The sequence below is a fragment of the Rhinopithecus roxellana genome, chromosome 7 (genome assembly GCF_007565055.1).
Source record: "Rhinopithecus roxellana isolate Shanxi Qingling chromosome 7, ASM756505v1, whole genome shotgun sequence".
Taxonomy (NCBI): Eukaryota; Metazoa; Chordata; class Mammalia; order Primates; family Cercopithecidae; genus Rhinopithecus; species Rhinopithecus roxellana.
In genome coordinates, this window is record NC_044555.1 from 118,557,963 (window position 1) to 119,711,395 (window position 1,153,433).

The 1,153,433-nt window shown below is 38.1% G+C and overlaps 3 protein-coding genes, 1 long non-coding RNA gene, 1 other non-coding gene and 3 pseudogenes across 7 annotated transcripts; 6 read left to right on the forward strand and 2 right to left on the reverse strand.

Moving 5' to 3' along the window:
* Positions 1 to 55,233: 55,233 nt before the first annotated feature.
* On the reverse strand, positions 55,234 to 57,295 carry LOC104676720 (annotated as a pseudogene).
* Positions 57,296 to 75,465: 18,170 nt separating this feature from the next.
* On the forward strand, positions 75,466 to 75,580 carry LOC115898904 (annotated as a pseudogene).
* A 103,557-nt stretch (positions 75,581 to 179,137) lies between these two features.
* On the forward strand, positions 179,138 to 180,059 carry LOC104678392 (annotated as a pseudogene).
* Positions 180,060 to 242,536: 62,477 nt separating this feature from the next.
* On the forward strand, positions 242,537 to 244,372 carry TEX13D (TEX13 family member D). The gene has a single exon (XM_030933664.1). It carries the CDS (start codon positions 242,789 to 242,791, stop codon positions 244,370 to 244,372), a length of 1,584 nt encoding a protein of 527 aa, XP_030789524.1. The 5' UTR covers positions 242,537 to 242,788.
* An 11,275-nt stretch (positions 244,373 to 255,647) lies between these two features.
* On the forward strand, positions 255,648 to 282,649 carry SH2D1A (SH2 domain containing 1A). Its single transcript, XM_010385176.2, has 4 exons — positions 255,648 to 256,145; positions 275,135 to 275,198; positions 279,527 to 279,671; positions 280,707 to 282,649. The coding sequence occupies exons 1-4, from the start codon at positions 256,009 to 256,011 to the stop codon at positions 280,745 to 280,747; spliced, it is 387 nt and encodes a 128-aa protein (XP_010383478.1). The 5' UTR covers positions 255,648 to 256,008; the 3' UTR covers positions 280,748 to 282,649.
* A 2,648-nt stretch (positions 282,650 to 285,297) lies between these two features.
* TENM1 (teneurin transmembrane protein 1) lies at positions 285,298 to 942,926 on the reverse strand. 3 transcript variants are annotated; one of them, XM_030934095.1, is made up of 32 exons: positions 942,647 to 942,926; positions 866,187 to 866,447; positions 864,188 to 864,244; positions 694,900 to 695,140; positions 649,723 to 649,961; positions 611,035 to 611,184; positions 591,234 to 591,433; positions 589,521 to 589,731; positions 584,327 to 584,428; positions 582,765 to 582,959; positions 579,303 to 579,503; positions 496,238 to 496,423; positions 494,588 to 494,611; positions 492,532 to 492,678; positions 477,642 to 477,858; positions 460,410 to 460,529; positions 445,371 to 445,632; positions 442,488 to 442,755; positions 425,983 to 426,126; positions 419,405 to 419,654; positions 411,273 to 411,293; positions 405,539 to 405,771; positions 373,328 to 373,482; positions 330,149 to 330,515; positions 328,184 to 328,694; positions 315,968 to 316,140; positions 314,663 to 314,898; positions 301,485 to 301,781; positions 295,211 to 295,598; positions 293,161 to 294,381; positions 292,122 to 292,264; positions 285,298 to 290,719 (listed from the first exon to the last, which is right to left on the reverse strand). In XM_030934095.1, exons 1-32 carry the CDS (start codon positions 942,861 to 942,863, stop codon positions 289,961 to 289,963), a joined length of 8,196 nt encoding a protein of 2,731 aa, XP_030789955.1. In that variant the 5' UTR covers positions 942,864 to 942,926; the 3' UTR covers positions 285,298 to 289,960. The 3 variants fall into 3 exon arrangements, with proteins under 3 accessions (XP_030789955.1, XP_030789954.1, XP_030789956.1); XM_030934094.1 differs by having other exon boundaries at positions 611,035 to 611,187; XM_030934096.1 differs by lacking the exon at positions 411,273 to 411,293 and having other exon boundaries at positions 611,035 to 611,187.
* On the forward strand, positions 290,307 to 330,645 carry LOC115898689. The gene is made up of 4 exons (XR_004058370.1): positions 290,307 to 290,419; positions 318,327 to 318,437; positions 319,280 to 319,549; positions 330,275 to 330,645. It is a non-coding gene; the product is annotated as an uncharacterized LOC115898689 (long non-coding RNA).
* LOC115898929 lies at positions 906,675 to 906,777 on the forward strand. The gene has a single exon (XR_004058577.1). It is a non-coding gene; the product is annotated as a small nucleolar RNA U13 (small nucleolar RNA).
* Positions 942,927 to 1,153,433: the final 210,507 nt, after the last annotated feature.

Below are 1,153,433 nucleotides of genomic sequence, written 5' to 3' on the forward strand. Positions count from 1 at the left end.
AAACCACTCTTGGATGGAAGAAGCCACATTAAATGTTGGAGAAAGTTGCTGAGGCAGGATCTCAAGAGTTGGGTGGAAGAAGAACCAGTGGAGCAATGATGTCCTCAGAACCAGCAAACATACTAGGCAGACTTCCCAGTTTTAATGCTCTTTATGGTTTTGTAAAAAGTAAGAACAGCCTTTCTCTAACAAGGGATATCCTGAACAAGAGATGGGTTGCCCTTAAACTTCTGGTTGTCTATTGCTGATTAAAAGGAAGGCCAGCTAAGCACAATGCAGTATCCTAGATTGGATCCTGCAATAGAAAAAGGACATTAGTGGAAAAACTAGTGAAATCTAAGTTTGGAGTTTAGATAATGGCAATGTGTCAGTGTTAGTTTCTTGGTTTTGAAAAGAAAACCAAGGATACCAGGATAGGCCGGGTGTAGTGGCTCATGCTTGTAATCCCAGCACTTTGGGAGGCTGGCAGATCACCTGAGGTCAGGAATTCAAGACCAGCCTGACCAAAATGGTGAAACCCCATCTCTACTAAAAATGCAAAAATTAGCTGGGCGTGGTGGCACACGCCTGTAATCCCAGCTACTTGGGAGGCTGAGGCAGGAGAATCGCTTGAACGCAGGAGGCAGAGATTGTGGTAATCTGAGATCGCACCACTGCACTCCAGCCTGGGCGACAGAGTGATACTCTTTCTCCAAAAAAAAAAAAAAAAAAAAAAAAAGAAGAAGAAGAAAGAAAGAAAGAAAGAAAATGTACCAGGATAATGTAATGTGTTAACCTTGGTGAAAACTGGATGGGAATATATGAGAATTCTCTGTACTATCTCTGCAAATTTTCTGCAAATCTAAATTTATTCCAAAAGTGAAAAACAAACAAAAAGAAAACACCTAAAACTGAGGGAAAATAAGAAGGCATGAATTTGAAAGCAGGCTAGTGGGTTTTTATAGGGAGGCTTTTCCTTCAGGGCTAGGCAGCACCCACAGAGAAGGTTAAATGGGAAGAACGTAATGACTGCTCCAAATATGGACTAGAAAGTAAAGTAATGAAACACAACTGAGGGAAAATAAGTAGAGGATAGACTCACATCAGGATACTTCGTGTAAATTTTGAGAAAATGATCTCAATATTAACATGTATATTATAATGAGATAGCAAGGGTCTAATACAAACTCATTCTCTCACACAGATTATCCTTTAGTGTTTAGTCAGTGTTCAATTCACATGGAATTGACATCTGCCACCTTTGGTGAGAGTTATAAGGAACCAGATTTTTTTTTTTTTTCTCTTCCTCCATGCAGATGTGAACTGTGGTTAAACCGTGGTTTTGGAGTGAGATGGCTCAATATTTTTTCTTACCATGTTGTTTCATAGTTTTAAATTCTGCATTAAAAAATTAAACCGCTTAAAAAATGAACAAGTAAAATCATATCAAACTAAAAGTCTTCCCAATCATGAACTAAATAATCAACAAAATGAAAAGGCTACCCACAGAATGGGAGAAAATACTTGCAAACTACATAGCTGATAAAAGGTACTATGGTCTGAATGTTAGTGTCCCCCCAAATTCATATATTGAAGCCTAATCCCCAAAGTGGGAGTGTTTCCATTAGGGCAGAGCCCTAATGAATGGTATTAGTGGCCCTATAATAATATTCCCCAAATTCCCTTTGTATGTACTCCATGTGCTTTTTCGATTATCCTATTCTAGTGCAACCACTTTTTGGAATACTGTATTCTCAGGCGTTAATACCTTAGCATAGATTGGTTTATCTCATCCTAGAGACTGGTAAATTTTTTACTCATTTATTTATTTATTTTAGAGATAGGATCTCACTATGTTGCCCAGGCTGGCCTTGAACTCCTGGGCTCAAGGTATCTTCCCACCTCAGTTTACCAAGTAGCTGGGACTGTAGGCACATGCCACCATGCCTGGGAAGACTGGTTAACTTTGATGAGAAATCAGAAAAGACCTTGAGTACCAAGGATGGACTGTGAAAGTGAAGGATGAGGTGTAGAACAAAATGGGGAGAGGACACTGGAAATTGCCTCACTTACGTCAGGCCAAGAGTTCTGAAAGCTCCCCTAGCAATTTCAGTCCCTGGGAAGCTTCTGTGAAAATCTTTATTTTAAACTTTTGTTTTAGGTTCAGAAGTACATGTGCAGGTTTATTATATAGGTAAACTCATTTCACAGGGGTTTGTTGTACAGATTATTTCATCACCCAGGTGTAAAACCTAGTACCCAATAGTTATTTTTTCTGCTCTTCTCCCTCCTCCTAACCTCCACCCTCAAGTAGACTCCAGTGTCTGTTGTTCCTTCTTTGTGTTCATGAGTTCTTATCATTTAGCTCTCACATAAAAGTGACAATATGCAATATTTAGTTTTCTGTTAATGCATTAGTTTGCTAAGGATAATACCCTCCAGCTCCATCCATGTTCCCGCAAAAGACACAACTGCATTCTTTTCTATGGCTGCATAGTATTCTATGGTGTGTAAGTACCATATTTTCTTTATCCAGTCTGACATTGATGGGCATTTAGGTTGATTCCATGTCTTTGCTATTGTGAATAGTGCTGCAATAAACATTCACACGCATGTGTCTTTAAGGTAAAATGATTTATATTCCTCTGGGTGTATACCCAGTATTGGGATTGCTGGGCTGAATGGTAGTTCTGTTTATAGCTCTTTGAGGAATTGCTATACTGCTTTCCACAATGGTTGAACTAATTTACACTTGCACCAACAGTGTGTCAGTGTTCCCTTTTCTCCACAACCTCGTCAGCATCTGTTATTTTTTTGACTTCTTAATAATAGCCATTCTGACTGGGGTGTGAGATAGCATCTCATTGTAATTTTGATTTGCATTTCTCTAATGATCAGTGATGTTGAGCTTTTTTGCATATGCTTGTTGGCCGCATGTATGTCTTCTTTTGAAAAGTGTCTGTTCACGTCCTTTGCCTATGTTTTAATGGGGTTGTTTGTTTTTCTCTTGTAAATTTGTTTAAGTTCCTTATAGATGCTGGATATTAGGCCTTTGTCAGAGGCATGGTTTCCAAAATATTCTCCCCCATTCTGTAAGTTGTCTTTTTACTCTGTTGATAGTTTCTTTTGCTGTGCAGAAGTTCTTAAGTTTAATTAGATCCCATTTGTCAATTTTTGCTTTTGTTGCAATTGTTTTTGACATTTTTGTCATGAAATCTTTGTCCATTCCTGTGCCCAGGATGGTAGTGCCTAGGTTGTCTTCCAGGATTTTATAGTTTTAGGTTTTATATTTAAGTCTTTAATCCATCTGGACTTGATTTTTGTATATGGTGTAAGGAAGGGGTCCAGCTTCAATTTCCTGCATATGAGTAGCACCATTTATTGAATAGAGAATCTTTCCCCATTTCTTGTTTCTGTCAGCTTTGTCAAAGATCAGATAGTTATAGGTGTGCAGCCTTATTTCTGACTCTCTATTCTGTTCCATTGGTCTATGTGCCTGTTTCTGTACCAGTACCATGTTGTTTTGGTTACTGTAGCCCTGTAGTATAGTTTGAAATCGGGTAATGTGATGCCTCCAGCTTTTTTTTTTTTTTTTTTTGGTTAGGATTGCCTTGGTTACTCAGGCTTTTTTTGTTGTTGTTGTTCCATATGAATTTTTAAATAGTTTTTTTTCTAGTTCTGTGAAGAATGTTGGTAATTTGATAGGAATAGCATTGAATCTGTAAATTGCTTTGGGTGATATGGTCATTTTAATGACATTGATTCCTCCTGTCCATGACCATGGAATGTTTAGCCATTTGTTTGTGTTATCTCTGATTTCTTTCAGCAGTGTTTTGTAATTCTCCTTGTAGAGATTTTTCACCTCCCTGGTTAGCTGTATTCCTAGATATGTTATTCTTTTTGTGGCAATTGTGAATGGAATTGCCTTCCTGATTTGGCTCTCAGCTCGGTTTTTTTTTTTTTTTTTTTTTTTTTTTTGCTGTATAAGAATACTAGTGATTTTTGTATGTTGATTTTGTATCTTGAAACTTTGCTGAAATTGTTTATCAGCTGAAGACCACGGGGATTTCTCGGTATAGAATCCTGTTTTCTGCCAACAGGGATAGTTTTACTTCTTCTCTTCCTATTTGGATGCCCCTTATTTCTTTTTCTTGCCTGACTGCTCTGTCCAGGACTTCCAATACTGTATTGAATAAGAGTGGTGAGAGAGCGCATTCTTGTCTTGTGCCAATTTTCAAGGGGAATGCTTCCAGCCTTTGTCCATTCAAGTATGATGTTGGCTATGGGTTTGACATAGATGGCTATTAGTATAATATTTTGAGGTGTGTTCCTTCAATACCCAACTTACTGAGAGTTTTTAACATGAAGGAATGTTGAATTTTATCAAAAGCCTTTTCTGCATCTATTGAGGTAATCATGTGGTTTTTGTCTTTAGTTCTGTTTATGTGATGAATCACATTTATTGATTTGTATATGTTGAACCAACCTTGCATCCCTGGTGTTAACGGTGGCGGGTGTCCAGGTTCTTGGCATCTTGAACAAAGAATTGGACAAAATGCACAAATAAGGCGAAGAAGGGATGAAGAGATATATTGAAAATGAAATTACACTCCACAATGTGGGAGCAGACCTGAGCATAGGGGCTTAAAGACCCTGTTACAGAGTTTTTATGAGTTTAAATGCCCTCTACTTGGGGAATGCCCTATGTAAATGAAGAGCATGAAGTGAAGTTACAAAGTCATTTACAGCATATGCCCTATGGAGAGGATATTTCCTGTTATAACTGAAGTGTGAACTGGCCTTATGTTCCCTGCCTCCAGACCCTATCTATTTTCCTGCCTCATCTCCCCCAGAGAGATATGATCCCCATAAATCTTTATGGGAGGAAGAGGGACTAATGGTCCTTTTTCTGTAACTGCTTCATGCTGGCTTGGAGCGTAGTCCCTACCTATTGGGGATCACAGAACTCGTCCTGCTGTATCTAGTTGAGGCAGGGCAGCTTCTTGATGACCAGGGGTGGTGTCTTCACCTCATCTGAAGCTTGATGGTCTCTAGGTGAGAGGAAATGAATTAGGTTAAAATATTTAATGGGAACTTCAGGGGGTGGATACCTATGCTGTCAGAAATGTTTGTTACAGAGATTTGCAGGAGAAAAAACAAAACCTGGTCTGTTCTAGAATCTATGTGTTTCCTTAGCACAAATCATAGCACGAGTGACTCTATTTTGGTTTGGTTTGATTTGTTGGGGCCTAGTGCATGAACTTAATTCAAAACGATGGACTCCCAGAATTTTGCTTAAAAGCATTCTCCCTTTTTGGTCAGGTTCTCACTTAGGTGAGCATGTGACCAAAACTTAGGGCCTTAGCGCCACTCTCAGTTGCCATCATTTTGGATTTCCAGTCTCAGTGCATCATTTATAGGTTACAGTGTCCTCATGGCTGCACATTTCTTTTTTTTAATGAAATTAATAAATTTATTAATAAAATAATAATAATAATAAATTAATTAATTAATAAGTAGATTTTTATTAATGAAATTTCTTTTATTGAGGATTTTTGCATCAATGTTCATCAGGGATATTGGTCTAAAATTCTCTTCTTTTTTGTTGTGCCTCTGCCAGGCTTTGGTATCAGGACGATGCTGGCCTCATAAAATGAGTTAGGGAGGATTCCCTCTTTTTCTATTGATTGGAATAGTTTCAGAAGGAATGGTAGCAGCTCCTCTTTGTATCTCTGGTAGAATTTGACTTTTTTTTTTTTTTTTTTTTATTATACTTTAAGTTCTAGGGTACATGTGCATAACGTGCAGGTTTGTTACATATGTATACTTGTGTCATGTTGGTGTGCTGCACCCATCAACTCGTCAGCACCCCTCAATTCATCATTTATATCAGGTATAACTCCCAATGCAATCCCTTCCCCCTCCCCCCTCCCCATGATAGGCCCCGGTGTGTGATGTTCCCCTTCCCGAGTCCAAGTGATCTCATTGTTCAGTTCCCACCTATGAGTGAGAACATGCGGTGTTTGGTTTTCTGTTCTTGTGATAGTTTGCTAAGAATGATGGTTTCCAGCTGCATCCATGTCCCTACAAAGGACGCAAACTCATCCTTTTTTATGGCTGCATAATATTCCATGGTGTATATGTGCCACATTTTCTTAATCCAGTCTGTCACAGATGGACATTTGGGTTGATTCCAAGTCTTTGCTATTGTGAATAGTGCCGCAATAAACATACGTGTGCATATGTCTTTATACCAGCATGATTTATAATCCTTTGGGTATATACCCAGTAGTGGGATGGCTGGGTCATATGGTACATCTGGTTCTAGATCCTTGAGGAATCGCCATACTGTTTTCCATAATGGTTGAACTAGTTTACAATCCCACCAACAGTGTAAAAGTGTTCCTATTTCTCCACATCCTCTCCAGCACCTGTTGTTTCCTGACTTTTTTTTTTTTTTTTTTTTTTTTTTTTTTTTTTTTTTTTTTTTTTGAGACGGAGTCTCGCTCTGTCGCCCGGGCTGGAGTGCAGTGGCCGGATCTCAGCTCACTGCAAGCTCCGCCTCCCGGGTTTACGCCATTCTCCTGCCTCAGCCTCCCGAGTAGCTGGGACTACAGGCGCCCGCCACTTCACCCGGCTAGTTTTTTGTATTTTTTAGTAGAGACGGGGTTTCACCATGTTAGCCAGGATGGTCTCGATCTTCTGACCTCGTGATCCGCCCGTCTCGGCCTCCCAAAGCGCTGGGATTACAGGCTTGAGCCACCGCGCCCGGCCGTTTCCTGACTTTTTAATGATTGCCATTCTAACTGGTGTGAGATGGCATCTCATTGTGGTTTTGATTTGCATTTCTCTGATGGCCAGTGATGATGAGCATTTTCTCATGTGTCTGTTGGCTGTATGAATGTCTTCTTTTGAGAAATGTCTGTTCATATCCTTTGCCCACTTTTTGATGGGGTTGTTTGTTTTTTTCTTGTAAATTTGTTTGAGTTCTTTGTAGATTCCGGATATTAGCCCTTTGTCAGATGAGTAGACTGCAAAAATTTTCTCCCATTCTGTAGGTTGCCTGTTCACTCTGATGGTAGTTTCTTTTGCTGTGCAGAAGCTCTTTAGTTTAATTAGATCCTATTTGTCAATTTTGGCTTTTGCTGCCGTTGCTTTTGGTGTTTTAGACATGAAGTCCTTGCCCATGCCTATGTCCTGAATGGTACTACCTAGATTTTCTTCTAGGGTTTTTATGGTATTAGGTCTAACATTTAAGTCTCTAATCCATCTTGAATTAATTTTCATATAAGGAGTAAGGAAAGGATCCAGTTTCAGCTTTCTACTTATGGCTAGCCAATTTCCCCAGCACCATTTATTCAATAGGGAGTCCTTTCCCCATTTCTTGTTTCTCTCAGGTTTGTCAAAGATCAGATGGCTGTAGATGTGTGGTATTATTTCTGCGGACTCTGTTCTGTTCCATTGGTCTATATTTCTGTTTTGGTACCAGTACCACGCTGTTTTGGTTACTGTGGCCTTGTAGTATAGTTTGAAGTCAGGTAGCGTGATGCCTCCAGCTTTGTTCTTTTGACTTAGGATTGTCTTAGCAATGCAGGTTCTTTTTTGGTTCCATATGAACTTTAAAGCCGTTTTTTCCAGTTCTGTGAAGAAACTCATTGGTAGCTTGATGGGGATGGCATTGAATCTATAAATAACCTTGGGCAGTATGGCCATTTTCACGATATTGATTCTTCCTATCCATGAGCATGGTATGTTCTTCCATTTGTTTGTGTCCTCTTTTATTTCACTGAGCAGTGGTTTGTAGTTCTCCTTGAAGAGGTCCTTAACATCCCTTGTAAGTTGGATTCCTAGGTATTTTATTCTCTTTGAAGCAATTGTGAATGGAAGTTCATTCCTGATTTGGCTCTCTGTTTGTCTGTTACTGGTGTATAAGAATGCTTGTGATTTTTGCACATTGATTTTGTATCCTGAGACTTTGCTGAAGTTGCTTATCAGCTTAAGGAGATTTTGGGCTGAGACGATGGGGTTTTCTAAATATACAATCATGTCATCTGCAAACAGGGACAATTTGACTTCTTCTTTTCCTAACTGGGTACCCTTTATTTCTTTCTCTTGCCTGATTGCCCTAGCCAGAACTTCCAAGACTATGTTGAATAGGAGTGGTGAGAGAGGGCATCCCTGTCTTGTGCCAGTTTTCAAAGGGAATTTTTCCAGTTTTTGCCCATTCAGTATGATATTGGCTGTGGGTTTGTCATAAATAGCTCTTATTATTTTGAGGTACGTTCCATCCATGCCGAATTTATGGAGCGTTTTTAGCATGAAGGGCTGTTGAATTTTGTCAAAAGCCTTTTCTGCATCTATTGAGATAATCATGTGGTTCTTGACTTTGGTTCTGTTTATATGCTGGATTACGTTTATTGATTTGCGAATGTTGAACCAGCCTTGCATCCCAGGGATGAAGCCCACTTGATCATGGATAAGCTTTTTGATGTGCTGCTGAATCCGGTTTGCCAGTATTTTATTGAGGATTTTTGCATCGATGTTCATCAGGGATATTGGTCTAAAATTCTCTTTTTTTGTTGTGTCTCTGCCAGGCTTTGGTATCAGGATGATGTTGGCCTCATAAAATGAGTTCGGGAGGATTCCCTCTTTTTCTATTGATTGGAATAGTTTCAGAAGGAATGGTACCAGCTCCTCCTTGTACCTCTGGTAGAATTCAGCTGTGAATCCATCTGGTCCTGGACTTTTTTTGGTGGGTAGGCTATTAATTATTGCCTCAATTTCAGAGCCTGCTATTGGTCTATTCAGCGATTCAACTTCTTCCTGGTTTAGTCTTGGGAGAGTGTAAGTGTCCAGGAAATTATCCATTTCTTCTAGATTTTCTAGTTGATTTGCGTAGAGGTGTTTATAGTATTCTCTGATGGTAGTTTGTATTTCTGTGGGGTCCGTGGTGATATCCCCTTTATCATTTTTTATTGCATCTATTTGATTCCTCTCTCTTTTCTTCTTTATTAGTCTTGCTAGCGGTCTGTCAATTTTGTTGATCTTTTCAAAAAACCAACTCCTGGATTCAGTGATTTTTTGGAGGGTTTTTTGTGTCTCTATCTCCTTCAGTTCTGCTCTGATCTTAGTTATTTCTTGCCTTCTGCTAGCTTTTGAATGTGTTTGCTCTTGCCTCTCTAGTTCTTTTAATTGTGATGTTAGAGTGTCAATTTTAGATCTTTCCAGCTTTCTCTTGTGGGCATTTAGTGCTATCAATTTCCCTCTACACACTGCTTTAAATGTGTCCCAGAGATTCTGGTATGTTGTATCTTTGTTCTCATTGGTTTCAAAGAACATCTTTATTTCTGCCTTCATTTCGTTATGTACCCAGTAGTCATTCAGGAGCAGGTTGTTCAGTTTCCATGTAGTTGAGCGGTTTTGATTGAGTTTCTTAGTCCTGAGTTCTAGTTTGATTGCACTGTGGTCTGAGAGACAGTTTGTTATAATTTCTGTTCTTTTACATTTGCTAAGGAGTGCTTTACTTCCAATTATGTGGTCAATTTTGGAATAAGTGCGATGTGGTGCTGAGAAGAATGTATATTCTGTTGATTTGGGGTGGAGAGTTCTATAGATGTCTATTAGGTCCGCTTGGTGCAGAGATGAGTTCAATTCCTGGATATCCTTGTTAACTTTCTGTCTCGTTGATCTGTCTAATGTTGACAGTGGAGTGTTGAAGTCTCCCATTATTATTGTATGGGAGTCTAAGTCTCTTTGTAAGTCTCTAAGGACTTGCTTTATGAACTTGGGTGCTCCTGTATTGGGTGCATATATATTTAGGAGAGTTAGCTCTTCCTGTTGAATTGATCCCTTTACCATTATGTAATGGCCTTCTTTGTCTCTTTTGATCTTTGATGGTTTAAAGTCTATTTTATCAGAAACTAGGATTGCAACCCCTGCTTTTTTTTGTTCTCCATTTGCTTGGTAGATCTTCCTCCATCCCTTTATTTTGAGCCTATGTATGTCTCTGCATGTGAGATGGGTCTCCTGAATACAGCAGACTGATGGGTCTTGACTCTTTATCCAGTTTGCCAGTCTGTGTCTTTTAATTGGAGCATTTAGTCCATTAACATTTAAGGTTAATATTGTTATGTGTGAACTTGATCCTGCCATTATGATATTAACTGGTTATTTTGCTCGTTAGTTGATGCAGTTTCTTCCTAGCCTCGATGGTCTTTACATTTTGGCATGTTTTTGCAATGGCTGGTACCGGTTGTTCCTTTCCATGTTTAGGGCTTCCTTCAGGGTCTCTTGTAAGGCAGGCCTGGTGGTGACAAAATCTCTAAGCATTTGCTTATCTGTAAAGGATTTTATTTCTCCTTCAGTGATGAAACTTAGTTTGGCTGGATATGAAATTCTGGGTTTAAAATTCTTTTCTTTAAGAATGTTGAATATTGGCCCCCACTCTCTTCTGGCTTGTAGAGTTTCTGCTGAGAGATCTGCTGTTAGTCTAATGGGCTTCCCTTTGTGGGTAACCCAACCTTTCTCTCTGGCTGCCCTTAAGATTTTTTCCTTCATTTCAACTTTGGTGAATCTGGCAATTATGTGTCTTGGAGTTGCTCTTCTCGAGGAGTATCTTTGTGGCGTTCTCTGTATTTCCTGAATTTGAATGTTGGCCTCCCCTACTAGGTTGGGGAAGTTCTCCTGGATGATATCCTGAAGAGTGTTTTCCAACTTGGTTCCATTTTCCCCCTCACTTTCAGGCACCCCAATCAGACGTAGATTTGGTCTTTTTACATAATCCCATACTTCTTGCAGGCTTTGTTCATTTCTTTTTCTTCTTTTTTCTTTTGGTTTCTCTTCTCGCTTCATTTCATTCATTTGATCCTCAATCGCTGATACTCTTTCTTCCAGTTGATCGAGTCGGTTACTGAAGCTTGTGGATTTGTCACGTACTTCTCGTGTCATGGTTTTCATTTCTGTCATTTCATTTATGACCTTCTCTGCATTAATTATTCTAGCTATCAATTCTTCCACTCTTTTTTCAAGGTTTTTAGTTTCTTTGTGCTGGGTACGTAATTCCTCCTTTAGCTCTGAGAAGTTTGATGGACTGAAGCCTTCTTCTCTCATCTCGTCAAAGTCATTCTCTGACCAGCTTTGATCCGTTGCTGGCGATGAGCTGCACTCCTTTGCAGGGGGAGATGCGCTCTTATTTTTTGAATTTCCAGCTTTTCTGCCCTGCTTCTTCCCCATCTTTGTGGTTTTATCTGCCTCTGGTCTTTGATGATGGTGACGTACTGATGGGGTTTTGGTATAGGTGTTCTTCCTGTTTGATAGTTTTCCTTCTAATAGTCAGGACCCTCAGCTGTAGGTCTGTTGGAGATTGCTTGAGGTCCACTCCAGACCCTGTTTGCCTGGGTATCAGCAGCAGAGGTTGCAGAAGATAGAATATTGCTGAACAGCGAGTGTACCTGTCTGATTCTTACTTTGGAAGCTTCCTCTCAGGGGTGTACTCCACCCTGTGAGGTGTCGGGTGTCAGACTGCCCCTAGTGGGGGATGTCTCCCAGTTAGGCTACTCAGGGGTCAGGGACCCACTTGAGCAGGCAGTGTGTCCGTTCTCAGATCTCAACCTCCGTGTTCGGAGATCCACTGCTCTCTTCAAAGCTGTCAGACAGAGTCATTCGGGTCTGCACAGGCCTGTGCTGCTTTCCCTGTTGTTTTTTTAGCTGTGCCCTGTCCCCAGAGGTGGAGTCTACAGAGACAGGCAGGTTTCCTTGAGCTGCTGTGAGCTCCACCCAGTTCGAGCTTCCCAGCGGCTTTGTTTACCTACTTAAGCCTCAGCAATGGTGGGCGCCCCTCCCCCAGTCTCGCTGCTGCCTTGCGGTTAGATTGCAGACTGCTGTGCTAGCAATGAGGGAGGCTCCGTGGCCGTGGGACCCTCCCGGTCAGGTGTGGGTATAATCTCCTGGTGTGCCCATTTGCTTAAAGCGCAGTATTGGGGTGGGAATTACCCGATTTTCCAGGTGTTGTGTGTCTCAGTTCGCCTGGCTAGGAAAAGGGATTCCCTTCCCCCTTGCGCTTCCCAGGTGAGGCAATGCCTTGCCCTGCTTCAGCTCTGGCTGGTCGGGCTGCAGCAGCTGACCAGCACCGATTGTCCGGGACTCCCCAGTGAGATGACCCCAGTACCTCAGTTGAAAATGCAGAAATCCCCAGTCTTCTGTGTCGCTCGCACCAGGAGTTGGAGACTGGAGCTGTTCCTATTCGGCCATCTTGGTTGCACATTTCTTTTAGCTCTTGTCATTCCAGTTGCAGAGAGACCATTTGACATTCTGGAAATGGCTGCGTGCAAGCATTTAAAACCTTTGAGAGAATACAACGCATCAGAGAGACTATTATTATGACTATTGTGAGGAAAATACCAAGAGTTTGGAGTATTCTCCTTACTCAAGGTTCCCATAAACCAAACCTCCTAAAATTAAATAGATCAAGGAATGAGCTAGATAAAGAGTTTACTCACTTGGCTAAGCAATTTTTTCATCAATCCTCTACCACTGAATTTCTATAATCTTCATTTGATGTATTTCTCCATAGGCCACAAGTGCCAGCAGCTGCACAGGTACTTTTCTGTTTAGCTAATTCTATTATTTAGTATAACTTTCACAAGAGAATCTAAAGTCTGTTGTGTAACTGTAGCCTTTACAGTAGAATTTCCTATAGAACCTATCATGAGGGATACATTTCTAATCATTGCTTCTTTTATTCTAAACCATGGAGAAAGGACCTAACAAATGATGCACTTTTAGAAGAGTGAAGGCCTTCTGGCAATGTTCTTTTTAACCCATGATGTGGGTTAAGAGGAGTAAACCAATGTTTTGTTTTTTGACCGATTATGAGGCAACGCATGTATCATTAAAGTTTCTTACCTACAATGGGACTTTATCTATCAAAGTATAAGGTTATCCATGTATAAGGGTGGCTGCAAACTCCTTCACAAATAAAAGTATACCCCATAAGTGCATACAACAGATCCCCTTTCCACTTCTATTGTTCATAGAGGCATAAGCAAGAAAAAACCTTGAAAGATAAGAGTTTCACGACAGTAGAAGTCTTGATCTGTGAACCTGGGAAAAGCTGTTCACATCAAAGATATCATCTTCTTCTTGGGAGAAATTTCCCTGGTTAGCTTTACCTCAAGGGGTCCAGTGGGTGCACAGTTCCAAAAGTGTGGAGGGACCCTTCTCAGTTGCGAGACCATGAACCCAAAACCTAAGGTCCTGAAGTTTTGTTGTAGTGTAAATGGCAGAGCGAGTCTTTCTCCGATGTTCTCAGAAGATCCAAACCATGAAAAGCTTTTTTTACCTAGTGAAAATACACTGTAGCATAATAATCTACTGTTATAACATCAGCCTCTTGCATGGGAAAGCTTTTCTACAATCAGAAAACATGCATTGGAAATAACAATGGAAAGAAATCCCTTTATACAATGTTTAAATGACCCTCCAGGTGACCAGATATATCTGAAGGTTTAATTATTTTCCCAGGAATATGGGATCAAGTATTGGTTATAAACTATTTTAGTAATTTGTAAGTCACTACACCAATGTGTTCAGTTTGGATCATTACATCTTTTCCATGATGAGTCATGGAATGCAGAACTTTTTTAACAAAAGCTTTAAGAACTCAGGGTGGACAAGGTGGCCATCCTCGTTCTCCATGAGTCTCCATGCTTAATTAACATTAGACTTATATCCTCTTGGATACCAGTTGTTTTTCCAAATTAAGCACATAGCACTGACAAGAAAATTTGGTTAATTTTGTGGGTTACAATAACTTAACATAATAACCATAATTATAATTTATAGCATATACTTAGACATTAGAATTTTAGAAATCCCATACAATTTAGGAATATATATTAGTATTATTCACAAAAATATAGCCTAAAGAAGATTGAACATCATTTTGGCAATCCTGTGTATCTAAACATGTCAAATAATCCTGTTTACCTCTTTTCTGGATGTTTTCAGGGGCCCTATGATTCATCCAGAAAGTCAGGCATTAGGAAAGACAATTTTGAAACTGAAGTTTGATTTTGGAATTCCAGATTACCATAAATTATTTATTTTGCCAAAATGATGACTCAGAAATTTTAAAGAAGCAAAAACCTTTTATAACTTAAAAAAAAAAAAAAAACCCACACATTCTACTGTTCTTACACACCTCTCATGTAAAACTGTTTCTAGTAGTCTTAATCGCATGTTATAATAGCGAATTATAATCTAAGACTGGGTAAGTTATGTTCTGATAAGGTTTGACTATTTCCAGCATAGCTAGGTGCGTGGCTAACTTCACATGTCCCCAGGCCTTACCTAGCTGGAAAGCAGGCAAGTTAAACAATTTTCAAAAGCCAAAGACGCAGTTTATGATCTTAAAGCATTTAGCAAACCTAATATTTGAACATAATTCAGACCACATGTTTACATTTTGAAGACATTTATATTTTACCAAGAATCTTGAAAACCATCTTTATTTTTTAAGGATTGCTAAAGTCACATGAACTAAAAGACATTACACTTTCTACTTTTCTGACAAAATATTTGATTTAAGCTCTTATTATTATTAAACCAATTAATTAAAAACTTCACAGAGGAGATTAACCAGTTTGCACAGAGAGAAAGAGGCCAGAGACTGACAGGTAAGAAATTCTTACCCTTTTGCTGGCAGGCCAGGTTTCTGGGTTTTCTCTCCCTGAGCGACCCTAGTGAATCTGCTTGACTGCACGTAAACAAACACGTTGCTATGAATTAAGAATATTCATAGATAGTTTACAAATTTTGGAGAAACTAGGCAGAAAGAGAAATATGACTCAAATTCTATTTGAAAGCATATACTCAATAAGCGTAAAGTGTCAGGAAGCCTAAAATCCAAAAAGCTAGTTGAAGGGTAAAAAGCTGGTGTGCTCCAATAATTCCTGCAGCCCGACAAAGGTGGCATAGGAATTCCAGATAAATAGAACGGATGATAACTTGCTAGAAATGCAATGGAAACAAAATAACTATGCACAGAACCAAATAAAAGGCTTCCACTAGCATTGTTTTATGTATATGGATACGCAAGCAAAGCCAGAGGAAAATAAATAGCAAACAAATGAAAACTAGAAGCAAAAACAAATAAACAAAAAATCAACCCTAAATTTTCCTACTCAATTTATCAAGGAGGCTACAGTTTTACCTAGGGCCCCCCCAGACCCCACATAATGAATATTTTATTCCTGAAACACAATTAAATATCCTTAAGTTCACCAATATCATTATACATTCTGAGCAATCAGGAAATCCACTTTAGGCACATGACCAGTCAGTACTCCAGCACCTTCCAAGAAAAACAGTAAACATAGTGTGAAGCAATGTAAGCATGTATGTGAAATTTGGCTTCACACTAAATCCAGCTTCATGGTTAACTATATTAAAACAAATTGCCAAACTGCCAATGCTTTTTTACTTTAATCAAGACTAAGAGCTTTAACTATGAAAATGTTAATTAGCCAAATATTTCCAATTCTTTATCAGGTTTTAAAGAATATTTTATTTAAACTTTTTCCACATCTTTCTCCCCTACGTAATGGTTCCTTACTACATTGTTTCATAAATAACCTTTTCAAATCTGTAATTTGAACTAACTTTTAGATAACTTCTGAATTAGACAAAAATTATTCTTTTTTTCACTAATAACATAACCCTTTCTGGCACATTTTGTATACCAAATTACATGTTAACTAGAATGTTATCCTTAGTAACCTAAAACTTTAGTGAAACCCTAAAAGCAAGAAATTCTGAACTGTCAGAAATGGGCATTTATAGATAAGAACAATTCCACAATTTTAGAAACATATTTCCCCATATCACAATCCTTTCTTAATTGGAAATGACCCAGATATTAAATGAACATCAAAAATAACTTTAAGATTTTAATTTACACAAAAAGTTTACCTAAAACATGTATCTCATTCACTGTAGTTAATTTTTACTTTTAACAAGGGAGACATGTGACATCAAGCAACATATATAAAATGAACATTGGTTTGGTACAGAAAGGTGGGACAACTCGAGGCAAGGAGGGGGCTTGGGGGCTTTCAGATCACAGGTGGGAGACAAATGGTTGCATTCTTTGGAGTTTCTATTAGCCTTTCCAAAGGAAACAATCAGATATGCATTTATCTCAGTGAGACTTTGAATAGAAGGGGAGGCAGGCTCCCTACAAGCAGCTCCCAGTTTGAATTAACACTGACATTTTAAAATATCTAACAAAGACTAACATAACATTCAGATAAAATGTATGCTGACAGTTCTGAAGGCCTTGCTATTTTTATTCCACCAATAATTTTAAAGCTAGCTTTTTTAGTAGAGTTATACTTAGGTCACGTGAACTTGAAAATTGACTTGAAAATAGACTTATTTACTTAATTTATGAATGCTCTTTTACTTATAAGCTAATTTGGTAGACACAACATATAACAATAAGTGTACACACGAACACATCTAGTCATGTATACACACACATAAACAAAGATCCAATAGCTTGGAACCTTAGCCATGAGGTAGCAAGCTTGCCAGTTTTACTTTGCCCCAATAGATAATTCAAGGAAGGCTGTGAACCAAAATTTTGGGTAAAGCAGTCTCCATGGCAGTTTGATTTTCAAAAACTAAACCTCCCCAGACTCCAAGGAACACTGAGCCAAACAGTACCAAATGAGGGTGTCACACGTTAACCACGCCCCCTGCTTAGAACAGCAGCACAAAGGCCTGGATACATGCAATGCCATCCCACTTTCCCGTTAGACAGTAAACTTCAGATTCTAAACAATTTTGGGGCCAAGCAGCACTGCAACTGCGACAGAAAATTCTATGGAGGGCTTATTACTACACCTCAGAACCTCTGTGGAGAGCATCCTCTTTGGAGAGTTTGAGGTCTGGAGTATCCCCCAGAGCATCCTGCTGTGGGGTTCAATCTTAGAGTTCCAGACGTCTTTGGCCTTAGGTGGGCACTGGTGCCACTTCGCATGCATTCCCTCCAGAGCCTGCTATGTGCTTTCCTTTGGAACCTGGGTATAATCCCCAACTTTTAGCCTCTTTATAATTTAATAAGGCCAAGCTTTCCCATGCTTCCTATTCCATGAACTTTAATGATAGGAACTGGAGGCTGCATGGGTTTCCTTTGTCTTTAGCCAGTTGAATAGTGGAAGGGAAGAATTTAGCATAAAAAAAGGTTTAAGTCATCTGAAACGTGTGAGTTTGCTCCGAGCTGCCCTGCACATAGGGATCAGGGACCACGGGTGGAAAAGATTTTTTAAAAAATCATTAGCCCTTTGGGGCAGGGCAATTATTCCCATTCATTCCTTGGCCTTCAGGCAATACTGGGCAGTGACCCCAGTCAATTTGCCCTCAATTTTCAAGGAGCTATTAGGAAACAGCCGCTGAAAAACTGAAAAAGAAAGAGAGGAAAAGGAAAAATGAAAAAGACCCAGATTCCTTAAGCTGACCAACTGGTGGCAGTTAGGCTTCTTCACATGGAAACCCCTTAGTTTCACCGACTATGACCAGAAACCTGCAGTTGCTACCATGTTTAGGTGCTACCCATCAAGGGTCCTGGGTTGGAAAGGAAAAGAGAGAGAGAAAGAGATTCCCCTGTATGGAGCAGAAAGGAAAAGGAGAAAGGAGAAGAAAAAAATCCTAAACTTTTGTAAGATACAACAAAACTTTCTGAGTTTCTCTTCAAAGGGTTTAGCCTGTTAACTTCCTTATCCTTTGTTCTGAAACTCAACTTTCTTGTTCTTCCTTGCCCCTAGTTACCATAAAGAGCCTACCCTCTTCCTGTCAGCTCTAATCAATAACTCATATCTGTTCCCTTGGTTACCTGTACCCATTGTTCCCCAGGAACTACATATCTCACATGCTCCACTTCTGTACCTTATGTCCCCCTCCCCTTCTATATTTAGGAAAATATGTACAAGTAGTCAATTGGGTCAGCTCAGATTGTGCCGTCTGACCCCAGTCCATGGAGGAGTGACACAGAGATAGGGACTGCCTTAGGGATAAAAACCCCCTGGTCTCCTTTGTTCTCTGTGCTCTTGTGATCTTGATCGATGCAAGTGGCACCCTCCTGCAGAAGTAAATTGCCTTGCTGAGAGAATTAAACTTTTGCCCGAGTGGTGGTTTTACTTCGTCGCACTGAGCATTTATTCCTGGAGCATTTTATATCCAACAATTCTGGGGGCTCATCTGGGATCCCCATTCTCCTTCGGGAAGGGGTCTTCCTTCACCCTACCCAAGGGAGACGCGTCCCACTGCCCTGTTGCGGTGGCCTCAGGGACGGGAGATCAAGATCCACCCATTGTGACGAATAAACCCAGATTCTCAGCAACGCGGTGAAGAAAGGCTTGAAATACCATGGCGACCAGGTAAACTCTGCGCATAGACCAATGTAGGAAACGTCATAGGGTTGACAAAGTACTTCTTTGGTGGTCTCAGTGGGTGGGAGGTCGGGGCATTCTGGAGGTTGAAAGTGTGTGAATGGTAACAAGCACTACTGCTCTGCGGAGTGAATGAGTCCAATGTGAGGTTTCGTGGTCATCTCATATGGCTTAGGGTGGCCCTTCGGGGGCCCCATCAGGCGTTTATACTGACCCGCCATCACTGCTAAGAGGAACCTGAAACATTCCCGCGAGGGAAGCAGCCAGAGCCCACGAAGCGAAAGAAAGGTGCAGGGAACTTCCAGCAGGTGGAGCTAAAGGATAGGCGAATTGAACCTTAGCAACGGTTCCAGCGAAGAATAGGCAAAAGACCCCCTAATATGAGGGGTTGAGCCACAAGGAATCCCCCAAATAGGCAAGAGATGCCTAATATGAGGGGCTGAGCTACAGCAAGCTCCCGCTAGGCAAGGGATTCATAATACCAGGGATTGAGCCTAGTCAGGACCCAGTATGGGAAATATTACAAGCAAAAAAGATAAAGTTAGCAACAAAGATATCCCCCCGATAGTCCCCTAGGTCTCATGTTAAAACATTGGAAAGATAATGAAAAGACTAAACATAGGAAAAAGCAACAAATGAGTCCATCTGGACTCAAGAACCAATCCTTGAACCCTTAGTTTTCTGGCCAGAATTTGGGTCGAATGAAGAATGGATTTGTGAGCTTCTAATAGAAAATGTTGCTAGTAGAAGACCTGCCTCCCGAAAGGAAATAGATTATGCCCTATGTTGGTGGCAAGGACTTGTCCTTTCTCCTCCTCCAAGGATTGAAAGGAGCAAGTCAAAAACTAATCTTTGGAGGAAAATTAGTTGCACACGCACCCCATTAAGATAGAACCATCTTGAATGAAAAAGACAGTGAAGGAAAGGGCTCAGTGAATCCTAGCAAAAAGAACAGCACGCAGGATCGCCTAGACCATCCCCCACCTAATACACTCAACCCTTACCCTCAGGCATCGCCCCATAAGTCTGTTCTTTCTCAGCCTAAGTCCCCCTCCCTGAAAGAACTCCAAGCTCCTAATTCGCCAGGTGGCTTTTGCTGGGCTAGCAACATCAAGGATCCGCCGCAACATGTAGTCGGTGTTGTCCGGCCCATAGTGAGCCCCTGCAGCAGGCAAAGCCCATGCTCCTGCCCCTCAGCTGGTACAGGGTCCTGGCACCGTATTGACGGCGGCTCTGCAGGACACACAGACTAGGCCGCAGCCTGTGCTCCAAGCAGACTACATTATAGGACATTTGCCTTACTTTTGCCGAGGCCGAGTAATACAGGGCTTCAGCCATGGCTCCAAGCAGCTAGGCATCCCCGCAGCTAAGTTTCCTGAGCAAGTAGTAGATAATCTTTCAGCTGGTATATCCACTAGCATTTATTATGGTCAGGCCAGTGTTAAAAGTGAAAATATCCACCAGAAAAGAACTTCCATTCTTTAAGGTCACTTATATTAAAATGTACCACCAGAAAAGTATTAAAAGTGTATAAGTATGAGGCTATTCTATTAAAAAGGATGGTTTAACATTAACTATTGATAATTTCCTTAACCTAACAAGTTTATTAATGAGAGATCCAAATCTAAAAAGAAAGCACACATGTTTAGATTTAACTGATTACCATACAAATGTCTGGCCAAACTTAAGAGAAACCCCTTTCAAAAGTGATTAAGGGAAAAAGGACTCAACGGCTGCTCAGTAATTCATAGAGAAGTTCGTAGAGAAATAAAGTCACACACACACAAAATTTTGTCTAATAATTAGTCTCGCCAAATTTGTAAGCTGTTTGCACTTAGTCAAGCTTTAAGGTACCTGCAGGACCTGGAAAGAACCATCTATACTAATTCTAAATATGCCTTTATGGTGGCTCATACATTTAGAAAATTTCAGACAGAATTAATAGTAAAAGTCAAAGTCTTGTTTATGAGGAGTTAATCACCCGTGTTAAATAACCTTCAGTTACCAGAAAAGAAAAAAAAATAGCTATTGTCCATGTCCCCAGGCACCAAAAAGCCTGTCTTTCAAGAGTCAAGAAAATAACCTAACAAATCAGATAAGCTGGACCAGCTGCCATTTCTCCTGTAGGCACTAAAGGGAACTCAGAGAAATGTTATTCAAACCTCTTATGAAGGAAGTCCTATCCCACATACATTAGAGGACCCATTAAAGACCCCAAGCCATGTGTAGCACAAAGTTTATACGTGTATAGGAATTTATACCCTTAGCCAAACAAGTCTAGAGACTTGGTTGCCATAAATCAAATGTCTTCTGTCTTCCTATTACTCTAGTAAGAATCCAAACTACCTCTCAAAGCAATCCACTGCCAACATTCGTACATACTTGGTTTATCTTCCACTTTCTCTTCCCCCAGAACTCACAATTTTCCAGTACAGGCACCACCCCTAGAGTTTCCAGTACATCAATACCAGCTTGAGGAGCTGGCATAGTGCTTCTAACCACTGAAACTGCAGTCCAAACAGCAAGAAAAGATGGACCCGTCACACCCAAGTCAAGAAAGCACGGCCATCCCCGAAGTCACGGAAAACCCCCCTCAAACTAAGGTTAAGAAAAGTTTAACACTCTTTTATGTATTCTATTACCCTTTCTTCTTTCCTCATTTTATTGCTGACCTTGTTAGCAGTGTAACTAGGTCAGACACACCCCAAATCATTACCTTTGATGCTTGCCTTGTCATGCCTTGCCAAAAGGATGAATACTGGCAAAGATATGTCTCTACTTTAGAAAAATACCTCTGCCCCTTCAAAGAAGTCACTGAGCCCGTGCCTTGCTCATGGCAGGGGTACCAATGCACCCCAAGTTGGGAGATATGTTCTCAATGGGCAGATGTCATCCTAACTACCAGAGAACATGGCAGGACCTTCCCAGAAGGCTGTGTTGACCTAAAATCTTACCTTCGCCTTACCAAAGGAACCACACCCTCTAATTGTCAACTTGACTATTGTAACCCAGTAACTATCTCTATTAATGTCCCTACCTCCACCAACCGTGCACCTCCTTTAGAATGCTTGTATTTCTTAGGAGCAGAGGCCAATGGATATGACCATATAGGCTTCTTTAAAATAATCTTTATTGATTCCCCTTCTTCTTCTCCATCTGAACCTTCTACCCTACCTAACAACAATGCCAAAGTAAATATTGTAGAAGTAAAATATTTAAGACAAACCCTAACAATTGAAACAGGATATCAAGATGTAAATGCCTGGTTGGAATGGATTCAATATTCCATCCGCATGTTAAACAAAAGCAATTGTTATGCTTGTGCGCACGGCAGACCAGAGGCCCAGATTGTCCCCTTTCCACTAGGATGGTTCTTCAATCAACCAGGCACGGGCTGTATGGTAGCTGTTTTCCAGGATTCCACAGCCCGGGGCAACAAATCATGCCAAGCTGTCTCTCTGCTATATCCCAAAGTCCAACACCCTAAGGGTCAGCCCCCAAGGGCCATCCAGCTTCCGTCTTCCAACATCAATTTCACCTCGTATTTCTCACGGGGAGAATCTGGCGTTCTTTGGAGGCTTAACGGGATGCAGTGAGCTTAAGTCCTTCCAAGAGCTTACCCATCAGTCTGCCGTTAGTCATCCTCGAGCAGATGTATAGTGGTATTGTGGTGGACCTGTACTGGACACTCTACCAAGTAACTGGAGCAGCACTTGTGCTCTTGTCCAGTTGGCTATCCCTTTCACCCTGGCATTTCATCAACCAGAAAAAGAAAAACCGTAACACTGAAAAGTAAGAGGAGCCCCTTATGGGTCTTTTTACTCTCAAGTTTACAGAGATGCCACTGGAGTCCCGGGGGAGTGCCTGACAGGTTCAAGGCCCAAGACCAAATAGTTGGAGGATTTGAATCCATATTTCCATGGGTAACTATTAATAAAAATGTAGCTTGGATAAATTACATCTATTATAATCAGCAGCGGTTTATTAATTACACCAGGGATGCTATCAAAGGAATAGCTGACCAATTAGGGCCTACTAGTCAAATGGCTTGGGAAAACAGAATAGCTCTAGACATGTTATTAGCCAAAAAAGGTGAAGTTTGTATTATGATTAAAACCCAATGTTGTACCTTCATCCCAAGCAACACTGTCCCCGATGGGAGCATAACAAAGGCCTTGCAAGGACTTACCACTTTATGCAATGAATTAACTAAAAATTCTGGAGTCGATGACCCAATTTCAGGATGGCTAAGAAAGTGATTCGGTAAATGGAAAGGAATTATGGTCTCAATTCTTATTTCCCTTGCAGTCGTAATAGGCGTACTCATTCTCGTTGGGTGTTGTGTTATACCATGCATTCGTGGGTTAATACAAAGGATTGTACAAACAGCACTTACGAAAACCTCCCTTAGTTCTCCTCCGCCTCATTCAAGTAAGCTCTTCCTTTTAGAAGATCAAATCGAATGGCAAAGCCAAGACATGTTAAAAAAGTTTGAAGAGAAGGAATCATAAGAAAATTAAAAGGGAGGAATTGTAAGATACAATAAATCTTTCCGAGTTTCTCTTCAAAGGGTTTAGCCTGTTAACTTCCTTATCCTTTGTTCTCAAACTCAACTTTCTTGTTCTTCCTTGCCCCCTAGTTACTGTAAACAGCCTCTTCCCATCAGTTCTAATCAATAATTCACATCTGTTCCCTTGGTTACCTGCACCCATTGTTCCCCCGAAACTGCACATCTCACATGCTCCGCCTCTGTACCTTATGTCCCCCTTCCCTTCTATATTTAGGAAAATATGTACAAGTAGCCCATTGGGTCAGCTCAGATTGTGTGGTCCGACCACGGCCCATGGAGGAGTGACACAGAGAGAGGGACTGCATTAAGGATAAAACCCCCTGGTCTCCTTTGTTCTCTGTGCTCTTGTGATCTTGATTGACGCAAATGGTACCTTTCTGCAGCAGTAAATTGCCTTGCTGAGAGAATTAAATTTTTGCCTGAGTGGTGGTTTTACTTTATGGCACTGAGCATTTATTCCTGGAGCATTTTATATTCAACAATTTGGGCTTACCTCTTCCTCCTGGCTGGCTTACCAAAATATATTAACAGTGGAGGGGGTCCAGGTTCTTGGTGTCTTGAAGAAAGAATTGGATAACATGCACACACAAAGCAAGGAAGGGATGAAGGGATATATTGAAAATGAAAGTACACTCCACAGTGTGGGAGCGGGCCTGAGCATAGAGGCTCAAAGGCCCTGTTACAGAGTTTTTTGTGAGTTTAAATACCCTCTACTTGGGGTATTCCCTATGTAAATGAAGAGGATGAAGTAAAGTTTCAAAGTTCTTTGGCCTACACCCTATGGAGAGGGTATTTCCTGTCATAGTTGAAGTGTGAATCGGTCTTATGTTGCCTGCCTCCAGACCCTATTTTCCTGCCTCACTGGGATAAAGCATACTTGACTGTGGTGAATAAGCTTTTTGATATGCTGCTGGATTCAGTTTGCCTGTGTTTTGTTGAGGATTTTTGCATCGATGTTCATCAAGGATATTGGCCTGAAGTTTTCTTTTATTGCTGTGTCTCTGCCAGGTTTAGGTATCAGGATGCTGCTGGCCTCATAGAATGAGTTATGGAGAAGCCCCTCCTCTTCAATGTTTTGGAATAGTTTCAGTAGAAATGGTACCAGCTGTTTTCTGAACATCTGGTAGAATTTGGCTGTGAATTCATCTTTCATTTGGTAGGCTATTTATTACAAATTCAATTCAGAGCTCATTATCATTGTGGTATAATAATATATTTGGTGTTTGTCCCAGGTTCCTGGCACAGAGCTCTTTTAAAAATTTCCTGAATTACAGGAATGTCTTTTGTTATTCATAACAAGCCCTTTCTTTTTTTTTTTTCTTTCTGAAAACGCATACACTTTAATGAGGTGATTTTTGTTTTACTATTTCTTTTCCTTTTGTTACATGTCATCTTTCCATAGCTGACATGTTTAATAATATAATTATTTTCTTTTTTTTATGTTTATTTATTTATTTATTTTATTTTATTTTATTATTATACTTTAAGTTCTAGGGTACATGTGCATAACGTGCAGGTTTGTTACATATGTATACTTGTGCCACGTTGGTGTGCTGCACCCATCAACTCATCAGCACCCATCAATTCATCATTTATATCAAGTATAACTCCCCAATGCAATCCCTTCCCCCTCCCCCCTCCCCATGATAGGCCCCAGTGTGTGATGTTCCCCTTCCCGAGTCCAAGTGATCTCATTGTTCAGTTCCCACCTATGAGTGAGAACATGCGGTGTTTGGTTTTCTGTTCTTGTGATAGTTTGCTAAGAATGATGGTTTCCAGCTGCATCCATGTCCCTACAAAGGACGCAAACTCATCCTTTTTTATGGCTGCATAGTATTCCATGGTGTATATGTGCCACATTTTCTTAATCCAGTCTGTCACAGATGGACATTTGGGTTGATTCCAAGACTTTGCTATTGTGAATAGTGCTGCAATAAACATACGTGTGCATGTGTCTTTGTAGTAGAATAATTTATAATCCTTTGGGTATATACCCAGTAGTGGGATGGCTGGGTCATATGGTACATCTAGTTCTAGATCCTTGAGGAATCGCCATACTGTTTTCCATAATGGTTGAACTAGTTTACAATCCCACCAACAGTGTAAAGGTGTTCCTATTTCTCCACATCCTCTCCAATACCTGTTGTTTCCTGACTTTTTAATGATTGCCATTCTAACTGGTGTGAGATGGTATCTCATTGTGGTTTTGATTTGCATCTCTCTGATGGTGAGTGATGATGAGCATTTTTTCATGTGTCTGTTGGCTGTATGAATGTCTTCTTTTGAGAAATGTCTGTTCATATCCTTTGCCCACTTTTTGATGGGGTTGTTTGTTTTTTTCTTGTATATTTGTTTGAGTTCTTTGTAGATTCTGGATATTAGCCCTTTGTCAGATGAGTAGATTGCAAAAATTTTCTCCCATTCTGTAGGTTGCCTGTTCACTCTGATGGTAGTTTCTTTTGCTGTGCAGAGCTCTTTAGTTTAATTAGATCCCATTTGTCAATTTTGGCTTTTGCTGCCGTTGCTTTTGGTGTTTTAGACATGAAGTCCTTGCCTATGCCTATGTCCTGAATGGTACTACCTAGGTTTTCTTCTAGGGTTTTTATGGTATTAGGTCTAACATTTAAGTCTCTAATCCATCTTGAATTAATCTTCATATAAGGAGTAAGGAAAGGATCCAGTTTCAGCTTTCTACTTATGGCTAGCCAATTTTCCCAGCACCCTTTATTAAATAGGGAATCCTTTCCCCATTTCTTGTTTCTCTCAGGTTTGTCAAAGATCAGATGGCTGTAGATGTGTGGTATTGTTTCTGAGGACTCTGTTCTGTTCCATTGGTCTATATCTCTGTTTTGGTACCAGTACCATGCTGTTTTGGTTACTGTAGCCTTGTAGTATAGTTTGAAGTCAGGTAGCGTGACGCCTCCAGCTTTGTCCTTTTGACTTAGGATTGACTTGGCAATGCGGGCTCTTTTTTGGTTCCATATGAACTTTAAAGCAGTTTTTTCCAATTCTGTGAAGAAACTCATTGGTAGCTTGATGGGGATGGCATTGAATCTATAAATAACCTTGGGCAGTATGGCCATTTTCACGATATTGATTCTTCCTATCCATGAGCATGGTATGTTCTTCCATTTGTTAGTGTCCTCTTTTATTTCACTGAGCAGTGGTTTGTAGTTCTCCTTGAAGAGGTCCTTTACATCCCTTGTAAGTTGGATTCCTAGGTATTTTATTCTCTTTGAAGCAATTGTGAATGGAAGTTCATTCATGATTTGGCTCTCTGTTTGTCTGTTACTGGTGTATAAGAATGCTTGTGATTTTTGCACATTGATTTTGTATCCTGAGACTTTGCTGAAGTTGCTTATCAGCTTAAGGAGATTTTGGGCTGAGACAATGGGGTTTTCTAAATATACAATCATGTCATCTGCAAACAGAGACAATTTGACTTCTTCTTTTCCTAATTGAATACCCTTGATTTCTTTCTCTTGCCTGATTGCCCTAGCCAGAACTTCCAAGACTATGCTGAATAGGAGTGGTGAGAGAGAGCATCCCTGTCTTGTGCCAGTTTTCAAAGGGAATTTTTCCAGTTTTTGCCCATTCAGTATGATATTAGCTGTGGATTTGTCATAAATAGCTCTTATTATTTTGAGGTACGTTCCATCAATACCGAATTTATTGAGCGTTTTTAGCATGAAGGGCTGTTGAATTTTGTCAAAAGCCTTTTCTGCATCTATTGAGATAATCATGTGGTTCTTGTCTTTGGTTCTGTTTATATGCTGGATTCCGTTTATTGATTTGCGAATGTTGAACCAGCCTTGCATCCCAGGGATGAAGCCCACTTGCTCATGGTGGATAAGCTTTTTGATGTGCTGCTGAATCCGGTTTGCCAGTATTTTATTGAGGATTTTTGCATCGATGTTCATCAGGGATATTGGTCTAAAATTCTCTTTTTTTGTTGTGTCTCTGCCAGGCTTTGGTATCAGGATGATGTTGGCCTCATAAAATGAGTTCAGGAGGATTCCCTCTTTTTCTATTGATTGGAATAGTTTCAGAAGGAATGGTACCAGCTCCTCCTTGTACCTCTGGTAGAATTCAGCTGTGAATCCATCTGGTCCTGGACTTTTTTTGGTGGGTAGGCTATTAATTATTGCCTCAATTTCAGAGCCTGCTATTGGTCTATTCAGGGATTCAACTTCTTCCTGGTTTAGTCTTGGGAGAATGTAAGCATCCAGGAAATTATCCATTTCTTCTAGATTTTCTAGTTGATTTGCGTAGAGGTGTTTATAGTATTCTCTGATGGTAGTTTGTATTTCTGTGGGGTCAGTGGTGATATCCCCTTTATCATTTTTTATTGCATCTATTTGATTCCTCTCTCTTTTCTTCTTTATTAGTCTTGCTAGCGGTCTGTCAATTTTGTTGATCTTTTCAAAAAACCAACTCCTGGATTCAGTGATTTTTTGGAGGGTTTTTTGTGTCTCTATCTCCTTCAGTTCTGCTCTGATCTTAGTTATTTCTTGCCTTCTGCTAGCTTTTGAATGTGTTTGCTCTTGCCTCTCTAGTTCTTTTAATTGTGATGTTAGAGTGTCAATTTTAGATCTTTCCAGCTTTCTCTTGTGGGCATTTAGTGCTATCAATTTCCCTCTACACACTGCTTTAAATGTGTCCCAGAGATTCTGGTATGTTGTATCTTTGTTCTCATTGGTTTCAAAGAGCATCTTTATTTCTGCCTTCATTTCGTTATGTACCCAGTAGTCATTCAGGAGCAGGTTGTTCAGTTTCCATGTAGTTGAGTGGTTTTGATTGAGTTTCTTAGTCCTGAGTTCTAGTTTGATTGCACTGTGGTCTGAGAGACAGTTTGTTATAATTTCTGTTCTTTTACATTTGCTAAGGAGTGCTTTACTTCCAATTATGTGGTCAATTTTGGAATAAGTGCGATGTGGTGCTGAGAAGAATGTATATTCTATTGATTTGGGGTGGAGAGTTCTATAGATGTCTATTAGGTCCGCTTGATGCAGAGATGAGTTCAATTCCTGGATATTCTTGTTAACTTTCTGTCTCGTTGATCTGTCTAATGTTGACAGTGGAGTGTTGAAGTCTCCCATTATTATTGTATGGGAGTCTAAGTCTCTTTGTAAGTCTCTAAGGACTTGCTTTATGAATCTGGGTGCTCCTGTATTGGGTGCATATATATTTAGGATAGTTAGCTCTTCCTGTTGAATTGATCCCTTTACCATTATGTAATGGCCTTCTTTGTCTCTTTTGATCTTTGATGGTTTAAAGTCTGTTTTATCAGAGACTAGGATTGCAACCCCTGCTTTTTTTTGGTCTCCATTTGCTTGGTAGATCTTCCTCCATCCCTTTATTTTGAGCCTATGTATATCTCTGCATGTGAGATGGGTCTCCTGAATACAGCAGACTGATGGGTCTTGACTCTTTATCCAGTTTGCCAGTCTGTGTCTTTTAATTGGAGCATTTAGTCCATTAACATTTAAGGTTAATATTGTTATGTGTGAACTTGATCCTGCCATTATGATATTAACTGGTTATTTTGCTCGTTAGTTGATGCAGTTTCTTCCTAGCCTCGATGGTCTTTACATTTTGGCATGTTTTTGCAATGGCTGGTACCGGTTGTTCCTTTCCATGTTTAGGGCTTCCTTCAGGGTCTCTTGTAAGGCAGGCCTGGTGGTGACAAAATCTCTAAGCATTTGCTTATCTGTAAAGGATTTTATTTCTCCTTCACTTATGAAGCTTAGTTTGAACAAGCCCTTTCAATTGCACCTGAGTTTATGCTAACGAGGTGACTTAAAATGGAGCCCCTAGGTAGCCACAGGATGTGGATGTACACCACAAAGACCGAGTAATTAGAGGGTTGGAGATTTCAGGCCTGCCAACAATCCTCCTGGAAGAGGGAATAAGAAGGGTTGTTACCAGAAAAACTGGTCCCCCATAATGGGGTCTATCCTTGTTTGGTACCGTGAAGCCAATACACAAAACCACAAGTGAGCATCAAAAAGCAGAGGCTTTCAAAATTGACAAATGGGATCCAATTAAACTAAAGAACTTTGGCACAGCAAAAGAAACTATCATCAGAGTCAACAGGCAGCCTACAGAATGGGAGAAAGTTTTTGCAATCTATCCATCTGACAAAGGGCTAATATCTGGAATCTACAAGGAACTTAAGCAAATTTACAAGAAACAAACAACTCCACCGAAAAGTGGGCAAAGGATATGAACAGACACTTCTCAAAATAAGACATTTATGTGGCCAACAGACATATGAAAAAAAGTTCATCAACACTGTTCATTAGAGAAATGCAAATCAAAACCACAATGAGATACCATCTCACGCCAGTTAGAATGGCAATCATTAAAAAGTCAGGAAACAACAGATGTAGGCAAGGATGTGGAGAAATAGGAACGCTTTTACACTGTTGGTGGGAGTGTAAATTAGTTTAACCATTGTGGAAGACAGTGTGGCAGTTCCTCAAGGATCTAGAACCCAAAATACTATTTGACCCAGCAATCCCATTACTGGGTATATACCCAAAGGATTATAAATCAATCTACTATAAAGATACGTGCACACATATGTTTATTGCTGCACTATTCACAAGAGTAAGGACTTGGAACCAACCCAAATGCCCACCAATGACAGACTGAATAAAGAAAATGTGGCACATATACACCATGAAATACTATGCAGCCATAAAAAAGGATGAGTTCATGTCCTTTGCAGAAACATGAATGAAGCTTTGCAGAAACATGAAAACATCATTCTCAGCAAACTAACACAGGAACAGAAAACCAAACGCTGCATGTTCTCACTCATTAGTGGGAGTTGAACAATGATAACACATGGACACAGGGAAGGGAACATCACACACTGGGGCCTGTTGGGGGGTTGGGGGCTAGGGGAGGAATAGCATTAGAAGAAATACCTAATGTAGATGACGGGTTGATGGGTGCAGCAAACCTCCCATCCTGGGCAACATAAATAAACGTAATTTAAAAAAATTAGCTAGGCAGGTTAGCATGCACCTGTAGTCATAGGTACTCAGCAGGCTGAGGTGGGAGGATTTCTTGAGCCTAGGAGTTCAAGGTTAGACTGAGCTATGATTGCACCACTGCACTCCAGCCTAGATTATTAGATATGAGTTCTAAATTTATCTTCAGAGAATCAATATGTCAGTATGTTTAATTCTTGCCTTCTACTTTTAAACTTAACTTCCTCATAAAGCAACATTTTTTGATTACCTGCTCCACCCTGACTCATTCCGATTACCTGCTCCACCTTGACTCATTCCAATTACCTGCTCCACCCTGACTCATTCTCCACCCTGACTCATTCTGATTTCCTGCTCTGCCATAACCATTTTTGCCGCCAAACCACTCACCCTGTCACTCTCTTTAAGTTAGTCAATCGGAGTTAATTTAGCCTGTGCAGTCTAACCCTAGCCAATAGGGGAACGACACAGCAGCAGGGGCCACGTGGGTCAGGGATAAGAACCCCTTTCCCTCCCTTGTCCAGGTGTGCGCTCACCATTGCTCCATCTGTAAGGGTGCACCCTTCTACAGGAGTAACTTGCCTTGCTAAGAATTAAAAAGAAAATTTTGTATTCTAGTGCTATTTCTTTTGTGGCACCAAAACTTTATTTATAACAAGATGACAGAGTGAGACCCTGTCTCTCTAAAAGTAAATGAATAAATCAATAAATAGATCGTGAGAACAGATAAAATAAAGGTAAATAAATACATAAAAATTTTAAAAATGCAAAAAATGATATAAGTAGTTGTTTATTGCAGTGCTATCTATAATGTCAAAATATTGGTGATATCTTGCATGTCTATTGATAGAGGATTGGTTAAATAAGTTATGATACATCCATTTAGTGGATCACTAAGTATTGGTTAAACATGGTGATGTGTACCAGTCACTGAAAGGCAAAGAGTGTGTGGGGGTGGGAAGGAGTGTTGTTGTATACAAGGGGATTATGGGGTTGGGGGTGGGGTGTGTGACGGTATACAAGGAAAGATTTTTGGAAATATGTTTACCAAAACGTTAACAGTGGTCACTTCTGTGTGGTGAGATTCAGAAGTGATTTTTAGTTTCTTAATACATTTCTGTATTGTTTAAAGTTTCTACCATATCCATGAAGCATTTTTACAATCAAGAGACAACCGTAAGAAATTTTTATTTTGAAAAAGTAATAGAGCTACTTTGATTATAGTATGATTGGATTTTGATTCAGTTATGAATAATAAGCTAGCCCACTCCCAATTATAAAGTACCTGGATAAATTAGTGTAAAACCTGTCTTTTCTCTTCAAGTCCCATATGTTCCCCTTTGTAGGCCTCTGACTCCAAAGTGTTTACTAACCTGAGGTTGGGGGTGGGCATTGTGTGTTAAAGCATCTCACTTACTCATCTCCTTGTGCTGAAATGGGAACCTTTGATCCTGGATAATATTGCTACCAGAAACCACTTGATTAGGGCTGAAATGTATTGAATTCTCTAGAGGTTTGTTCAGCCATTGGCCTAAGCTCTCTAGATAAAGTTCTAAAAATTGTCTGAGTTCATACAGCAGTGGTGCCTCAGTGGATGGTACCCAAAATAATAAAGTCAGTGTTATACCCCCTATTCCCGTCATTGTCATGGGTGTTGGCAGATTCCAGCACCAGCCACACATGAGTGCTTTAAGACAAACAGTCCAAGCACCTCACAAAGTTACAGGACCAGGGCATGGTTTACCTTCAGGAGGAACCATGCAGGATCAATTTTGAGGTTCATCAGCTCATTAACCCAGAACTACTGGTTCTCATTTTCCACAATGATTCAAGTGTCAGCTCACCCATTGGGTTATCTCTTTTTATTTTCTTGGTAATTTTTTCTGGGATCTGCTTTCTCTTCCAGGTCCCTGCCTTGGTAAGGACTTTTGTGGTTGAGTTCAAGTTGACAGGTATCTTAGCTTGGAATCTGAAGGGAGAGGTTCGCTTCTCATTCTTTTCATTCATCTTCACCACAGAAGACCCTATGCTCTACAGTTTTCTTCCCAGATCTGCATACTAGAGGGGTGGACTTAGTGAAGACCTGAAAGATCCTCCTGTTACCAATTTACTCAGGGCAATAACTACTTACACACCTCTCCCTTGAACAAGAGAAACTCTCAAAACCTTTGCACTGAATAAATATGCTCCAAGAGAATTTTTTGTATCTTCTCTACAATGAAGAAGATGGCAGTTTTTAAAAATTTAAGTAAATAATAGTTTGTTCAAATTACTCCCCTCAGCAGCTACTCCACTACAAAAGAACTTCCTGCCAGTTTGAGTAAGTGTGTGGTAGCTCCACAGAGACAAGTAAATCTTGGTACACTGACTGAACTGTTTCGTGAGGCAGATCCTGGACCATTGTGATCCCACCCAGGCAATAGCCCTTATAAGAAACCAGCAGAACTCATTAATCCATTCATTTAGGAAATATTTATTGTACACCTGCTATGTGGTCAGCACTGTTACAGGCACTGGGGAATACTGTAACTGCCCAATGAGTTCTTCTTGCCTGCTTCCCAGAGCCAGTTTATCAGGACAGGGGCATTGCCATAGAGAAAGAGTTTAATACATGTAGAGTCGGCTAAACAGGATACCAGAGTTTTATTATTATTCAAATCAGCCTCCTCCAAACTTCAGAGGCTAGGGTCTTTCAGGGATAGTTTGGCAGGCAGGAGGCTAGGGAATGGGTGCTGCTGATTGGTTGCAGATGGAAATATAGGGGTGCAGAGAACAGTCCTCCTGTGCTGAGTCCACTTCTGGGTGAAGGCCACAGGTTGGGGCAGTGGGTCTGGATGGAGTCATCTGGTCATCAGAAATGCAAAAGCCTGAAAACACATCTCAATCTTAGGTTATACTATAGTGATCTTATTTACTAGAGTAATTGAGGAAGTTGCAAATCTTATGACCTGTAGAATAATGTCTGGTAATCTTTTATGCCTACATCTTAGCAGAATTCAGGCCCCCTTCATCCTCTTAACTGGGTTGCCCTTTCATTAGTTTTACAAAGGTAGTTTAGTTTTGGGAATGGCTATTATCATTTAAACTATAAACTAAATATCTCCCAAAATTAGCTTGGCCCATGGCCAGGGAGTTTGGAGGTTAAAGGCAATATGTAGTTGGTTTGGTCAGATCTCTTTTACTGTTACAATTTTCTAACTGTTATAAGTTTTGCAAAGGTGGTTTCAATCCCGTTTTGGGTTTCACCACACCTTATTCTTAGGTGTGAGCTACGAAGATGGGAAAAGGCCAACAACTGCTCTAACTTCTTTCTGCTGACAGGGGGTGTTGTTGGGATAGGATTGGCTCCAGTGTAAGCATAGTGAAACTGCTTTGTAGCTGTCTGGATGTATTCACAGCCTGGTTGGAGGTTGACAGCAAACTATAAGATAATGAGTCCTAATATAATGAGTGAAAGTCCTAGCGTCAGAAGTCCTTGTAGAATTTATCTAAAGCCCTAAGGGATCCAGGTGAATAGCTCTGAGAACCAGTCAGACACAGGGTCACTAGTCGAGAAAGATTTGTGTTAGAGGTTGTTGGTAGACAAATTGGGATGCACAGGAAAGAGTAAATTTAAATATACCATGCCATATCTTTTTTAGTCAGTTTTTAGTTCAGAGAATAGATCAGTTCAGTTAAACAGCTCTGTCCTATTTCAGGAGGTAGTATTGCAGATGGGCTGGGGCTCTATATGTGATGAAGGCAAACAGATTTTTAATATGAGACATTTCTATGGAAACAGAAGAAAAACAAAGGTTAGTGTTGGTCACAATTTATCCAGATGTTGGTCTCAAAGCATCTTTAGTTATATAGGAAGAAGGCAGTGGCAATCTGACACATTTTTTCTTGCCTGTATTACAAAGAATAAGCTTCAGCTTGCAGGGCCTCAGGAAAAAGGTAGTAGCAATTTCATTGAGTCCAAGTCAGAAAAATGGAAGAAAAATTGGAAAGCATGAGTTTGGAGACTTGTAGCTCAGAGAGAATTCAGGATTTAGTTCAAATTGCGAAAATAATAAAAACAACAACAACTAAAAACAGACAAGACTAGAATCTAACAGGTGTACTATAGCGTTTTTTTTTTTCCTTTTGTGTTTTTGAGACAGGGTCTCACTCTGTCGCCCAGGCTGGAGTGCAGTGGCATAATCTTGGCTCACTGCAACCTTTGCCTCCTGGGGTTCAAGTGATTCTCCTGCCTCAGTCTCCCAAGTAGCTGAGATTACAGGCACAAGCCACCACACCTGGCTGATTTTTTTTGTATTTTTGGTAGAGACAGGGTTTCACCATGTTAGCCAGGCTGGTCTCAAACTGCTGACCTCAAGTGATCCACCTGCCTCAGCCTCTCAACGTGCTGGAATTACAGGAATGAGCCACCACCTGACCTTATAGTATTTTTTGAAACATAATTTTTCTCTCTCCAGTCCCCATTTTTACTAAAGACAAATCATAATTGGAAAAATTTATTTGCAAAATAAGTTTTAGTCTTATTATACTTTGCCTGGTTGTTTGCATAAAGGGCAACAATAATAATTATTTGACATGTAGGCTCTTTTAATAAAATTGGCTTACTGGAACTGCTTTTTCATAAGGAATCTCAGCTTGGACTTTTAAAATCCTCGAGCTCAGCCATGGATTTATCTGTGCCTGCAAATATTTGTATTAATTAGTTGAATTCCTCTCCTCTCAGTCTCAAGATAACTAGGGGCTCCTGGGCCCGTCAGAAAGTAATATTCTTTACTTACCACAGGTCAGGAACCGTGTACAGGGACTGTATACACAAGGTATGAGGCCAGTTTTCCCAAGGGACTATTACCTGCTCTATAAGTCAACTTTGATTCCTTAAAGCAATCTGTTTATATCTGAAAGCATATCATTCCAGTCAAAGCCTTGGTAATATAACCAGTATCTCCAATTTTGTCCTGTTACAAAAGAAAACAGATTTTTATTGCAATTATGCAAATAACTATATTGCTAAAAGTTAAAAATACTCATGAATACTTTCCAAAGACTTATGTTCAAGAACACTTGTCAAGGCCAGGTGCAATGGCTCACACCTGTAATTCCAGCACTTTGGGAGGCCAAGGTGAGTGGGTCATCTGAGGTCAGGAGTCTGAGACCAGCCTGACCAACATGCTGAAACCCCATCTCTACTAAAAATACAAAAAGTATCCAGGTGTGGTGGTGGCCTCAGCTACTTGGGAGGCTGAAGCAGGAGAATTGCTTGAACCCAGGAGGTGGAAGTTGCAAGGAGCTGAGATCGTGCCATTGAACTCCAGCCTGGGCAACAAGAGCAAAGACTCCATCTCAAAAAAACAAAAAACAAAAAACAAACACTTGTCAGAGTCCTATAGATAAACTGCCTTTTGAAAAGGATCAAAATATGATGACAATTGTCTGTGGATGACAAGTCTTAGTACAGCCACAGTTAAAGATGCAGTCAACAAGGAAATCTGGTCATCTTTGTGGCACATAATAATTTAATACGACAGTCATAATTATTACTGATAGCATATACCAAGGCATATCAGAATTATAGGAATCATATAACTTTGAGCACATACTAGTAACATATGTATATGAATATAACCCAAGGAAAGTTAAATACCATTTTATATTTGACAATGGTCCTTGTATGATTTTAATATACCAAATAAGCCAGGTATGTCTCTGTCTCTCTCTTTTTTTTAAAAAAAAGTTAAGACAGAGTCTCTCTCTGGAATGCAATGGCGTGATCTTGGCTCACTGCGATCTCTGCCTCCTGGATTCAAGTGATTCTCACGCATCAGCCTCCTGAGTAGCTGGGATTACAGACATATATCACCACACCTGGCTAATTTTTTTGTATTTTTAGTAGAGATGGAGTTTTGCCATGTTGGCCAAACTGGTCTCAAACTCCTGGCTTTAAGTGACCTGCCCACCTCGGCCTCCCAAAGTGCTGGGATTGCAGGCATGAACTACTGTGCCCAGCCAAATATGTCTCTTTTGCACTTAAAAAGGTTAATGAGGCAAAAAAAAAAAAAAAAAAAAAAAAAAAAGACATAATTTAGAATATTATTTTGGAAAGTTTGTCGAATATCAAAGGTTTAAAATAATTGATATCACAAAATAGGATCATGAGTCATTCATTTAGCTGAAGTGACAGCTCAAAAATGTTTTCTTTTCTTTCTTCTTCTTTTTTTTTTTTTTCTCGAGATGGAGTTTTGCTCTTGTTGCCCAGGCTAGAGTGCAATAGTGCAATCTCGGCTCACTGCAACCTCCGCCTCCCGGGTTCAAGAGACTCTCCTGCCTTAGCCTCTCGAGTAGCTGGGATTACAGGCATGCACCACCTCGCCTGGCTAATTTTGTATTTTTAGTAGAGATGGGGTGTCCCCATGTTGGTCGGGCTGGTCTCGAACTCCTGACCTCAGGTGATCCATCTGCCTCAGCATCCCAAAGTGCTGGGATTACAGGCGTGAACCACTGTGTCCGGCATCAAAAATTTAAGAAAAGGCAAAAACCTTTACTTTGATAGAGAGGAGACAGATTTTCAAACAAGAGCCAATAAAGATGGCATGAGACAAATTGAATCTGTCTTTTCTCTCTCACCTCTTTTTGTTCCTGTAGTTTACTCAAAAGGCAGCATCAAGAAACCCTGTCCTCACAAAAAATAGAAAAATTAGCAGGGCATGGTGGCATGTGCCTGTAGTTCCAGCTACTCGTGAGGCTGAAGTGGGAGGATCACCTGAACCCGGGAGGTAGAGTTTGCAGTGAGCCATGACGGTACCACTGCACTCCAGCCTGGTGACAGAGTGAGATTCTGTCTCAAAAAAAAAAAAAAAAAAGATGGCCAGGAAAAGCAGACACCTTTATAGGTGGAGATTTCCTTAAAGATGTAAGTTAATTGGGTTACTGGCTTTAGGGTGGAGCTTTTTAAGGAACAGGGCCAGGAAGGCATGCAGTTGCTAGGGCCTAATAGGAGAGCATAGCTGGGTGGCAGAACAGATCCCCCAAAATTAAAGATCCCATTTTTACACAAAATCCTGAATCCCCAAAAGAGGGAAACACTATGGGATGAGACAGTACATAAAGTTCTTTTTGTGGCCATGTGGGAGTGCTTTCTCTTAGTCTCCACCATCTGGAGGGTGGGAATTTTTGGGTTCATGTCATGGCTAGCCTTAAGAATTCTCTTGAGCAGTTAAAATCCTTTCCAAGCTCAAAAATGACTACTCTAGACTCCTTATGGGAAAAGGGATGGTGACTTCCCCATGTTGTAACTCACTAGCTAAGGCTAGTGAGCTTTTACTAATCATGGCCTGGGTTCAATTCCTGGATAGGGAATGAGCCCTTTCTGGATTGATACTTGTGCAGCTTTTGCTGTTTAGTGATTATTTTCCCCTCCAGGGACAGCTTCTTATATCCTGTCTTGAATTTGCCTTTCTTTGAGCTACTTTTGGGGCAATTCCAGATCTTGTAAAAATGACTTGCCATCTTATGCGTCTGTGGTTATTCGCAAGTTTAGTTAAGGCTTATTGGTTTCACATACGAGGTTACCTTTGGTAAAAAAAATTTGAAAAGCCAGAAATATAGGCTGTTTGCCTCAGCTAAAATCTAGTAATAAAAGATTTAAAAGTATTTTCCTTTTGAGATCTCTGTTGTTAAAAATCAACTTAATTAAGGCCTATGTTTGGGTTATGTGCATACAGATACTGTTTTAGAGCCCCTGCTCTGCCTCTGTAAAAACTCAGTCAACAGAATTCTGTCTGATTCTCTGGTTCCTCCTGTCTATTCCTTCTTCCTCTTGTATCTAATCTTTTTGACTTTTAGGGGGACCAGAAATTACATTGCATTATGAGAAAATTTTAACCTTGATTTATAATAGCTATATAAAACATATACTTTTAAAAATGTTTAATAGAAGTTGCTTAGAGTGAGTGATTATTACTACAGGGCGATACTCCTATCTTTGTTCATTTAAATAAGAAATGCATGCTCTTGGACACTTAGGAGCTATGGAATGGCAGAGTGAGATATGATTACAGAGTGGGCTGATTGGCATTAGGTTGCACAGCAGCCTCAGGGAAACATCCTTTCAATGAGATATATTGTGGAACATTGCACTTTCTCGCTCTCTATAAATATATATGTCTGTCTATCTATCTATCTATCTATCTATCTATCTATCTATCTATCTATCTAAATGAGAGTTTATTAAGTATTAACTCACACAATCACAAGGTCCCACAATAGGCCATCCACAAGCTGAGGAGCAAGGAGAGCCAATCCAAGTCTCAAAACTGAAGAACTTGGAGTTCAGTTCAAGGGCAGGAAGCATCCAGCATGGGAGAAAGATGTAGGCTGGGAGGCTAGGCCAGTCTAGTCCTTTCACGTTTTTCTGCCTACTTTATATTGTAGCCATGCTGGCAGCTGATTAGATCATGCCCACCCAGATTAAGGGTAGGTCTGCCTTTCCCAGCCCACTGACTCAGATGTTAATCTCCTTTGGTAACACCCTCACAGACACACCCAGGATGAATACTTTGTATCCTTCAATCCAATCAAGTTGACACTTGGTATTAGCCATCACAAGTCCACCCCTTGTCAACTTGAACTCATACACATCTCTTGAGATCATACATAATCTTCAAATAAAGACAATAGTAAGGTCATAATTATGCCTGACATAATACAACTATCCTTTGTACAACCAGAAATGCACCAATTCCCAACCCAGATACTATTACATAAAATTAACAATACTTAAATGCCAATATGAAGTCAATAAATATTAGGGCACATGATAAAGGAAAAAGGAAATAAAATGGAGATATTTTCTTAATACAAGTGTATAAATGCACAAACATATTTTTAAGAAAAGAAGGAAGAAATACTCATGACAATTACAGTCCTCGTTTCTGCAGCTGGTCACGTGGTTGTAGCTTGTATTGATGACTACCTTCTTCTACTACCCATTCTGTATTCCCTTTGCCTTCAGCAAGCACCTCAACAGGTCATTTTTTTTTTTTTCCTGGTGGAGTGACCCAAACCTTCATTCTTGAAGTGTCTGGGCCATCTGTAGTCCTGCCTGGATTTAAGCTGTTGTAGTTTCCCATTGACCTTAATCACAGGGCACAGTAATACTAAGAGATGCTACTAAGAGATGCCCTAATGGATCTCCTGTATTCCATGCATATTCTTCCTTACCTTTATTGCAGAGTAGTAGACTGATTGCATCTTGATAATCCGGGTCAATCACCCCAGTCAACACTGTAACTCTCTTCTTAGCCTGTTGACTTAAAGGTAGGAGGAGCTCAAAGTGTCCAGGTGGCAATCTTAACTTCCAGTTTAATGGAATCGTTGTTGTGTCTCCTGGTGGCAGCGTTCCTCCCTCTGGCACTAAGACATCTAGGCCAGCAGAACGTACTGTCATGGGAACAGGAAGCAAAAATTTTGCTAGTGAATCACTAGGGGAGATGGTGAGTGGTGCCACTTCCACTTCTACCCCTTGATTCCTGGACCCGTGAATCCTGGCTATGGGAAAAACAGTACCATATATTGGACGCTAATTCAGAGCATACATGGCCTTCTGGAGAACTTTGCCCCAGCCCTGCAAAGTATTGTCACCTAGTTGGCATTGTAATTGTGACTTCAAAAGGCCATTCCACCGTTCTATCAATCCAGCTGCTTCAGGATGATGGGGAACATGGTAATACCAGCGAAATCCATGAGCATGAGCCCATTGCCTCACTTCTTTAGCCATAAAGTGAGTGCCTTGATCTGAGGCAATGCTGTGTGGAATACTATGATGGTGGATGAAGCATTCCATGAATCCATGGGTGGTAGTCTTGGCAGGAGCATTGCATGCAGGATAGGCAAACTCATATGCGGAGTAAGTGTCTATTCCAATGAGAACAACCCTCTGTCCTTGCCATGATGGAAAAGGTCCAGTATAATCAACCTGCCACCAGGTAGTTGGTTGATCACCCAGAGGAATGTTGCCATATCAAGGGCTCGATGTTGGTCTCTGCTGCTGGCAAATTGGGCACTCAGCAGCGGCTGTAGCCAGGTCAGCCTTGGTGAGTGGAAGTCCATGTTGCTGAACCCATGTGTAACCTCCATCCCTGCTACCATGGCCACTTTGTTCATGGGCCCATTGGGCAATGACAGGGGTGGCTGGGGAAAGAAGCTGAGTGGTGTCCACAGAACGGGTCATCCTATCCACATGATTGTTAAAATTCTCCTCTGCTGAGGTCACCCGTTGGTGGACACTCACACGGGATACACAGTTTTTGACCACTCAGAGACGTCCATCCACATACCTCTTCCCCAAATTTCTTTGTCACCAATTTTCCAATCATGCTTCTTCCAAGTCCCTGACTATCCAGCTAAATCATTGGCTATAGCCCATGAATTAGTATATAATCGCACATCTGATCATTTCTCCTTCCAGGCAAATTGCACAACCAAGTGCACTGCTCGAAGTTCTGCTCACTGGGAAGATTTCCCTTCACCAGTGTCCTTCAGGGATGTCATGGAAAGGGGCTGTAGTGCTGCCGCTGTCCACTGTCGAGTGGTGCCTGCATACAGTGCAGAACCATCTGTGAACCAGGCCCTAGTCTTCTCTTCCTCTGTCAACTGATCATAGGGTACTCTCTATGCAGCCATCAGGGCAGGCTGGGGAAAAGAAAGCAGGGTGGCAGGAGTGGAGACCATGGGCATTTGAGCCACCTCCTCAAGTAACTTACTTGTGCCTTCAGGACCTGCTTGAGCCCAATCATGTATATACCACTTCCATTTGATGATGGAATTGCTGCTGTTCATGACCCACTTCATGGCTAGATGGGTCAGAAAGCACCCAGTTCATAATAGGCAGCTCAGGTCACATGGTGACTTGATGAGCCATAGTCAAACGTTCAGTTTCCACCAAAGCCCAGTAACAGGCCAAGAGCTGTCTCTCAAAAGGAATGTAGTTATCTGCAGAAGATGGCAGGGCCTTGCTCCAAAATCCTAGAGGCCTCTGCTGTGATTCACCTATGGCGGTCTGCCAAAGGCTCCAAACAGCATCCCTATCTGTCACTGACACCTCAATCACCATTGGATCTGCTGGGTCATGTGTCCCAAGTGGCAGAGCAGTTTGCACAGCAGCCTGGGCCTGTTGCAGAGCCCTCTCCTGTTCTGGACCCCACTCAAAATTGGTAGCCTTTTGGGTCACTTAATAAATGGTCTGGCATAACACACCCAAATGAGAAATGTGTTGCCTCCAAAATCCAAATAGGCCCCCTAAGTGGTGTGTCCCTTTTTTGGTTGTAGGAGGGGCCAAATGCAGCAACTTCTTTTTCACCTTAGAAGGAATATCTTGACAGGCCCCACACCATTGGACTCCTAGAAATTTTACTGAGGTAGATGGTCCCTGAATTTTAGTCAGATTTATTTCCCATCCTCTGGCATGTCTCATCAACAAGTCCAGTGTGTTTGCTACTTCTTGCTCACTGGATCCAATCAGTGTAATGTCATCAATGTAATGGACCAGTGTGACATCCTATGGAAGTGAACAGTGATCAAGGTCTCTCTGAATAAGATTATGACACAAAGCCAGAGAGTTTGTATACCACTGAGGTAGGATAGTAAAGATATATTGCTGGCCTTGCCAGCTGAAGGCAAATTGCTTCTGGTGGGCCTTATGGGCAGGAATGGAGAAAAAGACATTTGTCAAGTCAATTGCTGCATACTAGGTACCAGGAGATGTGTTAATTTGCTCAAGCAATGAAACCACATCTGGTACAGCAGCTGCAATTGGATTCACCACTTGGTTGAGCTTATGATAATCCACTGTCATTCTCCAAGATCCATCTGTCTTCTGCACAGGCTGAATGGGAGAATTGAATGGGAGTGTGGTGGGCATCAACACCCCTGCATCTTTCAAGTCCTTGATGGTGGCACTAATCTCCACAATCCCTGCAGGGATGTAATATTGTTTTTGATATACTATTTTTCTAGGTAGAAGAAGCTTTAATGGCTTCCATTTGGCCTTTCCCACCATAATAGCCCTCACCCTACCAGTCAGGGAGCCAATGTGGGGGTTCTGCCAGCTACTAAGTATGTCTATGGCAGTTATACATTCTGGCACTGGGAAAATAACCACAGGATGAGTCTGGGGACCCAGTGGACCCACTGTCAGTTGGACTTGAGCTAAAACTCCATTAATTACCTGACCTCCATAAGCCCCTATTTTTTTTTTTTTTTTTTTTTTTGAGATGGAGTCTCGCTCTGTCACCCAGGCTGGAGTGCAGTGGCATGATCTCGGCTCACTGCAACCTCTGACTCCTGGGTTCAAGCAATTCTCCTGCCTCGGCCTCCTGAGTAGCTGGGATTACAGGTGCGAGCCACCATGCCCAGCTAATTTTTGTATTTTTAGTAGAGACGGGGTTTCACCATGTTTGTCAGGCTGGTCTTGAATTCCTGACCTCGTGATCCGCCTGCCTTGGCCTCCCAAAGTGTTGGGATTACAGGTGTAAGCCACCGCGCCCAGCCCGTAAGCCCCTATTTTAACTGGAGGACCACAATGATGTTTTGGGTCCCCTGGAATCAACGTCAGCTCAGAGCCAGTGTCCACTAGTCCCTGAAATATCTGATCATTTTCCTTTCCCCAGTGCACAGTTTACCCTGGCAAAAGGCGAGAGGTCTCCTTGGGGAAGGATGGAAGAAAGATTAACTGCATAAATTGTCAGTAATGTAGTGGGGTCTTTCCTCAAGGGGACCTGGCCTCCCATTCATTCAAGGGGTCCTGGGTCTGTAAACTGGCTCAAGTCTGGAAATTGATTGAGGGGCCATGATTCTCTGTTTTTATAATTCAAATTAGTCTTTTGTCCATTAGACCTAGAAGTTTTCTGCTTGTATGAATTAAGTAGAAATGCAGTAGGCTTCCTATCAACTTCATTTATAGGAATACTGTGATTAATTGGTCAATGCCAGAGCTCTACAGAAGTCAGACTATTCTGATTGCCGCTTTGCCTCTGCTGTCCATTACAGTAGCCACACCCACCTTGCCTTTGATGATTGAGTGCTGCCACTTGGCCTCTGCCACCTTGGCATCCAATTATTCCCATTGTATTTAAATGTTGTAGTTGAGTAACTGCAGTTCCCACTGTTAGATCTGATATACAGAGAAGAGCAATTACAGGGCTCTTCAAAGATGCAAGTGGTGCTCTCATAAATCTATTTCACAAGGCATTGGTCAAGGATATATCTTCTGGACCCTCCCAGCTGGGATGAGTAGGTCTGAAGTGATTAATCTACTCCACCATCCCAATCTCCCTGAGCCTTTGGATTCCTTCCTCTATATTAAACCAAGGGAGATCAGGCATTTCCAGCTTGCTCACAGTGGGCCATCTTTTAATCCATATTTCAGCTAACCAAGAAAATAAACTGTTAGAACCTTTTCTTTAACTCTGACTCTGCACCATTAAATGCAGAGTCCCTACTTAGTACACCCAAATCAATAAATTCAGGCTGATCCTACTCTATGTTCCTTCCACCATTACCCTATACCTTTAATATCCATTCCCATGCCTGTTCTCCAGATTTCTGTTTATATAAATTAGAAAACACAAGCAGTTCTTTTCAAGTCTAATGTGCCTCCTCATGGGTCATACTCTCAACCTCACCTCTAGGGGTCCACCAGGACTTTAGTCTAGTTATAGGTCCAGAAGCAAATAAGGGTATTGGGGGTGGCTCCTGAGGAGAATCAACATTATCTTGCCTGGCAATTGCCTCAGGGGAGGCCATCACTGTTGCCTCAGGCAGCACAGGGTTTATCTCCTCAGACAAATGTGGAAAGGCTGATGGCAGCATGAATTGGGGAGGAGATGTTGCCACTACTGAGAATGGGAAGCTGTTCCTTCAGGCAAAAAAGGTTCATCAGAGTTTACAAACTCAGTGTCCCCAGCTTCATCAGAGTCCTCCCACATGTCCCCATTCCAAGTTTCAGGGTGTAATTCTTTTCCAATCAATGCCCTCACTCTAACAGTAGACACCTGGCAAGGCTGTGCATGCAGTTTTCATTGCAGGTCAGCTACTCACATGATAAGAATTTGTGTCTGTGTTTCTACACTTTCAGCTCTTTCTCTACAGGAGATAAGACTCTCACTCAGGGCAATCTTAGCAGATTTGAGGCTCAGTATCTGCTTCTGAAGCCGGGAGTTAGAATCCCCGAGTTCATTATTTTCTGTCATCACTTTGTCCACTGAACTTAGGAGCAACCAACCAGCTTCATTATGTTCCTTGGTTCTCCAAATGTGGTCAAAGGTATTATGTATAAAGTCACTAAACTCCTTGTCTCTCACAAGCAGTGAATTAGGAGTGTCAAATGCATTTATTTTGCATAACTCTCTAAACAGTTCACACCAACAACTATCAGTGTTCTCCATACTACTAGAAGTAGAGTCCTTAGCATTGGGTCTAAGCATATTAAGCAGCCAACTCCAGAAACACCCAAACCAATGAAAGAACTCCATCCTTAATATTCTGTTCCTCTAGAACCACTCCTTGTACCAAAATCTGTATTAGTCCAGGTTCTCTAGAGTGACAGAACTAATAGAATAGATATAAAGGAGAGTTTATTAAGTATTAACTCAAACAATCACAAGGTCCCACAATAGGTCGTCTGCAAGTTGAGGAGCAAGGAGAGCCAGTCTGAGTCCCAAAACTGAAGAACTTGGAGTCCAATGTTCGAGGGCAGAAAGCATTCAACACAGGAGAAAGATGTAGGCTGGGAGGCTAGGCCAGTCTAGTCTTTTCACGTTTTTCTGCCTGCTTTATATTGTAGCCGTGCTGACAGCTGATTAGATGGTGCCCACCCAGATTAAGGGTGGGTCTGCCTTTCCCAGCCCACTGACTCAAATGCTAATCTTTGGCAACATCCTCACAGACACATCGAAGATTAATACTTTGCATCCTTCAATCCAATCAAGTTGACACTCAGTATTAACCATCACGTGGAACAATACAGAAAGAAAAATTATGGCACAAAATACACAAGATTAACTGGAACCTAAGATTAGCCTCACAAATCCTTTTTCTTATTAAACAAAATCTTGCAGAGGAGATAAACAGTGACTTCTAGCATTTACTCAACTGGTTTGCACAGAGAGAGAGGCCAGAAACCTGGCTGGTAAGAAATTCTTACCCTTTTAATGGCATGCCAGGTTTCTGGGTGACATGGAGCCAAGTAACATTTCAAAAAAAAAAAAAATAATTCTTTTCTGTTTTATGGAAGCATAAACAAAAGCCTCTCAATTTTGCAGGATGCAGCCCAACAGCCCAACAGACTGCATGGGGGGAACCAAATTAACATTTTCCCTTCTGACCAGAGAAAAATCATGTGATGAAACACAGACACTAGTCACCCTGCTCAGCACTCAATATCAACCTTCCAAGGCTCCAACTTGCCTTCATTGGTCCCTGACATCCTTGATTCATTCAAAGTAGGGTAGGATGACCTCCAACCAGAAGTTTCAAGAGATGGTCTGTGAGCAAGATGGAAGAGCAGATGGTCCCTGAGTTAGGACTGCAGAATTTCCTTCAGGGCTCACCAAATGTGACCAACCAGACAAAACTAGGAGAGCCTGCTGGACTTCCATCAGCAATTCCTTTGAGGAATCCTGTCTATGCTTATAAATATGCACAATGAGGTAAAGATGGACAAAAGGACTTCCAAACCAAAATTCCAGACTAGATTCCAAACCGGAAGAGTATTCTTCCAAATAGGTCCCATATTCTCCATCTACCTGGGGAAAAATCTCCCCAAACCAAGACTCTTTCTACAACCTAGGGACAGCCAAATAGTCCCTTGGATGGGGCTACAGATAGGGCCCCTAGGGAGGCCAACAGATGAGGAGAAGGAAGCAAGTGTTGCCAGATCCTGGAATACTCACCAAACCAGGTTACAAGACGTCTTCTGGAAATTATTTCTCCATTGCAATTAGATGCATACACTATGGGTTGACAGCACCCCAGCAGTAGAGATAGTGCCAGGGGAAGCCCTTGGTCCAAGAGCACTAAGTAGCTGCTTGGGCTGGCCTCCGGATCTGTTGCGAGTGAAGGGCTGCCAAACTGTGGGCAAGTAGCCACAAGGGCTATCCCAGATGAACTCCTAAATTTGTAACTGCCCAATGGGTCCTTCTTGCCCACTGCCCAGATAGGGCAAGACAGGAAATTTGCAATAAAGACTTTAATACACGTAGGGCCAGCTAAATGGGAGACTCGAGTTTTATTATTACTCAAATCGGCCTCTCTGAAAATTTGGAGGCTAGAGTCTTTCAATGATAGTTTGGTGGGCAGGGTTTAGGGAATAGTGCTGCTGATTGGTTGGGGATGCAAATCATAGCCGTGTGGAAAATGGTCCTTGTGCACTGAGTCTACTTCTGTGTGGCAGCCACAGAGGAGTTGCTGGTCTGGTTGGGGCCATCTGGTCATCAGAAATGTGAAAGCCTGAAAAGACATCTCAAAAGGCCAATCTCAGGTTATACTATAGTGATGTTATTTACAGGAATAATTGGGGAAGTTTCAAGTCTTGTGACTTCCAGAAAAATGGCTGGTAATCATTTAACTATCCCTATGTTTTAGCAGAGTTCAGGTCCCTCTCATCCTCCTAGCCTGGTTGCCCTTTCATTAGTTTTACAAAGGCAGTTTAGTTTTGGGAATGGCTCTTATCAGTTAAACTATACTTTTATCCTAAAATTAGCTTTGCCCATGTCCAGGAATGACCAAGGGCAGTTTGGAGGCTAAAGTCTAGATGGAATTTGTTAGGTCGGATCTCTTTCACTGTCTTAGTTTTCTAACTGTTATAAATTTTGCAAACGAGGTTTCAATATTGCAATGAACAAAACAGACAAAAATCTTTGCCTGATGGAGCTTACAGTCGACTATGTTTGATGAGTGTTTCTATTTATTAATTTACTAATTTGAGCATTCACTTAATAAATGTATATTGAGCATAAACTAGCTATCAGACACTATATTGGATCAGGAGTTAAGTCCAGTAGAATCAGAGTTAACAGTTTTAGGGATTTTTTATTTTTGAAAATTGAGAAAAAGTAATCACTTCAGCAATTTTAAAATGTACAATTCAGTGTTTTTTAGTAGATTCACCATGTGGTGCAACCATCACTATGATCTAATTTCAGAGTATTTTCATTACCCTAGAAAGAAACCTCGTGCCAATTAACCAGTCATATCTCATTGCCCCTCCCCTAAAGCCCTTGGCAAGTAATAATCTAGTTTCTATCTCTATAGATTTGCCTTTTCCTTTCATATAAATGTAATCATACCATATATGGCCTTTTTTTGTCTGGCTTCTTTCACTTAACATAATGTTTTCAAGGAATATCCATGTTGTGATGTATATCAGTACTTCATTCCTTTATATGGTTGAATAAATATTTCATTGTATGGATATACCATATTGTGCTTCTCCCTTCATCAGTTGATGAACATTTGGATTGTTTCCACTTTTTGACTATTAAGAATAATGTTGCTATGAAGGTTTGTTACAAGTTTTTGTGTGAATGGATGTTTTCATTTCTCCTCCTGGGTATATACCTAGGAGGGTAATTGATGGGTCATATAGTATCTGTTTAAATTACTCAGGAACCACCAAACCTGTTTCTGTGGCAGTTGTGCCATTTTATATTACAACCAGAAATGTATAAAATTCCCATTTATCCACATCGTTACCAACACTTATTTTCCTTTTTTTTTTTTTTTTTAAAATGGCAACTCTAGTGGGTGTGTTGTGATAGCTTTTTGTGGTTTTCATTTGCATGTACATGACTAGTATCTGTTCATGTGCTAGTTGGCCATTTGTATATCTTCTCAGAATAAATGTCTATTCAAGTTCTTTGTTCATTTTTTAAAGCATTCTATCAACTGAGGTTAATTTATCTTTTTCCTAAAATTCATTTTTATTTTTTAAAATTAAATTTTAAAAATTATTTGTTTGCTAATTTATTTATTTTGAGACAGGGTCTCACTCTATCATCCAGGCTAGAGTGCGGTGGTGTGATCACAATTCGCTGCAGCCTCCAACTCCTGGGCTCAAGCCATCCTCCAACCTCAGCCTCATGATAGCTGGGACTACAGGCTCACATCACCATGTATGGCTAATTTTTTAAAGTTTTTGTAGAGACACAGTCTTGTTGTATTGCCCAGGCTGGTCTGGAACTCCTGGTCTCAAGTGATCCTTCCACCTCAGCCTCCCAAAGTGCTGGGATTACAGGAGTGAGCCACTGCACCTGGCTAATTTGTCCAATTTTAATTGAGTTTTTTTTCTTTTTGTCTTGAGGTTTAAGCATTTTTTTGGTTTATTCTGGATACTACACTATTATCAGACATATAATTAAAAAATATATTTCAGCTGGGTGTGGTGGCTCACACCTGTAATCCCAGCACTTTGGGAGGCCAAGGCAAGTGGATCACCTGAGGTCAGGGGTTCAAGACCAGCCTGACAAACATGGAGAAACCCTGTCTCTACTAAAAATACAAAATTAGCTGGACACAGTGGCATGTGCCTGTCATCCCAGCTACTTGGGAGGCTGAGGCAGGAGACTTGCTTGAACCCAGGAGGTGGAGGTTGCGGTGAGCCGAGATTGTGCCATTGCACTCCAGCCTGGGTGACAAGAGTGAAACAAACAAACAAACAAACAAAAACAAAAACAAAAATATATGCTTTTTCCATTTAATATTAACAGGTTCTCCTTTTACTTTTTTGATGGTGTCCCTTGAAGCACAGAAGTTTTTTACTGTGATGAAGTCCAAATTATCTATTTTTTCTTTTGTTGCTTGTGCTTTTGGTGTCACATCTAAGAAACCGTTGCCAATGAACATTAACATTTACCCTTATGCTTTCTTCTAAGAGTTTTAAGATTTTAAGGCTGGGCACAATGGCTCATGCCTGTAATCCCAGCACTTTGGAGGCTGAGGCAGGAGGATTGCTTGAGCCTGGGAGTTTGAGGCTGCAGTGAGCTATGATCTTACCACTGCATTCCAGCCTGGGCTACATAGCAAGAATATCTTTTGGTCATTGATGTACTTTGAGTTAATTTTTGTATATATTCTGAAGTAGGGGTCCAACTTTATTCTTTTGCATATGAATATCCACTTGCCCCAGCACCATTTGATGAAGAGACAGTTGTCTTGCTATTGAATGATTTGGCATCCTCGTTGAAAATTAATTGGCTATAGATGTATGGGCTTATTTCTATATGCTTAATTCTATTCCACTGCTCTGTATGTATATCTTTATGCCAGTACCACACTGTTTTTGATTATTGTAGCTTTGTATTATGACTTAAAATAGAAAAGTGTGAGTCTTCTAACTTTGTTTTAATTTTCAAGATTGTTTTGGTTTTTCAGGGTCCCATGCAATTCCATATGAACTCAAGAAGTGACTTTTTCTTTTTCTTTCTTTTTTTTTGTTTCTATTTTTTGTGGGGGGACAGGGTCCCACTCTGTTGCCCAGGCTGGAGTGCAGTGGCATGATCATGGCTCATTGCAGCTTCAACCTCCCTGGCTCAAGCCATTCTCCCACCTCAGCCTCCCAAGTAGATGGGACCACAGATGCACACCACCAGACCCAGCTAATTTTTACTTTTAGTAGAGACGAGGCCTCACTATGTTGCTCAGACTGGGCTCAAATTCCTGGGCTCAAGTGATCCTCCTGCCTTGGTCTCCCAAAGTGCCGTGACTTTTCTTTATCTGCTAAAAAGGCCATTGAAATTTTGATGGGAATTGCCTTGAATCTGTGGATCACTTTGAGTAGTATTGCCATCTCAAACAATAATATGTCTTCCAATCCATGTACCCAGAAAGTCTTTCAATTTGTTTAGGTCTTCTTTAATTTCTTTCAGCCATGTTTTGTAGTTTTCAGTGTACAAGTCTTTGACTTCCTTGGTAAAATTTATTCCTAGGCATTTTATTCTTTTGGATGCTATTGTACATAGAAATATTTTCTTAATTTCCTTTCAGGATTGTTCATTGCTAGTGTATAGAAATATGATTGATGTTTGTATATTGATCTTGTATCTTGCGAATTTGCTGCATTCATTTGTTAGCTCAAGTAAATTTTTTCTGGAATCTTGGAACTTTTTGTATATGGGATTATGTCATCTGTGATTAGAGATAATTTTATATCTTCCTTTCTACTTTGGATGCTGTTTTTTCTTCTTGTCCCATTAACCTGACTAGAACTTACAGTACAATGTTGAATGACCGTGGAAAGAGAGAGAGCCTTGTCTTATTCCTGAACTTAGGTGGGAAGCTTTCAATCTTTCACTATTGAGGGTGAAATCAGTTGTGGGTTTTTCATAAATGTCCTTTATCAGGTTGAGAAAATTTGCTTCTAAATTTTCTGAGAGTTTTTATTCTGAAAGAGTGTCAAATGCTTTTTCTGCGTCAATTGAGATGATCATGTGGATTTTTTCTTTCATTCAACTAATGTTGTGGTTTACCACATTGATTAATTTTCTTATGTGAACCACTCTTGCTGTTGTAGGTAAAGCCTCCTTGGTCATGGTTTATAATCCTTTTAATATGCTGGAGAATCTGGTTTGTTAGTATTTCCTTGAGGATTTTTACATCTGTATTCATAAAGGATATTGGTCTGTAATTGTTTTTTCTTGTGATGTCTTTGGCTGTGGCTTCAGTGTAATGCTGGCTTCATAGGGTGAGTTAAGAAGTATTCCTTTTGCTTCTAGTTTTTGGAAGAATTTGAGAAGGATCAATGTTAAATTCTTTAAATGTTTGGTAGCCTTCTTGGACTTGTTTTTGTTAGAAGGTGTTGGAAGGTGATTACTGATTCTCTTTACTTATTATAAATGTGTTCATATTTTAAAATTTATTCTTAGTTCAGTTTTGGTAATCTGTGCCTTATTCATTTAAAAATATGTTTTCAACATATGGATGAAGTACCCTTTTCATCTCTGATCCTGTTTTGGTAATTTGTATGTTCTCTTTTTCTCTCTTCTTTTCTCAAATAATCTCACCAAAAGTTTGCCAATTTTATTAATTACTCTTAAAAAAATTTTTGGCCGGGCATGGTGGCTCACTCCTGTAATCCCAGCACTTTGGGAGGCCGAGGTGGGTGGATCACCTGAGGTCAGGGGTTCAAGACCAGCCCTATCAACACAGTGAAACCCTGTCTCTACTAAAAATACAAAAATTAGCCGGGCATGGTGGTGGGCACCTATAATCCCAGCTACTTGGGAGGCTGAGGCAGAAGAATAGCTTGAACCTGGGAGGTTGCAGTGAGCCGAGATCGCACCATCGCCCTCCAGCCTGGGCAACAAGAGCGAAACTCCGTCTCAAAAACAAAAACAAAACAAAACAAAACAAAACAAAACAAAACAAAACAAAACAAAGTTTGGCCTTGTTGATTTTCTCTGTTTTATGTATGGTTACGATGCCATTTGTTTCTATTTGTTTTTGCTTTTTTTTCCTCCACCCTTTGATTTTTGTTTTTCTGTTTATAACTTCTTGAGGTGGATGCTTAATCCACTAATTTTCAGCCTTTCTTCTTTCTCTCTCTCTATATATATTAGGCCAGGCAATATAAATTTGTCTTTTTTGTTATACATGTCTATTTATTAATGAAAAAGGAACTATCACCAACATTCACTTAAAAATAGGCAAAATACATTAACAAACACTTTTCCCAAAGAAGATATACAGGTAGCAAATAGACACACAAAAAATGGTCAATACCATAAAATACCAAAAAAATGCAATAAAATCACAGAAGGATGCTATTATACAGCTATTAAAACAACTAAAGTTAAAAAGACTGACCATACCAAGTATTGGTAAGAATGTAGAGAAGGCCGGGCGCGGTGGCTCAAGCCTGTAATCCCAGCACTTTGGGAGGCCGAGACGGGCGGATCACGAGGTCAGGAGATCGAGACCATCCTGGCTAACACGGTGAAACCCCATCTCTACTAAAAATACAAAAAAACTAGCCGGGCGAGGTGGCGGGCGCCTGTAGTCCCAGCTACTCCGGAGGCTGAGGCAGGAGAATGGCGTAAACCCGGGAAGCGGAGCTTGCAGTGAGCTGAGATCCAGCCACTGCACTCCAGCCTGGGTGACAGAGCAAGACTCCGTCTCAAAAAAAAAAAAAAAAAAAAAAAAAAAAAAAAAAAAAAGAATATAGAGAAACAGGAAGGCTCACATACTGTTGATGGGAATGCAAATGGTATAGTTAGGTTATAGTTTGGTAGTTTCTTTAAAAATGAAGCATTCACATACATTGTACTATTGGAACAGGAGAAATAAAACATTTATGCATCTTAAGAATTATATGCCTATGTTCATAGTAGCATTATTTATAACAGCCCCAAACTGGAAATCATCCAATTATTTATCCAAATTGTGGCATATCCACAGAATAAATATTTCTCAGCAATACAAATGAACGATTCATGTAAACAACATTGCTAAATCTTAAAATAATTATGCAGTATGAAAAACATTAGGAAAAGAGGAGTAAATATTTTATTATTCCATTCACGTAAAATTCTAGAAAACTTGAACTATTCTCTTGTAGTGAAAGTAAATCACTGGACTCTTGAAGGCCTTGGAAAGTGCAGGCAGATTGTAAAACAGCATGAGGTGAATCATGAATATGTTCATGATCATGATTAGGGTGGTGTATAAGTACATTTTCACACTGCAGATAAAGACATACCTGAGACTGGGCAATTTACCAGAGAAAGACATTTAATTTGACTTACAGTTCCACATAGCTGGGGAAGTCTCACAATTCTGGCAGAAGTCAAGGAGGAGCAAGTCACATGTGGATGGAGGCAGGCAAATGAAGAGAGCTTCTGCAGGGAAACTCCTCTTTATAGAACCATCTGATCTCATGAAACTTATTCACTATCATGAGAACAGCACGGGGAAGACTTGCCCTCATGATTCAATTACCTCTCACTGGGTCCCTCCCACAATACATGGGAATTCAAGATGAGATTTGGGTGGGGACACAGACAAACCATATCAGGTGGTTTCATGGGCTTATATGACAAACTCTTCAAATTATACACCATAAATACATATATACTATGGCATGTCACTTATACGTCAAGGAAGTTTGTAAAACGTTTCAAAATAAAATACCTGATCTCCCACTTTTCTTCCTTCCTTCCTTCCTTCCTTCCTTCCTTCCTTCCTTCCTTCCTTCCTTCCTTCCTTCCTTCCCTCCTTCCTTCCTTCCTCTCTTTCTTTCTCTCCTTCTTTCTTTCTTTCTTTTTTGAGATGGAGTGTCACTCTGTTGCCCAGGCTGGAGTGCAATGGTGCTATCTTGGCTCACTGCAGCCCCCGCCTCCCGGGTTCAAGTGATTCTCCTGCCTCAGACTCCCAAGTAGCTGGGATTACAGACACCCACCATTATGCCTGGCTATTTTGTTTTTAATCTTTAGTAGAGATGGGATTTCACCATGTTGGGCAGGCTGGTCTCGAACTCCCGACCTCAGGTGATCTGCCCCAGTTGGCCTCCCAAAGTGCTGAGATGACAGGCATGAGCCACTGCGCCTGGCCTGATCTCCCACTTTTCAGAAACCAGAAGGCTTGGCAACCTCATGTTGACTGAACTCTCTTTTCCTTCAGGCTGGAGGAAGGGCAACCCTGCATCCATAACTGCAGGAAATATCGGCAAGCACTGTAGGCTGTTGTGGTCTGAGACAATAGCAACACTGGTGGAAATCACAAGTCCTACATCCCCATCCTGTAGGACTTCTATTATCTGGAGTGCAGTGGTGTGATCTCAACTCATTGCAACCTGTGCTTTCCGGGTTCAAGCGATTCTTGTGCCTCAGCCTCCTGAGTAACTGGGATTACTGATGTTCACCACCACGCCTGGCTAATTTTTGTAGTAGAGATGGGGTTTTACCATGTTGGCCAGGCTAGTCTCGAACTCTTGGCCTCAAGTGATCTTCCTGCATTGGCCTCCCAAGGTGCTGGGGTTACAGGTGTGAGCCACTGGGCCCAGCCAGATTTCTATTATCTTTATCCTTTTCATGCTTCTACAGCAACAGACTTGATGTAAACAACCTAGAAAGTCAACAAGAATAAAAAAAAAAAGTTAATTATTTTTGCTGACAATGACCTCAGCTATTGGTGATACACAGATTTCTAGGTCCTGTCACTTGCTCAAAGCTACAGTCACAGGAAGATTTGTAAATGCACTTTTATAAGGGGTACATTCCAAGCAGCTTGCTGCAGTCTCTACCATATCCAGTATTTCTGTACCAATTATAGTTCACACCTGACTCCCATCATCTTCTGAGTGACATCAGCCTATGGAATGTTTGAATATCAGGGCATGTCTCCTTATAGAATCTCGTGAAAAACTTCTCAACAGTCCTGGGCATCATATGACATCCTCTGGGAACAATGGAACAAATTTGTCCTATTCTCCGAAGCACAGGTGCTTGTCATAACAGCTGGCCTTTCCTCAGGATAACCTCTAGTCTCACAGAAAGTATAGGCATCCAGGTCACAAATTAGAATAACCAAAACCTTGCATTGTTTCCTAGGAGAGCTTAGGTAGCAAAACAAATATGACCAAAACCAGAATGAGAATTACTCTGTCATTTTACTTTTTCTGTAGAGGCCCACAAAAGCTGTCCACTCCTTCATATAGAGTTCAAGTCTGTTTGCCACCCACTGCACATAGTAAACAAAACCCCAAGATTACAGGTAGATTCAAACGTAAGGTCTTTAGTGGTGGTGCATACCTGTAGTCGCAGCTACTCAGGAGGCTGAGGCATGAGAATCGTTTGAACCCTGGAGGTGGAGGTTGCAGTGAGCTGAGATCGCACCACTGCACTCCAGCCTGGGTGACAGAGGGAGACCCTGTCTCAAAAAAATGTATATATATAGCCTTTGTTAGTGCACAAACTGGAGCAATGTGAGGCAGTCAGTTGCCAGGTGGTGACTAGGAGGCTGGAAGAATGACCAAGAGTTGTGTGAGACCAAGAATTTCCATGAAGGGAGGCCTTCCACATAAGCCTTCAGCAGAACACAGGCTGGGCCCTCCTGACCAAAACTGGGTCAGATGTATGCTGTGATCAGTCAGAAAAGGGAATGAATTTCCCCTAAAGGCTCAGACTGCTCGAGATTTCCTCCAAAGAAGAGAACACATAGATGTCTGCCTTGCCTCAGAACATCAGGGTGATCAATTCCTACTGTGCAAGGTAGTAGAAGGGAGATGGTTTCTATCAGAGAAACTTGGAAGCATAAGGTTCAACTTCAGGCAGGTGGCTCCCTCATAAATGCTCTCCACTGCCACAATACTACAGAGACAGTACATTCTCTCTAGGTCTAAGGCTCTTCTGAAGTGTGGACTTTCAGGAGCTAAATGATGATAGATCTTGAAGGTAAATGCTCTTCCACATTTGCTGTATTCATGAGGCCGCCACGTGTTATGACATTTTTGGTGATGAATGAGGCTGGAGCACTGGCTAAAGGAATTCCCACATTGGTTGCACTCATAAGGCCTTTGTCCAGTGTGAACCACCTGATGTTGAATAAGGCTAGACTTTTGGCTAAAGGACTTTCCACGCTGGCCACACTCATAAGGCCTTGCTCCAATATGAATTCTCTTGTGTTGGATAAGGATGGAGGCCTTTCTCCAGTGTGAACTCTCTGCTGACTAAAGGATTTCCCACGCTGGCCACACTCTTAAGGCTTGTTCTGGTGTGAATTCTTTGGTGTTGATTAAGAATGGCACTTTGACTACAGGAATTCCCACATTCATCACACTTATAAGGCCTTTCTCCAGTATGAACTCTTCAGTGTTTAACAAAAGTGGCTTTTTTGCTAAAGGATTTCCCACATTGGCTACCTTCATAAGGCCTTGCTCCAGTGTGTATTTTCTGGTGGTCAACAAGGCTGGAGCTCTGTCTAAATAATTTTCCACATTTGCTGCACTCATAAGGCCTTTCTTTAGTGTGGATTCTCCGATGGTCATTCAGGTGGGAGGTTTGGCTAAAGAATTTTCCACATTCATTGCATTCCGAGAGTCTTTCCCCAGTATGCACTCTCTGGTGCTAAACAAATGAGTACTTGCCACAGAAGGCTTCCCCACATTTGCCATTTTTTGTTTTGTTTTGTTTTGTTTTTGAGACAGACTTTCACTCTGTTGTCCAGGCTAGAGTGCAGTGGCGTGATCTCAGCTCACTACAACCTTTGCCTCCTGGGTTCAAGCAATTCTCCTACCTCAGTCTCCCAAGTAACTGGGACTATAGGTACACACCACCACGTCTGGCTAATTTTTTTTTTTTTTTTTTTGTATTTTTAGTAGAAACAGCGTTTCACCATGTTGGCCAGGAAGGTCTCGAACTCCTGACCTCAGGTGATCTGCCCACCTCGGCCTCACAAAGCGTTGGGATTACAGGTGTAAGCCACTGTGCCCGGCCGGCTTTCCCACATTTGATACACTCATAAAGGCTTTTTCCAGTGTCGACTCTTAGACAGTGAACAGGAGTGTTTGTGCCTGGAAGCTTCCCACACTGACCTGACTTGTAATAACTTTGTTGACTGTTGAGTGTCCTCTCCACATTTGGTGATCGTATTGGGCTTCTCAATTTTAGGAAAGACCAGGGATCTAGAAGCCCCAAGATGACTGGGAGGTCCTTCCGAACCTCGCATTTGAGGAAGGACTTCCCTGACATACGGAAAAGGCAGCGCTTCACATACGAGGCTCTGTCCATGCTCCTCTTCAAGGATTTCTTTGCACTGTGACGTTTCTGTGCTGGTACTGGTTTGCACGTGCTCCAACCAAGTATGGTTCCTTCCCAAAGAGATTAGCCAGAGGCAAAATATCTTTCAGGAATGGAACACATATCTCACAGGGTTCAGTCGTCCGTGCGGATGAACCTGCCTTAGACCCTGACACTCCCACAGAAACATTCTGCTCAGAAGGTGTCTCTTCATCCTCTTTACCATGCCCACAACCCAGTGAGGCTACTTTTACAAGAGGCACATTCCAACTAGCTTGCTGCAGGCTCCACCACACCCAGTATTTCTGTACAAAATCCTGGGTAAAATACAAGTGCAAAGTTCTCCAGCATTACTTCAAGGTATAGGAGTCTCTGAGCCTCATCAGGAAGTCCCCACTCTTCCTGTGAGAAGTAAATGGCGATGTCCTCAAAGTTCAAACAGCCCTTTGTGAGATTTATATGTGCTTCTGTAGTCACGGTAACCTGAGTCAGGGCCCTCAGCTCTGCCGCTGCCATAGGAGCCTGTGGGCAGTGCGGGGCTGGGAACAGGACCAAGACTAGCGCGGGGACCCGAGTAAAGCTGTCACCCCCGCCGCCACCGACCCCCATACCCGCCACTGTTCAGCAGGAGAAACCCTCCCCTCGCCCCTTCCTGCCCTCTCGCCAAACAACGTGCTCCCAAAGCTCGGATGTCCTGGATGGACTCAAGAGCTGCTAAAATGACTGCCACTGGAGCAATACCTGTTTTTTTTTTTTTTTTTTTTTTTGAGACAGAGTCTCGCTCTGTTGGCCAGACTGGAGTGCAATGGCACGATCTCGGCTCACTGCAACCTCTGCCTCCTGGGTTCAAGCGATTCTCCTGCCTCAGCCTCCCAAGTAGCTGGGATTACAGGTGCCCGCCACCACACCCAGCTAATTTTTCTGTTTTTGGTAGAGACGGGGTTTCACCGTGTTGGTCAGGCTGGTCTCAAACTCCTGACCTCAGGTGATCCACCCACCTCAGCCTCCCAAAGTGGTGGGATTACAGGCATAAGCCACTGCACCCGGCCTCTTTTGTATAGGTAAATAATGATCAAATATTGGCAACTTTATATGGTTTATCCTAATATTTAAGGCTAAAAACTTGCTGTAAGCACTGGTATTTCCCATAAGTTAAAATACTGATATTACAAAATTATTTATTGTTGATGAGTGCATTTATTTATAGTAAAAGTGCAAATCATGCATGGGAAAGATACACACCAGTTTTAGGATAGTAGTTAGTTTAGAGAAGGAAGGGATTATGAAGGAATATAGATGTAACATTTCATTTCATACAAATACAGCATTAAAATATGAATAAACATGTATAGCAAATAAGGCAGAATAGTAACATCTGTTTAATTTTGTTAGTGGGTAAATCCCACAAGATTTTATACTTAGAGGAGTTTGAGACCAGCGTGACCAACATGGTGAAACCCTATCTCTACTAAATATACAAAAATTAGCTGGGCATGGTGACACAGGCCTGTAATCCCAGCTACTTGGAAGGCTGAGGCAGGAGAATCGCTTGAACCCAGGAGGCGGAGGTTGCAGTCAGCTGAGATCGCACCACTGCACTCCAGTCTGGGCAACAGAGTGAGACTCCGTCTCAGAACAACAACAACAACAACAAAAATCCAGGATCCAACTTAGGATCATAAAATACATTTAGTTGTCAGTGTTTGTTTAATTTCCCTTAATCTAGAGCAGTTCCCCTGTACTTTTTTTCTTCAGTCTTTCATGACATTGCCTTTTTCAAAAGTCCAAGCTAGTTATTTTATATTTGTCTGATTGTCTTATTTTGATTAAATCCAAATTAAAAATACTTGGCAGAATACTACATAGGTAATGTTATGTCCTTTGTGCATCTTATCAGGAGACACAAGTTTGTCCCATTATTTATCTCCATTCTTTCTTGTTTCTTTCTTTCTTTATTTTATTTTATTTATTTATTTTTTTGAGACAAGGTCTTGCTCTGTTGCCCAGGCTTCAGTGCAGTGGCATGATCATGACTTACTGCATCCTTGAACTCCTGGACTCAAGTGATCTTCCCATCTCAGCCTCCTGAGTAGTTGGGACTACAGGCATGTACAACCACATCCAGCTGATTTTTAAAATTTTTTGTAGAGATGGGATCTCATTATGTTGCCCAGGCTGGTCTTGAACTTCTGGCCTCAAGGGATCCTCCTGCTTCAGCCTCCCAAACTACTGGAATCACAGCATGACCCAAGGTGCCCAGCCTCACCTCCATTCTTTTTATGGTTTGTTTTCAGAAAAGCACAATTTTAATGCTGCCAGCGGTATTGACAAATATTTGAGCTCAGATTTGACACTACATAGATCTATGGCTATCTCAACAAGACATCATAGAACTTACTTGTTCATAATGTTGACAATGAGGCATTAAGAAAGGATATATGGTGATTAATATCTTTAAAGAGCATATTTTACTAGTAGCTTCAATAATATTTACCATTTCTGAAATTCCTATTTCATATAATGACATTTTTACAATCACGGTTAGATTGATTGATTGATTGATTGATTTTGAGATGGAGTCTCGCTCTGTTGCCCAGGCTGGAGTGCAGTCGCTCAATCTCAGCTCACTGCAACCTCTGCCTTACAGGCTCAAGCGATTCTCGTGCCCAGCCAAGTAGCTGGGATTACAGGTGTGCCACCAAGTCCGGCTAATTTTTTGTATTTTTAGTAGAGACAGGGTTTGGTCATGTTGCCCAGGCTGGTCTTGAACTTCTGAGTGCAGGCAATCTGCCCACCTTGGCTTTCCAAAGTGCTAGGATGACAGGCGTGAGTCAATGCACCTGACCTCATTTTAGTGTTTTTTAGTAGAGACGGGCTTTCTTTCTTTCTTTCTTTTCTTTTTTTTTTTTTTTGAGACGGAGTCTTGCTCTGTCACTCAGGCTGGAGTGCAGTGGCGTGATCTTGGCTCACTGCAAGCTCCACCTCCTGGGTTCACGCCATCCTCCCGCCTCTGCCTCCTGAGTAGCTAGGACTACAGGCGCCTGCCACCACGTCCGGCTAATTTTTTGTATTTTTGGTAGAGACGGGGTTTCACCGTGTTAGCCAGGATGGTCTCGATCTCCTGACCTTGTGATCCGCCCGCCTCAGCCTTCCAAAGTGCTGAGATTACAGGCGTGAGCCACCGCACCTGGCAGAGACGGGTTTTCACCATGTTGGCTAGGCTGATATCGAACTCCTGGCCTCAAGTGATCCACCAACCTCAGTATCCCAAAGTTCTTTTTTTTTTCCTTTTTCTTTTTCCCCCTTTCCTCTCCCCCTTTCCTGACCTTCACTGGGTTTTGAACACTCTTGGGAGTTATTTTCTTTTCCCACAACATTTCACTTTCTCCTGGCTTCCATTGTTGCTGATAAGAAGTTGCATGTCAGTCTTATCATTGTTACTTGATGATTTTCTGTCTTTTTCTCTGGTTGCTTTTAAGATTTTCTCCTTGTCTTTCTGTACTTTCACTGTTATGTATCAAGAAGTGGGTTTCTTTTCATTTATTCTGCTTTGGGTTTCTTCAATCTGTCAGTTGGTGTCTTTCACAGGTTCTAAGAAATTCTGTCATTATGTTTCTGAATGTTGCCTTTTTCTCATTTTTCTTTCTTCTTTGTCTCTCTGGAACTCTGAGTATAATCAATCCTCATTATTTGTGGACTGCATATGTGCAGATTCACCTACTTGCTAAAATCTATTTGTATCCCCAAATTAATCTTATTTTCATGGTCATTCATGGACATGCTCAGAGTGGCAAAAAATTGGAGTCACCTGATGTAGATGTTCCCAGCTGAGGTCAAACAAGGTGATGCTCTGCCTACTTGCTTCAGCTCTCATACTGTACACACATGTCCTTTTTGCTATCTGTTTAGTGTTTTGGTTTTGGTTTTTGGATGTTTGTGCTTTTTGTTGGTGATTTCTCTGTTTAAAATGTCCCCCAAGCATCTTTCTTGGTACAAGAAGGCTGTGAAAATCCGTGTGTTAAATAAGCTTCATTCAAACATGAGTTAAAGTGCTGTTGGCCATGGGTATGTTAAGTAAGCTGCCTTTAAACAAAAACACACATAAAACAAAGTTGTATATTGATTAATTAATGAAATAATTGTGAACAGATGCTCACAGGAACTTAACCTTTCATTTCTCCTAGGAACAATGGTTCAGTATTCACTAATCCACTATTCACAATGACTTTATAGAACATAACTCTTGTCAACAATGAGAAGTGACTGTGTTAGAACATCTTCTATCTTATTTCTCACTTTCTCTTTTCTTATTTTCTTTTTCTTTCTTTCTTTCTTTCTCTTTCTTTCCTTCCTTCCTTCTTTCCTTCCTTCCTTCCTTTCTTTCTCTTTCTCTCTCTCTCTCTTTCTTTCTTTTCTTTCTTTTTCTTTCTTTCTTTCTTTCTTTCTTTCTTTCTTTCTTTCTTTCTTTCTTTCTTTCTTTCTTTCTTTCTTTCTTTCTTTCTTTCTTTCTTCCTTTCTCTTTCGTTCTTTCTCTTTCTTTCTTTCCTTTCTTCCTTTCTTCCTTTCTTTTTGAGATGGAGTTTTGCTCTTATTGCCCAGGCTGGAGTTTCACTCTTGTTGAATGGCTCAAACTCAGCTCACTGCAACCTCCGCCTCCTGGGTTCAAGTGATTCTCCTGCCTCAGCCCCTGAGTAGCTGGAATGACAGGCCTGTGACACCACGCCTGGCTAATTTTGTGTTTTTAGTAGAGATGGGGTTTCTCCATGTTGGCCAGGCTGGTCTCGGACTTCCAACCTCCTGTGATCCACCCGCCTCGGCCTCCCAAAGTGCTAGGATTACAGGCGTGAGCCACCTTGACCAGCCTCTCTTTTTTTATTTTCTATTGTTTTATCTCTCTGTGTAGCATAATAGATAATTTATTTTGACTTAATTTCCAGTTCATTTTTTGCCCTTCAGTTGTACCATATGACTACTGGTAAGTGTTGAGTTTTAAACTTCAGTTATTTGTTTTGCTATAAGTTTTTTTTTTTTTTTTTTGAGACAGAGTCTGGCTCTGTCTCCCAGGCTGGAGTGCAGTGGCTGGATCTCAGCTCACTGCAAGCTCTGCCTCCCGGGTGTACACCATTCTCCTGCCTCAGCCTCCCGAGTAGCTGGGACTACAGGCGCCCGCCACCTTGCCCGGCTAGTTTTTTGTATTTTTAGTAGAGACGGGGTTTCACCGTGTTAGCCAGGATGGTCTCGATCTCCTGACCTCGTGATCTGCCCGTCTCGGCCTCCCAAAGTGCTGGGATTACAGGCTTGAGCCACCGCGCCCGGCCTGTTTTGCTATAAGTTTTATTTGGTTTCTTTTTAAGTCTTCAGTGTCACTTTTTAGGGTTCCCTATTCTCTGTAGATTTGATTTAGCTTATGTTTCATTTCATTAAAAATGGTAAGCATACCTTACAGTTATTTAATAGTCTGTATTATCTGAACTTAGCATTATCTGAATAGTCTTCACTATCTGAAGTTTTTGACGGTCTGTTTTTGTGCTGGTTGTAGCCACTGGTTCTTGCTCTTGGGGTCTAGTTTTCTTGTGTGCTTGGTCATCTTGTATTGAGACAGGATGTTGCTCTCTTGCCCAGGTTGGAGTGCAGTGACATGATCATGGCTCACTGCAGCCTCAACTTCCTGGGCTCAAGTGATCCTCTCACCTCAGACTACAGATGTGTGTCGCCAGGACTACAGATGTGTGCCGCCATGCCCATGCTTCGTTATCTTTGACCATGTGTTCCTCACTGAATTTAAAAATTATTTGTAAGAATAATTTGAGATCAAGGATAAAGGTATCTTTCTCCAAACATATGTGTTCGTTTCTCTCAGGTACTTGGGGGTACCAGCAATATGGCATTTCCTTAAACCTCATTCAAGGCTGGAGGTTCCGTGATCAACCCATAGAAATAGACTTGGGTTTTAATCCCATGTGAGGAGTGTCCCAACTCTGGTTCATCCTTTTCCTGAGGGTGTAGGGTCCTAGTTTATTGAGGGAAGGCTCTACTATTTGTGGAGGCTCCAGGTTTTGACTTCTGTCCTGATGCCACTTGCTCTGTGAATTATTCAAAGTGAAAGTTCAAAAATTTATGATTGTCAAGAACCCTCAGAGAAAAAGTTTCTTTTGCTCTTATTCACCTCACTGGTAAATATTAAACCTTCAATTCTGGCCTAGTAATTCCTTACCATTTTGTCAGAGTTTTTATGCTTTTTTTTTTTTTTTTTTTTTTTAGATGGAGTCTTGCTCTGTTGCCCAGGCTGGAGTGCGGTGGCATAATCTTGGCTCACTGCAACTTCTGCCTCCGGGGTTCAAGCCATTCTCCTGCCTCAGCCTCCCAAGTAGTCGAGATTACAGGCTCCTGCCACCACGCCTGGCTAATTTTTGTATTTTTAGTAGAGATTAGGTTTCACCTTTTGGCCAGGTTGGTCTCGAACTCCCGACCTCAAGAGATCCAACCAACTCGGCCTCCCAAAGTGCTGTGATTACAGGCGTGAGCCACTGAGTCCGACTGAAAGCTAGCATTTAATTCAGGCTCTCCTGTCTCTTCTGTTTAAGGTGGAGACCATTCCTACTTTTTCTTCTGGCTTATTTATTTACTTTTATTTTCTAGAGACAGGATCTCACTCTGTCATCTAGGCTGGAGTGCAGTTGCATGACCATGGCTCATTGCAGCCTCAAATTCCAGAGCTCAAGCAATCCTCCTGCCTCAGCCTCCCAAGTAGCTAAGACTACAGGTGTGTGCCACCATGCTTAGTTAGTTTTTAAAAATTTTTAAAGAGATGGGGGCTCACTTTGTTGCTCAGCCTAGTCTTGAACTCCTAGTTTCAAGCAATCCTCCCTCTTTGGCTCCCCTAAAGTGCTGGGATTGCAAGCATGAGCCACCATGCCCTCTTCTTGGCTTAATTCCTCATCTTCTGTGTGTGATCACTCAAATGGGAGAAGACATATCTCCAGAAGAATAAGCAGTAGGTATAAGGCACAGGACACTTCCTCAGGGCAATAAGTTCTGCAGAAACATAAAGTAACTCTAGTTCAACTGCACACAGCTATTTTTGCAACACTTCATATTACAAATCAAAACTCGGTTCATCAATCTAAAAACATCTTCATTCAGGTTGCTCCATGGTTTCCATTAAGAACGAATGATAGGATTGAAGAACATTCAAAAAATAAAACAAAACAAAAACAAAGGCCAGGTACTTTCTTTGCATGTATGGAACTGAAGGGCTCATTTAGGGGTTCTCTCCAACCCTATCCCATAAAAGCAGCAGTTGGAACTAAAGATGAATTCACATTTCTACTTCCCAATCTTGGTGCTTGTACTTTTTAAATAACAGCTTTCTCGACTTTTATCCATCAATATTTTCCCCCCAATTTTCAGACCTCACAATTCATCCTAGACATCTTGTTAACTTTCCATCAAAACAGCGGATTCCAACTGCCTCTTTCCTCCATCTTTCCCCTTCATCACCTTGGATAGTTTAGATGGAACAAGAGTTAACAGCCTACAATGCTGCCTTTCATAAAAGCTGCTTGCTAATAAATAGATCTTGCCAACATATTTGCTTATAAAAATAGGCACCTCTGCGGCAATATTTTATTCCTATGATGCTTTTTCCATTCTATCAGGACATGCCAGAAATGTGACCATTTTAGTTGATGGTCTTTAGTACCATGAACTCAACTGTTCAGCTTCAGCATACTTTGATCTGCGTTTTGACTGGCTAAGAACCTTAAGCTGAGATATTTTAACACATCAGTGAGACACTGAATCTGTTATGAAGAAGGCGGAGAGTAGTGCTTGAAGAAACTGTCTATTGGTTTTTAAATGTGAAAATTGTTACTTATAGTCCAGCAAATTTTTTTTTATGATCTTACAGAAATGCAAGATATCTCAAGAAAGTGTCTTAAAACATCACCTTTTAGAACAATTTGCTTTCCACCAGGAAATATGTATATTGCATGTGAATGGGAAGTGGAATGAAAGTGTCTGTGTATAATATAAAGTGCACCAGGAAGTGGAAGGGATGGAGGGTGAGAGACAGCTTGTTCCTCAGGCAGAGGAACAGAAGGACTAATTTATTGAAACCTGGCCATCTGCCTCTTCCTGTCCCCACAAGTTTGTAGGGACAATTAGTTGAGGATACACTAGGTTATGGTGTAGTAATAACTCCAAATCTTAGTGGCTTAACACAAGAAATATTTATTTGTCTCTCATAGCCAGTGTAGGTCTGAGGGACTTTCTAGCATGACTGTATCTCTATGCATCAACTAAGCTAGTCAGCCTGAGGGAGGCTTTACCATCTGGCAATTGTACCATTTTAAAACCATGGTTGTTTTAAACTTGCTTGATGTAACATGGGAAGAAAGAGTTTGAGGCTCGGCTACATGCTACCCTCTAACTGGGCACCTTTCTTCTCAATGCAACTAGACTCATCTCTCTAAAATGCAAACTGGTTCATGCCACTCCCTTGCTTACAAATTCCACCGCCATTAGGATAAAGTCCAAATTCTGATTCCACGGTTTGTAAGATTCCCCAACACCTATTTTTGGATTATTTCTCTAGCTTCACTCCCCATTAGTCCCCTATTGCACTCTTGCACTCTACGATCCTGCTATGCATTCTTTTTCTGGTTCTTGAATTGAGTGGTTTACCTCCATGCTTTTGCACATACTGTTCATTCTGCCTGTGAGTCTTTCTCCACCTCATTCGTCTGGCAAACTCCTATTTGTCCTGTGGGCTTACATGTCACTAGAATCTCTCTCTTTGCCTCCTCAACCATGCTGGGGGTCCCTCCTCTGTGCTTCCATGGCCATCAGTATTTCTGCACGACCTGGTGATATCATAATTAATAGTTTATTATCTCCCTCACTGCAATGTGAGCTCCATATGAGAAGGGACTATGTCTTGTCCAATGGCCAGCACATGGCTTAGCAAAATATTTGTGAACAAAAAACTAAGTAAAAGAATGACTGAATGTCAGAAATTCTGTATCTTCTGGTGTCAGGATTCTCCTGGTGCCTTGGCCTCCAGTAAATTTGCCTGTCTTTCCTGAGAAGGAACTTGCACCTATCGTCTTCTTTGATATGTCCTAAGCATGCAGCACTATTTTCCATCAACACTTAGGGCAAGGCAGCAAATTAAGGGGTTGGAGGAAGGGGCAGTTTTTTCTAGTGGGCTAGTGGTATTGTCTGCATACTTGAAGGCTTCCTTTCTTTCTTTCCTTTCTCTTACTTTTTCTCTTTCTTTCTTTCTTTCTTTCTTTCTTTCTTTCTTTCTTTCTTTCTTTCTTTCTTTCTTTCTTTTTCTTTCTCTCTCTCTCTCTCCCTTCTTTCTTTCCTTCCTTCCTTCCTTCCTTCCTTCCTTCCTTCCTTCCTTCCTTCCTTCCTTCCTTCCTTCCTTTTTCTTTCTTTTTCTTTTTTTTTTTCTCTTGTCAGCCAGGCTGGAGTGCAGTGGCACAATCTCACCTCACTGCAACCTCCGCCTCCTGGGTTCAAGCGATTCTCCTGCCTCAGCCTCCTGAGTAGCTGGGATTATAGATGCCCACCACCACGCCCGGCTAATTTTTGTATTTTTAGTAGAGACAGGATTTCACCATGTTGGCCAGGCTGGTCTCAAACTCCTGACCTCAGAGAAACTGCCTGCCTCAGCCTTCCAAAGTGCTGGGATTACAGGCATGAGCCACCATGCCTGGCCTATTTTTTTTTTCATATTTGCAATTATAATTTAAAAAATATCAGATTTTTCCCTCTCAAGTGGGCCATAAATTCCGTGAGTTCTGGTGCCATGTTTTCTACCACTTTTGAAGATCTCCAAGCTCATTGGCCCAGTGCTTAACACTTGGTAAGCAGCAGCCCCAGCGACCAATGGACAGTTTGTGGGCAGGGAGACTGAATGCATTGTTTAGCTCACCTTATCAGAGGTGGCAAAATTTGGCTATGCATTGGTTGCCCATGATTTTGAGGCGTACTGGGAAAGATAACAGGACTAGAAGTGTGCTCTGGCCCTTGGATTAAGGGGTTTACCCTTGGGTGAAGGCATTGCCATATACTACTATTGGATTATTGCTGTGAGAAAAAAGTTGCTTCCCAGGCCTTTGTTGTTCATTTTAGCATGTGAACATGCCAATTGAGTTTTGTTGGAAAACCCCACCAGCCACTTCTGAAAGAAAAACTGGGGCTTTAGGTGTCACAGAAGAGACTACTCTTGTCCTGTTCTTGAGGCTGAATTTCTTATTCTGCAGAACTGATGTCACAGTTCTGATTATACTGTGCATTTTAGTCTTCTTTTTCTTGGGTTTGACTAACCATGGGACCTTTACACCTTGACCTAGGGAAACTATGGATTAATGTATATGTTTTGCCTAGACACACAGATAGGCAAGATACACTAAAAACTCAAAGTCATATGTATTAAGAGTTAACCTAAGGTTCAACACAAAGGTTGTAGAATTATTTGGTAAATGATCTGTAAATAAATATTTAGATGTTTAAGAAATTCAAAATTTTAAAAAGATCCTAAGCTGAATCGTTTTATAAATTAAATAATTCATGCACTGTGAGTAAGTAACCCATACTTGATCTGATTTAATAATTTACATTTTCATACTGGATTTTTCTTTTTTTCTTTTTTTTTTTTTTGAGACGGAGTCTCGCTCTGTCGCCCGGGCTGGAGTGCAGTGGCCGGATCTCAGCTCACTGCAAGCTCCGCCTCCCGGGTTTACGCCATTCTCCTGCCTCAGCCTCCCGAGTAGCTGGGACTACAGGCGCCCGCCACCTCACCCGGCTAGCTTTTTGTATTTTTTTTTAGTAGAGACGGGGTTTCACCGTGTTAGCCAGGATGGTCTCGATCTCCTGACCTCGTGATCCGCCCGTCTCGGCCTCCCAAAGTACTGGGATTACAGGCTTGAGCCACCGCGCCCGGCCCATACTGGATTTTTCTAAGATCAAGGACGATAATACTGAGAAATCACCTATCCATATGATTTTTTTTTGTAAGTTTCATTCACCCTCTCTCCAACATATACAGTTGTAAATCAATGTTGTAGACAGTAGTGCTATTCACCAAGTTTTTCTTGTTCTCCTTGGGCTCATGGTAGGATTTCACTTTCTGGTCTCTTTGGGATTGGGTTGGGCCATGTGAGTTGTGAGTGGTAATAATATGTCACTTCTAGGCCAGAGCATTTCATTACCAATGTGAGACCTTCTGGAACCTTTTCTTCCCATGAGGCTGGGTCTACGAGTGATCATGACCCATGAGTATGCCAACTCATGATGGACATGAAGCATAAATGAGAAACTTTTATTATCTTAAGCCACTGAGATTTGAAGGTTGTTACCCTGGCAGATCCTAGCTTATCCTGATTGATACACATCGGTATAGCATGAGCCATCTTTTTCTGTCTCACAACTTGTGTTCCTTGTTTCCATACTGATGTGGTTTGGATGTTTTGTCCCTCCAAATCTGGTGGTGAAATATGACCTCCAATGTTGGTGGTGGGGCCTAGTGGGAAGTTTTTGAGTCATGGGAGTGGATCCCTCATGAATAGCTTGGTGCCCTCCCTTTGGTAATGAGTGCATTCTTCCTCCGTTAGTTCATGAGAGAGTTGGTTGTTTAAGGGAGCCTGGTACTTCTCTCCTTTCTTTCTCTCTCCATGTGACACACATGCTCTGCCTTCACCTTCTGCCATCACAGTAAGTTTCCTGAGGCCTCACCAGAAGCAGAGCAGATGTTGGTGCTATGCTTCTGGTACAGCCTACAAAACTGTGAGCCAAATAAAGTCCTTTTCTTTATAAATTAGCCAGACTCAGGCATTTCTTTGTGGCAATGAAAAACGGACTAACACACACACGGAAGAGAAGTCAGGGATGTTAAAGTCTGTTATGCTAGAGAATACATCTGTCAATCTACAGATTTCCAAGGCTATTTGATGGCTCTAGTTAATAATTTACTTGGGAAGGACTGGTGCCCCCTGAGTTCTATAACATCTGGAGTCCTGGAAGGTAATCAGAAAGCTGATAGCATTCCCTTCCAGAAACCTTCCAATCCTTTCTCTTTCAGATCAAAGGCACACTAAACTACATGCCGATTTTGGAAAACAAAAATTAGCCTGGCGTGGTGGTGCATGTCTGTAGTACCAGCTACTCAGGAGGTTGACGTGGGAGGACTGCTTGAGCCCAGGAGGTAGAGGCGGCACTGCAGTGAGCCAAGATTGTACCATTGCATTCCAGCCTGAGTGACAGAGTGAGACCCTGTCTCAAAACAAACAAACAAAAAACCACACATGCACGCACGCGCGCACACACACACACACATAAAGGCAGAAAAAGAAAGAAAGAAAATGTGATGGCAGAGGAGGTGGGAAAGTAAATATTCTGAGAGCAGCAATGAGAAATGGAGATGTAGAGATAGTGAGTGAGAGTGAGGTAGTTGTATTCCTGTCCTTTCATCCAGTCATCACTGAGGCCAGTACCATCCTTGCCATTTATACATTTTTGGTTCTTGAGTCCATCAATGTACTCACCCACTCCCACTGCTTATTTGGCTTAAGCTAGTTCTGGTTGGACTTCTGCCACTTACAATGAAGTGAGTCCTGAGTAATAAAGTGGTTTAAGCAACTCTTTTTTAAATTGTTATCCTTATCTCAGTGTTTCTCAGCTCTTTTATATCATGACACAAATGGAAAATGATATTTTTACAGCACCTGGGGGTAAACTGGAGGGGATTTGTGGGTGTCTATATGGGACTCACTGACAACATCCATTCCTTTTTTGCATCGTATACAGACAGTCTCCAATTGGGTGCCCATATGACCATTCTGTTTTTCACTTTCGGTACAGTATTTAATAAATTATATGAGATATTCAATACTTTATTATAAAATATCCTTTGTGTTAGATGATTTTGCCCAATGATAGGCTAATATAAGTGCTCTGGGCATGTTAAAGGTAAGCTGGTCTAAGTTATGATGTTTGGTTGTTTAGGTGTATTAAATGCATTTTTGACTTATGTTTAACTGATGGTGGGTTTATGGGGATTTAAGTATCTGTAAGTTACCCCACAGTAAGTATCTGTAATTATGACAATTAAAATAAATAAAAGATATTTATTTGAGACGGAGTTTCGCTTTTGTTACCTAGGCTGGAGTGCAATGGCGTAATCTCCGCTCACTGCAACCTCTGTCTTCTGGGTTCAAACAATTTTCCTGCCTTGGCCTCCCAAGCAGCTGGGATTGCAGGCACCCACCACCATGCCCAGCTAATTTTTGTGTTTTTAGTAGAGACGGGGTTTCACTATGTATGCCAGACTGGTCTCGAACTCCTGACCTCAAGTGATCCACCTGTCTCGGCCTCCCAAAGTGCTGGGATTACAGGTGTAAGCTACAGCACCCGGCCCAAGATATTTTAAAAGATATTCAATATTTGTGTTAAATTTATAAATAAAATATTTTCAAAAATGTTTAATGAAAAACCTGAGCTTGCTTCTGTCAATATAACTTTTTCTATCAAGTATTGTGCTCAAAATGATTTCACATAGTTCCCTATCAAGGTTTTAATTATGACTATTTGTTTTTATTTCTTAAAATTTAATTTAAATTTTTTTGTAGCGACAGGGTCTCCCTCTATTGCCCAGACTGGTCTTAAACTCCTGGCCTCAAGTGAATCTTCTGCCTCAGCCTCCCAAAGTGCTGGGATAACAGGCATGAGCCACCATACCCAGCCCACTGATGATTTTTTTGAATTTTTTATTGTCACCATTGACAACAAACTTTGTTCCCACAAGTAGGTGATAAAAACAACTTAAAACAAATTTTCCAAAACTTACAACAGTTGAATTTTTTAGACAACTGGTGGCTAGAGTAAAAAAATAAAGAACAGTTTAATTTTTTGTAAATTTTATTTTTTTAGAGACGGGGTCTTGCTCTGTCATCCTTTTGCTCAGGCTGCATTTGAACTCCTGGGCTTCTGTGGTCCTCTTGCCTCAGCCTCCACAAGTAGCTGAGACTACAGTCACGTGCCACCAGTCCTGGCAATAGTTGAAGTATATTTTAAAAGTCCAACAGCTCTTCCTTTTCTTTCACTGATAAGCACTATGATGAAATATCTTGTGATGACACAAATGGATTCCAAATTCAATCCATTTTTTTTTTTTTTTTTTTTTTATGGAGACAGTGTCTGGCTCTGTTGCCCAGGCTGTAGTGCCGTGGTGCAATCTCAGCTCACTGCAACCTCCACCTCCCAGGCTCAAGCCATCCTCTCATTTCAGCTTTCCAAGTAGCTGGAAATACAGGTGCACACCACCATGCCCGGCTAATTTTTTATATGTTTTGTACAGATGGGGTTTTGCCTTGTTGCCCAGGCTGGTCTTGAATTCATGAACTTAAGTGATCTGCCTGTCTCAGCCTCCCAAAGTGCTGGGGTTATAGGCATGAGCCACTGCGCCCAGACCCAATCCAAATTTTTTACTGTCAAGCACAGTATTTCAAAATAATGATGATGCTGTAATTTTCAGAACACAAGGGCAGTCACCATGTGGCTAGCTTGGATGCCTCTAAGACAGCATATCAACAGCAGACGGACATATGTGAAGATATGAATTTGGGGCTGGTACCCGGAGCTGGGCCTACTGGCATTTTCTCTCCTCATTCCCTCCTCTAGTCTCAAATAGATGATGTGGTGGTTGATCACTTCCTTGGGTATACTCAGCATGAAACAGTGAAGCAGTGAGGGACAGAAGTTCCTTTAGTGCTGGCTGGTTGTGGAGACGGGAGGGCAAAATTCTAGATTCTGTTCTACAGAACCTACCCTCTGCAAAAACGCTCAGCTAAGTTGCTAGCAGCTGGTGGCGACTGGCATGAAGGCTCTGGCTCCCTCAAGCTCTGCCTAACTGCCCCAAACCCTGAGGGAATCAATAATTCTTGCCCTACTTATAATCCATTGGCAGCACCCCAGTGTCTCAAGGTCCATCAGTTGGGAAGCTCTGCTTTATTAAATCTTTCACTAGAACTACACAATGGGATGGGAGAAAGGCTTACCATTTTAGGCCTTCGCAAGAGGGGCATCTCACTTACAGTCACTCTCCCTCAACCTCTCTCTCTAAAGTCCCTCTGGCATTCCCACTCTCTTCCTCGGGAAGCTATAGTCTAGTCTTCTCCTCAAGAGAAAGAACTCTAGTGTGTTCTGGTTTCTTTGTCTAGAGGTAGAGGGAGGCTTGCTGCTACCTAGGCTTGGGGGCTTTGGGGCTGAGGCCTGTGGGTGTCGTGGTCTGCCATTCCTCCTGTGGTTACCCCTACCACCTCTAGAACCTTCCGCTGTGCCAACACAAGCCTCACTCACTAAAACATCAGAAATGGGGCTGGACTCCTGGACTCCTAGCAACACTGTGTTGTAGCAACAGTGACAACAGCTGAAGGAAACAGTTCCTAGGTGGACTGAGTAGGCTTCCAGATTTTTCTCCTTAAGGCAACAGAAGCCAGTAATGACCCTCTGTAATGAGTATGCACCCCTGCGATTCACAGAACTCTTGTGAGAGAGTGTGCTCTAGACAGGGAAGAAGCATATTCTAATGATAGCTAAGCAAAGGGCTAGGGATAATTTTAATTAGAAAAATAACCGAAATTTGTTTTACTTCAAGCTAGGTAAGTGGCAAATATATTTTTACACTTCACATTTGTTCTTTCCTAAAATGCAATTGCCTCCAATTATTATTGGCTTCTAGCACAAGTGGCCTTAACATAAATGTAATGACATATTAAACTAGTGAAACAAAGTGGGCTGTTCTCTCTGATAATCTTGCCTGTTGTAGACTTCAAATCTCATTCCAAAGCTCACTTTCCTGAGGAAGTGCTCTGCTAATTCCTGCTCTGGCAGCTTCTTTAATCCTGGGTGCCCTTGGAAAAGTGAACAAAACTTCTGAGTTTTTCTCACATTTGTTCGTCTGTTCAAATTTGTAGTAAATCACTCAGCTTACTGAAGTGCTCCTCCTCCTATGCCTCTGGTTTGCCTGAGGAACATGAAGACAAGAGCCAAGTACAAAGGAATGTCGGAACCAGGGTCAGGCCCTGGGAGTTGCCTTCTTTTCTTCTCCCTGGAATTAAAAATATCATTTAGGTCATGAAACTGCTGCCTGTGTTAACAGCCAAGTCCCTGTCTACCCGCAGCTGTGCTGGCATTTCAGCTGACCAATCTTGCTATTCATTTCTTGTTAACTCTTACTTTTCCTCCTCTATGCTCCCCTAAGCACTTGAAGCTTTTCCCACCATAGCACTTAGCACCCTGCTTATTTCTAATATCTTTCACACTACACTAAAAGTTCCATGAGCGCAGGGTCCCTGACTACCTTGTTTTTCACTATGTCCCTAACATCTAGCCCAGGGTCTGCCTGGCATAGAGCCAGCAGTCAGTAAATATTTGTCGCATACATAAACAAAATTCTATTTGGCTTGGGGACTTGAGCAATTGTTTTCTTTTCTCTAAGCCTCAGTTTCCCTATCTGTAAGATGAGGGCTCTGTAGATATTCTTCAAGGTCCTTTACAGTACTGACATTTTATGGTTTACTTTCCTCAAATGAGAATCCCATTCTCAGTTGATTCAAAACATTCCTCACTGATGACTTTATCTTCCACTTCGATGATATCCAAATTGCCCAAAGTGAGATCTTGCAATATATTCTGTCCCTTTCTAAATTGTTTTGCATAGCCACCTCTTCTGTCTTCTATTACTTCTTGTTTCAAAGAAGAAAAATTCCTGCCCTTCCTCTCTGTTTTCCTTTGGGATCTTACCTTTATCCCTTCATTCAACAATTATTTTTTGAGCACCTACCATGTGCCAGATGCTATGCTAGGTACCCAGAATAGAACTATAGGCAAATCTAATCCCTACTATTCAAGAGTTTATACTCTTCCTCTATAATATCTCTGCAGATGCTCTCAAATCTTTATCTTCAGCTTAGATACTTTTCCAAACCTTCTAACTGTAGTATTACAAGTTTCTTTTGGTCATCTCCATATGGTTGTCCCATCAATCCCTCATATCATTTGTAGCATATCCCAAATTAAACTCTTCTCACCAAACTATTTTTTCTTCTTGTTGATAGTCTTACTTTGTTTAATGATTCTATCATGGTCTGAGCCACTGATATTTGATATCCTAGAGTTATAACTGCTTTCCTTAGTTTTACTGTCTGTACAAGGCTGAAATGGCTTTCCAAAAGATATTGACATCCTAATCTCTGGAACCTGTGAATGTTACCTTATATGTCAAAAGGAACTTTGCAGATGTGATTAAGACTCTTGAGATGGAAAGATTATTCTGGATAGGCCTGTGGACAAGTGTCCCTTAGAAGGACAAGCATCTTTATAAGGGAGAGGTAAGGACATTTGACATGGAAGAGGAGAAGACAATGTGACTATGGGGGCAGAGACTGGAGTGATGTGGCCAAGGAGTGCTGGTAGCTACTAAAGCTCAAAGAGGCAAGGAATAGATTCCCCCCGGAACCTTCGGAACTAGCACTGCTGACATCTTGATTTTAGCCCCATAAGACTCATTTTGGACTTCTGGCCTCTAGAGCAGTAAGATAATAAATTTCTATTTTTAGAGATAGAAATTTTAAAATATTTCTATTGTTTAAACCCACTAAGTTTATGATAATTTATTATAGCAGTCATAGGAAGTTAATACATAGTCCTCCCTCAAATCAGTTGCCAAGTCCTTTAAGTCTGCTTCCACAATGTCTTCCAGATCAATTCTCCCCTTACCGTCTCTACCATTACTGCCCTAGTTCAAGCTCTCATCACCTTTACCTGGTGTTACTAAAGTAGCTCTCTAAAAACAAAGTATGGTTCCTAGCTGGTATAAGACCTTCCATAGTTTGTCCATAAACTTTTGCTTTAATACTTCCAGAGATGAGGAGCTTCCTGCCTATGATGCCATCAATATGATTATTAGACAACTCAAGTTGTTTGAAAGGCATCCCAGTAATTTCTTTCTATTAGGTCTAGTTCTACCCATGAGGCTCTTCTTGGGTTCCAGCCTCTACTTCTGTCTTCCCTGTGGAGTTAGCTTGGGTAGGTTGAACTACATTTCCTGGAACTGTCTTCCTTATATGCTTCCTCTTAATGTGGGCCACAAGAGGGATTCTTGTGTGAGATTTGAGAGGCAGAAGTGAAACAGCAGCCATTTTGCTATCCAGAGTAGGTGTTTAGTAATTGACCCATTATCATGGTTTCTACACTAATCACCATCTTCATGAGTCTACTGGATATAGTCAGATTAGCATTGGGTACAATAGTGAATAAACACTGGTGCAGTAGAGAGGCCTGATCACTTCTTTGGCTTGGATGGTATGCTTATCTGAATGCAGTCTAGTGAATTCAGACCACATTTAGGAACATGGCAGCAACAGCTTCATGATGACTGCTGGGCTCACTTCTACCCAGAGCCTCACTAACCCCACAAAAAAGTCTAGATGTTTGTTTAACAGGGTTTTCTTGAAGCTGTTTCAGGGTGGGTACACTAGCAGCAAACCACTTGGGCCTGGGCCTGTGAAGAACATCATAGCCCACACCAGCATATCTGGATGGATATGCTGCCCAGCAATGCCAATTATAGAGAAATAAAAAGAGAGAGAGAGAGAGAGAGAGAAAAAGATAATAAAAACACATATAACTTGTGGACAAAGACTTATTGATGGGTGCAAAAAAAAAAATAATCTTTTGCCACTCAGAACTCACTGCTCAGTATGAGTTTTCATACATATAAGAAGGAATATTATTAAAAGCAAATAAAAAAATCATAATTCCACAGTCCTGAGGCAATGACTGTTAACATTTTGGGTACAACATAGTTTATGTTCTAAGTTTGAATCTGACTCTGCCAATGCTTTTTGACTTGGGCAAGTGTTTAATTTTTCCAGCCTCAATTTTCCCATCTGAAAACTGAGATAATAATGCCAACCTAGCAGGGCTGTTGTGAAGATCTGACAAGATACTTTACGTAAAGCACATAACACATAGTTTCTCTTAAAATTGTAGCCATTATTATTTTACAAGGTGTATTAGGCTGTTCTCATGCTGCTGATAAAGACATATCTGAGGCTGTGTAATTTATAAAGAAAAAGAGGTTTAATGAACTCACAGTTCCACGTACCTCACAATCATGGCAGAAGGTGAAAAGCACTTCTTACATGGTGATGGCAAGAGAGAATGAGAACCAAGTGAAAGGGGTTTCCTCTTATAAAATCATCAGATCTCGTGAGAATTATTCACTACCACGAGAACAGTATGGGGGAAACCGCCCCATGATTCAATTATCTCCCACCAGGTCCCTCCCACAATGTGTGGGAATTATGGGAGCTACAATTCAAGATGAGATTTGGGTGGGAACACAGCCAAACCGTATCACCAGGTTATTCCAGTTCCAAATAAGAGTCCTAACTGTTGAGACTGTTATTGATCTTTCTTCTGATCTTTCTTGTGATATTTTTCTTCCTTAAGAAAAAGAGTGGAAATGTAGATAGAATAAGATTGGCCACAAGTTGATAATTGTTGAGAATGAGGATTCATTATACTATTCTCTCTCTCTCTGTGTGTGTGTGTGTGTGTGTGTGTTTGTGTGAATTTTCTACAATAAAATGTTTCTTAAAAAATGTTTCTTAAAAAACCCACAAGAAACAAACCAGATTTCCTCTGGTTTTAGAATCCTGTTTTCTTTTGGCATTAAGGGAACCTGGGTTGTACACTCTGTCACTAACTCACTACATCAACTTGGGCAAGTCTTATCTTTTAAAGTTGTGATTCACAAATTCACTCTGGGCTCTGGCATTCTCTATGCCTATTGTTGTTGTTGCTAGGGTGATGGGACTACCATTGATTCCCTTATCCCAGTTGTCTTTAATGTTGTTTAAAACCCTCTTGGTCCAGTGTTGTGGCTCACACCTGTAATCCCAGCACTTTGGGAAGCCAAGGCAGGAGGATCACTTGAGGCCAAGAGTTTGAGACCAGCCTGGGCAATATAGGGAGGCACCATCTCTACAAAAAATAAAAAAATCAGCCAGGTGTGGTGGTATACCTGCAGTCCCAGCAGATTGGGAGACTGAGGTGGGAGGATCGCTTGAGCCTAGGAGGTCAAAGTTACAGTGAGCTATGATTGCCCACTGCACTCCAGTCTGGGCAACAGAGGGAGGCCCTATCTAGAAAACAAGTGAACAAACCTTTTTCTTAAATAAGTTTTTTAATTAGATGATTTTTTTGAGAAACATTCCTGTTTCAAAAGTTTAATATCACAAAGTAAGATGTGAGAGTCTGTCATTCCTGCCCCATTCCCATTTCCCTTTTTAGAGGTTGCTGTGGTTATTAGTTTGTGTATTTCTTTCAGGTCTTTTAAAATACATTTACATATATACATAAATACATATACGTGAATATAGTACACACTCATGGGTAAATGGGATCATACTACCTATCTTGACTTCTGACTTGCTTTCATGGGCTAAATCTGAGAAGACTGAGCCAGAATAATACTGAAGAAGGGGGTTCATCCCCAATTCCCCCATTTCCCTGTATGTGGCTACCAGCAGTGTTTTTGTCTGATTTTGCCCTTCCCTCCAAGCCCCAAACTCCCTCAGTCCCCAACGCTATAAGATAAGAACATTAGCTTTTCACATCTGAGATTTGAGTGGAGGAAGAAGCCAATTGTGAATTACGTAAGGTTGAAATGTTACTACAGGATGTATATTGCAGGGTTTTGTGGTGCCATAATTTACTTAACACCTCCCTATTGAGCACCTGCTTGTCTTCAGATTTTTCATTATTACAGTCTTGCAAAGAACATCCTTGTAAATACATATTATGCATGTGTGTGTTCATAAGTTAAATTCCTTGAAGTGAAAAAGTCAAAAGGAGTAAACACTGAAAAGTTTGAGACTCTGCCAATTGCGCACTCAAAGATCTTATTTTAGCTACCACCAGTAGCATATGAATGCCTATTTCCTCACACATTGTTGATATTAGATATTCTCAATCTTTTCAATTTTTGCTTATCTGATGGACCAATAATAATCTCATCTTAATCAGCATCTCCACCAATAACTAGTAGGTTGAACAGCTATTTATGACAATTGGTCATCTTTTTTCATCTTAAGAATTGCCTAGTACAGTCTTGCCCAACCTATGGCCTGCAGGCCACATGCAGCTCAGAACGTCTTTGAATGTGGCCTGACACAAATTTGTAAACTGTCTTAAAACATTGTGAGTTGTGTGTGTGTGTGTGTGTGTGTTTTAGCTCATCAGCTATTGTTAGTGTTAGTGTATTTTATGTGTGGCCCAAGACAATTCATTTTCTTCCAATATGGCCCAGGGAAGCCAAAAGATTATATTAGTACATCAGTGAAATGTCAGAATAAGGAGGTTGGGCATGGTGGCTCATGCCTGTAATCCTGGCACTTTGGGAGGCTGAGGCAGGCGGATCATTTGAGGTCAGGAGTTCAAGACTAGCCTGACCAACATGGCTAATCCCTGTCTCTACGAAAAAAAAAAAAAAAAGTGTGGTGGTGCACTCCTGTAAGCCCAGCTACTGGGGAGGCTGAGGCACGAGAATTATTTGAACCCAGGAGGTGGAGGTTGTAGTGAGCTGAGATTGTTCCACTGAACTCCAGCTTGGGTGACAGAGTGAGACTGTCTCAAAAAATAAAAAAGTCAGAATAAGGAACTTCAAAAATTAATTGCTTCATAAAAGCAGTAAATAAACTGGCAAAAACTGTCAGAATCAACTTCTTCAGAACTCTGGAAACTAATAAAAATCTTACAGTAACCAGGGGAATCCTTAATCAAGAAAATATATTTGGATCTCAGTAAGAGAACTTTGTGGCACTTAAACTTAAACTATCTCCCAAACCCAGGTTTGGCAGTGGCTTTGAAGACAAGAGCCCTCACTCCTGGAACAAGTACCCAGCCTTGGAGGGAGTAGAACAGAGCTTATTCTCAAAGAATTCTAGTGGATTGTTTTGACCTGACTGGTGACTCCCTTGAGGATAGACTCAAAGGACTTGCTTTTATTTTATCTAACTTGAAAATCTCCCAGGGTTGAGATGGCTACTCTGGGAGTGTAGCCAAAAATATTTAAAGGCAAATGTTTTAGGTGCTCCCACATGGGGAGGGATAACACTTGAGGCAAACAATAGAAAACTGAAAAACTTGGGAGGAGAAGCTGGAAAGTGAGATGCTTTAGGGAATAAGGGCTTTGAAAACTCCTACATATTCTTGGGAATCTGAATGGCCATACATATGTCCAGGGCTGTGCACATGCTCAGGAAAGAACTGAGAAAGCCATAAGCTCTCACCTCTGATTCACCTCCAGGCTCTGTGCAAGAAGGTAATATAGGCTCAGGCAGAGTTTTAAACTGCCTGACTGAGTGTTGAAGATGTACCCCAATATAAACAGAACTTCACAGTAAAAACTGAAATAATATGTGTGTGTGTTTTTTGGTTCCAGGCATGTTAGGAATTCTTTGTTGAATCACTGGCTGACTACTAAGTGCATGGAAGAAGGAATCCAGCAGCCACACATGACAAAGAATACAGAATTTACAAAATTAGCTTATAAAAGTCATTAAACAAACAACAACAAACCATGAGGAGGGGGATTTGATTTTTAGAGTTGCCACATTATAATATTCAAAATGTCCACTTTTTAAAAAAAAGAGGCATGCAACAAAACAAGAAAGTGTGCCTGTATGCAGGAAAAAAGAAATTAATAGAAACTATTCACATGGAGGCCCATATATTAGACTTACTCAATAAAGCCTTTTAATGAACTATTTTAAATATGCTTAGAGATCTAAGGATACCATGAGTGAAGAACTAGAAGAGATCAGGAGAATGATGTCTCACCAAATGGAGAATATCCAATGAAAATTATAAAAAGAAATCGAATAGAAACTCTGCAGTTGAAAAGTACAATAACTGAAACAAAACAATTCCTAAGAGGGGTTCAGCCTCAGACTTGAGCAGGCAGAACAACGAAATAGCAAACTTCAAGGTTTGTCAATTGGGATAATCCAGTCCATGGACCAGAAAGAAAAACAAAATGAAGACAAATGAACAGAACTAAGGGGCTTGTGGGATGCCATCAAGAATACCAACATAAGCATAATGTGAGCTCCAGGAGAGAATAAGAGAAAGGCAAAGAAAGAATGTTTAAAGATGCAATGGCCAAAACTTTGAAAATTTGATGAAAGACATTACTTTTTGCCTCTATAGAGCTCAATGAACTCCAAGAAGGATAAACTCAAAGACATCCACACCAACACATATCATCATCAAATTGTACAAAGTCAAAGACAGAATATTGAAAGCAGCAAAGAGAAACAGCTCATTATACACAAAAGATCCTCAATAAAGATTAACAGCTAATCTCTCATCTGAAACAATGGAGGTCAGAAGACTGTGGGATGTTATATTTAAGGTGTAGAAAGAAAATAAAACCATGCCAATCAATTCTATATTCAGCAAAACAACCTTTCAAAAAGGGAGAAACTGAGACATTCCCAGTTAAACAAAAACTGAAGGAGTTCACTGCTGTTAGACCTTCCCTACAAGAAATGCTAAAGGGCATCCTTCAGGCTGAAATGTAATTACCATATATAGTAACTCAGTAACTGCATGAAAAAAAAAAAACACTGTTAAATGTAACTACATGGGCAAAAATAAAAGTCAGTATTAATGTGTCTTTTGTTTATAACTCCTCTTTTTTCCTATATGATTTAAAAGACAAATGCTTAAAGTATAAATTATAATCTGTGTTGGTGAGTACATATCATATAAAGGTGTAATTCGTGAGAACAGCTTCAGGGTGGGATGGAGCTATATAAGAGCAAGGGTTTTTTTTAAGTTAAATTTTTTATTTTATTTTGGTAAGAACACAACATGATCTACCTGTTTGACACATTTTTTAAATGTACAATACATTGTTGTTGACTATGGGTACAATGTTGTACAGCAGATCTCTAGAGCTTATTATTCATCTTGCTTAGCTGAAACTTTATGCCTGTTGATTAGTAACTCCCTACTTCTGCCTTCCCCCAGCCCCTGGGAACCACCATTTCACTCTGTTTTTGGTGCCAATTTTAGATACAGCTGTATTCAAGACATTGCATTTTCCACTTACAATACACTGCTTATAAAGTTCAATGCTATTTCCTTCCTCTGTGCACATGTTCCATATTCAAGTATTGAGAATATCCAGTAATTTACTATAGCAGCCAAACTTTAATACTGCCATAGAATTTGCTGCAAATTTGGGTCCTTTAAAGTTTTAACTACGTGGAACAATGTTATATCTATACTTGGGTTAGGTTAATCAACCTCTTCGATCACTGAGGAAGCAACACTAGAGGGAGGAGTTCTGCCACCAAGGAAGCCCCCAGGCATTCCCTCAAACGCCTCCTGCACTCTGGTGGAGCTTGGTAACGATGGGGTTGCAGACTTCCTCCAGCTCTTTTTGCTGATGTTCAAATTCTTCCTTCTCTATAGTACCATTCTTATTGAGCCAGTTGCTAATTTCATTACACTTGTCAAGAGTCTTCTGTTTATCCTCATCATTGTCCTTCTTATGCTTGTGCTTGAACTCAGTAATAAAATGGTTGACCATTTGCTTGTCGAAGTCTTCTCCATCTAACTCCACCTAAGTGGGTGTCTCCAGCTGTATATTTGATCTCAAAGATTCCATCCTCAGTAGTGAGGACTGACAGATCAAAAGTGCCACCTCTTAGGTCAAAGATGAGCACATTTCTCTCTGCTTCAACCTTTTTGTCTAAGCCATAAGCAATAGCAGCCTAAGCCATAAGCAATAGCAGCAACAGTTGACTCATTGATAATTTTTTTTTCTTTTTTTTTTTTTTTTAGATGGAGTCTTGCTCTGCTGCCCAGGCTGGCATGCAGTGGTACAATCTCAGCTCACTGCAACCTTTGCCTCCCGGTTCAAGTGATTCTGGTGCCTCAGCCTCCCGTGTAGCTGGGATTACAGGCGCACACCACCAAGCCTGGCTAATTTCCCTGATCATTGGCAATTATCTCCAATATTCTGTGCTAAACGACATCCACACAAGAGTGGGTGGTGCCAAGATCAATACCCTTAGACACAGTTACTTGCATGTAGGTTTGGCTTGGCTTGCAAAGAATATGCACGAATCTCCAAGGCTACCACCATGTTCAATGAGCCATTTCACTCGTCGATTCTGTGAATTTGACTATTTTACATGCATCATATAAATTGAATCATGCATTATTTGTTATTTGTCCTTTTGTGACTGGCTTATTTTATGTAGTATAATGTCCTCAAGGTCTAATCATGTTGCCACATATTGTAGAATTTCTTTTTTAAAGGCTGAATAGTATTCCAGTGTATGTATATGCCACAATTTCTTTATCTGTTTATCTGTTGATGGTCATTTAGGTTGTTTCCACATCTTGGCTATTATGAATAGTGCTGCAATGAACACAGGAGTGCTAATATCTCTTTGAGATTCTGATTTCAATTCTTTTAGATAAATACCCATACGTGGGATTGCTGGATCATATGGTAGTTCTATTTTTAGTTTTATGAGACACCTTCATACTGTTTTCTGTAGCATGTGCATCATTTTGCATTCCCACCAACAGTACACAAAGGTTCTTTTAATTACTCCTAATCCACACCAACTCTTGTTGTCTTTTTTGTTTGTTTGTTTGTTTGTTTAGGAGACAGGGTCTTTCTGTCACCCAAACTGGAGTGCAGTGGCATGATCATAGCTTACTCCAGCTTTGAACTCCTGGGCTCAAGCAATCCTCCTGCCTCAGTCTCTTGAGTAGCTAGGGTTACAGGTGGGTGCCACCACACTGGGCTGTTTTTTGTTTTTGTTTTTGTTTTTGTTTTTTTGTAGAGACAGGGTCTTACTATGTTGCCCAGGCTGGTCTTGAACTCCTGGTCTCCAGTGATCCTCCTGCTTCGGCCTCCCAAAGTACTGGGATTACAGGCATGAAGCCACCACACCTAGTCGGCAATGGTCTCTTAAGTATGAAACCAAAAGCACAAGGAAAAAAAGGGGAAAAAAAGATAAATTGGACTTCATCAAAATTTAAAACTTCATGCTTTAATGGACACATCAAGAAAGTGAAAAGACAACCCATAGAATCACAGAAAATATTTGGAAATCTGATAACAGTCTAGAATCCCAAATACATATAAAATTACAATGCAACAACAAAAAACAACCAAATCAAAATGAACAAAGAAATAGACATTTTTTTCATAAAGTATATAAAAATGGACAATAAGCATATGACCAGATGCTCAACATCACTAGTCAATAGGAGAATATGAATAAAAACCATAATGAAATACTACTTCTCTAGCATGGCTATAATTTTTTAAAAAGTGAAAATAAATTTTGGCAAGAATTTGGAGAAATGAGAACCCTCACACATTGTTGGTGGGAATGTAAAATGGTGCAGTTGTTGTTGAAAAGTTTATTAGTTCCTCAATAAATTAAACATAGAATGACCATATAGCAATTCCATTCCTAGATATATACTTGAGAGAACTGGTAATATGTATTCACACAAAAACTTGTACACAAATAGCAGCATTATTCATAGCATCCAAAAAGGGGAGGCAACTGAAATTTCAATTATTCAACTCTAAAAATGAATGAAATACAGATACATGATACAATGTGGATGAACCCTAAAAACATTACAGTAAGTGAAAGTAGCCAGAAATGAAAGGTCACATATTGTATGATTCCATTTACAGGAAATATTGAGAATAGGTAAATCCATAGATTTATGGAGATTGTAGATTTATTTGGAAAGTAGATTCATGGTTGCCAGGAGCTGGAGGTGGGGAGGAAAGGGAGTGACTGCTTAATGTGTATTAGTTACTTTTGGGGGTGATTAAATGTTCTGAAATTAGCGAGTGGTGATGGTTGCATAATATTGTGAATGTATATATTTCTGTTACATGGTTGGTGTTTTATTAATTTGTAGAAACTCTTTATATATGGTGGATATCAAATTCTTTTTTTATATGCTGCAAATATTTTCTTTCAGTCTTTTGCCTGTCTACTAAATTTCTTTGTGTTATTTTTTTCTGTACAGAAGTTGAACATTTTTACATACTGTGATGTGTTAATGTTTTTTCTTATGGCTTTTGAATTTGAATCTTAAGTAGATATCTCCCGCTCCAACATGATAAAAATGCTTTCAATGTTTTCCTCTAATGCTGCTGAGCTCTTATTTTTTAATTAAAAAAAAATTTTGTTTTTGAGGCAGGGTCTCACTGTGTCTCTCATTCTGGGAGTAGAGTGACATGATCTTGGCTTGCTGAAACCTCTGCTTCCCAGGCCCAAGTGATCCTCCTACCTCAGCCTCCCAAGTAGATGGGACCATAATTGTGCGCTACCATGCCTGGCTAATTTTTTGTAGAGACAGGGTTTCACTATGTTGCCCAGGCTGGTCTTGAACTCCTGAGCTCAAGTGATCTGACCGTGCTGGCCTCCCAAAGTGCTGGGATTACAGGCGTGAGCCACTGTGCCTGGCCTGAGCTTTTATTTTTAAATGAAGGTTTTAAAAGCATCTATAATTTTTTGTGCTTTGGGCATGAAGTGAGAGTTTAACTGTTTTTTTCCAAGTAGTGCTATACAATTTATTGAATAATTCATGCTTTCCCTACCAATTTGAACTATTGCTAGTATTATATTTTGATAATAACATTGAAAACGCAGCAGTCTTTGGCAGTTAGGTCTTTCAGAGATTCATGTGTAATGATTGATGGTTATGATAGCCTATTCTATTTTAATTATAAATGTACTAAAATAATGCAACTTATCTCTAAGCAGTTATTTTAACTATTTTTCCCTGGAAGGCATTTTTGTGAAATTATTTGGTTGTCTCATCAATTTTGATGGTGGATATATTCATCTGCTCAGGCTGCCATAACAAACTACCATAGAGTGGGAGGCTTTCCCAGCAGAAATTTATTTTCTCACAGTTATGGAGACTGGAAATCCATCAAGTTCCAGCAGGGTGGGTGTCTGATGAGTGCTCTTCCCTTGGGTTGCAGAGGGAAGCTGCCTTCCCTCTGTGTGCTCACATGGCCTCCTTGGTGTGCTTGTGTGGAAAGAGGAAAGAAGAGGGGGAGTGGAAAGGAGGGAGAAGAGTGGGGAGAATGAGCACTCTCTGGTGTCTCTTCTTATGAGGACACTAATCCTATCAGATTGGATCAACTCTAAGACAATACTTTAATATATTACTTAGTAATTTTTCTTACTAAGTACTTACTTTCTAAGTATTTTCTTTTAAGTACCTTCTTACTTAATACTTAGAAAAATTCCTGACTGGGTGTGGTGGCTCACACCTATAATCCCAGCACTTTGGGAGGCTGAGGCAGGGGGATCACCTATGGTCAGGAGTTCGAGACCAGTCTGGCCAACATGGTAAAACCCTATCTCCACTAAAAATAGAAAAATTAGCCAGGCCTGGTGGTGGGCACCTGTAATCCCAGTTACTTGGGAGGCTGAGGCAGGAGAATCTCTTCAACCCGGGAGGTGGAGGTTGGAATGAGCCGAGATCGAGCCACTGCACTCCAGCCTGGGCAACAGAGCAAGGCTCCATCTCAAAAAAAAAAAAAAAAAAAAAAAAAAAGAAAGAAAGAAAAAGAAAAAAATTCCTTCTTTCCTTCCTCCCTCCCTCCCTCCCTCTCTCCTTTCCTCCCTCCTTCCCTCCCTCCTTCCCTCCCTCCTTCCCTCCCTCCTTCCCTCCCTTCCTTCCTTCCTTTTCTGTATCCATTCTACCTTCTTTTGGCAGAAGCATGCCAATTTCCTTTGGGAAGATTCTTTTTTGACACTGGATAAATTCTGGTAGGAATATTAATCAAGATACCCTGCCCTCTCCTAGTGTAGGAGTAGTGATGTGGACACAAGCTAGGCCAATTAGAAGCTTCCTCTTGAATTTGATTTATGAATGGAGTAATAAAAAGTCCACATAAAGTGTTAAGCAGTTCTTGCTCTACATCTTCTGGATCTCCCTGGTTTCTCCTTTGGTTTCCGAAGAGTTGGTTTTTCCAGTCTCTTCTTAAACCTGTTTGCTGCTCTGTAGCCTTCCGAAGAGTTGGTTTTTCCAGTCTCTTCTTAAACCTATTTGCTGCCCTGTAGCCTTCAAATAAATTCCCTATTTTCCTAAGTTAGCCAGAGTTGGATTTTGTCACAACCAAAAAACTCCAACTCATATAAGGGTGGTTCATTAAATCACTTGGCAAATATTTATTAAGTACTTACTATTTGCCAAGGGCTGTGCTAGTCACTGGGAAGGGCTTTCCAAGTGTTTAATGTGCTGATCTCTTTTGTCAATAAGAAAGAAAACTGGGAGTTAACTCTCTGCCTTCATTATAAGTGCCAAGAAAGAAAAGAGACTCTAGGAGACTCCCAGTGCTCCACAGGAGAAAAATTAACTATCATTAAATAAAGTTTAATAGAAACAATAAAAACACTAATGTTAACATTATAATGATTTTGTCTAGCTGAATTAATTCAGAGCTTTAATAATTTCCAACTTTGTAACAAGTTTCTTTAGAGGTCATAGTTATTGTTATTCTCCTGAGTAGATTTGAGTAAATCCTTGTTGCTCACCTCTCAGGCACACATTACGTAGTGTTGCCTATGTGAGAAGCAACTCTGTCAAAAACCAATGCCAATTATTTGAGGCATTTGCATTTGGGATTTATTAATAGCCATGGGTGAAAAAGATACTCACTTGGTACTTACGGCCTTTAAAAGATGAAGCAGTAGTTTGAAGGAACCAGTGGTTTGCAAGAATTAAATACTGATTCCTATTGTACCCCGTTGACATACACAGTTTAAGCTCTGATCTTGTCTTAAATAATTGGAATTGTGAAAACTGCTCCATTAATAACAATTTTAGTAACTTTGGGGGCTTAGTAATTGGTTTCAACATGACCTTTCTATAGAAACATTTAGACTCTCCTTTCAGATTCCAGACATAGAACTAGTATAGATTCTTTGGCATAATTGATTTGGAGTTCAAATGTAAAAGCACTATTTTCTCTTACAGAAGCATCTGAATTCACATCTCATGTATCTCCTGATCCGCAGCCAAATGTCTCTTTGAACTAAACTTTGGTTTCAATTGCCTGTGAAAGAACACGATTCTTCTCATCTTTCTCCAAGCATTCTTCTTACTGCAATTTCATTTGCCCTTGAAAAAGCCTGTCTTTGCAATTGGCCCTTGCATGGGTGTCCCTTTAAAATTGAGTTTCCAGCTCCATAAAAATTCTCATTTAAAATACTATTGATTATGACTTCCTATTCTTGGTAAAAGAAAACAAATACTCTTGGTGATTTGAAACTAAGATTTTTTCATCTTTGGGACAAATTTTGTAAGCATTTAAATTTACTCATTGTGTGGAGAAAACAAAATTATTTTGAAAAATTGATGAAATTTTTGAATATTCTCTTTAATCTGTGATATTTTAGAAAAATTCAAGAAGTGTAAGTTTCTTAACTCAACTCATGCAAATCCATAAAACGATGGGCCACAAAACTCAATGCAAGGAAAAAAATAATCAATGTGCCCTACAGCATCCCCAAAGTAAACTGTGCTAATATGATGTATTTTAAGCCAGACCATCTTGAAAATAACCTTCAAATTTGGTGAAAATGTGTCCACTTGTTTTTACAGCTAGAGAACAGACAAAACTAGGTGTTAATTACATACAGGTAAGACATAGGGGAATCTGTGCAGTCATTGATGACCCTGGCCCTTGCTTCCCTGACTCCTGCTACTCATTAGAATCTCCACCAGAGGGCAGGCGGTAAAAGAGAAAGGAAAGAAGAGGGAAGGACATGCGGCTCTTGCAGTCCAACAAAGAATTGAAGCTCTTTAAGCCCATCTCTGAATCCATTTTGAGGTCCTGGTGGATCTAGTTTATTTGAAATACAGTATTAGCTCTGATAGGGAACTGGGTCCCAATCATGACTCAGCCACTTCGGGTAGTCAAGAACTATTTACTGAGTGTCTGGTATATGTGAGGCACTGTTCTGGACACTGGGGTACAGTACAGACAAAAACGTTAGTTTGTGGAACTTGCAGTCTAGTGTTGTATTATAATCCCCATGAGCCTCAGTTTCTTTATCTGTACCATGGGGACAATAACACTGGAGCATTTAAATGAGACACTTAAGCAACTAACAAAGTTTATTGTATTTTAATTTATACCTTGTACAGTTTCATATAGTGCCTATAAAATTTTTAAATTTTATTATACTTTACAGTCCATACAAAGTTGTATTTATTATATTATTTATTATAATTTACAGTCTGTACATAGTCTATGTAGTGTTTATAAAGTTTTGAATTCTATTTGACATCATTCCATAAACATTTTTCTATGGGTGATTCTACTTAGTATTTTAACGGTTATACATTTCATTGTGTTGATTTGTCATAACACTTCAACATTGCTCTATTCTATCAGATACTTGGTCATAGAAAGTTCTCAGTAATTATTTGTTGAAAAAATGCATGAACATTACACACTTACATTACTTGCGTCTTTTCAACATTATAAATAACACTTTATTTTCTGAATAATGTTTCTGGTAACTGCTTTAAAAGTAGGATTATTGTATCAAAATGCATGACACAAGGCATGAATAGTTTCATAATCCTCTCTCTATATTACCATCATGCTGCTGTAAAGACCGGTACTAATTTAAAATTAATAACTACATTGTGGTTTAATTTGTATTATTTAATTATTAATATTGTTGAATTTCTTTTGTATAGTTACTTACTATTTGAATATCCCTGTAATCAAACTTATCTGTTTGTGGACCAGGACAAACTCGAGAGAAGACAGGGCAGGACTTCTATGTAAGATGTTAGCTGCAAGAGCACAAAATAACCACCTGAGCCATCAGGAGCAGAAAATGAGGTGACAGAAGGAAGAGCCATGCAGAAAATAAAAGGGAAGGGCATAAGAGACAGATGTTACAGTTTTGCCAAACTTACAGATGACAGATAAAGACTATTACCACAAAGGAGAACCTTTTTGTTACATCATATGGAGGGTGGGGCTGTTTTGTGCAATGAGCACCTGCAATGTTGCAAGTGAAGTTGGTGAACCCTGGTATCTTGGTTGGAGTTGAGAGTGCTGATGTAGCACTAGGCATGGAAATGTTGATGAATTAGTATGAATTGGGGCCTGGTTTGCAATGTGATTTGCATATCTGTGGTTTGGGGTTATGCATGCCGTATATTTACCCCTTTGCCCTGAAGAATAAAATTGGTTGAGTAGTTGAAATTAAGCAATGAGTCTTTGATCTGAAATGGTTTGGTAAAATAAGCAATTGTGTGGTTTTAAAAAATACTGCATATTGAAATATTTTCAAACCTACAGAGAAGTTACAAGTGCAGTGCAAATAGCTTCCATATCTGTTTCACCTAGATTCTTAACATTTTACTGCATTTGCTCCCTCTTTCTCATATATATATAAACATTATTACATATATAAATATATAAACATTATTATATTAATGTGTATATATATATACACACACACATTAGTCTTTTTCTGAACCACTTGATAGTAAGCTGAAGACATGATGTTCTGTGATCCTTAAATATTCCAGTGTGTCTTTCCCCTAGCAAGTCCACTCTCCTAACCTACCAGTATACAGCTCTCCAGGTCAGGAAATCCACATTGGTACAACACTACCACTCAATCTGCAGACCCAATTAAAACTTTGCCAACTGTCCCAACAATGTCTCTTTTTCCTTTCTGGTCCATGGTTCCATCCAGGAACACTTAGTTAGCAGCAATTAGTTGTCATCAATGTCCATCTAGTATTTAGTTGTCATATCTCTTCAGGCTCCTTCAGTCGGAGAGAGTTCCATAGGTTTTTCCTGTCTTTCATGTCCTCAACAGTTTTAACAACTACTGATTTTACATTTTGTAGGATGAGCCACGTTTCCTCATGACTAGACTCAGGCCACATTTTCTTGGCAGGAATACCCTAGAAATGATGCTGTGTTCTTCTTGGTGCATTGCATCAGAGGGCACACAGTGCCAACCCATCCTGTCACTGGTAGTGTTAACTCTAATCACAGGGTATATTGTTGTCTGCAGGTTTCTCTAGCATAACAATGTCCCTTTTTTTCTCTTTGCAATTGATCAGTATTTTGTGGGGAGATATTCCCAGATTATGCCAACATCCTGTTTCTCATCGATCTTCTACCCACCACCCTTAACTGCCTGAATCAACCATTGCTGTTATGGTGGCCAAATGTTGATTCTCATTCCCATCAATCTTTCTACACTTATTAGTTGGCATTCTGTTGTATGGAACAGAAGGGCTTCTCCTCTGTTTCAGTTATCTATTGCTGTACATCAAGCCAAATTTACTGGCTTAAAACAATAATTTAGTTCATGAATCTGCAATCTGGGCAAGGTGATATTTTGGCTGGGGCAGTGAGCGGGGGTTAGAGGATCCAGTTCCAAGGTGGCTCACTCACATGACTGACTAGTTGGTGCTGTTTTTTGGCTGGGACCTCAGCTGAGGCTGCCAGCCAGAACCCTCACATGAGGCCTTGCTATGTAGCTGCTTAATTTCATCCCAGCATTGGGGTTGAGATTCAACAGCAAGTATCCCAAGAGAGCAAGGTGGAAGTGCATGGCATTTTTCTAATACAACCTCAGAAGTCATACAGTTTTCATTTCCATTGTATTCTGTTGGTTGAGGGAGTCATAAATATCCATATAGGGTCAATGGATGGGGACATAGCTCTTATCACTTGATGGGAAGATTGTTAGCATCACATTGTAAGAACAGTCTGTAGGATAGAATATATTGTGGTGGGTATCTTTGTAGATACAGTCTGCCTTATCCTTTATTTATTTATTTATTTATTTATTTATTTATTTATGTCAATATGGACTCATGGATTCATATTTTGTATGATTGGTTGTGATCCATTACTATCAATGTTTATTTTGATGCTCAAATTTTCCCAGATTTGACCACTGGGAGCCCCTTTCAAGGTGGTCTCAGTGTCCTTTTGACTTGTTCCCATTATTCTTTGAGCACTTTCTTTAGTGGAGGGTGGTATATGAAAACTATTATCTGAGCTCTTGGGCTCATTGCTGCTGGGCTATTATTGCTTGCAGGTGCTCTTAGCAGACAGGGCTGGAAAATATATGTATGTATATATTAATACATACATGTACATATATACACATACATACATCTATAACTATTTTTATATCTCTCTGAATATGTATATTTAAAACATGAATTTATACCCAAACCTCCACTTTCAGCCAAGAATGTTAACATTCGGTCTGGTCTTCCTCCTTTCTATTTTTAGTATCTTCTCCAACAGTGAGAAACCTGCCACTTATCTACAATATAATCTTCACTTATTTGCTCAATTAATGTAAATAGTCTCTAAACTACATGAGTCTCCTCTCCCACCTGCCACTTCAACACCCCACCACCAGTGATCCACATTCTTAAACAGGATCAGGCACATTACCAACAAGCTTCCAGGTGGCATTCTGCACTGCTTCAGCATCCCATGTCTTTGGGCACCAACAGGCACTCCTCCAGCACATCTCTGTACAGCTCCTCTCCTCTCTGAAACTGGTCAAGATGTGGTACAGGGTCTTCACTTTTTGAATATCCACACTAGTTCCTTTTTCATCTTTAAAAAATGCAAATTTGATAATGTTCCCCTGCTTAAAACCCCCGAATGACTTTCTGGTCCTTAGGCTAAATCCAAAAACTATAATACAGCCTACAAAACCCTACATCATTTGACATCCTGCCTGCTTCTTCAGTATCATCTGAATTATTTCTCTGGGTTCAGTCAGTTTCCCAGAGTGGAATCTTTCAATCTTCCACTTGGCATGTGTAACCTGGCTGTCGGTATTTTGGGAACTGAGTCAAGAATGGGGACTGGAGGTCTCAATGTTCAGAAGGCAGACTTCAACTTAATCGCAGTTTTCAACATGGCTTCTCAGTGGGCCCTCAGCTGTGCTTGGTTTAAATGTTTTCTCCCCTGCTGGGATGGAGGGAGGGATCTGGGGGCTAAGTGTTTCTTATCAATATGTTCAATCAATCATCCTATTTTCAACTCTATACCAAAACTCCCACTTTCAGAGATAACTGGTACCCTCAAAACCTGAGCTTTTTGAGGTTTGGAGTATAAACCGCATCCTTGGGTTTTGGCTTTTTTAAATCTGCTAAACCACTCATTTAGCCATTTTCTAGTTTCCATATTTGCACATGTACATGCATGTATGTGTGTGTATGTGTGTGTGTGTGTGTGTGTGTGTGCTGTCTTGCCTATTGTAGCCTCTCCTCCTTTTTCCTTTGTACTCACTACATTTGGCCTTTTAATCCCCTGTTCTTTTTTTGTGGGATCTTAGGAAGGAGCTCAGATAAGTGCATGTGTTCAATTTGCCCAATTTAATTGGAAGTGAAATTGTTTTAAATAACAAACACCTGTTTCATTTTAAAGCCCATCTCATGAACAAAAACTGGATTTCCTAGAATCATGAAATATTAGAACAAAAAAATGTTCATCCAGTCCATTGTTTCTTGTCTTTTTGCTACCAGGTATCTCTTTTATTACATTATATCTACCCCTCACTCCAACCCAACATTTGAAAAGATTCAGACTTCCAAACCTTAGTTTGGGAGCCTTTGCTCAAGTCAATGACCTTGTTTTACTGATGAAAAGACTGAGGCCAAGAGATAGACGTGATTTGTTAAAGTCTTACCACTAGTAAGGGGCCAAGTTAGGATGGGCACCCAGGTCTCCTACTTCCTCTTCTACTGCTGCTTCTCTATCTAGGATGTGAGATTTCTGACTGCCCCCAAACTGATGGGAAGGTGAGGGAAAACTTTCCTTCTGACTGTGGTTTTTCTTAGCAACATCATTACTGGCATTGAAACATTACTTCTGGCGGTTAAGAGGAAAATGCTCTCCGCCACCTTGAAGGCCACAGGTGGCCAGACACGCTGGGAATCACTGGAACTTTCTCAGGGTCACAGGGGAACTGTTCGTTTGAAATGTAATAAAGCTTCCTTTACACCAAACATGGAGAAAAAGCTGCACTGGGAACACATCAGAATCAGTGTGAGAGGTCTTTTCTAGCCTACTTAACCAGCCAATCAGTAAGGGGGCGCCTGCTGGGACCTCTTTCCTCTGCTGGAAGTTACCAGGGATACATGGGCTTGGCCCTGAAGGGGCTTCTGATCAAATTGCAGAGACCAAACAGCTTATCGAACAGCTTATAACCTCTCTAAAGGCAGGACCTTTCTTATTCTTATTTCTTGTGGGCCTCAGTGCCCCAGTCCTCCTGCTGGACAAGTGTTAGTTACCTATAGCTTAATTAAAGCTTCTTTGGTGTATTATTTCCTCTCCCCAAAGTGGAAATAATGAGTGAGTGCTGAGTTGATGTGACCACGTAGGCACTTTCCCCAAGGTAAAGAGACTACATACATTTTGTCTTGGAAACTCACTGCCTTCTGCAGAGTCCTTTTTCACTAGTAAAGGTTAAGTTTTGCTATTCTCCTGGATCTTTTGAAAATATTGCCTATAAATGAGGAAGCTAGCAATAAAACCCCTACTGTTTGTATAGGCTTTGTAGCTTACTGTGATCTCATTTAATCTCCTATCTTGTCTTTTTCCTCAGTGCTTTGTACACAAATGTTATTGATTCTCTCCAGAGGCAGCCATGTGTGGTAGAATAAACAGCATGACTCTGGAGTTTTAGCACCCACCTCTTCAACGATCTGAGTGCTGTTAGGCAAGCTGCTTCCCCTCCCTAAGTCTTGATTTGCCCGCATACAGACCAAGGAAAGGGTTTGGACTCCAGAGAATCTGAGGCCTCTCTAGTTTCTCACTGAAGTGCAAGTGCCATTGTGTGGTTTCTGCTGTGGGCGTGGTTGTTCCAAACCAAAGGGCAGGAACAGGATGCAGTCTGGTGGTCAGGGACAGAGGAAGAGAGACACAGCAGCTTTGCACATTTGTGGGTCCTTACTCCCTCTCCTTAGATTTTCCAGACTGTTTAAGTTCATGATCTCAGGGCAGTGCCTGTCCGCCCCCTACCACACACACCATGCTATTCAGAATTTCTTTCCCAGGGTCTACTTTAAAGCCAGTAGATTTTCAGGGGTCTCAGATCTTCTTATTGCTTGCCCTCTTGACATCTGAGGCCTGAAAAGAACTTGGGTTGCCTGCCTAGGCAGGCTTCCGGAGGCCTCAGCCTTCTGTCTTCCGGGGCTGGGGGTAGAAGGGTGCCGGAGCACAGGCAGTCATTGTTTGGGTATTGACTCAAAGGAGAAGGAGCCACAATGCACAGGAAAAAGGATGAGCTCATGACAGCTAAATGAAAAGATTCTTATCTTGGAAACAGCGGTTTCTTATGCAAAACAAGGGGCAGCAATGTGATTGTGCCCCATGGAGTACATTCAACATCAGGGATTTCAAATGAAGTTATTTTGCATACTTATGGGAGGAGCAATGGGCCAGATTTTTCATTAATTAAAGAGGGGGGGCTGAACCCCCTACACACACACACACACACACACAGACACACGCTGCAGAACTTAAATAATTCATTCACTTTCTCCTCTTTCTCCTCAGTCCCAGATGATCAGCTGAGAGACAAATGTTTTTCAACCCTAGCCACCTCTGGAGAAAGGAGGGGAGAGAGGATGGGGGAGGAGGGGAGAGAGGATGGGGGAGGACGGGAGAAGGGATGTGGCGGGGAGAGGAGGGGTGTCACAGATAACTAGAACAGCAGTGATCTCTCAACCATTTCTATTTGGTGTTCAAATGTATTGTACGGAGCCGGTGATTTTTTGTTTCCTTTTTTTCCACCCAGGAGATTTACCTTTCTAGTTCTGTTTGATTTCATATGAAAGAAGTCTGAGCAAATCTCCACTGAAGAGGAGGATAGGAAAGGAGAGAAATGCAGAGGATGCAGGTCGGGGAGGCCAGGAATATGTTCTTTGACCACAGTCCCTCTCTTTCCCCAACTCTGACACGTGGTCCCCTGAGGGGAAGGACTAGATCTGTGGCTGTCCTGGAAATTCCAGAATATAGGTCACCCACTAAATGGGTAATGCCAGAAGTGGAGAGTAGAGTTGTATGTGGTTGCAGGTGGGAGGCATCAACACCGCCCACATATCTTTCCTATCAGCCAGACCGCTCTCCTTCTACCCCAGATCATCTTTTGATTTAGGAATAAGAATGGTTATCATCTATCAAGTACTTTCACATTCATTACCTCTTTTATTATCCCCTCTCACATGTGTTATACATGTGTGCCAGATACTTTCACATATATTAGCTTATTTGAGTTGCTCAGGGATGCTGGGAGATAGCTGGGTATTACAGATCCTCTTAGAAATGAGGAAACTGAGGCTCAGAGACACTAAGTAGGTACCCAAGGTCACACGGCTCAGAAATAGCAAGCTGGGATTTGAACCCACATTGGTCTTGATATCAACATTTGTGCTCTAAACTACTATGCAATGCTAACTCTCCTCCCTTTCCCTCATTCTTCCCTACATCAACTTTGCCCTACTGTTACCCAAAAGGCAAACTTCCCACGTAGTTGGCATTCCGGCAAGCAAAGCAAGGACGGAGGTCTTTCGTGAATGTGAGACACTCCTCTCAACCATGCATACCATCATTATGGAAGGCAAGCTAAGGAAGAAAAGCCTCGTAGATCTCCTCTCTACCTTAGGCTCACATATAGGATTAACTTCATTTAAGTGAGGATTATTGAGGTATAATTTTCATACAGTAAAATTCTCCTTTTTAAAATGCAAATAAGTTTCAACAAACATGTCCTATTATGTCATCACCAACACAATCAAGACAGGATATTTTTATTACCCCAATAAGTTCTCTTGTGCTTCTTTGTGGTCAGTCTGCTCTCTCCATACACAACCTTTGGCAGCCTCTGATCTATTTTCTATTCCAGCAGTTTTGCAGTTTCAGAATGTCATATTAATGGAATCATAGAATGTATAACCTTTTAGGTTGACTTCTTTCATTTAGCACAATGCCTTTCTCCCTTCCTTCCTTTCTTTCTTTCTCTCTCTCTCTCCTTTCTCTCCTTCTTTCTTTCTTTCTGTCATTTCTTTCTTTCTCTCTTTTTCTCTCACTCCTTCACTCTTTCTCTCTCCTTCTCTCTCTTTCTCTGTCTCCTCTCTCTCCCCTTCTCTTTTTCTCTTTCTTTCTTTTTTCTTTTCTTCTCTTTCTTTCCTTTTCTTTCTTCTTTTCTGCAGGGTCTCACCCTGTCACCCAGGTTGGAGTGCAGTGGCAGAATCATAGCTCCCTGCAGCCTTCAACTCCTGGGCTCAAGCAATCCTTCCATCTCAGCCTCCTGAGTAGCTAGGACTACAGGCACATGGCACCATGCCCTATTAATTAAACTTTTTTTTTGGTAGAGATGGGGTCTTGCTATGTTGCCCAGGCTGGTCTCAAACTTCTGGGCTCAAGCCATCCTCCTGCCTTAGCCTCCCAGTGTTTTGAGATTCATCCATGTGTTAGTTCATTCCTTTGTATTGCCAAGTAATATTCCATTGTATGGATGTGTCACAATTTGTTTATCCATTCACCAGCTGATGGACATTTGGGTTCTTCCCAGCTTTGAGTGATAATTAGTAAAGCTGCTATAGACATTTACTTACAGGCTTTTGTGTGAATGTGTATCTTCATTTCTCTTGGGTAAATACCTAGACACTGGGTTACTGGGTCATATGGTAAGTGTATCTCTAGCTTTATAAAAAACTGCTAATGGGGTTCAGTACATGCTACTTCAAAGTACGGCATCTATGCATTTGAGAAAACAGCAGAAGCAGGAAAGTCACTCCCATCTTCCCCCTGCCCTTCTCCTCTGAAGCAGGTCACAAAACCTAGGAAGGAAATCCAAAGTTGCAGGTCCTCCAACTTTGTTGTTTTGAACAAAATCCTTCCTAGGTTTTCGGACCTTCCCCTGAAATAGGTCATAGGACCTTCATGTGAGAGGTGCCTTCCTTATACCTGGAAGAAAGGAACATCCTTATCTCTGAAGACAAAGGGACACAGAATGAAATCTGAACAAAGAGGCCTTGCTAAGTTTCCCCCAGTTTATTACCATTAGATCATACCCTTTTGTCTTTCTATCATATTTCTCCATGATTGTCCACTCTTCATCAAACCTACTATGAAATATACTCGGGTTTAACTATTTCTTTGGGTCTTCATTTCTTGATGAAGCCTTCCTTGTCACGTACAACTTATATTAAATAAACTTGTTTGCTTTTCTCTTGTTAATCTGGTTTTTGTTACAGGGGTCTCAGCCATGAAACTAGAATTGGTAGGAAAGAGATTATTTTTCCTCCTCTGTACTGTTAAGCTGTTTCCAAAGCAGTTGTACCATTATGAACTCCCACAAGAAATGCATAAAAATTCTAGTTGCTCTTCATCCTTGCTAATACTTGGATAATGTCACTCCTTTTAATTTTAGCGTTTCTAACAGATGTGTATTTTAACTCATTGTAGTTTTACTTTGCATTCTCCTAATGATGAATGATGTGAAATATCTTTTCACGTGCTTATTTGTCATCTGTATCTCTTCTTTGGTGAAGTGTCTATTCAAATATTTTGCCCATTTTTTAAAAGCTTTATTGAGGTGTAATAGACATATAAAAACTGCACATGTTTAATGTATACAACTTGATGAGTTTGGACATATGCATACTCTCATGATACTATCACCACAATCAAGGTAATAAACATATCCATCACCACTAAAAATTTTCTTGCATTCCCTGCCTTTTATTGTGGTATGAATGCTTAACATGAGATCTACTGTCTTAAGTTTTTAAGTGCACAATACTGTATTGTAAACTATAGGCACTATGTTGTACAGTAGATCTCTAGAACTTATTCATCCTTGCTGCCAATTTTTAAACTGGGTTGTTTGTTTTCTTATGATTGAGTTTTGAGAGTTAATTATATATTCTGGATACATGCCTCTTATCAGATATGTGATTTGCAAATATTTTCTTCCAGTCTGTGGCTCTCCTTTTCATTTTTCTAGTCTTATCTTTTGAAGAGTTTGTAATTTTCATGAAGCTCAATTTGTTGATCTTTCTTCTATTGTTCATGTTTTTTGGAGTCATATCTAATAGATCTTTGCCTAACTTGAGGCAAAGAGAGGCAAAGAGGCAAACTCTTGAAAACGAAGCGTTTTCTCTCATGTTTTATTCTAGAAGCTTTATAGTGTCAGCTTTTACATCATGTCTATGAGCCATTTTGAGTTAATTTTGTATATGATACAAGGTAAGGGCTGAGGCTCATTTTTTTTTTTTTTTTGCATATAGATGTCAAATTGTCACAGTAACATTTGTTGAAAAAACTATCCTTTCTTCACTGAATTGCTTTTGTACTTTTGTCAAAAATCAAGTGACCACATATATATGGGTCTACTTATAGACCTCTATTCTGTTCTGCTGATCTATATATTTAGCCTTATGCCAACACGACGCTGCCTTGTTTATTGTAGATTTGTAATAAGTCTTGAAGTTAAAATGTAGGTCCTCCAGCTTTGTTCTTTTGAAAAATTGCCTTGGCTCTTTTATGTCTTTTGCTTTTTCAATAGAAAGTTTAGAATCAGCTTGTCATTTTCTGCAAAGAAGCCTGCTGTCTTTTTGGTTGAGACTGTGTTGAATCTATAGACCAATTCGAGAAGAACTGACATTTTGACCCTATTGAGTCTCTGATCCATGAAAACAGAATGCCTCTCCAGTTTTTTTAGGTCCTCTTTATTTCATCAATGTTTTGTAGTTTTCAGCATACACATCTTGCACATATTTTGTAAATTTATTCCTAAGTATTTCATATATGTTATGTTATTATAAATGGTACTGTTATTAAATTTCTGTTTCCAATTGATATGCAATTAATTTTCGTATATTGACTCTGTATCCTATGACTTTGCCAAACTCAGTTCTAGGAGCTTGTTTGTACGCTCTTTGGGATTCTTTAGTTAAATGATCATGATGTCTGTGAATAAAGACAGTTTTATTTCTTCTTTTCCAATATTTATGTCTTCTATTTCCTTTTCCTTGCTTAATTGCTCTGGTTAGAACCTCCACTACAATGTTGAATAGAAGTGGCAAGAGAAGACATCTTGTTCCTCTTCTTGGGGAAAAGTTTTCAGTCTTTTACCATTAAGTATGATGTTAGCTGTGGGTTTTTCATAGATGTGCTTTATCAGGTTGAGGATATTTCTTTATATTCTTAGTTTATTGAGAGTTTTTTAAAAATCATAAATGGATCTGCATTTTATCAAAAATTTTTAATGCATCTATTGAGATCATTCCTTGGATAAACACTACTTGATCATGAGGTATTATCTGCTTTTATGTATTGATGGATTTAATTTGCTAACATTTGGTGGGGAGATATTTAATTTGCTAACATTTGGTGGGGAGATATTTTCTGTCTATGTTCATGAAGAATATTGGTCTGTAGTTTTCTTATGCTTTTGTCTGGTTTGGTATTGATTGGGTTTTGGACTGAAGTTATTTTTTAAGTAGTGGGGCTGAATTCAGGGCTGGTTTGAAGCAACAGTGCTTTATGAAGGCCAACTTTCTCTTAGGCTTTCCTTTCTTTTGCTTTCCTTTACTCTAAGCCACACTACTGACCTTTCTTCCTGCAACTGCAGATGGCGCTGGACCCTCAAATAGTCCCCCTGCTGCTCAGAGCTCTGGACTTTTTTTTTTTGTTTTAGTTTTTTTTTTTTTTTTTTTTTTTTTGAGACGGAGTCTCGCTCTGTCACCCAGGCTGGAGTGCAGTGGAGCGATTTCGGTTCACTGCAAGCTCCGCTCCCCGGGTTCACGCTATTCTCCTGCCTCAGCCTCCTAAGTAGCTGGGACTACAGGCGCCCGCCACCACACCCAGCTAATTTTTTGTATTTTTAGTAGAGACGGGGTTTCACTGTGTTAGCCAGGATGGTCTCGATCTCCAGACCTCGTGATCCGCCCGCCTCGGCCTTCCAAAGTCCTGGGATTACAGGTGTGAGCCACTGTGCCCGGCCACGAGCTCTGAACTTTTATGTCTTTCTTCTTTGCTCCACTTCCAAACCAACAACACAATGCACAAAACAACAGAGACCTGCTTCCTGTACGTGTGAGTCAGCTAATCAGATACATTGAAACTCGTGCTGAAAGACCTGCAGTCATATCTTTGTCTATGCTTAGAGCTGACTTGGGTGAGCTTGAGGCGCCTGCATACACTGTTGCCAGGGTCTAAGGGATGATGAGGGGATTACATCCAGCTTGTGAATGGGAGTACTTTCACATTGTCACCTGTACTTTGCAAAGATTTGAGAGCTCTCTGTAGTAGGCTGAGTATTTAACAAGCATTCTGATGCTGAGTAATGATTACAGCTGTACATAAAATAGGAAGATTAGTGTCTCAGTTGCCTGCTTAATATGTAAATGTATCCAGTTATGTGTGAGTGCTTTTAATGAAGTAACTTGCACTTCTGCTTCCTACATTGAGAGTGATTTATCAAAAATAAATAAATAAATAAAATAAAACCACTACAACTCCATCAGAAATTAGTAGCCTGCAGGCTCTTTGGAAGAGCCCACTGGTGCTGCCTGGCCTGGAGCTAAAAGGCAGTGGGACTGGGGTTTAGCCCTGGTTTTACAATTGGTTTCTGCTTCTCTGGGCATTAGGAAGCAGACTTCCTTATCCCCCCATCTAAGCTCAGAGAGTTGTTGATGATGGATTGCAAAATAGCTCCACTCACCCATTCACCTTGGATTGGTTCTCATTCCAACATACAGATAAGGATGATAAAAGTAGAAACTACCAGGCACCGGTGCTGAGTGCTTTGCTCATATTACTCCCTTCTATCATCACACCAATCTTGGAAGATATGAATTAATATAGCTCCACTTTACAGGTGGAGAAACTGAGGCACAGAGAAGGTAAGTCCCTTGCCTAATCTCACTCTATCAGTTAGTGGTTAGACTGGGATTCAAATTCAGATTTCCATGACTGTTGCCCCCAAACTCTTCTTATCATGACGCTTCACTGTCTTTCTCACTGTTGAGGTTGGGGGCATCTGTCTGTGAGAATTATCTCACTTACCTGTAACTGGATGAGCTTGAAAAGATGAGGAGTGTTCTGTGTGTCTGTGATGAAGAGCTACAACCAGACAGTGGCTAGGGTTGAGTGCCTCCTTCTGCATACTGCCACATACACTGCTTTCAGCCTTCCTTGACAAGGGTAATGATTTGAACTGCATTTCTCCTAAAATCTGGCTTAAGAAGAGTGTTAGACTACTGTCTGCTGTCTCTGTAGCAGTGAGAGGCTTCTTTCCCTCTGCAGAGGTCCCACAGTGGGTAGGGAATGTTTCTACACTGAGTGTCTCTAATTGGAAAAAATTTATGTATAGCACTTGTTATATACCAAGTACTTCTCTAATCACTTTATACATACACACACAAGTCTATTAACTCATATGATCCCCACAACCATCCTGTGAGAACTCTTACTATTTCCATTTCACAGATGGTTGAACTGAAGCACAGAGAAGTTAAGTAATTCAGCACAGTCCCCAAGCCAACAAGAGGCAGAATGGGGCTTTGAACCCAGAGAATGTAGTAACCCAAGACCTGTGCTGGTTCATAAGGTAGCCACTAGCTACAGGTGACTATTTAAATTTCAATTTAAATACATTAAAATGAAATTAAATTAAAAATTCAGTTTCTCAATCACACCAGCCACATTTCAAGTACTTGACAACCACATGTGGCTAGTGGCTACTGTATGGGATGGTGCATATATAGAACACTGCCATCATCACAGAGAATTCTTATTGTACAGTGCTGGGCTAGAGTCTGTTCTTTTAATTTACACGGTGTGGCCCTCTCGGAGTACAATCTGAGTATATCTCCCTATGTTGTTGAGTTGGTTTCCACTTATCTTTCTCTCCAATTTTCTATCCCTCTTCTTTTTTAGCCTGAGTGATAAGATAGAATAGAATTTTTGACCCTTTGAAAACCAGGCTGTAAACTGTGACCTGAGCCTCTTCTACTAACCTACCCCTTCCCCACCTCCCAGACCTCGGACTCCTACTGATACTTTCATGTCCAAAGAGCTACAACCTCTACTCAGGATTTTGTGTTAGCCTCGCAGGCTCTGTCTGGAAGTCCCAAGTCATGGCAGGGAAGGAAAGGGGAAAGGATGCCAAGCAGGTATAGCCCCTTGCTACTTCTTTCTCCAGACTTTGCCCCTTATCAAATCCGTCTGATATGTTGCCTAGAAGGAAAGAAAAAAATTAAGGAGCTTCCAAATAAGCACCACACAATAGAAGTCTGCAGCAGTTCTCCTCTGCTACACTGACTTATATAGGCATTACGACAAAATTCCCCAGGGCTGGGACAAGCAGACATGTGATTGATGATGATAACTGAAAGAGATTTTTGTGGGGCTTTCAGAGGTGTAACAAAGTGGGGTACTCCTTACCAGAAGGTGTCTATCTATAGGGTGGGGTTTTAGGGAAATTGACAAGGCTCTATGCTCCTCCACCCCTAAGATAAATCTCCCTCTAGGCCTTCCAGGAAGTCTGTAATGTCTCCTTCTCTTCAGAGGGAGCGTATGACTTGTTAGTCAACATATCACATCAGAGGGACACAGTATTGCTCATTCTCCCCCTACGGCTCTGAGCAAGACAAGGGCAGGGTGGGGACATTCTGGATGGGTGGGGAGTCATTTGCTGAAAAGTTGCAGATGTACCAGACATACTTCAGTTAGTTCTTTCGTTAGCCTGTGGCCCTGTCTGCAGGTTCAAATTCAGGAAGGAAGCCTTGCAAAGACTCTCCATCACCACAGTGCCCCTAAATTGATGCTTCTCAGGGCACGCCAGGACCAGGATCGATGTTTCTCTCTCTCTCTTTCTCTCTTTCTTTTTCTCTCTCTTTCTTTCCCTTTCTTTCTTTCTTTCTTTCTTTCTTTCTTTCTTTCTTTCTTTCTTTCTTTCTTTCTTTCTTTCTTTCTTTCTTTCTTTCTTTCTTTCTTTCTTTCTTTCTTTCTTTCTTTCTTTCTTTCTTTCTTTCTTTCTTTCTTCTCCCTGTCTTATTTTCTTTCTTCTTCTTTTTTTTTTTTCCCACAGGGTCTTACTCTGTCACCCAGGCTGGAGAGTAGCGGCGCAATCACAGCTCACTGCACCCTCGACCTCCTGGCTCAAGCGATTCTCCCGCCTAGGCTTCCTGAGTAGCAGGCACTACAGGAGCATGCCACCACACCTGGCTCATTTTAAGTTTTTTTTTGTGGAGACGGAGTCTCACCATGTTGCCCAGGCTGATCTCGAACTCCTGGGTTCAAGCAATCCATCAGCCTTGGCCTCCCAAAGTGCTGGGATTACAGGCATAAGCCACTGCTCCCCGCAATAATGAGCTTTCAAAAAGAGAAGGGGAGGCCACTGAGTGGTTATTTGTAGTTAGGTCTTGGCATTTGTGGTTGATACAGCAGGTGCTTTGCTGCCATATTGCCATATTGACAAGGGGTGTGAAAGAGTGGTAACAGAGACTATTTATTCCACCAAGCACCCAGGCCCTGGGGGAGAGGTGACTTGGACAACCCATGTCTGAGTTAGTGCTGTCCTTTCTTCTTGTTCCTATTCCTGAAAGCAACCTGTTGCCCACACATGTGCTGTTATAAAACTTTTTCTTTTTTTCTTTGGCACAATCTTGGCTCACTGCAACCTCCACCTCGTGGGTTCAAGCACTTCTCCTGCCTCAGCCTCCCAAGTAGCTGGGATTACAGACATGCGCCACCACGCCCAGCTAATTTTTTGTATTATTATTATTATTGGTAGAGACGGGGTTTCACCATGTTGGTCAGGCTGGTCTCAAACTCCTGACCTCAAGTGATCCACCCGCCTTGGCCTCCTAAAGTGCTTGGATTACAGGCATGTGCCACTGTGCCTGGCTGTTGTAAAACTTTTTCAATATGCCTTTCAGGGTCCATCATAATAGTAATAACAAGTCCTTGTGTTTGAATAGCTGGCTGCAGTTTGTACAGCATTTTAAAATCCTTGATCACATCTCTCAGGAAAGCAGTATCATCTCCATTTTGATGATGAGATGGAGGCTGAGAGAGGCCTCAAGGTTTCTATGCAAAGTAGTGTTTGAGTGGCACCTGACTGGAATCCCAGATATCTGGTTACCCTTCTGCAACCTGAAACTTCTAGTACCTCATCCTCTGTCTCCTTTGTTGGGCCTTTGGGAGGGAATAGTTTGTTGCCCAAAAGGGGAGACACCACAGCTGTCACAATGAGCTCTTTCATGGGGTCGAGTTGGTTAGAGGACTTGATAGTCCTAGCAGCTTCTCTGGCTTTTTTGTGCCTCACTTTTCAGAGCCCAGTGTTGTTCTTTTCTCTGGAGTCAGGAAGCCCCTCCAGAATTTTTTTCCCACTGACCAAGGTCCAGAACAGGGAGTGTGGACAGAGGAATCAAGGAATGTTCTGCAGTGTGCTGTCTTCTAACTTCCTGATATAGATGTCCAGTATGCCTTGCTGATTGATGATGTTCATGCAGATGAAGCCATCCTTTCAGGACCATGGTGTGTCTGAAATGGCAGGTTAACAAGTTTGAGTTTATCTTGTAGGCTGACGTTAGCTATGGATGAGTCAGTGTGCTAAGGGTTAGAAGGAAACCCTGAGAACAAGCTGTGTGTTTTGGGGTGTTATTGCAGAAGGACAAGTAGGAAGCAGGGGGAGCTCTGCAGAGCTAAACAAGGTGAAGGAATTACCTCCTAGATGTGATCTAATAAATACTTTTTTTTTTAAACAGATTAATTGTTATAGCTGGCTTCTCACCTTCTAGCAGATGGTTACAATAAGCTGATCACAGTCCCCAAATGTGTTGTAATTGTCTGTTTACCTATCTTCTTCTTTTTTTTTTTTTTTTTTTTGAGACAGAGTCTTACTCTGTCGCCCAGGCTAGAGTACAGTGGCGCGATCTCGGCTCACTGCAACTTCTGTCTCCCAGGTTCAAGCAATTCTCTTGCCTGAGCTTCCTGAGTAGCTGGGAATACAGGCGTGCACCACCATGCCTGGCTAATTTTTTGTATTTTTAGTAGAGACAGGGTTTCGCCATGTTGGCCAGGCTGGCCTCGAACTCCTGACCTCAGATGATCCACCCGCCTCAGCCTTCCAAAGTGCTGGGATTACAGGTGTAACCCACTGTGCCTGGCCTATTTATTTATCTTCTTCCCTGCTTTTCTGTGAGTGTTAGGGGCAGAGAGGCTTAGTCTTATTTCCCAGTTCCGAGCACAGAAAGACTCAGAGTAAATGCTTGTTTGAATGATGGGAATTTTAGAACTTTGCTCATGGAAACTGGCAACAAATTCCCAACAAGGACTGCCAGTCCTTAGCAGAGTCTTTCCTGCTTGTATATTAGGCACCTGGGTGGAACCAATGGGGTCCTGTTTAGTGTGCTGGAGCAGGCTTTGACTAACTAGAAAGCAGTTGGTTAAATAAAACCCTGGTGGCTGGCAGAGGTAATTTCTCCCTAAGGGCCTGTTAGAGAAAGATTATTGTGACACTTATTAAAGTGGTAAGGAAGACTTTCTTCAAGGCTGCTGCAATAAGGGACAGAGACTGAACTCAACTCTAAGTACAACAAGGACCAGTGGGGATTTATAGCCAATCCATTTACAGAGTAAAGGGGTCAATGGATGGAAAATGACTAAGAGAAGCTTGATTATGTCTGGCACTTGCCATACCACTCTAACCTCCACTTGCATGCTCTACTCATAGGCAGGCACACCTGGTGGAAAACTGAAGTAGATGCCAGTGTTTGCACAGTAGAGCTGCCCATTAAAATCACCTGGGAAGCAGCTTGAACAATACCTATGCCTGGGCTCTTTCCCATACCTACTAAATGCGAACTAATGAGGAATTGGACGAGGTATCTATATGCTTAAAAAGCTCCCTGGTGATTCTTATTATCAGCCAGCTTTGGGACCCACAGCTTTATGCTATGCATTGACCAAGAGGATAATAGAGAGGGAATGGGAACTGGCTATTGGGAGGGGATAGAGAGGAGTAGGGAGAAATAGGGGAGGCTGGAGCAGATCCAGTGTTTATTTTGCTCCTTTTTCCCACAGACATGGGTTCCACCCTTGGGGGACGCAGAGGGAAGGCAGTGCGGCTATCAGGACTTGTCTGTCTACTCATAAAAATGGCAAAGTAAGTGAATACTGTCTAGAATATCTACCACCTTTGCTTCTCAGGCCTCCCCTCCCTTCCCCCCGCCCTCCCGTCTTTGGGAACTCTTTGGTCCCTCAGACATCTTTTTTTTTTTTTTTGAGACAGAGTTTCACTCTTGTTGGCCAGTCTGGAGTGCAATGGCGTGATCTTGGCTCACTGCAACCTCTGCCTCCCAAGTTCAAGCAATTCTCCTGCCTCAGCCTCCCGAGTAGCTGGGATTACAGGCATGTGCCACAATGCCTGGCTAATTTTGTATTTTTAGTAGAGATGGGGTTTCTCCATGTTGGTCAGGCTGGTCTAGAACTCCTGACCTCAGGTGATCCGCCCGCCTCGGCCTCCCAAAGTGTTGGGATTACAGGTGTGAGCCACCACACCTGACCACCCCTCAGACATCTAAGACCCTCACATTCTCTCTACTCTCTTCTGAACTAAAACTTGCTCTCTGATACAAAGTTATTTGAGGAAATAAAATAACCCCCCCAAAAGTAAAAGCTTTTCTCTTGCAATAGGCTGGTTAAGTATTGCTAATATTTGCATCGTTAAGGAAAACTGGCATTTTAAAATGGGACAAATCCAGAAATTAAAAGACTAGATGCCTCAAAGTAGGAATTTCAGGCATCTGAGAGGGGGCCACAAGGTTGTGTGTGTGTGTGCATGTGCATGCGTGTGCGCTTGTATGGAGGTGGAGGAGGGCTCTTTAGTATCTTACAAATGACACAGACATAGATAGCTTTCTTTGCCTATGCCTAAAGTCGGCTCAGCTACTTTGCTATGCCCCAGATTCCTAGGACTTTCTGGGAGATGTTAGGCAGAGTTCTTTTTCCTAAAAGGACAGAAAAATGAAAGGTTTAAAACTAAACCCTGACTCCCAGGTAAGATGCAACCCTTACTGAAATAGCACTATGTCAGCAAAACATGGTCTCATTGGCTCATTATCAGGTGAGGTCAGGACATTATTTCTGGCAGCTTCTGAAAGCCACAGCCCGTTAGAAAAAAAAAATCTTCCTGAGGGTTTAATACAGCTTGCTCTCAGTTCTCAGGAGCGCTCTCGCTCGATCGCTCTCTCTTTTCTTGGGCCTCCTTTTAAGATGCTAATTAAATTTGCTTGATCTCCATTCCCCGCTCCCCCAGCTAATTTTGGAGATCAAGAAAGGGAGCTTGATATCTATAATATATGTGCTTGTCTTTCCACCTGAGCTACCTTTGTATTTCATTCCCTTTTATTACTGGAAATTGTGTCGGGGCCCTAAACACTAACATACATAACATTGATTGTATTCTGCATAACAAATTGGATTAGGATAATTACCACACAGATGTTAAAAATCCTGAATGCAAATCGATGCAATTAGTCATGACTTAATATACTATAATTCACACATTGGAATGTCTTATTGTGATTATACTATTTTAGAACTAAATGCTTTAACAAAAAAATTCTTTTGCTCTGTGCTGCACGTGCTCTGAACAAGAAATTGTTTTATGCTAATCTGGAATTCCACCACTCAGAATTCTTATTAACTAATCAGATCCTTCAATTTCTCTTGCCCTCTTTTGTATAGAGAAAGCCGCTTCTTTAGCAAGACAATTTCATGCGCAATTCAACTTGAATGCCACCATTATGAACAAAGGAATTTGCACGCGGATGCTTTTGTCAAACATGGCTTTAGAAAACTGAGCCTTGGTGGTGGGGGGAAAGCCCTCCCCACTGATGGCCAGATCCCAAAACAAAGCAGATAGAGTGTAAGCAATTGGAATGGGTCCAAGTTAGTCGGCAAAAAGCAGACCTGTCACAAGGGCAGTAGGCTCAGCGCTGCCAGAAAGGGTTGTGCAGCTTGTGCCCAACTGAGAGGGTGAGTGGGGGCTGAACTCCAGCCTGGAATTCATGCTCCAAGCTGTGCACCAGAAGCAATGCCGTCTCTGACCCCAGGAAAGGGCTCCTTTTCCTAATTCACACAAAAGTGGCTGTGGGTACAAGGCAGGAGTTCGGTCACAGAGAAAAAATAACAGCAGCTGGGACCCCTTGATTCTGAACTGTGAACTCAAATCCAATTCCTAAAGTCTTTTTTGGTTTATCCTACCTCCCAGTGTTCTGTGCTTGCTTAGAATTGCTTAGAGTTCAAGGTGCTCATAGAATCTGTGATCTACATGGTACACTCTTTTTGGAATTGTTCTATGTCTGATTTATGTCAAAGCTTTGCAAACCCAACTGATCTGAGGGACCCTTGAGGGCTAGGCTTGTGCCATCATAATCCTCTCTGAAGTCCTCCCACCTAGGGTTACCAGATGTAGCAAATAAAAATACAGAATGCCAGTTAAATGTGAATTTTAGATATATAAAAAATGCTTTTTTTCCTGAGCACAGTGGCTCATGCCTGTAATCCCAGCACATTGGGAGGCCAAGGCGAGCAGATCGCTTGGGTACAGGAGTTCGAGACCAGCCTGGGCAACATAGGGAGGCACTGTCTCTACAAAAAATAAAAAAAATTATCCAGGTGTGGTGGCCTGTGCCTATAGTCTCAGCTACTCAGGGGGATGAGGTGGGAGAATCACTTGAGCCCTGGGGTTGAGGCTGCAGTGATCTGAGATCGCGCCACTGCACTCCAGCCTGGGTGACAGACACTGTCTCAAAAAAAAAAAAAAAAAAAGCCTTTTTAGCATAATTATATCTTATGCAATATTTTGGACATATTATACTAAAAAATGGCCATTTATCTGAAATTCAAATTGAATTGGGTGTTCTGTGTTTTATTTGGCAACACCACCCCCACCCTGGCACAAAGCGCAGAGCTTCATGATTAAAATAGAACTAGGCCAGTGGTTCTTACACTTGAGCATGTAATCAGAATCACCTGGAGGTGAGTAAGACCTAGACTGCTGGGCCCCACCCCCGGAGTTTCTGATTCAGCAAGTCTGGAGTGGTGCCTGAAAATGTGCATTTCCAACAAGTACCCAGGTGATGCTGCAGCTGATCTGGGGACCACACTTTGGGAACTGATGCTCTAGTATACGCTTAATAAATAGGTCCAGTGGGGATGAGGCTCTTGTTCCTAAGTTGATATTAAGCGAGCAGAACGCCTCACAGACCTCGGAGCAGGGTTTGTGGGTTCCCTGGCAATGTTCCCGCAATGTTGCATCTATTTAGCTCTGGTAACCTCAGCTCCCTGCCTGTGTAATCTCTCTTGATTTGCATTCACTTGGCAATAGGCAAAGTTGTGGTTTGTCTTTGTTGCATCCAGTCTTGTTTTCACTCCATCAATTTTAACTCTCCTACCCTCCTCCCTGCCTCTTCAGGTGCCAATGTCTTTTTAGTCTCTAACTTAGGGATGGCAAACCTACATGTTGTGAGTACTGCTGAAGAAGGACTCTACTTGTTTCCTAAGTAGGGAAGCAAGCTTTTGGAGGTTGTTGGCCACTTTTAGTGAATGCATTGATTCCCTTTGTGGCTCTCTTTCTTTGTTCCGGGCAAGTCACCAGAATGGCCTTTTACTAAATTGAGATCGAGATCCTGAATTTCAGACTGAATTTCTATTTGAGGCCCAAAGTTATTGTAACATGTTTGGGATGGTCTAGGCTGGTCCTGGCCAATTCCAGGGGTTGGGAAAAAGTAATAAAACTTTTGAGATAGAAGGAGACAGGACCAAGTGACTGGTCCATACACTGGGAGTCCTGAGGTGCAGAGATTTGGCAGAAACATCCTCCAATCCTCCCTGCACCTCAGGACTCCCAGTCCTCAACACAGCCCCTCCAGTGGGCAGGTTTAAGCCACAAGAAAGGATTCATGTGTGTGAAAGTTGGAAAACCTCAGGATGACTTTATCTTGAAACATTTGGGGCAACCATGCCCCAGCATTCCTGTGAGTGATAGTGTACCCCAGGGACCATAGCTGAGTGGTGGTATCAGAGTGTATATCTGATATCCTATATTCTAAGGGACCCTAATATAAAGGCTGAATTTCCCATCAATATGGGTTTGCGAAAACTCAGTCATGCGGGGTGTGGTGGCTCACACCTGTAATCCTAGCACTTTGGGAGGCTGAGGCTGGTGGATCACCTGAGGTCAGGAGTTTGAGTCCAGCCTGGCCAACATGGTGAAACCCCATCTCTACTAAAAATACAAAAATTAGCTGGGCTTGGTGGCGGACGCCTATAATCCCAGCTACTCGGAGGCTGAGGCAGGAGAATCACTTGAACCTGGGGGGTGGAGGGTGCAGTGAGCCGAGATCATGCCACTTCACTCCAGCCTGGGCAAAAGAGCAAAACTCCGTCTCAAAAAACCAAAAAAAAAAAAAAAAAAAGAAAAAAAGAAAAACCAAAAAACCCAAAAAAAGTCATTTTGAACGTTAAAAGAAATGCTAAAATATGTGTCCAAGTGATGGGATGCACACTACATTTGACATATATGTTTAAAACCACCTTTGTGAAAATTATAATAGTGAAAGAGATCTGACCTAACCGACTCTATCTTGCGGTTAACCTCCAACCTGCCCTTGCTCATTCCTGGGTGTAGGCTGTGCTAACTATAGGAGGAATTTAGTTTATAGTTTAACTTTTTTTTTTTTTTTACTTTTTATTTATTTATTTATTATTATTATTATACTTTAAGTTCTAGGGTACATGTGCATAACGTGCAGGTTTGTTACATATGTATACTTGTGCCATGTTGGTGTGCTGCACCCATCAACTCGTCACACCCATCAATTCGTCATTTACACCAGGTATAACTCCCAATGCAATCCCTCCCCACTCCCCCCTCCCCATGATAGGCCCAGATGTGTGATGTTCCCTTTCCTGAGTCCAAGTGATCTCATTGTTCAGTTCCCACCTATGAGTGAGAACATGCGGTGTTTGGTTTTCTGCACTTGTGATAGTTTGCTAAGAATGATGGTTTCTAGCTGCATCGATGTCCCTACAAAGGACACAAACTCATCCTTTTTTATGGCTGCATAGTATTCCATGGTGTATATGTGCCACATTTTCTTAATCCAGTCTGTCACTGATGGACATTTGGGTTGATTCCAAGTCTTTGCTATTGTGAATAGTGCCGCAATAAACATACGTGTGCGTGTGTCTTTATAGCAGCATGATTTATAATCCTTTGGGTATATACCCAGTAATGGGATGGCTGGGTCATATGGTACTTCTAGTTCTAGATCCTTGAGGAATTGCCATACTGTTTTCCATAATGGTTGAACTAGTTTACAATCCCACCAACAGTGTAAAAGTGTTCCTATTTCTCCACATCCTCTCCAACACCTGTTGTTTCCTGACTTTTTAATGATTGCCATTCTAACTGGTGTGAGATGGTATCTCATTGTGGTTTTGATTTGCATTTCTCTGATGGCCAGTGATGACGAGCATTTTTTCATGTGTCTGTAAAGTCCAGGACCAGATGGAATCACAGCTGAATTCTACCAGAGGTACAAGGAGGAGCTGGTACCATTCCTTCTGAAACTATTCCAATCAATAAAAAAAGAGGGAATCCTCCCGAACTCATTTTATGAGGCCAACATCATCTTGATACCAAAGCTTGGCAGAGACACAACAAAAAAAGAGAATTTTAGACCAATATCCCTGATGAACATCGATGCAAAAATCCTCAATAAAATACTGGCAAACCGGATTCAGCAGCACATCAAAAAGCTTATCCACCATGATCAAGTGGGCTTCATCCCTGGGATGCAAGGCTGGTTCAACATTTGCAAATCAATAAACGTAATCCAGCATATAAACAGAACCAAAGACAAAAACCACATGATTATCTCAATAGACGCAGAAAAGGCCTTTGACAAAATTCAACAGCCCTTCATGCTAAAAACGCTCAATAAATTCGGTATTGATGGAACGTACCTCAAAATAATAAGAGCTATTTATGACAAACCCACAGCTAATATCATACTGAATGGGCAAAAACTGGAAAGATTCCCTTTGAAAACTGGCACAAGACAGGGATGCCCTCTCTCACCACTCCTATTCAACATAGTGTTGGAAGTTCTGGCTAGGGCAATCAGGCAAGAGAAAGAAATCAAGGGTATTCAATTAGGAAAAGAAGAAGTCAAATTGTCCCTGTTTGCAGATGACATGATTGTGTATTTAGAAAACCCCATTGTCTCAGCCCAAAATCTCCTTAAGCTGATAAGCAACTTCAGCAAAGTCTCAGGATACAAAATTAATGTGCAAAAATCACAAGCATTCTTCTACACCAGTAACAGACAAGCAGAGAGCCAAATCATGAATGAACTTCCATTCACAATTGCTTCAAAGAGAATCAAATACCTAGGAATCCAACTTACAAGGGATGTCAAGGACCTCTTCAAGGAGAACTACAAACCACTGCTCAGTGAAATAAAAGAGGACACAAACAAATGGAAGAACATACCATGCTCACGGATAGGAAGAATCAATATCGTGAAAATGGCCATACTGCCCAAGGTTATTTATAGATTCAATGCCATCCCCATCAAGCTACCAATGAGTTTCTTCACAGAATTGGAAAAAACTGCTTTAAAGTTCATATGGAACCAAAAATGAGCCCGCATTTCCAAGACAATCCTAAGTCAAAAGAGCAAAGCTGGAGGCATCATGCTACCTGACTTCAAACTATACTACAAGGCTACAGCAACCAAAACAGCATGGTACTGGTACCACAACAGAGATATAGACCAATGGAACAGAACAGAGTCCTCAGAAATAATACCACACATCTAAAGCCATCTGATCTTTGACAAACCTGAGAAAAACAAGAAATGGGGAAAGGATTCCCTATTTAATAAATGGTTCTGGGAAAATTGGCTAGCCATAAGTAGAAAGCTGAAACTGGATCCTTTCCTTACTCCTTATACGAAAATTAATTCAAGATGGATTAGAGACTTAAATGTTAGACCTAATACCATAAAAACCCTAGAAGAAAACCTAGGTAATACCATTAAGGACATAGGCATGGGCAAGGACTTCATGTCTATAGTTTAACTTTGAAACAAAGATGATAGCTCTTTGCCCAAACAAAGGCTCTCCCTGCCTGGGGACGAGACTGCCTTTGTAAAGCTGACAGATTAGCCACATGATTAGAAAGTATGGTTTAGGAGTCTTTCATCCAGAGGCCACAAGATTCCTAACCTCACCAGTTGCTCTTCTGGGTAACATCACTATTGTATAACCTAAGATTGGTGTTTGGGATGCTTTTCAGACACTGCATTCTGACGGATCAGCTGGCGCCACCCAGAGCAGAAATCTGGCTCAACTAGTTCAGGAACTGAGGACAGCAAGAAGAACCCCTTGACTCCAGGTGATTTCATCCCCAACCCAACCAATCAGTATTCACCACTTCTTAGTCCCCCACCTGCCAAATTATTATTATTATTATTATTATTATTATTATTATTATTGTTGAGACGGAGTCTCTCTCTGTTGCCCAGGCTGGAGTGCAGTGGTGCCATCTCGGCTCACTGCAACCTCTGCCTCCTGGGTTCAAGAGATTCTTGTGCCTCAGCCTCCCGAGTTGCTGGGATTACAGGAGCTTATTTTTTGTATTTTTTTTTTAGTAGAGATGGAGTTTCTACCAAGATGGCCAAACTGGTCTTGAACTCCTGACCTCAGGTGATCCACCTGCCTTGGCCTCCCAAACTGCTGGGATTACAGGCTTGAGCCACTGCGCCCGACCCAAATTATTCTTAAAAAACCCTAGTCTCTGAATTTTCAGGGAGACTGATTATTCAAATCAGTCTTTTGTTACTCAAAACTCTGTTCTCCAGCCCTGCGCGGTGGCTCACGCCTGTAATCCCAGCACTTTTGGAGGCCAAGGCAGGCGGATCATAAGGTCAGGAGTTCAAGACCAGCCTGACCAACATGGTGAAACCCCATCTCTACTAAAAATACAAAAATCACCCAGGTGTGGTGGCGTGTGCCTGTGGTCCCAGCTGCTCAGGAGGCTAAGACAGGAGAATCCGTTGAACCCGGGAAGCGGAGGTTGCAGTGAGCAGAGATCGTGCCACTGCACTCCAGCCTGGGTGACAGAGTGAGACTCTGTCTCAAACGAAAAACAAAAACAAACAAACAAAACCACCGCCAACAAAAAACTCTGTTCTCCTGTTTAGTTGGCTCTATGTGTATGATTAAACTTTTTATTGCAATTCTCCTGTCTCAGTAAACCAGCTCTATCTTGGCAGCAGGCAAAAAGACCCTTGTTGTCTCCCTTTTTTGCATCCATAGTGGACACTGTTATTTGTTCACAGCCTTTCCCACAGAGTTTGGGTGTGCCCTTTGAATCCTTCTGTTAGGATATTCTTGGTCGCAAGTAACAGAAGACAAACTTGTAAATAAATCCTTACCTAGCATTTACTATGTGCCAGGCAGGGGACTAAAGCCTTTATACATTGACAAAATGTACAGATCCTTTTAAACCAGCCGTAGAAGGTAGAGTAGTTATCCCAACTTTACATATTAAACAAAAAGGGGATTTTTATTCTTTTTCTTTTTTTTTTTTTGTTTTGAGACTGAGTCTCACTCTGTTGGCCAGGCTGGAGTGCAGTGGTGCAATCTTGGCTCACTGCAACCTCTGCCTCCCAAGTTCAAGTGATTCTTGTGCCTCAGCCTCCCAAGTAGCTGGGATTACAGGTGCCCACCACCACACCTGGCTAATCTTTGTATTTGTAGTAGGGATGGGATTTCATCATGTTGGCCATGCTAGTCTTGGACTCCTGGCCTCAAGTGATTAGCCCACTTCGGCCTCAAAATGCACTGGGATTACAGGTGTGAGCTACTGAGCCCAACCTTTTTTTTTCTTTTTAGTAGAGATGCAGGGTGTCTCAAAAAACCCAAGTTCCTGAATATAGGTGACCTTCAAAGATGAACTGGACCATAGGATAAACATGATGTGAATTCTCTCTCTACTGCTTGCTTCTGCACCTCTTTGGTCGGTGTTTCATTCTTCTTTCTGTAGAGCAGCTTTTTCTTTTTTTTTGGTTAATTTTTTTTTCTTTTATTATACTTTAAGTTCTAGGGTACATGTGCATAACGTGCAGGTTTGTTACATATGTATACTTGTGCCATGTTGGTGTGCTGCACCCATCAACTCGTCAGCACCCATCAATTCATCATTTATATCAGGTATAACTCCCAATGCAATCCCTCCCCCCTCCCCATGATAGGCCCCAGTGTGTGATGTTCCCCTTCCCGAGTCCAAGTGATCTCATTGTTCAGTTCCCACCTATGAGTGAGAACATGTGGTGTTTGGTTTTCTGTTCTTGTGATAGTTTGCTAAGAATGATGGTTTCCAACTGCATCCATGTCCCTACAAAGGATGCAAACTCATCCTTTTTTATGGCTGCATAGTATTCCATGCATTTTCTTAATCCAGTCTGTCACAGATGGACATTTGGGTTGATTCCAAGTCTTTGCTATTGTGAATAGTGCTGCAATAAACATACGTGTGCATGTGTCTTTATAGCAGCATGATTTATAATCCTTTGGGTATATACCCAGTAGTGGGATGGCTGGGTCATATGGTACATCTAGTTCTAGATCCTTGAGGAATTGCCATACTGTTTTCCATAATGGTTGAACTAGTTTACAATCCCACCAACAGTGTAAAAGTGTTCCTATTTCTCCACATCCTCTCCAACACCTGTTGTTTCCTGACTTTTTAATGATTGCCATTCTAACTGGTGTGAGATGGTATCTCATTGTGGTTTTGATTTGCATTTCTTTGATGGCCAGTGATGACGAGCATTCTTTCATGTGTCTGTTGGCTGTATGAATGTCTTCTTTTGAGAAATGTCTGTTCATATCCTTTGCCCACTTTTTGATGGGGTTGTTTGTTTTTTTCTTGTATGTTCGTTTGAGTTCTTTGTAGATTCTGGATATTAGCCCTTTGTCAGATGAGTAGATTGCAAACATTTTCTCCCATTCTGTAGGTTGCCTGTTCACTCTGATGGTAGTTTCTTTTGCTGTGCAGAAGCTCTTTAGTTTAATTAGATCCCATTTGTCGATTTTGGCTTTTGCTGCCGTTGCTTTTGGTGTTTTAGACATGAAGTCCTTGCCCATGCCTATGTCCTGAATGGTACTACCTAGGTTTTCTTCTAGGGTTTTTATGGTATTAGGTCTAACATTTAAGTCTCTAATCCATCTTGAATTAATCTTCATATAAGGAGTAAGGAAAGGATCCAGTTTCAGCTTTCTACTTATGGCTAGCCAATTTTCCCAGAACCATTTATTAAATAGGGAATCCTTTCCCCATTTCTTGTTTTTCTCAGGTTTGTCAAAGATCAGATGGCTTTAGATGTGTGGTATTATTTCTGAGGACTCTGTTCTGTTCCATTGGTCTATATCTCTGTTGTGGTACCAGTACCATGCTGTTTTGGTTGCTGTAGCCTTGTAGTATAGTTTGAAGTCAGGTAGCATGATGCCTCCAGCTTTGCTCTTTTGACTTAGGATTGTCTTGGCAATGCGGGCTCATTTTTGGTTCCATATGAACTTTAAAGCAGTTTTTTCCAATTCTGTGAAGAAACTCATTGGTAGCTTGATGGGGATGGCATTGAATCTATAAATAACCTTGGGCAGTATGGCCATTTTCACGATATTGATTCTTCCTATCCGTGAGCATGGTATGTTCTTCCATTTGTTTGTGTCCTCTTTTATTTCACTGAGCAGTGGTTTGTAGTTCTCCTTGAAGAGGTCCTTGACATCCCTTGTAAGTTGGATTCCTAGGTATTTGATTCTCTTTGAAGCAATTGTGAATGGAAGTTCATTCATGATTTGGCTCTCTGCTTGTCTGTTACTGGTGTAGAAGAATGCTTGTGATTTTTGCACATTAATTTTGTATCCTGAGACTTTGCTGAAGTTGCTTATCAGCTTAAGGAGATTTTGGGCTGAGACAATGGGGTTTTCTAAATATACAATCATGTCATCTGCAAACAGGGACAGTTTGACTTCTTCTTTTCCTAACTGAATACCCTTGATTTCTTTCTCTTGCCTGATTGCCCTAGCCAGAACTGCCAACACTATGTTGAATAGGAGTGGTGAGAGAGGGTATCCCTGTCTTGTGCCAGTTTTCAAAGGGAATTTTTCCAGTTTTTGCCCATTCAGTATGATATTAGCTGTGGGTTTGTCATAAATAGCTCTTATTATTTTGAGATACGTTCCATAAATACCGAATTTATTGAGCGTTTTTAGCATGAAGCATTGTTGAATTTTGTCAGAAGCCTTTTCTGCGTCTATTGAGATAATCATGTGGTTCTTGTCTTTGGTTCTGTTTATATGCTGGATTACGTTTATTGATTTGCATATGTTGAACCAGCCTTGCATCCCAGGGGTGAAGCCCACTTGATCATGGTGGATAAGCTTTTTGATGTGCTGCTGCATGCGGTTTGCCAGTATTTTATTGAGGATTTTTGCATCGATGTTCATCAGGGATATTGGTCTAAAATTCTCTTTTTTTGTTGTGTCTCTGCCAGGCTTTGGTATCAGGATGATGTTGGCCTCATAAAATGAGTTCGGGAGGATTCCCTCTTTTTCTATTGATTGGAATAGTTTCAGAAGGAATGGTACCAGCTCCTCCTTGTACCTCTGGTAGAATTCAGCTGTGAATCCATCTGGTCCTGGACTTTTTTTGGTTGGTAGGCTATTAATTATTGCCTCAATTTCAGAGCCTGCTATTGATCTATTCAGGGATTCAACTTCGTCCTGGTTTAGTCTTGGAAGAGTGTAAGCATCCAGGAAATTATCCATTTCTTCTAGATTTTCTAGTTGATTTGCGCAGAGGTGTTTATAGTATTCTCTGATGGTAGTTTGTATTTCTGTGGGGTCGGTGGTCATATCCCCTTTATCATTTTTTATTGCATCTATTTGATTCCTCTCTCTTTTCTTCTTTATTAGTCTTGCTAGCGGTCTGTCAATTTTGTTGATCTTTTCAAAAAACCAACTCCTGGATTCATTGATTATTTGGAGGGTTTTTTGTGTCTCTATCTCCTTCAGTTCTGCTCTGATCTTAGTTATTTCTTGCCTTCTGCTAGCTTTTGAATGTGTTTGCTCTTGCCTCTCTAGTTCTTTTAATTGTGATGTTAGAGTGTCAATTTTAGATCTTTCCTGCTTTCTCTTGTGGGCATTTAGTGCTATAAATTTCCCTCTACACACTGCTTTAAATGTGTCCCAGAGTTTCTAGTATGTTGTATCTTTGTTCTCATTAGTTTCAAAGAACACCTTTATTTCTGCCTTCATTTCGTTATGTACCCAGTAGTCATTCAGGAGCAGGTTGTTCAGTTTCCATGTAGTTGAGCGGTTTTGATGGAGTCTCTTAGTCCTGAGTTCTAGTTTGATTGCACTGTGGTCTGAGAGACAGTTTGTTATAATTTCTGTTCTTGTACATTTGCTGAGGAGTGCTTTACTTCCAATTATGTGGTCAATTTTGGAATAAGTGCGATGTGGTGCTGAGAAGAATGTATATTCTGTTGATTTGGGGTGGAGAGTTCTATAGATGTCTATTAGGTCCGCTTGGTGCAGAGATGAGTTCAATTCCTGGACATCCTTGTTAACTTTCTGTCTCGTTGATCTGTCTAATGTTGACAGTGGAGTGTTGAAGTCTCCCATTATTATTGTATGGGAGTCTAAGTCTCTTTGTAAGTCTCTAAGGACTTGCTTTATGAATCTGGGTGCTCCTGTATTGGGTGCATATATATTTAGGATAGTTAGCTCTTCCTGTTGAATTGATCCCTTTACCATTATGTAATGGCCTTCTTTGTCTCTTTTGATCTTTGATGGTTTAAAGTCTGTTTTATCAGAGACTAGGATTGCAACCCCTGCTTTTTTTTGTTCTCCATTTCCTTGGTAGATCTTCCTCCATCCCTTTATTTTGAGCCTATGTATGTCTCTGCCTGTGAGATGGGTCTCCTGAATACAGCAGACTGATGGGTCTTGACTCTTTATCCAGTTTGCCAGTCTGTGTCTTTTAATTGGAGCATTTAGTTCATTGACATTTAAGGTTAATATTGTTATGTGTGAACTTGATCCTGCCATTATGATATTAACTGGTTATTTTGCTCGTTAGTTGATGCAGTTTCTTCGTAGCCTCGATGGTCTTTACATTTTGGCATGTTTTTGCAATGGCTGGTACCGGTTGTTCCTTTCCATGTTTAGGGCTTCCTTCAGGGTCTCTTGTAAGGCAGGCCTGGTGGTGACAAAATCTCTAAGCATTTGCTTATCTGTAAAGGATTTTATTTCTCCTTCACTGATGAAACTTAGTTTGACTGGATATGAAATTCTGGGTTGAAAATTCTTTTCTTTAAGAATGTTGAATATTGGCCCCCACTCTCTTCTGGCTTGTAGAGTTTCTCTCGAGACATCTGCTGTTAGTCTGATGGGCTTCCCTTTGTGGGTAACCCGACCTTTCTCTCTGGCTGCCCTTAAGATTTTTTCCTTCATTTCAACTTTGGTGAATCTGGCAATTATGTGTCTTGGAGTTGCTCTTCTGGAGGAGTATCTTTGTGGCGTTCTCTGTATTTCCTGAATTTGAATGTTGGCCTGCCCTACTAGGTTGGGGAAGTTCTCCTGGATGATATCCTGAAGAGTGTGTTCCAACTTGGTTCCATTTCCCCCTCACTTTCAGGTACCCCAATCAGATGTAGATTTGGTCTTTTTTACATAATCTCATACCTCTTGCAGGCTTTGTTCATTTTTTCTTCTTTTTTCTTTTGGTTTCTCTTCTTGCTTCATTTCATTCATTTGATCCTCAATCGCTGATACCCTTTCTTCCAGTTGATCGAGTCAGTTACTGAAGCTTGTGCATTTGTCACGTATTTCTCGTGTCATGGTTTTCATCTCTGTCATTTCGTTTATGACCTTCTCTGCATTAATTAGTCTAGCTGTCAATTCTTCCACTCTTTTTTCAAGATTTTTAGTTTCTTTGCGCTGGGTACGTAATTCCTCCTTTAGCTCTGAGAAGTTTGATGGACTGAAGCCTTCTTCTCTCATCTCGTCAAAGTCATTCTCTGACCAGCTTTGATCCGTTGCTGGCGATGGGCTGTGCTCCTTTGCAGGGGGAGATGCGCTCTCATTTTTTGAATTTCCAGCTTTTCTGCCCTGCTTTTTCCCCATCTTTGTGGTTTTATCTGCCTCTGGTCTTTGATGATGGTGACGTGCTGATGGGGTTTTGGTATAGGTGTCCTTCCTGTTTGATAGTTTTCCTTCTAACAGTCAGGACTCTCAGCTATAGGTCTGTTGGAGATTGCTTGAGGTCCACTCCAGACCCTGTTTGCCTGGGTATCAGCAGCAGAGGTTGCAGAAGATAGAATATTGCTGAACAGCGAGTGTACCTGTCTGATTCTTACTTTGGAAGCTTCCTCTCAGGGGTGTACTCCACCCTGTGAGGTGTGGGGTGTCAGACTGCCCCTAGTGGGGGATGTCTCCCAGTTAGGCTACTCAGGGGTCAGTGACCCACTTGAGCAGGCAGTCTGTCCCTTCTCAGATCTCAACCTCGGTGTTCAGAGATCCACTGCTCTCTTCAAAGCTGTCAGACAGAGTCCTTTGCATCTGCAGAGGTTCCTGCTGCTTTTGTTGTTGTTGTTGTTAACTGTGCCCTGTCCCCAGAGGTGGAGTCTACAGAGACAGGCAGGTTTCCTTGAGCTGCTGTGAGCTCCACCCAGTTCGAGCTTCCCAGCTGCTTTGTTTACCTACTTAAGCCTCAGCAATGGCGGGCGCCCCTCCCCCAGCCTCGCTGCTGCCTTGCGGTTAGATCGCAGACTGCTGTGTTAGCAATGAGGGAGGCTCCGTGGGCATGGGACCCTCCCGGCCAGGTGTGGGATATATTCTCCTGGCGTGCCCGTTTGCTTAAAGCGCAGTATTGGGGTGGGAGTCACCCGATTTTCCAGGTGTTGTGTGTCTCAGTTCCCCTGGCTAGGAAAAGGGATTCCCTTCCCCCTTGTGCTTCCCAGGTGAGGCGATGCCACGCCCTGCTTCAGCTCTTGCTGGTCGGGCTGCAGCAGCTGACCAGCACCGATTGTCCGGCACTCCCTAGTGAGATGACCCCAGTACCTCAGTTGAAAATGCAGAAATCACCAGTCTTCTGTGTCGCTCACACTGGGAGTTGGAGACTGGAGCTGTTCCTGTTCGGCCATCTTGCTCCCCCCGCAAGCAGCTTTTTCTTTTCTTTTCTTTTTTTTTTTTGAGACAGAGTCTCGCTCTGTCACCCAGGCTGGAGTGCAGTGGCAGGATTTCAGCTCACTGCAAACTCCGCCTCCCAGGTTCACGCCATTCTCCTGCCTCAGCCTCCCGAGTAGCTGGGACTACAGGTGCCCATGACCATGCCCGGCTATTTTTTTGTATTTTTTAGTAGAGATGGGGTTTCACCATGTTAGCCAGGATGGTCTTGATCTCCTGACCTTGTGATCAGCCCTTCTCGGCCTCCCAAGGTGCTGGGATTACAGGCTTGAGCCACTGCGCCCAGTCTAGAGCAGCTTTTTCTTGTCCATATGGAGAAAAACATGGTAGCTAACATCACCTGGGTTTTACATGTTATAGATTTGACCATCCACAGAGAGAATGGCTTTTTTTTTTTTTTTTTTTTTTTTTTTACAGTACCTTCACAGTATTTTAATTTTTTTAAGTTTTTTTAAATGGACAAAATTGTATATACTTGTGGCATATAACATGATGTTTTGAAATGTGTATACATTATGGAATGGCTAAATTGAATTAATATATCCATTATTTCACACACATATGTTTGAGATGAGTACACTTAAAATCTATTCTCTTAAAACATTTTAAGTATACAATCCATTGTTATTAACTATAGTCACTGTGTTGTACAATTTATCTTTTAAATTTATTCCTTCCATTTAACTGAAATTTTGTATCCTTTGACCAACATCTCTCCAATACCTTACCACCCAGCATCTGGTAACCACCATTCTGCTCTCTGCTTCTATGAGTTTAACTTTTTTAGATTCAACTGATAAGTGAGATCAGGTGGTATTTATCTTCTCAGAGAGAGAGAGAGAGAGAAAAACTTCCCTTCCTTCCTTCCTTCCTTCCTTCCTTCCTTCCTTCCTTCCTTCCTTCCTTCCTTCCTTCCTTCCTTTCTTCTTTCCTCTCTTTCTCTCTTTCTTTCTTGATGGAGTTTTGCTTTTGTCGCCCAGGCTGCAATGCAATGGCATCATCTTGGCTCACTGCAACCTCCTCCTCCCAGGTTCAAGTGATTATCCTGCCTCGGCCTCCCAAGTAGCTGGGATTACAGCTGCACATCACCATGCCTGGCTAATTTTTGTATTTTTAGAAGAGATGGGGTTTCAGCATGTTGGTCAGGCTGGTCTTGAACTCCTGACCTCAGATGATCCATCCGCCTCAGTTTCCCAAAGTGCTAGGATTATAGACGTGAGCCACCGTGCCTGGCCGAAATGTATTTCTTAATTTAAAAATCCCCTGGGAAGATATTTCTTGGCTCAATTTGTGTTAGGTGTGCAGCCCTGGATGCATTTTCCTAGGGATCAACCTTTGCTGACCCAATGCAACTTGTGAAAAAGGGATGTACAAAACCATGGACAGAGGGCTGTGAATCTCCTTGTAGAAGCATGCCATTCCCTCAGGCACAGCATGGATTTAGAAAGGAAGGGAAAAACCCTTGAAATAAGTATTGGGAATAAAAGAGCTGCCCATAACACCTTAACACAGCATTCCATCTGGCTTCTGCCAAGTGATCAGAATTGAGACACGCTACTATTTGTCATTTCTGCCCTGACTTCCTCCTATCAGTATAGGAATTGATGTGGTATTCTCATTTGTACTGACTGTGTTGGTCCAAGGAGAAGATCCTTATATCTGTACAAGTTGCACACCCTACCCCCAACCCCCTTTCCCTGCCTTTGTAACCCCTTCCTGCTCTTATCCACTACTTCTTGACCTCATCCTGTATCATCCTGTAGAAGAACTCAGTCAACTGATTGCACTTTTAAGAAGTTTTTTCTAGACATGGTGCCAGAGCTGTTGTGGACAAGGAAATTGCCCTTGAGGAAGATGTGGCAGTTAGAGGAGTGAGGCAGGATGGCTGTGTCATCAAGAAAGTTTGTCTGACAATTTAGGCAGGACCTCACAGGGTACTGGTTAGATCCAGAAGCTGAATTTTGTCAGAGATACTTAGAGATCTGTAATCTCCTGGGCCTGAACTCATGCTAACCAATGTAAATCACAAGGGATAGATATATTAATACGAAGCTATAATTCCAGCTTATTTTCAGGGGCACAGAGCACTGTTAATCAGGCTGGAGTTGGCACGTCAGCTGGTCAGGCTAGACCTGAAAGAAAAGCTAAATGATAGCAGAAGGTTGTTTATGGAGCAAGGAATGAAAACTAGGGGCAGTTCCTTGGATGATCTTAATGGCGTCTGCCATTCACCTGTGACAGCCCCACCCTTGGGATAGATCAAAGAGGAGAGACAAAATACTCATATTTGTATGTGAAGAGGAGCTCTCCTGGACTAGTTGAGCAACATGTTGAGAGTTTCTTGTTCTTTGACTCATTTTCTAGATCTCTATCTACACTTGCCTCTACTTTGGTTAACACATCTATCTTAAGCTTCAGATTATCAAGCTATTAGCAGCATTACCTCAAAACCAGAGTTCTGAGAAAGGAACATTGTTCTGCAAGATGATAATTGATGTTTTTCAGTTAAAAATGTTTTTTACATGGTCGACATTGAGTTAAATAGGTTTCTTTCCCACAGGATGTCTCAGAGCCTTTAGTGAACCAATGTATACTGTGACTTTCCAAAAGAAGGGTAGAGCCTGCAAATTTATTTGACCACTTAGTTGTATTTTTCAAAAGAAGTTATGCTGAGTGAAACAAGCCAGGCACAGAAAGACAAATACTGCATCATCTCACTTACATGTGGAATCTAAAAAAGTCAAGCTCACAGAATCAGAGAGTAGAATGGTGGTTACCAGAGGTTGGGATAGGGGGCAGGGATAGAAGTTGGGATAGGTTGGCATTAGAATGGGGAGATGTTGGTCAAAGGATACAAAATTTCAATTGGACAGGAGGAATAAGTTTTCAAGATCTATGGTAAAACATGGTTATCATAGTCAATAATAATGCACATTTAAATTGCCAAAATAATAAATTTTAAATGTTCTCACTACAAAAAATATATGAGGTGATAGAAATCCTAAGTAGGTTAGTGTAATCATTTCACAGCGTACACATATATCAAAGCATCACCTTGTACCCCATAAATATATACAATTGTTATTTGTCAATTAAAAGTAAACATTTTTAAAAAGGTATGAGGGAGAATATCTTAGTTTCCTATCTCTGCTGCACAAACTTAATGGTTTAAAACACAAATTTGTTATTTTACAGTTCTGTAGTTCAGAAGTCCTGAAATCAAGAAGTCAGCAGAGCTGTGTTCCTTCTGCAGGCTCTAGAGGGGAATCTATTTCCTTGCTCTTCCCAGTTGCTAGAGATTACCCACATTTCTTGGCTTATGGCCCCTTTCTTCATCTTCAAAGCCAGTGACAGCATAGCATCTTCAAATCTCTCTCTCTCCTCCCCTCGCCCCCTCTCTACCTCTTACTTCTCTTCCCCTCCCTTTTGCTCTGTCATCATATCTCTACCTTCTGACTCTGACACTTCTGCTTCCTTCTGTTATAAGGACTCTTGTGATTGCATCTGTCCTACTAGATAATCCAGATAATCTTCCCACCCACCTCAAGATCTTTAACTTAATCTCATCTGCAAAGTCCTTTTTGCCATGTAAGGTAACATGTTGATAGGTTTCAGGAATTAGGATGTGAGCCTCTTTGGATAGAGTCATTATTTGACCTACCACAGGGAGCAATGGAAAATACTGGAGTATGATATTAAACATGCGAATACAATCATACTCTTCTAGGATTATGCTAGCATCAAACTTGATCAGATTTGGGGAGTTCCTGACATTTCTCAGATACCTATTTAGGGGCTCGAGTTGGCTTCTACAGATCTCACAGATACTACCGACAAGATCTAATGTTCTCTACTGTTGGGGCAGTGGCAGAAGCTCCTGAAGGGAGAAGGAGCAAGGGCTTGTGCACTGAAGAAGGGGATTTTCCCCAAGGCTTCTTCTCAGAAACATACCCTTCTCAAAAAGACCAAAGTCATGCAGAAGAATTCCATGGCAGTGGGTTAAAGTTACCTGTTTAATCGAAAGTAGAGATAACCTATCACTTTCATTTCAAATGGAAACCTGGGCTCCAGAATGTCTTAACTGACAGTGTTACCAACCTGGGAAACCCCCTGTTGACTGGTGAGCAAGAAAGTAAGGCTGAAAGCAGGTGACCTTTTTATGCCACCTAATGTATTTATGACAGGTGCTCTGCTGTGTTTGAAGAAATTGACACCCACTGTTCTCAGCTTTCCTGCAGAGAATATGTGATCCCTTCTTTCTTTCTCTAAGGATATTTAACTGTATTTCATGATATGATAATAATAACTCTTGACTTTGATATAGTTTCTGCTAGGTCTGGGGTCCTCAGAACTGACTACATCACCAGAAATAAAACTGAAGACTAGATAGGGGTTATTGAGATTCCATTAAATACTGCCTTGACTAAGAACAGTAATTTCGGCTTAAGTGCTCAATTATGCTGAAGATTCTATTGCAGAGTACAAGTAACTTAGATTGAGAAATAATTCCTCATGTGGTTTTGGATCTGCTTGGGAAAATACATACCAGAGTTTTCCAGGCATCTCTTACCAAATCTCAATAGCCTTTTCTTCACTCCCATGTTTTTCTCATCCCCACTGACACTGACTACCCTAATTTTTTTTTTTTTTTTTTTTTTTTTTTTTTTTTTTTTTTAATATTTTGGCTTCAGTGGCCCGGCCTTATACTAGTTTTCTTTCTATTCTTTTGAGCACATCTCTGCTTTATTTCCTGGCTCTTCTTTTTTCTTCTTCGTTATAACTGGATTCTCCTAAAGACACTCTAATGGACACTCTCCTCTTTTTCTTTGTGTACTCTTTCATCAATCCATCCATTAAACATTTAAAAAATATTTAAATATTTATGTTTGGAGACCTGTATTGTGCTCTGGGGAGAGCTAAATGTATTAGACACAATCCTTGCCTTCTGGGATCTCAAAAACTGGGGAAGGAGACAGAAAGTCAATGAAAATAGTATAGTGTAGTATTTAGTATGAAACATATATGACATGCTTTATGGAACTTCATGATAGGGGCATCTATATGTTTCCAATTGGGTTGCTTTCATCTACAAATAACAGAAAATTCAAAATAATCTAAGCAATGAGGATAAATATTTCTGATAACAAGAAATGTAAAGCCACAGAGGTTCCAGAGTTTGTCAATTCAGTAGCTTAAGGACTTCATTAAGAACCCAAATGTTGGGGGCGGAGCAAGATGGCCAAACAGGAACAGCTCCAGTCTCCAACTCCCAGCGCGAGCGACACAGAAGACTGGTGATTTCTGCATTTTCAACTGAGGTACTGGGGTCATCTCACTAGGGAGTGCCGGACAATCGGTGCTGGTCAGCTGCTGCAGCCCGAACAGCGAGAGCTGAAGCAGGGCGTGGCATCGCCTCACCTGGGAAGCGCAAGGGGGAAGGGAATCCCTTTTCCTAGCCAGGGGAACTGAGACACACAACACCTGGAAAATCGGGTAACTCCCACCCCAATATTGCGCTTTAAGCAAACGGGCACACCAGGAGAATATATCCCACACCTGGCCGGGAGGGTCCCACGCCCACGGAGCCTCCCTCATTGCTAACACAGCAGTCTGCGATCTAACCGCAAGGCAGCAGCGAGGCTGGGGGAGGGGTGCCCACCATTGCTGAGGCTTAAGTAGGTAAACAAAGCCGCTGGGAAGCTCGAACTGGGTGGAGCTCACAGCAGCTCAAGGAAACCTGCCTGTCTCTGTAGACTCCACCTCTGGGGACAGGGCACAGTTAACAACAACAACAACAAAAGCAGCAGGAACCTCTGCAGATGCAAAGGACTCTGTCTGACAGCTTTGAAGAGAGCAGTGGATCTCTGAACACCGAGGTTGAGATCTGAGAAGGGACAGACTGCCTGCTCAAGTGGGTCACTGACCCCTGAGTAGCCTAACTGGGAGACATCCCCCACTAGGGGCAGTCTGACACCCCACACCTCACAGGGTGGAGTACACCCCTGAGAGGAAGCTTCCAAAGTAAGAATCAGACAGGTACACTCGCTGTTCAGCAATATTCTATCTTCTGCAACCTCTGCTGCTGATACCCAGGCAAACAGGGTCTGGAGTGGACCTCAAGCAATCTCCAACAGACCTATAGCTGAGAGTCCTGACTGTTAGAAGGAAAACTATCAAACAGGAAGGACACCTATACCAAAACCCCATCAGCACGTCACCATCATCAAAGACCAGAGGCAGATAAAACCACAAAGATGGGGAAAAAGCAGGGCAGAAAAGCTGGAAATTCAAAAAATGAGAGCGCATCTCCCCCTGCAAAGGAGCACAGCCCATCGCCAGCAACGGATCAAAGCTGGTCAGAGAATGACTTTGACGAGATGAGAGAAGAAGGCTTCAGTCCATCAAACTTCTCAGAGCTAAAGGAGGAATTACGTACCCAGCGCAAAGAAACTAAAAATCTTGAAAAAAGAGTGGAAGAATTGACAGCTAGACTAATTAATGCAGAGAAGGTCATAAACGAAATGACAGAGATGAAAACCATGACACGAGAAATACGTGACAAATGCACAAGCTTCAGTAACTGACTCGATCAACTGGAAGAAAGGGTATCAGCGATTGAGGATCAAATGAATGAAATGAAGCGAGAAGAGAAACCAAAAGAAAAAAGAAGAAAAAATGAACAAAGCCTGCAAGAGGTATGAGATTATGTAAAAAAGACCAAATCTACATCTGATTGGGGTACCTGAAAGTGAGGGGGAAATGGAACCAAGTTGGAAAACACTCTTCAGGATATCATCCAGGAGAACTTTCCCAACCTAGTAGGGCAGGCCAACATTCAAATTCAGGAAATACAGAGAACGCCACAAAGATACTCCTCGAGAAGAGCAACTCCAAGACACATAATTGCCAGCTTCACCAAAGTTGAAATGAAGGAAAGAATCTTAAAGGCAGCCAGAGAGAAAGGTCGGGTTACCCACAAAGGGAAGCCCATCAGACTAACAGCAGATCTCTCAGCAGAAACTCTACAAGCCAGAAGAGAGTGGGGGCCAATATTCAACGTTCTTAAAGAAAAGAATTTTCAACCCAGAATTTCATATCCAGTCAAACTAAGTTTCATCAGTGAAGGAGAAATAAAATCCTTTACAGATAAGCAAATGCTTAGAGATTTTGTCACCACCAGGCCTGCCTGACAAGAGACCCTGAAGGAAGCCCTAAACATGGAAAGGAACAACCAGTACCAGCCATTGCAAAAACATGCCAAAATGTAAAGACCATCGAGGCTAGGAAGAAACTGCATCAACTAACGAGCATCTATATAGACATCAACTATATATATATAGAAACTGCATCAACTATAGGCATCTATAGAACTCTCCACCCCAAATCAACAGAATATACGTTCTTCTCAGCACCACATCGCACTTATTCCAAAATTGACCACATAATTGGAAGTAAAGCACTCCTCAGCAAATGTAAAAGAACAGAAATTATAACAAACTGTCTCTCAGACCACAGTGCAATCAAACTAGAACTCAGGACTAAGAAACTCAATCAAAACGACTCAACTATATGGAAACTGAACAACCTGCTCCTGAATGACTACTGGGTACATAACGAAATGAAAGCGGAAATAAAGATGTTCTTTGAAACCAATGAGAACAAAGATACAACATACCAGAATCTCTGGGACACATTTAAAGCAGTGTGTAGAGGGAAATTTATAGCACTAAATGCCCACAAGAGAAAGCAGGAAAGATCTAAAATCACAGATCTAAAGATCTAACATCACAATTAAAAGAACTAGAGAGGCAAGAGCAAACACATTCAAAAGCTAGCAGAAGGCAAGAAATAACTAAGATCAGAGCAGAACTGAAGGAGATAGAGACACAAAAAACCCTCCAAAAAAATCAATGAATCCAGGAGTTGGCTTTTTGAAAAGATCAACAAAATTGACAGACCGCTAGCAAGACTAATAAAGAAGAAAAGAGAGAGGAATCAAATAGATGCAATAAAAAATGATAAAGGGGATATGACCACCGACCCCACAGAAATACAAACTACCATCAGAGAATACTATAAACACCTCTGCGCAAATCAACTAGAAAATCTAGAAGAAATGGATAATTTCCTGGATGCTTACACTCTTCCAAGACTAAACCAGGACGAAGTTGAATCCCTGAATAGATCAATAGCAGGCTCTGAAATTGAGGCAATAATTAATAGCCTACCAACCAAAAAAAGTCCAGGACCAGATGGATTCACAGCTGAATTCTACCAGAGGTACAAGGAGGAGCTGGTACCATTCCTTCTGAAACTATTCCAATCAATAGAAAAAGAGGGAATCCTCCCGAACTCATTTTATGAGGCCAACATCATCCTGATACCAAAGCCTGGCAGAGACACAACAAAAAAAGAGAATTTTAGACCAATATCCCTGATGAACATCGATGCAAAAATCCTCAATAAAATACTGGCAAACCGCATGCAGCAGCACATCAAAAAGCTTATCCACCATGATCAAGTGGGCTTCACCCCTGGGATGCAAGGCTGGTTCAACATATGCAAATCAATAAACGTAATCCAGCATATAAACAGAACCAAAGACAAGAACCACATGATTATCTCAATAGATGCAGAAAAGGCTTCTGACAAAATTCAACAATGCTTCATGCTAAAAACGCTCAATAAATTCGGTATTGATGGAACGTACCTCAAAATAATAAGAGCTATTTATGACAAACCCACAGCTAATATCATACTGAATGGGCAAAAACTGGAAAAATTCCCTTTGAAAACTGGCACAAGACAGGGATGCCCTCTCTCACCACTCCTATTCAACATAGTGTTGGAAGTTCTGGCTAGGGCAATCAGGCAAGAGAAAGAAATCAAGGGTATTCAGTTAGGAAAAGAAGAAGTCAAACTGTCTCTGTTTGCAGATGACATGATTGTATATTTAGAAAACCCCATTGTCTCAACCCAAAATCTCCTTAAGCTGATAAGCAACTTCAGCAAAGTCTCAGGATACAAAAGTAATGTGCAAAAATCACAAGCATTCTTATACACCAGTAACAGACAAGCAGAGAGCCAAATCATGAATGAACTTCCATTCACAATTGCTTCAAAGAGAATAAAATACTTAGGAATCTAACTTACAAGGGATGTCAAGGACCTCTTCAAGGAGAACTACAAACCACTGCTCAGTGAAATAAAAGAGGACACAAACAAATGGAAGAACATACCATGCTCACGGATAGGAAGAATCAATATCGTGAAAATGGCCATACTGCCCAAGGTTATTTATAGATTCAATGCCATCCCCCTCAAGCTACCAATGAGTTTCTTCACAGAATTGGAAAAAACTGCTTTAAAGTTCATATGGAACCAAAAAAGAGCCCGCATTGCCAAGACAATCCTAAGTCAAAAGGACAAAGCTGGAGGCGTCACGCTACCTGACCTCAAACTATACTACAAGGCTACAGTAACCAAAACAGCATGGTACTGGTACCAAAACAGAGATATAGACCAATGGAACAGAACAGAGTCCTCAGAAATAATACCGCACATCTACAGCCATCTGATCTTTGACAAACCTGAGAGAAACAAGAAATGGGGAAAGGATTCCCTATTTAATAAATGGTGCTGGGAAAATTGGCTAGCCATAAGTAGAAAGCTGAAACTGGATCCTTTCCTTACTCCTTATACGAAGATTAATTCAAGATGGATTAGAGACTTAAATGTTAGACCTAATACCATAAAAACCCTAGAAGAAAACCTAGGTAGTACCATTCAGGACATAGGCATGGGCAAGGACTTCATGTCAAAAACACCAAAAGCAACGGCAGCAAAAGCCAAAATCGACAAATGGGATCTAATTAAACTAAAGAGCTTCTGCACAGCAAAAGAAACTACCATCAGAGTGAACAGGCAACCTACAGAATGGGAGAAAATGTTTGCAATCTACTCATCTGACAAAGGGCTAATATCCAGAATCTACAAAGAACTCAAACAAATATAGAAGAAAAAAACAAACAACCCCATCAAAAAGTGGGCAAAGGATATGAACAGACATTTCTCAAAAGAAGACATTCATACAGCCAACAGACACATGAAAGAATGCTCGTCATCACTGGCCATCAGAGAAATGCAAATCAAAACCACAATGAGATACCATCTCACACCAGTTAGAATGGCAATCATTAAAAAGTCAGGAAACAACAGGTGTTGGAGAGGATGTGGAGAAATAGGAACACTTTTACACTGTTGGTGGGATTGTAAACTAGCTCAACCATTATGGAAAACAGTATGGCAATTCCTCAAGGATCTAGAACTAGATGTACCATATGACCCAGCCATCCCACTACTGGGTATATACCCAAAGGAATATAAATCATGCTGCTAGAAAGACACATGCACACGTATGTTTATTGCAGCACTATTCACAATAGCAAAGACTTGGAATCAACCCAAATGTCCATCTGTGACAGACTGGATTAAGAAAATGTGGCACATATACACCATGGAATACTATGCAGCCATAAAAAATGATGAGTTTGTGTCCTTTGTAGGGACATGGATGCAGCTGGAAACCATCATTCTTAGCAAACTATCACAAGAACAGAAAACCAAACACCGCATGTTCTCACTCATAGGTGGGAACTGAACAATGAGATCACTTGGACTCGGGAAGGGGAACATCACACACCGGGGCCTATCATGGGGAAGGGGGAGGGGGGAGGGAGGAGGGATTGCATTGGGAGTTATACCTGATATAAATGATGAATTGATGGGTGCTGACGAGTTGATGGGTGCAGCACACCAACATGGCCCAAGTATACATATGTAAGAAACCTGCACGCTATGCACATGTACCCTAGAACTTAAAGTATAATAAGAAATAAAAAAAAAGAACCCAAATGTTTTCCATCTTTTCATCTTTCTCATCTGCTATCTTTAGCATATCCCTTTCAGGATTGCAAGAAAGCTGCAGTGGTTGCAGGCATCACATGTAGAAATGACAATGTTCACCAAAGAAAAAGGTGTTACTTGCAGTGAATTTGATTTTATGAAAAACCTATTTTTTTTTTTTTGAGACAGGGTCTTACCCTGCAGTCCAGGCTAGAGTGTAGTGGCATGATCATGGCTCACTGCAGCCATGAGTTCCCAGGCTCAGGTCATTCTCCCACCTCAGCCTCCCAAGTAGCTGGGACTACAGGTGCATGCCACCATCCTGGTTAATTAAAAAAAAAATTTTTTTTTTTTTATAGAGATGGGGTTTTGCTATGTTGCCTACGCTGGTCTCGAAATCCTGGGCTTAAGCAATCTGACTGCCTCAGGCCTCCCAAAGTGTTGGGATTACAGATGTGAGCCATCGCGCCCTGCTGAAAAATCTCTTTTTGAAGCCTCCACTCAACTTCTTATTCATTTATTTATTTATTTATTTTTATGTTTTTTGTATTTTTTTTTTCTTTTCTATTATACTCTAAGTTCTAGGGTACAGGACCCATTAACTAGGATTACCAATTACTGGGAAAGGGAATAAAGATGCCTTGATTGATTGGTTTAGATCAGGGGATCTCAGCTTTGGCTGCACGTGAGAGACACCTGGAGGGCTTTTAACAAACTCATGCCCAAGCATATCCTAGAGCAATTAAATCAGAATCTCTGACTGTGGATCCAGGAATCCACATTTTAAAAACTCCCCATCTGATTCCCCTGTGCAGCCAAGGTTGAGAACTATTGGTTTAGACCAATCCCTCTAATCTGTGTCTCTGGAGAGGGAAAAGCTCCCAGTCTCCCTTTAAGAATGGAGTGACTGCTATAGGAGAAAATTGAGATTCTATAAGCAAGGAAGAAATGAGGAATAGCTTTTTGGTAGGCAGATCACAATGTCTGCCACAGTGACTAATCAACATTCATAATTTCAGTTAGCATTTCTATGAGACTGATGCTTCTAGCTCTGACCTCGTCTGAGTTTCAACTGTTTCCTGGCATTTCTACTTGGATTTTTTCGTCCACACCTTGATGTCAACCTGTTCCAAACCAAGCATTGCAGCCTGCTCCCTCTCCTGATGACATTATTTTCATAACATACTACTAGCATTCTCAGGGAATTTCAGGCTCAAATTCTTGGAATCTTTTCTTCTCCATCTCCTTTACTACTATTTAAAAAGTCACCTCACCCTGTTTTCATTTTGTTTTCTGGAGATGTTTTTATTCCACTATATCCTCTTCCAGACTGGTTCAGGCTGCCCTTGCAGCATTGTATACCTGCATTCTGTAACAGCTTCCTAGCTGGCTTCCTGATTCTAGCCTTAAACTCTTTCAGGTGATTCCGCATATCACCTGAATGAGTTTAGACATATCGTAGACCTCACTGTAGACATATTGCTAAGGTATTGCTTTCATTATGTCACTGCACAATGCCTTTTGATGGTTTCCAAATCCTACCTGTTTTCAGGGTCCTCCAAATTTCAGAGTTTTCCCATCTATTAAGGCCTAGTTCAAGCCCTAGTTCTTGTAGGAAGCATTTTCCATTTACTCCAGACCTCTTAGATTTGCACAGATCTTGGTTCAACTCCTGACTGTTACGTAACTACCTATGTTTCCTTGGCAAGTTGCATATGCTTTCTGAGTTTTAGTTTCCTCATCAGTAAAGTGGGAATAATACTAGGTATTTTTTAAAAATGTTTTTACATTTTTTTTTTTTTTTTTTTTGAGACAGAGTCTTGCTCTGTCACTCAGGCTGGAGTGCAGTGGCATGATCTCGGCTCACTGCAAAATTCGCCTCCCAGGTTCAAACGATTCTTGTGGCTCAGCCTCCTGAGTAGCTGGGACTACAGGCACACACCACCATGCCCAGCTAATTTTTGTATTGTTTGTAGGGACGGAGCTTTGCTATGTTGGCCAGGCTGGTCTCAAACTCCTGACCTCAGGTGATTCCCCCCGGCCTTGGCCTCCCAGAGTGTTGGGATTACAGGCGCGAGCCAATGCCCCAGGCCACTAGTTTTTATCTCATATGGTTATTATCAGGATTAAATGAGTTCCTTTTCTCCCTGCCTTTTTTCTGACATCTTATGTTGCCTACTTTTTAGTACATAATGTAGACTTTTATTATCTAATGCCCTGTACCCTGGGCTCATTGTTTTTTGCATATAAATATCTTTTTGCTACAACTTGACAGACAAGTTCTTTTAAGGAAAGGCACTGTATTTGTCACTTTTTTTTTTTTTGAGATGGAGTCTTGCTCAGTCGCCCAAGCTGGAGTGCAGTGGCGCCATCTCGGTTCACTGCAAGCTCCACCTCCCAGGTTCACGCCATTCTCCTGCCTCAGCCTCCCTAGTAGCTGGGACTACAGGTGCCCGCTGCCACACCCAGCTAATTTTTTGCATTTTTAGTAGAGACGGGATTTCACCATGTTAGCCAGGATGGTCTCGATCTCCCGACCTCGTGATCCACCCGCCTCGGCCTCCCAAAGTGCTGGGATTACAGGCGTGAGCCACTGCGCCCGGCCACTTGTCACTTTTCTTGTGTGCCCTCCTGAATTCTCCTATTGTGTGCTGAGCCCATATAGAAGGTATTCCACAATGTTTGTCCACTTTTTAGGTAGCACAAATGAAAAGTAAAATGGGAGCTGGGAGAACAAACCTGCAACTTAAGGAGATGGAACCTCTGTTCAGAGTTACTTCTTGCTGTCTCCCTTTCAGTCAGCAGCCTCCATGCTTGGTTCCTGGCACTGAGTTTCAGGTGATCTCATTTGGATAGAAGAATCTCCATCCCAGTTTTCATTGCTTTCACTCTCGGAGCAAGGTGGAGATCTGATTTCTGTGGCACTAAGCTTGCATTCAATGGCCTGTTCATCATATCAGCAAAGGCCAATGTCTTTGTCTTCTGGTAGGGTGGGGTGATTTTCTCATTGGAACCTCCATTTGGGTGTTGCCTTCTAAGTGTTACCAAAGTTGTTGCAAGGTGATAATGCAAATGAGGATAAAGAAAAGTGTAACTCTTTCTTGGAGAAAAAGGTATATATTTTGCTCTGTGGCTTCACATGGTTTTGAGTGTTTTTGTTGTTATTGTTTTGTTTACTTGTTTGATTCTCAAATTGTGATCTTCTTCTTCCCTGTAACCCATTTGAATTGGAATCTACATCACTGGGAGTTGGAAAAAAAAGCCTTGGGCAGAGAATCAGAAGACCTGAGTTTGTTTGCAGCTTTAGCAGAGTTAGTTCTTCTTATTGTGCCTCAGTTTCCTCATTTGTAAAATAGGAATAATGCCTGCCCTGCCTATTTCACATTGATGTGGAGAGAAAAGATGACCAGTTGCATAAGCATGCTTAGGAAAGTGAAAAGCCTTTACAAATGTAAGGATGTATGTATGTATTTATTTATTTGATATGGAGTCTCTTTCTGCTGCCCAGGCTGGAGTGCAGTGGCGCGATCTTGGCTCACTGCAACCTCCGCCTCCCCGGTTCAAGCGATTCTCCTGCCTTAGCCACCTGGGATTACAGATGTGTGCCACCACGCCTGGCTGATTTTCATATTTTTAGCAGAGATGGGGTTTCACCATGTTGGTCAGGCTGGTCTCAAACTCCTGACCTTGTGATCCACCCACCTCAGCCTTTCAAAGTGCTGGGATTACAGGCATGAACCACCATGCCCGGCCAGATGTATTCTTTTAAATGGCATTTAAACAAAATCTGGCTTCAAGGGAACATTCTTTAACCACTGGGAGTTGATAGATTTTGCTTTTGTTATTAAGGCTAACACTTATATTATTGTCTAAAGGTATTTGATGGTTTTCCAACCCTTCTTCCAGTGTTTATACTTATGTATGTGTGGGGGTGGTGGCAGGCTTCCGAAAACTGTATTCCATATGATTTTACCTTATCATAGCGTCATATATATGTGGTTTATATGAAAATTCTTATTTGCATTATAAGTAATCCCCCTTCCACGGTTCTTGTGGGTTTTAATGATTCATAATTAAATTTATTTTGAAATATAATTTTCATTCTCTGAACACTTTACCATGTATTAAAAACTGGCCTTAGTCAATTTGATTTTATCTATGTTTATTTATATGGAGATAATGGTAGTCATTAAAAAAGTTCGAGGGCCGGGCGCGGTGGCTCAAGCCTGTAATCCCAGCACTTTGGGAGGCCGAGACGGGCGGATCACAAGGTCAGGAGATCGAGACCATCCTGGCGAACACAGTGAAACCCCGTCTCTACTAAAAATACAAAAAACTAGCCGGGCGAGGTGGCGGGCACCTGTAGTCCCAGCTACTTGGGAGGCTGAGGCAGGAGAATGGCGTGAACCCAGGAGGCGGAGCTTGCAGTGAGCGGAGATCGCGCCACTGCACTCCAGCCCGGGCGACAGAGCAAGACTCCGCCTCAAAAAAAAAAAAAAAAAAAAAAAAGTTCGAGATGAATTGGGGTTACTTACTTTATTTCAATCTCCCTATGAAGCTATAATGAAAGCAAGTCTCAGACCAAATTTTGTCTTACACATTAACATTTATTAAATGAACATTGATTAATAGCAGTAACGAAAGAGTTCATATAAACAGTATATTAAGCTTGATGAAGTCCAAGCTCTCTGTCCTTTTAAAGGCTTTGACCAAAACATACCTTGATGAGTCACAGGAGGAAGGCACAATCACATTTTAGAAGCAGAATTTAAAAAAAATTTTGTTTTTCACTGGGTGCATTGCTCACACCTGTAATCCCAGTACTTTGGGAGGCCGAGGCGGGCGGATCACTTGAGGTCAGGAGTTCGACACCAGCCTGGCCAATATGGTGAAACCCCGTTTCTACTAAAAATACAAAAAAATTAGCTGGTTGTGGTGGCATGCACCTATAATCCCAGCTACTTGGGAGACTGAGACAGGAGAATCACTTGAACCCAGGAGGCAGAGGTTGCAGTGAGCTGAGATCACGCCACTGCACTCCAGTCTGGGCCACAGAGTGAGACACCGTCCCCAAAATAATACTTTTTTTTTTTATTGAAGTAACATTCACATAACATAAAATGAACCATTAACCATTTTAAAATGTACAATTTGGTGGCATTGACTGCATTCACAATGTTGTATAAGCATCACCACTATCTAATTCCAGAACATTTAATCCTAAAAGGACACTTCGTACTTATTAAGCAGTGACTCCCCGTTGCCTCTCCTTTAACCTTTGGCAACCACTAATCTACTTACTGTCTATACAGAGCTACCTATTCTAAAAGTTTCTTATAAATGAAATCAGAGAATGATTTTGTGACTGTATTCTTTCTCTTAGCATAATATTTTTAAGGTTTATCATGTTGTAGCATTTATGAATACATTATTCCTTTTTATTTTTAAAAATTTTATTTTATTTTTGAGACAAGGGTCTCACTCTGTCACCCAGGTTGGAGTGCACTGGTGTGATCTAGGCTCACTGCAACCTCTGCCTCCTGGGCTTAAGCCATCCTCCCACCTGAGCCTCCTGAGTAGCTAGGACCACAGGCGTGCACCACCATGTCCAACTAATTTTTTTGTATTTTTGGTAGAGACAGGGTTTTACCATGTTGCCCAGGCTGGTCTTGAACTGCTGAGCTCAAGAAATCCACCTACCTTGGCCTCCCAAAGTGCTGGGATTACAGGTGTGAGCCACCGTGTCCAGCCCATTCCTTTTTATGGCTGAATGATATTCCACTCTATAGACATACCACATTTAAAAAAATTCATTCATTCACTGATGGCCGTTTGGGTTGCCTCCACATTTGGGCTATTATGAATAGGTTGCTATGAATATTCATGCACAATATTTGTTTGATTAATTTTCAATGATTTTGGGTATATACCTAGGAGCAGAATCACTGGGTCATATGGTAATTCTATATTTAACTTTTTGAGAAACTGCTAAACTACTTTCTACTTGGCTGCAACATTTTACATTCCTACCAGCAATGTGTAGGGGGTTCCCATTTCTCTACATCCCTAACAACATGTATTATTTTCTGTTTTTTCTTTTTTGTTTTTTTGTTTTTTTGTTTTTTTTTTTTTTAAATAGCCATCCTAGTGGGTATAAAGTATATCACTGTGGTTTTGATTTTCATTTTCCTGATGACTCATGATGTTGAGCATGTTTTCATGTACTTATTGACCATTTGTATATTTTCTTTGGAGAATGTCTATTCAGATCCTTTGCACCCGCCCTCAACTTTCTTTCTTTCTTTCTTTCTTTTTTTTTTTTTAAGAGACAGTGCCTCACTCTGTTGCCCACGCTGGAGAGCAGTGGTGCAATTATAGCTCACTGCTGCAGCTTCAACTTCCTGAGCTTAACCGATCTTCTTGCCTCACCTTCCCAAATACACACACCATACCCAACTAATTTTTAATTTTTTTGTAGAAATGGGGTCTCACCATGTTGCCTAGGCTGGCCTTAAACTCTTGGCCTCAAGTGATACTCCTGCCTTGGCCTCCCAAAAGTGCTAGGTTGACAGGCATGAACCATCACACGTGGCCTGCTTATTTTTATTTTTATTTATTTATTTTTGAGACATGGTCTTGCTCTGTCACCTAGGCTGGGGTGCAGTGGTATGATCATGGCTCACTGCAGCCTCAACCTCCTGGGTTCAAGGGATCTTCCCACTTCAGCCTCCCAAGTAGCTGTGAGTACAGGTATGTGCCACCATGCCTGGCTAACTTAAAAAAAATATTTTGTAGAGATGGAACTCTCACTATGTTGCCCAGACTGGTCTCAAACTCCTGGCCTCAAGCAATCCTCCCAATTTGGCCTCCCAAAGTGTTGGGATTACAGCATGAGCCACCATGCCCAGCCTGCCCCCACCTTTTTTTTTTTTGAGATAGGATCTTACTCTGATGCCCAGGCTGCAGTGCAGTGTCATGATCACAGCTCACTGCAGCCTCGACTTTCCGGGCTCAGGCAATCCTCCCACTTCAGCCTCCTGAATAGCTGGGACCACAGGTGCATGCCACCACTCCTGGCTAATTTTTTTGTAGAGGCAGGGTTTTGCCATGTTGCCCAGGCTGGTCTCAAAGTCTTGGGCTCAAGTAATCTGCCTGCCTCAGCCTTGCAAGGTGCTGGGATTATGGGTGTGGGCTACCACACCTGGCCTCTGGCCTGCCCATTTAAAAATTGTATTGTTTCTCCTTTTGTCATGGAGTTGTACTCTTTTTGTTCCTCAATCCCTCCATTGCTGCTTTCTTTTGTGATTAACTGATTTTTTTTCTAGTGTATAATTTTGATTCCCTTTTCGTCTCTTTTGAAATATAGTTTTTAGTTTTTATTTTCTTAGTGGTTACCATGGGGATAAAATTGGGATCTTAACTCTGTACCATCAAATTTGAATTAATACTAACTTGATTTCAATAGTATGCAAAAACTCTGCTCCTTTACAGCTCTGTCTTCCCATTTTGTGTTGTTTCACAAATTCCATATGTATAGTATGTTTATTAACACAGTTTTGTAATTATTGTTTTATTCCTTTGCCTTTTAAATCATATGGAAATGAAAAAGAATGACAAAGAGAAAAAAGGAGGCATTACAAACTGTATATGCAACACCACCAGCTTTTACAATTACCTGTGCAACTACCTTTCCTTTTGTTCTTTATTTCTTCATATGGATTTGGGTTACTGTCTGGTGTGCTTTCATTTCAACCTAGAGGATTCTTATCCTATTGCATTTATTGTACAGGAAGTCTATTTGTGATGAACTTCCTCAAGCTTTTGTTTATTTGGGAATGTCTTAAATTTTCCTTCATTTTTTGCAGGATAGTGTTGCTGAATATATAATTATTGGTTTGCATTTTAAAAAAAAAATTAAATGTCCAACTGTCTCCATGGTTTCTGAATATAAACTGTTAGTCTTATCCCTCACATGTGATGAATTACTCCTCTCTTGGTTTTCGGAAGATGCTCTCTTTGTCGTTTTTTACAGTTTGACTATTATGTGTCTTGGTATGGATATTTTTGAGTTTTTCATGCGCAGATTTTGTCATAATTTTTGGATGTGTAGATTCATATTTTCCATCCAGTTTGGGAGGTTTTTCATTGTTATTTCTTCCAAGATTCTTTCTGCTCCTTTCTGTCTCTCCTCTTCCTCTGGGAACCTGCTTATTCATATGTTGGTATACTTGATGATGTCCCACAGGTCTCAGGTTCTGCTCATTTTTCTTCATTCTATTCTCTTTCTGCTCCCTTGACTGAATGATTTCAACTGACATATCTTTAAGTTCCCTGCTTTTTCTTTACCTGTTTAGTCAGCTATTAAACCTCTCTAGTGAATTTTTAATTTCCATTTCTATTTGTTTCTTTTTAAAAATTATTTCTATCTCTTCATTAATATTTTCTCTTTGCCAAGATGTTGTTCTATTGGTTTCCTCTAGATTTTTGCATATAGTTGAGAAGTCATTTAAAGTCTTTGTCTAGTAAGCCCAATGCCAGGGCTTCCTAAGGAGTAGTTTCTTTCTTTTTTTTTTTTTCCCCTTTTCCATAGATATGCCATACTTTTCTTGTATCTTTGCAGTTCTTGGATTTTTTGTTGAAAACTGAATATTTTGAATTTTATAGCATAGCAATTCTGGAAACCAGATTCTCCACCCTACCCAAAATTTATTCTTGTTACCGATTGTGGGATGCTCTTATTTCTTTAGTGACTTTTCAATACTGTTTTTGTAAAGTCTATATTCTTTGTCTTATGTAGTCCCTGAAGTCTCTGTTCTGGTACCCTAGTGGTCAGCTGGTGTTTTGATAGAGTTACCTTAAGTGTCTGGAGCAAATAAAAGATAAAAGGAAGAGAAAAAAGAAAAAGAATGACTCTCCCAGTCTGTCATTGCAGATTTGTTCTGTGTTGGGCTGTTCCTTCAATGCTTAGCCAGGCCATTTATCTCTGTCTTAGTTTTCACTTTCTACTTTCACAGAACTTAGGGCTAGCCAGAGGTTAAAGCTTAGAGTCTCCTCGGACCTTTTCTGAGTATGTTTCCCATACAGGGCATGTATATGTATTTCTTGATTCCTTGGTATACACGAGAGCTTTTTAAGGCCCTTATTCCCACATGTGGCTCCTTTCCTAACCTCTTTCTTTCCAGGATTATTAATCTGCCTGTTGCTTGTCCCAAATATTTTTCCTTGCCCCAGGCTGTTGTAGCTGGTGCCTTTATATGCTTTTGTCTAGGAAACTACTCTAGTTTTGGGAACTGTCTGAGTTGGACGAAATAAAAGGTAGCCTTTGTTCTGGTCCATGAGAAAAATGCCAGACAAATCAAGACTCAATTCTTTGAGAATAAGGTCCATATTGCTCCCTTTGGTACTGGTACTGGCTATTGGCATCAGAGGTATGGGCCTTAGTTCACATGGCCACTGCCAATTTGGTGTGTAAAGAATGGTAGGGAGACAATTTAAAATAGCACTGTGCTCTTTTACCGTAAGGCAATCACTTTTTTCTTCTGGAGTGCAGTGGTGCAATATTGGCTCACTGAAACCTCCACCTCCTGGCTTCAAGCAATTCTCCTGCCTTAACCTCCCGAGTAGCTGGGATTACAGGCATGCATCACCATGCCTGGCTAATTTTGTAGTTTTAGTGGAGACGTGGTTTTGCCGTGTTGGCCAGGCTGGTCTCAAACTCCTAACCTCAGGTGATCTGCCCGCCTCAGTCTCCCAAAGTTCTGGGATTGCAGGCATGAGCCACTGCGCCCAGCCAAGAATACTTTTAAAAGAAATTTCTGAATGCCAAATGTTCTTTATGGTTGGAGGCTGGCCCATAAGTAGAATGTAGTTAGATTGCTTCACTACCTGCCTTTGGTCCTTTTAGAAGCCTGCTATATAGCAAATCTCAAGTCCAAAGAGCATTTATGGGAAATCGCAGGAGTGGTCTTTGTGGGAGGTATCCAGGAAGATCTACACACCTCCAACCAATGTGGCTTTGGTGCTTGTGTGGTCTGAGATTGGGCCATAAATTGAACTTGAGCCTCATTTTTTTTCCCTCCGGCCCTGCCACTGGAGTACACCACAGCATGCTCTGAATTTTAGTTTCTCTTGTCTATCACAAGGCCCTAGGAATATAGAGAAGATAAGATGCACTTTTGTGTTCAATAGAAGTGGAGAAGGATAGCCATTTAGGAAAGCAATTAGCAATTGATGACTGGAAGTAGTTGGAAACATGAATCAGTTTTTCCCTTGTAGTATATCTCATATCTTTTCTTGTAGTACAGCTCATATTGTGGCTTAATGGGCAAACTTTTCACAGGCTCTGGAAAGCATATTCAGATTTCTAGTAACATTTTCAAGTTAACCCCAACTGAAGATGTGGTCATCTACAGAAAGAGATTTGAGGAAGCAGCTGGCAGTATACTTCTCCCTCTAAGTTCACTGCCAGTCATTCCACAATTTCTCAATTTTTTGTGCCTTCAAGAAACTCCTAGCAAAATGCCAAGTTTGGTGTGGGTTCTACTAAAGCCCTTTCAGAGTAGACTCCCCTGAAAAGTGACTTTCTTTCCTTTTCATCAACTTTTGGAGAGCAGTCAACAGCATGGGGACCATCAAAGTTACACTGAGGGGAAATGAGGATATCAGAAACTTTCCAGAAGGCTTGAAATGAATGCAGGTGTGCCTGGAACTCTGCCATTGCTCCTCATCTTGAAATGGTAGTCAGTAAATGTACTTCTGGTAAACAATTCCAATTTTAAATGTGCCAGTGGGATATGCCAGCTAAAGAAATCCAGGAATGAATCTGTTTGTTCAGCAAATAAGTCTCCCTGTTTTTGAAGTTTGCCTTTTTATTGAGGTTTCTTAGATTCTTAAAGTGGTTTCAGAAAGTTTTATCACAAAAGATATTTAACCTAAGTAGACAAGCTGATTTAGATGGTGAGTTATATGCATATATGGACAAAGGAGGAGAGAAGGGGAAAGATTTGTGTTGATGGGCTATGGTGTGTACACATGCATATGTATCTGGCAGGTAGAGATCACCAACATTTATTGATGTTTACTACCTGTCAGGAACTACACTAAGTGTTTTTCAGGAACCATTTTGTTTGACTCTCATGTCGACTTTGAGGTAGATACTATTATTCTCCTTTTACTGCTTAGAGAGGTTAAGTAATTTGCTCAAGGTCACAGTAGAATGGAAATTTGTTTCTAGGTAACAGGAGAGCCAGATCTAGCTGTGTGACCTTGGGCAAGTTATATCTCTCTCTGGGCGTCAGTTTCCTCATCTGTTAAATGAAAGGTTGTCTTTAGAATACTTCTGGCTCTGACAGTCTAAGATTCTACGTTTCTCGGCTGCTTCCTATGTTTTCTGGGTATTGTTTCCTAAGGAGATAAAGGTCGGAAGTCAACAATGACTGACTTTCTAGTAGGGATATTTCACAGTGTAGTCACAGACAGCAGGGTACCACGGACAATACATTTGTTTGAGTTTTTGTGTTGTTGTTGTTGGTTTTTCATTACCTTGATCTGAGTTCTGGATGCTGTTAAAGCACTTCGTTCTCATCATTAACTTCTGTCTTGAGAAAGACGGAAACCCAGACCATTTATTGTAATTTTTCCCTGACTAAATTTGGATTCTTTCAGTGCTTCTTATTGCCCCAAAGTGCTGTCCCTGTGAGTTCCATTCATTCAATGACAAATATTTATCTAGTGTCTGCTATGTGCAAAATATTTTTCTAGGCACTGAGGATACATCGATGAATAAAATAGGCACATATTTCTGCCCTCATGGAGCTTATATTTTAGTGTGGTGAATAGGCAATGAATGAAAGATAGTCATTCAGTATACAGTAGTATGTTAAATGGTGATAAATTCTATGGTAGAAAATAGAGCAGAATGAGGGACTTGGGAGTGCTCGGTACAATTGCTTACTATGTCTTTGGGAAAATCAGTGCTAGTTTTTTAAAATTTTTTTTTTTATTTTTTATTTTTTATTTTTTAATCAGGGCATGGATAACAGGACATTTCTTACCTAGGCAAATAAGCATGGACTTTGGAGTTAGATAGACCTATTTTGATTTGTGACTTTGGGCAACTGTATCCCAGCTTTGCGACCTTGGGCAACTAATTTTCATTGAGCCTTGTATCAGCCAGTGTTCTATCAGAGAAGCAGAACCATTAGGAGTGACACAAAGCAAAGGGTTTATTATGGAGATCAGATCTTATGCAATTGTGGGAGCTGATTAAACAGTTCCTGTAAGACTGTTGTTCTGCGGCTGGGTGTGGTGGCTCATGCCTGTAATCCCAGCACTTTGGGAGGCTGAGGCAGGCAGATTACCTGAGATCAGGAGTTTGAGACCAGCCTGGCCAACATGGCAAAACCCTGTCTCTACTAAAAATACAAAAATTAGCTGGGCTTGGTGGCTCACACCTGTAGTCCCAGCTACTTTGGGAGACAGAGGCAGGAGAATCGCTTGAACCTAGGAGGCGGAAGTTGCAGTGAGCCGAGATCGTGCCATTGCACTCCAGCCTGGGCAACAGAGTGAGACTCTATCTCAAAAAAAAAAAAAAAAAAAAAAAAATAAGAGACTGTGTTCCGGATCCAATGCTGGGCCTGAAGTCAACAGGGCAGATAATCAAGAAAGATGGATGTGAAGTGGGAGGAGAGCAAGGTCACACTAGAACTTGTGAGGATTAGCTGGAACCCAAATATACCTCTCACAGCCTATAAGCCTCCAACTTCAAACTTGGAGGTATTGTACAGGAGAATCTGGCATGCTTCATCACAGAGCTAAATACATGCATGGCCCCTGAGTCAGAGAAGCTGAAGGAGGAAATCCCAGGGGAACGAGAGAAGTTGTGGCCTATGTGTGTTCTCTCAGAAATCAGAGAAGCTGGCCAGATGCAGTGGCTCATGTGGGTAATCCCAGCACTTTGGGAGGCTAAGGTGGGTGGATTGCTTGAGGCCAAGAGTTCGAGACCAGCCTGGTCAACATGGTGAAACCCTGTCTCTACTAAAAATACAAAAATTAGCCAGGCTTGGTGGCACGTGCCTATAGTCCCAGCTACTGGGGAGGCTGAGGCAGGAGAATTGCTGAACCCAGGAGGCAGAGGTTGTGGTAAGCCAAGATTGTGCCACTGCACTTCAGCCTGGGCAACAGAGCAAGACTGCCCCAAAAAAGAAATCAGAGAAGATGAAAGAGGAGCTTTAGCAGTTGCTGTGGGCTCAGACATGCCCCAAGCCAAAGTTAAGAGCCAGGAGAGAAGAGACAACATACTTAAGCTGCAACCACACCAAGTACCCTCCTCTGATCTTCTGGGCCTAAGAAGATGAGGCAGCTGCTTCACTTCTGCCTCCCAAGTTTCATGCAACATATATCTGGTCCATGCTAACCCAGCCTATTTAGAATAGAGAAAGGAATTGTAGAGATTCTAGTTCTAGCTTAGCTAGGTTGACAGTATACAAATCCATATCTTAATGGGAATAATAATACCTAATTCACAGGATTTTTGGGAGGAATAAATGAGATAATCCACGTAAAAGTATCTAGCACGTAGTAGATAATCAATAATTTTTTTCTTCCTTTCTCCTACCCTTTGGCCAAGGAATAGCACAATTTCAGGCCTCAGGGCCTGTAGAGAAGATTTTATGTATTTATTTATTGGGGGAGTGCGCTGTGGGTACTGTGAGGATACCTTTTTAAATTATTAAATGATTATATCAGATTGCAAATTACTTGTTATAGCTATATTTGAGGTTGACTCTGTTTGAGGATGTGGACGATACACTGAATACCCCAGGCCATTGAAGATACATTTAGCATACATACATATACAAACAATAAAAACAGATTGAAAGAAATTATATAAATTGGTGGAAAAACAAATTTAATTTATGAAGTCACAGAGTCAAAGAATGTCAGACCTGGTAGGAGCTTAGGAGGAGGTCAAATATTTCAATACTTAATTTTCACAGATGATAAACTGAGGCTCAGAGAGAAGTAAATTGGGTACATTCACTACTTGTTTGGTTCAGAAACATTTTTTATAAGATGTTTTTTAGAATTCTATAGAATTCATTAAATATATTGTAAGGATATTGTCGAAGACTTCATATACTTTATTATTCAGTGTCTTCTATATGGCATCCCCACATGAGAAATTTTAGAACTAAGTGCCAGGAAAAATTTTGTCTAACCCGAGGAACCGGTATGCTTTTATTCCTTATGGACAATATAAATCTGGTAAATGATCATGAGGAAACATGATCATTTTGCTTTGGCTGCCAGGATGTTCAGAGCCAAATTTGCAGCCCTAACTTTACTAACCATGTAGGTCTCTATGAGCCTCAATATAGATGTCTTACCTTTGCCACTGGCTTTGTTGCTTTTTTTCTTCTTGTCTTGATTTTTAGTTAATATAATTTTTATATGTTTAGTTAATATGATTTTTATATTTAATGTGATATATATCACATTATGTATAATATATATCACTATATATTATATATATTATAGGTGGCCTCAAATTCTTTTTGGTATGAGGAAGGATATAAGGACACAAATATAAAAATCCTATATTATTTGACCTCTGTGGTACAGTGAAAAAGCACTGGGCATGGAATAAATTCTAGTCTAGGCTCTGCCATTTTAATAGACTTCTTTGAATTTCAGTTTCTTTGAGTGGCTTGGATATTGTAACTTCTGGTATGATTCAGAAGGCAGCCTTTTTAAAAGAGTATAGAAGTGTCTAAAACCTTGTGTCTGCCCCTTATATAAAAAGTGTTTTGGGGAACTTGACTCTCAGTTAAGAGATTCAGGGTGATTTGAAATGAGGATTTTACTCAATTCTGGATAAGAAACCAGAGCTAGCTTAAGTTTCTAGATTGGTGAGAGAACAGTACATAAAGTAGAATGTGTTCATTTATTTGCTTTGATTTTTAATTTTTTTAATTTAAAAAATTATACGGTAAAATTGACTTTTTGGTGAGTACGCATTCTATGAGTTTTAACATATGTATAGATTCACATAACCACCACAAGCAGGATACAGAACAGTTCCATCTCCTCAGAAAAGTCCCTCTGGCTCTCCTTTTGTAGTCAAACTCTCCTCCCACACATATGCCTTGATTTTATTTATTTTAAAATGTCCTCCCCAACATTTTATGAGAATAGATTAAGATAAATTTGATCCAGCCATTCACTTTATAGAGTTCCTACTGTATGCTCACCACTGTGGTAGGTTCTGCAAGCTGTGTAAGGAGTATCATATGTGGACCAGGGCTTCAAGTATGTTACGATGTGGTTGGCAAGATCAACTTAATACACTGGAAACAATTAGAGGAGCCTATAAGACACTGTATAAGCAAGTGCTAAATTGGTACAGATCGGAAGATGGGGAAACATCTGTCTGTTTGGAATATAGGCTTCTGCAAGCAAATGACACACTACTCGTATTTGTATGTATCTTTCTGTGTGAGGACAGACTGAAATGTATTTAGAAATGTAGAGTTAAGTTTTACCTCTAAAAGGGATATATTAGCCTAAACAGATGAAAGAGAATCACAGGATTGTGAGAGTATTTACAAAAGTCTTCAGAATCTATAGTCAAGGAAGTCTACCTAAGTGCAAAAAACTATTTTATTTTTATAAGATGTGGAGAGACAGATGATTGCCAAATGGCTTTACTCTGTGTCCAGAGAAATTTAATGAAGCTGACAGCCAGATATCTATTGCAGAAGTCTGACTAGAATTTTCCATTATGAATACAGTGCATGTGAATTCTGAACATATGGCTCCCATCAGTGATCTATGAGGAGGTGATGGAATGTAGGTTGGCGAAGACAAGAGGAAGGCCAAGTCTCTGACTCTAAAGTGAGAGGCAGCTGGACCCCATATGTGTGTATGTTTAGACTTGGAGCCAGCTTTGTGTCAAGGGAGTAGGCAGTCACCCAAGCCTCATGATTTGTAGGGTGTAGAGAAAGGATCTTCCTTTGCCAAATTCTTTCCCTACAGGCAAGCCTCAAAGCCTGAACTTTCCATTAGAGAAAGAAACAAAATATTGTGTCTTTCAAAGCCCCTCTTTAAAATATAAGGAGCTGGGTAGGGGGTGGGACACCAACCCATTAAGCTGGAAACAGCTATTAGAGTCTTGATGTGGAGCAGTTTATCTAATAAGCCTAGTGAAACTGGAGAGAAGAGTAGGACCCATGGGTGTTCATGTACACACATGCTGGGAGTCAGTGTGTTTGCAGAAAACCTGGCCCCCATACAGATTAGAATGGTAATATTTAGTGCACATTTACATATTCCAGCTCATTTGCTACATGTTGGGTGCCTGCAATGGTTTACTCTCCAAGCTGGCGGGCGTCCCTGGTATCAACCAGGATACAGGTTACTGCAGAAATTTGATTTGTTAAGAATTGATTAAGAAGACAACCTTCTGAGGTACCCTTGGCCTGAATATCTTGAAGGGCCTCTTAAGACACCTTCCAGCCAGCCTTCACAGAAAGTGGGGGTAAAGTCAGGAGTGTGAAGCCCATGACATGAATGGAGAGATTAGCTATTAAAGAAGTTGTCACTTCTCTAAAAATAACCTAGATATTTAGGGTACAAGCAGGACTGTCTGGTGTGTATGTGATGAGAGCCAGAAGCCCCACGCTTTCTGAGCAAATGAGATGATATGAAGAGCAGAGCTTTCTGACTATGTCCTTTATACCTGACACCCTAGGTATGGTCCTGCTTTGCATCCTGAAAACTGTCCTTACTTCTCAACAAAATTGCCTCTGGAGTCCTCTTTCCAAGCTATTTTTAGCAATCAGTCCAACCTTGCTAATCTGGGAAAGCATGTAAAACTTGTTTTTCTTTTGAAAATGAAGGAAAATGTATTCTAAGAAGCTATGAAGATGTGCAGGATCTCACTAAATGTTGAATTTGACTATTTGAAATGTGCAAGACTAATCAGTTCAGAGGATTGTCCAACCCTTAGAATATGCAAAAGCATTGGACCTACAAGAGAAGGAGCTTCACAAAACTTAAAATCTAGTGCCAAAATGTCTGCTGTGTTCATTGATCCTCTTTGACATAAAAGTGTTAATTTGGCCGAGTGCGGTGGCTCACGCCTGTTACCCCAGCACTTTGGGAGGCCAAGGCAAGTGGATCACGAGGTCAGGAGTTCAAGATCAGCCTGACCAACATGGTGAAACTAACCCTGTGTCTACTAAAAATACAAAAAAATTAGCTGGGCGTGGTGGTACGTGCTTGTAATCCCAGCTACTCAGGAAACTGAGGCAGGAGAATCGCTTGAACCCAGGAGGTGGAGGTTGCAGTGAGTCAAGATCGCGCCACTGCACTCCAGCCTGGGTAACAGAGCAAGACTCCGTCTCAGAAAAAAAAAAAAAAAGTGTTAATTTATCTCACAATTCGGTGTGATTTTGGTAATTATATAACTGAGCCTTTTGTATTAAAAAGGCAAGTACTTTGCAGATTGGTTTGGGGTGGAGAAAATCAACGAAACCCCATGTGGGTATGGCGTTGGCTTTTCTGAGTTCTTTGTTGGATGGAAAATTCAGACTACTTCTCAGCCTGAGTCATCTGAAAAAATTGGATTTGCTAATTTGCAGGTGGAAAATTTAATGTGCCTGTTAATTTCTTCAGATGATGACATTTAAAGGTGAAAGTGATAATGGTGCTGGGGAGGTGTACCTGAGGATCAGGGGCTTTATGGTGCTGGGTCAGAGCTGCCATTGAGGTCAGGTGAATTGGCTTTGGTCAAAGGGCGGAAGCCAGGGCTCTAGTATAATTTCCCTGTAGATTGATAATGGAAATTTCCCATTACAACTTGTGGGCATTTGATGTATTGGAGATTCATAAATAGATTTCTTGGGCCCTGAGACCTACTTTCTGCTGGTCAAATTTGTGTTTGTAAATTTTGGATGGTATCCAGGAATGGGGACTCTACCAACTTTCTCAATAGCCTGCTCCATTTTTAGAGAGGTCAAAAAACTCTTATTTCTAGCAATGCTGCTCCTACTTAAATCTACCCATTTCTTCTCGGTCAGTGTTTCATTTACATGAGAATAACTTCTCAGCATTGTTCTCTTCAAATGCCTTCATGGACTATTGGACCACACTCCTCAAGTCTTCTCTAGGCTAAATAACTTTCTGTAGTGATAATGTAGGCCTTTCTCAATTCACTCATGAAGAAATGAGTCTTTAGGCTCCTTTCTTTTATAATAATAATGATAGCAATAACAATAGCTAATAATTGTCCATTTATGGAGTGCTTACTAATTGCCAGGCAGTGTACTAAGGATTTTACATGTGTTGGTTCATTTTATCTTCCTGATAACCCAGTGGGGGCATGAGTTATTATTTTGCTGTTTTAAAGATTAGAAACTTGAAAGTGAGAGTTAATTTGTCCAGGTTCATACTGTAAGTTTAACCAGTATCTTTCTGTGATGCTCTATGGCTTCCCTGATCACTGAGATTATTCTGGCTTTTTTGTATTTATTTTTCATGTATGTCTGTGTACACACACACACACTCTCACACACATATACACAAACATATGGGAAAATAGGTGTGGGTAAATTTGCTAGATACATGTCATGCTGCTTTGTGTCATGCTGGGGTACTAACATCTTTAAAGGAAAGAGTAGCTGACCTTCATCTCTACTGAAATTATTCCCTTAGGAATATTTCATTTCTCTTTTCCATTAATAAGCTGCCTTGAAGAGCAAATTAGTTCTATGAAAGATGCTACATTAAGTTTCAAAGTGCTAGAGCCAAAGGAATTTTAATATTTTCACCTTTATTCGGTCCACATATGTTGTAGATGATAAAATTTTACAGCAGTTCCTACTCTGTGCATTGCCTCTCAGCCCTAGAGGCTGTCAGGTGATGGCTAAGAGGAACCACTGCATATCCCCAAGTGAATGGATTACTGTATAGGCCACTTTGTAGCCCTTTACAGTTTAGTAGGAGAAATGGGCATAAGCATATGTTGTAGATGAGAACAAACCATGCTGCATGTGGTACCTGTGTACTAAGTACATTTTCAGAGTTGCTCCTGGGCATTGGAGAAGAGAATGAAGTGTACATTTTCAGGGGATTTAATAGTGCCTGAAAGTTCAGAAATCCAGGATGTGTCATTTGGTTTCAGATTTGAAGACAAGGAACCAAGGAAGAGAAGAGGAATTCCTGAAGTGGAATTCATTAGTTTTGTATCGGAATTGAGCTGCCAGTCTCAGATTGGCACTGCTGTGTGCCATGATGGGCTGGAGGCAGAAGGAAGAGCAGCAAGACTTGGATCCTAAACCTGTATTTGCCACTTTGGAGGGGTGTAACCTTGGGCAAGTTAAATCTTACCTCTGGGCCTCAGTTTCCTCACTTGTAAAGTAAGGACAAGACCATATATACCTCATAGGGTTGTAATGGTTAAACAGGTTATTAAATGGGAGACGGCTTTGAGTCTAGAAAAAAAATTAGAAAAGTTAGCAATCACTTATAATTATATTTTAGATGTACTCTAGATGAAATTTTTATTAGTTTTTTTCTTTCAAAACGAGGTCTATTACTTTCCCAAGTATGTCTCACAGTATGGAATTGAAAAATATTGTTTTTAGCACATGATAGAATAAAGTTTAGCCACTGATCCTATTTTACCTCCTTCAGCCCAAGCTCTGAGCAGACTTGGGATGGTCTTCCCCTGGTTGGGGACAAAGAATGAGTTTCTCAACTCTTTTTTTTTTTCGGAGATGGAGTCTTGCTCTGTCGTCCAGGCTGGAGTGCAATGGTGCAATCTCGGCTCACTGCAACCTCAGCTTCCCGGGTTCAAGTGTTTCTCCTGCCTCAGCCTCCCAAGTAGCTGGGATTACAGGCATGCATCACCATGCCCAGCAAATTTTTGTATTTTTAGTAGAGACAGAGTTTCACCATGTTGGACAGGCTGGTCTCAAACCCCTGACCTCAGGTGATCTATGCACCTCAGCCTCCCAAAGTGCTGGGATTACAGGCATGAGCCACCGTGCCTGGCTATTAATTTTTCAACTATTAAATTAATGCACTGCCTGCCACTCACCTACTCATTTGGCTTTAAAGCTCATGGCTTGTCCTTAATTGATAGCTTAGGAGAGTCGTCTCCAGAGTGGGGATGTATGAATCCCTGGGGGTTGTGCAAGATGATCTATTTGGGTGTGGAGAAAACATTAAAATTTCTATTTACTTTTTCTATTTTTTTTTTTTTTTTTTTTTTTTTTTTAGAGCCCAGGGTCTAAGAAAAACAAAACAAAGCAACTCCTGGGCTCAAGTGATCCTCCTACCTCAGCCTCCTGAATAGTTGGGACTATAGGTAGATTCCACCATGCTTGGCTTACTTCCTAGTGTTAAATCTTTGAATCGACACTGCTATTCATTTGGACCTGTGTTAGATGTGTCATGTATGTTTGCCAGCACCCTGCAGAAAGAGTAGGTGTTTCATAATTCAAAGTGATTTTCAGCAATGGCCTCACTTGTTTTTTGCTTTCAGTATATTGTAAAGTACTGTGGTTTACCTCTGCAGGGAGAAGGCTATAGTTTATATAATCTTAACTGATAGACTCTTTTATATGGTTTGTAAGGAGATGGAGAATGACTGTGAAAATTCTTAGCGCCACTCTGAGATCTCACTAGTTATCTTGAGGAAAATATTTTAAAAATTGCTCAACTTAGGGATGAGTTACAATCTTTTTCTTCTAAACAAAGACAAGTGTTCCAAATTTTCTTATCTTTTCTTGCTAAGTAGTTGGCAATACTCAGAAGATATTATTTTTTAAAAAGTGAATTTTAATAATGAATGAAAAGTAAATGCTTTAAAAAAGCATAACTTAAAAATGGATGCTGAAAAATGTTTCTATCTTCTCTGTGGTTTTGTTGCTTTGCCACCTACCATAAAAACCCCTAGTACCTGCATAATTTTAAAAGTTGGAAATAAACATTTCTAACCTCTTTAAAGTTTTTTCAAGGGAAGGATTTTGGCAAATTTTGATCCCATTTGTTAAAAATGGCAATGTATCACACTTGTGATTAGTTTGCAGGCACAAGTGATTGACATCAGGAAATAAGAAAATTTATTAGACAAATTACAGCCAACACGTTTGAATAATTGAAGGATGAAATAAAAAACACATTCAGGATTAAATATTAAGCATAGACAATGATACACTTCTGTTTGAATCTGTGTATCTTTATGAGCTCTCTTTTTCAACCAAGATATTTATTAAAACCTAGTAAATAATCTGATTTAGAACAAGTCCTTCAAATTGCTGTAACATAAGATTTAAAAACCTAAACATTGTTGAGTCATATTACTTTCATTTGATAAATTATGTCAAATATTAATTTTAAGTGAGAACAAAACCATTTTTGTACCATTTAGAAAGTCTGAAGTATTGCTAATTTTTAATCATTCTTTTAAAGTTCATGTTTCTGTATATGTTTATATCATAATGTATGCAATGATATAGTTGTACTATATAAATAATTTGTAAATAAATAAACATATTTAATTTTGGGGTGGCATGGGCTTTAAAACTCTGATTGTGTTAAAATTTGGAGGCCACTAAACTACACTACTAGTTGCTTTAGACACTTGATAGTGAACATAGCCTTGAGTTATCTGCTACAGTTCCTATCAAGAGCCTGGCTGAGAGAGCTAAAATTTAGGTAAGGGACATGCTAACTATCCCTCCCACTGACTCAAATAGGTATTATGCATTCTATCCTTGGCTCAAGCTAGACCATTGATAGGCTACATATCTAGCTTGTTTAAGGATGGGTTAAGGTGAAATAGTAGAGCAGGCAAGGTGGTAGAAGGAGAGTATGGGTCAATAACTGGAGAAGGAGAGGCCGGGTGTGGTGGCTCAAGCCTGTAATTCCAGCACTGTGGGAGGCCAAGGTGGGTGGATTGCCTGAGTTCAGGAGTTGGTGACCAGCCTGGGCAACACAGTGAAACCCCGTCTCTACTAAAATACAAAAAGTTAGCTGGGCGTGGCGGTGTGCGCCTGTAGTCCCAGCTACTTGGGACGCTGAGGGAGGAGAATTGATTGAACCCAGGAGGTGGAGGTTGCAGTGAGCTGAGATCACGCCAGGGCACTCCAGCCTGGGCGACAGAGCGAGACTCTGTCTCAAAAACAAATCAAACAAACAAAAATAAACTAACTGGAGAACGAGAAATGAATCAAGGTATGGAAGGATTGAAATTTTGTGACACTCTCCATCTCCAGATTGACCCACCTCAGGTCTTAGAAAGGTCATCCCGAGGTAATACTCTACAGCACATCTCATTGCCTTTATGAACCTGCTTCTAGTCAGTCACACAAAGCACACGAGACCATAAAGAAGACAAAGCACTGAATGGTATTATCTTCTCTTGTTCCTTAATCATTTTACACATGTAAACTCTGGATAATGTGGTAGTAGTTAAAAGCAAGAAATCAGACCTTAATTTGAATCCTAGTCCCACTGGTTGCTTGCTGGCTCTGACCTCTTTTGAATTCTAGTTTCTTCATCCGCAAAATGAAGATACTAATACCTACCTCTCAGGGTAGATGAGAGAATTAAATTCATAGGAAGCATTTAGTAAGTAATCTGGCATATATCAGGTACTAATAATGATGACATTATTTACCACATTGTTACCTCCTGATGGTTGGAACCATGCTATGTGCTCTTTTTATTTTTCTATACTCACAATGCCTAACAGAGATCTAAGTATACACTAGGCGTGCTCATTTACTACTTGTTGAACTGAATAGAATTAGTGGGAAATATATGTCAGGACAAAGTTGATTTAGGAATCTAGTGCAATCTGACATTAGAGACTTTCAACTAATTTACTTTCCTTATCTCTGCTATACGAACTCATTTTATGTCAACTTTTATTTTAGATTCAGGAATACATGTGCAGGTTTGTTACTTGAGTATATTGCATAATGCTGAGGTTTGGGGTATGAATGATTGCATTACCCAGGAAGTGAGCACGGTACTCAATAGGTAGTTTTTCAGCCTCTGTCCCTTCCCTCTCTCTCCCCTCCAGTAGTCCCCAGTGTCTATTGTTCCCATCTTTATGCCATGTATACCCAATGTTTAGCTTCAACTTATAAGTGAGAACATGCAGCATTTGATTTTCTGTTTCTGTGTTAATTCACTTAGGATGACGGCCTCCAGCTGCATCCATGTTGCTGCAAAGGATGTGAATTCATTCTTGTTTATGGCTATGTAGTATTTTGTGGTATATATATATATATATTACATTTTCTTTATCCAATCCACCATTGATGGGCACCTAGGTTGATTCCATTCTTTGCTGTTGTGAATAGTCCTCCGATGAACATATGAGTGCATGTGTTTTTTCGGTAGAATGATTTATTTTCCTTTGGGTATATACCCAGTAATGAGATTGCTGGGTTGAATGGTAGTTCTATTTTATGTTCTTTGAGATATCTCCAAGCTGCTTTCCACAGTGGCTGAACTAATTTACATTCCCACCAACAGTATATAAGCATTCCCTTTTCTCCACAGCCTTGCCAGCATCTGTTAATTTTTGACTTTTTCTTTTGAGACAGGGACTTGCTCTGTCACCCAGGATGGAGAGCAGTGGTGCCATCATGGCTCACTGCAGCCTTGACCTCCCAGGCTCAAGTGATCTTTCCACCTCAACCTCTCAAGTTGCTGAGATTATGGGTACATGCCACCACACCTGGCTAATTTTTAAAATTTTTTGTAGAGATGGGGTTGGCCATGTTGCCCGGGTTGTCTTGAACTTGTGGGTTCAAATGATCCTCTCACCTTGGCCTCCCAAAGTGCTGGGATTACAGGTGTGAGCTGTGCCTGGTTGACTTTTTTTTTTTTTTTTTTTTTTTTTTTTTTTTTTTTGGTGATACAAGATCTCAATCTGTCATTCAGGCTGGAGTGCAGTGGCACAATCACAACTCACTGCAGCCTCGACCTTCAGGGCTCAAGTGATCTTCCTACCTCAGCCTTCCGAGTAGCTGGGATTACAGTTATGCACCCACTATGTCCAGCTAAATATTTGATTTTACTGTAGAGACTGGGTTTTGCTATGTTGCACAGGCTGGTCTTGAACTCCTGGCTCAAGTGGTCCTCCTGTCTTGGCTTCCCAAAGTGCTCAGATTATAGGCATGAGCCACCATGCCCAGCCTTTTTAACTTTTTAGTAATAGCGATTCTGACTGGTGTGAGATGATATCTCCTTGTGGTTTTGATTTGCATTTCTCTGATAAGTAGTGATGTTGAGCATTTTTTTCATATGTTCGTTGGCTGCTTGTATGTGTGTTTTTTTTTTTTTTTTTTGAGACAGAGTCTTGCTCTGTCACCAGGTTGGAGTGCAGTGGCACAATCTTGGCTCACTACAACCTCCACCTCCCGGGTTCAAGCGATTCTCCTGCTTCAGCCTCCTGAGTAGCTGGGATTACAGGCGTGCACCACCACACCAGGTTGTATTTTTAGTAGAGACGGGCTTTCACCATGTTGGCCAGGATAGTCTCAATCTCTCGACCTCATGATCCGCCTGCTTCAGCCTCCCAAAGTGCTGGGATTACAGGCGTGAGCCACTGTGCCTGGCATATGTTTTCTTTTGAGTAGTGTCTGTCCGTGTCCTTTGGCCACTTTTTAATGGGGTTGTTTTTTGCCTGTTGAATTGTTTAAGGTTCTTATAGACTCTAGATATTAGACCTTTGTCAGATGCATAGTTTGGGAAATAACTTATTTTTGAAAGGCATTCTGAATTTTTTCTAACCCCAAATCTTATTGCAATAACTCTTCTCATATACTTACACATATTTCTTCCTTTTGGGGGAAAATAAAAATCTCATTTTCATCAGTGATATCAGTTTTCTCTTCATCAGTGAAGTTTGAAATATTTGACTTTATCATCTTCAATTCCAGTAGAAGAATGCTAGCAATATCATTTTGCTTCTCTCTGCATAAAACTATTCATAAATAGCTCCTTTCTGTCTACTAGTGAAGCCCAAACTCTGAACCTGGCACTGAAGGCCTGGCATTTAACCAGGCCCCATCTGACCTATCCAAATCTGTTTCCTACAAAGCTGCCTGCTGCAGCCAGGCGAGTCTTACCACCGGGGTCTAAGCACTATGCACAACTCAAACTGTATTCTTTTGCTAGGTTAGGATCTCCCATTTCTAAATGTGAGGCTTTACCTGGCTACTAACTCCCCACTGAGTTCTTCAAGATTGCTCACTAGCTATATCCCTCATGTGGATTCTTGGCTCTCTGTTTCATGTGTGTATCTGTTTTCCACAATAAAGATTTGACCCACCCGACGGCAGGGAGAGGGTCTTATTTCTTAGTTATTTCCCATTGTGCCATGTGTTTTGCAGAGCACATAGTAAATGATTAAGATGAAAGAACCGTGAAGGTGCTTTGTAAACCAAAATAGCCATGGATTATCAAAATTAATCTGTGCATATAATAATCATTTACTGAGTACCTACTGTGCTGGATAACTAGGATGGATGTAAGGACTTTGTAAGTATCCTTTAGGGACTCTCAAAAATTCACAGGGAGGATAACTTGATAAAAGACTAGATTTTCTGCACTTAAGTGGGGTGAATGCTCAGATTTGGTCATTACAATTTTGTGTGACCTCACACACCCATGTAATTAGAGATATTTAGGTTGTTGATTTATTTGCCTAATTGAAGGAAGGATGTGCCCATCAGAAGGGACTTGTTAATATCTTTATTGCTCACCATTATATCTTAGTGTCCAGAACACAGAATTTGGCATATAGCAGTATTTTAAAGGACTCTGTTGAATGGACAGTGAGACTTCTGGAGAATTGAATTTACTCTGGGTGTGCTGTCAAAGAAAGGCTCCTGGGACCACAAGGCTGAAGGTCACACAATGGAAAGTTCGCTAAGTTGCTACTCTGAAAGATTCTTGGAAAACACCTAGCCAGGCTCCCAAAGAGACCTCAATCTGTCCCTTTCTATTAGAAACTTCTTTAAAAACACTTTTTGGCAGTGATAACACCTTTTCCTCTTATCTGAAAGCTAAAGTTAACTTTATACAATTTTCATAAATAATGAAAACAGTAAATCTTAGTTTGTCTTCTTTTCCATATCTTGCCTACATTCACTGTGTTACATTTTGTAAATATCACTCTGAGACAACCTACATTAGTTAGTCTGCATCTCTTACTTGTGGTATTTGACACTCAAGTTTTCAGTTGGACACCTTCTTCACTTTTAGCAACCTCACAGTAAACCACACCAAATATGAGAAAAAAGTTATTCCATCACCTCGGAAAGAAGGTAATATGGGAGTCATTTAAAAATAAGTGTAAAAAAACTCAAACCAATTGCTGTTGCTGTTATTGCTACCCGCTATGGAGAGGGAAAGGTTCTTAAACGTTGAGAATCATTTTCTTTTTTTTTTTGTTTGGATCTACAGTTTATTCTTTTTTTTTTTTTATTATTATACTTTAAGTTCTAGGGTACATGTACATAACGTGCAGGTTTGTTACATATGTATATTTGTGCCATGTTGGTGTGCTGCACCCATCAACTCGTCAGCACCCATCAATTCATCATTTATATCATGTATAACTCCCCAATGCAATCCCTCCCCCCTCCCCCCTCCCCATGATAGGCCCCAGTGTGTGATGTTCCCCTTCCCGAGTCCAAGTGATCTCATTGTTCAGTTCCCACCTATGAGTGAGAACATGCGGTGTTTGGTTTTCTGTTCTTGTGATAGTTTGCTAAGAATGATGGTTTCCAGCTGCATCCATGTCCCTACAAAGGATGCAAACTCGTCCTTTTTTATGGCTGCATAGTATTCCATAGTGTATATGTGCCACATTTTCTTAATCCAGTCTGTCACAGATGGACATTTGGGTTGATTCCAAGTCTTTGCTATTGTGAATAGTGCTGCAATAAACATACGTGTGCATGTGTCTTCCAAATCATCTGGTCTGTGTGCTGAGTCCAAAACACGCTGCTGCATATTTTCCTCAAGGAACAAACCAGGGAAAGGGAATCTGAAAAATCACAATAAGTTGTTTTTTGTTTCTTGTTTTTTTTTTTGAAACAGAGTCTCACTTTGTTGCCCAGGCTGGAGTGCAGTGGTACGATCTCGGCTCACTGCAACCTCCACCTCCCAGGTTCAAATGATTCTCCTGCCTCAGCTGCCCAAGTAGTTGGGACTACAGGTAAGTGCCACCACACCCAGCTAATTTTTGTATTTTTAGTAGAGATGGGGTCTCACCATGTTGGTCAGGTTGGTCTTGAACTCCTGACCTGAAGTGATCTACCCTCCTCAACCTCCCAAAGTGCTGGGATTACAGGCGTGAGGCCACCATATCTGGCTCACAGCAGGTTTTTAGGTGAAAAGAACTTACAGGAAAGAACCTCCTTGAAAATAAAGGTTACATGTGATGAAAGTACTGCTTTCCAGCCACTGCCTCATCTGTTTTCTCTCTTACATTAAATGGCAGTAGAGGTCAAATGCCATTTGCTTCTCTGTTTGTTCATGACCTATTTTCAGAACTATTTCCTTCATTTCAGCCTTTAGGTTGCTATTCCTCAGTGGAAAGAGTGTGGAAGCATAGGATAGAGACTGACATCTTGTGTGTTACTGGATACTTTCACTCAGCCATATCAACATTGGTCCTGTTGCTGGCTCTAGGAACAAGCACTGTAGTCTGGGTTCTGTCTAAGTTGCTCTTCGCTTGGCTCTTGGTGTGTTTAACTCCTCATTCTTCATGCCTCAGCTTATATGTCACTTCTTCAAAGAGGTCTACCTTGACTGTCCTATCTAACGTATCCACCCCCTCCGCAAGCTCAGTCACTGTCCATATTGGATTCTTCTGATTTCTTTCACAGTAATTTATCTAACTTAACTATCTGAAATGATCTAGTTTATTTACTTATTTTTCCTCTCTTCCCTCCCTAATAGAATATAACCTTGATGTAGGGATTATGTCTGTCTCATTCAGCTGTTGTATATACCCAATGCTTAGCACGGTGTCTGGGGCATTCTAAGTGATCAGGAGCTATTTGTTCAATAAATAAATGAGCAAGAAGAACAGAGTGCAATTCAAGACTGTCATAATTTTTCTTTTTCATGGTGGGTATAGCCACAGAACAGAGTCTGCCAAGATTTGTCATGCTCACTAACCTCTCCACACACCTGCTGGTTCACACAAGAACAAATGATATAAGTGAAAGAGGCAGAATTGTCTCTTTAGTGATTTTAAAGTTAGATGTGAAACTTGAAGGGCTTGGGAGTACAGGTAGCATTTTCATTTCTTTCATAGGGTAAAAGAATGACATAGGCAGATAATGAATGATTCAGGAACTTGGCTGGGCAAGGTGACTCATGCTTGCAGGCCCAACACTTTGGGAGGCCACGGTGGCCTGATCACTTGAGGCCAGGAGTTTCAGACAAGTCTGGCCAACATAGTGAAACCCCATCTCTACTAAAAAAAAAAAAAAAAAAAAAGCCAGATGTGGTGGTGCACGCCTATAATTCCAGTTACCCAGGAGGGTGAGGTGGGGGGATCTCTTGAATCCAGGAGGCGGAGGTTGCAGTGACCTGAGATCACACCACTGCCCTTTAGCCTGGGTGACAGAGTGAGACTCTGTTTCAAAAAAAAAAAAAAAAAAAAAAAATACAGGAAGTTAACAGTAGACTACAATCATAATGTTGAGCAGGATCTAATTTTCTCAACTGTGCAACAGTGAGTTGCTGGTAAAGAATGAAATATAGGGCTGGGCGTGGTGGCTCATGCCTGTAATCCCAGCACTTTGGGAGGTCGGGGTGAGCAGATCACTTGAGGCCAGGAGTTTGAGAGCAGCCTGGCCAACATGGTGGGACCCTATCTCTACTAAAACTACAAAAATTAGCCAGGTGTGGTGATAGGTGCCTGTAATCCCAGCTACTAGGGAGGCTGAGGCAGGAGAATCACTTGAACCTGGGAGGCGGAGGTTGCAGTGAGTTGAGGTTGCACCACCACACTCCAGCCTGGGCAACAGAGCAAGACTCCATCTCAAAAACAAAACAAACAAACAAACAAACAAACAAAAACATACTTTGTGAAGACAAAAATAATCTATTTGTTAGGAGATTCACAAACCTCATCAAAAGTATAAATTTCTAGATTTAACTAAAGCAGATGCTTAGTTAAATTTGAATTTTGAATATCAGACAAACAATGAATAATTTTTTTGGTATAATATGCCTCATACAATATTTGGTGTCCTGTCTTTTATCTGGTAACCCTGTAAGAGTATTTTCATCCAGTTCTCATTACTCTATATCATTCATAGGGATATTATAAGAACTTTACAAGATGCCTTGCTGACTTCTAGACTTATACTCCTAATTAGGTTGGAGCAAAAGCAATTGCAGTTTTGACAGTAAAAGTGCAAAAAACTGGAATTACTGTTGTACCAACCTAATGGGAAACAAATTTGTTAGTTTTATAACATCTCATATATACTATACATTACTTAAATGAATGGTTTTATATGACACTTAGCTTGTGAGTACTTTGATGCAGGTCAGAGTCTGGCAACATTTCCCAAACCATATTCCATAAAACCATAGGGTCCAATAAATGGTCAAATGTATTTAAATGGTCAAATATATTTACAGAATAAACTTCCCTGTTAGTCGCAGTGCACATTAGGATATTAAAGGTGCTGAAAGTCCTGCAGAAAAGGCCTGCATATACATACTTCCCCCAAATTTGCTTCTGTTTTGAGGCTCCATGCTCTCCGACTGAATTATCTCCCTCTGGGATTCTCATCCTTACCTCATGTGACCAGCCTTACCGAATACTTTGACTCTGTCGTTGGGCCAGGTTCTGTACTGGCTGACTTTTGCATTTCCCTCTAGGGGCAAGGAATACAGAAACCTAAGATTTGGGCCCTGAAGAAACATTATTTCATAGTCTTCCTGAGGGTCTCACTGCTTATTCTCAGGTGTGTTAGCAAGCCAGAGCTGTTCAGGAGCCTTCTGAGGTTCCGGGGTCTGCTTGCACATGTGCCCAGCTTAGAAGAAATCCCATAATAGGACTCGTTCATTGTATTAGACATATTTTGTTGTCATGGTTTTTAAAGTACAGTACAACAATATTTGTATGGAAAAAACCATGTTTATCATAGGATGTAATTTGTACATAATTTTCTAGATGGAGTCTAGAATACATCTTTTTCAAAGGTAAACTTAATGACATTTGTTTCATAAATACCATCATTCTTCACTGTCAGTCCTCTGTGAACACTCTAGCCTCTGACATTCAGTGAAGCAATAAAGAAATCAAACATGCCTACCTAACCTTTATGAAAATATTTAAAATTATGATTTAATTTTTAATCTCCCATGGCAGCAGTAAAATAAATGATATAAATCTCAACAGGACTGTCTACTTCACAATAACACTTAGGGTATGGCCTAAACAGGCAAGAATTCCTCTTAATCATAAACTGATGTGGCACAGGTCTGGGCAAAGGGAGGGTGGTAGATGTTGACATTTCGCATGTCATGGGGACCCAGAGGGTAGAGAGTGGAGAGGCAGTTTTGAAATGCCCTGTGCTAACATTTTGGGTATAAATACAATGTCTTGTTCTTCCTTGCCACTGAATTTGTCTTTCTTGTGATTAAAACAAAACAAAAACCAAGAAAACTCAAAACACACAAAACAACCACCAGGCCAAAAAAAAGTGCAAAGATAAGGAAAAGCATGTATTTTTAACTTTTAAAAGGAAATGAAATAATCTGCTCAGTCTAAAAGGATGGGATTTAAGGTTTAGAGTCCATTGTGAAATCTCTTACACAATTAGCTAAGGTCTGCGGCACAAAGCCATGGATAAATTTAGGGATGCCAAATTAAATACAATGGTTTATTGAGTTAAAATGATACTAATATAATACACCGTAGATACAGTAACTATAGTTACTAGTTTCTCAATGTTTCCACAGTTTAAAGAGCAAACATAAGAAACTTCTATTAGGTTGGTGCAAAAACAATTGCGGTTTTGCTATTAAAGTGCGAAAAACTGCAATTACTGTTGCACCAACTGAATAGGAAACAAATTTGTTAGTTTTATAACATCCCATATATGCTATACATTACTCAAATGAATGGTTTTATATGACACTTAGCTTGTCAATACTTTGCTGCAGGCCAGAGCCTGGCCCATAACTAGGTGCTTAGTACATGTATGTGAAATCCATGAATGTCCTATATATAATTATAGCTTTAAGACAATGTAATCAAATCTATGAACAGTTGTTCATCTGATCAAATTTTTCTGGAATCTCTGGCAACTCAGCTGAATTAGATTATATCGACAGGGTTCATCAACCCTGGCACTATTGACATTTTGGGCCAGATAGTCCTTTGCTCTGGGTTCTAGCCTTATGCATTATAGAGTGTTTAACAGCATATCTGGCCTCTACCCACCAAGATGCTAATAGTACATCCTAACTGTGATGACCAAAAGTATCTCCAGACATTGTCAAATGTCCCTGTGGGAAGGAGAAAGTAAAACAGCTCCCAGTTAAAAATCACTGGGTTATAAATGCCCATCAGTGACAGAATGGATAAAGAAAATGTGGCACATATATACCGTGGAATACTATGCAGCCATAAAATAGAATGAGATATCTTTTGTGGGAACATGAATGGAGCTGGAGGCTATTATCCTCAGCAAACTAACACAGGAACAGAAAACCAAATACCAATATGTTCTCACTTCTAAGTGGGAACTAAATGATGACAACTTATGAACACAAGAAGGAAACAACAAACGCTGGGGTCTACTTGAGGTTGGAGGGTGGGAGGAGGGAGAGGAACAGAAAAGATAACTATTGGGTACTGGGCTTAATTCCTGAGTGATGAAATAATCTGTACAACCCCTGTGACATGAGTTTACCTATGTAACCTTCCTATGTACCCCTGAACCTAAAATAAAAGTTAAAAAATAAACAAAAATCACTGGGTTAGAAGACAGTACAGGTTTAGGCCGAGAGTTCCCATGAGTTGACTCTAATCCTCTACAGATTACATGGTTCTGCCACAATTGCTTTGACAGATGGAATCCAAAGACTTTCATGACTGCAAGAGGTGGAGAATCAAGAAGATAGGCCAGGCTAAAAGTCCATCAGTAGATGAATGGATAAACAAAGTGTAGCACATCCATAAAATTGAATAATATTCATCCATAAAAAGGAATGAAGTAATGATACATGCTACAATGTGGATGAACCTTGAAAACATGCTACATGAAAAAAGCCAGACATTTCATTTATGTGAAATATTTAAAATAGATAAGTCTATCGAGATAGAAAGCAGTTTGTTGGTTGCCAAGGACTGGGAGAGGCGGAATGGGGAATACTGCTTAATGAATGTAGTGTTTCCTTTTGGCGTGATGGGAATGTTTTGGAACTACATAAAGATGGTGGTTGCACAACATTGTAAATGTTGTGTATGTAACATTTGTAAATGTTGTGTGTGTAATATACATTTACATGTATATTACATTTATTTACAATGTAAATGTAAATGCCTCTGAATTCTTCAGTTTAAAATTGTTAATTTTATGTTATACGAATTTCAACTTAATAAATTTAAATAAAAGAGAGGCCAGACAGACACAGCAGAGGCCCAATCTAAGGAGAACAAAGTGAATCATGGGAAGTAGAATTGCCTATTTTTTAAAGCTATGTTTCATGGAGTGCTGAGGGTTCTGAGGAGCTTCACTGGGGCCATGGGGCAGGTGGAAAACAGATGGGGTCCCAGGTTCCCATCCTCTCTCTTGTTTTTATCAAGGTAAGCTATCCCTACTGATTATTGGAGACTTTTGAAGCTGAAAGCACAACTTCCTTCACAGGATTGTTCTAAAAATCCAATGAGATAATGTATTTAAAGTTGACTAGCACATAGAGAGTGTTCAATAAATAGTGGTGATTATTAGTTTTAGGTCTCTGCAGACAGATATCTTCCTCTCCTCTTGGATCCTCAACCCCCATGCAAAAACAGGCTAATTTGAGCTCTTTGCCAGCAATGCCTCCTCTCCTTTCACTGGGTAAATTAGAATCTACTCTTTTCATCAGATTTATATCAGAACCAATCATGCCTCTGACTATGGTACATAAAATAGGTTCACTTTTGGGGCCAGCTGAAGGTCAAACTTGATCATGACACCCAGTTTTACAATCACATGGCACAAGGCAATGACTAGTCAAAAGAAGTGCAGCTGGGCATGGTGGCTCACACCTGTAATTCAAGCACTTTGGGAGGCGGATCACTTGAGGTCTGGAGTTTGAGACCAGCCTGGTCAATACGGTTAAACTCCATCTCTACTAAAAATACAAAAATTAGCCTGACATGGTGGTACATGCCTCTAAGCCTAGCTATTAGGGAAGCTGAGGCAGGAGAATCACTTGAACCCAGGAGGCGGAGGCTGCAGTGAGCCGAGATCGTGCCATTGCACTCCAGCCTGGGTGACAGAGTGAGACTCTGTCTCAAAAAACAATTAAAAGAAGTGCTTCAGTGTCCTGGACATGGGAGGGACATTTAAAGAAGTAAGCTGTTCCTCTTTTAGTGAGAATTTGAAAGGAACATGGAAACAAACGAAAAACCTAAATAGTTCAAGGTTAAAGCTTAGTACTCCCACTCTGCTTCTTTAAAATACAATCTTCATAACTCGTGACATGTTTCATAGAGGGAACTATGAGTATGTGTGAGTGTGTAAAGGGATGTGAAGAAATGTGCCTGTGAAGAGAGAAACATGGGTTGAAGGGGCTTTGAAATGGAATGCATCTTGAGTTATCTCAAATTCCACGCTGGACTTAGGTGGCTCTTTCTGCTCTTTATGAAAAACAAAACAAAAAGGCTTTGGAATGCATCTTCTCCATTAGTATTAGACCCAGTTATTTTATGTAAGTATGAAAGAGGCAAATGGGGTGCTTTGTTCTGGAAGTGGAATTATGTTTCTCCTTCTGATGCTGTCTTCCCAGCAGATTCAAGAGGCGTTAGGAGAGGTGAGGTAGAATATTCAGTATACAGAATAACAAGCAAACGTATACTTGATCCATTGCTGCCCCTCAGGCTTCCTCTTTCTTGGTCTTTCTCTAGTAGTATTGACAGGTTTTGGCTTCATATCACATCTAGAGAGAGATGGAGGGAACTGTGAACTGACTTTAAAGATCACCTAATGAAAATATAATGCCTCTATTTTAGGAGAGCTAAAATTAAATACAGATGAGCATCTTTTATTGTTTGATTTGAACATTACATTTCATTAGTAAATAGTGTAAGCTTTGTTATTCTTAGGAAGATGTGTCAGAGGGTCCTTTGGCACTTTCTCTCATGGCAAAGCACCAGCTCCTTTTGAGGGGAGGAGGGTGGTTCTTTGAGCTGGTCAACCTTGGGTGCTCTGCCTCCCTGCAGCCTGCCCACTCCAGTCTAGTAGAGACTTCAGCTGGCTGCAAAATGTGGCCACCAGGGACATATGCTCTGGTATCTCTAAATAGACCAGAGATAAAGAAATCAGGACCTGGGCAAGGATTATCATATTCAAGCGTACAGTAGGCATTGTGAGCACAGTAGAAGCATAAACGAAACTCTGACAAGGTTTCTTGTCTCGGGGAGTAGAGCAGAAGCCTCTACTTTTTCCAACAACTTTGCAGTGTCAGATGCCTTAACAGTTCAGAGGCAGATCCCAGGAGGGAGAGGGCCAAACCCTGTGACTCTTCTCCAGTTCCAGGAAAATGAATAAGAATGATTGATTTTTCAGAAAGCGAGCCATGTGCAAAAGAGGGCTCTTGACCCCAAGACACAGCAAGGGGAGAGAGGAGGAAACAGATGTTTGAGTAACAGCAAAGGGATCTGGGAGGCTGTAATGCTGTGTTGATGATGTAATGCTCAATTGAAATGACTCCCAGAGATGCATGGGCTGTCCCTTGCCCAGGGAGTGAAGAGGATTCCCATGCAGGTGCAGGTACCTGAATCCCAGACAGCAAGTCACAGATGAACTTGTGCTTGCTTCAATTTTCTTTGTCTCTTTGTTCCAGTCTGGGCCTTAGCTCCTAGATGCTGACTACTCTGGGGATAAAGACTGAAAAAGCTTTAAAATGTGATTCAGGAAGAGCCAAAAAACCAGGGCTAGAGAAGGAGTGGTGATAGGGCTGTGACAACATGTTTATATCTCTCCCAGCCTTATGCTTTCTTAGATGGTTTTCCTTGGACTGAAATCCCCATTGGATAAGACCCCAGAGCTTTTCTTATCTATGAATTTCTTCTGGAAAATCCCAGCTGTGCATAGATCCTCCACAAGGTCTGGACTATACACTTTATTCAACCCTGACTTCAGATGCCATGGAAGAAAAGAATACTTGTAGAAACCCTATCATTTCCTTGCTTTAAACCTTCTGGTGGTCTACTAACATTTGTCCCCCCTAGATTCATCTTGTGCCTCCAGTTATTATTCTCTTAGCTCCCTGACTTTCTGTCAGTTTCTAGAACACTCCAGGCTTTATCATACAGCCGGGATTTGGTACTAGCTCCTACTCCTCTTATTCAGTTCTCAGGGCCTTGCCAATGCCTAGTACATACCTGGAACCAAGGAAACACTGAGTGGGAGCAGACAGTAGTGGGGCAACTGTGTTTATTTTGGCTTATAGATGTTTGGTGGAGAGGTCAGGTTTGGTGATGGGGATGAAGATAAAGGGGGAGGAATTCTGTAGGTAAAAGCAACAAGTGTAGAGCAGAGTGAGAAGAAGAGGGACTGTGGGTGACCCTTGGGTTTCATCTGTTATCCATGGGGCAGAGCTGAAGCACATGGCTGGGCTCTAGTACTGGGACTTTACTGACAGGGGCCACTTTAACCTAAACCAAGGAGGAAAACACCAGGGCAAATTCATTTATTGTCATAATCTAAGAAAGCCAGATAGCAGCCCGTGGGATTGGTAGGGAGAATTTCACTTATACTTTCAGTCAAAAAGCTGATTATTGAACAATTGTCTCTTCATGGCTTATCTCTATCTGTGAGAGGGATATTTTCCCAAATTCCTTTCCACTCTTGGCTGGAAGTGATGCCTCTTTCACATGCTCACAGTACTAGGCGCTTCTCTCCATCAAGTCACTGATGTCAGTACTATGCTTGATAGGTGTGAGTCTGTCTTCCCCATTCATCTGTGAGGTCAGTGAGGAAAGGAACCATATCACTAACAAGTGCCTAGAAAAGTGCTAGGGTTTGTTGTTGGATGAGTGAATGAAATGTTCCTTGATCATCAATATGGCTGCCTCTTGCCTTACCATGCTCACTCACTCACTCATTTGCTCATTGATTAAACAAATATTTTTTGAGGAACTGTTATGTGTCAAGCCTTCTGCTAGGCGTTAAGGCTACAAAGGCAGAAAAAGACCCTTCTCTTCCCTCACAGTGCTCACTGTCCAGTGGAGGAGACAGATAAGCTAACGGGTTATTGTAATGCAGTGTGGTGAGTGCTAACAGAAAGTAAAATATTCCCTGGGGGCAAAGACAGTTATGGCATTGAAGAGTATGCCAGGCAAAGGAAATAGCATAGGCAAAGGCCTGGAGGCAAGACAACAAGGTATCTTTGAACAATTGAAAAAAATGTAGTTTAGCTAGAGTAGAAAATACATCTGAGGGTTGTAGATCTGCTGCCAGCCAGAACTTGTGGCTTTGGAAGTTACACATTTTGGGTCAGCCATCACCCAGGCAAGTGAGACAAGCACTCTGACCACTAGACTCATAGACTACATCTTCAAAGAGTCCATAGAGTCAATCCACCTGTCTTTCTGTCCAACAACAACACAACAACAACAACACACACACCCACCTTACTATAAACAAAGTGAAAAAACAAATATTAGTATACAGACTATATTGAGAACTCCTGCAAATCAAGAAGAAAAAGGCAAGCAACCCAATAGAAGAATGGGGGGGGGGGGAAGGAAATTCAGAGTAGAAAACACAAATGGCCAATAAATAAAAGAAAAAAATGCTCCCCATTGCTAATCAAGGAAATACAAATGAACTAAGAGAGGACATTTTGTACCTCTCAGGCTGACAAAAATTAAAAGTTTGAAAGTACCAAGTGTTGGCTAGAAGGTAGAGCAAAGAGAGGTTTCTTTTATTGTTGGGTAGGATGTAAATTGGCTTTACACACTTGAGAGAGGAGCTTGACAATATCTAGTAAACTTGGCAACATGTATACAATCCAGCTATTAACACTTCTTGGTATATATCTAGATATATTCCTGTACATATGGACAAGGATCATTCATTTGGCATTGTTTCTAATGGCAAAAAAATGAAAACAATCTAGGTGTCCATTAATAGGAGTATGGATACACAAAATAAGGTATATTCCTATAATAGATTTTATATAGTAGGTAAAAGGAGTGATGTAGATCCATAGGCAGCAAAATGCCAGGTGAATAAAGCAAGTTGCAATGTATGTACACTTTAAAACACACCTGAACTAAACTCTGTGTTGTTAATGGATACATATGAGTGCACTTAAAGTGCAGAAGGTATTTTGAAATAATGCACACAAAATTCACAATGGTTATTGCCTTTGAGGAGTGGGAAAGATAATGGGTTTGAGAGTGGGTCCAAGATGATCTGACTTTATCTATAAGGTTTTCTGTCTTTTATATATGAAGAGTAGTATGTTGATAAATATTTAACAACTGGTCCTCCAGGAATTTTAAAATAAAAAACACTGATTCATAGCATTTGAGGATTTCTGTGTTGAAATACTCCCACTGTGGCTGACATTAAGCTCCCAAAGGTTTAGCAACCAGTTTGCATAATTCCTGAAAATTTAACACACAGTTCTCAAGAACAAGTATGAGCTGGCGCAGCACAACGTTCTGCGTGTGCATATGTGTGTTGTATGTGTATAAAAACTTGAAGCATTGATGACAATATTAACAATCCTAAGTTTTGTATACTGGAAACAGAGGTATTTGGTTATCTTAGTTTCTGAAGTTTTATGTGTATATTAGATTTCCTGGAAAAAAGGAGACAGTTCTATAAGAATCAGAGTAGGTAAAAATGTCTGACAGATTAAATTATAACTGGACATAGTGTAAAGCAGGGCTTTGTTCTGGATGCCCTTCTCTATATCTTCCATTTTAATAACTTAATACTCATTGAATATATTGAATAAACACAGTAAGTCAAGCATCTTCCTCTCTGCTGGTTACATGATTTTATGAACCAAGAGCAGCCTTTAGAAATAGCTAACTTTTATGATTGAATTAAAAAAACACTCAAAAGAAAAAATACCAGTTAAGAGAATGGTTTAAATAATTCCCTGGTATCTCAATACTTTTTTGACATGCTATTGGAATACGTTTCACTTCATTGATGCACCATAAAAACAATTGCTAGATTGTTTGTACAATGTATTTTTTAATGAGCCTCAAAGTCGTAGAGCAGTGATGATACATAATCCTACTTTATATGTGCTATTACTACTTTCTGTTACCACAACTGAAAGAGGCTCAACTGTTATTGTGGAAGGAACGGAGCAGTTAAATGTAATAACAGGTTCCCCTGTTTCCCATTCATCTGTTATTTAGTGAGTGCCTAAAATGCATCTAGTTCCTCTGGCTTTAGAACAGTCCATTGAAGCATACACAATGAGGAAGCTATTCTTTCCTTATTGATTTCATCTTTCATTTTGACTTCTGGAGATCAAAATGGGAAAACAGGAATTCAGAGAGAAATGCTTCAAAATGCCTCCTTTTTCCCACTTCCCTCAACCTCAAACATTCAGAAAATATTTTAGAAATAATATTATAATCAGAAATTAACTTTATAAATAAATTATATATATAATATATATTTATATATACATATATAATTATATATATACACATACATATATATGTATGTAAAATTTATATATATATATGTAAAATTTTTTGAGACAGGGTCTCACTTTATCACCCAGGCTGGAGTGCAGTGGCACCATCTTGGCTCCCTGCAACCTCTGCCTCCCAGGTCCAAGCAATTTTCCTGCCTCAGCCTCGCGAATAGCTGGGATTACAGGCACACACCACCATGCCCTGCTCATTTTTTGTATTTTTAGTAGAGATGAGGTTTTGCCATGTTGGCCAGGCTGGTATTGAAATCCTGACCTCAAGTGATTCGCCCACCTAGGCCTCCCAAAGTGCTGAGATTATAGACATGAGCCACCACGCCTGGCAAGTTTTATATATCTATATTATAAATGTATTTATATTAATAAAATATTTTATAAGTAAATTATATTTGTAATGTTACAAATTATATTTCTTTTTTTTTTTTTTTTTGAGAGGGAGTCTTGCTTTGTCGCCCGGTCTGGAGTGCAGTGGCCGGATCTCAGCTCACTGCAAGCTCCGCCTCCCGGGTTTACGCCATTCTCCTGCCTCAGCCTCCGGAGTAGCTGGGACTACAGGCGCCCGCCACCTCGCCCGGCTAGTTTTTTGCATTTAGTAGAGACGGGGTTTCACCGTGTTAGTCAGGATGGTCTCGATCTCCTGACCTCGTGATCGGCCCGTCTTGGCCTCCCAAAGTGCTGGGATTACAGGCTTGAGCCACCGCGCCCGGCCACAAATTATATTTCTAAAAATTACAAAATAATGAATTTATTTGTAGAATAAATTAGAAATTTATGTTTTATAAACAGCCCTGGAATAAATTGTATGGTAAGGAAATTTCTGCTTTGGAATTAGATATAAAGAAAATTATTAGTTGCTATAACAATTACATTCAATAAAAAGTCTTGTTATATTAAATATTTACATAAAATAAAAGTCAACCCTGCCCACAGAGAATTGCCACACATATGATGTATGTTGTATGTTCTTGACTGTGTCTACCCTACAGAACACTTTTTTTTTTTTTTTATTATACTTTAAGTTCTAGGGTACATGTGCATAACGTGCAGGTTTGTTACATATGTATATTTGTGCCATGTTGGTGTGCTGCACCCATCAACTCCTCAGCACCCATCTATTCATCATTTATATCATGTATAACTCCCCAATGCAATCCCTCCCCCCACCCATGATAGGCCCCAATGTGTGATGTTCCCCTTCCCGAGTCCAAGTGATCTCATTGTTCAGTTCCCACCTATGAGTGAGAACATGCGGTGTTTGGTTATCTCTTCTTGTGATAGTTTGCTAAGAATGATGGTTTCCAGCTGCATCCATGTCCCTACAAAGGATGCAAACTCGTCCTTTTTTATGGCTGCATAGTGTTCCATGGTGTATATGTGCCACATTTTCTTAATCCAGTCTGTCACAGATGGACATTTGGGTTGATTCCAAGTCTTTGCTATTGTGAATAGTGCTGCAATAAACATACGTGTGCATGTGTCTTTGTAGTAGAATAATTTATAATCCCTTGGGTATATACCCAGTAGTGGGATGGCTGGGTCATATGGTACATCTAGTTCTAGATCCTTGAGGAATTGCCATACTGTTTTCCATAATGGTTGAACTAGTTTACAATCCCACCAACAGTGTAAAAGTGTTCCTATTTCTCCACATCCTCTCCAACAACTGTTGTTTCCTGATTTTTTAATGATTGCTGTTCTAACTGGTGTGAGATGGTATCTCATTGTGGTTTTGATTTGCATTTCTCTGATGGCGAGTGATGATGAGCATTTTTTCATGTGTCTGTTGGCTGCATGAATGTCTTCTTTTGAGAAATGTCTGTTCATATCCTTTGCCCACTTTTTGATGGGGTTTTTTTTTTTTTTTTTTTTTTTTTTTTTTTTTTGTATATTTGTTTGAGTTCTTTGTAGATTCTGGATATTAGCCCTTTGTCAGATGAGTAGATTGTAAAAATTTTCTCCCATTCTGTAGGTTGCCTGTTCACTCTGATGGTAGTTTCTTTTGCTGTGCAGAAGCTCTTTAGTTTAATTAGATCCCATTTGTCAATTTTGGCTTTTGCTGTCGTTGCTTTTGGTGTTTTTGACATGAAGTCCTTGCCCATGCCTATGTCCTGAATGGTACTACCTAGATTTTCTTCTAGGGTTTTTATGGTGTTAGGTCTAACATTTAAGTCTCTAATCCATCTTGAATTAATCTTCGTATAAGGAGTAAGGAAAGGATCCAGTTTCAGCTTTCTACTTATGGCTAGCCAATTTTCCGACCACCATTTATTAAATAGGGAATCCTTTCCCCATTTCTTGTTTCTCTCAGGTTTGTCAAAGATCAGATGGCTGTAGATGTGTGGTATTATTTCTGAGGACTCTGTTCTGTTCCATTGGTCTATATCTCTGTTTTGGTACCAGTACCATGCTGTTTTGGTTACTGTAGCCTTGTAGTATAGTTTGAAGTCAGGTAGCGTGACGCCTCCAGCTTTGTCCTTTTGACTTAGGATTGTCTTGGCAATGCGGGCTCTTTTTTGGTTCCATATGAACTTTAAAGCCATTTTTTCCAATTCTGTGAAGAAACTCATTGGTAGCTTGATGGGGATGGCATTGAATCTATAAATAACCTTGGGCAGTATGGCCATTTTCATGATATTGATTCTTCCTATCCATGAGCATGGTATGTTCTTCCATTTGTTAGTGTCCTCTTTTATTTCACTGAGCAGTGGTTTGTAGTTCTCCTTGAAGAGGTCCTTTACATCCCTTGTAAGTTGGATTCCTAGGTATTTTATTCTCTTTGAAGCAATTGTGAATGGAAGTTCATTCATGATTTGGCTCTCTGTTTGTCTGTTACTGGTGTATAAGAATGCTTGTGATTTTTGCACATTAATTTTGTATCCTGAGACTTTGCTGAAGTTGCTTATCAGCTTAAGGAGATTTTGGGCTGAGACAATGGGGTTTTCTAAATATACAATCATGTCATCTGCAAACAGGGACAATTTGACTTCTTCTTTTCCTAACTGAATACCCTTGATTTCTTTCTCTTGCCTGATTGCCCTAGCCAGAACTTCCAACACTATGTTGAATAGGAGTGGTGAGAGAGGGCATCCCTGTCTTGTACCAGTTTTCAAAGGGAATTTTTCCAGTTTTTGCCCATTCAGAATGATATTAGCTGTGGGTTTGTCATAAATAGCTCTTATTATTTTGAGGTACGTTCCATCAATACCGAATTTATGGAGCGTTTTTAGCATGAAGGGCTGTTGAATTTTGTCAAAAGCCTTTTCTACATCTATTGAGATAATCATGTGGTTCTTGACTTTGGTTCTGTTTATATGCTGGATTACGTTTATTGATTTGCGTATGTTGAACCAGCCTTGCATCCCAGGGATGAAGCCCACTTGATCATGGTGGATAAGCTTTTTGATGTGCTGCTGAATCCGGTTTGCCAGTATTTTATTGAGGATTTTTGCATCGATGTTCATCAGGGATATTGGTCTAAAATTCTCTTTTTTTGTTGTGTCTCTGCCAGGCTTTGGTATCAGGATGATGTTGGCCTCATAAAATGAGTTAGGGAGGATTCCCTCTTTTTCTATTGATCGGAATAGTTTCAGAAGGAATGGTACCAGCTCCTCCTTGTACTTCTGGTAGAATTCAGCTGTGAATCCATCTGGTCCTGGACTTTTTTTGGTGGGTAGGCTATTAATTGTTGCCTCAATTTCAGAGCCTGCTATTGGTCTATTCAGGGATTCAACTTCTTCCTGGTTTAGTCTTGGGAGAGTGTAAGTGTCCAGGAAATTATCCATTTCTTCTAGATTTTCTAGTTGATTTGCGCAGAGGTGTTTATAGTATTCTCTGATGGTAGTTTGTATTTCTGTGGGGTCGGTGGTGATATCCCCTTTATGATTTTTTATTGCATCTATTTGATTCCTCTCTCTTTTCTTCTTTATTAGTCTTGTTAGCGGTCTGTCAATTTTGAGGGTTTTTTGTGTCTCTGTCTCCTTCAGTTCTTCTCTGATCTTAGTTATTTCCTGCCTTCTGCTAGCTTTTGAATGTGTTTGCTCTTGCCTCTCTAGTTCTTTTAATTGTGATGTTAGAGTGTCAATTTTAGATCTTTCCTGCTTTCTCTTGTGGGCATTTAGTGCTATCAATTTCCCTCTACACACTGCTTTAAATGTGTCCCAGAGATTCTGGTATGTTGTATCTTTGTTCTCATTGGTTTCAAAGAACATCTTTATTTCTGCCTTCATTTCGTTATGTACCCAGTAGTCATTCAGGAGCAGGTTGTTCAGTTTCCATGTAGTTGAGCGGTTTTGATGGAGTTTCTTAGTCCTGAGTTCTAGTTTGATTGCACTGTGGTCTGAGAGACAGTTTGTTATAATTTCTGTTCTTTTACATTTGCTGAGGAGTGCTTTACTTCCAATTATGTGGTCAATTTTGGAATAAGTGCGATGTGGTGCTGAGAAGAATGTATATTCTATTGATTTGGGGTGGAGAGTTCTATAGATGTCTATTAGGTCCGCTTGGTGCAGAGATGAGTTCAATTCCTGGATATCCTTGTTAACTTTCTGTCTCGTTGATCTGTCCAATGTTGACAGTGGAGTGTTGAAGTCTCCCATTATTATTGTATGGGAGTCTAAGTCTCTTTGTAAGTCTCTAAGAACTTGCTTTATGAATCTGGGTGCTCCTGTATTGGGTGCATATATATTTAGGAGAGTTAGCTCTTCCTGTTGAATTGATCCCTTTACCATTATGTAATGGCCGTCTTTGTCTCTTTTGATCTTTGATGGTTTAAAGTCTGTTTTATCAGAGACTAGGATTGCAACCCCTGCTTTTTTTTGTTCTCCATTTGCTTGGTAGATCTTCCTCCATCCCTTTATTTTGAGCCTATGTATGTCTCTGCATGTGAGATGGGTCTCCTGAATACAGCAGACTGATGGGTCTTGACTCTTTATCCAGTTTGCCAGTCTGTGTCTTTTAATTGGAGCATTTAGTCCATTGACATTTAAGGTTAATATTGTTATGTGTGAACTTGATCCTGCCATTATGATAGTAACTGGTTATTTTGCTCGTTAGTTGATGCAGTTTCTTCCTAGCCTCGATGGTCTTTACATTTTGGCATGTTTTTGCAATGGCTGGTACCGGTTGTTGCTTTCCATGTTTAGTGCTTCCTTCAGGGTCTCTTGTAAGGCAGGCCTGGTGATGACAAAATCTCTAAGCATTTGCTTATCTGTAAAGGATTTTATTTCTCCTTCACTGATGAAACTTAGTTTGGCTGGATATGAAATTCTGGGTTGAAAATTCTTTTCTTTAAGAACGTTGAATATTGGCCCCCACTCTCTTCTGGCTTGTAGAGTTTCTGCCGAGAGATCTGCTGTTAGTCTGATGGGCTTCCCTTTGTGGGTAACCCAACCTTTCTCTCTGGCTGCCCTTAAGATTTTTTCCTTCATTTCAACTTTGGTGAATCTGGCAATTATGTGTCTTGGAGTTGCTCTTCTCGAGGAGTATCTTTGTGGTGTTCTCTGTATTTCCTGAATTTGAATGTTGGCCTCCCCTACTAGGTTGGGGAAGTTCTCCTGGATGATATCCTGAAGAGTGTTTTCCAACTTGGTTCCATTTTCCCCCTCACTTTCAGGCACCCCAATCAGATGTAGATTTGGTCTTTTTACATAATCCCATACTTCTTGTAGGCTTTGTTCATTTCTTTTTCTTCTTTTTTCTTTTGGTTTCTCTTCTTGCTTCATTTCATTCATTTGATCCTCAATCGCTGATACTCTTTCTTCCAGTTGATCGAGTCGGTTACTGAAGCTTGTGCATTTGTCACGTATTTCTCGTGTCATGGTTTTCATCTCTGTCATTTCGTTTATGACCTTCTCTGCATTAATTAGTCTAGCTGTCAATTCTTCCACTCTTTTTTCAAGATTTTTAGTTTCTTTGCGCTGGGTACGTAATTCCTCCTTTAGCTCTGAGAAGTTTGATGGACTGAAGCCTTCTTCTCTCATCTCGTCAAAGTCATTCTCTGACCAGCTTTGATCCGTTGCTGGTGATGGGCTGCGCTCCTTTGCAGGGGGAGATGCGCTCTTATTTTTTGAATTTCCAGCTTTTCTGCCCTGTTTTTTCCCCATCTTTGTGGTTTTATCTGTCTCTGGTCTTTGATGATGGTGACGTACTGATGGGGTTTTGGTATAGGTGTCCTTCCTGTTTGATAGTTTTCCTTCTGACAGTCAGGACCCTCAGCTATAGGTCTGTTGGAGATTGCTTGAGGTCCACTCCAGACCCTGTTTGCCTGGGTATCAGCAGCAGAGGTTGTAGAAGATAGAATATTGCTGAACAGCGAATGTACCTGTCTGATTCTTACTTTGGAAGCTTCCTCTCAGGGGTGTACTCCACCCTGTGAGGTGTGGGGTGTCAGACTGCCCCTAGTGGGGGATGTCTCCCAGTTAGGCTACTCAGGGGTCAGTGACCCACTTGAGCAGGCAGTGTGTCCGTTCTCAGATCTCAACCTCTGTGTTGGGAGATCCACCGCTCTCTCCAAAGCTGTCAGACAGTGTCGTTCGCGTCTGCTCAGGCCTCTGCTGCTTCCCCTGTTGGTTTCTTAGCTGAGCCCTGCCCCCAGAGGTGGAGTCCACAGAGACAGGCAGGTTTCCCTGAGCTGCCGCGAGCTCCACCCAGTTCGAGCTTCCCAGCGGCTTTGTTTACCCACTTAAGCCTCAGCAATGGCGGGCGCCCCTCCCGCAGCCTCGCTGCTGCCTTGCAGCTAGATTGCGGCAGACTGCTGTGTTAACAATGAGGGAGGCTCCGTGGGCGTGGGACCCTCCCGGCCAGGTGAGGGATATACTCTTCTGGTGTGCCTGTTTGCCCAAAGCGCGGTTTGGGGTGGGAGTTACCCGATTTCCAGGTGTTGTGTGTCTCAGTTCCCCTGGCTAGGAAAAGGGATTCCCTTCCCCCTTGCGCTTCCCAGGTGAGGCGATGCCTCGCCCTGCTTCAGCTCTCACTGGTCAGGCTGCAGCAGCTGACCAGCACCGATTGTCCGGCACTCCCTAGTGAGATGACCCCAGTACCTCGGTTGAAAATGCAGAAATCACCGGTCTTCTGTGTCGCTCGCGCTGGGAGTTGGAGAGTGGAGCTGTTCCTATTTGGCCATCCTGCTCTGCCCCTCCAGAACACTTTTAATTTTTTTTTTTTTTTGAGACGGAGTCTCACTCTGACACCCAGGGTGGAGTGCTATGGCGCAATCTCGGCTCACTGCTACCTCCATCTCCTGGCTCAAGCGATTCTCCTGCTTCAGCCTCCCGAATAACTGGGACTACAGGTGTGTGCCACCACGACCGGCAAATTTTTTATATTTTTAGTAGAGACAGGGTTTCAGCATGTTGGCCAGGCTGGTCTTGACTCCTGACCTCAGACGATCTGCCTGCCTTGGCCCCACAAAGTGCTGGGATTACAGGTGTGAGCACACTTTTTAGACAGACAATTTTCCCATAGAACCAGATTATTGTAAGTAAAGATTTATTCATACTCCTGACTAATGGAGATTCCAGTTCTCACTTAGCACAAGACACTGAAAATGTTGTATTTTCTTATCTTTAATGTAGCCTGTGTGTTCTAATCTTCAAATTGTATAGTTGAGGGGGAACTGTTTTGAAGGCAATAATTTGCGATCTGTACCACTTATTTTTCATATTTTATTTTCTTTATTAAAAATGTTTCTCAGGATAGAAGTTATATTTGTTCTTTGTAGGAAAAGGAAAAGTACATAAGAAATAAAAGGGAATTTTTGCTTTTTAAAGGAATTTTCACTTTTTGCATTTTACACTTCTATCCTCCTTAAATTTAATACTTTGAACTTCTATTACTTTTGTAATTAAAAACAGTAAAGAGCCTGGTGTGATTCTGTCCTGTGCAGCTGTTCTCTGGAGCAGTAGTTGTTTATCTCCACCCACCTCATTTCCCACCTAAATGCACGCTACCACCCCATGGAAGATTTTATGGACATGGACATGAGCCCACTGAGGCCCCAGAATTATCTTTTTAATTGTGAACTAAAGGTGGACAAAGATTATCACTTTAAATTTGATAATGATGAAAATGAGCATCAGTTATCTTTAAGAACGGTCAGTTTAGGGGCTGGTGCAAAGGGCGACTTGCACATTGTTGAAGCAGAGCCAATGAATTATGAAGGCAGTCCAATTAAAGTAACACTGGCAACTTTGAAAATGTCTGTACAGTCAATAGTTTCCATTGGGGGCTTTGAAATAACACCACCGCTGGTCTTATGGTTGAATTGTGGTTCAGGGCCAGTGCATATTAGTGGACAGCACTTAGTAGCTGTGGAGGAAAATGCAGAGTCAGAAGACGAAGTGAAGGAGGATGTGAAACTCTTAAGTGTATCTGGAAAGTGATCTGTCCCTAGAGGTGGTAGCAAGTTTCCACAGAAAAAAGTAAAACTTGCTGCTGATGATGAAGAAGAAGATGATGATAATGAAGAAGATGGTGATGATTTTGATGATCAGGAAACTGAAGAAAAAGCACCAGTGAAGAAATCTATAACGAGCTACTCCAGCCAAAAATACACAAAAGTCAAACCAGAATGGAAAAGACTGAAAACCATCAACACCAAGATCAAAAGGACAAGAATCCTTCAAAAAACAGAAAAAATCTCCTAAAACACCAAAAAGACCTAGTTCTGTTGAAGACATTAAAGCAAAAATGCAAGCAAGTACAGAAAAAGGTGGTTCTCTTCCCAAAGTGGAAGCCAAATTCATCAATTATGTGAAGAATTGCTTCCAGATGACTGACTAGGAGGCTATTCAACATCTCTGGCAGTGGTGGAAGTCTCTTGAAGAAAATAGTTTAAACAATTTATTAAAAATTTTCCGTCTTATTTCATTTCTGTAACAGTTGATATCTGGCTATCCTTTTTATAATGCAGAGTGAGAACTTTCCCTACTGTGTTTGATAAATGTTGTCCAGGTTCCATTGCCAAGAATGTGTTGTCCAAAATGCCTGTTTAGTTTTTAAAGATGGAACTCGGCCCTTTGCTTGGTTTTATGTATGGAATGTTATGATAGGACATAGTAGTTAGCGGTGGTCAGACATGGAAATGGTGGGGAAACAAAAATATACATGTAAAATAAAACTTAGTATTTTAATAAAGTAAAAACAAAACCAAAAAAACAGTAAAGGAGGCTTGGCATGGTGGCTCATGCCTGTAATCTCAGTGCTTTGGGAGACTGAGACAGGAGGATTGCTTGAGGCCAGGAGTTCAAGACAAGCCTGGGCAACATAGCAAGATCTGTCTCTAAAAAAAAAAAAAAAAATAGCCAGGCATGGTGGCACGTGCCTGTAGTCTCAGCTAGTAAGGAGGTTGAGACAGGAGCATCACGTGAGCCCAGGAGTTCATGGCTACAGTGAGCTATGATTACACCATTGCACTCCAGCCTGGGCAACAGAGTGAGACCCCATCACTAAACAAAAACAACAACCACAGCAACAACAAAAACTAGTAAAGAAAAACATATATATTTTAATATTCTTTCACTAGGTAATAAATAATGACCCAAAGATGAGTTAGACTTTGTAACAAAATAAAGTTAAAAAAAATTGTTTCATTGGTATAAAAACAACAAAAATAATGCACTATCAACACCCAGGAATTAGCATCCTTAACTTTTAATGTATTTTCCTTTCAATCATTTATGTATACCTAACATATGTATTATATCATATATTCACGGTCTTTAATCTTCACTGTGTATTAAAATCACAAGGGAATGTTTTTAAAAAATACTAGTGCTAGGATCCTATACCCAGACCATTTTAATCAGAATCTCTGGGTGTGAGATCCAGGCATGGTTACTTTTAGAAGTTCCCCAGGTGATTTTAGTGTGCAGTTTCAGTTGAGTACTACTGTAATATATCTATATGTTGCATCATTTTGAATTTTTGGGTTGCAAGGAACAGAATCACTAATAAAACTGGTTTTAAAAATAAAAGATTGTTTTTTTGGTTACTGTTACTTGAAAAGTCTAGAGGCAATGAAGCCTTCTGGCACTGTGTGATTAGGACTCCAGCTAAGTTTCTCTGAAATTCTCTTGACAGGTCTCCTTAATGTGCCAGCGTCCCTGGTGGTTCAAATCTAGAGGGAAAAAGGAACATAGGTTCCTGTGACTCAGAAACTTTGAATGAAAGTTAGTAAGTTTCACTCTGATTGAACCAATATGAACTAAAAACTGTGGCCAGATGACTGCTGTGGGCTCTTGCCTTGGGCTTAATGTTGCCCACCCATGAACTATGACAAGGAGGGAAATCTGTATGCTTTTAGAGAAGGGACAAAGGAAATTGGATATTGGATAGGAAATCAATAAATGTTCACTACATATATGTTTGGCCACTTTGTATTATACTACATATAATTTATTATCCTGATTTAAAAATGTACATATTACATTTTAATACATTTTGAAACATGATTTTTAATTAGCTACATAATATTGTATCATATGAATGGAATGTCATTTAACCTTTGCCTTTTTTTTTTGAGGCGGAGTTTCACTCTTGTCACCCAGGCTGGAGTGCAGTGGCACAATCTTGGCTCACTGCAACCTCTGCCTCCCGAGTTCAAGTGATTCTCCTGCCCCAGCATCCCGAGTAGCTGGGACTATAGGCACCCGCCACCATGCCTGGCTAAGTTTTGTATTTGTAGTAGAGATAGGGTTTCACCATGTTGGCCAGGCTGCTCTTGAACTCCTGAACTCTAGTGATCCACCCGCCTTGGCCTCCCAAAGTGCTGGGATTACAGGTGTGAGTCACCACGCCCGGCCTCCTTTGCCCTTTTTTTGTCTATATATTTTTTTCTAATGGAACAATCAATGGCCTTAAACTAGTTATGATCATATGACCAAGTTTACCTGGGACCATGCTCATTAATGTCTTTTTGCTGAAATAATTATTAATAATGCCTTATTAACTCTAAAAAGTATCCTGGTTTAGAGGATAAATTATATGGCCATCTTACTTTAAATATAAATATCTGTCCATTTATCTGATCATATCTTTAAGATAGATTATTGGAAAAATAATTTCTGGTTCAAAGAACAGAAACATTTTAACGTTTTGATACACATTGACAAACTTTTTTTCCCTAAAAATTATGCCCATTTAATATTCCAACCAGCAGTGCACAAGTTAGACCATCTCACAAAATTCTGTCAGCACTGAGTATCACCTTTTTCCTTCCTTCTCTTTTTTAACATTTGCCAATTTGATAGGAAAAAAGGAAGGTATGTTAATAATTTGATTAATTCCTTGGTTATTGGTGAGCCTGAATATTATTTCTAGATGCTTAGTGACCATTTGCATATCTTAGTTTATGGCTTGTTTATGTTCTTTGCTCATTAAGAGTCCTTTGTATATGAACACTTTATCTACCATATTTGTTGAAAAAATTTTCTTGTTTATATTTTGTTTATTGTCTTTTAAAGTAACATTACAGACTTGCTTATAATCTTTTTTTTGAGACGGAAAAAAAAAACATGCTCTGTTGCCCAGGCTGGAGTGCAGTGACGTGATTTCGGCTCACTGCAACCTCTGCCTCCCAGATTCAAGCGATTCTCCTGCCTCAGCCTCCTGAGTAGTTGGGATTACAGTTGCGTGCCACCATGCCTGGCTAATTTTTTGTATTTTTGATGCAGACAGGGTTTTGCCTTATTGGTTAGGCTGATCTCAAACTCCTGGTCTCAAGTGATCTGCCTGCCTCAGCTTCCCAAAGCATTAGGATTAAGGACTTTGCCTATAAATTTATCTATAAACACTTTCCTTTGTTATTTTTTTCATTGCCATTATGCTGGAAAAGTCCTTTATCATCCTGAGATCAGATTGGTATTCCACCTTACATTTATAATCTACCTTAAATTTTCTTCTAGAATTTCAGTTTACTTTTTTCTTTTTTGTGGAGATAGGGGTCTCATTCTGTCACCCAGGCTAGTATGCAGTGGCATGATCATAACTCACTGTAGCCTTGATCTCTTGGCCTCAAGCAATCCTTCCACTTCAGCCTCCCGGGTAGCTGAAAGCACAGATGTCAGTCACCATGTCTGGCTAATTTTTAATTTTTTTTTTTTTGTATATATGGGGTCTCACTATTCTGCTGAGTCTGGTCTTGAACTCCTGGGCTCAAGCAGTCCTCCTGCCTTGGCCTCCTAAAGTTCCGGGATTATAGGTGTGAGCCCCTGGCCTAGAATTTCAGTTTTTTAAATTAACTTTTGAATACATTTGGAATTTATTTTGACATAAACTTTGAAGAAATGTTCTCACTTTATTTTCTTTTTTTTTTTTTTTTATTATACTTTAAGTTCTAGGGTACATGTGCATAACGTGCAGGTTTGTTACATATGTATATTTGTGCCATGTTGGTGTGCTGCACCCATCAACTCGTCAGCACCCATCAATTCATCATTTATATCATGTATATATAATGTATAACTCCCCAATGCAATCCCTCCCCCCTCCCCGCTCCCCATGATAGGCCCCAGTGTGTGATGTTCCCCTTCCTGAGTCCAAGTGATCTCATTGTTCAGTTCCCACCTATGAGTGAGAACATGTGGTGTTTGGTTTTCTGTTCTTGTGATAGTTTGCTAAGAATGATGGTTTCCAGCTGCATCCATGTCCCTACAAAGGACGCAAACTCATCCTTTTTTATGGCTGCATAGTATTCCATGGTGTATATGTGCCACATTTTCTTAATCCAGTCTGTCACAGATGGACATTTGGGTTGATTCCAAGTCTTTGCTATTGTGAATAGTGCTGCAATAAACATACGTGTGCATGTGTCTTTGTAGTAGAATAATTTATAATCCTTTGGGTATATACCCAGTAGTGGGATGGCTGGGTCATATGGTACATCTAGTTCTAGATCCTTGAGGAATTGCCATACTGTTTTCCATAATGGTTGAACTAGTTTATTTTCTTTCCAATAGTTAAATAATTTTTTTCAATATCAATTTGATTGAAATTGCCATATAGCTATAACTTAAGGGAATAATTGACACCTTTATGGTTATCAGTCTTGTGCTTATTATCCAGGCACTTGTATGTCTCTCCATCCACTCAAGTCTTTTTTCTTTGTGTCTTTCATTTTATCCATGTTATTTTCTTCAAACAGGTCTTGCATACTTCTTAGTGAGATTATTTCTAGTGATTTCATATAATATACTGGTAAGGTAAATAGAATCTTCCCCCCATTATATTTTCTCACAGGTGGTTGCTGTTGTATAGGAAACTTGCTTATTTTGTATATTTATTTTGTATACAGTTACTTATTAGTTTTCATGGATTTTCTGTTGATTGATTCTACTGATGTTTTAGGAAGACCATTTATTTATTATTTATTTATTTTTTGAGATGGAGTCTCACTCTTTTGCCCAGGCTGGAGTGCAGTGGTGCTATCTCGGCTTGCTGCAAACTTGGCCTCCCGGGTTCAAGCGATTCTCCTGCCTCAGCCTCCCAAGTAGCTGGGATTACATGAGCTTCCATGCTGGGCTGGAAGACGAATATTTAATCTGTAAGAATTATAATTGTGTATCCTTTCTAATAGTTATGCTTCAAATTTATTTTTTTATATTTTACTAATAGTACTTTTAGAAAAGTATACCTAATGCTAATTGTAGGGGGGATTCTTGTTTTGTTCCTGACTTTAAAGGGAATGACTCTACTGTTTTAATTTTTTTTTTTTTTTTTTTTTTTTTTGAGACAGAGTCTTGCACTGTCACCATGGCTGGAGTGCAACAGCGCAATCTCGGCTCACTGCAACCTCTGCCTCCCAGGTTCAAGCGATTCTCATGCCTCAGCTTCCCAAGTAGCTGGGATTACAGGTATGAGCCACCATGTCTGGCTTTGTTTTACTCTTAAATAAGATGTTGGCATTTGAATTAAGAAATATAGTTTTATCTTTATTAAGAAACATCATTCTATTTCAAGTTTAAGAGTTTTTTCATTTCTTTTTTTCAAAATTGAATTTAACCAAGTGTATTTCTGTCTTTTATGTTTATAAACACAATATTTTCTTCCTTTGCTCTACTGATGTGATGAACAATATAAATTGGTTTCATTATATTGAACTATCCTTATGTTCCTGAAATAAACCATATTTAGTTATATAGTGTTCTTTTTATACGCTGTTAGATTCATGTTGCAGGCACTTTTGATGGGATTTTTGCGCCTATACTCATAAATAAAAATGGTCTACTGTTTGTGTGGAAAGATAATGGAAATGATCTATTCCATAACCCAGGAAACTCTGGTGATGGGCTTTCATTATTAAGATTGGTTATTTCTTTATGTTCCACCATCCTTCTCCCACTTACTTCTCATTTATTAACCACTCCTTTACTCTTTAACCTCTTGTAAACTTACCTCCATTCCCAGTATTGGAACCATTCAGGTCTACATGTCCAGTGACTTTTTATTGCCCAGATGGCCTTTTCTCAGCTCTCATGTTCCTTGCTTTCTCTGTAATTGACACCGTTGATATCTTTAAATTCTCTCTTCTCTTGGCTTCTGGCACTGTGCACTCTCCTTTCTTGCTCTTCCATCTTTAACCAGTCCTGTCTCATAGTCCCTTAATTCTCATCTTCTTTAAAATCCCTTAAAGTTGAACATTTCTTCCTCCAGGTCCTGTCTTCAGCCTTTACTGTTTTCTTTACCCACTCTTAGTAATTGATTTCATTTCTGTGTCTTTGACTATGCAGATGCCACCTGGGAAATTTTCTAGTATAGTGACTATTACATATTGGGTGATCAAGAAATGTTACTTCAGTTTGGGTTTCACATCCATATATCTGGACTTGACAACTCCTTAGTCTCAGTTTTGAATTTCCAACTGGCTATTGAATGTTTTTGGTGGGATATCCTTCTCACACCTCAAGTTCACCATGTGCACATCAGAACTTACCAACTTTCCCACTCTCATTTCCTTCTTCCCAATTTCACTATTTCTATTAGTTGTAGCAATGTGTTCTGCCATAACTCAATGGGTCTGGTGTAAGACAATGTAAGACAGTGTCTCATGGTGGGAGCTGTGGAGATTGACAGTACCTGCTTTGTTTTACAGAGTGTATGTACCAGCAAATTATTGTCATGCAAAATATTGGCCCAATATTGCCAGATATCAAGATTTTTCAGGAGAAGCTGGACATTAACAAAACATCTTTAATGTCAATTTTCAAATGTTTACAACTAATTCAGTTTTTAAAAAATTGAGTCCATCCTCTGGTGGGTGCTGAGGTTTGAAAAAAAGAAAAAAAAATGAGTCTAAAACAAAATCTATCTATGGGCTGATTTTGACCTATGGGCTAGCAATTTGCAATCTCTGTGCCAAAGAGTTTTCAGAATCATAGGTTGTTTTTTGTTTTGTTTTTGTTTTTGTTTTTGAGACAGAGTCTCACTCTGTCCCTTAAGCTGGAGTGCAGTGGCACGATCTTGGCTTACTGCAAACTCCGTCTCCCAGGTTCAAGCGATTCTCATGCCTCAGCCTCCCAAGTAGCTGGGATTACAGGTGCCTGTCACCACACCCAGCTCATTTTTGTATTTCTGGTAGAGATGGGGTTTCAGCATGTTGGCCAGGCTGGTCTCGAACTCCTAACCTCAGGTGATCCACTTGCCTCGGCCTCCCAAAATTCTGGTATTACAGGCATGAACCACTGTGCCCGGCCAGAATAATAGTTTTAATGCTTTTTTTCTGTAGGTGTTTTAAATAATTGGCTTTATTTTATTTTGTCATAGAGCTTACATTATTTTTCCTTTATATTATTTATTAATACATAATAATTGTACATATTTATGGGGTATATAGTGATGTTTTGATACATATAATGTATAGTGATCAGATCAGGGTAATTAGCATCCCATCATCTCAAACATTTATTATTTCTTTGTGTGGGGAACATTCAATATTCTCCTTCTATCTATTTTTAAATGTAGAATAAATTATTATTAACTATAGTCATCCTACAGTGGTATAGAATACTATAACTTATTTCTCCTATCTATCTATAATTTGTAATCCTTTCGGAGATCTCTCCCTTTCCTCCCTTCTGCCTACTCTTCTTGGCCTCTAGTATCCTTTGTTCTACTTTTTCCTTCTATGAGATCAACTTTTTTTAGTTTCCCCACACAAGCAAGAATATTTTCTTTATTAGTCCATTTTCACATGGCTATAAAGAGTACCTGAGTCTGGGTAATTTATAAAGAAAAGAGGTTTAATTGACTCACAGTTCCACATGGCTGGGGAGACCTCAGGAAACTTAAATCATAGCAGAAGGCAAAAGGGAAGCAAGGTACATCTTACATGGCAGCAGGCAACAGAAAGGGGAGGAACTACCAAACACTTTTAAATCATCAGATCTCATGAGAATTCACTATCACAAGAACAGCATGGGTGAAACCACCCCCATGATCCAATCACTTCCCACCAGGTCCCTCCCTTGACGTGGGGATTACAGTTCAAGATGAAATTTGGGTTGTGACGCAGAGCCAAACCATATCACATGTGGTGTTTAACTTTCTGTTCCTAGTTTATTTCACTTAATGTCCTTCAGTTCCATCTACATTGTGAATGACAGGATTCCATTCCTTTTTTTTTCTCTTTTTTTGTGATACAGGGTATTGCTCAGTTACCCAGGCTGGAGTGCAGTGGCTGGATCACAACTCACTGTGGCCTTGACCTCCCAAGCCCAAGTGATTCTCCTGCTTCAGCCTCCTGAGTAGCTGTGACTACAGGTGTGCACCTCCATGCCTGGCTAATTTTTATATTTTTTGTAGAGGTGGGTTTTTGCCATGTTGCCCAGGTTGTTCTTAAACTCCTGGGCTCAAGTGATCCTCCTGCCTCAGCCTCCCAAAGTGCTGAGATTACAGGCGTGAGCCACTGCACCTGGCCCTAGGATTTCATTATTTTTTATGGCTTAATAGTATTCCACTGTACATATGTACCACATTTTCTTTATCCACTCATCTGTTGTTGGACAGCTAGGTTGATTCAATTTCTTGGCTATTGTGAATAGTGCAGGAATAAGCATAGGGATGTCTCTTTAATCAGTTTTATTGACATATAATTTATATAATATGAAATGCATATGGCTTATATAGGTAAGTTAATGAAGTTTTTGTATGTATAACAAATGTATATGCCTATGTAATCACTACCCCAATCATGATGAATAATATTTCCTTGTTCCTTTCTGGTAAATCTTTCCCTACCCACAACTGCTGTTCTGATTTATGCTACCATAGTTTAGTTTCGCCTGTTACAGAACTTCATATAAATGGAAAGAAACAGCATACATGCTTCTATATCTGCCTTCTTTCACTCAGCATAATGTTTCTGAGATTCATCCATGTTCTCGTGCATCTCTGTCATTTATTTTTTTATTGACATATAGTATTTCATTTTACAAATACACTACAATTTGTCTGCTTAGTTTCTTGTTGATGGGTGTTTTGGGATTGTTTCCTATAGGAATTTTAAGTAAAAGTAGTGTTATATGCCGATAAAAAACATACACATCACTGAGCAAATCCAGCTTTTGATTTTAGTTAGCTTTTGTTCAAGAGTAAGTTGCTTTTCTGTTCTACTCACTGCTGTTTTCTTTAGCTTGGGTGTTTTCCACATCCCTATCACCATTATCATTCATCATCCATAGTTACTGTAAACAATCCAGCAAAGTTCATCGTAAATAGGGCAGGTGTGACCCTAGCAACCCCTCCTTCATTTGAGGTTCTAGTTCCTGATGGCAGTGCTATCTGGTTATAACCTTTATAGGTCTATGTGATGCAAATCATATATTCTAATTAATTAATTGTGTTAGGAAATCTTAGTAGTAAGAGAAATGCTTGTTTGCCATTCCTGGATATTCAAGCTAGAAACCTTGTTTGAAGTATAAACAAGAAGGACCGTGAGTGAATTTATTACCACTCTTATGTTAGCTGGTCTTGAGTAATTAGCCAGGAAATATTTGTGAATGTAAACCTGGAGATAAAATAGAAAATATACCAGATATTGGGATATTTGATATATATATTTATGAATTTCATATTCACTTAATAAGCATTTATATTTTTTGTTATGATTTTTCAAAAACAAATAATGTGACCAGGTACAGTGGCTCACACCTGTAATGCCAGCACTTTGGGAGGCCAAGGCAAGAAGATAGCTTGAGATGAGATGTTCAAGACCAGGCTGGGCAATGTAGCAAGACCTTGTCTCTAAAAAAATAACAATAAGTAAAAAAAAAACCACACTTCAGATACTGTTGAAACACCTTTCGTACTATTTCATAATTCTATTTCCTTCTCCCCTTCTTAGTGAAGACCACTGTCCTGAATTTGATATGTAACATTTTCATGCATATGTGTGTGTGTGTGTGTATGTATCTACACTTTTAATAAATATATATCCATAAATGATTTTTAGTATTGTTTTTCCGTATCAAACATTATATAAATGGCATTATCTTGCATTTATTATTTTGTAGCTAGCTCTTTTGCTTAACCTTAGGTCTGTGAAAGTTCTCATGCTGATACATATAGTTCTAATTCATTTTAATGTCTCTGTAGTATTCGACTGAATGAATGTGTCACAATTTATTCATCCATTCTCCTATTGATTGCCACTCAGGTGGTTCCTAATTTGGTTATTACAAACAATGCAGCAATTATCATTTTTTTTTTTTTTTTTTTTTTTTGAGACGGAGTCTCGCTCTGTCGCCCAGGCTGGAGTGCAGTGGCCGGATCTCGGCTCACTGCAAGCTCCGCCTCCCGGGTTTATGCCATTCTCCTGCCTCAGCCTCCCGAGTAGCTGGGACTACAGGTGCCCGCCACCTTGCCCGGCTAGTTTTTTGTATTTTTCAGTAGAGACAGGGTTTCACCATGTTAGCCAGGATGGTCTCTATCTCCTGACCTCGTGATCCGCCCGTCTCGGCCTCCCAAAGTGCTGGGATTACAGGCTTGAGCCACCGCACCCGGTCCAGTAATTATCATTTTTATGCTAGTCTGCTTATATACACATGGAAGAGATTCTCTGGGTTTTTACCTAGAAGTGGAATTGCTAGGTTTTGGGATATGTGCACCCTGCCCATCCTCCTTACCAGATGTTTTCATAGCTTATTAACAATTATTTAACTTCAGTTTCTCTGAGAGTTTATGAGTGCCTTGTAATAGAGTTTAGACTAAGTCAATATGACAGAGTTACAAAATACAGTGGTCCAAACAAAATAGAGTTAGCTTTCCCATGTATTATAGTCTAGAGTCCAGTTCAGGTAGATGACTTTGCTACATGAACACAGGTTCCTTGCGTCATATAGCTCTGACATTCCCTAGAGCAAAGTTCTGCAAACTACAGTCCTTAGGCCAAATCCTGCCTACACTTGACTTTTTTACAGCCATGAGCTAAGAGTCGTCTTTATATTTTTAAGTGGTTAAAAAAGAAACAGAAGAATATTTCATAACACATGAAAACTATAAATTTCAGTGTTTATAAATTAAGTTTGATTGGAACACTGCCATTCCCATTTATTTCCATATTGTCTAGGGGTGCTTTTGAATTACAGCATCAGTATTGAATAGTTGGGGCAGAGGCTATATTGCCCACAAAGCCTAAAATATTTATTATCTGTTCCTTTAAAGAAATAATTTGCTGACCCTTACCTTAGGATGTTGTCCATGTCTACATGGTTCAAGCTAGATAATCACCACAACTTTACTCCAGCAATGGGATGGAGGAATGAGGAGTGCAGACAGCCAATTTCCTTTTCAAAAGATTTAATCCTCTCTTGTCTCATTGGCCAGAACTTAGTTATCTTTTTCTTTTATTGTTCTAATTTCTTCAGCTTTATTTTCCAGCTTTAGTTTCATTATATGTATATAATATGGTTTGGCTCTGTGTCCCTGACCAAATCTTCTGTCGAATTGTAATACCCAATGTTGGAGGAGGGGCCTGCAAGGAGGTGATTGGATCATGAGGGTGGACTTCCCCCTTGCTGTTCTCATGATAGTGAGTGAGTTCCCAGGAAATCTGGTTGTTTAAAAGTGTGTAGCACCTCCCCCTTTTCTCTCTTCCTCTTGCTCTGGCCATGTAAGATGCGCCTGCTTCCCCTTCACCTTCTGCCATGATTGTAAGTTTCCTGAGGCCTCTCCAGTCATTCTTCCTGTACAGCCTGTGGAACTATGAACCAATTAAACCTATTTTCTTTATAAACTACCCAGCCTCAGGTAGTTTTTTATAGCAGTGCAAGAATGGACACACACACACACACACACATACATAATTTAGATATATAATATATATATTCATTTATGCTATCCAGTTTTTAATTTCTAAGAGCCCTTCATTTTTCAATCTTTAAATGTTCCTTTTCTAGAACCCTGTTTTGTTTTGCGGATGCTGTCTGTTTTCTTATCTCTATCTATCTTGATATTTAACGACATTTTAAAAGTCTTCCCCAAATAATCTCTTTCCTCCAAATTGCTTTTTTAAAATTTTTATTGTATGATAAAAACAGATGCAGAATATAAACAAAACAAACATATATAGCTCAGTGAAGGACTGTATGAAAACATCTTTTTAACTATCACCCAGATCACTAAACAGAACTTAGTCAACTACCCCAGAAGCCCTTCCACGTTCTCCATTCCAATGATGACTTCCTGATTCCCATTCTAAGTAACCACTATCCTGATTTTTGGTGTAATCACTATCTTATGTTTTAAAAATAGTCTTATCAAATCTGCACATTTTGATATATCTTTTTAAGTCTTTTAAAATCTGTTAGTTCACCCTTCAGAACTTTCTCTTCTTTATAATTTAGCTGTTGAGCTCAGAGAATAGCATCTGTAATTTCTCATAATCTGAGTTTTGCTAATTTCACATTTATGTGGAGTCCAACACATTTTTCTGTCCTTTGTGTTTTTGACAAATTGGCAGGTGGATCCAGAGACTGCATCAGACTTAGATTTGATTTCTTTGGCAAAATTATAGGTGGTGTTTGGCAAGACTATGGGAGGCAAATAGTGTCTGGTTGTCTCTTTTTTTGTGATATGAACAGATATTAATGCTTAATGCCTATATTTATCAAGTCACGGAGGTTGTAAAGTTGTGGTATTTTAATTCTATAATGTTTCCTACTCATTAGTTGCAATAGTTTTATATAGAACAATTATCCTCATCTACTATTGGGTTACCCAACAGTACAGTTCATATGATTCAAACATATTAGATGGGTTTCCATCCTTTGTAACTTTTATTAGTTTGGCTAAGCTGGAATTACGTTTTCCAGAATCCCCTTCCCTCCATGGCACCAGGTGAGAGTTGGCCAAAAGAGAAATTTGTGCAAGATTTGGAAGACAGAAATGAAGTAACTATTTCACTCTCTGAAGGTTGTTGTTACATACAGCGAGAACTAGACATAGAGGTGCCTGCTGGTTCCAGCTTATGCTTGCTTTTCTCCATTCAGAGTCCAGCTCTTCTTCCCAATTGCCAGTAAGAGTGAGTAAACCCAGGCTAGTATTACAGGTTGCCAGATAAGATGCAGGACACAGAGTTAAATTTGAATTTTATATACACTATATTTATTAGTATAAGTATGGCCCATGCTCTATATACACATGTATATATTTGTTTTACATATGTGTGGTTTTATGTATATTTCACACATATAATTTACATACATATTTTACACACATTGTAAATATACACATACAGTATGTGTGTGCATGCATGCATGTGCAAAATCTGGCTACCCTACCCTAGATCCACCACTAGATGCAGAGGGAAACAGCTTTCCAGAGACTTCTCTATCAGCAATCCTTTCCATTCCCACTCTGGCAACTGGATACGTCTGACTGTTTAGTGACTTTCCTCTGATCTTCCAACTCTCTCTGGTCCTTACTTTCCCAGCCGCTTTCCCAATTATGTATGTTTGACCCTTGAATAACATGTGTCTGAAATGTGTGGGTCCACTTATATGTGGATAATTTTCAACCAAACACAGGGATGTGAAACACTCCTATGCAGAGGGCTGACTTTTCATGTATGTGGGTTTCACAGGGCTGACTGCGGAACTTGAGTATATTTGGATTTTGGCATACACTGGGGATCCTGAAACTAATTCCATGCATATAGTGAGGGATGACTGTAGTTTTATTACTATAACAAATATCTTCCTCCATCATACTCATAATGGTTCAGTTTTCCTGGCTAAATCCTGACTAATACAATCCTGCAAATACAACCAAGGCTTTCATGCCTTGTCCATAAGGTAGACTGTAAAATTTGAAAACCAAGTAAAACAGTGTATATGTTTATATGATTATTCAATTCTGAGTCATGTAATGTTGGGCCAAGAAATGCCAAGACAGTCAGTGTACTAAAATTACATCACATCCTCTATGGATCCTAATCTTTTCTTTTTTTTCTGAGACAATGTGTCACTCTGTTACCCAGGCTGGAGTGCAGATCAAGGCTCACTGCATTATCTACCCCCCAGGCTCAAGTTATCCTTCTACCTTAGCCTCCTGAGTATCTGGGACCACAAGCATGCACCACCAAGCCAGGCTAATTTTTCTATTTTTTGTAGAGATGGGGATTTGCCATGTGATGTGGTTTGGCTCCGTGTCCCCACCCAAATCTCATGTTAGGTTGTGATCCTCATGTTGGAGAAGTGGCCTGGTGGGAGGTGATTGGATCATGGAGGTGGACTTCATCATTGCTGTTCTCATAGTGAGTTCTCAAAAGATCTGGCAGTTTAAAGATCTGTGGCACTTCCCCCTTGGTTCTCTCTCTCCTGCCAGTCATGTGAAGATGTACTTGCTTCCCCCTTTGCTCTCCTCCATGATTGTATGTTTTCTGAGGCCTCCCCAGCCATGCTTCCTTTACAGCCTGTGGAACTGTGAGTCAATTAAACCTTTTTTTCTGCATAAATCACCCACTCTCAGGTAGTTCTTTATAGCAGCATGAGAACAGACTAATATACCATGTTGCCCAGGCTGGTTTTGAATTCCTGGGTTCCAGTGATCCTCCTGCCTCAGACTCCCAAAGTTCTGGGATTATAGGAGTGAGCCACTGCACCTGGCCTGGATCCTAGTCTTAAGGTGAAATGGATGTTCTCTATGTGGGTGTTTTATGGTATTTTCTTAAATCCATCAGTTGAATAAAACCTGTTCTATTTCAGTTTGCTTGATGTTTGGATCACGATTTTTCTGTACATTTAAAAACTTTTCCTGGAGTTTGTTTTTATTTATTTCTCTCCTCATCCTCTGCCCCTTTCTTTTGTCATTAGAATTTTGAAAAAAAAAAAAAAGCCAGATGAAGTATTGGAGAGTATACAAAATCCAATTTGTTGTTACTTAAATATCTAAAGCATTGCAGCTCTGTGAGGATAGAAAATATTAAGAAGACAGAATGAGACAATCAAGTGGTGAAGCAACCTGGATGTGGGGGTGTAGACTCAAATTAGAAGGAAAAATTAGGAGTGTATAAGTTGAATTCAGTTTATTGTATTTGGGCTATGAGAGCACACCACTGGAAAATCTGAACATGAGGGTTTCTACTGGCATAATGATTATTAGAAAAAGCACCTAAGTTTTCCATCCACATTGCAGAAAGTATTAGAATCCCAGGTCCCAGTCAAAAACTCTGGTCAATAAACAGATTAAATCCTGTGTGATAGTGATCCCAGTTTTGGGAAAGTATTATTACTTCCATAGTGGGTATCTTTTTAATGTTGGGGAAGCTTAGAATTGAGTATAGACATCATTAAATAAATGAAAATGAAAACACCTGTACTTTCATGTTAAGTTCAGAAATGGTGTTTTTGTAATCATTGAGGCAATTTGTACATGTGGTGTTTTAAACATTTGTAATGTTTAAGATAATTTGACATATAAAATTATCTATCAGATTAGTTTTTATGATTCCAACTGAGTAATTGATTTTATACTTGTATTTTCGTCTTGAAAAGAAGAAGAAAGCTCTAAGTTTCTAAGCAGTATTAGAATGTTCACACAGACTTAAAGATTCACCCATATTTATAAATTTCATTTATTGTATTTACTAGAATTGTTTAAGTACTTGTTTAATTGTTTAGTGCTTGCTAGGGTCATTTTAAGTATTTAAAAAGAAAATTAGACATATTAAATGTACAAATGCAGCTGAAAATGTTTAAGAGAATTTAGTTAAGTTAGAAATTGGACTGACTAATAAGTAGAATAATATTTGTAAATTTAAATTAAAAGTTAAGGGAAAACCTAGCTTTTAAATTTCCTAATTTAAACAAATTGAAATTAAACAAACCAATGTAATCATAGTCTTTGTGTGTGTGTGTGTATAGAAGTCACCTTTAATCACACTAAGAAACTTGCATTGTCAGTTTCTTCTAACTTTATTTAACTTTGTAATATCTTGAGATTTTTCTTTCTCCCAAACTTATCACTATGCCATTTATCCCACTGAAGGCACATTTCTTTTTTAGATTCTCTGTTTTCCTGTTCTGATCTGGTCCGGTTGTTCCTGAGGCCTGCTGCACAGCTTTAATACCAGAACTTCCCTCTCTTGCTTTTCTCAGATAAATCCACTATTTTCTACATCAGGTGTGACCAAGACTGCAAGTTGCCCTTCAATTTCCATTCTCCCTTTCTAAAATAGTAAAAAATCCCTTCATTTTTAGATGGGCAAATAAAGATAAGTTCTGGCATTTCTTGCAGGTAGGTGTGACTATGTAACTAAGTTCTGGCCAATGGGATACAAGTGGAAGTGACACTTGAAATTTCCAGATTGTGCCCTTCTTACCCACTTCATCCTGTTGCCTGGAACATAGATGTATGTTCGGGTATACCAGCCTGGAACATGCATATGAGAGGAACAATTTAGGTCAGATAAAACAACAGGATGAAAGAAGCCCAGATTCCTGATACTGTGGATTCCTGGTTGCTCATTCACATTGTTTAATTAAACAAAATATTTCAACCCTTTCTTTTGAAATAATTTCTAACTTAAAAAAAGTTGTAAAAATAGTACAATGAATTCTTATATATGTGTAAATGTCTTACATATAACAAAAGCACAATTATCAAAATTAGGAAATTGATATTGATAAAACACTCTAGGAACAGCTCCAGTCTCCAACTCCCAGCGCGAGCGACACAGAAGACCGGTGATTTCTGCATTTTCAACTGAGGTACTGGGGTCATCTCACCAGGGAGTGCCGGACAATTGGTGCTGGTCAGCTGCTGCAGCCTGACCAGCGAGAGTTGAAGCAGGGCGAGGCATCGCCTCACCGGGAAAGCGCAAGGGGGAAGGGAATCCCTTTTCCTAGCCAGGGGAACTGAGACACACAACACCTGGAAAATCGGGTAACTCCCACCCCAATACCGCACTTTAAGCAAACGGGCACACCAGAAGAATATATCCCTCACCTGGCCGGGAGGGTCCCACGCCCACGGAGCCTCCCTCATTGTTAACACAGCAGTCTGCGGCGATCTAACCGCGAGGCAGCAGTGAGGCTGGGGGAGGGGCGCTCGCCATTGCTGAGGCTTAAGTAGGTAAACAAAGCCACTGGGAAGCTCGAACTGGGTGGAGGTCACAGCTGCTCAAGGAAACCTGCCTGTCTCTATAGACTCCACCTCTGGGGGCAGGGCTCAGCTAAAAAAACAACAGGGGAAGCAGCAGAGGCCTGAGCAGACGCGAATGACACTGTCTGACAGCTTTGAAGAGAGCAGTGGATCTCCCAACACGGAGGTTGAGATCTGAGAACGGACACACTGCCTGCTCAAGTGGGTCACTGACCCCTGAGTAGCCTAACTGGGAGACATCCCCCACTAGGGGCAGTCTGACACCCCACACCTCACAGGGTGGAGTACACCTCTGAGAGGAAGCTTCCAAAGTAAGAATCAGACAGGTACACTCGCTGTTCAGCAATACTCTATCTTCTGCAACCTCTGCTGCTGATACCCAGGCAAACAGGGTCTGGAGTGGACCTCAAGCAATCTCCAACAGACCTATAGCTGAGGGTCCTGACTGTCAGAAGGAAAACTATCAAACAGGAAGGACACCTATACCAAAACCCCATCAGTACGTCACCATCATCAAAGACCAGAGACAGATAAAACCACAAAGATGGGGAAGAAGCAGGGCAGAAAAGCTGGAAATTCAAAAAATAAGAGCGCATCTCCCCCTGCAAAGGAGCGCAGCCCATCGCCAGCAACGGATCAAAGCTGGTCAGAGAATGACTTTGACGAGATGAGAGAAGAAGGCTTCAGTCCATCAAACTTCTCAGAGCTAAAGGAGGAATTACGTACCCAGCGCAAAGAAACTAAAAATCTTGAAAAAAGAGTGGAAGAATTGACAGCTAGACTAATTAATGCAGAGAAGGTCATAAACGAAATGACAGAGATGAAAACCATGACACGAGAAATACGTGACAAATGCACAAGCTTCAGTAACAGACTCGATCAACTGGAAGAAAGAGTATCAGCAATTGAGGATCAAATGAATGAAATGAAGCAAGAAGAGAAACCAAAAGAAAAAAGAAGAAAAAGAAATGAACAAAGCCTACAAGAAGTATGGGATTATGTAAAAAGACCAAATCTACATCTGATTGGGGTGCCTGAAAGTGAGGGGGAAAATGGAACCAAGTTGGAAAACACTCTTCAGGATATCATCCAGGAGAACTTCCACAACCTAGTAGGGCAGGCCAACATTCAAATTCAGGAAATACAGAGAACGCCACAAAGATACTCCTCCAGAAGAGCAACTCCAAGACACATCATTGCCAGATTCACCAAAGTGGAAATGAAGGAAAAAATCTTAAGGGCAGCCAGAGAGAAAGGTCGGGTTACCCACAAAGGGAAGCCCATCAGACTAACAGCAGATCTCTCGGCAGAAACTCTACAAGCCAGAAGAGAGTGGGGGCCAATATTCAACATTCTTAGAGAAAAGAATTTTAAACCCAGAATTTCATATCCAGCCAAACTAAGTTTCATCAGTGAAGGAGAAATAAAATCCTTTACAGATAAGCAAATGCTTAGAGATTTTGTCACCACCAGGCCTGCCTTACAAGAGACCCTGAAGGAAGCCCTAAACATGGAAAGGAACAACCGGTACCAGCCACTGCAAAAACATGCCAAAATGTAAAGACCATCGAGGCTAGGAAGAAACTGCATCAACTAACGAGCAAAATAACCAGTTACTATCATAATGGCAGGATCAAGTTCACACATAACAATATTAACCTTAAATGTCAATGGACTAAATGCTCCAATTAAAAGACACAGACTGGCAAACTGGATAAAGAGTCAAGACCCATCAGTCTGCTGTATTCAGGAGACCCATCTCACATGCAGAGACATACATAGGCTCAAAATAAAGGGATGGAGGAAGATCTACCAAGCAAATGGAGAACAAAAAAAAGCAGGGGTTGCAATCCTAGTCTCTGATAAAACAGACTTTAAACCATCAAAGATCAAAAGAGACAAAGAAGGCCATTACATAATGGTAAAGGGATCAATTCAACAGGAAGAGCTAACTCTCCTAAATATATATGCACCCAATACAGGAGCACCCAGATTCATAAAGCAAGTCCTTAGAGACTTACAAAGAGACTGAGACTCCCATACAATAATAATGGGAGACTTCAACACTCCACTGTCAACATTAGACAGATCAACGAGACAGAAAGTTAACAAGGATATCCAGGAATTGAACTCATCTCTGCACCAAGCGGACCTAATAGACATCTATAGAACTCTCCACCCCAAATCAACAGAATATACATTCTTCTCAGCACCACATCGCACTTATTCCAAAATTGACCACATAATTGGAAGTAAAGCACTCCTCAGCAAATGTAAAAGAACAGAAATTATAACAAACTGTCTCTCAGACCACAGTGCAATCAAACTAGAACTCAGGACTAAGAAACTCCATCAAAACCGCTCAACTACATGGAAACTGAACAACCTGCTCCTGAATGACTACTGGGTACATAAGGAAATGAAGGCAGAAATAAAGATGTTCTTTGAAACCAATGAGAACAACGATACAACATACCAGAATCTCTGGGACACATTTAAAGCAGTGTGTAGAGGGAAATTGATAGCACTAAATGCCCACAAGAGAAAGCAGGAAAGATCTAAAATTGACACTCTAACATCACAATTAAAAGAACTAGAGAGGCAAGAGCAAACACATTCAAAAGCTAGCAGAAGGCAAGAAATAACTAAGATCAGAGCAGAACTGAAGGAGATAGAGACACAAAAAACCCTCCAAAAAATCAATGAATCCAGGAGTTGGTTTTTTGAAAAGATCAACAAAATTGACAGACCGCTAGCAAGACTAATAAAGAAGAAAAGAGAGAGGAATCAAATAGATGCAATAAAAAATCATAAAGGGGATATCACCACCGACCCCACAGAAATACAAACTACCATCAGAGAATACTATAAACACCTCTACGCAAATCAACTAGAAAATCTAGAAGAAATGGATAATTTCCTGGACACTTACACTCTCCCAAGACTAAACCAGGAAGAAGTTGAATCCCTGAATAGACCAATAGCAGGCTCTGAAATTGAGGCAACAATTAATAGCCTACCCACCAAAAAAAGTCCAGGACCAGATGGATTCACAGCTGAATTCTACCAGAGGTACAAGGAGGAGCTGGTACCATTCCTTCTGAAACTATTCCAATCAATAGAAAAAGAGGGAATCCTCCCTAACTCATTTTATGAGGCCAACATCATCCTGATACCAAAGCCTGGCAGAGACACAACAAAAAAAGAGAATTTTAGACCAATATCCCTGATGAACATCGATGCAAAAATCCTCAATAAAATACTGGCAAACCGGATTCAGCAGCACATCAAAAAGCTTATCCACCATGATCAAGTGGGCTTCATCCCTGGGATGCAAGGCTGGTTCAACATTCGCAAATCAATAAATGTAATCCAGCATATAAACAGAACCAAAGACATAAACCACATGATTATCTCAATAGATGGAGAAAAGGCCTTTGAGAAAATTCAACAGCCCTTCATGCTAAAAACTCTCAATAAATTCGGTATTGATGTAACGTATCTCAAAATAATAAGAGCTATTTATGACAAACCCACAGCCAATATTATACTGAATGGGCAAAAACTGGAAAAATTCCCTTTGAAAACTGGCATAAGACAGGGATGCCCTCTCTCACCACTCCTATTCAACATAGTGTTGGAAGTTCTGGCTAGGGCAATCAGGCAAGAGAAAGAAATCAAGGGTACTCAGTTAGGAAAAGAAGAAGTCAAATTGTCCCTGTTTTCAGATGACATGATTGTATATTTAGAAAACCCCATTGTCTCAGCCTCAAATCTCCTTAAGCTGATAAGCAACTTCAGCAAAGTCTCAGGATACAAAATCAATGTGCCAAAATCACAAACATTCTTATACACCAGTAACAGACAAGCAGAGAGCCAAATCATGAATGAACTCCCATTCACAATTGCTTCAAAGAGAATAAAACACCTAGGAATCCAACTTACAAGGGATGTAAAGGACCTCTTCAAGGAGAACTACAAACCACTGCTCAGTGAAAAAGAAGATGACACTAACAAATGGAAGAACATACCATGCTCATGGATAGGAAGAATCAATATTGTGAAAATGGCCATACTGCCCAAGGTAATTTATAGATTCAATGCCATCCCCATTAAGTTACCAGTGACTTTCTTCACAGAATTGGAAAAAACTGCTTTAAAGTTCATATGGAACCAAAAAAGAGCCCGCATTGCCAAGACAATCCTAAGTCAAAAGAGCAAAGCTGGAGGCATCACGCTACCTAACTTCAAATTATACTACAAGGCTACAGTAACCAAAACAGCATGGTACTGGTACCAAAACAGAGCTATAGACCAATGGAACAGAACAGAGCCCTCAGAAATAATACCACACATCTAAAGCCATCTGATCTTTGACAAACCTGACAAAAACAAGAAATGAGGAAAAGATTCCCTATTTAATAAATGGTGCTGGGAAAATTGGCTAGCCATAAGTAGAAAGCTGAAACTGGATCCTTTCCTTACTCCTTATACGAAAATTAATTCAAGATGGATTAGAGACTTAAATGTTAGACCTAATACCATAAAAACCCTAGAAGAAAACCTAGGTAATACCATTCAGGACATAGGCATGGGCAAGGACTTCATGTCTAAAACACCAAAAGCAACGGCAACAAAAGCCAGAATTGACAAATGGGATCTAATTAAACTAAAGAGCTTCTGCACAGCAAAAGAAACTGCCATCAGAGTGAACAGGCAACCTACAGAATGGGAGAAAACTTCTGCAATCTACTCATCTGACAAAGGGCTAATATCCAGGACCTATAAAGAACTCAATCAAATTTACAAGAAAAAAACAAAAACAAACAACCCCATCAAAAAGTGAGCAAAGGATATGAACAGACACTTCTCAAAAGAAGACATTCATACAGCCAAGAGACACATGAAAAAATGTTCATCATCACTCACCATCAGAGAAATGCAAATCAAAACCACAATGAGATACCATCTCACACCAGTTAGAATGGCAATCATTAAAAAATCACGAAACAACAGGTGCTGGAGAGGATGTGGAGAAATAGGAACACTTTTACACTGTTGGTGGGACTGTAAAGTAGTTCAACCATTGTGGAAAACAGTGTGGCAATTCCTCAAGGATCTAGAACTAGGAATACCATTTGACCCAGCCATCCCATTACTGGGGATATACCCAAAGGATTATAAATCATGCTGCTATAAAGACACATGCACACGTATGTTTATTGCAGCACTATTCACAATAGCAAAGAGTTGGAATCAACCCAAATGTCCATCAGTGACAGACTGGATTAAGAAAATGTGGCACATATACACCATGGAATACTATGCAGCCATAAAAAAGGATGAGTTCATGTCCTTTGTAGGGACATGGATGCAGCTGGAAACCATCATTCTCAGCAAACTATCACAAGAGCAGAAAACCAAACACCGCATGTTCTCACTCATAGGTGGGAATTGAACAATGGGATCACTTGGACACAGGAAGGGATCCTCACACACTGGGTCCTATTGTGGGGAGGAGGTAGGGGGGAGGGATAGCATTAGGAGATATACCTAATGTAAATGACGAGTTAATGGGTGCAGCACACCAACATGGCACGTGTATACATATGTAACAAACCTGCACGTTGTACACATGCACCCTAGAACTTAAAGTATATATATATATATATAAAAGCAAGAAAGCAAGAGAAATAAAGAAATATTTAAATACTTCAATATTTTAGATTTTTGCCATCATAAAAAAAATTAAAAAAAGAAGAAATGCTCAATATCATTATATCATTAGAGTAATACAAATTACAGTCACAATGAGATACTGTCTGACACCGGTCAGAATGGCTATTACTAAAAAGTCAAAAAATAGCAGATGCTGCTGCGGTTGCAGAGAAAAGGGAACACTTATATGCTGTTGGTGGGAGTGTAAATTAGTTCAGCCACTCTGCAAAGCAGTGTGGTGATTCCTCAAAGGCCTAACAGCAGAACTACCATTAGACCCTGCAATCTCATTACCGATATATACCCAAAAGAGTATAGATCGTTCTACCATAAACACACATGCACGTGTATGTGCATTGTAGCACTATTCACAATAGTGAAGACATGGAATCAACCATCAGTTCCATATTGGATAAAGAAACTGTGGTACATATATACACCATGGAGTACTATGTAGTCATACATATACACCATGGAATACTATGCAGCCATAAAAAAGAATGAGATCATGACCTCTGCAGGAACATGGATGAAGCTGGAAGCCATTATCCTTAGCAAACTAATGCAGGAACAAGTAACCAAATACTGCATGTTCTCACTTATAAGTGGGAGCTAAATGATGAGAACTTATGAACACAAAGAAGGAAACAATAGGTACTGGTGTCTACTTGAGGGTGGAGGTTGGGAGGAGGGAGAGGAGCAGGAAAGTTAACTATTGGGTACTGGGCTTAATTCCTGGATGATGATGACATAATCTGTACAACAAACCCCTGTTATGAGTTTACGTATGTTACAAACCTTCCCATGTGACTCCAAACCTAAAATAGAAGTTTAAAAAATTGTGTTAAAATGCATGCAACATAAAATTTGTCATTTGAGTATTCAATTCAGTGATATTTGAGTACATCTGCAATGTGCAATGTTTAGTCCCAGAACATTTTTATCACCTGAAATGGAAACCTCATGCCCACGAAAGCAGTCACTACCCATTCCTCACTCTCCCAAGCCTTAGCCGCCACTAATCTGTTTCTGTCTTTATGAACTTGCTTACTCTGAATATTTAATATAAATGCAAGAATACCATATATGGCCTTTTGTTTCTGGCTTCTTTCTCTCAGCATATTGTTTCAAAGTTCATCCATGTTGTTACATGTATCAGTACTTTATTGATTTTAGTAGTTGGTTATGTTTCATTGAATGGTTATTGCACATCTTGTTTGTCCATTCATCAGCTAATGGATATTTGGGTTGTTACCTTTTGGCTATTACAAAAAAATTCTGCTCTGAAGATTTGTTACAAGTTTTTATGTGAACATAGATTTTTAGTTCTCTTGGGTATATACCTAGAAGCGGAATTGCTGGGTTATATGATAATTCTGTGTCCAGTGTTACTGAGGAACAACCAAATAATTTTCCACAGTGGATGCACCATTTTCTTTCCCACCAGGGAATGAGTGAGGGTGCTAATTTTTCCATGTCCTTTTCCATTTTTTGATTGTAGCCATTCTAGTGGGTGGGAAGTGGTATTTCATTGTGGTTTTGATTTGCACTTCCCTAATGACTAATGATGTTGAGCATCTTTTCTGTATGATTGGTAATCATATGCCTACTTTCATTTCTGATTTTAGCGATTTCTATTTTCTCTCTTTTTTCTTAGTCAGTGTTGCTAAAGGTTTGTCCATTTTGTGGATCTTTTCAAAGAACAAACTTTTGATTTTATTGATTTACTTCATAGTTTTTAATATACTGTTTCATTTATATCTGCCTTAAAATGTATTATTTCCTTCCATCTACTATTGTTTATTTGAAAGCATGTTGTTTAATTTCTACATTTTTTTGTGTTATTGATTTTTAGGTTTATTTTATTGCAGTCAGAGAAGACATTTTGTATGGTTTTAATATTTTAACATTTATGGAGACTTATTTTGTAGCCTACCATATGGTTTATTCTGGAGCACACTCTACTTGCACTTGAGAAGAATATATATTCTGCTATTTTTGCATGGTGTAGTTGGTTTTGTTAGGTCTAGTTGGTTTATAGTGTTATCCTCTATATCTTTATCGATCTTTTGTCTACTTGTTCTATCCATGATTGGAAGGGGGATATTGAAAAGTTTTTTTATTGTACAGCTATTTTTTCTTCCATTCTGTTAATTTTTGCTTCATATATTTTGGGACTCTGATGTTAGGTATGTATACATTTATAATTGTCATACCTTATTGATAGGTTGACTCTTTTTATCAATATATAAAATCCCTTTTTGTCTCATAATAATTTTTGACTTAAAGACTCTTTTGTCTGATATTTGTATAGCTACCGGAGCTCTCTTTTGGTTACTATTTACATGGAATATATTTTTTTGCATGGAATATCTTTTACCATCCTTTCACTTTCAGCCTATTTTTATCTTTGCATCTAAAGTAAATCTCTTATAGACCGCATATAGTTTGGGTGATGTGATTCTTTCCATTCTCCCAATCTGTCTTTTAATTGCTAAGTATAATCCCTTTGCATTTAATGTAATTACTGATGAGGAAGGACTTACTTCTGTCATTTTGCTATTTATTTTCTATACATCTTATATCTTTTTTGTTCCTCAGCTCCTTCATCACTGCTCTTTCTTTCTTTTCTTTCTTTTCTTTCTTTCTTTCTTTCTTTCTTTCTTTCTTTCTTTCTTTCTTTCTTTCTTTCTTTCTTTCTTTCTTTCTTTCTTTCTTTCTTTCTTTTTTTTTTTTTTTGACAGAGTTTCGCTCTGTTGCCTTAGCTAGAGTGCAGTGGCACCATCTTTGCTAACTGTAACCTCTGCCTCCTGGGTTCAAGTGATTCTCCTGCCTCAGCCTCCTGAGTAGCTGGGATTACAGGCGCGTGCCACCACGCCCGGCTAATTATTGCATTTTTAGTAGAGATGGGGTTTCTCCGTGTTGGTCAGGCTGGTCTCGAACTCCTGACCTCTGGTGATTTGCCTGCCTCAGCCTCCCAAAGTGCTGGGATTACAGGGGTGAGCCACTGTGCCCAGCCCATTACTGCCTTCTTTTGTGTTTAGTTGATTTTTTCAGTGTACCATACTTTCTCATTTCTTTTTCTGTATATTTCTCAGTTACCTTCTTAGTAGTTATCCTAAGAATAACAATTAATATGTTAAATTTATAAGAAACAAGTGTGAATTAATATTAACCTGGCTTCAATAGTATTAAAAAATTATGTATACATCTCTGCTCCCATATAGGGCCATCCTTCCCTCTTTATGCAAATAGTGTCACAAATTACATCTTATACATTGTGTGCACATTAGCATAGATTTATAATTATTGTTTTATGCATGTGTCTTTTAAATCACATAGGTAAAAAAGAGGCATTACAAACCAAAAATACAATAATATTAGATCTCCCCAGTTTTATTTTCATATAATCGAGAAATAAGTATTATTTTGAAGGTGTATATTGTATACACCTTCAATATACTTCAATACAGTATATTGAAGGTGTACAACATGCTTTTTTAATATATGTATTCTACATTTACCTATGTAGTGGCATTTACCAGTATTCTTTATTTCTTCATAGGGCTTCAAGTTACTGTCCAGTGTGTGCTTTCATTTCAGGCTAAAGAACTCCTTTTAGTATTTCTTATAGGACAGGGATACAAGCAATGAACTTCCTCAGCTTTTGCATATCGGAGAATATCTTAATTTCTACTTCATTTTTGATGGATACTTTTGCCAAATACAGAATTATTGATTAACCAGTTATTTTTTGTTGCAGAGGCACTTTAAATATTTCATAGTACTGCCTTCTGGGCTTTATGGTTTCTGAAGTGAAATTGGCTGTTAATCTTTTTGAGGATCTTTTGTGTGTAATGAGTCACTCTTGGTGATTTCAAGATTCTCTCTTTGTCTTTCAACGATTTGATTACTAAGTGTTTTGGTGAGTTTAAATGTTTTACTGAGTTTATTCTACTAGATATAAATTGAGTTTCTTGGATGTTTGGATTCATATATTTCATCAAATTTGGGGATTTGGGGCCATTATTTCTTCAAATTTTCTTTCTGTTCATTTCTGTTTTAAAACATTTTAATATATTTATTTATTTTGAGAGTGGGTTATGAGACTGGCTAATTTTTCAATTTTTTTTTATAGAGACAAGTTTCGTCATGTTGCACGGGCTGGTCTCAAACTCCTGGGCTCAAGCGATCCACCTGCCTTGGCCTCCCAAAGTGCTGGGATTACAGGCGTGAGTCATCGTGCCCAGCCTGTTCATTTCTTTCTATCTTCTCCTTCTGAGACTCCTATTATGCCTAAGTTGACATACTGGATGATGTCCCACATGTCCTTTAGGCTCTATTCATTTTTTTAAATTCTTTTTTTCCTTCTGCTCCTCAGACTGGATAATTTCAATGGGCTTGCCTTCAATTTCTGTCATTCATTCTTCTGCCTGCTCAAATCTGCTGTTGAATAGCTCTAGTGAAATTTTCATTTTAGTTACTTTCTTTTAGGCACCAGAATTTCTATTTTGTTCCTTTTTAATAATTTCTTTTGTTTTAATTGGATTTATTCTTTTATTCTCTATTTGGTGACACAGTATTCTTTTCGTTTCCTTTAGTTCTTTGTCCATGGTTTTCTTTAGCTCCATGAACATGTTTAACACACTTGATTTAAAGTCTTGTCTAATAAGTCCATTTTCTTCGATTCCCTCAGGAACAGTTTCTGTTGTTGATCTCATATTTTCCTCATAACAGACCATACTTTCCTATTTCTTTGTATGCTTTATTTTATTTTTTTAAATTAGAGATGGGGTCTTGCTATGTTGACCAGGCTGGCCTCAAATTTCTGGCCTCAAGTGATTCTCCTATCTCGGCCTCCCAAAGTGCTGGGATTGGAGGCATAAGACATGAGTTACAATATTTTGTGGAAAACTAGACATTTTGAACATTATTATGTGGTAACTCAGGAGATTAGATTCTCACCCCTTCTCTTGAGTTTTTGTTGCTGCTTGCTTTATTTATGCTTATTTGTATAGTGCCTTTTCTAAACTATTTTTGTAAAGATGATATTCTTTGTTGTATGTGATCACTGAAGTATGTGGTCCATTAGCTTGGTGGTTAGTTATTATTTCGACAGGGTTTCCTTAAATGCTTAGAACAGGAGAAAGAAAAATCTACTCTCAGTCTTGACATATTAGCTCTGTGTTGGGGCACTCATTCATAGCTTAGCCACATTGCTTACAAGTCTACCTCAGCCTTCACTTCATGCTTGTGCAGAGCCTAATGGTCATCCAGAGGTGAAAGCTTAGGGTCTTCTCTGGCTTTTTCTGTACATGTATCCATCCTTGGATAGTCTTACAGTTTTCTCAATTTAGTATATCCAATTCAGTATATCCAGGAGCTTTAAAAAGTCATTTTACCCACATATAACCCCTTTCCTAATCTCTTCCCATGCTTCTTGGTCTATCTATTGCTTGTCCCCACTGTTGTTCCTCGGCACAGTCCACTGTGGCCAATACTTGTACCTTTACATGTTTATGTTAAATGCTGCCTTACAAGTTGTCCCAGCCCTGGGATTGCTCTGAGTCATGTAAAACAAAGGCAAGCCCATGTGCCTGTTCTTCAGTGGGCCACCAGATTAGTAGAAATGGACATCCAGAATTATTTGAGAAAAAGTTCCGTATTGCTCTTTCTGGTACTAACAACCTTCACCAGGAGTGTGGGCTGCTATCCTTAGAGCAACTGCTGATCTGAGAGTTGGGGGATTGTAGGCAGGCCATTTTAAATGCTACATCCCTCTCTTACCCATGTTGCAGCCACTTCTTTCTTCACCATGCCTTCGCTAGTGATTGTACATTTTTGACTAGATTTCAGAGTTCTGCAAAAGTTGATTCTGACAGTTTTTGACAGTTTGTTAGTTGTTTTTGTGGATGGAGCACTGGAGTTCCCTTGCCATTTTCAGTGATATCACAACAATCCTGTTCTTTTTTTTTTTTTTTTTCAGAGTCTCGCTCTGTTGCCCAGCCTGGAGTGCAGTGAAGCGATCTTGTCTCACTGCAACCTCCACCTCCTGGGTTTAAGTGAGTCTCCTGCCTCACCTTCCTGAGTAGCTGGAATTACAGGTGCCTGCCACCACGCCTGGCTAATTTTTGTATTTTTAGTAGAGATGGGGTTTCCCCATGTTGGCCAGGCTGGTCTTAAACTCCTGACCTTGCGATCCACCTGACTTGGCCTCCCAAAGTGCTGGGATTGCAGGCGTGATGAGCCACCACGCCCGGCCCCATTTATTTTTTTAAGAAAAATTACTGGGTAGCTGGTGTGGATTTTCCATTTGCTATTGCATAAAGCAGCTTTGTTTTCCAGGTACATCTCTCCACTGATGACTGACTGGGATATCTGACAGGGATGTCTTTATGTAGTAGGGTGGGGATGGTGCCTGGTTGCTTGGAAAGTTTTGTTTTGGGGTGAGTAGGCTGGAAATTGGCTGTTTGGCTATTAGCCTTCTAAATGCCTAGTGAGAAGGATATTTCTTTGAGAAGCCTATATTCAAACCAAAAGTTTTAGCTTTATTGATAGCATTAATTTCTTTTCAGATAAAAGTCTTCTAGTTTTTGTTTGTTTTGTTGTTTGTTTGTTTGTTTGTTTGTTTTTTCTTGTTAGCAAATGCCAGTAAATAGTACTCTGGTAAGGAATTTGGAAGGAATATGGGGTGGGGACTGATGCAACTATTCTGTTTTACAAATCTTCAATTCCCCAATTTAAAGCCCCACTTCTCATTCCTGTTCCCCTCTGTACTTGCTGACTTACAGCCCAGAGTATCTCCAGGATTCTGCCAAATAGGCTGGCTCCCATCTCCTCTGGAGCTTCCTTATAACATTTTCTAGGCTGTGGTTTTATCTATCTGTTTCATCTGCCAACTTGCTCACATCTACTTTCCTTTTTCCAGAAACGTGTTGGGATCTCTTTTTGTTAGTAATTTCCTCAACTTCTGTCTAATTCTTTTTGCCCTTGGAGGTTTATTCCCTTATGTACTGCTGTACTTTTTTTTTATTATTATTATGTAATCATTTTTGCTGTACTTTTATATTAAGGGAATCAGGAGGCTTTGGGAGCAATGTATGTAGCTAGTCCACCATCTTGAACGGGGGACAACAAATAGTTTTGAGTACCTTCCCTGTACCAGGTACTATTCTAGGTGCTAGGAGTGTAAACATGAATGAAACTTATTTCATGGTATCAAGGAGCTCATAGTGTGGTGGCATAGGCAGTCCCATGCAATGGATATTAAAATGGAACTTGTCTCCAAAGCTGAAAACAAAGGGTATTAAGGGCTCACATATTCTAAAGAGAGGTGACACACCATTTTTACAGAACTTGCTAAAAAATAACTTCCAAAATATTATCTGTGTCCATTAAATGCCTTGAAGGCACATAAAGGAGCTGGCAATTGACTGATAGGAGAGTGGTAGAGAAGATAGTTTTGAAGAGAGGTATGGGAATGCTATGGAGTTTCTCCTGCTCATGGGGGAGTGGAGGAGATGCTTCCCACTCACTTAAGTGGAAGGCGGCTACAAGAGAATCACTGCAGGAGCTTGACATGTGTTCCCTGGGGATTGACATTTATAGGAACTGGCAACTTACTCTTACCTAAAAACAAAGTCTAAAGGTGAAAGAGGCTATGGCTACAGCAGCCTGTGAAAACAGAGGAAAGAGAGAGGGTTACATTTGCAGGGAGCTGTACTTCTGCCAGTGTATGGGCGAAGCTGTCTGTTTCCCAGGGGCCAGAGGTGGTCATCATGATAGAAAGTTAGAGTTGGGTCATCTTATTAGGGGTCTCCCCTAAGAGGATTGCTTAGAGGTATGCAGTGATCTAAACAGAGGAATGGACTGATGGAAACCTGGGACAGAGGAGTTGAAAAGGGCCTGCCAGATGAAGTTGCCTGGGCCAGGAAAACTACAGGTGAGAGATCTACAGTGATGGAAGGCTCCAAGGAACCCTTTAGAGAAAGTGTCAGCATTGGACATATGCCACACTCTTCAATCAATGCCAGGTTAAAATTTAACCAGTCAAGGAAAGCTCTTTTTTTTGGCCCTTACTTTTTCTAGTCCTTCCCTGGCAGACTTCTTTCAACTCCTCTGTCCTAGGATTCCATCAGTTCATTCCTCTGTTGGAATCATTTCACAGTTGGAACAGCATAGGGAGTGTGTGTGGTGGGGTGTGTGTGAGGAGGGATCAGATGAGGAAATGGACCAATGGGGAAGCCAACCATGCTCCAAACCCTTCCCCTACTATGTTTCTTGGCAGAGTTAGACCTGAGCTTGGGGAGGAGATAAGCTTGGAAATGGGTGACAGATTGAAGCTATAATATACTAGACTGAACTGAAAACTTTAATGCCTGAAAACAAAACTATGTTTTAATATCTGAGAGTGACTGAAAAACGTATGAGATCTGTCTGAAATTTTATGCAGGGGTGGGGAAAAATGATTCCACAGAGCTTGTGATGTGAAAGAATTACATTGCTTTCTGCTTACACCCTACTGTGTCTAGCTCATTCAAAAAACTAGTTTATATAAGTGCTACACTGTATGTATAGTCAAGGTTCAGTGAGTAAGTAGCACATAGAAGAAAGTAATAAACTCTTTCCAGGGAGGCCAGGGAAGGCCTGACACTTTGTCTCAGAGGAGTTAGTGTTTGAGCTGGGTCTTAAAGAATAAGAAGGAATTTCTTAGGTGAGGATGAGGCGGGAGGACATTTCAGAAAGAGGGAACAGCATGCACAAAAGTAGGAAGTGTATGTGGGTGATTGCATATGGTTTGGTGATTCTGAATCACTGTAGTGTAAACTGCTGTTGGGTGGGGAGGGAGGTCATACTTGCATTTTAAAAGGCCACTTTTGTCACAATGTGTTAAGTGGGATAGTGAGAATTGTGGAGACTGGGAAACAATGTCACGTTAACCCAGACAAGGAGAGCTCTTGGTTATCTAGAAACATCCTAATAATAGACTGACCTACATTTAAGAACATTTGAAGCCAGGCGACATGGTGCCTGCCTGTAGTTCCAGCTACTCTGGAGGCTGAGGCAGGAGGATTGCTTGAGCCCAAGAGTTTGAAGCTGCGGTGAGCTATGATGGTACCACTGCACTCCAGTCTGGGTGACAGAGCAAGATTCCATCCCTTAAACATTTTTTTTTCATCTAAATATAGTAGGATTCCCAGCTTGAGTTCTACCTGGGAATTGGACCTGTCTGGGCTTATTCAATGAACTGCAGGGATGGGCAGCCATGTCTTTTAGCATCAGGTCCTATAAGGTCCCCCTAAAGTGAGCTCATTCTAAGCCAGTGGTCCTTAACCTGAGGTTCACAAATAGAATCCATGGGGTCTGTGAACTTGGAAGGGAAAACAATTACATCTTTGAAACTTAGTGTTTTTCCCTAATTATGAACATACACAGAAAACTACCGTGGCATTAACCATATCTGTGACCCTGTCACACATAGAAATCACAGATATTTTCATATCACATTGCATTTTTTTCAGATGTCTCAAAATAGTATTTACTCATGCATTACTTTGAGCTATTGTGGTGTTTGATCTGCTGCTGGATCATTTAATGTGTTAATAAAAAGCATACATTTTATATAAAATTTGTTCTAAAAATAGTTAGAACTGTATCACAATGTAACGGGTTTCCTTTGTAATCCTATGTATTTTGTTTTATGCATTTAAGAACATTATTCTGAGAAAGGGTCTATGGGGTTCACTAGAGTGCCAAAAAGTTGCATGGCACAAAAAAATGGTAGGAACCCCTGTATAAGGAAAAAAGAATCACCCAAATTTGTCTCCTTGTCCACTTACGTGCAAGACTGAGTAGCTGATGATGAAAAGGGATACCTGCATGCTCCCTATGAGAAAGAGACTTTTGTTAACTTATACTAGCCACTCTCCCTTTTTACAGTAAAAAAAGATAATAGAGCATAAGCGGACTTCCCCACTTTTCAGCAGAGCACCACGCAGATCTGCCATCTCTAGGCTCCTCAGCTGCAGCAAGACATCAAGGAGCCTGGTAGGAGATGGCATGAAATGCCTAATAGAGGACAGTGATGCCTGGCTGATGCCATAACGTCCAGCTAAGAGAGTGGGGAAGGGAGGTGGAAGCAGAAGAAAGAAATGGTAGGAACCGCATGGTGGGTGATTGGACAGCTGGTTAGACTAGTTTGTGCTTACAGATGATATCCACTTCCTAAGAATGCCTGGAGACACTCTAGAGGGCTTTTAATTGAAGAAGCCCTCGACCCACAACAGGTCCCAGGGTGTGATGTTCCCTGCCCTGTGTCCAAGTGTTCTCATTGTTCAATTCCCACCTATGAGTGAGAACATGCAGTGTTTGGTTTTCTGTCCTTGTGATAGTTTGCTCAGAATGATGGTTTCCAGCTTCATCCATGTCCCTGCAATAAAAAAAAACAGTAAAATTTGGTGATTACATTTAATAGAACCCCTTTTACAATCCACAGGCTAGAGAAACCTGAAGAAATTTGGGTTCCAAAGCTATTTGTTATGGGAGTGGCAGCCTGATTATACTGGTTTTATTACTTTTTATATGAAAGAGAAAAAAACAAGTGAGTTCTCTCTTTCAAGTTCAATATTCCATTAGTTGAACATCCTCTACATGTGTCCATAGAAATATTTTATATCCTGAGAATAACTTCAGAGGTTGAGAGCATATTTCCCCCAGCGTTTGCTTTAGAGCTTACTTGAATAATCAACTCCCTGTTTTCAGAACAAATCTTAGTTTTCATGAACAGCAGTATCATCAGTCACTCACTGACGGATATTTGAATGGAAAAAGTGCCAGGTGTTTCAATTTCATCCCCAGCAGGTTTACAATTAAGCTGTTAGTAGTTTGCTGTTGGTTTAAAAAAAATTTTTGCTTTGTTTTATGACCAGAAAAGGAATTCCCATAATCCATCAGATGGAGATGTGCTGCTGGAAATGCTGCTACCTTGTGACCAAAATAAATAAATAAATAAAAATAAAAATTTGTTGGGTTTACCATCAGCTGTGTCCATTCAGATTTATCAATAATGAATTGAGGTTCCTTGCATTACAAATGTGGCCTATTCTTTTTTTTATTATACTTTAAGTTCTAGGGTACATGTGCACAAAAACGTGCAGGTTTGTTACATAGGTATACATGTGCCATGTTGATTTGCTGCATCCATTAACTCATCATTTACATTAGGTATTTCTCCTAATGCTATCCCTCCCCCTGCCCCCCACCCTATGACAGGTCCCAGGGTGTGATGTTCCCCACCCTGTGTCCGAGTGTTCTCATTCTCCTTGTTCAATTCCCACCTATGAGTGAGAACATAGGGTGTTTGGTTTTCTGTCCTTGTGATAGTTTGCTCAGAATGATGGTTTCCAGCTTCATCCATGTCCCTGCAAAGGACACGAACTCGTCCTTTTTCATGGCTGCATAGTATTTCATGGTGTATATATACCACATTTTCTTAATCCAGTCTATCATTGATGGACATTTGGGTTGGTTCCAAGTCTTTGCTATTGTGAATAGTGCCACAATAAACATACGTGTGCATGTGTCTTTATAGTAGCATGATTTATAATCCTTTGGGTATTTATCTAGTAATGGGATCACTGGTTCAAATGGTATTTCTAGTTCTAGATCCCTGAGAAATCACCACAATGTCTTTCACAATGGTTGAACTAGTTTACGTTCCCACCAACAGTGTAAAAGTGTTCCTATTTCTCCACATCCTCTCCAGCATCTGTTGTTTCCTGACTTTTTAATGATCGCCATTCTAACTGGTGTGAGATGGTATCTCATTGTGGTTTTGATTTGCATTTCTCTGATGGCCAGCGATGATGAGCATTTTTTCATGTGTCTGTTGGCTGTATAAATGTCCAGTCAACAGACACATGTATAAATTTTGAGAAGTCTGTTCATATCCTTTGCCTACTTTTTGATGAGGTTGTTTTTTTCTTGTAAATTTGTTTAAGTTCTTTGTAGATTCTGGATATTAGCCCTTTGTCAGATGGATAGATTGCAAAAATTTTCTCCCATTCTGTAGGTTGCCTGTTCAGTCTGATGGTAGTTTCTTTTGCCGTGCAGAAGCTCTTCAGTTTAATTAGATCCCATTTGTCTATTTTGGCTTTTGTTGCCATTGCTTTTGGTGTTTTAGTCATGAAGTCCTTGCCCATGAAATGTGGGCTATTCTTTAAAGTAGGCCATGTTATTAAATAAAATGATATGCAACAAGTACTTAGAACAGTGCTTGTTGCTACAGAGCAAGTGCTTGATAAATGTTAGCTATCATCATCATCATTGTCATCATCATCATCCAGCCCAAGAAGTGCATATTTAAATATACACCCTAAGTTGTTGTCTTTCTATATAGATTACATGTGTGAGCAGAGGGGCAGAGAATTAAAGTGATAAAGAATGTGTCCTCACTTAGGTGTGTGCTGGCTTTCTTGCAAATTCCTATGGAAAAGGAGATAAACTAAAGCCTCAGTTTGCTTGGCAAGAGCTTCATTTGTTTACGAGAGCATTTGTTAAACCCTTTTCTGTGGAAAATTAGTCCTGCAAGATCCCTAAGTGAAAAGTGATGCCTTTCTGAATAAGTTTACAAAGTTCTCCCTCTACCCCACCTTGGAGGGTCATTTGTCCTTGAGTACATTAAGCAAGCTGAGAAGTCCTCCAGAAAAAAAGACTATTTAATTTTTTAACCTCAATTTGGCAAAGTTCCTTGACTACATAACTTCTTTTTGTTGTAACACTTCTTAATATCCCCAGGCACTGGTGTTTTACATGTAGTGGGGTGTCCTATCAGAGATGATTATTTTCGTCCTCTTCTGAGAAAGGAATTTCTAGTCACTCTCCATGCAGGCAGAGTGACAAGGGCATCTTGGAACAGGTCTTCAAGAGGTCATCTTAGTTATCCAGTGTTCACCAGACAGATGTGCATATGTCTGGAGAGAGGGTAGGCCATTCACCATACATCCATGGAAAGAACTTCCAATCCATTTGTTGAGACTTGGAGTTAGGAGGAATGATCAAGATAGAGACGGTCATCCTTTTCAAGGCCCAATGTCAGGAAAGGACAATAGTATCCATAAAATAATGTGTCAAAAAACCAGAGTGTGGTCTGTCTGGTGGGCTGGCTCTGGTACTGAGTAAAGAGGAAGAAAGGGGATGGTGGTGGGATTGACTATATAATTTACAGTGCCCAGTGTAAAATGAAAATGCAGGGACCCTTGTTTAAAAATTATTAAGAATTTCAGGGCTGGGCGCGGTGGCTCACGCCCGTAATCCTAGCACTTTGGGAGGCCAAAGCAGGCAGGTCACCTGAAGTCAGGGATTCGAGACCAGCCTGACCAACATGGCAAAACCTTGTCTTTACTAAAAATGCAAAAATTCGCTGGGCATGGTGGTGCATGTTTGTAATCCCAGCTACTCGGGAGGCTGAGGCAGGAGAATCACTTGAACCCAGGAGGCAGAGGTTGCAGTGAACCGAAACTGCACTACTGCACTCCAGCCTGGGTGACAGAGTAAGACTCTGTCTCAAAAGAAAAAAAAAAGTATTTCAGGACAGCAATAGTGGAGCATTAAGCCAAATATGGGGCCCTTCCAAACACAGTGCTCTCTATGACTGCACAGGTTGTATACCCGTGAAGCCAGCCCTACATTGTTGTCTTGGGTTTTCTGAGTCTGTACACAAAAGGACTGTCTGGAAGTGGCTCTACTAGATCTATATTAAGACCTGCAGAAGTAATTGAGTATGAAGTGAGATTGCTGGTCACTAAGAGGTGTAATGAGATGCACTGAGGGACTTCTGGTTCTAAAACGGCAGTATAGAGGCATCCTGGCTTCACTCTCCCACACAGAAAAACAAAAGCAGATATAAAACACTGAGATTTTACCAGCAACAATCCAGAGCGCAGGTATGAGGACAAGACAGTTCCCAGGGCCACCGAGTAGTGGAAAAACTCTAAGTAAGTGGTGGTAAAATTAGACTTTCACATCTGTGATTCCTCCCCACCACCCAATTCTGCCAGGCACCAAGTGTGTGGAAAATCTCGCTCCAACTTATGGTTTCTATGCTGGAAAAAGTGAAATTGAGGTAGTGAACTAGCTTCTTCACTTTCTTGGTTTCCCTGGCAGGAGACCTGTCCTTGTCTTAACCGAAGAGATGCATCTTGACTGCCTGAAGGGAGAAATATCATTGAAGACAGGCAGAGTCAGGAGAGATGGGGCTACTATTTTCAGCCCTGGAAACTCTGCTCTGTAACTCAACCAAAGGAGATACCAAATCAGAGTAGCTGTTCAGCAGCACCACACTGTAGGAAGTACATTCTGCAGGTCCCCTGGGCATGAAGACTTCCCATACTGCTGGGATAATCCCTTTGGGACTTCCCCATTTGCAACAGGCAGTGCTCCAATCATTTACTAGAGCTGAGGTGAACCTGGGGTTAAGGTGCCACCTAGAACTGAAAAGAAGGCAGTGGCCTAGTGGCAAAGATTTGCTAAGCATATTCAAAATTGTTAACGTATTGCTATTGATGCTAATATGAATTGCTATTGATGCTAATATGAATTGCTAACATATTGAAAAGGAAAACAAAACAAGCCAGAAAAAGAAAACTTGAATAGATAAAGAATCATTCAATGCCAAGACATAAATGTATACCAACAAAAAACAATAGCAAACAGGGAATCATGACCTCCCCAAAGGACAAAGCAAAAATCCAATGACTGACCCTAATAGGATGGCAATTTGTGAGCTCTCTGACCAAGGATTCAAAATAGCAGTTTTAAGGAAACTCATAGTGAGCTCCCAGGTAACACATAAAAACAATTCAGAAATTTAGCAGAGAAATTTAACAGGTATTGAAATTTAAACAAACAAACAAACAAAAATCTTGGAAATGAGAAATGTATTTGCTGAACTGAAGAACTCTTTAGAGGCTCTAGACAGCAGAACAAACCAATCAGAGGAAAGAATTAATGAGCTCAAAGAAAGGGTATTTGAAAGTGCACAGAGGAGAAAAAAGAAAAGAATGAAAAGGAATGAAGACCACCTACAAGATATAGAGAATTATCTCAAAACACCAAATCTAAAAATTATTGGTATTCAATAGAAAGCAGAGCAAGAGAAAAGGGTAGAAAGCTTATTCAAATAATAACAGAAAACTTTCCAAAACTTGAGAAACATATAAATATCTTGGTACAGGAAGGTCTTAGACCACTAAGCAGATTTAACCCAAATAAGACTGCCCCAAGGCAGGTAATAATCAAACTCTCAAAGGTCAAGGACAAGGAGAGGATCCTAAAAACAGCAAGAGAAAAATAACATATAATGGAGCTCCAATTTTTCTGGCATCACACTTCTCAAGGGAAACATATAGGCAAGGAGAGAGTGGAATGACATTTTTGAAGTGCTCCAAGAAAAGAACCTGCCATCCAAGAATATTGTATCCAGCAAAATTATTCAAATGTGAAGAGAGATAAAGTCTTTCCTAGACAAACAAAAGCTGAGAGAATTCACCACCAACAGATCCATCTTGCAAGAAATGCTAAAAGCACTTCTTCAGTCCGAAAGAAAAAACACTGATGTGCAAAATAAAACATTTCAAGGTATAAAACCCACTGGTAAAATTAGGTACATAGGTGACCCGGCATAGTGGCTCATGCTTGTAATCCCAGCACTTTGGAAGGCCAAGGCAGGTGGATCACGAGGTCAGGAGTTTGAGACTAGCCTGACCAACATGGTGAAACCCCGTCTCTACTAAAAGTGCAAAAATTAGCCAGGTGTGGTGGTACGTGCCTGTAATCCCAGCTACTCGGGAGGCTGAGGCAGGAGAATCGCTTGAATCTGGGAGGTGGAGGTTGCAGTGAGCTGAGATCGCACCACTGCACTGCAGCCTGGGTCGACAGAGCAAGACTCTGTCTCAAAAAACAAAAACAAAAACAAACAAACAAAAAATTACACAGGCAAACCCAGAATACTCTATTGCTGTATTTGTGGTGTATAATCCACTCATAACCCTAGTATGAAGCCCAAAAGACAAATCTATCAAAAGCAATAATAGCCACAGTAACCTATTAAGAGATAGGTAATACAAACATATGTAAGTTGAGACAATTAAAAGTCAAAATGGGGGGAAATTGAGTTAAACTGCAGAATTTCTTTGTATTTTTTGCCTTTGTTTGTATTATTTGTGATCTAAGATAAGTTGTCATCTCTTTAAAATAATTTATTATGTTTATAAGATTTTTTTTGTAAGCCTCTTGGTAACCACAGCACAAAAGTCTGTAATAGATTCACTAAAAATAAATGCAACAAATTAAAACATACTAACAGATAATCACTTAGCCACAAAGGAAGACAGGAAGAAAGGAGGAAAGGAAGAGAGGAGTCTCAAAACAACCAGAAAACAAGCAACAAAATGGCCGTAGTAAGTCTTTCCTTATTAATAATAACACTGAATATAAATGGTCTTAATTTTCCAATTTAAAAAACATAGAGTGACTGAATAAAGAAATAAGACCCAACTCTGCTGCCTTTGAGAAAGCCACTTCATTGATAAAGAATATATGCTGAGAGTGAAGGGGTCGAAAAAAATATTCCATGCAACTGGAAACCACAAAAGAGCAGGAGTAGCTATACTTACATCAAATCAAATCAAAGACTGTAAAAAAAAAAAAAAGACAAAGAAGGTCACTATATAATGATAAAGGGGTCAATTCAGCAAGAGGATAGAACAATTATAAATATCTATGCACTCAACACTGGAGCTCCCAAGTATATAAAGCAAACATTGATAGATCTAAAGGGAGAGATAGGTTGTAATATAATAATAGTAGGGAACTTTAATATCTGACTCTCAGTAATGGACAGATCATACAGAAAATCAACAAAGAAACAGCAGAGTTAAACTACATGCTAGATCTAATAGCCTAACTGATATTTCACATTCTTTTCATCAGTCTATGAAACGTTCTCTAGAATAGGCCGTATCTTAGGCTTCAAAAACAAGTATGAACCACTTACAAAAAATAAAAGTCATATCAAAGTCATATATCTTTTCTGACCACAATGGATTAAAACTAGAAATCAATAACAAGAGGAGCCTTGGAAAATATACAATGCATGGAAATTAAACAACATACTCCTGAGTGATCAATTGGTCAAGGAGGAAGTTTAAATTTAATTTTTAAGAAAGAAATTTAAAAATTTCTTGAGACAAATGAAAATGGAAATACAGCATACCCAGATCAGTAGGATATGACAAAAGCACTGCTAAGAGGGAAGTTTATCACCATAAGAACGTACATAAAATATTGGAACGACTTCAAATAAACAACCTAACAATGCATCTCAAGGAACTAGAAAAGAAGAACAAAACCAAACCCAAAATTAGTGGAAAGAAAGGAACCATAAATACCAGAGCAGAAATACATGAAATTGAGGCTAAAAAACAATACAGAAGATCACTGAAATGAAATGTTGGTTTATTGAAAAGATAAACAAAACTGAAAAACCTTTAGCAAGACTAAGAAAAAAAAGGCCCAGTTGAAATTGGAAACAAAAAGAAGACAAAACAACTGAGACGTCAGAAATACAAAGAGGCCAGGCATGGTAGCTCACACCTGTAATCTCAACATTTTGGGAGGCCGAGGTGGGTAGATTGCTTGAAGGAGTTTGAGACCAGCTTGAAGGAGTTTGAGACCAGCCTGGCCAACATGGCAGAACCCTGTCTCTACAAAAAATACAAGAAATCAGCCAGGCATTATGGCATGCCTCTGTAATCCCAGCTACTTAGGAAGCTGAGGCATGAGAATTGCTTGAGCCTGGGAGGCAGAGGTTGCAGTGAGCCAAGATTGTGCCACTGCACTCCAGCCTGGGTGACAGAGGGAGACTTCACCTCAAAAAAAAAAAAAAAAAAAAAGAAAAAAAGAAAAAGAAAAAAAGGGACTGTCTCCAAGCTCATTCTGTGAGGTCAGCATTACCATATCAAAACCAGACAAGGACATAACAAAAAAACAAAACTACAGGCCAATAGCACTAATAAACATAGATGCAAAAATCCTCAACACAAATGCTAGCAAACTGAATTCAGCAACACATTAAAAAGATCACTTACCATAATCAAGTGGAATTCATCCAGGGATGCAAGGATGGTTCAACATATGCAAATCAATAAATGTGATCAATGAATGTGATACAGAGTTGAGAATAAAAACCATAGATGCTGAGAAAGTATTTGATAAAATTAAGCATCCCTTTATGATAAAAACCCTCATCAAAATGGGTATAGAAGGAATGTACCTCAAAATAATAAAGGCCATATATGACAAACCCATAGCTAACATCATACTGAATGGTGAAAAATCAAAGGCCTTTTCCTTTGAGGACTGAAACAAAACAAGGATTTTCATTTTCACCATTATTATTGAACATAATACTGGAAGTTGTAGCCAGAACAATTAGGCAAGAAAAAAAAAAGTGCATCCAAATTGGAAAGGAAGAAGTCAAATTACCATTGTTCACAGATGACATGATCTTATACCTAGGAAAACCTGAAAACTCCACAAAAAAACTGTTCAAACTGATAAATGAATTCAGTAAGTTTGCCAGATACAAAGTCAACATATGAAAATCGGTAGCATTTCTTTCTTTCTTTCTTTTTCTTTTTTCTTTTCTTTTTTTTGAGACAAGAGTCTCTCTCTGTTGCTCAGGCTGGAGTACAGTGGCATGATCTGGGCTTACTGCAACCTCTGCCTCCCGGGTTCAAGTGATTCTTGTGTCTCAGCCTCCCGAGTAGCTGAGACTACAGGTATGTGCCATTGCACCCAGCTAATTTTTGTATTTTTTGGTAGAGATGGGGTTTTTCCATGTTGGCCAGGCTGGTCTCAAACTCCTGGTCTCAAGTGATCCACCCGCCTTGGCCTCCCAAAGTGCTGGGATTACAGATGTGAGTCACTGTGCCCAACCCAAAAATCAGTAGCATTTGATATGCCAACAGTGAACAATCTGAAAAAGAAATCAAGAAAGCAATCCTATTTACAACAGCTACAAAAATATAAAATACCTAGGAATCAATCTAACCAAAGAAGTGAAAGGCCTCTACAAGGAACTATAAAGTTCTGAGGGAAAAAAATGGAAGAAGACACAAACAAATGGAAAGCTATTTCATCCTCATGGAATAAAGAATTAATATTGTTTAAATAACAATACTACCCAAAGAAATGTACAGATTCAATGCAATCCCTATCAAAACACCAATGACATTCCTCACAGTAATAGAAAAAACATCCTAAAATTTATATGAAACCACAAAAGACCACAAATAGCCAAAGCAATCCTGAGCAAAAACAAAGCTGGAGGCACTATATACTTGACTTTAATGTTTACAACAAAGCTGCACTAACCAAAACAGCATGGTACTGGCATAAAAACAGACACATAGACCAATGGAGCAAAATGGAGAACCTTGATGTAAACCCATGCATTTACAAGCAACTGATCTTCAACAAAGGCACCACAAACATACAAGGGGGAAAGGACAGTCTTTTCGGTAAATAGTGCTGGGAAAACTGGATAACTATATGCAGAAGAATAAAACTAGATCCCTCTCTTACATCATACACAAAAATCAAATAAAAATGGATTAAAGACTTAAATCTAAGACCTGCTAAATTCAACTCCTAGAAGAAAACATTGGGGGAAATGCTGTAGGACATTGGTCTGGGCAAAGATTTTTTGTGTAAGACCTCAAAAGCACAGGTAACCAAAACAAAAATAAGCAGTTGGGATTACATCAAGCTAAGAAGCTTTGCAAAGCAAAGGAAACAATCAACAAAGTGAAGAGACAGACCACAGAATGGGAGAACATATTTGCAAGCTATCCATTTGACAAGGGACTAATTATCAGAATATATAAGGAGCTCAACTCAATACGAAAAAAAAAAAACAAAAAACAAATAATTTGATTTAAAAATGGGCAAAAGATCCGAACAAATATTTCTCATAAGAAAACATACAAATGGTCAACAGGTATATGAAAAAATTCTGAACATCACCAATCATCAACAAATACAAATCAAAACTACAATGAGATACCATCTCACCCTAGTTAAAATGGCTTTTATAAAAGAGACAAGCAATAACAGATGCTGGCAAGGATGTGGAGAAAGGGGAGCTCTCGAACACTGTTGGTGGGAATGCAAATTAGTACAGCCACTATGGAGAGCAGTATGGAGGTTCTTCAAAAAACTAAAAATAGAACTACCATATGATCTAGCGATTCCACTACTAGGTATATATCCAAAAGAAGGGGAATCAGTATATCAAAGATGTCTGCACTCTCATGTTTATTGCAGCATTCTTCACAATAGCCAAAACATGGACTCAACCTAAGTGCCATTCAATGGATGAATGGATAAAGAAAATGTGCTATATATACACTATGGAATATTATTCAGCCATAAAAATAATGAAATCCTGTCATTTGCTGCAACATGGATGCAACTGGAGGCCATTATGTTAAGTTAAATAAGCCAAGCACGGAAAGACAAATATCACATATTCTCACTTACATGTGGGAGCTAAAAAAAATGGATCTCATGAAGATAGAGAATAGATTTGTGGTTACAAGAGGCCAGGAAGGGGAGGGAGGGGGGATGAAGGGGACAAAAAAGAATATAAGTGTATTTATTACCACTGAACTATACACTGAAAAATGGTAAAGATGCTAAATTATATATGCATATTTTACTTAAATAAAAAAATGCATTGAAATCAGTTTCTTGCAGCAGCAATCCAATGTTTTAAATTTTTATTGCTGCTATAACGAATTACCACAATCTTAGTGGCTTAAAACAACATAAATCTATTATCCTATAGTTCTGTAGTTCAGAAGTTTGAAATAGGTGTCTTTGGCTAAAATTAAGGTTTTTGCAGGGTTGACTCTAGGTGAGAATCCATTTCCTTGCCTTTCCCACTTTCTACAGCCCACTTGTTTTCCTTAGCTTGAGGTTCCTTTTCTCCATCTTGAAAGCCGGTAATGTTGCATTTCTCTGTGTCTGTACTCACATCTCCCCATGACTCTACTCTTTTTTCACTTTTAAGGACATTGGGCCCACCTGGACAATCCAAGCTAGCCTCCCTATCTGCTGATTAGCAATCTTAATTTAATCTGCAATAGTAATTTTCTCTTTCCATGTAACCTAACATGTTCACAGGTTCCAAGGATTAAGACATCTCTGGGGACCATTATTCTGCCTACCATACTCAGAGATAAGCAAGACAAACTGGACCTTGACTTTAGAACAGATTATTGGAGTATAATATGTAAAATGTGCTCAAATCTTAACTGTACAGCTTGATGAATTTTCACATATATATATAACTATTTAATTTGTAAATATACACCTGTGTAACCACAACTCGACCAAGGAATGAAATATATCCAGTACTTCAGAAGGCTTTTATGTGCTCCCTCTCAGTCACTATCCATCCCCCAGGGGTAACCACTATTCTGTCTTCTATCACTGTATCAGTTACCTATTAGAAAGCATTCCAAAACTTGGTGGCTTAAAATAACAACCATTTGGCTTTTAATTCTGTGGGTCAGAATTATAGGCTTGACTCAGCTGGGCAATTCATCTACTGGTCTCACCTGAGGCCACTTAGGTGACTGCAGTCATTTGGCAGCTTGACTAGGGCTAGATGGTCTAATATGGTGTTATGCGTATGACTGTGGTTGGTACTGGCTATCAGCTGGGCCTCTCTCCCTCCATTTGTGTGCTTAACCTTCCAAGAGGGTAGAGTGGGCTGCTTTACATGATAATCTCAGGGCAGCAAGAGGGCAAGAGCAGAAGAATGCTCAGAAGTTGTACAATGTTATCCCTGCTGCATTCTACTGGTCAAGTCACAAAGCCATTTTAGATTCTAGGGGTAGGGAATAAACTCGTTTGATGGCAGGAGCTGCAGAAAAGCATGTGGTTATTTTAAAAATCCACCTCAATTACTGCTATGGCTTGATGGGTCCCCCCAAAAGCATGTTGGAAACTGAATCCCCAATGCAACATTATTAGGAGGTAGGGCTTAATGGGAGGTGTTTAAGTCATGAGGGCTTCACCTTCATGAATGGATTAATGCCAATTATAAAAGGGGTTGAGGCTGAGAGTTTGACCTCTTGCTCTCTTTTGTCATGTGATGCCTTCTGCCATGTTATGATGTAGCAAAAAGGCCCTCATCAGAAGCTAGCACCTTGATTATTGACTTCCCAGCCTCTGGAACTGTAAAAAATAAATTTTCGTTCTTTAGAAATTACCCAGTCTCACGTATTCTGTTATAGCAGCCCAAAACAGACTAAGATAATTACCATATGTGTTTCCTGTTATTGAATGTCATATAAATGGAGCATACTGAAAGTATTGTTATGTCTAGCTTCTTTCGCTCAACATATGTGAGATTCAACCATACTTTTGTATGTGACAGTAGTTCTTTTTTATTTTGCTTGTCATATTCAATTGTATGACTATACCACTATGTATCCATTCTATCATTGATAAATATTTGACTTGTTTCCAGTTTGTGGCTATTATAAATAATTCTGCCATTAATATTCTTGTGCATGTCTTTTGAAGGCTTTATGTACTCAGTTATCTTGGGTATGTATCTAGAAGTAGAATTGCTAAGTCAGAGGGCAGGTTAATAAGCTTCAGAAGACATTCTCAAGTAGTTTTCTTAAGTGGTTGTGCTATTGTACAGACCTGTCAGCAGTGTATGAGAGTTTTGTTTGTCCCACATCCTTGCCATCACTTGATGTTGTCAGCCTTTTAAATTTCAACCATTTTGATAGATGTTTAATGGTATCTCATTGTTTTCACTTGCATTTCCCTGATGACTAATGATGTTGAACACATTTTCACATGCTTAAAGGCCATTTGGCTATGTTTTGTGATGTGCTTATTCAAGTAGTTTTGTGAAATGCCATTTAAAAAACTGAGTTACTTGTGTTTTTCTTGTTGATTTATAGGAGGTGTTTTTTCTAGAGTCTACATATGAGTCTGTTATTGTATATATGTATTACAAGTGGCTTGTCTTTTCCTTCTCTTAATTGTGTCTTTTGCTGAACAGAAGTTCTTAATTTGAACAAAGTCCAATTTATCAATATTTTCTTCTATGATAACTTTTTGCATTCTGTTTTGAAATCTTTATTCCAGTGGACCTTGATTTTAAGAGTTTTATAGCTATAACTATTATGTTTAAGTCTTTGGTCCATTTCAAATTTAGTTTTTTATATGGTATGAAGTAGGGGGTCCAAATTTATTCTCTAGTATGTGGTGTTTCAGCAGCATTTGTTGAAAAAACTGTTTTTCCCTATTGAATTGTCTTGGAACAAGACAAGTCTTTTTCTGTCCCTTTAGTGGGAGTTTCTATTTCAAGGACACCAGCTATCTTTGTGTTGGATCATCTTTGTCCTACATATGTGTTATTTTCTAATTACTGTAATCTCATGGGCATTATTTTTTGCATTTGCTGTAGTTATCTCAAGTTTTACTTTATGCCATAATTTGAATTTTGGTAATATCTATTCTGTTTTCTTGTTATTTTTGATCTATTTAATAGATCTGTTAAGGTTCCTTTTTTTCTTATTTTTTTCTTCTGTAATCTCCTCTTTCTGCTTTTTCTGTTGTTATATTATTTGTCTTTGAGCTCTTGGTTTATTAAATTAATATTGTTGTTAAGTTCTTTTATAGCACAACAATCCTATGGGGAATATACCTCTATTCTTTGAGTTATGTTATTTTTATAGTCTGGATTCTTTTTCCATGATATTTGTTTTCATTTTTGCAGAGTTAACTTGGTTATGCCTAATGTGAAAAGCTTCACTTAGCTCTTCTATTTGCTCTGACAGAGTCTAGGTACATTCTCCTTGGCAACCTTCCCACCTTATCTGGGATAATTTTGTTTCTCCCTAGGAGTTAGAATTTGGAAACCGAGTGCTGCTTTCAATTTGCCTTTAGGCCTTCTGGTTTCTGGTAATGGTGAATAAGTTTATTCAGACCAATTCTCCCACTGAAAACAACAAAAAAATTTGGATACAGTATTAATGATGGCTTCTCAAAAGCATTGAAGATTGACAATATAGTAAGAAGTTACCATGTCAAAAATGAAGAAAAGGTGGTAAAGAGCAAGGAAGCTCACCATCATTAACATATAATGTAGACTTCAAGGTAAAATCATTACTAGAGATAAAATTCTTACTATGTTTGAAATTTTTATACAAATAAATGTTTTGACTTGCCAGAAAGACATAACAATTAAAATTTTTTGTGCTCCTAATAACATAACTTCAAAATATAAAAGCAAATATTGAGAGTACAAGGAGAATTAACAAACCCATAGTCATAATGGTAGATTTCAGTATACTTCCTTCAGTAATTGACAATACAGGCAGAAAAAATTCTCTCTCTGAACAACATAATGAATACAGTTTTAAAAATAAATCTTTTATTTTGGAATAGCTAAATATATAGAAAAAATTGCAAAGTAGTACAAGGAGTTCCCATATTCTCTTCACCCCACTTCCCCTGATTTGAACATCTTAAGTAAACTACAGTACATTTGTAAAAACTAAGAAACTAACTAATGTATAGACGTTATTAAAATTTCACTAGATTTTCTACTAATGTCTTTTTTCTTTTCCAGTAACCAATCCAGGATATCAAATTTCATTTGGTTGTCATGTCTCCTTATCTTCTCTGATCTGTCACAGTTTCTCAGTCTTTCTTTGTTTTTCATGATCTTGCTGATTTCAAATGGTCAGGTATTTTGTAGAATGTCTCCCAATGTGCATTTGTTTGATGTGATGTTTTCTCATGATTAGAGTTATGAGTTATTGGAAAGAATACTATAAAGGTGAAGTACCCATCTCATCGCATCATATCAGGGGTACATTATTTCAATATGACTTATCACCGGTGATGTTAACTCTGATCATGCCAGGTTTCTCTACTGTGAAGTTACTATTTTTCCCTTTTCATACTCTATTCTTTGGAATTGTGTCATTGATCTCAGCCCACATTCAAGGAATGGATAGTTATGCTCCCCTTACTTTAGGGTGGAGTATCTACATAATTTATTTTGAATTCTTTTGCATAGGAGATTTGTACATTTCCCCCATCTATATATTTATTCTATCATTTAGTTATATCAGTATAAACCCTTATTTTATTCTTTGTGTTATAAGCCAATATTATAGTTATTAATTTTGTTGCTCAAATTGTACAATTAACAAATTTGATTTGATTACTATGCCAAAAGCATCAGAATTAAATAGTTTTCAAGCACACATAAAACATTTATCAAATATGACCACGAACTGGGCCATGAGAGTCATAATACATTTCAAATAATTGAAATCGTGGTGTGTGTTTTCCTACTTCAGTGCAATTAAAATAGATATCAATAATAAAAAAAAGAAAATCCCCATAATTTCGACAGTAAGGAATAGATTTCGAAATAACTCTTGTATCACAGAAGACAACATAATGGAAATTAGGAGATATTTTGAACTACATGACAAGGATATATTACATATTAAAACTTGTGGTATGCAGTTAAAGTACTACCTGAAGGGAAAGCTACAGTCTTAAATATCTATATTAAAACGAAGAAAGGTTCAAATTTAATGAACAAAGTTCATGATGTTAAAAAAGAAAAAGCCCAAAGATCGTAGAAAGAAGAAAACAAAAAGGGTAATGTAAAAGACAAAATACACCAGATAATTAAGAAGATGATTTAAATCAGGCTATTGCAATTCAGTGAATGTACCTCAGTGACGAATGTCTCAAAGAAAAGGAAGGGAGCCTGGAGGTTTTAATAGAGGCAGATAAAGAAGGAAATTGTAAGTAAGTCTTACGGGACATGAGGAGGATAGAGATGGGTCTTTTCTGCATTGTGGAAGAGTGGAGGTGGGTGTTTTATTGGGATATATGAGAGCATGGTGGTCCTTTACAAGTTAGCCAGAGCACAGAAGGGTGGGAGTACACAGCTCAGATAATGTTCAACATTGTCAGTAAGAACAAAAATATACAATGGACTCTGGGGACTTGAGGGGAAGAGTGGCGGGTAGGGAGGGATAAAAGACTACAAATATGGTGCAGTATATACTGTTAGGGTGACGGGTGCACGAAAATCTCACAAATCACCACTAAAGAATTTACTCATGTAACCAAATACCACCTGTACCCCAATAACTTACAGAAAAAAGTACATGGAAATGCGAAAAAAAATCATTTCTACTTCAAAGAAAAAAAAAAAAAAAGAACAGAAATTGACTGGGCACAGTGGCTCATGCCTATAATCCCAGCACTTTGGGAGGCCGAGGTGGGCAGATCACTTGAGGTCAGGAGTTTGAGACCAGCCTGGCCAACACTACTAAAAATACAAAAATTAGCTGGGTGTGGTGGCACGCGCCTGTAGTCTCAGCTACTCAAGAGGCTGAGGCATGAGAATAGCTTGAACCCAGGAGGCGGAGGTTGCAGTGAACCAAGATGGCACCACTGCACTCCAGCCTGGGCAACAGAGTGAGACTGTCTCAAAAAAAACAAAAACAAAAACAAAAACAAAAAAACCCAGAAAAACAAAAAAAACCAAAAACTGAAATTAATAAAATAGAATACAAAATAATAATGCAACAGAGGGGACCAGCAAAAGTTATTCCTTCTAAATGAAATGGAGAAATCTCTACCAAGACCAATGAAGAAAATAAGAAAACGTCTAATCAATATCAGAAATGAAAAATGTGGTATCACTACTTATGCTGCAGATGGTGAAGAGATGGGTATATTATAAATGAGTATATTGGAAAATTTAGATAAAGTTTAAAATTTCCTAGAAAATATATAACAAAATGGACTCAAGAAAAATTAGGAAATTTTGCTTCTATTCACTATCGCAGACTACATCTCTGTAATTGGAAGAAAATTACTGAAAGTTGCCAGACTTTTGTCGAGACTCCTTCTTTCCTCAGTATTAATTATGAAAGTGAAGGTGGGTTTAGAGCCATCATAAACTTTTTTCTCCTGGTTCTCTTTTTTTAAAGTTTACAGCATAAGGTGTTTTCCTTTCCTTGTCTGGCTGCTGTTGATAAATTTGGGCAGCTAAAAAAAAGTACTTTTTTCTTAATTTAATTAGACATCTTAACACAGAATACAACAAAATAAAACAATTACATAATAACCCCCCCAATATTTTTTTTTAAAGTTCAGCTTTTTATTGAACACATTATAAAAGACGATTAGTCAAAAAGACCAAAGCCCATGTCATTATCAGACTCCTCAGATTCTTCTTACTTTGCTTCTACTTTCTTCTCCTCAGCTGGCAGTCCTTTGGTAAAAGCCAAGTACATATTCTATGGTAGTGCAGCCACATATATTGCTTTCTAATAGTCTAATTAATATATGTTTAAAGAAGAGAAAACATCTGGAATAGTGCGCATGGTGTGTGGTCAGAATATAGTTGATACGAACTCTGAGTTCACAGATCAACTGTATCTGGATCATGTGGTGAGCATTTTGAGGTCCCACTCTTTTTTTTTTTTTTTTTTTTTGAGATGGGGTCTTGCTCTTGTTGCCCGGGCTGGAGTGTAATGGCATGATCTCGGCTCACTACAACCTCTGCCTCTTGGGTTCAAGCAATTCTTCTGCCTCAGCCTCCTGAATAGCTGGAATTACAGGCGCCCACCACCACGCTCAGCTAATTTTTTGTATTTTTTAGTAAAGATGGAGTTTTACCATGTTGGTCAGGCTGGTCTCGAACTCCTGACCTCAGGTGATCCACCCACCTTGGCCTCCCAAAGTGCTGGGGTTACAGGCACGAGCCACCTTGCCCAGCCGTCCCATTCTTAAAAAGCCTAACTGAGTAGGTCTGGGTCCACACCTTGAAATCTGCATTCTCTAAGCCTATTGGGTGATTGATTGTCCATGGACAGTTGGCTTGGGAACCACCATCTTGTTTTCTCTCTCTTAAGCATCAGTTGTCTTAACTGTGCTATCATATTTAAGATGGCTCTGTTTAGTAAGTTCCCAGAATACAGAAATTCTGTATTTGTAGTCAGACTGAAGTATAATCTGGTAAGACTTTTCTGGAGAACAATTCAGTAACATCTAATAAAATTGTAGATGCATGCATCAGGAAATTCCACTTCTAAGTATATACTCACAAACGTATACCACCAGTTGTGTACAATGTTGTTAATTGCAACTGTTGCTAATGATGATAATACTGGAAATAACATAAATGCACATTCAGAGAGAGAGCAGCAGTTAAAATGAATGAACTAACCTACAGTTATCAACATAGGAAGGTATGGAAAATATCATGTAACAATGCAAATTTGAAAAAAGTTGATATTGTTTACCACAGAGGTAATACTACATATTGTTTATAGATAAATACATATCCATAAAAACATACACAGGAAGGTATATGGCTTGGGCTACTTTTGGTGATGGAAGGCGCAAGGGAGGGAAGGAGAAAATATGATACAGGAGGACTTTAGTTGTATCACCAACATCAAATTTCTTTAAAAAGTTCTAAAGCAACTATGACAAAGTGTTCACAACCCTCTTAAGTCCACCACTTCCTAGCTGTGTGATCTTGGGCAAATTACTTATGCTTAACATTTATGAGCCCCAGTGCCTCTGTCTGTAAAATGGGTTGATAAGTGTACCTTTAATACATGGAGTTGCTTTGAGGATTAAATGAGGTAAAGGCATTTTTTGTGTAATAACCCCACAGTAAACACTCCCTAAATCATGGCTGTTATGATGAGCAAGAAAGTGTTAAAAGCATTCGTTCAGATGTGGGTCAGTAAAGGCAGATGGGAAAATGTACATTCCCGAGAGAGACGACATGGCAATTTAGAGTAAAAGCCTCTGGTGAGGGCACAGAGCTCTGAGTGTGCCCTTGGGCAGAGAGCAGGGCTGATTTATTTATTTATTTTTCTCCTTTATTGGGTGCAGTGTCTGTCTGTATGTGTGTGTGGTGTATGTGTGTGTGTCGGGGTCGGGGGTTATATTTATTATAGGAATGAGTGATGAGTGCCTTTACCTGGCACAAGGCACTGTGTGATCTAGATTCTTCTAAACTCAAATCCCAAATTTCTAAAGAATGGGATGGCACCTTCAGAGAGTGGTCTGCTTTCTAGCCATTGCCTTGTGGAAAGCAAGATAATAATGGAGTACGGATTCCAGGCACTGGACAAATTGGTGACGAAGTCACCATCCTGTCTTCTTAGCCATGAGTGAAGTCTGAAAGGAAAATTGATTTCTTCTATCAATGGCTTTTGGACCTGTCCTCCTTAGATTAGGAAATTTTGATAAAATCCTACTGGATCTCACTGTCTAATAGCAATCTGTACTTCATTGCTCAAGGCTCAAGACAGGGGTGGAAAAATGACAATGATAGCTCAAGTGGCATTTCAAAAAGAGATTGTAGGGTGGTGTGGGGTTGGGCTTGTCAGTACTATCCTCACCAGTGCAAAATAGATGCTGACTTCACCTCTTCAGGTTTATTCAATAATCAGATATAACCTACTGGACCTTCAGGTATCCAGTGCTTTCAGAAGTCACCCTCTTGCCATTAGATCAAAACCAGAGTAGTAGTCATTTTATACTCCTAGTATCGATGTATTTATATTAATTTTTGTAAGTGGCACTATTGATAGGCTATTTCTAATAATTGCTAAGGCAAAGGAGCCTGTCAGTTTCCACCAATTCAGGTCCAGTAATTTTTCTTAAAGGTTGTTTCCCCCAGCCTTTCTGTACCAGTCAGTCTATGCTTATCCTGGGGTAACTAACTGCTCATAGATCTGCAACCTACTTAGTTACTTCCTTTATGTTTCAGCCTCCTACCTTCTGCCCTAACCTTAAGACTCTCAGATCCTTGGGGATTCAGCATCCATTCTTCTTTGTTTCATACCCCTCCACTTGGCTGATGAATCATCTGCCCCGGCCTTTCCCTCCAAGAGTGGTGATCTAAGTCTGACTTGCCAGCCAGTTAGTTGGCTAGAGCTTAAATGACCCGGAGTTCCTGCTTCCTTGAGTCCTCCAGGCCACATTGGCATGTAAGCAGACATAAGAGATTGTGTGTGCGGAGCAAGATGGCCGAATAGGAACAGCTCCAGTCTCCAACTCCCAGCGTGAGTGACACAGAAGACCGGTGATTTCTGCATTTTCAACTGAGGTACTGGGGTCATCTCACTAGGGAGTGCCGGTCAGTCGATGCTGGTCAGCTGCTGCAGCCCGACCAGCAAGAGCTGAAGCAGGGCGAGGCATCGCCTCACCTGGGAAGCGCAAGGGGGAAGGGAATCCCTTTTCCTAGCCAGGGGAACTGAGACACACAACACCTGGAAAATCGGGTAATTCCCACCCCAATATTGCGCTTTAAAGAACGGGCACACCAGGAGAATATATCCCACACCTGGCCGGGAGGGTCCCACGCCCACGGAGCCTCCCTCATTGCTAACACAGCAGTCTGTGATCTAACCGCAAGGCAGCAGCGAGGCTGGGGGAGGGGTGCCCGCCATTGCTGAGGCTTAAGTAGGTAAACAAAGCCACTGCGAAGCTCGAACTGGGTGGAGCTCACAGCAGCTCAAGGAAACCTGCCTGTCTCTGTAGACTCCACCTCCGGGGACAGGGCACAGCTAAAAAAAAACCAACAACAAAAAGGCAGCAGAACCTCTGCAGACGCAAACGACTCTGTCTGACAGCTTTGAAGAGAGCAGTGTATCTCCCAACACAGAGGTTGAGATCTGAGAACGGACAGGCTGCCTGCTCAAGTGGGTCCCTGACCCCTGAGTAGCCTAACTGGGAGATATCCCCCACTAGGGGCAGTCTGACACCCCACACCTCACAGGGTGGAGTACACCCCTGAGAGGAAGCTTCCAAAGTAAGAATCAGACAGGTACACTCGCTGTTCAGCAATATTCTATCTTCTGCAACCTCTGCTGCTGATACCCAGGCAAACAGGGTCTGGAGTGGACCTCAAGCGATCTCCAACAGACCTACAGCTGAGGGTCCTGACTGTCAGAAGGAAAACTGTCAAACAGGAAGGACACCTATACCAAAACCCCATCAGTACGTCACCATCATCAAAGACCAGAGACAGATAAAACCACAAAGATGGGGAAAAAGCAGGGCAGAAAAGCTGGAAATTCAAAAACTAAGAGCGCATCTCCCCCTGCAAAGGACCGCAGCCCATCGCCAGCAACGGATCGAAGCTGGTCAGAGAATGACTTTGACGAGATGAGAGAAGAAGGCTTCAGTCCATCAAACTCAGAGCTAAAGGAGGAATTACGTACCCAGCACAAAGAAACTAAAAATCTTGAAAAAAGAGTGGAAGAATTGACAGCTAGACTAATTAATGCAGAGAAGGTCATAAACGAAATGACAGAGATGAAAACCATGACACGAGAAATACGTGACAAATGCACAAGCTTCAGTAACCGACTCGATCAACTGGAAGAAAGAGTATCAGCGATTGAGGATCAAATGAATGAAATGAAGCAAGAAGAGAAACCAAAAGAAAAAAGAAGAAAAATGAACAAAGCCTGCAAGAGGTATGAGATTATGTAAAAAGACCAAATGTACGTCTGATTGGGGTGCCTGAAAGTGAGGGGGAAAATGGAACCAAGTTGGAACACACTCTTCAGGATATCATCCAGGAGAACTTCCCCAACCTAGTAGGGCAGGCCAACATTCAAATTCAGGAAATACAGAGAACGCCACAAAGATACTCCTCCAGAAGAGCAACTCCAAGACACATAATTGCCAGATTCACCAAAGTTGAAATGAAGGAAAGAATCTTAAGGGCAGCCAGAGAGAAAGGTCGGGTTACCCACAAAGGGAAGCCCATCAGACTAACAGCAGATCTCTCGGCAGAAACTCTACAAGCCAGAAGAGAGTGGGGGCCAATATTCAACATTCTTAAAGAAAAGAATTTTCAACCCAGAATTTCATATCCAGCCAAACTAAGTTTCATCAGTGAAGGAGAAATAAAATCCTTTACAGATAAGCAAATGCTTAGAGATTTTGTCACCACCAGGCCTGCCTGACAAGAGACCCTGAAGGAAGCCCTAAACATGGAAAGGAGCAACCGGTACCAGCCATTGCAAAAACATGCCAAAATGTAAAGACCATCGAGGCTAGGAAGAAACTGCATCAACTAACGAGCAAAATAACCAGTTAATATCATAATGGCAGGATCAAGTTCACACATAACAATATTAACCTTAAATGTTTATGGACTAAATGCTCCAATTAAAAGACACAGACTAGCAAACTGGATAAAGAGTCAAGACCAATCAGTCTGCTGTATTCAGGAGACCCATCTCACATGCAGAGACATACATAGGCTCAAAATAAAGCGATGGAGGAAGATCTACCAAGCAAATGGAGAACAAAAAAAAGCAGGGGTTGCAATACTAGTCTCTGATAAAACAGACTTTAAACCATCAAAGATCAAAAGAGACAAAGACGGCCATTACATAATGGTAAAGGGATCAATTCAACAGGAAGAGCTAACTATCCTAAATATATATGCACCCAATACAGGAGCACCCAGATTCATAAAGCAAGTCCTTAGAGACTTACAAAGAGACTTAGACTCCCATACAATAATAATGGGAGACTTCAACACTCCACTGTCAACATTAGACAGATCAACGAGACAGAAAGTTAACAAGGATATCCAGGAATTGAACTCATCTCTGCACCAAGCGGACCTAATAGACATCTATAGAACTCTGCACCCCAAATCAACAGAATATACATTCTTCTCAGCACCACGTCGCACTTATTCCAAAATTGACCACATAATTGGAAGCAAAGCACTCCTCAGCAAATGTAAAAGAACAGAAATTATAACAAACTGTCTCTCAGACCACAGTGCAATCAAACTAGAACTCAGGACTAAGAAACTCAATCAAAACCGCTCAACTACATGGAAACTGAACAACCTGCTCCTGAATGACTACTGGGTACGTAACGAAATGAAAGCAGAAATAAAGATGTTCTTTGAAACCAATGAGAACAAAGATACAACATACCAGAACCTCTGGGACACATTTAAAGCAGTGTGTAGAGGGAAATTTATAGCACTAAATGCCCACAAGAGAAAGCAGGAAAGATCTAAAATTGACACTCTAACATCACAATTAAAAGAACTAGAGAGGCAAGAGCAAACACATTCAAAAGCTAGCAGAAGGCAAGAAATAACTAAGATCAGAGCAGAACTGAAGGAGATAGAGACACAAAAAACCCTCCAAAAAATCAATGAATCCAGGAGTTGGTTTTTTGAAAAGATCAACAAAATTGACAGACCGCTAACAAGACTAATAAAGAAGAAAAGAGAGAGGAATCAAATAGATGCAATAAAAAATGATAAAAGGGATATCACCACCGACCCCACAGAAATACAAACTACCATCAGAGAATACTATAAACACCTCTACGCAAATCAACTAGAAAATCTAGAAGAAATGGATAATTTCCTGGACACTTACACTCTCCCAAGATTAAACCAGGAAGAAGTTGAATCCCTGAATAGACCAATAGCAGGCTCTGAAATTGAGGCAATAATTAATAGCCTACCAACCAAAAAAAGTCCAAGACCAGATGGATTCACAGCTGAATTCTACCAGAGGTACAAGGAGGAGCTGGTACCATTCCTTCTGAAACTATTCCAATCAATAGAAAAAGAGGGAATCCTCCCTAACTCATTTTATGAGGCCAACATCATCCTGATACCAAAGCCTGGCAGAGACACAACAAAAAAAGGGAATTTTAGATCAATATCCCTGATGAACATCGATGCAAAAATCCTCAATAAAATACTGGCAAACTGGATCCAGCAGCACATCAAAAAGCTTATCCACCATGATCAAGTGGGCTTCATCCCTGGGATGCAAGGCTGGTTCAACATTCGCAAATTAATAAACGTAATCCAGCATATAAACAGAACCAAAGACAAGAACCACATGATTATCTCAATAGATGCAGAGAAGGCCTTTGACCAAAATTCAACAGCCCTTCATGCTAAAAACGCTCCATAAATTCGGTATTTATGGAACGTATCTCAAAATAATAAGAGCTATTTATGACAAACCCACAGCCAATATCATACTGAATGGGCAAAAACTGGAAAAATTCCCTTTGAAAACTGGCACAAGACAGGGATGCCCTCTCTCACCACTCCTATTCAACATAGTCTTGGAAGTTCTGGCTAGGGCAATCAGGCAAGAGAAAGAAATCAAGGGTATTCAGGTAGGAAAAGAAGAAGTCAAATTGTCCGTGTTTGCAGATGACATGACTGTATATTTAGAAAACCCCATTGTCTCAGCCCAAAATCTGCTTAAGCTGATAAGCAACTTCAGCAAAGTCTCAGGATACAAAATTAATGTGCAAAAATCACAAGCATTCTTATACACCAGTAACAGGTAGAGAGCCAAATCATGAATGAACTTCCATTCACAATTGCTTCAAAGAGAATAAAATACCTAGGAATCCAACTTACAAGGGATGTCAAGGACCTCTTCAAGGAGAACTACAAACCACTGCTCAGTGAAATAAAAGAGGACACTAACAAATGGAAGAACATACCATGCTCATGGATAGGAAGAATCAATATCGTGAAAATGGCCATACTGCCCAAGGTTATTTATAGATTCAATGCCATCCCCATCAAGCTACCAATGAGTTTCTTCACAGACTTGGAAAAAACTGCTTTAAAGTTCATATGGAACCAAAAAAGAGCCCGCATTGCCAAGACAATCCTAAGTCAAAAAGACAAAGCTGGAGGCGTCACGCTACCTGACTTCAAACTGTACTACAAGGCTACAGTAACCAAAACAGCATGGTACTGGTACCAAAACAGAGATATAGACCAATGGAACAGAACAGAGTCCTCAGAAATAATACCACACATCTACAGCCATCTGATCTTTGACAAACCTGAGAGAAACAAGAAATGGGGAAAGGATTCCCTATTTAATAAATGGTGCTGGGAAAATTGGCTAGCCGTACGTGGAAAGCTGAAACTGGATCCTTTCCTTACTCCTTATACGAAGATTAATTCAAGGTGGATTAGAGACTTAAATGTTAGACCTAATACGGTAAAAACCCTAGAAGAAAATCTAGGTAGTACCATTCAGGACATAGGCATGGGCAAGGACTTCATGTCTAAGACACCAAAAGCAACGGCAGCAAAAGCCAAAATTGACAAATGGGATCTAATTAAACTAAAGAGCTTCTGCACAGCAAAAGAAACTACCACCAGAGTGAACAGGCAACCTACAGAATGGGAGAAAATTTTTGCAGTCTACTCATCTGACAAAGGGCTAATATCCGGAATCTACAAAGAACTCAAACAAATATACAAGAAAAAAACAACCCCATCAAAAAGTGGGCAAAGGATATGAACAGACATTTCTCAAAAGAAGACATTCATACAGCCAACAGACACATGAAAAAATGCTTATCGTCACTGGCCATCAGAGAAATGCAAATCAAAACCACAATGAGATACCATCTCACACCAGTTAGAACAGCAATCATTAAAAAGTCAGGAAACAACAGATGTTGGAGAGGATGTGGAGAAATAGGAACACTTTTACACTGTTGGTGGGATTGTAAACTAGTTCAACCATTATGGAAAACAGTATGGCAATTCCTCAAGGATCTGGAACTAGATGTACCATATGACCCAGCCATCCCACTACTGGGTATATACCCAAAGGATTATAAATTATTCTATTACAAAGACACATGCACACATATGTTTATTGCAGCACTATTCACAATAGCAAAGACTTGGAATCAACCCAAATGTCCATCTGTGACAGACTGCATTCAGAAAATGTGGCACATATACACCATGGAATACTATGCAGCCATAAAAAAGGATGAGTTTGCGTCCTTTGTAGGGACATGGATGCAGCTGGAAACCATCATTCTTAGCAAACTATCACAAGAAGAGAAAACCAAACACCGCATGTTCTCACTCATAGGTGGGAACTGAACAATGAGATCACTTGGACTCGGGAAGGGGAACATCACACACTGGGGCCTATCATGGGGAGGGGGGAGGGGGGAGGGATTGCATTGGGGAGTTATACATGATATGAATGATGAATTGATGGGTGCTGACGAGTTGATGGGTGCAGCACACCAACATGGCACAAGTATACATATGTAACAAACCTGCACGTTATGCACATGTACCCTAGAACTTAAAGTATAATTAAAAAAAAAAAAAAAAAGAGATTGTGTGTAGGGGCATGTTTGTGGTGGGGGTGGAGGTGGGAGGTGTAAATTTGTGAATGATTTCCATGAAAATGTTCAGTAGGGATGTCACTTACAGATACTAAAGGGCTAACAAGTAGAAAGAAAATACAAAACCATTTGTCTATGGAAAACAAATTTATGTCTGCTTACTCTTTATGGCTAATTTTACCACATATGCAATAATAACCATGATTGTTTTGAAGATGGGTCTGATGAAATTGATTGTAAAGTATGTTCACTTACAATGTGCCGTTGTGCTCAGCTGTGCTCACACTTGTGTTGATTATTGACTATGGGCTTCTGCCCATGTATTCTGCTCACATGGAAACAAAAATTAAGGGGATGTGACTCTAGTCTTTTTGAGATTAACTGCCTAGCTGCCTCCTTTCTTTTCTTTTGGCATCTGTTGTGTAGCTATATTGAATAGGTCACTGTGGGTACAAAGTACAAGAAAAGAAAGTATATGTAATAAAAGGTGTAAATTTTCCTAAAGTGGCATGAAAATTGTTCCTCAGTACTCAGCATATATAGCTTATATTTACTCTATATGCCTTTTCTCTATTCTGTTTACCACCTTTGATTCCTAGGAGATTAAATCTGCACAAACGTAGATACATACTAATACTATGAACTTTAAAATGTTATTTTCCTTCCTTTATCATCAATGATTATCATTTAGAGTTGTTATGAAGGCTTTGTGACAGAGCTTATACTAAAATTGAAAGTATAAGAACTTACTGAAAATCATGTAAAAATTAGCTATGTTTTTAATGTGGTTTCTCAGATTGATTAATTTATGCAATTGAATTGTTCTACCTCTTGTAAACATACATTCACACTTTGCAAACTTGCACACCTGCAAAGTAAAGTGTGGTGGTATTTTTGATATTATCATTGTTTCATCGAGAATGATAACTCAGCCAGGTTACCCTTTAAATCTCATTTTATAGGCCATTATATATCACCTTCCTGTCTCAATATAGTGGAAATTGATTCCATAAAGGGCTCAAAGGCCAAAAGTACTTTAAACTTAATAATTTAAAAACACGTTGGCATTTATGAAGTGTTGTTACATTAATTTGGAAATAGTTTGAAATTGTTATAAAGTTTAACAGTATATGAAAGCCCTTCCCCAAAAGATAGATACATCAGTTTGGATACAGTCAATTTTTTTCTTTAGGGAAGTATGTGTCTTTAAAAAATTGTTTTTCTCTGAATTGAAAATATGACAAGAATATTCCCTTATAGCTTTCAGTCTGACTTTTAACCAAGATTCTAGAACTCATGAAATAGTCTCTGTTTTTCCCTTTTTCCTTCCTTTTTCACTATCTTCTATTGCTTTGTTCCCTCTTTTTGGCATTTATAAGCACTACATGTAACAGGAACCATATCAGGTGCTAGAAATCCAGAGATGAAAGGACACAATCTCAGTTCTCAAGGGAATAAGTCTAATGAAGAGAAAGAAGAATAAAAAAACTAATTACACAGTATTGGTGTTTAGTGGTCAGGAAAAACTTCTTGGGAGAGGTGGTGATTGAGCTGGAAGGATGAGTGATAGCTGACAAGGAGATAAAATGAATCTTACTTGGGATACTAATAGTTTTGGGGTATGATAGCTCTCTTTATACAAAAAGTGGCAGAGTAGGGCAATTGGGGTCTCTATCCCTTCATAAAAGCATCTAATGGAGCTGGAAAATACTGTCAGAATTAACTTTTGCAGAACTCTAGAATCTAGTCAAAGCATATAACAATCAGGGGAAAGTTTAATGAAGAAAGAAGCTGCTGCCTTGCAGTAAGGGAGTTCTCTGGTGTTTCAAATTGCCTGTCTCCCTTTCCGCACACACTAGATTGGAGGCAGCCATGAAGACAATAGCATGTACTCCTGGTACAGGATGACATGTGCCAGATGGAGCAATATGGACCTTATTCTCAAAGAATTGTGGTTGTGTGTTTTAATCTGTCTGGTAGCTCCTTGAAGGACAGATGTAAGGGCTTGCTTCTGTTTTGCCCATCTGACTCAGCTTTCCAGGTGGCATTTACCAAAAGCATTTAAAGGCAAAAGTATTGGCTGTAGCAGCCTGGGGCAAGGGATAGCAGTCAGGACAAGCAATAGATAGACCAAAAATCCTGGGAAGAAAGAGGGTGGGAAAAAGAGATATGTGGGAGAATGAGGGCCTTTAAAAACCCTAATGTAAATCAGGGAATTGAGAAAACCTTGTATATGCCCAAGACTGGACATGCTCAGAAAAGGCCTGAGAAGACCCCATACTTCTACTTGTTGCTGACTTTCAGATTCGCCACAAGCAGGAAGTAAAGGCAAAGGCAGCATTATAAATCATCTGGGTAAGCATTAAAGGAGTTTCCCAAAACAGAGTCAATCCTTAAAGACTGGGAACATTTAAAAAATTCTCTCTTCTCTTCTCTTCTCTTTTCTCTTCTCTTCTCTTTTTTCTTTTCCTGATGGAGTCTAGCTCTGTCATCCAGGCTGGAGTGCAGTGGTTCGATCTTGACTCACTGTGCAACCTCCATCTCCTGGATTCAAGCGATTCTCCTGCCTCAGCCTCACGACTGGCTGGGATTACAGGCACTCGCTGCCACGTCCAGCTAATTTTTGTATGTTTTTTTAGTAGAGATGGGGTTTCACTGTGTTGGCCAGCATGGTCTCCATCTCCTGACCTCGTGATCCACCCACCTCAGCCTCCCAGACTGCTGGGACAACATGCGTGAGCCAATGCTCCCGGCCTTCTTTCTCTTTTCTTAAAAAAATATTTTTTGGGGCCAGAAGCGGTGACTCAAGCCTGTAATCCCAGCACTTTGGGAGGCTGAGGTGGGTGGATCACCTGAGGTCAGGAGTTCGAGACCAGCCTGGTCAACATGGTGAAACCCCATCTCTACTAAAAATACAGAAATCAGCTGGGCGTGGTGGTGGGTGCCTGTAATCCCAGCTACTTGGGAGGCTGAGGCAGGAGAACTGCTTGAATCCAGGAAGCAGAGGTTGAGGTGAGCTGAGGTCCCGAACACTGTACTCCAGTCTGGGCAACAAGAGTGAAACTCTGTCTTAAAAAAAAAAAAAAGGAGGTTACAAGCCAAAAATACATTAATCCTGTCTTGTGTATTGACCTACACTGTTATCTTTACCATGTGGTTTTTGTTTGAATTCTAGTTACTGTCTAGTGCAGCCCAGAGGACTCCCTTTAGCATTTCTCCTAGGGAAGATCCAGATCATGGACGAGCATTTAGTCAAAAGGAAAAAGAGATACCCTCTGAGATCTGGGTTGACCAGATAAATATGGGAGTGAATTTACAAGGACTTCATGGCTCAATTACTTGTTTTTCTTGATGACAGGGACTATAAGTTCACCTGTTCAGGAGCTAAGGGAAGGGTGCAGATAGCATGACTGACTCTATGGAATGTTTGAAGTAGTAACGGAGAGTACAAGAGATGGAGCTGAGACAAGAACAGCACCCGTATATACACCTATCCAACTCCATCACCTGGCTAGGGATTCATTCTATGATACTGGATATTGTCCTTCCTAAGCTATTGGAAACAGGTTCTGTTGGGACACTACACTCTGCAGCACACCCTTTTTCCCTGTAGGGAGCGCTGTGCCAAATGAAGCTGGTCCCAGCAGGCCTTGCGGGTCCCAGCCAGCCTTGCGGCACGACTCAGCTTTTCTCTGTGACGTGTCGCGGAGTCGCCCATAGGGTTTGGTGTGGTGAGGGGGGCCTGCTTCTCTCTTTGTGAGAACAAGGGAGTGAGGGAGGAAGGAGGCCGAGGAGGAGGCCAGGACTGAGCAAGGACTAAAGTAAGACTGAAAGGGGAGGTGAGGGGCGGACTGGTTGGTGGCAGCAGCCTGTACCGGAAGCGTCGGCGGCAACCGAGGCGACGCACTGTGAGGCAGCTGCTTGACTAGGCCGCAGCCGCCATGGCGATGAATTTTGGGGACCGTGCCAGCGGGTTCCGCCACAGTGACGTGATCAGGTTCATTAACAATGAAGTCCACACGGACGGCAGCGGCCCAGCCTTTTACGTGGCCTTCCGCTCGCGGCCATGGAACGAGGTAGAGGACGGGCTTCGGGCCATTGTGGCTGACTCGCAGGTGCCGCGCGCTATCAAGAGGGCCTGCACCTGGAGCGCGTTGGCTTTGAGTGTGCGAGTGGCCGCGAGGCAGCGAGAGCAGATGCTGTATCACGTTCGGCGGCTGCAAAGGCGTGTGGAGGAGCGCCAGGTGACCTCCTGGGCTCTAACGTCCCAGTTGCAGCAGCTGCGCCTGGAGCATGAGGTGGCGACAACACAGCTGCACCTTGCGCAGGCTGCCCTGCAGCAGGCGCTGAATGAGCGTGATGGGCTGTACGGGAGGCTGCTCCAGGTCGAGAGGTTTCCCCAGGCTGCTTCATTGGCCCATGAAATAATGTCTGGGCCTCAAGCAGAGCAGAATGGGGCTGCGGCATGTCCCCTGGCTACAGAGCAGCAGAGAGATACGGTGGCCATGGGGACACAGGCTGATGCCCAGATGCCAACCCCAACAGATGCTCTTTATGTGCCAGGACCTCTGAGTCTCTGGGCCCAGGGCATGCAACCTCCTCTGCCAGTGCCACATCCATCCCCACTCCCACCACGATTTCCAATGAAATTCCCATTTTTGCCACCTCTACCACCTGCTGTAGTCATGGGGGCAGAAGCAGCAGCAGTCCCACTTCAGATGCCTCCTACTGAGATCCACCCACCTTGCCCGTGGCCTGCAGTAGGCTTCCAGGAGGAGATGACCCCTCGGTGGTACCAGAGAAGCTACATCCAGGAGGAAGGTTCCAAAATCCTTCAGGGGTCATTCCCCTTAGAAGACAGCAGAAGCCACAGTCAGGGAGAAGGTTCAGAGAGGTCCGAAAGAATGCCCCTCCCTGGGGACAGTGGGTGCCACAACCCGCTGTCAGAGAGTCCCCAGGGAACAACCTCACTGGGGAGCAGCGGATGCCACTCCCAGGAAGAAGGTACAGAAAGACCCCAGGGGATGGTTCCCCTGGGGAACATAGAAAGACAAAATCAGAAAGAAGGTCCAAAGAGGGCCTGGAGGATGCGCACCCTGGTGTTTCGCAGGAGTCGCAAACCAGAAGGTTCAGAGAGGCCCCAGGGGACTGTCCTCCAGGAAGACAGAAGTTACAGCCAGGAAGGCTGTTCAGAGAGGGCCCAGGGGATGGCCACCCCGGTGCTTAGCGGGAGCTGCAAACCAGAAGAAGGTCCAGAGAGACCCCAGGGCACTCCCCTGGGGGACAGCAGGAGCCATGGTGTCAGAGAAAGCCCAAAGAAATGGCAACGTCGGAGGCGGAAGGCCAAGAAACCAAAAGTGAATAAAGTCTCAGGATCCCAGCAACAGGAGAAGCCTGCCTCATTTCCAATTCCAGTGAATTGGAAATGCCCATGGTGTAAAGCCATTAATTTTTCATGGCGTACAGCCTGCTATAAATGCAAGAAAGCCTGTGTGCCATTTGAGAGTGGAGGACAAACTCACTGATTTCAGGAAGGTAAGTAAGAATGGACACACTTCAAAGAGAAACCAATTTCCTAAGACCCTCTTCTGATTAAAGTATAACTTATTTACTTCACAGAAAAATTGAAACCAAAATTATGGAGAAAATTAAATAAAATAATGTATTATCCCATTACCCAAATTAGCTATTTAAAAATTGTTTTGGATACACATACATACAAATATATATGTATTTATATTCTAATTTTATTCATTTACTTGAACAGAGATGGACTACTTTTGATTTCTCCTGATTGCATTTAAATTTTGCAGGTGGTGGATTCTGGATGGCTGATGCTGATTGTTTATACCCTGGAGAAGCTGAAGTCATGAAGCCTTTTCTTTTCCTTTTTGTTTCATTCCTTTTCCTGAAAATGCCATGTATGTGGCTGGGAGCAGTTGTGTGATTTTAGAGTTAGAAGCTATGTTGAATTTTAGGAACAGTATTTTCCTTTAAAATGCTATTATTCCTTTGGAAACAAATTTTAGAAACACCACACTTCCTTGAAAATGCTATTAATCCTTTTGAAACTACTGCAATGTTCATGTTTTCTTCATTTTGCTTTGTTGGCTTTATAGGTGAGGTTCTGTTTTTGTATCTCAGCCCCACCAAACTTGCTTGTTGCTGAAGAAGCTGAACCTGTCCCATTAGAAGATCTTCCTAGGCCAAAAGAAATAACACTTCACTCCTAATGGACCCACACCTCAGTGAGACTGACTGCAAACTTACTATATGCAGCAGAGAGGAGTAAGAGGAAGTCAGAGAAGAAGAGATGATTTGATACTCATTAGGGGGAAAAGGAAGAGCAGAATTTTTTTGTTAGAATTGAATTTTTCCACTGGGACAAGGAATTAACTTGGAAGAGTTTGGGGGGTTGCAATGTTCAATTCTATAGATGATAGCATGTCATCTATGATTTTCATTTCATTTAGATGAATTTCATTTAGTTTGTTAAATGGTTATTGTCTAATATGTGTTAGGAGCTAGACTTATAGGTTATTATTTGGTGCACAGATCATAATCCTTGTTGCTGAGTTGGTTAGAAGATAGGAGAGAGCGTAATTTGGGATACCAATTAGATCAGGGGTATCTTCTTTGCCTTGCATGTAGTGTTGCCTTAGGTAAAACCAATTTAAATAACATCTAGATCCATTTTTGCAGTTGTGTGGGCAATGTGAAAGAGACTTGCATGAGAGGTCTTGAGTAACCAAACTGCTAGTCTCAATGGTTTGCAGGTGAGACAAATAAGCAGTGGCAAACTTCAGGAAAGTGGTCTTACAGAAGTGCAGGCAGGGCTTTTCTGATTTTCTGCTGATTTCCTCCTTCGAGAGGGACAGATATTTTCCTGGCTGCCCATAAGCCTGCCTGAAAGACCACTGGGGTGTCTTGAAGAAAGACAGTGCTCTGAGGAGTATTCACTACACACTCCAGCCCTCAGCCTTGGGCTGCCCCCATTCCAAGTCCCTTTCTAGTCAATAGGTGGATGAAGAACAAAATGGATTTCAAGGACAGACAGACAGACATAAGGGCTGTGGGCTATGGATTGTGTTTCTCTTGGGAGGTCTAACTGGGTTAAAAATAAAACTGGACTGGGGCAAGCACTCTTGGGAATGCCCCTGGACTCTTCCTCTTTGGTGTGTTCTCTGCAGGCTCCCCCAAAGCAGCTGCTGCAAGGCAAGGAGGGATCCAGGGTGAAGCTCAGGGGTGGTGGGTTAGATCTGCCTCCAGTACAAGCTAAAGATATCTTCAAGTTTCCCTGTGAGATCCAGCCCAGCTCACCAAAATCAACCTTTGTCAGGGGTTTTCTGATTCTAACTAGTAATAAAGAGTGTGCACTTGACTGCTGTGTCTTCTGCGTAGTGTGTATCTCATGGCAAGTTTTCTCAGAGGTGAAAGCTTAAATCTGCATCTTTCCTCCATCCCGCTGAAGTTCAATCTCATTTACTGCTGGAGGGGCCTTCCTCTTACGAGGAATTACCCAAGAATTGGGGGGACTTCTATAGGACCTTCAATCCATCATGATTGTCCTTTCTATCCTCACAGTCCAAGTCCATATGGTCCCGTGAAGGGTAGCATGTCTTCTGCTCCAGGGTGGTGGGGCAGGAGGGGTGAGTTGGAGAGGGTGTTTCTACCTAGGCTTGGAGCTCTGATGCCTGGAGTCCAGCCTGCTGTGTACCAAGAAGCCATTTCCCTGAGATCCTGTCTCCCTGAGGTCCCCTGATGTCCCATGAACAGAAAACTTCCCTCCTGCATTTCTGCCTTCCAAGTCACCATCCCCTTTCCCCTATGCATAATCCTATCAAGTTGTTTAGAATTCTGGAAAACAGCCAGGCTGTAGCCTGTCTGCTCACAAGACAAATGTTCCCTGAGGTGAAGGGGAGTGGAGGCCGGCTACCTGCTTGGTATGGGCACAGGAATGGGGACAGAGGAGAACAAAAGTGACCTTGCCCCACCAGCATTCTCACCTTCCTCAGAATCATGATTACTGGGAGGGCCTTGGTTACTTTGGAGGGGAGCACTTCAGAGGAAGGGATCCATTAGGGATGTCAGACCCAAGGCTAGGTTTTCTGGATTGGAGGCTGGTTTTATGATACTTATGTGGGCTGATAGCTCCTTGGAATTTTGGGAAGATGGGCCACAGATAAGACTTGGACATGTTTCAGCATAATCCATTTTCACATACCAGCAGGTCATTCTAGGTTTCACTATAGTTGTTTCTTTTATGGCTTCAAAATGGACTCTGTTGTTAATTGGCATGCTTTTAGGTCTTTATAAAACAGACTCACCCTGTGTATAGCTTTTATATATTTTAATATGATTACACAGTCTTTCAGGGTCAACCTTTTTCAAAACAATCTGAATCATTGAGGCTGTCAGATCACTACTCTCTTCCAGGCTGCATACATGCAAGAAAAGGCAGCAGGTTTCTGTGGCATAAACCTGGGCTTTGGAGACAGAGAAAACTGAGTTCAACTACTTGATCTATTATTCAGTAGCTGTGTGACCCCAAAGAATTTACTGAAAGTCTCTGAGCCCCACAAGTGTTAGTTCCCTTTCTCTATCTTCAGGGTTCCGCTCTGGATCCTGTGGTCATGAGTGTGTGAGATTATCAATCATAGTAAGAGATACCATTAGAGTGTTTACTATGTGTTAGGTACTTTAAGGACATTGTCACTTTTGATGACTGTAAGGTATTATAGGTACCTATATTAATAGTTTTCAAAGTGGGTACTATTGTGTCCAATTTACAAGTGTGGTAATACCCAAATTTGGGACTTAGTGAAGCCTGGCTTCAAAATGAAATTTACTAGTTCCAATGTCTGTACACCACCTAAGGTTTTACCCTTACTGAGGGATACCGTGCATTTTAACAGGGATCATAATACCTAAACCCAAAGAAATGACTGTGATGGAGGGACTCTGAGGTATAGTGGCAGTCTGGTCGTTGTGGAGCTGCTCTTTTAGAATATCTCAAATTTTGGCTGGGCATGGTAGCTCAAGCCTGTAATCCCAGCACTTTGGGAGGCCAAGGTGGGTAGATCACCTGAGGTCAGGAGTTTGAGATCAGCCTGACCTACATGGTGAAACCCCGTCTCTACTAAAAATACAAAAATTAGCTGGGCGTAGTGGTGTGTGCCTGTAGTCCCAGCTCCTCAGGAGGCTGAGAGAGGAGAATTGCTTGAACCCGGGAGCTGGAGGTTGCAGTGAGCTGAGATCACGCCTCTGCACTCCAGCCTGGGTGACAGAGCAAGACTCAGTCCCATTTAAAAAAAAAAATCCCAAATTTTGGGATATGTGATCGATAACCCAGGATGCCACTGAGTAGGGCCATTTATTATCTTAGTCACCAAGACTGCAAAATAAGGGCAATGATTTAGGCAGCAGGCATGACTTGTGTTGATTCAGCAGACTGGACTTATGAAAAGTTTATATCTGAGTTCAATATTAAGATAGGACACATCTTGACTGCTTACCTAAAGTCTGTCTGAATTATTCAGTTTTTGTTTTAAGTGAATAAGGTGCCAGCTGTAAAAGTCCAATATACTCTGTGTGTGTGTGTGTGTATATATATATATATATATATAATATTTTTCAGTGAGGAAGGAGGGGAAAATTAGATTTTGAAAACTTCAGACTCATGTTGCCAAACGGGGATGTTTTTTACATTATGGTGCTAAATCTACGACAGAATGGCAAATAAACACATAACTTCCTTATCACATGCTTTGTAAAGACTCAACACAGAATGGTAGCGGCTGCTTCTTATGTGGTACAGGCGCTGCATAACACTCTTCAGTGGTTTCTTCACTTCTAGCATGTGATAGAGTCAGTGCATCCACTGGCACTAAAACTCACATACACTTAATGATACTCAACTGCCCTAGCCTGTGACCTTAAGAGATTGCTGTTGAACAGATTTTTCTCATTCTTTATACTGTTTATTCTTTGGTGTTTCAGAAAAGCGTTCAGAAATAGTGAAATAGACATAGAAAGTGTTGCTGCACTGGGTATTAATAACCCCAGGAGACCTAGCAAAATTTTTTGAGTACAACTCCCTATTTGGTTCGTTGTTGGAGGCACTCTCTTCAATGGACTTAAGAATTGCTCTAGCAGGTCAGATCCTGGTCCATTTAGGCTAACTTCTCTGGGGCATAAAGCAATTGTGGAAAAACACCATATCATCCTGAGTGATAATTTTAAAGGTAAGCAATGCCACTAGAAATCTCTAGCTTGTTTTATTACTTTACACATCAAGTAAACAGCATGCATTCAGGGCAGGATTGTTATAAGCTGGGCAATATGCTTTACTCTGTGGAAGTGATCTTTGTTACCCTCAGTGACCTTGTATTCTATTACAAGAAATAAGGTAAATATGCAACAAACAGTTTCAGTCTTTTCATCAATTGTTCCATCATATTTTTTCGCTTGTAGATGCCAGTTTTTAAAAGATTCTATATGCATGTCAAATGACATCAATTAATAAAAGATTACTTGTTTGTTTAAAATTAAGAAAACCTATGTAACTATAAAGTTCTCTCATACAAATTCTAATCAAATATAATTATAACCAAAAAGCAGCCACTTGCCATTTTTCATTTAGGATTTTGGTGAGGATTCAATGAATTCCACTGTTTTTATTATTGCTCTTATTATTATTACAAGCAGCCTAATCCCAGGCAAATGGACCATTTTACTAGGCTCTTTGTAATATTGACAATGTCTCAAAATCAATATTACCTTCTTAAAATTCTATGAACCTTGGGAACATAAGTTAGGAACAACCTCTGTAGAAAGCCAGTAGTTTTAATACATGTTAAATGCCAGTAAGTGCTAAAGGATTTTTGACAAGTGCAGTATATACCATTTTGGGTTCCAAAGCTTCCATGATAGCCAGATGGTTCCAAATTGTGTCCACAGTCTACAAAAAGGTTGCTAGGAAAATTGGCTTTGTTTTGTTTCAAAATAATATGTGGTATTACAGCTTCACTTGAGACATTTTCCAGCACTTTGTTGCTTATGTCTGTATATACTATTTTAGATTTTACTCTTTATTCTGCACTACATTATAAAAATAATTTCACACAAGGCCAAAACCTATGATTACTTTTGTGGTAGGCAGCAGTAAACCATACCCCAGTGTTTATAAAATGATGACAATGAGCTATCTGAGGATTTTGTCTGTATTTAAAAGTTTTAGGAGATTTAATCTCATTTATTTTTTGCTTGATATATATATATTTGTTTTGGTAGTTTCAGTGAACCATATTGGTTTTAGGAAGGAAAAAGATTGGGCAAGTATTGAAAATTTCATACCTTTACCACTATAATTCCTGATATTGTCTAGACAGTTTTGAAACTTCAGAACATTTATGACTTGCTTTATAAAAGACTCGTAGTATTTAACTCCTCACTGATCAATGATTCTAGCATTTTTTTCATGAAATATTTATTACTGAGAAGGAAAAGCAAAATAATGTCAATGTTGCATATGTAACTACAAAATGCATTTAGAAATTCACAATTCACCACTAGCTGTTTTGTTTGCTGGGTTATAATATTTCATTTGTATTTATAAAACTGCTTAAGGAAATGTTTATAGTTCATTTCATTCCACTGCTTTGCGAAATTTTGGTATTTGTGATGTACAGATCAAAGTGGTCATCTATGTTTGAAAACATCAGAGATTTCTTTAAAAATGTTCAGGCAAAAATATATAGACAAAATAACAGTCTCTTGGACTTTAATCTTTTCGATTAAAGCTCCAGTGGTGGAATTTTATTCTTGAACTTTCAAGAAAGAGAACAGATTTTTTAGATGAAAAGATGCAGACTCATTTACAAAGACGTAGTATTTTCTTGTGCCGATAGCATACCCTGAGAGCCCCCACCCAGGGTAAAGAGAGGCGGAAAGAAGATTCTGTCACGACCCAAAGGCAACTGGTTGATGAGGCCAAATAAGTACATGATGATTTATTTGTGTGTCAGGTGCCAAGGTGTGGGATGTGAAGAGTTGTATCTATAAACCAAAATGAGGCAGACCACAGGGTAGACGTTGGTAAGTGATGAATGTGAAAGAAGTCAATGTCAGAAATGATACACTTCTTGAGGCAACTTAGAAGCCACACTCTCTGCAGAGGGTTCTCTCTATAAAGGGAAAGAAGAGGGGGAAAGGAAGGCAGCTAACTAGGTACCAGGTACTCTTTTAGGTTCTGGGTATGCTAAGAGGAATATGACATCATCTCTGTCTTCCGGGAGTTCACAGGCTAGTAGGAGAAAATAATGTTGTGTATTTGTTAGGCTCCAGGCACTCTGCATATACCATCACATTTATCTTCATGGAAAAAGATAAAAACTAGTGAGGAGTGGCCTTCATTTGGTCTAGGAAATGTTCAAAAAGGAGAATGGGGTAATAAGACCTTATCTGTATATCCAGGTCTTCCCAGGAGAGAAAATATCCTTATCACTTTAAAAACAAAACAGAACAAACCAACCAACCCCAGACTACTCAGTGTTCTGTTACTTTGGATGGATGAGCTTATGATCCTGATTCCAGACCCATAAACCCAGGAAACAAACCTTGACTCTGAACTGAAGACCCTTCCTAGACAGTAAATAAAGAGAACGAGGCTAAATTAGTATATCCGATTTGATAAGACATATAGTTATATATAGATACGCTATGCGTCAGGGCATGGGACCAGTTGACACTTGAAATGTAAGAAGAATATTCTAGAAATCCAGATTACAGTTGCTAGATAGGAGACTGAAGCCTGAGCAATCCAGTGCAGTGACCCCTGAATTAATGTTGGGAGGCAGAAGAGGGTAGTGGTGAAGTGCACAGGCTCTGCAGTCAGTGGCCTGTGTTCATATCCTGGGTCTGACATTGACCAGTTATGCCACCTTGAATAAGCTATCTAGGTTCTCTGGGTTTCAGTTTCTTTGTCGGTTAAATGAGACTAATAACAGTATTTGCTTCACAGGGTTGTTGATATAAATAAATGAGATAATATGTTCAAAGTGCTTAGAAGGATGCCTGGAATGTAGTATGCAGTTAACAAATATTAGCTGTTGCTGTTATTCCAAGAATGAAACCTCAGAAGCAGGCAGAGTTTCAGCTAGAATGAGGGAACTTCCTTTGAGTCATGAAGGAGGCAAAATTAGTGCAATTAAAAAAAAAAAAACCTGTACATAGCAGACAGAAAGATAAAAACACTTGCCCTCTCAAATAGATTGTGCAGGTTAGAATATAAGTTAAGTTAGATATGCCACTACTATGTCCCTAGAGCCCCATCCTTTCCTCTATCTTAGCTCTTGTTAAGTGAATTATGTGTCTCTTTGCTTGTCTGTCTTCTTCACTGGACTATGAGCTACTTAGGGGCAGATACTGTACTTTTCTGTAACCTAAGTACCTACTATAATGTCTGGTATATGGTAGATGCTCATAAGTGTTGGTTGAAATAATAAAAATGTTTAAGACAGGCTTAAATAAACACACACAACAACCTGTCTCTGGCTTCTCACTTAAAAAGGGCATTTAGAAAGATTGGCCTCATAGGTAAACCCAGAGATTATCAAAAGGAGGTGCTCTTTAACAAAAAAAAAAAAAAAAAAAAACCAATTCTTTTCTTTAATCATTTTTGTAAAGGAAGTGAATTTTAGTAAGTGCTGAGAGAATGTGTAAACTCACCACAGGTAACACTATCATAACACTGTCACAGGAGAATTCACACCTATAGATGAGCTAGTGGAAGAATAAAGTTAGTTTTGAAAGGTCAGAGAAAAGGATTTTGAAATGTCAGAGCCACTCTATAAAACTGACCACCCTTGGCATCATTCCTTTAATCTACCTGGGTTTGAGAATAGCCTAGGGCATTTGAAATGAAGACAATTAGCACCTCAGACAGGGCTCCCACATGCAAAATCCTGTCACCTCTCAGAGACCTCAGGAGTTGACAAGTTTGGATAAGAAGATACTTTCAACCTTGGCTGGCAGTTTTTCTAAAAATTCAATGCTTTTATATTTGATTTAAATGGCATCTATATTCTAAAAGGTTGTAACTGGGAAGCTTTCTTCCTCCATTCTATGATTCTTCCCCTTAGGTTACTGTAAAATGCCAAGAATGAAAATATTTCCTTTATTGAGGGAGATTAAGGAAATAGGTCTTTATTCTTGTACACAAATAAGTTCAATTCATTTCCCCTCTGTTTCTCTCTAAAGCACATATGGCTTTTTTTTAGAGAATAGAATGTTAAACCTAGAAATGACCTCAGGGGTCATCTGGTTAAATTCCATTTGACAGATGGAGAAAATGAGACTCAGAAGAAGTGATTTAGTGGCAAAACATGGCGTATATTTAAACTCTCCTAATTACTGGATTACTGCTCCTTCCAATTCATCTTGTCATTTCAAAGATGACCATAGGCATGTAGAACCAATATTGTGTGTGTGTGTCCGTGTGTGTGTGTGTGTGTGTGTAAAAGAGAATTTCAGTATTTTTTCTTTTATTGAGAGCATTAATTTCATTCTTTCATTCACACAACAAATATATGTAGCATCTACTACTTGCCAGACTCAGGATACAGTGGTGAGCAAAGTACACAAAATCCCTCCATCATGGACCTTACATTCAAGTGGGGGAGACAGACAACAAATAATTAAATAATTCTGCTCCTAAGTGGTTTATACTTGTATTTGGGGTCCATTCTTCCTAACTCTTTCTCTGTTGCTGCCTCTACTATCTTCATTGCTCCCCTCTTTCATTTTCTCCCATTTCCTCTCGTGTGTATGGGGAGAGAGAAGGAAGAGAGTCATTTCAATTCTTCTTTTCTAAACACTTCAAGCTCAGTGTGAAGTTTTGAGTTTGCTAAAGTCAGGTTTAGTACTGGTGTAGGATTATAGTGAAGATGTCAGTATTTTTCATCAACATGGCACTAGTGGGCTGGCTCAGCTGTCAGCTTGCTTGTAAAATGACAATGAGGTATTGGATGTGAAAGTTGTACTATTACCTTATAATTTATCTGTTTTTAAATGCAATTTTAGTTGTACTGAACCCCGTCGTACCTGGGTACTTTGACAGGTGTGCTATTTTAACAACACGGAACAAAACAGAAAGAAAAGAAGAATGCACGGTACGCTTGTGCTGTCAGATCCAGGTTGCTCTGTTCCTAAGTTTATGGATGATTTGTTCAGAATTGTTAAGAGACAAAAAAGGTTAGGTTTTGTTTTCACTTATGTGACATCGAATGTTCTCACAGTTCACCTCACAGGTCGGCTGTTGCTCATATGGACCGATACAAAGGGATCCACTTCTCTGTCTCCTCCCTTCTATTTGAAATTCCACTTTTTTGATTAATTCCTCTGGGCTAACCATTTGCCTGCTTAATATATGGAGAGCCCAAGGTGGACAACCTTTCAAATCCTTAATGTTGGAGTATGCATTCATATATCAGATTAATTTCTTCCTTAATATGAAGCATGAAAAGGGGTAAGAGGTGGAGTTGGTCAAAAACATGTGAGGAAGGAAGATGATAAGATAATATTGGTCCAATTCCCCAGAACCATCCCCAAATGTCACCTTGAATGCTTTTAAAAAAAATTCTTAATGCTGAAAATGACTAGTAGGAGACTTATGTTTATACTTTGCACACTAAGGCTGGACACTCTTCAATCAAGGAGAAAAATTGTTACCAGCTACCACTGAAATCTTAGAGGATTGTTCTTAACCCTAGTAGATGAAGAGCAAATATCTGCCTTTGGTGCAAGTCAGCTCTGTACATCCAATCCATTGGTAAGCCATGTGAGGAATTAAGTGTCGTTCTCCCTATTGAGTTTCCAGGCTTGCCATATTCTCCAAGAACTACACACTGAAGTTGCAGAAAGCATATAATAGACGACATAGCTTCAGTTATTTAAATTCCAATTTTAAAAGTACTTTACATAATCTAAAAGTACATGTATAAGACCATTCAGCTTCAGCAATAAATAAAGTCTTACTCTAGTGAAAATGCAGGAAGTTTTGGGGAAATATTACCTAGCATATTTTGAAATAGAAGCAATGCTTTATTTCAGAGAAGAAAATGCAGGTTGAAAGGTTTTAAAATATTAAAGACAGTTTAGCATCAATTGAAGAAATAACATTTTCTAGAAACAACAGAGAATAAAAGTTACAACAATATTATCAACAACTTGCAAATGATTCAAAACAGATTTTATGGCCAAAATGCTGAAAGGTGGGCCCTGTACACCAAAGGGCACATACAAATCCACGTAAAGGCAAAGCACCAGTTAAATGATTCACAGTTTCATGTAAAGCCCATCAAATAGATAAATCTGGAAAATCTTTGGATGTACATTGTGACTTTTGTATCTCAACTAGCACTTTGGGACCTTGGACAAGGTGTTAGGAAAGAAATCAATATTTACTCAGGACCAAGACTTTCAAGATGACTGCGTGAGGTAGAAGGAAGAGGGAGAAGAAGAACCTGCCCAAAGTTCACTGTTCATCTACTATGTCCGATTCTGTAGGAGTCTTCATGGCCATGTTCAGTAATGATTGCATACTGACAGTACTGATAAAACTATCAGTGTTTTGTTCTCAGAGCTTTTGGTCCTTTCATTTTGTTAGTATGTTTTTGCCCTACATGATGGGTCTACGTACCGACAGAGACATGTACAACTTGCCTCTATCATCAGCTCCTTACCGGCTAGTTGAGCTAAGTTATTCCTGGTGGCCTCTGAGTAAACTGCAAGAACAGAAGCATTACTAAGCATCCCTCTCTGAGTGCAAGGGTGTGTGTTGGCAGTACAGCCCCAATCTTGCAAAATCCTTCTTCCAATGTTCCTCCCCGCTCTGTATGAACCCTGTGTTGGGGGGCAGGAGATGGAAGCCCTTGGCAAGCTCGATTGAACTACGCTACTAAATTGCTGAGCTCGTTTTAGTTGAAGTGTGAGAAGGAGGTTTAAGGCAAGTAGACAACATCCTGTTGTTTGGGTGCTTCTCTCTTTTTTGCACATCTGGCTGAACTGGGAGTCAGGTGGTTGACTTGTGCCTGGCTGCAGTAGCAGTGGCATCTCCCTTGTACAGTTCTCCTCCTCGGCCTGCCCAACAGTCCACCAGGCCATGGACGCAGTGGCTGTGTATCATGGCAAAATCAGCAGGGAAACCGGCGAGAAGCTCCTGCTTGCCACTGGGCTGGATGGCAGCTATTTGCTGAGGGACAGCGAGAGCGTGCCAGGAGTGTACTGCCTGTGTGTGCTGTGAGTATGATACAGTGGGCATGGGCCTGCTGAGGGCGTGGGCGGTGGGCAACGGCAGCTGGGGCCAGGGTGGAGGCGGGGGCAGGCAGAGGCGCCTGCATTAGCAGCTGGTCGACGCCTCCTTCATGGTCTACCCTCAAGTCCAGCCCAGGGCCGTGGTGGAACACACTTTCGCCTGAGTCCCTCGCTGGGGATTTCATTCCCTGGGCCTCCTGCTCTCCAGAAGGCCCTCACCAGAGACTTTTGGGGCAGCCGCAGAGAATGCCCTTTCGGGTGGTGAAATGTGGTCTAGAGTTTACCTTTGCTCCAGGAAAGACCCAGGCTCCCCACTTCTATTTTGACCCCTATCGGGTGGTGCCCTGGGAGCCTTACTCTAGCTCTCTTTAAACGACTTTTGAAGTGTCATCCCAAAGGAAGAGCATGACATTCAGGGAGAGGAGACACATTAAGAAACAGAGTCAATTACTTTAAGAATGCAATGCCAGTAAAGTCGAGATGCTGAGAGAGGAGGGGGATGTGTATGAGTAAAATCACCTCTCTGGATCTGCTGATGTAGCATCCTTTAGAAAAGTAGTGGCGGGTGGGGAGGGGCAGGGGATTTCAGAAATAGGACCCTTCTTGATAAACGTTAGGACTCACAATAGTCTTAAAGGGAATGGAGGGAAAACACCCTTGTTATGATTCAGCTTTGCCATTTGCCTAGGCATGTCTCAGTCTAAGGCTTCATTTTGAATCAAATTCATCTGCGTCTTTGCTCCAGGGCTCCAGAGTCAGGCAGATCTGAGACTTTGCCCTGTGCTAGTCAGATGTTAGGCTTGTGACCTGGGCAAATTAACCTCTCAGTCCCCCAGTTTTCTTATCCATTGAATAGGTATCATATTACTGCCTACCTCATAGGATTGTAAGATTAAGTGCCATAATGCAGTAAAAAAATTAGCACTGGGGCCTGACACCTAGTAAATGTTCAATAAATGTAAGCTATTGGTATTATCATTATACCAAAGATATATTATTATTTTATCTTCTCTTTTCAGTTGATTTCTTTTAGGAATCATGGGGGCATTTCTAAGGAAGGACCTAGCTCAAGCATTATTGTCAGCAGGATAAAAAACAATCCATGAAAACAGCAGCCCTGCATAGTAGGTTCTAGACAGAAACCAAATGAGGTTAAATGCTTGGTAGTAAGTTCAGCATCTGATGATACCCCACAAGAGTTTGAAATACCTTATGGGTCAGTGAAGAAAGATTATCCTGATGCTGGTGCTGGAGGATTTTCACTGTATATTGGTTTTCAAAAATGGTCAAGCCTTGTTTGTGGCAGCTCTCAGGTCATGCCAAATACATTTTTCATAAAGGCTTCCAGGGAAATAACGTGGAAGTTATTGAATGTCTTGGGCTTGAATCTTTATGTTTTGCTTATATAATTATTGTTCCCGTGTAGAACCTAGGGAAGGGCAATGAAAATCAGCTAGGATTCTTAGGCTCTTTTCTCATTGAAAGAAGGTGGAGTGAGTGGATGGGTGAAAGGCGCTGCTTTAGGGAAGCTGACAAAGGAGATAACGTGCTCCTTAACCCAAAGGTGAAAAAGAACGTACAAAACAAGTCTGGGCGGCGGGGGGACAACAGGGTATAGTGAGAGGCAAGATACACCTAAGACTTCAGCCTCACCAGGCTCCTGGCCGTTTCTCAAGCTCCTCAAAAATGCCCCCACTTAGGATTTCTGCGCTTATTGTTCTTTCTGCCAAAAATACCTTCAGTTCACATGTTTGTTCAACTGTCTCCTCCCTCAGAGAGGACTTGCTTGACCACCTATCTAGAACAAGTGCCCTCTCTCTGTCCCTGATACACTCACTCCATCTCTTTATTTTTCTTCAAAGAGCTTTAAACTATCTGATAATTTGCTTGTTTACCTACTTATTGCTGGGCTGTCCTGCAAAAATATAATCTCCATGAGGGCGGAAACATTGTCTCCTTCACCAGGAACACAGGAACACATAATAGGCACTCAGCAGATATTTTTGAATTAACAAACTGTCAAGGCAAATTCTATTCTTTACTGCAAGAAACGGAATGAACATCGAGAGGTTAGGGTGTGGACCCTGGGAAAGTCACTCAAATTCTGTGGGCCTCAGTTTCCGTATTTATAAAACAGGAATAGTAATGTGTATCCTACCTTCTGCAAAAGATTGCCTTAAGTACCATATGCAAGAGAGAAGGACAGCTTTAGCCTTTTTCCTATGTAGGCCAGAACCACATGAGGAATTAACTTAGGCAGGTGAGAAATTCTCAAGCATTTAAGTTTTCGCCCAAAGTGAATCTTGCATAAATGCTTTTTTTTTTTTTTTTTTTTTTTTTTTTTTTTTTTTGAGACGGAGTCTTGCTCTGCCGCCCAGGCTGGAGTGCAGTGGCCGGCTCTCAGCTCACTGCAAGCTCCGCCTCCCGGGTTCACGCCGTTCTCCTGTCTCAGCCTCCCGAGTAGCTGGGACTACAGGCGCCCGCCTCGCCGCCCGGCTAGTTTTTTGTATTTTTTAGTAGAGACGGGGTTTCACCGTATTAGCCAGGATGGTCTCGATCTCCTGACCTCATGATCCGCCCGTCTCGGCCTCCCAAAGTGCTGGGATTACAGGCTTGAGCCACCGCGCCCGGCCGCATAAATGCTTTTTTAATGACTCTTAGTTCTCCATGAAAACTGCCTTGTGAAGTAGCGGAAAATACTAGACAAATTGGGAGTTCCCTTACAGTGTCTTTCAAATGGTACACTGGGGACTCAAAGTCTTATGAGACTGTTAGGGTGATAGCCAGAATGTGCTGCAGAGGGAAGATATAAGGATACATTGCCTTTTATCAGTTTCTCAATGTTTTTGAGTTGAGTGTCCCTTTTGACAAATGTAAAAATTTCATTCCCTCTTTTTGGTGCTACACTGTAATTATAAAATCAAATTTTATTTAGAAATAAACCATGTACTCATTTTAAACCAAAAACACTTATGCTTATGATATGTAGTCGAAATAACAATATAAGTGGTGTCATGTACACATGGACAACAAGGTATAGCTGACAAACATGCATTGAATGTACGGTTTACTCAGAATGGTTTCTCATTCTATCTTTTATTTACTCCTATTAACCAAGAAGATTTAATTGAGCTCTAGTTTTTATATTTTTATTGTAGAGATAATACATTTCATATGCCTTTCAAACTGTACTTTAAACTGTACTTTCAAACGATGCTTACCCTTTTCCCCAGTTCTGAACCTCCTAATCATGGCTTTCAGATACAGCCTTTTCTTCTGCTCTGGCTTAGAAAATTGAACTCCTTCATAAAGCACTAAAGGAGTTTTCCATTTATAGGATTGCTCACCTTCATTTTAAGTGATAAGTTTTTCTTTCAATTACTTTCTCTAAATAAATATAGATTTTTGTATAAGTCTATTAAAAATAGTTCCTTATACCTATTCATTATAGAAAAATTGAAACATATAGACAATAGAAATTAGAGAAACATCTATAGTTTTATTTTTTATTTTTTTCTGAGATTAGTTTAATCTTGTTTTTTTTTTTTTCAAATTTTTACATCTACTGAAACTTCATGTGTAAACCAATACAAGAAGGTTGATTCAATATGAGGATATGATTTATTTATTTTTGCCTTACTTTCCAGATAATTTTGGGAAAGAAGTCAAGTGAGATAAAACGTTGAACATACGTGTGAAACTAAAGACTAGCTGTAAACTTCAGATAATCATTGTATTAATGAATTAACAATTTTTTTTCATATCACAGTGCCTAGACTGTGATCAAAAAGGTGTTTTTTAAAATCAAACCTATCTAGGCCAGGCATGGTGGCTAACGTCTGTAATCCCAGAACTTTGGGAGGCCAAGGCGGGAGGATCACTTGAGGCTGGGAGTTCAAGACCAGCCTGACCAACATGTTGAAACCCCCTCTCTACTAAAAACACAAAAATTAGCCAGATTGGTGGCGCACACTTGTAATCCCAGCTACTCGGGAGGCTGAGGCTGAGGCAGGAGAATTGCTTGAACCCTGGAGGCAGAGGTTGCAGTGAGACGAGATCGCCTCACTGGACTTCAGCCTGGGTGACAGAACGAGACCCTGTTATTGCTAAAAATTAGGTGAATTTTCTTCTATATTTTAATAAGATGAATTGCTTTTTGAGCACGTGTGCTCTTACAACTGTATTCTTACGAGTGACATATTTGACTACTAAAGAGTTTGATTTTTGTATGTGTCAAAAAAAGTAAGGGAAAACACCAAACTTAGAAAAGATACCTTGCAACAGATCAAGGATTAGTTTGTGTGTGTGTGTATGTGTATATATATACAAATTTACATGTGTTAAAAAAGTATGATTGTATTCTTGTATTCTTACAATTGTATACACTTCCCATTTCCCACTTAACATGAAAAAAATACACTCATATATAATGTTCTTAGAGACAACTTTAAGATGTTATTTTTAACGGCTGCATGGTGGTCCAGCTAGCTAGTAAGCATACCATATTTTGCTTAGCCAGTCACCTACTTTTAGACATTTGACTCATTCCATATTTTTGTTATTATAAATTCCATCAGGATGTATATTTCAGTACATTAAAGTTTCCTTGTATTTATGATTATTTCCTTATAATGAATTTCTGAAGTGGAATTTCTAGGTCAGAAAACATAAACAGCTTAGGATTCTTGATATATACATGATCATGAGATATTTTCCCTAAATGGTTATTCCAATCTACATGCTCACCTGTAATGCATGAGTGCTCGTTTCACTACACCTTCACTAGAAATGGGTATTGTAGTTAAGAAAATTTTCCTTTGACATTTGGTGTGTCATTCTTTATTTTATATTTACACGCTATCTCTTTATTTTTCTCATTTTATATTCCTTTGATTAGTGACTGTCATTTTATATGGTTGTTAAGCTGTTGTATTTCCTGACATGATTTGGCGTTTTGTGTATTTTTCTCATTTAACCAGTTGAATCATACTTTTTTTTAAACACACTGTATTAGTATATATATATATAATATTAATCCTATTATATATAATATATAATATTCTATTGTATATATAATATACTATATATAATAGGATTATATATATGATAGTATATATTATATATATATATATATACTAATCCTTGATCTGTTGCAAGGTATCTTTTCAAAGTTTGGTGTTTGCCCTTACTTTTTTTGACACATACAAAAATCAAACTTTTTAGTAGTCAAATACGTCACTTGTTTTCTTTGTGTTTGATTTCTTCCTTGGCTAGAAAATCCTTTCCCCTTGAGATATGTCATAAAACTTCACTGCAGTTTTTGTTTTAAATTTATGGTTTTGTTAGTTTACATTTACCTTTTTAATTCCATTTGGAGTTTTATTTTGATGCGGATAAAGGATCTAATTTGATTTTGTTTCCAGATAGGTAGCAATTGTCCTAATATAATTTATAAATACAACTTCCATTCTTCATTGATTTGCTAGCTGACTATACCATATATTAAATTCTTATATATAACAGTTACTGTTTCTGGACTATCTATTTGTCTCAATTGATCCATTTATTCTTGCACTGATAGCACTATAGTATGATAATGTTTTAATATATTTTAAAAATTATTTGCTATTCTTATCTGTTGGTTCTTCAAAAATGAAATCTAGAATCATTTTATTAAGTTAAAAAAAATCCATTGGACCAAATGTTTTAGCTCTCACATGCGAGTGAGAACACATGATATTCGTCTTCCTGTGCCTGGCTTATTTCACTTCACATAATGATTTCCAGTTCTATTTATATTGCTGCAAATAACAGGATTTCATTCTTTTTAATGGCCAGATAGTATTCAATTGTATATACATAGCACGTTTTCTTTATCCATTCACCTGTTGTTGGACTCTTCCATATCTCGGCTACTGTAAATAGTACTGTGATAAACGTGTGGGCGCAAGTATCCCTTTGATATATTGATTTCCTTTCCTTTTGGTAGATACCCTGTAGTGGGATTCCTCAGTCATATGGAGGTAGAGAGTAAAATGATAGTAACCAGAGGTTGGGAAGGGTGGAAGGCGATGAAGAGAGGCTGGCTAATGGGTACAGACATACAGTTAGATAGAAGAAATGAGTTCTAGTGTTCAGTCGCACAGTAAGGTGACTATAGTTAACAATATCTCATGTATTTTAAAATAGCTAGAAGAGACTACTTGAAATGTTCTTACACATAGAAATGATAAATATTTGAGGTGATAAATATCCTAAATACCCTGATTTGATTATTATAATGCATACATGTGTTGAAACATCACACTGTACCCCATGAATATGTACAATTACTATGTATTAAAATTTTTTGAAAATACCATTGGAGTTACATTAAATTTATTAATAAACTAAGAACAAATTGTCATCTTTAAATGATTTAGTCTTCCCTTCCCATAACATAAGTCTCTCCATTGATAATTTTTTCCTTTATATCCATCAATCGAGTTTTATAGTTTTCTTTTTGTATGTTTTACACATTTTTGTTATTTCGAGTTATTGTGTGTATGAATGTGTATGCCGATTTTAAATATAAATGGGATCTGTTTCCACTATATTTTCTGTTTCATAGGAAAGCTACTGATTTTATGTTCTGTTCTTGTATTTATCCAGTGTACTGAATGCTCTTATTAATGCAGATAGTTTTTTTTTTAAAGTTTATTCCCTTTGTTTTTTTAGATACATCAAGTTTCTTTTCACCAAGGTACATATGTGCTCTCACATTTCTTCCCTTCTCACCCTCAATGTAGACAGCTATTGGGGAAGTTCTGACTGCCCAGTAGGATTGTTTGATGGTAATAAGAGGAGAACTAATTTAAAATATTTAAAATAATTAGCTCAAAAAATAGTTTATTTCCATAGTTGGCATTCTTCTGGACATATCTGCCTTTGTTTGCTACTTATCTGATGGAAGATTTGGAAGAAGAAATGCTGTTATAATTCTTTAGCGTCAAGGACACATAATGAAGTCATTTGACATATATGTCTTTAGATAAAAAAATAATTATCTTTTTGTCCTTTAAGTTTTAAAGGTACAACTGGGAATAATGTGCCTGTCAAACAACTGAACTGGAGAAATGGGGGAGGAGCAGTGATGAAATAAAATTCCAGTTTATCAGTTACACTAAAGGGGAACAGTGTGGCAAAGAACTTGAAATTATAACTTAACTTCATTTAGTGAGAAATTACAACTGACATTTAGTTTTTGAATTCAATTGGATATGTGCCTTGGTGCCACATTTGTCTTCATGATAACTTAGGCCACCAACATTGTTTTCGATTTCCTGAATACAATCCAGTGGTAAAGTGAGCCTGAAAACCAGCCTAGGATTAAGTTTGCCACATATAAACCACCAAATGGATAATTCATGGCAAATAAGCCAAGTACTGACTCCGGCTGACAATGTAAAATTAAAGTTGCAAGATTAGTCTGAAGATGTCATTTAGCTTAAGCAAAGGGGGAGTCTGGGTTGATCTCTTTTGGGCTCTCCCCACCTGGCCTCTTCCCTTCAGCTCCCTCCACTGCCCTCCTTCTCTGGGTGGACAGCTCCAGCTCCTTGTCCAAGCAGATTCCCTCCCTTTTGAGAATTGTGCTTTTGGAATTGTGTTAAAGACCAATTTGTTAATACATTCCCTCTAGTATAAGAGAGGGGCAGCACAGAATGGTGGTTAAGAGCCCAGATCTTCCAGCCAGATCTCTGGGTGTGCATCCCAGCTCTGACCCTTAACTAGCTGTTTTACCTTGGGCAGGTTACTTTAACTTTCTGTGCTTCAGGTTTCTTACCTGTAAAACGGCAGATGGTGATAATGAGAGTACTTACCTCACAGGGTTGTTATGACGATTATGACATGAGTTAATATTTGTAAAGTTAACATGTAATATGTGTTTTTTTTTTATTGTTTGTTTGTTTTTTTTTTAGACGGAGTCTCTCTCTGTCACCCGGGTTGGAGTGCAGTGGCACGATCTCCACTCACTGCATGCTCCCTCACCTCCCGGGTTCACGCCATTCTCCTGCCTCAGCCTCCCAAGTAGCAGGGACTACAGGCACCCGCCCCAACGCCCGGCTAATTTTTTTGTGTTTTTAGTAGAGACGGGGTTTCACCGTGTTCGCCAGGATGGTCTCGATCTCCTGACCTCGTGATCTGCCCGCCTCCACCTCCCAAAGTGCTGGGATTACAGGCGTGAGCCGCTGCGCCCGGTCGTGTTTTTTAATATAAATAAAAGCTCTACAAATAATTGTAATACAAAGTTAGACCCACATAAGTATACATAAATAAAACTTGATATGAAAGTTTGGGGGAAGAAGTGATTATATTTATTTTCATGACTCATCAAAATATCAGATAGTTTTACCATCAGACTTGAAGTTGAATGACTTTCAACTGTTTCAAAAATTAAAATTCTCTCTGAAAGAATAAAGTTTGGGCCATTGGAAGTTTGGAAAGCTCTTGAATCAGAGTACAGTCTCAAAAATAATGGCTTTGTGTGGGATACTATTCCTCTGGATATAAAAGTTCTGAAACATTTGTTAAAAATCATTATAGTAGGCTGAGCGCGGTGGCTCACGCCTGTAATCCCAGCACTTTGTGAGGCCGAGGCGGGCAGATCATGAGGTCAGGAGATCGAGACCATCCTGGCGAACACGGTGAAACCCCGTCTCTACTAAAAATGCAAAAAATTAACCGGGCGTGGTGGCGGGCGCCTGTAGTCCCAGCTACTTGGGAGGCTGAGGCAGGAGAATGGCGTGAACCCGGGAGGTGGAGCTTGCAGTGAGCCCAGATCGCGCCACTGCACTCCAACCTGGGCGACTGAGGGAGACTCCCTCTCAAAAAAAAAAAAAAAAAAAAAAAAAATCATTATAGTTATGTCTGAATTTTGTATGTAGCATTAGTTCATATAGACATAAAGGGCATAGGTACTGGCTTGCTTTATTTGCAGTGTCATGAAGAAATCAGTTGTAGCTAAACTTTTTCTTTTGTGTAGTCCTTGAAGTGGTATAAAAAAGGAATTGATGTGGTTTTGTCATTCTAAACCAGGATCTGTCCCCAACACTGACCCACTGAGAAAATAAGAAATAAGTCAGGTTGGTTGCTTCTTGTCCATTTCTAACCTGAACACATTTTTACAGTTAGGGACAACTTTTGATGAAATAAAGACAGATTTCAATATCAGCAGAGACTAGATTAACACATGCTTTATAATAATTAAAATAAATTAATGGCAGTGATAAAACTCCACCGCTCTTTAACAATTATTCATTTTCTGATTTTTTTGGTGATGCATTTAAAATTCTAGGATTATCAAAAAGTCCAAAAAAAATTTAATGAGGGAAGGAAGTTAAAATTACACGACATTGCTGGTTCGTCTGTATTAATGGAGGGAGTCAGAGGAAATATAATCCTAAAGGGGATGTAACAATTTAAAAAATGAATTATCTTTTTATGAGTTGTGATTTGCTTAGGCTAGGTTTATAAGCCTCCAAATTGTAATTCTGCTTGTTTTTCTTAAAAAAGTAGTCACTTAAATAACTATAGGAAAAAATAACATGCAAGAATGCATTTATGTTAGTTTAAGTTTACTTCTAGTGTATATACACACAGGGACAGGCAGTTTTGAATAGTTGTAATCAGAGTGGCATCTCCTTGTGCCCACTTTTTATACATACTATCATTTTATGTCAACATAGTCCACGTACTTAAAGTTTTTTTGAAAACCTAGGACTCTAATACTTTTGAATTTGGCATAATATTTTATTTACTTACTTATTTATTTTATTTATTTATTTATTTATCTTTTTTGAGATGGAGTCTCTCTCTGTCGCCCAGCCTGGAGTGCAGTGGTGCGATCTCAGCTCACCGCAACCCCCGCCTCCCAGGTTCAAGAGATTCTCCTGCCTCAGCCTCCTGTGTGGCTGGGATTACAGGTGTGTGCCACCACACCCGGCAGTTTTTTTTGTTTGTTTGTTTGTTTTTGTTTTTTTTTTTGTATTTTTTTAGTAGAGACAGGGTTTCACCATGTTGGCCAGGCTGGTCTCGAACTCCTGAACTCGTGATCCACCCACTTCAGCCTCCCAGGGTGCTGGGATTACAGGTGTGAGCCATCATGCCCAGCCAGCATAATATTTTAAACCTTCACCTTTGACAGAGAAAGTGTAATTTTGAACCATTTTTTCTGCTATAATTCCCTTATTTTTTTGTAATTTATATATTATCTCTAAATTGACAAAAATTGTATATATGTATTGTGTACGACATGATGCTTTGAAATATGTATACATGTGTAATAGCTAAATTGGAATAATTAGCATACGCATTACCTCACATACTTATATTTTGCGATGAGAACACTTAAAATCTGCTCTTAGAAACTTTCAAGAATACAATACATTGTTTTTAACTATAGTTGCCATGTTGTACAATAGATCTCTTGAACTTCCTCCTAACCTAAATTTTTTATCCTTTGACCTAAATTTCCCAATCCCCACCCTGCACGCCCCTACCAGCCCCTGGTAGCCACCCATCATTCTACTCTTGGCTTGTATTAGTTCAACTTTTTAAGATCCCGTGTATACCTGAGACTACACAGTATTTGTTTCTCTGTGCATAGCTTATTTCACTTTACATACTGTCCTCCATATTCATCCACCTTGTTGCAAATGACAAGATTTCCTTTGTGTTTAAGGCTGAGTAGCATTCTATTGTGTATATACACCACATTTTCTTTATCCATTCATCTGTTGACAGACACGTAGGTTGATTGCATTATGTCTTGGCTATTGTGAATAATGCTGCAATATACATGAAAGTGCAGATTTCTCCTTGACATGATGATTTCATTTCCTTTTGATATATACCCAGCAGTGGGATTGCTGGATCATATGGTGGTTCTATCTTTAATTTTTTGAAGAACTTTCATACCATTTTTTATAATGGCTGTACTAATTTATATTCCTACCAACAGTGTGCAAGGGTTCCCTTCTCTCTGCATCCTCTCTTGTCTTATTTTTGATAATAGGCATCCTAACAGGTGTGAAATGATATCTCATTGTGGTTTCATTTGCATTTTTCTGATGATTAGTGAGGTTGAGCATTTTTTCACATACCTGTTTGTCATTTGTATATTTTCTTTTGAGAAATGTCTATTCTGGTCCTTTGCCCATTTTTAAGTGGGATTATTTGTTTTCTTTCTATTGAGTAATTTGAGTTTCTTATATATTTTGGATATTAACCCCTTATCATATATATGGTTTGCAAATATGTTCTCCCATTCTGTAGGTTGTCTCTTCATTCTGTTGATTGTTTCCTTTGCTGTTCAGAAGCTTTTTAGTTTGTTGTAATCCCATTTATCTATTTCCGCTTTTGACGTCTGTGCTTTTGGGGTTATACCTAAAAACAATTCCCCTATTTTGAGTAATTATTCCTTATTTAGGGGTACTTAGGTTAGTTCAATGTTTTCATAATTAAAATAGGGCTAGTATGAAAATCTTTGTCAAATTGCTTTTTCCTCTTGACTTGTTTCCTTGGAGTGTATGAAGATAAGCAAGGTTATGCAGTCAAAAATATGTATAGTTTTATAGCTCTTATTATATAACTTGCTCTTATTATGTAACTAGTGATTTTCCATGGACAGGGACAGAGTATGTTTTGTTTGAAAAGGCATGTTCAATATTTTAGTTCAATTTTATATTACAAAATTACTGGTTTATAATAGAAGCTATAGAAAATAAAACTAAGAAATATTATTGGGGAAGAAAGGAAAAAATGGTTCAGAAACACTGTCCTATGAAGACTGAAATGACTGACAAACCTTCAGCTTATACTAAAATAAAATTGCATTCTTAAAGCATAGACTGAATGACTACGGAGGAGGTGGCACAGAAGTACCCTGGGCAGGTGGAAGAAGCCCGATTGACATCAGGGAAGTTGCCATCAATATTCCCAATGAGATGTGGGCATTCTCTTTGCATTTTAATCAGTCCTTCTGTAACTTTAATGTTCACACAAATCACCTGGGCATCTTATTAAAATCCAGATTCTGATTTAACAGGTCTGGGTGGGGCCCGAGAGTCTACATTTCTAACAAGCTCCCAGGTGATGTTGATGCTGTTATCCTGGGAATGCAATTTGAGTTGCACTGTTTTAGATCTCTTCCATGTATGACATATTATAGTAAGAGTTGACTACATGGGATCCTTGGTCAGTTACTTCAGTAACTTGAAAGTGAAAGATATAAACTGCTGCCCTATTTGAGGAGTGAGAAAATTTTGCTCATTCAGAAATTGGAGGGGTTGTAGGGAGAAATAAATTGTTAATATTAGATGAGTTAATCATGAGAAGTTTTATGTACCATTGACACCAGGTTGTTCAGAAACTGAAGAAGGTAGGAACTTTTGAAGTGGTACTCAGGTTCCTGCTGCTTAACTGAAAGTGAGATAAGATCAGATTCGTTAGGAAATGATTCTCAAAACAGACTCATTTACTTTGGCTAAATACGTCTGAATGATAGTAGGGAGATAGAATCGTTGCATTTTTTAGAGACCCACTGTTTTAGAAAGTGGAAAACTTGTTGCTTACCATTCTGCTTATTTTGTTGCTGAGATTTTAAATAATGAATATCCACATCACCCTTATGATACTGAATTATTGCCATTAATCGTTTCTCACAGGGAAAATGGAACTAACAACCTATGCTGTTTCACTGCTTCCATCTCCATTTTGCTATATGGCTTTAAGAAAATCACTTAAAGGCTTACGTTGAGTTCCCATGGTAAAAAATGGAAATCAAAGCTCTTGCCTTGTTCCCCATAGAGTACTTGCTGAAGTTAGTGGGCTTTGAGGTAGATTTCAAGTGTTTAATAAGACAGAAGACTTTAACATTGTAATATTGTATATTTATTCAGCATATTATATATAGGCATATATCAAGCTATTTTATATATGATCTAAATATTCTGGCAATCCTTCGTAAAAAATAAAACATCATATAATCCACATCAGTAGTTAAATTGACCTTTTGTTCAGTGTCATGAATCAAGTAAATCTGAATAGTATGTTTCAGATATTTTTTGCCCTTTACGTAATCAGTCCTGATGGATATTGATGAAAGATGTAGTAAATTTTTTTTTTTTTTTGAGGTGGAGTCTCACTCTTGTCGCACAGGTTGGAGTGCAATAGCGCGATCTCAGCTCACTGTAACTTCCACCTCCTGGATTCAAGTGATTCTCCTGCCCCAGCCTCCTGAGTAGCTGGGATTACAGGCATCCACCACCACACATGGCTAATTTTTGTATTTTTAGTAGAGATAGGGTTTCACCATGTTGGCCAGGCTAGTCTCGAACTCCTGACCTCAGGTGATCCGCCCACCTCAGCCTCCCAAAGTAAAGTACTGGGATTACAGACGTAAGTCTAATTTAATTCACATATTTAAATACTTTTATTTCCAAAGGAGGTTAATGGTAAATGTGATCATCAAGTCAAGCATGACCTTCTGCTTGTAAACACATTGATTTTAACCAGAGTTCAGTGCGTGTCCTGGCTAGGTGTAGTGGTTCACACCTGTAATCCTACCACTTTGGGAGGCCTAGGTGGGAGAATAGCTTGAGGCCAGGAGTTCAAGACCATCGTGGTCAACAGAGCAAGACCCTGTCTCTGCAAAAACTAAACTAAACCAAAAAAAAAAAAAAAAAAAAAAAAAAAAAAAAAAAAAAAAAAAATTAGCCAGGCACAGCAGTGTGCGACTGTAGTGGCAGCTACTCAGGAGGCTAAGGCAGGAGGATCGCTTAATCCCAGGAGAGCAAGCCTGCAGTAAGCTATGATCACCCTGCTGTACTCCAGCCTGGGTGACAGAGCAATACACCATTAAAAAAAATTAAAAAAAGCACGTATCCTAACCAAAGATCTCTATTGACTCAAACTTGTGCCCAAGAATAGCAATCAGAAAGTTTATTAAATAAATGATTTAGATTCACATTCAATTGATTCACAATAGATTTAGATTCACATTCAAAATCTGAAACAATTCATTATAAAGTTTACCTTCCTGTTTTATGAGGTAAAATTTATTAGGCAAATTAAGTGGCATATATACTAAAATATAACAAATAATCTATATCAGTACAGTGTGGGGATCAGGAACTGGGGATCTAGAAATGGGCCTGATTCAAATCCCATTTTTGCTTCTTAATCTCTAGTCTGATTTTGGTTACTTAACATATCAAAGTCTCAGTTTCCTCATCTATAAAATAAATATTACAATATAAACCTAATAGGATTTTTGTGGGGTCAAAAGGAGATAATGCATGTACTATAAACTTAACTTTTTTTCCTCCGAAATTCACATGTTTAAACCCTTACCTCCAATATGCTTGTATTTGGAGATAGGACCTCTAGGATGTAATTAAGGTTAAATGAGATCATAAGGATGGGGCTGTAATCTGATAGACTTGGTGACCTTATGAGAAAAGGAAGAATGCATGTACAAAGAAGAGGTCATATGAGCACACAGCAATAAGGTGGCTGCCTACAAGCCAAGAGAAGAGGCTTCAGAATGAAACTTACCTTACTGGCACCTTGATCTTGGACTTCCCAGTCTCCAGAATTGTGAGAAATAAATTTCTGTTGTTTAAGCCACCCTGTCTATGGTATCTTGTTATGGCAGCCTGAACAGACCAATACAGATTTTGGTACTGAGAAGAGAAGTACTGCTGTAACAAATACCTAAAAATGTGGACGTGGCCTTAGAACTAGGTAATGAGTAGAGACTGGGGAAGTTTTAAGGTGTATTCTAGAAAAAGCATAGATGGCTGTGAGCAGAATGTTGGTAGAACTATTTATTCTGATGAGGTCTCAGATGGAAATCAGGAAGATGTTACTGCAAACTGGGAGAAAGGTGTTCCTTGTTGTAAATGGTAAAGAACTTGACTGAACTGTGTTCTAGTATTTTGAAGAAGGTAGAGTTTGTTGAGTAAAAAATTTGGCTATTTATCTGAGGAGATTTCTAAGCAAAATGTTGAAGGAGTGGCTCAGTTCCTCCTGACTGCTTATGGTAAAATACAAAAGGAGAGAGATGAATTGAAGAAGGAATTGTTAAGCAAAAAGGAACTTGAACTTAAACATTTGGAAAATTCTGAGTCTTTATGTATTGCAATAAATGAGGAAGCTTGTGCTGGAGACAACACTAGGGTATGGCTGGATTATCTATCACTCCTTAAGATTGCTTATGATATTAACCAGCCATCTCAGCAGAAGTCAGGAATAGAGTTTGGATAAAAGCAGCAGAAATATTACCAGTTTGGACCAAAGAGAACAGGACAGTATGGTATAGTTATTTGGCTGCAAACATGGTTTATCCTTCAAGAAAAAGGGAAGAACAACCCTGAGGTGCTTCAGAGATCACCAGGGCTGCCATTCCTACTATAGGCCCAGAGTACACAGGCCTGGAGGCTAAGGCTGCCTCTACCTTGGTTTCAAAAAGTGAGACTGACATCCAACAGAGCCACATGGGTGGGGCCATCACCCTAGCCAAAGGATGTGGCCACCTTACAGAGCTGTGGCGGTGATGCTGCTTTCCCAGTGAACCTGAAGGGCAGAGTATTGAATCAAAGAGGATTATTCTTGAGCCTTAAGAGCTAATGGAGTTTGCCTGGCTAGATTTTGGACTTGCTTGGGACCTGTGACCCCTTTATTTCTTCCAATTTCTCCCTTTGGAATGGGAATGTCTATCGTCTTCCTGTAGCACCATTATATTTTGGAAGCACATAGCTTGTCTGGTTTCATAGTTTCACAACTGGAAATAAATTTTGCCTCAAGATGAATAATACTGCTAGTCTAACCCACATCTAATTTTATTTAGATGAAACTTTGGACTTTAGATTTTAAGTTGATGCTAGAATTAATTTATTTTGAGGCCATTGGGATGGTATAAGTGTGAGAAGGACATGAGTTTTGGGGGTCAACAGTGGAATGATATAGACTGAATTGTGTTCCCCCATAATATGTTTAAGCTCTAACCTCCAACATGACTGTAATTGGAGATAGGGGATAATTAAAGTTAAATGAGGTCATAAGGGTGGGGCTCTAATATGATAGGATTGGGGGCCTTATTACAACAGAAAAGGCTGTGTGAGCACACAGCAAGAGGTCAGCTACTCGCAAGGCAAGAGAAGAGGGCTCAAAATGAAGCTTACGTTGCTGGCACATCGATCTTGGACTTTCCAGCCTCCAGAACAGTGAGAAAGTAAATTTCTTTTATTTATGCCATTCAAGGTATGGTATTTTGTTATGGCAGCCAAACAGACTAATACAGAAAGTAAAACTCTTGGCATGTAGTAGAAATCAATTAGACAGATATGCAATATAGATATAAACTGAGTAATGGGAGGGAATATTTACCCCATTTAAAAGGATAAGCTGCTTTTAGGAAAATAAAGTTACAGCTAAGGCACTTTGGAGATAGTCCTAGTTTACAGCATTTTAGAGTTGCTCTTCCACAAAAATATAACAAAAACAAGCAGCACTTGTTTTGAATTCATATTTTTTTTTACTATTACTTCATTTATAATATATTATAGAGTAATATAGTAATACAGTCATGTGCAATATAGCAACATTTTCCTTAATGACGAGCAGCATATACAATGGTGGTCCCATAAGATTATAATGGAGCTGAAAAATTCCTATCACCTACTGATGTTGTAGCCATTGTAATGCCACAGCACAGTGAATTACTTATGTATTTGTGATGACACTGGTATAAACAAACCGACTGTGCTGTCAGCTGTATAAAAGTATAGCACAGGCCAGGTGTGATGGCTCACATCTGTAATCCCAGAACTTTGGGAGGCTGAGGCAGGTGGATCACCTGAGATCAGGAGTTCAAGACCAGCCTGACAATATGGTGAAACCTCGTCTCTACTAAAAACACAAAAATTAGCCAGGCATGGTGGCATGCACCTGTAGCCTCAGCTACTCGGGAGGCTGAAACAGGAGAATTGTGTGAACCCGGGAGGCGGAGGTTGCAGTGAGCTGAGATTGCGCCACTGCACTCCAGCCTGGGCAATACAGCGAGACTCTATCTCAAAAAAAGAAAAAAACAAATAGAAAAAAGAAAAAAACGTACAGCACAGACAATTATATACAGTACACAATAATTGATAATGATAACAAATTACTGTGTTACTGGTTTATATATTTACTGTACTATGCATTTTATCATTATTTTAAAATCTACTCCTACTTATATAAAAAATGTTAGCTGTAAAACAGCCTTGGGCAGGTCCCTCAGGAGGTAATCCAGAAGAAGGCATTGTTATCATAGGAGATGACAGCTCCCTGTGTGTGACTGCACCTGAAGATCCTGTAGTGGGATAAGATGTAGAGGTGGAAGACAGTGATACTGATGATCCTGACCCTCTGTAGGCCTAGGCTAATGTGTGTATTTGTGTTTTAGTTTTTTTAAAAAAGTTTGAATAGCAAAGAATACATAAAATAAAAAATTTAAAAACAGAGAAAAGCTTATGGAATAACGATATAAAGAAAAACAGTTTCGTACAGCTGTACAATGTGTTTGTGTTTTAAGCAAAGTGTTATAAAAGAGTCAAAAAGTTTAACAAGTTTAAGAGTTTATAAAGTAAAAGAATGGAATCTAAGGGTAATTTATTATTGAAGAGATTTTTTTTTTTTTTTTTTTTTTTTTTTTTTTTTTTTTTGAGACAGAGTCTCGCTCCGTCACCCAGGCTGGAGTGCAGTGGCATGATCTCATCTCACTGCAACCTCCACCTCCTGAGTTCAAATGATTCTCCTGCCTCAGTGCCTCAGCCTCCCAAGTAGCTGGGACTACAGGTGTGTGCCACCATGCCCAGCTGATTTTTTGTATTTTTAGTAGAGACGGGGTTTCATTGTGTTAGCCAGGATGGTCTCGATCTCCTGACCTCACGATCCGGGAAATATAAATATTTTAAAATAAATTTAGTGTAGCCTAAGTTTACAGTGTTTATAACATTCTAGTCGCGTAATGTCCTAGGCCTTCACATTCACTCACCACTCACTCATTGACTCACCCAGAGTAACTTCCAGTCCTGCAAGTTCCGTTCATGGTAAGTACTCTCAACAGGTATACCATTCTTTATCTTTTATACTGTATTTTACTGTGCCTTTTCTATGTTTAGGTAGGTTTAGATACACAAATACTTACCATTATGTTACAACTGCATACAGTATTCTGTACAGTAACATGCTGTACAGGTTTGTAGCCTGGAGTAATAGGCTATACCACATAGCCTAGGTGGTATACCACATAGGTTTGTGTAAATACAGTCTATCATGTTTGCACAACAATGAAATCACCTAATGATGCACTTCTCAGAATGTATCCCCCTTGGTAAGTGATGCATGACTGTGGCAATATTATATTACTATACATTAAAATAGTAATTTTATAAAAATATAGTTATATTCATATTATAGTATATCCTTATACTATTGCTATTATATTTATAACAAATATTATTAATATTAATAATTATGTAGGCCTGATAGTGTATTATCCCAGTGAAAATTTTTCACCTTAAGGTTTGATATGTACTTAAAAATAAGTCTATTGTTTGTTAAAACTATCTAATAATTCATGGTTTTATCAATTACAACAGGTCCCTGTTGTAGTTTCTTTCTGTCCAAACAGTCTCTCAACTTGACAAATCTTTAGGAGCATGAATTTCCATACTTCAAAAAATGAAAAGATAAATCTCACTGGAAACTGTGGTTGGGCAGTTACAATATGGAGACAAGTTAGATTCACTATGCTTTGCTTCCTATGAATGCATGGCACCATATACGTGTGTCCTAGTATAAGTGACATTTATATGTAATATTAAGCTTAAATTTACAGTATCCATTGTTCTTTTGGAATATTTTAGTAATGGAAGTTTATTCTTTCACAGGTATCACGGTTACATTTATACATACCGAGTGTCCCAGACAGAAACAGGTTCTTGGAGTGCTGAGGTATAGTTTTATTTATTTTTGCTTCTGGGGGTGTCAAGGAGGTGTTTGAAATTTAGGCTGGTTTTATAAAAGAGCGAATTCTACATTATGAAGTATTCATAAGGTTGAAATCTTTAAAACTCCAATCAAAAATTGTTCTTGGGTCATTAAGAAAGCTTTAGAGAATTTTGGTCCCAGTCCTGTTTAGCCACCATTTTGCAGAATTGTTTGACTTCAGGAGAAAGATAAAAATGTAGAAGCGTTATGTCAAACTTTTAGTGACTATGTGAAATCTTAGAAAGCATATCAAAAGCAGGTAAAATAATTAAATGAACAGTTATTTACCAGATGATACCAATATGAGTATTGGTATTATGGGGATTAAAAACCATGATGCTTGTTTTCTAAGAGACTACAATATCCTTGGGAAGTTATAACTTGAAATTAAACAGTTATGAGTGGAAGACACTAGGCTTTGGGAAGAAACTAGGCAAATCTGGGTTCCAGGTCTGGTCTCCCCTCCTCTCTGGTAGGTCTATGATGTTGGGCAGGTTACTTGACTTTTCTGTGAGCCGGTTTCTTCATTTGTAAACTGAGCCTAAGAATCCTCCCTTATGCACAGGGCTCATTTTGAAGAGTAAATGAGATAACACACATAAAGAAGCTCTTTGCCATAGGGCCTGGCACACAGTGAGCCCTCAAAAAAGTGAACTCCTGAAAATTGCCACAGCTCCTATTAATAACTCAATCTATACATTTAAAATTTTCTGAAGTCTAGACTTCAAAAAGTTAAAATAGCTCTCCCGTTTACTAATTTATCAGTAAGTTGGAAAGCACAAATTACAGACCACAAATGTTTTGAACCACTGAGATGAATTAGGCCAAGTTTTCAAACACACTGTTGCTGTATTATGTAAGGATTATTAAAACTATAATACTAACTAAAGATAAAGTTATGCCATTTCTAATCAAAATGATTTATACCTGTTTATTTAAAAAAATTCTCTGTATCACTGCAGAGATGATTGAATAAGAAATTAAACTTTATTATGAAGAAAGTTATGTGTAATATATACTGACACACACACACACACACACAGACATATATATGTTTGTATATTATTTCACCAGAAATAGCTCTTCTCCCTAGAGAAATACCCTTCAGCTGCTGAAGAATATTATGTAAGGAAAGGATCTTAAATTCTTAGGGTTTAACAACTTTGTTTTTAAACTTGTTTTCCTGCATTTTGAGTATAACATCATATGAGATTGTTACATGCTTGTGATCATGTTAAAGAAGAGAGGGCTTATTGAACACAAATGCCCCCTCATCCTGTTGTCTGATCTGACCTTGTTCATTTAATAATATTGTAATTTTCTGCACCAAGAGAGCAGAAGATTGGCATGACTTATCCCCAAATAGAAAATAGTTTAAAAAGTTCTTTAATTTTTGAAATGCATATTGCATTTTTTTCTATCTACTAAATTTACCTTATTAGCAGTGCTGTTCTAAGGTGAATATTAAACTAGTATATATTCTCAGAGCTCATACCACCTGACTGGAAGAAATTTCTCTAGAGCATATTGAAGACCAGCTGTGATCTAATACATGTTTCCATGGATAACTAAGAGGTGACAGTATGGGAGATGTGCAAATTTGAAGAATAGCTGAGTTCAGTGACAGGATGAGAGTTGTCAGTGGTACAATTCTTGTGATAAATATATTTTCAAAACTGGGTAAATGATAGATATTAATACTGATTTTCAGAACAATGTTTTAGTTTGCCATGCTGCAGGAAAAATCAGGGCAGTAGCACGCCATCATCTGTGCATATATTGTGCTAGAAATCTAGGTAAGTGAGATTTGTTTTAAAGAGTGTAATGAAATCGAACCCTGGCCCCACAGAATTATGAAAGGCAGATATCATGTGTATTTCTAGTTTTAGAGAGATTTTTAGGTTAAATCATTGCCTAGTGTATTATCTTATATGACTCAGACTAAAATTTTGCTAAATTGTTAATTTAGATAATTCTACAATCTACTTTCACTTATTAATATGTGAATTGTTGGCAATACATTATTTAAAATGTACTGACATCACAACAGTGATGTCACCCTGTTGACATCACTGTCTTCAGGCTTTACTGGGTATATGATCAGGAGATCAGCAGATGTTAAATAATTGTCCTTATTAATCTAAGTAAAACACTGTAAAATAGGCCAATCATTTGCTTATGAAACATCAGATCCCCAATTCAAATAGCTCTCTGTTAGCATGGATAATCAAGTGTTAATACATATCAGTACCCATAAAAATGATGCTTCTCTGTTTTGTTTTGTTTTGAGACAGAGTCTCACTCTGTCACTCAGGCTGGAGTGGTGGAATGGCACGATCTCGGCTCACTGTAACCTCTGCCTCCCAGGTTCAAGGGATTCTTGTGCCTCAGCCTCCCAAGTAGCTGGGATTACAGGTGTGCGCCACCACACCCGGCTAATTTTCGTATTTTTAGTAAAGCTGGGGTTTCACCATGTTGCCCAGGCTGGTCTTGAACTCCTGACTTCAGGTGATCCACTGGTCTCAGCCTCCCAAATGCTGGGACTACAGGTGTGAGCCACTGTGCCCGGCTATGCTTCTGTTGATAAATGGTTTTGCAAGCCACAAGAACAGCCAAAAAGATGTGTGGTTTGAAATCTTTCCACACTTGGGGAGTGTGTAGTTTCTCTACTGGTTGATGACCCTAGCTTCGCTAGATCCTGTTTGACCCAGTTCTAATCTGAAAGGCAAGAGACTGGGTCCTGGGATTCAGAGCCAGTTCTGCCTCTGGTTGTCTGTGTGACTTTGGGCAAGCTGATTAATTTCTTTGCATTCACATTTTCTTATCTGTCAAATGGGAATAACTGAATAAGCCAATAACTGCCATTTTGTGAGGAAATAGTGAAGGCAAGAGATAGGAATGTGCTTTGCAAATGAAAAAGTGCACTGAGGAGAGTATAAGGAGGCAATTTGTGCCTATGGCCTGCATTTGCAATTTGGAGATTCTATCTTGGAACCAAAGAACTGTTTGGATTTCTGCAAGAATGGCCATGTTATTTTGGATGAGTTCTCAATCAAGCTTTAGGAAGATGGAGGGTAGGTGAGAGAGTGGGGTGGAGCTGGGTGAGAGAGTGTTCTACATCTACTGTGAACATATGGGGGAACACTAATATAGAGCTAAAAAGAATTTTTGTCATGTTTTCAATGAAAAATTACCCCAACATAAGGAAATGACTGAGAGTTACTATGGATAGTGTAGTATGCTATCTTCAGCATACCACTGTCTAGCTGACAGAAGTCTTCATGCCAGCCTTCATGTTTTCTCATTAAATTCTAAAAAAACAAACAGCTCCCACCTCAAAAATCTTCCAGATGGAATAGCTGAAAAACAACTTTGAAAAAAAATACTAGTCATTGTTCAATTGCTCATAGCAATACTACTTTATTTTATGTAAAATGACAGTTTTGAGCTGATGCCTGAAGCTTGGCTCATAAGCTTTTGCAGGAAATTGTTGTTGATTTCAGGCAGTGTCTTTGCAAGACAACTGATGTCAGGAAAGGAACACATTTTAATAGTCATCTGCAAATAACTGTCTCTTTAAAAATACACAAATAAATAAAGGTGAGCTTATATAGTCTTTCATTTTCGTGTCATAGAGAAAACCTTGTTACAGTGACATGCTGATGAAGAGAATAATTTTGGGATTATAGGGAAGTTTCCCAAGGAGGAAAAATTTTAATGTGAAGAATGACGCAGGAAATATTATGAGGTGAAAGAGTATGAGGACTGAACTAGCCGTGCACTGTGTGTATCATAACAGCCAATGTTTAATTTCCTGTGTAGCATTTTATATTGTGGGATGATGGCAGGGAGGATGGGTTGTTGGTTTTTCTTTTGTTGTTGTTCCTCAGGCTTTTTATTAATGACCTGTAGGATCTGTTTTTTTTTTTTTCCTGTTTAACTGCATCCCCTCTGTTGGTGAATTCATTGTGGGTAATGGCCTGTATACCCTTAGAGGTTTGAGATGTCTGATGGGGAGCAGGCAGGAAGGGCAGGGCGATGAGCAAGAGCTTGTACAAACTAATACCACCCTTGGGAGAACTGAAATGACAGCTCATTAGCTCCTCTTGCAGGGAAATTCAGCCAACCAAAGTAAGCTCTTTGGAATGTTGTTTTTCCTTCTTTCTTATGTTTTCAAATATTTCAACAAGTTACACAAATGTTACCTCTCTTAGCATCCCTAGCACATTTTGTAGGTCTTTTTGTATCATTTTGAGATAGGTAAATAATTTGCTTGGCCTTTTATTTTCCAGACAGCACCTGGGGTACATAAAAGATATTTCCGGAAAATAAAAAATCTCATTTCAGCATTTCAGAAGCCAGATCAAGGCATTGTAATACCTCTGCAGTATCCAGTTGAGAAGAAGTCCTCAGCTAGAAGTACACAAGGTACTACAGGTATGATTTACTCTTAATTTTTGACAGGGTTTGGAAGCTCAGATTTATGAGTCAACCTATTCATAACCATATAATCAATTAGAAGTTATGTAAGAAAAATGCAATGAGAAAGTAGATGTAGCCAGCAAGTCAAATGAGAGGTGACAATTTATGTGCTATAATTTTAATCTATTATTCTATAAACTTTTAATAAATCTCTGTAAAATCATCAAAAATTCTATAAGCCCATAAGATTTTAACTGCTCTTGTCTGTCTCATCTTGTTCTTTCCTGTCCCTTTTATAGGTAGCTAAGTATCATTTCACTTCACTAATTCAGACACAAATAATGTGAAAGATGGTATAATTCAGAGAACACCTGAGCTGTGCTTTACCTTTGCTTAGTAAACTGTTTTTTTCCTACAGGGACATGAAAGCCAACGTTAGCCTGGCACACACGATTCTGGTTTCTGAGTTGGTGGTGCTTGAATTAATGACATTTTTCTGAAGCAAAGGAAATTAAATAGTAGACTTTATTGTTCCACTGGCACAAATTATTACATATCCTGAGCAAACCTATTTTAGTGTATGTGTCGTGCTAAAGACTGAATACCAGCCAATGTCTGTAGCTATCTGATACGTGACTGTTTACTCCTCTATTGAATGGGGTTTATCATTTGTTTGGAGTAAGAGGATCGGCCTTGATTGAAACAATAAATATTTATGATAAAAGAAAATAAATTGTTATGTCCCTTTTTGACAGGGACCTAGGCTCAGGCATAAACTGACAATTAGACTCAAGTGGTGAATTAAATTAATGAATAGCCTTTTTAATACAAATGCAAATAGAACTCTAGTTTCCAAGTTGGCTAGTTGTTTTTTTCTGCCTAGTATTCCATTCTTCATAACTCAGTTTTAAATAATAGTTGCTTGTGGTATATTATTGTGTTGTGTCATTGTGAGTTTTATGCAGTTGGAAATTTTATAAGTTTGCATTAATCTATAATTTTAATAGCTTGTCAGTTTATTTTTTCTTCATTTTCGTTATTTTTCTTTAGGGATAAGAGAAGATCCTGATGTCTGCCTGAAAGCCCCATGAAGAAAAATAAAACACCTTGTACTTTATTTTCTATAATTTAAATATATGCTAAGTCTTATATATTATAGATAATACAGTTCAGTGAGCTACAAATGAATTTCTAAAGCCATTGTAGTCCTGTAATGGAAGCATCTAGCATGATGTCAAAGCTGAAATGGACTTTTGTACATAGTGAGGAGCTTTGAAATGAGGATTGGGAAAAAGTAATTCCATAGGTTATTTTCAGTTATTATATTTACAAATAGGAAACAATTTAAAGCATAATGAATACTTTATAAATGATTAATGTCAATTCTTGCCAAATATAAATAAAAATAATCCTCAGTTTTTGTGAAAAGCTCCGTTTTTAGTGAAATATTATTTGATAGCTACTAATTTTAAAATGTCTTGCTTGATTGTATGGTGGGAAGTTGGCTGGTGTCCTTGTCTTTGCCAAGTTCTCCACTAGCTATGGTGTCATAGGCTCTTTTGGGATTTTTGAAGCTGTATACTGTGTGTTAAAACAAGCACTAGAAAAAGAGTGAAGGATTTATGTTTAAATTCTGAAAGCAACCTTCTTGCCTAGTGTTCTGATGTTGGACAGTAAAATCCACAGACCAACCTGGAGTTGAAAATCTTATAATTTTAAGATATGCTGTAAACATGTTTATCGTATTTGATGCTACAGGATTTGAAATTGTATTACAAATCCAATGAAATGAGTTTTTCTTTTCATTTACCTCTGCCCTAGTTGTTTCTACTACATGGAAAACCTCATTTTGAAGGAAACTTCAGCAGCTGCAGCTCATGAATAACTGATTTGTAACCAGCCTCCTTTTAAAGTAACCCTACAAAACCACTGGAAAGTTTATGATTATATTAAGTTTTTTAAAAAAATTCCAAGTGATTGAAACCTACACGAGAGTCAGAATTTTATGTGGTATTTTCTTCTCACATTTATATTTTCATGATTTGTGATTGATTATATGTCACTTTGCTACAGGGTTCACAGAATTCATTCACTCAGCAAATGTAATAGGACACTGAGGGTATAGAAGTAAAAACACCTGGTCCCTGCTCTCAGTTCACTGTCTCGTTGGACGAGAAAACAATAACGATAAAGGCAGTGAAAGAAAACAATAAAAGACAAGGAAACAATAACAATGAAAGTTGATAAGTACATGATAAATGAGGTTCCCTGTGTGTGTGTAGGTAGATCTGGTCTTTAGAGCCAGATAGATCTGGTCTTTAGAGGCAGATAGATCTGGTCTTTAGAGCCAGATAGATCTGGTCTTTAGAGGCAGATAGATCTGGTCTTTAGAGCCAGATAGATCTGGTCTTTAGAGGCAGATAGATCTGGTCTTTAGAGCCAGATAGATCTGGTCTTTAGAGGCAGAATGAGTCAATGCAAATACTCTGGTCCATGGGCCATATGAAAAGGCTAAGCTTCACTGTAAAATAGTAACTTGGAATTCTGGGTTGTGTATGAGTGTTGATGAACTTGGTTTTAATTAGTGAACTGTTGAGAGACAGAGCTACTCTTCATGTACTGGCAAGACCTGATTTCTGAGCATTTGATATGGATGCTGTGGGAGTGAAAAAGTGGAGTATGGCCCCAGTAATGCATTATGGGTGGTTTACCATTTCTTGAGGTAAAAGCATCACTTTAACTTGTAAAGGAATTTAAAAATCCTATTTTCATAATAAGTTGCATAGGTTTAATAATTTTTAATTATATGACTTGAGTTTAAATTGTAATAGATGTAACTAATTCTAACTCTATAATGTGTTCATTCTGGAATAATCCTAAACATATGAATTATGTTTGCATGTTCACTTCCAAGAGCCTTTTTTTGAAAAAAAGCTTTTTTTGAATCATCAAGTCTTTCACATTTAAATAAAGTGTTTGAAAGCTTTATTTACCTAATTTGTCTTGAAATATTCCTTATAATTCCTTATAAAAATATTCAGAGGCTGATGCTATTAATAAACCAAATAAAGGATTGATGATTATCTTATCTTATTGGAGTGATTCCCTGGTAAGTGCTTTTTTGATTTTGTTACTGTCAAAGCTCCCAGTTGATGAGCCTACTCCCTGTCTTCTTTGGCTGGCCTTTTATTCATCAAGTTTTTTTTTTTTTTCACCTTTTCTTTCCCAACATGAGCATGCCTGCTATTTTCCAGTATGTAATAACTTGCACCTTTACAGAAAGGTCATATCCTTGCCATATCTAAAATATTGCCATGCTAACATATTGTAAGATGCTGAGTCAAGGTAGAAAAATGCACAATATATTTCCAAGTGTGCAGCTCTCTTCAGAAAAAAAAGTGTGTCAGCAAGCCCAAAAAGGAACATGACAGCTTATCAAATACTTATTCATTTCCTCTGAAATTTGCTCTTAAGAGATAAGGTCAGTATGGAGACAAGCTTAGGTAATTGTCTGTTTGGCTGTTACAGGCAGGGAACCTTTGTGGTAGTGCACAGGTAGAATAAGTCTATAGAGAATGCCTCTGATTAAGTCCTCTGCTATAAATAAAGGGCTGGATTTAAGATATTCTTTGGGGTAGAATGGACACAGAATTAAAAATGTGAGGAACAGCTTTAAACTCTTTTAATAATGTTTCAACGTCAGCTTATGTTTTATTTGATTCACTTTGTTAAGCTTAGAATCCAGTCTACTACTAGTACAACCCAGATTTGCCCTTGAGCATTTCAAGGTTATAGGATGCCTGGTCTTCCTGTTAGGATGCTATACATTCACCTTTGACACTTATGTTTTCTCTTGCAGTAAATGGGGTACCATTATTTTGCAGTTTGCAACTAGGGGGGAAGTCAAACTACCCAGTTTGGATATTTTCCTAATTTGGGGTCATTGGCCAAACTTGTAGTAAAAGGCCGAATTCTTATCATTAGGTCATTTAGTTCTTAAATGAAGATTTTTTTTTAATGTAACAAGATACAGTAAGCCTAACCAACTGTTTGGATAGAGCCCATTAACATATATGGAATTGAGATATAGATACATCTTGGTTGCACACATACACACAGAAATAGAACTGTTTTCTCACAAGATGACAAAAGGTTATAGTACGTATCACATTCAGTATTGGACAGAGAGAGTAAAAGCAGGAGTGCATGAGATCTGATTTTTTTTTTTTTTTAGTCCCCTGGTGGGCCATTTAAACATTTTTTAAAAAAAATTTTTATTTTACTTTAAGTTCTGGGATACATGTGCTGAATGTGCAGGTTTGTTACATAGGTATACATGTGCCATGGTGGTTTGCTGCACCTATCAACCTGTCATCTAGGTTTTAAGCCCCGCACGCATTAGGTATTTGTCCTAATGCTCTCCCTCCCCTTGCCACCCACCTCCTGACAGGCCCCAGTGTGTGATGTTCCCCTCCCTGTGTCTATGTGTTCTCATTGTTCAACTCCCACTGTTTTTCATCTTTGTTACTGATTATCCACGTGACCTTAGGTAAGTCAGTCTGTTACTGTTATTGCATTTGCCAAGTAGGAATAATTAAGTCGTACTAACCTCACAAGATTATTAAGGTACAATAATTTACATATATATGTGTGTGTAGTTATATATATGTATAACTTTAAGGTAGTAATATTACTGAATGTTTAAATAACATTGATATTCACAGATCTCTAAAAGGGAGGGTGAATAGGGAAGGAATATACAAAAATCTCCTATTTCCTTTAATAATTATCTCCCTATAGGAGCTCCTGCCCTTTTAAAAAATACCCTGAGTGTGAGTTGGGATGCATAGTTTGAAAAAAAATCCAGATGATTGATACTAACAACCCCCTACTCCCATTATTTTTTACTGATGGGTTGTGTTGAGATGATCAAGGTTGTCTTCTGCTCCATGATTCTTTTCACTATATATATACATAGTGAAACACACCCACACACATAAAAAAGCAGCAGGGCATTTTGAAGTGTAAATTGCAGGATTCCAAGTTTCAGTAATGGGCTGTTTGGACTATATGTGCTCCGCTAGTATGAAGATGAATTTTTGAAGATCTGTTGGCCAGATTTCCCAGCGTCACTTGTAAATGTCTTCTTGTGAAAAACAAGTGCCAAATGGCAATTGTAATTGCATAGGTTTTTTTAGTGTTTCATGATTGCCTCCCCTCCCTGACACCCTTCCCCACTGGCTGCCGCCCCAACATCCATTTTTTTGCCAGTGTGTTTGGACACCCTGAACTCCTATATCTCTCCCACCCCATTTTTATAATTTTTTATTTTCTTTCTATTGCTGAGAAAGGCACCCAAAGCAGAGCGAAGCCTTTTTAAAAGTCATAGCCTAGAGGCATTTATATTTGCAGCAGCTACTCTTCTTTGTTTATTAAATGGTCATTTGTGTCAGAGATCCTATTTGTATGAAAAATAAAAAGGAAGAGAAGTCTGCCTAGGATTAGTGACCTTTTGATTTCTGTACCTACATTTTCAAGATGATGTGGTTTTATTGTTCCCTGTTAGTGAGCCACTTGTCCTATCCAAGGTGACCAGACTGACTTGAGAAGGCAGTTTGGCGCATGAATAAAATGGGACACATTTTTCATTGGCAATTTTATTTTTTAAAAATGAAATATTCAAAGTACTTTTCTTTCAAATATCAACACATCATGTTTAACTTTAAATATTTACAGCATGTTGTTGTGATGCTCTTGTAGAAAAATGCATGCTTCTGGCCTGAAAGCCAGAGCAAAATGCAAAAGACCATTTAACTGCAGCCAGAGAACATGAACCTGTACAGTATCCAGTCACTTTTCAGCACAGGAGAGCAGGAATACAAAATTGGAACCTATTGTTTCCTAGCAACATGGCTCAGACCATTATAACACAATTTTCAATATGATTAGAACCTCTAACTGTTGTTATACAGAAACTGAAAACTTGGCATACACTGTAAACATCTTTACTTTTCATGAGAAAGTAAGCAGCTAAAAAGAATGTTTTTCTGACATAAAGGCTATACTTCTCTTTTTCGCCTTCTCTCTTACTGATGCTTTTGCCAGAAGAATAGTAAAGATTTAGACGTTGTCATGATTCATACAAGTAAAATATTTTCAAGGACACAATCTGATATACTAACATTTATTTAAGAGGTTAAAGTCCACCACTAAATCTAAGGAAAGATTTTTAACTGCCAAACACATTTCCTTTGACAAATAATGTAAGATGACAACTGCCAAGACAAAATCCACAGCAAGTTTAACTCTAAGTATTTTCAATTACTGTTTAGAAAGTAATTTCTTCGTATGAACAGTAGTATAGTTGGTCCTTAATAGCTTTCACATGAAGGACACACTGAAATAATAGTCACTATTTATGGTTGAATTCTTTTTTGTTGTTTGTTTTCTGTATTTTTAAATTTTACTTTGCTTTTTTTTTTTTTTGTTTTTTGCTTTTTTTCTGTTTTTTTTTTCTGTTTGTTTGTTTTTGTTTGTTTGTTTTTTTTTTGTTTGTTTGTTTTCTTTGCAGAAGAAAGAACCTTTATAGAAGGCTGTGGAAGAGCTGAAGTACTAGTCAGGTCAGCTATGTGTATGTGAATTTCTTCAAGAAAACAGGAATGTTCTATTCAATCTGTAGCCTTATGTCTTTCCACAAGCTATATATAATATGCTCCAATCTCTCCAAAATTTTCTTTTCAATACTTCATTACTATACTTTTGCTTCTATTACCAATGAACTCCTTTACAATCACCCTTACATGGACACATCTTCATAAATGCAAAAACTTTGCCCTGACTCTCTTAAGTGATATTATAGTGGGGCCTGGTCTAGTTAAAAATACACTTTTAAAAAAAGAAAGAAAAAAAGAAAAAGAGTCAAAATAACATGATAGAATGCTTGAAACTGTGTCAACAGTGTTCAAAAAGTCTCATGAAAATTATAACTTAATTTCATACCTCTCTACATAGGTAGCATGTGAATTCCAAATTATACATTGTCAAGTTTTCATACATTTGGCTATGTTGTATATATTATATATATGTAGTCTATATATTATAGATCGTCTAGATAAATTGACAGCAAAGGATACACTTATTTTATACATTTTTTGGGTTAAAAATAAATCATATACTTATTTATATGGCAAGTGTTTTGTTGAAAGTTAGTATGAATTGAGATTTATTTCCCTTTCCTTCAGGAGTCATGCTTCTAATCAATAACGATTAGAATGACAACTAAAAATAAACATATTTAAATGTGTTAAACTTTGAACTTTTCAGTTCATTTGGATCTCTAGACTGTAGTGCAAGAGTGAAAACAAAACAAAACAGAAAAGCACAAACAAAATGGGCTTAACTAGGAAAAAGAAACAACCATGGAGTATTCCTTGCCTCCAGCCCAGAATATTCTTCATAGGAGAGTCTAACTACTATGCTCTCATTTTAACTTACTCGAATGGTGTGTGGCTGTGCAGTGTCAGCCATCTGTCTGCTGGGTATGAGAAATTCATATGTTTCTCTGAAAAATGCTTTTACTTTCATCAGGAAATGCAAATGAATTGTTCTTTCAATAATTTAAACTTCAGAACTGCAAGTCAATGAAGGCATTCTTTCTATTCAGCTGAATAGGAAGTGATATACTCAATATCTCCATGTTCTTTTTAAGAAATGCCAAAATGTTTCTCTTCGATTTACTACTCATTAGTGCTAACCTTTTGCTTTTTTTTTTTTTTCCTTCCTCCCTCGAACTTTAGTTGTAAAAAGAATAATAATAGTTCAAGGCAGTATTAAAACCACAGCTGTAAGTAATAAAAAGTGCATTTCCTGAATATAATACAAATGTAACTTTAAGAAACTAAAGGCACGAACCAACTAAATATGTATTACAAACTAGAAATCCACAGTTCAAGGTAATCACTATTAAGTAAAAGCTTCAAATACTTGTTTCTGATGGATATTTAAAGCAGTTTGAAAATGATACATCATCAGTGAATTGCAAAAAAGTATAATTGCTTAAAATATAAGCAAAATAGACTCTAATATTGACATTTTGGATTCATGATACAATACATAATCACATTTATGAATGCACTCTCTATATACAGTTCACAAATTATTTTTCCATTAATTTAAAAGAACATCAGAGGTTCTAGGAACTTAAGGTCCATTTTTAGGTTGGTGTGGAGGTATTCAAATTTTCAACAAGTTTGTTAGTAATTTTAGAATTGCCATTCTGAATAAATACTGTACCATTAACACAGGCCTGATTCAGGAAAAACCCAATAATATGATTTTAGTATGGATTAGCAATATATCAAGTTGGTATGTTTCCAGTTATAAAGAGAGATGAGTTCATCATGAATTCTCTTTCTCAGAATACATGTGCAAGTGGTATTCTAACCCGAAGGTTTTGAAAATGAAATGTTTGAATACACCCTTCCCTACTGTTTGCCAGGGTCATTTCCTTTCCCTTGCTTCCCTTTGTGTAGTAGGAGGCAGATTCTTGAAAACCTTAACATGAGCTTATGACTTTGCATATTTTCAAAGGAACTGTCATCGCAAAGCAAGGCAATGACCCCACACTGCATTTAGGTAGCAGCTGGAAAGAATCCAAACTAACATTCCATCATAAATTTGCCTTCAGACATAGCAAATGTTCAGACTCGGTGATGAAAGTGCAGAAGCTGGCTCAGGGGAATTTTCTACGGGCCACATTGTGCTGTCATGTATTTTCATTTGTGGCAACTTACAATTACACAGCATTTTACAAACTGTCTCTTTGTCACTGGGCACAAATCTTCCAGCTCACCAAGGGGCTTCTTTTACTGCAGGATTCCTAGAGATTGAGAAACTGCAGCTGATATTAACACTAATCCTGACCTTTCTCCAAATGTTAAATGATCACAGAACAAATAACCCGTCCTGGAAAACAGTTATTTTCCTAGGCAGTAGAGATGATTAAATAAAAATAAATGGGTAAGGATGAAGAATGAAAATAACTAACCACATAAATTATTTTAGTAAAAATGAGTCTGCGTCTCTATAATTAGTTGAAATGTTTTTGGTTGGAAAGGATTCACTTGATTCGATTTCCTGAATATGGCTGGGAGTTATTCAATACAGAATTGTACATTTGAAAGATAAATCTAAGTGGGCTGAAACAATGTGGCAGCAACTGCTGTGATGTTTGGTCTGGTCTTCCCTTTAGTACTTTCACTTAAGTACTAGGTGTATTTTTCTAAGGTTTTGGCTCTTATGAATTTCTGCAGTAGTAGTTAATGTATGTATCGGCATCCCAGGCACGTATGCCTGCTAAAGCCTCTTTTTGTTTTTGTACCAGAATCATACTTTTAAGTAAATTACCTTTCATGTGCACAAAACCATTGGATTAGTGTATAGATGCTGAATCACTAATGTGAAACTATGACCAAAATACATCCTATATATAAATGAGAAATTCCTACCCAGGTTAATAAAAGCTACGTTTACATGATACCAATACAGCTGGACAATTTAGTAAAAAGTTGAGTCAAAACAGGTTGTGTGAGAGAGGTCACGCTGGCCAGCTGCTTTGGTGTCATGTACACACGAGCAAATAGTGGCTATTCAGTCTGGTTACCACACCCACAGGGAAGCATGGTAGACAGAACCCAGCCACCACACGCCAAAACACAGCACAATAATATGGCATTTACTTTAACAAGCAAGGAGGAATAATCAAGAAGGAAGGGCAATTGGGTCCTGACTCTAGGAGATGGTGGCTGAAGACATTTTACACCTGTTTTTAAGTTTCCTATAACAGATCTGGAAAATGTGAAAGGGCTGGCAGTCTTTTGAAATGGAAGGTTCAGATACTACTGCACCACCTATTCAAATAGCCCACAATTTCTGCCAACAGTTAAGGATGAAACCGCTTGCCACAATAGAAATAGAGAACCTTGGGTTCTTTCTGGATATTGGAACATATGCATGGCTCGGCAAATTGAAAGTGGTGCTTTCCAAAAACTGTTTTTAGCTGTTTGAGTTCTACTTGTGTTATTTTGAATACTGCCACACAAGAACTAAAAATCTCTGTCATTTCTTAAAGAGTTTAAACAAACAATATTAAAATACCATCTTCCGTCACATTGAAAGGCAGTTGGATATGTTTTTCCTCCATATTTACATATACAGAGTTCTGATCTAGAAAACCAATACAATAAACCATTTTATGTTTTAAAAACAGGCAGTCTTTGGTGACGCAAAGGCAGAGATTTTTTTTGTTACCTCCTGCCTATTTCGCTCTGTCTCATAAAGTGAATATTGTTGGCACTGTCAGAAAGTTCTAAATACTGCTCAACAGACAAAACAAAATACCCATCATAACCTTGTACCCGCCCAGTGCTCAAAAGCTGCTGCTTTTCCCCTTCTGTCCATGCCCTAATCCCCTCTTCCCCCTCTTGCAGCCTTCTTTGTTCCTTAGTCCAGGCCTGGGCCACGGCACGCTGTCTGGCAATCTCCAACACGTGATTCTTTTCCTCTTCGACAGTTGTCCCGTACCGGATGTTGAAGCACAGGGCTCCATGCTGGAGCTGAATATCTGCAAACCGTCTAGTCCTCCCATTCAACACAGAAGTCATCTGGGACACAGTGACATTGACACCATTCTCCAGAATTCGCCTCCCCCCAGTGTTACCAATGAGCACCAGGTCTTCCTCCAGAGATCCAAGCTTAATGAAGTAGTGAGTGTCCCTCCCCTCTATGGTAAAATGTAGGTTTTCCAGGTAATGGGCATTATTGAGAATGGCAGCAAGCCGCCTGCTATCTTCATTGGCTACTCCTATAATATCAGCTGTTACTATGCCATCCTTGATGGCAAATTTTATACCTTTCCCAAAAACAGAAGGGACAGCAGCAAACCTTGGTTGCTTCCCTCCTTCAAGGCACCGTCCATCATTGTATCGGGGAGTCATAGGTAGTTGGTCCAAGGAAATGAAATTCCTGAGCTGTTTCTGGAGTTCACACTGAATGCCCAGGATAGTCTAGGAAAGAGAGGCACAGAGCAGATGCAGCATGGAGTTAGACATCTGTCAGATACTTGGTGATTGTGGAAAGGACAGGCTTGCAAGGTTGCTTCCTTCTCTCTTTAATTTGCCAGTGAGTGATTTAAAAATCAGCCAGATTTGGAATCTCTTCATCAGAGATTTGGAAAAGACTAACAGGTGATTACCTAGCATTCTTATGTCTTGGTGGAGTTAAGCATAAAGAAATACGTTTAAACTTGAAATCACAGAATTGTAGAGCTGGAAGGCACATTAAGTGGGTCCAGCTCTCCCAAAACACAGGCATTTTATTTTCACTGATTTCACTCACACTGACTAGATGTTATTACTACATGTAGCGTAATACTTAGGCACAGCGAGGCACCCAGAAATGCATAAGGCATAGTTTCTTTTCTTTTTTTTTTTTTTATAGTTTCTACTTTAGAGAGTTTAAGACCTTATAATTAACTATGGCAAATCAGCCAGAAATTCACTGATCTTTTTACGTGGACTTAAAAAAAAACCTTTTTATTTTTGGCAATTTTCAAACATACTAAGAAATAAAGAGAAAAGACTAATGAACCTCCAAGTATCCATTACGAAGCTTCAGCAATTTTCAACATTTTGCTAAATGTTTTTTAGAAGGACTTTTAATTACAAAAAGCATTTACATCTTTACAAAGGGATGGATTTATAGGACCTATCTAGAACTTCCTGTCCTTTATAATTTTTTAGACTTAAATTTCAAGGTCTTGCACCCACATTTCAGTTTTATTCTATCAAGCTCATTTTCTTTTTGCAAACACAGATATTCACATTTCTTTCAGTTGAAAGAAAAAGCTCCTTCTTATTTTCATTTGTACCTCACACTTCTGATGAAATCATCTGCTGAATCTTAAATGTTTTGATGTTCCTATTTTTTCCCAAAACTGTACCCTTGTAATATTCATTATTTTTGCTTCATTGTGCTTATGTATTTTTTCTTTATCAGAATAATTTTATTCTGTTATTCACATGCTCTTAAGACATCATCCCCTAAATTATTTTACAGTTGGAAATCTGATGTTTTCATGCCTCTTACTGAACAATTTTCTCTAGGTAGAATCCATAATTGCTCTTGGTAGCCCATTTCAAAATTTTAAAAGTACAGTTCCTCTTTCCTCTTATGTACCTATTGCAGCAGTCATCAAGTAACCTGTTAATCTTTTTTCCCCCAAAATTCCAATTCTCTGATCTTTTTCTCATGGAGCTTTTTTTCTACCTTCTCATTAATTGTGCACATTTTAGTGAATATTCAAGAAGCCTAAAATGTCAGTAAGCAAATATATGTAAATATAATTTCTAGATATTGAATGCCCTTCTGCTGTTTCAGCTAAAAAGAGGTGATAAAACTTTTACTAACCTTTCCAGGATCCCACTCTTGAGTTTTTGTCTGAAGCCGCAGAAGCTCATAAGTTAATTCTAAATTTTCTAATTCAGGTTTGGGAAATCCAGGTAGTACATTGTGTAACTGGAAACCAAATAGCTCCAACCAACTTCTGATGTCTGTGAGACAAAATATTAAAAAAGAAAATGAAAAAATCCCATACTTTATAACCTTTGTTGAAGACTTGAAAGATACCTCTCCTGCCTTCAAACTGTTTAGGCAATAGAAGTTAGGAATAAAACATTTATTTATTTATTTATTTATTTATTTATTTATTTATGAGATGTAGTCTCACTCTGTTGCCCAGGCTGGAGTACAGTGGTGTAATCTTGGTTCACTGCAACCTCCATCTTCTGGGTTCAAGTGATTCTCCTGTCTCAGCCTCCTGAGTAGCTGGGATTATAGGCACGTGCCAGCATACTTGGCTAATTTTTGTACTTTTAGTAGAGATGGGGTTTCACCATGTTGGCCAGGCTGGTCTTGAACTCCTGGCCTCAAGTGATCTGTCTGCCTCAGCCTCCCAATGCTGGGATTACAGGCGTGAGCCACCGCACCCAGCCTAAAACTCCCCTTTATATGACCCACACTAAAACACCTGATCCTCTCTCTACAAGGAAAAGTTTTGATTTGTGGATAACCCTGGATTATAAGCTCAACCTACTACATTGAAATTCCTAATGTGATAGTGGTACTAAGGCCACAAGGATCATCATGTTAGATTAATATGATGAAACAGAATCCTGAATGTTTCTTTTATGTAATTATTCATATAAGCATGTAAGAGTAAAACATAGAAACAGCTAAAAAGAAAATGTAGCAGGATGCAAAAGCATTATGTTTTATGTTAACATGCATGTTTTGCTCACTCCAAAAAACTAAGGAAGACAGCAAATGCACAATAACCTGTGGGCTAACTGTCAGGAAGAGGAAGCACATTTACAAAGGCATTGAGATTCTGTGATAAAATCAACAGCACTGAGTTACTCAGGTTTAAAGTTTTAAATAGTTTAAATACCTGTGGTATACTTTGCAACATCTTGAATTTTGCCAACTGGGTAGTTATTTTCAAAGGAGTAGAGGTTGAATGGTTTAGGAAGGAGGTTCAACTGTTTCCATATGTGATGATTAGGCGTTGTCCATCTGCCAGCAACAACATCATAATCCCTTTGCCCCAGGTGCACTAATTTAGTAAGGAAATCATAGAGTCCTCCATGAAAACCAATAACGACCTGAAAGTCAGGGTAGGTGTCATGATAGATATCGCCATAAGGTGTGTATAGTATCTCCTTTATGACTTGACCTCGGCTGCTGAACACAGCTAGTGGGGTACCTGTATTATCACAGGCTACGTAATATTCTTCACCACTGCTTAACTCCATGGCAATAAGGTGACCTTGGAGATCATAATACAGAGATGTAATCTCCGAGCTTGTGTGGTTGTACAAATGAGTAACTCTTATGGGGTTGGTAAGGTCTGCATAAAAGAACTGAAGGTGCTGCCCTAGGCTGGACTTACTCGCAACGCGTCGCCCAAGCCCATCATAGTAATACTGCACAGTCCAACCAGAAGCCTTATTGTAGGCTTTCTGCAGCAGGCCATTAGAATTATATTCAAAAATGTCATTTCCCCTCTGCCTCAGAAAGCCATCTTCATCCATTTTATACTGAATTTCTCCTAATCTGGTGATGCGGTCTCGGAGGTCATATCGGAGAGGAGTAAGACGAGCACTATTCCCATGGCTTAAGAGGTTGATGTTTCCATTCAGATCATAACTATAACGCCACTGGGTTTTGTCATTTACAGAAACAGTCTGAAGTTGCCCATCAGCATCGTATTCATAGAAGTACCTTGTTATATTGGCATCTACTCCTACCCTTATGTCACATATTACCATGCGGCCCACATTATCATATTGAATAGTCATCCAGTAGGCAATTGCCTTTAGGATTTCATATTGGACTTCAATGACTTGTCCATTGGCACTGAAGATTTTGGTGTGTTTCATCACTGTAGTAGTTATGACCTGATTTAAATCATAATTAATTACACTGAATTTTCCAAACTGCTCTGTTCTGCCAGAGACATCAACATATCGGTACAGATCTATAGGCAAAGGGGTTTCATTGATTACAGCTTGCATGCTGGTGACACGGAAATTGTTGTAGCTGTAGTCGAACCGTGCATTCACAAGACCTTCTTCACTGAATCTGAAAATCTGGCGTCCAATAAGAGGCCCTATAGGAACCAAAACAAAAACAGTAAAAAGCTAGGTGATCAGTGTGGAAGAGTCAGAAAGGTCTAGTGTTATTTTATTTAGTACCGGTGCTTTTATATTCATAATGGAATATTAGAGATTGATCTCTGATATCAAATGCCTGGGCATATTATCTCCTGGATATATATTCTCATAGTGGTAATCCTCAAATATAAAAAAATTAAAATACTGTATAGTTATGGAACATTTTAATTATAGATACTACAGAAGTAATAACATCCAGTAGCCCAGGGTGATGAAATTGATATTATGAACATGTTTTCTTGCTACAATCACTGACAAAAATGCTTTCATTTCATTTAACCTTTGCTACAAAGTCAGTGGGTCAGGTTTTGACAAATTCCAGCATTAAAGTAACTGGATTTAGGCATTCTATAAACCCAAAGGGTAAAATACATTAGAAAGTTCTGACTTGTGAAGATATTTTGTCATCAACTGAGGCTTATAAAGGTTACACAGGGCTTAAGCTAGTTTCAGTGAGACTTATATCTTGCAGTTTCATCTTTGAGAAGATTTGGTGCTGAGCAGGAATGGGTATACAGTTACACTAGGCACTTGGATTTCAAATTACTTGAGAGCTGAAAGAAAGAAATGTACTATATGTTTTTAAGAAATCAGTTTTCATCAGACTATAACATGCTTTAAATTTTCAATGTCAGATACTTTGATAAGTAAAGTGAAAGTTGGGTTGAAGGTGTGTAGATTAATGCTTCTATCTCACACTGTGGTAAAAATGACATAAGAAAATAGTGATGTTGTTGTAGACGTCATCACTCTTTCACAACAAACCTGTTTGCCTGTATCTGATTGTGCAGATGAATCCGTCATGCATCAGGTGTATTGTCTTAATCACTCCAGAAGACTCTTCATATGTTAATGTGACCTGAGTGGTATCATAGAGCACCTCAGAAAGCCTTGCTTGCTTGGTGTACTTGTACAAGACTCTGCGCCCTGTCCCCAGATGCAGGGTCTGTAGCAATCGGCCATCTCGACTATAGTCTTGGATAAAAGAAGTGCTACTGTCTGGTGGGGTGTAGATGTTCCGGTAGTAGCCCACTGAAAGCATGGTTTGTAAGCTGTGACGCACCATGCTAGGCATGGTGACTGAGAGCAGACAATCTGGTTGGTCATACTCAAAGATATAACGCCGCTGGCTATGTAAGAGAAGCATCACAGACTGAAACGAGACAAAGGCAGAATAGCACATTATGGACAACTAAAGTTGAGGCGATTAAAGAAAATACACATTCATCCATTCAACACAAATTAATCAAGCACTTTCTGTGTGCCAGACACTGTGGCAAATCCTAGTGGATACAGTAGTGCACAATAGTGGTGTCTATCTTCATGAAATTTACAGTTTTAATGGAGGAGAAAGACAAGCAACCAAGCAATTACAATATAGTGTGAAATGTGTTATGACGGGGGAGTTACAGAGTGCTTCTGGAAGGCAGAGAAAGACCAACTTACTCAGACTTGAGAGACCAGAAAAGGCTTATTGGATAAAGTGGCATCTGAGTTGAGACATAAAGATTGCCTGGGGATTGTCCAGGCGAAGGCAGGGAGCCTGGGGCACAGGTAGGGAAAGAGTATTCTTGGCAGAGAGCACAGCCTTGTGAGGGTCTGGATATGAAAAAGAACATGGCTTTTTCAGAGAATGAGAGAAATTTTGTGTGGCTAGAGCTTGAGTATGTTGGGAATGGTGGGAATGGCAGGAGATGACGTCACCTACGTAGGCTGAGTCCAGGTCATGCTAGGCTTTCTAAGCCACACTAAGGAGTTTGGATTTAAGTATGTTGGCAACAGGGAGTCATCAAAGGGTTTCTGTTTTATTTCATTATTTTTTAGAGCCAGGGTCTCACTGTGTTGCCCAGGCTGGAGTGCAGTGGTATAGTCATAGTTCACTGCAGCCTCAAACTCCTGAGCTTAGGCCAACCTCCTGTCTCAGCCTCCTGTGTAGCTGGGACTACCAATGTGTGCCACTGCATCTGGCACTCTTGAAGGGTTTTAAGAAAGTTAAGGGACGGTTGCAAGAGGGCACGTGCAAGCTGGGAGAAACCGTCAAGTTGGTATTTTAGAAAGGTTGCTTCAATGTGCATGTTTCAGAGGAAGGTAAATGGATGGCAGGGCATTTCACAAATTAATTTATAGTTACCATAAAGTATTGATTGACTTCACAGAAATATCTTCCTAAAAATTGTGCATGAAATATTATTATGGTATTATTATTGTTTTGCAATTGATGTTTTAACTTCACATTTCCATTTGTGTTTTAATATTAGGGAAGCATGTCATTAAAATTGAATGATTCTCTGGTTATGCAACCCCTCTCCCCTAAACTGATCTGTATTTCAGAAACAGTTGTTTGTTGAGGTATAATGCTTAGCAGGTAATAGGTGTTTCATAAATACTGATTGTCTTGTTTTAATTCTAAATACAGACATAAAAGGAGCACTGTTTTAGGGAGGACTGTAATTGACATGTGCGTCTCATCTTTTAATAAAAATAAAAATTTCTCATCCTTGGAGATTCTGATATGACTCCCTAGGGGAGCTTTATTCTTCTCCTTTTGAAAATTACCTTTTCAAGCAAAGGGATTTAGTTGAGGGTTATTTATTCAAGTTTGTGTTATGAAAACAATAGGTATATTTTCATTTTCTAAGCACAAATTATATGTTTATGAATGTGAATTACATAAGTATATGTAATGTGCATTTATATCTTCTAAATATGACATTACATTCTAATATTGAATGTGCTTTCTGAAACTGCATATCCTCCCTACCCTTCCGAGAATTATTGATTTTGAATTGCATCTCAGTACCATGAAGTCAAAGTCAGTGGTTATTTGGTCGGTTGCTTATTCTTTCTTTTCTACCAACATTATGCCTGGAGAGCCAGAGGTGAGGGCAGAAATTCTGTCAATTCGTCACTTGTGAACAACCGCCAGCTTGCCACAGCCTACCGTTCTACCACTGTGACCTCTGAAAACCTCCTGAACAAAAGGAAGGAGACTTGGAAATCCTGAATGGGCTTGGAGACATTAAGGGATAACTGCCTCCCTGGACCAAGGCAGAATTCAATAGAACCAGCAAGAAATTTTCCTATGAGTGGGAAAGCAGGTGGCAGGGAGCAGGGGTGGAAAGGCTTTATACAGGAATTGTGGAAAAGCTTTTGCATCATCTCTAGGCTGAAAGTCGCATTTCTCAGTTCCTTTCCACTCTCTTCTGTCAACTTGCCGTGAGTAAATGACATCTGTCACCTGTGACATGGGCCAGGGACTATCACCATATGGCCCCCACACATTATCTAGTACCAGTCTGCCTGGGCCATGCCTTTTCCAGTCGCTGTAACAGCCTTTCCAAGTATTTATGGCATGTCATTGTTATTCTCTCCTCTGTTCTCATCCTCCGGCCTGCAGTAAACTACTGCCTGAACCCTGTTCCTAGGTGGTGCTGATGCTGGGCTGTTTCAAAAGCCCTTGGTCTGTTTCAAAGCTTCCTGCCAATGGCAAGAATGTGGATGATGTGATTAGAAATCAAATGAATGTAACTGTTATGTTGCCAAAATACCATTTAGCTCTCATTTGGCTGCTTTTTCACTTTGGGTGGGCATTATTATCAGTTTGCTCAAAAACAATGCTTACGAATCTATCCAATGTCCACAATGCTGCTATAGGATAAAAGGCCATTTCTTATTAGTCCAAATAATAGAGTGGGAGACTTTTATTCTTTTAATTGATTGCGAGGTTCTAAAAGATATAATTGTAAAAGCAACAACAACAACAGCAACAGCAATCATGGCTGTATGCTTATTTGAACGAGACTAGAAATGAGAGCAGAAATTTGAAAAGTTAAAGCATTTGAATGACCACCAGATGGCAGTGTGGCGCCACCTGGAAGCTGAAGCCACAGTCGTTGTTCTGTCCCTCTAGGCAGCCTCTGAAAACGTCAGCCCCAAAGAGGCAATTGCTGTAAATGTATAAGGCTAAAATATCTTATTAAGTGATTATAAAATATATTTAAATGCATTTTTAAAATGAAGTTCATAAGAATTATTTTAGGAAACTGAAAGATTTACATTTACTGTAATACAAAATTTTAGCCCACAAGTCTTCAAAATATAATTAACTCAGAGAAGTCTCATAAATCAAGACAGAGAATTAATGATCACATAGAGAAAATGTAAGAGACAATAATTGATTTTTTTAATAGGGAAGAGATCATTAAGCAACCCCAGCCATTATCCAAATAATTATTTTTCTCCTAATGGCTACAAACCATTGTGCATGAAAATGATAAGCATAACTTTCACTTACTCTAGAGGAAGTCAAACTATTTTTACAAAATTTCTGCGTGTTAAGGTGAAAAATCTGCTGCTGCTTTTTAATACATCGTGGCACAGGTATGGCAAGCAAATTCACAAGGTAATACCAGAGTATTTTGTGGTGTAAAAAGAGAAATCCATGTTAAAACTTGAGAATTCTTAGTTTAAAATATACTATGAGAATCAGCCTCTTTATCCCTGCTCTGCCCCGTCATAGTGAGAGAATGTGCCACAAAGGCCATATTAAAGAGAAGACTGGAAAGAACACAAGGGGATGCAAAACCTCAAGTCACTGAAAAAGTTTCATGTTACTTGGGATTTTGGTAAATTCAATGTTCTTTCCCTTTTTCCCTCTAGAATCACAATTTCAAAGATGCTTTAATTTCCTCCTTCCCTCCCTCCCTCCCTCCCTCCCTCCCTCCCTCCCTCCCTTCCTTCCTTCCTTCCTTCCTTCTTCCCTCCCTTCCTTTTTTCTGCTCTTTCTTGCTTTGATTTACCTCCAAGTGGCAGTAAGTGCTAGCTAGCATTTAAATTCTCTAGTTGGGTGCTTTATATTATTTCATTTAATTATATCTATTAAGTGAATTAGTTATGATTACTGGTAATAATAATGTTAATAAAATCAATTTTATGACAAATGATTTTTGGAAAGTAAAGAATCATTCTGTAAGTATGCGTTTTGTAGGTTCTGAGTTTTGCATAACAGGATTGCTTAAATCAGTAGCTACCCTTTTAATTAGAGAACAAATTAAATATAAAATCAAGAAAGGAACAAAAGTGAACTCAAAGGTACAAATAAGCCAGTTTGTCTCACTGGTCAGAAAGTTACCAGGACTTGTCTTGATACCTTATTCTGGGTGAGGAAGGTCCTACTTTTGTACACTGCAGACACTGGCAGTCTCACTGAGGTTTTTGTTTGTTTGCTTAGCAATTATTGCCAACTAGGTTTCTGTGGCAAAGAGAACTTATGAAGTTTGCTTCACGTGATTCTTTGCTTAAGTAAATTTGATGGAATAATCAGTGAATTCAGAAAAGAGAAACAATAAAATCTCCTCATTGGTGTCAGAGAAAAGTCTCAATAACTGCACCCAGGGATGAAATTGAAGTTTTCAATAGGCTGTTATGTTATTGTGCAGATAGTCTAAAGGGAAAGTCTTATGAGACCTAGATGTGACTGTCTATAGGCAATTAGGTCAGTTGGTTGGACTCTAGTGTCATTGAGGTTGGAATTACGAGTGCAAACCCACGTATGCTTCTAAGGAGTGCTGGCTACTTAAGTAGTCATGTGGAGGACATGTGGAAAGATTGGTGCAAACCTGTCTTGCTTTCTGGAAAACTAATTCAGCCAATATTCTGTTAGTGATCAGTAGCATCTGTTTTTCTTCATATGAAGGTCATCAATATACACCTTAAGAAATACTTTACCTATGCACACATACCAGCAAATATTTGGATTCAGTTAATGTTATGACAGGCTTGGCACTCTGTAGGCACTAGTCATACGGTTTTGCCAATCATTCTTGTTACCAAAATTCAAAAGAGGAAAGACCTGCTCTATAAGATTCAGATTTTGCCAGTGTAGAGGATAGATTATAGATTTGATGAATGTTTTTAGCAGAAAAGGACACGAGGTGGATTCAGCAAAGGACTCCTTCCTTTTGCCCTGGCTCCCAAGTGAACTCTGCTTTATCTCCAGGCATTTCTAACTTGGTAAATTCTCCAGCAATAAACTCTGGGAACTAGTAACATGGTTTTATAATGGCATATAACCACTGGCACACTATTTTTATTAACTTTGGGGAGGGTGTATCAGAAAAGTTGGGCATTACTTGGTACCAACAGGGAAATCTGCCATGTGAGCTATGAGCTCCTATGACTTTTCTAAGAACATCTAGAAGCTACCTTATACGGATTACCCTTGAATTCTCAAGGGAAGACATTTTTCAATTTTTGTAGAAATTAATTTAGGACTGATGAATTCCTAAATGTGTTGAAAGAATAGATTTGGGAAGCAAGAGGCACTATCTTAGGAGATTAGACATTGAGATAGAGATCAATTACTCTTACTGTCCTCTGGTACCAATCTGGCCAGAAACCATTTTGCTCTGTAGGGGCTGATGTTTGACAAATGGTTCCTGTAGTGGGATTAAAATGTTTTTCTATTATTCCCAGACACAGGCCACAAGCTCCCATTATGGATGCTATTGGAGACTCAGTGTACACAAAAGAGTATTACCAATGAGGCCCCACTACCACCATTCCCGTAGGCTGATTACTTTTGGAAATTAGTCTTCAAATGCATACAACTAAAATTTCACTGACTATCCTAACAAAATTAGAATTGCTTACCCTCTGGGTAAAAAGCCTTTTACCAGAGCTGAGTACATTAACACAATTTTATAATTTTCTAGCTATTTTTCCCTCAGTATGAGCTTTCATAATAATAAAGATACCTTTTCAAAAGCATGAACAAAGATGTTCAAATGAGGAGAAAGCTAAGCCATTATTCTTACTTTAGTCTGAAAGAGTAGTTGGCAGAGTGTGGGACTGGGGAAAATTTTCAGCTGAAAAACAGTTTATCCTTATAAGTTCAACATCTTTTTGTTACTTTTACAGAACAGAACAGCTGGAACACAGACTTTTCTCCTGCAGGTCCTCACCAAGATGGATAATTAGGGCCATTTTCGATAGTCTCATTCAGAAACTTGAAACTTGTCTTTTACCCCTATGTACTTACTTTTTCTAAGTAGGTATAGCTCCAAATTTTCCCATCAGCCCAAGTTCTTGAAATAATTTTTCCACTCTGGTCATACTCCATTTTTTCATTCCATGTCCCTCTTTGAATAAACGTCACCAATCCCAAAGGTGAATATGTGATGTTCACTTCATTATATCTGCTTACGGGAGACCACAGAATAGGTCGCCCAGTCTGGTCATAAAGAATTCGAAGGGTGAATTTTCGATGATCATCATAGATCTTTCCTGTGCGGGTTATATGATCAAAATCTATGGAGAGTAGGTTTCTGTTGTGGGCCTATGAGAAAGAAATATGAAATACATTTTAAGCACAGCCTTGTTCCCCTCATTAGAGCACTGACAATCATGAATCCTTTCCTGATTACCCAACGATAGAGTCTCTCTTGCCTCTGAAGCCTGATGGCTTCACATTCCACAGATGCTACCTGTCTTTATTCCTCTACCACACTGTACACTCCCGGAGAGCAGGGCTATGTGTCTTAATTCCAAGGACAGTACTTGGCATACTCTAGACTCTCAATATGTGGTTGTTGATTGCTTTTTCCCCAGCTCAAGCCTGAAGTGTAGTGCCACAGTTTTCAGTAATCACGTGATCTTATTTTATGTAAGTCAGTTGCCTACTAAGGAGTGGGTCTTCCTTCACCCTTTTCACCAGTGAAGTGGCCATAACATAAAATGGTGAATTATTTGTGTGATTAGAAATCAGACAAAAGGAAGACAGTGAGCCCCCTCTAACTTATACAGATTCCCTTCTTTGGTTTCCTCGTTCACCTGGGCTTGGAGTTTTATATATGATTTCACACCTATTATAGGGGAACTCAGGTTGCCTTGCCCTCTAGTTATGGAGTCTCACTTAGCAATAGTTTCATGGAGGCCCATAGGTAAATGAACTAAGTGTTGGTAGTTCCCACAGCATTCGCACGGGCAGCACTGCTAACTGTAGTTAAAGCATAGAGTTAGGTTTGGATTCCAAGTTTAGAAACAGTACTTTCACATGGTTCTGGTTCTAGACTTCTTTTACTGTCTGGTAGCATTTTCTCTGGGCACCTCAGAACCTTGCAGTAGTCCCAGAGTGATCCTGATTCAAGGGATCTTGAACTGGATTCCATGAAAGACAGTACTCAATGGTGCCTGACTGATGAAATTCATCTGGGTTCACACAAGATAACCAAATAACTAAATGACTTCATGAAAAAAAAAAGTTTAAAAAATCACCAGATGGACAACTGACCTGATTTTTTCCACTTTTCAGCTAGTAGTGTCAGTGTTTGCTAGATCTACCAGTAACTTCTGCTTTGGGTAGCTGATTACAACACAATCACTTAGAAAATGCAATCCTCAACTGTTTTGTTGTGTGTATGTTTCAGAAAAAAAGGTGTTGTTCTTGATTTTAGTCATTAAGAGGTTCAGTCCCTACTGGCCAGTGCACTGAAGAAGGCCCTGTGGAAGAGGGGAGCTTTGAAAAAGGGGTAGGTGGAAAGTGCAGGGAAGGAATTTTAAAATTTATTTTATTTTAGCTTAGTTCAGTTTAGTTAAGTTTTAGTTTTAGTGGGTTTTGTGTTTTGTTGTGTTAAAACTTTTTATTTTTAAATAGTCTGACTCACAAGAAGTTGCAAAAATGGTAGAGGTGCTGTGTCCCCTTCACCCAGCTTTTAGGAGACAGACTTCTGATTTGGGTGGAGAGAGTCCTACTGTATCTGGCAGGAACAAAAACAAGAATGAAAAAGGAGAGCCTTTGAGGAGTCTAAGTAGCAGTGAACTGTAGTCAGGAGACATTTAAACTAGCTACTTGTCTGTTCACCCATCATTTCTTCTATCTGGGCTTTAGTTGTCTTATCTGTGAAACAAGAGTGTTGTTACCATTTTACACCACAAACTTGTGCTAAGAATTAAATGAGATTACATATACAGGTACTTGGTAAACTGTGAAATAACACTAGTAATTGTTATTTTTATAACATAACTATTACTTTTCTCATTTTATTTAGGCTTGTGAATAGGACCACATTTCAGATTCCAAGGTGATTGTAGCTTAGTGTACTAGATTTATATCTGTCAGAGTTGTCAACATGATCCTGAATGAAATGTTAAATATCTTGTTAATGAAGGGGAGGAGTGAAACTCACATTACGATTTGACTACATTAATCATAGTCATATTAAACTGATTCACTAGCTACTCAACTAAACTTGATGCTAATTTTAACTTTTGTGGTCAAGGATCTGTTTAACTATCTGAAAGCTATGCAATGTATCCCAAGAAAAGTGCACATAAAATGCATATATAACATTTTAAAAATATACTCTTAGGGGGCTTTGAACCTTTCTGAAAAACCCAAACATAAAACCTTTTCAGGTCTCAGGAATTCAAGATCAACATCCTAGTTCAAAAAGAGTTTTGATCTTAGAGGTCTGGATGGCTGCAAAGCTAATGCTCTCATACCAGACTCTGGTCTTCCTTTGTTCAGAATCTTGTGCTCTTTGCTTTAAAAAGTAACCTTTCCCCCCCACCCCCAATTATAAAAGTGATAACTTTTTCATGGCAGAAAAATTAGAAATATAGAAATGCACAAAGGATATAATTACATGTAATCCCACCATCCAATGAAAATCACTGTTAACACTTCACTGCATTTCATTTCATTTATCTTACTTTTTTGGCATAATCTGTGCATACATTCAAAACATACAACTAGGATTGTATTTAAAGTTTTGTGTCCTACTTTTATAGCTAATGTTTTATCTTTAGCATTCCCTGTGTTATTCAATATTCTTAAAATATACCTTTTAATGGTTTCATGTCTTACTACATGATAAACACTTATTTATCTATTCTCCCAAATAGAAATCAGAGTTTTTGTTTTTTTCTTTCATATCACATGTTTTGCTGAACATTTTTATAAATAAATATTTCCATAATACAGAGCCTGATGAGTGAAATTACTGGGTCAAATGAGACATATTAAAAGACCCCTGAGGCAACCTGAGAGATTACTTTATAGTGCACAGAGGTTGTACAAATTCATACTCCCATTAGCTAGTAGTGGGAGAGGTTATCTCATTCCATCCTTACTAGCATTGAGTATTATCAGTTAGTTAACTTTTCCCAATACTAGAGTGGGAAAATGATACACTGCTGTGGCTTAAATTTGCATTTATTTGATTACTAGTGAGGCTGAACACTTTTTAACATCTATTGGCCACATGTGTATCTTCTATAAATTGTCTGCTCATGACATTTGCCCATTTTTCTATTGGGGTATGACACTTTGCTTTTCTTTTTTTTTTTTTTGAGACGGAGTCTCGCTCTGCCACCCAGGCTGGAGTGAAGTGGCCAGATCTCAGCTCACTGCAAGCTCCGCCTCCCGGGTTTACGCCATTCTCCTGCCTCAGCCTCCCGAGTAGCTGGGACTACAGGCGCCCGCCACCTCGCCCAGCTAGTTTTTTGTATTTTTTTAGTAGAGACCGGGTTTCACCGTGTTAGCCAGGATGGTCTCGATCTCCTGGCCTCGTGATCCGCCCGCCTCGGCCTCCCAAAGTGCTGGGATTACAGGCTTGAGCCACCGCACCCGGCGACACTTTGCTTTTTAAACCTCTTTTGGTTTCAGTTTCTTCATTGGTCAGCTGGGGCTAATGATATTTGCCCTTAATTTGAACTTCTGAATAAAAAAAAAAGAAGACCTATCAAATGTTCCATGCCATGATTTGCATCCAGAAGACTAGTGATTAGATGCTTAAATTTTCTGGGGGCAAGTGCTGTTTGTGTCAGGGGTAGGTTTAATTCAGGGAGTACAACCACAAATTGGGACTCTTGACTCTTTATACCATCTGTGGCCAATGGATGTAGTGTTGTCTTGCATAAATATACAGCCACCTGTTGTTATGTGCTTATGTGTTGTTATGTGCACCTAAAAGGTGATAAGAAAAGCACATATTTCCTGTCTTTTGATACAACGGGCTTGGAAGACTATAGGAAACCAGGTGTTCTTTCTTGAACTACCCTTCCTGTGGTTTTACAGCCACATATCTCCAACTGTAATACTGTTCATTTACAATAGCTGTAAAATATCCATGTACTCCCAGAGACGGTTGTAAGTGTTGCAATTTATGCTATAATGATAGTTAAAGAGCCAAAGTAACAAGTGATTTCCAGTTCAACTAAATTTGTGGTTTCATTTGTCTGATAGATTAAGTTTACTACTCAAGAACACATTTCTTTATAAAGTCATTATAGCTACATAAGCGGGGATCACTGTTTAAAATCCACCACAAAGCAAGCAGAGGACAATTCTGCCTAATCTTCTTTCTCTGCCTGTCAAGACGTCTGCTGCTGTGCTTCTCTGTTTATGGAAAATGCACTCTGATATTCCAGTGCTGCTGAAACACTAGTTTCAAAGTCAGGTTTGGAAGTTAATGTAAAATTCAGCTAAGAGCTAAAAAAGAGTGAAGGGACTGAAGATGTCACAGGTTCCTTTCTGAGTCTCCTGGGGAAACCATGTGTGAAAAGACTGGCAAAGAGAGTGCTTTTCCAGCTGAGCTCTCTCAACCTCCTTTTTTCTTTGTTTAATCTTTTTCGAGCCGGAGTTTTGCTCTTGTTGCCCAGGTTGGAGTGCAATGGCACTATCTCGGTTCACTGCAACCTCCACTTCCCAGTTCAAGCGATTCTCCTGCCTCAGCCTCCCGAGTAGCTGGGATTACAGGTGCCCGCCACCATGCCCAGCTAATTTTTTTTTTATTTTTAGTAGAGACAAGGTTTCGCCATGTTGGCCAGGCTGGTCTCGAACTCCTGACCTCAGGCAATCCACCCATCTCACCCCCGCAAAGTGCTGGGATTACAGGCATGAGCCACCACGCCTGGCCTCCAACCTCCTTCTTGAGTACTCATGTGCCACCAGACTCTATGATAGGAATAAGAACTAGGCTGAACACTACCGACTACTGGGGTGGTGGGCAAGGCTGAGAAAGCTCCACATTCATACAAGTGCTTTCCTGAAAGATGATAGCGCTTGACCTAAGTGTGGACCATCAATCTTTATTTCCACTCTTGTTTCAGTATTCAATCTACACTAATCCTTTCCCTGGAAAAGAGAAGGAGGAAAAAAAAAAGACTGAAATTTGGGAATAGCTCCAAGTTAAAAAGGGTATCTTTGGACAGCTGTGCATTGAACAAAACCTTTGAGTTTGGCAACTGACAAGCTACATGGTGTGGTAAGAAAACTGTTTGGTAATAGGTTTTTAATAAGGAAAGATGGATCTATGCTGTAATGCATCCTTTGGTTTCCCTTAGTTTTTTTTTCAGCTATACTAGGAGACAGGCTTGATTATTGTTCATCCTAGGACCAGAGAGGAAAGAGGAAAGAGTGTGCTCTGGAGAACCATGAATAGTGTTGCTGGCAGAAATGAAAGGGCCTGTGAAAAGAGGGTATATGGGGAAAAGCAAAGCCCTTTCCTGCTCTTTCTGAGGACTTTGTGTTCTAATTGTTCAAGAGAAAATCCTTTCAACCCTTCTGATTTGAAAGTCATTCCGTTAGAAGAATAACATTGTACTAGGTTGATCTAAAGGCAATTGGTGATATTTAGCTGTTTTTGACCTACACAAAGGGCAATTTGCTGTGGTTCAACTGACTACACACTCGCATACCCACACCTGTGAATGTGCTGAACTCTGAGCTATGATCACTGCAGTTGATTTTCTCCCCTCCTTAAGGAGAAGGCTGAATTTTCAAGGACACTGTCTAGCATTTTAACTCACTAGACAACTGTGTTACTTGTTTAATTTTTGCTGAAAACTTGGAAGGTGAATGAGTGAGATGGGCCAAATAGCCATGTCAGAGTTTGGAATATCCTGCATTTAATTTTTGTTTTTGTTTTTGAGAAGGAGTCTCGCTCTGTCGCCCAGGCTGGAGTGCAATGGTGCGATCTTGGCTCACCGCAACCTCCGCCTCCCGGGTTCAAGGGATTCTCCTGCCTCAGCCTCCCAAGTAGCTGGGATTACAGGCACCTGCCACCATGCCCGGTTAATTTTTGTATTTTTAGTAGAGACGGGGTTTCACCATGTTGGCCAGGCTTGTCTTGAAGTGACCCAGTGATCCACCCGCCTTGGCCTCCCAAAGTTCTGGGATTACAGGCATGAGCCACCGTGCCTGGCCTCCTGCATTTAATTTTTATGAAGTTGTGAGAATGGATAGAAAAGTCACAGTTGGGGCCGGGCACGGTGGCTCACGAGGTCAGGAGATTGAGACCATCCTGGCTAATGTGGTGAAACCCCGTCTCTACTAAAAATACAAAAATTTAGCCGGGCATGGTGGCGGGCGCCTGAAGTCCCAGCTACTTGGGAGGCTGAGGCAGGAGAATGGCACGAACCTGAGAGGCGGAGCTTGTGGTGAGTCGAGATTGCACTACGGCCCTCCAGCCTGGTCGACAGAGTGAGACTCTGTCTCAAAAAAAAAAAAAAAAAAAAAAAAAAAAAGAAAAAGAGAAAAAAGAAAAGTCACAGTTGATCTTAAAAAGTACCACATGCTACTTTACTCTCACTAGGTTTAAGGTAATTAGTATTTGATTTTTAGAGATCAATCACTACATTAATTCCACAGATTTTTTTTTATTGGTATCTCTTGGTAGACAATCAAAATCTTACTTAAGCCTACTTTTATTTCACAGAGATGCCTACCAATGAACAGGGCATATATTCAGTATTAGCATCAGCCTCTAATATTTTACCTGGAATTCCCATTTTTTTCTTTCTTTTTCAAAGATGACTAAACTTACTTTTTAAAATAGATGGAATAAATGTATAATTTCTCTAGACATTTTATTCTTTAAAAATTATTTCATATTTAACAAGAATCATTGTATGACATTTATGCAGGATTTTCAATTGTTTGTTTACATAGTGGTAGATTTCTAGATAAGAAAAGTTTATATCACATCATCATAATGTTTGATACAAAACTGCTTGAGTTAGAAGGAACCCTTCTGTTCACTCTTACCCAACTACCCACTGTAACTTACAATCACATACAACTAGTTGTTTCTAATTATTTTGAAGAATTTGATTCAATAATGTAATTTTTTAACTACCAAGACACTCCCTTTACTTTGCCAACATATAGAACCTTATCACCAGAAGGGACCTTAGGAAATGGTCTTTTGAGCCAGACTGCCTGAGTTCAAATCCTGTGATCTCTGCTTACTAGCTGTGTGACCTCTCTGTGCCTCAGTTTCTTCATCTGTAAAATGGGAATGATAATGATAAACCCATCTGACAAGGTGTTATAAATAGTAAATGAGTTAATATGTGGCTGTATACATGGTAAGGCTTTAAGGAATGCTAATTGCTGTTGTTATGGTTCATACTACCGCTAATAATAGAATGCACCATCCATGTCCCTCTTTCTATAGACGAGAAAAGTGCAAAATTATGGGCATACCAGTTCTTCCTCAAAATCATACTCATTTTTCTCACCCAACTTTGGCCATGTTATTTACCTTGGACCTTTTTTTCTCTAAGCTAATTTGCCCTTGCTTGAATACTTTGCTGTTGACCAATTCATCTGTGTAATCATACAACAGATATTTAAATTTTTTATACCAAATAATTAATGCTCATATATAGGTGAAATGGTGTATGAAATAATTCTTTCTTTCTAGTTATCTTAGTAAGGTTGATCCAAGATTAACAAAAATAGGCCAGGCGTGGTGACTCATGCCTGAAGTCCCAGCACTTTAGGAGGCTGAGGTGGGCAGATAGCTTGAGTACAGGAGTTCAAGAACAGTCTGGGCAACATGGCAAGACCCCGTCTTCACAAAAAACAAAACAAAAACAAAAACAAAACACACAAAAAACAAAAACAAACAAAAACAAAAAACACACAAAAAACAAAAACAAACAAACAAACAAACAAACAAACAAAAAACCCCCAAAATTAGCCTAGCATGGTGCCATGCACCTGTAGTCCCAGCTACTCAGGAGACTGAGGTGGGAGATTCGCTCGAGCCCAGGAGTTAGAGGCTGCAGTGAGCCAAGATCGTACCACTGCGCTCCAGTCTGGGAGACAAAAAACAAAAACAAAAAGAAAAACACAACCAAATATAGCAGGTTCTATGATTTGGAAGCCCCAAGAATTCCTGGACCCCCAAAATCAATACTGCCCAGTAGCCTTGACATGGGAAATCTCCTGTCTGCAGGGGGATCCTTAGGGGGAAAAGCACTGTTACTTGACTGAAAACTGCAGATATATTTTTAAATAGATTAATCTGATTAATCTATCTCCAGTCAGACTCCCTATCTAAATTTTCACAAAATAAATGCTTCCACCAAACCTGAGGAGAAGGAAGTTAAAATAGTGTTAAGTGAATGAAAATCTAACTCTGAGCACCCTGTAGCTGAGGACCAAGGCAATTTCTGAGAATAGAGGGAGAGGCCAGAGCCTCTTGGCTGCCCCCACCAATTCCCCATCATTTATCAGCCTGAGACCCTGTGTTCAACTGAGCTTGTTTCTCCTTCTCAGCTCACATCTGAACACATATGTTTCATTTAAAAACCAACCTATCCTATTCTCAGTTATCTTTGAGTAGAGGAAAAAGTAAATTGTGAGAGTTTTAGATAAGTCCTTGCTTCATTTCACTTGTAAACACATAATAATCCTACTTGATTTTATAATTTAGGTCATAAAGTGCTAAGCCCCCTCCATTGTTTTTCTTTTAATAAAGGAGGCTGCAGTTCAGGGATTTTGCTATAACCTTACAGCTCAGTCTACAAAATCTTATAAACAGCTCTGGGATCCAAAGCTGGGATAAATCTCATATGACAGCATTATTATCCATGGACATAGCAAGGTACAAACTGGATGTAGTTCCTAAACCAGTATGCTTTTGGTGAATGCCCAATTCTCTTACAATTGCCTCTATTGTTATCTGCACTCTAATTTCTCTATTGTCCAGGGAAATGTATTTATGGGGACAGATTGATGCAGCAGATGAGCAGATACATGGACTAGATGCAAAAGTGCTTTGCAAGAAGGAAGATGAGTCAAACACAACTCAGGTTGGGGGGGAATGGATTTTTTAAATAAATGAAATTTCAGGATGTTAATGTGACCTATTTCACTTAATGGAGCTGGTGAAGGATGGCTCAGAGGTAACAAATCCCTTGCCTGCTCAGGCTGAGCAGGGTATCATGTTTTCCAACAGTTTGCCTCCCTCACCTTGAAAGGGATCCTGACTTTGTATGAAAAAAAAATCACTGATTATTCTCCAAAGATAGGTCTATCCTTTTCTGACTTTTTTTTCTTTCCAGCTAAAAGGTCTGGGGGAGGTGTGATCAGCAGCTTTTGGGAACATTTGACATCTATCATCTTACCAAATGGGCCTTTAAATGAACCTGTCATTTTGTCCTTGAACAATTAATGCTTTATGGCCTGCACACTTGCAAATTACAACCACAATTTTGTGTGGGTTTTCAAAAGGGAGCCCAATTTCCCACAGTACAGAAGGGGTTTCTATGTTGTATGACTTGGAAATTCTGTCTCAATAGCTCTGATAGTTCCACCTGCCCTCACTCTGAAATGACAGCTTCACTAGAAGAAATAAATGATTCAGTCCAAGGCATTGAGGAACTTGAGAGCATCAGAGAAGCTTATTCTTTGTATGCTTACAAATGGGTCATTGCATATTTTGGTCCAAGAAGACAGAAAATTGTCATCAGCTTGTCCCTTGAAAAGCTACCAGAAATGAAGGGACACCATCTCGGAAATAATAACATCAGTGGGGAAAGAGAATTTACTTTGTCAAAATTGGATTCACATGTCCCTTTTGGGAGCATATTCATTTCATTAAATTGGAAATGCCAAATCTGGGGAAATCGAGGCACCAGCATAAACAAAAATCACTAGGAATGGGGAGAGCAGGTAAAAATTAACCAGTTAAGCAACCTCCTTCCTCTTTTTGCCTGCTTCATGCTTTTCCTGCCTGGAAGCCAGCCAGTTGTCCTGTGCCTCCCACACTTGCCAGTATATTAGAGTCGATTATTTGTCTCTTTTTGTCAGCATTGAAATGAGGAGTCAGGCCCTTCCAAGGTAGCTCCACTGAGTGAGGCAATGATTTATAGATTAATTATTTTAAGGAACAAGGCAGCACAGTGTGATGCAGTAGAAAGAGTGCCATGCTAGGTGAGGACCTGCATTTCAGCCCTGGCTCTGATCCTTAATAGCTGGTTGACTTTGGGCAAATCACTTAACCTATCTGGGCCCTGGTCTCCTTATCTGTAAATTGAAAGTAACAGTTGATGGCTGTGGTGATCAAATAAAATCCTGGCTATGAAACCATTTTGTTCACTCTGAGGCATGAAACATACGTAAATGATTGTTATTGTTATTAGACTTCTAGGGGCACGCATGGTAACACCACCTGACCAATAAGGGGCCTCGTTTTTCAGTCACAGGACCTCAGGGAGTAGCCTAGAAGTGATAGAGAGAAGAAGGCCTTGAATTTGTTGCCCTTATAATCCAGTCCACAAATCTGCTCAACTCTGCCACAGGATCGGAAATGGGTCACATTATAATTAGTACTAACTAAACACTTTACTTCTTAACACTAATGAGTTCCCAAATGTTTTATGACCATTAGTTTCTCAGCATTAAGAACAATTTGGGATATGGGTTGTAAATTACAGTTTATAGTTTCTCTCCATTATCTGTGCATATGGAGGACAGAAAACAGGATGGGTTGTTCTAGAAAATGGAAACTACCAAGGTCACATAATATAGGATGAGTTATCCTAAAGAATGAAAAATCCCAAAGTCACATAGTATATGATTTGGTTCAGAAAGTTTTATTGAGGCTATAAGCTGGGAGAGGCACTAAGAAATCACATATCCAATACAATTTTTCTGTGATGAGTCTGTGAGATCGATAAGCCACATGTAAATAATTCTTACTTTCTCTAGAGGTACACTTTTATTTTGCAGGTGAAAAAAAATTGAAGGCATTTCTTAAACCATTTGTAAAATAGGGTATCAAGGCCAGATTCTCTAACTTCCCCATCCAGGGTTCTACCCAGGAGGTCCTATTTCTCAAAGAATTCCGATAGAAATCTTTACTGCTACCCATGCAGAGGTTTGACTATTTGGATTGGTTTCACTTCTCCATTCAGTGGCATAGCTGGTAAACATTCCGTTAAAAACTTGTCAATAGAATCGAAACATAAAAATTGACTTGTGCACATAAAAAACTTCGGTAGCTTTTACAAACAAACAAACAAAACCAAACAAAAATAACCACCCACTAAAGTCTGTGACTGTGTGTCACCAATAGAACTGATTGAAAAGTGAGCACTGGCTGGGCGCAGTGGTTCATGCCTGTAATCCCAGCACTTTGGGAGGCCGAGGTGGGTGGATCATGAGGTCAGGAGATCGAGACCATCCTGGCTAACACGGTGAAACCCTATCTCTACTGAAAATACAAAAAGAAATTAGCTGGGCGTGATGGTGGGTGCCTGTAGTCCCAGCTACCTGGGAGGCTGAGGCAGGAGAATGGTGTGAACCTGGGAGGTGGAGCTTGCAGTGAGCCGAGATTGCGCCACTGCACTCCAGCCTGGGAGACAGAGCGAGACTCCATATCAAACAGAAAAAAAAAAAAAAAAAAAAAGGAAAAAGAAAAGTGAGCACTGCTGTAAATTATTTTGTTCATATCAAGCCATATGACTGGTTTGACTGCCTGTCTCTGGAATTGGGTGGTTGTTTGGTGGTTGCACTTCCACAACCTTAAGGTTACCAAATTTTTACTGTGAGTAAAGAAAATGTAAATGTTAGGTATGAGTTCTAAATTTCTTTTCAAAGAATGAATATGTCAGTATGTTCAATTCTTTGCCTTCTACTTTTAAACATAACTTCCTCCTAAAGCAACCTTTTTCAATTACCTACTCCACCCTGACTCATTCCGATTACCTGCTCCACTCTAACTCATTCTGATCACCTGCTCCACCCTAATTCATTCACATTCCCTGCTATCTGCTCTGCCCTGACTCCCCCCAAAACACTCACCCCGTCATTCTCTTTAAATTAGCCAATCGGAATTAGTTTAGTCTGTGTGGTCTAACCCTAGTCAATAGGGGAATGACACAGCAGCACGTGCGTCAGGGATAAGAACCCCTTCCCCTCCCTTGTCCAAGTGTGTGCTCACAATTGCTCTATCTGTAAGGGGGCACCCTTCTATAGAAGTAACTTGCCTTGCTGAGAATTAAAAAGAAAATTTTATATTCGACCGCTATTCCTTTTGCTGCACCGAAACTTTATATATACCATAAACCTTCCCGGTATGTCAGGCGTGACACAGGTGGTGAAAACAGATCTGGCCTCAATAGTGAGTGATTATTTCCCACAGGCTGGCAGTTGCTCTAGAGCAGATACTGAATGTTACTACATGTAGAAAGTTGGCCACATCATCCTAACACTGGTTAATGTTCAAGAGGAGACAGGTAGACAAAGTGCTATGGCGATTGTAGGCTTTGTGTGCTGCAGAAAAGCTGACTGAGGTCTCTTGGTTAACTCTGGTGAACTGTGCTTGGTAAGGACTTTAAAACTCCCTAATCTATAACTTCCTCCAGGCAGCTCTGAGAACCTCAGCCCAATCTTAGTACCAGTCCTTTATCCCTCTGGCCCTGGATATGTATTCATGGCAATGCTATAATTCACTGATTTTTCCTTTTAACTTGCCTTTGCCCAAATGTTGCCTTTTGTCTCACATCCTTTTGTGTGTACCTGCGAGGTATTTCCAAAGAGCTACCTGAAAAGCAGGGACCTCGGTCAACTCAGTGAGCCTGATAAGCATCTCCAGGGCATGCTGGGAGGGGTGCTGGAGGGCCTCCTTTGACTAAACACATTTCTTCAGCCAGACTTTCTTGGTGCCTGAAATTGCTACTATTAGAGCACTTTAGCTGGCTAATGACAAAGAAAGCTCCTATTAGAATACTCATTTAAGGATACGGAACCATTATCGGCCATTAGCACCCTCTTTTGAATTAGTATATCATATAAGCCAGTCAGTCACCTAGAAAAGCTTTGGAGAAATGGGACTTCAGTTTAGGGAGGCTCTGCAGTTAAAAAAAAAAAAAAAAAAAAAACTATAAAAGTTCTATATCTTGTATAAACTCAAGCCTTACCCTCAGCCTCCTTTCAAAAGCCGAAACGTTGCCTTTGTTTTGCTCCTTCCTCTGCCGCCACTCGATGAGGTTTGCATTGTGCTCTCCGGGCAATGAGATGTTGCATTTGCCCAGGGTAGGGTTGACTGCCCCTGCCAGGATGTGGGGCTCTGAGCTGAGGCTGATCTCCATTCCGCTGGCAAAAGTGACACGCAGGGAACCATCTGGACTCACCCGATAGGTACTCTGAGTATTTTCTGTAGACAGAAGAGCAAAGGAGGAAGAGGGGGAAGGAAGGGAAGAGCAGGAAGCAGAAAAGAGACAGGTTTAGTTTTAGGAGGCATGTTTGGGAAGGGATAAGTAGGTGGGGTGCTGTGGTCTTAACTGCCTTCTGGGCTAGACTACCGCTCTGACAGGAAAACGTGTTCCCTATCCATTTGTGTCTTGTTATTTTCACAGCTGGAGTATCTGTTTCTTGGATAAAAGACTCTTGTCTAACACTGCAGGCTGTTTTTGTTTTTTTTTTTTTTTTCTTTTTTCATTTTTAAAGAATTCCCTCCCTCACTGACTTGTTGGATCAGCCTCCTCAGTTTGACATGCTGGGAGCTAGAATGAGAAGAGTATGAAGTTCAACTTAGCACCTTACCACCTGGGGCCACCATCACAGTTGCTTACTCCACAAAATACCACTAACAAAAGTTGGGACTATTCCTCTTAGAGTGTCTGGCCTCACCACCTAACAACAGAATGAGGTCTTAATGACAGGGCAGAGAGAAAGCAATTTCTCTTTGTGCACTTCTCCTCTAGCTTCTAAGACATTCCTTCCAAATCCTATCTCCCTTCCTTCCTTTCTTCTTCTGTTCTTCCTTACTTTTCTGTCTTCAAATAGAATGAATTTTTAATTCTCTCATTTCACTTATATTCTTGCTTGGTCTGTATCCTAAGATTTTCCTTTTTCTTCACCCATGTTGGCATTGATCTAGAATGCTAAGCTCAGCTGGAGCCCAGGCTCCAGTTATTTAATATAACCTAGCCAGACCCTGAAAGAGCTTTGCAAACAGCTGGGTGTTGGGAAATGAGTTGATAGCAGAGCAGACTTGGCAGGGATTGAACCTCATGACTCCTACAGAGATGGGCCCAAAGTTGATATGAGAACTTGTAAAAGGTGTGAATTTTGTCTGTGTTTCAACTTCCATAGCTGGAAAACAGGAAGAGTACGTCTTCTCAGCTAGAGGTGTATTCTGTTTACGAATGGTGTACACAGGTTTTAGGGTGGATGTTGAGATAGGGGCTGTTACAGACGGATATCATTGGAAACAATCTTACCTTGTTTTAAAATATATATGGTACTAGTTGCCGTCAAGTTGGTTGACATGAGGACATTTTCGCGGTTGGAAGTATCTAGCTCCACTTTTGTCAGCTTCTCCAGGTCACTGTGGAAGCTGCTGACCTCTCCAGTGGGAAACGTTGCGTTGGTCAGATGTCCCTCGGGGTCATACCTGAGGAATGTAACCAATCCAGCTTTGAAGCCTCTCGGCAGTGATAACAGGCCTTTGCAAAATAAAAATCACTTGGCAGCTAATACCATTTAACTTTGAGTGATAACAAGTATTATTAACCTTGTTCAATAAGAAGAAAAAGGTCAGAGAGATGATTAATCAAACGAAGGTATTTTTTGCAGCTTCTGAATTCTTGATGACTTCCTTGAGCTGTGCTGTTTTACAGAAAAAATATATCTGGTAATGAATCACCAGGGTGGAACACTGATTTATGAATCATGTCCTGCTGTGTGCAATGCTGCAGGGAGGCCTCCGTTTGCAATTTGGGTCGATCCCATGAGATGTGATGGATTACAAAGCCCAGCAGAGGGTGCTGTTGGCAAAGCAAAAGAAGGTACAAAAGGGCCCTCAAAGGCTGAGAAGCCAATATACTGACTTTGCGTTATGATGGGAAAATTATAATTTGCTGCTGTTTAAGTTGCCAAATTTGAAATGAATGAATCATTCTTCCAACAAAATGAACAGGCACAGAGGATAATGGAAACATGTTCATTAAAACATTCTGGAGCCCCCTGATCTTGATTTCACTTAAATTTTAAAAATCTTTTTAGAGTATAGTACTAAACGTTTTGTAATTTGTCTACATGAGTAAGAGACAAAAAAGGGATAATAGGCTATAACCTATATCTAGAAATATAGTCTAGGGAGTTTACTTTTCCAAAAAAAAAAAAAATCAGAATTATTGGCAATCTCACTGTCCTCCAAATGAAAACTGCTTCCCTGAAGGCTTTTGATGTGGAGCTGTTCTTTTATTGCCAGTAGAACCATGAAAAATAAACACTTCATTAAAAGTAAAGACATGCACTTGGAAACCCATTACTGTTTTCTTTTCAAGTTCCAAATTACAAAATATTTAAGCACTTTTATTTGCCTTTTAAAATGTTAAACAATTATATTCTTTTTACCCAAAATGAGCAGGATTCAGCCTGGACAGAATGGTAGAGACTGGCTGTACTAATCCCTCCCCCAACAAGTACACAAAGTGGCATAGTAATTCAGTATTAATCCATTATATTCTAAAGAACTCAGCCTGGGTAGTTGCTCAAATTTTAATAACTATACCAGCCTTTGGAAGGCTTGGGAAAAGTGGTTGGACTGTATTTTATAGGACAGACTTGAACTTGAGCCTATATATAATGCCACCTAAAGTTCAGTTCTGCATATACATGGGCGTGTGTGTGTGCACACGTATACACTATCAGTTAAAACAGTCACATATGTGAATAGAATGAGTCAAATAGGTTATTGACATCACAGATATGCCAAGCCTTAAAATTGGGTGTCTCCTTTGTTTAAATGGATTTCAGCCAAAATGGTTGGCACATTGCTACTATGGAGCTAAGGACTCATTATCAAAGAAAGACTGAAGAGTGCTGTTTGCTTCTGGGTTTAATAGCAAAATCCTTCCCTCTGCAAAGACTGCCCATGTCCTGCTTGCTGTGGGGCTCTGTGGCTATGAGAAGCAGGCCGCTGGCAAGAACGGAGCATGGGAAGGCTCGAATACCCACTTTAGCCCCAACCTTGTCTGTTTGGTCTTCCTTCCAGGGGAGGAAAACAATGATATCCAGCCTTTTTAAAAAAAAAATTAATTAATTAATTTTTTTGAGACAGTCTTGCTCTGTCACCCAGGCTGGAGTACAGTGGTGTGATCCTGGCTCACTGCAACCTCCGCCTCCCGGGTTCAAGCAATTCTCACGCCCTAGCCTCCCTGAGTAGCTGGGATTACAAACAAGTACCATCACATCTGGCTAATTTTTGTATTCTTAGTAGAGACGTGTTTTCGCCATATTGGCCAGACTGGTATCGAACTCCTGGCCTCATGTGATTCCCCTGCCTCAGCCTCCCAAAGTGCTGGTATTACAGGCCTGAGCCACCACACCCGGCCCAATGTCCAGCCATTATTCTACCAAGGTAGAGGAGGCAGGAGTTTGCAGGCAGTAGACAGAGGGAAGTTGCTGCATGCCTTTCTTATCAGGGGAACTGTGGCCCCAACAACCTGGATTATGCAGGCACTTCCTCTCTGTTCCACATGAGGCACCAGCAACTTTGCCTCATTGGTTTCCCTTTCCTGATTTCTAAAGGGATTCCTCAACCTTTGGCAAGCTCACTCTTTATCATTCTTCTAGGAAAGCTGATCTTAGATGCTGTGGATGCAGGTTCCACATGGACTTTGCAACTTGGGGGCAGTTTCCTTCAGTCACACAGCCCCTTGTTTTAAAGGAAGATCTCATATAAAGGTAAGATCAGTGGTTGCATCCACTCATCAGAGCAAGATGACAAGATCAGATACCAATTGAGCATGGTATCCATGCATAGGGGTACAAGGGTCAGAATTCCCAATGAACCTTTGCAGTGACCTGTGGCTAAATCTGGTTTCCTAGTCCACCCACCCAAACACCTTTTCAGCTAAGTTACTGGTGTTCTTTGTCCTAAACATTGTAAAGCTTATTTCCAAGAGCACAGGCATATTCCTACATATTTTGTACCCATTCCTACTTTCAATATTGACAGTAGTATATTCAGAGAGGCAAGCTAAAGATTCCTAGATAAGACTGTAATTACCCAGATAGATTTAGCTGGGAGACTGCTTCGTGTATGTGTATGTGTGTTTGTGTATGTGTGCGTACGTGTGTGTGTTTTCTGGTGAAGGAGGCAATGGTGTTGGGAATATTTCCCATGGGCCTGTCCAGTTGTTGGGTAGCTGGAAAGTTATATTGCCTTATTTCCTTTCTGTGGCCAGAGAGGCCAATGAATGTGTACATTTGACTGTAACTCCATGATAAACAGAGCACCCCAACTCCAACACACTCACATACCCCAATTCTGCTAGTCACAGTTAAAGCAATCACATTTGATGGTATCTACAGGGTGGTGTCTCTGATGCTCAATATGGCCTTGAATCAAAACATATAGACCCCACCTCTCTTCTGTTGGGTCATTTCCAAAGGAAGAACAATAGGCAGATGTACACATCAGTGGGTAATTCCTACAACTTTGGAAAGATTGCTCAAAGTGGATAAGAAATAGAGGGAGACTTTGATTTCCTATAGCTTACTTGAGTTTTTTTCCGTCATCACAGGGGAATGCATCTTTCCAGACTGAATGTCGAAGAAACAAGTTTAATCAAAATCTCTTCTGCTGTGTGTTTCCCTTTGGTGCCTTCATCCTTTGGTGCAGAGAGTACAAGCCGATCTGCTCCAACTGATCTCCTCAGGCCACAGCATGGGAGCAAACCCACCCTCTCTGCCTGCAGGGCAGAGCACTCACCTAACCAGGCTGCAAATTATAGCTGGTGAATTGTGCCATCAGGAAATGACAGTTGCCTTCATAGTCATCAGAAGTGGGTTTGGTAAGAGGAGATTTGATATCAAATTGTCCCTTAATGTCCTGATTTTACAGAGTTCCACTGTGATGGTCCCAGAGGGCACCAGCCAGTTAAGTATTGAGTACACTCACCCTTTTCCTCAGCACTGTCATAGGCTGTGTGCATGTGCACTTGAGTGTGTGTGTGTGCATGTGCACACATGTGCACCCCAGTAGAGCAAAGGAAACATTTGTAAAGAAAATTCAGAATCATTCTTGTCCTTGAGAAGCATATAGTTTAGTTGGAGAGATGATATTTACACATGATTAAAAATATATTTGGTCTGGTATTTTCTCATAAGGGATAGCTTGCCCTTTCCTTTGAGGACAATTTAAGCCAGAGTTAAACTGTTGAGAATAAAACTAGAGGCTCCTACATCTTTGCTTTTAAAAAATATTGCAGATAATAGAAGAGAAATTCATTACTTATTCTTTTAAAGGAAATATGAAAGAGTCAGACCTTCTTTACACTTTCATGTCAGAAAGCTGACCAACCTAATAAGAATTCTTTAGGAAATATGAGATTCCTCTTTCCTCACCAATAAATTCCTTTGGCTTCCTATGATTCAGTTCCAAGTCCATAATGCCCTTCTATCTTCATTTGTCCTTCATTCAATAAATATCAGAGTCTTGTGCTAGGGACCAGGGATACAGTGCTGAATGAAATTCACAGTCTAGTAGGGCAGATAAGATATCCACACAAATAACTCTAATGCCAGAATATTGCCATGTATTTCTGTAAAGAAGAAACTGTAGAATCTCAGAAGAGGCAGAGGTCATTTCTGGGCTGAGCAGAATAGGAGGAGGAAGAGCAGAAGCAGGTGGTGTTTGAATCCTAGAAGGTAGGTAGAGATTGGGGAGGGGAAGAAGGCATTCCAAATAGAGGTATGAAGAAAGGCACGCTGACTGATGGGATGTCTACTGGGGGACCAGCATTGCTGGAGCACAAGGTTCCTCTAGGAGGGTAGTGAGAGATAAGGCTTAGACAACAAAGAAGCGTAGACAGTTTTTCAAGGGGATGAAAGGATGATCCAAACAGTGTTTTGGTGGCAATGAGTCTTGGAAGGGGAGACAAGGAGCAGGGAGAACTGTTAGGAGGCTGCAGCCTCAGTTCATATAAGAGAAGATGGTGGTCTGTTGCCTTCGTTAAATATATTGTGATTGCCTATCATTGGGATTTGTCTTCCCCGCTAGACTGTACAATTCTCACATCTTTAGAGGGAGGACACAGTGTCTCATTCATTTTTATATTCTCTGTGTCTGGAACAGAGTAGATTCTCACTCCATGTACTTGTTGAATGAGTATAAATAGGATGCTGCTAGTGAAAAAAAGGATGGGGGTGGATATGACAGCCAATGAGCAGACAGAACCATCGATAGTGCTTCTGGGAGGGCACACTCAGGTTACACAGATGTGCTATGGAGTTCAGCTAAACTTCCCTACCAGCCTTTGTTACTTCTGTTCACTCGCCATCTTTATTTCAGTTCTTCCCAGAAATACCCACGATAATTCTGTTTTACCCACTCTTGATCCTTATTAAGGGCATAAAGCACAAGGAGAAGTGGCTGAGCAAGGGTATCAAGTCTCTATTTCTAAAGATCTGAAGGAATAGTCAACATTTCTATGTTCTTGTTTAATTGAAATCATTCCCCTGCCTGGAGGCATCGGGCTGAACTATACAATGCCTTAGTTTCTTTTCTACTCTGGGATTCTGGAAGGCATTGGAAACATCACATGTGTTTGGAATGACTGATCATTACATAAGCATTTCTGCATGGGAATCACATCCTATCCCCAGGCAAATATCTCACCCAGAGACATGGTTTGTTTACCTTGCCCCCTACCCCTTCTGATCTTATAAGGGAGAAGAGGGAATCTGTCATTAGCCATCCATGATAAAACTGGGCATTTGTAAAACAGTCTAAAAGGTACCCAGAGATATTATGAAGGCTTCTCCAACTTGTCAGTGGGTGGCATTTTTGTTGTTGTGGTGGTTTTTTGTTTTCTTAATGGGAGGAGAGAATGTGTTAATAAAGTCTGGAAACAGAGAATGCAGAAGACCAAGGATCAAGAGATCATGTAAATGGAGAGTCTCCTTTGAGTGGGAGGGCTTCCCACAAAGGGCAAGGGGCCTGAGGAACTGTCAACTCAGAATGGACCAGCAGCAGTGACATGACTGATGCTTTGGCCTTAGTCTGGGACCTTTTCAGTTTAGTGGAGCAGAATCCTTTGCCAGGGAAACAAACAAGGGCAACCTGGCTACTCTTGCAGCCTTGTGGAGAATGGCTTGTCTGCTGTGTGAGTTGCTAGGCCCTTCCCTCAGATCTCAGCTGCTGCATGGTTATTACAATTAGGAGCCCACCCGTGCCGCCTCGGGCCAGTATTCCTGCCTTGACAATCAATTCCTCGTTAGCTGTTTCTCTGTGGTCAGCTTTTCCCCCTGACACTTGGGACACTCATGGGCAGTGATGCATCAAATACTAACACTTGGGGTGTGCAATTTTGATCCTGGTCCAAGTCAAATGGAATTATGAAAATCAGTGAACTATATAAACAACATCACACTACATAATAAAAGTCCATGCACTACCACTACACAAGATGCATTTTAAAATCTCATTTGGATTATCCACTGTTCAGGGTCATCTATGTCATTTTTCCTCGTGATAGTTGCAGATAATAGAAAGTTGAATGGATTACTGACTGGGCTATCTTTACACTGCAGTCTTCCATCCTGCCAAATTGCACTTCTGTTTCTCTCATGCTCATCTCAGAACAGAATTTCTATTTCCACCTTTGCAAACAATTTGTCCCCTTGTCCACACAAAGAAGCCTCCCTTTTACCTCAGGGAATTACTCGAGTTCTTTTAGGAGGGCCTGGTATCAGTGGTATGGCAACCTTCTACCAACCTTAGCACTGCTCTGACCCTGACTAGAAGAGTAGGTCAAATGCTGTGTTCTCCAACTTCAGAAGGACAAGAGAAAACCTGAAAGGTGCTCAGAACTAGCCAAAGCACTAGAGGACAAAAGTGAAAAAAGTCAGATATTGTATCAAGACTGTAGGAAGAATTAGTCACATTATGAAGGCTGGAAAGTTGCTCATTTCTGTTTACAGGCAAGAAGGGACAGGAGCTGTATTTTGTTAAGGACTGCTGTTCAGCACCAGAATAGACTGTGTCAGGAGAAGAGGTACCTTCTCCTTTCAACAGATGCTATTTGACCAAGAGAGTTTCAATATAATTCTGACTGGAGTTAAGAAGGTGGGAGAAAGAACAAATGGTTATTCAGCCTCCCTTTTCATCTCCTGGTGCTACCCTATTCATCTTTTCCTGCTACTTGAGGGAAACTTTCTAGCCCTCTAGATTTTATATGGTCATTCTCGTAAGCCCACATGATTCTCCTTTTTCTGGAAGGCAGTGTGGCAGCAGTGGAAAGAACACTGGAATAGAAGGTCAAGGACCTGACTCTAGATAAGCCAACTAGCATATGAATGGGCAAGTTACTTCCCTATTTTGGGTTTCAGTTTCTTCATTTGTAAAATGACATCTAACGTCTCTTTGTGGCCATAATTTTTTTTTTTATTATTATACTTTAAGTTCTAGGGTACATGTGCACAACGTGCAGGCTTGTTATATATGTATACATGTGCCATGTTGGTGTGCTGCACCCATTAACTCGTCATTTACATATCTCCTAATGCTATCCCTCTCCCCTCCCCCCACCCCACAACAGGCCCCGGTGTGTGATGTTCCCCTTCCTGTGTCCAGGTGTTCTCATTGTTCAATTCCTACCTATGAGTGAGAACATGCAGTGTTTAGTTTTTTGTTCTTGCGATAGTTTGCTGAGAATGATGGTTTCCAGCTTCATCCATGTCCCTACAAAGGACATGAACTCATCCTTTTTTATGGCTGCATAGTATTCCATGGTGTATATGTGGGTGGCCATAAAATTTCATGACCACCCCCATGTGGATGTCTGTGTTCCTCATAGCTTAGTGGCTCGAGATCGGCTACTCAACAATGATATTAGCTGATACCTTTTCACTCACTATTGGCCAAATCCTGGTTACAGGCCTGGGCCCCATTCACCATGAGAATCTTGCCTGCCACACAGTGCCTGCATCAATCTGATGCCAGTGGAAAACAGGCACACAAACTGATATGACAACAAAATTATCTTCTCTCTTCAGCATCATCAATTTCCCCCTCTATATTAGATCATTTTTATCAGTATACAAATATGCTGTTATTTCTCTCACTTAAATAACTGTTCTGTTTACTCTTTTTCTCCTCCAGCTCTAATTTCTCTGCTCCTCTTTACAGCAAAACTTCTCAAAAGAGTTCTTTACTCACTGTCTCAACCTCTCTCCTCCTAGTCATTCTATATTATTATTATTGAGATATAATTCTCACACCATAAAAATCACCTTTTTAAATTGTACAATCCAGTGACCTTCAGTACATTTGCAATGTTGTGCAACCATCACCACCACTTCTAGAACATTTCTATCACCCCCAAAATAAACCCCATATGAATTAACAGTCACCCCCCATTCATTCTTCTCCCCAGCTCTTGGCAACTACTAATCTATTTTCTGTCTTTATGGATTTGCCTCTTCTAGACATCTCATATAAATGGAATCAGAAGGGTCCTTTGTTTCTGGATTATTTCACTGAACATAATGTTTTTGAGGTTCATCCATGTTGTAGCATGTATCAGAACTTCATTTCTTTTTATGGCTGAATACTATTTCATGACATGGTTATATCACATTTTGTTTGCTCACCACTTGATAGGCATTTGAGTTGTTTATATTTCTCAGCTATTATAAATAATGTAGCTATGAGCATTTGTGTATCCATTCTCTCTTAAGAGAATATTCTACTCAGGCTTTGGTCCCCCATGTGTCACAGTGCCTGCTCTTCACAGTGCTAAATCAAATGATCAATTATAAGTTCTCATCTTACATATCAGGAGTATTTGGAACAGCTGATGACTCTTTCCTCCTGGAATCACCTGTTTTATTTGGTGCTATGGTCAGAATTGGTCCCCTCCAAATCAAATATTGAGACTTAATTGTCAATGTGATAGTACTAAGAGGTGAGGCCTTTAGGGAGTGATTAGATCATGTTATGTTGTCTCTACCTTCATGAATGTGATTAGCAATCTTACAAAAGAACTGGAGAGAACCAGCTAGGTCCCTTTTCGCTCTCCACCTTCTGTCATACAAGGACTCAGTAGGCAGTGCCATTTTGGAAACAGAGAGTAGCCCTCACCAGACACTGACTCTGCTGACACCTTGACCTTGAACTTCTCAATTTTCAGAACTGTGAAAAATAAATTTCTGTTCTTTATTAATTACTCAGTATAAGGTATTTTGTTATAGCAGCACAAACAGATTAACACAGTTGGCTTCCAAGACATCCCACTCTCCTAATTTTCTTTCCACTTTACTGGCTTTCCTTCTCAGTGTCTTTTGTTGGTTCCTCTTCATATCCTCAATTCTTTTTTTTTTTTTTTTTTTTTGAAACAGAGTTTCGCTCTTGTTGCCTAGGCTGGAGTGCAGTGGCGCGATCTCAGCTCACTGCAACCTCCACCTCCCAGGTTCGAGTGATTCTCCTGCTTCAGGCCTCCTGAGTAGCTTGGATTACAGGTACCCGCCACCACACCCAGCTAATTTTTTGTATTTTTAGTAGGGATGGGGTTTCATCATGTTGGCCAGGTTAGTCTCGAACTCCTGACCTCAGGTGATCCACCCGCCTCAGCCTCCCAAAGTGTAGGTAGGGATTACAGGCATGAGCCACTGCACCCGGCCCATATCTTCACTTCTAAACATGGAGTGCTTCATGGTCAGTCTTCAGATCTCTTTACTTCATTGTCTATACTCACTTTCATGGAGAGATCTCATCCCATCTCATGGTTTTAAATACAATCTAAACACTAGTACATCTCAAATATCACTCTCCACCCTCTCTCCTCAATCCCAGACTCATATATCCAATTGTCTACCTGATATTTACACTTAGATGCCTAACTAAATTGATCATATTCAAAACTGAATTCCCAATCTCCCACCTCATAACCTTCCAGTATAATGTGTTCCTTGTATAGTCTTCCCCTCTTGGTAAATGAAAACCAGTTGCTCAGGCCAAAAACTTTGGAGGTATCTCCAACCGCTCTTTCTCCCACACTCAATACTCAATCTTTCTGTAATTCCTGACAGCTCTACTGTCAAAATATATTCAGAATTTTAGCACCTCTTACTGGCCCAACTCCCTGGTCCAAGTCATCATTTTTTGCCTGCATTATTGCAATAGTTCCTCCTGCTTCCCAGTTAGGTTCCCCTGTTTCCACTACACAGTCCATTTTTAATACTGAGTGATTTTTAAAAAAATGAAAGTCAGCTTATATCACTTCTTTACTCAAAATTCTCCAGTGGCTCCACTTCTTAGAGTAAAATTCAAAGTCTTTACAGTGGCCTACAAGGCCCTACATGAAGTAGTTCTGGTTACTTAATTGATTTCATGTCCTCATTATCCTTAGTCATTCCACTTCCATCACAATGGCTGCCTTACTCTTCCTTGAATGTGTCAGGCTTGCTCCTGCTGCAGGGCATTTATACTTACTCTTCCCTTTGCCTGGAATACCCCTCATACCACTCCCCACCCCTCCAGATATTCGTATGACTGACTTACTGTCATCTCCTACAGATCTTTATGCAAAAGTCACCTTCTTGGTGAGGCCTTTCCTGTTGACCCAATCTGAAATAAAAACATCTTCTGCTCCACCCACTTGATCTCCCTTACTCTACTAGATTTTTCTCCATAGAACTTATCATCATTTGAAGTTGTATACATCTTCCTCATCTTCCTCCAGTACAATATAAGTTCCATAAAAGTAGGGATTTTTATCTGTTTTGTTCATACCTGTATCTCCAGCACCTATAACATTGTATGGTATGTAGTAGGTGCTCATGTATTTGTTGAATAAACACATGAATGGTTGAACTGGTTCTTTTGAAAACTAGTTAATACTTCAGCCATTTCTTGCTGGGGAACTGAATTCCACCATTAGCTTTCAAAATAGTTGTTTGCCTGATTTCAGCCGCAGTGTGATCTGGCTTGAGTTTTTAAAAAAGACATTAAAACTTCTCATTAGAAATTTTATCTTTTCTAAGGGTAGTGTGTTTGAAAACACAGGCTCTTGGTGGTTCAATTCTGGGTATCTATGTGAATCAGGACAAGTTAACTATCTTGTCCCTCAGTTTTCTCATCCATAAAGTGGGCATACTTAGGGGCACCTATCCCATGTTGTTATTATGGGGATCAAATAAAGTCACATATGTAAATCACCTAGCTCAGTACCTGGCACTTAGTAAATCTTTAGCTAACTGTAGCTTTTATTACTCTTATTAAGATGTAAGAGAATTACTTTCAAAAAATAGAGGAAGACTTGCAACAGAAACAACTGAATACATTTTTCGAAGTGAAAGTAAAATAGCTGTCTGGCCTTTTGTACAGATGGCATTTCTTTGAAAAATGATCCAAAACTTGAAGGCCAATTGTTTTTTCCCTTTCTTCAAGAGGCTTTCATGGGACTGGACATATTCTCTATATCCTCCCAAAATAGTCACACTTGGAACCCCTTATACTTTAACATCACTTCTCACATTCTTCAACTTTGATGCCATTCCAGACTCTGAATTCAGATTCCACGGATTAGCTCACTCAGTATACTGGTTAAAAACTCAGCAACTCCTTTTGTGGGGAAAATGCTTCCCGAGCGCCAGCAGAACAGCTTTCTAGATGGGCTGACTTGCAAACAAGGTCATCCATGCCTTAAAAGGCAAGGACAATGGTCTCTATTTCCATGTTACAGCACCTCCTAGTAGCTTGCTGCCAGACATGCTTTGTGTTAGTTCCCCATTAAACAAAGTTATCACAGTTCCAGTCTGTAAATGCCAAAATGTGCTGGATTATTCAACTTGTGCAGGGACCCTGAGGAAGCCCAATCCCATACAGAGCATTTGGCTCTTCATTTTACAGAAGCAGCCAATGGAATGGAGCCTCTCTTATTCAGCATTTGCCCCATATAATTCTTCCCTTGCTTTCCAGGGTCCACTTCTTGTATTTGAACTTCTCTCTTACCTCCCACAGCAACTTATACTGAGTTGGGCTGGGCTGGGCACACAATCATTTATTCATTCATTAAACCCCATAGGGCTCAATAAATACTTGTTAAGTCACACTGCTTCTTTGCTGCTTTAGAACTATACTCTAGTTTTGTTATTTAAATGAAATTATACCTTGTCTTCCCCGGGATGCTGTAAATTTCTTGAGTACTTGTACTTCTACCTCATTCCTGTCTCCTACAGTGCCACACTTGAGTCTTCCTTCATGCAGTCTATGTTTTTATTATTATGCTCTGCAAACTGCTCTGGAAAAATGGGTCTGAATTCTAGGAATTAGGTAAAATTTTCTCCTTGACTTTTCATTTTTTTATGGTGGTTGTTAGGAGAAAAAAACATGCAACACCCAGCAATTACTAAGGCATTTTCCCAGTATAATACAATTTCAAATAAAAACCTAACAAAGCCCATGTTGAGAATTAGAAACTTACTCATAAACGGTTGTCCACCCATTTTCGTTACTTTTGGTAGCCAGAAGCCCTGTGTTTCCTGGATAGGTCATCAAGGCCAGGTTATAGCCTTGGGCTGACACTCTTTTCAGGACTCCATTGCTGCTTATAGTCAGCCAGTATACTTGCCCGCCAGGCACCACAAGCCATAAGGGCATTCCGCCTGCATCACGGCGAATGTGCACTGAATTGCCATTGCTGCTGGTAATTGCACCCAAGTCACCTTCAGAATTGTAGGTGAAGTTATAAACATAGTCCCTTGTTATCAAGTTCAGGGTGTGTAGGTGGGTTCCGTTTACAGTGAACTGGTACAGTTCCTGATCAGCAGGTGAAGCAATCTCATAAAGGTTCATGTCATTCAGGTGGGCTTGGTTCTTGCTGATGGTACGAATTCGAACATTTCCCAGGTCTGCCACATAGAGGGTACCATCAGGCGACACTGCTAAGGAGGAAGGGGCTTTCATCTTTGCATCTTTCGCATAGCCACCATCACCTGTGAGAGAAAGGCTCTGATTTTAACAATTGGCATCATAAGCATTGACATGAACATACCACAGACAGAAAGCTCTGTGCATCAAGAATCATTTTAAAGGAAACAATCAGTGAACCAACATTCTCTGTATTCCCTCCCTGAAAAATATGAGCCTATTATTCAAAAGACTGTAATTCTTGAGTCAGTACCACTGCAGATGAACAGCAAGATGTAATTATCTCAGTTACAACAATTTTGTGAAATCCTCAATCCTGCTGTTCAGAATCTATTGCATTGTAAGATACAGGAACTGCAAATAATGATAGCCACATAAAATCTGGCCGGAAATCTGTGAGAGTTATGCCTGTCAAGGCTTTCAGGATCTGTTTCAGGACTTTCCAGTCCTACTGTTCCTAGATGCCCTTTCTTCTGTTAATTCCCATTGTCACACTGTCAAAGTACACTAAGTCTATAAGTGCAACAATGATTCAGAACATCAAATTTGATATCTGGAATAAACATTAGATTTGCTTTGACTGAAAGATACAAATTAGCAAAATATCTATAAAACTAATTGTCCAAGAAAACATTGAAAATATTTATCAAAAGTCATGTCGACCAAATTGCTCACTCCTGACTTCTCTGGCCTAAGGAAAGGCAAAGGTTAAGAGAACCATTTGGGCCTGGATGAGCAGTTTAATAGTACTGCATGTAGAATGGAGGGAGGGATTTCCATATCCCAGCAATAATTGTATCTGTTGACAGTAAGAGGACTGTTTGCCATCTGAGATATCCACTACATGTTTTGGGGAGAAGGTTCTTTTTTTTTTTTTTTTTTTTCCAATTTTGAATAGAAGAAAACTTCACTATGGGTTATGGAGAAAGTCTTAGATTTTTAAAAAGCAATGTATCTAGCAGACCAATGTCCTGAGAACTCTCCATTGCCAGATTTAACTTTGTGCACCTATCCCAAAGGCAGCCTGTTCTTAGTCCCTTTGAGTCTCAAATAGCACATGCTTTTAATCTGAAAACCAACCACTTATGGGGAAGTAATTTTTTCCTCAGCTAAACCAGAAAATGTGGGTTTTACCTAGTTTTCCTTTCTCTAAAGTACAGATATTTAATAATATCATGATCTTTCATCTGTATAGTGGTCTCAACTTTTTTAAGAGTATAAACATTTTTATTATACTAGTTTATCCTCAGAAGAGCAAGGTGATATAACTGAGACAATGCCATCTTTATTAAACAAATAAAGCAAATGAGTCATGAAGAGATCTTGCAGCTTTCCTAGGGTCACTCAGTGAGTCAGTTGTGAGAACAACTAGGTGATCTGACTCCTAATCCATTGCTTTCTCCACTAGCTCATACTAATGTTTGCAAGTAACACTTTCCTTTTCTTTTGACTTTGCTGGGGCATGTTTTTCTTTTCAAAACAGAGAGGGGGAGCTGGTGAATTGCTAAAAAGGTCATACCTGAAAAACAGTCACAGTTTGGATCAATTTTGCAGTCACAGTCAGTGGGGGCACCAGCGATGATGGAGATCTCCCCATTGGTGGTTACTTGCTGAATGCGGTTTACTTTCCTCTCGTCTGTTTCAGCTATGAAGAGCAGCCCGCTGTGGGAGACACTGATGGCCCTCGCTGACTCTAGAGTGGAGTGAATTGCTACCTTGCTGACCAGGAAATGATCAATGCCTGGCACCTGGCAGTGAATGGGGCGTCCTGCAATGATCCGCACGCGCCTCTTCTCAGAAATTTGCAGCACAATGTTGTTATCCAAGACATACAATGAATTGTCCATAGGATTGACTGCAAGGTCTGTTGGCCACTCTAATCGCACCTGTGAAAAGAACAGAACACATACCATTAGGTTACCATATCTTTCCATAGGCAGTTTTACCTCAAAAAAAGAAAAAGAAAATTTGGTGTATTGTTTTCCCCGTCTTATGAATTTTAGCAACATTGGTGATGTTGGGGAAAGTGGAGGGTGGTGGGGGGATGGTTAATCACATGTTCTGGCAAACATATTTATCATTTATGCCATTTACAATATAATGTAATTTTTTCCAATAATTTCAGAAGGATCATTTAGAGTTTTCAAAGTGTGTTCTCTGGACCAGCAGCAACAGTATTATCTGGGAACTTGTGAGAAATGCAAATTCTCAGGTCCCACCCTAGAGCTATTGAATCAGAAACCCTGGAGGTGGGGACCCAAACATCTGTGTTTTGCCAAGGTGATTCTGAGGATCATTGCTGTAGGAATTCTGGTAGCTAGATAACTCAAATCTCTTTCACTGTCCTGCAGATTATAGGAGAGCAAGCTCATATAGGTTTCTGGATGACAGAATGCTGGAGAAGCCAGATTTTACTCAATGAGCAACCTTTTGCAGCAGGACCTGCTATTAGCACAGACCTAGCATCCACCTTGTGGAACACTCAGGTACAGTTCATCAGCTGTTGATTTAGAATCCTGGGGTATAGCACATTGCTTACTTAGCTTGACCTGGTTCACTCCATAGGTTCCCCTTTTCAGCAAAGAAATGGGTTGTTTTTTTCTTTCACTGAGTGTTTGCCAAGTGCCTTTCTCTGGGTTAAGCCTTGTGCTAAGCTTTTGGGGCTCAAAACTGACTACGACACAGTCTCTGTCCTCAAATGATTTGTGGTATAGTAGAGTCCTTAGAGGAACCATTAGGCAATTACTCTCCATGTTATGAAAAGAAGGCAACAGAGAGGGTAAGATAGCACTTCACCTGGACTAGGAGTCAGGAGGCAAGATATTCCCAGAGAAGGTGGTACCTAAGTACGGTCTGAAATGAACAGTAGGAGAAGAATGGGGTGGAAGTTGAGCGGGGAGGGGCATCAGAGTTGAGGAAAATCTGGGTACTGGGAAAAGCATGGGTGAAAGTCCAGAGGTTAAAGACAGCATGGCCCATCCAGGTTACTAAAACTAATTCAGTAAGACTAATAATAGGCTGGGTGTGAGGGAGACCTGAATAATGAGGCCAGGTGTTATGGACTAAATTGTGTCCTCTCCAGCTTCATATGTTGAAGCCCTAACCCCCAGTGTGACTGTATTTGTAGATAGGGCCTTCAAAGAGATAGTTTAGATTACATGAGATCATAAGGGTGGGGATCTAATCCAATAGGACTGGTGTCTCTCCAATGAGGAAGAGATACCAGGAATGCTTACACACAGGGGGATGACTATATGAGGACAGAGCTAGAAAGCAGCCACCTGCAAGCCAAGGAGAGACACCTCAGAAGAAACTAAACTCACCAACACCTTGATCTTAGATTTCTAGCCTGCAGAAATATGAGAAAATACATTTCTGTCGTTTAAGCCATTCAGTCTGTAGTATTTTGTATGGCTGCCCTAGCAGACTAATATATCAGGTGCTCTGGTTTGAACGTGTCCCCCAAATACCATGTATTGGAAACTTAATCCTCAAATTCACATGTTGATGGCATTTGGAGGTGGGACCATATCCGTCACCTCAAACATTTATCATTTCTTTGTGTTAAGCACATTTAAAATCCACTCTTGCAGCTATTTGAAAATATATAACAAATTGTTGCTCATCACTCTATAATGTATATAGGACACTAGAACTTAGTCTTCCTATTTAGTGGTATTTTTGTGTCCATTAAGCAACCTCTGGCTATCCCTATCCATCTTCCCAACCTCTAGTAACCACTATTCTACTTCCTACTTTTATGAGATCAACTTTTTAAATTTCCATATATTAATGAGAACATGTGGTATTTATCTCTCTGTGCCTGGCTTATTTCACTTAACATAGTGTCTGATACGGTTTGGATCTGTGTTTCTGCCAAAATCTCATGTTCAGTTGTAATCCCCAGTGTTGGAAATGGGTCCTGATGGAAAGTGACTGGATCATAGGGGTGAAGTTCTTATGACTGATTTAGTACCGTCCCCCCTTGGTACTGTATAGTGAGTTCTCATGAGACAGGGTTGTTTAAAAGCGTGTAGCACCTTTCCATTCTCTCTCTCTTCCTCCTGCTCTGGCCATGTGAGGTGCCATCTCCCCTTTGTCTTGGCCATAACTGTAAGTTTCCTGAGGCCCCCTTAGAAGCCGAGCAGATGCCAGAATAATGCTTCTTGTACAGCCTGCGAAACCGTGAGCCAATGAAACCTCTTTCCTTTATAAATTACCCAGTCTCAGGTATTTCTTTACAGCAGTGTAAGGATGGATTAATACGGTGTCCTCCAAGCTCATTTATGTTGCCACAAATGACAGAATTTTGTTCTTTTTTGTTGCTAATTAGTATTCCATAGTGTATATGTACTACATTTTCTTTATCTATTCATCTGTCGATAGACACTTAGGTTGAGTTCATGTCTTAGCTGTTGCAAATAGTGCAGCTATCTCTTTGACAAACTGATTTCCTTTACTTTTCTGGATCATAAAATAGTTCTATTTTTATTTTTTTGAGGAAACTCTATATTGTTTTCCATAATGGCTGTACTAATTTACATTTTCCTTTCTCTGCAACTCACCAGCATTTTTTTTTTTTTTTTTGTCATTTTGATAATAGTCATTCTAACTGGGGTGAGATGGTATCTCATTGTGGTTTTGATTTGCATTTCTCTGTTTGAAAGATAATTAGGATTAGATAAGGTCAATCATAAGGGTGGGGTCCCCATGATGGAACTAGTGGCTTTATAAGAAGAGGAAGACAGACTTGAGCTGGCATATTTTTGTCCTCTTGCCATATGATGCCATTCCACCATGTTATGATGCAGCAAAAATGCCCTCACCAGCTGCCAGTGCCATGCTCTTGGACTTCCCAGCCTTCAGAACCAAGAGTTAAATAAACGTTTTTCTTCATAAATTACCCAGTCTGTGATATTATGTTATAGCAACAAAAAACGGACTAAAACATTGGGTAATAGAGGGAAGCACATGTCCAGTTTTGTTCTGATGGCTGTGGGAAGCCACTGAAGGGCTCTAAGTAGGGGTGTGATATAGTCATATTTGGGTTCTAGACAGATCATCCTGGCTGCTGTCCAGACCATATTAGAGGAGGAGGCGAGATAGGAGGGAGGCAGGCAGTTAGGGAGCTCCTGCATGGGCCCAGGTTAGGGATTATGGTGCCTGAACTGGGATGGCAACAATGGGCATGGAGAAAAGCAGATGGATTTGAGACATGTTAAAGAGTTGGAAGCAAAAGAACTGGTGTGTGTGTGTGTGTGTGTGTGTGTGTGTGTCTGGTGTGCCTTGTGCCAAGTGATGTGCTAGGCACTGGAGACATGCAGGCTAGCCAAACATGGCTTCACCTTAGTTCCTTTATAGACACAGGAGTTGATTCAATACCTGCCCTGACATCTCCTTGATAGTAACTATTTATTCCTGGGCGTTTCTCAGAGAACTGTGTTCCACACCATTCCCCACCCCACCACTCACTTGTCACTCACTTGTCCTCTATTTGTTTTATTTCAGGCTAAAGGCAGAAAAAAAGTCCCATTCATGGCCAAAATAGTAACAGTAATCTAGCCATTTTTCTTTTTTGCTTTGAGTGAAAGCCCACGGAAGTCTTTGTTTTTCTTGTGGAATCTGGAAGTCTAAAAACAAGATATGAGCTGTCATTGCATTTTGCAGCCCACTACTTCCCCAGCTCAAAGAGGCTTACAAGCAATCAGTAATGAAGTAGATAAAGGTCAATCTGAGATAAGGCCCTTCTTCTAATTGTGTCTCATTAGGGAGGGCAAATGGTGATGTTGTGAAGAGGACAAAGGTTGTCTTTGACCTCCTCTACTGCACCATGTGGGGCTCTTTGCCCATGTCTCTGAGTGTCTCTCACATACATCCAGCAGTCTCATTCTGTTTCTATGTTTCGGTGTGCCCTCCACCTCTATCCACATAGACTGGCCTTCTCTGGTCAGTACCAGATGCCTCTGTGCAGCTAGGAATTTGAGTGCTAATGGGGTATAAAGCTGAGCTTGTGTTACGCATGTTCTACAGAGCCTTTCAGACTGAGGCCATTGGATAAACATTAAACACCAGCCTTAACAGCTCCCAGAGCAGTTTGCGGTGATGTGTTCCTCAGCACATCTGTCTGAGGCTTTTGCATGTCAGTGCCCTGCCACTGAGAGGGAGAGTGAACGCCTGCTGCTTTGGAGGGCGCTGACTCCTCCTCCACTGTGTGCCCCTGCCTTGGACCTCTATACACTATCATGCTTGTCCAGAAGCTGTCTGTGTGCACTGGTCCTATGGAGCATAGTCCCCCAGGAAATTAGCTGGGACTGGCTGAGGAAGAGGAAATGAATTCATTTCCGCACAACACTCCTATTTTGATCGAGTCTCAAGTCAGTGACCCAGAAAAAACAAACCTGGCAGAAATGACGTTCTAATTATCCCCACTCTGGGAGCCAAGGCCAGGGCAGAGGCTGGGGACAGCACACACCTGGCAGAAGCCAGAGAAGGAGTATGTTTCAGATTCTGTTTTTAGCTATTAAGGCTGCCTCTGAGATAAAGGCTGGTAGTTGGGAAATAAGCTGTTAAATTCTCCAACTCACCCAACCAGATCTAAACCAATACGATTGGTGTCATGTTTATTATATCTAATTTTGTCTCAAAAATATACCAGCTATTTTGTCTGTTTGTTTTCTTTTCCATGAAATAAGTCACCCTCTGGCATCTTCCTGTGACTAAAGTGCCCTTTGTGCTTCTGAGCCATTTTCTATACAAACTACACAGATTCCCTTTAATTCCCATTTGATTTGGCCAGGCAACTTGCCTATGCAATCTCCGCAGATGCAAGATGTGTGGCTACTTAGTAGCTGAGAGTTTGCCTTTTCAGAAGTTGGACCTCTTCACCTCTCATAGCTTATCAGTTCCTTTTATGTCCTTCTCATGTTAAATACTCCTATTGCCAGGTAAGTTTTCAAGGAACTGGTGCCTTATGCTCACACAACAGAAACACTGTATTTATTACCAAGACATTTTCATAACATACAGCTTAATATAAGGAATGAAGTCTTTGAGCTGATTCTGACAGAGAGACCCTAGAATTATATGATACTGAGGTAGGGATAAGGTTGGCCCCCAATTACTGCTAGCATTTGTCCAAATGATTTCTTGGGGTAAATAAACAATTCTTTTTGGGGGATGGGAGCAGAGATTGAAGAGCAGCAGCAAAGCTCTGTAAACTCTGCATAGTGACCCAACCTACAGGCAAACTATTTGGCCTAATTTGTGGTGGTTGCCCCACCTTGTAAAAATACATTAATTTGTTTGAAATGTCAAAATGTATTTAAGCTAAACTAGCATTAAAGGTCACTCATGTAGCCGCCAGCTGGTGGAATGTGCCCATCTCCCAACAACCTTCCCTGAGAAATAACCCTGAGCAGAAAGGAGCTCTTGGTCAGGATGTCAACCTTTGACAGCATTATGTCTTCCTCTGCTAATTGAAAACTTGCCTTGAAGGGAGTTGACTCTCAGGTCAACCAGTCCCATGGTTGGTTTAGAGATCCAGCTAATTTTGACCTAAGTAGCAATTTATAAAGCAGCAGAATCCTATAGGGATAAATACATGTTTAAAAGCAGTATCTAAATATAACCCCTTGGTTACACTAAACTAGAAAATGTCTAAATGATGTATAAGCCTAATCCCATACTGTATGCTCAAACCACCATTTGTATACTTGGGCTCCCTCTAACAGTTTGAGTCCTGGTTCCCACCCTTATTAGTGTGTAACCCTGGGCAAATGAGGTATCTTCTATGAGTCTCTTGGTTTCCTCATCTGTAACAAAACAAGGAGCCTAATCATAGTATATCTACTTACAAAGTTATTGTGTGGATTAAATAAGATAATGGTATAAGTTGCTTAGCCCAGTGCCTGGCACACAGTAAGGGATAGCAAGTGGTATTAATAGTAATAACATTTTTATAGTCATAGACCTTTAGAGCTAGGAGGAACCTGGCCCATTAACCATTCAATGTAGCTCCTTTTCAACTGTGTTTCCCAGACTTCAATTGTCCCTGGGCCCACCTTTATGAGTTTTGCCTCACCCCTACATCACCTGCACTATTATTGACTTAATATTTTTCTTTAAGTTGACTTTTAAAATGTGAATAGGTGCTGACCTTCCCTTTGAACTGTTATGTAATCAATAACACATGAAATTACAGGCCTAGTCATCTGAACCATTAATAGAAGTGACTACTGTTTACTGAATGCCTGCTGGGTGTCATGTACTTCATATGGTTTATTACTTGATATAAAAATTACCTGAGAAAAACTATTAACATCCCCACTTTCAGATATGTGCTTTTAGCCCCTATGTAATCTGATTCATCATTTAGAAGAATGGACATGTTTTTTCATTCTCGTCTCACCAAATCTGGTCTCCTCTTATTCCCTTTTGAATCAACCTAAAAGTTGCTCTCTTCGGTTGTGAAGGTCAAGACTTTTTATGAGTTGAGTGATTTATCTTTTTCTTTGTCATCTATTATCTTTCAGTTCAATGCTTTATGAGTTTCGACCACATGCCAGGCACTATGTTATAAAGGTAAACAGATTTCTGCTCTTGATTAGTTCAAGGCAGATACAGAAATAGATAATTTAACATAATGTAGTTAAGTGTCATGAGTGCCATGATAGATGTATACCCAGAATGTCATGAAAACACAAAGGAGGGAGTTTGGGGCAAGATTCCTAGAAGAGAAATGTAAACTTAATTTTGAAGGATGAAGCAAAGGTATTGAGAAAAAGCAAGGTGGGAAGGGTGATCTTGGCAGAGGGAAAAGAATGAACAAAAGTACAGAAGCATGAAATCATATGAGAATGAAGGAACTAACTGCTGTCTGGGATTTCTTAGGCATAAAATAAGGTAGGTGGTAGTGGTGAATGATTTCTAAATGTTTGCTACGACTAGGTCCAGGTTTCTCCACTGAGGCACTAGTGTCAGGTGGTTCCAGTCCTGTGCATTGTAGGATGTTTAGTAGCATCCCTGACTTTTACACACTAGGTGCCAGTAGCACCTTACCCCCAGTTGTGGCAACTGAAAATATCTCCAGACATTACAAAATGTCCCTTGAGGGGCAAAAATGTCTCTTGCTGAGAATCACTGGATTAAGTCATGGAGAGTGGAGTGTGCTAATAGCTTTAGACTTAAACTGTGTGTGTTGAGGAGTTTCCGCTTTAAAGTGGAGAGCTGACATGGTCAGATTAGTATTTTAGAAACATTACTTAGGCTGCATTTTGGGGGACAGGCTGGAAGGAGACCAGACTAGATGCAGGAGAACCAATTTGGAGGACAGCCATTCATTGGTACATTCATCCATTAATATATCCTTCTATCCAACCATCTGACAGATATCTGGGTCCCGATCCAGGTAGACATAGTTCCTACCTTCATGGAACTTGGAGTCTGGGAAACTGCTTCTCATACTTTTTTGATTTACTGATCCATTTGAGAATCTGATGAAAGCTATGTACTCTTTCCCTAGAAAAAGGTTTCCATGCACTAGAAGGAAGTAATTAGGAGCTCAGGCTCTTGAGTTAAGATTTCCGGAGTCAAACATTCCATCTGTGTCATTTGCTATCCCTGTGACCTTGGCACAAATCAGTTAACCTATCTGAGCTTCTGTTTCCTCATTTACAAATTGAATATAGTAATGCTATCTTTTCAAAAATTATTATTGGAATTAGATGGGAAAAATACATAGACCATCTAGCACAGTGCTTGGTACATTAAAAGAGCTTTGTAGAGGCTGGTTATTTTTGAAAATTATGGAACATGTGTGTATTTGTGCTGGTCCCTGTCTATTGTTCTGTTCCTTGGCTAGTTCATAAACTCATAAGTTTAATCATATAGTCGTGCTTTCAAGGTTTCTCCTGATTCTATGTCACCAGTCATTTCCTCCTTGTTTATCTATTCCATTCCTTGATAATCTTTCTAAGCTATATGTCCTCCAAGAAATATTTGGCTGATATTGGGATATATGATCTCATATATATCTGTCAGCCAATATCATAGCTAATATTTTAGCTTATTACTTAGACTTCCCACTGTTAATTGTAACAGTACTCTTGGTACAATTCCAACTACAGAAAATGCTACCTTAATTGATTTCCTTTCTTCTGTCAATAAATGTCTATTTATCTCATGTTAGGCACCATGCTAGGCACTAAGGAGCCAACTTCAGTCAGGACAGACTGGATTCCTCCCCTCATAATGTTTATGGTCTTTTGCTGACTTCATTTCTTCATCTTCCAGTATGTACAAGGGGTTGTTAGTGACATAGAGCAGTAGACCATTTCTATTCCAGTTTATTCATTTTAAGAAGTTAACATTTATGTAAGCGCCTCAAAAACATATCATGACTGTTACTATATTTTACAATTGTCACCAAGTGCTAATAATTTCTTTTCCCAAAGTTCAAGTGTGCTGAAGAAACCAGTTGTTTTCCAAAAGGTTCTTCTCCCTCCCCATTTCAAACATGACACTTCTAATATCCCTCCTTTGCTACATTGGGAGCCTTGTGGCTCATTTAAAAAATGACTCTGTTTGATTTTGATCTGTGAGTCCTCTTCAGTAGGAATTTCCAGGAAGTGTATGGTTATCTCTTCTGTAGTATGCCAGCCCTGGGGAAGATACAGTGACGGGACTGCGTGCTCTCTGCCAGGTGTTCTGCCAGCTGAGTGTTAAATTTTTCCATACTTCTAAAAGCTGACAACTCCAGATTGTTAGCATCACTTTTTGTCAGTTTTCAAATGGCCTTCTCATTTCTTGACACTGATACTGCCTGAGCTTCTTCAAATTTATAAAAGAGGGAAAAAGCCATCTGGAGAAAGTTTGTTTTTTTTGCACTTGGAAAGCATGATGACACCTTTGAGAGTGATGGCCTTTATTGATCTTGCTTTTAAAAAGTGGAAATTATTAGAAGATGAAATATACCAAGATTACATGGCCTTGTCAACAGGGCAAATTATTTCCTATTATCTTAGATACACACTCTTAGTATCTTAGATACACATGCAGTATCTCTCTGCATAATGGCTGGAGAGTTTGAAGAACCTCTCAACCTTTGGTCAAATTCATTGGCATGGTCTGCTTCCATGGCTTCCCAATTAGAATAACTGACACTTAAGTTGCATTATTCATTGCAAATGAATAGCTAGAATCAATCTAATCAAGAGTAACAATTTGTCTGATCTTGAGAATTATTCTACTGCAGAGGATATAGATTAAATTGCATCTACCCCAATGTTCCTAAAACATTTTGGAAGTGGGGAAAACAAAGCAAAACAAAACCAAACAAACAAAAGCAAAACTTCCAAAGTAGTCCTAGTATATTTCATCTTCTAATAACTTCCACTTTTTGCAAGCAAGACCAATAAGGGCCATCACTCTTTTAGGTGTCATCATGTTTTCTAACTATAAAAAACTAAGCTTTATCTAGATGGATTTTCTCTCCTATTTATAAATTTGAAGAAGCTCAGACAATATCAGGGTCAAAACAAAATGTTAAATTTGTGGTTCCTAAAATTCCTGTGGCAGAGACTGCTAGTTCTAGGCCTATTCTATCTTACATTCACTCTTTCCTCCTGATTACACTCCCAGTTTTTTGTTTGTTTGAGACAGAGTCTTGCTCTGTAGCCCAGGCTGGCGTGCAGTGGCATGATCTCAGCTCACTGCAACCTCTGCCTCCCAGATTCAAGCAATTCTCCTGCCTCAGCCTCCTGAGTAGCTGGGACTACAGGTATACACCACCACAACTGGTTATTTATTTATTTATTTATTTTGCATTTTTAGTAGAGATGGGGTTTTGCCATGTTGGCCAGACTGGTCTTGAACTCCTGACCTCAGGTGATCCACCCACCTCGGCCTCCAAAGTGCTGGGATTACAGGCATGAGCCACCACACCCAGCCAACTCTGTTTTTGAATCTGAGTATATTGTTGTTTAGAATAGAGGACATTCCAGCCTTATTTGCAATTATCTGTAGTCATGTGAAGTTCCAGGTAATAATATGTAACAGGAAGTGTGCAAGCACCCACACTTACAAAAAGATACTTAAAAAGGCTAAGGAGAGCTGACCCAACTGGAAGGAAGCTCCTCTTGCCCTTTCTTCCATTCTGCAACGTGGATATACCAGTGAGAGTTCTAGCAGATGTTGTGACCCATGAGGTGGCCTTGAAAATGGAAGTTATGTGTTAGTGTGGCAAGGCAAAAATACAGAAACCTGGAACCCAGATGACACTGTGGAGCTGCCATCTCAGCCCTAAACCACACATCTAGCCTGGCTGCTTTCTTGCTTACATCACTGTCATGTTAGGGTTTTCTGTTATTCTTGGTTGAATCTAATCACAGGGAAGACAGTGCTCTGTTAGGCTTTGGTCTTGACTGGAGTTACTCACTACAACCTTACATTCAAACTGGTCTGACAGATTTCTAGTTTTACATCTCTGGATGAATCACCTATGATTGGAAAATTAAATTAAACTAAATTGAAATAAATTAAGTCTGAAAGAGACTGAGGCATGTAGCCAAGTCCACTAGGGCAGCCCTTTTTTAAGAGGATGACTAATTGCTTAAATCTAGTGATTAACCTCAAACATTCTTGAATACCTAGGCCTCCATCTTTGGGTACTTCAAGTTCTTCCAGCTCCATGACTCACTCATTTAGATCCAGTACTTCTCTCTTATCCTAAAATACTTGTTTGTCTTCCTATGGTCTCTAGCAGGCCTATGAGTTTTCAACGGCAAAGATGAGAACTCTTTCATTTTTGTGTTCCCAGTATCTGGCATTAAGTTGGCAAACGTTTGTTGAATTAAAACATTAGTGCTTCATTGACAGTAATGTTTTCAGTCCATGAAAGCATTTTAAAAAATTATAACTTGCAAACAGACTGTAAGAAAAACTATTTCTCATCAACATGTTTGTGTCAGTAAATCTGGGTTTCCAGAGACCCACTGAGGTTAGTGTAAGTTGCCATAAATACCTCAATTTTAAGAAATGCATTTCCCACTGCCTCCATATTTTAACTTTTCTGAAGTGATGATGTATCTTATAGTCAATGTGTATGTTTGATGGAGTATTTCTCCTCATTATCCAAAGATATCAAATTGATGTTATGTCTTATAGTCCATGGTGTCTTAGAATTTAGGAAATATGGCATTTCCATTTTGGTCTGGGGAGTCTGGGAATCCCCAAGGCTCTTTCAGAAAGTCCATGAGGCCAAAACTATTTTTTGAATAATATTATGTGCATTTTGTACTTTATCATGTGTGTACAGTGGGGCTTTCCAGAGGCTACCTCAGGCTACTGTATCTTCAGTTTTAAAAAATTCACACTTTTATTTTCTAATAAGGTAAATATTCATATGATAAAACCAACAAAAGAATAGCTTGTTGGGGCCCCCAATGATTTTTAGAAATGCAAAGGGGTCCTGACACCAAAATGCTTGAGAATGGTTATCCTAGAGGAAAGAAACAGTGAAAGACACCACTCTATTATATAAGGGTTTCCTTGAAGCTCATTAAGAAAAAAGCATGTATCCCTCCTAAGATAGTTCCTGGGGCCATAAGTCCTGTCCAAAAGCTTACTGAGAGTGGCTGAAAATCTTCACTTCCTTTAGAGACCCAATGCCTGATGGGTCCCATAAAAGTTTGTTCTTACAGGCTGCCTCAGAATAATCAGCACGTACACACTCTCTATGAGTCTGCTGTGTAATTGCCACTACCTCATCTCAATAACAGGCATAATTGCTCTGAGTTTCCGTCGACCCTTTCTTGCATCTCCTCTCTGAAGCCTCAATTTTGGAAATGGCACTTGTGAATACACAGAATGTTTAACCACTTCCAGTTTTCAATTTACAGTCAAAGTCATCTATCAGCAGGAGATGAAGGCCCAGTGTGAAAACTACAGAATGTCCTTCAGACTCCACAGCTAATTTGTTTGTAAATTTGATTGTTATTGTAAGGAGAACATATTGTACATGATGCTACTTACATGATGCTACTTGCCGATTTACTATTTGTGTCTTTGTTTCTCGGGTTTTATCATTACAGCTAAAGAACTTAACCCTCTCAGCCCTTCTGGGGGTGGGGAGAGGAATATGAAAACGTTACTATGTTTTTTTTTCTTTTGAGTCTCTATTTTAATTTAATTTTACATGAATTCATTAAATATCTACTGTATATCTAGCACTGTGGGGGATACACATACAGAAGGAGAGGCAACCAGAGTATAGTTCCAGGTAATAACAAATCAAATTTGAGGCTGTGTGATGAGCCCATAAAGTCTGAGATAATTCAGAGCAAGGACAGGACCTCTGCTGGTCTTAACACAGCAGGAAGTGAGACTCTTGTCCTCTTGAGATCCAAGGCTCTGCTTGCATAGGAGCCAGAGACTTATAAAGAAGCCCCTGGAATCATTCTGCAATTTGTTTCTGCTGAGAAGTTGCAGAAACTTGTCTGTTGCAGGTTGTTAATATTATAGTATTGGCTTGACAGGAGAAACCAAGGTTCCAATTCCCCTTGGCACCTAAAGCAATTTACAGGCCAGAAGTATGACTGCACGGCTTTTATGAAATGGTCTGATTTCATTGATCAGCCAGTATGAGATTATGTTTTCATTTCTGTAGCTACTGCTAACCTTTCTTTCTGTTATAATATTTCAGGAAGAAACTATTAAAAATTTTCACCATGTATATGTTAAGATATAAGTGGGCTGGGCTCTGAATGGTAAGGTAAACATCACAACTCATGATTGTTCTACTCAAAAGTTCATTTCAAGTTATACTAGAATTCCACAGATTGTCTCTCTCATCTTAACTCTGTAATGTTTCCAAATGATAAGGACACTAATAAAAGCAGATGGCCTAATGAACATTTAGAGGGACGATTTAACTGGTCATATTTTCATTAGGCCTCCAGTGTGCTTCCGGGTTTTGCCCACCACTTCCCTGTGTGTAATACAAAACTGCACTCACTCAACAGATGGCCCAGATCAAGCTTCATGCTTCTAGAACTCTGGAGATTGGCCACCTGACCACTTACCATGTGTACAGAATCATTTAAGGAAGCATGCGGGCTACAGACTTAAGCTCGAACAAAGGCAAAAAATGGTGATGAATAGTGAGTATCTGAGCTTCAATAAAAGGGGAGGCAAAATCACTCTCACAAACAGCAACTCTGGCTGAGGTCTCCCAGTAACAGGTTGTTACAGATTCAGTAATGATGAAATCCTCTGTGATAAAAAAAAGTCCACTCTAATTAATGGTTCATCTAAACTGTAAGCATATCTGAGTGACTCCAGTAGCAACAATGACATGAAAATCTAACACCTCATTGCAAAGTGTGCTAGTTATTAAGCTATTGTCTCACAGCTCCTAACTCACCCATTTAAAGATGCTGCTTTGTGATGCTGGGGTTGGGACTCAGCAATCTACATTTTTCTTTTGCCAGCTAGATTTCTGATAGGTCCTGACAATATGGAAAATAAAGAGATTCTTTTTTTTTTTTTATGACTTTGTCTTCTTTTTTTTTTTTATTATTATACTTTAAGTTCTAGGGTACATGTGCATAACGTGCAGGTTTGTTACATATGTATATTTGTCCCATGTTGGTGTGCTGCACCCATCAACTCGTCAGCACCCATCAATTCATCATTTATATCATGTATAACTCCCCAATGCAATCCCTCCCCCCTCCCCCCTCCCCATGATAGGCCCCAGTGCGTGATGTTCCCCTTCCCGAGTCCAAGTGATCTCATTGTTCAGTTCCCACCTATGAGTGAGAACATGCGGTGTTTGGTTTTCTGTTCTTGTGATAGTTTGCTAAGAATGATGGTTTCCAGCTGCATCCATGTCCCTACAAAGGACGCAAACTCATCCTTTTTTATGGCTGCATAGTATTCCATGGTGTATATGTGCCACATTTTCTAAATCCAGTCTGTCACAGATGGACATTTGGGTTGATTCCAAGTCTTTGCTATTGTGAATAGTGCCGCAATAAACATACGTGTGCATGTGTCTTTGTAGTAGAATAATTTATAATCCTTTGGGTATATACCCAGTAGTGGGATGGCTGGGTCATATGGTACATCTAGTTCTAGATCCTTGAGGAATTGCCATACTGTTTTCCATAATGGTTGAACTAGTTTACAATCCCACCAACAGTGTAAAAGTGTTCCTATTTCTCCACATCCTCTGAGATTCTAAGAAGCTAAAGGAAGGAGAAGGGACTTGATCTTTCCTGCTTGCTTTCTGTTCCTGTCAGTGTCATCTCAACAGTAGCCCTTCATCCTGGAAGCAGTACCTGGCTGCGCTTCCAGCTCCTTTCCCTACTCTGAGAATCAGTCTCATTATGCTGCCTCAGAGGCACCAGAAGCAACCGGCTGGCTGCTCCTTCCCCTTCCCCTTCCCCTTCCCCTTCCCCTTCCCCTTCCCCTTCTCCTTCTCCTTCTTCTTTTTTTTTTTTTTTTTTTTTTTTTGAGATGGAGTCTCTCTCTGTTGCCCAGGCTGGCGTGCAGTGGTGTGATCCCGGCTCACTGCAAGCTCCGCCTCCCAGGTTCACGCCATTCTCCTGCCTCAGCCTCCAGAGTAGCTGGGACTACAGGGGCTTGCCACCTCGCCTGGTTAATTTTTTGTATTTTTAATAGAGATGGGGCCAGCTGGCATCTTATTGTCAGAGGACTAGGTCCTACCTCCATGGAGCAAATTCTCCAACTTTCTAGGTTCTGACAACCCCAACCTCTTCCCTTTGTTTCTCCAGAGATATGGTGGCCACTTCCTGAAGATACTATCTCTCATTTTTTTCCCACCCTGTAACATCTGTGCATCACATTCTCTATATTAAATCCTCTCTGTTAAAATAATGAATGTACTTTCTGTTTTTCTGACTGCGTCTTTTTTTTTTTTTTTTTTTTTTTTTTTTTTTTTTTTTTGAGACTGAGTCTTGCTATATCCCCCAGGCTGGAGTGCAGCGGCGTGATCTTGGTTCACTGCAACCCTGGCCTCCTGGGTTCAAGCAATTCTCGTGCCTCAGCCTCCCAAGTAGCTGGAATTACAGGCACCCACCACCACGCCAGGCCAATTTTTTTTTTTTTTTTTTTTTTTTTTTAGTAGAGATGGGGTTTCACCATGTTGGCCAGGTTGGTTTCGAACTCCTGACCTCAAATGGTCTGCCCACCTTGGCCTCCCAAAGTGCTGGGATTACAGGCATGAGCCACTGCGCCCAGCCTCTGACTGCATCTTGACTAACATTCACAACATTAATCCACGTACAAGGATAGAGGAACAGCAATACACTATTGTGGGTCAGTGGTAACAGAAAACTAGTAAAGATGAACAGGAAGTAGCAAGGACCATTTTGGCCCCAGAGAACTTATTAGTCAAATAGTTCCCTTACATATTTACTGGCCTAGGCACTTCCTAACTATATAGGTACTTAAGTTGCTATGAAAGTCCGGAAATCTACTGTGTTTGCGTGTTATAAAGTTGGTTGTGAATGATTTTATCCAGAGCTTCTCTGACTCTGGAAATGCCATGTTTATGTCATTATTCTCTAGAAACTTCTCATTCTTGCAATTTTTGAGAATGATTTCATGGTGGATCACGTGACTCTCCCATATGTTATTTGGAGACACAATTCTGGACCAAATGGTTCATGAAGTTGCCCCGTGACAACATTTCCTATGTGCTCAATTGTTAACAGTAATACATTATATATTTACTATTAAATTTCTTTTATATTCACTCTTGCTAGTTTTCTTGTCAGACATTGCAATTACTCCTTCAGAATCCTCTTCTCATTGATTTGGAGTTGGAAGTGTGTTTTGAGATGCACCAAATGAACCCCTGCTCTTTGTTATGCATCTCAAGATAAACATGTTTCAACAGGTGGAGCCTCTTGGTAACGTTTTATATATCCCCATGTTTACTTTTCCAAACACACCAACTTTTTTTTTTCTTTTTTCTTTTTTTTATTATACTTTAAGTTCTAGGGTACATGTGCATAACATGTAGGTTTGTTACATATGTATACTTGTGCCATGTTGGTGTGCTGCACCCATCAACTCGTCAGCACCCATCAATTCATCATTTATATCATGTATAACTCCCAATGCAATCCCTCCCCCCTCCCCCCTCCCCATGATAGGCCCCAGTGTGTGATGTTCCCCAACTTTTGCATGAAAAGATGGCATTCCTGCTGACAGCCAAATAACTTTCTCTTTGAGTTGTATTTCCATTTGATAAAGAGGGGTTGGCACTGACTTGTGCACTTTATCCTCTCATAATTAATAGAGAGTTGGAGTAATTTTAAAGGTACAGTGTAGTCTGAAATTTAGGTAGGCCAATTGGCTTGCATTGGGACTCAGCACAGGATGTTATCCCTAACACCCGAAGACACTAACCACTGAATTTACTTCTCAAACTTCTGGCATCAGGTGATCCTCCAGCCTTGGCCTCTGAAAGTGGTGGGATTATAGGCTTGAGCCACTGCACCCGGCCTCTGACTGCATCTTGACTAGTATTCACAACATTAACCCACATACAAGGTTAGAGGAACAGCAACACACTATTGTCGGTCTTCTGTATCTTAGATACTTCTGTATCTTAGAGAGCTTCAGGTTCACCTCAGGTCATGGCGCCTGCTGAGCAAAATGTGTGGAAGACTGAGGGGTTCAAAAGCAGGTTTGCAAGCCTTGCATCTTGTGACTTGCCCTGAACTTGGAAGATGCTTTTCCTCTGGTGCTTAATAGTTTTAATAAGAGCTAACGTGCCATTGTCCTTTGTGTGGAAAGAGGACACTGCTGAGGGAGTTTTATTTATGTGATAAATTATGTTTTCGATATAGCATTGAGCACGGTACTTGACTTTTATTTTAAGGCCCCTGACAACTCTGGCTATTTGCTTGTGTGCAGACATTTCAGCAGAATTTGGATATGCTGGAGCTGAAGATGTTGGCCTGCTGTTCTCTACTTACATAAACAACCTGAGCTGTCACTTTGGAGGGAGCAATGGAAATATCTCTGATAACAGGTTATTATATTGTGATTTTACCTAAGAGATGCAGGCCTGAAAAACGCAGTTAAAAAAAGGTTTAAATAAATTTGGAGAAAGGATACAATATTTACATGAACTCTGTGGATAATCTCATTGCATTGTTTCTCCCAGTTTATCATTTTGTTAAATTTGTTTTCTTATATAATAGACTTAAGAAAACTGATAGATGTGTTGGAAACATGAATATCTTGATAAAAACAGAAGTCATTAGTCAGAAGAAAAAATTCATGACCAAACTTGCTTCAAAAATCCTAGGACACTGCTTTCTTCTTATGATGTATCAGCTTCTTTCCTTTTGATTTCCCACTTAGCTGGGAGCCTTTTAGTTTTGTCCTGGGAAAGTCCTATTCTTCATAGTGACCTAGATAAACTCTGTCTTCTTTCTTATCTGCTCTAATATTTATTTGTGTGTGTGTGTGTGTTAAATTGACCCACTTGGAATGGCTGCAGGCCACCCACTGAATGAGCTGCTTTTTTACTTCTTGATTTCAAAGAGATGGAGGATGATCTAAAATCTCACATTCACAGATGTATAAAACTCATACTACATTCCAGTCTCAGCTCCATAGTCATCACAACACTATGTGAAAGTAGAAAGAAAATGAAATATTTGGGGCACCATTCAATGACTATAGTGAACATTTATTAAGTGATCTAGACAGAGCTTCACATCAGCATTAGGGAGACAAAACATTCTGTGAAGGTCACAGCAGGTTAAGATCAGTCTCCGGAACATATGTTTGCTACAGCCCATCACACTCACCTACAGATCGATATATGCCTCTCTGTAAAAGGTACACTTATGTGAAAAGGACAGAAGGGAAGATTATACAATTTCTCTATCAGTTCTAAACTTCTTGGTCCTTTTTATTCTAGTTTTGTAAGCTATCAGTTCAATTCTCTTTTGTGAGTAGAAGGTCAAATACTACTATTACTACTATTACTAGTAATAGTAATAAAAACAATGATAAAATAATAATCTATTGAACACTTATGAGCCAAACACCTTGCTAAGTGATTTATGCATATTACCTAATTGAATTCTCACAAGCTCCCTATGGGGAAAGTAACATTATCACCCCCATTTACAGATACAAAATTTTTTCCCAGGGGCACACACCTAGCAAGTGGTGGATCCAGGATTTAAACCCAGGCAGTCTATATTCCCATACCATTAAGCTTTACTGACTTTACATATTGGTATAATTACAAAGAACAGTCTACCCTAAAGGCCTGATTTTATCTCTTGCATCCTCTATTAAAGGATTAGAGAAAGGTATGGCTCTCCTCTGCAGTTCCAGAAGGTGTTTTTCTGCGTTTGACAGAGCCAGGAGACTAGGTCTGGGCTGCATAAGCAATAAATAACATTATGCAAAAATGCATTTGAATTAGAGACTGACAACCACAGATATTACAAAATCAGAAAAACCACCTTGCAGACTTACTTGGTTCTCATGTCCTCCCATTTTAGCAAGTGTATGATGAATCAACAGAAAATATGTCATGAAGATGCCAATTAACATGTTACATCATCTCTTTTATTTGTAAAGCACTTCATACTTTTCCAAGTGCTTTCACATTACAAAAGAGAGGCCACTTAATCAACAATTGGGTCATTTATTTAATTAGCCTTCATAAGGAGGAATAATTAACCAGCTCCAAAATTCTCGTGTCAGTTTTTTACATCTAGTACTGAATCCAAAATCATACAGAACGTTCATTTGGGTCACGAAATAGACAAAAATGATTTAACATTTTTTTTCTGTATTATCATCTTTCAGAAGAGAGCAGAATGATTCAGAATGAAATGTTATTTTTCTAAAATACAGACCTGGTAACTACAAATAGTGTTTATTTAGCATTATTATGTAATTTTCAGCCATAAACTCTAACGGATCTCTCATTTACAGGTGAGTAATAATGTGGAGAGCTACTAGGGACTCCGAAAAAAGCCTTAAAAAATGACTTTTGGTGCTGTTGTCAAATCAGAGTCTAAACAACTCTTCCTGCCATCTCATGCTCTGTGACAGCATAATTTGATTGCTATGTAGACTGAAGTTTGTGCCACTTTCCTTCCACATGCCTACCTAACTGACGTGGCAAATGTACATATAAAAGCCAAGGTTACATGCAATGCCATATGGTCTCTTTTTTCAGTTCTGATCAGCTCCAACAATTTATAGTTGCAAGTGCCTTTCAAAAAAGAAACTTCCTTCATATGTGTTTTCTCATTTAACTGACATGACCTCCTTAGGAGACATTACATGTTTTTATCCCACTTTTTAGTGGTGGAGAAACTCAGGCTCAGAGACCTTAATTAACTTGTCTGAGGCCTCACTGCAAATAAATGGCAGAATATGGACTCACACCCAGGATTGTCTATGCTCCTTCTACTAGAACACTCTAACTTAGTCAAAGGAAAATAGGTGAATTAGGCAATTGTCCAGAGAACTTTGGTAAAACATGCCTCTGTACTCCTGAAGAAATATGAATAATTGTTCCAGGCTTATAAACATGCCTGGTAGAAAGTTTGCTCATTTTTATTCAGTAGTCATCACTTTCTGATTTAAATACTTTCACATTTAAGGTAATTGACATATTGAGGTCTTTGAGAAGAGTGTGGCTAAGTTAACAATGCCTTCCTGCTATGGTTGATGTAGATTGAGCTCCCTCTTTATCTTGTAGGAACTAACACTTCCCCCAGCACTCCCATTTCTGCATTTATAATATGAGCCTTTGGATTAGCAGGAGGAATTGGCTGTGACTCGTGGTTTGACTGAGTGCATGTGGCTCAAATAAATAGAACAGAACATTGCTGATTTAGGATGCTTATGTTTGGACTCCTGCAATAGCCAATTTCTGAGCAGTTAAAATTGCTGCTCTATTGTTGTGGTCTAGGCATGAGAACAGTGAAAGAAAATGGGAAAATACACTGGAGGTTTGGCTGGTATGGCTTTTAATGCCATCTAATCTATTAGGTGATAGTTACTATGAAAATAGTTGATTCAATTAGTTAAACTAACCATGACCAATTAGGATAGAGTAAATGTTTGGCATAAGGGCCACCAAATAACTTTTTTGGTTCTATTCTACTACTCCCTGGGCCTCATTAATTTGCTGTTTGATCTTCTGTCCACTCTCTAATCTTCTCTTATCCTTTTTTCACCTCTCTTTTTCTCCCACCTATTTGTGCCTACTGCACACTGGTATTACTGGCCCTTGAGAAATGTGTTTTCAAATATTTCAGATATCTAGCTTTCATCTTCCCTGTCTTGCTGTTTACCTGCAACTCACTCTTTCCTTCTACCACATGTCCTTATGTCTGAATTATCTGGAGTGTGGCCAGAGACCTTTTCTTTGCTTTGACAGTGAGATAAGTTCCATAGTCATGGAAACATTGAGAGGGTGTGGTAGGGGTGGAGGTGGTGAGATTTTCATCTTTGGTGGCAAGAACTTTTAAAATAAACTTTCTTTTCTTTTTCCCCTGGGAGATCCCTTTATTCAGCAAACTTATTATAATTCAGATTTTCTTGATTCCCTACAGAGCTTCACAAAACTCACAAGTCTGTCCCTGCAGGGAATTTCACTTATAATGGCCTTCATTTGAAAGATCTAATTCTGTTCTCTTTCAGTGTGCACATGGGAGAGTGATGGAAGTGCACAAAGAAAAGCAAGTAACCCATGAAGAAGTTGAGTTTCAATATCATCTGTATCAGTATCACTCAGGATGATGAAGGACATTCTGTAAACATGAAAGGGTTGGCAAGGGAGAGAGGGAAAGACAATGACAGACGTTAGGCAAGAGTTTAAGAAGGGGAAAAGAAGGTGCCTTTTCTGTTAAATAATTTTTTTTTGAGACATTGTTTCACTCTGTCATCCAGGCTGGAGTGCAGTGGCACAATCACAGCCCACTGCAGCCTTGTCCTCTGGGTTAAGGTGATCCTCCCACCTTAGCCTCCCGAGTAGCTGGGACTACAGGCATGCACCACTATGCCCAACTAATGTTTGTATTTTTTGTAGAGACGGGGGTTTTGCCATGTTGCCCAGACTGGTCTTGAACTCCTGAGGCTCAAGCGATCCGCCCACTTCAGCCTCTGAAAGTGTTGGGATTACAGGCATAAGCCACCGTGCCTAGCCCTTTTCTACTTTAAAACTATTGTTTTGTTTTCTTTTTTTTCCACCCAGATTGCTGTAACTTTTCATGCCTGGATGACTATATATATATGTGTGTGTATTTAAAACAACAGAAAATGCTGAACCCACTTGTATAAAATTAAATTGACATGTAGATTTTGAAGAGGAGGCTGCATATTATCCCTTCTATAGAGCTGTGGTTATTTTATCTGAAGCTTGCAAAAAAATCTAAGGACAAGAGAAAGTTGTTTTTTCAGTTATGTAGAGAGCAGAGGATAACCAAGGAAGGCAGAGGTCTGCTGTTTGGGGCAAGTAGTATAATACTGATGGATGAGAGAGAGGGGAAGGTTTTGTTTTCTCTGTTAAGGAGAATGACCACAGACAATATTGATTCAGAGTTACCAAAGCCCAAAATGGATGAAGGGATTGTAAAAGAGCATCTAAATTCTTTAACTGAGCTCAAGTTTTCTAGCTAGGAAGAATCACTCCTTAGAACATGCAAATTGGGTTTAGAACTTTTTGTGTGATTATTGAGAAATGGTGGGCACTAGAAGACTAGAGATGGTTAAATCTAGTTCTGACTTCAAGACGAATCAGAAATGTGCCCCACAACCTGCAAGGAGGGAGCTTTATGTTGATTTAGAAAAGACCTTCAATTGTATTATTAAAGAATTGTATTTTTAGCTCTTAGATGAGGAAATGATGTTTACAGATACTGTGACTAGAAACAAATTTTTTCAAGTGGCTCTTATTTCCTTTTAAACAGAGTTATCAACCTGGTAAGGTTTCTCATGATACCTTTATGGATACGTTGGGGAAAATATCAGTGAAGAGAGTGGATTTCAAACTTGTTTTGACTGTGACACTCACTAAGAACTATATTTTATACCATTATCCAGTCGAAATAAAAATATTATTAAACAATACTCACCCTCATTACGCATGATACACTTTGATTTTTAAAATTGTGTTTTACCTTTTTTAAAAGCTGGTCATAGGCCATTATATTGATTTCCCAATGTATTATGAGGAATCACAACGAATAGGTGAGAGTTCAAACACATGGATTCATAACCTAACAGATAACTAGTCTACTGGTACCACAATTGCATCTACCTATCCATCAATTTTATAATGGATGAAGGCATAGAAAGCATTCATCAAATACTTAGGCGACACAAGGCTGGGAAGGATAGTGAAAATATTAGATGATAGCAGAAGAATATAAAGAATTGGACTAACTCAGACAACATGGAATTGAATAGAGACTAAGGTAGGACCCAGCAGTATGTTGTACATCACTAATAGTGCAAGCATAAGATGAAGAGATAGGAATGAGAGATGTGAATCTTTAGTTTTCTGTAATCACATCACATCATATGTCAAATCTGTGATATAGCTGTGAAAAAATCCCAGTCAACTTTAGCTGTAGTTTTCTAATCTATGCCCTTTATTTCTTTATCATTTTGCAAAAGTGCCTTTGAGGTCACCATGCAAGCCACCACTGCATGGAAGTAAGCTTGAATAAAGAAGGTTCTGGGACACCACCTCTTGTTTGAATCTGCTGTTTGCTTCTATTTTATAAATTGAGACTGATTTGTTTGAAGTAAATGTTCTGTGGCTAAAGTTTTTTTTTTTTTTTTTTTTTTTTTTTTTTTTTTTTAATAATCAATGGGCAAAAGGAAAAGAAACAATATAGAAAGGGAGTTGTGACAGTTCCCATTCTACCTCTGAGTACTCAGAGCACATATGGATTATTTTATTCATTATGGAAGCCATGGTGTCTTCCATCCTGGAAGAATGGTGAAGGAACTCAAAACCATGTAAAATGAAGTATAGTTAAATGAAGTGTGAATGTGACTTAAGAGGCATGAAAGAGTTGTTTTCTTGTACTAAGAGGGCTGTCATGTGGAGAAGGCAGTTTAATGTAGTTTGGTGAAAATAATGTGGGCTTTGGCATCAGGTTGACCAGGTTCAAATTCCAACTCTGCCACTTATTGGTTGTGTGACCTTGACCAAGTTACTCAATTCTTCTGAATTTTGTTTTCCATATGTATTTAAAACAGGGGAACATAATACCTATCTTGAAGGACTGTCATGAGGATTAAATAAGATAACATATATAAACATACCCAGTATAGTGCTTGATTCACTAGTAGATTGATCTCATAGAAAACAGATTAAATTTATAATTCAAGAAAGCCTGAACAGTTGCAGTAAGACTGGATGGTGAAAGTTAAAGGAAGACAAAAAGTTAAAGGGATCCAAGAAGAGCTTGTCGTCAGAGGCATTCAAAGATGGAATGTGCTGCCTGGGGGAGGTAGTAAATTCCTTATCACAAGAAGCATTTGAAAATAGGTTGGATTGTTACTACATGGTCAGAATATTCTGGAGAGAAGTCAGGCATCAAATGGCTGAGAAGAGTAAGATTCCTAGTGGACTAGTTCAATAGATGTAATATATGAGTACAAAGTTTGCTCCTCCAAAGAATGTTACCTTCCTTCCTGCGCAACTATGGATGACGCTTCCCCCTACCCCGTTATACCCATCTGACAAATGGGTGCTATTGGAAACCGGTGAGAAACATACAAATCATCCAATAAGCACTTATGAAGCACTGGCTGTGTATCTGGATGCTCTAGACAAACAGCTCAAAGTGTGTGCCTTATGGGCAGTAGGTCAACAGGATTTCCTATGCATGCAAAAGGTCCATCTTGCTTGTGTATCTTCTATCGGGCTGGCTTTGGGAAAAGCATTAGACTGGCTCCAAGGCATAACTTGCTATCCCATCAAGAAATTTGCTCTAACTCCCAATTCCAATCTAGTCAGACATCAGATGGAAGTGAGTTTCCAGAGCAGGATGATTCAAAAGCAGCAACAGAAAGAAATAAAGCACCCAGTCTCTTGACAATCAACTCATCTCCTGAAGTGAAAGGCCTGGTTGCTTATAGCTTACAAAGGGCAGTTATGCTTCAGAGTTTGTACTGAGAGTTCAGTTTCAGATTTCAGTAAATCAGAAAAAGATATTGATTTTGAACAAATGGATGATTTTATTGTCAAAGCAAATTTCATTTCCTGAGACGATTAGGTTTTATTAAACTCTTTCCTAACTGCCACTAAACACACATTCTGTGAATAAACAGCATATTCTTCAACCAAGTGGCATTTGTCACTCAGCTAAATACAATGATATTTGGTCATCTTCAGAGGCTGGAAAAATGCACACTTGGGTTCAGAACGTTTGTGCCAAAATCTTAGTTATATCACTCAATAGCTCTATGGTCATAGCACAATATATAATCCTTCTGACTAACAGTTTTCTCCTCTGGCAGATGGGGATAATAATACCCACCTCTCAAGGGTGGTTGGGTTGTGTAGATAAAATGGAAGAGTGTAAATTAGACTCTTAGCATAGTTCCTGGCACATAATGAGCTCTCTATAAGTGGTAGCAGTTATTCTTAGACTTACTATAGGACTTAATGATTTGCTTAAGATTAGGACAAGCCCTAAAAACTGATTCTTCTTTGGGCTTAGGTTTGCCACAGAAAAGTGTAGAAGATGAAGGCAAGTAAGATGAAGAGGACTATTCTCTCAAATAACCTCCATAGGTACTATGCTAGCATAGATGGGCCTTTCTTTGTTGGAGATCTTTTGGTTTTGAAATGCTGGAATGCTGGAAAGGTAACAAGAAACTTAAGATATTTGGTTGTATTTCTGTGGAGACACCTTTGTTGAGTTGGAAGGAACTTTGAGAAAACAGTTGGTCCATTTTCCTGGCTCCAGAGAGGCCTGTATGTCAGGCATTCATAGATTATTGCTATCCAATATTTGCTTGAAAAGTTTCAAAAGGTGGGAACTCCACAGATTTTTTTTTGTAAATATGATGCTGCCACATAGTGTTAGAAACAGTAAGCTTTTCTTAAGGTCTGATTCAAATCTTCATGTTGCAGCACAGGCCTCTATTTTCTCTCCCGTCCATTCCTGTCAGCAGAAACAATGCACTCTCATTTAGACATTTGTCTGTGCCCTCACACATCAATATATTTTGATTTACTGAAATATGAAACTGAGCACTGTGTAAGCTCAGCTGGATCACTGTAAGTACTACTATAAACAACTAGGGCTTTGCTCTTGGTAGGTGTTATGAAGCTCCCTGCTCAGCTTTCTTCTCTCTAGCTGAAGATGGCCCATGTTCTTAAGTACAGTCATGGGAAACATCAGTTGCCAATCTGTTACACTTGTCTAAACAGATGGGAAGCTCTGGTCATAATGGCTGAGCATCTAGGAAGCCATGCCACAGACAGGCTTTCTCCTGGTAAACTCTCTATCAACTGACCCATCAATTTCATTTGGTGTTCTCCAGCTTTAGTCCACCTGTGCCACACCTGGGTGCTGATTTTCCCACACCTGGGAGCTGATTTGTTTCAATGCCAAAGCCTCTTCTTTCCAGCCAAACATCTCAAAGAAGTGATGTATTTTCCATTTCTCCATTTCCTCACTTCCTACTCTGCTACTGGTATCTGACTCTCATTAATTAGCACTCTATCAAAGGCACTCTTATCAGAGGCTTTAATGCTGTGAAATCTAATGGCTTCTTTAAAAAGCACCTCATTTTTCATGATCCCTAAGCAGCATTTGATACTGACCATTCCCTTTCTCTTGAAAAGCTTGCTTCTCTTGGCTTTTTTGACACCTTCATGGTTTTCCTTCTAATTGCCAGGTCTCCTTCTCTCAGCCTCCTTTGTAGGCTCTCATTCCTCAGTCTTTTCTTGAATACTGGTGTTCCACAGAGCTTGGTCTTAAGCCTTCTCCTCTTTTTTATACTACGTACCATCCGTGAGAGAGCTCATCCACTCCCCTATTTACCATTGCCATGTGTAAACTAATAGCAATCACAACTCTAATCTGTAGTTAGACCTCAAGCTTTAAACCTGTATCCAATTTCCTGTCAGATATCCCTATCTAGATGCCACACAGGCACTCAACGTACCCCAAACTGAACCCATCATCCAACCATCATGCAAACCTGCTTCTCTTCCTCTTGTATTCTCTGTCTCAGTAAATGGTACTACCATACACATGTTCCCTCTATTCTGAAATTGTCAGTCAATAAGTTCTTTGATGTTAGCTCCAATGTTTAACTAATCTATCTACCTATCTATGATATTTTAGGTTCAGCCATTAATATTGCTTGCCTATGTAGCCTGCATAAAGCTGAGCAGTGTCATGGAAAGTCTCATCCAGAGTTGTATCCCAAAGAAATATCAGCTGAACATCCAAAAAGCATTGGAAAACAGCTTAATTTTTATAGCAGTCCCTTGGAAAGGGGCTGATCATTTCTATATTGATATGTTTTGTCCTTGTCATACCTGGATTTCTTTTTTTTTTTTTTTTTTATTTTTTTTTTATTTTTTTTTTATTTTTGTTTCTTTTTTTTCTTTTTTTTTTTTTTTTTTTTATTATACTTTAAGTTCTAGGGTACATGTGCATAACGTGCAGGTTTGTTACATATGTATACTTATGCCATGTTGGTGTGCTGCACCCATCAACTCGTCAGCACCCATCAATTCATCATTTATATCATGTATAACTCCCCAATGCAATCCCTCCCTCCTCCCCCCTCCCCCCTCCCCATGATAGACCCCAGTGTGTGATGTTCCCCTTCCCGAGTCCAAGTGATCTCATTGTTCAGTTCCCACCTATGAGTGAGAACATGCGGTGTTTGGTTTTCTCTTCTTGTGATAGTTTGCTAAGAATGATGGTTTCCAGCTGCATCCATGTCCCTACAAAGGACGCAAACTCATCCTTTTTTATGGCTGCATAGTATTCCATGGTGTATATGTGCCACATTTTCTTAATCCAGTCTGTCACAGATGGACATTTGGGTTGATTCCAAGTCTTTGCTATTGTGAATAGTGCCGCAATAAACATACGTGTACATGTGTCTTTGTAGTAGACTAATTTATAATCCTTTGGGTATATACCCAGTAGTGGGATGGCTGGGTCATATGGTACATCTAGTTCTAGATCCTTGAGGAATTGCCATACTCTTTTCCATAATGGTTGAACTAGTTTACAATCCCACCAACAGTGTAAAAGTGTTCCTATTTCTCCACATCCTCTCCAGCACCTGTTGTTTCCTGACTTCTTAATGATTGCCATTCTAACTGGTGTGAGATGGTATCTCATTGTGGTTTTGATTTGCATTTCTCTGATGGCCAGTGATGATGAGCATTTTTTCATGTGTCTGTTGGCTGTATGAATATCTTCTTTTGAGAAATGTCTGTTCATATCCTTTCCCCACTTTTTGATGGGGTTGTTTGTTTTTTTCTCGTATATTTGTTTGAGTTCTTTGTAGATTCTGGATATTAGCCCTTTGTCAGATGAGTAGGTTGCAAAAATTTTCTCCCATTCTGTAGGTTGCCTGTTCACTCTGATGGTAGTTTCTTTTGCTGTGCAAAAGCTCTTTAGTTTAATGAGATCCCATTTGTCAATTATGGCTTTTGCTGCCGTTGCTTTTGGTGTTTTAGACATGAAGTCCTTGCCCATGCCTATGTCCTGAATGGTACTACCTAGATTTTCTTCTAGGGTTTTTATGGTATTAGGTCTAACATTTAAGTCTCTAATCCATCTTGAATTAATCTTCGTATAAGGGGTAAGGAAAGGATCCAGTTTCAGCTTTCTACTTATGGCTAGCCAATTTTCCCAGCACCATTTATTAAATAGGGAATCCTTTCCCCATTTCTTGTTTCTCTCAGGTTTGTCAAAGATCAGATGGCTGTAGATGTGCGGTATTATTTCTGAGGACTCTGTTCTGTTCCATTGGTCTATATCTCTGTTTTGGTACCAGTACCATGCTGTTTTGGTTACTGTAGCCTTGTAGTATAGTTTGAAGTCAGGTAGCGTGATGCCTCCAGCTTTGTCCTTTTGACTTAGGATTGTCTTGGCAATGCGGGCTCTTTTTTGGTTCCATATGAACTTTAAAGCAGTTTTTTCCAATTCTGTGAAGAAAGTCATTGGTAGCTTGATGGGGATGGCATTGAATCTATAAATAACCTTGGGGAGTATGGCCATTTTCACGATATTGATTCTTCCTATCCATGAGCATGGTATGTTCTTCCATTTGTTTGTGTCCTCTTTGATTTCACTGAGCAGTGGTTTGTAGTTCTCCTTGAAGAGGTCCTTTACATCCCTTGTAAGCTGGATTCCTAGGTATTTGATTCTCTTTGAAGCAATTGTGAATGGAAGTTCATTCCTGATTTGGCTCTCTGCTTGTCTGTTGCTGGTGTATAAGAATGCTTGTGATTTTTGCACATTAATTTTGTATCCAGAGACTTTGCTGAAGTTGCTTATCAGCTTAAGGAGATTTTGGGCTGAGACGATGGGGTTTTCTAAATATACAATCATGTCATCTGCAAACAGGGACAATTTGACTTCTTCTTTTCCTAACTGGATACCCTTGATTTCTTTCTCTTGCCTGATTGCCCTAGCCAGAACTTCCAACACTATGTTGAATAGGAGTGGTGAGAGAGGGCATCCCTGTCTTGTGCCAGTTTTCAAAGGGAATTTTTCCAGTTTTTGCCCATTCAGTATGATATTAGCTGTGGGTTTGTCATAAATAGCTCTTATTATTTTGAGGTACGTTCCATCAATACCGAATTTATTGAGCGTTTTTAGCATGAAGGGCTGTTGAATTTTGTCAAAAGCCTTTTCTGCATCTATTGAGACAATCATGTGGTTCTTGTCTTTGGTTCTGTTTATATGCTGGATTACGTTTATTGATTTGCGAATGTTGAACCAGCCTTGCATCCCAGGGATGAAGCCCACTTGATCATGGTGGATAAGCTTTTTGATGTGCTGCTGAATCCGGTTTGCCAGTATTTTATTGAGGATTTTTGCATCAATGTTCATCAGGGATATTGGTCTAAAATTCTCTTTTTTTGTTGTGTCTCTGCCAGGCTTTGGTATCAGGATGATGTTGGCCTCATAAAATGAGTTAGGGAGGATTCCCTCTTTTTCTATTGATTGGAATAGTTTCAGAAGGAATGGTACCAGCTCCTCCTTGTACCTCTGGTAGAATTCAGCTGTGAATCCATCTGGTCCTGGACTTTTTTTGGTGGGTAGGCTATTAATTGTTGCCTCAATTTCAGAGCCTGCTATTGGTCTATTCAGGGATTCAACTTCTTCCTGGTTTAGCCTTGGGAGAGTGTAAGTGTCCAGGAAATTATCCATTTCTTCTAGATTTTCTAGTTGATTTGCGTAGAGGCGTTTATAGTATTCTCTGATGGTAGTTTGTATTTCTGTGGGGTCAGTGGTGATATCCCCTTTATCATTTTTTATTGCATCTATTTGATTCCTCTCTCTTTTTTTCTTTATTAGCCTTGCTAGCGGTCTGTCAATTTTGTTGATCTTTTCAAAAAACCAACTCCTGGATTCATTGATTTTTTGGAGGGTTTTTTGTGTCTCTATCTCCTTCAGTTCTGCTCTGATCTTAGTTATTTCTTGCCTTCTGCTAGCTTTTGAATGTGATTGCTCTTGCCTCTCTAGTTCTTTTAATTGTGATGTTAGAGTGTCAATTTTAGATCTTTCCTGCTTTCTCTTGTGGGCATTTAGTGCTATAAATTTCCCTCTACACACTGCTTTAAATGTGTCCCAGAGATTCTGGTATGTTGTATCTTTGTTCTCATTGGTTTCAAAGAACATCTTTATTTCCGCTTTCATTTCGTTATGTACCCAGTAGTCATTCAGGAGCAGGTTGTTCAGTTTCCATGTAGTTGAGCGGTTTTGATTGAGTTTCTTAGTCCTGAGTTCTAGTTTGATTGCACTGTGGTCTGAGAGACAGTTTGTTATAATTTCTGTTCTTTTACATTTGCTGAGGAGTACTTTACTTCCAATTATGTGGTCAATTTTGGAATAAGTGCGATGTGGTGCTGAGAAGAATGTATATTCTGTTGATTTGGGGTGGAGAGTTCTATAGATGTCTATTAGGTCCGCTTGGTGCAGAGATGAGTTCAATTCCTGGATATCCTTGTTAACTTTCTGTCTCGTTGATCTGTCTAATGTTGACAGCGGAGTGTTGAAGTCCCCCATTATTATTGTATGGGAGTCTAAGTCTCTTTGTAAGTCTCTAAGGACTTGCTTTATGAATCTGGGTGCTCCTGTATTGGGTGCATATATATTTAGGAGAGTTAGCTCTTCCTGTTGAATTGATCCCTTTACCATTATGTAATGGCCTTCTTTGTCTCTTTTGATCTTTGATGGTTTAAAGTCTGTTTTATCAGAGACTAGGATTGCAACCCCTGCTTTTTTTTGTTCTCCATTTGCTTGGTAGATCTTCCTCCATCCCTTTATTTTGAGCCTATGTATGTCTCTGCCTGTGAGATGGGTCTCCTGAATACAGCAGACTGATGGGTCTTGACTCTTTATCCAGTTTGCCAGTCTGTGTCTTTTAATTGGAGCATTTAGTCCATTAACATTTAAGGTTAATATTGTTATGTGTGAACTTGATCCTGCCATTATGATATTAACTGGTTATTTTGCTCGTTAGTTGATGCAGTTTCTTCCTAGCCTCGATGGTCTTTACATTTTGCCAAGTTTTTGCGATGGCTGGTACCGGTTGTTCCTTTCCATGTTTAGGGCTTCCTTCAGGGTCTCTTGTAAGGCAGGCCTGGTGGTGACAAAATCTCTAAGCATTTGCTTATCTGTAAAGGATTTTATTTCTCCTTCACTTATGAAACTTAGTTTGGCTGGATATGAAATTCTGGGTTGAAAATTCTTTTCTTTAAGAACGTTGAATATTGGCCCCCACTCTCTTCTGGCTTGTAGAGTTTCTGCCGAGAGATCTGCTGTTAGTCTGATGGGCTTCCCTTTGTGGGTGACCCGACCTTTCTCTCTGGCTGCCCTTAAGATTTTTTCCTTCATTTCAACTTTGGTGAATCTGGCAATTATGTGTCTTGGAGTTGCTCTTCTGGAGGAGTATCTTTGTGGCGTTCTCTGTATTTCCTGAATTTGAATGTTGGCCTGCCCTACTAGGTTGGGGAAGTTCTCCTGGATGATATCCTGAAGAGTGTTTTCCAACTTGGTTCCATTTTCCCCCTCACTTTCAGGCACCCCAATCAGACGTAGATTTGGTCTTTTTACGTAATCCCATACTTCTTGCAGGCTTTGCTCATTTCTTTTTCTTCTTTTTTCTTTTGGTTTCTCTTCTCGCTTCATTTCATTCATTTGATCTTCAATCGCTGATACTCTTTCTTCCAGTTGATCGAGTCGGTTACTGAAGCTTGTGCATTTGTCACGTATTTCTCGTGTCATGGTTTTCATCTCTGTCATTTCGTTTATGATCTTCTCTGCATTAATGAGTCTAGCTGTCAATTCTTCCACTCTTTTTTCAAGATTTTTAGTTTCTTTGCGCTGGGTACGTAATTCCTCCTTTAGCTCTGATAAGTTTGATGGACTGAAGCCTTCTTCTCTCCTCTCGTCAAAGTCATTCTCTGACCAGCTTTGATCCGTTGCTGGTGATGGGCTGCGCTCCTTTGCAGGGGGAGATGCGCTCTTATTTTTTGAATTTCCAGCTTTTCTGCCCTGCTTCTTCCCCATCTTTGTGGTTTTATCTGTCTCTGGTCTTTGATGGTGGTGACGAACTGATGGGGTTTTGGTATAGGTGTCCTTCCTGTTTGATAGTTTTCCTTCTGACAGTCAGAAGGACTCTCTGTTGGTCTGTTGGAGATTGCTTGAGGTCCACTCCAGACCCTGTTTGCCTGGGTATCAGCAGCAGAGGTTGCCGAAGATAGAATATTGCTGAACAGCGAGTGTACCTGTCTGATTCTTCCTTTGGAAGTGTCCTCTCAGGGGTGTACTCCACCCTGTGAGGTGTGGGGTGTCAGACTGCCCCTAGTGGGGGATTTCTCCCAGCTAGGCTACTCAGGGGTCAGGGACACACCTGAGCAGGCAGTCTGTCCGTTCTCAGATCTCAACCTCCGCGTTGGGAGATCCGCGGCTCTCCCCAAAGCTGTCAGACAGAGTCGTTCGCGTCTGCACCGGCTCCCGCTACTTCCCCTGTTGGTCTTCAGCTGTGCGCTGTCCCCAGAGGTGGAGACTACAGAGACAGGCAGGCTTCCTTGAGCTGCTGTGAGCTCCACCCAGTTCAAGCTTCCCAGCGGCTTTGTTTACCTACTTAAGCCTCAGCAATGGCGGGCGCCCCTCCCCCAGCCTCGCTGCTGCCTTGCGGATAGATCGCGGCAGACTGCTGTGTTAGCAGTGAGGGAGGCTTCGTGGGCGTGGGACCCTCCCGGCCAGGTGTGGGATATATTCTGGTGTGCCTGTATGCTTACAGCGCAGTATTGGGGTGGGAGTTACCCGATTTTCCAGGTGTTGTGTGTCTCAGTTCCCCTTGCTAGTAAAACGGATCCCCTTCCCCCTTGCGCTTCCAGGTGAGGCGATGCCTCGCCCTGCTTCAGCTCTCGCTGGTCAGGCTGCAGCAGCTGACCAGCACCGATTGTCCGGCACTCCCTAGTGAGATGACCCCAGTACCTCAGTTGAAAATGCAGAAATCACCGGTCTTCTGTGTCGCTCGCGCTGGGAGTTGGAGACTGGAGTTGTTCCTATTCGGCCATCTTGCTCCGCCCCCATACCTGGATTTCTTCAACTGCCTCTTAAGTGGTCTCCCTGCCTTTAGTGTTATTTTGCTTCACTTGGTTCTCCATGCAACAGCTAGAATCATCTCTTAAAACTGATTTCCACGCTTAATACTATTTTAAAAATGCATTTCCTTTCTTTTTTTTTTTGGAATAAAGGGAAACTTCTTCAATAGAATAAAGAACATTTACAAAAATATCCCACAGCTAATGATGAAAAATTAGAAGCTTTCCCAGAGCAGGAGCAGGTCAAAGATTTCCCCTCTTACCACTCCCTTTCTTTCTTTTTTTTTTTTAATTTTTTAAATTATACTTTAAGTTCTAGAGTACATGTGCAAAACGTGCAGGTTTGTTACATATGTATACATGTGCTATGTTGGTGTGCTGCACCCATTAACTCATCATTTACATTAGGTATATCTCCTAATGCTATCCCTCCCACCTCCCCCCCACCCCACGACAGGCCCCAGTGTGTGATGTTCCCCTCCCTGTGTCAAAGTGTTCTCATTGTTCAATTCCCACCTATGAGTGAGAACATGCAATGTTTGGTTTTCTGTTCTTGCATTAGTTTGCTGAGAATGATGGTTTCCAGCTGCATCCATATCCCTACAAAGGACACGAACTCATCCTTTTTTATGGCTGCATAGTATTCCATGGTGTATATGTGCCACATTTTCTTAATCCAGTCTGTCATTGATGGACATTTGGGTTGGTTCCAAGTCTTTGCTATTGTGAATAGTGCTGCAATAAACATACATGTGCATGTGTCTTTATAGCAGCATGATTTGTAATCCTTTGGGTATATACCCAGTAATGGGATGGCTGGGTCAAATGGTGTTTCTAGTTCTAGATCCTTGAGGAATCACCACACTGTCTTCCACAATGGTTGAACTACTTTACAGTCCTACCAACAGTGTAAAAGTGTTCCTATTTCTCCACATTCTCCCAAGCACCTGTTATTTCCTGACTTTTTAATGATCATCATTCTAACTGGTGTGAGATGGTATCTCATTGTGGTTTTGATTTCCATTTCTCTGATGGTGAGTGATGATGAGCATTTTTTCATGTGTCTGTTGGCTGCATACATGTCTTCTTTTGAGAAGTGTCTGTTCATATCCTTTTCCCACTTTTTGATGGGGTTGTTTGTTTTTTTCTTGTAAATTTGTTTGAGTTCTTCGTAGGTTCTGGATATTAGCCCTTGGTCAGATGAGTAGATTGCAAAAATTTTCTCCCATTCTATAAGTTGCCTGTTCACTCTGATGGTAGTTTCTTTTGCTGTGCAGAAGCTCTTTAGTTTAATTAGATCCCATTTGTCAATTTTGGCTTTTGTTGCTATTGTTTTTGGTGTTTTAGTCATGAAGTCCTTGCCCATGCCTATGTCCTGAATGGTATTGCCTAGGTTTTCTTCTAGGGTTTTTATGGTTTTAGGCCTAACATTTAAGTCTCTAATCCATCCTGAATTAATTTTTGTATAAGGTATAAGGAAGGGATCCAGTTTTAGCTTTCTACATATGGCTAGCCAGTTTTCCCAGCACCATTTATTAAATAGGGAATCATTTCCCCATTTCTTGTTTTTGTCAGGTTTGTCAAAGATCAGATGGTTGTAGATGTGTGGTATTATTTCTGAGGGCTCTGTTCTGTTCCATTGGTCTATGTCTCTGTTTTGGTACCAGTACCATGCTGTTTTGGTTACTGTAGCCTTGTAGTATAGTTTGAAGTCAGGTAGCATGATGCCTGAAGCTTTGTTCTTTCGCCTTAGGATTGTCTTGGCAATGTGAACTCTTGTTTGGTTCCATATGAATTTTAAAGTAGTTTTTTCCAATTCTGTGAAGAAAGTCATTGGTAGTTTAATGGGGATGGCATTGAATCTATAAATTACCTTCGGCAGTATGGCCATTTTCACGATGTTGATTCTTCCTATCCATGACCATGGAATGTTCTTCCATTTGTTTGCGTCCTCTTTTTATTTCATTGAGCAGTGGTTTGTAGTTCTCCTTGAAGAGGTCCTTCACATACTTCGTAAGTTGGATTCCTAGGTATTTTATTCTATTTGAAGCAATTGTGAATGGAAGTTCATTCATGATTTGGCTCTCTGTCTGTTATTGGTGTATAAGAATGCTTGTGATTTTTGCACATTGATTTTGTATCCTGAGACTTTGCTGAAGTTGCTTATCAGCTTAAGGAGATTTTGGGCTGAGACAGTGGGGTTTTCTAAAGATACAATCATGTCATCTGCAAACAGGGACAATTTGACTTCCTCTTTTCCTAACTGAATACCCTTGATTTCTTTCTCCTGTCTGATTGCCCTGGCCAGAACTTCCAACACTATGTTGAATAGGAGTGGTGAGAGAGGGCATCCCTGTCTTGTGCCAGTTTTCAAAGGGAATGCTTCCAGTTTTTGCCCATTCAGTATGATATTGGCTGTGGGTTTGTCATAAATAGCTCTTATTATTTTGAGATATGTTCCATCAATACCGAATTTATTGAGAGTTTTTCACATGAAGGGCTGTTGAATTTTGTCAAAGGCCTTTTCTGCATCTATTGAGATAATCATGTGGTTTTTGTCTTTGGTTCTGCTTATATGCTGGATTACCTTTATTGATTTGCATATATTGAACCAGCCTTGCATCCCAGGAATGAAGCCCACTTGATCATGGTGGATAAGCTTTTTGATGTGCTGCTGGATTCGGTTTGCCAGTATTTTATTGAGGATTTTTGCATCAATGTTCATCAGGGATATTGGTCTAAAATTCTCTTTTTTTGTTGTGTCTCTGCCAGGCTTTGGTATCAGGATGATGCTGGCCTCATAAAATGAGTTAGGGAGGATTCCCTCTTTTTCTATTGATTGGAATAGTTTCAGAAGGAATGGTACCAGCTCCTCTTTGTACCTCTGGTAGAATTCAGCTGTGAATCCATCTGGTCCTGGACTTTTTTTGGTTGGTAGGCTATTAATTATTGCCTCAATTTCAGAGCCTGCTATTGTTCTATTCAGGGATTCAACTTCTTCCTGGTTTAGTCTTGGGAGAGTGTATGTGTCCAGGAATTTATCCATTTCTTCTAGGTTTTCTAGTTTATTTTCGTAGAGGTGTTTATAGTGTTCTCTGATGGTAGTTTGTATGTCTGTGGGGTCGATGGTGATATCCCCTTTATCATTTTTTATTGCGTCTATTTGATTCTTCTCTCTTTTCTTCTGTATTAGTCTTGCTAGCGGTCTATCAATTTTGTTGATCTTTTCAAAAAACCAGCTCCTAAACATGGAAAGGAACAACCAGTACCAGCCATTGCAAAAACATGCCAAATGTAAAGAACATTGATGCCAGGAAGCCATTTTTTGAAGGCCAGGATTTTTTGAAGGGTTTTTGTTTCTCTATCTCCTTCAGTTCTGCTCTGAACTTATTTCTTGCCTTCTGCTAGCTTTTGAATGTGTTTGCTCTTGCTTCTCTAATTCTTTTAATTGTGATGTTAGGGTGTCAATTTTGGATCTTTCCTGCTTTCTCTTGTGGGCATTTAGTGCCATAAATTTCCCTCTACACACTGCTTTAAATGTGTCCCAGAGATTCTGGTATGTTGTATCTTTGTTTTCATTGGTTTCAAAGAACATCTGTATTTTTGCTTTCATTTCATTTTGTAGGCAGTAGTCATTCAGGAGCAGCTTGTTCAGTTTCCATGTAGTTGAGTGGTTTTGATTGAGTTTTTTAGTCCTGAGTTCTAGTTTGATTGCACTGTGGTCTGAGAGACAGTTTGTTATAATTTCTGTTTTTTACATTTGCTGAGGAGTGCTTTACTTCCAACTATGTGATCAATTTTGGAATAAGTGTGATGTGGTGCTAAGAAGAATGTATATTCTGTTGATTTGGGGTGGAGAGTTCTGTAGATGTCTATTAGGTCTGCTTGGTGCAGAGTTGGGTTCTTTCCTGGATATCCTTGTTAACTTTCTGTCTCATTGATCTGTCAAATGTTGACAGTGGGGTGTTATAGTCTCCCATTATTATTTTGTGGGAGTCTAAGTCTCTTTGTAAGTCTCTAAGGACTTGCTTTATGAATCTGGGTGCTCCTGTATTGGGTGCATATATATTTAGGATAGTTAGCTCTTCTTGTTGAATTGATCCCTTTACCATTATGTAATGGCCTTCTTTGTCTCTTTTGATCTTTGATGGTTTAAAGTCTGTTTTATCAGAGACTAGGATTGCAACCCCTGCCTTTTTTTGTTTTCCATTTGCTTGGTAGATCTTCCTCCATCCCTTTCTTTTGAGCTATGTGTGTCTCCGCATGTGAGATGGGTCTCCTGAATACAGCAAACTGATGGGTCTTGACTCTTTATCCAGTTTGCCAGTCTGTGTCTTTTAATTGGAGCATTTAGTCCATTTACATTTAAGGTTAATATTGTTATGTGTGAACTTGATCCTGTCATTATGATGTTAGCTGGTTATTTTGCTTGTTGGTTGATGCAATTTCTTCCTGGCATTGATGGTCTTTACATTTTGGCATGTTTTTGCAAAGGCTGGTACCGGTTGTTCCTTTCCATGTTTAGTGCTTCCTTCGGGAGCTTTTGTAGGGCAGGCCTGGTGGTGACAAAATCTCTAAGCATTTTCTTGTCTGTAAAGGGTTTTATTTCTCCTTCACTTATGAAACTTAGTTTGGCTGGATATGAAATTCTGGGTTTAAAATTCTTTTCTTTTTATTTTTTTTATTTTTATTTTTTTGAGGCGGAGTCTCGCTCTGTCGCCCGGACTGGAGTGCAGTGGCCAGATCTCAGCTCACTGCAAGCTCCGCCTTCCGGGTTTACGCCATTCTCCTGCCTCAGCCTCCCGAGTAGCTGGGACTACAGGCGCCCGCCACTTCGCCCGGCTAGTTTTTGTATTTTTAGTAGAGACGGGGTTTCACAGTGTTAGCCAGGATGGTCTCGATCTCCTGACCTCGTGATCCGCCCGTCTCGGCCTCCCAAAGTGCTGGGATTACAGGCTTGAGCCACCGCGCCCGGCCTCTTTTCTTTAAGAATGTTGAATATTGGCCCCCACTCTCTTCTGGCTTGGAGAGTTTCTTCCGAGAGATCTCCTGTTATTCTGATGGGGTTCCCTTTGTGGGTAACCCGACCTTTCTCTCTGGCTGCCCTTAACAGTTTTTCCTTCATTTGAACTTTGGTGAATCTAATAATTATGTGTCTTGGAGTTGCTGTTCTTGAGGAGTATCTTTGTGGCATTCTCTGTATTTCCTGAATTTGAATGTTGGCCTGCCTTACTAGGTTGGGAAAGTTCTCCTGGACAATATCCTGCACAGTGTTTTCCAACTTGGTTCCATTTTCCCCATCACATTCAGGTACACCAATCAGACATAGATTTGGTCTTTTCACATAGTCCCATATTTCTTGGAGGCTTTGTTCATTTCTTTTTACTCTTTTTTTCTCTAAACTTCTCTTCTTGCTTCATTTCATGCATTTGATCTTCAATCACTGATACCCTTTCTTCCAGTTGATCGAATTGGTTACTGAAGCTCGTGCATTTGTCATGTAGTTCTTGTGCCATGGTTTTCAGCTCTATCAGGTCATTTAAGGACTTCTTTACATTGGTTATTCTAGTTAGCCATTTTTCTAATCTTTTCTCAAGGTTTTTAGCTTCTTTGTGATGGGCTCGAACTTCCTCCTTTAGCTTGGAGAAGTTTGATCATCTGAAGGCTTCTTCTCTCAGCTTGTCAATGTCATTCTCTGTCTAGCTTTGTTCCATTGCTGGCAAGGAGCTGCGTTCCTTTGGAGGGGGGAGAGGTGCTCTGATTTTTAGAAATTTCAGCTTTTCTGCTCTGTTTTTTCCCCATCTTTGTGGTTTTATTTACCTTTGGTCTTTGATCATGGTGACATACAAATGGGGTTTTGGTGTGGTTGTCCTTTCTGTTTGTTAGTTTTCCTTCTAACAGTCAGGACCCTCAGCTGCAGGTCTGTTGGAGTTTGCTGGCGGTCCACTCCAGACACTGTTTGCTTGGGTATCAGCAGCAGAGGCTGCAGAAGAGTGAATATTGCTGAACAGCAAATGTTTCTGCCTGACCATTCCTCTGGAAGCTTTGTCTCAGGGGGGTACCCAGTCGTGTGAGGTGTCAGTCTGTCTCTACTGGGGGGTGCCTCCTGGTTAGGCTATTCAGGGATCAGGGACACACTTGAGGCAGTTTGTCTCTTCTCAGATCTCAAACTCTGTGCTGGGAGAACCACTACTCTCTTCAAAGCTGTCAGACAGGGACATTTAAATCTGCAGAGGTTTCTGCTGCCTTTTGTTTGCCTATGTCCTGTCCCCAGAGATAGAGTCTACAGAGGCAGGCAGGCCTCCTTGAGCTGCAGTGGGCTCCTCCCTGTTTAAGCTTCCAGGCTGCTTTGTTTACCTACTCAAGCCTCAGCAATGGCGGGCACCCCTACCCCAGCCTTGCTGCCACCTTGCAGTTAGATCTCAGACTGCTGTGCTAGCAATGAGGGAGGCCCCGTGGTCGTGGGACCCTCTGAGCCAGGTGTGGGATATAATCTCCTGCTGTGCTGTTTGCTAAGACCCTTGGAATAGTGCAGTATTAGGGTGGGAGTGACCTGATTTTCCAGGTGCTGTGTTTCACGGTTTCCCTTGGCTAGGAAAGGGAATTCCCTTACCCCTTGAATTTCCCGGGTGAGGTGATGCCTCGCCCTGCTTCAGCTCTCACTGGGTGGGCTGCACCCACTGTCCTGCACCCACTGTCTGACACACCCCAGTGAGATGAACCCGGTACCTCAGTTGGAAATGCAGAAATCTGCATTTCCCTTCTTAACGCTGTTATTGTCTCCTCATTGTCCAGTATAAACTTCATTATGCTTATAAGGACCTTCACCGTTTCACCCTCACTTACCTTTCTAGCTTCATCTCTCACTACTCTTTCATATTCTTTTCACCATTATGTCCTTTTGGTTCAGGTATAGATGTTAACTGTACCTGTTGAGCCCTTCCTATGCATGTTCCAGGAACACATAGTCTACTGTGGGAGACCAGTTGGATGCACAGTTTGCCAACAAAGATCAAATTACATTTAAGCATGGTGATACTAAATTCCAGTAAGGGAATGAAGCAACAGTGAGGACTAGAGCCATCAAGGAAGGTTCCCATGGAAGAGGTGAGGTGTGAGGAGGATGGAGAATGGGATTTGGACTGGCAGAGGTACTTTCAGACTTGAGGAAAGGGGCCATGAGAAGTAGGCCTCTAATAAAGGTAGAGAGTGATAATCTGGACACTGATCAATACAGTATCCTTGTTCTAAGCCAGTCTGGGTGGACAAATTGGAGTTACTTTTTAGTGTGTCTCAGGCACAGAACAGGAAATGGTGGATAGCAGCAGAGTTACTGGCCAAATAATCTGTACATAAAATCTACTTTCTTTCCTGGTAAATCCTGCTGGCTTCTACCGTCCCCTTCTCATACCACACAACCTCCCTTGCCTCCAAAAGATTCTACTATATCTCTAAAGCTAAAGTTGTGTAAAGAAAGGGGAAAGAGGGTACTTCAGAGAAACTGAGGCTTGGGATGAAATGCCATAGAGAAAAGTTTCTTTCTCCTGGTTACCAGGGCTTCTTTTCAGTGGGCTGCATTGTACATCCCAACCTGAAAAGGGTGAGATTTTATGGTGGGAATTATGTTTGGAAAGTGTCATGTGAAAAAGAACCCTTCTCATGGTGATGATGATCATATGTTTGCTCTACTAAGACAAAGAATTCTCTTTCAACATAACTTTTCTACATAGAAACAGAAAAGTTGTTTAGAGTTGACTGATTGCAATACTAAGTGCCCTATTTTAAGTTAAAAATATCCCACAAGTGAATCATACATGTGCATCTTCTCTCTCCCCCCTCCTCTGTACAAATACATTCACACCCTTCTTTATTGCCATAAATAATGCTCCTTTTCCTTGCCTTCTGCAGCATTTTGAATCATGGAAAGTTAGACCATTCTAGGACTTGATAGCCTGATCCATTCAAATCTCTATTAAAAAGGGTTTGTTCATTTTGTCAGTTTTCCAGGCCCAACTCCCCATTTCACTTTTGTAGTTGACTACATATGAACATTTCTTGAGTTTCTGGGGCAGGGCAAGGGCACATAGAGAAGAAGAAATCCTAAATAAGCTAGTGTTTTATAGAGATGTATGCTCAAGGTGGGTGGAGGTGGCAGGAGATCTTAGGGTCAATGACTAAAGCAAGGTTTCTTAGGGGTGTGTTCCTTTTACTTACTAATATGGTTTTGCTGTGTCCCCACCCAAATCTCATCTTGAATTGTAACTCCTACAATTCCCACATGTCGTGGGAGAAACCTGGTGGGAGGTGATTGAATTATGGGGACGGGTCTTTCCTGAGCTGTTCTCATGATAGTGCATAAGTCTCATGAGATATGATGGTTTTAAAAATGGGAGTTTCCCTGCACAAGCTCTCTGTTTGCTTGCCACCATCCATGTAAGACGTGACTTGCTCCTCCTTGCCTTCCACCATGATTGTGAGGCCTCCCCTCCATGGGGAACCGTAAGTCCAATAAACCTCTTTCTTTTGTAAATTGCCCAGTCTCGGATATGTCTTTATCAGCAGTGTAAAAATGGACTAATACATTTACCTTGTTTTTCTAGGTTTTAGGTGGTATGACAAATGAAGCAACAGGAATATCATAACTGTGGGGGACACTGCTCATTGCCTCCCCAGTAGCAACCCTTTACTCCTTGCTAACAGAACTCTGATTTCGGTTTAAGAATCAGGTAGCAATGTGCTCAGGGAAGGGGACCCACTTCTAGAGGGTCTGAATCCACTATGTAATCCCATTTCCCCTTTGCCAGTGACTGGTGAAGGCATGGGCATGTGATTCAATTCTGGCCAATGTGACACAAGAAGGAAATCTGCTGGCATCTTTGCTATCTTTGGACATCTCTTTATGTGAGATAATTAAACCTTATTGTTTAAACAACTTTTAGACAAGTATTTTATTACTTGCAGCCAAGACCATCCTCTCTGATACGCTAATCAATTTGAAAACTCTCAACATCCACTTTAATTCTTTTGAAAAGATTATTTAATAATCTACTTTATTAGGGTCACAAATTTATGGAATGTTAGAGCTGGAAGGTTTGAGGACTGTCTAATCTATTTCCTTCATTTTTTGTTTCTGCAGACTAAGAAAGTCAGACACTGAATGTTGGGACTATGCTGTATGCTCTATAATCTCTTTAAATGTCTAATACTGATTTTGTAGAATTGTGGTAAAATCAGAATTTTTGACCCAGATGAGAGCTACACGGAATTTTCTTTTGTCCTCATTGGCTTAAAAAACAAAAACAAAAACAAAAACAAAACCCCAAAAAACAGATTTCCTAAATAACAGTAAAATAGATCTCAGAGGGAATGTTGCTTTTACTTAAGAAAACTTCCAAACACCCTAGAAATAGCTATTTATATACACGTGAATAACAACATGCTCATATATTCATTAAAAAAGATGTCTAAAGAGCCTTCATAGTCACTATTTTTCTAAATTTCAGTCACTGTTTCATTTAAAAATAATAGAATTATATATCTTAGAAATATTCAATAAATGAGATTGGCCTTACCTTCTGATTAATTCAAGTTTGAGAGACTTTACTTAATTGTATGTTAATATTCTACCTGACGTTACTTCCATCTTTGCTTACCATTTTCTCCCAACTAAGCTTTTCTAATGAGGAAAAAAGTAACTTACATAAACAGAAACTTCTGCTATCTGGTGTTATAACAGATATACCAGGCTTCCATTCTACCTAATTTCTACATGAGAAAATTGTTATCCATTTCCATGATGCCAAATGACGATAACACTTGAAAACCAGTGGTGCCTACCTGAGTGATGTCCATTCCTGAGTCACAGCTCAGTGGTTGTGTGGAAGTCAGACCATTTGAGCCGATTACAGTTGTGATCACAGCATTCTCATCAATTTTGCGAATCATAGTCCCATCCACAAAGTAAATGAATCCATGCCTATCAACTGTGATGCCTGTTGGGAAAGAGCAAATAAGCATTAGTAGTCTAGTGAACCACATTTGTACTAAGTTCTGTATTTTGAAAAAAGCTATAGCAATGGAAAGGCATTTTAAAGACATATAGATTAAGTTCTGCTCAGCACAGACAGGACAGTAATGGGAGAGGTTTGTTGGGGCATACATTCACTTCTTTGTGTATTGAGAAGAAATGACAAAAAGTCACATGCAGAGATAAAGCCAGGTCTAATAATTTTGTTTTGTCCAGTTTTACATTTCCACCCCCTTGATACTTGCTTGCCCCCACAATTAAAAATCATCTTTAAGATAAGTGGGGAAAAGACAGGGAGATCATGTATATTACATTTCTTTTAGGGTGCTGATGCATACGCTGCTGCTTATTTTCATGATTGCATTAGCAAATAACTGACTTGAAAAGCATTATAATTATTTTTATCAATTCAGACTTTGTTAAAAGGGAGTTTGTAATAACTCTGATAAACTGGGCTGAGTTTTTTCTCCACATTATCTATTAAGGGGGGTTGGAGAGCAAAAATATAGTATCACAAAGGGATTGGCTAAGTTTCTAGAAAAGATAAAAGCTGATAAAAATTTTCACAGTTTTTACACACTGTGTTAATTACAGCCTGGTTTCTTAAAATTTTTATTATAATAGCAGTTCGAAGGCTTGGGTTCTAATACTGAATACCCCACTTACAACTAATGTGTGACTTTGAGTCATTCATTTGCAAATTTCAGACTCCTCTTTGGTAACATAGGGACAGGGTCATCTGCCTTATTTAGCTAAAGTGATCTACTGCTCTGGTTTGGCTGTAACTGAGGCAGAGATCAGTTTTAAAGCTAGGACCATCCTTGACAAACCAGGATGAGCTGGTTACTCTATATCTTGTTTTTTGTTGTTATTGTTTTTTTTTTTTTTAGGGAGTTTTGCTCTTGTTGCCCAGGCTGGGTACAATGGTGCAATCTCGGCTCACTGCAACCTCCGCCTCCCGGGTTCAAGCGATTATCCTGCCTCAGTCTCCCAAGTAGCTAAGATTATAGGCGCCCGCCAGCACACCTGGCTAATTTTTTGTATTTTTAGTAGAGACAGGTTTTCACCATGTTAGTCAGGCTGGTCTCAGACTGACCTCAGGTGATCCACCTGCCTTGGCCTCCCAAACTATTGGGATTACAGGCGTGAGATAGCAGGCCCGGCCCTAGGTTGTTATATCATATGAAATAATACATATAAAAAGTATCAGATACACTTTAAGAACATATGGCTCTACTCCTATTTCCCTCAGTGCTTTTGACAGTGCTCTTGAAAATAACCACATGGCATTTTTCAAACTAGTCTACAATTCAGTCTTTTCCTCACTTCCCTTTATTTAGGTTTGTTGAAACTCATTGAATGGATGTTAAAGTCAGAATTTCTGTGCTAGCAAGCATGTCCTTTTAACACAACACAACACACAAACACACACACACACATATGAATTTTCTGGCAAAATGTGAACTCATCTAGAGTCATTTCATAAACCCAACTTAATAAAACTGCTTTTAGATGAACTAATTCATTGGCAGAAAGTTAATATTAAGACTTGGCTTTATGGTATACTTTGATTAATCCTGATGTTCCTCATGAAGTATTAATTGTTAACATCTATAAAAGTTACAAATTCATTTTAATGTCCCCTGAATACTTCTAAAGTCATCTATGTTTTGGTGAGTTCTCCAAGGAAACCATCATGTCCAAACAAGGGATTTCCATGTCCATAAATCCCTTTATGATTTTTAGAAGTATAAGGACCCTTAAGGTGGTTTATAAAAAGACTTTTAAGACTGGGGAAGGTTAAATGATGATGGCATATGAACAATTATTTAATCTCCAGAACATTTTGGGTGAGGATGAACCAAGAGGGAACTTCTGCCTGTTATTTTTGTGTTTTGGCAACATCAATTTCTTGATTGCTTAAAATTTGGTGTGGTTTGTGACAGACCTATTATTTAGAATCACCTTCTATGACCACTATATTAAATATTGCTGAGTATAAAATTTCAAATTTGGCTGTCTTAAGGGGATAGACTGAAAGATCAAGACTCAAGACTCAAGTCTGGAGACGGAAAGGCTGACAGGAGTTGTGCTCGACATGTACGAAATCATGAATCATTTACTAAGCACTATGATTTCTAAATCATAGTGACTCACTATGCTAGGCTCTGTGAGGGTATAAGGACAAAGAATCTGGTGACATTGAAACTAAGACTAAGAGGAATACTCTGGAACTTTAGTAAGTTAAGGATATTAAAAATAAAATGAAGTGTTGCTCTTCTGAGGAGGTAGTAAACCTAGAGGATCTGATCCTCTAAAAATTTGAGCAGGTTCACAAAAGGTATAGAGAAATAAATGTATTCTTAACTAGTATATGTGGGAAGGTCTTTACATCTCTTTGCTGATATCAGGGAGGACAATTCTTTTCTTTGACTACCACACTTCTCATCCCATCAGAGTGCAAAGTTTAGGATGATCCACGGAGGATAATCTGGGACTTTACACAGTGTTCTTACTTTTACTTTTTGTGAAGATCTAAACACTGTGAACTTCTTTCTCTCTGTTCATGTCAGTTGAGTTCCACAGATGAGTGCCCTTTGAAATAAGTCTAGGCTTATTAAATACTCACTATTTGCCTTCAGGGCTTATTCTGCTGACAGTTTGTGGAATATTTTCCTTTCATATATTTGTGTAGCAACTTCTTTTATCATGGTCCAAATTCCAAATATACTTCTTTTTCCTTGAGAAGCTTTAATTAACTTTGATTGGGTTACACTTATGTTTGGAGTTGAAAAAGAAATAGTAGAAAAGGCTTTGAGGAAACTATGTGATAGGTGCTTCATAAATGTATCTAGGCATATTTTATATGTACATATTTTCCTCTCATTTGCCTTCCCTTACCAACCAATCAACCTACCAACACATAAATTCCCCAAACAACAATTTTGCAACCTCTTTGCTGGTGAAGTTTAAGGGTTATTTAATTTTCACTGAGGGTAAAAATCAAATTGGAAACCCCAGGCAGGAAAAAGAGAATAATATTTGTCCATCATTTGGGGAGGTTTCCCCTCCCATAATGCTTATTGTTATAACCCAGGGATAGTGATGATGCAGTAGATATATTACTGCTTGTCAGAATGAGTGAAAGGAGGTGACACATTCCCAGTATATATTTTAAGCTTTATTCTTTGGAGATGGGCATGTGAGTGATTTCAGATCACATAAAGCCAACTGGGGCTAGCAAGATCTGCAGATTCAATTTACTTTCCAATTTTGATATTGTTGTGCCCAGATCTCCAAAACTTGGTAACCAATGTTGTGGGCATAATTTGTTCCAACGGTCATGTTCATTGATGTGCTCACTGACAGCATTTTCATTAGCACTTAAAACACAATCAAAGGTACAGTCTCTGGATGAGAAAAGATTGAAAGATCTAAGGCGTACTAAGAAAACCACTTCCAGGTTTAAAAATTTTGAACCAGAATTCATTTTCAAAGCAAGTAAAAATATAGAGATCTCCGATATTACCACAAGGTTAGGCAGTGATGCGAGGCAGGTGGAGGTGGAAGCGGGAAGAAAACACACAATAGCTTGAGTCCCCTTACTTTAAATCTGAATTTAAATATCCCCCTGCACCAAGGAAAACATCAGCCTCAGATGCCCAGACAGCATGTTTAGCTTGGAGCACATTTTTACATTTGGGAGAAAATAAATAAATCACTGTAAATTAGTGCATATAATGAAAGTACTGACAGACCATAACCTGGAAGTGTGAATGGTGCTGTCTCCATTCATCAGCATTAAGCCCTAACAAGCTCTTTCTATGGAGAGACCTGCTCATAAATAAAGCACATCTTGTAAAAAAATTATTCACAACATCCCATGCAAAGTAGGGGATATTATATAATATCTGAACTGCAGGCTCTTTTCTTTGTGGAGCATTACTCTGTATGAAACCACTGCAAATTATAGGTGAAATTATTTGACTTCTTCCCTTGTCTTATTATCCTCTAATGAATAAATACTATAATTCTTAAGAAGACAATTGCCTAAAGCTGGGGCAGCCTGGATAGTTACTTATAAATTTATCACCTGTGAGGGGAAAAAGACGCTACTGATCAATACTGAAGGAACAGGGGCATCCTGATGTAATCACTGAGAGTCCAGATGTGGTGCTTAATAGCCTGCAAATAGTAGCTAAAATCCCAAATTAGATAACAGTGAAGATCAGAGTTTTTGGCTGTGTAGAATGCCAATTTCAAATGTTGGCAGAAGGCATCTCTGTACTTAATTTTTTAAAATTACAGCTGTTGAGGCCACCTACATTTTTATTATTTCTATATAAAAAATGAAACATCTTTCAGAATATAAGCTTTGGAAAGCAGTCATAACATTTTCTTCATCTATAGCCCTAGCAACAAGAAAACTGAAATACTGGATGTTTTTTGGCCACAATCTGCTGTTTAATTTTATGAGACAAAGATAAATGGTTAAATCAACTTCCAGGGAAAGTCCTAAGCCTAATATGGTGTCAGCTCAATCTCCAATACTGAGAGTGCTGAATTGTGTAACTGATTCAAAAATATTCTTTAAGCCAAAGGAATTTTTCTTTGTTCGTGTACATTCCAATTCTCTGAAAATTGGTATTATATGTGTGGTATATATGGAAACTCTACTAGGCAGAAAAGTCCATTCTTCAATCCATCTGACTACTGTCCACTTAATTACCCTCTGGGATCAGAAAGGGCCAAGTTACTTATGCATAATAAGCCTGGTAAGTTCTCTCACTGTGTAGCCACTAAATGGAGCTTCTAGAACTTGGAGGGTTTACAGATTTCTGTGTGTCACTAGAGGTTGGAAGGAGGCAGAGCTTAATGACCAGCTGAGATGATTTCACTGTGTGGTTAACAATGGCTTCATGATTTCTCCAGTAGGAAACACTAATAAACTCACTGTAATATTATATGACTAGTGAATAGTGAGTTATTTAATCAGATATTTTGTTTAGTAAAATGCTATAGTACATTCTACATAGTAAAGGTCAATTTCCAAAGAACATAAACACAAATTAAAAATGATAAGCATTCAAAGTAATATTCTGCTGACTGGAATGTCTCTTTTGATTACTCAAAAGGCACTTCAAAGGGCTTCATAGTCATTATAAGGAACAATAAATTTGTGGGCTACTTAACTAAGACTTCTGATTGAGAGAAAGACAGACAATGCCAGTGTTTAGCATTTGTCTTGTCTTTAGCTCCTTCTGATCCTCTCAAAGCTTTAGACTTCAGCTTTGCCATAAGGCAAAGTGAATGGACAGAAATTTTAAATCCACCAACCACTATTTTTCTTAAAGCTTACTGAGAAAAATGTTTTTCTGTTTACTCATTAACTTATTCAAGATTTATTTTGCACCCTCTATGTGTGAGGCACTGTCCTAGGCAATGGGAGTACAGGAGACTATAAAACAGACATGGCATTGCTCGTAGAAAGCCTGGAAACTGGTAGAGGGAGACAGAGAAATAACCAGGCAATTACAATGCCATTAGATAAGCACTAGTTTGGGGGAAGTCCAAGGTGCCATTGGAACATCCTTGGGGGATGGGCTGGGGAAATGAAAGTCACCAGTGATTTCTCAGACTTAAGTGATAGGTAAGCTGAAATTTGAAGATCCATGTTGAATTCTAGATGAGCCTAGTATGTATGAATTCCAGGTAAACACCACTGAAAATCCATGAAAGATGACTAATATTACTAAACAATAATTGTCTGGAGGGAGGGAGAGGGAAACAAAGAACAAAGGTGACTAAGATGGCGTACTTCCGGGTTCTTCATCACCAACTTTCCCACGCCCGGGAAAGGCACAGGTCAACTGCGCAGGCGCTGCATGACCTCCGACCGAGGAGACCGAAACCTACCTGGCCGCGCCCACCGCACGGCCCTCGACCTGTCCGCATCCCGCCTACCGCCCCCGCCACTCCCAGGCCCAAAACATAAAAGCCGCTCTGGCAGGCACGTGGCGCGAACTTCCTCGGCCCCTCCTCATACACGGGACCCAGGAACCTCGCCTGAGAACGCCGGAGCGACTTCCTCGGCCTCCGCCGCTGGAGACCGGTGAACCTCGCTTCCTCTTTCTTTACATTGGCTACGTAATATAGTTTCCTTTTTATCTTGCCTACTTGCCTTTTCCTGTGGCGCCGGCTCTGGTGGTCACATAAAGCAAATCAGTTGGTGCCGAACCCAGGAGGAGACCCCTCCTCAGGGCCCCCCAAGGTCCGAAGAGCCTCCTCCTTCCACACCGCGGACAGACCAGGACCTAGACATCGCTTTCCACACCTCCAAGTCTCCTAGGGGTGAGTACCTTTTGCCTCCCTCTCATACTCCTTGGCCAGAAGTCCTGCGCAGGCCCAAGGTTTTTTTTCCAGTCACCAGGTGACCCACAGGGGAGTTCCCAAAGGCAGAGACGTCTGCCCAAAGGAACTCCATTCCATTCCGTGGGAGACCTGTCCAGGACGGAGATGTCCACCTGGAGGTAATCTCCATTCTGGCTCCAGGAGCCTCCCACCAGTCTCTAGTGGCTCCAAAGGACGCTTTGTAGCCAGGTAGAGTTCGGTTTCCGTTTCTGCCTATAGGCGAGAGAAAGGCAATGGGAAACCCCAATCCAAAATACCTAGAGACTCCCCTTTAGGGTGTCTTCTAAAAAATCTCAAAACTTTACAATTAGAACAAGATCTTAGGCGAAAGCAACTGGTGTTCCCCCCCACTGTGGCGTGGCCACAATATAAATTAGACAACCAATCTCAATGGCCGCCTAAAGGCACTCTAGACCGTAACATTTTAATCGACCTCAGTAATTTCTGCCAGCGCTTAAGCAAGTAGTCTAAAATAAATTATATACAAAAGTTTTAAGACTTGCGTTCTCGACCAGACTTGTGTAGCCAATGTTCCTTGGCCCAAGTCAAGTTGGCTAAGGCGCGGACCTAGCAAAGTCAGAAAAGAAAGAGTCATCTTTCCTGTCTGACTCGCCCATGTCAGCTTTCCCAGACTTCCACTCCTGCCGTATACTCCACCTCCCCTCCCGCTTCTGCTCCACCTCCCCCTCCCGCTTCCACTGTAGTTCCGACCTCCTCCTCGGTCCCGCCTACCATTGTTGAGGCTGCCCCTCCTTCCATCCCTTGGCACTTCCGCCTACCCACCTTCCACACTCCCTCTCATTCTTGCCTTATCCGTAGCTGTCTCTTACTCTCATTCCGCCTTCCTCTTCAGTCTATTCCTGCCCTCCTCTTCCTCGGCTCCTTCCTAACTATTCTGTCATCATTCTATTACTGTCATCATTCTATTACCTGCTTCTTATATCTCCTCTAATAATTGTTTTAGACCTTTAGGCACCTAAGGCACTAGGCAAACCAGTGTCTGATCTCCGGCCTAGTCTTAACTAAAACCAAACAATACTCCAGACACTAGGCAAACCGGTGTCCTTACACCTAAACAGCGGCGGACAATACCGTCTCCTAGCAACTACCTCCGCTACATCACCACTGTTGCCCATCTAATACCAGGTAAAACAATTACTGTTATCTAAATTCTTTTATCTTTATACTTCTGCTTCTTCTCTATCGGCTACAAAACTCTCCGCTGTTGACTAAGTCAATGTCCTTCTCTCCCCCTTAAAAAACACCAAAATGGAGTCCTACTTTATACTTATATTACCACTCTTCTTATACACTCCAACGGCTGGCGGAGTAAAAGGAGGACTCTACGGAGATCCTATTTAAGATTCATACCCGACTGCCACCCTCTTAATAAAAAGGACACTTGTCCAACAAAAATCCTTCCCTAAAAATATACAAGTCCTACAAAATTTAATCTTAGCCATACAGTCACAGGAACAGGCCCTACAAGACCAACTACACCCCCCCCCCATAAAGACCCCTTCTCATAGTTAAAGCTTGTCTGTCAAGGGTTAAACCTAACACAGGCACCTCACATAACAAATCTCTCCCAGTGTTTCCTCTGTGCAGCCCTTGAAAGAGCCCCCTTAAGTCCCTTTACCTACTGCTTTCAAGGCTACAACTGGCTCTACAAGCACCTCCCAAAAACCGTTCTTACTCCATGTCCCACTATACCAAAACCCAGAAAATCCAATCCTTTCTTTCTGCTACTCTGCCCCAAACTCCTCCTGGTGTAAGCACACCCAACCACCCAATAAGACCCAGACAGCCCCCGTCGGAGGTTATTTCTGGTGTAATAAAACCCTCTTCAAGGTTCTTAACCATGCATCCATCAACCAATCCCTCTGCGTCCCAGTGTCCCTAGTACCTAGCTTAACTCTATATAGCAAAGCAGAAGTGGCTGAACTCACCCTACAATTTAACTCTCCTCCTAATAATCTCCAGAAACAGGCCGTCTTCCTTCCCCTAATCATCGGAATTTCTCTAGCCTCCTCCTTAGTGGCGTCAGGGCTTGGAACTGGGGCACTCGCCCATTCCGTACAATCTACTCGATCTCTAACCACCCAAATTCAAGAAGCCATAGAGGCTTCAGCTGAAAGTCTAGCCTCTTTACAATGTCAAATCACTTCAGTAGCTCAGGTGGCAGCACAGAACAGGAGAGCACTAGATCTTCTTACAGCTGAGAAACGAGGAACATGTCTTTTCTTAGGAGAAAAATGTTGCTATTACATAAATGAGTCAGGCCTGGTTGATACAAACATCCAAACCCTAAACAGAATTAAAACAGAACTAAAAAACTTCAACACCCCCCTAACCCCAGGCCCACCCATATAGGTGCTACCAGTAATACAACAAATGCTCCCCTTCCTCATTCCTATATTAATCCTCTGTCTTATCCTATGCTTTGCCCCCATTTTAATCAAATTTCTCTGAGCCAAAGTTCAAGAGATCACCCGTGTCGCCTTCAACCAGATGCTCCTACATCCCTACATCCAGGTGCCAACCACAGACCCTCATGACAACGCCCCCTGACAGCAGGAAGCAGCCAGACAGACAACGACGCCCCCAATCATCATAATCAATAAAAGGTTGGACTGTCTGGACGGAGGGAGAGGGAAACAAAGAACAAAGGTGACTAAGATGGCGTACTTCCGGGTTCTTCATCACCAACTTTCCTGCGCCCGGGAAAGGCACAGGTCAACTGTGCAGGCGCTGCATGATGTCCGACCGAGGAGACCGAAACCTACCTGGCCGCGCCCACTGCACAGCCCTCGACCCGCCCGCGTCCCGCCTACTGCCCTCCCACTCCCAGGCCCAAAACATAAAAGCCGCTCCCGGCAGGCGCGCGGCGCGAACTTTCTCGGCCCCTCCTCATACGCAGGACCCAGGAACCTCGCCCGAGAATGCCGGAGCGACTTCCTCGGCCTCCGCCGCCGGAGACCGGTGAACCTCGCTTCCTCTTTCTTTACATTGGCTACGTAATAAAGTTTCCTTTTTATCTTGCCTACTTGCCTTTTCCTCTGGCGCTGGCTCTGGTGGTCGCATAAAACAAATCAATAATCATTTCCATTTGCCAAGAATACTATGATATTCCAGGTACTGTGCTGGATTCCTTACATAGATTTTCTCATATAATCCTCACAACAGCCCTGTGGAATTGTACTAATGTAATTTTTTATATGAGGAAATGGAAGTGCAGAGAGGTAGAGTAACTAACTCCAGGTTACATACCTAGAAAATGCTAGTTTAAAGTGATGAGTAAAGAACTCTCTGTTCAGTAAATGGTGCTACAATAACTGGCTAGCCATATGCAGAGGATTGAAACTGGACCCCTTCGTTACACCATATACAAAAATTAACTCAAGATGAATTAAAGACTTAAAAGTAAAACCCAGCACACCAACATGGCATAAGTATACATATGTAACAAACCTGCACGTTATGCACATGCACCCTAGAACTTAAAGTACAATAAAAAAAACAAACAAACAAACAAACAAACAAAAAGAAACAAAAATCAAAAAAAAAAAAAAAAAAAAAAAAAAGTAAAACCCGAAACTATAAAAACCCTGGAAGAAAACCTAGGCAATACCATTCCAGACATAGGCATGGGCAAAGATTTCATGGTGAAGACGCCAAAAGCAATTGCAACAAAAGCAAAAACTGACAAATGGACTTTTATACAGCAAAAGAAACTATCAACAGAGTACATAGGCAACTTATGGGAGAAAATGTTTGCAAAATATGAATCTGACAAAGGTCTAATATCCAGCATCTATAAGGGACTTAAACAAATTTACAAGAAAAAAAAAAAAACAACCCCATTAATAAGTGGGGAAAGGACATGAACAAACACTTCTCAAAAGAAGATATACATGTGGCCAACAAGCATATGAAAAAAAAGCTCAACATCACTGATCATTAGAGAAATGCAAATCAAAACCACAATGAAACACCATCTCACACAAGTCAGATTGGCTATTATTAAAGGTCAAAAAATAACAGATGCTGGCAAGGTTGTGGAGTAAAAGGAACGCTTATACACTATTGGTGGGAGTGTAAATTAGTTCAACCAGTGTGGAAGACAGTGTGGTGATTCCTTAAAGACCTAAAGACAGAAATATCATTCGACCCAGCAGTCCCCTTACTGGGTATATACTCAAAGGAATATAAATCATTCTATTATAAAGACACATGCACATGTATGTTCATCACGGCACTGTTCACAATAGCAAAGATATGGAATCAACCTAAGTGCCCATCACTGATAGACTGTATAAAGAAAATGTGGTACATATACACCATGGAATACTATGAATCCATAAAAAGGAATAAGATCACGTTCTCTGCAGGGACATGGATAGAGCTGGAGGTCATTATCGTTGGCAAACTCATACAGGAACAGAAAACTAAATACCACATTCTCATTCGTAAGTGGGAGCTAAATGATGGAAACACATAGACACATAGAGGGGAACAATACACACTGGGGCCTATTGGATAGTGGAGGGTGGGAGGAGGGAGACGATCAGAAAAAATAACTAATGGATACTAGGTTTAATACCTGGGTGATGAAATAATCTGAACAAACCCCCATGACACATGTTTACCTATGTAATAAACCCGTACATGTACCCCTGAACTTAAAGTAAAAGTTGGGAAAAAAAAAAAAAAAGAAAATGCTAGTTTAACACAAGTTTGTCTGAGTTGAATGCCCATTCTCTTAACCACTATGCCATGTAGCTTAAATGAGGTTATCAATTGCTTTACCATGGGGGTAGGGTACAGACTGGCTTAAGAAGGTTCAGAAACTCCATGAAATTATCGATAGAATGTTTTGTGTATGGGTATTATCTTGGGGAGAGAGAGTCCACTGGTTTTGTTAAAGATTGTCAGAAGGATCTCTGACCCATCCCAAAAATTGTTAAGAATTCTTGTATTCCTATAGATCTCTTAGACTTCTTCAGAATTATTCTTCAAAGGTATTCTGTGGCTTCATCTTCACAGAGCTGATGAGTTTCAAGAAAGTACTCAAGAGCTTCCATGTGGTGGGGAGTTCGGTGATTTCACTATTATCATATGAACTACCACCTAAAAAGGAGACCCCACGCAATGGGATATCAACTCACCTAGGTCAAAATAGCTTTTATTAAAAAAGATAGGGAATAATGAACACTGGTGAGGATGTGGAGAAAGGGGAATCCTCATATATTGTTGGTGGGAATGTAAACTAGTACAGCCACTATAAAAATGGAATTAAGGCCCCTCAAAAAACTAAAAATAGAACTATCATATGATCTAGAAATTCCACTACTACTACTGGGTATATATAGAAAATAAAGGAAATCAGTATATCAAAGAGATATCTGCACTCCCGTGTTTACTGCAGCACTATTCACAACAACCAAAATATGGAATCAACTAAGTACCCATCAGTAGATGAATGGATAAAGAAAATGTGGCACATATACATAATAGGGTATTATTCAGCCATATAAAGAATGAAATTTTATCATTTGCAGCAACATGGATGGAACTAGAGGTCATTGTGTTAAGTGAAATAACTCAAGCACAGAAACACAAATATCACATGTTCTCATTGATATGTGGGAGCTATAAAAGAGAGTAGATTAGTGGTTACCAGAGGCTGGGAAGGGTAGGGAAGGATGAAGAGAGGTTGATTGATGGGTATAAATATGCACTATAATAGAAGAAATAAGAACTAGTGTTTGATAAATCAGTAGAGTGATATAGGTTACAATAATCTATTGTATATCACAAAATAACTAGAAGAGAATAATTTGAATGTTTCGAGCATAAAGAAAAGACAACTATTTAAGGTGATGAATATCCTAATTATACTGATTTGATCTTTACAAATTATACAAATGTATGAAATTATCACACATAGCTCCCAAATATATATATCTATATGTATCAATTAAAATTAATAAGGTCCTTTCATTTTCAGTATGGCAGAGACAATGCTGTGTTCATGTCATCCCGTTTCTCTTTCTTTCTGAGAACAGAGTTAGATTACGTTTCTCAGCCTCCTTTCCAGTTAGATGTGGGCAAAAGTAATGTATGCAACTTCTAGGTCTGATCCTTAACGAGATGTGTATTGAGTTTCTCTATGGATTACTACCTTCCACTGTAGGCTGACTGCATGCAGATCATCCAGTAGAGGACTCCAAGGCCTAAGGCACTGAGGAATCACTAGATGGAAGAAGCCTGGTTCCTTGAATCACTGCTTGGAGCAGAGATTCTTCCACTCCCCAGGCAACCCATATTAAATTGTGATGTAAGAATGAAATAAATTACTATTTTTTGTGAAACTATTGAGATATTGTGTGTGTGTGTGTTTAACATGGTTGTTAGCTTGGCCCCAGTATTAACATTCAGCAACCCCAATCCTATTCACCTTTTAAGGCTTTTATAGGATGTTTCCCTTTCATGAATCCTTCCCTGCAAACTCCAGTTCATCGTGGTCTCTGTTTTCTAACCCACGGAAGCTGTTATTTATTTATTTATTTATTTGTTACTGTGAATTTTCCAATCATGATCCGTGTAGGTAATAAGCTCCCTGAGGACAAGAACTGGATTTTAGAATTAGTTTTTATATCTCAAATAATTCAGTACACTTGGGCACAAATGTTCAATAAACCTTCCTAAATTACAGGACTAAATTTCCATGATTTATACTGAAACATATCTACCTTGAACAAAATAAAGCATGCCAGGAGGTCAAGAACTGCATATGAATTTCTCTAGAAATGAGCTTGGAAAGGATGTAGTGACAATGTCTTTGTCTGAAGTCCTTTAAGAGGAACACAGTCCCCTATTAATTAGTGATGATTAGAATATGGGAAAAGTGGGGTTGACAACCAAGAGCACACAGACAAAGGACCATGGATCAAATTAACTGCAAACAAATGTGATCCATGTGGACAGTTACAATGAATAGCTCATGACACCGCTTCCCCCACCATACATACAAATCCAGTTGTTCTGTCAACATAACTTTGTTTGTGATCTTGTGATCTCTTCCGACCTTACCATGTTAGGAGTTCTGAAGAAACAGAAGTGCCTCAAGATTTTTTCAGGCTGATTTTTGTTACAGAATAGCTGTAGGACTTTGGATAATGCATTCGGCCACTCAGTGTCTTGATTTCCTAACTTATATACTACCCACTACACAAGGTAAAATGGTGTGAAGCTCACAAGAGCCAATGAAATGAAAGGACTTTGAAGAAGATGAGTATTATGGTGTTGCTAAGTGGTATCTTAATTGCCTAGTTATTGCTATAATTCTTTCTGACAGGGACTTTTCTAAGCTTAGAATCATAGTCAAAAATTACCACACAGGCTCTGCTTGAACATTTTAGGCTTTTCTGTGTTCTGTAAATAAGATTTCAGTCCATGGAGCATTATGCAATCCTTGTCAGTAGGAGAGCACCCTATGTTAGATTCACCATAGAGACAAGTCAGTAGTTAAAAAGAGTTTGTTAGCTCAGGGGAAATACTACACTATTAAATTATTGGTGTAAAAGCCTTCAAGCTTTTATAAGATGGTTAAAGCTTTCATACACAGAATCAAATAAATGAGGTTCCATGCCATGCAACTCACTAAGAAGGACCCTTGGCCAAGATGGTGGTAATGTGTCAACATTTAACAGTGAAACCAGACACTGATAATAACGTGATTTATTTTTCTTTGCTTTATAGAGGTTGGTGTGTGTGTGTGTGTGTGTGTGTGTGTGTGTGTGTGTGTGTGTGTGTGTAGAGAGAGAGAAAGAGAGATTAGGGTAAGTAGATGGTGCTAGTTCAAGTTTAAATGCACATGTCTTGTTTTATTTTTGTGTTAGAGTTCCTGCTCAAAAGATGCCTGCAGGCTGAGATTTAAGGGTACTCAGTATATATGGGCTAAGATAAATGAGGCTTACTAAATCTGTGCTGCATATTTTATATCTCCCCCTTTAGAAATTCCTCAAACATCAAGCAACGATATCTGAGACACTACTCAGATACATTTGAAAGAACTGTCTCTGTCATCCTAAGGAAGGAAACTGCCACACAAGAACCTTAGTGAACAATTAGCCCTAGGAAGGAAAGTTCATTTTTGCCCATGGACCAGCAAAACACTAATTGCAGTTGTTGCACTCTAGGGAAAATGAGTCTATCTCAAGGTATGTGAATGACCACGAGGTTCTAATATAAAAAGCAAACTAAGTATACCTTGTCCCGAATACTCAATAAAAGCAGGATATGAGGAATTAAGCCGATAGTGCTTACTATTTACACAAGTGGGGTAATTCAAGAAGAATTAAAATTTCTCTAGGATAATGATTTGCATGTAGTGCCCATTCAAAAACAACACAGAGGGCCCATTTAAAATTATCCCTGCATCCGTACATCTTGACTAATGAAGCTAGTGCTAGAAGAGAAGTTCACAGTCAGGAGTGGTAGACAGTCATTTGCAAAAGGTAAGGCAGGGTAATGAGCACTGCGTGAATACACATTTTAAACCTTTTAAGTGGAGGTTCAAGAGACGTTTAGGAGAACTGATTTGGGCTCAATCAAGAATATATGAATATAACAACAGCATACACACACAGACACAGGCAAAAATATGATAGCGGAACAAAAAGCAAAAAATAGTCAAAGCAGTTGTTTAATGAGATAAACAACTTCTTTTACTGTTTTTACCTTTCCACACTCTGCCCTACAAGTGTGACAATCTGTGGGCACAAGAACGTGACATTGAGAGGCATTTATAATGCTGGGATGTTTTGTTCAAAGGGAGCTAATGATTTCCTTAGCCTTGTCTTGATTGAGATTGGAGTTTCCAAGGCCATTTCCCTGTCTTTTTCCCTCTAAACTCAAATACTCAGACAAGTTCATCAGAGCTATGAGAGGTGGAGGAAAGAGTCTGGGGTAGAAGCCAGAAGATTCAGTTGTGAGACTGACTGTGACTTTAACAAATTTAAGTAGTCTCCCAGTCCTTAGGTTTTGCCTTTATCTAATGGTGAGTAGAAAAGCTGAACTGCTCATGTCAGTGGATGACTGTAAAGACCATATAAAATAACTTCTATGTGTGAAATCTTTCTGAAAGGTCAACACAAGTGATGTTAGTATTATTTATAGAGACAGGGTGTTGCTGTGTCGCCCAGGCTGGAGTGCAGTGGCATGATCACAACTCACTGCAGCCTCGAACACCTGGGCTCCAGACATCATTCCCCCTCAGCCTCTCTAATAGCTTGGACCACAGGTGCATGCCACCACACCTGGCAGATCAAAAATTTTTTTTTTGTAGATATGGGGTCTCACTATGTTGACCAGGCTGGTCTTGAACTCCTGGGTTCAAGTGATCCTCCTATCTCGACCTCCCAAGGTGTTGGGATTACAGGCATGAGCCACCGTGCCCCATCTTATTTATGTTTTTGATAAATTTTTCTGGCATCATACGGTGGTTTATCTGTTTCTGATTACCTGCTTCAAAATGGCTTGACTTAGATGGCAGGAGCCCTATGTATAATTCTGACAGCATATCCTCCATGTTGATGGTGATTATCAGTCTGTGCAGGGTCCTATACTGTTTCTCCAGTCAAACTGGTCTATGCACTGGCTCTAAAACATACTGCAACTTCCCCATCATTACAGATTTGCTGTACCATTTCCTGTGCCTGGAATACAACTCTGCTTATCTTTCAAGGTTCAGTGCAAGTCCAGCCTCCCAAATTACAATATACAAACTGACTTGAATACTTGCAAATATCCTGATGGAGGCATTTCCTTGTCAATTATATCAAACAATTCCATTGGTCTTGTCTGATGGCAGAAATCTTCTGAACCTATTAGAAAAGATGTGTAATACCAATCCAAGTGGATAGGAATGAGATATAATATGTCATTAAGCTGCGAATCTAAAGCGTGAATTGCAACTAAGAGACTGGGGTGTTTTCGACTGGACTTAAGAATGCATTTTACATACTGAATTAGGGCCATTTCAACAAATCCATTTCAGGACCACCCTATTCCTCACAGGAAGGGCTAAGTCGTTCACTTCCCATTTAGCATCACCTCTTTATTCTCCACTGGCCTACCTTCTCTCCTTTGCCTTATTCTTTGAACTCTTATTTCTTTTGGAGTTCACTTAACCCATCAGGAATAGAGGTTAGAATAGTTCCTAGTTCTTTCTTATCTTTGTGTCCCGTCCTTTTTCAGATTCCTTCCTTTTTCTCTACTTCTTCCCTCTTGTCATTTTTCCCCTTTTTTTTCTCTCCAAACCCCAATCAGCTCTCCCGTCTGTGAATCCTTGTGGTTTTTAAAGTTTATACATGCAACCTAATCCTGTATTTTAGTCTTCTCTAATGAGTACTCCCATGTCTCCCCAATGAGATAATATTCCACTCAAGGGCAGGGACCATATCTTCTTAGTTTACTTATGATTTTCAAATTTGTTGCTTGAAAAACTTAACAAAACAATAAAGCTCAGTGAATGTGGTTCTTTTTCTAAGAAGATATACCAGGGGCATGATGTGGATGTGCTAGAGTAGCTAAAACCAGTGGGAATCTTATGAATAGTAAGGTGGGGCCATTGACACTAGTGTCTTGTTGACATCAGTAAAATATATTGAAAGTATTAATTAAGATAATGGCATCTCTGGATTCCTGTCTGATAACCAGTAAGTTTGTGCTGCAACAAGAGATGGTTGTGGTGTTTGACTACAGCACTTAGCATAGTTTCTGACATACAAGACTACTTTATATATATGTGTATATATATACACATATATATAAACATACTTTATATATTCATAAAATAGATGATTAAGGTCTATTTTAGAAACATAACAACTTGAACAATTTAAAAATGAGTAATTAATAACAGGCAGTGACTCTGATAAAGGAAGTAAAACAAAACTAAACTGAGGTGTATGAAAATACTTCCAGATGACATTTTTACAACTGCAATGATTCTTTCCTTAATTCAACGGCTCAAACATCTCCAGCATTTCCAGGAACTAGGAAGATACCATTTTAGGGTCAATGCAGAAGCAAGTGGTTTTGGTCATTTGCAAATTGGCTAGTATTTTTTTCAACATTCAATAGATTATTTGAATAATGTCATGCTGTTAAAATTGGATCAGATATACTTGGGAAAAAGTGCCCAACATTAGTAAGAAAAGTACAACGGAAAGAAACATTTTAGGTGCTAACTGTTGATCTGTGGTTTCTCAAAATTTCAAGTATAACAAGTGAAAATCAGAAGATTTCAAAGTAACCCTTCTTCTGTCCACTCTCCCTGGAAATGCCCCCAGCTTTATTACTCTGGAAAGGTGAGATCTTGCCCCAAGTCATGAAATAGTGCTGTGGTAGTAGCCTGCCTGCAGTTGTGATTTTACTTTGTTCAAGAGAACACAGGGAAAGGATTATGAAAACCAATATAGGTAAGCTTAGCAGAATCTACTCTGATGGATTTTGGCTTGGGGAGGGACAAAGCAGACCTATCAATCTATTACTATGGCTTCAATTTCCTTGGGTTAGAGATGCTTTCCAAAATGAGAAATAATTCCTGCCCACTAAGAGAAACTACCACTGTAGTCAGCTTCCTTTCCTGAGTAAATACAGGTAAAATGGGGCACCTACCCTCCTTGCTTTTCTCCCAAACCCATTAGACTATTTCCCCCAAATGCAGTCTAATAAGCTTTTTGAAAATTGTGTTTCCCCCAAACACAGTCTTATAAGCTTTTTGAAAAATCAAGCGGAAGAGCTAGTAAATGAAACTGGAAGAAAAATAGAGCAAATAACACTGGGGCTTCCTCACTAGGCTTTGATAGTTGAGGCTTGAAGATAACCTCACATTTGAGTTATTAAGCCTGTGATTCCTTAGGGGGAAACTTTAAATGGGCCAGAACTCACTCCCAAGGGAACAGTGACTTTCTCTGGTCAACGATAAAGCTGACTCATTATACGGAGGCTCTCTCAGGAAGTTCACTGTTAGTCATTTAGGAAACTCCACATATGGGCACATACTAGAGGTGCTGATGTGATGATCTCCACAGCTAATGGAAGAGCCTCAAAACCAATCTGTTCAGAAAATAATGGATTAATGCAGGGGTCCTTGATGACCCTGCTCCATGGCCAAAACTGGTGTGTGTTATGTATATGTATACATATACATATACATGTGTATATGTTATATACATATACATATACATATACATATACATGTGTATATGTTAGTACCTGTGCCTTACAGGATGTTAAATATTTTGACCATCATTTTTATATGAGTGAAAGTCTTATTTAAAACAAAACAAAACAATACAAAACAAATCACTTTTTGAAATGGAATAGTCAGGTATACATTTGTAAGTTGATTTCTGAACCCTAGTTCTTTTTTTTTTTTTTTTTTTTTTTTTTTTTTTGAGATGGAGTCTCACTCTGTCACCCAGGCTGCAGTGCAGTGGCGTGATCTCAGCTCACTGCAAATTCCGCCTACCAGGTTCAAGTGATTCTTCTGCCTCAGCCTCCCGAGTAGCTAGAATTACAGGCACATGTCACCACACCCGGCTAATTTTTGTATTTTTAGTAAAGATGGGATTTCACTGTGTTGGCCAGGCTGGTCTCCAACTCCTGACCTCAAGTAATCCGCCTGCCTCAGCCTCCCAAAGTGCTGATATTTCTAAATCCTACTTCTGACTTAAAATGTTTCACAATCAGGAAATATTTCAAGTGATTAGAAAAGTGAAAAGAATACTACAGACCATCATGCATGCATCACCAAAATTTAATATATGTTATCATTTCCTTCATATATTTCTTTCTTTTCTTTTTGAGATGGAGTCTCACTCTGTCAACCAGGCTGGAGTGCAGTGGCGTGATCTTGGTTCACTGCAAGCTCCACCTCCTGGATTCAAGAGATTCTCCTGCCTCAGCCTCTTGAGTAGCTGGGATTACAGGCACCCACCACCATGCCTGGCTAATTATTTTTTAATTTTTATTTTTAGTAGAGACGGGGTTTCATCATGTTCACCAGGCTGGTCTTGAACTCCTGACCTTGTGATCTGCCCGCCTTGGCCTCCCAAAGAGCTGGGATTACAGGCGTGAGTCACCGCACCCTGCACATATCTCTTTCTTAAAAAGGAAATTATATGGATATAGCCAATCCCATTTCCTTATCCCTATCCTCTTTTTCCTTCTCCAGAGGTAACTACTGTCCTGAAGTTAGTGTGTATCATTCCCATGCATGTTTTTATACATTTTCTACATATGTATATGTCCATGAATAATACATAATATTGTTTTTGTGCTTTAAAAATTTATGTAGGAGATGGATGACAGTGATGGCTAAACAATAATGTGAATGTACTTAATGCCTCAGAACTGTACATGTAATAAAATAGTAAATACTATGTTATGTATATTTTACCACATAAAAATACGTAAATTATATTACACCTTATGCATCCTTTTGCAATCTTCTCTTTTATCCATGCAACATTATATTTTTGGCTATTAATGGTTTTACATGCAGATCTAGCTCATTCATTTTTACTGTTGTATAATGTTCCATCATTTGACCAACCCCCTGTTAATGGATTATTAGTTTGCTTCTATCTTTTATACTATAGTTAATATAATAGCACATGTCTTATGCACGTGTGTACTTGTGACAGTCCATACACTTTTCTTCAGTAAAGCACCCTCTAGCTCATCTCTCTGATGTTGCAATTTTTCCCCTTTAGGTGAACGATGAATTTTGCAAGTAAACAGAATTAAATTAGGGCTGTGTCTGTACAATCAATGAAGTCTGAAAGAAGAAAATTTGAATACAGTCAAACAATTTTGAAAACAAAATGTTTATTACAAATCTTGAAAATAATCTACTTAATAATAGTTACTAGCTTAAAAAAGTATTTTAATACTTATTCTCATTCTCATCATCATACTTTATTCAGTACTTAATCTGTGCCAGGCACTGTTTAACCCATCTTGTGTCATTTCATCCTCTATAAACCCATAATGAAGGTAGGTACTATTTCCATTTTACAGATGAAAAAACAGTGGCTCAAATATGGATTCAAAATAAATTTGAACCCATTTTTATCTGTACTGTTCCAAAGTCTCTGGTTTTAACTACCTTACACACTTCCTAAGTTTTCCAAATTTCACAGGGCTCAAATTGGAGAGGCACATGGTATGATTTAAGGGTCACTAAAAAGTCTGCCCACCTGCCTTAAATATATTATATCTTTATGACAGGAAGATTTTTCCAGCTGGACACAAACTCTAGAGATGTTAAGAAGATATATTGATAATTCTGACCATATGAAGTTAGAAAATTCCATAGGGTTAAAAAAGGAGAGAAAAATCACAAGCTTGGAAAAATATTTGGAACACATATGAAACACAAAGGAATGTTTTTCTTAATTTCCAGAACAGAAAGGACAACAGCTCAGTAGAAAAACTGTAAGAGGATATGAAAGTGAATTTACTAAAAAAGAAATACAAATGGTCACAACCGATATGAAATGAGACTCAAATTCATTGATAATTAAAGGAATGGAAATTAAAGTTACAAGCTACAAGGCACCATTTCCTGCTGATTAGATGGGCATACATTAGGAGGTTTATATTGAGAGCTGCTGAGGGTATTGCAAACTGGAACTCTGATACACTATTAGTGAGATTGTAAATGTGTTCAATCTTTTGGGAGGACAATTTGTCAATATCTACTACTGCTAAAAATTAACCCTATGTATGTACTCACAAAAGTGCTCCAAAATATATGAACCAGGTTATTCATTGCAGCACTGTAATAATAAAAGATTAAAAACAAGCAACAAGTATATCAAGAGGCAACTGCCTTAATACATTATGGTGTATCCATATGTTATAATATCATGCAGCTCTTAAAAACAAAGAGGTAGATATGTACCTGCTTTTATGGAAAGATCTTCAAGACATATTATTAAATAAAAGAATCAGGGTGAGGAGTAATCTATATGGTATGGTTTCCTTTTATGTAAGGGAAAAATATATATACAGTTCCGGAAGGAATCTCAAAAGCCTGTTAAAATTGGTTATCTTTACAGAGAGAGACCTGGGTATGTGGGTTTGTGGCAAAGAAGCCTGAAATTTCTTTTGTATCTTTCTATATAGTTAGAACTATCAAACCATAGACATTTATTACTTTTACATTTTTATGTTTCAATGTCAATAGTGCTTATCTAGATGGGGGAATTGTGGGCCTTTTAAATTTTTCTTTCTTTCTGCTACTTTTTTAAAAAAATAATAAATGTAATCGAAAGATCTTTTGCTACTGGCCTGCCAGGATTCTTTCAAGGTCTTCCACTTAGGTTTCTTCCATGACTTATGGTATTACCCCTTCAGCAGGTCTCCTGTAACATTCTCAGGTGGGAGTAACCCATTGTCAACCATCAGCACTATGACACTCCTTCTCGGAGAGCTGTCATCTATGGAAACAGAGAGCTGAGTCCTCAGAAATCGGGCCATCGGACAAGACAGGGTGTGTGTGTGAGAAAATAACATACATATATTTTAAGAAAAATGCAAAAGTTGCATTTTATTTAATAACTAGACATCATCAACTCAAAAAATAATATCTGGTCTTTTGTTGAATTATAATAAATGCTCAGAAAATTAAAGAGAAGAAAATAAAAGTCACTTAGAATTTCTTATGCTCTTAGTAGCAATTATAATTGCTAACATTTACATATACTCCCTTTCAAACTTTCTCTCTCTATATAAATATATAATATATAGCAATATATATATTATATAATATATAATATACATATTACCCTTATACCCTTACAGATGAGGCAGCACACAGTACACACAGCTTTGTGTCCTGAACTTTTCACTGAATGTTATTTTGTGAATATCTTCCTTATATCTGCAGGGGTGTACCAAGGTTTGGGGGAGCAGGTGGGAGTGGTTGGTTCTGGGTATAGAGAGTAAGGGGAAGTGCATTTTCTGTTGAAATCTTGAAAAACAATAATAAACCTGGTGAATAGTAGGTCTGTTTTCACAATCAACATTCGCTGGAAATTCTAAATAACGTCAGTGATAAAATACTCCTACTACTGTCCCATCCCCCTTTAGTATGCCACTTATATCCACCCAGTTCTGATTAGGGAAGAGAGGAGACAAAAGGGTGGATTTCTATCTAGGAGAGATAGACTGAGGGCTGCTGCAAGGGGCTCAGTGTTAGCCAGGGAGTCACTGAAAGATGGGATGAAGAGGAGACATTTCAAACATCCCCTATTTCTGCTTAGATCTGTCCAGCTTAGTTAACTTTTAAACATATGCTTGACGTAAAAAAAAAAAAAAGGCAGCTGACTATGAGTCACTCCTGTTTTTTTTTTTTTCTTTTTTAAACAAAAAAACCCAGAAGCTGTCTTTATGTTGCATTTAACTTATGTCATTAATGATGCTGTTTGTAAGTGCCCTGAGTAGTGACATCTATAAGCCCTGGGATGAAGTGGTCAAAAATGCAATCAATTGTTCAGTTAAAAATAAAAAATGAACGTCCTTACTCTATTTCCAGCTGTGTTTTAGCCTGTGACAGTGTTAAATTCATGGATTTCCAAAGAAATCTTAGTTTGCTGCATCATGTTGTTTGAATTTTACACTATACAACTACTAATTTATCCAGTATTTCTGGAGGATCAATGAAGCTAAAATGATCTTTTATGACTCCGCTGGTGTGGAGTGAATATTCTGCATTCCCTGGGAAGTCAACACACTGTAGACTTCAGATTCCTTCAAAAATCAGCAAAGCATGCTAGACTCACCAGGAAATGACTTCCCAATTTCTTTAATTTTATTGTCAGCTCCATGCATTTGGTAATCGTGAAATTACTGGACCATCTTGTATTGATGGTGGAGCAATATGGAGCCATGATCAAAGTTCAACTCTAATACAGCTTTATGTTTTAGAATCTTAAAAACAAACATTTTGTATGGAAAGAAATGTCCTAATTAACTTCTGAAGAATTTGTACATTAAAACATCTTACCCTGCTGGAGAAGACTGATAAAGCAAACGTACTACCTTCTGCTGAAGAGAAATTGTATTTAGAAGGAACTTGCTATTCTCATAAAACTTTTAATAGGAAGAAGTGAATCAAATTCCTTAATTACCATTTTATGGTTGGTAAAAGGGCAAATTACATGCCATCCATTTCTAAACTTCTAAATGTCTCTGGTGCTTTTAATTAAAGCTGCCATCTAGAAACTACTAAAGCAATTTTACACAATTAGTTATTTATAGGTTACCATAATACACCACTCAAAATATGATTTAAGTGATTTGCAGCCTGTTAGTGTATGATCTCTGTCACTTTTTTGGCAGGGGTGAGGAGGACTCTTCTTTCTCATCAGCTGAGGCAGATAAGAAAGGTGTGACATTGAGGAGTTGTGGTAGGGAAGCAAAGTTATTTTGGCTAGCGATCTTAAATAAAAAGAGGAACCACAATTCCAAGTTGTCAGTCTTTGCTTGTAGGCGTCCAAGTTTTATTCTAGACAATACTGCAGAGGTGAAGTATATCAGTGCTATTCCTCCACCTCTTCCCACTTTGCAGCTATTCTGCCACATACCTAGCACCACACTTCTCCATGCATGCTACCTTCAGTGATTCCCATCTAGGCTTGTCTTCCTCAGGTGATCTTGTCAATCCAAACATATCCATCTTCTGCTCCATTCCCTCCAGGCCCCCATAAAGTGTTTTAATGAAGAATTAACATGCTGCTCTCATAGACAATTCCCTGCACTACATACTAAGTTCACATCTGAAGAAAATCCTCATGGAATGAATTTAATTGTGAAATAGTAGGCTGCTAAGGGAATTACTTTAGTTAGATGGACCTTGTGAGGCTCCCCAAAATACAACATGTACAAGGAACCAACACTAGAATTGCTGCATCTCAAGGTGAGGAGGGGCCGGCTAGTCAAATCACATACAACATGTGAATTCCATCCTACCTTGACTCTTGCTTCTTCTGTGGCACCCATCCTACCTAGAAATTATCAAGTCTCAGATTGACCTACAAGGACATAATGTTTCCTTCCTTCCAAAGTAACTTATTCCATATGTGGGTCACTATTATAATTATTATTACTATAGCAACAAAACAGCAAGACTGATCATAACAGTAGGTGATACTGTTATGTAATACAGTAACATACTTTATGCTGGGTGTCACACTAGGCAATTTACATACATTATCTAACAACCCCATTGTGTAGGCACTATTACTAGTCTTCCAACTTTACAGATGAGGAATCTGAAGCTCAGAGAAGTTAGGTGACTTGCCTAAGGTCACATATTTAATTAGCAGTGGATCTGGGATTTGCATCCATTTCTATTTGACTCCAAAACCTGAAAAATTATCTACCATGTTATCTGGCCTCTAAAATATTACCTCTGTGTTTGCTAGAATCTGATGCATACATGAAAATTAAGACAAATGCAGAAGAAAAAGTCATTTAATAATGCATCCGTGGCTTTATAAAATTTGAATAAACTTAATATAGGTCTTCTCAACCATGGATGCTACCTAGACCAAACAGGCAATGAGCCAAGGCTAGATGTAAGTGCCTTCCTTTTGTCTGACTTCTCTCACCAACAGCTTATGGCTTTGGGATTGCAACAGAACAGGCCGGAAGGTCCTCAAGTTCCAGTTGCTGACATAATCTAAGGCCAAAATCTTTTGACTACCCTAAGCAGATGCATTAGATGAATTGTGCATTAAAAACAGGTTAAGCTCTAATTCTGGTTGCATAATAGGCACTAACTCTTCTGTTAGTTACAGTAAGCTGAGAGACCAGTAACAGCGTTAGAGACAGAAAGCCCCCTAAATGAAAACAGCACAAGAACATTGAGGGATAAAGAACAAATATTTTGCCTGAATTTTAAGGCTTTATCAAACATATTTTTTTCAAGATGTTTCTGATTCTCAAACAAGGTTGTTGGAGTAAAATTCTCATAAGAAATGTCTTGAATCTGGGCTAGGAATTTGGCCATGGGTGGTAGAATAATGTCTTACCCAGAAGAAAGACTTCAGTAAGTACCTCTCCCAAACCTTTCCCACTTACACCCTCATTTTCAGCAGAACAGTTCCACTTCTCTGAGAACACTGAGACTATCTGGATGAAGAATCATCACTCTTCTAGCTTCTCCTACCTACAAACTGATCCTCATCCCTATACCCTACACATAACTGCTTCAGTCTCCCTTCCTATTCTAGGCCTACTTCCTTCCAGTTTCCTGCATGCTTTGATTTATACCCTGTCTTCTTTATCTTTCCACTGACTGATAAACATTGCCACATCTCCCCTTATAGAAAAAGGCTTCCTGAGCTCATTGGCCTCCCACAATTTATCACTCCCCATCTCTCACATTCAAGGTTCTCAGAAGACTGATCTTCACCAGTGATATTTATTTTCTCATCTTTCATGGGCTCATCAAATGACAAAAATCTGGCTTCCACCTCTACCACCATCCAAACCACCAATGGCAGGGTCACCAATGAACTCCTCATTGCCTAATGCAATAGCTACGAATGTGTGACATTCGATGTTGTTTTTCACACCTCCTTGAAATTAACTACTCTCTGGCTTCTTGGACAGTGCGCTCTTTTGGTCCACCACCATTTTTTCTGAAGGTTTCTGCTCTGTTTCCTTCATTAGATCCCCTTCCATTGCCAATCTTATACAGATGAGTAAGTACTCCCTGTCATTTCTTTGCCCCAGTTTTGCTCCAGTGCATTTATTACCCTGTCACCAACATTATCAAAAACGCATGCATAAGGTGGACATCTCTCCTGCTTCAAATCCTTTCCCTATAGGATAAAATCCAAACTTCCTTTTCTTGCTTCTGCCCCCCTTTCCTATTACTCTCCAATATTCTTACTCTAAGAATACTGAATTATTTGCAGTTTCTTAAATATACCATTCTTTTCATCCATGCTATGGCTTACCTGTAATTTTGTTGAGGGCTGTCCCTAGTGTCGATCCAAGATGGATCATATGCTAAAGGAATTTAGGAAAAACCATACCACTTCCATTGAACAGGAAAACCAAAAGAACATTCTATGCCTGTTTCTTTACTACACTCTCTCCCGCATAGACACCAATGACATCAACAAAAAGTCATTGATTATAATCTTAGCATCTTTCCATTAACCCCAAATATAACTTTTCACAATAGCATGCAGATGACAGGAGAATGAGTAGGGCTTCAGGATGCGCTTCAACTAGATCTGGATAGGGACAAAAACAGATTGTTTGTGTCTAGACTTTATTATTCCCAGATTTCTTAATTTACAATAAAGTTAAGATGAATCCCGTAAGGTTAGTGTCATGTATACCCTAAAAACACTTTTGGAAGCCGTCAAGATTTAAGGATCACTTCCTTCCTATGGAACAGCTCAGAGGCTGTTTGCACTTGTCTGGATATTTCCTAAGTTCTGTTCCTGCTGAGTTCTGAGGTCAGTTTGCCTGAAGATGTACATGAAAACAGAGATATAACCCTTGGTGAGGTCCAAGATAACCTAATTAAGTCATTGATTAATTTCATACTGTCCAGTCACTCCTTCACCCTCTGTATCTACTTAAAAAAATAAATGCATCCAGCTTGTCACAAATTTTATTTTATATCCCCACCTAGTACCATTTCACATTCTGCTTAAGTACTTGGTCATCTATTACATGACTCATTAGTTTGGGTTCTCTGTAGAATTAAAGAAAGTTGCAGTAAAAATAATAAATGGAACCTAAGTTTCAACTACATCATCCATGCATGTTTTAAAAGCATCTTTCAAAGTCAATTCAAACTCATATACAATGCCAGGGATTAGTACTCTGTCAACCTCTTTTCTAAACTTTTTTTCTTTGTCCCATTACATTGAAGTATTGATGAGTAAAATGGCAAATGTTTCTCTTTACTGGGATTCAGATCAAAGTGCATAAAACTACATCAGATAAAGACTTCCTCCCAGGAGAAGTACCCAGGGGCTATCATATGAAATTCTATTTGGCGACGCTTCCATTTCCATTTTTCCTTCAAACAAAATTTGTAGTTAATACTGTAGTCAAGAAATTTAATAAAATGAAGGTTTCCTGCCTGTGTCCCTTAAGGAAAATTTGGTGAAGTTTCTAATTACAGAATCTTCCAAAGAGAAGTGACAAGGTTTCCTGGAGATTTATTTGAATAATTACATTTACAGAGTATGCAAATGCTATCTATGTAGTGCACTATGGGTACACTACTAGGTCAGAAAAAATCTGAGAAATTGTTTTAATAGGAAAAGGAAACTAGACTAAAAGTTATTTATCTTGTAAATAAAAATATTTTGTTCCCATTGAATACATGTCCTCAGATTGAAAAGCAATTTTTTCCCAATATTTCCAACCTTCCCAGAGATCATGGATTTTAGCAGAAAGGCAGACAGTGTGGTATGGTGAAGTAAACCGTGGCCCAGGTGGGCGGATCACGAGGTCAGGAGTTCGCGACCAGCCTGACCAACATGGTGAAACCCTGTCTCTACTAAAAATACAAAAATTAGCCAGGCGTGGTGGCCCCTTCCTGTAATCCCAGCTACTCAGGAGGCTGAGGCAGGAGAATCCCTTGAACCTGGGAGGCAGAGGTTGCAGTGAGCCAAGATCGTGCCACTGCATGCCAGCCTGGGTGACAGCGAGACTTTGTCTCAAAAAAAAAAAAAAAAAATGGCATCATAGGTTTTTCGGAGTCAGGCAGACCTGGTTTGAATTCCAGTGTTGTTATCTGTAAACTGTGTGATACTGGGTAAATTTCTTTTTTAAAAAATAACTTTTATTTTAGGTTTAGTGGTACATGTGCAGGTATGTCCGGGTAAATTTCTTAACCTGTCTGATTTTCTATTTCCTCTTCTGTACAATGGGAATAATACTATTTACACCATGCATTGTTGTGAAGATCAGAGAAACTGTGTGTAAAATATCTAGCACAGTGTATGGCACACAGTAGGCACTGAGCAAGTTATAGCTACAGTTATTTTAATACATTAGAGCTGAAAGGCAGATCATCCTGAGCCCTTCAGTTCACAACTGAGGAATTTCAGGACCCAGTGTTTAAATGCCCAATGTCATAAAATTAGTCATTGGCACCATTCAGCCTGTCTATCTTGGTGTTCAGCTAAATGAAACCACAGTGAGGTACACTGACTTGCATGGAGTCACTGAAAGAAACCATGGGCATTACACGTATTGAAAACGAAAGTCCAGGCTCCCTCACCTGGTATTTACCAAAACTTGCTGCCATTGCTAACAAAAACAAAAAACAAAACAAAACAAAAAAAAAAACCAAACACAAAACAAAAACAAAACCAAAACAAAAAAATCCCATGGCTTCTGACCTATTACCTTTTGCTGACTGTTTTTTAACCCCACTGGATAATTTACTCCGAATTTAGAATGAATGATCTCAAAAGCAAATTTTATTTCATCCTATTTTTAGAATAGATTTAGAGAGTAAATTAGTTGTCGTACAGATTAACATTTATTTGCGTTACCTTGCGTAATTAAGGACATGTTGGGGAGCCTTCCTATAATTGCAGTATGTTGCTTGTTAAAGTCTTAGAGCTAGCTCTCTTCCCTAACCTAGAAATGGTGCTCCCTAGATGTACATTTCCATTTTCTACTGATCTGCAGCTTTTTTTTATTAGCTTCTAGGTGGAGGGAAAAATCAAACCTCTCCTTAAAGAAATCCATTAAACGTTTGCTGTCTACTAAGTCGAAGGAAGAGGGAGCTGATGTACAGGGTCGTTTTAAAGCAAAAAACAAACAAATTGGGCCTTCTTGAGAGACAAAGAATCACTAACAGGGTCTTCAAACATTGTTAGCATGGTTGAAGGAGATGTGGTGGCTACCTAGTGTGAACCACAAATCCCACTCCTTTAAGCATTCTAGTTCACTCACTGGATCAAAGCAGATGTTGACAACACCAGCTTCCGGAACGTTATGTGTAAGCTGTCCCAGATGGATTAGACATTTAGCTGTCTGAAGTCTGGGCTAGATGTTCTCAGGGCTCCTTATTGCTTTGGAATGAATGAAGTGTACCAGATTATGGCAAAGGAAGCTCTTGGATAGAAACATGAGTAAATCAAGCCAAAGGAAAATGTAGTAGTGGCTATGACAAGAAGAAAAACTTAGTTTAATATTAGCTTTAATAGATACATAATTTCATATTATGTATAATAAAGTGCTGAAATTTCATAAATTTCAGCACTCTCATTACTGATGCTTCAAGAATTCATGTAAATCCTGTTCATCAGCACTTTATTATTGCTGCTTTCCAAGAAAAAAAAAAGCTGCAGTGAACCAATTATTTGCTTTATTTGGAAAAGCTGAAATATTCATTCTCTATGTGGCAGGTTGAATGTGGTAGTTGAGGTGAGTGGTTTTCAAACTAGCAGCAACTCAGGAGGATGTCAATTTAAGGCACAATACAAGCTTGATTCCTCTCTACTTTTTATGCAGAAATCTTTATAATACCCTCAAGAATTTTAAACCTGTGTAAAAGGTGAGACTCAGCCTAACGTATTTTCTTGAAAGATGAGCTGATCATATGTTGCACCCGAGTTATTTATTCATTCATTAAATATGTATTGTGGACCCACTATGTATAAGGAAAGAGCTGGCACAGAGAAATAAAGAAAAAATTTACCATAATACTTGGGGGAGGCGGGGGCTTGTGTTCCCTTAGGGAAAATAAATCACCCCCTGTAAACACCATTGAAATTCCTTTTAGGAATTCCTGGCATAGATAAGAGTACTTAATTGATCAATTACACAATAAATATGTGTAGTGGGTCCCACACTATGCTAGAAGTTGGTGGGGAAGTGGGGAAGATTCCAAAATATTAGATGTGGTTTCCCATCTCAAGCAACTTATTTCAGTAGAAAAAATCTCCCATTCATGAAAGCACTGGAAGCAAAAGAAGGCAAAATAAAATCAAGTGCTAATTGTGTAGTGTAGACACTGTTAAATAAATTCAGATTTAATGGTATGGGGTTAGCCAGAGGGGCTTTATAAAAGATAAAGGCCTTGAAGAAAGTGAAGGCTTTAAACTGTGATACAAGTAGGAATTCAATCCCAATATAGCAAATGTCAAATGGTTAAAGAGTAACCTCTTAAAATTTAAAGTAATAAGTGACCATCTAATAAATTAAACACACTGACCTCACTACATTTATTGGCATGGAAAGACGTTCATAATACATTGTGTGTAAAACAGGTTACAGAACAGCATTGTATAATATGATTCTACTCTTAGAGAATTAAAATATCTGATATGCATTGAAAAAGTCTAGAAGGATAAATACTAAAATGTTAACAGTGGTTTTCTACATAAGCCTACAATGGTAGACTTATGGGTGATTTTAATTAAATTTTTTTGTTCTCCCTTTTCTAATTTTTCTGCAACAAATGTTTGTATTATTTGTATAATAACTAAGAAAACACTGGCTTTGTAAGCCAAGTAAAATGAATAATTTCTAAAAATCACTAACATAAATGCACGCATGTATGCATGTGTGCACACACACACACACACACACACACACACACACACACACATCTTGGAGACGGAACTGAGAAGAGTAGTTAAATAATTAAGATGGCAGGGTCAATGATATATGATGACAGACTTAAAAGTTGACTATCCTTCAACTTTGTGGCCTAAGATTGGCATATGATTCAATCCAGAAAAACCAGAAGTTAATTGGGAGACACAGATTTGTTCACTAGATTCTAGGCAATTAAATTGAAGGTTGGTCCTTGAAGACTGAGAAGTAAATTTAGGACAAATAAAAATAAGTCCAAACTCCCACAGAAGGCAACAGAAAACAATTGAAATTTGTTATTCTAGAGGCAATATCAACTGAAAATATAAGTAATTTCCAGAATGATTCAGATAAATTAATGGAAGAAAAGTTCATTGAAGATTCACAATTTTGTTAAGCAAAAGTCAAGAACGTTTAGGGTCTGTGAGATATTCAACATACTTAACAGTGGTGGAAGATAGGCACAGACCTTATCCCAAGCAGCAGGCTGAAGAGCCAAAGCAGGGGCCTGCAGGCTCTCTGGTGGCTCAGGTTAACCCTTTAGTTGCTGGACTGTAGGGAGTTTCCAGGAGGTAACTCTGGGGTGGGTTGGGGTGCCAGGGAGGCACTCTGAGGGTTCTGGCTAGTATTTATCAACTAGAAAAGGAAGCATTTCATTCTTTTAATAACAGTTATAACCATACTAATGTATATTGGCTAAAAATGCATTATGTGCCTTGGATGTGTCTACTGGGACAGACTTCAGTATTTTGGCTCTCAGAGGCAAAATATTGAGATTAGCGGATGGGCTAAAGAGTGGCAACAGTCTCAGGATTTTATAAAGTCAAATAAAATCTTTAGATGACCCAAGGGTGTGTGTGTGTGTGTGTGTGTGTGTGTGTGTGTGTGTGTGTGTGTATATATATATATATATATATTTTTTTTTTTTTTTTTACCTCGAGGGCTATTCAGTGAAGCTTCTGATGCTCTCCCACCATCTCCACAATGACTCTGGTCAAAGGGAAGGCACTGATCACCAGTTCCTGCCACCACTTCAAAATTCTTGGACAGATCTTTCGTCTCCACAAGAGATTTCAACTTGTAGACTTTGCGAGTATTGGTGTCTGATAGATAGAGTGACTCAGACACAGGGTCCATAGCCAGATAGTATTTGTGAGCAGGACTTGTGCTAAGGAAGAGAAAAGTAAAGTTATTCAAGGCAATTTTTCAACATGAACCCCCTGGGCTCAGCCTTTTGTCACAAATGGAAAAAACTTTTGATAGATGAGTGAATTCATTTATCTTCCTTCTTAAGTATCAAGGCAAGGGATACTTCTCTGTTTTTGTAATAGTGGGTCTAGTTATGAAACAAATCTAATGTGTACTGCTAACCCATAATGATGCTGACATTCCAATACCATCCATTTGGGGGTAGAAAGAAACAGAATACAGGAAATCTCAGGAAATAATTTTTCTCTTATTATCCATACTGTTATCCAATTACCTACTAGATGACTTCTGGGTGCCTCAGTCACCTTAAACTCAACATATCCAAAACAGAAGTTACTTTCTTTTCCTGCTTTCCCCATCCCTCATAAACCGACTTCCTCTCTCTTGGGCTTCCTGCCTCACTTGTGGACAATACCATCCTCCCAGGCCCCAGTTGTCAATTGAAAGGCATGTCCAAAGCTCAAGGAGTGTCAGTAAGGGAGGATCATGCTGGAGATATACTGCCAAACTTCTTTGCAAGCTTCCCTTTTTCAATTGACTACCACACTTTTCTAATTTGTTTTTTGTTCTTTCAGGACATAATGGAACTGGTTATATTTAACCTTTTAAAAGTTATAATGGCAATCATATGATTGTGTAATCGCATAGTTATACCTCCTAAAAGTGACCCTAAAGTTACCTTGTTTGGATTTTGGCACTCTTGAAACTTTTCTATTACATATTCACATGGAATCTCAAGTTATTTTTATCTGTACAGATGGCTGAGTTTGTTTATTATTTTGATTCTTCCTAATTTCAGTTTTTCAATGGCTACAATAACCTTAGTTTTGGAGACATTTTACTTGAACCTAAGGTTCGTGTAATATTGACATCATCCAAACCCCAAATGTGGAAGTCATCCCTAATCCCTCTTTTGCTCTCCACATGCAATTGTATCTGTAAACTAACTTTCAGAAACATGCTCATCTTCCATCCCTATGCCATTACATTAGTCCTATCTTTCATCATCTCTGGCCTGGAATATTTTCTATAGATCGACATGTAGGATGTGTTTTTGAAATCTTAAATCATTTTTTCCCATGCTGCCTGCAGAGTTATTCTGATCATTTGGCTCCCATCTTTAAAAACTTTTTAATGTTTCTTGGTGTGTTAGCCAAGCCTTTCCTCTCTTAGTTCATTCTCACATACCTTTTGAAGCTTTATTTGGGCATCATCTCCTGAAGGAAACTTTCCCAGTCTTCCCTTCTCCAGTCTGGGTTATTTGCATTATCTTACCTCTATTCTGGGGATTACATATCATATTAAATTATTTGTTTATGTGTTGTTTGCATCTCCCTCTCCTGCCCTGCCTGTCGCAATAAAGCTTGGTGGAGAGCAATCCTGTCTTGTTTATCTCTGATATGCTCATTGCCCATACCTCTGCCTAGCACCCAGTTGTCAAAGCCAGAAACCAGAAGCCATTCTTTTCTACCTCCTTCTTTCCACCATTTCCCACATTCAGTGAAAGGTGGTTTTTAAATTCTACTTTCTAAATTCTTCTCCAGTCTACTCACTTCTTTTTATCTCTGCCGTTATTACTCTAAGGCCTCATTATCTCTCATCTGAACTACTTCATTGGTACCATTGCAGTACTGTGTGTTTGTTTACTAATTCATTAAAAATCATTTATTAAGTGCATACAATGTATCCAAGAACTGTGCTATGTTCTAGAGACCTACTTGTGTGCAAGATACACACGGTTTCTTTCTTTATGAAACTCACAGTCTAGTGGGAGAGACAGATAAGTAGACAGGATATGACTACCATGAGTCCAAGTATTATGACAGGAGAAACAGAGGGAAAGAAATTAGTAAAGAGGAGGGACTTGTGTCTTAGCAGCACCTATCATATGGTATTAGCATTAGTTTTAAAACTTATTAAATGAAGTCCATACTTATTAGATTTCCTTAGTTTTTACCTAATGTTTTTCTGTTCCAGGATCCCATCCACGATAACAAATTATATTTAGTTGTCATGTCTTCTTAGGCTCTTCTGTGCTGTGACAGTTTCTCAGACTTTTCTTGCTTTTGATGACCTTAACAGTTTTGAGGAGTACTGGTCAGGTATTTTGTAGAATACCCTTGACTGAAACGTGTCTGATTGTTTTTTCTTTTTTTTTTTTTTTGAGACGGAGTCTTGCTCTGTCGCCCAGGCTGGAGTGCAGTGGCCGGATCTCAGCTCACTGCAAGCTCCGCCTCCCGGGTTTACGCCATTCTCCTGCCTCAGCCTCCCGAGTAGCTGGGACTACAGGCGCCAGCCACCTCGCCCGGCTAGCTTTTTGTATTTTTCAGTAGAGACGGGGTTTCACCGTGTTAGCCAGGATGGTCTCAAACTCCTGACCTCGTGATCCGCCCGTCTCGGCCTCCCAATGATTGTTTTTTCTTATAGTTAGACAGGGATGATAGGCTTTTGGGAGGACGATCACAGAGGTAATAAAGTGCCATCCTGATTATATTATATCAAGGGTACATACTACCAACATGATGTACAGTAATGGGTTTGACCTTGATCTCCTGGCTGAAATAGTGGTTGTCAGATTTCTTCACTGTAAAGAGACTCTTTCTCCCCTACTTTCCACACTTTACTCTTTGGAAGGAAGTAACTATGCGTAGCCAACACTTATGGAGTAAAGAGTTATGCTCCACCTTCTTGAGGGTGGAGTATCTACATAAATTGTTTGGAACTCTTCTAAATGGGAGCTTTATCTCGTCTCCATGTATTATTAATTCAACCGTTTATGTCAGCATGGACTAAGGGATATTTATTTTATACTTTGCATTAAATCCAATGCTACTTTATTTTGTTGCTCAAGTTATTCCAGCTTTAGCCATTGGGAGCTCTTTTTGTTGACTCATGTGTCCCTTTGCCATATCCCCATCAATGAGGGATTTTTTTTTAGCCCTTCCTTTCTTTCTGGCACTATAAGATGCTCTGGGCTCATCTGCTATACCCCCTGCCCTAATCCTAGAATCAGCCATTTCTCCAAAGACCACCCCCCCGTTCCCTTTATTGGAGAATGGTATTAGAAACCAAGATCTTGGTGCTGGGTGTAAGCACTGTTTTTTTTTTTTTTTTTTTTTCCTAACATATCTTTCTCTCCAACTACACTGTGAGCTCTTTGCAGGCAGGAACCATATTCATCTCTCTATTCTCAGTGCCAACAGAGGGCCTGACAGGATTGGTGCTTAGTAAGTGCTAAACTAAACTGAACTGCAGGATATAAAACTAAGACATAAAAGAGTTCAGGCCTTGCTACTTAGGCAAAATGGAGGGGAGAGGGTAGTCAGAACAATCAAGATATCTTTAAGGACCGGAATGTTATTAATTGTATTTGTAATTATATTTGCCCTCCAAGCATATTTATGTATGTTAATAATAATCAGGCTGGCAAATACTAATTTGAGACTGTTTATAGTTTTAACTGGAAAAAAATAGGTTCAATTGGAATATTTCATTTTTTCCTACTTACCTTCATCAAGTAAGAGAATCCAGTAGATTCCAGGGACACTTCCAACCCTGGAACCACGATAACGGGTGCTGTAAATAAACTATGAAGGGCCCCAACAAACCCTAGAATTGATTTGGCAGCCATACCAGACAAGGCATCTCTGTGGGAAAAACTGCTTCATTAGGGGTTTGAGTAAAAGTCTTTACATATATAGTTAAATTTTTGCCTTCAGAATAAAATTTTTCCAATGCGCTCAGATCTTTCTAGAAAAAGAAGGGGTCACAACCCTTCTCTGAAACAACTACAATACTTTGATAGCCAGTTTGTGGAGTTTCAATTCAGCCAGATTAATCATGCTTTGTTTAGGAAGAATCCATAGGCTATTTCTCCAAGAGAAATGCTATTTGCACAAAAGCACTTTGGAATGCAGTACATTCATTCATTATTGAATACCCCCAATGTGCCTGTGAGGAAAGTTAGAATTAGCAATCTCCTCAAATCTCAGCCGGGGAAACCCAGACACATAGGGAGCTTGTCCGGGGTCACTAACAAGTTTGGGCCTGGACCAAGATTAGACTAGATTATATGTGATTTTGTGTGCAAAATATCATCAGAATACTCTTGCTCTGAAGGCAGCAAAACAAATCAGTGTTCCTGTCTTCTAATGAGCAACATGTCCTATTTTGCTCAGCCAGACTGTTCTCAAACTTTGTGTACTAGCCTTTAGAAAATAGAAGAGCCCAACATACCAAAGTCAAATCTAATCAATGTTATTTTCTTGATAGCCAGCAGTCAGGAAGGTCCCTCCTATCAATATGTAACTTGCTGTTTTATGCCATTTCTCAAGTGTACTTTAGCTCTTTTGAGGTTGATTTCTTTCTACTTTCTGAAAACAAGCCATACCTGAGAAAGAAAAAACCACTGGACTATATTCCAATTTGCTTTAATCCCTTGTGTCTCAATGCAAATTGCAATTTGAGATATGTGAAGTTTCTTTTACAACTGGGGTGTTAGGCTTACTATCACCTTTTGGTTAGTTTTACATTCAAGCAATGCCCTTCAACTTAGCAAAGATCACTTCATTCATGCTAGTTAAAATCACATAGATTGTTAAATGGGCAATTAATGTTTATAATTAATACTGTGCAACACTTTACCAGTAAGCAATTTGACAACCAACTTAATTTGCTTAAGGAATCAGTTATACCAAAGTAGCAAGGCTGATCTTCTGTACTGGCATTTAGGAAGTGGCATTGCCCAAACGAAATCCAGATTAGAAACCCCATCAGTGCCATTTTGATGACAATTGGCATTCAGAAGTGAACAAATTCAATTTTCTCCTTTGCAATTTCAGGTAATTTAGAACAGTTCTGACAAGTGTAATGCATAAACACATTGAATAGAAATATTCATTCTGATTAATTTCAGAGCTATGTGCCATTGTCTGTAAATGGTCATTTTAAGGTTTTCCTATTACTTCTTTTTGGTGGAAAGAAAGAGAAACAGTGAGGTCACATAAAAGAACAAAATCGTATTAAAGAAGGTCATCATGGTCACTGTCTCTTAATACACTTGACAACTATATTTTTGGATCTAGGGAGATTGCTGTATTACCTCTCTCTCTGCCTGCAATTTGAAAACATCAAATCTATTTAAACTTACCAACACATTTGTGTTATCGCCTTAGGGAAACATAATGAGACTTCAGGCCTTGCTTTCCCATGAAGTACTGAACTGTCAGCTTTCACTTATGAATTGTTTTCTTTTCAGTATATTTTGATCCTCCAGCAAATCCTACATAGTGGACCCCTCTTCTTTTGGAAGACACTTACCTGAGTTATAACTTCCAAATTTACGTTCACACTATTCTTTAACCTTATTTAGGAAGAAAAATTTTCCTATTAACACATTATTAAAAGGTAGTCTCATAGGCAAGAGGGGACATTAGGTAACTGCTGATGTGATTTGCTTACCTATGTCTGGTATCTCTGTTTCTAGGGTGCACAAGGTATCCACGAGTGGCAAGCAAAAGCAAACAGAGAGTCATCAGTATCATTGAACAAGCCAAACCTAACCAGACACACCAATTCCTAACTCAGATTGTGGCATTTAGAGAGACTTTATGGGGTCAGGCGTGCAAGCCAAAGTTGATCCAATCCCTCCAGGCTTTGCCTCCTAAGATGGTGTCAAGGCGATTGCATATTTTGCTTGGTGGATGTGCAAAGTTCTAAGGCAGATTTTTCAAAAGGTTCTCTCTGGACCATCTGCATCAGAATCACTTGGATTCTTGCACTTGTGCACTTCCTAGGGTTCTCCCTAGCCCTATTGAATCAGAATCTTGGGTGGAGGTGGGGCCTGGAAATTTTATTTTTAACAAACTTGGCTGGCAATTGTGATGCAAAATAAAATTTAGGAACCATTGAGCCAGGGGTTGAAGAAGCAGCCACGGCAGAGGGACTAACCATTTTAGGCTTTGGTTTGATAGCCATAAGCACTCTATCAAAGTGTAAAATCACTGTTTTATTATCAAGTTGTGTGTACAGACAGACATCCCAACACTAACCCTAAGCCACTTATCTGATCTCAGAGATAAGATAGGAACATCTGTTGTGCAAATTCCTTAGCAATATTAAAAAGCTCCTTAACAAGTTGAAAGTGTAAGAGTTTTCTTTTAGACCACGACAGAATATCCTTGACATCAAAACTGCTGATCAAAACAACTTCAATAAAACACACTGTACATCAACTATTAGGGCTTTGTGTCTTCCAGCCATCCATGCTCTAAGGGGCAACTGGGGTAGGCAATAGAGGATTGTTGGGCCAGAAGAAGGAGAATACTTTGGTGGCTCCTGATCTGTAAGCCTCTTGGCACAGGGTATTGCCTAGGGCATTTCATGATGGGACCCGGTATGAGGTTTCTCACACAGGGAGTGTGGTCTGTGTATAGGCCTGACTTTGGGACAAGTCTGCCAAGAATTAAAAAGCTACAATCATCTGTGAAATACAGTCATTTTAATTTTTAAAATCCTTTTAAATCTGGTCCTATGTCATTTTTAAAACATAAAGATAACCTTTTTTTAAAAAAATCTAAACTAGGAAATGGTCTTATTCTTTGGAATCTCAGGGAAGAAGAAAATATACAAAATTTTTCATCTGAAACTATCTGCTACAACAGATTCAACTCTTTTTAAAAAGAACCTCTCTGAGATTTTACTAGTTGGGCCACAGGTCAAGGTTCACTGACTTTTCTGTTTCCTTTGCTCATCTCAAAAGGGTAGGTATCCTGTAGGTTGAAACAAAGGTGAACTGATAAGGATGAGGAGCTCTGATTAGAAACCTGGCCGCAGGCATTTGTGCCTCTTTCAATTTGTTTGTCTCTAGACACTTTCATTTGCACCTCTTTCAATTTCTTTGGCTCTAGACACTTGCCTGTTTTTGTGGCCTCTAAATTATAGAATGAGTGTGCTTGAGGCTAGCTGTAATTATTGTGACATAGGTGATCCTCCTGAAGGAAGTTTAGTTGTGAAAGTACTAGAAAGATCTCATTAAAACATGGTTTAATCTGAAACAGATTCTCATGGTACAGAACCATTTATGTGGCTACAAAGGGTTTTGAAATTCTTACATGATGGCAAGGAGTGAGAGGGGGATGGTTTGACTTTCTTGCAGCTGCTTCTGATTCTGCCAATAATGTCACTGTGAATTTGGAAAGATGTCCCATATTATGCAGAGCAGCTTCTCTCATTAACATCTCAGAGGGAGGAAGTGAAAATGACGGAATTTATTTCCAGTGTGTGACCTTGTTCTGTCTCAGAATTACTTTTCGTTAAGGATTTAGGACTGAGCCACCACCAAAGTCAGTCTGCTATCTAGCTACCAACTGACTACATGCTGAGGTGTCAGTGTGTGAGCTCTTCACAAGGGCCTGGGCCCATCCGTGGGCACCACCACCTGGCAATGGACCAACTTGAAGCTTGCCACAAGTTAGGAAGAGAAAGAAATGGAATTTCAAATCTTTTTAGAGCAAGACATGCTTCCAATGTTAGAGTCTTTAAGTTGACCTTTGATTTTCTCAAGATCCAGGTGATGAAAGGGTCATGTACTCTTCTTTTTTAATTTAAAAGAAAATTATTGATATGATTTGTATACCATAAAATTCACCCTTCTAAAATGTGCAATTCAGTGGTTTCCAGTACATTCAGAGAGTTGTGTAGCCTTTATCATTATTCAATTCCAGAACATTTTCATCACACTATGAAGAAACTCCATACCTATCTGTGGTCACTTCCCACTTTCCCCCTCCCTCAGCCCCAGGCAACCACAAGAATGCCCTATTCTAGATATTTCGTATAAATTGAGCCATTTAATATTTGTCCTTTTATGTCTAGCTTCTTTCACTTAACATAATATACCATCTATTCCTTTTATATTTTTGTGAGGTAAAGAATGGAAAGGAGGACATATGCCAATTTTGGAGCTGTTTTCTAGTGACCTGGCATCATGGGAGTTTGAGTGGCCTGCATTGTGGTGACTGCAGCCCTTTACTTGTTCTTCATGCTGTTCTCAGCTTCTTTTCATATTCTTGGCCAGAAACATTTGACATTGAAGAATGGTCTGCCCTTCCTGCTCCTCTTTCCCTTGTCTTCTTCCTTTGGACATCAGAGCATACTCCTGATTGTCACTGACTTATCGGAGATTCCAACTCCAGCGACCCTCATCCAAGATTACCTTCCCCCATGCTCTGGCTCTGTTCCTTGCCCTTATCACAACTTACCTGTCCTGTTTTAGGGCCCTGTTTCCAGCTAGCAGTCCCTTTGAAAAGCAATCTGATGAATGAATCCATATCGAGGGACTCATGAATGTTTTTAGCTTGATGAGCCATTCTAAAAGAGGTTCATGTTTTGGGAAATCTTAGAGATGCAATGTTTCAATTCAAAGGAACATATTTCTTAGAGTGAAATTTTTGGGCACCATGGAAGGCCAGTGAAGACGTCTTTGGGTGAGGTGGAGGGAATCCTTGAGTACCACTGCTAATACATGAGATCAAACTGGGGAGGTAACTACCTATTTCATCTACATGTAGTGCTTCTAGTATTTGTAGGTCCAATGCTGTTGACAAGAGGATGGTTGATGGCCATTTCTGAGATATTTGTAGAGCTCTCAAAGCTCCATTTCCATTTATTCCTTCAGCAGAGAGCTCTACAAGTTCTCCTGCCTCTCAGCATTCTAACTGCCCCTAAGTGGCTGCTATTCCAGTTCTACTCCATTCCCCGTCAATGACAGGAATCAAGTCCAGAGCACAATGTATGAAATATTAAGCAGTTGCTGGAAAAGAAACAGGAAAATCTCAAGAGAAATTTTCATGTCACACTGACATTTGTTCAATCCAAATTACTTAAGATACCAAAAAGCATTTGCCAGGCTCTTATTTTCTTATCTCTTTCATTTTTAAGGGAAGGACAAAATAACTATCTAGAGAATAACAAAATCTTGAACAATAGCAGCATGAGGTTTTTATAAAGAATAAATCATTTCTAGTCATGCTTAATGGGTTTTCTAATAGAGTTGTGAAATTAGAAGATGAGAGGGGTACAGGGGGATATTACATATTTGAATTCTTGCAAAGCACTTGATATGGTGTCTCCTGTTTTTACTTATATAATTATCCCTGTTAGTTTCAGAAAACTTAAAAGTGGTCCTGAAGCTATAACAATTTAAAAAGTCAACTAAGTCATAATTGATGAGAAATAGTTGAAGGACTTGTAGATGTTTAGACTGAGGAAGAGAAAGCTCAGGAACCTATGACAGCTCTCCTCACACTTGTGAAAGTTTGTCAGGTAAAAGAGGGAAGTGACTTATGTACTGTTTTAGATGCTACCATTTGCCACTACCGAGTGAAATTTTTCACAAAGGCAGATTTTGGCTGAATATAAGGAAGAATTTTCTAATGGAGCAGTCCAAAGATGCAATGGATCTTGAGAAGTACTAAAGCTTCCCGTGATTGAAAGAGATCAATATAGAGACAACAAACCATCAGGCATGGATTGGGCACAATTTTGGACCTGATACCCTCATGGATCCTTCTAATACTAAGCTCACAAATCTGTGATGTCATTTTTGTTCTACTGAAATCTGTGTGTGTGCCTGCATATATATATGTATGTATACATATATATGTGTGCGCATACACACACACACATGCATATATAAGTATCTATCTATCTATCTATCTATATAAATACAAGGAGCAAATCCCTAGTGAAACCAACACCTAAACTACCCCACATAGAAGTGAATCTATCTTAAAATTTTTTTCAAGGGATGTATTTTTAAAGTCACAGAGGTTTAATTGTATGATCTTATAAGCTTTCCTTCTTTATTATCTTACCTCAATCTCCCACTGGAAGGAAGCTTTAAGATGTACACATATGAATGAAATCTGCAGGAGACAGGCAAAGTGGTAGTATATACTTAAATAATAAGAAATAATATTGTTTCTCTTGGCAGATTTCTAATGATAGTGATATTGCTGACTTTTCATTTTCCTCCTTGTTCTACCAGTGGGGGACTAGCTAGAGGAAATAAATGATTGACAACCAATGAAAATGAAGTTATTTTTGAGGTCAGATGTTTCAACTGGAAAGAGTTCAGATCAATAGGGCTGAGGCAGAAAATATCTACAGTCTTCCAATCTTCAAACTTCCAAGGACATCTGGAATTGTTCAGTGTGGTCCAATATGAAACAAAAAGATCTAGAAGGGCACCCATTAGGGGCAAACTATATGTCCTTCCAAAATGTCATCAAACTTTGGGCTGAGAGCTACACATCTGTGGATCTCTAAACAGGTTAAATTGTATATGTCATGTAAGAGGATGCTCAAGTATAAACCTGAAGTCAATTTTATAGATAGGGAAGAGAACTACTAGAGAACATAGTAGATCATTTACATAATGAATAACCTGATAGGATCAAAATCTATAAGGCTTTCTATCCCATTCTATAATCATCTGTTGACAATATTGCTTCTCCATTCACAATTTTAAATACAACCAATAACATAATGGCTATATTAGTCTGTGTTTCCAGGAATCAGATGACTCAACCAAGAAAAGTGACTAATTTGCATAGGACACAGAGCAATTAAATTAACTGATCTTAAGAAAAAAACTGGTACAAAGTGAGGTTTTTATCTAAATACAGTAGAATCAATGACCATTATGGTTCTTAAGATAGCACAGCCTTATTAAATCACCTTATTTCTCCGCAGGAAGCTTAAATTTGGAAAATTTATAAAGCAAATACATACATCCACAAATTATATGTACAATGTACAGTACACATATAGGCAACTGATCAGGATAGATGCTTTTTTTTTTTTTTTTTTTAAAATAAGTGAATCTAATAAGAGCTATATTAGTTTCTGAGTAAACATGACAGCTAATGACAGCTAATGTGTGCTGACATGAACTGGTTTGATGGTTTTGACTATAGTCAAACAGTTAGGGAGTTACCTGTCAATTAGATCAAAATGGTCACGTATATTCAATTAGCTTATTTCTTTGATGGCCAATCAAACGAGTGTTGGAATAGAGAAGAAATAATTGCCTTTTCTCCTTGAACCTAATGCAGGGGATATTAAACATGAGTCTACAAAAGGGCTTCATCTACAGGGACTGGTTGCTGGTGGGGCAGTGGGAAGTAGGGAACTCTAAGGAAGGGAAAAAATGCAATCCCTTAAATCATATATGCCATTTTGTGTGATTTTGTTTTTCCTAAGGAGAGGGGTCCATAGCCTTCAGTAGATTCTCAAAGGAATCTAACACTAATAAAAAAATGTTAAGAAGAACTACTCAAAAGGATCTCAACTCAGAAAAGCCGGTTAGCTTGAGAAAAGCTCTCAAGCTAAGCGAGAGAGCCTTGATGTGTGAATTCAAAGTGTGTGCATGCCTAAGTGAAGAGCTGAGACAATGAGACAAAACAGTGTCATGGAATAAGAATGAATAGAGGCATTGGATAGTACTTCAAACTGTCAGAAACTAATTTTTCTTTATACTGAGAAAATGAGTTTGCAATTAGAGTCCAAGTTATTCTATTTTATACTTCGAATGGCTTTGTGTTGAAGGTCATAAGGTACTTTGGACTAAAATGCAAATCTGTAAACTGTTAAGGATCCTTGACCAAGAGAGAATCTCATCAATGAATGACAATTGCTCCACTTTAGGTAAATTTACATTTAAATTACAAAGAAAAGGACTAAATTTAGCTAGAGTTTAAAAAATATTATTATAATTTTTTGTTTTGTTTTTGTAGATAATTTTACTGTTTTTCCTTTGAGGAGTTAGCTATATAGGGGTTAGCTATACAGGCTTTATAGGGTTAACTATGTAGACTCAGCAAGACAAGGTCTCTGTCTACCTGACAGTCTGGATGACTGGAAACATTCAGATGTTGAATGAATTGTTCAGTGCTCCCATCTATATTTGGCATTATGTAGATGGAGCATCCCTAGGGTTTTGAAAACAATGTGGACTGTGGTATAAATCATTTCCACATCTAGGCATACAACCAACCATCTGGGCCTTCCCGTTGACTTTCCAGTAAGTAGGTGCCCAAAGAGATGTGCTGCTGGAAATGACAAGTCGCCATGAGGTGTAACATCCTGAGGTACATGAACACTTGATTAGGGTAGGGTGCTATGAATTAGTACCTCTCTAGACTCTCTAAAAGTGCTTTGTCTTTATTATAAAGTCTTAACTTTACAGTCTATTTTTTCATTAGCTAAGGGATTTAACAGCTTTCTTCCCTATGACAGCCTTTGCTATTATAATTAAGAAATGTATTAAAACTGGAGTGAATTAATGTGAAAAGTGGATGGGGGCTTGGGACTAGAAGATCTCCCCAGCTAGGTGTGAGGGAATAACTCAGTATTAGAAAACGGAGGTATATTCCATAACAAGCATGATAATCTGAAAATTTTTGAGAAATGCCCTTATGTATTCAAATTTACATGCTTGTGTGAAAGTAAGTGTTAAATGAAAATGACCCAAGACTTCTCATGTGTTTTAACTGGCTTTGATGATGCCATGTACATACGAGTTGCTCTATCAATGTCTCTGCTCTCCAGTCACTATATTTGATCACTATTTGTCAGGTCATTGAGGAGAAGTCTGAAGAAAAAATTGTTTTATGGAATAGTTCATAGGATAGCATCTAGATCTTCTGGAACATAGAGAAACTTTAAGCCAAATGTTCCAGACGCATGTGTCGGGAATACAGCTGTCATAACTAATTAGAAAGAAGGCTCTACCAGTTTACCCGGGGGACAGGAAACAGGTTTGTGTATTCTTAAGGAGATGGGAGTTGAAGCTTCCCTATTCTATAACTCCAGAAGATACACATTTGTGTCTTATAATCTCAGAAAGGGAAGAAATAAGCGAATTAAACCATAGTCAATTTAGTCATAATCTTTGTGGAACTTCAGGATATGGAATACTAAAATCTACGAATTCCTTACAAAAGGTGTCAAAATACTTTGTACTCTCAAGAAAATTATTAAACTGTGTGAGAAAATCTAAAGATAAGTGCTTTAATTATCATGGGGTAGGGCTTTTAAAGGTAAAGAACCAGTTCTTCCTTCTTTATCATGCCACGAAAACCAGATTTCCATTTTCTTGTTTATGAAATGACCATTTCCAAAGATTGGAAATAAAAACTTACGAAGTTTAGCCTTTTGGATCAGACAGTATCTCTCCCAACTAGAATGGAATAGTTTTGATGAGTCTTCACAGTGGCCAGCAGTGAGTGAGTGACTTACTTGAGTGCTTGGAAGTATTGAGATCCATGTCAGTGTCAGCACTGTATACAGGGAAGGACATACATACAGCGATGTTAACACTTCCTGGTTCTCCAAAGTAGTGCTCAAAGGATCCTTCAAGTAGGAAGAGTGGGCACGTTGACCTTTGTCCCTATTCCTGCATCTTAACTCAGTGCTACAATAGGGGCGATTGCATTTTCTGCTTCTTCTGGCAATGCTTTGTCTTTTCATGTTATCTTGCTTTTTGCTTTATCTGCTAAGCAAATATATAGAGATAAGAGAAGACTTACCTCAATTCCAAAATACTAACGGAGTTCCCTGAGGGAAATATTCTCCTTACAAAATTGAAGTCGCCAACATACACACTGCCATCAGGGCCAGAAGCTAAGGCGACAGGAGCAAAGAGTTTGTTGTTGTGGGCTGGGCCATTGCAATTGGTGCACGCTACACTCCTTTGGTGTCCATTACCCATTATGGTTGATATGACTGGGGGTTGCTGGGAAATGAACATATTTTCTCCATTCCCTTTATGTATGATTCCTAGATTCAAGGAAAACAAAAAGAGAATTTAAGAAAAGCAATTACCACAAAATAATCTCTGCAATATTTTAATTTGCTTTTCATCATTCAAAGCAGGAAGGAGCTTTGGCCTGGCATAAGAGAACCTGAGAGTGAAACACACCCTTTCCTCAGTTTTGTTTAACTGCATAACCACAACAAATAGTAGCATAATGCTTTGCCTCAGTTTGTCCATCTGTGAAGCAGGGTAATGCAACCAGTCCTTATAATGTTGATTCTAAATGACTCAATAAAGCATTTGATGACTAACTTTTAATGACCTATTCACTCTGGGCTCTGTGAATCATCTGTGGCTACATTTTCGTATCTGGCTGGCTCTTTTCTGATGCCTAGCACATACCTGTCTGACTTCAAATTACACTCACTATGAAACCGGTTCCTGAAAAGAGAATATCAGTCAATTTTAATATTAACCTTAGCAAAACACAATCAGGAAGGTAATCTACTTCTGTGAAAAGAAAAGAAATCCTACTGCTAGAATGTACTTCAAAGATAAATGAAAGAAACTTGAATTTTCTACTCTTTTGGACCATATCGCACTATCATCAGTGCAGGAAATAGAGATACTGACTTATGAAAATGCTTTGCAGATATTCTGTGTGGGCAATCTCATCCATACCCACAGCTTTAACTCCCATTTCTATATGCTGAAACTTTCTCCCATCCAGAGAGTTCTTAACTGACATGCAATTTCCTTCTACACCTTTTTACTTGGACCCCCCATAATTACCTCAGACTCAAACATATAAAAACTGAACTCACTATTTTTTCTGCAACCCCTCCCAAACCCTGCTCTTCCTCTTGTGTTCCCTAATCATCTTGTGAGTGGTAGTACCATGCATACAATTACCTAAAATGGAAATCTGGATATCACCATGGCTCTTCTTTCCCCCATTCTTGAAACCTGATTAATCATTAACTCCCATTGAGTCTATCCCTTAAAATGTGTTGAAACCAGTTTCTTCTTCACTATTCCCACATTAGTTTAGTTTTTCTTAACTTCTTGGTCTCCTGGTCTCCATGCATACCCATTTCCAGATCTTCGTCCCCACTCCTGCCATAGAGATTATTTCAGTCTGTGGCTTAATACCTTTCAATAGCTCCATATCCCTTTAGGATAAAGGGCACATTCCTTATTGTTAAGACATACAAAGTCCTTCATGATTTGGCCCTTGACTACTTCTTCAGTCTCCCCTCTCATCATGCTTTCATCTATATCCTGAGATCTAGCCAGAACAAACTACTTATGGTTACTTTCACCTACTTCCATTCCTCTATGTTTTTGTCCATGCTATTATCTTTATCTTGAATGCCTTCCTCATCGTGTCTGCTTGGGGAAGTTCTGTTCATCCTTTAAAGCTCAGCTCAAGTTTTCCTCAATGCTCCATCAAGGCAGAGTCAGTTACTCCCTCCTCTGTGTGCCCATAGTTTGTTTTCCATAGCTCTGTTACAACATTTACCACATTGTGTGATACAGTTTTTATTACTTCTCTGTCTTTCTCATTAGAACATGAATGAGTTCCTTGAAGGCAGATCCTCTATCTTACTCCTTTCTATATTTTAGTGCCAATCCCTGTGGCCAAATCATTATAAGTGCTCAGTAAATGTTGAAAATAGGCTTTGAGTTTCTCATAGTTTCCTTGTCTAAATTCCAATGATTTTGCAAGCCTGCTGAGCCTGGGCAGAAAATCCAAGGAACAAGTACTGCTGTGCTAAATGGCTCAAGTCAGCCCAGAATGAGCCAGGGCAGGTGAAACATCCATGTTGTGGGAAGGCATGCCCATGTGTCAGACTGAAGTCACTGATAGCAAATGCACGAATGCAGTTATACAGTTAAACCTTATGTTTTTCTCCCTTTCCCCCCACTGTCTATCTCCTTGCATTGCCTTTTACTCTCCCTGAACATTTCCTGAAATGTCTCCTTATTTTTCTTCCAACTTTTGGTACCACAGTCCTACCATAGAAACTATTGATCACTCTGAGGTAGGAACATGGCTGGCAAAAATAAACAAGAGGGTAAAACATGCTACAATACCATGGTGGCAATATATGGTTGGAAAGAGCCTTCCAGCAAACAAAAATCCCATCCATCATATAGTATTTGGATTTCAAATTTAAGTATTTTTACTTTTCCTTCCAGGGCGATTTCTGGCTACTTTTGCAACATATGATTTGCAGGAACAGCTGTGAGTTTATGCCCTAACAAATTGGTCTTTTATTGCAGAACTGTGAGATTTCTTGAGGATCACTACTTTCTTATTATTTTATTAATAACTTTATTAGGTAGTAGAGACCTTTCTTAAGATTTAGAATAGTTAATTAAGTAAGATTAATAGGACTGAATTTCATTTCCCAAAAAACATTTAGTCGCAGTGTGGTCAGTATTGTAATTCAAATAAATGAGGAGGAGGTGAATGAGAACTGGAATGACAGTTGCACAACACCATTGAAGAGAAATCTCTTGATGATTGCTAACAGAATATTCTACAAACGAGACTATGATATGTTCTTTAATAAATGAGGAAACCACTGTTTAGCATGTCAGTATTTCAGCAATGCACTGTAGTGTATATCATTCAAAAATCTTTCCAATTATTGGCTTGGAAATACCAGATTTGCTATTAACATCTATTTTCACAGGTAGATCTCCACTTTTTTTATATCAATATAATGGTATAGTTAACAATTACCCTCAAAATGACATGTTATTACCAGGCTCCTGGCAATTTTAAAACTAAAGATGGCTATTCTAAACCATTCTTCTAAGCCTGCAATTCTAAAACTCCCCTTTACTATTAGAAAGCCCAACACTCCATCAAAGAAGAAGAATGATTAAAGGAAATAAAACATAAGGCAATGTACTTTCTGATTACATCTCAACAATTGATGTCTGGCTTTCATGCAAGGTACTAAAGTGCCCGTGTACTGAAATTACCATTCCTGTTTAAAGCTGAAGCAATCAAAACAAAAATAGGCAATCCCCTTTTGTATTGCCCTGGAAAAATAGATCATTTTGAAGGGTGTTTTTGTTGTTTCAAGAATCCGTTTAACCTTCCATTACACAGAACCAGGGCATACCATCTAGCAACCATGATTTAATACCAATTCTTTTGCAAAATGTTGCTTTGAAAATATTTTGTTTATGTTCCTAGAAATCTTGATCAATTACTGCTGCCTCCTTTCCAGTTTCTTCTGCCACACATGCTCATTTTGAAAAGGGAATCAAATGATCCTAGGACAATACACATTATTTATGTGAAGGCCAACTTCCTGCTAAGGATTGGGCGTCTTGTTTACAGTTAACGAAACCCCACTGAATGGGGCCTACTGCACATTTTATCTTCAAAGTTTTCCTTTTCTTTGCCAAAAAGCCAAGTCCACTGTATAATAAGGTAAGCACACTTTTAAACATACTAGTCATACCCTCTTGCTACTTTGTTCAGAACTTCTTTTGATACTTATAAATATGTCTGAAATAAAAAATCTCCTTGAAAGTCAGTGGGTGGTGCTTTATGCTGATTTCAAGGAAGAAACCATTTTTCAGATTTATGAGCAACAAAGAGACACAACACATATTTCTCTCAGTACTTGACTGAGTGGATATAAACACAAACTGGGAGGTATGCCAGTGTGATCAATGGATATTTACTTCTCCTCCCAGTAAAACCATTTGTCGGCAAACTACTGGCTTATTTTGGAGGATAAGTTAAAAGAAATTCTTTACCAATTTTGAGACAGATGACAATACCCAGTTAGTGCCCTAGATTGTTCTTTTTGATAATTTTAGACACTCAACTGGCAGGAAACCCTAGGGGATATGTTTGATAAAAGATATACCAAACAAATAGCTTAGTTCTGTAACAGATATGCACAACTTTCCTATAATTTTAAAGAACTGAGTTTTCTTAAAATGAATGAATATACCCTCTTTATAATCACTAAGAAGATGTACTTAAAAGGAATAATGTTGAAAACCACAAGTTTCTGGTGTTTTTATCTCAGTGAAAATCAGAACCATCTTTATATATCAGGTCTAATATTTGGGAAACAATTCTCCACAACCAATGGTTAATTGTCAGGTAATATAATTGCAGCAACGGAAATGACAAAAGGTCTGAAAACACTGCCCGCTAGAAACTACCCATTGCATAATGATTTTGGAGCCAAAGAAAACTGAGGAAAAGAACGGCAGCAGACATCCAGTCTAATTACAGGTGTCTTTTTAACTAGTGAGAGGAAACTGGGGGAAGATACATTCTTGTTTTTAATCTGCTATCTGTCTCTGATCAAAAAAGCAGGATGCCTAAAGAGTTACGTTTTTTCCAGAGAGAAGTAGAGTGGGGGAATTTGGAGAGACGTTACTCTTGCCTTAATCAGTCAGAAAAGACTGTCTGACCCGAGGGGGAAAGAGCATTGCTTTCTAAATTGGTCTTCCCAAAGCTGCTCCGTCACACTTATCATTCCTGCCTCTAAAACTGCCTTTGTGGGTGGGATTTAGACTTCGAAAACATCCCAAGAGAGGTTTTTGTGTCCAAGGTCAGGCTGAAAGGCAGCAGCAGAGCTGGCTTCAGATCTGTTTCCTGGCAAGTGTGATAAGTTCTTGGTTGGAAATACGCGTCTACAAATGAGATGATAAAATGAACAAATGTTCCTTTTTAAAAACCTATCCAAAGGAAGGCTTCTTTCTCAGAATAAATTTCTCAGAAAGGTAGAAACACAAAGCAGATTTAGTGGGGCTGTGAATGAGTACACACAATCTTTTGGAGGTGATAAAAATATTCTAAAACTGGGTTGTGGTGATGGTTGACAACTACAAATTTACTAAAGATCATTGAAGTGTACACTTATAATGGGTAAATTTTATGATGTATAAATTATACTTCAATAAAGCTGTTAAAAATTCTCAGAAATAACTTGATGCCTATTACCTAAAATCTAATTACTAGTGAATTAGGGGTGGAGATAACACATTTGTGGAAATCAGGGGGGGCCCAAAGCCAACTTTCTGAATGACTCCCTTCTGTTCTGAATGTTTCAAGTCTATGTGAAGCAAATGGTAAGAGGATACAAGACTGGGAGCACACAGCTGGGGGCTGGCTCGATTGAGGTCATTTCCCACTTTGTGTTTAATGTCAATGACAGGCATTTGAAAGAGACAATCCATACAAGCCAATAAAAGTGAGTGGAAAAGAAATGGCTGCTTAAAATGTCAAACTCTTTCAAATCAAAACAAAAAACCTAATAATTTAATAAGTGGCATCTGCCCTTTCATTTTTGTACTTTTAAAACTATGGCTTTCCTTTTGACAACAGAAAAAAAAGTTGACATTTTATATCTCATCCTGAATCTTTGCTCTTAAAAAAATAAACTGTTTGATATGGAATTCAGAATCTTCCTTGAAGGAGGGGAAAGAGGTATAATGGGGCATACAGCAATAGACTCATTCACCTTCAGAGTCCCACACTGGGACTGTAGTAGGCGGTCTCTTTCTATGGTTTTGAAGTAAATCTGGTTAGCTTTGCCATTCAAAATTTCTCAGCCTGTGGGGCTCGTTGACATAGCTGATTTGACTATGGTACAGATGAAGTGATATCATGGGTGTGATTATAAAATGGATCTCTTAGCTTTGGTCAGTTCATGGCCTTATTATAAGATCGCCTGGCCTTAGCCACCTGTTCCACAAAGTTAAGATGGATACAAGGATGGCTGGATGGAAGTGTGTAGGGGCCTCAACACATTCTGATCCCCAATTCTGGAAAAATAACCCAATGTACATGTCCTACTATAGCTTGTTCAGAATCTGTCTCTTTAGATGAAAAGGGATATGATTCCACAGTAGACGTTCAGAGGAAAGCTGTATGAAAACACCAGTGACGGGTTTCCCACTAAGATGCAACAGGAGGTGAAGGAACTTGGATGAAGGAGTTATAACCAGGGTAGCAAACTCTGTAGACAAACTGTGCTTTTGTCTGGGAAAAGCACAGACTCAGGGGCCACCTCTGCTCCCCTCTCCTGATTTATTTAACATTTAAATTGCAAACAAGGAGAACAGCAGGGAGAGTGGTCCACAGAAGGGATAGATTAAGATAAGAGTGTTCTGATTCTTACCACACTAACAGTAATTCAAAATAGAATTATTACATTTGAAAGGAAATGTACTAATGCAGTCATCTCTAAGTAGTATTCTTACAAGTAATTTTTATCTTGTACTTTCCAAATTTTCTGCAATGAATATGTATTATACAGCATTAGGAAAGTAGTATTAATAAAAATTTAAAAAGCTACTTACCACTTTGAGGATTCAAAATGTGATGCTTATTCAAAGACCAGCCTCCTAGGTTAGAAGCATCCATCTCAAAACCTTGTAAAACGACTGTCCTTTGCTCCCAGAGAATAAAGCCAGGGCATGTTTCATATTCATATCCCACAGATACTGCAGACAAAGAGTTAACAGCACATTAGAAAATTGTAAAATATTTGCTTCATGTTTATACTAGTTGACAATTCTGTGGATATTACATTGGCTACTAAATTCTGATTAGAGTTGAAATTTGACTGCAAATTTCTTTCACCTAGCACAGTACAACTTGCATCTAGCATAGCATTGGTCACTCAAAAGCGATCAGTGTATATTGGATAAATATAAGAAGGAGTGAGTAAATAAATGCTTTTATTAGGTCGGTACCATATGTTTATGGACATTAAGCTTTATTTTGGGCTTTTGGGTTGGAGGCTATGCTGTAAAACTGAAGAGAGTCGCTTTCTGCAGGATTAAGCTGTGGTAGTATAATTTCTCTCCACCTTTGTAGGAGAAGAGCAGGTAGGGCTAGTTTTTTACCACTATAGTGAAAAATGCACTCAGGAAGCTGCCTTTGGAGTACTAGTTCACTTATACAGCAAACAACTACATATGAAACTAATAAAAATGGATTTGCCTAATTTATGTTTTCCTGTGGTAACTGGCTTTTGGTTTGCTGAGAAGACCAAGTTTGCTTAGAGTGATGCAAGCGTAAATTCCACTTTGTGCACATTATGTTTTGGTTTCTGCATATAACTAACCAATGGGACATCACCCAACATTTGGCTTCAACTGCTATGCAGCACAGATGTTGTGCATTAAACTTGGAACCCTGGTATGCTACTGAAATGGGAAATGCAGAATGTGGTAGCTTGAGTGTCTTTGCTCTACTGAACTATGTATAGTTCAAGTATACCAAGTCCTAGCCATTTTCCCTCTTGGTAAACCTGCTTACCTGTTGGAACCCCAGATTTCTGATTCTTAAATTTACAATGCTTTCTATCCTCATAATGTTCTAAGCCTGAGAACACTGGCTCATTATACTGCATATCCTGAAGCAGCTTGCCTCCTCTCTGGCAGCTTAAAATAGCCCCTGTTGGTCTGTGGTCTGCCATTGCTTTCGAGTACCTGCCTCTACCTGACTCTTTAGATGCCCCTGAAGAGCTCAGTCCTTCCTTTGTTATTTGGTTATGAAAACTGGAAATGAAAATGGGTGCTTAAACAATGCCAAACCATAGGTCCAAAAGGGAAAAAATAAAGCCAACTAGTTTTGGTTTTTGGCATTAGGTGAAGGGAAAAGATGGTAATTTTAGTCAAACTGATTTGTGTGTGCATGTGCATGTGTGTGTGAGCACATTCACAGACAAGCCCAAAGTCCCTGTAATCACAAATACCCAACTCTCTGACTTTGTGGATCATTTGTGGCCAATTTTAAATTGCAGGCAGGCTTCTTTTTGTCCTCTACTCTACCAAAGCTTATAATAGGGAACAGGGCCATCTTCATGGGTATGACCCATGCTTAGGAGGGCTCCACACTTGGTTTAATGCTCTCCAGTCACTGTCTTGACATTTGTAATACTTTTTAAACAAGGGGCTCTGTATTTTCCTTTTCATTTCACTGGGCCCCACAAATTATGTAGCCATTCCTGGCAGGGATGCCCTTCTATCAGCCATCAGCTGGTAAAGACTCATGAAATGCAAACTCATTTTAATATTATCCTCAACCAAGCATTATTAGCAAAGGAGGCCAATGGACGGGGGGTGGGGGATGAAACTAATCATCTATGCCAATGCTGTTCTCTATTAACAGTGGAAATAGACTCTCAGAGGGGAAAGGAATCTCAAAGATAATCTAGTTCAAGTTACACTTATGGTACAAATCAATACTGTCTACAGTCTCCCTGATATCTCATACAGCCCTTCTACTTGCAAAAACAACTCTGGTAAAGTGCAAAGTGTTGGTTTTGGACCAAGAGTCAGAAAAGACTTCAACTCTCAGGTCTATCATTAACTAGCTGTGTGGGCTCAGGCAAGTTATTCTCTATCTCTGGAGTTGGGCTTTTCACTAGTAGCATACTGGGAGGGAGTGACTAGAATTGGTGGTTCTTAGATGCTTTTGGGTCAGGGAACACTTTGTTGTGAATCTAATTAAAGTTATGGACATTCTTCCTAAAAAAATGCATACGAATACAAAATTTTGTATATAACTCTAGGGAGTTCACTGACTTTCTGAAGTCCAAATAAAGATCTCAGATCAAAGACACTGTAGTAGACAATCCTTTTAATCCTTCTTTAGCACTAACACTCTAAATTGCATTCTTTCTAGATTACATTTGATAACTTCTGGCTGAAGATCAAACCCCAAAGCCAAATAGAACACTGAATCTTATGCTGGAAAAATCAGGTGGTTAGAGAGCACACTGAGGGCCATGTTGGTGTGTAGGATAACACAGCTTCTGCTTCCCCTGCCAACATTTAAAAGTCTTGATTAATAAATAATCACAATGACAATAATTACAAGTTCCCTTAAAGCCATCATCTCCTTCCCCACAGTGCTCCTGGCAATTACTGGATCTGCCTTCTGTACATTGTAAGTCTGGTGAGCTCTCCTAGAATCCCTCCTCCGGAAGGTGATTGCGCAGTTTTGCAAATAAGTAGTGTGCCCTGGTGACCTGTGATGGTGGTTTGGAGCCTGCTTTTTCTCTCTCAGTAACAGTTAAAGATCCTCCCAACTCTGCAGCAGGAAATGCTTACATAAAGCATCAATTAAGGAGTTCTCAGTGCAGTGGTAATGAGACATACGTATTCTTTTTACCTCCTCCTATCTGCTCTCTGAATTGCTCTCCAGTCCACAACAAAAAAGTGCATTGGCTGCAAACCTCACAATTATATTACTTTTTTTCCCCAGTCACAGCAAATAGCAACAAGGCAACCACTTACTAAGTTCCCTCTAATTTTTATTAGATTTACTTTCCCCCAAGAAAGCTCTATGAGCTAATGAAGTTATAATTTATATTTAAGACTTGTCCAAAATTTCCAGCTGACTTTAATGAGAATAGCTGTGTGTCGGGGTATTTTCATATGTGGTTCCTTGCTCAGGGTAACAAGGCAAAGTTTCTTTCTGACAGCAGCCCACTTTAACATAATCCTGGAACCTGCAATCAGCTTATGAGAAGGCAAATGTTTCACCCCATGGAGCTTCTCTCCCAGCTCACAAGAACTAGCAAATACAATAGCAACTAATCCTAGACTTTCTGTCATGGAAGCAGACTATAATGTACTAAATGCTTACTTTTTTCATATAATTAAATATAGGGAAAAAAGGCTATACTGGAGCTGGCACTGAAAATGCTGTCTTGACACCATGCTCTGCCTGACACTATGACAGCTGAGCCTCAGCTAAATAAGCACAGTGGACCACTACCATTTCCTAGGCAGCTTGTTGTCTATCATGTCTGATCATCAACATAGCATGGTACAGGGCACAGATTCAGTCTCTAGCACTCTGGAGTAGGGACTAGGGAGAAGAGTGTAATAGAAAGGAAAAAGAAAATTCATCAACATCTCAGAGAAGCTGTAGAAAGTAGACTAGACTCGCAGTGAGCAGGAATAAGTGGATAAGGGGTCCTGGACGACACTTCCCAGGGGTTAGCATAATGGGTTCGTACTGGTGTGCATATATTGAGAAGGCAGAGAGTGAGTAATTATTACGGAATAATACTTTCTCTGAGCCATGTGATCACCTCCCTTGTGACTCTTCTAATTCCATATGGATTTCTGCCTTCCTGTATTCTCTCCTCCACCTCCACACAGAGATATTAACGGAATGTTTAATAACCAAGAGTCACTAATTGTCAAGATAGTCTTGTTACTTTTGCAGAGGATTCTATCCTCTGGTCACAGGACTGCACCTCTGACTTTACCGTTAGTCATCTTGCAAATATTACACTGGCTTGTAAAGAAGACTGAGTAAAAAATTGTAGCTTGCTCCTCCAAAGCCATTTGACATTGGAAAAATGACTGAATGTTCATTCTGCTTATCAGAGCAGCAGCATTTGTATGACATGGCGATGGCAAGAAGGCTGAGGGTCACCGCGTCTCTGATAACCTAGTTTAGTTACTGTGACATTCATCTATAAGGGCTAGGATAGGAGACTGACATTAGGTAGCCAAGGTAAAGGTGCCATGCAGTGAAGCTGATGTGTGAAATATGACAAGATTAAGCAGATGACTTTCAACAGCTTCAGGCTAAGGCTTCAGAATTTATAATGGTTGCATTTATGATGGCAATATATAATTAAAAGTAGTCTGATAGTCAATGTGAGAAATTTACATGTTACCTTCATGAACTCAGGGAACATCTAAAAATAATTTCATGATATTTAAAAGGTACTTAATGACAAGATTAAAAACTTCTTCTCCAAAAGGAATTATTGAATATAATAATAAATATTTTCTATTCTTTTAAAATACAAGATAAATGCAAAAACAAAAACAACAACAAAAGACAAAAAACCTAAAGAACCAAATGAAGGCCATGGCAACAATAGACCAATATACTATGTAGACAAAATGCTATCTATTTAAAACAAGTACCTGCTCTCAGAGATTCTTCTATCTTTCCCTATTCTCTAGTGATTTATCGTAGGATAAGATTAGCCCAGAGGCTCCTCAATTTGACACACTGCCCAGTGGCCTGAAATGCTTTGTTTATCTATTATTTCTAGCTTACTAAGAGTGTCAGAATCAGGTGTTGAATTTTCATCAAGTGTTTTTTTGGCACTTACAGACATATTCACATAGTTTTCCCCTTTAATCTGTTAAGACAGTGAATTATAGCAATAGATTTCCCAATGTTGAACCATTTTTCTTGCCCTAAAATAAACTTTACCCGGACATGATGTATTATCCTTTCAGTGAATCACTGGATTTGGTTTGGCAATCCCTTACTTAAGAACTTTACCCTACCTATTTACAAAAATAAGGGTTAAACATGATAGTGTTAGAGTGAGGTAGTTGAATGAAGAGAAAGTACAGGTAGGAAATTAAAATAATCCAGGAGTGAGATAGCTATGCAACACTTTTGCCAAGAGGTTACATACAGTAAAACCTAATATTATGAGATTTTTTAATTTTCTGGCTGCTTTGTCCAAGTCTAGCTGTATAAAAGCCAACATGGATAACCTATATTGCCACCAAAGGCAGAGTGATACACTGGCTCATGTAAAACATTTGTGAGTGCCTTTGTGTACTTGGGCACTGCTCTCCTCTCTCTGGGCAGACCCACTTTTCCATTACATAGGCAAGGCTAAGGGATCACCCTGATCCTCTATCGGTATTCGTTTCTTTGTTCGGTCATTCAACAAATATGCAATATTTCATGGGTACCTCTTGTTGACAGGCAGTTTGTGGGGCACTGGGGATATGAGGTTGAACAAGACAGCATCCCTCCCCCCAGCGGAGGTTATATTCTAGTGAGAAGAACAAATATAAAAGTAAAACAAATACACACACACACACACACACATTGTAATAAAGGTTATGATGGGAAAATGCTGAGCATTATGAGAGAGCGTAACCAGGAAATTTGTGTTGAACTGTGGAGGCAAGGAAAAGCCTCTTTACCAAGAAGGGGTTTACCTTTATAGGGAAGGGCATTCTAGGCAGACAGAGTGGCATGTGTGGAAGGCCTTGAGACTTGGTAGCTTTGAGAAATTTAAAGAAGGTCAGGGTGGCTAGAGAGTCAGTTTCTCTCCAGTGCATCAAAAACAAGTGAAGAACAACTACCCTCCCTGTCCCTATCCAGTAAAAAATTGTAAGATTACTATCCCCTAGCAGTATGTAGGCATATTTTGGGGGGAGGAAGGGGTTTTGGAAATAGACTCACCTTGAAAATGGACTGGCTATCCTTTGAAACAATGTGATTGATTAAAAGGGATTCAATATTGTGATGGAAAGTGAGGTGCTGTTATTCAATGACGCAGCAAACCTTCACCAAGCTGCTCTATGTGCCAGGCAGGTGATCTGTGAAGCACTGGAGATATACTGAATATTATACAGGGCAGGATAATTTTTCATGTGAGAGAAGCCACACCTTGAAGGATTACCTACTTTCTGGAATTTTTTCATTTTTTAATTTTTTAGACAGAGTTTCACTCTTGTTGCCCAGGCTGGAGTGCAGTGGTGTGATGACAGCTCATTGTAACCTCCGCCTCCCAGGCTCAAGCGATTCTCCTGCCTCAGTCTCCTGAGTAGCTGGGATTACAGGCATGCACCACTACTCCCGGCTATTTTTTTTTTTATTATTATTGTTAGTAAAGACGGGGTTTCACCATGTTGGCCAGGCTGGTCTTGAACTCCTGACCTTAGGTCATCTACCTGCCTTGGCCTCTCAGAGTGCTGGGATTACAGGCATGAGCCACTGCGCCCAGCCTACTTTCTGGAATTTTTATCAACGGTCTCCCTAATAATTACCACAAAATAATATGCCTTGCATTTGTATAATACATAACAATTAAATATGTTTTTGTGCATATGACCTAATTTGAAGACTCAAAAACTCATGAGGAAACTACATTTACTCCAGTTTGATAGATATCATAGAGACTCAAAGAAATGAAGTTATTAAGTCCAAGGTTGCATGGCTAGTAAATGGCAGAGCCAGAGCTCAAACCCAGCAACTCACAGGCAAATGTTTTCATCTACTATGCTAGATAACAGCTATTAAGGGTGAAGACCCACAATTCAGTAGTGCTAAAGAAATAACTTTTTATTTGTTCAGAATTTAAGGGACAAGGACTGGAAGCTAGGGATAACCTTGAAGTAGAAGTGCCATGTAACCCAAATGGCCAAAAATGGTGCTTGGTTATGTTGTTTTCTTGATGTAATTATTAACAGTATCTCCTTTTACTCTCAAAAGGATCTGGTTTGAATGATAAATTATGTGGTCACCCAATGTTGAAAGGATACCTCTGTAGTCCTCTCTGATATGGGTTGATAGAGGGGACCAGAAGTCAAGAACAGTCATAAATGCTGATCTGGAAAATAAGTCACATGGTTTGATAAGTCATTTAATTTTTCTGTTTCTGGGCTTATCATCTTACCAATGGCTTTCAAACTTTCAGGTCTGAAAGTCATGATAAGAAACACAATTTGTTAATTGTGACTCAGCATCCACATGGGGAGATACACACACACACACACACACACACACACACACACACACACACAGACACACACTTGAAACAAAATTTTCCAAGACAATACTGTCTTTGCAGCATCACATTCTGGTATGTTCTATTTAATTCTGCTCACTTCGGTTCTATTATATTCCATCACATTCTATTCAATTTTTCAAAACAAAAGTGCTGATTGACTCACCAAATAGATTTCACAATCTACTAATGGGCGTGACCAGCAGTTTGAAATGGGCACAAGACCACTTGCTTATGAAAGTATTAGTGAAGGCCATTTGAAAACCTTGGTAGGAACTCTCACTTTTGGAAATCCTATCTTATATCTTATAAGACATATTAAAATGTATACAACTCATATCCTACATTAAACATATTTCATATGTAAGGATGAAAATTGAGTTGTAGTTCACAAGCTGACATGATGCTCCATTTTTCAGACACTTATTTAAACATTTATTAATGTTGATTTTCACATTTCCTTTTCATCTTCTGGTGACAATAAACTTATTTTTTAGGTAGCAAACATTTTGTAGGTCCTTGAAAAACTCATATCCTTGGCACTGTGCCTATAAAGTTGAATGGATAAAACAGCCCTGCTCTCAGTTAACGATTATGAATTCATGAGTGGGGAGAAATGATGAAAGATTATTATATCTGTTAGCTTCTCTGACAGAAAACCACTGGGGCGTTGAACTGGGTACCCAGTAAGGTGGGTTGGTTACTTTAGTGAGGAGAGGCAGCATTGAAAGGCATACAGAACTCAGGACTGGGAGACCCGAGTTTGAATCCCTGCTCTGTACAGGACTCTAGGCCAGTTACTTTTCTTTCTGACCCTCCCCTCTGCAACATGAAGATCATACTAATTCTGCCATGCCTACCAGGCAGGAATGTTATAAGGATTAAAATGAGATAATGTATGTGAAAGTAGTTTGCAAATTGTAAAGCACTACCCATTTGTTATTAAAATATTCAGTGGATGCTATTTTTGTGGCTGCCCAACCTGCTTAGGTTTTACTGAAGGGAAATTTATGAACGCTAAAGCATCGTTCTCAGGAATGTTTTGTGTGCACAAAGCAACCATAGCTTAGCACCTATTACTATTAATGTTCCCCTGTTTCTCTCTAACACAATTTAGACAGACTCCTATGTGTCGTGAACCTTTAGGAAGTGTAGTTCTCCCAGAAACACCATTCTTTGTTGCCAAACTACTGTACTAAATAATTATGCAATTGTTGTTGCCAATAACCTTGAAGAAAAATAGAACTGTTTATGGCAGAGCTACTAACAGTGGATGGCTGATTTCCTGAACTTCCAGGACTCCAAACTGCTGCAATATAATTTAATTAAAATAAAGACGAGGCAGAATACATTATTACATATTGATAATGTATGCAGACACAGGCGGACATCGGGAATTATTGTGACAAAATTCACATAATGGATGCAGATCAGAGCCCCTGAACAAGCCAGTTTGTCAAATTAAATAAGCCATCTCTAGAATTTTAACAGCCCTGTGAACTTAACAGTAATGATTTTTTTTTTTACATTGTTTTGCAAGCAGCAGAGTTGGGAAAGAAACTAAATAAAATACAATGATTTCCAGACATCGTACTTTATTTAGAATCAAAGAATAAAGCACTAAGTCCAAATTATTTAAAACGCTCACATGGAGTTTTTAGCAGGGGAGGCTTGTCTGTGTATCAGACAACAAAATCTTTAAGCCGGATGAACTAGTGATTGTGGCTTTTGTACTGGAACCCTGGGGATGATTTTACTCTTCTTCTACTTGATCAATATTGTACTTGGATTAATCAATCTTATCAGTTACCATTGATACTTCTCCAAGGAAGGAGTTCATACAACCCCTGTTTTTAATTTACTCACTCTGGTATTATCCCTTCAGTTGCAAAGTCTGTTTCCTTACAAAAAATGGTGGTATATCCTAGGATCTCAAGCACTTCTTTTCTCATTTTCACTGTACCTCAACACTCTATTCTTCTCCTGTGATATTCGAGCCCTTAGAGATTACACCAATTCCCAACAGCCGAGCTACATGGAAAACAAGAGTCCCACATTTCAAATTAATTTAGATATTCACCATCACTTTAAATTCAGCTTGTTTAAACCTGAACCCTTCTTTCTCCATCACCCAGAAGTGAGTGGACCAGAGATTCATATTTAACTGGCATGGGAGGAAAAAGAGTGGGAGACCTTTCTAGTTACAGTTTTAACCAAAATCCTTGCTCTAACTGGACTGCATGAATGCCGATCATATCTTATATTAGTTTCCAATCTCTGCTGTAACAAATTGCCAAACACTTAAAAACTTCAAACAAGAAAAATTTCTCATCTTGCAGTTATGGAGGTCAGAATTCTCAAATGGGTCTCACTGAGCAAAAATCAAGGTGTCAGTAGGGCTGAGTTCCTTTCCAGAGGCTCTAAGAGAAAATCCATTTCTTTGCCTTTTCCAGCTTCTAGTAGCTGCTTACATGCCTTAGTTTGTGGCTCTCTTCCCTCATCTTCAAAGCCAGCAATGTTGCATCTCTCTGTGCCTTTCTTCCATAGTTATATCCTCATGTAACTCTGACCTCCCCTTCCACTCCCTTCTCTACTTGTAAGGACCCTTACGACAAATTGAGCCTATCCAGATAGACCAGGATAATCTCTAATCTCAAATCAGAAGTTAACAATCTTAATTTCATCTGTAAGCTTAATTCTCTTTTGGCATGCAACATAACATATTCATAGTTTCCAAGGATGGACATCTTTGTGGGGGTGGCTATTATTCTGCCTACCAAATAGTTATACTAGTATTTCTGAATTTGAAGCAAATCTGAAAAGTGTCAGATACAGCACTGTTGCTGGTGCAAAATTGAGTCTATTTCTTCCCATATCAGTTAAGTGATTATAAAATATCACCAGGAGTACAAATAGACATTTCCATTTCCTTCTTTGTTTATTTAGATTTAATCATAAATATTAAGGTATCAGCTCAATGGTTGCATATTTGATCCTATTTGTTTCCATTCATTTATTATCTGAACTATTTATCATCTACTGTGTTCTTACAGAGCTCACAATCCATCTTCAGAGTAGTAGATTCTCCAACTTCATTCTACCAACTGTTCAGAAATTTTACCATTGTCAGAAAATGGATCTCTTGAAAACATTATGCCATGAAAAACAAGCCAGACACAAAAGACCATATATTGTATGATTCCATGTGTTTCAAATATCCAGAACAGATAAATCCATATAGACAAAATGGAGATGAGCAGATTCTAGGACTTGGGGGAGGGAGGAGTGGGGAGTGACTGCTAATGTGTATGGGGCTACTTCGTGGAGTGATGATGAAAATGTTCTGGAATTAGATATTGGTGGTAGTTGTATAACCTTGCGAAAATACTAAAAACCAATGAATTGTACACTTTAAGTGAGTGAACTTTATGGTCTATGAATTATACCTCAATAAGCCTGTTATTTAAAAAAAATGAAGTTGAGCTGCATTTATGTGAACCCTAGCGAGAAATGACCACTAGATGCTGTACTGGTCAGTTTTTCATGAGAGGACTGGGTAAATTTCTAAGTGTCATGATTTTAGAAAAAAAGCAAAAAACAAAAACAAAAACAACCCCTCAAAACCTAGCTGGGGTCTAAGGATGATCATAAAGAATTAGAAAATATGAAAAACTATTTAAAAGATCAACAAATATAGGTGTTGGTGTTTTGAAAAATTAGTAAGATAGATAGGCCACTAATTAGATTAATAAAGAAGAAAAGAGAGAAGGTCCAAATAAACAAAACTAGAAAAAACAAAGGGGATATTACCACTGACTCCACAGAAATGTAAATAACCATCAGAAAATACTATGAACACCTAGGAAGAGATTAATAAATTCATGGACACATACACTCTCCCAAGATTGAACCAGGAAGAAATTGATTCCCTGAACAGACCAATAATGAGCTCTGAAATGGAATCAGTAATAAATAGCCTACCAATCAACCAACCAACCAACAAAAAAACCCAGGACCAGGTGGATTCACAGCGAAATTCTAGCAGATGTACAAAGAGCAGCTGGTACCATTCCCACCAGAATTATTCCAAAAAATTGAGGAGGGACTCCTCCCCCCCAACTCATTCTATGAGGCCAGCATCATCCTGATACCAAAACCTGGCAGAGACACAACAGAAAAGAAAACTTCAGGTCAATATCCCTGATGAATGTTGATGCAAAAATCCTTAAAAAAAAAAATACTTGCAAACTGAATCCAGCAGCACTTCAAAAAGCTAATCCACTATGATCAAGTATACTTCATCCCTGGGATGTAAAGTTGGTTGAACATACTCAAATTAATAAATGTGATTCATTACATAAATGGAACTAGAGAAAAAAACCACTTGATTATCTCAATAGATGCATAAACAGCTTTGATAAAATTCAACATGCATTCATGTTAAAAACTCTCTATTATAAACTAGATATTGAAGGAACATAGCTCAAAATAGTAAGAGCCGTCTACGACAAACCTATAGCCAACATCTTACTGAATGGGCAAAACCTGGAAGCATTCCTCTTGAAAACTGGCACAAAAAAAGGATGCCCTCTCTCATCAGTCCTATTCAACATGGCATTGGAAGTCCTGGCCAGAGGAATACAGCAAGAAAAAGAAATAAAGGGCATCCAAATAGGAAGACAGGAAGTCAAACTATCCTGTTAGCAAATAACATGATTCTATATCTAGAAATCCCCATAGATTTGGCCCCAAAGCTCCTTTAGCTGATAACTTCAGCAAAATTTCAGGATACAAAATCAATGTACAAAAATCACTAGCATTCCCATATACCAATAACAGCCAAGCTGAGAGCCAAATCAGGAACACACTTCCATTCACAATACTCACAAGAAGAATAAAATACCTAGGAATACAGTTAACCAGGGAGGTGAAAAATCTCTCAAAGAGAAGTACAAAACACTGCTCAGATAAATCTGAGATAACATAAACAAACAGAAAAACATTCTATGCTATGGATAAGAAGCATCAATATCGTAAAAATGACCATACCACCGAAAGCAATTTACAGATTCAATGCTATTTTCATCAAACTACCAATGACATTCTTCACAAAATTAGAAAAAATATACTCTAAAATTCATATGGAACCACAAAAAAAGCCTAAATAGCCAAGGCAATCCTAAACAAAAAGAAAAAAAGCTGGAGGCCTCACATTACTCAACTTCAAACTATATTACAATGTTACAGTGACTAAAACAGCATGGTACTGGTATAAAAACAGACACACAGACCAATGGAACAGAATAGAGAGCCCAGAAATAAGGTCACACATCTACAACCACCTGATCTTCAACAAAGCTGACAAAAACAAGCAATGGGGAAAGGACTCCCTATTCAAAAAACAGTGCTGCAATAACTGGCTAGCCATATACAGAAGATTGAAACTGGACCCCTTACTTACACCAGATACACAAATCAACTCAAGATGGATTAAAGACTTAGGTGTAAAACCCAAAACTATAAAAACCCTGGAAGACAATTGAGGTAATACCATTTTGGACATAGCAACAGACAAAGATTTCATGAGGAAGACACCAAAAGCAATCACAACAAAAGCAAAAATTGACAAACGGGATCTAATAAAATTTAAGAGCTTATGCACAGCAAAAGAAACTATCAACAGAGTAAACAGATAACCTAAAGAATAGGAGAAAATATTTGCAAACTATGCATCTGACAAATGTCTAATATCCAGCATCTATAAGGAACTTAAACAAATTAATAAGAAAAAAATTAACAACCCTATTAAAAAGTAGGCAAAGGGCACGAACAGATGCTTTTCAAAAGAAGACATATATGTGGCCAATAGCATGTTAAAAAAACTCAATATCACCCATTATTAGAGAAATGCAAATTTTAAAAAAGTCAAAAAATAATAGATGCTGGTGAGGTTGTAGAGAAAAGGGAACAATTAAACACTGTTGGTGGGAGCATAAATTAGTTCAGCCATTGTGGAAAGCAGTGTGTCAATTCCTGAAAGACCTAAAAACAGAATTGCCATTCGACCCAGAAATCCCATTCTTTGGATAGGAATATAAACCATTCTACCATAAAGACACATGCACACAAATGTTCATTGCAGCACTATTCACAATAGCAAAGATGTGGAATCACCCTAAATACCCATCAATGACAGATTGGATAAAAAAGATGTGGTACTTATATACCATGGAATACTGTACAGCTATAAAAAAGAATGACATCGTGTCTTTCGCGGAAACATGGATGGAGCTGGAGGTTATTATCCTTAGCAAACTAACACAGAAACAGAAAACCAAATACCGCATATTCTCTCTTATAAGTGGGAGCTAAATGATGATAACTCATGGACACAAAGAGGGGAACAACAGACACTGGGGCCTATTTAAGGGTGGAGGCTGGGAGGAGGGAAAGGAGCAGAAAAAATAACTAGTGGGTACTAGGCTTAGTAAATGGGTGCCAAAACAATCTGTACCACAAACCCTGTGACACGAATTTACCTATATAACAAGCCTACACACATACCCATGAACCTAAAATAAAAGTTTAAAAATTAATTAATTAAAATAATTAGAAAATAAGGACCTATAGAGAAAAATTAGAGGAATTTTGGATTATCCGCCTAGTGAAGGAAATGCTGTAGGATAATATCATGGAGAACAGAATTAGAGACTTTGAGTATGATTCGGTGAGGGTCTCAGCAAGAATAAGATGTCGCACTTGTAAATGTTCACTGCAGAGAGTTTGAATTAAGGCATGGGCAGAGTTAAGAGAATTATCAAGGAAGGGAGAGCCACCTAAGCACTGGCATAACTGGTAAACTTTCTGGGCTTGTAGGGGGAAGAGGAGGGAGTGATGATACAGAAGGCAAGATAGAGCATGGGGATTTGGAGGAGGCGCTACTAGACAGGAGCTACTATTGTCTAATGTAGTCTGCAGTAAAGCAGGAAGAGGGATAAATACCCTGACCTTGTTCTTGTTCTACAGTCTCCAGATGGTGCCACTCATTGAGCAAATCAAGTGGGAAGTTAAAGAGCAAGGCGTTCAGGGAATGCAGTCCATGGAAACCAGCCTCTCAGAGCACAGAGAAAGACAGAAAAGAGATTATGTGTGTATGTTTGTGGGGGGCGGAGGGGTGGGGTGGGCAGGGAGGGGAAATGGAGAGTAAGTAGCACAAAGTGCCTGCCTGTTACACTCACAACACCATTCTTAGAGAAGCTGAGGCAACAAATACCTGCATAGACGCCATGCTTTATACTATGTGATCACAGGACCCTGGCCACAACAAAACTGAAAAAAAGCAATACCAGCAACTGACATTTGTTGAATGCTTACGATGTGCCAAGCACTTTATGCTACTCACCTCATTTAATCATCATATCATAACAAACCTATGAGTAACATAATCTTTATGATAATCACTTTATAGATGGAGAAACTGTGGCATTTGGAGATTAAGTAATTTATCCAATGTCACATAGCTCGTAAGTAGAGAAGGAATGATCTGAACCCAGGGTAAGAGGCTGGCTCCAGAGTTGTTCTCATAACCACTACACTAATAGAATAGGGATTAAGCAGGACTGTAGGCTGGTCAGCAACTTTCATGGTAGCCTAATGCTAAAGTTCTGCCTTACAAGGGTGTCCTGGACTGCACAGTAAATGGCTGACACAACACAATATTTTCTCTAAGAGGAACCTGAATGCAAGATACACTGCAAGTTAGCAGACCACATAGAATGTGAAGAGCTGAGAGAGAGAAGGAGGGTAGTTAGTATGGCAGGAGGAGAGATGAAGTCAGTCTTAAGTATGGCTGAGTCACCACTGTGGGAAGCAGTGGACTTGGAAAAAACTTGAACTGGTTTTGAGTTGATGGAGCAGATGCTGACCTTCTAGAAATGCAATGCATCCTGAACAAGGCTGTAAGTTTGAGGCCTGCTTGTGAGGCTACTGATGGTATTTCTTGTACTTTCTTGTTTTCTTGTGTGTCTTTACAATAATTTCCCATTTACTGAGGAAATATGAACCTGTCCATATTCCTTGCTTTCCAGTAAAGTCCAACACAAATGAGTTAATTATTTAAATATATGAGGGTCTCTTGGGCAGAGAAGAGTCATCAGTCTCTCTCTCCCTCTCTCTCTCTCTCTCTCTCTCACTCTCTCTCCCTCTGGGAAGAGAAAATTGACATACTATGGTCTAAGAAATATAGTTCAGCTCTATGGGGATTATATCATGACAGACACTTCCAAGGGAGGATGTCTAAATGTCTCTTTTGGAGAACTTTAAAATAATCTTCTCATCTGTCCAAGGGTGATTTACATGAGCTACTGCCTGAAGGTACAAGGATCAAAGGCTCCCAAACTGCAGATCTACAAACCTGTATCAAGTTCCTTAGGAAGGTTTCTCTGTTTTCTACAGAGTGACAGAGATAAAGACTTTGGTGTTAGTCTATCTCACTCTGATTGTCAGGGTTCGATTGCTTGCCATCATTTCTTAAAACAGGCTGTTTTTTCTTTTCTGCTATTAAGGTATCCTTCATTTATGAAATTATGGTAGTGGTAGGAATAGTATATTATAGTGAGTTATTTTAAAAATATTCTTACTTGACAAAATAAAACATTGGCAAATCTATCTCTGCCTCATTTTAAAAAAATGTCATATGTCTGGGAGAATTAAGTATCTGAAAACCACAGGCCCAAAGGACCTCTTCAGGTCCCTGCTATCTATAAGATGCTAGGTTTTAAAGTCTTGAGATTACAGAAAATCAAAAAGAATAGGAAGGCAGGATGATTTTTTATTTAACCTGAAGAAGTAACAAGTTAATGAAGTCTAACCATCTTAGACATAAAAGATAATAAGTGGAGATGGCTATAAGTTAGAATTTTGTAGTCTCTAAGTAGAAATGACAGTCTAAACGTCAAATCCAAAAACATGGCCTATAGAATGCCACACCAAAGGTCACATTTAGAAGGCAGCATTCGGCTCTGGTGACAGTTACAAGTCAGATATTGCGTGATTCCATTGGTACGCAGCCATCATGAAAGGGGAACTAAAATGTTTTTGAAGCAAAAATGTGTCAAAAGGGAACTCTAAACTGGCCTCAAGGGAGTGTTTAAATGAAAAATGCCTTAGATCCTTCAAACAGAAGAAAATCAATAATTATTCCAAATACAAATTAACACACAACAAGTATTTTCTGTTCTGTGCATGTAATACCGCTATTTACATATAATTAGTTCAACATACCCAAAGCCTCTGCCAGGCCCCAAACCTTCTGTCCATAGATGTCGGTCTTGTTCCAAGCAAACGTGTAGACAAGATTAATTGCGGCGGGAAACCACTTCTGTGTGAGTCGCCCTTCCACAGCTACTGTGAGGTGTACTTTTATCATCCCGACAGGAATCGTTGAATGTGTCAGAAGGATCCGTAGCAGGGTTTTATACCCAGGGGTGCGGCTGCTCAGGTAACTCAGCCTCACAAAGCTGGAGGGAATGGGAATTTCCTCCTGTACAACCTGAAATAATAATAATAATAAAAAAGCCAAATAGGCTCTTGTCAGTAGTCGCAGGTAGATGAGGATATTGTGTGCTTAGTTATCTTTGAAACATGCCAAAGGAGAGAGCTTAAACAGGTCTAAGGATGTCAAGGCATTTGTTCTTGAATCTTTGTGAGACTGTATAATAATAGGTTTTGAATTTTGCACCAAACCTGAATGGAGACAAGACCCAAACTTAAGGATTGCTTTTATTTTTTTCCCATGCCAGGAAAGATTGTGTAAGGAACAATTTCAGCTTTTCAATAGTGTTCCAAAAACTGCTTAGTAGGAGTTGAAAAAGATCATACCGCTGAATGTCAAGCAATTCAGTACTATGGGCTCCATTAAGGGGTCTTTTTCTTATATAAACATACACAAAATCTTGTTTGGTGTTAAGTCGTATATCATAAAACCATTGGTGTAATCCTTATTCAGGCTAGGCTCTCTAAGAGGAAGAACTTGAGAAGCAGGCCCAGCAAGTGATATTTTATGACAAAGATTATAGTTTCCCTAGAATTAATCTTTACTGATGCCATCAAATTCGTTTTCTTTGGAGCTTTGAAATGACCCTGAGGCCAAATTTTTAATCAAATTTTTCTCTTATATTTTTTTCTGTGCCTGGATGTAGCAATGGCTGGGAACAAGTTTCTCCAAGTTGGCACTTGTGACTGAGAAGCAAATAACTTCCACTAATTCCTCTGCAAATTTTACACTAAACGTTGGTCTCAGAGTAAAAATACCACTTGGCTTCTTTGATTAATTGCTATTACTTGTTTGCTTATCACCACAGATAAAGTTAAATAACCAAAGGTGGTAACTAAAACTGAATCATGTGTTCTATGACTTTCATCTTTCAAAAGACCTCTGAAGAAAAAGCCTATCCTATTCAATACACTTAAGGTGACATGAGTAGTGTAGATATTTTCATGCTTTTATTCATTTTTACCTCAGAACCTTGTCCCCTCTTACTTTTCCAAACTTGTGCACATAGCAGAACTGATTGTTAAACATATGGTATCTCATATTGTCCAGGATTTTTAGTCTTTCTCCTGTTTCTGAGGACACGATCCTTTTTTGTACACTTTGCCTAATTTTTCTCCCTCTACATTAGCCATTTGATACCAGAGTTGTCCACCAGCTGTCTTCTCAGATGGTGACAGAAGTACAGTAGAGAAGGATAGCATGACACTCACCAACTTAGTAGTTCATTTTCCTAAGAAAACATGCAATCCTAGATAAGCCTGGAAAATTTCGTGCTGAAAGAAGACCCATACTTCCTAATGACATCCGTGAAGGGATTGGTGTACAAATCAAAGGTACTCATTAAACACTGTCTTGTTTTTTCTTCCTTTCTAAGCAAAGAGCAATGGAAAAGATAATGGGTAGCTCTTTGGACTGCTTTTCCTGAAGGGCAGTATTTTTGTGTGAGCCTTTCCTAAGTGGTATTCTCTGGGTACTGCTAAGAGCTGGTGGGTGGTGTTATGATGAAAGAACAATCAATTCTATCTTGGAGCATGCATTTACTTCTGGATTTCTGGATCTGTAAGACCTATGAGTCCATTTTGGTGCTTCCACATTTAATTATCATTAAAATGTTTCTATAATGTGGTGAGGGAATTGTACTATGGTTGTTTGAATGGTTTAATATTGAAATGACAATATTGAATGCTCAATAAAGAATAATTCTCAGGAATGTTAAAATATCAAGGTTCAAAAATGTCTTCTCCTGACTATAAAGCTTGAACACTCAGAAGCAAAGCTTTTTTGAAAAAAAAAAAAAAAAAAAAAGCCGAAACTGCACAGGCTTGAAAACTATGTTTACTTTACACAGCTAGACAAGAGAAGTTATCATGTCTTCTAAGAATAATGACAATGATACAAACTAGACAACAGAAGAAAACTAGAATTTTTTTCTTTTCTTCTTCTTTTTTTTTTTGAGACAGAGTTTCACTCTTGTTGCCCAGGCTGGAGTGCAATGGTGTGATCTTGGCTCATTGCAATCTCCTTCTCCCGGGTTCAAGCAATTCTCCTTCCTCAGCCTCTGGAGTAGTTGGGATTACAGGCATGCACCCCCACGCTTGACTAATTTTGTATTTTTAGTAGAGGTGGGGTTTCTCCATGTTGGTCAGGTTGATCTTGAACTCTCAATCTCAGGTGATCCGCCCACCTCGGCCTCCCAAAGTGCTGGGATTACAGGCGTGAGCCACCATGCCCAGCTCAAAAACTCAATTTCTTAAGGATTTTTAATTTCAGAACCACAAACAGTCCAAGCTCATGGATTATACTGTTATTACTAATAAGCCAGCTAGCTTTGTTCTTAGAGCACAGTGTTTATTAGGTCAAGGATTGGGGTTTAATTCTTATGAAAGCTACTTAATCTTGTTCTGTTCCATGGCCACAGATAGCATTCTAATGCCCTGGCCAATTATGTTAAAAATGTGTGCCAGAAAAACATTTGAAGACTTCTCTTGACAAATAAAGGGTAGCACATTATAAGGATGGCAACAAGAATAGGAAAAGGAATGTAGCTATTATCCACTGTTGACAACTCCATGATATTATTATTTTATACATTCAAAGGCCAATATACTCACCTGCAGCTCAGGAACAATAGTTCCCCTCTCTGGACAGGACCCTCCAAATGATGTGAGTGGTGAAGGAAGCACAATAGGGTTTGGGCTGATAAAGTTGGAGATATCGCAGGATGGCGGGTCTGATACAACTCTCTGCATGGTGACTTTCTCCACCACAATAAACTGATTCCAAGGCAACCAGAGTGTCCTCTTCTCAGGCAGGAAAGGTGATCGGTCGAAGATTAAGATGACGGAGATACCACCGATGGCTACGAGGTCAAAGCTGAGAAGGAAAAAATATAAGACAGTTGCAATCAAATGAAAAATTTAAAAATTCCAGTTAAAAAAATAGGTTAATTTCAGTGCCGTTTCCTTTTTTGGGGGACTCAACTATATCCACTTGTATTGTCTATCTTATAAATTCTCTCTAGCAATATATTCATTCAATAGATGATTTCTTTTCATTCTTTTCACTATCTAGCGGTCTTCTAAGAAGCCTTTCCATGTCACCAGTTGATATTCCCTCGAAATTTGTAAACCGTTTTTTTTTTTGAGATGGAGTCTCGCTCTGTCACCTCAGGCTGGAGTGCAGTGGTGTGATCTTGGCTCACCACAACCTCCGCCTCCCGGGTTCGAGCAATTCTCCTGTCTCAGCCTCCCGAGTAGCTAGGACTACAGGTGCACACCACCATGCCAGGCTAATTTTTGTATTCTTTAATAGAGATGGGATTTCACCATATTTGTCAAGCTGTTCTTGAACTCCTGACCTTAGGTGATTCACCCACCTCGGCCTCCCAAAGTGCTGGGATTACAGGCGTGAGCCACTGTGCCCAGCCTGTAAACCAATTAATTTTAATGCTGTCTTAAACAAAATCACTGCATGTATTTCTGCAAAGCCAAAGCCAAAGCTGACACAGCTTCTCCCCTTATGCTAAAGATAACAGAAAGATGACCATCTAACATTTAGCAGCATCTTTGAGAATGATGCATTATTCATTTTCCAAAAAATCCTATAATGTAACATAAGAAAAGTAAGGAGCCAAAAGGTTAAATATCTTGTTCAGGGTCACAAACATCGTGTCAGAAACCAGACAGTGTCTTTGAGACGGCATTTGGAGAAAGACATCAGCAGAGTTCAATTGTTAGGGAAAATTTCTTTGAACTCAGCTATGCCCGACCGAGCCCTCTACATTTGACTACCCTCTTTGGCCTCCTAGTCTACTTGAATCTCAGATTTAAGATCTCTGGTTTGCTTCACAATGGTTTTTGGTTTCTTTTTGTAAGACAGCCTGTAATGAACCCTGCACAACTTCACCAACAACTCCTTCTCTATCTATGACAAAGCAAGACTACCTCTGCTGTAAGCCGACTCTGTCTATCTCTAGATGTGGTCTATGACAAGACTATTGCATTGGAGCTGAACAGATTCAGATTTCATTTTATTCTGCACTAGATGGTTCTACCTTACTTCTCTTTTAAGTATAATGACATCTTTGAGATGATGTACTTGAGAGCATTTGAAAAGCATAAACTCCTATATAAAAAGTAAGATAATGATAAATTATCATTTTTATGTTAAAAATGGATAAAGGGCAATATGATGTTCCTTAATATTCAAGGCAACTTAAATCCACAAGAGAGAGATGTAAGCAATTGCCTGCATTAAAAAAGATCTTTCAGCAAAACACTTTTTCAATGATAAAAAGCCCTGATAGGGAATCAGACTTAATTATGGACATCTCACCACTCTCTTCTTATGACATTTATTATATTTATTATAGTATTACCAATTGTGTTTTGTTGCAGAAATCTTGCAGATAAAGATAAATGAACAGTAACAAAGGATGGATAATACCGTGTTTTTTATTGCTGCTTTTTCAGTGAAGTAGCTTTATATTAAGGCAGTTTCCAAAAAGAGGATTTGAAGAACTGTGTTAGCTACAGAAAATAATCTAGGTATGAACTAAAGAAAACCCAAACAGTTTATGGTTTAAGACAGAGGGTCTGAATTCATAATAATACGGGAGCAGTTTAAGGCAAGTGTAGTGGGGAAAATCTGACACTACTTGTCAAGGAACCTTTCCTCTAGTTCACCTTCTTTGTGGATTTAAGTATGTATCCTTGGGGAAGTTTATATGCCTCACCTAAACCTTGACTCTTGACTCGAAATTTAAGTGCTTATTTATTTAAAAACATAAAACAAACACAAACATGAAAACTAAATAAACGATCCAGATAAGAACGTAAGTGCCCGGAAATTATTATCTCTCTTTTTTTAAAAACCTTTTATTCAGTCCTTCTAGAAAGATTATGCAGACAGGCCAGGCATCTTGTTTTGTAGAAAGAATGTGGGTTTGGTTTCACATATATCTGGGTTTGAATCCGAGCTTTGCCCTGTTAACTTTGTGTCTTTGGGCTATTTAACCTTACTGAGATGCAGTTTTCTCACCAGTAAAATGAAGCCTCTATAATCTATCTCTTAGCTGCTATTGTAAATGAATAAATGAGATAAAGAATTAAGGGTCAAGAATGTAGTAGGAACTCAACAACTGTTACCTTTCTTCTCAAATCAGATCCATTGTCCTACTACATTTGCCATATGTTTTCCTTTTTTTGTAGTTCAAGTGAACTATAGGCCAGCTTTTGATTATCTCCATGAGCAGATACTGATTTTTAGGGTCTCCTTGGAACTTCCTTTAGGCTTCTTATGATGGTTCATTTTATATCTCTACTTGGCTAGGTTACAGTTCTGAGTTATTTAATGAAACATCAATGTAGGTATTGCTGTGGAGGTCTTTTGGAGATGTGGTTAATATCAATAATCAGTTCAATTTAAGTAAAGGAGATGGTCCTTGATAATGTGGGTGGGTAAAACTGTTTCTGTGAGGAAGAAGAAATTCTGCCTTAAGACCACTGCATCTCTTTCCTGAGAGGTTCCAGTCCTCTAGCCTGCCTCACAGATTTCAGACTTGCCAGTCCCCACAATCTTTTCTTTTTTTTTGAGACCCATTAAAAAAGTTTAATGAAAAAAAAAAAAAAAAAAACAGCATGAACACTTAGGATCTGCAAGGAATATACTTAGCTTTTTTTTTTTTATTATTACACTTTAAGTTCTAGGGTACATGTGCATAACGTGCAGGATTGTTACATATGTATACTTGTGCCATGTTGGTGTGCTCCACCCATCAACTCGTCAGCATCCATCAACTCGTCATTTACATCAGGTATAACTCCCAATGCAATCTCTCCCCCCTCCCCCCTCCCCCCTCCCCATGATAGGCCCTAGTGTGTGATGTTCCCCTTCCCGAGTCCAAGTGATCTCATTGTTCAGTTCCCACCTATGAGTGAGAACATGCGGTGTTTGGTTTTCTGTTCTTGCAATAGTTTGCTGAGAATGATGGTTTCCAGCTGCATCCATGTCCCTACAAAAGACACAAACTCATCTTTTTTTATGGCTGCATAGTATTCCATGGTGTATATGTGCCACATTTTCTTAATCCAGTCAGTCACTGATGGACATTTGGGTTGATTCCAAGTCTTTGCTATTGTGAATAGTGCCACAATAAACATACGTGTGCATGTGTCTTTATAGCAGCATGATTTGTAATCCTTTGGGTATATACCCAGTAATGGGATGGCTGGGTCATATGGTACTTCTAGTTCCAGATCCTTGAGGAATCGCCATACTGTTTTCCATAATGGTTGAACTAGTTTACAATCCCACCAACAGTGTAAAAGTGTTCCTATTTCTCCACATCCTCTCCAGCACCTGTTGTTTCCTGACTTTTGAATGATTGCAATTCTAACTGGTGTGAGATGGTATCTCATTGTGGTTTTGATTTGCATTTCTCTGATGGCCAGTGATGATGAGCATTTTTTCATGTGTCTGTTGGCTGTATGAATGTCTTCTTTTGAGAAATGTCTGTTCATATCCTTTGCCCACTTTTTGATGGGGTTGTTTGTTTTTTTCTTGTAAATTTGTTTGAGTTGTCTGTAGGTTCTGGATATTAGCCCTTTGTCAGATGAGTAGATTGTAAAAATTTTCTCCCACTCTGTGGGTTGCCTGTTCACTCTGATGGTAGTTTCTTTTGCTGTGCAGAAGCTCTTTAGTTTAATTAGATCCCATTTGTCAATTTTGGCTTTTGCTGCCGTTGCTTTTGGTGTTTTAGACGTGAAGTCCTTGCCCATGCCTATGTCCTGAATGGTATTGCCTAGGTTTTTTTCTAGGGCTTTTATGGTATTAGGTCTAACATTTAAGTCTCTAATCCATCTTGAATTAATTTTCGTATAAGGAGTAAGGAAAGGATCCAGTTTCAGCTTTCTACTTATGGCTAGCCAAATTTCCCAGCACCATTTATTAAATAGGGAATCCTTTCCCCATTTCTTGTTTCTCTCAGGTTTGTCAAAGATCAGATGGCTGTAGATGTGTGGTATTATTTCTGAGGACTCTGTTCTGTTCCATTGGTCTATATCTCTGTTGTGGTACCAGTACCATGCTGTTTTGGTTACTGTAGCCTTGTAGTATAGTTTGAAGCCAGGTAGCGTGATGCCTCCAGCTTTGTTCTTTTGACTTAGGATTGTCTTGGCAATGCGGGCTCTTTTTTGGTTCCATATGAACTTTAAAGCAGTTTTGTCCAATTCTGTGAAGAAACTCATTGGTAGCTTGATGGGGATGGCATTGAATCTATAAATAACCTTGGGCAGTATGGCCATTTTCACGATATTGATTCTTCCTATCCATGAGCATGGTATGTTCTTCCATTTGTTTGTGTCCTCTTTTATTTCACTGAGCAGTGGTTTGTAGTTCTCCTTGAAGAGGTCCTTTACATCCCTTGTAAGTTGGATTCCTAGGTATTTGATTCTTTTTGAAGCAATTGTGAATGGAAGTTCATTCATGGTTTGGCTCTCTGTTTGTCTGTTACTGGTGTATAAGAATGCTTGTGATTTTTGCACATTAATTTTGTATCCTGAGACTTTGCTGAAGTTGCTTATCAGCTTAAGGAGATTTTGGGCTGAGACAATGGGGTTTTCTAAATATACAATCATGTCATCTGCAAACAGGGACAATTTGACTTCTTCTTTTCCTAACTGAATACCCTTGATTTCTTCCTCTTGCCTGATTGCCCTAGCCAGAACTTCCAACACTATGTTGAATAGGAGTGGTGAGAGAGGGCATCCCTGTCTTGTGCCAGGTTTCAGAGGAAATTTTTCCAGTTTTTGCCCATTCAGTATGATATTGGCTGTGGGTTTGTCATAAATAGCTCTTATTATTTTGAGGTACGTTCCATCAATACCGAATTTATTGAGCGTTTTTAGCATGAAGGGCTGTTGAATTTTGTCAGAAGCCTTTTCTGCATCTATTGAGAAAATCATGTGGTTCTTGACTTTGGTTCTGTTTATATGCTGGATTACGTTTATTGATTTGCGAATGTTGAACCAGCCTTGCATCCCAGGGATGAAGCCCACTTGATCATGGTGGATAAGCTTTTAGATGTGCTGCTGAATCCAGTTTGCCAGTATTTCATTGAGGATTTTTGCATCGATGTTCATCAGGGATATTGGTCTAAAATTCTCTTTTTTTGTTGTGTCTCTGCCAGGCTTTGGTATCAGGATGAAGTTGGCCTCATAAAATGAGTTAGGGAGGATTCCCTCTTTATCTATTGATTGGAATAGTTTCAGAAGGAATGGTACCAGCTCCTCTTTGTACCTCTGGTAGAATTCAGCTGTGAATCCATCTGATCCTGGACTTTTTTTGGTGGGTAGGCTATTAATTAGTGCCTCAATTTCAGAGCCTGCTATTGGTCTATTTAGGGATTCAACTTCTTCCTGGTTTAGTCTTGGAAGAGTGTACGTGTCCAGGAAATTATCCATTTCTTCTAGATTTTCTAGTTGATTTGCGTAGAGGTGTTTATAGTATTCTCTGATGGTAGTTTGTATTTCTGTGGGGTCAGTGGTGATATCTCCTTTATCATTTTTTATTGTGTCTATTTGATTCTTCTCTCTTTTCTTCTTTATTAGTCTTGCTAGCGGTCTGTCAATTTTGTTGATCTTTTCAAAAAACCAACTCCTGGATTCATTGATTTTTTGGAGGGTATTTTGTGTCTCTATCTCCTTCAGTTCTGCTCTGATCTTAGTTATTTCTTGCCTTCTGCTAGCTTTTGAATGTGTTTGCTCTTGCTTCCCTAGTTCTTTTAATTGTGATGTTAGAGTGTGAATTTTAGATCTTTCCTGCTTTCTCTTGTGGGCATTTAGTGCTATAAATTTCCCTCTACACACTGCTTTAAATGTGTCCCAGAGATTCTGGTATGTTGTATCTTTGTTCTCATTGGTTTCAAAGAACATCTTTATTTCTGCCTTCATTTCATTACGTACCCAGTAGTCATTCAGGAGTAGGTTGTTCAGTTTCCATGTAGTTGAGCGGTTTTGATTGAGTTTCTTAGTCCTGAGTTCTAGTTTGATTGCACTGTGGTCTGAGAGACACTTTGTTAAAATATCTGTTCTTCTACATTTGCTGAGAAGTGCTTTACATCCAATTATGTGGTCAATTTTGGAATAAGTGCGATGTGGTGCTGAGAAGAATGTATATTCTGTTGATTTGGGGTGGAGAGTTCTATAGATGTCTATTAGGTCCGCTTGGTGCAGAGATGAGTTCAATTCCTGGATATCCTTGTTAACTTTCTGTCTCGTTGATCTGTCTAATGTTGACAGTGGAGTGTTGAAGTCTCCCATTATTATTGTATGGGAGTCTAAGTCTCTTTGTACGTCTCTAAGGACTTGCTTTATGAATCTGGATGCTCCTGTATTGGGTGCATATATATTTAGGAGAGTTAGCTCTTCCTGTTGAATTGATCCCTTTACCATTATGTAATGGCCTTCTTTGTCTCTTTTGATCTTTGATGGTTTAAAGTCTGTTTTATCAGAGACTAGGATTGCAACCCCTGCTTTTTTTTTTTGTTCTCCATTTGCTTGGTAGATCTTCCTCCATCCCTTTATTTTGAGCCTATGTATGTCTCTGCATGTGAGATGGGTCTCCTGAATACAGCAGACTGATGGGTCTTGACTCTTTATCCAGTTTGCCAGTCTGTGTCTTTTAATTGGAGCATTTAGTCCATTAACATTTAAGGTTAATATTGTTATGTGTGAACTTGATCCTGCCATTATGATATTAACTGGTTATTTTGTTCGTTAGTTGATGCAGTTTCTTCCTAGCCTCGATGGTCTTTACATTTTGGCATGTTTTTGCAATGGCTGGTACCGGTTGTTCCTTTCCATGTTTAGGGCTTCCTTCAGGGTCTCTTGTAAGGCAGGCCTGGTGGTGACAAAATCTCTAAGCATTTGCTTATCTGTAAAGGATTTTATTTCTCCTTCACTGATGAAACTTAGTTTGGCTGGATATGAAATTCTGGGTTGAAAATTCTTTTCTTTAAGAACGTTGAATATTCGCCCCCACTCTCTTCTGGCTTGTAGAGTTTCTGCCGAGAGATCTGCTGTTAGTCTGATGGGCTTCCCTTTGTGGGTAACCCGACCTTTCTCTCTGGCTGCCCTTAAGATTTTTTCCTTCATGTCAACTTTGGTGAATCTGGCAATTATGTGTCTTGGAGTTGCTCTTCTCGAGGAGTATCTTTGTGGTGTTCTCTGTATTTCCTGAATTTGAATGTTGGCCTGCCCTACTAGGTTGGGGAAGTTCTCCTGGATGATATCCTGAAGAGTGTTTTCCAACTTGGTTCCATTTTCCCCCTCACTTTCAGGCACCCCAATCAGACGTAGATTTGGTCTTTTTACATAATCCCATACTTCTTGCAGGCTTTGTTCATTTCTTTTTCTTCTTTTTTCTTTTGGTTTCTCTTCTCGCTTCATTTCATTCATTTGATCCTCAATCGCTGATACCCTTTCTTCCAGTTGATCGAGTCGGTTACTGAAGCTTGTGCATTTGTCACGTATTTCTTGTGTCATGGTTTTCATCTCTGTCATTTCATTTATGACCTTCTGTGCATTAATTATTCTAGCTGTCAATTCTTCCACTCTTTTTTCAAGATTTTTAGTTTCTTTGCACTGGGTACGTAATTCCTCCTTTAGCTCTGAGAAGTTTGATGGACTGAAGCCTTCTTCTCTCATCTCGTCAAAGTCATTCTCTGACCAGCTTTGATCCGTTGCTGGCGATGAGCTGCGCTCCTTTGCAGGGGGAGATGCGCTCTTATTTTTTGAATTTCCAGCTTTTCTCTCCTGCTTTTTCCCCATCTTTGTGGTTTTATCTGTCTCTGGTCTTGGTGATGGTGACGTACTGATGGGGTTTTGGTATAGGTGTCCTTCCTGTTTGATAGTTTTTCTTCTAATAGTCAGGACCCTCAGCTGCAGGTATGTTGGAGATTGCTTGAGGTCCACTCCAGACCCTGTTTGCCTGGGTATCAGCAGCAGAGGTTGCAGAAGATAGAATATTGCTGAACAGCGAGTGTACCTGTCTGATTCTTACTTTGGAAGCTTTCTCTCTGGGGTGTACTCCACCCTGTGAGGTGTGGGGTGTCAGACTGCCCCTAGTGGAGGATGTCTCCCAGTTAGGCTACTCAGGGGTCAGGGACCCACTTGAGCAGGCAGTCTATCCCTTCTCATATCTCAACCTCTGTGTGGGGAGATCCACTGCTCTCTTCAAAGCTGTCAGACAGTCTTTTGCGTCTTCAGAGGTTTCTGCTGCTTTTTTTTGTTGTTGTTGTTTAGCTGTGCCCTGTCCCCAGAGGTGGAGTCTACAGAGACAGGCAGGTTTCCTTGAGCTGCTGTGAGCTCCACCCAGTTCGAGCTTCCCAGCGGCTTTGTTTACCTACTTAAGCCTCAGCAATGGCGGGCGCCCCTCCCCCAGCCTCGCTGCTGCCTTGCGGTTAGATCGCAGACTGCTGTGCTAGCAATGAGGGAGGCTCCGTGGCCGTGGGACCTTCCCGGACAGGTGTGGGATATAATCTCCTGGTGTACCTGTTTGCTTAAAGCGCAGTATTGGGGTGGGAGTTACCCGATTTTCCAGGTGTTGTGTGTCTCAGTTCCCCTGGCTAGGAAAAGGGATTCCCTTCCCCCTTGCGCTTCCCAGGTGAGGTGATGCCTCGCCCTTCTTCAGCTCTTGCTGCTCGGGCTGCAGCAGCTGACCAGCACCGATTGTCCTCCACTCCCTAGTGAGATGACCCCAGTACCTCAGTTGAAAATGCAGAGATCACCGGTCTTCTGTGTCGCTCGTGCTGGGAGTTGGAGACTGGAGCTGTTCCTATTCGGCCATCTTGGTCCGCCCCCCATCCCCACAATCTTATAAGCAAATTCCTTGGAATAAATCACTCTCTCAATACAATAATATCAATATCTATATCTATGTCATATTTTGTTTCCCTGGAAATCCCTGACTGATACGCTTCTCATCTTTCCACCTCGCAGTTATACACAGTAAACACTGCCTGGCTTACTCATTAATTGACATGGAGATGGAAGGTGGAACTGTGGCCAGAGATCCATCTAAACCATTTCCAATGCCAAATAGAATGCTCTCTGAATGATTACTTCTTTGGGATTTCTCCCACTACAAAATACCTCCATTTGTATGGACCATTAAGAACAGGTTATTAAGTCATACGAGAATGGATATAAAAGACCCAAGGGAGAGGATTCATTTGTTTGGAGATTGTTGTCAACACATAAGTCCAACCAGTCCTATCTACAGATGGAAGGCTATTGACACCTATGGAAATTGCTTATCTCTCTCTGCTTCAGGGTATCTATAAATGAACAAACTTTTGCCTTGAGGAGAATCAAAGGGAAGCCTCTCTTCATCTTCTAGTCTTCAGAACAAAGTTCTTGAGACCATTAATGCTTCTCAAGAACCTTCTCTGCCAGGCTTTGGTATCAGGATGATGTTGGCCTCATAAAATGAGTTAGGGAGGATTCCCTCTTTTTCTATTGATTGGAATAGTTTCAGAAGGAATGGTACCAGCTCCTCCTTGTACCTCTGGTAGAATTCAGCTGTGAATCCATCTGGTCCTGGACTTTTTTTGGTGGGTAGGCTATTAATTATTGCCTCAATTTCAGAGCCTACTATTGGTCTGTTCAGGGATTCAGCTTCTTCCTGGTTTAGTCTTGGGAGAGTGTACCAGGAAATTATCCATTTCTTCTAGATTTTCTAGTTGATTTGCATAGAGGTGTTTATAGTATTCTCTGATGGTAGTTTGTATTTCTGTGGGGTCGGTGGTGATATCCCCTTTATCATTTTTTATTGCGTCTATTTGATTCTTCTCTCTTTTCTTCTTTATTAGTCTTGCTAGCGGTCTGTCAATTTTGTTGATCTTTTCAAAACACCAACTCCTGGATTCATTGATTTTTTGGAGGGTTTTTTTGTGTCTCTATCTCCTTCAGTTCTGCTCTGATCTTAGTTATTTCTTGCCTTCTGCTAGCTTTTGAATGTGTTTGCTCTTGCTTCCCTAGTTCTTTTAATTGTGATGTTAGAGTGTGAATTTTAGATCTTTCCAGCTTTCTCTTGTGGGCATTTAGTGCTATAAATTTTCCTCTACACACTGCTTTAAATGTGTCCCAGAGATTCTGGTATGTTGTATCTTTGTTCTCAATTGCCTCAAAGAGAATAAAATACCTAGGAATCCAGCTTACAAGGGATGTAAAAGACCTCTTCAAGGAGAACTACAAACCACTGCTCAGTGAAATAAAAGAGGACACAAACACATGGAAGAAATACCATGCTCACGGATAGGAAGAATCAATATCGTGAAAATGGCCATACTGCCCAAGGTTATTTATAGATTCAATGCCATCCCCATCAAGCTACCAATGAGTTTCTTCACAGAATTGGAAAAAACTGCTTTAAAGTTCATATGGAACCAAAAAAGAGCCCGCATTGCCAAGACAATCCTAAGTCAAAAGAACAAAGCTGGAGGCATCACGCTACCTGGCTTCAAACTATACTACAAGGCTACAGTAACCAAAACAGCGTGGTACTGGTACCACAACAGAGATATAGACCAATGGAACAGAACAGAGTCCTCAGAAATAAAACCACACATCTACAGCCATCTGATCTTTGACAAACCTGAGAGAAACAAGAAATGGGGAAAGGATTCCCTATTTAATAAATGGTGCTGGGAAAATTGGCTAGCCATAAGTAGAAAGCTGAAACTGGATCCTTTCCTTACTCCTTATACGAAGATTAATTCAAGATGGATTAGAGACTTAAATGTTAAGACCTAATACCATAAAAACCATAGAAGAAAACCTAGGCAATACCATTCAGGACATAGGCATGGGCAAGGACTTCACGTCTAAAACACCAAAAGCAACGGCAGCAAAAGCCAAAATTGACAAATGGGATCTAATTAAACTAAAGAGCTTCTGCACAGCAAAAGAAACTACCATCAGAGTGAACAGGCAACCCACAGAGTGGGAGAAAATTTTTACAATCTACTCATCTGACAAAGGGCTAATATCCGGAACCTACAAAGAACTCAAAGAAATTTACAAGAAAAAAAACAAACAACCCCATCAAAAAGTGGGCAAAGGATATGAACAGACATTTCTCAAAAGAAGACATTCATACAGCCAACAGACACATGAAAAAATGCTCATCATCACTGGCCATCAGAGAAATGCAAATCAAAATCACAATGAGATACCATCTCACACCAGTTAGAATGGCAATCATTCAAAAGTCAGGAAACAACAGGTGCTGGAGAGGATGTGGAGAAATAGTAACACTTTTACACTGTTGGTGGGATTGTAAACTAGTTCAACCATTATGGAAAACAGTATGGCGATTCCTCAAGGATCTAGAACTAGAAGTACCATATGACCCAGCCATCCCATTACTGGGTATATACCCAAAGGATTACAAATCATGCTGCTATAAAGACACATGCACACGTATGTTTATTGTGGCACTATTCACAATAGCAAAGACTTGGAATCAACCCAAATGTCCATCAGTGACTGACTGGATTAAGAAAATGTGGCACATATACACCATGGAATACTATGCAGCCATAAAAAAGGATGAATTAGTGTCCTTTGTAGGGACATGGATGCAGCTGGAAACCATCATTCTTAGCAAACTATCACAAGAACAGAAAACCAAACACCGCATGTTCTCACTCATAGGTGGGAACTGAACAATGAGATCACTTGGACTCGGGAAGGGGAACATCACACACTAGGGCCTATCATGGGGAGGGGGGAGGGGGGAGGGGGGAGAGATTGCATTGGGAGTTATACCTGATGTAAATGACGAGTTGATGAGTGCTGACGAGTTGATGGGTGGAGCACACCAACATGGCACAAATATACATATGTAACAAACCTGCACGTTATGCACATGTACCCTAGAACTTAAAGTATAATAATAATAAAAAATAAATACATAAGTAAATAAAAAATGAAAAAGAAAAAAGAACCTTCTATGAATGTCGTCACTTCACCTGTTTTGCTTATCATTAGCTGAACTATTTACAAATAGTTCTCTTTCAACACTTTACTGAGTACTGGTTATATATCTAAGTTGAAGGTGGTAAATCATGGAAGAAAAGAGCAAGATTACTTGGGTTTATATCTTGAACTCTATCTTATTATCTGGATAAGTTTTCTCATACAACAAATGGGGAGGGTGATAATAATGATATTTACCTCAGATAGTTGTTGTGAGGATGAAAACAGAGACATTCATGAAAGTGTCTGACATACAGTAGATACTCATAAACATTCACCTTTCCTTTAGAATAGGCTTTTTTCTTTTCTGCTAAGTAGGCCCTTCTCTATGTGAGTATCTCATCTCTTCACACTTTTAAAGGGCTCAGTCTTTCACCACCATCCTTCCTTCTGCTTTGAATAAATTACTTTGGTCCCATGATCTAGACCTTTCCTGGTTCTTTAGGGAAACTTGTCAGTTTACTTTTGCAAGTAATTGATAATGGGGGTAAATAGTTTTACATTCCACATGACATATTTGCATTCAGCGGCGACTCTGAGAGAGCTGATAGCTTCACCCAAAGTAGTGATACCATTGGTGAGAATTATAAGCACTGTGGCCAACTGGAGGGATTGAGATTTGGACATGGAGGATCCTATCAGCAACTCTCATATCACACTCTGTCTACTAGGTATCTAGATGCTAATGTCAGCCTTTCTATACTCTTTTGACCTCAGGTATATTTTTCTTATGATTTTCTACTTGTGAAATGTACTTACTCAAACTGAGGTAGCAACAAACAGAGACATATAAATGGAAACTCTCATCACACTGTCACTTTATGTCCAAGAAATGACAGTGGAACAGTCTGGTTGGCGTTTGGGGACCATATTTTGAATGCTTACACCTTTATGGAGCCTGAGGAGAGTTACTGCTACAGAGGATTCTGACTAGTATCTGTCATCTACATAAACTCAGTTCTCACTGTGAGTTCAGCAGAGGAGGGTCTTGGGGCATTTCCCTTAAAACTAAAGACACAAAAGTAACAACAAAGATTACCCTCTTTAATGTTCCCTCTAAACTGGACACTAACATTTTTAGAATCTTTAGGTATCAAGATTCTTTTAGGTTCTTGTGCTAATATCAAATGATTCACCGAAAGCTTTGTATGTAAGCTAAAAAAATGAGGGTTTATCAGGCCTCCATGAGAAGTCAAAGTCAAATGGCTCGGAGGACATATTCTATTTAGAGACATAACCCATTTCTTAATTTATGGCATATGGTTGAATATGTTAGCAAGGGTGAGGCTAGTTTTAAGCACCAGTTACTGGTGAGTGCACTACCAAAATTCCATTATTCAATCTAATTGGGAGAAAGACCCATTTGAATTAATAGAGAACTCTGATTATAGAATATTTGAAAGGAAATGAAGTTTTATTTATATATATATGCATATATATGTACATATATGTATGTGCTACCAAAGTAGTTCTGCTGAGCTTGTTATAATGAAGAGATGGTTAGTAATAAGCAATATAATTTATACATAAATAATTTATATAATTTACTAAAGTCCTTAAGAACTGTTTATTTTCTTAAGTAGGCTAAAACTCTTTCTTATCATCTTTTTAAACTAATTTTTTTATAAGTACTTTCTTGACAGGATCTTGAAAAAATAAATCCGGCACAGCCCAAGTTGAACAATTAACATTTCTGAAGTGGCTAAGACTAATAAGGTTTGATTGTAGGTTCTTGAAATGAGATAGTTTCTCACAGTGTGATAAAGCTCCAAGCCAACAGGTCTTTTTTTTTGCGTGTGATTATTGAAGTGGCTTGTTATGAGTAGGACATTTAAAGGGTAGTCACCTGGAGACTAGGGCACCTCAAAGCCATTATTACAGTGTCCCTGAGAGTCATAAATAGGTACCTTTAAGCTGGACACATGGGCCTATTGACTCAAATACTCTGAATCAATGTCTGTCTAAATGACAGCAACAAAAATGTTGTTGTGAGCAAATCCTTTTCCAGGATGAGAAGGTTTTATTTACTTCAAGGTCTTGCTTCTCAGATGTTAGAGAACCTTGAGAAGCCCTTAGAGAGCAGCCTGGTGGTTGGTGCTTCAGGATGAATCACTATAATTAAATAGGCTGGCCAAGCTTGTCCATCAGTTGCAGCCAATAGTCAAAAAGGCATCCTAGGGAGGATACATTTTTAAAGCTTCTCCATTAATGTGGTTAAATTCTGTACTTTTGAAAGAAATATTTTGGATGCATTCATTTCTGAAATATTTGGGGATTACTATGGAAAAATAGCCTATGTGTTCCATAGTTCCTTATTTGTCATTTGCATAATGTCACTGAACTTTAAAGTTGGATTTATAGATGGAATTAGATAAAGGATAGAAAACTTTTCACATGGCCTGGGTTTCAAGAAGACTTGAGAAGGATTAGAAGAGGAATTCAGTTTGAATTAATTAGGAAATAGAGGGAATAAATATCACCAATGACTTTTTGAGATATAACTTGAAGAAAGATGGGCTTACCATCACTGTGTCATCTGAGCCCTGGTTTTACCCCTGGCTAGAAGTCAGTAATTGGCCCCCACAATGATCAGAAACAATACTGACATACCTTCCATCTTGTCGGCTGATGGTAAATCCATAATCACTGTGGTGCAAGAAACTGACATTCACTCCCACTAGAGGAGTTCCATCTACGGCCACCACTTGGCCTCGAATCACACAGGCACGCCTGCAACACAAGACCAAAGGCAAACAGAAAAGCATGTTGAGACTAGATTCTAGAAGTCAAGTTGTAGAAACTTTGGAAAACAGTCAAGTATAACAAATAAAACAATAATTTCACCTACCAATAGAAAACTACTAATAACATTCTGAGGAGGAGGTTTTTTTTTTTTTTTTTCCTCTCAAAATTAGAATCATACTAAGTATGGTTCGGAATCCAGATATTTGAAGGTTAAAAGCATATTATTAATATTGTCCAATGTATTTGGAAATTCCTTAATATATCATTTTGTTATTATATAATACACCCTTAAATTAGTATCCTATAACTTGCTTCACCTACCCCTGATTTTTGGACATTTTGTTGTTTCTTAATTTTTTTCTGCCTTAAATTTCTTATTATTTCCTTGGGAGAGAGTCCTAGTTGTGGAATGATACTTTTCTCTTATCAAAATTAAAGTTGATTACATTAGTTAATACATAATTATATTGTAAGATAAGACTAAAGTCCCTGTTGACCGCCTTTTTCCTACTTCTTGGTGTTCTCATCAGAGGTAATCAGCACTATTAGTTTGTTGTGTTCATTTTCTATGCATTTACATATATAGTATGAATATTTTTAAGCCTCCTGATATACACTGCCAAAGTGCCTTTTTCTGGTAAAACAACCAGCCAACCAAACAAACACATTTAGTTGAGCACACTTAAAGTCTGCAAAAGAGACATGATCCCTGACAGTGGTAAACTGTTTTTCTTGCCTAATTTAAATAAAATATTTCAAGACACTTGCCCTTTAAACAAATGAGTCTCATCCCCTACTGAAAAATGGAATTCCATTAAACTAGTCCCTAAATAGGGCTCTCTTTCAGGGACATAGTCCACTAAAATGTACAAGACTTTCAGCACTAGCCTGGCTGACAAGCTGTAACAAATTTCAGGAGGCTGGCGGTTAAGAAGAGTGCCCCGGGACAAATCCCAAGCAAAGATTTTTTTCACTGGTCTGCTGTTATTTGGGGAGGAAGGGACAGTTTTTTCACCAGAGTTTGATCCTAGTCTTGGCAGCTCTGAGCTCTTGGACATGAATTTTTTAGCTGGAGCTGGCAGGGTTGAGGAAGGTTGAGGAAGGTCAGTGATTTTTCCTAGGGCATCAATGCCACCCTTTTTTTTTTTTTTTTGCAACTAAGTGGGATTCTGGGTATCCAGGGCAGCTCCATCTTGGATTAAAGGGGGTCATGTTATTCAGACAAACATGACTTTTCAGAGTAATTCTAATCATTTCATCCTGGAGTTATACATTCTTTTAACAGAATCAGAAAGTAAAGGGAAGGATGTAAAGGGAAGGATGTAAAGGCTCATGGCCACAAACATCATTTGAGAAAAAGTAAAACACTTTTGAATAAGCTATAGATGGTAGCTTATTCAACCAGCCAAAGTTGGTTGTATATGTTTAGCCAATAAACCTCACTACTAAATTCTGTTGCAATCAGAGGAATTGGTTATAAGTTATGCTAATAGGATTTATCCTCTTCTATGTAAGGCCTTCCCCCCCAAAAATTACAAGCCATTAAGTATTATGCAAAGGTAAGCGAGTATAATTGTTGCTATTAGTGTTTGTGTATTTTCTGAACTCTCAGATCAACATTTGTAGCTCTGTGACATAGATCAGTGGTTTTTTCCAGTGAGCTGTCCATTTTATGAATTATGTAAATCACGGTTCTGAGTGGCATGCAAATGGCATATTGGCACTTGCTTTGCCATGTTTGATTGTCTCAATTTCTGAATCATTTTGAAATCCCATTTGTTCTAATAGAGAAGACATTTGAAGTCACTGAGTTCTGGATTTTGAACTAATTCTGACAGATCTGGTCCCAGGTTCTAAGTCCAATGTAACAAGAAATGAAAATAAAAGGACATCTCTGATTTTATACAGTAACCTTTTAGATGTCTTTACAGAACAACTTTTGACAAGGTGGGTGTAGATTGAATGGAAACAAGCTGAGAAAATCTCCTGCAAATGACGTATGGATTGGTTCCAGGGAGGCTGGGAAAAGACTGTAGTGATACTAAACAATTTAGAAATAGTTAAGCATTGTTTCCTGAGCTTTCAATGCTGTTACCTGCTTTGGGAGTATGGTGGGGGTTAGTTACTACCTTACCAAGCCTCCACCAGTTAAAAAGGTAGCCTTTACAACAATAACACCTACCTAGGTGCTTGCTGATTCCCTATTGGCAAGACAATTCCAAACTCACTCTTTTCATTTGCTCACATTAATCTAGACATTGTGTCTTTCCACAACTCTACTAGGCTCAATTATTTTTGTTTTTATTTTGTCAAGTTTAGTTGGCATTATTTTTTTCATATTTTATGACACACACAGACCTGTCTCTTCTTTCTGCTGTTCTTTTATTTTCTATACGCCTTATATTTATGAAGGATCCAAGCTGGTGAGTGAAAGTCTCATAAAAGTTATCATTATTCTGTGCATTTCCCTTGTATTCCTCTCTTCCTTCACTCTGTATCTCTTTCTGAGTAGACTTGTCTTTTGACTCTTCTGCTTCTTAATATTCCTCATGTTTTATGAAGCACACAGATTTGTGTGATAACGACTCATCAAAGTCATCATTATTCAAGACATTGTCTACCTGTTCTTCTTTTCATTCATTTCACTCTTCATCACTCATAAATAATGCTCACAGACTTGTCTTTCAACTCCTCTACTTTCTTATTCCTCATATTTTATGATCCACACAAACTTGCAGCATATGATAAAGTCCCATAAAACTTATTATTCTACATTTATCAGCATTGAACTCCCTTTGTAATGTATTAGACTTTAAATGTTCTAAGATTCCCTGTATCTTGCTGCATTTGCTCCCATTATTTACACACTCCATGTCATCCATTTTTCACGAGAATAACTCTTAGGTCTTTTTATTCCTGGATTACTAGTACTTACTGTAATCTTTGAACAATATCAGTCATCCAGTGTCAGTTTAAATTGTCTAAATTTCAGGACAGTATTAAAGTATTCTTTTTAATTTGCAGTAATCTTGACTGACACTGCATGCAGAAATTTAGGAAAAATATACTTCTTAGGCAAAGTCTCCATTTCAAAAAGAAAGCTCTTGAGCGTACTTGCTTTCCCAGGCAGGCTACATCAGCTCCAAATGGCCATTAGGGAGCCTTCATATATATTCTTTGGAAGTACGGCATATTGTGCCACTTTGTTCAGCTCAACTGCCATTTTGTGCACTCCCAGATTCTAAATTCTATTTTCTTAATAATTGTGGATGGTAGCCTTGTATCTGGTTTGTTTTTCCTGATTCCCCACAGTCACTAAAATATAGTTCCTTCTCCCCCATTTATATAAACTATTTTGATTATGTTTCTTATATCTAAGGCAGCCTGTATAGTTTATTTTTTTTCCCCAAAGTTAGATCCTAGCTGAGTAGTGAGGTATGTATGGTAAGGGTCTGCCTTTGATATTACCACAGTCCTGCTTTCTGTGTTTTTCCTTATTCCCATTATGGTGCCTCCCTGTTTCCTCTTACAGAGAGTCCCTGGCTTCCTCACATCACCATTGAAATTAGTCAGTCCTACTTGGCCTGTACTTGGTCTGCCTTGAGGAAGCATCTTGAGCTCTTGAATTTTTGCCACATCAAAACTACCCTCAACCTGAGTTCTGGTCCTTAAAAACCTGTCTTTTTCTGAAACATTTTCAATTCAATAATATATAGAACTTTTCTAAATCTTTCAAGCAAGATGATAGAAGCTACAGTCTGGACTGTCATGCGGCTGACCCTGCACACGTGTACAGCAGCTATGTGCCCAGCATAACTGTCTTTTGTGTTGGTTTTGTGTGTGTATATACGTGTTCTTGTGTATGCTCAATGGCAGGCACTGCATATTTTTGTTTTTGCTTGGGCTCTCCTTTGATTCACAGACATGGATGGGATGGATGCTTTGCTTGGTTGAACCTTTGAAAACAAGAACTTCTCCCTGCTGTTGTTGGTTAGAGCAAGATAACTTGAACTTAGATGGGCATGTCCAATGTGACTTAAAAGCATGCATGGGGAATATCACCCCTCACAAGTGTCTTTTTTCCTGTTCTCTAGAGAATACAGGCTGCTGCCAAGCTGTCTACCTGCTGTCACTATGCTAAAGCAACAACCCCAAAGGAATTGCTTCTCCACTTTAACTAAATGCTGAATCCTCTAGGTGTTTGGAGCTTGGTCTGAAGAACAAAGCATCTTGGGAAATGCAAATCAGAATACACTTTACTGAGAGCCTTATTTAACTAACAAGCTGCTTGTTAGACTGTCCTGATGCAAAAGGTCTAATTCATTCTGTATTTGTTATTTTCATGGAATAGTCAAATTACCCCTAGCCTTCAATCAACTCTTGGTTCCATTCTCCTCTTCCCTTATTTGTTGTCTTTTGTCTTCCATGTCAAATCTCTGATATTCGTTTAACATCTCAGGCAACAACATTAACCTCAAGCACAATAGTTGGTTTGAAAAACAAGGCTGAAAACTAAATAGCTGAAAGAAGATGTAATTTACTACATTGTATTTCTGATTAATGTCTTTTGAAAGAAAACTGAGACTCAGGGCTAGAAAAGTTATAGCGATTTGCTTTTGTTGCTAACATGAGCATAAGCAGCCTTTGAAGGGTAACATTCAAAATCAAGGACCTAGCCAGCAGGGGATCTAGCAGCAGGTGGGCAGGTTAGGTTTTTTTTTTTTCCATAGGAACAGATGAAATCCTTTCTACAGCTGACAGCTCTGGTCAAAAGGTAGCATTGAGAAGGACTGGGCTGAGAGAGGCTATATGAATCCTCTGCTCACTAGTGTTTGAATTCTGCCTTGTAAATTCCTCTCTGAATTGTCAGTTGGCTCAAATCTCCAAGGGATAGAAATTTGTCGCATATGAGATGTGACTGGTGGATTCCCCTGACAACTGTAGCTACTGGGGTCTCTGTTGGAATGCAAATACCTCTGAATAGTTAGGACAAAGGGTTTGTGATATTCCTGTTACCACTGCCATCACATAGTGAATAAAGGGGCTTCTCCTTAGAATGTAGTTTTGGGATTGTGGTGTTGGTCCTCAGTCCTGTATGATAATCTCTCTCTCTTATAGATCAGTGATTCTCAAACTTGATTGTCCATGAGAATCACCGGAAAGTCTTTTTAAAACACAGATTGCTGGGTTGTATCCTCAGAGTTTCTGATTTAGAAGGTCTGGTGTTGCGTCATAGAATTTACCTTTCTAACAAGACAAACCTTTGAGAACTGCTGCTTTAGGAAAAGCAAGGCCATAACATACTCAGCCAATTAAGGCATATGAACTCCTGGAGAGGGAGGCAGAAGGTATAAACCATAAAAAGGCAGGCAAATCAACCACTGGTTCACAATCTTACATTTACAAAATTTGTCAGGCATGAATTTTAACTCTTCGTTATAAACTTCTGGAAAAGGGTTTGCAACAACTGTAATTTGGGGAGTCATGTTGAAACTGTCATGACAAAGGGGTGGCTGCACTACAAGATGAACTACAGGGTCTTCAAATTCAGAGATTATAAAATGGAAATATGTTTTAGTCCAATTTATTGATCCCAAATAAGTGTCCATTTCTCCTCCATCCTCATTATTCTCATTATACAATGCTCATAATTGTGTTATTGCACTTATCATAACCGGTCTTGGATGACAGTTATAGATCTGTCTGTCTTTTTATTAGGTAGCCAGGGCAAAAACTGTGTGATTTTCTTCTCTGTGTCCTTCTCAGTGCCTGATGTACACAGCACATGCTCAAGACAGGTTCATAGAATTTCAACTCAAATATTTAAAAATACAGTTGTAAGATCTTTGCAACCTATGCTCGTGGCACTGCTTCAAGCAAGGGCTTCAGTGACTCGCTGAGATTCCTGTGTGACAGATGACTTACACTTTATTTATTAGAAGCCAACACTCTGGATTGAGCATTATGACATTCTCATCAGGAGTGTTTTGTTTGATACTTGACTATTTTAGGGAATTAAACAGTACCTATTGTGATCGGGAAGATTAAATGAATAGTCTTCAAATGCTTAATTTATGTACACTAGCCCCATTCTTCCTTTATATATTATTATATAATTACTATTTGCTGTTTTATAATTTAAATGCATTTGGGACTTCTAATATCCAGATATTTTGGGGGTTTCCTTACAACACATGCTACTTTTGATATATGTTATCTAACCTGGCACAGCACTATGAAAACACTTAATGTTATAGCATAAACCTGTTTCCATGTTCTGAAAATTCAGATGCAGTGAATGTTCATATGCAAACCCAATACTATCTCCTCATTAGTTTTTATTTTAATATGGTGGGTTGATTTAATCCTACTCAGTTGGTCACTGCCCCAAATAAATAATGCCTACCAAGTGGGTAGCATTAAAAGCAGCTGGGAGCATCAGCCATGAACATTCTAGGACTCTGGGAAAGGTGGTGCTATTGAAAATGCAGATAGCTTTTTAAGCAGAATTATTTTCCTCATGGCTAGTGATGTTTCAAGTAAAACAAAATGGGGGCACTCACCCTGAGGTAGGGTGGCTATTTTTCCATCTGCCCTGGTAATTGCTTGTCAAAAGTAGGCTGCTTTGGAGGCTTGAGATCCCCAAAGTAATGGGAAAAAGATCAAGTGTTTTGAAGCAATAAGAAAACTGACGACACAGTCACATTTTCAGGACTGCGTAAGTGCCAGTTTGCTTCATTTAGACACATGATTATTTTCGTCCAGAATTTGAATCCTGAAATATTTGTCCTGTAAGCCCTTGCAACTCTTGAATAGTCTGAAGTTAGTTTTTCCTTTAAAATTTTTGGTTTGTTTTTTGCTTGTTCTACACATGACTCAAATGTTTTATCTTTGCAATCAGCCTTATAGGGTTTTGTTAACCTCATTAACCTCTCTTGTCACTTCTCTGAATCTGCCTTTCGACTAATGGATAGTCATTAAATATAGGACAGATCCTTCTTGTTGGCCATCTTCTGGGCATGTATTACTCTTCTCTCCACAGAGTAAAAGGTGTGTACTTGCTCTAGCCACAGCTGTGTTCTAGCTCTGGCTTGCTAGTAACCACCATTGTGACTTTTCCTAAGAAAGAGAATTAACTCTCAGCTCTGTTTCCTCTTTATGTAGAGTGGGAACGATCTTTCTTCCCTGACCTCTCCCCAGTTATCTCACAAATATGTCATCACAGTAAAATTACCCAGTAAAATGATCACTTTTTGAACTAGGCCTTACAAATTCTATTGTTATGTACCCTGATCATTATTAGATATATATGTTGTATAAATAAAATATTTATTATACTATGAATCAGGTACTATGCCAGATACTTTCCTTACCTTATTTCATTTAATGTCCACATAACCCTGAGTAGGTAAAGCTATTAGGCCCACTTAAAAAGTGAAGAAACAGACTCAGAGAAGTTAAAAGTTTTGCGCTTAAGTTAACGCAGCTCATAAGTGGTGGAGGGGTGGAGATCTCTTGACCTGGCCTCCAAAGAGCCTGAGCTGTACTGCAGATCTTTCAGAGTCAAGATATAAACAATATGGCTACAAATGAAAAGAAAGTGATCGCCTACAAAGATGGTGCTAGCTACAGAATTATCGCTACCTGGAGAAATGTACCAACTGCTGAGCACTTCCTATGTGGAGGGTGTGTAGTGGAGATGAGCTACAGCATGTCATTTGTTCCTTCTTCCCAAACTTGCGTTCACTTTGTCCTCTCCGGGGACAAAATGAGATGACAGAACCAGATAGAGAGTCATTACAAGCAAATAGTATGACTGAGTAGTAGGTAATAAGGATTTGAGTCTTTTAACCTTAGATCCTAATGGAGCAGCAAGTAGGATATTTAAAATATTAGAAAATACCTATTCATGCTGAGATAAGTTGTAGGTAGCTACTGGTATTATTAATTACAATTATTAAGCATCTCAGAACAACTGAGTTTCAAAGTATCATAAATAATCAGTTGAAACAGCCTTTTGAAGATCTGTGTTCTGATTTTTGATTCTTCTTTGCCCAAAAGCGTTTGCAAAGAAGTGAAAGTCTCACATTGTTTCTTTTTGGTACCTTTAAGTGTTGACTGCTGATTTCAGGAGACAGTCAGCACCATAAATCTGGGAAAGTTCTGCACTTATGTAATTTTTTAAATGTGTCTTGAACATGTGTTTTCTGAATTTTAGCATTAGACAGTATATATAGTCTGAAAATCAAGAGATCGCCTCTTCAGTAACACCTTTCACCTGGAGATCAAAGTGCTTTATTAGCAAGTAGCAACAACCTTACTTCCCAATTAGGACAACAACTTCAGAGGTGATAAGCAAAGGAAATTGCTCAGGAAAAGCAACATGGACAGACAAACAGAATACCAAGTAACTATGGCCCATCCAAAACACACTGGAATTCTTTTTCCAAATGTGAGCAGGTCATCTGCAGTGCCTTCCTTTAGAAAGGAAGGTGAACAGAAGGTAGATTTGAGGATTTCAATGCTCTATAAAGAGCTTACCCAATTCTTGGTCTATTCAATTTATTCAGCAATTATTGCATTGTATATTTATCAACCCCTAGTTGTATACTTGGTATAATGTTTTTCATATTCCTAGATTAAAAACACACAAAAATCTGCCATTAGCAAGTAGACTTAGAGGTCTTTAACAAATAGATTCATGAAAAAGCTAAACACAAGGTATATGGATTCAAATTTGTACCTCAGTGAAATTACAAATGTTTATGTTGTGGACCTTCTGGGGTTACTCATAGACAGACAAAACTGCACATGTTAATTCTGTGAATGCTTGAATACTGTAATAGCACTATATTTCCTTTTAAGTATTTTAAAACATAGGCTTGGCTTATCTTTTTAAAAATAATTCCAAATCAGCAAGTGGTTTCTCAATATTTCATTTATTCTAGGATTAACACTAATTGATGAAGATCTGCTATTTTTTTCTGTCATGCATGAGTAAATGGTCTAAGGCTGTTACTGATTTCTCTTTCCAGGTCCTATTCAGTTTGTCTGAGGTATTCAAATTTTCTTAATGTACTCCTGGAGGGCAGGCACCCCATCCATTTATCAGTAAAACCTAGTAACCAATATGCAGTAATTCCTTGACAAAGGTTTGTTTTACTTTTCCATTGCACATTATGTCACAGAATTTTGATTCAACGGGCCCCTAAAAGTCAACAGCAGGCTCCAGTTTGTGTTAAAATCTATTGCATGGGGGTCCAGGTGGCAAGAAACATTTATACCAACATCATCTAATATACAGATGAATGCTATTCAGGGTTCTGCTCTAGTGTCACCTCCTCAGAGAGGTGTCCCTGGGCCACTCTGTGTAAAATGGTCCTTCTCTGTCCCTAACCATTATCTCACTTGACAGTATTTATACCCTCCCGACGTTCACTTTTTTCATTGTTTGCCTCCCTCACTAGACTGTATGGGGAAGAGATTTTTGTCCACTATAACCCAGAGCCTAGAACAGTACATATCACTAAATGAAGAAATGAACCAAGTAAACATTATAATGTTCATACATTTAAAGAGTGAAATGATTAATCTTCCCCCAATATGGATTATCTTGAAAGAAACTGTACGATCTATTGTTTTAAACGACTCCAAAGTATGGTTAATGGGGATTTTTTTTTTCATTGTGCTAAATAGGATGTCTTTTGGATGATTGTTTCTTTTTTCTTCCTGGAATTTATGTTTGGTATACACATTTTAAATTGTAGAGAAAATTATTTATAGCCCCAAATGTCAAAGGATAAAACTTTGCATAAAGCTGTTCACTGTCCAAATAAGCTTTGTATTTTTCTTGCAAGTCATCAATAGTCTCCTGTGTGTGTCAATTTTAGCAGCTCTTCATGCTCACCTGAGCCAATTAGTCCCATCTCTGGATTATTGCTGAAAACTTCCAGGTCAGTTTCACTTCTGTAATTGTTTAATGACTTTGTCTAATTTGCCAGAATACTTCTTGTCTTACAGGGTTACCTGTCTTCCCCATCAAGACAGTTGAATTTGGATTCCTGAGTTGATGAACTCCAAGCTCCCTTAGAAACCTGATGTTCCATGTTCCATAGACTTACTGCAATTCATAATTATTTTAATTATTTATGTATTTACTTGATGTTTTGACTGCTTCTGCCACTAGAATGTAAACTCTGTGAATAAGGGGACTGTGTTTCTTTTGTATATCTCCATCTGCACAGTTCCTGGCATAGAGTGAGTACTCAATAAATATTGTTGAATGAACGAGTGAATGCATATCCTTCATCAGTGTTGAAAAATGAATTGATATTGGGGTATTACATTAAGAATGGCAGAGGAATCTGGTATCTCTTCTATCTCTTTCTGAGGTCATAAAGTCCTCAGTTCCTCTGGAAATACTAATATTGTAATAAAATAAATACATAAAACAGTAATTAGTATCTGTCAATTATGGTTATTTTTAAGTCTCAGTCTTTATTCAAGATCAGCAGCTTCTGCAGCAATGACCATCTTCTTGTAACCTTCCCTCGATCTCAGTCTTGGGTCAATAATTTGTTTTGCCATTCACAGAATCTCAAATGGTATAAATTCCCAGCTCAACTAAGGGCAGAAAGCATGTTATATTAAACAAGTTATGATGAGTAATTATGGCTATCACCAGGTATCATGACTAACCAGGAACAAGAATCAAGAATTTATTATTGAGTAGGGTATAGTAAAGGAGGATGAAGGCTTAGGTAAATAAAGAGTTTGCCAAAAATTCCATGTTCAAGGCATTTATAGTACTTCAGTTTGTTTTAGGGTACTTCTCTTTGGTTTTCTCGTGAGACAGAATAATGATGCCTACCAAAGTGAGCCAGTTAGCAGCAGTCTTCCTGCTGACTTCCTGATATTGCTCCTTATATTCTACTTTTTTCTTAGCACTAACTTTTGATTATCTAAAATTATTGATGCATACACAAAATCATAAATGATGCCAATTATTGGCAGGTTGTGACAGTGATGGAATACATCACAAGTTTTAAAAAAGAATAATTACCTTGCTATTGTTATATTATCACTATATCTTTGATGAATTTTGTTTCTTTGCTATTTGAAGAACTGTAGTCTTACCTTTAGGCTGGTTCTATATTTGAGAATTGGATTATTTAAGGTCCTAATATCACTTGTGTGTTCTAGGCAACCAAAATGAGTTTTTCACGAGCAAATATGAGAAGAGCATGATATAGTTTGTATGTTTGTCCCCGTCCAAATTTCATGTTGAATTATAATCCCCAATATTGGAGGTGGGGCCTGGTTAGAGGTGATTGGATCAGGGGGATGGATTTCTTGTGAATGGTTTAGCACCACCTCTTGGTGCTATCATCACAATAGTGAGTGAGTTCTCATGAGATCTGGCTGTTTAAAAGTGTTTGTCACCTCCTTCTCTCTTTCTTGCTCCTGCTTTCACCATGTGACATGCCTGTTGCCCTGTCACCTTCTACCATGATTGAAAGCTTCCCGAAGCATCACCAGAAGCTGAGCAGATGCCAGCATCATGCTTCCTGCAAAGCCTGCAGGACTGTGAGTCAGTTAAACCACTTTTCTTTATAAATTACCCAGTCTCCAGTATTTCTTTATAGAAATGCAAGAATGACCTAATACAGAGCACTCACACTTCAAAATCATAACTAAGCTACTCACTTACTCACTTGTTTTTCACCTACTTCATGCCAGATACTGTGTTAGGATCTGGGGATACAGTGGTGTCATAGATTAAAGGTGGCCAAAACTTATTTGATACTGCTCTCATCAAGAGGTGGGATCTATGTCCTTCCCCTTGAATCTAGGCAAGCTCTGTGACTGCTTTGACCAACTGTGCATGACACAAGTGACACTATGACAATTTCTGGACACAGGTCTTAAAAGACTGGCATTTTCCATTTCCTGTCTCTTGGAACACTCACTCTTGGAGCCCTAGGCTATCATACAAGAGCTCTGACAAACGTAAGGCTAGCTATCATGCCAGTAGGAGGCCCAACTAGTCAAATAGAGAGGCTGCCTGTAGAGAGAAGGATTCCCAGCTGCTGTCCAGCTGTTCCAACCCCCAGCTATTTGAGTCATCCCAGCTGAGGCTTCCAACATCATGGAGCAGAAATAAGCCATTCCAGCCATGCCCTATCTGAATGTCTGACCCATGGAATCATGAAATAGGATAATACTAAATTGTTTTAATCCATTACTTGGAATAATTTGCTACACAGCAGTAGATATTCAAAACAAGAAGAGAACAAATCAGACTTGGTCTTTGTCCTTATAGCACTTAAGATTTAGAAATGATGACAATTCAAAGTTAATATTATATATCCTAGTGTGAAACAAGAAACTAAAATGCAGCAATACCAAAGAAAGCTAGAAGAAACCTATCATCTTGTTTCATTTTTTTTTTTTTTTTGCTTGTTAACATTGCTATTATGTGCTTAGTGCTATACTAAATTTGGTCCTAATTGTAGAAATTTTCAATAAGGGTAGGCATTCCACCAGAGTGGGTAGAACAGGTTGATTCAGCAGGGCTGTTGCAAGATTTTAGATCTTTAAGCTGTTCTTAAAATTTACTCTAAGTTATAGACATAATAATCAATTTCCTGCAAACATACACATTCTTTTCATAAAATGTGGACTTTTTTCCTACTTTGGTGGGACCTGGATTATCTGATATAATGGGTGGGATGTAAGACATAATAGGTTAAGATCCACTGGCCCAGAGGAGTGTATTAGCCTAAGGTGTGAGGCAGAGTGTATACCAACTTATTCATGAGATATGCAAAGGTACTCCAGTGAACTAAGGGGAGAAATATTGTTCCATTAATGTGATTTCTAGATCATGTTCAATCATCTTTTTTCTCTTTTTAAACCAATATAATAAAAGTTCAAAAATTAAGTGAAATGATAATGTTGGGTATTTAAAGGCTCTCAGGGAAAAAGATCAGAAAGAAAAACAAACACTTAAGATCTTTCCTTGGAAAGCTACAGAAACTGTATAGACCAGAAATCACAAACTCAAATGCCAGCAAGGCCAGGCATGACATTGAAAGTGAAGGATGTGAGTCAAGTGAGTGGTGAGCTAGAAAGGTATGCCATGCCCCATCCAGAGGGGCAGCTGGCCCTGAGCGTCAGACCACCTATGCCATGCCCATGCATCCCAAGCTGTCTAAATTTTCTAGAGAAGGAGGATATTCTGATTTTTATGTTGGATCTCCTAATTTCTAAATGTCAAGACAGACAAAATACATCTGTGGGCTGATTTTAAGCAACCTCTGATTTAGACACCTGACAGGGATTGATGTGAGGATCAGCCTCTCATGGTTACAAAACAGACAAATGAGTTTGGCCAGATCTTGCTGTTGGCTGCTGCACTAACCCTGGTAGGATTTTGTTTTTTTTTTTTTAATGCATTTCTCCATTAGTGATGGCGAGTGAAATGTCTGGCTTTGCAAATTACTGCTGTCATTTAGTTTAATGTACTCCTGTTTTTACATATTTATAAAAACCTTTTACATTATTAATAGTGATTAAATGCTTAGACACTGAAGATCAATAATGCTTCTGTTCACCTATTTACATTATTAAAAAGTAATGTCATACAGGGCTCGTAGAGTATGTGGTTTACTTTGTAGTCATGTTTGGAGTAGACTGAAGAAAATAAAGAAACTGGAGCTACAGGGTATAAATTACATTTAGGGAAAAAATGGTAACTCAGTTGAGTTTGACCAAGATCTTCACCATGGGCAGGCTGCACATTCACATGGTTGTTATACCATCACAGGGCACAGAACACACATATTCCATGGGCTTTCACATGTGGGTACAGCTAACTCAAAACAAGAAGGTCTAGTCTCCCTTGGATGTACAAGGATAAACAGTGTTTCGCAACACTTAGTCACCTGTATGTCACCATCTTTAGCTCCAAAGGTTTCTGATGGTAGCAACACTCAGCAGCAAATCAGCTGTGTGGGTCGCATTTTGCTGGTAGGCAAATGAGCCCCTTCAAAATACTTTCTTCACCCGCCTACCTAGCTCTCTCTCAATTATGCAGCAAAAACTAGAAAGCAAAGTGGTTTGTTCACCTGATTATGGTACATAAGTGTCCCAGATCTGTCTGAGGAGAGCAATCCTACAGTCTGATATGTATAAGACCCATAAGTATTTCAGAGTCAGATAGTCCAGCTTTCTAAGTAGCCAAAATGACCCAGTATAGTGGTTTAGAGACTGGCTGTCAGCACCAGTTCAAATTCTGGGTTCAAATTCTGACTGACACACATTAATTGTGACCCTGAACAAGTCATTTACTTGACATCTCTGTTCTTATTTCCTCACCTAACAAATGGAGATAGTAATAGTACCTACCATATAGAATTTTTGTAAGGATTAAATAACACATGTAAAAGTTTAGCATGAGATCTTTGACATAACAAATGCTCGGCCGGGCGCGGTGGCTCAAGCCTGTAATCCCCAGCACTTTGGGAGGCCGAGACGGGCGGATCACGAGGTCAGGAGATCGAGACCATCCTGGCTAACACGGTGAAACCCCGTCTCTACTAAAAATACAAAAAACTAGCTGGGCGAGGTGGCGGTGCCTGTAGTCCCAGCTACTCGGGAGGCTGAGCCAGGAGAATGGCGTGAACCCGGGAGGCGGAGCTTGGGTGACAGAGCGAGACTCCGTCTCAAAAAAAAAAAAAAAAAAAAAAAAAAAAAAAAATGCTCAAGGACAATTTACATGTAGCAAAACGTCCATTTCATGAGTCATTCAATTGTGATCTACAAAGAAAAAGTTCATTAGCACTGATTTGAAGTTTGTAAATGATGTCACTGAAATGTATTAAATTGAACTGGATTTTTAAAATGTCATCTGGTTTCTAAGTTTCTTGTGTTGACCCAAATACCATTTACCTAGTATAAATTTGGTTCACATCACCAGGTTTATTTAAGGACACATTGAAATGGGGCAGCTGTGGCATAATGGAAAGGTTACAAGAGTTGCTACAATGCAAGCTTGTTGCATGTGTGATTTGGGGCAAGTTATTTAATCTCTCTGAACCTCAGTTTCCTTATATATAAAATGCACCTAATACAAGTATCTACTTTGCAGGGATAATGTAAGGATAAAATGACATAATGTATGTTTGTTTGCTTTGCAAACCAAAAAGTACTATATAGATGTAAGAGACTGTAGCTATTATGATTTATATACATGTGATCAGAGTTGGACTTATTTTGCCCAAAGATATCCCAAATAAAAATGCATGTGTTGATTTTTTAGAGGAAATAGATTGTCCTCAGCTATTTTCCTTGCGAAAGGCCTTTGCCTTTTCTGATAGAATGGATATATCTGTAATAGCTGAGACCCCTGGACGAAGGAGACCCATCGTTCTGAATTTAAATGTGACTTGCAGAGCCAAATGATAACTAGGAGCATTTTACAAAAGAATGAGGAGAACTCAATCAAACCAGGATGAGGAGAAGGGCATTAACCACCACAAGTAATAGGTTTGTTCACTCTGAGTGGCTGGAAGTGCTGCTGATGCATGAAGCTGAACCGCAGGGGTTTAAGTTTGTCCTCACTTTTCTAAGTTTATCGCTCACATGCTCTGCTCTAGGTCACAATGACTTGTCTCTTGTCTTTCTCAGGTCCTGACTTTCTCCCCTTATTTGAGTTTAGTGAGTCATTTAACACATCTCCATGTCATGGAGGTTATTTCTTTCACTTCATTTCATTTTCTTGGATCAACTTTTCTCTGAGTGAAGAAAGCTACAGAGTTGATGTCTTACCTCTACCTTAAGTAGGAAAATAGGGATAACAGCTGCCTTTTGTTCTTTTTGTTCCTCTGGTGTATAATAAATAAGTCTCGACTATCTAAATAATTACTTTGACTATACCCCATCTGAAAGTCACAGCAGAGTTGTTATTGAAACTGGAAGAAGTACTTCAAAATGGAGATGACTGAATCTGTTGGAAGAAGGAAAACTTTGACTAGATCCCCTGGCAGAAAAGCCCTTTTTTGTGATTCATCGGCATTTGGATTTTGGGTTCTGTCTGAGACCTAAAAAGTCAGAACTACACAATAAAAAAAATAATTAAAAACTTTTGAGTTTCAATAACAGTTCTAGTATACAACTGAAGGGAAGGGAGTTGAGAGTTTGAAATTTCCATGCACATCTTATTTTTTCCCTTTTCTACTGTGTATAGGTCAAGATGGAGTTGTAATTTTCTTAGATTGTCACTGATATCAACATAAACTCTTGACCAAGTTATTCTTGGGGAATGATAACTCCCACCAGGCTGCAACTGAGGGAGTGGGCTGTAGACAGGAGCTCCTGGACAAATACTTTCCATGTTTCTTAACAATTCCTATTTGCAATAGTCTACAAGGCCAGTAAAATATTGACTTGTGGAATGAATACAGGAGAACATTTTTGTGCCTGGAAATGTTGACTTTAGTGACTTACCTCTAATGCTAATTAGTAAAATATATCATCGCTGAAGATGAAGAATAACAATGAGCAAATTCACGTTATTATACTTTATATAAGTAAGTTTATTTTTAAATATTTCTTTGCCTTATGGGTTGGGCTTTGGTCTGAGGTCCTAAGTGACAATTCATGCATTTGAACTTTCCTGGAAGACAGATTTTTCATGAGTCTTGCATTTCACACTAGGATGTCAAACTTATTCAACCCTTTCCTATGGAAACATTTTCCATCATGAAATAAAACTTAAAATTTAGTTTTTGAAATTCAAGATTTTTTCAAGGAATCAATCCAGAAGCTAAACAATAAATTTGCAAATTATACTTCCCTCCTGTTTTTGTTATTAAAAGTCATATTATAAATATACATACACAAACATACACACATAATTTTATGATACAGAATCTCTAGAAATGAGTTTTGGTTTTCCAGAGAAGTCCTAAAAAAGAAATTAATGTGGATTATGTGGAATGGCAAGTAATCTGATCTTTAGAAGATATCTTCCTTTCATAGTTAAGGAAAAACATGACCATTGTTCATTAAGGAATAAAATAAATATATATGTACCTGCTGTCAAATGACACCTCAGGTGGAATGACATGAGTACTGTCCTTGCCAATGAGGAATTTGATTCGATCAAAGAAAAGTCTTGAAGTGTGCTGAGAGAAGAGAGGTTGGCTTTGCTGAATGAGGTCAAGAGGATCTGGTGAGCCCTGGCAGAGAGGACTCACATAACAGTTGCTTTGTTGACAGCAATCAGGATCCACACAGTCGGTTAAACCATCTGGAAATAAAACCCAAAATCAGTATTGATTATTTAGCTTCAAGAGAAACAATATAGTTTAAAATATACATAAATGGAGAAAATGTAAAATATAGCCAAAGATAATCAACTTTATTTTGAGTTCAGAACTTGTTAAATTCACATTTTTCATGAATTATTACTCACTCTGAGTTCACATGGCACCTCACAGAAATTCAAACTATTTTGTTCATAAATCTTTCTTTCCTGAATTCTCCTGCATTTATCATCTGGAGAAGATAGTTTATATAGTTATTGTTTAGAGTTTGGGTAAACAATTCTGTTAGATATCACTGTTTAGAAATTTCTTCTTCCTCAGTGAGACCATTCTTTCAGAATGCCATGATTTCTTGTAAGCACACCTAGTACATCTATGAGCACACAATTAACAAGTACTTGCTACCTGAATTTGTATTTAAAAAAAAATCCTCCCAATATTGTTGTCTACTGGTAACGCTCAAAATAGAGGTTGGGATTCTCATGGTGAAAAAAGGTATTTAGAGCAATGATTTTCAAATGTGTTGTCAATTACCTAGGGAGCTTATAAAATATGCATATTCTTGAGCTCCACCTACTGACTCAGAATTTTTACAGACCAGGATTATGCATACTTAATCTGGGTGATTCTGAAGCATACTAAAGTTGCAGAACCAGTTTTTTAAGGAATTTATAGAAGGAACTAGAGTTAACATGCCTAATAGCAGTTTTTTGACACAATTACTATTAAACCTGACATATATGAATGCGATGACTTTCTCTGTTTCATTTTCTGGCCCTTCACCATTTGCTGTAGACTGCTGAATCCACTGCTGTACCACAAAACAAACAAACAAACAAACAAACAAACAAAAAACGTCATACAAAGGCTTTGTTCTTTGGTAGAGACATGATGTGGGGAACAGGGATTCTGAGGCAGGGAGACCACTGACAATCTAACAGTGCAAAATACTGTTAGGTGCTTGGAGAAGTTAAGAGATAAAAATACCCTTTTCCTGTTTTCAAGAGCTCTGGGCTTAGTAGGAGAAACAGATATGTAATCAGCTAACTCTTATACTAGCAAAAATGTAAGAAGGGCTCTAAGAGAGTTACATGCAAAGAGAAGGGGTTGGAGTGATTAACTGAGCATATGGACACTTCATTCCATGCCCCATAAGTGAAAAAATTAAAGTCCTTCCTAGGTCCTTAAAGAAGGCAAGTGACTCTAATTCAGTTGTTTAACAAGGGTAAATATAAAGACACTAATCTTCTTGGCTTGCCTTGGAATAGGAAGGTTCGGATGGATCACCGTCTCCTTAAGGCTGCTGCAGCAGCAAGTTACTGGCACTGGTTTCCTGCAGCTCTTTTGCTTGCTCTCTCTCCCCCACTTGTCTGCTCCCGTGGAGTTAGAGGGGGGTGTACCACAGCTCGGGGCAATGAAAGCGAGGAACACCAAGAGAGTAGATGTTTGGAACAGCAGCCCTAGGGCACCCGGGAAATATTTTTCCCCACATGTGGTCCTTTCAAATTCCCTGTACTATAGACAGTACTTTGATTTAAAATGCAGTTTGCTTTTTTCTTGCCTTCCCTGTTTGTTCAATGTATTTTTGCCCCGATTTCTATTTCTCTGTATACATATTTCTTTTTCATTGATGACTTTTTAGTGTGAATTTGTTTCAATAAGAAGTTTCTTTCTGCTTCCCCTTTTCCCATCATTCAGCAAATTATATGAACAGATTTTTTACGGATTTTAGATGCCACTACCACCTCTCCCTCCAATACACTGTTCTCAGCCTCTTATTAGCACATTATCTCTTTACTCTGCTAATTAAACATCTGGATGTGCTGAAAAGCTGGCTAAAATATCAGGCTGCTTAAAAGAGTTCTCTGATGCCTGGAATTGGTGCATAATGCACTAAACAATGAAAAATTGCTTTTCATGTGGGCAGTCACTTTCACATTTTTATTGAATAGTGAATTTGTTGTTATTGAGCTAATATATGTGGAAGTATCTAGTGTCATGCCTGGCAAATATTAATGAATGCATTAGTAATAATCACATTGGGCAGTCACAGGTTTCAACCTGTCAACCACAAAATTGCGACTTATTTTTGAAAATAAATAGATTTTAAACAAATACTAACACCAAAAACGATCTTAAAAAACCTAAGAAAATCTAAACATAGAACCAATTCATAATTGGGACTCACATTCTCATCTAGTAATGTTCTATACATTCCAAGCTGAAGTTTCATATTTAATAATTGCCTATTATATAGGGCTGACCCTTTAAGACCTCTGTTTTCTGAGACAACAGCAAGGCTCCTGTTGAGTCTAGAAAGACCTCAGGCAAGCAGACCAATAATGGCATGCAAACCCCATATTATAATTTGTAGGTAAGTCCAGTTCATGGGCAAAGATGAACTTACCAATTATCACATTGGCTAACACCCCATATAGTATGTCTAGACTGTTGCAAAGAAGTGCAAATGACAATCACGCTGAATGTGTGCTTTGTTTTTTGGCTATTAACAGTTTTTTTTTTTCTAATTGTTCAGAATTGGAAGCTGTGGCACCCTACTGATAGCCAAGCTCAGCGTGGCAGATATGGGCATGTCAAATATTAACTGATTTTTACTTTTAGGGCCTGTTCTCTTCAAAGGAATAAAAATACTAGGTAGCTAAAAAAGAGGGAGGTTACACTGTCTTGAAGGACTATCTATGTCATTCATTGATCCTAGCTTTGCCAACCAGTTTGGGACTCTGCCAGTTGGCTCAATTGGTGCTGATGAAGCACTGGTTTCTTTGCTTTGTGATCAAGTCATCACTAGTAAACTTTTGCCTACTAATTGTATGCCCGTGGCTGAAAGGGGAAATGGATGAAGGAATATGAGTGATACAGGGGAAACTCATACTTTCTAATCCTGAAAGATGAATTTACAAATATATATGGTTTAGAGACAGCACTTGTATTATCACCTTGATAATAATGGGCAGTGAATTCATGGTAGGTTATACAAAAGGATTTGAAAACATGTATAGATTAGTTAATATTTGCCAGGTACTAGGTACATCCACGTGTATTATCTCAACAAATCCTTCAACAAGCTTGTTAGGTTGATATTCTCATCCCTATTTTACACATGAAGAAGGGGAGGCTAGATGTAGTTGCAGTGGGAAATAACCTGGGAGTCATATTAACACCTAGTGTTATGCATGCAAATCACACATTCAACATCATCATCTAAACAGTGTGTATTACTAGTACTGATCTAGGCTGTAGGACTTCCAAGTGCATGACTATACATAGGCATTTAGAGCACATGAATTGGTTAAGGTAAAACAAAACAAAACAAAACAAAACAAAAAGAGACATTGGCTTTATTTATTTATTTATTTATTTATTTATTTATTTTTGAGACAGACTTTCGCTCGGTCGCCCAGGCTGGAGTGCATTGGCGTGATCTCTGCTCACTGCAACCTCTGCATCCTGGGTTCAAGCAATTCTCCTGCCTCAGCCTCGCAGGTAGCTGGGATTACAGGCACCTGCTACCATGCCCAGCTAATTTTTTGTATTTTTAGTAGAGATGGGGTTTCACCATGTTGGCCAGGCTGGTCTTGAACTCCTGGCCTCAGGTGATCCACATGCCTTGGCCTCCCAAACTGTTGGGATTACAGGCATAAGCCACCGGGACAGCCCTACTTTGGCTCTAATCTTCATTTGCCACTTACAATCTGTACGATCCCGGACAAGTCAGTTCCTCATTTGTAAGATGTAAATAACAGTAATACTCACTCTATAGGTTGTTGTAAGTATCACATGCTATAATAAAGATGAGATTGGGTGCATTCAGGGTAGTATAGCCATAGACTGGAGAACATTAGGCTAAGTGAAATAAGTCAGTCATAGAAGGAAAAATACTCCATGATTGCTCTTATATGAGGCGTCTAAGATAGTTAAACATATAGAAGTAGACAACAGAATGGTGGTTACTTGGGGATTCATTATGGGGGTATAGGGAGTTAATGGATATAAAGTCACAGTTACAAGATGAGCAAGTCCACGTACAACATAGTACTTATAGTTAATAATGAGGTATTGTGCATTTAACAATTTTTTAAGATGGTAAACCTAATGTTAAGGGTTCTTACACACACACACACACACACACACACACACACACACACTTCACCCCAAAACAAATGGACAAGAAGAAAACCGTTGGATATAATGGATATGTTTATTACCTTGTTTGTGGTGATGGTAACAGGAGTTTATACATATGTGTAAACTGACCAAATTATTTACATTTATTATGTTCAGGTTTTGTACACCATTTATACCTCAATAAAGTTGGAAAGGTATTCATAAAAAGCTTACTATCTAGTACATAGCTAGCACTTGATAAATGTTAGCTGTTGTTATTATACCAAATTCTAAAACATACAGACTGCAAAGAATCTAAGGATAGAGTCTTAGGGGTAGATGCCAATGGTTTGCAATGGCAGCTTAAAGTGTTCAACCCCACTTCTACTGAAGTTGCCTTATCACTGGCCAGAGGGCAATTGACTTCTGTGTAGCATGTTCCAGTTGTTGGAATGTGTTCATGTTATGAACTATGCTTGGTTAGGTTGTCAGGTAGGTAGGATCTTATGTAACTCTGAGTAGACAAACACTAATACTACAGAAACTTTTCATTCATTGGATTTGATTGATTCCGAATTTGCCACCATTTGGACAGGGGCTGGATTTAAGCTTAAGCTTTTCAGCATCTATAGAACAGTGGGTCTGCTGAGCAAATTAATAGTGAAAATAAAATGGAAGGGCTGATCATTCCAATGACTCAGTAAAGCAAAATCTTCTTAGATATGTTAGAAAGCCATAAGCAGTGAACTAACTATAAATCATTCATAACTCTTTACTAAAGCAGGCCTCCTACTAGGCACTCCTGTTAGCTTAGTTGTCACCTTTATATGTACTGAAGGTAAGAGGACTGTATTTCCTCTGGAAATAGTCTATAATTAATATTATTCATTTATTCAGGCTGATTTTCACCCCTGGATTTTACTGTATTAGGAAAAAGAAAGTGAGAGAGACTCAATTGCATTCAGGATATGGCCTGCCCAAATCATTATTGTTGCTATAACCACATATCATTAAACTTTTCTGGGTTGGGAAAATACATTGTTCTGCCTCTTGTAACTAGAATGCCACTAATGTTCATGTTCTCCTGGTGCCTACCTGGCATCAATGGCTTTTCATATCACTTAGAATAAAAGCCTAAGTCTTGACAATGACTTATTACCTCACAGTCTGATTCTTTGCCATCTCCCTCTTACCTCTCAGATCTTACCTCTTATGATCCACCCCATCTCCTTCCCACTCCTCTGGCTGTTCCTTAATTTCCCAGGCAATGTCTTGTATCAGGACCTTTGCACACACTATTCCTATGCCTGGAATGTTCTTCTCTCTGGTATCAACATGGCTTAACTTTCACCTCCTTTGGGTCTTTATTCAAATATCATTTTCTTAGTAAGATTTTCTCTGGCTACCTTATTTAAATTTTCCCCCTGTCCTACAGTCCCTGTCCTTCCTTTTCTTGCCTTATTTTAATTTTTGTTTTTTTAATTTAAAATTTTTGTGGGTACATAGTAGGTGTATATATTTATGGGATACGAGATATTTTGATACAGGCATGCAATGTATAATAATCTCATCATGAAAGATGGGGTATCTATCCCCTCAAACATTTATCCTTTGTGCTACAAACAATGCAATTATACTGTTTTAATTATTTTAAAATGCACAATTAAATTATTGATTGTAGTCACCCGGTTGTGCTATCAAATAGTAGGTCTTGGCCAGGAGTGGTGGCTCACGCTTGTAATCTCAGCACTTTGGGAGGCTGAGGTGGATGGATCACCTGAGGTCAGGAGTTCGAGAACAGCCTGGCCAACATGGAAAACTCTGCCTCTACTAAAAATACAAAAATTAGCCGGGCGTGGTGGTGGGCACCTGTAATCCCAGCTACTTGGGAGACTGAGGCAGGAGAATCACTTGAACCCAGGAGGCAGAGGTTGCAGTGAGTTGAGATAGCACCATTGCACTCCAGCCTGGGGGACAAGAGCAAAACTCCATCTCAAAAAAAAAAAAAAAAAAAAAAAAAAGTAGATCTTATTCATTCTTTCTAACTATCTTTTTGCACCCATTAACCATCCCCAACTCCCCTTTAAATCCCCATTACCCTTGCCAGCCTCTGGTAACCATCTTGCCTTTTTTTAAAAAAAAAAAAAAAACAAAACAAAAAACAAATTTTCTCCATCACATTTACCACCTTCTATGGTAATATGTATTTTTAAAATTTGGTTTAATTTCTGCCTCTTCTAACTAGGATATAAGCTTTATGGAAGCGTGAATTTCATCTTTTTTATGCATTGCTATTTCCTCAATGACTAGAACAGTACCTGGCTTAAAGTAAGCATTCAAGGCCCAGCACGGTGGCTTACGCCTGTAATCCCAGCACTTTGGGAGGCCGAGTCAGGCAGATCACTTGATGTCAGGAGTTCAAGACCAGCCTGGTCAACATGGTGAAAACCCATCTCTACTAAAAATACAAAAATTAGCCGGGGGTGGGGGGGGGGTGTGGGGCGGGGGTGGCATGCACCTATAGTTCCAATTACTTGGGAGGCTCAGGCAGGAGAATAGCTTGAATCCAGGAGGTGGAGGTTGCAGTGAGCCGAGATTGCACCACTGCACTCCAGTCTGGGTGACAGAGCGAGACTCTATCCCCCCTCAAAAAATGAACATTCATTATATATTTGAATAATGAATAAGCAGATGCCATAAAAGTCCTATTTCAATGACATTTGTAAATTTGCCTAGAGATTAATAAATATCCAACTAATATACGAAATTGTTATTAATAGATGCTTCATTGATAACACACTTTTATTACCCACTTTAAATGACTGTATTTCAACTATTTTCTCATTCATTTTCATCACTGCAAAGTAGGCAGATGTCAAGTATTAGTAGCCTTAGTTGGCAGACAATGTGATGGACCCAGTCATACAGTGGTGAACAGTTACAGAGTTGAGATTTTCTACTTGGCAGTTGCATCTGGAGGCACTTGGGCAGTTTAGGCTCTTATAACTAAGTGATGATCCATTAATAAATGGGTTGCTTAGAAATTAAAGGGGTATGGTGAGAAAAGAATAATTAGAAATATGCTTTCTGATGCCAAGTCTTTTGTCTCCAACCAAATCTCAAAAGTAAATGTGAAGATGTCTGACTCTTAAATAGAGTAAATGTTATAAATTCATTGTTCCTTCTCTTTCATTTTCCTATTTATTAAACACTGAAGCATGCTGGTGCCATTCCAAACATGAGGCTCATTGATCCATGAGCTTGTATGTGTTCATAACTCACCCGTGGTACTGTTTTCTAGATCTAGAAACACTACATAATAAAAGAGACTTGCAAATAGCTATTGCTCTTAATGAGAGGTGACTTATGAAGAATGATTCCTGGAAGATCATTCTCTTTTAGGCAATTAACTTACTGATTTTACCAATGAATATGAATATAGACCACTGGAAGAGTTTATACCACAGAAGCTTGGACAAACATGATAAATACTTAAAAGATCAGAGAAAAAAGGCTGTTTGGATTAAACACTCTTACTCTACATTTTTTGAGCCTTCTTGAAAATATTTCCACAATATCAGAGACCACTTTCCTTCCTCCATAAGTAGAGTGAATGAAATGGAATCTTTGTATGGTAACTGAAGATCTTATAAAACACTGTTCTATATGATCTGGCCCCTGCCTACTTTTCCATATTAATCTCTTCCTCACTCATGTTCCAGCCACAAAGACTTGCCTTTTACTTTAGAGCCCAGTACATTTCCACCTCAGGGCATATATACATGCTATTTCCTCTGCCTGGAACATTCTTCCCCTGATTCATGTGAGGCCTCTCTCACCACCCAGACTAGGTCAGGTCCCCATGCACATTTATAGAATTACACAGCTTTAAAATTATAAAATTTTTCTAGCACTCTTCACAGTTGTAAATACATAGCTATGAGGGATCTTTAAAAAGTTCATGGAAAATGTGTATCATGAGAAAATTATGCAAGGAGTTCAAATTTTTTTTTTTTTTGCACTAAAATAAAGTCATACTAACTTGTTGTAACACATCTGAACAGGATCTAGTTTGAGGCACTAAGAAGGATGAGACATCGGTTTGAAAAGAGTCCCTGTCAGAGCAATGTGAATTTTGCTAAAACTGAAGCAAGAACAAACATCAAATTTATGATGAAACTTGGGTGGAAGAATGATGACATCACTGATGCTTTATGAAAAGTTTATGGGGACAATGCCCCAAAGAAATTAGCAGTTTACAAATGGATAACCCTTTGCAAGAAGAGACAAGACGATGTTGAAGATGAAGCCTGCAGCAGCAGGTCATCCACATCAATTTGTGAGGAAAACTTAATCTTGTTTGTGCTCTAATTGAAGAGGACCAATGATTAACAGGAGGAGCAGTTCCGACACCACAGACATCTCAATTGGTTCAGCTTACACAATTCTGACTAAAAAATTAAAGTCAAGCAAATTTTCCACTTGATGAGTACAAAACTGTTACTCCCAGACCAGCAGCAGACAAAAGCAGAACTTTCAATGGAAATTTTAAATAAATGGGATGAAGATCCCAAAGCATTTTGTTGAAGAATTGTAATAGGAGATGAAATGTGGCTTTACCAGTATGACTCTGAAGACAAAACACAATCAAAACAGTGGCTACGAAGAGGTGGACGAGGTCCAGTCAAAGCAAGAGTGGACTGGTCAAGAGCAATGGTTATCCCAGCACCTTGGGAGGCCGAGGCAGGCGGATCACTTGATGTCAGGAGTTCGAGACCAGCCTGGCCAACATAGTGAAAACCCATCTCTACTAAAAATACAAAATTTAGCCGGGGGGAGGGGGGGACAGGGGTGGCATGCACCTATAGTTCCGGCTACTTGGGAGGCTCAGGCAGGAGAATAGCTTGAACCTAGGAGGCAACAGCTGTTTGGGATTCTCAAGGCATTTTGTTTGTTGTCTTTTTGGAGGGCCAAAGAATGATAACATCTGTTTATTATGAGAGTGTTTTGAGAAAGTTAGCCAAGGGTTTAGCATAAAAACACCCAGGAAAGCTTCACCAGAGAGTCCTAATCCACCATGACAATGCTCCTGCTCATTCCTCTCATTAAACAACGGCAATTTGGAAGAGTTTCAAAGGGAAATCATTATGCATTTACCTTACTTACAGTTCTGATTTGGCTCCTTCTAATTTTTGTTTGTTTGTTTGTTTCCTAATCTCAAAAAATCTTTAATGGGCACCCGTTTTTCTTCAGTTAACAATGTAAAGAAGACTGGTTAAGTTCCCAGGACCCTCAGTTATATCAGGATGGACTCATCCCTTACAAAATTGTCTTGAACTTGATGTAGAAATAAAGTTTATACTTTTGTTAAGAAACAAAGTTTATATTTTTAAATATTTATGTTTTAAGTCCCCTTTTCCATGAACTATTTGCAGTCCCCTCATATTTGTGTGGGTTGTTTAATATCTATCTGCCTTGCTAGACCATAAGCTCCATGAAGGCAGAAACTTGTACTGTTTATCATTTTCTCCCCAGTGCCAAGCACAACAGTTGGCAAGAAGTAGTAATGAATTAATGGAAAACTGGGTACTTAATGTGAAATGTTTGGCTGAAAGGTAAACATTTGAGTGAGACATTTGGATCATCACAATCCAATATAACTTTTCCTAAAGATGAGAATGCTCTAGTACTGTGCTGTCTAGTACAGTAGCTACTAGTCTCGTGTGGCTATTGAGCACTTGAGATGTGACTAGTGCAGTTGAGATCCTGAATTTTTTTATGTTATTTAAGTTAAATTTAAATACATGTGGCCAGTGACTACCATACTAGTAGTGTAAATTTTGATGTCTGAAAATATTTAGATATTGGATGGTCTGCACATTTAGCTAAACATTATAAAAAAGTTTTAAATTTTTACTAAGTCAAATTTATTGTTTTTTTTTCCTATTATGGTTTCTTCTCTTTTTATGTTTACAAAGTGTTTTCTCATTGTAAGATGTATCACCTATTTTTTAAATTCTGTTTGTTTTCTTTTAATTTTAACTCATTAATCCAGTTGAAGTATTTTTATTTATCTTATTCTTTAGTATATGGTATGAATTAAAAAATCTAAGGCATTTTTCTTAAGAGTTGTCCCAATTCCATTTATTTAATAATGCTTATTTTCCCCATTGATTTTTGATGCCAGTTTTATAATATACTAAATTTTGTACTTGGGTGTGTTCTAGAGCTTTTATTCAGTTGCATTAATCTGTCTATTCTCACATCAGTACCACTTTGCTTTAATTATCATAGCTTTCAAATATGCCTTAATGTCTGATAGTTCTATCTTCCTTTCACTATTATTTGTTTTAGCTATTCTGACTCAGTTAATATAATGTTCAAACTTTTTTCTGATGTTAATTCATATGTGCATGTAATGTATGGTGATCATATGTAACAAACTCCAAATTAGGACACATAATTAACAAATGAAAATGTGGTAACCATAATAAGTTTTTTCCTCCAAGTATAGGGTTGTGCATGTGGTAGGTGCTTCTTGATTAAAGAGATGAATGAGGTCAAGACATTTCCTCGGTTTGTGACTTCTATAGTAATTAGTTCTTATATATACAACACGTAAGATAGCTTTCCTTTTTTGCACTTAAGAAAAAACATTGAAAGGTTATTTCTTCTCTGTTCTGTTTTTACTGTTCAAGGAGCTTTTAGGTAGTTTCTGGACCAGCGGTGTCACCCACATATTCAATGCAGCCCAATTAGTTACTGAGAATCACAATGCATTGAATCAGAATGTAACTAAAGTCAAAGCTGCAGGAAGTAGCAGCAATACTAATGAGTATTCGAAACTGATTAGAATGCAAAAAATTTCCACCATTCTTTAAGTATCAGTTATAATATGGAGTAATCAGGTACCAGCTACTTGAAGCAAATGCTTGAAAGTGATTTTTTTTTGATTGGGAAGATTTCTTAAGAATTACATTTTAAAAATTAGGACCACTTTTTCCCAAAAAGGTTCAGTTGGTACTTTCTAATGTAATTAAAACACACACATATACACACATGCACAAACAAGTATATTAATATTAAAATTAAGCAAATATTAATAATTAGTCATATTTAACTAAATGAAACCAGCCAGTATGGATAGCTGGAAAGCTGAGACTACCAAATGAAGGGCATTTAATGTATTCTTACGGGTAATGTTTGAACAGTATAAAAATGGAATTATTGGTCTAAAATCTTAGTCATGGGGCTTTCAGAGTTTATTCAATCTATCTTTCCATCTCAAAGTTGAACTGAATCTATATTTAACATCAATATCATCTTAATTCTACCATAGGGAAAAATGGTAATTGGAAATCTCAAGGAGCCTTCCCCCCTGCTCCCTAAAGAGACAATCATAAAAATATACTGAGCTCATATCAAAGTCTTTGATATTTAATTTGCATATAGAGACATAGTTTTAAGGAATGTTCACAGGTAAATACACATTCAGTGAAATCTTCTATGTCTTCTGAATCTACATAGACCACAGGCATTGAGAATTGATAATTCATTAATTCATTAATATTTAGTTGATCCATTCTTTAAACATTTTGGCTGCCTTGTGATGACCTTGAGGCCATAAAAAATGGTGATAATTAAATATTCAATTATTTTTATTACTTTACTAAGGCAGGAAACATTGGCTCAACCTTAACTGAGCCAGAAATTATAATTGCATAGGTTGTTAATGTGTTTTCTGAGCATAACATTTTTAATCAATACATAACTGAGAAATTCCTATTATTATATCAAATCCTTTTTAGAATGAAGCAGACCACCTAGGTTTACATCCAGGACCTATCATTTGCTTACTATGTGATTTTTAACAACTTACTTGACTTCTCTGTGTCTCAGTTTCCTAATTTGTAAAGTAGTGTTAATAGTAGTTCCTAGCAAGGTGCAGTGGCTCATATCTGTAATCCCAACACTTTCAGAGGCTGAGGCGGGCAGATCCCTTGAGCCCAGGAGTTTGAGATGAGCCTGGGCAGCATGGTGAAACCCCTTTTCTATTAAAAATACAGAAATCAGCCAGGCATGGTGGTGTGTGCCTGTAGTCCCAGCTACTCAGGAGGCTAAGGTGGAAGGATTACCTGAGCTCTGGAGGCAGATGTTGCAGTGAGCTGAGATCGTGCCACTGCACTCCAGAATGGGAGACAGAGCAATACCCTGTCTCAAAAAAAAAAAAGTTTCTACATAATGGGGATTAAATGAAATAATTCACATAAGGGACTCAGCACAGGGCCTGGCACATAGTAAATCCTGCATACAAGTGAGATACTATTATTTTCAACATATTGGGAATATAACTATGGGCGATGGGTCATGCTTAACTGCAACAAGAAAACCATATACAGAATATAATTAGGTGTTTGATTGTATGGTGCATATTATCAACACCATGGGTGATTAAGGAGGTGGATGTCAGAAGTTTCATGGGAGATATGGTTTGAGACTTAAATTATGGACAGAGAATAATGGGTGAAGAAGACATGAAGATGTGCCAGGTAAAAGGCATATAATGAAAAAGACAAGAAGGAAAGTGAAGATGAGTCTTAGAGGACCATAAAAATAAACTAAATAGTTTATCAGTGGGTCATTAGATTAAAAACTTCTCTCCAGTTTCCAAAACAAGGTTTTCAAGTTATATGGGTAGTAAACAGTCTCTTCAGAAAATAGTCTCTTCTAAGTGTGTGTGTGTGTGTGTGTGTGTGTGTGTGGTGTAGTTTACTATCTTTCAAGTGGCTCACTTGAACTATCTCATTTAATCCTTATTACAACCCTATTAGACAGTGTGTGTCTAATTATTCAATCTATCTTTCCATCTCAAAGTAGAACTGAATCTATATTTATCATCAATATCATCTTAATTCTACTATAGGGAAAAATGGTAATATCATTTAATATCATCAACCTCATTTTAGAAATAAGGAAATTGAAGCATAGAGATATCATAAAACTTGCCCCAAATCATGCAGTTAGTATAAGAGCCAAAGCTAGTATCTGAATCCAGACAGTTTGACTTCAAATCTCTGTGTCCTTAATCACAAAGTTGCCTCCACTTAATTTTGATAAGGTCTTAAAACTTTTAAAGGTTGGCCGGGCGCGGTGGCTCAAGCCTGTAATCCCAGCACTTTGGGAGGCCGAGACGGGCGGATTACGAGGTCAGGAGATCGAGACCATCCTGGCTAACACAGGGAAACCCCGTCTCTACTAAAAAAAAAAATACAAAAAGAAAACTAGCCGGGCGAGGTGGCGGGCGCCTGTAGTCCCAGCTACTCGGGAGGCTGAGGCAGGAGAATGGTGTAAACCCGGGAGGCGGAGCTTGCAGTGAGCTGAGATCCGGCCACTGCACTCCAGCCTGGGCGACAGAGCTAGACTCCGTCTCAAAAAAAAAAAAAAAAAAAAAAAAAAAAAAACTTTTAAAGGTTAATGTTAGCCAGAAAAAGTAAAGGAAGAAACTCTTACAATGCATCTTACAATGCAATTTGATGGTTAAGCCATGACTGCTACGTTATTAATATAAGCCTGTCCCATGTCTGAATTCAAATGACAAGGAATGCAATTGTCTAAGCAGATATAGAAATGTGAGGAGTCAAATTTAATAATATACTTCAGTTTAAGCTAATATACAGAAATTAAAAATTTTTTTTTGTTAATTTTATGTTTCATCAAGTAGAAGGTATGTGGAAAGTGAGGATTTGTTGTTTTAGGCTCATTCAGAGGTGGTTTGGGCAGTTTTGATGTCTGATCGTACAGTGTGTTAGATGTTTTGTTGGCTTTCCTAAGAGAAGTGGTAACTCTGAGGTCTTGGAGCCACATATGGTTTTTAAAAATATCATGCACAGCTCCTTGATTAAATATTTAAAATTCTACCAAAAATTGTCTTGATGCTACGTCCTCTGAAAGGTATAAATTGTTACTAAAAGGTAGACACACAAGAGGGAGTTCCAAATAACTAACAACAAAGAAAAATATTTTAGTGTGTCTAATGCAAACTATGCTAACATCAGACAACTTGAATAGTGGTATGTTAATTTAATTTGATGTGATAAATGCCACGGGTATGGAAGGTAGCATGGTGTAGTAGTTGAGAAAATATGCTCTGAACTGACATAGCGCTACATTGGAGACTTGGTTCTGGTACTCTCTAGCTATGTGATTCTGGATAAGTCACTTACTATCCCCACCCAGAGCATTAATTTTCCCATCTACAAGTAGGGAAAATAGTAGTACCTAAGCCTCATAGGGTTATTGTGAGAATTAAATGATACATAACACATGCAAAAAATTGGAGTACTGCCTGGTCATAGTAAATATTCAGTAAGTAATTTCTTAATGTGATTGAGACTAAAAGGTAGCATTACCCTATATAACTCAGTATCATTTATACTAGAGATTCCTAATTTTCACCCTTGGCCAGGTTGATTACCACTGTGCTAGAGGCTGGGCTATTCCTTTCTAATATGAACATTTTATAAATGACTCACCTCCATCATTATCCAAGTTATCTCCACAAAGCATTTCCATGACAACATTGCAGCCTGTCCCACTCCAACCCACCTGGCACACACAGTGCCAACCATTTTGATCCAGGGTACATCGTCCATTTCCAAAGCAGAGTCCTGGGCAGCCATCTGAAAAGACATCAGAGAGTAACCATCACAGAGACATCAGAATGGGATTGGCCAACAATGATGTATTTGCCTATAGGGAAGCATCTAATCATCTGGGCCCCATTCAGATGAGGTGTTGAATAAATGGAAGAGGAGCTTGCTTGCTTGCAAAACCTTCCCAGGGAACTTGTTATCCCTTACTCTGCAGTAGTTTTCCTTTGAGAGCCAATTAAGCTTTATTAATGCTAACCCCAATTCCCAACCCTTGGTTCACATAGGAAGAAAACTATGGCAGGGGCAAAAATTCTTTTTTCTTTTCAATAAACATATCTCCTCATCTCAATCAAAACTATATGGATGACACTGTATCTAGTTATGGCCAATATGTTGGGAAAAGATAGCAGTCCCTATGAAGAAAAACTTTCCCTAACTACTTCTAGCCTGTGCTGATTTTCCCTTGTGATGTATTGCTTCAGGACTTAAGTATGTTGGTATACAGTTCAGACCACACCATTAAGTATTTGTTCACATGGTGCCTTAGAAATGTGCTGTAGTTGCTTCATATTTATTCACCTTTTCTCTTCAAGATTATTATTCATCTGCGGGCTAAGGATTGAAATCTTTACTTCTATGGTATCTCTCTCAAAAGCTTGCATGATATTATGCTTGTAACAATAACATTAAATGTTAAATAAGGGTTTATGGAATTAATACATGCCAGATTTAGACTTTCTGAATTATAGAAAACTGGAAAATATCAAGTCAAGAGGAAAGTGTAGCATTTAAATAACTTTTATCCATTGATGAAGCATCAACACTGACAATGGTTCCTCTTTAGACTTTAAATTTCTCAGGGATGCCCTACTCTTTGTACCCGTAGTTTGGAGTTCAGCTCTAGCAAAGGGTAACTTCACATGTGCCACATGCGCAGTGGGCAGATGAATGGAGAAAGCAACTATAATGCTACTGGGTGTTTTCCTAGTAGCAACACAGGACCAGACCTGGATTTTACAGGGAATAGTCCAGTCAATATTCATTTCAGTTTCTTTCTTTGAAATAAAATTCCAAAAGCATAAAGAGCAAAACAAAACATAAAAAATGTTTTAAAAAATCTGTAGAAGTAACCCAGTGTTCCTTCTAAATAGTTTTCCAAACAACTATCAACAGACCAGAGGAAGAAAAAATTTAAAAATAAAATGAGAGATGACTGTTAGAAAATATGGAAAGCTTTATGTATGTAATATACTCATGACATGGCATATGATGAACATACATAGGTTTGAGAAGGGAAATTTTGTAGTTCTATTCTAATGGATATGCAATAGATAATTAAGATGAAATAAAGAATAATTTGGGACATATTAAGCTTTTGAAGCTGAGGTAATGAAAGGCACTAGGATATCTGGCAGAAAAACCTTTGCTGTCTCTGTTAAAGGAAGCTCCCTGGAGGGATGTATGATGGGATACTTCTAGGAGGATAATTCTCCTGCCCCTGTAAGGACTTAGGAATCCTTGTATATGGACTTGGAGCTACACTGTTACGTTAAAGAAAAAGTTCATCCTCTGAACCAAATTATTCAATAACTATTAAAGTATTAAAATTATTTAATAATTACCTGTGTTACACACACAGATCCAGACACACACACATACACAGAACTCAATATAAAGACAAGAGAAAATAGTCCTTAAAACTGCTTATCAGTCCATTCTATACTATAGTAAAAAGTGACTCTTCGATGTTGAAAAAACAAATTACCTTTTAGTGTGACAATTTTAGCATGAAACTGAGAACACTATATTTAAATAAGATTGCCAAAAATAAAAACAAACAACACAAATGGCAAAAAACACCATCCTTTCTTTCTCACATGCATATTTTCTTTTATAAATATATTTCTGTTATAAAATTAGTGAGAAAAAATCTTACCTCTGACAGCGTCTAAGTAGTGAGCTAAAAGGGAGGGGAAAAGAATGATCAAACGAATTTCTGACTATATGACAAATGAATTTCAGACTAAAGCTATACAATATGTACTAATCATCTGTTGCCTAGGAGGAGAACAGCAAACTGTGAACTGCTGAAATGCCTGCAGCTCAAAAGTTGGGTACATGGGTCTGTGTAGTCTGTGAATAATACTTTCTGTGAGAATGATATTAATGGCATTTTTTCAAGAAACTCTATTAGGCTTCCTAAAAAGTGTCATATTTCATTAGAAGTATAAGAAGTATACTGCATTTTCACATTTCAGAAATAACTTCTGTGAAAGAGCACTGGCTTCAACTTCTTATTAGTAATATCTTTAGAAGGGAGTTCTGGAGTAAACACCTATGGTAATCATCACAATATTTAAATCCTCTTATGGAAAGGCAATAAACCTACTGTAGTACAGAAATGTAACTACTTAAGCTACACATCTGAATCTCATCCCTCTCCACCTTTTTAATGAATCTTAAATATTTCCCACAGTTGCAGAACAAGACTTACTGTACCTTTAGTAGAGAAGTAATGCAGTTTATGAAGATTATATGTTATATGTATTGTATATATTATACATTACTTTGGCAAGTTCCAATCATTATAAGAAAATACTTTCACCTAAAAATGAAAGCTCTAGTATAGTCTAGTGAGGGAAAAGCCTACAAACAATGAATTGGGTATCCAGAGGCCCACATTGGCCTTTGCTCTGCAGGAATTTTCTGTGTAGTCAAGGAATGCCACTGGAACACTCTATGACCCACTTTCTTTAGTTGAACAATGGGAATCATACTTGTTACTCTGTATTAATGACAACCTTTCTATGCAAAGGTTTGTTGCATAGAAACCTTTGTGGTGGATAGAAATATATGTTAAGGGCTTTGCTTTTTTTTTTTTTTCAGAAAAAGAAAGTGTTTTATAACTGAAATATTTATTTTTAATATCTTTTATAGTGTGAAGATCACATGATAGATTAATTATTACATAAGCTTTTCTGTATTCACAGATCATTTTCCCTTTGTGAAATTAGCAATAAGGGGTGAAGAGAGAGTGGTGGCTTCAGGACCAACTCTCTACATTACCAGATAAACAATTCAACACAAATGTTCTGTTGATGATAGGTCAGAAGTGGCTTCCTCATATAGATTAAAGACAGCCTCTAATGATATTGAATGGCCCCTGTTAAAGTAGTCCCATTTAATGAAATTGCCTCTAAGTGCTTTCAACCGAAACAACCTATACTTTTCAAAAGGAAAAATGGGCAGAGAATGTTACCTTCACAACAAAAGCACTTTTCTTATTAACTAATGACACTTTATTCCAATATAACATCTTTCACCTGAGTAACTCAAAGCACTTGAAAGCAGAAAACATAAAGAATACTGAAGTAATAAGAAACGAAACAACACAAAAAATACGTAGAATATCATCGACAAAAGAAGAAACCTATCAGTTCACAAAACTTTAAAACTTGTAACCAACCCTCCTTGTCCGCCTCTACTCCAACCTCAAATTCTACTAAATGCCTAGTGATTGACTCACTAGACTGCTTTTAACTTCAACTAATTCAATTTACTATGATTAAAGTATGGTGGTACTTACCAATTGTGCAGTGGTCGCCCTCCCATCCAGGGCTACACTCACATTTTCCATCTTTGCATTGGCCATGCTCAGTACAATGAGAATGGCAGGAGCGTTCGTCACATGTTGGTCCTACCCAGCCTTCTTCACACTGGCAAATTCCTCTTGAACAGACTCCATGGCTACCACACTCCATGGTACACAGTTCTGTGGGGAATTCAAAGAAGATATATTAACATATTTTGTTAAAACCAGCATCCATTCTTCCAAAAAACATTAGAATTACCAAAAATCCCAGTCTATATTTACATTTATATTTTATTTATTTATTATTTTAATAGAGATGGGGTCTTGCTATGTTAACCAGGCTGGTCTTGAACTTCTGGCCTCAAGTGATCCTCCCATCTTGGCTTCCCAAAGTGCTAGGATTACAGATGTGAGCCACCATGCCCTGCCTATACTTATATTTTAAACAAAATGTTAACAAACAATTTATATAAACAAGATGTCACAAAGATCTCTAGCATCTGAATGAATGTGCAAGAAACTCTAAAAAGAGGTAGTTAAGTCTCTAAGAATAATACAAAACTCTAAGCCAAACTGATTTTGAGAAGTCTATAAAATGATAATGGCATTCAAGGCTTAGAAATGAGATTAATGACAAACAAATGCCAAGTGAGTTTCACTAAAAATTCATGAAGATCGCAGATAATGTTGCAGGGATTTTACGATACTATAAGATATCACTGGGGGAAAAATCCCAATAAAACAGTGCCCTAACTTCGTTCAGAAAGACAAGTTCATTAATTGGAAAGATAATAACTTTCTAATAAAATTCAAAATATGAAAAAGGTAAAGATGCCAATGATGACAACCAGCTGGTTTCCCTGATCATACTAACAATATTTGCATTTATTTTAAGCATATAAAATTAACCCTGGTTGATTAAAGTACACATCCTTCTTATCTTCAAATGCTACTCAGTATTTAGACAGTATAATAATGATGATGTGTACTGGCTCGGCTGAGTTTCTTTCCTTTGTCACTTTGACTTTTTGTTGAGAAATGTTGAATATTAATAAAGTCATGACAGTAGATAAACCAACATAAAAGCAGGGAAGCCTCTTTCGTGATCTAATTCCCTTGCTGGAGGAAGAGAAGTAGGATAAAAACCTACGGAAAGAATGAAATACGTTTTGGGAACAATAGACCACATATTCCTGAAAGGAAAAGAGGGTGTTCTGGAAGCCAGGTTGTCTCTTTCACAGTCTCAAATTCTGAAACTAGTTTAACATATTTAGAGGCATGGATATTAATATACTCCACAGATAGCAAAGTTATTTTTCAGTAGATGACAATATTCTTTTGAAAAAGCCATGATTATGAGTTTTATTATAATCTGGATCAATTTGTTCATAAGTTTACTCATAAGCATTCTTTGAAGGTCAGGGTATGATGGAAAGAGTAGTGGATTTGAAATAAAGATAACTGCATCCCTGATTCCTCTGCTTAGTACCTATGGACCCTTAGGCAACTTACTAACGTATTGTCTTAATCTCTGTTTCTGTAAGAATGCAATAGAAGTAATAACACTTATTCCTCACAAGGCTGTTGGACAGATTTGAAATATAGTTTAGAGATGTAACCAATAGGACTTGCTCAAAATTGGATATAAGGGATGAAGGAAAGGGAAAAATAAAAGTTTGGCTTAAACAAATGGACAGATAATGCTGTCATTAATGAAATGAGAAAGGCTAAGGGAAAAATAAGGATGGAAGATCAAACAGATTAACCTTAAGATATATGTAAAAAGCCAAGTGAAAATGTCAGTGCAACCAGTAGGAAATATGATTCTGACAGGCCACAGCTAGAGATATAAAATTGGCCATCTTTAGCATATAGGTGGTATTTAAAGGCATGGAAATAACTGGTTGATATCCCTAAAGAGGGAATAGAAGAGCCCTGAAGAAAGATCAGGTAGAAAAAAGAGGAACCATCAAAGGAAACTGGGATGGAGAAGGCGGTGAATGATAGGAAGAAATCCAGGAGATTGTGGTGTAACTAAAGCCCAAGAGGACACTTTTTAATAAAGGAGTGTTTAACTACATCTAATATTGCTAAGAGGTCAAGTAAGGCACAGCCAGAGAAGTGTCCATGGAATTTGTTGATGACTTTAGGAAGAGCTGTACTGATAAAGGTGTAGTTGAAAATCCAAATTGGAAGGGGTGGAAATGTGAATGGAAAGCTGTACAGGGTATCATCAGGTTGTGAGAAAAGTCTAGGACACAGAAAAACGTATCTTAAAAAGGTGGGCCTTGGCTTAAAAAGTGGTAGCTCAGGTAGAATTATCCTGAAAGAACCCCTGGTCCCGAATCTTGGTCTGAATCTCTGATAATTTGTATTTATAATTTCAGTTCTTGCAGTAAGGCTGATATTATCATTCTGTTCCCATTCACGGCCTCCCCCCAAGACATTAAAAACTGAATTGAAAGGGCCTTTATAAGATTAGGCGCTAATTGGTTAAAGCTAGTCAAGACAGCTCTGACTAAAACAGTTAGAAGCAAACATTTTTCACATATTGCTTTGTACAACTATAAATGTTAGGCATAGAGGAGTATGACATTCTGATTTCTGTCTGAAAAGTAATAGGACTAGACGAACAGTATTGGTCAAATAGCAGAGTAGGCTATTTTCAAACTATCTCTATATAAACCATTAGAAATGTTGGATATAATGTAACAATTTTTTAAATTGCATGTCTTGGCTCACAAAAATAGAGAAATCTTCAAGTGCCAGAAGCAAAGAGGATGCTAAAAGCCAAAGCAGTCAATCCTCTGGTAGTCTTGAGAGTTATTATACCCAGTTACGACTAGGGGCTTGGGTACTTATGTCCACAAAGAAAAAAGAGATGAGGTATTGGACCCATTTCAGATGGGGAGTTGGACTAAATCTCCAGCATAAAGTTGGAAACACTTGAAAGGCTGCAATTTCAGTAAGATGGTGAGAAATAAACTGTACCCACTAACCTAGAGAGATGACAAAGCACTGACTATTGAGTACAAAATAATAATAATAAAAAATCTGGAGCTAGGATAAATGTAGAAATAAAATACTATCGTTTAATAGTATGTAAGATGCAGTGTCCTGAATGAAATATTTGGGAAGCCTTGTATTATTCGGGAGTTAGGTAACTGGTAATTTGTCAAGTATGCATATGAAAACATAAAGGTGGAGCAAGATGGCCGAATAGGAACAGCTCCAGTCTCCAACTCCCAGTGCGAGCTACACAGAAGACTGGTGATTTCTGCACTTTCAACTGAGGTACTGGGGTCATCTCACTGGGGAGTGCCGGACAATTGGTGCTGGTCAGCTGCTGCAGCCCGACCAGCGAGAGCTGAAGCAGGGCGAGGCATCGCCTCACCTGGGAAGCGCAAGGGGGAAGGGAATCCCTTTTCCTAGCCAGGGGAACTGAGACACACAACACCTGGAAAATCGGGTAATTCCCACCCCAATACTGCGCTTTAAGCAAATGGGGACACCAGGAGATTATACCCACACCTGGCTGGGAGGGTCCCACGGCAACGGAGCCTCCCTCATCGCTAGCACAGCAGTTTGCGATCTAACCGCAAGGCGGCAGTGAGGCTGGGGGAGGGGCGCCCGCCATTGCTGAGGCTTAAGTAGGTAAACAAAGCCGCTGGGAAGCTCGAACTGGGTGGAGCTCACAGCAGCTCAAGGAAACCTGCCTGTCTCTGTAGACGCCACCTCTGGGGACAGGGCACAGCTAAACAACAAAAGGGGAAGCAGCAGAGGCCTGTGCAGATGCGAACGACTCTGTCTGACAGCTTTGAAGAGAGCAGTGGATCTCCCAACACGGAGGTTGAGATCTGAGAACAGGCAGACTGCCTGCTCAAGTGGGTCCCTGACCCCTGAGTAGCCTAACTGGGAGACATCCTCCACTAGGGGCAGTCTGACACCCCACACCTCACAGGGTGGAGTACACCCCTGAGAGGAAGCTTCCAAAGTAAGAATCAGACAGGTACACTCGCTGTTCAGCAATATTCTATCTTCTGCAAACTCTGCTGCTGATACCCAGGCAAACAGGGTCTGGAGTGGACCTCAAGCAATCTCCAACAGACCTACAGCTGAGGGTCCTGACTATTAGAAGGAAAACTATCAAACAGGAAGGACACCTATACCAAAACCCCAATCAGTACTTCACCATCAACAAAGACCAGAGGCAGATAAAACCACGGAGATGGGGAGGAAGCAGGGCAGAAAAGCTGGAAATTCAAGAAATAAGAGTGCATCTCCCCCTGCAAAGGAGTGCAGCTCATCGCCAGCAACGGATCAAAGCTGGTCAGAGAATGACTTTGACGAGATGAGAGAAGAAGGCTTCAGTCCATCAAACTTCTCAGAGCTAAAGGAGGAATTACGTACCCAGCGCAAAGAAACTAAAAACCTTGAAAAAAGAGTGGAAGAATTGATAGCTAGAATAATTAATGCAGACAAGGTCATAAATGAAATGACAGAGATGAAAACCATGACACGAGAAATACGTGACCAATCCACAAGCTTCAGTAACCGACTCGATCAACTGGAAGAAAGAGCATCAGCGATTGAGGATCAAATGAATGAAATGAAGCGAGAAGAGAAACCAAAAGAAAAAAGAAGAAAAAGAAATGAACAAAGCCTGCAAGAAGTATGGGATTATGTAAAAAGACCAAATCTACGTCTGACTGGGGTGCCTGAAAGTGAGGGGGAAAATGGAACCAAGTTGGAAAACACTCTTCAGGATATCATCCAGGAGAACTTCCCCAACCTAGTAGGGCAGGCCAACATTAAATTCAGGAAACACAGAGAACGCCACAAAGATACTCCTCCAGAAGAGCAACTCCAAGACACATAATTGCCAGATTCACCAAAGTTGAGATGAAGGAAAAAATCTTAAGGGCAGCCAGAGAGAAAGGTCGGGTTACCCACAAAGGGAAGCCCATCAGACTAACAGCAGATCTCTCGGCAGAAACTCTACAAGCCTGAAGAGAGTGGGGGCCAATATTCAACATTCTTAAAGACAAGAATTTTCAACCCAGAATTTCATATCCAGCCAAACTAAGTTTCATAAGTGAAGGAGAAATAAAATCCTTTACAGATAAGCAAATGCTTAGAGATTTTGTCACCACCAGGCCTGCCTTACAAGAGACCCTGAAGGAAGCCCTAAACATGGAAAGGAACAACCGGTACCAGCCATTGCAAAAACATGCCAAAATGTAAAGACCATCGAGGCTAGGAAGAAACTGCATCAACTAATGAGCAAAATAACCAGTTAATATCATAATGGCAGGATCAAGTTCACACATAACCATATTAACCTTAAATGTAAATGGACTAAATGCTCCAATTAAAAGACACAGACTGGCAAACTGGATAAAGAGTCAAGACCCATCAGTCTGCAGTATTCAGGAGACCCATCTCACATGCAGAGACATACATAGGCTCAAAATAAAGGGATGAAGGAAGATCTACCAAGCAAATGGAGAACAAAAAAAAGCAGGGGTTGCAATCCTAGTCGCTGATAAAATAGACTTTAAACCATCAAAGATCAAAAGAGACAAAGAAGGCCATTACATAATGGTAAAGGGATCAATTCAACAGGAAGAGCTAACTATCCTAAATATATATGCACCCAATACAGGAGCACCCAGATTCATAAAGCAAGTCCTTAGAGACTTACAAAGAGACTTAGACTCCCATACAATAATAATGGGAGACTTCAACACTCCACTGTCAACATTAGACAGATCAACGAGACAGAAAGTTAACAAGGATATCCAGGAATTGAACTCATCTCTGCACCAAGAGGACCTAATAGACATCTATAGAACTCTCCACCCCAAATCAACAGAATATACATTCTTCTCAGCACCACATCGCACTTATTCCAAAATTGACCACATAATTGGAAGTAAAGCACTCCTCAGCAAATGTAAAAGAACAGAAATTATAACAAACTGTCTCTCAGACCACAGTGCAATCAAACTAGAACTCAGGACTAAGAAACTCAATCAAAACCGCTCAACTACATGGAAACTGAACAACCTGCTCCTGAACGACTACTGGGTACATAACGAACTGAAGGCAGAAATAAAGATGTTCTTTGAAACCAATGAGAACAAAGATACAACATACCAGAATCTCTGGGACACATTTAAAGTAGTGTGTAGAGGGAAATTGATAGCACTAAATGCCCACAAGAGAAAGCTGGAAAGATCTAAAATTGACACTCTAACATCACAATTAAAAGAACTGGAGAAGCAAGAGCAAACACATTCAAAAGCTAGCAGAAGGCAAGAAATAACTAAGATCAGAGCAGAACTGAAGGAGATAGAGACACAAAAAATCCTCCAAAAAATCAATGAATCCAGGAGTTGGTTTTTTGAAAAAATCAACAAAATTGACAGACCGCTAGCAAGACTAATAAAGACGAAAAGAGAGAAGAATCAAATGGACGCAGTAAAATATGATAAAGGGGATATCACCACGGACCCCACAGAAATACAAACTACCATCAGAGAATACTATAAACACCTCTATGCAAATCAACTAGAAAATCTAGAAGAAATGGATAATTTCCTGGACACTTACACTCTTCCAAGACTAAACCAGGAAGAAGTTGAATCCCTGAATAGACCAATAGCAGGCTCTGAAATTGAGGCAATAATTAATAGCCTACGAACCAAAGAAAGTCCAGGACCAGATGGATTCACAGCTGAATTCTACCAGAGGTACAAGGAGGAGCTGGTACCATTCCTTCTGAAACTATTCCAATCAATAGAAAAAGAGGGAATCCTCCCTAACTCATTTTATGAGGCCAACATCATCCTGATACCAAAGCCTGGCAGAGGCACAACAAAAAAAGAAAATTTTAGACCAATATCCCTGATGAACATCAATGCAAAAATCCTCAATAAAGTACTGGCAAACTGGATTCAGCAGCACATCAAAAAGCTTATCCACCATGATCAAGTGGGCTTCATCCCTGGGATGCAAGGCTGGTTCAACATTCGCAAATCAATAAACGTAATCCAGCATATAAACAGAACCAAAGACAAGAACCACATGATTATCTCAATAGATGCAGAAAAGGCTTTTGACAAAATTCAACAGCCCTTCATGCTAAAAACGCTCAATAAATTCGGTATTGATGGAACGTACCTCAAAATAGTAAGAGCTATTTATGACAAACCCACAGCCAATATCATACTGAATGGGCAAAAACTGGAAAAATTCCCTTTGAAACCTGGCACAAGACAGGGATGCCCTCTCTCACCACTCCTATTCAACATAATGTTGGAAGTTCTGGCTAGGGCAATCAGGCAAGAGAAAGAAATAAAGGGTATCTAGTTAGGAAAAGAAGAAGTCACATTGTCCCTGTTTGCAGATGACATGATTGTATATTTAGAAAACCCCATTGTCTCAGCCCAAAATCTCCTTAAGCTGATAAGCAACTTCAGCAAAGTCTCAGGATACAAAATTAATGTGCAAAAACCACAAGCATTCTTATACACCAGTAACAGACAAACAGCCAAATCATGAATGAACTTCTATTCACAATTCCTTCAAAGAGAATAAAATACCTAGGAATCCAACTTACAAGGGATGTAAAGGACCTCTTCAAGGAAAACTACAAACCACTGCTCAGTGAAATCAAAGAGGACACTAACAAAATGAAGAACATACCATGCTCATGGATAGGAAGAATCAATATCGTGAAAATGGCCATACTGCCCAAGGTTATTTATAGATTCAATGCCATCCCCATCAAGCTACCAATGAGTTTCTTCACAGAATTGGAAAAAACGGCTTTAAAGTTCATATGGAACCAAAAAAGAGCCCGCATTGCCAAGACAATCCTAAGTCATAAGAACAAAGCTGGAGGCATCACGCTACCTGACTTCAAACTATACTACAAGGCTACAGTAACCAAAACAGCATGGTACTGATACCAAAACAGAGATATAGACCAATGGAACAGAACAGAGTCCTCAGAAAGAATACCACACATCTACAGCCATCTGATCTTTGACAAACCTGAGAGAAACAAGAAATGGGGAAAGGATTCCCTCTTTAATAAATGGTGCTGGGAAAATTGGCTAGCCTTAAGTAGAAAGCTGAAACTGGATCCTTTCCTTACTCCTTATACGAAAATTAATTCAAGATGGATTAAAGACTTAAATGTTAGACCTAATACCATAAAAATCCTAGAAGAAAACCTGGGTAGTACCATTCAGGACATAGGCATGGGCAAGGACTTCATGTCTAAAACACCAAGAGCAACTGCAGCAAAAGCCAAAATTGAGAAATGGGATCTAATTAAACTAAAGAGCTTCTGCACAGCAAAAGAAACTACCATCAGAGTGAACAGGCAACCTACAGAATGGGAGAAAATTTTTGCAATCTACTCATCAGACAAAGGGCTAATATCCAGAATCTGCAAAGAACTCAAACAAATTTACAAGAAAAAAACAAACAACCCCATCAAAAAGTGGGCAAAGGATATGAACAGACATTTCTCAAAAGAAGACATTCATACAGCCAACAGACACATGAAAAAATGCTCATCATCACTGGCCATCAGAGAGATGCAAATCAAAACCACAATGAGATACCATCTCACACCAGTTAGAATGGCAATCATTCAAAAGTCAGGAAACAACAGGTGCTGGAGAGGATGTGGAGAAATAGGAACACTTTTACACTGTTGGTGGGATTGTACACTAGTTCAACCATCATGGAAAACAGTATGGCGATTCCTCAAGGATCTAGAACTAGATGTACCATATGACCCAGCCATCCCATTACTGGGTATATACCCAAAGGATTATAAATCATGCTGCTATAAAGACACATGCACATGTATGTTTATTGCGGCACTATTCACAATAGCAAAGACTTGGAATCAACCCAAATGTCCCTCTGTGACAGACTGGATTAAGAAAATGTGGCACATATACACCATGGAATATTATGCAGCCATAAAAAAGGATGAGTTTGCGTCCTTTGTAGGGACATGGATGCAGCTGGAAACCATCATTCTTAGCAAACTATCACAAGAACAGAAAACGAAACTCCGCATGTTCTCACTCATAGTTGGGAACTGAACAATGACATCACTTGGACTCGGGAAGGGGAACATCACACATCGGGGCCTATCATGGGGAGGGGGGAGGGGGGAGGGATTGCATTGGGAGTTATACCTGATATAAATGACGAATTGATGGGTGCTGATGAGTTGATGGGTGCAGCACACCAACATGGCACAAGACATATGTAACAATCCTGCACGTTATGCACATGTACCCTAGAACTTAAAGTATAAAAAAAAAAAAAAAAAAAAAAGAAAACATAAAGGTGAAATTCTGTTTCTAGTAATAGGGACCTAAGTAATTTTTAATATTCCCTTCTGATGAGAACTAGAAAATCTAAACAAAATATATTTTAAAATCTTTTGGGAGTTAGTGGAGTTCACAAAACAGTAAGTAATTACTTTGCCAACATATACACCATGGAACACTATGCAGTCATATAAAAGGATGAGTTCATGTCCTTTGCAGGGCCATGAATGGAGCTGGAAACCATCATTCTCAGCAAACTATGGCAAGGACAAAAACCAAACACCAGATGCTTTCACTCATAGGTGGGAATCAAACAATGAGAACACTTGGACATAGGAAGGGGAACATCACACACTGGGGCCTATGGTGGGGAGGGGAAGGGGGGAGGGATAGCATTATGAGGTATACCTAATGTAAATGACGGGTTAATGGGTGCAGCACACCAACATGGCACATGTATACATATATAACAAACCTGCACATTGTGCACATGTACCCTAGACCTTAAAGTATACTTTTTAAAAAAATTTAAAAAAAGAAAAAAGAATTACCGTGCCAAGTTCCAGAAGAAAAAGAAAACCCAGAGAGAGGAGCCTGACATTTGTGGATGCTTTTCCTGTAGCAGCATCTGTCAATTATACCAGAGGGAGCTAGAGGCTCAGAGGCTGAGTAGGGCTTTTTCAGTCTCATGGTATCAGAAAATAAAAATTGAATCGAAATTTCCAACATTGGCCAGGCACATTGGCACACACCTGCAATCCCAGCACTGTGGAAGGGTGAGGTGGGCAGGTCACTTGAGCGCAGGAGTTTGAGACCAGCCTGTGCAATGTAGTGAGACTCCATCTCTACAAAAAATACAAAAGATACCCAGCATTTTGGGAGGCCGAGACGGGCAGATCACGAGGTCAGGAGATCGAGACCATTCTGGTTAACACGGTGAAACCCCGTCTCTACTAAAAAAAAAAAAATACAAAAAGCTAGGCAGGCGAGGTGGCAGGCGCCTGTAGTCCCAGCTACTCGGGAGGCTGAGGCAGAAGAATGGCGTAAACTCGGGAGGCAGAGCTCGCAGTGAGCTGAGATCCGGCCACTGCACTACAGCCTGGGCGAGGGAGCGAGACTCTATCTCAAAAAAAAAAAAAAAAAAAAAAAAAAAAAAAAAAAAAAAAAAAAAAAAAGATAGCTGGGTGTGGTGGCATGTGCCTATAGCTACTCAAGAAGCTGAGGTGGGAGGATTGCTTGAGCCCAGGTGGTCAAGGCTCCAGTGAGCAATGTTCATGCCACTGCACTCCAGCCTGGGCAACAGAGTGAGACCCTGTCTCAAAAAAAAAAAAAAAATTCCAACATTGAAGAAAGCGGTAAGCCAAATAAATGAAGCAAAATTGAAAGAAGACAAAAGGGAAAAGGACAAATTCACAGTCACAGTCAGAGACTTTACAGCCCCCCTCTCACACCAACTGATAGAGCAAGCAAACAAATCAGAAGGAGTATGAAATATTTAAGCAACATGGTTAACAGATTTGATCTAATTGATATATATAAGACACTGCCATAAATGACTACAAAATACACATAATGTATTTCAAATGTATATAGGACATTTACAAATATTGACCATGTGCTAGGCTCTAAAGCAAGTCTTGATATATTTAGAAGTATTGAAGTCATACATAGGATATTTTAAGTCCAGTATGAAATTAAACTTGAAATTAGTAATAACAGATGAATCTAAAATCCATACATGTTTGGAAATCAAGAAATACACTTTTGAATAAAACATTAAACAAATAAGACATCATCATGAAAATTAGAAGAGACTGAAATGAGTGAAAATGTGTAATATAATTAAATCCATGTGTACAGAAAAATTTATAAGGTAGAAAGAAAAACGAGCTGAAAAACCATGACCTAAGTATCGATTCTAAGAAATTAGAAAAAGAAAACCAAAGTATACTCCAAGAAAGTAGAAGGAAGAAAATACTAATTTTAAGAGCTAAAGCTAATACAATAGGAATAAATATACTACAGAAATAATCAACAAAGTCAATACTTGATGATTGGCTCAGACCAACAGAATTGATAAACTCCTGGTGGAGACTGATCAAGATGAAAATACAGAAGACACAAATAACCAATATCAGAAATAAAATATGACTTTGCTATACATAGTACAAACATAAAACATCCTAAGAGGATATCACTAACAGCTTTTTGTCAACACATCTGAAATTTTTGATGAAATGAACAAATTTCTAGAATAATACAACTTAATAAACTACAAGAAAAAATGGAAACTGAATAGTTTCTGTAAAGAAACTTAATCCATAATGGAAAACATTACCACAAAGAAAATTCCAGTCTCAGATGACTTCATTTGTAAATATACCAAACTTTTAAGAAAGAAAAATTGCCAATCTTAAACTTTTCCAAAAAACAGAAAAAGAGGAAGCTCTTAACAATATGCCTTATGAGGTCAGCATAATCCCGATATAAAATTCTGAAGGATATTATTTAAAAAATATATGCCAATCTTTCTCATGAAGATCTCATTCATGGATACAAAAATCCTAAACAAAAATTAACATAGCAAATCTAGCATTACATAACAGGAAATAATATCATGACCAATTTGTGCTTATTCTAGGAATATATTATAAGATTGCTTTCACATTTGAAAATTAACAAACGTAATTCATCACATATATGGAATAAAATAGAAAAATCAAATTATCATCTCAATAGATACATAATAGGTATTTCATAAAATACTAAACATCCATTCATGATAAAAACTTGTAACAAACTAAGACTAAAAGGAAATTTTGAGTTAACTTGCAATTAAAAGGAACTTTTAACTTTAATTTTAAAACTAAGACTAAAAGGAACTTTAAATTTGATAAAGAGTAGCTACAACACCTCATAGCAAACATCATAATAGTGAGATGTTGAAATCTTTTCTTGCATTACTAAGACTGAGAAAAGATGCCTATGATCATGACTTCTACACAATATAATTCTGGAGGTCCTAGCCAATGAAATTATGCAAGACAAAGAAAACTTGTATAAACACTGAAAAGGAATAAATAAAGTCATCATCACTCAAAGGCAGTACAACTTTAACTTAATGGACATATATAGGACCTCAAAGCTATGACTATACAATACATGTTCTTTCCAAGCACACAGAGAATAACCCACAAAAACTGACAAAGTTTCGTCTACAAAGCAAGACTCAATAAATGCCAAAGGTTCCACAGCATACAGATTATACTGCTTTACAAAATGCAGTAAAATTAGAAATCAATAAACAAAAAGATAACAAAAGAAAAATCCCAGAAAGGTGTTCTTTAAAAACACACTTAAAAATAATTCATGAATTATGTTTCAAAAATTACATTGGAATTAGAAACTGAGTAACAATGAAATACTATTTACAAAAACTTGTGGAATGCAGCTTAGAAAGTAACTTAGAGCAAATTCACAGCCTGAAATGCATGTAGTAGAAAAGAAGAATAATTGAAATCTAATGAGCAAAGTGTCCAAATCAAGAATTTAGAAAAAGGACTACATATAAGTAGATGAAGGACACAACAAAGCCAAGAGGAGAAGTTAATGAAATCGGAAACAAAGAAACAACAGAGAAGATCAACAAAATCAAAATCTGCATCTTTGAGATGAATATAAAAAACAGAGAAACCTGTGGCAAAGTAAGAGAGCTAGAAAAAAGGAAAAGAAAGAATACAAATAAACATTAAAGATTAAAATTCAAAAATAAATTACAGACTGCTACTAACAACTTTATGCCAGTAAGTCTGAAACCTTAGATAAAGTAGACTTTTCCCAGAAAACAGATGGACGTGAGAAGAAATAGAAAACCTAAATACACATTAAAAACATTGAAAACTGCCCAGATGGTTTTACAGGTGTATTTTGTCAAATTTTCAAAAGACAGATAATCTCTATTTTAAACTATACCAGAGAACCGGAAAAAAGGGAAACCATCTTGAATCATTTTATAAGACTATAGTCTAGTTCCAAGACAGTTCCAAAATTGGGTAAGAAAAGGAGAAAATGATTTTGTTTTTAAAGATGAGATGTCGCTATTTTGCCCAGACTGGACTCGAACTCTTGAGCCAAGCAATTCTTCCACCCCAGCCTCCCAAGTAGCTGGGACTGCAGGTGTGTTCCACCTTGTCCAGCTTTAGAAATGATTTCTTAATAGGCCAATCTCACTTATAAACATGGCTGCAAAAATCTCCAAGACAATATCTGGTAATCAAATCAAAAATGCACACACATACACACACACGCATACACCAGTATACAGAAGTCACAGCCAAATAAGCATGAATGCTAGGATGGTTTAACTTTAGAAAAATCTATTAATGTAATTCACCACTGAATTATTCCATTTTACTTTAACACATTTCATAATGATTAAAGAAAAATTATAATTTTATTATTATATGTAGAAAGAGTACCATTTAAAATTTAGTTCCTATTTATGATAGAATCTCCTAGAAAAGCACGGCTAAAAGATAACTTAACTGAATATGGTAAAGGTGATTTACCAAAATCCTATAGTAAGCATCATATTTAGTACAGAAATAGAGTAAGATATTCCTCTTAATGTCAGAAGAAGTACTAGAATTAACTACAGCTTCTAACTCAGCGTTGTATTGGAAATCATAGTCAGCACAAAAAAGCAACCAAAGACATAAAAAAGTGGAATGCCTGAAAAGGAAGAGATAAAATTGAATATACAAGTAAACTATGAAAGCTACAAGAGAGAATAACAAGGCTTCTGGATGTAAAACCAAAAAGAAAAAATCAATAACATGCCTAGATATCGGGGGCAGCAAATTAGAACATGTACTTTTTTTTTCTAAATAAAAGGTCCCATTAACGATAATAGCAAATATAGCAAAAAAAGGTTCCATACTCCTTCACATAAAATTTTACAACTTTATTGAAGAACATATAAAAAGACCCAATCAATGGAAAGTACTGTGTTCATGGCTCACAAGCCTCAATATCATTAGAATGTCAATTTTTCTGTACTAGTTCTATAAATTCAATGTAATTCTGGTAAATATCCCATCACAGAGCTTGAAACATGATCCTAAAATCCATATGAAACAGAAAAGGCCAAGAATATCCAAGAACATTTTGAAGCATACCTATTAATACTAGGAGGTGTGTATATCTGTCTGAACGTAAATATCCATCAGTGGGAAAGGATATATAAATTTTAGTATATTTATGCAGTGCAAAAATATAGCAGTTAACTTGAATAAGGTAGAGGTCCATGCCTGAATATGGACAAACTTTAGAAACATAACGATGAAGGAGGAAAGCAAGTTATTCATATGAAATTTAAACACATGTAGAACAATACAACATATTTTATATATATATATATATTTGGAAAAGCTTAAAAATAGGTATTGTATGGCAATGATTAGATTGAGGATAGTGGTTTCTGCTGTAGAGAAACCAGATGGGATGGCAGATGGGATCACAAAAGTATACACAGGGATTTTGTGTTTATTAATTTTTTTTTTTTTTTTTTGAGATGGAGTCTCGCTCTGTCGCCCAGGCTGGAATGCAGTGGCGGCATGATCTCAGCTCACTGCAAGCTCCGCCTCCCGGGTTTACGCCATTCTCCTGCCTCAGCCTCCCGAGTAGCTGGGACTACAGGTGCCCACCACCACGCCCGGCTAGTTTTTTTTTGTATTTTTTAGTAGAGACGGGGTTTCACTGTGTTAGCCAGGATGGTCTCGATCTCCTGACCTCGTGATCCGCCCGTCTCGGCCTCCCAAAGTGCTGAGATTATAGGCTTGAGCCACCGTGCCCGGCTGTGTTTATTAATTTTTAAAGCAAAGTAGTGGGTTTACAGCTGTTCATTATGTTATCTTACATGTCTTAAATATTTCATAATAATTTACAAAAGAGAATCAGTAAAAAACAACAGTCTTTAGAGACTGACTGTTCTATTGAATAAATAACTGGAGATATGACTTAACTTAACTCTTACACAATACCCTCCACAGATACAAACCACAACCATGAGTCGGATTTATAGTTTCAGCACAGCAAGTATCCAGGTGGGAAGCAATATCCCCATGAATGAGGGAATCCTCTACAAAATGCATTACTATAAATGAAGAAGCAGATCTTAAGCAATAAGCATTCCTCATTTTGAACTGCATCAACATTTCTGCAATTGCATCCAGTTCCAAATGGAGTTTCTGGACTGATTCTAAGACGTTTTTCAATCCCAATCTTCCTATAATCAGCAGTGGGGTTGGTGTGGGTGAAGAACTAACAGAAAACAGATGCAGGCAATTGTATAATTTATAAACAAGATAGAAATGATATTTGCTCTAATACATTTGTCTCATGAATAGTTCTATTTCATGTGTAATATTTTCTATCTTGTTGAAAATACATTAACATTACAGGCTACAAAATATGACAAAAGAATGCTAAAATATAAACATTCTTCTGTGCAAATGTATTGGAAAAGAACATGAAAAATATAGGCAGACACTTTAAAGTTCTATTGAGACATTTCATTTTTAATAAGTTTCTTTATGCATGTCAACAATGAACAACACTTGTATAAATTGAACTCAGATACAACTGGAACACTTCTTTGTTGCATGCTGACAAAGAGCAATTTGATTAAACAGTAAATCCTTCAGAGCCTCCCTCAGAACCACTTCTCTGAGATTTACTTTTTAGGCAAAAGTTTCTAGTAATGTAAACTCTGTTATTCTTGACCCCTCTGCCTTCTCCAATATTAGGTGGTGATCATATTTGGCACCCCAAAATATTAAATTTGGTTATCAGTTTCTAAAGTATACATTAATGTAAAATTTTCAATATTAAAATACGGCATTCTAAACAAGGAAAAGACACCTCTGATGTAAAAATTCATAAAAATTAAGAAATTATTACATATTCACTTGCCCAGAATCTGGTAGGATCAATTAAAGATCAGAGTAAATTAGGCTGAAAGGGAAAGCACAGGGAAGAACAGAGAATGAATGAGCCTGAATACACAGAGACCCTCTCTTTGTTAGACTTTACTGCATTTTTTCTTGGGGAAACTAAATGATGAAGATTTTCTCATTGTTTTGTATGATTAATATGAGAAATAGCAGTAAGAAAAAAAATGTAAGGTTATATTGGCAAGTGTAGGCAGTACCAGCTCAGGCTGTTTAAGGGCTGAAAAAAAATTTGGTGTACACCAAAAATTTCACTAAAATCAAGCAATGTTTCAACTAATAATAGTAAACATTGTTACAAACAAAAGTTGGTGTATTGTGTGTTGTTTCACCACGTATTTGGATCATTTTCATTTTACTGATTTCAACTCCTTCCATTTCTCAGTAGCAAATATTCTACTAGAGAGTGGGACTACTATAAGTCACTGTTAACTTTATACCAATAGAACACACATGCACACATGCATGCACATACACACATACATACATGCATGCACACACTTATTTTTGGCGTTTATTTTTCTAAAAGTAATTTGAAGAACATATTACTTGATGAGGTATCATATCTGTTTTATTGTATATGGTTAAATTATATACCATCTCTAACCAATCTTTACAAGTACCTTGCTATGATAAAGATTTGGCTTTACTGTGGGATAAGTATCACATTTTCCATGCTCGAAGTATAATGGCATCTCCTCATTTTAACACAGAAAACCTATAACATAGTATTTGTCCCTCAGTCTCAGCATTACAATGATGCTTCAATATATCTTAGTAGTTTTAATACTACCTTAAATCTGAACAATTAAACTGAAGAGATTCAAAATGATACAAAATGTCAGCTAGCTTTAACTGAACAAATAGCAACATACAAGCAGCGTAACAACAGCAACACACTCCAGCCTATACAAAACCTTGAGATGATTCTCAAATTCTTGATGGATGAGAACAAAAATCCCAAGGAATCTAGCCTGTGAAGATCAAAAGTTGTAGTGACTTTCAGCTTAATGTTTCACGGATCTTGATTGTCACATGGATGTGGATTTCCTTCATAAAGGAACTGGTTAACTGTTTCTTGGTAGATCTGAATAAGCTGACAAGACAGAAAAATCCACGCCTGACTTACAACTTTTGAATTCGATAAAATAAGTCAGTTGGCCTTTTCGCTATACAGAATCTTTCCTTTGGAATAAATCCTGTTTCCTTGCTTGCTAAATAAAATATTCTCCCTAACTGTAGATGTCACATTTTGGTTAGCTTAGTGATCAGAAGCTCAAACTATTGAAGATGAGGTGAACTTCTACTCATTTGTAGCTACAGGCTGCCAGACTGTGTTTCAATCCTTTGATTATAAACCTGACACTTTTGCCTATCCAAATAGTATTCTCAAATGCCAAAGAATGTTGAAATCTAGACATTTGTTTCACAAATGCTTATCATTTGACCCAGTAGGTACCAGACTGTCAGGGTAAAACTATCACCCTAAAGGAGCAAATATTAACTTTTTTTTTTTGAGACGGAGTCTCACTCTGTCGCCCAGGCTGGTGTGCAGTGATGTGATCTCGACTCACTGCAACCTCCACCTCCTGGGTTCAAGTGATTCTCCTGCCTCAGTCTCCTGAGTAGCTGGGACTACAGACACACACCACCACACCCAAAAAAATTTTTGTATTTTTAGTAGAGACTGGGGTTTTGCCTTCTTGGCCAGGCCGGTCTCGAACTCCTGACCTCAGGTGATCCACCCGCCTTGGCCTCCCAAAGTGCTGGGATTACAGGCGTGAGCCACTGCACCCGGCCCTGCAAATATTAACTCTTAAGGCTCCTGATCTGTCATTAGTAGTAGGCCATGGGATTGCTCAGCCATGGCAGAGTTTGTTTTGGTTTATCTACAGCTTTTCACTTAGACCTTCTTATCATAATTGCTATCTAGTTGCAGTTTGTGACCACCTAAAAGGGCAAGCTTAACTGCCTCATAGAGGTATGAAATGCATGTCTTAGACATCAGTAGAACAGTGCTCTCACTTATAAAACTATATATACTATATAGTGTATATCACTTATAAAACTACTATTGGAACAATTACTACTGCATCTTATCTAAGAGTGGCTACTTAAGAACTATTTCTTGGTAAGTTAGAAAGCTACTCTTTGTATATAAAGTTTAACACTCTTGGGCATGATTTGGTAAAACGTTAAAATTGCACTAGGCAGAATTTTTTCTCCCTTTCCTGAATGATATTTGACCTGCTTTTCCTTTTTCAGAAAATTTTGACATTACCTCGCCTCAAAATGAATTTTCATTAGTCCCCTTGATGCACATCTAAATTACCTACATGGTGTTATTCTAAGGCAATAAGCCTCCTAACTTAGCAAAGAAACTCTACAAACTGAAGATCTTCAAATATACGTCTAAGTCCCCAAGCAAATCTGATAGCATACTTCAGTGGCGAAGCCAAAGCTGTATGTTGGAAGAACACTTCACGCAGACTAAAATTCTTACTCTAAATGAAAAAGAGGTCACAGAGTTGTCTTCCCCATCCCATTCAACACTATTGCTAAGGGCTCACCATGCTTTAGAACACTAACTAATCGGCGTCCACAAGAGAGACAATACTAGCAATCATCAGGCAACCTCTGCAACAGTGGTAGGCTTCTGCATCCTGAATGCAGAAGGTGTGTTCAAGGCATTACAAAGGCATGGAAAGTAGCTTTCTGTCAAAGACCTGGGCAGGGGCTGCATACATATTTACAAAGCTGCCATCATAGCCCAACAGACCATGCACCAACAGTTTATTTTTACCCCTATAAATAAACATGACAGGGGAGAAAAGAAATGTAAAGAACCCAGAGTCAACAAAATCCTCGGCATGATGAAGAAAAAGGCGTATAAATGTCCTTATATAGTATTTCAATGCACAGTTTAGTGTCATTTAAGACATTTAGTTCTTAAAAAATTTATAGTTTTACTCTATGGCAATTATCAAGGCTCTATGGTTATTAGTGTCATCTGAACTTTAAGAGATATATTTGTATGTTTCCTATGAGTTGCCACACCCATTCCTCTAAGGATTAATAATGGAGTAAAGCATTTGACTTTATGTCTATCCTTGTCTCATGATATCAACATTCTAGTGAGGTTACACTGTACTGTAGGAAAGCTATGAGGAGGTAGTATATCAATCTTGCTATATTTACACAAAGTTAAAGTCCTTGGCTCACTCTCAATTTCACAAACAGCATGCATGCTACGCATTTCTACCTGGCTAAGCCACCAGCATCTTTAAACTCAACATGTTTACAACCTACATTTTAATCTCTACTCATTAATCAGTTCTTTACCCTGATTTCACTATTTTTTTTTTTTTTTGAGGCAGGGGTCTCACTCTGTTGCCCAGGCTGGAGTGCAGAGGCTAGATCATGGCTTATGGTGGCGTTGACCTCTCAGGCCCAAGCAATCCTCCCACCTCAGCCTCCTGAGCAGCTGGAACTACAGACACATGCCACCATGCCCCACTAATTAAAAAATTTTTGCAGAGATTGGGTCTCACTATGTTGCCCAGGCTGGTCTTGAACTCCCGGGCTCAAGCAATCTTCCTGTCTTGGCTTCCCAAGTAGCTGGGATTACATAAATAAGCCACCACATCCAGCCTGATTTTACTATTTTTGTTAGTATCACAATAATAGTCCTAGTTTCCAAGGCTAGGAAACTCGGCATTATGCTTTCATCTTCCTTTTGCCTTATGCTCATATCCAGCTACATCTTCCAGTTCTTCTGTTTTCAACACTTCTTCTATTTCTCTCTCTCTGGAGGGCCAGGATAGCATAGTGATTACGAGTATGGACTCTAAAGTCTGATTTCCTGGTCTGGAATCGTAGCTCAGACATGGATTAACTATGGGACCTTGAGCATCTCACTAAATCTTTCTATGCTTTGGCTTCCCATCTATAAAATGGGGTTGGTACAAGGAACAAATGAGTTAATATATGTAAAGTGCTTACATATATTACATATAGTGCTGGGTACATAAGTATTACATAACTGTTAGAAATTATGACTACCTCTGTTTCCAATACACTTATCTGGCCCTTCACCATCTTTTGTGTTGAATCTCACAAAAGCCTCCTCATCGGCTTCACAAATGCTCTGTTCTCTTTTTAAACATCCCACATACAACTATAAGCTAGAAGAACAGAATCTTAGGGCTTGGGAAAACTTTAAAATTAATCTGGCCAGTCCTTCACTTTGACATACAAACTTCCTACCTTTCCAATATTTTCCCAAAAGTTCAGCTATACATCACAAAGCCAGTCAATTCTATTTTTATGCAGCCATATCAGCTATATTAGAAAGTAATTTGTTGATTTGAACTGAAATCTGCTGTCCATTTTCTTTCACCAATTAGATTTATTTGTGTCGTTTAATTCTGCCAAAAATTAGCATACTCTCTTTTCTACTGGTCAGCCCCTCAGATCACTGAAGATAGCTATTTGATCTCAATTAAATTTTTCTTTTTCTATCCACCCGAGTCCTACAAATGTTGCTCATGTTACATTGTTTGCTTACCCTTAATATATTGGTTACTCTTCTCTGCACAAAGCACAGCTCTGGTCACACACTACATATAAAAATATTTCATAGTTTACCAAAGCACACCGAAGTCCAAAATCCTTAGCCCAGAAATCTAAACTCTCTCTAACCAAGCCCCAATTGTTACTTTTTTGACTTTGGTTTTCATGGTTCTCCAGCTTGCATCCTTTGCTACAGACAAATTTGACTGCTAGCCCTATTCTATTTAGTAGAATCACCTTCCTTTTCATGCTTTTGGGGCTCTACAATGTTTTCCCTTTCTTTTTCAAGGCCTTTCCCACAGCCTATCTCTACCTGCACAGATGATTTTTCCACTTGAAGCTTGAATGACACCTTCTTCAGGCAACAGTCCATGGTCTAAGATGCTCCAAGGCAGGGATGACCTTCTCCTCTTCTATACTATTATAGAGTTTTGTTTATACATATATTATGATTGTTATTGCATGTAATCTTTTATTGTAGTTTTTATACATATGCATTATTCTTCCCACTATATTGTAAGTTGATGAAGGCAGGAACTAGGTCTTAAACCTTTTTTTCTCTTTCACACATTTCTAGCACATGATAAGCACTCAATAAATATCTGTAAGATTATTTCATTAATTCATTTAACGAACATTTATTGAGTACTCTGCATAGCTCAGGGCAAACTTGAGCTTTATATACTTTGATTAAATAAATTACTGATGAACATAAAAGTGTCTGAAATTTTCAGTCTGAGTGACTAGAAAAATGTTGGCATCATTGAGGGAAACCAGGAAGTCAGGATGAGTTATGTTTGGTTTTGGTTGTGTTTAATTCAAGGTGCTGGCAAAAGATGCAGAATGATAGGTATTTACTAAGCTGGCATATGGATAGGCATTTACTAAGCTAAGATTCTATTATCGGAGCTTACAGTTGTGTGTGGGAAAGCTGCATGCTAGGTGCTAGTGTGGATCAAAAAAAAAAGGCAGGAAAGAGGGTGTTGCTAATTCATAGGCACTTGTCTGAGATTAACTTTAAATCAACGTAACGACATAAAAACTAGTGGCTACATAGTAAGGAAACACCGTCAGTGTCCACTGACAGACAAATGGATAAAGAAAATGTAGTATATACACAATAAAATTCTATTCAGCCTTAAAAAAGAAGGGGATCCTGCCATTTGCTACACATGTATGAACCTGGAGGATGTTATGCTAAGTGAAATAAGCCATGCACTGAAAGGTAAATACTCTATGATCTCACTTATATGTGGAATCTTATATATGTGTGTGTATATATATACACACACATACACATATATACACACACATGTAGATATACATGTGTATATATGTATATGAATGTATACTCATATATATATACACATGTGTATATATATGTACACACACATACACACAGAGTTAGGGAATAAAATAGTGGTTATGGAGTGGGGTTGGGGAGAGGAAATGGGAAGATTTAGGTTAAAGGACACAAAGTAGCAGATATGTAGGATGAACAAGTCTAGAGATTTAATGTACAACATGAGGACCATAGTTAATATAATTGTACTGTATTAAGAATTTTTTATTTTTTATTTCATTAAAAAGTTTTTTTCAACTTTTATTGTAGATTCAGGAGGTACACATGCAGGTTTGTTACCTAAGTACACTGCATAATGCTGAGGTTTGGGGTATGAATGATCCTGTAACCCAGGCACTGAGCATAGTACCCAACAGCTAGTTTTCAACCCTTCCCCCTCCCTCCTTCCGCCTATAGTAGTTCTCAGTTTCTATTGTTGTCATCTTTATGTCCCTGAGTACCCAATGTTTGGCTCCCACTTATAAGTGAGAACATGCAGTATTTGGTTTTTCTTTCCTGTTAGTTTGCTTAGGATAACGGCCTCCAGCTCCTTCCATCCATGTGGCTACAAAGAACAATATTTAGTTCTTTTTTTTTTTTTTTTTTTTTTGAGATGGAGTGTTGCTCTGTCACACAGGCTGGAGTGCAGTGGCACAATCTTGGCTCGCTGCAACCTCCACCTCCCGAGTTCCAGGGATTCTCCTGCATCAGCCTCCCAAGTAGCTGGGATTACAGGTGCGTGCCACCACGCCCAGCTAATTTTTTTGTATTTTTAGTAGAGATAGGGTTTCACCATGTTAGCTAGGATGGTCTCCATCTCCTGACCTGGTGATCTGCCCACCCCAGCCTCCCAAAGTGCTGGGATTACAGGCATGAGCCACTGCACCTGGCCTATTTAGTTTTTTTTTATGGCTACATAGTATTCCATGGTACATATGTACCACATTTTCTTCATCCAAGCCTCCATTGATAGGCATCTAGGTTGATCTCAAGTCTTTGTTATTGTGAATAGTGCTGTGATGAACATGCAAGTGTGTGTGTCTTTTCGGTAGAACAATTTGTTTTCTTTTGTATATATCCCCAGTAATGGGATTGCTGGATTGAATGGTAGTTTTAACTTCTTTAAGAAATCTCCAAATTGCTTTCCACAGTGGTTGAACTATTTTTCACTCCCACCAACAGTGGATAAGTGTTCCCTTTATTTCACAGCCTCACTAGCATCTTTTTTTTTTTTTTTTTTTTTACTTTTTCATAGCAGCCATTCTGACTTAGGTAAGATGGTATCTGACTGTGGTTTTGATTTCCATTTCTCTGATGATTACTGATGTGGAGCATTTTTTCATATGTTTGTTGGCTACTTGTATGTCTTCTTTAGAGAAGTGTCTATTCATGTCTTTTGCCCATTTTTAAAAAACTAATTTTATTTTAAGTTCCGGGATACATGTATGGGATGCGCAGGTTTGTTTCATAGGTAAGCAGGTGCCATGGTGGTTTACTGCACCTATCACCTAGGTATTAAGCCCCACATGCATTAGCTATTTATCATGATGATCTCCCTCCCCCACCCCCCAATAGTCCCCAGTGTGTGTTGTTCCCTTCCCTGTGTCCATGTGTTCTCATTGTTCAGCTACCACTTACGAGTAAGAACATGCAGTGTTTGGTTTTCTGTTCCCGTGTTAGTTTGCTGAGGATAATGGCTTCCAACTCCATCCATGCCCCCAAAGGACATGATCTCATTCTTTTTTATGGCTGTATAGTATTCCATGGTGTGTATGTACCACATTTTCTTTATCCAGTCTATCATTGATGTCTTTTGTCAATTTTTAATGGGATTATTTGTTTTTTGCTTGTTCAATTGAATCAATTGATTCTTCCAATCTATGAGCATGGAATGTTTTTCGTTTGTGTATTCTATGATTTCTCTGAGTAGCATTTTGAAGTTCTCCTTGTAGAGATCTTTCAACTCCTTGGTTAGATGTATTCTTAAATACTTTATTTTTTGTGACTATTATAAATGGATTGTATTCTTGATTTGGCTCTCAGCTTGAACATTATTGGTGTATAGAAATGCTACTTATTTTTGTTTATTGATCTGTGTATCCTGAAACTTTACTGAAGTCCTTTATCTGCTCCAGGAGCTTTTTGGCAGAGTCTTTAAGGTTTTCTAGGTATAGAATCATGACATCCATGAAGACAGATAGTCTGGGTTCCTCTCTTCCTGTTTGGACACCTTTTATTTCTTTTGCCTAATTGCTGTGGCTAGCACTTATAGTACTATGTTAAATAGGAGTGGTGAGAGTGGGCATCCTTGTCTTGTTACAGTTCTCAAGGGGAATGCTTCCAGTTTTTGCCTGTTCAGTATGATGTTGGCTGTGAGTTTGTCACAGATGGCTTTTATTATTCTGAGGTATGATAAGAAACTGATGCCTAGTTTCTTGAGGTTTTTCTTTATTTTATCATGAAGGTATTTTGGAGTTTATCAAAAGCTTTTTCCATATCTATTGAGATGGTCATATGACTTTCATTTTTAAGATGAATCACATCTATTGATTTCTGTATGTTGAATCACTCTTACATCCCAGGGATAAAGCCTACTTGATTGTGGTGCACCAGCTTTTTGATGTACTGATGGATTCAGTTTGCTAGTATTTTGTTGAGAATTTTTGCATCTATGCTCAACATCTATGTTTTGCATCTATGTTCAACAGGGATACTGGCTTGTAGTTTAATTTTTTTGTTGTATCTTTGCCAGGTTTTGGTATCAGGGTGACGTTGCCTTCATAGAATGAGTTAGGGAGGAGTCACCTGCCTTGATTTTTTGGAATAGTTTCAGTAGAATTGGTACCATCTTTTTTTTTTTTAAAAAAATTATTATTATACTTTAAGTTCTAGGGTACGTGTGCATAACGTGCAGGTTTGTTACATATGTATACTTGTGCCATGTTGGTGTGCTGCACCCATCAACTCGTCAGCACCCATCAACTCGTCATTTACATCAGGTATAACTCCCAATGCAATCCCTCCCCCCTCCCCGCTCCCCGTGATAGGCCCCGGTGTGTGATGTTCCCCTTCCCGAGTCCAAGTGATCTCATTGTTCAGTTCCCACCTATGAGTGAGAAAATGAGGTGTTTGGTTTTGTTCTTGCCATAGTTTGCTGAGAATGATGGTTTCCAGCTGCATCCATGTCCCTACAAAGGACACACACACACACACACACACACACACACACACACACACACACACACACAAAGAAAGGTACCATCTCTTCTTTGTACATCTGGTAGAATTTGACTGTGAATCTATCTGTTTGGGGCTCTTTTGGTTGCTAGAATTTTTACTACTGCTTCAATTTTGGAATTTGATATTCATCTGTTCAGGCTTTCAATTTCTTCTTGTTCAATCTTAGGATGTTATGTTTTTCCAGGAATTTATTCATTTCCTTTAGATTTTCTAGTTTGTTTGACTGAAAGTGTTAATAATAGTCTCTGAGGATCTTTTGTATTCTATGGGACTGGTGGTAATGTTAGCTTTGTTATTTCTGATTGTGCTTATTTGGATCTTCTCCCTTTTTTATTTTTTAATCTAGCTAGTGGTGTATCCATCTCTTTTTATCCTTTCAAATAACTAACTTTCGGTTTTGTTAATTCTTTGCTTGGATTTTTGAGTTTAATTTATTCAGTTCTGCTCTGATTTTAGTCATTTATTTTCTTCTGGTAGCTTTAGGGCTAGTTTGTTCTTGTTTTCTATTTCCTCTAGGTGTGGTGTTAGATCATTAATCTGAGATGTAACTTTTTGAGGTAGGCATTCAGTGCCGTAAACTTTCCTGTTAACACAGCTTTTGCTGCATCTTAGAGACTTCGGTATGTCATGTCTTTGCTTTCATTTATTTCAAATTTATTTTTTTTAAATTTGTGCCTTAACTTCATTGTTTACACAAAAGTCATTCAGGAGCAAGTTGTTTAACTTTGACGTAACAGTGCAGTTTTGAGAGATCTTCTTGGTATTGATTTCTATTTTTATTCCACTGTGGTCCAAGAGTATGGTGGAATTGTATTTGAATTTCAACTGTATTTTGAAATTACTTGAGTGTGTTTTCAGTTCCAGAAGCTTTGATTTCTGTTTAGCATATTATTCTCTTCCTTTATTTCCTGGATTGCTTTAGAAGTTTCTTTGTGTTGGTTTTCAACCTTGTCTTGGATCTCATTGAGCTTCTTTGTAACTGTGCTTTGAATTCTTTCCCTGTAATTTCTGAATTTCTATTTTGGTTAGGAACCATTGCTGGACCTGCTAGTGTGATCCTTCGATGGTGTTGCTACATTCAGATTTTTATGGTGCCAAAACTCTCATGCTGGTTCCTTCTCATCTGGAGACGTTGGCACTTCTAACTTTTGTAATTATTTCCTTGCCAGTAGGTTTTTTCTTCATTGTTCTTTACCTAAAATATTATTATTATTATTATTATTATTATTTTGAGACAGAGTATTGCTCTGTCACCCAGGCTAGAGTGTAGTAGTACAATCTCAGCTCACTGCAACCTCCACCTCCCAGGTTCAAGTGATTCTCCTGCCTCAGCCTCCTGAATAGCTGAGACTACATGCGTGTGCCACCACGCCCAGCTAATTTTTATATTTTTAGTAGAGATAGGGGTTTCCCATGTTTGGCAGGCTGGTCTCGAACTCTTGATCTCAGGTGATCTGCTCCCCCCCGCCCCCCTTGGCCTCCCAAAGTGCTGAGATTATAGGTGTGAGCCACCATGCCGGGTCTTACTGTTTGTTTTGTTTTGTTTAACTTCCCTTTCCTTTTCTCCCCCTCCCGAGGGGGTGTGATTGCAGAGAATGCTGGGTATGGGCTGTCTTTTGGCTTTGCTTCTATAGCTCTGGGCACTTCTCTTAGCAGGTTTTATATCGGGTTGTGCAGTTAGACCTACAAGCCAGTAGATGGTGCTTGTAGGTAAAAGCTAGCTACAGCTAACGTGGCTGCATATATACTTGATCCTTGTTTACTGGTGGAAACTCTCTGTTCTCTCAGGCAATGGGCTGATGCATGCAGTGCAGAGTGCTCTGAACTTTGCTCAGCCCCAGGGTTGTAGGGGACAAGATGAATGGGGCTGGACTAGGCAGGTCCACCTACAGATCCTCCAATGGCAGGCACAAGCACCAGTGCCAAGTGATAATCCAGTAGGCAGCCACCAGGTGAATAGGTGCTTTGAATGCCTGGAGATCTCCCTGGGCATGTAGCAGAGAGGGCCTCCCTGCATCAAGATCTCTGCACAGGAAGGATGGGGCAGGTCAGGATGCCAATCCAGGTGAGTTGGTGCTCCAAATGCCTGGAGATCTGCCTGGGCTTGGAGCAGAGAGAGCCTCACTACACCATGATCTGTGCCCAGAAAGGGTGCAGCAGCTCATGGTGCTGAACCAGGCAAACAGTTGCTTTAAATGTCTGGAGATCTACCTTGGTATGGAGCGGAAGGGGCCCTGCTGCACCTCAGTTTATGTCCATGAAGGGTGAGGAGGCTCAGGCTGCTAGTCTAGGCAAGCAGGTGCTCCAAATGCCTAGATTTCTGCCTGGGCATGGGGCAGAGAGGGCCCTACTGGACCAAAATCTACGTCCAGGAAGGATGGAGCAGCTCAGGCTTCTGGTCCAAGAAAGTGAATGTTCTAAGTACCTGAATTTCTGTCTAGGGTGGAGTGGAGAGGGTCCTGCTGTACCATGATCTCAGAGGAGCAGGCTGGGGCACTTAGCAATGGCATACACAGACCAGACTCAGGTTGCCAAGCTGGCACTGGCTGCAAATCTCGCTTCCCAAGGGAAACTGCAGTTATCGTACCAACTCAGGCTTGCAATGGGGGAGAGCATAATTCCAGTGCCTCCTGCTGAGGTGCTTTCCATAGTTTTGGCTGTGGAGGCCCTTACCCTACTCCAGAGCAGATGCTCCAGTCTCTGGCCTGAGACTAAAATGCCTGTGTGGCCACACTTCTGGGTTGCCAAGGAATGGCTGATTTTGTATGCACCCAGATTTAAAATGGCATCTTGCTCTCATTCTTGGGTCTGGGAAAATATCTGCAGCTTTTCCTGGTATCTTTCTCTCATAGTATCTCCAAGCCTCTTTCTAAGTCAGCTCTAGGGCTTGGGCAAAACAAAGTGCTTTCCCTTGGCCTAGGTTGCTCAGATCCACTGTGGAAAGGTGAGTCACAGAGGGAAGCTCTCTGCCCCTCTTATGTACTTGGGCTTCACTCACTTTTATCAGCTGGATGACATCATGGGGGCTGTTTGCCAGCATTCACCTCCCTGGGATGTGGAGTGTCCTTCACAATTCCCAGAATAATGCTTTTTTAACTTAAAAAAAATCTTCTCATGTCAGAAGAGAGTGGACCCCAGGCTGGGAGAGGAATGTCTTAGTTACCTCGGGTTGCAATAACCAAATACCATAGAATGGGTGGCTGAAACAGCAGAAAATTATTTCTGACAGTTCTGAAGGCTGAAATCCAAGATCGAGGCGCAGCATGGTCAGGTTCTGGTGAGGCCCCTCTTCCAGATTGTGGATAGCTGACTTCTCACTGGGTCCTCAAGGATTTTTTTAAATAGATAGATTTTAGCTGCTCTTGTCACAAAAAGTAACATGAGATGATAGATATTTTAATTTCTTTCACGATAGTAACCATTCTACTATCTATGTGCATCCCATAATATCATGTTGTAGACCTCAAATATATACAACAAAATTATTACATAGTCCACAAAACTAATGACTATGAACAAAGTCATTCTTTTCTCATGTACTTGGAAAACTCCTAAATTTCTCTGTTTGATACTAAAAGTAAACATTTGAATCTCTGTTTTCATTCATATCTTCATTCACTGAGGACTTCTATAGAATCACTGGTTTGAAAGGCCTAGAATGTGGGAATAGCTAATTCTTAATGAGGCTTCAAAGGTCAGTTCTCACCCGTTACAATCTCCTGGCCACTTGCAAGCTATCGATAAACACATTAGACAAATGTCCTTGCTCTTTTGAAGGACAAAAGTGTTGTACTCCTTTGTGGTTTGGTTTCTAACTTTTGAGAGCACCAAGAGCAGTCCAAATTCAAACGAAGAAGCAGCTTCCTCCCACTCTGTTGTCAATTATCTTCTTGGGAAGTTTCTTTGCAGAGTTTTTGTGCATCTCTGAGCCAATTACCACAAGAAAACAAAATGACCTTTAAATTAAAACAATATGAGTATACTTGAAATTTGCAGCGAGAATAGATCTTAAGTGTTTTCACCACATACACACACACACACACACACACACACAAAAGTAACTATGTGAGGTGATGGATGAGCTAATTAACTTGATTGTGGTAATAACTTCACAATGCATATGTATAAAATCATCGCTGTGTACATCTTAAATGTATACAATTTTATTTGTTAATTATGTCTCAACAAAGCTAGAGTAAAAAAGAAGAAAGGAAACAATTTGAAATGCAAATGATTGACTAATAATTTCCAATTATGTAAGATATTCTTTTGTAAAAAATATGAATACTCACTTGACAGTTGTAGACTATAGCCGCAAATAAAAACAAATATGTTGATCATTTATACTGAAAATGAAATATACCCTTAATCATTTTCTTCTTAGCATCTAAATTCAGACTGTGGTTTATTTGGTTTGCTCTTATAAAAAGAAATAAAAGCCAAAACTCTTACTTAAGTTTTAATATATTCAACCACATTTCAGATTTTTCTTAACAAGCCTAAATATTAAAACAGCTTTTAAAGATGAGCATATAAAATAAACAAATCATCTTTATCATGAAAGCACTCCGATTATACTTTCCTTGTATTTTTAAATGATGACTCTTTTAGAATTATCCAAACCCTGTAACTGTCACATTCCTAACTTTCCATTTTTAATAAAAATTATTTCCATAAAGATTAGAAATTAATCTGACCTGACTCTCAAAACTAATATAGTTTAGCACAGGAAGCTGTAAAAATTCACCTATCTAGGTTTAATAAAGAAAGTTTTTTCAATTTAAATATGCATTGCATTTAATAAGCTTGCATGATAATTTCAACAATGTTCATGGGTTCTTTAAATTACCTTCCTGCTATGTCCAGGATACAATCCAATTTCATTTTTAAGCAACTGAATTAAGAAAAGGTTTCAAAATCACAAAGCAATTTCTGAATGACACAAAATGAAATGATTAGAAGCCAGCCAATCAGATTGCTCTTATGGTTGACTTAAGAGAAAAAAATTGTTTGCCTATATTTCTGTAAACCCCAAATATATGAGTTTTTGGATACACCTAAATGTTTGACTCTTAGATATCTTTTATCCAAACATTTGTCATTGTGAGGATCAGCATTCCATCCTTTTTTCCTTCCTTTCGACTTTTCATTCACATGAGTTAAACATTTTGCTAACTGGCAGAATACAACAACAAAGACAGATATGGCCCCTGCCTTCATGGAGCATAAAATCTATTGCATACATACTCAAAGAAATGTGGAACTTCAAATTGAGAAAAGTACTATGAAGGAGCAATGCAGAGTGCAATGGGAGATTATCACAGGGTGACCCAACTTAATTTGAAGGTGCCAGGATTTTGACCATTTTTAGGCATTGGCATTTAAGTTGAAAACTACAGGATGAATGGGCAAACGTATTTGGCAATGGGGAAATGAAATAGATAATATGTGTCATAAGGAGAGTAAGAGAGAGAGGCAGAATGAATGGTATGAGATGGGACTGGACAAGTAGAGGTCAGATAATTCAGGGCCTTGTAGGCCTTGCTAAAATTTTGGACTTTATTATAGTAGCAATTGAAAAACCCTGAAAGGTAGTAGAGAGTAACAAAAAGCATATTTGCTTTACAAAGATCTCTTTGGATATAATATAGAGAATGGAGTAGAAGGAAGAAGAGGCTATATAAGTGGCCAGAAAACATATGAAAAAATGCTCAACATCACTAATGACAAGGGAAATGCAAATCAAAACCACAGTGTAATACCACCTTACTCCTGCAAGAATGGCCATAATTTTAAAAATCAAAAATATCATAGCTGTTGGCATAGATGTAGTGAAAAGGAGCCCTTTTACATTGCTGGTGGGAATGTAAAGTAGTACAACCACTATGGAAAACGGTGTGTAGATTCCTTAAAGAAGTAAAAGTAGATCTACCATTTGATATAGCAATCCCACTCCTGGATATCTACCCAGAAGAAAAGATGTCATTATATGAAAAAGACACTTGCACATGCATGTTGATAGTAGCACAATGTGCAGTTGCAAAAATATGAAACCAGCCCATAAGCCCATCCATCAACGAGAGGATAAAGAAAATGTGGTATATAAATATCATGGAATAATACTCAGCCATAAAAAGGAACAAAGTAATGGCATTCACAGCAACCTGGATGGAGGTGGAGACCATTATTCTAAGTGAAGTAACTCAGGAATGGAAAAACCAAACATTGTATGTTCTCTTGTAAGTGGGAGCTAAGATATGAGGATGCAAAGGCATAAGAATGATATAACGGACTTTGGGGACTTGAGGGGAAGGGTGGGAGAGGGATGGAGGATGGGGAATGGGTGATAAAAGACTACACATTGGGTAGAGTGTACACTGATTGGGTGATGAGTGCACCAAAATATCAGAAATCACTGCTAAAGAACTTATCCATGTAACCAAACACCACCTCCTCCCCACAAATCTATTGAAATAAGAAAAAGAACCCTATCTCTCACCGTATACAAAAATCAAATCAAAATGCATTAGAGACTTAAATCTAAGACCTCAAACTATGGAACTACTACAAGACATAGTTGGGGAAAATCTACAGGACATTGATTTGGGCAAAAATTTGTTGAATAATACCCCATAAGCATAAGCAACCAAAGCAAAAATGGACAAATGGAATGACACAAAGTTAAAAAACTTCTGCACAGGAAAGAAAATAATCAACAAAGTGAAGAAACAACCCACAGAATGGGAGAAAATATTTGCAAAGTACTCATCTCACAAGAGATTAATAACCAGAATATATAAGGAGCTCAAACAACTCTATAGGATAAAACCTAATAATCTGATCAAAAGATGGGCAAAATATTTGAATAGACATTTCTCAAAAGAAGACATACGAATGACAACCAGGTATATGAAAAGGCACTCAACATCACTTATAATCAGAGAAATGCAAATCAAAACTGTAATGAGAAATCATCTAATCCCAGTTAAAATGGCATATCTCCAAAAGACAGATAATAACAAATGCTAGTGAGGATATGGACAAAAGGGAACCCTAGTACACAGTTGGTGGGAAGGTAAATTAGTACAACCACTATGGAGAACAGTTTTGAGAACAGTTAGTTCTCATAAAACTAAAAATAGAGCTACCATATGATCCAGGAATCCCACTGCTGGGTATATACCCCAAAGAAAGGAAATGAATATATCAAAGAGAAATCTGCACTCCTATGTTCGTTGCAGCACTGTTCACAATAGCTAAGATTTGGAAGCAACCTAAGTTGTCTATCAACAGATGAATGGATAAAGAAAATGTGGCACATATACACAATGGAGTACCATTCAGCCACAAAAAAGAATGATATCCTGTCATTTGCAACAACATGGAGGGAACTGGAGATCATCATGTTAGGTGAAATAAGCCAGGAATAGAAAGATGAACATTGCACATGCTCACTTATTTGTAGGAACTAAAAATCAAAACAAGTGAACTCATGTGGACAGGGAGTAGAGGGATGGTTACCAGAGACTGGGAAGGGTAGTGGGGTTGGGTTGAATGGTGTGGGAGGGAGATGGGGATGGTTAGTGGGTACAAAATAATAGAAAGAATGAATAAGATCTACTATTTGATAGCACAACAGGGTGACAATAGTCAATAGTAATTTAATTGTACATTTAAAAATAACTAAAAGAGTATAATCGGATTGTTTGTAACACAAAAGATAAATGCTTGAGATAATGGATACCTCATTTACTCTGATGTGATTATTATACATTGCATGCCTGTATCAGGATACCTTTTGCACCCCATAAATATATACACCTACTTAGGATGTATGTGTAGCAAACAACATAGTATATATAGGGTTCAGTGCTATCAGAGGTTTCAGACATCCACTGGGAATCTTGAAACATATCCCCCATGGATAATGGGGACTACTGTATGCAAAATACTTTTACGAAGTAGAATTACAAGACTTGGCGACTGATTAGATAGAGTGCAAAGGATATGGAAAAGCCATGAATCGTGTCTTAGTTTGGCATGTGCAACTCTCTGGGTGTTTACGCTATTTCTTATCAATATAGGGACTGCTGAAGGATGAGTTCAGCTTTAGACCTCTTAAGCTGAGGTGCCTGTGAAAAATTCAACTAAAAGTGGTAAGGAGGCAGATGGATCGATGGGTCTGGAATTAAGAAGAGGTTTCAGGGGCAGAGATAAAATGTTTAAGTCACCAGTAAAAATGGTCATTGAAACCAAGGGAAAGTGTGATGAGTGCGATGAGAAATGAATGGGGCCCAAGACTGTGGGACTTTAACAATTAAAGGTCAAGTGGAGGAGGAGATCCAGCAAAAGAGAGAAGGATTTGCTATAGATGTAAAAGAAAAAATCAAGAGACTGTAGTATCACAGAAACCAGTGAAACAGAGTTTTCCATAATTAGGAGTAGTTAAGTATCCCAAATGGTACTGTAAGTCAAGTAAGGTGAACATTAAAAAGTGTTTGTCATATTTAGCAAAATGGTGATTACTGGTAACATAGTGACAGCTGTTTTGGTGGAGTGATTGGGGGTAGAAGCCAGAATGAAATAGGTTAACAAGTGATTGGAGTAAATATATTAAGGATAAGGGGATCTTGGTTTTACATTGTCAGAGAAGAGAGTTACAAATATAAAAAGGAGAAAACAAGAATGAACCCTGCGGTGCTGAACTGGAGTTGGAGGTAATAATGGAAATGCATGGTTTTCTCTAGATAGATAGATGATAAAAAAATAGATAAATAGGTAAATATTGATAGAAATTAGTGTGTGTATATCTATATGCATGTATATATAAATGTATGTGTATATTTCCTACCCCTCTTCACCATGAGGGTCTGGGAATAGCAATACTCCAACAGCAATGAACACACCTAGTGCCAAGAACAGAACTTGGCCTCTAAATACCACTCCGAGAAAAGAAATTAGGCTCCTTAGAGAAATGCCTGATTACAGGGACAGGGCGGGGAAAGTGCAAGCTGAGACTGGAATATCCTATTGAGATAAAAAGTGCTCAGAGAAAGATGAGGACATGTCAAAAACATGCAAAGGCCACCTTGAAGTGGCAGTTATTGTTTACAAAACAATTTGAGCATCAACATAAACAGAAATAGCAAGAAACTATAATTCATTGAATAATATGAAAAATCCTGAGTTCTCACAGGTATGAATAAATGAATTAATAAATTGAAAGTTTGATGAGCAATGGAATATTTACATAGCTTCAGAGTACCTCCTCACAAAACACTTGTTCATTAAAAGTGCATATGGGGAGAGTACAGTGGAGAAGCCTGGAAGATACCATCTTAATTAAATGATCAAAGTTAACATTACCAGTAGTGGGCCAAATAAATAATGGGTACCACCTGATAGGATATAATACAAACACAACATTATTTCTACAATATTCTTGCCAAAGATGTACAACCTGAATCTAAGTATGATGAAACATCAGAAAACCCCCAAATTGAGGGGCTTTGTATAAAATAACTGGTATATAATCTTTAGGAGTATCAGTCATGACAGTTAAGGAAAGATTGAGATAATCTTCCAACCCGAAGGAGACTAGAGGGCATGACAACTAAAATGTAGTGCTTTATTCTGAACCAGTTCCTTTTGCTATAAGGGATGTTGCTGGGATATGTGATGAAATATGAATAGAATCTAAGCATTAGATGTTAGTAATGTATGAATCTTAAGTTCCTGTTTTCAATAGCTGTATTGTGTTTATGTAGAATAATGCCTTTAATTTTAGGAAATACACGATAAAGAATTTGGGAGAAAAGGGTCCACAACTTATTCTTGAATGTTTCAGGGGAAGATTATCGTACTGTACTTCCACTTTTCAGTAAGCTTGTGATTGTTACCAAATAAAAAGTAAAGGGCGAATGGAAAGTAAGAAAGTGGAGAAGTTGAAGGTGAAGTTGAAACATTAAAGAAGGCAAGAGACAATTAGCTAGCTAGAGGAGAACGTGGGATTCGAAAAGGAATTTCTTTTTCAAGTGGGAGAGACAAAACCATGTTTAAAAGCTCTTGAGAGGATCTAGTAGAAACTTTGGAGTTAAACTTACATGAGAGAGAAAGTGGGAGAAAGGCGAGATCCAGAGCATTGGTGGAGGGACTGACCTTTCACAGGACTCTTCCAGCACTGTAGTGGGAGGAAGAAAGCAAGCCTGGGTGCAGATCCAACCTGATTTTAGATTTGATGGCAGGAAATTGAGGGAGTTCTCATGTGATGGATATTTTTTCTGTACAGCAGGAGACAAGGGCATCCATTGAGAATGAATGGGCAGAGGAGAAGTTAGAAGTTTGAGAAGAGAAATTCTGAAGAAGTATTTGCGGAGAACAACAAAATGAGGTAACCTGAGGAATACAGTAATATTTCTAGGCACTTTTGACATCCCAAGTGAGGTTGGTGGTTGAATTTTTAATGGTACCAGTCTACCCAAACTATGATTTTTTTTCCAATAGGGCTTGGCTACTGCTTGTATAGGTAGGGGCAAGGCTGAGAGTTGACATCATTCATTGTTCGAGTTTTTTCAGGAAGGACCAATGGGGCAATGGATTTTAGAGTATTTGCAAGAGGGATTAAAATGATAGACCATTTGTATTGGAACTTGGGACAATACATTTTTCTACATTCTCTCTTAAAGGAAGTCCTACATATATAGAATTTCTCTAACCTTTTACTGATGGAAAAAGCACTGAAACTATAACTTAGTAAACTTTCAAAGTGTTAGAAAAATTCAAAGTTGGACACTTTTCAAGCTGAAAATCTTACTCTTCCCAATAAATTACAATAATGTTCCGTAGTTTGCTCATTTGGCATCATTAATCAGAACTTTGAAGTGCGGTACATAATTTTAGGTTGAGAAGGTCCTATCTGTTCAGGTCATTTGAAATGGGTTAATTATATCAATTCTAAAGTAAAAGGACAGTTATTCCATAGTGCCTGAAACCCCCCAAACTAAAGTATTATCTCCTCATAATTCAGATACCTGTGTTTCTACATGAGCTACTTAAATTTTACCCATTTTATTTATTGGAGTTCAGAAGAAGATTTAACTGGAAGATTCTGCTGTCAAAAAATGAACTTCGAAACCACTGATGGGTCTGTTGAAAAAAAACCCTCGACCAATTTTCCAAAAATTTCAATTATAATGCCTGTGTTATCTTCCTCGCCAGAGTTTTGGAAAAATGAGCTAATGAAGCCTTGTTAAGATACATAATAATAAGATTATTGGTAAGTTGAAGGGAGAAAAATAAGTCTAGAACTTGAGGCATTGCTCAGAGTAAGCAAGGTAGGTAGGGTGGGAATCTTAGGCAGAATGAAGGTGCTATGGGCAAGGGTGAGGGACAAGGCCAGAAAAGCCACATAGGAAAACGCAGGAGCCTAAGGGGAGATTATAGGCCACTGAAGAGAAACTTTGCTATTTTCACAATTTTAATGGTATCTGGTTCTTGACCTGGGAAAATCTGAGATAAAATGATGCAACCCTTTCCCAGGATGTGGCAACCAGATGATGAAGCCAGAGAAAGTGAAACTGAAGAAGTCTTACCAAGTGTATTGGGTTAAATGGTATGTCCTTATCATAATTCCTGAATCCTGTGCATGAAACCTTATTTTGAAAAAGGGTTTTTGCAAATGTAATTAAATTAAGAATCTTAAGATTAGATCATCTTGGATTAACCTTGTGGGCACTAAATAGAATGACAAATGTCTTCATAAGAGACAGGAAAGGAAAAGGGAAGAGGAGAAGGCCATGTGAAGACAGAGGCAGAGACTGGAGTTATGTAGTCACACACTAAGGAATGCTGCCAGCCACCTGAAGCCAGAGAAGGCAAGAAATGTTTCTCCCCAGAGTCTCCAGAGAGAGTGTGGGCCTGCTGACATTTTGATTTTAGATTTCTAGCCTCCAGAACTGAGAGAGAATAAATTTCAGTTGCTTAAAGTCACCTGGTTTGGGGTAATTTGTTATGATAGCCCTAGGAAACCGGTATACTGAGCATGTCATTTAAACATATAGCAGTTCCACTGTAGTTATCAAGGCCTCATGATGCATTCTAAACATGTAGGCTTGTTGGCATTAAGCATTAATTACAATAGTAGCAGCCACTGCAAACATTTAATGGGAATTTTAGATACTAAGCACTGTGCTGAATGATGTAAATGAATTATTTTCCTGAGTCCTCAGAACAGCTCTATGATAGAAGTGCTGTTATTAACCTCACTCTACAGATGAGGGGATTGAGGCTTAACACTTTGTCTAGGGTTTCATAACCACCAGGCAGTAGAGCAGGGATTTGAGCCCACACAGCCTGACGCTGGAGCCCACACTTTGAACCACTACACTAAACTGCTTTTAGAAGTCATTTGGATACACCACAGTAGTTGGTAATAACTTATGTTCTAAATAAGTCTGATTGGCTGAACGATAAAGAGATTTTTGTTTTCAAGTTCAATCCAAACTCAGACATTTCATTGCTATACAATAAACACCAATATATATCACAAAGAAACAAAAGTTTTTCAAGACATGTCCTGTTACTTACTTCAAGTGACTAGAGTTGAGTAAAGCAAAAAATAACTTCGACAGTACCATACTTACCCTAGCCAGAATTAACTAGGGATGTTCTAATAAAAATGTTCATTTTTCTTTTTTTATTTAAGCTATTTGCTCTATAGTATATGCAAAGGATACTTTAATAAAATCATTACACCTTATGGAGCAGTTGTTTCTTTTCATCACAATAACATGTTCACCCTTTAATATATCATAGTCTTCCTTTTTTCTCATACCTTTGTACTAACTTCTGTTGTCAATTTATTCAATCTACATAAAATAATCGGTATAATAGCAAAATGACATAGTAATATGGTGCTATCTCAAAATTAGTAGTTGCTCCTCAAAAATAAAGGCAGTCTGCTCTACCGTGAAGTTTGGATTGCTCAGCTGTCATAGGAAACCCTTCTGCCTAGACAGCTCCAGTCCCTTGGCATCCTTTCTTAATGATATTTTATTTCAGAAGCTAACAATGACATAAAAGAGTACTAATGTGTAGTAGGTTCAATCCCCTATTTTTTAATATCTCACTGTTTGAGACATCTTAAAATGCTGGCTTCCTCAAACAGATCCACATTGTTATTTTCCAAAATTCTATTCCTTCAAGGGATAGAGTTCTTTACTTTTCTTAAATGAAAATGCCCAGAAATGATCAGTTTGAAGCTGTTGGGGCAGAAACTCATCTTCAGGTCCAAAATCGTTGATGTGTGAGTTAGAATTAACAGACCTAACTGGGAGTCCCAGATCTGCTACTTATTAGTCATGTGAACTGGGATATGCTCATAGCATGTCTAAGATGGTGTCTTCATTTGTAAAATGAGGATGCTATCATGCATCCTAACTTACAGGAATGTTGGAAATAGAGTGTAACTATTTGAAAAACACTTTGAAAACTCAAGCAGTAAACCAAAGTAATCTTGATATATAAAAATGCATGAGCTTTCATAATGGACAGAGTTGGATTTGAATCCTAGATCCACTAGCTATGTGGGCTTAGAAAACACTCTTCCCTTGATTTCCTAACCTGTCAAAGGAGATACTTCTTAGAAGCGTTGTTTAAATAGACGACGTTTATGAAAGTAGTACACTGACTGGCATATATTATTTTTTCTCTCTCTCCTCTCCCTTATATGCCCTATTTCTGAAGAACATATCTAGATTCAGGGCAAATAGAGTATTCCATTTGGGATCAACAGTAGGTTTCCCTTATTTGGGACTCTTCAAAAAAGCCCTAAGGACAGTGCCCAAAGGACTGCTGTGAAGTCAAAGTGTCAGGCTCCAAATTTGCTTAGAAAATCAATTTGAGCCAACCAAAAATGAGGCTGCATTTTGGAAAATTGGCCTTTAATATCTAGCACGTTCAATACTGCTTTCACCATACTAGATGGGCTTTTCTTTCAGTAAAGAAAATAAAAGGAGTGAATTTTACCACTTTTGACTAGGTGACTTTATGTGTATAAGAACGGTTTCATCCTTTTCTAGGTCCAACAGGAAGTTTCACCTTAAAAATCACAGATAAAACAACTTTTTTCTTCTTTGGTCTATTCCTCCAAATAACTCCAGGTATGATCTATAGGACCTTTTGTTGTATATGGAGTCAAGGGGGCAAGAGAATTGTTGGCAGTCTTCAGGAGCAAATTCCACTTTCTAATCTCCAGTATCTTTTTCCTATGTTGAAAGCACAGCTACCAAACATTTACAAACACCCTTCTGGTTTTGCTTTGCCAATTTTGTTTTCAGTAATGTTTGCTTTTCTCAATGTTGTCTGTATATTCAGCCTCTGAGGACTAATGTCGTTTGTCCAGTAACCTAACAATGTTAAACTCTATGTTCTCATAATGAGACATTATTCATCCTTAGGATATTTACAGTAATACAATGCACAATCCAGTAATATGGAATGTGATCTACTGTTCCACTGGAATACCAATGTCGTGCATCATTAATAAATGCACAGTTCCTATTATATGTGAGGCTTTCAATTAGCATACATATTTTCATCATCATATATCAAACCAGCTGACTTCTTCTCATTTTGTGTTATTTTTGCTGACTTGAAAAGTTGAATTCTTATTGTAGCAGTGTATGTTAAAGCCTGAACTTTGAAAACCACTCCAAATGATTTTCAGTATTGAAATGGCAATTAGATTTTTTCCAGGCTTTCTAAATGAAGCAATGGGATATTTTTCTTCTTTCAATCATTTCTATGGCACCTTTGCAACAAGAAAATATGCTATTAACCTAAACCTGGTGTGTTTAGATTACAATGGGTTTTGCAAAGTATGGCCCACAGAGTGCCTGCTTGGGATCCAGTTAAAAATGCATATTTTTGGGCCCCACTGCAGATCTACTGAGTCAAAATGTGAGGTGAGGCCTGGAAATTTTTCTTTTAACAATATTCTAGGTAATGTATTCTGAAATTACAGGATCACTGATTTGGTGTTGAGAGAGTTCACACTCTTCCATTTCTCACTTCTTTGCCTCTATAAGAACCTTTATCATCCTCATAATTTTAATCCTTTCTAAGTAACATGCTGTCCCGTTGACTATTTAAAGATACCTAAGTGTTCCATTTGGGACACAGGACTTGAAATAAGAAGGTTCTAGTCCTCATTTTGCCATTTATTTTCCATGTGACATTGGACAAGACTTAATATTTCTGAGTTTTATTTTCACCAACTGCAAAATGGTGAAAAATAGGAAAGAAGGGAGGGGAAACAAGATGGTTAGATACATTAATGTTTAAGATTTTGTCTGGATCCAACATTTTATAATTTTATAAATGTTTCAGCTGCTAGAAAGAGAGTAGGAAAGGGAAAAAGAAGACAGTAAGATAAGCTGCAGAAGTCACTAGGTTTGGAGGAATGGAATGATCATAGGTTCTGGAATCAGACACACTAGGATTTAGACCATAGCTCTGATATACTAATTGTGTCATCTTGAGCAAATTACACCATGCTTTGAGCTTCAATTTCTTTGTTTATTAACATGGGGATAACATATATTCTCATAGAGTTCTCCTTATGATCAAAAGAGATAGTACACTACGTACAAAAGTACCCAGCAACAGGTGCTCAGTAAGTTAATAGATATGATGAAGAAGAGAAAGAATAAGAAGATGAGGATGAGCAGAAAGAGGAAGAGGCAGAAGAGAAGGAGGATGAAAAGGAGGAAGATGTGGCAGAGGAGAAGGAGGAGGAGGATAAGGGAGGAAACAATAAGGAACAAGACAAAATGGTGGGCATTTGGTACCTTAGATTTATTTGAAAACAAATATCTGTTGGGAATCTATGACCAGCCAAGTACTGTTCCAGGCAACGGCGATACAGTTGTGGGCAAAATAGATATTTTCTACTTTTGTGGAGCTTATTTTCTGATGTGTATGTGTATGTGTAGGGGGTGATGGTATGGCAAGAATAATAAATGAATATGGGATATTTCCAGTGGTAATAATTGCTCTGAAGAAAATTAAAGTAGGGCGAGAGGGATGCAGAGTAATGAAGGGTGGGTAGTTGCTATTTTACACGGGGTGATCAGGGAAAGCCTCTCTAATAATTTATCTATTGAACAAAGACTTAAAGGAAGTGTGAGAACCTCACAGCTATTTGGAGGGAAGCAGGGAGAAAGAATACCAAATAGAAATGTTCTAAAATGGGAGTATTACCAGAATAGTGAAGAAAAAAAAAGCCAGAATTCTGCATATGTAGCTGGAGCAGCGTGAAAGAGAGGAAGAGAGGTTCATAGGAGATGGTGTGAGAGAGGTCACAGAGGTGGCAGAAGCAGATTGGGTATGGCCCTGTAGATTATAGTAAGGAAGTCAGCTTTAACTCTGAGTAAAGTGGGAAGACCATGAAAGCTTGTGAGCAGAGGAATGACATGATCTGATTTACAAAGGATCACTGTTGTTGTGCTGAGAATAGACTCTAGGCGGAAAAGATGGAAACAGGGAGACCAGTTAAGAGGTTATTGCAATAATACAGGTGAGAGGTGATGGTGGTCTGGGACCAGTATAGAAACAGTGTAGGTGGTGAGAAATGGTCAGATTCTGGATATATTTGAGAATGGAGCCAGTTAGATTTGCTGATGGACTAGATGTAGGTATGCAAGATAATGATGATCCCAAAGTTTTGGGCTTGAGCAACTAGAAGAATAAAGTTGCATTTAGTGAGATGGGGAAGATTACAGGAGTGGCAGGTATAAGGAGGATGAGTTACATGTGTAAATCGATTGCTAAGTAAGAAGAGTCAGTCAACTAACACTCAGTGGGCACTCCTGTGTGAGAAACCCAGTAACAGGTGCTCTGAGATTTTATTAGTAAAGTGCTCTTGTTAGTATTATAAGGAAACCAGACAACACTGTCCTTAGTTTTAGTCGAGTGCTTGTAAAATTATTTTGGGAATAAGCTGTAGTCTTCCTAATGCGTGGGAAGTCCACATTCAGAGTTAATATACATTAGTTTTCAGCTTTCCAAAGCCACGTTCATTATCTCTGAACTTCAGCTTTAGCCAAATCAAATAAAAACTAGTACAAGTTAAGGGGCTGCAACTTTGCTATTTGCTTACTCACAGTGATGCCTTACCATCGCTCCAGTAACTGCCTTAATTGTTTTCTGGAAATAATCCTACCCCATCTGGTGGGATGTTTCTGAAGCATTAAGTGCTCCAAGGAAAAGAGCTTCTTTGCTTTACAGTAAGCGCACTGCTGTCAGGAGCCTCACTGGCTGTTTTGTACTTCAGTTTGTGCTGCTTCCCAAAGAGCTGAATGGAACGCTATTTTGTCATTTAAATCTAAAGAAGGCATTTGCACACTGATGATGTTATCTGAAGTTCTAATTTGTGCAAACATTGATCTGCTTTGAGCAGAAGAGAAATCTCCATTCAGACAGCAAGAACTGAGCTCAGATTAATGGTCAGGGGAAAGAACTGAAGCACCAGGAAGAGTAAACTTTTTTTTTTTTTTTCATTTTAGGATGCTTTATCAGATTTTCTTTCCAGATTTATTTCTGTTCCAACGAAGAATATTCTTTTTGAACTAAATCCAATTTGTATATAAAAAATACACACCCATATTGATTTCACTCTGGTTTAAAATGGTATTTTTGCAGTGCAAAAATCTAATCAATAGAATCTTATGAGTTGGACTGGTAATGGTAAACAAACTAACAGATATTTCATTTCATGGGGCCAAAGCTCTGGAAATTGATACTACTGAAAAGGATTACTCATTCACCAATGGGTATAACTTTGTTTACCCAACCATGATATAGGTGTAAAGCAGAAATACAATTATGCTGTGGCCAACACACAGGGGGTTTTTGAATAGCAGAACTTGCCTTCCCCATTTCCCCTAAGGCCCATAGATCGTACAAGTTGGCAGATCAAATAAGGATATTGTGGGAAATCGTTTACAATAAATGAAAAAAAGCTTAATCTGATAGGGTAGAAAATTAGACTGACATAGTCACTGAAGAAATAAAAGTCTCCCAAGCCAAGATCAACTTTTTAAAAATTAAGCTTTTAGAGGAGATGGATTTGTAGATCCTTGAACCCGTGCTGCTTTTTTTTTTTTTTTCTCTCACACATGTATCTAAAGCTTTTGGTTTTGAGCAAGACATGCTACAACTGAAATTGTAAGACAGTAGTTGCCAGGGGTTCAAATTGCAGCCAACAAGCCTTTTAACATGCTAAATCAAAACTGTAGCAATACCAAAGGAACTGTGTTTCATCATTTCTAGTGGGCTTAAGTGTGAGGAGCTGAAATTAATCAAAAGATATAACCTGGACTTACCTCTGCCTCATGCTCACATAACTCTTGCTTGCCCTCACTGGAGTAAAACGTAGTGAAAACCTACAGTGCAGGAGCACACAAAGGGTTGAGACTAGAAGAAATAATTCAACCAGAGTACAGAAAAAAGTACATTGTCCCTAAATATTATGACCCTGGAATATAAGATTGATGCCTAAAGCCAAGGAGGCATGAATCTAAGGAAAACAGATGGCTATTGCTGTTAATACACAGTTACCATAGGAGGTGGATACTAAAAATTCAGATACAGATTTTATCCCGGAATCAGCCAAGGGCAGTCTGGCCAATAATGATAATGCCTGTGAGTACCATGTTGTGATCGCTGTGGTTGACCAGAAGATAATAATTGATATTTCCTATAATCAATTTATAAGGGGGCCTTTCTCACAATAGCTCATTGTGCTTTCTAATTCACTAGCCTAGGCTGACATAGGCACAAAATCACTCCATTAGACGGAGAGGAGATAGGTTACTATTTTCATTTTGATAATTGGAAAACAGAGGCCCAGGCTAATTTGTCCAAAATCCTATAGCAATTTGGTTGTATTTCTTTGAACTCCTTCAGAAAGCTGATAATATATCAACTCAAAATATTATCAGATTATGTTTATAGTGCAATAATAGGAAGTAATTCTTCCATGCAATACAAATTTATACAGCTTAGACAGTATTCAGTCTTTACCTTTGAACATACGAAGTCACTAAAGGAGGAACATAAGTTTTAAACACCCAAATTTCACTGCCTTTGGAATCTATTTTTTCAGTAAATAAGTGTCATAATACAGAAAAGTTATGAATTCTACCTTAGTCTTCTGGTCTTTAACAAGCTTGCAAAGTGTATTGTCAACTCTTTAATTACAATAAGTATTGTACTTCTTCCTACTACTAAGCATGCGTAATCAAATATCAACAGGAAATGTTATTTCCTGGTGGATCCTTATTAAAATGAATCAGGGAGATTTAGGTATAAATAGTGGCCTGAATAAGGGATGATACCTCCCTCCTTCATTCACACAAGATCTTTTCTGCCAGGGAGGTATTTAGATCTTTGTCCTCCCCTTCCCAGAAATTTTGAGGGTTATACTGGTTTGTAAATATCTATATTGATTATAGTTTCTAAAATGATATTATAATTAATTATTCTTTTATATCTAATATATCACTTTATCTCCCAAGCATTCTAGGAAGCATGCGGCTTCCTTATTTATGCTTTATAGAGTAGGAAACTAAGATTCAAAGAAATGAGGGATTTGACTAAAGTCACGGGGTTACTCAGTAGCAGTGCTGGAACTAGATCTAGGACTCTTGATTCTTAGCTTCAGACTCTTTCCACTACAGCAGTGGCTTTGATGGGACACTTGTACTAGTCAGTATAGGTTAAACTAGGTTGCAGATGACCCACCTCCCCACAAGATAATAGTGGGTGGAAACAACAGATGCTTATTTTTCATTCATGCTACATGTGCAATGCAGTTCAGAAGGTGGTGCTCTGACCACTACTTAGGACACTGTCATCTCAACATGAAGCTTTTAGGGCCTTCCAAGGCAGGCTAAAAGAAAATGGAGATTTGTGCAATGGCTCTTAAAAGCTTCCACTCAGAAATGCTACACATACCATCTGCTCACATTTCATAGGCCAGAGCAAGTCACATGATGATGCCTAACTAAAAGGGCACTGTGGCCCAAAGGATAAAACAATTGGGATCTTGGTGAACACTAATATGTCTGCCAGAATACTCTCTGTTCAAATGTAATCTTAGTCAGAATCCCATTATATAAAATAGATGTAAAGTAGGGAGATCCAAACCTACTTAACTTACTCCTTGTTTCTTTGGAAGCTCCTAAGGTACTTTTAAAGAACATCAGGATTCAGTGAACCCAATTCAAAATCAACTGCCTCCAATATACAAAGAAAGCTAGCACATCAAATAAGTATCTTTATAGTAAAGATAAGAAGACTAACAATGTTTTTCAGGATCATGAGATAAAATTGAAGTTAAAATGGGAACGGATCACAGAATGAACCATTCTTTATCTCGTGTTCTACTCACTAGACTTTGGTTCTCCCACTGTGATACAGAAAATCTTCAAGAATATTGTGACTTTTCATGTCACAATATATTAGGTGCATATAATGTTACCCATAATGAATGCTAAGTCTCAAGTGCACAGCACGGTTTAGAAACTAATTTCCAAAGGAGGTACACAGTTTTAGATTCTTTTTTTAATTTAATTTAATTTTATTTTATTATTATTATACTTTAAGTTCTAGGGTACATGTGCATAACGTGCAGGTTTGTTACATATGTGTACTTGTGCCATGTTGGTGTGCTGCACCCATCAACTCGTCAGCACCAATCAACTCGTCAGCACCCATCAACTCGTCATTTACATCAGGTATAACTCCCAATGCAATCCCTCCCCTCTCCCCCCTCCCCATGATAGGCCCCGGTGTGTGATGTTCCCCTTCCCGAGTCCAAGTGATCTCATTGTTCAATTCCCACCTATGAGTGAGAACATGCGGTGTTTGGTTTTCTGTTCTTGCAATAGTTTGCTGAGAATGATGGTTTCCAGCTGCATCCATGTCCCTACAAAGGACACAAACTCATCGTTTTCTATGGCTGCATAGTATTCCATGGTGTATATGTGCCACATTTTCTTAATCCAGTCTGTCACAGATGGACATTTGGGTTGATTCCAAGTCTTTGCTATTGTGAATAGTGCCGCAATAAACATACATGTGCATGTGTCTTTATAGCAGCATGATTTATAATCCTTTGGGTATATACCCAGTAATGGGATGGCTGGGTCATATGGTACTTCTAGTTCTAGATCCTTAAGGAATCGCCATAGTGTTTTCCATAATGGTTGAACTAGTTTACAATCCCACCAACAGTGTAAAAGTGTTCCTATTACTCCACATCCTTTCCAGCACCTGTTGTTTCCTGACTTTTTAATGATTGCCATTCTAACCAGTGTGAGATGATATCTCATTGTGGTTTTGATTTGCATTTCTCTGATGGCCAGTGATGAGAGCATTTTTTCATGTGTCTGTTGGCTGTATGAATGTCTTCTTTTGAGAAATGTCTGTTCATATCCTTTGCCCACTTTTTGATGGGGTTGTTTGTTTTTTTCTTGTAGATTTGTTTGAGTTCTTTGTAGATTCTGGATATTAGCCCTTTGTCTGATGAGTAGATTGCAAAAATTTTCTCCCACCCTGTGGATTGCCTGTTCACTCTGATGGTAGTTTCTTTGCTGTGCAGAAGCTCTTTAGTTTAATTAGATCCCATTTGTCAATTTTGGCTTTTGTTGCCGTTGCTTTTGGTGTTTCAGACATGCAGTCCTTGCCCATGCCTATGCCCTGAATGGTATTGCCTAGGTTTTCTTCTAGGGTTTTTATGGTATTAGGTCTAACATTTAAGTCTCTAATCCATCTTGAATTAATTTTCGTATAAGGAGTAAGGAAAGGATCCAGTTTCAGCTTTCTGCTTATGGCTAGCCAGTTTTCACAGCACCATTTATTAAATAGGGAATCCTTTCCCCATTTCTTGTTTTTCTCAGGTTTGTCAAAGATCAGATGGCTGTAGATGTGTGGTATTATTTCTGAGGACTCTGTTCTGTTCCATTGGTCTATATCTCTGTTTTGGTACCAGTACCATACTGTTTTGATTACTGTAGCCTTGTAGTATAGTTTGAAGTCAGGTAGCATGATGACTCCAGCTTTGTTCTTTTGACTTAGGATTGTCTTGGCAATGCGGGCTCTTTTTTGGTTCCATATGAACTTTAAAGCAGTTTTGTCCAATTCTGTGAAGAAACTCATTGGTAGCTTGATGGGGATGGCATTGAATCTATAAATAACCTTGGGCAGTATGGCCATTTTCACGATATTGATTCTTCCTATCCATGAGCATGGTACGTTCTTCCATTTGTTTGTGTCCTCTTTGATTTCACTGAGCAGTGGTTTGTAGTTCTCCTTGAAGAGGTCCTTTACATCCCTTGTAAGTTGGATTCCTAGGTATTTTATTCTCTTTGAAGCAATTGTGAATGGAAGTTCATTCATGATTTGGCTCTCTGTTTGTCTGTTACTGGTGTATAAGAATGCTTATGATTTTTGCACATTAATTTTGTATCCTGAGACTTTGCTGAAGTTGCTTATCAGCTTAAGGAGATTTTGGGCTGAGACAATGGGGTTTTCTAAATATACAATCATGTCATCTGCAAACAGGGACAATTTGACTTCTTCTTTTCCTAATTGAATACCCTTGATTTCTTTCTCTTGCCTGATTGCCCTAGCCAGAACTTCCAACACTATGTTGAATAGGAGTGGTGAGAGAGGGCATCCTTGTCTTTTGCCAGTTTTCAACGGGAATTTTTCCAGTTTTTGCCCATTCATTATGATATTGGCTGTGGGTTTGTCATAAATAGCTCTTATTATTTTGAGATACGTTCCATCAATACCGAATTTATTGAGAGTTTTTAGCATGAAGGGATGTTGAATTTTGTCAAAAGCCTTTTCTGCATCTATTGAGATAATCATGTGGTTTTTGTCTTTGGTTCTGTTTATATGCTGGATTATGTTTATTGATTTGCGTATGTTGAACCAGCCTTGCATCCCAGGGATGAAGCCCACTTGATCATGGTGGATAAGCTTTTTGATGTGCTGCTGAATCCGGTTTGCCAGTATTTTATTGAGGATTTTTGCATTGATGTTCATCAGGGATATTGGTCTAAAATTTTCTTTTTTTGTTGTGTCTCTGCCAGGCTTTGGTATCAGGATGACGTTGGCCTCATAAAATGAGTTAGCGAGGATTCCCTCTTTTTCTACTGATTGCAATAGTGTCAGAAGGAATGGTACCAGCTCCTCCTTGTACCTCTGGTAGAATTCAGCTGTGAATCCATCTGGTCCTGGACTTTTTTTCGTTGGTAGGCTATTAATTATTGCCTCAATTTCAGAGCCTGCTATTGGTCTACTCAGGGATTCAGCTTCTTCCTGGTTTAGTCTTGGGAGAGTGTAAGTGTCCAGGAAATTATCCATTTCTTCTAGATTTTCTAGTTGATTTGCATAGAGGTGTTTATAGTATTCTCTGATGGTAGTTTGTATTTCTGTAGGGTCGGTGATGATATCCCCTTTATCATTTTTTATTGTGTCTATTTGATTCTTCTCTCTTTTCTTCTTTATTAGTCTTGTTAGCTGTCTATCAATTTTGTTGATCTTTTCAAAAAACCAACTCCTGGATTCATTGATTTTTTGGAGGGTTTTTTGTATCTCTATCTCCTTCAGTTCTGTTCTGATCTTAGTGATTTCTTGCCTTGTGCTAGCTTTTGAATGTGTTTTCTCTTGCCTCTCTAGTTCTTTTAATTGTGATGTTAGAGTGTCAATTTTAGATCTTTCCAGCTTTCTCTTGTGGGCATTTAGTGCTATAAATTTCCCTCTACACACTGCTTTAAATGTGTCCCAGAGATTCTGGTATGTTGTATCTTTGTTCTCATTGGTTTCAAAGAACATCTTTATTTCTGCCTTCAGTTCGTTATGTACCCAGTAGTCATTCAGGAGCAGGTTGTTCAGTTTCCATGTAGTTGAGAGGTTTTGATTGAGTTTCTTAGTCCTGAGTTCTAGTTTGATTGCACCGTGGTCTGATAGACAGTTTGTTATAATTTCTTTTCTTTTACCTTTGCTGAGGAGTGCCTTACTTCCAATTATGTGGTCAATTTCGGAATAAGTGTGATGTGGTGCTGAGAAGAATGTATATTCTGTTGATTTGGGGTGGAGAGTTCTGTAGATGTCTATTAGGTCTGCTTGCTGCAGAGCTGAGTTCAATTCCTGGATATCCTTGTTAACTTTCTGTCTCGTTGATCTGTCTAATGTTGACAGTGGGGTGTTGAAGTCTCCCATTATTATTGTATGGGAGTCTAAGTCTCTTTGTGAGTCTCTAAGGACTTGCTTTATGAATCTGGGTGCTCCTGTATTGGGTGCATATATATTTAGGATAGTTAGCTCTTCCTGTTGAATTGATCCCTTTACCATTATGTAATGGCCTTCTTTGTCTCTTTTGATCTTTGATGGTTTAAAGTCTGTTTTATCAGAGACTAGGATTGCAACCCCTGCTTTTTTTTGTTCTCCATTTGCTTGGTAGATCTTCCTCCATCCCTTTATTTTGAGCCTATGTATGTCTCTGCATGTGAGATGCGTCTCCTGAATACAGCAGACTGATGATTCTTGGCTCTTTATCCAGTTTGCCAGTCTATGTCTTTTAATTGGACCATTTAATCCATTCACATTTAAGGTTAATATTGTTATGTGTGAACTTGATCCTGCCATTATGATATTAACTGGTTGTTTTGTTCGTTAGATGACTCAGTTTCTTCCTAGCGCCGATGGTCTTTACATTTTGGCATGTTTTAGCAATGGCTGGTACCGGTTGTTCCTTTCCATGTTTAGTGCTTCCTTCAGGGTGTCTTGTAAGGCAGGCCTGGTGGTGACAAAATCTCTAAGCATTTGCTTATCTGTGAAGGATTTTATTTCTCCTTCATTTATGAAACTTAGTTTGGCAGGATATGAAATTCTGGGTTTAAAATTCTTTTCTTGAAGAATGTTGAATATCGGCCCCCACTCTCTTCTGGCTTGTAGAGTTTCTGCTGAGAGATCTGCTGTTATTCTGATGGGCTTCCCTTTGTGGGTAACCCGACCTTTCTCTCTGGCTGCCCTTAAGATTTTTTCCTTCATTTCAACTTTGGTGAATCTGGCAATTATGTGTCTTGGAGCTGCTCTTCTCGAGGAGTATCTTTGTGGCATTCTCTGTATTTCCTGAATTTGAATGTTGGCCTGCCCTACTAGGTTGGGGAAGTTCTCCTGGATGATATCCTGAAGAGTGTTTTCCAACTTGGTTCCATTTTCCCCCTCACTTTCAGGCACCCCAATCAGACGTAGATTTGGTCTTTTTACATAATCCCATACTTCTTGCAGGCTTTGTTCATTTCTTTTTCTTCTTTTTTCTTTTGGTTTCTCTTCTTGCTTCATTTCATTCATGTGATCCTCAATCGCTGATACTCTTTCTTCCAGTTGATCGAGTCGGTTACTGAAGCTTGTGCATTTGTCACGTATTTCTCGTGTCATGGTTTTCATCTCTGTCATTTCGTTTATGGCCTTCTCTGCATTAATTATTCTGGTTATCAATTCTTCCACTCTTTTTTCAAGATTTTTAGTTTCTTAGTGCTGGGTATGTAATTCCTCCTTTAGCTCTGAGAAGTTTGATGGACTGAAGCCTTCTTCTCTCCTCTCGTCAAAGTCATTCTCCATCCAGCTTGGATCCGTTGCTGGCAATGAGCTGCATTCCCTTGGAGGGGGAGATGCGCTCTTACTTTTTGAATTTCCAGCTTTTCTGCCCTGCTTTTTCCCCATCTTTGTGGTTTTATCTGCCTCTGGTCTTTGATGATGGTGACGTACTGATGGGGTTTTGGTGTGGGTGTCCTTCCTGTTTGATAGTTTTCCTTCTAATAGTCAGGACCCTCAGCTGTAGGTCTGTTGGAGATTGCTTGAGGTCCACTCCAGATCTTGTTTGCCTGGTGTCAGCAGCAGAGGCTGCAGAAGGTAGAATATTGCTGAACAGTGAGTGAACCTGTCTGATTCTTGCTTTGGAAGCTTCCTCTCAGGGGTGTACTCCACCCTGTGAGGTGTGGGGTATCGGTCTGCCCCTAGTGGGGGATGTCTCCCAGTTAGACTACTCAGGGATCAGGGACCCACTTGAGCAGGCAGTCTGTCTGCTCTCAGATCTCAGCCTCCGTGTTGGGAGATCCACTGCTCTCTTCAAAGCTATCAGACAGAGTTGTTTGCCTCTGCAGAGGTTTCTGCTGCTTTTTTGATGTTGTTGTTTTTGTTTAGCTGTGCCCTGTCCCCAGAGGTGGCGTCTACAGATACAGCGAGGCCTCTTTGAGCTGCTGTGAGCTCCACCCAGTTCGAGCTTCCCAGCGGCTTTGTTTACCTACTTAAGCCTCAGCAATGGCGGGCGCCCCTCCCCCAGCCTCGCTGCTGTCTTGCCCTTAGATCGCAGACTGCTGTGCTAGCAATGAGGGAGGCTCCATGGGCGTGGGACCCTCACGGCCAGGTGTGGAATAAAATCTCCTGGTGTGCCTGTTTGCTAAGACCCTTGGTAAAGCGCAGTATTGTGGTGGGAGTTACCCGATTTTCCAGGTGTTGTGTGTCTCAGTTCCCCTGGCTGGGAAAAGAGATTCCCTTCCCCCTTGTGCTTCCCAGGTAAGGTGATGCCTCGCCCTGCTTCAGCTCTCGCTGGTCGGGCTGCAGCAGCTGACCAGCACCGACTGTCCGGCACTCCCTAGTGAGATGTACCCAGTACCTCAGTTGAAAATGCAGAAATCACCTGTCTTCTGTGTTGCTCACTCTGGGAGCTGGAGACTGGAGCTGTTCCTATTTGGCCATCTTGCTCCGCCCCTCCTGCCTCTTACTACTAAGCAACTTGACTTTCATGCAAGAGTAAGTGTTTTAATATAATATGCCTGTACATTTTCAGCCTTGCTGAATTTTAAAATACGATTTGTTCAGAAAACCAAAATTCTTTTATTGGATTGTGGCTGGAAGGAAAATGATCCTTTTAAACACGAGGAAGGTCATTCAGCGTCACTAGTTTTTATGAAGAACATTTTCAATCAAGACAGAAAAATAAAAGTATATGTGTATTTCAGGGATGCTTGGTTGGGCATAGAACAAATATGGTTAGAACAATGATTTCAAGGTGTGTGCGTGTGTGTGTGTGCATGCATACATATGTGTGTGTGCTATGGGGCATATCAAAACCACCAGGGTGGCGGGGAGCTTTTCAAACTACACATACTCCACTACCCTCATTCTGATAACTCACCCTAAACTGAGAATCCATACTTTAAAAAGTCACCATTATGTTTTATGAAAGGAGTAGCTGTCATAGCCCTGAGGTGTGTTGGATAGAATAAAAATGTTGAAATCTATTAGGTTGTAACAGTGTTCTGTACTATAAACATCTGTGGCAACATTTTTTTCTAAGAATTAAACCTAGAATTCTCCTTCCAGCTGTGTCACCCATCCCAAACTATGATGATAACAAGCAAGCCATATTTCACCCAACAACAAATTCCCGAAAGAGAAGAGATTTCTTGTGCTATGCATTTAAAATGACAACAGATCACATAACTACACAGAATAAAGATACTGTTGTTCCAGACCTCCACATTGGGTAGGCAGAGGGGAAAGGAGAATCTATTAACCTGAATGACCTCCTTTTTTTCCCTTGTTTTCTCCCTCCCTTCCTTCCTCCTTTTCTTCTATCTAGCTATCATCTATCTATCTATCTATCTATCTATCTATCTATCTATCTATCTATCTATCTTCTATCATCGCTCATCTATCTATCATCATCTATCTACCAAAGCACATTTCCACATCTATTTCATGTTCACATGTGAATGCAAAGACATTTCACATATAAGTATGCTGTTGATCATCCAGCAGGTTAGTGAATCAATTTACCAGTCCTACAATTATTTTATTCCCAGAGCTGAAAAGAAAATAAAATCCACATTCATTCCATCCTATTGATGGAATGTTACCTTCCTTTGCCTTCTACAATGTGTAAAGTTCAGTGAAGGCCCTAGCTCAAAGTTCCCTTTTGGTGGTGAGAGGTACTGTTTGAAATAAGGTTGCTACAGAAAGATGCTTCCTTCTGAGATGATTAACAACTGACATTTGTATAGAACTTTACCTTCTACAAAGCATTTTCTGATTAATTATCATAATGTCTCAAGTCATGTACATCAGCTTAAACTTCCCCGGATTTCCAGGCCTGAGGCATTATGAGGAAAAAATAGAAATGACCCAGATAAGAAGTGAGGTTGTGAAAATCCAGGAAAGGGACAACTGCTGATTGCATTGCGTTTGGTTTTAATGTATATGTGAACCAAAATTATTCTGAATACAAAACAAAGGAAGAACAGAATGGTTCCTCAGGTTTTCTTATATCAGCAAACTATTTAAAAAATCACGTCTTTGAAAATTCAGATAGAATCCAGGGACAAAATGAAGACACAGTGGGAAATGGGAGATCCAACTATCATATGGGTCAGGAGGTTATAAAGTATTTCATTCTTCAAATCATTCTGGTATCCTCTAAATATGTCCACCTCACTCTTTATTTCATTTATTTCACTGCTTGGTAATATCTCATTTGATAATATCATGGGAATCTTTTCCTCATTGTTTTTTTTCTATAGCTCTAGGTGGTTTTGGCTTAAGTCAAAGATACTGAAAATTGTTAGAGATTATATTATTTCTGACCCCAGTGTTGCCCTTAGATCTGTCAACTAGAGTCTATTTTGACCTATTTTAAATGGCATCATCTGGTCTTCCTGCAGCTACCCTCCTCTTTTGGGCTGAGAAGTCTACTGGGCCAATGGTATAAGCTTATCTGGAGTTTGCACTCCTGATCCCCAATAAGACTACTCCTTGGGAAGTTGGGTGCCTGGAATGCCCTGTCTACATGGCCCTAAGCCTACTTTCAGGGCCTATGGAGGACTTTGGCAAGTTTGGACTATGTTGCCAATATATGTACCCCAAGGCTTGAAGGATGGCTAAAGGACAGCTGTTTTCTGGGGGGTTGGGGTGGTGGTGTGGTATGTCCATAGAGTTTGGCTGGTATGGCTGAGTCCATATGTATGAAGCCTCTCATAATATGGAACAGAGTCAGGGCTGGGAGGAGAAAGGGTTCTAACCCTTAACATAGGCAGGAGGTCTCTATTTGTATTTTTGCTCTAGGTTCCACAAACGTTAAGGATGGCCCTATCTATACCAATTATGTTTGAAAAGAATGCAGCTTTACATAAAATTCTCTCCTGATATCCCCGTGTATGAAATCTCAAAGTAATCTGGAAAATTGGCCATGGTATAGATCATTGCACCTAAGAAGTTAATACATCTACCTCCCAAGAAGCTCCATGCTATGCTCACTGGCTTACGAAAACAATCTTCTATTCTTCTACTTCTGGGTCATGCATGTAAAATAAGACTAGACTAAAATAGGGTGGCTGCCCATAGGATGGGAGATAGGAGGAGAGGAGCCAGGGTTTATTCAAGCTAGAAGTGGGGTTACCCAGACAACATTTTAGAAGTACTGAGTGGTAACAGGCCGGGCATGGTGGCTCATGCCTGTAATCCCAGCAACTTGGGAGGCCGAGGCAGGCAGATCACCTGAGGTCAGGAGTTCAAGATGAGCCTGTTCAACATAGTGAAACCTTGTCTCTACTAAAAATACAAAAATTAGCTGGGTGTGGTGGTATCTGCCTATAGTCCCAGCTACTTGGGAGGCTGAGGCAGGAGAATCGCTTGAACCCAGGGGGTGGAGATTGCAGTGAGCGGAGATCATGCCAATGCACCCCAGCCTGGGTGATAGAGCAAGATCCGTCTGAAAAAAAAAAAAAAAAAAAAAGCACTGAGCCGTAACTAGAAGGCAGAGCCAAGGATAGAGACCAGGAGGAATTGATCATGTTTCGAGAGCTAGGAACATGCCCAGGATTTAGTATCAGGCCAGTAACTCTAGACTACCCAATATTATGCCTAGAGGCCATCTTCTCAACAGCATTCTTAATTCCTGTTTTTCCCACAAATGGAAGAAGACAGCAAAGTGTTTTGATGATAACACAAAGATTTAGGCTTACTTTTTAAAAAAATATGTAACCTTGGATGTAGAATGACAGGCAAAGTAGCTAAGTAAATGTTGGTTGAGGTAACATTTCATGTCTATATCACAGGTGTTCCTGTATGAAAGTGTCTTGACTTCAAACCCTGAATTAAAAGACTTAAAATTCAAACACATTTATTGACACTCAACCATGGTCTCAGTCATTAAAAAGGCTGTGGAGGGCGAACTGTACTACTAATTCAAGAAACTTAGTATTTACTCTGCATGCTTCATGACTGGGGACATTTGAGCAAATCACTTATCTTCTCTGTGCCTTAGTTTCCTGATCTGTCAAATGTGAAGAGTCATTTCCTCCCAAGGTGGTTGTACCAAATATAGTAACAATTGCAAAAGAGCATTGAAAAGTACAATGCCATACAAAAGTAAGTTTCTGTTATTTTTAGACAAAACATCTTACAAAAAGTTATAATTTGTCCAAAACATCTTACAAAAACTAACAATTTCTAGAGAGTAACCTGGAAAAAGAATGATAATGCATGAATTACCTAAGCTTTTGTCCTTATTCCTTTCTTTCTGTCTTGGATTTTAGTAGTGAGATATATATACTTCTATCACAGCTACTTGATGACTTTTGGATATAGGTTAACTTCTATGAAGTCTTGGTCATAGAGAAAATATTTTTATTGAGCATCTACTAGAGTCCTGTAATAAGTATTTTTACATGTTATATCATCTCATCCTCAATCAAGTTGGTGTTATTATGTTCCTTTAGGGATGAGGACATAAACACTTTTTTGCAGTGATAAGCTGTAAACATCAGATCTGAACCAGCCACTGGTGGGGTCACACACACACACACAAAACTGTTTCAATGGAAATTACTTATTCTTTAATCCTTGTCACTATGATAAGGAAAGAAATTAAAACTGTCTTTGGTGTGACTTGCCAGACTTTGGTCATGTCTAAATGTTGCTTGCATGGCGCTACTAGCTCAGTTGTTGTATTGGATATCTGAATGGATGAATTGGCCAGATATCTATTCTGACTGATACCACAGCAATTGGCTATTAATATGACCAAAAGTCCCAAATTGACCACAAAATGGTCATTTTTAGGTTATGTCTGTACTTCTTGTATGAAGAAGATGCTGAGCATCTCTTTTCCGTGTTCTGAGAAGACTGAACGAAAGTTGATAGCCTCAAATTAAAGTATATAAAATACTAATTAGCTATCAGGAAGAGTAGAGACAGTGTTCTCAATGTGTTGTCCTTGTAATACCTGCATTACAATCATCTGGGTAGCTTGTTAAACATGCTGCTCTCTGATCCTCATTCCAGACTCCCTATATTAGGCTTTCTGTGGGGAGGGTGGTGGCAGAAATCTGCATATGCAGCAGGCACTCAGTTATGTCTATGAATTTAGGAAACACTGCTGTAGAATCTGTCCTCTTACAGAGCTTTAAGAAACACATTCAACAAGTGTATGTGTGCTTGTTCTTTGTAGGGTTCTGTAGTAGAAACAGAACACATGGTCTCTACATACTGGACCCTCTAGAACTTGAGTTCTATGAAGACAGGAAATGGGTTTGGAGTTTTTCAATATTGTATCTGCAGCATCTAAACATAGTGCCTGGCACACAGTATTTGGTAAACAGCTATAGAATGGATCAGTGGAAGACCTTACATAAAACTGACTTCATGTGAATGTACAGTAGAGAACTACAGCAATTCAAAGAAGAAAAAAAATGAAGGAAACTACTTGCCCAAGATGTGCCTATCTGAAGAAGGGAGACTACAAATGTATATTAAGAGTCCTCTCCCCTTTTGCCTCTTGGTGCTAAGGAAAGAAAAGCATCTAACAAGGGTAAGTGATCTTTAGAAAGATGAAGAATCCACTGAGATTCCTCAGGATATGAAATTCCACTGTTATTAAGATCCTTACAGTCTTAGGCTGTTTTTATAATTTTAAAATTTCTTGTTGGAGGTATCAGTTTTGAGTGCTGATACTACTGATGGTGTTAATTAAGTTTCCTTCTTTTAAGTAAAATTTAAGGTGCTTGGTATCTTGCCATATGCCCTAAGAGGCAATCCTGAATAGGTATCACTAAAGAGGAATGACAAAATTGACTTCAGACAAAAGGATCACATGAATTTCTAATTGCTCCTCCCTAACTTTCATACCTGACTAGACTGAACAGTGCCAAGTACGAGAAAAATTATATATGTGTAATAAAGGTAGACTTTCCAGAGAAAGTTTATTTTTGAGGTAACTGGAGCTGAAGCAGAGGGAAATTGAGAATTGACTAGATATAACACAAAGAGGAAAGGGGGCAGGGAAAAGGTAATATTTCTGACCCTCCTGCCAGTAATATCAAGCAGCAAATGATCAAGTAAAGGTTGGCAGGCTAGCCTCCGCCTTGGAGGTTGCCTTGTTGTAACTCTAATACCTTTGACATATCCTCTCTCTCAAATCAATGAATGACTGCATTAGGCCCTTCTAGTTCAGCTTGGACTAGTTCCAGAAACCTAGGGGTTTCCATCCTGCTGCCTTATGATTTTTACTTTAAATTCCTCAGAGATTTGAATTAAGTTTTTCTTCCTGTTATGATAATGATGTTTCTTTTTTGTTTTTTCCCAGAAAGGAAACTAGTTCACCAGTTAGTTTTTCCCCTGAGTTACTTTAGAGTCCATAAGAAATACTGAGATTCTGGGACAAAGAGACCATCTTTAAAACTTCATCAGAAGACGCAAGAAGCTGTTAGTGAAATGAAAGAGAGGGTTAAATTAAGGGAAAAGAATACCCAGGCTCCATTCATAGCCATAATAATCCTTAAGAACTTTCCTTCCCTTTCATGTCATCACAGAAATGTAAAATCTTTAAACAAAAATACAGACCTTAAGAATTATGAAATGTCAGTATACTTAAATCAGTAGCACTCAAATTTCTTTGTCCTGTGGAATTACTCCTATTTGAAGGAATTCTTTAATTTTTCCCTGTCCATCCTTCATTTTCCTACTTAATCAGAGAGATATAGTTAGACATTCACACCGCTTGGACAGGGATGAAGCTTTCTGGAATATATTGGATTATCCATCCTATCCTTACTGATTTATCATACTCCAAATTATTATGTATATGTACCTGTATTGCTTTCTAGACTTTCTACTCTTCCATGATCTGTTTACTGAGGCATCAATACCAACTTGTTTTATTTACTTAAGTTTTATAACACATTGTGACACCTGGTAGGGCAAGTCCTCATTCATTAGTCAATAGAGTTTTATATTTTTCTGCACATTTTGTGTTATTTAATGTTAAAATTATTTTACTTGCTTTTGTAAGCATGATTTTTTTCCTATTATATTTTCTGTACCATTATTTTTTCCCATTATATTTTATCATAATATTTTTGGCACATTTTGTGTTATTTAATGCTAAATTCTTTTTTGTTTGCTTTTGTAAGCATTATTTTTTCCTATTACATTTTCTGTCTCCCTCTGTAACCCTGTTACCATCATTCTTTCTAGATTTGGCCACTCCTTCTCCTTGTCAAATGCCTCAAACATCTATTTTAACCAGTTGCCTTCATTTCCATATTACACACCTGTTTCCTAAGTTTTACTGATGTTTGTTTTTAATTACATGCTATTGTAAGTACTTAAAAGTACATTCAAGACTGGGCACAGTGGCTCATGCCTATAATCCCAGCACTTAGGGAGGCTGAGGCAGAAGGATCACTTCAGCGCAGGAGTTTGAGACCAGCCTGGGCAATATAGCAAGATCCTGTCTCTACAAATATTTAAAAAGCTAGCAGGGTATAGTGGAGCACACTTGCAGTCCTAGTTACTCAGGAGGCTAGGGTAGGAGGATCACTTGAGCCCAGGAGTTTCAGGTTGCAGTGAACTATGATCTCATCACTGAACTCTAGTCTAGGTGACAGAGTGAGACCCTGTCTCTACAAAAATAAATATAAAACAAAATAATAAAGATTTAATGCATATTGAATTGAATTGAAAAATACAATTCATATTGTAAAACTTTCTGCTATGAATAAAACAATAATATACCTTGAGCTGCCAATTGTAGTTCCTTTGTGAGAAGGTAATCCCTAAAATCTCTTTAATAAATACTTTTCTATACTTTTTAATACATTTACATTAATAAATGCACGTAGATACACAACTAATTTGTGGGTATATTTTAACCCGAATGGTATAACATTGTTTATATTTTTCTAGAACTGGGAAATAGCTCCAAGACATATTGTTAAATCCATATAAAATTAACTTGTTCTTTTATACTGTTATATAGCATACCATCATAGTCTGGATATGTTCTATAGTTTAGCCCTTTACAAATGGATATTTAGATTGTTTCTAAACCTTTTTTCTATTGTAAACAATGCCTCTTTTTGCACAGGTACCAGCATTTCTCTAGAATACTTAGAAATGAAATGACTGAGTTGAGGCCATATGCATTTTAAGTTTTGATAGATACTGATAAAATATTGTACCAATTTATACAACCACAATCAGAGTAAGAGTATACTTGTTTCTCGATACCCTTCACCGATGTGTCAATATGGAAGAGTAAAAAAAAGTCTCTTTTAAATTTTTATTTCCCTGATAACTAGTGAATCGAGCATCTTTTTCCATTGCTTTTAAAAAAACTATCAAGATGAGATTGAACAGATTTCAGAATGGCTCACAGTAAAAGCTATAATATTCAGAGGCCAGAGTTACACCATGTACTTACTCTGTGGGCACGGAACAAATGATGCAATCAAAGGACTTGAACTGACTTCAAGAGTACAATCAGCCAACCCTTCTGTATTCAGGAGACTGCCTGGATTGTTCCTAAATCCTTATAGGCAGATAAAAAATGGCTGTTCAAATCCTCTAAAGAGGAAATGGCATATATGCCTTTATAAGCTATTTTAATTAAAAAATTTTTCTCTCTCCCCATGAAATTCTCCCTTCTAGCCAAACTAGATTTCTCTGTATATTACTTACTTCTTTTCTATTCTTTAAAGAATTGGAGAAGACCTGGTCACCATACCCCATCTTATAGCTTTTCAAGTACTTGAAGATTATTACTAACTCTCTTCTGAACTCTCTTTTCTTGGAATGAATGGGGGCCTCAACCTGTCCTCAATAATCTTTTTGACCATGATTTTAAATTATGTTGCTTTCTACATTCCAAATCCTCTGAGTCCTTAATACAAAAAAAGAGTAAAGAAGGAAAAAAAGAATCTCCCAATTTTGCAAAAAACACTCTTGATATTTTGGCATATTTCCATCAATTCTGTACTCTTGCATCTTTTGGAGATATTAGATACACATTTTAGCATACTTTTAGACTTCCTCTGCCTTTAGAAGCTTCCTAATGTAAATGAAAAATTATTCACAAATATTTGTAATAGCTACATAATATTCCAAATGCACCCTGATTTACCTAACAATTCTGATTCTGTTGCACACTTAAGATGTACCTGATTCCTTCCTACTTTGAATAATTGCTGTGAATAACCAAATTGCCAAACTTCTATCTAGAAAGACTAGATGGATTACTACAGTATTCTGTTTGTATATCTCATTCATGTAACGCATAGGATTCAGCACACAGTAGGGGCTTAATATGTTCTTGTTGTCTTACATAGAGCCTGAGTCAAGTTTTCTCCAGAGCTGAAATCATTATTCTTGTCTTATAGAAATAATTATTATACCTGATTAAGGCCACAACCAAACAATGTTTAAAATATCATCACTGTGTCACCGAAGAATACAGGAGTTATTTAAAAGAAGGGGGTAGATTATATCTTGTCATTCCATTTAAGAAGGAGTTACTTAGCAGCCCAAAGAGATAGGAAAATAATAAAACAGAATTATAGGCACCTTCACCATCAGAGACTGGGTTCAATCCATGTAATAGAGAAATCTAGATACAAGTTGAGTATACCTTATTTGAAATGCTTGAGACTAGAAGTGTTTTGGATTTTGTGTGTTTTCAGATTTTGGAATATTTGCATAAACATAATGAGGTATCTTGAAAATGGGACCCAATGCTGGGTGCAGTGGTTCATGCCTGTAATCCCAGCACTGTGGGAGCCCGAGGCGGGCAGATCACATGAGGTCAGGAGTTTGAGACCAGCCTGGCCAACATGGTGAAACCCCGTCTCTACTAAAAATACAAAAATTAGCCGGGCGTGGTGGTGGGCGCCTCTAGTCCCAGCTACTCGGGAGGCCGAGGCACAAGAATCGCTTGAACCTAGGAGGCAGAGGTTGCAGTCAGCTGAGATCACGCCACTGCATTCCAGCCTGGGTGACACAGCAAGACTCTGTTTCAAAATGGAGAAAAACAAAAACAAAAACAAAAAAAAACCTGGGACCCAAGTTTAAATATAAGATTCATTTATGTTTCATACACACCTTATATACATAGTCTGAAAGTACTTTTATATAATATTTTAAATAATTTTCTGCATGAAACAAAGTTTTAACTGCATTTTGACTGTGACCCATCACATGAAGTCAGGTGTGGAATTTTCCACTTATGGTGTTATGTTAGTGCTCAAAAAGTTTGAGATTTTGGAGCAGTTCTGATCTCAGATTATGGATGCTCAACTTGTAATGTTGAAAAAGATTTCACAAATTCCCTCTCATGCAGGGAAAGCTGGAGGTGAATGTTTTTAGCATTTAGCAAAAACTGGAGATATTTCCAGTTTTAAAGTATTTGGCCCTGATACTAAAAATAGAGAAATGCTTTGTGCAAGCTAGCTTACAACTGAGGATAGTCTGAATAAATAAAAGATCCAGACAGGTGAGGATGCACCTGAGTTTATTTGTATTGTAATTTGGACTACTTAAAACATACCTCTTATTTAATTTTGTCCTACTAAGTTTTGGGTTATGTATGGTAGATTGGTATTATTTTCATTTTTTAAACAAATAAATTATTATCAATTAAGTAACTAGCTACCTGTCTCAGAAATTATTTGTAGGTTACTTTTCATGACACTGCTAGTATCAGAACAAGAAGGCCACTTTCCAGATAATTACAACTCCCTTTCCTCCCAAATCCAGTTAAGCTAGAAATATTATATTGAACTTTGCGAAAATATCACATTTATAGGTCGAATATCAGCAATTTCACACAGTTCAATCTAACATTAGGGATAGGAAAAGAGGGAGAGACACGTAGCCTGACCATTTCCTCCAGTCTAGTGTCAACTGCCAGCTTCGTTTGCAAAACGCTCACAAGGTCGAGTCTTTCAGTGACAAGACATGCAAGACTTTTGCTGAATGAAGCTCTCACAATGATATGTCTTTCTTTTGAGCAAAAGAAATACCTAAGCTAGAAATCAAAACACAGTAGCAAACTGCGTGTGCGATTCAGTGTTCAAGAATATTTTAAGTTGCATATGTTTTCTTTTCCTTGACAATCCTTGCCCTTGCCAAATCAGGATGACTGACACTCTTAATTTGCAATTTCCTAACTTTCAAGAGAGTTTTTTCTCTTTGATTGCTATATAATGGTTTACCTAATTATTTTTTTTTCAAGTTGCAGTTTTGGATGTTTAATTTCAAAATCAATTTGAGATGTCTTGAGCTCCATTAATACACTGTGATATTGCTTCACTCATTTTCTAGCAAAGCACTTACTTTAAAAAATGCATCATTCTAATGATTTTAAATTACTCTACAGTGCACATACCAATTTACAACTATTACAAAATTTTACATTTTTTTCCCAAAGCACTTCACGTTTAAAGATGTTCTGTATTTCAAGACAGAATGATAGAGTTAACTTTTAAAGGGCGTGAATACAATTTAGGGCCTTTAAAATTTTCTGCCCTCTCTGATGTAGAATGTAACCTAAGTAAATAAAATTTTAAGTGTTCAGTGGGCATATAACATCAGCTTAGGATGAGGACATTATTATAAAATAATTTTCCTTTTATTCAAACTAATGACAATATTCCTTATACATGGAAACAAACTCACTGTGTGTATGTGTGTAAGAGTAGCAATGTGTTAGTGTGTCAATTTATGTGTAAATATGCATGGGTGTATTGGAGTGGGTAAGCATGGGCTTGAGTGTGTGCATGAATGTGCCACAGTGTGTATATGTGTGATTGTGTGAGAGTGTGTATATATGTGTGACTGCGCAAGAGTCTGAGTATATGTGAATGTGAGAGTGTATGAGGGTTGCTTGATTGGGTGCATGTACATGAGTGTGTGCATAAGTGTGTTTGGGCATATGTGTATTCATGTATTTGCTTGACTTTGTGATAGTGTGTTTGACTGTATGAATATGCAAGTGTGAATCTTTCTGTTTTAAATACATGCTTGGAGATCAAATGCTACTTGTACTTTTATTCAGGCAGTCATTAGAGTGTGCTCTAAGAATTACTTTACTAATCTCAGAATAAAATGAGGGAAATGAAGTACCTCCCAACTGTATCTATAATACAGCTATAAGATATTTGCATTAAACACACACACACACAATTTATACCTTGCTTGAAATTTGCAGGGAAAAAATAGCTATATTCGAAATCTGCACCTGGTAATATCAGTTTAATAGATGTAAATCAGCTGCCAAAGTTGGGAAACCTTCCTTCCTCATTGCCTTTTAAAAACATTTTTGATTACTTTATTCTCTCAGGATTCCTCATTCACAGTGACACATGCCACTCTCACAGCGATTGAGGATACTTTGGGATTAATATTTAAAAGACTATAATTATCATCTGTTTTCATCCCAGACCACCCTTGAAGTTGCAGAGAGCACTAGGCACATTTCTGGAATGAGCCTGATGCTCATTCATTGATACAACATTTGCCTTTTGTTGGTTAAAACATGCTGCTCTAGAAGGTAGAGGCAAAGCCCTGGGGGCCAAAGCTACCATGTAATAAGTGCCAGGTTCAGGGCTAGAATCTTTGTGTACGTTATCTCATTTAATCTTCAGCACAACCTTGCAAGATAGTGTTAGTACCAGTTTTCAGAGGAGGTGCTGTGGCCCAGAGAAGTTAAATGAGTTGCTTAACGTCATGTAGCTAATTAGGAGAGAGGCTGGCATCAATTTTGAGTTTGTCTCACTCTAACACTGTTCTTTGAATTACACCATGCTGAAAGGTATGACCTTTCTAGTATTTATATCTTCCCTCACTGGGAATGGGGTTTCTTTGCCTGCCTGCTACTCTCTGCCCCTCAATTGTCTTCTCTAACGACGCCTAAAAACTTGATTGATGTCAAGTTCAAATCTACGTTAGAGGCAATATATCCATTTTATGAATGATACGTCCAATGTTAAGATTCACTATGTACTTATTTTAGAGTATACTGGCTTGGTTAAACTCACTACTGTCTGTGTAATAGATACTATTTGCTCAATAACTATTATGTGCCAGAGGTTTTACACATATTACACCCATTTTACAGATATGGACAATGAAGCTTCAAGAGGTTAGGTAATTTGCTTAATGATACATAAGCAGAACCAATACAGTCGACATCCTTGCAGACAGTCCTGTATACGTTTCTTTGGTTAGATCTGGGTAGGTCAATAAATCTAATGGAGCCTCAGTTTCTTCATTTATAAAATGGGGATAATGGTACTCTCACTGCAGGAGTTATAAGGATGAGACAATATACATAAAACATCTAGAACATATTAGATAGTTAATACATGATAGCTATTATCTGAGCCATTATTGTTAATGATGAGTATGGGCTTTAGCATTAAATAAACTTGGTTTCAAAAGCTTTGCCTCCTACTGGCTATTTGATTGAAAGCTGCTGAATTTCTCTAAGTTTTCATTTCCTCATCTACAAAATGAAGGTAGCATTTTACAGCACCTTTTCCTAAAGTATACTCCAAAGAATACTGCTATCTGCACAGTATATTTAAAAATGTGAGGTGACAACTGGGTTTCCTGATCAAAGATTCATGGGAAACTCTGGTAAACAGATTTCCTTATACAGGGCTTTTTTTAGTATCTATAATATGGGAATGTGCTTTGTGAATTTCCAAGTGGGAGCTAACATATGCAGTGTTTTTCCCTTTCATTATACTATAAAAATGCATTTTTGTTTTTCTATAACACATTGCAATAAAAGGATTATGTAAAAGACACTTCAGAAAGACTGATTTGTCCCAAAGATTAAATGGATAATATTTGTAAAGCACATATATAGTAAGAGCTCAGTAAACGCAACAGTATTATTATTATAATTACCATAATCATCACTATAATCATTAAGAAGAAATTAGACAGAAAGAATAAGTTTAAGAGGTCTACTATGCATCATGGTGACTATACTTAATAACAATATATTATATAATTGAAAATTGCTAAGAGTAAATTTTAAGTGTTCGCATGAAAAAACAAAATAAGTGTGTGACTGTATTAGTTCATTCTCACACTACTATACTTGAGATTGGGTAATTTATAAACAAAAGAGGTTTAATTGGCGCACGGTTCTGCAGGCTGTACAGGAAGAATAGTGGCTTCTGCTTCTGGGGAGGCCTTGGGAAAGTTACAATCATGGCAGAAGACAAAGGGGGAGGAAGGTATCTCACATGGTTGAAGCAGGAGCAAGAGAGAGGGAGGGGAGAAAGGCTGCACACTTTTAAACAACTAGATCTCATGAGAACTCACTATCACGAGAGCAGCATCAAGGGGATCATGCTAAACCATTCATGAGAAATCCAACCCCATAATTAGAGAAGCTCCATCTACTAGGCCCCACTTCAAACACTGGGGACTGCAATTCTACATGAGATTTGGTGGGGACACAGATCTAAACCGTATCAGTGAGGTAATACCTATGTTCAACAGCTTGATTTAACCATTCCACAACGTATATATATGTCAAAACATCGTGTTGTATACCATAAATATATACAATTTTTTACTTGTTAATTAAAAAATAAAATTTAAAAAGCCTACCAGAGTGCAGATGATCTGAGTGAGAAAAGGCATGTCTAATACACCCCTAGGAGTAGGAGTCTACAAACTCTACAGCCAGAGGATTTCCTTTGCCAGATTAAGGCGAGCTACTCCAATGGAGGTAGAAGCTTCAGCAGACAACCTACCATATAATTCCATTGAGTGTATGTATTTATTAAAATCGACTTTTTAGAGTCACCAAAAGGTTCTTTGATAACTAACATTTTTTTTGAAACACCCCAGGTTGGAATGCCACAGGTGAGCACTCTTATTGTACTGCACTTTCTGATTGGTTTTAATGTCCTCATACAATCTTGTTTTTAGCACAGGTATCTTCCCGTATATGAGTTTTGTCTCTTTCCCTCTCCACTTATCTAAGAAACAACAGCCACCATAAAACTTGACAGATGTCAGGTGGACTGCTGCTGAATGCCTGACTCATACAACTGGATGATCTTCCTTTTGGTTCTGATTCAGTTTCCCAGCGATCTGGAAATGATTTGCCTTTGTTCTTGTATATCTCCTGCCAAGGTACACACAATTTGCTTAGATATATGGTCCTTTTAAAATCATCTTTAAACTTTTATCCATGCCCTGCTTCTTATGGTAGAGTTAATCATTCCTTGGGAGCTGAATTTCAGAATGGTGGTGGATCCTATTGCTTTCCACCAGAAGTCTTAAGGGACTGTGTGAGTTCCTTTCCCATGAAGCAGTCTTTTAGAGGGAGATGTAATAACCCAAAAGGAAAATTCCTAACACAAATAAAAATGTATTTATACACCAACCCTGCTGGTACTGAATAGTAGGATGTGGGATACATTTGTGAGAAATTTTGTCTGTATCTAGCCTGGAGGCAAACATAGATTTTACTTGCTGCATAGGACTATTTACTAGAATTAGATTCTCTTCTCTAACTACCCATCCTTAAGATGGATATTCTGAAAAAGCTAGCCATTAATCATTTCTTCACTATTTTGATCCTTTGCATAGCTGTTCCAGAGCTATGTTTGCATTTACATTTTGATTTACTATGTAAGGAGGCTGAGAGGTGGTGATGGACGGAGAGGCTTTCACACTCTGTGAGCATTCCATTGAGTCCCAAGGACCATTTCAATCCTGCCCTCATCTGCCTTAAGTGAGGGGCAGCTCCCATTATGGATGAATTGATGCTAATTAACATGGATATATGCACTCTATCCTACCGTCATAGTATCTGGTTTGAGAAGAATGATGGGCAGAGAAAAACAAACAAAAAAATTCTGGCCAAGTTAATGTGGTTACTAGCAAAAATAAATTTAGAAAAGGCCATTTGGATTTTATCAGAGTCAAGTCTATGTATGAAAAGCTTATTGCTAAGTAAAACCTCAGATTTAATATGACCTTGTAGGAAGATGTGAATTTGGCCGTTGCATCCCCTAAAAAGGCCAGGCTCTGTGGCAGTTACACAAGGTATGGATTTGGAGAATGAGGTCATGGCAGCTCAGATGCCAACCGACAGCTTGGTGATCCCAAGCCACCTCTGTCTATGTCCTAGTAATTCTCCCTTATATAGCACACATGATTTTTTAAACACAAGCTAAATAAAGCATCAGAGGAAGATTTCATGGTTGGAGAAATATTCAAAGACTATTCTAAATGATAAACTCTAATCCTTACCAGTTTGTTTATAGTTATTATCTCCATAGGTCTTCTGGCTGGCTGGACCCAGAGTGTGTCTAACTCATTTTATGACATTAAAATTCTACTCTATCCAAGTTACCAACCTATTACTTTATTAGACATTTTATCTAAAGCATATGCTGGTTTCCTTCTTGAGAAACTGAAAGCCTGAGTTTCTCCAGCCTATATTCTATATAAGAAACAGGTTATCGTTAGGTATTTAATTATTCTGTCATTTCATATTTGTATTCTTTATCATCTTGTGTAGAGCTCTGAGTATTAATGAATTCATGCTCCTCCTGTCTTAGGAAATATAAATATATTTATTCTTTTATATTTCCTGGATACGATTTTATTGTCATAAACTGGAAGTAGATTTAAAATGGTTACCCTTGCTGTCTTATTATTGCCAAAAAGGATTGTTAGTCTGTTACATTAAGACTCAAGTAATCATTTTTGGTAGGCCTTCTCCATATTTAATCTACTTTGTCAATAATTTCATACTGCAAGTTAACTTGTTTAGTTACCTTGGTATTGGAATAGAATCAGTTTAATTTGGAATATATGTGTAGTTATATTTTCCAGGCTAAACTTGATACTGCCATATGCTAAAGCACTGCTGCCCAATAAAAATATAATGTGAGCCTTAAGTGCAAGCCACATATATTATTTAAAGTTTTCTAGTAACCACAATAAAAAGGAAAAAAATTATTTAGTAAAATTTATTATTAAAATTAATTTAAATAATATATTTTATTTAGCCCAATATATCCAAAATATCATTTCATAATGTAATCAATATAAAAATCAATAAGGAGATATTTTAATTAATTTTCCATACAAGTCTTGAAGAGGAGCTAAAGGAGAAGTGTCTCACTGGTTTCTCATTGAGACATGTGTGTCTCATTGAGAAGTGTCTCATTGGTGTCTCATTGGGTTTGTCTTTATCTTGAGGACACCGCGAATCACATAATTGATCATTTTGCCCTCTTGTGTTGGTTAAGAGGGAGTTAGAAAGCTATAGTACAATTAGACGTTACCTAGCTATGCACATGACTTCCTTAAATAAAGATTACATTTCTCAGTTCCTTTACAACTAGGTGTTTTCACATGACTAAGTTATCGATCGATAAAATGTAAGTGAATGTTTCTGGCAGTAGCTTCTGTGTGGTCTTCTTAAAAGAAAGTAGAGAAGTCCCTTTGCCTTGTCATTTTTTCATTTTGCCTATAGTGAGGATGTAATAGCTAGAGAGCACTGGCTCCCATTGTGTACTATAGGGGTAAGGGCTCCATCCTAGAAATAATACAGTGGTGAGCTGGAAGAAGCTTTCTTTCTGAAGTCACCATACAAGCCCTGGACTGCCTGCCTCTATATTTTTTTTGCCTAAAATAAAATAATACTTCTATCTTGTTTATCTCTTTTTTTCCCCTTGGGGAGGTATTTCCAATCGCTGAACTATAATCTTAGCTGACACATCAGGAATGTAAATTTTCCTTGAATGTGATTTTATAATAAATAGCATGGCTCAAAGTAAAGGTAGCGAAGAGGCAGAATAGCTACTTTTTAGCTGACTTTCCAGTAAAGCATATATCTGTATTCTGCAAACACAGGAAAAATACCATTTGGGTAGTGACAAAAGAACATAAAGACTTTGGAGTAGAAAGAATTTTCATACTCCTTCAAATTAATTCAGCTTTACAGTGTTTAAAGATGAATTTCTTTGAGATTTATCATCTACTAATTTATCTTCTACTCACAAAAGATTTATCTTTGAAATGTGTCTTCACAATGAGAACTGAAATACAATGCTACAATCTATCATTATAATTTAGTGTCCACTATGGGAAAAGCATCATGCTATGTGTTGTACATATGCTTATCTCATTTAACCCCTACAACTATATTACAAAATACTAATTATTTCCCTATTTTACAGGACAGGCTCAGATAATCCAAGCAACTTATTCAAGGTAACACAGTAACTTAGAAACAGGCCTGGGATTTGAGTTCATTTCTGTCTGAATTTTTCCATGCTGAATCTCTGACAACTTTTATAACATTCTGATAGTCAAGAAAAAGGTCCTGGGATCCTTCCCCATATATGCTCATTGCCAGCTTTCTAGAGATTCAGTGGAACTGTTGACAATGGGTAGAATCTGTTAAATTTATAGACGGCTCTCTGAATGGTATATTGGATAAAAGATCTAAACCAGAAATCACAATACCTGTTTTTCATACTAACTATGTGTCTAATGAGCTATATGACTGTCCATAAGTCACTCAGCCTTTCTGGAACTCAGTTTCCTCATCTATAAAAGGAATGGGCAGAAATAGGTGACATCTAAAATCTCATCTATTGTCAATATTCTATGATTATGACAAGTCTGTCAAAAAAAGAAATGAACATAAAGAAGACGGTTGGAAAAGAAAGTAGGCAATCGTATTTAAAGTGCCTTAACTTTCATTGCTTGATATGCAGAATTCAATTTAAAAAATGAATGAACCTTCAATATCATTCTTGGTAAAAAAAGAAAAAAAATGAATGAACCTAGCAGAGAAGTGTGGGAAGTTTGTTTCGATTGTTGAAACTACTTATTCTTGACTCCACTATTAACCTCACTGGCTTTGCTATGGTTCCTGAAATGTCTTTTGAGCAATATTTCTTAGGACATTCTTTGCTAGCATGGAATAAGCTCTTCTAGTTTTGTGAAACTGGATCTAATATTGTTACCCATAACTTAGTAGACTACATTCTTAATTTTACTGGAACTTAAGTTGTTTTATCCACTTAGAGTAAAAATGCTTATTACTAAAAATGAATTGAAATGTGAATTTAGGTTACAAATAGTTTGCAGATGTGTAAATTGAGACCCATAGTGGTTCACATGCCCAAGATTATATGGAGAGTCAGAGCTGTGCCAGGACATGGGTCATCTGCTGATTTGAGTGACCCAGAGATTTCACGAGGGTCCAGAGTGAGATAAAATTTTTAGCTACCTTGGGTCTGTGCAAGATTAGGGATATATATTGGGATATATATCCAATCTAGAAGAAAATGTGCCTTGCAGAGACAGACTAGAAGAAAATGATCTGTCTCAGGCTTGGGTCTATGAGGATGTTAAATATCAAGCCTCCTCTGAGACTTCATGGCCCCTAGCCAGGTTTCATGTGGGTTTAGGGTTTGTATTTGTACTCTTTATTTGGCCTAAAAAATTGCAACCTGATATTTTAAAGTTTACGCTGATTTGTAGTGTAGGCAGGTTCGTGACAGAAACAAATGTAAATCCTCATCAGAAGAATACTTTCTTCATATAGGACTTAGAGAGATTTCCAACTTATTTGAACTCACAATTTAAAAAAGCCAAAAACAAGAACGCAATTCATATCCAAGAGTTCAGAGAAGTAACAAATCATAGACCCAGATCCACAAAGACTTCATATGCTGTATTTATCAGATACTGTATATAAAATAATCATATTTCATGTAACCAATAATACAATTAAGAAGCAAAAAATTACCCAAAACAATGGGGCATATTTTTTTAAAAAAGTTAAGTAAATATTTTAGAAACAAAAAGTAATCATTGAAATAAAAAAATTAATAAAAGGGTTAGACATTACAATAAACATAGCTAAAGAGAGATTTAGTGAGCTAGAAGATAAATATGGAGAAATTGCTTATAAGATAACAAAGGGAAACAAAGAGATAGTAAGTAAGAAAATGGAGTAAAATACATGGAGGCTAGAATGGGATGGATAGTCTAAGGGAACTTCCAAAAAGATACCAAAAGGGGGAAAATCAAGATTCAAAGAGATAAGGACTGACATTTTCTATAATTTATGTGAGACATAGGTTCTTACATTCAAGAAGCTCAGCAAGTCCCAAGTAGGATAAAAATGATGAATCTGGCTGGATGCAGTGACTCGGTGCCTGTAATCCCAGCACTTCAGGAGGCTGTGGCAGGCAGATCACAAGGTCAGGAGTTCGAGACCAGTCTGGCCAACATAGTGAAACCCCGTGTCTACTAAAAATACAAAAAAGTATTAGCCAGGTGTGGTGGTGTGTGCCTGTAATCCCAGCTACTTGGGAGGCTGAGGCAGGAGAATCACATGAACCTGGGAGGCAGAGGTTGCAGTGAGCCGAGATGGAGCCATTGCGTCGCTGGAGTGCAATGGCTCCATCTTGGCTCACTGCAACCTCTGCCTCCCGGGTTCAAGCAATTCTCCTACCTCAGCTTACCAAGTAACTGGGATTACAGGCATGTGCCACCACACTCAGCTAATTTTTGTATTTTCAGTAGAGACAGGGTTTCACCATGTTGGTCAGGCTGGTATTGAACTCCTGACCTCGTGATCCGCCCGCCTTGGCCTCCCAAAGTGCTAGGGTTACAGGCATGAGCCACCGTGCCCGGGCCATACTGATCTTTAAGAAAGGATACTGGGGTGTGAATTCTACCAGTGGCCTTAACTCTGAAGCATACACAATAAAGTAATTTGCCCTTCCTCTCAAAGTAAAGGAGTTCATTCAACTCTAATATGAAGAAACTATTACTTACCCTACTTATACCATGTGGGTGTTATGAGACTAATTAAATATTTTTGCTAGGATACTGGAAATTTGGTAGCTGGGGCACAAGTCAAGTTCTTTATAGCAGACTCAACTACCCATTCAGAGTCTCTATGAGCCTGACTTTAACAAGTTTCTAAGTGAAAATTTATTGTCCTCACTCTTTACTGAAGAACTAATTTATGTCCTTCCCATCCCTCTTCTCCTTCTCTCTAATGACTCAGGGAAATACATATGTAAATCAAATCTCTGGAACAGTCCTGTAGATATTTTGTATCATCAAAGCTCAGTATGCAATCCAAACTCTAATAATGACCCTGGATCATGGCCATAATGATGAATGTATTTGGAGAAAAAAAATAAAACAATCATATAAATGCAGGATATTTTTATTACAGGAATAGTATCATTCAGCTTATTTGGGGTGAGTATATGGGGTACTCTTCTATGTCTCTAATCATCTGATTTTGGAACACAGGATTGGGACAATTTATTCTGATCCTTACCCATGGCCACTAATTTTTGCACAATTGAATTATGACTTCCTTCAACCGCTCTCAGCCATCTCCACCATAGAGCCTTTCTACTTTATCCTCCCCTGTCAGAGAATTTCCATGGCAGCAGGGCAAGCTGTAGTGGTAGACACTTTCTCCATAGGATCTCTCATATACAGGGACAGACACACCCTATAAATACTTCCTTTTGGGATCTACTGTCACTTCATATAGCTAAAAATGAATTGAGAAAAATGACAAATAGTCAATGAATCTGGAATTCAGAATAAGAGTTTAAGGAAGGGGAATAATGAAACACAAGATTTACCTGTTTTCTTTTTTTTTTTTTTAGAGACGGAGTCTTGCTCTGTCGCCCGGGCTGGAGTGCAGTGGCCGGATCTCAGCTCACTGCAAGCTCCGCCTCCCGGGTTCACGCCATTCTCCTGCCTCAGCCTCCCGAGTAGCTGGGACTACAGGCGCCCGCCACCTCGCCCGGCTAGTTTTTTGTATTTTTAGTAGAGACGGGGTTTCACCGGGTTAGCCAGGATGGTCTTGATCTCCTGACCTCGTGATCCGCCCGTCTCGGCCTCCCAAAGTGCTGGGATTACAGGCTTGAGCCACCGCGCCCGGCCTTACCTGTTTTCTTTTGACATTTCCATTGGTCTGTCCAAATGGATTCTTACTATATTGTACTTTATGTAAATAAGCCCGCATTCAGGCTTACTTACATTTTCTTGCTTCACAATTGCCATCTTATTTAAATATATGCTCTGGTTTGAAAAATAGTTTTAAAGCTTTAGTGTCCTGGAACAGTTAGTAGAGTTAGTTCAGATTTATAGAGCGGCAGCTGCAAACTTACCTCTTACTTCAAACTTGTCAAATTGTCAAAAGTTTCACTATATGTTGCATTGTTGCCTGCTAATAACGGTATATATGTGGTTTTATTGTCTCAGAACAAAAATGTAAAAGATGTCTTTTGAAAACATTTGAGGCCGGGTGCGGTGGCTCAAGCCTGTAATCCCAGCACTTTGGGAGGCCGAGACGGGTGGATCACGAGGTCAGGAGATCGAGACCATCCTGGCTAACACAGTGAAACCCCGTCTCTACTAAAAAAATGCAAAAAACTAGCCGGGCGAGGTGGCAGGCGCCTGTAGTCCCAGCTACTTGGGAGGCTGAGGCAGGAGAATGGCGTAAATCCGGGAGGCGGAGCTTGCAGTGAGCTGAGATCTGGCCACCGCACTCCAGCCTGGGTGACAGAGCGAGACTCCGTCTCAACAACAACAAAAAAAAAAAAAAAAAAAAAAAGAAAACATTTGATATTTGATGTGCTTTAAATTGCCTTACAATCTTAAATCACTATGTGTGTGTGTGTGTGTGTGTGTGTATAAAATCTTATGGCCATTAAATGAACTTTTGTATAAAGATAAAGAATTTTTGGATCTGAGACTATTTTGTGGTTTAATTTCTATTTTCATTTGGGCAAAAAAAGGCCTGGGGTGACAAACCATCTTTGAGCCGAATGTATGGCTATGATATCACTATAATAGTGTGATTTTTTTTCCATTTCATATCTACCTCCCAGAGATATTTCTGTAGATTCAGTCTTACACACTTAATTTGACTTGGAATTGTCTTAAGGATGCTTGTGAATTGTATTTCTAGTGCCACCAATGAATTTCATTTACTTCAATAATCTAGAGTTAATGTTTTAATCTCACTGTAATGTTAATGAAATAGCTACCATGTTTTATGCAGATGCTTGTTTTATTCAACCAATCAAATCAGAGTTACCTTAACTTTTATCTTTTATTTTTTTTACTGAGTAGAAAAAGAATTATTTTAAAATAAATGCAAGCACAGGTCTTCATACTTTGAATATCAAGATGAAGATAATGAAACCTACATATGAATTAGGCATAAGCTTTTTGTCTTTTATCCACTAAAAAGCACTATAAACCCTCCTATCATATTTCTGTGACAATCTATATTTCAACTTTTTTCTTGCCCCATATAATCTGCCGAAATGAACTTTAAGTCCAGGGAATTTGTAGCATTATGATAGTATTAACATTGTTGCTAACTAATAGAAACTTTGGTTTTTCTGAGAACTCAGTTACTGTTTCTAAGAAACCCAGGTGTGTGTCTGGAGCTGCAGGGAAGAATGTATCTGCAATCCTAGGTTCCTAATATGGTGACATTAACTGTCTCTTTTTCCACTGATGAAGATGCTAAATTCTGGATACCTTATATTTGAGTGGACTTTTCCCTTCAGTGGCATGATGAATAGCTCCATAGTTATCCTCATGGTGTGTGCATTACACTTTGAACAAAGATTCTTTAACAAATGGCATGTATGAGTCTGCTGTAACTGTTATGTGTAAAGGAAAAAAACACTGTGTACACATGAATCATTTCATAAGACCTAATAAATTCCTGGAAATTGCAGGAAAGTGATGCATTATATGTGCTAGACATGTAGAGTCAGATGAAAAATATTGATTATTGGCACTTTCAATAAACAGGAGAACTAACAATGTTTTTAAAGCATATGGTACTTGTATAATCAAGGAAAGTTTCCTTAGCAACAATAATTATATAAACCTCTTACAACCTCCTCCTCTAATTATCTGTTTTATTAGTAGATTAATATCATCATCCATTAGGGAGCACTTCAAAACATAATGAGACATTGTTATAATGAAGATATATACACATACATGTGTTTATGTGTGTATGTATGTGTATCTCCATATATAAAGGGAAATCCTCAAATAACATAGTCTATATATCAAAATGTGGATGTCCTTATAATGAAAACAAAGCTATTTACAATTAATAAACTCAAGAGAGTTTATGAACTAAATCTATGAACCATTCATAATCAGTGTCAATCGTTCAATATACAGCATTAAGAATCATAAATCTCAGTGTTGCAAAAGAACTCAAGGGCGATTTTGCTAATCTTCTACCATTTCACAAATGAGGTGGCTAAGACTAAAAGAAATTAAGTTACTCAAGGTCACTGTGTGTGAATACATGCACACCCACACATATACTCTTATCTTTCTGATGGACAAGGTGGATACATGTCATAGGATAGTGTAAAAAGAAATATCCTTATAACAAAGCCTTCTGACATGTTAAGGAACTAACCCTCCTTAGAAGGGGCACATCATGAAAATACCTTATATGATTTCTGCTGAATAGTAAATAGCATGTTCAAGGCCTAATGCTTCACATCTCTCCAGCTGATTAACCCACTTCTTTTTTTTTTTTTTTTTTTTTGAGACGGAGTCTCGCGACAGGCTGGAGTGCAGTGGCCGGATCTCAGCTCACTGCAAGCTCCGCCTCCCGGGTTTACGCCATTCTCTCGCCTCAGCCTCCCGAGTAGCTGGGACTACAGGCGCCCGCCATCTCGCCCGGCTAATTTTTTGTATTTTTTGGTAGAGACGGGGTTTCACCGTGTTAGCCAGGATGGTCTCAATCTCCTGACCTCGTGATCCGCCCGTCTCGGCCTCCCAAGGTGCTGGGATTACAGGCTTGAGCCACCGCGCCCGGCCTGATTAACCCACTTCTAAGATACAGCGTAATAAGAGGGGATTGTAGTAGAGAAAGGACAAGAGTTGACCTCTCTATTAAATGCTTACCACTTATAAATTTTGCTGTCAGTTATTTGCAAGTAATGACAGAATGAGTGGTTCAAAGGAGGTTTCATCAAGAAGAGAGCAATACAAAGTTCTAAACTGCTTTTATGCTCCCTTTCAAAGACTATGTGACCAGGAGAAGTCAGATTTTACAAAAGGAATATAGCAGACACATTGTACAGTGCTGATCTCAGAGCCGAGGGCCAATACCCTTAGAATAGGCTAAATGTATTACTGAGATTTCATGATAAGGAGTTACGTTTTAACGGAGCATTTGACCTGTGGTATATCCAAATCTAAAGCACATTATAACAAGCTTCTATTGTATTCCTCTTCAGGTATTTTTAAAGAATGAGTTAACCTTTGTGAAGTGCCATGAGACCATCAGGTTAAAGAAGCCTATATCAAATATCATTTTAGAGCTTCTAACAATACTCAATGTACCTAGAAATACAGACTGAAAATAATCAGTAAACCATTCACTATAGTCCCCCTGGTATCAGAGCAGCACAGTTAACATGCTAACAGCTAAGCTTCATGTGCTTAGTGGAAGAAAACGATCAATGGCAAAGAGCAGATCCACCTTTGAAATGACATGATCCATTATAAGAATCAGATGTTAAATTGCTTCCTGTACTGAGCACACTCAATTAAAAGTCTGCACAGTGAGATCATCTCGATGGTGAAATATGCTCTGTGGGAACAACCTTTATGGAGCTTAAAAATCACAGAAGGACTATTCCTACCATGACACTGGAGATTTGGAAGGCATTTCCTTCCCTTATTTTTCAATCTGCTAGTTTTATTAGGAAGCCTTTTGCCTGAGAGGCTGCTGAGTTTTGGGTCATACCTATCCACCCTTTTGCTTCTGTGAACAAGAGATGATTCTAGTGATCTTTTTCCTTTGTGGTCCAGAATGGATGAATGTGGCTTTGGTCCAGACCTCTGTACAAAAATGTGTCACTTATGTACTTGGTATTTGATGTTCTTCATCTCGTTTTCAGCAAGCTAATCTATTCACCTGAGTTCTGTCTCCTTGTCTAACTTTTCCTCCTTCCTTTGGCAGGAGTAGGGCCTGAGGGCTGAAAAAAATGCTAGACATTACATAAAATCAGCAGACCTGGTTTCTTCTGGCAGGTTTGCAATTAGCCAGGTCTATGACCTTGGACCAATTATTTAACCTTTCTGGTTCTCAGTTTCTTCATGTTTCAAAAACTCATATATTTCTTGTTCATTTTTTACCATCTGTCTCTCCCTGACAGACTGCAAGCTCCATTAGTGCAGGAATCTTTGTTTTCTTCACTGATATATCCCAAAAGTATAGCAGATGGCACAAAGAAGATATTCAATGAAAATTTGTTTAATAGATGAATATTTCACATCTCAGTTAGTAGTGTTACCATTCATCCAGTCTCCGAATATAGAAATCATGGAGTCAGTGAAAATTCCTGTCTCCCCTTATACCCACATAGTCACCAAGTACTATTTTCTTTCTTTCTTTCTCTCTTTCTCTCTTTCTTTCTCTCTTTCTCTCTTTCTTTCTTTCTTCTTTGACGGAGTTTTGCTCTTGTTGCCCAGGCTGGAGTGCAGTAGTGTGATCTCAGCTCACTGAAACCTCCGCCTCCTGGGTTCAAGTGATTCTCCTGCCTCAGCCTCCCGAGTAGATGGGACTATGGGTGCACGCCACCATGCCTGGCTAATTTTTGTATTTTTAGTAGAGACGGGGTTTCACCATGTTGGCCAGGCTGGTCTCGATTTCTTGACCTCATGATCTGCCCGCCTTGGCCTCCCAAAGTGCTGGGATTACAAGTGTGAGCCACTGCACCCAGCCCCAAGTGCTATTTTCTAGCTCCTCTCATGTCTGTCCTTTCCTTTCCATCTACACTTAAATTCCCTTATATCAAGTTTGCATCATTTTTTGACTATATTCTGCAAACCACTTACAGAATGACTTTGTTAAATGCAAGCATGATCATGACACTACCTTATTTAAACACCTTAAATGGCTTTCCTATTGCCCTCAGGGTCAAGTCCAAGCTCCGAGGCATGGCATGCAGAGACCTTCATGATCTGTGGTCTTTTGTGATCACTTCCTCAATCATCAGTTAATGTTAAAGATTCTTTGCACATTGTATCTCTCTCTCTATCTTTTAGCATTTAGTTTAAGGTATTTTCATCTTTATTCACACTTGTCTCCCCAACTATAGATGTTTCATCCTTCTTTGTATACTATTGCCTCACATGCTGTCAGAGACAGAATAGGGGCTCAGGCTCAAGAAATGTTAGGCAAATGAACAAGTAAATGAGGAGGTTTGACTAGTGCAGTAGTCTCACACTGTGAGGCAAACTGCTTAACTTCTCTGTGCCTCAGTGCATTAAAATCCATAGGGATGCTGAGGTGGATGGAAGACGAACACTTAATGAACATTGAATCAGATATCTACACTTTTTTCCAGATCTAATATTCTATAGGGCTATCATTTTTTTTCTCATTTCATTTGTTTTGGTGGCTAAGGATTGTTTGGGGTGAGAAAGGAGTGGGGTAGGGTTTAGGATACTTCATCTAGAAGAGAGAGAAGGAGGGGGCAACATACAGGCATGTTCATAATTACCCTTTTCCTCCCCTTCTGTGATTTTCAACAGGACTAGTGCATGTCTTTGTGTGTTAGGGAGTAGGAATGGGCAGGGAAAGAGAAACTCTCAGTACATTGAATTTAATGTTAACTCAATGGAAGTACAAACATTTGAATTTATGCAACTGAAGAGTAGTACATTACCAGGAATTTTATCTAATTCTGAGGCATCAGGAAGGGCACATAAAGGATGTGAGTGATCTGAAGGAGCAATTATATGATTCAGAATCACTGTTTGATCAATATGTATTTATTAAATCATATATAAAGAGGCAAGCTTTTGACTCACTGTAAAGCAACATACCATAGTAAAGACATTAAATGTTGGTGCTCTCTAGGGTTCTGATTTTCTTCATTCTCATTTTCTACACTCTCCCTGGACAGTAGCTTGCCTTCTTGTGGTCCCAACTATGTTCCAAATATTTGTCTCTAGCTCAGGATTCTTCTCTAAGTTTCATTCTTGACTATCAACCCCTCGCTGGCCATATGCAAGTGGGATCTTCTGCAGATGCCTACGACACAGTATGTCCACAACTGAGCTCACCATAGCTGGCCCCTCTGCCCCAAACCCACTTTTCTGCCTATGTCTTTTCTCTCTCGGTTGGTGGCACTTACTTTTACCTAGTCATCCAAAGCAGTTACCCTGTCTCTTTTCTCTACATCTAACGTGGTCATTCCTCTCTAGTCTGTTTCCACCTCAGCATTCTCACAACTACAGCTTCAATTCAGGCCCTTCTCAGTATCATGCTCCTTGACTACTCCAATAATCACATTGCACATGTCTCTTAGTTGCTTATATCATTCAGCTACAATTGGTCTTCTCAGTGGTCTATCTCAAAGGCGGTTTGTTTTAAATCACTCAATGCTTTCCTATTGTGTCAAGAAGAAATGCAAATTCCTCAGCATAGTGTGTAAATAAAACTCCCTACGTTCTAGCCCCTGCTAATCTCACCAGTTTTATCACCTTCTGCACTCCTAGGCTATAGTTATACCCAATGGCTTGCAAGTCCCCAAATGTGTCATTTAGATTCATAGCTCTATTTCTTTGTTTAAGCTGCTCCTTCTGCCTGAAATGTTCTTTCCTCTCTTGTCCATGTGATAAACATGCAATCATCATTCTGGTGTTAATTCAAATGTTAAGACTTCTACAAACCTTACCTGACTGTAAGGCTTCTTCTCACAAAAATAGTCTACTGCTCCCTCCTTTGTGCTCTGTGACACATGGCCCTGGACATGGTCCAACAATGATACATTTGTATACGTGGTGAGTTAGATAATAAATTTCTAGAGGACAGTGCAGTATAGTGGTGAAATATATGAACTGTGAAGCCAGAAGGTATACGGTTGTCTTTGGGCAAGTTATTTCACCTCTCAGTGCCTTGCTTTCCTTATCTGTAAAGTAGGCACAATTATCATACTTACAGAGTTGTTATCAGTGAGTTAATATATGTACAATGCTTACAATAGTGACTAATACATAATAATTATTATGTGTTTGCTATAATAATAATAACATTAATATTATCATTTTAAACTTAAAGTTCTAAGCCATGATACGGCATCTGAAACATGGAAGGATGAAAAGTATTCAGTAACATTTAGTAAGTAAATTAATAATCAAATTAGGTCCCTACTGTACAGTCTCATAATACCCAGAAACTTTCCCTTTGTAACCTTTTTCTAACTTGTTAAATGTCTCTCTGACTAAACTGTAGGATCCATTTGTGCAAGGACCCCATCCACCTTGTTCACTACTATAACCTTAGCATCAAGCACCATGCCAAGCACTTAGCAGGCACATGTATATTTGTTAGACATAAAGGTTATATGTGTATATAAGGATATAGATACATATAGTTTTTAAGATTTTCATTTTAGTTATTAGATTGCTTTTAGCATTTTGATCATTTTCTGAAATTGCAAAATGCATTCCTCTTTCCTGTATTACACCTATGTGAGGCAACAAAATTTCAGTGAAGTATTGTTAGAACTGCGGTGAATTATTTTTCTAAAATTAAACCTCTTAACTGAGAAATCCTCCTCTTTCCTTACAATGTAGGATCACAGACTTTTCAGCTCATGAGCTAATTCAGTGGTACAAAAAGTCCCACAGTGCTTCAATCCTTCCTGCTTACCATGTCATTTTACATCTTTAACAAAATTCATAGGCAGAGGCTTTCTAAGAGTTACCACTTATTAATTCTACTTATTTAACGAGTACATGGTTTGAAGATAAGAAAAATGGTATAAAGAATGACTCGTTATTTTTAGTGCTTATAATTCAGGTGAAAAGACAAGCCATGTGCACGCATATCTACATCACAATGCTTTCTGTGCTCTTTAGCAATGTGCATGATAAGATTTCAGGGGATCCTGGACGGCGCTGTGGCTCATGCCTGTAATCCTGGCACTTTGGGAGGCCAAGGCAGGCGGATCATGAGGTCAGGAGATCGAGACCATCCTGGCTAACACGGTGAAACCCCGTCTCTACTAAAAATACAAACAAATTAGCTGGGCATGGTGTCACGTGCCTGTAGTCCCAGCTACTCGGGAGGCTGAGGCAGGAGAATCACTTGAACCTGGGAGGCGGAGGTTGCAGTGAGCCGAGATTGCATCACTGTACTCCAGCCTGGGTGACAGAGCAAGACTCCATCTCAAACAAAAAATAAATAAATAAATAAATAAATAAATAAATAAATAAATAAATAAATTAATTCAGGGGATCCCTGTTGACGTGATCAGCAAACATTTTATGGAATGGCTAAAATCACTAGGTGGAACTACAATAGTATCTCATGAGGAGGAAAACGCATGGAGAGAAGTAAAAAAATATGGTTCATTAAGGGTAAGGAGAGCACATAGATTACTTTGGCAAAGGAAGGATTTATGCAGGAAGCAAAAATAGAAGATAGGCTGGAGAAAGAGTTTTGGAATAGTTTGTGGTAGGCTTTTGATCATAGACTAGGATACTTGAAGTTTATCTACAGATAATGGGAAACCATAGAAGATGCTAGAGTAGGGAATGAAAAAAGGAAAGCAATGTTGTAGGAATAGCAATTGAGTGGCAATATAGCAATATGTAAAATGGGATAGAGTTCCTGGGCTAAGCTGTGTTTTTAAGTGATGGGACACCCAGTAGAAATATTTCGCAGATGGTTGGAAATGCCAGATTATTTGAGTTTGGGAGAGCTATAATTTGAAATAATCTGCACAGAACTGACAGTAGGAGACTTGGGAATGTATTAAATAACTGTAGGAGAATACAAAATGAAGACAGAAATTCAAGCACAGACCTACAATGAAAAACAAGATGAATAAAGCAGGTAACAGCATGTTATAAATAAAAATGCAGTAAAATACTAACCTAGGACATACCTGGAAGCCCCTTATGACTCACAAAGATGTACAGATCACATTTTAAGAAGCACTACCTTAAGGAAGGAATAGTTAGAATTTAAAAGTAGAGGAAGGAGAAGGAAATTAACGCCACTACACCTGTTGAGCAGTCAGATCCTGTCCACTTGGGATCACAGCTGCATACTCCAGTGTCCAGAAGAAAAGTTCCGTGTCCTGAGCACTGCTCTTGACATATAGGAAGTGGTGTTTCACAGTTAACTCCTCCCCAGCCAGTAGAACAGTGACATTCTCCTTTTACACAGATGCCATGGTTGGAACACATTGGGTCTAAGCAGTCCTCTGAAGGCACAAAAAAGTAGGGGGGAGGGGTGATTAATAATGAACAGGTATGGCCAACGTACCTTAGTATGATGAAATGGAGATTACATTGATTTCCTAGTTTTATATCATCAATGCTGCTTTAATTAGGCAATAAAATGACTCATGCAAACACTCTGTCCAAACCATATTATTAACACTTCAAAATATGGTGGGGTATCATAATAGTTGTAACCTAAATTTAGAAGGAGAAGGAAACCACACATGTGCTGTGTGAAACTGTGAACAGTGTGCAGTACCCCCACACAAATAAGTGAGTGGAGTACTGTGGACCTTCAACAGGAATTGCTCAACTTCACAAAAAAGCCCAAGAGTTTTTGGTAAGCCATTCTTTATCCTTTCTGAAACTGGAAGCATAGCTCCCAGAGAAGACTTTTACTTGATATGTCTAGAGGAGTTTATATAAATTTTTGAAATTTGAATTATTCAAGGTATTGGGTGAGGTGAATGCTGTTGCATGAAATAATAAAATTTACATCAATTCATTATAATCTCTCATTTATTCCTTAGAAGTACTGAAAATGCAATATTTTAAACTTAATTTAAAAATTCATTTCTTCATGGCTTCTCTTTCTATGAGAACACAGTGACATAGTTTTCAATGTCTTAGAATATCACAGATCCAATTCTATTTGTCTCCGATTCTGTGAGTCTGGAAATTTTTGTATACATTCTAACAAATGTATGTATTGTTTTAGAGGTAGATCTTATGCTTGCCTTGGGGAAAAATTGTTTTGTGCTTTTAACTAGTAACCAATCCATGGGAAATAGAAAGGTTGATTTCCAAATTTCTAGTCTTTCCATACAAATAAAATGAGACTAAAATAACTAATCGTAATGAGTATGTATGATCTAAATTACTTTTCCAGCAATGAAAATAGACCGTGACAACCTGCCTGCATTTCCAAGACTACCTAGTTTTAGGGTGTGGCTTGCGTCCGTGGAACAGAGTAAGCCTAACTAAGCACTATTATAATTGGTGTTATTGCCACTATAATTAGCCCAAGATCTTGGAGTCATTAGCACAATACTTTATTATCTGAGCTAATAAGCAAATAAATACCAGAAGGTACATCTAATTTGATTCATGATTTGAAGAGAGAAGGAAAGTCCAAAGTATAGAATCTTTTTTCAGAAGGAGGCCATTTTGTTATATTAAAGAATAATTTTAATAAAGTAATATTTAACTTAATATAGCCTATTTTATTAAGAAGACTGCTTCAATGTATTCATGGAAGTCATATTTAAATCATTCATGTCATATTTAATTTAGAAGCACAAAATCATATGGCTAAAGGGGCCAGGCAGGAGGCATACAGGAAGGAAATGGGCCGTATGGAAGAAAAAAAGGGTGTATTGGGAGCTAACTGAAAGCAAGTATCCTTTTAAAAAGAACTGCTGCTACTTGGCTCCAGTTGATTGCCACAACGTAGCAATGTGAGCCCAGGGTCACCAGATTTTCTAGTGTTTAAAGAAGCCAGAAATAGGAATTTTCATATGGCACTTCCCTATTTTTAAATTTTGGCAAATAAGTCACATTAAACAACAGCAACAACAGCAACACAGTGTGAGCCAAACAAAACCCATTCAGAGGCCTGGTTCAGCCTGTGGGGTCCTGCTGCAATGTTTGACTTAAAACATTTTTTTCTATTGCATTGGAAAAACGTATACCATTAAATGTGCTAAGCATTATTCCTTAATATCTTGGTTATTCTACAAATATTCTTAGTGACCCTGAAGAAGGCTAATTTAAGTGAACTCTTTTTTAAACTGCTTACAAAATTTAAATTAGAGGGGTCTAAATTAATTAGATTACATGTTTTTCATGGTAATTTGTAGATGTGACAGTATTTTTTTACTAACACTCTGTGGGTCTATATAGCATCTGAATTTACAACTTAAATATAATTATTTCAGTTGGATCACCATAAAAACATTTTCTGAAAGTAACTCGGAAACTCCAGTGCCTTGTCTAGGCCAAATGACATTTATTGGAGCAGATATAATCATCACACCAAAATTCTACTATTGTTAATGGGAGGTGAAAAGCTAAAGTCTTGCTTGTTCATGGAGTGGAATGAGATTAAACCCTTTAGAATGCTGTGTAATAGTCTTAATGAGCCATCTTTAAAAGACAATTATTGTGGATTTTCAGCAGCCTCTTTCCCGAACAACAGTTATGATGAGACCATCTCCCATGGTAATGGTTTAATATTATTTCTGAAATCAGTCTTGTTTGAGGAATGTAGCATGAAAAACGTCTAATTACTATTAAACTTATTTTCCAGTGTGTCTCTTTAAATGATAAAACTTGCCATTTCAAAATTTTGGGGGGATAAAGACTCCTTTGGGGTGAATTTAATATAAAGGCATGGCTTTGAAACTCATTAGTAGTAAGCCTGCTTCCTTAGGCATGGAGGTCAAATTTCAGCATGAGGTATGTAAAAATAAATAATATAAAGCAATAATAGTAATGGCAATTACAAATCACTCCCAAAGAAAACATTTGCAAAATGACTGCAAACATGCATATATTATTATTTTTTTATGTGCTTTAAAGTGAGATGTAGCATAATGCATTCTGTAATAATGAAAGCATATGAGTTAACACCTAAAATCATCAATATGGACATTCTCAAACTATAAAACAGTGATAGAAATTAGGGACGGACAATACTATTTTTTTTTTTTTTTTTTTTTTGAGGCGGAGTCTGGCTCTGTCGCCCGGACTGGAGTGCAGTGGCCAGATCTCAGCTCACTGCAAGCTCCGCCTCCCGGGTTTACGCCATTCTCCTGCCTCAGCCTCCCGAGTAGCTGGGATTACAGGCGCCCGCCACCTCGCCCCGCTAGTTTTTTTGTATTTTTAGTAGAGACGGGGTTTCATCGTGTTAGCCAGGATGGTCTCGATCTCCTGACCTCGTGATCCGCCCATCTCGGCCTCCCAAAGTGCTCGGATTACAGGCTTGAGCCACCGCGCCCGGCCAAATACTATTTTTCATTATTGCTCTGAAAGTGTCACAGATACAGCCTCATGTATAATATTAGAATCTGTCAGAAGAGACAAGAGCTCCGCTGACCCAAACCCTCTGCTGCATGTACTAAGATGTTGAGCACTTATTGTTTGCAAAGGCCACTTGCATCTCTACTAGGAGAACAGAATGACACCTTGGACAACTGAGTGAGAGAAAAGCCTGAAGCAATAGATTAAAATGGGATTCTGACCTTCCTCACATATTTCTCCTTTGTATCCTGGCACGCAGATGCAGACTCCCATGATGCAGGTGCCGTGGCCAAAGCATGTTGGATCAATGCATTGTTCTTCTGGAACGTCGCACTCTGGCCCCTTCCAGCCATGCCGGCAGACACAGTGTCCTTTCTCGTATTCTCCATTCCCACCACACAGCACAGGGCAGGAATCTGAAGGTTGGCAAATGAACTTGTAATGTTCTCATAATGCTTTCAAAGTCTCCAAAGAGCAATTCTCTATTGATTCTCGTATTTCAGGCAAAAAATTGTACTATTTCTGTCTTACCCTTTATTAAATAGGCACATGTTCATAATTACAAACAGAATTTTCCTCTTATGGGAGTGAAATAAAGGTAAATTAAAAAATATCCTCAGTGGAGAAATTATTTCAAGTACTTTCTTTTGATCTCACCCTACTCTTAAACTGTTATTGTTATTATTTTAAGCTAGGATTTTTCTTTCTTATATTTTTCTTCCTCAGGGAGATGTATGTTTACTTTTAGGAAGCAAAATCTGAAAATTTAAAAAGCAATAAGTAAAGTTATTAATGTTATAAAATATTATCTTTAAAAAGTTGTGTAAATAGATTTCTATTGGACAGATGTCTGTTCCTACAACACATTGTGCAGACCTTTATTAAAATGCTAATTCTGCTTTGTCATTGTTAGTCTCCTTATTAAAACTATGGGCTTTTCGAGGACAAGGCCTGTATTTTTTGTCTTATTGATTTTTTAGTACCAACCATCACCTCCACCCTCAACCCCCACCTCCTCAAGATCTATCATGGCGCTGGGAACCTAGCAAGTGCTTTAGAATTCTCTACTGAATGCAATTTAATAGAAAGAAACTAAGTGTCTGAGAAACCTGATATTAAAGTGTTAGCAGACTGGGAACTTTAAGAATATAGTGAAAATGAGCAGAAAACATCCCTAAAATAATAACTGTAAGTCTATGGGAAAACATGATGTTATTTACCTAAAGCTTTTCAAAAATTAAACTATGGGCAAGTCCAGGAGAGTGAGGTTTGCTAAGTTTGACTTCTGACTTTCCAGTCTTTACTTTGTAGGCTCCTTATTTATTTGGTGATAACCCACCCCTTCCACATACATTGGTGTGCATAAGCAGTTATCAACTTAGTTCACTTTTAAAGTCAGCTCATTATGAATTAATCTGTGAAGGAAATAAAAGCATCATGTAGTGACTGGTCAGACAACCTATGTACAAATCCCAGCTGTTAGGTAACCCTGGTTAAGTCACTTAAACTCTCTGGCATTGTTTCTTTGCCCATAAAAATTGGATAATAGCAGATCTATCTCATAGAGCTATTGTAGGAAGCTGGAATTAAAAGACGGAACATAAAGTGTTTAGAACAGTGCCTGGCATAGTAAGTGCTCAGCTTTTGGCAGCAGCAGTAGGGAACACTGCTCCTATTGCTGTCACCACTACTAATGTTACTTACTATTACTATTACTACTAATTCTGGGTTATGAAATCACATCTATTTTCCTAAACCAATCAGAATAACAGAGCAACATTACCTCTAGCACAGTCAGGTCCAAGGAATCCTGGGAAACAATGACAATGGCCAGAGATACACTCTCCATTTCCATTGCAATTGGTTGAACAGTCATCCATTATTTCTAGTAATACAGAGAAAAAGATAAAAAAAATGAATGAATCTCCAGGCTGTAGAGTCTTTAATTTTTTTTAAGTTGCAGGAACTCTGGACCTATGACAATTTTGCACTTTGCTGTTTGTGGAGCACTTACTGTTCAAAATCACATACAAAGACATCTGTAAGATGTCATATGCAGTACAAAATTATAAAAAGGGCCCTGGGTTTGCTGAATTGGCTGATCAAGAGTGGAACTAAAAAACGTCATGATCTCTAAAGTACATAAATGTTCTACTTGAATTGTATTCTTAAGAGACATTCATGATAAAGCTAAAAAATGTACCAGGATTACAGGGCATTTCTCAAAAGCAAAACAGGCTTTAAAATGTAACCCAGATGACTAAGTCTACTGCTTATTTTTCAAATTTAGGTTTTAGCAAATAAAGTTTCTTCTCTAGCAACTTATTTAATCTACTATCTTGACAGCTTAAATATGATATTCAGTATTTCATTTTCATTAATAAGTGACAATGGAAGGCTTTTAAAGTAAGTGTTCATATTAAATTCACCACCACTAAAAGCATTAGAACCTAAGTATTTTGTTGAGAAATGCTTTCTTAACTGTAAATGCTTATCAGTTTTCTCCCACTATTTTCCTTTCAATCCATTCTTAGAGAAGAATAGATTTCAGATGAATTGAGATGGCTTTGAAGGTACTGATAGGTAGGTTTGGTGACATAAATATGTACAGTGCAACAGAACTTTCATAAGACTTATGGTAACTTCTCTGAAAATCTATAATATTATACAAATGTCAGTCTCTCTGACAATTAGGTGAAAAATGTTTGTATTTTAAAATTGTGTTTGAGCACAAAAATGATCAAATTCTAAGTCTGAACTATTATGGTACCTACGCATTATTCTTGCAGGGTTTTTTTTGTGTGGTGTGGGGGGTGTGTGTGTGTGTGTGTGTGTGTTATCTTCTTCTCATTCTACCTTTCTATAAATTTCTCATATTCAGCATTCTTAGACTCTGAGTTTAGTGCTCTGGCTTATTAAACTCACACTTTTCTTGTGTACAATTTTTTCCTTTTTCAATCCAAATTACCTGCTTCATCAAGTTTCACTTGGATAAGCTATTTCTGATTAGAAGGAGAGATTCTAGGAGGTGGTCCTGATATCTTCCACTGAATAATAAGAGTGAGAATTTATAATGAAGGTCGAGAAATAGCATTTCTACAATTGTAGCCTGTGGATTACTTGTATCAGTAGATCACCGGGGGCACTTAAAATGGAGATGCCTGTGTTTCAGCTCTAGATCTACCAAACCTGCTTCAGAGGAATGCAGCCCAGTCATCTACAGTCTGACAATCACCACATGAGAGCATTGAGAACCAATATTTTAAATAGTAAACTTCCATAGTTAGAGAACTTTGTTCTAAATGTTGCATTTTTGCCTTGAGAAGAATAAAAAGAAGAAAAAGAAAGAGGTATCTAGTCCTTTTGGGGGATTCTTAAAAGCTGAGAATGAATCCAGTGGCTGGATAGCCACCCTATTATCAACTGAAGATATTATTTGTCTAAACACTATGTGAACACATGCCTTTTGTGGGTTTATGCCAGTCTGGTCCCTCATCACAGTGTTAGAAAGCTCAACCGGATAAGCAAGTGACACCTTGCATTCACTTAACCACACCTGGGCTGACTGAAATATAGCATTCAGCAAAGAGCCAACTATTTTTAACTCATTAAAACACTAGTTATCGTCAGAAAATCACTAATTTACTTAACAAGTAGTTATGAAAAGGCATAAAGAGTCTTTTTATCATTCAGAGATGGAACAATTATTTATCTGTTTTCTACTTCTCTAGCTTTGTTGTACCAAGCAGTAGTGCCACTTCTTAAATCCACATTTGAATTTCCCCCATGCTGGATGGTTAGTAGGAGGCCATAGAGGAAGCTTTCAAAAATAAACATAGTTGAATTTAATTTCATACCAGATCCTATTGGCAACTTTATGGAAGCAGCCTTGTGGGAATGGAGCTCTTCTGGAAAAAATATTTAATAAAGCTTGCTATCAAAATAAATAAAAATCCCTACATCTTATTGACTTATTTAAGAACTGCTCCTGGGCTCAAAGGGCTGTACAAAACTTAACCCCAGCAATGCAAATGAGAAGAGAAGGCAATATAGGCTTTGGAAGCTGCCACTTCCACTGGGTATCAAAGAGACATTGAAACAGCCTAGGGACTCCAGGAGGAGGATGGCTGCAGCAGGAACACATAAACAACTAGTGATGAAAAAGAATGTGTTTTTCTATTTATGTTGGCCTCCAGTAATCTTTGCCTTCTATCTTTTAAATCTTACTTCAGAATTACTTCCTAGAGTCCAGTTCCTTAGAGGTGAGAATAATTTTGAAGTTCTATGTTTAAACCCTGTTCTTATGCTACAGTCAAAAGCCCCTTGGTATTTGCATCTGTGCTGATGATAGGTTTTGTTTCTGGTAGTTATTCTCATGGGAGAAACTAAATGTAATGAATAATCTTATAGAATGAGTATAGTCTAAAGGGTATGGAATTTGGAATCAGACATACTGGTTCTCAAATTTCAATTTTGGCACTTGCTGTCTGTGAGACCTTGCCAAATTATTTACTCTGTACAAGCCTCCATTTAGTTATTTGTAATATATGTATCACTATTCCTGAGCTATCTGGGTTGTGATGAGAATCAAAGAAGATAACTGAGTGTAAAGCATCTAGTACAGTGCTTGGGGCAGAGTGGCACTCCATAAATGCTATCTATTATCCTACTACAGAGCAAGTTGCCTGAGATTAAGGGATATTGACAATGCTGCCTATACTACTGGAAAATAACATATAGTAACTTAGACCAGTGTATGACCTGTATTAGTCATTTAGTAAATGTTAGTTATTAGTTGTCTTCATCCTTGTTAGTAGCAGACCAAATATAGTTGAGATCAATCAACTGATTCTAATATTATCATGAAACAGATAAATGAGCAGCGTTTAGAGCAAATTCATACAAATCTGACTTTGTTTAATCAAGTATATTGGCTTCTTTTTACTCTGATTAAGGTAAACTTCAAAAACAAAAATAAAATGAGGAGGCCAGGCATGGTGGCTCATGCCTGTACTCCCAGCACTTCGGGAGGCTGAGGCGGGTGGATCATCTGAGGTCAGGAGTTTGAGATTAGCCTGGCCAACATGGTGAAACCCCGTCTCTACTAAAAATACAAAAATTAGCTGAGAGTGGTGGCAGGTGCCTGTAATCCCAGCTACTCAGGAGGCTGAGGCAGGAAAATCGCCTGAACCCAGGAGGCAGAGGTTATAGTGAGCCGAGATCGCGCCATTGCACTCCAGCCTGGCCGATGGAGAGAAATTCTGTCTCAAAAAAAATAAAAATAAAAATAAATAAATAAATAAAGAGGAGAATTTAGGGTGAATGACTTATAAACCTTTTGATTTTGGGAACATTTACTTGAGTTTTCTTTAAGTGAAATGGTAGCAGAAACGTTTCTGTTGCTTCTAATTTTAAAAAGACAAGAGAAAAGTAAAGAGACTGATTTGCATTAAGCAAAGAGCAAATATGTTGTTGCATATGAAACTGACAGATTGATATGTGGATGATGTGAATTGGATCTCAAAGTTTAGGTTCTTTGGGGGAGGAAGTAAGGGAAAGGAAAAAACCTCTAAACATGTTTCTGCGTCTATTGATTTTTGGAAGGTTAATAGATCAGTTAATGTTTTAACTTGAGCTTAAAAGTAAGAATAACAGGAAGAAAGAAAGTTTTCACAAATATTTTATATCTTCTAATTCATCTAATTTTTAGGAGAAACTCAACCTTTCATAACTCCTTGACATGCACATTATTAAAATTAAGCCTCTATGGAAAAATGCCATGAAATATTCATCCATTGAACCTGCCCCACTGAGCCTGTCAATAGCAAAACAGTGACATGACTTAAAAATTTATTTTCTATTTTAACAAGCAAATATTTTATCTTTTGAACATATAAGATCAGTGGCATTTTTCTCTAGGGGAAACATCATCATTTCCATTGTATTGCCTTTCTGATTACTTTAGAAGAAAGTTTTGATACTCTTATGGCTGGAATACCATTTTCTACCGACTCAAGGTCTTCGGCATCAAGTAAAAATAGAACATAATTGTTAAAAAGAGCAGATGGTATATCTATTAACAGTCCACACATCTTCCTAAACATATGGCTGAACAGGTTAACTAAAGGATAAAGTGGTGAGAATTGTATTGAAAACTGACAGCTGTAAAATATTTTCTTGTCTTTTAAAAGACACGTGTTTTAGGAAAATTCACACAATATGATACTGTGTCTATGAGTTGTCTATTTTCAGGACTCTAAAATTGCTAAGGAGCTCAGTTTTATTCACACAAAGGGTCACAAGGACTATTTATCTCAAAATGACAAAAGAGTGAGATGTCTGAAACTAACTAGGGTGAAAGTGAATGAGTATATGCAGGCATTGCATTAAAAAGAACATGTTTTAAAAGGCCCTGAGCACACTGAAAGACGTTGTGATGAATTTCAAACTAAAATATTCTATAAGAAAGGGCTTTAAATGTCTCAAGTTATTATCCTTAATATTCTTCTCTAAATAATCTTATTTTGTATTTTAAAGCCCTAATGGTTCTAGAATCAGTTGTTCTAAAGAAGAACTGTACTGATACTAGTTTTTCTATTTGAAAAAGATATTCATTGCTTTTGAAAAATAATAGAACTTAAATTAACTTGCTTATTCCCTGTTTCACTGAAGTTGTTCATCTATGTAGCCTTCGTAATAATATTACTAAGGTAATTATTTCTGTTTAGAACACATAAAAAGGTGTATGGCAAGTGTCCTAGAAGAGAAACAAATAAGGTAGCATTAAAAAAATCTTAATCAGCATTTAAACAACATCAATGATAACAACAATATAAACTTTTATCATAGTAATCTTTCCTCAATAATGACTTCAACTCAAAGTGAGCAATATACTTAACCCCCAGGACACTGTCATCACTGATTGTGTCTTTCTAGAGTCGAACTGTCAATTCAATATATTAGGTAAAGCAGCTTACCAATTGCTGTAGTTAACACGAATACTTGCTCCATCTTTTTTCCATCATTGTAAAATGCCAGATACCAAGGTCCTTGATCCATATACTCTATGAAACCTGTCTCCTGAAGCGAAGTTAAGATCAGGTTCCGAGGGGAGTGCTGTGTATCATCAGAGCCCTTGGAGTCCTGCTTGACCAGCTGTTTGCCATCCATTAGTTTTACAAAATCGAACTGGAACAAATACAAACGTAAAGATGAGCCACTACTTTTTCTTCTAGACTGATAAACATCCCTAACTTCAACTGCCCTATTTAACACTTCTTTGCTTTGAAGGGGAGCAAAGTGGAAGAGGAAGTTATCAATTTTTAAGTATATTTAGACTTGGCCAGGCACGGTGGCTCATGCCTGTAATCCCAACACTTTGGGAGGCCAGGACAGGAAGATCACTTGATCCCAAGGGTTCGAGACCAGCTTGGGCAACAAAGCAATATCCTTTGTTTTAAAAAAATTAAAACAAATTTAAAAAATTTTATAAAAATCTTAAAAGTTTTTTAAAGAGCACATTTAAACTCAAAAACATATTATTAATTCTGAAAAAACCCTCACTGTAATTATAAATATTATACACCTTTCAGTTTGAAAGTATTCAAAATAATTATTTAAAAATGAATAAATAAAAAACAGAAAGAAATCTTGTTTAGTATTATGCAGGAGAATCTTGACATTTTACTAAAGCATCTGATAGAAGATACTTGAAAATGCACCTTCCACTCATAAATGTTACTGTTACCTTCTCTACAAATTAAAAACAGTTGTATAGTTTTTAAAATAAATAAACGAACAGTCAAAAATTTGAGAACATTCATCACAATTTACTACATTTGTGGGTGACATATTTACATATTCAAAAGGCCCCTCCCCTCCATTTTTTCTAATCAGTTGACAAACACCTGGCACATGTTTCCTTGAACGTTTATTTTTTGAGTCACATATGAATGCATTCTAATTCCCTTTCTATTCTGGCCCAGAAGGTAAGGTTTTTTTTTAGTTTGTTTCTTTGTTTAATATGATCTCTTGACTAACTGAAGGTAAAGTTTTAACTATAGTCATATCTGTTGGGGAAAAAACAAGCCCCGATGTTTGATTACTTTTGCTACTTCTTAGATGAAGTAGTGCTTGGAATGGGTTCATGTGGGGAAAAAATAAGGAGAAGAAAATAAGAGAAATGAGATGTTTAAGGTTTATGGAAGGGCTATAAAAATCATAGAAGTTTTACACATTTAAGTTATTAACAATAGTAAAGAAAAATTTCTACCTGTAAAACAAAACCTAACTTTTTGACTAATTTCTCACTAATTTCTGATTAATGTGCATTCTGTCATTGGGAAAAGGGGACACAGGTGTATGAAATCAGTGACGGGCGTGTAGGCAGTAAAGCTAAGCAAGATGAGAGGTCTGGGAAGCTCATGAACAGCCAGTTCCAGGAAGCAGAAGTCAAGTTCAAAGGGTATTGTCTTAAACTTTCTTTTCTGAATCTGCTCTGCTAAATGTTATTCCTTAATCTCCATGTCATTTTTTTTTCATTAGTTTCAGTGTAATTATTCTGGATATTTATTCACGACAAATATTTTTCTGTCCTTACCTTTGACAACCACATATTTCACAAGTCACAAACCCTGTTCAACCCATCACCCTTGAAAAGTTTTCAAGAAAATACTTATAATATCAAATACCTGAGTATGTGTAGGTGGAATATTTCTTCTGCCATAAATTCCCAGCAGAGAGTCCTTGGCTAAAGAAATATTGAATTTCAGATATATCGGATGGTGGATAGTAATCTGGAAACGCCAGAATAAACCAGGTGGAATGGTCTGCATGACCTGTGCACCAATGTCAACTTCTCCAGTGTCTATCGCCCGTCCCTTCTGAAACACTAGTTTTAAAGGTAGAGAAAATTACAAACCATGTTCATCTTAATTTATAAAGCAATGGTTTTTAGCTTTTCAAGAACAGATATATCAAAATAACTTACTCAGCTTTTTCTTCCTCCCCACCCCATCTGTCTTTCAAGGCCTTGCCCAAATTAAATATCTTCTAAGGAGCCTTCCCCAACCACCCACTATGTCAGTCTCTCCCTTCTCTTCAAATCCTATTGCATTTATTTCAATCAATTTCACTCCTTTTAACCATTATTTACTGAGTGCTGTCTTGGCAGCTGCAAGAGATACAAAGATGAATAAGAGGCAGTTGTTGCTCTCAAGGAGCATTGAAAATAGCAGGGAAAATAGGACAAGCACATATAACCTCACTGTAAAGAAAAATAAGTGCTCTGTGTATTTGAAAGAGGGAAAGTTATTTGGTTGGAGGATACTCCTCATCTTTAGCTGTCTCTATCCTCTTTATCTTCTTTTATTTCTCCTTAGCACTTATCACCATCTAACATACTACATATTTTACTTATTTATTGTTTATTGTCTATTTTGCCTCAATAGAATGTAAGCTCTGTGAGGACAAGCACTGTACAGGGCTGTTTTATTCATTGGTTTATTCCCAGTACCTAGAACAATGTAAGCAACTTTAGGCAAAGAACGTAGATGATATATATGTACTCAAAGAACAAATGGATGAATGAGAAAAAGTTACTACAGGAAGTGGCATTGAAGATGAACCTTAGAGGAGGACAAGGATTTCAAAAGAGTTATTGGGAAGAGTGGTGCACATGGAAAGGATGGCTTGAACTAAAAAGAGGAAAGAAACTGTAAAGCTAAGGTGTAGGGTATCTGTCTATAGAGAGGAGCAGTTGGAGTTAGGGCTGGAGGGAAGAAGGAAATCATGTTGTCTAGGGCCTAGAGGACCAGTCAAAAGGGTTTATTTAATAAAGGATAGAAAGCCATTAAAGGTTTTTAAGAAGAGGGAAGAGGTTTGGGTACATTAGAAAGGCTAATCTTGAGGCAGAGGTAGGATGAATTAGAGCAGACGGACACAAGAATGACATAGGAATTATGGGTGATTCAGGTGAAATGACACGAAGATCTAAATTTAGGGTATGCCCAAACAGCTCATATAGAAAAACTACATCTCAGTGAAAAATAATTTCGTGTGAATGGAAAGAAGGAGAAGGTATGAGAGACAACGCTAAGGAAGATACTGCAGTAGAGATTCTCAAACTTTAATGCGTACAAGAAGGCAGTTGTTTTAAAATACAAATTCTGATTCAGTAGGTTCAAAGTCAGACATTTCTAACAAGTTCCCAAGTGATGCCCATGTCACATGGTCCACAGCCCACATCTTGAGAAGCAAAGCTCTAGAGAACATTAAGTGTTGGGGCTAACGGAGGGTCAAAGCTAACCCCGTGATTGTGAGTTGGGGGATTTAGACAGTGCTAATAGCAAAAACAGGAGCTGGTCTGTGAGGGAGGATGTTGAGTTTGGGCAATCAGAGCTTTATTATTTATTGTCATATTTTCTAATGATTTCTGATGTGCTAGTTTAATATGTGTTTTCATGGAATCTTTTGTTTTGTGGTAATGGGGAGGGTAGGAATATAAGAGGAGGAGCAAGAATTAGTTTTCCTTGATTTTAAGCAAGGAGGGTTACATCTCAGGTGAGAAAGCTCGACTTGGCCTCATTTCACATCACCCTATTTTTTTTCATCCATCAACTCCTTCTCCAGACCAAACACAGTTTAAAAACACACATGGTCTCTGTCCTTTGTGCTTACCCATTATAAAGTTAACAGCCCATTAAGAAACACACCTGCAGTGGCTTTAATCAGTGGCCAATGCCTTGTAGCTTTTAACTCCCTAAAATACCTTCAATTATTGCTTTTTTAAGTCCAAGAGTAATAACTATTTTAAGAATGTTCGGCCGGGCGCGGTGGCTCAAGCCTGTAATCCCAGCACTTTTGGAGGCCGAGACGGGCGGATCACAAGGTCAGGAGATCGAGACCACCCTGGCTAATACGGTGAAACCCCGTCTCTACTAAAGAATACAAAAAAAAAAAAAAAAAAAAAAAAAACTAGCCGGGCGACGAGGCGGGCGCCTGTAGTCCCAGCTACTTGGGAGGCTGAGGCAGGAGAATGGCGTAAACCCGGGAGGCGGAGCTTGCAGTGAGCTGAGATCCGGCCACCGCACTCCAGCCTGGGCGACAGAGCCAGACTCCGTCTCAAAAAAAAAAAAAAAAAAGAATGTTCACTGCTAACTGTTAATAATATATTTCAAATGCAATTTTGTACATAATTATGTATTACGGGACACATAATTTTGTGGAATTCACATTTATAATAAAATATGTCCTTTGAAATGATAAATGACCAACTGAGGACCTTATTTTTCACTGAAAGTTACTTTTTCCATGTGAGACAAATAAATTTGGCCCCAAAGGGCTGATTATACATTTAACTCTTAAGTTCTAGAGCTGACAATGTCTTCAATGACCAGACAATTAACAGACCATGTTTATGTGGACACTTCTGTTCTCAAGATAATGTTCAGTTTATTCAACTGCTATCCTCATTAGGGGCTTTTATCAATCTGAAAATGCATCATTTGGTTATGCAAACAATATTATAAATATAAAATAATTCAAAATGTTCTAAGTTCAACAAACACTGTTTTAAAGGTGCTAAGAATAGACTTTAATGAATAGATATTGTCATTTTTTAAAAAATCTGAACAAAACTGGTTGATGGATATTAACCTTTATATTCAAGCCTTACCAAATACTACACCATCTCTTTATTCTGCATTTTATAGCATAATATATTGCATAATGAAGCTACTTAAATGTTATTCAATAAATCAAAAGAAACTCAGGAAGTTGTGTTGTTGGGCTTCTCTGGTTATTAGCATTACTATATATCTGGAGTACATATGCATAAGTTATTTATGAAAAGAATTTTAAAAGAAGTTGATCTTATCCCTCGAAAGCTTCATTACAGCTAAGACAAGGTAGATGAACAGAGATGACAACATACGAATGAGTACGCAGACTATAATTTAAATAAAAATAGACAAAGCAAGCTAGTTGTGGTAATTTGGTATTAGAGAAGAGACATTCTCACAGCTTGCAGGTGGAAAATTTCTCAGCCTCTTACCTTTTAGAGTTTCATGCATCGGAAAGGAAGATATCTCCCTGTTAGCAATCTACACCACTAAATAGACTGCTCCATTTTATCATCTCTCAAAATTTGTTATAGACTATAATATAATAACTATGAATTCATTTATCATTTCACTATTTTTCTTAATGTAGCCAAAAGGTGGGGGCAAACTAAAGAGAAGGAAATTAAATGTAGAAAAACAATACAAAATAGTATTTTTTGAGGTCAGGCGCGGTGGCTCACGCCTGTAATCCCGGCACTTTGGGAGGCCAAGGGGGGTGGATAACCTGAAGTTAAGAGTTTGAGACCAGCCTGGCCAATATCATGAAACCCCATCTCTAGTTTAAAAAAAAGGATTTTTTCCAAAAAATTCTGTATTAATATAGGTAAAGGGAATATATTTGGCCATACTTAACACTGACTCTGATCCTTTGTTTGCAAATTGTCAACAGCGGAGATAGAATACAGTATCAACGTACAGTTTTTTTTTTTTTTTTTGGCAATATGCCTGTTCTAATTGGCATTTAATCACTTATTTTACTAAAGCATATTGGAAAACCTAGGAAGACCATATTCTCCAGTTATAAAACACTTCCTTGCACAAATTTGAGATTACATGCAGAAAGCCACAGATCATATCAAGCTGTGCAGTACTGTAGTTATCACAGTCTCACCAATATCCACCAATTTAGTTTGAGCTAAACACTCTCTTTATAGGTTGCAACACAGGCATCAACTGCTGAGCAGGAAAAACCAATGGTAGATAGGGCTGTGTTGAAGGAGGGCACACTAAGTGATAGTAACTTAGTTCAAAAAGAAAAGGTCAAGATGCTTGGAACGTGAAAAAAAAAAGGGGGGCCTGGAATTGGTGACAGACAATGTGTGCAGTGGTGGTATCACCTACATCAAGATTCCATTGTATCTAGACTCAGACACACACTTGAATACTAATTACATGATTACTAATAACATTGTCCATTATAAAATAGGGGGTAACTGCTCAGTGAAATAAAAGAGGACACAAACAAATGGAAGAACATACCATGCTCATGGATAGGAAGAATCAATATCGTGAAAATGGCCATACTGCCCAAGGATATTTATAGATTCAGTGCCATCCCCATCAAGCTACCAATGAGTTTCTTCACAGAATTGGAAAAAACTGCTTTAAAGTTCATATGGAACCAAAAAAGAGCCCGCATTGCCAAGACAATCCTAAGTCAAAAGAACAAAGCTGGAGGCATCATGCTACCTGACTTTAAACTATACTACAAGGCTACAGTAACCAAAACAGCATGGTACTGGTACCAAAACAGAGATATAGACCAATGGAACAGAACAGAGTCCTCAGAAATAATACCACACATCTACAGCCATCTGATCTTTGACAAACCTGAGAGAAACAAGAAATGGGGAAAGGATTCCCTATTTAATAAATGGTGTTGGGAAAATTGGCTAGCCATAAGTAGAAAGCTGAAACTGGATCCTTTCCTTACTCCTTATACGAAAATTAATTCAAGATGGATTAGAGACTTACATGTTAGACCTAATACCATAAAAACCCTAGAAGAAAACCTAGGTAGTACCATTCAGGACATAGGCATGGGCAAGGACTTCATGTCTAAAACACCAAAAGCAACGGCAACAAAAGCCAAAATTGACAAATGGGATATAACTAAACTAAAGAGCTTCTGCACAGCAAAAGAAACTACCATCAGAGTGAACAGGCAACCTACAGAATGGGAGAAAATTTTTGCAATCTACTCATCTGACAAAGGGCTAATATCCAGAACCTACAAAGAACTCAAACAAATTTACAAGAAAAAAACAACCCCATCAAAAAGTGGGCAAAGGATATGAACAGACATTTCTCAAAAGAAGACATTCATACAGCCAACAGACACATGAAAAAATGCTCATCATCACTGGCCATCAGAGAAATGCAAATCAAAACCACAATGAGATACCATCTCACACCAGTTAGAATGGCAATCATTCAAAAGTCAGGAAACAACAGGTGCTGGAGAGGATGTGGAGAAATAGGAACACTTTTACACTGTTGGTGGGATTGTAAACTAGTTCAACCATTCTGGAAAACAGCATGGCAATTCCTCAAGGATCTAGAACCAGATGTACCATATGACCCAGCCATCCCATTACTGGGTATATACCCAAAGGATCATAAATCATGCTGCTATAAAGACACATGCACATGTATGTTTATTGCGGCACTATTCACAATAGCAAAGACTTGGAATCAACCCAAATGTCCATCAGTGACAGATTGGATTCAGAAAATGTGGCACATATACACCATGGAATACTATGCAGCCATAAAAAAGGACGAGTTTGTGTCCTTTGTAGGGACATGGATGCAGCTGGAAACCATCATTCTTAGCAAACTATCACAAGAAGAGAAAACCAAACACCGCATGTTCTCACTCATAGGTGGGAACTGAACAATGAGATCACTTGGACTCGGGAAGGGGAACATCACACACTGGGGCCTATCATGGGGAGGGGGGAGGAGGGAGGGATTGCATTGGGAGTTATACCTGATGTAAATGACGAGTTGATGGGTGCTGACGAGTTGATGGGTGCTGCACACCAACATGGCACAAGTATACATATGTACCAAACCTGCACATTATGCACATGTACCCTAGAACTTAAAGTATAATAATAATAAAAAAATAAAAATAAAATAAAATAAATAAAAATAAAAATATAAAAAATAAAATAGGAGGTAAATAACTATATTCTGCACATTTGTGTGTACTTACTTTTTCTATTTAATATAGCTAGACATGGTACATTCAATGATCCTATGCAAAACTTGGTTGAATATTGGTAGAAGATACTGAAACATGGTCATTAAAAATATTCCACCATTAAGTTTTAAGGTAAAAATGACCAAGTTAAAGGCTATGGTATAGCCCATAAAAGCAATCTGAATTGCATTTTAAAGACATTTGCAAGTTTTTTTTTTTTTTTTTTTGAGACGGAGTCTCGCTCTGTCGCCCAGGCTGGAGTGCAGTGGCCGGATCTCAGCTCACTGCAAGCTCCGCCTCCTGGGTTTACGCCATTCTCCTGCCTCAGCCTCCGGAGTAGCTGGGACTACAGGCGCCCGCCACCTCGCCCGGCTAGATTTTTGTATTTTTTTAGTAGAGACGGGGTTTCACTGTGTTAGCCAGGATGGTCTCGATCTCCTGACCTCGTGATCCGCCCGTCTCGGCCTCCCAAAGTGCTGGGATTACAGGCTTGAGCCACCGCGCCCGGCCGACATTTGCAAGTTTTATAAAGTAATTAATCTATGTTGTCCAAAGAGAAGAAAAATATGCATTAAGAGCATATTTGTCCTTTACTTCACACTATAACATGTTCAAAATCTTTAAAAGACATTGGTGTGTCTTTCAGTCAAATTAGACCTAGTATGTGTCTCACGATATAAGTATCATCCTCTTTATGTTCCTTTAAATATAATATTTGTTTAACAGTAATAAGTCTTCGCAAATTTAGATTAGCAGTGCTTGGAGCAAAATGGGAGGTGGAACTAACCTCTTCCCTATGATTAAACGGCTGTAAAGAGATCAAAGGGGTATAGCAAAAGCCATCTAAAAGGTAAGTGGAAAGCAACTGTTTCCTTCTATGTAGCTTAATGTAATTTTCCTTATGGGAACTATTGAAGAAAAATATGTATTCAACTCTCAATTTTTCAGGGGTAGATTTTCTGGATTATGGATTACACATGCTTCTTGTATCCATTATATTACCCAAAAGTAGTCAAGAGAAAAACAAAAGGAAGAATAAACCTTGTGCCTAGTCGGAACTTGGTAAATACTGCTTGGATGAATTAATAAATTAGTAATGTTGATAATTATTTGTTGATAGTAATTTTGATAGTATATTTGACATTTTGGTCAAAATATACAACTTTTTTATTACTCTCAACTATGTGATAGGTAGGTCATCTTATAATTGTTTTTATTGAATGTCCAGTAAGTAGATGTCAAGAATTTCCTGGTGAGAGGAAGAATTATAACTATTTACATACATAGGCCTTGGCAATTAACTGTGAATAAAATATGTTTATAAATAAAATCCTCTGATATGACACTTATAGCTCACTGTGTAGAAAAGTTAATTAACTAATCTTACAGTTGAGAAATACATTACTTGTATAAGTGTAAACAATTACGTCCAAACACCAAAAGACTACAGATACCAGTACAGTAGCTTATTTAGTATTGCTTATATCGTCTCAGGTAGAAGTAAAATGGCATTGCTAAAATCTTATCCTTAATTAAAGGACTTATTTTGAGTTGCATTTTGACTCTGTGTATCTGTTTTTGAAGATATATCATTTAAAAGACATAATTATCTATTTAGAAGGATTTCTTTAAATTGTGTTGTAAAAACTTTCACATTCCCAAAAACCTAAAGTTTCACGGTTCTTCTGGTATGGTCTATTGACCATTAGGTAGCTTTCAGAAAAATGAGTTTCCAAACTTAAGAAGGCTCTTGCGACTTGCTACACAATCTCACACGGTGTAATACAAATTATGTTTGTAGAAGTTTCTGTATATGGATTATGAATGGGTACATGAAGTAGCCAATTACTTTGAATTGTATTGGTGAAAACTAAAATTGATATAAAGCACAAATGTATCATCAAATTGTTACATATTCAAACATTTACTCAGACTTATGGGTCAAGGTGGAATAAAATATCTCTTGAAAGAAAATATTGCCAATTGTAAAAAATTCAAAGATTTATGAATTAATAAGACTATATGCAATGAAAGCTCCAAAATGAAATTAAGAAGAGAATGTGAATCTATAATATCGTTAAAAAGAATAAAATACTTAGGAATAATTCAATAAAAGAAAATGTGAGACTTGTATACAGAGAAACTACAAGACATAATTGAAATAAATTAAAGATTTGCTAAATAAATGGAAAGATATCCTATGTTCATGGAGCAAAAGACTTATTATTGTTAAGATGTCAGTACTTCCCAAATTGATTTACAGATTCAATGCAATCCCTGTCATAATTCCAAACTCTCATTTATTTTTTCAGAAACAGACAAGCTGATGCTAAAATTAATATGGAAATGCAACGGACCCAGAATAACTAAAACAATCTTTAAAAAGAAAAAATTTGGAGGCCTCACACTTCCTGATTTCAAAACTGATTACAAACCTATACTAATCAAGATAAAGAGTACTGGCATTAGGATAGATATACAGATCAATGGAATACAATTGAGAATCTAGAAATGAAACCTCACATTTATGCTCAACTGATTTTCAACAAGGTCACCAAGACAATTCAATGGGGGAAAGAATAATATTTTCAACAAATGATACTGGAACAACTGGGTATCCACATGCATAAGAATAAACATGACCCCCTTCCTCATACCATATACAAAAAACAACTCAAAATGGATCAAATGCCTAAATGTAAGGGCTAACGCTGTACAATTCTCAAATGAAAATACGGGCATAAATCTTTATCACCTTGGATTTGTCAGTAGTTTCTTAGACATGACATCAAAGCACAAATAACAAAGAAAAAAATACATAAATTGGATTTCATCAAAAATAAAAACTTCTGTGCTTCAGAAGACACTAGCAAGAAAGTGGAAAAGCAGCCCACAGAATGGGAGAAAACATTTGCAAATGATATATTGGATAAGGGGCTCGTATCTATGGTATATTATAGAGGCTTACAACTCAACAATAAAAAGTTAAATAATTGAAAAAAGAGCAAATGATCTGAATAGACATTTCTCCAAAGAAGACAGACTAATGACCACTAAGAACAGTAAATGAAGCTTAACATCATTAGTCATCAGGGACATGTAAATAAAAACCACAATGAGATACCACTTTACACCCATTAGGATGGCTAAAATAAAAACAACAGACAACAACAAGTATAAGGATATGAAGAACTGGTATTCTCATACATTGCTGGTGGGAATGTAAAATGGTGCAGCTGCTTTGGAAAGCAGTTCATCAGTTGAAGAACTGTTAAACATAAAATGTTAAACACAGAATTACCATATGACCCTGTCATTTCACAACTTGGTGTATACTCCAAAGAATTAAAAATAGGTTTTCTAATAAAACCTTATACATGAATGTTCATAGAATCATTATTCACAATAGCCCAAGAGTGAAAATCCACAAAAGATCTATCAACTAATGAATGGATAAACAAAATTTTTGTATACCCATATTATGGAATATTGTTCAGCCATAAAAATGAAGTATTGATACATTGCTACATATTATATGATTCTATATGAAATGTAGAAATAGGCAAATCTATAGAGACAAACAGTAGATCAGTGGTTGCCAGGGGTTGCAGGGAGATGGGGATATGGAGTGACAGCCAATGCCTATGAGGTTTCTTTCTGATGTTATGAAAATGTTCTAGAATTAAATATTGGTAATTGCTACACAACTCTGAATATGCTAAAGATCACTGAATTGTGCACTTTAAATTAGTGCACAATTACATTATGCTATATAAACTATATCTCAATAAAACTGTCACAAAAATACAATTAGACAGTGTGAATTGGCATAGCATATACACACAAAACATCATGTACTGTCATAAGAGTTCTGATGTATTTCCAAGTCGTTTTAGAATGTTACCTACTACCTAGAAGCAGAACTATCCCCTGGCCAGTATTTTAGAATGTGTGATTGGTAGTACACATCAGGGATGCCCATTTTCTGTATTTCATACAATGTTAGATACTGTTACATATCAGTTATCATGATCACATCCTTCTTAACTTTGGATGGTGGCAGGATGGCTGATTATAGCTCAGTTAATCCAGTTCCCTCTCCTTTATTTTAGAATATAAGTCCCCAGAGGATAGAACATTCACATCTGTTTAAATTTTCAACAACCACTTATTGGTCATTTAATAAAAACAATTATATGATGAACTACCTATGACATAGTTGAGAATAATGAGGGAATAGCACATCTTGTACTAGGCCTCCAGAAAGAGAAGCATAGGCACCAGTGCTCATAACTTGCCATATTGCTATAGCCTTGGATTTCTACCTTTTAGGCATGCAGAAAATCTTCAGTTACATGAATTAAAACTTCTCACAGACAAAACTCATGGCAGAGAGTACTAATAATATTAATAGATGCCACCACACTTACTGTGTCCGCTTTTTCAGCTCCTATCTCTTATTTCTAAAACATCAAAATGCCTCTTTCATATTCAGTATGCCATCCAATTTGATGTCCCAGTTTATCTCTAAGGCTCCTCCCTCCTCTTCTCTCCTGCTTACGCTGGGACTTTGGTCCCTTCACAGTCTTCTTTCTTACTCCTACTCGGTGTCTCCCTCTCTATTGGCTCCTCATTCTTTGTCTTCAAACAAACACAAGTCTCTTGCAGTGGCTCACACCTGTAATCCCAGCACTTTGGGAAGCTGAGACGGGCGGATCACAAGGTCAGGAGTTTGAGACTAGCCTGGCCAACATGGCGAAACCCCATCTCTACTGAAGATACAAAACTTAGCCAGGCGTGGTGGCACACGCCTGTAATCCCAGCTACTCGGGAGGCTGAGGCAGGAGAATCGCTTGAACCCGGGAGGCGGAGGTTGCAGTGAGCCAAGATTGCGCCATTGCACTCCAGCCTGGGATACAGGGTGAGACTTCATCTCAATAATAATAATAATAATAATAATAATAATAATAATAATAATAATAACAATAATAATAATATTAAGTCTCTCTTCTTTTGAAAAATTTGTAAAAAAAAAAAAAAAAAGGAAAAACATGACCCAACTGCCCTTTTGTCTAATTATCATACTGTTTATCTCCTTCCTTTCCTTGTTGAACTGTTTCTATCAACCGTGCTATTGTTTCATTATCCACTTACCACCTAGGCTATTACCATCTGCATTTCCCCCTTACCACTCGATAATTCCATTCTCCTAAATATGTACTCCTCAAGATCACTAGGAGTGATTTTTCTTGTTTTCCAAGGTCTGGCTCAAACTACTTCTCCAAAAACAGTCATATTTTCATCTTCTTCCTTTTAAGCCTGTTAATCACCTAACCATCTTATTTTTATTTCTGTACAACAGTTTGTTGCATGTTGTTTGTATTGTATGTGTTTGTATGCATGTTTCTTCCAGCTGTCCTATGTAATGGGAATCTGCTCAAGGGCAAGCACTATGTCTTCTGCTTTATTTGTCAGCTTTCCACAGTACTTAGTACAGTTAAAGTAGCAGCTTGGCTGATACAGGATTAAAAAGTATGAACTTCTGTGTTTCTGAATACTAAGAATTTCATTTTTCTTCCATTGTTATTAGTTCAATGGAGCATTTGAGGTGGTCAGGTATGGTTTCTCTTTCAACTCAACTTTTTAACTGTTATTTTTCCCTCACCTAGAACCAAGAAGAGAAGATGGTATCTGTGTATAGTTGTGGCTGACACTTTCAGTATAATTATAGTGAAAATAGAAAATGACCATTAAAATGACTAAGGGAAAAATGGAAGCTACAAGAAGAATACAGAAGCAAACACAAGGATTCTTAATAATAAACATGTGGAGGCTAAAAAAGAATATGGGATTATCATCTAGGAGATTACAAAAGTTCCATGCAGGAAAAATGCAGATTTGTGCACTAAATTCTGGAACTCTAAAACTTCATATTCAAAAGTAAACTTCAAGTAACTAGAATTACATTGGACACCACAAAAAAAGCTAGTAAATGTTTAAACTTCCTTTAAAAGTAATACAGGTTCAAAGATACAAATGGATACAACAGAATTAAATATATGCATGGCTGATAAACTTCTACAATGGACTAGCTCCTCCACAAAAATAAAATGTTGTGAAAATGTTATGGGAAGATCCCTTAGCTTTGATAGGACTAGTCCAGGAGGATAAACATGGCATTCTATAGGATACCACTTAGTGACCCTGTGAGATGCAAACTGTTAGACTAGAGGGACCACAAGACAGACCTATTTCTTATTGCATCACAGGAAAGGTGTGTATTAGTTTTTTTTTTTTTTTTTTTTTTTTAAGTAAAATGAGGATCAAAATGAAACAAGAATGAAACACTAAACATATATGACCAAGGACATTTAACGTGATTTTTTATACAATAAATAAGTTTGTCTTTCAGCATAGGAAACCCTTTCCATAAATCTGTTTTAGAAGTCAAGTCTCCAGTATGCTTTAGGAAAGCTTTTGTTAAAACTGAAGTATATTGATAAAGTGATTTAATATAGTTGAAAAGAAGCTGCAGCACTCTAGCTGGGCCCTCTGAAGCCTTATGTTAGGGAAACATCTATATAGCATTATAGGAAACATTTACTGTAATTTGCCATCAATCTTTAAAAATAATACTGTTACACTCCCAACAATGTTGTCTTTGTTAGTGCATTACTTCTATTTTATTCATGTGGTTTGTTGTACTTATATGAATTATTCCCAATTCTACCTCAGTGTCTTGGGCTCTAATATCCTTTAAGTAAAAGATACTGAAACTATGGGTTGACTCAGAGGGCTGCCCAATATCCTCACGTCCTATGAACCAATATTGCAGAACCACAGAATTATACTGCAGGACTGCATTCCATCTGAATGCACAATGATTACCTGGGTGGGGTTGGTGCAGATTTTTAGTTTGGTACCACATAATGAATCTTTATCTACTGACTGGGTCTGTGAAATAAACATCTGCAAAACCTTAAGTAAATTAAAATTTAACCTGTTATTTCAGGTCCACAATTGTCATCGTATAAAATGTTCCAAGGCATTTATGCCTCAGATAAAGAAAAAAAAAAAAAAAAGCAACACACACACACACACACACACACACACACCCCTCTTCTGGATAGGTTCACAATGAAAGGTGGCTGTAAATGGTACATTTTGCACTGCCATTTAGTTTTCAATTCCCAAGAGTACTTGTGGTACGTGTGTGTTTGTGTGTGTATCTTTTGCTTTGTGGAGGAGGGAGAATGCTTGCTGAAAGGAGATCTTAGATGTAAAATATAAGATTTGCCAAGTACTCTTAAGGAAGAGTACAGTATTTGAACTGTATGCATTGAGATTTTTAATCAAGATAGCCATTATTTAAACAAACTGGCTTTGAGAAAGGAATTTCTTTGAAAAACGAAAGAAAAAGCCCAAGCAAGGGTGCTGAGCTAACAGTAAAGAGAAACTGGATCACGATCTCAGCTCTGTCTTTAGTTATGTCGATTGTCTATTGTGCAAGGCAAGTCACATAACTTTCTTGTGTTTTCTTTTCTTTTTCTTTCTTTTTTTTTTTTTTTTTTGAGACGGAGTCCCGCTCTGTCGCCCAGGCTGGAGTGCAGTGGCGCGATCTCGGCTCACTGCAAGCTCCACCTCCCGGGTTTACGCCATTCTCCTGCCTCAGCCTCCCGAGTAGCTGGGACTACAGGCGCCCGCCATCTCGCCCGGCTAGTTTTTTGTATTTTTTAGTAGAGACGGGGTTTCACCGTGTAGACCAGGATGGTCTCGATCTCCTGACCTCGTGATCCACCCGTCTCGGCCTCCCAAAGTGCTGGGATTACAGGCTTGAGCCACTGCGCCCGGCTTCTTTTCAACTATAAAATATGGGTAACACGGCTGGGCGTGGTGGCTCATGCTTGCAATCCCAGCACTTTGGGAGGCCGAGGCAGGTAGATCACCAGAGGCTGGGAGTTCGAGACCAGCCTGACCAACATGGAGAAACCCTGTCTCTACTTAAAAAAAAAAAAAAAAAAAAAAAAAAATTAGCCTGGCGTGGTGGTGCATGCCTCTAATCCCAGCTACTAGGGAGGCTGAGGCAAGAGAATTGCTTGAACCCGGGAGGCGGAAGTTGCAGTGAGCCGAGATTGTGCCATTGCACTCCAGCCTGGGTAACAAGAGCAAAACTCCGTCTAGAAAGAAAAGAAAAGAAAAGAAGAGAAGAGAAGAGAAAAGAAAAGAAAGAAAGGGTAACAATAGCTGCCACAGAATAAAATTATTATGTGAATAAAAGTCATTAAAGTATTTTATAATTGTAAATGCGAAGTGCAAGCTGGTAGTGTTATATACATGTCAAAACTCCAAACTTATAAGGTAGGAAACTGGGAATTAATTGTTTGAATTACAACGGAATTCTCTGCAAGTACTTTAAATGGCAAATGTGGTTTACAAACTTTATAGACATACATTTCAACCTCTTTTCCTGGAGTATATCCCTTTTGTAAAAATAGGTCCACTTTTACTTGTATTGGCTCATTATTCTTCCTTAACTGCAGAATTTGAATTCACTAACTCATAGTGTGTACAGCTGAAAGGGATCTTAGAGATAAGTCAGCCTTGTTTTTTGTCAAAGCTTTAGCAGCTGCTCAGAGAATAGAGGGCAAATAAAGCAAAGAGGAAGGGAATGGGAGTTTTGCCAGGAATCTGCCCCCTTCCCTCGCTGTATCTGGAGAAACTTGGCTTTTATCTGTTTTCTATTTAAATTTGTAATTTCTGGGTAAGATTTAATTTGTAAAAAGGTTTTCTTTGCCCACTAGCCCCACCTCTTTTCTGCCCCTAGAAAGGGTTGAAAGCCTTCCCTTATTTTTCAGATGAGAAACTGGAGCCTGGAAAGGTGAGGCTCTAGTTACTATTAGGTCTTGGCTCAAGCATCTTCACGACAGGCTATAAATTGTGTCATATCAATCAGCTGTATTTTGTTTACATGGTCGTATATTCAGCAGACACTGACTAGAAAAATGTCATTTTTTTCTAACTTTGTGGAGATAGATCGTGCAGGATGAATTTAAAAGAAATGCCACTTTCCCCCAAGGCCAGGCTTTTGCAAAATTGTAATGGAGATAAAGACTGCTTTTAGTATTCTTTAGTTCTCTCTTTCCCCACCCATCCTTCTTTGTTCCCAGTGTTCTATTTTGGCATTCAACCTGCAGGAATTCAGTATCCTCGACTACCCAATAAATTTCATCTTCATTTATATTGCCACTGACAATACACGACTTTACCTGAGCCCTAATGCTCCCGGAAAACAATTTTGCTTAAGAAATTCCCCAACCTTTTGTTTTCGGAAATTCTCCCACATTTTGTGTCCTGGGAAATGACTTATGCAAAAAAACCATAACATCGACAACAAATAAACAAAAGCCGAAACACATACAAAACACCCTTTCCTAAATTACTTAAGATAAAACTTTCTGTCCCTTCTTTCCCATGATTTCCCTAAGACTCATCTATAATTACACCCCTGAAAAGACCAAACACAGACTTTTCCCCTATTGCCTGAACCCACTGAAAGGCCATATACAGACCCTCCAATCTCCCGTTCTTTGTCTCATAAATAATCAGTTGAGATTAGAACTGTCTGTTTCCCTGAAACTAGCTAGACACAGAGATACACATTTCCTGTTCAGCTGATACTTCCCCTGATTGCAACACGATCCCACCAGTAAATTATCTCACATGTAACCCATCTACCCCTGCCTATATAAGACCAAGACAAAATCTCCCTATTGGAATAGCCTGAATAAAATCAATTTCTTTACTTGTTCAGTTTTTCTCTGTGATACTTCCTTATTGAAAACCTTTTCAGAAATTTATATATTTAGTTTATCTTATACTATTACAATAACAGGTGAAAAATACAAAACGTGAAACTCAGCACCTTCTCTTCTAATCCCAGCTCTTTCTATGTGATCTCAACTTTTCTGGACCCAATTTTCTTCATTTCTAAATAAGGATATTGGATTTGATAATCTTTAAGATTTTAACGTTCTAATTTGTTGATAAATTATCTGGGGTAGTTATTTTTAATTTTATTTACAGACATTACATAACTCAGGTCTAGGAATAAAGTCTTTTATTTGCTCATATCCTCTGCTCTGTTTAAAGCAGTTGTTACATAATGTTTACTGGTTAAATAGTTATAGGCCAGGCACAGTGGCTCACATCTGTAATCCCAGCACTTTGGAAGGCCGAGGCAGGTGGATCACTTGAGGTCAGGAGTTTGAGACCAGCCTGGCCAATATGGTGAAAACCCATCTCTACTAAAAATCCAAAAATTAGCCGGGTGTGGTGGTGGGCACCTGTAGTCCCAGCTACTTGGGAGGCTGAGGCAGGAGAATCACTTGAACCTGGGAGGCGGAGGTTGCAGTGAGCTGAGATTGTGCCATTGCACTCTAACCTGGGCAACAGAGCGAGACACCATCTCAAAAAAAAAAAAAAAAAAAGTTATGACTAGTTTGTAAGCCTCTAATGTAGTGCGGGACTATTTTGGTACAATACTTTCAATTTTATAAATATTTATTTAATAATGACAACTAAGATTTTTCTGGTAGATTACAGCATGTGGTTGTGACTTATATCTACTTATTGAAATTCTAGAGTGTTAGCATACTAAACATCTATAATCAAATACTCTTGTTTTATATATATATATATACACATACACACACATATATGTGTATGTATATATAATGTGTGTATGTGTATATATATACATATATATGTATATATATACATATATATATATAACAACTGTTAATGCGAGACCAATTCCAGTAGAATTTGATGTTTCTTTAAAAGGTGTCATTCATCATTATCTGATGATGATAGTGATAATAGTTTTAAAATAATAGATTTTATATTGGTAAGTAGAGACCAAACTTTAAAGAGAGAAAATATTTCAATCTCTAGAAGGTCATCATTCACTGCAAAGTTCATACTGGTTTGAAAGCAGGTTCTATAGCACCTAACAGAATGTCAATGAAGTTCAAAAACCTCAAGGCGATTTTCCAGTCTTTTGGTCCAATAGTAACTGCTGCTAAATTAAGCAATGTGTCAGGGACTGTGCTATATGCTTTATATCAATTGTTTAATTAACTCCTTACTATGACCATATGAGACAGGTACTATTATTATCACCCTTATGTTACAGATGAGGGCACTGGCTGGGCGAGGTTGTGTCAATTACTTGACATTGGAGAGATAATGATGGCACAGTTAGTATTTCAAGCCAGGTCTCTCTGACTCCAGAATCCAGGCTTTTAACCACAGTGCTATAATGCCCAATCTTCTAGGAGAGTAGAGAAAAAAATTTAAAAAGAATGGTCTGGTTGTCAGTTTCATATTTTAGTGCATACAGTATCAAGATACGCTTCTAGAGCTGTATTTATGGGATGTGTCTTATGTAGAAAATCATGAAAGGATACAACTGAACATTTGAAAATATCCTTCTACTGTATTACATCTTCTAAAAGGTTTGGATTAGTATACATATGGCATTAAAAAAAGGAACTATGTTTTTACTTGGTAAGTAATATGCAGTAAAGACCTAATATAGCAAAACCATGATGTGCAGATATAGTTAAGGTTTTGTTCAGGCTTCCATAAAAAGTCAAGTTAAGCTAACAACTTGGTGTATGAGGCATCAACCCATAATGATTTTTCTTAATAAAGTATTTAATTGAAGTCGGTTTGCTCTGTTCGTTGTTATAATTGAGCAGAAACTTAAAGCATTTTTCATTTATGAAACTTGTCACAACACATTAAAAATATAGGTGAGTACAATTTCTCTAAAATCGATCATGAATAGACTCTGGGGCTTTGCTTTCATTGTGTAAAAAGTTTTTTGTGGTCTTCACAGATGTTCCATATAAGGATTTTAGTACAGTGTAGAAGTTAAGAGATTGGACTCTGGAATCAGACCACCACTTACTAGCTCTGTGACACTGGGCAAGTTACTTAACCTCTCTGTGCCTCTGTTTCTCATTTGGACAACGGGGACCATAATGTGACCTTCATGATATAATCCATGTCAAGTGTCTGGAACAATTCTTCACACATGGTAATTTTAAATTGATTTTAACCATCATCATCAACTTACTTTATGGAAAGGAATCAAAAGAGGTCTGAATTAGAATATAAAATCAAATATACTATAATGACAACTATGTGATGACCTGCTGTCTTGCATGTTTCGTTTTCCTCAGACAGATAAATTCTGATTTTTAGTGTGAATGGCAAGAAACCCTAGGTAGATAATACCAAATGATAGCCCTTGTACCTTCAGATGTAAGGGGATAAAATAGCAGAAGAGAAGGTAAGGGAGAAAAAGCAGGTAAGGGAGATAAGGAAGAAAAATCTGAGCAGTAAGTGTGGCAGACTTTTTTCTCTGCCACCTCTGACCCCTCTACTGTCCTCAGTCACTCTCAGCAGTAACAGTGAAACTGCTGGGAAAGGTCACTCCAGGCTAGAAACAAGTATTTTGAAATGAGAACATACAGCAAACTGCATCATGAATTGAAAACTAGAGCAAACTATAATATTTTCCTGAACCCTAAGCATTAATTTTTACTGAAGCATGGATTAAAGTTACCTTTTCAAAAGCAAACAAAAACAAAACGAAACAAAACCCACAAACAACCCCCCCCCACCAAAGGAATTAAAAACACAAGGGAAGAGTAGTAACCCAAATAACTACTGCATTAAAAAATGATGTCTTAGTTGCAACTAATGAACCAAAATAAAACTGTGTTACCACCTGCATAAAACTGTAAGTTTCTTGGAGGTAAGGTTTTGGTCATTCATTCATTTATTTATTTTTGATCTCAAATATTACCCAGGATATTGCTGACTATACATATTATTCTCAATTTCTACTATTTAAATTGACTTCCTGGAATTTTACATGGCTCAAGTCCCTCTGTACTGAATCCTATTTCAATAAATATATAAACTTCCAGCTATTTTCACTGCTTGTATATTAAGACTAAGATCATTCAGTGTGAATAAGATGTTGGGAGTGCTGGTACTGTGACATTTATTATAAATAAGTCAGGTAGTTCAAGCTCACGTTGGTTAAACTTAAAAGTTCAGGACTCAAAGTGATTTTTTTTCCTTTCTCCCAACTAGGAAGAATTCATGTCCCTGAACTAGAAAAAAATCATGTTATCCAACTTTGACATAAGCATTCACCTTTACATTAAGCAGAAAAAGCTTTTTCATATTACAAATAGAAGAAATTTCCATATACCCTTTGTAAAATGTTATATATAAATGCTGGGCTTGGACACAGAGAACTTAATCAAAGTCCCACGTTGCTTCAGGGTAGTTATATGCGAAATGCAATTTCCATTGTATTGAAGTCTCCATTCTGTAAATATTTATCTATTTTCAAAATTGCCAACATATTTGAAAAGTTTAATTGGTTTATACTCAAGGCACTAGAGACAAGGAAATTTTGCTTTCACAAGATATTTACACGCATTTATTCTGTCCACGTAGAGGACTTCTTTCAAGTGATCATAAAATTTAATGTGAAGTGAAACCATCCCAGCTACTGTGCTAATGACCAAATTAGAAGAAAAGTAATCAACAATCAATCAATCATTTTGATCACTGTACCTTTTTTCTCGGATTTATCAGAAACTTTTCCTCCAATTGGAGAGTAAGTAGTGTCCATGGACTCGGTCCCCCTGTTGCCTTTGCTAACTCCATTTGCATACAGCTCTCCTTCAACTGGTTGCAACTGCCAAGTCAGGCCGAACAAATGTACTGCTGCAAGAGAACAAGTCATACATTAATTTATTCCAGACTCACTGAGAAGATCTCCAAGCCAGGTATCCCTTTGCACCTAAAAATGTTACGAACAGTTTTCTTTTAGTTAGGCCAAGCAACTGGGAGTTTATACCTATACATCATACATGTAACTACTTGCATGCTACAACACACATATAAGTATTACCAGTTGTTAAAGTAGCTGTTGTTAACATTTTGAGGCTAAAGCTATCCCAATGATAGGATTAGAAATTGGAATCAACTGTAGTACAATTAGACTTAGCTTCTCACTGCTGTGACCCTTTCGTTTTCCATTTCCCTTAGTCATGTAACACTAGTTTCTGTATGGAAACTGTTACAGAGTAATGGTGGACAGACTATCATGAGAACATGGAAGACCTTCTCTATGGTTTTAATTCAATTCAGTTCAGCAAATATTTCCTGAATGCCTAGTATGCATAAAGCCCTATGATAGTTGCTGCAGCTGTTAAAATGTAGATGCTTATTAGGGTGGGATTTGGTAGTAATACCAGGATAAAACAATATTATGCAGAATGATTGATATAAGACAGGTTTAAACTGCTATCAGAAGATTAAAAAGTACCCAGTGTTGGTCACTGTGCAGGAAGATGGGCACTCTCATACACTCCTGATGAGGGTATAAAAATACAGTGACCTTTTTTGGAGGGCAATGTGGCACCATTTATCAAATGAACTTAAAATCTGATTTACCCTTTGAGCTTGTCAGGCCTCTGAGCCCAAGCAAAGCCATCGCATCCCCTGTGACTTGCACGTATAAGCCCAGATGGCCTGAAGTAACTGAAGAATCACAAAAGAAGTGAAAATGCCCTGCCCTGCCTTAACTGATGACATTCCATCACAAAAGAAGTGAAAATGGCCGGTCCTTGCCTTAAGTGCTGACATTACCTTGTGCAAGTCCTTTTCCTGGCTCATCCTGGCTCAAAAAGCTCCCCCACTGAGCACCTTGTGACCCCCCACTCCTGCCCGCCAGAGAACAACCCCCCTTTGACTGTAATTTTCCTTTACCTACCCAAATCCTATAAAACGGCCCCACCCTTATCTCCCTTTGCTGACTCTCTTTTCGAACTCAGTCCGCCTGCACCCAGGTGATTAAAAAGCTTTATTGCTCACACAAAGCCCGTTTGGTGGTCTCTTCACACGGACGCGCATGACAGAGCTAACAATTTAATTTCTGTGAATTAACTATGAATGTTGCCAAAGTACAATGCTGTCTATTGTAACATCTGAAAATAATATTAGAAAGTTATAATCAATCTAAATATTCATCAAGAGGAGATTAATCAAATAACCAATGAGATAGTAAATAATACAAGATTATGTGGCTGCTAAAAATCATGTTGCAGAAGACCATGCAATGGTATGGGAAATATCCATAAGGTATCAAATGAAAAATATTAGGCTATTAAACATTATAAATAGTGTGATCTGAAGCGTGTGTGTTTGTGTATGTGTGCACATGTTCATGTCTGGAGAAAAAAGGGTTTGGAAGAATATACAGCAACATGTTAACAGCATGGGAAACTTACAGAGAATTTTTATTTTTTTCTTTATGATTTCTGTGTTTTCCATATTTTTTACAGTGTACATGTGTAACATTTGCCATCTGGGAAAAAGGAAGCTTTTGCTTTAAAAGAAATGGTTTAAAGGAACAGTAGATTAAAATAGGTTGGGATGATCAAGAATAATTTTTGAAGGAAGTGGGAGTAGATACAGACCTTGAAGGATGTGTAGGGCTTTGACAGGTGACAACAATTGGTGGGGAAAAGGGACAGGGCTGAATAAAGTATGACTTTGTAAAGTACATGATGTATCTGAGGCAAAAGAAGTTGCTGGGGTTCACTGGAGCTTAGCTATGTGCTGGTGCTAGTGGAAGTTAAGGCCAGAAAGGAAGATTGGAGCCATATTGTAGAGGACACTGAGTGCCACACTTATACATTTAGATTCAACTTATTAGGCAACAGAAAGGCATTTCTATTTTTTGAGAGGCTGAGTGATATGATCAGAATTTTTGGAGGATTAATTTGATAATGGGGAGCACTGAAGGTTTTTAGGCAAATAACTGATATAATAAAAAACATCCTTTGCAGAAAGATAAATCCAGTAGTAGTATGGAGAATGAATTGGAGACCTAAAGATTTGGCAAATAAGTCAATTGGAATGGCATTGTAATAATCTAGGAAATAAGTAATTAGTGCTCCAATTAGAGTAGTGTCACAGGAGTGTCTCAATTATTTGCAGTGGGAATGCAAAGAAGGAGATTTCTTAAGGAGAAATTGCATAAATGGGATTTCAGGATTTGGCAACAGGTCCTCTCTCCCCTCTCTCTCTCTCTCTCTCTCTCGCTCTCTCTGTGTGTGTGTACGTGTGTGTTTGTACACACATTCATACATGTGTATAGGTGTGCTGAGGGAGGGCATAGAAAAAAGCGAGGGAAAGGAGGGAGGAATCCAAAATGGTTAAGGTTTTGAGCCTAAATGAAACAATGGTGGAACCATTAATAGAGTTAGAGAATTCTTTATTAGCCTACCACTTGCTACAAATAGTTGGTGCTGGATTTGTTTTGTTGATTGATGACTATTTGAATATGTGGCTTGAGACCGGATGAGAAGATGCAAGTAATGCAATGAATTCAGCTTTTGGGGCTGTTGAGTTTCTGGGAATGATGGGCCCTCCAGATAGTGAATGCTAACGACAGGAGGTTTGAAGTTCTGGAGGATATTAGAGCTAGAAAAAGACTGAAAAGTCATATATGCACAGGGACAACAGTTGAAGTTGTGAGAGTGAATGAAGTCACTGAAGGGAGAGAATGTTAGGAGAAAACAGTGCCTAGGGCAAAAAGCTGGAGAAACCTCGTTTGTTTTCTCATTGCATTTTTCAACATCAACCAAATCCTACCAAAAGGCAAAAAAAAAAAAAAAAAAAAAAAAAAAGTGAATCTGCTCATAAGCCATTTCATATTTCTCTTTGTGTTCCTAGGTGAACTGAAAGGGGCTAATTAGTATGTGTAACGCTCATGTATAGTATTTGAGTTAGTGACTGAGAACAGAGAAAGATAGCCTATTTAAAAATCATTCATCCACTTTTAGTTGGAGCTAAAGAGATTTCTAACACCTACTTCCTAATTTATCCTTAAAACTTTTAAGCATTTAATTGGTTTCTACCCTTTTCTCTGGATTAAGGCCAGTGCTGCCTGATGAATTTCTCTTGCAATTATTGGAAATAATTTTAATGCAAAGGATAGTGGTTCTGAGTAAGGTATGGTATGGCACATTAATAAAGCTATATTAGTGACATCCTTGAGATTTCCTTGCCAATGGACTCTAAGTTTGGTTTAACACACCTGTTCCAATTAGAGGTATTTTTCAGTTTTACAGAAAATTTGGTCTACTCTGCCTCCCAAATAATTTGAATATGATGGATAGTAGGAGCTATATTGAAAATGTGTTTCATTCCCTTGGTTTAATTACTTTTGTGAAATTAGATGGACCATATGTAACAAAAGGCATAGTAGTTTTCATTTAGAAGACTAAGGGGGTTATTTTATATGCTTTAAGTTGAGCCAGTTTCCTGGGGCACTTGAAAATGTGAGAAAATGCATGTGGTGGGATTCACTTCAAAATATACAAGGCAAGGATTAATTTTTCACCATCAAATGAAATGGACTGCTTCCATTCAATCAAGACAGATAAAGAGGTATGGGCACATTTAGTAGAACACTCTTTGAGAGCAGTGAAGCTTGGTAATTTTTCGAACTTGCTATATCTTTCCCAAGGAACAAGCTGTTTGTAATATATATTTGTGTGAATATATGATGAAAGTTAATTATTTGCTACAGACCACAGACAGGTATCATGGCAAGGCTACTGGCCTTTTATTTATTCCAAACATAGGTACTGGCCAACCAAAATGGCTATCAGATATAAACAACTAATACAGTGTAACCAGTACACACTGGCTGAATGTCAGCTTTAGATACAGTATAAAGACAGCTTCCTCAGTTTCTAGTAGATTCCCATCCAGATTTATGCCATGTGTTTAGAGCCACACTGTTTAGGTGAGTCCCCCAAACCCAAGAATAGAAATTATGAGCCAATTGGCTAGAATAAGGGTAAAATTAGTAATGAACAAACAGGGCAATATTAAGTCATATTCACACGTTGATTCAACAAATACTTTTTTTGAGTGCCTACTCTATACCAGGCAGTGTTTTTTTTTTTTTTTTTTTCTGAGTTTACAACAGCAAACAACATAAGAAAATCTCTACCCTCCCAGAACTTATATGAGAGCGTAGTGGGTTAAGACAGGCAAAGAAAAAATACATGATATAAAATATAAGATAGAATATAACTGTTATGGAAACAAACCAAAAACAAAAAACAACAAATAAACTAGATAACGTTGGGTAGTTATAAGTTCTATGAAGGTAACAATAGGTAAGGGTGGTCAGAGAAGCCCTCTTGGAGGAGGTAACATTTGAACCAAGATTATAATGAAGTGAAGCCATTGTGAATATCTAGGGGAAGAACCTTCCAGGAAGACAAAACAGAATTTATGGAAAGCCCTGAAGTCTTACATGAAGTGTGTGAGAAATACTAAGGAGCCCAGTGTGAGCTCAGTCAGAAAGGCAAAGAGTGGTAGGAACACTCATACACATAAGTACTGGACCCATAATCTTGTTACCTCAGTATGCTAGCCAACTTTGCAAACTGGTCACCAACAAATAAGAATTAGAAAGTAATAAACCTAAAATCTCACATACCAGAATATATACATTCAAATGAGCACTGCTGGTTAAAGTAGATGTAATATAAGTAGTCTTGACTGTAAGTAAGGTCAAATTTACTGTTCCCTAAGACATATATAACACACACACACATATATCTCATATATATATATACACACACACTCAATGAATGGAGATGGATGCTACCCAGATCTCTGAGGGAGTACTCATCCTGTTATTTGCATTTCACTGAAACTCAGTGGTTGGATAGAATGTTAATGTCTATTCAAATATTCCAGGAATGATGTATTTTCAGCAGATTAAAAATGGCAGTCCCTAATGCTCTTTTAGCAAATGTTCCCTGGTGCTGAGCCCTGTACATTTTATTATTATTCTCCTTCTTGTTCTATCCAATTGCAAAGAGCCATGCTCTAAAATTATAAATTCATTACAAAGTTCAGGTATGAATGGATTGTCTTGGCTGTCCTCAATTCCAAATTCAATCAAGTACCTTGGAACTCAAGGCAGGCTGACTCCATGTACAGAAGCTCTTCTTAACTTACCCATTTCTGTAGAAACCTCCAAGTCTCTGTTTTCTCTCTGCATACTGTTAGAATGTTGGACTTTGTTTCTCATAAACAAGACTGGTGGTCTCTATTAACATTTGTAATCAATAATCCTTTCCCATCCCATCCCACTCTCTTTCAAGAGGCAATCATTGACTTAAAAAAACAAACAAACAAACCCACAGGAATGCGTCAGAAGTAAATGTGGGAAATACATGCTGAATGACTTAGGTCTATGCTATTCAATATGGTAGCCACTCATCACATGTGTCTATTGCACACTTGAAATGTGGCTAGTCAGAGTCGAAGACTTCGTATAAAAGAAAAAATATAAAAGATCACATTAATATTTTAATATTAATTACACATTGAAATGAAAATATTTTTGATATATCGGGTTAAATAAAATATGTATTTAAATTAATTTCACCTGTTTCTTCTTACTTTTTTAATATGCCTACTATAAAACTTTAAGTTACATATATGGTTCACAATGTATTTCTGCTGAGCAGTGATGATCTTGGACTACCTACAACATTTCACAAAGAGATATGGTTCTCTTTTAGCACCCTGTCATAGAATCTACCATACTATATTAAAGATATCTGTTTACATGTCTGTCTCATCATTATTAAGCACTCCAAAGGCAGGAACAATGCCCTCTGCATTTTTCTGTTCCTGGTACCTAACTCTGTGATTGGTAGTCAGGAAGTACTCTTCATTGCTGATAGGAGTGTAAAGTGGTAAAGTGGCTTTGGAAGGCAATGTTGATATATATCACAATTTAAATTGAGAATATTCCTTGACCAAGGAATTCTACTTCTAAGAGTCTGTACTAAAGAAATAATCACATGTGGGGCATAAAGGGGCATGTGCAAGGAAATTCACTATTGCATTGTTAATATATTGACTTTATTAATGCAGTTAAAAATTAGAACAACCAATCTATGGAAGAGTGGTACACCTGTACTATGAAATCCTTTGTAAGAATTAAAAGGACTGATACTGAGAAATTATCAGATTGAAGGAAACTAAGGAGACAGGATGACTAAATACAATATGTGGATCTAGAAAGAATCTTGTAACAGAAAAGACTGTGGAAAACTGGAGAACTCTGAATTAAACTCTAAGTTTAGTTAATAACCTCATACCAATGTTAATGTCTTAGTTTTAGTAATTGTACTATGTTTGTGCAAGATGCTAATATTGGAAGAAGCTCAGTGACAGGAATACAGTGATTCTGTGCTATATTTGTAACTTTTCTGTAAGTCTAAAATTATTTCAAAATAAAAAGCCAAAAAGAGAGAGAGAAAAAGGACTGATCCAGTGATATGCTGGAGCTGGCTTATACTGGTTTACAAAAGCCAACTGTGCACGTCTCTTCCCAATTCCACCTCCAATGACTTTACATTGGCAGTTGAAATTGACCATGGCGGGTGTATTTACATCCTGGGAATTAGCAAATGTGGCAGATCAAGGCTTTTTGGGCCAGAGAACTTGTTAAACATTTATCAGCACATCACTGGATGATCTGTATGTACTGACATGAAACAAGCACTAAGATTTTATGAAAAATATTGTAGAACAATGCATATTCTATGATCCGGTTTAAGTAGAACATATGTATTTAAATATATATATTTAAATTTATATTTTAAATGCGTAGAAAGAAACCCGAAAAACGAATTCCAAAGTATTGATGTTTAGAGTAGGGAGCTGTGAAAACCAAGAGGATACTTTGACATTTTCATAGTATTGTTAGAATCTTTTACAATAATGCATTCATGTATTATTATACAATTTTAAAATACCAGGTCCTCAAAAAACCTTTGTTAAGCTCAACGAATAGTTTCATTGTTTTATTCTATCTCTTTTATTGCTGTTTTCTGTCTAAAATTGGGCTTTTCAAAACAGTTCAAAGCAGCAGAACCATTCAGCAATTAAATATGAACAGTTTCTAAATACACAAAACAGATAAAACAGAATTTGATTGAAAGGGATTGGCTGTCCAAAAGATCCAAAGAAAATAGTTTGAAATCTAGTGGCTTAACAAATTATCTTCAAAATATCTGAATAAGGGAAATTTGGGTGTTGGGAAGAATTCCTTTTAGGTATTTAAATTTATTGAAATATATTTATAGTGCTGCTGTCAGGAGACAGGACCCTTTCTCATGTTATTATGTATCTTTCGGGGTTTTGTGTCCACTCTCTTACAGGTAATTTTTGAATACACTTAACAATAAATAGGGCTTCGATAATAAATATACAAGTTAACTTTGAAATTATAAGACTTTTAAGGCAAATGTAACTTTGCTTTCAAGGAATTCATCTTGCACCTTAAAATGCATACATATTCAGCTAGGGGTGTTATATTTATTTGTCGCAATAATTTTGGGGTATTATTTTCTAAATCCACTAAATAAACCTATGTAGAAAATTTGAAATCTATCTTACAAATAAAGTCCTGACCATTATGGATCATGTCCTACTTCACAGCATGCCAAGACAAAAGCATATAATATTTTCCAAGATACTTTGTTTTCCCTTTTTGTCAGCATTCTCCCCCTACTAGTTCCCTTCATGTTCCTTCAGGCTAGGGAATGCTACAGCTTTTGTACTTTACTTCCAAGGCTTGTCAAAGCTACAGATCTGCTTGTATGTTGGACAGTTCCCTTCCTGAAAAATATACGAAGCACATTACCCAGATGGTGACCCCTGATGACTTCAGGCTTTCAACTTAACTCCCGTGGGAAGCAATTTCACCAGACCGATACTTCAGTGGCCATGATGTGAGACTAGATGCTTCTGCAATAAGGAATATCACTGCAAAAATAAATGCTACTTGAATTAAATGCAGTGACTGCCAACATTACAGAAACCAGGTTATCTTTCCATCTTAAAATAAATCCCATTTTTATTACATTAAACATCAAATTGGCATATGAGTGAACTATAACCCTTTGATAAATTACCTTCAGATCTGAGTTTTATCCTGATAATAGCCATATTACTTGCAGGATTGAAAACTATTAGTTTTCAGAGAAGCATTTTTCAAGAACTAAATAAAAGAAGTAATGCGTGTTTATTTATGGTATCTACTATTGCCTCAGCAGTTTGGTTCAACTTTTCTCTTTTTTTCCTAGGGCTATACATATACATTTTATACTAAAAATATTATCTGTGCTTGCACTACATCATGAACATAAATAAAACATACTTAAATGTTTCTTCTCAAAGCAATTTAAATGTAGTCAATATGGTTTTGAGGTCTCTTTCAAACATTTTTGAAAGCCCAAAAAGCTGTTGTGTCGTATATAGGTAGAATTCCCTTTGGAAGAAAGAACTTCACTAATTAAAAGAAAAAAAAAGAAAAGGCATTTTAACTTGAACTGTTTTACAAAACACATTTTGCAAGTCTGCCATGATGAAACATTAAAATTAAATGCCAATTAAGAAAAGATAGAGATAGTATAACAGAGGCAATGAGGACACCTTTCTTGTTGCTCCACATGTTTGAATCCCTACTTTTCCTTTCCTAAATGAAATGAATTATTCTCTATTGCAGCATGCTTTTTTTTTTTTTTTTTTTGCCTTAGTATGGTCCTAGTTTTATCCAATACTCAGGTTGGAAAAGATCTTATCAGAGCAATAAATCATTTTAATATCCCAGTTCTATATTATATTATCTTAAAACTTTCATTTACTGTGTATTTTATATTTTCCATTCCAAGACTACAGCAATATTTATAAATAACATGTCTAGTTAGGTACCTTATCAGAGGTTTAATATATGATCTCCATTTGCAGTTGTATAACAGGCCCATCTGTGTATTCCTTATCAGACAGGCACAATTATTTAGTGGTTTCATCTCAACTCACAGCACCAATAAGTGCTCTCCATAACTCAAATCTTATTTATTTTTGTATTATTATTGGCTTTGTAGAGTCAGGAAGAATAAGCAGCATAATGATGGGATAAATTTAAAAAACAGTTTAATGAATAATGTAGCAAAAATGTAAATTTAGACAGGAATCAGTACTATTAATTCTTCTTTAAAATTTTATTTTTCTTTTCTATTTTACTTCATTTTCTGCTTAACTAATTCTCCCTTTCTCTATGGTCCAAATCACTGCCAATCACTTCATTATTGATGATGGGAGTTTCTTAGGTTCCTAAATATTCTCCTATTCTCTTTCCTGGTTTGAGTACTTATTGGCAATAGTAACCAGGTTATTTTAAAAAGGTACAAATACAACTTGTGACTATAGAGAGTAAGAAATAGACATACACAGCTCTCTCCGCCTCTTACCCATTTGACTTGTATATATTTAAATGTTTAAAATGGAAATGTATTCATTGATTTATATCCACAACCTCTTGTAGCTGATACTTCGAAACTCACTTTTCTGAGTTATATCATGTAATCATAGCCATAAATATGTGGTATGTGTCCTTCTGCAAACTTTTAGATATTGGAATTTTAAAAACCCTGTTACTAACTTATTATTCACAGTTAATGTTAAGGTGCAGGGCTTATAAAAGGCTGGGAAGACAGGATGTGATAGAGAAGATGGAAAATGATGAGTGGTGAAAAACTATGAAACCTTCTTATCTGTCTTATAAGATGTGAACAGATGAGGAGGTAGAGAGAATGAAGTGGTGATTATAATGACCCAGTTTGTTCGGGGTTTTCTGAGGTGACACCATGATAGTGTTCTTCTGAAAGAGTCATCAATGTATTATTAAAATGGGGTTGATTCATGATCTGGATCCTCAAGTCTTCTTTCATGCAGTAATTATTTGTTGACTGGTTCCTATGTATTAGACATTGTCCTAGTTGCTGAGGATACAACACTTATTATTTGGTTGCAAAAAGAACTGGCCCTGTTGGGGATTTCACTCTGTGTAAAGGGAGGCAGTTGTCATGCGTTATAATAAAGAGCAGAGACTCTGGAGCCAAGGTTTCTTGGTTCAAATCTCAACTGCTACTAACTAGTGTGTGTAATAATCTTGGGTAAGTTAATCTCTGCTTCTCAGTATCCTCTCCATAAAATGTGCACAATAACAACATCTCCATAAGGTTGTTGGGAAGACTAAATGAGTCAGTATATATAAAGTACCTAGAAAAAAATGCCTGGCACATACTAAATGCCCAATAAAGGTTAGCAATCATTATTAAGCCTGGTTAATTGATCCCTTTACAAAACCATCCTGGAAGTGGAGAAAGGCAGAAAGTCATTGATTCATTGAATTCTCTACTTTCCTGCCCTAGGAGATGATTGTGTAGTTGTGTTTCTCTGGAAAGAGTAATATAGGAGGACTCAGGCCTTTGAGAGAACTTCAGCTGCCATCTTCACACAGCTGTAGAGTTAAAACTAAAACCTCACCTAATTTCCTGATTCCAAATCCTTGACTTAATATACAACATTCATTCATTTATCGTCCCATCTCCATCAACATCCTTCAAAGCTGCAAATTTCTTTAATTTCCTTTCCTCTATCATCAGGGCACTGAGGATCTGGAAGTTGTATGTTTTGGGTTTTCTTGGTAAAAAGATTCGAGAAATTATCCCTATGATTTTAAAAGGTATCATCATTTCTTAGTAGAGTACACTTTTATAAAGGTTAGCATAAAGCAGTTAGAGTCTCATTTTATGAATCATAACTGATAATTCTCACATAGCTATATAGTATGAAATTGGTCCCAAGAAAACTTTCAGCTGAGTTACCTAGAACAAGTATGCAATCCTGGGTGATGGATTCTACTCTATCAAATTGATCTGTCCAAATAAGGGAATCTATCTGCAACATAATAAAATCATGGTATGTTAGAGCTCAAAAAGACCACAGAGTAATCCAGTATAATTTGGAAAGGAGGGGGCCAGTAAATTTAAAGTGAAGAAGCCTGGAAAACACTACCTCAGCTGGGCAATCATCAATGACAGCACGTACATGATGGCACGGACACCTGATATGATGTAATGATAATGGCACCTCTGTGGTCTTCCTCTCCAAAAGCATACTGCCAGTTTAAACATAAGCATGACATCAGCAAAACCCAAATTGAAGGACATTAAAAAACAACCTGGCCAGTGCTACTCAAAATTGTCAATGTCATCTAGGTCAGAAAACTGTTACAGACCATAGGAAGATAGGAAAACATGACACAATGTAATATCCTATTTTGAATTGGATCCTGGAAAAGAATAACTGGTGACATCCAAATGAAGTGTCAAATGCAGTTAACAGTAATTATTGGTGTTCATTTCCCAGTTGTGACAAATGTGCCATGGTGATATAGGACATTGACAATAGGAGAAACTATGACAGCCTTTTGTACTATCTAAGACAAAAAATAGGAGAAACTAAATGAGGAGTATATGGTAATTCTCTGTACTATCTTTGCAACTTTTCTGTAAGTCTAAAAGAGTTCTACAATTAAAAGGATATTTTGGAAAGAACATAACACACAAGCCATTTGCCTCAATCTCCTCATTTTACAAAAGAGGAAAATAACACCCAAAGAAAGGAAATGCTTTGCACCTAGGACACAGAGAGCTGACACTAGGATCCTGTGTTTCTACCTCAGTCTTGTTTCACCCAAACACATTGATTCAGTCTTACTTAAGGCCAAGAGAATATGTAATCCATTTCTTCTTTTCAATGACATTTAGTACTGAAGTAATTTGACTGGAATATCGGGCTAATTAGGCTGATGTTATAGGTTAAGTTTTAATTCCAACCAGTTACTTTTTCATAGAGAAAAATTCCACTATTTGTCATAGCCTGATTATTCAAACTATTTTTTTCCCATCAATCTCAGGTAAGTACATAAGAGAGAAATGGGAACTCTCTAAAAATCCTCCAATTCAAAATTCATGTACATCTGCAAAATAATCTTTTTATAATGACACTTAAATTTTATTGAATTACTAGGTCACATGTAACTGAAATAAAATATACTCTATATATTTTCTATTGGTTCTACAATCTTTTCTCTTGTTTACTTCAATCTTCTTAGCATTTTTGTCAAAATGGATCACTTTGTTGTCCTAAGCTTTGTTCACTGTTTTTGAAAAAGATGCAAGTTTCTCTTTAAAGAAAAGGTAGGCAGTGGGAAGTTAACTCAATTTCATATCACCCCTGAAAACGAGTCAAATTTTTTTCTTAATGTTTCCTGAAATGCTTTACCATGATATCAATAGATGTGGGAAAATAATATGGGAGTATTTTAGTTTCATTATTTTTGTATGGTTTGAAACTGTAATTTTGGATTTTAAACAATGTTAAAATATGCAGTTTATGTTAAAATATTTAATATATAAAATTTCTTATAAATCAGTAAATATCAGCTGTACCTTTCAATAGAAACATGGACAAAACACATCAATAGGCAATTCACAAAAAAGAAATGCAAATTAACCGAGACAACTTAAAGTATTCAACCATAGTGGTAATTTTAAAATGCAAGTTAGAGAAGCGATGTCAACAATACGGCAGAATAGGCTTTTCCAGTGCTTGCCCCCTCATGGAAACATCAATTTGAACAATGATTCAGCTAAAAGATTCCTTCACAAGTGCTAAGGAATTCAGGTGAGAGATTACAGTATCTGGTGGAGCACAGATAAAAAAAAAAGATGCATCGAAGAGGGTAAGAAGAATAGTTTTGCATTACCTACAATACTACTCTCCCAGGCTTACAAAGCACAGTGTGGAAATACCTTCCATGTGGGAGAAGAGAGTGAAGTGAACACCTAACTTCACTGTAGAACCCAGTACCATGTCCACCCCAGGGAACCCTGGTGCCAGGCCGGCACCCAGTGACCAAGCTTACAGGCCTACCCTAGTGATAGGCAAGACCTCAAGGCCTGAGACTCCAGGCTGGTCCACATAGACCCAAGCTCCAGGATACCCACTAAACATGGCTGGTCCCTGTGGCTCCAGGCTTTAGGCTAGCTCCAATGGACTCAGGCTCCCACCCCAGTATCAGGCTGGTTCCCGTGGATCTGACCTTTAGTACAGCCACTGCCAACCCAAGATCCAAATTCATCATAGCACAAGGATGGCTCTTATAGCCCTAAGCTGCATTCATTCTTCATGGCCCAAGGGTTTAGGCCTACCCTAGGGCCAGGCCATCTTCCATGGCCCCAGGCACCAGTCTGGCACTGGTGAACCCAAGCTCCAGGCTCAACCATCATTACTGACCCAAGAACCGGGATGCCATTACTGACCCATGCCCCAGGCTTACCAGCCCAAAGATTTCAGCAAAGCCAACCCAGAGACCTTCCCTGCTGGCCCACACAGAATCCCTGGACAAGCTGACAGGTGAAGAGCTTTTCCTGGTGAAACCAGTCTTTAATGATTGGAGAAGGTGCCAAAGCCACAAGGATCAAGAATAATCAGGGAAACATGACACCACCAAAGGAAAAACAAAAACAACAACAACAAATCACCTGTAACCAACTCTAAAAAAATGGATAGCTGGGGCATGCCCAAGATGGCTGAATAGGAACAGCTCCAGCCTCCAGCTCCCAGCGTGAGTGACACAGAAGACCGGTGATTTCTGCATTTTCAACTCATTTTCAACTGAGGTACCGGGTTCATCTCACTGGGGAGTGCCAGACAATCGGTGCTGGTCAGCTGGTGCAGCCCGACCAGCGAGAGCTGAAGCAGGGCGAGGCATCGTCTCACCTGGGAAGCGCAAGGGGGAAGGGAATCCCTTTTCCTAGCCAAGGGAAACTGAGACAGACAACACCTGGAAAATTGGGTAACTCCCACCCTAATACTGCACTTTACCAAGGGTCTTAGCAAACGGCGCACTCAGAGATTATATCCCACACCTGGCCCAGAGGATCCCACGCCCACGTAGCCTCCCTTATTGCTAGCACAGTGGTCTGAGATCTAACTACAAAGTGGCAGCGAGGATGGGGGAGGGGCGCCCGCCATTGCTGAGGCTTAAGTGGGTAAACAAAGCCACCAGGAAGCTCAAATTGAATCAATACCAAATTTATTGAGAGTTTTTAGCATGAAGGGCTGTTGAATTTTGTCAAAGGCCTTTTCTGCATCTATTGAGATAATCATGTGGTTTTTGTCTTTGGTTCTGTTTATATGCTGGATTACGTTTATTGATTTGCGAATGTTGAACCAGCCTTGCATCCCAGGGATGAAGCCCACTTGATCATGGTGGATAAGCTTTTTGATGTGTGGCTGGATTCGGTCTGCCAGTATTTTATTGAGGATTTTTGCATCGATGTTCATCAGGGATATTGGTCTAAAATTTTCTTTTTTTGTTGTGTCTCTGCCAGGATTTGGTATCAGGATGATGTTGGCCTCATAAAATGAGTTAGGGAGGATTCCCTCTTTTTCTATTGATTGGAATAGTTTCAGAAGGAATGGTACCAGTTCCTCCTTGTACCTCTGGTAGAATTCAGCTGTGAATCCATCTGGTCCTGGACTTTTTTTGGTTGGTAGGCTATTAATTATTGCCTCAATTTCAGAGCCTGCTATTGGTCTATTCAGGGATTCAGCTTCTTCCTGGTTTAGTCTTGGGAGAGTGTAAGTGTCCAGGAAATTATCCATTTCTTCTAGATTTTCTAGTTGATTTGCGTAGAGGTGTTTATAGTATTCTCTGATGGTAGTTTGTATTTCTGTGGGGTTGGTGGTGATATCCACTTTATCATTTTTTATTGAATCTATTTGATTCTTCTCTCTTTTCTTCTTTATTAGTCTTGCTAGCAGTCTATCAATTTTGTCGATTTTTCAAAAAACCAACTCCTGGATTCATTGATTTTTTGGAGGGTTTTTTGTGTCTCTATCTCCTTCAGTTCTGCTCTGATCTTAGTTATTTCTTGCCTTCTGCTAGCTTTTGAATGTGTTTGGTCTTGCTTCTCTAGTTCTTTTAATTGTGATGTTAGAGTGTTGATGGAACGTATCTCAAAAGAATAAGAGCTATTTATGACAAACCCACAGCCAATATCATACTGAATAGGCAAAAACTGGAAGCATTCTCACTGAAAACTGGCACAAGACAGGGATGCCCTCTTTCACCACTCCTATTCAACATAGTGTTGGAAGTTCTGGCTAGGGCAATCAGGCAAGAGAAAGAAATAAAGGGTATTCAGTTAGGAAAAGAAGAAGTCAAATTGTCCCTGTTTGCAGATGACATGATTGTATATTTAGAAAACCCCATCAGCTCAGCCCAAAATCTCCTTAAGCTGATAAGCAACTTCAGCAAAGTCTCAGGATACAAAATTAATGTGCAAAAATCATAAGCATTCTTATACACCAGTAACAGACAAACAGAGAGCCAAATCATGAATGAACTCCCATTCACAATTGCTTCAAAGAGAATAAAATACCTAGGAATCCAACTTACAAGGGATGTGAAGGACCTCTTCAAGGAGAACTACAAAACACTGCTCAGTGAAATAAAAGAGGACAAAAACAAATGGAAGAACATACCATGCTCATGGATAGGAAGAATCAATATTGTGAAAATGGCCATACTGCCCAAGGTCATTTATAGATTCAATGCCATCCCCATCAAGCTACCAATGAGTTTCTTCACAGAATTGGAAAAAACTGCTTTAAAGTTCATATGGAACCAAAAAAGAGCCTGCCTTGCCAAGACAATCCTAAGTCAAAAGAACAAAGCTGGAGGCATCACGCTACCTGACTTCAAACTATACTATAAGGTTATCGTAACTAAAACAGCATGGCACTGGTACCAAAACAGAGATATAGACCAATGGAACAGAACAGAGTGCCCTCAGAAATAATACCACACATCTACAGCCATCTGATCTTTGACAAACCTGAGAAAAACAAGAAATGGGGAAAGGATTCCCTATTTAATAAATGGTGCTGGGAAAATTGGCTAGCCATAAGTAGAAAGCTGAAAATGGATCCTTTCTTTACTCCTTATATGAAAATTAATTCAAGATGGATTAGAGACTTAAATGTTAGACCTAATACCATAAAAACCCTAGAAGAAAACCTAGGTAATACCATTCAGGACATAGGCATGGGCAAGGACTTCACGTCTAAAACACCAAAAGCAACAGCAACAAAAGCCAAAATTGACAAATGGGATCTAATTAAACTAAAGAGCTTCTGCACAGCAAAAGAAACTACCATCAGAGCGAACAGGCAACCTACAGAATGGGAGAACATTTTTGCCATCTACTCGTCTGACAAAGGGCTAATATCCAGAACCTACAAAGAACTCAAACAAATTTACAAGAAAAAAACAAACAACCCCATCAAAAAGTGGGCAAAGGATATGAACAGTCATTTCTCAAAAGAAGACATTCATACAGCCAACAGACACATGAAAAAATGCTCATCATCACTGGCCATCAGAGAAATGCAAATCAAAATCACAATGAGATACCATCTCACACCAGTTAGAATGGCAATCATTCAAAAGTCAGGAAACAACAGGTGCTGGAGAGGATGTGGAGAAATAGGAACACTTTTACACTGTTGGTGGGATTGTAAACTAGTTCAACCATTATGGAAAACAGTATGGCGATTCCTCAAGGATCTAGAACTAGAAGTACCATATGACCCAGCCATCCCATTACTGGGTATATACCCAAAGGATTATAGATCATGCTGCTATAAAGACACATGCACACGTATGTTCATTGCGGCACTATTCACAATAGCAAAGACTTGGAATCAACCCAAATGTCCATCTGTGACAGACTGTATTCAGAAAATGTGGCACATATACACCATGGAATACTATGCAGCCATAAAAAAGGATGAGTTTGTGTCCTTTGTAGGGACATGGATGCAGCTGAAAACCATAATTCTCAGCAAACTGTCGCAAGAACAGAAAACCAAACACCGCATGTTCTCACTCATAGGTGGGAACTGAACAATGAGATCACTTGGACTGGGGAAGGGGAACATCACACACCGGTGCCTATCATGGGGAGGGGGGAGGGGGGAGGGATTGCATTGGGAGTTATATGATGCAAATGACGAGTTGATGGGTGCTGACGAGTTGATGGGTGCAGCACACCAACATGGCACAAGTATACATATGTAGCAAATCTACACGTTATGCACATGTATCCTAGATCTTAAACTATAATAAAAAAAAAAAATCACAAGCATTCCACATGAAACCAGAAAAGTGCCTATATATCCACAACAATCCTAAGCAAAAAGAACAATGCTGGAGGCATCATGCTACCTGACTTCAAACTATACTACAAGAAACCAGCATGGTATCAAAACAGACATATGGACCAATGGAACAGAATGGAGACCTCAGAAATAAGACCACACATCTACAACCATCTGATCTTCAACAAATCTCACAAAAACAAGCAATGGGGAAAGGATTCCCTATTTAATGAACAGTGCTGGGAAAACTGGCTAGCCATATGCAGAAAACTGAAACTGGACCCCTTCCTTATGCTTTAAAAGTTTAACTCAAGATGGATTGAAGACTTAAATGTAAAACCCCAAACCATAAAAACCCTAAAATAAAACTTAGGCAATACCATTCAGGACATAGGCATGGGCAAAGATTTTATGATGAAATTACCAAAAGCAATTGCAACAAAAGCTGAAATTAACAAATGGGATTTAATTAAACTATAGAGCTTCTGCACAGCAGAAGAAACTATCATCAGAGTGAACAGGCAACTTACAGAATGGGAGAAAATTTTGGCAATCTACCAATCTGACAAAGGTCTAATGTCCTGAATTTAAAAGGAACTTAAACAAATTTACAAGAAAAAAATAACCCCATCAAAAAGTGGGCAAAGGAAATGAACAAACACTTCTCAAAAGAAGACATTTATGCGGCCAACAAGCATATGGAAAAAACGCTCAACATCACTGATCCTTAGAGAAATGCAAATCAAAACCACAATGAAATACCATCTCACACCAGTCAGAATGGCAGTTATTAAAAAGTCAAGAAACAACAGATGCTAGAGAGGCTGTGGAGAAATTGGAATGCTTTTACACTGTTGGTGGGCATGTAAATTAGTTCAACCATTGTGGAAGAGAGTGTGGAAATTCCTCAAGGATCTAGAACCAGAAATAGCATTTGGCCCAGCAATCCCATTACTGGGTATATACCCAAAGGAATATAAATCATTCTATTATAAAGATACATGCACACATATGTTTATTGCAGCACTATTCACAATAGCAAAGAAATGGAACCAGCCCAAACGCCTATCAATGATAGACTGGAAAAAGAGAATGTGGTGCAGATACCCCATGGAATACCATGCAGCCATAAGAAGGCATGAGATCATGTCCTTTGCAGGGACATGGATGATGCTGGAAGCCATCATCCTCAGCAGACTAACATAGGAACAGCAAACCATACAGTGCATGTTCTCACTCATAAGTGGGAGTTGAACAATGAGAACAAATGGACACAGGGAAAGAAACAACACACGCCAGAGCTTGTTGGAAGTGGGGCAAGGGGAGGGAGAGCATCAGGAAAAATAGCTAACGCATGTGGGGCTTAAAACCTAGGTGACAGGTTGACAGGTGCAGCAAACCAACATGGCACATATATACCTATGTAAGAAACCTGCATGTTCTGCATGTGTATCCTGCAACTTGAAGTTAAAAAAAAAAAAAAGAAATAACTTTACAATGATTTTTAAAAGTAAGGCACAAATTTAAAGTTACTTGTATTTAAAACGTATTGCCTTATTGTCGTGTTAATAATGATGCAAATCATGCAAAAATATTTCAAATAATCAATATGTTCATTTTAATTTGTCAATTAAAATAAAAATTGAAAATGAAAGGAAAATAAAATAAAATTCAGTGTAAATGCAAGATATATATGTTTGCTGACTTACAATGGTTTGGCTTTCAATTTCTTGACTTCGTGATGGTGTGAAACTGATATGCATTCAATAGAAAGTGGTACAATACTATCTTCTGATGCTGGGCAGCAGCAGCAAGTCACAGCTCCTAGTCAGTCATGTGATCATGCGGGTAAACAACTAACTCCCTATGTATCATATAGCCAGAATATTTTATACAGCTGTAGGCTAATGTAAGTGTTCTGAGCATATTTAAGATAGACTAGGCTAAGTTATAGTGTTTTGTAGGTTATGTGTATTAACTGCGTATTTGACTGTAGGTATTCTCAATTTACAATGGGGTTTATTGGGACATAATCTCACCAGAAGTCAACGAACATCTGAATAGTCAAATTCAGAATACTCTAATGCTGTAATAATGGGACATAAATTACTGTTAACTGTAGTATAAAAGTTAAAAACAAAAGTATAAAAATAGCTATAGCAATAATAATCTGTTAATGGATACACAATATAAACAGATGTAAAATTTGACATTAATAATATAAAATGTAGAAGGAAAAGAAGTTAACTTGCAGTTTTGTATGTGGTTGAAGTTAAGTTGTTATCAGCTTAAAATAGACTATTATAACCATAAGATATTTTCTGTAAGCTTCATGGTAACCACTAAGAAAAAACCTGTAGTCTATACACAAAAGACAAAGAGAAAGGCATTAAAGAAAACCACTATAAAAAATGATGAAATCACAACAGAAGACAACAAGAAAAGGAGTGAAGGAACTACAAATCAGAAAATAATTAACAAAATAGCCATAGTAAATTATTACCTTCAATAATTTGTACGTGGGCTAAATTCTCACATCAAACTATATAGAGTGGCTAAATGAATACAAAAAAACAAGATCCAACTATACCTTGCCTATAAGAAGCAACTTTAGCTTTATGGATGGACTCACATAGGCTGAAAATGAAGGAATGGGGAAAGGTATTCCATGCAAATGCCAACCAAAAGAAAGTAGTTATATCAGACAAAATAGACTTTGAGGCAAGATATGAAAAGAACCTAAATGTCTGTTGACAGATAAATGAATAAAGAAAACATGATACACACACCACACACACACACACACACACACACACACACGAATACTAATCATTCTTAAAATAGAAATAAATATTATTATTTGCAAAGGCATGGATGAACCTGGAGGACATTATGTTAAGTGAAATAAGCAAGGCACAGAAAGACAAATACTACATGATCTAGCGCACATGTGGAATCTAAAAATGTCAAACTCATAGAAGCAGAGAGTAGCGTGGTGGCTGTCAAGGACAGGAGGTAGGGAAAGTAGGGAGCTGATGCTGAAAGGCTACAAAGTTTCAGTTACACAGGATTAGTAAGTTCTGGAAATCTCATGTATAGCATGCTGGCTATAGTTAATAATAATGTATACTTCAAGTTTCCTCCCCTTCCCTCCCTTTCCCTCCCCCTCCCTTTCTTTCCCCTTCCCTCCCCCTCTCCTCCTCTCTCCTCTTCTCTTCTCTTTCTTTTGTCTAGGCTGACGTGCAGTGGTGGGAATTTGGCTCACTGCAACCTCTGCCTCCGAGGTTCAAGTGATTCTTCTGCCTTAGCCTCCCAAGTAGCTGGGATTACAGGAGTTTTCTTTTTTTTAAAAAAAGTACAATTTCCATTTTGTTTTTCTCCAGAGAGTAGTTTTCCTTCACTCTGTAAGGACTCAGCTCCTTACAGGGGCCTTGGTTGGGGCCATGGGGCAGAACCCACAGGTGTAAATAGGGGGAGGGGTATTTAGTCCTTGCAGGCTTCATGAGATCAATTCCTGACTACCTTGCTGTGAATGGCACAATTCGCACAGTAATATAGCTTCACATACAGCTTGGGAAACACTGTGAGCATTGAGGGCTCACTTCAGAAATGTCCCTCACTGCTGTGGCCTCTGCTATGTTTTTAATGACAAACTTCTTAATAGCCTTATTCCTGGGCATGTATTGAGCACAGTTCTTGTAGTGAACAGGCTGCATGTGACTGCAGGCCTTTTTGGCATGACCATTGTTCCTTCTTTCCTTTGGCATCTTGGAAGCAAGGATCCTACTTGAACATTTCTAAGACAGTGGATCTTAAATGCTCTCTTCACTAAAAACAATAAAAGGCAACTATGAGGGTGTTGGACATATGATTAATTTGATTGTAGTAATCATTTCATAATGTATATTGTATCAAAACATCACATTAATTTTTGTCATTTATACCTCAATATACCTCATTATACCTCAATAAATATGGAAGGAAAATGCAAAATAAGACATTGAAATACACTTTGCCTATCAAAATGGCTTCTTTTCTTTTTTATAAATGATGGTGTCAAAAGTTTTCCAGAGTTCAGAGGAATGAACACCCTCACATACTGCAGGTAGTATAAAGTGTTGCAAAATATTTGGACAAATTGGCAATATATATCCAAAGTGTTGGATTTTTAAAAAATATTTTTATCAAGCCATTTAATGATTAGAAATTTACAGTAAGAAAAAGGTGTGAGGCCGGGCGCGGTGGCTCAAGCCTGTAATCCCAGCACTTTGGGAGGCCGAGACGGGCGGATCACGAGGTCAGGAGATCGAGACCATCCTGGCTAACATGGTGAAACCCCGTCTCTACTAGAAATACAAAAAAACTAGCCGGGCGAAGTGGCGGGCGCCTGTAGTCCCAGCTACACGGGAGGCTGAGGCAGGAGAATGGCGTAAACCCGGGAGGCGGAGCTTGCAGTGAGCTGAGATCTGGCCACTGCACTCCAGCCCCGGCGACAGAGTGAGACTCTGCCTCAAAAAAAAAAAAAAAAAAAAAAAAAAAAAAAAAAAAAAAGGTGTGAATAGATTTAAAACACTGATATTCAGCATATTGTATATAATAGCAAGATTTTGAAAATTACTCAAATGTCCAACATTGTGTAATTGATCAGTTAGACAAATAACTATATACAATAGAAGACCAAGTTGCCATTAAAACTAGTACAGGAAAATATTTCATAATAGGGAAAAATGTTTACAAAGCAAGCAATAAAGCAGTATATAATATGAGCTCCATTTTAGAAGCTGTTCAGTGTAATAAGTGAGGGCACAGGCTCTTTTTGTGTCAGACAGATTCGAAGAGTAATAGCTTTTCCATTTATTAGCTATGTGATATTGTGTAAGCTCCTAAGCTCTCTGAGTCTCAGTTTTCCTATATGTAAGATAGAAATAATATAATAAGCCCCCCTTATCAGTGAGTAATATGTTCCAAGACCCCTAATGGATGCATGAAACCAGGGATAGTACCAAGCTCTACATATACTATGTTTTTTTTTTTCCTATATGTACATGCCTAGGATAAAGTTCAATTTACAAATTAGACAAAGTAAAAGATGAACAATAATAACAAAATAGAACAAGTATAACAACATACCATGATAAAAGCTATGTGAATGTGGTGTCTCTCTCAAAATATCTTATTGTATGTAATATTTTCGGATCATAGTTGACCATGGGTAACTGAAATTGTAGGTAGCAAAACTGTGGATGGGGAGCAGTATTGTAATACCTAATTTGAATGAGACTATGATTATGCATAAAGGGACCTACATGAGTTAAAGTAGAACACATGCTTATTTCTAGAAATTAAATGATCAATTTTTCCATATTACAAATATTAAATTATTTTTGTTGTTCAATGTATAGTCAATTACCATCATTCTTCTTTCTGACACTCAAATTTGGCCAATGAGAATCCCTTCAAGTTGGCTCCTGTGTCATTTTGACATGCCTGAACACTTCCTTGCTTTCTAGCACAAGATATCCCAGGCTTACCTTATACTTACTTTCGCTGCCACAGACCTAGAAACAGCCAATCCTTCAAGGAGATTTTGGTAGGAAATGTATTCAGAAATCAAAGTTTGGGTACAAGGTGTATTAATTACTACTGAGGTGTTATTGCTTTTAAGTCCTTTCAGGGGACAGACTAGAAATATACAAACAAATAACAAAATTTTTAGATTTTATAACCTGCTTTGTTCGTGTGTGTGTGTGTGTGTGTGTGTGTATGTGTGTGTGTGTATACACACATATATCTGGATTGCTATAGTTTGGATGTTTGACCCCCTCCAAATCTCAGGTTGAAATTTGATTCCAAATGTTGAAGTTTGGGCCTAATGGAAAGTGTTTGAGTCATGTGAGTGGATTCCTCAAAAATGGTTTGGTGCTATCCTGGCAGTAATAAGTGAGTTCTCTTCTTGTTCTATTAGTTCTTGCAAGAGCTGGTTGTTAAAAAGACCCTGGCACCTCCCTCCCCTCTCTCTTGCCTCTCTTGCCTTGTGATCTCTGCACACACTGGCTCCCCTTCTTCTTCCATAATGAGTGGAAGGGCTTTGAGGCCCTCACCAGATACAGATCCTGTGCTATGCTTCTTGTAAAGCCTGCAGAACCATGAGCCAAATAAACCTCTTTTCTTTATAAATTATCTAGACTCAGGCATTCCTTTATAGCAGCACAAACAAACAAAGACATGCATATATGCACAGTTTTAAAAGCACAAGTTCATATATATATATATATGATATATATATCAAGCTCATATATATATATATATATAAAATCTCCCCAATTCTAATCCAGCACTTCAGAGTTCTTCTTTCTCATTCCATATTTTTATTTCCTTTTCCACACAATGAATCTTGTTCCCAGTAACATCAATATATTTATCTGTTTGCTTATCCTATAAGACACACAAAACAGTACTGGAATTATTATAGCAAAACCATTACTAGCAATGAGCCTACGAAGTAAAGTTCAAAGTTTGTGTTTTTGTCCTTTGAATATATTTCCCTGAGGGTATACAGTTAGTTATGTATTCAAAATAATGACTCTTCTTAAACTCTTAAAATTTGAGACAAAGAAGAGAAAAAGAAAATGGAAAAAAAGGCAAAAGATATGAGCACACAGGTAACAAAAAAGATCCTTAAAAATATGAAAAGATAGTCAACCTTACTTTTTCTTAAGAGAGAAACAAAAGAAAACTACACTAAGATATCATTTCTAACCTGTCAAACTGATGGTTCAAAAGCTTGCAGCACAGTTTGATGGCAACGTCCATGGAGACATAAACACGTTCATACATTGCTGGTGGCTATACAAAATGGCTCAATCATTATCAATACAATTCATGAAAAGTTGCCACTTATAGTTTTTTAAAACTTGTCTCTGCTTCAATAGTTATTTCTCCTCATTTCTTACTTTGTATATATTTCCCCCTTTTCTCTTGATTTCAGATTATTTGTGTTCTGCCTACTTGTTAATTTTTAACACTATTTTATTTATCTTTCTATTATTTTTTGTTTCTTACTGCATTAGTTTCTGCTATATTTTTCTTATTTCCTTTCTTGTGTTTTCTTCTAGTTTATTTTATTGATTTTTCAGATTTGTTTTCTTTCATTTTATTGATGTGAATTTTCATCTTATACAAGGTTTAATAGTATTATAACATGTGGTGTGTTCATTATAATTTTTTCTTAGATATTTAAAAATTTTATGTTTTATTTCCCCTTACACACAAGCATTGTTTAAAATTTTAAAAAATTACAGATGGAAGGGCTTTTCTGGTATTTAAATATTCTTATTAATTTGTACTTTCATTTCACCATGATCTGGTAATGATGTTTGTATTGTTTCTAACTTATGAAACTCACTGAGTTGTTACCTAATATTTGCTCAAATTTTGTGAATGTTTTATGAAATCTTGATAAGAAGGCATATTCTCTAATATCAGGGTGTTAAGTTCAATACATAGCCATACGATCTATCTTGACTAAATATTCTCCCTTATAAGTGGGAGCTAAACATTGAGTACACATGTTCACAAAGAAGGGAGAAAGAGACACCGGGACCTACTTGAGGGTGGAGAGTGGAGGAAGATGAGGATTGAAAAAGTACTTATCAGGTACTATGCTTATTACCTGGGTGACAAAATAATCTGTATATCAAACCCCCTTGACACACAATTTACTTATAGAACAAACCTGCACATGTACCTCTGAAACTAAAAGTTAAAATATTATTAAGAATTACCATTATAGTACATAAAAAAGGATCTATCTTATTGAGTTTGCTTTCTTAGGTCTTCTTCTACATATTTACTATGTTTTGTCCACCTAACATGTCTTGAACTGAAAGTGGTGGGTCAAAATTTCCTAATCTAGTAGGGCTTATGAGTATAGTATTCTCTGAGTTCTTTTATGTTTAAAGTATTTTTCTATATCCTTAATAATTAAAGAATAACTGGTTTGAATAAAATCCTTGGCTCATACTCGAGTTATTTGAAAATTCTGGCCGGGCATGGTGGCTCACGCCTCTAATCCTAGGACTTTGGGAGTCCGAGGCAGGTGGATCACCTGAGGTCGGGAGTTCGAGACCAGCCTTACCAACATGGAGAAGCCCCCGTCTCTACTAAAAATACAAAAAATTAGCCAGGCGTGGTGATGCATGCCTGTAATCCCAGTTACTCAGGAGGCTGAGGCAGGAGAATCACTTGAACTCGGGAGGTGGAGGTTGCAGTGAGCCAAGATTGTGCCATTCCACTCCAGCCTGGGCAACAAGACTGAAACTCCATCTCAAAAAAAAAAAAAAAAAAAAAAAGAAAATGCTGCTCTACTCTTACCTTGCTTTGTCTGTTGTCAAGATGTCTAATGCCAATCTGATTCTCTTTCTTTCACAAATGATTCCTCCCACTACACGGCCTAGGGATGATTATAAATAAGAATTTAAGTTTAATATTTTTAGTAGCATATGACTTGGAGTTGATGGTTTTGAGTCAGTTTTTGAAGGTACTTGGAGGTAATTCCAAGGTATTAAAGGTTGTGCTCTTCAATACTTACAGTCAGGCCTATTATTTCCGGAAAATTTTCTTTGATTATAGTTTTAAATATTACTCCTATTTCATTGTTTTGTTTTTCTTCTTTGGGAACCATTAATATAATTACACGTAGTTTGTATTTCTTTGACTATCTTCTATAATAATTATTTTCTCTGATTTTTTCTTTAACTTCTTTCTTTATTTCAAATTCATTCCCTTTGCTATTAAAGTGCCTTTCATCATTGCATCTTTTTCATTTTAATATGTTTTCTCCCTTTGTCATCAGTCAGTATAGTATTCATTTTCATGATGGGTTTATCTTTTTCTTCAATTTATTTCCTGAGTTTAGTCAACTCTCATTTTGTACATTTCTGTTCTGAGTTTTAAACTTTACCATTTGAGCCTTTTTTATATCTTCAAATGTTTGTTTAAGGCTTATTTATTAGGACTGAGATGTTTTATTGCTGTTTTTTTCTGCTTTGGGGTTGGCTATTAGAAGTTATTTTTTAATCAAGTGAAATGATTAATTCTTATTTTCTAGTTCCTTCTTACAGAGCTTTGTGTAGGTGTTGTCTCCCTTTTATGTTCATTCTGAAATATTTTAGTTTCCTGGACCAGTAATAGGAGTTGTATGTAAATAGGAATCAGGAGTTTGGTGACTTATTAGATTACTATAATTATTAGTTCTTATTAAAGTGTAGCTTTTAAAAATCAATAATGCCTTTTGGGTAGGGGGTTTGGTAGATCGCTTAATTTTGTGATTCACTTTTATTTTTGCTGTATCCTGAAATTATATCTCTTGCTTTCTTCTTTCTCTTCACCACCAAGCCTCCAAGGGATATCTCTTCCAAGTTAATGCCCCCATGTCCTCCGAGGTTGTGCCTTCCCAAGGCTACCAACTTTACTTCTGTGAACTTTAAAGCACATTCCTTTTAATTTTCAGTAGCCATTGCTCTCATATACCAGGTCTGAGATTGTTCAGACAATTTTTTAACGGGAATAATTCTTCTTTTTAATGGGAGTAATTTGATCAATTTTGCCATAGCTGGGCCTTAGCTCTCATATCTTCTTTTCCATTCAGCCTCTATCTGACTCTCAGTCCTGGCATGGGCTGCAGAGATAACTCTGTGTAATTTGGGTGCTTATTTCTCTACCTATGTGTAATTTGAAGTTTGTGGAATTATCTGTCTCCTATTTACGTTATTGAGTGGGTTACAGGAGGTTTTACTTCCTTCTCTTGTGCATTTGAATTTCTTTTTGAATAAGGGAATGGAGAGATTTGGATTTAAAAGGCCAATGTCACCCTATGGGAACTCAGAACTCACTGTTAATATTTATTTTTACATTTATATAATACATATGCAGGCACACATACCTGAACATTGTGTACCCAGTATCTATAACACATTCATTTGAAACAAGTCTCTAATAATGGGTATGAAATATAATTTTACTGTGTGCTGTTCTTTATGTTCAGTTCCATGCATCTATGAGAGAATCATCCATGGTTAGGGCCATGATTTGCAACTGTGGATAAATCCAGATGTACTAACAGGGTGACTGTGTTGTATTATTAGGCATGTTTTCCTGCCCTTCACATAATTTCTCCACCTAGATTTTTAAGGCTTGGAAATTCATAGTGAGTATCTCACTTCTTTGGCTTAAAGTAGTGATGGCAAATATATTTCAACTTCTGAGTTGACTCTAATTGCAGAACTTAGACTTTTTTAGAATTAAGACTTTGTCTCCAGATAAAGCGCAAATTACCTAACGGAGATGTAATACACTTATCTTTGTTATAGCCATTTACTCCTCAGTGTGAATTATCTTATTACGTGGCTTCAGGCTTAAATATCTACATAGAAGGAAGGCAGATAATATAAAAGAGTGAAGAGAGTAGGATGGGTATTCGATGGACTGGAGCATTCATGGTCCTATTTAGCCCCAGTTAATGGTTCTCATACTATTTTTGCAACACGAAAGACTGAAATAATACTTGACATATAGTAGGTACTCAATAAATGCATAGGGAAATGGGAGAATGCAGGGCCAGGAATGCCAGATCTATTTTTAAAGAGAAACAAGAAATTTTATCTAAAACCTCTTGACATAAGATTCAATTCTGAATTCAGGTTTTGTTAGGGAGTAGAAGACAGGACTAAGTTCCTGATTTGGGGAGGGAAACACAAAGAGAGATTGAGACTATGGGTTTTGGTAATGAAACAGAACAGAACTGAACTGACAGACTGAAATAGTAACTGAGCCCACGACCTCAGCCTCATTAGCGAGAATGCTACTGAGACAGCCAGTGAGTAATCCAAATATTTTTATTTCTTTCCTACCTACTCAAATCACAAAAGACATATGCACTGTAATTGCCTATAAAAATAGAACTATATTCCTTAATTTGCTATGCATGCTAACAATGAATTATGCTTCTTTTAGGCCAAAATATGTCCCTACCCCTGGACTCCATAGTCTTCATTTTATCATTTTTTGAAAGTTTATTTAACTGTGATTGTCCATTGAACCTCTTATTTTTAAAATTTAGTGTTTTTTTCCCCTTCTAGTTAGTGGGTTCTACATTTAATAGTTCATTCATTCAAATGACTAGATTGTTGCCTATCAGCAAAAAGATTTATATGATGGCTAACCCAAGTTACATAATGGCATAATTTGTTTAGAGAAACCAAACTAAAAACATACAGAGGCAGGAAGAGAAACCAAAGATACTAATGGTTTATTTGGGTTTTGTACAGTCTTAGAACAGGCTGTGTTTTAGGCTTGACAAAGAAAGGATCTATTTGTACCATCTGGCTTTCAAATACTCCCACAGTCTCCTATGTTGGTAAATCTTAAGTAGTGCTATCTGTACAACATCCTATGAGATAATATTGAAGCAGGTGCTATTATAGCCTGGAGTAGCATTGAATATTTCCAGTCCTTTACATTTTCCCACTGGTATAAGAACTTTCACCTCCAAAAAGCCAAATAGTTCAATTAGGTTCAAAAGTCATACCACCACAATCAGACATTTAAAAAAGAAAAGCTTCTTGACTCTCTGCTAGGTGGTACAAAAACCAGTGAACTGTTTGTTAGCTTCAGAGAATTAGGGTTCAATAGGTTTCTATGTCTGGAGGTAGCACATGATCTTTAACAAAACCACTCCACTTCAAAAATTTCCACTTTCTTTCATAGTACAATATACTTGTCCTTAGTTTCTTGACAGCTGGTATCTCTCTCTCTCTCTTTCTCTCTCTCCTCTCTCTCTTATGCATTGTACAACTAGTATTAACTTAGCTGCTTGTTATGAGTAAAATCCAAACTCTTTTATCTGCTCTCTTTATTTAATGCTATTTTCATTTAACTCCATAATTTGATTAGTTAATTCTGCAAAGTTATTTGTGGATATGATATATATAAAATATTGCATTATTGTTATTTGCCACATTTAATATCTATGCTTAATTAAAATTAAAGTTCAAAATCAAAGGAAATGTATATTCTTAAGTGAACAAAGGGCAAAACTGAATTAAGAATGTTGAATAACGGGCTATTTGATTTAATGAAACCCTATGACTACCAAAGAGCGAAGTCTGCTTTGTCTGTGTAGCACAGAATGGTTGCAGTCAAAAATCACATTTCTATTCATTTTTGACCAGAGCCACAGCTAGTTTATCTGAGAGCTCAACCACTTCCTCTGGTATTCTATGTATATATGCTAGCCTACAGTTTCCTGATCATTTCATCAGGAAAGCTCCTTTAATATGAACCAAATGAAATAGAAGCAAGAGTTCTTTTCGAAGTGCCAGATCATATGTCTTTTCTTCCTGTTAAGAATTTCCCATTGTCACATCCAACCCAATAATCAAACATTTGTGAGGTCCTTCCTTAGAAACTCTTGACATAAGCAATTACTCTGGAAGTTAACTATAACACGGTACATAAGGTCTACGTTAATTAGACTGGCAACGCTTTGATGAGACTTTGACCAGTAGAAAATTACAGTGGGCCATCTTGGATCCTCTTAATTTGTTCACTACTGACCCATAGAGAGGAGTAGTAGCCCCAAGGAAGGTGTTCCTGAGATGTTACACTGTAATCTGAAATTCCACGTGGGTCTTGCCTGTATGGAGGATCCGATATAAAGTAGTGCTATTATTTAAATGCTATCTGTACTTTGGTGTAATTTGTTAATGGGCTTATAAGTCTACCCAGGAAAGACTACCTTGTGGGATCATACCTAGACAAGAATCTAGCCTTCCATGAACAAATGATTCATCTGGAAGGAACTCCTCATCCCTATTCCTTAACTAGGTCCAAAATATATAGAAGAATCACATTTTTCTGCTCTGAGTATGAAATCTAAAATTCCCATAGATCTAAATAGAAATCTAAAATTCCTCTCTGTCCATCTTCTCTTGGCTTTTCAGCTCGCTCACAGCATAACTCCCCTATAATATCATGAAGATCTCTAGACCCTTGGGCCCATCTCTTGTTTCCCATGCCATCAGCTTCCTTGCTCTGTTATTCCTCCTTTCTAAATTTTATTCTTTGGCTGATCACTGCAAAAACTTTATCATCAGCAACTATATGTCCTTATCCTTTCTGTCTTCTTGCTGAACTTGCCTTAGAAGCCTTCACCTTGATTCAAACAATAACTAGTCCTTAATTACTCTTCTTAAAACACTATGTACTCAGCTTCTCTACCTCAGCCCTTTACAAATGTTTTAGTCTTAGTACTTCTTTATTGCCCTTAAAAATCACTGAAGATGCCAAAGAGCTTTTGGTGACATGAGTTATATCTATATTAGAAATTAAAATGGATAAATTTTTAAGTATGTATTAATTTATTGAATATATAGATACCATTTCAACATAAATGACACATTTTGTAATAAATAATTATACAGTATTTTGCAAAACCCAAAAAATTAGTGAGAAGAGTGGCATTGTTTTACATTTTTGAAGATCTCTTTCATGTTTGGCTTAATGAAAAACAGGTGGACTCTCATAGCTACTTTAGCATGCAAATTATTGTGATTTCACATGTCATGTGGTCTCTGAAAAACTGCACTGCACACTCCTGAGATAATTACAGTAAAAGAGATAAATAACACTTTTATGGTATTATGAAAATCGTTTTACTTTATAGATGTTTTGACAGGTCTTGAAATTCCTAGTGGTTGCTAGACCACACATTGAGAGCCACTATTTTATCTTCATCATTGAATGTTTTCTTCCAATCTTTCTAGTTGTTTTTTCATAGTCTTCTTAACAGATTCCTTTTCCCTGGGCTTCCTGAATACCAGTATTTCCCAGAGTTCCAGTCTTCATGCTACTATTTCTTTCCTACTCCCATGATTTTGGTGTCCTCAAAGGTAGTTACCTCCAAAGTTTCAGCACCAAATATTTGATAATGTTCTAGGTGTCTCTACGTGTATGTCCATTTTCACCCTTAAGCCTCTTCCTTCCATTTGCTATCTGTCTTGACTAAATAGCATCACCATCTACCCAGTTCCTAAGCCAGATAACAACATTCTCTCTCCTGATACATCTTATTAGTCACTAAGTCAAGTGAGTTTTATCATTTAAATATTTCTCTATTCCATCTCCTCCTTCTCCATTCCCAGAAGTTTATGCTCTCACTATCACTCATCTGTATTACTATTATAGTCTTCTAATTTATCTCCGTGTTTTCAATTTTACAAACCCATCATCCTGCCTGCCAAACCCAACTTCCATACTGCCATTAGCGTGATTTTTCTAAATGTGAATCTGAGCAAATAATTGTCTTGCCCTAATGAAAAACCACAAAAACTCTCCATTTGTTCTTGGAATAAATTTCAAGGTCCTTACCATGGCTTAAAAAGCCTTCCATAATCAGCTCCTGCTTACCATCTTCATTTCCTGCCACCTTTCTGTATCTTCCCTTTTTTGCTTCCCCAGGTATTGTAATATATCTGTATTTATTAAAACATATTATGCTTTTTAACCTCTCTGTGAAGCAAATATTGCTGAACCCTAAATGGATAAGCCCCCACCCTGTAAGATGCTACTTGTTAGTGTTGACTATGATAAATCAGATATTTTGTTGGTGATCTGGCCCTCCCGACTCTGGCTGTTCTATATAAAAATTTAGTCATATTTCTGAAGTTTAAAATGGGTTAACCTGCCATCTGTTTAAAAGCCATTGCTCTAATTTAGTGTATTCTTATTCACTTCAGAGTAAGTATAGCTTAACGACTTATGCAATGTGGGTCTAAAATATTCACATATCTATGTATGTACTATATATACAATTTGGGTGGAGAGAAACTGAGTTAAACAGTAGCTAAATTTCTTCTTTATGAAATAGAATTCAAATTATTTACTGTGAACTCACAGATTTCTTGAGAAATTTTTTTTTTTGTCTGAGTTTGCATGATTGATTCTTCCTGTTCTAAAATGTCTTAAGCATGCAAAACTCCAAAATGACTAACCTCCTGTCCAGTTCCCCTTTATTATGCCTTCCAGTAGATCTTTATATATTTCACAGAGTCTCATTTTAATTTTCCTAGCCGGGTTAAGAAAGTGCTGTATGAGAAATACTTAGTAGAGTGACTGCCTCTCCTTGAGACAATAATCTCTTGATGCAATACATATATTTAGTATCTACTACTCGTTCACCCAATAAATTATTTCTTTTACTCTGTGTCTTAAATACACAACATTCTGGAGTTCTAAGAAAAAAAATAAGTATGGTATTTGCCTTTCACCAAGATGTCCTTAGTCTGAGCAGCAGAACCTAACTCTGATTCTAGAAATTAGTTGTATTTGACATGGATTCATCATGTCATTTTAGTATGTTTAATTTGGATTGGATTTATACTTTTATTTACGGCAGACAAGAATGCCACTTAACATGGTCGGGTAAAACTTATGGAATATATTATACCGAAAGATGATGTAAGAAGAGTCTACAAATCTTTTTTAAAGAAAGGTTCTGATAAATGCATGGATAGCAGATTTATAATTAGACTGAAGTTATACCACCATTTTCCAGATCCCTGCTTAGAGACATTGCTAGAAGGTTGGTAGATTCGTGAATAGGAGGAAAAGTCAATGCTAATACAAAAACTGTCAGTATTATCATGATTGGGTCTATAAGAATGAATTGGAAGAAGTAATAATATTAAGCATGACACCAAAAGGATTGATAATGGTCTATAGGATAATGTGAAATGCTTTTTAGTATTTTATGCTGAGTCATTTCTTGAATGTTATAAGCTGTAATGCATTTTAATGAAAATGTGTTTCAACCTAGATATGGCCTTTAGATAAAAATACAAAACCATCTGAAGGGTCAAAACATCATAGAAGAGGGATATTAGTAAAATAAAGGCAAAGTGACAGCTATTTCAGACCAGGCAGAACGAAACAACAAACTTATTAGAGGATTCTTGTGAGACAGACATTCATGCTCTGAAAAATTGTTTTAGACGACTTTGGAAAGAAGGGAAACAAAAGCAGTTCATGTTAGGATGAATTATATCCTCATTATGCTTACCTCAGCTCAAACTAAATAATCTTCATAATAATTCTATTTCACTAATAATTATCATTAATCTTTATTCAGCTATGCTAAGCAATGTCCTGAGTGTTTTACAAGCTTCAACTCATTTAATTATAAAGACAATCCTTGAAGAAAGTATTATCAACATTCCCATTTTATAGATGAGGAAACGTAGGCACAGAAACATTAATGAAGTTGCTAGTACTACAAGTGAAAGAGTTGGGCTTTGGTAAGCATATTTATCTACATTTAGCAAATACTGTGTGAGGGGACATTTTATATTTAGATTTAATGGGGGAAAACTCCATTTCTATCCTCTCTGTTAAAAAAATCTAAGTTCTTGAATTTTCCAAAGTCAGAACATGCCACATTCCACTTTATTTCTTCCCTGTATAGTGAGGTATTTGCACTTTCTTTTTGAGACGTACAAAATGAACACAAACCACTCCTTTCATTCTATCATTTTCAGCACTCTTTTACTCCACTGTAGTAAACCCCCAAAATAGGGCAATTTGGGCCAGTGCAAAGAAGCAAAAAAAGCACTTGAATCTGTGCTATTGAATTTTGCTGCAGAGAGCAATGTGAAGTAGGCCCTTTGCCCTCTTGAATAGTTTCATCTCTAACCTTTGGATCAGAGAACTGGGTACAAAACTCTATCTCTTCTAGTTCTATATTGTTAATATCCATTGTGGTCAGCTTTCTACATGTAGGCTATATAGTATGTCATGACAAAATTTATGGACTGAAATTATTTCATCTGCACAGTTGGAATACTACCTGAATCCCCTGAAGGTGGTATGGATTGCTACTAATCTCATGGCAAAGGAAAAGGATCATCCATGTCATTAACTAATGATAATGGGTATGAGAGCCAGAAATCCCTACTCTTCAGCTCATTCAATGCAATAGTGCACTTGACCCCAGGCATACTGTATTCATGTGAGTTTCTATGCATGTGAGATGCTGTAGCCTCTTATACAATCTGCTGACTGTGAAGAAACTTGATCAAAACATCAAAGTTTGCCAGAGAAGCTGTGTTTGTGCCCTTCACAACCATTGATGAAGTATCTTAACCTCAGCTTCTCTTGACACCTTGCATATGGTCATCTGTCTTTCTGACTACTACTTCATATGGCTTATTTGTAAATTCAAGCAAATGTGCTTCTGACTGGCACTGATAGATCACTGATGCCAAAATATCAGAGAGGATGAAGCATAAGGACATATTTTTTGATTCAGATGGAAAATATTACAGATTTATGAGGAAGTGATGACAATAGCTATTCCATGGTATCTGTATATAGTCAGTATGTTTCCATGCCTCTCTTCACCAACTTTTTTGAACTCAAAACTTATTCAAAGAAATGATATTTTTCCCTGATCCAAAAGGTATACTGGGTAGGTGTGGGGATAAGACTGGTTGGCTGAACAACCCAGCTCTGGCTTTTCACGTGCTGGATTTCCACTGCTTTCCAATGACCACTTACAGAGCTATAATGCACAGAATGACTATTGATGTCCCATTGATATCGATGCGATTTTCCCTAGTGGATTGAGGGCAGCACAGCATACAGCCATTAGTATCTAAAGGTTACGTATAATGGATAATAGAGGAAAATGAAATAGCAGAAAGGAATTTGCACGGGAAACAGAAGCAGCAAGTAGTTTCACTGAAAGATTTTATTTGGGTTATACAGCAACTGCAAATAGGGATTGAAAAAAAATGATGACTTACAGACTCAGCAATAGTCAAGAATGAAATGGTTTCATATTTTGAAATATAATACTTTTTTATTTCAACCACAGAAAGCCATTTAAAAATCATCTTGTATATTATAGCTCTTATGTGCCATCTTTCACCTGAAGGCCTATTTATGAATTTTTACTCTATCCTTCTGAGGTGGTCACCAATATGGCACAGATGGGATAAATCAAGAGAGATTTTTACTGACTTATCCAGTCACATAATGTCTAGTTCATGACAGAACCAGGAACAAAGTTCCAGTGTTTGCCATAAACATCTTCTCATATTGTACCCATTCAAGTTACTGTGCCAGCATTTAGCCTGACATTTCTGCATCTAAAAAATCTCCCAGTAAATGATTTCAACAAATATTCCTTACCAATCAACCAATCTTAGTGGCACTCACTATGGGAATAGATGACTTGGTATATGTAATTGAATTTGTAATTTAATAAGAAAAAATATCTGGTGGATTTATTCAGTAGACTGAGAAGTAAACAAGTTATAAAGTTTACTTCAGTGCTAGAAGAGCGGCAAGGTCTAGCACTCAAGAGTCAGTCTGCTCTGGCTTGAAGCTCAGCATCCTTATTTCTTAGCAAGGTGCCCTTTAATCTCAAAAGTGGCCTCTTAACACTCTATGTGGCCTCTTAACTGTGTTGTGCCTCAGTTTCCCCATTTATAAAATACATACGTATTGATAGTTATCCTTAAAGATTGTTGTGAGAATTAAATGAGCTAATACAAGTAAAGAGCTTAGCATAATTCATTTTTTTCAACAAACTTTTACTGAAAGGGCTTATATGTACCAGGCACTGTTCTTGGTGCTGAGATACAGCCGTGAACAAAATTGTTAATTCTGGAAACTAGTGAATTTTAATCGTGAATAATAATTATTATGGTAACAATGGTAATAGTAATGATAATATTTAACATTTATAGGCTACTTACTATATTTCAGGCACTACTCCGTGTGCTTTACTTATATTAACTCATTTAATTCTTTTAACAATCCTATGCTATAGGTACGATTTTAAGCCTATTTTACAGATGAGGAAATGGAGACCTGAAAAGGTTGCCCAAGGAAACATGCCTAATAAGTGGCAGAGGTCTGTAAAATCCGTGTTAATAACTATTGAACTATACTCTCTTATTTCCATGCCAAGTTGATATGCCATTGTTTATTCTATTAAAAAAGACAGTCCTTGAAATAACTGAAATGTTCCACTTTCACTGATGAAATGAATAAATATATAACTAAGTTAAACAAGTTTCAGAATATATAATAAAATTTTGATATGGGAGTGGCCATAATAATAAATTTAAATAGAAAATTAGGATTAAACATGGTAGAAACCTAAATAAAGAGACTGCTATTACTTGAACTTTTTTATACCAAGGGTTAGGGCTTGTATCTAAAACATTATCTCTCTATATAGTAAAAGTTAATAGAAAATAACCCAGAAAAAATGTTTATCGCATAATTGAGCGAGACCATTTTAAAGGGACTCTAATGTATTTAAACTTTTTATATTATTCCTTATTTTGAACAATATATTAAAATCATGTTTGAGTTGTAGAACTTTCTCATCCTTTGCCTCCATCCCTTCAGCAGTATTTCTCATTACAGGTCACTACAAACCAAATAAACACACATGTTGGGTTATCCTGAAATGTCTGAGATAAAAGGCACAGTTTTGACATTATAGGATAATATCGTCCATGTTAAATAGAAGCATTGTTCAAATGCATTCAGCTTATGTGATGAAAATATAAAAGAGAGAATCATGAACATCAGCACAGGCTATGATCCTATACTTTTTACAACATCAGTGACCTCCCTACAAAATATAGCCATTTATTTGCTTACCATCCACTGGTCTATGATGTCTACACAATCTCATTACGTGAACTTTTAGATTATTCTCATTTTAGATAAATGGGAATCAACAAAATGTACTTTATTACTTATAAGAAGGTCTAAGTCTCTTTTTATCTTCCACTCAGAATCATATTCATTGTGTCTTAGTGGGTAGATATGCTTCAATTAGGTAACTGGGGTAAACCTGAAAATAATTTACTAGGGATATACCTGGATAGAATTTGTTTTCTACAATGATATTCTATTCATTCTAGGAATAGTGCTGCCACAAAATATACACATTTCTTTTTTTTTTTTTTTGAGACGGAGTCTCGCTCTGTTGCCCAGGCTGGAGTGCAGTGGCCAGATCTCAGCTCACTGCAAGCTCCGCCTCCCGGGTTTACGCCATTCTCCTGCCTCAGCCTCCCGAGTAGCTGGGACTACAGGCGCCCGCCACCTCGCCCGGCTAGTTTTTTGTATTTTTTAGTAGAGACAGGGTTTCACCGTATTAGCCAGGATGGTCTTGATCTCCTGACCTCGTGATCCGCCTGTCTCGGCCTCCCAAAGTGCTGGGATTACAGGCTTGAGCCACCGCGCCCGGCCCAATATACACATTTCTTAAGTCGGCTTACATTTTAGACTGCAGAACCACTCAAGAAAGTAAATTAATATTCAGTCACAATAAAATGCCATCCAGAAAAATCAATACAATTTGCTACCAAATGAGAGTGACTTTAATCAGGGTGTCTCAAGAACAACAACATTTTTCCTAAAAGTGGAAAGAGCACCTTATAACTGCTCTCTGCTTTACTTTTCAACACATAGTAATCACACAATTTTGCAGTCATTTACCTAGTGAAATAAGAATACATTTTTTGGTCACGGTGTAAAAATCTGAATCTTGGGAAGAAATTATGTACTGAATTTTCTGATAGCTTCCAAATAACTGGGGCTTTAATGAAATTGCTACCTGAAAATTCCGTAGCAGTATCATTGTTTAACGATAATTTAAGAAGCTATTGTAGATTGGTACTTATGACTTCTAATGGGAAAACCATAACAACCTTTTAATTGAAGGGAAAATGGTTAACTACAGTAATTGCAATCAATAAGACTGTATTAGTAGTATAAATATTTCTTCTCAAAGAGCATTCTTTACTCTCCTCAGCAGTATTTAAGGTTAGGAAGAAAAAAAAGAAGAAGAAAATCAATTTGTTATAACACTAAGCCTAGGTCCAAATTTGTACATTCCAGAATAGAGAGAAAAACCCCCCATTCCCACCACAAGTAAAACAAGACTTTGATTAAGAAGAAAACTGAGGCATGACAAAAAGGACTTACCAATCACATAGGCTAGTAACAAGGCCAAAGTCACTGTGATTGCAGTGGCGCTCAATGCTGTGCACTTCCAGTTGCAGCACCTGTAAGGTTTGTTAAAGGTAAAGGCAGGTCGGGAAAAGGTGCTTCGAGGAAGAGGCCTGGGAGGGGGCGAGTACACGGTATTGGATGTCAGAGGGTAGTTCTGACTGGCTGCACTGAAGATCGCAGAGGAACCAGATCCATGTTTGAACAGGAAATGCCTGTGAAAGGGAAACACAAGTTTGAACTATAAAAACCAAAGCCAGTTGCTACAAGTTACAAAAACAAACTCCATTAATTTCAAACAATCATGCTATAGCTGAGCTCAAGGGAACTGGATAGGGCTCAGCAACATTTTCATATACCTAAGAGGTAATTCTAAATTGCCCTTGTTGTTCTCTCTCTTTTCTTTGTCTTTTTCTTTTCTTTTGAAATCTAGAACTTTAAGAAACAGGCTTTGTGTTCCCCAATTTGCTGGCTAGTGAGTGCTAACATTCCACATTTGGTGTTACACACTACACCCTTCCCTTTCATTAAATATGATCATCAAGAGTTGATTCAAAACCAGAGATGTATCATTAGGCATTTTGATCATTAGTATGGCCTAGACACCAGTGTTTGAGATTATCCTCAGTACTAAACTTTAGAGACTAGCTTCACAGTCATATTTTCATTCAACATCTTATAAAAATTATCAAATATACAGTCAAGTTGAAAGAATTTTATAATAAACAACCATATACTCACTAACTAGATTCCACAGATAGCATTTGACTGAACTCACTTTGTCACATACTTATTCATTTCTCCATTCTTCTCTCCATCTGTCAGTTTTTAGTTTTGTTTTTGTTTTTGTTTGTTTGGTTGGTTTTGTTTTGAGATGGAATCTCGCTCTGTCACCAGGATGGAGTGCAGTGGCGTGATCTCAGCTCACTGCAACCTCTGCCTCCCGGGTTCAAGCTATTCTCCTGCCTCAGCCTCCCGCGTAGCTGGGACTACAGTGCATGCCACCACACCCAGCTACTTTTTGTATTTTTAGTAGAGATGGGGTTTCACCATGTTGGCCAGGATGGTCTCAATCTCTTGACCTAGAGATCTGCCCGCTTAGCCTCCCAAAGTGCCGGGATTACAGGCGTGAGCCGCTGCACCTGGCCAGTTTTTAGTTTTTAAGCATTTTGAAATATGTTGCATACATCAGTATACTTCCCTTCATATATTTTAACTCACATTAGCTAGTTTGATATTTTTACAAATTTTAATGTAAAATTTATGCACAATAAATGTGCAGTTTTATGTGCACATTTGCTGAGATTTGACAAATGCTGTCACCTATCCAACCCAAACCCCTATCAAGATGTATAACATTCCCATCAAGCCAAGAAGTTCTCTTCTGTCCTTTCTAGGTAAATCCCTATTTCTATCCCCAGAGAAAACCACTATTCTGCATTTTTTCCCACCAGACATTTGTTTTGCCTCTTGTAGAACTTCATACAAACAGCGTCATGCTACTGTCATGTTTGAATTACTAAAGAAAGATCGTTGAGTGTTCATGACTATTGTAATATGGGCATTTTGTAAACAGTAGTAATGTATTCACATGGAAGGAGTTGCCAAAAACAAACAAACAAATAAATAAATAAAATTGCATATACTTCTTTTATACTTGTACAACAAATAAATAAAAGTACTTTTATACTTGCTGAGTGCCAAGTGTTGTGCTGAACACTCATTAGTATCTCATTTGCTCTTTACTCATATGATATAGTGTATACTATTATCCTCATTGTGCCTTTATGGAAATGGAGACCAAAAGAGGTTAAACAACTTGCCCATATTCACCTAGCAAGTGAAGGACAGAGCCAGAATCAGAATCTACGTCACTGGGGTTCCAATGTCCTTAATCTTTTTTTTTTTTTTTGAGACGAAGCCTTGCTCTGTCACCCAGGCTGTAGTGCAGTGGCGCAATCTCACTGCACTCCAGCCTGTAACTTCCAGATCTCACTGCACTCCAGCCTGTAACTCCAGCTCACTGTAACTGCCACCTCCCAGGTTCAAGTGATTCTCCTGTATCAGCCTTCCAAGTAGCTGAGACCACAGGCACTTGCCGCCCTGCCTGGCTAATTTTTTGTATTTTAGTAGAGACGGGGTTTCACCATGTTGCCCAGGCTGGTCTTGAACTCCTGAGCTCAGGCAATCTGCCTGCCTCAGCCTCTTAAAGTGCTAGGTTTATAGGCATGAGCCACTGTGCCTGGCCAATAATTTTTCATAAACTTTTTTCTTTTCTTTTTTTTATCTTTAATTGACATATATAACAATTGTACATATTTAAGGGGGTATATATGAGACAGGAATAGTGTAGGGTGGTTGCAGGAGAATAAAAAATTTCCAGGCAGCAGTTTCACATGATTAGAGGCTATGGGCTATTAAGATCCTGAAAAACAGGATTTGGACCAAGATGGCTAAGAGTGACTGGACCCAACATGGTGTGGGATTTGACCTAGGTTTCACCTCGGACTTCATTATATCCTCATTAACATACTAAATCACGCAACCCACCAGCACCATGACAGTTCCAGAAATACCCATGTTTGGTGTAAAAATGGGTGGCACCACAGTTCCAATAAATCTACACCTTTTTACAGGAATTTTCATGAATATTCTACCCCTTGAATAAACAAACCCAAAAAGGTAGCAGCCCCAAACCCCTTTGTGGGTGATTCTTTCTTGAGTACACTTATACTCCCTTTTCTTGAGTGTGTACTTCTCCCTTTGCAATAAATGTCCATACTTTCACTATTTTCCAACTTGTGCTTGAGTTCTTTCTTGCAACAGTGTCAAGAGCCTGGACACCAGCTGTGGTCAAGGTCCCACCAGCATTTGGGGACTTCCCCCAGCCTACCAGCATCACTTAGTGCTGTTTCAATACATATACATGTAGAGGGAGCAGATCAGGATAATTAACATATTCATCATCTTGACCAAAGTCTTTAATCTTAAGCAGTCCACCGTATTACCTGGGGCAGTAAAATACACTGCTAAATAAAACACATTCAAGTGCTACATTTTAATGTATAACAAAAATTTTCACTAAGCATAAAGCCAACATCACCTTGTACATGTAACGTATGCAGAAATGCATAAATTATTAACATCATTTTAAGACTGACTTCTAGCTTCCATATTTAAAGAACAAAAGCATATGTATTTAAAGGGATAAAAAAACAACCCTACATGAATGTTAATGGAAAATACCCACAATAGAGAATTTTGCTTCAGTATCATGAGGTTAAAATTTTTTTAAAGGACTGGGTTGCTGAGGGGAGTACAGATTTACAGGTCTTTCTGGAGGGCAATTTGGCATTATATATCAAATGACTTTAAAAATGCCTATTCGGGGGCGGAGCAAGATGGCCGAATAGGAACAGCTCCAGTCTCCAACTCCCAGCGCGAGCGACACAGAAGACCGGTGATTTCTGCATTTTCAACTGAGGTACTGGGGTCATCTCACTAGGGAGTGCCGGACAATCGGTGCTGGTCAGGCTGCTGCAGCCTGACCAGCGAGAGCTGAAGCAGGGCGAGGCATCGCCTCACCTGGGAAGCGCAAGGGGGAAGGGAATCCCTTTTCCTAGCCAGGGGAACTGAGACACACAACACCTGGAAAATCGGGTAACTCCCACCCCAATACCACGCTTTAAGCAAACGGGCACACCAGAAGAATATATCCCTCACCTGCCCGGGAGGGTCCCACGCCCACGGAGCCTCCCTCATTGTTAACACAGCAGTCTGCAGCGATCTAACCGCAAGGCAGCAGCAAGGCTGGGGGAGGGGCGCCCGCCATTGCTGAGGCTTAAGTAGGTAAACAAAGCCGCTGGGAAGCTCGAACTGGGTGGAGCTCACAGCAGCTCAAGGAAACCTGCCTGTCTCGATAGACTCCACCTCTGGGGGCAGGGCTCAGCTAACAAAACAACAGGGGAAACAGCAGAGGCCTGAGCAGACGCGAACCACTCTGTGTGACAGCTTTGAAGAGAGCAGTGGATCTCCCAACACGGAGGTTGAGATCTGAGAAGGGACAGACTGCCTGCTCAAGTGGGTCCCTGACCCCTGAGTAGCCTAACTGGGAGACATCCCCCACTAGGGGCAGTCTGACACCCCACACCTCACAGGGTGGAGTACACCCCTGAGAGGAAGCTTCCAAAGTAAGAATCAGACAGGTACACTTGCTGTTCAGCAATATTCTATCTTCTGCAAACTCTGCTGCTGATACCCAGGCAAACAGGGTCTGGAGTGGACCTCAAGCAATCTCCAACAGACCAACAGACAGTCCTTCTGACTGTCAGAAGGAAAACTATCAAACAGGAAGGACACCTATACCAAAACCCCATCAGTACGTCACCATCATCAAAGACCAGAGACAGATAAAACCACAAAGATGGGGAAAAAGCAGGGCAGAAAAGCTGGAAACTCAAAAAATAAGAGCGCATCTCCCCCTGCAAAGGAGCGCAGCCCATCGCCAGCAACGGATCGAAGCTGGTCAGAGAATGACTTTGACGAGATGAGAGAAGAAGGCTTCAGTCCATCAAACTTCTCAGAGCTAAAGGAGGAATTACGTACCCAGCGCAAAGAAACTAAAAATCTTGAAAAAAGAGTGGAAGAATTGACAGCTAGATTAATTAATGCAGAGAAGGTCATAAACGAAATGACAGAGATGAAAACCATGACACGAGAAATACATGACAAATGCACAAGCTTCAGTAACCGACTCGATCAACTGGAAGAAAGAGTATCAGCGATTGAGGATCAAATGAATGAAATGAAGCGAGAAGAGAAACCAAAAGAAAAAAGAAGAAAAAGAAATGAACAAAGCCTACAAGAAGTATGGGATTATGTAAAAAGACCAAATCTACGTCTGATTGGGGTGCCTGAAAGTGAGGGGGAAAATGGAACCAAGTTGGACAACACTCTTCAGGATATCATACGGGAGAACTTCCCCAACCTAGTAGGGCAGGCCAACATTCAAATTCAGGAAATACAGAGAACGCCACAAAGATACTCCTCGAGAAGAGCAACTCCAAGACACATAATTGCCAGATTCACCAAAGCTGAAATGAAGGAAAAAATCTTAAGGGCAGCCAGAGAGAAAGGTCGGGTTACCCACAAAGGGAAGCCCATGAGACTAACAGCAGACCTCTCGGCAGAAACTCTACAAGCCAGAAGAGAGTGGGGGCCAATATTCAACGTTCTTAAAGAAAAGAATTTTCAACCCAGAATTTCATATCCAGCCAAACTAAGTTTCATCAGTGAAGGAGAAATAAAATCCTTTACAGAGAAGCAAATGCTTAGAGATTTTGTCACCACCAGGCCTGCCTTACAAGAGACCCTGAAGGAAGCCCTAAACATGGAAAGGAACAACCGGTACCAGCCATTGCAAAAACATGCCAAAATGTAAAGACCATCGAGGCTAGGAAGAAACTGCATCAACTAACGAGCAAAATAACCAGTTAATATCATAATGGCAGGATCAAGTTCACACATAACAATATTGACCTTAAATGTAAATGCACTAAATGCTCCAATTAAAAGACAGACTGGCAAACTGGATAAAGAGTCAAGATCCATCAGTCTGCTGTATTCAGGACACCCATCTCACATGCAGAGACATACATAGGCTCAAAATAAAGGGATGGAGGAAGATCTACCAAGCAAATGGAGAACAAAAAAAAGCAGGGGTTGCAATCCTAGTCTCTGATAAAACAGACTTTAAACCATCAAAGATCAAAAGAGACAAAGAAGGCCATTATATAATGGTAAAGGGATCAATTCAACAGGAAGAGCTAACTCTCCTAAATATATATGCACCCAATACAGGAGCACCCAGATTCATAAAGCAAGTCCTTAGAGACTTACAAAGAGACTTAGACTCCCATACAATAATAATGGGAGACTTCAACACTCCACTGTCAACATTAGACAGATCAACGAGACAGAAAGTTAACAAGGATATCCAGGAGTTGAACTCGTCTCTGCACCAAGCGGACCTAATAGACATCTATAGAACTCTCCACCCCAAATCAACAGAATATACATTCTTCTCAGCACCACATCGCACTTATTCCAAAATTGACCACATAATTGGAAGTAAAGCACTCCTCAGCAAATGTAAAAGAACAGAAATTATAACAAACTGTCTCTCAGACCACAGTGCAATCAAACTAGAACTCAGGACTAAGAAACTCAATCAAAACCACTCAACTACATGGAAACTGAACAACCTGCTCCTGAATGACTACTGGGTACATAATGAAATGAAGGCAGAAATAAAGATGTTCTTTGAAACCAATGAGAACAAAGATACAACATACCAGAATCTCTGGGACACATTTAAAGCAGTGTGTAGAGGGAAATTTATAGCACTAAATGCCCACAAGAGAAAGCAGGAAAGATCTAAAATTAACACTCTAACATCACAATTAAAAGAACTAGAGAGGCAAGAGCAAACACATTCAAAAGCTAGCAGAAGGCAAGAAATAACTAAGATCAGAGCAGAACTGAAGGAGTTAGAGACACAAAAAACCCTCCAAAAAATCAATGAATCCAGGAGTTGGTTATTTGAAAAGATCAACAAAATTGACAGACCGCTAGCAAGACTAATAAAGAAGAAAAGAGAGAGGAATCAAATAGATGCAATAAAAAGTGATAAAGGGGATATCACCACCAACCCCACAGAAATACAAACTACCATCAGAGAATACTATAAACACTTCTACGCAAATCAACTAGAAAATCTAGAAGAAATGCATAATTTCCTGGACACTTACACTCTCCCAAGACTAAACCAGGAAGAAGCTGAATCCCTGAATAGACCAATAGGAGGCTCTGAAATTGAGGCAACAATTAATAGCCTACCCACCAAAAAAAGTCCAGGACCAGATGGATTCACAGCTGAATTCTACCAGAGGTACAAGGAGGAGCTGGTACCATTCGTTCTGAAACTATTCCAATCAATAGAAAAAGAGGGAATCCTCCCTAACTCATTTTAGGAGGCCAACATCATCCTGATACCAAAGCCTGGCAGAGACACAACAAAAAAAGAGAATTTTAGACCAATATCCCTGATGAACATCGATGCAAAAATCCTCAATAAAATACTGGCAAACCGGATTCAGCAGCACATCAAAAAGCTTATCCACCATGATCAAGTGGGCTTCATCCCTGGGATGCAAGACTGGTTCAACATTCACAAATCAATAAACATAATCCAGCATATAAACAGAACCAAAGACAAGAACCACATGATTATCTCAATAGATGCAGAAAAGGCTTTTGACAAAATTCAACAGCCCTTCATGCTAAAAACGCTCAATAAATTCGGTATTGATGGAACGTACCTCAAAATAATAAGAGCTATTTATGACAAACCCACAGCTAATATCATACTGAATGGGCAAAAACTGGAAAAATTCCCTTTGAAAACTGGTACAAGACAGAGATGCCCTCTCTCACCACTCCTATTCAACATAGTGTTGGAAGTTTTCTGGCTAGGGCAATCAGGCAAGAGATAGAAATCAAGGGTATTCAGTTAGGAAAAGAAGAAGTCAAATTGTCCCTGTTTGCAGATGACATGATTGTATATTTAGAAAACCCCATCGTCTCAGCTCAAAAGCTCCTTAAGCTGATAAGCAACTTCAGCAAAGTCTCAGGATACAAAATTAATGTGCAAAAATCACAAGCATTCTTATACACCAGTAACAGACAAGCAGAGAGCCAAATCAGGAATGAACTTCCATTCACAATTGCTTCAAAGAGAATAAAATACCTAGGAATCCAACTTACAAGGGATGTAAAGGACCTCTTCAAGGAAAACTACAAACCACTGCTGAGTGAAATCAAAGAGGACACAAACAAATGGAAGAACATACCATGCTCATGGATAGGAAGAACCAATATCGTGAAAATGGCCATACTGCCCAAGGTTATTTATAGATTCAATGCCATCCCCATCAAGCTACCAATGAGTTTCTTCACAGAATTGGAAAAAACGGCTTTAAAGTTCATATGGAACCAAAAAAGAGCCCGCATTGCCAAGACAATCCTAAGTCAAAAGGACAAAGCTGGAGGCGTCACGCTACCTGACTTCAAACTATACTACAAGGCTACAGTAACCAAAACAGCATGGTACTGATACCAAAACAGAGATATAGACCAATGGAACAGAGCAGAGTCCTCAGAAAGAATACCACACATCTACAGCCATCTGATCTTTGACAAACCTGAGAGAAACAAGAAATGGGGAAAGGATTCCCTATTTAATATATGGTGGTGGGAAAATTGGCTAGCCATAAGTAGAAAGCTGAAACTGGATCCTTTCTTTACTCCTTATACGAAGATTAATTCAAGATGGATTAGAGACTTAAATGTTAGACCTAATACCATAAAAACCCTAGAAGAAAATCTAGGTAGTACCATTCAAGACATAGGCATGGGCAAGGACTTCATGTCTAAAACACCAAAAGCAACGGCAGCAAAAGCCAAAATTGACAAATGGGATCTAATTAAACTAAAGAGCTTCTGCACAGCAAAAGAAACTACCATCAGAGTGAACAGGCAACCTACAGAATGGGAGAAAATTTTTGCAATCTACTCATCTGACAAAGGGCTAATATCCAGAATCTACAAAGAACTCAAACAAATATACAAGAAAAAAACAAACAACCCCATCAAAAAGTGGGCAAAGGATATGAACAGACATTTCTCAAAAGAAGACATTCATACAGCCAACAGACACATGAAAAAATGCTCATCATCACTGGCCATCAGAGAAATGCAAATCAAAACCACAATGAGATACCATCTCACACCAGTTAGAATGGCAATCATTAAGAAGTCAGGAAACAACAGGTGTTGGAGAGGATGTGGAGAAATAGGAACACTTTTACACTGTTGGTGGGATTGTAAACTAGTTCAACCATTATGGAAAACAGTATGGCAATTCCTCAAGGATCTAGAACTAGATGTACCATATGACCCAGCCATCCCACTACTGGGTATATACCCAAAGGATTATAAATTATTCTACTACAAAGACACATGCACACGTATGTTTATTGCAGCACTATTCACAATAGCAAAGACTTGGAATCAACCCAAATGTCCATCTGTGACAGACTGGATTAAGAAAATGTGGCACATATACACCATGGAATACTATGCAGCCATAAAAAAGGATGAGTTTGCGTCCTTTGTAGGGACATGGATGCAGCTGAAAACCATCATTCTTAGCAAACTATCACAAGAAGAGAAAACCAAACACCGCATGTTCTCACTCATAGGTGGGAACTGAACAATGAGATCACTTGGACTCGGGAAGGGGAACATCACACACTGGGGCCTATCATGGGGAGGGGGGAGGGGGGAGGGATTGCATTGGGGAGTTATACATGATATAAATGATGAATTGATGGGTGGTGACGAGTTGATGGGTGCAGCACACCAACATGGCACAAATATACATATGTAACAAACTGCACGTTATGCACATGTACCCTAGAACTTAAAGTATAATAATAAAAAAAAAAAAAAAGAAAAAGTAAATCAAATACACCACGTATGACAAGCTAGTAAGTATTTGAAGAGAAAGAGGAAAGTCAGCCTGGGTGGGTGAACAGATTGCAGTTTCACTTGGGTTTATTAGGGAAGGCTTCACTAAGAATAAGACATTGAGTAATGCTCAAAGGAGGAGTAAGAGTTAAAGCGAACAGGAGATTTTGAGTAGAACAATGACACGATCTGGTTTACATAAAATTGCAGGACTGGGTCATTTGGTGGGAAAAATAAAATTAACTGTAAGTAAGGGTGGAATGACAGGAACAGATTGGAAGCCTATAGCAATAATTCATGTAAAACATTATGGTGGCTTGGACCAACTTGCATCAGTAGAAATAGCTAAAAATGGCCAAATAGTAAATCTACAATGAAAATAAAGCGAAATGGATACACTGATAGATAGGATGGGCAGCATGGTTTATTTCCTGTATTTATATCTTAGTCAATATTCTTAATTCCTGTGTCTGGCTATTATTCCACAATTTTGTGATTATTAAAAGGAATTCAAAATATCTTCTAATTATCATAAATGCATAATAAAGAGGAGTGATGTATTATATCAAACCAAAAAAAAAAAAATGCCTATTCTTTGACGCAATAATCATGGCTATAGAAATTTTTCCTTAGGAAATGATATGTATGACAATGCATATAAAAAGCCATTCATTGCAGTGCTATTTATAATAGCAAAAAATAAACATTTAAATGCCCAGTTATTGCTATTTCATTAAGTAAATTATTTTATAAACACATAATATAATACTATACAATCATTACAAATTGTGTGGCAAATGATTGTCTATTCACTGGGAAAAGTGTTTACAGATATTACCAAGCAAAAAAAGGAAGGCTGCAAAAGAGTATGGGCAACATTATTCAATTTTTAAAGGAAAAGTACGTATGTTCACAGGAAAATAATAATTTGTGTTACCTTTGCATGGTAGGGGTATTTTCTGAACTTTTCTGCCTTGAGCTTGTATTGATTTTGTAACTAAGATAAAAAAAAGATTCATGAGTATTAGGGAGTCGAAAACATTTACAGGATAACACCAACCACAGGAATAGTTGGCTCCATTTAAGTTAACATGATTTATTGAGTGCCTAGAAGGGCTGGGCTCCAAGTTAGGCACTTTATGTCCATTATTTTGATCCTTATATGTTTGTGAAGTTGATACTATTATCCTAATCTTCTAGATGACTGAACTGAGACCCAAAGAGCTTTAGTAGGAGTAGAGTGGTGATAATAGTAATTATTATAATAATGTTAGTAAGAGATAACATTTGAGTGATTATTTTTGACAGGCATTGCTCTAAATACTTCACAAAGTATTATATTATTTAATCTTCACAACAACTTTATTACAGTCAATATCTCTATTTTACAGAAGAGATGATCAAAGCACAGAGAGGTTAAGTCACTTTTCCATGGCGCCACAGCTACTAATTGATTAAACTGAGTTTCAAACCCAGGCAGTTTGGCTGCAGAGCCACTGCTCTTAAACAATACACTATGGCATAGTGTATTGTTTGTGATGGGAATACAGGCCTGTTGAGGCCTAGAATATGTATGCTTTGTGCTGAATTTGGCATGAGGATGATGTTTAATTGAGCCACACTATTACGTTCCTTTTTTTGACTAATAACAAGAATGTGAGAATGATGGCTACAGAATCACAGAGTTGGAAGGGACCCTCAGAAATCATCTAGTAGCCCATCCCTCTCATTTTGACGTTAGGGAAACTGAGGCCAAGACAATGAAACTTTCTTTTTTTTTTTTTTTTTTTTTTTTTTGAGACGGAGTCTCGCTCTGTCGCCCAGGCTGGAGTGCAGTGGCCGGATCTCAGCTCACTGCAAGCTCCGCCTCCCGGGTTCACGCCATTCTCCTGCCTCAGCCTCCCCAGTAGCTGGGACTACAGGCGCCCGCCAGGTCGCCCGGCTAGTTTTTTGTATTTTTTTAGTAGAGACGGGGTTTCACCATGTTAGCCAGGATGGTCTTGATCTCCTGACCTCGTGATCCGCCCGTCTCGGCCTCCCAAAGTGCTGGGATTACAGGCTTGAGCCACCGCGCCCGGCCGAGAATGAAACTTTCTTACTTAAAAATAACATAACTAGCTAATGGCATGAATGAAACTGGAATCAGGGGCTTCCAAAATAGTGTGTTTACATTGCCCCATGCTACCTGACAACCACAGTCTTCACCAGATTAGCATCAGGTTTTAATCATCTGGGTTAACTGACCTGGGCCCAACAAATACTATCTGTTCAAACTACATAATACACATCTATTCTTCTGTATGTCAAATGTTCTTCTAGTAAATTTTAAAGACTGTCTTAACTCTTTTGGATGAATGGGTAAGCATTACAAAGAAACTACCCTTTAGTTGATGAGAACCTAAAAGAGTTACTACTGCTTCTAAAGGCACCTAATTTATCCCCAGAATGAAGAAACAATACAAAAATAATAACAAGATTAAGTATATTTTAATGAATAAGTGACTCTTAGTTGTACTCTTTTCATTTGATTGTACTGTTACTTTAAGGCTTTTAAATAAATAACCTCCTCCACACCATAAAAAGATGAATTTCTTTTTTAATGTCTGCTTAACTCTCCCAGACTGTTTTATCCCCTTTGACCATTTCATTTACTAGTAAGCAAGAAGTGTAGCAGTATATAGGCAGCGTAGTGATATAACCTCCCTACCTCCCCACTCCTGCCCTGTGGTTACTTTGGAGGTGACAAAATGTCATATTACGGATTCGATATAGCAACACTCTGATGTGGTCCTATGGGATAAAGGAGAAACCCAGCAGGATGAGGCTCTTTAGTGTTTGGAGATAAAATCTTCAATCTTTTGCATATTTATGAAGGAGAATAATTGGATTTTTGAGACAATGTAAGTGTTCCAATATGTTGGATATTGATTTGGTTTGGTATAATATTAAGAGGTAGAAGGAAGAAAAAAAAAAAGAGAATTGTTGGCTATTATGATGGCAATTACAAGCAATAATCAATATCCCTAAGCCCTGTAATTTCATACTGATGTACACCAAAGGATTTCCAAATGCAGTTTCATAAGTAAAATATTACAGCATAATGAATAAATTCAACAGTTGCAGCAGAACAACATTTAAACTAATTTTTATTTGAGTGGAATCAAATCACGGTTCTCAGTGAGGGTAGATAATAAAATGAGTTCATGTACTAAGGTTCTTGTTTTCTTATTAACAAGCTCAGATTAAGATTCTATGCTGAAAGTGATCTATACTTTGTTGTGCACCATGAAAAAGAGCAATGTAAATGATATGTTTTGTCATAGGCTTTGCAGTCCATTGTTGGAAAGTCAAACTAGTGCCTAAATGTGTTTTCATAGTCCCTGAAAGAAGCAGGAGCATAAAGACAAATGCTCAGTGCTAGATGTTAGCTATGTGCTCATAAAATCAGATCATCTGTCTAAGCACATTGCTTTTCCCTGGGGACCTGGGGATATACTAAAATGTTGCTATCAATTTCATACAATTGGATTTTTTTCCACAGAGCAAATGATAAAAATGCAGTTCAAGAGTTTATGTGTAAGTAGTACTCTTCTTTACATCTGTTTTAATATTCAAGTTCAAATTTAAAAAGGAAAGGCAAGATATTACCAAAAGGAAATGGGCATATAAAGAAATTGAAAAAAAAAATCTTCGAGAATGATGAGACCCAGTGGTGGTAAACGGGAATATAATAAATGCCCCCGTACGGATTTTAAAATCATCTATAAAAAAGGGGAAAATGTGCTCTCTATTTTTAAACCCCTCATACTACATAATTCTGAGGGTATCTGCTAGCACTAAATAATGTGATTTAATGTGGCACTTAAAATTCTATAGGAAATAGACAGAAATCTACGACTTTCTAATAACAGATGTATAAATAACCAATGATTTTTTTCTTTTACATCTTGTAAACATTCTTATGAGACACATATCTAAACCTATATTCCCTTGGCTATAAGCATTTGACTCACTTTTGTACCCAGAAGAAGGAATTCAACTTGCTTCCAGTAAAAGCTGAGATTGGGTTTTTAAAAAGAAGACTACAAGTTAATAGGACCAAACCATATTTGGATAGCATAGTAGAATTTAGGTATTTATGGTTTTTTTTTTTTTTAAAAAACAAATTATAAAATGAATTTTTATTGTGGTAAAAAGCATATGGCATAAAATTTAGCATGTTAATATTTTTTAGTGTATAGTTCAGTAATGTTAAGTATTACTGACATGGTTATACAACAGATCTCTGGAACTTTTACACCTTGCAAATCTGAAACACTATATCCCCATTAAACAATTATTCTTTCCATTCTCTTCCAAGCAACCACCGTTCTGCTATTTGTTTCTATGATTTTGACTACTTTACGTACTTCATATAAGGGGAATCATACAGTATTTGTGTTTTTGTGATTTACTTCACTTAACATAATGTTCTCTAAGTTCATCCATATTGTAGCATTTGACAGCATTTCCCTCACTTTTAAGGCCAAATAATACTCTTTTATATGTATGTACCATATTTTGTTTATCTATTCATCCACTGATGGACACTTAGGTTAGGTTGCTTCCACCTGTTGGCTATTGTGAATAGTGCTTCTGTAAACATAGAAGGTGTAAAAATATCTCTTTGAGATCTGCTTTCATTTCTTTTGGATAAATACCTAGAAGTAGGACTGCTGGATCATACAGTAGTTCTATTTTTACTTTTCGGAGGCACTTCCATACTGTTTTCCATAGCGGTTTCTACTTTACAATGCCACCAACCATGTACAAGGGTTCCAATTTCTCCATGTCTTCACCAAAACTTGTAATTTTCTTCTTCTTCTTTTTTTAATAGTAATGACTCTAATGGGTGTGAGGTGATATCTCACTGTGGTTTTGATTTGCATGTCTCTGATGAATAGGGATTTTGAACATCTTTTTTTTTTTATTTTATTTTTTATTTTTTTTCTGGAGACAGAGTTTTGTTCTGTCACCCAGACTGGAGTGCAGTGGTACAATCTCGGCTCACTGCAACCTCCGCCTCCCAGGTTCAAGTGATTCTCCTGCTTCAGACTCCCGAGTACCTGGGACTACAGGCACCCGCCACCATGCCCAGCTAATTTTTGTATTTTTAGTAGAGATGGGGCTTCACCATGTTGGCCAGGGTGGTTTTGAACTCCTGACCTCAAGTGATCTGCCCACCTCGGCCTCCCAAAGTGTTGGGATTACAGGCATGAGACACCACACCCACCCCTGAACATCTTTTCATATGCTTTTTGGCATTTGTATATCACCTTTGTATAAATGGCTATTCACACATATTTATTCTCATGCCTCCAAAAAACACAAGAAAATGCCATGCTGGGTCAGCTGCATTTTCTTCTCTAACAAGAATACTTAGTGCTGTTTTGTGGAAAAGAGTCATTACTGGCAAAGATATCAACCTCAACATCTCTACTAACAACTATATAAAGGAGAATTTCATTTTATTTGCCCTGTAATTCTTTCTTCCAAATACTAAGCCACCTCAGTCCATATATTGCCTCTAAACCTCGGATGCCAAGTGTTGATAAAAAGTCTATGCTCCGTCCACATCATTCATAATTTTAAGATTTTTTAAATGAATTTCTGGATACCTATCTAAGCTTTAATTTTCCTAGGCTTAAGTCTTCGTTCTATAATATATTCTCAAATAGAAATACTCTCTAGTCTAGATTGTTACTCTCATGATTTTGCAAATTGGGTAGTGAATAGGTAATGGGTGAGATTTCTTTCTTTGTTTGTTTTTTTGAGATGGAGTTTCGCTCTTGTTGCCCAGGCTGGAGTGTAATGGCACGATCTCGGCTCACTGCAACCTCCGCCTCCCAGGTTCAAGCAATTCTCCTACCTCAGCCTCCTGAGTAGCTGGGATTACAGGTATGTGGCACCATGCCCGGCTAATTTTGTATTTGTGGTGGAGATGGGGTTTCTCCATGTTGGTCAGGCTGTTCTCGAACTCCCAACCTCAGGTGATCTGCCTGCCTCAGCCTCCCAAAGTGCTGGGATTACAGGTGTGAGTCACCATGCCTGGCTGGGAGATCCTTTATAAACCTTTTGGTGGGTATCATCCCTTCTCCTCTTTTATTCAGAAGCAGTATCTGCCCTATCTGGTCAACTGTCTCTGGATTGCATATTCCTTGAGGACAGGCAACAGTCTTAATTTCTAGGTACATTGTCTCTTACTTCGGAGGTACTCGATGAAAACACATTGATTTGTATGATGCCTTTGCTTCTTCTAAAAGGGTCTTGAATCACTATGCAGAAGGAACAAAGGTTGGGTAGTCTAAGGTAAGTGTCCTATTTGTGGGCAAATATTTCTTGGTTTGTTGAATGTAAAAACAACTATATGTGCTCATTTCATTTTCACATAATCTAAAATAAATAAATCAAAGAAATAGTTGATTCACATTTCATGTCTTCTTGTGAGATGTTTTGGTAATGAAAGAATTACTATTAAAAATATACCAATAAGTTAAAGATAATTGCTGTTAATGATAATGGCAACGTCATTGTCCGTTTATTGAACATCTATTATGTGCCAGATACTCTGCTAAAGTACTTTATGTCCTTTTTCTCTCTCACTGAATCCTCACCATAATCCTATAAGGTAGATGATATTATCTGCATTTCATAGGTGAGGAGACTGAGCATCAGATAACAGGATTAGATAAATTTCATCAGGTTACACAATTGGTAAAAGAGTTGGGAATCAACTTCAGTTTTGTTGATTGCTAGAATGTAAGCTACATGAAAGTAGAAATGCCTATCTTATTTATTACTGTATCTTCAGCACTTAAAATGGTGCATAATAAACAGCAGGCACTCAATAATATTTTAAAATCCATGCCTGAATAATAACACCCATTTACTTAACAACTGCATACATTAGCCTATGATATCACTCATAATATTAAACATTAAGGTAATATGATCTTCTTAATTCACATGATCATCTGATATTTCTCTTCTCAAAGATGAACACATATAAACTTCATATTTCACTGAATATGTTTTTATGGAATTTGTTTTCAACTCTTAAAATTACAGCAATGATCAAATGATATCAGGAGGATACATATTTATCATTGTTGTGAAAGTGAGGTAATTGTCATGGCTCCCTGTTTCGAATGTGGGGGACATCAGAAAAGTTTCATGAAGTACTGTACTTGACTTTCCCATGTCAATTAATATAAACATAAATATAAATTAAATATAATTAAATATAAATTCAACATTCTATAACAGGATGTTTAGAGATAAATTGAAACTAGGAGTAAGGGCATAGATACATAAATGGTATACAAAGAATATACTATGTATTTTACAATGTTTGACCAAGTTGCTTTAGTTGACCTCAAAACTAATTAAAATAAATAATTAATGTTTATCTTCATAATAATGCCCTTTCAAGTCACCCTTTCATTCTCCTTCTCCAAGTTAGATCCATGTTCTGTTAACCCAACTTTAATTTAAAATTTGATATTAAAAAATTCTATATCAGTTGAAGGGTAAATATCAAATTAATATTTTCTATTAATGCAAATGTTCCTGTATTAAAAGGCTCAGGTCAATGTATAAAAATTATTTACTAAGATAAGTAAGCTTATCATATTTTCATTCTATATTTAATACTAATTTAGGTTTTGAGATAATGGTGTGGAAGCTATAATCCTTTCAAACTACAAAATAATGTGGAAAGCTATTGGTAGGTGAGGTTATCAATCCTCCTATAATTTTATACATTTTTCCTATGGAGGGATAATGGAATGCCACCCTATAGTTTTCAGTATTTCATTCCCTAACAGAGACTAATCAAAATGGGAACAAACAGGTGACCTAGGAAATATTTGTGACTATACATTTAAAAGTAAATCAGACTCTAAATTTCCCAGGACTTAAAAAAAAAAAAAAACCTTCATTTTGTAAAGACACTCAATTACATCTACCTTTGCTGAAAGTCAGTTCCCAATTTTACTCAACAGAGCAACTGATGATTTTATAAAATTGATCTTCACTGGTTACTTGGATTATTATTGTTATTTTTTTCTTTATACAGGAGGGGGTAGTGGGCAGAGTATTATACACTTTCATTACCTCTTTTTTTCATCTTCTCTCTTCCCTCCCTCCCTCCCTCCCTCCCTTCCTTCCTTCCTTCCTTCCTTCTTTTTTTTCTTTCTTTCTTTGACAGAGTTTCGCTCTTGATGCCCAGGCTGGAGGGCAATGGCGTGATCTCGGCTCACCGCAACCTTCACCTCCCAGGTTCAAGCGATTCTCCTGCCTCAGACTCCCGTTCATCTTCATTTTCTACAGACATGTATTTTTCTGGTTTATTTTAGGAGCCAGTTGACATGGTATACTTTTCTGTATCACTTATTTTTATTGAGTTATAATGGACATCAATAAGGACATCTTATACAAAAAAAGTTTCAAATTAATTACAAAGGAGTACAAGAAGGACAGAGCCTAAAAGTTTCTCACTAAACACTTCGTGTTGAAAATCTAGATCATCATGCTAATGCAACTTTTGAAGGATCTTGATCAACATTTGGCTTTTATCCACTTTTATTTCTTTGAAAGACTCATTCATACATGTACGTTAAAGGTAAGAATATTTTATAATGTCATAAAATAACATAAGAAATGCCACTGAAATCAGTCCCTTAACCTATCCAGCATAACATTTTTCTTTTCTAAAGAACAAGCTGGCAAAACACATGACTGTCCTTTGGAATAGCCTCAAAATAAAATGGATAGCCAGAGGTACAGACTGCTTCTCACCAACATCCATGTTCTCCTCTCTTCCTGGGCACACAAATTGATTACATTTCCCAACCACCATTTCTGTTAGGTGTGGTCATGCGACTGAGTTCTGGCTAATGAAATGTAAAGTGTGAGCAAAAGTGATGTTTGACACTTCAAGTCTTGACCCCTAAAACTACCCACCCATGATCCCCAATCTCCTTCCTCATCCACTGGCTAGAAAAAGCAGACCCAAATATGGAAGGAGCCTAGTACAATTGTTACAGGTAGATAGGCATGAGTGGGGCAGGAGAGGGCTCTCCCTATTTCCCACTAGAAATGTCGGTTGATGGTTCAGCAATTATTGCATTGCCTTTCAAAAAGTGACAAATTGGCAGCCGGTGCCAGGGAGAGGTCACATCCTGATAGTCCACACCTGTTAACATCAAAATGTTAATTGAATGTAGGCCCCAAGGAGAAGCAACTTCCTGGACATGCACATTAAGAGACAAAAATAGCGAAGTATGATCTGGGTACACGCCACTGGAAAAGGGAAGAAAGTCTCAGATGGGCATGTGTATAACTCCCTAAACACAGTGTGTGTGCTCAATTCCAAATGGTAAGGAACACACTAAGTATGCGGGAAGCCCACCATAAGGATAGAATCATGGGAAACAGACGAGCCTATAAAGCCCTAGGATCAAAGTTAAAGGCATCTTTCTTTGCTCTCTTTTCTCCCTCGGACCTTCAGGTGCCCCCTTGAGTCTCCTCCAAGCGAATTTTCCTTTCTTTTCCGTTCTGAAGATTTTTCAAATAAAGTTTCACTCCTGCTCTGAAACTTGCCTCAGTCTCTTTTTCTACTTTACGCCTCTCAGTTGAATTCTTTATTCTGAGGAGGCAGGGACTGAAGTTGCTACGGACCCATATGGATATGCTGCTGGTTAGGGTAACTCAGATCTCTTCCACTGGTAACACATTCATTCCATGGAATATTATGCAGTCAGAAAATCCAAAGAATTGGTAACCACATAAGCATATTAGATACGTAGATCATTGTCTCTCAGCACAGAGACCTAGAAGGGGCATCCATGATCCCCCTATGCTCACTCCCCACTCCCTGCAGTCATAGTTAATTGGACCAGAATTGGATAACCAAACTTAGAAGCAATTGTATTCTCTCTTTCTCGCTCAGAAATTTAGACACAGACACACAACTGGGGAAGCCAAGATGCAAGGTCATGTTGAGCCAGAGCTAGGTTACAATATCATAGGGGAACAGAGAAAGATATCCCATCTAGAGTGAAGCTTGAGAATGGAGCATATCTCTAGAGAGAAGCAGAGATGAGACATCATCTGGTCGCAGAAAGAAATAGAATGATGGAGAGAGTTTCATCTTTCATTAGGCCTGGCTATACTCACTGTGCTTTTCTTTCACTGTGAGATTACTCTGCACCTTAAAAAAAAACCTTTAAAAATTTTAATTTAGTTTTACAGGTTTTCTGCTCCCAGTAACTAGATAATTTTCCATGTTAAGCAAGAAACAGATTTCATGTATATAGTACAATCACAATTATGTGCTGTCCCCTCCCACACAAAACCAAAAGCAAAATACAACCCCAAATCCCCATTTCACAGACATCTGATCTAGAAGAAAACAAAAGGAAATCTTAATAGTAAGTATCTTTGGATGATGGAAGTTGTAGTTATTATTATTTTTTTTTTGGTGATTATCCATGTCCTTTCTATTTTTGAAATGAAGGTGTACTACTTTTATAAGGTCCGTCATGACCTGGCCTCTGCAGGCCTGTCAGCCTCACTACTGCTATTGTCTCCAATGCCTCCTATACTTCTCGTCATCCTATGTTATGTGCATCTCCAGATGGGCCATTTTCTTTCAGACTTCTGCGTCCTTGTAAGCTTTTTGCAAAGAACAATTATCAGAAGAGCTAAGAAATGCTCCCAAATAGTGCAGGTCTAAAGTAAGGCAGGAAACAGGATAAAAAGTGAACATAGGGAGAATGAAGAGTATAAGACAAGAGAAAGGAATAGAGTAAGAAAGGAAATCTTACAGATAGATATGGTTATCTTTGCAAGGTTACAGGATCATTTGTTAGTTGCTTCAGGGGTCATTCTTCCCTCCTTTGCTATAGGTTGTTTAGTTTTTATCTTAATAAATAGTCAGCAATGACACACTGTATTTTTCCATCTTCATGCATTACCAGAAAACAAGTCAATTAAGTATAGTACAAACTGGGTATATATTCAATGTGTCAAAAATATATTTCTCTTGCTTAAGACTCACATAGAAATGCAGAATATGACAAGTTAATTGGGGATAAAATTATATGACGAGTTGTCATTGTATTAAAAGTAAAGCAATGTGGAGAGGCTTACATTTAAATGGATGTAGTTTAATGGTTTCTATCCCAAACTATAAACTGGAGAATTGTCTAAACCTCTAACAAAGGCCTTAGAAGAAAGGAATAGGAGGAGTGAAAGATGGGAAGGGAAAAAAGGAATTAAGAGTTTGAAGAGTGGTTTGAGTAAAAAGTGAGCCAGCAACAATAGATTTTGTCTTTCCAGTACCAGGACTAAGTTGGGAAACATCAATGGAAAAGAATGTTTCTCAAACTGGCTACAAAAAGAGTGTTCCTCAACAGGGGACCAACTGGTCCATGGGGAATATTTGGCAATGTCAGGAGACATTTTTGGTTATCACAACTTGGGAAAGGGTACTGCTAGCATCTAGTGGGTAGAGGTCAGATATGCTGCTAAACATCCTGACAGTCCACCTCCTCAAGACATATGTAACAAGAAATTATTCAGCCCAAAATATCAATAGTGGTGAAGTTGAGAATCATTTGTCTAAAACTCTTCATCCAATTGGAACGTGAAATTTTGAAGTATTCTGCATCTCTACAGGAGAAAATCTGTCACTCTGTAATAACTCCCAGAGGAAGATTTTCATGCCAGGCACTCCTGATCTTAGCTTCCTCCCCAAGCTCACAGCTGTTCCTCCTTGACGCTCTAGTTGCACTTCGATTGGTCTATTATCCAAACAAATACCCTGAACCCTAGGGCCAGAGAGTATATACAACTCACTGATAATTGCCTCAAACATATACCCTTGCTGACCAAACAAGGAAATCTTTGTAACAATAAAAAAAAATTGCTTTTTAAACTGTACCCCTCATGAACCTGTCATGAGGCATAAATCCAAAACCTGAACTGATTAAAATATGCAGAATATATAATAATCATAGCGATTGAAACAACATTAACTCCTCTTAGGTTAGGCCACTTAAGAAACAGTCAAATTCAGCTTTGTGTTGTGCTCTAAAACTTAGTAACTACACTTCCACTTGAGCACAGGAGAATTTGTGGAAAGCAGGCCTGCCTTCCACTAAAATGTTCTCTCCCTGGTTCCCTGCTGTGTGGATTTGAGAGTGCAAAGAAGAAACACATTGGTTCACTTTAATTATTCAGGGACAGCACAGAGAGATAAACAAGGTAAGGTCAACGTCGAGAATACGGGAATTTCATGCACTCCGCTGACCTCGAAATATGCCTTTGTACTTGGCAAATATAATATTAAACCTGGACTTATTTTCTCTATGCATCATTGTCTATCCTTAGAAAACAAATATCATCATGGATTCACAGGGTGCAGTATAGAAATGGCTAGTTGGAACTTAAACCTAAACCAGATTATATTTTTATCTTTCAATAGGAAACATAATATGAAGCTGTATTTATGTCATAGATGAGAATGACAACATGAAGGAAAATATTGAAATTGTACTGCAGCCTCACAGTATGATCCAAGGCAGAGTAGACATCTATACAAGGTGTTGCATCTTGAATCTTGTCACTATAAAGGTGCAAACCAAAAATAAAATTCCAAGGCCCCCAGTCATCCAAATGGACCCCTCCTCTTGGCCAAGGGCATTCCAGAGTTAACCTGAAAATCTAATTCAGGCCATGATGGAAGATGGAGTCTAACATGCCTCGTTATATCCCTCCAGTGTTAACATCAACACAGACCTTAAGTCTGATAAGAAACATACAGTCTATTCTCTCTAAAGCAGGTGTCATCTGCATGATAAAACCTAAGTCTCCACACCCCTTATTGTAACCCAGATATAGTTTTCTACTAATAATTCTTTCAACTAATTGCGAGACAGAAAATTTTAAAATCTACCTATGACCTGGAAGCTCCCCACCTTGAGCCGTCCCACCCCTCCAGATCAAACCAATGATGTAAATCATACATGTATTGATTGATGTATTAAGTCTCCCTAAAATGTGTGAAAGCAAGCTGTACCCCAACCACCTTGGGCACATGTTGTCAGGTCCTCCTAAGGCTATGTCACCAGTGCATCCTTAACCTTAGCAAAATAGACTTCCTTAGTTGATGGAGATGTGTCTCAGATATTTTGGGTTCACAACGGGTTTTGTTTTAAAAATGCATTTATTTAACAAAATTGTATCAAGCACCTATTACATAACAGGAAAAATGACTTCATAGACTAGTCTTGCACTGGCCTAACATTGCCTCCTTAACTATAGTTGCCTACCATCATCACTACCCCTTGACAGAAAAGGAAGTGTGGTGTCTTCTTCACTTCTTCTTGTCTATAGGAAATTCAGAAAGAATCATGATTGTTCAACTTAAATCCTCTCACTTGTTTGGGGACCTCACCTGGAATTAGTAAACTTGCAACTAATTAGAATCCAACTAACTGGAAAGCTCAATTAAGTAGGATTCTTTCAGTAGAGGAGCAAGAGACAAGAAGCAAGTCACAGAACGACAGAGATTTTAAAGCCAGAAAGGACCTCAAATATCATTTAGCTTCATTTCCTCATCTGATTATTGAGGAAAATGAGGTTGAGAAGAAGAAAGAGATATCAAAGTTACATAGCTATTTAATAGTGGAATTGGACTTGGACTCAAGATTTCTAACTGTAAATCTAGTGCTTTTTCAAAAACTCACATGGGCCATTAAACATTTGCAACAGATATCCTGGGACCACTAGATGTTTGTTCACTCTACTACATCCTTTATACCTAGAACACTTTACAATAACAACTCATGTTTAAATTGCAACCCTGATGTACTATAAGATTTTCAATTATAAAAGATTAAATTATGATCATTTGGATTAAAATGGAAAGTAGACTCATATTTAAGAATGGCAATTTGTCACTCACGGCTTAGAAGATGGCCGAATAGGAACAGCTCCAGTCTCCAACTCCCAGCGCGAGCGACACAGAAGACCGGTGATTTCTGCATTTTCAACTGAGGTACTGGGGTCATCTCACTAGGGAGTGCCGGACAATCAGTGCTGGTCAGCTGCTGCAGCCTGACCAGCGAGAGCTGAAGCAGGGCGAGGCATCGCCTCACCTGGGAAGCGCAAGGGGGAAGGGAATCCCTTTTCCTAGCCAGGGGAACTGAGACACACAACACCTGGAAAATCGGGTAACTCCCACCCCAATACGGCTCTTTAAGCAAAGAGGCACACCAGGAGAATATATCCCACGCCTGGCCGGGAGGGTCCCACGCCCACGGAGCCTCCCTCACTGCTAACACAGAAGTCTGCTGCGATCTATCGGCAAGGCAGCAGGGAGGCTGGGGGAGGGGCGCCCGCCATTGCTGAGGCTTAAGTAGGTAAACAAAGCCGCTGGGAAGCTCGAATTGGGTGGAGCTCACAGCAGCTCAAGGAAGCCTGCCTGTCTCTGTAGACTCCACCTCTGGGGACAGCGCACAGCTGAAGACCAACAGGGGAAACAGAGGGGGCCGGTGCAGACGCGAACGACTCTGTCTGACAGCTTTGGGGAGAGCTGTGGATCTCCCAACTCGGAGGTTGAGATCTGAGAATGGACAGACTGCCTGCTCAGGTGTGTCCCTGACCCCTGAGTAGCCTAGCTGGGAGAAATCCCCCACTAAGGGCAGTCTGACACCCCACACCTCACAGGGTGGAGTACACCCCTGAGAGGAAACTTCCAAAGGAAGAATCAGACAGGTACACTCGCTGTTCAGGAATATTCTATCTTCGGCAACCTCTGCTGCTGATACCCAGGCAAACAGGGTCTGGAGTGGACCTCAAGCAATCTCCAACAGACCAACAGACAGTCCTTCTGACTGTCAGAAGGAAAACTATCAAACAGGAAGGACACCTATACCAAAACCCCATCAGTACGTCACCACCATCAAAGACCAGAGACAGATAAAACCACAAAGATGGGGAAGAAGCAGGGCAGAAAAGCTGGAAATTCAAAAAATAAGAGCGCATCTCCCCCTGCAAAGGAGCGCAGCCCATCGCCAGCAACGGATCAAAGCTGGTCAGAGAATGACTTGGACGAGAGGAGAGAAGAAGGCTTCAGTCCATCAAACTTCTCAGAGCTAAAGGAGGAATTACGTACCCAGTGCAAAGAAACTAAAAATCTTGAAAAAAGAGTGGAAGAATTGACAGCTAGACTAATTAATGCAGAGAAGATCATAAACGAAATGACAGAGATGAAAACCATGACACGAGAAATACGTGACAAATGCACAAGCTTCAGTAACCGACTCGATCAACTGGAAGAAAGAGTATCAGCGATTGAAGATCAAATGAATGAAATGAAGCGAGAAGAGAAACCAAAAGAAAAAAGAAGAAAAAGAAATGAACAAAGCCTGCAAGAAATATGGGATTACGTAAAAAGACCAAATCTACGTCTGATTGGGGTGCCTGAAAGTGAGGGGGAAAATGGAACCAAGTTGGAACACACTCTTCAGGATATCATCCAGGAGAACTTCCCCAACTTAGTAGGGCAGGCCAACATTCAAATTCAGGAAATACAGAGAACGCCACAAAGATACTCCTCGAGAAGAGCAACTCCAAGATACATAATTGCCAGATTCACCAAAGTTGAAATGAAGGAAAAAATCTTAAGGGCAGCCAGAGAGAAAGGTCGGGTTACCCACAAAGGGAAGCCCATCAGACTAACAGCAGATCTCTCGGCAGAAACTCTACAAGCCAGAAGAGAGTGGGGGCCAATATTCAACGTTCTTAAAGAAAAGAATTTTCAACCCAGAATTTCATATCCAGCCAAACTAAGTTTCATCAGTGAAGGAGAAATAAAATCCTTTACAGAGAAGCAAATGCTTAGAGATTTTGTCACCACCAGGCCTGCCTTACAAGAGACCCTGAAGGAAGCCCTAAACATGGAAAGGAACAACCGGTACCAGCCATTGCAAAAACATGCCAAAATGTAAAGAGCATCGAGGCTAGGAAGAAACTGCATCAACTAATGAGCAAAATAACCAGTTAATATCATAATGGCAGGATCAAGTTCACACATAACAATATTAACCTTAAATGTTAATGGACTAAATGCTCCAATTAAAAGACACAGACTGGCAAACTGGATAAAGAGTCAAGACCCATCTGTCTGCTGTGTTCAGGAGACCCATCTCACATGCAGAGACATACATAGGCTCAAAATAAAGGGATGGAGGAAGATCTACCAAGCAAATGGAGAACAAAAAAAGCAGGGGTTGCAATCCTAGTCTCTGATAAAACAGACTTTAAACCATCAAAGATCAAAAGAGACCAAGAAGGCCATTACATAATGGTAAAGGGATCAATTCAACAGGAAGAGCTAACTCTCCTAAATATATATGCACCCAATACAGGAGCACCCAGATTCATAAAGCAAGTCCTTAGAGACTTACAAAGAGACTTAGACTCCCATACAATAATAATGGGAGACTTCAACACTCCACTGTCAACATTAGACAGATCAACGAGACAGAAAGTTAACAAGGATATCCAGGAATTGAACTCATCTCTGCACCAAGCGGACCTAATAGATATCTATAGAACTCTCGACCCCAAATCAACACAATATACATTCTTCTCAGCACCACATCGCACTTATTCCAAAATTGACCACATAATTGGAAGTAAAGCACTCCTCAGCAAATGTAAAAGAACAGAAATTATAACAAACTGTCTCTCAGACCACAGTGCAATCAAACTAGAACTCAGGACTAAGAAACTCAATCAAAACCACTCAACTACATGGAAACTGAACAACCTGCTCCTGAATGACTACTGGGTACATAACGAAATGAAAGCGGAAATAAAGATGTTCTTTGAAACCAATGAGAACAAAGATACAACATACCAGAATCTCTGGGACACATTTAAAGCAGTGTGTAGAGGGAAATTTATAGCACTAAATGCCCACAAGAGAAAGCAGGAAAGATCTAAAATCACAGATCTAAAGATCTAACATCACAATTAAAAGAACTAGAGAGGCAAGAGCAAACACATTCAAAAGCTAGCAGAAGGCAAGAAATAACTAAGATCAGAGCAGAACTGAAGGAGATAGAGACACAAAAAACCCTCCAAAAAAATCAATGAATCCAGGAGTTGGCTTTTTGAAAAGATCAACAAAATTGACAGACCGCTAGCAAGACTAATAAAGAAGAAAAGAGAGAGGAATCAAATAGATGCAATAAAAAATAATAAAGGGGATATCACCACGGACCCCACAGAAATTCAAACAACCATCAGAGAATACTATAAACACCTCTACGCAAATCAACTAGAAAATCTAGAAGAAATGGATAATTTCCTGGACACTTACACTCTCCCAAGGCTAAACCAGGAAGAAGTTGAATCCCTGAATAGACCAATAGCAGGCTCTGAAATTGAGGCAACAATTAATAGCCCACCCACCAAAAAAAGTTCAGGACCAGATGGATTCACAGCTGAATTCTACCAGAGGTACAAGGAGGAGCTGGTACCATTCCTTCTGAAACTATTCCAATCAATAGAAAAAGAGGGAATCCTCCCTAACTCATTTTAGGAGGCCAACATCATCCTGATACCAAAGCCTGGCAGAGACACAACAAAAAAAGAGAATTTTAGACCAATATCCCTGATGAACATCGATGCAAAAATTCTCAATAAAATACTGGCAAACCGGATTCAGCAGCACATCAAAAAGCTTATACACCATGATCAAGTGGGCTTCATCCCTGGGATGCAAGGCTGGTTCAACATTCACAAATCAATAAACGTAATCCAGCATATAAACAGAACCAAAGACAAGAACCACATGATTATCTCAATAGATGCAGAAAAGGCTTTTGACAAAATTCAACAGCCCTTCATGCTAAAAATGTTCAATAAATTCGGTATTGATGGAATGTACCTCAAAATAATAAGAGCTATTTATGACAAACCCACAGCTAATATCATACTGAATGGGCAAAAACTGGAAAAATTCCCTTTGAAAACTGGCACAAGACAGGGATGCCCTGTCTCACCACTCCTATTCAACATAGTGTTGGAAGTTCTGGCTAGGGCAATCAGGCAAGAGAAAGAAATCAAGGATATCCAATTAGGAAAAGAAGAAGTCAAATTGTTCCTGTTTGCAGATGACATGATTGTATATTTACAAAACCCCATCGTCTCAGCCCAAAATCTCCTTAAGCTGATAAGCAACTTCAGCAAAGTCTCAGGATACAAAATTAATGTGCAAAAATCACAAGCATTCTTATACACCAGTAACAGACAAGCAGAGAGCCAAATCAGGAATGAACTTCCATTCACAATTGCTTCAAAGAGAATAAAATACCTAGGAATCCAGCTTACAAGGGATGTAAAGGACCTCTTCAAGGAGAACTACAAACCACTGCTCAGTGAAATAAAAGAGGACACAAACAAATGGAAGAACATACCATTCTCATGGATAGGAAGAATCAATATCATGAAAATGGCCATACTGCCCAAGGTTATTTATAGATTCAATGCCATCCCCATCAAGCTACCAATGAGTTTCTTCACAGAATTGGAAAAAACTGCTTTAAAGTTCATATGGAACCGAAAAAGAGCCCGCATTGCCAAGACAATCCTAAGTCAAAAGGAGAAAGCTGGAGGCGTCACGCTACCTGACTTCAAACTATACTACAAGGCTACAGTAACCAAAACAGCATGGTACTGGTACCAAAACAGAGCTATAGACCAATGAAACAGAACAGAGTCCTCAGAAATAATACCACACATCTACAGCCATCTGATCTTTGACAAACCTGAGAGAAACAAGAAATGGGGAAAGGATTCCCTATTTAATAAATGGTGCTGGGAAAATTGGCTAGCCATAAGTAGAAAGCTGAAACTGGATCCTTTCCTTACCCCTTATACGAAGATTAATTCAAGATGGATTAGACACTTAAATGTTAGACCTAATACCATAAAAACCTTAGAAGAAAATCTAGGTAGTACCATTCAGGACATAGGCATGGGCAAGGACTTCATGTCAAAAACACCAAAAGCAACGGCAGCAAAAGCCACGATTGACAAATGGGATCTAATTAAACTAAAGAGCTTTTGCACAGCAAAAGAAACTACCATCAGAGTGAACAGGCAACCTACAGAATGGGAGAAATTTTTTGCAACCTACTCATCTGACAAACGGCTAATATCCAGAATCTACAAAGAACTCAAACAAATATACAAGAAAAAAACAAACAACCCCATCAAAAAGTGGGCAAAGGATATGAACAGACATTTCTCAAAAGAAGACATTCATACAGCCAACAGACACATGAAAAAATGCTCATCATCACTCGCCATCAGAGAAATGCAAATCAAAACCACAATGAGATACCATCTCACACCAGTTAGAATGGCAATCATTAAAAAATCAGGAAACAACAGTTGTTGGAGAGGATGTGGAGAAATAGGAACACTTTTACACTGTTGGTGGGATTGTAAACTAGTTCAACCATTATGGAAAACAGTATGGCAATTCCTCAAGGATCTAGAACCAGATGTATTATATGACCCAGCCATCCCACTACTGGGTATATACCCAAAGGATTATAAATTATTCTACTACAAAGACACATGCACACGTATGTTTATTGCGGCAGTATTCACAATAGCAAAGTCTTGGAATCAACCCAAATGTCCATCTGTGACAGACTGGATTAAGAAAATGTGGCACATATACACCATGGAATACTATGCAGCCATAAAAAAGGATGAGTTTGCATCCTTTGTAGGGACATGGATGCAGCTGGAAACCATCATTCTTAGGAAACTATCACAAGAAGAGAAAACCAAACACCGCATGTTCTCACTCATAGGTGGGAACTGAACAATGAGATCACTTGGACTCGGGAAGGGGATCATCACACACTGGGGCCTATCATGGGGAGGGGGGAAGAGGGAGGGATTGCATTGGGGAGTTATACATGATATAAATGATGAATTGATGGGTGCTGACGAGTTGATGGGTGCAGCACACCAACATGGCAGAAGTATACATATGTAACAAAGCTGCACGTTATGCACATGTACCCTAGAACTTAAAGTATAATAAAAAGAAAAAAAAGAAAAAAAAAAACCATACATTAATGAAAAGCAAGCAAGGTGAGCTTTGTGTTTAGGCCAATTGCCATCTCTATTAATAAATTTCAGAGATCAATTTTGCCATTTTCATGGTTTTTAGTATATCAAAATCCAGTAATTAATCTATAAATAACATTCTGTTATAGACAAATTTCATATTGAGTTCCATGAAAACATTTTTAAATTCCCTTTAGATTCTTTCCCTTTGATTCTGCTGTTTCCACTGCTGACAGACTCTTTATTAAACATTTTATCTCTAATAAAAAAAAAAGAGATAAGTAGTGAAAATACTTTGGATAATAGGAAATTATGCATGCATACTTACATGTTCACACATGCCTATATGTGCGCACACACACATACATGCATACATATACAGTACATTATCAAATGGCTGAGCCTTTTGATTTTGACAGACAAGAAAAAGTATTTAGCTACAAGCGTATCTACTAAAACACAACTACCCACATTACCATAAAATTACCTAAGTTAATGATACTATTCACTATGATAAATGACAAAATTTGAAAGATTAGACTGTCATAGATAAAAACAATTATTTTAGTTGAAAGGTGAGAAAAATATCAGATTGTGACTATTTTATGCCAGAAGAAATTCAATTTACTTACGAAGCTAATATCATGTTGTACTTGATATTTTGATAGTTTGAATTGGAAATAGTTATGTTAGCATCTATGCTGTCAATGCAAGCTCTGTGCATATATATGTCACTATTAAGCATCTTCTTCAGTAACAACGGACTGCCTAGTGTTTTTTGTATGCCAGATAGAGACAAAAAGTTCGAGTTATAATTATGTCTTGGCCAGTGATAGGTGCTTGCCCTCAGAAATATGATGTATATTTGAGAACAAACTTTAGATAAGAGTGGGAGGATATAATATCACCTCTACTGTGAGAATACCAAAGGTAAACTTTTTATTTTATTTTAATCCTCATCCCAAAGGTGAGGGTTAATAAATCCCCAGCTCTATGTCTTTGCTGGGACTTGGCAACCTGGGAAGCCTGTACTGTTGTATGGGATCATGTTGTTTTCTTCCAAATTATGTGATTATCCCTGCATATTTCTGTATACTTTATCATTAAGGCAACTTGATCTCTGACTGGGTTTGTCAGTTTCTTCTTGTCACAGCACTATCCTGATGTCTAGTGTATACCTTCTCACTAAAGTAGTTTCCCTTGCATTTTGCCTTCCAATTCATATGAAAGTTTTGCCCTGATTCAGTCTGCTCTCAATCTACTGTCCCATTTCAAAACCCTACTTTACCTTTTTGTTTCCATTTTCTTAGCTTTTACCAATTCTTCAAATCCAATGTGGTATGTGGCTTCAACCTCACTACTGTAAAGAAATTGGTTGCTTAAAATTTATAATTGATAGAGTCAATGGTCTCTTCTCATCCACAGTTTGATTCCTCTGTGATATTTGAAAATCATGATCACCACCTCCTGGAAATTTCCTCTTGTTTGTGCTCCTCCATGATTACTCCTCAATCACCTATGCTGGCCTCTTCTCCTCTATGAATTCCTAATACATAAGTGTTGCCATGGTTTGGTATATGGCTTTCTTTTACTCTTGCATAAAACTCCATCTAGGTTTTTCAAAACTTACTATTATTACATTTACCTATGAAACTCTTAATTATCTACGTCCATCATGAGTTCTGGAAGCAGACATATCTGGTGTTTTGTGTGTGTTTTTTTTTTTTTTGACAGAGTCTCACTCTGTTGTCAGGCTGGAGTGCAGCGGCATGATCTCAGCTCACTGCAACCTCTGCCTCCCGGGTTCCAGTGATTCTCCAGTCTCAGCCTCCCAAGTAGCTGGGAATAGAGGCGTGTGCCACCACACCCAGCTAATTTTTGTATTTTTAGTAGAGACGGGGTTTCACCATATTGGCCAGGATGGTCTCCATCTCTTGACCTTGTGATCCGCCCACCTCAGCCTCCCAAAGTGCTGGGATTATAGGCGTGAGCCACCATGCCTGGCCATATCTGGGTTTTAACTGACTCCATTACACGTAACTGATGACCCTGTGGCACGTTCAACATTTTTAAGCCTTGGTTTTAAGAACCCTAAGTTAAAATAAATGTGACAGTTACTTGGCAAAATACTTGGCACATAGTAAGCATTCAGCAAGTAGTAGGAGAATAATTTTTTCTCTATTTATTCCTTTCCTTGGACTCAGATCCATATTTTCAACTGTTTTTTTTTTATATTGAACATTTCAAACTAGATGGCTCACGTAGGTGTTCCAATATTTCCAAAATAATATGCACTGCCTGCTTCCATTAATTTCTGTTCCTGATTTCAAAAATCTACTCCATCTATAGTTCTCTGTTCACTTACTCTGTCCATGCATTTTGTTGAATGATATGAGCCAAGCACTGAGGGATCAACGTAAGAAAAGGCATAGTCCTTTACTTAAGTTTCAGTGAGGAACAAAGACAAGTAAATAGAAGTTTTTGAGGGCAAATATACAATGAAATAAGGCATTGTGATAAACATATCGACAGAGTGTTATGAGATCATAGATAAGGAGTTTCTATATGAAAGTTGAAGTGGGGAGGTTGCTATAGTCTGAATGTGTCCCTCCAAAATTCATATTTTGGCCATGTGCGGTGGCTCATGCCTATAATTTCAGCATGCTGGGAGGCCAAGACAAGCAGATTGCTTGAGTATAGGAGTTCCAGATCAGCCTGAGAGACATGGCAAAACCTCATATCTACAGAAAATACAAACATTAGCTGAGCATGGTGGCATGCACCTGTGGTCCCAGCTACTCCAGAGGCTGAGGTGGGAGGATCCCTTGAGCCCGGGAGGTTGAGGATGCAGTGGGTCATGATTGTGCCACTGCACTCCATCCTGGGTGGCAGAGCAAGATCCTGTCTCAGAAAAGAAATCATATGTTGAAATCTAATCCCCAATATGTTGATGTTAAAAAGTAGGGCTTTTGGTGGGGTGATTAGGCCATGAGAGTTCTGTCTTCATGAGTGGAATTAGTGTTCTTATAAAAGAGGCTTCAGGGAGCCTCTTGGCCCCTTCCGACATACAAGGACAAAGCAATAGCGTGCTGTAGATGAAGAACAGGTGCTTACCAGACACCAAAATCTGCTGACACCTTGATCTTGGACTTCCCAGCCTCTAGAACTGACAGCAATTAATTTCTGTTGTTTATAAATTACCCAGTCTAAAACAGAGGTGATGGCAGACTAGGAAGACTCCTAAGAGGTATCTTTGACTCCTCACCTCCTTTTCCCATACCCCATCTAGCCAGACCCCAAGTCTTGCAATATTATTAATCTCAAAAAAGATCAATGTTTTAGGGGAAAGGCTCTCTCCCCCTACTAGATTGTAAGCTCATTAAAGGCAAGGTTTTTATTTGTTTTGTTCTCTGTTGTAGCACCAGCAACTAGAACAGTGTTTTGTTTAAGGTAGGCACTTAATAAGTATTCGTTAAAGTTTGATGAAACTAAAATAAATTCATCATATTATTTACAATGAACTGTTTTTCATTTAAAGTGTTTGCATTATATACTGTCTTATACCCTCAGATATCACACCAATTTTTTTTTTTAACAAAATGGAGAAGCAGATGTTACTGTTTATTTGCTTATCTGTTCACCAAAGGGGACAATTCTTTTTCAGCTTTCTTGTTCCTTTTTTTTTTTTTTTTTTTTTTGAGACGGAGTCTCGCTCTGTCGCCTGGGCTGGAGTGCAGTGGCCGGATCTCAGCTCACTGCAAGCACCACCTCCCGGGTTTATGCCATTCTCCTGCCTCAGCCTCCTGAGTAGCTGGGACTACAGGCGCCCGCCACCTCGCCCGGCTAGCTTTTTGTATTTCTTTAGTAGAGACAGGGTTTCACTGTGTTAGCCAGGATGGTCTCGAACTCCTGACCTCGTGATCCGCCCGTCTTGGCCTCCCAAAGTGCTGGGATTACAGGCTTGTTCTTTAAATAAAATGCTCAGTACCACACTTTCACAATTATTGCAGACACATTTCAAAGACCTCAAGATTTAACCAGATCTTACATTTTGCTTTTAAAGCTACAAACATTTTTGTGTTATGGAATTAATATAGAACCAGCTGGATTCTTCTAAAGGGAGATGTTCAATAGAACACACACACACACACACACATACACACACGCAGATACACATGAACACCCTGATAGAAAATAAGAATAATTGACAGGAAATTTATTTCCTGTTGCTTTAAATATATTTCATGCTCTTAGTAAAACAGACAAGTATCTATTAACTTGACATGGTAATGGAAATATTTGTTATGATTCACTGGATAAGTAACTTTGTAGTAAATGAAGTTGTTAAGAACTTGTGTTCTCTCTTGTTCAAAACCATACATCTCTGTTTTAAATATAGTCTGGTATAGGGACGTGTATAAGTATATGGTGAGGGAGGGCAAAATGATGGGTACAGAGATTTCACTAAAATTTAATTTTTGTTTGCTATGCTCATATATTACATCAATCAACTCATTTTTAAAAATTCCCTAAAACATATTTAGATTCACATTTGCATTGCTAAGTAAATCTTCTCCATATTAAAATCAGATTTCATCTCACCTATGGTGAAACTTTCTTTCCTTATAAAATGAAATAAATTATGTTTGCCTATGGTTTTATTTGGAAATGAAACTGAGAATAGTCAGTCAAAAAGCACGTTTAAAAATAATACTGCCACCGAAGTAACTAGAAACTGTATCACACTGATCTCCAAAATATTGTTCTTCACTGCCTAAGCACAATAGACTTATATTTTTACTCTCAACATATAAAACATATTTTAAGACTACAGCATTCTCTTTCATGTAAATTTAACACATTCCACATCCATCATGTGGTGTAGGCTGGAAAGCTTGGTTGAGCTTGGTTAAACAGGATTTATAGGTCATAGATTAGTTCTACAGCGTCTTTTCTTGTCTTAAAAAGAATCTTTAAATCTGTGGCTGAAGATAGATTTTTGCTAACCTCCGTGCTGTTAAAGGATTAAAGCATGAGATACTGTTGGATCTAAGCACTGCATATGTACATTCTGAGATTTTTTTTTCTCCAGTCATTATTGAAGGACAAAAATTATGTCTCTATTTTTCCATTGCAAATGTCCTAGAAAAAAACTACTTATAAATGTTAGGTAGATTTTAGCAGTGCTGTATAATAAAGACATATTACTGCTGCTGGAGAACTTACATTTATTGGTTAATATTTAAAGGGTATTTTTCCATAAATAAATTACTGCAATCACTCTTAATGAATATTTCCTCCAAATGATTATTTTTTCCCCCAAGATAGACACTAGTTCTGCAAGTATAGTAACACATATTGGTCATACAAATTTCATTTCTGTTTCCATTCCTTGCCAAAATCTCCTTCGCCAATGGCCCTGGCTCTTCTTTTGTAAAAATAACCCTGTAGACTCCATTTAATTGTCACATTGGCCTAAAGCCAGCAAGGGCAGTTAGCCTCATACCAAGCTACAGCCATCTGTCAGAATATGCTAAAAATCAATGAAGATGGTTGTTACTTGCACTCTCCTGCCCCGGCATGATTCCTGCATACAATTCTGATTTCTCTTTGTCAACTGAAGTGGTCATGTTAATCCCAACTCCCGGTTTTCTCTAGTGTTGATAATCACAGCAAAACCTTTGAGGAAGATTCATTTTGGTAAATAGATCATGATTACTATCCATTATCATCATTCTGAAAAAATAATTACCATCTAAGATCAGGTCAAGCAAAATTAGTTATCTTGAACCAACACTTGGCTGAAAATTATCATGAGTAATAGAATATCAAGTAGACTCTGAGTTAGGAATTTGAATTGGGGGACAGCAAAGAGAGTAAATAATAGTAAACAAAAATGGCTGCAATTCCACTTAAAAGTGAACCTGGATGAAGTGGCTGAGAAGCAAAGAGAACTATTCCAGTGCTTTGCAGCAAGGGGGCTGTGTTTGAATTACTGACAGAAATAAGCACCTCTTCAATTAATTGAGTGTTAAAGATAAGTCAATCTACTTGTACATAATTTCATGGACAGAATGAAAAAACCATTCTATAGAAAAGAAGGAAAGCAGTAAATCATGATTGTGAGAAGCTAGAAAGGAATAAAGCCAGTGCCAGGGGATGGACATGGGAAGAGAAAGAGGAAAGGAAACTAAAATGAGGGTGCAAATTTCATGTGCGGTATGAAATAATACTTGTAACAACCTTATAAAGTGAGTGCTATTAACCCATTTTTAAGTTCAAAAAACTGAAATTCAGAAAGGTTCAGTAATTTGCCTAAGCTCATACAGCTAATAAGGAGCAGAATGGGACTTTGAACACAGTTCTATTGTTTTCTACAATCCAAACTTTTAACCAGTCTTACAGCATTTTATCAAGCAGGACTGTGCCATCAAAGCCATATGATAGCTTTGGGATTGAGGTTCATGCCACAGGGAAGAAAAAGAGACTTTCTAAAAAAAAAAAAAAAAAAAAAAAAAAAAATCAAAGAATAAAAGAACAAAAGGATCTGCAAACTCTAGTATATCTAAGGATGGGCCTCTGGATAAGGAAGGATAATATGGAAGTTTAACAGCAAAACAGCAGGAATTTTAGTATGAAATTTAGATTTTTGGTTCATAGCTTGAGAATGATAGGTTTTCAATTCCAGAATGGTTATCTCTCATTAGTACTAGAAAGAACATGCTTGCTCACAGAGTAGCCAACCTGGTCAAGAGTATTTAAATGGCAAATGAAGGAAAAGGGAGAGAAATAATAAAAAGAATAGTGTCTAATATCACTTAGATAACTGGTGACTATGCACAACTTTGATTGTGATATGTTCTTCCCAGAACGCCCTTTCCTCCATTTTTCACGTAACATCACCTCATGATTTTAGAACAACATGATTTTTAGGTCATTTTCTCGGGGAAATTTAGATTTTTCCCCCTTCTACCTACCTCAACACTTCCTTAATCTCTACTATTCCTACCTTGGTTAGATCTACCCCCATCCAAGGGTTCTTACCTTGGGACTACTTAAATATAACAAAACACTTGTGATGGTACTGTTATTTATTATTTACCTTTGCTTCCTCTACTACAGAAAGTCAGTAATGCATAATGATTGAATATGAAGATGCTAGACCTACAGCCTGGGTTCAAAGCCTGACCTGGATCTGCCATGTCCTACCTATGGGATTTTACAAAGTTCCTTAACCTCTCTGTACCTCAGTAGCCTCATCTCTCAATTGAGGATGGCAATACTAAATAGTACGTATCACATAGGTACTAGCATACGAGTTAAAGAAGTTGATTCATAAGGGATTAGAATACTGCTTGGCATATAGTAATGCTGTATATTTAGCTATCGTTATTGTTACCAGTACTAAACCATAAATTTCTGGAATACAGGGATTCTCATTCCTCATAGAAGATGCAGTGCACCAGGAATAATTAGTAAATGCTTGTTGAATGCCTCGCTGTGCAGGACACACTCAGTAATCCATAGACTGGGAAGTATATGTGAATACCGGATGTTTTCACAGCAGATTAAAGCTAATGTGTCTCTCTGAATTGTAGTAACTCTGAATTCGTCTACTTGCCAGCAGGTCTGTGCCAGTCTATTATATTGAATTATTATTGCACACTTTCTATGTGCCTGGCTCTGAGTAGACATTTTTGTATATTATCTCATTCAGTTCTGAAAACAGCCCCATGAGGTAGGGTCTGCCATTTTTGACACAAAACAAACAGGGAAATTCAGGTCTATGGAAGTTATGTAATGTGTCTAAGTTCACAATGACATAAGTAGTTTAGTCCAGGGATGTTGGAGTACATATGCTTGCACACATCACCCAGCCTCTCCATCTTTGGCAATGTGCCCATCTTTCCAGGTTGCAAAAAACACTCTGCCCCCAAAATATAATCTAGACGTTGGGAATTCTGAGAAGGAGGCTTGGAGAAGGAGATAGCAAGGCTGACATTTGAGTAGGGGAGGGCTCAGGGCAGGGCCAAATCCTCAATGTACTGGGTAGACAGGGCACTGTTTTTCTGAATAACAGAAAGCAGGGAGCAATGCACAGGTGTTCTGAAGATTGATCACAGGGCAGTCTTAAAAAGCCTCACAGGTATGTATCGTCAAAATGTGGGAGAGGGGGGATGGTTCTGATGATTTGGAACATGGTGGTGAAAGAGTATATTCTATTTATTTATTTATTTATTTATTTATTTAAAGATGGAATCTCCCTCTGTTGCCCAGGCTGGAGTGCAGTGGCACGATCTTGGCTCACTGCCACCTCTGCACCGTCCCCCCACTACCTCCCCGCCATTTCAAGCGATTCTCCTGCCTCAGCCTCCTGAGTAGCTGGGATTACAGGCACCTGCCACCACACCCGGCTAATTTTTGTATTTTTAGTAGAGATGGGGTTTCAGCATGTTGGCCAGGCTGGACTGGAACTCCTGACCTCAGGTGATTCACCCGCCTCAGCTTCCCAAAGTGTTGGGATTACAGGCGTGAGCCACCGGGCCAGGCCAAGTATATTCTATTTAAAAGCATGCTAAGAAAGGAAGTGGAATGATGTTGTATGTGTTTACTTTGAGGAAATCATGAATGGAAGGGCAGAAATACCTTTAGTTAGACAAAGATAGAAATAGGGACAAAAAGTAAAATAATCTATTGTGTGTGAAGATTATTGCTATTATTATTACTAACATTTATGGAGTGCTCATTATGTTCATGGCTGCTCTAAGCACATTGCAATTATGAACTCATTTAATGCTCACAATGGCCTATGAGCTCGGTTTTACTATTATCCTTACTTTACAGATGAGAAAACTGAGACATGGTGATGATAAGTGATGTGCCCAATGTCACATGATTAATAGGTAGTGGATCAGAGAGTCTATAATAAGCCACTTGGCCAGATGAAGACAATGGATGCTGATTCTCAACACAGATCACAAAAGTGTCATAGGAGGAAAGGGTAGTAAACATGAATGATTTCAACTCCACAAACATCTGCTAGTTGTATCGATTTGCAAAAACAAATATATGGCAAGTTCCCAGATTCTTGTGTTAATGACTATACCTCCCAAAAGGTAGAGAAAATCAGGAAACTTGCCTCTCTGACTGACTTAGAAAAAGAGAAACTGGCGAGTTGAAGGTGATAGGAACCTTTAGAGGAAGTGAAGGATTTTATCTTAGAGTCTGTAAGTACCTTATAAGGCCAAAATCCCAGACTTTTGGAAAAGAGCTTGCTGAAGTGAAGGAGGTACAATTTCATGCCCTGGAATACTCTAATATCAAGATGAATTAAGACAGTCGGGAAGTTATTTTATTTTATTTATTTATTTTGACCTGTTGAAACCAGTGTGTCTGTACTGGGTGTTCTCCATTCACATTCAGTTTGGATTTCTAAAGAACAGGTACTAAAATAAAGGGATAAAAACCAAAAATAAATAAGTTTAAGAGGGCACGATGAAAATAATGCTAAGAAGAATTATACCCCAAATGAGCCTGAGGCTTGAGAAAAAAACTGCTGAAGATGACAGAAAAGTGCTTTTTAAAAAATATATTTAAACCAAGAAGAGCAAGGGTAGGAGAGACATGAAACCCATGAAATTGTTATTGGATGACTAACATCTGGGAGGCCTTCTCAAATACTGTACTAGTTTTCTTTGTGAAAAAGAATGATGATAGACTTGAAATGGTAAAATCAATATCAGTAACCATAAATTGAAGCTAAAATGGGCAAAGCAGTCATTAAAAGGCATTTGGCTGTTCTATAATAAATGAATTAAAATTCTATCCCAGAGTGGTGAGAGGTCTTGGAGATTGGATTACCTTGTCACAGTTGCTAAAGTTTTAGCAACTGTAGTGTGGGTGAAGCGTGACAGGAGACTGGAGACAGCAAACATTGGCTTTAGTTTTCAAAATAAACAGGAAGCATATGGACTCCTTAGACTAGACCAAGAAACAGGTTGATTAAATACAAAATTCTAGAACAGGTTAATAAAAGCACAATTTGTGAGCGCTTAGGAAAAAAGTAGTAACCATAAGAAGGCAGTATAAATTCTCTAAGCACAAGTTATCTTAGATAATCTCATTTCATTTCTATTCTTGACATGGTTATTAGGTTGGAAGATCAGTAAGAATGTAAGCATACTATATCTGAATATCAGCAAGGCATTTGACAAGATCTCCCATAATATGGCTATGAACAAGATGGAGAAATGTGGGTTGTTAGTAAAAGAATGTTGCCTAATAGATAAATGTCACCAGTGGCATACACAGAGATCTGACCCTAATCTGGTCCCATGTAACATCTGTATTGATAACTTACATAAAAAAGAGGGAAACATACCTAATAAGCCTACAGACGACACAATTCTGAGAGCAAAAGCAAATAGCTTGTATGGTAGAATTTGAACTCAGCAACATCTCCACATGCTAACAAGATGAAATCAAATTAGGCCAAATCAAGGCTCCAAATATATTTCCACTGGTATCTCAAATACCAAACACAAAATTGAAAAAGAATCAACTATGTACTTATAGAATAAATGAAACGTGGTTTAGCTTCAGAACATGTTAAAAAGGCTTTGGGGTTTAGTTTCGAGTGTTCTCAATGTGTATGGATAGTGTCATGTGGCCACCAAAAAAGCTGATACTGGAGTAGACAGCATTAACCAAAATACATAATTAGAACAAGAGAGGTGGCTAATTGTTGGTCATAGCATAAAATCCCCAGTGAATCAGTCAAAATGACTGACTGCTGAGAGTCCCATATAAGGAACATCAAATCTGCTCCCAGTCCTTCCTCAAGGGACAGCCATAGATGGCCACGTTGTTGCTTATTTTAATCACAGGACTTTTCTCTCCCCATAGCCTCAGTTGACTGTGAGAATAATTGGCAGGGCTTGCCAAAAAACTGAAACACAGCCTGCTATAAAAGGGATGAACTGGGTTAATCAAATTCCCTCTTAGGGTTTTGAGCCTGCAGTGACCAAGATAATAACGCAGTTAGCAATGCGACATGCAGTTGAAGGGATGAGGTGAGAGGTGTGAGGAGATACACTTGGAGTCATGTGGTGCAGTGGAGACCAGACATTGTTATGAGATAGTAGAAACTATGTGGTAGACAAAATAAATATTGAGCTGATGGAAAGAATAAGCTATTGGACAAAGAAAGAGACAGAGAGGAGCAAAAATGCAGAGAATTGCTGAGTCTTATTAATGCTAGAGATCTACAGGCTTTGCCTTTCCTTTGGGGATTGACCAGAGTTTCCCATGTTCTCAGGGACTGACAACACATACACTGAAAGGATGTTCTCAATTACTCGAGGCAACCTGAATGTCTTTGGCTTCTTGTAACCAGAGAGCCTAATAAGAACCCACACCTGCATCCAGCCTTGAACATTACATTTCAAGAGCAGTTTGGACAAACACACTTTTAGTGTGTTCTAAAGGAAGAGACCAGGAAGGGAGATTGGAAACCAATTAATGTGAGGAACAGGTAGAAGGAACTGGGGAAACATTTAGTACAAAGAAGAGAAGACTCAGGAACAGTGAAGGGCTGTCAGTTGTAAGGGGAATTTTACTTATTCTGTGGGACCCTAAAATCAGATTTGAGAAAAATGGGCAGAGTTAAGAAGGGATAGATTTTGGTTCAAAAATAACCTTCTAGTAGTTGTTTGAGGTGGAGTGAAATAACTTAGGAATAAGTCAATTACCTATTCTGGAGATATTTATGCAAAGGCAAGTGGCCACTTAGTAGAGATAGTAATAATAACTTTTCGTTGTGTAGTGCTTTACAGTATGTGAGGCACTTTCTACTATGTTTGCTTGATTTTCCTAATTAGGAAGGCAGGCATTTGTATATTCATTTTATCAGATGAGGAGGCCGAGGTTCAGACAGGTTCTGTTACACAGTTCATGCATAAGTTCCTGGATACTCACAGTTACCTTTATTGATTACATGAGAAATGAACATTTTAAAGGATATATTTGAATAATTCTAGTTGATCAAGCTAATAACGTTTCTGGCTTTTAAAAAATCATCATTGTGATGCTAAATATATATTCAAATGTACTAAAAAGGTACTCTGCTCACTCTCACATGAAAACTTATGTTCTTCTCTGCGTCTTAAGAAACTGAGACCAATTAATACTTTCCTTGCATAGATACAGAAGGTCCGTGGGTAGAGTTTGTACAAACATGCCTAGATGTACACTTCAAATAAGAATAATTTTCTCTCTCCATTTGCCTGAACCCATTCCCCACTCTCTCCCAGATTTCCTGTTATTTGGCTTTATAGAGGAAAGGAGTGTGTTTGCTTGTCAGAACTGCTACTTAACCATATTGCCCTGCTGTTTCCTCAGCTCTCTATCACTAAGCTCTGCAAATGAATTAAAAGTAAAATGAGGAAATAACCACTGTTTGAAAACTCCTTGAAGAAGATATACATTGTTCTTTGCATTTTACCCTTTACTCACCTTCCCCTTTCAATAAAAAAAAAAAAAGAGGAAAGAAAAGAAAAGATACAGGGTTGGGCACGGTGGCTCATGCCTGTAATCCAGGTACTTTGGGAGGCCGAGGTGGGCAGATCACAAGGTCCGGAGTTCAAGACCAGCTTAGTCAATATGGTGAAACCCCATCTCTACTAAAAATACAAAAATTAGCTGGGTGTGGTGGCGTATGCCTGTAGTCCCAGCTACTCTGGACGCTGAGGCAGGAGAATCGTTTGAATCCAGGAGGCGGAGGTTGCAGTGAGCTGAGATCTTGCTACTGCACTCCAGCCTGGGTGACAGAAGGAGACTTTCTCAAAAAAAAAAAAAAAAAAAAAAAAAAAAGAAAAGAAACAGAAATACTATCACTAGTTCAGTTCTAACTGCATTATCGTCACCATAGGTGCTGACTGCTATATTTTTCTCTTGGAATATAGCAGAAATCACCCTTTATGAAACCATTTAATCTGGTAAGTGATGGATGATACTGTTTCCTGGACATGGGTCATAGTACTTCCAGTTTGTTGATGGTGACATATTCTCTGATGCCATGGTTGGTATTTAATTTAATATGCTGCTAAACAACAACAACAACAACAACAACAACAACAACAACCAGTCTTATGAAAGTTGACTAGTCTTTCTCTTTCCATTACAATTCCCAGAGATCAGGTTAGAAGGTGATACCAGACATTGTTTATCAAGCGGTATATTATGCCCATTTTTAACATACAAATGTCTTTAGAAAAAGTTTCTGTAAATTGGACAGCTATAGGCAGAAGGAAACTGGACTCCTATCTCTCACTATATACAAAAATTAACTCAAGATGGGTTAAAGACTTAAATATAACACCAGAAACTATAAAAATACTAGAAGACAACCTAGTAAAAAACTCTTCAGGACATTGCCCTAGGCAAGAAATGTTATGACCAAGACCTCAAAAGCAAATGCAACAACAACAAAAAATAGACAAATTTGACTTAGTTAAGCTAAAAAGCTTCTGCATAGCAAAATAAATAATCAACAGAGTAAACAGACAACACACAGAATGGGAGAAAATATTTGCAAACAATGCATCCAAGAAAGGACTAATATCCAGAATCTATAAGGAACTTAAACAAATCAACAAGAAAAAAATACCCAAAAATTCCTGTTAAAAAGTGGGCAAAGGACATGAACAGACATTTCTCAAAAGGTGCTATATAAGTGGTCAACAAACACATGAAAAAATGCTCAACATTACTAATTATCAGAGAAATGCAAATTAAGACCACAATGAAATACCATCTCATACCAGTCAGAACGGCTATTATTAAAAAGTCAAAAAACAGCAGATGTTGGTGAAAATGTGGAGAAAAGGCGACGCTTATACACTGTTGATGGGAATAAAAATTAACACAACCTCTATGGAAAACAGTATGGCAATTTTTAATAGAACTTCCATTTGATTCATCAATGCATTTCTGGATATCTACCCAAAGAAAAATAAATCATTATATCAAAAAGACATCTGCATTCATGTGTTTATCACAGCACAATACACAAGAGCAAAATCATGGAATTGACCTAAGTGCCCATCAATGAATAATTGGATAAAGAAAATGTGGTATATATACCCCACAGAGTACCACAGAGCCATAAAAGTAAATCATGTTTTTTGCAGCAACATGAATGGAGCTGTAGGCTATTATTCAAAGTAAGCTAACTCAGTAACAGAAAACCAAATACCACATGTTCTCACTTATAAATGGGAGTTAAACAATGGCTATTCATGGACATAAAAATGGAAATGATAGACCCTTGGGACCCCAAAAAAGGAAGGATGGGCCGGGAGTGAGGGTTAGAAAATTACCTATTGGGTACAATGTTCACCCTTTAGGTGATGGGTACACTAGAAAACCAAACCTCACCACTGCACAATATATCCATGTAACAAACATGCACATGTATCCTCGAATCTATAAAAATAAAACAAAAATTCCATTGTAGAACTAAACAAGGCACACAAAAAAACAAGGGGAAGTCCTTGAATTTCAAAGAAAATAGAATGCTATGTTCTATTAGTTCATGTTTTTCTATGTCAATACAAAGTTGTAATTTTTGATTTAAGAAAGTGACTAGAAATGATGAGTAATTTCTTTGTTAATTGTATCTAGTGCTAAAACCTATCATGATCAAGGGACCCAGAACTGCAGAGTAGAACTTTTATCACGACAAAGCTCTGAGGAGTGAATCTAGAAAACTAAACATGTGAAGAAAAACAGGCAAACATTTTTGCTCGAAAGACCAAAAGCTTAACCCTAAAGGCAGAATTTAGTGTTTAAATGTACGCATATACTTCCATTACATGAGGCTGATCCTTTTATTTTTTAAATGTTTGAAGGCAGCTTATTTTTTCAAAGACTCTTACAATAAATAAAGTATAAACGATCACTCCTCTTCCAGTTGTGTTTGGGTTTTCCTGTAACACTGTAGTTTTTTAAACCAAGGGACAATTGCCTTTCACTTTGAGGCTGCAGTGACAGCTTAGATAATTGCTTTGTTTTATGTTTTTGTGAATATGTGACAGCAGGGTGTTTATGTATCTGCGGCTTCATCTTTTCATGTGTATCTGCTCTGGTCTGTGTCTGTGGCTGGATCTAGATGTGTGTGTCTGTTTGCACATCTGTGCCTGTGAAGGAGTCTTCCTTTTTGCCCATGCATCTGGGTGTGTATCTGTTTGTGCATTTGTGTGTCTCTGCAGATGTGTGTGATGAAATGAGTTTCTGCAATCAGTGGAACCATCCTCTGCCAATACTTAAGTTTAGTGGGATCAATAATAGCTTAAGTACCTGGTCTCCAGTGGTATGTTGCTGTTCAAGACCCAGCTGTTATGCAGATGAACTGAATCCTGCGTGCTGGTTGGGGGAGCTGGAGCAGCTGGGCTGGGCTGGCTGCGGGTAGTCATTGATCTCCTCTGAAGAGAGTCCGCTGCAGGGGGTGGCTTCCTGGCACAGGTGCAGGCATGAGGAGGCGGAGGTGGCGGCGGGAGGGGTCTGAAGGTGAACTGGTTGTGTGGGCTGCTCTGCACATCTAAAGAGGAGAGAAGAGAAACACAAAATAGAGACTTACTCTCCCACTTGGCAGTCAGGGAAACTAGCACGACAGACTTACCAGAATTTCAGATAATAAAACCTGTGGGGTGAGGGAGGTTGTTTTAAGTTCAGTCTATCTGTAAAAATGCCACTTAACTTACAAAGGCACGTGCAGCATGCTTATGAAATGTAAAACATTTGCAGTTGCATTTACATGTAAATTCTTTAGGGCTATAGCAGCTAAAAAGTAAATGAGGCCGCCTCACACCATTTGTCATAGTTTCTGCTACTGAACAAATAAATCATTAACAAGACACCAAGTTACAGAATAGAAGTGAGCTGATTTCCATCAGTTGCAAAATTCTCACTTGAGAAAATACTAGTAAAAGGCACAAATTTGTTGCAAGGAAGATCATCCGGCACTTCAAATAAAAATATAAGGCCACCTTCTGGCTTACCTCAGGAAAGGATGTGAGCTTGCCTATACAGGAGCAAATCCATATTTTAGAAAAACAGCTCACGAGTGTGTCACTTGGCTGTGTGAAACTAATCTCTTTGCCAGTCCCCCCAACTTAGAGTGTTACTTGTAAAAGGTAGGCTAAAAGGAGTTTGTTCAAGTTGTTATACATATTTCCATGGCCATGCAAATGGACCATTTCCATGGTCTGCACCTTTTTCCCTTTGCCACACCTTTCTAGGAGCTCTGCCATGTTAGCAGCAGCTTAGGCAGCAGGGAAACAGATTTTTTTCTGCTTGTTTACAGAGGGGCAGCCTGGGACAGCGGTCCTCAGACTTCTGTTGTTGCTATTGTTTGGTATTTTTCCACTGCTTTCCTGACAGGCACACGTAAAGACAGTGAGTTAGAATTTGGCCCATGAGAAATACCCCAATTAAACCCCTTTAAAAAGAAATCACTATTGTAGCTGATAGCCACCTCTCTTCCACAGGAGAAACATAATAGATGTCAAGTGATTTCTTGTAACACCAGCACGTTCTAGATAAACTTTGTAGACAGCATGGCTTTGTCCCACCTCCCAAATGACTGAGAGTTGAAAAGCAGAAAAACGCCAGAGGCTTTCGATGCCTAGCAAAGGGCTCAGCTGGTTTGTGCTGAGGCCCACTTTGCAGTGGCCGATCACAGAAAAAAAAAAAAAAATCACTTCTTTCAATCTTTTTACTTCAAACTTGAATTTTAAAGACATTGGCATGGTTTTTATTTTTAAAAACAATATTACTCTCCCAAGAGCATGACAAATTCTTGGCTGTATTTTCTAGCACAGGTGGCTCTCCCTTTAAATAAACTCACTATATGAAAATCTGAATTGTACAAGAGATAGATAGAGAAGGGAGTGGTGATCATTCATTTTATATAAAGGATCCCTTTAGATGGTCAGCTATCCTTGTATATTTAAAAACAACTAAAATGCTTCATGAATTTCTTAAATCACCCCCATTATTCCAGGCCCAGCTCAAATCCCATGTCCACTAAAAAAATCATCACAAATACTTAACATCTCATTAACTTTTTTTAAACCTCTGGGCTCATACTCATAACCATAACTAGAAGTGTGCTTTCCATTTTGGGGACTCAAAGAAGCACAGAATGTTGAAACCCAAAGGACTTTGGAGATGCTCTCATTTTGCAAATGAGAAAACAGGTCCAGGGTCACTTGGCAAGTTAGTGGCATGGCCAGGACTAGGTACTCACATCTCCTGACTCTCTGGCTAATGCTTCATTCCCTGTATTGCAGATCTCTGTAATATGAGTTCTCTTTTCCCTCATAAGATTTAGAGGCAAAGAATTGTCCACATTTTCTTGATTTTTCACTTAGGTTTATTATGTCTACTTCTCTATTTGACCATGACTCCTCAAATGTAGAAAGGAAGGCATTGTGGTGTAATGGTATGCAACACAGCATAGTGGAAAGAGCAGAGGACTTGGACTGGGATGTATGGCAAATCTGGGTTTAAGTTCTGCATCCACCCTTTAGAAGCTTTAACCCCTCATTTGTAAAGTAAGGAAAATAATAATAATAATAATCCCTTTTCCTAACAATTAAATTTAATTCATGTAAAATGCGCTTGAACATGCATTTTGTTGACTATTTGTTTATTGAATGTAATAAAAGTATAAAAGTATAAAACTATAAGACTGGAACAAATCATAGGGATCACCTAGTTAAGCTTGCCTCTCTCCACTCGCCATTTTACAGATGAGAGATCCAAGACCCAAAGAGGTGAACTGACTTGCTCAAGGTCATTCAACTTGTGTACTTTTTCCTGCCCATGCCAGATGATTCCTTTACTCTTTTTCTGCACGTGCTTTTGTAAATTAAGTGACATTTTAACAGATAGACTGAACTTAAAACTCTCCCCCACCCCCACAGGTTATGTTATCTGAAATCCCAGTACTCTGCCCAGCACTCTTTCCATTATGCTATTTCGGAACATAAACATGACTCTGTTCTATGACTTTAACATTTACTGGTTTTGCCATAAATTTGACCCCTGTGTGGGCAATATTATAGCATCCCCATCATATCCTATGTGTTTTGTCTTTTCTCCCAAAATAGACTGCATGTTTCTTAGAATAAGGTTTCCTTCTACTTCTCCTGTATGCTGTATGACATTGAGCAAAGTGCTGGGTACACAGCAAGATCTCTAAAACCTTTTGCTAGTAGAAGAGGGATTGACTGGATCATGGGACCCAGATAACCACCTTCTGTGTTTCCTTTGGCTCTCATTCTGTTGTAGCCACTGGCTATCTATTCAATTGACAGACAAGTAGGTTTTCCCCTTGAAGATCTCAGTGGAATGCCTCCCAGAGCCATGACAAAGGACAATGATACTCTGAAGAAGGTACTTAAAATGATGCCCCTTCACGATGTGAAAAAAGCACCAGTGACACACTACAGATCTACTGTCTAATGCCACTCGTGGGAAAGCACTTAGTGACCCGAGGGAAGGGAGGCAAAAGGTGGGAGTACAAGGTTAGAAGAAGAAGAGGAGTCAATTTGAGGTCTTGTGTTCAGAACCTCTCTAAACAACATGTGTGACATCTACTAGCTTAATCAGTAGGGGTTTCTGTCAGCACAGCTGTGCAAGAGAAAGGGTTTCTTTTCAGTACAGTTGTTCCAAAGAAAAAGAATATCTCATTAACATCTAGATTTATTTATTGCTAGATTACCTCAAACTCTTTGCAACTCTATTACGAAAAATGATAAAAATTTTACTTCATTGAAAAGTGCAATCATAGTATTATTATAACATTTCTGCTGCAGGTAGAACGGCTTTGTCTAGTCATTTAGATTATCTACATATAATGCATATCCATATAATATATATGGATATTTTGATTTTTATCTATTTTACTGTGTATTTTTATTTCCACATTTCAAATATGTGGAGGTTTCCCTACTAGTGCATATTGTCTTTAAACGCTTTCACAATATTGGATTGTTGCACTGAGTGGAATACGTCCAGACCTTAAGCCTTTATGAAATGCAAATGATCTCAGATTCATTCTCTTTTTCACCTCAGGAAAAAGATAGGGAATGCACTTGTTCCCTCCCAAATGAAGTAATTTAATCCTTAGGCTCCGTGAAATGGGATTTCCCAACATTAAACACTAATGAAAAATACATTAGTGTTCAGTGTCAGGGGCTCTAGAACACCAATTCTAGGGGTTTGAAAGTCACATACACTCACTTCCAAATATATGTGGCAACCACGCACTTCTGTGCCCGAGAGAGAGGAAGGGAGAAGGGAGGAGTGGTGATTATGTAAATGTAGATATCCAGACATACTTACAAAGCTTTCTGAAAATAAATTAAGTTTTCAGATGGAAAGGTCTAATTCACATAATATACTTGGATAGTAGCCAGTTTCAGGTTTGAGGCCCTAAAATAACTTGGTAAGATAATTTCTCAGGAGCAAAATTCCTCCAAACTGTAGATCTGAGACATTTTAAGTGTGGCAGAGCTGCTAATAGAAGTATAAGCCTTCAGAAACAACATTGCCTCTGTCTCCAAAAGGTAAGTGGAAGAAGAAATGTGTCACGCATAGCTTTTCCCCCCCGCCTTTTCTTTTCTTTTTGCCGATAAACCTTATTTTGGATAATGTGTTAGAAAAAGTTTTCACAAGAAATTAGAGTATCTCTGCTCAGAAATACTGTGGCAACTTATCAGGGTGTCTATCAGGGTGTTTTGTCCCTTGCATTTCATTAACACATACAGTCAGTTCGGCTACAAGACAAAGCAGGCATTTCTGCAATTCACTGCACTATGCAAAATCACACATAACCAGAGGGTTACGGAAAAAATGAAGTTAGGGATGCAACATTCAAAAACATAATCAATGACACATTAAAAAAAGGAAACTAATAAGAATGACAGCATAGTTTTTCAAATGCCATACCAAATATGACAGTTTATCTTGGGAAAGTGGGTGTCAGAAGAGTTGCAAATTGTGAGTTATTGTGAAATGGTGAAAAGGAAAGTTATCTGACTAGGACGGAAAGTTCTAAATACCAGATGTGGATGCGACAGGCTCCTATCCACATGTGGTGAGCTGAAATATCTGATGGATATTTCAGGTATATACATGTGCCCATTTTGTGTATTCTTATGCAGTTCATTCTGCTGTATGATGTTTTCTGCATTCATCTAGTGCTTTTAACAGATGGAATTGCGCATATGAAAACGCAAAATTTGTCTTAAGTTCAAACTGTTCTCAAACATCCCAATACCAAGGGAACAAATTAACCTTTATAAAACAAGCACTGTAGCAGCATTGGCTGTACATGCAAAATAATTTTCTGTAGGTGTTAAAAATAAATATTGTCAGTATTACAGTAATGCCAAATAGATAATTTTTCTTGAAAAATTTGAGCAAAGTAGATAAATGGCTCGTTTTTCTGAAATCCATGTACTAAATTGATTATTCTTTTCTTTAGTGACACTGTGACAGTACCTTCCCTAAATATGTTTTTTTCCAAGGTTACTATGCAGTGTATGTTGTCAAAAGGGGCACATATATTCCTATAGCTCTAGAAAAAGGTCACAGAGAGTCAGAAATCATGTCTGTACTTCCTGGTCTTACTATGTGTTTCATTATCTCATTGGCCAAGGCTAAGGGTAGCTCCACAATTCTTTATCTACAACTATGGAATCAAAGAATCTCTGAAAAAAGAGTTTGTTTTCCCCTAACTCATTGGGTGACAAAGCCTGACCTGAAATGCTTTGAGGATACTTATGGTCTTAACTTATTTATCTAATTTCATAAATTTTGGTGGCAAAGCCTAACCCGAAGGGATCTAAGGATATTTATAGTCTTCATTTATTTATCTCATTTTGTGAATTTTCATACATTTAGCTATGAAAGTATTAATGCATTTTATTAAGGGGTGCTGGCCCATACCTCACTCTGGGTGGGTGTATATATAATATAAGTATACGTACAGCAGCACCTTTGTAAAGTTTGAAAAATTCTAAATTCTGAAAAACGTGGACCCCAAAGGTTTTGGATAAGGGATTATGGGCCTCTATTAGTATTTAACCACCTTCCTGAGGTCTTATGAGGCAATATTAATTAATGTCTCTGAAGACCATATAATCTACATGTGCAAAGAACATCAGAGCACCAAGGGTTATTGCCATACTACTTATGTCAAATCTCTCAAGGCCAATTAGAAGCCTTTGGTTCCTGAGGTTGCTTTTCTGAGCTGCTCTCCCCTTCTAGGCAGGAGTAGAGGTAAAAGGAAACAAGCTTAAAACAAAGAGAAGATATTTTCTTAGTAATATTAATTATTACTAATAACTCAAAATGTATGTTACTACTTAATAGTATTTTACCTGTCACAAAGAGCTTTTGTAACTTGTGAGCAGGTAGTTTTAAGATTTGCACGTTATGACTAATATCCATTAACTTCATAGTGCTCAATGATCATCAAATTAGACTTAAGTGTATCTGGCTATGGATATTTCTGTTCTCAACCTCGTAGTTATTATTAGAGGCTCAAAGAATAAAAAAGTAAGAAAACTGATTTTCGGAAGAAAATAAACAATATAGTTTATCACTTTTCTGGCTCAAATAATACTGCTTTAATATTAATATACCAACATCCTTTATTAAAAGCAGATTTATCAGTTAAACCATTGGATTGAGAATGTAAAATAAAGTCTATTCAATAGCTAATGCTTAATAAATACTTACGCATAAATGGGCATGTGCATGAGTGAGGCACAGACAACAACAGAAAGAGTCAGAAGGAGAGAGAAATAGAGAGGAGATTTCAAAACTAAAGCAGATGACTGCAGGAGAACAGTCACAGAGGCTCTGGGAGAAAGCTAACAATAAATTACAATGTTTTCTAGTTTCCATGGGCTCAATCTGGTTCTGGATTACTGCATTCTGCATGGCTCCCACAGTCCTGGATACTATTTACTGTTTTTCAGATTGTCAAGTACATCCCTTTGAGGACTTTGAATGGCCCTCTCACTAAACCAGCAGGTAAGATATAGTATGCTGTGTTACTTTCTGTCAGTTAGGTTGATCTTTGTTACAATCACTGGAAATAAAGGTCAACAATAAAGCACCTACGAGCCTTTGACATGTTTGTGCTGAAATTCATGTTTATATTTTAGTCTCTCTATAAGCTGATGCTCATCTTTAGAGGGAGTGCTGGTCTACATCCAGAAAGTCCAAATTTTCTACTTTCTAGTTTAATTAATCTCTTTTCCTGTTCTCCAATTTGTTGTGCAAGCATAACAATTAGTCAAAGATCCACAAAGCAGCCCTCCTCCAGCCCATTTCTTCCTGTCTCTGTTATAGAGGGAATCCAACTGTGCTGTACACTGTATTGGCTTTACATAGTACAATCAGCCAACCTCAGGCATAATACTCAATATTTCCGCCAGTAAGTGGCTGGTTTGTTAACTCAATCAACTCTCTGACATAGGTTAAGACAAACAATCCAGGACTTTACTATCAAGAAAAAAAGAGAGGGCTGTGGTAAATGCCATTTTGTTTAAATTATTGTAGTAATTGCTCAAACTACATAATTTTCTTGGTTGTAAAAACACAAGATGGATACATCTCTGCTAATATTTGCAGAGTAGTCTGGCAATGTTATAAAAAAGAACAATGAAGCCACTATATTTTGTTATCTTAGAAAATTGTCAGTTTTCTAAGTAGAGTGGTAAAGAGCTCTACTTTATAGTACAATTTGGAATTTTAAATGCCAATACTTAAACATTAGTATATGGTATTAGTTAGCAATTAAAATTAGTGGTTGGCCAAAGCCTTTTCACTATAGCCTTGAAAGAAACTGTTATCTGTTATGTACCATGAAACATGAAGTAGAAAATTGCCCTGTTTTATCTTATGTTGACAATGATATTGTGGCTTCTGTTATTAGCCAGTGAAGTATATCAAAAAGAAAATATAAAAAAGTAATGATCCTTAAAAATTTCATATTTAGTTTATACTCAAACTAAAGTTTTATGTAGGTATTTCAATTATTTTCAATCTTCAGGTTCATTATTTATTTGCAGGTAGGTAATGGAGGGTTATGAATTAATTGACAGTGCATCATTTAATGAATTAGCTAATAAGAGATATTCTGAATACTTATAAAGTTTTCATTTTCAGGGCTTTATTTTTATTACACTATTACAAATGGTCACCCTGTATTTGTTCAAAAAGCAAGGAATGGAAATTTGTTCCAATGTTATTTATAAAGATGAAACTCAATGTTTGAAGCACAAATCAGGAAAACATTACAACTGTGTAAAGTTTCAAGAAAAAATATTTTTCAAGCTACCATATGTTAAATAGTGAGGGCACACTATATTAAGAATAAATGAAAACAAAAAGCAAAAGTCAAAAATTCTAGAGTATAAAAAAAGCATAGAGGCTAGGGAAGCCTCGGAAAGGTTTCACCCTTGTCCAATTTTTTTCAAATAAAAGCTGAAGAAAATGTTCTTGTAACCACTGTTGTCTGGGTATTTGGCAAGAAATATCCCCTGTACTCCATAGATCCTCTCCACCAGCACAACTTTAAGAACAAAGGGCACCCATGGACACCTAATGGAGTGATGGAGAGGGACCCTGGCATCTATACTTGGGAGCTAAACAAGTACATATCCCTCATCTGGGACAATGGGAAGAGATGGCACTATTATAGCAGTATTCACAAGACCCAGAGAATTCTCAAATTTCACTCATATTTTGGCCCTTTGCTCAACTATAGGATCAAAACATGCCAATGTTTTGCGGTCACCTATTACTACAACAGAGGACTGAAATTCACAAATTATTTATTTTTAAAAAGTATAGATGAGTGGATTCAGGGTGATGCCTCTAATAGTGCCACTCTCACTGAGTTGCATTTGGATGTGTTTTCTTGGATGGGAAAGAAAGGGGTTGGGGTTACAGCTAGTGACAGGAATCGGGTACAACTCTGATCTTATAAGCAATTGTAATAGGTGATTTTCATATCCATATGCTCGTAAAGTGATTCTACTCATACCATGGGAGGGACAAAAGTTTGCTTATCTTTCCCCTCTGAATAACAACAAAAAAGGAAATAGGAAGGATTAAAAAAAGAAGCCCTGGTATTCTCATATGAGCAACATGTACATGTTATTCAAATGTGTTGGGGCCAAAACATTTTTTTTTTTTTCCAGAATTATGATCTTAATGATTGCTGGTAGAACACTACTGGCTGCCACCAATCTTTCTGTCTGACATCTAATGGGCTACTGAGAAAGTCTCCTAAGAAGTATGAGCAGGAAAGTAGCAATTCTGTAGGAAGGAGAGAAAGTTTTATTTCCCCTCTTGCTTTGAAGCTATGCATACACTTGTCTTGTATCAGGATCTGAGTCTGAATCATCTTTATATCTCCCACACACAAACCATAATTTTATTCAATACAAGTTTATTATTTTATTTACAAATCTAATTAATTTGAGTGAATTCAAAATTTTAAAGTTTGAATTCAATCAAGTTTTATTTTATAAAAAAAGTTATAGCAACTGTGGTGGGTGAGAGTGTGTTATGATGCCAAATAACTGATTTGACTGAATTACTCACATTCCTAACAGCTGTTTTGGCATTGTGTGGGCACAGCCTGTATCTGAAAAGTTTTCTGCTTGAAATGTTCATTGATTGATTCATTATTACAAATTTCCATCTTCTTGTTTTTCAACATGGCATTTTAGTGAAATGTTAAATAGAGCTATTTTTGGGAGATATGCCAAAATTACGACCTATTACTAAGCCTATCTTATAAACTTCGCTTATGCTAAGCTATGCATATTTAAGTCATTTTATTTTTCCTTCAAAATCTGATTCATTTTCTCAATTACATTACTGCTTATCTCCCTGGACTCACTCCAATTTAACTAGGTCTTTATGGTTCCCCAAACAAAATGCAACATTCTGGATGAACATCACCCAGAATACAAAAAAGTTATCTGATAAATTCTTTTGTAATGATGTCTTTTCACATGTAGCCTCAAACTATGTATAGATTGCACTTGAGACTTCATTAACTAGAATATGGCTAATGAAGTTGTGAGAAGGCAGCTCAATTAGGAAATATACTGATCTATTGATATAGATGTGTCTGCTAGTGGATCAAGTGAAATGTCTATCAAAATAAGCAAATTAGGCTGGGTGCAATGGCTCAGGCATGTAATCCCAGCACTTTGGGAGGCTGAGGCAGGTGGATCACCTGAGGTCAGGAGTTCGAGACCAGCCTGGCCAACATAGTGAAACTGAACTACTAAATTATGGAATTTAGTAATTTTGTACAAAAAATACAAAATTAACTGGGCATAGTGGCACGTGCCTGTAGTCCTAGCTACTCAGGAGGCTGAGGCAGGAGAATCGCTTGAACCTAGGAGGCAGAGGTTGCAGACAGCCGAGATCACACCACTGCACTCCAGTCTGGGCGACACAGCGAGACTCCATCTCAAATAAATAAATAATAGAAAAAAGCAAATTAGTGGAATCTGCTAATATGATATTAGAATGAATTGAACAAAAGTGAATGCCGGTACTCCCCTCCAGTGAAATGAACATAATGTATAGATGCCTTAGGAAAATGAAAAAAATTAGCTCATCTCAAGGGGAAGAGAGTCAGCTTGTATAAACGAAGAAAAAAATGAAAACACATGTTAATGAAACTATGAATATATGAGACTGCAGTAGTAAATATAGACGGAAATCCTAGAAATTAAGAAATGATTTCATAGGTAGTGATTAATAAATATGTCCTTTAAGCAAGTATTGGGTTGGTGTAAAATTGTGGTTTTGCCATGGAAAATGATGGCAAAAACCTCAATTACTATTGCACCAGCCTATCTCTTAAGCAATTTATTTCTTAGTTAAGCTCATTCAAGTAAGTTTTTTCAAAAGGTACTCATGTACCTTGTGAAAATACATAGGTATGATAGGTCTGTATGATAGGTGAGATGCTGAGAGGGACAGTGGATTAAACATACATTACTTATATGACACAGTTTCTCAAAGAGACTTCTTGTAGTGCCTGAAATCAGTGAATGAGCACACAGAAGCTCCTTTCTGCATATTAACACTGGAGATCTGAACCAGACCAGATCACAGAGTGTCATCTGGGTTCCTGGATGGGAATGATGACAACCTGGATTTGATTCAAGTTTGTTTTTACTTTTCTTGACTCCCAAATGGCAAATAAGCACCACAAAGAATAGAAATAAAATTAAAATGCAAGCATGTACACATGGTTCCCTTTTGCTTCCTCTGTACTTCATGGAGACAAGCCCTCATTTTCTGGTTTTGGTAGCCCACACAGAGTGAGCTGTCTCTCCCTCAGGGTAAAAGAACATAGTACTATGGGATTGCTCTGTTTTATGCTCTCGGTCTCATCAGCATTTGGAAACCGCTTATGTAAAGCATAATTCTGTTACTCAGGAAGCTATGTCACTTAGGCTTACTGTCCAGCTCCCTGACCTTCAAATTCTTGCCCTGGCAGCACTAGGGCAATTTCCTCTTTTCTATACTTACAAGACAGGGCTTAGATGTTTCCCATTCTGGGTAGTTTTGAACATAGTGTGTCATAGGGCTTTCTAGTGATAAACATACAAAGTGGGTTGGATGTCAAGGTATATATATATATATATATATATATATATATATATATATAATTGTTACGTGTACAGAATAAAAGGTCAAGTGCTGTCTACTATGGAACTATATTTTTCTTTAAAGTAGGGCTCATCCTACTTATAACTTACAAAATAAATGATGAGGAAGCCAAAGAAAAGGAGAAATTAACCTAATCATTTAGGGAACACCTTATATTTAGCAGTAGAAGACAAAGAGGAGAGTGTGTTAGTTTCATTTGTTTGTTTTCAATAAGGTGAATCAAGTGTAGAGTACTTTCTCTGCTACTAATTTACTTACTTAGAGATATCATCTGTATATAACTTGTTTAAATTAGTAAGTACATCATGACATTTTTGACTGACAGTGATTAAGTTACAGATATTAGAATCAGACCTATGTCAGTTTAAATCACAGCTCTGTCATTTACTATTAGTTTGCTATAAATCTCTTCAAGCTTTTGTTTCTTCATCTGTAAAATAAGGATAGTAATAAGCATCTCAATGCTTTTTTGTGAGAATGAAATGAGGTAATGTGTACAAAACACTTAGCAGAGTGCTCAGCACATAGTAAACACTAAATAATATTATTAAATGAACGATCAATTATTGAGCCCAACGAAATCTATAAAATCAAATGCCATCTAGTAAGTAGCCTAAGAGGATAATCTACTTGACTCCAAGACACTTGATTACTTAAAACTTCTGCATTATAGTTGAATTTTTTTTCACAATTTTCAGTTTTCTTATTTTCTTCTAAAAGTTCTAAGAAGCTATTATTGAAGTTATGAGTCACTGTAAGAACAGTTGACACCTATCCTTTCCTCTTCCTCCAAGCCACACCAAACACTCTCTATTGATTAGCTTCCTTATTATGCTGTAAGTTTCTTTCGCTTCAGATAACAGTCTCTATTTCATGATTTTTAGTTAAGTACTCTGTGTTCACTTGCATTTTCCTCTATACTAAAATGATTTGGGGGTATGCATGCATTTCTAAAGTACCTATTGCAATAACACCTTGGGACTCAGACATTAGAGCAAAGGATGTGAAGAAGAACCATTTCCATGAATACAACATTAGTGCTTTGTATTTATGAAACACCTTTCATCTGCATCTCTCAAAGACTTTCACAAATATTATCTGATGCTTTATTCACTGGGCCAAGCTGCAAGCAAAACTGTCTTTCAAATTATTCCCTTACAGTACGTCAAACCCCATGAGAGAAGGAGTTGTGGATAACCGGTTAAAGTGTCAGGAATGCTCAGAAACATTTTAAAATAGTATATACAAAAATACCACCTAACAAGCGATGACTACTATTTAGAAATGTGGTGCTCCGTAGGTATACCTTTCATAGCAAATAAACAGGAACTTTATCATATTGGCATTAAGATCAATATCCACATTATAAACGAAAGCTATCTGATCAGTTTTGTAACTGTGTATCAACCTAATTTGGGACATACGGCTTGCCTCTTAGTGTATCCAAATATATTTATTAAAGCATTGCATATTAATTATAGTATATGTAAAGAGCATGTACCAGACCAGGATTGTATGTCAAATACTTAGTATAGTGCCTGGTACATGTGACATATTCAGTTAATGTTAGTTACTAATATAATTATTATTGTAATTATTTCCAGTATGAATTTAGATTATGAAACCAATTTTCTTTCCAAGAATTCAGTGATGACTGACATATATTCACATTTGTTGCTGTTGCTGCTACTGCTACAACTATTCTTTTCTCTATGCCTGTTAAGATATATACTTGCAAAATAGGAAGAAAAGAAAAACATGTCCCCTTCATCTCTTGGAACAATAGCCCAAGATGGGGAGAGGTAAGGCTACACAGATGTTAAGGCCTCTTCCCACCTTCCAACTGAAATCATTTACACAGGGTTTTGTTGTCATGAAGACTATGGCTGTGGGTATGCCATTAAAACATGTGGCTAATCATTTCTGGGGGGAAGACAGAATCAAATTGGAGACATTTTATAACCCAAATGAAATAACTGACCTACAAAGCTTTTGTCAATTGTATTGGTGCCATGAAAAAAATAACATTAATTTAGACACACTCACTGTGGAGATATCACAAGCTTCATTTACTCCTTTTTAGTGTTTTTATTTTTTGGCCCTCTAGTGTCTCTTATTTTACATTCTTGTTCACATAACTGGTATGCTGTGAAAACGGACTATTTGAAAAAAAGTCATTATTGTTAAGAACATGTAACTTTTAAAGTTTTCTGAGGCTATGGATAACTTCCACTGCCTTGAAGAAAACACAGTGTTTCAACATTCATATGCTGTGCCTATTTTAGAGATGGAGAATATGAATCTGAGAGATGTGGAGAACCTAGTGCAAAACCTTGGGTACTATAGCATTGCACTGACTCCATTTGTTTCCACTCAGCCATCTTTCCTGGCCTTCAAAACAAACCACACTAACTGTGCTTATACCACTCTTATCATTCCTCTTTATTGCAACCAATTAATATAAAATGCTGAGTCTAAATCAGCTATGTAATAACTTAAAATGAAATCTATGTAGTGGGTTATTTTATTTGTAGGTCCAATTCAATATGCTCAAGCACACATCATTAAATGTTTCCTTTTAATTTTAAGTAGCAAATATCTTCATTTCAGTATCACCTACATAATTTATGTAATCTAGAGTAACAGTTTTTAGCTTATTTGGTGTGTCATTTTATCCCAAGTTGATGCTGAAAATATCAGAAGAGACTGCTTGATGGGCTTGCTTTAAAAAGACAACTGAGCAATTTATGTATGCAGTTTTTCTTCCTGCACATTAAAGTTTAACCACATTTACTAATGAAATATTATGTACCTAAAATAAATTCTTATTTAATAAAATAACTGGCATTCATGATGACCATCTCTCCACCAGGGAAGTACCAAATTGGTTTCAAATAATTGCTATTATAATAAAAAGAATTATCTTAAACTATGAATCACATGTAGGGATTTTCCTTCTCAAACACATGTTAGATTACAACAATAGATAATTATGAGGAGAGTTTAGGGTTATGGTAATTCAACTAGCAACTCTAGAAATAGTATCACTACATATGTCACTCAGTATAATAGTTCTAATGGTTGGCTATATTAAATAAATACATAGTATAGCACTTCACAGGTATGCCAGAATCTAAACTCTTAAAATTCGAGGGATACTAGAGAGCCAGCTTGTTAAAAAATTGTGAATCAAATGTTATTTTATATTTTATGAATTTGGGGAACTTCTTACACATAAATTATTGTATTCTTCATAATACAACGTACTAATACACTCAATTTGTACAACATCTCCATTTGAAAGAACTGAAAATGTAAGACAAACAAACAAAAGCATTCAAATTCCCTAAACATTTTAACAGAAGTTTGTTTCTACAGGAGTATAATGAGTAGAAGTATCTGAACAACAGAATTTTTTAAAAAATGACTTTAAAAATGATAGTTCATTTTGTGCGGCAAAGGAAACCATCAAAAGAGTGAAAAGACAACCTATGAAATGGGAACTGATAAGAGATTAACCATACAGCTGATAAGTGATTAACATCCAGAATAGAAAAGGAACTCATACAATCCAATAGCAGAAAAAACAAAACAAAACTAAACTAAACAACTTGATTAAAAAATGGGCAAAAGACCTGAATAGATAAATTTCTGAAGAAGACATGCAAATTGACAGAATGTATATGAAAAGATGCTCAATATCACTAATCATCAGGGTAATGCAAATCAAAACCACCGTGAGAAATCATCTTATACCCATTAGGATGGCCACTATAAGGAAAAATAGAAAATAAAGTGTTGGTGAGGATGTGGAGAAATTGGAACCTTTGTGCACTGTTGGTGGGAATGTAAAAAGGTGCAGCTTCTATGGAAAAAAGTATGAAGGTTTCTCAAAAAATTAAAAATAGAATTACCATATGATCCAGCAACCCTGTTTCAGGGAATATATCCAAAATATTGGAAAACAGGATCTTAAAGAGCTATTTGTATTCTCACATCCATTGCAGTATTACTCAGGACAGCCAAGAGGTGGAAGAAATCTAAACGTTCATCAAGGGAGGAACGGATAAAAAAGGTGTGGTATATACATATAATTGAATATTATTCAGCCTTTAAAAAGGAGATCCTGTCATTTGCACAAAATGATGAACCTGGAAGAAATTATGTTAAGTGGATAAGTCAGACACAGAAGGACAAATACTACATAATACCACTTACATGAGGAATCTAAATCTAAAATAGTCAAAGTCTTAGAAAGTGAATAGTGATTTCCAGGAGTTGAGAGGGAAGTTGTTTAATGGGTATAAATTTTTGATTTTGCAAAATGAAAAGGTTCCAGATATTTGCTATACAAAAATGTACACATAGTTAACACTCCTGTACTTAAAATTGGAGATGGTATATTAAAATTAAGATTGTATATTTTATGTGTTTTTATCAAAATAAAAAGTCATGCCATTTCTTCATTGAGTGGAATATTTACCTATAAATAATAGAATACATAATTCAATCATTTATTTTACTTAAATCACATGATGATAGTGTGATTCTGTGGGTCAGCAATATCACAATGGACAAATGAAAGCGTTACGAATGGGGCAGACAAGTTATAATGGATAATTACATGGTCATCAACACAGATTTTGCTGGTAACCCAGGAATTGTAGTGTTCTTAATAACGTATGTTTTAATAGATAAAAATAGTTCTTTTAAAAAAATATTATTTCCATAAGCTTTTGGGGAACAAGTAGTATTTGGTTACATAAGTTCTTCAGTGCTGATTTGTGAGATTTTGGTGCATCCATCACTGAAGTAGTATACACTGAACCCAATTTGTAGTCTTTTATCCCTCACCCCCTCCCACCCTTTTTCCTGAGTCCCCAAAGTTCACTGTATCATTCTTATGCCTTTGCATCCTCATAGATTAGCTCCCAGTTATGAGTGAGAACATATGATATTTGGTTTTCCATGATATTTGGTTTTCCATTCCTGAGTTACTTCACTTAGAATAACAGTCTCCAGTTCCATTTTAATGCATTGAGTTGTGTACATATATATTATATAGCCTATTCCTTAATGTAAATAATCAGTTGTATTTGGAAAATTTGGGCTGTGTCAAGTAATGATGAAAGTAAAAGATATGTGCTTGCTAGCCAACAAAAACTGGAGATATACATCCATATTTCTAAATAAATAAAATAATAAATAGCCAACTCTCCTGGTTCAGGTTGCCATAACAATACACCATTGACTGGGTGGCTAAAACAATAGAAATAGGAAGAATCAATATTGTGAAAATGGCCATACTGCCCAAGGTAATTTATAGATTCAATGCCATCCCCATTAAGCTACCAATGACTTTCTTCACAGAATTGGAAAAAAACTGCTTTAAAGTTCATATGGAACCAAAAAAGAGCCCGCATTGCCAAGACAACCCTAAGCTAAAAGAATAAAGCTGGAGGCATCACGCTATCTAACTTCAAACTATACTACAAGGCTACAGTAACCAAAACAGCATGGTACTGGTACCAAAACAGAGATATGGACCAATGGAACAGAACAGAGTCCTCAGAAATAATACCACACATCTAAAGCCATCTGATCTTTGACAAACCTGACAAAAACAAGAAACGCGGAAAGGATTCCCTATTTAATAAATGGTGCTGGGAAAATTGGCTAGCCATAAGTAGAAAGCTGAAACTGGATCCTTTCCTTACTCCTTATATGAAAATTAATTCAAGATGGATTAGAGACTTAAATGTTAGACGAATACCATAAAAACCCTAGAAGAAAACCTAGGTAGTACCATTCAGGACATAGGCATGGGCAAGGACTTCATGTCTAAAACACCAAAAGCAATGACAACAAAAGCCAAAATTGACAAATGGGATCTAATTAAACTAAGGAGCTTCTGCACAGCAAAAGAAACTATCATCAGACTGAACAGGCAACCTACAGAATGGGAGAAAATTTTTGCAATCTACTCATCTGACAAAGGGCTAATATCTAGAACCTATAAATAACTCAATCAAATTTACAAGAAAAAAACAAACAACCCCATCAAAAGTGGGCAAAGGATATGAACAGACACTTCTCAAAAGAAGACATTCATACAGCCAACAGACACATGAAAAAATGCTCATCATCACTTGCCATCAGAGAAATGCAAATCAAAACCACAATGAGATACCATCTCACACCAGTTGGAATGGCAATCATTAAAAAATCAGGAAACAACAGGTGCTGGAGAGGATGTGGAGAAATAGGAAAACTTTTACACTGTTGGTGGGATTGTAAACTAGTTCAACCATTGTGGAAAACAGTGTGGTGATTCCTCAAGGATCTAGAATTAGAAATACCATTCAACCCAGCCATCCCATTACTGGGGATATACCCAAAGGATTATAAGTCATGCTGCTATAAAGACACATGCACACGTATGTTTATTGCGGCACTATTCACAATAGCAAAGACTTGGAATCAACCCAAATGTCCATCAGTGACAGACTGGATTAAGAAAATGTGGCACATACACACCATGGAATACTATGCAGCCATAAAAAAGGGTGAGTTCGTGTCCTTTGTAGGGACATGGATGCAGCTGGAAACCATCATTCTCAGCAAACTATCTCAAGAACAGAAAACCAAATACTGCATGTTCTCACTCATAGGTGGGAACTGAACAATGAGATCACTTGGACACAGGAAGGGGAGCATCACACACAGGGTCCTATTGTGGGGAGGGGGTAGGGGGGAGGGATAGCATTAGGAGATATACCTAATGTAAATGACGAGTTAATGGGTGCAGCACACCAACATGGCACATGTATACATATGTAATAAACCTCCATGTTGTGCACATGTACCCTAGAACTTAAAGTATAATTAAAAAAAAAAAAAAAAAAGAAAGAAAGAAAAAGCAGGGAGGGAAACCTATGAATATAAAAGAATCCAGAAAGGACACATTGGAGGAAGGAAAGAAGCAGTTCTGTCTAAGGCACATTTCATCCTGGCTAGACTTAGATGAGTGAGATGAAGCCAAGGACACTGCGCTTATGGCCTTTCTGGGTGGCATCCAGCATTGGAGGCTGACCCAGGACTCTGTGAGGCTGTGAGCTATAACACACATTCAGGCACTTGCCAGGCTGCTCTAGGCTGTAAAACAAACAAACAAACAAACAAAAAAACACTAGAACTTTATTTTCTCACAGCTCAGAGACTAAAAGTTTAAAGTACCAGTGATAGAGACAGGTGACAGTCAAGGGTCCCCGGCAAAACTATGCTTTCAAGCCTGTAACAGCCTGAAGGCTGAAAAACCGGACTGCTGGTCCTGGATGAAGCCCACCCTTTCAGGACTAATTGTCTCTGAATACAGCCAACCTGCACACTGGGAGGAAGGGGTGGAGCCTCAGGAAGTTCTCCCCGTTTGCAGTGGGGAGGAGGGCAGCCTCTCCTATTCCTGTGTGGTGACCTGGGATTGAATCTGTGAAGTGGAGGGCCTGTTAGCATCTCATTTTGCTGAGGTTTTTTTTTTCATTTTTGCCCAGTAAATTCCACTCCTCACCCTTCTACGTGTCCGCAAGCCTAATCTTTCCTGGTCGTGTGACAAGAACCTGATTTTAGCTGAACTAAGGAGAAAGTTCTGCAACACTAGTTTGGTTGGTTTCTGGTGAGGGCTCTATGCCTAGCTTGAAGACAGCTGCTTTAAGACAGCTGCTTCCTCTTTTCCTAATTGAATACCCTTTGATACTTTCTCTTGCCTGATTGTCCTGGCGAGAATTTCTAACACTATGTAGAATAGGAGTGGTGAGAGAGGGCATCCCTGTCTTGTGCCAGTTTTCAAAGGGAATTACACCTTATACAAAAATTAATTCAAGATGGGTTAAAGACTTAAATGTTAGACCTAAAACCATAAAAACCCTGGAAGAAAACCTAGGCAATACCATTCAGGACATAGGCATGGGCAAGGACTTCATGTCTAAAACACCAAAAGCAATGGCAACAAAAGCCAAAATTGACAAATGGGATCTAATTAAACTAAAGAGCTTCTGCACAGCAAAAGAAACTACCATCGGCCGGGCGCGGTGGCTCAAGCCTGTAATCCCAGCACTTTGGGAGGCCAAGACGGGCGGATCACGAGGTCAGGAGATCGAGACCATCCTGGCTGACACGGTGAAACCTCGTCTCTACTAAAAAAATACAAAAAAACTAGCCGGGTGAGGTGGCGGGCGCCTGTAGTCCCAGCTACTCGGGAGGCTGAGGCAGGAGAATGGCATAAATCCGGGAGGCAGAGCTTGCAGTGAGCTGAAATCTGGCCACTGCACTCCAGCCCGTGCGACAGAGCGAGACTCCGCCTCAAAAAAAAAAAAAAAAAACTACCATCAGAGTGAACAGGTAACCTACAGAATAGGAGAAAAGTTTTGCAATCTACACATCTGACAAAGGACTAATATCCAGAATCTACAAAGAACTTAAACAAATTTACAAGAAAAAAATCAAACAGCCCCACCAAAATGTGGGCAAAGGATATGAACAGACACTTCTCAAAAGAAGACATTAATGCAGCCAACAGACACATGAAAAAATGCTCATCATCACTGGTCATCAGAGACATGCAAATCAAAACCACAATGAGATACCATCTCACGCCAGTTAGAATGGTGATCATTAAAAAGTCAGGAAACAACAGATGCTGGAGAGGACGTGGAGAAATAGGAACACTTTTTCACTGTTGGTGGGAGGGTAAACTAGTTCAACCACTGTGGAAGACAGTGTGGCGATTTCTCAAGGATCTAGAACTAGAAATACCATGTGACCCGGCAATCCCATTACTGGGTATATATCCAAAGGATTATAAATCATGCTACTATAAAGACACATGCACACGTATGTTTATTGCGGCACTATTCACAATAGCAAAGACTTGGAACCAAACCAAATGTCCATCAATGATAGACTGGATTAAGAAAATGTGGCACATATACACCATGGAATACTATGCGGCCATAAAAAAGGATGAGTTCTTGACCTTTGTAGGGACATGGATGCAGCTGGAAACCATCATTCTCAGCAAACTATCTCAAGGACAGAAAACCAAACACTGCATGTTCTCACTCATAGGTGGGAACTGAACAATGAGAACACTTGGACACAGGTTGGGGAACATCACACCCCGGGACCTGTCATGGGGTCGGGGGCAGGGGGAGGGATAGCATTAGGAGAAATACCTAATGTAAATGACGAGTTAATGGATGCAGCAAACCAACATGGCACATGTATACATATGCAACAAATCTGTACGTTGTGCACATGTACCCTAGAACTTAAAGTATAAAAAATAAAAATAAAAAATTAAAACATTTTTAAAAAGCACGAATGGGATCATACTATTTCCATTGTTTTGTAGCATGTTTTTCTAAGAAATGCATTTGGAGATCTTTCCACATATGTACATACAAATAGGCCTTAATATAAAAAATAATGCCTCCATAGTATTCTATAATATAAATGGATTATAATTTTAAACAACTTTTTATGGGTATTCTGGTTATAAGTGAAGTGGAGCATCTTAAAAATGGTCCGTTAGCCATTTAGATTTTATTTTTTCATTTTTAAAACTGAATTGCCTCTTTATAACTTCCATACATTTTAATGTACATCGGATGGTTGGTCTTTTATAATCGATTTGAAGTTATTACATAAAGTCCAATATTAATCCTTTTGTGTTAAATACATTGCAAATATTTTCTTCCATAAAAAAAAAAAAAAAGATACCTTCTTCCTTGTTGCGTTCTCACATGGTGGGGAGAGAGTGTGTCTCTTCTTAGAAGGGCACTAATCCCATCATGTGGGCCCTATCTTCATGGAATGATCTAAACCTAATTATCCCCCAAAGGCCCAATTCCTAACTACTATCGCATTGGTGGTTAGGGCTACAACATATAAATTTGGGGGACACAATTCCATACATAGCACCAACTCATCTGGATAATATATTAACACTAAATAAATGTTTTCTTTAACTCATGTTTTAAAAACTTGTTTATTTTCTACCATATCTTACATTCCATATTATGTGTCATGCTTTCTAAGACAGATGGTTTTAAAACTTATTTCTTACTATACTTTGCATCTCACACTATATAGCATAAATTGATGAGCTAACATGCCTTTAAAATTGTTATGCTCACTTGGAACTAGGATATCTAAATTCTAATACAATTAATCTAGAACAGATCAGGTCTCAGACATTCTGAGTAAATGACTTGCTACTATATTTAATCATTCTCAATTCTCTTATACACAGAGAGGTGCAAATAGCATTCCATTTATATATCATTCCAATCATCATTCTCATTATAAGATGTGGTAAGTTATTGTGATTATAAAGTTGCGGGTACAATAAATACATACCTTTAAATATAAGGTAAGGAAAATGAGGCATGGAAAATTTATATTATTTGTTGAAGATTACATGGTCAACCAGTGGTGACCATTGAGATAAGTATGCCTTTACTCCAGGTCATAATCACTTTCCAGCTTCATACACAATGGTCAGCATCATACTTGTGTATGATGCTGTAGTCTTTGCTGTGTAGTCTTTTACTTGTGTAGTCTTTACTGACTAACCTCATTCCAAAGATTACAGAAATAAATGTGCCATTTAACCCTTCTTCCTCTTCCCCTAACAGATATATCTGCCTGAAAAATCACCAGAAGGAATAGTGGGTGGTCATCAAAAAAGAAGGTTATGCAACTGACATGGGAGGAGGGTAAGCACATACATATTAATACAATTGAATGAATGAGCAGGTAATTGTAAACAGTGTTAGAGTTGAAAAAGAGAGAACAGGCTAGTCTACAAGGTTTCACAGAAAAGTTGTATGACACACAGGGAAGGGAAATGGCCCAACTGAAAGGGAGCAGGGTACCTCAGTGTCTTGGGCAATGGTATGAGGGAATGGCAAGACAGCAGAAGTAAATATAACAATTAAGAGAGGGGAAAAATTATAGACATGTTAATACTGATTTAATAATTTTCCTAGCCCAAGCTGGCTATTTATTTTCTAAACATTTTCGTACCGCTTATTAAGTGCTTATTATGCTATGTGCCCAAGCATAATGGTGAAGGTGGATGTCACTTCTCTCAAAAGCACACACACACACACACACACACCCTTTTGATAAGCTTAGTCAGTGGGAAGAAATGGTGAGACAAGAGGTTCTTTGTGTCTCCAGCTCATCTCCTATTCTCACCTGAGTTGCAACTACTAAATGTCACATTAATCCATTTATAATCATTCTACAAATATTCTAGGTTTCATGTGAGATCAGGTCTCTATTGTAGAGCCATTTTATATGTGTGCTTTACAAGGTGATCAGTGCTATGTCAGTAGTTGAATCAGGTAATAGGCACAGAAATATCTCTCGGATTTAGGATTAAGTTGGAATGTTCACCCTAGATGTAGTCTTCTATTTCTGGAGAGCATTCCAAAGAAGTACAATATACCTTTCTATCCTAGAACAGACCAGACTTTGTTGATCCTATTGTAACCATGTCACCTTGGATTAGTTACCTTCTGTGTCCTGGAGAATTAGTAAGGGAAAAACTGTACATCTTGATTATTTAACATATAATGGCTATTTACAGGGTTTGGCTAAACTTTAATCCAACGTTTATCAAGAAATTTATGTTTTAAGCCCTTGTTCATATTACTTTATCAAAGGCAATCACATTTTATCAGTGATTCATTGCTTGCTCTTCTGCCTTCCATTAAGACCTCAGGTTCTCAAAGGACAATATTTTCCAGTGACAAATAAGTTTGCCTCTCTGGAGAGGAGAGCATGCCTAGGTAGAAGTGGTAAATGGACATAGTCAAATGAGTGCAGGGGTGGGGACAGCAATTGGTAGATGGTCTTTAAACCCAAGACCAGATATTTCCATTAGAGAACCAATAGGTACCTTTTTGTGTTGCTGTGAAGCTTAGAGCACACTGAGGAGAAAGGAATCTGAATAAAGATAAGCGAGCAAGGAAGAGAACGAGGGAGATTGGGTGGTAATATCTGGGTATAGTGCTTAGGGAGTGTGCAAGCCCTTAGTGACAGTTGTATAAAAATACCTGCTTCTGCTACCTTTATGTTTGTGTTTGGGCTTGTCTGTCTTGTCCCTCAACTAAATGGCAAATTCTAAGAACAGGGAGTTTCTTATTTTATCAATCCACACACTGCCTAGTGTCATGCCTCACTAGATAAGCTTGTCAATGGAGTGACAAATGTGTTCCAGTTTCTGCAAAATAAACTGAAGCAAAGGCCAATGGAAGACATTTTTGAGGTATGCTTTGTTTGGATTGTTTTTGTTTTTACATTGGAAAACTATTGGACATTTAAAAAATACATACACATATAGATTGACTATATTACACTTAAATTCAAAAATTTTAAAATACTTTTTGAGAAGTTAAAAAGGCATGATTTTGGCCCGGTATGCCTTTGCATATTTCCTGTTCTGCAGCCACACTGCAACATTTGTCATTCAGCAGACACACTGGTGCTCTCTCCTTCTCTGAATCTTTACATTCATACTTGACTTCCCACTTTGAATGTCCTTTCACCCCATATTCTGTTTGCATCCCACTCTTCTGAGGCCCATTACCAATGTTACCCCTTTTATTAAGCATTCCTTGGAATCTAAAGAAAGAAGCTATAGTAATCTCTTCTGATCATCTATAGCACTGCGTTCCTATTATGCCCTCAATACCTCCTAAGACACATGAAGGCAGGTGGTAGCAAGAAGAGAAGAGACATAGAAAAAAGCAGACAGGAGACAGTTACTGTGTCATAAGAATAGCAGAACCTGGATTGAAAATTCACAAACTCCTGTTGCTGAAATTTCTAGAGCTTGGTTCATTTTCAGATTTTGGACATGCATGCTTATAATAAATCCTTATCACCTGAGCTCGTCTGAGTAAGTCTCTGTTTCATGCAACCCAACAGGCCTAATATTGTGCTTTGTATTTGTATACTTGTTTTATCTTCCCTAACAGAGGATAAAGCTCTTTGAAAGGTAATGACTCTCATAGCAACTGCAGTGTGGTACACAGCCAGTACTTAGCAAATGTTTGTTGAAAAACTGAATGGAGAAAACTAGACAAGTCATCATCAAATCATATTGAATTTCCATTCATTTTTAGCAAGGCAAGAACTGAACATAGGTAGTTCATAATAATATTTTACTAAACAATGCTTTTCCAAATGAATGGTTTGCCTGCTTCCCTCTTCACTGTTATAGATTTCTTCCTATTAGTGTTCTGCAAATGTGTTTATGACACATCTTTGCCAAAGGCTAACTTCAGCAGCAACACCATGTATCAAAAAAGATGTGTCACATACGCAAAATATATAATATAAAGCCATGTATTCCTCTCATTGTTTTAACTATCTTTTAGTTTAAAGGGTGCTGGTCTGTTTCACATTTCTTTCAGAAAGGCCAAAACCATAAACTCTACTTGAACTTACATCACTGTTGTCTCTTACTCATAATGAGAAACACTTTGTCAACATTATTTTCATATACATCTGGTGTGACTAGATACCCTCACGGAAATTATTTTCAACAATGAATTTGAAGGATTAAAAGGTTCAGGAAAGTCACATGAAATACATAACAATGAAGTATAGTCTCATTTTACGGATATCACCTCCTTACACTTATATAGTGTTTTATGGTTTGCAAAGCACTATATTATCTCATTTGATCCTTACAACAGGAGTCTGTGAGATAGACATGGAAGGCATCATTCCCATTTTATATATCAAAAACCAGAGTAGTTAACTGACTTTACTAAGGTCATAGAGATTGTAAGCAGTAAAAAGAAACCAGAAAAAGAACCCAAGTCTTTAAAACTTCCAATCCAGTATCTTTTGACTTCAAGTCCAGTTTTTTTTTTCAACTATTCTATTTATAACAATGTTTTCCAAATGTCTGGCTATGATCAATTGATGGTTATGAAACCAGTTTTGACTAGGATAAAAAAATGAAATAGAATATAATATATCCTAGAACAAACATCACATTTAGTAAAGATTTTAATTGTTTTATGAAACTTTTGTTTCAGTTTTACATATTATGCTGCAAAATATATTTTAACCGCAGGAAATGATTAGAAAAATAAATTAAAAGTCACTGTTCTATACCACGTTGCCTATTAAACTCATTAAGTAGTTCAAAAGTAATTTGTGCTGCCAAAATGTCCACATTATTGGTTTTAACATTAAAATAATTGTAGATAATAAAAATATGGTTTCTGGCAATCCTTGAGTTAGGTATTGATTATGTGTGGGTAATTTCATTGTTTGACTGCTTTTAAGAGTTCTACTGGAATATTATATAAAAATTTGAGTTTCTATATAGGTATGATGGTGGTTTTATTACTGCTTTTGTGGAAAAAAGTGCTAATTGTGCTTTATAAAGAAATCATCTTAGAAAATCTTCACCTGACTTAAATGTATTCAGGAAAATGTAGGAAACATTGACTATAGATAACACTGTGGTATTCACAGATCTAATTCCTATCAAATTAGGATATCTGATATCTCTGTAATTTATTAACAGGTTATTTAATTATATGTATTACCAATGAATAATCAAAATGAATAAATCTACAACTGTTTTCTTAATTACAAAGAATACAATGGCTCTTCATTACATGTAACATATAGTACAAAATCATTACTAGGGCCTATAAACCCCAGCAGCTTTATCCCCTATCTCTCTACTCTGCATATGCCATGCATGTCTATGTTTCCACAGTTCTGTATTGTACATGCTTCCTTTACTTTGATGCTATTGCTTCTCACCCTTCTCAGTGGAGCTGGGTCTTAAGGCATGAATGGAAATCTTTTAGGCAATGTTACCTCTTCTGTGATGCTTTCTTCATTTTCCTTTCTGTGTTCTCACATGACTTATTAAAATTATCTATCAGAAACCAACATTATCCTGAGTATTTATGTGTGTGTGTTGCCTCAGTGAGGCAGTGAGTTGCTTGAAGGTGAGGTTTGTTTATTATTCATTTTTGAATCTTGGTGCCCTGCACAATGTCTAGGTCATAGCAGGTACCTGATTAAATATGTGAGCAAATAGTATTAATATTTAGCTTGAATTTACTTGGGCAAATGCAAAAACACATAATGCAATTTTACATGTGGTCATAAGAATTTTTGGATAGATCTATGAATCTATCTATTCATTTTTTATACCGAAGGCTTTATTGTTCTTTACTGAATGATTACATATTAATTTAGGGGCAGAAAATTATGCTTAAACTTATTATTCTGTGGTTCATACAATAGCAAAGGAGCTGGCTGATTTGGTCTGTTCAAGCCAACACTTAACCAAATTGCTGACATGATTTTATTCGATGATGTGCATAATATGGACCAAGGCATTTTTATTTTCCCACAGGCTGAGATGGTGGTCTAGAGATGTAGCCTAAATGTTAGAATTTTCTCTCTATAATTTAGTCATCATTGTACTATGAAAAAAACCTAAAAGATAAGCAAATTTTTATGGATAGTTGGGTCATTTAATATTTTCTGATATGGTGCCATTAAAGTTTCATTTATATTCCTATAGGGTTTTCTCCTCACTGTTTCAGCTAATAGACTTTGAAGTCCCAATGTGTCTATCTCTCCTCTGAGGGATTTTAAAAATTGTTGCTCTGAAATCAGAGCGCTAACTTTCTCAACAGATAAAACACAGGAACCACAGTTGGAGAAGTGTGAACGTCAATTTACCCTTCATAACACACAAAATTACACTCTATGATTGTAGAGGAAGGCAATACTTAATTGAAAGATATTTTAATACATAAACATGTTAGAAAACCATCTGTCTGAGGACTCTATTGTGTGTATCTATGCTACAAAGTATTTTTAAAAATATGGTAGGCTAAAGGATATTCCTAATTCACATGTGAGTTTGGGAGATAAGTATTTTTTGTTTTCCTGGCTTGAATTCTTCATACATTTCTCCCATGTATGTGATTGCTTACATGTCTAACCTTCAGCTAAATAATAAGCTTCAGATGTTATCCAAATCTTTCTCATCTCCAGATTCCCAGAGTGGTCAACACCATGTTGGCACATTACAAGTGGTTAGCAAATGTTTACTGAGAAAATAAATGACATATTATTAAAACCCTGATGCTTTCAACATTTTCCCTAGGAGTCATTTGATGTTTTCCCTTGTGTTACAATGTTACAAAGATGAAAACCCCACCATTTCTTTCTTTGCCTGTTGAAAGATGTGGCAGTAATGATAGAGGAAGAACTTGGATTATTCATAACATACAAGATAATCTTTCATGGCAATCTAATTCTTTGGCTTCCATGTGCAAAACATCTGAACCAATGGTGAAAATGCAGTCAAATAATAGAATTTGTATCTTCAACTAAAAATCAAACTGCTGAATAGCAGGAAACATCTGGGTGATTAATCCATTCACCTATTCAGTATTGAACACTCAGAGAGTTGCAAGAATCTAAATGCTGTCTATTGCTTTTGGATTACTTGTAGAAATCACAATTGGCTTTCCTGCCTTTTCATTTAAAGTTCAGTGTAACTGAGGATTCATTATGATTTTGTATTTTGAGATGTTAGCAGGTCATATTGTACATTTTTCTTATTCCCTTTTTCAAAATCTGTATTATAGGTTATTAAAGTGCTTTTAAAATAACATTTTTAGATAATAGAAATTACACCTATCTAATGTTAAATACAATTATTATTATAACAAGTATAAGAAAATATTCAGGGAAACATACTTTGTTATCTGATTCTAACCAACAAAATATTTTTAATGAGTGCATGTCTATTAAAATAATCCTCAAGATGCCATAATTATTATTCATTTTCTAGAATTGTTTCACCATGAAGCTTTATGCTTCTATGGGGACTTTAATGTTTATGTTTTGTGACGGCTGCATTGACTATTAAAAAGCAATTTGGCTGACATTTTAGGTCTTTTGTTGCCAGTTTTAATTGGATTGTTCATCAAGCATCAACTCCCCCGTTAACTGCAAAAATTTCAGGCCAATGTCAGTTTACAGTAATGACTGTTTAATGATTTTATCCTGTCAGTATGCAAGCTTTGTATGGATATATGCATGATTAGTTTCATATCAAGACCTGTAATTAAATAATTGAAGCCTAAACAGAATGGATATCAAACATGAACACATATTTAATAAAGACTCAGAAGCTTATCAAAATACTGATTAGCAATTAAAAGTCAATCTTTTGAGTTCATCTGGTGTTAGTACATTTATGATACTTTAGTAAATATTTATATGAAGATTTTGCCTAGAGTTAAAAGATAGAAATTCTTTTTGGAAAAGCAGTAAAATTGCTTTTTCAAAAGGTAATTAATATCCAATGTGTATCTATCTGACTGAGAAAACTCATTTTAAGTATTATTTCATCTGGAGAAAAACTTAGCCAAAACAGAAAAACTCTACCAATAAATATTCTTATCAATCAGACACAATTCTAATCCTTAAGAAGTTGATCTATGTACACCCATACTATGCTGTCACCTGTTTGCATGCTAGAATGAAAGGACTGAGAAGGGCCTTGGAAACCATTTATTCTAACTTACTTATTTTACAGATATCGAAGTCCAGATGAGTAAACTGACTTGCCTAACGTCATATAGCTAATTAGGGGTAGAGCCAAGACAAAAAATCCAGGTCCAACATTTTAACTTATATATTCCTGGAAGAAAGCAGTTTAAAACATCTTTTGTGTATTGGTAAATTCATTTTCTTCCCATTTCATTACATTAACATGCTTCGTAACAAAACCAGCAAAGAAACAAATTGTTTAAAGAGGTATACACTAAGTTTCACTTTCTCTTTTCTCCCCACCTACTTCATTTCTCCTCCACCCCCTGTAACCATTTTTACTAGTTTCTTATTCATCTTTCCATTATATTTCACGCTGGCACAGAATATCAGAATATATATTATTATATCAGTCTTTCTGTACACAAAGCATAGTATATCATATTTACATTTTTATACCTTACTTATTTTTGAGATAGGGTCTTGTTCTGTTTTACAGGTTGGAATGCAGTGGTGCAACCTCAGCTCACTGCAGCTTCAACTTGCTGGGCTCAAGTGACCCTCCCACCTCAGCCTCCAGAGTAGCTAGTACCACAGGTGTGCACCATCATACCCAGCTAAACTTTTTAGTTTTTTTTGTAGAAACAGGGTTTGGCTGTGTTGCCCGGGCTGGTCTCAAATTCCTAGGCTCAAGCAATCCTCCCACCTGGGCCTCCCAATGTGCTGGGATTACAGGTGTGAGCCACTGCACCCAGATCACTTTTCTGGTTTTTTTTCTTTTTTTTTTACTTGACAATATATCTTGAGATCTCTTCATACCGGTGTATAGAAATCTTTCTTGTTTTCTTTTTCTTTAAGCCTGTATAGTATTCCCTTCATGGATCTTATAGTTTATTCAATGTGTTGGCAAATTATTGATCATTATTTGAAAATGTTTTATATGCTAAAAATTATTTCACCTACATATGGGAAGTACATATTTGCATAACTGAAACTTAGAAAATGTAGATACTGATGTAAAGGCTGAACTCCAATACAGCGTGTGCAGCACCAAGGAAATAGAAAAACCATTACTTTTTTTTTGATTTAAAATTCTAGTTCTATTTGTATAGTTATTATTTATCAATTATACATAAAAATTAATTTAAAAAATCATAAAAATTCTAGTTCTAAAGCTTGTTGAATAATTAAGATGTTTTTCAGCATTTACTGGCATGGATGAGTGAAACAATGTGTTACTAATTAAAATGTTTACAATGTAGCACACAGAACTTTTAAATTTTAACCTATGTTCAGTAAGCATAACATTTCAAAACTCTCCCATCTTCAGTCCCATAGATCATACTACTTTCTTTCTGTTCATGGTAACCCATATATAGTCTTCAATTCAAAATAGTTTCATTAAACATTAAAATGGAAGGTCAGCCTATGCTGCTATAGTATAGTGAAAGACATTAGGGAGATGGACCAATTAAGGTAGAAGCAGATTTCTTGTTAAATGACAGATCCCAGATTCCCATTTCATGAAACATGTATTCCTGCCACATGCCAAATTCCCATTAACTTCAAGAAGGAATTATGAACAGAAATACGTAAGCTGAAGAAGGCAGGATAAATTAGTCCAGCGCAATCCTTAAATGTCAGTTTAAAATGCAGTGGATGCTTTAAATTATGTGTAGTCATGTTGTTTGAATTGAATATTATCCACTCACACCTTCTGTCTGACCACATCTTCAAAATGAATGGGGCAAAGAATTGCTTGGAATAGAGAAGAGACATGAACAGCTAGATTCAGAACTGTAAGAAAAGATAAAATTCAAAGGTGTGAGCCATGAAAATGTAATGATTCCTCAGGACAACAGCTTAAGAGAAATAAACTACTTTCCCTCAGCATATAAAGTATTTACATTTAAGAAAAGGTGTAGAAAGATTTTAAAAATCCTAATTCAGGCTAGTTGGAGAGTCAAGTTGTATTAATTGTTAAGTCTGTATAATATTTAAAATATAAATATGTGATAGTTACTTTCCAGTGCACTGTATGAATGTTAGTCACTACTTACTAGTATCCTATAGAAGTTTCTAGACTCACTGGTTTAAAGAAATACAAAAATCTTCATTGTACTACTATTGCTTTTAAAGTTCTTAAAATAGTTTATTCTCTTAGGCAGGTGAACCAAATCCATATATATATATATATATATTACACACACACACACACACACACACACACACATATATATATATAATATATATATATATATATTTTTTTTTTTTTTTTTTTTTTTTTTCTTGAGACAGAGGCTCACTTTGTTGCCCAGGCTGGAGTGCAGTGGCACCATCTCAGCTCACTGCAACCTCTGCCTTCTGAGTTCAAATGATTCTTGTGCCTCAGCCTCCTGAGTAGCTGGGACTACATGCACACACCACCACACCCGAATAATTTTTGTTTTTTTGGTAGAGACAGGGTTTCACCATGTTGGCCAAGCTGGCCTTGAACTCCTGACGTCAAGTGATCCACCCTCCTCGGCCTCCCAAAGTGCTGGGATAACAAGCGTGAGCCACAGTTCCCTGTCCCCCTACATTCTTTATACTACTCTTTCCATGGAATATTCCAGGGTAAATTTCAGCTCAGTACTGTCAAAATGATAATAAGTTTTTTAAAATTATGAGACTTTTCTATATTAAATGAATCAAAAATTTGCCCCTTAAATGGCATATAAAAAGTGTAAACATTTAAAAAAATACAATCTCTAAAATAAAATACTTGGTAAATAATAATCTGAAATCACCTCAGTAAAAACTCTAAAATACTATTGTATACTATAAAAATTTTTCTGTGCCACAAAAGAAGATTTTCATTAAAAAGTTGATGTTGAAAGGGCTGATATGTCATACTTTGTCAATTATGCCAAAAAATGAACCTTTCTTATTTTCATGAGTTGTACGGACCTCAGTCTGCATGAACATTTGCCACTACATGGGACCTTATATCTGTGGTAATAATCTAGCAGCCAACTTCTTTTCATCCAGTTTTTATAGGACTCAGGAACACAAACCTCCTTAAGAAAAGTGAATCATTATTGACAAAATAAAACTTTATAACTTACGCAACTAGCCAGCTGGGTCATTGTAGGATTATTTCCTCACTGTTTCTCAGTAGATGATCAAAAACATAACATTTAGAGCAATTTCCTTGAATTGAACAATGTCCTACACTAAAAAAACAGCAATGTGCCTTTCTAGTACTTTCAAGCAAGACCTCTGCTTTTCCTTTAGTGATACAATGGCAAGCTTAGTTAAAACATTTTCTAGAATTTATCTGACTAGCATGACTGTGACCTCTCCTAGTTGCCTTGGAAGCACTGCAGTTTTCTCTGAAACCACATGTATCAAGATTTTTTTTTTTTGAATATCATGATTTCTTATGCTATAAAGAGAAGGTTTGTAGATGGCAAGCGAATATTGCTGTTTTTTAACCAAACTACCCGGAGGCAACATAGAGTAGGACTTAAGAATTCGGCGTCTGGTAATAATGGTGGACTAGAAAACGTAAAGTTTTATCCTACAAAACATGTAAAAATGCTGGATAAACATAGCATGTATCCTTTTAAATGAAAAATTGAGCTCACAAGATATGAAAACAAAAACAAAAACAAAACAGGAGTCAAAACCAAGGTGGGAATTTTAAACCTGAGTGGCAAGTTCAGCAGTCTATGTTGCAGCTTCTCTGCAAGTAGGTGACATAAAGATATGGGTTTTAAGGCTAAGGTTGTAGAATTAGGAGGTGATGACTTTGGTCTTCATAAGGTAGGGGGTTTGCAAATGAAACTCCCACATGTTGCCCATATATGGATCCCCAGAATGCTACACTTCTAAAAAGAATACACTGAAAGAAATCTGCCCACTCACACAAAGGGATAACAAAGAAGCCTGTCTGTCCTGGACTGGGCTCCGGGTGAAAACAATAGAAAATTGTTATTGAGAATTTATAAGTATGGGCCTATATCAAGGATGGATTTAGAGTTGAGTGTATACTATCCATGTGTTCTAATGACTACCAATAAGATAAATTAACATTAGTATAAAGGACTGGAGAACCTGGCAGAGGCAAATGAAAATAAGATCACAGCCTAAAGTTAAAAATTATACAAAGAAATAATCCAACTGAAACAAAAGGTTCACCAAACTATAAGATTAGGTCCCTAAGAATTTCAGATAACAGAGCTCTTGTTTAGAGACTGTAAAAAATGCATATGTTTAAAATGGTTAAAGAAAGAATGAAAAGTATAAGAACAAAGCACTATTTTTAAAAAGAGATCATATAGACTTAAAAGAAAGTTGTCCTAAAAAAATATAGTATCAAAATGTAAAACTCAATGGGAAATAAAACCCAAAGGGCAAGTTCAATAGCAAATGAGGCACAAATCAAGCAAGAATTCATAAACTTGAATGTGTATCTGAGGAAATTACCCAGAATACAGCACAGAGAGATAAAGAGATGATAAATCTAAAAGAAATGTTAAGGGTCATGGAGGATAGAATGAAATTATATGATATGGACCTAATAAACATTATAGAAAAAGAAATAGAGAAAATGGGAAGAAATAATGATGATGGAGAATATTCTAAGACTGATTTAAAAATCTGAGAATCTGAGAAAATTATCAGATTCTGGAAGCATGACCTGTCAGTAGGAAAAAGGAAAATTCATATCATTAGAGTATCTAAGGCAGCTATGAAAATGCACCTCCCAATCTATTTATGTGCATAATTGAATGATAGCTCCAGCTCCTGACCTTCCGAATGTAGTACTGGATTCGTGCTGAGTCCACACGTTTTATGGGTTACTTCCAGCCCATGACTGTACTAATACAGGTCATTCCTACAAGATGAAGGACCACTATAATGGGTAACTTTGGTTCAAGGGGTCTCCATCAGCCTGGCCAAAACTTTCTTGGATCTGCATTGCAGTCTGAAACTCTTTCTACTTAATATTCCCTCTTATCTCCCTCTTCACAGGTCAGACGCTGCATCATTCTGAAGGTTCTCCCTCCCTTCTCCTGCTCCCTCTCCATTATCCTTCAAAGGATATTCCAAAAATCTCTAGCCCATCTTATTCCATCTTGGCAGCTGCTTCTTGGATGATATGAACTAGTACAACATCATACATAAAGATATAATAGAACAACTAGATAGAACAGACAGATTAGCTACAATGAAGCTATAATTAGTTAGAGTAACAATAGATTTCATAATGGTACCATAAAGCCCGTCTCTACTAAAAATACAAAAATTAGCCAGGCGTGGTGGCACATGCCTGTAATCCCAGCTACTCAGGAGGCTGAGGCAGGAGAATCCCTTGAACCCGGGAGGTGGAGGTTGCAGTGAGCTGAGATCGTGCCACTGCACTCCAGCCTGGGCGACAGAGCAAGACTCCATCAAAAAAAAAAAAAAAAAAAAAAAAAAAAAAAGTCTGGAAAACTGTTGTTTGCTTACCTAGCAGCCATTAACCTCTTTTGCATTGCTAACAGAATTCTTACATTGCTCAGGTGTGAAATATGTGCCCCACTCCAAACTCCATTAGTGATTTAAGCAAGTCATAATATTTCATTGTTCTTTGCCAGTGACTGTATTAGTGGGTGAACATGCCACCCAATTCTGGCAGAGAGGAAGTCTGAAAAAGGTTTCTGGAAAAGATTATCCTGTCTGATAGCGAGAGAGAGATAGGCAAGGAGAACTTGGCTCTTCCTTTCAGCCTTTGGACATTATCATCATGAGGACATGATGTTTGGAGCTGGTTGTTATTTAGCAACTATAAAAGAAAAGCCAAAAGTGTCACAGAGAAGCTGACTCAGATCTCTGGTATATTGAGCTGCTCAATTAACCAACCCTAGCACTGCCTAGCTCTGAACTGCTTGTTATGGTAGAAAGTACAGGTGAGTCTTGAACAACACGAGTTGGAACTGTGCAGGTCCACTTACATGCTGATTTTTAAAACACAGATAGAAAATACAGTATTCGTGGGATGCCAACTTTTGGTATGTGCTAATTCTGTGGGGCCTACTGTGGGAATTGTGTACACAAGAATTTTGATATATGAAGGGGTCCTCGAACCAATCTCTAGCATTTACTGAGCAATGACTGTATATGTCTTTATTGTTGAAGACATTATTGTTGGATATTATGTTACTTGTACCCGGAATAAATCTGTTAGTTCATGAAGTAATATTTTCAAAATGCTTAGAGAAAACAACTGTCAGTATTGCATTCCTTATCTAGTGAATTTCTTAGTCAAGACTGAGGGTAAAATGAAGACAACTTCCTACAAAGAAGGAGACTTTACCACTACAGACCCCTGCTGAAAGAATTATGAGAGGATGTACTTCAGGAAGCATAAAACCGAACCCAGAAGAAAGGCGCGAGCTGTGAGAAAAAATGGTAATGTATTGGCAAACGTGGGTAAATCTAAATAAGCATTGAATGTGGAAAATATTATAATAAATAATTTTGGGGTGTTAAGAAGAAGTATAATCAGAATACAGGATGATAATTACATGTAAATGAATGGATAATGATCAAAATTAAAACAATTTAATTTCCATCTGCTGTTTAGGAAAAGGGTAGAGATACTGATTTAATTTTAGACTTTAAGAGAAGTAAGAATGAAAACAATGAAAGGTATCTACAAAAGTAATAAACTTTTTCAATGAATATTGATTGAAAAGCATACCACAAATATTTCTCTGTTTATGTGCAAAGCTTAAAGTTTTACAAAAGTTTATGAGTAAATATTAAATAACATTTTCAGTATGTCATAAATATTTCATAACAGGAAAATAAAGGCCAAAAGAAGTGGGAGATAGCAAAAAAGCATAATAAACTTATCTGGACATGCTGGAAATTAGATGGGCTGGACACACAAATATTCCTTTTTTGTGAGTAAGCTTCCTGAATCACTTTCAGTGACAGTCTGCTAATTGAAAATGCAGAGCTCCTCTTCACAGAGGAGACAAAGAGAAGAGAGGGATCCAAGCAAGTAAAACTTTTAAATTTAGTTTTATTATTTTATTTTTTTTTATTCCAAGCAAGCAGAACTTTAACACTCATCTACTCTAGCTTCATCAACATCTTCATTTATTTTTGGTTTTGTATCTTGGGTTTCCGCTTAAAATATTGTTTCAAGAAAGGCTTCTGCAAATTAATTCTAAGCAGTCCTCTTCCTTCTCTTGTTTCCTCCCAGTATTCCTGACATTAAACTCCTGAATCTAAAATAAAAGTTGGAATTATTAAAAAATAAGTAAAATAAAATTAAATAAAACTCCTGTATACTAATACTAACTTTCTGCTTACTGCTCTTAACCTCTGAATGTCACAATGCCACTTTTTGTTAGCTTGAGATCAGTGTCAGTGTTCCTTATTTTGAAAAAAATGCCACTTAGTAATCCTATGTCTGAATTCTGATTGTATTCAATGCAGTTATATAAACTTAACAGGAAGGAATGAGTCCCTTCTGACAAACTGTTGTTTCACTTATGGTCCTTATAGCCCTGAGTTTTGTCTTTGGAGTACTTTGTCAGGTATTCAAGGGTTCTACTGAAAAGTTAGTACTCAGCTTACCATTGGCCTTTTTAACTTTGAAGAACTGGTAAAGTCACCAATCATCATTTTCCCCAAATGTAAGAGTCTCTTCCATTATTCAGTCTAGTATAAATTCATTTTTTATTGTCTGAATTTTATTCAATTCCATTTTATATATTTTGATGTGTAGTGACTGGAAGAGTTTAGGTGCAGTAGAATTGTGCAACAGGGAGGAAAGAAGTATTCTATTTAATTGCCAATACCTTTCCTGATAATAATTAACATGTAAAGTGTGGAATATCCTTCCTTGTATTGATAAATTTGCTCACACAAACATATTAATGTTTTATTTGCCATTTCAAATAAGTTAATATTGCAAAGGTCAGCAAACCTTTTCTGTGAAGGGTTGGACAGTAAATATTTTAGGGTTTGCACGTCATATAGTCTCTGTGGCTAGTATTCAACTCTACCAGTTTAGCACCAAAGCAGTCACAGACAATGTGTCAATGAATGAACACAGCTATTTTCCAATAAAACTTGATTTACAACAACAGGCAATGGGACAGATTTGGCCCACAGGCCATAGTTTGCTGACCCCTGTTGTACTGTCTTGGTTTTCATTATCCAGTGGATTCATTTCAGGAAACAGAGTTCACTACCAGGATATTTAATTGTTCTCTTAAATTGCAAACTACTTTTGTTCCAGTAGGGCAGTTAAATGCCTAGGCATATAAAACGGGGTCCTTGGAGAATCTGCAGCAGGCCTGCGCACTGGGAGGACAGGGTGGAGCCCTGGGAAGTTTGCATTGTTTGCAGGTGGGAGGAGCCTGGACTGTTCAGTTTCTATGTGGTGACCTGGGATTCAATCTGTGAGGCAGAGGGCTTGTTAGCAGGACTCCATCTCACTTTGCTGAGTTTTCTTCCTTTTAATCCTTTTCGCTCAATAAAGTCCTTCTCTCCTCACCCTTCAATGTGTCTATGTGCCTAAATTTTCCTGGTCCTGTGACAAGAATCTGGGTTTCAGCTGAACTAAGGAGCAAAGTTCTAGAACACAATGAGTGGAATTTTTGTGCAAAAATTTGCTTTTGAGGATGGAAATAAAATAATGTTGCTTTGGTTTTTCAATATTCTAAAGGTATGTCAGCTTAAGAGTCAAGGGAATGCATTTATATTTCTAATATATTTTAAGCCACAAAAAGTAAAAGAAGGAATTTCATCTGTCAATGTGAGTAAATCATATGCAACTCAATCACCTCAAGGAAGATTATTTACAAATTTTACATTTAAATTCACAGATAGCACCTAATCTGCTTATAATTTTTTTGACAGCTGAATTTCTGCTATTTTATCTGCCTACAGAGAAGCCCTTGAAATTGTAGAATCTGTATGGTTTACTGTTTTATTTGAACTTGATTTCTGAAGCATCTGTATAAGAATTTAAGTGAAAATTATATTTTTAATTAGCTGCCATTTATATTTAACCAAACAATTCATCTTTATTAAAAAATATGGATATCAGCAGGGTCATGGTATAATGTATGCTGATTACACACTATATAAGTGTGCTCCATTTCAGAGTGTGCCATTCACATTGGAGATACTAGGGATCGTAGAGGATAATGAAAATCAACAGACTTATTAAAAGGTTTCTGGAATATAGCTGTAGAGAGTCTTATTCTAACAACTAGTATTTTACAGTAATTTTCTGAAGACAATAAAGTGTCTTGAGGGAGGACTGTCATTCAATAATTGTGGGCATAGGTTGTAGCCTACCTCTTTGACAACACTGCAGAAAAGTTAGGAAATCATGAAAAGTTTATACTTCTCTACTCAAAGACAATTCATTTTTCATGCTTCTTTACAGAGGGGTAGTTCAGTAGGCATAGCGCACAATTTTCTCATAAGTCCCGATTGCAGTGCTTTTTACCATACATTTAATAGAATAAGCATTTAGGTCATACAGGGATCTACCAGAAACTATGCAGTACTTTCTTAGAAATCTTGCTTTTCTTTTAATGTCATGTTTTAAGTCCCCCTAGCACTTGTAAATGTATGCCCCTGAGGGAATGGTTTTCAAATTGTATTTCATGAGCATGTCTTAGGGACGAGGATGGGTCCTGAAGCTTTGGGTATCTCACCTTTACTTTTACCCGTTATATACTTTGAGGTCACGTATAGGATCTTTGTGCAAATGGAAAAAGTTTTAGAACTGTTATATGCAGAGGGCAGTTCCAAATACACTTTCCCCCCTGCAAGCTGACTCTAATTGAAAGATGCCAACAACTATATTTGTGGCAGTAGCAATTCCCACTCTTTAAACACCTCATACAAAGTAATTCCCATCATACAATCTCTAATTCTCACAAATATCCTGCAAGGGGTAGTTGATACTTTTCTCATTTTACAGATGAAGAAAGCAAGGCTCAGAACATTTAAGTAACTTGCTTAAGTCCACCCTGTTAGTAAGTGGCAAACTTGGGAACTAAACTTAAGTCTGTCTGACCTCAAATATTCACACTCCCATACTTTTATTTTAATGTAAGTTATTTATTAGCAGGAAAACACAAAAGAGGTTTTAGATACCCCCCATCTTTAAGAGGATCATTCTTCCCAGTATGGATTAGGGATTGGTATCATGGAAAACTAAACCACAAGGTCTAAATTACAATATATTTGTTTTGTGCATAAAAACACATATGAGGCTAGATAGAAAAATGCCAGTGAAATAAAATTGCATTTCAAACTCCTTGCCCAAGCACTCATTTCTCAACTTATTATCTTATTCTGAAATATCTCAGGTTGAAATTACAACCCTTCAAGGACCAAAGTGTGCTTATACACTTCAAACAGTAAATTTCACTAAGAAAATATGGTTGTTAGCTTTTAAGAAATATAGTTCTGCTAGAGTAAGAGAAATTCATACAGTTGATGATTCACATCACATAAAACTTTATTTGTTGCCTCAATCTAATTTTGAATTCAAGATGGTGTTTGGTGATACTATTATTTCAGTTAGGCATCTCTCTTTGAGCAGAAATTGGGACTTAGATGGCTTATATCAGTGATGGTTTGCAACTGTGATTTAAAGCAACAAAATATACCTGCAAATGACTTTGTAGCCTCAGGAGAATGTAAAGTGAGGTCACCAGCAGGGACAAGCAGAGCCTTCAGTCACTGATGGAAAAATCATTATTTCACTACCTCTGTTAATTAGTTAGATGTCTGAAGTTGAAGAGAAGTGTACTAGATACACTCGCCAGGACTATAAGAAGGCATGTAGGAATAGAATCCAGTATTTTCTGAGCATCTGAAAAGGGACAAGTTCTATGCACAAGGGTACAGATATTTACACGACTTGGTCCCTAAATTTAGGGAACACTAGGTTCACGGAACACGAGGCTTCATCTCTTGCCAATTCACTTTCCTTGTCATACCTTCCTCTTTGCTGTTGCATTGGAAAGACCTTTCTTCTCTCTCATTCATCTTTAGTTTGTGTGGTCCCTTGTACTGTTATTCCAAGACAACCTCAAGAGTTTCATGCTTTACAAAGATTTTTCTTGAACATTCCTTCCTTTGTGCCCCAACCGGACCATTCAATCATAGCACTCGTTAAACATTATTGTACTTGTTGTTTACCTTTATGTTAACCTTACTGTCCTATATTACTTATTTCTAATAAATCCCTCAAAAGTAAGGGTTGTTTTTTATTTGTCTCATTAAACAACTAATATTTTATTCAACAAATATTACTTGAGCCTTTTTATGAACTGGCAGTACAGTTATCTAAGCACATCATACACTTAATACATGTTTGTTAAATGAAAGAATAAAATCCAACTTCCAAATTTATGTCTTAATGATCCCACGCATTCCAAATCACAACTCTTCCTCCAACCCCTCTAGCACTCTGGATTCAGTTTGTGTTAAATTAACTTACGTTTACTGATATACATAAAAGTTGTCAGGTTGTCCTTTGGGTGTATTCTCTCTCCTCAGATAGATAAAAAACTCCTTGAAGGAAAGGGCCATACCAAATACTCTATTTTCCTATAGCTCTTGACAGAGTGCTCTGATCTATTAAACACTCAATTATGGCCGGGCGCGGTGGCTCAAGCCTGTAATCCCAGCACTTTGGGAGGCCAAGACGGGCGGATCATGAGGTCAGGAGATCGAGACCATCCTGGCTAATACGGTGAAACCCCGTCTCTACTAAAAAATACAAAAAACTATCCGGGCGAGTTGGTGGGCGCCTGTAGTCCCAGCTACTCGGGAGGCTGAGGCAGGAGAATGGCGTAAACCCGGGAGGCGGAGCTTGCAGGGAGCCGAGATCCGGCCACTGCACTCCAGCCCGGGCGACAGAGCGAGACTCCCTCTCAAAAAAAAAAAAAAAACACTCAATTATTGCGCGTCTAAGTAAGCGACCATTTTTTTTTTTTGGATGAGCATTATTATCACGATATAGAGTAATCACCTTTCATCTAGGCTATCAACCTATTGCTCAATCAACAAACTCTGGCCCCTGAATTCTCAGTCACCAAATCTGGTCTCCAAAATGTATGCCTGTCTTATCCCTGATGCAAGTGGTTCCTTAAGCATTGCTTTTTGAACCTGACTATCTCTCACTCGCACTATGAAAACAGTCTCTTATCTGCTCTTCTGCCTTTTAGTATCTCCTCCTCCAATCCATCATTGACACTGCAACCAGGGTGGGCTTTCTAAAAACTAAATCTGACTGTTTATGGCAGAGACCATAAAGCTGTTCACTATGTTCCTTTCCTCTTCTTCCAAGGAAGAAGTTAGACCACATTTCCCAGACTTTCTTGCAGATAACTGTATACATATGACTGAGCTTAGAAATTAGAAGTGTTGAGTACCATTTGCAGGTCTGGTCAATAAAACCTTCCACTCATGATCTTTGCTCTCCTCCTTTCCTCTAGCTTGATGTAGACAAACACGGCAACTTTTCAAGCCACGTGCTAAATATAGTGGCGCTACAAGGATGGAAAGAGCCTGTACCCTAAGTCAAGCCCAGGAGAACAGCCTACTTATCAGGAATTCTCCAGTTGCATTTTAGGTGAATTGGAAACTAACTAGTACTTTTGAGTCATTGTACATTTTTAGGTTAGTTTGTAACAGAAGGTAGCATTGTCTTATACACCACACACTGTGCTATTTCTCTGGGCAAAATCCTTAATTCATTGGCTATCATACTGTAGGCAAATTTCTTGGAATGACACCTATAAGGCTCTTATAAATCCAAATGTGACTCACTCTATAGTCTCATTCTACTTTTAATCCTTGACTCTCACCCTCCCATGACCATATATACCATACCCTATGCTTCAACCAAAATTACTTACTTGGTATTACCAGAAAAATAAATATTTTCATGCCTACATATACACTGTTCTTTCATCTTGGAATACATCCCCTTCCTTCAGTCTCATACCTGAAATTTCTTTTTATCATTCATGGACCAATTCACTTTATCATCTCTCATACATCTCTGATTCTCTTTGTCAGAATCAATTGTCCTCCCATTGCCATTCCCATAACACATTTTTTAAAATCGATGTCATAACATTAACTACATTTTAAAAGCTAGATTGTCATCACCTTGAAGACCAATATTGCATCCTATTCATCCTTATAACCTCCGAGACTCTTTTACACAGCAAATACTTAAAAATGTAGGTCAAACTGATGTTACTCATTTATTTAACAGTTTAAACTTGTTGAAGTATTTTTCATATATATTATTTCATTTTTAGCTTCACAATGATTGTATGGATTTAACTGACATGACTTTAATAAGGAAAAACAGTTAATTGTATAGTGCAGTCTGACAATATTCTGACATTGGGCATGGGTATGGTTTAGCCACCTGAAGGAGAAGGAAAAGAAAATTAGTTAGGTAAAGCTACCCTAACCATCAAAGTTCGTTCATAAAAATGATAATGCAAATTTCTCTATGATATGAATGCACTCAGTCTGCAAGTTTGTGTATGTGTGTGAAAGTTGTACTAGTAGTAGCAAATTTATGTTAGATAATTTAAGATTTAAGATGATTTGGAAAGATACCTATGATATATTGTGAGTGTGAGAAAAGCATATTGCAGAAAGATGATATATAGTAAAGTTTGACTTGTGTAAGAAATATCAGGAAGAATACTCATCTCTCAGAGTAGAATAGTGGCAGAAATAGAACTTTTAAGTGTGCATTACATAATTCTGTACTATTTTATTTCATGATCTAGTTATTATATATAAATTGCTTAGAACAAACTAGCATATATTAAGTGTTATACACATACTCACTATTTTTATGATAAGCATGTGTCTTATTATAAAGAGCAGGAGGTAATGTTGAGTAAGTGGTGAGAAGGGTATAGTTAAGTAAGCTTCTATCATAATCTATCTTTCTGCAGGTGATAATCACTAGACAAAATTCAATAAAAAATCAATGACCTTTAGGAACTGGAGAGTGAACAAAAGAAGCAGATTATGGTGGGGAATCAACACTTGGAAGAAGGGAAGGCATGGGTTAATTTCCAGTTTTTATTTTATTTTTTATGTTTTTAAACCAGAAGGTAGGAAACAATGAAGCAGTACAGGGTGGCAGAAATCTTGACAGAAAACTCTCGGTATCTCTCGCATAAAAAAAATAGTTTAGGCAGAGTTTAGGCAACCACAACCACTGGAAAGTCAAGGGGCATCCCTAAAAAAAGGTAAGAGAGAGAATGCACCCCATATTCTGTATATAAACTCTGCCCAAATCTCTCCCTGACCTGAAATCATGCACGTGTGAGGCTGACTGCAACTGAAAATGAAGAAATTCAATTGAGATTTGAGCTGCAGCTCAAGAAACAGAATTTGTCATTTGAGTCCAAAAAATTTAATTGCCTACTACACCAAGAGAAAAAAATTAAAACTATTTAGAATAATAATAGAACAGAATCTACAGTCTCCACAAAATAACAATCACAATGTCCAAAATACAGTCAAAAATTATTTAGCATATGAAAAACAGAAAAATGTGACTCATTCTCAAGAGAAAAGCCAACCTATAGAGAATAACCCCAAGAAAACCCAGATATTGGAATTAGCAGACCAGGGTTTAAAGTAGATACTATAACTGTGCTCATGATATGAAGGAAAATAGGCCCACAATAAATAGAATGAAAGGAAATCTCATCGGAGAAATAGAAAACGAAAAAAGAGAATGGAAATTCTAAGATGAAAATAACAATATTTGAAATAAAAAGTGAAGAAAGACAAGTCATTCATGATCATGCCTAAGTCTCATTAGTCTCTTCATATACAGCAGCCAATTTTGAGATATTTGCTTAGCTCACCTTCCCTTTCTCTGAAAACTGCCCACTACCCACAGAGATAAGGCTCCTGTGGCAGTTATATATGATCCTTCCTCTAATATTCTGAGAGCCAAATACTCTGGCAGCTGGTCCCTGATCCAAGTTTTACTAATAAGATGATCTCTCCTGGGATTTTAAAATTGGGACAGAATATTAGTTAGTCGGGTTTTAAAATTGAGATATTATGTCAATTCATGATCAGAAGTGTGGCCCTTTCTGGTCACATACAGAGGGAAGTAAAGAGAGTTCATCTGCAGAGAGAACAAAACAAACACATGAGAGGAATATATGAAAAAATTGAGGGTGTGGGAGCTACTGATTTCTTTCCATTTCCTAGTCCAGTCCCTTAATTAGGCCTTACAGTGATTTCTGTCCTTGGGTTCTGAGATACTTGTATATTCTAATAATAAATTGAATTGTTCGATTTCTGGAAATAAACTGTATCCAAGTAAAATGGCTTAACAGAACCATATATATGCAATTATTACAAAGCAGGTTTGAAAAACCAGTGGAGTTTTGGTGTTCCTGTGCCTGAGTTTTACTATGGGAAACAATATTATTACGGTGCAACAATGTGTTACTTTTTCACTTGAGCAACTGTTTATACGGACAAAGCCAGTAATTTCTGAATGCTTACCCTTTGCCTTCCTATCCATGATAAGGCAAAAAGCAAGCCAGAAAGACAAAGCAAAGGAATGAACACGGCCTTACAACTCAGTAAAAATAGGTACTCATTATTTAATGTGTAATAATAAAAATATGTACTGTTCTTTAAAAAATAATGTAACTCAATATACACATATGACATCAAAATCTCAATTCAAAAGAGGTTAACAGTTCTGTACTCACAGGAGTTCTATATTTTCAGTATTCATGAAAACATTAGTAATTTCATTCAAAACCCTGTTTTATCATTTAAATAAAAAATATTATTGCCCACTCAACACAACTCTCAAAGTCTTATGCAGCATTTCATTACAGTGCTAATTTTTAACCCTTTTATGTACAAAAGCAGAGGCATATTAATTGGAACTGATTTGAGGTCATCAGCTATAGTACTGCTCAGTCTTTGAAGTTAATATTCTGTGAAAATATCTGGAAAGTGTATTATTAATAACAATGTATCTCCAGATACATCTTGTGTATCACCATATGGAATTAATTCACTTAAATGATTTTACAAACTTTGGGACAGTTTACCCTCTTGTAACTCTTGCCTGGATATTACTGGAAATACACAGAATTTGAAATAAGTTTGATTTGGGCCCCTTTCCTTTTTCTTTAATCCTTTGATTTCAGGTCCTGCCTTTAGCAATACCTTTGATGTGGGTGATATCCATTGCTTATGGTATCAGAATCCACCTCCATCAAAAAGATGTTGGAGAGTCACAAATTCTCAACATGTTATCTCTTGTCCCTAGAGAGCATATTCAGATAACAGCAATGAAATTTGCCTGTTTTGGGAGAAAGGTATTCTGACAATGGTGTAAACTTTTCTATTTTCTAAGATTAGATTAAAATATAAGCTCTTAATATTATCTTTACAAATTTCCAATAAAAATATTTTAAATCCTCCAGTTCCCTAAAGGTGTGCTAAATTATTTACAATGCTTAAGAATGCTAGAGAACAATGAAATGAGATAGAGTCTATAATATAGTATATGTGTTTCAGCACTGTATTAGTCTGTTTTCACACTGCTGATAAAGACATACCTGAGATTGGGCAATTTACAAAAGAAAGAGGCTTATTGGACTTACAGTTCCACATGGCTGGGGAGGCCTCACAATCATGGTGGAAGGCAAGAAGGAGCAAGTCACATCTTACGTGGATGGCAGCAGGCAAAAACGGAGCTTGTGCAGGGCAACTCCCATTTTAAAAACCATTAGATCTCATGAGACCCATTCACTATCATGAGAACAGCACGGAAAAGACCTGCCCCTATAATTCAATTATCTTCCCCCAGGTCCCTCCCACAACACGTGGGAATTATGGGAGTTATACAATGAGATTTGGGTGGAACACAGAGCCAAACAATATTAAGCACTAACATAAACTAGCAGGAAAGACTCGTCCTCATAATTCAGTCATCTCCCACTGGTTGCCTCCTACAACACATGGAAATTATGGGAGCTACAAGATGAGATTTGGGTGGGGACACAGAGCCAAACCATACCATTCTGTCCCTAGCCCCTCCCAAATCTTGTATTTTCATATTTCAAAACCAATCATGCCTTCCCAACAGTTCCCCAAAGTCTCAACTCATTTCACCATTAACTCAGAAGTCCACAATCCAAAGTCTCATCCAAGATGAGGCAAGTCCCTTCCACCTATAAGGATGTAAAATAAAAAGCCAGTTAGTTAATTTGTAGATACAATGGGGATACAGGCATTGGATAAATACAGCTGTTCCAAATGGGAGAAACTGGCCAAAACAAAGGGGCTACAGGCCCCATGCAAGTTTGAAATCTAGCAAGGCAGTCAAATCTTAACGCTCCAAAATGATCTCCTTTGACTCCATGTCTCATGTCCAAGTCATGCTGATGTAAGAGGTGGGCTTCCATAGTCTTGGGCAGCTCCGCCCCTGTGGCTCTGCAGGGTATAGCCCCCCCCTCATGACTGCTTTCATGGGCTTGTGTTGCATGTCTGTGGCTTTTCCAGGTACATGATGCAAGCTGTCAGTGGATCTGCAATTCTGGGGTCTGGAGGAGAGTGACCCTCTTCTCACAGTTCCACTTGGTGGTGCCCCAGTAGGGACTCTGGGTTGGGGCTTCATCCCCACATTTCCCTTCCACACTGCCCTAGCAGAGGTTCTCTATGAGGGCCCCACCCCTATAGCAAGCTTCTGCCTGGATATCCAGGCATTTCCATACATCTTCTGAAATCTAGGTGGAGGTTCCCAAACCTCAATTCTTGACTTCTCTGCACTTGCAGGGTCAACACCATGTGGAAGCTGCCAAGACTTGGGGATTAGACCCTCTGAATCCACAGCCCGAGTTGTACCTTGGCCCCTTTTAGTCATGGCTGCAGTGGCTGGGACACAGGGTACCAAGTTTCTAGGCTGCACACAGCAGGGGGGTCCTGGGCCTGGCCCAGGAAACCATATTGTCCTCCTAGGCCTCCCGGCCTGTGATGGGAGGGGCTGCCCTGATGACCTTTGACATGCCCTGGAGACATTTTCTCCATTGTCTTGGAGATTAACATTTGTCTCCTCATTACTTATGCTAATTTCTACAGCTGGCTTGAATTTCTACTCAGAAAATGGGATTTTCTTTTCTATTGCATTGTCAGGCTGCAAATATTCTGAACTTTTATGCTCTGTTTCCTTTTTAAAACTGAATGCCTTTAACAGCACCAAGTCACCTCTTGAATGCTTTGCTGCTTAGAAATTTCATCCACCAGATACCCTAAGTCATCGCTCTCAAGTTCAAAGTTCCACAGATCTCTAGGGCAGGGGCAAAATGCTGCCAGTCTCTTTGCTAAAACATAATGAGAGTCATCTTAGCTCCAGTTCCCACCAAATTCCTCATCTCCATCTGAGACCACCTCAGCTTGGATTTCATTGTCCATATCATTATTAGCATTTTGGTGAAAGCCATTCAACAAGTCTCTAGGGAGTTCCAAACTTTCCCACATTTTCCTTTCTTCTTTGGAGCCCTCCAAACTGTTCCAATCTCTGCCTGTTACTCAGTTCCAAAGTCGCTTCCACACTTTTGGGTATTTTTTTCAGTAGTGCCTCACTCTAGCAGTACCAATTTACTGTACTAGTCCATTTTCATGCTGCTGATAAAGATGTACCCAAGACTGGGCAATTTACAAAAGAAAGTGATTTATTGGACTTACAGTTCCACATGGCTGAGAAGGTCTTATAATCATAGAAGGCAAGGAGGAGCAAGTCACATCTTACGTGAATGGCAGCAGACAAAAAGAGAGCTTGTGCAGGGCAACTTCTGTTTTTCAAACCATCACATCTCATGAGACCCATTCACTATCATGAGAACAGCACAGAAAATACCTGCCCCCATAATTCAATCATCTCCCATCAGGTTCCTCCCACTACACATGGGAATTATGGGAGCCAGAAGATGAGATTTGGGTGGGGACACAGAGCCAAACCATATTAAGCACTAACAAATAAACTAGCAATTCAAAGGTAGCACAAATGTAGCTCAAATTAGGCTAAGGCTTTCATTTGGAATGTATGTGGTTGTACTTTGTCATATCTTACCATATTCTCCTACTTTTTCTAACATTTGATGACATTTGTATGGCACTTTATACTTTACAAAATGGTTCCACCTGACTGTTTTTGGGTATGAAGTCACTCAGAGAAAGTCAGAGGCTACAAAAGCTACTCCATAAACTATTTCCAAATACACTCTCATTTTCTCCAAGAGCCGTGAGGAGTACTACTTCTCCAGTAACATTTTATTGAGAACATATCTGAAGAAAGTAAAGTTAATGGAAAAAAGAAACATTGAAGACTATTAATTTTTTTGGCTGTTTCAAATTAAATCCATGTTAACTTGGATGAGTAAAGACAAATTTATTTTTCTCTATTATTTAGCAAAGAAGAGAAATTTGTAAGCAAAAATACGGGAGTAGCATTTAGTTTTGGCTGAAAGAGTTTTATAATTTTACCATTTAACCATGTATTATTTATATAATACTGATTTATGCAATACTTATTTATATGTATAATATTGACAGCCAAAGACCAAAAGTAGGTAACGCCCACAATAGAAACAAAAAAAAATAGTAAATGAATGGGTCAGCATTTTACTTAGTCTTCTACTGTGAAGAATACTAATTTGTTAATGTGCAAGGTGACACATTAAAGTGCTAAATTTGCCTGAGCCCTTGTTGTAAAATTTAGGCAAGCAGAAAAGTTCAGATACCTTATCACATATTAATTGCCAATAATTACTTGCATCAAGGTAACTTGTGTTATTTAAAATAAATTAACAGATACAGAAAGAATCCTAATTAATAAATTTACCAATTATCTTCCTTGGTATAAATACGAGTGTATGTTCTGTTTTTAGTCCTATTCACATATGACTATGCATTCTATTTATAACGATTTCTGAAAAAGCAGAGGTTGGCTACATGACCTGTCCTATTTTTTGTGACCATCATTTCTTTATCTCTTCTCTCAATGCTCTCTCATAGAATGAAAGCATCAAAGCAAATGATAACAGTCTACATATATACAAAATATATCACTAGGAAATAATTTCTTTTGAAAAAAGTTACCCCATGAGGTGCCCAAACAATGCCATACATAAAAGAGAAATAATTCAAGTGAGCCACCATATAATGAGATTTAATTGTCTTCCATTCTTTTAATATGCATGGAAAAAAAAAGCTTCTTTTCCATTACCTCAACTTAAGTAGTTTTTTAAATCAAACACATACTCACACTCATGCTGTCACTGATAATGGATCTCATGTCAAAGAAAAAGAGCAGAAAGGACCTGATAATAAGTGCAATTATCAAACATCAAAAATGTAGATCAAAGTGGATTTCCTGACTCTTCTACATGCAGTCACTTCACAGAATTTCACTATTCATATTATGTGACCCTGACAGGCTATATTAATTTTCTTCATTATGAGAGCAATGGGATAGGCATACTTCAGTAAGAAGCTGGCAATAAGTAGAGTTATTATTTCACTGTCTTATTTTAGTGGCTTGTGTGTGCAAAATTGTGTGTGTGTGTGCGTGTGTGTGTGTCTGTAAAATATACTCCCCAGACACACCACACTGTGTCTCCAGAGGTGATAGAAAGCCTTCAGGGAGATGTTAACCTTTCTATGAAGGATGGATCCAGGGAAGGATTTTATTTCTTTCAGATAGTACAATATTTCCTCTCTCTGGGAAACACCTGACCTATCTTTGGGAGGACTGAATTATCTCAGAGGGAAATTAGGAGTACTTCTAGAAGCTTGCCATTCTGAATCATTTCAATAACTCAAGTAATCAAATTTCCACTGCTGCTCACAACCCCATACTCCTTCCTTTCCCCAGCACTTTCCCTGATACATTTTTTATTTGAAAAATATGTTCATTTTTTTTTTCCTACCAAATGCTGAATAAAAATCATGTGCTAGGTGTTCTGTAGTGAAATTTCCAGAGTCTATATAGCCTACATAGATTTCCAGTAGGCGTAGGTCGTTTCATTTTTAGATTGTGCCTATCAGTTGGTCAATGCATTAAACATGCCAATGTCACAGGAATGACCATTTCTGAACTCACATTCATCTGAAGTACTCTTGCCGATTACAAGAAGAGAATTTTCTAGTTCTTTTCACAAACATCTACCTATAATTCCAAGGGACAGACTTTGACAGTAATAAACTCTTTAGAGTTGTGTTATGTCATTTCTCACCCAGAAAAAAAAGCTAACATTGCTGCATATTTTTTAAGAAAATTGGGAGCATATTTGTTAGAAGGGAAATAGACATTTGCAACAGGCAAAGGGCAAGCCCATAAGGCACAATGACAGATGAAACCCAGCCATGAGAAAAAAAGTATCCCTAGGATGAAAAAAATGATTTTAATAAAGCAAAACACTTTCAAATTAGTAAATTAAAAATCAGTTGATTATAGCAAAGTTTCAAGGAGTTTTAAGTATTTCAAAGTTAAAAAATAACTAACAATATCATTATTTTTAACTTAATTTTGCTTTGTTTTACACATTTCAGTCAATTAAACTTCTCTATATACTTGGGCAGTTCTTGAATATTAGTTTGAAAATAGACTAATTTCTAAACATGGGCCCTAATATATGGCTAAGTTAACTTAAAACCATATCATTAAACAAATATTACAATATATAGATTAGTCAATTAACATACTTTATTTTTCTCTATGGAATAAAACGACTCTGAACCTGGAACAGCAGCTGGAGTTGTTCACCACAATAGTATTAGATGCAAGTTTCTGGAATTAAATGTGCCAGGCAAGAAAATAATTTTATAGTCTTTCCCTCATGGGAGGAAGTCTGGATAAAGAGTGTGAGATGTCAGACCTCATCAATAAATTATGATCAATAAAATAGGGTTGAAGAATTGGGTAGTGGTTTCTATGATGATCAGTAAATACTACTCTTGTAATTGTTTTTAAGGGGCAAAGGGCTAAGAAATATGAGAAAATAAAAATGAAATAAAATAGAAAAAAAACACAGAATATGTAGACTGGAAGCAAATATCTGAATATTATAACCATCATCGTAATTATTCTACAGGCCATAAAACCTGTAGAACTTAAAGGATAAAAAATAATGAAAACTAAGATTCCTCTGGCAGTCTTGGTAAGAGACTTGCTTATTAGAAAGACAAAAACGCCATTTACAATCATATGTTATATTATACTGAAACTGAAATACATAGTGTAATGGTTAAGACCATGGGTTCTGGAAACTGACTGCCAAAATTCAAATCTTAGCACACCACTTAATGCCTTGGTGAATTTAGAAATTACATAACTTCTCTGTGTCTGTTTCTTCATCTGCAAAAGTAGTCAAATGCATATTTCATAGCTTTCTGCAGAGAGCTACATGAGTTAGTTACGTAATGTACTTAGATCAGTGCTTGGCATATAGTAAATGCTTACTAAATTTTTCATTTTCATTAATAAAAAGGAACTCAAAAATTTACAGAAAAATATTTAGTAGCAGACCTGGCTCTCTCCAAAGTTATGAAATGACTCAGTTTCTTTTACAGCATTATTTCCATCTCTTTTTAAAAACCTCTTTCCGTTTCTATCTTCCTTCTCTTCTCCCAAGTGGCCCCTTCCCCTCTGGACTGTAAAATCTCACCCAAATCTGCCTTCTTAAATAGAACTGCATTATCCATACCTTTTAAATAAAAACCTTCTGTATCCCAACAGAACTCATTCATCCTCTGGCACATTCTCTCAAGGCAGTCTCAGGAAACAATATATAATACGTGGAACCACCATTGAGATAGTGCTTGTATTTCGAGTAGAGCCATCAATGCCTGAATCCAAAGGAATAAGCATTCAGGAACTATAAATAACTGTAATGACTCTAAATGTCGCTGTTTGCTGACTCCTCCCAGTCAGTAGCAGGCTAACTATGTGTTCCTCAAGCCTAGGTTTGTATATCCAGCCAAAATTCAATAATAGTTTGGATATCTCATAGACAAGTATTTAACATACCTAAAACATAATTCTTGATTCCCCTATCTTCACTGTGCCCTTTTGCTCATCTAGCCTAAGGAACACCACAAGGTACTCAGTTGCTCAAACAAGATAATGGAATCATACTGGATTTCTCCTTGTTCCTTAACTTCCACATGCAATACATCACCACATTCTATTGGTTTCCTTCAGAAATATATCTTGTCTCTATCCACCTCTCTCTGTCTCCACTGTCATCTCTCACCTGGATAACTACAATAGTCAGCTTCCTGTTTTCCCTACTTCCAATCCCACCCCCACACCCTGCCAACCTATTTACTGTACAATAATCAACCCTAGAGTAATCTTTAAAAAGCAAAACTGAACATCCCACTCCTTGTTTAAACTCCTTCAGCGGCTTCCTATTTCACTTAGGAAAGCATTTAAGCTCATTGTAATGGCCTCCAAGACCTTATGTGACCTGGTTGCTGTTTAGCTTGGAGTTTCCTGTTGAGCTATTCTCCCCTTAGTCTATCACATTTTTGACACACTGGTCTTGTTGCATTTCTTAGATGGCGTCATCTTCTTCCACCACAGGCCCTTTGCATATGCTGGAAAGGGTCTTCCTTCCCTCACTATCCTTTGAATGAATGATTTTATTTTCTCATACTTCAGGTCCCACCTCAATTGTCACCTCCTAAGGAAGGATTTTTTTCAGCTTTCCCTACTGTTAACGTAGGTTCCACAATCACCCTGAAATGAATGGTATTACCATATCTATATATTTCTGTTTTGACTTTTTGCTTCTTTCTCCCACTGGGATATAGGGCAGCACTGTTCAATGTTATATCTCTAGCATCTGTCACAGTGCCTAGCATGTTTTAAGTGCTCAAATATATACTGAATACATAAATAAGTAGTACTTTCAGTACTTGAAGCCTAATAGTTTTCAATACTTCAAGCCTAGCATGTCGTAGGTGCTCAAATATATTCTGAATCAACACAAATAAGTAGTAGTTTCAATACTTGTTGAATGCATGACTGGGAGGGCATGTCCTTTATCTCCTCAAATGAAAAGATGTACATAGCTTATAATTGCTGCATAATTGCTGCAATGTGTAAGACTAACCCATTATCTAAAAATAGTTACCTCAATACAACGTCCATGTGGCATTTTGATCATACAAAAGCTAACTATCCTGTAAAGAGAGCTAATATTTTAGTGGTAAATATGATGGTAAGTGTAATATAGCCTGTTTTTCTTTGTCATATTATGTTCCAGTTAATACCTACTATACTTGTAAAGTGTCTTTGCTTTCTATTGAAGTAGTAGGTTCAGTCATCTAAAAGAGAATTAAAAGAATTCAGAAAAAACCACCCTAAGAGATGAAATGTCACTTTAACCTAAGGTGGTAGTTTCTTTCTTTTTTTTTTTTCTACTAGCTTCTCTTTTAATTTAGGTGGTAGTTTCTGAGTATTCAATATGTAACATGATATTAACATTTTTGACAGGCCAAAACATGGAACAGAAGTGGGTTTAAAATGAAAGGCATGAGACAGCTCTGGACTCCAGCTTATTTTGAGGATCTGCTTCTGAAAATGGCCTGAAAAAGCAACAGAAAGAAATCAGAAGGGTAACTTGATTAGAGGCACTTTCCTTTTAAAGATTAGTAAGGGTGACTTGGTTGTATTTTATTCTAATAATACTTTAATGATGTCGATTAAAAATCACTCTCATCTACTCTCAAGGGCTGAGATAGTCTCTCAATCAAACTGACTTTATTAGCCTTCATTTTGATCCATGCCATGACATTCAAAGAGAATTTTCGTTTTATAAGAAATAATATTAAGAAAATTCATAAAAAGAGCCAGCAATATACTTTCACTTCCAGATTTACTCTTTAAATCTAACGAAAATATGACAATCTTATTTGTGTTACCTTTGCAGTACCATAATTGCTCTCTGTGAGAAGGAAGTTATTTCTTATGAGGAATTCATATCCCTAACTCCTTTAAGTGCTTTTGGTATCAGATTAAATATTAATTTGAAGTACATCTGTGCTTATTCAGTTCAGCAGGTCCTGCTTAGAACACATTTTCATTTTGCAGCCATGGCCATATGCACTACATTGCTTTTCCACCAGGGATCACTATTTTGGAACACATAACAGACCCTTATGACCTTTGCATTATATTTTATGTACTTTTCTATCCAAGTCCATTTATAAAATTGGGACTTCTAGACTTAAAAACACAGGAAAATCTTGTAGTTTTCTTCTTTCTAAATCAAGTACCTTGAGTACCACTATCTTGGGACCAGCATCAAACATTAGATTTTAAAAATATTGTTCTCTGCTAGGAAGAGCTCATTATTTTACTAAATATAGAAGATATAGTATATCAGGCAGAGTAATATTTTTATATAAAATATCAACCTATCTTTTCTGGAATGCCAGAAACAGTCTTAGTTACTTAAGCCTCAACTATAAGATTTACACTTAAGGAATCTTGACATTTATTGTTATAATTGGACTCTTTATGAAAAAAAGAGACATTTTCCTAGATTGTGAATGATAATTATATATAACTGAATTTTACCTTGGTGTTTAAAGCAGCCATTTGACTACAATGAATATTTCTAGATTTCTACTAGCTTCTCTTTCATGAGAATGTCATGGTTAGGAATAAGGAATATCAGTCTAATTTGAATTGATTTATCTAGGAGTTGAAAGAGATATAGTCATTTCTCTTTCCCCAGCCACTTCACCATGAGCTCACTTCCACTCTTATTCCAACTCTGAAATGGATTAGATTTGTATTTGTTCCATGTCCAAAAGTAGACTTTAAACTCCTTGCATTTTCAGGTTGTATCTTACTCAATTTTGTAGTCCATGAAGTGCCCTGTATATAGTAATGAGTCAAATGTTTGCTGAACTGAAGTTCTAGCCCTTTGTCAGATGGATAGATTGCAAAAATATTCTCCTATTCTGTAGACTGCCTGTTCACTCTGATGATAGTTTCTTTTGCTGGGCAGAAGTTCTTTAGTTTAATTAGATCCCATTTGTCAATTTGGGCTTTTGTTGCAATTGCTTTTGGTGTTTTAGTCATGAAGTCTTTGCCCATGCCTATATCCTGAATGGTATTGCCTAGGTTTTCTTCTAGAGTTTTTATGGTTTTAGATTTTACATTTAAGTCTTTAATCCATCTTGAGTTAATTTTTGTATAAGGTAAAAGGAAGGGGTCCAGTTTCAGTTTTCTGTGTATGGCTAGCCAGGTTTCCCAACACCATTTATTAAATAGGGAATCCTTATCCCATTGCTTTTTTTTTCAAGTTTGTCAAAGATCAGATTGTTGCATATATGTGGTCTTATTTCTCAGGTCTCTGTTCTCTTTCACTGGTCTATATGTCTGTTTTGGTACCAGCACCATGCTGTTTTGGTTACTGTAGCTTTGTAGTATAGTTTAAAGTCAGGTAGCATGACTCCCCCAGCTTTATTCTTTTTGCTTAGGATTGTCTTGGCTATACAGGCTCTTTTTTTGTTCCATATGAAATTTAAAGCAGTTTTTTTCTAATTCTGTGAAGAATGTCAATGGTAGTTTAATGGGAATAGCATTGAATCTCTAAATTACTTTGGGCAGTATGGCCATTTTCATGATATTGATTCTTCCTATCCATGAGCATGGAATGTTTTTCCACTTGTTTGTGTCCTCTCTTATTTCCTTGAGTAGTGGTTTGTGGTTCTCCTTAAAGAGGTCCTTCACAATTCTAGCCAGCTGTATTCCTAAGTATTTTATTCTCTTTGTAGCAATTGTGAATGGGAGTTTATTCATGATTTGACTCTGCTTGTTTGGGGGCTGAGACAATGGGGTTTTATAAATATAGGATCACATTGTCTGCAAACAGAGACAATTTGATTTCCTCTCTTCCTATTTGAATATCCTTTACTTCTTTCTTTTGCCTGATTGCCCTGCCAGAACTTCCAATACTATGTTGAATAGGAGTGGTGAGAGAGGGCATTCTTGTCTTGTGCCAGTTTTCAAAGGGAGTGCTTCCAGCTTTTGCCCATTCAGTATGATATTGGCTGTGGGTTTGTCATAAGTAGCTCTCATAATTTTGAGATATGTTCCATCGATATCTAGTTTATTGTGAGTTTTTAACATAAAGGGATGTTGAATTTTACTGAAGGCTTTTTCTGCATCTATTGAGATGATAGTGTGGTTTTTGTCATTGCTTCTGTTTTTGTGATGAATTACATTTGTTGATTTACATATGTTGAACCAGGCTTGCATCCCAGGGATGAAACCAACTTTATCATGGTGGATAAGCTTTTTGATTTCCTGCTGGATTCAGTTTGCCAGTATTTTATTGAACGTTTTTGCATCCATGTTCATAAGTTATATTGGCCTGAAGTTTTTGTTTTTCGTTGTGTCTTTACCAGGTTTTGGTATCAGGATGTTGCTGGCCTCATGGAGTCTCTCCTTTTCAATTATTTGGAATAGTTTCAGAAGGAATGGTACTAGCTCCTCTTTGTATCTCTGGTTCAATTTGGCTGTAAATCTGTCTGGTCCTGGGTTTTTTGTGGTCGGTAGGCTACTAATTACTGCTTCAATTTCATAACTTTTTATTAGTCTATTCAGGGATTCAACTTCTTCCTGGTTTAGTCTTGGGATGGTGTATATGTTCAGGAATTTATCCATTTCTTATAAATTTTCTAGCTTATTTGCATAGAGCTGTTTATAGTATTATAATAGTTTTCATTTCTGTGGGGTCTGTAGTGATATCCCCTTTATCATTTTTTATTGTGTCTATTTGATTATTCTCTCTTTTCTTCTTTATTAGTCTAGTTAGTGGTCTATTTTGTTAATTTAAAAAAAAAAACAGCTCCTGGATTTATTGATTTTTTGAAGGATTTTTCGTGTCTCTATCTTCTTCAGTTCTGCTCTGATCTTCATTATTTCCTGTCTGTTGGTAGTTTTGGATTTGTTTCCTCTTGCTTCTGGTGCTCTTTTAATCATGATGTCAGGGTGTCAATTTGAGATTTTTCTTTCTTTCTTATGTGGGCATTTAGTGCTATAAGTTTCCCTCTTAACATTCCTTTAGCTGTGTCCCAGGGATTCTGATACATTGTCTCTTTGTTCTAATTGTTTTCACAGAACTTCTTGATTTTTGCCTTAATTTCATTATTTACCCAGTAGTTATTCTGGAGCACATTGTTCAATTTCCAGGTAGTTGTGTGGTTTCGAGTGAATTTCTTAGACCTGAGTTCTAATTTGATTGTGCTGTTGTCTGAGAGACTGTTATGATTTCAGTTTTTTGCAGTTGCTGAGGAGTGTTTTACTTCCAATTATGTGGTTGATTTTAGAATAAGTGTCATATGGCGCTGAGAAGAATATATATTCTGTTGATTTGAGGTGGAGAGTTCTGTAGATGTCTATTAGGTCCACTTGATCCAGAGTTGAGTTCAAGTCCAGAATATCCTTGTTAATTTTATGTCTCATTGATCTGTGTAATATTGACAGTGGGGTGTTAAATTCTCCCACTATTATTGTGTGGGAGTCCAAGTCTCTTTGTAGGTCTCTAAGAACTTGTTTTATGAATCTTGGTGCTCCTGTACTGGGTGTATATACATTTAGAATAGTTAGCTCTTGTTGTTGAATTGATCCCTTTTCCATTACATAATGCCCTTCTTTGTCTTTTTTGATCTTTGTTCGTTTAAAGTCTGTTTTGTCAGAGACTAGGATTGCAATCTCTGCTCTTTTTTTGCTTTCCATTTCCGAATCTTCCTCCATCCCTTTATTTTGAGTCTATGTGTGTCTTTGCATGTGAGATGGGTCTCCTGAATACAACACACTGATGGGTCTTGACTCTTTATCCAATTTACCAGTCTGTGTCTTTTAATTGGGGCATTTAGCCCACTTACATTTAAGGTTAATATTGTTATGTGTGAATTTGATTCTGTCATCATGATGCTTTCTGGTTATTTTGCACACTAGTTGATGCAGTTTCTTCACAGCATCATTGGCCTTTATATTTTGGTGTGTTTTTGCAGTGACTGGTACCAGTCTTTCCTTTTCATATTTAGTACTTCCTTCAGGAGCTCTTGCAAGGCAGGCCTGGTGGTGACAAAACCCCTCAGTATTTGCTTCTCTGGAGGGGATTTTATTTTTCCTCCACTTATGAAGGTTAGTCTGGCTGGATATGAAATTCTGGGTTGAACATTCTTTTCTTTAAGAATGCTGCATATTGGCCCCCACTCTCTTCTGGCTTGTATGGTTTCTGCTGAGAGGTTTGCTGTTAGTCTGACGGGCTTCCCTTTGAAGGTGACCTGACCTTCCTCTCTGGCTTCCCTTAACATCAAGGTTCTCAGCTTCTTTGCATTGGGTTAGAACATGCTCCTTTAGCTCAGTGGAGTTTATTACTGACCTTCTGAAGCCTACTTCTGTCAATTTGCCCTTCTCATCCTCCTTCCAGTTCTGTCCTCTTGCTGGAGAGGCATTGTGAGCATTTGGAGAAGAGGCACTCTGACCTTTTGAGTTTTCAATTTTTTTGTTGCTGTTGTTGATTCTTTCTCATCTTCATGAGTTTGTTAGTATCTATCTTTGAGGCTGCTGACCGTTCTATGGGGTTTTTGTGGGGACTTTTCTTGATGCTGTTGTTGTTGCTTTCTGTTTGTTTTTCTTTCAATGGTCAGGTCCCTCTTCTTTAGGGCTGCCACAGTTTGCTGGGGGTTCATTTCAGGCCCTATTCATCTGGTTCACTCCCATACCTGGAGATGTCACTCGAGGAGTCTGGAGAACAGCAAAGATGTGTACCTGCTCCTTCTTCTGGGATCTCTGACCTTGAGGGGCACCAACCACCTCCCTTGGCTGGGGGGGTGGGGGCTCCCTTGCCCCATATGGCTCTCACGTGGGTCACCACACCACACTGCTCTTCTTTCCTTTCTGTGGGTCACACCAGCCGCCTAGTCGGTTCTGATGACAGAACCTGGATACTTTGGTTGCCACTGTAGGATTCACATGCTATTATGGTTCTTTAGGTGGGAGCCTGTGATTGCTGCTGGTTTTAGTTGGCCATCTTGACCCCACCCCCCAATAAAGGTTTCATTCTAAGCCCCACTGCTTTAGCCTCAAGTAGCTCTATTAGTGTAAAAACAAACTATTGCACCCCAAAGTAGGGTGCAGCAGAAGGATGTGCTTGTTGCCAAGTTATTTCTATTGATAACATAGTAGTATCTATGTCATCAATAGATAATAGAGTTTGCTAATAGATAATGTAGTGGCTAAGGGTTTGAATACCCTCAAGTAAAATTCAAAGAAATATTTTTAAAGATGCAAAAATATATTAATGGTTTTTAACTCTTCCTTATAACAAACTAAGCCCAGTTCATACTACTATAAACAAATTTTAAAATCTACTTTCTCACCTCTCATTCACATTTTTTCCCAGTGATCAAACATTTTAATCACATAGAAAAGTACCAAGAGTAATATAACAAACATCCATAAATCCATCAGGGGATAATAATGAATGTTAACCTTTCATTATATTTGCTTATATGTTTTATTAAAGAATTAAAATATTATAGTTGCTCTTGAAACCCCCTTCTTACTGCTTCTAAATTCTATTCTGCTCCTTTGCTCCCTAGAGGCAACCACTACCTTCAAGTTGGCATGTATTCTTTTTGTCAATTACTTGAAGACATCAAGCTCTTTCTTGCTTCAAGGCCTTCCTAAGCGCTGTTATCTCTTGTCTGGTATGCTCTTCTCCACTCCCTTCACCTGGGTATCACCTGTTTGTCCCTCAGGCTTCAGTGGAAATGCTGCATATTCATAGAAAGCTTTCTATCCTCTCTACCCAAACTGTACTCATCCTGCTCCATCATGTTTTCTAATGGCACCCTCTCATTTTATACAACAGTACCTATAACAATGCTTATCTAGTTGTATGCTTATTTGTATGTGTATTGCTTGTTTATTTGTGAAGCCCAACTACACTATAATATTCATGGGGGCAGAGACCATATCTGCCTCATTCACCATTGAATACATTGCACTTAACCCAGTTCCTTACACGGAGTAAGAAACAGATAAATTTTTTAAAGGACAAATCAAAATAATCTGACAATCAATATAATCCATAATAAATTCTCAATATTTGGTTACACTCATAAACTCAGTCAATGTACTTTTACATTTCATTTGAACCTCATAAGTGGCATTCTGCGAATAAATGACAACTTGAAGCATTGGATAAGTAAGACTACAAGTTATACTATATGCCTTGTAGGAATCTAAAGCACTAAGATATATATATTTTAAAATTTTATAGGTGATATAACTGTGTTCCCACAGATTTTAATGTTTTAAAAAATCTTAATTGGCAGTAATTGCACTATTTACATGTTAATGAACAACACCTGGCCCAAGCTGAGTATAAAGAGGCTGACAATGTTTTTCTCTCTTCTTCCTGGCAAAGAACTAAGCATATGCAATTTTAAAGAGACCTGCCTGCCAGGAATAACACATTCATAATTGGTAGGACAACATGAAATTAGTTTGCATGTTTCACCATTCTAAAAAAAAAAATGCATAAAATTTTTCATGTTTAAAAGCTTTATGATTCAAAGAGGACCTTATTTCCTACACTTGGTGATTATTCACAATCATTATATTATTCCTGTCAATGAATGTGCCAGAAACTGGCTAAATGGAAGCCCAAGTGGCCTCCTATAATAACAGCCCAGTTCCTGGCTTAATACCTTGAAAAAACTGAGTTTCCTTTGAAGTCATTCAAAATCTATAATTAAATATGTTAATTTCCTGGTTCTACTATCCTATGATATTCTAAATCACTGCAGTTTTGATTCCATTTCCCCCTACAATCCTAAAACCAATTAAAAGGTTTTCAAAAATGACTTCCAATAACAAAAATTTCTTCCACTAACAAAGAACAAAAATTGTTTTTCCTAAATTTTGTATATCATCACCTGTGAACCAACAGACATTAACAAGGACCACAAGATGAAAAAATAAGAACCAAGTTCTCCAATTGTTTATTTTCCTAGAATTATATTTTACCAATAGATATAACAAAGTTTCACACTGCTATTCTATTTCCAGATATAGACAAACCAACCAACAAGTAATTACTGAGTGCTTGGTATCCTCAGTGTTATAAGTGCTTTGTGGAGGCAATAATGGATGTATGAGTAGAAGAATTCACATAAAGATGTTTATAATATAGTTTGTGGTTAAAAATACAAAAAAAAATTTGAAAAATGGCATTGGTTTTTGTGACCTAGGGAATATTTTCAATTCAGAGGAAAGAGAGTGTATTCAGGCAAGTCTTCATGAAAAACCATGTGGAGTGAGGGTGGGAGAAAACATTTGGTGTCTTCTATGTTCCGGGAAGTATGCTAGTTGCTTTATCTCATTTATCTTACTCAAAGTCACGGAATTACTAAGACCTAGTAAGAACTGGGACAGGAACCCAGATATGACGATATGTGTGTTTCTCTCTCGGCTACATGCTAGCCTTGAAGGATGACAAAAACAGATAAGGTGAGAAGAATAACATGAGTAATGGGAGTAATAATTCTGAAATGTGTTGTGCTGAGGAGATTGTTGCAATAACAAATACGTTGAGGAGTCATAGAAAATAACATCAAATAGGCATTAATATAAGCAATATATAATATTTCTAACCTTGAAAGCCTGGAAAAAGTTTGAAATTCAAAAGCAGAAATTCAAGTCAAATGAGTTATGTGGTAAAATGGACATACTAGTATTTCAGAGGCTGATAAGATTTAAAAAAGTGAAAGAGGAATGAAGCATCTATGGACTAAGCCTTCAGACCTGCCCTGGCAACAGATGGAAACGCGTAGCCCTTGTGCAGTGAACTCAGTGTGTGTGTCCCTACTGGATATCTACAGTGGCCGTGGGCCCTGGATGAATGTCAGTGGCAAGGAGGCTTCAGCAACCATGGGGCTTTTGGTGCACCCCAGCACTGCCCCCAACTCAGCCACAGTACTATACTGACTGTGGTAGTCCCTGGCATAGGGCACTCCACTAGCACCACAATGGCCACAGCCATCCCAGGCTTAGGGACCAGACCAGAGGGCCTGCCTAGAGTCTCTGGAAGGGTTTATTATTTAAAAGCATTCCCAGGCAAAGCCAATTTAAAAAGACTGGAATAAGTAACTATTTCTTCAAATATACGAATATCAACATATGGCCACAAAGATCAAGAACAATCAGAGAAACAAGACATTATTAGGGAGACAAAATAAAGTGCCAGTGACTGGCCATAAAAAAACAGAGATATACAAACTACCTGGCAGAGAATTCAAAAGAACTATTTTAAGGAAGCTCAGCCACATTAAAAAAATACAGATAAATAATTAAAATAAATGAGAAAAACTGTAAGGTAACCAGAATAAGAAATTTAACAAAGAGATAGAAATAATTATTAAAGAATCAAAGATAAATCCCGGGGCTGAAAAATACAATGAAAAAAATAAAAAATGCAATAGAGAACATCAAAAACAAAATTGATCATGCTGAAGAAATAATATGTGAACTCAGATTATTTAAGAATATCTACTCAAAGGAGAGAAAAAAAGAATTAAAAGGAATGAAGAATGTCAATAGGATTTATGGAACAGCATTGAAAAAGCAAATATTTGATTCATTGGATTTTAAGAAGGAGACGAGAAAGATAGAAGAGTAGAAAGCTTAAAGAAATGATAGCAGAAAACTGTCCAAATCTTGAGAAAGATGTATATCCAGGTGCAGGAAAGTCAAAGATTTCCAGTCAGATTCAATCCAAATAACACTACCTCACAACATATAATCAAACTGTCAAAAATCAAAAACAAAGAGAGAATCCTGAAAGCAGTAAAAGAAAAGTTGCGAAGAACAAATAAGGAAGTTCCAATACACCTAGCAGCAAACTTGTTTGCAGAAACGTTACAGACTAGGTGTATTAGTCCACTTTTGCATTGCTATAAAGGAACACTTGAGACTGGGTAATTTATAAAGACAAGCAGTTTAATTAGCTCATGGTTCTGCAGGCTCTACAGGAAGCAGGGCATCAGCATCTGCTTCTAGTGAGGGCCTCAGAAAATTTACAATCATGGTAGAAAGCAAAGGGGAAGCCAGGATATTACACGGTGAGAGCAGGAGCAAGGGTGGGGGAAGTACCATTTTCTGTGTTAAATCTGTTCTCACGTTGCTATAAAGAAATACCTGAGGCTAGGTAATATCTAAAGAAAAGAGGTTTACTTGGCTCATGGTTCTGCAAGCTGTACAGGAAGTATGGCAGCAGCATCTGCTTCTGGTGAGGGACTCAGGAAGCTTACAATCATGGCAGAAGGCTAAGGGGGAGCTGGTGTATCACATGGTGAGAACAGAAACAAGAGAGGGCAGGGGAGGTGCCACAGTGTTTTAAACAATCAGATCTTGCATGAACTCAGGGCAAGAGCTCATTCATTACCATGAGGATGGTGCCAAGTCATTCATGAGAAATATACCACCATGATCCAAATACCTTCCACCAGGCCCCATGTTCAACATTGGGGATTACATTTCAACATGAGATTTGGGAGGGGACAAATATCCAAATTCTATCACCAGGGGAGAGTTGTATGATATATGCAAACTGCTTAAGTAAAAGAACTGCAAGTCAGCAAGCTGTCCTTTAGTAATGAACGAGAAGTAAAGACTTTACCAGACAAATAAAAACAGAGGAGTTCATAACCACCAGATCTTGTTTATAAGAAATGCTAAAAACTAAAGGAAAAGAATGTCAATGAATAACATATCATCTGAAAGTATAAAACTCACTGGTAAAAGCAAGTACAGAGTCAAATTCAGAATAATCTAATACTATAATGGTGGTGTGTAAGTCACTTATACTTTAGTATGAAGGTTAAAAGATAAAACTATTAAAATAATAGCTACAATAATCTGTTAAGTGCTATGCAATATAAAAAGATGTAAATGGTGACATTAAAAAATCAAAATGTGGGAGGGGAGTGTAGTAAAATTATAGAATTTTTAAAAATTATCATCAAAGTTAAGTTGTGATAAGCTTAAAATAATCTGTTATGACTACAAGATATTTTTTGTAAGTATCATGATACCCACACAGCAAAGACACACAGTAGATGCAAAAAAATACAAACTAAGGAATCAAAATATACCACTAGAGAAAATCACTTAACCACACACACACACACACACACACAAAAGAGAGGAAGAAAGGTACCAAAGAATCTACAAAACTACTAGAAAACAGTTAACAAAATGGCAGCAGTACTCACCTTGAATGTAAATGGATTAAATTCCTTAGTCAAAAAGCAGAGTGACTGAGTGAATAATAAACAACATTCAGCTATATGCTGCCTACAAGAGACACATATCATCTATAAGGACACATATAGACTGAAAGTGAAGTGGTAGAAAAAGATGCTCCATGCAAATGAAAGCCAAAACAGAGCAAGAGGAGCTATAATTATATAAGATAAAATTGACTTTAAGGAAAAACTATAAAAATTGACAAAGAAGAACATTATATAAAGATAAAGAGGTCAATTTAGCAAGAGGATATAACAGGTGTACATGTATGTATACCCAACATCAGAGTACCTAAATATAAAACACAAATATTAGTAGAGCTGAAGGAGGAGATAGACTGCAATGCAATAATAATAGGAGACTTCAACACTCCACTTTCAGCAACGGACAGATCAACCAGACAGAAAATCAATAAGGAAACATCAGACTTAAACTGCACTCTAGGCCAAATGGACCTAACAGACATATTCAGAACATTTCATCTGACAGCAGCAGAATGTGCATTCTTCTCAACTTCACATGGAACATTCTCCAGGATAGATAAGTTAGACCATAAAAACCAGTCAACAAATTTAATAAGACTGAAATCATATCAAGTATCTCTTCTGACCTAAGTGGTATAAAACTATAAATCAATATGAGAAGAGACTTCGCAAAATTCACAAATACATGGAAATCAAGCAACACGCTCTGGAATAACCAATGAGTCTATGATAAAATTAAAAGGGCAATTTAAAATTTTCCTGAGACAAATGAAAATGGAAGCATGAAACATAGCATGCCAAAACCTACAGCATACAGCAAAATAATTTATAAGAGGAAAGTTTATAGCAATTGATAACTACATCAAAAAAGAAGAAAGATCTCAAATAAATAGCCTAATATTGCCTTAAGAATTGGAAAAACAAGAACAAACTAAGTCCAAAATTGGTAGAAGGAAAGGAATAATAAAGAACACAGCAGAAATATAATAGAGATTATAAAAACAACTGAAAAGATTAATGAAACAAAGAGGTTTTTTTTGAAAAGGTAAACAAAATCAATGAACCTTTAGCTAGACTGAGAGAAGACTCAAATGAAAATCAGACATGAAAAAGAAGACATTACAACTAATAACACAGAAATACAAAGTTTCATGATATGATTATGAACAATTATATGTCAACATATTGGATAGCCTAGAAGAAATGGATACACTTTTTGATACATTCAATTCAATTATTCATGAATAATGAAGTAATAGAAAATCTAAACGGACCAATAGAGAGTAAGGACATTGATTCTGTAATAAAAAGTCTGCCGTCACAGAAGAACCCAGGACCTGATGGCTTCACTACAAAAATCAGAGAAGGACACAGCAAAAAAAGAAAACTCCAGAAGAACACAGAAGCAAAAACCCTCAATGAAATACTAGCAAACCTACTTCAAAAGTTCATTGAAAATATTATTTACCATGATCAAGGGGATTCATCACAGGAATGAAAGGATGATTCAACTTGTGCAAATCAGTTAAATTTGATACATTACATTAAGAGAATAAAGGACAAAAACATATGATAATTTCAATAAAAGCAGAAAACACATTTGGCAAAATTCCACATCCTGTCATGATAAACAATTTCAACAAATTAGGGATAGAAGGAAAGTACCTGTTTTATTCCTCACACTGCTATAAAGACACACCTGAGGCTGAGTAACTTATAAAGTAAAGAGGCTTAGAGGCTTAATTGACTCCAAGTTCTGCATGGCTTGGATGGCCTCAATAAACTTACAATCATGGTAGAAGGTGAAGGGGAAGCAAGGCATATCTTACATGGCAGCAGGAGAGAGAGAGAGAAGAGGGAAGCATCAGATTCTTATCAAAATGACCAGATATTGTGAGAATTCTATCACAAGAACAGCAAAGGAGAAGTCTGCCTCCATGACCCAATCATTTCCCACCAGACCACTGGCCCAACATGTGGGGATTACAATTTGAAATGAGATTTGGTTGGGGACACAGAGCCAAGCCATATCAGTACCTCAACAGAAGAAAGACCACATATGACAAACTCATCTTTACATCATACTCAATGCAGAAAAATTGAAATATTTTCCCATGAGATCTGGAAGAAGACAGGGATGCCCACTCTCATCTCTTCTATTCAACATAGTACTGAAAATTCTATCCAGAATAATTAGACAGTAGAAATAAATAAAAGGCATCCAAATTGAAAACAAAGAAGTTATGTTGTTCCTGTTTGTAGACAACATGATCTTATATATAGAAAATCCTAAAGCTACCACCTAAAAGCTGTTAGAACAAATAAAGGAATTCAGTAAAATTGCAGGATAAAAAAATCAACATACACAAATCAGTAGTGTTTCTCCAACTTAATGAGTTATCTGAAAGAGAAAGATAAACAATCTTGTCCACAATAGTTACAAAAAAATACTTAGAAATAAATTTAACCAAGGAGGTGATAGATCTCTACAATGAAAACTATAAAACATTGATGAAAGAAATGGAAGACACGAACAAATGGAAAGATATCCTGTGTCCATGGATTCAAAGAATTAATATTGTTAAAATGTTTATTCCACCCAATGCAATATACAGATCCAATATAATTCCTACCAAAATACTAATGACTTTCTTTACAGAAATAGAAAAAATAATTCTAAAATGTATATGGAATCACAAAAGACCCCAATTAGTCAAAGCAATCCTGAGAAAAATGAACAAAACTGGAGTCATCACCCTACTTGACTTCAAAATATACTACAAAGTTACAGTAACCAAAACAGCTTGGCACTAGCAATTTTAAAAAGACACATAGACTAACAGAACAGAATAGAGAGCCCAGAAAAAAAAAAAAACAAAAAAAAAAAAAAAAAAAAACATGGATTTATAGCCAAATGATTTTTGACAAAGGCAACAAGGGCACACAATGGGGAAAAGACAATCTCTTCAATAAAGTTGTTAAGAAAACTGGTATCCACATGCAGAGGAATGAAATTAGGGTCTTACCTCATACCATATAGGAAAATAAATGTAAAGTGGATAAACTATAAAACTACCAGGAGAAAACATAGGAAAAATCTCCATAATATTGCTTAGGCAATGATTTTGACCTCAAAAGCACAGGCAATCAAAGCAATAATAGACAAATGAGATTACATCAAACTAAAAAGCTTCTGCATAGCAAAGGAACCAATCAACAGAATGAATATACAACCTACAGAATGGGAGAAAATATTTGCAAATTATATATCTGATAAGGGGTTAATATCCAAAATATCTAAGAAACACAAACAACTCAATAGCAAGAAAACAAATTACCTGATTAAAAAATTGGCAAAAGATCTGAATAAATGTTTCCTAGAAAGACACACAAATGGCCAACAAGTATATAACAAGATGCTGAACATCACTAATCATCAGGGAAATGCAAATTAAAACCACAATGAGATATCACCTCACTCTTGTTATATAGGCTATTATAAAAAAGACAAAAGATAACAAGTGTTGGCAAGGATGTGGAGAAAAGAAAACCCTGACAAACTATTGGTGTGAATGCAAATCAGTACAGTCATTATGAAAACAAGTATGGAGATTTCTTAAAAAATTAAAAATAAGACTGCCATATAATCCAGCAATCCCACTATGGGATATATATCCAAGGGAAATAAAATCAGTATTGCAAAGAGATATCTATACTCCCATGTTCATTGCAGTACTATTCACAATAGCCAAGATATGAAATCAACCTAAGTGTCCGCTAACAGATGAATTGATAAAGAAAATGTGGCATATATACACAATAGAATACGATTAAGCCATAAAAAAGGAAACCCTGTCATTTGAGACAACATGGACGAGACTGCAGGACATTATGTTAAATGAAATGTGTGGAATCTAAAAAAGTTGATCTCACAGAAGTAGAGTATAATAGAATGAAGGCTACCAAAGTCTGGGAGGTTGGGAGTGCTTTTTCCAGAAGTGAAAATTGTATTTTCTGGGCAGATGTTGGTCAAAGGATACAAACTTACAGTTAGATAGGAGGAATAAGGTTCAAGAGATCTATTATGAAGCATGATGACTACAGTTAATGAGAGTATCTTGTATTCTTGAAAAATGCTAAGAGAATGGATGTGGTGTTTTTACCACAAAAATGATGACTATGTGGGGTAATGCATTTGTTAATTAGCTAGATTTAGCCATTCCACAATGTGTATATCCTTCAAAATCTCATGTTGTACATGATAAATATAATTTTGTCTGTCAATTTGAAAATAAACAAACAAATGAATAATAAAAAATTGAACAAGCTAAACTAAGATAGCATTTAATGTATCATTATGAATAATTTGTTAAAATATTGATATGTGTCAGGAAGGAAAAGAAACAAGTAATCTCAATCATTGCTAAATATGAAGATTTTTTTTACATTCCTTTAGATCCATGCAACTCTAACATCTATCTAACAAATGTCATGACTTTGTCAGTATGATTAGTGATAGTATCATTATCACAAAATTTGATAACTTTTTATAAATCACTTTTTGGAAAAGACTTTCAAATTGTTTCTACAAATCAGAAACAGGGATCACAATAAAAAAATGCTGAAGGATTTCATTGATCCTTCTTATTCCATTTTTACCGTTATATGAATTTACTGTGGTAACAGGGAAAAAATGTTTTTATATACTTCATTTGCCAGTTTTCCAAGTATACAATGAGCACATATACAAAATCATCTTTAGAATTGAAAAACCTAAATTAAAAATGGAAATACATGATGTAAGAAAGTAGTTTGGATTAAAGTAAGTAAAACCACTAGAACTTTCTCAATTACAGCCCAAATGAGCCAGCCAATTGAGAAATTCTTAAAAATAGAACTTTCTTTCTTTAGATTTCTTAACAGGTATAGTTTGCTTTTGCCAGGAAGGGCATTTTTAAATTACACAGAACATTTTAAAAACAAGTATACACTCACAAATACCCACAAAAATGATAAAAGACAAATAACAAACTGGGAAAAGTATTTGTAAATGAAATCCCAAACAAATGACTACTACTTTACTTAATATATAGAGTATCTACAAATCAATAATAAAAGACCAACAATCCAACATAGTAAGCAATCTGAATGATTTACAGAAAATGTAATATTACTGGTTTTTGAATATATGAAAAATGGCTGCCTCTCCATAATAAAATAAATGCAAAATAAAAATACAGTAATATTGGATTTAGTGTTTATCAGATTGGCAGGATTAAAAAGTTTGATAACACCTTATGTTTACAAGTGTTTGAAGAAACAAGTACTCTCACAAACTGATAATGGGAATTCCAATTTATCAAACGTCTATGGAGGACGATTCGACAATATTTGCCCAATATCATTAATATTTATCAAAATAAAAAATGCACAGATACCTAGGAAGAAATTCTACTTCTAGTAATTTACATGTGTAAAGGCACACACATAAATATATGAACTACAGTATGTTTTTGTAATAACAAATGAATGAAGTCAACTTAAATTTCCATCAAGAAGTACTGGTTAAATACATTATAGTACATTTGTGCAACTGGAAACTCAGCAGCTCTTAAGTGACAAAAGCCAAGATGTTGAATAGTGAATACCGTTTGCTTCTACATGGGCAGAAAAGAGGCATATATCTGCATATATGATTGTATATTTACAGAATATCTCTGTAAAGTTACTTTAGAAACCAGAGGGAGTGGTGGCTTTCAGAGAAACTGGGGTGAGGGAGATATTTGCCTTTACTGTATGCCCTCTATGTTAGGTTGAAATATAATAAAATGCCAATATGCAACTTTTTTGGCATAAAAAAGCAGCAATTCCATATGGTTCAAAAAATACCAGAATAATTTCTACCATGTGCATGTGCTACCTATTACAAAAAAAAAAAAGAAGTGTCTTAATGAAAGCTGCATTGCACGAGAATGATTTTATTATTTCTTAACAGAATTACTATAGTGTCATCAAATGAATTTAAGACCTAGTTAATTGTATAGATGGCTGAAGGATGGAATGGCCAAGAGGGAGACAGCATAGTTTACCTTTTGGGAGGCAGTTGTAGTGAAGTTAACAGCTTCATTTCTAGAGTCAGACTGCCTCAGTCTGAATCCTTGCCATGTGACCTTGGACATGCTAAATAACATTGTGCAGTTTCATCTGCACAATGAAGATAGTGCCTAACTTATTAGGCTACGTTAGGACAAAAGCGACATAATGGATAATGTGTTTGGAACAATGCCTGATACACAGTGCTCCATGAGTGTTAACTGCTGTTATCGTCATCACCATTATTATTGCTATTGTTGTTATTATTATTAACACGACTTATTCACTTCTTAGGGGTTCAGACTCATTTTCACACTTTTGTTCTCTCATTTTCCTTACAGTAGCCCACTGCAACTGTGCTTGTTTTGGGTATGATTGTCCTCAGATCCATGTCCTTAGATCATGTTTCTCCTTTTCTGCTCCTTATCATAGCTTCCCATTCCAAGGTTTCCATATCAGCTGACTCTTCCCTTGTCCCTCCAACCTAGATGCAGTAGTGTTGCTCCCTGTTGTTGCTTATAGCTAGGTGGCTGCAATGTCCCATATTCGGCTTCTTAGTTCTTCCATGGCCTGTGTAACCAAGTTCCAATATTAAGTCTCCCTGTTTAGTTTATATTTCTACTTTCCTGGTTAGACCTTTACTGATAGAGTAGGGTAAACACAAAGGGGTGTGATAAAGGAAGGGGGAGAGGCAGAATATAATTGGCCAGGAATAATTCCAGTTCCTGACCTGTCTTATTTAACAGCCCTTTGGGTATAAACTAAAACTGAAAGTAGCCTCCAATGCCAGGTCTGTGGTAACTAAGCCTTAACAGTATTTAACATTTTCACTAAATCAAACAAAGAAGTTATTTCTGTCTAGATAGTGTATATCCAATGTTTCCATCAGTAAGTGCTGCAAACTATTAATTTACAGTTTAGAGTTGGCCTAAACAGTACTGAAAGCAAATGTAAGCATCAGTAGTAATGCATAATCAATTGCATGTATTTATGACTGTTCCCTCATCATGTCCTAATGAGTTCAAGAAGCTATGCATGGCTGTGGATAGCTGGCAGGCTACTGCATCAATATCTTGTGTCTGTCAGAGTCAGCTCAGGGTTTTAGAAATGCTTATTTATATACTTCATGAAGCCAATGTGCATAAAATAAAAGGTTTGTTCTCTATTTATCCTCTATCAAATTATATGCTGTAGCTCAGTTGCAAATATATTATAAAACAAAACAATGGAAGTCATAGTGTTCTTCAGCATCCAAAAGACAATTTTCAGTTTTATGGAATAAAACACTGCATTAAAGAAGCTTTCCTAAAACCAAGACACAACTTAGTTGCTCTGCTAAAACTAGGGAGTTTTATCCTAACATTGATTTCATTACACAACAAATTTTAATGTTCTAATTGGGACTTTCCAAAACACTAGACAATATTAAATTTTAAATGACGATTGTCCTTTGAAATGGTTGCCAGAAAAATTATGGGCAGAAGTGAAATACATTCTATTTTTTTCTTTAAAATACCCTCAGTATGTATATAGCATTTCATATTTTAGAGATAATTTTCAATAATAACAGAATCTCTGTTCATTAAAAAAGAATACTTTAGTTGAATAAAGAAAAAAATTATCTAAACACTGTACGCAAGAAAATCAAGCTGATTTAAAACATTGTGAATGGTTCAATGAAACAGAATTGTTGAATGAAACAATCTGAAGAGACTCTGTAAATATTTATTTAAATATTAGATAGAATAGAAAGGCTTCTGTGCAACAGCAACAAAAAATAAAACAGCTGAGAGAAGGATTCCTCTGTATGAAAAATGGTATTTGTTTCCAATATTAAGCAGTTTTAAAGAAAGTTTATTTAGGGGTTAAGTTGATTTGAAAGTAAGTAAAAGAATTTTAAAATATTGTAAAAGTGTGTTGATGAAAAAGAATTGGGTTTGAAGTTTGAAAATGAATAGAAAATGTCTGTGTTTCTTCTTGAATATTTTGGAAATTATTTGATTTGTGAATATATTCAAGAGATGATCACAAAGATAATCATATAGCTGTCATAAAGACAAAAATCAATCATTGGGCATAAAATGATAGTTATATCAGCATTACTGGGAAAAAAGGAGACGATAAAATAGGTATTGATAAAACAAAATACACAAAATAACCTTTTCTCAGACCAATTTGCAAAAAAGTTTGTAAGAACTACAGATCATTAAAAAATAAATGCATAATATGTATGTATGTATGTATGTGTATATGAATGCATGCATTTGTGTGTGTACTCACACCATATTCAAAGTATACAATAGTTCAACATAGGCTAATAAGATATCTTTAAGCACTTGCTTTTGGAAATACAGAAGAATGACTCATAATTTGCATGTGTTATTTATATGTAAATGAGTGCTTATAAAGTGTTTGAAAACACTTTAGTTTCTCTCAAATATTTTATACTCTCTGGCATCTTATTTCATGTCTGAATTTGCTTATCAATCCACAGCTTAAACAGAACAAGGAGATGCAGCCCAGCCACTGTACTCATAATCATAAATAATTAATGGTTTCAGAATTAATACATTTTCCTGTAGAAAACTTATAAAACGGATCATTTGCTCTAAGACTCAAAAAATTACCTTAGATTAGTATTTTATCATTGTCATTTGTTACAAATGGAACAAAGTACCTTTCTAATTAATCATTTGCATACATTCCATATAAAATTTGCCATTTTCCTCTTATTTTTGTTATTATTTTTAATAATAGCTTAATTTATTTTTTCAAACAATGTTCCTATTTCTTTTTTAAAAATTTTTTAAAAATTATACTTTAAGTTCTGCAGTGCATGTGCAGAATTTGCAGTTTTGTTACATATGTATATACATGCCATGGTGGTTTGCTGCACCCATCAACCTGTCATCTACATTAGGTATTTCTCCTAATGCTGTTCCTCCCCTAGCCCCCAACCCCCGACAGGCCCCGATGTGTGATGTTCCCCTACCTGTGTCCATGTGTTCTCATTGTTCAACTCCCACTTATGAGTGAGAACATGTGGTGTTTGGTTTTCTGTTCTTGTGATAGTTAGCTGAGAATGCTGGTTTCCAGCTTCATCCATGTCCCTGCAAAGGACATGAACTCATCCTTTTTATGGCTGCATAGTATTCCATGGTGTATATGTGCCACATTTTCTTTATCCAGTCTATTACTGGTGGACATTTGGGTTGGTTCCAAGTCTGCTATTGTGAATACTGCCACAATAAACATACGTATGCATGCGTCTTTATAGTAGAATGAAAATTTGCCATTTTCAAATAATATTCTTTTACTTGTGCATCATACTTCATGTATTCCTGAAACAAGTTATATTTTTTTACATTGCTTTCAGACCCTGTATCCTGGGATTCTCACAGCAGTGGCAGCAGCTATGTCAGAGGACCTTTACATACAGGACCTTATTCAATCGCCATAGGAAATCTTATACTAAGTGGTTTTACCTCCATTTCACAGGAGAGGAAACTAAGGCTCCGAGATGTTAAGAAACTTGCCCAAATTACACAGCAGTTAAATGGCAGAACAAGGATTCTAATGCAGTCATTTCCCGCTTCAAAACCTGCACTTTCTCCGCTATGTTCTACTTACTGGCTCTCCATAAAATATGTACGAGGGAATGAGAGAATTGGCAGAGGAAAACAAGATAATATTAAAGCTTTAACAACATAATCCCACCCATATCCCCAGGAAAGAAGAAAAGAAAAGAAAACCAACTTCTAGAGAATGTTATGGCATTATTTATATATTTAGTCTAATGTTTTATATTACACATTTTCCATTTATGATACTGCATAAAACAACTGATGCTTGGAGTTTCATCTGGGGCCCTAAGAAAATCTTCAATCAGCTAACCAAAAATTCAAGAATGTCTTGTAGATTCTATTTACTCAGGCGGGGATGTCACTGACTTTTTTTTTTAATTGCAATTAAAGGATTAAAATTTAAAAAATTGAAATGTAATGCTCTGTTAACCAGAAAATTCAATTAATTAGTATACTTCATTTCCTGAAAACTGATATTAGTGAAAGCTTTATTTAGCTTGGCTTTTTCACAGATTTGTACTGAATGTGATAATGCATGTAAAGAGCTTAGAGCACTGCCTGACTCATCAGTTTGTCAAACTGTTTGCCGTAACTGTTGTTCACTAGTTCATGTAACAAAAGTTTATTAAATGCCTACTATGTTCCAGGCAAAATGCTAGGTGCTGGAGATAGAGTGGTATATAAAACAACATTCCTGCCCTTGTGAAATTTATCTTTTGGAGATATAAATGTGGGGTGGTAATGTGGTTGCTATTTCATTGTTATTTTAAAAATCATTATCATTGTCATCATAATTATTTCTCAATAAACCAATATCCAAGGATACACTATCTCTGAACTTAATGCCATGGCTATATATATCTTATCTCGCTATTAGGAAAATCTATTATATGACAGGATATACACTCTTTATAGTTCTCCTTTAGAGAAGCTGTCTCTCTTAATCTGTAAAGCAGCTGAAAGGATATCTGAAAGGACAGTGAACTAGGATTTTTTTGAGATTACAGAACAGGTTACATGAACTGTTTTATGTACTGAAATGCTAATAAATGTTTAAATAATAAATGTGTGTGATAGGATTTGGTTTGAGATTTTCTTGGACTATAACCCCATAATGAGATTTTGGAGAGAATCGCCCTCAACCATCGTAAGACTTCTTTGGAGCTTACCATTATTTATCAAAAAGAACCTAAGCATTCTGCATGATAAAATTGGTTCAGGTCAGTACACAACAGAAAGCTGTTGGTTTGTGTAACATTAAACATCAAAAACAAACTAAACAATTTGACAAGATGAGAGAAGAAGGCTTCAGTCCATCAAACTTCTCAGAGCTAAAGGAGGAATTACGTACAAAATCAAGAATGGCTAGCATGAAAATAATTCTTGAAATTAATCTGAATTTCAAACCATCTGGGTGCTTCAATGAGTCCTAAATTTAAAAAATATTTTCATTGCATAGTCTTATGAACCAAGTCACTTAAAATAAGAGGAAGAACAGAAAAGAAGATACAAGAAATTAGTGAGTTTCTATTGCACCTTAAAAATTCCAAAGTGATTTTACGGCATGAAGTAACAGTCCCCATTGATTAAATGGGAAAACTTATGTGGGAGAGGTTTAGTGACTTGGCCTATCATTGGCAGAGTATAGACCAGAATCTAGAATTGGCACTAGATCATATGGTCTCAGTGGTGTGACATCTAGAGTCTTAAATTCTAATTATTTCTTTACTACAGAATTGTGCAAATGAAACTTTACCAATAGTGGCTCTTCCTCAGGCAAGAGGCAAGAGAACATATGGTATGAGAGGGTGGGGGAAACTGTTTCTGGCCTACATAATTGTAGGAAACTACCCTTCTTTAGCTACTGCTAATCTTAGCCCTCTCTCATTCATCAGCACCATGAAATTGTCAAGCTGCAAGATTTTTAATTAATCTGAATGATACTGGGCTATATGACTTTAAAATATTCCAGCAACATTTCCTTTCTCTTTCTTTCTTCCTTCCTTCCTTCCTTCCTTCCTTCCTTCCTTCCTTCCTTCCTTCCTTCCTTCCTTCCTCCTTTCCTTTCCTTCTTTCCTTCCTTCCTTCTTTCCTTCCTTCCTTCCTTCCTTCCTTCCTTCCTTCCTTCCTTCCTTCCTTCCTTCCTTCCTTCCTTCCTCCGTCCTTCCTTTCTTTCTTTCTTTCCCTTCCTTCCTTCCTTCCTTCCTTCCTTCCTTCCTTCCTTCCTTCCTTCCTTCCTTCCTTCCTTCCTTCCTTCCTTCCTTCCTTCCGTCCTTCCTTCCTTCCTTCCTTCCTTTCTTCTTTTCTTTTCTTTTCTTTTTTTCTTTTCTTTTTCTTCTTTTTTTATTTTTTTGGAGATAGAATCTCCCTCTGTTTCCCCAGCTGGAGTTCAGTGGCATGATCTGGGCTCAGCGCAACCTCTGCCTCCTGGGTTCAAGTGATTCTCATGCCCCAGCCTCCCTAGTAACTGGGATCATAGGGGTGCACCATCACACCAGGCTAATCTTAGTAGAGACAGGGTTTCACCGTGTTGGCCAGGCTGGTCTAGAACTCCTGATCTCAAGTGATTATAGGAATGAGCTGCCGTGCCTGGCTCTGTTCCCTTTTCAGGTATGGGTCAATGTGTTTTTGTCCTAGTATTCTGCCTTGATTTCAGTTCTCTGACATGCAGCCTATCATTTTCATTCCAATTCTTCCAGGTCTCAGACAAACCATTTTTCTTCCTTACTGGCTTTTACTTACACTTTTCATTAAGTCATATATTACATTCATGTCTTTTTTTTTTTTTTTTTTTTTTTTTTTTTTTTTTTTTGAGACGGAGTCTCGCTCTGTCGCCCGGGCTGGAGTGCAGTGGCCGGATCTCCGCTCACTGCAAACTCCGCCTCCCGGGTTCACGCCATTCTCCTGCCTCAGCCTCCCGAGTAGCTGGGACTACAGGCGCCCGCCACCTCGCCCGGCTAGCTTTTTGTATTTTTTAGTAGAGACGGGGTTTCACCGTGTTAGCCAGGATGGTCTCGATCTCCTGACCTCGTGATCCGCCTGTCTCGGCCTCCCAAAGTGCTGGGATTACAGGCTTGAGCCACCGCGCCCGGCCTCATGTCTTTCTTTATACAGTTTTATCTTACCTAAAGTCAAAGAAACCCTTCATCCCAGCCGCCCCCCACCACAGATCTTCCATTTTTATTCATTTAATTTGAGTCCTCTCCAATTCAACTCATGAGTAGAGACAGACATGAAAATAGCATCCAATTTAGATCTTCTGGGGATTTTTAGAGAGCAAGAGGGATCTCACATTTTACCCACCAAGAATCACAAAGTCCCAGCATTATATAGAAGGGTCCTTGAAGTTCATTGAATGCAATCACTCAAAAATCTTACGTAATCTTTTTCCATTAAGGCTTGTCATCAGTGAGAATGTGAACTCCTCACACTTGTGTTGTTTAGTCTCAGTACTCTGCATTCTCTTAATGTACGTAAGCATTTTATACTATGTGTATGGTTACATAGTTCAAATAATCACATAATCTGTTAGGAGCCATAATCCACTTAATTGAACTCCCTTATAGTGCAGATGGGGAAATTAAGGCCTAGAGAGAAGGAGAAACCTACTCAGGGTCACATACTCAGTTGGTGATATCCTTCCTGAAAGACACATCTTCTGCCTTGCAGGCCAGTTCTTGTCTTCTGATGTAACCTACACTTAACATATTGCCTTACCAGTATTGCTTCCCCTTTTGTAAGTACATGTTGTCTTCTATTAGACGAAGGCAAAGGTTAACCAAAGGCTGAGTTCAATCTCCCTTCTTTACGTAATCCTCCATAGCATCTACCACAAGATTTGGGACACAGCAATACTTTAGAAAATTTCGGCGGAGCAAGATGGCCAAATAGGAACAGCTCCAGTCTCCAACTACCAGCGCGAGTGACACAGAAGACTGGTGATTTCTGCATTTTCAAATGAGGTACTGGGGTCATCTCACTAGGGAGTGCCGGACAATCGGTGCTGGTCAGTTGCTGCAGCCTGACCAGCGAGAGATGAAGCAGGGCGAGGCATCGCCTCACCTGGGAAGCGCAAGGGGGAAGGGAATCCCTTTTCCTAGCCAGGGAAACTGAGACACACAACACCTGGAAAATTGGGTAACTCCCACCCCAATACTGCGCTTTAACCAAACGGGCACACCAGGAGAATATATCCCACACCTGGCCGGGAGGGTCCCATGGCCACAAAGCCTCCCTCATTGCTAACACAGCAGTCTGCGGCGATCTAACCGCAAGGCAGCAGCGAGGCTGGGGGAGGGGCACCTGCCATTGCTGAGGCTTAAGTAGGTAAATGAAGCCGCTGGGAAGCTCGAACTGGGTGGAGCTCACAGCAGCTCAAGGAAACCTGCCTGTCTCTGTAGACTACACATTTGGGGACAGGGCACAGCTAAAAAACAACAGGGGAAGCAGCAGAGGCCTGTGCAGACCCGAACGACTCTGTCTGACAGCTTTGAAGAGAGCAGTGGATCTCCCAACACGGAGGTTGAGATCTGAGAAGGGACAGACTGCCTGCTCAAGTGGGTCACTGAGCCCTGAGTACCCTAACTGGGAGACATCCCCCACTAGGGGCAGTCTGACGCCCCACACCTCACAGGGTGGAGTACACCCCTGAGAGGAAGCTTCCAAAGTAAGAATCAGACAGGTACACTCGCTGTTCAGCAATATTCTATTTTCTGCAACCTCTGCTGCTGATACCCAGGCAAACAGGGTCTGGAGTGGACGTCAAGCAATCTCCAACAGACCTATAGCTGAGGGTCCTGACTGTCAGAAGGAAAACTATCAAACAGGAAGGACACCTATACCAAAACCCCATCAGTAAGTCACCATCATCAAAACAGAGACAGATAAAACCACAAAGGTGGGGAAAAAGCAGGGCAGAAAAGCTGGAAATTCAAAAAATAAGAGCGCATCTCCCCCTGCAAAGGAGCGCAGCCTATCACCAGCAATGGATCGAAGCTGGTCAGAGAATGACTTCGACGAGATGAGAGAAGAAGGCTTCAGTCCATCAAACTTCTCAGAGCTAAAGGAGGAATTACGTACCCAGCACAAAGAAACTAAAAATCTTGAAAAAAGAGTGGAAGAATTGACACCTACACTAATTAATGAAGAGAAGGTCATAAATGAAATGACAGAGATGAAAACCATGACACGAGAAATACGTGACAAATGCACAAGCTTCAGTAACCAACTCGATCAACTGGAAGAAAGAGTATCAGCGATTGAGGATCAAATGAATGAAATGAAGCGAGAAGAGAAACCAAAAGAAAAAAGAAGAAAAAGAAATGAACAAAGCCTGCAAGAAGTATGGAATTATGTAAAAAGACCAAATCTACGTCTGATTGGGGTGCCTGAAAGTGAGGGGGAAAATGGAACCAAGTTGGAAAACACTCTTCAGGATATCATCCAGGAGAACTTCCCCAACCTAGTAGGGCAGGCCAACATTCAAATTCAGGAAATACAGAGAACACCACAAAGATACTCCTTGAGAAGAGCAACTCCAAGACACATAATTGCCAGATTCACCAAAGTTGAAATGAAGGAAAAAATCTTAAGGGCAGCCAGAGAGAAAGGTCGGGTTACCCACAAAGGAAAGCCCATCAGACTAACAGCAGACCTCTCAGCAGAAACTCTACAAGCCAGAAGAGAGTGGGGGCCAATATTCAACGTTCTTAAAGAAAAGAATTTTCAACCCAGAATTTCATATCCAGCCAAACTAAGTTTCATCAGTGAAGGAGAAATAAAATCCTTTACAGATAAGCAAACGCTTAGAGATTTTGTCACCACCAGGCCTGCCTTACAAGAGACCCTGAAGGAAGCCCTAAACATGGAAAGGAACAACCGGTACCAGCCATTGCAAAAACATGCCAAAATGTAAAGACCATCGAGGCTAGGAAGAAACTGAATCAACTAACGAGCAAAATAACCAGTTAATATCATAATGGCAGGATCAAGTTCACACATAACAATATTAACCTTAAATGTTAATGGACTAAATGCTCCAATTAAAAGACACAGACTGGCAAACTGGATAAAGAGTCAAGACCCATCAGTCTGCTGTATTCAGGAGACCCATCTCACATGCAGAGACATACATAGGCTCAAAATAAAGGGATGGAAGAAGATCTACCAAGCAAATGGAGAACAAAAAAAAGCAGGGGTTGCAATCCTAGTCTCTGATAAAACAGACTTTAAACCATCAAAGATCAAAAGAGACAAAGAAGGCCATTACATAATGGTAAAGGGATCAATACAACAGGAAGAGCTAACTATCCTAAATATATATGCACCCAATACAGGAGCACCCAGATTCATAAAGCAAGTCCTTAGAGACTTACAAAGAGACTTAGACTCCCATACAATAATAATGGGAGACTTCAACACTCCACTGTCAACATTAGACAGATCAACGAGACAGAAAGTTAACAAGGATATCCAGGAATTGAACTCATCTCTGCACCAAGCAGACCTAATAGATATCTATAGAACTCTCCACCCCAACTCAACAGAATATACATTCTTCTCAGCACCACATCACACTTATTCCAAAATTGACCACATAATTGGAAGTAAAGCACTCCTCAGCAAATGTAAAAGAACAGAAATTATAACAAACTGTCTCTCAGACCACAGTGCAATCAAACTAGAACTCAGGACTAAGAAACTCAATCAAAACCACTCAACTACATGGAAACTGAACAACCTGCTCCTGAATGACTACTGGGTACATAACGAAATGAAAGCAGAAATAAAGATGTTCTTTGAAACCAATGAGAACAAAGATACAACATACCAGAATCTCTGGGACACATTTAAAGCAGTGTGTAGAGGGAAATTTATAGCACTAAATGCCCACAAGAGAAAGCAGGAAAGATCTAAAATTGACACTCTAACATCACAATTAAAAGAACTAGAGAGGCAAGAGCAAACACATTCAAAAGCTAGCAGAAGGCAAGAAATAACTAAGATCAGAGCAGAACTGAAGGAGATAGAGACACAAAAAACCCTCCAAAAAATCAATGAATCCAGGAGTTGGTTTTTTGAAAAGATCAACAAAATTGACAGATCGCTAGCAAGACTAATAAAGAAGAAAAGAGAGAGGAATCAAATAGACGCAATAAAAAATGATAAAGGGGATATGACCACCGACCCCACAGAAATACAAACTACCATCAGAGAATACTATAAACACCTCTATGCAAATCAACTAGAAAATCTAGAAGAAATGGATAATTTCCTGCACACTTACACTCTCCCAAGACTAAACCAGGAAGAAGTTGAATCCCTGAACAGACCAATAGCAGGCTCTGAAATTGAGGCAACAATTAATAGCCTACCTACCAAAAAAAGTCCAGGACCAGATGGATTCACAGCTGAATTCTACCAGAGGTACAAGGAGGAGCTGGTACCATTCCTTCTGAAACTATTCCAATCAATAGAAAAAGAGGGAATCCTCCCTCATTCTTTCTATGAGGCCAACATCATCCTGATACCAAAGCCTGGCAGAGACACAACAAAAAAAGAGAATTTTAGACCAATATCCCTGATGAACATCGATGCAAAAATCCTCAATAAAATACTGGCAAACCGGATTCAGCAGCACATCAAAAAGCTTATCCACCATGATCAAGTGGGCTTCATCCCTGGGACGCAAGGCTGGTTCAACATTCGCAAATCAATAAACATAATCCAGGATATAAACAGAACCAAAGACAAGAACCACATGATTATCTCAATAGATGCAGAAAAGGCTTTTGACAAAATTCAACAGCCCTTCATGCTAAAAACACTCAATAAATTCGGTATTGATGGAACGTACCTCAAAATAATAAGAGCTATTTATGACAAACCCACAGCTAATATCATACTGAATGGGCAAAAACTGGAAAAATTCCCTTTGAAAACTGGCACAAGACAGGGATGCCCTCTCTCACCACTCCTATTCAACATAGTGTTGGAAGTTCTGGCTAGGGCAATCAGGCAAGAGAAAGAAATCAAGGGTATTCAGTTAGGAAAAGAAGAAGTTAAATTGTCCCTGTTTGCAGATGACATGATTGTATATTTAGAAAACCCCATTGTCTCAGCCCAAAATCTCCTTAAGCTGATAAGCAACTTCAGCACAGTCTCAGGATACAAAATTAATGTGCAAAAATCACAAGCATTCTTATACACCAGTAACAGACAAACAGAGAGCCAAATCAGGAATGAACTTCCATTCACAATTGCTTCAAAGAGAATAAAATACCTAGGAATCCAACTTACAAGGGATGTAAAGGACCTCTTCAAGGAGAACTACAAACCACTGCTCAGTGAAATGAAAGAGGACACAAACAAATGGAAGAACATACCATGCTCATGGATAGGAAGAATCAATATTGTGAAAATGGCCATACTGCCGAAGGTTATTTATAGATTCAATGCCATCCCCATCAAGCTACCAATGAGTTTCTTCACAGAATTGGAAAAAACTCCTTTAAAGTTCATATGGAACCAAAAAAGAGCCCGCATTGCCAAGACAATCCTAAGTCAAAAGGACAAAGCTGGAGGCGTCACGCTACCTGACTTCAAACTATACTACAAGGCTACAGTAACCAAAACAGCATGGTACTGGTACCAAAACAGAGCTATAGACCAATGGAACAGAACAGAGTCCTCAGAAATAATGCCACACATCTACAGCCATCTGATCTTTGACAAACCTGAGAGAAACAAGAAATGGGGAAAGGATTCCCTATTTAATAAATGGTGCTGGGAAAATTGGCTAGCCATAAGTGGAAAGCTGAAAATGGATCCTTTCCTTGCTCCTTATACGAAGATTAATTCAAGATGGATTAGTGACTTAAATGTTAGACCTAATACCATAAAAACCCTAGAAGAAAACCTAGGTAATACCATTCAGGACATAGGCATGGGCAAGGACTTCATGTCTAAAACACCAAAAGCAACGGCAACAAAAGCCAAAATTGACAAATGGGATCTAATTAAACTAAAGAGCTTCTGCACAGCAAAAGAAACTACCATCAGAGTGAACAGGCAACCTACAGAATGGGAGAAAATTTTTGCAATCTACTCATCTGACAAAGGGCTAATATCCAGAATCTACTAAGAACTCAAACAAATATCCAAGAAAAAAACAAACAACCCCATTAAAAAGTGGGCAAAGGATATGAACAGACATTTCTGAAAAGAAGACATTCATACAGCCAACAGACACATGAAAGAATGCTCATCATCACTGGCCATCAGAGAAATGCAAATCAAAACCACAATGAGATACCATCTCACACCAGTTAGAATGGCAATCATTAAAAAATCAGGAAACAACAGGTGTTGGAGAGGATGTGGAGAAATAGGAACACTTCTACACTGTTGGTGGGATTGTAAACTAGTTCCACCATTATGGAAAACAGTATGGCGATTCCTCAAGGATCTAGAACTAGATGTACCATATGACCCTGCCATCCCACTACTGGGTATATACCCAAAGGATTATAAATTATTCTACTACAAAGACACATGCACCCGTACGTTTATTGCGGCACTATTCACAATAGCAAAGACTTGGAATCAACCCAAATGTCCATCTGTGACAGACTGGATTTAGAAAATGTGGCACATATACACCATGGAATACTATGCAGCCATAAAAAAGGATGAGTTTGCATCCTTTGTAGGGACATGGATGCAGCTGGAAACCATCATTCTTAGCAAACTATCGGAAGAACAGAAAACCAAACACCGCATGTTCTCACTCATAGGTGGGAATTGAACAATGAGATCACTTGGACTCAGGAAGGGGAACATCACCCACTGGGGCCTATCATGGGGAGGGGGGAGGGGGGAGTGATTGCATTGGGGAGTTATACATGATATAAATGATGAATTGATGGGTGCTGACGCATTGTTCAAGAATGATAATAAATTGTTCAAGAATGATAATAATAAATAATAATTTGTTCAAGAATGATAATAATAATGGCTGGGGCAGAGACTATTAGCTATCCACCAAAATCTGTTTTCTTTTTCTTCCTTGGTAATGGAGTTATAGAAATCACATGACTGCTCTGCCAGAGAACATAATTTCCAGCCCCAGTTCAGGTAGGAAACTATGTGCTCACCAATGGAAGCCTTAACACACCACAAGTATACTCCTAACACTTTTTCCCCTTTCTCCTTGCTAGAATTAGGATGTGGTCGGAATAGTTTCAAATACTCAGATGATAACAATGGTTTTAGAGGAAGACGGAAGAACATGAAGAGATGAATCCTGGTCCCTGCATAGTGACAGACTGTGTTTAGCAGTGTCTGCTCACACTTCATGGACTGTTACATGAAACAATCTTTGTTGTGCCATTTCGTTACAGTAACTAAGCCTTTTACTCTAAGAAATGTAGCTAATGCATATTATATACCAGAGGCTGTTTAAAGAGTTTATTACATGTGTCTGTTACATCCATTCACTTGTGCCAAAGTACTCCTTGTACTGTAGGTCATAACTGAAATGGAACTTCTCCAGAAATCCTTTCTGATTTACCTTAAAGCTTCCACTGCAGTTGAACTTATTTGCCCCTTTCTCACAGGACTTCTGATTTTCTAACCTCATATTATAAGCTCTGTTTTTATATATCTTATTTCTTCTAGCAGAGCAAGCTTCAAGAGAGTAAGTTCATATCTTATTCTCCTGTGTAACCTGTAAAGTACCGGTACTGTGCCTCTCTCAAGAAGTGCTTATTGACTGAATGAAGGACTGGGACATTTGAGCTTCATGCTGTTTATCTATAATCTAGTGTTGCAGCTGAATAAGCCTGGGGCAAGCACACATTTGTCATGGGCAACAGAAGCAGAAAAGAATCTAGGACCCAGAATCTATAACAGGTTGAATGCAAAATAACTTTTACCTACAATCCAGCTATCTTATATTTTATGTCTTATGTTTCCAGAATTTCATAGTAACCAAGAAGATATAGGAAAGTAATGGATGATAGTTGAAGAGTTTACATTCTACTTATGACCAAGTCCTAACTGGATTGTGAAAAAATGCTCATTGGTAACAACTTTTGTCCTCTTGCAAAGTCTTGCTAGAGTCAAATGCTAACAGGCTCAGTACTATTTTGAGTCTAATACCTACACTGTTAAATGAAGCTGCTTTTCTTTTACTTGTCTTCATATCTCACAACTATTCCTATAATATGGTCGACATCTACATGTTATATTTGGTACTAAAGGGCAATAGGCATTGGTAAAAATGGAAATACAAGTGAAATTTTCAGAGAAATTAATTAGACGGATGTGTTATGACAGAGTCTGGCATGATGCACTGATCATTTGAGCCAAAGCTGATCCTCAAATAAATTATGTAGAAACAAATAAATATACTGACCAATTTGCACATGGGATCTTGGGATGGGATTTATTACTATTTTTTTGATCATTCTAAATCAATGTAAAATAGGAAAATTGGAGAAAACCAGACTACATAATTTTTTTTTTGTCTTTGTGTTTTGATACATCATTATCATTAACATTTCTTAATTCCTTTTGCCCGGCAAAGGGGAAAATTAAAATACAGAATTTGAAATACTAAAAAGTAACTTTTACCTATGGACCCCAAAAGACTAGTATGTGAGTATACTACTCTTACAGATTTATATTTTTCTCCTGAAAAAATTTTTAAAATTTACAAAAGTAATATAGGTTTCACACACAAATTTAGAAACAATATTAAAATGCTATACTAAAGGTAAAATTCCGTAACGAATGAAAAAAAATCTTGTCACCCAGAGGTAACAATCATAAGCAATCATAATTATAACAATTGAGTGGATATTCTTCTCATTGATTTAAAACATAACTATGTTCTTCAAGAAATTATGATAATCACATAGATACTGTTTTATTATCAGCTTTTTCCCACTTAACATATCATGAAAAATATCCCATGCCAGTTTTCTAAAGCATTTCAGCTAATACTGCATAATGCTGTACAGTATAGGTACACCATGATTTATTTAACCAGACCTACATTATAGGACTTCCTTCCTTTCTTTGTTTGTCTTCATGCCTTCACATTTATTTCATTTACATTTAACTGCACAAAAATGTTAGGGTGAAATAGTTATCAATGATTGAATAAAATATTTTTTGAGGAATTTGCTTTTTTGACAAAATTTTTCCTAAAAACTTTTAAGAGAAAATTTCAAACTCCAAATTGTAAAACAGTTTGATTAACTGTCTGGTGATAGTAAAAGAAAAAAAGAAAAATAACTGCTGTTTATTTAACGCAGCTGATTAATGGTAAACGAAGCAAATGTCATGGTTCTGTCGGCATCTGTTTGTCTTAACTGCTCTATTCACTTTACACATTTTCTTTATGCACTTCATAGACAGCCACAAAAAAACAACATTACATGTGGTTAGTAACCACCTGATGGAAAGAAGAACCAAACAGGCTAAGTAAAAGAAGGAGTGCCACATACATGCCTGTACTCAGGCAGTCTGCGATGAAAAGTGTGCTATACCTAATTCCCAATAATCTTATGATCTTTACACCCAGCTTGAGAGGTAACAGCATTTTCCATTTTACAGATTAAAACACATTTAGTTTCCAAGATGTTAAACTGTCTAAGATCATATAGCTGGTAAAGGGCAGCAGCAAAATTGGAATCACGAGTGTTTGGCTTCAAAATTTATGCTCTTAACTACTGCAAAGTTGTTCTTATCATGTCCAGATAAAATCAGAGGAGGATATCATATTTTGAATATTAAAAACACAATCCATATACTGTGTGATACTACTAATGTGCAATATTACTTCTTACCTTTTCACACTTTAATGTCAGATTCATGTTCCTCTTTAGGGTAGTATGTTGGCCAACTTGAGAATTTCCAGAAATAAATTAATCCTATATCCTAACCCTTGCCTTACCAAAAATAAAATTTTAAAAAGGATAGAGATTTCTCCCGCATTACACAAAGGTAACTTACACTGAAGTAAAAATGATGAAATGGGAACGTGATGAGACACAGGAAAGTGAGGAAAATAGTATTATGTTATACATTGATTTTGGATTGTATGATACTCTGTTAGTAGAAATCAACAAATTTCTCTTCCATACATAAGCTGACTTTCTTTTCTTTTCTTTTTTCTTTTTTATTTTGACAGAGTCTCACTCTGTCACCCAGGCTAGAATGCAGTGGTAAGATCTACAATCTCCGCCTCCCAGGTTCCAGTGATTCTCCCACCTCAGCCCCCCCAAGTAGCTGGGATTATAGGCACCCGGCACCACTCCCAGCTATTTTATATATCTAATATACATATTTAGTAGAGACTGGGTTTCACTATGTTGGCCAGGCTGGTCTTGAACTCCTGACCTCAAGTGATCTACCTGCTTCAGTCTCCCAAAGTGCTGGGATTACAGTCTGGAGCCATCGTGCCCAGCTTGTCTCCTTTTAGGTGGAAAACTGGATAGAACATATCAATTTCAAAAGATGGAAACAATTCAGATTTGCTACTTCTGTACATTTTAAGTTTTAATCCTGTGGGCTATAATATCCATGATTGAAAATAAAGAAAAGAAGCAAGCATTAATTATGCAAATGTTTTTCCTTTTGACTCTTTCTAATCCCCAATTAACCACCCTTTGCATATATGTGTGCATAATATACTTCAAAAATATTATTTCAAACATGCATTGATATTTAATAGGTGATTCTTACTGTAAAGAACAGGCCTTGTCTCATTCAGAAGGGCCTGTGGTGTAGAATGTAGCCTTCAGGTGTGTCATTGAGTTTACATTAGTTTGAAAATTATTCAAAGAAAGAAATGGTAATTATGCTCACCAAATTAACACAGTTTAAAAAAATAAAATTCAGTGCTGGTGAAAGTGAGTAACAGGTCCTCTCATACATTATCGGTTGTAACATAAATTAGTTAAGTTTTTCTGTAAATTAATTTGTAACCATATAGCAGAAAATTTTTAAATGTCTATTCTGTTTGACCTATTATTTTATTGCTGGAAGCTCTACTGCTGAAATAATTTGAAATGTAGGCAAAGATACATGCAAGAAGTGCTCAATGTAGAATTATTTAGAGGCTGGGCACAGTGGCTCAAAACTGTAATCCCAGCACTTTGGGAGGCCAAGGTGGGCAGATTGCTTGAACCCAGGAGTTCGAGACCAGCCTGAGCAACATGGAGAAACCCCCGTCTCTACTAAAAATTGAAAAATTAGCCTGGTGTGTTGGCAGACACCTGTATTTCTAGCTACTCAAGAGGCTGAGGTGAGAAAATCACCTGAGCCAGGGATATCGAGGCTTTAGTGAGTTGTGATGGTGCCATTACAATCTAGCCTGGGCAACAGAGTGACACCTTGTCTCAAAAAAAAAAAAAAAAAAAAATTATTTAGAGTGCTAAAAGATTGAAGACACCCTAAATATCCATTGTTAGAAGAATATTTAAGTAAATTATGAACCATAATAGAGTCATTAAAATTATTTCCAAAAAATTATTTACAGATGTTAGAACTTACATGTGGCAAGTGTTAAACGAAAGGCAAGATATAACATTACATAAATAATATGATCCAAATTATGTAAAAAAAATTCAGAAATCTGCAAGAAAATAAGCCAAAATGTTAGTAGTTGTTCTTTCTGGGTTGTAACAGAATAGTTCCCCCCTTCCATTTTTATACTTTTCTGTACTTTCGAAATGTACTTGTCTGTACTTTCTACATTTTCTAAAATGATCATCTATTTTCTCGAAAATTAGGAAAAACAACTTTTAAAAATGACTTGATATAAAAAGTTTAGAATCTAAGTTTTATTAACAGGACCAATATTTGTGAAGGTCACACTTTTTGCTCACTTCCACATCCCTTGGTTGTTTCTTCCATTACTGGTGTTTAAAAAAAAAAGTTTCTAATAGCAAAAATGAGTCAGTTCTCTCCAAATTACAGATTCTTTGCAAGAGTAAAGCAAGCCAAGAAATATGAACTTGCTAAAACTTTCAGGCAGATTTTTAAATTTTTGTTTGTTTGTTTTTTCTGAGACAGAGTCATGCTCTGTCATCTAGACTGGAGTGCAGTGGTGCGATCTCGGCTCCCTGCAACCTCCGCCTCCTGGGTTCAAGCAATTCTCCTGCCTTAGCTTCCTGAGTAGCTGGGATTATGGGAGTGCACTACTACATCTGGCCAATTTTTGTATTTTTAGTAGAGATGCGGTTTCATCATGTTGGCCAGGCTGGTCTCGAACTCCTGACCTTGTGATCTGCCTGCCTCGGCTTCCCAAAGTGCTGGGATTACAGGTTTGAGTCACTGCGCCCAGTTGGTTTTTAAAATTTTTATCAAGCCTACCTGGATTACTTTCACTTTTCTAGCTGAGACATTTGCAAGTACTCAATAAGAAAGTGTAAATACTGCTCAAGCAGCCCTACAACAAAGGGGCTTCTCATGCTAAACCTGGCAGGTAGTGAAAATGCCTTTATTTTGCAGTGAAGTGAATCTGAGGAAATCCTGTGTGAAAATTTTGCTTGGGGGCCCTAAACAAAACACAGATATTTGGCTTCTATCCAAGGTCTGTGACCTTCCCAGTGGTCAAGGTTCACATTATTATTATTTTTTTATATAGAGGAAGCCCTGAATATGGGATTGCCACTAAAGTCAATAAAAATATCTTCTGCTTTTGAAAGAAGTGTCAATCAGATAAGCAGCGTGTCCCCTTATTATTCCAAGAAGAACATAGTTATAATGCCAAGTCAGAGTTTCATAGCTTTACTGCATAAAGAAATTAACATATAACTTAAAATACCTTTGGTCTGAGTTAACTATTCGCAGGTTTTCCCTCTTTAAGAAAAAATATATTTAACACAGGCTTAAAGAATAAATAAAAAGAGGTAAATTATGATTTACACTGCAGGTCAATCCTTTATATGTATATATTTCAACAGAAGACAACCTTTAAAATATGAAGGGCCCCAGTGCTAGAATTTTCAGATGACATAAGGAAAGTAGTGAATTAAAACTTATGATAAAAAATCAGGAGTCATGGCCAATTTAAGAGTAATTAGCAAGAAATGTAACAGATGTTAAAACAATATAAAAAAATTTAAAAACAGGTTTCAACAAACATTTACACACAGTTATTCAACAATGTTTTCATTTCTAACAGCAAATGATCTTAACCTAGGGTTAGTTTCAGAAATACCACAATCCTTCTGCTCTGATATTAATACCTAAGTATTTATAATAGTCATAGGATACATGAGAGTATCATCTTATTGAAACACATTTCTTACAATTCTCAGATCTATTTGGCACAAGCATGGAATAATAGCAGTGCCCGCTCTATGTTATACTCCTAGTATAGTTGTTATTATATTGTTTTAGCCACAGCTAAATAAAACATAAATTTCTAGTGAGCATTTGCAATTTATGAGTCAAGAACTCCCTGAGAAGATAATTTCATGTACTTTCCACCTGCCCTTTTATCAATATTAAACAAACAGTATGTTTTACTACAACTCATTTCTGACATTTATCAGTTGCATTTATTTCTCTGCCAACCTCAGCCTTGTCAGCAGGACTTCAGTGTGACAGCAATGGCAGCTCATGCCAATTAGATCCTTTTCAAATAAATTTCTTTTTAGCACTGTACACATTTGAATAGATCAAAAAAAGTAAAGAATAATCATTAAAGAGGCTGAGGGCAAGGAACTAATCCATCCTGTATATGCCTATATTTCTCCTTATTTAACAACACTGACTTCCAACTAAACACAAGAAAGAAAAGAAAGGAAGAAAGAAAAAGAAAGAAAGAAAGAAAAGAAAAGAAAGAAAGATGCAAAATGCATCCTGAGTGTAAGTTGTTTGGTGGTTTGAAATATACCACTATATTTATATGTTGTTTGGAAACAATATTGATAATTAGAGTATATTTCCAGGACTTTAATTAATAAGTGATAGAACTCATTTTTTCATGAATTATTATGAAAGTAGTAGATGGGAAATTTTTGTCCTGAGGATTTCACCCACACTCTTCCCACACACATATGTACAAATCCTCTAAAAAATGGCTTCAAGAAGGTCTCCCCCTCTTTTATTTAACAAGACAGCTATGCAGCCTGCCATCCTGGGCTAACAGCCAGAAGAAGATTATGGCAAATATAATCACCTTTGCAACATTAAGGAAAACATGAAACTGGCACTATGATTCAGGGGCTTATTTCTTTCCCTCTAAATATGATACCACTTTTTAAATTTTTATTTGGGAAATGGTTTTCTGCAAGATATATCTAAAAAAAAAAAAAGAGTTGTTTTCTTTTCAACAAATAGCTAGAGGTGCTGAGAGATTTCCTGTTAAAACTGTGTAAGGCATTCGACTACTTAAAAGGGAATTTAGTGCTGATGAAAGATGCCAGTTTGACAGTCATGGAAAATGAAGGAAGCATTCTTTATTCCCAGAGCACATCATCTCAAAATGAGGAATCATCTCTTATGGTTAAGAGGGTCACACCCTATTGTTTAATATTCATCGAGAGTACACACATGCTAGATGATGGAAAGATACATATGAGACATACTCTGTGTCCTTTAAGACATTACATTCTTCAAACCACCATATTCCTCATCTCAGGGGCATAGTATACATAGACCAGTGTCCTCTACTTTAAAAGGGACCAAGGCAACAAAAGCTAGTGGGTGAGGGATTCGAATGAAGGACAAAACAGAGCTTAGTTTGGACAACCTCACTGTTTCCTGTAAGTGTTCTCACTCTAAACTTAAAAGTTAGACCTGCTTGGGCTCTTAGCTGTATGGTATCTGTATTTATAATCTGTGGGCAATATTCATCACAAACCCTATCTATGTCTACCCCATCCCTCCCAAAGTTAAAACATCTTCTTAAGTATTTATTCATTGTATGTCTTTTGATAGTTCATAAAACCTAGGAAAAATTATTCAGCCCCCGTACCTCAAACATAGGACTATTGGTGGCACTTGGGACATCTGTGTAGTTAGGTGATCCTGGCTTAGTGTAAACTAAGAGTGAGCATGGGAAAAAAATATAACATCTCCCACGGAAGTTTATTTGCATTCGTTAATTGAATATAAAGTAGCAGGAAGAGGTGTCTGAGGACATGTGTCGTATGCAAATTTGTGGTGGGAAATGTGTGGGGCTAGAGATGAAGAAATAAGGATGTGGCTTGGCATGACACATGTCCTCTGCCTGGCTTCCTGAGTCCATACATTGATAAGTGCAGCTGACAAAGGTTGAAGGAGTTCATGAAGAACCGAGCATAAGTGGTGCTGCTTCAGAAACTGAGTGAAAACATTTGACACAGAACAGGGGAGAGGGGCAGTCTCTCCATTTCTGCCTGGTACATAGTATGGCTCAGGCAACACAGTGAGAACTGAGAAGCAGTAGCAACATCATGCGTTGAGAGATGGGTGGCTTTGGGAGTCCTGAATAGGAAAGGGTTCACTCAAAGAGGGTACCATTAGTTATGGCAATGGCAATATTAAGGCCACCTGGATTTCTTGCCTGTGGGGAAAAGAAAGATCAGCCTGTTACTGTGTCTATATAGAAAGAAGTAGACATAAGAGACTCCATTTTGTTCTGTATTTGAGATGCTGTTAATCTGTGACCCTACCCCCAACCTTGTCCTTGCAAGAGACATGTGCTGTGGTGACTCAAGGCTTAATAGATATTGGGCTGTGCAGGATGTGTCTTTGTTAAACAAGTACCTGAAGGCAGCTTGCTGGTTAAAAATCCTGCCCTTCCCTGAGCAATGGAACATCTCGGTGTAAAACCCATTGTGTGCTTTGTTTACTGAGCAAGGAGAAAACCGCCTTTAGGAATAAGGTGGGACTTGCTGGAGCAATGCTGCTAAAAGGTTTATGGAGATGTTTGCATATGCATCTCAAGGCACCGCATTTTCCTTTAAACTTATTCATGTCACAGGGATTTTTGTTCATATGTCTTACTGCTGATTTCCTCCCTACAATGATCCTATTGTCCAGCCACTCCCTTATGTTTAAGATGGTAAAGATAATTATCAATAAATACTAAGGGAACTCAGAGACCGGTGCCGGCGTGGGTCCTCTGTAAGCTGAGCGCCGGTCCCCTGGGCCCCGCTTTTCTTTCTCTATACTTTGTCTCTGTGTCTTACTTCTTTTCTCAAGTCTCTCGTTCCACCTAAAGAGAAATACCCACAGGTGTGGAGGGGCAGGCCACCCTTTCATTGCCATGTAGTGATCATCAACATAATTTTTAGAATGGAAATCATGAAAACATTGACCTTGAACATGTGAGATACTTTGTGACCTCAGAAATAATTGGGTCAACTCAGGTTGCAAGAGGCTGTGATCCCGCAAATTGCAGGGGAAAGGCTGTTTACTGGGATGTTAGGTAAGTCTGCGTGTATAATCATTTGTTCCCAAATTAATGAAGGGCTATGGTATTCGTATAATGAAGAAAAAAAATCAAAGCTTTTTCTAAACAGGCTGTGGAGCCTATCTACCACCATTCCCACCTCTTATACACACAAGGATTTTTACTAAGTTTGGACATTGAACTCCACAAAACCTCTGCAGGGGGGCTAAGAGCATCACATATATGTCATAAGCCACTGGAGTTCCATGCCGGCTTTTGTTTGCTTATGTTCCATGTTTTAAGATGTGTTTTCTTTTTTAGCTCCTGGGGGTAATGGGCTGTGATGATTTAGTGCAGGGCCAGTCCAGAGTTGTTTTTGCCTTAGTCAAGGACAATTTTTGAAGATCTGCATTTCCCTTGTCTTTTTACCTTATCCCCAACGCAACATTCTCACTGCTTTATTCTCTGTGTCTTGAGTGCTCTATCTCTGGAGACTGTTTCTTTAGTTTCACAACCCACTGCACCCTTCCTCTTTCCCTAGCCTAAATTTCTTCTTAGGGCTGAAACTAAGAGCTTCCTAGGTATCCTCTCTCTGACTCTCTTTCTTAAAAGTTCTGAACAAAACCTCAAGCACCTGAAAGTTCAGCTGATTTAAGGGAGCTCATTGTACAAGCATCCCATGGGCTGCACTAAATATTGAAGTATGTATGTGTGTGATGAGAAACGGTACTCAATGACTCTTGCAAATTTGGAAGCGGCTTCTTTTTCATTATTATATTTTATTCATTAGCAAACAGAAGGCTGAGACTTTAACAAACTTTGTACCAACAAAACTGTGTTATATAAGGAAATTCACTCACTGTTTATCCAATGGTCCAGAGAAAAAGCAAGTTTACAATCTATTAAGGCATGAGGAAGAAGAACTTTGGAATTATCTTTAAAACAGAGTGGTACTTCAAGGATTCTAAGCCTTGGAAGTACTTTAATAGAGGATCCACTGCTGTTTTCAAACAATGAAACCCAAAGTTGACATCCTGAGAACTAATAATGTAACACGTTACTATTAAACTTCAAATGTTTTGGCATTTATTGCATTATTAAAATTGTGCCCTCTGTGAAGTCAACTGAGTATAGTGTGGACAAAAAAAAAAAAAAAGAAAACATTAAAATAGGTCATGGTATGGCAGCAGTCAATGACTTTCTACCCTCTCCAAATATATGTTTGTCTCAGAGAAATATTTCACTGACTAGCACTTTGTCACGGAGCTCACTTCTCATTACCATTTCAAATGTGCTTTCTGTGCTCTGAGGTACCTCTTGGCTGCTCCAGGGCTTTGCCAAGACACTAAAAAGTTTAGTTGCAGTGCATAATATACAATGCAAGCTACTAGTATGAATTTTTAACAGTGTTTTGTTTTATCACATCCCAGAGTCCCTTGAGATGCAAGAAGTGGGGGAGGCCTTATTTATTTATTTATCCCTCCTCCCCCTCTTTTAATGCAACTCTTGCCATTGCCCTGGGTGTATATTCATAACAAAAACTTAAACAAAATTTGGGCAAATGAAAACATATGCATCTTAAGGCAATGGTCAAAACAGAAATAACTGCCTTGATGAAGGCTTTAGTAGAGGCAAAATGAGATAAATAAATAATGTTAAGGGAGTCATAATTATATCTGAATAGACCAGTGTTGTGTAATGTTCAATATAGTGTCAGTTTCCTAGCCAGCAAAAGTTAGCGGTTAGTCTGATGAGGTGGTTAAGAGCTTGGGCTCCAGACTCAAACTGCCACTGCCTGTGTTTGAGTACAGGCTCTGTAATTCACTTGCTGTCTGATCACCCACAAAGTACTTAAGTCTTCTCGCTTTGGTTTCTTCTTTCATAAAATGGGAATAAAAACGGTATCTATCTCATGTAAAGATTACAGGAATTTACATATAGAAAGCCCTTTTTTGAGACATGGTCTGGCTCTGTCACCCAGGCTGGAGTACAGCAATCTCAGCTCACAGCAGCCTCCACCTCCTGGGCTCAAGCGATCCTCCCACCTCAGCCTCCTGAGTATAAGGGACCATGGACCTTCATTACCACACTGGGCTAATTTTTGTATTTTTTGTAAAGACGGGGTTTTGCCATATTGCCCCGGCTGGTCTTGAACTTTTGGGCTCAAGAGATCTTCCTGCCTTGGCCTCCCAAAGTGCAGGGATTACAATTGTGAGCCACCACAGCGAGCCAGAAAGCTTTTGAAACAGTGTCTAGCAAACAGTAAGTATGCCATAAACTTTAGATGTTATTATTATCGATCATTCGTCAACGTAAGAGGAAAAAAATGGTTGCGTGCATTTTGACCATTAAGGCACATCTTTTTAAATAAAAAATAACTAAAATGAGCCGAAGGAAGGTTCAATGGAAATTATATGTCCTGTAATGACAGGTGGAAATTAACAAAAGACAACATCTAAAAGTTGCGTATGCAGTATGAGTTAAATTGAGAGATTTATATGGGAGAAAGTTGAACTTCTAAACACAAGCTAAATCAGCTCAAGAGGTGTTTACTAACATTCTTTAATGATGGATCTATAACTGATTATGATTCCTATAGCTCTGGAGAAGCATTTTGTGGAAAATCACCACCACACTTTCAAAAAGTCTCTGCCCAGAAAGATACTGAGTTGAATGAACAACAAGGTAGGTTTTATGCAGCAACGCTCATGTTCTTTGCAAGATATTGGAGCCATAGTGTTAAACTGAACATGATGGACTCTGTAGTCCATTTCAGCTTTAGCGTCTTATGATTTTTTGACTCATAATATTTCTCATATTTTATTACATTACTTGCATCCTTGAAATCTTTCATTAGCTTTCAGTTAGAACCCACAAAGAGTAACTCCTTACCACCAACTGTCTCATTAACCTTGCTTAACTTTTCTTTTTTCTCTAGTTCTCTACCTCACAGTCACTCCTCCTATTTCTAAACCATATCCCCAAATATAAATAAGTACACAAATAATATTGTATACTTTTACTCTTATTATTGAGAAATAAGCCATTTATATTACTCTTCAACTTATCAGGGTTTTGGCTGCCACTGACAACTTTATCTGAAGGGAAATTATGGGAGTTACTGTAGATTATGTCCTTTCTATCAACCCCTGCATATAAGTGGTCACCAGTCCTGTATATCATACCATCATAATAGCATGCTAATATTAACCGTTTATTATTACACACTCATGTCAGGCACTATGCCACATCACTGTAGCCTCAAAGAAGGTAATAACTTGTCAAAAGCCACATCGATAGATAGTAAATGGTATTGCTGGTGAGAAAAGAAAAACAGCTCTGACCAATCTGAGCTCTGTGAGGTCTGCAGGTCCAGAAAGGCATGAGTATGAGACTTCAGTAATGCCCCCCGCCATGCCTGCGGCAATTGTTGTCATTTTGTTTCTCACTAGCTGCCTCAACCAATATATTCGTATTCCTGGAATTTTGATGCAAAGAAAAATGTATATTCAATCCATAGTATATTTTATAATTAATTAATTAATTTTGAGATGGAGCGCCCTCTTGCCTAGGTTGGAGAGCAGTGGTGCGATCTCAGCTCACTGCAATCTCTGTCTCCCAGGTTCAAGCAATTCTCCTGCCTCAGCCTTCTGAGTAGCTAGGATTACAGGCGCCTGCCACAATGCCCAGCTAATTTTTGCAGGTTTAGTAGAGACGGGGTTTTGCCACGTGACCCAAGTTGGTCTCAAACTCCTGAGCTCAAAGCAATCCACCTGCCTCGGCCTCCCAAAGTGCTGGGATTACAGGCGTGAGCCACTGCACCGGCCAGAGTATGTTATTTTAATATAAATTCTTGGTAAACACCTCAGGAACTGCCTCTACTTTCCCTTTAAAAAAAAAAAATCCACTTGTAACTGCTGCTAAGGGGAGTGTATATTCAGGGCAACTTGGATCTATACTCCCAAGTTGCAATCCTCAAGCTTGGCCCAAATAAACTCTTCACTGGCCCAAATGACCTCTTTACTAATATTAATTTTGCCTCGGCTTCTTCCTTTTAGGTCAATACTGGAATTAAAAGTTATTTCTGGGAGACTCCAAAGTTCATGCTCACAGTGGTGATGCAGCTTCTCCCTGTCATCTTATTTCATCTTCCACAATTTTAGTAAACCAATATTTCTCATTTAAGCCAATGAAATAACCTCTTAATCACCTACCTTGTCTCCAGATTTAACCATTCCTCACTCAATCTTTATTTCAGGATGCTGTTAGATTTAGCTTGCTGAAATGCAAATGTAATCATGTCACTTATATGCTCCCCACTGCCTTCAGAAGAAAGTCTGAACTCTACAGATAATATAAGAGGGCCCTTCATAAAGTAGTCTCTGCCTACTTCTCTGCCCTCACCTCCCCGACAGGCACCTTTCACTCTGGTTAAACTAAACTATCCTTAGTTTCTTCAATAATTCCATGCTCTCTCATGCCTCTGGATTTTTGTACAGTGATTCCCACTGCCTGAAAAGCTCAACCTCATTTTGTGACCTGGCCAACTTCTGTCTGTCCTTTAAAACTTCTCAGCACACAGGAGGTACTCAGTAGATATCTTTTGACGAAAACATTTATAACAAAGACTGCCTTCTTTGTAAAATTAAGGGATAGAGATGAACATGGGTAAATACAGTAATCTGATTTGCTAAAATGCTATAAAAAGTACATTTGGGGGCTACACTTGTAGAAATTGTTTTCCCAGGCTTGACCTCTCATCTGTAAAATGCTGCCCAGTGAGCAGATCATAATTATGAAATATAATGTTTAGATATTAGGCAGTAGAATCCTTGCTATATTCATTAAATATACATTAGTTGATATTTATAAATGTTTTATATATGTATTACAAAATGTTAAAATACATTTCTGCCCTATGAATGAATTTGTTACAACATTAGGCTCTAGCTTTTATTAACCTCTTACCCTAAGTGTTAATATTTTCCATCCTATTGGGAGCAATAGGACACATTTCCCACATTAGCTTCTAAGAGGTCACTGATTTGTTTTCAGTTTGTCTGGTCACTGAGAGTTGGCATAGAGTTACCTTCATAAATGATTCAAGTTAATGGGAAATATTAAAATTAAAGAAATAACAGCAAAAATGGGACTCCATAAGTGAAAAATGATCATTGGAATATTACTCCACAGGGGAGTCATCCCACTTAGCCATTTGTTAAAAGTAGCTTCAAGGACATAGGGAAGAGGTGTAGCTGTTTCAGGCCCAATAGGAATGTTTTTGGAGGGGATGAAGTTGGGTTTAAAATATGTAAGGGTAGGCTATGGAAGGGCTCATTATAGCATTGCCAATAAAATAATTTTCCGTGGACCACAGGTGGCTTAGAGATTTTGGCTTAAGAAATAAGCAGGTGAGAATTAATTACAATTCCATGTCATACCATTAAAGCATGTTCAACATAATTTGATACTAAGAACTGTTGTCTAAAATATGCTGTATCATTTCCTATGTCTACATCAATTCTATGGGAGAGTACATATATGCATGGATGAGAAATATATTTGTTATTATGCAGGAAAATAAGACCACCCCCATTTTTAAAGTACCATCTATCTTCCCCCATTCCCAGGTCCCGTTTTGCTGTTAGTGCCTAAACCTCTCTTTGAAGTAGGAGAAATTGTTTCCTAACAACTCTTACTTTAAAAACTTTATATCTTCCTTCTCATTCTCTCACCTCTTTCCTCCTTCCTACACTGCTCACTTAAGTACTCTTTACCAGTCTGACCACTATCTTTTATCTGTATATAATAGGCAAAATAAAGTCTTGATTTTTTTTAAGAAGGGAAAGTTTACTTGTACTTTTCTACCTCTTGTATGTCCAAGACCTAGAAAATTTATAAAGATTCAAAATGCTGTACAACCACCTAAATATTCTATACCAGTGTCTTATTTGCCTGACTGCTGATCTGCCTTTCTCATGAGACTAGACAGCTCCTGATAGCGGGATTTAACATTAGTCCCCTGTGTTCTCACTTTCTAGAATCAGAATCAAAACATGTTAAAGCTGGAAGAGCCCTTGCCAATAATTGAATCTCTACATTCATAGATGATGAAATTGAGGTTCAGAGAAACGAAATTACCTGCCTAAGAAAACAAAGAGTCTCCACATTATTTCTTGGTTTGCTACTATTTGATCTTTGCTTTCCTCCCACGGCTTTGTTCTTTTGAGTTTGGTTCTTTACTGTCACTCTCACAGTATTTGTTTTGGATCTTGGCTCTTTATCTGGATTTGAACTGTTACACTACCAATGTCAGTTTGTTAACCTCATGACTTATGATGTCATTCAGGTTATGTTCCTGGGCTTCTCACCTGCTTCAAGCTGGTATAATCTAGATTCTTGTCTGAGCTCTGGGTTTTGTCATCCAGCTATTACATACCGATCTTATTTTCTCTGTTTCTTTTTTCTTTTGAGACAGAGTTTCACTCTTGTTGCCCAGGGTAGAGTGCAATGGTGCGGTCTCGGCTCACTGCAAGTTGTGCCTCCCAGGTTCAAGTGATTCTCCTGCCTCAGGTTCCCAAGTAGCTGGGATTACAGACATGAACCACCATGCCCGGCTAATTTCTGTATTTTTAGTAGAGACGGGGTTTCACCAAGTTGGTCAGGCTGGTCTTGAACTCCTGACCTCAGGTGATTCACCCGACTCGGCCTCCCAAAGTGCTGGGATTACAGGTGTCAGCTACGACACCCAGACTTATTTTCTCTATCATTCCCTAATCAGTTGGTTCAGTGACACAGACTTCTAGAAAACAGAGTTTAAAAAACGACTTCTTTCACTTTAAGGCAATTATGTCTAGAGGTGAATATGGCTTCATCAGCATAGGAAACAAATGCAGAAATATTCTCTGTTTGGTGAAAATCAGTGAAGTGCAAAATGGTTTATGTTCAAACCGTATAAACACTGCCTCTAAACATATCATATTACCATCCATCCAGGAACCTTAAACATTGACATCTGAGTGAATGTGACATGAACTCCTCCATATCTAAAATGTCCACCGGGCCTACGGGATGACAAAAAGGAATTACTGAAACTCACAAAGATGTTGACAATGAAAAAATATTTTAAATGCAGCATTATTTTAATTCTAGGTTAGACAGAAAAAAACAGATAGAAAGAGTTTTGCAATATTGCAGAGATGGATGTTAACTGCTGCCTAGTTAGATATAAAAAACCAAAACTGCATTGCCAAACATTTTTCATTTTACAGATGTGTATTGGAAAAAGCATCCTCCCTAATCTTATTCACAAACAGAAAATACATTGCTCACACTTAAAGAAAATGAAATCAAACAGGATAAAACATGAGCAGAGAGACTTCAGACATGTCTCCCAGGCATACCAGCTCTCAGACTTGTGAGGAAGAGCAGTCCTCTAGCTAGACAGAGATTCTTCCCTCAACTGGGCAGATGGGCTTGGGAAGCGCATAAGCAATTAGCTTTTCTGCTGAAGCAGAAAGAAGACTAAGAGGAAAAGAAATGTGTGCCATATCAGTATGATCCCAAATAAATCTTATCTTGCCCTGTAATCATAGAAATGCAGTGATATTTTTAGAATTGGGGCTTGAGTTTTAACAAGTTTGGAAGTTATATGAAAGAAAGGAAGAGCACAACAATTGTATTTACAGAAAATATCTGACTTTGCCTATTAATAAGACATAAACTTCGGTTTTCCATAATTTGTTTTTATTTTGAAAACTGAAGTAAAAGAAAAATATTGAAATAGATTAGAAAATGATAAAGTGAAAAGGCAAGACACAGACTGAGACAAGATGCTTTCAATGTATATAAATGACAAAGGATCGATATCCGTAACATATAAAGAATTCCTATGAGTCGATTAGAAAAACAAAAACTGCTCTAAAGAAAATCAGGAAAAGGACAAAGTGAGGCAATTAAAAGAGGAAGAGACTCCAATGACCAATAACTGAAAACATACTCAGTCCCACCTGTTATGCAAAGCAGTACAAATTAAAACCACCACACCCATTAGACTGAAAGAAAATAATAACTCTGTTAACACCAAGTGACGTGTTGGTGACGATATGGGAAAAAAGTGTTCTCTCTCTCTCTCTCTCTCTCTCTCTCTCTATATATATATATATACACACACGCACACACACACATATATAAACACACACATATATATACACACACACATATATATATGTATATGTATATATACACACTATATTTATGGATATATGGAAATGAATACAATTACTTTGGAAGGCAATCTGGAATATCTAATCAATTTGAAGATAAAAACCGAATTCCACTTCCAAGTATCTATCCTAGAGAAACTCCCATTTGTGTTTATCAGGAGATAGGCATAAGGAAGTTCATTGAAGCCCTGCCTGTGTGGTTAAAAAAAGATAATTTGAATGTCCCTCAGCAGAGGAAATAGATAATCTGTGGTTTATTCATACAATGGAATATTACACAGGAACAAATTGTCTAGATCTGTCTTTATCAACCAGAAAAAAATCTCAAAAACAAAGCTGTTTGAAAAAATCTATTTGTAAAACATGTACAATATTTATGCAAATTTTAGGAGCAAAAAGAGTTTTAGTAATTTATAGTTATGGGTACATGGAATGATACAAACTATGTCCGACTTTAGTAGAGCAGTTAACTCTGGGAAGGAAAGAAGGAAGTGAATTTTTACCTAGGTCTTTTAAACTTTCTATCTTTGAAAAGAAAGAGTGCTATGAAGCAAATGTGGCCAAATGTTAATATAAGTTGAATATTGGTTGTGTGCACAAAAATGCCATATTTTCTGCATTGTTCTTGTATGTTTAAAATGTTTCATACAGAAAAAGTGTGTGCGTGTGTGTGTGTGTCTGTCTGTGTGTGTGTGTGTGTTTAGAAAAGATTAGGGAAAGAAAATAGAATAGTCAGTGTACAAAAGGGTGATGAAAAGTTCCTGATGAGACAGAAGTGTCATCATTAGCTCTGTTCTTCTGATGAAAATGTTTATTAGCTAGTTATAAAAAGTTACTATATTAAGATGAGGGAAATTAATGAAGCATTATCTTTACATTAATTTTTTTCTAAGTGAAGTACATCAATGGTCATTTAGGCATGAACCAAAAAAAAAGTTATTTTAAATTGTCTGGTCCCTGTCCTTCAGATGCAATCAGCTTCAGTCCATTTTGTTAAGTGATTGGACCTTATCTCTTTGGTACATCACAAATGAAGGAGATCCTGCTGCTTTTAGTTTTGCTTATATTAAATCCTTGATGGCTTCACAGCTGACTGACAGGAGTGGATAGGACACAGGATTGGATCCTTGAGAATTTAACCTTTGGCAATGACTTCTTATAAGTTGGACATGTGGCTTGACTTCTCTGGACCTCTGTTCTTACGTCTTTCAAATGACGATAATAATATTGACCACCAAACACTACTTTTAAAATATACTTCTTTTCTTAGATGCCCACCATTAGATAAACACAGTAAGCTTATAATAATGCTGTCATTGGAACCTAAAACATGAGAATCCCTTATGGGCAAAAACCACTTATATAAGTTCTTTGATACACCCATCAACTAAAGTCTCTTGGGAGAGGCTCAAGACTGATCTGCTTCATACTGAAAATTTTGAAAGCATAATATAATTTTAAAGTATTGATTATATTTTAAGATTGATCATCACCTAGCTTGGAGCATTAGCTATTCAATTTGCAATGAGACTTAGTAATAAACATGGCAGAAACATTGGGAAAACTTCAATCATTTATCTAACTTTCAGAATGACTGCTCAGGTATCTGAGTACAAATTATGGGTACACATTGTGTTAGATGGTCAATTTTAGAAACAGCTCAAAACCAACCCCTTGAGAGCACATTTACAGATAAATGCACAAAAAATAAAGAGAGGAGGCTGCTTATACATAGTTTAGAAACTACATGAATCTGCAAATGTACATAGCACAACATCTCTGAAATGCCTTATGTTCCAAGAAGCTGCTGATCTGTTTTCATTAGGTTAATCAGTTCCTGCTTAAAATATGTGCTAATTAGTACTCAACTGCTTAGTTGGCCACCTCAGGTGAAGCTCTAGGTGCTCATTACTAACGAAAAATTGCCAAAGAAAAGCTTAAAAATACCCATATATGGAAATATATAATTTTATAATATACATTATAATTTTACTTACACATTAATATGTTATAGCAAAGTTAATATGCCATTTTACTTTTACATTTCAGTTCAATTTCTCTAGCAGAACAGGAATGAAGTTAGAACATGATTTTCTGTGCTTATTTCAAGGTGATTTATACTTTTCTGTTGATCAAAATAGGCACGTAGTTGCCATGGAAAAGATATTTCTATGCCTAAAATCACCTTCAGAAAGTTTGTACTTGAGGGCTCAGAAGAGTAAAACCTTGTCATGTAACTTGATACTTTTCAGTAAAACAACAAGCAACACAAATAGTCAGCAAACAGCACTCTCTAAACATTACCCTCAGTTGGGTGGAAAAAGTGTTTTCCACCCCATGCCTTTCTCCTTCAGTGGAAAACACATGCACTTAGATAAACACACCATCTTTTGTCCTTTTGGTTAAAGAAAGGCAAAACAGGGAGCAAACAGATCAGCAATAGAATTTAAACTAAACCTAAACCCAGCTACAATACTTAGGGAGCTTGTATTCTGTAAATGAAAGCAAGGACTCCTGCAAAGGTAAAAAGACTTCCTCCACATGCAACATGTGTTCCCTGTTATTAGGAAAAAGTGGACAAAACATAGCGCAGAGGAGCACCAATCATGCACAATTGCTTCTGTACTATTCCTGGTAACCTGGGGTTTCTCAAAATCTCTGCATGCACAGTATAGGTTGTGACCCATCTTGGCTAGCAGGTGAGTGATGTGGCTGCCTCTTTCTGTGAATGATAACGAAAGAAGGAATGGACTTGGAGAAGGATTTGATAGACATGGAATCAACATACCACCTACTGGTCCTTTTACCTGTGGTCAATGTTCACTATGTATTTATCACCTCAGATGCTCTCAAACCACTGTCCACTTACTAAACAGGAAGGCATGTGATGCCAGCATCATCTTAACAGAAATAGAGGCCCTCCTTGGGGTTATACGAATTCTGGAAGATCTCTAAATGAAGACTACAGGACATATTAAGAACATGTCGAGTAACTTTGTCTCTAATGCACAATCTCTGTAGGTTGGCTTTTTTTGTAGTTTTTCAATAGCAAGTTATGTTTGTAATTGAATGGTTGGCCTCTAGAAAGTCAAATTGATTCCCTAAAAATATTCCAAAGTGTACAGCATTTAATCTCATACTTGTAGTATTATCAGGACTGGGTATAGGCAAAATCATGACAAGTGTTTCCCTTCATTTTCCCTTAGTTTTCTATGTCTCTTCTGATATTTCTTCCTCATAACCCCTTGAGATTTCTGCGCTCTCAGTCTACTGCCTAGAACTCCATATTACCATGGCCCAATACCTAGTGTACCTTCCAATACAAAGTATATGCTCAATAAGTATTTCTGAAATGAATAATTGAACAAATGACAAACCCCTGAAGACTGACAATTCCTCAGGGCTCTGCTCAATGACAGGAGAAATCAGACGAATACGTGTGCTTGAAACAATCAAAGTCAATATGCGCATTTCACCCATCTTTACTCACAAGCAGTAGGTTCCTTTGCTGATGCTCTATTTATGAAAAGGAAATCAAGCTGGAAGTTGAATGACAATTACACTGGGCCTTAGCTTGGGATGCCATAAGAAAACACCATAGACTGGGTGGCTTAAATAACAGACATTTACTTTGTCACAGTTTTTGAGGCTGGAAGTCTGACATCAGGGTACCAACATGATCAAGTTTTTTGTGTGGGGTCTCTTCTGGCATGCAGATAGCCACCTTTTTACTGTGTATTCACAGGGTGGAGAGGGAGGGAGCAAGCTCTCTGGTGTCCCTTTTTATAGGGATACGAATTCCATCATGAGGGCCATACCATCATGATCCCATCTAAACCTAATGACTTCCCAAACATCCCACCTCCAAATACCATCACATGAAGGGTTAGGACTTCAACATATGAATTTTGGGAGGGACATAATTTAATCCATAGCATACTGGTTTCATTTTTAAGCTAATTAACAAGGATTTCTAGCCCAAAGTTCATAGTACAAGGGGACTATGTTCCTCTGTATTGAACTATACAGAAGTCCTTGACATTATACTGTTAGTCATTCCATTCATGGTCCCTTAGATCAAACGATGTTATTTCCTGCATAATCCCACCTCTTCTCTCAAATCTCAGGTCCTTTCATCAAGCATGAACAAACTCAGTCATGAACGCCTTTAATGCACTTTATGCTGTCATTCAGAGTATCATTTTTGCCTTGTCCAAGCTTGAGTGCAAGCTGTAACAAGTGATCATGTACTAGGTATTTTTACTGGCATACCACCCATGTTAGAATTAGATAATCAACAGTGCACCTGTAATAAAAAATTAAACTTGTTCTCTTTAAGCACTTTCTTTAAAAATGAGATCCTGTCATTCAAGATGCATTATTTTCCACTTTTTCAAACCTGTGTCAACTTCATTAACCTCCTGAGCAGTTTTGCCAAGCATTCTGCTCATCTAGAGCCACTTGTTGTTACTGCTATTTGCAACAGCTTCAGTACTTGAGAATTTAAAGAATGTGCTGCTTGTCACTCCATTCAGAGCCTAGAAATATATTAACTACAGCTGATTCCTGTTGCCTCCCGCTCCCTACTCCTTTCACCATATCACCCATTTAAGAGATCTACTCCTCACCTCAGGAATCCTCCTTAGTGGTTCTTCAGCCAATTTGAACAATGCATGGAGTTGTTCATTTATAAGTAGAATTAATACATTTATTCTTCACATATTTCATAAAACACTGCAATAGTCCATTGGGAGGAAATGCAGATTTTTAGCTCCCTTTTTTTTCCCAGGAAAATGGCTGTTGTTTTAAAGGATGGGTCCAAACTTGTTTGTGTTTCTTCTTCATAACCCCACAGAATTCCTGATGCAGATTTCAGCTGGGCTTCCCCACCTCTTAAGGAGAATCATTTGGTGCTTGTAGTTCCATTAACTGAGGTGCCTGCTTTCTTTAGTGTTTTCTTCATTTTGTATAGTTTAACTACGTTGAGGTTTTATATTTTATGTTCCTTTCCTCCTTCTATGCTATAGGAATGCAAGGAACAGATGCATTCAATGATTCATTATCATTAACAGCCAGAGTGAAATCACGAACTTCATCTACTTCTCAGCTTCCTTGTTTTATTCACAGGGGAGCCACATTATGCACGAGTGGCTCCTCTCACCCTCTTCTCTAGATGCACAGTTTATGTAAGAGACTCATCTTTTTCTACTTCAGTGCTGTGTGGAATCGTTAGTTAGATACAGGCAAAGCCACTCCTTTAGTGCTGTCTCTAGAGTTGATGGCACCAGATCTTTTTAGCCAAAAAGAAAGCAATTTTCAAGGGCATAAAAATAAGTGTTTTCCTATTTATGGCACACAAACTATTGTCATATTGTATTCCAGGTTATCATTTCCAATGTATTTAATCAATTCCATAATCTATTGCCAGGCAAATAGACACATGATGGACCCAAATCATTCTCAAGTTCCTATAAATGCATGGGCTACAGTCTAGAGAGCTACATTTGATCACCAGGAGGAAGTTCCCCTTCTGTAACACTGCCTTTGGTGCTCCCAGCAGTAGTCTCTTGGTCTTGATGGACTGTGTGGTTGATGGGGGTGGTAATCATGGTGGAGGGGAGGGGGTGATCATATTTTTGTGCTATGTTTTGAGTGCTTCTAGTAAAAGATTATGTACATTGATAGCTAATGATAGGTAAGGCTTTTAACCACAGGCCCTTCCACAGAACTAATATTTCATGCTGAAAAATAATATGTCACTGATTGTGGAAACCTGGCAAATATGAATAAAAGTTGCACTGAAGGTAAAATATGCTATTCACCTGGTTCCCTGAAATTGTCAATTGGTGGTGTATTTTTAGGGAAGTACCTTCAGTTAACTTGATGCAGATGGTATTTATTTTAATATATTTATATTTCATTCTGTCTCCCTATCACTCCTGACCCCCTACTGTTTCTCAAAATGAGGACCATGGACCACCTACATCAGAATCACCTGTGAAACTTGTTAAAACTACAGATGCATAGACCTATCACAGGCCATATAATATAAAACTTCTGGGGTTGTGGCCTAGAAACTTGTATGTATAAGAAACACCCCAGGTGACTAGTAGGGCCATTATTACTGGAGAATCACTGCATCCTTGGAGGAGATGGGGTAAAAATAAAAGAAACATGTTTAATTATTCTAAAATTTAAAAATTACATACTCTCTAATTTTCAAAACACTTAGATTAATTTTGGACTTGAGGTTCTAAAAAAGTAATGCTATACCAAATAAATAAAAGGTAATTCCCTTTCAATCTTTCACACTTTTAACTAAGACACACATGTAGCACACTGCCAGCATTTTTCCTAGACCACTGCTTCTCAAATTTTAATGTGCACACAAATCATCTGGGACTCTTGTTAAAATCCAGACTTTGATTCAGTAAATCTTCAGTGGGCCCTAGATTTTGTATTTCTAACAAGGTCTCAGATGATACAGATGCTGCTAGTCTGTGGACCATCCTTTGAGTAACAAGATCATGTAGCATGTAAGGGGACTCTTTGGGCTTTTAGTTTGTGTAAATTTGCAGAAACTCTGCAATATGTAATGTGTAGTAACATTTTCTGCAAACAAAAAGCTGCATTAAGGTCTTGTATTCAGAGCATTGGATAAATCCCTTGGTTTTTCTTTCTCTAACACAAGTAACCTAGAGAGACTTACATTGCCTTGAATGCCCTGAGTGATTAAGGATTACAAAATAAATATAGGACCTTCGAGCAAAGCAAGGAAAATACACCAGGACTTACCTCCCTCCCACTTTTTAAGATAAGGTAGGGAAATTGCAGGGTGTGATGGGGCATGTATGGAAGCAGGTAGGGTAGATATCCTAGAGAAAAGTCTGGCAGGCTGGGAGGGTTATGGGTGAGTGGATACAGTGGGGGTCAGGGAGAAGAGAGGAGAGTACAATGTTTCAGGCACCAGGAACAGGTTATACAAAGGCTTAGAAGTAATAAAACCTTTGCATGAATATGCACCTGGCCAAATTGTAGCCTTCATAGAGAATATATTTAATGTATTCAGATCCAGAGGGGAGGGTAGTATGGAATTTCATGGCAATAGTACAAATACTTCTTCTTAGGGGGAGTGGGGTAGTTGGAAGGAGGTTAGGAAGAGATATGCCCCACATCATGCTAGGTATAAGCCTTGCCCATGATACAATGCAGGGAAAAAAGTAACCTTTAGTACTTTTGTCCTGCTAGGAAATTGCTGACCTGCTTTTGTTTGATTGGGAAGAAAAACGACATTGGTGGGTGTCAAGGAGCAGGTGGTGACCAGTTTCTTTAAAGACAACATATGAAACACTGAAAATTTATTTCCCAATAAACTTGACTTTCTGAGCTGAACTGCAAAAAAACTGCCATACAATAAAAGGATAAGGAACAAGGATATTTCCAATTGCCATTAAATATAATCCAAGTGAAGTGATTCACCGTGGCTCAGGTGCAGGTTCCCCATCAATACAATTTATAAGGGTTCAGCTTCCAAAACTACACTTCCATTTGACAGTAATTTCCTTTTTTATTTTGTTTTGTTTTAAGTTGACTACAATTTTCAATCACAGTTATCAGTTCATCACCTGGATGAAGGTGACCCAGCAGTCCTTCTTTATCTAATTCCTGAGATGTCCTTAGATTATCTTTCACAAGCAAAATTAACAATGATAACAGGAAAAATAAATTAATTCAAAGATGAGGGTTTATCAAATGCCATCTTCTGAGGGCTGCATTTTTTTATTAAACATGAATCAAATAATCTTTTGAAAAAAGAGATCTGGTTATCAAGAATTATCTTTTTCCCCACTGCATGACTAATTCCACAATCTTAATAAGCTTTTAATGATAAGTTTTATAAATAAAGCTGCCATCAGTTTGCCAGCCAAGTGTATTCTTGCAATAGTTTTGAGATACATTGTATTTTTAAGAGGAATTAAAATTTTCATCAAATTAATTAAAAGGAACGATGTAACATTAGCATGGTAAACATTGAAATAAGTATTTTACAGCTAAGTAATGCTAATGCTAGGAATGATAGCTCTTAAATTTACATTTCTTTATGTGTGGAAATGTCGGTGAGTGTTTTAAGAGAAAAGAGTTCTCAATACAAATAAATTTGGAGAACTTTGTGTTGAACACATCTGTATAGGTTTCTTTATTAAAGGACTTCTCAGAGCCTTTAAATATGCTAGTATGTACTCTCAGTCACCAAGAGTGGTCTATGGTAAGCAGCACTTCCTGAATATATGGGCTGTTTTGCTTTCAAGTCTAGTGTAAAACTCGGGCTTCACTATAACATATTTTGGGAAATTAGAACATATTTGAAATAATAATTTACTTCTAAAGTTAAGAAAGAATATAAATCTTGTTTAATCATTCCCTTTAAAAATTGCTTGTGTACAAAATACCTTCAAATCTTTCAAAACACTACTGATGTTCTATATCAGCAACTTTCAGAATTGGCAGTGTAGTGTGTCCGTAACTTCTGTATTGGACATGTAATTCAGGGTGATTAAACCAATTGGTCTAAGCCAAGATTACCACTTTACATGATCGATCCACAAATTGTAAACATAATTAATTGAATGTGTGTGTGTGCGCAAAACAGAAAGCATGGAGTAAGGTTTATTTGCTTGTTGTCTTCCTCTCATGTATTCTCATTCAAAAGAGAACAAATAAATGGGAGTAGTCAGAATATAGCTGTCAGAAATTGGATAAAACTGAGTTTTTCTGCAGCATTTGTAATTACTTTCAGAAGACTGGACAAGAAATGCAAGTCTCCATAAATCACAATGGTTAGGCTTGAGCCTTAAGATTCTGAGTAGGCTTTGTAATCAGCAAATTGAAAAATCTCCATGCAGCTCCATCAGTGGCATTCTACAAAATATCCTTTGGCATTATTACATATTATCAAGACAATTGTATTTCTTTGGCGGGGGTATGAATTGTGACTCATTTTATGATAGCTATCAGCGGGCTTTTTAGTACTCTGATAGATAACCTAGTTTACAGACCTATTTTACTTCTTTTAAGGGGTCTCTAATCACGTAATCACAGGTGCTTTGGAAATGGCTTTGAAGAAGGACTCTTAGAGCTGTTGAGTTAATAACATGCATTATCAACATTCCCTGCTATTTTTTTATGCTTCTAAAATGTTCACTCTCTAAATGAGCTATTCTCGTTCTCTCTTTCTTCCTCCCTCCCCATACATGCAGGTATGTGTGCATAATGTGGGCTAAATTTGAATGACTACTCTAATTTATACATCTCTTGATATCATGCAGCCCTGGAAGTATTTTTCAAAAATTGTTAGTGTACCTAAATTTTCTGTGGCCAGCCAAATGAATACTGCCCCTCTCAATAGTTTCCAGGGCTCTTTCACTCCTACTCATCCACATCTTCAATGACCTCTATTGCACCTCCTATCAGGTTCCTAAGAGTAATACATTACTGATTTTGGAAAAGACCTTAATGTGGACAAAAATGAGACTCTCGAATAAACACTGTTGCTAAAATCGTAAACGTATCTGGTCTTTTTGGAGGACATTTTACCAGTATTTAAATATCAGATAGCTTCCATTGTTTTCCTATCAAAAATTAAATGTATATACCCTTTGACCCATCAATTCCATTTCTAGGGAATCTATTACTGCAGGATAATTCCCACAGGTACATAAATACATACATACATAGAATTCATTGTAGTGTCGCTCATAAAAGTAAAAAATGGGAAATCTCCTAATTGCTCATACACAGTAAAAAAAAAATCAAGCAACAGAGGCAGATCTATCTACACTGACATAGATATTCAAGAAGCATTGTTTAAAAAAGAATAAAGCAAGTTACAGAACACACATATAACATGATCTCACTTACATTTTAAAAATATTACAGAAGAATAAGTATCAAACTATTATCCTTGAGCACTTCTGGATAGGGGAAAGTGTAAAGACAAGGGGGAGGTGGAGAATAAATTACTTTTTCATTTTATATTGTTGTATGGTTTAATTTTTCTTGTTTTACAAAAAGCATATAATCATGTGTTACTTATGTAATTAATATTTTTAAAGTAAAATTATCCTTCAATAATCTCCAAAACATTAGTTTCAAGAGTCATAGATTCAGGAAAAAGAAATATGAGGTATTTGCAGGTTAAATTAGGCATGTTAAACTATTATCAAGGGATACTACCCATTATTTCTCTTAAGACTTAGGCCAGTGAATTGTCTATCATTTCTTTGAGTATTGTGGCACAAAGACCCTAAGACGGCCCCCATATTTATGCCATTTTATAATCCCCTCCCTTTTAGTTTGAGTACAATCTGTGACTTGATTATAATCAATAGAAGACAGCAAAGGTGGTGGGATATCACTCTCACAATTATATTACCATATACATATAGGGCTTATTTTACTAGTATATAGTAAAATTCTGCCTCTTTCTTTTTCTGTCTCTCTCTCTCTGCTGCTGCTAGCTTAGACAAAGCTGCCATGCTGTGAGTAGGCCTACGGAAAGGGCCATATGACAAAAACTGGAGAACAGTCTCTAGTAGTTGAGAGTAACCACTGGCTGACAGCCAACAGGAAAATAGAAACTTCAGTCTTACAATCAAATGAACTGAATTCTGCCAAGAAGAGCATCATCAGATGAGACCTCAGTCCCAGCTGGCAGCATGATTTCAGTCCAGTGAGACCCTGAGCAGGGGACCCAGTAGATGTGTCCAGACTCCTGACTCATAGCAATTGTGAGATAATAAATTGTTGTTTTAAGTCCTTAAATTTGTGATAATTTGTTACTCAGCAGTGAAAGACTAACACAAGTACCTTGTTCTAATATTCTGTCTGATGTCATACTAATCAATGGAAGACAAGAGAAAGCACTCAATCAGCTATTTTGTTTACTACTTTCTGATACTAAACTACTACCAAATGTAGACACCTGAACTTTATAAATCACTTTCTATTGTTAGCCATCATCCTATACATTTATAGTTCTTACTCACACTACTTATCCTCACACCACTCCTGTGAAGTGGCCATAGATTAGGATATTGTGGCTTAAGAGGTTACAAAATTTGCCCAAGGTGGCAAGGCTAGTAGTCAGCTATACCAGGATTTATATCCAAAGCCTGTGTTTAATGGGGTAAAAAAGAATGAAAAAGCAACAATCCAATATTTGAAATCCTACTTCCCTTTCAGAAAATACTTCAAAAATATAGTAGATCTAATTCTACCTCTCTTCTCCCAAATCTGTTACATTTTCCAGCCCTCATTTTCAGTGACTTAAAATTAAAACCCAGTTCAGAGTTATTATGCTAGAGCCTCACTACAATGTGGCTCATTATCACACAGCTTTATATATTCTGCTATTCACATAATTTCCTTTTTGATTTATACCTGAATACGGTAGTGGCTGGAAACCCATGTTAGAGGTAGTACTGTTCCTTAATATCAGAAGATTGGTGACTTTTTAAGTTCATACAGGCTTTCTTTTAAGGAAGTAAACTCTACAAAAAAAAAAGCCAGGAGCACAGAGTTGCATACTAGGATATGGCACTATCAATGTAATCATCAATAGGCAGGTTGAGATAAACATCATACTGACAGGATATGTAGCTGAAGAAGGCCAGAGGAGGAATGACTCGATTTTATTTTTCCCACGGGCAAAGGCAGAAACAGTGTCATGATGAACAAATTAAAGTCCTACCACAAAGCATTTGTACAATGTGCCACGCCAGAAAGCAAAGGGCAAACCACTAATCTCAGCAGATAATAATTAGAAAAAATACTATAGAAAAAAAAACAAGAATACTAGGATGAATGAACATTAGGAAATATCACTATGAATTGTGATGACTCTTCTAGAATGTGCATTTTGACCGATTTTATAGGGTGTGATTTTTCTAACCACAGGCATTTAGAATTGGCATTCGAACACTATGAGAGCCAAGTTTAATTAACTTAAACTTCTGAGTAAAGAGACAGCCAGAGAGCAAGAAGAACTTCCAATGCTATAGCTACAATTTGCTGCAATTTGCTCTTCAAACTGCAGAATCATATGCACTGCTGTTTTTATTGCCTCTTCACCTTATCAGCCAAAAATTGTTGCCACATCAACAAAATGATCTCTGTGATCCAAGTTTTATCCCATCTATGACTTTCTCGCTTCTTTTCTGTTTTCCGGTCTGAATCAGTACAATATCTAATTTGGCCCCTGAGATCAGAGACTGAGGTCAAGAGGAAAATCTTGACTTTTAAAAATCACTTTCTGGGGGGGCGGAGCAAGATGGCCAAATAGGAACAGCTCCAGTCTCCAACTCCCAGCGCGAGCGACACAGAAGACCAGTGATTTCTGCATTTTCAACTGAGGTACTGGGGTCATTTCACTAGGGAGTGCCGGACAATCGGTGCTGGTCAGCTGCTGCAGCCTGACCAGCGAGAGCTGAAGCAGGGCGAGGCATCGCCTCACCTGGAAGCGCAAGGGGGAAGGGGATCCGTTTTCCTAGCAAGGGGAACTGAGACACACAACACCTGGAAAATCGGGTAACTCCCACCCCAATACTGCGCTGTAAGCATACAGGCACACCAGAATATATCCCACACCTGGCCGGGAGGGTCCCACGCCCACGAAGCCTCCCTCACTGCTAACACAGCAGTCTGCCGCGATCTATCCGCAAGGCAGCAGCGAGGCTGGGGGAGGGGCGCCCGCCATTGCTGAGGCTTAAGTAGGTAAACAAAGCCGCTGGGAAGCTCGAACTGGGTGGAGCTCACAGCAGCTCAAGGAAGCCTGCCTGTCTCTGTAGTCTCCACCTCTGGGGACAGCGCACAGCTGAAGACCAACAGGGGAAGTAGCGGGAGCCGGTGCAGACGCGAACGACTCTGTCTGACAGCTTTGGGGAGAGCCGTGGATCTCCCAACGCGGAGGTTGAGATCTGAGAACGGACAGACTGCCTGCTCAGGTGTGTCCCTGACCCCTGAGTAGCCTAGCTGGGAGAAATCCCCCACTAGGGGCAGTCTGACACCCCACACCTCACAGGGTGGAGTACACCCCTGAGAGGAAACTTCCAAAGGAAGAATCAGACAGGTACACTCGCTGTTCAGCAATATTCTATCTTCGGCAACCTCTGCTGCTGATACCCAGGCAAACAGGGTCTGGAGTGGACCTCAAGCAATCTCCAACAGACCAACAGACAGTCCTTCTGACTGTCAGAAGGAAAACTATCAAAAAGGAAGGACACCTATACCAAAACCCCATCAGTACGTCACCACCATCAAAGACCAGAGACAGATAAAACCACAAAGATGGGGAAGAAGCAGGGCAGTAAAGCTGGAAATTCAAAAAATAAGAGCGCATCTCCCCCTGCAAAGGAGCGCAGCCCATCGCCAGCAACGGATCAAAGCTGGTCAGAGAATGACTTGGACGAGAGGAGAGAAGAAGGCTTCAGTCCATCAAACTTATCAGAGCTAAAGGAGGAATTACGTACCCAGCGCAAAGAAACTAAAAATCTTGAAAAAAGAGTGGAAGAATTGACAGCTAGACTAATTAATGCAGAGAAGGTCATAAACGAAATGACAGAGATGAAAACCATGACACGAGAAATACGTGACAAATGCACAAGCTTCAGTAACCGACTCGATCAACTGGAAGAAAGAGTATCAGCGATTGAAGATCAAATGAATGAAATGAAGCGAGAAGAGAAACCAAAAGAAAAAAGAAGAAAAAGAAATGAGCAAAGCCTGCAAGAAGTATGGGATTACGTAAAAAGACCAAATCTACGCCTGATTGGGGTGCCTGAAAGTGAGGGGGAAAATGGAACCAAATTGGAAAACACTCTTCAGGAAATCATCCAGGAGAACTTCCCCAACCTAGTAGGGCAGGCCAACATTCAAATTCAGGAAATACAGAGAACGCCACAAAGATACTCCTCGAGAAGAGCAACTCCAAGACACATAATTGCCAGATTCACCAAAGTTGAAATGAAGGAAAAAATCTTAAGGGCAGCCAGAGAGAAAGGTCGGGTTACCCACAAAGGGAAGCCCATCAGACTAACAGCAGATCTCTCGGCAGAAACTCTACAAGCCAGAAGAGAGTGGGGGCGAATATTCAACGTTCTTAAAGAAAAGAATTTTCAACCCAGAATTTCATATCCAGCCAAACTAAGTTTCATAAGTGAAGGAGAAATAAAATCCTTTACAGATAAGCAAATGCTTAGAGATTTTGTCACCACCAGGCCTGCCTTACAAGAGACCCTGAAGGAAGCACTAAACATGGAAAGGAACAACCGGTACCAGCCATCGCAAAAACATGCCAAAATGTAAAGACCATCGAGGCTAGGAAGAAACTGCATCAACTAACGAGCAAAATAACCAGTTAATATCATAATGGCAGGATCAAGTTCACACATAACAATATTAACCTTAAATGTTAATGGACTAAATGCTCCAATTAAAAGACACAGACTGGCAAACTGGATAAAGAGTCAAGACCCATCAGTCTGCTGTATTCAGGAGACACATCTCACATGCAGAGACATACATAGGCTCAAAATAAAGGGATGGAGGAAGATCTACCAAGCAAATGGAGAACAAAAAAAAGCAGGGGTTGCAATCCTTGTCTCTGATAAAACAGACTTTAAACCATCAAAGATCAAAAGAGACAAAGAAGGCCATTACATAATGGTAAAGGGATCAATTCAACAGGAAGAGCTAACTCTCCTAAATATATATGCACCCAATACAGGAGCACCCAGATTCATAAAGCAAGTCCTTAGGGACTTACAAAGAGACTTAGACTCCCATACAATAATAATGGGAGACTTCAACACTCCGCGGTCAACATTAGACAGATCAACGAGACAGAAAGTTAACAAGGATATCCAGGAATTGAACTCATCTCTGCACCAAGCGGACCTAATAGACATCTATAGAACTCTCCACCCCAAATCAACAGAATATACATTCTTCTCAGCACCACATCGCACTTATTCCAAAATTGACCACATAATTGGAAGTAAAGCACTCCTCAGCAAATGTAAAAGAACAGAAATTATAACAAACTGTCTCTCAGACCACAGTGCAATCAAACTAGAACTCAGGACTAAGAAACTCAATCAAAACCGCTCAACTACATGGAAACTGAACAACCTGCTCCTGAATGACTACTGGGTACATAACGAAATGAAAGCGGAAATAAAGATGTTCTTTGAAACCAATGAGAACAAAGATACAACATACCAGAATCTCTGGGACACATTTAAAGCAGTGTGTAGAGGGAAATTTATAGCACTAAATGCCCACAAGAGAAAGCAGGAAAGATCTAAAATTGACACTCTAACATCACAATTAAAAGAACTAGAGAGGCAAGAGCAAACACATTCAAAAGCTAGCAGAAGGCAAGAAATAACTAAGATCAGAGCCGAACTGAAGGAGATAGAGACACAAAAAACCCTCCAAAAAATCAATGAATCCAGGAGTTGGTTTTTTGAAAAGATCAACAAAATTGACAGACCGCTAGCAAGGCTAATAAAGAAGAAAAGAGAGAGGAATCAAATAGATGCAATAAAAAATGATAAAGGGGATATCACCACTGACCCCACAGAAATACAAACTACCATCAGAGAATACTATAAACGCCTCTATGCAAATCAACTAGAAAATCTAGAAGAAATGGATAATTTCCTGGACACTTACACTCTCCCAAGGCTAAACCAGGAAGAAGTTGAATCCCTGAATAGACCAATAGCAGGCTCTGAAATTGAGGCAACAATCAATAGCCTACCCACCAAAAAAAGTCCAGGACCAGATGGATTCACAGCTGAATTCTACCAGAGGTACAAGGAGGAGCTGGTACCATTCCTTCTGAAACTATTCCAATCAATAGAAAAAGAGGGAATCCTCCCTAACTCATTTTAGGAGGCCAACATCATCCTGATACCAAAGCCTGGCAGAGACACAACAAAAAAAGAGAATTTTAGACCAATATCCCTGATGAACATTGATGCAAAAATTCTCAATAAAATACTGGCAAACCGGATTCAGCAGCACATCAAAAAGCTTATCCACCATGATCAAGTGGGCTTCATCCCTGGGATGCAAGGCTGGTTCAACATTTGCAAATCAATAAACGTAATCCAGCATATAAACAGAACCAAAGACAAGAACCACATGATTGTCTCAATAGATGCAGAAAAGGCTTTTGACAAAATTCAACAGCCCTTCATGCTAAAAACGCTCAATAAATTCGGTATTGATGGAACGTATCTCAAAATAATAAGAGCCATTTATGACAAACCCACAGCTAATATCATACTGAATGGGCAAAAACTGGAAAAATTCCCTTTGAAAACTGGCACAAGACAGGGATGCCCTCTCTCACCACTCCTATTCAACATAGTGTTGGAAGTTCTGGCTAGGGCAATCAGGCAAGAGAAAGAAATCAAGGGTATCCAGTTAGGAAAAGAAGAAGTCAAATTGTCCCTGTTTGCAGATGACATGATTGTATATTTTGAAAACCCCATCGTCTCAGCCCAAAATCTCCTTAAGCTGATAAGCAACTTCAGCAAAGTCTCAGGATACAAAATTAATGTGCAAAAATCACAAGCATTCTTATACACCAGTAACAGACAAGCAGAGAGCCAAATCAGGAATGAACTTCCATTCACAATTGCTTCAAAGAGAATAAAATACCTAGGAATCCAGCTTACAAGGGATGTAAAGGATCTCTTCAAGGAGAACTACAAACCACTGCTCAGTGAAATAAAAGAGGACACAAACAAATGGAAGAACATACCATGCTCATGGATAGGAAGAATCAATATCGTGAAAATGGCCATACTCCCCAAGGTTATTTATAGATTCAATGCCATCCCCATCAAGCTACCAATGAGTTTCTTCACAGAATTGGAAAAAACTGCTTTAAAGTTCATATGGAACCAAAAAAGAGCCCGCATTGCCAAGACAATCCTAAGTCAAAAGGACAAAGCTGGAGGCGTCACGCTACCTGACTTCAAACTATACTACAAGGCTACAGTAACCAAAACAGCATGGTACTGGTACCAAAACAGAGCTATAGACCAATGGAACAGAACAGAGTCCTCAGAAATAATACCGCACATCTACAGCCATCTGATCTTTGACAAACCTGAGAGAAACAAGAAATGGGGAAAGGATTCCCTATTTAATAAATGGTGCTGGGAAAATTGGCTAGCCATAAGTAGAAAGCTGAAACTGGATCCTTTCCTTACCCCTTATACGAAGATTAATTCAAGATGGATTAGAGACTTAAATGTTAGACCTAATACCATAAAAACCCTAGAAGAAAATCTAGGTAGTACCATTCAGGACATAGGCATGGGCAAGGACTTCATGTCTAAAACACCAAAAGCAAGGGCAGCAAAAGCAAAAATTGACAAATGGGATCTAATTAAACTAAAGAGCTTTTGCACAGCAAAAGAAACTACCATCAGAGTGAACAGGCAACCTACAGAATGGGAGAAAATTTTTGCAACCTACTCATCTGACAAAGGGCTAATATCCAGAATCTACAAAGAACTCAAACAAATATACGAGAAAAAAACAAACAACCCCATCAAAAAGTGGGGAAAGGATATGAACACACATTTCTCAAAAGAAGATATTCATACAGCCAACAGACACATGAAAAAATGCTCATCGTCACTCGCCATCAGAGAAATGCAAATCAAAACCACAATGAGATACCATCTCACACCAGTTAGAATGGCAATCATTAAGAAGTCAGGAAACAACAGGTGTTGGAGAGGATGTGGAGAAATAGGAACACTTTTACACTGTTGGTGGGATTGTAAACTAGTTCAACCATTATGGAAAACAGTATGGCAATTCCTCAAGGATCTAGAACTAGATATACCATATGACCCAACCATCCCACTACTGGGTATATACCCAAAGGATTATAAATTATTCTACTACAAAGACACATGCACACGTATGTTTATTGCGGCACTATTCACAATAACAAAGACTTGGAATCAACCCAAATGTCCATCTGTGACAGACTGGATTAAGAAAATGTGGCACATATACACCATGGAATACTATGCAGCCATAAAAAAGGATGAGTTTGCGTCCTTTGTAGGGACATGGATACAGCTGGAAACCATCATTCTTAGCAAACTATCACAAGAACAGAAAACCAAACACCGCATGTTCTCACTCATAGGTGGGAACTGAACAATGAGATCACTTGGACTCGGGAAGGGGAACATCACGCACTGGGGCCTATCATGGGGAGGGGGGAGGGGGGAGGAGGGAGGGATTGCATTGGGGAGTTATACATGATATAAATGATGAATTGATGGGTGCTGACGAGTTGATGGGTGCAGCACACCAACATGGCATAAGTATACATATGTAACAAACCTGCACGTTATGCACATGTACCCTAGAACTTAAAGTATAATAAAAAAAAAAAAATCACTTTCTGTATGTTGGGCACTGCCCCATGCATTTACATCCCTTATCTCAGTCCTTATTTACAGGACTCCAGGAGAAGTCCTTTGAATGATATAGGACAATACAAGAGTATAAATCAGATTATTCTCGAGGAATTAAAAAACTTCAGTTTAGACTTGGTAATTTTAGGATAAGCATGGGTAGAAAAGAAAAGTATCTAAGGGGCATGTATGTGCATATGCATATAAATACACAACACAATAGCAAATTCATGACATTTAGGAAATCCACAATCAAGCTCAAATCTCCCTGTCCCAATGTCCATCTCACTATTCTACTTTAGCTATCTTTTCATATTGGCTCAGAGCATAATCCTCAAGTGAAATACTGGGTCCTTGCCTCTTGACTTATTCAAAAACCATTTAACCTTGAGAGCTGCTTCCTCTGTGCAGCCTTCCCTGATGATCCAACCCCATGAAGTAATCTTGATTGCTTGAATTTCTCCATTCTTGGTTCATTTCTATCATATGATCATCATATCATACCTTGCACTATTTACTGTTTTAATTACGTGTGCTATCTCCTTAGCTAGACTATCTTAATTACTTGAGGGCTGGGAGCTCACAGTTCAGTGAAAGACAAACATGCAAACAAAGTTTTTAAAACACAATGTAATTTTTTTTTTTTCATAGAGATATATGATACAGAATCCTCTAAGGTGAAAAACCAGGTGACTTACTTTGTGAAATTTAGAGATCTACAGAGGAGCTGCTATCTGAACTGGCTATTGAATAGTGCTTAGAAGTTTGTCAGATGTAACGGAAGAAAACTGACATTCTGGGTAAAAGAAGCTGTAGGTCTGGAGTTGAGAACGTGTGTGGTATAGTTGGAGAAAAATGAATAAAGTTACCTGTAGAGTTTTAAGATGTTGGAAAGGTAGGTTGAAGCTAGGCTTTATGGAGTAAAATGTTTATCTGAGAGTACAAAGGACAGTCATTGAGTTTCAAGAGGGGACAAGTATGGGAAGATTTGCATTGGCTAAGGTATTTATGGTGACAGTATAAAAGCTTGATTGGATTTGGGCAGGCCTGAAGGTAGAAAAAAATCAGGTAACTATTATTATATCACGTGAAAAATTATGAGAGCCGGAGATAAGGCAGAGGTGAAGAAGATGGAGAAAAAGGAATATGTTAGAAATGGAATTAGGAAGTAGAGTTATTAGAACTTGGAACAGAATTGGAGGCAGGGGAGAAGAAGGAGCCTAGAATAAATAAAAAATGTGTATATCTTGAGAGACTGAGTAGATGTTGATGCCATTAATTAAAACAAGGCATTCGGGAAGAAGAGAGGGTACTGAATTATTGTTGGTTGTGTTGAGTTTGAAAAACATACAAGCCATCTAGTACATATCCAATATGCAGTTAGAAACAGTTCTGGAAAAAAGTAGGGACTAGAGATCTAGACTGGGAAGCCACTGGCAGTGTTTAAAAAACATGGATATGGATTATACTTCTCATAAAAAGAGTACAAGCAAGAAAAGGTTCATGGACAGATACCTGGTGAACACTGATACCTTTCAAGGGTGGAATGAAAAGGAAACATCAGTGAAGGAGTCTAAAAAGACTGGATAGCCCAGATAAATCATTTTTCTTAAGGGAACAATTGTACAATTACACTAACTTCTACTAAAAGTAGGATGAGACCTAAAATGAGGAGTGGATTTAGCCATAATCTCAACGATGATCTTTAGGACTGTAATAGCCTAGTGGAAATAGAAGTCAAATTACATTTAATTTATTCAATAAATACTCATTTTGTGCCTACTATATGTCAAACTTTGTTTTAATTGGTAAGAATTCAGGCAAAATCCTTGCCCTATGGAGTTTATATTCTATTGGAGAAGGCAGATAATTAATGAGAAAAATAAGTCAAGGCATGTCAGATAATGACAAGGGCCAAAGACAAAGTTAAAGCAAGAAAAGAGAAACAGGAAGTAATTGTGTGGGTACAGTATCTGAAGCTGTGATATTAAATAATGTGATCATGGAAGACCTCACAGAGTAGGTCATATTTGGACAAAATGCCTGAAAAAAATAAGTAGCAACCCATGAAGACTGAGGACTAAATGGTAAACGAGGAAGTATTTATGCGGGAATAGAGAGATTAATAATGCAAATGAGAAGGCATTGAAAGTGTAAGCTCCAGAGGAGGTGGGGGGTGTATGGGATCAAAAACACAGAATGAGAGTTGACAATGAAAAGGGGAAAGGACATTTCTGACTGTGAAACGCATGGTAAGACTAAGTATAAATAGAGGTATATTTAATGTAGGGTGGCAGGGAATGGAGGGAACTTCATGATTAATGGCCTTTATTTTTCTATGAGGTAGAAAGCAACATTTTCTGCTGTCTGTGAAGGTGTGGGTGGAATAAGCACTTCAGAGAGAATATCATTAGCGCAGTAAGAAATGGGAACTAGAATGGGAGCTGACTTAAGAACAAAAATCGGGACAGGTGGGCAGTTTTAAGGGCTTGACTGAAGTTGGGTATTATGAATTTGCAGTGGCACCAGTCAATCAGGTATGTGGTTTTCTTTGGCAGAAGCAGTATAATGAGAGAAAGAAGAAGAAAAAATGAAAGAAAACATCAAGGAAAGCTGATTAATGGTTGAGAATTGGAAAGATGGTGCAATACAAGAGTGTCAATGAGTTAATGGCTGAAATAGGGTTAGTAAGAGAGAGAGCCTGAAAAGGTTTACGAAATAGATAGGTAGCTAGGGAGGTATGAGGGCCTTGATGAGACCAGAAGTGATTCAGTGAGAGTGAAGGAGGGGGAGAAGAGGAAATGAATTGTGGAAATGGAGTGAAGGCTACAGTTAGTGGCCAGAGAGAGGTCAAGAAACTATGAAGTTAGGGTTTCAGATGAACTGCCTGTCAGAAAATAGAGGCAGATAAAATGGCAAGAAATAATGGCATTTGCAACAACTTGGATGGAGTTGGAGACCATTATTCTAAGTGAAGTAACTCAGGAATGGAAAACCAAATATAGTATGTTCTCACTTATAGGTGGGAGCTAAGCTATGAAGACTGAAAGGCACAAGAATGATATAATGGACTTTGGGGACTCAGGGGAAAGTGTAGGAGGTGGGTAAGGGATAAAAGACATTGGGTACAGGGTAAACCGCTCAGGGGACAGGTGCACCAAAATCTTAGAAGTCACCACTGAAGAACTTATTCATGTAACCAAACACCACGTGTTCCCCCAAAACTACTGAAATTTTTTTAAAAAGAAAATGGAGGCAGATTATTTCAGATAGATATTTTTCCTAACAGAAAAGTAAATTTATCAGTCCAAACTAAAAATAAGGATAAGTATAAGTCTAGCACATATAGTATCATTCTTTTGGCTCAAGAAACATTAAAATGCCAAATATAAAAAGTTTACTGCAACGGGACAACAGAAAATATGTTTCATAAATACTATCTGGGAAAGAAATTTCAAAATCTTAAGACATTACTTCAGGTAAACACACACTCTAAACTGTTGTTTGGAAAAATAGTGGGAAACATTTAAGTTTAAGTAAAGATTTTCAAAATAGAAAAATGCACTTACTCCAGGAAAGTAGGAAAAACTTATTCAATAAACATAGCATGAGTTCAACTGTACTGCATTAAACTCTGCCTGGTAGGATAACAGAAAAATATAAAATTGAATTGGATTAAAAATTATCTTTTTCGCAAACGGACACGTAATGAATATTTTGTACTTGGAGACTGAATGTTAGCCAACATTCTCTAAAGAAAACAAAATCATTTATTCAAGTCCAGTTTATAGTCTCATTACCTATGTAATTTTCATTATTGTTATTTTGAGATGTTCTGGCTTAATTAAAGTTATTAGTGCCATGAATAAGTGCAAGTGTATTTGGCGTTTCATAGGTCTGTGATACTTTCATATATTTTGCATTTGACAACAGGGATCTAAGCTTTTATGTATTTACTTTCATAAGTCATAATTCTTAATTGAGATCAGGATAAGACTTCACTATAGAAACATATTCTACACTTTTATTTATGACTTTTCTGTCTTTTCTCTTTTTTTTTTTTTTTTTACCTGATTTGGGAATTATCTGCTATTTACAAAGCATATATACAAAACCAATTTTCTGAGCCATTATTGGGCATGACTTAAATGCACTACTTTGTGTGAAATTCTCCACCCACGGCAATAATAATCCCACACAAAAAAGACTAAAATGAAGTGCTTGACTGAGCTTTTATGATTAACCAGGCTGGAAACATAGACTTAAAAAGAATAGTGTTTGAATAAGTAAAATAGAGATGTGTAACAAGAAAGGTTCTACTACTTTCACTTTCTTCCTTTTTAGGGTTCCTTGAACCCTTCATTGCGTGTGGTTATTGCTTGATCTTCATTTTGCAATCTACGATTAAGTTCTCTGAAAGTGCAGGGTAACAGGTAAAGAGGAAAGAAGCAAAGTTGAAGTTTCTGCCCGTCTCTATAATTCAGTTTGGTGTTTCCTGTCAATTGTACATTTTGGATTCTTCTGGAAATGACAGCCACAAGTTCAAAAGAGACAGGAAGACTGTGGAAGTGGAAAAATAAAGAAAAGAGGAAAGGAAGATTTGTGCATAGAAGGTAGGAAAATACTTTGGAGGAGTTTTCCCAACTCGTATGTGTTTGTGGAGAAGTGTGGGAAGAGAAAAAGGAAGAAAGTCAGCAATGAAGTCACCATAGGAAGAGAGTAAGAGTACCCTTCTACTTAGGAACTATGAAGGAGTGTTGGGTAAGGTGGTGGGAGTTTCAGGTTTTTTTTTTTTTTTTAATAGGTCACCATCATATGTAATATTATCATTTTATGCCCTACAGACACATTTTATTCACTGGCATTTCAATTCCTACTGCCAATTTTCCTTCCTTCTAGAATATAAGCTGTTTAAAGCCAAATTTAGAGAAGCAAGTCATATGAGAAATGAGTCTGAACTGTCTTTCAGGTTATTCTATCACTCTCCATGGGAATATTTTGCTTATACTTCTTTGGGACTTGTCACTCCAGAGAAATCTTGTCACCTTAAGGCATCCTTTAAAATACAGAGGGAAAGGTCCATTAGAGTACCCTCTGTATTTTAAAAGATGCCTTAAAACGCCTTGCATTTAAGTTATATACATTAGATTAAAATACCTTAAACTATTAGATGAAAATATTAGATCAAAAAACTTAAACATTATATTAAAATGCCCTAAATTCCTTATAATGTCTTATATTTAAGTGGTATATTTTACATTCCTACTACAAAAGAAATGTTATGAGTCATAACAGGAAAGTTAATTCCCAAGAGAAGGGAATAATATTCATAGCACAGTTACTCTTAACTGTTCCGAAGGTAATGAACTATACCAGTAATTATTCTTTTGCTTCTAAAGGTCAATATGTTAAGAATGGAGGTGTCAACATAGGGGCTTTTAATTATTTACCAACATGTGATGGGTATCAATCAATAAAATACCATTCTTTAGCCATTGCCTCAGAAAAATGAGATGAATATTTCTGGACACAGAACGTGTTCTGGTCTCTCTCCTATAACAGAACTTCAGATTTGAAATATGAAGTTTACAAAATTTCAGATAGTGACGTGGTAGTGGGTTGTGAAATCAATGTATGGGTCATGTAATGTACATTTGAAACAATAAACTATAATATGATAGGGTAGATTAGGATAGGGTAGAATAGAACAGAAAAGGTTAGGATGGACTAGAACAGGATAGGCTATCACAGTGCACTGCATACAGTAAGCATAAACACTGTTTTGTGAAACTTTTGTTTAATACATACACATAAATTATGTATGTACTGGGTTGTGATGAAAAATGTATTTCTTGTTATGAGCCCTGGCCATAAAAGGTTGGAAGTCACTGTCTTATGAGCTGCCTCTACATCTCACAGACAGTAGAGAAAAATTTTTCTGAGGACCACAGATATGATCAGATTATTTTCATCTGAGAGAAAACCACATTTATCATATTATCAGTAGAACAGATAATTATCAACTGGGAAAAATAATTTTCATCCAAGATGATTAAAAAATTGACAAGAAGGAACATTAGAAAATTAAAAGAGAACAAATAGAAAACTCTCTGTGAAATCAGAAAGGCGAAAGTGGAAACAATCCAAATGTCCATCAACTGGTGAACGAATAAACAAATGTGATATCTCCACACAATGAGCCATTATCTGGCAATTAAAAGGAATTTAACCGATATATGTTATGACACAGACAAATTTTGAAAACATGCATAGTGATAAAAGTCAGACACAAATTGACAAATATATGATTTAATTTGTATGACATCTCTGGAATAGGAAAATCTGCAGAGACAAAATGTAGATTAGTGCTACTTACAGTTGGGGAATAAGGGAGTAGGAAGATGAGAGCTGAGTGTAAAGGGTTTTTGTGAGGCGATGAAGATGTTCTAAAATTGATTGTGGTGATAGTTGTACCACTTTGTGAATATAATAAAAACCATTTAATTTTACACTTTAAATGAGTGAATTGTATGATGTGTGAACTCTATCTCAATAAAGCTGTTAAAAAAAACCCCAAACTGGCCGGGCGCGGTGGCTCAAGCCTGTAATCCCAGCACTTTGGGAGGCCGAGACGGGTGGATCACGAGGTCAGGAGATCGAGACCATCCTGGCTAACACGGTGAAACCCCGTCTCTACTAAAAAAATACAAAAAACTAGCTGGGTGTGGTGGCAGCGCCTGTAGTCCCAGCTACTCGGGAGGCTGAGGCAGAAGAATGGTGGGAACCCGGGAGGCGGAGCTTGCAGTGAGCTGAGATCGCGCCACTGCACTCCAGCCTGGGCGACAGAGGGAGACTCTGTCTCAAAAAGAAAAAAAACCCAAACCAGAAGCAATCAAATATTCACCTTTCCCTAGTCACTCACAAATGAAAGGGTAGTAACTGATATACATATTAATACATGTGCCTGTGTGTATACACACGCACAAATATAGAAGAAAATAAAGAAAAAGACAAAATATTCATCTCCATACTTCAAGATAAAATTCAAATATCACACTCTGTGAAATCCTCCTAGATTTCTCCAGCTTATTTTCTTTGTGCTTCTAATGCATGCATTTTACATACATCTATTACAAGGCTTACTACATTGCACTATAATTATCTATTTATATGTCTACTCCCTTACTCTGCCCACTGATTATGAACTTCTCAAGGTCAAGGAAAACGTCTAATTATTTATTTCTGGATTCTTAGTCCTTTGACAAATGTTTGTACAACAAAAAAATTGTAGTTTTGAAACAAATTCTAATAAATGCTAACAAATGTTTTCACTTTAAATTTTAGAAAGCATTTTTTTTGACTCCAGACCCTTTAAATGACTTTACTCATTGAATCAATTCTGGACATGAATAATGACTTGAATAAATCATTTGATGAGCTTGCTCTTATAGAACTCTTCCACCACTTGGCACTTGCCCACTACCTAACTGGCATTTGGTTTCTCTCAGTGTGGTTTATTTCAGTAATCTTAACTAATGAACTGGATTGACCATGCAGTGATCCAATCAAACCCATGGTGATTGGCTGTCTTGACAATTGGGGAAAAATATAGATCTTATTCTGGTCAATTGGCTGAGTTATACAGAGATAGGCTAATAATGTCATCAGAATTACTTTTATCAGCATCATTAAGTCCAAGTAAGCAAGCTGCTAAGCTGTGAGCACATCTGTAATCCTTACATTCCCCACATCCTCCCCCTGTCTCTCTACCATAAAAGTACCTTGTTCCCAGAAGGAATTTTAAAATGTTTAATAACCTAAAAGGTCTCACAAAATGGTAATGCTATTTCATACAATATCTGATGCAAAGAAAATTCAAATATTTCAGTTAATTATTTTTGAGGCATCAAATGAATCTTTTTTTTTTTAAACACACTGGCATATGAAACATGCTGCTCATTTGTATAGGGAAATCTTGTCATAATGGCTTGGTCTATAGATGATTAGGATTGCAACATTTATATTTAATAGTCCCAATCATATATTTATGATAAATTTTGCTCTTTTAGAAAATGTTTTCCAGAAGAAATTCCTTCCTCTTCTGAGTCAGCAGAACTAAGTTTAACCAAATTTCTTAGAAAAATTCCTCTTTTTGTAAATATGTTAACCATTTCTAGTTTAATGTTTTCATCTTTTGGCTAGAGGTACCTAGTAATTTAAATATTTTTGGAGTCTAGATGAGCAAATAAACATATTAAGGTTTGGATATGATACGGGGAACCGTATGTAGGAAAACATTTATTGCTATTTAATATGTACACTATTCTCAAAATGTGTTAAAAATGTTTGAGGTTAGCTGGAGCGGTGGCTCAAACCTGTAATCCCAGCACTTTGGGAAGCCGAGGCAGGTGGATCATGAGGTCAGGAGTTCAAGACCAGCCTGGCCAAGATGGTCAAACCCCATCTCTACCAAAAACTACAAAAATTAGCTGGGCATGGTGTCAGGCGCCTGTAATCCCAGCTGCTCAGGAGGAGAGCAGGCTGAGGTAGGAGAATCAATTGAATCGGGACGGCAGAGGTTGCAATGAGCCAAGATAGTACCACTGCACTCCAGCCTGGGTGACAGGGTGAGACTGTCTCCCAAAAAAAAAAAAAAAAAAAGTTTGAGGTTCATTTCTTTATTACCCTGATGATAACTGTTAAAGTGTAATGACAATATAATAACATTTTAGGTTTTGCAAAATACATGGGATACAAATCACTAGTAATTTAAGTCATATTCATAATGCAGTTCCTTAAGAAAAGATCCTGCCTAGAGCAAGTGTTTGGTTTTCTTATGTCCATATCCCTCTTGGGTTAATTAAAAGTGCTTTTTTTGTCATATCCACGTTGGAAAATGTGACATTTAACATGACCAATTTATTTAACAGAAAAAGATGAACAAATTGCTTGCCTAATATTTGTGAGACATATTTCACATATTTGTATTACACACCTGTCACATGGAATAAGAGTTGTTTGATGAAACAAAAACCACAGGAAATCAGGAAAGAAATAATGCTAAATATTTTTCCTTCAGTAAACACAAATTCTCCCTTTCCCATAAGTGAAGTAAGCTTTAATTGAATGAGTGAGAGAGTCCACCTTAAATAAACCCAACAAGCAAAAATCTTGAGTTATGAAAATCATGAAATTTAGGGGCAGGGTAATTATTCACATTATAACATGACAAGATTTTCTAAAAGACTCCTCTATATAGTGACCCCACACATTAGGTAAAGCTATAAAATTATTTGCATATAGGACTTTAGGAACAGATCCCATGTATGTAATGAGAGACACCTGAATCTCAACAGAGCACTTAACAATCCACATTCTTATACCAGCTGGCAAGTTCTCAAATGTACCATGATAAAGAGTAGTGTAACAGCATTAAAGTTACAGGTCTTGTTGGAGAATGCTTTTCTGGAGCAAAACAAAAATTGAACTGGCATAAAGAAGGAAAGACCTAGAACACTGAAGAACACGCAGCAGTCTTTTCTCATCCACATCAGGATGGTGTAATAAATTACTCTCTTCTCTCTCATGCTGTCAGGAGAAAACGATGTTTAGATTAAACCTCTCTAAGGCCTAAAAGGATAATTTGTCAGTATTTTCCAGTTTACTACCAATGCAGTATTGATTTGCTAGGGTCCTTCTTCCTATTTTATTTACACTAATTTAATCGGGAACAACTGAAACCCAACTTGTTGGAAAGCAAGATATTTCTTTATTTTAAGTCTCCCAGGCCCAAGGTATAAGGTACAAAAAATATATTATTTCTAGTTCTTATGGGTAAAGACCAACCGCTTCGTTGGAGGCAAGTTATTAGAGAAAACCACTTTTCTCCTGAGATTTACCTTGGGCTAATTTCTTTTTATAAAATTATGGTTCTTGGGAGAACGTGATTAAAAAAAAAAAAAAGTTCTGAATGCCAGCCCAATTTAGCAGACTCATGACTCTAGTTCTAGGCAGCTGCTTAGAAACGAGAAGTAAAACAGAAACATCTTGATAAACCTTCCTGTGGCTGAAGCTGATAAAAAGATAAAAATTACAGTATTAGTTTGATATACAAATGACAGAGCTTAGGGACAAAACTACACTGAGGTACAAGATAAAATTACTTCCCAAATCTTTACTTCTCCCTATGCAAGTTTTACAGATGAGCAAACAGTATCCTATAACATCCAGAAATAAAACAAAAGCAACTAAAGATTAAAATAATTTATGTATTGAGGGCAAGTAAAAATATCTATCAAGTACTTAGTCCATGTAGCTAGTATTGTCTGTTTACCTTCCTTATCTATTTTTTGGTTGTTTTTGTTTTGTTTTGTTATGTTTTGTTTTTGCTTTCTGGGGTACCTAAATGCCACCATTGTTTTGACTGCAAATAAGTATGGGAGGACTGGGAAAAATGTCATGAGTTTATGGGTTTATGATTCTTTTCAGGTTGAAGTGCTGAACTTTCATTTGCCACTCTTTTCAACCTCTACAGATATTTCCTCAAACTCCGACATGATTCAGGATTAATAAAATCTCACTTTAACACCTTATTCTTCCTTATTCTAGTCTTACTTTAGGTGTGACTATTCTACAGATCCATATTTATTAAAAACTTTGATGGGATTGATTGATCAATTCTAATTGGAATGCTTTCTAAAAAATCAATTGATGAATTATTGGATAAAATATGATTATATCTTCATAAACTAAAAGTTCAATATTTTTTACTGGAATTACTAGGCAATTTAGTCAGACGACATATTCATTTAGGCAATGTCTTATATGAATCAGCCTATTTGACAATTTTGATCGACTTGCTTATTTTCATAAATCACTCAAAACAATACATGCATGTGCTTATTTATTTATTTGTTCATGGACATCCAATCAATTGGTATTTGCTATTTCCTTGTCTTAAAATGAACTATGCTGAGTATGAAGTTCTTCTACAACACTCATTTGACTAATTGTGATTGAATATGGTTGTGTCTACATGCATTGATTTGGCATATCAATTGCAACTATTTCTCCATGCACAAATTAACTTGAATATATTACCATAAGGGCCAGTATAGTCATCATAAACTGAAATGAAACAAATCCAGGAAACCAGAAAATAGGTTTGACTGATTCAACTATTAACTTAAGAGTTTAAAAACTACTGACTTTATTGAGCTGATTACGTCTTTCAGAAACCAAACTGGCTTACACATATAAACAAAGCCTTTAAAAATCAGTTGTGAGGCGCCCTTGCCGAATCCACGGCGAGCAGGTCGCGGGGCTGGGCTGGGCGGAGCTAGGTCCAAGGAGGAAGGAGTCGGGGCGGAGCAAGATGGCCGAATAGGAACAACTCCAGTCTCCAACTCCCAGCGCGAGCGACACAGAAGACCGGTGATTTCTGCATTTTCAACTGAGGTACTGGGGTCATCTCACTAGGGAGTGCCGGACAATCGGTGCTGGTCAGCTGCTGCAGCCTGACCAGCAAGAGCTGAAGCAGGGCGAGGCATCGCCTCACCTGGAAGCGCAAGGGGGAAGGGGATCCGTTTTCCTAGCCAGGGGAACTGAGACACACAACACCTGGAAAATCGGGTAACTCCCACCCCAATACTGCGCTGTAAGCATACAGGCATTCCAGGAGAATATATCCCACACCTGGCCGGGAGGGTCCCACGCCCACGAAGCCTCCCTCACTGCTAACACAGCAGTCTGCCGCGATCTATCCGCAAGGCAGCAGCGAGGCTGGGGGAGGGGCGCCCGCCATTGCTGAGGCTTAAGTAGGTAAACAAAGCCGCTGGGAAGCTCGAACTGGGTGGAGCTCACAGCAGCTCAAGGAAGCCTGCCTGTCTCTGTAGTCTCCACCTCTGGGGACAGCGCACAGCTGAAGACCAACAGGGGAAGTAGCGGGAGCCGGTGCAGACGCGAACGACCCTGTCTGACAGCTTTGGGGAGAGCCGCGGATCTCCCAACGCGGAGGTTGAGATCTGAGAACGGACAGACTGCCTGCTCAGGTGTGTCCCTGACCCCTGAGTAGCCTAGCTGGGAGAAATCCCCCACTAGGGGCAGTCTGACACCCCACACCTCACAGGGTGGAGTACACCCCTGAGAGGACACTTCCAAAAGAAGAATCAGACAGGTACACTCGCTGTTCAGCAATATTCTATCTTCGGCAACCTCTGCTGCTGATACCCAGGCAAACAGGGTCTGGAGTGGACCTCAAGCAATCTCCAACAGACCAACAGAGAGTCCTTCTGACTGTCAGAAGGAAAACTATCAAACAGGAAGGACACCTATACCAAAACCCCATCAGTTCGTCACCACCATCAAAGACCAGAGACAGATAAAACCACAAAGATGGGGAAGAAGCAGGGCAGAAAAGCTGGAAATTCAAAAAATAAGAGCGCATCTCCCCCTGCAAAGGAGCGCAGCCCATCACCAGCAACGGATCAAAGCTGGTCAGAGAATGACTTGGACGAGAGGAGAGAAGAAGGCTTCAGTCCATCAAACTTATCAGAGCTAAAGGAGGAATTACGTACCCAGCGCAAAGAAACTAAAAATCTTGAAAAAAGAGTGGAAGAATTGACAGCTAGACTCATTAATGCAGAGAAGATCATAAACGAAATGACAGAGATGAAAACCATGACACGAGAAATACGTGACAAATGCACAAGCTTCAGTAACCGACTCGATCAACTGGAAGAAAGAGTATCAGCGATTGAAGATCAAATGAATGAAATGAAGCGAGAAGAGAAACCAAAAGAAAAAAGAAGAAAAAGAAATGAGCAAAGCCTGCAAGAAGTATGGGATTACGTAAAAAGACCAAATCTACGTCTGATTGGGGTGCCTGAAAGTGAGGGGGAAAATGGAACCAAGTTGGAAAACACTCTTCAGGATATCATCCAGGAGAACTTCCCCAACCTAGTAGGGCAGGCCAACATTCAAATTCAGGTAATACAGAGAACGCCACAAAGATACTCCTCCAGAAGAGCAACTCCAAGACACATAATTGCCAGATTCACCAAAGTTGAAATGAAGGAAAAAATCTTAAGGGCAGCCAGAGAGAAAGGTCGGGTCACCCACAAAGGGAAGCCCATCAGACTAACAGCAGATCTCTCGGCAGAAACTCTACAAGCCAGAAGAGAGTGGGGGCCAATATTCAACGTTCTTAAAGAAAAGAATTTTAAACCCAGAATTTCATATCCAGCCAAACTAAGTTTCATAAGTGAAGGAGAAATAAAATCCTTTACAGATAAGCAAATGCTTAGAGATTTTGTCACCACCAGGCCTGCCTTACAAGAGACCCTGAAGGAAGCCCTAAACATGGAAAGGAACAACCGGTACCAGCCATCGCAAAAACTTGGCAAAATGTAAAGACCATCGAGGCTAGGAAGAAACTGCATCAACTAACGAGCAAAATAACCAGTTAATATCATAATGGCAGGATCAAGTTCACACATAACAATATTAACCTTAAATGTTAATGGACTAAATGCTCCAATTAAAAGACACAGACTGGCAAACTGGATAAAGAGTCAAGACCCATCAGTCTGCTGTATTCAGGAGACCCATCTCACATGCAGAGACATACATAGGCTCAAAATAAAGGGATGGAGGAAGATCTACCAAGCAAATGGAGAACAAAAAAAAGCAGGGGTTGCAATCCTAGTCTCTGATAAAACAGACTTTAAACCATCAAAGATCAAAAGAGACAAAGAAGGCCATTACATAATGGTAAAGGGATCAATTCAACAGGAAGAGCTAACTCTCCTAAATATATATGCACCCAATACAGGAGCACCCAGATTCATAAAGCAAGTCCTTAGAGACTTACAAAGAGACTTAGACTCCCATACAATAATAATGGGAGACTTCAACACTCCGCTGTCAACATTAGACAGATCAACGAGACAGAAAGTTAACAAGGATATCCAGGAATTGAACTCATCTCTGCACCAAGCGGACCTAATAGACATCTATAGAACTCTCCACCCCAAATCAACAGAATATACATTCTTCTCAGCACCACATCGCACTTATTCCAAAATTGACCACATAATTGGAAGTAAAGTACTCCTCAGCAAATGTAAAAGAACAGAAATTATAACAAACTGTCTCTCAGACCACAGTGCAATCAAACTAGAACTCAGGACTAAGAAACTCAATCAAAACCGCTCAACTACATGGAAACTGAACAACCTGCTCCTGAATGACTACTGGGTACATAACGAAATGAAAGCGGAAATAAAGATGTTCTTTGAAACCAATGAGAACAAAGATACAACATACCAGAATCTCTGGGACACATTTAAAGCAGTGTGTAGAGGGAAATTTATAGCACTAAATGCCCACAAGAGAAAGCAGGAAAGATCTAAAATTGACACTCTAACATCACAATTAAAAGAACTAGAGAGGCAAGAGCAATCACATTCAAAAGCTAGCAGAAGGCAAGAAATAACTAAGATCAGAGCAGAACTGAAGGAGATAGAGACACAAAAAACCCTCCAAAAAATCAATGAATCCAGGAGTTGGTTTTTTGAAAAGATCAACAAAATTGACAGACCGCTAGCAAGGCTAATAAAGAAAAAAAGAGAGAGGAATCAAATAGATGCAATAAAAAATGATAAAGGGGATATCACCACTGACCCCACAGAAATACAAACTACCATCAGAGAATACTATAAACGCCTCTACGCAAATCAACTAGAAAATCTAGAAGAAATGGATAATTTCCTGGACACTTACACTCTCCCAAGGCTAAACCAGGAAGAAGTTGAATCCCTGAATAGACCAATAGTAGGCTCTGAAATTGAGGCAACAATTAATAGCCTACCCACCAAAAAAAGTCCAGGACCAGATGGATTCACAGCTGAATTCTACCAGAGGTACAAGGAGGAGCTGGTACCATTCCTTCTGAAACTATTCCAATCAATAGAAAAAGAGGGAATCCTCCCTAACTCATTTTATGAGGCCAACATCATCCTGATACCAAAGCCTGGCAGAGACACAACAAAAAAAGAGAATTTTAGACCAATATCCCTGATGAACATTGATGCAAAAATCCTCAATAAAATACTGGCAAACCGGATTCAGCAGCACATCAAAAAGCTTATCCACCATGATCAAGTGGGCTTCATCCCTGGGATGCAAGGCTGGTTCAACATTCGCAAATCAATAAACGTAATCCAGCATATAAACAGAACCAAAGACAAGAACCACATGATTGTCTCAATAGATGCAGAAAAGGCTTTTGACAAAATTCAACAGCCCTTCATGCTAAAAACGCTCAATAAATTCGGTATTGATGGAACGTACCTCAAAATAATAAGAGCTATTTATGACAAACCCACAGCTAATATCATACTGAATGGGCAAAAACTGGAAAAATTCCCTTTGAAAACTGGCACAAGACAGGGATGCCCTCTCTCACCACTCCTATTCAACATAGTGTTGGAAGTTCTGGCTAGGGCAATCAGGCAAGAGAAAGAAATCAAGGGTATCCAGTTAGGAAAAGAAGAAGTCAAATTGTCCCTGTTTGCAGATGACATGATTGTATATTTAGAAAACCCCATCGTCTCAGCCCAAAATCTCCTTAAGCTGATAAGCAACTTCAGCAAAGTCTCAGGATACAAAATTAATGTGCAAAAATCACAAGCATTCTTATACACCAGCAACAGACAAGCAGAGAGCCAAATCAGGAATGAACTTCCATTCACAATTGCTTCAAAGAGAATAAAATACCTAGGAATCCAGCTTACAAGGGATGTAAAGGACCTCTTCAAGGAGAACTACAAACCACTGCTCAGTGAAATCAAAGAGGACACAAACAAATGGAAGAACATACCATGCTCATGGATAGGAAGAATCAATATCGTGAAAATGGCCATACTCCCCAAGGTTATTTATAGATTCAATGCCATCCCCATCAAGCTACCAATGAGTTTCTTCACAGAATTGGAAAAAGCTGCTTTAAAGTTCATATGGAACCAAAAAAGAGCCCGCATTGCCAAGACAATCCTAAGTCAAAAGGACAAAGCTGGAGGCGTCACGCTACCTGACTTCAAACTATACTACAAGGCTACAGTAACCAAAACAGCATGGTACTGGTACCAAAACAGAGATATAGACCAATGGAACAGAACAGAGTCCTCAGAAATAATACCGCACATCTACAGCCATCTGATCTTTGACAAACCTGAGAGAAACAAGAAATGGGGAAAGGATTCCCTATTTAATAAATGGTGCTGGGAAAATTGGCTAGCCATAAGTAGAAAGCTGAAACTGGATCCTTTCCTTACCCCTTATACGAAGATTAATTCAAGATGGATTAGAGACTTAAATGTTAGACCTAATACCATAAAAACCCTAGAAGAAAATCTAGGTAGTACCATTCAGGACATAGGCATGGGCAAGGACTTCATGTCTAAAACACCAAAAGCAACGGCAGCAAAAGCCAAAATTGACAAATGGGATCTAATTAAACTAAAGAGCTTTTGCACAGCAAAAGAAACTACCATCAGAGTGAACAGGCAACCTACAGAATGGGAGAAAATTTTTGCAACCTACTCATCTGACAAAGGGCTAATATCCAGAATCTACAAAGAACTCAAACAAATATACGAGAAAAAAACAAACAACCCCATCAAAAAGTGGGGAAAGGATATGAACAGACATTTCTCAAAAGAAGATATTCATACAGCCAACAGACACATGAAAAAATGCTCATCATCACTGGCCATCAGAGAAATGCAAATCAAAACCACAATGAGATACCATCTCACACCAGTTAGAATGGCAATCATTAAGAAGTCAGGAAACAACAGGTGTTGGAGAGGATGTGGAGAAATAGGAACACTTTTACACTGTTGGTGGGATTGTAAACTAGTTCAACCATTATGGAAAACAGTATGGCAATTCCTCAAGGATCTAGAACTAGATGTACCATATGACCCAGCCATCCCACTACTGGGTATATACCCAAAGGATTATAAATTAGTCTACTACAAAGACACATGTACACGTATGTTTATTGCGGCACTATTCACAATAGCAAAGACTTGGAATCAACCCAAATGTCCATCTGTGACAGACTGGATTAAGAAAATGTGGCACATATACACCATGGAATACTATGCAGCCATAAAAAAGGATGAGTTTGCGTCCTTTGTAGGGACATGGATGCAGCTGGAAACCATCATTCTTAGCAAACTATCACAAGAAGAGAAAACCAAACACCGCATGTTCTCACTCATAGGTGGGAACTGAACAATGAGATCACTTGGACTCGGGAAGGGGAACATCACACACTGGGGTCTATCATGGGGAGGGGGGAGGGGGGAGGAGGGAGGGATTGCATTGGGGAGTTATACATGATATAAATGATGAATTGATGGGTGCTGACGAGTTGATGGGTGCAGCACACCAACATGGCATAAGTTTACATATGTAACAAACCTGCACGTTATGCACATGTACCCTAGAACTTAAAGTATAATAATAAAAAAAAAAAAATAAAATAAAATAAAAAAAAAAAAAAAAAAGAAAATTAAGAATACTATTTCTAAATGAAATTACTAAAATTTAAAAAAAAAAAAAAAAAAAAAATCAGTTGTGCAAGAAATAGGGGGAGGATGTAGAGGAAGCAGAATAGAAAGCTCTACCCATTGTCCCCACCAAAAGGCACCAAGTTAACAGCTATCTACGTAGAAAAATACACCTTCATAAGAACCAAAAATCAGGTGAGCACTCATAGTACCTGGTTTTAACTTCATATTGCTGAAAGAGGCACTGAAGAGATAGAAAAAACGGTCCTGAATTACCAAAACCCCCCTCCCCACATTGCTCTTGGCAGCAGCTACGTGGTGTAGAGAGTATCTCTGGGCGCTGGGAGAGGGAGAACACAGCAATTATGAGACATTGAACTCAGTGCTAAACTGTTAGAGCAAAAAGGATAACTGGACCAAACTCAGCAGACAACCGACCACAGAGGGAGCATTTAAACTAGCCCTAGCCAGGGAGGGAATCACTGATCTTAGAGGTTCAAACTTGAGTGGGTGCAAACCTCACCACTGAGGTCTACAGCATTCTGTGCCTCCAAGTAAACTTGAATGGCAATCTAGACCATAAGGACTGCAATTCTTAGTTGAGTCCTAGTGCTGAAGAAGGCCTAGTGACAGTGGACTGGGAGGGGCATGTAACATACTTGAGACACCAGCTGGGGCAGCCAAGGGAGTGCTGGCAGCAAACCTCCCCTAACCCCAGGCTGCACAGATCACAGCTCCAAAAGAGACCCCTTCCTTCTGCTTGAGGAGAGGAGAGGAGAGGAAATAATGAAGAGGCCTTTGTCTTGCATCTTGGATACCAGGACAGTCAAGGCAGGATAGGGCCGTGGTCAGAGTCATGAGGCCCTTGTTCCAGGCCCTAGCTCCCAGATGACATTACTGGACAAACCCTGGGCCAGAAGGGAACCTGCTGCCTTCAAGGAAAGCACCCAGTCCTGTCAGCATTCATTACCTACTAATTGAAGAGCCTTTGGGCCCTGAATAAACATCAGTCATACCCATCAAAAGCCTTGGGTGAGCCTCTGAGACTTGCTGATTTCAGGTGAGCTTCAGCACATGATCAGCTGTGGTGGCAATGGGGAAAAACTTCTGCTTGAGAAAAGCAGAGGGAAAAGCAAAGGGGACATTTTCTTGCATCTTATGTACCAGCATGGTGAAGTGGGGATAGAACACCAAGCGGGCTCTTGGGGTCCCCAATTCCAGGATTTGACTATTGAACAGCATTTCTGGACCTACCCTGGGCCAGAGAGGAGCCCACTACTCTAAAGATTGAGTCCCAAAAAATGCAGTATTCACAAAAAGCTGATTTAAAAGACCCTGTGCCTTAAACGAACATCAGCAGTAGTCTGGCAGTACTCCCCGTAGTCTGGGGTGGCGGTGACTACCAGGTGAGGTTCCTCTGCCTTTTGAGAGGGGAAAGAAGAGTGGGAAGGACTGTCTCTTGCGTTTTGAGTACCAGCTCAGCTACAATATAATAGAATGCCAGGTAGTCTTCAAAGGCTTTTTTACCTCCAGTCCCTGACTCCTGGACAACACTTCTGGACCTTGCTGCCCTGAAGGGAAGGACACAGGGCTGGCTGGCTTAGACACCAGCTGATTGTAGAGCCCCCAGGCCTTGAGCAAACATAGGCAGTAGCCACGGAATGGTTAAAGCCAGCCTTGGGTAAAACCAGTGTTGTGCTGGCATTAGGTCTGAAACAGCACAGTCATAGTGGTGGTGGCCACAGAGGTGCCTGTGTCACTCCATTCCCAGCTTTATATGATTCAGAACAGAGAGAGAGACTCTGTTTCTTTGGAAGAAAGTAAAGGAACAGAACAAGAGTCTCTGTGTGATAATCCAGAGAACTCTCCCAGATCTTGTCCAAGACTATCAAGGTGGTACCTCTACGAGTCTGCAAGAACCACAGTATTACTGGGCTTGGAATGCCCCATAAAGCATATATTAGAACACACAAGTCTTTTCAAATGTCTGGAAAGCCTTCTCAAGAAGATTGGCTACAAATAAGCCCAGGCAGTGAAGACTACAATAAACACCCAACTCTTCAATGCCCAGACGATGAAGAATATCAATTAGCATCAATACTATCTAGAAAAACATGGCCTCACCAAATGAACTAAATAAGGTACCAGGGACCAATCCTGGAGAAACAGAGATTGGTGACCTTTCAGACAGATGACCCAAAATAGCTGTATTGAGGAAACTCAAAGAAATTCAAGATAACGAAAAGAAGGAATTCAGAATTCTATCAAATAAATTTAACAAAGAGATTGGAATAATTCAATAGAGTCAAGCAGAAATTCTGGAGCTGAAAAATGCAACTGAAATACTGAAGAATGTATCAGAATCTAATAGCAGAATAGATCAAGCAAAGAAAGAACTGGTGGGGTTGAAGACAGTCTTCTTGAAAATACCAGTCAGAGGAGGCAAAAATAACAAAAACAAAAACAAATCAATAAAGCATTACTACAGGATCTAGAAAATAACCTTAAATGGGCAAATCTGAGAGTTATTGGCCTTAAAGAGGATTTAGAGGAAGACACAGGGGTAGAAGGTTTATTCAAAGGGATAATAACAGAGAACTTCCCAAACCTAGAGAAACATATCAATATTGAAGTACAAGAAGATTAAAGAACACCAAGCAGATTTAACTCAAAGAAGACTATTTCTTTCTTTTTTTTTTTTTTTAATGAATAAACTTCACTCTTATAAAACTTTGTCTGGGAGAATTTCCACTTGCCTTTCTGAGAGTGCTTTTTTTTATTATTATTATACTTTAAGTTCTAGGGTACATGTGCATAACGTGCAGGTTTGAAAGAAGACTATTTCAAGGCATTTATTAATAATAATACAACTCTCAAAGGTCAAGGGAATAAAGGATCCTAAAAGAGAAAAGAGAAAAGAAGTATACAACATATAGTGAAACTCCAATATGCCTGGCAGCAGACTTTTTAGTGGAAATTGTACAAGTCAGGAGAGAATGGCATGCCATATTTAAAGTGCTAAAGGAAAAAAAAGTTTACCATAGAATAGTATATTCAGTAAAAATATCCTTCAAGCATGAAGGAGAAATGAAGGCTTTCCCAGACTAACAAAACTTGAGGGATTTAATCAATACCAGACCTGTTCTACAAGAAATGCTAAAGGGAGTACTTCAATCAGAAAGAAGAGGACATTAATGAGCAATAATGACCTGAAGGCACAAATCTCACTGGTAATAGTAAGTACACAGAAAAACACAAAATATTATAACACTGTAACTGTGGTGTGTAAACTACTCTTATTCTAAGTAGAAAGACTAAATAATGAACGAATAAAAATAATAACTGCAACAACTTTTCAAGATACAGTAAGTACAATAAGATATACATAGAAACAACAAAAAGTTAAAAAGCAGAGGAACAAAGTAATGTATAGAGTTTTTATTATTTTTCATTTTGCTTGCTTGTATGTTTATGCAAATAGCTTTGAATTGTTATCAGGTTAAAATAATGGGTTATAAGATAGTATGTGCAAGTCTCATAGCAACCTCAAACCCAAAACATACAATGAATACACAAAAAATGAAAAGCAAGATAGTAATAGTAACTCATATCACCAGAGAATATCATCTTCAGTAGAAGAAGACAGAAAGGAAAGAAGAAAGAGAAGACCATTTAACAACTAAAAAACAAATAACAAAATGGCAGGAGTAAGTCCTTACTTATCAATAATAATTTAATGTAAATGTACTAAACTCTCCAATCAAAAGACACAGCCTCGCTGAATGGGTGAAAAAAATATTGATCTGTTGCCTACAATAAAAACACCTCGCCTGTAAAGCACACATAGACTGAAAATAAAGGAATGGAAAAAGACATTCTATGCCAATGAAAACCAAAAAAAAGAGCAGGATTTGCCATACTTATATCAGACAAAATAGATTTCAAGACAAAAACTATAAGAAGAGAAAAGAAGGTCACTATTTAATGATAAAGGGGCCAATTCAGCAGAAGGACATAATTTTGAATATATATATGCAGCCAACACTGGAGCACCCAGATATATAAAACAGATATTATTAGAACTAAAGAGAGAGATAGGCCCCAATACAATAATAGCTGGAGACGTCAACACCCCACTTTCAGCATTGGACAGATCTTCCAGACAGAAAATCAACAAAGAAACATCAGACTTAATCTGCACTATAGACCACATGGATGTAATAGATATTTACAGAACATTTCATCCAAGAGCTGCAGAATACACATTATTTTCCTCAGCACATGGATCATTCTCAAGGATAGACCATATTTTAGGTCACAAAACAAGTCTTCAAAACATTCCAAAAGTTGAAATAATATCAAGCATCCTCTCTGACCACAATGGGATAAAACTAGAAATTAATAACAAGAGGAATTTTGGAAACTATAAAACTACATAGAAATTAAACAATATGTTCCTGAATGACCAGTGGGTCAATGGAGAAATTAATAAAGAAATTAAAACATTTATTGAAACAAATAATGATGGAAACACAATATACCAAGACCTATGGGACACAGCAAAAGTCACACTAAGAAGGAAGTTTATAGCTATAATACCTGCATCAAAAAAGAGGAGAAACTTCAAATTAACAATCTAACAATGCATTTTAGGGAACTAGAAAAGCAAGAGCAAGCCAAACCCAAAATTAGTAGAAGAAAAGAAATAATAAAGATCAGAGCACAAATTTCATTTAATTTCAATGAAATTGAAATGAAAAGCAATACAAAAGATTGATGAAACAAAAGTTTTTTTTGAAAAGTTAAACAAGTTTGACAAAGAAAAAAAGAGAGAAGATTCAAATAAATAAAATCAGAAATGAAAAAGGACACATTACAACTTATACTGCAGAAAATCAAAGGATCATTAGTGTAATATCAGCAACTATATGCTAATAAATCAAAAAATCTAGAAGAAATGGACAAATTCCTAGATACACACAACCTACCAAGATTGAACTAGGAAAAAATCCAAAACCTAAACAGACCAATAATTAATAACAGGATGGATGCTATAATAAAAAAACTCCCAGAAAAGAAAAGTCTGGGACCTGATGGTTTCACTGCTGAATTCTACCAAACATTTAAAGAAGAACTAATATGAATCCTACTCAAGCTATTCAAAAAAATACAGGAGGAGACAATAGCTCCAAACTCCTTCTATAGGTCCAATATTACCCTGATACCAAAACCAGATAGACACATCAAAAAAAGAAAACTATAGGCCAATATTTCTGATGAATATTGATGTAAAAATCTTCAACAAAATAATAGCAAGCCAAATTCAACAGTACATTATAAAGATCATTCATCATGACCAGTGGGATTTATCCCTGAGATGCAAGGATGGTTCACCATACACAAATCAATCAATGTGATACATCATACAAACAGAATGAAGAATAAAAACCATGTGATCATTTCAACTGATATTGAAAAAGCATTTGATAAAATTCAACACCCCTTCATGATATAAAACCCTCAGAACACTGGGAATAGAAGAAACATATCCCAACATTATAAAAGTCATATCTGGCAGACCTGCAGCTAGCATCATACTAAATGTGGAAAAACTCAAAGCCTTTCCTTTAAGATCTGGAACATAACAAATATGTGCACTGTTACCACTGTTATTCAACATAGTATTGGAAGTCCTAGCTAGAGCAATCATATAAGAGAAAGATATGAAGGACACCCAAATTGGAAAGGAAGAAGTGAAATTATCATTGTTTGCAGATGATGTAATCTTATTTGGAAAAACATAAAGACTCCACAAGAAAACTATCAGAACTGATAAACAAATTCAGTAAAGTTGCAGGATACAAAATCAACATAAAAAAATCAGTAGCATTTCTATATGCCAACAGTGAACATTTCTAAACAGAAATCACAAAGTAACCCCATTTACAATAGCCACACATAAAATAAAATACCTAGGAATTAACCAAAGAAGTGAAAGATCTCTATAATGAAAAACTATAAAACACTGATGAAAGAAATTGAAGAGGACACCAAAAAAAAAAAAAAAAAAAAAAAAAAGGAAAAATATTCCATGTTCATGGATTGGAGGAAACAATATTCTTAAAATGTCCATACTATCCAAAGCAATCTACAGATTCTATGCAATCCCTATTAAAATCCCAATGACATTCTCACAGAAACAGAACAAAAATCCTAAAATTTATATGGAACGATAAAAGAACCAGAATAGCTAAAGCTATCTAAGCAAAAAGAACAAAACCGGAGGAATAACGTTACCTGACTTCAAATTATACTACAGAGTTATAGTAACCAAAACAGCATGGCATTGACATAAAAACAGACAGATAGACAGTGGAACAGAATAGAGAACCCAGAAACAAATCCATACACCTACAGTAATCTCATTTTTGACAAAGGTGCCAGTAACATACACTGGGGAAAGGACAGTCACTTCAATAAATGGTGCTGGGAAAACTGGATATCCATATGCAGAAGAATGAAACTAGACCCCTATCTCTTGCCATATACAAAAATGAAATAAAAATGAGCTAAAGACTTAAATCTAAGACCTCAGCCTATGAAAATACTACAAGAAAATGTTGGGGAAACTCTCCTGGACATTAATCTGGGCAAAAAATTTCTTAAGCAATACCCCACAAGCACAGGCAATTACAGCAAAAATGAGAAAATGGGATCACATCAAGCTAAAAAGCTTCTGCATAGTAAAGGATACAATCAACAAAGTGAAGAAACAACCCACAGAATGGGAGAAAATATCTGCAAACCACTAATCTCTCATGGGATTAATAACCAGAATATATAAGAAGCTCAAACAACTCTATAGGAAGAAACCTAATAACCCAATCAAAACATGGGCAAAAGATTTGAATAGACATTTCTCAAACGCAGACATACAAATGGCAAGCAGGCATATGAAAAGGTGCTCAGCATCATTAATCATCAGAGAAATGCAAATTAAAACTATAGTAAGATGTGATCTCACCCGGCTGGGTGCGGTGGCTCACGCCTGTAATCCCAGCACTTTGGGAGGCTGAGGCAGGTGAATCACTTGACGTCAGGAGCTCGAGACCAGTCTGGCCAACATGGTGAAACACTGTCTCTACCAAAAAAAAAAAAAAAAAAAAAAAATTAGCCAGGCATGGTGATGTGCACCTGTAATCCCAACTACTCTAGAATCTGAGGCACAAGAATTGCTTGAACCTGGGAGGCGGAGGTTGCAGTGAGCCGAGATCATGCCACTGCACTCCAGCCTGGACCACAGAGCAAGACCTTGTTTCAAGAAAAAAGAAAAAAAAAGATGATTTTACCCTAGCAAAAATGGCTTTTATCCAAAAGACAGACAATAACAAATGCTGGTGAGAATGTGCAAAAAAGGGAACACTTGCACACTGTTTGTGAGAATGTAAAATAGCACAACTACTATGGAGAACAGTTTGGAGGTTCTTCAAAAACCTAAAAATTGAGCCACCATATGATCCAGCAATCCCACTGATGGGTATATATTGTATAGCATACAGCAGCAGTATACCCAAAATAAAGGAAATCATTATATAGAAAAGATAGCTGCATGCCTGTGTTTGCTGCAGCAGTGTTTACAGTAGGTAAAATTTTGAAGCAACCTAAGTGTCTATCAATGGGTGAATGAATACATAAAATGTGGTAATATACACCACAGAGTACTATTCAGCCATAAAAAAGAAAGAGATCCAGTCATTTGCGACAACATGGATGGAAATGGAGATCATTATGTTAAGTGAAATAAGCCAGTCACAGAAAGACAAGCATTGTGTCTTCTCATTTATTTGTAGGATCTAAAAATCAAAATAATTGAACTTGTGGACATAGAGAGTAGAAGAATGGTTATCAGAAGCTGGGAAGAGTAGAAGGGGGCTGTGGGGGGAGGTGAGGGTGGTTAATGTATACAAAAAATAGAAAGAATGAATGAGACCTACTACATGACAGCACAACAGGGTTAATAACTTAATTCTACATGGTAAAATAACTTAAGTGTAATTGGATTGTAACTCAAAGAATAAATGCTTGAGGGGATGGACACCCCATTCTCCATGATGTACTTATTTCACATTGCGTGTCTGTATCAAAACATCTCATGTACCCGCTAAATATACACACCTACTATGTACCCACAAAAATTAAAAATATTAATTGTGCAAGAAATAATAGTTCATATCAATCAAAAACAGTTATTCAGTTCTGTGTAAAGACAAAGACACAAATTATATACCAAAAGTTACATTCTATATTCATTCTTTCAAAAGTACTTGTTGAACACCTGCTAAGTCCTAGAAACTATTCTAGGGCCTTTAAGGACTTTAGTAAACAAAACACACAAGGATCCTAGTCCTCACAGAACTTACAATTTGTGTAGATGGAAACAGACAATAAACAATAAACATAGTACATAAGTAAATTATATAGAGGTTGATACAAGCTATGGAAATAAAGACAAGGTAGAGCAGGGTAAAGGTATTAAGAGTTTAGGGATTAGAGTGCAAATTGCAGTAGTGTATGGAACGGATCAAAATAGACCTCACTGAGAAGGAGATATTTAAGCAAAAGCTTGAAGGAGGTGCGAGAGTGAAAACATGCAATACTTGAAGGAAGAAGATTCCAAGTAGAGGAGTCAGTCACAGTGAAGTAGCTAAGGCAGAAGTATGCCCCGAGTATTTTTATTTTTTTGGAGATTGACAAAGATGTCAGTGTCAATGTGCAGAGTTAAGAAAAAATGTAGGAGGTGAGGTAACAGGGAGCTAGATCATGGAGGGTATTTTAAGTCACTGTAAATATTCTATTCTGAGTGAAATGAGAAGCCACTTGCAATATTTTTAGTAGAGTCAACTCATATATTTTGTTTACTCTTTTATTATTTTTAAATAATTGACACATTACAATTGCATGTTTATGGGGTAGTGTGATGTTTCAATACATGCATATTTTGTATAATGATCAAATCAGGATAATTGGCATGTTCATAATCTCAACCTTTGCCTTTTTTTGTGGTGGTAACTTTCAAGATCCTCTATTCTAGTTATCTTGAAATATGCAATACATTTTTCTTAGCTAGCTGTGGTCCCCCTACTGTGCAAGAGAACACCAAAATTTATGTTTCCTATTTAATTGTAACTTGTACCCATTGATCAGCTTGTCCGTTTTCCCCCTTCCTCCTCCCCTGTTTGGTCTTTGGTTACCACTATTCTACTTTCTACTTCTATGATACCAATCTGAAAGAAAAGGATACTAACCTGTAATAAGAAAATATTTTTAAAAGATCACTCTGAGAAGCATAGAGATCTGTTACGAGGCTGTATGATTTAACCCAGATGAGAGATGATGGTGGCTTGCACAAGGGTGGTAGCAGGCGAGCTGGAGGTACAGTGAACAGAGTTTGTTAATACAGTGGATGTAAGATATTGCAAGGAAGGGAACTTTCAGGATGACCCCAAGGTTTTTGACTTGAGCAAGTAGTAGGATGGAGCTTCCATCAGCTGAAATGGGGAAGTCTGCAAGTGGAGCAAGTTTTGGGTAGGAGAAAAAGATGAAAAAATTTGAAAGTCATTAGTGTATTAGATGGTTTAAGCCTCGCGACTATAAGAAGTTACTGAGTAGGGTATAAACGGTGAAGACTTGAAGACAAAAGCTGCGCACTGGTATATACCAACATTAAAAGGTTAGAGAGTCAGGCCTGTAATCCCAGCACTTTGGGAGACTGAGGCGGGCGAATCACGAGGTCAGGAAATCGAGGCCATCCTGTCCAACATGGTGAAACCCCGTCTCTACTAAAAATACAAAAATTAGCTGGGTGTGGTGGCATGTGCCTGTAATCCCAGCTACTCGGGAGGCTGAAGCAGGCATGAGAATCACTTGAACCCAGGAGATGGAGGTTGCAGTGAGCTGAGATCGCGCCACTGCACTCCAGTCTGGCGACAGAGCGAGATTCTGTCTCAAAAAAAAAAAAAAAAAAAGGTTAGAAGAAAAAGAATCAGCAAATAAGACACAGAAGTGACCACTGAGATAAGAGGAAAACTAAGAGAGCATGATATCCTGTAAGCCAGGTGAAGACAGCGTACAGAACTCAGAATTTTTTCATGGAATGGGATTGGCCTTAGTTTTATATTAATTTTGTTTTGGCCCATGTTTAGCACTAGTAACCCAGGCTTATAAAGCATGTGGTATAAGGAAAATTAATGGATTATTTCACAAGGCTACCAATTTTCTCATGGTAAAATGGATTAAACAATTACACAGTATTTTTGTGCAGGCTACACAATCTCTCCAACTTCAGAAAAATTATTTCAGCAAAAATAAACTTGGAAGAAAAAACGAAAATACAGGACTATTTTTTATCAGTAAACTAGTTTTTCACTTACAAACATCAAAATAAATGAAAATTATTTGAGCAGAAATTTCCAATTGAAAACAAAAAGTTAAAAGTATAAACTTTAGTGAATAAGGAAATTCTATTTAAAATCAACCATTTAGCACACTAGTCATTTGTTCATGGAAACACAATGATGTGTACACTGCTGAAATTGTTAAATGAAAAACACATGCTTTTGGTTTCAAAGGAAAATAGCATGGTTTATGTTAATATGAAAAGCTTGAAATTTGCAAGCTTTGTTCTTGTTTTACAGCTGCTAATTTTGGCAAACAATTTTGAAACATAAAACTTCTTGTCCACTAGATAACAATACTTCCATGCCTTGCTTCCTCTGTAAGACAGAAACTTGATCTCCAAACATAGTTCTTTCAAGTAAACAAAAAAGTATATCCCCTCTGTACATGAGGCTGTAATTTCGTGAGGACAATCAATATGAGCAGGTGACATAATAGTAATGTAAAGAGCAAAATACTATTTGTAGTATAATAGATTTGTTTCTCACTTTATTTTCAGAAGGAATACACACATACAAAGCTATGTTAAATAAATTTTAAATTTCTATTTACTTTAAATTAAATTTAAAATTTAAAACATTGGAAGGAGCCCTTTAAGCAGCAAGTATTTGCTATTTTAAAAAGTGGCCAAGAAAGCAGGTGAATTGGATTCATTCATCTATGACATCATTTTCCTTTTATTTTGAAAAATTATGTTAAATTAAAAAATTTAATAGCACATTATCAAAGTTCAAACGGGACAAAAGAGCACACAGGAAAAAAAATCTCCCTCCAATCCCTGTCCCACAGCCACTTACTTCCCCTCCACAAATGCAATCAAAATTATTCATTTATTGTGAATATTTTCAGAGAAATTTTATGACTATATAAGCAAGCAAGCATATAGCTTCATTAAAAATCACACATAAAGTGTAGTACACTGGACATCATCATTTTCAAACTTCAGGTTGTGACCTATTAGTTAGTTATAAAATGAATTTACTGGATCACAATTAACATTACAAAGATATGAAATGAAATAGAATAGAAGAGAAAATGTCAGAGCATGTTGTTTCATAGTAAGAGTAGATATCGTCTTACGAAATTTTTGTTTTTGGGTTTTATTTATGGATTCACTGTGAACTGGGTTAGAATGTAAAATATATTTCTTCAACTGGGTCATAGACAAGAAAATCCACTAGTATAAACAACGATTCAAACCCCGTGGCTTTTGTTTAATGATGCATCTTGAAGAGTGTTCCACTTCAATAAATACAGAGTTGTCTCATTTTGTTTGTTCTAGATTTATTTTAAAAATTTCAGACACCCATAAAAGGGTATAAAGAGCAATATTATAATCACCTATGTACTCCATTACCGAGCTTAAGAAATAAAATATAAATAAATGCATGTACAGATAGTGTCAGTGGAGTTAAAACCTCCTGTGCAATTCTGCTTGAGCCACCCAACTTCTCTTCCTACTTATATGTCTTACTCTCTTTAAGGCTGCAAAGTATTCCACTGCATTATCATACCACAAATTATTCAAGTGGCTTGTTACTGATAAACATCTTGATTGATATCACTGATTATCTGATATTTCAAACAGTGCTAAGTGAATATTTTCATACATACCACTGCATGCTCATTCAATATCTGCAGGATAAATTTCAAGAATAGAAATTGCTGTATCAAAGACAATAGTTTGTTTTTGCTAAATATTGTCACATATCTTTTCATAGAGACTGTATCTATTTATACTTCCATAACCAACATTTCATACACATTTGCCAAAAATGTATGTTATAAAATTTTAATTATTGCCAATATTATAGGTAACAAATGATAAAACTTAGTTCAGTTTTAATATGCATTTCTCTTCCGAGTGAGTTTAAACATTTTTTTTCATATGTCCAAGAATCATTCTCATTTCCTTTACTATGGCATATATCAATTTTTTTCTATTTCATTATTGGGATTTTCGTTTTATTGATTATAAGCACTCTTTATATAGGAGGTAATTGGCTATTTGTCCCTCTATGCTACACATATTTTAATATAAATGTATATACATATGTATATAATTTTATGTAGTCAAATTTGACAACAGCTTTGTTTATGGCTTCTAGTTTTTTTTTGTGCTATATCTAGAAAAGGTTTTCCTACTTTAAGGTTGGAAGAAATTCTCCCATATTGCTTTATAGTACTTATTTTCACATTTAATTTGGGGTCACCTAGAATTTATTCTGGTGTAGGGAGCGAGGTAAGGAGGGAAGCAACTTTATTGTTTTCTGGATGGCTACATAATTGTCTCAACATTTTTCATAAACAATTCATGTCTTCCAGACTTATTTGAAAGGTCATCTTTATCATATACTGTACTCCTATTCATATTTGAACCATTTCCAGTCTTCTTCCATCCTAACACTTTGTTTATTCATATAATAGCACCCCGCTAATTTATTTACAATGAACCTAAATATATTTTAATATCTGGCAAATCTATCATCATTATATTACGTTTTTCCCAGTATATTTTCAAAGTATTCTTATATGTTTGTTTTTCCCAGTTGAATATTAGAGCCAGTATGTTAGGCGTTTTACAAGACCAATTGAAATTTTGTTATTGAAGGCATGTTAAAATGATAGATTAAGGGGAATTTTTATGGTTCTGAGACTTATTTAAGAAATAACTATGGCTTTCTACTTATTTATGTTCTTTTCTATATTCCTCAATAGCACTATAATTTGTGTGTGTGTGTGTGTGTGTTGTACTTTTTGCTTGTTTATTCTCAGGCATTTTGATTGCTGTTGTTGCTACTGTAATCATTTATTCAACTATATTTTCTAAGTAAGTATTGTTTATATGGAAGGAAACTATTAATTTGGGGTGCTAATTTTGTACCCAATTAGCTTACTAAATTCTCTTATTGCTTGTACTAGTTTCATGATTCGTCTTAGGTATTTTTTTAGATATACAATTATCTAACCTAAAAATAATAAAACTATACCTCATTTAAAAAATTTTATTCCTCTTCTCTTTTCTAATGTTGACAGTTGCTACCTTCATATGTTTAAAGTAGTTAATTAGAGTGGATATTCTTGTTTTGTTCTTGTCTCTTCTAGAGCCAGGTGCAGTGGCTCACACCTGTAATCCCAGCACTTTGGGAGGTCAAGGTGGGAGAATGGCTTGAGCTCAGGAGTTCACCAGCCTGGTCAACACAGGGGAGATCCATTCTTTACAAAATGTTTTTTTTAAACAGCCATGGCATGGTGGCAAACACCTTTAGCCTCAGCTACTTGGGACGCTAAAGTGGAAGGATCACTTGAGCTCAGGAGGTCAAAGCTGCAGTGAGCCATGATCTCATGACTGTACTCCAACCTGGGAAACTGAGTGAGATCCTGTCTCAAAAAGAAAGAAAATCCTTCTAGTGCTTCCTCACTTCAAATAAAACTGGATTTTGTGATTTTACATGATCTCATTTTAAGAGATTATATATATGTGTGTATATATATATATATGTTTGTATGTATGTCTATCAAAATTGATGCATGACACAGTATAATATCATGGGTAAATGCAAGGATTGAACTGCCTGGTGTAAATCCTGGCTTTACCAGTTACTAGCCAAATCATTTTACTTATCCTTATTGTGCCTCAGTTTTCTCATTGTAAATGGGAATATCATTTGTACCTCAGTTATGGAGTGGTTGTGAGTATTAAACTCAGTATTTGTAAAATACTAAGAACAATGTTTGGCACAGAATAAACACTACATGTTCGTTAAATAAAATGTTAGTTTTTATCAAAACCTTTTTGAAAATCTCTTCAGGTTTTAAATTTGGTTTATCTATATTGATGTACTCATATGGCATGTTAGAGTAACAGAGTTTTTAATATTGAATAATCCTTGCATTTTTAGTATGAACTGCACTTACTTGTAGTGTATTATTCTTTTACTATATTGCTGGAACTTGTCTGCTAGTATTTTATTTAAGAATTTTGCATCAGTATTCAGAAGTAAAATTGATTTGGAGATTTATTTTGTACTTTCTTTTTCACTTTTAGATATCAATGGTTTTTTTTTTTTTTTTGCTTCCAAAAAAATCTTTAAAAGATTTGGAAGCGCTCATTTAATTATGCTCTTAAAACATTTAGGTAGCATTGAAATAATGTATTCCTTAAAGGTGTAGCAAATTTTGCCTGTGACCCTGCCTAATTATGCTACTTCTTTTGGTTTAAGTAGTTCTTTGGAAGTTTTATTTCTATTTTACAAATTAGACTTCTTTCTCTACTGAGAAAAGTTTCTCTCCCTTCTGAGACCAGTTTTGGTCATTTGTATTTTTTCTATGAGATCATCCATTCCAACATGGTTTTCAAGTGTACCTTAAAAGAGGTGCACAAATTAGTCTCTTATGAGTCATTCAATATCCTCTGTATCTTTAGTTATTTTGACATACTCATGTCTTTTCTCTTCTTTTCCTGATTGTGCTATCTATTTTATTGCTTCTGCCTGTAAGAATTGGTTCTTGAATTTATTAGTTAGTTCTCAGATTTTATGATAGTTTTCTTTAAAAATCATTCCAGTTCAATCAAAAATTTAAAGTCATTATAAAAATTGTTAAATTCCAGAATCAATAAAGGACATCCAGTTAAAAAATTCTAATTATTTATTTTGAAATAGGTAATCATACAGAGTAAAAAAATCCAAATTATACATTATAGCATTCAGAGAAAGAATATTTGCTCAATTAATGCACTGCAGATCTTCAGATTTCCATTTTCCTCCACAGAGGTGACCATGTTACCCATTCATAGAGACAAAGTATTAATTGGAGTAGCAGTTGATTTTCATTTGTGATTTTTTGGCTGCAGTTGGTAAATAATGATATTCTGCTCTTTTAACTTTCAACCCCTGACTTGAAAGGGTTAATAATTTTTCATTGGTTCCTAACAGTGTTTGTTTTTCCAAAACAAAATAAACTCTCTCTAGAATATAAGTTGTGACTTCTGAAAGTCACTGGTACTACAAAGCTTGGCCCACATACTCATTCAAGGAATTTAAGATAATTTGAGAGTATTTGGAGGTAGTCACGGACCAGTTTATAATCCAATGAAAGACATGGATCATTGCCAGAGGACTGTATGTCTATCAGCATGCATTCAATATTACAGGCAATTTGAGGCATTCACAGACTCTCTGCAACCCATTCATAGAACTTCTTGGAAATGACTTATTTATAGGTTTATTAATGCATTGACCCTTGAACAGTGCAGGGGTTAGAGATGCCAACCACCACACAGTCAGAAATCCCCGCATAATTTTTGACTCTCCGAAAACATAACTACTAATGGTCTGCTGTTGAGTGGAAGACTTGCCAATAACAAACAATTGATTAACACATATTTTGTATGTTATATGTATTATATACTTAATTCTTACAATAACGTAAGCTAGAAAAAAGAAAATGTTACCAAGAAAATCATAAGGAAGATAAAATACTATTCATTAAGTGGAAGTGAATCATCAGAAAGGTCTTCATCTTCATCTTCATGTTGAGTATGCTGAGGAGAAAGAGGAGGAATTGATCTTGCTGTCTCAGGGGTGGCCAAGGCAGAAGCAAATGTATGTATAAGTGGACCCCTGTGCAGTTTAAAACTGTGTTGTTCAAGGGCCAACTGTATGTTCACGCTTCACACATTTATTGAGTTTTTAACTTGGGCCAAAATGTTCTTTACATACATCTGTGATCAACTTGTTTTAGTTGAATCTAGTTGGGGGATACTTACAATTAAAGCCCAGTGTGATGCAGCTATGACTAGACTAGTCCAGAGAACCACAGGACTATAGAGGAGGAACAATCTCATCCAGAGGTCTGAGGGTGGGGATCCAGAGTCAAACTGGAGAACTGATGATATAGTTTTGGATATTTGTTCCCTCCAAATCTCATGTTAAAATGTGATCCCCAGTGTTAGAGGTGGTGCCTAAATGGAGGCATTTGGGTCATGAGAGTGGATCTCTCATGAATGGCTTGGTGCCCGCCCAGTGGTCATGCGTTTACATGAGATCTGGTTATTTTAATGAGCCAGGCATCCCTCTCTTACTCTCTTCTGGCATGTGACACTCTAGCTCCCCTTCCACTTTGCCATGACTAAAAGCTTCCTGAGGCCTCACGAGAAACTAAGCAGATGCAGATGCCATGCATGTACAGCCTGAAGAACGATATGTCAAATAAACCTCTTTCCTTTGTAAATTAACCAGCCTCAGGTATCTTTATAGCAACAAAAAAACAGGCACAGAGACAAATACAACTGATTTAGAAGGAGCTAGTGTCCTAGGTGCCTAACCCTACAAGTTGTCATCTCTCATGGCCAAGGATGAGCTGCAGAGTGAAGGCTGGCTCACGGAAGACCAGAAACAACTAAACAATCTAAGCCTTTCTGTCCTCTTAAAGTGTTCCTCAAGGCTGCCAGGCTTGATTAATATTTTTATAGCTTCTGAATTTTCTTCTGGATGACATTTAGTTTTTAAATGTTTTTATTGAGAAATAATATTTTCATATTTACAGGATACATGTGGTATTTTGTTACATGCACTGAATGTGCAATGATCAAATCAGTGTATTTGGGGGTATCCATCATGTTGAATATTTATCATTTCTATGTGTTGGGAACATTTCAAGTCCTCTCTTCCAGCTATTTTGAAATATACAATACCTTGCTGTTAACTGTAATCATCCTACTCTGCTATGGAACATTAGAAATTTTTCCTTTTATCTGATGGTATGTTTGTAACCATTAATAAACTTTTCTTCATCTTTCCCCATATCTCCTTCCCATTCTCTGGTATCTACCATTCTAAACTCTATCTCCATGAGATCAACTTTTAAACCTCCACATATGGGTGAGAACATGTATCATTTATTATTCTGTGTCTGGCTTATTTCACTTAGCATAATGATGTCCAGTTCCATGTTGCTACAAATGATAGGATTTTATTCTTTTTATGGATGAATAATATTCCATCATGTATGTGTACCATATTTTCTTTATCCACTCATCCACTGATGGACACTTAGGTTGAGTCCACATCTTGGCTATTGTGATTAGTGCTGCAATAAACATGGGATTGCAGGTGTCCCTTTGATATACTGATTTCTTTTCCTTTGGATAAATGCCCAGTAGTGGGAATGCTGGATCCTATAGTAGTTCTATTTTTAGTTTGTCGAGAAATCTCCATATTGTTTTCAATAGTGGTTAATACTAATTAACATTCCCATCAATAGCGTGTAAGAGTTCCCTTTTCTCCTCAACCTTATCAGCATCTGCTATTTTTTGTCTTTTTAATAACAGCTGTGCTAACGGGGATAAGATTATATCTCGTTTTAATTTGTATTTACCTGATGATATGTGGATTTATTTCTGGGTTCTCTATTCTTTTCAATTGGTCTGTGTCTGTATTTATACCAATACCATGCTCTTTTGGTTACTACAGTCTTGTAATAAATTTTGAAGTCAGGAAGTGTGATGCTTGCAGCTTTGTTCTTTTTGCTCAAACTTGTTTTGGCTACTCAGGCTTTTTTTTTTTTTTTTTTCGGTTACTTAAGAATTTTAGGATTTTTTTTTTTTCTAATTTTGTGAAAAATGACAGTGGCATTTTCATAGGGATTGCATTGAATCTGTAGATTGTATTGGGCAGTATATTAATTCTTCCTATTCATGAGCATGGGATGTCTTTCCACTTGTTTGTGTCCTCTTCAATTTCTTTCATTAGTGATTTGGCAGTTTTCTTGGTGGTGGTCTTTCAGCGCCTTGGTTCAATCTATTTCTAGGTAATTATTTTTTGGGAGCTATTGCAAATGAAATTGTTTTCTTGATTTTTTTCTCAGCTAGTTCATTACTGATGTATAACAATGCTACTAATTTTTGCAAACTGATTTTCTATCCTGCAACTTTACTGAATTTATCAAATCTAAGAGTTTTTGTTGATGTCTTAAGGATTTTCTAAGTATAAGATAATATCAACTGCAAAGACAGAACATATGACTACTTCTTTTTCAAACTAGATGCCTTTTATTTCTTTCTCTTGCCTGATTGCTCTGGCTAGGACTTCCAGTATTATGATAAACAGGAGTGGTGAAACTGGGTATCTTTGTATTCTTCCAGTTCTTAAAGAAAAGGCTGTCAGCTTTTCCCTATTCAGTATGATGTCAGCTGTGGGTCTGTCACATATATCACCTTTATTATGTTGAGGTATGTTCCTTCTATGTCTTGTTTTTTGAGAGGTTTTTTATTTTTATCATGAGTGGAATGTTGAATTTTATCAAATGCTTTTTCTGCATCTATTGAGATGTCCATATAGTTTTTGTCCTTCATTCCGTTGATGTGATGTATTATGTTTATTGATTTGCATATATTAAACCATCTTTGCATCTCTGGGATAAATCCCACTGAATCGTGTTATATTATGTTTTCATGTGGTATTAGACTTGGTTTGTTGATATTTTCTTGACGATTTTTGCATGTATATTCATCAGGGATATTGGCCTATAGTTTTCTTCTTAAATTGTGACTTTCTGTGGTTTTAGTGTCAGGGTAATGCTGGCCTTGTAGAATGAGTTAGGGAGAATTCCATCCTCTTCAATTTTTTGAAATAGTTTGAGGAGAATTGGTGTTAGTTCTTAGAATGTTCATTAAAAATGGTCAGTGAAACCATTCTGTCCTGAACTTTTCTCTGTTGGGAGACATTTTATTACTGATTCAATCTCATTACTCGTTTTTTATCTGTTCAGGTTTTCTATATTTTCTTGATTCAATCTTGGTAGGTTGTATGTGGCCAGGAATTTATCCATTTCCTCAATATTATCCAGTCCATTAGTGTATAGTTGTTCATGAGCGTCTCTGACGACCTTTTGCATTTCTATGACATCAGTTGTTACGTCTCTTTTTTCATTTTTTGTTTTATTTATTTCAGTCTTCTCTTTTTTTTTGGTTAATGGTTTATTGATTTTGTTTATCTGCTGAACCTACTTTTAATTTGTTGTTCCTTTTTATTACGTTTTATAGTCCATATTTCATTTAGTTCCGTTCTGATCTTTATTATTGCGTTCTTTCTACTAATTTGGGGTTTAGTATGTTCTTGCTTTTCTAATTCTTTCAGCTGCATGATTAGATTGTTTGACATCTTTCTACTTTTCTGATGTACACATTTTTTTCTATAAACTTCATTCTTAACACTGCTTTTGCTCTATCCCATAGTTTTTTTTTTTTTTTGACAGAGTTTTGTTCTGTCACCCAGGCTGGAGTGCAATGGCTCGATCTTGGCTCACTGCAACTTCCGCCTCCCAGGTTCAAGCAACTCTCCTGCCTCAGTCTCTCGAGTAGCTGGGATTACAGGCACCTGCCACCATGCCCAGCTAATTTTTGTATTTTTAGTAGAGACAGGGTTTCACCATGTTGGCCAGGCTGGCCTCAAACTCCTGACCTCAGGTGACCTGCCCGCCTTGGCCTCCCAAAGTGCTGGGATTACAGGTGTGAACCACCACGCCCAGCAGTCCCATAGGTTTTACTATATTGTGCTTTAATTTTCATTTGTGTGAAGAGATTTTTAAAATTTGCTCCTTAATTTCTTGTTTGACTCAATGGTCATTAAGGAGGATATTTAATTTCCATATACTTGTACCATTTCCAAAGTTCCTTTTGTTACTGATTTCTAGTTTAATTCCATTGTGGTATAAGAAGATACTTGATATGATTTTGATTTTTTAAAATTTGTTGAGTCGTGTTTTGTGTCCTAACATGTGGTCTATCCTGAAAAATGTTACATGTGCTGATAAGAAGAATGTGTATTCTGTAGCTGTTGGATGAAATGTTCTGTAGATGTCTGTTAGGCCTATTTAGTGTAAAGGGAAGTTTAAGTCCCATGTTTCTTTGTTAATTTTCTCTCTAGATGATCTGTCTAATGCTGAGAGTGGGGTGTCTAAGTCAACTATTAATGTATGTAATCTATCAACTATTAATCTATGTAGTCTATCTCTCTTCTTAGTTCTAATAATATTTGCTTTATACATATGGGTGCTCTTTTTTTTTTTTTTTTTTTTTTTTTTACCAGAAAGCTTACTCAAGTGCTGGCAGTGGCGGCAGTGGACCAAGTGAGTGGGTGGGTCCTTGGGCTGCTGGCTAGCAGGTGTAGCATGGACAGTGCTAGTAGCAGTGGCAAGACAACCTTCTATTTCCCAAGTGATCTGTGCTTGTGTTGGCAGTGGCTGTGGCAGGTTGCACAGGCCAATTCCCAGGCCTGCAGGTGGAGCATGCTGATGGCTACAAGCTTTGGTGGTATCACCTGGTTGTGTTGGCTTGAGGCTTCTAGGGGGAGTTCTCAGTTGCCAACACTGGTGGACTGAGCAGGGCAATCCTCACTCCCCTGGACAATGAGCTCGGACACTGGTAGTGGTGGTGCTGGGCCACACAGATCTGTATTAAGGGCCTCCTCCTGTGGTGCATGCAGGTGCTGACTGTGGTAGGCAGGGGTAGGGTGATCCCAGACCTCTGGTGGAATGCTTGGGTGGGGGTATCAGTGGCTGCACTGTGCCCCTGCTATCAGGGAGCCACGGGATGTTTTCAGTGGCAGCAGCAATTGTCAGGCAGATGGGGAGTGTGCACTTTTGCCCTGGATAGTAGCTACAACAGGGTAACTTGTCATTAGGGTGCTTGTTAATGTAAGAGGCTTTACTGCTGGGGGCAGTGGGGTTGCTTCCAATGGCTCATACTTTGAACCTGCTGGCAGCAGCCAGCTGTGGTAGTGGCTGTAGGTAGAGGATGTTCATTGTACTCCAGGGATGTGTAGAGGCAGAGGATGTTGAGCCCCAGGGCAGGACGCTGTCTGTTGGAGACTGAGCTCTCAAAATGGTGTCATGTTGTAGCTGTTTAGGATTTGGGGGTGGGTGGGGGGTGAGACCCAATGTGACATTCTCTGGAGCAATGCCGTTGCATAGTCTCCAGGCATATTTCCCATGTTAGTCTCGGGGCCAACAAGGATCAAGGGTTCTCCATAGCTAGGACTGCAGGAGTTCACAGTGAGACTGCTAGGGTCTCTCATTTATCCTTTCCTCATATTGGGGATCTTCTCCAGGCCCCCAGCCCATTCCAGCTGAGCAGGCTGCCTTGCTTCCCTCTTTTTCCTTGCCTTACGTATTTCCTGTCATTTGTTGAATTCTAGCATTCTCCCATAGATGATGTATTTGAAGTGTGATTACTCGCTATTTTGGTTCTTCTTTATGGAGGAGGTAACCAGATGCCTCTAGTCAGCTAGCTTCCTTTCTCTCTCTAATGACGTGTAATTTTAAACAACATACAGTCATGCATTTCTTAACGACAGGGATACAATTTGAGAAATGTGTCGTTAGGCGATTTTGTCATTGTGCAAACATCACAGATTGTATTTACACAAACCTGGATGGCATAGCCTACTACACACCTAGGCCATAGGTGTAGCCTATTGTTGCTGGGCTACAAACCTGTAAGCATGTTATTAATACTTCACCAAATATTGTAGGCAATTATAATACAATGCTAAGTATTTATGCATCTAAACATATCTAAATGTAGAAAAGGTACAGTAAAAATATGGTATTATTATATTATGGGACCATTATCATATATATGGTCTGTCATTGACCAAAACACTCTTACACAGCACATGACTGTAGTTATATTTTTCACATTTCAAATTGGTGAAAAATATTTTAAAGTAAATTATCTAGTACCAGTGAGTGTACACTAAAATGGCCACTATCATGCTTTACTAATGGGGGAGTATGAATCTTGATATAATCTGATAATATATATCTTGAACCTTAATGAAAATATTTTTGAACCCAGTAATTTTATTTGTAGAACTCTACTGATAATGAATAAATCAGAAAGAGACCAATCTTTGATCACAAAGATGTCTATTTCAGTATTTTTGTTCTAGTGAAATACTGGAAATGTTAATATCCAAAAATAGTGTACAGTTAAGTATGCTACATCTATCTAATATATTTAAAATAACATCTAATTAAGACAGTAATACTGGAAATTGCTTACTTTTAATTTAAGTGAAATATCAGGTTGTATGGATCCTGGTAAGGATACATGATGCATGGAAAGACAAAGGTAAGATGCTAATTCATGAGAGAATGTGACTAATATTTTATTTTGGAGAGAACATCAAGGATTTTTTCCTGTTTTTCAATAATTTCCCAATTTTCTTTAATAATCTATTTATTAAAAAGTATTACTTTTATAACAAAAAATATTGAAAACATAGTCAACTTGCCTCTGAAATAGCCAAGATGATTCCCCTTTTCTCTAAAGATATTATTTCAATCATTTAAAAAAATGTTCAACTAGGATATATGAAAAAAAATTCAACTGCATGCATTCAAATTGTGAACTATTCTGCATTCCACTTTAAATACCTACCAAAAAAATTAACTCTGACCAGTAATCTCATGAATATCTATCAAAAGTGAAAAGATGGACAGTGCAAGGTAATATGAATGACTTAACATAAGCCCATTCCCAAACCAGAAAAGAACAACCAAAAGCATGTGTCCTAACTATGGCAATTGAAACATCATTTTCAAATTCAGATGACAATGTTGTCATTTTATTTCTGGTGAATATATGCTCAGCCATATTTTTTTCCTTCATTTTCCAAGCTTTTTAAAAAAACTCTGTTGATAAGCAGTCTCTGAAAGCACTTTAACTCATTTTGGCTTCTTTCACAGTAATGTAAGTAAATAATACATCAAGTAAGAGAGTAAGATAATATGAACTGGAAAAAATTATGAGACTTTTTGTCGTATGTGATCCCATTTGTACATGCGTGCAAAATTTGGGGAATGATATATAATACACAGTAAGAGAGTAAATAATACATCAAGATCAACTCCAAAGACTAACCTGTATAATACTAATCAATTTTAATAGCTACATTACTTGTACTGATTTAACTTCTACATTCAAGTTTGCTTTCATGTAAATATATCCATATTATATTATATATTAAATATTATATATTAAACATATGCATACCCACACATTCACATTTATTATTTGTGTGCAGATATTTATATTCTGTTTTTAAATTAAAATAAATTTTTAAGCAATTTAAATTTCAAATTGTGGAAATTATAGTACTGCTAGCAAAGACATATACATATATTTATATATATATATGGAGAGAGAGAGAGATCCACCAGCTACAAAGTACAAATAGTTGACTTTTACCACTTAAAAATGTAAATCTTATCATATATACACACACACAGTACACACACACAATGCACCTATTTAAAAAGACAAATATACAACTAGGAAAAATGCATAATATGTAGTGAAGGTTTTTTTTTTTTTACCCTTAATATAGGAAGTACTCTAGAGAACTAATAAGAAAATACAAAAATTCAAATGGGAAAGTGGGCAAAGTATGTCAACAGGAAGCTGAGAGAAGAGATGGAAATGGGTCATTAACATAAAAAAGATGACCAAGCTCACCCATAAATAGAACAAAATACTAGCAAGAAGAAATACTGTATTTTATCTTGCAGATTGGGTATTAGAAATCTTTCTCATCATTGCCAGTATTGATAAGTATATGGGAAAACAGGCAGTTTTATATAGCTTTAGTAGGTAAATAAATCGGTAGGTCTTTTTTAAGGGGGAAATTTGGTAATATCTAAACAAACATTAAATGCATATATTTTCAGCCCATCATTTCTACTTCTAATAAATTATACAAGAGGTGTGTAAAAGATGTGTACAAGGATATTAAGTGTAGCACTGTTTTTAATATCAAAACACTGGAAATCTAGATGTCCATCAACAAGGGACTGGCTAAAATAATAACACATATATAAACAGAATCCTATACAGTCATTAAAAATAATGAGGCAGATTTGTACTACAAATATGGGGAAATATCCAACATAATATGAACTGGAAAAAATTATGAGACTTTTTGTAGTATGTGATCCCATTTTACATGCCTGGAAAATTTGGGGAATGATATATAATACATTATTAACACTGACTGTCTCTCAAGAGTGAAACCTGAAGGATGGAGAGGGAGGGGGATGTTACACTTTACTCACTTTAAATCTGTTTTTACCATTAATTTTTAAACCATTGGCCAATATTACTTTAATATAAAGATAATAGTACCTAAAATTACCTACTGAAAAAGAAAATATGAACTTGTTATATCTACCTTGATAATGACTTGAAATTCAGTATCATCAAAGTGGTTTTTAAGTTTGAATATCACAGCCACCATAGAAGTGTCTCACCCACACATAATCCCAATAACTTCCACACTTCCTCTGATAGTGTAACATCTCCAAAGGAGCTGTTACAGAGTCAACTGCGCTGTCTCATACAGGCCTAATGGGTCCAACAGAGCCATTAGGATGTTAGTTATATGGCAGGGCTCCTGCTGAAGCTATTACCAAGTCATTGCATTGTTTCGTACACTTCCTTTAACAATCAGATGGTTTCCGAGGAACTGTTATCACTGCTATGTAAGGGTCCTATATAACTTACACTACCAGGAGAAAACAAAAAAAAAGTAAAGGAAAGAAATGGAAAACAAATAAACAAATTCCCTCCATCAAATGTACATGAATGGCCCTACATGGTCAAGTATCAGAAGAAATAACTCCTCATTTGGGTATAACTACTACCTGCCATTCAAGAAACCCAGCATTAGGCTAACCATTTTTTTCACAACTCCAGCTGTTTCCTTGAATGAATTTAGGGTCTGAGAACAGCATATGCATGACTATGATGACATGTTTATTGGTAGCACATACCGCACTACTTAGGTTCTGTGGTATACAGTACAGAAGCAACAGGGAGCAGTACTAATGGATTTCTCGGCTGTTATGAGATTGTATCAGATATTCCCTTACCTGTAAAGTTCCTAAACAGAACATAGGGAGCTCAGCTACCCAACAGTCAAGGAAATCAACAGGGCTTCTGAGTAGTAATTAAAATCCCAGCTCTCCCTTAAAGGGTTACTTCAATGACAAGGGGAAATACAAAGGCACAAGCTAACCCGCAGCCAGGTCTGAAGTGCCTCAGTGAATTTCCTCTCACAGTCTTCTAGGTTTAGCAGAATGAGGTTGTTGCCTATTAATAAAATGTTGTATTATTTAAAATAAGACAAGTGCAAGGATTTTTACCCAATTTGAAATGAGCAGAAAGTAGGCTGGGTTCTGCTAGGCTAAGGAGTTCCCTGGGATATTAGATGTTTCAGAAGCTATGTTGCCTCTTTGTCTAATACTTGATAACAGGTTCCTTACCTGATAGCATCTATCCCATAATATGTGCATAATAAATTAATAGTGATAAACAACAACCACAACTGACATTTATAGAGCATTTCATTGTAACAGACACACTGTAAAGTGCTATATATCCAGTTTCTCATTTAATCCTCCCACAAAAACTCCCAAGACTTTGCAGCTACCATTTGACAGATAAAGAAATTAAGACTTGGAGATCTTTAGTTACCTGTCCAAGGACATACAGCAGGTAAATAGCAGAACTAGCGCAAAAACCTAGGTCTGTCTTATATCATGGTTATTCTTAACCATTTACTATACAAAAACATTATTTATTTAGATTGTATTAATATTACCACTTTTATGTTAATAAATGGTTTCACATCCCTTGTGCTCTCAGAGCAAGCTACCGTATCTTTATCACAGTATTAACTAAAATGTATTAAAATTAGCTTTCAATCCTCTCTAGTAGACCTCTTTGAGTATATGTATCCATTTGGCACTGACAGCCCTGCATTGGGAATTGCTTTGAGAATCAAATGGGTAGGCTCCCAGAAAGCAACATTTTTATTACTGACCTTACCCCTCATTGTAGCTGAGGAGACCAGTGAGCTGAGGAGACAGCCGACTCAAGTTGAGAAAAGTATTCTGTCTCCTTGGAATTTAGAAATGGCACTAAAAAAAATCTGGTTAATCTTAGCTTATTTCCTGAATAGAAGAAATGTGAACTAGGGTTCTATGGGGTATGGGTTTTTATACCTGTCTTGTAGATGGGAAACTTAGAGAAAGTCAAACTGCAGAGATGGCGCTGAAGGAAATGGGTTTAGAAACAAAAAGCAATGCCTTAACAATTCTTCTGAAAATTGTTAAGGGACTGTAACAAGTCCCTTCTTGTGGTGTAGCCACACTCTTGCCCTGAGTCCAATGAAGTATTCTCACGTACTTTATTTTTTTTTTTATTTTTATTTCTTGTGGGTACCTAGTAGGTATACATATTAATGGGGTACATGAGATGCTTTGATATAGGCCTGCAATGCATATTAATCACATCATATAAAATGAGGTATCCATCCACTCAAGCATTTATCCTTTGTATTACAAATGATCGTATTTTACTCTTTTAGTTATGTTAAAATGTACAATTAGACTATTACTGACTACAGTCACCCTGTATTCTTATGTACTTTTAATACAATTGTTTTCAGTTTAAGCTAGCTCACGTTGATTTCTGCTACCTATAACAAGCAATCTTAACTAATAGGGCATCAATCTCTCCCAGGAGACTATAAATTCCTTGAGGTTGGGGAGTGTGTATTATTCATCTTTCATATACTCCCAATCTCTAGTACAGAGTTTGGCAAAAAGAAGGTGCTTAATAAATATTGCTTGAACAGAAATATCATTATCATCAAGGCTATAACTATAAATAATTTATTTGCAATTTATACTTTATTAAAGGTTACAATACTTTGTCACTACCTACAAAATTTATTTCTACTTAGCTTCTTGGTAAACAATTTTTATTTTCACATTTTATAATCCAACTGTTCCATTCAGGCCACATGTGAAAAACATATTCTTGGAAATTGATTTATTCAAATTTAGCTGATGATACTGTTTTTTCCTCCAGTTCAATGTATAGCTAAATGTAATTATTGACGGATACCCTAATCACTGAGGTTGATACTTAAGTAGGGCTGTCAAAGTCTTCTAAGAAATGCTCATTAGAAAATAAAGAATGGGAGAAAATATTTGCAAACTACCCATCTGACAAGGGATTAATACCAGAATATGTAAGAAGCTCAAACAATTCAATAGGAAAAAAATCAAATAATCTGATTTTAAAATGGGCAAAAGAATAGACATTTCTCAAAAGAAGACACATGAATGGCCAACAGACATATGACAAAATGCGCAACATCATTAACCATCAGAGAAATGCAAATCAAAACTACAATATCATCTCACCCCAGTTACAATGGCTTTTATCCAAAAGACAGGCAATAACAAATATTGGCAAGGATGTGGAGAAATGAAAACCTTTATGTACTGTTGGCGGGAATGTAATTTACTACAGTCATCATGAAGAGCAGTATGGAGGTACTCTAAAAAAGCTAAAAATAGAACTACCATATGCTCTAACACTCCCACTGCTATGTATATATGCAAAAGAAAGGAAATATATCATAGCACTATTTACAATAGCTAAGACACAGAAGCAACCTAAATGTCAACCATCAACAGATGAATGGATAAAGACAATGTAGTACATATATATAATATAATATTATTTAGCCATTAAAAGAATGAAATCTTGTCATTTGCAACATTAATGGAATTGGAGGATATTAGGTCATGTGAAACAAGTCAGGCACAGAAAGACAAACATCATCTTCTTACTGCTTTGTGGGAACTAAAAATCAAAACAATTGTACTTATGGAGATAGAGAGTAGAAGAATGGTTACCAGGGGCTGAAAAGGGTAGAGGGAAATGGGGGAAAAGGTAGGCATGGTTAATAGGTGCAAAAATATAGTTAGATAGAATGAATAAGATCTAGTATTTGATAGCACAACAGGATGACTGTAGTCAATGTTAACTTATCATATATTTTAAAATAACTAAAATATTGGAATTAGAATGTTCCTAACAAAGAAATGATAAATGCTTGGGGTGATGGTACCCTAATTACCCCAATTACACATTGTATGCCTGTATCAAAACATCACATATTGTAAGCCCAGCACTTTGGGAGGCCGAGGCAGGTGGATCACGAGGTCAAGAGATTGAGACCATCCTGGCCAGCATGGTGAAACCCTGTCTCTACTAAAAATACAGAAGTTAGCTGGGTGTGGTGGTGTGCACCTGTAGCCCCAGTTACTTGGGAGGCTGAGACAGGAGAATCACTTGAACCTAGGAGGTGGAGGTTGCAGTGAGCCGAGATCACACCACTGCACTCCAGCCTGACTACAGAGCGAGACTCTGTCAAAAAAAAAAAAAAAAAAATCATCACATGTACCCATAAATATGTACACCTATTATATATCCATAACTAAAGATAAAAAAATTAAATTACCATTAGATCACCTATCAGAGATAGAGTTGTGTGTTAGATGATCAGAGGTCTGACACACTATAGCACTTCTATCCTTATGAGAGTCACACAAGACAAGATCGACAAAAAATATATTTTACCCTTAGAACAATACATATTTTTCATTTATTTAGTGCCTACTGTGCTCTAGGTCCCCTTGCTAAGTATTGAAGCTACAAAAGTGAATAAATTAGACCATTTCATCAAGTAGCTTCCAGTCTAGTGCTTATTAACAACCATTGTTAGGATATAAAGTACACAACTCTAGTATTAGCCTATGATGAGTAGTAATGCTGTTAGTAAGGTGAAATGGGAATAAAAATGACATAGAATAAAGCATGATGTTTGATATCAAAGTATCACCTAGGTATTGACTGTTCACAGGTCCCAGAATGAAGCTAACTTGAGTGAATGTGCATCTTTCTTAATAGACAATTCAGCATCAACAGATGATGAAGGGTTTACTTAGGACAAATTTGAGAGAATGGAAACATAATGCATTAGTGTTCTGATCCCTGTGAAAGCCTCCAGATCCCCTTCTGTCACCTGATTGTTTCCTTTCCAGTACTTCAGGCCTTTAAGTTCAAATGTTTTAGTGCTGAAATTAAGGGTTATTTCTTATAATTCTTCATGACTTATAAAATGTCAGAGACATAAATTCAATTAAGGGCAACCAAATAGAGTTAAGGAAATGAGAAAAAAAATTCTGAAAGGCTTGGCCAATTAATGAAATAAAAGAAACAAGTCCTTATAGACATGATTTTGGAAACGTAAGTAGAAAACCAAAGTCATATTCTCCTAGGATGAATAGAATAGTAAGCATCTTTGAAATTACTTCTCAGAATATTTCTCAGTTGGACAATTCACCTAAATTAACAATTTCCTCCATCTTAACTTTTATCTAACATTCACAGCAGTGTGGCTCAAATGTTCCTAAGCTGATCCATGATATCATGCCCATTGTCTCATCAATAATCTAAAATTCAGAAAGTATAGGAAGACAGAAACAAAACAAAATGTCATTGACATTAATTGAGCCACAGGGATGGGATGGCATGGAGTCTGAGGTAGGAAAACATATACATAACAAATATTCTAAAGATTTACTTTTTCAAATATAACATACATCAACTCAAATTAATAAAATAGATGACTTGATTAGCATGCTTTCATGAATGGATGAAATCAATAGGAAATAAATAGCAACATTTCCACACAAACGCCAAGTTCATTCATTGGAAATAACTTGTTTCCTCAAGTTAACGTACTTTTGGAAAAGTCATTTACATTCTTATCTTAACTCAAACCAACTCCTCAAGGATCTATGGAAATGTTAAAGGCAGGCCAGGCATGGTTGTCATCAATTAAAATCTGTGGAATCCACATTGGTAAAATCTTACCATAGGTGATAAATAAGAACCCAAATTATATACTCTTTATTGAAAATATTAGTAGGAGTCAAAGTAAGACATAGAGAACTGAGCAGGGAAAAGTTGTTCAAGTTTACGTATTGCATACACACATGATCCAAGGGAGAAAACAAAGCATACTTGGGAAATAATCCAGTGAAATTCAGCTAGATTGTTTCTGAATTGTTGTTTTAACACTTCCTCATATGTAAAATGGAGATAACAGATTTTGTTTCACAGAGTGGTCATAAGGATGAAATGGCATAAAGATATGAAAAGTGTGTTTGGAAATTTTGAAATGCTAATCCAGCAATAATAGTGAACATTCATATTGTTCCTACATGTTAAAAACACTGTTCTAAATCTTTATATACTAGTTTCATCTCATTTTCGAGTCACTGCCCTGTGGTGGGATGTGTGGACCCTACTTCAAGGTGTTAGAGAAGGGCCCCCAGCACAGACCGGGTTGTGAAAACCATTTATAAATGTTACTTTCAGTAGTATCCCTCTCCAAAGGGGCAAAACCCAATGAATACAACGAAGGCAAAAGTGAAAAAAAGAACAAAACACCAATGCCCCCTTACTAAGGAATGACACAGTGTAAATATAGGTTTACAGAAGAGGATGAACAACATTTTTTTTTCATTTGAAGGTGTTATTTATGATTGATGACGTGGATAAAGTGTGATGCTAAAGCCAAGCATGAACACCTGGAGGAAGAGACCAAGGCCAACTTCTAGGCAACATCTGTAAGTTATGACAATACCTAAACTATACTGAGTTAATTATTAGAGCCATGCCAAACATGGTATATATGTAGAAAGTCATAAGGCCAAATCCAACCCATCCTGATTTCAGTCTCTCCTCCCAGGTTAAAGAAATGTTTTCTCATCCTACCTGGAATCCTGTTTTACCCTTCTCCCTAGCTCCCCCTTCACCTCCTCTTCACCACCAACATTTACAAATGAAATTTTCAAGAAGAAAACAAACAAATAAGCTGCCACTGTATTCTCTGACAGGTTCATTGAGCAGGCTTGTATGTTGTTTGTCAGAGAAGCAGGGTTCTATTTTGTGGGGGTAGGGTGCCAGGGATGGGGTGAAGTAAAAATAATTGGTGATCAAATATTTGAAAACACTTGCCTTGAGTAGACCCAGCTTGAGCCTCCATGTCACAACAAACAGGAGAGAATTTGAAACCTGTAACAGTAAACATTTTACTAGTTAAGCCTTGTCCAAGTCATCTGCAATTCCTCACACTTCAACCCTTATCCTTCATCTAGTGGTGCTTTAAAAATAACCCAGCTTTATTGCAATATAATTCACATATGTAATATTCATCCTTTTAAAGCATACAGTTCAGTGGTTTTTAGTATTTCTGCAGAGTTGCACAACCATCACAACTATCTAAGTCTAGAATATTTTCATCACCCCAAAAGACACCTCATACCAAGGGACTTGCTGAGGTAGAAGAATAGTAGAGCCCAGTGGGGAAACTTGTTCCTTTCATTTCAATGTTTCAACCCAGTGAATATGTTCAGAGTGAGATGAGGGAGAACAAGATGTCTTGCCAATATAAGAGATCACCTACCATCCCATTTCATATAATTTTGATCATTGTTTTTCCCAATTGAAAGCCGGGCGCGGTGGCTCAAGCCTGTAATCCCAGCACTTTGGGAGGCTGAGGCGGGCGGATCACGAGGTCAGGAGATCGAGACCATCCTGGCTAACACGGTGAAACCCCGTCTCTACTAAAAAAATACAAAAAACTAGCCGGGCGAGGTGGCGGGCGCCTGTAGTCCCAGCTACTCGGGAGGCTGAGGCAGGAGAATGGCGTAAACCCGGGAGGTGGAGTTTGCAGTGAGCTGAGATCTGGCCACTGCACTCCAGCCTGGGTGACAGAGCGAGACTCCTTCTCAAAAAAAAAAAAAAGAAAGATGAAACCCAGAAAACTGTAGTGACCAATCAAAGGTCTCCTAACTTCTATCCTAATGCCTTTCACTTCCATGAATGTGCTACATATGTCAAGTATGTTCCCTTCTCATTTCCGTATGTTACTTCCTATACTCTTGGCCAAAGTCAACAATGCATACACATACATATATGAAAGTAATATAAAAAAAACAAGTAATATAAAAAAAAAAGACCCCCAAGGATACTTGGTGATATCATAAAGTGTTATGGTCTATTATTTAGGAAGTGATATTCTAATTAGTAGGCAACTTCTAATTCCTGATTATATGGCCAGTGTCACGTTTGGGTTAAAGAAGGCAGAAGAGGACAAAATAGAAAAAAAACTGCAGGTACAGGGCAGCTGGCTATCTCTCTGCCACCTGAAAAAGTACTAACAGCTAATAGACTAAGCCTTGTGGTCATGGTAATGAGGACCTATAAAATGTACACAAACAGAATGATGGAGAGACTAGATGAATGTGTTTAATAAGCAGTAATGTGCTTTTTATGAAACTATTTTGTTCTCTGGTAGGAGCAAAAGAACAAAAATAAAATAAATTAACCCCTTTCCAACAAATCAAAAAGACAAAATTTTCCTTTTATAAAAGTTGCAAGAAAATCATATATGCTTACAACATAATGCTGCTGCTAGTCCTTATTGTCAAGCAAATGGATGATGTTCACTCACCTTCTGGTTTTTTAAATCATTTCAGTCCAACCTGGTTAATTTGAGTTTGTACATTCAACAGGTTAATCTGAATCCAAATAGTAAGCACATACAGAATATACTTGCTATACAATTGTTCGTCTCACTGTTCATTTATTGATATAAAGCTCAAATACATGAAATTTGGACATTCTATAATAAATTCTACTAGTATTGCCGTGGAAAATAAAGATGAAAATAAAAGGTGAGTAATAAACAAAACATGCACAATATTACTGATTACATGAGATTATTTCCCTTGGGGGCTCACAGAAAAATGTAAAGTATTTTGTCTGTTATTACAAATAAATGTCTATTTGCCAGATACTTAGGTACGTGCCTTGCCCATGAGTCCCTGCTAACTTGTATTTCCATTCTGCATATTAAATGAAAGAAGGGCAGATATAGGGAAGGAGAACAAAGCAAAGGCTAAAAATTGCATTTTTTCTGTGTTTCATTTAAATAATTCAAGTAGTTTATTACCATTTTCCCCATCAGACTTCCTTTCATGGTCAGTGTCAGTCAAGGATAATGCGGAGTTGGCCCGACTGGACAAACAGGAGCTATGCTCTGATTTCATGCCCCTTATCCACATTCTTAGTGCATGGTCAGGTGAGGCAGCACCTTCTGTCTCTGTGTCCACATCAGATCCCATCTCGAGCTGGTAACCACGCCGAGAAACGCTGTGCATGTCTGTTTGGTAGCCAGAGCACAGAGTGTGAGAGGTTTCACAGAATTCCATCTCTGAGAAGAAACAAAGTTCAGAGAAAACGTTTAGAAGTATGAAGAAATCCCCCAGAAAATTCTACTTTTTGTCCTCATTCCCCTCTCCCCCATTGGTAGTAATTATGTGTTTTTGCAAAGTTAGAATTCTGGCCTTTTATTTATGGTAGCTAGGACTCTGTGCTTATTTTGCACTTCTGTAGCTTAAAATTATGCTCCTGTTGATTCTTACAGGGTTCTGGGAAAAGCGTGCCCAAAATAGCTTTATAGCTACAATTTTAGGTTTCACAAAATGTAATGAAATAAGTGAGTGCAGAGGAGTATAAAGTGTAGAGAGGTGTCCTTTAAAAGATATTTCTTTTCTAGGAAGAATATATATGATCTGCAGAGCGTACCCATGCTTAAAATATTAAAATTATTTGCTTTTCTAAGTATTCCATACACATTGGATTTAAGAATAAATAATTCAATGTGAAAACTCTGAGAAAAAAGCATTAAGTTCGAATGCACTTTTCTAAAATATTTTTCCTAAAACATGTTAATTTAAACTCTAAATCATCCGTACCTAATATCATTATTTTCCATTGATTTTAAAGGATTTCAAGGCTGACTTTATGCTAATTATTCTGTTTAATTCTTTTTTTTTCAACAAATACCTAAAAAAATTTAGTCATATATTGTACCTTGGCAGTGGTTCGTGGATTGGATTTCCACTCCTTTCTCCCTAGATCTTAGAATTATAAAATTTTCAGAACCTTAAAGATGATGCAATGAATTCCTTCTTTTTACAGTTGAGGAAAATAAACGCCAGAGGATAGGTATTATTTTTTCAGAGCTCACATCGGATAGCAACAGAGCCCTTTTTCCTAAAACACCCATCTAGGCATGGTTTCTGCTATACACCAACGATGCCCCCTCAACTTACTGCATGAATATCAAGCATTCAGTCTTATAGTCAATTTTACATTCAATTATAGCAAGGTGTCAAAAAGGGGAAAAGATGCTTTAACAATTCCTAATAAGTTAATGAAAAATGACCACATGCCAAGACATATCATCTGAAATGTCCATGTAATACTTAGATAAGATAATCCAGAGATGTAGTGCACCATACAGGATTTTCTCAGACTGACATCAGAGACAAGATATGTCATTTGGCTGGGAAGGAACTTAACTGAGTGCATCTAATCCTTAGCACATATCAATAAAATGCAAACTCTAACATGAATTTAATTCTTTGAATACAGAAAGTACTGGATTTTAGACCACACACTAGAGGAAAGCAAGCAGAATATATTTTTAAAATAACTATTTTTGTGGCATATAATTACCAAATAGGGGTTTAACAAAAAATTCTTATTGTTTACTTAATACCACTAGGTGAATAGCACTGTGCTTTGTGAAACATATAGTAGGCAAATAAAGCTACTACAATGTATTAGAAATATTCAATTAAAAATTAACTCTTTCAGGGTTATAAGTCACTGCTGAGTATGCTACCTTTTGATTTCGATGATGAATGTCTTAAAGAGTAATTCTCTTTTTCTACAAAAACTTGGTTAATTCCAAAGTAGTAGTATTCAAAAAATAGTCGTGGTTTCCACTTGTCAAACATAAAATGTTATGAAACCATGCTTCTTCTTGCCGTAAGGCTAAAAGTAAAAATCAATTTTGTCCAATATAAATTTTAGCAATCTAGAATATTGGGATCAGCTAATATTCATGCCTCTTAATTTCACAATGTTTCATTATCCAATCCTACTGTGCAGTTGTTGCTACAGCAACCTGGTAATAAACCTTTCAGCTTGAAGCTGCAAGAAATGAATTTTATATAGGTCTATATTCACAACTTACTTCACTCCCCTAGAACAGTGGCTCTCAAACTTGTCTGTTTCAGAATCACCTAGAAGGCTTGTTAAAACATAGATTGCTGCACCCCACTCCCATCCGTGCCTTCCAATTTAAGTTTCTGATTCAGCAGGTGTGGAGTAGGGCCAGATAATTTGCATTTTGAATGACTTTCTTGGTGAGACTCATGCTGTTGGTCTAGGGATCATACTTTGAAATCGACTGCCCTAGAGATTTGTTTGAAGTGGATGGGAGCCAGGGAATGGGTAGTAGTGAGGGTGCAAGTTTATCAATGGCATTACCACAGATTTTGCTGCATCATCTCTAATTCTGTTTAAAGACACAAGAAAGGAAGCTTTTGCTCTGAATTGCTGTGAAGTGTCTCCACTTATTTTCCATGAATTCAGGGAACTAATTAGAAAATTTACTTCCAAGAGCACAGACTTGCATTTAGTTTCACTCATACAATGGCATATGAGATGTGGCTTTCCAAAGATTTTAATATGAGCATTTGAGTCATGGCATTCATTGGAAAAGGATGAGCAAATAAAAATAAATGCAGGTCCAATTTGTCATTCCAGATTAATAAAACATGAGATAAAGTTTTTTTAAAAGCACTGACAGATGTAAGCAGATTCTTTTTAATTAAAGAGGTTTTTTTCCCATTCAAAAGGAAATTAGAACATGGCTTTGTTCCTTTCTAAGAAAATGCTGTGTAATCTGATCAAAAATTGCATAGGATAAACAATTTATTTTCTATTGGAACTATATCCTGCTTTGACTACAAAGACTAACTCATAAATTCTCTAATTAAGTACAGTCAGATAAAAGTACACTTTCTTCTCAATCTATAATTAGAAAAAGTAACAATCCAAATTAGCTATCAGTTGCTCTTCTTAAGTGGTAAAGCATTAAAAAAAAGAAAGAACGAGAAAAAGTTTCACTTACAGTAACCGATGTTTATTGAAATGCCTCATTTCCTTTTATAGAAATCAATGTCACCATTGTAAAACATTTTCTTAAATACACAAACATCTTGGTGGTGCTCAAAATTCCCAAAAGATGCATTATCTATAAAGCACTTATAATGCACCATAAGTAGTTGTTTTCTAGCCTTGTACATATAACCTTGTTACCTAAAGTACTGCATATTCTCTAGAGAAGATAAAGTTCAGCAGCGTGATCAGGGCTCACTGTAGCCCTGACTTCCAGGCTCAGGTGATTCTCCCACCTCTGCCTCCTGAGTAGCTGGGACTACAGGCACATGCCATCATACCTGGCTAATTTTTCATGTTTTTTTTTATAGAGATGGGGTTTCTTCATATTGCCCAGGTTGGTCTCGAACTCCTGGACTCAAGCGATCTTCCTGCCTTGGCCTTTCAAAACTCTGGGATTACAGGTGTGAGCCACTGCACCTAGCCTGTACCACATTTCTTTATCCAATCTGTCATTGATGAGCATTTAGGTTGATTCCACGTCTTTGCTATTATGAATAGTGCTGCAATGAACATCTGAGTGCATACATCTTTATGGTAGAATGATTTATATTCCTCTGAGTATATAACCAGGAATGGGATTGCTGGGTTGAATGGTAGTTCTGCTTTTAGCTCTTTGAGGTATTGCCATACTACTTTCCACAATGGTTGAAATTCAATTTTTTAAGCGGGCAAAAAGTTTCAAGAGACACTTCACAACAAAAAATAGAGGTGGCCAAAAAGCAAATGAAAAGATGCTCAACATCACTGCTACCAGGAAAATGCAAACTAAAGCCACCATGAGATACCACTACATACCCACTGCTATGGCTAAAACAACTCTGCCCACAAGAAGTGTTGAGAAAGAACGTGGTGCAATTACAATTCTTATATACTGGTGGTGAGAAAGTAAAACTGTGCAACCACTTAAGAAAAAAGTGTGGCAGTTTTCTGAAAAGTTAAAGCCATACTTACCAAAAGAGGAATTGGACTCTTGGACATTTATCACAAAGAAATGAAAACTTCTGTCCAAAACTGTACAAAGTTGTTCATACCAGCTTTATTCGGAAATAGCTAAAAAGTACAAATGTCCCAAGTGCCTATGAACACATGAATGGATAATACACCTGTGGTATATATACACAATGGAATATTACTCAGTCCTAAAAAGGAATGAACTATCGATGCATAGCAGTGTTATGGACTTCAAAATGACTGTGCTAAGTCAAAGAAGACAGACAAAAATCTACATATGGTATGCTTCCATTTATATAAAATTCTGGAAAATTCAGACTAATCTACTGTGACATAAAGCCAATAAGTGGTTGCCTGGGGAAAAGGGTGGAGGGAGAGATGGATAAAAAAGGACACAAAAAAACTTTGGGGTGATCTAAATGTCCATTATTTTGATTGTGGTGATAGTTTCACAGGTACATGAACATGCCAAAGTTTATCATATTGCACACCTTAAGTGTAGTTTATTATAGTTCAATTATACCCCTACAAAGATTTTTAGTTGATTGTACACCACCAGATATTAAAACAACAAGGAGACTTTTGAATCAATTGTCACAGGTGGAGCTGAAAGTCTAACAGCTAGAAGGAGGTCTTGCTCTTTTCTCTCTAGTGGAATAAAGTAAATGTAACATGAACAAAAACATAGTCAAAATGTCATCTTGCTTATATCTAAGCCAAGAGGTCATCAAAACTAACGGATGCATGATTTATTTTTTCTTTCTTTCTTTTTTTTTTAGATGGAGTTTTGCTATTGTTGTTCAGGCTGGAGCACAATGGTGTGATTTCGGCTCACTGCAACCTCCACCTCCCAGGCTCAAGCGATTCTCCTGCCTCAGCCTCCCAAGTAGCTGGGATTACAGGCACCTGCCACCATGCCCAGCTAATTTTTGTATTTTTAGTAGAGACGGGGTTTCACCATGTTGGCCAGGCTGGTCTCGAACTCCTGACCTCAGGTGATCTGTCTGCCTCGGCCTCCCAAAGTGCTGAGATTACAGGCGTGAGCCACCACGCCCGACTGATGCATGATTTCTCAGTGATCTTCTAGGGTGTACTTTTGTCCTAGACACATAAGAGTTGAAGGTCAAATTTAGGAGGGAAACTAAGGATGAAACTCATCACTGTTAAGCTTTCAGCAGCTAGGGAAACATTTACGGTTGAGGATCATGAGACTGAGTAGAGTTCTGGCACATAGGGCCACCTTAGGCATCTACTAATGCTAACAAATTAATAATTTTTAAAAAATGCTATGAAGTGCTGAAAAAAAATGACTGTACTTTCTGAATCTAGGGGTTGATCATCAGGTGTTCAGCCTAAAGAAGCCACTTACCAAAACTTGAGAAGGAAAGTTATAGCTATCTGTATCAGCGTTTTCCTAGAAATGCCATTTCTGTGCTTTGTTTTGTTTTGTTTGAGAAAGGGTTTCACTCTGTCACCCAGGCTGGAGTCCATTGGCATTATCTTGGCTCACTGCAGCCTCGACCTCCCAGGTTCAGGTGATCCTCCTCCTGCCTCAGCCTCTCCAGTAGCTGGGACTACAGGTGTGCACCACCACACACAGCTAATTTTAAAATTATTTGTAGAGAAGAGCTTCCCCCAGTGTTGCCCAGGCTGGTCTTGAACTCCTGGACTCAAGCATTGGAGGTGTGAGCCACCATACCCGGCCAATTTCTGTGTTTCTGATCAGCTCAAGACTATTTTTCTTAAATTTCTATACCTAATGCAAATGATGAGTTAATGGGTGCAGCACACCAACATGGCACATGTATATATATATGTAACAAACCTGAACGTTGTGCACATGTACCCTAGAACTTAAAGTATAATAAATTAAAAAAAAAATCAGAACAACAACAAAAAAGTGAGCTTCAAGGCATTATGCTCCAAATAAGTAATTGGAAGCCAAGAAGTGTGATTAATTTTAACCATGACCTAAGAAATTTGGGATACAACTTTTAAAGAGTATAGTCCATTTCCAAAATAAAGGAGAGGGGGGAGGGGATAGAATTATTAGTTTAATTACTGTGACTCATAACAATGTTTATAGATTACATGCAGAAGCAAGTGTTATTAATCATCCATTTGGTTTTTGGATAAGTCACTTAACATTTTTGGGGCCACAGTTTTCTCATTTGTAAGATGTATGGATACAACTAGAAATAAATCTCTAGGTAACTGCCTTGTTCTAAAACTCCGTAATTATAACCTGAACCTGTTATCCAACATACGTAATGGCCAATGTGTTCAAATGGGAAAAGAGTTAGTAGTTTTATGAATCAAGGTGCCATTTATACTTTTTTGTGAAGGATATAGTACATATTTAGTTAAATAAGATCTTGTGCCATAATTATAATTCTTGCCATATTAAAGTATTGATACAGCCTATGTATCTACTATGAATTGCAAGATTATTGATAGAGAAATAGAGAATCTACAACTTAAAATGTAAAAAGCAACTGAGTAAATCGTTACTCATCAAATATAAAATTATCCATTTACAACACGGCTATTGGAAACATAATGAATAAAACTCACACAATTAAAAAATATTACTGACCCACTAATAATTCATTACTGGTTCCAGGGAAAAATGTAATGGATTATTATAATCTTAAGCAAGAAATACAGAGACAAAGAAGTAAGTAACACCAGATAAGAGGCAAATAATTTTTACTACTGGGTACCATTTTATATTTCTCAGTTTGAGGGCTTTAAAAAGAAAACGGTATCAAATTGTCAACCAAATCAGTTCAAGTAAGTTTACTTAAACACAGCTTCACTGAACACCCACTCAATTCAAGTAAAGAAATCAAAACAAAATAGTCTCCTCTGATTTATCTTAGTCTTAGAAAATTAGTTCAATTTAATTTCCTTCTTTCTTCATGAAAATGTTTTATCAAATGTACAGCGCTATACTAGGCAGTGAGGAGAGTGAGTTAACAGGACCTTGTCATGTCCTTTGGGAAGTTCCACAAAGAACCTTTTTAAGCCCCTAATGATAACAAGGTAATAAAGGCACATTGTCTAAACCTGACTTTTATTTTTCTGCTGAGGGCTCATCAGCTTTTCCTGGGGCACAGGAGTGAGAGATGGAATGCTCCCATGTGCAAGACTGGAGCCTGTGGTTATAAGAGGACTTAAATAAAATAACTAAGCTTCCTGGAGCCTAATCTCCCCTTGACAGTTCCAAATGCACCCATTATCTCGGCACTCAGGACCTACTAATTATGCCTTATTTAATTTTCAAGATTTCTCCATCTGTCAGTATACTGAAAAGCATGGCAACAAATCTGGGCAGAGTTAAAAGCCTGAAGTAGAAACATTCATGCTTTGTGACCAATATTGGCTAACTGGAGACATCCCAGAATGCAGTTAAAAGGCTATGTTAATATCATAAAAGGATGCTCTCGGAAGTACAATGAATTGGAAATCTGTAAAAATGGTTCAAATCAGAGGACACAGAATTGTAGCAGAAACTCAAAAGAAAAGAGGACGAGGTAGAAACTTGGAAGAAATCAAAACAAACTCCAATCATATTTAGAGAGAGATTAAAATATCCTTCAGCAATGTAAGAAGAGGAAGAAAATTTGATGTGGGAATAAGCAAATGCTAACTATTTCCTTAAACTAATTTTTACCTTAGTGAACGGCTCCATTTAGACTGTATTCACATAAGATGGGAGCACTTGTTTTGAAGCTAACTCAGCAGTTACCACTACAATGACAAAAATTGGATGCTTGCTCTACAGTCTTTGTAGTAAGAGTCTGGAAAAAGAATCAGGGACTAGAAAAGATGGTGGGAGGTCCTGAACTTCAACAGAAATTTAGATCAATGAGAACCTGTGCATGTTCCTTTTATTTCAACATTTTGAATGAGACAGAGACTTCCTGGCCTAAATGAGAAATTTTCAGGGCTACTGAACACTGAAAATGCATAGTGCTCAATGGCCCTAAAAAATTTCTCATTTCTTACACGTGTTGGCCCAATTTTCTGGCTGTTCATAACTCATTGGAACCTGAATTCTTATTGCCCATTGTGGTCTTCCAGGTATTCTTGTGTATTTCCATTATGTTCACTAAGCACGTGCAGCTTTTCGGTCAAGGAATGTGTGTGTGCGTGTGTGTGTGTCTGAAATTTTAAACTACGTTAATCTGTTGCACAATTCTATCTAGAGAAGTGAGATCAATGAACTACTGTTAAATAACCATTAAAAACACTTGCGAATGCTTCAAACACATACTCACAGAGGCAAGCAATATTATTTCTGTAACATTCTACACTTCTCTGTAAGCATTTACTTTGTGATGAATGAGTAAAGATGACAAGATAGAATGGTACAACAGAGTCAGCGTCCATCATCAGCTACAGAATAAATTACATTCTAAGGTTGTATTGCCACCCTCTCAGACCTTAGAATAATTCTAGGCAAAGAGTGACCCTAAATACCAAAGTTTAAAAATTAATAGTTAACATGGAACCACTCTTGAAAGAGTTAACAACTTGAACCCAATTCTGACACATTCGAGGTGGTTTAGCTTAACATAAAACAATGCCTACCAATGCAAATTGAAAAATTGCTATTTTGGTAAATTAGCTGTCTGTTTCAAATAACAGATGTTCCACAAATTTGGCAAGAAGAGAAAGACAGCAGCCCACTGGCTGTGAATTCAGGAAAATACAATTTATAATATTAGACTAATGGAGAACAAGTACTCAGTATCATCTTTTGACTGAAATAGTCACACAAGGGAAGCTTTCTTCACTATACTTTTTGGCATAATATATTAGGAAATAATTGCCTGTTAAAATTCTTCAGAAATGTACTCTAGGGTGTAGAACTGGGGAAATTTTACTGAAACTAGTCACAAAACCTTGGTAAAAGACCATCTTTAAGCTGGCTTGAATAGAAACTTCCTTTGTCATTCTCATCAAGTAGTTTCATGCCATATCCCAGATATAAATTTATCATCTCAGTAAGTTTGTAGAATGCCCTGGAGTGGGTATGTAGCCCTTCTGACAGCCTGTTTTCAGGAACTCAGAGAATGTCACTAAAAAAATAAGTCAGGGATAGAAAAAAGAAATTCTGGCTGGATGTGGGTGACTCTTGACTATAATCCCACCACTTTGGGAAGCCAAGGTGGGAGGATTGCTTGAGCCCAGGAGTTTGAAACCAGACTGAGCAACAAAGTAAGACTCCGTCTCAATTGAAAACAATTAGTCAGGTGTGGTGGCATGTGCCTGTAGTCCCAGCTACTTGAGAGACTGAGAGCATCATTTGAGCCCCTGAGTTTGAGGCTGCAGTGATCTATGATTGCACCACTGTACTCTAGCCTAGGTGACAGCGTGAGACCTCATCACTAATAAATAGATAAATAAATAAATAAAATTTCCAAGTTGGGAAAGATTGAGAAAATAACTTTTTGGACACTCATCAGGAACTTGCAAATTTGAATTCCATTCAGAGGAAAACATTAAATTCTGGAGAAGACTTCCACTTCCAAACAAGATGGAGTGACAGGAACCAAATTTATTCTCCTGCCTTAAATGACAACAATGAAAGCCACACAAAATGTATGAAACAACAGTTTTCAGGCATTGGGCAACAGATAATGAAGGACAACAACCCCTGAAATATGAGAAACAAATTAAGTAAACCCTGTAAGAATTTCCAGGCCGCAGGACAAGGAGGGGGATCATAGGTAGAGCCTGGTAGTCTCTCTGAGTTGAGAAGACTAAGCTGGTAGTGCGGGAAGGCCAAGATAGCTAGAGTTTCCAGTACAGAGTACCAGAGAGGAGAGAACTGCACAGAAAGAGAATTCATAGATCTTCAGAGTGTCCCCCCACTGCATATTCACCTGCACTCTGTACAGCACATGCATGCAAGAAAACCATCTGAGAATGAAGAGCCATCTGAAAGGAATAAAAGAAACAACTTCTGAATCTGAAACAGGGCTGGAAATAGTCGCTGTTTCCAACACCCACAGTGGAAAACCTCATAATTCATGGGCATTGAATAGAATACTCAAAACAGGTTTTGAATTCATAGATAGATGCTCCTCGACTTACAATAGGGTAACATTCTGATAAACTCATTGTAACCTGAAAATATTGTAAGTAAAAAATGCCTTTAATACACCTAATCCACTGAACATCATAGCTTAGTCTAGCCTGCCTTAAATGTGCTCAGAACACTTACATTAGCTTACAGATGAGCAAAAGCATCTAACACAAAGGCTATCTTTATAATAAAGTGTTGACTATCTCATGTAATTTATAGAATGCTATATTGAAAATGAAAAAGAGAATGGTTGTATGGGTACTCAAAGTATTTTTTCTACTGAATGTGTATTGCTTTTAAACCATCATAAAGTCAAAAAATTTTAAGTTGAATCATTATAAGTTGAACCATTGTAAGTTGGGGACTGTCTGTACACATGTGTATATATAGCTTTGTTTTAGTGTGTGGTTAAATTATTTGGCAACATTTTTATCCTTTGGGGTCTTGCTATTAAGGTGGGTACAGAGCAATGTTGGCCCTAGATGTCTTCATGTCTTATAAAGTTATATGTATACTTACCATATGATCTAACTATTCCAACCCTCAATATTTACCAAAGATAAATAAAATCATATGTCCTTACAAAGATTTGTACACAAGTACTCATAGCAGCTTTATTTGTAAATTTCTGGAAATATAAACAAAATATAAGCTGGAAATAAAGAACATCAATAGGCAAACGAGTGCAAACTCTGGTACATCCATAAAATGGAATACTACTGAGACATAAAAAGGAATGAACTATTAACATAAATAATATAATGACATAAACAAATATCAACATAATTATGCTCAGTTAAAGAGGCCAAACAAAAAGTCTACATACTGTGTGCTTCCAGGTATGTAAGTATCCAGAAAATGCAAACTAATATATAGTGAGGGAAAGCAGATCAGTGGTTGCCTGGACTGGGGTGTGTGGGGAATGGAGGGTATACGCTTATAAAGCTGTGAAAGGAAACTTTTAGGGGCAGTAGGTAGGTTCACCGTGATGATTGTGGTGATGTTTTCATGGATGTATACATATGTAAAATTTACCAACTCACATACTGTATATATAGTTTATTGTATGTCAATTTTACTTCAATAAAGATGTTTCTAGAAAATACAGGGGGAAGACAAGAATATTTTCTGCTTGTCTAATTTAAATGTCCAAGTAGAACACTGGGAGCAATGAAACAAAGCAGCAAGGTTGATAAAACAGAAAAACCAATCTGTGTTCACACACTGCCATCAATGAGGGAAATGGACAGATCAATTTCTCTCAACTTGTCTGCCTGCCATTTTGATTTTAATCCAGTGGAATCAGAAGGGCTTAAATTCTGGATACTGAAATCCTGAATGCCTAGATTGTTACAGACTAATGCAAACATGACCAGCAAATGAGGTTTAATCCTAATCTGGCAGGAAAGATTCATGGGCCAATCTGGGCTCAATGATAAAGTAGCATGACAGATTAGGTAGAGTCAATGATATCGGTGACACATTTGCCATTTCCACCTTAACAGTCTAGTTGCCTTTGTTTTGTCCCATAGCTACAGATTTCTCTCATAATCCTGGCTATTCATTCTGGTCGAATGCATGTCATTTGTTTCCAAGAACTAGATGAGAGGATATGGTTAACTCAGTGCAAATGAAGTCCTACTATTTAAAAAACCCTGATATAAATGATGAATTGATGGGTGCTGACGAGTTGATGGGTGCAGCACACCAACATGGCACAAGTATACATATGTAACAAACCTGCACGTTATGCACATGTACCCTAGAACTTAAAGTATAAAAAAAAAAAAAAAAAAAAAAAAAACCCTCAAAATCTACTTCTCAACAATAGGAGGTTGGTAATGTAACCTTTGTTTGCCGTTAATTTCTACAAAGACTTTTTAGTGGCATAGTATATATAGTATATATAGTCAATGGCAGAAGGGGTTATTACATACAAATACTAACATAGTAGTCATATACTCTTGTAATCAGGGTCAGTCAACCTCATTCTGAAGTACAGTAGATCTGAACCAATACAATTATTTTTGAGAGTGGTATTTACATTACAGTCCTATCATTACAAACTTTTATTTAGAAAGAAAGGCCATTCTCCATTAGCTGTAGAAGTTGTAAAACTAACTTATTTCAGTTACCAGAAAATTCACTTGCAACTGACTAAGTATAAGATTTTTAATTTACCCACTTGAAGTAGGTAGTTCTGATTTTAAAGCATGCATTCCCCAGTTCTGGGGCACAAATGGATGGAGGTCAAGCTACCAAAAAACATGCAGTTTTACATATCAAAAAAGGAAGAAAGTAAATCCAAACACGAATTTAGCATGTTTTTTTAGTTTTATTTTACTTTAAGTTCATGTGCTGAATGTGAAGATTTGTTACATAGGTATGCATGTGCCATGGTGGTTTGCTGCACCTATCAACCCGTCATCTAGGTTTTAAGCCCCGCATACATTAGGTATTAGGTCCTAATGCTCTCGGCTCCTCTTGCCCTTTATCTCCTGACAGGCCCCGGTGTGTGATGTTCCCTTCCCTGTGTCCATGTGTTCTCACTGGTCAATTCCCACTTACGAGTGAGAACACGCAGTGTTTAGTTCTCTGTTCCTGTGTTAGTTTGCTGAGGATGATGGTTTCCAGCCTCATCCATGTCCCTGGAAAGGACATGAACTCATCCTTTTTCATGGCTGCATAGTATTCCATGATGTATATGTACCACATTTTCTTTATCCAGTCTATCACTGATGGGCATTTAGGTTGGTTCCAAGTCTTTCCTATTGTACACAGTGTTGCAATAAACATATGTGTGCGTGTTCCCTGAACTTAAAGTAAATTTTTTTAAAAAAGAAGATGCTAAATTAATGTTTGGATTTACTTTCTTCTTTGTCTTTTTTAATATGTAAAACTGCATGTTCCTTGGTAGCTTGACCTCCATGAATTTAGCATTTTCTATGTACCAAACTCTGAAACATATATTATTTCATTTAATCCTCAGAGTAGCCCTGAGAGAAAGGTTGTTATTTTATATATATATATATATATATATATTTTTTTTTTTTTTTTTTTTTTTTTTTTTTTTTTTGAGATGGAGGATGGAGTCTCGCTCTTTTCGCCTGAGCTGGAGTGCAGTGGCGTGATCTTGGCTCACTGAAACCTCCGCCTCCTGTATTCGAGTGAGTCTCCTGCCTCAGGCTCCTGAGTAGCTGAGATTACAGGTACCCACCACCATGCTTGGCTAATTTTTGTACTTTTAGTAGAGATGGGGTTTTGCCACATTGGCCAGGCTGGTATCGAACTCCTGACCTCAGGTAATCCGCCTGCCTCAGCCTCCCAAAGTGCTGGGATTACAGGCGTGAGCCACTGTGCCTGGCTTATTAGTCCTGTTTTTCAAATAAAGCAACCGAGATTCAATGAGAGATTAAATAAATTGTACAAAGCCACACAGATACCAAGTGGCAATGCTAACTTGGAACCATTTTAACACCATTCTAATGACCTCATGCAGCATATGAACTTATAAGCAGCACATTCAAATTCACAGCTTAGTTCTCATTTGTGCAATATGCATGTGGCGGATGCTAGAACTTCCTGCTTCTTGCCTCCCAGGTTTCATTCAGTTCACTGCTGTCTCCATCTGGATTTCCAAAGCCAGCCGCCAAAATACTTTGAGTGATATAGCAGCCAGGAGACAATGGGCATTTCTTTTGTCACTGACAATATAAAAAGAGACCTTTAAACTATGCATATATTATTAATAGCTTATTGTTCTATATGAATTTAACACATTTTTGTGTGTTTTGTACCTCCTTTTGAAGTATTATTCCACTCTGTACTAATTCTTATGGATTCACTTTACCCGCAACTTGTCACTTTGACTCATTGAAAACAACAATGATATTTAGAGCATATTCTGTGCTTCCAGACAACACAAACAACATCTGTGTCTGCAGGCGGACAAATAAAAGAAAACATTGGCCTCTCTTGTGTTTAGCTCCCTAGCACAGAGCAGCTGCCTTGAGGAGAGTTTTGAAATTATTTAACAACATTAACAAAGATGAGAGGAATAATATTCACTGAGAAATGTGTGTTGGGATATTACTTCAGCATGTTATCACCCAGCTAGAGGAAGCAATCAGATCAAATTTTGGGGGCAGTTCCTGCTTACAGTAGTCTTATCATCTCATGCTAAATAGACAAAGCCTAAATCTGTGATCTACATTCAGAGTTTTACACGTATCACAGTATACAGAGAAACGCTTTGAGTTGAAAATATTCTACAGTTTCTGATAAAATGTTTAGGAACATTTTTCTTTATTTTAAATGTATCAAGGAGGTATGGAATTAGATAAACGCATGCTTCTCTTTACCTCCACACTATCATTTAGTGCTAACACTGCAGGCAATTCCTGCAAAATGCATTTTTCAAAACCTCTCAAAGTTAGAAAGCAAATGCAAACAGCAACAATAACATTAGTGCTTTCGAGTTGGAAACTTACATTATCCAAATCCTTATTATCATTGCCCCAAACACTTAACCTGAGCAATCAAATTAATGTTTCAGGCATTTAAAAAACAATGGACAATCTATATACATGAATGCATGTTACTTTTACACATTTTGGGAGGATATGCAGGTAAAACAATCTATGAGGATTGCTCAAGGACATTAATGATATACAGGATAGATGTAATATGAGTCTACACGATGCCTGGAACAGTTGACTCCATTTGGTCCCCAAATCATCACCTTGGGGGGAAAAAGCACAAAGAGTCAAATAGTGATTTGATAGTGTATTGACAAAACACATGCTTGACTGAATCTTCACTTTTGACATAGTTCACTGGTTCCAAGATTTCTCCTAGGCACAATTTAAGGTAGATCTGTTCCTTTTGTCCATCCACTGTCTGTCACCCTCTCCCTCCCCATATTCAGCATCAATTACTTTGGCCATTGTCACTTCCTTTTCCAGAATTCTAGCTCCATTTCTTTTTTCCCCCTTTCTTGTTCAAATGTTCTTATTTCGTGGCCAGTTGCCTAACAGCACAGCACTGTGTTAGCAAATCTGACAAAGTTAAACTAGGTTTGGTATACTTTCTCTTCCCTAACGCCATATTATACATTATAATTTTTTTTTTTTTTTTTTTTTTGGACACAGGGTCTTGCTCTGTTACCCAGGTTTGGAGTGCAGTGATGCAATCACAGCTCACTGCAGCTTTGACCTGCTGGGCTTAAGCCATCCTTCTGCCTCAGTCTCCCAAGTAGCTGGGACTACAGGTGTGTGCCACTATGTCCGGCTAATTTTTTAATTTTTTATAGAGATGAGGCCTTACTATGTTGCCCAGGCTGTTGTCAAACTCCTGAACTCAGGTGATCTTCCTGCCTCTGCCTCCCAAAGTGCTGGGATTACACGCATAAGCTACTGCACTTGGCCTATAATTTTTAATAGAGCACTTCAACCCTTAGTTTTCATGCCCTCGGTCCATATGTTACTCAATAAGCACTCATGGAGCATCTACGGTGTGATAGACACTGTGGTAGGATCCAGGCAGATTAGAGAGAAGGAAAAAGATATGTCCTCTTCCCTCGAAGGGCTGACAATCTATTGCAGACATGGAAATGATGACAGGACAAGCAGGGAAGTAAGTGTCATGATAGATCTATACATAAAAGGCTGTGGAGTCCAAGCAAAGTGAAGGACTCACTCTGCCTGGACGACTGAGACAGCCTCCAGAGAAGTAATACTTTGAGTTTCATCTTAAAGAATGAATGCACCTCTGGTAGGTTAAAAAGTGGGTAAGAGCGTTTCTAGCACAGAGAAGTGTGTGTTCAAAGGCAAAGACAAGTGCAAAGGAATAATGAAATTAAAGAACAGCAAACAATTTTCTGCCTCTGTACTATACGTGTAGGGGTAGAAGAACCAGTAAAGTAGGATGGAGCCAGTTTGTAAAGGGCCTTATATGCCATACTAAGGAATTAGGCCTTGTTTGTCTTAGATTATATCTTATGCTGCTTACTATTCCTGTATGCTAGGGCTCCAGAATCATTAATCTGAACACAAATAACTGAGTTTACAATTTTTTTGCATATGTCTACAAAGCAGCCTGGAAATTCACTAGCTGTGAGTTTTAATCCAAAATGTAAGAAAATTCATTTAACTAGAAAATATTTATTAACCACCTAACATAGCAAACATTGTTCCACGTATCAGAGATAAAGCAATGAAGAAAACAGGCAAAAATCCCTGCAGTCATGGAACTCATATTCCAGTGGGAATAAATTTGTGATAACTGTGCTCAGTCAAAATTTAGTATCAGAATCACACAGATTTTCATCTGCATATTAATCTGTATGTTATTGTCTATGCATTTCATCTGGGTATTAACGCAAGTTCCTCCACAGGGTCAGCAAAATTGAGTAGATGAAAGCAGTGACAAATAGGAATTTAGCTTCTTCCATCAAACAGAAATCTACTAGGTGAAAACCATGTCAATGATTCTGTGTACAGTATCCTCTATTTGAAGGAAGTTGAGGACCCTGGGAGACTATGCTGAGATATGTCATATTTGTCCCTGTTCTGTGTATTCACTTTCCTTCCCAAAATATTTTTGTCTAAATACTTGGAAACTCAATATCCTGAGAGAGGGGATAAGGAGGGAGGGAGCAAGAAAGAGGGATGGAGAAAGGGTTGGGGAGAGAGGCTTATTTTGTTTGAGGGGAAGAGCTCTTCTAGTCAACCCAGAGCCTACCTGCAACACTATAATCACCACGGGACTTCAGAGATGGGGAGCTGGGGTGGGGTTAGAGGGAGAAAAATGGAATTGCTCCACAGCGTAGCTATAAAATTGTAAGTATAACGCTGTTCCACTTCATGACGTATAATCAATAAATAAAAGTCCAGTCTTGAAAGGGTGTGCTATATAAATGCCAAATAATATTTGCTCTGAAAATTCCAAATCTGGGTAGGGTTATTTAAAAACAGTTCACTTGTGAACAGTTTAATTTTAGCATTGGGCTAAAATTATAAAAAGACAACTTTTCATTCATCTAGGAAATCAGTGTTATTTCTTAACCTACATAAAATTCAAATGGGCCTTAGGAGAGGTGTGAAAAGAAAGCTAACTGGAAAGGCCATTTTGAATTATAATTATTCATATATAAAATTAAAATATATACAATCTGCTGGTATATTAAAAATATCACTAGATTCCAAGACTACCTTTCAATAAGAACCTCTTTCCATTAAGAATTAGTAAAAGAATATAAAATTGGATGCACTGCAATGTAAAAGTTGGAAAAACATTGATCATGATTTTTTTCTTACTAATACCATTCGCTTAAAAGAGATACTGGAGTTTTATAAATCGAAGTAGCAATTTATATCTACTGTACATTTATATACATTCCCATAGTGATTCCATAAATAAATATTTTACAAATATAAAGAAAAAAACAAACTTCCACACCCTCTCCCCAAGCTCTTCATATTAAAAAAGAAATAACCTAGTTCTCTCAGTAAGGTGACAGAAAACTACTTACTGCTCAGACATGCATTAGTGTGTGGAGACTAGGGTACCATTAAAGCAACTGGAGGAGGTAATTTAGTAAAAGCACCCCCTACTAGTTTGAAGAGTTAATGTGTTTCTCTCCTGTTAAGTGGGTGATTTCTGTTTGCTTGCCAGCAACATAATGACCAATATATGGTACACACTGTGAGCAATGGGCCTTCTTGATAAAAATGATTAATAGGTACATAGATCTATACATATATACACATATATATACACATGTGCACACAATTCTCACATTGTGGATTTAGCCATACCTTAATTTATGCTTTATGAAACACAAGAGACTGGCTCCAGTGGAATATTCTATAAAACCAGAGGCCAACCTCCAGCCAAAAATAAAGACAACAAATTTATGACTGCTTTCTGAAGTAGAGAATAATGGAAAATCTTACTATACTATAAAGTATGGAGAAACAGGCATATGCTTATACCAATTTTTGTATTCACTAACTTGTCACTCACCATAGCCACTGCTTGTCATATGTAATTATGGTATTTTTTGATCTCCACAAAATTAATAATAGTCATAACAGCAACAACAAATAATGGTTATTTGTCCTGTGGCAAACACTGTGCTATACACTTTACATACATTCTGCATTTAATACTGAACAATAGCTTCCTGAGGTGAGTATTATTATTAATATCTTGTATTGATAAGCAAGAAAACTGACTTTGAATAGGTTAAAATACTTGACCATGGTCACCATTGCTAGTAAGAGGTGAAGTCAAAATTCAAATCCAATTTTGTTTGCATTTAACACCTTTTGCTTCTAATATTGCTTTAGTGGCAGAAAGGCTATGCATTCACTTTGTTACAGGTAAAATGATCTCTTACTACATGTATATCTGCTGGTGGTAAGGAGGTATAATGTAATCTAATATGGATCTCTAATTTCAACACACTTAATGTCTGGTAATGGAAATAAGATATATCGCCATATATATTGTAGAGTATATAACTGGAACCTAATGATTGGTTCAGGCAATAAACACTAGGAGAGGGCACAGAGGAGAGGAAGAATAGAATGAGAAAAACGGGTCAGTGACTCTTGTGGAGCTGGTAGATTAAGCTAGGATTTGATGAATGGGTAAGGTTTGAACGAAAGAGGGTAGAGTTTAGACTCCAGTACTGTTGTCCAGGTTGTATATCCAACTATTCATTTGTCATATAGATATTTAAAAGATGCCTTACATTTTAAAAAATGTCCACAGCTAACTTGATTATCACTGCCTTCAAATTGATCCTCCTTTGCCATTGCCTTTTTGTGAATGTAAGTATCCCATCCATTCATTTGCACAGGCCAGAAACCTAGGAGTCACCCATACCATCATTTTTATCTTCTAATTATTGCTTGAGCCAATCCAGTTTTTTCCATCTTCACATTCAATAATCTCTGGCCTAGATGATTGCAACAACCTAACTGGTACCCTTCCATCCAATCTTGTTACCCTCTAATCTATTATTTGCAATGCTACCAGACAGAATGCCAAAAACTAATCACATCACCTCCCTTCAGTATATTCCCATTACATTTAGGATAAATATAAAAATCTTTAACATGCTTTACAAAGTCATATGTTATTTGGTTCCCTGTCTACTTCTCTGGCCGCTCACTCTCTTGCTTCTGCAACATGTACTTCTTTCAGTTTCTCAAATACGCCATCCTGCTTTTCACCTCATGACATTCGTGCATGTTGTTCCCTCTTCTCCTTCTTGCCCCTTTCCATCTCTTCATTTGGTTAATTCTTTCTTATCTTTGATTTCATCTCACTTCCTTGACCCTCCAGACCAGATTAGGTCCTTCTTTCTCTGGAGTACTTACCACAATCATCACATCATAATTTTAGGATCAGTTTTATAATTATATAATAACTCTCTACTCCTACCAAAATGTAAATCTTCAGCTGGATGTGGTGGCTCACGCCTGTAATCCTAACACTTTGGGAGGCCGAGGCAGGTGGATCACCTGAGGTCAAGAGTTTGAGACCAACCTGGCCAACATGGTGAAACCCTGTCTCTATTAAAGTTATAAAAATTAGCCAGGCATGGCAGCTCATGCCCATAATCCCAGCTACCCGGGAGGTTGAGGCAGTAGAATCGCTGGAACCCAGGAGGTAGAGGCTGTAGTGAGCCGATTATCACACCACTGCACTTTAGCCTATGTGACAGAGTGAGACTCTGTCTCAAAAATTTTAAAAAAAGTAAATTCTGGCTGGGCACGGTGGCTCATGCCTGTAATCCCAGCACTTTGGGAGGCCGAGGCGGGCGGATCACGAGGTCAGGAGATTGAGACCATCCTGGCTAACATGGTGAAACCCCCGTCTCTACTAAAAATACAAAAAAAAAAAAAAAAAAAAAATTAGTTGGGTGTGGTAGCGGGTGCCTATAGTCCTAGCTACTCGGGAGGCTGAGGCAGGAGAATGGCGTGAACCCGGGAGGTGGAGCTTGCAGTGAGCCAAGATAGTGCCACTGCACTCCAACCTGGGTGACAGAGCGAGACTCCATCTCCAAAAAAAAAAAAAAAGTAAATTCTCTGAGGGCAGGGACCATGTCTGTCTTACTCATCATTGTATAACCAGTATCCAAAAAACTCTGTACACATAGAAGCATAAATAAATATTTGGTGAATATAGCAGTGTATCTCAAAAGCATTCTAAGCAAGGATGATCGTAAAAGCACATCATAAAGAATTAAGACTCCATATCTGGAGGACTGATGATTGCATGAGTGTAGCTTCAGCATGGAGTGCTTTGCTCAGTAAATATTCTAGTCTGGCTGGTTTAAAAGGTTCATATAGATGGGAAAAAGGGAGAAAATACTGGAAAAAAAGATTTTGAAGGACCTAAAATATTAAGTATTTCAGGATTTATTCTACAGGCAATAGAAAACAACCAAAGGCTTGAGGTGGTTCAGAAGTGCCTGTCAAAAATCTGCTGCTATCCCAACTGCATATGTATTCTCCCTTTTAGCCTGGTGCTTCCAAATATGTGTCCCTACTTTCAGTATCTCTAGATCATTCATGTTTGGAGAGACCCCTACCCAACAGAACTGCCACATGGTGGAATGTTTGGCTTACAGTGATTCCCCCAGTGACCATCTATGTACTGCAATCTCACCTCTTTGAAAAAACCATTCTTCTACCCCCATTTTAGACTTGTGATCTGAAAAGAAGCTCCTACCTTTGTATTGCAGTCTTTGCCACAATTGTAATTGTTTAAGGGGTGGACACCTGATCCAGTCTAGGCCAATCATATTTCCCACCTGCTATGGTTTCAATGTTTTCCCCTCCAAAACTCATACTGAATTTTTTTTTCTTTTTGAGATGTGGTCTTGTCCTGTCACTCAGGCTGTAGTGCAGTAGCACCATCATAGCTCACTGTAAGCTTGACTTCCTGGGTTCAAGTGATTCTCCCAGCTCAGCCTTCCTAGTAGCTGGGACCACAGGTGTACACCACTATGCCCAACTAAATTTTTTAAAAGAATTTTTTAGAGATGGGGGTCTCACTTTGTTTTCCAGGCTGGTCTCAAACTCCTGGGTTAAAGTTATCCTCCTGCCTGGGCCTCCCAAAGTGCTATGATTACAGGCAGTTCTCATGTTGAAATTTAATTGCCATTGTAACAGTATTAAAAAGTGGGACCTTTAAAATGTGATTGGGTCATGATGAGGGCTTCACCCTCATGACTGGATTAATGCCATTATTGTGGGAATGGGTTAACAGTTTGTTACCACAGGAGTAGGCTCATTATAAAATGGTGAGTTCACCCCCTTTCTCTCTCTCTCTCTCTCTCTCTCTCTCTCTCTCTCTCTCTCTCTCTCTCTTTCTCTACCTCTCTACCTCTCCACTCCTCATCTTTGCCCTTCTGCCATGTGATGACACAAAAAGACAGCTCTAGCCACTGGACTCCCCAGCCTCCAGAACTGTGAGTCAATAAATTTCTGCTCGTTATAAATTATCCAGTCCATGGTATTCTTTTGTAGCAGCATAAAACAAACTAAGAATGGACCAAGACACCTCCTACCTGTCCCCACTGATTAGTCCAGATATTGATATGGGAAATAAGCTAGGCCAATCCAGGTTCATTTTCAGGTTTTCTTAATTTTTTAAATGTTTACTGAAAGCAGGCAGAAGAGGATCCCTTTCCTTTTAGTTAGCTAGGCTATAAGGTTGACAGCCTGGAGCAGTCAGCAGTAGCCAGCTGTCCATCTTGTACATAATAAAGCTGGCCTGCAGAGAGAGGTAGGCATAAGAGGAAGTCTTGACAGTTTTCCAGTCCATGACTCCAACCTGTGTTCCAGTTTTTGCTAAGACCATGTTCCACCTTGTTGTTTGGTTACTTGAGCCAAAAAAACCTTTTTTTTTTTTTCGTCTTAAGCTAGTTGGAGTTGTGCTACCATCATTCACTGTCAGAGTTCTGACTAACACAAATATCAGAAGTGGTGGCCTGGAGATGAATTAGGAAAGTATCTGCATGATCAGGTCTCTGCTAATGAATGTTTGTAGCTCATTCCTTAACCCCACACTGACTTCTGGTTCTCATTTTTTGAGTTGGATTTTACACTGTCCTTTACTATATCACCTCCACATCCCCAGGACCAAAGAAAGCCTGGTTCACAATCAGTGCTTGATAATTATCTATTGAACTGAATTGAATTGTGATAAATTCCTCCTATAGATTTTTAATCTTCTCATCTCTTCAACTTCAATATGCCCTGTTTATGTGCTTGCTCTGCTAGCTGGTCATTCCCTTTTTTGCTGCCTCCTGGTATAATTTGACTCTGGACACCCCTGTCTAATTCATTCATTTTCTGTGCAACTTTCTGCTCCTTCCTAGTACATTCAGTGGCTTATTTGCTTTTCTCACTTTTATCAAGTGAAATAAAGCCACTTGACTATTATTTGCTCACCACTCTTCCATGATAGCCAGGTAATCTATAGGCTTAGAATTCTCTATGCTCTGACATCAGCTTTGTCCCTAGAAATGAAATAGAAAGGGAACATCTAGCTCATAAGATGTGGACTCAATTTCAAGTTCTGTTTTTGATGCTGGTTTCTTAGCTCAGGTTAAACAAACAGAAACCTTTTCTACATTCTTCCTTTTTCTACCCAGACTCCCTGGCCTGAGCTTCATATCCTAGCTCGGGCTATCTCTGGAGTACAGGAATTAATATTTGCAAGTGGGAATTAGAAGGAGACAACACAAAGAAGATACTGATTTTTTTTTTTTTTTTGAGATGATGTTTGGCTCTGTTGCCCAGGCTAGAGTACAATGGCATGATCTTGGCTCACTGCAACCTCTGCCTCACAGGTTCAAGTGATTCTCCAGCCTCAGCCTCCAGAGTAGCTGGGACTACAGGCGCGTGCCACCGCATCCGGCTAATTTTTGTATTTGTAATAGAGACGGCGTTTCATCATGCTGGCCAGGCTGGTATTGAACTCCTGACCTCAGGTGATCCACCTGCTTTGGCCTCCCAAAGTGTTGGGATTACAGGCGTGAGCCATCGTGCCCAGCCGATGCCGAAAATTTGAGCCAGATAGTAACCAGTTTTCTAACAGAAGCAAAGAAATGTCATGGTGAGGCTCTGAGCCTGAAGAGAAATTACAATAAAAAAAAATACTATCCGTTGCCCTACCCATTCAATTCCTTAAGATAAAAAAAGTGAAAGTGGCCTTATTCAAGTCAATGTTAAATAAGAGAAGGGAACTGACATTCAGAAAGTGCCTACTTTGTGCCAGACACTGTGTGAAGACCTATCCATATATTTCCTACTTAAAGATACATTCACTGCAATGACTCAGAGAGGTAGGCATTATTCACTTTACAGATAAGAGAGCAAGGTCAAGTCAAGTAACCTGCCATGTGAAGTAATATTGGCAATTTTTAAAAAAATGGAGCTAGGATTTGATTACAAATCTGTTCCCATCCAGACTGGGTAAGCCAGACCTTCAGGTACCTACACTCCAGCCACGTCTATGCTAAACCTTGTCTGAACATTGTCCTGTGTTCTCATTTTGCTGCTCCAGTGATTCTTTGCATAGAAAGCCATACTTCCCCATATCTACCTCTTTGAAGTTGCAACAGTTTTTCAAGGTTCACTCAAATTATCTCTTTTCTAAGCCTTGCTTTAGCCAAGGTTAACCTGGCCCTCTCTATAGTCTCACAGTGCCCTATTCAAACTTTTATTTGATACTCATTGAATGCCTTATAGTGGTACTTTGGTTTGTCTATTTCTTTCGCTACAACACTGAGCAGACAGATAACAATGGCCATGTAGATTCTTGGCAGATTGTGATATCTGTGATATTACCATCAATTGAAAGCTGTGCCATGATAGTCTACAAAAAAGATTACAGGATAAATAAATTATGGTTCAGTCACACAATAGAATATTATATAACCTTGAAAATAAATGAGCTATGTACATTAACATGGATGCATGTCACTAATGTAACATTGAGCACAAAAAGCAATTCATAGAAAAACAATATGATTTTATTTAAGAAATTTGTAAACATGTGAAACCGAAAAACATATTTTTAGGGATGCATACATACATGGCAAAACTATAAAGAAAAGCAAGGGAATGATAAACACATTTCAGGATGATGGTCATCTAGTAGGGAAGTGAGGGAAGAGGGTTGGGATATGAAAGGATCACACAGCAGAGGCAAAAAGGTATTAGCAATGCTCTATTTCTTAAGCTACATGGTGAATACATAAAACTTTAATTATTGAAACTCAAGCCAAAAATTTCAACCAAATGACTTTTTTTCCCTCTAGCTCTCTACTGTAAGAAAATAAAAGTGAATGAAAAGCAAACGGATGATTTCAGGGATTTAATCAATGAGGGTAGCTACCAGGGGTTTTTCTGTACTGAAAAGAACTTGGCATCAGAGAACTGGGTTTGAATCCCGGCTGTATAAATGTAGCAATTGTCATTATTATTAGGGCTCCAGGCAAAAAGAACCGATACTCAAAATAATGAAAATAAGTCACTAAAGATCATCAGTCATAGAATGAAGGTTCAAAAATGGTTAACAATGGCCATGTAGGTTCTTGGAAGATTGTGATGTCACACTGGGCTACAAAAAGAGTCATTTTAGAAAGATTTTCAACAATCAAAGATGGGAATTTAAAAATACATGATTAATTCTGAATCAACAACAACAACAACAATACGGATTAATGAAAATTTCTCATTCCCTAAACATCATGCTGACTGAAAGGTTACTATATTTTCATTATATTTGTTGTTTGAAAAATGCAGAAAACACATAAATACATAAACACGTAAGCACAAACACGTTTTTGTGTTTTTACAAGACTGAGATCACGTTACATGTAATGTTTTGCAATTTTCCTCTCAATGCCATCGATATCGTTCTTATGTTAGAATATGTAGATCTACTTAATTTTTTTTCATATTTGCAAGGAATTTCTTTGTCTGAGGCTACCATAATTTCTTTGACCAAAACCACACATTTAGCTTGTTTCCAACTATTTACTATTATAAGCAATGTTCAAGGGCCATCCTTGCATATACACCTTTCTGCACTCTTGCTCTATTCTTTCTGTAAGAGAAATTCCTGAAAGTCTGATTGCTGGGTCACAAGGCATGTGTTTTTTGAATTTTCTTAGATTCTCACAAAAAAATTGTTCTAATTCATATTTCCACCCATAGTGCCAGCTTCCTCATACCCTTACAGTAAATATTTTGAATCATTTTCTTTTTCCTTTTGCCAAACTGGGTGAAAAAAAGTTATTTCATTTTTATTTACATATATTTATACTTACATTTTATTAATTTGAACATTATTTCATATGTTTATTGATATTGTGTAATTGTTTCATTTTTATATGGAATGTGCTATCCATATATATTGCATTTTGTATGTACCAAATATTATCTCCCAACCTATTGCTTCCCCCCACCCCTTACTGTTCTTTATGGGCATTCAATTTTTTTTTTTATTGTTTTTTTTTTATTATACTTTAAGTTCTACGGTACATGTGCATAACGTGCAGGTTTGTTACATACGTATACTTGTGCCATGTTGGTGTGCTGCACCTATCAACTCGTCAGCACCCATCAATTCATCATTTATATCATGTATAACTCCCCAATGCAATCCCTCCCCCCTCCACCCTCTCCATGATAGGCCCCGGTGTGTGATGTTCCCCTTCCCGAGTCCAACTGATCTCATTGTTCAGTTCCCACCTATGAGTGAGAACATGCGGTGTTTGGTTTTCTCTTCTTGTGATAGTTTGCTAAGAATGATGGTTTCCAGCTGCATCCATGTCCCTACAAAGGATGCAAACTCATCCTTTTTTATGGCTGCATAGTATTCCATGGTGTATATGTGCCACATTTTCTTAATCCAGTCTGTCACAGATGGACATTTGGGTTGATTCCAAGTCTTTGCTATTGTGAATAGTGCCGCAATAAACATACGTGTGCATGTGTCTTTGTAGTAGAATAACTTAAAATCCTTTGGGTATATACCCAGTAGTGGGATGGCTGGGTCATATGGTACATCTAGTTCTAGATCCTTGAGGAATTGCCATACTGTTTTCCATAATGGTTGAACTAGTTTACAATCCCACCAACAGTGTAAAAGTGTTCCTATTTCTCCACATCCTCTCCAACACCTGTCGTTTCCTGATTCTTTAATGACTGCCATTCTAACTGGGGTGAGATGGTATCTCATTGTGGTTTTGATTTGCATTTCTCTGATGGCCAGTGATGATGAGCATTTTTTCATGTGTCTGTTGGCTGTATGAATGTCTTCTTTTGAGAAATGTCTGTTCATATCCTTTCCCCACTTTTTGATGGGGTTGTTTGTTTTTTTCTTGTATATTTGTTTGAGTTCTTTGTAGATTCTGGATATTAGCCCTTTGTCAGATGAGTAGATTGCAAAAATTTTCTCCCATTCTGTAGGTTGCCTGTTCACTCTGGTGGTAGTTTCTTTTGCTGTGCAGAAGCTCTTTAGTTTAATTAGATCCCATTTGTCAATTTTGGCTTTTGCTGCCGTTGCTTTTGGTGTTTTAGACATGAAGTCCTTGCCCATGCCTATTTCCTGAACGGTACTACCTAGATATTCTTCTAGGGTTTTTATGGTATTAGGTCTAACATTTAAGTCTCTAATCCATCTTGAATTAATCTTCGTGTAAGGAGTAAGGAAAGGATCCAGTTTCAGCTTTCTACTTATGGCTAGCCAATTTTCCCAGCACCATTTATTAAATAGGGAATCCTTTCCCCATTTCTTGTTTCTCTCAGGTTTGTCAAAGATCAGATGGCTGTAGATGTGTGGTATTATTTCTGAGGACTCTGTTCTGTTCCATTGGTCTATATCTCTGTTTTGGTACCAGTACCATGCTGTTTTGGTTACTGTAGCCTTGTAGTATAGTTTGAAGTCAGGTAGCGTGACGCCTCCAGCTTTGTCTTTTTGACTTAGGATTATTTTGGCAGTGCGGGCTTTTTTTTTGGTTCCATATGAACTTTAAAGCAGTTTTTCCAATTCTGTGAAGAAACTCATTGGTAGCTTGATGGGGATAGCATTGAATCTATAAATAACCTTGGGCAGTATGGCCATTTTCATGATACTGATTCTTCCTATCCATGAGCATGGTATGTTCTTCCATTTGTTTGTGTCCTCTTTTATTTCTCTGAGCAGTGGTTTGTAGTTCTCCTTGAAGAGGTCCTCTACATCCCTTGTAAGTTGGATTCCTAGGTATTTTATTCTCTTTGAAGCAATTGTGAATGGAAGTTCATTCATGATTTGGCTCTCTGCTTGTCTGTTACTGGTGTATAAGAATGCTTGTGATTTTTGCACATTGATTTTGTATCCTGAGACTTTGCTGAAGTTGCTTAACAGCTTAAGGAGATTTTGGGCTGAGACGATGGGGTTTTCTAAATATACAATCATGTCATCTGCAAACAGGGACAATTTAACTTCTTCTTTTCCTAACTGAATACCTTTCTTTCTTTCTCTTGCCTGATTGCCCTAGCCAGAACTTCCAACAGTATGTTGAATAGGAGTGGTGAGAGAGGGCATCCCTGTCTTGTGCCAGTTTTCAAAGGGAATTTTTCCAGTTTTTGCCCATTCAGTATGATATTAGCTGTGGGTTTGTCATAAATAGCTCTTATTATTTTGAGGTACATTCCATCAATACCGAATTTATTGAGAGTTTTTAGCATGAAGGGCTGAATTTTCACAAAAGCCTTTTCTGCATCTATTGAGATAATCATGTGGTTCTTGTCTTTGGTTCTGTTTATATGCTGGATTACGTTTATTGATTTGCGAATGTTGAACCAGCCTTGCATCCCAGGGATGAAGCCCACTTGATCATGGTGGATAAGCTTTTTGATGTGCTGCTGAATCCGGTTTGCCAGTATTTTATTGAGGATTTTTGCATCAATGTTCATCAGGGATATTGGTCTAAAATTCTCTTTTTTTGTTGTGTCTCTGCCAGGCTTTGGTATCAGGATGATGTTGGCCTCATAAAAAGAGTTAGGGAGGATTCCCTCTTTTACTATTGATTGGAATAGTTTCAGAAGGAATGGTACCAGCTCCTCCTTGTACCTCTGGTAGAATTCAGCTGTGAATCCATCTGGTCCTGGACTTTTTTTGGTGGGTAGGCTATTAATTATTGCCTCAATTTCAGAGCCTGCTATTGGTCTATTCAGGGATTCAACTTCTTCCTGGTTTAGTCTTGGGAGAGTGTAAGTGTCCAGGAAATTATCCATTTCTTCTAGATTTTCTAGTTGATTTGCATAGAGGTGTTTATAGTATTCTCTGATGGTAGTTTGTATTTCTGTGGGGTCGGTGGTGATATCCCCTTTATCATTTTTTATTGCGTCTATTTGATTCCTCTCTCTTTTCTTCTTTATTAGCCTTGATAGCGGTCTGTCAATTTTGTTGATCTTTTCAAAAAACCAACTCCTGGATTCACTGATTTTTGGAGGGTTTTTTGTGTCTCTATCTCCTTCAGTTCTGCTCTGATCTTAGTTATTTCTTGCCTTCTGCTAGCTTTTGAATGTGTTTGCTCTTGCCTCTCTAGTTTTTTAATTGTGATGTTAGAGTGTCAATTTGAGATCTTTCCTGCTTTCTCTTGTGGGCATTTAGTGCTATAAATTTCCCTCTACACACTGCTTTAAATGTGTCCCAGAGATTCTGGTATGTTGTATTTTTGTTCTCATTGGTTTCAAAGAACATCTTTATTTCTGCTTTCATTTCGTTATGTACCCAGTAGTCATTCAGGAGCAGGTTGTTCAGTTTCCATGTAGTTGAGTGGTTTTGATTGAGTTTCTTGGTCCTGAGTTCTAGTTTGATTGCACTGTGGTCTGAGAGACAGTTTGTTATAATTTCTGTTCTTGTACATTTGCTGAGGAGTGCTTTACTTCCAATTATGTGGTCAATTTTGGAATAAGTGCGATGTGGTGCTGAGAAGAATGTATATTCTGTTGATTTGGGGTGGAGAGTTCTATAGATGTCTATTAGGTCCGCTTGGTGCAGAGATGAGTTCAATTCCTGGATATCCTTGTTAACTTTCTGTCTCGTTGATCTGTCTAATGTTGACAGTGGAGTGTTGAAGTCTCCCATTATTATTGTATGGGAGTCTAAGTCTCCTTGTAAGTCTCTAAGGACTTGCTTTATGAATCTGGGTGCTCCTGTATTGGGTGCATATATATTTAGGAGAGTTAGCTCTTCCTGTTGAATTGATCCCTTTACCATTATGTAATGGCCGTCTTGGTCTCTTTTGATCTTTGATGGTTTAACGTCTGTTTTATCAGAGACTAGGATTGCAACCCCTGCTTTTTTTTGTTCTCCATTTGCTTGGGAGATCTTCTTCCATCCCTTTATTTTGAGCCTATGTATGTCTCTGCATGTGAGATGGGTCTCCTGAATACAGCAGACTGATGGGTCTTGACTCTTTATCCAGTTTGCCAGTCTGTGTCTTTTAATTGGAGCATTTAGTCCATTGACATTTAAGGTTAGTATTGTTATGTGTGAACTTGATCCTGCCATTATGATATTAACTGGTTATTTTGCTCGTTAGTTGATGCAGTTTCTTCCTGGCCTCGATGGTCTTTACATTTTGGCATGTTTTTGCAATGGCTGGTACCGGTTGTTCCTTTCCATGTTTAGGGCTTCTTTCAGGGTCTCTTGTAAGGCAGGCCTGGTGGTGACAAAATCTCTAAGCATTTGCTTATCTGTAAAGGATTTTATTTCTCCTTCACTTATGAAACTTAGTTTGGCTGGATATGAAATTCTGGGTTGAAAATTCTTTTCTTCAAGAACGTTGAATATTGGCCCCCACTCTCTTCTGGCTTGTAGAGTTTCTGCCAAGAGATCTGCTGTTAGTCTGATGGACTTCCCTTTGTGGGTAACCCGACCTTTCTCTCTGGCTGCCCTTAAGATTTTTTCCTTCATTTCAACTTTGGTGAATCTGGCAATTACGTGTCTTGGAGTTGCTCTTCTCGAGGAGTATCTTTGTGGCATTCTCTGTATTTCCTAAATTTGAATGTTGGCCTGCCCTACTAGGTTGGGGACGTTCTCCTGGATGATATCCTGAAGAGTGTTTTCCAACTTGGTTCCATTTTCCCCCTCACTTTCAGGCACCCCAATCAGACGTAGATTTGGTCTTTTTACATAATCCCATACTTCTTGCAGGCTTTGTTCATTTCTTTTTCTTCTTTTTTCTTTTGTTTTCTCTTCTTGCTTCATTTCATTCATTTGATCCTCAATCGCTGATACTCTTTCTTCCAGTTGATCGAGTCGGTTACTGAAACTTGTGCATTTGTCACGTATTTCTCGTGTCATGGTTTTCATCTCTGTCATTTCGTGTATGATCTTCTCTGCATTAATTAGTCTAGCTGTCAATTCTTCCACTCTTTTTTCAAGATTTTTAGTTTCTTTGCACTGGGTACGTAATTCCTCCTTTAGCTCTGAGAAGTTTGATGGAGTGAAGCCTTCTTCTCTCATCTCATCAAAGTCATTCTCTGACCAGCTTTGATCCCTTGCTGGCGATGGGCTGCGCTGCTTTGCAGGGGGAGATGTGCTCTTATTTTTTGAATTTCCAGCTTTTCTACCCTGCTTTTTCCCCATCTTTGTGGTTTTATCTGTCTCTGGTCTTTGATGATGGTGACGTACTGATGGGGTTTTGGTATAGGTGTCCTTCCTATTTGATAGTTTTCCTTCTGACAGTCAGGACCCTCAGCTATATGTCTGTTGGAGATTGCTTGAGGTCCACTCCAGACCCTGTTTGCCTGGGTATCAGCAGCAGAGGTTGCAGAAGATAGAATATTGCTGAACAGCGAGTGTACCTGTCTGATTCTTACTTTGGAAGCTTCCTCTCAGGGGTGTACTCCACCCTGTGAGGTGTGGGGTGTCAGACTGCCCCTAGTGGGGGATGTCTCCCAGTTAGGCTACTCAGGGGTCAGGGACCCACTTGAACAGGCAGTCTGTCCATTCTCAGATCTCAACCACCGTGTTGGGAGATCCACTGCTCTCTTCAAAGCTGTCAGACAGAGTTGTTCGCATCTGCACAGGCCTCTGCTGCTTCCCCTGTTGTTTTTTAGCTGCCCTGTCCCCGGAGGTGGAGTCTACAGAGACAGGCAGGTTTCCTTGAGCTGCTGTGAGCTCCACCCAGTTCGAGCTTCCCAGCGGCTTTGTTTACCTACTTAAGCCTCAGCAATGGCGGGCTCCCCTCCCCCAGCCTCGCTGCTGCCTTGAGGTTAGATCACTGCAGACTGCTGTGTTAGCAATGAGGGAGGCTCTGTGGGCATGGGACCCTCCCGGCCAGGTGTGGGATATATTCTCCTGGTGTGCCCATTTGCTTAAAGCGCAGTACTGGGGTGGGAGTTACCCAATTTTCCAGGTGTTGTGTTTCTCAGTTCCCCTGGCTAGGAAAAGGGATTCCCTTCCCCCTTGCGCTTCCCAGGTGAGGCGATGCCTCGCCCTGCTTCAGCTCTCGCTGGTAAGGCTGCAGCAGCTGACCAGCACCGATTGTCCGGCACTCCCTAGTGAGATGACCCCAGTACCTCAGTTGAAAATGCAGTAATCACCGGTCTTCTGTGTCGCTCGCGCTGGGAGTTGGAGACTGGAGCTGTTCCTATTCGGCCATCTTGCTCTGCCCCCCGGGCATTCAATTTCTATGTTATCAAATCTGTCATTTTTTTTTTTTCCTTTATGAGTTCTGGGTTTCATGCTTCACTTAGGAAGTCCCTTCATACAACAAGACTTTTTTTTTTTTCTTTTCTAAAGAGCTTACCTCTAGTTTCCCTTAATCTCACGCCCCTATTTAATGACCAAATAATGCTATCAACTCAGGCTTTGTCCGACTCCATCAAGAGAGATGTCCCTTCCACACATCAAGAGCTAGTGCTGTTTATTACTCTTTATCACTCTTATTTATACTGCATAAAATGTTTTAGAAATTACCCCCCAAATTCTCATTATTACAATTAAATAACTCCCTATCTAACTTCTCCAATCTTGTCACAAGGCAACTGATACTCACTGTAGAGTGACGGTCTTTCCATACCTTTCTCTAGACTCATAAAAATATATACAAACATACACATATAAAAAAACTTTCCATTTATTTTTATGAAAATTGGGTATTTTATGTATTATACTACACTTGTTTGTTTTATATAACAATATAACATGCATGTTTCTTTAAGATAGAATATGCTTCTAACTCATTCTTTCAATATCTGGAAATATTAAATGTTATGTGTTATAAATGTACTATTAATTATTTAACTAGTGCCCTATTGCTGGACATACAAGTTACTTCCTTTTGTTGTCATTGTTAACCCTACAATGTCACTTTTATAATCCTTCTCACTTCTCTTCCTAACCCCTTTGGATCTTCTGGGTCTTGTTACTTCCTCCCTCCTTCTCACTCCCACTCCTGTGTTTTGTTGGGATAGTTTAGTATATTTAGCTAGACACTTGTGCTGTCCAATATGGTAGCCACTAGCCACATGTGACTATTGAACACTTGAAATGTGGCTAGTCTGAACTGAGATCTACTGCAAGTACAAAATACATGTGGGATTTTTAAGACTTAGCACAAAAGAAAAATGCAAAGTATCTCATTAATACTTTTTATATTGATTACATGTTGAAATGATACTATTTTAGATATTTAAGTCCATCTGCCTTTCCATTTAGATTTAATTACTTTTCCAGAGAGCCAGGTTCATTGCCCATCATTGTTTCTTCTCTCATCTTGAGGTCTCCATTCTGATTCATTTATTATTTAGTTTGAGTTTTTTCTCAAATATTTTTTCACTGGTGTATGAAGGTGATATATTTTTTGAATTCTTACATGTCCTCAAACATCTTTCTCTGACCCAGCTGGATGAATGATACTTTGACTGGATAGTAAGTTACTTGGTTTGCAGTCTTTTTCTCTTAGAAATTTCTAGATGCTATTCCACTGTCTTCTAGCTTCCATGATATAGATGAGAAAACCATTTTTTTCTTTGTAGATGATTCAGTTTTTCTGCCAAAAAGCCTGAAAGATTTTCTCTTTATCCTTGAGATTTAGGAAGTGTATCAGTGTATCAGTGTATGTTTCAGTGTAGAACAAAGTATGCCTCTTTTATACATATTTTTGCAGACCAGCTTTTGGCTTTGTTAATTGCACATTGAAATTTTCTAATTATTTTAGCTTATATTTTTATTACTTTTGTACAGATACTTTTATGTGAAATATATATGTATATATTCTTTTTCTGTTCCTGAGTTGAAAGATTTTTTCAATATTTCTTTAAATTCAGTTAATGCTATAAATTTTCCTTTAAAGAAATTTAAATTTAACTGAATTTAAAGAAATAATAAATTTTATTTAAATGTATATTTCATGCAAAGTCTTGAAAATCCCACATATATTTTATACTTGCAGCTATCATGTTTTTAGCCACGTCCCTCGATTATTTAGGAAGTAATACCATTTTTGTTTATTTTAAAATAATTTTAAAATTCTCTTTTGATTTTCTCTTTGATCCAAAAATTACTTACATAAAGTATTTTATGGTTCTTCTAAGTTTTTTTCCTGTCTACTTTTTCTGGTCTTTGAATTGTTGATTTCTAGCTTTACAGAATTCTTGTCAGAGAATGTTATCTGTCAGATTTCCGCTTGAGAATTTATTAAGGTTTTCCTTGTGGCAAAGTACATGATAAATTTTGTAGATGGTCCAGGGGCATAAGATACAAATGTGGTTTTGTTTTTGGCATTAGAGTATCTAGCTCTATTTATTTGACAAAATATTAGGTCAAGCTTCATAATTAGATTATTCAAATCCTTGGTATTATTTTTTGCCTACTTACTTTTCAAATTCTAGTAAATCTGTATTTCACAACTGTAACTGCAGTTTTATCAAATGCTTCACATATCATTCCATACAGTTACATCTAATAAATATTTGTTTATGGAATGAATCCCTCTAGGTTCTATTTTAATGTTTTTGGCCTTAAATTCCACTTAATCTGATACTGACATCCTTACCCTATTCTCTGTTTATTGAAAATTCCCTGGCATATCTTCATCTATTCCTTTATTTTGAAACAGTTTCATCATTTTATTTAATGTTTGTCACTTATATATGTACTTAGCTAAAATGTGTAAATCTGAGTGGTTTTGTCTGGAAATAAAATTTGTCAACCCATTTCCATTATTGTAACAAACACAATGTCTTAATCATAGTATAACATTGTATGTTTATTGTCTTTGTGATATGCAGAATAATGCCTAAAGACGTCCATATTCTAATACCCACAATATATAAATATGTTAGGTTACATGGCAAAGGGAAATGAAGATTGCAGATGGAATTAAACTTAATAACCCGTTGACATTAAGAATGGGAGACTATTCTGGATTATCTAAGTATACCCAATGTACTCACAAGGGTCCTTAAAAGTAGACGAGTGAGGCAAAAGAGTCAGAGAATGTATGATGGGGAAGATGGATCAAATAGACATGAAATCACTGGCTTTGAAGATGGAGGAAGAGATCGTGAGCCAAAGAATATGAGCAGCCTCTAGAAGCTGAAAAATGCAGGAAAAACAGGTTTTCTCCTAGAGCTTTCAGAAAGGATTATAGCCTTGCTGATATCTTGATTTTAGCCTGGTGAGACTCATTTCATACTTCTGACTATCCAGAACTGTAAGATAACACATTTGTGTTGTTTTAAGCCACTAAGTTTATGGTAAGTTGTTATAGTGGCAATAGAAAACTAATGCAATATTATAAAATGTAAATAACAGTTTGTTTCCAAATTACTGTGGACAGTGGATGGATAATGGGGAAAAGTCAATTCAAAAATTAAATGAATTAATATTCTTACATTGTTTGTTCTTCTTTCCATTTCCTTATTTAATTTTCGAATTGACTTTTTGTCCCTTATCAACCCCTTCTTGGCAATCTGCAAATTTACTGGTACTTTTATGTTATAATACATTTCTTTTTTTTCTTATACATCTTTTTTAATTTTTTACTTTTATTTATTATTATTATTATACTTGAAGTTCTAGGGTATATGTGCACAACATGCAGGTTTGTTATAGATGTATACATGTGCCATGATGGTGTGCTGTACCCATTAACTCATCATTTACATTAGGTATATCTCCTAATGCTATCCCTCCCCCCTCCCCCCACCCCACGACAGGCCCCAGTGTGTGATGATCCCCACCCTGTGTCCAAGTGATCTCATTGTTCAAGTCCCACCTATGAGTGAGAACATGCAGTGTTTGGCTTTCTGTCCTTGTGATAGTTTGCTGAGAATCATGGTTTCCAGCTTCATCCACGTCCCTACAAAGGACATCAACTCATCCTTTTTTATGGCTTCATAACATTCCATGGTGTATATGTGCCACATTTTCTTAACCCAGTCTATCATTGATGAGCATTTGGGTTGGTTTCAAGTCTTTGCTATTGAGTTTCTGCACAGCAAAAGAAACTACCATCAGAGTGAACAGGCAACCTACAGAATGGGAGAAAATTTTTGCAATCTACCCATATGACAAAGGACTAATATCCAGAAGCTACAAGGAACTTAAACAAATTTACGAGAAAAAATCAAACAACCCCATCAAAAACTGGGCAAAGGATATGAACAGACACTTCTCAAAAGAAGAGATTTATGCAGCCAACAGACACATGAAAAAACGCTCATCATCACTGGCCATCAGAGAAATGCAAATCAAAACCACAATGAGATACCATCTCACACCAGTTAGAATGGCGATCATTAAAAAGTCAGGAAACAACAGGTGCTGGAGAGGATGTGGAGAAACAAGAACACTTTTACACTGTTGGTGGGACTGTAAACTAGTTCAACCATTGTGGAAGACAGTGTGGTGATTCCTCAAGGATCTAGAACTAGAAATACCATTTGACCCAGCCATCCCATTACTGGGTATATACCCAAAGGATTATAAATCATGCTGCTATGAAGACACATGCACACGTATGTTTATTGTGGCATTATAATACATTTCAATCTAAACTAACAAATCTTTCAGTTATAATGCCCCATTCCTCAAGCATTCATACTATCTGAAGTCTAATTGTCTTTTAAATTTATAAACAACAGATAACATGAGGATTAGACCTAGAAAGAGGGTGGCAAGAACTATGTCAAATTTAACCTTATTTCACTTCCACCTTCTCTTTTCCAATATTTCTTTCCTTTATCTCTAACACTCTGCCCCCAACCAAGTATGTACAGTTCAAGGCTCTCTACCACAGAGCTTTGTGCTAGGCATGACCTTCCTGGCAAATATCTTATATTTAGACCAAACTTCCTATCTCCTTTCTTAAGAGTTACCTGCTCTGTGTTACCTGTTCTCCCAGGGACCACGACATTTTGTTATGCAAACCAATGAACAATTTCATACTGTTAATGAAGCCAACACTATTTATATGTGGGACAATGGCTTAACCTTTTTGAAGTGGTTTTGTTTTCCAGATGGGGACGATAATTTAATCAAAGAAATGACTCTTTGAGGCTGGAAATTTCAGGCATTGTGGCAGGCTATACAGGAAAGCATTTGTGGCTGGACGAGGAAGGAGTCTTCTTCATGCCATACTTCACTGTGCACTATCTAAGTGGGCTCCTACTCCACCTGCATGAAATCAAACAAGTACTAACAGTGTATGAACCACCATACCAGCTAGATATCCTGGCTATAGAGGCTATTGTGCCTCAGGGCCGCTCTAGGGCAACCACATGAACAGATAATTGGGCCTGTGAGCTGACAAATCAACTTGTACCCACACCATTAAGCAACTGTAATTCACTCTGAGTCTAGCAGAGATCCCATTGTTTACTGCTATAAAATAAACTCTATAAAACTTATAAATATGGAGACAGAATTTAACATAATGCTGCATAGGGTACCTTATATCACAGAATACTAATAAAAACTTTTATATTATAGAAATACATTTTAATAATGTTGTGCTTAAGAATAATTATACTTTGAATGATTTTCATGAGAGGCATCTTTCCGTACATTCACTTCAATATTATGACTGCGTTTTCTCTTCTAACCTATATTAGGTTAATAAATTACTTGGATTTTAAAGGCTCTGGTGAGTTATGGACTTAACTAAAACATGGACTTCTAAACTGGCTTGCATGATTCCACATTGGCAGAATTTAACTGCCATTATGAATTACTTGTTAATTATGCTATTTACAGTTTATATGCATACTTGAGACTTTTAACATGTTTAGCATGTTTCACTTTTTCTCTGCATAAAGAATAAAAACCTATAGGTTTATGTGTGCTGTGTTGAATCATATTTTAAAATAGAGAAAGTAAAGAAATTAGTGTGCAATTTTGGCTATTGTTTGCATGGTTGTTAAACCATAAAAAAATAAAGTGGAGAACAAATGAAAGAAGAAAATTTATGTAAGTATAACTAAGGTTGTCAAAGGAATAGTTACAAAGCTTATAACTGAACCCAAATGTTCAGCATTGAATCAAAACTTTGGAACTGGAAGAGGGTTTTGCATGTATCTGTTCTAGTGGGTCACATATTCAAATATTTACATGGGCCAGGTAAATAACATAAATGAGTGAAGTGGCTCAGATATGCCAACATAGATTAGTAGTGGCTGTAGAAACCCAGAGAGTGCATGCTCTGTCTCAGAGGGATCAGCTTCAGCTGGTTTCTGCCCTTTGGGAGCACAGGCCCAAGTTTGCTGGACTTTTCAATACTTTGAGACAAGATGGAAACCAATACTTTTGTATGCTGCTTTTTACTTTTAAATGCTAATAACTAATTCAATTTTTAAAGTGTTAGTATCTATGAAACATATAGGGTACATGGGATGTCAGATTAAATCTCTGATGAAGCCCAACAGAAACAAATTTTACAGAAAAGAATATGGAAACATATATTAAGTCACTTACGTGCTGGCCACATTTGGAGAAAGAACATGGGATTTGAACTCAGGCAGATGCAAGTTGCAATTCCAACTCTGTCACATAATCACTAGGTAATGTTAGGCAAGTTTTAAAAACTCTCTGAGCCTTGATTTCCCTCTCTTAAAATGAAGATAACAATACTTGTTGCATAGTATGCTTGTGAAGATTTATAAATAACAGTAACATGTGGGAAGTGCCTACAGTAGATCTTGGCACCTATGAAACACCCACTCTTTTTACCCTTTTCCACCAGTCTATGTGCCTACCCTGTTTTATTATTATTTTTTTCAATAGCAATTCTACAAACTTGGAATCATATTATGCTCCACCTCCCACTAGAATGTAAGTTTATATGATGGTAAGCAATGTGTCTATTTCTTTTTCACTGCTGTATTCCCAACACCAAAAATACTGCCTGACACGTAAGAGGTGTTCAATTAATGCATGTTGGATAGATAGATTAATGATTTTAATAAATTTTAGTACAGTGACTCCTTCCCTTTAATGAATAAACACATGCAAGTACATATATGTTATCCAAGCTCATAAACCAAGTTAATGCTGTACTGAAACTTGAATTCACATCAAGTTATTTCTCTATGATTACTTTCATTGCATTATTAAAGTCTGTCAAAATTATGCAATGTTCTACATGGACATACTCGTCTCTTGGGTTTATAAAAAATACAATCTTTGAGGTATTTGAATAGCTTTGCAAAGGAAGTCTTCCTCACACTTCTACTGACTTTGGTGGTTAAAGGCACTTATACTGCTCTATGGATTATTCTAGGCTTTTCATTCTGACAAAAAGACTATTAACTGCCTTTGTAAATCATAATGACAACAGTTTTACACATATCTGGCATATTATACTTAAAATACTGTAAAATGAACTCAGAACTGCAAATGTTAGTTGAATCTCACATCAATCTTTTGGGGTAGATGGGACTGGAACTATTTTCCTCATTTTAAAGAGATATCAGAGACACCCAGTGATAAATGCCTTACCTAAAGTCACAGTATGGATAACTAAAAGATCTGGCAATAAACCATAGTTCTAAGGTGATATTTTATATTCACGGGACCTATCGAAGACTTCCCACTATAGCCAAGATTGCTGTATCTTACAATCTGGATTTTTTTCTTCCTCTCCTCCCGTACATAGAAACTAGCCTGTCCTGGGCTCTATCTCCAATCCTGCTACCTCTTATACTTCTACTTGGTATTAATACAACAAACTTTACTGGCCAGAGCCCACCGAGTAATAGAAAAATAAACAAACCAAAGACCTGCCCTCAAGAGCTTTCTATCATCAGTGTAACACAAATATTTAGTCTGGCTAAAATATATGTCCCTTGTAAGAAGTGTTATGCCTTAAGGGAGTATATGAGGGGGGAAGAGAGAAAGATGCTGGTGTTAATCTAATATATTGCTTCTCAACTCAGCATACCTATTAGAATCCCCCAAGGAGCTCTGGAAAATACCAAAGTTTGGATCAATCTAGGGTGGAGTCTGGGCAGTGGACTTTTTGAAAGTTCCCATAGGGATCCTAAGGTACAGCTAGTGTTGAACCACCACTAGTCTAAATGGAATAAATTGCACTGTAGGGAAATAACTAAGGAAAGCAAAAGACAAATACCTACAGACAAACTTGACTTCCTTTTTCCTTGTAATGCCAGTCATTTAATTAAACAGATCTTAATGCCAATTATATTTACAAGATTTTCATTGAGGCAGTAGCTTTCCTGAGACTTAATCTCCAATGATTTTCAGAAAAATATTTTCCTCCCTCAAATCTGACAAACCAGTGTCCATTTGATGATGATGTAAATATGATCAATTTTATACTAATGTACAAAGTTTGGCAGGTGAAAACCTAAGTGTACACACAAGCGAATGAATCAAAACTGAAATAACTGTCTTAATTTTTATGTATAATTCAAGTGAAACTTGGTTTATGTCCTGATTTCTCTGGATTGCCCATTTTCTTACTTTAGTTTGTTTTTATTTGGGATGGCACTTGTTTACCCTTCCTTCTATTTTCAGCTACAACCTACGTTTGGGTTCATCCATCTAAGTTATTTTGGTTTGCTTATTTTTACCTCTTACTTACACATATTTCTTTTCTTTTTCTTAAAAAACCTCCATATTTTTCATATATTCCATGTTTCCTACAATAGTCATTTCCAATATAATACATCAAATTTAGATGGAAAAATTTGTGAGCTCGGTCTAATAAAAAGGAATGACAATTCCTTAAAGAACATCTGTATAGATTGAAGCTAATTAGAGATACAGAGATTTTATCCAATGATGTAAGTGCAAATAGTCCTTTCAGCCTTGGAATCTGACTCCATAGGTCTTCATATTCATGTGTGAGATGTGCCTCTTTCAAACCTTGTTATAACTTTGGCACATTACCCATCTGATGTGAACTTAGATCTTTTTAACACTTTTATGTTAAACATAAAAAAACAACGGGAATCTAGGATTTTGTGGGAATGGCCTGAATGACTTCTTTGAAGGGTGAAATTGAGGTTAAATATGTGCTTATCCAATAGCTATAGTAATATTTGTATACCTTTCTCTACACTCTCCAATCTGTCCAGTAAATCAGTACCATATTAATCTTGTTAAAATGCCCTTTAAATGACCGTGCTATGCTCCCACCTTTCATCATCACACGCCTCCCATTTCTTAATGTATTGAATTTAAAACATTTGACTTGGTTTTCAAAATACTTTGATACTCTGGCCCAACCTAACTTATTTTCTATTGATTTCAAGCATCTTCCATGTCAATCAAGCTGGTCTCCCTGTTGTACTATAAAAATACCAGGGTGTTTTTATTTTGTTACGTTTTGTTTGTTTTTTGCCTTCCTCTGAATTGTTCTCAATGTGCATAGATTTCCTTCCTTTTCTCACTCTGACTCTTTAAATTCGACCTGTCTTATGAGTTACAGGATGAGTTCCAATTCTTTTCTGAAGACTCTCCCAATCTAGTGCTCTAACTGATCTCTCCTTTTTCTAACATCCTAAAATACTCACCCTCCCCCGAATGTGGCATTTGATTAAATATAGCTTTGTCACTATTTTAGTTACTTTAAGTATGTCAGCCCTGTAAAGAGTCTGAGGGGATTGTTTATGCCTGTTCTAATATATCCTCCTTGCTTCTAACTTGGTTCTAGGCATATGGTTAAGGCATAATAAATATTTGCTGACTGCTAACTGATGCTGGTGTTGCCTAGTAGCCTGGGCCTATACACACTGTCAGTTCTGTCAACAGAGGCTGCGAAAATTCTACCAGAGATTATGTCTGCACAAAAATAAGCCTTTGGCATAAATTGCGATGACTGCCACTAGAGAATTCACCTGCAGGAAAGGGACCTCAGGCATATTACTTGGTGCTCTCAGAGACTCTTATGCCAGGTTTTCCACTGTCAAAATACAGCTAAACCATGTGCTAATGTCATGATGTGAGTCTCTCCAATAGTTAACTGTAAATCTCTACCTGCTTAGTTTTCTGACATGGTTTCAGCATACTAATTTCCAATAGGCTATGCCTCAGAATTACCATGGATTATGAATTTGTGGAAAAATTGGACATACTCTGAGAGTCAAAAATTAGCATTTTAAAGAAGCACTTTATTTTCTGTAAAAACCCTATTTTCAAAGTTAAATGTTCTATTTTATTCTGAATGAGCAAAATAAGTCTAAGGTTTCAGAGAAGAATACATTCAGAAGGTAAAGGATTTAATTCCAAGATCTGGAACTGTGAATCCTTTTCTTTGAACACAGCCTCTCTTTTCTTTTACTCCTTTCCCCACTTTAATTGCTATCACCTCATACCGTAACCTCTATTTCCCAGACTCTGCCCTACTCTCCAAGTCTCTTTATCTTGCTTCTTCCTCCCTGCTGCCACCCCCTACCCCGCACAGACATGCACAGACACACAGAGACAAGCATACAGCCCACCCACCTCCCTAGCCAAACTTCAACCCATGGTCATACACTTGACACTTTAAGAATGTATTTTTTTACTGTCTATATTTTCTTGCTCCCTAGTTCTTCCATTCTTTTTACATTGACACAAAGTAAAAATTCAATTGAATAAATAGTAGCAGTTACTATTATTGTCATATAACACTATCAGAATATCAACTTTTCTGCACAGTGCATTGCCTTACTGAAGTCCCTGAGGACACTCATGATGAAAGCCCTTAAGCTCACACCATTCACTCCTCTGAGGCTCTCACTATATCTTTCCAACTGTGATTACACATTCATTTTATGCCCCCTTTGTATACCAAATTGATACTCCTGTTGCACCTATATATCTGACATCTTTAAAATGTACCCAAATCTTTTATATATGTGCACTTTTTCTCCCTCACTTCATCCTAAAGGACTGGTAACTTGATTCCTTAAGTGTTAAAATGGTATGCTTGCTTCTTTTGTACCTTACCATGGGACCACTGTAAGGGTCCTGCACACTGTGGGGGCTTGATAAATGTTATATTGAGAGTCAAATACATGCCTGAAAGAATCCTTTTAAAGCTAACCCTCAAATACCTATAAAATGCCCAAGGGAGTCCCACAGAGGAATAGGTGAGACAGAGCACAGCAGAGCTTATTAAAAATGATCTGGGCTTGCAATACAATTTCTTTTAGACTGGATTTTTCCTTAGGCTTAGGACACGTGCTAATTCTCTCAGCTGCTTTAATCATGTAGATATTAAACAATGAGGGGGCATCAAACAGTCTTTTAGAGTTATGAGAAGTGCATGCTATGAATAGAAACGAGGGAAGATGAAAGCCAAGCATGTGGTGACTGGCAGTCCCAGCAGCAGGTGTCTTGACTGAGGACAGACCCCAAGATCTACTGGAAAATGCAAAATGGAGGAACTCAACGCTGTCAGAGAAGAAGGCTTCAAAACTCAATCCAAATCAAGAGGGCTGCAGACTTTTATGGAGGTTTTTAAAAGGAAAGTGTTAAGTTTGTCTGAATTGTAAATAGAATCCATCTGAAGACATATTTTCCCTCAAAAAATCATCCCAAAACACAAAAGAAAAAAAAAACAACAATCAAAACAATAACATTTCAAAAGATTTTAAAAGGAGGGAGGGTTGACAGCCAAACCTTTTTTTAAAGTAATGGTAGCCAGGAAAGAAGATGATGGGTTGTAAGAATTCACCACCTGGAAAAGGGAGTTACCTGGGGAGTGACAGCTGCCATAGGAAAAGTAGAACAAACACACCTGCTGTCAGGCACACCTGTTCTTTTCAGGGAGAGGAACCATGAGGCTGAAACAGCAGAAAACGCCCAAGAACAGGGTAGGATGACTCTTGCAACCCTTAAATATTTTCCCTTACTCCTCTGGAGTTATTTCCTTGGCAGGAATGGCTGCAGAGTAACCACATAAGATTTCACCTAAGTCTTTCAAGTTTCATAGTCTCTCAAATTGATTTTCTGGCTGATAGAAAGAAATTCCTTAAAGGCCTCAAGAGAGGAGGGAGACAAACATTTTCTGTGGCCTATCCTGGAGAAAGAAGATACATTATTATCTGCTATATTAAAATTGTGACTTAAAGGTGTTGAATCTTAGGTGGCATGAAGCCTAGTGGGACTGGTAAGGTATACAGAGATTGTAAGGGGAGGGAGGATGCCAGGCACACACACCCACATGCATGCACACATGCACACGTACACACACTTGCCAAAAGGCCTTACTTCCCCATAGTAATTTTTTGGCCTTTAACTGTGGAGGGTCACTTAAGAACATGCTATCACTTCTGGTTCCACAAAGCGGCTACCTGGTCACTGATGCTTGCAAAAGTCAAATTCTGGGTTTCCACAGTAGCCCAGAGAATATTTCAGCCCAATGAGAATAAATCAGACCAAAAGGGCAAGATAGCTCTGTAACAGATTAGCTATACTAGCTTTGTAAACGTTCACAATGCCCTACAGGAAAGCCTGCTGCCAGCAGATAAGCCAAACTAGAGTTCAATATCAGTGGCAATATTTCGTCCTGCCTTGTAAAAAAAAAAAAATGATATAGTAAGGGATGGAACTAATTGAGGCAGTGGCAATAGTGAGATAGAAGGAATTTTAAATGTAACTCATGCATAGTCCATAAAGGGACTAAAAAGTACAATATTTTTGAGTACTAACTAGTTACTCTATATTAGGTACTGCAATGAATTCAAAAGACCTCTATACCAATACAATTAATAGTATTTGCAATCCTTAAGGAACTTAACATTTCACTGGGGAGACAACCTTTACAACCAATGCTTAAGCCAGTAAATAGTCAACTGCAAAGCTGTGAATGTCAGACAATAAAAACTGGAGGAGTTCACAGAAGGCAGTGAGCAATATATGTGGAAGTCAGAAGTTGTGAAGGAAGACTTTATCAAAGAGGTGAGACTTGAGTTAGACCCTGAGGATGAATAGGATTTGGAAACGCTAGAAAGAATCCAAGAAGAATGTTTGAAACTAAGATGCAAAGGAAATATGAGATTCCAAACATGACCTTCAGCGTGAGTCACAGTCACTATATTTACCCTTGTGTGTAAGAAGCAGTGTATTCTTATTAATGTGGAAATGTAAGTCCCTAGGGATTGAAGTGAAATAAATTACCACCAATTTACATTGAGTTTTTCTAACCTTGCATATAATTCAAATGGAAAAATAAATTTTTAAATTTTTACCTTAATTAAATTTCAGGCATCTCTGCATACTTAGGTTTAAGATCACAATCAGTACCAGAATAAAAAATCCCAAGAGGTGCCTCTGAAAGGGTTCCACAGTAAAGTCACTACACTTGGTGAGCTCATATTCAAATCAATCATAAATTCCATTTTAAAATAATCCCAGGAGTAATCTTAAAACCAAATCCTCCAACTCTGTAACTCCCAACTTTTGATTATTCATGTGGTTGTAGTAGAGAAAATTAACCTCTGCTTTTCATGGAGCCCTACTTCCAGATTTTTATGCTGGGGTAGCAGTATTAACCAGTTTGTATTTCACCTTTTTCAGCTATCCACACTGCCAAGAAGGTGTTAATGAGCAGTGAAAAGGCCAAAAGGCCAGCAGCCAAAGAAAGGCACACAAAATACAATTGGGAAAGCCCTCTTTCAACAACCCAACTTTGTGAGCATTTGATTCACCAGTCAAATAGAATATGTCCATGAGTTCAAAGAGGATAAATAAATCCAAAGATTTATCAAGAGTGATTAGAACAGTCTTGAGTCATTTCTCAACTTACGGACAATTTTTAATGCAATATTTCAAAGTGAACTTTAAAAAGAGGGACTAGAAATTATCCATTGTTAATTTTAAAAAGACGTTTCAAGTCCTCATTAATGTTCTACAAATCTAGAATTTGTTAAAATTTCGACAGGCTTTGTTAGAAATTTACTACTAGTGAAAAATGTGCATAAAACAAATTAATTTCAAAATTAAAATTTGGAGAGGAAAAGCTTAAGCTTCTTAAGATAAGCTTTTAAAAAGCACTTTAAAGGCATACATTTACATTCCAATAACTGGTAATCATTCTTATCTGTTCATTAAAGCAGGAGTCAAAGGATCTCTATTTGGCCACACTTTATTTACTCAGTTTAAATTCCACTGCATTTTAGGACTATTTTTGCATATTCTACTCTATAATTTTTATAGAGCTGTATAATATTACTTGTACTATTTTGCACAATTTATTTTCCACCTAGACATTTTCACATTTTATCTCATGTTTTTATTACAAAGAAGAATACTTGCATATGGTAAACATTTTCAAAAATACAACAAAATATGTATAGGATAAAAAGTGATTATCTTTCTATCCCTGTCCAAGTACTACTCCCCAAAGTTAACAATGAGGAGTATTTTTGTATCTCTGATGCATATACACACATTATATCTTTTTATGTGTGTGTATACATCTTTGTATATATGTATTAAGTGAAATGTGTGCATATTTGTGTATACGTGTATATGGATAACATATTTTCAATGAAATTTGGGAGCTTTTGATGCAGACTATTCTACACTTGGTTTATTTTGTTTAACAATATAATATATTGGAGATATGTCTGTCTATATCTTTTTTAATGGCTGCATAGATGGAAGAATATATTTTTTAACCAGCCCCCACTGATGGAGATTTAAAGCATTTCCATTTTGTTTTTGTCAGATATTACTACAATTGTCCTCCAAACAGATTGCATTACATGACAGTGCCTGACTCCATGTATTTTAGAATAATGAAAATGCAATTCTTACTAACGTATTCAAACATTCAGATGAGTTTCTTCTCAACTGGTCCAAATTAGCTAGGTCCTACTATACAATACTTTGCTTTTGGAGACACTGCTGCTATTGTCATGGCATACTCTGCCCTCTGCTAAATATTTCAGCTCATTTATATTGTGTATTTGGCATTTCAGGGACAGAAGGGAAAGGAAAATGGTTTATGTTCTCTCCTTTTGTATTCTTCTTGAGTACTGCCTATATGGCTTGTGAGGAACTGCTTTTCTCTAGTGTATTAGAAACAATGGTGGCAGAACAGGTAAGAAATCAGTGGTGCAGCAGATCAGAGTGTCAGTCTGGCAGAAGATAGGAGCAGTAGAATCAAAAGGGCTATAAGATAACCAAATATAATTGAATTTTGAGTAGTCAACTCTTTCATCTTTCTTCCAAAACCCCATTGGTTTGCCCAGTGGAAGAAAATGGAGTCCTATAAATGGTTTAGGAAGTAAAGAGAATGTGACTATGAACTTTCTTTTGAAAGATTATATTTTAAATATCTCCCTGTATGTTACATAAAGTTGTTTAATTGTATAGATATCACTTATTGAAAGATAGTTTCACATTGTTCACTGTGAATTAAGTGGAAAATAATAACTGAAGAGAGTTGAGAACAACAAAATCTCTCTGGAAATAAAATATCCTCTTGTAACAGGTGGGCAATTTGAAGGATTAAATTAATGCTTTGGGGCACCATTTAGACAGTGGATTGACAGTTAACTTACAATATTTGAAAACAAAAAGTTATTGTAGAATTGATGATTTGGACAGGTCACTTATCCCAGAGTCCAATTCCCTTTCTGTAAAGCTAGGTGGCTATACTAGATGATTTCTAACAGCTCTTTCATTTCAGTAATTCTGATATTATGGACATATTTAACAATAATCATAATAGACATAAAAATATTCTGTGGCCAGAAATATTAAGATGTTCACTTTTGTATTTTTCTTAAGTCCACTATTGGTACAATTTTTCCTAACAAAGCCTTTTGCTCCTCTGTGCCTGGCTAGATTTTACTTTTGAACTTAACCCAGATGTCATATCTTCCAGGAATGTTTCCCCGACCCTTCTAACCATTTATTTGAGTTAGATGTTTCTCCTACTGTTATTATCACACTGTGTTTTAAATTGTCTGCTTTTTTTTCAGTCTCCCAATTTGATTATAATAAATTCCTTTTTGGCAGCAACTATGCCTTTGTATTCCCAGCGCTTAGCACAATACCTACCACATAGCAGAGACCCAACAAATGTTTACCAAATTAATTAAAGCATGACATTCAAACACTCATGTCAATAATTTTTTACAGCAGAAATATCTGAAATTGCTACATCATTGGCTGGTAAATGCAACTGCCTATTTATAATCTTAGATATCTCATGAGTATCTAAAAATGAAGATATTTAAAGCAAAATTCTTGATTTCTAACCTGAAATCTATTCCTTTCTCAGCTTTCCCGACATTAGTTTCCCTGACCAGAACCCTGACTTATTCCTGATTCTTCCTTCTTCCTGTCTACTCAAATACAACCCTGAACATAAGGTCCTTTAGGTTATATCTCAAGAATATATCTCAAATTAGTCCACTTGCCTCTAGCTTCACCTCTTGCATGGACTTCTGCAATAACTTGATAACTGATTCCTCTTGTTCGTTTTTGTATTCCCCACCCATTATCCAAACAACTGCCAAGGTAATCTTTTAAATTTATGTGAACCCCACTGCTGCCCCTGATTAAAACCAAACAATATAGTCCCATTACCTTAGGAGAAAGTCTAAAATCTTTGGCATAGTTTTCAAAGCCCTAGGTCTTGTCTCCACCTAACTCCCGAACTTCATCACGTAGCACATTTTCTCTCCCTTTCTGCAATATAACCACATTGGTTTCCTTACAGTCATTAAAACACACCACACTCTTTCATGACTTAGAGGCTTTGGACATGCTGTTTCCCCTCGCTTGGAATGCTCAGTCCATGGCTCTTCACATGCTCCACTCTTCCTTATCCTTCTTATCTCAGCTTACAGATTACTTCCCTGGACACACTAAGTAGATCCCTAGCCTCACTCTGTTATCGTCTAAGAATACACTCTGTTGGTCAACATAGCACCTCATAGCACTATTTGGTATCCCTACATAGATTATAAGCTCAATGAAGACAGGGTATATATTTGTTTCATTGACCACTGTACTCAGTGTTTAGTACCTTGTCTGGCACATAATAGATGTTCTCTCTATATTTCTTGAATGTAATACTAAGCAAATGCAAAATAAATACTAAGAGTGCGATGACAATGCTGTACTGTTTTGGTGCAAAATCAAGCCTGGTTAATCACAGAGGTGCAATCTTGATAAACAGATATTCAGTGCCTATTCACAATTCTTAAAAAGTAGTATAACTAGGCCGGGCATGGTGGTTCATGCCTATAATCCCGCACTTTGGGAGGCCGAGGTGGGCGGATCACCTGAGATCAGGAGTTTGAGACCAGCTTGACCAACATGGTGAAACCTCATCTCTACTAAAAATACAAAATTAACTGGGCGTGGTGGCACATGTTTGTAATCCCAGTTACTTTGGAGGCTGAACAAGGAGAATTGCTTGACCCAGGGAGGCAGAGGTTGCAGTGAACCACAATCACGCCATTGCACTCCAGCCTGGGCAACAAGAGTGAAACTCCATTTCAAAAAAAAAAAAGTAGTATAACTATTAAGCACTTATCCACGATCCTTCAGCCATAAATACTGGCAAAAACCACTAAAGATATTCACCCATTTGTTTACTCACTTATTCAACAAATGATATAATAATAAAAAATCAATAATGACTACAACTATATGGAGAAATACTGTTATCATAAATGAATGGATTTGATTACAAACAACATGGAACAATCAGCTAATTTCAATTTTTGGTAAGTTATATGTAAGTGCCTTTAAACTTCTCCAAAGGTACATGTTTATTTCTTCTGTCTAGATTCTATACATAGAAGATAGAGTCCATAAATTGCATTTTTCCTGCTCCAATAGTGCTTATTGCAATGCTCAGCAAATAAATAGATGATGCTCATCTACGTGATTCTCCCTGTATCTGTACCAACATAGACCCTGAGCTTTTCCATAACAAAACTCATACTAAGATCCAAAAGAAGATACTTCCTGAGAAAGGAAAGAGAAAATACAGATAAGAAAAGAAAACCCTAATAAGGGCCGAAAAGTCTGTCAATGATGATGGACAGAGAAACATTGGAAGAAGCACTACTATGTAGTATCAGATGCATATATTTACATTTAATTTGAGGGTGATAGGCTTAGCACCACACAAATGATTTTTGTTTATGCCTTCTAGTAGCTTACTATCCAAGATGCTGATTATACTGCAAGGTACATAAATAATTTAAAGGGCTATTTTTCATGCTGCCTCATATAGCAACTCAATGGGCTATATCATTGCAGTATATTATTTGTTATTGAATTTCCTCATTTTCATTTGCTGAGCTGATTTTTATCAATACTACTACAGCTTCTTTTTATTTATAGCTTCTATTAATCTTGACATCGTATTGTTTGCATTAAAGAGTGGCCTGAAGTGTTTCTATTAAAATTATTAACATTTTCACTGAAATTTAGCCAAAATATTAAAGAAAATACATTGTAACAGTCAGTATATGTTTACGCAAAGAACAACATAATTCAATTCCTGATGTAAACCAGAACAACCCAGTCTCCTTAATATAATAAAACACAAATACAATATAAACCTACAAATGTCTGGACATGGTGCCATTTCCAAAATAGGAGAGCAATTAGGTAATATTTGACCAGAGAGGAAAAGCAAGATTTTTGGAAATTATCCTCCTAAAGCTATAAATAACCTGCTAGCAATTTCAATTTAAGTTCAAGTTATAAGGGCAAACTGGCCACTCAAACTGTTTTCAGTGAGAAAAAGGAATTTAGAAGTACCTTCATTGTTTTCCTGCCTGTGTGATGTCAAATATCTGCTTTATTTAAATAGCTTGAACTTCCACTTGGTTGTTTCAATATCAAACATTGTCTAAAAACGATCTTTACAATAAGAAAGCCTGTGATATGTGGAGACGACTACCGCAATTTTAGGTTTCACAACAGCCACAGTAAATGATTTGCCTCTAGCAAATCCATCTACTTACATGTCAGTAGAGGAACATGGTTTAATAAATCTGAATTGGTTCTGAAATGGGAATTGCATAAGGATGACAATAATGAGAAATATGGTAAAATGGAAGAACTATTTTTGAAATCTCTTTTCTTCAGGGAGAAGACTACTGAGAGTTTCTAGAGTTGCTGAAAGGGGTAGAAACTACATGTGTGGATTTCTTAGTGAACATAATCTCTCCACAGATTCCTGGCTAAATAGTAAAAAGCAGCATTCTGGTGAGTAATTGTATATACATCGATGCTCAAATGAAGGCATTCTGTGGAAGTTGTATGCACAATAAATCACCGTCTGTACTTGGCCCTTGGAGTCTATTTGAATGCCCATTCAGTCCAAGCAGGCTGGCTAGATATGTCATTGATTTTCTTCTTCAGTGCCATCCCTGGGAAAAAAGCCAATGTTTAATAATGGAAAAGATCACAACTTAAAAAGGGAGGAGGGGAGAGAGTATTTTTGAACCCCAATCAGCAAGTTTCTGGAAACTGGGTATGCTAACAAGGTATTTATGGACTTAGGTTGGATACAAATAAATACATAAAAAACAAGTATTCATCTGAATAAGAAAGGACATTACAACACCTTTGACTTGGAAATCTCACTCTGCCAATGATATCCTATCCTTATACCTATTGGACTTCCTCATGGCCATAAAACCTACTTTTCAACCTTGACAAAGACCACAAGATTGATAACCTTCTTTTATTTTCCCAATCAGTCTCTCTCCTAACTGAAGCTCTTTTCTATGGTGGTCTCAAATCCAGGATCAGCTGTTTTAACTAGTCTTTCAACAGCATTATCTCTGCCTTCTCCCTCATCTTTCTACTTGACCTATCTTATCAATCAATCCTCCAAGAAGTTTTACCTTGGTTTCCACTGTTTCTGCACCTGGGCTGATAAGAAAATTAAAATTACTGTATTTAATACCCCTTTCCTAGGAACGTGGCCCTCAATTCAAATGATTACTATAAGAAAAGGCACTTGATTTGACTGGATAAATCCTAATAGCCATTCCTTACAGTGGCTACAAAGTCCTATGTGATCTAGCTCCTGCTCACTTCTCCCACCTCATCACACATTACTCTCCTCTTTACTCACTAAGATCCATTCACAATGGCCCTCTTTCTGCTAATTAAATATGCCAAGCTCATTTATCAATCAGAGCTTTTGCCCTCATTCTTCCCTCTGTCTGAATAATATTCATCCAAATCTTCAAATAGCTGGCTTATTCTTGTGATCCAGGTGTCAGCTATTCAGACTTCTCTGACCATCAAGGCTAAAGTAGACCCTACTGCCAGTCACTCTTTATTATAATCCTGTTTTAATTTTTTAATAACATATATCAATAGCCAAAATATATTGTTTATTATCAATCTCTCCTTACAAGAGTGTAAGCTCTCAAAAGTAGGGACCATGTCTGTGTTTTTCACAACTGTATCCCCAGCACCTAAAACAAGATCTGAAACATTGTCAAAACACAAAAAATTCTTGTTGAATGATGGAATCGATTGTCACAGTGATCAGTTCACGTGTGAACATCTGACCTAAGCTTTGTCAATCAAAGTACATTCTGCAGGTCCTACCCCTGGCCACAAGTGATTGATGCAGGAGTGGGCAACTGAACAAAACAAGGCTAATCAAAGTCCTTACTTAGGATTCTAGGTGTTGGGCCCATTAAATACACTGCTTCTATATCAGGGTGGTAAGAAGAGATGGTTAAGAGCCTATATCAGCCATGTTTCACACTCTGTGTTTACTAAGCCTGTGTACATGAAAGTGAAGTTTAAATTCAAAGCCCACTAGAAAAATTTAAAGACTATACTGATCATATTTGATTTATTAGCTCCAGTTATTTCCTATGTCAGTCATATCCTAGCCCTTTCTACAGTTTGCTATTCTAAACTTTCTTTTGTTCCCTGAGCCAATAAATTCATGCCGTTTTTGCTTAAGCTAGTTTGAGTTGACTTTCTGTCACTTACAACTGAGATTCTAACCTATATACTAACATTCCCTGCAACCCTACTACCACTTTCTAGATTTTTTTCTGTCTCTTATTGTTCATTCTGCTAATGTTTCTTACTCTACTCACAGCCCTCTCTCCCTCAATCTTGGCAGACGACATTGTCTCCTACTTAACGTAGACAGCAGATGCTATGAGACATGACACATTCCTTCAATTATCCCTGCTCCTCTCATGTTTCAGAGACCAAACATTCGATCTGTATTCTGGATCCTTTATTTAGGCTTTCTCCAGAACCTTGCTCCATCAGATACTACCTCTCTTTTCTATCACTTAAATTTTTTTCTTCATTAGTTCATTTTCCCTTGACTGTAAGTATTCATTCATTCATACTTCAAATATTTATTCATTGCCACTGTGGGAGGTGCAGGACTAGGTTAATGTACATGCTTATGTTTCTTTTCCATCCAAAAAAACAAATTAGTGAGACAACAAAAAATTCCTTCCTAAAACCTGTGTTCTCTTTTAACTATTGCCCCTCTCTCCTTGATCATCCCATCACTTCTCAGTCAAGCATCTTAAAAGCCTATACTTTTATTCTCTTTGAAGCAATTGTGAATGGAAGTTCATTCATGATTTGGCTCTCTGTTTGTCTGTTACTGGTGTATAAGAATGCTTGTGATTTTTGCACATTAATTTTGTATCCTGAGACTTTGCTGAAGTTGCTTATCAGCTTAAGGAGATTTTGGGCTGAGACAATGGGGTTTTCTAAATATACAATCATGTCATCTGCAAACAGGGACAATTTGACTTCTTCTTTTCCTAACTGAATACCCTTGATTTCTTTCTCTTGCCTGATTGCCCTAGCTAGTTCAACCATTATGGAAAACAGTATGGCAATTCCTCAAGGATCTAGAACTAGATGTACCATATGACCCAGCCATCCCACTACTGGGTATATACCCAAATGATTATAAATCATGCTGCTATAAAGACACATGCACACGTATGTTTATTGCGGCACTATTCACAATAGCAAAGACTTGGAATCAACCCAAATGTCCATCTGTGACAGACTGGATTAAGAAAATGTGGCACATATACACCATGGAATACTATGCAGCCATAAAAAAGGATGAGTTTGCGTCCTTTGTAGAGACATGGATGCAGCTGGAAACCATCATTCTTAGCAAACTATCACAAGAAGAGAAAACCAAACACCGCATGTTCTCACTCATAGGTGGGAACTGAACAATGAGATCAGTTGGACTCGGGAAGGGGAACATCACACACCGGGGCCTATCATGGGGAGGGGGGAGGGATTGCATTGGGAGTTATACCTGATATAAATGATGACTTGATGGGTGCTGACGAGTTGATGGGTGCAGCACACCAACATGGCACAAGTATACATATGTAACAAACCTGCACGTTATGCACATGTACCCTAGAACTTAAAGTATATATAAAAAAAAAAAGCCTATACTTGATGTCTCCACTTCCTTTTACTGCATTTATTTATCAACCCACTGAAATCTCTTCTATCTCTACTACTACACTAAAAATCTCTTTTTTCAAAGGCAGCAATAAACTCCTAAATGGCAAAACTGGTAAATACTGTAGTCTTTACTTAATGAGACCTTTCCTCATATATGATACTGTTCCCTCTTTCTGGATTATTTGTTCTTTCTTGTCTTCTATAATACCACTTGTCCTGAATTTCCATTAATCCATCTCTCAGCAATTTTCCTGGGCTCCTTTTCCTGTCAGTCCTTTAAATGTTTAGTGTGCTACATGATTTTGTCAATTGCCTCTTCCTTTTATGTTTTCTACTCTGTACATGCTCTTCTAGTGTGATCACATCCAGTCTCAAATATCAGTTATGTATCAACAATATCCAGATCCATTTTCTAGCCCCAGTACTCCAAGTCTTGTATATCTAACTTCATAGTAGATATTTCTACCTGGAGAAACTACAGCCCTGTGAAGTCATGTTCAAAAGAGAATCATTATTTTTTTCCCCCTAAAACTCTGCCTTCTTTCTTCCCTACCTTCATTTGTTGATTGCTAGCACCATCCTCCTCTTTAATGACTTACCAAAGATAGAAATTGTATTAGTTCATTTTCAAGCTGCTGATAAAGACATACCCAAGACTGGGTAATTTATAAGGAAAAAGAGGTCTAGTGGACTCAGTTCCACATGGCTGGGGAGGACTCACAATCATGGTGGAAGGCAAAAGGCATGTCTTACATGGCAGCACACAAGAGAGAATGAGAGCCAAGTGAAAGGGTTTTCCTCTTATAAAACCATCAGATCTCTTGAGACTTATTCAATATCATGAGAATAGTATGGGAGAAGCTGACCCCATGATTCAATTATCTCTCACCGGGTCCCTTTCACAACATGTGGAAATTATGAGAGCTACAATTCAAGATGAGATTTGGGTGGGGACACAGGCAAACCAGGATTTTCCGGAAATCTTTATTATTTTCTCTCCTTCATTAGTAACAACCAGTTAGCCCCTAAGTCTTGCCAATTTAAATTTATCTATGTATGTCTCCCTTTTTGAAAATTTGGATATTTAATGCCTAAGTTAAGCTCCTAATCGTCTCTTTCTCTAGATTATTGCAATATTTTCCTAACTGGTCACTTTCAACCTGTCTTTCACTCTTCTAATGTATCCACCTCATTGTCCACAGAAACTACAAAAGTTTTGAAATCCTCCCCACCGGAGAGGAATGTGCTTAAAGCACACTAAAGTTCACCTTGAAGATTATGCTTTTTTCCCCCCACAGGGCTCACTATGAATAGTTCCAAAATGCACCTTTGAATTTGTCACAATTGTTTTGATAAGACTACAATTAACCAAGTAAAGTAGAAGTCTATTAACAGCAACATGAAGTCACTGAATACTGGTCATAGCATTGGGCAGAGAGGTAAAACGGTGGAGAAAAAGAAATGGTAATGTAATTTAGAGGAGAACTAAATTCTTACCTGACTTTTTGTTATGATTTGTCTATTGCTAGGGTTCAAACACTTCTTCTGAACCATATCTACATGCATATCAAACTCAATATTATATTAGCATATAACTTGGAAGTCATTTCTGTTCTTTTGTATCTCAACACAAGCAGATAAAGATATATCACCAGTTTTATTACTTTTATTTCAAATAGATGTCTTGTCACTTTCTAAGGTCTGTTCTTCAAATGAGGAATTATAAAGAAGAATCTCAGAAATGAGCATTTCAGTTTTAGGAGACTAAGAAGGATCAGACAGGCCAGTGCTGAAAAGGAAATCATCACACAGAGATCTTGTTGATTATCCTAGCAAATCTCTCTTTTCATTTTACTTTTCTTCTTTGGTTCGAAGATTCTCTCTAGAGGCAGAAGGGAGGGTTGTACATTTCAAATTATTTTTAGGTCTTTGATTAACTGTGCCACCAGACCCCAGGTGACTATTAATATACTAGTAAAGGCAGTTAAAAGAAGACCTGAGGTCATTCAGAGAGTGAATGAAGCAAAATTGAAAGCATGAGTCTTGACCCAGTGATATGATCTTTCTAGTAGACCACATAGTAGAGGTAATCCAAAAGGGAGCAAATGGGAATAAGGGACACTACCTGCACAAAAGGTTAGAAGACAAAGCTACTCAGCATGGAATTCAGAATTAAAATGAAAGAACTTACCTAGTGAACTTTCAATTCAACCATATCTCAATAAAGCTCAATCCTATTATAACACAGCACACGATTATAAGGCTACAAATGTACTGCAGAGAAAATCCTGTGTCTTGAAAAGTAAAAGCTCAGTAAAACAAAAGCCAAAATAAAACAGCTATCAGTTATGCTTCTCAACATGAGTTTTATAAAGTGGTACTGCTGTATTAAATTTTTGTCTGTGACCAAAAAACAATGTCTTGAATAGCAAATGCTCCATAAATGCTTGTTCAATTGAATTATCTAATTGGTTAATGTCAACTTTTTAATATTTAAGGATCATTGGGGATTATACATTGATTAGCTAACAAGTACTTCTTATCCAGAGAAAACTGGAAGCTCATGCCATAGCTTACTAGGATTTTTGCAAGAGGAGACAAACATTCATAAGATTGCTGTTAATTATGTTTCCACTTCTCATGAATTGTTTACTTTTATTATTTACCTATGTCTTGAATGGTATTGAAGCAAGCCATGTAAGTCCCTTTGTCAACTGCCAGAAGTATAATTCTCTACAATTAATCAGTAAAAAGAGAATTAAGCATTGCTTCTTTAGAATTAGGAAAAACCTGCTGCTGATAAATTGAGTGCATTAAGAAATTAACATACCAGTAAATGATTGATCATTACAATTATCTGAATTTGCATTTCTAGAATTTCACTGAAAGAACTCAAAATCATTCTTCTAAGATATTTTTAGCTATGTTTCCCAACTGAATGAAGTATAAAAGAGATATGCTGCTTGTTATTACAATGATAAGTTCAAGAATCTTTTAAAAATGTTCACAACTAGACATTAAATAAATTAATCCAATATATTTTAAAATAGGAACTCATACAAGGGTTTAGGGTTTACCAGCTAATTTTTTTTTTGTCATCTACTCTGATATATAAAAGAACAATTCATCTGTATGTCATGAATCACAAAGGCTTGTAAGTCACCCAACTACTAAGCATCCTGATTAAAAAGCTGGAGAAGAGCAGGCCATTTAAATAAAAATTATTTGGCAGATGCAAACATCTCTATGCAGGCAGCTCATGAAAATATTACTGAAGAGTAAATAAAATAGGATAACGCCATCCAAAATATACCATTCTCACTCCAAGCTAAAAATAATAACTTTTGTTTGAGGACAAACAACAACAACACTAATAATAAGTATTGATAACAATAAGTAATATTGAAAGATAACCATGTGCCAGACATTATTTTAGTATTTTGTTGGTTTGCTTTATTTAAATAAATATTTACCACATGGTTAGTATGTCCTAGGCAGTGTTCAAACACTGGGACTCAGCAAAGAACAAAACACAAAATTCCTTGCTCTCACAGAACTTAATCTAGTATGAAAGACAGAAAACAAATGAATAATAAAAATATACTAATAAAATAAAAATATACTAATAAAATATACCAATAAGTATATTATATACTTATAAAAATCTACTAATAAAAATATAAAAATATACTAAGTATAAATGTATAGTTATACATATTTGAACATATAGTACAGTAAATATGTATGTAGTAAGTGTAAATAAATATGTAAAGCATAAATATAAATAAGCAAAATAGTATGTCAGATGGTGTTAAATAGGGTGAACGCAATATCTCAGTTTTCTCAGATAGTACTGGTTTATACCTGTGGTCTTAGTGTAATTACCCCTAGCCCACCCTTTCACTCTAAAAAATGTCTCAGTTTAGACAATAAATCATATGGTCACCTAAATGATAAGTACTATGGAGAGAAAAAAGCAGGAAAACAAATGTGTTGGAGGAGGGTTGTACTTTCCAATAGCATAGTCAGGGAATGCCTCTCTGAGAAGGTCACATCTGGGTAAGAACCTACATCAGGCAAAAGACTGAGCCAGGTGTCTATCCAGGTAGATATCAAGGGAAAGAACATTTCAGGCAGAGGGAATAGCGATTGCCTATATTTTTCAGAATCATAACAGAATGGTTAACAGAACGGATGAGGAAGGAGTAGCAGGAGATGGAGTCACACATGGCAAGGGAAGCCACATTATGTAGGGCTGTGTCCTCAGTGAGATGGGGAGCCATTATAGGTTTTGAGTAGGAAAGTGATATGCCTTGGGCTTTAAGAGTATCACTCTGACTATTGTATTGTGGGTAAATTGTAGGGGTGTAAGAGCATAAAAGGAGATAAATCAGTCAAAAGGCTATTGCAAAAATCAATATGAGAACTGATGATGGCTTGGACCAGGGTAGTAGCAAAAGAGGTGATGATAATTAGTCAGATTTTGGATATATTTTGAAGACAGAGATGACAAGGTTTGATGGTAAAATTGATGAGGTCACGAATCATGTCAAGGTTTTTGATACCAATATGGGGACATAAGAGTTGCCAGAATCTGAGATAGAAAAAGTTGGAGGAGCAGATTTTGAAGGGAGGGTCAGGAGTTCTGTTTTGAATATTGTCTCAGCTTGGGTTTCCCAAAAAGCAGACAGTGAAAGAAGAGATTGTGTGTTGGAAGTAAATTTTGGAAAGCGATCCCCAAAATAAGAATGGATGATCAGTACAAGTGAAATAAAGAAGAGACGCAAGTCAAAGGGTGAGTTTTTGAGCTGGTCACAGCTGAGAGCAGCTGAAGCTTGATCTTACAGGGCATCCTCTGAAGAGTTTGTAAAATGCCTCTGAGAATTGTCTGCTCAAATACAAAAGAGGGAGGCAGTCATGAATGACTCTTTCTCTTCTAGGTCAAGGGTTGTCCCATGATGTGTTAACCCTCTCACACTGCCAGGCTTGCACATGCCTCAGAATGGCTGAGTGGGTTGCTACAGGCATTCCACATACAAGTAGCAGAAAAGGCAGGAATGAGAGCTATCTGATGCAGTTGAAAAAAATGTGTTGTTAGTGTATATCTGCATGCAGCTGGTAGGTGTAGCAATAGCTGGAATAAAAAGGTGGGGTGAAAACGTGAGGTGAATCAGAGGTGTCCAATGCAGGTATGCTAAGTTTGAGATACTTATCAGACATGCAAGTGGAAATAAAAAATAACCAACTGGATATATGAATCCGCATTTCAAGGGAGAGGTCAAAGTTGGTGATGTAAATGTTTTCTGTATATAAATGATATTAACTGTATGAAAGAGGATGATCTGACCAACGGAATACGTGTAGCAAAGGTAAGAGAAGAGGTCTGAAGGCTAGATTCTCAGGCTGTCTGATGTTTAATAGTTGGGATGATGAGAAGGATCCAATAAAGCAGAGTTAGAAGAATGGTCAGTGAGATGAGAGGAGGCTCAGAACATGAAATCTTGAAACTCAGGTAAAGAAGAAACAGTGAGTGATCAGTGGTGTCGAATGGTGCTGAAAGGTCAAGATGAAAACTAAGAATTGACCATTTAATTTAGTACCATGGAGACCTTGGTGATCTTTACAAGAGCTAAGGATTTCAAGAAACTCTAAGAAAAATCATTAACTTAAACGTTGCATTTCCTGCAAATAGTGGTAGGGAATGAAATAAGAAAGACCATGATGCAACAATCAAACACTGAAAAATGTCTGTAGGTCTGAAGATTGACAAACAACCTTAATGAGGTAGAAAGAAGGAGAAAACAATAATCAGATGGTATGAACTTTAAAAAAAGTTAAGCTATAAAACTGAAAAAAAGAAAAAACCTAAAAAGAAGTGAACTGTAAAACACCACCTTGGAATAAATTGGTTATCACTGAGTAAATTATTTTTGGCTCAGCTAATTCAACTAGTTAGTTCACAATGTTAGAAGGAGAGAGGTTGATAATTTGATCTTCACCCTAGACAGCTAATCTGGCAAAGGAAAGAACACTGTCCCTTGGCCATAGCATACACTTCGGTCTTGCACAGCAATCTTGCAAATTATATTGGCCTAATGCTAATCACAGTGGATCCCTGACATTAAAGTGCAGAGAGCTCAGGGTATACCATTCCCTATTAACTAGGAAAACCATGCAGATATTTCTAATTGTATGTAAAGAGCATCAGCTTTCATTATAGACCCATTTGAATACCAATGACTATATTTTATAAATGCCTTTCTACATATACATTACAGTATATTGATTGAGGGCATGACACTTAGTGTCCAGCAGACATATGTTCAAGTCTCAACTGGGCTATTTACTAGATGTGTCATCTTAGGAAAGTTAACCTCCTTCTCCATGCCTCAATTTCATAAATTGTAAAGTGGGGATTAGAAATGTGGCTAAATATTACAGGGTTATTTTAAAGGTTAAATGAGATCATGCTTAACACAGTGTCTGACACATAATTAAAGAGGAGCTATTATTGTTCTTTAAAATGGGTAAGCATGAGGATTTACTTGCTGAAGTATAATGGTTTACAAGGTCTCACTCTGCTGTCGTTGTTAGTCTAGAAGCATTTATCTGTAACAGCTTTCAACTTTATTTTAAACTTGGGAACTCACCAGAGACTGATTTTTGTTTTGTTTCAGCTGTTCAGAAGTCACCTATGAAGTTAAGCCTCTTATGTGGATTAAGTCAGTGGCAATATTGATTTAGACTTTTCATGAGCTACCAATTCTAGTCATCCTAACCTTCCAAGGAAGAAAAAAAAATCCCTTGGAAGATTAGAAACTCTTTCATTCTCACTCTGAGTAGACTTAGTTGTAAAATAATCCAGTGAATGCTTAGTTAGGAAGGCCATCCATATCATAAAGAGCAATATTTCCATTTATTCAAACTACAACATCAATAGAATCTGCCTCCCATAATCTAGCAATGAAGGACACTGTTTGGATTAATTTGTTCAAAATTTTAACAGTTCTTGAACCTTCCCAACAAAATGATCCACTAGTATGTACAGAATTTTTAATAAATATGGCTATGTAATGATAGTAACTGAAGTAATAGTTGTTGGTAGTAATTGGATTACAAAACCTTTCAAATGAGTTTGTGGCAATAGAAGATGATAAAGAACGCTATGGGGAAAGACTCATCTGCTGTTGAAGTTTCACTAAAACTCCATTCATGGGGTCAATGCCATCAGGAAGTATTAGAGGGAGCACAAGATCTACTGCTGAGCTATTTTGCATAAAGTTTACATAATCTACAGTGTACAAAAGCCATGATGCTTTAACGAGTTGTAGCCAAGCAAGACTCTTCTAATCCATCTGATTAATGTGCATACAAAAGATAAATGTTAGGAATTTTATTTTAATCAATACTCTTTCAGGGTTTACAAATTGTATTATCTGATGTTAATTTTTTTTTTTTTTTCTTTTTTTTGAGACAGAGTTTCACTCTTGTTGCCCAGGCTGGAGTGCAGTGGCGCAATCTTGGCTCAGTGCAACTTCTGCCCACTGGGTTCAAGTGATTCTCCTGCCTCAGCCTCCTGAGTAGCTGGGATACGGGCGTCCACCACCACACCCAGCTAATTTTTTGTATTCTTAGTAGAGATGGTGTTTCACCATGTTGGCCAGGTTGGTCTCGAACTCCTGACCTCAGGTGATCCACTCACTCACGTTGGCCTCCCAAAGTGCTGAGATTAGAGGCGTCATTTTTATCAGAGACATTCTCTAGAAGATTTGAACTGAAAACCATTCTCCAGTGTTTCACAGCAGCTTAACTGGAGATATTACAACTATAGTTACCATGATAGGACTAAAAATTTTGTTAAACCTGTTTCCACTATTGCTCTATTTCTATACCGATAAGTTACGGAGCAAGGGCATGGGAACTTAAAATCCTCAACAAAGTCAGACTGGCTGGTGTGGAGATAGGATTCTCCCTTATTCCTAGGTATAAAGTTCCAATTTATTGTATTATTTACAATGACACAACTTACTAGATCCTAAGTATGAGGAGGAAATCTCTCTCTGAAAATGGCTGAAACTGGCAATCTGTGTGTTAAAAGCATCTGTGAAAGGATTTGACAATTGGGAATAATTCTTGTGTCCTGGCACTTTTCAGAATGATTTACGTATACAATTTCCATTGATCCTCTGCACCACAGCAAAGAAACATCCTCACTTTACAAAAGTGGAAACAAAACGTTGTAAAAGTTATCTCATTATATATATATATAAACTGTTGAGCACTTACTATATGGCAGGGTTTATAAAAGTAAATAAGGTGTAGTTCCTGACCTCAGTAAGTTTACAGTCTAGGTGGAGAAACAAACAAGCCAATTAAATTCATGGTGATTAGTGCTATAGTAGCAATAAGTACAGACTGCTGTAGGAGTATACAGCAGGAGCATCCGCCCAAGATGGCACGGCACCAAGGCAGGCTTTCCAGAGCAAGCAGTTTCTAGGTAGAGACTCTAATGGAGACACACAGGCTGAGAAGAACCTAGCCAGGTAAAAAATTAGAGAATAATCCCATTACAAATTGATCCACTTCATTGTTCCTTCCCCTAGAGGGGAAGAATGGGTTTGGAACAGTGCTTCAGTCAGAGACGAGAGCTGGTGCAAATGTACCCAGGAGTATAGCCAAATTTGGATCAATAGGAATAATTTTATCAGATCCAAAAATATAAAAGAAATAAGGGATCACGCCTTTAAGATTGGTAGTGGTATAGTTGAATGGCATGTACCATGAAGTAGGTTTAGTATTTTATTGAGGCTTGTTGGTTTTTAACATAGCGTAGAGGAGTCTTAGTACTGTAGTACAGATTTTGGTTTGTAGTGCATAGGATAATGAAGAGTAGGCTCCAAAGGCACCACTGATGGAGAAACAGTGGCCTCAGGGGAAAGCCATGCTTGAGGCACATTGAAAAGTGAGAGGAGCCATATGAGAGGGTTGCAGGGGAAAGGGGGCCCAAGGCTTCATTTATTCAACTCAATTCATTAATTCATTCAGGAAATATTTCCTAAGCACTTATTCTGTGATGATACTGTGCTAGGCTATTAAGTAAAAGAGTAATTTGAACCCAATTTGCTATTAGCTCAGTATTCTTTCTATTATACCATCATGAATAATTAAGCAACAAATACATCAAAACAAAGACAATCAACTTTTTAATTCAATTTACTAAATATTTGTTAAACACTTGACCTATTAGGTGCAAAATATTGCACTGTATCAAAGTGTCTCCTTACTGGTTAATGGTTGTTGGTTATACTCCATGCTCTCTAAGGGAAAAGGACCAGTGGAATTTTAGTAAAATGTGCTTAGTAGTAAACATTGTCAAACACTAGAAAATGGTAGAAATTTCCTGATGCCTTCAAAATCAGTGATCAATAAATATGTATTGAATACATCTTTTGGAAACAGTGATTGCTGAGTTGAACTCTGGTGAGACTTAAGTTTATGTAGAATGAAGGTTTATGCAGAATTATAATAATGTAGGCAGTAAAAAATCAACACACTATCACAAAAGCTTGGTGATAGGGTTGAAACAGAATCAAATTTTATGTAATTTTTAGCGGGGTAGGCTTAGTGTGGTCCTTCCTGAAAGGTATGTTCTCAAGGTCCTTGACAGCATTGTGATTCGGTTTTAAGTGCTATGAACTTTGGTTCCGAACCTGAGTAATAAAAACTGCATAATTGTTTTCCTTGTATAGTTCTCATGTTTTAAAGCTTTATTTCAGCAAAAGTGCCCGTGTTTTACCAAAAAAATGACTATGAAAAGTTTGTTTAGTTTGTTAAAAAGGCAACTTTCTCAAGGCACTCTTGTTGAATTTGGATGTCATGTAAGATTATTAATTCCACTGTGACAGACTTCACAGTACTCTTATGAAGGCACAATTCTAACAACATAGGCTTCAGACTTTATATAAAATGTACATTTCAATCCCACAGTACATAAATACATGCAAATAAAAGTTTCAAATATACATTTTGAATCATCTTATTAGTACAGTGCAACTACAATTAATAAAAAAACACAAAATAAAAAGTAGCCTTGTTCAATTGGAATATCTACATTTCCATTTACCCAGTGGTTGGCATTGATAAGAATGAAACAAATATCAAGAATACAAAGCCACCTCCAAGCTTTTAGGTTCTCTTCATTTCTACATTGAGGTCATTCTTCAATGGCTTCTATATCTGTAGTCTATTGCAATGAAAGTGGAAGCAACTGACCAGAATAAAATCCTTCCGTGTATACAAACAATGTTTTAAACCAATTCCACATCCAAATGCAATTCTACAAACCAAGGAGTGGTATAAAGAAGACACATGTATTTTAGAAAGCCTTTAGCCAATAAATTTTAGACTAACTCTTGTTAACTGCAAAGGGTTATGAACTTGGACTTCAGTTGTGTAATTATTTTATCTAAATTTGATTTTTATGTTATGACAAAACATCATTTACTAAAACTACCACATAATTTTCTATGAAAAGTTAAAAATATATATATATATATATAAAACAATCAATGTGACAAATATTCTAATTTGAGTCTCTTTCCAACTTAATTTACCAAAAGAAAGTGCTGTTATACATTTAATAAATGAATTTGTTCAATAAATATTCACTGAATACATATTATGTGCCAAATACTGTTCCAAGGTCTAAAGTAAATTATAAAAACATGGTGGCAGAATGATGGTACAGCCAGCCCACTTGTACTTTTAAGTTAAATTGATCAGGTATGTTCCCTGGTCCATTGGCCAGATGCTTTGGAACTACCAATCATAATGCAGGTTTGAAAGAACACACTGACTAAACATCTTGGCTGTGTGTTATGGTTAGAATGCTTCAGAAATCAGCTTGATTGTCCTCTATCCAAGAGGTAGTCTGAAGGACACCAATGAGAAACATAAAGCTTGCCAACCACTAACACTTGACAAGCATACCTGGGGCTTAGGGTATGTGGGATGGGAAGCTGCAGGAGAAAAAGGAGCATAAGCATCAATGTATGAATGTTAGTTGCTGCTCCATATAATGTCTCTTCTGTTTTGCCTCTCCATTATCATATACTAGTACATCTTCCTTAAGAAAATGCAATCAATAGAAAAAAATTAGAGAACAATCCCATTACAAATTGATCAACTTCACTGTTCCTTATGTATGGGGTGTGTATATGCGTCTGATTACTAAATATATGACAAATATATATATTTATATATACGTATACATATAAAACATACAATAAAGTTCTGCATTTCTTGTGACCATTTCATTTATCAAAACCACAGATTACTTTTTTCCAGTTAGTGAAGGCAATTTTTGACCATATTTATTGATTAATTTGAAACACATTAGCATTCAGCCTGGTTGTATGCCAATGTGAGAATTTTTTAAGTGTTCTTGAAACTTTGGACTTGAACCATTAATGAGAAGACAACACTGGACTTTAGCAGTGAAGCCTTATAAATATCTCAGTTGAAGCTTGAGAAATAAATCTTTACTCAAACCTTTAAATTTCATGAAAGGTTTGGCCATGTCCTTATTAATTTTTTGCCTTTGAGCTTATTTCTAACTGCTTTCTTCCATGACATAAAAGACACAAAGGGTCATGTCCTCTAACAGTTAGACTCTAGAGTAATATAACTAAGTACTTTATGTGTCACAAGAATGATTGGCACCAAAATAGCACTGCATATGGCTCAGTTTATACTGGCGGGACAGAGGAATCCTCATCTTCTGGTATAAAGGCTTCAAATGAGAATAATGTCAAGGTTCCAAGGGATTCAAAGTTTATTTTCAGTCACCTTTAGACCCTTTCAGAATTATAATGAGAAAAAAAGTGTTGAAAATAAATAGGACTTATTTGTATATGGAGCCAGTTCTGTATCACAGATGACCAAAAAAGCAGAATAATAGTTTTCTGACAGGATGATTTCCTGACAGGACATGTTGGCATACCTCACTGTTATGCCTTTGCAGATATTTAAAACTGCTTTTGACTGTTAATATGAAATATTGCTACATTTCAAAATGCCATTTCTGGAACCTCCTCAAATCCTTGTAATAAAAGAGAAGCAGTATGTAATTTGGATATAGTTCCAATCAATCCTATGAACTGAAACCCTCCGAGGTTCCCTGTCATCTATTGAATCAAATCCATGCCTTTTCACTTCACTCTTTAGGTTTAGCAACTGATTCCTTCTATATTTTACTAACTTTCCTTTTACATCATTCTTGAACAGTCCCTCTACTTCAGCCATGTTATCCATTGTGTTAGCCATGATATCCATTCAGATTATCTTACTGACCCTTGTCTCTGCCTCTTTGTGTTAATTATATAATAAATGGGTCCTAAAGTGTTAAAAGGAAAAAAAGACAAAGCCCTTTTTCCAAGTCTTCACAGTCCCACGAATATGTATCCCCATTGCTCCTGCCCAGTAGTTGAAGCAATTTAAAAGGAGGAATAAAATTATGTACCCCCCTAAAACCAGTTGCTTTGTTTCTCAGGGGACAGTCATCTATGTGACACTTAGCCAGGGAGTCAGTCTTTGCCTTCTGCTATTATGTAGATCCTCAAAAGAAATACACAATTCCATTTGGTAAAGAGTTATTTAAGAAGAAAACACTAGAATCAATTCTCATACTATGGTACAGTTTTTAATCTAGATTTAGGAAGAAGCATTAAAGGGTTGAATACAGCATTGGGCAAAGTGGGCTCAGAGATAGACCATAGAAAGAGAATGAATGTGCAGAGACAAGAGCTATTTTCAGACTGAGACCAAAAAGTCATGTAGCCTCAGAAGCAGCAAGACAAAATAATTTTGAAACTGACCTAGCTATTCTTAGCTAAAGAATATCCACCAAGAGATGTGACGGTCAAAGGTAAAATTACATTTGTGTAATATGTATGTAGTTAGCTATAATTGTATATTGTTTCATAAAGTTAATTTAAGAATATATATATAGCAAATTATTTAAATCAAATTTAGCCCTACTAGGTGACTCCTGCCATTTGGTAATAAATTGGTATCTAGGAAGTGATAGACTGTCACTGACTGTGGTTACCTACACTCCTAGCTAACTGATGAAGGGGAAAGAGGGAGTTTTACAGAAATGATGACCTTCAAAAAGATGCTTGAAGGGGCAACATCTACACTGCACCACTATAAACCTCCCTCCTCCATTTATCCACTTTTCTGGCTCCTTTCCCTTCTCCAATACTGGGTTCCAGACTTACCTGTACAATATATACATTCACACTCATCAGCAAATTTTGTAAAATCATTTATATGAAGGAATGTGTTGTATAAATGTTTATATAAGGAAATATTACCTCTCTTGTTAGAAACAAAACCCAGACCATCTGTGATTTTGGCACTAAGTGGAAAACTTCCTAGTTGATGGTGACAGTAGTAAATCAAGATGATATAATGGCAAGGGAGGGTGAAATACAGGGGCAGTTTACTGCTTGGTTGTCTTCCACCACCATGATAATTATCTTTACATCATAGGGTTGCAATAAGGACTAAATAAAAAACATATGCAAGTTCAGTTAGCAGAGTACTTGGCACATAGTGGTCAACAATATTTATTGTCATTAATGTTCCCACATCTCCATCTATAGTTCCACCTCACCTGAGCTCTAGATAGGCATGTGCAATTCTGTTTTGGCCTCATCAAAAACTTCTCTCACTACTCATCTGAAGCCTTTGACTTGATTGACACTTTCAGAACATAACTTTGTCTCTTATTTTTCTTGGGTGAGACCATCAAGTCATAAACTACTTTAACTTCTCGCCACCACATTTTGTAATTTACTTCCTGTCTTAGAGGATGCAGTGAACATTCCCCTTTCAAAGCCTTTCCTTCCAACTGAGATCCAGAAATATTCTCCAATTGAGCCTTATGGCACTAAATACGTCTACAGTCACTTGCACTCACCCTTCAAATCCTTGTGAGTTGACATCTTTCTCTAATATTATTGAAACTGCTTGGATGCACACTGACATCCCCTGAGGAGATTTTTTTTTAAATGCCTGAGTTCCACCAACTGGAAATTCTGATTTAATTGGTCTGGGGAACAGTCTTGGAACTGAGGTTTGTAAAACTCCCCAGATGATTTTAATGTCCAGTCAAAGTGGACAATCTCTAGTCTAAAGTCAGCAATGACCTTCTAAACTGCCTGTTTTACTGTCTTTATTTGATAATATTAGTCACATCTTCCTGCTGAAAAGTCTTCTCCTTTGGCTTATGTGATACTCATTCTTCTTCGTTCTTCTATGACATATCAAGACCACTTCGTTGCTTCTGCCCACTATTTTAAATTCAGTGCTTCTCAGGGTATCATAATTGGCTCTCATTATTTCTGATAGTATGTATTTTCACTGGTCATCTCTTCTACTCCCGTAGTTTCATAGACTAGAACCACCTATTTCTATTTCTGAGAAAAATGGCATTGGGATTTTGATAGGGATTACATTGAATCTATTGATCACTTTGGGTAATACGGACATTTTAGCAATATTACATGTCTCCAAATACATGCATAAACACATACAACACACACACACACACACACACACACTGACACCATTTCTTTAAATTGATCTAAATTTACAGTTATCTGTCTATAGTAGCTATGACAGTAGGCTCTAATTTCAGACTGCCTGGGTTCCAATGCTAGTTCTATCACTTACCACCTCTGTAATATTGGGCAAGTTACTTAGCATCTCTGTGCTTATTTTATTCATTGTAAAATGGGTATAATAATGATCCCAACCTTATATCATTGCTGGGAAGATTAAATAACATAATCCATTTAAAGTGCCTTACTTCTGGTCTGTTGCTGAATAAATGTTACATATTTCTCTCATAATCAATGTTGCCATGCCCTAGGCAGAATACATGGCATGGTTCTAGCTTCTAGACTTCCATGATACTTTACATATACCACTATTATGACACCAATCACATTGCATCACTATTGCTGATTGACATGTACCTTCCCAACTGTGCTATGAATTTTTTGAGGGCAAAGATTGCTTCTTCCTCACCTATAATCTTCAGAGTTTAACAAAGAACTTTGCACAGATAAGCAGACCAAAGTCTAGAAATAGGTTTTGTCCCTTTTCAACTCTAATTGATTGACAATGCTTGTGTGAAATGCCGTTTTGAAAGGGATGTGAGGCTGAATGAAGCTGGTCTCAACAGGGGAAAGAGCATCATGATTAATTAGGGATGTCTTCCACGGGACAAATAGAGGGAGCAGTGGCACAAGTGTCATGGATATTCCATTCCAGTTTTAGATGCTGTGTAAGTAAATACTTATTGAATGAATTTTCATGAACAAATGTTACTAGTTGAAAGACATGAGCCAGTTGGAGTTATTGTTAAATAATTTGGCTAATTTCTCTTGTAGTCTAAGTTCTTTCAGAGCAGTCATTATAGATTTTATGCTAGAAACTTGTGACAACTAGAATCATAGCATGCTCACAGCAGAGATATTCATTAAATGTGATCAAATTCTGCTAAAATTTTCATTTTATAGGTTTTGCTACGTTAGTATTACACCTGCCATCTGTGATCTTTGTCATGTAAATACAGATCCTGAGATTAAGAGTTCTTTCAAGGATTTTGTAGGAACTGATATCTAAATTGTCTACATATAAGCAGACAATCATTTAAACTACTGCTAAATGCTTGATATAAGAATAGAGAAATGCACTTTTCAAATTTTGAGGGCAAAGACTGCACAGGTGGCAGTGCTGCTTAAGCATTTTCTGCTGTGGGATGAAGTGGCTTATCATACTGGGGCAAAAAGAGAGAAAATCTTAATCACCAGGGTACATTTATTTCAAGATTAACTTCATTTACCTAGCACAGTACCTGGTACATAGTTTACATTAAATGAATGTTGATGCATAAGTGTATAAATGAACGAATGGACGGATGAATAGATGGATGGATGAATGGATAGATAGATGGATGGATGGATGAATGGATGACAGATAAACTTTGCTTCCATATAATCTTGGCAAACAAAAATTGGCAGTTTGGGCTGGGCATGGTGGCTCACGCCTTAATCCCAGCACTTTGGGAGGCCGAGTTGGGCGGTTCACTTGAGGTCAGGAGTTCGAGACTAGCCTGGCCAAAATGGTGAAACTTCATACTTATTAAAAATACAAAAATTAGCAAGGTGTGGTGGCACACGCCTGTAATCTCAGCCACTCAGGAGGCTGAGGCAGGAGAATCGCTTGAATCTGGGAGGTGGAGGTTGCAGTGAGCTGAGATCATGCCACTGCACTCCAGCCTGGGTGACAAAACTCCATCTCAAAAAAAAAGGCAGTTTAAATTTTTTTCCACCAGATGGTAATAATGTGAGATATAGGTTTAGGTTGTAATCTTGAAGAGAAAAGCAACCAACCAACCAACCAAACAAAAATGCTATTCGGAGAAAAAGAAGCATCAAAAGAACAGATTTAGAAGGCAGAAATGAAATGTTTGTGTCATCTGTAATACCTTAGGAGTCTATGATCTTGTGAGACTTGTATCAAGTCCTCAACATACTTCCTTTTTATGCATGGATGACTTCTCATTCATAATTACTTTGCAGTAAAATGGGGATATTCAAAAACTAATCTTATCTATATAAAATTATTGGTCAATTCACATAACTAAAATTATTACCCTTGGTATATATAGATCCATGCATTTATATTTTCATTTTAAATACTAATTTCTTAGTTAATTGATGCCTCCCTTGGATGTGAGGCTGCTTGGGAACGAACAATAGCTAGCCTGTGTGCCTCTAGGAAATCTTTCCCTGCTATTCAACCTGCCAAAAATCATATGAAATAAGTCTGCCTAGGGCTCATACATCCTGTTAGCAAAGAATTGTGAATAATATTATATTAGTGTCCATCCCTTAATTCAAAAGCTTTTGAAAAATAAGAAATTCAGTTTTAGAGTCCAGCATTCCACATATACATGGAGTAGGGTGCTGTTGCTTTGGAAAATAAAGATAATATGAACATATCTTCAGATGGTATAAGTTTCTCTTATTAATACTTCTCAAAACAAGTCTTCAACTGGATAAAACATTAACTTCCCTAAAAAGTAGAAATAACCAGACTCAGGAATATTTCATGGTAAATTATATAGCATATCATCTGTCCTTTTCTAATGATAATCAGAATGAAAAGGCGTTTAACCTCCTTATAAACGCTTGGTCACTGGAGGCTGACAAGGTTATTGAAGAAAACGAAGGGAAACTAAACATTTTTTGAACTCCTAAAGATCATCACTCTCCTGATGGCAATCAATACTTATCACAACTTCCTGACATAGCTATGGAAGATAGTGTGGTATAGTGAAGAATGGGGGCTTTAGAGCCATAGACTTGATTTCTGATTCTAACTCTCACCTCTCCTTTAGCTGTGCAACCTCTGGCAAGTTATGTCTCTCCAAGTCTTAGTTATCTCATCTGTAAACTGGGGATAATAGCGCATACCTCATGCATCAGGTGTTTATGAGGAACAAATGTAAAGTACCTTGCAGAGTGCTAGAATAGAATAGGTACAATTCCAAATTTATCATTATTATTGTGATGATGGTGATGATGATGAAGTCAATTTTGCAGAAGAAAAAACAGATTCAGAGCTGAAGTATCTTGCTTAAGTTTACATAGCTAGTAAACTTAAAAGGCATCTAGCACCATACCTGGCACCATAGCAGGTGCCAATCAACATTTTGCTTGCATTCCTCCTTCCTGATCTAAAATTCAATAATTTTTTGAGATCTTATTCCTTTAAAATAATGGGTTAGGCTCAACTTCACCTTGGTTGATGCAAGATTCAACCACTGACATACATTTGCAAAAATTAAAAGCATTTTTTTCTGACTCACAGGTAGTAATACATGGACTAAGACAATAAAGAGGATTCCAGGTCTTACAAAAAAGATGATAATTAGGCCCGTCATTTTGCCTAACATAGGACAAGTCATTTCTCCTTCAAAGGGGTACATATTTTCCCTCCTAGGTGTCTCTACCGATTGGCAGTCAGTGGCAGATGAGGTACTGTTTCCAGACTTTTAGCTCCCGGATCTGTATACTTTATTTTATATAAGTCAGTGCACTGAAGGATGGTGCTGGCTAAAAATATAAATTGGTTCAAAATGTGTTTATGTCAGTTCATGGATGATAGATTCAGGTTTTTGTCCTTGGTCTTTTTCTAGTCTCAACCTTCTACACACTCTCCCTGGGTAATCTCATCCATCCCCCAGTATCTCTATTCTGAGACACTGATGATGAGCTCAAATCTACTTATAACGACAGCCCAGATCTGTTCTGAATCCTAGACACACATTTCCAATTGCTGATGGGAAAAGCTACCTGGATGTCATACCAGCATCTTAAACTTAACATGTCTGAAAAGAAACTCATCTTCTTCCCTTCCAAACCTGCTCCTCCTGCTGTGTTCCTTCTCTTGGTAAATTAATTACTATTCTCTCAGTTTCCCAAACTTAAAACTTTAGAGTCATCCTTGACTCTGTTATTTCTTTCAACCTCAACCGGTAATCAATTATGAGGTTCTATCAATTTGAACACACTTATATCTCTTGAGTGTGTCTCTTCATCTCCACAGACATTGTTTGGACCTCTAACGCGATTCTTAGCTCTGGCCTCATTCAGTGGCCTCATAGATTTTTCTCCCTGCATCCCATTATTTCCAGTTGCAATCAATCTTCTACACTGCTGCCTACAGTTCTACAATTCGCCTGTATACACTTCTTATCCGAAAAATTACAATTCATCATGAAATTCTCCACTAACTGAAAGCTTTCTTTTTCAATGCTTAAAGGAAATTTTAAAAAACTCCTAAATTGGGCATGCGAGACTTCACAATCTGGCTCCAACATACCTTGCTCTAGTCATATTGAATGTTTCACCATTACAGGCCTTCTTCAGAGCTTTATACTTTGCACTTGCTTATCTGCTTTCTAGGAATGTCCTTCTGGTAAACTTTTATTCAAATTTTAAGTTAGATCAATCAAATATCACCTTTCTATGTACTCTGATTCCCCTAAAGAAGTTAATTGTTTCATTCTGTGTACTTCCACAGCACCTTTTTTTTTTAATCTGTAAAAGCACTTCATACATTTAATTGCAATAACGTGTTTTGAGTGTCTATTTTCTCCACTGCATTATAAGTTTCCTGCAAGCAGTACTCTCCATCCTCAGCATTGGCTTCAAGGTCTGACACATATTAATTGGTAAATAAAAGCTTATTGAATAAAAACAATCCATTGAAAGGAAGTTAGAATGACATCATGGAGACAAACTCCCCTCACCCCAAATTCCTTTTGATGAAACTGCACAGAGACAAAATCTGAGGCTGACCAACTCTTTATACTGACTCAGCATAAAATTGCTTATGTTTTTAGAACTGTCACCAGAATGCATTCTTATTTCTACCCACAATATATTAGGTCAACCACTCTACATCCTAAACACACAACCCATAAATCACAATTGCAAATTCATCTTCTGTAAAGATAAACTTACAGATAAGTATTTTAATGAGAATTAGGCATTTCCTAAAGCCAAAAACATTTCCATAGGAAATCATTTCCCAATTGTCAGGCAGAAGAAGAAAATTATTTTAGAACAAATTTACATGCTATTAACTGAAAAAAATAGGAAATATTAAAATGAATTCCTTGAAAAGAAAGATGTAAAACTTTTACCAATTATGTTAAGGGATGAAACTGAGTAATATAGTTAACATCACAAATATTTAATGTATATTTAAGTGTTAGAATGAATATCTTAAATTTTGGCTCAATTTAAGGTTGTTTTTACAATGTAGATTCCAGTACTAATTAGAGTACTGTAATTTTCATTTGTGATAACTGCATTTGACATGGCAATATTTAAAGAGTAGTTTTCAATGCATGATAAGCACTTACATTTCAGTTGATAGCAACTAATTCCTTAAATGAAACAATTATAAAGTATATATTATACGCAAAGTTTTATGGAAAATAGAGATGTCTTGATCCCCATCTTCACTGAGTATACAGTCTAGGGAAATATATACAACCATAAGAAGAGGTTAAAAAGAGGCCGGGCGTGGTGGCTTACACCTGTAATCCCAGCACTTTGGGAGGCCGAGGTGGGCAGATCACATGAGGCCAGAAGTTTGAGAACAGCCTGGCCAATATGGTGAAACCCCATCTCTACTAAAAATACAAAAACATTAGCCAGGCATGGTGGCGCGTACCTGAAATCCCAGCTACTCAGGAGGCTGAGGCATGAGAATCACTTGAGCCTAGGAGGCAGAGGTTGCAGTGAGCCAAGATCATGCTACTGCAATCCAGCCTGGGCAACAGAGTGAGACTCTGTCAAAGAAAAAAAAAAAAAAAAAAAAAAAAAGGTAAAAAGAATGTATTCTCAAAGTTCACAGAGGAATATCACCTACACAGTGAAACAGTGATGATGTTGGGGGTGATGGTGAGGCAAGGATTTAGTGGGAAAGGATGTTTGTAAGCTAGGCCTTGAAAGACAGTTGAATATGCATAAAGAGAGATAGCAGCGAATTGTATACCAAGAAAGATGTAACAACACAGCAAAGGGATTGAAAAGGGATGGGGTGAGATCCTGGTAGACCAGTTAAGAAAGAAATAGCAATCTAGGTTAGATATAATGAGAGCAATGATCATGAGAATGGAGAGAAGAAAACGGATTTGAGACATGTAGAGATTAACTCTGCTGGATGAAGAAACTGATTAGATACAGTAAGTATGTGTGGTTGACTGGGTGAATGGGAGCATCATTAACAGATGTAGGTGATACAAGGGAAATGAATGGGATTAGGAATGTTAAGATGATTGCTTCTACTTTAGAAAGATTGGTTTAGAGGTGTCAGTGTATTATTCGTTTGGAAATGCCAGGGAGGTTAACTGAAAATTTAGGACTAGAGTTTAGGAAGGAGGTTAGGTCTGAAGAGAAATATTTGAAAGTCACTCAAATAGATGTGATCATTGAAGCCATCTGAGTAAAATATTTTGGGGTTCAAGCAGTAATCTTTAATCTTGAGCAGGAATCAGAATCCCCTGGGGGTTTATTAAACCACAAATGGGTCCCACTCCCAGGGTTTCTGACTCAGTATGTCTAGAGTGGGGCTGGAGAATTTACATTCTAAAAAAATTCTCAAGTTTTGCTGATGTTGTTAGTCAAGTCCATACTTGGAGGACCTAGAAAATTAAGTCTATTGCTTTTTTTTCTCAGCATTAACTTATTCATAACAAAAGATAACTTGTGCCATCCAGGCGCGGTGGCTCATGCCTATAATCCCAGCACATTCGGAGGCTGAGGCGGGTGGATCACGAGGTCAGGAGTTTGAGACCAGCCTGACCAACATGGTGAAACTCCATCTCTATTAAAAATACAAAATGTAGCTGAGCATGGTGGGGCGCACCCAGCTACTCAGGTGGCTGAGGCAGGAGAATCGCTTGAACTCGGGAGGTGGAAGTTGCAGTAAGCCGAGTTTGCACCATTGCACTCCAGACTGGGCAACGGAGTGAGACTCTGTCTCAAAACAAGACAAAACAGAACAAAACAAAACAAAAAAACAAAAAACCTTGTGCCAATGTCAGTATCTTCTGCATCATTAAAATAGTGTCTAACACAGTTTATCTATCAGTTGGAACAGGAAATCATATTTCTACTAGTTTTTTTGTTAGAAACTGTCTTGTCAATCCATAATTAAGAAACTAAGGCTGCCCAAAGAATATGCTCCAAAATATGGCTATTGTAGGAAGGGTTCTAAAAAATTGTTACTTTCCTTTCAGTCTCAGCTGCACAATGTTTCTACATTCTGGTAATAGACTTTCTGGAACCCTGTTTGGTGGTCTCCACTAACCTGCTAGCTTTGTCAGCAGCCAAATGTTTATTTGAGACTTTTGTCCCATATAAGCAATGGCTTGAAAAGCACTTAGTTGTTTACTTTTCATCTTGCTATAAATTATTTATCCTTCAGTGTATAAATGGCTATTTGTAGGATTAGACAAATTTTGAATGTTCTGATAAGAGGACTGCAGCATCCAAATTCATGCATAATCCGTAAAAAGCACATGTAACCTACAACCTCATTTGGGTTGGCATATGAAATAGATTCTCCGAGCATATATAAGCCATGCGAATTATTAACCAGTTAACATTAGCAAATTTATTTTTGAAACAAAAGTTTATGCACACAAGCATTCTCTAATGAGAAATAATATTAGTTATAAAGATCCAACAAAAACATACCTTGAGTAGATTTTTCTACTTCTTTCTTCTTTCTACTCTGGCTATTGTAATTCATCCTCAGCTCCTGGTTATAGTCGTGCAGGGTTTCCCTGGAGTTGTATGACTGTCTTGGTTTTCTTCCATCTTCACTCTCATCAGAAGAACTGGTGTAAGCTAGATCCATTTCATGCTTGACTTTTGATAGAGGCTGGTAGGGTTTGCAGTCAGTTTGCTCCATCTCTGATTAAGCAAGCTCAGTTTCATGAAAAAAGGATGAGGAAGTCCTTTAATGCAAGCAGTCCTGGAAGAGAAAGGGAAAAACACAAGCCTTCTTAGATTTATCTTTTGTGAGGAAATGCGTCTGGCAGATTAACGATTGGTCCTGATAATACTATCAAAGGAGAGAAGTAAAAGACAAACTAGATGACATGAAGCTAGCCGCAGGCAATAATAACACTCTGTGTTACATGCATACATTGTCAAGCATTAAGGATTAAGCTGGAGGTTGCAGCATCAGAAAATACTCAAGGTAAAAGAGAGACAGCCTTCAAAAATATTTGTATTGGAATTCAAATAGAGCACAACGTTGTTCTGTGGTGTGTCTGTTTTTAATGTTAAAATCAGTGGTTAGATTAAAAAATGTTATCGGATTTGAAAGTGGTGAGGAATACAAAGATTAACCCAGCACATCCCACATTTGAAGTGAAAACTGGTAAGAGAACTACATTCAGAAAGAACACATTCTTGCCTCTGGTTTAATATTACATTTAAGACAGGGGCTCTGAGGAAGGGAAGGATTCTGAGTGAGAGAGCTCATGAAATAAAGTGTCCTTGAGGGGGACTGAACTCTTTGTGCTCATATTGTGGCTTTTGAGCCTCAGGCCTGCAGAGCATTTTTAATGAGTTAGGTGGTGGTAAATTTTTGTTCTTCATAGTACTGAGAGGATGTAAACAACACTTCTGGTGAGTATACTGGTACAGGAACAGCAGGATCTAAATCGGTTTTGGAAATAGCAATTTTAAACTTCATGATAAATCACCGAAAGAACCCCGTTTCCCCATAGAATGATGAGCTAGGAGCCACTAAAGGTCTTAGGGCCAGTAGAGGCATTAACTGCTCTACTTAGCATGGAGAGATTTCAGAAGATCAAGTGTCATCTGAGATGTCAAAGTCCTCTATAAAGTTACAAGTCCTATAAAAATGTTCTTATTTTCATTCTTTACATTATTTTACCAACACCATTTCAGTCCACTGCTGCAACTTTGCAACTTGGCCTTTTCATACAATGTTTAAAAATTTAGTTAGAAACCAATTAACTTTATGATTTTATTTTGCAGTGAAATTGACTCCTTTATTTTTCTTCAGCTCTTCATCATATGTGTTTTCAAAGAAATCTATAGACATCCAAATGGTGGCTCCTCTATCATGTACACTATCTCATATTTTGGAATTCCTATTGCATTTATGGCAAGCACATAGAACACAGAAATCATTCAAAAAAGACTTTTAACTTTTCAAAGCATGATGTAGGCTGATTTTCTTTAAAAGAGGCTTATACATTTGACTGATATATGTTTTAAATGGTTCATATTGTTTTGTAGTATGAACAAAGTTTCATAAGTAAAGGTCTTCTTTTTCTAATCAAATGTTAAGGTCTTGAAGGCAGGATGTGAGTCTTAACGTCTCGTTATATCCCCCACACCGCTAAGCATTACTCTAGGCACACATGTAGTAGAAACTATTTAACTCCTGAACCTACAAACTATCTATAGAGACACCTAGTTTGGTTTGAACTAATATGAGAGATGAGCATGCCTAAAGATAAAGCAGCAGATATGAATATATATATATGTGCATATATATGTGTGTGTGTGTGTGTATATATACACACACACACACATATATGTATCTACCAATGATTCAACAACAATCTAATCTCATGCCAGTATACTGGCTTCATATACTGTCTACATACCCATAACTTCTCAGTTTATAGCTTCAGCATGGGTCTTGACCCTGAGCCACAACTTTGAATATCCAACTATACACTCAATATCTGTACTTGATTGTCTAAAAGATACATCAAACATAGTATGTTCAAAAGTGAGCTCTTAATTCCTACCCCTTCCCAAACCTAATCCTTCCATTGTCTTCTTTATATTGATATTAATAAGTGGCCACAATGCTCTTCTGTTTCCCCAGGCCAAAGAACTTGAAGTCATTTTTGACTCCTGTCTTTCACAACCCACACGCAATCCATCAGTAAACCCTGCTGGTCTTGCCTTTGATATGTATCCAGAATCCAACCAGATCTGTTCAATTTCCCACTACCACATCAGTTCAAGCCATCATATCCCTCCTGGATTATTGCAATTGTTTCCTAATTGGTTTCCTTCTTACACTACTGCCCTCCACACTGCAGCCAGAATAAAACTTTAAAATTTAAGTCGTATCATGTCTCTCCTTTGCTCAGAAGCATGTACCCTACTCTACCTTTGCTCATGTATCCTAGCTGCACTAACCCTGTTGCTGTTTGTGAAAACACCAGGCATATTTGTGCTTCACAGCCTTTGCAACCTCCCATCAAAAAATACGAGAAAATGGTACATCTCATCTTTCTGCTTGTCTTTCAAAGAACTTATTACCAAATTACACACTATGTATTTTACTTATTTGTTTATCATCTGCCATCTGTCTCTGCCCACTAAAACATAAGCTCCATGAAGGGAGGCATTTTTATCTCTTCTACTCATTGCTATATCATTCAGAAAAAGCATAGTGCCTTGCATGTAGTAGATACTTGGTCAATACATGTTGAATGAATAAATAAACAATTGTTGAAAACTCTCAAGAGGGTCTGGAGAGAATGTGGAAATGTATAAGCCATAGTCTCTGCCCCTGAGAAACTCACAGCTTAATATATACAATAAGTAAACAACTCTACTACAAAGCAGAATGAAGTGGCCCTTACACACAAAAGACAAAAACAGTAATGTATGAGCACTAAAGATGAAGATATTGGAAAAGGATTGCACTTGATTCAGCTAGTTGTCACCACAACCACTGAAATTCCATTGAGCATCTATAACGCCAGTTTTAATCTCTTTCTTCTTAGGTTTCCAAAACATGATCTTCAGGAGATGCTATGGAAACCTAAGAAGAAAGGTGAACAGTCGTCTGACTTTGCTACAAACAGTGCAAATTGAGAACCGTACCAATAGCAGTCTTCCAGAGATGTAGTTTTACAGCCAGGGATTAGGCTTTCACCCAGAAAAGGAGGCATCTATAAAATTCACCTAACGTCTAAACGGGTCTTTCCTTTCTACAAATGCCACAGCTTCCCCAGTCCATCCCATATCCAGCCATGTCTCTTTGCATGGAACACTGATGATTCACACAGCTTTAATCTAGCCCCGAGAGCTTTCTCAAGCTATGTGCACCTATTTCAACTGCAAAGTGGGCAGCTTTACTCGGAGGTCCCTTAGTTATGGCAAGTCAGTATTTCCTCCCTCCCAAAATGTGTTCATCTTCTCAAACTTCCCCATCTCTGTTAATAGCCACATTAGTAGTTCAAGTCAGAAACCTAGAACTTACCACTCCTCCATCCACACAAGCATCTACCTCATTGCTAGGCTGCATTGCAATCTACAGTCTCTCTCTCTTCCTTTCCATCCCAGTTGCCACTGCTTTAGCTAAGTCCCTCATCAGTTCTGCCTGAACTGTAGACATTCCTTCCCCCATACCCTTCCTGCTCCAACCCATTCTGCACACTGCCACTAGGGTCAATGTAAAGTTCTTCAGTGGCTGTGAGAGCTGAACTATAAAAGGAATGTATTAGTGGGCTAGATACTGGAAACAGGAGAAAATAAATTTGACAAGGGTAGTTGCATTATTAAAAATATACAAAGAGTGTCTCAAATTTCTAAGCTGCTCAAGAATACTAAATACTCAAAGTGGAGTTTAGGTAAATAAAAAGGGTTGCTGAGTAGGATAAAATATATATACAGAAACTTTGAAAAACTTGCTCAGCTTTTCTGTTAATGTAAAACAACACCAAAAAATTAAATCTATTAAATACCAAAATAAAATTAAAAGGTAAAAATAATTAACCGAACTTCATTTCAACCAATTCATTTCAACTTAAGCTTCATTAACTTAACTTCATTTCAACTTAAGCTTCAGTTGATGATGAATCTCCACTAATCTTAATGCCACTCAAACCTAACAATTTAAATTTAAAAATGGGAAATGTCTCATTTTGAATGCTGAATGTTGTGTTTTGGCAAATATGATTTATCATGTGAAAATCACCCTTATTTTTATGTATGGAAACTGAGACATTCTCTTTTCCCTCCATAGGTTTATTTGCAACCAGAGAGAAAGAGAGAGAGAGAGAGAGAGAGAGAGAGAGAGAGAGAGAGAGAGAGAGAGAGAGAGACTTTCCTATAGCCATTTGGAAACTCTTTCAAATATCTAATCATAGCTATTCATAGCCATGAATCAGCTAGGAATGTCATCTCTATTCAAGGTTATTAAGTGTCCTTGGAAGCAATCTTCCTTCAAACCACAAAAGTGGTATAAACCAAGAGAAAATAATCCTTTCCTGCTCCTTGACCCTCAACGATAACTTTTTGTCCTAAAATTTGTGTCAGTGGACTCAGGTGACAAGGAAAACTTTCCAGGTCTCTCTAAGCATGTGATATGGAGGTGCACACAATTCTGTGTGCCTAGAGTTGTGAAATAGTAACTGTCATATTTGTCAAAGGCTTGAGAAACAGAGTTTGAATTCACCAATAAATAACTCATCTTTTTCAAAATAAAAAAGTAGAAAACATTAAGAAAAAGATTAAAATTTTAAATCCACCAAAGGTTGAAAGCATAGTAATTCTGAAAGAATGTTGTTCCAAATACTCTATGGTAAAGTATAGGTTCATATTTGCTTAATTGACTTTTTCATTCAGTGCCCATCATGGCATCCTGGGGGCCCACTGTCAAGTAAATGTTATTTAGACATGATGATGAAACTGTCAACTTACAGAAAAATCAAATATACATATAACGCTATTCACACCCAAATAATATCATTTCTGTATTATTTTGATAATGATAAACTCTAAGACAAAGCAAATGTGTATGGAAAACACATGCTGCTATGGAACAGAGTGCAAAACAAAGAAGTCAATTATTGTTTCTACTGCAGAAGATGCCTTCAGATAGTCCACAAAGTATGAATTCCAATGTCACCACCTGTGGCTTGCTCTTGTACTTTAAACTCTCTACTTGCTAACAAGACAAACTCTAAGTGACTTTAGAAGAGAGCCATGGAGACTTATGTTCATTTATTTAGTCACTGTAAGGTTAGGGAGAGACAACTTAGTATGTGGAAATAATTCACCTTCAAGTGACAGAATTATCACAATAAAAGTAACAGCAGCAGCAGCTGCAGCAGTTAATTCATAAAGCAGTTATCAGGTACCAGGTGCTATATTAGTGCTTTTATTACATGAACTCATTTAATTCTTATAGCACCCTGTGAGGTAGGTACTGTTTTTAATCCCCATTTTGCAGATAAAGAAAACCAAGGAACAGAGAAGTTAAGTTACTTGCCAAAGTCACACATGTAGTAAATAGCAGGACTGAGATTTCAATTCCTACAGTCTGTCTCCAATGGCCCCACTCTTAACCACTCATCTACATCGCTCTTCAGAACATGTGGCAGAATGACCTTAGGCAAATCACCTCCCCTCTCTCAGGGCATTCTTTTTCTAAATGTAAAATAAGGAGATTGGATTATCTCAAACAACTCTTTCAACTCTAAAATTCTACAATTGTATCTGAAATATGAAGGGAAGTTTAGATTGATTTGCAAAATGTAAAATGATGAGTATAAAGGCCATGTTTACATTATTTATCATTCCTTCTCCTCTTTCCTTTTTTCCTTTCTCCTCCTCTCCCTATCCCTAGCCTTCTCACACACACTCCAACCTACTGTAGCGTAGTTGAACTAAAATATTGTTTTGAATCCGTGGACCTGAGTATATATCTATGCACTGGGGATAACTTTTCCTCCACTATCCTTTTATGTTCTTTTCATTTCTCATTCTTAATCAACACATTGCCCTCTCAAAATGGGAACCTGTTCCTGGTTTACCCTCAGAAAATACAGTCTGGTCCTACTCACAGCAGCTGCTTATAGTTTGGAACTTCCACCAAATAGTCTCACTCCACCTCAGAAAAATAAATTAAAGGGTACATAGAACATTGCCTAAGGATACCAGGCCTTCTCAGCACAACAGATAGAGAAAATGAGGCCACACAGTGCCTGGGGAATAGCTAGCAAAGGAGGATAGTACTCTTTGGAATTATTACAATAATTTTTCCTCAATAAGGACCTATTACATTAATGCAGATTGACTGATTCAGAAAACACTGGATTTAGGAAGCTCTTAAAAGAAAGGTGAAATTCTGACTGATTGTCCTCTTACCTTTTTTTGTTTTTCTAAGGAAGTACTTGAGAAGTGAACTGCTGTGGGTGTGAGAAAATAAAAGCTGTAAAAGTACATAATCACTTAATCTCCCCCATAATCCTACCAGCCTGTAAGAGTGACTGCTGTCATTCTGGTCCATTTCCCTCCAGTCATAATATGCACACAAATTTCTTCATGTTGCTTCCTTCACTCTTCATGATTTTTTGCATGTTTCTACGCAGTATCTATAACACTCATTTTTAGTGGCTGGGTAGAGTGAAGGCACAATAATTTACATATGCGTTCCCCAATTGTTGGATATTTACACTCCTCCCTCACCATTTACAAGTATTATAACTGAAGCCATATAAAGATACCATGAACATCTTTAATTTTTTTTTTTTATTATTTCCTTAGGGTAAATTCCAAGAAGTTGAATTAATGAGCCAAAAAGTTTGAACATTTTTGTGGCTTTAGGGGATTGTAATGATTTACACTGTCATTAGCAATGTGTGGGAACACTCTCTTCTTTCATTGTACCCTTGTCAACTTTGAGTATTATTTTTTAATGTCTATTTAAAATAAGTAAATTAATGGTGCTTTCTTTTAGTTTGAATTTCCTTATTACTAAGGCTGAATACTTTTTCTGTACGTGTTTGCTAGTTATATTTCCTTTCTTATTAACTATCTATTTATGGGGCTTTTTCACATTTACCTATTGAGAAGCTGAGTTTATAAAAAATTGAATCAGGCTGGGCGCGGTGGCTCACGCCTGTAATCCCAGCACTTTGAAAGGCCTAGGCGGGAGGATCACGAGGTCAGGAGTACGAGAACAGCCTGGCCAACATGGTGAAATCCCATCTGTACTAAAAACACAAAAATTAGCCAGGTGTCTTGGTGGGCTCCTGTAATCCCAGCTACTCGGGATGCTGAGGCAGGAGAATTGCTTGAACCCAGGAGGCATAGGTTGCAGTGAGATGAGATCATGCCACTGCACTTCAGCCTAGGTGACAGAGCAAGACTCTATCTTGAAAAAAAAAATTAAATCATATTGATGCCATAAAACAAGTATATTAACCTTTTATCCATATTATTTGTTGAAACTATCTTTCACAGTCTGTTGGCCATTTTCATTTTTGTTCTTTTTGTTGATGAATGTTACTCTAAAAGGAAAACATGGTCACCAACTGGACATAAACAAGTTGCTTTAGAAAAATATGACAAAACTTTATAAAACCATGAGTTTTTCCAAAAACAATTTTAGTCTAATTATTCAGTGGCTGCTTGATTGACTTCATTTAGTTAGTCAGAAAATGAATTATAGTTTGATTGAATTCTAACACTGAAAAAGAACACATCAGTTTGTGTGATGACAGCTTACATAAGCATATAAAGCTTAAAGGACTAGTCTGATTTTGTCATGGAATTGGTCAGATATTTTGGTTTCACATGGATACAGCCACAACATTTTAGTAAATTAAAAGAGAAATAAATCACTGCTTTTTAGGAGATAGCCTGAGAATTTTATGTACTGAATATGGAACTTCTTCTCCAGAAAATGATGGCTTTCAAAGTAGACTGCTTGCGTGGTACATAGATATTCTATTATGTCCAAGAGATAACACTCAAGAGTTGAACTGAAATTGTTTAGTGCTATCTTAGTTTGTTTTGTGTTGATACAATAGAATACCTGAGACGGGCTAATTTATAAAGAAAAGAGATTTATTTCTTACAGTTCTGGACATTGAAAAGTCAAGTCAAGGTGATACAACTAGTTAGGGCTTTCTTGTTGTGTCAACTCATGATAGAAGTAGGAAAGCAAGAAAGCCATCTTGAGTTAATTTTTGTATAAGGTATAAGGAAGGGGTCCAGTTTCAGTTTTCTGCCTATGGCTAGCCAGTTTTCCCAACACCATTTATTAAATAGGGAATCCTTTCCCCACTGCTTGTTTTTGTCAGGTTTGTCAAAGATCAGATGGTTGTAGATGTGTGGCATTATTTCTGAGGCCTCTGTTCTGTTCCATTGGTCTATATATTTGTTTTGGTACCAGTACCATGCTGTTTTGGTTACTGTAGCCTTGTAGTATAGTTTGAAGTCAGGTAGCATGATGCCTCCAGCTTTATTCTTTTTGCTTAGGATTGTCTTGGCTATATGGGCTCTTTTTTGGTTTCATAAGAAATTTAAAGTAGTTTTTTCTAATTCTGTGAAGAAAGTCAATAGTAGCTTGATGGGGATAGAATTGAATCTCTAAATTACTTTGGGCAGTGTGGCCATTTTCACAATACTGATTCTTCCTATCCATGAGCATGGAATGTTTTTCCATTTGTTTGTGTCCTCTCTTATTTCCTTGCAGTGGTTTGTAGTTCTCCTAGAAGAGGTCCTTCACATCCCTTATAAGTTGTATTCCTAGGTATTTTAATCTCTTTGTAGCAATCGTGAATGGGAGTTCACTCATGATTTGTCTCGCTGTCTATTATTGGCATATAGGAATGCCTGTGATTTTTGCACGTTGATTCTGTATCCTGAAACTTTGCTGAAGTTGTTTATCATACAAAAGGATGAGTTCATGTCCTTTGCAGGGACATGGATGAGGCTGGAAACCATCATTCTCAGCAAACTAACACAGGAACAGATAACCAAACACCGCATGTTCTCACTCATAAGTGAGAATTGAACAATGAGAACACATGGACACAGGGAAGGGAACATCACACACCAGTGCCTGTCAGCGGGGGTGGGAGACAAGGGGGGAAAATACCTGATGTAGATGACGAGTTGATGGGTGCAGCAAACCACCATGGCACACGTATACCTATGTAACAAACCTGCACGTTCTGCACATGTATCCCAGAACTTAAAGTATAATAATAATAATAATAATAACAACAACAACAACAAAAAGCAAGAAAGCATAAGAGAGCAAGAAGGCATCAAAGTTGCTTTTACAACAGACCCACTCTCTTGATAATGAACCCACGCTCATCATAATGTCATGAATCCATTCATGGTAGCAGAGCCCTCATTTCCTACTCACCTGTTAAAGTTCCCACTTCTCAACACTGTTACATTGGACATTAAGTTTCCAACACACAAACTTTGGGGGACACATTCAAACCATAACAATGGCATTAGTTTACATGTATTTGTTTAATCTACTTGTTCTATTAACATTTTAAAAAATCTTACAGTGGAAGAATAAAAGGTCTATCCTGCAAAAATATTCCTTCAAAACTAATTTGACTCAATCGCAAAAGCACCTGCAGTCCATATCCTCAAGGTGCTTTGGCACGCTCTCTAGGACACTTTAAAAGAGAAAAATGGAAGTTGCTTAATTCTACAATTAAATAGCAATGATCTCACATCTCTTTTTGTAGATTCTTGATTTTTCTGAATGGATGTGTCTTTATTTTTCTCATTATTTTTGTTAAAGCCTCAAAACTTTTTATGGACACCAATGTTGGATCACATGAGACAAGTGGAGAGGGTGAAGAATTAGTGAATGGAAAAGTTGGTAGTGCCACTGAACTCCATAAAGAAACTCTAACACAAATTATTTTGGAGGCTTACTCTCATTCAGTATTTACCATTGCTGCTTAGGGAATCTTGACTCCAAATCTACCCCATAGATACCACACACACACGTCTGAACACAATTCTCAGGGACTGACACTATATATATAATGGTTTTGAAGATTTATTGAGTATTTCACATGATCCCATTAGATAAATGGCAACAGCTTAGTGCCTCCCAAAATGAGGGCCCAGGAACTCTGGTTTATATCTCAAATTCATTGAAGCAGAACTTTTTTGTAACTGTGTAAATACCTAGTATATTTTTATCCCTTAGTAATTTGCAAATAATATACAATTCTGAGTTGCAGTAATAACTATCTCCAACACACCCTTTCTTTTGAAACTCCAGCACCTTCTAAAGTAATTTCAAATTATCTTTTTTTTATTACTTCTCAATATCCTTTGTGGTGGATTATGTAGATCACCTAAACACTTCATATAGGAAACAATCTTCAAGGAAATTGAAGGTAACTCGATGTATAAAAGCTTTTTTACTCTTTAGAGAAGAACAATAGCTGCTTATTTCCACAAATAAACAATCATATTCAATTCATTTTTCTACAATGAAATCCACTGGGGTTTTGTAAATTTTATAGTAATTTTAGCATTAAAGTACTTTATCCAAAATGTAGTATCAAATTTAATACAGTATCTTGAAAAGTAATAGGATTTAAATATGGTATTATACGACCGAAGATATAACTTTATTCTAGAGTTTCCAAACAGCAAGTATTAATCTCAGCTTTCTACTGCCATTCATCTTCAGCATTAGCTTAGTGAAATCAGCACTGTATCAGTAACCTCCTCAAGTTTCATGTATAACAACTGGAAGCAGTAGCATTTCTACTGCTTACTACTGGAGACTCATTTTCAATTATGCTAAAGATTAGACTGAAAAGGAGCTAATCAAATTAACATAACATATTCAACAAAGATACAGACCCTTTAGTGACTTAATTGCAGAGGTGGATACAGCGGTTAATAATGATTGTTGGGACTTGTACCAAATATTTTGCTGTGGTGGGCAAATGATAACTATGCCAAAGGCAGCAGACTGTATTAGAAATATCTGTATATAAGGGTTCTAAAAGGAGGCTCTAGACTCAACTTTATGACAAAATAGTGTTCCTTCATTTCATGTCTATAAAGTGGGGAAATACCTAATATCATTATTGTGAATCTTACAGGGTTGTCATGGCTAGCACATGAGAATAATTAGACTGAAAGTTTTAAAAAATACGAGTACCAGAGGAAAGCTTCTGGTACAGGTTAAACTTATCAGCTTTCTTAAATACTACTACAAATAATAATTATTAATATTATTTAATAGTATACTTAGTTAATAATAATAACTAATCATTATTTTTATCAGAATTAAAAGTACTAGAAAGAAGATACAGGCACTCTTTTAAGCAACTTTCATCCATAATCACATTTAATCCTCAAAAATCTTATAATGAGATATGGTTCCTCATTTTACAGATGAGGAAACAGAAGCACAGAGAGGTTAACTGTTTCACCAAGATCACACAGCTAGTGGAGCTAGAATTCAAATCCAAAAGGTCTGGCTCCAGAGCCTGTACTCTTAAATTTCTTTGCTATGTGGCGGTCACAGAATCTCTGAAATAAGATTCAAAGGAAGCTGCTGGAATCAGTGTAGGGAACTCAGGTAAGACTTTCAGGTGCAGCTTGGAAAGATACTAAGAAGACTTCAGATCCTACAGAGCATCTGAAAAAGTATTTGGCCTTGCTTATGTAACAAAGAAAATAAGCTTCTTGGACAAGAATGGCACAACGAGGCCCAGAAAAAAGGGAATCCATATCCAGTTTCATTCATAGCATCCTAAGATGCTATGAATGAATCCAGAAAAACTATAAAGACATGGCTGCTCTGCAAGGTTATTAGGTTTCAGTCTATAACATAATTCCCCCCACCTACCCTATTTCTCACTTACTACATAACCAGATGAAAGAGGGCCAGAAATGACTTGATGTTGTTGGGTCAATGTGTATTCAGTTTGTTACAGATCTCTGCACAATTCCAGGCCACAAACAGGAAATTTGCTGACTTCCTCAGCCTCCCTACAAACAAATATTCAGGAAGAACATAGCACAAATAGAACTGTAATTTTCTCCTTTGTGATTCCCTCTTCTAATATCCATATTTTCATATTCACCTACAAGAGTAATACAATGTAATTGCAAATGGGTTGCTACCATAGAGAGTAGGGTTGGCATAATGTAGCAGAAAGGGCATTGAACTTGGAGTCATGAAGTCTGAGCTTGGGCCCATTGTGTCACGTACTGTATGACATTGGATAAATCAGTTAACTTCCCTTCCTTTTTCATACTAAAGATTAAATGCCCTTTTTCCCTCAGAGTGCTGGCAGGTGACTCAAAAGAATACGCATGAAAAAGCCATGTAAACTGGAAGGCATTTTATAAAATTATGATTACTAATACCTGTTGTGATTTTAAATGTATCAAAACTAGGCTGTCTGTTGTTTTTGAGAAAAATATCATTCAGGGAGTCAGTTTACGCCAGATGTTGTGGGCCACATCAGAATAACTAAGTGCTACATCAAATTACTGACTTTGTTGCTTTGTTTTTGTTGTTGATTTGTTTACTATTTCTTTTTTCAAATAGCATTATTGAGTTTAATTTTCATAAATACAATTCACTCATTTTAAGTGTAAAATTCAATGATTTGGGGTCCACTTACAGAGTTGTGAAACTGTTACCACCATCCATATTTAAAACATTTCCATCACCCTAAAAATAATTCCCAAATCTAGTAAGCAGTCATTCCCAGTATCCCTTCTTTCCCAACCCCTGGCGACCACTAATCTACTTTCTGTCTCTATGGTCTGTCTGTTATGGACATTTTCGGTAAATTAAGTTAAATCATACAATATATGGTTGTCCACCTGGCTTCTTTGACAATGCTCTTGAGGTTTATCCATATTGTAGTGTGTATCAGTATTTCATGTCCTTTTAAATTTCTCAATATATTCCTTTTTACATGTTGTGTTATTCTGCCCCTTTCTCTGTCACCTTCTGGGACTCATATTATGCATGTGTTGATATGCTTGATGTTGTCCCACATATCTTTGAGGTTCTGTTTTGTGTGCGTGTGTGTGTGTGTGTGCATGTGTGTGTGTGATCTTTTTCCTCTCTGTTTTTTCAGATTGGATAAAATCTATAGATCAATCTTCAAGTTAGCTGATTGTTTCTTTTGCCAAATTCAACCTGTTTTTGAGTCTCTATAGTGAATTTTTCATTTAAATTATGATACTTTTGAATCCTAGAATTTCCAGTTAGTTCTTCTCATAGAGGGAATTTTACTTCTTTCTTGAAAATCAATAATTTGGTCTTTTTGTCACACTTTCCATTAAGCCTTTATTGATGGTTTATTTGACTAGTCTGAACATATTTATAATAGTTGCTTTGAAGATTTGTCTGCTAATTGCAAAAGCTGGCCACACTCAGAGACAGTTTATATTGACTTTTTTGTTGTTTTACTGAGGATGAGTTTTATTCTCCTATTTATTTGCATGTCTCATAGTGTTGTTTTATGTTGAAAACTGGACATTTTAGATAATATAGTATAGCTGCTCTGGATTCTGATTTTCTCTCCCTGAAGGTTATTGTTACATTTTGTCTGGCTGTTTCTTTATTTAGTCATTTGCTTGGGCTATATTTGTGAAATATGTCACTCTATGATATGCGGCTGCTGATTTCCTTTGTCAATTTTTCTGTTATATTCTTTTTAAGTCTGGTTTCCTACGGGTCATACCTGTGTCCTTGTAGCACTGTGGCTGGTCAATGATTGCGCAGAGGTTGTTCTCACCCATCTTGAGCAGATATGTGTTCTATTCTCTGACAATGGATCTCTGTGTGGGAATGAGAGCTCACTCAATGTTGATGGCATTTTCATATTTGCCTTGCAGCTTTTATTATCCACAGGGCTTTTCATGTCTCCACTGTGTTGACCAGCAGTGTGTGGCTGGCTTAAGCCCTCTTAGGTAGGTCTCTATTGTCTGCTGCACATAAGCTCAGCCTCAGTCAGAAACATGCTTTTCCTAGTCACAACCACAACCTCAGGTTAGTGGAACTGCTAGCCTTCCCCACCGCCCCAACTTTGAGACTGTGACATCTACCAACAATGGGACTGGGTGTGGGCATCATTCACCTCTTCACAAATGAAGCATTTTCAACCATGCCAATGCAGCTACAATTCTTACAGCCCGCCCCACCCCAGCAGAACCTTGGCATTTGCCAAGCTCAGAGTTGAAGGTGGGGATCATGAGCAGTCCCAGGCCTAATCATCATAGATTCCCACTTTTATTACCCACAGTCCAATAGTTTATTCAAATACAAATGCTTCTTGGATTGTTGTAGGCCTTTGGTTGATTTCCAGGTACTTAAGGGTTGTTTTTGTCAATTCGTTGAGCTCCATAATTGTTTTGGGGAAGTTCATTCGTAGATTATCTCATTAGACTACAGCCAGAAGTTCTGCCCAAATAACTGATGTTTTAACGGCAGGATTTTGTAGAAGTGCTATACATTAGGGATTTTTTTGCTTAAGATTTCAAAGACTTAGTAAAAAAAAAAAAAAAGCAAAATGTTTCATTAATAATTTTATTTTGATTATATATTGTTATAATATTTTGGATATACTGTGTTAAGTAAAATCTGTTTTTAAAATTAATTTCATGTGACTTCTAGAAAATTTTAAATTACATATATGTCTTCGGTTGTATTTCCATTAGGCAGCAGAAAACTAGGTCTCATAGCCAGCTTACAGGAAGTACTGGAGATGGAGAAACATATCAAATAATGCAATGGGGATACAAATATCAAAATACAGAATGCGAAAAAATTCATAGGAAAAAATGACCCAGTTTTTTTTAACAAATAAATTGGAAAGAAAAAATAAAAGAAGGAAGGGAAATATGAGGATTATAAAAGAGATTTAAGAGACATACTAAAAAATTGTAATGTGTGCATCTTGTTTGGATTTTCATTTCAACAAAGAAATGAAAATACTATACACATATTTATGAGATCATTTGGGGAAATGGGAATGTATAGGATATCTGAAGATATTAAAGATTTGTTGTTCATTTTTAACGTGCAATATGGTATTGTAGTAAGGTTAGAGTTTTTATACCTTGTGATCACATGCTAAAGTTTTATGGATGAAATTATATCTTGGATTTACTTCAAAAATTCATGGAAGAGGCTGGGCTTGGTGGCTCACACCTATAATCCTAGCACTTTGGGATGCCAAGATGGAAGGATCACTTGAAGCCAGGAGTTCGAGACCAGCCTGGCCAACATAGCAAGACCCCATCTTTAATAAAAAAATCATGGAGGAAAGAAAGGGAGTTGAGTGGCTTGTAGATGCAGCAATATGGTTTATGAGTTGAAAATAATCAAAGTTATATGATCGCTAAGTGCTGGGTTCATCTAATTGTGTGCTTTACTTTTGTATACAGATGCTCTTTAACATATAATGGGGTTAACTCACAATAAACCCATCATCCGTCAAAAATACCACAAGTCGAAAATGTATTTAATACCCTGATAAACCCATTGTAAAGCTGAAAAATGTAAGTTTAAATGTCATAAGTCAAGGGCCATTTGTATATTTAAAATTATAGATAATAAAAAGTTAAAATAGTTTTGGATAGTATCTGATGATATAGAAAAACACTAGAAAACAATTTTAAATAAAAAATATGATAAATTTAATAATGAAATTATGTATTTAATAATGAAACTAAATTTTAAAATAAAAAAGTTAATACTAGTTTCATAGGAAGAGGGGGTTAACGTTCTATTAAATTCTCTGTAGGGGGCGGAGCAAGATGGCCGAATAGGAACAACTCCAGTCTCCAACTCCCAGCGCGAGCGACACAGAAGACCGGTGATTTCTGCATTTTCAACTGAGGTACTGGGGTCATCTCACTAGGGAGTGCCGGACAATCGGTGCTGGTCAGCTGCTGCAGCCTGACCAGCGAGAGCTGAAGCAGGGCGAGGCATCGCCTCACCTGGAAGCGCAAGGGGGAAGGGGATCCGTTTTCCTAGCCAGGGGAACTGAGACACACAACACCTGGAAAATCGGGTAACTCCCACCCCAATACTGCGCTGTAAGCATACAGGCATTCCAGGAGAATATATCCCACACCTGGCCGGGAGGGTCCCACGCCCACGAAGCCTCCCTCACTGCTAACACAGCAGTCTGCCGCGATCTATCCACAAGGCAGCAGCGAGGCTGGGGGAGGGGCGCCCGCCATTGCTGAGGCTTAAGTAGGTAAACAAAGCCGCTGGGAAGCTCGAACTGGGTGGAGCTCACAGCAGCTCAAGGAAGCCTGCCTGTCTCTGTAGTCTCCACCTCTGGGGACAGCGCACAGCTGAAGACCAACAGGGGAAGTAGCGGGAGCCGGTGCAGACGCGAACGACTCTGTCTGACAGCTTTGGGGAGAGCCGCGGATCTCCCAACGCGGAGGTTGAGATCTGAGAACGGACAGACTGCCTGCTCAGGTGTGTCCCTGACCCCTGAGTAGCCTAGCTGGGAGAAATCCCCCACTAGGGGCAGTCTGACACCCCACACCTCACAGGGTGGAGTACACCCCTGAGAGGACACTTCCAAAGGAAGAATCAGACAGGTACACTCGCTGTTCAGCAATATTCTATCTTCGGCAACCTCTGCTGCTGATACCCAGGCAAACAGGGTCTGGAGTGGACCTTAAGCAATCTCCAACAGACCAACAGAGAGTCCTTCTGACTGTCAGAAGGAAAACTATCAAACAGGAAGGACACCTATACCAAAACCCCATCAGTTCGTCACCACCATCAAAGACCAGAGACAGATAAAACCACAAAGATGGGGAAGAAGCAGGGCAGAAAAGCTGGAAATTCAAAAAATAAGAGCGCATCTCCCCCTGCAAAGGAGTGCAGCCCATCACCAGCAACGGATCAAAGCTGGTCAGAGAATGACTTGGACGAGAGGAGAGAAGAAGGCTTCAGTCCATCAAACTTATCAGAGCTAAAGGAGGAATTACGTACCCAGCGCAAAGAAACTAAAAATCTTGAAAAAAGAGTGGAAGAATTGACAGCTAGACTCATTAATGCAGAGAAGATCATAAACGAAATGACAGAGATGAAAACCATGACACGAGAAATACGTGACAAATGCACAAGCTTCAGTAACCGACTCGATCAACTGGAAGAAAGAGTATCAGCGATTGAAGATCAAATGAATGAAATGAAGCGAGAAGAGAAACCAAAAGAAAAAAGAAGAAAAAGAAATGAGCAAAGCCTGCAAGAAGTATGGGATTACGTAAAAAGACCAAATCTACGTCTGATTGGGGTGCCTGAAAGTGAGGGGGAAAATGGAACCAAGTTGGAAAACACTCTTCAGGATATCATCCAGGAGAACTTCCCCAACCTAGTAGGGCAGGCCAACATTCAAATTCAGGAAATACAGAGAACGCCACAAAGATACTCCTCCAGAAGAGCAACTCCAAGACACATAATTGCCAGATTCACCAAAGTTGAAATGAAGGAAAAAATCTTAAGGGCAGCCAGAGAGAAAGGTCGGGTCACCCACAAAGGGAAGCCCATCAGACTAACAGCAGATCTCTCGGCAGAAACTCTACAAGCCAGAAGAGAGTGGGGGCCAATATTCAACGTTCTTAAAGAAAAGAATTTTAAACCCAGAATTTCATATCCAGCCAAACTAAGTTTCATAAGTGAAGGAGAAATAAAATCCTTTACAGATAAGCAAATGCTTAGAGATTTTGTCACCACCAGGCCTGCCTTACAAGAGACCCTGAAGGAAGCCCTAAACATGGAAAGGAACAACCGGTACCAGCCATCGCAAAAACTTGGCAAAATGTAAAGACCATCGAGGCTAGGAAGAAACTGCATCAACTAACGAGCAAAATAACCAGTTAATATCATAATGGCAGGATCAAGTTCACACATAACAATATTAACCTTAAATGTTAATGGACTAAATGCTCCAATTAAAAGACACAGACTGGCAAACTGGATAAAGAGTCAAGACCCATCAGTCTGCTGTATTCAGGAGACCCATCTCACATGCAGAGACATACATAGGCTCAAAATAAAGGGATGGAGGAAGATCTACCAAGCAAATGGAGAACAAAAAAAAGCAGGGGTTGCAATCCTAGTCTCTGATAAAACAGACTTTAAACCATCAAAGATCAAAAGAGACAAAGAAGGCCATTACATAATGGTAAAGGGATCAATTCAACAGGAAGAGCTAACTCTCCTAAATATATATGCACCCAATACAGGAGCACCCAGATTCATAAAGCAAGTCCTTAGAGACTTACAAAGAGACTTAGACTCCCATACAATAATAATGGGAGACTTCAACACTCCGCTGTCAACATTAGACAGATCAACGAGACAGAAAGTTAACAAGGATATCCAGGAATTGAACTCATCTCTGCACCAAGCGGACCTAATAGACATCTATAGAACTCTCCACCCCAAATCAACAGAATATACATTCTTCTCAGCACCACATCGCACTTATTCCAAAATTGACCACATAATTGGAAGTAAAGTACTCCTCAGCAAATGTAAAAGAACAGAAATTATAACAAACTGTCTCTCAGACCACAGTGCAATCAAACTAGAACTCAGGACTAAGAAACTCAATCAAAACCGCTCAACTACATGGAAACTGAACAACCTGCTCCTGAATGACTACTGGGTACATAACGAAATGAAAGCGGAAATAAAGATGTTCTTTGAAACCAATGAGAACAAAGATACAACATACCAGAATCTCTGGGACACATTTAAAGCAGTGTGTAGAGGGAAATTTATAGCACTAAATGCCCACAAGAGAAAGCAGGAAAGATCTAAAATTGACACTCTAACATCACAATTAAAAGAACTAGAGAGGCAAGAGCAATCACATTCAAAAGCTAGCAGAAGGCAAGAAATAACTAAGATCAGAGCAGAACTGAAGGAGATAGAGACACAAAAAACCCTCCAAAAAATCAATGAATCCAGGAGTTGGTTTTTTGAAAAGATCAACAAAATTGACAGACCGCTAGCAAGGCTAATAAAGAAAAAAAGAGAGAGGAATCAAATAGATGCAATAAAAAATGATAAAGGGGATATCACCACTGACCCCACAGAAATACAAACTACCATCAGAGAATACTATAAACGCCTCTACGCAAATCAACTAGAAAATCTAGAAGAAATGGATAATTTCCTGGACACTTACACTCTCCCAAGGCTAAACCAGGAAGAAGTTGAATCCCTGAATAGACCAATAGCAGGCTCTGAAATTGAGGCAACAATTAATAGCCTACCCACCAAAAAAAGTCCAGGACCAGATGGATTCACAGCTGAATTCTACCAGAGGTACAAGGAGGAGCTGGTACCATTCCTTCTGAAACTATTCCAATCAATAGAAAAAGAGGGAATCCTCCCTAACTCATTTTATGAGGCCAACATCATCCTCATACCAAAGCCTGGCAGAGACACAACAAAAAAAGAGAATTTTAGACCAATATCCCTGATGAACATTGATGCAAAAATCCTCAATAAAATACTGGCAAACCGGATTCAGCAGCACATCAAAAAGCTTATCCACCATGATCAAGTGGGCTTCATCCCTGGGATGCAAGGCTGGTTCAACATTCGCAAATCAATAAACGTAATCCAGCATATAAACAGAACCAAAGACAAGAACCACATGATTGTCTCAATAGATGCAGAAAAGGCTTTTGACAAAATTCAACAGCCCTTCATGCTAAAAACGCTCAATAAATTCGGTATTGATGGAACGTACCTCAAAATAATAAGAGCTATTTATGACAAACCCACAGCTAATATCATACTGAATGGGCAAAAACTGGAAAAATTCCCTTTGAAAACTGGCACAAGACAGGGATGCCCTCTCTCACCACTCCTATTCAACATAGTGTTGGAAGTTCTGGCTAGGGCAATCAGGCAAGAGAAAGAAATCAAGGGTATCCAGTTAGGAAAAGAAGAAGTCAAATTGTCCCTGTTTGCAGATGACATGATTGTATATTTAGAAAACCCCATCGTCTCAGCCCAAAATCTCCTTAAGCTGATAAGCAACTTCAGCAAAGTCTCAGGATACAAAATTAATGTGCAAAAATCACAAGCATTCTTATACACCAGCAACAGACAAGCAGAGAGCCAAATCAGGAATGAACTTCCATTCACAATTGCCTCAAAGAGAATAAAATACCTAGGAATCCAGCTTACAAGGGATGTAAAGGACCTCTTCAAGGAGAACTACAAACCACTGCTCAGTGAAATCAAAGAGGACACAAACAAATGGAAGAACATACCATGCTCATGGATAGGAAGAATCAATATCGTGAAAATGGCCATACTCCCCAAGGTTATTTATAGATTCAATGCCATCCCCATCAAGCTACCAATGAGTTTCTTCACAGAATTGGAAAAAACTGCTTTAAAGTTCATATGGAACCAAAAAAGAGCCCGCATTGCCAAGACAATCCTAAGTCAAAAGGACAAAGCTGGAGGCGTCACGCTACCTGACTTCAAACTATACTACAAGGCTACAGTAACCAAAACAGCATGGTACTGGTACCAAAACAGAGATATAGACCAATGGAACAGAACAGAGTCCTCAGAAATAATACTGCACATCTACAGCCATCTGATCTTTGACAAACCTGAGAGAAACAAGAAATGGGGAAAGGATTCCCTATTTAATAAATGGTGCTGGGAAAATTGGCTAGCCATAAGTAGAAAGCTGAAACTGGATCCTTTCCTTACCCCTTATACGAAGATTAATTCAAAATGGATTAGAGACTTAAATGTTAGACCTAATACCATAAAAACCCTAGAAGAAAATCTAGGTAGTACCATTCAGGACATAGGCATGGGCAAGGACTTCATGTCTAAAACACCAAAAGCAACGGCAGCAAAAGCCAAAATTGACAAATGGGATCTAATTAAACTAAAGAGCTTTTGCACAGCAAAAGAAACTACCATCAGAGTGAACAGGCAACCTACAGAATGGGAGAAAATTTTTGCAACCTACTCATCTGACAAAGGGCTAATATCCAGAATCTACAAAGAACTCAAACAAATATACGAGAAAAAAACAAACAACCCCATCAAAAAGTGGGGAAAGGATATGAACAGACATTTCTCAAAAGAAGATATTCATACAGCCAACAGACACATGAAAAAATGCTCATCATCACTGGCCATCAGAGAAATGCAAATCAAAACCACAATGAGATACCATCTCACACCAGTTAGAATGGCAATCATTAAGAAGTCAGGAAACAACAGGTGTTGGAGAGGATGTGGAGAAATAGGAACACTTTTACACTGTTGGTGGGATTGTAAACTAGTTCAACCATTATGGAAAACAGTATGGCAATTCCTCAAGGATCTAGAACTAGATGTACCATATGACCCAGCCATCCCACTACTGGGTATATACCCAAAGGATTATAAATTAGTCTACTACAAAGACACATGCACACGTATGTTTATTGCGGCACTATTCACAATAGCAAAGACTTGGAATCAACCCAAATGTCCATCTGTGACAGACTGGATTAAGAAAATGTGGCACATATACACCATGGAATACTATGCAGCCATAAAAAAGGATGAGTTTGCGTCCTTTGTAGGGACATGGATGCAGCTGGAAACCATCATTCTTAGCAAACTATCACAAGAAGAGAAAACCAAACACCGCATGTTCTCACTCATAGGTGGGAACTGAACAATGAGATCACTTGGACTCGGGAAGGGGAACATCACACACTGGGGTCTATCATGGGGAGGGGGGAGGAGGGAGGGATTGCATTGGGGAGTTATACATGATATAAATGATGAATTGATGGGTGCTGACGAGTTGATGGGTGCAGCACACCAACATGGCATAAGTATACATATGTAACAAACCTGCACGTTATGCACATGTACCCTAGAACTTAAAGTATAATAAAAAAAAAAAAAAAAAGAAAGTGTACATGAAATATTCAGCATATATATGAAATTCTAACCACCTACACTTAACTCTTCCCTCTCATTAAAGCACGCATGGAGTCAAGGGAAGATCCTCACTTGTCTCACTCATCCCAGAACAGAATTACTCCAGGATCAAACTTCTTCTAAAATGTTTTATACTTAGCCAAGAAAAGCATTAAAAGGTGAAAAAAACTCTAAAGGAAGAAAAAAGTTAAAGTCCATTGCAACAGAAGTCTTACGTTGAAAGAATGTGCTGCAAACTCCTTCAAATCTGCACAGCACAATCTTCCTCTGCAGTCAAACAAGATGGAATGACTGACCTTTATAATGCAAAATGGGAATTGGAAGAAGTATGGATTAAAAGAGATAATGACTATCAAAAAAAAAAAAAAAAAAAAAAAAAATAAATTCTCTGTAATAAACTTTTTAAAATTTGTGATCAGAAAAATAGAAAAATCCCTCACACACAGGGCTTATTGTCAATCATTTGAAAAAAAATACTGAAGAGAAATGCACCAAAATATTTAAATAGCAATAATCTTTGTGTTCGGTGATTATGAATGATTTTTATTTTCTTTATATTTTCCTATTCTTCACATTGAAGATGTATTTTTTTTATCATAAAATAGCAATTACAAAAGTTTTGGATAGAAAATTTGAAATTTGTACTTTCCTCTCTCTTCCTCCTATCCATATTCATATAGAGGTGTGGTATTCAGCCATTCATTAGAAAGTATATATTAATAGTTCCTTGCACTTTGCATAGCACATTAGACTTTTTTCGATATTTAACTTTCACATACAATATTTTAATTTATATGCCTGACACCCCTCTGACATACCAGATCAGAAAAATATTATTACTCCAACTCTCAGATGAGAAAACAGAGGCTCAGATACTTGCCAAAGGTCACAAAGCAAGGCAACAGCAGACCTTGGGCAAAAATCTTGGTTTTATTACTCCTGTTCTGGCACTCTTTTCACTATATCATGTTGTATCCCATAAAGAGTATCAAACTCTAGATACTACTCATTTATCAAATAACCAACTTAAGCCCAACTGATTTCAAGTTACTTACATCAATTAAATGTACTATCCATTTTACTTAACTGCACCCGAGAGCCATGTGCAGGAAAGAGGCACTCAGATGAAATAACAGGGAGGAAGCAGTAGAATTTTGTGACATATGGCATGCTTGTTGGTGAAATCAAAGGTATGTTTCATGCCAGCTTTTTGTCTGCAAAGTGTCTTTCATTTCACTAAGAGGTATACCCCATGCCAGGAAATGCGCAACCTCCTAGCTCTTTCTCTTGAAACCTAAACCCATGAGAGTGTGGACTTGGCATGACTTAATGGAATACTGAATGCAATATGTTTGACCCATTTGTGGGTACAAACTCCCCAGATTATCTACTGTGAAGGACTCTAGGTTGTCATATACATTCCCTATCAGCCCAGGGAAAGTGGAGATGCCATTGAGTCTTAGGTTTATCCCTGGTTAGAGAATATGGTTTTATAATTTCAGAGAATGAAAATAACCTCCGGGAAAGAAAATAAAAGCAAAAACAGGAAGCAATCAAGTGAACTAAAAATGTACAATAAAAGCAACTAAGTTCTCTCATGCAGAATAATATCTTTGCACTTTTTACCCTAGGGGGTTGTAAACCAACCCCTCCAGCTGACCCTAGCTTAGCCCAAAAGATCTAATCTTTGCAAGAGTGTCTACCTCTTATCCTGCAGGGAAGGGAGATGCCAGAGAGCAGGGCACCATGCGGTGTTTGAAGAAGACATCTCTGTAGGTTTTTAATGATATAAAATTTACTTTGCTGCTGTAAGAACCTTTGCTACTAGCTCAATAGACACTCTCAGGAAAAATACTTAGAATGAAAACCTCATATTTAAGTGAGGGGTGCACCATGTGAGAGACACGGGCCTTTTATTTTAGAAATATCACTGTCATTTCAGATGACTTGGTCCTCCAGTTGATATTTTCAGTCTTACTCATTTAGTAAATCTTGGCTTACATGCCAATGACTCCTTACTAAGAAGTTGGTTTGTATGAGGGAAGAAATATTTTTTACTTTATTCTAATTGCAGATATCTAGTTGGCTAAAAGGAGTATCAGTCCCTAAACACTTCTATCTATCACAGAAGAATGAGAAGCAGAATATTGGAGAAATCTTTTGAGTCCAGAGTGAGCTCGATTCTACTACCAGTTCCTCCATTCACTTAACCTCATGTTTCCTCTTCTAGAATAACAATATCTACCTTGCAATGTTGATGTGAGAATTAACAAAAATGCATGCTGTATGTCTTCTGTAGCAAAAAGTCTGAAAGTACATATACCACCAAAGTATTAACAATGGTTAGATAGTAGAATTCTTAGGTAGATTATTAGATGGTGGCACTAAGGGTAGTTCTTTTATTGTTCCGTTTTTACTGCCTTTTTTTTTTTTAGACAATGAACACATTCTAACATTGTAATGAAAAAGAAATACACATACTATTTTAAAATAATCTATGTTAAGTTCCTACTCTAGTATGGAGCACACAATAAGCACTCACTTCCTCATTGTTCGCCTGCATCATTGTGATCATTAACATTATCATTCTCTTCTTCCTATTGTTGATGAGAAAACAGAGGCTTAGAGAGAATAAGTAGCTTGCTTAATTCCATGTATCTTGGAAATAAATAAAGTGACAAGCATGCTGCTTGAAGTATACCACACATAGACACATTTCATGAATCATGAATAAGTTGATCTGGTAGAGAAAGTGACAACCCAAACTTGACCAACACATAATAGGCCCTTGCTGAATCAGACTCCTTAAACTGGAACAAAATTTTGACAAAAGGATTGTGTATGCAAGAAGTGACGTGAAGTTTTCTGTTGTTTGTTTTTTGAGACAGAGCCTTGCTCTGTTACCCAGGCTGCAGTGCAGTGGTGTAATCTGGGTTCACTGCAACTTCAGTCTCCCAGGCTAAAGCGATTCTTGTGCCTCAGCCTCCTGAGTAGCTGGGATTACAGGCACGTGCCACCACACCCGGCTAATTTTTGTATTTTTAGTAGAGACAGGGTTTCGCTATGTTGGCCAGGCTGGTCTCGAACTCCTGTCCTCCAATGATCCACCTGCCTCTGCCTCCCAAAGACTACAAGCATGAACCACTGTGCCCAGCCAATAAGTGATATGAAGACTTGAAGGGTATATAATCACATTGAAATAAAAGAATTTCCAATAATAACAATGATATTCAATAATAATTTACTAATTCTCATAGGTTATAACTAATAACCAGTAAAGGTTTTCTCTGATATCACCACCTTCAATCTCTCTCACAATCATGCATGTATATGTATGTGTGTGCATGCATACACATATACACACAAGAAATCCCTTTCTCTTACTTCTTCAGAATTATCAGTGGCTTCTTGTTGTTTCCAGACCGAATAAAAGATTCCAGTATAGTGCCTTCCCTTTATCACCACTCCAAATCTATTCCTCTCTTTCATTGAACATTACCTGATCTGTCTACATCCTTCCCTCTCATGTCTTTTCTAGATGTCTACCTGTCAACAACTTATTCAAAATTATTAATGATTAATGACTAATTGGAATGAAATGGGTTATCTCTCCCAGAAGAAGTTGATTTTTTTACAGAGGTCGTCTGGAAATTCAGTGTCTTTGACTAAAGGTATTAATTTTTAGTTTTGAACTTTCAGGCCCCATAGTAGACCATTAAGGAAGATATCTTCTGACTGGAGAATGCTTTCCTTTGTTCTCCCAAAGTTCAAGTGATTCCAGCAATCACTGATTTTATGGGGTTGAGTTCTTACTGAGCCTGATTCTTTGACTTTCAGGACAGAGACAGAATTGGCCTAAATCTTTATGGAATGTCTTATGTGGATTTAACATTAAGTGAAGAGAATTGAGCTCATTTCTAGATAGAAGCTAGCAATGATAAATTCTCTCTCCTCCACAGCCTTGGAGAGAATCAGTGTTATATCACTGGTAGCTGGAACATGTAATTAATACTATTGAATAGAATAAGAATTTGGAATTTCCTATGAATTGTAGTATTCATGTCCTTATATAAAATTCCTCTAATAGGTTTCACTGATACAAAGCTAGGGCTCTTTCCCACTCTGCCAGTATTGTAGGAGTGCTGGAGAAGATTCTGACTTCAAGTTGCTAAACAAGAATTCGTATTTCCAGAATTTTATTTTTCACTGAGTCCTATTTGGTGTTTGTTTCAAATATCAAAGGTTAAAAACGTCCAAAGTAACTAACTCTGACTCTTTCATCGTCAACAAAGCATATGAATTACAGTCAACCCTCAGTGTTCTGGCATTCTGTCATCAAGAAATCTCTATTGACTGGGGATTCAGCCAGTACCCTAGTAATTATTGCTAATGATGACCCTGATAAATGGTATAAACGGTATAAACTGGAAGTGCCTTCTGAAGATTCAAAGAAAGACTATAATCCATTCATTGTAGTTTTACATTTAAATATAGTTTACTAAATTCTTATTCCTTGGAAGTGGTACAAAGCATATTCTTTGATTAAGCAGGGCACCTGATCCCTCAATCTTGCTAAATTTATTTAAAAATACAAATACATAGATCTTTGAATCACCCTCTAGGCCCACTATAACTTTCTTTGATGCAGTGTCACCTTAAAGCACTTATTCATAGGCAAGTATGACTAACACATGGGTAACATCCACTATGTTGAGCGGTAAGTAGACATTTATATCTTTAGGGTATCCTGACATCAGACTACACATAAGTTGACAAATGTAGCACGAGCGGTGATCATTTACAAACTACTTGTCACAGAAAATGAACTAGGTGTGGGCTATCTTTTGGCAGTGAGGTCAGTGTTTTATATAATATGTAGTCTGTACCTCAAGGTGCATTTAAGAGAATATTATAAACACTAATAAGCTGCATTTGATTTATAAATCAATTTAGAGTTCATAGTTTAAGGAAAAACACTAAAAACAATAGACATGGTCTCTGTACAATGTAATTAATGCTTGGGAAGCAGTTACTGGAGCACAGCATAATGAGGCTGACAAGTCAGTAGCTCTGACATTTCTACACAACATCACAACTCAAACTTCATTTTAAAAAGCGGTAAAAATTAAATGTGGCACATCAACTGTCGTGAACTGCAGTGCCAGTTGGTGGTGGGGAGATGAAATCTGGTCGTTAAAAGTTTGCAATGTCTAACTGATAAAACGTAAGTTAGAAAGAATGGTGTACAAGCTGACACACGGGGAAATATAAGGAGAGGTGTCAATATTATTTATTTGAAATAATAGCCGGGCGCGGTGGCTCAAGCCTGTAATCCCAGCACTTTGGGAGGCCGAGACGGGCGGATCACGAGGTCAGGAGATCGAAACCATCCTGGCTAACACGGTGAAACCCCGTCTCTACTAAAAACTACAAAAAACTAGCCGGGCGAGGTGGCGGCGCCTGTAGTCCCAGCTACCCGGGCGGCTGAGGCAGGAGAATGGCGTGAACCCGGGAGGCGGAGCTTGCAGTGAGCTGAGATCCGGCCACAGCACTCCAGCCTGGGTGACAGAGCGAGACCCGTCTCCAAAAAAAAAAAAAAAAAAGAAATAATAATAGTAATAATAGGTCTACTTGAAATCAGAATTGTCTTACGTAAGTAATTATTTCATATTCTATTTTCTGTATTCCTTCTTCCTTGATCCCAAGACCTTTCAATCAGTGAAAATAAAATATTAAAATATGTGATGGCTTTGGGAGGTACTAGACAATGGTATCACAACATATACACTTGAACTGTTTTCACAAAATTTTCAAGCATGATGATTGAGGTTTTCCCTCTTATTAAAAAATGAAAGAGTTGTTACTTTCATATAACAATTAAACTATGCTGAGGAAGAAGCTGAAAGACTCTTTAACTCTTTCAAGCATGAAGGCTGCTATACTAAAGTTTAGGTAATCATAGAACACTCTCTTTGAGGTGAGCATTTCTTATGAAATACTGGCCATGATTCCCTCTGAATACAACACAATGTATTGCACAACAACCTTAGAACGAATCATACTATTTGCAGCTTTGATTTCTTATAGAAAACTTAATATTTAAAATGACTTTTCTATGGAACAAGGGCTTTCCCATGGACGTGTCTCAGATCTCTCAGAAGTAGGACTTATTTTTTGTTTGTTTGAGATGGAGTCTCACTCTGTCGACCAGGTTGGAGTGCAGTGGTGCGATCTCAGCTCACTGCAATCTTCACCTCCCAGGTCCAACCAATTCTCCTGCCTCAGCCTCCCGAGTAGCTGGGATTACAGGTGCACACCACCACACCTAGCTAATTTTTGTATTTTTAGTAGAGACAGGGTTTCACCATGTTGGCCAGGTCGGTCTCAAACTCCTGACTTAAGGTGATCCACCCGCCTTGGCCTCCCAAAGTGCTGGGATTACAGGCATGTGCCACCATGCTTGGTCAGAAGTAGAACTTCTTAAGATGCTATGTGACTTTGCCCTGGTCACTGGAATTAACTGCATACCCCTGCACCACCATTCCTTCATTACATCCTTCACCTATCCCTGGGTTCCTTATACATTCATGGTCTCTGGGGTACTCGGAGTTTTCCTATGTTTCTGCCAGAATATGTCTTACCTTTAGCTCTCAATAATTTATTTTAGTATGCTAAATTGAGATTCCATAATAACAATACTAATCACCATACTCAATATGTAAAGAATTCCAATAAGTTCATGATCACAAAGTCTCTGTAGTTAGCCAAATTAAAAAAGCACATATGGCTCTCCTCTTTAATGTCAGGTTATAATCTGACTTCTATAAATCTATCCCAATTAAGTAATATAAAATATAGGGAAAAGTTACATATATGAATATGCTCATCTCAGACTTGTTTCAGAGAATTGAAAAATAGGAAAAATATATTGGGTCAAAGTAGGGAAACAGTTATATATTATTACAGCCACTAAATTGGATATTATGTCATCACTTAAAGTGAAGGCAAAGAAAAATATGTAGAAACTTGACAACATGTTTATGATACAATGTTAAATAAAGGAAAAATAAATAAACTCTATAGTTTAAAACTAAGTCGAAAAAAATCTGTGCATTAAAAGGACCAAATAGAAACACACAAGAAATGACCAAGTGAAAATACAGTATAATGACACTAAGATGTTGACACTATGGATGACATATATTGACCACACGTTCTGCGTTGTGTGTGTGTGTGTGTGTATGTGTGTGTGTGTGATTACAAAATTTTTTACATTTAAAATGTGGTTTGGGACTATCTTCAAATCCAGCTAAGATGTTATGCTTCTTAGCTACTTTAATGCTTCACTCCTCAGGATTTTAGAACACATCTGAACCTTGAACTCTGGATTATTAAGTCAAGCATTTACAATGATACCTGGTTCTTACTTGTTCCTCCAAAAATCTGAATATTAATGCATTTTACCAGAGTTGAAAGGTGTTAGGTATTTTGGAGTCAAGTTCAAGATAACAGATTGCTTCTTATTTATAAAAAATAAAAAATCAGTAAATAAAATAGAAGTAGTTTATACAGAAAAAAAAGTCTTTTCTATTAAGCCTTTTGTAGTAATTTGGGAAAGATAGAGCAGTGATTATAGAGGGGAGAGAGAAATAAATACCTTGAGATTAAGAAGTGCTGGCTATGGAATCTAAAATAAGATACATTCATAGTTATACATGATTCAAGACTGACCAATTTCTAACTACCACCAAATAAAGTGGAAGAAACACCAGGAATTAAGACAGAGACATTACTAAAGAACCTTTAAACATTTAGGAACAACTTTGTAGCAATAAATTCAACATCATAGATGGGATTGATAAATTCTTCTAAAATTGACAAAACTGGCACAAGAAGCTATATAAAATCTAGTTACCCCATATCTACTGAAGACATTAAATCTGTAATTTTCAAACCAAATCCAAAAGGGAACTTTTGAACTAGAGGATTTCACTGGTGAATTCTATCAAACATTTTAAAAGTTCTTACACTATTTCAGAAAATAAAGGAGAAGGAAATATTTGCAGATTATTTCATCAGACCAGAATAACCCTGATACCCAAATTTAACAAAGACATTACAGAAAAATAATTGTATACCAATATCTGTCATAAATATATCAATATCTGACATAAAAATTGTATGCCAATATCTGTCACAAAAATAATTAATACACTATTATCAAATGTTATGGAGCAACATATAAAAAAGGGTACTAAATCATAACCAAATACGGTTTAGCCCAGGAATGAAAAGTTGGTACAATATTCAAAAAGCACACAGTGCCATTCATGTTATGGAGAGGATAAAAGAAAACATATTACATGATCACCTCAATAAGTACAGAAAAACATTTGACAAAATTTTACACCCATTTATGAAAACAATGACAACAAAAAAACCTTTCAGCTACCTGGGAATAAAAGGGAACTTCCTTAACCTGTAAAGGCTCTTTAAAAACTTACAGTTAACATCATACTGAATAATGAAAGACTAAAAATTATTTCCCTAACATCAGAAACAAGGAAGGTCTATCTGGTTTACCGCTTCTATTCAATATTGTACTGGATGTCCCATACCACACAATAAGGTGAGCAAAGGAAATAAAAGCAATACAGATTTTTAAGAAGGAAATAAAGCTGCCATTATTTGCAAATGATACAATTATTTATATAGAGAATCCTAAGATGTTGAGAATTAGCTATTAGAACTAATTAGGAAGGCCAGAGGATGCATGATCAATATATGAAAATCTGTTGTATTTCCACTTATTAGCAATAAACAACTGGAAAATTAAATTTAAAATGCCAATTATAGCATCAAAAACTGTAAAATGTTTTTTAAAACATAACAAAACTGCAAAGACCTCAATACTAAAAAATATGAAACATTACAGAGAGAAATTAAATAAGATCTAGTTAAATGGGCAAATACACCATGGTCATGGATTGGAATATTCAACATTAAGAGGTCAATTCTCCCCAAATTGCCATCCTAATCAAAATTATACAATACTTCCTTTGTAGAAATTGACAAGCTGATTCTAAAATTTAGGTACAAAAGCAAAGGACTTAAAATACCCAAAAAATCTTGAAAAAGAATAATTTTGAAGGATTTACACTACCTGATTTTAAGACTTATTACAAAATGTCAGTAATCAAGAAAGTGTGGTATTGGTGTAATAAAAGATAAATACATCAGTGAAACCAAATGGAAGCAGTTTCAAAAAGAAGTCTTCTGTAGGAAAAAAAAAAAAAAATGGTCTGAAACCCCTGATCTGGCTTGATGATATATGAGATATATTTATTTATTAATAACTTGTACATTCCCATTGTAGTTTTCACAGTTTCTGGTGTATACTTTGTGTTTGTAAAACATTTGTTGAATAAATGACTAACTTAAGCATTCACACGATGGCAATAAAGCATTTGGCAGCTCTTTCATTAAGTATCTGTGATAAATGGCATCATCTTGTTACTTGAAAATAATCTAGTTTCATGGAACTAAAAATATATCACTTTTGTATAAAAGCTGACTATGTGCATATGTCTCAGAAAGTTGAACTTGCTAAAATTTTTAAAATACTCTGGTAATATATTTCTTATAGACCTCTTAAAGAAACATTTGACCAAAATGGGGTATACCATGGTGAGTTAAACTGAAGTCTTCTGGATGAGAAAAGGGTACAAAGTGAGACTTTTTTCCTCTCCTGAGATATCATATTATTTGCTCCCCTTCCCAGCTTCAAAATAAGAACTACATTCAGTGCAGCATACTGTAAGCACTGTAAACAAACATTTCATAATAATACATTCTGGACATATTTTATCTCAAAAACAATTTCAATTCAAATTCTAGATAATTAATCTTATTTTCAGCACCATGCATCTTATTAGGCTTAGCCATTTGTTTTTGCCCCAAAGGGCTTGAGGTTTTGCTCTGGAGAAGCAACAAATCTAAAATAACACTAAAAAAGAACAGCAATAAATAATTCTGGCTTTTAAAAATTATTCATCAAAGCTGGCATAACACGTAGGTGGAGTAGGCAGCTGCCCATATGGTGTCACTTCTGAGACATACATAGTAATCACCTTCTCCCCTCACCCCGACAACTGCAGCTGGACACTGATTCTAGCTTTCTCACCCTCAAGATTCATTCCTTTGCCTTAAGGGATTATCTCCAGAATTGCTCCATTAAAATGCAAATAAGTTATGTAGGAGGAGTGACACATTAACATACTCTCAGTAATTATCTGCTGCTATCATCCTATCAGGATTAATTTATCAATTGTCCAGCAGAAATAAGGCGCTGAGGGTATCTAATGTAGAAAAGATATAATTTAATGTGAGTGAGGCTAGGGAGGTGTTCAGGTGTTCTAGCCTAGGTAGCACTCCATGGTTGGTGACTTTGAGTAGCAAGGGAAAAACATTTACTCACTTAAGTAGCAAAGTCCCTTGAGTGCCTATGACAGACACTGTGTTAGTCACTAAGGCTATGAACAAGAATAAATTAATTTTTAACCTTACTCAGAGACATATAGAAGAATTAGGTGCCTGAAGAGAACCTCAGATTTCCTATAGACAGACTGAAGCCATATGATTGTGCGTTTGGTGTTGAACAGATGAATCTGAACTTTATCTGATATCCTGCCATGTTGGGGAGAAGGAGATTGAAAGGTGAGATGAGAGAAAGGCAAAGGTAGATTTTACTCTTACTTAGGAACTTCATATAGGACCAGCCGTGGACACACTGATACTTTCTACTCCTCTGTGTCTTCTCTGAAACATATTTCCCCCAAAGAAACCATGCAGCAACCATCTCTTCTTAAAAGAAGAGTAGCCAGTAGAGGGATTTTATAATGTTCATAGTGGGAGACTGCTGGGGTTGGGGCAAGCACATCGCACCACAGATAAGGCCATGTACACTTAAGGCCAGCGATGCCCTTCTTGTGGATCCATGTATTTGTGAGTGTGAGTGGGATGTGTGTGTGTTGGGGCAGGGGAGAGAGAGAGAGAGAGAGAGAGAGAGAGACAGAGAGACAGAGAGAGAGACAGAGACAGACACACAGAGAAGAGAAAGAATTGAAATTCATGTAGCAAGTGGTTCTCAGGACTACATTTCTATTATAATTTTCAGCCAAATGGTGATGCAAAAAAAGGGAATTTGTACTACTTTTCCTGCTCTGATAATGATAGGATACTTAATTTTTTGACTCCATATTCTTCTAGTATAAGCATTCAGTGTCATTAACCCCACATTTATCTCCAATGCTCCCACCCCCATTCCTGAATCTGGGACTCCAGGACCAATCACAAATTAGGCAAGTAGAATAATATAAAGGGTCTAAGTGACTCAATTGTCTGACATCAAATCAGCTTTGCTGCTAGACTTGTTCTGAGCCTATGCACTCTATTAGTATTTCACCACTGTTCCTTTAAAATTAAGTCCCATCCTTGATCCCAGTTCCAGGAACCAACTCCTTGCCTTGCCTCTTTGTAAATCCCTTGCTTAAATCTATCGTTCCTCTAAGCCTAAGGTAACACACTCACTCCAGTCCTTCTAAGGAAGGGAAATCTGGCTCCAAACCTTAAGGCCCATCATCTCCTGACAGAGCTAGACCTGACATTTACTGACTACCAAAATACCTTAGTATCTGCTACTGGCCTTCCCTGAAGCATGCTCAACCTGGTTATTAGGTTTTTAATTTACTGCTGGGCTTCCTTGAGGATAATCACAAGTCTAAACTTCCTCCTGCTCCCCACTGCCAAGACTGTCCTGGATCTTTGTAAAGCTCTGCCTAGCCCTCTGTCTTTCTGGCTTCCAGATTTTGTCCACTCTTAGTTTGGGCTCCCCTATTGCTGGCCATGTTTCATCATGATAGTGTTGGGGATCAGAAAACAACACCCCAAAATGAAGGCCTCAGAAGCAGTCTCAGAAGCAAAAGCTTCTCTCTGACCTTCTCCTGCCCTCTTGTCTCTTAGTCCCATTCTCCCCAAGACTAGTCATAGAAACTAGAATCCCTGTTCCCCAAGGCAGGTCAGAGAAACCATAACCCTTTTTCTCCAAAACCAGCCATAAAACCTAAATGTGTTATTGTAACTTTCCCTCTTCCTTTCTGTGTGAAAACTGGCTACAAAGAAATTATCTGACCTATCTCGTTTGATTGTAGGTTATAAGACCCTCATTCGGTGTTTGGTTTTCTGTTCTTGCGATAGTTTGCTAAGAATGATGGTTTCCAGCTGCATCCATGTCCCTACAAAGGACACGAACTCATCCTTTTTTATGGCTGCATAGTATTCCATGGTGTATATGTGCCACATTTTCTTAATCCAGTCTGTCACTGATGGACATTTGGGTTGATTCCAAGTCTTTGCTATTGTGAATAGTGCTGCAATAAACATACGTCGCATGTTCTCACTCATAGGTGGGAAACGAACAATGAGATCACTTGGACTCGGGAAGGGGAACATCACACACCGGGGCCTATCTTGGGGAGGGGGGAGGGGGGAGGGATTGCATTGGGAGTTATACCTGATGTAAATGATGAGTTGATGGGTGCTGACGAGTTGATGGGTGCAGCACACCAACATGGCACAAGTATACATATGTAACAAACCTGCACGTTATGCACATGTACCCTAGAACTTAAAGTATAATAATAAAATTTAAAAAAATTAAAAAAATAAAAAAAAAAGACCCTCATTCCAGGGAAGGACCTGCCCAATACCCGGAAGGAAAGAATTCATGCTCAATGAGAACAAGAAGAATCTGGACAGACAGACCGTGCTGGGCTTCCTGCTCTATTTCTATTAGAGTTAGATCATACTTTTTTTTTGTCAAGTTATATACATATACGTGGCTATTTATCCTTCGTTGAACTGGACAGTTTCCCCTGTATCTTTGGGTCTTCATTCTGAAGGCTGCCATGTATACATATTAAATACATTTGTATGCATTTTCTCCAATTAATATGCCTCTTGTTAGTGATTTTCAGCAAACCATCAGAGGGCCAGGGAGAAAGCTCTTCCTTGCTCTCTAAATAGACAAGACTAGTGGCTTTGATTCAGTGCTATAGCTAAAACTTCTGCTCATAACTAGTGTAAGCTAAGACTTGACAAACTCCCTGCTTCTCCCCTCCAACCATCTCAGGTTAGAGTGTTCAATAAATATTAAATAACAATAATGTAGCATGGGAGAGAAGGTATTAAGCTTAGTTTTCTTATATTCATTCATAACAAGCTGAAAAGAATGGAAATGAGCTAGTATTATATATGGATGAATTATGGCTAAGATTCGATTAAAAGTTTTACTTTGTCCTGAGATAGTCAATTATTCGCCCAAATGCCTTAGTCTATATACTCAGAAGCCTCATTTTGCATACTAATTATATAAGTCATATTCAAACATGGTTAACCCCTGATTATCCCTATTAATGTTGAGGAGTAGAAAATCATTTCATCCAAAACAGCACATTATTCAAACCCTGTATGTACTGAGCTTTAGAAGTACATTATATGATGCTTCTACCCTACACCCACACAAATATTCATTGAGGAGTGCTATAGGCAAAATATATACCAACTGAGGATGAAAGGAAGCTACTTCAGAGAAATATTACGTGGCAAGGCCAAAGACAAATGAGAATTAAACACAGACCACCTACAAAGTTAAGATTAAGTATAATCTCAACAAAAAGTTAACAAAATTAATAGATGTCCAAAACATTCATTAAAGAAAAAAAGTAGATTATATTTACCATATAATTTTATTTCCCTAAATGCACACGTGTGCATGCACACACATACACACACACACACACACACACACACACACACACACACACACAGCATCTCCATTACTGGGCTGTCCCACTAGTCATACTTGATGCCTCAAGACAGTGACAGTGGCAACATCCATGACTGTAACAGGAGGCAACATCAGCAATAACAGTAACTTCTTCTCAAAGAGTAACTGCTTAGTATAGCCCTATTTTCAGGATGACTTTTCTGATTTGCTTTACTCAGCTTTCCCATAGGTGGATCAGTCATTTTCTCCTGATTGTCATCCCTTTTGTTGGTGGCAGGGTCTACTGTAATCATAATACATATAGGTATATCCCCTCAAGTCTAGTATATCAACTAATTTTACTGATTTGACTCATTAACTCATGACACAATCAATTCTTCATTTAATTGACTGATTTTTTTTTGTTGTTGTTTTTGAAATTGACCAAATCACTTGGCAGGTTTGTGTTGACACGGTCTAAGGATTGTTATATCTGGATAACTGAGGTTCAATGCTTTAGTCCAGCTATAAGAGCTGAGTGAAGTAGTTTCAGTCCACAAAACTAAAAATACTATCCTTCCCTTTACAAAAGAAATTTGCCAAGCCCTGCTCTAGAATAGATCTCAGAGGTTCATTTTCCTTATCTTATAGATTAAGAAACTGAGGTCCAAACAAGTTAAAAATAACTGAAACTCAACATATCTGATAAAGAAATTCATGACCTCTGTTACCCTCCTGGCCTCCACAAAACAATCACAGTTCTTCTGTAGTGTTCCTCATTTCAAGGAATGACACACCATCTACCCAGTTAAATGAGCCTGAAATCTATGAGTTATCCTTGACAGTGCCCTCTTAATCACCTCTGCATCAAGTCTAGGCTCCTCCAATTTCATGTCTTCTCTATTGAATCTTTCCACTTCTTTTCACTGCCACTATCCTTGTTCAACCTGCCATCATCACGTTCCTGAATGACTGCCACAGTCTCATAAGTGATCTCCATCCTTCTCTGGACACTTTCTGATTGCTTTTCACACTGTAGTCAGAGTTATCTTTTCAAAATTCAAATCTTATCCATCATTTCTCTGTTTGAAACTCTACAAAGGCTTCCCACTGATCTTAGGATAAAGGAAAGATTCTTTTAATGCTTGTAAAGGCCCTATACAATCTAGACCCTGTTCATGCCTGCAGACTCACTTGTGCCATTTGCCTCTCCACTCCCTCTACTCTAACCACTCTGCCTTGCTTGCAATCCTTTAAACTCATCAAGCTCCCTCACATCACAGGGCCTTTGTACATGCTTCTCTTTTTCCTAAAACACTGTCCCACCTCCTTTGCTTAGTTTATTAATCATAATTTCCTCAGGAAAGCAGGTTCTGACCTTCCTGACTATGTCAAATCCTCCTATTATATGCTTTTATATAGCACTGTATCTTTCCTTCCACATACTTACCACAGGTATAATATTACAGTTTATATGTGAAATTATTTTAATACTGTCTGTCTTTACCACTAGACCATAAGTTCCATCATAGCAGGAATCTCATCTATTTTATTCTACTGTCTCCTCAATACCCAGCACAGTGCTTTGTTCTTAGTTCAATAAATACTAATTTAATAAATGAATGCATGAATTTCCAGAAGTTCACACAGTTAGAATCCAAGTTTCCTGAGTCCTAGCATAGACTTTTTCAAGGTATAACACTGCTCCTATTTAGGCCAACAACACAGGATTGGGACATTTAGCATTCTTCTATTTGTTGGCTACAAACTAACCCCCTAACTTCTGCCAGATGCTACACATGTGCATGGAATTTTTCACCAAGGGAAGTATATGAATGCATCAGCAATTCAGTCCCACTACTACAATAATAAATCATATGCCTTAAAGAAGGTGAGTACAGATTATTGTTATTATCATCAAAGTAGTATATATGTTAATTTTAAAAGGAAATATTTGAGCATTAGCCATAAAAGGAAAACATGTAGTGCTGTTATAAGCATATTTAAGTTCCTTTTGAAAAAAAGTTTCCCAATACTTTCAATTTGCTGACCTGGGTTTCTGAATTTTATTTTTCTTTAAAATACCTAAAGTTTTCATAGAAACATCACAACCTTTCATAGACTAAGTTGTTACTCATTTGGAAGGAAAAAAAAACAAACAAATAGAACACTATTCTTTCTTGAAAAAACCCAAGCTGAAATATGTACATTTTATACTTTTTAAGCTAAGTGAAATAATAAAGAAAATTTATGAAATGCTCTTCTGGAAAATCTACTTATGGAAGATTTTTATTTTAAACCAATAAGTGGACTTTTAATAGTGAAATCTGAGAATTGTGCATATTCTTTAGAAAATCCAAGTTATAATCCTGAAGTACTATAATCATCTAATAGGTACCTGATCTTTCAAATTCTTTAATCCTTCTTCACATTACCTTTCTGACCTAGCTTTTTGCAAACACTCCTAAGTCTCTGAAAATAATTTCATGACACAAAACCCTAATTTATTGAGGTTGCCCTATGTTAGCAACTATCTTACAGATGTAGTTGGGTTCTGAGTGGTTCATAGGAAAAGGTCTGTCTAATACAGCACTCCTAAAAATAGATATTCCAGTTGAAAGTCCAATTTTATTTTCTGGATTTCAGGATTAGAAACCCAGCAGCTGCTTACCAACAGATTCCATGTTAAATCAGGAGGGGATTTACTGATTCCATTACAGCTAAAAGGCATATAACTAAAAAAAAAAAAAAAAACCACACACACTTTTATCCACCCAGAATAATATAATTGCAGCTTGAAATGAAATTCAACCCTATATTCTATTCATCGTAAAATTTCCACATCCTCAGAATCTCCCTCGTGGTAGGCAATATATATTCATCAAATAAGCAATTTCGAAGGTACAGCAGGCTAATCAATCTCTTGAGCATAGATCAGTAAGTGTTGTTTATAAGCTTAGCACTGTGTCAGACACTTTAGAGGATATATGTCAAGAGAATGCAGTCCTTGCCCATTTGGCCATCATAATCTTGTTGAAAAGATCTACCCATGTGAAATATTTATCAACTAGTACCAGCATTTAGCACTTAGCCCCAAAGAAGTTAAAGAAGAGAGAGAAAGCATAGTGGATGCTATAGCACAAGGAAAACTTCCAAAAAAAAAGGGTGAGATTTCAGCAGACTTTAAAAGACGGTGAAGACATCAGCTTGATTAAAGTACAATGGGAAAGGCCTGGGAGAAGGAAGAATATAACTACTTTATTAGGCATCTACCATGTTCAGGGTACCTGCAAGAGATTTTATGAACGGGTAAGGCAAATCAGGGCCAGATTATGGAAGGTCTAGAATGCCAGATTAAGAAATTTGAATTTGAGCCAATAGCAATTACAACTGTATTCCAAAATTCCTCCAAAGCACAGCTTTAGTTGAGAGTGCGATGTCTATGGCCCTGAGATACTGTTCATTCCAACTCTTCAAGGTGAATGAGCTGAATTATGGTACAGAATATAGTAAGTATAATTAATTAAAGGAAGAGGGCCTTTTAAATTTATGTTGGGGCAACTGGATGCTCAACTACAGAAATGAAATCCAAATGGCAGCAAATAAATTGGATCACAGAAGAATCCAACCCAGATTAAAGAAGGGTCCTCCTAAACCTCACTTTAAAACCAAATGTCAAGTATCAACAAACACAGATGTACATAGTGATTTGGCTGTTTCATTACTTTGCGTAATGAGAAATCTCAAAACAGAACATTATTCTGCAGAGACAAAAGGTTACAGTTTAATGTGCTTTAACATTACTGGTGTGCTTTCATCACGAATGCTGCCATTAATTTAGGTCAAGTAAATGATAAGAACTTGGACAGTGTACCCTCTCGAATGCCAAAGTCTCTCATTCCCTGGTACATTTTGGACTGGTATGAGGCAGTGGCTCTGGACACCAATAGGAGACACAGAGGAGACCTGCACACAAATTGGGCTGTAATTTTCCACTTTAGATCTGATTGCTCCCTTGTCCCATTTTCAACATGGATAGTAAGGCTGTTCAAGTAGAACAACCTCTGACTATTTTTTATACCACCCTGGAAAGCCTTCATTTCCTAAACCATTGTTTTCACCTATATACAAGGTCAAAGCAATGATCCTTGAATTTGCTTATTAACCACATCAGTTGTCCACATTCATTTTAAAAGACGTGAGTTTTCCAATTGCTTCATGTGTGATTCCACATTATGGCCTATCAGTGTGTGGCTTCAAAATGGAGAGTTTCATTTTAGGGAAAAAAAAAAAAAAAAAAAAAAGGATTTCCCATAAGGATTTCCCCTAAGTATCTCTCAGATTGCCACTAGTTTCTTTTTATGTAGTTCACTATGATATCATTGTTATTTATTAACGTAATTTACATGATACTTGATACCATAAAGATGTATAGTCCCCGACTTCAAGGAGTGCAATAGGATATATACATTGAAACTGGATTCAAGGGGTTTGACGTTAAAATAAATTTGAAAAGGGAGCCACTGAGAGGTTTCAAGAAAAGGAGTAAACTCAAAAACAGATGAAGATAATTTTAGCAGGAGGGTAATGCATGGTCACCTGAATATAAGAAGATTAGGGTTCAAAATATAAAATTCGACAATAGCATTTAAGAAAAGAAGGTGAACAAGTATTCCTTAAAAAAAAAAAAGAAAACAATCATAATAGTAATAACAATGATAGCAGCTAATGTTTACTGAGTATTTACCACATGGCAAGCTCAGTGTATAACTGATTTTCATGTACTCTCATTTACTCTACACAGCATCCTATGACACAGGCATTACTAAAACCATTTGACTTATGGGAAAAATGAGGCAGAGTACTTAAGTAACTTTCCTGAGGTTAAATGTCTGGTTGAACTGTTAGCTTGTATAAGACTTGGATGTATACTTCAATATATACCTCACGTGAACACAGTAATCATAGATTTACTGTTAACAGTATAGACAAATGTATACAAATGAATAAGGATCATCTTCTTTAAAGTAGTCAATTAGGAAACCATACGCTTATTACACTGTTGCAAACATTTCTGGAATTCTTTAGTAATTGTGTTCTAAATCTGAAACACCCTTTTAGCCTATTCACTAGGAGGAATCTTTCTTTGAGGTTAAATCTAAATGTTATAAACACTGAAAAAAATAAGTTGGAATTAACTAGGTCACATGAAGTGAGATATCAATCCAGATAAATTCATTTGGGAACAAAAACTTAATATGACATGAAGAAATGAGATGACTATTTTTTTTTTTTTTTCTGAAAACATTCACCCAAAATTCTAGAGCAGGGGAAGCATCTTTCAAATCAATAATAGCTTCCCTAGAAGAAATGTCTTAACTCTACTAATTCTGGTTCTAGTATGTGTGTTCATATTAAAATGTAAGTGTTGTTTATATTATAATTAACAGGTTATACATTTTACGTAAGACTATTAAAGAATAGTATTCCTACATATGAGATACGTAAGCACAGATACATTATACATAGTATGGATATTCAAATGTGTAGAGATCAGCATGTACTAGATTACTTGACAAGGGCTTCATGGAAGGAAGTAGGGATGAACCTGGGCTTGAAGAACAAGTTAAATTTCGGTGAGGGATCATCTATGTAGGGTAGAGGAATCTGACTTGATTAACTAATAAAGTAGACTTGAAAAAAAGTCTAATTCAAAAGAAATAGGAGCTGTCCTAAAATACATTTTTAAACCAAACATCAGCAAAAGCAGATGTTACTATCTGGAGCACAGTGAGAGACAAGCATAGATAGTATGATGGACTCAGATTACACGGGGAGGGGGTTGTTGAATGATTACTAGCTGAGGAGTTTGAACATGATCTAAAGTTAGCCTATTATCCTTCCACTGGTGATTTTGTAAGTCTCAAGGATCTGTCAAGGCCCACTAATAAATGTCTTGCTCTACAAAGGCAATTTAAGAAAAGAAAAGAAAAGTAACAGGGATACTTCAAATTCTCTTTCCCTTGAGTAAAGGCCCTCCCACTGACCTTACTTTAAAGACAGACATAGTTGGCAAGAACTGAAAAGGGCCATCAGCAGTGTGTACATAAGCTTTTAGAAACACTTTATTGTCTTTCAAACAGATGAGCAGATTTTCTGGTAGGATTCAGTTAATGCACAAAATTCTTTTTACCAAGTATGAACTTTCTGGTTACTGGATAATTATTTTCTACATAAAATACAGCCCTACAAAAGCCTTGCTATTTCTTTAATTAAAGTAAATACTTGTTTACACTACTCTACTGCAAATTTTTAAACTGCGAGATAATAATGAATCCCATTTTTGCAGTGCATTGTAAATCATATTAGTAACTTCTGGTGCTCTTTAGGTTTAATAGGTGATAGTTTATTATTCATGTTCAGCATAAACTAAGTCGTTAAAATTACAAATTTACAAGTAAGTTACAAAAAGTATGCTTGTCTTCAGGATTATGGTTTTAATAATTGAAAATACTATCTGACCTAGAGCAAGTAAAATATAGAAACTTGAATGTTCACCTGAAACTCATGGCTGAGAGTAACAGAAGTAGAATGTTCAGAAGTCCCTGAACATTCTATTTATGTAAGGATAAAAAACCAGTAAATGAACCAAGGAAGTTTACATTGTTTTATAGGATTTATATTTCCAGAATTCCTTTAGGAGGTTCATGTTTCCAAAATGCAAACATTATAAATTGAAAGGAGACATGTTAATGCATGTCAAGTTAGATTCTGGCATGAGCAGAAGATGCTTGTCTTCATATCAAAACATGTCTTTATTTTTATGCACAAAATGCTAAACTGCATAGAAAATTCTAAACCCTATGTGAGTCCACACAGGGTTTTCTGCCCAGAGTCCCATTATAAAGATAGTTTCCTGCCCAGAGTTTCCTGCCCAGAGTCCCCAATATAAAAATAGCTTCAACATTTATTGCTGTACATTTGACACACAAAATCAAGCCTTTGTCAGATGGGTTTCAGCTAAAATGTTTCATATAGATTTAGGAAAAAATCAAGCAAAAGAATAAAATGGACTGCTTCCATAAAGACTTGTTCCCTCAACTTTTCCTCCTCACTACATGCTGCTATAGCAACTGCCAGATAAAGACCCAGGAATGGGCTCAGCTTTTACAAATCAAGGGTCCTGTGGTTTTTACTCCTCACTACTTCATAAATTGCCTTCTCAACTGTTCCATGAGATTTGTTAAATGGGATTCAGAAATATTTGCAGTCCTTAACTGCTCTAGAATTGAACAAATTAGAAGTAGGCAGGAAAGGGAACATTATAAATTGCAAAAACTAGTGCAATACTGATTGACTGTAAAAGGTTAAAACATGCCTTCAATTTTCCAGCAGAGCAGTAGCAGTGCCAGTGGATCTCACACTACAGATGTCAGTATTAGAAATGGCCATGGTCTCTATGGAACCAAAAGCTTCTGCCATCTTTAAGTGGGACTAGAGAAGTAGGAAAAAGCTTGAGGAAATTACCTGTGATGCTATGCCTGATCCTTCTTTCCATAAACATTAGGGAAGAACTTTTGGCAAGTGTTAGCTTAAAAAGTGAAATATGATCAACAAAATGGTCCTCTTCATTTAAAATGTAAGAATAAAGGGATATATTACTCTGAATTTAGAATACATATATAATGCCAACCATTCAATTAGAGAAAGGTCCCCATATTTCCATTTCCTCATCAATTTCCACTGGTATAGAAATGATTCTTCTCCAATTCAATAAGTTAATAGTAGAGTACAAAGCTTTATGGATTTCTCTGAAGAAGCTTGATTAAGAATTTTATTTTCAAGATAAAAGATGTTAGCCACCTCTAACATAAAGCCTCAAGGGGAAAGAGTTTGTGGGCTGCTTTATAACTTTCAGAAGCCTCAGCCTCATGGCTATGTTTTTTTTTTTTTTTTTTTCTTTTTACCAAACTTGAAAGGGGCCGTTCCACCTCAGTGACCAGCTACTAGTTAAATGCCAACTGAACCCAAGCACTGTGCTCCAGTAACTTGTGTGCTTTAAACACGTTTCAGGCATGGAGATAGAATATCCTTATCACAAAACCAAGACAATAAGACATCAACAACTGGAATGATGTTTCTTTTTTTTTTTCCGCCCAGGCTGGAGTGCAGTGGCCGGATCTCAGCTCACTGTAAGCTCCGCCTCCCGGGTTTACGCCATTCTCCTGCCTCAGCCTCCCGAGTAGCTGGGACTACAGGCGCCCGCCACCTCGCCTGGCTAGTTTTTTGTATTTTTTAGTAGAGACGGGGTTTCACTGTGTTAGCCAGGATGGTCTCGATCTCCTTGACCTCGTGATCCGCCCGTCTCGGCCTCCCAAAGTGCTGGGATTACAGGCTTGAGCCACCGTGCCCAGCTGGAATGATGTTTCTAAATACATCTGCACAAGGAAAACTTCTCTTTCCATCCAGTAAGCATGCCTTGAGTGTGTCAGGCCATTGTGACATGCATCAGGGTTCTCAGGTCATTAACACAGTACACATATTCTCAGGTCCTAACTTCCTAACTTCATTACTCAACCTGTGTAAACAATCATCTAAAGATGGAGAAAGATGTTAAGTTAATCAATAATGGAATTCCTGTTTACTGTTTTCTATCATAGAATTAAGCACTTATGGAATGTATGACACCACAATACTAATGAGTAATGACAGAAATAGAGTTTTCATATTGCACTTCAGTCTTGTGTTGTAGATCAATGCAATAGGTGATTCTCAAATCTGAGCAAGCATCAAAATCATCTGGGAGCCTTGTTACAACACAGGTTACTGGAACCCACTCCGAGCGTTTCTGATTCAGTAAGCATGAGATAGAGCCTTTGGATTTGCATTTTGACAAGTTCCTAGGTAATGTTGCTATTGGTCCATGGAACATGCTTTGGGAATTACTGTGTCAGGGCACGGTCATAATGAACCCTAGGTTTCAAGTTCAAATCTTATTTTAGCCAGCAAATATTACACAAAGGAAAATTCTGAGGTAACCACCCTAACCAGACATGACAGTTCGGCAAATGTCTGCCCTTGGTTACAGGGAGGACAAGATGACAAAATAATCATGCTTCTTTGCAATTGCATACACTGTTCTATAAAATCAATGTCTGTATTAGTAATTGCAACTTTACATACAAATAGCATAATACTTTTCTGAATTTTTAAAACTTTTTACTTTGAAGAATTCCAAACATAAAAATAGAGAGAATAGTAGAATAAACACACATATACCTATCAACTATGTTGTTTAATTATTAATATTTTGTTAAATTTGCTTCATTTATATTTTAGCTAATGTATTTTAAAGTTAACTCCAAGACATCATAATATTCCTCCTCTAAATAGTTCTGTATGTAAAAAGAGCAAAACATTTTGTGTTTTTTTCTTTTGTAATTACTTTTGCTTTCAAAATACTTTATTTCTACTATTTTTCAACATCTACTAAGTAATTAGGGCAAGCAATCTTACATATTTTTAGACAAGAACATTTAATAATCAAATATTGAAACGACTGGCTCAAGATACTAGAGCAAGTTAGTGACAGAACAGAAACCATGACTCATTAATTCACTTACTGACTTAATTATTCAGCAGATATGTGACTGTTGGTCTCCTGTCTTTTGACCTTATGCTCTTCCCAGAAAACTAAGTTGCTATTCAAAATTCAGTCTGAAAGAAATTAGACCAGCATTATCAAAAGTGTGCTCCACATAATACTAATTCTTCAGGATGCTAAAAGATGTACACACACACACAAATAATTCTATGGCCAAATCAGTTTGGGAAATCATGGATTAAATAAACAGCTTTCTTTATTGAAGAGCTTTTCAGAGCCTCTAATAAACTATTATGCATTGGAATTCTGCAAGAGACACAACCTTAAGTGTGCAGAAATTCCCCAACGTATTAAACAATCTTTTGACCTGACTTGGTTGTATGTGTGTGTATGCGTGCGTGTGTGTGTGTGTGTGTGTGTGTGTGTGTGTGTGTGTATTTTGTTTAAGGAACATCTCTATGAAACATATTTTGATCAATGTTCCACTAGTAGAGTCTAGGGTTTGTTTGCTCTACATGTTCAAGAAAACTTTCAAGGAAAAACAATGCAATATTCCAACGATAGAAACTAAGGGGGAGGGCCCAAGATGGCTGAATAAAAACAGCTCCAGCAGCTCCCAGCGAGACCAATGCAGAAGGCAGGTGACTTCTGCATTTCCAACTGAGATACCCAGTCCATCTCATTGGGACTTGTTAGACGGTGGGTGCGACCCATGGAGAGCGAGCAGAAGCAGGATGGGGCGTCGCTTCACCTGGGAAGTGCATGGAGCCAGGGGGCCTCCTTCCCCCAGCCAAGGGAAGCTATAACTGACTGTGCCACCTACCCAGGGTACTACACTTTTCCCGTGGATTTTTGCAATCCGTGGATCAAGAGATTCCCTCGCGAGCCTACACCACCAGGGTCCTGGGTTTTGAGCACACAACTGGGTGGCTTTTCGGGCAGGCACTAGGCGGCAGGAGTTTTTTCATACTCCAGCAGCTCCTGGAACTCCAGTGAGACAGGAGAATCATCCACTCCCCTGGAAATGGGGCTGAAACCAGGGAGCCAAGCAGTCTTGCTCAGTGGGTCCGACTCCCATGGAGCTTAGCAAGCTAAGAACCACTGGACTGAGATTCCCACTGCCAGCAGAGCAGTCTGATGTTGGCTTGGGGCAATCGAGTTTGGTAGGGAGAGGGGTGAACACCATTATTGTAGCTTTAGTAGGTGGTTTTCCCCTGACAGTGCTAAGGAGACTGGGAGGTTTGAACTGGGTGGAATTCACCATAGTGCAGCAAAGCAGCTGTGGCCAGACTGCTTCTCTAGATTCCCCCTCACTGGGCAGGGCATCGCTGCAGGAAATCCAGTAGCTCCAGTGAGGGGCTTACAGACAGAACTCTCACTTACCTGAGACAGAGCACCTGTGGGGAGGGAAGGCTGCAGTTGCAGGTTCAGCAAACTTAATCTTTCCTGCCTGTCTCTGAAGAGTGTGGCTGATCCTGACAAGGAGGATTCTCCCAGCACAGTGCTAAGGGACAGACAGCCTCCTCATGCGGGTCCCTGGCCCCCTGCTTCCTGATTGAGAGAGACCTCCCAACAGGGGTCAACAGACACCTCATACAGGAGAACTCTGGTTGGCATCAGGCTGGTGCCCCTCTGAAACAAAGCTTCCAAAGGTAAGAGCAGACCACAATCTTTGCTATTTTGCAGCCTCCACTGGTAATAGCCAGACGAACAGGGTCTGGAGTGGACCCCCAGCAAATTGCAGCAGACCTGCAGAAGAGGGGCTTGACTGTTAGAAGAAAAACTAAACAACAGAAAGTAAAAACAGCAACAACATCAACACAAAAGACCCTTCCCCCGCCCCCCACACAAAAACCCCATTCAAAGGCCATCAGCCTCAAAGATCAAAGGTAGATAAATCCACAAAGATGAGGAAAAACCAGCGCAAAAATGCCGAAAATTCCAAAAGCCAGAATGCCTCTTTTCCTCCAAATGATTGCAACACCCCTCCAGCAAAGGTACAGAACTGGACGGAGAATGAGACGGATAAATCGACAGAAGTAGGCTTCAGAAGGTGGGTAATAACAAACTCCATTGAGCTAAAGGAGAATGTTCTAACCCAATGGAAAGAAGCTAAAAACCTTGATAAAATGTTACAGAGCTGCTAACTAGAACAACCAGTTTAGAGAGGAACATAAATGACCTGATGGAGCTGAAAAATGCAGCACAAGAACTTCATGAAGCACACACAAGTATCAATAGCCAGACTGATCAAGCAGAAGAAAGGATATCAGAGTTTGAAGACCATCTTGCTGAAATAAGGCACGCAGACAAGATTAGAGAAAAAAAAAAAAGAATAAAAAGGAACAAAAAAATAAAAAATAAAAAATAAAATACTTCCGAGAAACATGGACTATGTAAAAAGACAGAACCTACAATTGATTGGAGTACCTGAAAGAGACTGGGAGAATGGATCCAAGTTGGAAAACACACTTCAGGATACTGTCCAGGAGAACTTCCCCAACCTAGCAAGACAGGCCAACATTCAAATTCAGGAAATACAGAGAACAACACTAAGATGCTCCAAGAGAAGATCAACCCCAAGACACATAATAATCAGATTTTCCAAGGTTGAAATGAAGGGGAAAAAATGTTAAGGGCAGCCAGAGAGAAAAGCCAGGTCACCTATAAAGGGAAGCCCATCAGAATAACAGCAGACCTCTCAGCAGAAACCCTACAAGCCAGAAGAGAGTGGGGGCCAATATTCAACATTCTTAAAGAATTTTCAATCCAGAATTTGATATCCAGCCAGACTAAGCTTCATAAGTGAAAAAATAAAATCCTTTCCAAACAAGCAAATGCTAAGGGATTTCATCACCACCAGGCCTGCCTTGCAAGAGCTCCTGAAGGAAGCACTAAATACGGAAAGGAAAAACCAGTCCCAGCCACTGCAAAAACACGCCAAAATACAAAAACCAATGATGCTGTGAAGAAAATGCCTCAACTAGTGTGCAAAATAACCAGCTAGCATCATGATGACAAGATCAAATTCATATATAACAATATTAACCTTAAATTTAAATGGACTAAATTCCCCAATTAAAAGACACAGACTGGCAAATAGGATAAAGAATCAAGACCCATCAGTGTGCTGTATTCAGGAGATCCACCTCACATGCAAAGACACACATAGGCTTAAAATAAAGGGATGGAGAAAAATTTACCAAGCAAATGGAAAGCAAAAAAGAGCAGGGGTTGCAATCCTAGTCTCTGATAAAACAAACGTTAAACCAAAAGAAAAAAATCAAAAAGACAATAAAGGGCATTATATAATCGTAAAGAGATCAATTCAAGAAGAAGAGCTAACTATCCTAAATGTATATGCACCCAATACAGGAGTACCCAGATTCATAAAACAAGTTTTTAGAGACCTACAAAGAGACTTAGACTCCTATGCAATAACAGTGGGGGACTTTAACACTCCATTGTCAATATTAGACATATCAACAAGACAGAAAATTAACAAGGATATTCAGGACTTGAACTTAGCTCTGGATCAAGTGGACCTAATAGACATGTACAAAATTCTTCACCCCAAATCAACAAAATATACATTCTTCTCAGTGCCACATGACACTTATTGGAAAATCGACCATGTCATTGGAAGTAAAACACTCCTCAGCAACTGCAAAAGAACTAAAATCATAAGAAACAGTCTCTCAGACCACAGTGCAAACAAATTAGAACTCATGATCCAGAAACTCACTCAAAACCACACAACTACATGGAAATCGAACAACCGGCTCCTGAATGACTCTTGGGTAAATAACAAAATTAAGGCAGAAATCAAGAAGTTCTTTGAAACCAATGAGAACAAAAAGACAATGTACCAGAACCTCTGGGACACAGCTAAAGCAGTGTTAAGAGGGAAATTTATAGCACTAAAGGCCCACATCAGAAAGCTGGAAAGATCTCAAGTTGACACCCTAACATCACAATTAAAAGAGCTAGAGAAGCAAGAGAAAACAGATCCAAAAGCTAGCAGAAGACAAGAAATAACTAAGAGCAGAACTGAAAGAGATAGAGACACGAAAAACCCTTCAAAGAATTAGTAAATCCAGGAGCTGTTTTTTTTTTTTTTTTTTTTCCTTTGGGGGGAAAAATAGACCACTAGCTAGACTAATAAAGAGGGAAAGAGAGAAGAGTCAAATAGACACAATAAAAAATGATAAAGGGGATATCACCACTGCCCCACACAGAAATACAAACTACCATTAGAGAATACTAAAAACAACTCTACACAAATAAACTAGAAAAGCTAGAAGAAATGGATAAATTCCTGGATACATACACCTTCCCAAGACTAAACAAGGAAGAAGCTGAATCCCTGAATAGACCAATATCAAGTTCTGAAATTGAGGCAGTAATTAACAGCCTGCCAATCAAAAAATTCCCAGGAGCAGATACATTCACAGCCAAGTTCTACCAGAGGTACAAAAAGGAGCTGGTACCATTCCTTCTGAAACTATTCCAAACCATTGAAAAGGAGGGACACCTCCCTAACTCATTTTATGAGACCAGCATCATCCTGATATCAAAACCTGACAAAGAAACAACAAAACAAGAAAACTTCAGGCCAATATCCCTGATGAACGTTGATGTAAAAATCCTCAATAAAATACTGGCAAACTGAATCCAGCAGCACATCAAAAAGCTTATCCACCACGATCAAGTCAGCTTCATCCCTGGGTTGCAAGGCTGGTTCATCATATACAAATTCATCAATGTAATCCATCACATAAACAGAACCAATGACAAAAACCACATGATTATCTCAAAAGATGCAGAAAAGGCCTTCAACAAAATTCAACATCCCTTCATGTTAAAAACTCTCAATAAACTAGGTATTGATGGAACATATCTCAAAACAATAAAAGCTATTCATGACAAAACCATAGCCAATTTCATACTGAATGGGCAAAAGCTGGAGGTATTCCCTTTAAAAACCGGCACAAGACAAGGATGCCCTCTTGCACCAGTCCTATTCAACACAGTAATGGAAATTCTGGCCAGGGCAATCAGGCAAGAGAAAGAAATGAAGGGTATTCAAACAGGAAGCGAGGAAGTTAAACTGTTTGCATATGACATGATTCTATATTTAAAAAACCCCATCGTCTCAGCTTCAAAACTCCGTAAGCTGATAAGCAATTTCAGCAAAGTCTCAGGATACAAAATCAATGTGCAAAAATCACAACCATTCCTATACACCAACAATAGATAAGCAGAGAGCCAAATCATGAGTGAACTCCCATTCACAATTGCTACAAAGAAAATAAAATACCTAGGAATACAGCTATCAAGGGACATGAAGGACCTCTTCAAGGAAAACTACAAACCACTGCTCAAGGAAATAAGAGAGGACACAAACAAATAGAAAAACATTCCATGCTCATGGATAGGAATAATTAGTATCTTGAAAATGGCCATACTGCCCAAAGTAATTTTTAGATTGAGTGCTACTGCCATCAAACTACCATTGACATTCTTCACAGAATTAGAAAAAAAAAACTTTGAATTACATATGGATCTGAAAAAGAGCCCATATAGCCAAGGCAATCCTAAACAAAAAGAACAAAGCTGCAGGTATCACAATATCTAACTTCAAACTATACTACAAGGCTATAGTAACCAAAACAGCATGGTACTAGTACCCAAACAGACATACAGGCCAATGGAACAGAACAGATACCTCAGAAATAACACCACACATCTACAACCATCTGATCTTCTACTAACCTGACCAAAACAAGCAATTGGGAAAGCATTCCCTATTCAATAAATGGTGCTGGGAAAACTGGCTAGCCAAATGCAGAAAACTGAAACTGGACTCCTTCCTTGCACCTTATACAAAAATTAACTCAAGATGGATTTAAGAGTTAAATGTAAAACCCAAAACTATAAAAACCCTGGAAGAAAACTTAGGCAATACCAATCAGGACATGGGCATGGGCAAAGACTTCATGACGAAAACACCAAAAGCTATTGCAACAAAAGCCAAAATTGACAAATGGATCTAATTAAACTAGAGAGCTTCTGCACAGCAAAACAAACTATCATCAGAGTGAACAGGCAACCTACAGAATGGGAGAAAATTTTTGCAATCTACCCATCTGACAAAGGTCTAATATCCAGAATCTACAACAAATTTGTAAACAAATTTGCCAAAAGAAACAAACAACCCCATCGAAAAGTGGGCAAAGGATATGAGAAGACACTTCTCAAAAGAAAACATTTATGTTGCCAACAACAGACATATGGAAAAAAGCTCATCATCACTGGTCATTAGAGAAATGCAAATCAAAATCACAATGAAATAACACCTCACGCCAGTCAGAATGGTAATTATTAAAAAGTCAAGAAACAACAGGTGCTGGTGAGGCTTTGGAGAAATAGGAATGCTTTTACACTGTTGGTTGGAATTTAAATTAGTTTAACAGTTGTGGAAGACAGTGTGGCAATTTCTCAGGGATCTAGAACTAGGAATATCATTTGACCCAGCAATCCAGTTACTGGGTATATACCCAAAAGAATATAAATTATTCTACTACAAAGACACATGCACACGTATGTTTATTGCAGCACTATTTACAATAGTAAAGACATGGAACCAACCCAAATGCCCACCTATGATAGATTAGAAAAAAAGTGTGGTACATATACACCATGGAATACTATGCAGCCAATAAAAACAATGAGATCATGTCCTTTGCAGGGATGTGGATGAAACTGGAAGCCATCATCCTCAGCAAACTAACACAGGAACAGAAAACCAAACACCACATGTTCTCACTCATAAGTGGGAGTTGAACAATGAGAACACATGGACACAGCTAGGGGAATGGCACACACTGGGGCCTGTCATGGGGTGGGGGCCATGGGGAAGGAGAGCGTTAGGACAGATACCTAATGCATGAGGGGCTTAAAACCTAAATGATGGGTTGATAGGTACAGCAAACCACCATGGCACATGTACATCTATATAAAAAACTTGCTCATTCTGCACACGTATCCTGGAATTTAAAGTAAAGTAAAATAAGAAAACTTGAAAATAAAAAGAAACAAGAACAGATTCTTACCCACTTTCAAACACTAAAATGAGACTACCCACCTAAAAGTGAATTGACTCCTTCGAACTTTAAAATATTAAAGTAGACATTCAAGTTAAATATATTTAGCATCGTACTTTAGAATAAAAGCATTATATAATTGTAATAACTTAATCACACCACCATACCCAGAGACCGTTCTATAGTTTCTAATAACTTAAATGTTTTATTTAATATATACCTTAATAATTTCTATATTCAGTTGGAAATGACTTAGATATTCATAGGATAGCATAATAATTATATTTGTAAAAAAAATTCACTCCAAATCAAATGTGTATTACATTTAATGTGAATTAGCTTTTGTTATACTTAAAATCAATTTAAATGAAGGTTAATGGAAGGAAACATGAAAATGCTGATATAGTACAATACCAAGAATGTATGTATATGATATCAAAACAATTCAAGGGTATTACTTGAGGTAATTCAGTATCTAGTCGATTGAGTAACAGGGCATTCTAACTTTCTATAAATACATACACAAGTATACAAGGTTGTCAACTATCTGATTTACAAGTGAAAATAATCAACCAGATGTTTTTAAAGTACCTAAAAGTTGGGCATTATGCCTAGGTAATGGCAGTGTTTCACTTTCTCTATGAATGGTTTTGCCATCAGTAAAACAGAGCTCCAAAATATTCAATAGCTACAGTTCTATCTAGTGTTGGCTGAGGAAGAAGCTTTATAAAGGTCCTTTGTGAAGTTACTTATTTTTTCTGCATTTCATTGTCCTCATCTCCAAAGCAGCTCATAACCCTTTTAGACATTTTATGAGGACAAACAGAGAAGACTATACTGATTGTCAAAAATCAAAATGTCTAGGTAAATTGGGATGGGCAATCATAAATGAAGATTAACTACAAAATGATTGCTTTAGGTTAGGATTTTTGACATTTTATCTAAATTTTATTGCTGCAGAAATTTTGTTTCAAGATAGACTATGCATTTTAAAGTGAATCTGATAAATATCTTAGTATTTAATTTTAATAGTAATCAGTGCTGAATATTTTAATCTGCAATAACCTGAAAATGTATAATTTATATTATAGTAACCATGGAAGACCCTAATTATTCATTTCTGCCTTTTGTTAACATGAAGTGCTAATATTGGGTGCTGAATTAAATAGTAAAATAGTGTTTTCATACTCTTCTGCCAAAAAATTACCTATGTAATTTGTGTTTTCCTTCATTTAAGAAGACTAGATATGACTGGATATGACAAATGATAGTTCACATTTGAGTAAAATGTGATAATCTCAGAAATCAGTTTAAGTTTAATATTTATTTCAGGTTGACTAAATCAGGGGGTAAAGATTTCTGAGTCACTGTGTTATCCAACTTGAAAAGAGACAATAAACCCTAATTAATTGGCAGGCAACAGTCTCACCAGATTAAGTGTGTAAACTCTGGACTACTACAATACCTCAGCAAGCTTAAAATCCACAAATGGATGATACAATACAAAACATTTTTGTTAAATATCTCTTGGAATGATGCTAAACCTATCATTTGGATGAAATTTAAACAAATACCTATAAGGAGAATTAACACATCTATCTAAGCTTCTTTCTTGGGGCTATAATTATCTGGATATTCATCTTCTCATAAAATCTTCCTCCTTTAAATCTAATCGTTCATATATCAATAGACACTTAAGGCACAGAAATATGCAATAATGTAATTATAAAAATTAATTCAATAAAAATAAAAACAAGCTAAGATTTACAATAAAGACTATAATCTAATCCTCAACAATTTAATGAGGCATCTCTTCACTTTGAGTTTTAGCTTCTTCATCTGCCAAATGGGAATAATATAATTATATCCCCATGTTGAATGGATACATGAAAATAAATGCAAGATATTATAATGTAACAATTGTGGACAACAATAAAAAGCTTTTCAGATTTGTATGTAGCCTGCCATCTTTAAACGCAGTAATCTTCTGCCTTACGCACAAAAGGTCCAAATGGCTGGTCAACTTAGAGGGGATGGGGAATTGGAAGTTAATAGAAAGCAAACTATTTCTTTACTTTTATTTAAACCAATGAATTCCAAACTAAAATTTTTAATCACTAAAAAAAAAAAAAAAAAATAGAAAAACCATTATTTTAAATAGACATTAAAATAATTACATAATTATTATTTAACCTTTATTACATAAAAAGTCACTCTTTGAGTAACACTGATTTAGAAAAAATAAATTTAAATAATTGAAAAATGAGTAACTTGAGTACTTGACTTCTCATTGATTTGTTTTGGTATCTCATAGACCACTGATTCTCAGCTGGAGGCCTTATTCTCTAGGGATGGATTTCAAACTCTTTAGAGTAGTGTTATATGAAGTGTGGCTTGAAAAAGCATGCTTACCATCATAATATAATTTTATATTTGTAAAATGGAAAAGATATAATATTTTCATAACCATCATTCTTAGCAAACTATCACAAGAAGAGAAAACCAAACACCGCATGTTCTCACTCATAGGTGGGAACTGAACAATGAGATCACTTGGACTCGGGAAGGGGAACATCACACACTGGGGCCTATCATGGGGAGTGGGGAGGGGGGAAGGATTGCATTGGGGAGTTATACATGATATAAATGATGAATTGATGGGTGCTGACGAGTTGATGGGTGCAGCACACCAACATGGCACAAATATACATATGTAACAAACCTGCACGTTATGCACATGTACCCTAGAACTTAAAGTACAATAAAAAAAAGAAAAAAAAAAAAAAAAGAAGAAGCTACAGAAAATAAAACTCTCAATGGAGTTCAGGGACATAAGTTTTTATGTATATCAAAAAGAGATATATGTTTGAATATGATGACAAATAAGGTGGAAGGCTTAGTCCCAGCTCCCATAAGACTCTGGGCAAGGGATTCTGTTTATGCCTGCATCACTAATCTGTTAACAGGTCATGTAAATTGCCAGCATTAGCAACTGGCCCACAATAATGCTCTGAAGATTCTCTACACACTGTAAAGTGGTTGGTGAGCAAAGCAATCACAACTACTAAAATCAAGCAATGAAGAGCAGGCTGTCAGCAGATTGGGACATCCTTGGGTGTTTAGGCATGACAGATAACCTAGGGTTGCCAGATTTAGCAAATAAGTCCCATTTGTGACCTAATTATACTAAAAAAAATTAACTGTTTATCTAGGGTTGAAATGTAACTGGGCATCCTATATTTTATCTGGCAACTCTTGTGAAATCCCCCTCCCAGTGTATCAATAGGATGATACTTCCTGAAGGATCATGAAGTATGTCATAGAAGCAGATATATATAAGAACTAGTAACTCAACTTGGTAATTTAGAAGAAAATGTTCTTGTTCCTATGTTGCTCACTAGCTCTTTAATGAGAAAAGGCTATGTTGTACATTAGTATCAGTTGTCACTGCTGAGATTCAACATATGATAGTGACAGCAAATAAGAACTGATCTGCTCTTGGAAGAATCATTATTAACCTTAAAAGGATAATGTACATACATTAGTTTAGTGCCTATACTTTCTGTGTTTTGAGAGTGAAACCTTATATTGGAACATAGCCTAAAAAAACATTCACCTACTCAACCCAAGTCATTGGAAATGAGGATTGAGGAAACAACATAAATAAATTAGAAGAAACATAGTATTATAGAGGAAATGGCATTGCATAGAATGAGATTCAAGAGACCAGAATTCTCTTATTTCTTTTCTACCATTGGTTTGTGCAAACACATAAAATTATTTAACTCTTTTGGTCTTGGTTTCAAAAATAGTAAAATTAAAAAGTTATACTGGTTACTTACTCATCACTTGTTTACTAAGCATCTGTTATACACTAGACCTAGAGCTAAGGAGTAGAAATACTCCTCTCAAGGAGCTCATGGTCTACCATCTTTTTAGTTTGAATGTTCTATAATTTGCACATTTCTGCAGTTGAGCTTTACAAATAGTTCCTCCAAAAATGTTTTTTATTTACCTTGTGATGTATATAAAAATCTCTTGAAAATTCCATTTGTTGCTAGTGCCTAAAAGAAACAAGGGCAGATATATGTGAAGAACATCAACATCACCATGGTTTTAAGGCTATTCAACTTAGTATTGGAAGTTCTGGCCAGGGCAACCAGGCAAGAGAAAGAAATAAAGGGTATTCAAATAGGAAGAGAGAAAGTCAAATTGTCTCTCTTTGCAGATGACATGATGGTCTATTTAGAAAACCCCATTGTCTCAGCGCAAAATCTCCTTAAGTTGATAAGCAACTTCAGGAAAGTCTCAGGATATAAAATCAATGTGTAAAAGTCACAAGCATTCCTCTATGCCAATAATAGACAAATGGAGAGCTAAATCATGAGTGAACTCCCATTCACAATTATTACAAAGAGAATAAAATACCTAAGAATACAACTTATAAGGGATGTGAGGGACCTCTTCTAGGAGAACTACAAGCCACTGCTCAAGGAAATAAGGGAGGAGACAAACAATTGGAAAAACATTCCATGCTCGTGGATAGGAAGAATCAATATCTTGAAAATGGCCATATTGCCCAAAGTAATTTACAGATTCAATGCTATCTCCATCAAGCTACCAGTGACTTTCTTCACAGAATTAGAAAAAACTACTTCAAATTTCACATGGAACCAAAAAAAGAGCCTGTATACAGCCAAGACAATCCTAAGCAAAAAGAATAAAGCTGAAGGCATCACATTACCCGACCTCAGACTATACTACAAGGCTACAGTAACCAAAACAGCATGGTACTGGTACCAAAACAAATATATAGACCAATGGAACAGAACAGAGGCCACAGAAATAATGCCACACATCTACAACCATCTGATCTTTGACAGACCTGACAGAAACAAGCAATGGGGAAAATATTCCCTATTTAATAAATGGTGCTGGGAAAACGGGCTAGCCATAGGCAGAAAACTGAAACTGGACCCCTTCCTTACACCTCATACAAAACTTAACTCAAGATGGATTAAAGACTTAAATATAAGACCTAAAACCATAAAAACCATAGAGGAAAACATAGGCAATACCATTAAGGACATAGGCCTGGGCAAAGACTTCATGACTAAGACATCAAAAGGAATGACAACAAAAGCCAAAATTGACAAATGGGATCTAATTAAACTAGAGAACTTCTGTACAACAAAAGAAACTATCATCAGAGTGAACAGGCAACCTACAGAATGGGAGAAAATTTTTGCAATCTATCTATCTGACAAAGGGCTAATATCCAAAATCTACAAGAAAGATAAATAAATTAACAAGAAAAAAACCACCCCATCAAAAAGTGGCTGAAGGATATGAACAGACACTTCTCAAAAGAAGATATTTATGCAGTGAACAAACATATGAAAAAAAGCTCATTATCACTGGTCATTAGAGAAATGCAAATCAAGACCATAATGAAATACCATCTCACACCAGTAGAATGGTGATCACTAAAAAGTCAGGAAACAACAGATGCTGGAGAGGATGTGGAGAAACAGGAAAACTTTTACACTGTTGGTGGGAGTACAAATTAGTTCAACCATTGTGGAAGACAGTATGGAGATTCCTCAAGGATCTAGAAACAGAAATACCATTGGACCCAGCAATCCCATTACTGGGTATATACCCAAAGGATTATAAATCATTCTACTATAATGACACATGCACATGTATGTTTATTGCAGCACTGTTCACAATAACAAATACTTGGAACCAACCCAAATGCCCATCAATGATAGACTGGATAAAGAAAATGTGACACATCTACACCATGGAATACTAAGCAGCCATAAAAAGGATGAATTCATGTCCTTTGCAGGGACATGGATGAAGCTGAAACCATCATTCTCAGCAACCTAACACAGGAACAGAAAACCAAACACCGCATGTTCTCACTTATAAGTGGGAAATGAACAATAAGAACACATGGACACAGGGAGGGGAACATCACACACCGGGACCTATCGGGGGTTGGGGGACAAGGGAAGAGATAGCAGTAGGAGAAATACCTAATGTAGATGATGAGTTGATGGGTACAGAAAACCATTGTGGCACGTGTACATCTATGTAACAAACCTGCACTTTCTGCAGATGTATCCAAGAAGTTAAAGTATAATAAAAAAAATTTAAAAACAGCAAGGATCAAATTCAGTATTAGTTAACTTTAAAGTAGTCCAGAGAAAACTCAAAGTTTTGCTTTAAACCATAAGAACTCAGATAATTTAAATTTAATGATACCTGTTTTCTATGCCTAACTTAAAACCAGAATGATTCAAGGCAATGAATTGTGCTGAGGATACTCAGATTATGAACAGTGCTAGGACAATGAAATTTATCACTCCAACATATGTTTGATGATCCAACAAATAGGTTCATGGAACTCAGATATTCAACTTTACCATAATGATTTGGCTTGAGAGCATTTGTTTAGTTTCTGGTTACATTGCCACACTGAGACCAAGAGCCATCAACTCCATTTTCATTTTTTTATATTATGTTGAATTAAAAAATTTACAATATTAAAATGTTTATATTGGAAGCATTGTTGGGGTCCTACTTGGAGAGGAAATATCAAAACTCACAATATTAGTTATGCAAACTTCCCCAAAATGTTTGTAGAATTTGAGTAGCTTAAAGAACTACAAACCACTGCTCAGTGAAATAAAAGAGGACACAAACAAATGGAAGAACATACCATGCTCATGGATAGGAAGAATCAATATCGTGAAAATGGCCATACTGCCCAAGGTTATTTATAGATTCAATGCCATCCCCATCAAGCTACCAATGAGTTTCTTCACAGAATTGGAAAAAACTGCTTTAAAGTTCATATGGAACCAAAAAAGAGCCCGCATTGCCAAGACAATCCTAAGTCAAAAGGACAAAGCTGGAGGCATCACGCTACCTGACTTCAAACTATACTACAAGGCTACAGTAACCAAAACAGCATGGTACTGGTACCAAAACAGAGCTATAGACCAATGGAACAGAACAAAGTCGTCAGAAATAATACCGCACATCTACAGCCATCTGATCTTTGACAAACCTGAGAGAAACAAGAAATGGGGCAAGGATTCCCTATTTAATAAATGGTGCTGGGAAAATTGGCTAGCCATAAGTAGAAAGCTGAAACTGGATCCTTTCCTTACCCCTTATATGAAGATTAATTCAAGATGGATTAGAGACTTAAATGTTAGACCTAATACCATAAAAACCCTAGAAGAAAATCTAGGTAGTACAATCCAGGACATAGGCATGGGCAAGGACTTCATGTCTAAAACACCAAAAGCAACGGCAGCAAAAGCAAAAATTGACAAATGGGATCTAATTAAACTAAAGAGCTTTTGCTCAGCAAAAGAAACTACCATCAGAGTGAACAGGCAACCTACAGAATGGGAGAAAATTTTTGCAACCTACTCATCTGACAAAGGGCTAATATCCAGAATCTACAAAGAACTCAAACAAATATACAAGAAAAAAACAAACAACCCCATCAAAAAGTGGGGAAAGGATATGAACAGACATTTCTCAAAAGAAGATATTCATACAGCCAACAGACACATGAAAAAATGCTCATCATCACTCGCCATCAGAGAAATGCAAATCAAAACCACAATGAGATACCATCTCACACCAGTTAGAATGGCAATCATTAAGAAGTCAGGAAACAACAGGTGTTGGAGAGGATGTGGAGAAATAGGAACACTTTTACACTGTTGGTGGGATTGTAAACTAGTTCAACCATTATGGAAAACAGTATGGCAATTCCTCAAGGATCTAGAACTAGATGTACCATATGACCCAGCCATCCCACTACTGGGTATATACCCAAAGGATTATAAATTATTCTACTACAAAGACACATGTACACGTATGTTTATTGCGGCACTATTCACAATAGCAAAGACTTGGAATCAACCCAAATGTCCATCTGTGACTGACTGGATTAAGAAAATGTGGCACATATACACCATGGAATACTATGCAGCCATAAAAAAGGATGAGTTTGCGTCCTTTGTAGGGACATGGATGCAGCTGGAAACCATCATTCTTAGCAAACTATCACAAGAACAGAAAACCAAACACTGCATGTTCTCACTCATAGGTGGGAACTGAACAATGAGATCACTTGGACTCGGGAAGGGGAACATCACGCACTGGGGCCTATCATGGGGAGGGGGGAGGGGGGAGGAGGGAGGGATTGCATTGGGGAGTTATACATGATATAAATGATGAATTGATGGGTGCTGACGAGTTGATGGGTGCAGCACACCAACATGGCATAAGTATACATATGTAACAAACCTGCACGTTATGCACATGTACCCTAGAACTTAAAGTATAATAAAAAAATAAAAATAAAAAAATAAAAATAAAAATAAAAATAAAAAAATTAATTAAAAGCAAGCATAATATTTTTTATGGTAAATTTCCTAACTCCTTCCTCAAAGTTAATATTAATCCATTTAAAATTAACTAAATTACGAACCTTAGAAATTATGAAACTGCAGTCTTTGAAATTTGTACCTTATTTTTCATCTAGGGGTACCGCAATTGTAATCTTAAAGTATCGATAACCTTTCAAATATTGTTTTATAAAGAATTACTTGAGTTATAGGTAACATGTATGGAACTTTAAAGGCCTTATTGACAAGCATATCCCTACAGACTAATATGAGTGGACAGATCTTAGCTTGTCAGTTCAGCTTGAATGAAAACGTACAATTAACAGATTGAACAAGCAATATAGATGTTTCTCATCAACTTTTGACAAATGAAAGGTAAGCAGAGCTGTGTGCTTCTCATAAATTGCTGAGTTTGTTATGCTGAGGTTTGTGTTCTACTGAAATGCTTTACATCTGTGAATGGAAAATGAAAATCCTGTCAACCTTAACCAAACGTGTTTTGCACATAAGACGATCTGCACTACTTTACTATGGACATAAAGTCAATGAATATCCCACAAGTCCAGGCTAGCACAGGTGAGCATTTTAGCATCAGTGCTGGAAAAGCTTATAACCAAAACAGAACAAAAAGCAAACCAAACACACCCCCATCTAATTGCAATTTTACATTATGACTAATTTTCTTTTCAAAGGACAACTCTTCTAAAAACAAGTCAACAACAATGTTATTTACAAATCTGAATTGCTTTAAAAAGAGGAAGCAAAAATTAAATATAAATTTAATTAAACATTTAAAATTTAATATACACAATTAAATATTTATTTATTTATTTATTTTTAGATTCTAAACTTTTTTATTAAAATTGAGAAATAATTTATATACAATGAGTATAAAATGCAAAAATGTTAAGTATATGATTCAATAAGTTTTGACAAATGTTTATATCTATGTAAATATCACTACAATCAATATATAGAACATATTTATTACCACAAAATGTGTTCTCATACTCTCTTCCTGTCAATCATCACTATTCAAAGGAAAATAGTGTTTTCATTTTTACCACCATAAATTTTGACTTTTCTAGAACTTCGTATAAGCAGAGCTATATACATTTTCTTTTCTGTCTGGCCTTTTTTTTTTTTTTTTATACTTTAAGTTCTAGGGTAAACGTGCATAACGTGCAGGCTTGTTACATATGCACACCTGTGCCATGTTGGTGCGCTGCTCCCATCAACTCGTCAGCACCCATCAATTCGTCATTTACATCAGGTATAACTCCCAATGCAATCCTCCCCCCTCCCCCTCCCCATGACAGACCCTGATGTGTGATGTTCCCCCTCCCGAGTCCCAGTGATGTCATAGATCAGTTCCCACCTATGAGTGAGAACATGCGGTGTTTGGTTTTCTGTTCTTGTGATAGTTTGCTTAGAATGATGGTTTCCAGCTGCATCCATGTCCCTACAAAGGACGCAAACGCATCCTTTTTTATGGCTGCATAATATTCCATGGTGTATATGTGCCACATTTTCTTAATCCAGTCTGTCACAGATGGACATTTGGGTTGATTCCAAGTCTTTGCTATTGTGAATAGTGCCGCAATGAACATACGTGTGCATGTGTCTTTATAGCAGCATGATTTATAATCCTTTGGGTATATACCCAGTAGTGGGATGGCTGGGTCATATGGTACATCTAGTTCTAGATCCTTGAGGAATTGCCATACTGTTTTCCATAATGGTTGAACTAGTTTACAATCCCACCAACAGTGTAAAAGTGTTCCTATTTCTCCACATCCTCTCCAGCACCGGTGTTTCCTGACTTTTCAATGATTGCCATTCTAACTGGTATGAGATGGTATCTCATTGTGGTTTTGATTTGCATCTCTCTGATGGCCAGTGATGATGAGCATTTTTTCATGTGTCTGTTGGCTGTATGAATGTTTTCTTTTGAGAAATGTCTGCTCATATCCTTTGCCCACTTTTTGATGGGGTTGCTTGTTTTTTTCTTGTAAATTTGTTTGAATTCTTTGTAGATTCTGGATATTAGCCCTTTGTCAGATGAGTAGATTGCAAAAAATTTCTCCCATTCTGTAGGTTGCCTGTTCACTCTGATGGTAGTTTCTTTTGCTGTGCAGAAGCTCTTTAGTTTAATTAGATACCATTTGTCAATTTTTGCTTTTGCTGCCGTTGCTTTTGGTGTTTTAGACATGAAGTCCTTACCCATGCCTATGTCCTGAATGGTACTACCTAGGTTTTCTTCTAGGGGTTTTATGGTATTAGGTCTAACATTTAAGTCTCTAATCCATCTTGAATTAATTTTCGTATAAGGAGTAAGGAAAGGATCCAGTTTCAGCTTTCTACTTATGGCTAGCCAATTTTCCCAGCACCATTTATTAAATAGGGAATCCTTGCCCCATTTCTTGTTTCTCTCAGGTTTGTCAAAGATCAGATGGCTGTAGATGTGTGGTATTATTTCTGAGGACTCTGTTCTGTTCCATTGGTCTATATCTCTGTTGTGGTACCAGTACCATGCTGTTTTGGTTACTGTAGCCTTGTAGTATACTTTGAAGTCAGGGAGCTTGACGCCTCCAGCTTTGTTCTTATGACTTAGAATTGTCTTGGCAATGCGGGCTCTTTTTTGGTTCCATATGAACTTTAAAGCCGTTTTTTCCAATTCTGTGAAGAAACTCATTGGTAGCTTGATGGGGATGGCATTGAATCTATAACCTTGGGCAGTATGGCCATTTTCACGATATTGATTCTTCCTATCCATGAGCATGGTATGTTCTTCCATTTGTTAGTGTCCTCTTTTATTTCACTGAGCAGTGGTTTGTAGTTCTTCTTGAAGAGGTCCTTTACATCCCTTGTAAGTTGGATTCCTAGGTATTTGATTCTCTTTGAAGCAATTGTTAATGGAAGTTCATTCATGATTTGGCTCTCTGTTTGTCTGTTACTGGTGTATAAGAATGCGTGTGATTTTTGCACATTAATTTCGTATCCTGAGACTTTGCTGAAGTTGCTTATCAGCTTAAGGAGATTTTGGGCTGAGACAATGGGGTTTTCTAAATATACAATCATGTCATCTGCAAACAGGGACAATTTGACTTCTTCTTTTCCTAACTGGATACCCTTGATTTCATTCTCTTGCCTGATTGCCCTAGCCAGAACTTCCAACAGTATGTTGAATAGGAGTGGTGAGAGAGGGCATCCCTGTCTTGTGCCAGTTTCCAAAGGGAATTTTTCCAGTTTTTGCCCATTCAGTATATTAGCTGTGGGTTTGTCATAAATAGCTCTTATTATTTTGAGGTACGTTCCATCAATACCGAATTTATTGAGCGTTTTTAGCATGAAGGGCTGTTGAATTTTGTCAAAAGCCTTTTCCGCATCTATTGAGATAATCATGTGGTTCTTGTCTTTGGTTCTGTTTATATGCTGGATTACGTTTATTGATTTGCGAATGTTGAACCAGCCTTGCATCCCAGGGATGAAGCCCACTTGATCATGGTGGATAAGCTTTTTGATGTGCTGCTGAATCCGGTTTGCCAGAATTTTATTGAGGATTTTTGCATCGATGTTCATCAGGGATATTGGTCTAAAATTCTCTTCTTTTGTTGTGTCTCTGCCAGGCTTTGGTATCAGGATGATGTTGGCCTCATAAAATGAGTTAGGGAGGATTCCCTCTTTTTCTATTGATTGGAATAGTTTCAGAAGGAATGGTACCAGCTCCTCCTTGTACCTCTGGTAGAATTCAGCTGTGAATCCATCTGGTCCTGGACTTTTTTGGTTGGTAGGCTATTAATTATTGCCTCAATTTCAGAGCCTGCTATTGGTCTATTCAGGGATACAACTTCTTCCTGGTTTAGTCTTGGGAGAGTGTAAGTGTCCAGGAAATTATCCATTTCTTCTAGATTTTCTAGTTGATTTGCATAGAGGTGTTTACAGTATTCTCTGATGGTAGTTTGTATTTCTGTGGGGTCAGTGGTGATATCCCCTTTATCATTTTTTATTGCGTCTATTTGATTCTTCTCTCTTTTCTTCTTTATTAGTCTTGCTAGCGGTCTATCAATTTTGTTGATCTTTTCAAAAAACCAACTCCTGGATTCATTGATTTTTTGGAGGGTTTTTTGTGTCTCTATCTCCTTCAGTTCTGCTCTGATCTTAGTTATTTCTTGCCTTCTGCTAGCTTTTGAATGTGTTTGCTCTTGCTTCTCCAGTTCTTTTAATTGTGATGTTAGAGTGCCAATTTTAGATCTTTCCAGCTTTCTCTTGTGGGCATTTAGTGCTATCAATTTCCCTCTACACACTACTTTAAATGTGTCCCAGAGATTCTGGTATGTTGTATCTTTGTTCTCATTGGTTTCAAAGAACATCTTTATTTCTGCCTTCATTTCGTTATATACCCAGTAGTCATTCAGGAGCAGGTTGTTCAGTTTCCATGTAGTTGAGCGGTTTTGAGTGAGTTTCTTAGTCCTGAGTTCTAGTTCGATTGCACTGTGGTCTGAGAGACAGTTTGTTATAATTTCTGTTCTTTTACATTTGCTGAGGAGTGCTTTACTTCCAATTATGTGGTCAATTTTGGAATAAGTGCGATGTGGTGCTGAGAAGAATGTATATTCTGTTGATTTGGGGTGGAGAGTTCTATAGATGTCTATTAGGTCTGCTTGTTGCAGAGCTGAGTTCAATTCCTGGATATCCTTGTTAACTTTCTGTCTCGTTGATCTAACGTTGACAGTGGAGTGTTGAAGTCTCCCATTATTATTGTATGGGAGTCTAAGTCTCTTTGTAAGTCTCTAAGGACTTGCTTTATGAATCTGGGTGCTCCTGTATTGGGTGCATATATATTTAGGAGAGTTAGCTCTTCCTGTTGAATTGATCCCTTTACCATTATGTAATGGCCTTCTTTGTCTCTTTTGATCTTTGATGGTTTAAAGTCTGTTTTATCAGAGACTAGGATTGCAACCCCTGCTTTTTTTTTGTTCTCCATTTGCTTGGTAGATCTTCCTCCATCCCTTTATTTTGAGCCTATGTATGTCTCTGCATGTGAGATGGGTCTCCTGAACACAGCAGACTGATTGGTCTTGACTCTTTATCCAGTTTGCCAGTCTGTGTCTTTTAATTGGAGCATTTAGTCCATTTACATTTAAGGTTAATATTGTTATGTGTGAACTTGATCCTGCCATTATGATATTAACTGGTTATTTTGCTCATTAGTTGGTGCAGTTTCTTCCTAGCCTCGATGGTCTTTACATTTTGGCATATTTTTGCAATGGCTGGTACTGGTTGTTCCTTTCCATGTTTAGGGCTTCCTTCAGGGTCTCTTGTAAGGCAGGCCTGGTGGTGACAAAATCTCTAAGCGTTTGCTTATCTGTAAAGGATTTTATTTCTCCTTCACTGATGAAACTTAGTTTGGCTGGATATGAAATTCTGGGTTGAAAATTCTTTTCTTTAAGAACGTTGAATATTGGCCCCCACTCTCTTCTGGCTTGTAGAGTTTCTGCTGAGAGGTCTGCTGTTAGTCTGATGGGCTTTCCTTTGTGGGTAACCCGACCTTTCTCTCTGGCTGCCCTTAAGATTTTTTCCTTCATTTCAACTTTGGTGAATCTGGCAATTATGTGACTTGGAGTTGCTCTTCTCAAGGAGTATCTTTGTGGTGTTCTCTGTATTTCCTGAATTTGAATGTTGGCCTGCCCTACTAGGTTGGGGAAGTTCTCCTGGATGATATCCTAAAGAGTGTTTTCCAACTTGGTTCCATTTTCCCCCTCACTTTCAGGCACCCCAATCAGACGTAGATTTGGTCTTTTTACATAATGCCATACTTCTTGCAGGCTTTGTTCATTTCTTTTCCTTCTTTTTTCTTTTGGTTTCTCTTCTAGCTTCATTTCATTCATTTGATCCTCAATCGCTGATACTCTTTCTTCCAGTTGATCGAGTCGGCTACTGAAGCTTGAGGATTGGTCACGTATTTCTCGTGTCATGGTTTTCTTCTCTGTCATTTCATGTATGACCTTCTCTGCATTAATTATTCTAGCTATCAATTCTTCCACTCTTTTTTCAAGATTTTTAGTTTCTTTGCACTGGGTACGTAATTTCTCCTTTAGCTCTGAGAAGTTTGATGGATGGAAGCCTTCTTCTCTCATCTTGTCAAAGTCATTCTCTGACCAGCTTTGATCCGTTGCTGGCAATGAGCTGCGCTCCTTTGCAGGGGGAGATGCGCTCTTATTTTTTGAATTTCCAGCTTTTCTGCCCCTCTTCTTCGCCATCTTCATGGTTTTATCTGCCTCTGGTCTTTGATGATGGTGATGTACTGATGGGGTTTTGGTATAGGTGTCCTTCCTGTTTGATAGTTTTCCTTTTAATAGTCAGGACCCTCAGCTGTAGGTCTGTTGGAGATTGCTTGAGGTCCACTCCAGACCCTGTTTGCCTGGGTATCAGCAGCAGAGTTTGCAGAAGATAGAATATTGCTGAACAGCGAGTGTACCTGTCTGATTCTTACTTTGGAAGCTTCCTCTCAGGGGTGTACTCCACCCTGTGAGGTGTGGGGTGTCAGACTGCCCCTAGTGGGGGATGTCTCCCAGTTAGGCTACTCAGGGGTCAGGGACCCACTTGAGCAGGCAGTCTGTCCCTTCTCAGATCTCAACCTCCGTGTTGGGAGATCCACTGCTCTCTTCAAAGCTGTCAGACAGAGTCGTTCGTATCTGCACAGGCCTCTGCTGCTTCCCCTTTTGTTGTTTAGCTGTGCCCCGTCCCCAGAGGTGGAGTCTTCAGAGACAGGCAGGTTTCCTTGAGCTGGTGTGAGCTCCACCCAGTTCGTGCTTCCCAGCGGCTTTGTTTACCTACTTAAGCCTCAGCAATGGCAGGCGCCCCTCCCCCAGCCTCGCTGCTGCCGTTTTGGTTAGATAGCAGACTGCTGTGCTAGCAATGAGGGAGGCTCCGTGGCCATGGGACCCTCCCGGCCAGGTGTGGGTATAATCTCCTGGTGTGCCCGTTTGCTTAAAGCGCAGTATTGGGTTGGGAATTACCCGATTTTCCAGGTGTTGTGTGTCTCAGTTCCCCTGGCTAGAAAAAGGGATTCCCTTCCCCCTTGCACTTCCCAGGTGAGGCGATGCCTCGCCCTGCTTCAGCTCTCGCTGGTCGGGCTGAAGCAGCTGACCAGCACCAATTATCGGGCACTCCCCAGTGAGATGACCCCAGTACCTCAGTTGAAAATGCAGAAATCACCGGTTTTCTGTGTCACTCGCAATGGGAGTTGGAGACTGGAGCTGTTCCTATTCAGCCATCTTGCTCCGCCCCCCACAATTAAATATTTAAAAATCAAATATGAATATCATGTGTGAAACTATATAAAATCAATCACATCCTCTGTTTTGATCATAAGCCATCATGAAAGTTCAGACTAAGAATTCTATTCTGAATACTTTTCCTAAAATAGAAGATATTAAAGAGTCTTACTTTTTTGGACACAAATATATTGTCTGTTGTGGATACTAATTATTATTCAGAATCTTATCTTATAATTACAGTTATAGTTTAAGATAGAATAGTGTAATAAAATGAGCAATTTGGATATTTAGGAAAAAAGTCTGGCTTCAAGGCCCTATCTCTGCAATTACTAAACTGTTTTCTGGGCGACCTTGGTCAAATTACCTGATCTCCTTGAACCCCAAGTCTTCTTTTCTACAAAGTAGGGATATTAATAGTACCCACACTCCATGAGATTAAAATGGGATATGTGTGAAAATATATCTTAACTTCAGTGGATAATTATAATGTTAATTATGATATAACACAAATACTGATAGTAATAAGTCCATGGCATAATTGTCCCTCAAAGATGTTTCTGAGATTGGTCAGAAAATATAGGTTGAGTTTCGATGTTGAGCATAATGAAATAGTCTCTGGGATGGACTCTGCTTCCACGTTAGAGTTAACGTTATGTATTTGAATGTGTCTTCTCTAAGATCTCCCCATCATTCATCTTTCCCATCTTTCAGGTCTTAGATCAAAAGCCACCTCCTCAGGAAGGTCTTCTCCGTCCACACTAGTGGGAGTAGTGCTCCTCATCTCAGTCTCCCTCTAATTACTCTGTTTATTACATAGAATTTTTCCTACCTGAAATTATTTTTTAAATCACAATTATCCTCTATTTTTTCTCCACAAGAATGTGAGCTCCAAGAAGACAGGGAACCTTTTTTCTTGTTAACTTGTTCACCTCTGTATTCCCAGTGGCTTCAAAAGTACTTGGCATGTATTAAATAGTAGGATTTTTATAAATATTTACTAAATAAACAAGTGAATGGATCCACTAATTCCACGAACCTATATAATTATAGGATACTTTTTAAAATCAAGAAAACAGGGTTCAGGCCTGTTGTTAATGGGCTCAAATTTTCCCAAAGATTTTTCCCTGGATGGTTTCTTTTTTCTAAATGGAAGGCCCAGGTTTATTTTCATTATTATTATTATTATTTTTTTGCCTAGCCAAATGCTTCAAAATTCGGGTTAATTCTCCTGGTGAGTAATTAGGATAAAACTTAATTCTTCAGAGGAATTCTAAAGAATTGATTATCTCTCTAAAGGCCATTGGGCTGCATTTAAATCACCATTTCACTTTGGACTCTGAATGATCCAATTTACAAATCGCAATGAATCAAATTAACTATATAACTGCCAAAATGTAATCCCATTCAAGCAGTGAAATATCTGGTTTTATTGTCTACATTAGTTAAATGAACTCCATTAATTAAACTTCACTTCCATTTGTGCTGTTTTAACACAGCCTATGTTGTAAGCTTTTAGCCCTAAAATGGATATAGTCTTAAAATTGTGCGATTTTACTTACATTTTTCAAAATTTGATATGTCACTTGTTTCCCTCCTCTACCATTGATTTAACACTCTACACACTTACCCCATAGGTATATAAACATCTCACTAAAGCTTTATATTATAATTGTAAATAAATTGCCAACATTTTATATATGAGTAGTTGTTAATACTGGTTGATGTTGTTATGAAAATGTTTAAAAAGTTAGGATTCTTGCCTTAAAAGAGAAACTGTTTTATAGTCTTGTAAAATTCTGTGAGCTTTTTGTGAGGCTATTAGAAATCCATCCCAGGGATTACACACATGAATTAAAGACAATTTTTTTGCCTATGCTTCTTATCAGGTAATTGGTGCAATTCTTGTGTCATTTCTACCATTTTTTTCAGTAAAGATTTTACATTTTCATTTCAGTTTCCATTCTTTAAACATCTGGCTGCAGCTATACCTGTAGCTTTCTATGAATGTGGACAATTATGGTAGGAGTTATCATCCTATTCTTGTGCATTAGCACTTGTTACCATGATAAGGCCCACAAGCAAATAGCTCAGAAATAATAGCAACATATTTAGAAATGAAACAGTTGTAACACTTTTGTACTTATACAGCACTGTTTTTCCCCTAGTAGATTTATTTATGAAAACCATTTCGTTAATCCTTTAAGTCAGGGTCTGGCAAACATATATTTTTTTTTCTGCAAAGAGCCACATAGTAAATGTTTTAGGCTTTCTGGTTCATATGGCCTCTGTTGTAACTACACAGCTCTGTCTTTGTGTTTCAAAAGCAGTGTGTAAATGAATGAACGAATGAATGTGGTTGTGCTGCAATAAAGCTTTTTTATGGGCATTAAAATTGGAATTTCACATAATTTTCACATATCACAAAATACTGTCCTTCTTTGATTTTTTGTTTCAACCATTTAAAAAGGTAAAAACAATTGTTAGCTCACAAACCATACAGAAATAGGCAGCAGGCTGCATTTACCTGAGGGATGCAGCTTGCTGACCTCTGCTCTAAGTTGTCCCATAATACTTGTAAATGTCAGAAATTATTATCCCTTTTTCCCTCTGGTGATGACAAATATAGTACTGAAAAGTTGAAGAAGTTTTATCAAGTTTTAGAAGAATTTATGATAATACATTCATTCAGCAAATATTTGTTGAGTACCTATTCGGCTAGAAATGAATGTTGCTAGCTCCTTGTGTTTAATATCAAGCAGACCCCTTAATATTGAAACATTAATATTTGCCTCATTTCTACTAGCCAAATAATAAGTTTATCCACAAGAGAATGGCATAGCTTTAGAGCTTAGTGACTTTACACTCATTAGCTGAAAGATCCACATAGGTTTTTCAAGGAAACTAAAGTTGTAAGAGAAATATAACCTGAACTTTACAAATTTAAGTCCTGTATATTTACCTCAGCTAGTGTCCCTACACAAATGGGGAAAAAGAAATAAGCAGAAGTCGTGAAGAAGCAGAAAAAATAAGCACCAGGGTTCAGTAAAACTTGTTTGAAAACAATATAAAAACTTCCAGGCCAAAATATACAGAATATATGATCTAGTTTAAGGTTAACTCCTCAGAGGTTCAGGTGGCATTATCATATGGGGGCTAAGTAGCAAAATCATTACTGTAAGTAGAGTTTGATCCTTGGTTTTAGAAACTTCAATAGTCTGGTGTTCTAAAAACTCCAGCCTCAAATATGATATATAATGAGCATTTTTATGACTACAAGATTTCTTTGAAAAATTTGTGTTTAGCAGCCCGAGCAAGCATCATCAAGCCTAATTAATTCAGAACAAGGCAGTTCTTACTAAAAAAGACAATATATCCCCCTGAGATACGAGTTATTGCACAATTGATTTTATATTTGATAAACTTATGGCTATATTAGTTGTGTATATATTTTCTGTGCACCCCCTCAAAATACAACTTTAGTTCATAACCCTTTTTCATTTATCTTTTCTTGTGTTCAGTAATTGTCTGTTTAAATACAGATTTATTACAAATCACATATTCTGCATAATGGGTTACAGAAGTACAGGATTAAAGGAACAAGGTGATCCACTAAGCTTTGGCCATATCAGTTTTGAAAACCACAAGTATAAGACTGTGGAGTACACCATTCGACTAAGTTTTCAGCATAGACCTGTGCTGACTTCAAATTCAGATGACAAGCAGATATGGTTAGGTTTCGTGTTCCCACCCTAATCTCATCTTAATTTTAATCCCCAGGTGTTATGGAGGTACCTGGTGGGAAGTGATTGGATTATGGGGGCAGTTTCTCCCATGCTATTCTTGTGATAGTGAGTGAATTCTCATGAGATCTGATGATTTTATAAATGGTAGGTTTTCCTGCACTGACACACACTCACTCTCGCCTGCTGCCATGTGAGATGTGCCTTTGCTTCTCCTCCACCTTCTGCCATGATTATAAGTTTCATGAGGCCTCCCCAGCCATGCAGAACTGTGAGTCAATTAAAACTTTTTCCTTTATAAATTACAGAGCCTCAAGTCTTTATAGCAGTGAGAATGGACTAATACACTAGCCAAGATCTTATGGCTCTGCATCAACCAGGTAGGTAAGATTCTGGAGAGAACAAGGACAATGCTACAGAAGAGTAACATTGGATAATGATAGATGGTGATATGCACAGAATTTTACTGAGCTTCTTATGCGCTCATGAATAAGGACAGAAGAATCTTAAAAAAAAAAAAACAACAAAAAACAAAACAAAACAAAACAAAAAAAAACTTCTGTGGATAGGACTGTGGTGGAAAGAATATTCAGGCATGGTTCACTATAAAGCATGTAACCACTACTCTCAGTCATGGTCACTAGTAGAGGAGACACAACTCTTCAATGCCTCCCTTAGGCTAAGACCTAGATTCTTATTATTCGTTAAAATATGCTTAACATCCTACAGGACAGGGAAAAATATTTGTGAACAATGCATCCAACAAATGGCTAATATCCAGTATCTACAAGGAACACAAACAACTCAACAAGAAAAAAAAATAACCCCATTAAAAAGTGGGCAAAGGATACGAACAGATATTTTTCAAAAGAATATGTATATGTGGCCAACAAACAGACGAAAAAATGCTCAACATCATTAATCATCAGAAATGCAAATTTAAACCACAATAAAATATCACTTTACACCAGCCAGAATGGCCATTACTAAAAAGTTAAAAAACAATAGATGTTGGCATACATGTGAAGAAAAGGCAATGCTTCTATACTGTGGGTGGGAATATAAATTAGTACTGCCACTATGGAAAACAGTGTGGAGATTTCTCATATAACTACCATTCAATCCAGCAACCCACTACTGCACATCTACCCAAAGGAAAAAATATTATTATATCAAAAAGACACCTGTGATCATATGTTTATCACAGCACTAATCACAATAGCAAAGTCATGGAATCAATCAATGGATGACTGGATATATGTGTGTGTGTGTGTGTGTGTGTGTGTATATATGTGTGTGTGTGTGTGCGTGTGTGTGTATATATACATATATACAACCTCTGAAGGGTCCAAAAACAGAGGGCAATGTTCCTGTAAGTATTATACTGTGTGACCATAAAGCAAAGAGGAATTTTCAATATTGCATAAAGAGGGTGTGTAGTCAAAATAAAGCATTTATATATATATATATATATATATATATATATATATATATATACACACACACACACACACACACACACAAACACACATACATATATACACATACATACACACATACACACACACACACCCCCTCTGAAACACTACTCAGCCATAAAAAAGTGAAATCATGTCTTTTGCAGCAACATGGACGGAACTGGATGCCATTATCTTAAGTGAAATGACTCAGAAAGTCAAAAACTACACATTCTCACTTATAAGTGGGGACTAAACAATGAATACACATGGACATACACTGTGGAATAATAGAGGTTGGAGACTCTGAAAGGTGGGATAGTGGGAAGGGGATAAGGCATCAAATACTACCTATTGGGTACAGTGTACAATATTCAGGTGATGTGTACACTAAAATCCCAGACTGCACCACTAAACAATATTATCCATATAACAGAGCTGTATTTGGACCTCCCAAAACTTTAAAAATAAAATATGCTTAGAATAATGCAGTTAGTTAGCTTTATTATTCTCATCTAATTACTATCAATATGCTTTACCAAATGTAAAGTGGATATTTATAATTTTATCTGTTTTTTCAGTGAAGTGATTAGCTCTCACTAAATCTCTGGATAAGTGCTTAGGATGCAGAGAGGACTGCCAATTTCTAATCAATTCTGTTTGGCCTTATGGTTCACTGTTACTTGAACAAGCTGGTTATCAACAGGCAGTGTGACCTTCAGTTTTATACTGGAAAATTGAAATTTTAAAAAAGTAATATCAAAAATATTGAACACAAGGCAAAAGTAGTATTCATTTTCTTTGGGAATAATAACCTCTGAAGGGTCCAAAAACAGAGGGCAATATTCCTGTAAGTATTATACTGTGTGACCATAAAGCAAAGAGGAATTTTCAATATTGCATAAAGAAGGTGTGTATTCAAAATAAAGGATTAATTGAGACCATGTATGCACACATACTATTGTGTTTTTCTGGGGTGGAGGGGCGGTTTGTCTGGGAAGTGAGGGTGCTACTCCAGTTCTTCCTCTTCACAGAGGAGTACATGTTTTAAAACTACAAGACATGGAAATTCAAATTAACTCATCCTTCTACTCTAAATACAAAGAAATGAAAGATAGTGTATAAAAGGAGAACAGCAAAAAATATGGCTGGGTTCAAAGACAAGATTTAACATCTTTTTGGACTGGAAACAGAAAGGAGTCTGAAGCAGCTGAAGCAGTGAAGCAAATGACGTGCTGGGTTCTCAGTTCAGAAGCATGCAGTGTTACCCACTTCAGCTCCAGAGGTGTGTCCATGATAAAAGTGCTGGGAAGCAGGCAAGGTAAATAATACAAAGTCCTGAAGTTGGGCCTTCTGAAAAAAGATTACAGATTTGTAAGAAATTAATGACCTACGAAGAAAAGAGAACCAGGCATAGGCTATTCATAAGAGACCTAAAACACAATTATGAGCACTAAGAAATCAACACTAAAATGATAGTCCCAAACCACTTGTATAATAACTTTTAAAGCACCTCTAAATACCTAATAAGTTAACAATTAAATTGCAATGGGAATTTAAAAAAAAAATAGAATGTAAAGGTTGCAAAAGTACTGCATACCAACATTTGTGGGATATGCCTAAAGGTATACAATGAGGGAAATGTATAACACTAAATGCCTTTATTCATGAAAGATGGAAAAATAAGTGAGTTAAATATTTCTCTCAAAAAGTTGGAAAAAATAACCTCAGACTAAATGTGAAGAAAGGAAAAGGAAAAAATTAAAATATAAGTACAGAAACTAGTGCAATAGAAAAAAAGAAAGCACAACCAGCAAAAATAAAATAAAAATCTGGTTGATTTAAAATGCTTTTAAAATAAACAGTCCTCCAATAAAACCAATAAATAAAGAAGGAGAAAAGGCAAAGGAAAAAAAAAAAAAACCTGTTACTCAAAAGAAAACAAAGATACAACAAAAATTATAAAATCATAAAATGAGACTATAAACAATAGTATGCAAATGTATTTGAAAAACTAGAAGAAAGGATTAATTTTCTAGAGAAATATAAATTACTAGCATACTCCAAGGAAAAAACTAGAGAACGAAAAATAAACAATTGCCATTAAACAAATGAAATGTATAATCAAAAGTCTCCCACTCTAAGATACAACCAGCTCAGACAATTTTACATGCAATATTTATTAGATTTTTGAGAAATAAACCCCTGTCTATATAAGCTATTTCAGAGGCTAAAAAAGAAGGAAAGCTATCCGCTCAATCACTGAGGCTTGTATAACTATGATACAAAAATCTGACAAGGGCAATTTGGAAAAGGATAATTACAGACTAATTTTATACAAAAATCCTTAAAAGAAATTACTGAACTACATCCAGCAATGCGTAAAAAATATAATACATCAGGCCAAGTTGAGTTTATACAAAAAAACGAAAGGCTGCTTCAAAATTTAAAAAGTTAATTAATATAATTAACTTAACAAAATAGCAAAACCTAAAACATGTTATTTGAATGTATGAAGAAATAGCATTGAACAAAAACCAACATTCATCACATTTAAAAACCTTTTTTAGAAAACATAACAAATTGGAAATATAGCAGTAGTCCCTCAACTTCTTAAAGGGTATCTATTAAAAACCTGCAGTAAACATAATAATCAGTGGTGTAATTTTGGAAGTCTTCCCATTAAAATCAGGACAAAAACACCCACTATCATCATTTCTATTTAACATTTTAATGTTCTTTTACATTTGCTGAGCAGCGCTTTACTTCCAATTATGCAGTCAATTTTGGAATAAGTGTGATGTGGTGTTGAGAAGAATGTATATTCTGTTGATTTGGGGTGGAGAGTTCTATAGATGTCTATTAGGTTCGCTTGGTGCAGAGATGAGTTCAATTCCAGGATATCCTTGTTAAATTTCTGTCTCGTTGATCTGTCTAATGTTGATAGTGGAATGTTGAAGTCTCCCGTTATTATTGTATGGGAGTCTAAGTCTCTTTGTAAGTCTCTAAGGATTTGCTTTATGAATCTGGGTGCTCCTGTATTGGGTGCATATATATTTAGGAGAGTTAGCTCTTCCTGTTGAATTGATCCCTTTACCATTATGTAATGGCCTTCTTTGTCTCTTTTGGTCTTCAATGGTTTGAAGTCTGTTTTATCAGAGACTAGGATTGCAACCCCTGCTTTTCTTTGTTCTCCATTTGCTTGGTAGATCTTCCTCCATCCCTTTATTTTGAGTCAATGTGTGTCTCTGCATGTCAGATGGGTCTCCTGAATACAGCAAACTGATGGGTCTTGGCTCTTTATCCAGTTTGCCAGTCTGTGTCTTTTAATTGCAGCATTTAGTCCATTTACATTTAAGGTTAATATTGTTATGTGTGAACTTGATCCTGCCATTATGATATTCACTGGTTATTTTACTCGTTAGTTGGTGCAGTTTCTTCCTAGCCTTGATGGTGTTTACATTTTGGCATGTTTTTGCAATGGCTGCTACCGGTTGTTCCTTTCCATGTTTAGTGCTTCCTTCAGGGTCTCTTGTAAGGCAGGCCTGGTGGTGACAAAATCTCTAAGCATTTGCTTATCTGTAAAGGATTTTATTTCTCCTTCACTTATGAAACTTAGAAATTATAACAAACTGTCTCTCAGACCACAGTGCAATCAAACTAGAACTCAGGACTAAAAACTCACTCAAAACCGTCAACTACATGGAAACAGAACAACTTGCTCCTGAATGACTACTGGGTACATAATGAAATGAAGGCAGAAATAAAGATGTTCTTTGAAAGCAATGAGAACAAAGATACAACATACCAGAATCCCTGGGACACATTTAAAGCAGTGTGTAGAGGGAAATTTGTAGCACTAAATGCCCACAAGAGAAAGCAGGAAAGATCTAAAATTGACACTCTAACATCACAATTAAAAGAACTAGAGAAGCAAGAGCAAATACATTCAAAAGCTAGCAGAAGGCAAGAAATAACTAAGATCAGAGCAGAACTGAAGGAGATAGAGACACAAAAAACCCTTCAAAAAATCAATGAATCCAGGAGTTGGTTTTTTGAAAAGATCAACAAAATTGATAGACTGCTAGCAAGACTAATACAGAAGAAAAGAGAGAAGAATCAAATAGATGCAATAAAAAATGATAAAGGGGATATCACCACCGACCCCACAGAAATACAAACTACCATCAGAGAGTACTGTAAACACCTCTAGGCAAATCAACTAGAAAACCTAGAAGAAATGGATAATTTCCTGGACACTTACACTCTCCCAAGACTAAACCAGGAAGAAGTTGTATCCCTGAATAGACCAATAGCAGGTTCTGAAATTAAGGCAATAATTAATAGCCTACCAACCAAACAAAGTCCAGGACCAGAAGGATTCACAGCTGAATTCTACCAGTGGTACAAAGAGGAGCTGGTACCATTCCTTCTGAAACTATTCCAATCAATAGAAAAAGAGGGAATCCTCCCTAACTCATTTTATGAGGCCAGCATCATCCTGATACCTAAGCCTGGCAGAGACACAACAAAAAAAGAGAATTTTAGACCAATATCCCTGATGAACATCGATGCAAAAATCCTCAATAAAATACTGGCAAACCGAATCCAGCAGCACATCAAAAAGCTTATCCACCATGATCAAGTGGGCTTCATCCCTGGGATGCAAGGCTGGTTCAACATATGCAAATCAATAAATGTAATCCAGCATATAAACAGAACCAAAGACAAAAACCACATGATTATCTCAATAGATGCAGAAAAGGCCTTTGACAAAATTCAACAGCCCTTCATGCTAAAAACGCTCAATAAATTCGGTATTGATGGAACGTATCTCAAAATAATAAGAGCTATTTATGACAAACCCACAGCTAATATCATTCTGAATGGGCAAAAACTGGAAAAATTCCCTTTGGAAACTGGCACAAGACAGGGATGCCCTCTCTCACCACTCCTATTCAACATACTGTTGGAAGTTCTGGCTAGGGCAATCAGGCAAGAGAAAGAAAGAAAGGGAATTCAGTTAGGAAAAGAAGAAGTCAAATTGTCCCTGTTTGCAGATGACATGATTGTATATTTGGAAAACCCCATTGTCTCAGCCCAAAATCTCCTTAAGCTGATAAGCAACTTCAGCAAAGTCTCAGGATACAAAATCAATGTGCAAAAATCACAAGCATTCTTATACACCAGTAACAGACAAACAGAGAGCCAAATCATGAATGAACTTCCATTCACAATTGCTTCAAAGAGAATCAAATACCTAGGAATCCAACCTACAAGGGATGTAAAGGACCTCTTCAAGGACAACTACAAACCACTGCTCAGTGAAATAAAAGAGGACACTAACAAATGGAAGAACATACCATGCTCATGGATAGGAAGAATCAATATCGTGAAAATGGCCATACTGCCCAAGGTTATTTATAGATTCAATGCCATCCCCATCAAGCTACCAATGAGTTTCTTCACAGAACTGGAAAAAACGGCTTTAAAGTTCATATGGAACCAAAAAAGAGCCCACATTGCCAAGACAATTCTAAGTCAAAAGAACAAAGCTGGAGGCATCACGCTGCCTGACTTCAAACTATACTACAAGGCTACAGTAACCAAAACAGCATGGTACTGGTACCAGAACAGAGATATAGACCAATGGAACAGAACAGAGTCCTCAGAAATAATGCCACACATCTACAGCCATCTGATCTTTGACAAACCTGAGAGAAACAAGAAATGGGGAAAGGATTCCCTATTTAATAAATGGTGCTGGGAAAATTGGCTAGCCATAAGTAGAAAGCTGAAACTGGATCCTTTCCTTACTCCTTATACGAAAATTAATTCAAGATGGATTAGAGACTTAAATGTTAGACCTAATACCATAAAAATCCTAGAAGAAAACCTAGGTAGTACCATTCAGGAAATAGGCATGGGCAAGGACTTCATGTCTAAAACACCAAAAGCAACGGCAGCAAAAGCCAAAATTGACAAATGGGATCTAATCAAACTAAAGAGCTTCTGCACAGCAAAAGAAACTACCATCAGAGTGAACAGGCAACCTATAGAATGGGAGAAAATTTTTGCAATCTACTCATCTGACAAAGGGCTAATATCCAGAATCTACAAAGAACTCAAACAAATTTACAAGAAAAAGACAAACAACTCCATCAAAAAGTGGGCAAAGATATGAACAGACATTTCTCAAAAGAAGACATTCATACAGCCAACAGACACATGAAAAAATGCTCATCATCACTGGCCATCAGAGAGATGCAAATCAAAACCACAATGAGATACCATCTCACACCAGTTAGAATGGTAATCATTCAAAAGTCAGGAAACAACAGGTGCTGGAGAGGATGTGGAGAAATAGGAACACTTTTACACTGTTGGTGGGATTGTAAACTAGTTCAACCATTATGGAAAACGGTATGGCGATTCCTCAAGGATCTAGAACTAGATGTACCATATGACCCAGCCATCCCACTACTGGGTATATACCCAAAGGATTATAAATTATTCTACTACAAAGACACATGCACACGTATGTTTATTGCGGCACTATTCACAATAGCAAAGACTTGGAATCAACCCAAATGTCCATCTGTGACAGACTGGATTAAGAAAATGTGGCACATATACACCATGGAATATTATGCAGCCATAAAAAAGGATGCGTTTGCGTCCTTTGTAGGGACATGGATGCAGCTGGAAACCATCATTCTTAGCAAACTATCACAAGAACAGAAAACCAAACACCGCATGTTCTCACTCATAGGTGGGAACTGAACAATGAGATCACTTGGACTCGGGAACGGGAACATTACACATCGGGGCCTATCATGGGGAGGGGGGAGGGGGGAGGGATTGCATTGGGAGTTATACCTGATATAAATGATGAATTGATGGGTGCTGACGAGTTGATGGGTGCAGCACACCAACATGGCACAAGTATACATATTTAACAAACCTGCACGTTATGCACATGTACCCTAGAACTTAAATTATAATTTAAAAAAATTAATAAATAAAAAAAAGATTCCCTATTTAATAAATGGTGCTGGGAAAATTGGCTAGCCATAAGTAGAAAGCTGAAACTGGATCCTTTCCTTACTCCTTATATGAAAATTAATTCAAGATGGATTAGAGACTTAAATGTTAGACCTAATACCATAAAAACCCTAGAAGAAAACCTAGGTAATACCATTCAGGACATAGGCATGGGCAAGGACTTCATGTCTAAAACACCAAAAGCAATGACAACGAAAGCCAAAATTGACAAATGGGATCTAATCAAACTAAAGAGCTTCTGCACAGCAAAAGAAACCACCATCAGAGTGAACAGGCAACCTACAGAATGGGAGAAAATTTTTGCAATCTACTCATCTGACAAAGGGCTAATATCCAGAATCTACAAAGAACTCAAACAAATCTACAAGAAAAAAACAAACAACTCCATCAAAAAGTGGGCAAGGGATATGAACAGACATTTCTCAAAAGAAGACATGCATACAGCCACAGACACATGAAAAAATGCTCATCATCACTCGCCATCAGAGAAATGCAAATCAAAACCACAATGAGATACCATCTCACACCAGTTAGAATGGCAACCAGTAAAAAATCAGGAAACAACCGGTGCTGGAGAGGATGTGGAGAAATAGGAACACTTTTACACTGTTGGTGGGATTGTAAACTAGTTCAACCATTATGGAAAACAGTATGGCGATTCCTCAAGGATCTAGAACTAGAAGTACCATATGACCCAGCCATCCCATTACTGGGTATATACCCAAAGATTATAAATCATGCTGCTATAAAGACACATGCACATGTATGTTCATTGCAGCACTATTCACAATAGCAAAGACTTGGAATCAACCCAAATGTCCATCTGTGACAGACTGGATTAAGAAAACGTGGCACATATACACCATGGAATACCATGCAGCCATAAAAAAGGATGAGTTTGTGTCCTTTGTAGGGACATGGATGCAGCTGGAAACCATCATTCTCAGCAAACTAACGCAAAAACAGAAAACCAAACACCACATGTTCTCACTCATAGGTGGGAACTGAACAATGAGATCACTTGGACTCAGGAAGGGGAACATCACACACCGAGGCCTATTATGGGGAGGGGGGAGGGGGGAGAGATTACATTGGGATTTATACCTGATGTAAATTACGAGTTGATGGGTGCTGCCAAGTTGATGGGTGCAGCACACCAACATGGCACAAGTATACATATGTAACAATCCTGCACATTATGCACATGTACCCTAGCACTTAAAGTATAATAATAATAATAATAATAATGAAACATTTTTATGAAGGTCCAAGACAATGCAATAAAACAAGGAAAATAAATCAGATATAAAATGGAAAGCACTAGACAAAACTGTCATTATTTGCAAAGGATGTAACTGCCTACACAGAAAAATCCAAGTGAGTACAAATTATTTGAACTAACAGAAATTTCAGCAAGGTTGCTGGAAAAAAAAATCAATGTACTAAAACCAATAACAAACTTCTATACGAGTAATAACAAATTAGAGAATTCAATAAGAAAAAAAAAAGCAAGTTTCCATGTACAGTATTAATGAAAGCTGAAACAGAACTTAATAAATCTAGTAAAAGATGTGAAAATCCTTTACGGAGTGAGCAGAAGTTATTGAAGAACATTAAAGATTTGAATGAAAGGAGAGATAAAGTATGTTCATGAATTAGAAGACTCAACTTCATGAAAATATGAATTGTACTCAAATTAATCTGTAAATTTGATGCAATACCAAAGGCAGAAGAAACAAACTGAAAGCCCAAGTCAAAAGTTTAGAGAAGATAATTGCGAGGATCATAACTGACAAAGATTTCTTTTTCTTTTTCTTTTTCTTTTTCTTTTTCTTTTTCCTTTTTGAGATGGAGTCTCGCTCTGTCGCCAGGCTGGAGTGCAGTGGCACGATCTCGGCTCATTGCAACCTCCGCTTCCTGGGTTCAAATGATTCTCCTGCCTCAGCTTCCTGGGTAGCTGGAACTACAGGCGGCAAAGATTATTATTATTTTTTTATTATACTTTAAGTTCTAGGGTACATGTGCATAACGTGCAGGTTTGTTACATATGTATACTTGTGCCATGTTGGTGTGCTGCACCCATCAACTCGTCAGCACCCATCAATTCGTCATTTATATCAGGTATAACCCCCAGTGCAATCCCTCCCCCCCGCCATGATAGGCCCCGATGTGTGATGTTCCCCTTCCCGAGTCCAAGTGATCTCATTGTTCAGTTCCCACCTATGAGTGAGAACATGCGGTGTTTGGTTTTCTGTTCTTGTGATAGTTTGCTAAGAATGATGGTTTCCAGCTGCATCCATGTCCCTACAAAGGACGAAAACTCATCCTTTTTTATGGCTGCATAATATTCCAGAAGACTCTTATGACTAAAAGATAGAAAAATAAATACATTATATGGACAGGGACTTCTCAGACAAGGAAATCTGAATTGACAATAGATATGTGAAAAAGTACTTTACCTCACAAGCAATCCGTGGAATATAAATTAAATCAGTGTGGACCTATAGCATTGTGCAGACTGGCAAAAATTTAACCACACCAAATGTTGATATGGATATAGAGAATTCGGAATTTCACATACTGCTAGCAGAAGTCTAATCCTGTATACCTTGAAAAACAATTTGGTAATACCTAGTAAAGTTGAGGATATTCATGCTCTTCAACCCAGAAATTCCACTTCTAGATGTATACTTTAAAAAACTCTCTCTCACACACAAATACTCATAAGAGTATTTACTGCTGCACTGTTTGTAAAATTAAATTCTGGGAAAAGTCTAAATATCCACCAATAATGGAAGATTTGTATTTTCATCCAATAGATTCATTTTATAAATTAACAGAATGAAATAGAGTCTCACATTAGCATAGTTAAATCACAGAAGCAAAGTTAAGAGACAAAAGAACATTGAAGAAGAATATGTGTTTAATGAAAACCTATATGGATGCTGTAAAAACAGTAAAACATATATAGAAATGAAAATTATCCTTCGCAAACTAGTGCAGGAACAGAAAACCAAATATCACATATTCTTTCTTTTAAGTGGAAGTTAAATGATGAGAACACATGGACATATAGAGGGGAACAACACACACTGGGGCCTATCAGAGGGTGGAGGGTGGGAGGAGGAAGAGGATCAAGAAAAATAACTAACGGGTACTAGGCTTAATATTTGGGTGATGAAATAATTTGTACAACAAACCCCCATGGCACAAGTTTACCTATGTAACAAACCTGCACATGTACCTTTGAGCTTAAAATAAAAGTTAAAAAAAATTCATATATCAGAAATGTTCACAATGAAAACAGGAATAATAATTAACTTATTGAAAGTCTGCAACCAACAATAAAAAAAGAAAAACAAAAATATCAAATTCAGGATACTGGTTACATCTAGGGTGAAAGAGGGAAGAATGGCATGGGGGGACATAAGAAGTTTCAGCTTTGTAACATTTTATTCTTGAAAATAGATGTAAAGAAAAGATAGTATGTTAGATTTGACATAACTGAGTGAAAGAATGATAGGTATGTGAGTATTTGCTATGTGAAATCCTGTGCATTTGACATATTCCAACATTAATACAAATAATATTTAGAGGAACACAGAAAATATTTCATTCAATGTTACCGAAATTTTTCTTCAGTTTAGGAACTAGCATAGGATTAAAAATGCACATTGAGTAATGATGGCAGTTGGCTTCGGGCTGGCCTTGAGGATGGCTGACACTGACCTTACAGAAAGTTCTTTCATTCTTCTTCTGGAGCGCTCTCTGGCTCAAGTCCATTGAAGTCTTACTTATATCCTGATCTATGTCCTATTTGATTTTCCTTAAATTTATTTAAAAACCACTTGTTTAAAACAGTTCTAATTTATCCTTAGGCTAAATCTCAGCAAGAGCTGCCAAATTTCCCTATCTTGGAACCAGGTCTATATTACATCAACTCTTTCTAATCTCCAAAGGAAGATACCCCATCTCTTGCGGCACTTTAAAAGCAAAACATCCTAGCTGGGTTGTAGGCATACTTCTGGCCATTTCACGGGTGGGAAACCAAGACTCAGAGTGGTAGAACAACGTGCCTGAGGTCACACAACAAAGCTCATATTTGTCAAACTTGGGTTTACAATTTAGGTTGGTCCAATTACAAAATCCATATTATTTCTCCTGTGTGAAGTATAACTTAGCAAACCTCAAAACTATATTATACACTGCCCTGCTATTTTTATTCCCTGGAATGCACACAGCCAGTACAGTACAGAGAACCAGTAGTCTCCCCATAGGAAACACAGGCCAAAGTTCACCACAGGAATCTTTTAGAAGGCCAAGAGGAGACTGGCAGTTGTGTATATAGCTGTAGTCTGCCTACGGCCTATGTAAAAAGTCTTCTGCTGGTTGACACATGGCCCAATACAGTTCACCAGGGTAGGGCACTGATCACAGTTTAGGACCAAAGCTGCCAAGCAGGGAAACTTTGGATATGGTAGATATTTGGAACAGGATTGAAGATCATAATCCTGGCCCATTTACTGGCCCAACTAAAAGAAAGAGATTTGCCTGCAAATTAGATCTGTGTCATTTGTATTTTCAGTGATTGAAGTTGGTAAGTGACCATCTACAGTGTATCTGTTTATCTGTTACTTTTTAACTAATGTGCATTTTAAGGCATTTTAAATATACTTATGTGGCATATCAATTGGTTAATCAAATTAATGTTTTGAGAGTTCACAGGCAGTATGAGGTCTAATTTCTTCCTTCAAAGCACAGAATTGCAATTGGCTAAACATTCTCAAACTTAAATCCTAAAAGATCCGAAGAAGGTTGGCGTTTAGGAACCCATGAGTCTCAAATGGACTTTTATGGGAAACTATATTTCTCATTATTTACCACATTGTTTTCTTTGCTCCATAAATTTGTTTACTCTGTTCTTTAGTTGGCCTACCAAAAAAATCAACTCAAAACTCAAAGTGCTGGGATTACAGGAGTGAGCCACTGTGCCCAGCCAAATCCATCTTATATTCAATAGCCAAATTCATCTTAAGATAAGACTTCCATGATGTTATAACCTTATACAAAAGCCTTTGGAAGAAAACGGTTGATTATAGGATCAAGTCCAGCTGTCTACAGTTTTGCTTACTACTACCTATTCAAATATCCCTTGTACTATCCCCCAGACAGTTTTCCAACCCAGTCAGCAAGGTTTCCTCCGAACAGTGTTTTCTTATTTAATTTTGCCACCCTTATTTACAGGGGCTGCCACTCTTCCATTCACTTTAGAAAACCTATTTATCCTTTAAGCACATCCCAATACAATAAATCATACAGCCCAGCACAACACAGCCTCACGTCCCAGAGCCCTAATGTACTAGTATTCTGTCCCAAGGATTCTTGCACGTGATTTTTGCTCTGCTTAATTATTCTCCCATTGTCATGTTGCATGAATTCATTCCTTCAGAAAATATTGATGGAGCGTCATCTATCATGTGCAAACTGACATCCATGATGCTGTAAAACAGTGACTCTCAACTGAGGGAGCACTTATCCCAGATTTGGAAAGGTGTGGAGGTAACTTTGGTTGTTATAGTGACTGGGAGATGCTACTGACATTTATTGAATAGGGGAAAAGGATAATAACAATAACACAATGGGGTGGGCCACTCCCATAATATGAAGAATTCTCCATCCAAAGTGTGAGTGTGGAAGACCCTAAGATAAATTAGACATGGCTCACAGTCTCAAAGATGTAAGTTTTGAGTTCAAAAGGAAGATGAGATGAGTATCATGTATGAAAATGTTTTATCTCAACATGTAAACTATTTTGTGTTAGGACTGTGTTGGTTATTTTCCATGAATTCCTCATGGTGTCTTGTACTAGGCTGGACACATGACAGATACTAGGTAAAGACTTACTGACTTGACCCATATGAAAAAAAAAAAAAAAAAAAACAAAAACAAAACTCAGTGAGTACTATGTAGAGAAACAGTTCTACAGAAAATCGTGTTATCTTCATTGTATTTTGAAATTGATAAAGAAGACAAAGCTGTGACAATACAGCCTGCTAAACCTCTGGAGGGGTGACTGTGAAGTTGAGAGTAGAAAAAGTAGCCTCTTACAATAAGTAGCAGGAGGAGGGGAATGACAAAGGGTTGGCAAAATGTGAGAAGCCACAATTCCTTTTCTTGAACCATGGGCTTGCTATGGAACATTTTACCGTTTTGCTATAGAACATTTTGCCGTATACAGACGGGAGCTTAATAGCTGCAGATTTGCTTTTTTTTTTTTTTTTTTTTTCACATCCTCTTTCTGACAATAACAATCACAACTTGCATATGTTGCAGAAGAAAAAGTTACTCTGCTTATCTATACAATATTCACTTTTTGTTTATAACCAACTGTTATTCACCTGTATCTCTTTTTGGGCTGCAACAGTTAAATCAAATAACATGACTTTTTTAAATTATACATGTCAACAACAGAAAAATACATACATGCATATCTAAGACTACCACTTTGGATGTCTATGTTGCCTTTCTTCTAAGGGGACATAACCTTTTCGCATTTGCCCTTACAACAACACTGTGAGATAGACAGCATCATCCCATTTTATAGCTGTAGAAACCATGGTCCAGAGAGATAAAGCAACTTGCCAGAAGTCTCATAGTCTGTGTCAAGGCCCGGACTAGAAGCAAGAGCTCTTGACTCCCTAGGCAATGTATCACTCAGGAGACTACCATTGTTGCTTCACAGACAGGAATACTCATTTAGGAAAAGCAACAAATCTACATATCATCCAAGATGCTAGACTTGAGCAATCTGTTTGGTTTTGCAGAATTTTCTATGTTACACTGCTCTTAATTAACTATATACCAGAGGAAGTAGGGACCAAAAATTGCCATTTGCAAAAGTTAGCATTAATCTCCACTGCTCGACAAATTCTTCCTCAGTAAGTTACCTTGCCATAAAGGTACAAGTTTGGAACGTGTGCCTTTACGTCCCAGGGGAAATAATAAAAATTTTGATCAAAGATCACTAGGAGGCCTACAGCAAACTCGCAAACTAACAATAGTCCAACAGGGATGTGGGATCTTCTTTAACAGACAAGAAAGATCCTGTTACATGCAACAGAATGCTTTTGAATGAAAAACATAAAAAGTAGGTTGATTGAAAGAAGATTAAATTTTCACTCACATCTTAGTTTTTATACGTTTATCAATCCTTAAAAATTAAATATCCAAATGTTAACTTCAGAGATATCCACCAGGATTAATAGGAATTCTAAGTCACTTTGTAGAAAAAGGAAAACGCAGTTGACTCGGAAAACTAGATATTGGATGTCTAGTACATTTTTGGGTAAAACCTCCTATGCCTCTCAGGCCATCCTAAGGAATCAACTAGATCTAACCTTTATGACATCACTTCAAATAGATTATAGACTGTTTAAGGGCAAGGAGAATTTCTCATAGGCCCACTATTAGATGTAATGATATAATGCATGTAAAGTGATTACCCAATGCCTAACATATGATAAATAACTAACAAATGGAAGTTTTAAATATTTTCATTCACTGTAGTGACAAGCACAGTGTTTGGATATAGGAGGTGGATAATGCTTATACATACTGCTATTTGGCTTCTATTTTCCAGATAAATAGAATGCTCTCTAATTTCTTAATAGTAAGATAAATGGAATTTACTAGAAATGGCATACCTACATTTGGAAGTATCAGGAAGTGAGTATGGATAGCATAAAGGCCAGTGTTAGTCTTCAAGTCCTATAATTTTAAATGTATTTCCCAGATTTTTTATAGAGTTGATAAGAGCACCAAGAGTCCATTATGACTCAAATACGGTTGATACTCTGCTATAACAACCAGGGAAAAGCAACTGCTAAGCTTATTAAGCTTGTAAATACAGCAGATCTTTGGAATTTATGGATTTAACATTTGCAATTTTGACTATACAGGAAGTGACTCCATGAGTACATGACCTGTAGTTATGTGTAATGTGGCTGACACCTAAATTTGGATCTTTGATGTTGAATATAACTAGTGAGTGAGTTGGCCAACTGCCCAACATCCAAAACTCTGCTCTTCTATACTTGTTGGGGGTGTATGCAGCAACTCTACTGAAGTGATGACAATTAACTTTAATTCTATATGAAAAAATGGCCCTGAAAAGAAAAACAACTGTTAGTGCTAATGCTGGCAGTGAAAAGAAAGTGCTAGTTCTTAGCCAGAAAATGGCTTTGTAAATGACTTTAGTCTTGTATTTATAGAATCATTAATGGTCTGAAAAGGGTCTGTTACATTTTTCACTTATACTTTACTGCCTTTTATGAGAGAAATTATATGCTAGAGTGACATTTGAGGCTGTGGGGAGTCAAGAAGGTCTCAGGGCCTATCCCTTGTGAATGGAGAAGGTGTGCTGTCCTATTATGATGCTCCATCAGAAATAATAGCATGTCATTCTCAATGGATAAGTTGGTGAAAATATTATGGGAACTATGCTATGTGTTATCTCTTGGGCTACTCTGGAGACTGAGGGTTAGTAATCTGGTTAGAAGGACAATTGAATCATTATTAAAATTCCACAGAAACAATTAAAATGCATGCTCTCACTAACAAAAACTGCAGGTCCTTATTAATTGACATTTCACAAACAGAAATGCCTTTAATCTTCCCTAAATAAATGTAAATGTATTCTTTAAGTCATTGCAACATTATGTGGCAGTTGGCACTTAGTCAAAATTTTCTATTTCCACCTGATTTATCTTTGAATGTAATTTATGCCTGTTATTGCTTTTGTTATATTCATTTTAAGGATGTATTTGTTGAAAGCTCAAGCACTGTATCTTTTAAAAGAATTATTTTTTACCCTACATAAAGCATCATGGCTTTGCAACATATTTGTGTTGATTTTTAACAGCTGAGAATTAACAACACACTTACATTTGAAATGTTTGTGAGTTAAAGTGTCAAAATGTACCAAGAATTGTAAAGGGAAGACACAAAGACAAAGACTGTGTAGAGTTTGGCTTTAATACAGAGCGTTGGGCAGAGTTTAAGGCACAATCTATTTGTATTCCGATGTATTGCAATACCCACCAAAACTTGGATCATCTATGAGAATATTACAAGGGCCAACTGGGACTTTCCGCTTTACTAACATGGGTGATTTCTATTTACAGAGAATTAAAGAGATAGGAAATCTCTTTGGCAACCTATGACATAAAATAGTCTTTACTTCTTCGACCAGATCGATGCTGTGAAACATGCTAATTTATTTTTCTTTTCAGTGGTACCATCAGGCTTCCACTGTGTGCAAAATGACTTAATTTGAATCCAAAAGTGACTGCTTCAGCAGTGGCTCACTCTGGACTCTTGACTTCTCCCAGAGAGTTTAAGTATTACGATTCCAGTCAACACCTTCCTGATGAGGTAGGCATAATCAAGGGTGCAAAGGCAGGAAGTAGTCAAAGGAAGAGCTTAAACATCATTCTGTGCCAGTCCAATGAGCAACACATAATAATAGCTGCCATTTATTGAACACATACTTTTTGTGGGGCTTCACATACATTAGTTAATTTAAAATATTTAGTTAGGGATATGTATTTTTTGCTACCTATATTTTACAGATGAGGGTATTTTGATTCAATGAGATTCATTTATTCTTTCCTTTATTCATCCTATAGATAATAAGTGAACACCTACTATGTTAAATAAAATCCCTAATTTTCAATCTCTAATCTCCTGGGTTCCAGCATCTGGTCTCTGCTTGAAACAATGTTTCTTCCATCTGGAGAACAGGTTTTGATTCTCATTGGTGCCCTCTTTTTTTCCTGTAGCAACATCTATCCAGAGAACCAGACACAGAACTACTCCACATACCACGGGGTAGTAAGATGCAAAACATAATAACCTTAACTTGCACTATAACATTGTCATGGGGCAGGTGGGTAGAGACCTTAATAACTGTAAGGGATATTACACTTCAGAACCAGAATATTTAACCTATAATTTATCTTCTCAGTATACATCACTGCACCTTCCCGTTCACCCTGCTGATATTCTTAAAGGCCATACTGGGCCCTTTTGTTTTGTTTTGTTTTATTTTCTGAACCTATTTTACGGTATAGTAGATAAGACCTGTCAAGAAGTTTTATAAGCTATTGTGCCAAAACGATCCTCTCCGAAATTACAACCAATGTTTCCAGTTTCATCTATTTGTGTCCCACTAGGTAAATTCCTTCTATCCCTGGCATATTTGTTCTTCAGATACTTATAGACAGTTGTCATATTCCTCATTAGGCATTACTTAGCCAAGTTGTATATAATTAATCCTTTTAATCTTTCCCCATAAATTAGTCTCTCTAGGCACTTGGAATGCTCTCAGTACTGTGCACTACACTTCCCTAGTTTTCCTAGGCTTTTGTCATACGGTTCCCTGTTTTCCACATGCCATTTCAACAGAATCAAGTGGGAAAGAACTTTGCCTGTTTCATATCTGCATATGGAACTCCACGTTCACAGGTGACTTCTGCAAAGGCTGTAATCATTATTCCAGTGCAGCAAGACTTTCAGTAAAACAACAGAGCCTCACAGTCCTATTTTTCACATTTGCTTAGACCTGCTTGTCTCACATTTTCTCTTTATCTCATTCCAGGCACTCCAGTAGATCATTGCTGTAAGTAGCTTCTAATCACTATATATGTTTTAGCATATATTTTTCTAGGTGTGAGATAGCTTTGCTCAGCTACTTATAGAGATGTTTATTGCCCTTTGATAGTTTAGCCTTTTTTTTGTTTTGTTTTCCTTACCACACCTACTCTATTCAGTATGACTCTGGAGAGTCACACCAACTCTCCCATCTGCTACTTTGAGTTCTGTGACTTTGGTCAGGTTACTTAGCCTGTCTGTGTCTCAATTTCATCATCTGAAAAATCGGGATAATAATAATAATGCCAAACCTCATGGATATATTCTAAAGATCAAATTAGCTAATATATTAAAGCATTCAAAACAGTGCTATATATATTTGCTTTATAAAACCACCTTATTGGTTATAAAAGCTATTACAGACACATGGCATAATCTTCTATGTAAGCTATGACTTTTACTATAATTTTCTCTGAGGACCGAACAGGAGTAGATTTAATAGACACTATGGTCTCACGGACACTCAAACCTGTTTTGAATATGATATGCCTATGTCTATAGTAGGCAATTTTCAAATTAAAATAGTAAGTTGGCCTATAAAGTTGTCATTTTTCAATTTATTTTTCATCTCACAAAACAACTATAATTGACCTAGACCTTTACACCAAAAGTGAATATTTGGAAAAAAGGAAGTGAATATGAATTTAGTAGTACGTCAGCAAATGCTGACTGCTAGGACAACCAGTGGCAACTGGCTTACAGACTTAAGTTTAAAGAACTATTGTTTAATATTGCAAAAGACTAAGCTTAAAGAATATTTGATGCTCAACATGTATTTAAATAAATAGACCTCTGCCACTGAAAGGGACTGACTTCTTCATGTTTACAGAAAGGAACAACTCACAGAATTCAAGTGACTTTCTGAGAGTCACACAGTTAACTAATAATCAAGTCAGGAAGAAGTATAACCAAGGTCCTACTCTTTTCCAGTGAGCTAATTTATCACATCTATATCTTTAAATTCTAGTTGTGTACCTATGAATACATCCCAATAGCACCCATTATCTTGCTCTTGACTATACACCTTTAGCTGGATTTATAGCCAAGCTCTTATCAGTTTTACATTTGGCACGAATCAATACCAGATAAGGCTTTTGTCTTCCCGCAGCCTTAATTTTTATGATGATTTGTGTTTTTCAGTTAGCGTTTTAAAAATAAACCATAACCCAAATGGTGGGAATTTTCAGACAACAGTGCAAGACAGAGGAGGAACTACTCATTAGCAAGTACATCTGTGGTATACATCAAATGGAACCACTGAGGGAGTCAAATGCTTCCCTAATCTCTACAGCTGGCCCCCAAAGCATGAGTCAATTTTGCTCAGTCACCATTAGTTAGTATATATTCTAATTGTCTTGCTAGTAATGATATAGATAGATCTTAAATTAAGCTTCTAATGAATTTTAAAAAAGACATAGGTAAACCTGAACCTAATAGATAAAAAGTGTGTGCACAAACGTTCTTAGTTCAGCTGAAGATAACTGGATGCTGTTATTTAGTGACCAACCCAGACAACAGAATCAAAGCCTAAAAGTATAGTGATTTTAGATTAAATTGCAGTTTATGTCACAAATTAAAAATAAATCATTACTTTGATCCTAGTTTTCATTTCACATGTTACAGAAGACCATCTGTTCAAAAGAGTATTTTCTGAAAATGTTGAGCCTTTTCTTATTAACCTTGATCAGATAGAACGTATTTCTTGGTAATTCCCATTTAATTGGTATAAAATGTACTGTCAGCGATTTAAAATAATTGTAACTACATTTCTCAAGACGCAATACATAAAGACATACCAGATTGCCACTGCACTATCAAAGTTTAATTGATCTAATTTAGATCTCATCTTATCAAACTGGGCATTATAATTCTTTCTTTGACCAACTGATTACAATTTTTTCATTTGTGTTTATGCATGTTATTAACATATCAAAACGCTTCCAATACCAAAGGGTTGTGATTTTTGAAAAATTTCTCTCTTCTTCATTGATCAACAATTAAATTATTTAGTAGTATGTTCTGCATGCAGGAGTGGATTTACCGTAAAGCTTAAACCTCAGGGCACCTCCCTTGCATAGACTCCTTCTAAATATTCACTTTCATTCCTAATTTTGCATTTGTGATCTTGCATTCTGTTTAAAAAGAGGGGCCCCCAAAGTGTACAAACCGCAGGTCCCCACAAAACCTGGATATTTACCTGTCTGCATGTCATCCAGAAATAGAACATTTTCTGAAGGAAAAGCTGTAGAAACTTAGGACAACAAAAATCAAATAATTGAAACTCTATGGAAGTTTGGAGCATAAAATGTCATTATATGATATTTATTTTTCTGCCTCATAATTAACACATCTCTAAAACTAAGATTGCAGTTTCTACAAACTGGGAAATTAAAAAACTCCATCTACTGCAAAAACCCATTCAAATGCTTAAAATGGGCAACTCTCATCAGTTATGATATTTTAAAACATCACTAGATGTATGTTACATCATCAACTGTCCTCCTAATTAGCAAAGCATACTTTGATTAACTAGATTCCATTTGGATCCAGTGTTTCAGTGCACAATAACATTTCTCTTTGGATTCAGTGATTACATCTATTTTGCAATATATAACATCCTTTCCTCTCATGTTAAAAATCTGAGCTGAAGGAAAAAAAATTGATACTATTCATCATTTGAACCTTTGCAATAAAATTTAGGCTCATGACCTCGGTAAAATCGTTTTCACCAGATACTGCTATTTGTTTTCAGAAAGTAATCTTCTGGAGTTGGAAGAATCTGATCTACAATTCATTCTCCTTTCTATTAAAGATCACTTAACCTGTCTATTGTTTTAATGTCAATTGGGGAATCATTAAAACAATAAGTTACCAATAATGTGACATCCCTACCCAATTTTCATACTCAAGTGTATTTCAAAGGTTCTCTTAGAAATTGTATGTCTTGCCAGAGAGGGTTCTATTTCAGAATCACCTTTCCCTCCTCCCATTTAGATTATTTTGCTATGGTTGTCATTTCACTATTTAGAACGTCCATAGTATTGTCATGTAGCCATGTTAACAAAAATAAGTCTACAAAGTATAAGAAATTCGGGTAAGGCACACGCAAATAAAGGTAATTATTGGGACCAATCCAATGGATAGAAAGATCCCTAGATTGGGAATCAGAATATTGAATTTCAGGTCACACTTTCTCCACAAAAAAAGCTCCAGAACTATGAGCTCAATTTTTCACTGCACAGAACCCCTAAGCTTCCACAGAACCAGTAACGAGTAGAGGTGAGTCCTAATGTTCCCCTAATTCATCTATTTTCCTCATTGAACTTTCATTATCTTTAAATGTCATCTAAAGAAAGGACTCTGACACAAACAAAAGGAAACAAAACAAGCCAACTTTAATTAAAAACTGTCTATGACCTCAAAGATCCTTTCTAACTCTAACATGCTAGGTTACATAAGTCTTAAAAAATGGATCATTTAATCTTCTCTCTGTTTTCTAAGGAATAAATGTGAGTGTACTTGCTTTGGACATTTGCACTATGATTTTTATTGTTTTTTTTAGGCTAATGCCCTAATCACAAACCATAACCAAAATGCTGAGAATTTCAGGCACTACTACAGGACAGAGGGAGAGACACTCTCTCAAATGGTACCACTTAATGGTACCCCTCATAGGATTATATATTCCCTTAGCTTAGTGATGTTGAGGATAGCTGAAGGAGGCATGGATAAACAGTAAGAAAGATAAAGAGGAGGAAGAGAAGGAGAAAAAAAAATTGAAGAAGCTATAACAAGGGCAAATGCTAGCAATGCTTATGTAAATACAGAAGCCAAGTACAGTACGTTTGCTTAATGACTTTTAAAGAATATAGTATCCATTGTACTTTTCAGTCAATAATAAAACCTCTCATACCTAAATATATCCTATACTTCAATTAATGGCACTTTTTATTCAACAGCTTTAAGTATGACTTCAGTGCACTTAGAGAAAAAACTACTTGAAAGCTGAGGTTGTTCATTAATTTCTTTTCATCACAGAATTAGACACAGTTTAAGTTTAAAAGCAGCAATATACCTTGAAGTGAACACCAGAAATGAGCTGAATTACTTCTAGAGGTTTGAATCAGGCTTGTGAAGAACAGTAAAATAGGTAACTTTGGTCTTTGAAGAGCTTTTTTTCCTTTCTAAGTCCTCTTTCCCTATTTCTATGTCTCTGCCCTTATTTATCTTAGTAGGTAACACCTGTAATTTCACACAATATTCTGATTTAATAGCAAAATTTTCAAGAACACAATCTTGAGATATACCTTTCTCTCCCACTCCTGAGGAACACCAAAACTTATCTTCCCCTTAAGATAGCTCTCAAATGAGAAATCTGAAAATGGCCTGGATAAACTAATCAGACAAAAATAAGTCAGTACAGGTAATTTTATTTTAGCATGGACCTCTTTGAGCAAAAATGCCTTAACTCTATCTATAGAAGGAATTTCAGCCTCCAGAGAGCAGTAGGTGGGAGCAGTTTGGGGAGAAAAAAAAGAGAAAAATATTCACATGTTAAAAGAGTAGGACATTCTTGTGAAATCCTTCCTCTTTTGTAACATATATTAAGTGAGCCTGTGAAAAGAAGTAGAGAATATTATTAGGCGAGGCATAGACAGTATCAACTAACAAAGCTCAAGGGTTTGACTAGATGCTAAAATTTTTACAATATCTGGATGGATGACAGGTACCAAAGGTCAGATTCAGGCCTAGATTTAACAACTGGCTGGTCAGTACACTATGCAAGTTAAGTGCATTTACTTGCAAGGAAATCAACTCTAGGTAGAAAGTTTAGGAACAGGCTAATTTGACCTTGATCTTTAGAAATGAATAGGTACCTCATAAATTATAAGAATATGAAAAATTATAAATCACCACATTCTGTGGAATCTTCCTCAGTAGACTGTAATTAAAATAGAAATGGGCTGGGTGTGTCAGTTCACACCTATAATCCCAGCACTTTGCAAGGTTGAGGTGGAAGGATCGCCTGGGTCCAGGAATTTGAGACTAGCCTGGACAACACAGTGAGACCCCACCTCTACAAACATTTTTAAAAATTAGCCTGGTATCATGGCACACACCTGTTGCTCCAGCTACTTGGGAAGCTGAAGTGGTAGGGTCATTTGAGCTTAGGAGATCAAGGCTGCAATGAGCTATGATCATATCACTGCACTTCAGTCTGGGTGACAGAATGAGACCTTGGCTCCAAAAAATTAAAAAATAATAATAAAAAAGAAATGAATTTTGTAAGCCTGAGTATTATCAATAACCACAACAGAGACTATAAATTCCAGGTTGTGGCATATTGTCAACCTAGAAAACTTTCACATGTCTATTAAATCCAAGCCCTTATACAAGGATACTTTATGAATGACAAATGAACCATCTGAAAGAATGAAAAGCTAACATACTACCAAATCTTCCAGCCTGAGGAATAATTTTAAAATTTTTAGGACATACAACAATTATTTTTTTCAATTATCTCAACAATAAATATTTGGAATTATGCCTGGGCATGGAGAAGAGAGGGTGCAACTGTACTAAGATCTCTCAGGAAGTGTATTAGTACATTCTCATACTGCTATAAAGAACTGCCTGAGACTGAGAAATTTATAAAGGAAAGAGTGTTAATTGACTCACAGTTCCACATGGCTTGAGAGGCCTCATGAAACTTACAATCACAGTGGAAGGGGAAGCAGTCATGTCTTACCTAGTGCCAGGCAAGAGAGCAAGTGTATGTCGAAAACAACTGTCAAACACTTATAAAACCATCAGATCTTGTGAGAACTCACTCACTATCATGAGAACAGTATGGGGGAAACAGTCCCCATGATCCAGTCACAGGTCTCTCTCTTGACATGTGGGGATTACCATCTGAGATGAGATTTGGGTGGGGACATAGAGTCAAATCTTATCAGGAAAGGAGGGGTGAATCAGTCTCCATAGTGTTAGTATTCCATTTGTGGCTTATTTTTTAATGGCTAGTTCTTCTTCTTGAAATATACCTAAAACTAATGATATATTCTATTTAATTCCAAAAGCCATATATAGTGGTCTCTGGTTTTATCATGGGTGGAAAGCAAACTAGATTCTAGATTAAGATACAGTCCATTCCTGTGCATTTATCTATTAGGGAAGATGGAACCATGTTTACTTGTTTTTCCTTTACTCTTTAACACTTTACTACCTGTGGCTATAGAAGATCTATATTAAATTCCAGGACAATTGTGAAATCTACATTCAGGATTCAGAAAACCCGTATTTTAATTACTATGCCAGTTAGGCATAACACTTTCCATGGAAATTCTGCCCATCATTGTGACGTCAGTGCAGGTAGAAAATAATCTGTTTCCAACAATTAAGACAGTGAATAATCATCACCAGTAAGGCCCAGATTCTCTTCTACCAGCAAATACTTCATTTATTGCAAGAGTTTAAAGTACATCAGTGACTCATTCAGTTTAAGTCAAAAACAGTTTCATCAATTAATTTTAATTTAATGTCAATTAAAAGGCCCCATACATACACATTAGTACACCATTTTTTCATTTACAAACACTAGAAACATATTCTATGTATTTTTTTCTCTTGAAGAAGAGCAACCAATTTCTACATTTGCACTCCTTATTTGGAGGTAGTTTGGGAAAAGCAAAATATGGAAAGTAATATTTAAAAACAGAAACAAAACATATTTAAACATTTTCAATCAATTTCTGGTGGTATAAACCAAGTTGAGAGGAGGTCTACTAAATAACCAAATCTGTTCACTTTTTACATATGTATTGAAGGATGAAGGGACTACATAAAAATATATTATCCTATTAAAAGCTGTTATTTTTATCCATATGTATGTGTTTTATAAAGAATTAAGGCTGCTCACCAACCAAAAATATTTCCTTGATTTTAGTAAAAAAAAACCTGCAGCCTGTTTGAATGCAGTGGTAACCTTAGACATGAGATATCTTAGATGGCTTGCCAAAGAAACCATGTGAACCTTCCCAAGCATTTCTAGTGGGGAGATAAGTCCTAGATACCTCCTATGTCTTCTTTATCAGTGGTCACACAATTCCTAGCTGTCTTTTGCTACTTATCCTCTTCCATGTAATCCCGTACCAGTTGGCTAAAGCCGAGCACTAATGAGACCAAGGTTGAAGTTCAATCCTCAAATGGGCCAATGATGTTTTCTGCTCCATGGATACAGAAGAAAACCTAACTGCAACCAGCTGCTGTAGAAATGTGTGCCATAGGTCAAAAAGAAACTGGCAAGGCCATCTAAATTTCTAAACAACTCAAGGGACATGTCCTGCCAAATGTGGGTCAGTGAGGTCATCTTCATTTCACTTTTAACCTTTTCATGCCCCCAAATGAACTAACTTCCCAAAAAGCCAGACAACTGAGAAAATTGAGACAAAAGAACTGACAGCAGATTTACTCATACAATTATGTGTGTGTGTGCGCATGCGTGTGTGTGTGTGTGTGTGTGTATGTGTGTGTGTTTCGGGGGTTGGGATAAGGATAATACATTTAAATAAGTAAATGAGGCTTATTACTGCCAAAGCACCATTTAATAGAAATACTCAAAAGGAGGGTATACACATCTGAATATTCTTAAAAAGCAGTGATAGATTTTAATTCCTCCCCAAAGTTTCCTGTTTAGTAGATGTTTATTTTATGCATATATTTCTGCTTCAAGAAGCCACAAACTGACTTTGATAAAATGTGATCCTAATTCTATTTTAAAATAAGAACCTTGTTGCTTTTAGAAACAGTTTTTGGAATTATTTAAAATAAATATTAGCATATATGAGTTATTAAATATTTTAAGCATTCAACATGGTTTGAGCTTATCCAGCACAACATAACTGTTTAAGGTTTATACAGGACGAGCAATAACAATATTGTTTCCCCTTTTAGCACAGAGTTGACAAGCTGTAGGCATCCATTATGAGTAATACATATTAGTTAGAATTTACTACTAGGCTATAAGAGTTTACTATAAATCATTTTTAGAGACCCCAGCTGTTTTTATTATGCTACCTTTAAAAATAAATCATCAAGAAAATTTCTCAGGGATATATGATGGCACCAAATATCTGGCCAGGTTAAGTGAGAATGCATTAATTCTTGATTCAAATAATGTAACACTCACAAGCATATTTCAGAAATTAGAGGTAATTAAAACTGAAGCACATTAGTATGTGCACTGTGAGTGAATGGGATCATGGAACATGGCTCCTAGACATTTTTTCTACTCATTTTGCATTAGCCACTAATCGCCACTAAACTATAGAATATATATCCTCTCTCAAATATGTAACTTGGTGCATAGTCAAGTATGGTCAGTTTCATTAATTCAAAGGTGACTTTCTAAATCCAACTCCAATTCAGAAACTCCCTTTTATGTTTTTGTTATACTTAACGAGGATTTTAAACTCCACCTTTTAATTTTTACGTTAATTGTAACCCAGGGGACACTAGTTACCTTTTGACACTCCCCTAAATTACTTGTTAACTGGAACACATACACTCAGACTGAAGTCAAGAGGGTCAGGAGGAAAAGCAGTAGCTTCAGGACAAGGGGAGCAGGAAAGGTTTCTAGCAAAGCCACTTAGCAAAATCATTTAGCTAGAGGGCATTGTGCCAATTTTAAAGGCAAAGAAAGTTCCTGACAATTTCTGCAATTTTTCCCAGAGGCAAAATATACTTTCTGTAATCAAGATATCCTTTTTCTTGAGTAGACTTCGCTCTTCAGTAAAACAATATAGGTAATTCCAGAAACAGGGCAAATCTAAACCTGTAATGGTTCCCCTTTGCCTTTAGGAGTCCGTTTAAATGATGCTGTTTCTAAGCCTTTTTTTTTTTTTTTTTTTTTTTTTTTTTAGATGCGGTCTCACTATGTTTCCCTGACTAGAGTGCAGTGGTTATTCATAGGTGTGACCATAGCTCACTGCAGCCTTGAACTCTTAGACTCAAATGATTTTCCCTACCTCAGACTTTCAAGTAGCTGTAATTACAGGCACATGCCAACACATCTGGCCTCCAAGCAATTTTTAAAGAGAATTCTACTGTCTCATTATTCCTTGGTCTTATCTAAATTGACTAACACAATCTGAACAGAATAAACAAAGATGCAAATGGTTACAGGTGGCAGTATCAATCTACCACCATAGAGACAGATTAGTGGTTGCGTAGTACTCAGGGGATGAGGGAGTAGAGAGGTGATATTTAAAGGGTACTGGATGAAGGTTGTTAGTAAGATTATTAAAATGCTCTAAAACTGACTGTGGTGATGGTTGCCGGTATCTACGAACATACTAAAAACTATTAAATGGGTAGTTCATATAAATGAGTGAATTGTATGGTCTGCTGTGCTTTGTATGGTTTGTATGCTTTGTATGGTCTGCTTTCATAAAAAATGTAGGCAGAAACGTATGTAGTAGTTAAAAGTTCAGGATGGTTACCTAGATTCTGAATTCTAGTTCTTGGAGTTTTACCCTCTGGAAAACTGGGCAAATCACTAAGTAACTTAGGTACCATTACTGAGCCTCAATTTTCACATCTGTAAAATGGAGGAAATAACAGTACCCATGTACATATAATTGTTGTGAACATTAAATATGATCATGCATACAGAGCTGCCAAGTACAATGCCTAAAACACATAAGTGCTCAATGTTGGTTATTTTTCCTGTTTTTTTTTAAACAGCTTTATTGAGATATAATTCATATATCATAAAATTCACCCTTTTAAAGTGTACAATTCAGTGGTGTTTAGTATATTCCCAGAACTGTGCAACCATTACCACTAATTCGAAAACATTCCCATTACCACAAAAAGAAACCCTGCACTCATTGACAGTCACACCTATTTCCCTCTCCCTGACAGTGGCAACCACTAATCTACTTTCCATTTCTATGGATTCGGCTGTCTTTCGCATTTCATATAAATGGAATCATACAATTATGTGCCTTTATGTGTGTGGTTTCTTTCGCTTAGCATAACGTTTCCTAGGTTTATCCCTGTTATAGTACTTCATTCCTTTTTATGGCTGAATGATATTTTATTGTATAGATATTTTGTGGATTTCCACTTATTTGTTATTATGAATAAACTACTATGAACACTTGAGTACAAGTTTTTGTGTGGACATAGGTTTTTAATTGGGTATATACCTATGAATGGAATTGCTGGGCATTATAGAAACTATGTTTAACTTTTTGCTTGTGAGGCAATGACACACTTTTCCACAGTGACTACATTATTGTACATTTTCACAAGCAATGTATAAGTGTTTTAGTTTCTCAAAACACTTGGTATTGTCTTTATTTTTTATTATAGCCATCCTCTTATGTGTGACATAGTATCTCTTCTTGGTTTAGATTTGCATTGTTCTGATGACTAATGGTATTGAACCTCTTCTCATGCGCTTATTGGTCATTTGTGTGTTTTTTTAGAGAACTTTTGCTCATTTTTAAATTGCCTCATTTCTTTTTTCATTATTGACTTGAAAGAATTCTTTATATATTCTGGATACAAGTCTCTTATATGGTTTGTAAATTTTTTTTTTTCATTCTATGGGTTGTCATTTTGATGTCTACCTCTTTACCCTCTTTATTTACTATTATTAATAGAAAGTTTAAAAGTGCTCATCAGAACTATCAATCCTGACACACTTATTCATGTTTTCTTGTAATTTTTAAATGGTTCTGATGTAGGCAACAAAGGCAGATTACTCTAGAACCCGACAACTGGAGAAGTGTAGAAACTTAAAAGTGACAGCAGAAACAATATCAAAAGTTCAGACAGAAAGCATGGTCTCATGGGGGCGTTTAATGTGCTGTTGGGAGTAATCAGAGTAATCAGTGAAGCAAACAAACCATGCTTGGGAAGACAGACCAAAATCACAGAAAATCGGGAAATCTCAAATGGACGGGGCCAAACAGGAACAGTACCAAATGGCTCTTCAAATGGTTGTTTCTTGCATTGCCAGAAACAAGAACACATAATTAAATTGAATGCTGTCCTTTTCAATTAACAAAGTAATTGGATGCACTGGAGAAATTTAATGTATTTGATTTTAATCAAAGACACTTTACACTGAGGATAGTCACCAATACCTAAGGCACCAAAACCTCACTTACCCTCTTGTGGGAGAAAACTCAACTCCTATAGTAGTGCCACACAACCAAATATCTAATCAAAGGAAATGACTAGATTTCCCAACCCCTTTAAAGACACAATAAGAATAATGTGAAAAGGGCATTTAGTTCATATTGTGCATTAAGATTGATATTATAAAAATACTTTTTAAAATTTTAATACAATGGACACATCTCTCAAATAAATCAGATCAAAAAAACCCCACTCTTCCTTCCAACAGCACCGAGTGCTTTTAAGAGAAGGACAAATGTTCTGGGCTTTGCCATCAGAAAACGGAAGCAGAGAAATTGTTGTTCCCTAAAGTACACTTTCCAAAAATGGCACAATTTTAATTAAATTTTAATTTTTTCTTTGATTGAGGTATAACTGAGAAATAAAAATTGTATATATTCAAGGTAGACAACGTGAATGCTTTGATGTATGTATTGTGAAATGATTACCATAATCAAGCTCATTAAAACATCCATCGCCTCACAAAGTTACCTTTTATTTGTAATTAAAACATTTTAAGATCGTATGTTGACATGAAAGGTGTTAAAACTATAACAAAAAGACAGAAGGAGACTGTGATAATCTTAGAGAAGAATAAATTTAACATTTATTGTGCTCTAGTTTACTAAGGTCCAATTTAACTGTAGTTAAAGTTAACAGATTACTCCACAATCAAAGAGCTTACAAAGGCCTCTTTGGAGAAGGTACCTGTGTTCTTTGCAGTTGACAGATGTGGTAGCTAATCTGTAAAAATGTCTGTACCCTTTGGCTTGCTTTTCTAGGTGTATTTGAATCCCATCTCTGCAGTTTACTAGCCATGTGACCTTGAGCAAGTTATTGAGCCTCATTTGAAAAAAAAAATTAGGAACTATTGTGAAGATCATATGAGTTAATATGCCTGAAGCAATTTTCTCATTTGTAAAAAGAAGTGATGGGCTTAGATTAGTGATTTTTGAAGTATTTTCAGATTTTCAAATTATGTTCAGGCTTCCCCTACTAGTGGAAAAGGAAATGGAGGTACACTGGTTGTGGCTGCAGGGTAGGGTGTGGCTTATGGCTGACCAGTGCTTCACCTCTGCCACCCTTTTCCATTCAACCAGAGTAGCTTTTATTTTGCCTCCTGTATTGCAGGTTTGGGTTCTATAAAAATTACTTTTTGGAAGACATATTAAACATTTAAATGTCACTTTCTTTGTGCTGAGCAGGGTTCTAAGTGCTTTTCATGTATCAGCTGATGTAATATTCACAAAAGCCTACTAAATGGGTGCTAATATGATCCCCATTTTTCAGATGAGAGAATTGAGACACAGACAAGTTAAGTAAATTGCCCATGTTCTTGAAGATAGTAAATAAGAGACACAGATTTCAGCCCAAGCAGTCTGGCTCCACCACCCACGCTCTAAACCACTATGCTGTACTATGCCAAAACAAAATAAAGTGAAACAAAACAAAACACTTTCTGTTGCTTAAAAAATAAAAGGTAAACTTGAGAACTCCATTAGACTAATCAAATTCTAAGGACCTTTCAGCTTTAAAAAGTCCATCGTTCTACCATGAGGTAAGTAAACTAGTATCAGCATTTAGTCATAGGGTAGGCCCAAGATCAACTAAATCTATAGTGAATTTTTTTCTGCACAGGATTGTAACCAGTGAGGATACAGGATATAGGATATCCTATTCTCACTAGATCTTGTTGTTTAAAAGTGTGTGGCACCTCCCCCATCTCTCTTCTCCCTGCTCTGGCCATATAAGAATTGCCTGTTTTCCGTTTGCCTTCTGCCATGATTGTAAGTTTGCTGAGGCTTCCCCAGCCATGATTTCTGTACAGCCTGTAGAACTGTGAGCCAATTAAACTTCTTTTCTTTATGAATTACCTAGTATTAGGTATTTCTTTACAGCAGTGTGAGAATGGACTAACACAGTTGACACTCCTGCTCCAAGGCAAATATTATCTCTTGCTTGAGAGATACATTTAAGTCTGACCAAAATATGATAAAAAGTTCCAGAAGTGCAGTGAGTTAAAAAAAAAAAAAACCTGTCTATAAATACTCAAATTATTTGACTGATTTCTTTCCAAATGACTGAATATTTCACCATTAAGTAGAAAAAGCTTAAAACCATCAACATAAATGACAAAGAGAAGAAAACAGCAAGAGAAGGCGTTTCTGCCATAAGTCAGGTTGAACTATTTTTCTTTTTTCAACACTGACTTTTGATGTCTTAAAGTGAGTCCAATTTGACAAGGAATATATCAGAGAATAGAATGGAGACATGTGGAGGAGGAGAGGGTAACATTTTTCTGTGCACTGCCTTTCTTGGCATGACCTCTGTGAGGGAAATAGGGAGGAAAAATGTGTGAGACAGAAGTTCAGTGGCAAGAGAAATTACTGTGTTTAAGGTAAGCATAATATGCATGCCATGCTGGACAGATACAAAATATATCAGCATAAAAATATGTTTGGTGTGTTCTATAAGTGCTAGTAAGGCTTTGGAAAAATATAGTCATTTTCTTCTCCAATATCTGTCACTTTTTAAATTGTAAAAGTCTTATTTCCAAAACGAAAAATACTCAGTAACACATCATGCGATCCACATAAGCAAATTATATATTAACAAGTATCATCCTAGTTGCCCTTTATTTACTGTTCACAAAAGACTAGTCATATCACATGTATAAATTATAAAGTGCACCCAAGTTCTGTATGGTCATTATTATTGCGTCAGTTTTACAGACAGAAAACTGAGGTTCACAGAATTTGGGTAACTTGCACCACGTCTTGCAGCTACTAAGTGTCAGGGCTGGGATTTGAATACAGGTTTGTTTTCTATTTATTCTTTTAATGGAGGAAGAGTTTGAGAAAGCCCTTAGTTTCACTTCCGTGAAGTTTCACTGCCGTTCTGGAAACTTCTTTTCCAGAACATTTTATATTTGATTGCCTTGATAATCACATCTCTCCCTACTCCAACCTCTGTTCTCAGATTAGGAGTTCCTGAAGGGCAGATGTCATCTACTTTATTTCTATTTTCCCACCAACTACCACAGTGGCTGGCACATGGTAGGTATTCAATACACGTTTTTTGAATGAAAGAATGACATTTTTGCCAATAAATGTCAATAAAACCACTTAAAGACACTCATACCCACATTTTCTCCATTCCTTTGCAGTGACAAGCCATGTTCCAAAAAGGAACAGACCAGTGCCAAGGAGCATAGATGTCCTCATTTAACAAGAAGCTCAGGCCGCCTGACAAAGAGTTTCATTATAAACCTGAACAATTATGTATTTAAAACATAAGTGAATCGATGTTGTGTTCCTATGTATCTTATATGAAAAAACTGTTGAAGGAAATATGCAGGTATTTTAGAGCATCGTCCGTCATTTTGCAAGCCAGGGACTATTTTCAGGACGCTTATTAACAGTCCAAAACATTAGCCTCCTCTTATCTACTCTATCATGCTTAGAAATCAAGTTTCACTTCTTATTAACGGCTTTAATAATTACTTTCTTTCATGTCCACACACAGTACCACAAATCCTCTTTACAGCATAGTGCAATCAATGTTTTTCCTAGTTCTGTTGCATCTAGTATTTGCATATTTGTGTATGTTACAGAACGAAAAAAAAAAAAAAAAACAAAACAGAATTATATATGCCATGGTTCTTACCTAAACTTGGCAAGATTTACCACAGATTATTATTGTGCTCTTCATCAATATAAATTCTAAATTCCTGTACTGGTTACCAAAGCCAGTGAAAATACAAGCTGTCTTTCAGCAAGGAATTATTGAATGTTACGCTATAATAATTATGTCACTAAGTGACAGCTTTTGAAAAGTTAAAAAAATTTCAATATGAATGGTGAGAATGGTGATAGAGAATTCCTTAAGATGTATATCTTGCTTATCTGAAGAGATAAGAAATTAAGTTAAGCTAAACTGAAACAACATATCTGTTTCAGAAAGACTATAATTAGACTTTTTTTAATAGTAGATTTTTTAATGAAAGAAAGAAAGAGTCATTGTACCACTGATAATTAAAGATCTGCAGGAAAATCCAGGGGCTCTTCCTCATTTCTAAGATTATCATTATACCCCAGGGCTACTGTCAGAAGTAAAAGTCTGTGCTGGATGAAGCAGACTGATGACCTAGAATAATGCTTCTTAGGCTTGTAGGGAGAAGATCTAAGGCAAATTTTGTAACCAGAACAGCAGAACTCCGACATTCAAAAACCAGCACAGTAGAATTCATACATTCAAATGAACTCCAGCTCCATAATTGATTCTGTCACCCTTGTAATACCAAAAACATATAAACAATGCTGTCAGTACTCAAAACATTTTTGTAATTCCTCATTGACAATTATCTGTAATGTTTGCCTATGAGCTGCTTAAAACAATCAGCGTTTTAACTATACTGGTTTTTGACCATGTCATACCACATATTTTGACCACCTGTCTTCAACAGACTTGACTCCAAATAGTTTCTGGTTTTTCCCCAAAATCAAATCCCTCTTCAAACAAACAAAAAAATCCACCAGTAAAAATATTTAACGAGAATTCCAAAGGTCTAAAAGCAATAACCAGAAAAAAAATCACAAGAAAAATTTTACCAAAGATAGCATTAGAACCAATGTACAGCCTGAGTTAATTATTCCTAAGGGATGCTCTCTCATTTTTATGCATATATCTTTTATGCAAGATAATATGTTCTAATGTGCACACATGCACTAGTACATACCCATCCATTTGCACTCACATAGAAAATTTCAAGAAATACACATAAAGAAAATTTACACCCTCTTAGGCATGTGAATGGAGAGTCAAGTGACGGGGGTGGGCAGGAGAGCTTTTATTTACTTTATATGCTCTGTTTGTAATGATATATCTATAGGTATATGCCCTGTTTGTAATGATATATCTATACACACACACACATACACATATATATATAAAACTGTGAGTACATATTACTTTCATAATAACAAGGGAAGAAGTAAAGAAGGAAAAATATGAAAACAGAAATGAGTGAGGGAAGGAAAGAGAAAGAGAGAGGGGAGGAAAAAAGTAAAGTAGTTCCAATAGTTAATACCTTATTTTCCAGTCTTTTATGTTTATAATTCCATTTTGTACATTAAACCATTTTATGTGACTTTTTGTCTCCATGTTAAACATGTGTGTTGTAAAGACCCTTATGTGTTCTATGTAAGGAGTAATAGAGTTAAATTAGCAAATAATGCAAGCACAGTGACAGCTGCTATATTGAGTAAAGTGAGAATGCCCTGGCAAAGGAAAAAATATCTGAAATCTGTTCAATGTTATCATGTTCTTATTGATCAATCTGTGGCCAATTAAAAATAAACAATAAAAAATACCCTTATCTAGGAGCAAACTTCAAGATGATAATTAAGGGATATCCAATATCCATGAGGACAGGATATTGCATAGTGGAACACTGAAACCACTGACAGTTTCTGGGTTTCCTCCAGAGGGAACTTCATGGACTGTTCAAAAAATAAGTCACATAAGAGTGTGATTTCAGTTTGGACTGTATTTTCTATTGTACAATCCAATGTATTTGAAATCAACAAAACGAACACTTTAAAAATGTATCCATCCAAAAAGTATCATAAACACAACACAATGACAAATGAAAAAGTGGTGAATCTTGGCAGCATTTATGACAAACATGGGGCTAATCTGCTTAATGTTTGAAGAGATCTTAGAAGTCAATAATAAAAAGACCAATAACATAATAGATAAACAAAGCACACAGAAATTGATAAAAAAAGAAATGCATATGGACAAAATAGTTCAATTTTATTCACTGTTTAAAACTGCAATGAGGAATCATTTTTTACCTATCATACTGACACAGATCAAAGAGTCTGATAATATCCAGTGTTAATTTACATCAACAAGCACTGTGAAGTACTGTCAAAGGGAGTATAAATTGGTGCAACTATTGTATATGGCAATGTGGCAATAACTATCAAAATCTAAAATATACATTCTTTTTGACTAGACAATTTTGTGCAAGAATTTATTCTTCAGATATATTTTTGCACTGTCTTGTAAATAGATATGAGTGAGTATCCATGCAGCATTTTCACAAGCACTGAAAAGCATGCAGAATTCCTCAGGAGGGAAATGTTTAAAGAGATTTTGGTACATCCACATAATACTCGGACTACTAGACAGTTGTTCAAAAGAATGGTAAAGATGTATATATGGGGATACAGGAAGTTTTTTAAAAAAAAATATTGACTGAAAAGTCAAGGGACAGAACAATGTTTGGGGGAAAACAGGAATATTGACAGTGGTTACTACTGTAGTTGCAAGTGGAATGGGGCTAAGAGCAGACTGGGGTGACAGTGATTTTCCATTACAAACTCTTCAATTGCTTTGAATTTTTTTCCTATGTATACATTACTTTTTAAGAACTTTATTTAGATATAATTCACATGCCATCCATTTAAAGTATAAAATTCAATGGTTTTTAGTGTGTTTACAGAGTCATGCAACCATCTCTACAACTAAGTTTAGAACATTTCATCATCACACACACAAGAAAAAACTCTGCACCCATTAGTAGTCACTTCTTCTTTCCTGCTCTCTTCTTACCCCCTCACAACCAGTAGCCTACTTTCTGCTCTATGGAATTTCATTCATTTTGATGGATGAAAAAGGAATGAAATTGCCCCTAAAAGATATATCCCTAAAAGATAATCCACAATCAGAAGAAGTAGGACCTGAATAACACCACATTCTCTTACTGTACAGACTTGTGATGATTTATTTTTTGTGTGAATAGCTAAGCCACAGTACCCATTTTCTCTAGTCTCTGTCCAGGCCTATTGGCTGAAATCAAAGACACTGATTAATGCTTTAAGGAACCCCAGGGTGAAGTTCCTCATGTAGAAAGGAACTTTCTGGTCAAACACAAGTCTGGATACTGCGGTGAAGGTATTAATATTTTAAAAAATAAATTTTATTTTGTTTACTTAAGGCATACAACATGATGTTATGGGATCCATACCGACAGTAAAAAAGTTATTATAGCAAAGCAAATTGACATATCTATCATCTCACATAGTTAGCCACTTTTTTTTTTTTTTTTTTTTTTTTTTTTGTAGCAAAAGTAGCTAAAATCTACACAGCATGAATCCCACACAGGTCAATTTTATTACCTATAGTCCTCATGTTGTACATTAAATCTCTAGACTTGTTCATGCTACATATCTGCTACTTTGTACTCTGACCGACATCTCCTCATTTCATCCTCCTCAACACCTAACTCTGCTAACCACTGTTTGTTCTCTATCTCTGTATATTCAATTTTTTTTCTTTTTAGATTCCACATGTATAAGTGAGATCGTGCAGTGTTTTTTCTTTCTAAGTATTCATCAACAGACAAATGAATAAACTGTGGTACGTATACACAAAGGAATATTATTTAGTCCTAAAAAAAGAATGAGATATTGCCATTTGCCACAATGTGAATAGGCCTGGAGGACATTATGCTATGTGAAATAATCCTGATGCAGAAAGAAACATATTGCTGTGAAAGTGTTTTTTGGTTATGATTAACATTTAAGTCAGCAGACATGGAGTAAAGCCACTTACCTTCCAAAATGCCTTCAACTGGTTGAAGGCCTTAAGAGAAAAGTATGGAGGCCTCAAAAAAAAAAAAAAAAAAAAAAAAAAAAAAAAAAAAATCCTACCTTCAGATTGCCTTTCAGACCCATGCTGCAATATCAACTCTTCTCTGGATCTCCAGCCTGCTGGTTTCCAAGCCCCATAACTGCATAAGATAATTCCTTATAATCAATTTTTCTCTCTCCCTCAACTTTTGCTCTCTCTCTCTCCTCTCTCTCTCTCTCTCTCTCTCTCTCTCTCTCTCTCTCTCTCTCTCTCACACACACACACACACACACACACACACACACACACACACACACCCTATTTGGTCTATTTCTCTGGAGAACCCTGACTAATACAATATTCAATTAGTGTCAGTGTTAGAAAGTACTTTACAGATCACCTAACTCAAATCCCATCATTTTATAGGTGGAAAAAATGAGGATCAAAGAGTTTAAGTGATGTATATGTGTCTACAGACAGATCTACAATGAACGTAGAGTAATTTAAGGACCTCTAGAATGATAATTTGTCATGAAAGTTTTGAAAAGTGCATGGGAATAAGGCTACAGATAGTGTTTTCAAATCTATGTGGTCAGGACACTTGAGACATAAAGTTAAATTATCAAATTATCATTTTAAAAATATATACAATGTGTTGAAAAACATTCAGTTTTGTAGTTTCCCCAAACTACTTTATAACATAATTATACGGTTCCTGGAGGCTAGTTATAATTGAATTATAGGGTATCTTGTTCACATTCTAGCTGGTGAAAAAAATTGCTCAGCTCTGCTTTGTGGTTCTCTAAACACCGGCTAGAATACTCATGAGGCAGCTTATAATTCAATTATAACTTCCCTCTGGGAACCATATAATTATATATAAAAGACCTAAGCCATCATATGTTCTCCATTTATTTTTTGTTATGAAAGGATATGTCTAAAGTCTGATATTAAATTTGAATAGCTCTGAGTCAATTTGCACCTCAGAATTTACCCAGATACTAAGATAATAAAACCATATTCACCTAGCTGAATGATACTAGGAGTCAACCTGTTTATCCTCCAAATCATGAAATATAATATTTTTATTTTTTCTTGGAGATTATACATATATATTTCCAGACAGGTACACCCTCATGTTTTAAATTGAATTTGTAATTAAATTACTGAAAATTGTTGCATAATTACTATGACAGATTTGAACAGAAGATGTTAATGTGTTATATTAATTAATTAATGGTTCAAAAGAATATATATTTTACAGAAATAAGAAATGAGGACAATTGATATTAAATTTATTCCAGGGAAACTCTCTCTTCCTCTCTGCCTCTTTCATTTCTTTATTTCCCAGATATTCGCTGAGTACTTGCTCCATGTCAAGCACTGTGCTTTCCCTTAATGCTCACAATTCTTTTGAGAATGCATGTGAGCTCATGACTGTGCATGCACACACACATACCTCTTCCAGGAGAACATATCTCATATGAATTGCAAAGTTTGTCACTTAATTCCATAAGGATTTTATATGCCCCCTGCTTAGCATTGTGCTTGGCTACGGTATCTGGGAAACAAAGGAGTAGGTATTAAATAAACCATACTCTTCAGAACCTTACAGTTAAGCTGAAGAGATAAGGACAGCATACAAATATAGGAAACTCAGATGATGGCAATAAGATATAGTGACGGTAGTTATATGTACAGAAGAGGAGGTGAAGCATGTCAAAAACTAATTCTGCCTGGGCACAGTGGCTCATGCCTGTAATCACAGCACCCTGGGATGCCGAGGCGGGCAGATCACTTGAGGTCAGTAGTTCAAGACCAGCCTGGCCACCATGATGAAACCCTATCTCTACTAAAAATACAAAACAAATTAGCTGTGTGTGATCTCAGCTACTTGGGAGGCTGAGGCAGGAGGATCGCTTGAACCTGGGAAGTGGAGGTTTCAGTGAGCCAAAATCACACCATTGCACAACTCTGTATGCCCCACAAGTTTGCCTATCAGATGTTCTGAAACTGCATCACGATTGCTCTAACAGTTCAATCCTTCAGCGTCTAACCTATGTTCTCAAGCAATAGAATGAAAGGTTCAGATTCCAAACTATGAAATCAGAATGCAGGGCTTCCAGCTATAACATTTGCCAATCATGAGATTTGGGGCAAGTTACTTAATGTCTCAATGCCTTCATATGATCATATGTAAGATATAGACGGAGAAAATTATACAATTTATCTCAAAGGATTGTTTAAAAACGAAAAGAATTGAAATGAAAACAATCACTTATACTCCTGGCACATAGCATTTAATAGATGTTAGCTATTATAATACTTTTGTTGTTATCATTGCCATCTCCATAATCATCATCATCATTATCTGAGAAATATTGACAGGAGATAAAGTGGAAATTTCCGTAAGATTAAGATATGGCTGCAACTAGGAACTTTTTGACAAAGCTGTATTTTTAAATGGTGATACTAAAATATAAAACATACGGGGGGGCGGAGCAAGATGGCCGAATAGGAACAGCTCCAGTCTCCGACTCCCAGCGCGAGCGACACAGAAGACTGGTGATTTCTACATTTTCAACCGAGGTACTGGGGTCATCTCACTGGGGAGTGACAGACAAACCGTGCTGGTCAGCTGCTGCAGCCCGACCAGCGAGAGCTGAAGCAGGGCGAGGCATCGCCTCACCTGGGAAGCGCAAGGGGGAAGGGAATCCCTTTTCCTAGCCAGGGGAACTGAGACACACAACACCTGGAAAATTGGGTAATTCCCACCCCAATACTGTGCTTTAAGCAAATGGGCACACCAGGAGATTATACCCACACCTGGCCGGGAGGGTCCCAGGGCCACGGAGCCTCCCTCATTGCTAGCACAGCAGTCTGCGATCTAACCACAAGGCAGCAGCGAGGCTGGGGGAGGGGCGCCCGCCATTGCTCAGGCTTAAGTAGGTAAACAAAGCCGCTGGGAAGCTCGAACTGGGTGGAGCTCACAGCAGCTCAAGGAAACCTGCCTGTCTCTGTAGACTCCACCTCTGGGGACAGGGCGCAGCTAAAAAAAACAACAGGGAAAGCAGCAGAGGCCTGTGCAGACACGAACGACTCTGTCTGACAGCTTTGAAGAGAGCAGTGGATCTCCCAACACGGAGGTTGAGATCTGAGAAGGGACAGACTGCCTGCTCAAGTGGGTCCCTGACCCCTGAGTAGCCTAACTGGGAGACATCCCCCACTAGGGGCAGTCTGACACCCCACACCTCACAGGGTGGAGTACACCCCTGAGAGGAAGCTTCCAAAGTAAGAATCAGACAGGTACACTCGCTGTTCAGCAATACTCTATCTTCTGCAACCTCTGCTGCTGACACCCAGGCAAACAGGGTCTGCAGTGGACCTCAAGCAATCTCCAACAGACCTACAGCTGAGGGTCCTGACTATTAGAAGGAAAACTATCAAACAGGAAGAACAGCTATACCAAAACCCATCAGTACGTCACCATCATCAAAGACCAGAGGCAGATAAAACCACAAAGATGTGGAAGAAGCAGGGCAGAAAAGCTGGAAATTCAAGAAATAAGAGCGCATCTCCCCCTGCAAAGGAGCGCAGCTCATCGCCAGCAACGGATCAAAGCTGGTCAGAGAATGACTTTGACGAAATGACAGAAGGCTTCAGTCCATCAAACTTCTCAGAGCTAAAGGAGGAATTACATACCCAGCGCAAAGAAACTACAAATCTTGAAAAAAGAGTGGAAGAATTGATAGCTAGAATAATTAATGCAGAGAAGGTCATAAACGAAATGACAGAGATGAAAACCATGACACGAGAAATACGTGACAAATCCACAAGCTTCAGTAACCGACTCGATCAACTGGAAGAAAGAGTATCAGCGATTGAGGATCAAATGAATGAAATGAAGCGAGAAGAGAAACCAAAAGAAAAAAGAAGGAAAAGAAATGAACAAAGCCTGCAAGAAGTATGGGATTATGTAAAAAGACCAAATCTACGTCTGATTGGGGTGCCTGAAAGTGAGGGGGAAAATGGAACCAAGTTGGAAAACACTCTTCAGGATATCATCCAGGAGAACTTCCCCAACCTAGTAGGGCAGGCCAACATTCAAATTCAGGAAATACAGAGAACACCACAAAGATACTCCTCGAGAAGAGCAACTCCAAGACACATAATTGCCAGATTCACCAAAGTTGAAATGAAGGAAAAAATCTTAAGGGCAGCCAGAGAGAAAGGTCGGGTTACCCACAAAGGGAAGCCCATCAGACTAACAGCAGACCTCTCAGCAGAAACTCTCCAAGCCAGAAAAGAGTGGGGGCCAATATTCAACATTCTTAAAGAAAAGAATTTTAAACCCAGAATTTCATATCCAGCCAAACTAAGTTTCATCAGTGAAGGAGAAATAAAATCCTTTACAGATAAGCAAACGCTTAGAGATTTTGTCACCACCAGGCCTGTCTTACAAGAGACCCTGAAGGAAGCCCTAAACATGGAAAGGAACAACCAGTACCAGCCATTGCAAAAACATGCCAAAATGTAAAGACCATCGAGGCTGGGAAGAAACTGCATCAACTAACGAGCAAAATAACCAGTTAATATCATAATGGCAGGATCAAGTTCACACATAACAATATTAACCTTAAATGTAAATGGACTAAATGCTCCAATTAAAAGACACACACTGGCAAACTGGATAAAGAGTCAAGACCCATCAGTCTGCTGTATTCAGGAGACCCATCTCACATGCAGAGACATACATAGGCTCAAAATAAAGGGATGGAGGAAGATCTACCAAGCAAATGGAGAACAAAAAAAAAGCAGGGGTTGCAATCCTAGTCTCTGATAAAACAGACTTTAAACCATCAAAGATCAAAAGAGACCAAGAAGGCCATTACATAATGGTAAAGGGATCAATTCAACAGGAAGAGCTAACTCTCCTAAATATATATGCACCCAATACAGGAGCACCCAGATTCATAAAGCAAGTCCTTAGAGACTTACAAAGAGACTTAGACTCCCATACAATAATAATGGGAGACTTCAACACTCCACTGTCAACATTAGACAGATCAACGAGACAGAAAGTTAACAAGGATATCCAGGAATTGAACTCAGCTCTGCACCAAGCGGACCTAATAGACATCTATAGAACTCTCCACCCCAAATCAACAGAATATACATTCTTCTCAGCACCACATCGCACTTATTCCAAAATTGACCACATAATTGGAAGTAAAGCACTCCTTAGCAAATGTAAAAGAACAGAAATTATAACAAACTGTCTCTCAGACCACAGTGCAATCAAACTAGAACTCAGGACTAAGAAACTCACTCAAAACCGCTCAACTACATGGAAACTGAACAACCTGCTCCTGAATGACTACTGGGTATATAACGAAATGAAGGCAGAAATAAAGATGTTCTTTGAAACCAATGAGAACAAAGATACAACATACCAGAATCTCTGGGACACATTTACAGCAGTGTGTAGAGGGAAATTGATAGCACTAAATGCCCACAAGAGAAAGCTGGAAAGATCTAAAATTGGCACTCTAACATCACAATTAAAAGAACTGGAGAAGCAAGAGCAAACACATTCAAAAGCTAGCAGAAGGCAAGAAATAACTAAGATCAGAGCAGAACTGAAGGAGATAGAGACACAAAAAACCCTCCAAAAAATCAATGAATCCAGGAGTTGGTTTTTTGAAAAAATCAACAAAATTGACAGACCGCTAGCAACACTAATAAAGAAGAAAAGAGAGAAGAATCAAATAGACGCAATAAAAAATGATAAAGGGAATATCACCACCGACCCCACAGAAATACAAACTACCATCAGAGAATACTATAAACACCTCTACGCAAATCAACTAGAAAATCTAGAAGAAATGGATAATTTCTGTGTGTTAAATGTACCCTAGAACTTAAAGTATAATAAAAAATAAAATTAAAAAAAAAAAGAATACACCATCAAAAAAAAAAAAAAAAAACTCACTGCATATAATCAAGAATAAGGTCTGACTCACAAAACCTAATACAACTTATAAAAGATGAGGAGGCCAAAAAAGGTAGGACTTGAGGCTTTTTCAGTTATATGAAGGGCAACATTAAAAATGAGTAAATAAGAGCATTGTTATAGTCACTGGTGTAATGATGCTACTTGTCAAACAATTCCTGGAACCAATAGATAACCCCTACTTTGCATCTGCCTTTTCTGTCAAAGAGATTGACTTTTGAACCAGAAATATTAACAGAATCCTTAGTAAGAATAAATAGAAGACCAGTATTCATGAGGAGGTGGTGTTGAAAATATTTATGTTTCTGGGCCCTCATGAGAGATTTCCAAAAATATTGACTTAGCTCCGATACTAGGGAGCAATCAGCACCAGAAACCAGCATGGGCATACTCTGAATATGTCTTGACAGACTAACTTCACTCCCTTTTTGAGCAGGCTGATTAAATTGACAAGACAGGGAAATGCGTAGATGTGTTTCATATTCAACAAGGCATATTGCAAAGTCTCTTATAATATGTTATTGGATGAGTTAAAAACTATGAGATAAATGACAACACAATTAACACACAAATGAATGAACAACCATATTAAAGTAACTGATTAATTTGTCTCTAGTGATCTCTTTTTCCTTGCTTTCTTTTTTTTTTTTTCATTTTTTTTTATTATTATACTTTTAGTTCTAGGGTACATGTGCATAATGTGCAGGCTTGTTACATATGTATACTTGTGCAATGTTGATGTGCTGCACCCATCAACTCGTTAGCACCCATCAATTAGTCATTTATATCAGGTATAACTCCCAATGCAATCCCTCCCCCCTCCCCCCTCCCCATGATAGGCCCCGATGTATGAAGTTCCCCTTCCCGAGTCCAAGTGATCTCATTGTTCAGTTCCCACCTATGAGTGAGAACATGCGGTGTTTGGTTTTCTGTTCTTGTGATAGTTTGCTAAGAATGATGGTTTCCAGCTGCATCCATGTCCCTACAAAGGATGCAAACATCCTTTTTTATGGCTGCATAATATTCCATGGTGTATATGTGCCACATTTTCTTAATCCAGTCTGTCACAGATGGATATTTGGGTTGATTCCAAGTCTTTGCTATTGTGAATAGTGCCGCAATAAACATACGTGTGCATGTGTCTTTGTAGTAGAATAATTTATAATCCTTTGGGTATATACCCAGTAGTGGGATGGCTGGGTCATATGGTACATCTAGTTCTAGATCCTTGAGGAATCGCCATACCGTTTTCCATAATGGTTGAACTAGTTTACAATCCCACCAACAGTGTAAAAGTGTTCCTATTTCTCCACATCCTCTCCAGCACCTGTTGTTTCCTGACTTTTGAATGATTACCATTCTAACTGGTGTGAGATGGTATCTCATTGTGGTTTTGATTTGCATCTCTCTGATGGCCAGTGATGATGAGCATTTTTTCATGTGTCTGTTGGCTGTATGAATATCTTCTTTTGAGAAATGTCTGTTCATATCCTTTGCCCACTTTTTTGATGGGGTTGTTTGCTTTTTTCTTGTAAATTTGTTTGAGTTCTTTGTAGATTCTGGATATTAGCCCTTTGTCAGATGAGTAGATTGCAAAAATTTTCTCCCATTCTGTAGGTTGCCTGTTCACTCTGATGGGAGTTTCTTTTGCTGTGCAGAAGCTCTTTAGTTTAATGAGATCCCATTTGTCAATTTTGGCTTTTGCTGGCATTGCTTTTGGTGTTTTAGACATGAAGTCCTTGCCCATGCCTATGTCCTGAATGGTACTACCTAGGTTTTCTTCTAGGGTTTTTATGGTATTAGGTCTAACATTTAAGTCTCTAATCCATCTTGAATTAATTTTTGTATAAGGAGTAAGGAAAGGATTCATTTTCAGCTTTCTACTTATGGCCAGCCAATTTTCCCAGCACCATTTAATAAATAGGGAATCCTCTCCCCATTTCTTGCTTCTCTCAGGTTTGTCAAAGATCAGATGGCTGTAGATGTGTGGTATTATTTCTGAGGACTCTGTTCTGTTCTATTGGTCTATAGCTCTGTTTTGGTCCCAGTACCATGCTGTTTTGGTTACTGTAGCCTTGTAGTATAGTTTGAAGTCAGGTAGCGTGATGCCTCCAGCTTTGTTCTTTTGACTTAGGATTGACGTGGCAATGCGGGCTCTTTTTTGGTTCCATAGGAACTTTAAAGCCGTTTTTTCCAATTCTGTGAAGAAACTCATTGGTAGCTTGATGGGGATGGCATTGAATCTATAAATAACCTTGGGCAGTATGGCCATTTTCACGATATTGATTCTTCCTATCCATGAGCATGGTATGTTCTTCCATTTGTTAGTGTCCTCTTTTATTTCACTGAGCAGTGGTTTGTAGTTGTCCTTGAAGAGGTCCTTTACATCCCTTGTAGGTTGGATTCCTAGGTATTTGATTCTCTTTGAAGCAATTGTGAATGGAAGTTCATTCATGATTTGGCTCTCTGTTTGTCTGTTACTGGTGTGTAAGAATGCTTGTGATTTTTGCACATTGATTTTGTATCCTGAGACTTTGCTGAAGTTGCTTATCAGCTTAAGGAGATTTTGGGCTGAGACAATGGGGTTTTCTAAATATACAATCATGTCATCTGCAAACAGGGACAATTTGACTTCTTCTTTTCCTAACTGGATACCTTTTATTTCTTTCTCTTGCCTGATTGCCCTAGCCAGAACTTCCATCACTATGTTGAATAGGAGTGGTGAGAGAGGGCATCCCTGTCTTGTGCCAGTTTTCAAAGGGAATTTTTCCAGTTTTTGCCCATTCTGTATGATATTGGCAGTGGGTTTGTCATAAATAGCTCTTATTATTTTGAGATACGTTCCATCAATACCGAATTTATTGAGAGTTTTTAGCATGAAGGGCTGTTGAATTTTTTCAAAAGCTTTTCCTGCATCTATTGAGATAATCATGTGGTTCTTGTCTTTGATTCTGTTTATATGCTGCATTACGTTTATTGATTTGCGAATGTTGAACCACCCTTGCATCCCAGGGATGAAGCCCACTTGGTCGTGGTGGATAAGCTTTTTGATGTGCTGCTGAATCCGGTTTGCCAGTATTTTATTGAGGATTTTTGCATCAATGTTCATCAGGGATATTGGTCTAAAATTCTCTTTTATTGTTGTGTCTCTGCCAGGCTTTGGTATCAGGATGATGTTGGCCTCATAAAATGAGTTAGGGAGGATTCCCTCTTTTTCTATTGATTGGAATAGTTTCAGAAGGAATGGTACCAGCTCCTCCTTGTACCTCTGGTAGAATTCAGCTGTGAATCCATCTGGTCCTGGACTTTTTTTGGTGGGTAGGCTATTAATTGTTGCCTCAGTTTCAGAGCCTGCTATTGGTCTATTCAGGGATTCAACTTCTTCCTGGTTTAGTATTGGAAGAGTGTAAGTGTTCAGGAAATTATCCCTTTCTTCTAGATTTTCTAGTTGATTTGCGTAGAGGTGTTTGTAGTATTCTCTGATGGTAGTTTGTATTTCTGTGGGGTCGGTGGTGATATTCCCTTTATCATTTTTTATTGCGTCTATTTGATTCTTCTCTCTTTTCTTCTTTATTAGTGTTGCTAGCGGTCTGTCAATTTTGTTGATTTTTTCAAAAAACCAACTCCTGGATTCATTGATTTTTTGGAGGGTTTTTTGTGTCTCTATCTCCTTCAGTTCTGCTCTGATCTTAGTTATTTCTTGCCTTCTGCTAGCTTTTGAATGTGTTTGCTCTTGCTTCTCCAGTTCTTTTAATTGTGATGTTAGAGTGCCAATTTTAGATCTTTCCAGCTTTCTCTTGTGGGCATTTAGTGCTATCAATTTCCCTCTACACACTGCTGTAAATGTGTCCCAGAGATTCTGGTATGTTGTATCTTTGTTCTCATTGGTTTCAAAGAACATCTTTATTTCTGCCTTCATTTCGTTATATACCCAGTAGTCATTCAGGAGCAGGTTGTTCAGTTTCCATGTAGTTGAGCGGTTTTGAGTGAGTTTCTTAGTCCTGAGTTCTAGTTTGATTGCACTGTGGTCTGAGAGACAGTTTGTTATAATTTCTGTTCTTTTACATTTGCTAAGGAGTGCTTTACTTCCAATTATGTGGTCAATTTTGGAATAAGTGCGATGTGGTGCTGAGAAGAATGTATATTCTGTTGATTTGGGGTGGAGAGTTCTATAGATGTCTATTAGGTCCGCTTGGTGCAGAGCTGAGTTCAATTCCTGGATATCCTTGTTAACTTTCTGTCTCGTTGATCTGTCTAATGTTGACAGTGGAGTGTTGAAGTCTCCCATTATTATTGTATGGGAGTCTAAGTCTCTTTGTAAGTCTCTAAGGACTTGCTTTATGAATCTGGGTGCTCCTGTATTGGGTGCATATATATTTAGGAGAGTTAGCTCTTCCTGTTGAATTGATCCCTTTACCATTATGTAATGGCCTTCTTGGTCTCTTTTGATCTTTGATGGTTTAAAGTCTGTTTTATCAGAGACTAGGATTGCAACCCCTGCTTTTTTTTTGTTCTCCATTTGCTTGGTAGATCTTCCTCCATCCCTTTATTTTGAGCCTATGTATGTCTCTGCATGTGAGATGGGTCTCCTGAATACAGCAGACTGATGGGTCTTGACTCTTTATCCAGTTTGCCAGTGTGTGTCTTTTAATTGGAGCATTTAGTCCATTTACATTTAAGGTTAATATTGTTATGTGTGAACTTGATCCTGCCATTATGATATTAACTGGTTATTTTGCTCGTTAGTTGATGCAGTTTCTTCCCAGCCTCGATGGTCTTTACATTTTGGCATGTTTTTGCAATGGCTGGTACTGGTTGTTCCTTTCCATGTTTAGGGCTTCCTTCAGGGTCTCTTGTAAGACAGGCCTGGTGGTGACAAAATCTCTAAGCGTTTGCTTATCTGTAAAGGATTTTATTTCTCCTTCACTGATGAAACTTAGTTTGGCTGGATATGAAATTCTGGGTTTAAAATTCTTTTCTTTAAGAATGTTGAATATTGGCCCCCACTCTTTTCTGGCTTGGAGAGTTTCTGCTGAGAGGTCTGCTGTTAGTCTGATGGGCTTCCCTTTGTGGGTAACCCGACCTTTCTCTCTGGCTGCCCTTAAGATTTTTTCCTTCATTTCAACTTTGGTGAATCTGGCAATTATGTGTCTTGGAGTTGCTCTTCTCGAGGAGTATCTTTGTGGTGTTCTCTGTATTTCCTGAATTTGAATGTTGGCCTGCCCTACTAGGTTGGGGAAGTTCTCCTGGATGATATCCTGAAGAGTGTTTTCCAACTTGGTTCCATTTTCCCCCTCACTTTCAGGCACCCCAATCAGACGTAGATTTGGTCTTTTTACATAATCCCATACTTCTTGCAGGCTTTGTTCATTTCTTTTCCTTCTTTTTTCTTTTGGTTTCTCTTCTCGCTTCATTTCATTCATTTGATCCTCAATCGCTGATACTCTTTCTTCCAGTTGATCGAGTCGGTTACTGAAGCTTGTGGATTTGTCACGTATTTCTCGTGTCATGGTTTTCATCTCTGTCATTTCGTTTATGACCTTCTCTGCATTAATTATTCTAGCTATCAATTCTTCCACTCTTTTTTCAAGATTTGTAGTTTCTTTGCGCTGGGTATGTAATTCCTCCTTTAGCTCTGAGAAGTTTGATGGACTGAAGCCTTCTGTCATTTCGTCAAAGTCATTCTCTGACCAGCTTTGATCCGTTGCTGGCGATGAGCTGCGCTCCTTTGCAGGGGGAGATGCGCTCTTATTTCTTGAATTTCCAGCTTTTCTGCCCTGCTTCTTCCACATCTTTGTGGTTTTATCTGCCTCTGGTCTTTGATGATGGTGACGTACTGATGGGTTTTGGTATAGCTGTTCTTCCTGTTTGATAGTTTTCCTTCTAATAGTCAGGACCCTCAGCTGTAGGTCTGTTGGAGATTGCTTGAGGTCCACTGCAGACCCTGTTTGCCTGGGTGTCAGCAGCAGAGGTTGCAGAAGATAGAGTATTGCTGAACAGCGAGTGTACCTGTCTGATTCTTACTTTGGAAGCTTCCTCTCAGGGGTGTACTCCACCCTGTGAGGTGTGGGGTGTCAGACTGCCCCTAGTGGGGGATGTCTCCCAGTTAGGCTACTCAGGGGTCAGGGACCCACTTGAGCAGGCAGTCTGTCCCTTCTCAGATCTCAACCTCCGTGTTGGGAGATCCACTGCTCTCTTCAAAGCTGTCAGACAGAGTCGTTCGTGTCTGCACAGGCCTCTGCTGCTTTCCCTGTTGTTTTTTTTAGCTGCGCCCTGTCCCCAGAGGTGGAGTCTACAGAGACAGGCAGGTTTCCTTGAGCTGCTGTGAGCTCCACCCAGTTCGAGCTTCCCAGCGGCTTTGTTTACCTACTTAAGCCTGAGCAATGGCGGGCGCCCCTCCCCCAGCCTCGCTGCTGCCTTGTGGTTAGATCGCAGACTGCTGTGCTAGCAATGAGGGAGGCTCCGTGGCCCTGGGACCCTCCCGGCCAGGTGTGGGTATAATCTCCTGGTGTGCCCGTTTGCTTAAAGCGCAGTATTGGGGTGGGAATTACCCGATTTTCCAGGTGTTGTGTGTCTCAGTTCCCCTGGCTAGGAAAAGGGATTCCCTTCCCCCTTGTGCTTCCCAGGTGAGGCGATACCTCGCCCTGCTTCAGCTCTCGCTGGTCGGGCTGCAGCAGCTGACCAGCACAGTTTGTCCGTCACTCTCCAGTGAGATGACCCCAGTACCTCAGTTGAAAATGTAGAAATCACCAGTCTTCTGTGTCGCTCGTGCTGGGAGTTGGAGACTGGAGCTGTTCCTATTCGGCCATCTTGCTCCGCCCTGTTTTCCTTGTTTTCTATGACATTTTTATCCAAGCCATGAATGAGAAAATACAGTTTGTAAATAACAAAAAACTAGTAGGAATAACTAGCCTGTTGATGGCATAATCATCATGCCCCAAATTCATGCCAGGATAGAACTATGAGCCAAATATATCTCACTATAATTTCAGAGACAGATACAAAGATACTTCAAAATGTTCATGGAAAATGCATATTATGAAGAAACTACGTATGCACTTCAATTTTTTTTGCACCAAAATAAACTTGCACTAACTTGTTATAACATGTCTGAACAGGATCTACTTTGAGGCACTTATGAAGATATCTGTTCAGGAGAGCACATATCAGAGTAACATGAATTCGCTAAAGTTGAAGCAAGAAAAAAACAATATTTATGGTGAAGCTTGTGTAGAAGACTAGTGAAATCATTGATCTTTACACAAAGTTTAGGGGGAGAAAGCCCTCCCCAAATCAGCAGTTTACAAGTGAACAACTCATTTTAAGAAGGGATGAGATGATGTTGAAGATGAAAGCCACAGTGGCAGACTATCCACATCAATTTGTGTGGAAAAAAATTATCTTGTTTGTGATTTAATTGAAGAAGACCAATGATTAAGAGCAGAAACAATAGCCAACACCACAGACATCTTAAGTGGTTCAGCTTACACAATTTTGACTGAAAAAATAAAGTTGAGCAAATTTTCCACTCAATGGGTACCAAAACTGTTACTCCCAGATCAGCTGTAGGCAACAGCAGAGCTTACACTAGAAATTGAAAACAAGTGGGATCAAGATCTTGAAGCATTTCTTCAAAGAATTGCAACAGGGGATGAAAGATGTTTTACTAGCACAATCCTGAAGACAAAGCATGATCAAAGCAATGGCTACAAAGAGGTGGAATGGTCCAGTCAAAGCAAAAGCAGACAGGTCAAAAACACAGGTCATGGCAACATTTTCTGGGGAATGCTCAAGGTGTTTTACTTGTTGACTTTCTGGAGGGCCAAAGAATGATAACAGCTGCTCATTATGGGTGTGTTTAGAGAAATATTTAGCAGAAAAATGTCCAGGAAATCTTTAACAAGAGTCTTTCTCCACCAGGGCTATGCTCCTGCTCATGCCCCCCATCAAACAAGGGCAATTTTGTGAGAGTTTCAATGGGAAAGCATTAGGCATCCACCTTACAGTCCTGATTTAGCTCCTTCTGACTTCTTTTTGTTTCCTAATCTTTAAAAATCTGTAAAGGCCATCCATTTTTCTTCAGCTAATAATGCAAAAAAGACTGCATTAATATGGCCAAATTCCCAGGAACTTCAGTTCTTCAGGGAAAGACTAAATGGCTGGTATCATCACTTACAAAAGTGTCTTGACCTTGATAGAGCTTACGTTGAGAAATAAAGTTTATACTTTTTGATTTTTATGATTTAATTCCATTTTCCATAAACTTTTTCAAGTCCCTTCATATGTAAAGTCCTGCATTTGTAAAAATATCTCTACTACACAAGTACATGGAAACAAAAATTGGTATAAAAATAGATGCATATGGAGACTAAGATTTTAGTTGACTGTAAGCACAATGAGCTGGCAAGATGATGTGGGTGATGTGAGCATACACTGTGTAAATGGAAATGTGGAAAAGATAATATTCTTGATCTGATTTCAGCTGCCCAAACCACACCTGGAGTCTGTGTTCAATTGCAGTCTCCTCCTCTTTAAAAGGCCATGAAACAAATAGAATGTGTTCAGAAGTGAGTGACCAAGATACCTGAATGACAGGAAGATGTGTCATCCTTGCATATGTTTAATAGCCATTTGTGAAGAAAGTTGTGGAAAGGACTCAAGCAACAGGAATACATGACTTAAAAAGATTTTTCTAAGCCTTAAGAGTGGCAAACTGGTAGGAAGCTGGTAACTAAGAGTGGGAGCTGAGAGGAAGCTGGAAACCAAGGAACACAGGGTTGCCACAACATTAAGGGGATTCCATGGATCATTTATGCCCGAGTCAGTTTTTCTCTGAAATGCAGATGGTCTGGAACTACTTCCCTAGTTCTATCTACTACTGACATTTAGCCCAGAGTCCCTCCTCCCAATAAGCACAATTCTGAGCTTACCTACTTATGCTAATGAAGGGAGGTAGAGAAACAGCAGCAATTTGTAACTTTTTATTATTGTTCCCTTCACATTACAATCCTCAAAGTGTACACTGCAGAGGGGATATCATGCAGTATTGGAAAGCTCACTGAGCTGAGAGAATACCAAGGTTATATAAGACCTGCATTAGTCCATTTTCTCTGGGTCTCAATTTTGTAACCTAAAAACGGAGGTAGTCAGTTGAAATGGTCTCTAATGTCACTTTCAGATTGAAAATATAGTATAATTCTATTGATACAGTGTTAATTTTAAAATAATATTTTATGATTTTTTCCAAGTTTATAACAAAACATGAAAACAAATTATCTATTTGGTTTAGTGAATCAAACTAAATGAAATATTGCCATGCTACATATTCAGTGCAGAGAATGCTGATAACTTTAAGTTTGGTGATTCAGGCAAACATAGTTTTACTTTCAGTCCTAATTGCTTCACTCGTTGTCTTGTTTGTTGTTTGGTTGGTTTATTTAAGCTTATGCCCATTTTTTGAAACATTAGTTCATTTTGGTGGTATATCATCTAGTTATTCTTTAATGAGCTGACTCTTGGCATAGGAAGTGTAAGATCAAGCAGAAAAGGAACTTGTGGACAAAATGCAATCCTTGGGAAAGAAGTTTAGAGGCTCTATAAGAGAGGAGTGAGCTTGGGATCCCCTGCTATGAACTTCCCCTGAGTGATTTGCAAATGTAATTTTTTCTGGGAAACAGAAATGACAGCTCAGATAATCAACATACACTTCTCACTGCAAGAGAACCTTGGTTTGCAGAGATGGACAGCAAATATGAACAGCTCATTTTTGCCTCAAAGTCCCCAAAGAAAGGGTTATTTTTTCTTAGAATCTAAGTCAAGGGATCTTGGGAAAAATCCAGTCTTATCGAAAATAAAATGACATGAGTATCTTCTCAAGCATTTTAGACCATTTATTGCCAAAACAACATTGGTACTCAAATAGATTTCACTTTGCTACATTGGAGCTTTCCAGGTAAGTGAAAATTTGCCAGAATCTCTAGAGAAAAAAAACCTGAAATGCTATTCTTTGACAGAGTGAGGGAAATATATAGTTTATCTAATGAAAGCTTTTCCTTTTGCTCCTCTCTATTTTAAAAAGCATTCACCTCTGCTCACCACTTCTTGGGTTCCAGTTGACCTATTGTCTCACTTATCTGGGCTTTCAGTAACTCAGTTCAGTCATCAAAAGAAATGCTCAAAGACTATTGATGAGGCAGGCAAACTTCTGTCATGTCTGAACTAGGTAGCAGGCCATGGTTTTTCTTAATGCAGCTAAAGTCTGAAGTGGCTTCTATAAGTGGCTGTTTATTGTTTTTGTTTTGTTTCAAAAGGGGATGCTTTTGTTTTCAAACTTTTACCTAAAGAAACTGACTTCAGGCTTCTAATTCAACTCTTTATACTCTTCCTTCTCATATTTCCCTTCTTTTTTGATAGAATAAAAGTAGGCTTTGAAATAGCCTAAATTTTTCTATAAATTCCAGTGAAAAGTTGATTCAGAGTTGACCTACAATGCTTTGAAAGACACATGTTCAAAGGAAGAGTAAGAGCTAACATTCTAGTACCATACACTAAAATGCACAAAATTTTAAGTAAAACACACTCTGATTTGCACTGTTGAGCAAAGAGAGACAAACTAATAATAAGCCACTGACTTGGAAATAATTGCAACTGCTCTGCAATTCAATGAGAATTCGGAGCTGTCCTGGGAAAAGCAAGCTCAAATGAAAAGAGGTGGTGATGGTGGTGTGACAGTGTTTAATATTTTTCACCTAAAATGAATGGTGCTATCAGTTGCCATGGTGCTCCCTAATTAGGCCTGGTCTGGGGTCCTGCTCTATGAGATATGGAAAAAAAATCCACAAAAACTTAATTAATGGAATGGGAAACAGACAAAGAATTTAAGTTTCTTTAATCTTCAAAATTAAGGGTGAGACAAAGGGTGAGAAGAAAGGTAAATGATGGATGTCTAACAAAGAAGTGAATGAATAAAAGGTCATCACACTCCAGAAAGGTAAAATTGGGTAACATTCCATAAAATTTATGAATAGAGCTGATGACTAATGAAATAAAATACAATCAATATTTATACATTAATTTTCCAAATATGTTAACTCTGAGAAAAGAAACAGGAACAAGACATGGCATTTAACTTCAAAAGTTCACATTTCAGCTGGGGAAATACATAAAAACAAAACAGCATAAAATTTTATGAATGATTTCACAGGGGCATGGGCTATAAATAAGAGTATAAGGATATATTAAGGACTTGTTTTCAGAGAGAAGAAGGTAGGTATGAAGAGAAGTCTAGGAAGATTTGACAAAAGAGAACACATTTAATCAGGGCCTTGAAGAATTACTTGAAAGTGCACTGGCCTCAGAAGGGATAGCAGGGTATTCCAGAAGAGGAAAAGCATTCAACAAAGGCGTAAGTGAAGACAAAAATAAATGACGTGTTAATGAAACGGAAAGGTCCAGGATAGCTGGACTATAGCCTCCATGGGAGAAGTAATGTTAATCAAAGCCAAAGGTAGGCAGAGCTTTAAATACTACAATAAAGAACGTGTACATTATCTTGCAGACAACACAAGCCAATAGTAGTTTTTCATTTGTTTTAGATGAAGGGGATACATGTGCAGGTTTGTTAAGTGGGAATGATATGGGGTTGAGCTTCTAGTGTATCCATCACCCAAATAATGAATATTGTACCCAATAGGTAATTTTTTAACACTCACCTCCCTCTCGCCCTCCCCCATTTTGGAGTCCCCAATATCTATTGTTTATAATTGATAATATAAAGATATATTATCTTTATATTCATGTGTATACATTGTTTAGCTCCATTTGTAAGTGAGAGCAGGCAGTAATTAGTTTTCTTTTCTGAGTTATTTCACTTAGGATAATGGCCTCTGGCTCCATCCATGTTGCTACAAAGGACATGATTTCTTTCTTTCTATGGATGCATGGTATTCCATGGTGTGTATCTACCACATTTTCTCTGTAAATTCTTTGTAGATTTTCTTCAGGTTGATTCCATGACTTTGCCATGGTGAATAGTGCTGCAATAAACTGATGAGTACAAGTGTATTTTTGATATAATGATTCCTTTTCCTTTGGGTAGATACCCAGTAGTGGGATTGCTGGATCAAATGATAGTTCTGATGAAACCATATGGACACAAGGAAGGAAACAACACACACCTGGGCCTGTTGAGGGGTGGGGATGCAGAGGAGGGAGAGCATCAGGATAAATAGCTAATGCATGCAGGGTTTAAAACCTAGATGACGGGTTGATGGGTGCAGCAAACCACCATGGCACATGTTTACCTATGTAACAAACCTTCATGTCCTGCACATGTATCCCAGAACTTAAAATACAATAAAAACTTAAAAAGTTATAAAAATAATGATAGTTCTACTTTTAGTTTTTTGATAAATCTCCATACTGCTTTCCGCAGGAGCTGAACAAATTTACACTCTCCAATATACCCTTTTCTCTGGAATGCCTATTGTTTTGTGTGTGTGTGTGTGTGTGTGTGTGTGTGTGTGTGTGTGTGTGTGTGTTTTACTTTTTAGTAATAGCCAGATTGGCATGATAGCCCATGCCTATACTTGCAGCACTTGAGGTCAGGAGTTTGAGACCAGCCTGGGCAACATAGTGAGAGTCTGTCTCTACAAAAAATTTTTAAAATTAGCTGGGCATGGTGGTGTGCACCTGTGGTCTTAGCTACTCAGTAGGCTGAGGAGGGAGGATCACTTGAGGTTAGAAGTTCAAGGCTGTAGTGGGCCAGGATCACACCACTTCCCTCTAGGCTGGGAGACAGAGACCCTGTATCCAAGTAATAATAATCATAATAATAACAATAATAATAGCCATTCTGACTAGTGTTAGATGATATTTCATTGTGTTTTTGATTTGCATTTATCTGACAATTAGTGATGGTAAGCATTTTTTCTTATATTTGTTGGCCACTTGCATGTTTTCTTTTGAGAAATGTCTGTTTATGCCCACTGCCCATTTTTTAATGGAGTTGTTTGTTTTTTCCTTGTTGAGTTGAGTTCCTTGTAGATTTTGGATATTAGACCTTTGTTGGATGCACAGTTTGCAAATATTTTCTACCATTCTGTAGGTTGTCTGTTTACTCCAACAGTAGTTTTTAAACAGGAAAGTGATCTTGGTACTAACCTCACTTTCTGGAGAACAAGTGTACTTGTTATGGTTCAGGGGAGTAAAACTTAGATCCAAGGAGGACATGTTTGTCTGCCTCTGTCACTATCAAGCTGTATGACCTTAAATAAGTCATTAAGTTTCCTGTGCCTTGGTTACCACCTCTGTAAAATTAGATGTTCGCAAATATCTAAAGGACTGTAATGTGGAAGGGAAATAGATGTATTCTGTGTGCCTCAAACTGGTGGGTGGACAGATTTGAGCTCAATATGAAGAAGAACCAACAGGGGCAATCATGGACAAAATGGTTGCTTTAGAAGTTCTCCAGATGTTCCTAGTCATGTAATACAATGATGTAGAAGGAAATCAAATACTATATGAACAGATGCATAAGAGAAGGGGTTAGAATAGATAACCTTTTGGGTCCCTTTCAGACTGGACATTCTACTCACTCTTCCACAAATCAGCTCTTCAAACAGAAAGAAGATGGATATATTCTCTTTTTTATTTATTTCTTCACCCTGATTTGCCTTCCTTTCACCATTTTGCATATTACATGCTCTAATTTCACCTTTCTGGTTGATATCTTCTGGATACTATCATGTAGCCAGGTAGCCAGCTATGTTCCTAACCAAATTTCATACCCAAAACTGAACATACTGTTTCCCAAAAAAGTGACCAGATCTCTCTGTTAGTGATTAGGATTTTATGTACAGTAAAACCTTAATTACCTGAAGTCCAACTAATGAAACATTTTATTTCATGTTCTACGCACATTTTTATGAGAAAAACAAACATGGTGACTAAGCAAGCCTTTATCTGGAATTTACTGAAGGAAAAACAAATTCGTCTCCCAAGAAGTAGTCTGAGGTCAATAGAGATTCATCCCAATCTCCTACTTTTCCCATACAATAAGAACAGATTTCAGAATGATGAACTTGAGACTCTGAAAAAATGTTCCAAATACTGAAGTAAAATGCAATTGTGTTCACTTAACTGTACTTATTAAAGTAGTACAATGGACTACAGTTATTAAAATGTTTCAACCACAAAGACTGAAATAAAAGATAGATGTGCTACTTAATTTTAAAAAGCCTCAATTAACACCCTCTTCCCTAAATATTTTAGTAAATCAAGACTTTTCTATATTAAAGATCCATGTCCTTCACTATTATATGTAAAGGAAAAGGGAATATTTCATTTTCACCTCCCTATACCTACCACTAATAGGGCACCTAGGTGTTTATAAATGTTTGTTGAATTGATTAATAATAGACATATATTAGTTATTATTATTAGCCTGTTTCAGTAGCCATATTCTTTTCTATCTTCAAAAAGTTTCAAACTCTGTATTCCTATACTTCTGTCAGATCATATAAATAAAATACATAAGTATAAATATGATGCATGTGGTATTATTTGCATTCATATTAATAAACTATAAGATATTAAAACCAAAAGCAGTGTTGAAGGTTATCAAATTCAATTATATAATTTTACAGAGGTGGGAACCAAGGCACAGGAAACTTAAATGACTTATTTAAGGTCATACAGCTTGTTAGTGACAGAGACAGGACGGACTAAAATACCGGGTTTCCTTTTTCTCAGTCCTGTGATTTTTTTTTCTTCTACAAAAAAAAACTAGCTCTGCATTATTTAAAGTCAAGTAGGAAACAATTTTTGTGCTGAAACAAGAAGGTACTCAGAAATGTTCTTCCATTTCAACACTAGAATTCTCAGGCACAAAGAAGTCTGGTTTTCCTCTCCTTTATTGGAAAGGTATCTTGTGTATTTATTTTATATCCTTGCTACTCTAAAATCAATCTAATGTTGTTTTAAGAGACAATAAAAGCCAGAATAATATGGCATAGATTTATCTATCAGTGGCAGCAGTGAAGGAATTGCCATCTACTCTAATTTGTCAGTAATTTATAAGAGTGCCTGTTGGGCACCAAGACATGAAGAGGTACCTTGTGTTACTAAACCAATAACTTCTCACTTCATTGTTTTTAAAAAAAACTGTAATTCTTGGTAAATTAATTGTCCACACAGGAACTGTCATTAGGCAGGGTTTGGGACTATAATACTCAAAGTTTTGAGGGGTGTAATGAACAAGAAATCTTCAGAAGCTTGGGAAAGAAATTGCAAGGCAGCACTGGTAAACCTTTCAGATCTGATGGAATCTGCCAAGTCACCTAGGTTTTACACATTACTAAATCTTATGCTACATTCATGTAATAATATTATGTAAGGTCTTTTTTATGTTAAAGGAGGAAGTTTTCATCATTTGCCTTATAATTACATTGAGAGATTATCTCTAAAAAGAAAATTCAAAGAAAATTTAAAATGTAACCCAGAGAATCAAAAAAAGTTACTCATGATAGACATTCCTCAATAGGGACTCATGAGCTGCTAGTCTACACAAACATCAAATATATGAGATCAAACCTTTTGTATCACATTGAGGCACAAAAGCAGAGGGCAGGAAAATTTGTATGTTGTATGCTATTAATCCTCTAAGAACTCAATAATCTATGTAGGCATGGAGGTAAGTTTTAGCAGAAAGAACTCTGATAACTTATGAAAAAATTAAGAAAAGCAAGCAATATGAACAAAATGCAAAAATAACCAAATTTCTTCAGTTTGTAAGGTGTAGTGTCTGTGGTCTTTGGGGAAGCGGGATACACTGATGATGAAGAGATTAAAAACATTCTAAAACGTAATGGGTGATCAACTGAAAAATATCACTTACTTACCTTGCTGTTATGACCAACCATAAAGTGTATCTCAAAAAAATAAAACTGCAATTTCAATTTCCTTGACCTTTTATGTTTATATTATCAAAAATGATAGCACAGTTTTTTAAATTTACACATCAGAAAGGCCATTTGAGGAAAAATGGGCTTTCACAACTCTAATCCTTTATGTTTTTTTTTTTCGCTTTTATAATGGTGATTAAAACTCAAAGTAGGAGTTACCTGCAGTATTTTTCATTTCTGTATCTATTGATTGTCAACACTGGTCTTTCTGTGACATTGTAGGTATGTGGGTAAAAAAATGAGTAGTCATCATTTTCAAAATAAATCACAGTATGGATAGTGGGCAGGAGGCACCAATGTCTGCCAAGGTTCCTGTCCAGTTTATCACTTCAAGGTCCACCTAGCGTATTTTTACTTCATTAATCAATGATTGAACACTTAATAAGTTCCTTTCAAGTCAAGGTACATCATTCACCAGACCCCATCATTGCAGGGCTGAATTGGAACAGATTATTGCCAAAACAGATTACTGAGATGCTTGACAAACTAGCTTATAATGTTTCATTCTTTCCTTGTCAGGTAAAATTTAACAGAATTAGGATTGACATCAAAGACATTTCTGAAAAGGTCATGATCTTATCACATCACTGAGATTAAGCACTGTAAGGATTTGCTTCAAGTTGGGTGGGAAATCTTTAAAATTCTATACAACTTTGAGAAGACATTTAGAGATTTCTCCCCCAGTGACCTAACTAGATTTGTTGGAAAGCTGGAGGGCATAGTGTTGACAGAGCTGCTTACTTAAGTAACTCACAAGACTTGCAGATAGTTTAGTCAGTTCTCATATGACTCCAAGAGCAGTCAGAGAAAAGATAACCAGCTGTATCACTTTTTTTTTTTTTTTTTTTTTTTTTTTTTTTTTTTTTTTTTTTTTTTACCTAGATGGGTCCACCATATCACCTTTACCCTTTTGACTCCCAGGTTGACCACTGTGGGTCTGTTTCCCCAGCCTGGCCCTTCTAGCCTACTTGCTCAGATATAAGTCACTGCTTAGGCACCTGCCATATCACACCACACCATACCACATCATACCCTACCATCTACAATCTTCCCCAGCTCAACTTCTAAATGGTTTGGATCAGTACCAGCCAGCTGCAGCCAGAATAATTCTATTTCTAGCACCCAGGAAGCCTACTGCTCCTCCACAAAAGCCATATCTTAACTATCTCTATCAACTGGGGCCTCTATCACTTGAATCTCTTCATTTCTACCCACTCATCAATGGAACATGTGAGGCATATCGCACCAGTCCTTTCCCAGTCTTAGGTCTGATTTCAACAGCTTCTTATCTCTCAACTATGCCAATATTCCCTAGTACTAACTTCCTAGTCAGCTCTGTAGTAAGACAAATTACACCAGGCTCTATAGTAAGACAAATTACACCAGGCCTATTCTCGCTCCAGGCCACTGCCCATACTATTTTCCTATTATTTCTTCTTCACTTCCCCACTTCCCTATCATCTAGGCAAAGCTATCTGTCACTCATCATTAAAACTCCAGTTCCTTCAGGAGGCTTTTCCTGATTACTTCAACAACAGAAAAGCTACTGTTAGTTAAGCATTTATTACTTAACACTTTGAATCCATTATAGCTTTATTGAAATAAAATCAACCCACTTAAAATATATAATTCAATTATTTTTAGTTAATTGATAGAGTTGTGCAACTATCAGCACAAACCAACTTTAGGATGTTTACACTGGATATTTACACCATTTCCAAAACACTCCTTGTGTCTTTTGTGGTGATTTGCAATCACTACCTGTTACCACACCCCACCCTTGGCAACCACTAATCTATTTTCTATCTCCATAGGTTTGTATTTTCATAACATTTAACATGAATGAGATTGTACAATAGGTTTGCACAATCTATTTTGCATGTGCTTTATTTCACTTAGTATAATGTTTTTGGGATTCATCCATGTTGTAGCATGTATCAAAACTTCATTCCGTTTTATGGCTGAATAATATTCCATTGTATGGATATATTATATTTTGTTTATCCGCCCATCAGTTGATGAACATTTGGGGTATAGACACTTTTTGGCTATTAGGAATAATGCTATTATGAACTTTTGGGTATAAGTTTTTATGTAGACATATGTTTTCATTACTCTTGTATATATATTTAGGCATGGAATATAACCTTAAAAATCAATCATTTAAAATGTACAATTTCATAGATTTTAGTATATTCAGAGTTGTGCAACCTTTACCATGATCAATTTTCAAACATTTTCACCATCCCCAAAAGAAGCCCCATATCCTTGCATCCATTGTTGACACTCTTCACAGGAACCCTACAAGTTAGGTATTACATCCCTAGTTTTTCAGGAAAAGAAACATAGGCTCAGCAAATCCATAAACTTGGTAAATATCAGAGCCTGCATTTGAATCCAACTTGTTTGACATAATAGCTTACAGTATTTCCACATCACCATACTGCCACTAATCCTCAGAGTTCCTCTTCTCTGAGATAATTCTAGAATTCTCATTTCATTTCCCATATGTGTATTCCTTTTGCCACATAATCATAAACTTCCTTATCTATATCTTATACCTCAAAATGAATATCTTCTCTCTACAACTAAACCATAAACTAATGAAGAGTAAGGAGTTCATGGTATATTTCCTTTGACTTCTTCCTAGACCCAAAAAGTACTATAGAAAAAGTAAGATTTCTATGTGTTTTATAATCAGTAAAAAGTTATTCCTTATGATTAACCTAAATCTCTCCTCTTATAAAGGTCAATGTTTAGTTTTTTCCTTTTAGTGTCAATATAGCACCAACAGTTGAAGCTTCATCACATTGTAAAGTCACATCATACCCTAACAGATCTCTCCTTTGCTTGGTATCATTCCAGCAACATGAGTATGGTCTGAACCATGTAGTCTTTTAGGTATTTATGTTTTACCTGAACTTGAATTTGCTCGTAGATATTAATGTAAATATATTATATATTGTCTTCCCAAACTGATAAAAAAAACTTTTCATGAGTAATTATCATGGCTTCTTGTTTTGGGTCCCATGTGTTAACCAACACAGTGATGAATAAACAGCATGTTTCCAATAAATGCTTCCTCCAGTGTTTGAACATTATCATCATGAAAGGGATCTCTCGTGATGATGGGTTCTTGCTCTGGGAGAGTGGAGTCTGGCAGTTTTTGTGTGCTGAGGCTGCTACTATTGTGCTGTGTGCATTTGGTAAAATTGCTGCTCAGCCCTGGGTCTCTGTTTTGCCATCTACAGCATAGGCAGTGTTTGGATTAGAATATCTCAGCATTACTTCCCACTCTTGAATCATCTTCTCTATATGTTTACTAGATGTTATCAGTTTAACATCCACTAGTTTCAATATCCAATCTTTTTTACTTTGATATTAACAATGTGCCAACTAAAAACTCTTACCACCTTCCTCATTTTTACTAACTTGAATTAGTTTTCTCCTTTTGTGTTTTAGGGTATAATACCTTTTACTCAACTTGAGATGCCTTTGTTATCCTTATCATACTTAAACATTTCAAAAATATTTTTTTTATCCAGATTCCTTTCCTCAAAGGATGATCTGCTCTTTCAGATTCCCTTCTTAGCATTTCCTACTTTATTAAGTTTGTGTTTTAATTTTCCCTTTCTGCTAGTTTTTTTCTTTGGAAAATGTATGACAGAAACATGACTCCTGGACACTAAATGCCATCGTATTTCAAAAGTAATGAAGCATTTTCTCATTAACTTATTTTAAAAAAGAGCATAAAGTTTGATAAGCAATAAAATAATTGGAAGGAACTGGAAGTTTTCCATAATTTTCATACAGACAAATTATTTTTTAAAACTATCTTATTTTTAAACAGCATCTTACCTTATATATAGTACTAAGGGATCTAAACTAGCAGGTTAATTTTAAAATGTTATTAGATAACATTTATACAGTTAATAATAGATCCTGTTGCCATGGAATCTTAACTGAATTTCTGAGCTCTATGGGTTGATTTTTTTTTTTTTATCAATTAAGCCCTTAGCTGTAATGTTTCATTAAAAGATTTTTTTTATAAAAATGCAATTATTTGGATGAAGATATTGAGTACATTTCCTAGTTTGCAAATGATATTCAAATTGGACTAAAAATAGAGGATGAAGGAACTGTAACCAAAAATGACACATATTTTCCAGGTGACTGAATCAATATCGGGTGAAATGTATTCTCATGTTAAGAATGCTTGGGACTAAGAAAGCCCATTCACAGATCCTCCTGCTCTTTGACCTCTCTCCATCTCTGCTCCTACCTTTTACCACTTCCTCCTCCCAATATGCACTCCCCAAGGACAGGAAAAATCAGAAACGATTAGGAGAGAAGAGGGAAATCCTAGACAAAGGAGAACAAGGAGATTATTAGTGGCTTAATAATCTGCCAGTTCTAAGACTGTAAATCAACTGAAGTCATCCCATTTATGTCCAAGGTGCTTATTATAGTACATCTGGACTTGGACTGGAGGTATTGACCATTTTCTTTCTGTTCTGGACCACTGCATCAGAGTACTACTTACTAATTAAAATGTGATAGCTACCCCAAGTGTTGAAACAGATGGAGAAAGACAATGTTTTCATATTTGGGTTATTCTCACTGAATGGAAAATCAGAACTACATGATCATAACTCATACCTACACAGAAAAGGAGGACAAACCCTGGGGTATGACAACAGAGGATGTGCAGTCTTGGGTTGGCAGTGGCTACAGAATTTGGAAGAAATGATCAAGTCATGTGGTTCTGGAGGCAGCAGCAGCAGTCTGGCAGGGAAATGGCAGAGGATGAAGTATTCTACAAAGAAGCTTTAGATTTAGATTCACAGTGTCTTTCTGCACAAATATGGGTTATGAATTCCAAGTTGTCACATGGTTACTGAAAAGTAGAACTGTTATGTGAACCCAATTCAGTTATTTTTACCAAGAATCATATTTCAATTTTTTTTTAAAAAAGCAATGAGGCAATGCAGTGTATGCAATTAATGAGTAGTCAGTTTGAATCCCAAGTGACCTGAAACTTGTTGCTAAACTTTTATGGCTTTCAGTTTCCTAATTCATGTAATTATTGTGAATAATAAAAGAGATGAAATAAAGTGTCTAACAAAGTAAAATAGGTACTTGATAAAATAGGTGTTATTATAATCAGTATTAATTATTAGTAAGAAAGTACATGCTTTCCATTTATTTCACCTCATTACCTACTGCTTATTGGTAGCAGTTTCTCTTAATTGCAGGTTCCATTTTTTAAAATTTATAATGCACCCCTTGGTAGTTGTATCTTCAAACCAAATCCGTAGTAATGATGGCAAACATTACAGAAATAATAAATGCACTGAAGGAAATACACAGAAAACAAAGTGGATTGCTCCCATACCTAAAATGTGTTTGTAGTCTGGCTGGGGAGATAAAACATGAGCATTGACATGAAATGATCTATATAAAACATCATTAATAAGATTAGCAAATATATTTTGAATGCTTAGTAAGAGTTTGCAATTATGCTGGTCACAGTTTTAGCTGTTTTATGCGTATTAACTCATTTGTAACCCATAACAACCCTGTAAGTAAGAACTATTATTATTCCCATTTCACAGATGAATAAACTGACACCAGGAGCTTAAATAAGTTCTCCAGAGTTACACAGGTAATAAGTAGCACTGTCAGGATTCAAATATGTTTCTAAAGCTCATGCTTTAAAATACTCACTATACTGCCTCTCAAATCATCAATCAAGTACAGACAAAATATCTAAACAGCTGTGGATTGAAAACTAAATGAACTTAAATAGCAATGTAAGACTGAATAAGATATAAAAATAATAAATGCATCTAAAATCACCAAATGAAACTGATATTTCATTCATAAAAGGAGTGGATCACGGTGAAAGAGCCAACAAATCCAGGAAGACTGTCACTATCAATTTCTGCTTTACTTGCTGAAAAGCAAGATATCTGAGGATAGACAGTAGCATCTGAATACACAGTCTGCTTCATTGTCCATTTATCAAAGGCCTTTCTTGAAGAAGGAATAATTTTGCAATAAAATATACTGGTCATACTGGAAGAATATATTTGAAAGCCACATTTTTATCTCAATAATCATAATGAAAATCTTTCTGTATATTCCAAGTATTTCTGATAAACAATATATGATTTATATTGAATGATTTTTCATCTTGCCCAAATTTCATTTCTAATGATTGCTTATGTTCTGCCACAAACATTTCTGAGATAAACTTCTTTTAGTTGTGGGAACACTTTCTTGACTACATGATTTCTCCATTGTCCTATCCATTCAAACAGGCTATAGTAAAATCCCATTATGCGATGTTTCATGGGATTGAGAAAAGAAAACATCATAAAGAGGAAAATGATAAAAACAAGATATATTGCTCCATGGAGGCTTTCCTCAGAAGCTCTCTTTGTAGTAGACAGCTGTGCACTCACATCTGTTTCAGGACAACATGGAGGCTTATAAGGAATCATGAGCAGCATTCCTCCTTTTCTAACCCCATTACTCGCCTCCAAATTCTCTCTTTATGCTGCGTACAATGTAAGAGAATCACTGGAGGCTGAAATGAGAAGCAGGAGTAATCATGATTATCCTGCCTCATTTATTTGAGACTCAGATCACTGATTGCCCCAGCTCTGATATGTTTTCTAGTGTCCTCCAGATACGTTTCCTAGCTCCATGTTACTCAATATGTGGTTCCTGGAAAGCAGCACCAGCATCAGCATCACCTGGAAGCTTGTTGGAAATTCAGATTCTCAATCCCACCTCCCTTTTAGCAGAGAGGGATTATATGAAAAGGCCAATAAACAATGAAAAGTGAAAGGGTGAAATTAATTAAAAAATCACATAAGTATAAAACCAGACATATTTTCAAAGTATAGAATGCCTGTCCTAAGTTAAAAATGATCTAATCAAAAGTTTCTTGAATGGCACAGCTTACCTATGTGCCTCATTAACTTCATTTCTTTCCCTGATCCTTTGGGAGGATATATGAACATCACGGAGACCCATACCAGCTCAGCTGTGGAGATTCTCAACCTTTGTTACTATAATCAGAATCAATACCATTATAAGCTAACATTTATTTAGTGTTTACTATATACAAGACATATTGTTAGGTGCTTTGCATACTTTTGCTCCCCATTTTACAGATGCAGAAACTGGGATTCAGAAAATGTAAATTACCTAAGTTCCATAGCTAAAGGTGGTAAATATAAATATAAAATCACATATTCCTGAAAATATAAAATACAAGATCATACATTCCTGCTTTTGGAGCCCGAGCTAGTAACTTTTTACTGCCTTTCTGGTCTTTTCTCTACCTGTGACTCCAGAATTTATTTTCTGGCACAATGTTAACGTACTTCTATTCTGTATCTACTGGAGATGAGAAAGACATTTTTCCAAAAGGCTAAAAATTCCTCTCAAGGCTTCAGTTCTGCCTGTGTGTACTCCAGAAATATACAACCACACTCCTGGAGTTCTTATCATTTCCTGCTTCCCCATCCCCCATACTTACCCTGTTTCATTTTCTCTCTTTTATTGGCTTAACAGGCACATACTGGCTTAGCAAATGTCAGGCTTGTTTTGTTCTTTACAAAGCTCAATGTTTTCATCTATTTTTCTCTGCTACCCTTTTGTCCTGGTCCTCTTATCATCCATGTAACTTTTCATTCTAAGCCCTGTGAGGTCAGCAGCTTTATCTATGTGGTTCTCCACTGTATCCCCAGATCTTAGAACAACACCTAGTACATAAGCACTCAAAAATATTTGTTGACTGAACAAATAAGTCTTAGTGAGAGTAATTTATATGGAGTGTGTGTTTGTCGGGCTTCTTCTCTATCTACATTTATTTACTAGATTATTGTATTTTGCCCAATAGTTTCAATACCATGTATCCACTTTTTAAATTATAACTTCAATCCTGACCATAGTCTAAACTTTATACTCATGTATACAGCTGTTTCTCTTAATTTCCACTTGGTTACAGTATAGGCATCTCAAATTTAATAGGTCCAAAATCTATCTTTCAATTTCTCTCCCAAGCCTTCCCAACACTTACACCTTCACATCAGTAAATGGCATCACTACTTACACAGTTACTCGGATCAAAAAGCTTGGTGCACTCCCTGATTCCTCTTTCCCTCCTATCTCACACAGAATCAATCAGCAAGTTATATAGATTTTATCTTAAAAATACTTACTTTCTGAGCTAAAAATAGAACTACTCTTGGAGCCAGCAATCCCACTACTGGGTATCTACCCAGTGAAAAAGAAAAAGACACCTACACTTGTATGTTTATTGCAGCACAATTCACAATAGCAAACATAGGGAATTAACCTAAGTGCCCATCAACAGATGATTCGATGAAGCAAACATGGTAGAATAATTGAATCATGTTTTTTGCAGCAATATGGATGGAACTGGACCGGTCATTACACTGAGTGAAATGGGACAGACATAGACAAATGTTGCATGTTCTTGCTCATAAGTGGGAGCTAAACAATGTGTAGATATGGACATACAGAGGGGAGTAATAGACACTGGGGACTCCAAATGGGGTGAGGAGGTGGAAAGGCAGTGGACAATGAGAAATTACTTAAGGGGTACAAGGTATGTTATTTTGGTGATAGACACCCTGAAAGCCCTGACTTGACCACTATATAATTTATGCATGTAACAAAAATGCATGCCCCCAAATTGCATTACCCCTTAAGTTTATATAAATAAAAAACAAATAAATGAAAGGCAAATGTAAATGAAAAAAATATATATACTCTGAATCTACTCATTCTTTACTACCTACCCTTGCCCATACCACCATCAGGATGTACCTAGACTATGGCAATAACCTCTTAACTGGCCTTGCTGTTTGAATTCTTGCCTCTTGAAAACCTCTTTTGATCTAGCAGCAATGGTTATCTTTCTACAACATATAAATCAGATCACCTGATTCCTCTGCTCAAAAGCCTCCAACAGTATTCCATCATACTTAAAATAAAATGAATTCCTCACATTGCCCTACAGGGCCCCATACAAACTGGCCCCTGCCTCCGTCCTATTGCTAAAATACAACCATACTGGCTGGCTTTGTGTTTGTCTAATAGTGCATGCTTAATACCACTTGAGGGCATATTTGATTATTCAACAATCTGTTTTGAATGCCATCCTCCTCCCTCCAGATTGTGGATGGCTGGCTCCTGTACTTCATTCATTTATTTAAGTGTTACCTCCTCAGAGAGAAGACCGCTGATAATCATAGCTAACTAAAATAGCACCCAGGTGCATTACACCATTTTTTGTTCCCTTGTCTAAGTTTATCTTTATGGCATTTATCCCAACCTAACACAATATATACATATGTTTTAATTTTTTCTTTTTAAATGTTGTGGGTAGATAGTAGTTGTATATATCTATGGGGTACATGAGATATTTTGATACAGTCATACGATGCATAATAATCATATCAGGGTAAATGGAGTGTCCGTCACCTCAAACATCTACCCTTTCTTTATGTTACAAACAATCCAATTATACTTTTAGTTATTTTAAAATGTACAATAAATTATATTTTATTCATTTATTATTTTCTGATTGCAGTTCAAATTCCATGAAAGAGGGGACTTGATCAGTCTTGCTTACTGCTCTATCCCTGGTGTCTGGAACTATCTGGTACACTATTGGCACATTGAAAATGTTTGTTGACTGAATAAATAGTGGTGGATATCACCTTTGTCCTTGGAAACTTCCTCATTCTGTCCTGTTTTGAAGCCAACTGAGTATGTACACTTTTGCTCTTTCATTAAGCTCAACATCTCCTGGAGTCTTTCCACAAAATATCAGCTTCCCATTGAATAAATGCATCTACTTATTGGCTTATTTACACAGTATAAATAATTATTGTACTTCGATTCCAGTGAATGCTTAATCTTCCTTCTAGTCCAGTTTATATTCCTGATCTCCTAGGGTCTAGATTCTATTTTGTACCCTTATCTCTTGGTCCCTGCTCTTCTATCACCCATGAGACTGAATGCATCCTTTCATCCCGCTACCCAAGATTCTGAACTCTGAAATCTAGTCCTTACACATATCATACACACACATATATGTTACTGTAATCTGTGAAATTACTAAATTTTTGAAAGTCAAAAAAACCCTATATATTGAAAGATGCCAAAAAACATGGTAACGATATGCTTCCAACTTTTTAGAACAGCCCTAATTTCAGAGAATGTTATTATTTTCAATAGCAGTAACTCATTTAAAGGAGATGCAATATATACAACTCTTGAAATTGTTAACATGAATATATCCACATATTGAAAAAAATATTTGGTCAGACTGTGTGTCCCAATTTAGGGTTCAGAAAATAGGTCACTGTAGCCATGGTCTTACTGCCCTGTTAGCCTAGATTCTGGATCCCCACAGACTTTAGGAACAGCTCCCAGGAGTAGTCTCTGCCTTATCATATTGACATATTGTCATAATTTTTACTAGGAGGGTGGTAGTGAAAATGGGGATGCTCAAGTTTGTAGGTGAGACCACAAGATGTTTCTTTTCTTCCAATATGTTTTCAGCTGTTTTAGCTGTGTGTGAAAACAGGGTTTCAAACAATATAGAAGACAGGAAGGACTGTAACTCAAAAAGTTGAGAGGTAGATCTTTTCAACACCCTTTTATCTCTCTTTGTTTCAGCCTTCCCTTCCCTTTCCCCATACTTACATCCTCTCTTCTCCTGACACACATGCACAGGATTCCTTCATATTATGCACTAGCTACCAGGGGCTTTGATCTGTCACACCTCAACCAGCCATCCATCCATCCATTCAGAAAAAATCTTTATTGAATACTACTATCTCCTGGGAACTGTGCTTGGTGTTGGGGATAGAGAAGTGGATAAAGCATGGTGCCTCATTGCCACTAGCTTAGAGTGTCTCCTGAAAACTATTTTTTTTTTTTATGTCTTATATACTTAGACTAGCAGCTCAGCTGATACTCTGTCGCTTTAATAGTATTACCTATTAATGTACCTTTTTCTAAAAACATCAGTATTTTCTGTAGAAATTCATTGGTCTTCCATAGTCCCTAGCACATCATCATAATAACCATACTAGCTACCATTTTCAGTGCCTACTATATCCCAGGCAATTAATTATATTCATATATATTTCACCTCTTAATCCATAGCAACTAAGGAGAGAGGTTATGTTATTTGCCCAAAGTCACCCAGCTAACTGGCAGCCAGGCTGGAATCTGACCCCAAATCACACAGTCACCATACTGCTTAATGTTAGGTTAGGCGTCTTAACCCAAAGCACAGCCATTTTGAATGGCAAAATTTTGTTTGAGGAGTCTACATTGTACCTCCCAGATCACACTAGGGATACAGCAGAGGAGTAAGTAGAAATATGGGTGAACAACCAGTATTAACCCAGAAGTCAAAGAAAGAGAATTTCAAGAAAGTGAATGGTCAACTTTTTTATATGCCTACTTGGGAGTGAAATCTGAGTTCTTTACTGAGGCATAGTTTCTTAGGTCCTCTAAGTAAGTGGCACATGTAATTTGATGCCTACAATAAAAGCATAATTCCTACCCAAGCCAAAAGAGCCAACTGTAAACCAAGGAATAGTGACTTTCTAGAGTTTTAGAAATTTTGTAAACTCTCATTGACTCAACTACCAATCCTTTATTTTAACTTGAACAGGCTCAGGAAGGAAATATACAGGGCAAAAAAAAAAGTTACCTACACAAATGACAACTGAAATCGTGTATACAAACATGGTTGTAAATACCTGCCCATTATTCTATTATAACTGATGTTCTCTAATGTTTGTAATGTTTTCATTTTGTTGGCTTTCAGATTTTTTTCCAGTCTTTCATCATTAGTACTAATAATAAAAGGATTTTCCTTGCATGTGAATATTTGTCTACATCCTGATGATTTCCCCTTGATAATTTTCTAGATACAAGATTCTTGGGCTAAAGTTTAATAGCTTTCTAAGGTTCTTTGTACATATTGCTATTTACTTTCCAGAAAGATGATACTAATTTACACTCCTCCAGAAGTCTAACTGTGTGAGTGCCTGTTTCACAACACCTTCACAAAAACTTAATTTATTTCTAACATTTGTGAATATGATTGCCCAAAAATCTGCTTTTAACTTGTGTTTTGCAAATGTTTATTTTCCATGTATTTTTCATTTCATTTCCTATTCTTATCTTTGTCATTTTCCTTTAGAGGTGTTCATTATTTCCTACTGATTTATAAGAGATAATTATGTATTATAGATATTAGGCCTTTGTTATATATGTTGCATATATTTTCCCTATTTGTGATTTGCCTTTTCATTCTGATAATGATGCTTTCTGACTAGGAAAATGTATTGGTTGCTGTCAATTGAAATCCACCATCTTTTTCTTTTGTGATTTTTTGCTATATGCTTATGATTAGAAAATACTTTCTCACCATCAAAGGAATTAAATAGTAAATTCTATTTGTTTATATTCTTAAACTTTTAAAACACTTAACTCTTAAAAGGTTCAAAAATGATTCAGGTGTTGAGTGCAAAGTAAAACTCTACCATGAGATTTTATGGTTTATACTTGCCTCCCAAATAGCCATTTTTTCCAAGAATTATTTATTAAATGATTATCTCCCCTTCGCTTATGATGTTTTATAAAAATAATATTTTTCAAGGCTATCTGGTTCATTTTATTCACCTCTCCATCCTTAAAAACTTACCGCACTAGTAATTACTATAACTTTGATGCATTTTAATATCTTATTCATGTTTTAAAAATATTTTAACTATTAAAATCTCTTTATTCTTCCAAAATGAGCTTCAGAATAATCGTTTTAAAAATAAAGAGAATTTTTGTTGAATTTATATAAAACCTAGGAATTAATTTGGAATGTCCTATATCTATAAACCTATAATCAACTAAACAGAAAAACATATATTTTTAATATTCAGATATCCTAGTCAAGAACATGGCGTATGTCTCCATTTATTTAAATTCTACTTTATGTTTCTCAAAAAAAGTTGGTAGTTCTCAAGAAAATATAAGCCTTGTATTTTTCTTGCTGGAATTGTTCCTACAATTTACAGATTATTTATTTTAAAAATATTATCAGTAAGTTTTTTTTTACAAATTTTTTTACAAATTTTTTACAGTAAGTTTTTTTTATAATTTCTAACTGGTTATTGCTGGCACATCAACAGAGAAATACAGTATAATTCATAGGGACTGCATTAATAGGCCATCAAAAAAAGAAGAATAAGAAACACTTATTGCCATTTCGAAAACATATTCTCTGCTGGAAGTTGCCTGCTGCAGAATCAAAGAGTTATGATATTACACACCACCCATCAAACTCAGAGAATTTAAGGCCATGTTCTCATTCAACAGTCATCACTCTCAGATGGGAGAGAAACCATTTATCAAGACACAGGAAGAAAGAAAGTCACTATCACACAACCAAAAGCACTGGGACAAAAACAATGATTCTGATTAAATTTTCAAAAGGAATTTTTAGTCTGCAATTGTGTTTGGCAAGTTTAAATCCCAAATGAAATTTTAGAGATGTTATATGCCCTTGAAAAAGCAGGTTTATAATGAAAATGCTGACAGACCTTAAGAGAGAATACTGTAATATCATAAGCATCTCTACTGTCACTTATGTGTAAGTAATAGAATATTTGTATAGATAGGCAGGATATGTAAACTGATAAGTTTTTTTTCTCAGAATCACTGTCTTATTTATCATTTTCAATGTCAATTGCCTCTCTTTACTTTAAGTTACTATTAGAATATAACCTATAAAACTTTTAAATTACTTAAAAAGTGAATTATATTATCAGTATTTTATAAACAAAATATAAAATATTTCTAAAATAGTTCTAGTTCTCTTCTAATGCCTCATTAATTGTAACTAATGACTATACTGTCTGGGCACAAACCTATCAGCTACTTTCTTCTAAAGACTCATGTTGATTCAGCAAATCTACACTGAAGGCATTGTAAATCTATGAAAAACATTGGTCACAAATTGCAGATGTCTTGCATAGAAAACAGCTAAACTTTGGGGACAACCGATATAAAGCATGAGAATAATTCTTTACTACAATCTGAAGTCATAGATGACAGATTAGTAAAAATATGAGGTCACGTTACTTTTCAGAGTCATTAATAAGCTTTGTCTGATCAACTGTGATCTTCTATCAGCTTCTGTGAAGATAACTGAAATTAAAAGCAAAGAAGTGAAAATACAAAGTGAGCCTAGAGCATCCTGTTGTAACAAAAAGTAAGTAAATGCTCAAATAAAACACTAAAACCCTACATTGCTGGAGGTATGTCTAAGGGACACAAGAACCAAGTGAAAGAGCCCCCAATGACCAAAACTGGAACAATTTGAGAAACAAAAAAGTAAAATAGTATTGGATTATTATAACCCAAAATATAAAATAAATATTTGTAAATCCACACTGATATATATAAATGATTGAATAAATAAATAAATGGGGGAGATGAGGCAAATATCCTGTGAAGTAGTCCAAATAATTCGTGTAGGTACTGTGCCCTCAAGGATGTGGAATATCCCTTCTCATTAAGTATACAGGCTGCACATAATGACTTCCTTCCAAAGCGTACAGTATAGAAAGGTGGGTGGGAGGAGTAACTTTACAATGGAGAAATCTTACAAACATTCCCTCTACCAGGTGATCTAAGGCCAGCATTACCAGTGATAGGTCATGTTGATAACATCTACCCTTGATTTGATTTGAATTAAACGGCATTTTATATGCTTCCATGATCTTCCTCTCAAAAATCCAAACCCCAATCTAATCATAGGAAAAACAAGACAAATTCCAACACAGGGATATTTCACAAAATGCCTGATCAGTATTGCCAAAGTCATCAAAAACAAGGAAAGTCTGAGAAAATGTCAGAGCCAAGAATAGCCTAAGGATATGTAACAACCAACTGTAATGTGGTATCCTGGATGGGATCCTGCAACAGAAAATGGACATTAGGTAAAAACGAAGGAAATCTGAATAAATCAGGGACTTTAGGTAACAATAATGTATGAGTGTGGTTCATTGTGACAAATATATCAAAATAATGCAAGATGTTAATAATAGGGGAAACTATGCAATGGGGGATGGTTAATCTCTGTACCATCTGCTTAATTTTTTGAAAATCTAAAATTGATCTACAAATAAAGCCTATTAATTTTTTTTTTAAAGAAGTAACAAAGAGGTGAGAAAAATCAAGGAGTTATAGTGAAGAAAGGGGGGGAAATTGACCTGTTGGAGGAAAATGAGTATACAGACAAAAACAGATAAGCCTTTTTGAACATGAAATCCACTTTATCTAAATGTCAATGTGAGATAAAATGTACGTTATTTGGGTGATGATTACGCTGAAAGCCCAGACTTCACTACTACGCGATATATCCATGTAACAAAAATTGCACTTGGTCCCCTTAAATTTACACAGATTTTAAAAAGTCAATATCATAACATAACTCATGACAGTAGGAAATAAAATATATTGAGTCAAATCATAGTTTCAAAAATACCTATACACTATAAAATCTTGGTGTTCCCCGTCACCAGTGATGTAAAAAGGACTCACTGTATTCCAAATTACCCAAAGACCACTTACTTTAGTTCATTTTCCTAAATGGGATGCCAAAAAGAGGGATCAAAGAGCTGAATAGAGGTTTGTCTCGGAATCTTCGATATCAAGCATAAATTCTAACCATAGGATCTTATAGCTCAAAGGACCTCAAAAAGATCAACTGGGGTGCTGGTCTCTTGTAAAGGTTTGCAGAGAGGTTGATAAATTTTCAGGGTCATTTTTACAGTTAAAGATAACTCTGTTATAGTTTTCCCAAATTCACTGGTAAAACGAATTATTTTGTAAGACCCAATTTTGTTAAAAATTCCTAGAGTTATCTACAGCCAGGTCATTTTAAGATTGCTGGATTTAAGATTATTTATTGGGGACACCTAGCTTTATTCAACTAAACTCCAAAAAAAACTGCTTAAAATTGAAAAGCAGAAGGAAGGCATTATTGTAGTTGATATATGAAAAGATGTCATCCCTTAAGGGTATAGTAAACATATTTCTCAGTACTGTGTGGTTTGGCACACAGTAGGTACTCATAATCCAATTGTTGAATGTGTGGCTAAATGAATAAATAGGGCAGCATTTCAACACATTTATAAAGCCTCATATAATTTAAATATGTCATGTCTCTTAGTTGGTGGTTGCATCTATTTAGAACCTTTTGAGATAGAACTCAAGAAAAATATTTGGCATGCTGTAATGCCAAGTGGGAGGAGACTAAGAATGGCAGTAGTTGGGGAAGGGAATAAGTTGAATCAACCTCCTTGTGGGGTTTCAGCCATGGAGAAGCATAGGGAATGACATGTAGAAGCATAGTCAAGTGGTGAACATAGCCCTTTGGGAAAGCACTTCTGGGGAAGATGGAAGCAACTGGCTTATTATATCCATGCTTAAGAGGATAAAAGGAGGTGCCAGATAGAAAATTAAGGGGTCTGTGTATGTTTGTGTGTGTCAAGTGTTCCACCATTGTCAGCTACTCATTCTATCTCCCTCTATTTCTCTTTGTATCCCTGCCCCTCCTACTCCCCACATCCCACAAAAGTCTCAGCTAGTGTGTGACTTTAGCAATCCAGTAATTACCTGTCATTATCTATGCCATATCTTGCTTTAATTTCACCAATTTTCTTGTAATGTTGTGTATCTTTTCAAGGGTCTGGAATTGGAGGCTTCAAGCTATGCTTGACTATCCAAAATGAAACCTGAGCTGCTCACTTGTCATTCTTCCATTTGCTTGTTCAATAATATGTAGGGACTTGCCACTATATGTCAGGCACTATGCTAGAAGCTCGAGAAACAAAGATGACTAACACATGATGTTCACCAGGCTATTAAGGACAGAAAGGCACATAAACAGATAATTGCAAGGCAATGTGGAGATGCTGTAATAAAAGTATGCAAAGGCCAGATACGGTGGCTCACGCTCATAATCGCAGAATTTTGGGAGCCTGAGACAGGTGCATCACTTGAGGCCAGGAGTTCGAGACCAGCCTGGGAAACATGGAAAAACCCTGACTCTACAAAATACACTAAACAAAAACCACCCAGGCATGGTGGCACACTCCTGTAGACCCAGCTATTTAGGAGGCTGAGGTGAGAGGATCACTTGAGCCCAGGAGGTAGAGGCTGCAGTAAGCCATGATAGCACCCCTGCACTCCAGGCTGGGTGACAGAGCAAGACTCTGTCTCAAAAAGAAAGCATGCAAACACAGCCATGAAAATATGCAGGAATTAATGCTGCCTAGGAGTGGACTGGAAAAGGTATCATATGGAGGCAATATTTCAAGTAGGTCTTGCAGGATGAGTAGAAACTCACGCTGTCCAGAAGGTGGGTAAGATATTTTAGGAAAAGGGAACACAGATACTTGCACAGACAAAGGGACCAGGATATAAAAGTGCATGGTATGACCAGAAAACAGCGACTACGACTGCATCAAGGGGAATGGCAGAAAATGACATTATAACACTTCAGATTAGGAAGGACTTTGTTTGCTATGCTACATATTTTAGATTTTAATTTGCAGGTAAAGAAGAGTTGAAAGCAACTTAATGACATGCTTTGAGTGGTGAGTCGTTTTGGCTATGTTGTGGAGAATGGACTGGCAAGTTAGTGGAGAAGACTAGAGACAATGATAGTTAGAAAATGACAGATGATGACAGCCTGAGTTAAGGGACCTGCAACAAGAAAGTAGAAACAAAAAAAAAGATGAAAACATATTGGCAAAACAGGCCTGTTACTCAAAGACAGGAGGAAAAGAGGGGAAAAAAAAAATGCTTGACAACATTTTAAAGATGAAGATGAGCGAAGTTGAGGGAGTTTGCGCTTGATGACTTCCATTTTCATGATGAGATTTGGAGAACCTAATCAATCATCTAATCTGAAGGAAGAAGACACAGCTGGAGATTGCTATTGGGTGGGAAGAGAAACAAAGCTGACCATGGAGGAATAAAAAGATTGTCTTTTAAAAGAAATGCTGAGGGTTCCGCCACGTTTGGACACCTTAAATTGAAGCATAGCCAACTAACAGGAAATCAGGTAGGTTGAGTGTGTTAAGCAAATACTACCAGGGAGTCGAGAGAGCTGATTCATGGGGGAGTATAAGGACAGATGGCAAGAAACCTGCCCTCAGGTAGACATAAAACCAAGAAAGCCATTTCAGAAGTAAGGGGACTAGCCCGGTGTGCATTCACAATATAAGTTTACAGGATCCCAATTTATCAGCTAGGTAACCCAACATATAAACCTAGGAGAGGCAGGGCACGGTGGCTCACACCTGTAATCCCAGCACTTTGGGAGGCCGAGGCGGGCGGATCATGAGGTCAGGAGATTGAGACCATCCTGGCTAGCACGGTGAAACCCCGTCTCTACTAAAAATACAAAAAATTAGCTGGGCATGGTGGCAGGTGCCTGTAGTCCCAGCTACTCAGGAGGCTGAGGCAGGAGAATGGTGTGAACCCAGGAGGTGGAGCTTGCAGTGAGCCGAGATCGAGATGTGCCACTGCATTCCAGTCTGGGCGACAGAGTGAGATTCTGTCTCAAGGAAAAAAAAAAAAAAAAAAAAAAAAAACCCTAGGAGAAAATGTTTCCTTTGCACCTAATGTGAGCTATAATTTAAGCCATAAATAGTATTTTTAAGGGAAGAAATAGATGATCTCGTAGTGACTAGGAAAATAGATAATTAATTTTTTTTTGGTTTTGGCCAGGTGCAGTGGCTCACGCCTGTAATCCCAGCACTTTGGGAGGCTGAAGTGGGTGGATTACGAGGTCAAGAGATAGAGACCATCCTGGCCAACATAGTGAAACCCCATCTCTTATAAAAATACAAAATTAGCCAGGCGTGGTGGTACATGCCTGTAATCCCAGCTACTTGGGAGGCTGAGGCAGGAGAATCACTTGAACCCTGGAGACGGAGGTTGCAGTGAGCCGAGATCACACCATTGCACTCCAGCCTGGGCAACAAGACTGAAATTCCGTCTCAAAAAAAGGTTTATAGAGCTTCGGATAAATTCACACCACTATCTGCCAATGCGAGGTTTTGAATAGAAAAATACCCTTAGGAAAATAGAAAAAAAAAAAGCTTCCAAATAATCTCTACCAACTGCTGAAATTATGCCACACCCTTGTATATAAATTTCTTTTAATTAAAGCACACATCAAAATGAAACTCTCTAGAATGTAACAACTCAAAGAATCTACCAAACACATTCCCTTCCTAACCAGCTTGTCAATCTAAGGATCCCAACAGAAGTAAGCTATTCAATAAAAAAAAAGGATTAGAAAAGGTTATGTTAAACTTGATTAAGTTTTTTTATGCATTATAAGATTATTATTCTTCCGGATATTGCTTTACACTTCAAGTTTTGTAGAGTTTATAGCAGCCAAAAGAAGTTGTAGAACTAATTTAGAATTACTCTCAAAAATGTCACCAATGGAAACAACAATTAAAAAAATAAAAGACACATTAAAAGGAGTCATATGAAAAATAATGTATTTTAGGGAAGTAAAATGCAACAGTAGATGTGATATCAAAAATGTAAATGATAGGAAAAACAATTTGGGGGATGGAGCTTAATTCTATGGTCTAATGTGAGTAAAGCAGGAATTTGTGAACCAGAGAAATCATGAATTCATGTGGGTTCTGAACCAACTCCTACCAGAAAATCATAAGGAACAGATATGGAATAGAATTAAGTAAGTGAATCACAGATCAACTTATAAAAACAATTAGCAACCAACACACAGAACATTCTTTATGACTCAATATTGTTTACTAAAAGTATTTCAATGAATGGAAAGCGTTTTCCAGTAGGCTTTTCTCCATAATCCTGGAACTAGTAAGAATTATAAGGATATTACTGGAACTTGATTTTGTAATTATTTACTCTTAGGCTACTTTTTAGAATTCCTGCAGAACAACTTGTGCCTGACAGCAGAATCTATTAATGTACCAACAAAGCTACCTAAAACTTCCAGTTGCTTTTCCCATTCCTGTGTGAATAACAACCTTGTAATATTATTGCTGATAAGTATATTCTACATGCAATGGGCACTTCTCTACGGAACTAATTCTACTAGAGAAATTAAAGAAAAAAACTTTATTAGCAGAATAGGATTCTTGCAAGCCACCTGTCAGTTTCTGAAATGTTTGTAAGATTAGCTCAGTGGACATAGCACCAACTGATTTCTGCGATCTGGTTTGCTGCTCTCAAATCTCAAAATATTCAAAATGTAGCAGCATGGGGCCTCTCCTCTCTGCAGCTCAAACCCCAAAGGGCCAGATTACAGCACAAAGAGTCACTTCCTCTAAGTCTCAGAGGCAGTCATCATATAAGAAATGGTTCTCTGAATTCCTGAATTCACACAAATGTAAAGTATCATACATATGTTCTATCAGTCAACATGCACCAGAGGTGATTTTCACCTAAGGTAAATATTATAGATAGGATGATGATTTTGCTTTAAAATAACAGAGTCATTTCTTTGTCTCATAAATCATTCATTTCTTTCTACTCATGTACCAAATTTCATTGAAATTTAATAACATTTACAGCGTATATATGACCATTTAAAATGTTACAGAGAGTCAATCTGATTTATTTATACATGCCCCATTTTCCATTAACTTGACCAAGGTCACAAACCCTGGAGATATTGAAATTAGAAAGAAAATTCAGGGCTTTCTGGCTTTCTGACTACAAAGTCCCTGTTCTTTTTTATTATACTGTTAGGGTATCATCTACCTTACTAAATGTATCATTTCAAGAAATATTATAGAAAGAAAAGCATTGTTCTGGGAGGGATCAAGTCATTTAGCTCCTAAAACAGGGCAAATTCTCTATTAAAGGGTCTTGTCCCTTCAGATACAGTTATAAGGCACATGGGAGCACAGCCAAAGTCTGAATGGAAACTGATTGCCAGGTCTGCACTCATTGCGAAGCACATTTGTTTAAAATAGAATAAGACTCTTCCTCTGGGTGGAAGAATTACCACAAGGTGCCACCTTCAGGCTGAACAACTATAAAGGGCCCACAGTGAGTTGAATGCAGGCTATATTACAGTCCAAATTAACGTCCCCCTCAGCAGGGCCTCCTTGTGCAGAAAGTAATTTGCACCAGCATCCCTGAGGCCCTGCTGACTGTCTGATATCATCTATTGAATTTGTTCTCTGAGGCTGTCTCTTCAGAGGACTTGGGCTGTTGGCTGTTCTCATCCTCTGAATCCTTACAGGATTGGTGATCATTAAATCTCATCATCCTTTTAATATTAAATAGGGGTATACTCCACCCAAAGATATTTCACTCAGAGCCATGGTACATGTATTTCTGTAACTTAGGCTGTATTTCTGTAACTTAGGCTGTACCTAAGAAATGAAAAATATCCAGACAAAATTTTAATCAAATTAGCTGCCTTTGATAGGGAAACAAAATGTCCAGAGCCATGTCCTAAACATAAATTATCTTAAAGAAGCCCATTGCCATTTTGACAAACTCAGACAAGTTAAGTGTTCAATGGGAAGGGACCATTATTTTGCTTTTATTTGCGTGCTTTCTGACTGACTGTCTGGACCACATCTTGGCCCAGCAAGAGCAGTAGATCCTATTACCCTAATGGTCCTACTTACAAGATGCATTTCAGCCCAATGTGATGTTATGATTGAGATATGTTTTGGGTTCTATTGATATGGTGACTGTGTGAAACAGATTTTCTGAAATGGTCTGAATTTCAAATATGCTGCCATGTTGTATAAGTCAGATAATATAATCCATCATCATCATGAAAATAGAAGACTTTTGAGAAATACGATTATTTTGATTGTCAGAATCTTGTGCAAATTAAAGTCTCATTTTTAACATGCCAACTTTTTCTGGACATTTTAAGGGTTTTTCTTATAGACAAAACTTAAGAGCTTAAGAATCACTTATCCAGTTTTTAATGTGTGTAAGGCAATGTGATAAGTGTTTACTTGAATACGCTTCATGTAATCTTTAAAGCAATCCTGTGAAGTAGGTATCCATCATTATCCTTTTTTCATTTTACAAATGAGGAACTGATGTTTAGACACATAAAATAACTTATTCAAAGTGCCTCAGCTAGAAAATGGCATGGTGTCAATCATGAACTCAGGTCTTTTCAGTTTCAGGACTTGAGCTCTCTAGTGCTTCTGACACACTCCTTTCTAAGTTGACCTTAACAATGAAAATTTAAAGATGCTCTGATACTGAAAAGTAGATTCAAAATCTCAGTAATACTACACTAGGGATTTGCAAACAAAGCAAAAACTCTTCTCCAGGATTCAATTTAGTGGAAATAAGTAGTTGGGGCTAAACCTTTGCAAACATACTTGCATAAATATAAATAAAGTAGATTTAAAATAGGATGTCTGAGGTAAGTTTGGGCAACAGATTGGATTTTTTTTTTGCTTCGTGCAGAGATTAATTAACAATAAACCACCCCAAAACTGCAGTTAGTTATAGAAAAATTAATTAATACACATATTTTAAGTGAAATATTTAAACAGCAATTATATTTAAATACTTCATTTGAAAGCTGTACGTCCCACACATTTAAAAGTATCTATTATTTTACAAACTATACTAATTAGTGTATACAACTTCAAGAAACTATTCCTTCAGACAGAAAATTACAATACAAATATACTGAAACCATACAAACTAAATTATCTGTGCACAGAAAGACACCATGGATGTTTTAAGATATTCCAAAAATATATTCTGCAAAATATGAAGCAGGATTTTGACCAACATTATTTCTTCAAAAGAGATGGCATTGGTTTTATGAAGACTTGATGAGCCACTATATTTAGAAACCATATTATTACCAGTTTCTCTTCAGAAAAAAATGGAGACCTAAAAATAGGGAAACATGATTTGGCTCTTGAAAAAAAGGTTTGCAAACCACAAAGGCTAGAGGCATGGATTATTGGAAACTCTCTTCTGAAAAATTTGTTACTAATTTGGGAGATTAACAGTCAGAATCAATGGGTGATAGTTTATAGGGTGAGACCAGCCTTGTCCAGTCCTGCTCATCATTTCTAATCAACAAAATGAATAAAGATGAAGAGAGCATGTTTATGACATCAGTGAATAGTACAGATCTCAGACTGCTGAAGAATGTACAAGATGACTTAGCCAGGATCCAAAAAGCCAAGCTGGAGAGGTGGGCTGGTTCCAACAAGACAAAATGTAAAAAAGAAGACCAATACTTAAGACCAAAAAGTCAAGCCAAACAAAACATGTTGATGGGGCTAAATGGCAAGTTGTGCTAAAAAATAAGACTCAAGAAGTTAAAGGTCAGTTTTATACAAATCCAAAAAGCCAATGCAATTTTAATTTGCTTTAATAAAGATGTATTATCCGGAAAAAAACATATACTAGAGGGAGTTTTCCGTGGAATGAAATACTAAAGCATGTTTTCTTGGAGAAAGAGTTTCCATGACCAAATAAGTTGGGGGATACTCCAAGTTGATATAAACAGGTTTATTTTCTACAGGAATACTCAAAGTCGATATGGTGACTATTGCTTCTCAAAGTTATTTGAACATGGAACACTTATTTTTGTAGTACCTCTTGAGGCTGGTGTTAAAGAGAACACTCTTGAGAAACACTGAACAAGGGCTGTCTCAGGAGGCAGTTCTCTGTAAGTGGGACTCTTTTTAAAAACAGAAGAGATCCAAACATCAGATGAGTGTTGGCCTAAATGACCATAAAGTTTCCTCCTACCCTCGAAGTCTGTAATACTTGGGTATCCAGACCTAACAAACAATCCTAATTCCCCATGACACCTGGACCAGAGTTTCTGACGAGAGAAACTCTGGAGAACTACTAGTAGCAGAGTGATTATTAAAAAAAAAAAAAAAAAAAAAAGAAAAGAAAAAAAACTTTTCCTCCAATGAGTGTATGCTTCAAAAGGGCGGATTTTTCAACTACCTTAATCTTTTGCTGAAAAGATGTCAGAAATAGCAGTGTGTAAACAAGAGCCTGGCAACACAAAGGAGATAAAGAGTGGAACCCTGTTGTGTGTGCTGAGCTACCATGTAACAGTGCAGCCTTGTCCTCTAGGGCTGTCCAGAGGACACCCTACCCTCATGTTAGAAAGTTGGCTACCTATTTGGCCCTAACTACTGAAGGCCAGGTTTCTGGTACTCAGTGATAGTTGTGACCTCTTGCCTGAGAACAAGTTTAGGTGAGAAGCTGTTTTCTGCTCCTTTCTTTTTTTTTTTTTAACCTCTTTCAGGATAATATACATTGGTTCACAGTGCAAAGAATTTTGTTGGCCTATCCCCTAACCAATCAGCAAGATACACTTTGAATTAGACATAGATTCGTTAACTATATTGTCTCTACTGATTCTGAGTAGCACCAAACTTTTTTTTCAACTGAGGTGCATGCGTGTACATGAGTGTGTGTGTACAGGTAGAAATAGTCACAAAATTTTATTTCTATGAATTCAAGCAATGTTGTAAAGCAACACAAAGCATTTTAGTACATCTCATCTAAGGTGCAAACAGCTGTTACCAAAAATTCTAAATAACTTCTCACAAATCAAAGCCCCACTGATCTTTAGTTCCTTCCATTTAATTTACTAAATGTGTTAAAATTGAGGTCTGTGACACAAATGTAATACAATATTCCTTATTTTGATCCTGAGATAATGTGCCTTCCCAAGAAAACATGCTTAGCAATGTGAGTTACATGATTGCACAGACCATTACAAAAAAAACTCTGTCCGTGTTATTTTAAAGGGCTGACAGTCAAGCAATTTAAATTTCCAGTTAAGTCACTGATTCAGCAAATATTGTTGCTGTCTTCACACTGTTACTACTATAGTTGTGACAATGCACTATGCCTACTGATATACATTCTGTCATCAACTTGGCCTCCTTCGGCTAAAAATCTGGCATGTCAAAATTTTAACTTGACTAATGTCAAATTTTAAACTTAAGAAAGTGTCTTGTTTTTCTATGCCCTCAAAAACTCCATAGGATCTATTTAGCACAATACCTTGAGCAGGGTCAGCATACATAAATATTTGTTGAGTGAGAGAACAAATTAATGAATGAAGCTTCAACGCTGAAATTTACTTTTAAAAAGCATTGGCAGACAAACTGATGGATTGATTGTATTTGTACTTCACATTTATGTAGGAAGAACAAAATAAGTGAATATTGGCTTAAATTTCAACAAAAAAATAGTCTTCTTTTCAGGTTTATAAGGTAGGAATTGTCAAGCATAAAGACAACAATAAGAAAGTGCAAAACATAGTATCAAAGCAAAAAGAAAAACATCTTTCTCCCTATATCTTTAATAATGGGGCATGGACAACTTTTGCTCAGCAAGCTGAAGTTGAGGGCTTGTTCTGCAGCTCTGTGGATCAGAGACTGTGATTAGACACTATCTTTTGCCCAGGAAAACAAGCTAATAAAATTTACCATCCAATTCATGTACAGGGTAACAGCAATTGCTGATTAGGGACTAAAAACTAGTTGCAACAACATTTTAATTACATTTCAATGTAAGACTATAAATTAATTTATCCAGATGAAATACTGTACTATATTGGTTTACAAAATGGCTAATTAGCCTATCCAGAACTTGAAGGAGACCAAAGGACTTCCCATTTAATATATAAAGAAAATAATGAATAAACAACCACCAACAAATTATTTCAAGGACATAAACATTTATTTCAGGCCAGAATCAATATTAAAGTAGGTCTAGCTTCAGCTTCATTACTTCCTAAGTCACTGCTTAGCAGCAGAAGGCTCAATATTTAATAAGTATTAAGAGGTATTTCTAATAGTTGCTTCAGTTTTTCAGCTGCACAAAGAGCAAAAGGTTTTGAAAGGAATGGGGGAGGTTTTTGCTAGTTTTTCTGTTTGGTTTTTTTATTGTCTATCCCATTCAGCCCCTTAAGCTCTGTTGAGAAGAACCCAGACAGAAGCATTAATCTACCCAGGGAGTTGCCATTAAAGAAATGCTTTGGTCAGAGTACAAACTCTTTCAGGCTATGCACAGATTCTGTGGCAATTATCCTTTCTTATGTATTGAAACCATTCTTTAAACAGTGGCATTATTTCTATTCTTTACAGTAAAGAGATGGATGCACACCTTTCAAGAAATCATAGTTATCAAAGAATGGACCTTGTAATTTGGGGCTGGAATAAAGGAACTGGAATGTCATCACAACGCAAGCAGTTCTACCCTCTACAGCACATCCAGCACTACACGTCAGAAACTAAGTGGCCAAAGAAAACAGCTTCCAGTAAATCTGAATGCTATCGGTTCCATCTCCTCTTCTTGGGATGCATTCTGTGCATCTAGAAAGCAGAGGTGACAATAAGGCCTTACCATATCGGAAGCTTTTTAAAGGTTAATGAATTCTGGCATAAAATAATGTCAGAGCCATAAACAACTCATAAATACAAAATCTAGGACAACCATGGAAACGCTCATCACATTTCCATCACACTTCTGAGAATGGTAGTGAACCCTGGATGATAAAACCACTATGGACTTCTAAATTATTCTTTTAATAAACTTGGTGGAGTATTATACGATATATCAATATTTATGATATCAACTAATGACAGTTCAGGGATGCAGAATGCAAAATGTAGTCTGCCTCAGTACAGTTGTGCACTGCCTTGGTAATTACTTCTAGATTGAAAACAGGATTCACTTCAACTTGGGTAACAAGGAAGTCAGTTTCCAATTTGGCAAGGTAGACGTTTAATTAGAAGTCCTCTTCCCCTTTGTCATAAACCCATCTCCACATTCAAGCTGATGTGCAGAATCTCTATCGTGTTATGTGTGTATGTATGTATGTGTGTATGTATGTATGTGTGTATGTGTATCTAGATTTCACAAGCAGAATAATCAAAAATTAGGCGGAAATTTATTATCTACATCAAAATCATTAGACATTAAGTTTGTAAAGTGCCAAGTAGAAATGAATTTACCTCATATGGTGAATCTGACAAGTTGGGAGAGACAGTGGAATCCTAACAATCAGATACCACATTGTGGAATTGGTGGAGTGAGGCAGAGCCACAAGTGGTTTATATAGTGTCTACTTAAGATGGATGATTCAAAAGAAAAATGAAAGAAGCTCAGCTTCTGGGTTAAAGACATAGAAGCAAGGAAATTTGTAGTTAAGGATCAAAGCTCCAATATCTAGTCATAATGTACTTCTAGTCTAAAATTTCACAACAATACCATTGGGTGCCTTAATGTTGTACTACCCAATTTGATCAGTACATGAGATGCAGAGTCTGACCATACCAAAAATATGTAATACTTATAAATGAAAATGTACATGTTCTGGTCACTATTCTGCACAGTTAAAACTACGTTTTTGTTTGTTTGCTTGCTTTTGTTCTTAAAAGTCTAGCAGTTAGCATTATATGTTTTGAGTGAATATGTTGAGTGAATATGTTGTTTCCTATTATAGGATGATGTTTTTGCCCTCCTTCTCCTCCTGATTTTGTAAAGTAGAAATGCTACTTATACACCACGTTTTTAACCAAAATACTATAATATAAATTCAACTAGTTTCATCTTCAAAGTAACCTTATTGTTTAACTGTGACTCGCAGATAAGGAAATTAAGATCGATTTGTTGGCCCAAAATGATAGCACATAGCTAGCTGGTAGCAGAGGCAACATAAGAACTCACTATACAAGACTCTGTCACTGTACAACCTAGAACAAGTCCTTAAATATGGCAGATTCTCAATCCTTCATCTTTAAATACAGATAATAGTACCTAATTTAGAGTCTTAGCATAGAGATTCAATAAGTTAATGTACGCCTGGCACAGAATACTCACTAGATGTTATTTCTCTTTCTAAGGTAAAATATGTTTGCTAAATGCCAAATTAAACAAATTAACCAGATCTATTTGCTGCAGGACTCCTCAGAGCCTTTAATATGCAATGTGTTGCCCCAAGAGGCAAACAGACTGTCTAACATTTCTCCAAACAACAAAACAACCAATTTTTTTTCCAAGAGGCATCTATTCATATCTCATGGAATACTAATATTCCACAGGAAACACTTTGGGAGCCCTGCAGAAGACCATAAAATACTTTGGGGAATATGTGAAATGGGTCATTTGGATATGATTAATAAATTACTGGTTTAAATAACTTGGTCTGAATACACTAATGACTTTTTTTAGGTCACCCCAAACATCTAACACATAGGAAATAACAATCACTTGGAAATGGAGCCCCATGTTTGCTTAGAAAGTCAATGGAGTGGGCCAATTTTAGTGAAGGTTGGACACATTGTATGAGCATTTGTGCTTCCAAAGTGAAAATAGAGGCTCTTCTCAAAAGAAGTAAAATTCTTACTGATTCTGCCCATCAGCTCCCAATATGTTACAACATGTTTTCTGTGGTTCACTACTACATGGGTCAAATCTTCAGGAGAGTAAAGAGAAAGGGAAGAGCAGGAAAGGCTTTTTAATTTTTCTTTTTCAATTTTAAGAAACTGGAATATTTTATGTCACAATGTATGAACTCTGTTCTTTCAGCAGGATACTGACCATTAAAACTCTGCTCAAATGTTTGGGAACTGTGACCCACATATGTGTTATCAAGCCAACAAATAGTTATTAAATATCCAATTCTGTGTTAAGCAGTGCAGGTTGTAAGCAAATAGATCTGAACGACTTACAATCTTGTAGGTAAGACAAGACTTACATCCAAAGAAAAAAGAGTGGGGAAGGTATAACACCATACAGTACAACGAAGAGCTTGATCTTGAGGTACAAAATATAACTGTCATATGAACCCACAGAAAGATCATTTAGCATCGTGGGCTGGAGTTGGCTCTTGAGGTGGACCTTGAAAGCCTGTAAGAGGTTGTCACAGAATTTCTGTAAGCAAAGCCAGTTTCATCACCCCCTAATGTTCACCAACTGTCAAGGGAATGTGTATGGCCACTCTTTTTTTTTTTTTAATCAGGAACAATAGAGAGAATGCAGGGAGTTTTACTTCTTTGCCTCTTCTTTTTGCAAGGGATGTATGTATCAGCTAAAGATCCTCAAATCCAGCAGCCCTTTCCTCCAGGTCAGAGTGAGGATTTGGCTGCTTGCCTGCCCAATAAAGAAACAGAAAAAAACACCAACCATAACAACAATTTAAGGGTTAGAGCTGCATAAGAACAATTCAGCAATAAAAGAATCTACATAAGCTTGCGTGGAAAGACAAGTGCTATTTTCTGCTTGAGTCTGTGACTGGTAGAGAGTCACTCAACCTTATGATTGTATTATTTATACAGAACTCACTAGGGCACCATCTGGTGCTAAGCTAACTGCAAAAACAGGAAAATCAAACCCAAAGCCAATTGTCTTCATTGGAGTTTTCACTAATGACCTGTTTTTTGCCAATATTCCAACTGATCACATTCTAGTTTGAAACGGGAAAAGACATTTCCTGTTTCAAAGGGAAATCTTAACGGGAATTTAGTTAGACATACCCTTGAAAAGTTTTTGTACCTATCTAGATCTTTTCAGTTGAAAGGGCATTGCCTCTACTTCAGATCTTATTACATCTTATTAAGTTGTCGTATCAAGTTCATAATGTCCCATCTCAGTACCCAGTCACCAAGAGATAAGGGTGAGAGGTGATCCTGCAAGATTATGTCCTGGAGATGGAAATTTAAGCCAAAATTGTGAGGAAAATTCTGCTGAAGTACAAGAAACTAACTGAAAAGTATCCATGATGAAAATCATTCAAATCTAAAATTAGTTTGGGATCCCACATTTGAATCTCAATAAGTTATTCTCACTGAGGTAGCAAACTTGACATTGCAGATAGATTTTCCTTTGTAGTCAAAAATGTTTACGACCACAATGCAAAAGGTGGGTGTATGTGTTGAACTTACATTTCTAATTTTTAAAAACTCAATCACGAAGATTTCATTTTCAGTTCTTATTGGCTTTTCCTAGATTCTCCCAGCTCTTGTAATTTTCTTTCTGGCACAAATACTGCAAAATGGTACCTAAATTATTTTGGCTTCAATATTATATATTTGTCATAAAAGCTGTGCACATATCTTATCTCATTTTGTTTTCATTTGGAACTAATACTGCAGGTCTTAATGGTACTTCAATGCATAAGAATCAGGTGCCTTGGTCCCCATGTTGGTGAGTGTTTAGAGTTCTCTTGGGCTCATGGTGTGATTTTTCTCATTTTAAGGTTCTATTTTATTAAAACTTTTAGATATGTTGACAAATCCAACAAGCAACTAATCAAAGTACCAGGAATAGTGATATTAAGGGGGGTTGCTCTACTAAACCTAACAGCAGAGGAAGATTCATATAAAAATTAATAAAGCATCTTTCTACAACTCAGCCATCTGATTTCCATAATTAGGGAAGTTAATCCTGCTTGCTTGATATAAAATTAAGACTAGGCTGGACACAGTGGCTCACACTGGTAATCCCAGCACTTTGGGAGGCTGAAGCGGGCAGGTCACTTGAGGTCAGGAGCTCAAGACCAGCCTGGCCAATATGGTGAAAACCCATCTCTACTAAAAACACAAAAATTAGCCAAGCATGGTGGCACTCACCTGCACTCCCAGCAACTCAAGAGGCTGAGGCAGGAGAATCACTTGAATCCGGAAGGCGGAGGTTGAAGTGAACTGAGATTGCATCACTGCACCACTTCAGCCTGGGTGAGAGTGAGACTCCATAAGAAAACAAATAAATAAAGACTCAACTACAGTAAAAAGCTAGGTTATGATGCACGTTTAAAAATATAAATGAAGGCCGGGCGCGGTGGCTCAAGCCTGTAATCCCAGCACTTTGGGAGGCCGAGGCAGGCGGATCACAAGGTCAGGAGATCGAAACCATCCTGGCTAACACGGTGAAACCCCGCCTCTACTAAAAAATACAAAAAACTAGCCGGGCGAGGTGGCAGGTGCCTGTAGTCCCAGCTACTCGGGAGGCTGAGGCAGGAGAATGGCGTAAACCCAGGAGGCAGAGCTTGCAGTGAGCTGAGATCTGGCCAGTGCACTCCAGCTTGGGTGACAGAGAGAGACTCTGTCTCAAAAAAAAAATGTATATATATATATAAATGAATCAGAAATTTTAATTAAGAAAGTCCATTCGTGTCACCACAGGGCTGTAAAGGAAAGAAAAAGTAGGCTTTGGAGTCACCTGGGTCTGAATCTTTAATCTGCCACTTAGCAGCTTTGTCCCTTGATCAAGGTATTTAACCACTTTAAGGGTTAGTGACATCCTCTCATCTGTAAAAAGAGCTTAGTACTTCCTCCCAATACGTTTGTGGAAAGTAAATGGGATAACACTCAGAAAAATCTTGCCACAGTTCCAATCACACTGTAGGAAATCTGTAAATATGAGTTCAATTCCTCTTTCACAGTTACTTCCCCAACTCTTCCTCAAGACCAACAACTCTGTGAAATAGATGTGATTTACACGTAGCACACTACTGATTACAAAAGCCTAGGGAAACTGAGATGTATCCCTCCAATTATGACATTGACAATGTCCTTCACAAACTTCTGGACATCTTTGGGTCCCATCTGTCACTGTATAACTGGAATCTACTCTTTATTAATAAGAGCTTCTCTCATTTCAAAGGTTCAACTCTCTTCACCCCCATCCATATCTCATGACCCACTAAAGGAAACAGCCTTTTTTAACATAAAAATATTTTATTAAACAATATACTTAATATCAGCATACAGAATATCCACAATTTGATTACTTAATCCAGAGCTACACCAAGGATGAAACAACTAGAAAGAAAAAAAAAATAGAAAGGAAAGGAAATGCCTTTCTAAAAAAAATTTATCTTAGCTGTATGAAACTTAAACATAACAAACTACTTGGAGAATTAATAACCTCATTCTATAATAACAAATTCTATAGACTAGCCCTAATTCAAGTTTTCTGTCCATAGCAATGACATAGATACTGTATTATTCATCTTCCACAACTAACTATAAAAATATCCTATTAGCTCTATTTTTAAAGGATTCACCACATTCATTCATTTCTCTATAGTTTATATAAAGATTGACATTTTCCTGGGGTCATTTTCTATGGTCCTCAGTTTCATAATTTTTAACATAGAATAAAACCTTGTAGGTTTGGTTTGATGATAAAATTAGCTTGTGCATGTGACTAGGTTTGTGAACTGGAGAGCACGGTACAAACCGAAGAGGTTATTTTTGACAATAGAAAGGCAGTTTGGTACACACAAAATCTGTAACTACAGAGTTCCGTAGGCATTTTTACTCCACTCTGGTGGAATTCCAAACCACAGAGACTGCCTTTCTAAGGACACAAAGCCTTGGACCAAGCTGAAGGCATGCAGAAATCTCAGATTTCTATCTAGCTCACTTTTTTTCAAAATTTCTTATTAAACACCAACAGCTTCCATCATCCTGATATCTCGTGATGAGTATGTTGAAACCAATGACACTGCAGAGATCTCCCATGAATTTCCTCTGAGATGGATGCCTTCCTGGGCAAATGTTCTCACCTTGACAGCTACACCTTCATGCATCTGTCTGAGGGGTGCTGCTGCAAAAAAATTGCACTCATCTACACCAGGAAGATTTTTGTGGCCTTTCATTTAAGATGGATTCTTTTTCTGACCTGATCCACAAATTCTGGAAGGTCCCTCTGTTGAGAGCAATAAGGAAGTCTCCCTCAGATCCCAGGCAGGGAGAGGTGAAGTCAGGGAAGGACAGCGACAGCACAGAAAGGATGGTTGTAGATCACTAGGGAGTTAATCTTATTTCTCCAGGCCAGTGAAACCCAGGCAGGATTTGCTACAGGAAGAAGCAGGATGCCAGGAAACAAGAAGGCCCTGAGGCAAATCTCAGAAGCCAGAGTGATAAACCCAACAGGGACTTCCCACTTTCCTTGGAATCAAATTTAAGCTTCCTATCATGGTCCATGAGACCCTGAGTGATCCGAACTCTGCCTGCTTCTTCATCTTCAAATCATGTACTCACACCTGCTCCATTCACACTGCATTTCTTTCTGTTTCCTAGACCTGCTCACTCATTCCAGGCTTAGAAACTTTGTACCTGCTGTTACGTCTGTCTGGGATCTTCTTCTCCCATACCCTTGCCTGAATAAATCCTTCTCATCACTCAGGTTTCAGCTCAAATGTTACCTCCTCAGAGAGGCCTTTTTAATAATCTTAGTTAATGTTTCCCAGCTCTCCACTACCACCACCACAAAATCACTCTTTCCCATTATCTTATTTTATTATCTGGCATGAATCACTATTTGAAATTATTTAGTTTACTTATGTATTTGTTTGTATATTATCTGTCTCCACCAGTATAGAATGTATGTATAGGTTCCTTGCCAGTTTTGCAGACCACTTATAGCTCCAATGTTTAGTATACTACCTGACACATAGTAGGTGCTCAATACATAATTTTTTAAATTTTGAAAAAAATTTTTTTTTTTTTTGAGACAGAGTCTTGCTCTGCCGCCCAGGCTGGAGCGCAGTGGTGCAATCTCGGCTCACTGCAAGCTCCACCTCCCGGGTTCATACCATTCTCTTGCCTCAGCCTCCCAAGTAGCTGGGACTACAGGCACCCGCCATCACACCCAGCTAATTTTTTGTATTTTTAGTAGAGACGGGGCTTCACCATGTTAGCCAGGATGGTCTCTATCTCCTGACCTTGCGATCCACCGCCTCAGCCTCCCAAAGTGCTAGGATTACAGGCATGAGCCACTGCGCCACGACTAAATTTTGAATGATTTAATGAACAGTTAGGGATATGAGAAATGGCCATGGGCAAAACTGTTTGCAATATTAACAAAGAAAACAACCTTTAGTGTGATGCAAAGTATCACTGAGGCCTTTTGTTTCCCTGAGGAAAGGCCTCATTTATGAACTGTGTTATAAAATAAGTAGTAGGAGTAGGAGAAAGGAAAGGGTCACAGAAATGTCAATTAGCTAAACTTCTGCTGACATAATTCTGCAGCTACTTCAGACAGAATGATAGTCAGAAAACTAGCCTAGATATCAGTGCAACTCCAAGTTTTACAAATAAGCTCAGCACCAGTTCATTCTCTATTGCTAAATGTTACTGTTGTAGGTGGGGTCACAGTCCTACATTTAGTTAATCTGAGGTTAAAGATTTGCGTGGTTGGATATACTAATTCAGTGTAATCAAGTATTGATTTTGTCTTTTAGCAACAGTGAAATAACAATACTCCGCGGTTATTCAGTGCCCTGTTTTATGTACTTCACAAATGCTGAAAGAATCATAGAATAGTTCATTTAAACAACTATATTGTAATACATAGCTGAAATATTTTTCCTACATTTAAAAATGAATACAAGCTCAGATTGTTATTTCACTACATTTGGAAGTTTCCTTCAGAAAGTGAAAGCATAAGTTGAAGGATTTCCCCCTGACTCCACCAAATCTTATCCAACAGCAAGCCTGAGAATATTTACTTGATAAAACACAACATTTATACTTTTTGACATAACTATATTGCCACATTTAAATGGGGAAAATAACCCAGTCTCTGAGCAGTAGGCACCTTCTTCTCAACTCCATTGCTCCCAATGTATAGCTCTCACCCTGACTCCTAGCTGACAACCCAAAGCCTCTCACAGGTCCCTCAGAGTCCCATTCCTAACATCCTCATTCTAAGGGACAATCCAATAAAATGAATTCACACTATGCACAAGGCTCTTTGCTAAAGGTTGGCTAGTTTGTAGAAATTCATCAAGGAGGTCTCTGTCCTCAAGTAGCTGATAATTCAATAGAGATCAGAGGGGTTTTTAAAAAACTATATAACACTAGGAAGCTTATGCTATTTCACAAGGAAAATGTAAAATGTTTCAGAGAAAGAAGTACTCTATCCCTGATGCTCTTCTCTTTTAACTTCATACATTCTCCCTGGGTAATTTTATCCATAATCACACCTCCTACTATTGCCCAAATGCTGTGGTCCCAGGTCTCTATATCCTGTCCAGAGCTTTTGACTTGTATTTATAAGTGTAGTGACTACCCTCAGTCCATTTCAGTTTTTGAAGTTTATTGAACATACAAATCCAAATGTATTAATGCTTCCACTACTACTCTTCCCCTCCTAAATTTTCCATCTCTGCTAATGAGATTATGACATATCGCAAATTAGAAACCTTAGAGTCACCCTCTATGCCTCACTCTGCTTTAGCCTTAAACACCAAACAAGTTACTAGGCCACATTAACACTATCTTTGTATCTCAGAGGATGCCTTAGAGTCTAACCTCTCCGTTCTGTTTCCACGTCACCATTGGCAATGCCTCATTCACTCATGTTCATTGACTCTGCAGTCCTATAGACCTAGGTTTATGCCTTGGCTTTACCATTTCCAGCTGGTGATTTTGAACACTTATTTAATCTTTGCCTCAGTTTCCTCACTTGTTAAATGGGGATAATAATATTTCTTATAGCTCATATGGTTGATAAAAAGCTTTTTAGCCTGGCGCAGTGGTTTATGCCTGTACTGCCAGCACTCTGGGAGGCAGAGGTGGGTGAATCACCTGAGGTCAGGAGTTCTAGACCAGCCTGGCCAACACGGTGAAACCCCGTCTCTACTAAAAATACAAAAATTTGCCGGGCATTATCGTACCCAGCTGAGGCACAAGAATTGCTTGACCCCAGGAAGCACAGGCTGCAGTGAGCCAAGATCTTGCCACTGCACTCCAGCCTGGGTGACAAAATGAGACTCTGTCTCAAAAAAAAAAAAAAAAAGTTTTTAAAAATGATTTTATATATATATATATATATATATATATATATATATATACACACACACACACATAGCATTTTACACAGTGCCTAGAGCATACTAGGTGCCCAATAAATGATAATTACAATTACCAGTGTAATTTAATCCCTAAATTGGCTCCAACCTACCTTCAGAGCCCCATTTATCATTATTTTCCACTCCCTTCTTATCCCAAGACTGTACTAAAGTCCCATGAGACTTTGTGGGACTCCCTGAACACACCAAATCCTTTCACACCTCTACTCCTTTGCATCTTCTGTTCCCATCTCAAATATCCTCCCTTTCTTTCCATTACTTGGTGTGCTTGTAGTTTCTGGAATGTCAGATATCTCAAGTTCTCATTCAAATGTTACCATCTTAGTAAATAATTACTTACATCAGTTTGTCACACCCCTTCATGTGTCTACATGATGCACACACATACACACACGCAGACGTATGCATGTGCACATACATGTACACCTAGAAGAATCATTATCATATTACAACTAGCTAAAAACATTTGTTGTCATGTCTTTCTCCTCTTTGTGATAACCTAATCAAGGAGGAAGCACTATAGTGCCCATTCTTAGCACCACGACTTATAGAACTGGGACTCAGTAATTGGTCTTTTTTTAATCAACTTTTATTTTAAGTTCGGGGGTACGTGTGCAGGATGTGCAGGTTTGTTATATAGGTAAACGTGTACCATGGTGCTTTGCTGCACAGATCAACCCATCATCCAGGTATTAAGCCCAGCACCCATTAGCTGTTCTTCCTGATGCTCTCCTCCCACTGCCCTCCCCACTCCCCCAAACACGCAGGAACACTAATTGGTCTTTTAAAGAAACACTTCCTGGGTAAGATAATCTAGACATACTTCACGAAACAGAGGAAGAGAGAGAAAAAGAGAAACATGGTTTTTCTCTGATCCTGCCCTCCCCTGTTTGAAATGCTATCAGCACCTCCACCATCATACCACTAGCCTCCCAGCAAAATCAAGCCTCTATCCTTCAAACAACAAGCCCTGACTTTTGTTTGAGAAACACTAGTGTCGACAAATCGGGCTTGTAGGATGGTAGAGAGGAAATAGTCAGGCTCAGATTGTGGAGGACTCTGAGACTAGCCTAAGTTTAAACTTTACCCAGTAGGTGATAGAGATCCATTGGAGATTGTTTGGCAGGGCACAGCAGATACAAATGGTGTTTTAAGAGATTTCTATAGCTGTAGTATCTAGGATAGTTTGGACTGAGGAAGGAAAGGATGCATTGATGTTTATGAAACAATGAAATTAATTCTTATGGGACAGAAGAAAAGAAATAATTTTTGTGGGTGGGCACATTCTATGTGCTGGTCACTCTTATAAGCACTTTATGTACATTATCTCATTCAATCCTAGCAAAAATCATATCCATAAGGTGCTCCCTCTCAATAACTCTGAATTGAGAAAACAAAGAATTAGAGTGGTGGGGGCGGAGCAAGATGGCCGAATAGGAACAGCTCCAGTCTCCAACTCCCAGCGCGAGCGACACAGAAGACCGGTGATTTCTGCATTTTCAACTGACCTTTGAAGAGAGCAGTGGATCTCCCAACACGGAGGTTGAGATCTGAGAACGGACAGACTGCCTGCTCAAGTGGGTCCCTGACTCCTGAGTAGCCTAACTGGGAGACATCCCCCACTAGTGGCAGTCTGAAACCCCACACCTCACAGGGTGGAGTACACCCCGGAGAGGAAGCTTCCAAAGTAAGAATCAGACAGGTACACTCGATGTTCAGCAATATTCTATCTTCTGCAACCTCTGCTGCTGATACCCAGGCAAACAGGGTCTGGAGTGGACCTCAAGCAATCTCCAACAGACCTATAGCTGAGGGTCCTGACTGTCAGAAGGAAAACTATCAAACAGGAAGGACACCTATACAAAAACCCCATCAGTACGTCACCATCATCAAAGACCAGAGACAGATAAAACCAAAAAGATGGGGAAAAAGCAGGGCAGAAAAGCTGGAAATTCAAAAAATAAGAGCGCATCTCCCCCTGCAAAGGAGCACAGCCCATCGCCAGCAACGGATCAAAGCTGGTCAGAGAATGACTTCGACGAGATGAGAGAAGAAGGCTTCAGTCCATCAAACTTCTCAGAGCTAAAGGAGGAATTATGTACCCAGTGCAAAGAAACTAAAAATCTTGAAAAAAGAGTGGAAGAATTGATAGCTAGAATAATTAATGCAGAGAAGGTCATAAACGATACGACAGAGATGAAAACCATGACACAAGAAATACGTGACAAATCCACAAGCTTCAGTAACTGACTCGATCAACTGGAAGAAAGAGTATCAGCGATTGAGGATCAAATGAATGAAATGAAGGGAGAAGAGAAACCAAAAGAAAAAAGAAGAAAAAGAAATGAACAAAGCCTGCAAGAAGTATGGGATTATGTAAAAAGACCAAATCTACGTCTGATTGGGGTGCCTGAAAGTGAGGGGGAAAATGGAACCAGGTTAGAAAACACTCTTCAGGATATCATCCAGGAGAACTTCCCCAACCTAGTAGGGCAGGCCAACATTCAAATTCAGGAAATACAGAGAACACCACAAAGATACTCCTCCAGAAGAGCAACTCCAAGACACATAATTGCCAGATTCACCAAAGTTGAAATGAAGGAAAAAATCTTAAGGGCAGCCAGAGAGAAAGGTCGGGTTACCCACAAAGGGAAGCCCATCAGACTAACAGCAGATCTCTTGGCAAAAACTCTACAAGCCAGAAGAGAGTGGGGGCCAATATGAAACGTTCTTAAAGAAAAGAATTTTCAACCCAGAATTTCATATCCAGCCAAACTAAGTTTCATCAGTGAAGGAGAAATAAAATCCTTTACAGATAAGCAAATGCTTAGAGATTTTGTCACCACCAGGCCTGCCTTACAAGAGACCCTGAAGGAAGCCCTAAATATGGAAAGGAACAACCGGTACCAGCCATTGCAAAAACATGCCAAAATGTAAAGACCATCAAGGCTAGGAAGAAACTGCATCAACTAACAAGCAAAATAACCAGTTAATATCATAATGGCAGGACCAAGTTCACACATAACAATATTAACCTTAAATGTAAACGGACTAAATGCTCCAATTAAAAGACACACACTGGCAAACTGGATAAAGAGTCAAGACCCATCAGTCTGCTGTATTCAGGAGACCCATCTCACATGCAGAGACATACATAGGCTCAAAATAAAGGGATGGAGGAAGATCTACCAAGCAAATGGAGAACAAAAAAAAGCAGGGGTTGCAATCCTAGTCTCTGATAAAACAGACTTTAAACCATCAAAGATCAAAAGAGACAAAGAAGGCCATTACATAATGGTAAAGGGATCAATTCAACAGGAAGAGCTAACTCTCCTAAATATATATGCACCCAATACAGGAGCACCCAGATTCATAAAGCAAGTCCTTAGAGACTTACAAAGAGACTTAGACTCCCATACAATAATAATGGGAGACTTCAACACTCCACTGTCAACATTAGACAGATCAACGAGACAGAAAGTTAACAAGGATATCCAGGAATTGAACTAATCTCTGCACCAAGCGGACCTAATAGACATCTATAGAACTCTCCACCCCAAATCAACAGAATATACATTCTTCTCAGCACCACATCACACTTATTCCAAAAATTGACCAAATAATTGGAAGTAAAGCACTCCTCAGCAAATGTAAAAGAACAGAAATTATAACAAACTGTCTCTCAGACCACAGTGCAATCAAACTAGAACTCAGGACTAAGAAACTCAATCAAAACCGCTCAACTACATGGAAACTGAACAACCTGCTCCTGAATGACTACTGGGTACATAACGAAATGAAAGCAGAAATAAAGATGTTCTTTGAAACCCATGAGAACAAAGATACAACATACCAGAATCTCTGGGACACATTTAAAGCAGTGTGTACAGGGAAATTTATAGCACTAAATGCCCACAAGAGAAAGCAGGAAAGATCTAAAATTGACACCCTAACATCACAATTAAAAGAACTAGAGAGGCAAGAGCAAACACATTCAAAAGCTAGCAGAAGGCAAGAAATAACTAAGATCAGAGCAGAACTGAAGGAGATAGAGACACAAAAATCCCTCCAAAAAATCAATGAATCCAGGAGTTGGTTTTCTGAAAAGATCAACAAAATTGACAGACCACTAGCAAGACTAATAAAGAAGAAAAGAAAGAGGAATCAAATAGATGCCATAAAAAATGATAAAGGGGATATCACCACCAACCCCACAGAAATACAAACTACCATCAGAGAATACTATAAACACCTCTACGCAAATCAACTAGACAATCTAGAAGAAATGGATAATTTCCTGGACACTTACACTCTCCCAAGATTAAACCAGGAAGAAGTTGAATCCCTGAATAGATCAATAGCAGGCTCTGAAATTGAGGCAACAATTAATAGCCTACCCACCAAAAAAAGTCCAGGACCAGATGGATTCACAGCTGAAATCTACCAGAGGTACAAGGAGGAGCTGGTACCATTCCTTCTGAAACTATTCCAATCAATTGCAAAAGAGGGAATCCTCCCTAACTCATTTTATGAGGCCAACATCATCCTGATACCAAACCCTGGCAGAGACACAACAAAAAAAGAAAATTTTAGACCAATATCCCTGATGAACATCGATGCAAAAATCCTCAATAAAATACTGGCAAACCGGATTCAGCAGCACATCAAAAAGCTTATCCACCATGATCAAGTGGGCTTCATCCCTGGGATGCAAGGCTGGTTCAACATTCGCAAATCAATAAACGGAATCCAGCATATAAACAGAACCAAAGACAAGAACCACATGATTATCTCAATAGATGCAGAAAAGGCTTTTGACAAAATTCAACAGCCCTTCATGCTAAAAACGCTCAATAAATTTGGTATTGATGGAACGTACCTCAAAATAATAAGAGCTATTTATGACAAACCCACAGCCAATATCATACTGAATGGGCAAAAACTGGAAAAATTCCCTTTGAAAACTGGCACAAGACAGGGATGCCCTCTCTCACCACTCCTATTCAACATAGTCTTGGAAGATCTGGCTAGGGCAATCAGGCAAGAGAAAGAAATCAAGGGTATTCAGTTAGGAAAAGAAGAAGTCAAATTGTCCCTGTTTGCTGGTGACATGATTGTATATTTAGAAAACCCCATTGTCTCAGCCCAAAATCTCCTTAAGCTGATAAGCAACTTCAGCAAAGTCTCAGGATACAAAATTAATGTGCAAAAATCACAAGCATTCTTATACACCAGTAACAGACAAATAGCCAAATAATGAATGAACTTCCATTCACAATTGCTTCAAAGAGAATAAAATACCTAGGAATCCAACTTACAAGGGATGTAAAGGACCTCTTCAAGGAAAACTACAAACCACTGCTCAGTGAAATCAAAGAGGACACTAACAAATGGAAGAACATACCATGCTCATGGATAGGAAGAATCAATATCGTGAAAATGGCCATACTGCCCAAGGTTATTTATAGATTCAATGCCATCCCCATCAAGCTACCAATGAGTTTCTTCACAGAATCAGAAAAAACGGCTTTAAAGTTCATATGGAACCAAAAAAGAGCCCGCATTGCCAAGACAATCCTAGGTCATAAGAACAAAGCTGGAGGCATCACGCTGCCTGACTTCAAACTATACTACAAGGCTACAGTAACCAAAACAGCATGGTACTGATACCAAAACAGAGATATAGACCAATGGAACAGAACAGAGTCCTCAGAAATAATACCACACATCTACAGCCATCTGATCTTTGACAAACCTGAGAGAAACAAGAAATGGGGAAAGGACTCCCTATTTAATAAATGATGCTGGGAAAATTGGCTAGCCATAAGTAGAAAGCTGAAACTGGATCCTTTCCTTACTCCTTATACGAAAATTAATTCAAGATGGATTAAAGACTTAAATGTTAGACCTAATACCATAAAAACCCTAGAAGAAAACCTAGGTAGTACCATTCAGGACATAGGCATGGGCAAGGACTTCATGTCTAAAACACCAAGAGCAACAGCAGCAAAAGCCAAAATTGAGAAATGGGATCTAATTAAACTAAAGAGCTTCTGCACAGCAAAAGAAACTACCATCAGAGTGAACAGGCAACCTACAGAATGGGAGAAAACTTTTGCAATCTACTCATCTGACAAAGGGCTAATATCCAGAATCTACAAAGAACTCAAACAAATTTACAAGAAAAAAACATACAACCCCATTAAAAAGTGGGCAAAGGATATGAACAGACATTTCTCAAAGGAAGACATTCATACAGCCAACAGACACATGAAAAAATGCTCATCATCACTGGCCATCAGAGAGATGCAAATAAAAACCACAATGAGATACCATCTCACACCAGTTAGAATGGTAATCATTCAAAAGTCAGGAAACAACAGGTGCTGGAGAGGATGTGGAGAAATAGGAACACTTTTACACTGTTGGTGGGATTGTAAACTACTTCAACCATCATGGAAAACAGTATGGCGATTCCTCAAGGATCTAGAACTAGATGTACCATATGACCCAGCCATCCCACTACTGGGTATATACCCAAAGGATTATAAATTATTCTACTACAAAGACACATGCACACGTATGTTTACTGCGGCACTATTCACAATAGCAAAGACTTGGAATCAACCCAAATGTCCATCTGTGACAGACTGGATTAAGAAAATGTGGCACATATACACCATGGAATACTATGCAGCCATAAAAAAGGATGAGTTTGCGTCCTTTGTAGGGACATGGATGCAGCTGGAAACCATCATTCTTAGCAAACTATCACAAGAACAGAAAACCAAACACCGCATGTTCTCACTCATAGGTGGGAACTGAACAATGAGATCACTTGGACTCGGGAAGGGGAACATCACACATTGGGGCCTATCATGGGGAGGGGGGAGGGGGAGGGATTGCATTGGGAGTTATACCTGATATAAATGATGAATTGATGGGTGCTGACGAGTTGATGGGTGCAGCACACCAACATGGCACAAGTATACATATGTAACAAACCTGCACGTTATGCACATGTACCCTAGAACTTAAAGTATAATAAAAAAAAAAAAGAAAAAAAACCTGTAAATCTAAATTTGTAGAAATAATGAATGAAATTTGAGGACATTATGCTAAATGAAATAAGCCAGCCATTAAAAGACAAATACTGTGGGAGGCTGTGGCAGGTGGATCACGAGGTCAAGAGATGGAGACCGTCTTGGTCAATATGGTGAAACCCCATCTCTACTACAAATACAAAAATTAGCTGGGCATGGTGGCACGCACCTGTAGTCCCAGCTACTCAGGAGGCTGAGGCATGAGAATCGCTTGAACCTGGGAGGCAGAGGTTGCAGTAAGCCAAGATCACACCACTGCATTCCAGCCTGGCAACAGAGCAAGACTCCGTCTCAAAAAATAAAATAAAATAAAATAAAATAAGTACAAATACTGTATGATTCTACTTACATGAGATAACTAGAGTAATCAAATTTATAAAGATAGAAAGTAGAAGGGTAGCTGCCAGGGGCTGGGGGGATTCTGGAGTTTGGTTGCACAACAATGTGAATGCACGTAACACTACTGTACTGTACACTTAAAGTGGTTAAGATGGTAAATTTACATTATATGCATTTTACCACAATTTTTAAAAATATATAAAAATTTGTAGAAACAAACAAACAAAAAAAGAATTAGAGTGGTTAAATAACTTGCCAAAAGTAAAAAGGTCATAAATGTATGAGCTGGGATTCAAACCCAGGTCTGTTTGCTGTCAAAATGTGGGTTGGGTATTTCTAAGTTACTTATATTCCCTGGAGACATTTGAGGACAGAAACTGACATCCTTTACTAGAGCCAGTTTCTGTGATTTCCTTCCCTTCCCTTTCCATGCCGAAAGCTTTAAATCCCATTCCCATGCTTATGGGTATTTTTCTCTTCTTGTCTTTTCATTCAGGTTATTCCATCGGAGAGTCTGAAATGGCAAGGCTGAAAATGGTGAGGGAAAAGGGAAGAGTGAATAAAGCCGTAGCAGATGCTCTCACCAGCACTGTCCTAGCTGCTTTTTTCCCTATCCCATTTTTTTTTTCCTTCCGGGTCCTCACCAACAGCAAAAGTCCCATCCAATGTCTGCAGAAAAAATGCCTATTTGTAGCTTAAAATTGTTTCTCCTCTGAAATGAAGCTAAAACTTCATTTTGAATAGCCAAAGACCCAGTGCTAATTTTTATGTGCCAATTTGTTTCTCCAGAGACAAAATTAACCAAGAGAATAAGAAAGTATTGAAGGGAGCCTCTTTAAACATTTATTGTCGATCTTGGCATCCTACCATGAAAATGCCTTAGAAGTCTTCCAAAAAGCTGTGTGTCTGCTTTAAGTTTAGAAAGTAGTGGCAGAAAGCTGTAAGATTGCAAAGAAGGCCTAACTTCTGCCTTTAGAACATTAGCTCTTCAAGCTCAGAATCTTTGTTCTGTTCACTGGTATATTCTAAGCATCCAATAGTTCTGGGAACATGGTAGGTACTCCCTAAATATTTGTTGAATAATTGAAAAACAGTTACTATGCAGTAACTAGGTTATAGAGGACTCAACATGATAACATATTTAACAGATTTTGCATTAAATTAGTTTTTGCTGGATTGGCCTGTTAATTTAACCATCATTCACAACACTGTTTCTATGAGAAAATGCAAGCAGTGCACCGAAACATTCAACATACATATGAACTTTTTGAATATGGATTCAGTACTACAGTAGCGAGGGTAGAGTGACCAGGGAGCCGGGCACGGTGGCTTATGCCTGTAATCCCAGAACTTTGCTAGGCTGAGACAAGAGAACCGCTTGAGCCCAGGAGTTCAAGACCAGCCTGCGCAACACAGTGACACAGTGAGACCTTGTTTCTATTTAAAAAAAAAAAAAAAAAAAAAAAGAGTGACCAGGGTTATTTCAAGGGTGTCGGAAAGGAAAGAAATATTATTTAAGTGAAGCATCACTTAACAATATTACTTACCTATGGGCTAAGCACTGAGGTAAACAATTAATATTTACTAGAACTTTATCCTTATAACAACACTCAAAGGTAGGTATAATTATTATCTGCATTTTACAGACAAATAAACTGATGCACAGAGAGGAAGAATAACTTGGCAAAATACACAACAAGTAAGGAGTGGGATCAGGTTTCAAATACAGTGGGAATTGTTTTAGTGTCAACACATTTAATGATTGTGCTGCAATGCATAAAACTGATAGTATTCACTGACTGAACTTGAGGTGCAAGAGAAAGAAAAGAATCAAGAATAACTGTAATTTTTCAAACATGGAGTGGACTAACATTATGAATGACAAAATTATTTTATGATTTATTCAACCTGATGAACAAAAATGGATTTGAGGGGTCCCAGTTTAGGCATCACCTTCTTTGTGAAGTGCCTGAACCCACCAATCACAGTTAGATGCTTCCATAATAATCTTTCTTTACCCCTATTATCCAATTTTTTAGATTATGCAATAAAACTTTGTTTACATTTATGCCTTTTACATTAGGATTTAAAGTCATCTTTTTGTACCAGATAGTAGCAATGTGTCTGTTTAATGATATTCTCTCTCTCTCTCTCTCTCTCTCTCTCTCTCTCTCTCTCTCTCTCTCTGTGTGTGTGTGTGTGTGTGTGTGTGTGTGTGTGTGTGTGTGTGTGTGTATGAGGGGAGAGGTGTTTGGTTTTGGATATGCTTAAATTAACAAGCCTTTACATATGGAAATATCCAGCAAAAAGTAGATGATTTAGAACTAGAGTTTTGATAAATATTGGGCTGGAGATGTAGGCTTGTGAGTTTCCATAACTCAGCTACTAGATAAAGCTATTGATGTGGAAGAGACTTCTGAAAGAGGAAAAAGTATTTTTATGGCCTTTATGCCAATAAGTCAATGAACAAATAACATGTATAATATGCATAACAAATAACATGTATAAGGCAATAGTCAAACATAAGGAAGCCAAACCTTAGGAGAAAGTAAAAGGCTCACTTGGAGATTCTCATTGAGGAGAATATATGCCTGGGTCCTGAAAAGACATTGATATAAAAAGCTTAGAAAAAAAGATACATACAAATTCCAATCACTCACCAGAACACTTGAAATTTCAGATCAGAAGGCTTGTTGTTGTCACTCACAAATTAATTCAACAAAAACAGGCTGCACTCCTGGATAAGTTTCACTGTCTATCCTCTCTTGATTAATTTTAAAAATTTGTTATTATACATAGGCATAAATTTAACAAAAGAACATGACCTGTACACTAGAAAGCAGAAAATATCATTGAGAAAAATTAAAGATCTAAATAAATGGAGTGATATCATGTTTATAAATTGGAAGGCTCAAGTTGTTAAGATACCAATGTGCCTCAAAATGATATGAATTCTAAGCAAATCCAGTCAAAATCTCCCCAGGCTCTTGTGGTAGAAATTGATGAGTTAACAAAGGACCTAGAAAAGCCTAAATAATTTTGAAAAAGAAGAACAACTTTGAAGGACTGATTTCAAGACTTACTTTAAGCTACAACGATCAACACAATGTAGTATCAGCACATACTACACATAGTCTAATGGAACAAAATAGAAAGTCCAAAAATATATCCACTTGTATATGGTTAAATGGTTTTTGAATAAAATTCAAAGGTAAAATTCAACAAGGAAAGGATAATATTTTCATAAATGATGCAAGTATAACTGAATAACCATATGGAAAAATTGAACTTCAACTCTTACCTCATGCCAGATAAAAAATTGTCTCAAAATGTATTATAGGCCTAAATGTAAAAGCTAAAACTATAAAACTACCAGAGGAAAACACACGGAAAACTGTCATGATCTTGGAATATGCAAGAACACACAGGACACAAAAAAGCACTAGCCACTAGCCATTACTAATCATCAGGGAAATGCACATTAAAACTACATGAGATACAATATTATACCAGTCAGAATGGTTATTATTAAAACCAATTAAAAGACAAAGACTGGCAAATTGGATAAAGAGTCAAGACCAATGAGTGTGTTGTCTTCAGGAGACTCATCTCACGTGCAAAGACACACATAGGCTCAAAATAAAGGGATGAAGAAATAATTACCAAGCAAATGGAAAGCAAAAAAAGCAGGGGTTGCAATCCTACTCTCTGATAAAACAGACTTTAAACCATCAAAGATCAAAAGAGACAAAGAAGGCCATTACATAATGGTAAAGGGATCAATTCAACAGGAAGAGCTAACTACCCTAAATATATATGCACCCAATACAGGAGCACCCAGACTCATAAAGCAAGTTCTTAGAGACCTACAAAGAGACTTAGACTCCCAAACAATAATAGTGGGAGAATTTATCACCTCACTGTCAATTTTAGACAGATCAACGAAACAAAAAATTAACAAGGATGTTTAGGACTTGGACTCGGCTCTGGACCAAGCAGACCTAATAGACTTCTACAGAACTCTCCATGCCAACTCAACAGAATATACGTTCTTCTCAGCACCACATAGCACTTATTCTAAAATTGACCACATAATTGGAAGTAAAACACTCCTCAGCAAATGTAAAAGAACGGAAATCATAACAGTCTCTCAGACCACAGTGCAATCAAACTAGAACTCAGGATTAAAAAACCCACTCAAAACCACACAACCTCATGGAAACTGAACAACCTGCTCCTGAATGACTACTGGATAAATAAAGAAATTAAGGCAGAAATCAGTAAGTTATTTGAAACCAATGAGAACAAAGACACAACATGCCAGAATCTCTGGGACACAGCTAAAGCAGTGTTTTGAGGGAAATTTACAGCACTAAATGCCCACAGGAGAAAGCAGGAAACATCTAAAATCAACACCCTAACATCACAATTAAAAGAACTAGAGAAGCAAGAGAAAACAAATTCAAAAACTAAGATCAGGGTAGAACCGAAGGAGACAGAGACATGAAAAATCCTTCAAAAAATCAATGAATCCAGGAGCTGGTTTTTTGAAAAGAAAAAATAGATAGACCGTTAGCCAGACTAATAAAGAAGAAAAGAAAGAAGAATCAAATAAACACAATATAAAATGACAAAGGGGATATCACCACTGATCCCACAGAAATACAAACTACCATCAGAGACTATAAACACCTCTATGCAAAAAAAAAAAAAAAAAAAACTAGAACATCTAGAAGAAATGGATATATTCCTGGATACATACACCCTCCCAAGAATAAACCAGGAAGAAGTCAAATCCCTGAATAGACCAATAACAAGTTCTGAAATTGAGGCAGTAATTAATAGCCTACCAACCAAAAAAAAAAACAAAAACAAAAACAAAAAACAAAAAAAAACAGGACCACACAGATTCACAGCCGAATTCTACCAGAGGTACAAAGAGGAGCTGGTACCATTCCTTCTGAAATTATTCCAAACAATAGAAAAAGAGTGACTTCTTCCTAACTCATTTTATGAGGCCAGCATCATCCTGATACCAAAACATGGCAGAGACACAACAAAAAAAGAAAATTTCAGGCCAATATCCCTGATGAACATTGATGTGAAAATCCTCAATAAAATACTGGCAAACCGAATCCAGCAGCACATCAAAAAGCTTATCCAACACTATCAAGTTGGCTTCATCCCTGGGATGCAAGGCTGGTTCAACATACACAAATCAATAAACATAATCCATCAGATAAACAGAACCAATGACAAAAATCACATGATTATCTCAATAGATCCAGAAAAGGCCTTCAATAAAATTCAACACCACTTCATGCTAAACACTCTCAATAAACTAGGTATTGATGGAACGTATCTCAAAATAATGAGAGCTATTTATAACAAACTCACAGCCAATATCATGCTGAATGGGCAAAAGCTGGAAGCATTCCCTTTGAAAACTGGCACAAGACAGGGATAACCTCTCTCCTCACTCCTATTCAACATAGTATTGGAAGTTCTGGCCAGGGCAATCAGGCAAGAGAAAGAAATGAAAGGTATTCAAATAGGAAGAGAGGAAGTCGAGTTGTCTCTGTTTGCAGATGACATGATGGTATATTTAGAAAACCCCATCGTTGCAGTCCAATATCTCCTTGAGCTGATAAGCAACTTCAGCAAAGTCTCAGGATACAAAATCAATGTACAAAAATCACAAGCATTCCAATACACCAATAATAGAAAAACAGAGAGCCAAATCTTGAGTGAACTCCCATTCACAATTGCCACAAAGAGAATGAAATACCTAGGAATACAACTTACAAGAGATGTGAAGGACCTCTTCAAGGAGAACTACAAACCACCGCTTAAGGAAGTAAGGGAGGACATAAACAAATGGAAAAATATTCCATGCTCATGGATAGGAAGAATCAATATCTTGAAAATGGTCATACTACCCTAAGTAATTTATAGATTCAATGCTATCCCCATCAAGCTACCATTGACTTTCTTCACAGAATTAGAAAAAAAAAAAAAACAAAACTATGTTTCATATGGAACCAGAAAAGAGTCCATATAGGCAAGACAATCCTAAGCAAAAAGAACAAAGCTGGAGGCATCATGCTACCTGATTTCAAACTATACTACAAGGCTACAGTAACCAAAACAGCATGGCAGTGGTGCCAAAACAGATACATAGACCAGTGGAACAGAACACAGGCCTCAGAAATAATGCCACACATCTACAACCATCTGATCTTTGACAAACCTGACAAAAACAAGCAATGAGGAAAGGATTCCCTATGTAATAAATGTGGGGAAAATTAGCTAGTCATAGGCAGAAAACTGAAACTGGACACTTCCTTACACCTTATACAAAAATTAACTCAAGATGGATTTAAAGACTTAAACATAAGACTTAAACCCATAAAAACTCTAGAAGAAAACCTAGGCAATACCATTCAGGACATAGGCATTGGCAAAGACTTCATGATTAAAACACTAAAAGCGATGGCAACAAAAGCCAAAATTGACAAATGGGATCTAATCAAAATAAAGAGCTTCTGCACAGCAAAAGAAACCATCATCAGAGTGAATAAGCAACCTACAGAATGGGAGAAAATTTTTGCAATCTATCCATCTGACAAAGGGCTAATATCCAGAATCTACAAGGAACTTAAATTTACAAGTGAAAAACAAACATCCCCATCAAAAAGCGGACAATGTATATGAACAGACACTTCTCAAAAGAAAACATTCATGTGGCCAGCAAACATACGAAAAAAAGCTCATCATCACTGGTCATTCGAGAAATGCAAATCAAAACCACAATGAGATACCATCTCCTGCTAGTTAGAATCATGATCATTAAAAAGTCAGGAACTCATCCTTTTTTATGGCTGTATAGTATTCCATGGTGTATATGTGTGTCCTTTGTAGGGACATGGATGCAGGTGGAAACCATCATTCTCAGCAAACTATTGCAAGAACAGAAAACCAAATACCGCATGTTCTCACTCATAGGTGGGAATTGAACAATGAGATCACTTGGATACAGGAAGGGGATCATCACACACCAGTTCCTACTGTGGGGAGGGGGGTGGATAGCATTAGGAGAGATACCTAATGTAAATGACGAGTTAATGGGTGCAGCACACCAACATGTCACATGTATAAATATGTAACAAACCTGCACGTTGTGCACATGTACCCTAGAACTTAAAGTATAATAATAATTTTTTAAAAGTATAAAAAAAAAAAGTCAGGAAACAGCTGAGCATGGTGGCTCATGCCTGTAATCCCAACACTTTGGGAGGCCAATGCGGGCAGATCTCGAGGTCAGGAGTTCACGATCAGTCTGGCCAACATGGTGAAACCCCGTCTCTACTAAAAATACGAAAAACTCGCCAGGTGTAGTGGTGCGCGTCTGTGTTTCCAGCTACTTGGGAGGCTGAAGCAGAAGAGTCGGGAGAACCCAGGAGGTGGAGATTGCAGTGAGCTGAGATTGCATCATTGCACTCCAGCCAGGGTGACGGTTCGAGACTCTGTCTCAAAAAAAAAAAAAAAAAAAAAAAAAAAAGTCAGTAAATAACAGATGCTGGAGAGGATGTGGAGAAATAGGAATGTTTTTACACAGTTGGTGGGAGTGTAAATTAGTTCAACCATTGTGGAAGACAGTGTGGCAATTCCTCAAGGATCTAGAATGCAAAATACCATTTGACCCAGCAATCTCATTACTGGGTATATACTCAAAGGATTGTAAATCAGTCTACTATAAGGACACACACACCCATATGTTTATTGTAGCACTGTTAACAATGACAAAGACTTGGAACCAACCCACCAACCCAAACGCCCATCAATGATAGACTGGATAAAGCAAATGTGGCACGCCGACACCATGGAATACTATGCAGCCATAAAAAATGATGAGTTCATGTGCTTTGCAGGGACATGGATGAAGCTGGACACCATCATTCTCAGCAAAGTAACACAGGAACAGAAAACCAAACACTGCATTTTCTCACTCATAAGTGGGAATTGAACAATGAGAACACACGGACACAGGGAGGGGAACTTCACACACCAGGGCCTGTCAGGGGGTAGGGGATTAGCGTAGGGATAGCATTAGGGGAAATACATAATGCAGATGACAGGTTGATGGGTGCAGCAAACCACCATGGCACGTGTATACCTAGGTAACAAACCTGCACGTTCTGTACATGTATCCCAGAACTTAAACTATAATTAAAAAAAAAAAAAAAAAGTCAAAAAACAACAAATGTTTGCAAGGATTCAGAGAAAAAGGAATGCTTATACACTATTGGTGGGAACATAAAGTAGGACAACCTTTATGGAAAACGGTATGAATATTTCTCAAAACATAAAAATAGACCTACGTTTCAACCCAGCAATCTTACTTTTGGGTGTCTACCCAAAGTAAGATAAATCATTATATCAAAAAGACACCTGCACACATATGTTTATTGCAGCACTAACAATAGCAAAAATATGAAATCAACCTAAGTGTCCATCAATGGATGACAGGGTAAATAAAATGTGGTATATATATATACACACACACACACACACCATGGAATACTGCTCAGCCATAAAAAGAAAATGAAATCATGTTTTTTGCAGCAACATGGATGGAACCACAGGCCATTATCATAAATTAAATAACTCAGAAAAGGAAGTCAAATGCCACATGTTCTCACTTCTAAGTGGGAACTAAACAAAGATTATGCATGGACATATACAGCAGAATAACAGACATTGGAGACTACAAAGTATGGGAGAGTGAGTGAGAAGTGAAGGCTGAAAAATTAACTGTTGGGTACAATGTTCACTATTTTGGGGATGGGTACACTAAAAGCCTAGACTACTCCACTATACAATATATGCATGTAAGAAATCTGCACTTGGGCCCCCTAAATATATAAAAATAGAAAATGAAAAATAAGGCACTTGGTTGTTAAAGAAAAAAAAAAGTTGATCTTCATAAAGATTAAAAGTTTTTGGCTTGGCCAGGCGCGGTGGCTCAAGCCTGTAATCCCAGCACTTTGGGAGGCCGAGACGGGCGGATCATGAGGTCAGGAGATCAAGACCATCCTGGCTAACACGGTGAAACCCCGTCTCTACTAAAAAATACAAAAAACTAGCCGGGCGACGTGGCGGGCGCCTGTAGTCCCAGCTACTGGGGAGGCTGAGGCAGTAGAATGGCGTGAACCCAGGAGGCGGAGCTTGCAGTGATCTGAGATCCGGCCACCGCACTCCAGCCTGGGCGGCAGAGCGAGACTCCGTCTCAAAAAAAAAAAAAAAAAAAAAAAAAAAAGTTTTTGGCTGTTAAGAAAATTAAAAGGCAAGCCATACACTGGGAAAAAGTGTTTGCAATACATATATTGGCAAAGGACTTGTATCTAGAATATATAAAAGACTCTTACAACTCAATAAGAAGATAAACAACCCAGTTTTTTTAAATGGGAAAAACATTTGAAGTGACACTTTACCAAAAATATACACAAATGGCCATTAAGCACATGAAAAGATGCTCAAAATCATTAGTCATTAGTGAAATGAAAATTAAAATCACAACAGAATACTGATACACATCTATTAGAATGTCTAACATTAAGAATAATACTACGTGCTGAAAGGATATGGAAACAAAACCAAAACAAACCCTGTTCTGTGTGTAAGAACTCATATGTAAAAAAAATAAATACTGTATTATTCCTCTGATATGAAATTCTAGAAAAGACAAATCTAATCTATAGGGACAGAAAGTATATCAGTGATTCCCTGCTGAGGATAATGAGAATTGACTGGGAAGAGGCAGAAGAGAAATTTATGGGGTTTTAGAAACATCCTATGTCTTGGGTAGTGGTGGTGATTCTATGGGTATATATATTTGTCAAAACTCATCAGTGTATGCACTTAAAATGGGTCCATTTAATTGCACAATAGCTGTACTTAAACAAATTTGATTAAAAAAAACTTGTTCTAGTTCCCTCAAAATTTGTGGCTGAAATTTCCAATTTTAATATGGAAGTTAAGTAGAAAGGATACTACAACAGCTTTTTAAAAGTTTTATTTTATTTTTAATTTGCACAACACTTGCACATATTTATGGGGTACAATGTGATGTAATGATCAAATAGGTTAATCAAAAAATCCATCACCTCAAACAGTTATCATTTCTTTGTGGTGAGAACAGTTATTTTTAAGTGAAAAGGATTATGTAAAAACAACATAATATTTGTTTTGAAATATTGGGGTTTTATAAATGCACCCTATTTTGGGACCTCACAAAAAAACAATTCTTGTTATTTACTGCTTTTTTTTTTTTTCATCGTAATGGACCTAACACCTTCTATTTACATTTTCTTCTGCACTATACAAAACAGAACACAAAGAGTATCTGACCCAAGACAGGTTTTCTAATCTAATTCCCCATTGTACTCATTAGGGGTACTTTGACTTTAAGGTAAAAAATGAAGAACACTTTCCAAGTTTGTTAATTAATAATATCCCTAGACAAATATCTTCTTACTGCTCTGCCTGATTACTAAATCTCTCTGCTTCAAGGTAACAGATGACTTAAGTTCTCCCAGAATTAAAAAGGAAATAATCTAGAATTCTTTGTGATCCAAGGACTAAATTTAATCAGGTTACCCTATTTTATAAGCCACAAATACCCTAGGAAAAAATGAAGATGATGAAAATGGAAATGAATGGGTGTTATCTTATAATTGTGTGGGTAGTATATAATAGGCTTTATACTACTAGTTTATGATACAGTGCTACCACAGTATCAGCATGTACTAAACTCAACCAAATCCTACATCGGTCTTTCTTCATTAACTTTTCCTTATGACAACACTCTTCCTCTCTAGACTAAGAAAATAATATAAAGGTCTACACCCAAGATGGCCGAATAGGAACACCTCCAGCCTCCAGCTCCCAGCATGAGTGACACAGAAGACGGGTGATTTCTGCATTTTCAAATGAGGTACCGGGTTCACCTCACTGGGGCGTGTCGGACAGTTGACGCTGGTTCGTGGGTGCAGCCCAACCAGCGAGAGCTGAAGCAGGGCGAGGCATCATCTCACCTGGGAAGTGCAAGGGGGAAGGGAATTCCTTTTCCTAGCCAAGGGAAATTGAGACGCACAACACCTGGAAAATCGGGTAACTCCCACCCTAATATTGTGCTTTACCAAGGGTCTTAGCAAATGGCACACCAGGAGATTATATCCCACACCTGGCTCAGAGAGTCCCACGCCCACGGAGCCTCCCTTATTGGTAGCATGACAGTTGGAGATCTAACTGCAAGGCAGCAGCGAGGCTGGGGGAGGGGCGCCTGCCATTGCTGAGGCTTATGTAGGTAAACAAAGCCACCTGGAAGCTCGAAATGGGTGGAGCCCACCACGGCTCAAGGAGGCTGGCCTGCCTCTGTAGACTCCTCCTCTGGGGACAGGGCATAGATAAATAAAAAGCAGCAGAAACCTCGGCAGAGCTAAATGCCCCTGTCTGACAGCTTTGAAGAGAGCAGTGGATCTCCCAGCACAGAGTTTGAGATCTGAGAACGGACAGACTGCATGCTCAAGTGGGTCCCTGACCCCTGAGTAGCCTAACTGGGAGACATCCCCCACTAGGTGCAGAATGACACCTCACACCTCACACAGCAGGGTACACTCCTGAGACAAAGCTTCCAGAGCAAGAATCAGACAGCAACACTCGCTGTTCAGCAATATTCTATCTTCTGCAGCCTCCACTGTTGATACCCAGGCAAACAGGGTCTGGGGTGGACCTCAAGCAAACTCCAACAGACCTACAGCTGAGGGTCCTGACTGTTAGAAGGAAAACTAACAAACAGGAAGGACACTCACACCAAAACCCCATCAGTATGTCACCATCATCAAAGACCAAAGGCAGATAAAACTACAAAGATGGGGAAAAAGCAGTGCAGAAAAGCTGGAAATTCAAAAAATCAGAGCACATCTCCCCCTCCAAAGGAACGTAGCTCATCACCAGCAACGGAACAAAACTGGATGGAGAATGACTTTGACGAGTTGAGAGAAGAAGGCTTCAGTCGATCAAACTTCTCAGAGCTAAAGGAGGAACTACATAACCAGTGCAAAGAAACTAAAAACCTTGAAAAAAGAATGGATGAATGGATAACTAGAATAATCAATGCAGAGAAGACCTTAAAAGAACTGACAGAGATGAAAACCATAACACGAGAACTACATGACAAATGCACAAGTTTCAGTAACCGATTTGATCAGCTGGAAGAAAGAGTATCAGCGACTGAAGATCAAATGAATGAAATGAAGCGAGAAGAGAAGTGTAGAGAAGAAAGAGTAAAAAGAAATGAACAAAGTCTCCAAGAAGTATGGGATTATGGGAAAAGACCAAATCTACATCTGATTGGTGTGCCTGAAAGTGACAGGGAAAATGGAACCAAGTTGGAAAACACTCTTCAGGATATCATCCAGGAGAACTTCCCCAACCTAGTAAGGCAGGCCAACATTCAAATTCAGGAAATACAAAGATACTCCTCAAAAACAGCAACTCCAAGACACATTATTGTCAGATTCACCAAAGTTGGAATGAAGGAAAAACTGTTAAGGGCAGCCAGACAGAAAGGTCGGGTTACACACAAAGGGAAACCCATCAGACTAACAGCAGATCTCTCGGCAGAAACTCTACAAGCCAGAAGAGAGTAGGGGCCAATATTCAGCATTCTTAAAGAAAAGAATTTTCAACCCAAAATTTCATATCCAGCCAAACTAAGTTTCATAAGTGAAGGAGAAATAAAATCCTTTACAGACAAGCAAATGTTTAGAGATTTTGTCAATACCAGGCCTGCCCTACAAGAGATCCTGAAGGAAGCACTAAACATGGAAAGTAACAACAGGTACCAGCCATTGCAAAAACATGTCAAAATGTAAAGTCCATCGATGCTAGGAAGAAACTGCATCAACTAACGAGCAAAATGACCAGCTAATATCATAATGACAGGATCAAGTTCACACATAACAATATTAGCCTTAAATGTAAATGGACTAAATGGTCCAATTAAAAGACATAGACTGGCAAATCGGATAAAGAGTCAAGACCCATCAGTTTGCTGTATTCAGGAGACCCATCTCACATGCAGAGACACACATAGGCTCAAAATAAAGGGATGGAGGAAGATCTACCAAGCAAATGGAGAACAAAAAAAAGCAGGGGTTGCAATACTAGTCTCTGATAAAACAGACTTTAAACCATCAAAGATCAAAAGACACAAACAAGGCCATTACATAATGGGATCAATTCAACAGGAAGAGCTAACTATCCTACATACATATGCACCCAATACAGGAGCACCCAGATTCATAAAGCAAGTCCTTAGAGACTTACAAAGAGACTTAGACTCCCATACAATAATAATGGGAGACTTTAACATCCCACTGTCAACATTAAACAGATCAACGAGACAGAAAGTTAACAAGGATATCCAGGAATTGAACTCAGCTCTGCACCAAGTGGAGCTAATAGACATCTACAGAACTCTCCACCCCAAATCAGCAGAAAATACATTCTTCTCAGCACCACATCGCACTTATTCCAAAATTGACCACATAGTTGGAAGTAAAGCACTCCTCAGCAAATGTAAAACAACGGAAATCATAACAGTCTCTCAGACCACAGTGCAAACAAATTAGAACTCAGGATTAAAAAACCCACTGAAAACTGCTCAACTACATGAAAACTAAACAACCTGCTCCTGAATGACTACTGGGTACATAACGAAATGAAGGCAGAAATAAAGATGTTCTTTGAAACCCATGAGAACAAAGATTCAACATACCAGAATCTCTGGGACACATTTAAAGCAGTATGTAGAGGGAAATTGATAGCACTAAATGCCCACAAGAGAAAGCTGGAAAGATCTAAAATTGACACTTTAACATCACAATTAAAAGAACTAGAGAAGCAAGAGCAAACACATTCAAAAGCTAGCAGAAGGCAAGAAATAACTAAGATCAGAGCAGAACTGAAGGAGATAGAGACACAAAAATCCCTCCAAAAAATCAATGAATCCAGGAGTTGGTGTTTTGAAAAGATCAACAAAATCGATAGAGTGCTAACAAGACTAATAAAGAAGAAAAGAGAGAAGAATCAAATAGACACAATAAAAAATGATAAAGGGGATATCACCATCAACCCCACAGAAATGCAAACTACCATCAGAGAATACTATAAACACCTCTACAGAAATAAACTAGAAAACCTAGAAGAAATGGATAATTTCCTGGACACTTACACTCTCCCAAGACTAAACCAGGAAGAAGTTGTATCCCTGAATAGACCAATAGCAGGTTCTGAAATTGAGGCAATAACTAATAGCCTACCAACCAAAAAAAGTCCAGGACCAGATGGATTCACAGCCAAATTCTACTAGAGGTACAAGGAGGAGTTGATACCATTCATTCTGAAAATATTCCAATCAATAGGAAAAGAGGGAATCCTCCCTAACTCATTTTACAAGGCCAACATCATCCTGATACCAAAGCCTGACAGAGATACAACAAAAAAAGAGAATTTTAGAACAATATCCCTGATGAACATTGATGCAAAAATCCTCAATAAAATACTGGCAAACCGAATCCAGCAGCACATCATAAAGCTTATCCACCATGATCAAGTGGGCTTCATCCCTGGGATGCAAGGCTGGTTCAACATAATGCAAATCAATAAACATAATCCAGCATATAAACAGAGCCAAAGACAAAAAACACATGATTTTCTCAATAGATGAAGAAAAGTTCTTTGACAAAATTCAACAGCCCTTCATGCTAAAAACTCTCAATAAATTCGGTATTGATGGAACGTATCTCAAAATAATAAGAGTTATTTATGACAAACCCACAGCCAATATCACACTGAATGGGCAAAAACTGGAAGCATTCCCTTTGAAAACTGGCACAAGACAGGGATGCCCTCTCTCACCACTCCTATTCAACATAGAGTTGGAAGTTCTGGCTAGGGCAATCAGGCAAGAGAAAGAAATCAAGGGTATTCAGTTAGGAAAAGAAGAAGTCAAATTGTCCCTGTTTGCAGATGACATGATTGTATATTTACAAAACCCCAATGTCTCAGCCCAAAATCTCCTTAAGCTGATAAGCAACTTCAGCAAAGTCTCAGGATACAAAGTCAATGTCCAAAAATCACAAGCATTCTTATACACCAGTAACAGACAAACAGAGAGCCAAATCATGAATGCACTCCCATTCACAATTGCTTCAAAGAGAATAAAATACCTAGGAATCCAACTTACAAGGGATGTAAAGGACCTCTTCAAGGAGAACTACACACCACTGCTCAGTGAAATAAAAGAGGACACAAACAAATGGAAGAACATACCATGCTCATGGATAGGAAGAATCAATATTGTGAAAATGGCCACACTGCCCAAGGTAATTTATAGATTCAATGCCATCCTCATTAAGCTACCAATGACTTTCTTCACAGAATTGGAAAAAACTGCTTTAAAGTTCATACAGAACCAAAAAAGACCCCGCATTGCCAAGACAATCCTAAGCCAAAAGAATAAAGCTGGAGGCATCATGCCACCTAACTTCAAACTACACTACAAGGATACAGTAACCAAAACAGCATGGTACTGGTACCACAACAGAAATATAGACCAATGGAATAGAACAGAGTCCTCAGAAATAATACCACACATCTACAGCCATCAGATCTTTGACAAACCTGACAAAAACAAGAAATGGGGAAAGGATTCTCTATTTAATAAATGGTGCTGGGGAAATTGGCTAGCCATAAGTAGAAAGCTAAAACTGAATTCTTTCCTTACTCCTTATACAAAAATTAATTCAAGATGGATTAGAGACGTAAATATTAGGCCTAAAATCATAAAAACTCTAAAAGAAAACCTAGGTAATACCATTCAGGACATAGGCATGGGCAAGGACTTCATGTCTAAAACACCAAAAGCAACAGCAACAAAAGCCAGAATTGACAAATGGGATCTAATTAAACTAAAGAGCTTCTGCACAGCAAAAGAAACTACCATCAGAGTGAACAGGCAACCTACAGAATGGGAGAAAAATTTGCAATCTACTCATCTGACAAAGGGCTAATATCTAGAACCTACAAAGAACTCAATCAAATGTACAAGAAAAAAACAACCCCATCAAAAAGTGGGCAAAGGATATGAACAGACACTTCTCAAAAGAAGACATTTGTACAGCCAACAGACACATGAAAAAAATGCTCCTCATCACTTGCCATCAGAGAAATGCAAATCAAAACCACAATGAGATACCATCTCACACAAGTTAGAATGGTAATCATTAAAAAATCAGGAAACAACAGGTGCTGGAGAGGATGTGGAGAAATAGGAACACTTTTACACTGTTGGTGGGACTGTAAACTAGTTCAACCATTGTGGAAAACAGTGTGGCGATTCCTCAAGGATCTAGAACTAGAAATATCACTTGACCCAGCCATCCCATTACTGGGGATATACCCGAATGATTGTAAGTCATGCTGCTATAAAGACACATGCACACGTATGTTTATTGTGGCGCTATTCACAATAGCAAAGACTTGGAATCAACCCAAATGTCCATCAGTGACAGACTGGATTAAGAAAATGTGGCACATATACATCATGGAATACCATGCAGCCATAAAAAAAGGATGATTTTGTGTCCTTTGTAGCAACATGGATGCAGCTGGAAACCATCATTTTCAGCAAACTATCGCAAGAACAGAAAACCAAATATCGCATGTTCTCACTCATAGGTGGGAATTGAACAATGAGATCACTTGGACACAGGAAGGGGAACATCACACACTGGGTCCTATTGTGGGGAGGTGGGAGTGGGGAGGGATAGCATTAGGAGATATACCTAATGTAAATGATGAGTTAATGGGTGTAGCACACAGCATGGCACATGCATACATATGTAACAAACCTGCATATTTTGCACATATACTCTAGAACTTAAAGTGTAATAATAAAAAAAAAAGAAAATAATATAAATTGCAGGGTGCCTTGAGCAGCCTTCAATACTTCTACTTCAAAGGTCCATCTGAATAACATAACCCTTTCCCAGAAAGTTCACCTTAAGTTTCCCTTGAGTAAGAGACTTTTTCCAGATTAACCCAATCTGTATCAGTCCTATGTACTAATAATATTTAAATACTTGTCTGAACATTTCCTTTTTTTTTTTTCTGCCAAAAACAACTTTACATTTTAATAAGTATATAAGCATTGATAACCTCATGAATTTAAATGTCAACCTTCATGAATTTCATGTCATTCCCATTCTAACCATGTATGTTTTTAAGTTCCGAGGTAAATGTTCAGGATGTGCAGGTTTGTTACATAGGTAACTATTTGCCATGGTGGTTTGCTGCACCTATCAACTCGTCACCTAGGTATTAGACCCAACATGCATCAGTTCTTTTATCTAATGCTCTCCCCCAACCTGTCCCCCACACAGGCCCCAGTCAGTGTTGTTCCCCTCCCTGTGTCCATGTGTTCTCATCTGAACAACATTTTCAAAACTAATTCTTCTTTACAATCACTTGTATGTTAGCATTTTATGTGATCCCTTTTAGAAGGCTTCATATGGAAGCCTTCATAAGGCAAGAATTAAAATGTCTTCATCCATTATGTTAAGAAAGCAAATTACTCATAGGTGCTCAACAAATTCATAATTATTGACATCATCTTAACATCTGCATGTTGTATGGGATATACCATGATGAACGTGACCTTAGAAAATATATCACTAGTTAATCCCACATTGGTGCTTGCTATTATCACTCTACTCACTCAAATATTTGCCTACTGCTGCATATATATATATATGTACATACACACACACACATATATATATATATATATATATATATATATATATATATAGTTGAACATGTCTCTTGCAAAAGTAGGACCTGTTTTATACACAAAGACCCCTCCAAATTGGTTATATCTTTCTCATTATGTCATGAGTAAATGGTATCCTCTGCACATGTTCTGGCCTTTCCACTGTATTTTCCAACATGTTATCATTAAAGTGGGGTTAACTTTTAGTCTCAAAAACACATTTCTTAATAGATATTCCTTATTATTCATGATTTAGCAATATCAAGAGGAGAAAAGTATACAGCAAAGAAAGGAATAGGGTACCTGATATTTTGATAATGTGACAAGGTTTTTAGTCAGATTATTTTAAATCAAGCAATATTGAAACAAACATCCTCATTCTTATCTTTGGACCTCATCCAATCCCTGATCTATATACCAGAAGACTATGAAATGACAAGAAGCTCAGAAATGGGGTAGGGAACAAGGTTGGGATTAGGGACCATGTGGCATCCACATGACAGAAAACTAGGGGCCACATGCTTACCACACATGATTTTCTCACAAAGGGACAGCAGTCATAATTTATGTTGTTGGCTGAATGGTCACCATTCCAAATTATCTAATCTCTTAAAGTTACAATTGCCATACTTATTTAATCTCTACTGAAATACAGATTTAGCAATGTAATTGTGGAATTTGTCCCATTTTCCAGTAGAAAATATTTTAAATGGCTACTTTTTTGTGTAGGCTTCTTGATTTTTCAAATCTCATAAGACACTGGGGATGAGGCATGAGAAAATTTTCTCTAACAATTTCTACAGTAACATATATACACTATGAGGTAACACTGTTTTACAATCCTAGTTTTGGGGCACAAAGCATCCCTCCCCTTGAGGTTGACTCAGTTGTAAACATTTTTAAAAGAGTTCTTTTATTATGACTACAAAAGCAATAAGTTTTAATAAAAAGTCAATAATACAATTATGGGTAAGGCCGGGTGTGGTGGCTCACTCCTATAATCCCCAGCATTTTGGGATGTCAAGGCAGGAAGATCACTTGAGGCCAAGAATTTGAGACCAGCCTGGGCAACATTGGGAGACCCCATGTCTTAGAAAATTTAAAAATATTAGCCAGGTGTGGTAGCATGTACCTGTACTCCCAGCTACTCCTGGGGCTGAGGCAGGAGGATCACTTGAGCCCAGGAGTTTGAGGCTTCAGTGAGCTATGCTCATGTCGCTGCATTTCAGCCTGGGTGACAGAATGAGGCCCTGTCTCTTAAAACAAAAATGGGTAAAGTAGAAAGTGAAAGAACCATGAAGTCTTCTGGGGGATACTAAGAGACAGAACTAAGTTCAAAATGTCTGATATGATACACAGTCCTTGGGTAAAGAAACCAATGGTCAATGGTTTTATATTAATGGTTAATATAATCCTATTAATATATTAATGGTTAATACAGAGATATTTAGATGTAGTTATGTCAATATGACTCCATCAAAATAGTCATGTCAAACACCCATATCAAAATGCTTTACTGTGAGAAGGAAATCAGTAAAACACAAGAGAGGGAGTATAGGGCTAAGACCTAGTGAAGGAGGGGTGCTTCTGAGAGGTCTAGATCATTTTGATCAATATTGGGGAAGCTATCAAGGGAATCTGATAAGCAACTTCACTGTAATTGAAAATTCATTCATTTTTAAAATCAATTTCCGGGTCAGATTATAAGATTTTCCTAAATCATATTTCCAAATTGCTTAATTATATGCACAACAAATTAACTGATCCAATAACAACTTGATACCTACTCATTGCCAGGTACAGTTCTTTATCCTTTCCATACATTATATTATTTAAGTATCATAGTAGCCCAGGGAAGTAGTTATTACCTCATTTCATAGTTAAGAATTAACTATGGGTTCAAGGAGGTTATAGAACTAAAAGGTCATACAGACTTAAAGGGTATGAGAGTGAGCATTTATTTACTTGGTGAATAAGTAGAAACTTATTTTTCTCCATATTCTGGAAGGGTTATTATTTTTAATTAAAAAATAGTCATGTCTAGGGTTAACAAGATTTTTCTGTTATTCTGCAGAAAAAAATATCATTTGGGTTGAAAGTAAATAAAATAAAAATCTTGAATATTCATAAATTACTAGTAGAAGAAATAATGAGAATGCAATTATATCACAAGATTTCTACACATGTAGAATCATACAATTGCTTTCCGTAGTGACTGGGCTTTTTTTTCAGCAGAAACATGTAAATATTGAACCATAGCAAAATAACTGAGTGCATTATAACCTAAATCTGAAAGTATATTACACAACTGAACATACTTAAGCCCTCTTTTTAAAGAGTAATTTGTACCAGAATATCTTTAACAGTCCTTACACATAGCAACAGATAGTTCAACTGAAGCCATATCATTTTTCAATTTTAGTAGTTGGCTTGTTTTATAAATAAGGTTGTGAAAAATAGAAATCCCAGCTTTAAAAACCAAGGTTGGGTGTGGTGGTTCACGCCTATAAGTCCAGCACTTTTGGAGGCCAAGGCGGGAGGATCACTTAAGCCCAGGAGTTCAAGACCAGCCTGAGCAACATGGCAAAACCCCGTCTCTACAAAACAAACAAACAAACAAACAAACAAACAAATAAATAAATAAATAAAATAAAATAATCCAGGAGTGGTGATGTGCACCTGTGGTCCCACCTACTTGGGAGGATGAGGTAAGAGGATCTCTTGAGCCCATGAGGTCGAAGCTGCAGTGAGCTGTGATCACATCACTGCACTCCAGCCTGGGAGACAGAGTGAAACCCTGTCTTAAAAAAACGAAACAAAATTTTATGAATGTGTGGGTGCAAAGAACTGTATTTAACTTTACTTTTGCCGTTAAATATTTGTAGACTGTTCCTCAATGAAATAATTTTAACTTATGAAACAACATTAATATAATAAACACAATGCTTTAAATTCTGATATCACTCATGCATTTAATTTATTCCAGTGTCTTGTATAAAACAATTTAACAAATGAAATGTGTACTTTTACCTTGATGAAGAGTACTACACAGATTTACTCCAATGCATTTTGATTTAGCCATTATTATCAAACATATTTTCCACATTTATTTAAAAGCTTTGTAATGTAGTATTTTAAAACAGGCAGATGTACATTTGAATACTGGCTCCCACTGAGTAGCTGGTGTGACGCTGGAGAAGCTGCTTAACATCTCTGAGGTTGAGTTTCTTCCTCCATAAAAATGTGGACAAAAATAACTACTGCGCACTGTTGTTCTGAGGTTGCCATTACATGTGTGATAGTGTTTGGCCCAGAGAAGGCACTCAATGTGTGTATCTTTCTCTTCTTAAAATATTACATGACTAATTTGGAATTGTGTAGTTCCAAGTATTCAATCAAAAAGGCTTATCTATGTGTTTTAATTTACCCCATATAAGCAACCAATTCTTAATGTTGTTTAAAATCACAATTAGTGTAAAAAATACACTCTAGCTATTTTGTTTGTTAGTTGTCACAAGATATGAGAATTTAGTGACATGCTTTTTGGATATGATTTTTAAAAGTCAGGATTTTCTTTTAAAAATGACTATGACTGTACATCTAGTAGAAGAATGGTAACACTAAAAATGAGCGCTGGGTCATTTGGTTCATCTGACTTTTCCATTGTTTAAAAAGATAGATAAAATAACAATTACACAAATCTCTTGGGTGTTGTGATGACCAAATGAGATTAGGAAGGAGCTTTATTACCAATCTATAAATGTTTCATAAAAGTACAAAGTCATTGTATTGCTTTTCTATTTCAAGCAACTATCATGTCAAGTCATATTGTGTTTTCTGTCATCCATGATGCATATGTATATATTTTCAGTGTTTTAAAACAATTAACAAGACAGGTAAGTAAAAGGCAGAATTTCTCAATTCCAAACTTAAAGTTTGTAAGATGTTAAGGCAATTTTCTAAAACATCATTTTTATAAAACAATTCTCTTGATTCACGAATGTGTCTCTTTGTCTAACCTAGTGAATTGTAGACATTTTAGAGTGGAAATAACTTCTCAGCCTCTTTTGACAGTTGGTAAATATTTCTGTCTACAGTCCACAATTTAACCAGTGTCCTCGCATAAAAGTGTTACTTGTTTTTAAAGATCTAGGTCAAAATAGCCCTTAATTTTTATTTCAAAAGGACACTTAAAGGCCTTCAGGATAAACAACAATGTTAATGATGGCCTGTACAATTAGAAACAAATTTCTGCATCATTGGATCATGTTACTAAAAAGGCTGGTCAAGATATTGTAAAAAAATAAATGTGAAACTCACTATTACAGTGGAATGAATGGCTATTGAATTGTATCAACTCATATCTAAAGAATTCTGGGTGAGATCAACAAATATACTACCTTAAATAAGTGTGTTCCTTTGATCCTGCCAATAAATCGACACATGACTTCATCAGGTTTGGCTAATAATAGACTAGTGAAGAAATAACTTTAAACAAATATCCAATACAGCCCCAGATCACTTTACATCTAATCCAAATATGATTTTTAAAAATTACTATTTAGAATTTATATTTAAAACTCTGTGGAAGTCCAGGTTAACTAACCTTTTAAATATGAATCCTTATTAAAAATAACCTATCTCTTGCTACACTTGAGCCAGTACTTTTCTTATCTGTCTCAAGTTCAAATTTCAAGAAAATGAGGTAGTAGCATGTACAGATCCAAAATGACAGTTTGAGCTTTACCTTTCCCACAGAAAAGTGGTCCAAAGCTTTGAATTTTTCACCTCTTCTGAAGCTTAGAGATGCAAGCTTTGCTGCCCTGCTTTTGCCAGCGCATGCCAGAGTGCTTTAACCTTGCCCAGCTGTTCCAGTTATTTCCATGTCTTAAATTTCCCCTTCATGACGACCTTGATGTCCCTGTCTAATGTACAGCTGCACTATCTTGAGGAGGCAGGTTCCTCCCACAACATAGTTAGTAACTTAGTGGTATAGAATCAATACATCATAAGAATCGTTTGACTCACTTTGGAGGAAGGCAGTTAAACTTGACATCTGTAGTCATGATTCTTTACTTTCCAGCCAACAAGAAATTTTAAAGCCTATCAAAAGATGTCATTCAAATACTATGGCTACAAATAAATAAACTCCATCATAACCATATATGCTAGTCCCAAAGCATTTATTTTTTCCTTATTTTAAACCAAAATATATTTTTTAAATGGTTCAAACTGGCTGTTTCTAAACGTTTATTTCAATGCACACCAAGCCTTTGGAAATAATTATTCATAGCAAACTAATTTATGTGTAATGTGAGTCTAGGAGATTATCACACTTATCTTACCATTTATTTGAAAATACTTTATTCCAGGAAGACTCCTTTTGTGTCACATTTAATTGCCTTTGAAGCTCCTACCATTTGAATCTGTCTTCTGGAACATGCATTTCATCATTATTTTTTAGCCTTGTTACATCAATCACCACAACTGCTATAGAAGATTTCTGGGCTGTGAAGTGATAATTTGTTCCAGTGGTATTAATGAGGCAAGCAGTGGTCTTGAGGGAGGTGACAGCCCATTGCTTTACAGACAGCATCAGATTAAGGTGCTGGACTATATACATGGCTTTAAGCATATACTCCAGAGCCTTTGAAGTGTTTTATAACTTCCCTTATCAAACTTAACATAGAAGAGGTCCCTCCAACACCTTATCTGTAATGTGCTAGGCATATCTAAGTACCAAGAGGGGAACATTAATAGTGTTACTCAACTTACCTTGAGTTACAGACACATCAGAGAAACTTTGTACTGCTTCCAATTTGAAGGCTCCCTGCTGCCTTATAAGCTCTGAATTGGTCTATTTCCATTACCATGGTCGTAATGGCATGTCCCTAGCCACAGAAAAGTCTAATTCCCTGAAGTGCAGTCAATGAAAACTTGTATTTCTGGGAATTAAGTCCCAGAAGCAGAAATGCCGATTTGTTGGTATTATAATGCCATGCCCATGAATATCGCTTCTAGGAAGCAGTGCATCTGGAAACAACAGATGGTACATGTGGAAATGGGTTGGATGGAGTATTTTAATACCCACACATCTCTAATTCAGTTCTACATGTTTGATTTCAATGTTTTCTCAGATTATAGGGTGTTTCAGATTGGTAAGACAGGCCTGATCCGTATTATTATTACTATCAACATTGCCAGAAGAAAACCTAATGTAATATCATTGTCTGTGAACTCTCATTTGGCCACTTATATATGTGCATGCAAAAATCCTGACTTTGCTTTTGATAATGGAACAAGTTAGTCAAGGGCACTTCCCTACTATCCATTTACTATCAACCACAGAACACAAATTTATTTTAAGATGAAACTCTCCTAGATTGCTACTCTCTTTAATATAGGAAGGAAAATTTTAAGCTATTTCATGCTGTCTAAACAGTTTATCCCCCACCCCACTACTTTTTTCAAAAGCTACCAGAACTCTTATAGTACTGGAGAAATTTGACTTAATATGGCAGGAAAACAGTTTTGCTAGAAAGATCATTCCTTCTTGTGTTTCAAGAAGGCTTAATTAAATAGTCTTTGTAACATGTTGGCATTTTAAGAAGCATACCATCTGAATGGTATGAAGATAACTTTTAGAAGCTTAGAATTTCATATTCTGTAGTTTGTTATCGTAACTTAACTAGAATTAGGATAATACTGTGCTATCTATAAAAAGAAAATGAACTTTCAACCAAAATATAAGAAGAGATTTAAGAAAGTATGTTTCTTGAACATTGTAAATTAAACAATGTACCATTTAACATGGTACATTGGAGAGGCAGCCCCATCCAGGTGGCTATAAAACCCATCAAGATGCAAAACAAGTGGCAGCCTACTGTAATTTAGTTTAGTCCTGTAACCACTTAGGTAAAAGGGAAGGGAGATTTCCCATCCCTCCTGTTTTAGATCACTTCAGGAACCCTTTAGCCCAATGGGAGGCAGTATCCTAGTCCTTGACCTTCCAATTTGTGCTCAATATGGACAAATGACTTTAAATTCTAAGATGAGTTTATATGGTCTCTCTGGACAGTACAACCTCCCTTATGAAGAGGTAGTTAGGCAGAGACAGGCAAAGGACTCTATACACTTTGATGTCACAGTCAAACCCTAAACACATTTGAAGTATCTCTAAAATTTATGTCAATGAGGAAAAAGACCCTAACGGTGAATAAGCTATTAGTGGTATTAACAAGTATACATGATTGCATATAAGAAACAGCATCCAACCCCTCCACAAAAAGCTTGTTGTTTGTTCTCCTTCCCTCCTTTCTCTCCTTCCTTCCTTTTTCTTTCCCTTCTTCCTTTAGTAAATAATCAAATTATAACTAAACAAAATTTTTGATCTATTACTTAGCCTAACTTAGTGACTTCCTAAAACATCTTTGAGAGATGGTCAAACATTTCGAACATTCACTATAGCAATGAAATAATACTCTTACCCCTAGTTCAGAAAGAAGAGCACAGTGATTAAAAGCAACCCTCTGAAGGAGACTCAGTTCCAATTTAAATTACTAGTAGTGTGACATTGAGCAAATACCCTCTCTTCATTGGTAAAATAGGGACAATGATGGTACCTACCGATTTAGATTACTATGAAGATTGAATGAGTATGCTAGTTACTGCTAATGCTCACCAACATCTGTATTGCCCTGTTCTCCTCTTCCTGAACACACAGGTTGACTGCATTTCTCAACTATTAGGTATAGCCATGTGATTAAATCTTGCTAATGAAAAATGGTCACATGGCACTGCTAAGCATGGCCCATAAAAACCTCCCATGTGCTATCCTTATTTTCTTTACCCATTCACTGGCTAAATAGAAAGAACTTTTAGAACTCAGAGGAGGCCACAGCCACAAGGCAGAAAGAGCCTAGGTTTTAAATAATTACATGGAGAAAAGCCCCTCTCACTGGTCCTCAAGTGATTGTGATAAGCCACAGAAATAATCAACTAAAATGATGAGATAGTTCATTTAAAGTACTTATCACAGTACCTGGCACACACACAAAAAGTGCTCAATAAAAGTTATGAACATTATTGTGGTGATACTGTTGGTGTTGGTTATGGACTGAATGCTTGTGTTTCCCCCAAATTCATATGTTGAAGCCCTATCCTTCAGTGTGACTATATTTGGAGACAGGGCCTCCAAAGAAGTAATTAAGGTTAAAAAAGGTCATAAAGGTGATGCCATGATCCAACAGGATTAGTGACCTTATTAGAAAAGACGCTGGAGAACTGCTGTCTCTCTTTCTACACACACAAGCCCTGAGGAAAGGTCATGTAAAGACATAGTGAGAAGGCAGTTGTCTACAAGCCAGGACAAATGTCTTCACCAGAAACTCAATTGACTGGAAACTTGACCTCAGACATCTAGACTCCAGAACTGTAAAAAATAAATTTCTGTTACTGAAGTCATCCAGTGAATTGTATTTTGTTATGGCAAACTGAGCTAAGACAGGGCTCATATCCAAAGTCCTATAAGAGAGTATTAAAAACAAAGTACTTTTTAAGATTTTGGTGGGTACATAGTAGATGTATATATTTTTGGGTTACATGAGATATTTTGATACAGGCATGCAATGCATAATAGTCACATAAGGGTAAAACAGGATATCCATCACCTTGAGCATTTATTATTTGTGTTACAAACAACCCAATTATACTCTAAGTTATTTTAAAATGTACACTATTTTTCACTACAGTTATGCTATTGTGCTAGCAAATACTAGGTCTTATTCATTCTTTCTAACTATTTCTTGTACCTATTAACTATTTCCACTTCCCCCCATCCCCATTACCCTTCCCAGCCTCTAGTAACCATCCTACTCTCTACTTCCATGAGTTCAATTATTATAATTTTTAGCTCCTAGAAATAAGTGAGAACAAGTGAAGTTTGTCTTTCTGTGCCTGGCTTATTTCGCTAAGTATAATGACCTCCAGTTCCATCCATGTTCCTGCAAATGACAGGATCTCATTCTTTTTTATGGCTTAATAATATTCCATTGTGTATATGTACCACATTTTCTTCATCCATTCATCTGTTCATGGATACTTAGGTTGCTTCCAAGTCTTGGATATTGTGAACAGTGCTGCAACAAACATTGGAATGCAGATATCACTTCAATATATTGGTTTCCTTTCTTCAGAGCAAATACCTAGGAGTGGGATTGCTGTAGCTCCTAAAATCATTAGACAAATGAAACTATTTACTAGCATCATCTATAACTCCTTGTAGTTGAATAGAATTTTACGTTTCCCAGATAATTTTTATATATCTCAATAATCCTATGAATAGGCAGGACAGAAATTACTATCTTGTGTTAATACATAAGGAAATTGAGGCTTGGAAACATTCAGTATTTTTTCAGAAGTTATCTGGTTGCTAAGATTCTCTTTACCATGCTACAACTAAAACTTCAAAGATGTACTTGTAGAGGCAGTTTGAATATTTAAAAAATAACAATACAGGCTGGGCGCAATGGGCTCAGGCCTGTAATCCCAGTACTTTGGGAAGCTGAGACGGGCAGATCACGAGGTCAGGAGATCGAGACCATCCTGGCTAACACGGTGAAACCCCGTCTCTACTAAAAATACAAAAAATTAGCCAGGCGTGGTGGCGGGCGCCTGTAGTCCCAGCTACTTGGGAGACTGAGGGAGGAGAATGGCGTGAACCCGGCAGGCAGAGCTTGCAGTGAGCCGAGATCACACCACTGTACTCCAGCCTGGGTGACAGAGCGAGACTCCGTTTCAAAACAAAACAAAACAAAAAAACAAAAACAAACAAAAAAACACGCATTCTCTAAATTCACCTAATTTTATCCCCATTTTAATTCCTTATTTTTCTAAAATATTATACTACTACTCAAAACAGAAGTAAAAACTGAAATCAAAGAGCAAAATACTAGTAAATCATAGTGTTATCAATGACAAGGTTCATTATCTTGATTAATGATATAAGAAGAGCAAGCAAATTTGGCATAATTACTTAAAAATTAATTACCTTAGATAGCATCAAGTGTTAACATAAAGACATCCATTTAGGTGATGATAGTATGTAATATTTTATGATTATAGCAAAACAAAATTAGAATATGTGTACTATGATTTACTTTGATTAAAATTAATTGAAATTATTTTTAAAAGATAATTTTAAATTCAACTTTTAAGTCAGCTTGACTTTATATACAAGTCATCTTGGCTTTATATACAAGCTGACCTAAAAGTTGAATTTAAAATTAACTTTTAAAAACAATTTCCTTTTGGTCATTCTTCTGCTCATTCACTTGAATGTATATTGAGCACCCATTATCTGCCAGCCACTGTTCCATGTTTTGGGAATACAATAATGAACAAAACAAAGTCCTTGTTCCCATAGAGCTTTCATTCCAGAGGGGATATGGGAGACACTCAGTAAATAAATAAGCAGGTAAAATATAAAGTATGTCAGAATGTAATAGGTACTGTAGAGTAAAACAAAGCAACATCAGAGGGTTATGGAGTACAAGAGAGGGTAAGGCCCTGCTGATAAAATGACATTTCAGCAGAGACCTGAAGGAAGTAAATTTTCAAACAGCAAAACACATAGGAATAAAGTATTTTATTAATTCACTTCATTTTGACAAACCTACTAATGGAATTTCTTCCAATTGTTATTATTTAAAGAAACAATCACCTTGTTCTACTACTATTAAATCCTAAGTTGCTGTGGTTAACACAGAGGATTTCTTTTCTTTCAGGCTCTGGTTTAATATTTCATGGCTCATATTTTCATGTATGTGTCTCTAAAAGACAGCTTTACTGATGCACTAGTCTAAACATGTGTTTATAGCCATCCCTCACATATATATTAAGGAGCTCCTGCCACCTAGTGAATAAAAAGAACACTGCTTTATTTAAGGTATCAGCTGCTCTACCAGGTCAAAATTCCAGATCTCAAAATGTGGGAATTTTCTACCCAGAACTTAAAAGTGCCACCTGTCCAAAAAGGATTAAATCTTTATCAACTTCTCTCCAATAGTTTTGTATGTTGGACTTCGGTACTTATGAAGGTGACTCAAGCTTGGAACCAGGGATTTCAGGCATTTGGCTGATTGCCTTGAAGAATGGGGTAGGGACTGACAATGAATCAGTAGAAATGGTGATTGATTACTAGAGAAACAAATAAAAAGGGTCCTATTTTCTGTCATTTTGAAAATTGACAATTGAAAATTGAAAATTGACCTATTGAAATGAAGGTCAAACCAACAATTGCAGGGAAGATGAATTCATCGGGCTAATTTAGCTCAATCTAGGTTATAAGAAGTTAGCTTTCCTGTACATCTAGACATGTTACAGTCATTACTCTTCCAATGGCTGTACATACTTGAGTACTCTGTTGGGTGCTGTTGCATTGAATATCCCTAAGCAACATCAAAGTTCATGTAAATGAGGTGAAATTGCATTAAAGCAGCCCAACATATCAGTTTCACACACGTTTGCATGATTTGAGCAATATTTAGAACACAGGAAGTCCATGGAGCGTGACTCATTTGACATTTGGGGTGATTTGAATTTTCAATAAATTTGGTTAATTAATACTTTAATGATCGATTATTCCCTGTATCCCATAGTTAAGCATGGTTTTTCATTGCATGTGCATGGCCTTAGAACTAGTTTGAAAATGTCTTTGAGTTAGGGTTCAGATCTATTAGATGAGCTCTACATAGTGGCTTTCTCAAACAAAGCCTAATGAAAGCCTCTCCATGAGTCTCATTGAGTGGTCACATGGGGTTCTATTCTCCACAATCTAGTAACCTCAGGGGTTCAGAGAGAAAGGGTTGTTCTAGTGCAGGATACACTGAGTATGGCATCTGAGACAACCGCTTACAAGTGAGCTGCTAGTGATTATACCTGTTAGTATAAAGCTCCTTTATCTTCCTTTTAAATGTTGCCTTTTCTCATTTTTCTCATGGCCTTATCTTTTCATCTTCTACTTGTGCACATTGACTTTCTCTGGCTCCACCACTCTTACTGCCACTAGGAGGCACTATAATGTTGTAGAAACAACATGAACTTTGGTGTCTGACACATCTGGATAGAGGGGGTAAGGGTAACGCTGATAATGGTGATGATGATGATAACTACAAAGCAGATACCCTTTTTGAGCAGTTGGTGTCTCGAACACTGCTAAGTGACTTATACACAGTATCTCATTAAATATCCACAAAATTCATATGCTTGGTTGTAGGTACTATTATTGTCCCTATTATATTGATGGGGAAACCAGGCACAGAAAGTTTAAGTAGCTATCCCAAAGTCATACTATTAGAAATTAAGGGAAACCTGAATTCAGGCTCACCTGCCTCTGCCTTTAGGGCCTAATTCCTAACCACAGTGTTTAAACAAGTTATTTAACCTCTCTGAGCTCTGGTTTACTCAACTATAAAATGAAGATGATAATGTATACACACTCATAACATTATTATGAAGGTAAAATATACAAAACTGATAAGTGTCTTTCTCTCCCATTTCTCCTTTCTTCTTTTATCTTTCTTTCTTTTTTTATTTTTATACTTTAAGTTCTAGGGTCTCGCTCCGCCGCCTAGGCTGGAGTGCAGTGGCGCGATCTCGGCTCACTGCAACCTCCAGCCCCCGGGTTCATGCCATTCTCCTGCCACAGCCTCCCAAGTAGCTGGGACTAAAGGCACCTGCCACCACGCCCAGCTAATTTTTTTTTGTATTTTTAGTAGAGACGGGGTTTCACCATGTTAGCCAGGATGGTCTCAATCCCCTAACCTCGTCATCTGCCCGCCTCGGCCTCCTAAAGGGAGGGTCTTTAGGGATTACAGGCGTGAGCCACCGTGTCCAGCCTTCTTACTTCTTTCTTAGGAACACAGGCCACTGGTAATTCTTCAACTATCACAAGAACTTATTTTTGTCAAACTCAAGGTGTAGTCTTAACTTTCTTCTTGAACTGTCTCAGTGTGTATTTAGAACAGTTTCCCCATCACACCGTCCCTACCCCCAAGGTCACAAATGATACTCTCTGGATCATTACTCCAACATCAAGATCATCCTTTAAGCATGCACAGAGGAATAATGGCATCAAGAGAAATTAGCAGCTTTTAAAGCATCCCTTAAAGTCCTTGTCTCCTCCCCTCTCACTTACTTCAAGGTTTATGTTTGCCTTTATTCTAAAAGAGCAGTAGTATCTATTTATCAGGTCAGTGTTGACACTATGTAGAAACAGTATCTTTGGGCGGAGCGTGGTGGCTCACGCCTGTAATCTCAGCACTTTGGGAGGCCGAGGCGGGCGGATCACGAGGTCAGGAGATCGAGACCATCCTGGCTAACACAGTGAAACCCTGTCTCTACTAAAAATGCAAAAAATTAGCCGGGCGCGGCGGCGGGCGCCTGCAGTCCCGGCTACTGGGGAGGCTGAGGCAGGAGAATGGCGTGAACCCGGGAGGTGGAGCTTGCAGTGAGCCGAGATTGCGCCATTGCACTCCAGCCTGGGCGACTGAGTGAGACTCCGTCTCAAAAAAAAAAAAAATAGTATCTTTGTCCCAGTTGAGACCAGTATAGCGGCTAATGTCATCAAACTAGAGGTCCAGATGAAGTCCTGTAACTAAGAGAATAATTGCCTTTGCTCCAGAAAAAATAAATAAATAAATAAATAAATAAATAAATAAATAAATAAATAAAAATTGGAAATTATTTTTTAAAAACAAGGGCTAATTTCATCCTTACCAATGAACAGATTTACTGATCACTGGAATTTACCACAATCCAAGATGCCTTTCTGAAAAGTCTATTGCCCTTAGGGATGAAAAGATTGGAAAAAACCTTCCATTTAGATATCAATTGGTTTCCTCAGTTGTAAATGTTAAAAGCTGCTTTGGTGGAAGTCAGCCTGGTTTTTGTACTTCATTGCCAAGAAAGAGGGAGTTCTAAGAAAAGGTCCATATATACTGCAACCAACCCCCAGACACTAGATATCATTGGACCTTCGAATAAGTGCTTTGTTCATATTAATCTTGGCTCACAGGTAAGATTACAAGAGCTCACTGTAGGATCTCAGTGTATGTTGTAATACACATAGTCTGCAGCAGCCTGCCTCACCTGAGGAAGCAGCCCAAACCAGTATTCCTGATCCAAATACAAAAGAAAGGCTGTTTAAAATCAGGGGCAAAGGAAGGAATATAGATTTTCACCATGGCTATGTAATTAGGAGGACATGGCTACCTGTTTTGAATCTGGGCTAAAACTCTATTCCCGGTTTCTTCTTGCCTGAAATGAATCCTGACCAAGTTGCTTGTATGTTTGGACTCCAGTCTTGTACCCTCTTACCATGCTTAATCCTCTGAGTGCAGTTCTCTAGTCTACATATACCAGACTGGGCTTCTGTTTGTGCCTTCAGCATGGCTGAATTTCTCACATCAACCACTAGTTCTCCTAAACTCCCAATTACGACACAGGTCTTCTGGTTTGGCCTGATACTTTTAGCCCCAAGTTTGCTCTCCAAGATCATGCATCATTCTGTCCCTCCACACAGTGATCCACACAACCTGGCAGTCACTGTTAAACTTGAACACTCAAAGAGGATAGAAAATGCGTCTCTGTAATTCTCTTGGCATAGCACACATGCAGTTAAGTGCTTTTTGGTTATGATAACTGAATGTGCTCAAAAGTTCTCATAATAAAAACAAATTAAGTCCCTTCACAATGAAATTTATGAAGGCCCGGTAGATTAATAGTACCTCATGGTAGTGGATGAAAATGACTTTTCACCACTAGTATAAATCAATCACCCTAAACTAACAGGGTGGTCTCTTTAAGAATAGGTACAAGAGAATAGTGGATGGGAGAGGAGAAGCAGAGAAGGTCCTAAACAGCAAAAACCACCCAGAGACCTGCTGTACCCAAACAAGAATTTTATGAACACCCACTGCCTTCAATTTCCTTTATCTGGATTCATTTCAGATAGTACAATTTCTTTCAAAAGATCAAGAGAAAAAATGGCCTTGGGTGTGTATTCTATGAACAATAGTTGCAAAATGTTTTTTTTATCACTAAAAGTTGCTGGGTTTCATCCTTAACACAACTTTTTTCAAAGCTGAAGTTATATAATGCCCACAGTCAAAAGAAGATCTCTCTACTTGTGTGATCTGCTATGATTGTAGCTCCCTGGAGATGTGACCATTTCTAACACAGGCCTATAAAGCACCTTCTGCATTACTGGCTTTCAAATGTTTTGCAGCAATGATTGAAAGAAATTGGATTGGAAGTTTAAAAATTAAAATTCTCATTACAATGGTAATTAGTTATGTGTAGGATTTCAGATTAACAGGATGACTACTAAATGATGTCTATCAAACCCTGGGGCTAATTATCTTTTCTCCCTCTGAATATCACTTTTACCGACACTAAAAATTACGTAAAGCATGTGTTTCTATAAGCTTGGCATTGCATTAATGGTGTTCTACAAGTGAAGCTATACAACAGAAACAAAAGAAAATTCTGGAATAAAGTTATTAACGTCGCAATGAATGTTAATAACCTTGTATCTTGGTACTTTTCAAGAATATTCAAAGATTACTGATATGCTTTTATTCAAAAGAAAAGTATAGAGTATCACATGTCCCTAATCTTTAGGATAGTTCAACTTTTATAGTGTCCCATATTCTACTCAATAAGGATGATTCAGAAAATGTATAACTAAATGCAATTTAATTGTTATGTTTCCAGGTATCTTATTCTATAAATCAGAATACAAATCTGAAAATGAATTCTTTGTTGGACTATGTGTCCTAATTTTTGGTTTGGAATATATGACAATCATAGGGTTAGGTAAATAGGCATGAGTTCTACCTTTACAACATTTTAAAGGTTTGAGATGCTTGGATATATGCTATTTGTTTTGATTGGGGTTAGTTTTCATTTATTATTTTTTTTTCAAATGCTGTCTCAGCAGAATCGTGTTTTTATTCTTTAGACCTTAAGGATGAGAAGACAGGCTGCTAAAAATCAAAGTATGTATGTGAATCAAGATTTATTTTGTAATGACAGCCTGGATTCAGTTGTTAAACTCTGGGTGTAAGGAAACGTTTTCTGATCCTGATGGAACAGAAAAGGCTTCTAAGAGAGCAACTGAGTTAATTACTGAGAAGGAAAAGAGAGACTGCCAAGGTGCTCTAAGTTCAAAAACCAACCTAGTATCATTGTTATTAACAGTCTTGCATGTCTACTATGCACTCGTTATTATTTTGATATATACTTTCACTTGCATTGTCTCCTTTAATTCTTAAAACACCTTTATGAAGTTAGTTCTATTATTTTAACTATTTCATGGAAGAGGAACCTGAACCTCAGAGAGGTTAAGTAACATGCTGCAGGTCACAAAGCTGGCAAGTGGCAAAGGCAAGGTTCAAACCTAGTACTAATGACTACTATGTTAAAAGTGACCAGAAAACAAACCAGATGAACCTAGAAAGATATTCAAATCAGAAGTTGTATTTGTTTCAGAGTCTTACTTGAAATATAGTCAGCTCTCCACATCCATGGGTTCCATATCTGCAGATTCAACCAACCAGACTGAAACTATTTGAAATTAAAAATTAACAACAGAACAATAAAAAATAGAAAAAAAATACAGTATAACAACTATTTACATTGTATTTGGGTATTATAAGTAATCTAGGGATGATTTAAAGCATACAGGAGCATGTGCATCGATTATACGCAAATGTATAAGGGACTTGAACATACTCAAATTTTGGTGTCCATGGGGTCCTGGAACCAATCCCCCACAGATACTAAGAAATGAGTGTAGACCACGCTTCCCAAAGTATTAAGAAAGTATGGTGTAGGGAAGGAATGTGGGCATTGGAGTCAGACAGACCTGAGTTCATAATTCAGTGCTTGAACAAATGAGCAATGTGGCTGAGGGCTAATTATCTGACTGGTCCAAGACTCATTTCCCTCATTTATTAGTGGAGTGATGGTTGTGCCTGCCTTGCCAGATTATTGAGAGAATCAAACAAGATAACGTATATAAAGTGCCTACCAGTTCCTGGCACCTAGTATGTACCCAATAAGTGTCTAAGTGATATTTATTATTATTGTGTATGGAGCCATGATGGCCTGCAAAGACCTTTCAAGTGGTGTCTGGACTGGTTCAACATGCAAGTCACACAAAATTGTGGGTTTAAAAGTGTCATTTTGACCACTTTAAAAAGCAATAAAAACATTTTAAAATGAGGCCCAGTAAATAA

Bases quoted from the DNA above. Each gene is read 5' to 3' on its own strand.
- TEX13D (XM_030933664.1), top strand. From the start codon at position 242,789: ATGGCGATGAATTTTGGGGACCGTGCCAGCGGGTTCCGCCACAGTGAC.
- SH2D1A (XM_010385176.2), top strand. From the start codon at position 256,009: ATGGACGCAGTGGCTGTGTATCATGGCAAAATCAGCAGGGAAACCGGC. The intron at 256,146-275,134 runs GTGAGTATGATA...ATTCTTTCACAG, and splicing joins GTGTACTGCCTGTGTGTGCT to GTATCACGGTTACATTTATA. The intron at 279,672-280,706 runs GTATGATTTACT...ATTTTTCTTTAG, and splicing joins AAGTACACAAGGTACTACAG to GGATAAGAGAAGATCCTGAT.
- TENM1 (XM_030934094.1), bottom strand. From the start codon at position 942,863: ATGGAGCAAACTGACTGCAAACCCTACCAGCCTCTATCAAAAGTCAAG. The intron at 328,695-330,148 runs GTATGACCTTTT...TTTCTCTCACAG, and splicing joins AAACTGTGACTGTTTTTCAG to GTGATGGTGGCTATGCGAAA. The intron at 292,265-293,160 runs GTATTTAAACTA...TTTGTCTCACAG, and splicing joins TGTTGCAAAGTATACCACAG to ACATCAGAAGTTGGTTGGAG.